At 39.0% G+C, this 1,085,027-nt stretch overlaps 14 protein-coding genes across 17 annotated transcripts; 9 read left to right on the top strand and 5 right to left on the bottom strand.

Moving 5' to 3' along the window:
- Nucleotides 1-3,643: 3,643 nt before the first annotated feature.
- PNN (pinin, desmosome associated protein) lies at nt 3,644-13,565 on the bottom strand. The gene is made up of 9 exons (XM_058026869.1): nt 13,411-13,565; nt 13,064-13,135; nt 12,344-12,412; nt 11,168-11,240; nt 10,990-11,084; nt 9,018-9,099; nt 7,278-7,433; nt 7,057-7,195; nt 3,644-6,033 (listed from the first exon to the last, which is right to left on the bottom strand). Exons 1-9 carry the CDS (start codon nt 13,521-13,523, stop codon nt 4,754-4,756), a joined length of 2,079 nt encoding a protein of 692 aa, XP_057882852.1. The 5' UTR covers nt 13,524-13,565; the 3' UTR covers nt 3,644-4,753.
- Nucleotides 13,566-13,931: 366 nt separating this feature from the next.
- On the top strand, nt 13,932-19,337 carry TRAPPC6B (trafficking protein particle complex subunit 6B). Its single transcript, XM_058026484.1, has 6 exons — nt 13,932-14,544; nt 14,625-14,692; nt 15,737-15,854; nt 17,279-17,362; nt 18,396-18,489; nt 19,160-19,337. Exons 1-6 carry the CDS (start codon nt 14,464-14,466, stop codon nt 19,189-19,191), a joined length of 477 nt encoding a protein of 158 aa, XP_057882467.1. The 5' UTR covers nt 13,932-14,463; the 3' UTR covers nt 19,192-19,337.
- An 83-nt stretch (nt 19,338-19,420) lies between these two features.
- On the bottom strand, nt 19,421-28,326 carry GEMIN2 (gem nuclear organelle associated protein 2). The gene is made up of 10 exons (XM_058026483.1): nt 28,186-28,326; nt 27,639-27,723; nt 26,299-26,388; nt 24,323-24,382; nt 24,054-24,164; nt 23,428-23,472; nt 22,674-22,742; nt 21,245-21,355; nt 20,978-21,036; nt 19,421-20,659 (listed from the first exon to the last, which is right to left on the bottom strand). Exons 1-10 carry the CDS (start codon nt 28,305-28,307, stop codon nt 20,620-20,622), a joined length of 792 nt encoding a protein of 263 aa, XP_057882466.1. The 5' UTR covers nt 28,308-28,326; the 3' UTR covers nt 19,421-20,619.
- A 3,069-nt stretch (nt 28,327-31,395) lies between these two features.
- On the top strand, nt 31,396-59,818 carry SEC23A (SEC23 homolog A, COPII coat complex component). Its single transcript, XM_058025861.1, has 20 exons — nt 31,396-31,498; nt 34,973-35,206; nt 36,956-37,013; nt 37,267-37,353; nt 38,508-38,744; nt 38,844-38,923; nt 39,808-39,952; nt 40,296-40,454; nt 41,258-41,373; nt 42,800-42,923; nt 44,002-44,082; nt 45,823-45,912; nt 47,158-47,264; nt 48,251-48,404; nt 49,106-49,183; nt 50,153-50,314; nt 51,752-51,838; nt 53,336-53,491; nt 54,071-54,136; nt 58,394-59,818. Exons 2-20 carry the CDS (start codon nt 34,986-34,988, stop codon nt 58,481-58,483), a joined length of 2,298 nt encoding a protein of 765 aa, XP_057881844.1. The 5' UTR covers nt 31,396-31,498; nt 34,973-34,985; the 3' UTR covers nt 58,484-59,818.
- A 197,329-nt stretch (nt 59,819-257,147) lies between these two features.
- CLEC14A (C-type lectin domain containing 14A) lies at nt 257,148-258,558 on the top strand. Its single transcript, XM_058027200.1, is given in 3 exon segments — nt 257,148-257,190; nt 257,193-257,311; nt 257,314-258,558. Coding segments are annotated over 3 exon segments (1,407 nt in total).
- Nucleotides 258,559-267,546: 8,988 nt separating this feature from the next.
- On the bottom strand, nt 267,547-271,529 carry SSTR1 (somatostatin receptor 1). The gene is made up of 2 exons (XM_058025911.1): nt 271,514-271,529; nt 267,547-271,138 (listed from the first exon to the last, which is right to left on the bottom strand). The coding sequence occupies exon 2, from the start codon at nt 270,956-270,958 to the stop codon at nt 269,756-269,758; it is 1,203 nt and encodes a 400-aa protein (XP_057881894.1). The 5' UTR covers nt 270,959-271,138; nt 271,514-271,529; the 3' UTR covers nt 267,547-269,755.
- Nucleotides 271,530-399,352: 127,823 nt separating this feature from the next.
- Nucleotides 399,353-421,998, top strand: LOC131084956 (trichohyalin-like). Its single transcript, XM_058026713.1, has 4 exons — nt 399,353-399,448; nt 413,447-414,566; nt 420,870-420,927; nt 421,821-421,998. Exons 1-4 carry the CDS (start codon nt 399,353-399,355, stop codon nt 421,996-421,998), a joined length of 1,452 nt encoding a protein of 483 aa, XP_057882696.1.
- A 4,787-nt stretch (nt 421,999-426,785) lies between these two features.
- On the top strand, nt 426,786-430,517 carry FOXA1 (forkhead box A1). Its single transcript, XM_058026789.1, has 2 exons — nt 426,786-426,857; nt 429,255-430,517. Exons 1-2 carry the CDS (start codon nt 426,786-426,788, stop codon nt 430,515-430,517), a joined length of 1,335 nt encoding a protein of 444 aa, XP_057882772.1.
- Nucleotides 430,518-443,231: 12,714 nt separating this feature from the next.
- On the top strand, nt 443,232-444,254 carry LOC131084955 (basic proline-rich protein-like). The gene has a single exon (XM_058026712.1). The coding sequence runs from the start codon at nt 443,232-443,234 to the stop codon at nt 444,252-444,254; it is 1,023 nt and encodes a 340-aa protein (XP_057882695.1).
- Nucleotides 444,255-454,061: 9,807 nt separating this feature from the next.
- On the bottom strand, nt 454,062-639,156 carry MIPOL1 (mirror-image polydactyly 1). Of its 4 annotated transcripts, none has more exons than XM_058026968.1 (14): nt 639,092-639,156; nt 612,412-612,457; nt 609,816-609,950; nt 608,484-608,563; nt 591,584-591,770; nt 589,152-589,287; nt 588,103-588,208; nt 576,735-576,864; nt 572,913-572,946; nt 572,483-572,653; nt 550,812-550,919; nt 505,182-505,276; nt 477,937-478,167; nt 454,062-459,586 (listed from the first exon to the last, which is right to left on the bottom strand). In XM_058026968.1, the coding sequence occupies exons 3-14, from the start codon at nt 609,818-609,820 to the stop codon at nt 459,520-459,522; spliced, it is 1,350 nt and encodes a 449-aa protein (XP_057882951.1). In that variant the 5' UTR covers nt 609,821-609,950; nt 612,412-612,457; nt 639,092-639,156; the 3' UTR covers nt 454,062-459,519. The 4 variants fall into 4 exon arrangements, with proteins under 4 accessions (XP_057882951.1, XP_057882952.1, XP_057882950.1 ...); XM_058026969.1 differs by lacking the exon at nt 639,092-639,156 and adding an exon at nt 638,843-638,903; XM_058026967.1 differs by lacking the exon at nt 639,092-639,156 and having other exon boundaries at nt 612,412-612,495.
- A 2,159-nt stretch (nt 639,157-641,315) lies between these two features.
- On the top strand, nt 641,316-873,546 carry SLC25A21 (solute carrier family 25 member 21). The gene is made up of 10 exons (XM_058026627.1): nt 641,316-641,398; nt 774,997-775,045; nt 816,662-816,745; nt 851,722-851,788; nt 858,039-858,098; nt 860,565-860,672; nt 864,699-864,863; nt 869,877-870,058; nt 870,881-870,933; nt 873,386-873,546. The coding sequence occupies exons 1-10, from the start codon at nt 641,332-641,334 to the stop codon at nt 873,463-873,465; spliced, it is 915 nt and encodes a 304-aa protein (XP_057882610.1). The 5' UTR covers nt 641,316-641,331; the 3' UTR covers nt 873,466-873,546.
- Nucleotides 873,547-878,617: 5,071 nt separating this feature from the next.
- Nucleotides 878,618-895,884, bottom strand: PAX9 (paired box 9). Its single transcript, XM_058026711.1, has 4 exons — nt 895,185-895,884; nt 892,740-892,882; nt 887,725-887,877; nt 878,618-878,872 (listed from the first exon to the last, which is right to left on the bottom strand). Exons 1-4 carry the CDS (start codon nt 895,882-895,884, stop codon nt 878,618-878,620), a joined length of 1,251 nt encoding a protein of 416 aa, XP_057882694.1.
- Nucleotides 895,885-945,387: 49,503 nt separating this feature from the next.
- NKX2-8 (NK2 homeobox 8) lies at nt 945,388-947,161 on the top strand. The gene is made up of 2 exons (XM_058027038.1): nt 945,388-945,553; nt 946,617-947,161. The coding sequence occupies exons 1-2, from the start codon at nt 945,388-945,390 to the stop codon at nt 947,159-947,161; spliced, it is 711 nt and encodes a 236-aa protein (XP_057883021.1).
- A 52,037-nt stretch (nt 947,162-999,198) lies between these two features.
- On the top strand, nt 999,199-1,002,613 carry NKX2-1 (NK2 homeobox 1). Its single transcript, XM_058026399.1, has 2 exons — nt 999,199-999,745; nt 1,000,528-1,002,613. Exons 1-2 carry the CDS (start codon nt 999,379-999,381, stop codon nt 1,001,196-1,001,198), a joined length of 1,038 nt encoding a protein of 345 aa, XP_057882382.1. The 5' UTR covers nt 999,199-999,378; the 3' UTR covers nt 1,001,199-1,002,613.
- Nucleotides 1,002,614-1,085,027: the final 82,414 nt, after the last annotated feature.

Below are 1,085,027 nucleotides of genomic sequence, written 5' to 3'. Positions count from 1 at the left end.
TCTCAGCTAATCAGTTAAAATTGCATTTGAAATTTTCAAGTTATTCTGGGCACTGCTCATTGTGTTGCTTAGTCTCTATAAGCATTCTTCACGGCTTAAGCACTGACAAACCCTGCTTGATCTCTGTTCTATCTTATTTGTTCCTCTAGCAACTTCACTTGTAAATCTTTTGGGTGCAAATCCTATACATAGCATAGGCTATCAAGCATGACTTCTAATCACCTTTGAACTGAAGTCAGAGATTCATGGAGTTTATTATAGCTAGATTCCAAAGGACAAAGTTGAAAGCTTTATAGCAGATCGAGTGAGACTTCAGTTAATTTCTGTTGGAGAACTGAAGCAATGAATATGAGTACTATTGCACATGCAAAAACAAAAAACAATAATGAAAAATATCTATTTCCAATATCTTTCATTAGAACTGAACTATTTTTATTTGCAACGACACCCTAGTAACTGTAACTACTGAAGTAGAAAGGCAGACATCTCTTAAGGCACACTAGAATTCAAAGAAGAATCAGAATTAATGCAGTAATTGAAATAATCTGAGGAGTATGGCACACTGGATGGCTCATTTAAGACATGGCTTTGTAGAAGTGAAGATGTTACATTTCCTAGACTATTCAGTATCTGCATTGATAATAAAGACTAAAGCATGTCAGAAGTTGATAGAAGTTATCCTAATATCTATTTCATACTAAACAGAATATACAGCTGTGGCTATACTGTTTTGGTAGCACCAAAGGGCTCCACAAAGGATGCAGTTTCAGAGTGTAGAATATTGCATAATATGTGGAAGATTATAGTCCATAGGTAAAGCACGTTTAACAATATAGTTCTCTTGACTTTGGATATTTGAATGAAAATACAAATTGACTTTTACATTTAAAATGCCATGTCAGCAAAATTTTGTTTCTTTAAGCAAGTATCTTTTAAGAAATAAGTAAGAGGAAGTAATACTAATTCACTCTTCCAGTTAGACAAATCTAAGCAGTAACAGTCATTCATCATCCAGACACAAACCAACTTTTTCAACCAGAATAACAAGTAGCAAGAAAAAGCCACTGTTACTTCTCTGTTACAAAGACAGTTACAAACATGACAACTGACAGTGCGTTTCAAAAAAATCATGGAAGTTGCGACTTTTATTATGTTGAATCTTGAGAACACATTTCCAAGCTTTGAACACCTCACATTTTGCCATATAAGAGAATATGGTCATGTAATAAAAACTGCCTGAACCAGGAGAAAAAACCCCCAAGACTGAACATCCTCCATAACACAGATCTCTATATGATACTAATGCACCACTGCTGCAGCATTTGATCCCATCATAAATACACATATTCTCAGAGAAATTCTTCTTTGACCAGGCAACTAATTTTGAAAATCTCTGACATACATTAAATGAGTATGATTACCCTGTTGTACCACAGTAATTGCTATAAAATCAGCAGCTGAACGTGAATCTTATATCTGGGGCCTAATCACAAGACCCTTGCTTTCCCAAGAATCAAAGATGTTCCAGAAATCTATTTGTAAATTTACTGGTTTTGAAATTAATTTTGTTGGAGGGGGGTTGTTCAGTTCTCTAACACCTACTGTCTGCAGAAAAATTATGTTCAGGTTTCCTTTGAATAAAATATAAAGAAGGTGTTCCAAACACAAAGACATCACTCCAAGGAACAGAAATTTGAAGAAGTATGCCTTTTATTCAAAGTCATGTTTCAGCTTATATTCAATGAACAATCTGTGTGACATCTACTCTGACAAGCACTCCAAGTGGAGCACTGTGGAAAAACACATTATTGGAGAATTCCAGCTTATCAATGCATCAGGACTGAAGAAAAACCCAGCAAATTATAGTACAGAGTCAGTGCATAGTGCAGAGGTTCTAAAACAACCAAACCACCAACTGCCTTCTTAAACTATACTGAAAGCTACAAGGGAGCACATGATGGAAACACTTCAAAAGATAGGCATAGAGCATACATGGTATATTCCCTGCTCACATAAAGCATCTCTACCTCATTCTTAGAAAAGGGAAAAACTACTGTTCCTTTGTCCACTTTGCTTGAGTGAAAAGTGAACAAGGCATTTTCCCTTTGATCTCCACTCACCATTGTGGGGGAGGGATAAGAAAATGTTTCAATCATTTCCTACCCCTATGCCATCTGCACTAAATACATAGAAAATACAAACTGTTCCATCAAATTATGTCTTAAAGTTGTCAGCTATTTTCATGGTCTCATTCCCATCCACAGCTGTGATATTGTTTCAGGATAAGAGGAGGGGACCTTGAAGGAAAATGTAACAATTACTAGACACACTACTGCTTTATGGTGCTAATAGTACATTACCATCTTGCACTATTTCTGTAGTGGAATATTCATTGGAATATTTAGCTTTTAGAAAACTTTGAAGTTTTCACACACTGATGTTCACATTACACTGAGCTGCTTAGATCTAGGAATGCTAACAATTAATGGCATTGCTTGACAATGGTAGTTAGTAAGTTTCTTCTAATAAACATTAAATTAACAATAACATCATCAGCTTCCTATGCAGCAACAAAGCTCCTGTATTTTCACAGTCAAAAATACATTGCAGCTGGGAATGTAACCTAAAACAATGTGATCAATCCAGTCCTTAGTTCAGCAACCAGACTCACCGTCCTATTGTTTTCATAAACCCTGTTAATGTGTTGCTCTGAAACAAGAGGTCAGATTTGCACACTGACTCCAGTACCAGCTATTTAAACCTGTAAATGCGCTACAGCAGTGAATCACACAAACTCAAAATAAGAAACGTTACAATTATTCAATGTTACCAAAAAAGTGTAATTAATTGAAAAAACTACAATGGCTTCCAAAGGCAATCTGAAACCTGAAATTAGTCAAAACATGTAGACCAATAACATTTTGCTCAGTTAGTCAGTATTAAGGTTTTTTTTGGTAGAACATTGTTTAACATCTTCAATAAGGCATTTGAACTTTTGTTTGTCCTTCAGAAAAGATACCACATTAAACCACAAGATTCCCTGAAGGAAACATTGTTGGAAAATACTGACAAGAATAAAAATTACTCTGCTGTAGAGACACAGGCAGATAAGATATTGAAGAAGGAAATGGACTGAAGAATCTGAAGTCCTTGAGAAAGGGGAAGCCTGTGTTTTCCCACTGCCTATTTGTGCTGCACTCCATTCCTTACTAGACACATTTCTTGAAGTCATGACATTAGGCATTTCAGAACACATAAATCTGTCACTAGCATTGAGTTCAGATGAAAACTGACACCCTCCAAGCTAGAACCTGGCAAGTACCTTCCAGAAAAACAGGGTGGACATGGCATTTCGTACACTAAACCCAGCTTATGTGTCCTTCCATACTGAAATCTTTCTAGGATTTCCTGGTCTGTGATTTGGTGTATCAGATAACACAATTCTCTTCCTGTCAAGACAACATACATTAGAGCACTACAGTTTTATAGTCAGTTAACAGACAATTAAAAGCTTTAAGAATAATTGTGGAAACAGAGCTTGTAAGGTACAGCCACCTGCAATTACAATTCATACTTTAAATGTAGAAAGCCTAAGATAATACACCTGTTAATAGAAAAGATCATAGGCAACAAGAGAGTTAAGTAGTCTACAAAGCCACATTTATTTGCACATGTACAGAACAAAGCAACAGATGTTATTGTTTTCCATACAAAATTATATAAAAACAGTATTCACCTTCATAGATAACACTATACCACCTTAGGTTTATTAAATACATTCAGAAAGCATTCTTGCACGCACACAACATTAGTATTAGGTAGTCCCAGGTAACTCCAACACTGCAATGTAATTATTCCTAGTGGTATGAAGGGATCAAAGATTAGTCTGCAACTAAAACAAAAGGAATCCTGGTTGAGAAGCAAACGGAAGTCTTTCTTCCACTGGCCACCAAAACAAGGATCGTCATTGAAGAGATTATCTATATCTAGAACATAGATGTAAATACTACCAAAGCACCTGCAGAAAGCAGGCAAGAGTGGTTTTCCAGACTTGAGGACTTGAGCTACCTTGGCCAGTGTTAACATTCCCATTTAATTACTGCTTGCCTATGGATAAGAAATTTTTATAAAACCGGAAGATAGACAGAATTGACTAAGAGCCTGCAGTTACAGAAGAAAACAAAAAGTACAGATTCAAATCAATTACTTTGCCTTCCTACCCAGCACTGAAGAGATTATTTGCTTTACTAGGTTGTAAAATGCTCATTCTTGCAAGGAATAGAGGGGAAAGGCAAAATTTTATATTTGCTGCAATGCTGCCTTCCTACATATAATCTAAAAAGGGGAATTTAATTGTCAACAGGACATCTCAAACAATTTATTTAAAATGCACATTTATTTCTACAAAAAAAAGTGTATGATACAGAAGAAATGATCACATCTACTTTAAAGGTATACCTATTAAAATATACAGAGAATCTTAATGAGTACAGGATATTTAAAAAAAAGATGCAAAGGAGTGTTAATCTTTTATTTTTACATTTTCAGGAACTTCACATAATTTTGGTAAGTAACCTTTTACAAAATTATGTAAAAAGTACAAGAATGCCTGGTAAACAGTCTGCATTTTTCCAAAAGATTTTTTACAGCATGCAATTCTTAAGGCAGCCTTCTCTTCCTCCTTACAAGGAATCCTTTCACTCAAATAATCTTCTGCTGCAAAGATTAGGCTAGGGAAGCTTGGTCTCTTCTGTTAACGCCTTTTGTCTTTCCTGTCTGATTTACGGTCTCTTTCACTCCGTGAAGTTCTCTTGCCTGACCGACTACTTTCTGATATAGATCTCTTTCTGTCAGACCTCGAACTTTTATCCTTTGAGCTTTTAGTATCTCTACTACCACCTTTTGAGGACTTGTGACTTCTATCTACTCCTGAAGCATCCCTTCGCTTCCTGTCTGTGCTCCTTCTGCGCTTTCTATCTCTGTTATGGCCCCTGCCTCGGCTCCGACTCCTGCTCTCACTACTGCTCGAGCTGCTGCTGCTGCTGTCCCTGCTCGTACTCCCACTGGTAGTGCTGCTGCTGGTGGAACTGCTCCGACTGGAACTGCTGCCAGTACTGGAACTACTTGCACTGGTAGTACTGCTGGAAGTGCTACTGCTACTGCTGCTGCTGCTACGGGTATGACCAGTTTTGTTCCCTGCCCTACCCCTGCTCCTACTCCTAGTCTTACTCTTACTTTCTGCACTCGGTGTTTGATTCTGCTCTGCCTGGGCTTCAACCACCTTTACAGACACCACAGCATTTTCATCTTTGTCTGTCTGGGGCTCTGTATCCTGAGTGGACTGAGACAATTGAGGTGATTGTGCTAGGGGCACAGACTGCGGCTGAGATAGAGCCTCAACCACTGATTCTGTCTGAGCTTCAGGTGTTTTCTCCTGTGTTTCTTCCAGTTCAGCATTATTTTCTGTTTTGATACCTTTCTCCTTCTTGGGAGAAGGAACATTACACACTTTTTCTGGCTGAGCATCACACTCTGTTTCTGCTTCTATTTCTTTGCCATTTTCATTTTCTACGGGTTCTACACTATCTGCCTCATTCATTTCAGCCACATCCTGATCATTATCCACAGGCTGAATGTTTTCACCTTCCTCTTTTATAACTGTGACCTCCTCATGCTGACCATCCTGTTGCTTGTCATTCTCCCTCACCTCAGTAGGCTCTTCTACTTTCATCTCTATGTCATGTTTCTGCTCATCCTCTTCCTGTTCTTTTTCTGCATCGCTATGCCCTGAACCTATTTTTCCCTTTTCCTCCCCTACCTCCTCCATTTCTACATCATTGTGCTGATTACCTGTCTCCATCTCTTCCACCTGCTGAGCCACCTTACCCTCTTCCTGCTCCTTGTTCTGTTCTTCCTTCTTTTCTTCATTCTGCACCTCCTGATGTTCTTTTTCCTTCACAGATTGTCTTCTGGGTCTGGCCTCCATTTTGTTAATCTGCTCTGCAAATTCATTTCTCCTGCTTTCAAAGAGCGCTAGGGAATAAATGCATAAATAATAGTTAAGATAATCTACAGACACTGAAGTCTACTTACCCTTTAACTATGAGCTAGTAAGTTATCAAATTGTTCAAGTTAGAAATACTGCAATCTTGTCCTTTCTGAAGTAGCAAGCCATTAATGCACAATGGAAAAAACTGCTAGTTACCTTAAGAAAACAAAGCACAGGGGAGAGTAAGCTCAGCTGAGTATTCGAACAGCAAAGCCCTAAATCTAAGCTAACAAAAACTTTTTGACCTCATTAAAATCAAACCAACCAACAGTATATCAAAAGAACACCTTAATTTCCCAGTATTTACCTATTAAGGTTATACTTCCTAAGGCAAACAAAAGACAGTAAAAAAAAAGGCAAAAAGCTAGATAGGTATTAAGAAAGCTTAATTACTGTAGGCTATCCAGACAGGTGAGCTATCTTCTCTTATCCTCCCAACCCCACAAGATAAAGAAAAGCACCTAAGAAAAAAACCAAACCAATACATTCTTAGTTTAATAAAAGAAGAACAGTAAGACTACCATCAATCGGAGCATTTTAAATTGTTCTCCAAAAGAAAAATATAGTCATCCTGTGAAACAGAAATGAACACACATTGAGGTAAAAAAAAATCATCAGAAATTTCTAATGGTATGCTTAAGAAAGAACTTCTCAAATGCTTTGTAAACACCTGCAGTTCCTTGCATCTTCACAGAATCTGCCTTTTCAAAAATGAAGCTGCTGCACTTGGATACATCTGGGTACTAAAGCCAATATAAAGGACTGTTTAAAACACATACCTCTGAAATTCTGCATACGCATCTTTTGACTTCTTGAAAGAGAATCAAATCCCATTCAATATAAAAATAAGTCACTGAAAGAGTAATTTCCACTTATGATGAACACCCGTGTAAGAATATAGTTTGTCTTAAGCATGAAATTCATGTATTTAAGCAGACTTAAAATAAATTTGTATGGCAAACAAAGGGAGGCAAGAACATGGACCTCTGTACTACAAAGACCCTTACCATTCATCTTTTTCTGTGACTCGTCCATCAGCTTCTGCGTAGCAGGACACATTCTGCCAGGTATGTAGAATAAATGAGGTTTTGTCTTTGTTCTTATGTATTTAATTATTTTAGCATTATGTTCATTCCATTCTTCTTGCTGAGAAATAAAAGAAAATAATGCTGAGATACACAAGAATAGTTGAAACAAGAGAAAGATTGAGACCAAAACAAAAACTCACCAACTGAGCAAGCTCCACCTTTTGCTCCAATAACCGCAGCTCTGTCTGTTTAGCACGTCTTTCTTCAAACAGTTCTCGCCTCTCATTTTCTACTTGCTTTCTCTCTTCCTCTGCCTGCACTTCAAGTTTCTGCTCAATTTCTTGTCGTCTCTTTTGCTAAAATAAATGAAATAAAATCTTTTTTTTCCCTCTACATTAAGAGAAAGTGTTCTAGTTTGATTCACTTAAAAATCTTCAATTATTTACACCATTAAAGGTATTCCTAAAAACACATTAGGAAATACCTCCTAAACTACAGCTAATGAAAGAAAGGAGTGTCACTGCTTGCTGGCACCTAATATTTTGTTGGTTTAACTATATAGTTATGGGGCCCCGTGAATTTCTGTGTGCTTTACCATCTTTCAGTTTGGTTTAATTTTCAATATAAGCTTGAGTTTTTTCTCCCAATGGCAGAAAAATAAAAGGAATGTATTTGAGCTATCAGGGAAATCACGTAAATTTCCCACTTGGGAGAGAAAGAACTAAATTCCTCCAGAAACAAATGAAGGACTGCAGGACAACAAAAATTAGATTGTGAACACTTCCAGCATATTAACTGCTAATTATATATATTACTACTATCCAGGAATGCTGTTTGTACACCCTAGACTGCCATGTGCTCAGATCGTACAATAACTGTTCATAAAAATATAGAATTTACTGCCTGGACAACAAAATAGCTGTGTTATAAAACTCCTCAGGCCTGGACTTTGATTTATAGCAAGTGTATATGTATGAAAAAAAAGGTCTCCATAGGTACTCTCAGAAAAATTTTGTAAGGAGCAGTAATTCTTCAAAGTCTCTTTGTGCAAACACATACTGCTATAAATTAGACAGGGACTCCATGTTTCTAGACCATCCTGATAAACAGCTTTTTGTTCTAATGCAAGCAGGCAAAAGTGAACTTTGGTCTTATGTGCCACATGACAAAGTAGGTAAACCACCCAAATACTGCATCTGAAAGCAATCAATACCAGCACTGTGAGTCAGCTCTGCTGTCATTATACAGAAAACATTTTAAGCTTAAATCTTTCTGTTTCAACTGGACTGCTGAAATACGAACTTTAAAACATTGTTTTTAATCTCAAGGTTATTAGTGTTAACTAAATAACTCCTTTAGTGAAACAGTAAACAAATACCATAACCTTCACAAATTAAAAGGGAATAAAGTTACCACCATCCCATATACAAGTTTTTTGACGTAATCACTAAGCTATGCAAAGGCTTTGCTTCAGTACAATCACACGTTTATTTATTACATCAGAAATTCTGATTATCTGTACTGGAACAGAAAAGAGATTTCTAGACAGATAGCACAATAAAGTATAGATTTCTGTATACTTGGTTATAATTTAAACATCTGGAACACACCAGGGTAGGCACCGCTTCATCAATACTGCACTATTATTTCCAGAAACAGCCTATGATTTCTTAAATACTTACCTGATTAAATTCCATTTAACATTGCCTTTTTGTTTCCACGAAGGTGAGAAACAGGGTTACAAGGTCATGGTAAGAATGCCTTTCCTGCCTCCCACCCTCATTTCCCTGAGTTGAGACAAACAAAAACCTACATGCCATCTCACCAATTTGCTGCACCTGCAACCTACACTGTAGGGAAACTTTCATTCTTACTTGAAATAACTTAACCAAACAATTTTGCTTTATTATTTACAATCTGATAAAATTTAAAGTAAGTACCCTCTCAGTAGCAATAGCAACTGTGGACTCCTGTTTGAATTTTTGAAGAGTGCCCATCAGCAAGCCAAATATACGTCGATTCCTGAAAAAAACCAAACCCATAACAAAAAGAAATTTGAGATTCAGCTCAAGTACTAAGATTTTTATTTATATAAATAATCAGAGAAACTTTCCATCTCAAGGATACTTATTAGCAACAGAAGACATACTGACTGTGCCAACAGTCCAGGATATAATTTACAGTGACATATCATTTTGCTTATTAGACACAGCTCTTATGTGTAACACAGAACAGCTAGCACTGGCAAAACTGGAAGCCTGGACATTGTTCATTTAGAAATAATAACACTAAGATTTTTAAAAAAATCTTAAAGCAGAGAGTACTGAAAGAAAAAAGTCAAGTAAATACAGTGTGAGCTATCAATAAGGGAGCAAACTGGGTTTTCTAAAAAGCATACACTCCCCCCCCTCTCCACAATCTGCTTAGACTAAGGAGAAATGGAGCCACAGGGGAGTGAAAACTTATCTATCAGAGCTGCCCAACAATGAGACACTGCACTGTGGGATGAAAACAGAACTGCTCTCATCCAATTAGGTGTTGTTTTGAGAAAAATAAGTAAAATTCTTCAACAAATTCCCTTCTTCTGAGCAAGAACTAGTTTCTTGATTTTCACTTTCAATTTATTTTTATTCAATCCCAAATTAAGTCTTTAAAACCTGATGCAGACTTTCTTATTTGCCTTGAACCTGATAAAGTGAGAAAGGAAATGCTGCTAGTCTTCCCTAAGTACCACTCTATTACAGTGGCACAAACCTCACATGGAAAGGTAAAAGTATATTAAGTAATAGAAACAGGAACAGATAAAAATTGAAAGCCAGAGATCACTGAAAGTGCACTGAAAGTTTGTATATGAATGACATCCCAGAAGACACTGAGCAAAATCAGGAGTTCAGGGGAGGGTGTCCTCTTAAAGAAGCTCCCTCCACCACAATTCATAGAGACTAATACTGGTTCTCATCTCCCTAGGGACTACTGAACTGAAAAGCAGTAAAACCACAATTCTGAGGGAACAAGCTTTTGGTGCCTGAAGCTCTAGGAAGTTCAGTAAGAATTTTGAAGTCTCCCTGTACGGGAAACAATTAGAACCTAGTAAAGGAAGACTCTAAGTGAGGTTATAATTAAAAGAAATAAGCAAAGTGCCAGTTGATCTGTGGGGACTTATCAGAGAAGATTTCTATAGTTCCTTATTCTGGTTCTAATTCTTCTGTTTATTTGGTGTATAATTACTACTGCACCAGGTGACTTGCATTCTGAAATGGACAGAGGCCAGGAGGTCAAACATGGCTGCAAATTTGGTTTTCCAATACATCTTACCAATAGAGCTGCATTTCAGTTAGAATTTTAATAGCCCTGAGAAAAATAAAATATAGGAAAAAGGAGATATACATAGGAGGAATCTAAAAAGCAGCAGGTGAAATGAAGGCAAGACTGTACGCACAACAAGAAATCAAAGTAGTATGAGAAAAGAAACATGATGGAACTAGTTCATTTAGAAAGAGAGGCAGAGGGAGTGAGGAACCATACCCAAAACCCTACTTCAACCAACAAAATAAATGATGAGCCAAGACAGCTGTAATAATCCAAGACATTAAGCAACCAATGAAAGTACAGATATTTCTGTCTTACTCAAATGACGTTAAAACACTAGCACTAGCAAACCTGCTTCTGTAGGTGGCCTGAAAAGTAGAATCCATGTCAGTTATGTGAACAATGCACAGATTGCTGCTTGTGAAATATTTTCAGAGATATATTTAACTTTTAAAATTAAATTTTATACCATAATGGTAACTCTTCAACATAATCTTTGGTACACAACAGCTTGTGTGCAATATCTTTTAAATCTAAAGCTACCTTCTATGACTTTCTAGAACTCAAAAGTAGCACGTTAGTGTAAAAGAGATTTCTGCATACCTTTGTTTTCCTTTCTCATCCATATTTTGATCTTGTATAAGGTCTCGACGTGTTCGCTCTTTGGAGGTAGCAACAACAGAAGATGGCAACGCTGGCTACAAGAAAGAAAAACAAACTACTTTGTTCATCCTGCTGCAGGTGTGTTTCCTCTTGCACAGCTCCATTTACTATACATTACCTTTTTAATATCGTCATCCTCTGCGTCGCTTTCTTGGCGTGATTCTCTTCTTGTCCGACGTTCTCCACCCAGCCTGGGGAAGAAAGCCAGTGGTCATTAGAGAACGATTATTTAGGAGAGAATCCCTTCCAGCATGAGAAAAACAAAAGTGTGTCCAGTCAGAAGAACCAACACTTGGGTGAAAATCTCCCCACTGTTCCAACAGCCAGTAAGTAACACTTTACAGAAAGAATCTATTGTTGATGAAAATCAATCAGACAGAACAGTTTAAATTTTAATACAACTTGCAGAGTAATAAAAACAGAAGAATCCACAAATACCATATTTAACTTCAAAAAATACATTTAGAATTTATTCTTTTAAATTATTGTGCATTTCCAGAAACCTCTAAAATGGCTACTGGTATAAAGGGCTCACTAGACAGATTTAAATGCATTGAGATGGAAAGGTTGGTATAATTTCTTAAACAGGAAATGCCGTTCAAGTTACCTACCAAATGGGAGAGAGGCTGATGGATTAGCACTTGAGACATGTATGAACTAAGGCTTTAACAAAGAACAACTTAAAATAAATAATTTAAATCAAAGAAATCCTAAAATAAATAATTAAAGCTTTCCTTTTCAGATTTGTGGCACAGCACTTTCCTGTTTCCCAGCTTCATTTTCCGCTAACTCAAAAATTCCAAAGCAAGCTTTGCTTTGGTTGAGAACTACTACTGCACATTAAGTGTGCACAGCACTTAAACTCCCAATTATCACTCACATCTGATGGATTTGCAACCAGATGTGAAAGTTCAAAACCCGAGTCCATTGTCAGATTGCCTGCATTCAATTTATTGAACAGGTCTCAGTCATAATGAAATTTGTGTTCACCGCAAACAAATGTCACAACTAAGAAGAATGTAATATAGCAGACTGTACGCCAAATAAAACCAAAAAATTACAAATACCTTTGTATTGCTATATCTTTATATTATTGCTACCATCTTTACATTGCTCTACAGTAGAAAGAAATTTCATGGAGTGATTTGCTGTCACCCAAATTATTCCCAACAAGTCTTCAATAAGTAATCTCCAAAGAAGACAGTGAAAGTCCCCAGTTATTACCAGTTTTTTGTTTATTGTTACAAATTCTCATTCAGAAAATCAAGTTGGCTGCATTAGTTTTTGCACTCACCTACTGGATGCACCTTCAAGATCCCTCTGTTTGGCTGGGGGTCCTCCTCCACTATCCGAGAATCCACGCCTAGAAAGAAAACACTTGTGGTCTTAGAACAAGTTAGGTTAATCCCTAGACCACTTCAAGTCTGCATAATTGAACTATAATTTTGCTTTATAGTCACAATTATTTTACTCAGTTTTATCACCATTTACTGTTAGCACCGCAGTGAAATGTTTAAACGTGTTGCATCTAATTTCACCTTGAATTTCTGCACTTATTGAACTGAGTAGCTACACTGAAACAAGCATCCCATTGTGTTCAAATAATCTTATCTGCAGTAATTTTCAGGATGTGGCTTTATCCACATGTGTTTTAAAATCCCTCCTAAGACACCTACCAGTTTGTACATCCGCAAGAGACTGATTTTGAACGATTTCAAAGACAAGGTCCCAGCCACCACACAATATCACCCTTCATTTTGACGTTTCCCCTTATTTTTCAGTGTAACAGCTGAGAAGGTCGGGGAAAGCCACCCATTTAGACTTGTTGCAACTCAAAATTAAGAACTGTTTTAAACTTAACCACCAAGGCCCGGCAGGGCAGCTCTGGTGCTCATTGAAACAGTACCGCAGCGAGCGGAGGTAAACGAGGAACGCACGACACTGAGCGCGATGGCCCGAACCACTGTCAGGGAAGGGATGGATGAAACTCCGCTGCCTTTCTGCGCCTACTTACCTTAGCAATAAGCTCCCACGGCCTCTACCTCCACCGGGGCCTGCGAGGGCTAGCAGCCTGTTTTGGGGGGGCCTGCAAGAGACAGCAAGCGCTGTTAGTGCTGCCCGCCCGGCCCAACGGGCCTGCGGCCGTTCCGTCCTGCGCCCCGCGGCCGTGCCCCACCCCCGCGGGGCAGAGCTACCCCATCGCTGCACCAGCGGGGCGGGCACGGCCCGCACAGGGACGCGGGGATCCGCGGCCGGCTCCGCGCCGCCCGCCCTGCAGGCCCGACGCGCGCCCCCCCCCCCCGCCGCCCGGCCCTTCCTTGGCGGGACAGCGGCGCGCCGGGCGCTCCCCGCCTGGCTCACCTCACATCATTGGGGTCCCGGCCCGTGAGCTTGCGGATATTCTCGTCCACGTGCTTGAGGCTTTCCTTGGCTTTCTCCAGCTGCTCTTGCAGCGCACGCACCGCCACCGCCATCCCGCCCGCCGCGCGGCCTGGCCGGGCCCCGCGCGAGGCAGCGCTGGGAAACAGGGGGGACAGGCCCCGCCCACTCCGGCGGCCGCGGGCCCGGACGGCGCAGCCAATCGCACCCCGCTGGCCCCGTCTGACCGCCAATCACCGGGCACGAGAGGAAGGGGCACGCCCGCCAGGGTGGCTCGTCAAAAGCGGTCACCAATCACAGAGCCCTGGGGAAGACTGGCATCTCGGCCGCCCAACTAGAGGAACTCTCTGCCTGCTAGCTCGACGAATCAATGAAGGGGGCGGCCGGAGTGACACGACACAGAGCTAATAAGAACTCAAGCGTCATTTCCTGGTAGCCCAATCAGAAAACCACTTCGGGGCCGCTTGTTCCCACCCGCCCAGGACACATCCTGCTTTCCTCGATGGGGCCGAGGAGCCGGCACGCTCGGGACTCGGACGAGAGCCAATCAGCGCTGAGCTACCAGAGGGGCCTGTGCCCGGCGAGCCAATAGACGGGGCCGTTAATTGGCGCTGGCTGTGGTAGAGGCCTGACGGGGCCGCTGCTGCCCTCACATCCCCCTGGAGAGCGTGGCAGGGCAGCTCGGCGCTGCGTGTCAGGCATGGCGCCTGGGGCGGCGGCGAGGCGTTAAACCACGCTCTTCCTCAGCTGCAGTCGAAGTCGCTCTGCGGCTCCCCGCGGCGGGCAGGGGAAGCCACGGGCGCTCTCTTGGAGGCAGTGACACATGCACGCCCCACCTGCCTCCAGCAGTAGGGTGGGCTCAGGGGTGCGTTTGATCCCCGACCCTCGCTCAGGACTCTGCGCTGCCGGCGGCGCCCGAGTCCGCGGACTCTACAGAGCCTTAACCTGAGAGCCGCTTTCCCAGAGCTTCCCCGGCCTCGGCCGGGATCTCCCGCGGGTGTCCGGGCCCACCCGGAAGGGGCGGCGGCCCCGGCGATGGCGGACGAGGCGCTGTTCCTGCTGCTGCACAGCGAGATGGTGGCGGGGCTGTACCGCGCCGCCGAGCAGGGCGAAGGGGTGAGTGGGGCCGGGGCCGCACCGGGGCCGGCCGGCAGCGGCCGGGGCTGACGCTGTGGCCGGGCCCTTGTGTCTTGCAGGAGAACGGGCGCTGCACCACCAAGCTGGAGAGCATGGGCTTCCGCGTCGGGCAGGGGCTCATCGAGAGGTGAGTCCGGTCCCGGCGGGCCCTGGCAGCCGCTGCTCGTTCTCGGGGCTTTCACCGCGCCGGCAGAGCACACCTGCCCGGGCAAGGTGCGCTGGTTTGGCTGGACGGAGAGGGCGTTCCTCTTACCATCAGTCATTCTGGCGTCTCCTCTTTTCGTATTTCATTCTTGTGAGGACCTGTGTTTGTGTATCACGGGACGGTTTTGGAGTGTGTTGTTTTCCTAGTGCTTCCCGTCATGAAAACCGAGTCAGGGTACATGGTTACTTTCAATACTTAAAATTACCTATAATTCTACTTTGTGTAGACTTTTGCATGTTTCCTGCTTCTGGTACGTTTTGTGACTTCATTCTTTTTCTGATTTACTTCTTGAGCATAATTTTGTGATTGGTCCTCACTGTATTTCATTTTTGTAAAGTGCCCTCAGCCCTTGCGACTCCACGGCTGAGCAGCTCTGGCCCTTTGGGGACCGGCGGTGCCACTCCAGCGCCCTCCTTCCGAGGTCGTGTGCAGACTCCTGGGTTTCTGAATCATGCTTTTGTTGAATAAAGTGGGCCTTTGGTGCCAGATAAACACCCTCATAAGGATCTGAAATAAGCAAGAGAAAGAAGTTCCTTCTGAGAAACGTGAACAAGTTTTATATACTTGGGCCTATGTTAGAGCTCTGTTGCCTAATTGAAGGACACCTTTCAAGAAGTAGTATAGATGTGAGCATTTTATTTATCTTCTATTTAGTTACTGTTTTGAAGATAAAACTGATGGAGCACTTTCCACCTTTCTGTATGTCAACTATGTTTGATAATAATGTAATTAAAGCAATTTGTGCTATCATATTGCAGATGCTAAGATAACACTGTGTTGCTCTTAAACTAAAGTACTTGATGAATGGACAGTGAAGCTACAACGATACTGTGCAATGGTTGGAAAACTAATTTCTATAATAACTTTAAAAATGATGTTGTATAGTACCATTAAAAATATTTCTATGTTTAATTGGTCAGGTTATGTGTGCCATCATTATTGATATATTTCTCACTTTTCTCTTAGGTTTACAAAAGACACTGCCAGATTCAAGGATGAATTAGATATTATGAAGTTCATTTGCAAAGACTTTTGGACAACGGTATTCAAAAAACAAATAGATAACCTAAGGACTAATCACCAGGTACTAATGCTGTAGATTTAAATTTAACTTAGAAGAGTGGTGAGAGTTTTGAGTTGCTAGTGCATTTTTTATTTTTCTTGGTCTAAAACTAATCACCAGATAAGAAATTCAAAATGTTCCATATTTGTTTTGTTTAAAAAGCTTGTTTTTTAATATTCATATTATCATGTAGCTTTAGAGTACAATTTAAAAATTGCCTATGATGTTTTTATTGCCAACCTGTTTGAAAAGACTAAATGGTTTGAATTTCATAATCACTGTTGCAGTGTGACAGAAAGGACAGTAATGATTACAGTTGATTAACATTTAAACAAGAACTTTTTAATCTGTCTCTTAATAAATGTTAGTAAAAATAGTGAAAAAGTGATGTTATTGTCTAAACACCTATTTAAAGAAAATAGCTGCAGTGATTTTTTTAGTTTGAGGAATGTTGAGAGCTTTCAGCAGTTGAGACAGTTGTAGTCTATTGAAAATACTTGTATAAGAAACAGTGGAGAAAGTTCTCAGATTTGCATGTTGGTGACATTGTGCTGTATCCATGTGCTTTCCTGTATCAACAGCCACAGTTCTTAAAGCCAGACCAAAATAACTTAAGGAGCCATTTTACTAGAGTAAAAAATATTTTTCCTATTTGAATCACTTGGTTTCCTTATGGCCATTTCCCTGTTGTGTCAAATTAGGAAGAAGAGAATTTGTACTAGGATTGTGCCAAATTAAATATTTTTCAGTGACTTATCAAGTAATAAGAGATAATTATTACTTTAGAAATCTGGGGTTTAAAATCAAAAAAGCTGCAGTATTGAGCTTCAGGGTCTTAATTGTATATGCAGCCTTAATTTAAGTTCAAGTGTTAGGAAATTCTGAAGTAGCACAGTCAGTAGCAAGGAAATTAACATGGCAGGTGTAGCTAAAGCCATACTGTGTTTATACTTAAGATGCATATTGTTGCACTAAATTGTATTGTAGAAAACACCAGACTTTAACTTTGATTGTCTGCTAGGTGTAGTTGCCTGTACTGCTTTTAAGAAAATAATTCCCACTGAATTTGAGAATAAGAATAGAGATGTGCAAAACCCTGTGAAGATGGATATTTGAATGTAAAAATCAGTATGCATTTGATATATTGCCAAAGACTTTATAGAAGGAATGTACATAAACATTTTTTAGAGGTAACTGATCATATTATTATCTAGAGGATTTTTTTTTTTTGGTATACTCACAATTAAGAAAATTTTCTTTTGGTATTCCTTAAGTAAGTAAGTAAATAATACAATCTAAACTTAAATCACTTATGTCTTAATCTACAATTTTATTTTTCAGCCTGAGATCATATATATTTTATCTACAAATCAAATCCACAGAAAATGTGGGTTTTATATTACTGCGCATTTAACTAAACCCCTCAATTTTTTCTTTTTAAACAGGGTATTTACGTCCTTCAAGACAATAAATTCCGTCTCTTGACACAAATGTCTGCAGGAAAGCAGTATTTAGAACATGCACCAAAGGTACCCTTTGATTCTGTGTGGAGGAGGGTCTGCCAGTTTCATTTCCATTACCTTCATCTGTTAATAACTTTACATTTGGTAATTAAATGGATACAAACTCTTGTGAAGGGCACCTAAAGATCTGCCTTCAGAACCTGTGTGCTTCTTAGAAAGGCACCCCGTTTTAGAAGAGTGGATTTGATTTATAGTTCAGAAAATGGTCTTGGTTATTGTGAAACTTGCTGCTGTTATATTTGAGTTACTTCATGGTGCAAGTGCTTGTCTGCCACTACCTGCTACTGTCACACAGATTCTTTCTCTTCAGGAAGAATGTCTTCAGAAACTTTCTTTAAAATTCCCAGAACACATGTGGAAGATGCTATTTGTTACATAAAACAAGGTTCTGAGATGATGTGAATGTTCAGAAAGATCTTCCACCAATTAAAAATAGTTTTGAGTGCAGATGCTGAGTTATGGTAATAGTTCAGGTAAAATCAGTCCCTCTGCAAAACCTATCATAGAGCACTTTGGCTCAGGTGGATTAAAAAATGGGGCATTCAGATCTATTTTATGGTTTCTTAATTCTTGATCTTAGTCCTCCCAACTGGCTGTGTCCTTGGGATTATTTTTTTTTTTGTGTTTGGTGAAATGTTTCTTCTATTTTGCAACACACATTTTAAATATCTGCACGTGTTTGTATTCTAAGGTATGGCCTGCACAAGAATGCTGTCTTGGACTGTTTGTCCTTTGTTGACTTCAGTACCAGTTGCTAATTTCAGCCAAGTCTTGGGAATAATTGTTTTAAGGATATTAAGTTCCTACAGGTTGAATGGAAAGAGAAGATGACTCAAAATACAAAATAATGAGAACAATCTATGTAGTGAGCTCCACTCTACCAAATATTGGAGCTTTCATTAATTAGAGACCTGACAAAGTCTCTCAAAACCTCCATGGTTTTCTGTTGTCCAAGTATTGTGTGCTTGAGTACTTGTTTTCAATCTTTATCAACAAGCTTCACTGTTGACACTCATTTGAAGTGCAACTTTTTATTCAGTATTTAGCATTCACCTGTGGACTAATCAGAGGAGGCCTATCAAATCTGGGAATAAAGAGTATTGTAACAGCTGAAGTTTCATCAATGCCTGCATGTAAGTAGTACTTGGAGTATTCAATTTTAGCTCACTTGGTAACTTTCCTGACTTTGTGTTGCTGTTATAAGCATTTTTCAAGGTGGGATTTGTTTGAAGCTGCTGGGCCATAGGAGTCCATGTGAACTTCAGGATATGGCTTGTTCCTATATCCTTCAGTATTTAGAAAATACTGGTAGAGGATAAGCCTCCATGATGTTGAGTGAAAAGTAAAACTAAAAAGTTGTATTTAAATTTAGAAGCATCAAATGTGTAAGGATGTGTGTCCAGAAGGTTATTTGCACAAGCTCTTTCTCTATAGGACTCATTAAGGATGTTAGTAAGTAAAGACCATTGTAACTACATACGCTGCTCAATTAAAAGTTTCCACAGACTTGGCACAAATTTTAGGTTTAGCTGACAAAACTTCTGTGGTGTGGGACACAGTCAACTTACAGACAAAAAGAAAAGAGAGAAGCTGTTCAGCGTGAAACTAAAATTTAAATGCTAAATTTAAATAATGGCTCAATTAATTAATGCTAAATTTAAAAAATGGCTCAACTGCTTACAATTAAACTGTAAGACTGAAATGTTCCTTACTATTTCTTTGAACAAAATTTTACAAGAAAATAATTACTTGGAGAAATAATTCTAATGGTAATAATGTGATCTGACTCTGCTTTTCCTGCAGGTAAATTTCAGGTGATGATACAGAAGATGTAGAGCACGTTCAAATCTGGGTATCTACTTTAAAAAGCCTTTGTATGTGGATTCAGTATCTTGGCTCATTCTTGTATATAACATGTAAATTACAGCAGTGTGCAGCACAATTCCAAAATATATAATAAATGCTCATAGAAATAATACTATGCTTGTGTCTTGGTATGAAATTTATTCTATACTAAAGTAATAATTTATACATGGTAAAAACCATGTACTCTACATATTCAGCAAAACCTTTCAATTACCAAAAGAGCCTGGAAGACCAGAGACAGAGTTTGAGAACAGAGAAAAATCCTGACCAAGACTAAATTTGAGCAAGAAATGAATGCGTGTTGTGTTGCCTGACTTGAATGCCCAAGTGCTACCTTTGCCCATTCACTCTGGGAGGCAGCCCTGCAGGGAGGGCTGCAAAATGGGTGATACAACCCTCTCACTTGGGGTTTGGACTTTGGACCACTGTGGCTCAAAAACTTGGCTAGTTGCGAGACATGGGCATTCCTGCTCTGTTTTTAAGACAGCTTTTGTATTTCTTTGATGGAACCTGTTAACACATGAGCTAACAGCTCACACATCTTTAAAGATACTAGGTGGAGACCTTTGTAGCCTTGTAGTTTGGGGCAGTAGAAGAAAACTTGTTTTTGCATAGTTCAAGAGTTTCTCCTGTCCTTTAAATTAGCAACTGCTCCTTGTGTCAGAATGTTTTATACCTAAGGTTGTCTATACTGGCTAAAGAAGGAAATTTATTCTGTCTTGTTGTGTATAAATTCAATATTAATGTAATTGTTTTTAATTGCTAGCTACGGTTTACTTCTGTAATGTACTGCTCAAAAAGTAGTTATGTTTATGTTTTACTGAAACAATTGTTCCAGTAACATGCTGGCTATTGTTAAACTGCTATGCAGTGCTAGAGCTCAGGCACCAAAACTTGAAAAAACACATTCAGCCCTAACTCTAAATTTCTATAGTAAGGCTGCTGTTAAATAATATGGAGTAAGAAAACCCACAATGTTTAAGAACAGTCTTTAAAGTCCTTTAGTTTTATTAAAAAGTCCTCAATAAGTCTGTTAGAAAAGAATAATAATTTGTAATGTAACTTCAGACTTCACCTGATAGCAGTGTCCATAGATTACTCAGATTGTAGAAATTTCTAACCAAGAATGTAGTTTACAAAGACAGGAGCTTGAGAGATGATGCTGGACACTTCAGTTACCACTTTACAATGATGGTGATGATGGTATTGGAGACACTGACAATCTCAGCTAAAACTCAGCTGAAGTTATTCACAGCTGTCCCAAATGCATTAGTGTGAGGGTGTTCTGAAGGGATTGTGTAATACTCCAGGTCTGAACAATGCAGTCTCTTGCTGTTAACTCTGATAATGCTCTTTGTACTGTGGCAATGCAAAATACTGGATGTTCTCAAAACAGCCTAGGAAGGCTCGTCAGCCAGGTCACGTTGATCAAAGTACCTAGGAATGAAGTGGAATATGGTAAGAAACCTCCAATGCAACATATTCCTTACTTCAAGTTGTCCACCCATTGCTTTCTAGCTCATCTTTTAGTGTTTCTATAATAATTATGGCTTCGTGGTTCAGGGGACTCTGAAGACAGGAATAAGCTTACTTTGTTCTTAGGTGTATCTTAAAACCTTTCAGCTAAATATATTTGCTGCATTGGCCCAGGGTACTTTTATTTACTTTCACATTTAAAAGGGTTTAGGTTAGTACAAATAATCACACATTTATGCTGGACATACATTACTGGTTGAGGTGTATAAGTTGCATTACCTACTAACTAAGCAGATTATCAAGTTCAGAGCTGATATTTGTTCTTCATTCTTGCTCTCCTGGAAAAGAGAGAAATATTACAGCAATTATTTTGTTAGCTGTGTCAAATAGAGAAGCTGTTACAAGCCATGCTATGTGTATTTGTAGTCTTCCCTACATTCTCAGGCAAACTTTAGACATGAAAAATTAATTATTAAGACTTCTGAAAAGTGATCCTCCTTACCTGCTAAATTCACCAAGTCTCTGCACAGTTATATTGAATCTTACCTCCAGCGCCCTGACTTCTGAACATCGTCTCGCCAGCTGTCGAATAAGGGAGTGAGCTTCAGGTAGCAAAGGTTTTTCAAGGCATGCCAGCAGTGCATAAAACCATCTACCCTGTGAGGATTCAAATAACAGAGTTTTAATTCTGAGCATTTCCTTGAAGATTCAAGCAATTCATGTTATATAGAGCAGGACTGAAGTGTATGTCTCAAAACTGCATTGAAGTGCTATATGCAATAATTAAATTTTCTAAACCACATTAGACACTACATGGTAGAGTTCTGTGTCTCTGGATAAGATTCTTGTGAGCCTACTCCTGGGTTTCCTAGCATTTTTTTAATGCTGGCTAGGATATAAATTATTACAGCTGATGCTATTATAGTCCAAAAGAAGGATTATTTTAATAATATCTAAACTATTACTTGGCTATTAAAGTTTAACTTCACAATCTGTGAAAAAAACATTCCTGAAGACAGAATGCATGAACTCAGATCTTTATGGAATTAGTGGTTAGATCTGCTTTAAGATTTGCACCACTGTGAAAAGATGTTCTTTGAGTTTTACATCTGAATTCTACTGCATTCTTACAAACCTAATTTCTGGTACCAGTCTAACTTCATAATTTAATCCCAGGGTCTAGTGGCCTTCATTTTGGGACCTAACCTAAAAGTCATTGTGCACATTCTCTGTCACATACATACTGGTTAAAAAGAAAACAGTCTTCTACAGGAAAGGACAGAACATGAAACGTGTTTAAGTGACTGAAAAAAACCAGTGAAACTACGCTAAGCATCATGTAATTATTCGTTACTCTTTTTCTTTGTGGTACTGAAGGAATGAGAAGCATCCACCAAGGTCTTATGTAGATATGGTGCCCTTACACTGCTGGTCAATCTAGTTGTGGCCAAACTCCATGCCAATGTAGCCTGTCAATCAGGAGTCCTTAGGTTTGATTTGTCACCACATGAATGCAGCTAAGCCTTCTGGTCTGTGCTCAATGTGGAAAGATTAATGTGTCTTTGCCAGCACACTGTAATGTGCCTCCAAACTAAACTGGAGGTATTGGTAAAGAATGTGCAGCACCCTGACAGAACCAAAACTGCTGGGATCTCTCTTCTCTCCTGAACCTTGATGCTCAACAAGCCTCGTGGCTGAAGTTATGGGGTGAGTGATACAAAGGGAGGATACAGAGGGAGTTTGGGTAGCACTTTTAATGTGTGTATCTGTTAAGTTTTGTAATTTTAGCCTTCCTAAAACAAATGTGAATACTCATTTTAGTATCTAATCAAGAAAGTTTTGAAAGTAACAATATGATACAACCATCTAGAGAACTCTTTAGAAAATATGAAAATAATTTAATAGAAAACTGCAAACAATTTATTCTTTGTTTAATGCATTCATGTGCAAGTAGTTAGAATAAATTAAAAATTACCAGTTCTGGAGTAAATTTTTTCTCTCCAAACCAGCTTATCAGGTATTCTAAGACACTGGTTACTGTTGCCTTCAAAAGAGGAACAGAAAGAGACAATATAGTATCTGCAATGTTTTGTTTTGCTGCTCTTCTACCTGAAGGATTTATTATATAAAAAGTATTTCTACTCCACAAGTATTTATTCCAGTTTGAGGTTACATGTAAGGGTAAAGTAAGTGTTAAAGTACCACATTTGGAAAGAACTTTGTATGAAATGAATTAATTGTGTTAATGAAAAGTTATGGGTAAGTAGCTACAGATTAGGAAAGAAGCATCACACTGACTGGTTGGTTGTATGTAATGGTGGCAAGTGAGAAACGTGGTAAAGGAAAGATAAGTGTGATTCTTCTAGCCTTGCAATGTACATAAAAGTTCACAATCAAATGGAAGAACTGCACTTAAAACACTGAGAGATTTAAAAATATTGTAAAGCAACTATTGGGGTATTCAGCAAAAATTCAAACATTAAATGTGCTATAGGGAACTACAACAACAAAATACTTTCAGAACTAGTCATGAAAAATCTTTGCTTGTAAAGTTACTTGTAACTCAATGTAAGATAATGAATACATTCCTTCTGAGTGTACAGTTAATAGAATTTGTAATAAACAAATGCCTACTCTAGGCAAAGAAAAATAGGTAAGCCTTCTGCTACAGAACATGAGAAATAATGATTTAGGCAATGTCACTATGTGATTCTAAGAGGTAGGCTTACCTGATTCATCCTGCTTACAATACTTAGCAAAGGGGGAAAGCCCACCTGAAAAAAAGCAAGTTGGAAAATGCAAACATTATCACAAACATCTTTGTTCTAATTTAGAACATACTAAGATTTTAATTTGATGTTCAGACAATGGTAGTGATTTGAAAGTCTGTTCTGAGCTTTGAAATTTATTAAAAAAGTATCTTCAAGAAAGGTGAAGGTCCAGTGAAGTATCAGAGCACCTTGCTTCTACTGTTACTTGTTAAAGTTTTGGTTTGACAAAATGACATAGTAAAGAACATATTTGTAGGGTATCACATATGAGGAGGGTAACCACATATCACTATGCAACAAAGCACTAAAGCAGACTATGAAGAAAGCTTCCATTCTGTTCAGTGAGAACAAAGTAATGACTTTAGCTGACAAGAGATGAAGGAAGTCTTCAAATTTTGACTGAAAACAGAGACTTAATTCCTGCTTCACTTGGTTTCTGCATAAAAAGAATGTACACTGGGACTTTCTGGGGTTGCCAGAGCTTACTTTCTATTTGGCACAAAGTGGTAATAAACAGTAGGACTGTTTCTGGCAGTTAGTCTAGAAAATAGCTGCTGAAAACTAACTAGAAGTCCTATACTCACCTTCAAGTAATCAATTCCTAAATTTTCATTATCAGATAGTGCATCTATTTCTGAGTATATTCTTTCCCCGAGGCAGAACTTCTTCCAGCCTTCTTCATCTTCTGATTTTGGCTGAAGTAAATAAAAATAAATGAAAACTGTGTAATACTGTGTCCTGAAGACACTGGAGAAAAGACTTAAATTGTTGCATGCAACTGTAAAGCAAGATTAACTGTGGATTCAATAACTGGGAAAACAAACCACAGAGCAGTGTTATGAATTCTACTCACCATAGTAACATTGCTGTCCAAATGTTGTGACCGCCAGTGATTCCTGTGCTTGTTCAGGCTCTGAGTAATTAAAACAAAGTCAAATCCCAGTTTAAATCTGCAGATATTTTATCCTAGTCACAAATGTATGAAAAGTATATTTTATGACTTTCTATAAATCAGTAGTTATATAGCCAGCACAACTGGCTAAATAATTCCCATGCCTCTTAGCAGAAATGTAATTAAGAATCTCATCCTGGGATTTTGGAAGTAATGTTAAAGCTAAAGGCATTCTGAAGTCTTATTACATAAGGTTAAGCTGACGTAGTAAGCTTTAACAGTCTTCTAGACTTTTCTTGTTAGAACAATCTTAAGAAAAAACCCACTTTGATTTAATCCAAAAGCACACATAAAGCCAATATCTTGTTTCCTAACAGTGCTGTATCTGTATCAGAGGTTCTACAGAATTGTATGAAGGAAGGCAAGTGTGCTTTCTTAGCACATTTCTTCTACCTGGCTAGACAAACTGGCCTGCTTAACAGTTACTTGTAGAGAGCTGTAAGTGTTCTGTAGCAGAAGGAATTTGTCTCCCACTCTGGTTGTTCCTGTAGCTGTATAAAAGACCACTAAAAATCCTCAAAGTAACAGCAGCTGATGCAGTGGTTGAACAAGTGAATTCTGATGCTCTTTTTAAAATACTTCTTAGGATAGTCTCACATTTTACAGTGTTAATTCTGGCACAGATAAGACAATTGATTTGAGCATAAGAGAAATACCTATTCAGTGAGTAAGCCTTTAGATGTCAGTCTCCTTAGTACTGCTAAAACCTTAGACTAAGCCTAATATACAGGATGCAGTGTGATCCCTCACATAAAGAGGGGTAGCTCAGTTACTGTTTACAATGTAGAGGCAGTAGTACAGATCTCCTCCTTCACTAAATTTTCCTCCCTGACAAAAACATGGTACATGAGCTCCTGCAGAGCTCAGTGCTAGTGACAAGCTCATGGCTGGTCACACCTCAGTACCTGAGGTACTCCTACAATGTAGCATCAATGCACTGTAAACATGCTGTCTGCAGCACTGGAGTCACAAGTGATCTCTACCTACATTTTTATTATATTTTCCATTTCACACTGTTTGAACTGTGCATAGAGAATAGAAGAATCATAGATTTGGGTTGGAAGGGACCTTCACAGGCCATCTAGTCCAACCCCTCTTCCATTGGCAGGGACGTCTTAACTAAATCAGGCTCAGAACCCCATCCAATCTGACCTTTAGTGTTTTGAGGCATGGGGCATCCATCTGTCTCTGGGCAACCTGTGCCAGTGTTTCACCACATTCATTGTAAAAAATTCTTTCTTATATCTAATCTAAATCAACCCTCCTTCAGTTTAAAACTTTAGTAAAGCTTAGCTGAACTTAGAACCTTTACCCTTTGAGACTGCTTAATTTTCTATTCTTCTTGTGTTACTTCAAGCAGGGTGCAAATGTATCAGGAAAGATTAAAATCTGTGCTAACTGTACAACCTTACAAATATGTTTTACCAAATCAGTATGTCTCCTCATAATGGGTTGCCATCTCTGTCAACAGCTCCCTAAACTGACTGTATGAAGGGACTTTATGAATCTCCTGGTGGGTTAGAATCCACTTGGTTCTTAGTTTGTGTTGAACATTTCCTGCTAACACTGTGTTTTAATATAACTGTATAACATTATAGGGGTTTTTGTCCTTCCTCAACTACACCATAGCATTTAACCTAAATACGGACATATTTTTGTTGAAGGAGGATTTCTTAAATGTGACTCTCAAGAGTTTTATCAGAGGTTTAAAAGCCACATATGCTCAATTAGCTTTCAAGAACTTAAAACGCTTGCCTATAAACATCTACCCTGCTACAAAATCATAACACTTCTATACTAGATATAAAGTTATACCCTGTAAAGCACAGAAATGTTCTATCCAGACAGTGCAAGACTCCTCACAGACTATCTTGTACCTGACGAACAGCTGAGAAATTGGCCACTTGCTGCTGCTGCCACTTGAGCGTTGGAGAGTATCCTTCAGGAGCAGGCTGACATCCAGAAATCTGAGAAAACACTGGCAATAATTATAATGTAAAGAGAGCTTTATAAGAAGAATCCTTAAGAACAAGAGAATCAGTAAATGTTTACTGTCAGGTAAAGAATATCCTTGAAATCTTCATTCAAGAAAGGTAATTTCATGACCATATCCAAGGATGAGTTAAGATTTTGGTTTAGAGAAATTTTTTTTGTTTGACTTTTCTCGTATGTACATAAGGAGGAAAACTAAGTGTTTGAAATACATTGTCAAAGAATTACTTAATGTCTTCCTTTCAGCAATTGTTCTGCTTTAATCACCCTGCTCATAAAAAACAGGACACTGTTTCCTTATCTGCGACAGATACTATCAATCTTAGGCATTCTGCCTGTCAAGACAGTAAGCTGAGGAAGACAGAAGACCATAAAACCATCTAGAAAATTAAGTTTGATAGTTAGGTAGATATAACCTCTTTAAAGATTATCATGAAAGGGTTATTAAACAAAATCTTTCTTCAAGTGTTTAAGAATGTCACTAGACACAGATGAGACAGACGAAGAGAATGGCTGCAGAAGTTACAAGGTCAGATCAGTATTAGAAACTTTCTCTGAGAAATCTAATAGTGAAATTTCAGATTACATCATTGTCATTGGAGAAAGGCAAACTATTTGAAAATAGATTAAAAACCGTGCTGGCAAGGCAATGCAACAACAGAAAAATCTGCTTCAACAGATTTGTTGGAAAAGTAAGGAAAAATTCCAATAAAATATTCTTCCCAAAAGGAAAGAAGTGGTGCTAGAATTTCATCTAACTTTAGTCAAGCTTAGCTGTACTTACTGCAGTTATGCTAGATACAGACTTAAACCCAAAGACAGGTATGGATATATTTTTCTTCCAAAATGTAAATATAATATAAATAATACAAAATAAATATAAACAATATATAAATAAGTAATAAAAACATAATTTTCTTCTAAAATGTAAATATAATTATTGTAAAATTTAATGCAACATTTGATTTCCTCAGACAGTAAAACAGTCTGTTGCATACTGAATAGTATGGGGATTATCAACTGAATCGGTTAGAAAGACTGCTGTTACCCAGCAGCTGAGCAGGGGTTTCTTCAAACACAGACATTTAATTCTGTAGAAGCTTTTAGAATCTAGCAGCGCCATTTGGTTATGCCAATGACCCCCCCAAATTAATACAAACATAATTATAGTAGCACCTTCCCCCTTTTTTCCCCCCTCAAAACACGTAAAAGCTCTCAAACTTACTGAAATGTTTACTGTCGGCTTCTTTTTCAATTTTCTGGGATCTATTTGCGCCACGACCACGTCAGGACATCGAGCTGCTTCAATCCTACAAAACAGAATCAAGTGGGCTGCATTTTTCCTTTCCTGTAACAGGTCGATACATACAGGATGTCTTTGAAATACTCATAAAAGCAAGGAAGGACCAATCAAGATCCTTGAGTCGAACTCCAGGACAGCCCAGAAATCACAGGGCGCTGTCCAAATGTTTCCCGAACTCTGTCATGCTTGGTTCTGTGACCACTGCATGGGGAGCCTGTTCCAATGCTCAACCACCTCTGGGTGAAGAACCTTTCCTGACATGCAGCCTAAACCTCCCCTGACATCACGGCTCCATGTCGTTTCCTCGATTCGTGTCGCCGGTCACGAGAGGGAAGAGATCGGTACTCGCCCCTCCTGTAGGTGTGTAAAACACCGATTATGCCGGCGAAGGACAGGTCCCCACGGCCGCCCTGGCGCGCCCGGATACGGAGCCCGGCCCCGGCCCCGGCCCGTCCGCGCCGCCACTCACTGGACACGCTTCAGATACTCCTGGGGTGTCCTGGGAGGCACGGTGGGGTCGAAGTCCTCGGCCAGGTCACAGTCGCCCACGGGCAGCAGCCGCGGCATCAGCTCCTCCATGCCCGGCTCCATGGCCGCGCCGCCCCGGCGGCAGAGCCCGCCCGCTGTCGCTGCTCTCGCGAGAGCGGCGGGGCAGGCCCGGTCGGGGCGGCGGTGCTGCCGCGGGGCCCTCGGGGCGGGCCGGCCCCGCTCGGGAGCCGCTGATCGGTCACGGTCTGCTCCGGGCGTCTTGGGTGCCCTGGAAACCACCGGAGGCGAATAAAGGAAATACAGCCAAAGAGCAGTGCCAGCAAGGGGTTTGCCAATTCACTGCCCATCAAACTAGGCCTATTTTTGTGGTGAATAGGTGTAAACCTTTAATGACCTCCTTCAGTAGGCTCTGTGCCGTTATTCTAATACACTGTAGTTTTTGCCAAAGGTTCTTTAAAGCTCACCCATTAGTACGCTCTTATTTAACCTGTGAACACCCAGCATTCATAATTGTCCCTTCCTTGAAATGCTTTGAGATCTGTGGTTAAAGTCAGTCACATAGAAGTTAATTATTATAAATTTACACAGAGTTCCCATTCTGGAAGGGGCAATGCCTGAGTTGCTGCTGTGTGAGTTTTTCTGAAGACTATAATGTGGGAGCATCCATATGGCAGAAAGCAAGGTAGCATTTGCACAAAGGGTCATTGTTTCCGGGGTAAAATAAAAAGCAGAAGGATGATGCTGTAATTGTTTACATTGTGTATTATGAAATTCCTGTTACACAAAATGTCCATCAGTATATTGCCTCTCCAATTAGTTCTGCATGCAAAGTCTATTTAGATCTCCTGTTTCAGAGTAGTTTTAGATACTTCTGACATAAGTTAAAAAATAATAAATTTGTTCTTTAATCCCCTGCAAGTCTGTATTTCAGTAGTTCTAAATAAACATCTACCTTAACTCCTCCTCTCCAATGGCTTTTGTTTGTTTTAAGGTGTTTCCAAAAGCACCTACGTGTACCAGGGAGTTTTTTTTTCTCAAACCCGGATCTGACATCCTAGTTGAGTATGCAGCAATTGCAGTCACCACTAGAAATAAAACCTTCCTACTTAAGCCTACAGTGCTAACTCTGGGAAGGCTGATGATCAAGACAAAAACTTTGGTGAGTCCAGCTATATAAAGTTCTTTTCTAATACTTTAGTAATATTCAGAACTTATTTTTCCTATGTCTTGTAAAGTCCAGAACTATGAACCAAAAGAGAATCCACAGATATAAATCCACTTTAAATATACTTTCTATCTTTAGATTACTTTTTCTGGAACTTCCCATTGATACTTGTCAAGAAAAGCAACATATTTTTAACTATTGCAGATCGTCTTCCACAGGAAATAAAATTGTTCCTAACATGTCTTACCAACAAAGCTGATGCAATGGCTAGCAAATATGACTCAGTGGAGAAAGAGGAAAGTGAAACTGGAAATGTATATATTTTTCCTCAACTGCTTAGGCATAAAGAAAGAGTACTTTTCCAAAGAAAGAGTGAGCTGCATTAGTGGATATGCCTCATTGGCTGAAAAACCAAACCAAAACAAAGTAACAAATAAATTCTGCGTTACGAAAAATTAAAATGCTTTCAAGTCTACATTCTAGATATGAATATAGGGAGCTAACAAAATGCTTTCTTATAATGAGTAAATGAGTTTATATCTATTTTCTACTTCTTTTCTTTCTCCTTGATTTTCTCTGTGGTTCACACTGTCATAACAGCTGCATGACTTTTCTTCAAATTTAGAGCATTGAATTATTATGTAATGAAATTTGTGCTGATGATTAATTAAAATACGGAATATATTTTATTTGTAGTGAACTTTCAGAGTAGTATACTTTGCTGTTTTCCCTTCTTGCCTTTTGAGTGTCTTTAAATGTCAGCTGCCTTTTTTCTCTTATTTATAGACTTCAGGTCTTGCCTATTTTGTAGGTAATTTTCTGAAAATGTTTCACAAGGTACTTGAATGCTTTTGAAATTACAACACTGAGCCACTTTCTGTGCATCTGTTTGAAGTTCCTAGCGTTGTGGGGTTTGGGGGTTGGTCTATTTTTTTCTTTTTTTCTTTTGAGTTCAGAGTGAGAATGGTACATGTCATTGGTAAGCTCTTGCTTAATACTCCCACAAATGGCAGTGTTATTTGTGGATGAGAAAATTTAAAATCCCTCCCGTAAATTCTGCTGTTGCTTAACTGTTCATGTTTTTAGTCTGAAGAGGACTGGTAAACCAGACGGGAGATGGTAATGGCAAAGCAATTCTATCATAATCACATTTGACATATAAGAAAAGAGGATAAGGTTGTTTTGGTAATTTGTATTTGCTTGGTGGTCACAGAATGTTTTCCGAGTTGCAATGAGGGAGGGAGGATCTGGTAGTCAGTCAGCAGAACGTTATTCCGTCCTTCCCCATGTCTGGATTAATTGCACTAAGACATCTCAGGAAAGACAGAGCTTACTGTTCTGGCCTTTCATTACAGGCTTGTTAAAAACAATTCCTGAAACTGAAGAGTCCCTGTAACTTGAGTTTGGGGATAAAAAATTGACCACACTAACAAGATAAAGGATTGTTTCTGGCTAAAACCCTCAGGAATATAATTTCAATATTTTTTTTTCCCCCCAGGCACTCAGAAGAAACATGTAAACAATATTCCAGATTAAAAAGTTGCCATATGTACACACGGTGGAGGATGGGAACAGGCAGGGTGAGCTCAAGGACTGCCGGAAGCCCGGCTGTTTCGATCCCGAGGAATGCCGTGCCGGACAGAGCAGCAGCGGCCAGAGCAGCGCAGCCACCGCCGGGGCCGCAGGCAGCCCCGGTACCGCGGGCACGGGCGCAGCACCGGGGAGCCGAGCGCTGCCGGCGCGGAGAGACGGCGAAACTACCCCCGGTGGTCGGGGTGCTTTTTTCCTGAATGGATTTGGGATCGAGGTGCAGACGACCGACCTTCAGAAGAAAGACGACCAGAAAGCGAACACACACACGCGAGCAGGAGCTGTCAAGGCGGCGAAGCCACCGTCAGAGCTACGGGACGGCGCAGGCCGGCCCCGCTGGATGGCCGGGGAGGCCGGCGGGCTGCCCTGGGGGCGGGGGAGCGGCGGAGCTCAGCCCGCCCCCGCTCTCTGCCCCTTGACGTGGCGCGGACTCTCCCATCAGCCATGTTGATGCGTCGGCAGCGCCGGGGCGGCTGCGAGCGGGCGGGCGGCGAGAGCGAGCACAGCGGGAGCGGCGGTGGCGGCGGCCGGGACGCGGGTGAGCGGGCAGGGCAGCGCTGAGGGGGCAGCGGAGGGCGCGGGGAGCCCGAGCCGGCGGAGCTGCGGTGCCTTGGGGGGGAGAGGCGGCAGCCCCTCTCCCCGCGCTGGGAGGCACGGGGGGCACGCCGGGCCGCGGGGCCCCGCACGGCTGCCGGACGTGGAGCGAGCTGGTGGGAGCGCTCCGCGTCCCCTCCGTGGCCGAGGGGGATCTCCGGGTGCCCGAAGCTGCTCTGGGGCCCCCGGCGGCCGGAGGGTCCGGGGCTACCGCCGGGCACTGCTCAGCCCTGCCCGCGGCCTCCGGTGCGGCGGGGAGCGCCTGCCGGGCCGGGGCTGGGCGGGCGGCCCCCAGCAGCGCCCAGCTCGGCCGGGGAGCCGGCGCTCGGTAGGGCCGGCGGGGCACGGCCTCTCCACGGCCGGGGGTAAAGGGCGGCACTCCGGCAGCGCCTGCGGTGCCCCTGTCCCGGAGCTCCGCTGTACAAACGCCGCTGTGCCGCTGACGGGGGTGCCTTCCAGTGTAGGTAAAACTACAAGAAATACAGGCCCTGCCGCGTTTGGTTATGTGTTGGTTTTTCAATTTAGGTGGGTTATTACATACCGTGGTTGTGTAAAAAGAAGAGTTTTCAGTGAGAGGTCTGGGAGAGCAGATTTGGAGGATGACTGTGTTTGAGTGGTGAAAATGTCAGCAATTTGCTTTAGACAACTATTTAAACCATTTTGCTCGTGTATTTAAGTTCCTTCTTGGAACTGAAATAGATTTGTATTTGGTATGTAATTTGGGCATAAAAAATTAATTAAGGGTTTATTATTAATCTCTTTTACCAGGTTGTTAGTGCCTAATAAACTGAGAGAATATGTCTGTTGTAAGACAAGTGTGCAGGAGCTGTACTCACTTAGTGGTCGTTAAATACATGGTACTGTGAGGGATTTCTGTCTATCTATGCAGCACTTCCCTTTGCTTTATGTATTTCTATCTATGCTGGACCTCTTACAGCGCTGTAGAGAAAAATGTTTTGATTTTGTATATGTATGCAGGGATTAGGGGATATTATTTTGGGGTTATTCTGTATCGGGACATATTTATCTTTGCTATGTAAACATTTAAAGATGATATTCAACCAGTGACTCTCAATGCAATTCAAGTGTGGCTTCTTTTGCGACACACAGTTGAGATTCTCATGGTGTAGGGTTGTGAGGTACATTCAGCCCTAGCAGTGGGAGGAAGGAAACAAACCAGAAAGGTCTTCTGTTATTTTCTGGATATCCTAATCTGCAGCAAAGGTAAAGCAGTGACATCCCAAAGTGGGAACTGTTGCTGTTCAGCTGCTCTGAAAGTCCCTTCTCTGAGGTTTTCTGAGGTGAGCAGTGTGTATTTTGTGGCATTTAGGTATCCAAAATTTGGTGTGTAGCCTGTAGGCCAGGAGAGTTTGTTGTTCTTGTATAATGCAATACATCTCCACACCTATCTCAGAAAATGTGTCTGCATAGCTGTAGCAATGGTACTGAATGTAACTTGTCAGACCAAGAGTTCCATATTTGATGAATGATGAAATAGGTAAGCATTATTGGCTCTTGAAAAGGAAGAAAAGGATAGAAGAAAAGGTGGAGGAGAACTTGATTATTAGCCACTTTTGCCTTCTGAATTGGAAATCCATACTTAAAAGAAAATGATAGTATTTAACACTAAATCCATCAAGTCGTTTATGTATCTATGTGCACGTGATTAGTCATTGCACGGTGGTGTTTGTACATTGCCCTTTAAGGAGCAATAACTGGGTGGTAAAAGTAATATCCATGTACAGCCATTTCAAACAGAGCTAGAGCAAAATGTGGAGAAATGCTTTGAAGTCCAGGAGAGAAAGTGTGACATGTTGCAGTGCTTGGAGCTGGATTTTGTGAGTCTATAGTTGCTGCCAGTGAATGGCTGAAATAGCCTTAAGTTGCAATTTTCTCTGTCTTCTCAGGAAATAATTTTTAAATTGAGAGGTTATTTGCGGTTAGAGTGGAGGTAGTTGTGTTGTGCAGATTCTTGCATTAATATCCAATTTTTCAACTTTTTTTACAAACATTGATGGATTTTGATTTATTAGGAGAGACATTTCTTAAAATCTATATCCTCTTCAAATGCCAGGCTGTTCTTTCCTCTCTTAGCTGAGTTAATTTCTGTCTGATTTCTCTGTAGTAATTACAACTTCCAGATATTCTCTCTTTTGCTCAGTTTTGTCCCCCTGCTTTGCAGAAATTTGAATAAAAGCAATGGGGAAAATGCTTTTATGCACAAAGTCCCTCATGCTCCCTGTGTTGTAATTGCCATTAGGAGCAGATTGCTCCTAATATCAAGATGTGTCCATTAAAATATTGGCAGTTGATTATTTCTTAAGGATATTAACTGTGAAATGCAGCACTTCCCTTTGCTTTATGTATTTTGTAATTCTGTTTTCTTAAAAGTTACAATTAGAATAAAAGTGTAAAGTTAGACTATTATTTAAAATAACTTGAAAAGTTTTTAGCTGTTATAGAAGCTAAAGGTGCAATGCTATTACAATTTTGATAGATAGAAATAGGTTTTGATAAATTGAGAGTTTCTGTGAGTCTCCTTTATGTATGTAAGGTCAGAACTAAGAATGCCAGTGTGCTTGGGAGAATTCCTGATTTAAATTCTAATTCAGGAGGGTTTCAGCATTTATAATAGCTCTTCATTAACTTGTTACAGTATAAATTGAGACTTAGGAGTATTTCTATTTCCTTTTAGGTGGTTCATGTAGGCTTTTACTGTAAATCCTTAATTATTAAGGAGTGTGAGTTTAGATATCCTAGTACCTGGGAAAGCCTGTGCTATATGTTTTATAAAAGGTACTGTGTAGCATGCAGCAGATATTCTGGAACAGTGTGTGTATAGCTGAGGAGTTTGGGATTGGAGGGAGGGAGGCAGGGAGTGCTCCTTGCTGACTTTACCAGATGTTCAGAGGTACCTGTTGAGCTTTCCAGATGTGTCTGTGCTCCCCAGTTCTCCAGCTTCTGAGTAATCAGAGCAGAACATTTTGAAAGCCTTAAGTCAATGGCCAAAATGGTAAATTTGAATTCAAAGAATTGTTGAAAAGTGCTTCTTGGTACATAATATATTGGAATATGGCACTTGTATTTCTTACAAAGTTACTTCCTGGCATTGCTGTAGGAATGTACTCTTGTGGAATGTCATGTTGTTATCTCTTTATGTTTGCATGTAGGCTGCATCATGATATACCAAAAATATGGTTAGAAACTCTTAAAAAGTTTTGTACAGCAGTATTTTCTTTCCCCTTAGAATTCTGCACGTTGCTTTTAGGATTTAAGAAGCTCTACTTTGTTTTATTGACTGTAACTCAGTTACAGTATTTGAATGTGTGATTGTTACTACCTGCATTCAGCATTTAGTAGTTAAAAGTCTTTGCATCTCAACATTCTGTTGACAGTTATCTTTTTCTTTTCGTGTTAGAGAGAAGTTGACCATGACAACCTTCCTGGAATTTATCCAGCAGAATGAGGACAGAGATGGAGTTAGATTCAGCTGGAATGTTTGGCCTTCAAGCCGTCTGGAAGCTACAAGGATGGTGGTCCCTGTGGCTGCCCTCTTCACGCCCCTGAAGGAGCGGCCAGACTTGCCTCCCATTCAGTATGAGCCGGTGCTGTGCAGTAGGACCACGTGCCGAGCTGTTCTCAATCCCTTATGGTAAACTTAAAGCATATTGTTGTTCCAGTTCTTTGCTTTAGAATCTTGGGAACAGTGCTAGCTGAAGTGTGTGCAAGATCTGGTGCATGGAAGTTCAAGTACTCCTCACATCATTGTACAGTGCAGACTTTCTGCATATAGATTTGCATATGTAACATATTTACTGAAAGCATAGCTTTCATTTAATGAGTCATTTCAATGTACTTACTATTGATTAGGTATGTTATTTTTCTGCAGCTATACATCTTGGGATTTAGTATACTCTTGCATCTTGCCTCTGGAAAATGACTTGGGTAAAATGTTACAATACTGTATCTTTTGAACTGTTGGATCCTGGTATAGTTTAATTTCCAAGTGAAATAAACTGTGTTTATTACTGACATTAGTTCATCTGTGGACCAAAGCAGGTTATCTGTTTTAGTTAACGTCAGAAGTAGGCATGAAAAAGGGGAGAAAGCTGTTTAAGCTGCAGGGTGATGTTGGCATGAGCTCAAATGATTGTGGACCAGTCATGGGTAAGGTTGGGTTGCAAGCAGAGGAGGTGTTTCATATGTCATTCCTGTCATAGAAGTATGGAAAAGAAGCAGAATCATTTCTAGGTTTGAGTTTGATAGGCAAGGGCCCTGATTAATAGAGGTTAGACATGATGTCAGAGAACCTGTAGAATAAATTTAATGTTATGAATGACTTGTCCCTGCTTGGGAGAAAAGACAGCTTCAAAGCAGATGTAAAATTGTGTTTCAGTATTAAATGGCCTCAGTGGCTGGTTATGCTGGGAGTCAGACTTAGTTGAAGTTAACTTTTTCAGAAGCATTATCTTTTATTGAGGGCTGGAAGAAAAACAACGAAAAGACAAAGTTATAGAGTCAGATGCCAATATTACAGTGAACTGTGTACATTTTTCCTGTGTTGTATGTGCTAGTAATGACTGGATTTCTTTTCCCCTTAAAGGGTGGTTAGAGGCTCAGTCTGAGGAGACTTTAGAAGCCTGTGTGGCACTTTGGGCTAGGTAATTTGCAGCCTCTGTAAAGACAATTAGATAGCAATAGATCTGTGTTTTGTGTAGAGCATGCTGCGACTTACCTGAAGATTCAATGACATTTTAAAAATGTTTTTGCTCTTGTAGGCAGGAGAAGATGTAATAGCAAAAAATGTACATTGAGAACTACTAAGGTGATTTTCCCTAAAGATGTGATTAGGACTTTAAAGCATCTATCTGTGGTGTGAAGATAGAATTTGCATTTTTTTTATCTTTCTGAATACTAATAAAAATGTAGACAAAAGAAGTGGACTCATAATTTGAAAGCAATGTTGTTTTTGTTTCAGAGATAGCTGTCATGTTGGAACCTGCTTTTTTTAGGGCATAATGTATATTCAGGCTAGTCCCACACTCTGACAGCTATTAGATAGAGGCAGAAAAAGATGAAAAATTCAAAGGTAGGGAGAGTTTAAAAGATGTGAAAACCATGGACAAAGGCTCTAATATAGGTGCTGCATCTGTATTTTTAAATTTCTTATTTGCATTTTTTCCTGAAGACCATTCTTTCTCCCTAAACACAATACTTTGCCTGATACATCTGTGTAACTTAACTTTCTGTTTGTAATGTGGGTATTTAGGAGAAAGTATATTTGAAAGAACCTTTTTAAAAGTCAATGTGTTTTTCAAGTTTTAAAGACATGTATTCTAGGGACAGTGGAGGAAAATGAGTTGTTCATGCTATATAAACTTTCCCTGTTGTATTTTTATAGCCAAGTGGATTATCGAGCGAAACTCTGGGCTTGCAACTTTTGTTACCAGAGAAACCAGGTAAGAAAAATAAAAAATGCAATATATAGAAAATTTTTTTATGAGGTGAAATGAAAACCTTGATTTTTCAAATTACAGTTGCAAACTGAAATTGACAGCAAGAGCAGGAGTGTGCAATTTTATCTTCAGACATTGCATTGAGATTTTTTCCATAATAGCAATAGTGAATATCTGTTGAAAAATGTTTGGTTTTTTTCCTTTGTAGAAATTACAACATTTTATTTACATTTAATTTCTGTGTTTTTATTTGCAGTTTCCTCCTACTTACGCTGGCATATCTGAAATGAATCAGCCAGCTGAACTTTTGCCTCAGTTCTCCAGCATTGAATATGTAGTACAGGTAAAACCATTAAATAGAATGTTCAACATCCAGCACCTTGCAATATACAAAAAGAATAATTTTCCATTTTGCTTCTTCACTCTATTTTAGTGACTGTGAGTATTTATGTGCTTATTGAACACTGATGCCATCAGTTGGAAAATACTTTATAAGAGCACTAGGATGGCTTATAAGATTGGTTTCAAAAGAAAAAGAGAGTTCTTCTCTAAAGTTGATACTTCTATTAGGTCTGTTTCTTTACAATGAATTTAATTTGTGTCAGGAGGCTGCTTACCTCTGTTGCTTGCAAAGTAATTTCAATTCAGATTTTACTGTTCATTACCTCTCATTAACCATTTGAATTTAAGTTTGTATTTGAATGATGAGTAGTTAATTCTAGTGCTCTCTGGTTTAGAGACAACAGCTAATACATACTCAATTCAGGTGTTTGAATTTTAATATTGATCCTTTTTCAGGATAGAGGTTACTTGAATAGAAATAAAAAATGGGCCTAAACCTCTAAATTGCAAACATTTGTGATTTCAAATTTTCAACCTCTAAATTAATTTTTGAGGATTAAAATTTGTAAGACCTCAGTGAAGCAAATCATAATCTGAATCCTCACTGAAGTGTGACAAATTTTAATGAAAGGAAGGGTGAATACTGAGCAGAATCTGTAGTTTTTGCTGACTGCTGTAATGCAAAGTAAATTGAATGTTTGCTCATACTACAGCAAAATTATTTTAGATAGAATAAAAAGTACTGATGATCTCTAGAATAAAATCAGGTGGTGAAATGCCACGGACTGTCATCAGGCTAGAATCTTTTATAGTTGTGAATAGTTTTATGACTGTTATGTTTACTTGGAGCAGTAAAAGGTCATTGTATTTTAAAAGATGTATATAATTGGCTCATGCTTCAAAATTACTTGATATCCTGAAGTGATTTTTTCTTTTCTTCTGTTGTAAGCATTTCCTTTTTGTACAGAATTCACTTTGGTGGAGGTTTTGTTCTGGATCCTGATTACCAATTGAGAGTTAAGTTAGATGAAACATTGACATGACTAGTATGACTAAAATTACAACATTTGTAAGATTTGCCTTACTTGTTCATTTTTGATCCTTTAAATATTGCAAGACTTGTTTTTCATATGGTTCTAATTTTGTTTCTCAAAGCGTGGTCCTCAGATGCCATTGATATTTCTTTATGTTGTGGATACATGCATGGAAGATGAAGACTTGCAAGCTCTGAAGGAATCCATGCAAATGTCCCTGAGTCTCCTGCCACCAACAGCATTAGTAGGTCTCATTACCTTTGGCCGAATGGTGCAAGTTCATGAGCTTGGCTGTGAAGGAATTTCCAAAAGTTATGTCTTCAGAGGAACAAAGGACCTCTCTGCAAAACAGCTTCAGGTAATGAACAGAAGCAAGCAAAAAGAAATCATTAACAAGATAATGGTGAAATAGTCCACAAACAAATTTTGTAATAAAATCTTATTTATTTGGTGACAGGAAATGCTGGGGCTTACAAAAGTAGCTGTTGCACAAGTTGGTCGGGGTCCTCAGGTGCAGCAGCCACCACCTTCTAACAGGTAATCTACTTTAAACATCTTAAAACACATACCTTGACCCCACTAACGTACTGGAAAACGTAGGTTTTATGACCAATAAAACAATAAACTGACAGCCAAACTTCTTGGTCAGGCACAAATTTACTAGTAGACTGTTCTTTCCTACAGTTTGTACTGGGAAGTATTGACTCAATGGGTAATAGTAATATTATCTGGGTGATTTTTGGAAGTGCTCTGAGAGGCACGTTATAGATACATAAATAATAATAATGATTCTTCTGTTGACTGGTGTGCTGGAAAGTGTTAATAGATGCTTTAGTGCCCCTTATGCAGATAGCCAGTTGTGCCTTCCTTTTTTCTCCCTCTTCTATTCTTCTTCCCTCCCATTTGGTCTCTCATTTGGAAATTGCAGGCTGGTGTTTGATTTTCCTTTGTATTTCACTGTGGCAGAAGAACTTTATGAAAGACAGTTTTGCTGTCTCTGCCCTCTAAAAATGAGCTGCATATGTAAACTACTTGCAGCAGCATGAAAGAGATCTTACGGTGTTAATTTTTCTTCTGAACTTTAATTGTTGCTGAAGCAGGGAAACATGTTTCTTTTTGGAATTCATTGGTCATCGTCTGTTCTGTTCTTTTGACTAGTTAAGATTCTTTCTGGATAATGGTGGTATCTGTAAGTCTGCAAGTTTCAGTTTTGCAAACTCTTTGCTCAACTTCTTAAACTGAGTGTGTATGTAGTAATTCCAAACTGCTTTATTTTGATGAAGCTGAGACACTGATCTGAATTCAGACCAGAATCTAGAATTAGACATCGCAAATATATGTCTAATATATGCTAGTGAGCAATTGATAAAATTTTTATTTAATAACTTAAATCTAAACTACTTCCATGTATTTGTTTCCAGATTTTTGCAACCAGTGCAGAAGATTGACATGAATCTTACTGATCTTTTGGGTGAGCTGCAGCGGGATCCTTGGCCTGTTCCACAAGGAAAGCGGCCCCTGCGTTCCTCTGGAGTGGCCCTGTCTATAGCTGTTGGGCTCCTGGAGGTAAAAGCTTTAGCTGCAGCTGGGCTAAACTACAGCTAGATAATTTTCTTGCAGAAAAGCTTCCACAATCAATATGTAAAAACATTTCTAATTGATGTGTATGAGTTTTGTAGGATGATTCTGGTGAATCTCATCCTTTGCATGCTTATAATTTCATAGACATTTATATATTTTTAATAGGGCAAAAATGAGACTTTGAATTACTGGCAGATTAAACTTCTGGGAGTGAAAAAATGCTGTTATTGTTACAATCCTATCAGTGTGATAAATATCCACATATCTAATTCTTTTGTTCAGTTTGTAGCAGAACCCAAAGGTTTTCTTTGTCTTTTATTTCCTGCAGTGCACTTTCCCTAATACTGGTGCACGCATAATGATGTTCATTGGAGGACCAGCGACGCAGGGACCTGGCATGGTTGTAGGGGATGAATTGAAGTTACCTATAAGATCATGGCATGACATCGAGAAAGACAATGCAAAATATGTTAAAAAGGGTACTAAGGTAAGAGATGGTCATGGGATCTCATACATATTCCTATAAAGTAAACATTTAAATTGGTGGGCACTGCTATTAGTAATAGCAAGTGTATAAAGAGGTGGAAATTGTATGGTTTTGTTCACTGGGCTCTGAATAGTGGTATGTCTCAAGAATTTCTTCAGAAATATTAGGATATTGAGTTAGGACTTGTTTAGCTCACATTAAAATTCTTTGGAGTGTTTCTCTGGTTTAATTCAAAAATTTATGTGACCAAATGGTGTATCTAGTGTTGTAAGGCTGGTGCTTCTAAGACAGGTGCTCAAAACTGTCTCTTGAAGTTACCTATAAGAGTTGGGGAAGGATTAGGCTGTAGAGTTTAGTCATATCTAAGTTAATTTAAAATGTACATTTGGGTTGGTGAACTGCATCCAAAACTTATTGAAGTCATCTTGACTGATTATAATGGGAGCTTAAACAATTAGCTCAGTTGCAGGCATCTCTCATTGTAGACACTTGAGATTAGAATAGTAAATTCAGTTCTGTGCTGGATCTAGCACTGAACACAGTGTTTAAAGGAAGATGATCAAATTTTCTAGTTTAAATAGCAACCATTTTTGTCTTTAGTGGTAGTCAAGCTCTCAGCTGATCAGGAAAAAAACCCAAAGTATTGAAAATTCCAGTCTTACTAACTTTAGGAAAAATATGCTTTTATGTGAATAGAATCTGATAATGTTTTAGAAAAATTTTGGGACTTTAGGATTTAATGTGAAGATGAGGAGAGTTCACATTGTAAATTGCTATGAACTGTATTTTCATCTTGTATTTAGCATTTTGAAGCCCTGGCTAATCGAGCTGCAACAAATGGTCATGTTATTGACATCTATGCATGTGCATTGGATCAGACTGGTCTACTGGAGATGAAGTGTTGTCCCAACTACACTGGGTATGTGTCTGTTTGGTTTTTTTGGTAGGATATAAAGATGCAGTTTAAAATTGTTGAACAGGAAGCGCTTGCAAACAATTCTGCTATTTAAAAAAGTGTAAACAGACAAACTCTGTTGGCTACATTTGTACTGGAATTTTAGAATATCTTGGCCTCTGGCAGATTTTTCGCCACAATTTTTGGTTTAATCAGAAGCAGGTTTGCTGTTTTCTTTTAATGTGATATTTTTGAGGCTTGAATAATATGGATATCTTTTAAACAAATATTTTATCAGATACACGTGTTTAAAACATATCTGTGTTTCTGTTTTTCTGTGTGTATCTGTGTAAGTGGAAGGTTCCGGTAAAGATAAGGACGTGTCCTTATTTTTCTTATTCTTCGGGGTGGTATAAAACCTTCTATTATTCTTTCTGTCTTACTTATGCCATTCTTTTATATATTGTATATATATAATCTATATATGTATTGTATATATAGATTCAGCTAGTGGTTTAGATGGCTGTCAGGTTCAGCTCCTGAGTTTCAGGCCAGCTTGGCCATGCTAATCACTCCTTCTCTTTGGAGCTGTGTGTATAGCCTTAGCTTGGGAGCTTTCACAGTTCAGGATATTTATGTTTAAATTTGATTTTACCTGCATATTTGACTCCTGTTCCTTTTCTGCATCAAACAAACTCGAGTTGTGTTTTTGTTTATACTCTTGCTCTTTCTGTCTGCTCTTCTGACTCACCCTATTTCTGTAGCCTTAATGTGTAGTTTGTTTATTTCTCCTACAACTCTTCTATTTTGGTTTTGGCAACATCCCACATACAGGAGGAATTTCTGATTCTATCTATGTCTGTTTTCTTCTATTTTTTAGTATCCACCTGGAAACTTCTTTTGAATGTAATGTTTGACCTATTGACGTATTTTACTAAAATGTTTTAATTAACATTTTTTGATGTCTGAAAATATCTCCCATTAATATTTCCTAATGGCAGAGTATATTTCATGACAAGTGGTAACTGTTGCAGTTACATCCACAGAATGTGGCTAAGCATAAAAATCAATCATGCTTCTTGAGCATAGTTTTAACCCTGAAGTAATGAATGAACTACACAAAATGCTATAGTATGGAATAATAACTATCAGGAGTAAAGACTTGGTATGTCAGGATCTTGAGGCATCCTTAGTTTTGAAAGTCCACTACAGTGTTTTTCCAGTGAAAGATTTTGTTACATACTATAATGACCTTAAGATGCATAGGGCAAGGAGCTCACTTCAAACTTTCATCTTTAACATTGTAGCAAAATACTAATTTAACATCAGCCTATTTTAAGAAGGTAAAAATATGTCTCACAGTGAATTGTCTTTAGTTTCTTTAATAAAATGAACTATGTAAATAATCGAATTTAACTCATGGGTTTTGTTTGTTTGTTTTGTTGTCTAGAGGCTACATGGTAATGGGAGACTCTTTCAATACATCATTATTCAAACAAACTTTTCAGAGAGTATTCACTAAAGACATGCAAGGACAATTTAAGATGGGATTTGGTGGCACATTAGAAATAAAGGTAAGCATACCAAAATGCAGTCTGTTAGTGAAAAAATGCAATAGGATGGCTACAAACTGGAATCTGCCTTTTTAAGGAATTTTTAGAAGCATGCTAAACAGATCTGTTAAGTGTGGGCTGTACATAGCTGTACATAGTCCTAGCTATATTTTTGTAGTTCTGGGATTCTGTTAATGTGAGTTAGGTATAATGGTAGTTCTTCTCACCTTGCATTCAATGTGAATGTATAGATTTTGATATCAGTGGTTTCTTGGTTTTAGGTAAGTCAGTTTCTCTGTGTACTCCAGGACAAATTTTCTTTCACTTTCCATCCTTACCAGAATCCATTCTGCATTTTAACAACGTTTTTTGCCTCCACCATTGTGATAAGCTTAGAGCTGAATATCCTGTAGGTTCAAGCACTGCCTTCCTTGATGTTTCTTGAAAAATGTTCCAGTCTCATATTGTAGAACATGAGACTATTTTAATTTTTGGTGAAATTCTGTTTAAATTTTTAGTAATAGGACAAATACTTGAACCCTCTTTTTTTTTGTACACTTATTGATGTGAATTTTGTTGAAAGATTCCAAAAAATGTAAAAAGGGAGCCCCAATTCTAGAGGGATATACAGATTACTTCAAAGAGGAAAGTGACATTGGAAGAACATAAATAACTAATTTAGCTAAATATGTTTAGGACATAGAGTAGAAATTCTTTAACAGGTGTGTGTAGGCTTATCTTACAGTACAAAGTATTCAGTTTAAATCTTACCTTTGAATATTTTAATCCTTTCATTAGGAAGGAGGCATTACCCTGTATACTTTCTAGGCTCCTGTGTTTATAAATCAAGCAGCTTTTATCCATGTTTTAATTTATGTTCATGCTGTTAAGATATACTAATTAGTATAGCAAATAAACATAATTAAGTGTAGAAACTGAGCATGTGAAAAGTGTCTCCAGATGTATCAAGCATTATTATAACCTTTCCCAAAGGTATCAGTAATGCAGTATGCCTTGAGGTTTTAATTATTTAACAATAAAATGAGACTGAATTCTTTAGCATAGCATGTTAATGTATATTTCTATTTGAAATTTGAAGACTTCAAGAGAAGTAAAGATTTCTGGAGCAATTGGACCCTGTGTCTCTCTCAACTCTAAAGGACCTTGTGTCTCAGAAAATGTAAGTAAACTTTGCTGAAAATAAAGGTAATGTCCTTCTATGGAAAAACAGGATTTAAGATTTGAAGAGAGGATTTGAAGAGAGGCTGAAACTTCCATAAATGGAACAAAATGGTCACTTTTGACCAATTTTAAATTAAATACATGCAAGCTTACATTCATTAGTAGGTCAGATTCAAATGTACTAGACCTTGCAGATCCCTTGTTACTTGTTTAGATTTGTCCACTTGTTTAGATTGTTTAGATTTAGTTGCTTTAAAATTATTATACAAAAGTTATATGATGATGTGGCAGAAACCAAGTGGAAAATGAGTTAGCATGCTTTATTGTTAAAATCAGAGCTGTGTGCTTTTATGCATAGTGAACCATAAAAATACGTTTTTTAGAAGGAATTGACAGAACAGGAGGACACAAGACTGAACTCTTTTATCTGAACACAACACTTTTATCTGAACTCTGTCTTACCATTTCTTTAGCTGTTTCACCAAATGCACATTTAATTAATTGATTGAAAGATCCAGCTATTGCAGGCTCCTGAAGTAAAACTTTTAAATTATATTAGACTTAAACGTTAATGTATTTTCTTATAATTTAATATTACTAACCTTTGATTACCAATAAAAAAACAGTTTCTGCAAGTGACCAAAATGTCTTACATTTGAGAAATTTCACTTTTGTTCCTAAGAATCTGCATAGTAGAGCACTTCCCAGTATGAAAATGCTCACAAATAGCCTTTAATCAAGCACTTTTATTCCTTAAATTTTCCTTGTATTTATAACCGCATCTTTGTGAATGTAAAAAATTCAATATAACCAACAGTTTTTTTCTTGGTGATCTGGTACAGATTTTTTTTTCATTTCATTGAATATATTGCAATAGAATGAAAAAATTAAAAAATAAATTAAAGGTACATATCCTTTTTTAAGTCACATATCTATTTCATAGGAGGTAGTAGAGATTCACTTGTGAGATTGTCTGTTGGCTTTGCAGTTATATAATGATTAATTTTTATTCCAAACCCCATTTTGTTGAAATTATCTGAATTCAAATTTGAATATGAAAAAAATGAGAGTGCCTGCAGCTCATTTCAGTGGTAACTGGACAAGTCCTCTAGCCAAAATGCTTTCAAGTGAGTTCAGGCACAATAACAATATTGCCAGCATAGCTTTCCTTAGAAGTTTTATTTGGTTTCCCTGTGTCCATTATGGATGATGGATTACTTTAATTGGTTTTGCTGGATATTTATGTTGCTTTGATGCCAAAAAGGAATTGTCAGTTGAAATATGTTGCTATCAATTGTCAGTTGAACTACGTTGTTAGATACTGGAGACTGTGTAATTAAGTAAAATACAGTGTGTAAGCTATTACTTAAAGTTTTACTACTGTGCCTTAGAATAATCATTCCACTTGCATGTGCTTTTTACCTCTGTTTAAGCAAAATCTGGTATTTTCCTGTTTCTAACTTGCTTTTTCAGTCTTTTTCTAATGCCAGCTTCTGATCTTTCTAATGTATTAATTACTTAAAAAAATATCTACAATCTCTTTTTTCTAAAATTATTCCAATTTAATTATAGCCAGCACTGCAGTTGCTTTGCAGGAGTGTTTGAGAGGGTGACAGAGTGAGCAGGGAGAAAGCTTGTGAGAGTAGTTGCAAACAGTTCTCTGTAATGGCTAGATGCTGTATTTCACAAACCAGGAAATACTTCTGGTTTATAAAAGTATTACAAAATCTTTCTGCAGGAGATTGGAACAGGAGGCACTTGTCAATGGAAGATTTGTGGTCTTAATCCTACTACAACACTTGCACTGTACTTTGAGGTGGTAAACCAGGTAATAAATATTTGTCTACTTGTCTACCAAACACAGTAATCTTACAAGATTTGACAGTCATATAAAGTATTTTTATGTGATTCCCCCAAGCACAGTAGCAGGGATAAAAATGATGTTGCCATTTTGTGTTGTTGAAGTTTAGAGGTGGACAATAACTGCCTAATGACGAGCTAATCTTTGTGTTTGTGATAATGAGCACTAAAGAACTCTACAAATTTTGATTAGAATTCATAATCTAACTCAAATTTTTTCTTTCAGTGTTTTACTTATTGAATGTATTTTAATTGCCTTATGTAGAAATGCTGTAATCTGTGTATTTAAAAGTGCTTTTCAGTATTTCTCTGATGTTTTAGTTACAAGGTAATTACTACATCCTGTTACATTTTAATTTATTGCTCCGTATTTGCAAGCAAAGATTGGTTTCATTGAAATGCATGAAGGACAAATAGTCTGATTTCCTGTTTCCCTGAGGAAAAAAGAGGATGAAAATATGAGGAGCAAGTGTGGTGCTCATTCTCACACCATTTCTTATTCCAAGAAGCAGCTTAGGAACTGAGCCGACTGTAGTTTTTATATATTTAGTATGCTGTATTTCATAGTTTGTTATTTTTGCAAAGGTTTGAGAACTTGAACTTATATTAGCCAGGTCTTGATTTTACTTCTTGTATGTTTATGTTGGGCTCATTTTATTGGTAGCTCTAAAACCGGCCTAATTATTTAGTGTAGTAGTTGATTTCAAATCTCCTTCTGTTTTGAATTGTTTATATAGCATGTTAGCCTGTATTTTCACTGAGCAGAGTTTTGAAATTTCAGTCTACACCTGGATTCCAATCTTTGTTTTGACAGTGCTGTTGGAGATCCACTGATCAACATTTTAGATTAGTATCAGTTTTCTATCCTGTAATTCCAGTGAGTCATATGGTGTTCAAATAGAACGTGGTGAAACCAGGAATTGTAAGGCCCCTTGGAAAACATTATCTCTGTAAGGGCATATGTAAGGAGAGAGCATTGGTTGCTTTAAGGATATCTGGTGAAGCCAGCAACTGCTTCTAACATCCCTAAAAAATCTCCAAGTTGATTATCTGTATGTAGTAAAGGCACTCAATGTAACAAAAGCACCAGATGATGCATTAATATAACTTGGGCTGTCTATTGGAAAGAATTTCTAGTAACTAGTTATACATTTTCAAATCATACTGTAAAATCTTGAGATTTTCTTTTATTTTCTCTTCCTTTTGTACTTAGCACAATGCTCCCATTCCTCAAGGAGGACGTGGTGCAATCCAGTTTGTGACTCAGTACCAGCATTCCAGTGGACAGAGACGTATCAGAGTGACCACAGTTGCCAGAAAGTATGTTTTACTTGTGGTGAATAATTTTTGAAAAGTCAGGGTGTATATCTATGTATATGCCTTTTATTTTGTAGATTTTTTCAGCAGTCTCTTGTTGGAGACAGTTTCCTCTCTTGTCCTGTGGACTGTTTTTTCTCTGAGAGGTTACAGTGGCTGTATAATGTTATTGTAGGAGTGCTCTGAGGAAAGCCAAGTGATTTTAGACAAAGGGGAAGATGTGAATGAAATTCTGTGGCCTAAACTGAGGATATGTTTGGGGTTAGAGAATGGCAAAAATCACTTCATAACTTAACTGGAGAATGCTAACTGCAGTTCAGAGGGCTGTAAATACCTGGTATTCCATGTATAACCTTTACCTACAGTTTCCTTGAATCAATATACTTCACAGTTTTAGGAAATGATGTTTAGTATTTTGAATACATATTTCAGTGTCCAGTGACATTTATTTACTCTAAGCTGAAGGAGATCATTACTTGGTTAATTCGATGGAAAATTCAGCTTATTGAAAAAAGCATTGCCCTAATTGTTGAAAAGACTATGTTGTTAACTTAATTAGTTGTATTTGTAGAATTCTGGTGGCTGATGAAAGGTCTAATTAGTAGTTTACTCTGTAAATTAAAAAGAACTGGCAAAATGCACAAGGAAATTGCTTATGTGGGAGTGTGTGATTAGATTAGTCCATGGTGTTTTCTGTAACAATCTTTCATCATTAATTTTTAAAAAAATATGGTACCTGTTCTATTAGTGACATTATATTTTATTTCACTGGTTGCATGGTATCTGTACAAATAAGGAACATTTCTAATTAAAGAGTGTTAACTGGGAGGCTGCTCATTCTATCTGCCTGGTAGATTTTTTTGAAGCTTCAGCATGAGTTTGTTGAACTGCTAACTGTTAAGGTTTCTTTGCCTTAATTTTGAAGGGATGTTTTGGGGTTGGCTTTTTCCTTTCACTGTGATGCAAATCCTTGTCTTTTTATTTTCCAGCTGGGCAGATGCACAGACCCAGATTCAAAACATTGCTGCATCTTTTGACCAGGAAGCTGCTGCAATTCTCATGGCCAGATTGGCAGTGTACAGGGCAGAGACAGAGGAGGGCCCTGACGTGCTGAGGTGGCTGGACAGACAGCTTATACGACTGGTAAAACGAGCTGTACTGAATGACTCAGATGGGTTTCTTGCAGACACATACTGTTCAGTGATAGTTTACTTGAAAATAAAAATAAAAAGTGAACTGAATGCTTAATTTCCACATGAGGTTATACAGAATTAACTAAGATTTTCTATTTAAAATTTAAAAAAGAGCAGGTGTATTTTCAGTTTATTTTTCATATATTTTCATTTATTTATATTTTGTCAACATATTATAATTGCCAAGAATTAAGAAAAATTTTGGCATATGATTAGCAGAAATTAAAGTTTTCTCTACTTTCTGTTGTCTGTCATGATATTGTAGAGTAAATATTTTTAGCAAAAAAAAGGCAAAGTATCTAGAAAACTATATGGATTTTTTTAAAGTTCCATTTTCTGTTTGTTTTTAAAAATGTATTTTAATTTTGATTTTAAAGTAATTAATTTTCTTCTGGTTGGTTTAATTGTCCAGGTCTGCTTAGTGATTTTAGAGGGAAAAACAACCAACACACAAAGTTCTTAAAGCCTCTTATATAAGCAAATCACTGCTTGTTAAAAAGAGAACTTGTGTCAGTGTTTTTGCTAGGTTTCTGTTTGTGTACAAAGTTGCAAACACCTCAAGTCATGTGCCTGTTAAAACCAAACTTACAGTAATGGCATGACCATACAAGTATATTTCTTAATATAGATTTTCTTTCTTGTTTACTCCAGTGTCAAAAATTTGGAGAATATCACAAGGATGATCCAAGCTCTTTCAGATTTTCAGAAACATTTTCACTTTATCCACAGGTGAGTTTGTCTATAGGAAGGTTTGTCTATAGAGATGGAAGAGAATGCTCAGTGAAGAAAGAGTCTTTGTAGCACTGAGTACAATTAGGCATAACAGGATGAACAGACTCCTTGCCCCTTACTACTGTCTGGCATGTGGCATTAAGAAAATAATTTCTGTTGTCTGTGCTCCTGTGTCCTTTTTTGTCCTCTGCCCTTACAGTTAAATGTCTAACTATGTATATTTTTTGTTTCTCCTACAATGAAATCCTTATCTCACCTGAATTTGTAATTCATATAATGACACTTCTAAAAGGGCTGCTCTAATGAAGAAATTCAGAAAACATGAGGATAAATGGATTTGCTTTATTGTTTCTCTCCCATATGATTTATGATACTGACCAGAAAACAGACACTTCTCTGTGAAGTGAACTTGACCTTGACTGTATTGAACTTCAAACAGTTTCTTTGTGAATAATCTGTTCTGATAAATTTCTCCCTTCTGAAAGCTCCAGATACTTCACTTTTGGACACTTCATGCACTGCCATGATATTTCTGTTTCAGTTGCGCACTAATCTGTCTGTAGGTGTTAAGTGTTGTGTAGAGATTGAATCAGCAGGTGGAGAATTTGTTTCAGCAATGAAAGCATATGCTTTTACTAGCAAAGTTTGACTTTGCTGTGGTTAATGTTCCTTTTTCTGTTTATGTGCTGTAACTTACTTAGGTGTAGAACAGCAACCTCCCTCATAGGAATGGTGGAACTTATAGTGAAGGGAGCATTTCAAAGCTGCTTTGTAGGTTTACCCATTCTGGTACCTCTCTTACTGTCATGGGAGTGTGTAAAAACTAGCAAAGGTGCCTATAGAGATTCAAAATGTTAAAGGAGCTGGGATTCAGTTTTCTTGTGGCATTGGTCTCATGCAGTTTGTGGAAAATATTTCTCTCCTTTTGATCTGTCAGAGTTCAAAACAGTGGTTCTTGTTTTGCAGTTCATGTTTCACTTGAGAAGATCTCCTTTCTTACAAGTTTTTAACAACAGTCCGGACGAGAGCTCCTACTATCGTCATCATTTTATGCGTCAAGATCTAACCCAGTCGCTTATCATGGTTCAGCCAATTCTTTATGCCTACTCTTTCAATGGACCTCCAGAGGTATCAGTAAAATAACTCCATTGTGGGTTAAAAGGTGCTTTGTTGAGAAAGAGCTGATTGCGGTCTTCACTGTTACATTTTATAAAATCTATTGGTTTAAAATTTATTGTATGAGAAATAACATTCATTTGATTTAAAGCAGCTATGAACAAGGCATATCTCAGAATTTTGATGTAGCAGTCTTGAGAATAAAAGTCACTTTGTAAAGAGATTATTTTTTAAACTTAAGGATGGTACTTTTTTGTTAGTTTTTGAGAGCTTTGTTTGGCTTTGTGGAGCCAGAATGTAAATATAAACAAAAAATAATTTTATTTAAAAATGTACTTTCACTGTTACCTGAAAGAAAAGTTGAGGTTTTTTTTAATATAAAAATTTTTCCTCGATTTTAGTGCCTTAATCCAAAGCTTCTAATGTTAACATGGTTCCCATTATGTGTAGATTTAGTACAGAACCTTCCAGCTGACCTTGTCATGGCACGTTCTGTATAAACCTAAAATAAAAAGCTAGTATTCCAAGAAGCTTCTGAAAAAGGTGTCAGGCACTTGTTTGTGTCAGCAGATAACAAAAGTAGCCTGTTACATAAAAGAGAGTGAGGCAGTGAAAACAAGCATAGTAGTTGAGGATCTTGGCAGATTGTATTTCTTACTTTTTTTAGGATTTTTTTCTTTTAGATTATTCATGAGGATATAAAAAAAAAGACTTTCAGAAGTGGAGCTCAAATAAAAATAATAAGGTGGTTTGTGAAGAGCAGCTTGCAAGTTTCCCATGTATGAAAAACAAATAATTCCATTGGTGATTGAAGGATAAATATGATTAAACAGGAGCTAATGTCTTAGTGTAGAATGAATAACATTTTTTCTTGATTCTTGGAATAGTTAACATTTTTCTTATCTCTAGTAATTTTGATTCAGTTAAATCATATAGCACTGATAACAGTGTCACTACCCTTAAAAAGGTGACTGAAAACCTTAAATATTAGATTTCATTAACCATGAGTATTTACTATATACAGTATGGGGGATATATATGCATAGTACTAATATGCTGTGAAAACAAGATATAAAAAAACCCCAAACAAAACCTTACACTTGAACTGCTGAATCTTTATGCATTGAAATACAATTCAAATTGATGGCATTGTGTGGGTAAATACAGAGGTGCATGAAAGACTAGTAAAGTGCATAATAATGAAAGGGGTTTCAGCTCTTGAATACATTTTTTATTACTTTCCTGAAGTATCAGGCATAGAATCAGGCAGGATAACTTCAGAATGAAATTGTGTGGGTTGCAGATGTATAACATGAAAAGGAGCAAATATGGAGCTTTAGTAAGTGACTGAAAAAGTTCCTAAGTTACTGATTAAAAAATCTGGCAATGCCATTTGATTGGTCAATTCTGCCTCAGTTGATAATTCTTAAATTTATTTTTAAATCTTAGCCTGTTCTTCTGGATAGCAGCAGCATTTTACCAGATCGCATTCTCCTTATGGACACCTTTTTCCAAATCCTTATTTATCATGGAGAGGTAAGATTGTCATTTCTTACATAAATACTTTTTTTCTGTAGGAGTGATATATTATGGAAATCACTGGAAGTCAGGCTCAATTCTCATGCACCTCCAGTGCTTGACTCTCTTATTTGCATGGCTGACAGCAGAATCCTAGTTTGTGTTTTTGGTTTGGTAGTTTAACATGTCTATATGCACATACCTGACATGACTTGACATCTTGGTCCTGTTTCTTATGAAGAGTTTGAGATGAATGAGCTTCAATATGCAGAGTATTTTTTTAGATCAATATTTTTCCTACTTTAGAGAGTGTTATATTCTTCCTCTCCCTCCTCCCTGCTTTTCACTCATTTATTTTAGACCTTTAAATTGGTTCTTCAGGGATGGGTATCAGAACACCAAGTTTATAGTTACCCTTTGTCTGTACTGTCCTGGATGAATGGAACTGCTCCTGGCAGTTTGGTAGATAGACATTTCTTAGTAATACAGTGCTTGTGGGTTGTTACTGCTCTGCCTCCCTGGAGGAACTGAGCTGCTGCTTTTTACTTCTTTGCAAGTGTAAATGGTTCATAGCTGAGAATTTGAAAAATACTATTCTGGATCGTGTCCTTGTAGCTACACTGATAAAAATATTTACTAAACTTCAACACTTCTTAAGTAGCAGAATATTATCTTATTGTTGTAAGGTGCTGTCAGCAAGCAGCAGTGGTGGGCTGCTCCCTGAGGGAAGGGGAACAGGGGCTGAGCATCTCTGCCTGCAAGGCAGGCAGGGTCTTGTCACTGAGGACCTGTCCCCAGTGTACCTGAGCAAGGCAAGCAGAGCAGCCGTGGGCTGTAGCCAGACTCAGCCTTCAGTCCAGATCACCAGACAAGTTGATGGGGATGAGGCAGCTCCAAGTTCTGGCCATGAAGTCCAGTCCCTGAGTGGAGGTCCGGATCAGCAGGTGCATGGCCTGGTCCAGGCCTGTAGCTCAGGCAGGAGCCCCTGCTGAGACCCTCAGTTTAAAAGAGCTGCCAAGCAGAGGAGGGAGGAGCCCCTGCTGGGGGTCCCTCCAGGGCTTTCCCAGCAGCCCCTAGCAGGGCTTTCCCAGCAGCTGCCTGTGTCAGTGAGCTGACCTGGAGCAGCCAGCCTCTCTCCTAGAGGGTGGGGAGGTTGTGCTACAGACTCTGAAAGGTATCAGTATAAATACTTATTTCTTATGTGTCATAGACATGCATATTAGAGAAGTGTAAATAATATCTTTGACCTCCTCCAAACAAAATACTTGACTTGTAAAAGATGACCAAAAAAGAGGAAGTACAGATGGACCACAAATTGTTCAGAGTTTGAAAAAAAAATCTAGTAGCATGTTACCTGCACATCTTGGCTTTTAAAAATTAACTTCCGTACTATAGGACAGAAAGGGATCAGTGATAGAAAAGAGGCAGCAATGGCACATTCTCATCTGAAAAGACCTGTGTATCCTCTAAGAAAGTTTGGTGAATCAGTTCTAAACTTCGTTTACCTGTCCCCAGACCATAGCACAGTGGCGTAAGTCGGGGTATCAAGATATGCCAGAATATGAAAATTTCCATCACTTGCTACAAGCTCCAGTAGACGATGCCCAAGAAATTCTCCATTCCAGATTTCCAATGCCCAGATACATTGATACAGAGCATGGAGGAAGCCAGGTATGGTGAAGTGTATGTTATATAATCTTGGAAATGATATGTTAGTAATTTTGTGAGATATCTTTGGTAGTAAACATCAATTTCTCTGCTAAAATATACATAATTGCAAATCGATGTTCTGACTCTTAAAGCTTTTACAGAACAAGATATTTAGGAGTAGCTTTCTCCCTCATTTGTGAATCCTACTATGTATTATTGTTTTAATCATACTGACTTGTTCTCAGATTCTTTTGTAAACTGTGTAGGGCAGAAAAGACAGTCTGCGTCTTTGAACCAATACCAGAATTACTATTTGTGTCTTTTTAAAAAAATTTATTAATTAATGTCTTGTTGATATTCACATACGCTTTGCTAGTGCTCGAAAAACACAAAAGCTTACTTTCGGCTGCATCAGAAAGTGTTTAGCAGTTCTTCATTAGAGCTGTGGAATCAGTGAGTGGCTTTATTTGCAGAGGTGCTGTTTGCAGTGTCTGTATCTCTGGATAGTAGAAATGACATATTTAATACATATGCAGTTTTTTTCTGAGTGCAGGAAAATTCTGTTTGAGAAGATCAATTTCTTGTCTTTATTTTTTAAAGGCTCGATTCCTGCTTTCAAAAGTAAATCCCTCTCAGACTCATAACAACATGTATGCGTGGGGACAGGTGAGTATGAATCTGCTGACAAAGCTTATATACATGATTTTTTTCCCCTTATTTCAGAAGGGAAGTGAAGTGGCACATAAGGTACATATCAGTAATAATGTGAAGTTTTAGAAACTCAAAAAGAAATGCAGTTTTGGTCTGATGTGACCAAAATTACAAAAGTTAAGAAAAATGGTCTTTATTTCTTCAGACAGAAATGATCTGGTTTACTATTTTAAGCTTCTGTCAGGCTGCTTTCATGTCTAGCCTACTTTCTTAGATGGTGTTGTCTTAAGACTATGGGTTTGATGTTTGCCTGACAGAGCCCCTCAAAGGACTTTGACTGAAACAATTTTGCAAAGTTAAAAGCAGATATTTTGTTGAGGCAACAGATAAAAAGATTTGGAATAGTCACTGATAAGAGCACTTACTGCCTTAGTACTAAATATTTTGAGGCTAGACAATGATTGATTTAAGCTAAGTATACCATTTACAATTAATTAAGCTTAACTTTACCAGTAATTAAGTTTAGTTTCATTCTGCTTAGTAGCAGAGATGCAGATCTTACCAAACAGTGTTTCTGCTTTTGAGGGAGAGAGCAGCAAAGCCATCAGCCTGAAAGGTAGAATCATATTCTTGTCTGCACCATGTTGGAATTAGAATAATTTTATACCTGCTGTAGTCAAATAGGATGTTCCCAGTTGCTGCTGTGAGACATGTAAGAAGGGCAGCCACTTTATCATATTTTCATATTGGTGGGTGTGTTTTTTCATATATAAATGAGTGACAATGAGGGTTTAGGTAGCTTTGGTCAGGCTGAGCTGTCTTGTGGATGAAAATTGCTCAAGGGCAGAACAGAACAGTAACACTTCAGTATTGCTTCTTCCACCTGGCTGAGCCCTTAGAAAGGCTGCTTGACCTTTGCCTGGTGGCCCTCTCTTTAAGTCAGCATGTTGCACCCTTGTATTGTTATCTTCCTGTCCACCTGTATCACAGAGCTTTAGATCTCATTGCTATCAATACCTTAAAATACTGGAAATGAGGGTGCTTTCCACACGTGAAGTCTTAAGGGACTTTTTTGCAGTAGGGGAGATAAACGTTGAAGGTAGTTATAAGAACTGGCAAATACACCAGTGCCAGTGTACTGATGTTTTCCAGAATTTCTGTGACCAGAAATCAGTTTTCAAATCTTGTCTTTAGGCAGAAAGTTTTATTCAGAAGTTAAACACTCTGTAGCAGCTTGTATTATTGAATGGTGCATTGAATGGTTCTATGATCTCCTTCTGCATTTATCTTCTGTAGTGAGTAAGTGCTAGTGCAGTGTCATCTTCTCATGCAAATCTAATGGCATCAGACATTTGAAGCTACATATTAACTGTGCTGTTAGAGTATTTTGCTAAATGGTGTACACTATTGAAGTCATGAGTGAGAAAGCTCTATAGCAATTTTATGGCAGTTACTTTGTCAAATAAGTTTTGTCAGGCTGCATTTTCATAGGGATGAATTGGATCTAATGAAGCTTCTGGCAATGAACATCACTGAGGTCCAGAGTGAAAAAACTTGAAAATTTTGTACTGAGTCAGGTCCAGCACAATTTGAGCACAAATCCCAAATTCTTTTGTTTCCAAAGTTGGTAATATAACCAGCAGTTCATTAGTGCTTCTCTTCATCTTGTTTCCCCTCAACATACACACAAATGCTGTAGTTTAGAAGGTCTTATTTTTAATTTAAACATTACCTGGAATTTTTTGAAGTTTCCACATTTCCAACAGTACAGGACAACTGTTTTCTGTTTAATTAATAAGCAAATGAAACAGTATTCCAAATGTAAATACAAAAAAGAAATCTTCAGCTGATCTGTAGTATAATGTTTCATGCTGGACAGGTGAGACTGATACCTCTTGCAAAAGATAGCTGCCCATTTTAATGCTGAAAAGAATTCAGTTCTAGGGTGACATAAGAAATGATGTATTAACCTCCCCAGGGGCACTGCACTATGTGTGCTCAAGGTAATATGCTAGTACTTGATATGGTAACATTTGCAGGTTTTTTTGTGAAAAAAAGTTGAATCAAGTACTAATTATGAAATGAGAAGTGTTATATCTGGGAGAAATTTAAAACTGATTGGCATCTTGCTCTTTTTTTTTTCATGACATTCCTGGATTGTTTCATATTTTATTTTGTGCACAACTAAAAGTCCACACTGACCAGAAGAGGGCAACCACACACCACTGAAAACATTCAGGAGGTGATAAATTGCCTGGTTGGTTTTTAATATTCTAAGTAAAGATTTTCTTTAACCTTTAGCAGGCAGGTGCCTTAACAGTATAGAAAGCATTTTCAGAAAATAATTATAAACTTTTTGTGCATCTCCATTATGTGGTTGGTGTTTGAAGATGCAGTTGAATTTTCAGAAAGGACCTGTGAGTGCTGATTGACAGCTGCTGAACATGAGCCTGTATGTGCCCAGGTGACAGAGAAGGTCAATGGCACTCTGGCTTGGATCAAGAATATTGTGTCCAACAGGACCAAGGGAAGGGATTGTCCTCCTGTGCTCACCACTGGTGAGGCCACACCTTGAGTCCTGTGTACAGTTTAGGGCCCCTCACTGCAAGGAGGACATTGAGCTGCTGGACTGTGTCCAGGAAAGGGAAATGGAGCTGGTGAGGGCTCTGGAGCGCAAGTTCTGTGAGGAGTGGCTGAGGGAGCTGGGGGTGCTTAGTCTGGAAAAGAGGAGGTTCAGGGGAGACTGTATCACTCTGCACAGCTACCTGACGGGAGCCAGGTAGGAGTTGGGCTCTTGTCACAGGTAACAAGCAATACAAAAAGAAAAAATTGCCTCAATATGCCAGAGGACATTTAAAGTGAATATTAGGAAAAATTTCTTCATAGGAAGGGTTGTCAAGCATTGGAATGAGAGGCCCAGGGAAGTGATAGAGTCACTGTCTCTGGAGGTGTTTAGGAGTTGTGTAGATGTGGCACTTAGGGACATTGTTTAGCAGTGGGTTTGGCAGTGCTGGGTTAATGGTTGGACTCACTGACCTTAGAGGTCTTTTCTACCTAAATGATTCTATGATTCTTATATAAGAGAGCTCAGACTTAGCATTTGACAGGCTTGGAAGTAGAGCATCCTTTAATCTCATCTTGCTGCTATCAGATGGTAGCTAATTTAGTGTGCCTTCCCTGAGAGTGGCTGTATATTGTAGTGATCCAATAAAATTGCTGCACTTGGATTTGTCTCTTGGTCATTCACTGACAACTGTTTCTGGCCAGGTCTCAGAAAACAGCATCTCATTAGGACTTTTGAGTTTTGAGCATCCTCATTAGGACTTTTGTGTCTGTGTTTTGGAAGATTTTCCAAGAGTTCCGACAGCTCTGGATTTATTTGGAAATATGGATGCTTTGTACCTTTGAAAAGGTCAAATTGTTGAGCTGTACAGGAATTCTTCCTGTATCTGTAAATGGAAGTAGTGGTAGACTGGTCTCAAAAGACTTAAGGGAGTTACTGTGTAATATTTGCAGAGTTGCCAACTGCTTGTTTATTTTGACTTTGTTAAATTTGGTAAATTTGTTTAGAAATAGTAATTAAAACATGACAGTTTTGAACTTCTTGGATTTGTGAAATTGCAAGAATCCACCCGAAAGGTTTTTTTTTGGTTGTTTTGTGATTTGATTGCTTGTGAGTTTCAGCTGCTTTTGGCCTTTCTCTGAGGTGGTAGAGAGCCACAGGAGAGAATAGGCCCACCTCTCTTTGGGAAAGCCGGATGACCTTTGCTTGGTGTCAAATCAGACCCTTAGGGGATTTGTTTCCTTCTTTCACCATTTTGATACCTCTGAGCTTCACTGACATATACTGATTTGTTGGTTGTGTCATTTGCATATTACTGTTTCTCTCCTTTTTGCTCTACTGAGGCAGGAAGGATGCAGGAACTGTGCTGTGGAAATTTTATTTACATGTAGAAGTTTGTAAATTAATATTTGGCAGTTCTCGAGTTTTGTATGGCTGGTGTAAAGATCTTGCTATACAGCAAGTCATTGCTCTGTGTGTTAATGGAGAGAATGTAGTTGTGGTTTATGCTTGAATTCATGTAAATGTATGAAAATTTATGTAAATGTACAGTCTGATGGGTTTTTTTGTCAGAATTTCAGCAATGATGATACGCTTCTAGGATCTTGCTAAATTTATAAAATGTTTATTCAGTGGAACATATTGTGTCTTAAAATGCTTTTTCTTCACAATGTGTATAATCAGTTCTCTTTTTTTCCCTTATTTCATAGGAGTCTGGAGCACCCATTCTTACTGATGATGTCAGCTTACAAGTATTTATGGATCATCTGAAGAAACTCGCTGTCTCAAGTGCTGCCTGAAATTCTGCAGTGCATTAGAGGCACAGATAAACTGCAGCCATATTTCAGCTTTTTTCTCCCTTACCCTTTTCCATGTCTCTCTTGACAGAGTGCTCTGATATGCACAAGCTGCCTGACTAGATGTAAAGCAGTGTTGTTTTGAAAGAAAAGCTTTGTTATCAGCAAATGTTTTAATGTGAACTGCAGTTTGTAAAAATTAGAGGTACTAGATTTAAGTTATAAGCAGAGGAAAAAGAACAGTCATTTTGATTACTGTGATACTATAATTACTTTGAGATCATTTGCAACAACTTTGAGATGTGATTTCAGTTTCTTGTTTGAAATGGTTGGGGTTGATTATGCTCTGCAGTACAAAGACCCATTGAACAATAAAGGAAATCTTTGGTGATGTCTGGCTTTCCAGACTGCCATGTGATTACTTTTGTTCACTCAATCTGAGCCTGAATGAACAAAGCAACAACAAAAAGCCTATAAGAAGAGTATTAACCCAGTCTTTTGATTTAGACTGATGAACTTCTATTTCCTGCAGAGATATTGCTTAGGGGTATTTAATTTCAAGTATTTCTTCCCATTTACCCAATTTGATTCTTTGGGAACAGAGTTTTTCTTTATTTCAATGTAAAAGATTTTGAACTAAAAACTTATAAACTCCGCTGTTGCACAAAATTTAAATCCACATCTGTTTTGACCAAAGTATCTCTTATCAAACACAGTAACAGGTGAATATGCTAAAAGTTAACACTTTCAACTTGAGCAAAGAAGAAAGCCTACACTACCAAAATGAACTAAGAGAACAGGCTTGATTTTTGTCTTGGTGAGTATAGTTAAAAATAAAACTTACCATTTTTATTATTGCCTTATAATGTTATTACACTAATGCATGACACTGCACATCTGCTTTTTGTTTCTGCATCTTTTTTGTTATGAATTCAACAGGCTTTAGTTCTTGTTGAAACAGTATTACATAGAATATTATGTAATTAATTTGATCTTTAGTTCATACTTGCTTTTTTGGGGGGTGGATAAATTAGTAGGCTTTCCCATTTACTTGTTGAAGTTTACACATAAAACAGATGTTTACATAGGTAATGTGACATTTTGACAAGCAAAGATGTGAAGTGTGGTAGTGGGCAATAAAAAAATGTGCCAAGAGTAAAGGAATAGAGAGCTCATAGGAAATTCAGTTGTTTATTGGTCTGATAAACATGAAGATGGTTTTTCTGTTTTCTGTAAATTCTTAAAAACTTGATTCAATCATTTGCTCTCCATTTCTTTGATCTAAATGAGATGAGCTCCTTTTGCCTCAAAACAAATAAAATACATGTTTTTCTCTCACTTTTTGTATTTATTGGGCTGGTTTCTGTCAGTTCTTGAAATCAACTGTGGAAATAAAGGTAGTAGTGATAAAATTTAGCATAACTTCTTTTTTTTTTTTTGTTCTTTTAATAATTGGTATCAAACTAATTTAACTTCCAGTAGTTAAATTAGTTAACTAATTTTAACTAGTTAATTAATTTAAACTAATTTAAATTAATTAATTTAAATTAATTTAATTTAATAAGTTAGAGTACTTTAATTTAAAAAAATTTAAATTAAAGTACTCTACTTTTTTTGTAACACTAAATATGTCCAGTTTAGTTGATAGTTAGGTAGTTTGCCTTATAAATAAATTCATCATAAGGTCATGGTAATGAATGGGTTTTTTGTGGTTTCCTTCCTACCCTTTTGTGGAAGGATGGAATGTAAGAAAATAAAGATAGTGCAGAAGGCAGTCTCACACCTGAGGAGTTGCAGCTGTACTAATCACCAAAGATTGGGAACAGGCCTGCCCTTAATAGGCCACAGCTGAGTCCAACAAGAAGAAGAGTGCTACAGAAGAGTGGGTTAGTTGGGCGAGGAGAGAGCTGCAGTTTGTTGGCTGTGCTGTGAAGATGGAGTAAGTGCTCTGAGGAGCAGCACATGAGAAATCACTGAGAAGTCATGGAACTTTTGAAGTAAGTTGACAACACCCTTTAACCAGGTTCCACCTTTTAATAGTTCTTTTTAATCCAATTTCTTAGCAACATTAGCTTATCAAGTATTTAACATTGCCAAATACTTTTTTTAGATCCAGGTATGTCTGAACTATCACCTTTTTCCTTCTGCTTATTCAGTTCTTCCAGAGACTGGAAGTGGTTAGTGAGAGAGGATTTTCCTTCTGAAGAAGCATGTAAATTCTTTCCAAAATGTCCATATCTATCCATAGCCTCATAACTCTTATTACAGGCTCTACAATTTTACCAGGGATTGAGATCAGACTCATCAGACTTTAAGTTGCAGGATTCCTTCAACATCCCTTTTAGTGGATGAGAGTGACATGGGCAGTGGTCTGTCAGTCATCTGTCTGTGATGGTCCATCCAGTCCTGGTGATTTGTAACATCTCCTTCATCTACTTGATCCAATACCTCTTGCACATTGGCATAGGTCAGGTGCGCTACAATAGGGAAAAGAAGCCATTTGTTCACTGAGAATTGATTAACATTTTAAATTAATGTGTTTTTAGGGTTGTGCTGTGGGAGAAAGTGGTTTAAAAAAGATAAATTGCTACAATTTGAACCCCTTGCAAGTGTCTGTATTACTGGGTTTCTTGGTGAAGAGTTTCTACCAATCTGCAATATTCATGATGCTCAAAGTTGACCTATTTGTGATTCCTTTGAACATTTGATTTTGGCTGAAAGCAGATTGGAAATCAGATGAAGAGTTGGTCAAATGTTTTTGAAAGAAAGACTTGGAAGAGCTAACCTGCAGAAGAAGGGATAAAACAGTGCTGACTGTTCTGTAAAGGACTGGCAAGTTAAAGACTGAAAATAATCCATGGCAAATCAGAGGTAGGGGAACAAGCAGCCAGGTGCTGCTTTCTTCATGTTGTTGGGCAGGCTGTGGGTTTGAGAACAGTGCAAGATCTGTTCTTGGTCTGAAGTTCCTCACTCAATATGTGTAAAACTGAAGCATTGCCATCTAGGAAATACATTTGTCTCAGAGAGCAACATGGGAGATTCTGAAGTTAAAATTTTGCCAGGATCATAAAATCAGATGGAGCTCACAGCAATATAGCAGCTGTTCCTGTTTTTTGTTGTTTTTGTGTCTGCTGTTAGGACATATAGAAAAGCCCATTGTGATTGATAGTGCTTATATAGTGCCTGGTCTATAAGGTGCTTAGTTCTAGCCTGCTGCCTGTTTCTCTGCACACCTTTACAGGCTGTGCATGCTACACAACCATCTAAATTTTTCATCTCTTCCAGTGCCTTAAGTCTTGAACTCGAGTCCATTTATTATGGACTATGGCATATATATATATGTATGTATATATATGTGTGTGTATATATATATATACAATATGTATATGCCATTAATGTGTTTAGATCATCCCACAACACAAAGCTCCTATTGTCAGTGTCTTAAAGATTAGGTAAAAGTTTTCTGGACCTTGTAAGTGTGAGAGCTACCCTTCGTTCAGGAAGAGAAATGGTGGTTAATTATTTTGAAACAAGCCATTTAGAGCAATAGAAGCCATAATCTAAAATGTGGATGATAGTTTAATATGTATTAAACTCTGCAGTATTTCTGACTGGACCTCAAAACTAGAATTGTTGCCATCCACATAGATATTTAAGTATGCTGGAAAGAATCTTTGACAGTGCTCTGTTCTTTCAGTAGCAAGACATCAAGTCCCAGCTCTTTGGTTTCTTGCTGACTCTGAGCTGTTGTGATAAATGCCCTGGCTTGGCCTCTTGGCTGCTCCTGCTTCACAGGACTGGGGCTGGTGCAGTCATGTCTTAAGAACCTCTGGAAATGCTTGACAGTAACTTAATCTGTTGCCATACATCTTTGAGATCTCTCTTTTTTCTGGAGAGTCTGTGTTTGGTTTTTTTTTTTTTTTTTTTAGCTACTCTCAGTTTTGTATTTTCTGGTGTTTTTTTTTTTTTTAATCAACTGTTGGTAATTTGCTTTCTTCTTCCTGAGGAAAAAGTACTGGATTGTTAAGTGTGGACTGTCTTCTCTTGCTTGGATAGGATAACTCCCGGGTTTAGACACAGATTTAACAAGGTCAGCCAAAAGTTGAAGTTTAGTTGCTTAAAGGCATGTGGAGTTGCCTAGAAATACAAATACTGTTAAATACCTAGAACTTCACATCTTGGGGTGTGGAACTGCAATATCAATGAGTGGTCTTATGGCTGCCATCAGTGTTAGGGAAGTTGCATTTCTCAATGTTCCCTCTTTTCCTTGCTTAAATAGAATAGTTGGTGAACAGTGATGAGAAGCCTATCCTATTCAGCCAAATCTGAGGCAAATTACTAGATTACCTTCTGTCAGATTGTGGAGCACAATAGAATTGAGCTCAGTTTAGCTTTTGGCATTTTGTGTTCATACAAAAGTTAAATGTTACATGAAAGCCAACAAGCCTGAACAGAACAGATGGAAAAATTAATGAAGCTGTTGCTCTGCTCTGAATTTAATCTAAAATCTTGTTTAAAATAGCAGATTGTTCCTAATATTGTAAGCTTTTGTCTGAATGAAGAACTGCAATGCTAAAAGATAAACAATTTAATCAACCTCCATAAATTGATTTTAGAAAAAATTAAGCAAAATAATCCCCACATACTTTAATAAGGGATGCTGTCCCCAGTTCCTACAGATTGTCCATTTTGTGTATCCTTCCATCCTTTTCTATGACTGCCTGGAGATATCCAGCTGTGTGGTACAGTTGCCATGAAGCAGGGTAAGACTTTGCTTGCTGGCTAATGTGTGAGGAGCAAGCTTTCTTGAAGAGAAATGTGTATGTTGTTTCATGATTTGCAGTCAGCTAAATGTATTAGAACTGTTCACATTTAGGGAATGTTTTTTTTGACTAGAGAATGGCCAAAGACCAATATACCAATATACCTTACTAGAAAAGGAACCTGTGGCTTACAAAGTCCATGCATGGCAGCCCTGTCATAGTTTCGCTTCCTGAATACTGGGAACAGACAACTGCTCAAGGGATTTACCACTTTCAAAGGAAATGTATAAATTATGTGATCAGGATAACTTGGAACCACAATGGTTGTTGAAGTGGGGCCAAAATAAAATTGGGACAGCCTCTGAACTCCCTGAATGTGCACTTCCTTCTGGGTTAGAACTCACCTCTTTGTGGTTACCAACCTTTCAACCTCAGGAGACATGCCAGTGACTCATGTACCAGAGTTGATAGTCTACAGATAGCTGATGGAACTGCATTGCTTTTATAGGGTTGTTAGTAAAAGCTTAGCAAGGGAGCAAAGCCATGTGTGAAAAGCTGAAGTGAGGCAGAGACCCAGAAAAGCTTAGGTGGCACTAGATTGGTATGAAGTAGCCCTTGCATTTAATAAGTACCAAAGAAGAGGATTTTATGTTTTTAGCATTCAAGTGTAAGCTCCTTTTCAGCTGCATACCATGAGCTGGTGTGGATTTTGCTGTTTGCTGTAGCAGCACAGATATGTTTGAGTCTTGGCTCTGAATTATGAATGTTTAAAGGCCCTATCCTACGTGACCTGAAGCAAATGCTTCCATGGGAGAGAGATTGTTTTTTCTTTTTTTTATTGTGCTTCTTCCTTGCTAGATATGTCAGCATATCAAGGGTAGCTTGCATTACTAGTTGAAACATGAACAGTTTAAACTGAGCTATCCTAATCTGCAAACAAATCACACCTGGCTAATGAAGTATTTTTATAAGGAGTTTATGGCACTGCTGGTCTTTATTCATCCTTGGGTGTACTTTTGTTAGCCCTGTTTGCAAAGGACCCGAACCTTTCTAGAAAACTCGCAGGAAGTTTGTAGGTGGGCAGAACACTACTTGCTGTGTTTTTCTGGTGTGCTGTGAAATGGCCAAAAGAGCAGTGAACAACCCTCAGATCTCTCCTTGCTATCACAGTTGCTGTCTGCATGGAAGCCAGCTGCTGACACTTGTTTGTCCAAGAGCAGATGTGAGAGACAAACTGCAAGGAGAGGTACTAACAGCTGGCCAAGCTGGCTCTTAAGGTCCAGGCTGGGGCTGTTGTTGCTCATGGTTTCAGGCAATGCTGCCAGTCTACTTAGGACTGAAATGTGACCCTCCCATACAAGTTGCTGTGATGTTTCCTTCCACTCTAGGTTTACACACTGCACTGAGGGGGAAAATAGCCCAGATGTGGTGTGAGCAGTGCTTGAGCATGAGGAGATATAACTTCTCATTTCAGACTTGCTCCCACTCATCTGCTAGGGGAGGAGGTAAATGGTGGTGGCACCCTTTAAATGATGGCATTGAGCCAGACAATGTTCTCTGGTTTTGGCCCTGTAAAAGCAGAAATGAGAAAGCTAACTTCCTGCAGAACTCTGAAGAATGTATATTTTGTCATTTAGAAACCGAGAGTTTTATCACAGTTTCCTTGGAGTTAAAACCATTTGCAAAGCATCCAGCATTTTCTCACTGGAGTGCAGATGGGGCTGGAAACAGAGATTGCCATCAGCTTAGTCCCCACAGCTGTACTTGCCTAACAGAGACTTTGCTCAGGTGGGTCAGTATTTTGCTGTTTCTTCTGTGAATGAGATGTCAGCCACAAAAGATATTTTACCATCTATTGAAAAATCTAACTTCTCTCACAAAAATGTAAGATAAAATTTGCTCTGTGATGTGGCAGAAAAAGCAGCTGAGATTGAAAGCATGTGACAGTGTCTGGGATTCTCTGCAATAGCAAAGAATTTTAAGTGAAATGCCCAGGTGATGGAACAAGCTAGCCATGTGAAATGAAGTACCTTGGAGGTCCCTGCCAATCTAACCAGAGCAGAAAAATCCTTGCTATGTTCCAATCAGGAAGCTAATTTAATGTGAAATGCTAGCAAGACACCCTGGAGCTTTCATTTGATTATGAGAACCAGTTTGGCATCCTAGAGCAAGCAGTTGTTAGTGGCTGTTTCCAAGGAAGGCAAAAGGGCCCCAGAAGCACAGCTGTGCTGTGAATGGGTGGTGGAGCAGACTACTGCAGCCCTTGCAAAATAGCTTATACAGTATGTTCATGGCAAAAAATTCTTAATTCTGTTTTCTGATTTTTGGCCCATCAAAAGCAACTTGAGCCAAGTACACTGTGATTGCTATTTTTATAATTTGGCTGACTACAATAAACTAGATGGTTATGCTGAAATTTTAGTGCATAAATGTTCTGCTGTTACTTTCTTTCCTTTGTGAATACCTGAAATTGATTTACTTTGCACTTATGTGTTAGTCATGTGTTAACAGGATATTTTTGATCACAGGTGCACAAACTAATGCCTGCAGCCTCCAACCTCATATTCTCTTTCTGGCTAAGGAATATGAAAGAATTTTCCTTGGGAAAGGGAGAATACAACCCTGATAGGTAACTGTAGAAAATGGATGGATTTGGTAATTAGATGTGAACTGCTGCAGGGTAGAGTATCCTTTTAGTGTATGTGCTACTTTTCACAGAATCACAAGAAGGTGAAGATTGGAAAGGACCTCTGTAAAGGACCTTCTTGACCAGCCTGTTCAAGCTGGCTCACCTGCAGCTGGTCATCCAAGATCTTGTGTAGGGGGCTCTTTTTGACTTGAAAAAGAATTGAAAATGTACAAACTTAAAGACAAGTCATGGCACAGGCAACTGTTATCCAGCATAATTGTAGCTGAAATGGAAATAGTCCCATAAACTCCAGGAGGTGGACCAAAATCTCTCTGCTTCCTGTGCTCTTTTTGGCATGGTGCAAAACTACGTGTATAAACACACAGGGAGTATTTTTTGAGAGATGATTTTAACTGAAAAGAAAACACATGTGCAGGATGCTTTCAAAGACTTAATCCATCTTAATAAGTAGACTTAAAGCAGATTAAACAAAAAACTAAATTGTTCCCTATGTGTGAATATCTTAAATACTTGAAGTGACTGGTCTTCAGAGTAGACCAATTGCATCAGTATGAAAAATTATACTTTGTCCTAGTTAAGTAACATATATAAATAAGTCTGGATTTATTTTTTGAATTGCTATATTTGGTAATGTATGATATAATGCCATTCAAAGCAGAGCTTGAAATAACTTGGAATTAAGTTGGACAGAACAAATAGGACATCTGTTTTAGTCAGGTTTCTGCAACTTCTTAATCTTAGATGCAACCATTTCATTTGCTGATAGAACTATATTTCAGAAAGATGTCATACTTGAAATACTGTTGCCCATTGCAATTGACAGTTCCCATGTCCCTGCAAGAAGCAGAGAATACTTTTACAGCTTCTGCCTCCAGTTTCACAAAGGAATGGAATAATTTGATTTTGCAGCTTTGATCCCAATGGAATAAGTGGTTGCTTTGCTCTGTGTGCAGATCAAATGTTTGTGCTAATCTCCTGCAGAATCAGAGCTGTGGTTAAAAGAAGACGTTCTCCTCTGAGATGAGTGTCAGTATTTAGTGCTGACAGCTAAGCCTTTCCACCACACTCTGGCTGCTATTCCATCTTTTGTAGGATTGCAGTAGCAGACCAACTGCAGAGAAAATAGTAATATGGATTTGCAGCTTCCCAGTGTGTGGGAGTATTTCCATCACTGCATTACCTTGAGCAAACCTCCAGACGGCAGTAGATATGTGAAGCTTCTGGTCTGATTCTTGTTCCAGTTACTTACTGGTGTAATCGAGTGTTTTAGATTGCTCCTCTTTTGCATCCTGCTGTGGTTTGACTCCAGTCAGCAACTGAGTACCACTCAGCAGCTTGCTCACTGCCCACCCTGCCTCTGGCATGATAGGAGGGAGAACTGGAAAAAGGTAGAACCCATGGTTTGAGCTAAGAAGAGTTTAACAATTGAAAAGAAACTAAATGAAAGTTGCCCTGCTCCTGTAGTCCTACAAAAACACAGAATGCAAATGAGAGGGCTTATCTATCTTTATTTAGCATTAAGTGCTGGTACTTGCCTCACAGTGCAACATCTTCCTTTAACCACTAACAACAACGATAATAGCCATGAAGAGGAGAAGGAGAGAAAGGAATAAAACCCAAGAACAATAAGTGATGCACAATGCAATTGTTCACCTCCTGCTGACTGATGTCTAGTCCATCCCTGAGCACCAATTGGCAGCTCCTGGCCAGTTTCCCCCAGTTTATATACTGGGGACATGACATTCTATGGTATGGAATGTCACTTTGGCCAGTTCAGTCAGCTGTGCTGGCTGGGCTCCCTCCTGGCTTCTTGTGCACTAGGAAATGCCCATGACTTTGGCTTAGCACTACTTAGCAGCATCTAAAACATCAGTGTGCTATCAAACATTATTCTCATACTAAATGCAGAACACAACATTGTACCAGCTACTAAGAAGAAATATAACTTTATCCCATCTGAAACCAGGACACATCCATAAAAGCGTGGACCCAATCAGTGTAGAATTTCACTTGATTTCACATTCACTTAAAAAAACACAGGAATATTTTCTTTCTTTATTTCTTTCTTTTTTAAGTTTGAACTTTTATGATGAAGATGACAACACTTTAAAGGAAACAGCCTGTCATAAAGATTTTTGGCATTATATTAAGAAATAATATAAAAAGAGTTACTAAAAACTGATGTAAAACTGAAATTCCCCTAGGTATAACATAGCATATTCTTTTAAAAAGGCAAACTTTTGAGATGTGCACAAATAAACACAAGAGAAGGAATTCAGCACAATGATCCTGTTTTTTCATCCTCATCTTCTAACACATATACAAAATGAGAAGAAACTGAATACACAGACACTGATTTGTGTGCATATTTTTGTTTTTTGTATCTGTGAAAAGAGGAAAACGGGCTCTGCTTGACTAAGGGAAATGTGTTGTGTCTAGGGGCTGGTCACAGTCTTGCCCAAAATGCTTACTCAACTGGAATGAATATAAGAAGAAAATTAGAAGGTGTAAAATGACCTGAAGAAAACTTCTTAAGTTAGGATTTTAGGATTGATTGAATGCTTCTGATAACTCCAGGTTCATTTTTGGCAACAAAACCCCATGGAAAACAGAAAAATTAGTTCATAGAACAAGAGGACCATCACACCTAATCACTGTCCTATGTCTTGTACAGTTAAGCATCTCTACAGAATACTCATCTGGGGGCTGTCCTATGGCATGGAAGAGGTAAAATTAGACTCTAGTTGGAGCCCTGTCACTAACCTTGGCATCCCAAAAGGTTCAACAGTGGGCCCTGTACTGTTTAACTTTGATGCCTTCTCAGCAAGATCACTGAGGACACAAGGTTGGGAGCAGCTGATACCCCTGGGAGTGTGTCAAGAGGTTGAGTTTGGGCTCTTTGTGGTGCTGAGCAATAGGACAGGAGGCAATGGGCAGAATGTAGAGCACAAGAAGTTCCACTTGAACATAAGGAAGAACCTCTTTACTGTGTGGGTGGGTGAGCACTGTAACAGGTTGCCCAGAAAGGATGTGGAGCCTCCCTCACTGGAGATATTCAAGAACCCTGTGGGCACAAATCCTGTGCCATGTAGTCTAGGATAACCCTGCTTAACCAGGGAGATGGAACTGGGTGACCCACTGTGTTCCCTTCCAATCTTATCCATTTTATCATTCTGTGAAAACAGGCAAACCTGCAGCAGGTGGTTCAAAGGGTCAGGAAAGAGAAGCCAAATGGTTCTGGAGGGCTGGAGCAGCCACAGGTGTTTTTGCAGCTGAGGCACGATACTTGTGACTTGTAGACATGATGGGAGAAGTTCTTACAATGATAAAACTGGTGGCTTTGATGCATGGAGTCACTGTGGTGTGCATGTCCTATTCACTGCTGCCTCCTTGTCCACATAGCAAGTAATTTAATTAGAGAAAGCAGATTATCCACTCTGGTCTGCCCTTTATAAATCCACATTTTTCTCACTGCCTACTTGTCCTTCAGTTGTTTGGAAATGGATCCTCGAGAGTTGTGCTGCATGGTCTTTCTAGAGACTGAGTTGAAGCTGGCCAGCATTTAGTTCCTCAGATCCTCTGCAGCTTTCTTAAAGATGGCTGCACTATTTAGCCCCTTTCTATGGACTTCCCTGGATCACCAAATGTGCATATAATGATGTGCTTCACAATCATATCCCCCAGGTTTTAATCATCCTTCCATGTTTCCTATCCATCTCTGTAGTCATAAATATACCCAATGTCTCCAAAGAGTCCTTAACTCTCTCACTTGTGTGCTTCCTCATTCCTCAAACTGCAGGTGGGTATGGAGGAGTGGAAATGTTTTGAAGACTGAGGCAAAAAAACCTTTCCTTATTTCCGTGTTAAACAACAGTTTCACATTTCCTTTGAACCTCAGTTTGCTACTAGGCTGCTTAGAGGATTCTCTTCCTTTTACCTTTTATGCCCCTGGGCAGCTTGACCTTCAACTGGGCTCTGTCTTTACTGACACCATCCCTGACTGCCAAAGCAATACTTTACTGCCTGTCCTTGTTTCTGCTTTTAGGATTTTTAAAAAATTCATTAACTGCTCCTTGCTTTGTCAGTTGGGCCTTTTGCCAAAGTTTTTGGTAGTATACAAAATTAGTCTTTAATTAGAATTCAAGGTTTTTTTTTTTTTGGTACATTTATCCATTTATTATTTTTAGACTAAATTCTGCCATTGGCCAACTCACAGATCTTGTGACCCAGTTTTTATGACAATCCTGCCCTGCAGGAGCCATTTAAATCTGAATGATTCCCTTCTGTTTCTTTGTTCAGTAATTGGGAGTTTTTACTTTAATGCAATGCAGATGTAGTTAAGGTGACATTCACTTGTAACCTTTGCAAGATGCAGATGTAGCTCAGATCCAGCTGACCTATCTTATTCAGATTGCTAATGCATACTTCAATATTTCCAAGTCTTTAATGTCATACACCACAGAATGTGTTTATTGTAAATGCATATTGCATAAGGCCATGGCTTTTGGTGGACTCAGCTTTTGATAAAACAATGCTTTTATCTTTGGACACAACACTCAAGGTACACAAATTGGGAAAAGAAAATCTTTGTTCCGCAAATATCAGAGTCTCTATTGTTGGCTTGGAAGGCTTAGGTCACAAGAACTCAATTTTGATAGAAGGTTTTTATGTATGTGAGATTAAATTCTTCCCATGTCAAACAGAATTGAAGATTTTTCTGTGGGAAAAAAGAGGTGTTGAAAGTCAGCATATCCAGTAGTGTGAAGTCAAGGCTTGTTCCATACCATGACTACTAGGCAGAGTGGGCTCAGCAATGAAAAAAGGTGATTTTGACTCTAGAAGAAGAAAAACCCATAGGAACAAGGTGATAGTGGTAACTTGTGATCATGGAATGAATTTTCAGATTCATTACTAGTAGTAAGAATATATTGACCTTGTGTTTTGGGAAGTAGCTTGAATATATAGCTTTAAAAAATTATTATTTTCATTCAAAACAGAGAAAATGATATAATAAAAAAACTACTCAGAACCAGGCAATGTAAAATCACCTTCTACTAAAGGATCATCCAATGATGACTTTGGTAAGGGCAGGATTTGATTTCACTCGCCAAGCAGCTGTTGTATGCAAAGGTTGGGCTGCAGACAGGAGCTGCTGCACCGTGAGGCAGCACTTCTCAATGTGTGATTGAATTAGCTGATTTCTTGAACTGCGGCTGCAGATGTAAAGGCTCAGGCTTGACTTACAGATGAAATATCTGTTGGAGGGAGTGACCTGTGAACCCACAGAGCTCTGTGAACAGTCACTAAAGCATTTGATTTGTGTAACATCTCATTTTGTTTACTGTGTTGGATCAGGCGCCTGCCCTGCTGCCAGCCCGGCCTTGTCCTTGCCTCTTGCCCTCCTCCCTCCTGTGAGGGCAGCACAGCCTGCCTGCTCTACCTTCAGTCTCCTGCTCTAGCTTGGGTTTCAGATGGAAGGAGCATTTGTCAGGGCATCCTGTCAGAAACAGGTATTTGGTTTCTTCAGTCTCCAAGGAAGTGCAGGAGCTCCCATTTCTGCAGCAGACCCAGCAGTGGGTTCACTCCTTCTGTGAGGTGAGTCCTGGGCTCCTGTTGCTGTGGACGCCTCAAGCACAAAAACAAGCTCCTTGCTGGAAAGCTGCTGGGGTGCCGTGACAAGGACCAAACGTGCTCCCCTGTGCACTCCAGGAGCACATCTCCAGGCACAGGGCTCCATGCTGGGAAGGGGCTGGCACAGCTATTTTCTCCCTGGAGTGTGGTCACCAGGCAGTCTGACCAAGCCCCAGGTGCCTCATGATGGTGACATGGTGAATGTCAGCTGTGTGAGGAAATGCTGGTGGCTGTACAGTCCTGGTGACTCCCTTCAATGTGTCAGCAGGACCTGAGAGGGATTTATTTAAGCTGCCCCATGACTTTATAGTGAGGGGTACCTTAGAGAGCAGGCCTGCATATGGTGCCACTCTTATATTGATGCCACCGTTATTCATCTGAGCACCAGACAGAACCCAAATCTACTCTTTACAGTGATTTTTTTCATTACAGAAAAGAATGTTCATTTTGCTATTTGCTGGAAATAAGGGCAGTTTTCTACATTATAGTGCAACCCGAGAAGGAAGAAAGGAAATAATTTGGAGAGAATTTCTTCCTTTCTAAAGTACCAGTGGCTGAACTTCTTTGTAGTTTTTGTACTGCTGTGAAATACCTCACAACTGTGGCCTGATCTGTACAGCAGATTTTTGTGCAGCATTGTTCTTCCTTCAGTGCAGCTCCCTTATTCAGTGTGACTGCATCCTCACATAGGATTAGATGAGAGCCTGCTTGAAGTGCAGTGCTGATTAAAATCAAACCCATCTACTTCCTTGTGTATTCAGTACATTGCTTTTGGAATACAGCATGACCTAGAAATTCTCCCCCAAAATCTGTGCTGCTACTTTCTCCGTGGTTCCATAGGAGACCAATAAAGTTCTTGCAGGATTAAAGAATGCAACAGTGAACACAATTATTTAGAATTCGCCCAGCCCTGTAAGGTCTGCCACTCTTGATGCTGATGAGTATTAAGAATGTCTCAGAATGAGCTTCAGCTCTGAGAATGATGTGGCAAAGTCCTGGTTGCTCTAACTGTGCATGCATCTCTGGTTGAAGACTATGTATACTTCAATGTGGAAAAGGATTGTTTTTTTACTTCAGATTGTCAGGATGCACACATAGCTGAAGACACAGGTATGCCTGAGTTTTGAGTGGCAAGTCACATCCTGGGTGTTCCTCCTATGTAGGCCATGACACTTGGAATTCCTTTTATCCTCTATGTAGTAACCTGTTTTCATAATGCTTTTCACAGCAGATGTAGTGACAGGAGTCCTAACTTTTTGATAACCCTTTTTCCTTGAGTTGCAAGATAAACCAATGCTAACTTTTACTCTCAATGTTGGAAAACAAATCTGTTTTCTCATTATTTAGTTTAATGCTACCTGAATGTAACAGAAATCCTGTGACTATTAGTCTAATGTATATTGTAGACATGGAGGGAAGTGGAAAAAAAATCATAAGGCTCTGCAGAATTTGAATACAATGGATTTTTTCTCCTCTGCCATCAAAGAGTAAAACAAAATCTTCAGGTTCACAGCTGAAGTACTTCAAGAACAAGGAATGAGACTGAGGGAGCTAGAGAACAAAATATCTGTGGGCCTAGTGAAATATACATGAACATATGGGAAATATGTATCAAATAATTTCATCTACCCAGGGAAGCTGGGAGCATTGTCAGTTTAAACAGCCTCAGTGTTTAGAATTGGGAAACTCTTTATTTTAACATTAGCAACTAATTGTCTTAGATGCCTTTCTGTTTAATAGCTTAATGTTTGCAGAATGGAAGATGGATGATGCTCTATTAGCAACAGAGTTTGAAAATGGAGTAAGAGAACAGAGGCTGGCTTAAAATTTCTTGAATGTCAGAAATTTTCTGACTTGTTGAAACATCTCAGCTTTTACTGCTCTCTGAAGTCTACGGCTCCTTAATGGCAAAAAGGGCCACTGTTTAAATGTGTTTTAGGTACCCTGAGTTAGTGGCTCTTCAGTTCTTGAGTTTGCTGATAGCACGTGAGTCCAGAAAATAGTCCAAATTCAACTCACCACGTGGGGTGAATGAAATATTGTCCCCACTCTGACACTGAAAGAGGCACAGAAGATCCTGTGGACATGAAACTCCTTAGACATTTTCTTTGCTCATGTCAGTATACAGCCTGCAATTAGCAGTGCTGAATGTTTTCAGCCTTGTTGTACTTAGAGCAAACCTCCAAGAGAACAGACTGAAATGTCATGATAAGCCTCTGGTGGTCCAGCTGCAAATCTGAATTTTGGTGTTTAGGGAAATTCTTGCCATCCTGCACAATTCCCATTCCTATTTGTTCTTTGCCCCAGCCCTTCTCTGTTTCAAAGTTTTTGGGGATTTTTATCCTAGTTGAAATCCTCTTCAAGCAAGATTTAAGTAATATTTAAACAGCCCTTACCTATCTTGAAAAGTCTTCAAGTAAAAAAAAAAATTATGTGGTGTGGAAGGGAACCAATATTACATATCAGCTAAAAAAGTGGAATAACAAGTGGTAGATGCTGCTGATGACAGTAGAAACAGAAATTGCGTAATGAAATATAATGTAACTTTTTCCATTAAGGAAATGTACCACCGCCATATGATAATCTTTCATATAAAATGAAGAGTCCACTCTCTCAGCTGTGGTTAGAAATCCACCACATGTGTTTTGTACAAGTTGCCTCCGGCTTGGTTGTGCAGACCAGTTGTTAAGAAATTCCTCTGGGCATGGTATGATGTGGTGGGCTGCAGGGAGAGTTTTGTCTGTGCCACTGTAGATATTTCCTGACTCAACGAAGGATGGTGTGTGGATACAGGCCAGGAACAAATTGGAGCAGCTGCCACTTAGTGCTAGGAAATAATTTTCCTTGAGGCATTTCTGGCATGACTGCATGGTCTTTCTGCTTGACTTGACAAGAGGAACGAAATCTTTATCAGTCTTTGTGTATCTTAATGGGGTATCATGTAGAAGGAAAGCCAAACTGAACTGGTAAACTGCTTTTTCCACAACACTCAAGTTTTAACGTCAAGAGGAAGGTAATCTTATCCCAAGAGAATACTCCCCAACTTCTTAAGGGGAAAGTGTGACACCTCAGTATTCTGGCCTGAAACATATGTCAATGTAGCAATGATCTTCAAATGCACAAAACCAAAACTGATTGTCATTCCCTGTAGAGCTTCCTGTCTAAATTCAGTGCTATCATATGATTATTACACAACTCCCCTCAGACCCGTAGTAACTAAGGTTGCCTTCTGATGCTTTTTGGACAGTGGACTAAATTCTATTTCTTCTTGAAGTGGTAGTCTAGAGTACATCCATTACATTTAGGTATCTACCTCAGATCATGTCACTGTACTGATTAAAAACTGAGTAAAGGTATAAAGAGTTAACTTGTCTGTTCCCAAAATGGGTCTGTAGCTTTTGCCTAGGCCATAAATAGTGTCGTTCTCAAAATGGGTCTGTAGCTTTTGCCTAGGCCATAAATAGTGTTGTGGTAATAGTTTTTGTGATAATAATTTAGTCAAATCAGGCCTAAGATTTAAATTTATTTTTGGCTCCTTTTTTGCTTTTCTAATTTTCAGCTGTATTGCTAAAATTGTTTTGATGAAATTTTGATTTGCTTTTGTTTATGATGAGGTGACCACTGCCTCAACTTCAGTAGCAAAATCTCAGAGTGTGCGTGTTGCTTACCCAGTGTTTTCTGGCCTGTTTCAGTGAACTGGTTCACAAATTTTGTTATGAAATGATTGTTCAGATTTAATGGTTCTTATCCATGTATAAACTGAAATAGCACTGGATATGTGCTATATATAGCACTGGTCATGAGCTTGAAAATATTGTGTCATACCTGTATAGGCATTCCTGTTACACAAAAAAAAAAGTTTTTAACAGCTCAGTCATTATGGTGGGATTTTTTGTATGCTTGGAGAAGCATATTACCTTGAACAGAAAACAGATAAAATAGAAAAACTTGGCGTTCCAAACACACCAACAAAATAACAAAAGAAACAAAATAGTTTCTTTAAAACCATTCATTACAAATACAGCTGTACAACAGCAGATGTGAAATGGTCTTTCAAATATATATGGATTTAAGTTAAATCTTACCTCTAAGAGTAACAGATTTTCTATGTAAGTATCTTTCAATCTTCGGCACATGAATTTCAGCTTTCCAGATGACCTTTGCTGAGTGAGGGTGGGAGTTCATGTGTGTTGCTGTACACAGTGGAGCAACACACAGTGACTTGGAATGCCATCTAGAGGTGCTAGCTCCAATAATGCTGAGATTTAATTGTGCAGGGATTCCTTGAGTAGGGAGGCTGGACCAGGTGGTCCATACCAGCCTGACTGATTCTGTGATTCAGCCTGAGCTTTCCCTTTCACTAGCTCTCAAATATAAGATAAAGTGAGCTGTGTTATCATTCATACCAATAGTTCCTCCAGGACCATTCTCCTGCTGCCATGTTCCCAAAGTCTTATTCTTGGTGTAGTATGCAAGATTTTCACTGATGCTGATAAAATGAAGAGCTGTAATTGGGTTCTAATGTAGCCCACTTTTCTTAAACTCGCTAGACTCAATTATTTTCCTACCTGGGCTTATCTGATTTGTTATTTAACATTTTTATTACTGCTCAATATCCACAAAGGATTTTCAGTGAAAGAGATATGGATAGATATCTGTGCATGGCTCCCAAATCTTACACCAAATTTTTGACTATGACTTAAAACATTCAAGTAAGTTCTGAAACTGCTTATAATAGCAACAGTGACTGTTTTATGACCTCATCTCTGCTATATAAGCTGTTCTGTGGCATTTTCAGTCTGAAGCTTTAGTGGGTGAAGCAGACCTTTTTATTAGCTGATCCTATGAAAAACTGACAAAGATAGGAAATATTCATGACCATGTAAAATTGTCATGTAAATGTAGTATTATGCAGCTTCCATTTTAAAAATGCATCTACACCTAGGATGATCTTTCTACAATAAAAAAAGTAAGTTATTATTTCTGCCCTTGTAACTCTTACACTTTTCAGCCAAGTCCCTGAAGAAGTTACTGTTTGCTTTTTACCTTTCAGATGCCTTACACAGGACAGATTTCTGATCATCTTGGTAGCTTTAACTGATTCTCTCACATGGGTTATATGGGAAAATCCCATTTCTTAGACGTTGTCAGTAAAACAACATTACCAGAAAAGACCTACAAGATACCTCTTCTATAGCAGTTGCCCATGTACAAGTTCCCACTTGTACATGGAAAAAAGGACAGCAATCTTCCCTGTGTGCTGATCAGACTGAGATTTAATTGGTTAGGTTTTAAGTGTACTATATTGACTGACCTGCTTTGATAATGTTCTTTTCACTCTTTTGCCTCTTTCTATCAGCCCTTTTTTGTGTCCTTAGAAGTGGGAACGTGCTTTCAGTCACAAAGTAAACAGTCAGACATTTCCAAACTTTGCCGTTGAATGGAAGCCAGTATGTTTTACTGGGAGCTAATTGCAGTGGTTGGGAGATGGCTCAGTGACAGGCCGAGAACTACAAAGTCATTTTGTCAAGTAGATTGGTGTTTTAATGATGGCTTATCCATGCTGATTAATTTACAAATAATGTATATTAGAATGAATTCTATTCCAGTAACAGGAAGGATTTTAATTCTCCAATTAGTTTCATTTTGGCTAACACAATGCTATGTTTTGTCTGGTGCTAGTTAAGCGCATTGACAAGGAATGAAATAGAAACACTTTTTATTCTTATAAATATTCCATTGACTTCTGTTTTAATAAATGAGGTTCAGATATAATGGAGTGCAGTGTCAAGTTAAATAATCAAAAAGGCCCATTGTTTTCCCATTGGTTTTCAATGTATGCACACACAGAGTATTACACTCCTTTCTAAGGAACAAGTCTTGCAGCCATGGTATTCATGATATAGCTGCTATCTGTGTGTTCTGATGGTTGAATGCTCTTTAGGAGGGTTCTGAACAGGCCCCCATGCACTGATTCAGAAGTTGGAAGACTTCCAGATGGTGAGGTCACACTTGGCACTTCCATCATCTTGAACTTATTTGTAGATGTTTTGTCATTCACCTTGAGTTTTTAAATTAGTACTTCCTCACCCACCTCATCAAAGGCAGCCAGTTGGCCCTGCTTATCTGCATGACTGGTTTCTCCCTGCTTGTCCCCTAACTCCAGCCCCCAGTTTCGGTACTTCCTCTTAAGAAGAAAAATGACCTTTTAATTCTTACCTTTCCTTCTTCTATTAGAATTAGCCCTCTCAGTAACTTTCATATGTAGTTACAGTAAATATATCTGCACAGCAATAAAATAGTCACTGTTTTCATGGTAACTTGGGATAAGTCACTTGAAGCACATCTCTACCCCCAAATGTTTACCACTGTGCAGATTCATTTAAGGGCAATAAAAACCAGGTAGCCCTTATTCTGTAGGTGTCTGTTTTGCCATTTTGAGATGGAAAATGGAATGCTATGTTTATTTCATTCACATAACCAGACAAAGTGTCAATGTCTTATTTTTAGCTTAATAACCTTCAGGACATTTACACATTCTGTTTCCTGCCAGAGGTGTTTGATTTATCTATACAAAGTTTTAATAATATTTTTGGGAGCCAAAATACCAAGGGGGAAGTGGAAAGAGAGTAGAAATAATCTCTGTATGCAAGTAAAACTTCAAAGTAATGCAACTGGCACAAGAAGAGACGAATCTTTTGAACTGAAGGAAATAAATGGAAGTGTTTAATTTTTCTGTCTATTCATATAAAAATGTTGAAATTACATTACTTATATTTTAATTTTAATTAATTTTAATTTATTTTTATTTTTTAATTTATTTTTATTTTTAGCATAGCCTCTCTTTAAAGATGATTTTCCAACATAGCTGGAAAGTATTTATGCAACATAGCCATATTTATTTTGTTTTTTGGTGGAAGAGAAGTACCAGTATGGAAGTTGATAACAGAAGAATTTCCACAAGTGAGAGATTTCCTCTAATAGACTGGTGACACCAGTAAAAATAGCAAGCAGAAGGACAGTAGGGGGATGCTTAAACTGAGAGCAGTAGGAAGAAAGTTTAATATGAAAAACTAAGAGAACTGATGAAAAAATGTGGGCTGGAATATGTTTAAAAAACTACTAATCCCATGTCAATACAGATGGTGTTGGGAAGAAACTGGAGCATATTTTTAGGGCTTACTAGTAGGTTTTTCATCACATCAACATGCACACACACTTATTGCTGAGTTAGTACAGCCCTTGGGAGCAGAAAAGATCATTTGATAAAACTGTTTAAGCAAACTATTAAGGAATGTGCTGAGGTTCTTGGCTTCATAGTGACAGGGTTTTTGCTCACATGCTGTAGTCATTATTTATTATATTTTCTAATTTTTATCTGCATATGTCATTGCCAGGATTCATGACTTGTGGTCTAAATATTACAGACACTATTAAATGTTAGATTTGAGGCTTCAGCATAGATTACTAAGGAAGCTCGTGCTGAAAGCTACAGCCTCCTTGATAAACACATCCAATCTATCCTCCCTGGCCTCCACTAGCTAGCAAGGAATTTCTAAAATTAGTACAGGGATGATCTGTAAAGGAATTCTGCATCATTGACACTTATGCTGAAATATTTAGGTTTCTGTCTGGAATACCTGAAATTATACATTTAATTGAACTGCCAGCTTTGGATAGATGCAATGCAGTGGTTAACAACACAAAATCCCAATGTATTTCTATGGAGTGGTAACATGTGTCCCTGTGCTCTTTACTGATCTGTGCTCTCCCGAGGAGTGATGGGCCTTGAGCTCTGTCACTGTGCAGCACCTCGTGCTCCGGTGCATTACAGGAGACTGCTCCTGCTTGAAAGGTTTAACCCATACAAGTGACTGAGGGTACAAAGTACCTGGAAGAGAAGCATTATGAGGTGTTGTGAACAATACACAAAAGAGGCAGACCTGTTGAACAGTCTGCCAATCCCTGAAATGGTGTCTGGATTGGGCACACCTACCCTTAAGTCCTTGAGATTTTCTGAACTGGAATCTGACACCTGAGCAATGCAAGGCAATTATGAAACCTGCTCATCCAAGCCTCTGCAGCAATTGTAACAAAACTCTTCATGGAAAGGGAAGAAGCAGATCACTGAAAAGTTAATTCCTCCGGGATGCCCAGGCCAATGGAAAAAGTTAGCGTCAAGTTATAAAAAACAACCCCAGCCAAACTCCCTTCTGCATCACCAGCAGAAAAGCAATTTCATTTTAATTGGAGGATTTTGCTGTGTGGGGTGTCAATAGATAGGAAATCCAGGCACTAATGTTCTAGCTCATGCCAGATTGGATTGCAATTTAACATTTAAATGGGTTAGTCTGCCTATAAGTCTATTGGTGGCTATTTCTGATCTTCCCCTGAGAAAAGCAAGGAAAAGTGATCTATAAATCATGTTGTTACAAATGTCTTTTATTTTCCTGGTTTCATGAAGAGAAAAGGTGCATTTGTTTCATCTTCCCCCTTCACTTATGCTTAAAAGAGAGCTTTGGTTTTATCTTTGTTAAACAGAAACGACCTTTCTGTTCGTAACTAGGCTGATAATGTTGTGCAAGCATTTGGCAGTGGCTGTGTGCTCTGCAGTTCGTGTCAGACGAGGGTAGGTCTCCTGTCAAAGCACCAGTAGAAAGGTAACTGCACACTCACTTGCACCATGTAGGAACAAGCATGTAGGCTTATCTGCTCTGCCTGCTCAGCAGTGATGTGCCTGTGCTGCTGCTGGGGAGCTCTGGGGTTCAAGTTTCTGGGGTATTAGATATAATTGCCATTTGTGTCCTTTAGCACTCGTTCTCTGACCTGCCAGTAAAATAGACTGGTTTTGGTTGTCTGGCCATCCCTAATCCTCTCCTGGCATTTAGTTGCATGTTAGGGGCAGGAAGAGAGGACTTAGCCTCGAGCTGTTCCAGGGGAGGTACAGTTTGGAATCAGGAGGAATTCCATCATGGAAAGAATTGTTACATATTGGAATGGACTGGCCAGGTAGGTGGTGGAATCACCATCCCCAGAGGTGCTCAAGAAATGACTGGATGTGGCACTTAGTGCCATCAAGAAGTTGGGCTCAATGATCTGAGACATCTTTTCCAATCTACACGATTCTGTGATTATTCTTTCTGTCTTTTACAGGGACCAGTGTTAAGAACCTGTATTATATGGGATAGTGTTATAAAACTGATTAATTTAGAAAGCAGAGCTGTGTACTTGCAGAACCTAGGGAAACAAGACCTTGAGTGGAGCTGTGAAAAATGGAATAAAATCAATATTAATTTGTTTCAATTAGTCAATGCCCCAGTAATGCTGCTGTGCCAGGTTCAGTCAGCTGTGCTGGAAGTGGTGGAGTGATTACATCTTCCCCACTTCCCCTGTGACCAATCAGAGATATTTGTCTGGAGTCCAGGAAATCTTACATTGTTAGCTGGTCCTGGGTGGAGGAGACCTTCTCAGACTTCTATTCTAGGCTAACACTGAAGGTGTTTTCATCTAAATACATGTTGCCCAAACATATTTTTCTCTAAATTGCAAGCTTTATTATTATGACTTTTATTTTTTTTTTTTTAAGATGGATGGCATGTTTTGTTTTCCATGAGTGTTTGGGTTTTATCCCCCTTTGTTTTGGGACACCAGATACTGGTGAAAAGAAAAGGATAACTTTTCTCTTAAAACCTCATAGTAAAAGGAGTACTCTAGCATTTTATGAACTTTTCATGCTGGCATTATAAATATTGGTTTGCCAGTGGCTGTACTTAATCTCAGTAGAAGGATGTAACTGGAGTTTTCTATGTTTTTTTATTTGGTACAATAGATTCTTTTGTTTTGTTGTTGCCTGTTTTGTAGGTGGTGAATCTGTTTTCTTATGAGCAGGTTTCTTTTGTATGCTGAGGTTGTGCCTTAAGGGCTTTGGTGAATTAATTCAGTTTGTTATATGTGGCTTTAGGAGTGCTTCAACAGCTAAAAACCCAATCAATGGAGAAAAGGACAAAAAAAAAGTATATCTTTGTTCCTTTAGGGAATGAATAGCTGAGCTGATGACTGCAGTAAAGGGGATTGCACTGGTCAGTGCAAAACCACAACAGTTTACCTGAGAGCTGACAAGTTCACAACACAGATGAAGAAGGAGGGAATACAAAGGACAGCAAAACATGAAGTCTATTGTCCTTCATGAATGTTGAGGGTGTAGGTGAAAGCTGGTGTGGGGAATGAGGGGAGCATCTCTGAAAGAGTAGGACATATTGTTGATTTTCTTACCATTTTGTTACAAGGCTGAAGAAATCTGAGCCTCTCTCTGTTCCAGGTGAAATGGAGCCAGGAAGTGTGTTAGGGAGCCGAGGCCAAGTACCACAGCTTACTTGTAGTAGTTGCCATAAATCTCTTGCAAGCCCCATGCAGAGCCTCAGTCCCACTCAGCCATAATCCAGGGTAGAAGTGATGAATTTAGAACCTGTGAAATGACATGTCTTTGCAGCATGAAAACCTGGAACTTGGCACAAGAACATGCAAGTGTGCTTTAGGGTGTGAAGCTGTCTGGGATAGTCTCAGAGGATGGGAGGAAGCCAAACCTAGAGCAACCTGTCCGCACTGCCAGCTGGGAGTGGATCTTGGCATTGATGTGTCAGCTCTGAGATGTGTTTGTGCGTTTTGCTGGAACACACCAGCTTCAATATGCCAGAATAGTGCCAGGCTGACAGCAAGCTGCAGTCCTGTAGAAGAGCTTGTCCTGTGCATTTCTTCAGAACTCCATAACTCTGCTTCTGAAACAGACTTGAGAACATCTCTGCAAGGACATCAGTCCTTTGGAAAAGGTCCATAGATGTGGAGGCATTTATATCAGCTGGGATGTATCAAGCAGCTGTGTAATGGTGCAGAAGTTCTCAGTGGTTGTTGGAAAAACACTGTTGGAAGCCTGTGTTGAGAAATACAAGCTTTGATCAGTTTTTGGGACTGCTGCTTGTATGTATTTCTTTATGGAAACGAACATTTGCCATACCTTAAAGGGTTCTGGTAAAATATTAATTGATATCAACTGGTTGAGAAAGGGAAAATTGAAGGGTCATCTTTTCACAGGTATGACAAGATGTCTTTGGTCTGTAGAAATTCAGTCACAAATACTACAAAATATATATATCATGCTCTATAGCAGAAATGTCTTTAAATCATGTTGTTCATCTTTTCTAGGACATCTATGAAATTGCAGTGTTTTTCTTCTAAATAATTTCCCCATAAAATCTGGTAGCTTTAAAAAAGAAAAAAGCAAAAAAGGGATAAAAATCAATATTCTATATTTCTAGGTTTCCTTTTCGTTTGTGTGGAGTTTCTAGACACAGCTGCAACTTGAAAATATAGCCTAATATTATAAACAAAAGTGCAGTGAAGCAGAAGAAGCTCAATGAGGCACCATGAGGGTTTCAGCTTACAACAGATGTTAAATGAATTTATTGGTACAAGAATGTCTCATAAGCATGCCTCAAATTCATAACATAAGCTTCAGTTGCCCAGGGATCTGTGAGAAGCTTGAAAATCCTGCTGAATAAGTTAGAAACCATGAAACTAGGAAATAATTTTTTCTCTAGTCTAGATTCCTTACAACAATACAACTTTTTCTTAAGTGTCTGTGTCTTAAACCAATTTTCTTTCACTTGGGGAAGATATATATTTTTTTAAATAAAACTAAACTTGTATAGATATTAAAGAGGGAACAAAACTTGATGATTTCTAACTATGAGATTGCATATTTCCAAAGTTTAGAATGTTACCCATGGTGAAAATCATGTTCTAAGCCAAAGAGCTAAAAAACCCCCCTGAAATTGTAATAATAACTGAAAGCAACAGAACTTCTGAAATTGCATCATATCTGTGATAGTATTTGGCATTAGGGAACAAATATTCTAGAAGAGTTTTGATTTATAAATTTACCTTTAGTTTTTTATTTCACACTCTTGTTGCTTCTTTAATTCTGGAAAGATTAGTAAATGCATGACTTGAATTTCTTCATTTTTATGACATGGTGACTCATCTGTCAAAGAGTTTAGCTGTGTTATGGCAAGTTGTGTCATTCTGACTTCTTCTCAGGGAACAACTAGTTTACAAGGTTGAACATCTACAGGATATAATAATATGTACTTAATTTAATTAATAATAATTAAAAATAATTATCTTTTCATATCTCCCTGAAATTGACTTTTTCTTCTTAAAGATTGATATCTGTAGGTCTGGGAGGAGAAATGAATGGAACATTTTACCATTGACACAGGATGTTTTGGCTTGATATTGGTTTGAACTGATAACTTCAGAACCTACTCAGACTGCATGTGTACCATTTTTTCTTAAATAGAATGCTGCTTTAAAAACTAATTATATCTGGCCATTTTGTGGTGGAAAGAGTGCTTGCCAATGATCTCAACTGAGAAAGCTTAAGGGTTAGACTGCCTTCCCTATATCCAAGAACATACATTGAAAAAACTTAAGTGTTCCTAGAACCTAAGGGATGGTAGAAGAAGACTAGAGAGTCCTGGATGGCCCTGGCAAATGTCAAGGATCTGTCGCTTAACAATTGACAAATATTTGACTTGCAGTTTAATGACTAAAACAGCCACTATTGCTGTAGAGCTGATAAGTGGGGATTTGTATCTGTTTTACTAATGGTTGCAATAATTACCAGAAACCACAGGCATTTTTCAAGTGACTTCAATGTATTTTGCTAAAAAGAAGCTTTTACACAAATTTTTAATAGCTTACAACTGCAAGAAACTTTGCTGTACCAAACATGGAATGCACATTTTCCAGAAGAGCTGGGTTGTCTCTAGGCTAACATGTACTTCTAAATATCAATCTTGTCATCCTTGAATCAGAACATACAGTGCAACAGTGATGTTCCCATTGCTTCATAGTGGCAGCAAAAAGTCCATGCTCCTATTGCAATGCAAGCAGTAAGACTTATGGTTAGCTGTCCCATTCTGAGGTAATAATAATAGCTAAGTCATGGATTTGTTACTGGAGTAAATGGTAGAGGAGGCAGCTGAACTTTTTATCTCCCCTACTTGCACTGTTTCATACTAAGTCTAAAAAGCTTTGTTGTCCTCACTTACAAATCTAACATGGTAATTCCAAATAGTTACTGGAGATTTTTTGTTTTGAGCAAGAGATGTTAAAGTCAGCATGTGCAAATGCTATCTTTTGCCAGTTATGATGGGAAAAATCTATTTTTCCTTAAATAGAAGCAAGTTCCATCTTAAATTGCATGTGTCACTGCTTAGCTGTGGTATGGTCAGACCCTTCAGAAAGTAGGACTATATAGGCAGAGGAATCTTGCTGTATAGGTGAAAAAAGTGGGGAATGACAAAGAAAAGTAGAAAACTTAAAATTTTTATACAGAATTGTACAGAACACAGAACCTCTGAGAGAAATGCTGGATTTCAGTGTTGAGGTTAGATACTGACCAATGGAAAAAAGCTGAAGATTTCAGAAAAGACTTTTTGTTTCCTTTTGAGTTCTCTCATACTCTGAAGAAATAGGATTTTGTGTGTTCCTTCTAAACAAAGATACCAGATTTCATTATGTCTTATCTTCGGTAAAATCAACCCATATATCTTTGTTACTTTGGTCTGTTTGCATCAGGTAAGTTACAGTAATTGTGGATATTTCCTCAGAAAAGATCTTTGCTTGCATTTGTCCTGCCATTTCAATGTGCCCCCTTGTTGTTTGGCAAGACATTGAAAGAAACCATTTTGATTTCTAGCAGCCACTTCTATCTCTGAAAATATTATGAACACTGGTATCTACTGTGGCCAACCTAAACAAAGAATCCCCGAAATTCAAGTCAACTATATAGTGAAATATTGATGTGGATGTATTATCTCAGGGGAAAATATGAATATAGGGCCCAATTTTCAGTTCCATTAAAAGAAAAGATGGATTAGAATAAAGGAGAATCTGCTTTGTTTTTCAGCAGAAAATGTAATCAGGAATCTGTTTTGTGGACAGTTGCTCATACAAAATAGAAATATGCAGTTACTAGCTGAAAAGAATTAAAATCAATGAATCACAGGAAAAAGGGGTTTAATGGCATAGTGAAAGAGGTAGCCATGTGAAGGAGGCCTTAGGCTGACAGAGGAAGAATATATAAAGGAAGGGAAAAGTAAATGTCACAGAGAACGAGAAAGTCAACACGTAAAAATTACACTGCAACAGCAGATTGAATGTTTAAGTGTATTGACTGTATTGAAAGCTGAAGGCCATAGAAAGGGTTGGAAGTCTGACTTGCAATGCAGGTACCAGGCTGAACGGTTCTGTCCTCAGGTATCCATGGGCTTGTGCAGATACAACATTCTATCTCTGTTGAAAGAATAATTTTTGGAATTCTGTGGCCATTTTACAAGGGTTGTCAAAAGATTTTCTTTGCATTTGGACCTTTCAGCAGTCTTTGAAAGAATGTGATGATTGTTGGTTACTACTTTTACAATGAATAGTAACTTTACTTTTACATCTCCTAAACAATCTCTTCTTTATATTGATGCTAGTTTATAAATAATATACTCTGTAGGATGCTTTTAAAAGAAATTGTTATATAAATCTAGAGGTGAAGACTCAGTTTCAAAAGGTGATGTATTTTTTCCTATGTCTGCACATCATCAGACAGACAAAATATCAGCTCAGTGCTTCTTTAAGTTTGTTTTTAATACGTTTAGTTTTTTTACAACTTTGTAAATCTACCATTACTAGCTGTGTCACATTACCATTCTCCCTTCAATATCTGAACCAAGGAAGTTTAGGCTGGATATTAGGAAAAATTTCTTCCCTGAAAGATTTTTCAACCTTTGGAACAGGTTGTCCAGGTAAGTGGTGGAGCCACCATCTCCTGCAGTTTTGGTACTTATGGATATGGTTCAGTGGTTGGCCTTGGCAGTGCCAGGTTAAGGGTTGGATTTGATGATCTTAAAGGTCTTTGCCAACCTAAATGATTCCATGATTCTGTGAAAATAGAATTGGTTGAGAAAGGAAGTGGTGTTGGTAACACTGTAAATGTTCAAAATTCTTCTTGAGTCAGGCAGTGTTCACGATTGAAACTCTTCCTGTTTCTAGGAACAGGAACCCATCTAGGAATTCACTGTTCTTGGAGGGCAAGCTCAGAGCTGAGGGTGGGAAGAGCTGGTTTCTCTTTTAAACTTCACATATAGCAGTGGTCCCAGGGCTGTAAATCTGAGCTTCCTGCAACCTGGAACACACAACTGTAATATGAAAGAGGGACTCTGTCAAACTCTGGGATTTGTGCTTGGGAAATCACAGTCCTAACTGCAATTTATATACTTTGTTTTTTAAATATGTGAGGCAAGCAATCATTTTAGGGTGAAGAAGAAAGAAACTTAAATTTTTTATTGTACACGTGCCACACTATTCCTTTCCTAGGGTGGTACAGTGACAGTGCTTTGGTACTGCAGTACAAAAAGGTCGTTTTTTCTGTTTTTCTGTGTTTTGCTTCTGAAAGTTCTAAGAATTTTTTTTCAGTGACATAAAAAATGGGCCAAAGTTGTTTGTGATGAGTGCAAGTAATTGAAGTTTCTGTGATTGAATACATGACTGTAGAAGTTATCTCTTGAGTGCAATTATTTCAAGATGGAACATGCTGATTGGAAATGAGCAGTGCAATTAGCAAGCAGGAAAAGATGATGATATGAACTTTCTCAGGGTCAATAATTCCAATCCAGAATGGTTTTGCAGACATGTGAAAACTCCTTTTCTCGACCCCCGGGCAGTAAGATGGTTTGTGACTTGTCCAGTAAGTATTTAGTCCTGCTGAACATATGAATGGCCATGTAACCTCTGTGGTGGAATCTTAGTGCAAGGGAGAAAATGGAAATGAAAGCAATAAAATAAGCAGCAATACACTAAGGAAGCTGAAATTTGTTTTGGAAAGAAGAAAAATGTCAGATGATAAAAGCTGTGAGGTATTAAAAGAAGCAGAATTGTATAAAGTATTTTGCAGTGAATCTTGGAAATAACTTATTTTTAATCCTGAAATATTTCAAACCACTGATGTTCTACAGAAACTCCTTCATTGTTATATTGGTCAAATAAGAGAAGGTACTGACTAATGTATGAAGATGTTTCTCCCTCTCTGTGGTTTTGGCCTGCACATTTTGCCTGTGTGGATATAAGTATAGTGAAAAGTATGCCTTGTGAAAGCAGCCAATTCAAAAGTTATTGGGAATGGAGAAGGTAAGAGGCAATACAGAAACTTGGCTTTTTTCTGAGTTCCTCTGGAAGAGGACATGGTGACCGTCACTTTATTTGCTCTCTTTGGGTGTGGATACTTTCTCCTCATTCATGCCCTGCTCCCCAGGGTACTCTGCTGAATGGGCAGGGTACATTTTGATTATGTGCTTCTGGGAGAGGCCATGGGAAAGGAAATAGAGTGCATTCTGGGCAGGTTACAGAAAACATTCCCTGTTCTAGGTGAACTGAGAGGCACAGAGGATTAATACAAAGAAACAATTCTCTTCTTGCCAAATGAGTCACTAGAAGCAGCCTCTGACACAATCCTGAACTCTTAATTTTCCCCTAGCACCCCATGTCACGCTGTTCCCTGGTTGGTGGTTCTGGTCTGAAACTTTTATTAACTGCTTTCTGCAGTCTCAAGCTCTGCAGAGTTCAAAACCCTCTACTTGCTTTTTAATCACTCAGTACAACTTAATTTTTTAATTCTATGCACGCAACTGTGCAATTTTCTTAAAAAAATACCTTGATGAAAATGAATTATGTTGTTTATCTGTTCATTCAGTGTGTAAAATGGACTGGAGATGCAGGTATATTTTTAGATCAGTCATCCAGTAAACTTGAACTTATGAGTAATGCTTTCATATAACATAGGAAAAGAAGTAATTAGACTGAATATATCAATCTACAGTGAATAGCTGAACCAAGCTGTCATTTATAGATATTTAAAAGCTTATAAAAGCAAAAAAGAAGTTAATCTGTGTTAAAAAGGCAAAATAACACCGACAGTAATCCCATCAAAAGACCATACCTTGCAATCTTCAGACACAGCAACCCTTCTTAGCATTCCTGATGTGTTGCCATGTATGAAGTATTGTTTCCAGGATGTCTGTTTAGACAACATGTCTAAAGGCAGAATTAACATGTGCTAGGATTCCATTTTCATATAAGTAACTCCAGCTTAACTGCAATTTTGGATTGAACAGTGACTAGTGATTATCTGAGTCATATTTTAATACCATAGTAGCTATGAACTTAGATAATACTTTAAAAATAATAAGCAAATGCTATTTTAAATGCTGTTTCATGCCTTGGCTGTCACAGATTCAGAAGCTAGAGCAGACTACTGTCAAATATGCAGCATTAGCATATTGTTACCAAAGCTGTGTGGGAGGAAATACCATTCTGTATCGACTTTTCCAAGATGCAGTTTCCTGCCATTTTTCTTCTACCTGGAGCATAATTGCATTTTTAGTATAGTCTTTTGCATATTCCTTCAGTGCACTTTCCATTTTGCTTACAGCCTTTCTCCTAATTGGAAGCAGGGACAAACTTGATCTTCTTGTGCTTAATTTCTCTCTTTGCTCCCACTTACAAGAAGGGCAAGATGGTAAAAGGATGAATGATTTTGAGGAAAGAGATAATATCATGCTGGGAGGGATATATTGCATTAGTTACTTCTGACAACCAAGGCAGATATCAAGGCAGAGCAGGCAAGGTAAGTATTGCTTGTATCTGTCAGGGCCTATTTTGGAAGATCCTGACCTGACTGAGCCCTTTTTACAGCCTGTGCAAACTCTCACAAGTAGAAATCAAACACTTCTGCAAGTTATGAAATATTGCCTCTCAGTAAGTAATTTTTCACAATATAAAATATGATGTTTTTTGGAATGCCATTGATGGATCCAGGCAGCAAACCTCAAATCCTGACCTTTATTATCTCTTAGAAAACCTGGTTTGACACCATTCCTGAAAGCAGTGGTAATATTTGCATTTAAAAAGGTCTGTCTGGTGAATTAAGACTGGAATTGCAACCAAAATTCTTCTCACAATGTTTTTATTCCCCCCACCAAAAGTAATCAACCAGCTGACCAGACCCAGAAGTCATTCATGTCCTGTGCTCAAGTAACTTTATTTTTATTGAAATAATTTTTTTGGTAGCAACTTTTACTTTGCATTCAGTTTCATTTATCTTAATAGACTTTTCTTTTAACTTGCATGTTCTGATTACTTATTCTACTTCTCTGGATATCAGATACAAATAATGCCATTTCTCTTCTCTGCAGTGGTTAGCTGATAAGTTTGGGTAGCTGAACAGCTTTTAATCATAACAGGAATATCCCAAGTATTTTCAGAGATTTCTGTTGGAAAAGAATCAGTTGTTACAAGTCTACATCTTTCTCCTGAGATCAATAACTTCAGTACTTTTTCATTCACACTGCCCACCATGATTTGCTATTCAGATAGCCTAAGTATACCTGCTGTAAGTGAAAGCAAATATTAACACAAGTGTGGTAGTTTTCTTTTTAAATGGCAAACAGACACTCGAGTTCCCTTTTGTCCATGACCTTTTCCATAGCCTTAAATAGAATTCAACTCTTCCACTGAGTAATCAACATGAAGAAATAATGAGGCACACATGAAAAAAGTTAATATAACAAGGAAAAAGACTTTTTATCATAGCAACTGACAGTGCTGTTTTATCATGTGGGAGACAAAACACGTGGATGTGTGTTTATTAAAACCAGTTTATTGTTGTGTGTGTGTACGGCATTAGTCAGATTAGGCAAAGACAGCAATGTGTAATTTGAAGAGCATAACATTGTTGACATTAATGGAAACTTAATTGTGAAACACTAGTTATCCTATAGTGTTATAGTGTTAGCTTTTTTTTTTGGCTGGTGGTTTGTTTTTGTTTTTTTTTTTTTTTTTTTTTTTTTTTTTTTTTTTTTTTTTCACTTTCCCAAAAAGCCAGTTGCCAGTTGTATAATGGAAAATCACAGAACTAACTCACAGAATCACAGAATGGGTAAGGTGGGAAGGACCACAGTGGTGGGTCATCAGGTTCAACCTCCCTGCTCAAGCAGGGTCATCCCAGAACAAATGGCACACAGGGTTGTATCCACACAGTTCTTGAATATCTTCAGTGAGGAAAATTCACAACCTCTTTGGGCAGTCTGTTCCAGTGTGCATTCCTTCACACAGAAAAGAAGTTCTTCCTTGTGTTCCAAGGCACACTGCTGGCACAGGAAATTTTAGTCCAGGCTCATAGAATTCCGGAAGCTTATCAGCATTGAAAATGAGACCTTCAGTTGGAAACCCTGAGGCAGGTTTTTCCACAAGTTTCCATCCTGCAATGGATGGGAAAAAACACACAAGAATAGAATTGTGTGGTGTCAGTTAAGGTGCTTAGAGTCCCATGCATTGCAAATCTAAGAATAATATTGCCAGTAAAATATAGTTATTCTGTTCCAAACTGTGGAAATTGTATCATTAACAAACAACTTCAAGGCTTTCTGAGACCTTTATGTATCTTGATATGTTCTGCTTTAATAGTGTTGACTGCTACAAATAATCCTTTTGTTATACTCCTCTTGGCTTTGAAGCAGAAATTCAATGCTGGTGTGCTACAGAAGGCAACTTTCTTTCATTGTCTCTTTTAGGATTTTCAATTGTGGGTTGAACAGATACTCCAAATTACTTATTATACTTCAGTGATTCCTAAAAAGTCAGTGATAGAAAATGACATAATAGGGTTAGGTAGAAGTAAACAATTTAAAAAATGTTAAAGTATAAGGAAATTCTACTCCTGTGAATGTGGTTGTTTTCATATAGTTGTTGCTAAGAAAATTACTGTACTATGAATATACTTCCCCTGACTAGCAATGGTTCAAGTGCATACTCATCAGGCAGGACAAAAGAGATAATTTAGTTTTGATGATTATTCCATTGTGATTAGTAATAGAAACACAAAGGAAATAAGTTTTTTTTTCATTTTTGGGTTGGGGCTGGGGAGGTGGGGGAAGACAAAGGACAGAAAAATACCATCAGCTCATCAGCAAGGGGTACAAAAATCAGACAAATTAACAGAAGAGGCTGTTAAAGAGGGCTTACAGAAAAAAAAAAAAAAAAAAAAAAAAGGAAGCACAGCAGAAGGTTTTGTTGACTTAAAGTGTTTTGTCATTCTTTTGAGGCAAGAGCTAGAACCAAGCAAGAAAATTTCCGCTACTCAGAGGACGTTCAACTACTTGTACCAAAAAGCTCCATCCATTTATTCCAGTCCTGCTGTTTCTGATTTTTAGTCAACTCCTGATCTGTGAGAAAACTTGCCTTTTTGTCCTATAGTGTCTTTAGATCATCTAAGAGCTTTGAAGAACAAATTAACAAATAGGGAGGAAAAGGGAGAGACAGAGACATTTTTAACAAGAGGAGAATGGAAGTAGTGTGTAGGAAAGATCTGTGCATGTACATAATAATTTCATTCTACTCATACATAATCTTGGGAGCTGAGTAATGATGTGGCAAAACTTAGCTATGACACTAGATTTTCAAAGCAATCAGATGAAAGGTGACTGTCAAAAGTCTCAGCTTTTGTGTTATCACTTTCTGTGTATGGGTCAGGAGCTTTCTGCCATCTATTACTACCCAGTAAAGATCTTATCATCGCTGCTTTTTTGTACTGTGAAGTACTAGGGAATAGTAGGAAAGAAGCAAACAGAAAACCTGAGGTTACCATTATGTCTTTTTCTAAAATATGTCTGTTTCATCATATGATTTGAGTCCTCTCTTCTCATAAGAAAAGTTTAAACAGCATGGTGGTGTTCTGTGTTGAAGAGAGAGGAGGCAGACACATGAAAGGGATAAAAAATCAGAATGCTTTGAAGATGTAAATACAATAATCATCCACTGTTGAGTATAAGGGTTCTCCAACAGGAGATTTCACTAAATAACAGAAATGCAGAATTTTTGCATAGTTTTGCAAATCTCATCAAGATTTTCCACAGGACTCCAGAAATATTTCTCAAATTCTATTAAATACAATGCTAAAGTGTCTGGCTTGAGAACAAAAATGATATCACTAAACTTACTATATTCTTACAGACCCTTGCTCCTAGGACCAAGGGATGACTTTTGGTCATTCAAAAAGTCCCCATTTTATGAACTGAAGTGAAAGAAAATTAAGGAAAATGTTTGAAAGACCCCCCAAACTCCACCCTGTCCTAGCTTATAGATCCAGTGATAGAAGGAAATTTTGTCTAAACACTGCTGTTACAGATACAATTGCATCTTCCATGTTAAGGCAAACAGTGTGTGGATGTTATAGCCAGGTAGTTTATTTCCTAACTGGCTGCATTCTTGTGTGCTTTCTCCTATAGGGAAAGAGTAGAAATTCCTTAGAATGTATGTAAAGCCTGTTATCTGCATGTACCTTTCTGTGTGCATCATTCAAAGGCTTCCTGAAAAGTTCAGCTGTGTGCTAGTGAATTTTTACCTTTTGTGCTTAGAGCTCCAAATTTACATGAGGACCCTATTCTCTGAGCCCAAAACCAGAATGGAGAAAATTTGTATTTCAGGGAAGTATGTGGGTGAGAGAGAAGAACCTTGAGGCTCCTTCAGCTTGGAACTGTTGCACCCAGACCTGCAGTGCAGATGGCTTGAGCCATCCATCTCTTCTTTCTTTAGAGAACAGATGAGGAAACACCTTTTGCCAGAAAAAGGGTGCCCAAACCACTGGATTATACTGCTTGCTGTTTTTATAGGTCCGGGCTGTTGGGAAGAGGTGGAAAATGGATTTTGGGATCAGGAAGGAGGAAAAACTATTTCCCTGCTCTCTAATACTTCTGACAGATTCAGCAGTCTGGATTTTTGAATCAGGACTTGGCAAATACAGAAGGTACCTTTGCTGTCACTGAGGCAAGGAATAGCTGCTGCTAGGGCTAGACAATATCCATTCCTTCCTTGGTTCCCCTGGATGCTGGAAATAGCCAGATACTGCTGCTGAGGTCTGAGCATCCTGAAATGACAGAGCAAGAGGAAGGCTGTGACATAAAGCCTGTCATACCAAATTAATTTCCTCAATGTGGAGAGAGTGTGTTTGCTCACTTAAAAAACACAATAAACCCCTGGTTACTCACCAGGTGTGTAAGTGATTTGCTATGCCAAAGACTGAGGGGCAGTGGAGAAAGGGTGGGGTACGAGACAGAAGGAAGGAAACTGCACAAAGGATAGCAAGAGGGAGGGACAGGCTTGGAATAAGCAGATACATGTTGCTAGGAAGAACTAGTGTGGCTAGGTCTAAAAAGTCTTTTTGACTTTTTATCAGTTGTAGGTCCTCTCTGCATGTGCTTCCTACAGCTGAAGAATAGCAGCCTAGTGCCTCCTGCTAGGCATCTGCTGAGCAGCTCTGCATGCAGGAGATGAGCAATGACTTTGTACATCTCCATGCAGAGTGACCCTTTCTGAAGATTTCTTGGCAATCTGTGTCTTTTTGCATAGACTTGCTGAGATTCATTTATGCAGGGAGAGTTTTGATATTTGCAAGAATATAACGTGCTTTTAAAATAAAATTAATCTGCTTTTCTAGGCTGGTTCTATAAATATACTCTCAAGTAGTGCCATAAAGAGAAGTAAGTGCCTAAAAAATATATTTATGATTTCTTTTGATTATTGAAAGTTGCAGCGCAAAGTACAAATAATCTTAAAACTTCCCACTGGCCTCGTATTAAGAAGAGTAGTCTTTGGCATTTTGTGTGTGTGTATGCTACAGAAAACTGATGTGACAGTCTCCTGTTGAAAAACAGCTCAGTTTTGGTCCAGAGCATATGTGAACATACTGTCTCTCAGCAATTAAATCAGTGCTCATATGCTCTTTTTATGACAAGAGAATTTGTAAATATTAGTAGTCTATCATGAAGCAGTCGTGTGGAAGAAAACCAGTTTGGCACAAGTTTCTTGCTGTTTTCTGTCAGAAATAATTAAATACTATTTTTTAATTTAAATTATTAATAATAATAGTTTCTGCAGAATTTCTTGGAGCAGATTTACCCTTTAAATGTGTGTTTAATATTTTTTGCTTTGTTTGAGATAAAGTTCACATATTACTGTAAAGGAAATATTAGTTAGTTTTGCTTATGTGAAGTCCCTTAAACAGTAGAATTAAAATACATGTTGATTGCTGTTGTAGCAATGGTTGTAGTAAACTGCAACAAGAACATGCAAACTGCACAGCCCTCTAGGTAAACTAAGTAAAATTATCCAATAAAATGATATCCAATAAAATGATCTGGAAATCTCTAGTGGTATTTAAACCATCACAGATATAGGCAACTTAATGTTGATGCCAGGTAAACTAAACAAAGTGAAATTTAATAAAACCTCAACAACCTTAACCTCAAGTATGGTTACTTAACCCATGGCATGAAAAACCTCCAGACTAGAATGATGATTGTGGCGTATACTAACTGTGATCTAGGTAAAAAATATTCTTCTGAGTGCAGTGCAAGGTAGTAAGACAGTGGACAGACAGCCTGTTGGTGGTAATGTGCAGGTGGAAAATACTGAATTAATACTTGCTATCTAAAAGTCTTTTAACAATTATTGTGATAGATTATATGGATTTAAAAATTAATTCAAAGAGCTAAAGTGAGTTGTATGCCAGACACTTAAAAGAGAGAACCAGTCTTGCAGTTCCAAGAATTCTCCAAAAATTTCCATTTTTGGGGAAAAATAATCTAGTTGCATTAGTAATTAGTTATAATTAAAAAATATTTTTCTCCTCCTTTCCTCTTTTTCATCCTTCTTTTGCCGCTCCCACATCATGCTGTCCATTTTTGTCCTGAGCTGTTGATCATCGTTACAATTTTTTTCTCTTATAATTCCTCCATTTCTGTCCTCCATCCTGTGTCATGTTTTCCTTCTGGGCCAGCAGCCTGGGGTGCTCTTGGACCAGTCTGGAGACTTTGCAGTGCTGCTTCCTGCAATGTTCGTTCTCCTTAAAGGCAAAACAAACAAAATTTGTAAATTCAAACAAACCACACACAAATTAACAAAATATTCAGAGAGCACCTAAAAATTAGTCACACTCAATTATGCTTCCTTCATGTGGAGACATAACTTGTTCACTATTTTTATTTCAGTATAAATGTCTAAGTGTCCTCTTCACATGTTCAGTTCCTGTTTGGGAAAGAAACCTTCTTCAGTTGGTTCTCCTCTGTGATATTCCAGAGGCTCACACTCCCCACTGCTTTTACACCAGGGCCGCCTTCTGCTCTAATGTGCTTGAGTTGACAGGTGCTAAATCTGAGGCAACAGCTAAGCTTTCAAAAGTAGAGCTTATAAACATTTCAAAACTTCTTGAACTTCCAGAATTATTATTAGTATCTTATGACACCCTTGGAGACTACACCAGAGTAGTCTGCAATTTGACTGTAGTTCCTTCCCCATCCTCCACCTCCAAATCCACAAAACTTTTGAAGAAGGAGGTTCTTCCTTGATCTCCTTTGCTATTGAGTTATGCTATGTAGCAGTTCATAGAGATTTTTAAAGGAACACATCAGACAGACTATATTTCTGTGATCATTTCCAGCCTTCAGTTTTTCCAGGAATCTTATTCATGTCCAAATTAATGTGTCCCATATTGTTGAAATCTTTGATATGCTGAGAAAGGGTAAACCATAGGGGTTAAATTAAGATTATTAAATAGGGTAGCAAATACGAAAAAAATGGAGCTGTTCTGTAAGTGGATTTTAACGGGAGGAAAAAAAAATCAGTATGTCCTTCATCCATATACTTTGTAGGAACAGTGATAATAAAATATTTAAGAACTGAGCATATAATGCAGTCTTCTAAGCATTTCAACCTGCTATTATATTTTCCCCTCTCTTTTAGAAGTTGCATGTTTTAGTTGACAATCAACCCATTCACATGAAACGCCTTTTCATTTTATTCTACCTTGTCAGTTGGAAACTTAGTACTTTAGCAAATCCTAAAGTGTCTGATTTTTCTTTTGATTGTTGAAATCAGAGACAACTATCCCCATTATTTCTGTGCATTTGGATTACCAAAGAATTGGGATGTATACAAATGTTATATTGAGTGGAATAATAACCATAGAATTGCTAGGTTTGGAAAAAACCTCTGAGATCATTGTGCCCAACCATTAACCCAGAGCTACCATGTTCACCACTAAACCATGTCTGCAAGTGCCCCATTCCCAAGCTTTTTTAAACACTTCCAGGAATGGTGATTCCACCACAAATAATGATGATAATGATGTAAAAAATAAAACAATAACTTTAAACAACCCTGCCAGTGATGTATCACTTTCAGAGCAAACTTGGATTGCTTTAAGTATGGTACCTCTCTGCTCTTTATTCCTATCTTGCCGAAGCTTAGATCCCATGGAAGGAAACTTGTCCCAATAAGCACCCTTTATTGGTCTTCCTCCCCTTAAAAGCCTCATTTCAAAGAATTTCTTAATAAAATATGCAATGATGCTACTTAAAGTGTTAATAACTCTTGGTTATGTAGGTTGTGTACGTTGTGAAGTCATGGCATATGAGCCTTGTTCTCTTTTGCACTCTTGAGTCTTAGTTTTGGGGAGCTGCTCTTCTTTTTAAGTTGATAGCTTTTCACTATTAATTGTTTAGAATATACTAGGGCTGATGACTAACTGGAAACTGGAAAGGGAAGTTGGACACTAGGAATAACTCGGTCAGTGGAAGACTTCATAGCACTACATATCAAAGCTGAAGGCTGAAGCCTGATCTTATCTGTACTCACGGTGTGGGAAGAGGAGCAAGGATATGAGCTACACGGAATGTGCTTTGTTTCTGATGCTGGAAAGGAGGGAGGAAGGGAAGATGGTTATTTTTCCTAGGAGTAGCTAGCTTGATTCTGGCAATGGCTGTTCCATATACCCAAACTACTCCAAAATGACGACCAATGAAGACTTGTATATGTAAGCAAATGTCTAATCTTCAGAAGTGCCATGTATGTAGCAACTCTCTCTAGAGCAAAATGACTGGTAGACAACATAAAAATCTTTATGGTAGCTCTGGTGCTTAGTATATGATGTTGCTGATTTGATTTTAACTTCAAATACTTTTTTCCCCTGTATTTGCTGTTATTTCAATGAGAAATTCAGTAAATAGTACTTGATTTTTTAAACATTGACAAATTTTGCTAATTTCAAATGCTCATGGACAATTTAAATGCCTAGTTAAAGCTTTTAACATTATGATCCTGACAGCTCAACATCGTAAGCAACTTACTCAATTATTTTGTCAGAAAAAAGTGCAAACATCTAAGATACTTCTGCAGACTAATTTGTGGAACTGAGTCTTACTTCACAAAGATCACTTTTAAGAAGTGCTGATTAAATGGAAGCAGATTTCACTTAAATGATTTTCTGCTCAGGGGATAATATAAAAATTTCTTTTTGCAACTTATTTTTAACTTCTAAACTGCATTCCATGTGTACTTCCAACACATAATCCCTGCTTAAATTTTGAAAGGCAATGTACAGATGTCATATAACTAAATAATAAGGATTTAAATTTGTATAAACTGTAAGTAGAACATGAATGCTACTTTAAACTTGTTCCCTACCATAGATTTAGATCAAGTTGGCTTTCTTACTATTACTATCTTCATATTCTCAAAATGAAACTATTGATAAAGTATATAGCTCTTAAAAGGTGATAGGACAGATACTCCTATATTTGGATAAACTTGTATTGAAAAGGGAAATGAGACTGAATCTTCTTTCATGTCAGTGGTCATTTGCTGTTGGCTTTTATTTCCCAAATGTTGTTGTGAGGGGAGCTACTTAAAACCTTGAATGTATTCTGGCTTCGGGGGCATTCTTCACAATTTATTCATTGTTCCATTGATACATGCTGCTACAGAACTGGCAATAGTGACACAGTTTAGACACAGGGAGTTGTCTGGGTCACTTGATCATGTTGTGGAGCATGTGATCAGTGTGGAGCTCAAGGACTACACACTGGTGCAGGCAGTGTGTAGTCCTTGAGCAGTTTAAGGGCAAATGCCGCTGTTGGTGCAGTGTGTGGGAAGGTGGATAATGCTTCCTTCAATTGCCATGGCAGCATGGTTCAGCTCTCCAGGGCCTTCCTGTTATTCACTGTCACGCTTCCACCCTTTTCCAAGGCAGAATTAGCTTACTTTAATCTCTTCCTCAAGGAGGGTTCTTGTTCTGGGCACACAGCTATGGAAAAACATTAAAAAATAATCTCTGAGGAATTTCAGCCTGAATGCCTGGAAATACTCAGTATGAGGCACGGCTAGTGATTAGAAATGTATCTGGCAGAGACTATGGGATTTCTCCATCAGTCAGTTTCCCTCTTTGTGAGCACAGGCAGGTTCATATCAGCATTAATATAATTTTGTCTTAACTGCTGCTGCTTCTTAGTATAAAAAGACTTCAAATGGCATTTTTCTTACTAGCCTTCCTAGCAGATGCTCCCATGGCACCTAGGATCTGGGAGCCTCAATATGATGAATTAGTCTCCCCCTTCAATATCTTTACAGGCTGAAGATACCAACTTGGTAAGAAGAATTTCATTAGCTTCTTTCCTCTTGTGTGTGTTCTTTCTTTTTCTAATGTTTTAGTATTCAGCCTTATGAGAAGGTTACATAAGGTTTACCAATATTTGCAAGCATAGTGATTGCTAGTAAAACAAACCTGGCCACTAAAATCTTCTCAGCTTGGTAGAAAAGGATAATAGGGAACCAGGAAAAAGCAGGACTCTTCTAGACTTCAACCCTGCAACCTAGCAAAGATATTAAACATATCTCATTTAGGACACCCACCCATTTGTAATATTGCTATAATTTGAAAATTAGATGTAGCAATATAAGGAATGGCAGGCAATTGCAGGAGTCCCTACAGGAAGAAACAGAGGTCCCTAATGTTCTCTTTCTTTTGGCACTGAACTCCTTTGTCATGGATGAGTAGAATGCTGCATCAATTGACTTTGGTCAGAAATAGACAAGATTTTTCAATTTATGACTATTTGCTATTTTTTTCCCACTCAAATTTACATAGTTACTTGTACATGAATGAATTAGTGAGATATTTAGCGGAACCTATTATGAATGTAGAATATTTTTTTGTAAATAGGAAAAAATATGAATACATCCTTATTTTCTTTCCTGTAGTTGACTGGATGAACTTACAGGGACCTGGAGCAGTTCAGTGACTTAGTGTTAAACCTCTGTTTCTTCTTAAGAGGCACAACCAGTAAGTATGTTCCTCTTATGTTCATAAAGTTTTTGTGAACCTTAATGAATACTAAGAATTGCAAAGCAGCAGAATCAGTCAGCAGCTATTTGTACTAGGTAAGAAAATATTACTTTAATTTTTTCAATCACACAGAAGGAGATATATTTGCTACAGATGAAAGATTCTTAATCAAATGTATTTCAAAATCAAAGCTTTGGCAATTGAGTAATCTAATGCAGCTGATTAGAAGGGTCATACTTTCAAATATTAGGGCATTTTAATCACCAGAGGGCACTATCCTTCCAGGCTAAGATTAAACTGTTATATGGGTTTACATATTTTTGTCTAATCTAAGAAAAAGGATCCCAGGCAATATCATTGGGGTTTTTTTCTTATGTATATATTCATTTAAATAGCTTAATTCTGATCATCCTCTCCTTTAAGTTTTCTATATTTCTATATGAAGAATATCCAGGTTGAAGTTAGACTAGTTTAAGAAACCCCAAAGGATTTGCAGAAAATGCAAAAATTATATGTTGTTGAGCCCTGACCTGTTTGTCACAATCCAGCTGCTATTATAGGAACAGACCTGCATTTGAAAATATTTGAAAAATACTTTGTGCAGAGTATTCTTTCCTGTCTCCCTACTGAGAGATTCTTCAGGCTGCTGGTCTGGTTTTATTCTCTCCAACCAAGCAGAGCTCAGCAGCTGGCAGGAGAGGCAGCTGGTGCGTAATGCTGACCACACCTCAGCATGAAGGGCTCCTTTTTGCAGGTGGCTCCTGCTGGGATTTTCTCTCGCTGGCTATTGTGTTCCGGTGACCAGCACTGCACAGATTCCAGTTGCTAGCTGTGCTCCTCTCAAGGGAGTACGGGAGAGAGTAAAAGTCACAACTATAGCAGCAACAGTCTGCAGCAGCATGAATCCAAGATATTGTTTCCTTGTAGCATACAATGATATTCAGCCTTTTGTATGTAGTGTTATGCACTAGAAGCATTCATGCTATGAATATATAGATGATCTTTAAGTGTTTTATTTGTATACTGCCTATATTCATGTAATTCTCTTATTAACTAGACAGACAAGATTTTATTTAGTCCTTTGGACTACAGACATCTTTCTTGTTGGTGTCATTACTAGCCATGTGTTAGCTCTTCCCAAGTTCTAGTAAGTCATCTGCATGGGTATAGCAGTAAGATATCATATCCCTTAGATTTGCCTGCATAAAACATTAGGTGTGTTACAATTCTGGACTGAATTCCTTTCTCAAATATTCCAGAGGTTATAATCTTGAACTGATCATAAAAAGGTGATTAAAAGTCACCTAATTCCTAGCAATGATGAACACCCACAGCTCTTGCCTGTAACAAGATACTTGTAATTGTCAAGTTATTAATCTAAATTAGTGATTGACAAAAAGAGAGATAAGAGTGGACATGGTTCTTTGTTGCCTTCAAATCATTGCTGTTTAGTTCCAGGTAGTGATGATAAATACTTCAAATTTAAGAAGACTAAGAGACCATAGGTCCCCAATCCTACGTAATTTTGTGTTTCACCTGTAGCAGCAGTCTATGTATGAAGAAAGGAGTTCTTGGTGTTATGTGATGGATGCTTCCACAAGGGAAGGGCCACTTGTGCAATGATTGCCTTTATTACTAGTCCTGCTGTGTTTATTCTTGATCTGGATATTGGTGTCTTCAAAGCAGGGGCAAAGAATTATGCTGTTGGAGCTTTCTGTACCTGCAGGTCATTGCCTAGGAGAACAGACAGCAAGAAAACATGCTTTCCTGATTGACTGCAAATATGATCCTTCTTTTAAGGTCAAAAGAAGGATTTACTGTGTGGAAGGGAACTCTCATGAGGAATGGTCTGAAAGGAAAAAGAAATTTAATTAACCTTTGCTGCCCATAAAGTTTCCCGTGGTGTTCATGGGAATGTCTTTTAGTAAAGCAGTAAAGCAGATCAGGTGAAATTACCTTTTCTCTCTTCCCTGAGTATATCCTCTAAGCATTAGGCCTCAGTATGCCCCTTATGCCTGATGGGTTCCTATGGCTGACTCCTTATTTTCCTGAGTGCTTGATCTGCTTTTGACTAGTCAGAATGATAGCTCTGAATCCGGAGCTATCACAAACCACCATGTACAGTCACAGGGAACTGCTTGCACAGGGCAACATGGGATTTTTCTTCCCACAGGAGTTTTGCAAGCAATAAACAACAAATCCTTAGATGCACACAGCCTTATCTAAATCTAGCTATTCTTTGCAAGCTTAGGCAGGTCCTTGCTGCCCAGTTACAATCTGCTTCTCTGCAGAATCTTTTTTCCATTCTGTGGTTTTTCAACTGTTTCCAAATTCTGTTTACATTTTCTGCTGAAGATTTCCTGTTCAGAAAAACAGTTTTTCTTCATGCTTTTAATCTTCTTGAAGAAGAAGCTGTAGAAAAGTATCAAAAGAACACATAGCTTCAATTTGCTGCATGATTACAGCCACCAGTGGCTTTTGGCTCTAGCTCTCCAGAAGTCACTCAAGCTGATGCAACTCCTTGGTTAACTCTTATCTGATTATTGAAATCATCAAAACAGTGGAGGTGCAACATTTGTTAGGCCTACGTTTGTCTTGCCATACCAGAATATCAAAAACAGGGATGTGTTTTTCAAAGTATTTCTAGCCATGATGTAATTAAATGGTTGGGGGAATTCTAACAGTCTACATTGACAGTAACAAATGTCAAAATTTCTGTACTTTCTCTATTCAGAGAAATAATTTATTTATATTTTATTTCTCTAAAGTACTTTTCAAGAGGTCTAATCCTTTACTTATTTTATGAATAAAGTGAGTGGTATAATTATCTTCATTTAGAGCAGATTTGAGCAAACTATAACCACTTCTAAAAATCCCAATCAGTTTCTGAAGAACTTCTAAATAATATAAAATGCAAATATTACAGTACCTTGCATAATACCTTACATTATTAATGTCCCCAGAATTTTGCAGTCACTGATATTTTCTTTAGTGAGGATGACATTATCTTACTCTGAAAAATATCTTGCAGTTGGCAATGTGGGTGACTACTGTTTGAGAACATGTCCTTTTTAATGTACAGTGGAACTTGCAAGATCTTAGCAAACTGACAAGATAAGTTTTTGTCTTTAAAAATCCAAAATGAAACAGAAACCAACTTTATAGGAAATTCTGGCAACAATATGCAGCTAGTTGCTCACTTCAGTGAGCAGTACAGTTGGTTTTGTGCCATTTACAGCATTTGTCACTGACTTCTGTGGCAAATGGATACAACTTTATGGGTACAACTAGAGTCCCTTCCATTTTATAAATATTTATATTTGTGTATGTGATAGATATATGTGCATGTGTATGTGTGTAGCTGCATAAAATTATCTCCCTCAGTCACTGATTGTAGCATTGTAAGGCTGCATGATTGAAGAAAGTGTTTGGTGAGAGTTCTTTTACTATTTAAATATCACATTGAGGTGGGCAGACTTTAGAAGGAGAGTTCAATCTTCAAAAACAAAGTAAATTCATTAAATACCCTCAATACATTTCTTCCCCAAGAGGACAGCAGTGGTGAAACCTGCTTATGGTTTTGGTGTTTAACAGCTGCAAAATTGCAGTTCATCTCATGAGTTCTTGGAGTGACCTGGCTTGAATATGCCAAAGAACTGTTAAGGATTTGAATACTTAATGATGAAAGCCTCCTTCTGCCTGTTTTTCTGTGGCAGCAGATATTCTTGATGTATAATCCATCCAAGGAAATGCATCTGAGTTTGAGACTGTGCAATTTTCAGTACTGTTTACAGATTCCCACCCTAGCTTTAAATGAGGTAACTTGAGTACTGGTAGAAATCTTGCTGCAGCAACACAAGGCTTACCATGGTAAGTTTCTTTTCTTGGAAGTGAGATAAATAATCCTCTGCTGAGCATCATGTGTCCATGTCTGGGCAGACTCAGACTCAGGCTTTCTCATTTCAAGCTTGCTCGCATCCCTACACCATATGGTAATCTGCAGGGTAGCTATGGCCCTTTGAATTGAAATAGAACCAAAGCTGAATACTAGAAAGGTAGAATTTTGAATGACAGTCAAAAAGCAGCAATCATGGAGTAGTTGGCAATGATAGACACTGGAGGAAGCTTCCCTGGTTTTACAGAAGACAACTGTTCTCTCTCTGATGGCAGTCTACATGGAATAGCTGCTCTGTGTATGAAAGACATAAGGTAAAGCAAAACTTCAGAAGGGAAATGTTTAGCCAGATCTGACTGTCCTTTTTTGCCTCCTGCCAGTTTACTTTTTGCAAGCTTAAGGGCTGGGTCAGAAATGCAAGCTGAAGTAAACAGTTAAGGATATGGAAGTCAAAAAAGAAGACAAAAAAGAGCAGAAAATGTTGTATTCTGCTGCTAGTGCAGAGCTCTGGTTTGCAACCCACCCACCTTCTGGATTACCACTCAGATCTGATGCTTTCTGTGTCTCAGAGTTATTTTCTCCTGCACCTTCCGTTATGCAATAACAAGTATCAAATATGATCTGCTCAGCTATGTAATGGACAGCTGAAGTGAACTTGTCCCACTACTGAGGTCTTTGTGCAAATTTGCATAATGTTCTTACATCTGTTCCTGTTGTCTCAGCAGTTACTCTCTTGGTCCTCTGTTCTGAGCAGTCTACCCTTAAACGATAAGCACTGCAAGGGCTGGTTTAAGGGCAGGAAGTAAAAGTTTTCCTCTTACAGATTGTGCTTTTGTGATTTAGATGTGCCAACATGGTGTTAATTACTGCTTCTTTAACAGCTTAGGTGATAGAAAGATTGGCGTCAACTCTTCCAAATTTTATTTTCTTAAATTTCAGATGGCTGCACCACATCGGTAATTACACTCAGACTTTGAAATCTCACAGAATGCATCTTGAAAGGAAATAAAATCCCAAATATTTTGTGAAAGCAGACACAGTTCTGTGTTCCCCAACACAAGCACTCAAGTATACAGAGTCCTGATTCTTCCCTGTCTCCTGCTTATATAGTAATTTGCACCTCTGTGGGAAGAAAGTATCCAGTAGAATTGGGTAGCATTTCAGCTGAAAACCTGTCTACATGATTACAGTGTGTGAGGCATATTTGGTCAAGTTGGTAGTACTTACATGAGAATCCAAAATTTTAAAATAATATTTCTGTGACTCATCTTTCCATCTGCATAGCTGTCATGTTATGGTATATAGAAGATACTGTAACATCTCTAAATTTAGAAAAGCATGTATGTTCAATGTCAAAAGATGGTAGAATCTCTCCACTAAAAATTTCAGGGTGAGATCCAGAGTTCTTTGGCTTTGGCTTGCTACCTCTAGTCTAAGGGCTTTGCTACACAGTAGAACTTATTCTCTGCTGAATTTTTTTGAATATAAAAGGTCTTACCTTCTCTGGGAAATTCACTCATTAGTGCCATACTGTGTTGCTTGGAAGTAGCAGTAAACTCCTCCTTGTGATTTATTATTGCCTGCTTGCATGGCATGCTACTTTGGCAGGTCTACATTTGCCCTCTCACATTGCTCAGACCACCTGGTCTGTTACCTGTGTGCCTGTAACTGCTCTGCAATTACACAGATAGAGCATTTGAGCCCATATTTGAATGCTGGGGAGCAATGATCTTCACTTCCTTCCTACTTTCAAGTTCTGGCGGTCTGTACAATACCATGGCTTTCTTTTCAAGTCTTGTTTTCTTGCCTTCATCCAACCAGTTCAAAAGCAACAAAAAAAGATCCCCAGAGGACAGAGTCGGCAGAGGGAAGCAGTTCTCCAAAATTCAGACATCATAATGTGGTGAGGATGCTCATGTTGCTAATGTGGATGGTAAGAACAGAGCCATGAATTCAGTACATATGTGCTGTGTCAGAAATCATAAATGTGAAATCACCTTGCAGTAAAACTGGACATCTGCTTTTTGAGGGGAGGTGGAACAGGGAAGGGTTCAAAATATGATGACGAGGAATTAGTACAATTTTAGCACAAGTCTGCAGTGACTATTTCACCTTAGCATTGCTGGTGTTCAAAATGCAGGCAAGGCCCGTGGGTGAGGTCATGATTTTAGGTTCAGATTATCTGGTAGTCAGGAGGCAGCCAGCACCCTAATGCCTTGTCCATGTTCCCCACAAGGCTGCCACAGGCTGGCAGAGGGACCAGAAAGCAGCATGGTACTGGCTTCTGCTGTTAGTCAGTCCTACAGTGAACAACCACCCAGTGTTTGGTTTTCTTCCCAAAGCCAGAGGTCCCCTGCCTCTCCCATAGTGTGCCAGGCACTGTGCCTTTCATGCTGCCTTTGTCCCTCTCTTCCTCCCAGCGAGCCCTGTCTGGCCGTACACTGCGTTCAGAAGCTCTCTGTGCTGGCACTAATTGAAGGAAATCTTATAATAGAAATGTGTTTGTTGAGGGCATGTCATTCTGTAGGTCTGCAATAAAATATGTAGTACATAATGTATTTTAATTAAACCGGAAATTAATTCAATTCATCAGAACAAGTACACCCACCCTCTGCTTTTTAATATCGCATGCTCCAACAATAAGGAAACTCCAGATAGGAAAATTGCCCATCTTCCTCAACAAGACACCAACACTGTTAGCATTTGGTGTGCTGGGCACTCACTGCAAACCAGCATTTATTGAACAGGGCCCTCTGAGTGTGTAAACAAAACAGATTCTTAGACTCATAAAGTAATTGAGTTGGCCCTTGCTACTGAAGACCAAGATGCTTTTGCTTTCCCATCATAGGAGCTGTCTATCTTCTCCAGAATGTCAGGGGAGGAACATTTCAGTGACTCATAGCAGCTGACCTCAGTTGTGCTTATTTACTTGGGAGTCTCATGTACAATTATTTTTCCTTGCTATTCCTGGTCTTAGCCTGTCGCAGATGCCCAGTCTGTTGCATTCATTCATTTGGATTTTGTGGGTAGGCACTTTCTTCACTTTACTGACTGAAGACACAGGTCAGGGGTATGTCCTCTAGTATTAATTGATCTTCATGAAATTAATTTTTTGCCTGTCTTCAGCATCTGTGTCATTTCTGATAGCATCATCAACACCTCTCTTGGCCATGTATTCCTTAAAGTTTTGGCTACACATAAAGCTGTGGCTGCAGACATTAATATGAAATGGAGTTTAAGAAAGTAGCCATCCAACATGCCCAGAGCTCAGCCTGGCAGTTACCCCACTGTTTGAGTGTGTAAACTAGAAAGTTCTTCTTATTGCAGATGCTGGCAAACTCTGATGTTCAAAGAAATTGCCCAGTTTGGTTTAGATAAAATACAATAAACCTCTCAAATGCCATATAGCTGAAGGCATGATATGGTTTTCCTAGGCTGAGAGAAAGGAGACAAGACCAGAGACACCAGTGACCCACTGAGACAGATGAAGTGATAGGGAAGATTTTTTTCTGTCAACATGGAGAAAAGAGGAAACTCTCAGTGACAGGCAAACTGCCAGAGAGAGTAGGCAGCAGATAGTGGGGATGAACAGGCAGATCTTATTTCTATAACACATACTCTGTGGAAGCTGCTCTTCCAGTGAATGAAAGTCAACTTTTGTTGGGACACAGGCTTTGGGAGAATGTCCCATTCTGAGCCTCAGTGCCCCATAGCCAGAATATTGATTTTTGGCTTTTTTGGGTACATTTTTCCTTGAGACAAGTCACTGCACAGCCTGTCACGTAGCACTCCTGTACACATAGCTCTCCTTACCACCAGCACCAGTTTACAGAAAACTGTCCTGTCTCAATTAAATTTCTGGCAAAACCCTTAGCTTCATGCTTTGACAAAGGCTTTTTGGCACCTGTAGCTGCAGATGAATGACACTGTCTGGGATTTGGTACAATAGGCACCAGGCCTCCCAAGACTTGTGTCTTTGTCCTATTGACTGCCCTCTATGATGCACTAAGGGAGCACTGTAAGATGAAGGCATGTCTGTCTGACCCCCTGGGTAGCCTTGGTGCTGAAGGGATGCTTGGGTGGCACAGAAATACTGGAACTCTTCCTGCCACTAACTTTTGCAGAATAAATATTTTTCATTATTTGTGCTGTATCTACACATCTGGGACTTTGAGCTGTGACTCAGGAGGTGTGGTAAGTCACAGGCTGCTAGCAGTGTTGTATTGTAGGTGTCTGGATCAATAAAAATTGGTTACACCTTTGTCTCCCCGTGTGCAAAGCCATGCCTAACTGACTAAAAGATGGAGATGGCTTTGGCACTATTCCTTGTATAGATGCATTTGGCTGCTCATGTGTCAGCAAAGTGAGCTCTGTCTTGGATGCTCTGAACTGAAGCCTGGTATTTACAACATCCTCCTCTCTGGAGAGCTGGAGGGCTTCTGTTTAAACTACATAGAGGAAAACACTGTTCAACCATTTCCATGTCATATATTAATGTCTGGCTAATCAGAACAATATCCAGACAGGTTGTTTTGGTTTTGTTTTGTTTGTTTATTTTTCTGGGAGAAAAAAATCATTTAATAGTAAATGTCATTTAATGAATGGGTTAATGTTTAATGAGTCCTGACTCACATTAGATAAGAGATAAACATTGTAAGCAAAGCATAAATTCTAGATTTCATAGCTACTCCACAGTTATTAAATAAGTTGTATTACAAAGCACAGAGAAGTTTTTTTCCTAATTCTGCACAATTTTTACTGACTGAGAAATTAATTTTGTTTTCATCAACTTAGACAACAAACAACAATAAAGCATAAATGCAATGTTAAGTTTAGACATGGCAGAATATATATATAGCTTCAGTGAACAAAGAAACTGGTGAGAATAATAGGTCAATTAGGCTGCTATTACTTGCTTTGATGAGAAGAATTGAATTTTCAAGACTGATATATATCACACACAGCGTGCCCAAGGATTATACAAACAGAATTGAACAGCAGATCCAGAAGGTTATCAAGGGACAGGATATGAAACCTATTGAAAGCTCTTCTTTCGCGATTTTTTTTTCTGATTCTAGCTAAAGATTAGTAAAAAAAAAGGAAGTTGGAAGAAACCCCCATTTTTAAAAAGATATTGGTTCTGGAAGTTGCAGTAACTGCAAATACTCCAACACAACTAATACACGTTTTCTGGTTATCACACTTTCACCTTCCACTTGTAACAGTTAGAGAGACCTGTATTGCTGTTGTTCTAATAGGAACCTGTTTCTAATGATCTTCAACTTGCTCTGTGACACTCCTACTTATAAAAGTTAGCTGGGTTTTTTAAAGACAAAGTTACCTACCATAATTACATCTTTCTGGTTGCCTAGTTTGAATGAAAAATCTGAAGGTCATGTCAAAATGCACAGCTTCAGCATGGATGTTTATCTCTGTGTAATACTGAAACAACTATTGACATCTATTTCATTACTGCATCTGACTCAGGGTTTGGGAAAAATAAGAAGTTTCTGAATTTCTTTAAGGAACCTTGATATAAGAATTTTTTGCAGTGTTTTCATACAAAGTTACTGGTGTCAATATTAGCTATCTGAGTTATGATTCATGATGCTGAGAATACAGACTAGGTGGAAATGGTTAGGAAAGACAGCTAGAGAGAAAGTGGTCTCAGGTTGCACCGGGGGAGGTTTAGATTGGATATTAGAAAAAAAATTCTTCACAGAAATGTTGTCAAGCATTGGAACTGCTGCCCAGGGAAGTGACTGAGTCACCAGGCCTTGAGGTATTTAAAAGACATGTAGATGTGGCCCCTGGGAACTTGGTTTATTGGTGGACTTGTCACTGTTACATTAGCAGGTGGATTCGATGATTTTAAAGGTGTTTTCCAACCTAAATGATTCTGTGATTCTATGAAAATAAAATAATCTATCAGTGTTATGTTCTGTAGCAGGAGGGGGTTTTTTCACCTGCCTCCTTCTATCTTGTTTTAACTGTAAATATAATTTTACTGTCAATAAGAAGTGGGTGATTTTGTTGTATTGTTGTTGGGGCTTTTAAAATACATTTTATTTCCTTTTGGACATGACTCTGCAGTCCTGCAGTAGCAGAGCTCAATGAAGAGGAATAATAAAGCAAGCAGTCTTTCTAGGTTTCCCTTGCATTGCCCAAGGACAATCGACTTTGTGTCCAAAAATGATTGACTTTTAGTGTTTTGTAAAAGACTTTTGACCTTTCTATTGTCCTTTTTGTCCAGCTATTTCAAGGCTGTCCTACTTGAGACATGACTTTTGACATGCTAAGACTATTTGGAAATGCATTAACAAAGTATAATGCTGCTGACTCTTTTGTGACAGGAGGCCAAATAGTATAACACAACTGGCAAACAGTAGGCATGTCCCTGCAGTGATGTTACCAGCCCCATGAATATAGAATATCCCATCTGATTTCTTTGTGAAACAAAATAGTTGCCAGGTACTCAGCTGTTGTGAGACATATTCTGTCTTGAACTTTTGGGCTTTTGGGAGGGAACGTTTTGCTTATTGTTCTATCTGTTAGAATGTACACGGTACTAAATAAAACATGCAACTTAAACCTGCACCAAAAACCTAAAACAAAAACTGGTTTGCTCAATGCAAGTCAAATAAATGTTTGTGGCTTTATTCTCCACTTTACTCAGGGAAGAAGAGGTGTTCATATGTTATTTGTGATTCAATTCTTCCTGATGTGGTCTCTAGAAAAGAGGAGGGTCTAGTTCTGGTCTCCTGGTTTTACTTAAGCAAAAACCCTCAGGAAAATCCATTCAGTCTGATTTCTGTAGTGAAACATTTGAAGCATGTCAAATATGTTAATGATCAGGGAGGAGGATGGCAATGCTGTGGAGGGGATGGGCAAGCCTAGCCATGAATGCACAAAACTTTTGGTGTAGAGAGATCCCTTTTTCATGATATAAGTTGTAGCCTGTAGCCTCTTATAAGGTGAGTTGCTGTGCTGCTTTTGTTGCATCCTTTTCTCATATGCCTCTGGTGTACTTGAGAATCTGTGTCCCCTTCCCTTGCTCTTTGCCAATGATAAATATCTTGATTAATACAGTTTCACCAAAGCAGCTAGAGTCCAGATGAAATCAGCCAGCATCAAACGTGTGTAAAGGCCTGTATGCAACAAAGCATTTATAGGAATTAATTTGGAGTAAGTAATTAATTAAAAGTGGGCTACTTAAAATCTGCAGGTGTTGCTATTCAAAATTAATAAAGTCTCACTATACCTGAATTAGTTCACTTGAAGACTAAATGAAGGTAAATCTTTGAGTGTTTGATTCTAAGTACTTGATTCAGTACAATTTCTGTTCAATGACAGAGGTGAAACCATAAATGCACCCCAGTGCTCTTCCACAGCATCCTCCTGAAGTGTACTGTCAAACTGTTCTGAATTCACTAGTCCTTGGGCTGGCTTGGTTTTTGTACAGCAGTTATGGGTGTGTTAGCAGATACAGCTGCTTCTGACCTCTCTGGCACACAGGTGTGCTGACCTGGGTCCCCAGCTGGGCAAAGGGAATAGAAACTTTCTACTTATCTCCATCTGCTAACATAATAGTCTTCAAAAGGAGGGCTCCTAATAATCTTTCTACCTTTCTTGTCCATATAAAAGCAACATAAAAAGAAGGAGCAGATGAAGGACTGCTTTCAGTGTGTGCATCCTCTTGACCAGATGCAGTCATAGAGTCTTGAAAAGGAATAAATTCACAGACTGAGGGCCATCCCTCCTCATTGTGATTTATCACTGCAACTCTTGCTGACAGGTTTGGGGACTAATCTAGAAAATCAAAACTAGACATTCAGAAGTAAAAATCTTGCTCTTGCCCATCCCTTTTTGTAATTCTTATTAAAATAAAAAGAAATGCCCTCTGAAACCAACATTTGAGATGTTCTGATCATGTAGTAATAGAAAACTACTTTTTTTTCCAGTAGAACTTCCACTTCTTGTAGAAAGGTATGCAGTGGGTGTGTGTGTAGACTAAACAGTGGATCATGCCTCATATTAAAATTGAAGCCAGGAATGTGTTTGAGGAAGTGTTAAGATGGTAGGATACATTCATAATATTATGGAAATGTATCTGTAATTCAAGATGCTATCTTAAAACAAGGGATGATCTGATCCCAAATGATGAGTTGCAATTTAGGAAATAAAAAGGGAGAGGTGGGATGCGGCTGAAGGGTGCTTATTTCTGATATTCCTGTAATGATTCATACCACTGTTTAAAAGGGCATTGTTATTGAAGACAAGTGATCCATACTGTGTCCCAGTGTTATCCTCTGAGAATAACTGAAACAAACACATTTTTCAAGGTTTATCCCCTTCTTTTCTTTCCCAACTGAAGTATTGAGCACAATCAACTCTTGGGCAGACTGCCTAGGAGAATGTAGTATTTAATTGTTATACTGAAGGGACTAGTGTGAGAAGAACAAACAATTAGATAAAAAGGGGTTGAAATTCTGACAGATATACTAAGATAATCTTTGCTATGCTAAGGGTTACAGCTGCCACTAATTTAGTTGCATTATTCTTCTAATTGCAGATGTTTAGAGATGGGTGTTCTAAATTACAAAGAAGAAAAGCATTTCCACTATAAAAGCAAATATTATAATAAAAATATAATTTATAGGATGATAAAAGCTTTTGATACTGAATGATTTGGTAGATTAACAGGAAAAATAGAATATTTGCACAGATATTTATCTAAAGAATAAAGTGAACACAATGACCCCAGCCAATGTATTTCCATTTCTGTTGCTTCTGAAAGAAAATGCTTAGGAACAAGTGATTGGGCTGAATTAATGGTGTCAGGTGACATATCGATACCCAATCATGATTTGTTCATTAACTGTGTTGTCCACTAGTGATAACTAGTTAGCACTGTGAAAGTTATAATGGAATAGTTTGGTTTATGTATGCAGCTCCTAACATTTTCATAAATCATTCTTGCAAACAAATCAAAGTCAATAGAAGAGTAACGTGACCACACATAATTTTACAATGTATTTTCCTGTCTCTTACTCATTGGTAATGTGTCCTTCAGCAGTGGTGAAATATCTGATGGGTTTAAAACCTCTTTTGTTTGCTAATTTGGCTATCATCTTAAAGAAAGAAAAAACCTACACCTAAAATTTATTATCCTTAAAAAAAACCCCACAGGCACAAGCTGTAAGCACGGATGTTAAACTAGAGGTAAATCTATGTACTAAAGCTCATGCTAAGTGGAGGCACAAAGCTCCTGGGGGCTAATTTGCTCTACTTCACGGTACTTAGGCTGTATCTGATACTGACCAAACTAGCTGATTTGGAGCTTGTTTGGAGATCTTGAGCTACATGCTAGTGTGCAATGTAGGTAAACCATTATTTAAGATTTATGCTAGTTATTTTATTACTCAGTCTTCAGAAAGGCTCACAAATCTGTACGTGTAGGTTGTGGTTAGAACTGCTTTGGATCATAATCTGTCAAGAATAATTTGCTGGTGTGCCCATTGCCTGCCTTCTAGAATACATGGAGTTTACATTGTAAAATATTACTTTTACTTGTAATATAAAGCAGTATGGTACAAATGTTTTTATGGCAGCAACTGCGCTTATAATTTAATACAAAGCTCTGACAAATATCAGAAATAAAGGATTCGCAAAACCCTTTCATTTTTCTTTGCAGCAGTGAAATTTTTAAATAAACCCTCATACAAGAGAGGCTGAGTGTCAGAGGATTAGTCACACAGTTGTAGTTCAGTGTCCTTGGTCCTACAAACCTTTAAGAAATGTTTAACACATCACATCTATCATGTCAAACAGTCAGTGGAGCTTATGCAGAGTGAGGTGCAAGGAATTAGATTTCAGCTATGGGCTCACCATGGCTACTATGCTTTTCCCATGGCAAAATCCACATGCAGCAATAGGGACTCACAGCAAAGCCCTAGGGAGAGCATCACATTTCTGCACATGGGGACACTGTGCTTTCAGGCTGAACAAGAGAAGCTTGCAACCAAACGTGGTGTGCTGCAAAAGGGAATGCTGATGCAATTGGGCTCTGGTGACCATTTCTGCATGATGTGTACTCTGCCATGAGGCACATGGGCTGTTTTAGGGCAAGGCTGGATATCTCCACAGTTTTTCATGTGTGTTGATGCAGAAAGGCAGAATAACAAAAAGATTGCTGAAGAATAAAAGTTGAAAAACAAATCTATCTCTTTGGGCACCATCTAGCTGGAAAATTTGAAATAAAAACATTACCAAGGAAGACCATGTCTGTTGGATAGAGATACATTTTTTTCAGAATACTCCAGAGAGGGGATCTAAACCTCCTGTTCAGAGCTGATCATATTTGCTAAAAGAGCTTGTGTCTTCCTCTCTGAAACTCCTTGTGAGGGGGAAAAAAAGGGCTTTATATGCAATTTTAAATTAATTCTGTAGTTTTTTCTTCCTCACTAAATTGAGTAGGAAAAAAATCCAGAATCCTCATATTTCCTCTTTGTTTTGTCTTATTTTTTAACTATAAAAAATTTAACTTTGACCATAATGTTAGTGCAGTAGAATGGAACTGCTGAATACACTCCTCCAAACAGAACAGAATACACTCCCCTTTTTGCTGGAAAAAAACCCATTCATCCTGGAAATAGAAAATTTTCATCTTTGAAAAATTGAATTGGGATGAAAACTTTAGGTCTAAGTAAACTGAATGCTGTAGTTTTACAATCTCCCTGTAATTAGATAAGATAGTTGAATAAAAAAAATTCTTGGAGGAAAGAAAAGGAGACAAGTGTGGGTTTTTTATCAGTTTCAACCTTTATGGATCATGCCTTCAAGATCACGGTTCTGCTTTTTTCCTTTGATTTCATCTTGGTGTTGCAGGAGGCTACTGATACCTTGACCTTTTGTTTCTTGGAGTACCCAGTGGAAATAATGAAGCAATAAGATCCAGGAAGAGTCACCTGATGGTAACTACTGACATTTGTTATTTGTTTTGTGTGAATCTTTCACAGAGTAAGATCTACATTAAGAATACAGTGGTGTCAAAAATTTTCATTGCAAACACAGAAACGAATTTGTTTATGAAATGTGCTTTAAAATACATGAATCTAGTTAAGTTTCCTGCTTAAAACTAGTTTTGAGATGCTGGTTTCTGCTGTGCCCCTGACTGCTTTATGCTGGGTTTTAACAAGCAGGAATCAAACATAGTCCTCAACAGGAGACTTGGAATAACAAGCTAAATCTTGGGCAGATATGGGGTAGAACGTGTCCCTGTAGGAGGGAGTCTGTAACTTGTGGAAGCTAATTGAAATATGTGGCTGTTTTTTGGGGGTTTTTGGTGGGTATTTTGAGAGGCATTATTTTTTTTTTTTTTTGTGTTTTTGAAAGGCACTCAAAACCAGTTCTTGTCTTCTTTTTTTTTTTTTTTTTTTTTTTTTTTTTTTTTTTTTTTTTTTCATTCAGCAACCAAACAACTTTGTTTTATAACTAAAACAAAGGTTTTTTTTTCTTTTCTACCACAGGTTGCAAAGACCTCAGTCTCCCACTGAGAAAAAGAAATATCTTTGTGATTCACATGAGTTACCAGCAAATTTCATGAGACGCAGTGACATTTTATTTCTCTTCAAAGGCAATCACTAAAACAGAAAAAGGTCACATTTTGTTTTCAGCAGAAAGTGTCTCTGTGTCATAATTTAAAGTGAACAACAACCTCTAGCTTCATGCAGGAACATATGTATATGTTAGATAGAGTTTCAAGGGAAAATTTTAATTTTAAGTTCATTACAGTTTAGAAAATTAAAGTGCCTATTTCTTAATGATTACTCTTCAAGAGTTTTTACATGGTTTTAGAATACTTTCACTTGTGTATGATTTTTTTCTGCCATTGAATCATTCCTACCATATTTTGGACAAAATTAGAATGATTGACTATTGATGTCATGAAAAAAGTAATTTCACAGAAAAAGCACCACGAAATTCAGTTATTGGAGTCATATAATATGACAAACCAATATGTAGTCTTTTTTTGGATGCAAACTGAAAATTTTCTGTTAAATAGGACTTTCCACAGTTTCATATTCTGGCAGTAGAAGCATCAACTGGGTGAGAGACCAGGAAAACAAATGGCAGATTTTGTTAAATGACCTTGCATTATCTTGCTGTATTCATCCTGGCCTTCAGTGAACATTTGTTTTGGAGGAACTTTGACTGCTTTAGAATCTGTAAAATCTTAAGTTGTTTACTGCTTTTTCCATTTATGGATCCAGTTGCTTCTGGTTATTTGCTACGATTTTATAAACACTTGAATGTAAAAGTTATTTTAGAAATAGAGAACTGATACCTTGGATGAAATTATTCATATGCAGGGATTAATATTTCTGGATCAGGAATATCCTCAGTATCTTCAAGACAGCTAATCAGCACAAAAGCTGAGAGAAAAATATCAGTGATCTCAAAATGTATTTTATTGAAGAGAAAAAAATCTTCTGCAAATGGAAACTTCCTGCTGAATGATTATTAAAAAATTGCATTAATTGACTTAAGACACATTTTTTTTCCTTTTGCTGTAGTAGAACCTAATTACATCCAAGTCTCCTATAGGTTTGAGAGGTTTTAAGAATGAAATAGTTTTTTTTGGTTATTTACTGATGTTCAAGCTTATTCTTGTGAGAATCAGTCTAGGACTAGGCTGAGACCTCAGACGTGTGCTCTGAGAATGAGAACAGTGTGTAATGCACCACTTTGAGAGGAACTCAGATTACAAACAAAGGTTATGAGTGGATCCTGTGAGCTCTAAGGGAACATTCTGCTGGATGCTGTTCACCCTTCCTTCAATAACTCCACTCTGTTGAAGAATGCTCTGCAGATTGAAATCTTTGAAAGTTTCAGATGAGAAACTGCAGAAGGGGAAGTCAAAGAGCAAAGTAGATTTGTAAATGAGACTTAGAGAGAAGATAAGAAAATGAGGCAGTAAGGTACAGTTAGGTTGTGCCAGATGGCAAAAGACATGGAGTAAATTAGTCTTTCCAGAAGTGGGAGAAACAGCTCATGGGCCTGGTGCAGACTAGGCTAAAGAACTTTTCTGACTTAGTTAATTTTATGCTGATGTGGTATAGCTGCAGTTGGCCCTCTGAAGTGCAGAAACATGGCAAATCTGGTCCTCAGTGTGGCAGAAGTTGAGCCTCTACTGAGAAAAGACTTAATTGCCTTACAGTGTGAGAAGGAGCATGAGGCAAATAACTTTTTACTTCTCCTGGAACTCCATTTACTGGTAGGACAGGAAAAAAAAAGGGGAGGGAAGAATTATCTTCAGCTCTTAATGAACTATATTTACTCTCCTCCTGCATTTCTATGCAACTCTCCTTATTTTTTTCCCTCTAGGTGGCTGGCCGGTATTTTTGATTCCTTCATTAAGCACAGGTTGAAAATTGATGTTGAGTTTCAGGTCTAAGGATATTTCACTGGTAGCTCCTCTGAAATCTCCACATTTTCATAAACAGTATTTTTGCAGAGATAAATATATTTTTGAGCTGTTTCACTTGTTTAAAAGTAATCTCATTCAGCTGTAAAAGGAGAAAGGAAAATTTAAAGAGTTGTTTGAAAATCTCAGCAAGAAAGGACAGTGTTATTAAGATGTACATAGCTGTGTGATAGCCTGTGAAGCCCGATATTTTCATAAATAAACTGCCAGACAAGTCAGGTACTTTGCAAAAAGGTCTCACTTTAGAGCTTGGTAATTTAGCTCATTTATTCCCCTCTTCTTCTACCTTCATAATTTTTCCCCCAGAGGTTGGATTTTCATTGTTTAATCACTGTGTTTCAGAACTTTGACATATCATCATTAATCCCCCTCCCTGATTTCCCTATCCCCATTTTTAAAAGAAAACTTTCCATTTTAGGGCTAAGTTCTATAAGGTCTAAAATAATAATGAAGAGGATACAAATTAGTGAACCTGAGTCTTTGGTCCTAAATCTGTTTCACCAATTACAGCAGAGAACCATGAGTGAAGGCTGATTGCTTGAAAAGCTCCTCAGCCAGGCTCACTGCATTATTTCCCTGTTAAAGACAACAATAATGATAATAATAATTTCTCTGTTTGTGTTTCTATTGCATAATTATGCACTTCTTTCTTTTACTCCTACACATTCTTTTGTGCTTTGAGCCAGTCTGGAGCTTGCTCCCTTCTCTCACAATTAGACTGAGGTTGGGGAATAAAAATGGAAGGGATGTTTGAAGCTTTTTAATTGTTCTGTTAAAGAATGAGTGAATGTAAATGCAGGAATGAAAAAATTGCCTAGAATGTGAGTGGTGCATAGATACCTTCTTTGCAAGAAAGGTTTAAAATCCCTCTTGAGAAGAGAGATTTCCTTTCTATGGCTTGTTGTTCTCTGAATTGCACTGGATTATACAGAGGGATTTAATGGTTGCAAAATATAGTAATAGGCTATAAGGCAGCCAGGTTTCAAAGTAAAACATTGAAAGCTGAGCAGAAGAAAACTAGACCTAGGGTTTTATTTTCAGTACATTATGCATTCTTCCTCTAAATTCTTTCCCAGCGTGTATGAGCTTACTGACCTATCCTTCAGTACTCTTAGGAGTATATTCCTTGTCATCTGCCCCTGCCTTGCTGTGCAGTTTGCAACATTGAGCGCTTGATGTTGCACAGACTCATTAGGGAAAGCAGCCATTTTCAAACATTGTTCTGGGAAGATGGCTGAGGGGTTAACTACTGCAGCATAGCAATGGTACAGACATGAAGAGATAAAAAGGGTCTCAAGGGAAGCAAGTTTCAGACAGAAGGAACTCAGCCTGTTATGGAAAATGGTATGATCTTTTTGTCTGCCATGTTTTGAGCAGACACTGTCTAGACCAGCACTGCAGTGGCACAGAATTGGCCTCCTACTCTCACACTGGAGGTAGGCTGACCCCAGGTGAATGCCAGGCACCCAGCAAAGCCACTCTCTCTCTTCCCTCCTCAACTGGATAAGGAAGAGAAAATATAATGAAAGGCTCATGAATTGAGATAAGGGCAGGGAAAGATCACAAATTGTCATGAGTAAATCATGCTGAGCTTGAGGAAATCTATTGAATTTGTTTCCAATGAAAATCAGAGTAGAATCAGGAAAAGTAAAACTAATCTTAAACCCACTTTTCTCTCATTTCTCCCTCCTTCCAGACTTAACTTTTTTTCCTGATTCTCTGTTTCTTTCCCCCTCTTCTCCTTCAGTGGTACAGGGGGATGAAGATGGGGGTTGCAGTCAGTTCATCACAGGTTTGTTCTGCTTCTTCTTCCTCCTCAGGGGAAGAAGTCCTTCCCCAGCTCAAAAATGGGGTCAATCCCATGAGACACAGTCCTCCACAAATTTCTCTAACATGAGTCCTTCCCATGGGCTACAGTTCTTCACAAACTGCTTCAACATGGGGCCCAACAGGATTACAATTCCCACCAGTGAACTGGTTCCAGCGTGGGCCCTTTTCTCCAGGGTTCCAAAGGTCCTGCCAGGAGCCTCCTCCAGTGTGGGCTTCCCACAGGGTCACAGCCTTCTTGTGGACATCCATCTGCTTCAGCACGGCTCTCTTCCACAGACTGCAGGTGGATCTCTGCACCTCACAGGTCTCCAAGGGCTGCAGGGGGACAGCCTGGCACTTTGCCTCCCCTGGTCTTCACCACAGTCTGCAGGGGAATCTCTGCTCCAGCTCCATGTGCTCCATCTTCACTGACTTTGGTGTCCACAGAGCTGTTTCTCTCACATATTCTCTTCTCTGGCCACAATTACTTCTGCACAATAACTTTTTTCCTTCATAAATAAGTTATCACAGAGGGTCTACTACCTTTGCTGATGGGCTTGGCCTCGGCCACTGAAGGTTTTGTTTTGGACCTGGCTGGAATTGGCTCTGTTGGGCATGGAGGAAGCTTCTAGCAGCTTCTCATGGAAGCCACCTTCTCATCCCCCCAACAGAACCTTGCCATGCAGACTCAATACAGCAGTTTCTTGGACTGAAGTTGTTCATGTGTCAAAAGCCATCCTTAACACTTGTCACTTCTGAATTAGAGTAGAAAGAGCTCTTTAACAGTCATGTACAACACAGCCTTAAGAGGTGTTGGTTATCTGCATCTTCCACTAGAACTGAAGAAGCATATCCTCAGTATCACTCTTCTTTTCTGAACAAAGAAGAGTTTGGTGCTTTCAGAGGGCAAATATCTAAAACTTCTTCTCCTTTGGACTTGAGTCAGTGGTAAACAGTTCTATTTTGCCACTTTGCCTATGATGAAAGTCCTTTAAGCTTCTAATGGAAGACCAGGTGTAAGACTTCTGTGTGACTGCTACCCCAGGCACTGGGGAAATAAAATTATTTTGGTTTATTTAGCTTCTTTAATTTTCAGTCTGAAATTTCTCTGTTGGATTCTGAGCCAAGATTCATTTGCAATATTAAAGCACTTCATTATGTTTTTTCTTTTTGTAGGAATGAAGAGACTTTATGGAATGACCTGAGATTTTACGAATTTTTTTATACTAAAGCCAACAAATTATTCAGAAAGGAGGATTTACTATAAAAATTCCCACTAGTGAAAAAAAATCATTGGAGTTTAAGTATCTGCTAATTTTGCTCAAGACTTTGGATTGTCTTTTATTTGTCCTGAAATTCTTTTTTCCTATAGATGCTGAAAAATCCCCTAGTACTTTATTTGGCACAAGAAAAATCCCTCTATGCAATCCCCCAAACCCATTCTCAAAACTCAGAGCCTTAAATGGGTCTATGCCATCTGTTCTGCTTCACTTTGGCAGCTCTGACTTGACATCTGGCAGTTACAGAACTAAGTGTGAGCTTGTAATTAGAATTGGACAGAGATCTCAAGTTCCTTGTTTTAATAAACCTTCCCTGTACTATGTGATGTTGCAGAGATGCTATCTGAATACTGGTGTTCAGCTTGTATGTTTCTGATGACTCATCTAGAGTATGTAGAAAGAAGCAGCTTTATAGTAATGACTCTTGATTTACTTCTTTCAGTCCTAATTAGAGCATGTCTTAATGATGACACTGGAGTAATTTTTGTTGGCTTTGTCATCTTTCTCTGGATGAACAGGCTATACGACTTCTTCCATGGGGAGAGTTCTCAGCTAAGGGATAGCAGGATTAATCCCTGAGGAGGTACTGTGTTCATTCGTGGTACATAAAATGGTTGGGAGCCTCTAGAGGGCAAACCACAAAGAGTTTGGAGACTGCCAGTGTTATGAACTGTGAAATTAAACCCAGTTGCCGGTGGAGAAGGGAGGGGAGAGAAAAATAAGGACAGGCAGCAATTGATTCAAAGATGAAATTATCTGGTAGGAGGGTAAGCAAGGAGAACGTAGATGTAAGAGACACCTGAGAACCAGTTAAGGAGTTCTTAATTTCCTCTTTTTTTCTATAGCTATCACTCTTTCTTCAGTCAGGATTTCTGTTCTGAGCACTTTCAGATATGTTCTTTTCATTCATTTGCCCTTGTTTTCCTTTGCTCCAGTAGTGGAAATCATTTGGGCAATATATCTTTTCTTCAGGGAAGGGACAGAAGTTTGGCTTTTTACTTCAGTTAACAGCTTGAGCCTGGTTCTGCAGGGGATCTTGAGAGTGAACCTGAGCAGCTGAATTTGACTAAGAACATAGATTAATGTGCTTCTGCTGCCATTTAAACCCATGCTGTTCAAGAAGGTTAACAATTTCTAAGAAATTCTCCCCACTGCCTCATCCCTCACTCCTCATGTCCCTGTACTCCTCTTTAGTCAGTGACACTGAATTTGTACCCTCTTAAAGGCAAGAAGATGATGTTTATTTTCCTCTGATTTGTATGATGTCACTTTTAGGAAAATAGTTCACTTTTTTTTTTGTAACAGCTTTTAATTTAATACAGACTTGGATTTGGTTATATCTATTACAGTCTGTTTGCTTGTATGTTCCTTATGCAGCTCTAAATTTGAAAGAGAGCCATCATCTTGACATTTTATTTGGGCTGGATTTTGAGTAAATGTAATTAGGCTTTGTCACGCTTTTTTAGACAGTCAACACAAAGTTATTTCTTTTCTCTTTGATATAAATAGCTCTTTTAGACTGGTTCTCTTTTAATTACTCTTGAAGATGTTCATATTTTTATAAGGCTGTAAATGTCAAGTCTGGATGAGTCAGACCTAAAATATTAGAAAGCAAACTATCTCTTAATGTTCTCACTCTGTCCCGATCCTTGTGAAGTGCCAAGAACTTCCTTGTACGTGCTGAGGTCTCTCACAGCATTGAAGACAGGGAGATCTGAAATTGCCTGGCACCTCTGAACACAATCCCTTACCAAACAGGCTGCACCGACCCCAAGTAGGCCTGATCTCCATGATAAGATGAGATAACAAAAGATGCTATGACACTTCTTTGAAGAATTTAGTATCTTATTATGATTGATGTTCTCATTTTTTAAACACAGAGCCAAAGCCAGGTTGCATTTCGTGTATTCTTCCCGCATAACCTTTTTGGAGATAAAAATTAAATTAGCAAGAGCTACCTGTATAGACAGGTGGCTGCATAGAGAGGGGTCAGTGGGAGGTACATGAAAAGAGAACAACAGAGCTGTAGAAGTGTGCTTAGATATGTGTACCAATACTAGCTCTGTTTGATAATTTCTTCTCCCTCCCATCTCTGCCTTGAATTGCACTGTAGGATGTTAATCACAATTAATTTTTACTGGGAAAACAGGTGCAGCCAACTGTGGTAAGTAGGAAAAAGAAGTCGACTAAGGGCCTGGTTTTATGAACATTCTCAGTTCTCAATGCTTCTGTATTTACAGTATTAAAGTCAGGAAGCAACCAGGACTTTTCACAAAACCTTTAATTCTTCTTTCATTGGTTTCAGTTTTTTTTCCAAGCACCAAGAATCTTAAGATAGGTCTCCTTTTCCTCCTGTCACCTGACTCATGCTCTGCTGTGGATATATATAGGGAGAAAACCTGCAGAGCCATTCTTCTTCCCTAAGCACATGATGATAAAATCAATACTAACTCTCTCCTAGCTTCTCTAGAACCATTCTAGTGATTCTGGTTTTCTATGGAGAAAGGGCTTCAGCCTTATAAATTGCTGGTTTAGTCATTTTTGTTGCTTCTCCTCAAGATTTTCCTTTTGGTTTAGCAGGCAGTGAAAGGCTGGGAAGGTAGAAGTAAGCTGGAGTTCCTTGCTCAATGGAGGGAAAATAGCATTTCCTTCCATTTGCGTCAGTCCTTTCACTCATCACTGAAATATTTTTTCGGCTGCCCAACAACTCCAGAAGGTTGAGCTCATGCAAAGCAGTGAAAAGTGGAGTAGAGAAATCCAGATTAGTCTCAACCAAATTTATTTTGTAGCTCCATGACTATTCGTATCAGAGTTTAGATTTCAGCATTAACTTCCTCTCACTTGTTTCTGCTGTGGCTGCTCCTCTTCTATACACTTAGCACAGATTTCTGATCAGAAATCTTGTTAATGTCTGTGCACCAGCACCTTTAACTTGCTTGTGTGACAGGAGTTTTTATGGCCCAACCTCCGTGGTAGGGTGGTAAAAAACTGGTCTGTGGGTTTAATGTGTTGACAATTTTTCTAATATTCATGTGCCCATATTGAAAGAATAGATTGTTTGCCTTCTCCATGTTTCCTATGCAACTGTGCTTGTCTTTTGTTTTACCATTTTACAGTGCCAGCTCAGGTTTAAAATGCTGCTCACGGTAGCTCTTGCCAAGCATTATTTTTCAGGTGACAGCCATTCGATAGCTTTGCTTCACGCTGCAGCTTTTGCAGGTGTTCTAATATTCTGTCCAAGGTGACTCATGTTATATTGCAAATTGTCTTTCTCACTTTAGCATCCAAAGCATTTGCAGTTATTCTTTCCTTTTAGTAGACTTGGTATTGTGACTTACATTCTAATCCATGAGTTCAATTTTTTCTATCAACATTAGTAAATTATCAGTTTGTCCAGAGCCATGGCTCCCACCAGTTCAGGTTTAATACTCAGCATCAGTTTACTGCTTCATTTTTTTTGTCAATCCTTCTGTATGTAACTATTGTGAAGGTAATTTAAATAATTTTTTTTGTCTAGGAGATTCAGGATATGGTAAATGTATTTCAAAATGGTGATCTTTGTCACTTCAAATTACTATGCTAGGTTTTAAAAGAAAGAAAGATAACCTGTCCTCAGAGTAACGGGTTTGAACATGAATGGGAATCATAGAAAACTTCTAAAACATTTGAATGAACATTCTTTATACAGCTGTTAAAAGATTCAATAAAGGGAATGTGGTTGGTGGAAAAATTAGAGCTCACCTCACATTGTTAAACCCCACATTGTTAAATTTGGGCACTCTGAGCCATTAGATGAAGACAAACTTCAGGAAATACTGGCATGATGGGCAAGATACCACTAACATTCAACAGAGCAGAGGTGATACCAGAAAACTTTTCTCCATGATGTTCAGTGCTTTTCAATACACTCCCCATTTTCAGTTGTTTATATTTCTAGCTCCGAATAAGCCTTCTGGCTGAAGTGTTCAAGATTTTTTTCTTGTCTCAGCTTGTATTTTGAAAATTTTGGATTCAGTGGCTTCTGCATGGAAAAAAAAATTAAGGCAGCAGAATTAAAAATAGATAGTATTTGTGACGTTGAAAGCTCCTGTTGTCTGTTTGATTTGATAATTTTTGGTTTAACTACTTTGGTACCTTGCCTTATGTATATACACATTACATTTCATTTGGCCTCATGTTTGTTACTGTAAGATCTTGGCAGGCAGCCCTCCCCTTTTATAGGCTGGATTATACATCAGCAAACTGCCTCACATGAGGCTTCATCTTCTTTTCCAGTTTTTTAATGCATACATAAGAGACGAAATGGGCTCAGAAAAGTTCCCTGTGAAATTTCATTTATGACTAACAAAAAACCCCTGACAATTTATTTCTGTCTCATTTTCTAATTTCTAAGGAACTTTACTGACGACTATTCTCTTATTTGTGAGGCTCTGACATAAATGTTTCCTATACTTGTCAATGCATTTGTTTTGCAAGGGCTCAAATAGGAATCAAGCTTGATGACATTGATGCTATTGTTATTTACTGGGGGGCATGTAGAGCAGACTGATGTTTTGTAGTGCTAATTCTTGAACAAGATCTGTGATAGTTAATGGAGGTTCAAATATCTTTTCAGACTACTGTAACTATCCAGTTATCTATTTCATTCTTGTAGTCTCATGCAAAATTTATTAATTTGTTTGATGAGACCTATATTCTGTAAAATTATTTTGGCTGTCAAAAATTATTATTCTGTATTTATTAATTGAATTTCATATCAACATTTCTTTTTTTTTCCCCTAGGTTTTTGGCAGGCTACCAAGCCTATAATTACCTGCCATTACTCTTGTTGAGTATCAGCAGAGCACCGGCATCCTTTCAGGCTTCTTGAATGTTCCTGCAAATTCTGAAACCAGCAATATGCTCCTCCAGGAGTTTTGAGGTGTAAATTACCAAGGGCTCAATTTTAAAAGTGTCTAAACTTCACAGGACTTTTTGAAATTTCCTATTACTAGTGCACTGTAAATCAAACTTTAAATCACTTCACAGAAAGACAGAACATTCTGAGTTGAAAGGGATCGACGTGAGTCTTTGAAGTTCAACTCCTGGCCCTGCACAGGACACACCAAGAGTCCCGCTGTGTGCCTGAGAGCATAGTCCAAATGCTTCTTTGACACTGTCAGGTGCTGAGACCACTTCCCTGGGGAGCCTTTTCCAGTGCCCAACCACCCTTTGGGTGAAGAACCTCTTCACAACATCCAACCTAAACCTTGGGTAGTGTCACTGGTCAGCACAGAGAAGAGATCAGTGCCTTCCCTCCTAAGGCAGTTGTAGACTGCAATGAGGCCTCTCCTCACTCTTCTCCAGGCTGAACAGTGACCAAGTGACCTCAGCCACTCCTCAAAGAGCTTCCCCTCTAGGCCCCTCAGCATCTTCATTGCCCTCCTTTGGACACTCTCTAAAACCTCTCAATGTTAATGTCCTTTTAACATTGCAGTGTCTGAAACTGCCCCCAGCCCTGGAGGTGAGGCTGCCCCAGTGCAGAGCAGAGCAGGACAGTCCCCTCCCTTGCCTGGCTGCTGATGCTGTGCCTGATGCACCCAGGGCAGGGCTGGCCCTCCTGGCTGCCAGGGCACTGCTGGCTCAGGTTCAACTTGTCAGTGACCAGGATCCTTGGTCCCTTTCCACAGCCCTGCTTTCCAGCATCTCATTCCCCTGTCTGTCTGTACATTCAGGATCTTCTTTGTAATACCTAATTCTGTGTTATTTTTAAACACATATCATAAAGCTAAGAAGCACTTTTCAACTTTATAGTGAATATCAAAATCCACCGGTGAGACTATGCCACTATTAAAATATATTTTGCTCTAAGTATACTTTAAAAGCTTTCATTCTCATTTGCTTTACCTTTACTACCTATGAGTTTTCCCAGAGATTAACTTCCCTAAACAAACATTTTACTCCTTTTTCATTTGGTATATCAATATATATATAACTTAAAATATTTTTTAATCTCCTGTCTTCTTTGAATATCTCTCTTTAGCAGCTACTTACACATAGCTATAACTTTGCTTGATTCTTCTCCTTCAAAATAATGGTATTTAGATTTAGAAAATTAGCTTTATTGAAGAATATAGTTTGCATTGGAATGGAGATCTGTCTTCTTTTAAGAAATTTAGGTTATATTGTAGCTATTGATTCTTAGATATCCACAAATTTCAGTCCAGCAATTAATTTTTATGTATTGTGTGATTCTGTAATTGCGTCATCACTGGTGCAATGCAATTTGCATTAGAAAATTATCATCTGTATTATTTAGCTAAAACAGTTTCAGATTTTGAATTCAATAATGGAATATGCTTAAATTAGTAATGCAAAATAGTTTTGCGATAAAAAACACAGGCTGGAGAAACTCTGGTTTTATACCATGAATCCTTGTCAGATTTTGATGTAACAAACTGAACATAATTTTAAATTATGCCTAAAAGGTTTTTTATTGTGTTTTGAAAATATGATTTATATGTTTTATTATCCTCAATTAAAATTATGTGAAAGCAACTACGTATAATTGTTCTTGGAGGGTGTCACAAAGGGAAAAACCATGTAAATATCATAGGAGACATTATGTTAAAAGTATATTAAAAGGATTTAATTTGTGCATGGTTACCATAACAACCAGATGCATGTTTGAAGCTTTTTAATTCACTTAGCTGAGGTGTATCATGTTCATTGTTTGTGATCTCTGCCTATTGCCTCATCCCAGGTCCCACCCAACTGCTGTTGTCAGTCTGTGAAGCCAAGAGGAGTGAGGGTGACAAGAGGTTACTGCCAGCTCACTGAGGGATGGTGCTGGCATTGTGGATGGACACTGGTTTGTTAGGCACTGCCTGTACAGCTGGGTTTATTGATGTCTCTGGAGAATGGGAATGTTTGACATCACACCAAAGCTTTCATGACCCCAGCCACTGTAATGTGCTGCGTGTCTTAATCGTGTACAAAGTAAACCATGAAATAAGCTATAATTTAATCTTAGTTTTGTATGTAATTGAAGCAAAATTTGTAATGGCAGAGTCTAAAAATTATGTAGGCAGAGTGGGTTGCCCATTTCTAATAAGATTTATGGTTCAGGTGAGATATTCCAAAAGGAAACTTATTTGTAATAATAAATCTCCTAAATTTACTAAACTTAATAGATCTTGAAAATAATTATAGACTGCATTGGTATGAAATATATCCTCTATATCAAATACCTTCAAAACAAGTAATTCAATTCTGCTTCTTCAGTGCCTGATTTTGTTCCTTTTTTTTCCTATGGCATTGTTATTATTTGTCATTGGGGTCCTCTCCTTAATACACAGTGAATATTAGGTTGAATTGAAATACTTGCACAGTGGAGAGGTATTCAAGACTCAATGAAATGTTTAGTGAGAACTAAGAATTGTTAGGCAACAATCTTAAATACTTTTTGTCTTCTGAAGTACTTTCCAGAGAAGTCATCAATGTAAGGATAAAGAACGTTGCTGATTTTGTCTAGATCTCCTCCACAGATCTGGTTTAAACAGAAAGACTGAAGCCAACAATAGAAAAAGAATAGTGATAGGCTAAAGAAAAGGCCACTTTTCAGCTGAAACCTGGCCAAGATAAGAATCTCTCTGGAGTTACTTACATAAATTTCATTTGTGCTAGCAGCTTTAGAAAAGGGAGCCATATGCACAGATTTTGTTACAATTCTTTTTCTCATATAATTGATTTTAAATCACTATGACGAGAATAAAATATCTTCTTAGGTAAGTATAAAATTTTTCTTGACTTTTTGGGTTCCGGATGGAAAATACAAAGTTTTGGTGGTATGCACTGCATCCTAGGGATTGATTGAAGAAGAGAACCCAGAAATGGTAAAAGCATGAAACCTAATTCCTACGTGAGTGAGCCTGTGGAGAAAAGTAAAAATTTCAGTACCTTTGGAAGATATTCTGCATGATTTGAAAGATATGCTGCATGCCACATGCTAAACTGCAGTGGAATTTGGATTATTCCACAAAGCTTTGCTTTCTGTAAGGTCTGCTTCCTCTCCAGATTTAAAGCAAACAATAAAAAAATGTATTGTACCTTAAAAACGTGTATGAATAAAACAAATACTAAAAGGGAAGTAATATATCCTCCTCTTCCTCCTCCTCCCCCCTCTTTATATCTTCTACATTGAATCCCCAAAATGTCACCCATATGCTGGGTTTGGAAAACCTGTTTGAATTCAAGAGCTCTGGATTGCACAAGAAAGTAATGTAATAAACTTGAGCCCCTTCTGGTAAGTGTGGGAAAGTTGGTGAAGCCCACAAGTATTTCCTTACAAGTCAGAAAAACTTTTACTAAATTATAGAAATTAAATATTTTGTTAACACAAAGAGGAAAGAATCATAAAGTTAGAGAAAACTGCGGGAGCAGAGTATGTACCTGTAGATAACAAATAGAGCAGCTCCTTTTTCAATAGTTTTATCAGAAATCCACCCACTCCTTTCTCATCACAGGGCAGATGAACCCACAGAAAACACTCCCCTGGCTTCATGTCCTTCTCTCTTGGACCAAGGGGTAGGAGCAGATTAGGTACCTCAGTGTTTGCCTGTCACCGGGTCTGAAGGAAGTTTTATCTGAGTTTTATCTCATTAAAAGGGGCAAATATTTGTCATTACAGCCATGGGAAAACAGGGTACATACTGAGATTCCATGTGAAGGAATGGTTCCATTTCTGAGTGTGTTGCATTGTAGGAGAAGTACAGAGGTCCTCCAGCTCTAATTGTGCCCTGGCCTTTGGCAGAACGGGAGGGAGCACACTGCCCCTTTAGATCTGTTCTTCAGAACATCATATTCTACATATCTACTATTCTTCATATTCTACATATTCTACTGTCCTGGAAGGTTTGCTTTTGGCACAAATCCTGGTCTCTCCTTCCTTTGTTAAATCAAGGATGTTTCAGATGGCAGCTGCTCCCACCTATCAAAAATGACACCACATGTATACCTAGGGAAAGCCTGGGGTTATCCATGCTGCCAAAGCCTGGCATGAAAGATCCTGGACTATTGTTCTTATTGTAAAAGAACCTGCCTAAGCTTCTCCAGGCAATTTTAAAAAGCATTTCAATCAGCCTCCTGCTTTAAATTGCCCTCCAGTTCTATACAGGGATCTGAAGGAGCTTAATGCAAGGAAATATTGAAACTTATTGCATCCCATTGTTAGGTAATTATCAAATGATTTTCACTGGTAGTCCTGACTTCAAAGAGCCATTCTCACTATACAACTGGTGTCACAGAAATAGGGCTTTGTTTGTGTCACAAAAATAATCTTGCAGACCTTTTTCTCCCAGATAAATTAGTATTTTATATTATTGAGTTGGGTATTTAAAATCCTTTGAGCTTTTTTTTCTTCTGTTTTTTTTAATTTTTTGAGTTGGCTTTTGAATTCCTTTTATTTGAGTGAAATAAGCCGAAAAGGAATATTTTAATTTGAATATTCTGATGCAATTTTCATTAAAGCTCTATTCTTGGAGGCATTACCTTAAAAGAGGTTGTAAACATGGTAAACATGGCTCAGAATTAGCATAACTGAAGTGGGAGTAATTTTTCATTTTTATCACTCTCTGCCATGCTTCACTTACCTACTTAGCGCAGTCTGTTCTGTGCAGCCTTGATAGATGAAGCAACATACTTGTAAATAACAGATATATTTATATTGCTACTTCATCAGGAAAGAAACACATCATTTGCACAGCCATGTATCCGTAGCAGCTGTAAGACTCTCAGATCAGTTTTTCAGTTTTATATTTTTACAACATGATGGAAAATAACAGAGCTACAAAATTGCATCAAAGTTAATTTTACTGTCAACCTTTCTGCTTTTTTCAATGGTCCCTATTAAAAATATTTTCACATTCTTCACAACAAAGGGGGAAACCTTGGTTAGGACAGAGTTTAAATTCAACTCTTAACTTTGCCTTTTAGGCTCATCAAGATGCACTTGCGTGTCAGTGACCTCTGTCACTTGTCTTAAGAGAAATCTAGAGGTCAGTCCATCAGAAAACCTAGATCCACCTGAAAGGGCTGTGTGAATATTGTAGCTTACAAAAATTCAGAATAATACACTGCACTCTGAAATATCAGAGCTACGTTTCAGGGACATTAAACTTTGTGGTTTTGTTGGCTGCTAAAAAAGGAAAACTGTTGCTTGAAACATTGACCTGTTAAGCAATTCATAAGTAATTGCAAAATATTATACAAAATTCTAGCTTTCTCTAAGTTATTAATTAGGAGGTGAAAAACCACAAGAGAAATATTAATATTGGAACATTCATATGTGCAATTTCATATTTAACAGATTTTTAACTAAGGAAGCTGACTGAGAGAAGGAAAAGTAAATTTTTTCTAGTGTGAAAGAAGACTTGTATTATATTGATAATTTTTCGAAACACAACTTTTGGGGATTAAGATTACAAAATCAGATTTTTCTTGCATGCAGTTCACAGGCAGCAGATTTTGAAATCTTCAAAGTAGTTTGCTGGTTTCATGAAATCATCAACTGAAATTTATAAGCAAGTTTTGCCTCTGTGTACTTACAAACAAGTGGCCATTTTTCAGATTAGAAAGAGAAGGAAAATCTAAATTCTCCATTGCCAATCATGAAGTCTTGGTTCTTTTAGTGGGAATTAGGAAAGACTGTCACAGGGATAACTTTTATTCAGAAGATGACAGTGATATGCAAGAGGCAATTTCAGTGGACATTTTGTGCTCCCATACTGTTGGAATTTCTGTCTTAAAAGGGAGCCTATTACTACTCATTCATTTAAGAATCTGCAAGAGGTTGAGGGGTCTGCCTGTTGGTTTTTTTCCCCTTCATTTGAAGTCAAATCCTTTTCTTTTCCAGATGAAAGGTTATAGATAAGAATTATTTGATTATTTGATTCTACAGAGCAGTTGGTGTCCTCAGAGTTTTCAGGGATTTTTGCTTCTGCAGTAACAAGTGTGAAATTTGCATTTTATTATCAGATTTCAATGAAAGGTCTCTGGACAAAAATGTCAATTTGTTGATCTCAAAGGTGTGTCCAATTTCTGTCTGGATCAAGAGCTTGGTGTGAGATGAATCTGCTCATTCCTGATTTCTGCTTTGGTTTGCATTTTGAAGCAGTTCTAGTTGATCTTTTCAGCATCCTTTTTTGGATGAAACTAATCTGGAAGATGTGGTCAAGATGTAGCTTCAGATACAAATTATCATTCAGTCAGGCCAAACTAGAGTTATCCCAAAGTTTAAAAAGCAAACCCCACCATGCTGGAATGAGTATTGTGTGGACATTAAATCCTTGTCACCAACTGTTTGGCTTTACAGGTCTCCTCTGATTTGTCTGCATTAGTTTCTACTGGATGTATCCCTCATGAGACTGTGCTGACTGAACAATGCTTGCACAATTGAAAGTAATATCCTGACAATCCAGTCATATCTTATTACAAGCAGATTCCAGAGCAATGTGTACTTGCAAAAATTTAATTGCATACTTGTATTAAAACACAGTTGTATTTGCACTGTAATATAAAAGAAATGAAGAATGCATGTGGTTGGTATTTTATTATTTAAAAGGAGTATGGTAATATAGTCATTAATATATTTTTATGCATCACTCACTGTAGAAATTTAAATTAGTAGTTCACTATGATGAGGTTTAAGGTAACATTTCTTATTAAAAATGGAGCATCTGAAAGTTTTAGGTTCACAAAGGGTTTATAATTAAGCCATGAAAATTAATTTAGCCATGTAAAACGGATTGCTAATTAGTTTGCTAATAGGGCTGTCACTTCCAAACTCATTGCAGAAGGTGAATATTAAGTTAGATTGTCTCTGGAGGTTTCAGGGAAGTTTATGACATTCCTTGTAAAAGGCATTACTGTCCACATTTTTCTTGTGAAGAGAACTGGTCTTTCCTGCCAAACATTTAAGGAATATTATTGAGAATAATGATGATTTCTCTTCTGCTTTGTCTGCTTTTTGGAATAATTTCCTGGGTAATTGATGCTTTTTTTTTTTCCCTATGTGGCTCTGATGACCACAAATATTAGAACAAAATGGAAGTGACAGAAAATCCTATCTAAATGCTGGAATGACCTTACTATACCCCAAGCTTCAAGTATACCAAATACCTCCTTAAAGAAGATGAATTGAGTCTCTTTTGAAAGAGTCTATTCAAGAAATTGTTGTCTTTATTGCAATGATATATGTTATAAATATTATGCCAGCAACACTAAATCCTGAAACATACAGTGAATCTTGATTCATGTCCATTCTGCACAGAGGTCAGAGTGTATACAGTGTACCAGCATTTTTCTATGCATCCCACCTACAACTAAGCCCTTCAAAGTGACAAAGATGGGGTTTTTGGGGAAAAGGCTTCCCTTTTCCCCTCTTAGCTGTTGAGTGCTCTGGTGGCATTAATGTGGTGGGGTTATTTCTGTCATCTCTTTGACTGAACAGAGCTAAGGCAACTGACATTTTAAAGATTTCTGATTGATCATCCAGGTTTCTTCTGACACAATCTGGCATTATGCTACTTTTAGGTGAATTTGAAATAATTAAATCTGCCACTGTAGCCACTAGAAATTTTAAAAGAACTATAATTAAAACTTAACCTCTACAAACTCTAGTTATAGAGCAAGAGTTCTTTTCTGTAGTTAACTTCAGTTTGTCATGCAAATTAGCTTAATCCAAGCCTGGGCTATGAGATGAACTCAAGGTCCATGTTGTTCCAATATGTTGAGAAGTAATATACTCGGGAACAAAATATATCTAAAAGATGTATTTGCTTTTTTTTTAATACAAAGCGAAATTTTTTTGCCTTGTAATTTTGTCAGTTTTGTTACATATATAATCTATGACCAGTCAAGTGTCATACCTGGAGTTTCCATAAAGGGTTTCAACCTCATCTTAAGTTGGTCAGCATAAAAAAAAAAAAAGAGAGAGATAAATATATATACTGTATAAAGGATGTTACTGGAGTGAAATAGGAGATTCTCCAAAGTGGGGAGTCATCCTATATAAGAACTGTATTAAGGAAAAGAAAGGAGGACTGGATTACTGTTGGAATTATTTGGTGGACTGACTTTAACAACAGAATTTCAAATGATAGCACAGACGAGAATTTTTCTAACCAAACATATGGAACTCCATCCTATTCACCCCTTCATGGTTAATCTACTGATTAGCCCATACACCATGTTAGTGTCATAAACAGGCCTGGTGGCAGAGTGAGAAAATAATCAATGTCAGTTCTCTTGTTTCTGTACTTGCTGTCACTGGCAGCATATTCATGGTGTTTTTACATTTGTCATGGCTGTTTTAAACTGGGAAAGAGGAAATTCCTTAAGCAATAAAAGGAGAAATTTTTAATGGATCCATTTCTAACAAATAAAATACATTTATTCAATGCAAATCAAACACTTCAGGTTTTGTAAAAGTCTCGGTACAATTGCATTAACTTCATAGGGATTAAAAAATGCAAGGAGTAAAAAGCCTGAAAGTATTTTTAACCTACTTTCTGAAGCTACACCAGCTTAATAATTTTGGATTCTTTCCATAAGGGAAATATTACCATTTTAGAAATTGATTTTTCCTTTCTGCCTTTATCTTAAAAATATTATTGCTTTTAAAAGTGCTTTCCCAAAGATTTCTGTAGTCCTAAAAAAAGGTCCTTGAATTCTTTATTGGTTTCTGAAGAAAAAAAAGCCTGAGAAATAGAAATTTCCTTCAATCTTTCTGTTAATAATTAATACAATTAAACACAATGCCATGCAGAGATGTAGGGTCATGAATTCAGTGAACAAAAATTACCATAAAGTTCACTTACAAATGAAAATAAATGTAGATCTTCAATACTCTCGTTTTCAAGGATGGTTCTGGAAACAGCCAGAGAAAAGGAATGCATTAATAATTCCAGCATGAGTTGAACTAGAACAAAGCTTGTGGTTGTCTTTTTTTTTGGAATGGAAAATTTTAGATGGGAGCTTATTAAAGTGCATAGAATAGGATTCCTTATTTTGTAATTTGGCCAAAATTATTGAAAGAGAGCATAGAAAAATATGTTAATGAAAGATTTAATATCCCTTCATCTCACTTTGAAGAAAATGTCCTCAGTATGCAGATCTCAGACTATTCAGTGACAATAAGACAGCCACATTTTAAAATTATTGACATTCAAGGTGGAACCTTAATGCTTTTTATTTTCTGATCTACTAAATAAATGATATAGAATACTAAGGCAAACAAATTCAGGTTTGCTAAAATTCTTAAAAAGCTTCAATTAGCTGTTAGCATAGATCTGCTTTTAACTTATTTATTTAGAAAACTTTACAAGTGTTAAAGAAACACAACAGATTAGTAAATATGGCAACAGATGATTAGGCTGATGTGCCAAGAAATAAAATTGTTAAAAAATGAATGAGAATTCTAAAACTTGAAAATTATTACCAGTAATCTGAGATAGTTTATATTCTTTCTGGAGTATTTATTTTTAGCTGATACCTGCTAATAATGTACTTTTGTGATAAGAAGATTAAAAACAAAGTATTGTTTACGCACCAAAACAAATATTGCGTATTGAACATATTACACAATATATGTATACAAAATTTAATGTATATGTACATTTTTTTCCTTTATGCCTTGCTATAGCTGGAAAAGTGAAGTCACTTTTTGTTTTTTTTTGCAATATTCCCACTTTTTAAATTAAAGTACACTATATTTGTGAGAAAATAAACATATTTATGTTCTGGGAGAGGGAGTTTCTGCATGCTCTGCATTTGACACAGATGGCTCTTATTTTGAATCTCACTTTTCAAAGCTGTATTTTAATAACTAAAGTAGCTTCCTGCATAAAGTGGGGGGAATATGTGATTACAAAGGGGTAAGGAATGGAAATACTAGGGGGTGAGGAAAGCAGAAAGGCTTCATCTTTGTTTTGCCTTTTGATTCTTTTTGTAGTTGCTTTAACTCTCCATCATTGCATTGCTTGCAAGTGCTGGATGTTCATAACCTTTTTCACTTCCTTTCTTCATATTCCTTGCTTCTATATATCCTTAAACCTAAGAGAAATCAGCAACCATATGGCATCTTGAGTGGTTTTTCTTTGTTTTCTTTTACACAGAAATAATTAGTCATCAGCAAGTTCTCCTGCTCTGAGGTAATTGCCCTCATAATGTCTGTGATTTCCATAGTCAAGCATGAATACACCTCTAGTTAGCTCTTTTACTTCCAGCTTTAAGCCTTTTGTCTTTCAGCAGAGTGGCCAAAGACCCCTGATGGCTTTCTAGGTGGTCACATCCTCAGTGATTCTCGTGCCACAGATGCAAACCAGCACCTGGGTACCAGCATTTGTAACCTGCACCACAGACACTTGTGCTTCCATACACCTCTGTGGTGTTTCTGTTGTAGACAGCTGTTCCTATTAACCTCCAAAAAGGAGTCTAACTGTTGCTGATATCTGTGGTAAGTGAAAACTGGCTGTCTTACCTATACCTCCATTGAGGTTTCAGCTAATCCCAAAATAGCACTTTCATCTTGGGACAGAAAACCTAATGTGAAAAATATTGAAGTATTAGGCATAATACTGAAATTAATTATGTCATACAGAGAATTCAATGTTTTTATCCCACAGCAAATCAAAATACTTTCTATTGAATGAAGAGCTTTGATGAAGACCCAGAGGCTGCACATAGCTCCACAGCAATCCTTTCTATATATGGTCAGCAAAGGGGAAAAACTCAAATCCTGATATGATTTTTTTTTCCTGATGTTTCACAGTGCAATGTGTTTTTTTCATAGTCACTTATTTTTTGTTGCATTAAAATGATCAAATTTAAATATTAAATTAAGTTTTTCTGTCTTGTCATTTAATGTCCAATTTTTGTAGGAAAGAGACAGGACACTGCATTGTCTAAAGGAATCTTATTAAGTAGGCTATTAGGATAGAAAGTAGCTGTTTTCATTTTAGCCTAAATACATATTCCATAATGTTTTCAGCTGTTAAAATGGAGAAAACTTCATAGATCACTGAAAAAGTGGTGGAAAGGTATTACATAACTAAAATCTTTATGAATATCAGGCATGAATTTAAGAGAAAGAAAAAGAGAAAGTGCTTAGTCCAGAGACCAAACTGTCTTGGAGTTTGGGAAATGAGTCACTGTGTTATGAAACAAGGCATGGATGAAAACATGTGCTTTATATTATTTTACATTCAGTCATTCACTCCTTTCTCTCTGCCACCCCACTCCTACACCAGCCATCCAATCCTGTCTGATATGTTCAGAACTCTACTGCAAGATCACAACCCCATTTGTATCTGAATTATTCCTAGGCTATCTTTTGTCAGCTGGTGAATAAACAAGCTATTTCTGCCTACCCAGGTCCAGTCCCTTTTCAAATTCTCTTTAGCAAGTCTAGTACATTTTCTGTATTCAGATGCAGTTGGACAAAAGGATTCTTTCAGCCCTTTTTGCAGCTCTCTGCAACTTGACCCGCCATGTTTCTCCTGTGACAGATTCTCTGACATTGTCCTTTGTATCTGTCCCAGACATTTTCATCTTTTATAGAAAAGACCGGGAAGGGTTTTCAAAGTCTCCGCATGATCTCTGTTATTACATCCTTTAAATATCTAATCTTTTTTCCTGAAGCACTTACTTTGGGAGACATTTTAGATATGCCTGCACTATCCTAGGCTAAAAACCTCATTTCATATGGTAAAGATAAGTTTTCACACCGATGTAACAATAAATGACACTAATATAAATGACTCAATCTTTACTATATTCCCACTAAAGCACCTCTCCTCACTATGTTAGTTGTGCCTGGAGAGGATGGGGTGTGTTTACCCTGGGTTCTGCTCCTTTCATGTACCACCCAGGGAAACTGGCAGTGCGCAGAAAGGGGAGGAAGCTGCTCTCAACATAGCTTTTGCTGAATTGAGTGTAAGTGGAATGAATTTATAAAAGATTTCTTCTCTTTCTTTCTCTGAATTATTAATTCCAGAACTCATTGGATTGTTTAATATTTCTATTTTCTAACAAAGGAAACAATAGCTAGAGGCATGTAATAAGTGTATTTACATATGCATCTGTAAATACAGCATGTGTATAATACAGTGCATTTGAATATAGAAGCAAGAATGGATTATTTTCATGCTTTGTTTACACCTGTGTTTATATACAGCCATAATTTTTTTGTTTGTCTCTGGCAATACAGACATAAGGTCCTATTGTACAAACATTTATTAGCAAGATTTCTGTCCTGTAAGTTGAGATACTGCTCTGAGCAAGGGCAGGTCATAGACTCTAGGTTGAAACATTGGCTTCATCTGAGTTATTTTACTGTAAGAAAATGAATGCTGAATGGAGAATATAGACCTCAGTGAGACAGAGAGGCCACTGTCTGATACTAGCTTACAACAGCTCTACAGCAGAGTCAAAATTAGAGTGAAAAAAAAAACAAACAACTAGTGAGCAGTCATCTCAAATACAATCTACTTTGATTTGAGGACATCAGATAACAATGGAAATTCCTGCAGCTAAAACTTTGCAGCTAGTGAAAACATAATTTGATTTCCTTGACTGTAAATGAAATTCTATCTTTTAAAACTTTGCTGACATAAAAGAAGACAGTGTTCTGGTCATATTTTGCCTTGCTTATATAGTGATTATGCTTTAGAAACTTTAAAATCGCCTTTGTACCTACTCTAAAGATTTCAGTAATGTTACTACAGGCAAGTAGTATGGCAACATTCTTAAATAGGACAGAAATAGTGATTTAAGATTGTAATAGGCCATTTCCATAGGGATCTATTTGTGATCCAGATGGCAGATGCTGTTAAAGCTATTTCATGAATTAAACAGAAGAGGCTGGTTTGGGTTGTTACAAAGAAGATGTCTCTCAGCAAAAAAGGAAATCAGATGTGGTGGTATTTTTCTTAATGACTATTCTGAAATGTTTATTAGCAAATTCTCACCATTTCTTACAGGAAATGTGTTTTTTCCTGCCTTCTCAGTTATAACACAACTTCTCTATCTATAGAAAGAAAATACTTAACGTAGTCCCTATTGTGAATACCCTGGAATGGAGACACAACCAGGGCTGCCATGGTAGGTCTTGTTTAATAGCAAGCCTTTGTGCCATGAACCTGAAAAAGGCTTGGTACATCTGTCTTTAGCCTGGCTGATGTCTGTCCTTTGATGAAAGGCAGGAAAGCCTCCTTTTTTCTTACAAGTTGATTTGCCTGTGCAGGGTTAACATAAAGGTGTCTAACTCCTTCCTTAAACCTCACTTTCCCCTTGTGAACAGTCCCTGCTGTATATAGATTTTTATTACCAAACACTAACAAGTACAAGTATGAGAGGGTTCATTAAAATTTATGTGTGTAGCAAAGTCTGCAGCCCCTATGGAATACACTTACTTTGAAGAGCAGTCATGAGAATAACAGCTTGTCTGAGCTTATATAGGTCTTTATTATTCTTTCAAGTATGTGGAAGCAGAAACTCTTTGACCTACTGGATCTATACTGCTAATAATTATGAACATATTTCCACCATTAACAAAAAATTGTCTCTAGTAAAGAGCCCTGAAACAACAATAACTAAAGCCAATCAGATGAATGAGAAAGAGTCACATTATCTAAAATACCTTGTGCTATTTTTCCAGAATCTCAAAAGCATATTATAAAGGTCATCAGAATTGTGTGTACTAGAATCCATTTGTTTTATTCTCAACATTCTCTTTTTCAACAATAAAATAACATTAAATAACAATTTTACTATTTAGTGCTAAATTGTCTTTCTTAGTTCTTGGTCCGAGAGCAGTTACTATAGAAAAGGAAAAATACTTTAAATGTGAAAATCCTGTTATATTCATATGTATAATACAAATGCTTTCAATAGCTCTATAGTGAATTTGTGTTTAAAGAAAAGAAAACAAGCAATACTATTAACTTCATTCATCCACTAAAATATAATTTACATTGTTTAAGTGTCCTTTTCCTGCCATGCTAAGGTGTTTTTACAGGAAGATTAGTAACTTTGTGGAGGTTCATGTTTCCTTTTCTTTAAATTGGACTTTCAGCTGTTTAATAAACTCTGGCAAGACCAAGCCTGTAGCCTTTCAATAGTGAAATCTCCTGTAGAAGGGCATCAGGCCAGAGGAAGAAAGGTGTATTCTGTCTTTAGCCATCAATAGTTGCAGAATTGGCTGCTCTGACACATTCACTAGCTGGTTTCTGTTTCATCTTGGTAGTTGAAAAGAGAGCTAGTGAAGACCATACAACTGGCTGCTCTTCCTAGTAAAGCTCAGGTTTGAAAATGTCTTCTCCCTCAGCTGTGCCCTTAAGGATGAGACCATTTGGATTTTAAGATATGAGCTCAGATTCTGCGCTCTAGAAAGAGCGCTCATCCTAAAGATGAGCTCTGGCCTTTCAGACTAGAGTGTCTACTTATTCTCAATTGTTGTATTGTCTATCCATGTTTGCTGTTTGTAGTAAGATGTGCATGCTGTTGTTTTGGCTTTGCTACATTATCTGTTTTATGAGTTATTCATTTGTGTTCCTGCAAGTTGCTACTCCAGAAAAAAAGCACTTCAATTCCTGACAATGAGTCACAGATTTTCTATTTATTTTCACTCTGTTGCTACAGTCCAAGACAGATGACCACTAGATTAGCTTTTGTATATAGTTGCAAAATCCACAATGCTTTTAAAATTATCGCCCATCTCAGAGGAACATATCTCAAATTCTCTTTAGAAAAATGCTCTCAGATGACCCTTCTATGTTACTGCTTTTGATGGAAATCTTTTAGCTCTAAGTCTGTTTGGAAATCTAGGTTTGTAATCCTGACTACCTCTATTGTAATCTTTGACTGCATCTAAATTCCTCATTTTTAAATTCCTTTTGCATTAATATATCTTAGTATGTTCTTGGCTTGTGAACTGCTCCTATATTGATTTTGGGTGTTTTATTTGGAGCTTATCGAGTAGAGGTAGTTGTGAAACACAATCTACAATCAAACTATCATCATCTTGTAGCTTTCACTGTCTATGATTTGTTCCTGCAAAGCAAATTTCTGCTATAATGATTTTCAAAGTCTAGAAAATTTTTCAGGAAAGGGAAAGTCTATTAGCATTGCTTATTAACAGTAAATGGCATAATAAAAAGGTGAAGACCAGGCTGCATTTCTAGCAACTACAAATTGACCCTGATTTCTCAAATCCCCTGAATACCACACCCTTTTCTAGAGAAGATGTAATTTTCATTTAATTGGCCAAATTGTCACAGTTTCTTTTTTTTTTTTTTTTGTGAAACTCACTCAGGAGGGTTTACAGATTCAGACTAGATATAAGAAATAAATTTTTTACAATGAAGATCATCAAGCACTGGCACAGGTTGCCCAGAGAGGTGATGGATGCTCCATTCCTTGAAACAATCAAGGGGAGGCTGGATGGGGCTGTGAGCCTGAGCTAGCTGAACATGTCCCTGGTAATGGCAGGGGCTTGGACTAGATGGCCTTAAAGGTCCTTTCCAGCTCAAAGCTTTCCATGATTCTATGTTTACACTCAAGAGGTAAGAATTGAGTAAATTATTTCTGTATGTATAGAGGTAGAGCTGGATTGAATTACTTTTTGGTTTGTACTTTGCAATTTTTACTGCTTCCTGCCATGTTGCTTCTGCCATGCTGCTTTCCAAACTAGAGGACCCTTGTGATGTTTCACAGCATTGTATTATGATGGTCAGTAGAAGAAAAAATGGAACAGGAGATTTGCAAGAGGTATTAAACTACCACCATGTTACTCTGACCTATGCAATGGGAAGTCAATGGCCCAGAAAACCATTTAGCATATTCCATTAAAAAATCAATGATAACGAAGACAATGCGCTGTACAAAGAAATAAAGCAGAAAAACAGTTCTGACTAGTTCTGATTTTGCTTCTGGGATATAACAGTTGGGGTTGTGAGCGCAACAGCTGCTCAAAAAAATTAGCAGGGAGAGACCAGGAGGGACTTTTACAATTAATGGATCTGTTTCTGTGAAGCATATTTTGGTATTTCTCCTAATAATTCCAGCATTCAACTCACAGTCCTCTCACTTGACTTCTGGAGTCATGGCTTGCGTTGGTTTTTGTGGCTAAACCCAGTGCATCAAATTACAACCTGAATGTCATGTTGTGCAAGCAGCCTCCAATAATCTAGGTGATTCAATGATTGCAAGAGTTGGAGGAGCAAATGAGGAAATGGAGAAGGAATTGAGTGTCAGAGATCTCAAACTTAGGCCTTTTTTTTTTTGAGGAAGAAAGAAAAAGAGGTTGGACAAAGAACAGCTCAAATTTTTGAGATCTACAGAGCCAATTAAGGCACTATCCATTTGCCTGCCATTTTACTTCTGGCTTCAAAAGGTTATACTGGGTGGACTTTAGAAAAAAATTGCTTATGTAGAAGTATCTCCTTATTGAGAACAAACTATGATTCCAAACCTGTTAAACTTATACATAAGTGTCACCTCAGGAAAAAAACAGAAATCTTACTTCCTCTCACTAATGTATGTTGCTGAATTCCCCGCAATGACCTTTTCTTGTTGTAATCCTTAGCTGTTGGAGAAGCACACAATCCATTTAATCCACCAACTATCAGAGACACACACTTGGTTTCATATCTGCCAGGGATGTGAAACCACTTATCATTAAACTGAACTGTCAGGAGAGGGTTGTTCAGCTCACACACTCTTGTCCTGTGCTCTATTTCCCCCTTGGCATCCATCAGTGTTCACCTTTACTGATGGAGCAGCTGCAATTTTTTTCTGAAAATGAGGCTGTTTTTTTGTAAGACTCGGTACAAGCATGTGGCTAAAGGTGGTCTGAAGACTAAAAAGGCTTCAACTACAGTGATTGCACAGTTTCCCCTGTGCAACCTATTCTAGCAGGTTTTTTTCCTATTCTCACCTCTATAAAGATTATCCTAATAATTAAATTTGCTGAAACTTTTTTCCTTATTGCTAAATTAGAGCATTTAAATAGGTTTCTCTCCCTTAATTTGAAAAGTTATCTGCATGTGTGTTTTACATACCTGGACATATTACACTGTCTTTTAGCTTTTCCTTTTCTAAACTAAAAAAGTTGTGCTATAATTTCTTTCCTAACAGTTTGTCTCCTAATTATCTCCTGATCATTATCTCCTTGAACTCTTCCAGGCTCTGTCTAGTCTTTTACATCTTTCTTGAGGGCAGTGGTAACAAACAAAATTCTCTTTCTGGAGCCTGAAGACTGGAAAGTTTATCTTTTACAACATAGTGACAGAATACTTGTTTGTGCATTCCAACATGAAGTCATAACCCAGACCTTATTCTGCAGAATACTGAACTGTATGTTGCTTTTTCCTGCAATTTTTCAGGTTTTTTTACAATTGTTCTTAACTGCAGCCCTTGACTTTTCCATATGCATAGAACATCTTCTAAACGTACACCCAGTTTCATCCAACTACTTAATAACAATTAATTGACCCAGAAAGACAAACGGCCTTTAGTATTTCTGGTTTGAGAGTTGATAACTATTGCTTTGCATGTGTCTCCTAGTAATTCCATTTATACCCTGCTACCTTATATCATGCAAAACCATGATAAAATCCCCTTAAAGTCAGGGTATAGGGTATCTGTAGCCTTGTACATTTTTCCTTTTATAGAAAGGAAAATTGATTGAAAACTAAAGAATAGGAAATCATCTAAGCAGTTTCCTATTCCCTCCTTTCTTTCAGTGCCTTGAAGTGAGATATTTAATACAAAGAAACACATTTTCAAATATTGTTTGTTTCATCATTATTTCCCCAATTTAATTGGCAATTGGCTGGTCCTTTCAAGCGCTACAACATCTGTTCACCTGGTAATATTGGCTCATTTCTTGTTTTGTGAAGAGAAAAATACTGTAGAAATAAGTGAAAAGAAATTACTTTGAAAAATCAGTTCTTCATTTTTATTTTTTTTTAGGAAAAACATTCCATTTTAAAGGAACAAATAACATAAATTATGTATGAATGATCTATGTTGAGCTGCATTGTTACTTCTACTGAGTTACTGTGTCTGATAAGCTTGAAAAGGCACTACAGTTGATTGAAATATTTTTTTGGAAAACACTTCAGGAAAAAAATTAATATGTACTTTATTATAAGGAATTCTCTCATTGCTTTTGTAGTAGTTTATAGAAGACAAATTTTTGGGTACTGAAAAAATTAGTTATAAAAGGTAACTTCTATTATAAAAAATTCATAATTCACACACAGGCTATCGGTACGGTCCTCAAACATGGACAAAAATTTTTGTAGCACTGAACAGGTGTGTCATTTCTTGAAGTTTTAAAATACTCTGGAAAGGCAAGAACATGTTTCTTTTCAGTAGTTGTCTATTTTTATCCTGATTTTTTTTGTCAGTCATGACAATTTTTGCTTTTCTTAACTCCCTGTCTTGAGCTCTGAGAGCCACTTCTCCCTCCTTGTTAGCATCAGCCATTGGAATGAAGAACATTGCTCAGGACTTCAAAACAGTCCAATTTCTGGTTATCCTAATTTTCAGTTATTGCAGTAGTTTGTACGAAATGTCTTTTCTCTTCTCTCTGCTCATATCAATCTAGTGCCTGTTAATAGAAATCTTCACTGGGCTTCAAGATACACTGAATGAGCTTCCACAAGTAAATTATATTAGATTAGGAACTACATGTTACTTACTCAAGTGAGGATAAAGGCTCTGGGCTGGGTGGGCAGTATTTCTTGAGGAGATAGACTAAAGGAAAAAACAAATATTGGTGGGAGATATAACAATAAGCAAAATAATATTAGCTGGAACATTTTCTTGCAGTCCTTAGTGCTGTGTTTCCATTTAGAAAATTTGTCCATATTTCTCCCTCTCCTTTCTGCATGCCAACAATACATATTAAAATTATAGAAAATAAAGTTTGACAAGAAATTTACACAGGTTCAGGGTGTGACTCACTCTTTCCTTCTAGAGCCAAAAGAGAAAACAATTGTTAGGCTTTTCATTGGAAGGACTTTGAGCCTAAGAAGATAAGAATAAAAGGGATTCTGTTGTTCTGAGAATAGTTGAGATATCTTGCCCTAGTTTATTATACCCTGAAGCCCATGAAAGTTTTAGTTTTGGACATGTTAGAAATGTTTTCTCTCTCTGTTGTAAAGTTATGATATACTTCAGAGACATTTATAGCTATAAATGGCCTCCTTTTGTCTGTTTTAAAAGAATATCCCCTGCATCCTCTAAAGCCAGTGAGCTGCATAGCATTGTTCTTATGGTTTTGTTAACAGTGATGGAAACAAACACTGCAATACTTGAAATAGGAATGAACTCCATTCTAGCTGGGTATTAGAACAGGAGAGAACATGAAAACCTTTAACAAATGAAAGTGAAAATGTGTCTGGTGTTTCTTTATCAAATCCTGAGTTTAAAGAATTAAACTTCAGAGGGGATGTGCTATTACAGTACTTTAATGAAAGTTAAGCTGTCAAAAAAAGAGGATGCTTAAGTTTCTTTAACAGAAGCTGAATTGTTTTAGCCTGAATCATGGTGCTTAAATTAGATCCTTTCCCAAAAATGACAGTTTTTGAAGGTATAGAATAGAATTTCAGATCAAAAGCTCAAAAGCATCTGGGAATCGGATCAAAGTCTCAGAAGGAATCCACAGTTACACTGTTTTATGATATATAAACTACACAATTTTGTCAAACTCTATAACCATTAGAAAAATTAAACCTTTCCAGCAATCTTATAGTTCAGTTCTTTTTTCCCCTAAAATTCCTAATGCTTAACAGGAACGGCCCTTTAGAAATTCAATTGATCTGGTAGAAGATATTACCTTATCTACAAAGCTTGCCTAGGTTGTATTCTTTAAATATGACTGCTACAACCCAACCACTGTTTTCTTATTGTTTCAGTTCTTGGGAGATGAAAGGGCATTTAATTTCTGGTTTGACTTCTCCACCCCTGCTTTTATGAGTTTTCTTTTCAAAGACTGGATCTGAAACAAGTGAACTGATAAAAATATTCTACTTCATGTGTCCTGTATCAAAATAACTTCCTTACTGTGGTTACTGAAAGAAAAGTTAGAAAATATTCAAGTTGAGATTATCATATCTTATGATAGTGAATACTAAAGGAATACTAAAAAATAAAGCAGAATAAAATAATAAAAAAGAATAATAAAGGAATAAAACAGAAACCATGTCTGCAGCAATTGAATGTGTTTTGAAAAAAGAGTATTCGAAAAGACAAAGATTTTAATATTTTTTCAGAAACAATGTAATAATACTGGATAATTGAATGAAACTCTATCACAAAATTGGAGTTAAAAGATAAATAACTGTATCATTGATGTAAGAAAGACTTTCAGTCCATTTCTCTAGACTTTGAGTGTCTTATACTCTTCATGCATTGTAAAAATTATTCCTTGTCACTCAGGCATTATAATACCTTACTGAAAATGTCTTACAACCGTTCCTGCTTTGTTTATATTAATATTTCAGTACACTAATTTGAAGGAGAAATGTTCTCCCTCCACCCTAGTGTATGCATGGTACATGCTTGTTAATCTTTCATCAGGATGTGTGCAGAATATGAAAAGAAATTAATTGCATAATGAATCAATGAACAAAGTACCTTAATTTATTTGAAATTACTATTTTGATAAAAAATAGGGTAATGACAGTTTAAATCTTCACTGAAAATACAAAATGTTCTGCAACTTAATTGTTAGTGAAAAAAATTTGCATACTAAGAACCAGACTAACAAGAAAATTACAAAATCCCATCTAAATGAGAGATGTCTAACACTACAAAGGAATAAGCATAGAAAACCAGCAGTAATTTAGAACCACGTAGTATCATTTCACAGGAAAGAATAATTTGGTGTGGGACTCATATGAAATACAGAGATAGAGTAGGATATGAAGAGCTCAAGATGAAGTTATCTTTGTTGAAGATTTTTTGTATGCGTGTATCCCTCGATCAATATGTACAATCAGTGTATGAAAGCAGTCAGATATTAAACAGGGAAGGACAAACTTTACATTCCTCACCACAGATTTCAACTCCTCATTAAGCTTTAAGGTTCTGTTGGTTCAGTAAGATGTTTCCAAACTGTGAGCTTCTGGATAAGTCTGCACTTCCCTTGTGCAGGCAGATATCCCTGCTGCATCTTGATTCTGAGCTGGGGTGAGATGTATGTGTGCATCATCCTCTCCTTCTGCCCTGGCTTCCATGCAAGGAAATCCAAGGCCAGGGCCTGGAGAAGATTTACTGCTTACCTTGCCTGGTCCTGCTGACCTTGGCCGGGTCTCTCATTTGGATGACTGAAGGACTTGGTCTTGCATGTTTTTCATGGAGTATGTTTTCCTGTCATCCATTGAAAGAATTAGCTATAATTTTACTTATACACATCATGCAGCACAGTGTCCATGCAAAACTTGTTCCTGTCTTGGAGCCCTTAGGAAGCACAACTCCGTAGGATGTGTGGAAGACAGATGAGATGAGACAGGGCTCTAGCATCATCTCAGAGCCCCAGAGCTACACTTCAGAACCTACTGTCATTCTTGGATCTCAGCCATTGTGGGTCAAGCATTTGGTTTAAAATATATTAATGAGATATTTAAAACAATATGCTGGGTTTTAAAAAATTATTTTACTGCTGTTATTTGACCTTTTTTAAAATTTATGTTTTCAAGCTTTGCTCTTCAACTACAAAGCATATGTATTTTTCTTTCACTTGAGCCTCCCACATCATTGCAAATCTCTGGGGATTAGGAGACTCTCTGGACAAGTACCAGGTCTCTGAAGCTTGTGATAAGGCAGTAAGAATGAGCAACTGTAGGAAACCTGTGTAAGGCAGATCAGGTGTGCAGTGTGACAGATGGCTAGGAATATGTGCTGCTTTACAAACAATGGATACACTCTGTTTCATTTTAGTCAAAGCGCTTGTTGCTATTGACTCTCGCATTTTGTGTCTGCCCCTTGAATATGCAAGATATGCATCTATAAGTTTTGAAGCTTTCTAATGACAAAATAACTTGAAAATTTTCCCCTGCACTCCAACTTTAATCGGATATTGTCACTCTAATAACACAGCTCAGGTGTGCTTGAGCCTGTGCTTGTTGCTTATGTGCAAAGGAAGCAAATGAGAATAGACCTGAGAATATGTATTGCCCTGCCTAGGCATTTTACAAGGTTCAATGATTGGATCATAGATGTTAGAATCTATTTTCTGTTTAAAAGGAGACAATTATTTCTTCCTCTTTCATCCTGTAAATTACCAGTTCTCTTTTTTTTATCTAATATTTGATATATAGTGAGATAATACTATTGCAACATCTGTCGTGATCTCAACAAATCCAATTGTCTTTCACGTGTCTGTTAAGTTACACCAAGCTAAATGATGTAGTGGCATATTGCATCTCTAAGCTAGGTTTAAAAACTAATTAGGATGCAAACAACAATGAATGCATAATGGTTTCTTTCTGAAGCTGAGTAGAAACTTGACTGCTGTACAGTTAAGCAAATAATTTCCAATGAATAATTTATATCAATGTCACCTTTTCTGTCTATGAATTATCCACTATCCCATTAAAAATTTCACTAGTTTGTTAATTTTATCCAATCTGTGAATTTTTAAATTATTGGTAATTTCTTGAAAATTGTAAGTGAACAAAGATAATGTATGCATGTTTCTTTTATCTGATGACTTAGGTAACAAAACAGTTCTGTGAAAGGTAAAAAGTTCTGCAAATAAAAAGTGCAAAACATCTGTTTGGCAAGTATTTCTGGATTTTTGTTTTGAAGCCAAGAAAATTTGAATGGCAGAAGTACTAGTAATACTCAACTGCTCTTGAGAAATTGTTCACAAGAGGATTACAAACAGAAATAAAAAGGAATTCTGCTTTTATTTAGGTTTGAATGAGAATGTCTTTCTACTTTTTGCTCTGTGCTGATTCATAAGTCAAGCCACCAAAACATTCCCCAGTGTTTTCTGCTAAAGAGTGCGACAAGAGAAATGTATTGTATGAGAAGAGAATACTATAATCATTACTTAATATACAAAACATTTTCATCAAGGCACTCCTTACAAATTCCAAAACAGGATTGCAGCTGGCTCTTTGAATGGTTTCATAGAATAAGCAAGGCTGTGTAAATAGCCTTGCTATTTTGTGCATCTCCAGCACCAGGGACTGATCCTCCTCTAATCCTTGCTGTGTATCAAGTCTCTCTCTTTGCCCAGGGGATGTATATGAAAGAACAATTTCTCTTGTCAGGAAGAAATTGGGCCACGTTAGCCCCATAAGTTTTGACCTCTTTGCTGTATGCACTGCCAAAATCAGACAGCTTTTCTGTGCTCATCAGGACTACTCAGAGGGTATCATGACCCTTAATTAACAGGGCAGCTGGTGAGCAGTGTTGCTGTTGTCCTATTTCCCTTCACATAGCCAAATCCATAAGTTAGTGCAGACATTTTATTCTGCTTCTCCTTTGACTTCCCTCTTATGGAGCAAGGTGTTGACACTCTTTTTTGCCTCTGTAAAATAGTAGAAAATATGGTCTGTGCAACTGCCTTCTTCATCAGTGGCCTGATTTTAAATAGAACAAATCTTTTTTCTAAACAAATGTAGCTTCACTCATTTCAGGGAGTAACTCACCTTCAAATGAGTGGAAAGAAACAGTCCTTACTATCTTCCAGAGAATTTGAGGAGAGCTAAGGTACTGTATTCAAAGCAAATTCTGTGGGTGGAGTAACATTTGCTAAGGAAAGTTCTCAGTCTGGAACAGAGAAACATCATTACTCCTTTTAAAATTCATCATACTGAACTTTTAAGATGCTTAGAATAATTGAGATTTTTGGGCCATGAAGCATAGAGCCAAGTGCAAAATTTCTGGATGCACATGCTGAATACAAATAATTATTATTTGTATATGTACTACAAATAATACAAAATTCTTGGATCTTCTAAAGACAGGTGCTATGGTAGTTTGACTTTCTCTATGCTGCTTCACAGGCAGTATTTTTGTCATATTTACCTCTTAGTTGTTAAGAAATGTTAATTGACAGACAGATTCTCTATCACTCTTCTCAGTGTTAATGGCTTTAGCAAAATGAAAAATGGCCTTGTATTGGCTAAACCGTACTTTTTCTAATTCTAAAGCAAGCAGGGACAAGATGCATTAGCATGTTAATAGAACTTTGCACCCTAAGGCTCTGGTTTATCAGATATTAAGAATGCATTAGTGATTCACAAACAGTGATGGACAGGATTTGTTAGCATGCTAATGCTACCTGAAAATAAATGGTTATTGTGGTATCTAGATTCGCACACTTACAGCACGAATAATTTAAATATGAGCTTCCCATTTTAGTAAGCTTTCCCTGCAGCATAAACCACATTGCAGTGTTTTCAAAGATAATTGTTGACTTTAAGCATCTTAAAATTGAGATATTATCTTAAGATTCTGTGAAAAAGCCAGAATTTCAGACGGTCATGTTTAGATTATGTACCACATCTAATCTAGTGATTAGATCTCTGCATAATTGAGATACCCAATGATTGTTATCATGTAACCATAGTGAAGACAGCCAAAATCACTAGCAATTTTTGTTTGCACAATAAACCAGTTTCACCTCATTGTCCTCTTACACAGACAGGATTTTCTTTATAATGGTTTCCAGCTCACTGACAAGATTTCCCAGCCTCCTGTCATACATTGTGGTTTTGATGCATAAGCATGTGGATCAAGCTAGAGAAAGTCCGTCAAGATAGGTGAATTTGAGTTAAATTGTATTTGGGATTCAAAGCTCATTGGAAACACAATATTTTCGCTAGATTTGATCTTGTTTGAGGCTGAGTTTCACTTAGCATTTTACTTTGTCTGATTGATTGAGGGAACTTAAATGCAAATACATAGAAAACATGCAGCACATTTCCATGAAATTGGCTGGTGTAAAAATTCTGAGTTTCCCAATGCTGTAATGAATGATAGTTCTATTCGATTCATCCTGGTGCTTGAAGTGAAATTAATATCTATCTTACATAAAAACAGGCAGATTTACTACTGTGCCTGTGGTGTTTGCTCTTCTTTATCTTATTCTTTTTTGTATGCTTTTGATCCATAGTGCACCTGAAGCTAGAAGTGGAGAGACTATCACTTGCACAGATAGATGCAATTCTGAAATACTTTTAATAGGCTTATGTTAAGATGACAGGGAAAAGGGACAATATAAAATATAAACCATACAACAATTGTTGGTAAACATAAAATTTTGGATGTGAAGTCTTACCAAGGAAGTTGTCAGGAGCACTTCCGGAGCTATAGTTGATTGAACATATGTACCTACTACTACTACTACTACTATTATTATTATTGTTATTATTATTCCCATTATTTTTCCTAAAAATAATAACATAGCTTCTACACTGTTTATGTAGATTAACAAATTCTCTTGGGACCTCTCCCATATAGTCAGCAAAATTCCCAGTCTTCAAGTGCAGAAATGCAATTAAACAAGATATGGCCAATGAACCAGACAGATCACAGGCTGGCCAGTTCTGGGTACCTTAGAACAAGTCTCAACTTTTCAGTCACCATTTAAATAGTTTCAAGTGTAGGCATAACTTCATTTTCATACAGACTTCCACCCCTCAGGTTGTGCTGACCCGGTATGATGGGCCAGTGGGTTTCACATGGGGACAATGTTGCCATGCCTCAAGCAGATGCCACCTCCCTACACTGCTTCTTCCAGCGTGTACTGACTCCATTAAGAGGTCATTAGAGAGAGCGGATCTAGATCCAGGAGTCCCACAGCAGCACTGTGAAGGAACAATGACAAAACTTTGTAGGATCTGTGGATTTGTAGGATCTGTTTTCACTTTTCACTGCTCTTTAGGCTAAAATGTTCCATCTCTTCTAGCTCAGCTACCAGCAATTACAGCGTTAAATTGAGTGATGTAACACACCTGTAATTGAAAGGGGTTTTGTTATGCCCTCCCTGACTTTTCTGTGAGTCAACTCAAGTAGCTCTATTACTTATTTGCCCTCAGTGATCTAAGAGAGTTAGAGCAGCAGGAGAGGTGAATGTGCCCATCAAATGACAGGTGAGGATGGCTCATCTCTGGTCAATAAGCAGCATCTCTGGATCTTAACCAGCAAAAAGTGCTTCTAACAGCTCAGAAATCCAACACGTTTACTGCTATGTCTACATCACCTGAGCTAGCATGGAAAAATATTAGGAAGGATACAGGTAAGCATTTTATATTATGTGTGCAGCTTGGAGAAAAAAGAATGATTAGTGCTATCTCAAGATGTTATTTAATGGTGTACCTGGTATCAGAAATCACTGTTTTCTACAGAGAAGGGTACTTTATTTAGTCCTTCACAGGTAACACTAACCACATCATATATCAGTAAAATCACTACCCTTTTGTTTTATGACAACAGAGCCACTGGTACTGCACCTATACTTGGGAATCTGTAAGTTTTTTCTTAATAAGTTCCTCGGTATAAATGAATGTGGAAGTAGTAGGAAATAAAGACTTGGAGAAGGAATGCTATGTTCATATTAACATTTTTTTTTTTTCATTTAGCACTCTTACATTGAAATGCCCAGAATTTATATGTTTTATTTGTGTCTGAACATGAGCCCAGTCATTCCACTCACCATAAAAAAATCTGAATAAAGGACATTTCTTCCATCAGGAGGCACCAATAATCATGCCTCATTTTTAGTGAGGATATTTCATCCACAGATCTCAATGCATTGTACAAAATATTTTAAAAGTAATTAAAAATTATTGAAAACAGGTTTATGTTTTATGTGATTTAATTTTTCCTTTTTTTTCAGTTGAAACTTTTGACATTTCTCCCATAACAAAAACTAACTGGAGATACATAACCCTGAATATTGGGTGAGTCAGTGGTTCAGATACCCCGATACGGCTGATCTGCTGTTGTAGCTTAAGATGTAGCTCAGGACTTTCTGAACTTCCTTCAGGCCTGGGGCAGCAGAGATTTGTGCATTTATGTTAAGCTCTTTTAAAATCATTCCCTACATGAATGTAGTGAAACACCTAGCTGCAAATAATTAATATGATCAGTTTCAGTCTTTTCATTTGTGCTTTGTAAACAGACCTTGGATCTCATTAATTTGTTTGCTATTCATTATTGATTGGCTGTATCACAAGAATGAATTTCAGTTTGTTTGAACAGTGTTTATTGGCTGCATTACTGCTCTCACTTATATGTGGGATTGGTCACTCCAGCCCTACAGCTTTGTTTTTCTCCCTTGATTGGTTTAGTGGTCAAAACATGAGGCTAATTGCTGCCTTGGGAAAGGGAAGGTAGTGATTGTGGTGTTGTGGTGCTAGAATCAAGGAACTCTTAAATAGTGTGAATTAATAGATGGTCTGGCAATATAAAACTGGATTGAGACACTCCAGACCACTGGCAGCAAAGCCACTGAATGTGGAGTTGACTGTTCACATTTCCATTTGCTCCTTTTGACACGGATGGATACTAAGTAGTTGGCTGAAACAGAATAAGCTTGCAAACAGAGCATGAAATCACTAGTGAGTGAGGAAGGGAGGAGAAGGGATAGAAAGAGCAGAGGAAGCAGGAAAAAGCAAGAGAAGAAGAGAACTATAACCTAGATGAAAATTAGCAGTTTTATTTCTCAACACTCTCCTGTGCAATTGCTTTCTGTTCTTTCCTCTGTTATCCTGTAAATTTGTGGCAACACTTTTAAGCTGCTCAAGTATATAGGTTTTAGCTGTTCAGGACTTCCAGACTAGTTTTTAAAACTTAAACAAGCAGCTTTTATACTCCCTTTGCATATACAGGGCATCATCATAAATTATAGCCTCTCTCTGATGTCTCTTATAAATGAGATATGGAATAAAATGGAAGAGGAATTGACTGAATTTGTTTGAACAAACTTAACTAGTGTTATCCAAATTACTTTTCAGTTTAAATTTAAGCCATTTTTGTTCTTCGCATATGCCAAGACTGTGATTGCACTGGGTTTGCTGGTCTTTAATAGAAGCAAACCTTTGATGATGCTTCTCTATCCTAAGTATCCTGTAGCAAAATCTCAGTCTTTAAGTGCAATAAGATAATTTATTTGGGTGATACAGTGGTAGGAACAGCTTGAACCATATGACTCTGAAGAGGGATCCCTGGGCAACCATACCCTTCAGTCTAAGTTTCCCACCCCTCATGGGAAATTGGTCCAATTACAATATTAACATGTGGAGTGTTAATCTCCACTGGTTTTCTTTGTTGTCTCTACATGGGCTATTTCTTCTCTTATCCCTGAGGCTTCAACTTCTGTTAATGGGGGTACTAGCCTTTCTTCATTCTTTATCTTTGAGGATCAATTGGCTCTGAGACCTTCTTTTACTTGGGTAGGTAAAAAGCTCAGGGTACCTAGGTGAAATTTCACAAGTTGCTGCCTCAATTTAGTTCTCCAACGAAGTCTAAACCACACTGCTTCTTGCTTGCTCCCCTTTCTCCACCTCCATTCTGCTCCTCTCCCCACCCTGTGAGGACGGCCATAAAGGAGAATTGGAGGCACAAAAGGCAAAGGGCAGGGGTTGAGAAGAGAACAATATACTGGAAACAGCAATGAGATAAGAAAATAGACAACAATACTAATAACAGAAGTGTACAAAAGAGGAAGTGATTTACACGTGAAATGCTCACTAAGGACTGCAGGATGGTGAGCATTGGTGGACAATCCTGAAATTCAGTTTTTTCAACGAGAAGTCAGGCTCTTCTTATCAGAAGCCAGAGGCAGTCCCTTTCCGACCTCCCTGGCAATGATGTGGGGTGATACTGAATGACACCGTGGTCCTGGCTGAAACTATGGCAGTATGTGACACAAAACCGTTATTTTCCTTTATTTCTTTACACAAACCAAACTAGATAATATCCAATCTCTCCTTTTCATGTAATTGCAAAACTGCACTAAGTACTTCAGTTTAGAAATTATGTTGACAGGTTTCTGGAAATAGTTGATCAGGTCTACTTTGGCAGATTAACTGTCAACATCATTGCATTGTGACATGAACATCCAGAGCAGCTAAAATACTGTTGAATTTGCTAGCGCTAACCATTTCTCTCTCACTTTTAAAAATAATAAATTTGCAGAAATTAGGCTCATAGTGTACCTGAGAAATAAAGTTGATAAACTCTGAAAACTTCTATTTTCCCAGAACAATTCATTTTGCAGCTGATCTTTCAGTGTTTCATATTTGCCTGGAGATGGCCAGCAATGTTAGGATTTCTGTGGTTGAAGGAAGAATGATTATTTGCTCATGTCATAGTTCTGTATCTTGTGTCTAATTACCTCTTAAATAATAAAAGACTGGCAGTTCTGCCCAAACTTAACTGATACTCCTATTGTACTGTCTTTGGTGCATTGCCTTCTGTTTAGGTAAGCATGTATCAGTGGGAGAGCATGAGCTAAGCTAAACAGTACAGTTATTGATCGTATATGATTTGCTATGAATTTTTTCTCTTATGTTTTCTGACAACACATACTTTCCTTTTTTAAGGGGACACAACTTTTAATGATGATATGCCATCTGATCTACTGTTGTGGCAAGCATGAAGAGACTAATATAGAGGTAAGGCTGTTCATTTAAGCAGAAAGGAGTTGCTTGTTGCTTTGATGGAAGCCTGTCTTCTGGTACTGCCTCTGTGTGACGTTTCTGGCTCAATTTTCTGCTACTCTGAGTTCAGTGACTATCCTTCCCTTTAACTGCTTTGAGTCACAAAAGGAAGCTTGGCTATGAAAATTAACAGAATGTCAGAGAAAGAAATATTCAGCTATTATACAGGTGGAAAAGAGAAGCCATTTCAAAGTGTATTTTCTAAAGTCTGAATTCACAGACTAAGCCCTCAGCTGCCATAAAGTAAGGTTTACTGTTAGCTAAAGGTAACTTTTAGTTTTAACTAGAGTAACTGCATTCATTTACCCTAGCACGAGGTGGCTCTGTGTTTTAGAAAGAAAGTGTGCTCCCAAATCCCAATGGATAGTACTTCAGCAACACTTTAATTCTACTCACTAAGCCCTTTGCAGTTTAGAAATCTTGGGCCATGCTCAAGTGATGTTAGGTTGGCTGTGTCCTGGGGATCAGGAAAAAAAATATTTAAAGAATAAGAATATTCAATGCTCACAGGTTTGTTTTTTTTTTTAACTCTAGCAGATGAATCTACATCACTCAGATTTTCAGCAAAAGGGCTAATATGCTAGAAGGACCAGGAGTCTGTCATAAATGTATACAATATCATAGTTATTTTATTTATTTAAATGCCCTTCAGCAGCAAAACTATGCTATCTAGTAGCATTTAGAAAGAAATCTTAAACTGATATGAAGTGGCATGCTTACTGCTGCTTTTCCATATTAAAGAGAGAAAATTCTGTTTTTGAAAGCTGACTGACGTGGTTTAACCCCAGTCAACAAATAAGCCTGGTACCAATGTTTGCTCAGTTTCCTCCTGATGGGATGGGAGGGTGAATCAGAAGTGCAAAAATGAGAGAACTCATGGGTTGAGATAAAGACAATTTAATAGGTAAAGCAAAAGCCACACACACAAGCATGGAAAAACAAGGAATTAATTCACCACTTACCATGCACAGGCAAGTGTTCAGCCATCCCCAGGAAAACAGCATTTCATCACATGTGGTGATTACTTGGGAAGACAAACTCCAGAACTCTAAAGAGCCCTTCTTCCTCCTTCTTCTCTTCCCAGTTTTATATGCTGAGCATGACATGATACTCTATGGAGTATCCCTTTGGTCAGCTGGGGTCAGCTGCTCCACCTGGATTCCCTCCAATTTCTTGGATATCCTGAACCTGCTCATTGAGGGGTGGTGTGAGAAGGAGAAAAGGGTTTCGTTCTGTGTAACCACTGCTCAAAAGTACCTAAATATCTTTGTATTATCTACACTACTTTCAGCACAGATCCAAATGTAGCTGTATACCAGCTACTGTGGATAAAATTAATTTTATCCTAGCCTGAACCAGCACACTGACTCAATGAAATGTGCTGCATTCTGTGATTCAGAGTGTGAAGGTCCAAAGAGCAGCTGCCTTGTTCCAATGTATTCAGAAATTGTTACATTTTTTTTTTTTTTGTGAGAAATGTGCTTTGTGATTAAAAAAAAAAAAAAAAAAAGAAAGGGCAAGCAATACAATTTTTTTTTTTCCCCAGAAGGTCATTGCCTGTTTTTCCTGTTTCACTTATTTGTTTCGGGCTATTATGCTACAGGCAGGTTCTTTTCCATTCCTCTCCTTTCTAGGGATTACACTGAGCCTTTTTCAATTTAGTTATTCATGACTAATACTCCAGTTGCCTATTTTTATTGAAAAGTCATCTGTCCCCCTTTTTGCTTTATTTATCTGCAGTTACAGCTATGATGGTTAGGTCTGTGTTAATTTTGCAAGTGTCTTCACTGCAAATAATCTTGTTCATTTAAAGGAATGAGGTTCTGAATGAATATAGTAGAGTAGAGTAACATGTTTATGCACAGCACTTCACTAATCATCATGTTATAACCACTCACATCACCAGTGTTACATTTTCATCCAACACATGCATAATATTAAAAAGATGGATTTTTTTAAACTTTATCTTAATAGGAACTCATGAGTATATAATAGAAGTGTTCAATAATTTAAAGAATGAACATCTGTGAACCATCCAAGGCTTGGTGTCTTTTGAGTTATAATGGGAATGAAGTTCTTGAAAGGGTGCTTGAAAGTAACCTGAAGTGCTCAAATATCAGTGATTCTGTTCAATATTCTATTTGAAGAAACTTTTCTTTCTGTGTTTTGATAAGACAATTTGTTTCCCCATAGTGAGGTTTCAACCAAGAGACCATGCTCTAAGTTGGATATACTTCTATTAATGACATAAGAGTCTTCTCATGAAATAGAAGCCTAATGTCCAGGAAATCAGTTTGGTTGCAAAGCAAGACAAGAATTTTAAAAGAATTATTAAATCAGCTAGAGTTTGATGCAACATAAATTCATTCCATAATTTGACTCACCCATTGAGACCTTGATGCATTTCTCATTAGTACAGGGTTTGACAAAATAATTAGTTTCTGCCACTCATTTATACAAGGTGATGTTATTACAGCAAGTCAAAATAAGGGAAAAATACCTTGCTTTATATTTCTTGACACTTGTGGGGTCTTTGCCGATAGAAATAGGCATCTAACATGTAAATTCATCATTGCCTTTGAGAGTTCTGTCAGATTTTGGGTTTGCCCTATTCAATTTCCTTCCTTTCCCCCCACCCACCTTTGCTGCTATGACCTTTGAAACAAGAATGGGAACTGACAGACTGACTAGCTACAGAAAAGAAAATAATTAAGCTGACCACCTGCAGCACTGTCAGAAGCAGAGATGGTAAACTGAAGGAGAAAAAAAAGGGAGAAAATCCATTTTTCCTCTGATATTTTTCCATCATACTTCTTCTGGGGTATATATCACTCTTTAAAGATTCTCTATTTCATCCATTAAAAATGGCATGTTATATAATATATTCTTAAATTAGAATGGGTATAATAGAGGTCTGAATTGTTTTGATATATTTAAAAAAAGCATCTGCAATGCCTCATAACATATTCACTTTAGAGAGAGTGTTAATAAATATTCAGTTTATTACACTGTCCTGCCATGCATTTTAAATATCTGCAGAAGGTATTTATTTAAATAATTGGGTACCTGTGCAATTAACAACAGCTGCTGCATTATGCATGATTCTTGGCTACTAATAGTGAGGATCAACTGCAGTGTTCCATTAGTGGTTTTCAATTTGTTGCTGAGTTTTCTGAAACTGATTGATGCTACTTGAGACAGTCCTCAAAGCTGCAAAACCAAAAATAGTGTGTCTCCCATCTCTAAGAAAATCCTTTCCCAAGGGTTCCCTTTCCTTCACAACTAGAATGAGAGTGGGCTAGAGAGAGTGAGAAGACATGATCTCACATTCTCCATCATGTGTCATGATAGAAAGCTGCTCTTGCTGCCCAGCAGGCAGTGACATTCAGTTATTCCTGCCAGTTTGCAGCACAGAACTTGCTCTGTGGGCTGTAAAAAGGTCAGGGCGTTGTCTGTGATTCTGTGACTGTGCTCATCCCATCATCTTGATGGGAGCAGCTTCAATTTGGACTGTAGAGTTCTATCACATAATCTGAGAAACATTTCACACCACACACTCGGTGTAACACACCCAAGTGTGAAGACCCAGGCTCTGAGGAAATGGCAGAAAAAGCTGTAAATTTAACTTGTGATTGGGGGCACTTGGACCAGCCGTATGAACTAGGCAGCAGGAGGTTTATGGATAACAGGTAGGAGTGTGCTCATGGCTAGCTTTATAGCTGGTAACTGAGGGGATCCAGGGAGCTTTCTTGTACCTTGCTCTGTCAGACTGTGCTCTGCAGATCTCTACAAAACACCACTAGTGCTGGTGCAACTTTGGGAAGCTTGAGGTAACAACTTCTCCATGTTAAGTTCTGCTGATTCTGAAGATGTGCCCAGACACCATGCTGGCCTGGTCTGTGGCACCCACCACTTGCATGTCTTCTTAACACAAACAACTGGAGGGATACATGGGAAAATCTGCTCGTAAATCCTCTTCAAGAATCCCCAAATTTCACTTACACAAGGCCTAAAATAGTGCTTTTGCTGCCATAGTTATTCATGGCACTTGTAGAAACTGCAGACTCCTTCCAGGCATGTCTCAATATCAAGGGCAGCTAAGAGAATTCCTGTGTGGGTCTGCTTGCAGAGCTGAGCTGTTTCCTGGGTGTGATAGCATGCTGCCAGACATGTAAAGGGGGAGAAGGGGGTAAAAAAATCATGATGAGAAAGGAGGAAGCCGAGAACTAATGTGTGTCAAAGTGTTATCTGGAGCAGAGCCTTTTCAAAATGAACATTGAACAAGGCTCTTCCCTGTTGGGAAACTGGATTATTTTTTATTGTTTTCTGATGTGGTATCTCCATAATAATTTGAATATCTCTTTGTCCACCCTTGGGAGAAAGGATTTTTGTCTGTATCTAGGAAACTTGGCATTATTCAGCACATATGATAATGCAAAATTTAGCATGCTGATAGTAGATGTTCTTTCCTTAACAGTTATAGCTAATGGAATTTCTACTGAATCATGGATATCTTGAGTCAGATTTTAATTCTGTGCATGTGCTGGTTTTAAAATCAGCAGGGAATTAAACTCCAAATAAGTCACTTCCCTTTCCATGACACTTTCAGTAAGTGGGGGACACAATTTAAAAAAAATTGTGTCCCCCACTTACTAGGGCAATAATAGGGCTTGAAGTAACAATTTACTGAAAGCACAAAGCAACAGAAAAAGACACAGTAACAGCAGTAACATTATTAGTAAAAGTATACAAAACCTGAGCAGGTGTTTTTTCCACAAAAAGATTTTCTCCACTGAGAACAAAACCAAGATGGTGGATGCTACGTGTAGGATGCATCCGCGTGGTTTACCCAGACAAAGGCAATACGGACATGGATGGATGGATGGATGGATGGATGGATTCCCATGCCCTGTGCCATGTGGTATTTGGGGAAAAAAGGCAATATGGTTGCATTGCCCATGTGGTATTTGTGAAACAGAGGCAATATGGTGGGGGAGCTTCCACAGCATGAAAACAATGAAAAACAAGGAAAAAGAAACACCTCTAAGTGAGGTGGTCAGAGTAGGCATCTGCAGCCACTTCGCTGAGCTCAGACCCATGCAGTTGCTTCAGCTGCTACTTCTACCTCTGGAACATTCTTGCTCCAGGGCTGACTTCATGAGCCACCTCAGCCTTTTTGGGTTTGGCCGTGTCTCAGAGCTGTCCCTTCAGCACCGTGTCTGGGAGTGGCGCCGCTGTCCCTTTCAGCACCAAAGGTCTGTAGTCACACTGGAGAAAAAGTGAGGGGGCAACGTGTGGGTGGCAGAGGAACTGAGTCTGCAGGGGTGGATGGTGACAGTCCCTTCACTGGAGAGAGTGAGGGATGATGACTCACTCATTATCTGCACCCTTTCTCTTCCTGCTGAAACCCACAGCCACAGCGATGGTGGGCTTGGTGTAGAAGAAATAACTCTGTCACACACAGAGCATTAAACCCCTTTCTCTGTAACCAGGACAGTAGAAAAACTCTTTTGTATAGCCAATTTTTTATTTGATGCCAACTCTTTGTTGACACAGCACTTGCAGACACCAAACTAATAGATGTATTAACTTTGAAAGCTTTGCACAACAAAGCAATCTCTGCATAGAAAATGTGTACTGGTATGCAGAGTATAGAATTCCACAAGCCTGAAACCCTTGCAGCACGAATCAAAAGTTTCAGCTCCATGTAAGGCCCCAAGAATGAGAATGTGATTTCTCAGGAGCAAGACTCAGCCTGAGATCAGTAAGTGGTGAGGTGTTAAAGGCATTAGGCAGCAAGGTTTACTGCTGACAGAGTAGTCTGGCACCATGCCTGTATTATTACAGAAATGTTACCAGTATATTGTTTTCATCTACACACAGACCTACAATATCTGGTTCAGTTATTTCACATATTTTATAGTGTAGTAGAGCATTGAGGCATATGGTAATAAAATAGCCAGTTGTTCTATATATTTTGTCTCTTTTGCTGGTCGTGCAGTGTAATTTACAATATATTCTGTAGGTCTGTAGATGTAATAGCTGTAACTGCAGATATGTTTTCCTTTGTATTTTCTGAGTTGGCTGAGTTTGTGTGGGGCTTTTTTGTTTATTTTTTCCAGGACTGTGCTTTTACATATCAGACTTTAAGCCTCATAAAAATGGTTGCAAGAGAAGAGTTTGATTTGGCAGGGTGGCCAGGTTTTGCTGTTCAGCTGTGAGACACTGCGCAACAACCCTCCAGCTGAGGTTGTTCATGTGGGGATTGTGTTGAGAGAAGGGGCTGGTACAATAGTGTCTTTCAGGACACAGATACTAGGGAGAAGAAGGGTATTTTCAAACCCCAGAACTGCAGTGCTCTGGGTAGCACTGACTACTGCTGGCAACAACAGAGAACCTGACAGCTTAGAGCTGCTGCATCTGGAAGATCCTAAATCTTGGACAGTGGTAGACAAAACCCTGCTCTACCTATTCATTGAAACTTGATGGTACTAAAGTTCCAAGACTCTGATTGGCACAAAATGTTGAGATAGCTGAATTTTCTTCTATCAAGAGGAGACAAGGATAAGCAAGAGATACATACAGCTTGTGGAATGGACACATATGGATCCAACTGAGCAGCAACCTGCACATCACACATCCCTGGATCATGAAGAGTAAGGTTTACCTACAGAAAGACATCCTCATAGTCCAATAGAAGAGCTCCAAGCAAAAGGCATAGAATGACATCATTTACATAATGGTGTTACATTGTCTTTAATCTCAGGTAAAACATACACTAGTCTGGTTTCATTATATGTGGTCTCCTTATGGATGATAGCTATAAGTATCCAAAAGCAAGAAATAAAACTATTTATTTAAATGCATTATCTCAGGAACAAGGCTGAGAGATTGATAATAATCTATAAAATTGTATATGCACACATAAATACATATTTAAAGCAGTTATACAGCCAGAGGATGTCCAGAAAAAAAGGCAAGTTTCTTCAGTCCCTGCAGGAACCTGTTGCACATAAAACTGCAGCACAGGTACAACAAGTGGACATAAGCCATGTGATAAGAACAAGGACAAGAGCTCTGTTCAGTGTTCCCAATGCCAGGAATACATCTGGCAGCTGCTGCTCACTTGCAGAACAAAAGCGTACAGAGTACATGCTGTACATTGGAATAGAGTGAACTTATGAGATGGACTGACTGATGATGACCTGCCCTCACAGGAGGTTCTTTAGTTCAGTAAGCAGTGACAGCCTATTCTGAGCACATTGCTTGTCAGTTTGCCATGTGAGTAAGCCTGCGTGGAATGGTCCAGATTCACAGCACGTGCAACACAAGGTGCGGGCACCTATTTGCATGCAGGACTGCCTGGGACTGAGATGATGAAGTCCAGCTCCTTCTGTTCCTTCCCACACTAATCCAGTAAAAGTATCCCAGGCTGCAAATCTGATTTTCCTTATGTAAATTGTTTTAGGAATTTTAATTTTCTTAAAAGCTATGCACTTCAGTAAAGCAAAAGTACTTTAACTCTTGGGAAATTGGCAGGTAATAGGTTACAGAGCTCGAAAAAGTAGTTTGTTTATTTGGGATGAACAGATTCTTCATGTGATAATGTGCCTTAGAGTCCTCACAACTTCTCTGTGACATCAACTGAAATTTACAAAGTGCTGAGTTAGTGAAAGTTAATTTGAAAATATTTATTTGCTATCTAGCATTCCTTTTACAAAACAGACAAAGAGAATAGAATGAAGAATTCATTGTAAAACACATAATTTTAGGGAAGATAATCAGAGATTTTACTATGAAAAGATAAACAGAAGACAGTTTTAAAAGCAAATTGTATAAGAGGGAGGCTGTCTGGCAGATAGAACATCTAAATTATGTCTGATAGGTTTTTCTAAAGCAAAATCACAAAACCAGCTAGCAACCACCACAGTCTGCAAAATTCTGGTCTATTTTTCAGAAAAGCATTTATAGATTAGATGATAAATGATTATAAAGCCAGGCAGTTCTTCATACCACATCCCTGCTGCTGGGTAGTGATGTTGCTTAGCAACACTTGAACAGGAGGGACCCTGGATTGGCTTGTGTGGAGTGTCAGTGCAGGTTATGTTATGCATCCAGAGAAGATACATACTGGGTTCATGAGCCATCTTTTAGGTCTTTCCTTAAAACATATTTTTTTTGTAAATAGATATTTTGATTTCCTTCTTTAGCTACCTATCCATGCTAGATATTTCTGCATTTCATATACATGAGGAACTCCTTGACTGGGCAGAACATACTAAGTGAAGTTTTGGAGCTATGGAGGTAATGGTCTACATTTTCTGAAGATTTACTACCTCTTTCTAGGATATTTGCAAATACACCCACTCAGTAATATAAAAGCTCACATTTCCGTTCACTGCTACGCCACCCACACCACATGTATATTATCTGGTTTAGTGGGATAAACCTTTAAAGTACTTACTGGTTAAACAGGCATTTGCTTTCCCCTCTTCTACCCCTCCTCATCCTCTCACCCCACCCCCTCCTGGCTTGGTGTCTGTCCTGCCCATTAGTTGTTTGTGACCCTTCCCATTCACATGTAATCACAGAATCACTAGGTTGGAAGAGACCTTCAAGATCATCGAGTCCAACCCATGCCCCAAAACCTCCACTAGTGCCAGTCTTTTTAGTGCCAGTCTCTATACTGAATATTTGCACATATCTACCACTCAGCTCTGGGCTTACTCAATGTAATCCAAATTAAGCTGGAAACTGGGCTCATTGTGAGAGAGATCTCTTGTAGATGTCTAGCCATAAACCCAGAATATCTAAACCAGAACTCTTAAATGTGTTCCTTAAACCATCTCTATTCCCTGATTTCTCACTTAACGTTGACCATACTAACAGGCTACTTGTCATGATGATGCACTATTTGAGAGCATTTTCTTTCTTGGTCCATTTGCCCATCTGACTTATCAGCCTTTTACTTCTGAAATAGAAAACTATTTCATAAAAATATAAAAATATAAAAAGTTTTATACTCTCTATCCTAAAACCCTTGTCCAAAATATTTGTGTTCTGAGTATTGCTCTCTTTTGAGGCTTGACAGACGTGGTTTAGTCCTCTCCTATCCATTCAGAAAGTTACTGCAAAGATCATCTCTCCACAGCAATTTACTGACTGTGCCTTGCTCCTATCAAACATAAGGTCCTGCTCCCCACATGGACTCTTAGCTCATGCTCACTCTTGCATTGCTGGTTTCCTACTCTGATTGACTGTCACTTAATGAATTCCTCTAAGATATATTTTAGCTCAGGGCAGGAACCCTAGCAGCTGGGAAGTTTCTGAGTTTGTCTGACTGGTTCATTCATATTCAGGCCACTCAAAAAATCTACTAATCCTGTGGCTGCATTCTGTGTTTGTTGTCTCCAGAGCTGACACTGAGGAACACAACAAAGCTGTTTCATTATGTGATGTGGGTGGCAATACTGTAGGCATCCCTGCTCTCATTGCTCTTATGTCAGCTGCTTCTGTTTTGATTGTTTCTGACCTGATGACTAAGAGATTGGAGCATCTGACATTTGAGAGGAGGCTGGTATATGAGGAGGGAGCTGAGATTGTTTAGTCTGGAGAACTCATAAAGGTATATAAATACCTGATGGAGGAAAGTAAATTAAACAGACTCAGAGTCTACTCACTGGTATCCAGTTAAAGTACAAGAGGTAAAGAAGAAAAATTTAAGAAATTCCTCTCAAACAGAAGAAACAACCATTTTTTACTGTAAAGGTAATTAATGCTTGAACAGGGCACCCAGAGAGGCTCTGGAGCCAACATTCCTGGAGAGCAACTTGTTCCAGATGATCATGGATTCGAACGAGGTGATCTCCAAAGGTTGCTTCTAAACTCAGTAATTCTGTGTCCTTCTGCTTCTGCTTTGAAGTGCAGCTTGCAGCAATCTAAAAAAAAAAAAAGTGAAAAGCAAAACCAAAACCCACGAAAACCTGTAAGATCTTTTGTTGAGTGAGTAGTTTTTTGAGGGATTTTTTGGGACCAATTTGGCATTTGCCATTCTTTTATCACCACAGACACCTATGAATCTTGGGTGCTCCCTTCTCTATAGGAGTTGGATGCAACATTTTTACTGGCCTTTTCTTGAGAAATGTCTGCACACACTGTGTAAGCAGAGATGAATGCAGAGACCACGGTTCATTGGTGGGAGGAGTAAGAAAGAAAAGAAAGTCTTCTGGAAAGAATCAAAAAACTTTTGCCATATTGAGTTGCACAGTTCAAAAAGCCCACAAAGAGAGGTGGTGGGAGAAGCCTTTTGTGGCAAGGCAGCCACTGTTATCAGCAGATCACCTTGATGTGTAAAATCTCAGGTGAATGTTGGCCTGATGTTCACTGGGACCTGGGAGCAGAAGGGAGGCTGGATCCTAGCACAACTCTGGGAGGAAAGGATTTTCTAACTCCCAGTGAGGTGCTGGCTACAGGGTGAGTGGAGGCAGGTTGGCCTTCACTGCCACAGGCTTTGACTCTGTATAATTCCCACAGCTTCTGGATGTGCTGGCAGTGCTGTAATTACTTATTTTATCCAGCCAAAATTATCCAAATGAAAGAGGCAATAATACAGATTCAATTTTGTAATTACCACTTTTTAAAAAAGACTTTGTACAAGTGCCTGCTTCTGTAGGTTGTTTTTAGAACATAACTGCAACCACAAATTCTCCCACGTTTTCTTTTGAGTTGCTGCTTTTATAATTTATTTCTTGAACTGTATTCACTGCATACAGCTAGCAAGCCTTTTTCCATTCAGAGTACCAAACTTCATGCAGATTTGCTCTCATGGATCAATCTAATTTTCTGCAGTTTTCTGTGTCCAATGCATCATAAAGATTCACTGAATTATGCAAGAAATATTTGATTTTTTTCTGAAGGCTCTAAACATGAAAGGAAAATCAAAACATTTAGTGACATTTTGGCCTTTGGATTATTTTAAAAAATGGTGCAAAGTTTTCAGCTAGACTTTGACAGCATTTAAAAAGAAATGCCAGAAATGCATTTTCTTGTATCTTAAACTCTTTAAAGATTTTAACACTGTTGAGGAGAGAATGGTATTATAATTTCCAAGATCACAACTCCTGCTCCAAAGTCTTCTAATATGTTTATAAGCTCCCTTGTAAAAGAGTTGGATATAACTTCAGTATTAAAATTTTCTTTGCCTATATAGCGCAGGCACAGAAAACCAGACTATGTTACATTGATGGAATAGACAAGTATTTAAAAAATGTTTGCCTGAAGGTATACAGAGCATTTGTTTTCTTTACTCTCTTCATAGATGTAACTGATAGCCATCCCAAATATACACTTTCTCAGGGGACTGCATTGGAGCTGGATGAAATAGAACACGTAAAACAATCAGACACAGCAAAAATAGCTTCTTTTATAGGTTTAGAGTCTTCTGGAGATATTTGAGAACTCACAATTTCCTAGTTGCTAACTAAATCCACTATCAGCATTACTGGATACTCACATTAAAATAGCCACAAAAGCAGAAGGTGAATTTTGCAGAGACTGAGAATACTAAAACTTTTTTGTTCCTCCTTTGGATTATTTAAAAGTGGGGTTTTTTCACCTTCTAAACAAATACTGTGATGTAGCTATTAAATTACTGCACAGAACAAAGGGAAACTATAAATAACAGGAAATTTGAATAGGAAATTTTAGGAAGCATTACTATATCTGTTTAGTAGTTAGCATCTCTGGTACAAGGTTATCTTTTATGACACTGAAAAATATACCAAATGTCACCAAAATCTTGAGTTTTTTGATGCTGTATGTCTTGTGTTTATTTGTATGCCACAGTGCATGAGAGGCTGTTTCTAAGCCTAGGAAATTTGTTTTTCAAAGCCTAAGGGAAAGTTCTGTTTTCCCAAGAAGCCTCAATAAGAAAAGATGCAGTGTGATTCAGTTTCAGAAATTCAGTTATTAAAAAAAGTTGACTAATGTGTTTTTAGGCATATGTATAGATTTCACTAATATATTATTTGATAAGATATGTGCAAATGTATTCAAAAATTTTGAAAAGGAGAAGGTATTTTTTCTCATGCAGCATCTTGAAACCAATTATTCAGCAATATTGGTGTCTGAAAGCTTAGGTATATTCAAAAGAATTTTGATTAATTTGCTTAGTCTTCCTACATCTTGAAATCCTTCAGCTGTATTTTCCGAATCAACAATGATACATTTTTACACTTTTTTTATATAATAAAAAACCTTCTGGTTTCTCAAAAGGAAATCTCTGTTCTCATGTACGGAAACTAAGATAAATAGTCATATAAAGTATTTTCTTTACTAGTCCTGTATTTCTCAGTTTCAGCAATATTACTTGCCAAATGACATTACAAAGGTATTCTAACATGACTGCTGAGTATGAGGATAATAATAATAACTGTGTTAAATCTCCAAGTGAAAATGGGCTAAGCTAATGGCCTTTCCACAGGTGTGTTTGGGACAAACAATTAGTACACTTGTTGGCTAATTTTTATATAGTAAAAGAAGAAATAGAAAAAAAAGAAATAAATTTACCGCCTATCACTTTTTAACCTATTTTTCTTAAGATATTTCCAAAATTGGGTTTTCCTTTTTTACTATGACACATACTACATAAAAATATTGATCACATCATCTAATGATATTTGTATGGAATGGACAAACCCGGCACCATTTGTTGTCCATGTAGGAAGTTTTATATTGTGCCTTTTAGCACAATATGAGCCTTTCAGAATTTATTTCTTTTTCATTCTCTGCTAGGTACTCTTTTGAATCCTGCCACTTTCAAAGAATAATTGTAGCAATTGTATACAATAAGACAAATCCATGGAGGGGACAAATTCAATTTTTCAAGGAAATAGGACTCATCAAATATTATTTCTGCCTGCTGCCTTGTAAAAAAAAACCTACAAAAACCACTCAAGAAAACATCAAGCCCTGAGATTAAAAACAATCCTACCAATACCCTCAGTGATAGGCTCTGCCTATGTGTGTAAAGTCAGCTTGTAAGCATTAGCAGAATAAGGCTTTAGTTTATAAATATAACCTGCCATTCAGAGGATTTTGATTTCAAATTCACATAGTATTAACATTTCTGATCATTCTTGAATACACACTAAGGTACTAAGGTAAAATATGGCTCATACTGGCACTTATTCAACAGATGTGCCCTGTGTCTTGTGCTTGAAGGAAGGATTAATGAAAACCCTCAGTGGTGACCTATCTTTGCTCCACCTGAATTCAGTGGGCACTTTGCCTTTCATTTCAATAGAAAATCTGGGTAAATACTATGCATGTCTGAGACTCTTATGCACTTGTTTAAAAAGAATCTGAGTTCTTAAGCTTTTCTTACCATATGCTTTTCTTACCATATTAAAAAATGAGGCAATTTTAACAATGGACACGAGATATTCGAAATATCAATGAGCATCCTTGTAGATTCAAATTCAAATAATAGTTCTGCTAGAGAAATATCATCTCCAAGGCCTCCTGCAAAAATATGCCATATAATTAAAAGTAAAAGTAAAAAAAATCCAGATAAAATTCATGTCATTAAAGCTGGAATGAGAGTAGAGTGCAGAGTTATAGGGGTCAGCAATATGATCAGGCAAACACTGATCACAATTAAAAGCATTTTGTATTTTATATACGTCTTAGTGGTGTTTCCATCATCTGACCTTCAAGAATGCATAAATGATCTCATGAGGAAAGATTTATCTCCTCACCTTATAATGGTTAGCTCTTACTTTGGCCTCCAGAAGTGCACACAGTGTTCTGGGACCTTTGCCATACCTGTGCTGAATAGGGTGTGTAAATCATGAAGTGAGACTCTGTTCTATGTTTTTTTTTCTTTCAGCAGTTCTTAAAATGGACACAAACTGGGTTAAAAAACTCCATACTTGTATCCTTAGCAAGCCTTAAAATTCAATTCTGATAATGCAGTGGAGATTTATCAACATTTTCTCATCAAATAGATTTTGGCTGCAATCTGTTGGATATTTTAAAAGATGAAGTAATCATGACCCCAATATAAAATTAGGTGGAGCAGCTTTCATTTATACATTGTGCCTGGCATGGGGAATTTGACTGGTATCTGATAATTTATATCTATGGATAAAAATGCAATTTCCAGATTATTAAAATGTGAAAAGGTCATACTTCAATAACTGAATAGCTATTAAAAGATTTTTCAGCGGACACTTTAAATCAGTGCTGTTGACAACCTAAGAGACAGAACTATTTGAAAGAAGAATGCTCTTTGCCCTCCTAAAACTGGAGCTCCTGCCTTCTTTGATTTTGCATTATACGCACTCAGAAGTGTTGTACTGCTGTTTATTCTTCTTAGAAATGAAACCACTGATGCACTGCATTTTAAATTATTTCTTTGATTTTAAAATCTGTAATTGTTTTATTAAGTTCAGAAATAATATTTTCAATTTCTTACTGATTTTTTTAAAATGTAAAGCCTACGGCAGCAAAGGCAAATTTTCAAATTAATAATAGCCATCTGGGTTTATTTACCCAGGTAACTTCCTTTAAATCATATTGATATTTCTGAAGAAGGCAGTTTAATTTCTTGGCTAGTAAAATGAAATGAAAATATTAAATAGAATATGAACTGTTTTAATAGAAATCATCAGAAATGACTTTGAAAACCAAGGACACATTGTTATACTCCATAGCTATTACTAACAATGCATTCATTTTCTTAGAGCAAATATTGTGAAGCATTATGTAAGAATATTTTACGATACTGACCTCTGAAGTGCAGAGAAGATCTAGCATAATCTAGGGTTTGTTTTAGGATTTGATAAAGTGTTGCTTTGGTATTTTGCTTGTAACTGACCCAGAATATGGAAATGCTCCCTACCTGCCATGTTCACATCAGTAAACTAATGAAGAAAGAAGGTTGGAGGAGGAACCTGGATGCCACAGTTGTCCTAATCCTTTCAGTCAAGAAAAGCAATGAAGTGGCTGCCCTTTATTGCTTAAGGGATCAGTCAGCAGAAAGCCATGGTGGGACAAAGGTCCACAATGAGAAGCCATTTTTGAGCATCCAAAATGGCTCAATCATTTGAGCCATTGTGCGCTCCAATTACAGTGGCTGAAAGTCATATGTCAAGTGATTTTCTAGCATTAACTGGGGATGTGCTTAGTTGGCATGTGCAGTGCTTGGCTAAGCTGAGACCAGTGGCACTGTTGCCACTGCTGCACTGTTGCTGCTTTGGGTAATATCTGTTTCACGAGCCCTATTTGTGCAAAAGCATGGAGCCCTTGAAACTTTCTTGTTCTCATTGGCTAATGACAGAAACCAATTCTTAGGTGAAGAACCTTGGAGCAATGCTGTCAAATCCCACTACCAAATCTCAACAGGTAGTTTTCTTTGCACTAGCAACTTGTCTTCAAAGACTTGAAGTTCTGGAAAACTTACTGAATGAATGCCTTTAAGGCATGAGCTACAAAATTCCTCATCAGAAGAAATATCTATCTAAGGAGTATAACTATAGACCCTCTGAGACACCAAACCCCAGCAGAAGGCTGAGTAAATGAAGTATTAGCTATGACCAGGGACAGCAAGGCAGAGAAACTGCATAACAAGAGGGGAGGTGCTACCTCATTAATTTCAGGTATCTACAGGCAGGCTGTAGGTAGTCAGATTGTCTTAGGTAAAGTCATGGACTTAATCACTGAGATTTTTTGTTATGAGAATTGGTACAGAGGTTCACAACCTGGGTGTATTTGGACAGGCAAAAGAGAAGGCAGAACGTGCTTGTGGAGAGCTCTGGTCTAGGTGACTCTAGCACTGTTTGCAATTGCAGTCTGTGCGGCAGTAGGTGAACTTCCTTTGTCTGGCAGCGATAAGGCTTGCCCAGCACAGAAGAGTTGTGATGGATGGAAGTTTCTCCAGCAGTGTGCAGATGATGACAATTCTCAGAAGAGAAAATGTTGCATCTTTTATGTTTCTGCTTTCTCTCTCTCCCTTTGAATATCCTCATGTATAGTTTAAAAGGAAAAAAGAAGTAACTGTATGAGCTTCTTCAATATTTTTCTTTTCAACCAAAGGGAGAGATACTGTTTTCTTACCAATTAAAGGCACCTAAAATGGAATCATTATCAATGCACATTTCCATGCAATCAAGGCAAAAGTGGAATATTGTTAAAATGAAATAATAGTATTTTACAGTTCACAGATTTCTATATTTTAAAAGGTTACGATATTCAAAAAGATATCGCAGTTGAATCTAAAACAGAAATAATTTGAAACAGGTGCAAAATGCATTTAACTATTTGATGTGGTAACAATTTAATTCTAATTAAATTCTAATTATTTTGATTCTGAGAGATCTAAAGGCAAATAACAGGTTAGTAAATTTCTCTGTGTTTTGAGAGTTTGGAAATCTGATCTATGTTATAGTCATGCCTGTATGGGCTTTGACTTTAGTGGGCCAACGTTGCAGTTCTTAGACAGGAAAGAGTTTCTAGTATGGACTATCTTTATGTTCAGCAGACATCAGGGTCAGGCTGTGCATATCAGCCCCAAACTGTTGTGTAAAGTGAACTATGTAAGTAAACTATGTCTTTAGCAGTGTTTGGACAAGGCTTGTTATTAGTGGTAGATTCATTGAGGTCCCCAGAGATCATCTAGTCCAGCCACCTTTGATAATGCTTATGGTAAAATACCTCAGCAAACAACAAAAGAAAGGCTGTTTCCTTTATTCAAATTGGAATTTCCCATCATACCTCATGTCTGTTGCCTTTCCTCCTTCCAAAATGTATCTCTGAGAAGAGTTTGGCTCCATTCTCTCTATACTTTCCCACTAGGCAGTTGTAGACAGAGATATGATCTCCCTTGAGCCTTCCTATTTTTAAGAATGAATAAACACTGTTCCCTCAGGCTCTCCTCACCTGTCACATGCTCTTGGACTTGATGCACTGTGTGAAAATCTTTGGAGAACTGTTCCCATAAATACCACAGAGAAGGGAATAATCACTTGACCAGTTATCAGAGCACAGGACACAATTGCCTTAATGGCTGTGAGGGGACAGTGCTGTCTTCTGTTTAGTTTTTGTTTTCCAGGACCTCCAGGTCATTTCAGCCAAGACATCCCACAGCCTGTACCATTGCACAGGACTATTATACTCCAGATTGCCTTTATTGAGCTTCATAAGGTTCCTGTCAGCCCACTTCTCCAGTCTGCCCAGGTTGCTCTGAATGGTAGCCCTGCCCTCCAGCATATTGACTGCTCCCTCTCAATTTGATATTATCAGCAAAATGCACTCTTCCATTGTCAGGGGCTAAGGCTGTGCTTCACAACAACTTGGCATAATCAGGTGGCCACACCTACATGCCTGTGCTGTGCAAATAACTGTATGCTGATGACAATAGGATGCTCTAAACTATGATACAAAGTTATGTAAATAATTCCTTTTGTTGCCAACCTCTTTTGCATGGAAATAGATTCTAGAGTCTATTACATTGCAAGTCTTCTTCATATTAAAGATAAGTCGCAAATGACAAGGAATTTTATGTAGAGATATTAGAATACTATAAAAGAGGCAATTGAGAAGTAATTTTCTCCAAGGATACAGGGGAAACTTCTAAACATTTATGCTCTTGTGAAGATGTTGATAGCTTTTTAATCCTCTTAGAGTGAATTTGCTCTTCCTATATATGTGAGCAATTGACCTCAGTGATAACACTTGCTAACTACAGTGCTCCATCTGGGCTATCAAATGTTGCAAACCTGTAGTGGTCTTTGGGTGAATCAACACAGAGGTAACCAGGGCCACCTCCAAAGAACAGCTGAAATGCAGAGTTTATTTCATTACCTCCCTAACAACGCTGAGTGACAAAGACACACATGGGGACACAGGCTCTGTTAGGCTGAGCTCATCCTAGAGAAAAGACACACATAGGAACATAGGCTCTGTTAGGCTCAGGTTACTCACATGGGCAGCAGCAGGCAGGGCCCTGCCTGCCCCAGTAAGTCCAAGGGCTTTTACCATGTGCCGTTTATCACAAGACTCTGCTTTTAAGCTCTCTCTCTCTCCCAACAAAGGTGTATGGGAGAGTTCCTCTGCACAGGAATTCTACTCAAAACAGGCAGCGGATCAACAATACTACACATAATCAATGAAGTTTTCCTAAACCAACATTCTCAGCATTCCCTGCTGCAAGGTCACTCTGACCTTGAGTGAGAACTATTCCCTCCTCACTAAATCTTTAGGCTTGACCCTTTTCTCCCAACATTTTATGTTAAAAGGACTTTAAGTTTTGTGTGTTAACAAGATTTGATTGTTAATATTGTTAGGCATTTAATGTATATTTTCAACATCTCTATTCTATTCAACATGTGAAATGCTTAATCTGCCTTGATCTGACTGGATCCTGACCTAGCTCTACAGGCTAGGTAATGTGACTGTGTTCCTCAGAGGTAAAGCACATATTATCTTAAATACAGTCATATTTTAGCAAGATTGTAGGGTTTCTTTTCAGCTAGGATGGAGATTCATTCATGGTATGCCATCCTGTCTATTGATAGCCCCTGGTACACAGCAGTAATGACAGAAACACTCTCCACTGCCCCAAACCACAAAGTAACTCTGATTTTGGTGAGACATCCTTAAGAGAAACAAATCAATTCCCTTCTGGGAGACTCCTCACCTGCTTTCCTCACTGGTTAGGACATTTCTTATTAGGCAAGTATGACATTTTTCCTACAGGAGCCTACATACTCAAAGGGAGATTTAGCCCTCATTCGTATAGAACTTATTTTTATTGAATCTTTCTAAGTCTCAATGATGTTTGTTCACAGGAGGTTTCGTTTAGGAGTGTGATTTCATTTTATTATTTTTGCTATTGTGTATTTTAACAGTTGTGCTATTATGTATTTTAACTACAGTAGGCTTTTTTTGTACAGTAAGAAAAACGTTAAAGCCTTCTTGAACAATTCGGTTCTTTGTGAGCTGCCTCTGGGGAGCCACTGCACTGAAGGAATTTATTGTATTTTTGTGATTTGTCACAAGACAAAACCATAAAACTTCTTGACAATGCTTGTAAATTATCAAAGCAAAAATGCCTGATCTGTTCTGTGTACTAGGGCTGCAGTAGTCCCATGGGTGTTGTGCTCAATGTCAAAGAAACAGACTGATATTGACTGTGTCCTAGAAAGTATGGAAAACACCCCACATGTGAGGCCAGCTCTCTAATGACTACCAGCTTCAATTGCTGACATAGCAATCTCTTGGTTTAGTCAAGTGGGAGCTTAAAAGCAACTTCAATGAAAAGAGTAGTTAGCAATCATGAGGCAACTGCAGGGAAGCAACTTTTGCTTTAAGTGGGAGCAGCAAACATGCAGAAAAGTTTTATATAAGCCAGAAAAACCTGATGTTTTATTGAAAAGATGAAAGACTACTTTTTCCCTAATCTGAAATAGTGGCATGACCCCCATCTCTCTGAATTTCCAGCCAACATTTGATATGATGCCCTTCAGGAATTACTCTTATCAGGGAGATTACGCCCAGAGCTGTATGGCTGAAAAGAACTGTCTCTAGGGAATTATTGCCTGGAGGCAAGTTATCATTAAAGCTCTGTAAGAACAGACTTTTTTCTTTTTTCTTTTTTTTACCCCCTTGAAATCGTTAAAAATTATATTCATGGTCTGCATACTAACTTTTGGTGTGGTCCTTTCTCAAATGAAATACTGCAGATCTAAATAATTTATTGCAGAGTGGGGAAACATAGGATATCAAAATTGTATTTTGTAAATTTTTGTCTCTTATCCAGAGGAAAATTCCAGATACTGCCTGAACATTTGTTCTATATTACTTCAGGCTCTCCAAGTGACTAAAACCAAAAGCGTTATAGGGACTGACTGTTTCATGCAGTAGAAGACAGGAAGAATTGTATCTGGATTACACACAGGGTTATGAACTCTAACTTTTCATATTTATATGTAATATGAATTATATTCATACTGCACACTTACATATATACATACATGTAATGCATATATGCATTCAGTTACATTTGTGAGAGATAAGAATTATGTAATAGCAGTTTAACTCTGCACAACAGAGTCCTCATCTGTCATTGGAACTACTCCAGTACAAGCACAGACTCCTGGGAGGTCTCTAGGCTTTTTTTTTCTTTTTCAAGATCTGATTACCAAGTTGTTGTCCATTCTTGACAATAACTTCTGTTGGTTTTGCTCAACTCAAGGCTATTCATGATAAGTGTTGTAAACTCAGTAAGGCAGTCACTGGGGTTGATGCTCTAGTCAGAGTTCTTGAGTTTTGATCTACCTTGGTGCAATAGATTTGAACTTTGATCTACCCTGGTGCAATCAATCCTGGGGATCAAGGTGCACAATTAGGTTTAGGAAAGCAATAACATATAGAACTTGTCATCATGTTTCAATTCTTTTTTGCTACTTTAGGACCTCTGAATCTTACCCCATATTCACACATATTTAATTATTGCCAACCCAACATTAAGCTTTTATTCTTGAATTTCTGATTTTTTTTTAATTTCTGGAAAGCCCTTAATCTATCTATAATGACTGTCTTTCTTTAAACTCTAATAATGATCATGATATCTGAGTGCCAAAATTGATTTAAGAATATATGCTTTTAGGACTTTAGGATTGGGTTGAAATATTTAGATCTAACGTGTTAAAATCTGAAACTTCAGAGTAGCTGTAGCTATCAGTCAGACATGTGAGGAATACAACATAAGCCTTTTCATGAATCTTCAGGCACTGGCTTTAAAACAATTTTGCAGTTATAACAAAACAAACAAGAAAAACAGGAGAGGACAACTTGTGTTCCTTTGTGTGAAAGACAAACACAAGGTTACAAAGTGATTGTTGTCAGTTTGGCCAGAGTCCATCTTTTAGGAAGTAGAACACTTCTGAAAGAGCAAAAATTCATTCAAGCTTTGCTACAGAGGCAGCTCATCACATGGGTAAACATGCATGTGCTGTCTGCCTCCTGAGATAAACTGTCTCTTCAGCTTTCTTTTAGCAGCGCTCATTTGCGATCAGTAGAGAGCTGGTGTTGCTGCAGGGAAAGGTGGTAGAACCTGACATAATAATATATATGTTTTATAGCATCAGAATGCTGTGATGCGTTGTAACGTCTGACACAAGTACAAAGGAATTTCTGTTACTCTAATCAAATCCTCTTGGAATGACAACATTAGGTATGTACATACTGGTACATCAAAGGCCTAATTTATCATTTATCAGGAAACAGAAGAGAAAACTCAATTTTTATGTAAATGCAGACAAAATGTTAATATAAAGCGCTTAGTCAAAGTCTCAGTATTGATATGGAGTATAATAACTAGCTTGACTTTTTTTTATTTCACTGTTTGCAATGTATTATTTGGGAGGTTCTAACAAGTATTAGGTGTTAAAATCTGATTAACATAGCTGGACAAACAGAATTTTTGTTCTGATATGAAATGAAAATAAGAGTTGTCATTGGCATACAGTAAAAAGAAGAGAATATATGGGGATTTTTAAGTGTATAAGGCAGAACTGTTGAAGAATACTCATGTATTTCAATTTGCAAGTTAGGATGGAGCAAGGACAAGAGATACTCAGAACAGTAGTTCTTTGAATCCAAATCTTATGCTATGTATCAGGCAAAACTGGAAAGTGATCTTGAATCTCTCTGATTAGTATGTTGTTGGCTATTATGTATTTTTCCTCAATTTTTAAATGGTTTCATTTTTATTTTAAAACAGGACAAATTTTTGTTTTCTTACTAGTCTACATATTTCTAGTAATTTTTTTTGACTGGTGATTTCAACAGTGCGATAAGACTCACTGTGTCAGGCAGAGTCACCCTAATTCTACTTGTGCTCAGAAAGCATGCACTTAGCCTCAGGTTCAAACAACTCATCAAGGGACACTGATAACCTTCAATATGGGGACACAGAATCTCATGCTATTCAGGTAGATGAAAAGCAAGATGCCATCCTACCTCTGTTTCAACATGGATGTTAAAAGTGCCTGTTTTTGCAGTCACTGCTCCAGAAAAGAGATGAAAAGCTCATTCCATAAAATGGATACAATTTATGATAGTATAACTGAAATTCCTAACCTGCAAAAAAGCCAGACAGTGAAATCTTCCCTCACTAGACACAGCACTTAACTGCTGTGAAAGAAAGCTGTCAGTACTGTCCCTGATTATTCTAATTTCACTTTCAAATTTTTTACATACCACCTGCTTATGGATCCTTTATCTCCTTTGACATAGAAGATGATATTCAAATAAGATATTTTTCTTTATCATATTCAAAGATGATATTTATGGTCTAACACTCTGACTCTGAAGCTCCAAGTGCCTTTTGTAATGTGGTTACTGAGAGAGCCTGAAGTAATTCTGGTGGCATTTGCAGCCAGAATTCAATGAAGAACAGAATGGTTACTTCTCAGGAAGTTTCTGCTGCTGTCTGTCCCTGTCTAGAGAGAAAATAAAAGTGTTTTAAACTTCTCATGAAAAAATCAGCAAAATATGTCTTCTGAAAACATTTTAGGAAAAAATAGTTCAAATAAAAATTTTTGAAAATGTCTGCCTTTAAAAAACCATTTTAATGACAATATAGTCATCCTGTCAGGAATGATGAAACTGTTGCTAGCAGTTGCATTGTGTAGCAATGTTCTTCCTGTTGTTTATAGCTTCATTCAAGTCCTGCTAGAATAATTGTGTGCAGTATAACATGAAATATAAACATGCTGGTATCAGACACATTTTAATTTTGGAAAAATGTATCATCTCAGAATCTTCCTTAAACAAGAGCACTTCATAAAGCTCCCTAATTTAATTGTCTCAAAATTACAGTTCCAAAACTGCTTTGATGATCTCTTATTTAACAGTTCATTTGACTGCACCTTGATTCTTCAAATAGAACCAATGCAAAAATCTTTGTTCTAATAAATAGTATCCAGTTGTTTCAAAGGCACTATGGGGTTTTGTATCATGCATTTTCAAGAAGTTTTCTGTTGCTTTCTGTTGAAATGTAAAGCTCCCTTTATTAAAGGACTTACACATCAGATGAAAATTTTGTAAAGAACATACCTCAAATTTACATGCTTTTGATTTAGCCAATGGAAACAATATGCTTTTTTGTCAGACTTAGAATAAGAAGATACTGACTCTGAAAAATCTGGTGCTTTCATTGAACCTCCTCTGAAAGCTCTGTCTACTTGTTTCCTGTAGCTATTTAAAGCACTCTTACTTAAAACCTCTTATATACAAAGCCTTGGAATGAAATGGCCTTGTAGAAAATAGACTTTTGTGTAGAATAAAAAGAGAACCAGGCTGAGCAGTTGGAAGGCATTGAATAATTGGAAATCTTCACCTAATTACCACATTTCTTCTTTGCCATTCTTGAAGTTCTGTAGACAAATAGTTGGGTTTGAACAGCTGGCCCATGAAGACAAAAGACCAAAGACTTGAACTAAAATTCCCGTTAAAGATTTTAGCTAATAGTTCTTAGAAAGGACCATCAATGCTGAATTTCAATTATCATTTGGTTTACTTGTGCCTTACTGCAGGTGCTTCAGTCCCCTATGCCTCATGCATCCCATTCAGAGCCTGTGCTAATCAGACGAGGAGCCAGTGTTGGGGCTCTGTTTTGGCATTTAGCACATGCAAACAGACTCTAAGTGGGCACTATGCAGTTTAAAGGTATTAGCTGTCATTTGTTGTCCAACAAAGGGTTGTTTCTCAACTTAATGAGTGTGTAACTGTCCTTGTAATATCTTTGCAGATTTTCACTTTGTAGGCTTTCATATAATTCTTGAGGTTTCCTAGCATCCACTGCACTGCAACCTTGCTATTGAGGAGCTGCAACTCTTGGTTGGTCTGAAGATAAATTGGTCTCCTTATGTCATTCATTCCCACTGTCACCAGTTTTATGCTTACTTTGTCAAATGTTACCTTCACTGACTCTTTCTGTGGAGGAAAGCAATGCCTTCCTGTAGCAAGGTGGTAGATATGACCTGGCACAATCTGAATTGTGTCAGCTATTCCAAACCCTGTCCCAAGGGCTGATGACTTCTGTGTTCTGCAACCTTATTTATACTGCATCATTTTTTTTTCCACACTGAATTGTCTTCTAGCATACTGAATGACCTGATTCACAGCATGGCCTAGCTTTCATCATTAGTTTTGAAGTTGATCCATTCCCTTCCAACTGCTGACATAACTGCTTGGTTACAATTTCTATGACACTAGTTTTCTTGCTATGCATTATGTTTTGCCTCATTTTGAGCTGGCTTTATCAGAGAGATTGACCACTATGGACCACCAAAGGGACCCCCAGGACTGAAAAATGCATTCATAAAGGGAGGGGAAATATGTTAATGATTTCAGGAAATTGATTATCGTATGTATGTCTATTCTGAGACAATCAATGAATATGTATGTACAATGCAGTATATAAATAGGAACTCATCATGCACAATATTTTGGAGGAGATATCCCCTGGTGCATCTGGCTGAATAAAGCATGCCTACTTCTTAATCTTATGTTGGTGTTATGAAGTTTCTTTGATTTTTACTAAAATTTTGGTTACATATAGGTTCTCTTCTCTGGAGGCACACTGTTCAGCATAACACATCCTCTTCCATCTTAGCAGAATGCTTGCTTTTTTTTTTCTTCCCTTAGCTATGCACAAAGTTACCATTTTGCCTCTCTCCAGAATCCTATCTGTGCTTTCAGACCCATTTACTGTTCTTGCTCTTTTGTTATTTTTTCCTCTCCAAGTTCTCCCTTCAGTACCTAATTCAGGTAAATTAGCCACAACCCTTCACAAAACTCATGGTAGACAATCTCTTAGTATTGTCATTGGTTGAAACTCACAGCACAACAGATCTGTCTTTTGCCATTTTTTATTCAGTCCTTCTGTTTTCTGATGTGGGGCTAGCCTTAACCATACCAGTTGCTCAGGCACTAGAATCTAGTTAGGCTTTGTTCTTTTCCCATCCAACTTGGATACAGCACTGGTTAACCAATCTCTTAGAAGAAAAATGTCATGGAGCTACAGCCTCTCTGTTGCACTTTAATAAGTGCAAAATATAATTAGTAGGTCTAAGGACTTTAGGCATGTTAGGAGAAGATAATATATTTCTGAGATGATTGGATATTTTTGATGTTTACTACTCCTACAGTGTTTAAATTATAGATTCACTTCAAAAGATTTACCTGCTTTATATTTTCAAAGCATTTTGTTCCTTCTAAAAGCCATATGAGATGGTAACAATTTTGGAATTTTCTATACCATTTGTGGACATGTTGTAGGAAACTTTATTGCTTTTCTCTTAAATGGGCACGGAAGGCAAATGTAAAAATCTGGCAATTGATAAGTTCAGAAAAGCTTTGGCTCAAAAAGACATAATTGATTCTTATGAGATTGCAATATATCTTCATTGGGACTTCTCAGTTCCCATGGGAAAAGATCAGTCATAAAATGTGTCTATCTAGGCTGTGATGATGTCCTGCAAACAATATAATTTAAAAGATATTCATTAATATATTTTTCTTAAAGGCTGAATTAGAAAGCTTTAGCCATGAAATATACTACTTGTGCACTTTGAATAATATATTAACCAGTGCAATCTTTCTTCACACTATTTAAACAAGGCTGTTTTGCCAGTATGCAATGTCCTTTTCAAATGACCTTTTTAATAGAACATGTTGAATTCTCTGAAAAGTCGAATTTAATTTGAAGACTTGTCTGTGCACATTGAACATACTGCCATTTTTTTCCTGGAGGAAAAGTACCTTGTCTTTGGTTAATTTATGCCCTATGTGGCAAGGAGGTACAGACCTTTTTAATAAATCCACCTATCATATTAAGAATATGCACAAGTCTTTATAAGATCATGTTTCAAATCAAGGCTAAATCTGTCTCTACAGTCCTTGCTGAAAATGAATATCTCTAAAATAAGCAGGCTCAGGAAAAGTAGCAGTATTTATTATGCAAGAGGGAGGAGTTATCTTAATTAATATTTGATAATATTGAACAATTAAGCTGAAAAATCTATGCATTTTACAAGAAAATAATTGTAAGGATAATGATATGCACTGTGATGAATGTGATATTGTGATTTATTTTATGTATTCTAAAACAGGTATAAACTTTTTATTGGAAAAACTATTTAAAGTATTAAGACTAGTCTATAAGATTCTTACTCAAAAAAGCCCCAAATACAATCAGTACAGTGCATTTTGTGTGCAAGTGCTCATCACTGGCGTCATGAATAAATCATAATTAGATGCACTTTCACGACTGTAGAGCATGTTGGGTTTTTTCCTGCGCAAATTTCTGGAAGAAAGGTTACTATGGTGACAGAATACTCATTTGAATGATTTTATCTCAATTGCTGAGCATTTTTATTCCTGGCTTCTCCAGCATACCTTTTAATTCAAAACTATGATTTTGAAGCTATGGGAGATGTTTTAATTCCTGCTGCAAGGAAATGATGACCAAAACATAAGGAGTCCCTTAAACAAATAAGCAAAGAGAGATGAGAAAAAAAAAAGACGGGAAAGTATGATTAAACTTTGTGCAATAGCTAACTCACTCCGAGGAATCTGTTATCTCAAACTAAAATGACAATAACAGGTAATAATGTAAGAGTTTCAATATTCTGTAGAATTACTTATGAATAGTTTGAAGTTACATGACTGGGTACACTATGTTTGAACCTAGGATATCTTCTGGAGGTCTCAAATGCCAGGCTTTCAAAATCCAAGGAAGGTCTAATCAGCATTTCATTAAAATGTCTAGAGCAACATAGAAGTGAATCTCCAGCCTGCAATTTGGTAAGTCTCAATTTTAGAGACGCCTCTTGGCTGCAAAGTCTTTCCACATGACTCACAAAGCTAAATATGGTTTTTATAATCATGGAGCTGAAAAACTGTGAACAGCTGAGTGGTCAAAACTGTGCATTCAGCAGAGAGCTACAGACTAGGAATCTCTGAGAAGTTGCTTAAAAAATACTGGTGACTAAAGGAGAAAAGTGGGAGATGGAAAAAATTATTTTTCTGTGCGATTCCATTTTTTATGACCTAACATACTTTATCTGTAGAAGTGCAGAAATAGAAATATTGCTTATGCAAGGAGAAGGTGAAAATTACTGCATCAAAATCTTTCTTGGCAGAGCTGCCTGTTACTGAAGGATGTACACGTATGATGGCATAGCATCACAATGTGCCTGGGAGGCCAAGGAAGGTGATGTGTCCTGTCTATGCAGCGCTGGTTGTACCCTGCCTGGAGTGCTGGGGCAGGTTCTGGGCCCTCAAGTACAAAAGCAACATGGACAAACTGGAGTGAGTCCAGGGAAGGGCCATCAGGATGAGTAAAAGGGCATGTATCATATGAGAGGAAGCTCTGATGTGTAAAGATATGTTTCCATAACTGGAATCAAATCAGTTTATCTGTGGTTTCTTCCCTGTACTTGTGGAATAAGAGCATTATTATTAACATTGCCCATGAATGGAAATCTGTATCTATTGATAGGTTCACTTATTTTTAATAAAAAAACACCTAAATCTTATTTCAAAGAGGAATTCTGACTTGACTGTAGCTAAACCCAAGTATTGTATTGAGATTGGTAGAGCCAATAAGTAATACCAAATATTATTTAGGGGTCTAACTCCATAATTTCTTTTGGGAGAAAATAATCACATGGACTGTCTCTTGTTTTTATAGTTATTCAGTCTTATCATTCACCTTTGCTTATGTAAAACAGTATTGAAAAGATAGCCAAACAGTAACAGAAATGGGAGTCCCCTTACCTGTGTTATCTATTCCTAGAATTGATCAGGAATTTGCCTAAAAATTAGAGGAACAGATATATCCAAACTCTTTGACAGCAAGAGATTACAAGTTCATTGAAATGCATCAGATGGCATTGACAAAAAATGCTAATAAGGAGCAATGGCCCTAGGCCCACCCCTACTTTGGGCTGCTTAGGACATCTCAGCAGTCAGTTATACTTGGCACCAAAGCTGAACAGTGAAAGAGTATTGACACTTACAGTATTCCTCATTTTGCTTGTAACCAAAATTCTAGTTAATTCTGTTTAAAAATGCTAAATATTGTGTTAGCTTAATGACTGAATTTATAATTCTGCACTAAAATATTATTTATGTGAAAAAATACAAGGTTACTTTAACTTTGTTATCATTATTAAACCAATTATCTTAATGAATTTTGCTATGTTGAAACCTTGGTAGAAATTCATGACTGTAGAGAAGAAATTCTCCAGACTTCTTCACCTGTAAGCATCTGTAAGGTAATAATAGTCCTGAAAACCCACAAATGTCAATGCCTACTTCAACCCCTATTCACCTAATATTTTGAAATCTGAAATTCATAAGTAAAATAGTTAGAAGAAAGATGCAAGTTTGAGAAGTCTGGTTCGAGCTGGCAGCTGTAAAGTCTACGCAGGAAAGAAGATATTTTAGTCTGGTTTTAAAATTAATGTAGTGAGATATTACTCGTACTAAAGGGCTAGATGAAAAAGTGAGCACTTACTTTCCAAACTGACAAGGCTGTGACCAAAACAAAACAGAAAGAAAATAGGCTCTTCCAACATGAGTAATATGTTAAATGAAACTCCTCAGGAGATTGCTTAAAATACTAGATGCTCAGTTTTCAATTTCTCACTAGTTCCCTCTTTGCTTCATACATAGCTTCTCTTTTTGGTCCTTATATAAAGACCTGACAAAGATGTGATATATTGCCTCAAAAAAGGCATTCCCTGCAGCAGTAGTTTAGGCTGGGAAGCAGCTCCATGTTGGAGATGCAGGCAGAGTCAAAGGCAAACAAGAAGGAAGCACATTTAGCCACAAGCAGAACTTCGAAAAAACATTAGCAAATAGTTATTTTTTTTTCTCTCATGATCCAGCTTCTCCCATGCTGTGCAAGTTACAGCCACAGAAAATGCTCCACCTGATCTCTGTCTTGCTTTCTCACAGAGACCTGCTCCATCTCTCTGCCATGGACAGGTATTTCCAGTCCTCACTGATTCCTTTCTGCTCTGCTCATTTTGCACTCTTTGATGATCCAGCTTCCCCAAGCTATCTTCCTGTGAAAAAAACAAGGTTTTTTTTCCTTAAAAAAAACCAAAAAAAAAAAAAAACAGTCAAAAGAAGAAAACGTTCTCCTTCAGTGCCTGAATTCCTCCAGTTTGAGGCTGTGATTTCCAATGCTTCTACCAAGACTCTTCACCGAATGCTATCAAAATGATGTCCTGTCAGCCTGTGATTTGTTTGGACAAAATCTTAATCTCATTTCCTGAGGTAAAAGGCTCCCTGTCCTATCTTTTGTGTTGGAAATTATCTCATTCTTTTAAACTCTGATGTTTTGTGTTGCCACTGCTGCGTTGTCACAATATCCTGTTGAGCCTGGTGAAAACTGCACTTGCCAAAGAGAGTTAACACTTCACATGTTTTTTTTCTTCATTCCATAGACAGAATATCTAAGATGCAGGATTTCTATGAAATCTTTATGTCATTTACTTTAAGAAGATGAGGCAAGGATAATAAAAACCCCAACAACCAACCAGCGAAAAACATCCCAAACCCACACCCTATGAATAAAACAACCTGCATGGATTTCAGGAGGGAAGATCTAAATTATCAATATTGTACATCAGGATTGACATCTGATTTATTGCTCAATAGTTTTTTAGCTAAGGGCTTGGATAGACAGAGAATTCTTGCTATACAACACTAGAACTGTACTCACAAATCTTCTCAGAAAAAGAAAAGTGGTTGCACTTCCAAAAAAATCAGTATCAAGTACCATATCTTTTGAGAAAAACATCCTTCTACATGTATCTAGTTTTAGACCATAACTTCATAACAGCCACAATTCTAGGATTACTAACAATTGTACTTAAATCTCAATCTTCAAGGTTTTTTTTTTGTGCGTGCTTTCTATTGGATTTGCATTAAGAACTGAGACAATTAGTACCACTTTTTATTATTGTAAGTTTGCATCCTATTTTAATACATGAAAGTTAAAATGGGCTTTTTTGCTTAGTCTGAGTAATGTATGGATTATTAGACTTCAGACCTTTCAAGACCATATGTAGTCCTCTTAATTTTTATAGTGCAATAGTAGAGACAAAGTAAACATAGTTGATTTAACTTGATGAATTTACTTTGATCCTTTCCTGACAGTTCATAAGACTTCCACAATACATGAATTTTAGAAAAAAAAATAATAATTCTATGGCAGTGATCAATTTGCTACCAGGTGGTTACAGTGAAGGTCAGTGAATTCCTGCCAAAAACATAGAGAGCAACTGCAGGGAACTACCTGCTTTGGAGACAAAGTGATTTTGTTGTATGTACCTGGAAAGTTTGGTATAATGTGGGTTATTACTCACATCCAGCTGAAGTGAAACTGAATATTAAACCAGACAGAGGAAAGAATTAAAATGTATATGTTGGATTTGAACCAGGTGGGAGTTTCTAGAACCTTCTTTTACCTCGTGTCTGCTGTTGATGGTTTGATATGTTCTCTCTTACCACCACTGTCAGCAGTGTTGTTCTGTCCTTATTGCTCCTATCTTGCTTATTTAGTGACAGGAATTACTGTGTTCTTCAACTTGGTGGAAGACAAGAAGAAAAATGGAGAGATTAGCTGGTGTGTAGAGTTGAGACTGGGAGGGAACAACATGCCTTCTTGTCTTTGAAATCCAGCAGATGGGAAGGTGTTTATTAGTATTCACTGTAGTGGCCAGTCTGTTATTAAAAAGACTAATTAAAGTGGTCATCCAAATGCAGCATGTCACCAAGTGTTTGCACCTCACAGTGAGGATGATAGGGCACACAAAGTGTTCTCAGTGTGAGCGATACATGGTTATTAGGCAGAAAAGTAACAGTTACTAGACAGAAAAGTCCAACAATTTCAGACTTTTAAAAATCTGGTTCAAGGAGTTTTTCCATAGAAAAACTTTTGTCATGTTTGCTACTCTTTCAAAACTGGGTAGGCAGGTTTTTAAACTTGTACATGTTAGAAACTTTTACTTGTTAGAAACACAAAACTGAATATTTTACAAATTTTATCCTTTTTATTCAAGGCTAATAACAAGAGTTTTCAAAATTTCATCTATATTTCCATCTTCTGACCCCGCACAGATTCTCCACTTTCATCTTTTCATATGCAGCTCTTTGCAGGGACAGGTAATGACAAAAAATTGTATCCACAGTACAATGCAGACTTTATTTCTCCGCTTATAATACTGATTGATGTAGGTGATGAGCAGTTCCATGACCTCTAAAGAAATAAAACTTGTGTTTACACAATTTGGGATAAAGAAAAATGGGCAGTAGCAGCCTCAGAGATTGCTTGAGTCATGCACAAAGAGGGAGCAGTTGCACACACTCATGGACAAATGGATGTGTAAGAAGCTCTGGCAGAACCCATTTAGGGTGATGTACAAAACTGAGCAGTTAAGTGACAGAAAGTGAAGCCAGCTCTGACTCTGGCTTTGAATGATGACTGTTTCAGAAATAAACTGTGAGAACATTGTGGACAAAGAAAGGAGCAGTCAAAAGTTTCAAATTGCAATGGACAAAAGAAGACAACTCAAACTAAGTTTGGCAATTCCAAGTATTGTTGCTAAAAAAAGAAATGGCCCGTGGGCAGGATATTTTTGTTAATAGGGAATCCTAAAGTGTGTGATGGCACTTGGTGGTTTCTTCAAGGTTTATTTCAAAATATGGCTCTACATATATCTATATGCCTCCATATTTTAAAGTTCAATGGTTATTAGGAAGGGGACATAATGAAATGTGTGATTAAAAGACTGTAGAATTGTTACTGTCTATACCTATGCTTTTTAAATCACAAAGGCACCTACAGCATTTATCTACTGATAAGATTTCCTCAATAACCAGAAATCAATGGTGCAATCATGGCAACTGCTGAGATTAGCCATCAAAGTTGGTCTAGACGCTTCTCTTTTAAATACCTCAATAAGATGACTTAATCTAACTCAGATAATGTAAGAAAAACTCATAATTCTTTTGGTTACTGTATCTGGTAGCATCTTCATGACCAGTCTGCACTCAGAACAAGTGGCCATTTCCAAGGTCTTAGAAAAACTTAATTTCATTTTACAAAGTATCTCTGCTGTTTAGAATTAATGAACTTCAAACCACCACACATTCTTCTTACAATATGAGGGACATGCTTTGTGGAGAAGGAAGAAAATTGACTTTCAACAGAATTTGATTCTCTTGCACAGCACTTTCATAGCTGAGATACAGGGACGTCAGGGAATGTGTAAGCAAGTGGCTGAAAATTCATACTGACAGTAGCTATCTGTTGTCCACAAACTGAAAAGAGGAGCAAAGCAAAGTTTGTCAAGTTAAGTGTTATTTGCTGTTTTCATTAAGGGTTTGGACAGCAGAATAGAGAATGCCCTTATTAAATTTTCAGAAAACAACAAACAAACAAACAAACAAACCAAAAAATGAGGGCAGGAAAACTACAAGCACTTGGGAAGATTAGAATGTGAAGTGTTGATTGATTAGAGCAATAGGATGAATCAGACACAATGTAAATCAATCAGAGAAGGGGAGAATTCCCACACATGACTGTAATAAGCTGTGTATATGCAAATGGGAAATGCTAGAAAAGATGAAGTTCTAAAGAAGAGGATCTGCAGCTTTTAGAAGATCAACAGCTAAGCAAGAGTGGCTTGGTGCCTTGCCTTGTGATAAAAGATAAATGGCTTAAACTGAACCAGGGAAAGTGCTGTAGAAATTGGTTTTGGAAAGGCTAAGGGTAGTCAAGTACCGAAACAGGACAATTGTCACTGTAGGTTTTTTGGTATACAATGACAAACACAAAACACAGCACTACTTTAAATGCTCATCAACCATTCAAATTTCCAGTGGTTCTCTGTCAAGATATTATTTCTTTTTAAATGCTGTTTATATATTAAACATATGTTCTCCCGGACTGTATAAAATGAAACAATGACAGATTATGCATCAGTATATAAGGCAACACATCTGGAAAAAAGATTTTGTCATCATTTCAAAGATAGCTGATGAAATATTGGATTTGGCATTTCAGATATTTTTGAAATTTCTTAATATAGAGATGAAAAATAGAGCAAGATAGAACTGGTTCATAATGCCTCTAGGTGCCTATCCCCATTGTTGTTGCGCCTGTGGGTGCTGTCTGCCATTGCCTAGTGCATCTGTATGGACCATAACACAGGTGGTTGAGCTATAAGGACAGCTCCAGTTAGACACACAAATAGTTTCAGTGGAGTCAGAAGCGCTGGTTCACAAGAAAAGCCATTAGCAGAGCTTAGTGCTGAATTCTGGTATTCTAAGTCTCAGAAAAGCCCTTAAACCACAAATTCCTTCTGTTCATATTATCAGAATGAAAGATTTTTTTCTGTCATTGTTATGTAATGCTTAATTATTAGCAACAGAATAACTGTGAAAAAAATCTTGGGTAGCTGGTTTGCAACTGCTGACAAGAATTCCTGATATTTACAAGGGTATTTATAATGTTACTCTAAAATTAATAATTTAGGTTAAGATTTTTTTTTATGATACTTTCAGTATCAAGCAAACTTACCTAACGGGATTCTGGACAACAGAATGTGAATGTGAGATATGTTCTACCCTTGGCCAAGACAAGAAGAGGTTAAATAGCTGCACTGGGAATAGGAAGGAGGACCAGCCTTTTCCAGTAAACACTGTTGAGTGCTCATTTTCTAAAGGGAAGGCATTATTGCATTGGCTAATTAGAAATAGGAAGCAAAAGAAGGAAGCCAGTTAAACTTGTGTTTGCACAGGAATGGGCAGCAAAAACTTTGTAGCTAATTATGGAAGAACTGTTGCTCTCTAGCTGCAAAGTTCAAGTTTGTCAAGAGATGTAATTTGGACATAAAGATTAATGACCTGGGAAAAATTAAAAAAGAATACATAATCGGGTCTTAGAAAAAGTTAATTTGACCCTGGAGTAAAGACCTGAGTCTGATTGAGAAGGCTTTTTCATAATGTTCTTGTTTCTTTCTTGGCAAACCATAATTGTATGCCAAGAGCACAATAAATTTTCTTCTTTTTCCTATTACTCTAAAGGTTGATGTACAGAGTGTTCTTCGCTGAACATGGAAACATTGTATATGCTGGCGTGTGATTTAATGCAGAAATATTTGAGGGATTTATGAACTTTCTGGGAAGGTGCAGACATATTTGAATGAATGCATACTTGCATATGCAGAAATCCTTGTGCCGCCCCTTTTTATTGTGCTTCATTTAATAAAAGCTTTAAGATGCATGTTTCAGTCTTAGCACTTTGAATAATAAGTAGCAATATTAAATTTCTCTTTCCCTGACCACTCCCAGGGCAGATTACAGTCCGGTGACATTACCAGTAGATCAAGGAATCTTGTTAAGTTTCTAAGGTAGATTTGATGGTAGTAACTTCATTATCCACCTTTCTAATAAGTCCAGAAGTTTCCAATTCCTTGAAGGTGATGGAGTGCTTACTTATTATTAATCACCTAACTAGCCACATTTTGATGCTTCAGATGGCACTGGAGAGGAGAGAAACAGAAGCCAATGTCCAATTAAAAGATTAATGGTTCTTTTAGTGCACCATAGTCAGAACATGCTTCTCCTGCAGAACTGTTTTATTTTCCACACTGGCCCACACTCACAGGCTATTAAAACACCTCTGATCTGTTTGTCACCTTCTACAAGTTACATTCTACACACTGTGCACAACCCTTGAAAATACTCTCTTTTGAGTGCAATAGACAATGTCAAAATAAAGGAATTGGATCAGCAGCATGTTTTAGAACAGGTCTGTTGCTGTCTGAAGTGTTAGCAGAGAAGCTTCTCTTGTCTCTTCTGACAAGTGAGAACGAAAGCCTGGTCACATAGAAGTCAACACAGTACCAGAGCAGCCTCACAGAGCTTTTCTTTCTGTGAATAGTGTCACACTTTTTTTGGAGAGTTCTTTTCCTGTGTAATGCTGGTGAAACATCCTAAATGTGTAGGACAGGGAAAATAAATTAAAACTTCTACATGTAGGGGGATAGAACATAAGTAAATAAAGGTAGTATAGAAATTAATCTTACCCCCTAAAGAGTTGTAGCTGAGCTAATTATTAAGGATTAGGAGCAGGCCTGATGTTAACCAGCCACACCTGTAGCAAATCAGAAGAGTGTTATAAAAGAGTGGATTGGTTGGTTGAGGGGAGCTGGAGTCAGTTGGCTACCATGAGAAGGAGAATCGGTGCTTAGAGGAGGTGCCTACAAGAAACATCAAGGAGGTGTGAAACTCTTGCAATATGGAACCTTTGCAATATAATGATAGCATCCATGTGTTTACAAATAGGCAAAATCAGATCCAGAGATGGGAAAAGTGTGCTTCTGTTCAGATCCAGGGATGGGAAAAGTGTGCTTCTGTTCATTACCAGTCCTACTTCCATTCTTTTATCTCACTTGTTTTCTCGTGTCTTCATCACTGACATGAGGTTCTTGACAAAATTTTCTTTCAAATCTGTTTAGAAGATTTCTTTGTCTTTAGGTTGCATTTAACACAAATGATACAAAAAGGAGTTACTGCACTGAGAGATAATGGCTTGAGATCCACAGCTAATAAACAAACAAAAAACAAACAGTGGCTGACACAATGTGCAAAGTAGCCAGTTGCTGAATGAATGGTTCAGTTAATGGGGCAGTTTAGCATTAGTAGCTTCCTTCTATGAAAATACTGATATGGCAATTGATAAGAACTAGCAGATGGCAGCTCTGGAGTAGGATTGACCAGAAAATAACACAGTTCCTTAAAAAAAATAGTGAGGTTTTTAGAGTTCTTTGGTACTTTGAAATGAAAACGATACCTTCAAAATGTGAGTACTAAATGTCTGAGGGATTGTGTGAAAATTTGTTTTTACTTTATGCCAGGGAATAATTATGTGGAGAATCATGGTGGCAAGTGTCTCTTAGCTGCAGTCAAATGTTGTCCGCTTTGTACAAACTAGCCATTAATTTTTTCACACAGAGAAAAAATGTTTTAATGAGAAAGCAGATGAGAGTCAGGGTCTCCTGGGTTATGGGGAATTGTCCCAGACAGGAAATTTACCAGCTGATGTGAACAAGTCTCTTATTTTTGAATAGAGCTGAAATCAGGGAGCTAACAAAACTTTAGCTACAGCTGGTACTTCCTTTTGGAAGTTTGGATTATTTTTTTCTGTAAGGATGGCAAACAACACTGCAAACAAGTATCTTTAAAAGCATTGGCTATAAAATTGAAGACATAAACATATGTGTAGTTGTGAGGTGCTAGTCTTCCAATTTTCTCCTCTTTTCTTTACAATTGCTTTCATTTTATGTATGAATCTCCAAATAAGGATAACCTTCCCCCTCAAAAAAAACAAAACCAGAGTGAACCATCCTTGGCAGTCTGAGAAGCTGGATCTGAAAGGGCCATCAAGTGCTCTGTAGATTTACTTTCTGGCACAGAATTAGGTAATTTCATGGAATCTTATGTTTTATATCTCTTTTGGATGCAAAAGTGATCTCTATTCCAGCAGCAAAGCTCTCCAGAGCTTTACTGTTGGCTTCAATGGTGCCTGGTTTTAATTGTTGTGTGTTTTTGTTGTCTTGCCATATGCCAGATGAATGAGTGAGTCACTGATAGTGACTTCGGACCTTTACCATTAATTCTATTTACTTTTGATTTTTGAGATAAAGATTTATTGGGTTAGTCAGTAGGTTGTAGCAGAGTAATGCACCACTTTTAGTGTCTTCTAGACTTTAATAGGCATGATGACACTTCCAAATGCAGTCTCATTCCTGCCGAGCTTATTAGCACCGAACATGAGCAACTTAGGCTCTGTTTGAATAGCAAACAATTATGGCTGTTGTGAATAGTTGTTTATAAAATGATACTTTATATTTTCTAGAAATGAATGTTTACACAGCAAAGATTTAGAGGTATTCAAAGTTTGAATTCTGAGGGGAATGGTCATGTTTATATCTTTATGTTGAGATCCTGCCAGCTTTCTTGCTCAAGGTCTTCAAATGGGTGAATTTTCCAATAATAGCCCAAGACTGAATGCTCATCATGGTGTGAACCATTCATTACAATATTTATGAAAAAGCAGTTCAGTATGGAACTAGCACAGAATGAGCTAGTTTAAAATCTATGTTCTGTATGTGTTATGTAGTATTTATTTAGCTCTAATTCTGATCAGTGTATCAAAACATGACTTAGAATTCACTCCATAACTTAGTGTGGTTGGTTGGAAACCTGCCTATTTCTTCTATTTTTATTTTGATTTCTAGTCTCAAGGGGAGCTCACACTGCATATTGAGTAGAAACACACAGCACTTTTAATGGAATATCCTATTGCCCTGACATGAACGAGAGCTGCTACACATTTGCAGGGTTCTGACAGTAAACACAGTTCTTAGCTACATTATTTGGGATTGAGTCTAGCATGGGAAAATTAGATACAGACCTAAAGTTTGTGACAGGTTTTCACTGTCAATTTACCCATCTGTTGTGACTTTTCAAGGGGGAAATCTGCAAGGATCTGTTTGGCAATGCAAATTGGTAGAGAATTTGATTTTGCAGTTTTCAGTGGCTATTTTATTGGTCATTTTCCATAACTAAACAACTAGAAATAGTATTAAAGTAGTATATTTAAATGCAAATTGGTATATAGACATTTAAATATTGTACTTCTGTATAAGTGAAGACTCCTGAATATTATTTGTTTCCTTGAATTCTTTCATTTATGTTTTATTTTAATTCAGTACTTAACATTCCAAGTAATATATTCTACTTTCCCAAACTTCCAAAGCTTTTCTGTGACGATTGTACTGTACTTAACAACTAGACTACTGCTACTAGGTGACTTTGATTTGGACCTTTGGAAAATGTTTATGGAGGGAAAGAGTTTTGTACAATATGCACAGAAAATGGTACATGTTGAAAAATCCTACTTTGAGTACACAATGCCATTCAATCTCGAGTTTGCAGCTCATATGAAAACAAAATTTCTGACTTACAAAAGAGATTATTTATTAAATGCATTTCTTTGACTTTAGTATTTTGCAATGTGCTGTATTTATTTTGCCAGTATTCTTGGAGTTACCTATTGCAGTTTGGAGTAACCTATATATTCTACCATTCAAAAGGCTGAAAGGGCAGCTACAATCTGACAAGGCACTTTAGAGCAGGAAGAGGACATGTGATAGGATACCTTGCATAATGACCTTGTGCAGAGGTGCAGAGCTGATATGTGGACCCCAGCTGAATTAAGAATGGCAGAGGACCCATGAAGAGCCAGCCTGGAGGTCAATCCATACAGCCCAGTATTCTGTCTCTGACAATGACCAAAAGCAGATGTGGAGAGGAGAGTGTAAGAACAAGGTAAATGCGGTTCTCAAAATTATTCCTCTGCCATCCAGTTATTTGCAGCTCAGGGCCTTGTGGAGACAGCTGTATTTTCTCTTTATTTTATAGCACAGCGAGCTGTGAGCTTTGATAATCTCTCCTGAAAGTCCTGTAAATGTTTACACTTTACAGCACCTTGTGGCCAGCAGTCCTGTAGCTTAAGTGACTGTGTGAAGGACAACTCTCTTAGTTCTGGACTGCCTTCTTCAGAGTTTAATTTCACGTTCTCGTTTCTTTTCTTGGGAGAGTTAATGGCAAATCAATCCTTATACACCCTCTCTATGACACTTCTGATCTGTTGTATTCCCCACAGTCTTTACTCTCCAAAGAGTCCTCTCCTACTTATTTTTGGTACAGAAATTGCTCCTTGACTTTGACTGTCTTTATGATCTTTACTGGAGCTTTTTCAGTTCTATTATAACCAGTTTGAGATGAGTAGCTCAGGAAAATCCAACTCTTCATTGTCTGCTCCTTTCCCAGACTACTTAGTAGTATGTTAAACAACACAGATGCCAGCACATATCGTTGAACTCCATTCAAGATGTCCTACCACTGTGACCACTAAGCATCTCTGCCCCCTTCTCATCCCATGCTGTCAAAAGGACACACAGTCATGAGAAAAAGGAGCAAAATATAATCCCATATGAAGAGGCTATATTTGTACTGACATTAAATGAAAAGTGTTTGACTTATTAGCACTCTCTTATATGCACTACTGTAATGGTGATTATGAAGAAAGCCCTAAGAAGAGGAATAGGAAGAAGGTGGGAAAGAGAACCACAATCAATGGCTGTGCTTTCAACTCTGCCATTACGAGAATACCTCCCTGCAGTAGACATGTCAATACTGGGTGACCACATCACAGTGAATAATAAATCTGGCTGACATTATAGGCTGTTGTTCCAGTTTACAGCTTTAATAAAATTCCAGTGAAATGTAGTTATGTTTGGTGTGTTTATTTATATGTGTATCATCTACCTGCTTACTTATAACAATTGAGAGCTTCACTTGCTGACAATCAGTTCCTCGTCTGAGTTTGATTTATGAACTATGGAAGTAGGAACAAAAGGTTCAGCTTTAATCTCATGCAGGCAGTTGAAAATTTAACAAATATCCCTTTCTCAGAAGTGAGCAATGTTAGTTCCTATTTTCTGAAACCTATGTGTCTTGAAGATGCAAACCATTTTTGTCCTTTGAGGTGATTTGATATTCCACTGAAAATTGGTGCTGCTCCTGGGAATAGTGCTGTGTGTTTCTGCCTCCCTATCAGAATTCTGCAGTTTAATTTCACCTTCTGTAACAATCCCTGCTACTATTGTGATTGCTCAATTTGCTCTTGGTGTTGTAGTAAAAGTGATAAGGGAGATCATAATGGATTGACTGCCACAACAGATAAGCATCTGTCCTCCGGTGTCTGGGAAAAGCCTGTGCCAAGTGCTATAAGGTACAGATATGGAAACATCCCTGAACTCTATAGATTGTTTTATGTAGAAGTTCAGAGTTGGTGATTGCAGTGATCCTTAGCTGCACCTTGCTTTCTGCATAGACAAATGTCAAGACAAACATAGGGGAAACAGGAAAACATGACTTTGACTTACTAGTGTGCAAAAAATCTCTCCTCATTTTGAGGCTCTGTTGTTAAAAATCAGAGTTGAATTCAAGTGTTAGATTAGATGGGTCATGCAGTGGTGAGCTGGATGATATTGTATCCATCACGAGTTCATTATGGCTTGTCAGGATCCATGTGTTGAGCCAGCATGCAAAGAGTTATTGAATTAATTGTCCTGCTAACTGTTCAGCAGTTAACATTATTCAGAACAATGATCTTATTCATGTGAATCCAGACCTCAAGTCTGAGTAGGTTTTGATTAATTTAGATGATTATCAATCTAGACACAATGCTCAAGAAAGGAAAGGCTCTTAAAAACATACATTTTCTGTAAAGGGAGTCCAGCAAACTGGCATAATGTAGTTTTGATGCATTTATATGTCAAGTTGTGTTTTAAACAGTTGCTTTCAAATATAAATGTTATTTTGTTTTGAAACTAGAACAGAGTTTTACAACTCACTTATAAATCAGTGGATAAACTAGACATGGCTATCATGGCAGCAGTCCTCACTGCAGTGTGAAAGGCAGTACAACCACTGCATATCAAAATGTTCATTAGGTGTAAAAACCTAGAGCCACTTTAGGAGTAAATTAGGTACACAAGGAAGCAACAAAAAATGTGTCTTCAAAATAATTTAAAAAGTTTTGTCTTGTATCATATATGATACCATCTTGATCTTGTCATTTATTTAAAAATTGAACAAAATCTGCCCGATCTGATACCATTCCTGCTCAGGAAGTGTCTAAAGGTCACAAATTCACAAATAACTTCATGGCAGAGATGTGACAATATACTTAATTTCTTCTGACCTATTACTGCATGTAAAAGAACTTAGGTCTTCCTGTACAGGAGCAGTGTGTCTCTGCATCCAGTGGGGAAAATAAATGCCATGTAGGTGTAAAATAAACCCTTCCAGGCCAGAGTGTCAGACCAGGTTACTGGTTTAGGCCCTCTGGGAATTGTCAGGCACAGGTTGCAGCATCTTCTCCAAATCCAGGAACTGAAGCATGATTTCTTACAGAATTGCCCAGCCTCAGAAGAGACTGTGTCCATTGATCAGGTGAAGAGCCTAAAACCTAATGTCCTGTCAGGGCTAGATGCCCATTTTCTAAGTGTTCTGATGTCACTCGCACAAATCTTCAAGGAATCTGAAATCCTTGATCATCTGTAAACGCAAATGGTGATTTTTCTTCAAATATTGTTGGTTAACAGGCCTTACATCATGGTGTTTTAGAGGGAAGCCGAAGACTTCAGTAACCTGAGAGCATCTTGTAAGATATAAATTTGCCCTGTCCTTCCTCTATGTAACATAATCTGCAGTGTGAAGTGCTGTATTTTATATATAAAAGAAAACTTATATTTTAAACTGAGTAGGTTTGTTGAAGTAGACTTCTTTCTGCTTCTTTTGTGCCATTGATTCCAGCATTCTTAAGAGGGTCTTGGGCATATTACCTCGAATTCCAGAAGTAAACCTCCAATAACTTTACATGTTCAAAATCCTAGTAAGAAACCAGCTTCGAGGCTTCATTAAGGATATGCATAGTGTATGATGGAAGAAGAAAGTTTCATAAGCAACCTTCAGTAATCACAATTTTTTTTCTGTGAATGAGAGCATACCACATACTGCCTTTATGACAACTTTTTAAAATGTGTATGTAACAGCTTAATCTTTAAAGCACTCAAAGTCCTTGAAGGCACTGGGTAGTGGATTAGTTAGCCAAGTAATCCTTGCAAATAAATTGCATTCACTATTGGATCAACTTGAGTAGAGGTTGGATGAAAAATTGGATGGCTCAATTCTGCCAATCCTTTTTTCTCTGTCCAACTCTCTAATCTTCCTATGTCCTTCAGTCTCCCAGTGTGGTCTGCATGGACTGTTCCATGTGCCCACAAATAGTTCTTTGAAGGATCATGGTTTTGGGAAATTTCATGTAGAGGTTTTCTTTTGGAGAATACTGCTGTCAGTGAAACACTCACTGAACTGGTCTTCATTTGCTACTTGTAGTGCACACCGAAGTGATACTGTATTCATCCCAAATTCTATAAACAGAAAATTATCTTGATCTAATAAAAATAGTAATGTATGCTGAGTTGAATTTCCTGGGCATAATGCAGCACACAGCCACATAATGTGGCTATTTAATTAATATGATATATTCCTTTCTACATGCTGCTGCATGATTAACAGTTCCTGCTGAGAAATGTACTGTAGGAACAATTGAAATGGATGAGACCAATGAACAAGGATATTTGCATTTCATTACTATGTTGTATAATTTCACTCATAAAATTTTATGGAATTAATTTAGCATTATTTTCTGCAGATGATCATAACCATAACTTTTTAACTAATACAAGAAAAGTTGATTCAAAACACAATCAAAAAGCACTCAAGTTCTTCAAATCACAAAAGCTTCAGATTTCATGTGAAACCCAGCTTTTTTTAGGGGGCTTTGATGATCAAGTACAGCTCTAATATACTTTTAGCTGAAGTGAAAGGCAAGATTCTTGTCCACTTTATTCTCTCATCTCTCTAATCTCTAATGATTTTTCAGAAGAAAAGAAAGGGAATTTAATTCTCAAAGCAACCATATAATTTGATGGAAAAACTCTCTGGAAAATTAATTATTTCTTGTGTAGAAAATGATCCAGGCATGCATTGGATGTAAATGTAATTTTCAGTTCTGTTGTTGGCAATTATGGATGTGATATGCTGAGCTAAAGGACATAAATTCTTGTTTCAAAAGCAGCCCTTAGAGACAAGATCACAAATGAGAAGGAAGAGGTTATGAAGGGAATCAGCTCTGTCCAGATTAGTCAAATGTCTATTTGCAGACAGGTGCACACGCTTTGTAGCAGACCAGAAAAAGGCACTATAACTGAAAATGACTCTCCACATTTTAATCTCCTTCTCTGGTGTGAGAGTGTAAAAAGTTTCATTTTGATTTTTGGTGAAATGACACTTACCTTGACATGAGGTTCCCCCTAATGAAATTCATCCTTCACTAGCAGCTGCCCCAAGGTGTCACCTGGGGACCAAGCCATGCTAGACAGTAATGACCCTCCTCAGGGCTTCCCCCTCCAGACGTGCACCCACTGCTCAGCTGGGTGCCTGCACCTCTGCCCTGGGTTCTGTGGGTGAAGGGAGCAGTGAGCCTCAGTAACACGAGCTCTCATGTGCCATCCCTACAAAGGACATGCTGACTCTGCTGCAGCTTTGCTTCGAGGCCTTGAGCAAGTAGACTTGTGGGTCTCCCACCCAATAACATTTTGCCAGAGCCAGCTGAATGACAGCATGGATGTCTGGGTGATGTCAAAAAAGCAACAACAGAGCCATAAATTTCTAGTGGAAGAAGAACTCTGCTCACTAACTTCCCCTGTCAGGATATTTTCTATTGGGAACAAGGGAAAAGATGGGGCTTAGGCATTCCAGCATTTCCCATTACTCCTGAAGGTAATTTCTCCACCTTACTGGCAAAGATCCCTTCAGTGGTGCAGCTCTGTGGATGCTGTGGTGTATTCAGGATTTGTCTGCACTGCAGAGGTTAAATGAATAAATCTACTTTTTTTGTCTAGTGGGTATATGTGTGTTGCAACTAAATCCTTCCCTCCCTGCAAGAAAAAAAATGCCTAATTAAAGTGTAGCAATGCCTACACAGTGGTTGATCTGTCTGTGGAAAATTTCCTACACAAAATTGCCCACTCATCACCACAAGCACAGGCTGCTTAGTACCATTTTTTGTTCTGACTTAATTTAGACTAACTTGTGTTGATTTAATGTGAACATCCAAAACTCAAACTGATTCTTGAGTGATGATTTATTATTAGACAGTGGTAGAAGGTTCCCATGTGAAGTAAAATCTCTTCTTATGAGTAAGTAAAGGCAGATTTTTGCAGTGTTTAAGGCCAAAAAGGGACATTGCTTTTTTTTTTTCTTGTTTTTTTTTTAATTTCAATTCACTTACTCTTAAATCAAAATCCACATCCTGTGAAAGAACTAGAGCACAGATGTATTTCACACATGTAAAGTTCAGGCTCACAGGAGGAAAAAGAAGCCAGAGAGGCTTTTAGGCTGATGGGTTTTGAGGGGGTTTAGCAGATGTAGAAAATTGAAAGAGATAGCAGAGCATTCCATTTCTTTGATGTGCTGAAGGTTTGTAAAATTTTCTGTCTGCATTCAGCTGTTAGGAAGTTAGAACTGACACAAGCTCCCATTTTAATGTGAATTTTGATTGACAAGGTTGTTTGTTGTACTTAACTCAGGTGTCATATCAGTGTATAACAAGGCTTTTGACTGATTGTTATGCTGGTTACATTATGCTGTACCTCAGAGAAGAGCTTAGAAAACTGCAAAGATCTGAGTATTATTCAGGGCATACAAAATCTTGTGTTTCTTAACAGTTTCCTCTTTAAAAAAGAAAGTGGAAATTTGACAAGCTATCTTGATTACGTTTTAGCCTTGGTTTGATTTAATTAGTAATGCAGAAACAGTGTGTGAAAGAGCTAAGTCTAAAGCAAGTTTTCAGAGTATTATTTGAGGATTTATTGTTACTGCGGCTGTGGCAGGGTAGCATGGACTCTCCCTCAGCAGCCTTAGCCCCTTAGATTTTTAAAAACATAACCTATTATCCTTTCTAAATGTCAAAAACTGAGAAGAAATACACAGCAAGTGTGCCCTTTCCTCAGCTATAACATGGCCACTACCATGGAACACCACCCATTGCTCCAGGATACATCCCCGGTGAGAGAGATCTGCCCAGGCCTCACAATCTTGGATCCTAAGAGAATTCCTTTCCTCAAATACTAGAAGTCAGCCAGCAATCTTCTGAGCTTTCTGGAAACACTTGCTCATGTTTCCTCTCCCGTGAGAAGCCAGCTGTGATTGTCTCCTATATTGCTGGCCTTTACATTCAAGCCATTGTTTTCCAGAATGTGCTCATTTCCTCTGGGTAATTTCAATGAAGAATTTGCCAAGAGTATTTGCCACTTTTTTTTCAAGTTTTCTCTCCTTTTTGGCAAATGAACAGCTCTATGGAAAAAAACCCCCAAAACAGTTAAATTGAGAGGTTTAATTTCCTGGATTCAGTTATTTCATATTGGTGTGTTTATTTGACTTTGCTTTATAACTACTGGCTTCTTAACTAAATTGGGCTATCTGAATTCTGGTTTACAAAGTTCGAATGACAGAGGAAGAAGGGATATGCACATCTTGAGACCAAAAATGGTCTCATCGACTAAGGCTGTATTTCACCTCTCTTTATTTCTTTGACTACTTTAATTATTAGATTTAAAGCTCTTGATTTGTCTTTTTTTGTAAATGATCGTGGAAAGAAGCTGCTCTAGTAATATCTAGCCTTCATTTAAGGTGTGTAAAATGTTCAGGAAATGTAACTGAAATATTTAGATGATTCTTCAAGTAAATTCATCCAAAAATAACAAAGACCGATTGCTATAGTACTCAGCTTTTATGAAGTAGCATGGATTTCTTTAATGAATTTGCCACAGAAAAATGTGAAGTCATTTAAAAATGAGCTCTCTGATTCAGTTTCATCCTCTGGAAGATAGATATTTTGCTACTTTTTTCTCTGAAAACATAAAATCAGAATGCCCACAGAAAGTAATGTGCTGACAGGAAGAGAGAGTATTTCTAGTCTGTTAATGCTGAATCAGAGACACACCAGATAAAAGAGATGTTAGAAGATGATGTTAGAACTTGACACCTTTCTTTTATTATTATGGCATTCTCTGCAGGACAAATACATTTGTCACAAAGACCTCTACAAACTTGGAGAAAGCAAGTTCCAATCTGGTCTTCAATTTTCACAGCTGAAGTGAGAAGTATTTCTAAATTACAACAAAACCATATTTTCCTTCTCACATAAAGATTTCAGTTGTGATTTTTTTTGAGGCTGAACAACACTTCTAGTGAGAAGAGGAAATCCAAGCAACTCTGAGTTACATCAGTTCCCTGAACTTTTAAGAATGCTGTCCTGCCTCTTTGGTACCCTCAGAACACAGGATATTCTGAGAGATTTTCCTGCAGATTTGAGGAGAAACCATCTCATCTCCATTAAAAGCATTAAAAAAAATTACTGTTTCAGTATGTCCAACATGTTTTGACTTTAACAGCTATATTTTCTGAAGACAGCATCCTCACTGGAAGCTCTCAAACCTTTGCCAGCTCTGGATGATCCAGCTCATATATCTTAAAATGAGATGAAGGATGATACTGCCAGAGTTTTTAGGAGCCAGATGACATGGGGATATTTTTTTGCAAGTGTTGTTGCCAGATTTTAGGAGCTCTCTAAACACCGACCAAGAGTCAGTTTTAGAGAGGAAACATTGTTTGTTCTGCACTGGGGGCAAGGTGGAATATTTAAGAAATTAAGGCAAGTGCACCTCAGGCTGCAGAGAACACAAGATTGGGTGCCAAATATGATGTGATCTGCAGCTCTGAAGCCATGCCTTCCTAAACAATTGCCAAGCAGGACTAAAAATATAAAAGCTTTCCATAAACATTAAGCAACACCTGTTTAACACACCGATAGCATCTATTTTCATTCAAAAGAGGGGTTAGAGGTGAGAATGATACCGTCAGCTTCCAGCTACCAGAGAGATCAGAGCAAGTGTTGCGGTTTAGAAATGGAACTCCCAGTTTAGTTTTCCCAGAGAGACTGTCCCAAACCAGGCACGCCTTGCTCACTCCCTCTCCTTCCCCTCCCTCTTCCTGCTCCGGGGATGGAGTTGAGAATTGGAGGCCCATAAAGGTGAAAATCATGAGCTGAGATAAGCACAAGTTACTGGAAACAGCAATGAAACAAGAAAATGAGCAGTAACAGCAACAATATTAACAACAAAAGGTAAAAGAAACTATTACACAGAAAGTAAAACACCAGACTATTTGTCCCCCCTCTGTCCCCTCCCTCCATGAGAGATGAGAGAGCCCCCAGCTCCTGCTCCTGGCAAGTGACATGGGTGGTGTTGAAAAATGTCAGGGTCCGGCCAGATTCCCCTCACGTTCTGTAAAAATTAACCTTGTCCTGGCCAAAACTAGAACTGGGAGGGATGGAGAGTTGTGTGTGGAGAGCTGGTTACGTGACAGAGGTCACATCGACAAGCTCTGCTTAGCTGACCAAGGGCTGGAAAAATACCAAACTCAGCTAATCTAGTCTCTACACCTGCAAGGACATGGTGTCCTTGAATCATGGCTGCATTATGATAGCAAGATGCTGTAACTGAGAAAGAGACATGAGAAAAGAGAGATGTAACTCCTAAGGTATGAGGAAGAGCTGATATTGTAGTATAACCAATAGACTGCTTAGTTTACAGAATATGCTTGAGCTTATTACTTATTGTGCATAAATACCTGATGCTCTTATCAATAAATGGAGCTTGCTGATTCTCACATTGAGCGTCCCAAGTTTTCCCTGTGCCGTGACAGTTGTGCTTAAGTGGGATGAAGCTGGGCAACGGGCTGTTCCTCCTGCTAAATTGATAAAGGAAGCAAAGGGAATGAGAGAAATGAGATTTTTCAGGCATAGGAAAAATAAATTTGAGATGTGACAACTATGAGTCTAGTCAGGATTGGGGAATAAGGGGGATTATGAGTGAGAGGAGGTAGCCAGGTAGCTACAGGTATAATAAATCAGATAAGGCAGGACAGACTGTGTCACAAGGCACTGTAAGCCTACGGCCTCTTTCATTGTTGAAAGGCAATGATGGCATTTCAACAATATGTTATAGGATAATTATTTAGTTTGTAAGCTAAATTATTTATGTAGAGTAGATAAGTGTCAAAACACATGGCTGTGTTTCCTGAGGAATCCTTTGCTTTTCCTTATTTTTAATTACATCTCTTTTCTGAATTTTCATGGCAGTTATAAATTCATCTTGTTCCTAAACATCTAATTTACTCTTAGTACAAAGTGCTTTGAAGAAGTTGCTTAATGAATCTAAACTTTACTGCTTGCCACATGTCCAGCAATCACCAAATGTGTGTTTGTGATTTGCAGATGTTCCTGGAGATAAGCAGTCAGCACGTTGGAAATTTTATTTTTGCAGGTGGCAATGTCACATCCATTGCATGTCATTAGTGATTTTTTCCTTACTGGATTTTTGTTCTCATAGTGTTTTGGATTTGGATCTGATTGTGTCTCTAGCTTAAATTCCACTGAGTCTTCGGAGATTTCAATTTATATTCATGTGATGTCCTTCTTGGCCTGTGTGTTTTCATTTGATACATAAATATAATTTTGTACCTTATTCATTAATTTCAATCCCTACTAGCAAAAGGGATGTTGCAAAACCATTACAGCTCTTCTATTTGATAATTAGTACTGTTACAAATTTCTTTTAAACCAAGACAATAGATCGGTGGATTCTGTCAGTAGTTCCACATAATTACTAATCATTATTAAAACAATTAGTTTAAAAATTAAATTTAAATAAAATTAAAACAGTCAAACCTGTAATGAACCCTTACGGCATAAATTGACACATTTGTGTGACACTACAAAAGGACGAAAATAAAAGGAGAGATGTGAATAGGAAGATAAAAACAAAAAAAACACCAAACAACTCTCATGCAGTAAGAAACAGAAAGCCAAGGAAATACTATAGAAAGAAAGGTACTGTTTTGTCATAAATGGCATTTTCACTGGACTCAGAAAGAAAGTTGTGAAAAGCAAGGCCCAAGGGACAGCCTGTTCAGTTTAAAACTTCAGGGGTGGGAAAGTGTTTCATAGAGTAATCTCTTTGTAGCTATATACAAATAATTTTTCTTATACACTTGATACTAACACAGAAGTGGGACATTCAAAAAGCTATAATGATTTTTTTTTCAATAACACTTGAAGCTGCTCTTGAAAAGCTTGATTTTCTCATGTTACCATAATTGTCTCAAGTGCTGCCATCTTCAGCTCCTTTCCTACTGCCTTTTTTGCTGAGTTAGTGGATACACAGATAAGTACCATGAAGATAAGACAGGAAGAATTTCTCCTGTTCTTGATTGAAATTCTACAAGTCGTATCAACACACTCTTCCTGCACATTTGTGGAGTAGAAAGTCTCCAAACTTCATGTTATCTCTCCCTGGTGTAAATAAATACCAACAATACAGATGAGTTTGTAGAACCTTGTTGCCTTTTTTATTTAGCTGATCTTTCAAAACACTGGGATAGAGGGGAATGAATAAGAAACCAAGTACCCATTAGCCACTGCTGCTAACTGAAAAATACTTTCTCAATACATGAAGGAGAGTTCCAGGCTGAGATGCCTTTTTGGCTGTTTAACACTGGTGGAAAAGACTCATCCACAGGGGCCCTTTCTTCTCACAGAAGAATTTGTGGAGAGTCAAGTGTGCCAGGAAAACACATTTCAGAAGGACAAGAATCTGGGAACATTGAAGATCATGAGTGTTTAGTAGGCAATTTAGAGGAGGGGGGGGAAACAGGGATGTAAATGATGGGAAGACTGAAAGGAATAAAATAATTGGTGGAAAATCAAGAACTAGAAGAATTTATGAAGATAAAAAATAAAATTAGAGTGGAGGAGACACGAGACTTCATCAAAAGGAGATATTGTTACTCTTTAGGACCCTCTTCCTAGTATACTGTCGAAATGGTTTTTACCTTAATAATTGTCATAGGTAGGGGAACTCCATAGAAATTTGGCATTTTGTGGATCATGTCAAAGAATCTTGGGAATCTGTAGTATTTTTTCAGGAAAAAGGAAAAATTAATTGATTTTTTTAATGTTGTTTCGCTGTCATGAAAATCTATGTAATAATTATCTTCCTTGGCAATGGAAATCGTATAGCTGGAAAAAAAAAAGCAAATAAAGATGAAACATATATTTGCATATTATGATTTTTGCAAAGCAAACAGACATGGTCATGCAATTCTATTTACTATATTTTACCCAAATACAGTGTATCTACAATAGCTTGTAATTTAGGTGACAAAAGCCCTTGGAAAGGGCATTGCTGAAAGACAGAAAAATAGAAGCAGTAGTCATAAGAGAACAGAAACACAAATGTTTTTATCTACCCAATCTTAGACATCAGTCTTCATGATTTTTGCTTTAATTCATTTTTAGTACCTTCACTCTTTAAAAAAAATTATTCCAGTGCTGTTTTATTCAATAGTAGTATCAATGTGTATCACCAAAGATACACCTAAGAATATAATGAAGAGCTAATAATTTGAAGCACAAAGACTTTGGTTGTTTCACAAAATGAAGAAAAATAAAGAAAAATAATGCTCAGATCCTCATGCAGTAGACCTCCAGGACATTCAATTTTGTCAAATTGAATTTTGTGAGCATCAGACCAACAGCTCAAGCAGGCACAGAAAAGGCAGGAAACACTCTTCTTTCAAAATAGTGCAAGTGCTCTAACAATGCAGCTGCAGAGAAAGGAGGTTTCAAATCACACCCAAAGCCAATCCATGCTGAATTTCAGCAGGGAAAAGCGACTGTGAAGAGAGCTTGTCCAGAAGAGAAAATGATCTTGTTATTAAATTTCATTTCTAATAAAGATGGATTCAAAACCTTGCATCTAAACAAGCTTGAATTACTTTGGTTCCAGAAATCAAATCCACCATTTGGAATTCTGCCAGGCCAAATGATAAATGTGAACAGTTACATTAATCTTAACTTCTCCAGAATAGGCATGAAGCCTCAGGGAAGAAAATAATTTATAAGCATGGAAGAGGAAGGAGGAAAGAATTAATGTAGCCCAAAGGCTGCTCACCAATTCTTTAAAAAAGGGAAAATACTTTTAATTATTTAACTTCCAACATTAGTTTTTGACTCCAGATCATATAATAATGTTTTCTGATTTTAGATATGATACTCTTGATTATTAGAAGTCAGAGGATTTTCTTCCCAGAAAGTTAATATGCCATCAATTACAGATCACTATGTGTTCATGAGCACAAATTAACCATTGAAGATCTTGCAGCGTTGTAAGGATGCACTACTTTGGAATATATGGTATTTTGCAACATAATCTGTCGTTCTGTATCTCCTTGAGTCTATCAGCTATTTTAAAATAAACTTCTGGACAGAAGTGTAGAGGGCTTAGTAATATTAAATTCCTCCAAGCTGCAAGAAAATAAGCTGCTGAGAAGAGGAAGAGTCAAATTGGCATTGTACCACTGGGGACCCCACAGAGTGAGATCAATTATGTTACTAGAAACAAAAGATTCCCCTGGAGAGAGATACTATGGACACTGCAGTCACAGGAAAGCTTCAAGAAGAACTTGCATTTTATCAGACATTAATTAATCCAAGCAATACTCATATGAAACCAGACTTAGGAATTTCTACTCCTACAATGATTTATTTAGGTATTGAACTGTGACTCCAACAGCAGATCAGTGAGAGAGAGCTGTTTATGCCTTGGTATATTCCTATTCTATTCACCACATGCTGTAGAAGGGAAGTGTTAGGAATTGGTTTTCTGTGTGTGGTGGGATTGGCTTCCATCCTTATACTTAACTGGCTTTTTTATTTTGTATAGGCCAACAGTTTCTCTGTAAATGACAGGAGATTTACACTGAACTATAGAAAAGGTTTTGCAAGAAGAACCGACCAGCAGTCCTCTTCAAAATATTTGTAATAATCCAGCAGAAAGATCATTATGTTCATATGAGAAATAAATATATAGCATAGTCTGAAAATTATATTTGAAATAAAATTCTAAATCTTCTGTGTGACTTTTCATAACCACAGGTTCTTGTAAGTTCTGGCCTAAATGAAAGTAACAATGTTTATTAAAAAGCATTTCAGTGAAAAACTACAAGCCAGCTTTTTCCAGAAGGGTGAAGATTTCTGAGATAAGTATGTGGTAGGATATTTAAGAAAATGGTTCAGTGAAGCCATTCCTGATGTTAATAACGTATCTGATTCTTTGCCTTATTTTCATCCCTGCTTTATTTTAATCACTATTTAATTACTATTACAAATGTCCACAGTCTAAAATCAGGATGGCTTCACCTAACCAAATTTTCTGGAATATCACATGAAGTGTAAAGTGAGGACAGCAAATTTTCTCTCAAAAGCACAGTAAAAATAGGCCACTCATGCCCATCTGTGTTGAAGGAAATTTTACTAATGTGTGTAGATTTTCTTTGCTCATACCAATATATCCATTCTATCAAATCTGCTATATAGTCCCTCTGTAAGACATTTAAATTAATGTGCCAAGACACAAAAGGGTTCTATTATTTTAAAATCATAGTATTATTCCTTTTTCACATTAATCTCACTCTATCATTGCTGCAAATACAATGGGTTGCTACGTTCATCATATTTCATGAATTGATATCCATTTGCTTAGTTTTGGACAACTGTAACAACACTTTATAGTTTACTTCTCCTCATATACCTTCCTTACAATCAGGAATAATGTAAAACTTTTCCCAGAGGTTGACGAAACTTAGCAGAATATGCAGCTTGTTTTACACATCTTTAATTTCCCTTCCTAATGAAAAAGATTCTGTTTCCTTGTCAAGTTTTAAAGTTAACACAAATAAAATACACAACATTCCCCACAGATCTGCTGGCCAGTGTTGCTCTCTGAATAATAAGTCTTACCAGTGCCAATGGTCCTCTTATGATATATTACACTAGCATATTTAAATGAATACATTCATCCGGATCCTGCTCATCACCCAAGGAAATCAGAATATCCAGATTTGTGGTGACAAATTATGTACTTGGCAAGAGCAGGGCTCACCTGAGATGCATTAGGAATGAAGACAAAATACTCATTATCAAATCATTTGTTCTCATTTATATGAGAGAGAATCCCACCTGATTTTTGCAAACAAAAGCAGAATTTCATCTTAGGGAACGGATTATATTTCACTGTTACAAACATCCTTTTCTCTTCCTGCAATCTTGTGTCAATGTTTATTCCCTGTGGCATAATACAAATGGACTTGTTTAATTTTCCTTGCCCCACATTTTGCCACAGATGTTTTGTCCTTGCTGTGTGTTAGCATATATTTCACTTGCATAGCCTTTGTTCCATCCTGGATATTGAAGCATAAAATTATTTCAGAGCCTGGGTTTAAATACTGAGTTATCCTGAATGCAAAGCACATCAATTAATCTTTCATTCTTTGTTTAAGTTAAAACTTCTGCCCCAGCAATCCTGTGTGGTTCTAGAAGAAGAGTCCAGCAGTGCTGTTTCTGTATCCATATTACAGTCAGTCCTATTTAATTTAAACTAGAAAAGTCTTATCCCTACTATTTATTTTATAACACATAATTGAGCATTTACCTACCACTAACCTTAAACTGTTTAACATTGGTATTTTTACAGACACCAGAATTGATACAGACACGATAGAATATAGATAAATATAAGCTGAAAAATGTGTTGGAGAAGCAGGATAGCTGAGTTTGCACTAAGCTACTCTTATTGTTTGAACAACTTGTTCAAATGTGGATAGTTTGTCTAGTCTATGTTGCAGTGATCACTCTGTCCTAAATCCTTAGGAGTAAGCATGTGGAATAAGTATTACCAGCTTGGCTCTTTTCCTAAGGTGTACAAAATAAGATCTATTCCAGGAGAGATGTACTTACCATCATGTTTAAAGTGTGCACCTGTGTTTTAATTCAGGAATATTACATCTTCGTCACCATTAGAGTTAAAAAAAAATGAGAGAAGGGGCAGATTTCATTGATTGTTAAAGTAAATGTGACTTTCTCACTTGTCTGTGCACCCACCCACCTGGTTTGTCAATGAGGTGATGGAAATCTTGCAGGAAAATTAGTTAAAAATATCCCTGGTTTTGTTTCAAAACTGATCAAAACTTTACATGTTTGTGACTTACTTAATGAACAATGGACTAATGAAAATATGTAGATAGGGGCTCTGAATATTGTTGTGTTGTGGAAAAAATATAGATGAAGCAGAGCAAGACAGCTTACAATACTAGAGGGATGTTGCATGTAAATATGTACAGTGCATTAAACCATAGTCAAATAACTTTGTTCTTCAAGGGAAAGAAATGCTAAAAGAAAGTGCATAGAGAAGGCTCATTAAAATTGAAAAGACATTGGGGATTTTTGAGTATTTCAGTTATTTTCAGTGGAAAACGCATTTCATTTTATGCGCTGTTCAAGGTGACAGTAGCTAGGGTCATCGACTGCCTGAAAGGAGCTGCACTTCAGATCAAGTTTGTGGTTTGGTGTTTGCATTGTGAGTGCCTTGGACTGATTATCAGAACCCCAGATATGAAGTTTCTACTGACTTCTGTTTCAGGAAATTAGGTACCAACCATTCAGTGAAGCTTTTATGGGAACCAGCTTTGGGCAGATGATGCGGGAATGGCTGGGGGGAATCTCCATGCTGGTCAGGGTGAGATCCTGTTAGGCTCAGCAAGGAAGGCTTTTTGTGTGACTCCTGCCTTGCAAACTCCTCAGAGCTGTATTGTGAAATCCAGCCTCAGCTATAACCTTTTAAAGAGCTTTCAGCTCAGTCATCTACCCGGTGATGGCAAGGGTAGCAAGGTAAGTGTGTTGAGCTGTGATACAGCACTAAATAATATGCCTTAAACATTATATACAGTATGAAATTCAGTGGCTCCATCCAAAACACCTAACCTGCTCCATGCTTAAGATGTTTTAAATCAATGTTTTAAAGTTCACCACTTTTATTTGTCTCACATTTTAGACATGATCTTTATCTCCGGGAAGTAACACTAGAAACCATTCTTCTCCTATTTCCTCCAACCCAAACTTGTAAAGGTTGTAAAGGAACTGAGGAAAACAAAAAGGGAGGAGAATGCATAACTCCTGTAGAATGAAATTAATCAGGAAAATTATGCCTTTATTTTTCTGTTTCAGTTTGGGTCTATTTTCAACATTGCTTGCTAATGCTGCGAAAGCTGAGGTTAGAGAACCAGCAGTCCCAACAGCCATGGACATCCACAATGGAACAGATATTCGTGTGCAGCCCATGGAGGAGCCCACGCTGGAGCAGGTGGATGTGCCCAAAGCGGGCTGGGACCCTTGTGCTTTACCTGGCAGGTCCTGCGGTCCCATGTGGAGGAACCCAGGCTGGAGCAGGTTTGCTGGCAGGACTTGTGGGGGACACACACCACACAATCTGTTCCTGAAGGGCTGAACCACATCCAAAGTTCCCAACTGGAGCAGTTTGTGAAGAACAGTCCATTGGAGAAGTTCATGGAGGACTGTCTCCTGTGGGAGGGACCCCATGTGGGAGAAGAGGAAGAGTGTGAAGAGCCCTCCCCCTGTGGAGGAAGCAGCAGCAGAGACAAGGTGTGATGAACTGACCATAAACCCCATTCCCATCCTCCTGCTCATCTGGGTGGGTAGGAGGTAAAGTACATGAAAATAGAGTAAAGCCTGGGAAGAAGGGATGGGTGGGAGGAAAGTGTTTTAAAGTTTTGGGTTTATCTTTCCTTATCCAACTCTGATTTGATTGTAAAAAATTAAATTAATTTCCCCAATGAAAGCAATTGATGAGTGGTTTCTTCCTACACTTATGAGGGAGAGAACCTCCTAGCCTTTCATTATTTTTCTTCTCCCCTGCCCAACTGAGGAGGGGAGTGACAGAGCAGATTTGGGGAGCACCTGGAGTCCAGACAGGGTCAACCCACTGCATTCTTTTGCTAGCTTGTCCCCAGTGGCAAAACAAATGTTTTCTGCAATGCAGTTCTTTGTAGGGTTTGTTCGCTATCAATGCAGAAAAGTTCTGTATTGCTTTGGAGAGCCCAGACTGCTTGATTTGTTAGGATAATATTTTCTTGCAGCCATGGTTAAGTGCTAATAAGCCTAACTGTAGGTTTCTGCTTAGGAACTGCCGTCAGCTGGCACCTTTCAGAAGTATTTCAGAACTTAAATGGCAGGGTAGATATTTCATTATCAGATGAAGAGAATGACAGAGTTGCTTATGTTGGGAGGGAGATAATCTAGATTAACCTCCCTGCTCAAACTAGGGCCACTTAGAGCCAATTGGACTCTTCCTCTAGCTCAATTCACCAGACACTAATCATTCTAATGCAAACTTGTTAATTGGGGACTAGACATGTTTTTCAATTAGTATAGGCATGTGATGTTTTAACAATTGTTGCTAAAAAAGAAGTTGTTTGGAAAGTGTTCCTTTCTTGGAAATTAACAAAGAATGTAGCATGTCTGAATCACCATTTCTGTGTGAATGCCACAAATTCCAGTTCTCATTTGTGAAAAGGGCTTCTATGCCTGATTATCCCAGTAAATTCTGTGCACTTGCACAGAGCTCCTGTCATTGGTAACTTGTATGTATTTCCTAGTTCTCTCAAGGAGCAAGCTGGCGATACAAGGTGCTGAAAAATTCTTAAGACCTTTGTTTGAGGATGCAATAAGGCAACAAACATTTTTGGCACAGGAGATAGTAATGAAATGCAGCTGGGAAAAGAAAGCAAATTGGAAAAATAAAATTCTTTCAGCTCTTAGGGCTGAGTACTCTGACTAAAGAACTCAGACTTAAAGATCAGAAGCAAAAAAGGTAACAAAAAATCGACCTGCAAATGCATACACACATCATCTGTGCACTCCAAAAAGGAGTATTCAGGGAATATGATTTCACCCCCACCGTGGCCACCACCTCGTTCCCAAGCCCCATCCAATGGCCCCACCCCTGCTGCAGGACCAACCCACCATCCTTATCCTTGCTGCAGTCACTGGCAATTTAGAAATAGAAATTAGGTTGTAGAATTACCAGACTCTCCTAAGGAACCATTGCTCTTAACTCAGACTCAGCAGGGCTGCCTTATTTAGCCTACAGAAAATGTCAGGTAATTTCAGTTACCATGGCTTTCAGATACAAAGAACCTGGCCAATTTAAATTTGCTAAGGCATGCAGATGACTGTCTTTACACATTGGCTGGTATAAGGTAACTTTTTGATTCATGTTAGTTTGTGTGGGTAATACTTTTGAGTCAAAGTTTAATAATTTTTTCTAGCTTTCCCAATATACCTTTTTTTTTAATGGAAATCAGGAGAGATTTGTAATATAACATTTCAGATTTTCAGTGTCTTTTCTTAAAGATTTTGATGCCATTTTTACATAAATATCTCCATAATCTGCTTATATAAACAGGACATTTATGACCTGCATGAAGAGAAACAGCTCTAACATTTCTTGGCTTACACAGAGACTAGATCATTTAGCTTGTAATAAAAGGGAAATATTTTCTACATTATGGTTGATGTTTTTTGTTTGATGGAAAATTGTATCCTTCATTTAGATTTTAAATGAGCAGTGAATTTTAAAACTCTCTCTGATAATTATCCCTTTATATCCTAAATCTAACTACTAGAAGTACCATAACAAAATGATACTGAGTTTAGTATTTAACCCTCTGATACCATTTACCAAAGAAAGGGCGGTTTGGCCAGCTGTCGTAACAAGGGACTGCAAAATGGCATCCAGTTCATGTAATGAAGATCTTTGCCTCCCAGGTGTTTGTGCATTTCCTATCACATTAGAACAATGTCAACTGAACGCTGGATGCTGCTGCAAGATTAATCATTCCTGCTGCAGTTATCCGTGCTTGGCTGGCACCTTAACCGTGGGGGCAAGCAGCTCTCATGGCTGGTGCAGCATCAAGGAATCAGCATCAAGGAATCAGCATCAAGGAATCAGCAGCCAGCCCCTGCTGTCACCTCCCTGGCCCTGCTTCCTTCCCCGCAGCCATTGCCAAGTGCTGGTTTCTGTCAGTGCCATGCTGAGGTTTGATGACTGTGTTTGGTAAGCAACAGGAGCCAGGGAGGCATTTTCCCAAGTCCTTCCTAGGGGGTCAGCACAGAAACCCAAAGCACTAGGTCAGTTTCTCTGCAGAGAAAGGAATGGCTCCTGTCGAATTTAGCAGCCCTGATCCAGACTCTCATGCCTGACACTGTATTTTGTATCTGCTGGAGGGATGGGGGAGGCAGAGGGGGCAGCAGCTGCATCAGCTCCTCTGAGTTAATCTGTGATCAGGAGTGAGCACTGCTGCATACAGCAGCATCAAAGAAAGGGCTGCAAACATTTCCAACCTATGAAATCCAATATCAGATTTGCCTTGCTTTTTCAGAGAAACTGGTAATTGCACGTTATAAGGTAGTGAAAATCATGTTATCTTGAAACAAACCTCAATAAAATTTTTTTTCTGATTCAACTATGGATCCTCTTTTGGCATCAGCCTGTGCAGCAACTCATTCCTACTTCTGCCAGCATTACACAGCAGTGTGTCTCAGGCAGTGCTGAGGTTTCCTTCTCTCTGAAAGCAGCCTCTTGCTTTTTCACCTGAGCTGTTGTCCATCCACCAAATATCGCACAGTCAGCAGGTTTCACTGTTCAGATCCAGCAGTTTTGAGTGAAGTTTGGAGTAAAACTACAGACTCTGACATATGTCCTTTATCAGTATCATATATAAAGGCCAGTGGCTTAGACCTATGAATTTAAAGCAGTTTGAATTGCATATTTATTCATTGAGGAAAATATAGACTGGCTCATTTTTTTAATGTCTAGCTAATGTACCTACTCTAATAGTACCCAGTGATATGTTTCTAATGTTGGCATCTGCTTGCACCCAGAAAAAACTTAGCAAGCACATAAAAAACTCACTTCAGGTTCTGCCCAAATTACTTCTCTAAGCTGTACCATATGGTCAAAGATAAAATCTAATATTGGAAATACCAGTTGTTTAATTGCTAGCTCTAATACACTGGGGAAAATAAGATATTTACTCTGAAGGACTCATAATTTGACTTCATCTCTTCTGGTTTTATTGCGTGAATGTCAGTGCTGCCTTTTCTGATCATTCAGCTACTCATTAGCTCCTTGGCAGATGTAATGTTCCTGCTCTCTTGCAGTTAAATTTTAACAATCAGACCTCTCCCTATCTATCACAGCCCTCAAGCAATTAATGCTATCAGAAGGAAAAGTGACTTTTCAGATAACTGAACCAGCCTCACAGCTGAGCATTTGAAATAATTTCTCCAGTAAAAATGATTTTGTAAGGATTTTTGCATCCTTTCTGAGCTGCATGAAGATTTTATATTCCCAAACTTACTTTACTAGACAAATTTCCCTGAGAGTTTTGTCAAGTCTATTTCAAAAAATGAACAACTGCCTAGTAGCAGAGGACTTTTTATTCTCAATATTAAACAATCCCATCAAATTAACAATGGATGTTGTTATTTTATATACATTTGAAGATAAAAATATGGTGATTATATATCATATACATAGTATATGGCATTTTGCAAAACATAACTATTTGAACACAGCTCCTGAAGACATTGTATATGACAGAGGTGCTCCTTAAATTCCACAAGAATTTTAGCTACAAAAAAAAAGATTATCTATTTTAGATCCATGTGAAAGCATATCACTCTGTAGATGGGTTTGCATAGTCATGTAAAGAAATGAAGGAGAAATATTCCCTCACATACATAAATACCACACAAGATTGTCTTGAGATTTTTTTTAACTGGGATCTTTTTTCTCCTTAATTTGAGCATGTTAGGTAAGACAAAAAATTTACATATGGAATCTACTGCAAACTGGCTTCTCTATTTACCATTTTTTATTAGCAAGTCACTCAGATGAGTCCATTCAGAAAGTACTAGAGCTCTCATTATAACTACTATTTCTATTTTTATCTTGATCTGGTTCAAATGCAATATAAATCAATTCTTAAAACATTGATTTGCTATCACTCCATAGAGTAGCAGTTTTAAAATCAATTTACTGCTGACAAAAAAACAACTTACAAATTATTGGATCTGGTCCAGTAGAAAAATTGATTAAATATACTCATTCCAATTCTGAGATTTGGGGTTTTACCTTTTTTTTTTTTTTTTTTTTATTATTTCTAAGGCAGTCAGGATGACAATTACCTACTCCTTTAAGAACAAGAACAAAAATATCCATAAAAATTCATGCCTACTGAGGTGCTTTCTTTGAAACCTGATTTGCTAATGATTAAAAATAAAGACTGGGTAGCTGTTTGGAGAGGTTTTTCAGTATGTGTCAGGGGGTGCCTGGTACCAGCTTTATTCAAATGGTCTTTTCAAAGCTTGGGTTATCAGTGTTTCCAAGTGTTTCCCTTGAGCTGCATGAAAGAGATGAGAATTGGAAAAGGCAATACTTGAGCTACTTTTTTTTCTTAGGTACATTACCCATATATTTGTGTCAGCACAGCTTTGTGTTGAAGCTAATAAGCAGGAGATGTGAACAGCTGAATTTCTCTGAGATGGCAGTAAATGAGATAAAAAATTATGCAAAATATCAGATTTCCTAATGTCCTCTGATGGCTCTATGTAGACAGAACTGGCAGCATGTTATCAGACACAATTATGGAATGATTTGGCTTAGGCCTGCTGGGGACAGGGAAAACCAACTGTTTGTATTCTTACATACACACATACACTACAGCCACATGTACTGCCACAGCCTGAAATCTTTAGTGACAATTTATAAAATATATACATTTTTTTTTCAAACCTCCCACTACTAAAATATCTCCCTCCTGTGTAAAAAATGTTCTCTTTGGCTGTGTTGCAGTACTGGTTTCAGTCAACTCACAGTCCTTTGCTCTATCTTAATGTGACTTCTAGAAAATAGTTATCTAAAATAACTTGCAGACATGAATCACTGACTGATGGGACCCTAATGGTCCATTGTGGCTGTGAATAATTGGTAGCTGTGTAGAACTACAGAAAATTGTATCCCAAATGGTTGTCTCATTGAAAAGAGACAGCTGGTACCCAGATCAGCTATCTTGAATTTTAGAGGATGGAGATTGCAGGATTAAAAGTCTCTTGTTTTTGCAGCAATCAGTTAAAAGTTCCAGGGAGATTTCCCTACTGAGTATATCCAGGTATTTGACAAAATGATGACTCTGTACATAATAGTTATCAAATGAAGATCAGCACTGCAGTCATATCAGGATGGAAGAAAGAAAGTCAGAGGTGACATTTCTAGCATAAGCAGCTGCTTGATAGGATTAAATTTTCCATATAAATAAATACATTTGCTACCTTGATAATATTCTCCCTTGAATTCAGGATTGGTTTACAAGACTACACCAAATCCTCTCACAAAAACATTCTGAAAAGAAATCCTAAAACTGACCTTTTAACAACATAAGCGCATAGTCACTGACACAATGTTAGTAAGATTACAACACATCCCCCTCCACAAGAGAAAAAAAAGCAGCTTAACTTCACATTTAAGCAAAATGAAATAGCTGTGATTTCATCCCACTGAGTTGAGGGCCAGCTAGAGTCTGCTTGTGGGCTGTGGATGAATTTGCTGCTAAATGAGAAAAGAAATCTTCTGATTAATATGTTAATTTGAGAAATATAATAAAATATATTAGTATAGTCTTTATCTATTGATGAGGTGTAGCTGTGGGAGTATGACAATCATGTTTGGTTGCTCAGTTGAACATCTATGAAAATAATGATCAGGTATAGATATCCTCCTCAACTCAGCATGACTTATCATCCTGGCAAAGAAGTATCTGAATTAGTGGAGTTTTCTGGTGTCTATGTTTCGTTGGTTATACACTTAGAGAACTGTCCTGTGGAAACATTTATTCAAATTGCACCTCCCCCTCACCTCCCCAAACTGTTCACATTTAACTATATATCCTTGGCATTTATTTGGCAAAAAAAATTCATCTTAGAAAAGAAATACTACGCTAGTTTCTTTTTTGACATTGAAAAATAATTTGTCCCAGTAGACAGTGCTGTAGATTAGATCATAAAAATAAAGAAAAAAACCTTAGTCAAATAATTTGGACCTGATTAGATTTCTAAAAATGGGAAAACTTCTCTAGTTTGCAACATTTACGGATGAAGAATAAGCTAATAGAATAAAAAGGGTGATTCTGATTGGGACTTTGTAATGCAGTATAAAACATCTAGGACTACAATCTGATACTTGTCAGTTATTTGTGTGCTGCAAGGTAGATACACACATTCACATAAACTTTAACCAAGCTATTACAGCTTTTCAATAAGAGAGTAATCTTGAAGAAATGAAAAAGCTTTGATGTTTTATTGAAAACAGCACTGTTTTGAAATAGCCTTCCCTGAGGATCTAGCAAACAAAATTAACATCAAACATACTTCTCTGGCAAGCATCTTTTTTGCCCCATGATGTATATAGCTATAAGCACATAGATTCACATCATTGTAAAATCTGAATTTAAAATGCAAACTTGCTGTTCAAGACTGTGGGAAAGATCATTTGATAACCATGATCCTCGTGGGGAACTCTTGTTCACACTGACAAGAGATTTTCAAGTGTACGAAGAAAATCACTCATTCTACAGTCTGATAGCCAGCTAAATAACTTGTGTTTAGCTTTATGCCTCAGGAAAGTTTCCACTAAAATAATGGAGGTTTTAAGTGCCCTTAGGACTTTCATTAAGGTTTTGTGATTGTTGCTAATACCAGATTAGCACAGGATACTGAGGCCATGGCTTCACATCTTAACTCTGCATCTTTGTGCTATCATATCAGCCATCCAAGCTGTGCTACGTCAGCGAGCCTTTGTAAAAAGAGGTTTGAAGGGATTTCGTATCACATTTATGATGATGCATATAGAACAAAATGTGTTATTTGTTGCACTGTAATGTTACTTAATCTACCATTGAGCTTCTTGGTAAAATGATATTTTGACAAGGTTTGAGCATATTTTAAATTGCAAATGATGTTTCTCTTTTATGGGTACTGTGCATAGTGTAATTGCAGCATCTTTCCTGCCATTCTGTTGGTATGGGCACTGTAAGTCAGTGAACCAGTCAGAATTATCCTCTCAGCTTTGGATTAGGACTGGAGACAGTCAGTGGCTGACACACCTTTGCTTTAGCTGGAGCTGTGCCTGTGAAAAGATTTCCACTGGATAAAATCACAGAAGTTAATCTGTTCCCCCTTGCAGTAGCAGCCAAGTCTGTTCCAAAAATAACTAGCAATTTTCTGTAGCACAGGGTAAAGCTCAGTTGTGAAAACTGAAAGTAACTGACTTTTGCCATGGAACATTTATAATGAAAATGTGCAATCAAAGCAAGCATTTGGCAGAGTTAAAGGAATGTGAGGAAAGGTAAATTTAAAAAATTCAGTGCAGTATTAGGAGGATTTATGGAAGAACACCAGTATTACTCTCTTACACATCTGTCCAGTTTTCCTGATTGCTCAGTGTCATTTTGGATATTGGCTTATGCAACAATTATGTCTTGTCTTTTCATGTTTTTGACTCTCCACAGTCTATAAAGGATGGCATGCAGTCTTGTATAGCTACTGTTCTCTTGTCCCAATCCAATAATTTTAATTCCCACTATATTTTTCTTCAAGACCTTGACTGTGACATGAAGGTGGACCTGCAGAAAGAAGAAAATCATGCTGCACTGATCCTCCTGCTCTTTTCAGCAGAGAGGAGCACAAGACCCGCAGAGTTCATCCCAAAACTCACTCTACAATTGCAAAAATGAGAATCCTGTTAGGCAAAAATGTTTCAAATGACTGAAGAATTGTCACTAGCACAGCTGGAAAACAACAAGTCATAATACATGCTGCTTTTCCATTAGAATCTTTAGTTTTAGTTCCAAACCAAGGACTTTGGAATAATCATTCCAGTGAGGTTTACAGTAGTAGCTCTAAAGACCTTTAAACTCAAAAAAGAAAATACTAAGTAAAGAAATAAACAAAAAGAGGCAGAAGGCAATCTCCCACTAGCACCACTTTCTTTGGAGTTAACCAGAAGGTGGCTGTGGGAAATATATGGTGTTCCCAGGCTCCTTTGCATGCTTTTTTCCTCACATAATTCATTTCCCATGTCAGTGAAAATAAATGCTCCTGGTTCAGTGCAAGGTGTACCTTCATGGAACGTGTGGAGGCAAACCTTATGGTTTGGTTATGCACCCTGATACACTCCCTAAAGGAAACAATTGTCATCATAACAAATCAGTTTCGAGTGGAGGATGTCTTGTTGCAATCCAGGCTTACTTTAAAAATATGTCTAGGAGGTATTAAAATCAAGGGATCCATCAAGACACTGATTTTACCTCCTACTGTAATTTTCCCACAATCATTCTTTCAGTGATCTAGATGTGATAAATACCTGTTTCTATTTCTTTGAAACACAGGGGTTAGCTACCTTCTCACCTCTTGCAAACATCCCTTTCTGCTTCACAGCTAACAAACACTTTTTTCATCCTGTGGAGTTTGCCACTTCTGTTTTAGACCATAACAATGTTCCCTATGCCAAAACCAACTTTTTCAACTGACTGTATCTATCACTTCAATAAGAGTTAACATATTTCCTTGAACATGTATTCATCATCAGATACTGTTTCCTGACAGACAGAGTGTTTTGGAGCTTGCATAAGAAATCGTTCCATTGCTTTGTCTTGGTAGGTTTTGCTGAACATATGTGGGGCTTTGATACACAGGGACCTATTGCTTCAGGGTGAGGGTAATAGCAGATCTGAATTACTTCCTTTATGTAGGAAAGAGTTGCAATATTTTTGTGTTTATACAAAGATAGAGAATTTAAGATCCCTTCTAATAAACTTGGAAAGAATTAATTCCTATATCACAAACTGTGTTACGCTTGCATATGCGCATTTCTGGAACATGACTTTTCTTGTCATTATCTCTAATTAAAATGTTTGTAAACAGGCAGTGCTTTTGTGTAATGTGCCATGCAATGTGTGCTTGGGGAATATTTTTTAGCCAAACTAGTCTCCATAACTTTATGTGAGACAGCAGGGAGATGGAGTCCTTCCAAAGTAATGGAATTTGTGAAGACTTTGCTGTAAGGAGACTGATAGTGGCTTATCTTACCCAATATACTGGAACAGAAAAAGCTAAACTAAGAAGCTGGACTGGCCCAGAGCCAGTCTGAAAGAAAGGAGACATTGTTACAGCAATCTGAGAGAAGAAACTCATGTTCATGGAGCTGTTTAGAGATAGGCAGCTTCAGAACGGAGCATGTACAAGAAGATAATAAAGATGGAACAGCTGCAAAAGGGATGGGCTTTTACAAAGATGGTTATGACAGATGATCCAGAATTTTTCCTTCCCTTCCCTTCCCTTCCCTCCCCTTCCCTTCCCTTCCCTCCCCTCCCCTCCCCTTCCCTTCCCTTCCCTTCCCTTCCCTTCCCTTCCCTTCCCTTCCCTTCCCTTCCCTTCCCTTCCCTTCCCTTCCCTTCCCTTCCCTTCCCTTCCCTTCCCTTCCCTTCCCTTCCCTTCCCTTCCCTTCCCTTCCCTTCCCTTCCCTTCCCTTCCCTTCCCTTCCCTTCCCTTCCCTTCCCTTCCCTTCCCTTCCCTTCCCTTCCCTTCCCTTCCCTTCCCTTCCCTTCCCTTCCCTTCCCTTCCCTTCCCTTCCCTTCCCTTCCCTTCCCTTCCCTTCCCTTCCCTTCCCTTCCCTTCCCTTCCCTTCCCTTCCCTTCCCTTCTCATATCAGCCTTGAAAGAAAAAAAAAACACCACAAAAAAATCCCCAACCCAACAACCCCCCATCCCCACCCAAGCCCAGAACCCTTTCAGCAGTGGAAGGAGCAATGATTAATGAGTCACAACAGGTTTGCAGGTAGGACTCCAGGTCACTGAAAGACCTTGTGGAATTTGCTGCTGTGCCTATAACCTGCCATCCCATACTGCACAGGAGTTCTTTGCCCGTGAAATGAGATCAAGGAGGCTTTCCTCCATGGACTATGCAATATTTATACAAAGTGAAACAGCTCCAAGGAGTCAGGAGAGCACAGAGGACAAGAAAGGAGTCATACCAAATGTCCAGGTGTTAATTCATTTTTACTTACTATCAAATAGTAAGAGAACATTGTCCTATATTTGGATATCAGAACCTAAATGATGTGAGAGGAGAACAGTATGCTCATGTTACTCTGAAATGCCAAATGACAACTCTGCTTAGGGCAGACTATAAGAAACTTTGAATTAGCATAGTATTGACTCAAGCTTCAGCTTCCAAGGGGTCTGGTAGTGCATATCTAGAAACTCATGATGGAGGATCTTGGTAAAAACGACCCTGACAGGTGAAGGCAGATGGAAGTAGACTTGCTAATGCAGTTTAGATACAAAATCAAGTGTTTAGTAATAAAAGCTATATATATGTGTTGTGGGGAGAGTGGAAATTAGGAAAAGGATGACTGAAATAATTTTTGTGGTTTTGTGTTGTTAAAGCCATTAGCACAAATTAATTTCAGTAAAACAGGAAAGACACTTGTAAACAGACTGGACTAAGGAGTTCTGCCAAATAGAGGGATAATAGTATTATGTAGGTATATGTCTGACACTGCTGGAAAGAAAACATTTCAGCAGCTAGAAGGCTCCTCTTTTACCATAGTGTAACTTGCTAAAAAATATTCATCCTGTTCTTGCCAGGGGCTCAGCTGAGATCTAAAGGTATGATGGAGAAACTTGTAAAATTATAATGCTTTATGTACGTAAAGTAAATAAATTATTATGCAAGAAAACACTCCTGTTAAACTTATATAGGAATTGCACACAGAAATTGCCAAGTTTATGAAATGCTGTCAGTATTTTTGTTCTTTGTACAACCATATTGTCAAAGTTATTAATCCTCATTGCCGTTAATCCCCTTACAGCACTAACTGAATATTCAGAGGAGTGCCTCCCTTGCTTTTCCAGTGCTAAATGAAGGCTAATAAATTATTAGTTCAAGCTTTTTTTTTTCTCTTATTAACCATAGAGCTTGATACATTATAAACAGAGAAACAAATGTAGATAGTAGTACACTATTTGATTTAATTAGTATTTGACAGAGCACATTCAGATATGTTTTTAGCTAGCACTGACTTTAGCAAATACACTTTATTTTATTTTGTTATTGTTTTTCATTACTATTTAATGATTTACCATTCAATTTACCCTAATTTTGACTTGCACTGTTATTAATCATTCTTATCACTTGAATATATTTGGACTCCATGGCATGAAAACAGCATTTAAATTTTGCTTGGAATTTGCTTTTCCTTGACAATAAACAATAAAACAAGAGCAACTCTGATCTAAATTTCTTATTTTTAGATCTAATTTTATTATTTAGCCTTATCTTAACTTGAAGAATACAATAGCTAATGTTACAGAGGTCACAGTGTACCTTCCTCTTACTGTATGTTTTCAAATTTTAAAGAAATAATTTAAGAAACATTACTGTATCTATTCTTTTCACATTTCCTCTTGAACTTAAAAGCTCTTTCACAAGTGAGTGATGAACCTCTCTGACTTCAGATTCAGTCTAGAGAATCCCAACTTTCCCACTGCAGCCTTTCTTGAGAGAGGAAGAAGGGCTTCTAGAGTCTCTAATTCAGATCCTAGCTCTGCTTTTTCACCAATAATAAATTATGTTATAGAAAAAGAAGTGCTAGCTCCCAAGAGCTTCCAGAATAATAGACTTGAGGCAGAAAGGCAAGCAGGATTACAAGTCTGCTCTAGGATCAGTCAATGAATGCATTGTTTTCTCATCTTCCCCCCAGCCCTTCTGCTTTTTCTGAAAGAAAATGGAGGGGCTTACAGCTGGTGGAATAGAGTACATATTTTGAGGGAAAATATATACCTCTTGTTCTCATTTAACTAAGTAATTCTTGATATGGTATGTTACTGAAATGTAATTGTGTGTGAAAATTTTGCAGTGTTCCCAAATCAATCATACAATAACCTGACATAAATGCAATAAACCACATGCAAATAATAACCCCTCCTATGACATCATCTTCTTGGAAGGACGTTTCTCCTCAGACAGAGAACAGACTCAGAATAAACCAGAGACAGCTTCTTTCAATCACAAACAGGAGAGCAAATAGAAACAATTCTATTACTCCCAAGCCGGATAAAGAGTCTTCATTCAGCTGTGTGAAGGCTGATCCCTGGGAGGAGTTTTCTTGGCTCCAGCAATGTATTTGTATGACAGTGCTCAGCCACATCAGCAGGTACTACACAACTCTGTTTAAGACTTCACCGTAACTTTGTCAGAAATAAGGAATCCAGAGGGATCTTGAGAAATGAACACATGCAAACCTCATGAGGTTTAACAGAGTCAAGTGCAAGGTGCTGCTCCTGGGTCAGGGCAGTCTCAGCACAGGCTGGGGATGAGCAGCCCCAGGGCAGCCCTGCCCAGAGGGACTTGGGGGTGCTGCTGGCTGAGAGGCTGCACATGAGGCACCATGGGCACTGCCAGCCCAGAGAGCCAAACGTGTCCTGGGCTGCAGGCAGAGCAGCGTGGGCAGCAGGGCCAGGGTGGGGATCCCTCTGCTCTGCTCTGCTCTGCTCTGCTCTGCTCTGCTCTGGTGAGAGCCCCCCTGCAGGGCTGCATCAGCTCTGGGGTCCCCAACAGAAAGAGCAGGGACCTGTTGGAGCGAGTGCAGAGGAGGGAAACCAAGATGATCAGAGGGACAGAGGAACTCTCCCGTTCCCGGAGGAAAGGCTGAATTGCAATTGTTCAGCCTGGACGGAGAAGGCTTCCAGGTGATTGCATTGCAGCCCTTCAGTACCTAAAGGAGGACTACAAGAAATCTGAAGGGGAACTCTTCAGAAAGGCTTGTGAAGATACAGCAGGAGGCAATGTCTTCAAACTGAGAGTAGGATTAGATCAGATATTACAAAGAAATTCTTTGCTGTGAAGGTGGATAGCACTGTAACAGGCTGCCCAGAGAAGTTGTGGATGTCCCTTCCCTGGAAGTGCTCAAGGCCAGTTTGGATAGGGCTCTGAGCAACCTGGTAATGCAGAAGGTGTCTCTGCCCACAGCAGGGGAGTTGGAAGCAGATGATCTTGAAGGTCCCTTCCAACCCAAACCATTCTATGATTTCATGGTTCTATGATTCTATGTTTAACAATTATCAGAATGAAGAAATTATCAGAGTAATTTCTTTCCTACCATACTGTAGATTACCACACAGGACATACTAGTTCAGCGGTCAAGAAGACCCAAATTATTTTGCCAGTCTGGTACAATGTATTCCTTTTTTTGTCAGTATGTGCCCTGCAAGAGAGTATTCACCATTTCTACATGATCGGAAAAAAACTGGTTTGGTTTTTTCAAAGTTTCTGTGCCAGTTAGTTCATCCATCCATATTTGTGTAGACAAGGAAGACAGTGCATGAAAACTAAACTAACTCTTAATAGACAGATAGAGTAATTGCCATTAGCATTCTGGCAGAATGCAACTCAAATACTTTTTTTTTTTTTTTGTTAGCTTCTTTGGCAACTGTGCTAAATGAAGAAAACTGTGGATGTTTTCAGACTTCTTGGTTAATGGCTCATTTTCAGGATCTGTAGCTGGAGTATCAAGACAATATGAGTCAGGTGTGGTTACATGTTTGCACATTGTACAAAATAAAATTAAGATGGGTGACGTTTTCATTCATTAAAAAAAATAAATATAGGGAGTTCTTTGCAAATGACAATAAAAGTTTGCCCATAAGAAGTACTGGTATCTTGTTTAGCTGAGCAATTTGTGCTATATTCATAAGAGGATGTCCAAGATTAATTAGATAGGCATGGCAAGCATCATGGACTCATTGCAAAGTTTGTGCCATGGCATTCTGATTGTGCTACCAATTCTTCATGTCACTGGATAGTGGGAAAAGTGCATGCAATAATATAGCCATGAGTTATCTATTACTGCAGAAAAAGTGAAGATTAGAGTGTCTCATGCATCTGTCTCAAGGGAAGAAAGTAAAATTACTTTGTGAATCTTCTATACTTGCAGTCTTGGCACAAGCATCTAGAGGAATGTTGGAAAAATCTTCTGTAATAGTGACTCACTCTATGGGCAAATGGGAAAGGGCAAGGAAAGTGATGCTAAAAATCACATATTTAAGAGGAAAGGAAGAAAAATTATCAAAAGACAGAGAGCTGTGCACAAAAGACATCATACCACTGTGGTCAGTAAAACTGAGGAAAACCAGTGTGATTAAAGGTGCATCAATAAGTCTGAATGTAATTTCACTCTGAGCTGCTGGGATTACAGATAAAAGGAATGTTTGAAGGCATTTGATTTCTGCAGAGAAAACTTTAAATTTGTCAATGCTCAAAATCTATTTTAGAGCAATTCAGTGTTAGCAAAGATAATTTTTTCAACTGAAGCTATTCATAGACTAATAACAGAGCATCCATGAGATGTCACATACCCACTTATTACATGTAGTTCTGTGAAAAAATGAATATTTAATTTGTATTGAAATCAATGGAAGTTGTGAATTTTACCTCTCACAGAATTGATTTCTGCCTGAAAAAGGTGCTGTTAAGCTCTGTGACATTCACCTTCAGCATTGTAAATGTTTGTGGAAGAAATCTATAGACAGTTGTGCAGTGAATATTTCATCTCTGTTATAATCTGGGGGATAATACACGATAATTAAAATGTTTTATTATCTTAAGAGAAGAAATGACTCATTATTGGCACGCAGTCACACCAGGTTATATATATGCTGCTTTTCTAAATGTTATTAAAACAGAATGATTCACTGTGAGGCTTCAAGGACCACCCAAGTGCCACCTGGATCTCACAGGAAGAGCACTAGCAAGAGAGGGGGGATTTTTTTTCCTGGATTTTGTCACCTACAGCATCATCTCACAGAACCCTGCACTTCTGGGAGTTCTGGTTGAAAAACTTGCCAAACAGAGAAGTCAAAAAGTTTATTGATTTAGAGGTATGGAAATTCTTGAAAAAATAAAGACTGAAAACCAGTTGCCAAAACATTGGTTTATTTAGATTTGTTTTCCAGGAAGATTTTGTTGAGATTAGCCACAATTTTTCATGGTTAGGCTTCTCAAAAAAAAGACCCAGTCAAAAGCAGATGGCATGTTAGATAGGTTTTGATAGAATTTATGTCATATGAACTTGTCCCTAAGAGACTGCATGTTAAATTGGAATGTATATTTTTTTCCATGTCATATGAGATTTTGTTTTGATGTACATTTTTATCTTCGTATTTTTAATTTTTTTTAATGTTTTGTTTATTTTTATTGTAAAATCCAGCATATAAACCCAGGTCTCAAATCTGTGACAGCAGGTAAAAAATTCTGTGGTAAATGTTTTTGAAACTTGAGAGCCTCACCACAATAATTAACTCTATATCTGAATTTCCTGAAGCTCATTTAGGGAAGCTAAAACTCCCTAAGAAATATTGAAGATAATGGAATCAGGAAATTATCTTAAGCCTATTTAGTAAATAAAATACATCCAGGAAACTATTTAATATGTTACCTGATTTAATTCATTAAGTAACTAAACTGGGCAACATGTTTGTGCTGGTCATTACATGGTTTTGAGTGTTAAAGAATGGTTACAATCTGGTTCATCAATATTTAACTCACATTCTGATAAAATCTGGGCTGCCTGATATCTTTAGGACAGCCTTCTGTGTTATAAATATCGTGCATCTTACTAAAGACTCAAGATCTTTCCCTAAAGCTATTTATGTGACAGTCCAGCTGTGTGACATCATCACTTTTCATTTTTGTTTCTCAGTGTGATCTGAACATTCTAATTTTTTAGGCAATTCAGACCTCTCCTGTCCCTAAAAGTAACAGTCTTCATTAGATTGGCTTAATTTAAAAATAAAAGCAAATCTAAGTAGCTTCTTTCAAGTGATGTGCTGAGTTACCAAGAGCTATTCCATTGTAACCTGCCAGACATAAGGCAAGGACATGCAAGTGACCAGCAGCTATCAGAAGGACCTTCAGCTGAAAATGTCTTTAAAGGCCACATACCTTGTAAATTATATTTTAGAAGGTGCTTTTAAATGTTAACCAGTAATAGCATCCATGGCCCAAAAATGCACTATTATGCTATTAAGGAGATTTATAAGCAATTGAACTGATACATATGAAATACATTCACTACATTGATAAGTACCTTTTCCTCTAATTTGAGACAGACAGGGTCAAACTTTTAACATAGTAATACCTCTCCTCAAACCTTCAGCTGGGTTTTGGGATAGTCAGAAATGTTCTAGCATGAAAAAGAAGATCTATAAAAGCTCCTGGAGCAGGAGTCAAGTTCAGAATTTGATTCATTAAATGAAACTCTTACTGAGCTATAAGGCTTTTGCAATGTTAGGCAATTAACTAGAATTTCTCTTGGCTCCTGTGCCAGCAACAAACAGTAGTAAGAACACTTCTAATTACAGAATGCTGTAAGAGAGAAAGCAAATGCAGATTCTGATTGATTTACATACTGAATGAAGCCCATTTTGCATTTTGATAGTTCTTTCTCCTAGATGCCTCCGAGTTTGTTTTATTTCTTCTTTACCCCTCAGCACTTTATGATTGCTGTGCTTACATGATTTTATTATCACCTCTTTGCTCCAACACACTTCAGTAAACAGGAACAGCATCAGCCCATGGAACCTGGACAGTTTCTGAGTGGGTTTGCCTGTGGGTCAGCAGGGGTCACCTCAGGACAAGGCACCACTACCACACCTCCCCCTCCTCCCCTCTTTCTATGGGAGGGAAGCTCAGGTGCACCGCTGAGATGAAGCCTGCAGCATGATTCAGCAGGTGTGGGGAACCACCTCCCACCAGATGCTACATCATGTCTCAGCATCAAAGACATGCAAAAGTGCACTATTTGTATTTCTGAACTTGCCAATGCCAACCAAAAAGACAAATCAGGAAATGCCATGGGAGTAGTCATTGCCCTGCTCTTTGCAGTCCAAATTCTGAAACAAACATTAGGCTTATGAAAATATTTTCAGGAGTGTTTCTACATCTTTGCTCTAAAAAGGCTGAAAACCCAAAAGAGCCATCCACATTGCTAATTATCTACTAAACTGCAAGCACTTCTGTACACACTGCTAGTTGTTGCTTTTGTGGGATACACAGTTTAAATAAAATATGAGGGCACAATGGGACTTATATCCTTGTGTTGAGAAATACAAAATGGGAGGGAAGTAATACCTCCCCTGCCGTGCACAACCACATACACAGGTCTCCTGTAGCTCTGACATACAGAAATCTCAGAGGGATATCAGACCAATCACAAACTTATAATAAATACACTTTACCCAAAAGTTACGTCTTGAAGTAATCCTAGTGAAAGTTCCCCCAAAAATATTGAAAGATGTGTAGAGAGTTTTGAGCTATGAATGGATATATGGTTTTTGTACAAATAGAATATATTAAACATCATTCACATTTCAGGAGATTCCCTTTTCCTTTCAGGGCACTCAGTTTCAGCTGCTCAGCATGTTGGCTGGAATGTTGGCTCACCTGCTGCTGTACAGAGAGCAGTGGAAACATTTTTGTACTTTTGCAAGTCTCAGCTAATTCACAGTCCCTCAAGTCCTGCAGTTCCTTCTCCTTAAAGAGCTCAATGGCTTTTGGAACACAAGTTAAATCATCTTTGGATTTATTATTTCTTAATATTACATGTGTTAACTATTATGGTTTTCTTTACTGCAGTGTCTTTGAGGCATTCCTTGTGACTCTGAGTACACTTTATGTCTTCACATATTTTCACATGCAATGAAAATTCATTAAAGAGGAAATTCAGACAAAATCTCTCACTTTTATATGCTTTTCAGGTTAATTGGAACTGCATTCTCTATTGTCATAGAATCATAGAATGGTTTGGATTGGAAAGGACCTTAAAGATCATATACTTCCTGCTGTGCATGGACACCTTCTGCTCAGAGCTCTGTCCAGAGGCCTGTTCCAGTGCCTTCCACCCTCACAGCAGAGAATTTTGTCCTAATGGCTAATCTAATCCTATTCTCAGTTGGAAGACATTGCCTTCTGCTGTATGTTCACAAGCCTTTCTGAAGAGTTCCCCTTCAGATTTCTTGTAGTCCTCCTTTAGGTACTGAAGGGCTGCAATGCAATCACCTGGAAGCCTTCTCCGTCCAGGCTGAGCAATTGCAATTCAGCTTTTCCTCATGGGAGAGTTCCTCTATCCCTCTGATCATCTTGGTTTCCCTCCTCTGGACTTAATTTGCTTAATCAATGTCCCTCCTATGCTGAGGATGTTGTTACTGTTCTTGCCTACTCATTATAAAAATACATTAGTATTATTAAAATTTATTGTACCGGAATTACTATGGAGTAAATAACATGCTATCGTCATGCTTCCTCTTTCAAAAGCTTTTTTGTGCTTTCTCACAGCTCCTGCCTTTTGATAATCCAATTTTCAGTCAAAGGTCTAGCCAGTGGTGCTTGTTTCATTTCCATTTTCAATGCCAATATTTTAAAGGCTCATATTAAACCCTGCCATCACAGCTTCCTTCCAAAACAATGGATATCTGGATGTAATAGCTGGAATAGATTCTACTACCTTTCATCAGTACTTTGCATTATTAATTTACTCTTACTTTGTTAGAATATTGCTGCTTCTTCTTCTTCTTTGTCTTCATCTTGTTATCAATGTCATTTTTTAATATTGTTATTATTTTATTTTATTATTATTGTTATTTTGCTGTTGCTATTGTTATTATTATCACCAACATCCTTATCTTTATTATTACCTCGAATTTTCAAGAAAAACAACCCAACATGGCTAAATAATTTTAATTCATGCTTATCCAGAATAGCAGTGTGGAAAACTGCAGGTGGGAGTTAAGTGACAAGTGCATAACTAGGTGCAAATTGATTGCATATTTATACAAAGCAAAAAAAAAAGAAAAAAGACATATAAGAGCTTTAAAGGAAGACTATCAATATTTAAATGTCATAACTGCCAAATAATTATTAGTCATTTTCTGTCAGATAAAGCTTGGAGTGCATTTTTGACAGTGTCTCTTGGATTAATTTACATTATCCAGGATGTGAAAGTAATATTTAATGAAGACTAGAAGCTTTTTTGCAGAGTTGTATCCATGAGTACAATAGAATGGGGTCTAGGGAGAACAAAAACTGTCTTCCAGAAGTTCTGGGGTTTGGGATGAAGCCAGGAGGACCTAAAAGCCTTATGAAATACTATGCCTAGACACATAATTCAGCAGTGTAAATGACAGTATGTGGGCTAGACACATATGTTAGGTTCAGCAGTGCTGAGCTTTTCTGTGCCTAAACCTCCACTCTTGATCTATCAGCTTAATAAAGCTGACTTTGAGTGCCTCAAAATAGCTTTGAAAATGGAAGGAAGCATTAGAACATCACCTCCATTAGAAGGAATATATCTCTGGGATAGTTTATTGAACAGATGCCAATTTCTGCTAGTGAACTAGAAATATATTCTAATCCACCGTGAAATTGAAGACACAAATGTAAAACACTATGGTGTAGTAACACAGAAAAAGCAATCAGTCATTGTAGCTATCTAAGTTTATGTCCTTCCTTTATGGTGAAGGCTGTTTCTAAAATGTGTAGGGAGTTTAACATAAAAGGGAAAGATAATAACCCTGCAGTGAAGCCTTCGGGGAAAGATGACAGAAACTTTTGCCACTTAGTTTTCTCTGAAGTTCAGAGGTCTGTTTTATTCCAAGTCTTTCCATGGCACACCTTGCTTAGGTGCAAATGTATTTGTTCTGTGCCTGTCCTGCTGAGATCCAGCAAGAGGAATACTAAGAGGACCAAAAGTGACTAATGAACACTGAGAACACCAAGCTTAAGGGTTTAAATCTGGGCTTTCTGAAAGAGATTTGTTTTTAACTTTCAATTCTCAGCTCGTGTAACTACTCCATTCATTACAAATGCTAATAACCACGGCATTGAAATTTTAGAAAAAGGAAAGAATGGGAAGGAAAATGTAGCATTAAAAATTATTTGGTGCCTCCTGCATATTCTTAGCTCCTTTTCTAGGAAAACCAGCTTAAAATTTTTCAAGTTAAGACATAGAAATGTTTTTAACTCTTGGCGTATGCCACTGCCCAACACAATAGGAGAAACTCCTGACCGGAGAAAGAGAGGAATCCAGATTTCCTAAGGCTAAGCCTGCTCCAGTATCAGAGCCAAGGAATGATTCTGTAACCATTTGCAGGATTTTAGGTCTTTATGGTAAATATAGTGGCTGGTGAAAATCTACCTTTCTCAATGAGTGATATCATTCTGCTTAGTGAGACTTTATAAAAACAACTTAATGGCTTCACATAGGAAAGAGAAGGTTTTTTTTGATGTAATAAAGGAACAGTAGCCATAGAAAGGACATGAAAACCAACTGGCAATCATCACAGTAGAAATAGAAAGCACAAGATTTTGCTTCCAAAGTTGAAGTTCTTAATCTCTCACAGTACCCTATTTTAATGGGTTTTTCAGACCAACAGTAAGTTAATCCACCAGTTCATCCACAGCATCATATTGTTAAATGAATAGATATGGGAATTGTATTCTGTGTTAGTTTGATTCACCAAGTAAGAGAAATTAGGGACATGCTTTTTCTAATCACAATTTGTACCCATAAATATTTGTTACCACTTTTCAGCAGGTCTAAATATATCTTCCTGAATTAATATGACCTATTAGCAGGAATTTTATTCTCTACTTCTATCCCAGAGTACATTATCCTTATTTCACTTTTCTGACTTGGAAAATAAGTTTCTTGTCTTCCACAAATTTCTATGCTCTCTTTGGCTTTTCCTGCCAAAACAGCAGACCCAACAGTCACTCTTCACTGCTGACACTATCCCTTGAGCTTTCAGGGGCACAAACTGATGGGTTTTGGTGGTTTGATGTTTGGTTAAACAGCCTTTCTTGTTTTTAACTTTATTCAACCAAGAGTCAAAAAACTCACAGTGAAGAAAACCAAAATGGATAGAGGAGTTTGTTCCCATCAAGGCCCATTCTCAGTGCCGGGGTCTGGCACAAAGGCTGCTCAGGACATGTCATCTGGGATGCCTGGAGCATTGCTGTGCTGGTTTATGGGCTCAAGGATGCCAGCCGTGTGTTGGGTAATGAGAGAAATCCAAGCTCAGGACTGGCTGGGAGTGTGCTCATGAGCAGGGCTTTGCTGAGTGCCAGGTATAACCAGATGGCAAACCCTGATGGACAAGGTCTGTAACATTCTGTCACAGGGGAGAGCAGAGACTGAGGCTGCGGTGCAAAGGCATGAGAGGAAGCTCTGGCTGTGTGGCCGCAGAACTCAGGGGTTAGCTACCTGTGATTGCCTGCTGGACTTGATATAACAGGGAACATAAAGACATACAGAGAATGACATATCAGACTAGAAAGATCACCATTTTATCCTCCTTTCCCCAGCTGTTACCTCCTCTTCATCCTCTTCTTTCATAATGCCTACTCAGCATCTTTATAATTAATGTTTATTAATCAGTCTGCCAGAATTGAAGCAGATTAAAGAAGATTTAAACTACACACTGTAATAACATTGAAGGAAACCAGAGGGCAAGTAAATGCTTTCAAAAGCTAAATTGGGATGTTGATTAGATATCTGTGTGATCAAGAAGCCACGAAAAAGTTAACCTTGTAAAAGTGGAGAACATTAAACCATTTTCTAAAAGTTCACATGTAAATTACTACAATTTGGTTCATTTTAAAGATATAGTGAATTTGTTGTCTTGAGCACCTAGAAAGTTATTTATCCTCCCTGTACAGAACATCTTTGAGTAGGCAGTTTGTGTTTGCATGAGTGCTTCTGTCTGTGTTAATTTGTGTGCCTATCCAGGCTTATGTGTGAGTATCAGGTATACACACATGTGTTCCCACAAGGAATACATGCTACTGGCTTGACCAAGGAAGCTTGACCATGGAGCTGCTCCAGCTCTGCTTCTCTCAGGCTACTGGTCTCAGTGTCTCCTAACAAAGGTGACCAAAACCACATGTGTACATGAACCAGGTAATTTATCCATATATTTATGCATGTCTAGAAGTTTAAAATATGTCTTGCATGATTAGAAATGACACTTAGACTCAGCAGGAGTTTTCCAAGATCAAGTCAATTTGAAGAATATCTGTAGAATATCTGTAACAGAGAAGCTTGTGTTACAAAAAAAATTTCTCTAAGACTAAATGCTGCTAAAGCACATCCTTGTGACAACTAAAAATTATTTTGTTTCACCTAACTTAGACAGACACTTCCAAATAAGAGAAATCTCACAAATGTTCCTCTCTTGCTAATGGGAAAGAATCCACCAATGTGGGAATGTTTGGGAGCCAACTTATTCTGCACAAAGCAAAAAAGAGTCCTTGGAATATGTTAGGTTCCATGCTAGTGAGATGCTTTTGTGTATCAGTAATATATGCCAATAGCCATGGTATCAGAAGATTGAAACATGGACTTTTTCTTCTTGTGTTTTGTTTAATTTTGATTATATACTGGAACCCAGGTGGAGCTACCTGGTCATTTATTTTAATATCAAAAGATAATTGTCTACAGAAATTTTCCACAACTAGGCAGGATGTGATAAGAGGCAAGGGCTCTCAGTGTGAAAAAGTCAGACATAACCCAAGACAATGATCTTCAAAAATACATGTTTAAACAAATGTATTTTAAAAACCTTGCCATAGGAATTTGGCCTGAAGAACATGATACTGGTTTTATTCCTGTTCTTAGGGCAGTTTAGACATCAGTACATATGTTTTATTTTTCTGCACTCATATGAAAACTTATATTGCTTATCTAGAGTGCTTATGACCCAGAATTTATTCTTGGAAAGCTGTCTAGTTTCTAGCCATCTGCCATTATGACAGTGCAGGGTTGTTTTCAGTACTGTATTGAAGGCATCAAGCAAATAACATGAAAAAAATTTTAAAAGAAATGAGGAAAGCCTGAAAGAAAAACAAGTCTGATAAGGTGCTAAGTTTTATGTGTGTAGCTTTTCCCTATATTTTAAATTTTTTACTCATACTAGACAAAGCTTGTTATTTGTTATTTAAATTCCAATCCCTTTGATTTGGACTACAAAAATCATACTTCAGAGGAACAGTGCCATGGCTATGAAACAAATTTTACATATTTCTGCAGTAATGCAGTACTTGTAACAGCCGTGTAGAAAATGCCTTTATCTTAGGTTGACAGTAGTAAAGAGTGAAAGTGCTGTAGTTCTTTTCTAGTGACCAACTTCTGTTACAACATAAATGAAGCCTGCTGTAACTCAGATCTTGTCAAACTCAGAAGCAAACAGATTGGTTTGCCCTCTATACTCCCTATAATAATAAGTCTAAGGTCCTCAACAGCAATATACATTTGAAGACAGATTTCAAAGCATTACTTGATCTTCTCTGAAGGTGTTTAACATGCAGAAAATGAGAGACCAAAAGCTTTTTGCTAGAGTCACTATGCAGATCTGCAAAAGAACAGGAAATAGACCCCAGTTCTAAGCCCAGACCAAAGCCCTGCCTTTTAGGTCACACTGCTAAATTTATAGCAGATTATTTTATATAAAAGTCATACTTAGCAATGTAATTGAAATTGCCAAGTGTGCCATTTTCCATGCAGCCCCATCAACAGCCCAAGTGAACATCTCTGCCAGCAACTTCTGAACTCACCACCTAATTCCCCTCACATTTGTCAGAGGTGGTGAGATAATTAAGCTTCTATTATCATTATGCTAATGATGAGAAATACTTGTAATTGCTCTGAATGAATGAAAAGTTCAAACCTGGTTTTACACCTTGAGACTCCTTCAGCACGTTCCTACCTGGCAGAGATGGGTTTTTAGGTTTTGTCCTCCTGTAAAAGCTCAACACAACCCAAGGAGGCAGGCAACATTGCCTCTCCTTTGCGCCACTCAGCAGCCTTGGAGAGGAGCCAGGGCACAGCCAAAGGATTGCAAGGACCTACTGGAGCAAGCAGCTGTGAGTTTAATTGTAAAGTGACTCCTTCAGCCAGATAAAAATTGTCGTCAAGACCCCAATACTCAGATCAAGCTTATATTAAAAAATGCTTGGTGAGGATATAAATATGTGAGAAACACTACAAAACATTTTACCATTGAGTCATTTCACCAGTTTCTTTAGGACACGAGTTTTCTTTTGACACCTTCACAAGTCATTGTGAAGGTGGACAATGAGGAGAGGAGGAGATAAAGGCAGATATATAACTGAGAAAACATATAACTTGTTGCTTAACATTTTAGAGGTAAAAGGGAAGACTTATAGAGTAACAATTTTTTAATTAATTGAATACTTGTTCAACTTTTCATTACACAAATTTCCAAAACAGTTATTGTCACTTAAGGGAAGTGTTTTCAGTTTGACTGATATTTCTGAAAATGGTCTTTCCAGGGTGACCTGAAAGTTTGGAAAGGAATTCAGTAATTCAGGGACCTGAAATGAATCATGGTCTTTTTGTGTTGTATGTTAGGTAGTTTGGGTGCATTTGGGTTTTTCAGTGGAACTTCAAGCAAGGCAGGTACTGTCATGATAATCCTGACTAGCTGGGCTCAACCATATCCTTATCTCTGAGTTTTACACAGCATTGGGACCCCTTAAGGGGGATGCTGATGAAATGGGTTCCATGGCAAGGTTATACTGGGGGAGGGGGGACTGCAGGGGTTGCCTCTGTGAGAATGGACCAGGGGCTGCCCCTTCCCAGGCAGAACCAATTCCTGCTGACTTCAAAACAGACCCTTGGCTCCACAAAGCTCAGTCAGGCTGGTGGCACCTCCAAAAACATTTTTAAAAGGGTAAAAACCACTTCACAGCAGCTGTGAGAATGGAATGATAAAAATGTGAGAGAAACAAACTTCTAGGCACAAAGGTTATTCCTGCTTCCACATTGAAGCAGTTTATGAAGGACTGGGGATAATTAGGAGGAGGAACGGCAGCAGAGACAAAGTGTTATAAGCTGCCTGCAGCCCCCATTCCTTAAAAGCCATTCCACTTGCAGGAGGGAGGAGAAGGAAGAAGAGTCATGAACAAGGGAGTTAAGTTGAGCCTGTGAAAAAGGAGAGGTGGGGAAAGGTAGGTTTAGTTTTGTCTTTTAGTTTTGTCTTTGTGTCTTACTATTATATTCTAATTGGCAGTAAATTAAATTAATCGTCCCCCCTAAGTTGAGCCTGTGAAATGATGGTAATTGCTGAGTGATCTCTCTGTTTTTGTCTTTATCTCACAAGCTTTTTCATCACACTCCAACCCTCTGTCCTGCTGAGGAGCAAAAGTGAGATAGTGGCTGTAAGGTGATCTGGCAGCCAGTCACTCTCAACCCACCACAGCTGGAACCACGAGACACCAAAGCATCTAGCACAGGGGAAATCAAAATACAGTAACAAAAATCTTCCTTTGCCATTGGTTATATCTTCTCTCACACATATATTTAAGTTTCTTGGGGCAATAAATGTAACATTTCAGAATAAATTCTGGGAGAAATGGGAAGGTCCAGGAGTCGACAGTTGCTGCATACCTGTGGCTTTTTTTATCCCAAATTCTGTGGTTTTGGCTGAGGTCAGCTCCACCATAGCCCATTACTTTCTGGTTGCAGTATTATAGTGAAATGTAAACATTTCAGACAGATGTCTGGCAGTAAATTGTCTCTTCAAATATTTCCTAGCTCCTGTGTAGTATCTGCGTGTGGATGTCTCAGATACCCCTGGGATGTCTTCAATGTCGCTTGCATTTAGACAACAGCAGTGAACCCTACACAGCCCAAGCAAGTAAGACTCTTGGGAGGAGGCTCATTCCCTCTTTTCTATGTCATTAAAGTCTAGGCCATTCATAATTCACCTATGAATCTGAAAGGGGAATCCATCAAGAAAAAAACTTGCATTATTATATCTTTCATTAAGACTCACACGCTCGCACTGTTAAGCTGTCATCTCAATGTCAGAGGCTTCCCATCCACCAGGATATTATGACTGAATTAATTTCATAATTTTTCACCAGTTTAGCAAAATTATTGCCACTTTCTTTTCCCTTAACCATAAATAAACACCATTCCCATATTTTCCTTCTGTTCATCATGGAATTCTTGACAAGCTTCCTCCCTCCCCCCTCTCCTTTTCTTCTCTTTACTGGCAAGTTTTCAAGGGCATTTGAAGAAAATGTTGAGAAAAATCAAGAATGATCTACTCATGACTTCTAGGCAAGAACTGCTGCATTACAATTGCATGGGAAGACAAAGGCTGACAGTCTTTTTATGTTTCAGCAGCAATTTAAGGCTGTTAACCTTGAAGGCAGTGGCAGCTGCTGACCCTCGAAGGCTGAATCCAGTTAGCATTGAGCCAGAGAGTGAAGGGCTGAGCAGCTTTAGAGCCAGCCAGGTCAGCAGCAGCAGGAGGGCTCAGTGCCCCAAGAGTTTGGCCCCTGACTGATGATTTCTTAAAGCTGCCTGGGCTGAAATATTGATTCAAGCCAAGTAACTTGTTCTTGAAGCTTGTTTCAGGTAGCAAAGTAAGGTACCCCATGACTGTACAGCTAATAACTCAATTTAGGAGCTATTCTTGAAGGGCACAAAGTGACTCAATTCACCAGGACTTCCCTGGGAGCTGGTGGTGTTTGGCACTCTGCAGGGTCAAGCTCTAAAAACAAGTATAAATGAAAGACTCCTCAGTTGACTTTTCACAAAGTGATGCAGTGAGGATTGGTCTGACAGATTAAAGTGATAAAGCCAGCTAAAAGTTATGTTGTAATACTGAGTATTTATTGACCTTTTGTGTCTTGTAGCTGACAGACGTCTGGCAAAATTCTATAGTGGGTGGGGATTCATGTATAAGGGTGGTTCATTTCACCAGTAATTTGGCTGAAGCAACACCAGTAAAGCCAAATTAATTCCATGGCAAAGCTTTGAAGATATTCAGATTATGAGACTAAAAGACTTAAGCTACACTCTTCTGTCTTTAACAGCTGATTAGTCCCTTGAACTAAACCCACTGAAAAATCTTCAGTGCTACACTTATTGAAGCCTTTATTACTTGTTCTGGGTCTTTGTTATAGGTTGCCCTTGGAGCTTTCTCTGCTTGATTTTAATTAAGAATATATCTGAGCTTGGGAAAGTAATACCTGAAACAAAAAAAAAAGAGATTTGTAATGACAACAGTACAGGAAATACTAATTTGTATTCAGAGCATGGAAATGATGAATGTAATTGCTAGCTGGTACCCTTGATACCACAGCCATATTGTTCATCCCTATACAATCGTGGTTCAAGTCCCATTGTCATTGCTGTTATTGCTACTTCTAGGCAAATGCACTTCTGAGTTTTAAATCAGATCTATTTGAAGACTTTAATATTTTCTTCTTTGCTTTCCTCATTTTCCCCTTCCAAATGTTGTGATTCCAGTCACTTGAGGGGGAAGGAGTTTACTGAAAGGTTATGCTCCAGGACTATGTTAGCTGGAATTGTCATCCTGCCAGTCCTGTGCAAATAGGAATTTCATTCATCAGCTGCTAACCAGCACAGCACAATTAAGAAACCTGTTTCCAGTTCTTAATCCCACAAAAGTACCCTTTACACAACACTACACCCTAAAACTGTTTTGCGCATCTCTGGGCTGAGATCTGAGTGGTCTGCCCAAGAGTTCAAAGATATTTTGTGAGAAGGAGAAAAAAAGGAGGATGAAATCATTAATATTTTTTTTTTCAACACAGCTTGTCCCTAAAACCTGCGCAGAATAGGATGTGATGAGCCTTTCATGGTGTCAATTTCTGAACATTGTAGTTTTCCCTTACTAATTTTACTTATATGTAGCCTGATCCCAGAGTAAAAAGGCAGCTATTAAAACCATCTAGTTTTCCTTAAATGAAATGTGTTATAATGATGACTGCTTTTATGAATATTCATGCAGTTCTTAATACAGCAAAGGAATTAGAAATACTTACTGGAAAACAATATTAGTAGATTGCATTTACTGAGTGGAAGGACATGATGTAAATTGTTTGTACTATAACATGAAGGTTTAACATAATGTAAACTGTCATTTTTTAGCACAAAAAAAGTGGCAGCGTTCTCATATCCTCTTGTTCAGAAAATCTGTCAAATGAGCAAGTGTTAACAGCAGTTTGAAAAGAGTTCATGCCTGTGTTCACATTTTATTAATCACCACAAACAGATTTGAGATCAGATAATCTGCATGAAGTATTTTGATGTCATTTAAAGACACAAACTTGAAAAATTATATGTCCAGTTCTGATTTCACTCAATTTTTAATAAAAATTATGATCATAAAGACATTTTTTGAAGTGTGTTAAAATACCATAGAGCCTATTACTTACATATCACTTTGCTTATATCACTGGAGACAAGAATCAAAAACTTGCTGATTCTGCTTGTGCCACAAATGATGCCACGGGAGGCCCTCACTGTGTCATCCAGGGAAAAGGAATCAGCCCAGTTCCCCCTCAGGAAGGCATTCATTATTGTGACTCTCCCAGCAGAGAATTCATAACCATCTGGCTTCCAATTAAGCAAAACATACAAAAGTGCTTTTGCTGCTCTCAGTTGAAGCTGATATACCCTCCCTGCAGAACTCAAAGAACTTACAGACAAAGACAATATTCAAGAGCTGGACACAAGACACCATGCTGGAAGTTCAGATGTTTATTAGAGAAGGAATAGCATTGGGAACTTATTTCCAAACGTGTTTGAGTTTTACATTAAACGGCCACTTGGTAAAACACTGAAATATTAATTTTAGGCAAGGACTAGAAAAATAATCACTCCTCTCCCAGGAGCCTGATTTCAGGATAAGGTCAAGAGCAGTGATCTCCACCAGGGAAATGAAAGCCTCCTGCCAGGGCTATGGAAGCTGCTGATGCAGGTCCAGAAGGCATTTGGATGTAGAACAGCAGCATGTCTGATACTGCCTAGTGAGTAACATGGAGCTATGTGCTAATTTCTGGTCCCACAGTGTACATGCAATCTCAGCATTTGTTGGAGTGATGATTTATTAAGATTTGAGGGCATTTCTCATCTGGCAGGATCAGGGCCTTAGACAGCAGCACATTTTCTTGTTCACCAAGATGCTCATCCATAGACAAGAACTAGAGAAACAGGAAGAATTATTCAGCAGCACCAGAAACAACAGATCTGTACAGCTTGGCAAGGCATCTCTGAGCAGTACACTGAGCTTGTAACAGAGCCCAGCTATATTTCAGAAGCAAAGACAAAATGTTTGTTCTCAGATAAAAGGGAGAAACATTGCAATAGTCTGAGACTGAGACCCAGAAACTACTAAAAATGCTCACTTCTGCCTAAAACCACAGGGATCCTGCTGTACCTGGATGGAAATTGAGCCTGAAATGTAAGCAAGAATTGATATCCAGCTTTCCAAAGGGAAAGGATTTATGAAACCTACAATGAGTCCTTCCTCCTGGTTTCTCAACCTTATCACATGGCATTAGGAAAGGAAAAGCAATAACAAAAGCAGCAATAAAGCTAAAGGCTGTGGGATCTAGCAGGTCCCCTTTCCTTTGCAGCTCATTCAGAATTCCACAGGGAGATAGCTAAAGGTGTCCTATGGACCCATGCATCCTGCTTGGGCAGGCTGTGCTGGGGTGGTGGGAGGTGTTTGAGGAAGGGAAGGCTGCCTGTGAAACCAAACACAGGTGGCACAGTCCACTGGGGAGGAAGCTGTGCCAGAGAGCAGAGCCTGGCCCCACCACCCACCCTCCAGAGCAGCTCTTGTTCTCATGTGTTTGGACTGTTATAAAGCAATTTTGATAATGTACCAGTGGGAACTTCATAATTAGATTTGAATAAAATATACATCTTAAAGCACTGCAAGTATAAGTGCTCCTAAGCACCCCTGTTGTGTAGAGGGAACTATCAATGGCTCTGAGGGAAAATGCATGTAAATGTGAACTGTAACAGCTTTCCTGAAACCATAGATTGAAAGTACAGATACAGGGTGACTCAATAGACACTCAAATTGACAATTTCTTATACAAAATAATATAACACTGAAGAGAAGCTGCTGTGTTTCCCTCATCTAACCAGACCATTGCAAACCTTTCTGGAAGTTTAAGCTCTCCTCAGAGCAGCTAGTCTAAAACTTCAGCTGAACTTTCTTTAAGCTTCTCAAAATGTATTTTTCATGTCTGTTACCTCGAAGCAACTGAACTGACACTCCTGAAGTTTTGCATTAGTACTTGTTTCTAAGCTTGTCAAGCATGAGAAGAAACACAGACTTATCACTGGCATGAAGAAGAGCCTTATCCCCCAGCTGTAGCGCTAGAGCATGATGGTGTTGGTGTTTAGCAAAATTCTTTAATGCCTCAAGCAACAGCACAATTAAATCTTATTTTGCTTTCCCTTTTCCTTTGTACAGGTATGAAACTTAGAAAGAGCTGTAACTGTTACAATATTCCAAGTACCCAGTGGATAGAGACTTAGGGAGGTATGAATAAATGTAAAATATATATTGGATTGTTCTGGAACAGTCTAAGAAGAAGTCAGCTCTCCAGATTTCAAGGAAATAGTGTCTGAAGACAATATCTTTCCTTATTCATAGAATCATAGAGAGGTTTTGACTGGAAGACATCTTCTAAAAGATAACTGAGTCAAACTTCAAATCATCTAGTCCAACAAGGTAAGCTTTGCAGAAATATCTGCAGCAGACTCACTAGCCTTTAACTGAAGGGTCTTTTTTGCCCCTTGGAAGCATTTGGTGTTGACTGCTGTTGGCAACAGGATACTGAACAAGACAATACATGCTTCTGTGTTCCCTTTTTTGAAAAAAAAAAAAAAAAAAGGGAGTGGGTGTGACTTACATTCAAATAAGTGTTATGTACCTGTCCCAGGAATAAATTGCTTTCACTATGTACCGCATAATTAAAGTAACATATAAGAAATTTCTTGGGCTCTACTGAACGTGTAGATCTGTGCAGTTAAATGCAATGATTGTATCCAATGAAAGTAAACAATATGACGTTATTTGATTTTGAAGGAAATGAGAACAATAATGAGTTACTAACCATAAAGGTAGTTTTCACTATCTTCCTGCTTAAGTAATACATTTGACAAAATTGTCCAGTTGCTTATTTTTCTAAGATTAAAACCACAGCATGAAACCACATCATTAACTGACACAGAGAAAAATAAAATGGCTCACTATCAAATAATTATGTTAGTCAAAATATGGAATAACAAACAACATCAAATCTAATATTAAACATTGTGTTTTCATACTCAGTCTAATAATGCGAGAAGGATAGCTACACCTGCAAAGAACAAACCAAGTTAAGCTTAATAACAACAGTATGCACTTCTGTAATTAAATAAATATTAATAACTAGCAGTTGAGAAAGTCACAGAAAATTACAACAGTCTGATGTTTGGCTGTGTTGCTTTTGTTTTTATAATGGTTCCTGTTAATTAGGGACAATATTGACATAAAAATCTTAAGCAAAAGTGGCACTATTTCAGCACTAAAATATTTTCCTCAGTCACCCATGTTTATGCATTCACAGCTCTATCTGACAAAACCTTGCCTTGAGAGTTGGAGACATCATTATCTACAGATTATTTTCTGTTCTGGTGTTTCAGCCACAGATGTAACTCCCTGTGCCTCTCCTGCCCTAGTATCTGTATAGTGATTTTCTCTGACCACAGAGGATTAAAACTAGGTTAAAATTCATTGGAGCAGGTATACTGTTTCTGATTTGAAACAAAGTTTTCACTTCTGCAAGACTATTGTCAGCTCTGTTGGGATTTTACATATTTAATGGGAAAGCCTCCAGAAATACATTAAGAAACATAAAAATCATTTGTCACTCATCATACCTTCAGGAAGATAATTGTATTTTTGGTGCAGTGCTTTGTTCATTTTAATAAGACATGTGGCTACTGCTTGTGTTCTTTGATTTTATTGCTATGCAGCAGAGCATTTTTACATCTGACATGAAGGTTATGGAAGTCAGCACTAAACTTCCAAGGTTTTGCCCTGAAAGTAGACCTCAACACATAGCTTCTAAGGGTTTGAAAACAGCTGTCTTCTTGCCCTTGGGGATCACTAGTAAGGAGCTGTAGGACTCAGAACTGGAAATACTTCCTGTATGCAGTCACCTGGCAAATACATGAAATCAGAGCACAACCATTTCATGTCAGCTGAAGTTTTCCCTGTTTATTTTAAAAGTTTTGTCAAGAAGACGCGCAGTGTAAGAATGTTTAGGAGTGTCTGAGTAAGATTGCTGGGGCCTCTGCACTAGGGCTGTTCTGTAACACCAGCTCCCCAGCTCCCACCACCCCAGCTCCTTCTTGGTCTTCACAAGTTCCACAAGAGTCCATTTCAGTCTATGAGGCTGGTTTCACATTTTTCTCTCTCCTTTTCATCCTTTTAAGTGTCTAAACTTCCACACCATACAAACCCATGACTGTTAGTCAGTCCCTTCCAGATAGGCTGCAAAGAGACATTTGAAGATGCATAACTGTCTGATTTGAAGAAAAATCCCAAAGTTCCGTATTAAAAATAGTGTTAATCATTTAAGGACATGCAGTTTTCTCTTGCTTTGAACAATAATGAGGAAACCCCTTTATCTCACCATCCACCACGTGTCTGTTATTCCTCACAGTCTTTGCCAAGGTAAAATAACAATAAAAGTTCTATTTAAGAGACAAGGAAAATAAATCTAGAAATAAATTCTATGTTCTTGAATGTTTATAAATTTGGGTTACATTTTTATATATATATACATCTCCTTCTAATATGGAAAAATCTGAGCTGATAGTATTTTGACAGAATTTTAAATTGCCTGCTTTACATGTAGCAAGAGCTGTTGACCAGATACTGAATTATAATATATTTACACTGTCAGCTTGTCAGGATGCAAGGGAAGAGGAAATTCCTGAAGAAATCCTTTAATATACTGAGTGCTTTAATCTTTATCATCTTTCACTCTCACCACATTGCTCTTCTACCACCTGCTCTGATCTTAATCAGAATGACCAGCTCATCCTTTTTTATAAGCTTGCTTGATTAATTCTTTTTCAAGGTAATCTGTGAATTGAGTTTAGTAAGAAATTATAAATTGGATGATATTTTAATATTCTATCCCATCCCTGAGCTTTAATCTAGAAGTGATGAGAGACAAAAAGAAACCCAAAGTGCATTTTAGGAAGCAAGACAATGAATGTCATTATCCAACACCTTTATAATTTCTCCTGCCCTGGACACCCTTAGCTTTCCCATTGAGTTCAAAGGGAGTTGAGGGAAATTCAGCATCTTCCAGAAACAGCGCTTTTGTCTTTCAGCTAATATATCTGCCTATGATCTCTGGAGAAATCTGATGATATTGGTATTTAAGACACTTAAACCTGGCATTCAGAATTTTGTTCTGTTACAAGGCGTTTCTACTAAGGCAACAGAAGCTCTCTGTCTCCTTTCTCTCTGATGTTGCCTTTTTAATTTTTTTAATTAAAAAGCACTATTTTCCTTCACTGTATTTTTTAAATAATTTGAAAGATTTTAGGAAACTGAGTTTGGACTTATCACCCAGCAATAAACTTATAGATAGCTGCAGAAACTTGGCTTCAAAGGGCACAGATTGTGAGGACCAGCTGAATAAGGATTGCAGATCTACTGGTTAAAGCTTTCCAACTATTTTCTAGAGGAACACTTACCACATGTCTGTGTTTACACCCAACTACAACACGTGCTCTTTAGCAACTTTGAACATGACCACGCTAAAGCAATGATTTCACCCTAAATGACACTTTGGTTTGCTTTCCAAGCACAGCAAGCAAGGTATGGTTTCTCTCTGAACCCTCACAGACCATCAGTACAGCTGCCTTTGGTTTCAACTGGTTTGTGAATTATTCATAGTCCTTTTTCAAGACTGTGAAAAAGCTATACAGCAATTCTGTTGTTTCAACTTAAAAGACAAATAGAATGACAACTGGGCAGTATGGTTACAATAGAATGTATTCCTCAAGGGGTGTATTATTATTTGCCCATGAGGATTCTGCTAAGGGTTTCAGACTGTGCAAAGGAAAGAGGAGATGTTTATGGTGCTATCAGTACACCTAAACATCTATGACCTATAAAGTCAACAGAAAAACACAGAAGGAAAATTTGCTCTATTTGCATCAGTATTTTGAGGAAGGAGTGAGTTTTGTTAGGATCAGGACAGGCTTGGATCATGATTTTGATGTGGAACTATGTCAAATTCTGGGGTTTGCTAGGCTTTTGCTCTAAGCCACAAACAGGAGATAACAGCTGCTTAGTGTTTTAACTTTGTATTCACAAGAATTGCAAACAAAGAGCAAAAGAAACAGCTTATACCATGAACCTTTGTTCTTGCTCTGTTTATGACTGTTGATTTCACTGTCATTTAGTCCTGCCAAGGGCTGATACACATAAAATGAAGACAATAAATGCAACACTTGTCTGTCTCCTCTCTTTATAGTTCCTTTTTGAAGGTATCTGCCAAGCAGACAGCTCTGGAAAGATAACTGCATGCTTTTTTCATCTGAACTTATCACGGGTTACTGCAGTGCATAGTTCTCCACACTCATCCAGCCATCATTAGGCAAATAACTGCAAGAATGAGAATTAGGCTCCATTTCCTGCCGAGACATAGGCGGGACTATCCTGAGACTATCCAATTTAAGAATTATGACATTAGGACAATGAGGCAGAAGAGGCTTAGGTTCATATCATCAATATGGTGTAGCAGTCTAGGGAGACCCAGAATATATAGATAAGGTTTTTTAATGCTTATAATCTCTATATGCTCATAATCTGAAGATAATTAGAAAGTTGCCTGTTACTCTATACAGCCATATAAAATCTTTTATCTAAAGAACAGACGCCAGACTTAGTGTCAGGCAAGCTGGAACAAAGCTCCAAATTTCAGTAACCTACTTCTATGTCACTGGATAATAGCCACTTTTCATTCCTGATGTAGGTAGTCACAAGCAAACGTCAATTTAAGAGATTTTTTTTTCAAATGCATTTTCTAAAATAAAAATGCTTCTTTCTTTCTTTTTTTTAAGGAAATTTTGACGTTACCATTTCAATGTCTTTTCCAGAAACCATTAATTATACTTTACAATAAGCCCTAGATGGCAATTGAGCCTTTCTGAATCTAGTGTTAAAATTCCCACTGGTTTTAGTGGGGGTAAGGATTTTCTTTTCCATGTATGCATATTTACACAGGTGTTCTTAAGGCCACACAGTTAGGTAGATGACTTCAGTTCAGTGTTCAAGTATTGTTTTTCCAGAATCCCTTCTCACTCAGCCCCTTACCCTGCTTTTCAGACACAGAGGGCTGTTGTTTTAAGTGGCATAGTCTACATGCATGGAGACCCTGTGAATTCAAAAGATGTATTGCTTATGCACATCAAGAATAACTTTCAAGGCCGAGAGAAGTTCCTTCACCTTAAGGGTGGGTCATCAAAATATTCTAGAAACATCAGCCTGGAATGCAAACTGGGGTCAAATAAGTCACTTTAGAAAACATGGCACTACAGTGAAAGATCAGGACTTGGCTCCAAAATTGTTGTTTTTCTCCATTCAGGCTTCAGAATGAAGCCATTCCACCCAAGCCTGCTCACTCTTTGAATTCACTTAATGTCATCACTGAAGCAATAAAGTTTTGCTCATGGAAAGTTTAAATTTTGTGCTTGTATGCTTCATATTTGAGATGTATTATACACTGCATGTAGCCCCCTGACACAGCAAGGGGCTTCCACCCTCCGAGCTGTGCCTAACAGAGGAGCCATGAAAATGAGCACTCTGTGCCAGGCCCAGCTGCAGCCACAAACAGGTTTACTAGTGACCACTGCAATGACCAGGACATCTGGACGTGACAGGGGTATTACCAGCACCCCTGAATTTGTGGCAGCCCCTGAGTTTACTGTCCCCGGCAGTGAGCAGAAGTGAGGCTGTGCATGGAGGTTGGCAACACCTCAGATCAACACAACTTCAGGATTCCTGTAAGTCCATCTGCAAAAGCTTTGCTTGCAAACACAGGGACTGGGACAGGGTATGCTGAGATGTGACACATCTTGCAAATGCTCACAGCTCTGAAATCCACTTCCATCAGCCTCTTTCATATCTTTTGCCCAGAGCTCTGGAGCACAGAGATAAATCTAGAGTGGCAAACTGCTTCTCTTGGGGGATTTCCTCCCAGGCAGGCAGTGCACTACTGGTCTCAGTCATGTAAAAGACAATTCTCAATACTCTGAATGCCACCCCTCTCTCTCTCTTTCTCTCTTTTTACCTATTACTGGAATGACAGAACTCAAAGTGAAGGCTTAGCTGGGAGGATGTGTTTTCAGTCTAAGGTTTTTGCACAAGAGGTGTCTATTAGTGATGCAGCTGTGTTTCCTTGGACACTGTGTAATTTGAGGGTCTGCACACAATGCACTGCAAAATAGCTTATTTTTATTTTCTAACATGATGAAGAAACCATAAATCTGCAGAAACTTACACCATGAGAAGAGTGAGCTCCAGAATATCAAAAAAAGAAAGAGGATCACACACTCATTTATTTTACTGTCCCATTTCCAGCATTGTGTGAATTAGGGCTACAAGTTTCACATTGGTATTCAGGAGGTCATTTGTCACACACAGAGAAATAAATTAGAGGGAACATTAATGGTGACAAGCATACAAGGCTACTGAACAGCAGAAGCATTTCAATCCAGTTGGGAATGAGACAAGCAAAGTTTCACAGACCTCTGGTCCAGTTGCCATAAATCCAGCATATCAGCAATGAATGCATTCAAGCACACATCTGAACTGTCATTGCATAGATTCACATATTAATATCTGTAACTATACAAGTCTAAAGGTCTACATAAAGCCTAATATTCAAGGAAGGATGTTTCATATAATATTTGCTTGACCTAGAAAGAAGCAATTTAAATTATTTTAAGATTCCTTAATCCTGTTAATTAATTTTTTTTTTCCTGAGAGAAACTGAAAATCTAGTGGCTGTTAAAGACTTGTGTTTATGGCATAGTCCCTTCACATTAAAAACAAAAAGAAAAAAAAGGGAGAAAAAACCCTCTGTATGTCACATGACCAATTATAATTAAACAGTAAGCTAACCTTCACAGGTTCAGAAGGACAGGATAAATTCTCTCTGTAGTGACAAGTACGACCAGTCTAGCAAGAGGACTCAGAATCTGAAGGTTTATCTCATCTTCTTTCTCCTTTGCTTCTCTCCCACCAAAGGAGTCTGGCTAAATCAAAAACATCAGCCCAGCTCCATTCCTGTTTCCCTGGAAATGTTAGCTGTTGTGAGCAGTGACTTGAAGACACAATTACTTGGGAATCTTTGTTAAAATATAGTGTTGAGATTTTAGCTAAGATAAAGTACATTCATTTTCCTAAGTTTTCTTATGCTGGCATGGAAAATCTTTGGGAATTACCAATGTAAGTAATTTCAAATTTTTTTTTCCTTTAATATTTAAATGCTGAAGAATAAAAATCTCTCTTTTTGTACCCTGGTGCAAAGCATGAGTAAGACAAAAACCAACACATTTAAAAGTAGATGATTCTCACTGGTTTTATAGCAGCAACATTACCACCCTGGTCCTGATATAGCAAGAGACTAACACAGAACATTTCAGCAAAGGCACTGTTTCTCTAGATATTTCTGTAAGAGCTCTTTCCTTTGGAATACAAATTCAATATTGCAGACAGGCCTCAATTTAGTATTGACTTCAAAGGAACAATCTCTGTCAAATGTCCCATGTTCCCAGCTTGTTTGAAGATGGAGACATACTGACGCCCTTCCTGTCAGGGAAGAAGGAAGAAAAAGAGGTTTGTTTAGTCCAAATCCCCACTGGTTGCTTTCCAATACATCAGAAAACTGGTATTCAGTCAGTCTCTCTAAATAAGAAAAAGGAAAAAAGTCAGACAGCTCAGTGATTAATATGCTTACTTGAATGGCAGAGATGTATGTTCAAATCCTTCTTCTGTCAGACTGTGGAGCAGGGATGTGAAGCAAAACCCTGTGCTTGAGGAGAAGATCAGTCAATCTTAGTTGGGTTTCTGCATCTGTCTCTCCTGACAGTTGGGTTCTTTTTTTTTCAGTAGATATAAAATACAGAAATAATCACTGTAGCAGAAGTAACTCTGCTTTGTCATGAAAAATGCCTTAACCTCCAGGCTACAGGATTTCCTTTCCCTGTCCTTTTGCGATCTGACTGCATTTTGTGCAAGGCTTTATGCATCAGGAGAATTAAGCTGATTTTATTCATCTGAGATCAAAGAATAAGCATAATACAGAAGGGACAATTCTTGTCAAATGTAAAGTCAAGCTGCACACACGTGTCTAATGGGAAAAATGTAAAGTAATTTACAGGAAGGAAAATCAGTGTGTTGGGGAGGTGCCTCTAGAGGGTTAAATCATGGCATAGCAGAGGCTTTGAAGATTCTTTAATTGGCAGTGGCAGCATGATGCCTAAAATCCTTTATGAATCCAGTTGGGTGCTCTCAGGGTAAAATATGAAGTCAGAAAATACATGGGATGGAAATTCAGTGTAGAGCAAATCCATTGACTTCAATCCTTTCCCTCACCCTGCCATGTGAGGGCACAGGTGCATTGCCATGAACCCGTCACCTCATCCTTATCCAGTCTCCTTGTACCTGACCTCTCCTCCCAGGAGAAGTGTCTTTGGCACGCCCAGACTGCCCTGAGGGATCAGACATAAGCAGAACGTGCTCTGCCAAGTAAGAATATCTTATTTGTACCTGACACAAAGGAAATATTGTTCTTGGGTTGTTTATGCTTTATTCCCTGTGGCATCTGCTAATATATTCTTGGTCTGATTCTTATCTCTTACTGACACACATCAGAAGCATTTCTAAACCTCTGGGCGGAGAAGGGTTTGACATTTCTAGTTCAGATCAATATCACATCAGCAGAGATGAGTCAAACACTTGCAGCTCTCATTCCTGTATTATTTATCCACATTCAATTGTCTCTCACCTCTTATTGACCTTTTCTATTCAACTAATATGAAACCAAGGCCCTTTGATCCCAAGTGCCAAGGAGTGCAGCTGGATCGCAGGCTGCCTATTGTCCTGAGTAATGGGCAGCTAAAGCAACAACAAGCAACATTCACCACTCATTCATGCCTTACCTGGGGAAATACTGCTGAATGTAAACCAGTCTCCCAGGGAACTTGGCCTGCTGGTGGAGCTCATCGATTAAATTAGATTCCTGCAGACCCTAACCTCTCCCCCCAATTACAGTGTGTCTGATGAGCACCAAGCACAAATTACTGTCACTCTGTTTTCATACCACATACAAGTAGACAAAGTTATGATGGCTGAAATCTGAAACCAGCAGAGCAGTGATGACAGTCCCTTCCTTCATGGGCAGTCCCTGAACCCTGGCGATCTTCAAGGGCAGCCTCTGGCTGGCATCACTCTGAATGACGCCAGGAAATGAGGCCACTTTTTGTTTTCACATCCTATTATTCATGGCTTGTTTTAAATATGATTATATGGACACTAGGGTTGTTTTTTGTCTTTAGCCAAACAGTAGTTAGGGCTTTATTTTATCGTTTGAATAGATGCATATCTTTCTCAAGTGTTCCCAGAATAATAGAGGAAGAACAACTACAAGTGTCCAGATATGGGCAGAATGGGCATAACATACCCACCAGGTACACAATTTGCAGAGGAGCACTTTTCCTGTCACATACACACCCACCACAGAACAGATTAATGACAGGCTCAGGTGGGACTCAGTCTGCACAGATCTACAGGAGACACAGGATGTTCATGTGTTTTCTACAGCCCTGAGATATTCATATCAGCAGTACAAGGACTGTATCTTCGCTGCTGCTGTCTGATATAATTGAACAGAAATAATAAATCAATCAAACCTGGCCTGGCACACAACCATATTAAAAAAAATTTTAAACTATATTAAAGTAACAGAACCTGCTCATGGATGAAAATGTGATCAGGTCTACCTTGTGAATGCGTAATTGCTTAGAGAATACTTGACTGTATTCTGAAATTACTTTTTCTTGATGTCTTTAGTGTTGATAAACCTCAATCTTTGAAAAACAACATCTTTATATGTCATAACAGAGATATTTGTTTCATTTAAATTGAGAAAAAACTGGCAGAGTTGCTAGGATTTTAACCTTCACATGAAAGAAGTGCAGGTAAGGCACATCCAGTACTTAGACCATGAACCATTTCTGGAAAATAAAGTTAAGATATGGATTTAGTTTTCCTATTTTAATTAGACACAGAGTAACACCCCAGTCCTGAATATTCCACATACTGGTGTGTGGGAAGTCCAAAGTCAGACACTGATTTTTTTTTTTCTTGAGCCTATCTGCATTCAAAAGGGACTTCTTCCAGAGCATATAAAGCACTCCCTTGTCTTTATTTCCTGTGAAATTTCAGGCTCCTAGGTACCAACTGATAGAATCATTTAGGATAGCAAGAGTAAGTACTGCTGAACATTTAACACACAAGTGCAAAGGAGAGCACTGTTGGCCTTTTTACTATGATAAACAGGAAAGGAAAAAAGCCATGTGCCATTCAGCAAGATTCTCTTCTCCCCCTTCAGCAGATACTCTGCTTCTATGTCTTGCAAGCAAACAATGAGGAATATTTAAAACAGACTTTCTTGAGAAGGAAATGTTTTAAGAATTGCCATTATATAAAAAGGGAAAGGAGGGAAATGCATCAATAAAGTGAACTAAAGCCTTTTTAGTCTGTCTAGTCTCACAAAAAGAATGGCAATAAATATTTCCATAAAAGGTATGTTTACCTCCCATAATCTCCATGACAACAATTATTTCACTAGGCTCAGAATTTTCTTCCTTCCTTTTATTTTTTTCATTTTGAATTAGCTGCTTGTGTAGACAAGCATCTGCTGCCTCTCCATCTCACAGCTGCTCCTTCTTGCTTTTATTCTTACTAGTCTGTATCCCCTACCCATTTTCAAGCAAATAGTACGAGACTCTCTGAAATGGTCAGTCTGGGCAAAAGGCCAGGAAGTGAAATCAGCTCTTTACCAATAGATTTCCTTCTATTTTACTTTATTTCCCTAGGAAATTTTGTCTCATCCCAAAAAGCCTGCCAGTCCTAGAAGTTTTTTGTGGAATTACAATACTATAAGTAGTTACTAAAAATGTAGGTGTTTCTCATTTCAAATGAAAATTCACTGATTTCAAAAAATGCTTTTATTTAGGTCATAATCTGATAAAATACTAGAAACATGTAACAGGACTGGGGTAAATCTGAATTAGACTCTAATTCTCCTCTTCTGTTTGCTTTTTTCCTAGGATGAGGGGACATCAGAACTCAGCATTTTCCCAGGCCTCCAAAACCTATGGTTTGCATTGGCTACTGATAGTACCCCTGTGGACCAGGAAGCAAATTGCATAAAGGTGGTGTTGAACTTACCACAATAATGCTTTCTAAGGGTGGCCTTCAAGCCACAAAATAGCTTCAAGGCCACCAACATCCCTCAGGACACAGTGCATCTCCTGCAGCTGGCTAAAAGGATATGCTTGAACACCCACATGCTCAATTTATGTGGTAACTGCCTCTTTGGATGTGACTGTCCTTTGCTCTTGGCCCACAGCCTTGCACCACGTGGCATCAGGCTGCTGTGGGGGCTGCCCAGCTGTGCAAACACAGCTGTGGGCACCAGCACCAGCTCACACGGCAGTGCTGCCACATCGGGCAGTGGCAGCACAGACACGGCCCCTTGGCTCCCTCTACCACATCGGTACTTCAACACTGGTGAATGATCTCACTTCTCTCTTTTCTTTTGATTTCTTCTCTATTCACTTCTTTTTGTGTATACTCCTTATTTTCCTGCCTAGTGTTTTTTTTTTCTGTGCTGCAGCTCTCTCTTCCTTTAACTTGCCCTGTGCTGATTTCTCTCTCCTCTCCTCTCCTCTCCTCTCCTCTCCTCTCCTCTCCTCTCCTCTCCTCTCCTCTCCTCTCCTCTCCTCTCCTCTCCTCTCCTCTCCTCTCCTCTCCTCTCCTCTCCTCTCCTCTCCTCTCCTCTCCTCTCCTCTCCTCTCCTCTCCTCTCCTCTCCTCTCCTCTCCTCTCCTCTCCTCTCCTCTCCTCTCCTCTCCTCTCCTCTCCTCTCCTCTCCTCTCCTCTCCTCTCCTCTCCTCTCCTCTCCTCTCCTCTCCTCTCCTCTCCTCTCCTCTCCTCTCCTCTCCTCTTTCTCTCTTCATAATCATTTGAGCTTTTACTATTTCTGCCATTTTTTACAGCAAAATAGACCATATGGCCATACCCACCTACATTTCTTGAGGACCCGCTTACACCAACATATACACAGCACAAAGCTCATGTGGGGCCTGACCATGCTACATAATAAAGGAAATGTGAAGAATTTGAAGGCTGGGATGGAACTAGTATGAATTATCCAGTCAACAAAAGGAAGGGAGTAAGCTAGAGTGAGAATAAAAAATATTTATACTCTACAGTATTTTTGGAAAAGATTTAGTGTGTTTAATTTAAGAGTTCTGGAGTTCATTTCCCCTAGCTAATTACAGAATGGAACCTTCCTTAACTCATTAAAGATGAGTGGAAGTAGTAACAGAATACATTTTTTTCTTGCATACTTAGCAATGGAAACATGAACATATAAACTGATCAGTCTTTAAGGGGAACATACATATGCATATGGAGTAATGCTACAGCCACATCAATGCAATTCATCTAATAAATGTCCCCTTAGGAGGTCAGGATTAGTTATATTTTATGTCTATGTCATAAACGTAACAGATATACCACTGTGTTCATACCAGCAGTTAGATATCATTCCTTGTTATTAAGTCCCATAGTTATGTGATAATGTCACTGGAAATTATTATTACAGTAGACAGGAACTTGCATGACCCCTGCTGGGTTGTCTTTTTCAAACTCTGTAAGTGAACCTTGTAATCTACAAAGTCCTTTTGAGAGATGAATAATTAAATTCTTACAATCGTGCAATTTGTTACAATAAGGCAGAAATTATTTTTTTAATTTCCTATCCTGTTCTCTGGAAAAGTAACAAAAATATGCTGGATTCCACCTGGCATTTTTACTCCTTGTTGCAAATTGTTTGCCTGAATACAGAGAAATTAACGAGAAATCTTGTCACACTGTTGAAATAACACGGTTGTCATTGACCTCAGGACGGTCTTATTTTTAAAATTAAAGTATTTTCTTAAAGAATAATATAACTGTTTAGTGAGAAAATACTTTGCCTAAACACAAGTTACATGTGAAATGTAGGGCTGCCTCATTTGATAAACCATATATATATATATATATATATATATATATATATATATATATATATTTACATATTATACCACAATATATTATATATATTTTTATATGATATAGATATTGTTTCATGGAGAACTTAGTGACCAAAGGAGGATTTAACACATAATTTTTGAGGCACACTGCCAAGTGACAGCAATTTTCACTTGTTCAAAATACCTGTTTACATTAGGTTATTTAAATTATAACCTATATCTTAGCAGAACATGGAAAGATTGGAAGTAAGTTTTGACTTTACCCACAACAAATTCAGCAGAAGGGTGTCTGGATCCAGTAGAGATACCAGTTGGGATCAGAGGGAAAGAGAGAGCTCATAGGGACTGTACAACCTGACCACAGATAAATGGCATAGACTCTGCAAGGCTGCAGCAAGCTAAAAGGCTGAAGCTGTGCAAACAGGCAGTGCTCCCTGGACACTGATCTTCATTTCTTGCTCCCTGTCCATGGTTTCCAGCCCCAAACAAATTTGTATCATGCAACAGACCAGGTGATAAATGGAGGTGCACATCAGCAGCCCTCCTTTACACTAGCAGAAAAGATAGCTGCTTCTGATATTAGATACTGTCTCCAGGTTTTGTTGTATAATAGGTAGACAGATCTATTTCCAGACATTTTCCTGTATCCCCTTTGGGGAAGAGAAATTTACTGTCCTTATGTTCTACACATTTTAGTGTGACACGATCATTTCACATGTCCCCTTGAAAGCAAGGCATCCATACTGTGCCATCCATCTACCTCTGAGAAGTAAAATATGGCTCTTAGCAAGATCTGGATGCTGTATCCCTCAACAAGACTCCTTCTAATGAAATTACAGCCCCTTAGGCCCCAGCAGTAGCCAAGTGTGTGCTGATATACAGATGACATATTTCCTGGTTAGTTGCAAAAAGAATAGTTGTAATTTACCTTATAAAAATACAAAAGGAATCCACCCAAAAAGAAAAAAGTAATTTTATTAAGTCAGCACTTCTCAAACAGCTCCTTAGTAAAAATGTAAGTATTATTATAAGATAGATACAGTTACATAATGAAATAAAAATAAAACTTAATGGCACCTATTAAAATACAACTAAAGCGAACCACTGTGTTTTCAGGGGCTATGATTTTACAGGAAAAAGACTAAGGGATGACTATGTCTAAATAAGGCTTTAACTATTGAAAGCAACAGCTACATTACAGCTTATACACCCATCAGTGTAACATTCATGTTTGTGTAAAAAAGTCTTCTTTATATGTTGAAGTTTAGTTGCCTCACATGTGTGTGGGAGTAGCTAGTCCTCTCTTTCAAAAGAGGACTTTTCCAGAAAAAGCCCCATGAAGACTGATTTCTGATTTACCTAAATGTAAGAACTACAAAGAACAATAAAAAAACAGAAGAAGAGCTGTTTTCTGGAGATCCATCAGACCTGCTATTTTAAAAATATTTTGCAGGACATCCAGAGGCAGGAATAGGAGAGGAGAGCAAATTACAGGCAAGTCAAGTAGGTGTACAGCCACCGCCTCTATTTTCAGCTGGCAAAACCCTCCAGCTTTGGCAACACAGTGTTTTCATCTTTCTGTGCAGTACAAGTTCCTCTGATGAGACTGGACTGCCCAGGGCACTGGTGGCTAACCTATTGTTTCTAAACTGGTTTGCCCGTTTGCTGGTTCATATATAGCCTAGGAAATTAAAGTCATGGCCTGTGTGAAATGAGCCACTAATAGCTATCAATTACCTGGCAGAGGCCAGCCCAGATGGCTCAAATCACGCTCTTGGCTGACAGCTGAGAAAAGATGCAAGACTGAGCTGCATTCTCCCCCTCAGGTTTGTCCTAGGTTTGAAGAATAATATGAAAATTTTGGGGCTTCTACATCATTCCTTCTATTTATAAGTTTAGCTTCTGTTTGGCTCTAATAAATGAACTCAATTTTGAAAGAGAAAACAAAGTGAAGCTGTAGGATTGCAGTGGAATATTAGGCAAAGCCTTGTAAGTATTTCCCAGTAAAACGGCAATTGTAAAGCTGTAGCAAACTCTCGTCTCCCAAACCTATCAACCAGATTTGGGGAGAATGGCTCAAGATACTAACAGGTAGTGCAGAAGCACAGCTTTTGTACATCATCAAGAAAAACAGGGGGCTCAAGGAACAATTCATTTCGTTTGGGCACATTTAAAGCCAGGTCTGGTGAAAAACTAGGGATTTAAATAGCAGATGATAAAGTTTCCTGATGCAAAATGAATTGCATCTTTCCAGCCTAAAATGCAGGCAGGCAGTAAGAATCTCCATGTGCTGATCCACACAGGCAAATAGCTCAATGCTCTGCCCTGGTGCACCATGGAGAAGAATGAATGCAAGAGGTACAATTGCAGTAAACAGCAGAGCTCTGAATACGCAGCTGCAACAACACCATAAACTTTGACTTAGGTGGCTGTTAGCATCTCAACACTTTAATTAACCAAAAATACAAATTCATCTAGAATTAAACCAACAAGCTCTTGTTTTGTTATCAAAAACTCTTTTCCACAAAACCAAGTCTACTGGCACCCAAATGGACTGCAATTACTGAGAAACCAAGATCAAATTTTGTGACTCTTAAATCACCCCCTGCATCCGGAGCTACGGAGTTGATGGCACAGCCTCACTACCAAGAAACCTCCATCCTTCAAGGAAGAGATAACTGAAGCTGGACCGCTTTTCTCCGGTAAGCGCTGTGCAACAAGCTAGCAAGATGGCCCGGGCATCTCGGGGACAGGGGCCTGAAAACAGGGCCGGGTGACCTCAGTTCGGCAGCTGCGGCTCGGGACTTCGCCACCCGCCTGCCCCTCCGACAGCGGAGAAGGCAGAGTCCTACCCGGCAGCTGGACACCCGCCCGCCGGGCGGGGCGAGCGCTTCCTGGCGGCGCCGGGAGCTGCTTGTCCTGGGCCCTCCAACAAACGGAGGATGCCGAGGTCAGCCACGGCTCCCGACACGTTTCCTCCGGCAGGTCCGGGGAGGGCCATGGCAGCGGGGTCGGCGCTGGAGAGGGACGGCGCGGGCAGCAGAGGCCAGCCCAAGCCGGGGCCGAACGCCAGCACAGCCGCAGGGGCAGCCCGCGCCCCTCAGCCCGCCGCGTCCCGCCGCCGGCATGAGGCGGGCCGGGCCCTGGTGCCTGCTCCTGGCTGCGGCCTGCGCCCTGGGCCGGAGCCCGCCCTCCCCGCGGGCCGCCGTGCGCTGCCTGGCCGCCGGCACCTGCTTCAGCGCCCACCTCGCCAACGTCTCGTACGCCGAGGCCCGCGGCGCCTGCGACCAGCTGCGGGGCAGCCTCGCCTGGGTCACCGGCAAGCAGGAGCTGGACCTGCTGCTGGAGCTGCTGGCAGACGCGGCGGTGCCCGCGCCCGCAGTGTTCTGGGTCGGGCTGAAAAGGAGCGCGTCCGCCTGCACTCACAACGAGCAGCCGCTCCGCGGCTTCTCCTGGGAGGGCGTCGGGGGTGGAACGGCCCCGCAGGAGGTGCCGGCTGCGCTCGGCCAGTGGTGGCAGGAGCCCCTGCCGTCCTGCCTCACCGCCCGCTGCGCTGGGCTGCACCTGGCTCCTGACCCTGAGGACGACCGCAGATGGGGCTGGAAGGAGCAGGTCTGCCGGCTGAAAAGCCCGGGCTACCTCTGCAAGTACCAGTACGAGGGTGCCTGCCCCGACCTCCGTCCCGCGGGCGCCCTTGAGCTCGGCTATCGGCTCCCCTTCAAGGAGCACAGCGGCGGCCCCGGTTTCAGCCCGCCGGGCACCGTGCTGACAGTGGCGTGTCCCGGCGGGGAGGTGCGGCTCACCTGCCAGCCCGAGCCGGGCGGCTTCGCCTGGAAGGCGGCAGAGAAGCCCCTCTGCCCCTGCCTCTTCGGCCGCACGACCCCCGACAGCGGGCGGTGCGCCGAGGCCGCCGGGTGCCGCGATGCCGCCGGCGGCTTCGCCTGTGCCTGCATCCCGGGCGGCCCGGACGGAACTCCCTGCCCGGGCACGGGGCCGGCCCCCACCGCTACAGGTGGCCCCGCCGAACCGTCGGGTGCCAGGACGGAAGGGCAGCGTCCTTCTATCCCGACACCCGGTGGTTCCACGGAGCCGCCCGCCACGGCCGCCGCCGGCGGAGAGAAGACGGCTGCTCCGCCGCCTTCCTCCTCCTCCTCCTCTTCTTCCAACTACGTTTTCATCCTGGTGACGGTCGCTGTGGTGGTGCTGGTCATCCTGGTCATGACCGTCCTGGGGGTGTTCAAAATCTGCTTTAACAAGAAGTCCGAGGGCCGCGGGGACAAGGAGCCGCCGGAGGCCGGCAGCAAGGCGGAGGCAGGCTCCGCGGAGCCCAGCGGCGCAGCGGGCGGTGAATAGCCCCGGGCCGCCGAGGCCGCGTCCCTCGGGGCTGCCCGAGCGGCAGCTGCCACCCGGGCCAGCGCTCGGCTGCCCACGTCCCCCTGCCCCAGCCCTGCTGCCGCGGGAGCCGAGGGAGAGGCGCCGCGGGACTTCGCTGGGCAGGGCTTGGACATTACCAAACGCAGGAGCGCACAGCGGTGTTCTTTTGAGGGGATTGAAGTCTTTGGACAGCCGGAGTTTTTGTCGGTCTGAAAAACAGTTATTTCGGTGCTGATTTCACTAAAATATAAATAGATCAGCCTGGCCGACAGAGCGATTGCAGCTGCAACAATTGTGCATTTTTATCCTCTCAGAAGCTGTTCGTCTCGTGCCTTACTTGGAGCAAGCATAAAGTGGGCCACTTTGAGCACTTGCATCTTGTAATTTAGAATTCACTCCTTGCATGAGTGGTACTTGGAGGCTCTCGCTTTCAATCTAATTGCTGGAACTTTTGGAGAGGTGAACTGCCATAATTTTGGGTGAAACTGCAACCCATGTGCTTTCATACTGACATTCTTAAAAGATGAAAGAGCATTTCTATACTTAGAAAGTCATTAAACTGCTGAGGAAGCGAGAGGTTAATGGGGAGTCAGTTTTATACTTCAGCTGATGAAAAAAATAAAGGATGATGTAAATCACTGCCCTGTTTGTTACTTCATACTCATTTTTATTGTAGCAGACAATAATTTTTTCAGTTGCAGTTTTTCTCCTGTTAGGTAGTTACAAAACTTGCTTTCTGTGTGCAATGTGTGGCTCCCTTAGAATCAGACAGGGTGCTGACACACCACACTGTGAGAGGAATTAACGTGAGTCCAAATACATCATACAAATCTCATTCTCTTTAGTCAGATATATTGTTTTCCATGGGGTCCCTGGAGAATAAGGAAAGATTCACTGCTCGTGCCCTTTTCTAAATGAGGTAAACACTTCCTCTGTGATTTCCCTTGGGAATTCCTGTAGGGGAGCTTTCAACCTGGCTGCAGAACTTGCTTTCTGTGCAGTTCAGAGTGCTGATGCTCACTTATTGTTATTATGGTGTTGGTTTTCAATTAAAGTTGTAATATTAAATATTGATTCAAGGTTTTCTGAGTGCAGTTATACATATCTAAGTGGTCTTATCCAAGCCTTTTGGGGTGCAGGGAGAATAGGGAAATATTTTCTTCCCTTAAGAGAACTTTAATCTCTGAAATGTCTCTTTAAATACACTTGGCTTGTTTGTTTGTTTTCCTCTCTTGAGAGCTGACATTCTTACAACTACTTTAATTTTGACACTTTCCTGTTGAGTTTGAAGAACTCTGTTTAAAAATAATGTGTGTTATTATTACCTATTTTTCTTGCAAGCAAAGACTTGATGATAAATATGGTGTAATCATCTGCTATGGATAAATAATTACATAAGTAGAAGTTTTTTATTTCTCTCTCTCTCTTTAATGATGATAGGCATTTGCCATCTGGGAAACAGTCTTTTGCTTTTGGTAAAGAGGTCACTGGTATTTGTGAGCCATCAGACTGACTGTAGCCATAAATTCTCTTGTATCATGACAGGAATTAAATCCATCTAGGTGAGAATGCCACTCATTACAAAGTGACTCATAATCTGCATACTTTTTAAATCTGTGTATCTGACATTTATATTTCAGAAGGCAGGCATTTTTGAGCTTGGGCAGGAGGCTTGATTCTACATTCAGATGTGCAAAGATTTGGAAAATTACTCCGCCATTAGGGCTTTATTTCTTAATAACACCTCTGTTGCTGTCAGTGTAAGTAATTTCTTTTATGAGATGATGTGTGTGGAGCTCTCTTCTTCTATTGGGGCTGTATAAGCAAATAGCAGCTAAGATGAATGAGAGCCTATCTAAATTATATTTTTTTGTATGTTTTATCTTTCTCTTGTATCAGATAGCTGAACTCTTCTGACAGTCTGATGGGACTGTCCAGGTGTGTTTTTGGAAGCTCTAGAAACTCTCTCATTCTCTGTTTCTGGAGTCTTACCAAGCACACAATTAAGTGCTGAGTTAAGCACCTGCCTACTTATTTTGGCATCTCTCAGTATGTGACTCAGACTATTTAGTTAAAATATACAAGTTCATGCCCTTGCAAGCCATTCACCTGTCTCATAATTCCCATTTCCCTCTTCCTGTGAAATTATGTTTTGATTTGGGAGTTCTGTTTCTCACACAATTCAGGATCATTAGACATTTGTCTAGAGGACTACACAAGGGTTCTACTATGTTCTCCCCAGCTTATAATTTGACTCATGTGAAACCAGGCTGTTTTGCATATGAGGATGGGATCCATCTTACCGTGTGTAGATATCTCCAATAATTGATCTAGACTTTTTTACTCACCTAGACACCCGTACTGCCTATCGAGAGAAAAATGTGCTGGCAATTAATCTCATTTTAGACTAGATGCTGAAAACAGGACCTATGAATTACATCCTGGAAGTGCCCTTTCTCTGCATTGACTGTAAAGAAGGCATATGGAGACTACTTATATTTAAATGCCTGTAAAATAAACATTTAAAATTAAATCAGAAAAATCAGCTTACTTATGTCTCCAGCTGTGCAAGTCACTTTTTTAAAAGCAAGCTCATGGTGCTTTCTGCCTCTGCAAGGCGTGGTTAAATTGTCATAATTTTATTATTGCTTTTACGTTAGAGATCTTGTTCAGTATGTCTGGGGTTTTTAACCTTATTTTTGCAGTCAGTAGAATACAAATCAAATAGCATTTGGATTTGTTTGGAACCTGAGAATCTTTGAAATGCATGAATTTCTCTTTCTCTAATGGTTCAGACCAAAAAGAAGAGGTTTTGGGAGAAAGCACTGATCATTTTTGCTTTCCACTCTTGATCAAATTGTGTCTTTAGTGAATAAGAAACCAACACATACCTGTCATGCTGGTTGATATCACAATCATGATTCACTGGTCTGCTAGGCAGATTCAGAGCAGGGTTTGCTGTTTACATCCATAGAAGGAGAATAAGTAAGATCATAATGAGTACAGATAATCGTAACAAGTACTGAGATAATAAAAGTGTCTGATTATGAAAATGGATGCAATTTTTATAAAAATTATTATGTAACACCCCATAAAAAACTCACAATCAAATGCAAGCATTTTTCCAAAACATGGCAAAGATAGAGAAAAATCTTTTCTCTCATGTTGTACACATGCCATAGAATAAACATTATACAAGCACATTATATTCCAACTATTTTTCCAGCATAGGAAAAAATATTATTTCATCCCACATTAAAGCCATATAAATCACATATAAACTTTGTATCTGTGAGTCTTACAATGCTTACATTTGTAATGAAATAGTGATAGCAAGAAACCGTTAGTATACATTTGAAAATGGTGATTCCTGCAAAGAATAGGAATGTCCAGATCTCTTGTCTATCACAGTTATCCAAAAAGTGTCCCATGTTGCCAATTTCAGATTTCCTTAATTCCTACAAATACAGTTTGACTGGTAGGCATATCATTTGTCAGCTGCACATTTTACTCATGAGCAAGTGATGAATTTTTAATGGTTTGTTTCATCAAATAATCAGAAATAAAACTTTAATTTCCACATTTTAAAAAAATTATTATTTATGCTGGTAAAGGCTTAATTTTGTGTTCTGTGGGATTGAAATGAAATCTATAAGTGGACATTGGAAAAATTTGAGTACTTCTGACAACACTTCTCCTTGTTTAAGTGTATCCTATAGCTTAAAGAATATTAAAAATATAATGGATTCTGTGCTTCCCCTGGAAACTCCCTATCACTTAATATTTTTGTGTTTTGAATCACAATTTTCTTTTCTCATTGTTACATGGACGTCAGTCCATTGGTAGATGCAACGTAGTTCCTTCTAGAAATATTATTTTTTTATTTCTTCAGTATGTGGACACTTAGCAAGGCTGTAGTGTGGCAATTCCTATATTTCACTAAAGATATATAATTGACTTAAAAGGCAAACACAGCAGGGCAGCAGCAACAGTAACCACATTCCCAGGGCTTCAAAACATTAAACTTAATATCTTTTCTTCTTCCCCCAGTTCTTCTGCCCAGTATGCAGCCTTGTCTTTCTCCTCTGGGCTTCTAGTCTGGGACTCGAAGACTTGGAAGTGGATGTGTAAAAGGAATCATCTGTTAGCAAGCAAATCTTTTCCCTTTTCTGTATTGCTGACTAGAATCACAGAATCATGGAATGGTTTGGGATGGGAATGGACCTTAAAGACCATCTTGTTCCACCACCCTGCTGTGTGCAGGGACACCTTCTACTAGACCAGGTTGCTCAGAGCTCCATCCTGGCCTTGAACACTTCAAGGGATGAGGCATTCACAACTTTGCTGAGCAAACTGGTCCAGTGTCTCGCCACTCTCACAACAAAAAATGTTTTCCTCATACTTAATCCATGCCTACCCTCTTTGTTTGAAGCCCCTCCCCTTTGGCCTGTCACCGCAAGCCCTAGGAAAATGTTTGTCTTCAACTTTCTTGTAGGTATTGTGAGGTTGTTTGTAGGTACTGGAAACCTTCTATTTTCCAGGCTGAACAACCCAAACTCTTTCAGCCTGTCTTTGTAGGAGAGGTGCTCTGACCCTCTGATCATCTGGGTGGCCTCCTCTGGACTCCAGCATATCCACATCCTTCTGTTGGGAGCTCCAGAGGAGAACACGGCACTCCAGGTAGAGTGGAAGCAGCAGTGGAGCTGGGCAATGCAGAGATGTGGCAGTGGTCCTGCATTTGTTATGTCCTTCCCCTCCTTCCACCTGCCAGTCTTTTTGCATTCTAAGTCAGAAAAATGGGGAAACAACCACTCTTATGTATTTTAGGGGTAATATAAGAGAAAGAAGACTGCAAGTTCATAGAGAGGATGAGCTGAGGGAAGATGAGAAAGACAGGCAAGCATCCATCTTTACCAGGGTGTATCTGTCCTAACCATCTTCTTGCTGCATATGTTTTCAGGTGTTACTCAAAATGTGGTGATTTGCAAACAAATAAATATTTTCAGTCATTAAGGCAGGAACAGCACATGGGTTATAACCTGTCAGAAAAGCATGGTTTTGTTTTTTGGAATGTAACCAGCTGGCCTTGTGTTTTTGGCTGATAAGAATGACTTACTCTGTTCTCTGGAACATAACATAAGATCATAATTACAGATAGCTTGAGTGGGATTATAAGTGATCAAAGTCTGTAATGTCTGTGCAGAGGAATGTGTTATATTTCTTTTCACTTTTAGGAGTATATCTTTCTCTAAGGGAAAGGATTTTTCCCAGTCATTGGAACCTGAGCAACTTTGAAGATTCTGCTCAAGTAAGAAATTCAGTAAATTTTACTTCTTGACAGTGAAAGAGAGTGAAAATTCTTCTGTATTCAATTTCTGTCTTGTCAATATGAGATTCTTCTTGGTTTGTATTAAGCAAAAAATTATTAGATCTTTTTCTCTATTTTAATGACAAAGGGAAAAAATTGTGAAATTCAAGGCATCTAAAAATCCAAAATAAATTAACATTCAGAAAAATCTATTATCTATCTGTTTCTGCCTTGTTTTCCTGAGTTTTTAGTAATTCCATAAAGTATCAAAATTGTCATTTAGTTCTTAGAAAAAATACCTAGATACTTTCTAACCTTCAAAAATAACAGTCAGATTGAAAAACAGCACCTGACATAAAAAGCACTACTTCATTTTTTTTGCTGAGTTGGGAGTTAATGAATTTGCTGTACTCTAAACAGTGGAAGTTAATTATGTGAAAGAGCCAAATTCCTGCAATGCCTGTACTGGACTCTACTTACTTTCTTCTGTTCTTAACAAAATGGCCTCTCCCAGCCATCACATACCTGATTTTTCTCCATATCAGATTCCTTCTCTCTCAGTCTTCTCAGTATCAAGTACCCACCAGTTTGGCCTTCTTTTATATCTGTTCTCCCCCAGATATCCAGCTTTGCCACGTTTTGGACCACTCCAGCTGAGCAGCAATCCCTTGGGCTTTCCATTGTGAATCTGAGCACAGCAAGTGCTGTGTGCCTGAGTTGAGCTTGTGCCACACTCAGCCCGTGGCAGCAGCACTGGTGTCACCTGGCATTGCTCAGCTTTATGAAGTGCAGTGCAGTCCAGCACCCTCCAGCATCTTTCCCTGGGCTGGCAGGGCCCACACGTGCACTGACAACAGCACTGTCACCAGCAAGGTAAGTGGAGACCATACAATCCTATTCCAAGTCATAAATACAACACAATTCAGATCCCAAGTCAGAAATCTGGTAATTGTTATCTGTCCTACAATTTCCCTATGCTGTGAATTTGGGCACATTTATTTGAGCCTTTCTAGTTAGGAAGCTCAAGAACCCACAGAGTAGCCCTTAGACATATTACACAGTGTAAGAACCTGTATCGAAAAGACACTTTTGTGGGGGGGGGGAGGTGGGGGGTGGTAATGCAGAGTAGAAGGAATTTTCTATATATTTATATAGTTTCCAAGGTGACCCTACCCATCATAGACACGACAATCATATAAAGACCAATGTATTCCAGACTGGATACAAAAACCTATACACTTCAGGCAAGATACAGCACCTTGCTATTTCTGCTTCATAGCTGCGTATTGCTCTGCCAAATCCAGATTTTAGGCTTTTGGAGAAAAAAAGTTGGAAGGGAGTGGGCATACTTAGCTTTTATTGAAAAGCATCTGTCTTGTCAAAATTTTGCTTGGTTTGTAGCTGTCTAATGATATACTTCTAAATACTCTCAGGTCCACCTATTTTTCTTGGCCATTTCTCTCCACAAAAAGTAATATCTAAAAGCATTTTTCTTAAAGAGAAATCTAATTAGTAAACCATTCTTTCTTCCTGTGGCTTAGCCTGAAGTTATCAGCCAAATAAGGCTACATTGAAGAGGATGGAAGTGCTAAATACACAATTCAGTAGAAATATTTTATTCTCCTCCAGAGATTCATAATTCACATTCTTGTCTGTAGAGCGCTGGTGTCAAGTAAGATTCCTAGGGACTAATATCACAGAGTTTAGAACACTGGATTGATATTTCTTTCTTGGCTAATTTGTTCTGTTTTTTTGAAATTATTTTTCTTGTATCTTTTTTTAATCAGGATTATAAGACATTAAATTGTCACTGTTCTAGAAATATGGCAGAGTAAAGTCAAACCTTATATAACATGAATATATGACATCACTGGCTTCTCTTATTTCAGTAAGACTTAGTTTCATATTTAGAATTAGGATGCTGATTTTGGTAGCAGGTTAAAATACAGCAAATAGTCAGTGTTAATAGGGAATGCCATATACATTAGAAATTCAGATTTTTAGATTTCCAGAAACAACCAGAAAGGCTGTTTTAAAATTCTGATTCACTGGAAAGCTGGCATTTCAGAAATTCTTTCATCACATTCAGAAAACTGATTCTCATTCTCTGTGAAGATATCAAATGGGTTCTTTAAGAGTCGAATGCCAAGAAATCATACTCTGTGTAATATTCTCTGCTGTAGGGACCATCTGAAGAGGCAGAATATCTGCATGCAGCCATCACGTTTTTCATCCACTGTCCAGATATAAAGGGCCTCTGTGACCAGTCTTGTTCAATTCCCCTAACTGCAGGCAGCAGCCAGCCTCAGGATTCTGAGACGTGTTGTCTTTGCTACTGCACTGGGAAGCCTGGTGAGAGAGTGATTTCCTGTGCACCTTTCTTTGAGTGGGAAAATGCTGCAGCTGATGTGTGCTGCCCGCCTGGTGCGAGTTCCATGTGAAGGCTGTTCTCTGGAGTACATGCCACAGGAAACAGTCCAGTCCATTGACTGGGTACTGCTTGGTGATGTCCCACTGCTGGGTATAGGTCTCAGGCTAAACAAAGTGCAAAGGTTGCCTGTGTTTCAGTGGCCACAAGGCCAATTTCCATGACAAAGTGGATGCAGTATTTTTAAAATAGAAACCAAAACTCATGGGGAAATATCAAAAAAATTACTACTGGTTACAAATTACAATTCACCTACTTGCAGCTGTATAAAACGGTCAAAATGTCACCAAGAAATAAACCACTGTACTATTTTTTCAGTGAATTAAGCATTAGTTAAAATAATTTCCATATGAAATATGAATACTCTTATTTGCCATTTGGAAAGCTTTAAAAAGAGTTCTGTTTATTTTCTGGTACATATTATTTCATGAGAACAACTTTTAATCTTTCCGGTGGTTGTATTCTACTATTCAGAATAGTAACACAGAATGAACTAACTAACTTTATTTCTAAGCTAAATTGAATGATTTACTGCTGTTGATCACCTCTCCCAGAGTGAAAAATAGCAGGAACAACCATTAGTTTGGAATAAACAGATTTTGTTTCCAGCTGAAACCACACAGAGCCAGGAATCATAGGGGCAGCGCTGGCTGGGAGTGAATCAGCCCATCCATCTGAAGGCAAGCCTGCCATCTACTGAAGGCCCAACCCAACCTCTGCGATGTGCCTGGGAGAACTGAAACGAAAGTGCATATGCTGGAAGGTGTGCAGCCTTCTATTGCAACCTTTGCAAGGCAAAGACAAAAAAAAATTAAAGAACAAAACCCAGTTCAACTTTTCATTAAAGCTGAGCATGCAATATGAATCTCTATGCTTTTTCACTCTTGCTTCATCGTGTTTGATGTGAAACAAATTCAACAGTAAAAAGTAGACTGACTCTCTGTTTGGCTGACTAATCTGATCATACATAAGGATATGCCTGGGGGAAAAGGACCACATAAGATTATGAGATTGATGCCATCTTGAACATACTGTGAGTGAGAATTCAAGTGAAGCCCTGGAAATAGCATCATGGATGTCATGGGGCATTTTACTGTTTTGACAGACATTTGATTTCTGTGAAAATTTAATTGAGCTTATAAAGTGATTTCATCCTCATTTCCCCATATGTACATGTAAAACATGACAAAATTTATTATTTGCAAGTTTTCTTTAAAAATTGTGCCCACTAGGAAGTAAAAGAAAAGAAACTGTACAATTGTTAAAGCTTTTCATGAAATATTTTAATAAGGATGTAACAGTTTCCACATTAGCAATTTTTAGACTAAAAGGAGCTGACTCACAGTCCATTGAAGGGAATTAAGACTTTTTTTCTCTCATTTTGATGGACTTTGAATCAGACAACTTTGAAATACTAAATTTATACATTCATTTAACAGTACCTAAGTTTCAGTGAAAGAAATGTACAAAGTAGCATCCTGCTTTTTGCTGCTGAGAAAATTTAAAGGGTATAATTTAACAAAAAATCTGTAGTCAATCCACCACCACAAATACTAGATGCCTTAATTGTCAACCTTACACTTTACACTGTACTTAAGCACTGCAGCTACGAGTACAATGCTATGGGTATGCTGCTACTAGAGATTTTTCCAGTCTCTTGCTTCATATTGCCAGTAGTTATAATTGATACAACCACAGTATTGTGCTAGAGAAGTGATTTGTTACAGCTACTGGGAGACTTGCCACTGTGTGACACTGTTAGCATAGGTGGTAGAAAGCAAAAAACATAGCTGCTTATTTCAACACAGTCTGTACCAACACTTCTGTGTGGGATAAAAGGCAGTAGGGAGAGAAGGTTTCATTTAATCAGCTGTCATTTATCAAAGAAAGCTTCATCTGTCTATATGAAATTTGTTTTGTCATAAGAGGAGAAGAGAGAAAATTCAAGAGAGAATTTCTGTGGGGGAGACAATGAAAATGAAAGAGTTAGAAAAAAAGACGTTTTTATCTGGAAAGAAGCCTTCTTGAGCATCACCCATTTTAAACGCAACCTTGCAAGTAGCCACCACAGACATAAGTACACAGTATAAATTGCTTCAGAAAAACACGTTCACAACACAGTGACTAGAATCAAATAAAAATCAAACAAGAAGACATCTGGCACACATTAAAAACAAGAATTCTCAGAAATGAAACATTAAGAAGCTCTGGGTCGGTATATTACATTGGCAACATATGAAACCCATTTTGTTGGGTTTTTTTAGTGCAACAGAAGAAACTGGAACTAGGGTAATAGCTATTACTGAACAGCTACTTTTTCTGTCAAGTATTTATTTCAGAGACTGGTGGAGATTTTTAAATGACTCCCCCTTTTTCCATATAGGCTAAAGTGACTTTGCCATCATCCAGGTAATTCAAAAACTGTCTCAGCTCCCTTCATTGCTGTTTCACAGCTGATGGAGCAGGCTCAAGATAGCAGATTCACAGTCTATGCTCCCTTTAAACTTTATTATCAGCACGCTTTTTATTGTGTGTGGACAGATTCAAACATTTCCCAACTCAGCAGTCCCCCCAGCTCCCATCTCAGTGAGTCCCAGCTCTCTGCTCCCTGTGTGTCACGGGACTGCTACCTCCCATCATGAGCAACCTGCTGCACAGCTCCAAAGCACAGCAATAATCAGATTTTTTCCTAAGACCTTTTCTACTCTGCTTTGGCCAAGTAGCACAGAGAGCCAAAGTCCCACTGAGTTGGAAGCTGTCTGCAAAGCAAAAAAAAAATCTCTGTGACTATGCTGCTTCTTTCTCAGGGACTTTTTGCTACCTGCTTTCTATTTTATTCCAGGGGAGGGAAAGGTAGGCACAGAGAGAGGCTACTCACTCCTTCCTGGGTGAGGGCACGGTACGTGTTGGGGGGAATTTTTCCAGCATTTCTAATCTCTGAAGGGGAGGTGTGTACTGACAGATGTTGAGTGGGGTCATTTTCAGCTGGGGGGAGTCTGAGCCTGAATGCTGGGGCTTGACTGAAGCAGGCTCGACTCAGTGGCCTGGGGTGTTCCACCAGCCAAGGGGAAGGGCAAACTGTACAAAAGATGGAGGGAGAGGAGTCACTGCAGGACCTTTACAGCCACTTGTCATACACAGAGAAGAGTGGCAGAGCCAGGCCCCCAGACCCTAAGCTACCAAACCCACGAGAGCCAAAATTCCCTCAGTGGATGTCACAGCATCAGAGAATGCACTGGTTTTCAAGGGGGGGCAACGAGGGTGCAGGGGGGTAGCAAATCAAGGATGTGGGATTTTCTTCGCTCTTTCTTGCACTAAACACTGGTGGGAGTGGGCAGGACCAAAATCCCCTCCCTCCCAGCCTCCCCATGCCACAGCCCTGGCTTCGCTCACCCTCCAGCTGGGGGGCAGTAAGGGAGCTGGGGGACAGGAATGCTTCCTCAGAGGGTGGTAATCCTGGAGGTGCAAGTGCCATTCCTGTACATGCTCCCTGACTCCAAGTTGTCTGGGGGAAAGTCCTCCACGCTGTATGCCCTGCTCTTGAGGGCAGTGGCATAGTAGTCGATGGGTTCCTCTGCAGCATTGTCCATCCAGCTGAGGCAGAGCAGCCTCTGGAAGGACCGCTTGAAATTGTCTGAGAGAAAACCATAGAGGATAGGGTTGGCACAGCTGTTGGCATAGCCCAAGATGACAGAGAGCTGGCTGATGGTGGCATCATCCTGCTCTACAAAGACATTGACCAGCTGCACAATGTAGAAGGGCATCCAGCAGATGACAAAGACCATCACCACCATCATGACCATGAGGGTGATCTTGCGCTCTGAGCGTTTGCGTTGCTGCCAGCCGGCCTTCAGGGCCACCATGCGCATCTTAGCGATGATGAGGATGTAGCAGAGGCAGATGGCCACCACAGGCAGCAAGAAGCCCATCAGAAAAGTGTAGACCACAAAGACCACCAGCCATCTCTGGGTGGGCTCTGGCATGAGCATGTTGCAAGCCACTGTTCCATCGCTGTTGGCTGCTGTGTTGGAGAAGATGATGATGGGCAGGATGATGAGGATGGAAAGCACCCAGACACCCAGGTTGACCATCTTAGCCACCGTGGGCCGGCGGTACCTGGCCGCCTTGATGGGGTGCACCACGGCGATGTAGCGGTCCACACTGAGCACCGTCAGGCAGTAGATGCTGGTGAACATGTTGATGGCATCCACGCTGAGCACCAGGCGGCAGAGCAGGGAGCCAAAGGGCCAGTGGTGCAGCAGGGTGGAGGTAACCAGAAAGGGGACGCTAAGCATCAGCAGCTCATCCGCGATGGCCAAGTTGAGGATGTAGATGTTGGTGGCAGTCTTCATCTTGGCATAACGCAGGATCACGTAGATGACCATGGAGTTCCCGCACAGCCCCACCAGGCACACCACGGAGTAGATGAATGAGATGAGGATGGCGCTGCCCTGAGACTCACTCAGGGTGCTGTTCGGAGCGCCAGAGGAATTCCTGCCGCCCGAGTCCATGCCCTCCACCGCCGCCTCCTCCGAGGCGCCACCGGCTCCGCCGCCACCACTGTCGCTGCCGCCGCTGTCGCTGTGGCCGCTGTCGCTGCCTGCACCGCCCGGAAGCCTGGGGCAGGTGCCATTGGGGAGCATCCTCTGCCCGGACCCCCACGCCCCGGCTCAGAGCAGCAGGCGTCCGCCGCCGGCTGCGCTGGGCACCATCCCGTCAGGGATGCCGGCGCGGCGGCTGCGGGACGCGGGCATCGGGAGAGAGGCGGCTGCAACTGCTGCTCCCCGGCTGGTGAATGATTAATAGCAGCGGCGCGTCACCAGCTAAGGAAAGAAGGAGGGAAAGAAAAAAAATACAGGAGGAGACGTAAGTGGCTGTGCCTTCCCACCCCTCTCTCCCCTTGCCCGCCTCCCATCCCGCCCTCCGGCTGTTCGCAAATCCGGCAGCTCCAGGGCAGCCTGTTCCCTGTTCCCACTGCCCCACGCTACTCAGTGCCCCCCTATCCCGCACTTCTCTCCCCACCCAGTATTGTTTCCCCCACTTCCACTATCCCCTCCCCGTCCACCGTCCTCTCCCTCCATTCTCCGCAGCTCGCCCTCCCCGGCACCTCGGTCCAGAACAGGGGCACCCCTGGCAAAGGGACTACCCTTTGTCCTTTAAGAAAAAAGCCTGAGTCTTGCATGGGTGAGCAGCGTTACCTAGGCAAGCATGCCTCATGTCTACGCAGCTGCTGTAACCCTCTCCTGTCACTGCACCGTGCGCATTGCCCATCTCACAGCGCTGGCACCAGGCATGGCACCGAGCGACAAAGCACAGGACATTCAATCCTGGGCACACAGCGCTGTCCGTGCCTCCCACCGCCACGCAGCTCCACGCCCCCGACCTCGTCCTGTCCCACCACCAACAACTCCAGATATCACTCACGAGCAGCCCTGCCCCTCTCCACACACTCTGTCCCAAAAGATACCCCCCATCATATTGTAACACCCCGGCACATGTTTTGCCTCTGTCCATCACATCCAAGAGTGAGAGAGCAATTTGCACGCTGCAGCTCCACATGACTATTTACACCACAGTGGTGCCAAGACCATCTCCTGCTGTCCACGCCTCTGTCCCCACACACCTGCTTCCAATCATAGGATCACTTCAAGCTCAACCACCACATGCTGCCTCGCCAGTGTTACAACCCCTTCTCTTAAAATATACTTAAAATATATAGTATATTTATGTAAAATATACAAATATATACTTAATATATACTTAAAACATATGCATATCCCTGATAGGACTCTATCCACACCAGGGGAGGCTATAAACCCTCCTGAGCCTGTACAGTGACACAAACCATTGGTACCATCTCCATTCATATGCTGCATATATGCACTACATAACTTCTTCCAGCTGTACCCACTGACCACTTCTATACATTGACCTATACTGTGCTGTTTTTTACATACCCCCTGATTCTAGATGAACACACATACACCTGTAGTTCCTTCCTCTTGTCATCTCTCGGCAGACACTGACACCTTAAACACCTCATCCTCACCACCAGTTCTAGACACACATGGATATCTTCAGGTAGGCCTAAAGCTGCATCTCTTCTCTGGCAAGCAAATTTTTCTTAAAAAAAAAAGAGCATGACCTTCCCATACACCTCTCCTGCTGGGCAATATGTCTCTTCTCTCTACATGTTATTTTTCGGAGCATACCATCTGTCCTTACATGCGTGTACATAAAACTAAATCCATTTTCATATACCATCATGACCATTCTCTATATACCAGCCGACCATTCTGTATTAACCAGACATGGTTACTCACTAGTTCACATAGACCCTCACACTTGCTCACTGCATCAACATTCCCTCAGCACAGGCATACCCACAAAATACTCAGTAAATGCTTATTTATTCTGTTTGCTGTAGCCCCCATCTGTATGAGCAAAGCACACCTGTATGGGTGATGACCTGTCTCTTCACATAAACTGCTGCCCAAGAGCACCACCTACTTTTGTCAAGAACAGCAGGTCCACATCACACAAAAATCACCACGGTGCATATGCTGCTATATGCTCCCCACAGCACTGCTATACTCAGCATCACACATGCATCCTTGCAACCTACTCATTTTACCGTGCACACATACCCATCACCTCCTACTGTTCACACATCTTGTTATCACCGTCTGCCCACCATCACAATTATGCATATTATCACTACCCACCGCTTTAATATGCAGATACATGCAGCATTACCATCAATTGATTACAACCCATCGTCAGGAATTTATTCTCTCTAGAACCATATATATCCTTATACCTCTCATCAACACCAGCATCTATTTAAACACATGCATGTAACATCTCTGACTGAATGACTTTCCCCATATCAGTCATCACCTCCAGTCATACACACCTAGGCACTCCCATGTGATGGGCATGTGCTCTTTGACACCTTGTCAAGGGTATTACATTTAGCACATGCATACTTTTGCATGACCCTTACCAAGCTGTTTCTTTTCCTTCCGTGTTTGAAGAGCAGATTGTGAAAACATAAAGATGTATATATACACCCCTACACATTATATAAATAACCTTATTCAGTTTTTAGTAATTGCACAAGTTTTACTTGGATGATGCACTTTGTGACTTTTGAGGACTTTTTGTATTTATATTCTAATATAGAAATGCATTTATTGCGCAGTTTTTGCAAATGATCTTACCATTCCTATAACTGTTCCTGTATATGAGGGTTTAGCTAGATGTTTCAGCACTTGGGGATGTCACACAAATTAAAATTCATGCTTACACTTGGGTTTTAGAGGTTTTATATTCTGATGTGTTAGCATCAGGGCTTCCAGCATATAGAGAAAAAAATTATATTTAACACCATGGAAAATCCTTTCTTGCAATGTGCTATCTGATACTGCTGAAATTTCTGCAATTACATAAATTTAGCTGAAGAATTATCTTCTTTAGAGTTTGTATACTAGAGAATATGAATCAGCCTTCAGTCACTGATATGAGAGGGAGCAGAAGTCAATAGCAGCAAAACCATCAACAAGAACATCTGGTTGGTTTCAGCACTTCAGTCTCTTGGAAAACCTACAGTTCAAATACAATCCAATTTTTGTTTACATAAACATTTGTTTTGAGGGTCATTTACTTATGGAGCACAAACCAAAGGATTTCCTTCTTTCATATTGTTATAAATTGGCATTTAGACATTCATGCTATTGCCCATTTCACATTACTTTGCCATGCTTGGATTGGTCCATGCCCTGCACCCAAAAGGGTTGGTAAAAACTCTTCTGTTGAAGTAGATGTGAGCATGGTGTTCTTTCTTACTGCATTTATTCAAAATAAATCACTTATAAACTGTGATTCCTGCAACCGTAGTAGCCCCTTTAGGCATCACACAGATACCTACTTGACATAAGTGCCCAGTAAAAAGGAATGCCATCATAGGCATAATTATAGTAATGTACCCTGTGCTATAGCATACACTCAGAAGGTTAGATATCTCCATTCACTGAAGTTTCCTTTGGATACAGAAAAATTTCACAATAGAGAATGATATCACCTTCCAAAAAGGAATTGTTTGAGTGCCTGCTTAGTCTCTTAGATCAGTTCCTCTAACAAATATTATAGGTATTAATTTGCTGAGAATTTATAGCTACTGATCTTTACCGATGTTCAATGTTGCTCAAGATTTTTAACCTCACCTATTTGATAAAGTAGAAATGTTTGATCAGAAATAATGCATTTTATTATCTCAGTAATGACATACTGCCATTTTAAATACCAACACCGGCATAGTTTTAATATTCAAAGATTTCTTTAAATCAGAAATTCTGACATAAACCAATTCTAATTTGGGAACATGCTTAGAAATTTTGTTCTTTTGGAGTTCTTTCTTTTGCCTAAGGACTTTACTGTAATGAATAGACCAGAGGTCTAAACTTGTGTTTATAATCCACCTGTCACAAACTGGGGAAGGGCAGCTTGACCTTCTCAACACAGTCTGCGGGTTGGCCAAAGACATACACAGAGCCTTTCCAATTGCCCATTTTTGTTGCAACGCCTGCCTCTCATGGAAGGCAGGAAAAAGGAGTTATCTCTCAAATAAACTTCTGGGCCATGCTGGGAAGTCTAGGACTAAGGCTTAGGCTGTGCCTGGGGTTAGAATGAGGATTGAGACAAGAAGCCCATAGCTCCAGGTGCAGTTGGGGTTCAAGAGGGAGGATCAGTGGTGGGGTAGTCTGTGCAAAGAGCTCACACCAGAACTCTTGGGTGGACATCTCAGGATACAGTTCATCCCATGCCTACGCTTATGTTAGGGTCAGGAGAGAGCCAAAGCCAAGAGCTCCAGCTGAAAGGGGTTGAAAAGGGTTTAAAACCTGAATAAGGTAGGGGAAGACTCCACAGATGCTATCCCCTTACAATTTTCTCCTCTTTGCTGTAGGATGGGGACTCAGGATAGGGTAAATCTTGACTACTTGTCAAGCCCCCCCTTGGACTGGGGTTAGAAAAGAGACAAAGCCAAGAGCTCCAAGGGAGCTGAACTTTAGGAGGGACTGGTAAAAGGTGAGGAGAAGGCTGCAATTTTTCCTCCATCCACATTCCATTCTCACAGGAAATGGCTGGGCTGTCAGGTCAAGGTCCATTCCAAGCACACTGCAGGGTTAGACCTAGGTGAAGAAAGCCCAGAGCTCCACATGATGAAGCCCTTCCCTGTGATAATCAGAGCTCAATCCCTTCAGCTCCATCTGAGCTATTTGAGGTGAGAGCGCCAGTGATAATTAGAGTAGCTGGCAAACCTTTCTCCTGATGGCTGTGTAAGGCTGACACTGAAAATCTCCAACTCAAAAATGCCTACAAACAGCTCCCAAGGCAGATGATACCTTTTCTCTCTGTCAAGACGCATTGCACCTGTGTTACTCTGTCTCGAGTATTGTGGCAAGAAAAAGGAAACAGTCATGACACTTAAAATGAGGCCTATGGTAATTCATTAAATATTTAAACCTGAGATGGCATATGAATAATTTTCTTCAGTAGCTTTCTTTTGAGCACAGAAGTGATATGGTAATGCATGAGACTGCTCTAATTTGACACCATGAACCTGAAGTAAATTCAAAAGAGATTTTGGGGGCTGAGTCATATCAATGAGGTCCCACTGACTAATTCAGTAAAGTGTCGCCTATTCAAACTGTAGACATCCTATGCACCACTCAAATCAAGTGTTTCTTAAATCTTGGTGAGAAATTAATGAGTGAACACTCTTACCACCATATATTTCTGCAAAATAATAAAATATAATATAATTTGGGTAATCAATTGAATTACATCTTGCTATAGTTTTGTTAAAAACCATTCAGTACCCATTTCAATAGCATATCTTTGGAAGTCATACATTTTTCATTACCTTTTGATTAAGATGGAAAATTTTGTGCTGCTTGAACCACTCAGATGTAAATTCTGTTCTTAATTTTTGAGTGGTATCATTGGATGTGCTTTGAGTCAGCAGAGATTTTAACTTTTCATTAGAATGTCAACATATTTTTAAAAGCTCCCCTTTTAATACAGATATTTTATCTCAGATGTCATGATTCTGGTTATAATTTTACTTTTAGCAGAGTGCCTAAACTTTAGATTGAAAATGAGGTGCAAATAGACAGACGGAAGTGGCTCATTATAGTAGTATGTTAGAAAGCATTTTCTTAAAGAAAAGTTTTATCATTTATACCTTACTATTAATTGAGAAATTAACAATTATTCTGTTAGAACAGATGTGTTAAACAGGATTCATAAGAGAAAGAGTCAACCTGTTAGAGAACACACAAATGAATCTGTCTCTTGATCCAGTTGCATTTATCTCAGACCCAGCTGCTCAAAAAGTTCAAATCCCATGGCTGACAAAAGCTGTGTTACATTGCAATTCTTCCCACTTCATCACGTTTTCTACTGTAGGAGTTAATAACCAGCACAAAGTACCATTATTTAAATCAATTATCTAGAAACCATACATCAAACTGCTTTGTGTCATTAATATTTTTTCATGCAGGCTGACGGCTGTACACACCTGCTGACAGCACCCTCCCTCTCAAGAGCAAGGTGGCTGCCCCAGCAAACAAGATATGATACAGTACACAAATCTGATCTCAGACACACTTTTTCAAATCTGAATGATTCTGTCTACTGGTAGTTAACCACGTTTGTGTAAATGTGTAAGTGGTTGGTTCTCAGGTTTCATCTCTTGTCTCCTGTCAAAAAGTTGCTCAGTGACAAATGTCAGCAGCAGCAGGTGCAACCCAAAAGCTACTGAGTAAGTCTGGGCTGGAAACATAGCCAAGGACAAATTGTATTTAGCAGATTTCCATCATGCCTAGCTAAAATGTGCCTGGATCAGGGCAAAAGCTGAAGAAAAAGCCGTTAGGTTTTCTGCTTCTTGGCTTTTGGTGAGATGTTCCCCTACGGCAGATAGTGCTCTCTGCTGCTTCATCCAGCCTGATTTTGGAAAGGCTCTGTTATTAGTCCTCACCAGAGTCTTTACAGTAATTGCTACATTTAATGTGTGCTGTTGGATACTGTTTTCCAGTGCTAAGTATTTATTTTGGCAGTATAAATATTGCACTAAATGTAAGAGGAAAATAAGGAGTGATCAATTATGAATGGGGTGGGCTGGAGAGAAGGGGGGTGATATTTGCAAGCAAATAACTTTAAACAAATCTATAAATATTTCTATGATTGAAGAGAGCAAAGTAAATTTGTAGGATAACCATTGATGCTATATGGCACCCAGTTAAATTTTATTACTTATTTCATATAGGTTGTGGAAGGAGTCCTCAGAGTGTGAGTTTTCATTTAAAGGTGATATGAATAAATGATACAGATCTGCCTGTTGAATAGCTTCTCAGCCTTCTGAAACATATTTATACAGCAAGCAATTATTAAGCTCACAAATCTTGTTAAAATTTTATTTTTATCACATTCTGATGTGTGTTTCTTTTCACTTGAGAGTAATGGGAAGCTATTTTTATAATAGAAATAACACACAGTTAAAGGGAAATATTACTACTAACAACTGAAGTAGCAGTAGTGTCACACAGTGACAGCACTGATTTAGTTTGTGCTGCTTGAAGCTTAAGTCCAGCTGCACAAGACTAACTAAAGAAAAGCCTGATCCTATAGTTAACTTTGGTTATCTCTATTGCTTGTATACCTCTGGAAATGATTTAGCATTTGGGGAACATTATTTTATACACCTAACAATCACTGAAAATATTTGAAATATTTCTTTTTATTTTTTTAATTTGTTATCTGGTATTCTCATGTCCTGTGCTTTAAGCAGCCACCAATGCTACTCCAGAAGGGTACACTGCTGTGTTCTGGGTTCAGTAGGAGAATAATGATAGCACTCTGATATTTTAGCCTTTGCTAAGTGTTGCTCACCCTGAGTCAAGGACTTTCCAGTGTCTCATGCTCTGCCAGTCAGGAGCTGCACTAAAAGCTGGGAGGGAGCCTGGCCAGGACAGGTGACCAAACTGGCCAAAGGGACACTCCATACCATAGAATGCCATGCTCAGTTTATAACTGGAGGGAGTAATCAAGGAGCTGCTGAAATCTGCTTGGGGACGGGCTGGACATTAGTTAGTGGGTGGTGAGCAATTACATTGTGAATCTATTGTTCTTTCCATCTCCTGTTCATTACAATTATCATCACAATCATTATCATTATTGCTATTATTAGTATTATATTATATTTTGTTCTAATTATTGAACTGGTTTTATCTCAACGCAACAAGGTTAACTTCTTTTTTTACTTCTCCCCACTGGAGGGATGGGGAGTCAGTGAGCTGCTCTGTGATACTTAGTTTCTGACTGAGGTTAAATTATGACAGTGTGAAACAATAAAGTGTATAATGGTATTTTACACGTATATTCACATTGCTGTCTCATAATATGGACAGGGCTCAAAAGGAATGAAGACATTTCTATGTCTTGAGTAAAGGTACTATTAGTCATTTTCTCAAGCAGTACACACATGCATATAATCTTCTTTTGACACAAAAATCACAAATTGTTTTCACTTCATTTCTTATTTATCCAGTTGCTGTAATTTTCAGACAGGAAATGTGTTTTGCAATTTCCAAAACTATCTAAGAAGAAGATGAGTAGGTCAAGGTCACAAAACAGGAAGGGATGGTGAATGGCTGTTTCATCTCTGTGTCATAATCAATAATGTACCTTACATCACCTTAGAGTGCAAGCTGAGTGGGATAATATGCCAGTGAAATACAGAAAAGTAGGCAGTTTTAAAGCACACGCATTTGTTAGATGTTCAGTCTTGAGCTCTTGGATTAGAAAGAGGGTGTGAAAAGTAGAAAAATGTTATAGATAGCATCCATGTTTACCTTCCTATATTAGTAATGACTCACAAACTTTTTGGCTCCATTCAGAACTAATCCTTTGGTAGTGGGATAGAGCCTGGGCTAGCACAAATACAGTGCCCTGATTTAGTGCCTGTTTGTGGTGGCAGTACATGAGGGGTGTTCCTGGAGCACATACTCAGTTTTTGCACCCAGGCACCACTGTGCAGTGTGAATAAAAGAGAACTGAACAGAGATATCAGGAGATACACTTTAAAAGTGATCCAAATTGAACCACTAATTTAGACATGTCCAGAGGGGCTTGGTATGGTATGTCGTGCTCCACTGAATATTAAAGGCAAACCCTGGATTTTGTATATACAGAACACTATTTTGAGCAGGAAGTTTGTTAGCATCTATACTGGGGATGTGAGACACTCTCTGCTCCCCTCAATCTTTCAAATAGTGTGTGCTAAGAAACAAAATTTTTAGACCACCATTCAAAAAGAACTTTCATTTTTTCTCTTTTCCTGCTTTGCTGTCATGCTGTGCATCTCTTCCCAAGTAGTGTGTATCACTCCATTTTTCATGCCAAACAGTCTGTGGGGTTTTTACTGTTGGGTTTGGTGGGTAATAAGTCAAAGCATGTATTTAACATACTTCTCATCCTGTGAAACCTGCTTGTCCACAGATGCTGAGCCCTCATTCCCCCCAAAAGATGACTTTTCCACTGGTGCTTCTGAGATCAAACACATGAATAACAGAAAATTAAGAGCTCTGCAGTGTGCAAGCCACCTTAGGAGTAGCCTATGTAATCGAATATTCTGCTGTCTGAATGAATAATGGCAATCACTACTGCAGGGGCTGTGCACTGAGCCCTGGGGGCTGTGGCCATGCCTGGTTTGTCAGAATGCATTTCAGTAGCCAGCAGGTCCTGCCTTTAGCTGCTGGGAAATCTGGCTGCCAGCCTCTAAGCTCCAGGGGAAACCACAGGGAGCAGAAGTCTTTATGTGTTCTCTAGGCATGGCCAAGGCTCCTAAATTTTACCCTACAGCTCAGACACCAGCAGCTGTACACAGGAGATGAGAAGTGGGAGACAGGTCTGTTTTTAAACTACAAACAGGCATACCAGTCATACCCAGATAAAATAAATGTTTTGTGGCTTTTCAGGATTCCCACAAAGACTCCCTTGCAAGAGAAGGGGAATAAACCTAGATGTGACTACTTCTTTCCCTTATAAAACCTATAATGACTAAAAGATATTTATTATTTTAAGGTTATCAAAATAAAATGTATTGTATGCTGATCCAGTTGTGGTAAATTTTTCTCTGAATTACCCAAAGCCAATATTTTATCTGAGGCAGACTGTGGAGAATGAACAAAGAACTCTACATTCCCTCTACTGATGGTAATAAACATAGCACATTGTGCTAGCACATGATTTTCAGGTAATAAACCCATGACTATAAAGATGGGGTTTTTCTAGTTAGACTAGAGAGAATATAGATATAGTATACCACATTGCAGCTTTTCTAGCTTCCCCAGACTAGAACAGCCATCTGTAAATATGGGAGAATGTGTGGAGAAAAGTCTGAGCTACAGTATAGCATTAGAAGTGGTGAAAAAACCAACTGCCACTGCAGTTCCTTCTCATTTCTATCTCAGCATTTATTTCTGGAACACTTTAAAGGAACAGTGGGCAGTACCCTGGTGTCCTGATGGACAGCAAAGTTTGGAGTTTTTAGTTCTCGGTAGCTGTGGTCCCATGACCTCTATCATGCTGTGGGATAGGCAGAATTATTTTCACACTTACGAATTTGAATTGATCAGAAAGTTAGGATTTTATTTTATAACAACTACAGAAGAACAGGAAGGGGGAATTTTCTGAAGGCATTTCTTCTGAATGGCCTTTATCTGTTTCCTTCTGTCATTGTTGGCCCTTACTCATATCAGCCCTGATGCTGCAATCTTCATGCATTTTAGGTATCATCTAATGCCACAGAAGCTGGTCTGAAACAGATTTTCCATGTTTAGCTTGGTTGCAGAATTGTCCCTTTTTAAATAGGTGTTTGGTATTGAATATTCCTCTGATTCTGAAATTAGGTCTTGCAGAAAAAAAAGATAGGAAAGTGTTCATTATTGACCATGCATCATAAAAGCCCTTTGCATATCAATAGTATTGGCATTGACTTTTCATGCATTAGCAAATCCCATGGCAGGTTTAGAGTGCAATTTAATAGGGACAATTCTACTGACTTCCGTCAAAGCAGCACCAGACTAATTTTCTGACGTGGAGAGAAAAATTAAAAAAACTTTGGAGACTCCTAACATTTATATTATGAGATAATTTTAAACCTGCTGTCTTATCATCTTTAAATAAAGTCCCTTCCATAAAAGAGATATAAAAGAGATGAAGGAGACTGTTAGAGAAGCCTGCCTCGTCTTTTAACTTCTCATAAGCTGATAACACTCCATTTGCCAAAAAATTTTGCCTGAAACATTTGTAATTTGGACAGCATTTTTAGAAATAAAAGACAAGTCTTAAAGTTACAATGTCGATATTTTAAGCCATATAGCTCTGTGGAGGAATATTCACCTTTGATATCATCAAAGCGAGCTATGTATTGATTAATGAATCAGATTTCTGCTGAATAATGAGTGACACCAGTTCCTGACATCCTAATGGATAAAATTATCATCAGACATCTTTAACTTCAAAGGCCTATCTGAATTTCCCAGTTTGGTCCTAATTTTTGTATACTCTGCTAAGATTACAGGGCTGGAGAGTTACTGAAACACACATTCCATTTTGTTTCAGGTCTGTTTAATTAGAAGTCATTGTAAAGAAATGCTGTTTCTTTCTGAAACTATGCAGATATCCAGTAAATACACCCAGGCTCTCCTCTACCAGGGTCCAAATTTCCTTTTCACCATGTTTCAGCAGTTGTAATTCACACAAGCTTCCCTGTGGACTGCAAGTTTTCATCCTTTCCATGCGTGGCCGCTCCAAGAAAACAAAGTGGAGGTAGCTTCAACAACATTACTTGCTATACTCTCTCAAGAATGAAAGATTATTTCATCATCTATACATTTTTAATTAAACTCAATACATTCCTTGCACTTGTGTGGTATTAGTCCTGTAGTTTGTAATTTGTGGACATCTATTCTGAGCTGGAATCAATGGTAAGCTCTCAGTGTCTGAATTTAAGATGCACACAAATGGGCTGGTGAGAGAGAAGGGTATGTGCTCCTGTAACACCTGATAATGTGAAGAGTTCTTATTCAAAAAATTATGAATAAAGTAAAAGTGAGATGGGTTTTGCAACAGCAACCATTGACCTTCTTTCTCCTTTTAGCAGTTTAATGAAGTTGGTAATGAATCAGCTGGAGCAGTGGTTTCTTGCTTCACCGTAATTTTTGTTCTATGCATATTTCTTATATATTAAGTCCCTAATTTTAGCATTGATTTTGCTCTTGTGATTTTATAGTCTGCATGAATTTATTTTCTTTCTCATAAGAAAGGCAGTAAATAATCCTCCTGAGTGCAGTTTGATTTCACATACAAACCAGTTTCCTCCTGTATTTGTTGGAAAGGCTTACTCAAAATAATTTAATTTTTACTATGGGTTAGTTTATTTTAGATGAATATGCAACATACACTACAAACCAACGTGTCAGTACTTTTAAAGCATTTAAGATAGAGATAGGAAATGATATTTTTAAACTTTTAACTTTTAAAAAACAATTTGAATTTTTACTTAACATTTTCAGCTCTTACTTTGGTGAACTTCCAGATCCACTGGTCTTGTACATGGATGCAGGAAGATTTACTGGTTTTTAGAGGCCAATAAATATACACCAAAAAGTTTCCCTTCTTCTCTTTATAAATTGATAATACTTTGAAGTGTACCCTGAGGTACACTTCTAAGGGGTAGGGAAAAAATAGGCCTGTGAAATGTGTAGAGTAAGCTCTCATGGATCTGCCACTGGTTCATCACTCATCTTCTGAAACATTTGGAATTTGAAAATATTTACACTACAGGAAAATATCCAATGCTGCTTGGGCAATATGAAACAGAACACAGTCTGCAAGAGAAATTAGTCATGTGTACTTTCTCAATTTCAAGGCCGGTTACATGCAAGGAACATGACAAGTATGGCTCGAGAAGAGCCATCCTTTGCTTTTGAATATGGTTCCTTGCAGGCAAGAGTGATGTGGGTATTCTCATGACAAAATTGGCCAAAAGTCCTAGAGACACTTCAGAGTTCCATGGCTGGCACTAAATGCAGATATTGTGCTTAAAAAATTTGTTTGGAACAAACAGAAATTTGAAGATACAGTTTGGCCAGTGTGCTGATTGATCCTAATGTTAGTTTTAATCCAGTGCTCTGGGTAGAACAGAAAGGGTGAGGCTTATTGTTTCATTGTGGTATCATTCCAGCAGTCTCCCTTGTTCTTCCCTCACTGATGTAAAAACACAACTCCCACAGCGCTGTCAGGGCAGGGAGCTTAATGACACTGAGACTGCTTTAGGCATTCAGGCTGCCAGCTTTGGATGGTAGCATGCATGCTGGTTTGTGTTTTCTTGTCAAACTCAAAATTTGACCAAGCTTTCCTGTTATTCATCTCACCTGTTCCATTTGATTTCCCAAATTTAAAAATTTGGGAAAGATTTAACCTCAGTTTTTATCAGCAGCTCTATTAGTTTTATATTCTACATTAGGAATTTAGTTTCACATTCTAAATTTCTAGTCACTAAGATCTGAGAGGGAGCTGTTTTTAATCACATACTGCTCTTACAGACTATTAGTTTTACTGTAGCAATAATACTGGTCAAATTGATTTATTACAGCAATTACGGCCAATTTCAGGTTTGCTACTAAGTTAACTGCTGTCAGCATGCCCTTATAACTCTTTTACCAATTCCTTAATTATAAATAATAATTATGAAACACAGCATGTTTCACTGCTGACAAAGATTGACAATATTCTAAAAATGCTGTTATCAATATGAGGACAGCTGGGGTAGTTGAGCACTGCATGATCATTCAAATGATCTCTATGACTTGCCAATTAAATAAGAAGTTAAATATATTTTTAAATGGCCTGAAAAGCTTAGCTCTTACCAAATCCCTGCAGGCAAAGATCAGAAATAAGAAAATTTTTCCTACATTACAGTCTACATGCATTCCACAATTTGTTCCTCCATGTTTATGTAAAACATTGTGCTATCTGTAGAAAGACAGAGAGCATGGAGTAGAACAGCACAGCTTTCCCAAGACCTGAGATTATCAGCTTTGGTTTTGTGTTCTAGTAATACCTGATTAATTGATAAAGTATTTTCACAGAAGCGGCCGGAAAAAGAAAAATTCTCTTTTTTCTCTGCATTACGTGCTAAAGGTGTTGTTCACCTTCTTTGATCACATCAATACCTCTCTGTCACAAAAATATTGTAAGCTCCAGGACTGGCAGTGCTTTATGGTCTCCTGTTCTCTGCCCATAACATACAACAATTAACTCTTCTGAGCAAATAAAGACTTCAGATCAATTATGCTTTGTGTTTGAATATAGAGAACTTATTTGTTCAGCAGGGGTTTTGACTGCATGATCCCTATGAGGTGTAATCTCTATGAATCTATGAAAACATCTTTGCCATCTCTAACAGCATCAACTCTCCCTTCCTGTGCTGAGCTCCCACCATAACAGAGATGAAAAGGGAGGGGAGAAGTGGGTGAGCCTCCTTCCCTTCCACCTGCCATGGTAACACATGATCCAGAGAGAGGAAGGTGAGCAGCCGTTCATTACAGCCCCTGTTTGGGGTCTTACATTACTTATTTTTGTAAAGACTGTACTGTAATAACATCCAGTGAGCCTGAGGAAAAACATTGTCCTGTGATCCTGCATAGAGACACAATGAAGCAAAACTCTCAGCCTCAAAAATTTACAATCCAAAATGACAGAAAGCAGAGGGGCAAAGAGCATTATAAATTCTCAAGAGGCTGGAGAAATTGTGAATGAACACTGGATTTTTAAAAGTATTTTGGTGTTTATAAATTGAAATATTGGTGAGCTAAATATACACAGGAATATAAGACTCAGACCCATAAATTCTTTAATTATTGTAAATTAACTGCAATTATACTCAAAAATATTACTAGCAATTTAAAAAAGCTTTTAGATTAAAATAGTTTAAGCCAAAGGTTTGTATTAATAAAACTTTATGGTTCTGTGCACTAGCTCTTAATTGGGTGACCTACAGGAAGGACATTTGCTTGTAGCCATTCATATGAGCTTTATAAATGCAAGGCAGCAGAACAGTAAAAACTTGATGAGGCATTCCTTTGTCTCAATTTTGCTAGGCAGAAAAAGGATTCCCAATAATAAGTCATAACAATGGCTCTGTGGCCACCATACTTAGAGGGAAAAGGGCTGTTTTGAGTGCTTGTTAAGGAAGATTAATTCAGGCTAAATGAAATAAGAAAGATTCCAGCTTTCCAAAGCAGTGACAATTAAACCTGACTAGCACCAGATGTCACCAGTTAAAGGAAGCACACAGAGAGCGTGCTCAGCTTCATGAGATACAGTGAAGACATTTAATAATAAAACTCACCTCTCCATAAATTTTAGGTTTCTTCACAGCTGGGCACCAACTGAGCAGGGTTTTGGTTGTCTAAATTTAATGATTTGACAAAGGGGAGGGTTCAAAATCTGAAACAAAATCTAGAAGGAGAAAATATACCAGCAAGACCAGACTTATGAATTGAGTTCCTGGAATTGTTCTGTAACTACGTAGGAGAATCAAAAATCTGTGGGTATTATAAAAATAGTCATTAAAATTCTCCAGAGACGTGGAACCTTTTCCACGCAAAATTACAGAACTCTCCCATCTCTTCAGTCTATTGCCCAGCCTAGTGTCAAGGCTGGCAGGGTTCCACAAGTCAGCAGCCTCCTGAGATCTCCCAGCAAGGACACAGATATCATCTCTGTATTGTGAGAGAAAAAGCTAGTGTGTCCTGTTAGGCTGAGTTTCTTCACAGAGACTAACCTGCTCTAAAACACGGCCATATAGACCAAAATTCTTGCACAACAAGAAGGAAATCCTCTATCTTGAGCGTAGATTCATATGAACCATCATCTTTTAATAAGACATACTGTGCAGGATACCAGCTGTTGTGGATAGGGCAAGTACCATCTCAGATTGTTCACTCATTTTTAACATGCTTGAAAGAAAATGGTTAATCACTGCTGTAATCTCAGTGCATTTCATCACAATCTATAGAAAAGAATCTGTGGTGGGGGCGAGTTTGCTTTATTTCTGACACAAAGCCTTCTCTCTTCTGCATATCCATGTGGTTCAAGCCATAAGGTAGATGGGTGTAAAACACAAATGGGAGCTGGTATCCCAATGCATTTCCTGATCCATCTTAGAGTCCATACAGATTCTCGACTTCTTTAGTTGCTGCAGTTTATATTTTTAGAATACCTTTGTATTTGTATGCAGCAACAACCATGCTGAACAAAGATTTATTCATATAAACATTATCTGAAGACACCTTATGACAAAAAACCTGAAGAAATAGATATAATAAGCAGCTTCTTGCTATTTAAGACTTTGCTGTTGCAACCATTTAAGCATGTAATTTATTTTAATAAGTCCACTGTTTTAACTGTGATTGTAAGTGCTAACAAATTTAATCACATATGTAATAATTTCAGGACTGAGGCTGAAATCTAGAAATGACACAACTGCATTAGTATCTGTCATTGCTTGCAGAAAAAGGGCATGGTACTTGTAAAGTATTCAAGGTGCATTTTCTGCCAAAAAAAACTTGAGGTACAGTTGTCCTTTTGCTGCATCCAGTTGGTAACTTTTCTATGAAATAAAAAGCTGCTGGATGGCATAAATATATCAGACATGGGCACATTAGGCTTTATTGTGAATTCAGCTAAAACACATTAAAATGCTTCTGTTTCATATCTTCTTTTTTATTAGAGATATTTTTAAAACATGTCTTAGCATCATATCTGGCAGAATTCTTCATGAAAAGAGCTAATAATACATTTACCAATGCCAACATGGGGTTTCCTTTGATAGGAAAGTAATGAAAAATTGTCATAACTGCATATGGAGGAGGATTTTGCAGATCATGTTCTGTGATGGGGAAATCTGAATTCATACATTGCAGTCTAAAAGGGAAAAATTATAAACTTGGGAAATGGAAAGAAATAATACATTGTGCCACTGCCTCCTTCATCTTTCAGTCTAGAACAGAGAAGTCTAAAAAAATCATCAGCTGCAGCTTCGTGTAAGCAGGCAGAAAATAGATGTTCTTAGAGTCAACTAAATATTAAGGCTTTAGAGATAAGGAACAGTGCACTGAATTAAAACCAGGCTCCAATGAGGAGCCAATGGACAATTTATAGATTGGTATAATGTTTTTCATCTATCTTTTCTGGCACACCACTGCTTTTTGAATCAGCTTACAGGAATCCTGCAAGCTTGATCCTAGCAGGCGTCTCTACCTCCTGTGACAAAGATGTCACCATCAATCCATGTATGTAAATTTGCATCTTAAGAGGGTAGCTGCAGCATTTTAACCTGTCCAGATGGTAATAGGCTTTTCTGCTACAGTTGCTATTGGAATACAAGAGCAAAAATGAACTAAATCACCCTGGGAAAGTAGATGACTGAAGAAACATAAAATGTTCTGAAGCTTGAAATATCATCCAATGATGTTAAATCCTATATCTGTGTTGTTATTTTATTATCTTAATAGTGGTTTTTTTTCTCAAATATCAAGAAGTAGTGTGAACAATGGCAGTAGCATCTTACTGTGAAGGTGGCATTCACTGTATTTGTGAGAAATGTGCAAATAATAGTAACAAGATTCTATAAAAGGACAACCAAATGGAATGGGATGAGAAAGGCTTTTGTTATTTTGTTGGGTTTTTTTTCTGGGAAAAGGAGCTGTACAGATAGGTATATTGTTCTACTTTTTATGTAATTAGCTACCACAGCCCAATATTGCCAAAATTAGACTTTGACGATACTAAGAGAGTAAAGTGGTACAGATTTGCTACACTGAAAGTATGCAAGTTCTAATCACAATCCTCAAGGGAAAATCCTCTGTTTGATGTTCCAGATGAATCTCATTAATCTACAACTACCTATTTCACATTATCCCTTTGTGCAGTGTACCTGAGAGAGGAGGCTGTCTAATGGTGTAGTTACTACTCTCCCAGACTCAGCTGAGTAACCTGACTCCTCTGGGATTTACAGTGTTCCTTTGCAGGTCTGATCCTAGACTGTTCCACTAAGTTACCTGGGCTTAGTTTCTCAGAATAACACAGGGAGATGCTTGACACCAATAGAGCTGCAGTCATGGTATTTAGGGGAATTCAGAATAGGTGCTCATGTGCCTTGGACAACAGAGAATGAAACACATGTAATCAAAGAAGAGGATTTCCAGAAACCAGGGAGCTGAGGAAGAAACTCTGGCATTACCAGCCAGGGATGCTCAAGAGTAATATCAGCAAGTTGAGTCTCTGGAATGAAGGTACACATTGACTTCAAGCCTGTGGGATATGTCTGCTGCTGCTCAAGCACCACCTACTAAATAGATTTCTTAGAAGGAGATAAGCTCATTTAAAAAAAAACAAACTGGATTCTCCCCAGAATATCCTGTTTCACAGGGATTTAAGTATGTCACAGGAAAGCAAAAGACAAATTTTAAAACCTTCCAAACTTTATCTTAAAATACAGACTAAATCCTACCTTGTATTCTGACACCAGAGTATCTCTTGCTGAAGCCATCCCACTTTGTATAAATAATTAACTACTCATTAACATCTTAGTAATTAGCAGTTATTGTGCCAGTACTAAGGAAAACACAGTGCAGTGAGAGGGTCAGTGTTTTTGGGGCTTGTTTTTTCTCTAAGGAAATGCTGCTTCATAAATAATCCTTACCTCCTTAAATCATTGCTGACATGCAAGCTGATTCCAGGGAGTTTCTGAACTTATTTGCTCCCAGGATGTCACATCAAGTCTCAGATTCCTGCTTCCTCTGTAGAGAACCAGATCTGGGGCTGCTCCCAGGAGTGGGGAACATTATAAGAAATCTAAAGTATCTTCCTGACTGACAGCATCCAAAAATCAGTATAGCTATTTCTGTTCTCTCAGGGAAATACCCCAACTAAACAAAGAAATTATTTCTAAAATAGACCACTTACAGAAACTTGTGTCTGTGGCAAATTTTTTGGAAACTTATGCATTTGGTTCCCAGATAAGCTATATTTTTACTAATATCAGAGTTTTCTGCAAGTGGGAATTGGGAATTCAAAACAGCTGTGCAGGCTGGAGTGTTCCCACCTTTCCAGCGATAAAGTGGCAAACACGGGGGTTACAACCCACACAAGGCAAGGTGTTTGTGCTATGACCTGAGTTCATGGAGTCAACCAAACTGTTTTCAGCTGCTGTCATTGTCTCTCAAAGCAACAATTTTGTCAGTATTTAGAGAAAAGAAAAGAGTTGAACAGAAAATAAGAGAGAAAAGCTGGAGCTAAGTTTGTGAGCAAAATTTGTCCTTTTCATTCACAGCCATAACAGTATCGTACTTTGAAGCCTTTAAACATTAACCAAGAATAAAGAATTTCCTGCTGTTTGGAGCACTCATGTTAAATGATAAAGGTCTCTTAGCAGTTGAGAGGATTATCCTGACTCTTTCATCTGCCTCTCTTTCATCAGACACAGTACTATCACTTGCAGGCTCCAAATCTCCAAGCAGTGAGTGGATTGCCTTTCCCTTGAGTATTGGGCAGCCTTGAAGTACTTCCACTCCTCTTTTTATCCTTTTCTGTGCATTATGTAGAGATCACACAGCAATTTAGGAAGGCAAAAATAAATTTCCTGTCTTGGATTGTCATGGAGCAGCAAGGATGGGATCCTAAGGAAGAGTGAGGCAGGAGCTGAGGGATCCCAGCCCAGACAGTGCTGCCACTGACCAGGACAGTCCTGCAGCACCTGGGCACAGCAAGGCAGCAGCAGGTGCTGGGAACAGGGTGCATCCACAGCCCCATCCAGAGGGTTCCAGCAGGAGACAGGGCAGCAGACAGGACTGGACACATGACTGCACTACAGGTCCAAGGGCTCCAGAGTGAAATGGGACCGGGGACAGACATCTCTGCAGTGTAGCTTGCACAGGGACTGGGGGCTCAGTCTGAGGTAAAATGGGTTTCAAGGCCCATGGGCAGAAGATGTGGGTGGGAGTCCCAGGAAAGTCTGGTCAACATCATCAGGGTCACAAATGCTCTCAAGGCTCTGACATTAATGTTCTGTTAAATCCAGGAGACACCCAATTCCACACATTATATTCTATTCCTGGTTTTGCTTATAACATCTGCCCTATCCCTGGCTTTCTTCCTCTAAGTTTCACATGCTGAATTCACTTTCAAATTGTCACAATGAAAGTTTTACCATTGATTAATTTTTTTGACAATCAAAAATATGGGAAATTTGCTCTTTTTAAAGGTGTCCTAGTGCTGGAATACCACAGTTAAACCACAGCATCACAGCTCTCAAATGCAGGGTAAAGTGAATAAAAAGAATTACAACTGAAAAATATTTTGTGAAAACTTAATTAATTGTGGGAAAATTAGGAATTGTACAACTCTATGTGAAGGCCTTAATAGTAAATTCCATCAATGATCAGGTATATATAATTCATCCATTCACAAATTGAAATTAATAACCCTTTGCGTAAAATTTTAAAATAAAATGTATTTATTGGTGTTTTTCTTATATACATTGTATGTTTCAGCTTCATCTAATTAAAAGCCTGAAATACTTAAGATTATGTTGCTGTGCTTTTTAAATGGAAAGCAAAATTTTGTCCACAAGAGACCACAAAAGTTTTAATTAAAAAAAAAAAAAGACTTATGAGTGCAGAATGACAATGCATAGAAGGAAAAATATATTGAACTGAATAAAAATGCAGATAAAAGCTATTCAAGGGCTGTGGTTTTGTTATTATCTTGGTTTACTTTTTTCTAAACATGCTGGATCCTTTTTCTCGCTTGAGGTTGCAAAAATAAAAACTTCATTTTGATTTGTGTCTCATTCAGGGGGTTTCTAAGACAGCTGGTAAACAATAAAGCACACTAGCACAGTTTCCAGAAAGCTGCTGTCGGTGTCAGTGATGAAGATACAGCTGCTTGTAAGTGGACCTATCTGGAATTTCAGGCAGGGAAAAGACTTTCCTGAAACTCCTAATTCCTAGAATGTGTGTGGCAGTTACTTGGATACGTGGAGAACTCTGTATGTTTTGCTGGTTATCATGAGGAAATTCTTAAACTGGTGCAAATTAATTGCATTTAATCTCCAGCCAGCAGTTATCAGTAGTTAATACCAATCAAAAACCAGACTCTCTGATTTCCTAGGAATGTGAAAGAAAGGTATATCTGCAAAACAAGATTAGATTGGTGTTTAGCTTCAGATTTTCTGCTAAGCAGTTTGATGGAAGGTTAAAATTGGTTATCCAAAACACCTTGACTGCAATCAGTCCAGCCACACATAGTCTGTTTGCCAGCATTCCTTGGAATTGCATGTACAAATTCTCATGTTGGCAGCTGAAGGCTACAGAAAGGGAAATGGACCAGGACTTTAAACCTCATCCTGGAAAAACCTGAGCCTTTGTCTTTCTATTTTTGGTAACTAAGACCTTTGTTGTTGTTGCTTTCTCTGTTGTTGTCATTCATGAGGAAATATTTATGTCAAAAGAGTATTTCCTTGAGATTTCAACCCACGCCTTTCCTATGGTTCCATTGGGCTAGTAGGTCACCTCTATTTGCTACATGACACCCTGGAGAGGAGAATGAGGTTACCAAATGAGTATTTTCTCTTGTGAGTTAATCTTAGTTTCTCAACTTGACAAATTCAGAGGTTATACATGACTGTTTTGCTAGCCAAACCTAGATTTGTCACAAGGTTGAAGTTTAAAAAACAGACCGAAAGATCTTGGCCTGAGGAAGATCCATTCTCTATATTAAACATAAACGTAGAGCAGATGTCTCCCTTCCTCCACACAAATATCAGTGATTTTGCAGGACAAAAATACAGCTTATAAAATGTAACAAAAATACAGCTTATAAAATGCTAAATTAGCATTGCAAACCCTTTAAGAAATTCAGCTTGCATTAAATTAACACTTAATTTGAGTTTTAGAGCCCACTATACAGGAATTAAGAAACTTAGCAAGAGCCCCAGCACAGATTGCATCCCAGACTCCCATGCTGAATCCTTTTCTCTAAAGGAGCCAGCAGATCCAACGCCCCCAAATTCACGTATCAGCAGGCACAAATTATTGCAGAAATAATTTGAATCCTTGAGCAGAGATTATATGATTTATCATGTGGGATTTTATCTAGAGAAATTAAGTGAAACTAATGAATATTAAATGCAAGAATGTGCATTTTATAAACATTGCTCAAAATTGTTAAGTGAGGAAGCTGAAGCTCATTTTGAGAAGTGATGGTGGTTTAGACACTACAAACAGGGAGCAGCCCCTAAGGTGGCCTCTGACAGGACATGCATGTGCGCAGGACATAGGAATCTTCTCTCCATGTTCCCTCTCTGCTTTGCATGGAAAGGAGCAATGTAGGGCTCCATGGGATGGAGGGTCAGATGTCTCAGCCCCTCCACGGAGCTCAGGCAGCAGCTGGCCCAAATGCTGTATTCAGCCTCTACAAGCTGATCACCCTCCTCCCGTGCCAGCAATGAAGATAAATTATCTCCCCCCTCTCCAATCTGCCCGTGCTGTACATCTTTTGCCCATCGTTCACCCAGGCCTGGGACAGAACCAGCACTGCAGAGCTTCTCAAGCTTCCACCTATTTATAATGGAGAGCAAAGAGGGGAAATCTCTGTAACTTGTTCAAAGGCTTCCAAAGGGTTCATGGACACACTAGCAGAACTAACAGGAGTCTGATGTGGCTCTTTGTCATTTATTGCTGCATATTCCCAGATACAGCCTGAGAACTTATGTAATCCCTGAGGTCAAGAAAAACAAAAAGCAGTGGTGCCATTCTTATATTATCCATTTTCCTGAGCCAATCTTAATGGCTTGCAGAGTGTGTTTTCTTCCACAGTTCTGTTTCACCAACCAGACCTCAAACAACCTGTACCCAAGGCTTCTGTTTACTACAGACAATCCTAAAAAAGTGGAAAAAATGAAAAATCCACATGAACTGGCCCAGTGGAACAGAGTGGTAGATATACATCCTAAACCTTTTCTTGCTTTGCCATTTTGAGGTTTTGGCTGATCAAATGGAGTCTGCTGCTCCTACATAAAACAATAGTTTTCTTTTTAGGCCTCATTTTCAATTGCTTTAGAACTTTCAACCACAAACAGTTTGTTGGGGTTTCAGTTGAAAGAAACACTTAGGCAATCTCAATCACAGAAAATCATAGTTTTAGTGTGGCTGTCTGAGTTAGCTCAACTTTATAAAAATCTTACAAGGAGCCCTTCAAAGCAAGAAAAAGCACAAACTATTCCAGAGCATCCAAAAAGTAGTTTTCATGGTATTCTGAAGGCCCTGAAAATGGGACTGTTATCTCATCTGTGCCTACATATTGCCATGAATATGAATCTGAAGTACTCTAAATTCTTCACAATCAAGTCTGTTTCTTCTCAGAAGATAACACAACCTAGAGTTGTTCTTCTTTCCTTTTTTTCTACTCCAGATAAATATGAAATGCTCTGAGAAAACTCACAGTCTCTAAATTCAGTAAGATCTTTCACCAAAGTTATTCAGGTAACTGGAGTAGGTTCCACCTTATTTATAGTACAGACAAAGCTATTCCAAAGTAAAAGTCCCAAAAGAAAAGTCAGAGCATTTAAAACAAGTATATCTTGGAAAAATCACTAGTCCTTGTGAGCCTTTACTAACATTTCCAGGGTATCAGACACTGAATTGAAAACTCTCATGGGTGTGGGACACTGGGAGATCTTGGATTCTAGTTGGTTTCCAAATGTGCAAGTACAAAGTAACAGGGAAAATTGCCAAGACCTTTCCCGGGTATTTTCTAAAATATTTCATCAGCAAATTCAAAAGACGGCTGCCTCTTTCAAGATCCATACTTCATTAGTGTTTTGTTGCCCTCAAACTTATAGCACAGACGTGATGTATATTTAGGATAAAATATATTGTCCAAAGAAAGAAGTTATTAACTAATCAAAACTGATATGCATATTTAAGCAGTTTTGGCTTTTTTTCACCTACATTACTTCAAAGTGGATGATTACTCTGTCCATCTCTGAAGAAAGAGAATGTATCTGGTCTTTTTTTCCCTGCAGTTTGTTTTTTCTCTCTCTGTTACAGTGAATAGTTCTCAAAAGCAGCCTTTTCAAGTGAAATGAGAATGAGCAAACTTGTTATCCAGCATTTAATTATACCAGACCTAATCTCTAATATCATTTTGATAATGTGGGATTTAAAAACTGCTGACATCAGTAATGAAAGAGAAAGAACAAAAGAATGCAACTGCCTTAGAAGTACTTCCTCAGAAGTTTGGAGCAGCACAAAACCCATAGCAAACCAGAAAAGATAAAAGAGCAGTGTGTGCGTGTGTGTGTGTGTGTGTGTGTGTGTGTGCATGTGGACATGCACACTTCTGAGGAAATGCCTTGGTTTTCAACCATTTTCTTTCACCTGTCGGAATTCTATATTAATGATGAAAAACAGCCACATAACATTCTGTACCCACAATGGCCACAGGCATTCTGGCCTTTTCTTCCTCTCATACTGATGTGCCATGCATTAATTGATGATTTTCAAAGGCTGTGAAAAGTTCTTCATGTTCCAGGGGGATCTCTGTAAATGCAAAGGAGTACTGTAAATGCAGAGTTTATAAATTAAGCTTTTCCTTGTTTTCTTGGTTCCATTTATTTATTTACTCCATTTTATAACATTGGTGAGATCCAGTTGACAGCATAAAGCAATATTTTTCAAACAGTAATGATTGACTTTGTCTTTAAATGAAATTCATTTCATAATGTTACAGACAGACTGGAAACATGCTTGGGCTAAAACAGCCTCAGTAGTCTGGGTATTAATGGACAGCAAGATATTCATCTTTCCATGGCCCACATGGGTGCCCATGCACTGGAACCTGTAAAAGGTGGAGCTAAATGGAAGAACTGACGAAGGGTGTAAGAGTTAGTTCAGCATGTAGTCCAGTGATTTCTGTATTCCTGGATGGCCAGGCAGAAGTTGAAGCAAAATAAAAAACATTCAAGCTCTGTAACATCTTCTTCCACACTCCCTCTGCAGTAGCAGGGAAGAAAGACATTTCAGGTAAGTCTCACGCAACAGTGCACGAATTGATCCATTTATAACCATAAATGGAAGATGATGCAGTTATAACCATATTTACCACTTGCAGCAGGTAAATATGGTTTTTTCACTTGCAGTGAAAAAAAAAAGTAAAAGAAAATCCTTTGGGAACTGTAGGATTTAAGTTTGCAGTGGACCTTCAGCAGGCTTCCTTTCATTTGAGGTGCCTAAATATTTTAGATTTCTTCCCAATTTCCTTAGAAACCCTAAACTCCACTTCTTTTTTCTATGTGGAAGGTATTTGGAGGGTCTAAACCATTTGCTTACCTTTCTAGGGTTCTGACTTGGTGTTAGCTCATGGTCAGGCTCTTTCAGAAACCAATAAGGTCCAGCAAGATTTCCCCATGAAATCATAAATACCATGTGTGGATTTATACGTTTGTGCCCATTAATGAGTGGCTAAGTGTAAATGAAAGAAAGGATTGGGAAACAAATGAGAAAGAATGTTTTTGTACAAGATATGGACACATGAGTCATGATTTGGACTCAGCTGCACTGTGGGATGTTACAACATGCATCAAATAGAGGAAGTGATCAAGAGGTGCTACAGCTACACCATACACCTGAAAGCTTAGATAATTGATCCAGATGAAGGATGGTTAGAACACAAAACTTGAATGTTAAGCAGTTGACTTCAATTGAAATAATGCCTGAGCTGCAGCAAAAATTCAGTCTGACAAACAGATAAGATATGATGCAGGTGAGAGGCTGGTGAAAAAGAGCAGATTTATTGGTCTGATACAGCAGGGCCAAGTTACTGCAACAGGTGACCTGGCTGGGAGTGCATTGACAGACACTGGCTGAAGCTTTAAGTAGAAGCAGTTACAAGTGATTAAAAGTGTTTAAAACAACCTTCAAAATGAAGTTCAGCTACATGTTTCTCAATCCAATAGGTGATTATTTCTGAAGAACAAGAATATATTTTTATCTCAGTGCTTAACCTCCTGAAAGGAGACATTTCACACTATCAAGGAGGTAGCAGAATCATTAAAAACCAAATAAAATTATGTCCATTAGAGAACAGGGCTGTCTGTTTAGCTAAACATGTCTGAACTGCAAAAAATAATGCCTGCAAAGCAATTCAATTACTTCTTGGCATAATATCCAGTATTCATCTTTAAAGATCAAAACATACACACATTTAATTGCAAGACAAAACGAGTCAGCCAAATATAAAATTATTCAGGACTGAAAGACTGTCTCAGAACAATTATCTTCATGATAAAAAATTGTGACATTGGCACAACATAAATTTATAAATACCATTAGTCATAACCTTTAGGTAAGTGGTACATTATAACTTTGTTCTTTTGCTTTTCAAAATGAAGAAAAAATTCTTTCATCTCCCACCTGCTTTTGAAGGAAATAGAGACCTGAAATAGTAGGCTGAGAGACAAAGAGCATTTAATTCTATCCCACACAAACATCCTTCTGAGTATTTTTGATAAACAACAGCTTGCACTCTATGTCAAAAACATATCCTCCTTAAATTCCTAATGAAAAGTGTTTTATGAAAGAATTCACTCTGATCAAAACATGCATCACAAAATAATATAATTAAGATCATCCACTATTTTAAAAACCTGCAGGAAAATTTAAGATACACCTGATTTTTCCTCTCAATCTGTGTGCAAAAATGTTCAACAGAAAACAAGGACTTGCCCATTAACTCAGGATTCCATAGACTGTCAAACCATCCTTTTTGGGACAAATCCAATTATGAAGGCTTATCTGAAGGGAATGCCAAAATTGCTGATTTTACGACTCTCTTAATTTTCAGGCAATCCATCACCTCTTACCTGTAGGGACACTTGTACACTGCAGGTGCAGAGAGCCCTGCTGGGTCAGCCTATAGAGAATCCCAAACCCACATCAAAAGGGGAGTGTGAAGCAACAAATTCTGAGACAGAATGTGACCAGAAGCAGTAGGTAATTTCCTGAGTGCACATAATATTTGATGCATGACTGTACAATCAACAGCCCCTTCAATAGCTCTGCTAATGGAAGTAGGAGCCCCCCAGTACTCCCTCTCCAGGGGATAAACTTGTCTTCACAGCTCTGCCACCTGAACCAGCTGTGGGAAGACTTCTATATTTGCTTCATGCAGTCAGGAATGTAATTATGAAGACAGTGAAGATGATCTAAATGAACCCAGATGATTTCTCAAAGGAGATGAGTGTGTGTCCTTTGTTCCCAGGCAGTCTACAGGGACCTTGCCAGCCATAATAAGTAACTGGAGAGGTAAAACATAACTAACATAGCTGGTTAATGTCAGAAAGAGTGCCTTTTCACTGCCTAAGGAACTGCTATCACTGAAACTGGTGTGAAAAGATAAGCTTATTTGTGTCTTCAGTATTTCCTATCAGGGGTCACCCCTCCAGGACGCTGAATTTGCTGATCCCTCTCTTCAGGTACTCTGATGTACTGTGTAGTGAGCCCCATTCCTACAGGGCTAGAGATTGTACTAGGCAGCCAGCCATGTAAAAGCCGATGTATTATCACTGCTAAAATCTTGTGTGGATATAGGTACAAATTCTTCAGAAATAAGCTCTTGTGAGTATACCTTTAATGGTTTCAGGTATCTGAAATTCAGTAGTGTATTATGTTTAGTTGGTTAGAGGTCACCTGTAAATGATGGTTTGCTCACACAGTAGGAATGAAATGCATTGTTAGAAGGTGGAAATCAGAATAACAAACATAAAGAAAAGAGGCATTTTTATTCTTTAGTTCCTTGTGCAAGGCTGTGCACGTCACTTGGCAGGGAAATGTACACATTGGTCTTTTAAAATATATGGTGCAGAGCTTGTTGCCTGTGAAAAAAGATCCCATTTCTCTTCAGACCACAATTATCAGTCTCTCCTTTAGGTACAAATGCTCTGATCAGCCATTTGAAAAAAGCAAAAATTGAGCTGATTCTTAGCAACCCAGTTAAGAGTGGCATGGTACAGATTCTTCCAGGAGAATATTCTAAGCATCCTTTCTGATATTGTGATTTGAAAAAGAAGATCTAAAAATTAAATTCTAACAGGATAGAAGCCAGTGGGGGAAACATCAGTGATTTTACTGCAACAAGAATTTCAGTTTTCATTTTTGGCATTTTGATATAAAGAGTTTCTCTGTTCAATAGTATCTCCTAGGACACATATTTTATGATCATTTACATGTGCAAAGAGACATCTGAGCTCAAAGCAAACAGATGCATGTGTGATTGTTCAGCCTGCCTGCACAATAAAGTTTCCAGGTATGACAAGCTTGTGTGTAGAAAATTATATTTGTTTAATAATTTTTATTCAGAATCTCTTTTTATAAAGTGACTCTTCTAGATTAGCTCCTGCTTCCTTAAAAATCTTTCTTTTAGCAGAATGAATTTCAGCCTCACTGCTTGTTGTAACTTCAGAATACTGTCTACTTTATCATTTCTATCTGAAGGACAAAACCAAGAAGGATGAAGTTAAAATTTTTCTGTATTTTCTGGCTAGAGAAAATACATCACTCCCTTGGTGTTTGTAGGCTGTTGAAAGAACATGCAAGCATGATTCCATGGCCCCTCACAATGGCTCTGTGACAGTCCTGAAAGCATTGAGATGTTTTTCTGAACTAGAGTGTTAATTTCAGCATCATCATAATTTTGACTTTTGGGTTTGTTTTAGCCTTTAATTGCCTTTTTGTACAGGCTCCCTTTCAAAGGAATTAGACAATGAATACATTATAACCATTTAAATGTTTTACTGGACTCTGTGCCAGGACTTAAAATTAAAGTCTGTCTGATCCCCTTGTATGCTGTGGGATCAAATATAGTCTGACGTCGTGACAATTTGCTTGGCCTTGTATGACTTAGTTTACAGACCAGCTGGAGCATAAACTCACTAGAAATGCCCACAGATTTATGTAAACAGAAATGGTGAAGTCACCTGTGCCCTATTTCTGTACGACTGAGCTAAAGTAGTCACAACACTCTAGAACTGGGTTCTGTGCCCAGCTGGACAGGCAGATATTTGGGTAACAATGCTGGCTCTGAGACAGCAGAACAGACATGGTTTAGGCTGGAGTGCATTGCTTTTTTGTTCAACAGAACACGAGATAATGGTCTCAATTGTGCTTCCAGGTCTTGCTGTGCAGCTGTGGTAGCTTTAGTAGGAACCAATGAATTACATTTACCTGACTGATTCTAACATCAAAACTGTATGTCAAAAGGAAGGTTCTCTGCTATTAATCTTCATGAATCCAACTCAACCCACACTAGCCTGAACTGGTTAGTGAAGAGAGATTAGATATGAACTGCAGTTGGAAGTGGGAAGGGTCTTCAAAGGTTTAGGCTCTCTAAGAATATGATCTTACTGGTTGTATGAAATAGGATCAGTAATGTAAATGGAAGGATGGTATGTGCCTATTCTCTCCTTTGACTTGGGCCTTTCCTGTATTACACCAACATATGGATTTATTCTGGCACTGGAAGACATCTCATCTGACCAGATACTTAATTGCTCCCGGATCATGCAGTCCCACCAGTGCATCACCACCATGGGGAAGAGCAGCTGTGTGAGGTGTGTGACACGTGGTGGGCGCCGCTTGGTGAGATGTGACACATGCGAGCATCCAGCTACCTGCCCCGGGTGGATGTCAGCTTCCTTGCAGGATGGGTGATCATCTGACAGGACAAACCCTCAGAATGTGTTTTTGGGCAATTCCATAAGCCATCTGTGATCCATCCTGCATTCACTGAAGCTGCAGCTTTACCCGAGTTTTATCTGATGGCTGTACAAAACAATTGTTATGAATATCTCCCTCCATTGCACAACTGTCAGTATACTTGATGGACCCACAAAATTACAATAGCAGTAGGGCAAATACGCAGCAAGCTGATGTTTTTTACTTGAATTAGCCCTTATGGTAAATATTTCATTTTACTGTTGCACTGGTTAAGAGGTAAAGGCCAACACTTCTCTCAGCTATGCTCATTTCAAGTGATGCTGTGTCCATAATAAAAATTCTCACTAGATGCCAAGTTTCCCTGGACCAGCTCTACCAAAATGCATTTTTACACTGTCAATAATTACAGTTCTGAATTTGGTTCTTATAGGTCAGTGAGTAAGGTGGCATTTCATGAGCCATAAGCCAGTGGAGATCCAAAAAGACACTTTTTTACCCAATTAAATATCTCATCTGACAGTACTAACTTTGGAAGAGATATGCCAGGGACCATCAGTTATGACCTTAGGTGTTCCAAGAAGAAATATTTGTGAAAGTGAGTAGAAGTGTACTCAGTAGATAACAGGCATATTTTCCAGTGGTCAACAGGGACCAATTCAACATTTTTTAGCATAAGATGCAGCACCTTCTTAAGCAGAAACCTCCTTTGTCAGATGATACATGAGGGATGAACAGAGCTTACATGAAAGGCAGAAAATAAACTTTAGAACAGGTGAATAACTCTGCAGTGCTGTACCCAGATTCATGTTCAATTAGTGCTCTGAGGTACAATCGATATTTACCAGTTTTCTTGCATCTGTGTTTGCATTTTTTCATTTTTGGTCAGCTCTGAGTAGCTATTTATATTCAGAGATCCCGTAAGTTTTACCCTCTATTTATTTAATAACTTTGTCCTTGATAATTTTAAACATTTATTTCCATTGTGCAGTTGCTTAAGATTTCAAGTCTCATTTGGTGGCAGGATGTTCTATACCTTAACTATTAGAAAGTCTGCTCCAACTTAATAGTAGTTTCTACTTCACCACAGCAATGTTTTGGAATGTGACTGGTAAGGGTGTGTCAGAACACTATTTGTATCTCACCCTTGTTTCCACTTGTCAAAAGTCACTGGATTGCGTCTGACAAAGGAAATTTTCTTCCACAAATGCAGCATTTGGCATCATCAGTCCTTGAAGTGGTTCTTGCAGCTCCATGACAAATATACATCTCAGCTGTTTACAGCCCTGTCACACATTTTGGGTAATCGCTCCTCCCCGAGCCAGCAGCGGCAATCCACTGTTCCCACAGCAACGCAGCAATCTTCAGCCTGACTGAGAGGCCAGGCTTATTACCAGGCAGACCTTACCAGTAGGAATGCATCCAGTTTATTGCTCTAGAAGGTAACCTTTTCTACAGTGATATAGGCAATTAAGTGTCATGGTTCAATTTCAGCTGCCAAATAAGTATCTTAAGTACCTTGCAGCTGCCCACTCACGCCCCTTACCCTGCTCACCCCCACCAAAGATGGGGACGACAATCAGGAAGGAGAAGAAAATAGAGTTCATGGACTGAGATAAGAACAGTTTTATTGCTGAAATGAACATAACAATAATTGTAATAAAAATGAGAGGGAGAGAGGGAGATAAAACCAAAGAACAAGTGATGCACAGTGCAACTGTTCACCACCTGCTGACTGATGACCAGCCTGTCCCTGAACCACAATCACCATCCTGCTCCTGGCCAACTGCCCCCAGTTTATATTCTGACCATGATGTTCTGTGGTATGGAACATCATTTTGGCCAGTTTGGTCACCTGTCCTAGCCAGGCTCCCTCCCAGCCTTTTGTGCACCTCGTCACTGGCAGAACTTGAGCCACTGAAAAATCCTTGGCAGAGAATAAAGGCTGCTTAGCAATAACCAAAAAATCAGTGTGTTACCAACATTATTCTCATACTGAATCCAAACCACAGCACTGTACCACTGTACCAGCTACTAAAAAGAAAATTAGTTTATCCCAGCTGAAACCTGGACACTAAGTTACAGAAAGTTAAAAGTTAACTGAATATGATTTTAGTGGCTACCCAGAAGGTTTAAGTCTCCATTCATGTCTTCATTATACCTTCACTTGCATCCATCAGCCACGAGGCTGAAGGTGAGACTAAGTGTTCTCCCTAACAGCAAACTCTGGTTACAGATGGAATTGAAGGAATAACTAATGAGTATAAAATGAAATCACATAATCCTGAATTGGAAGGGATACAAAAGTATCAATGAGCCCAACTCTCAGCCCTGCATGGGACAGCTCAAGAATCACACCATGTGCAAGTTGCAAAAAACTTGTCATTTTACTCTCCTTTGTACAGTAACATCAACTCAAACATGGGTTTTTCTTTATCTGGTTTGTCTTGGACAGTGATGTTCACAAATGTGGAGTCTATCACCTTTGATTTTTTTTATTTATATAACAAAGCCAACTTTATTCAGTACAACTGCTGCAGGAGTTTTCATTCTTCCAGGGGCTGAATTTTATCACTTTTCTTGTGCTTTTTAGTGTCCTAAGACAAACTGATTTTTTTCATCCAGCTGAGCATGCTTTTACATGCGGTTTAGCTCAGGGCACAGTAACTGCATGTCCCAGTATCACAACAACAACAACAACAAAATCAGCTTATTTCTGGAGTTTACAGAATTAATCATGATACATTAGTGTACTAAGTGCTGAAACTTAAAATGAGAGGTCTTGACTGAACAGCAAGTGCAGTAGTGAATTGTAAATTTTAGAAAATCTTAGCACAGGTAGTGACAGCTGCTCTGTCTTTGCCTGCTGTTCTCATTGAGCAATGACTAGTAAGTGTCCTAGTTGAGCTATTTTGTTTTCTAATTTTCTTGGCTGTACTAACTCCTTAAATGTGCCAGAGAAAAGTACCAGCTGAAGGACTGAACCATTCTTTTCCAACAATCACTGAGGTTAAAACCTATTAAGGCATTGTGCCTGGAAAACTCAACAACTGAAATAACACTCTGGAAACATTCATAGCACAACATAAGCAATATGAGATATTTTATTTCTCCACTTACCATCCTTGAAGAAGGTAAATATCTTACTTTGAATATGGTAAAGCACACAGCAAGATCCTTGTGAGATAATAATTTCTTATTTTAGCCGTGCTTACTCTAAATCATGAGTTCAAAGGTTTTTTCATACTGACCTTTCCAAATGTCAGTGTTTTAAAGCAAAATTTAAGGGGTGTCTTAATGCATCATTGGATTTACTATGCACAAAAATCCTGACCCAAAGCCCTTTGAGACTCATTAGAAGTTCCCATTGACTTAATAACATTAGGTCAGGTCAATAATTACTAGAACTGAGGCCAACTCATGATCTTGTGCCTGAGCACAGACCATCTTTTAAGAGTGTGAAGCGGTGCTAAGCTGGGAGCTCATTCTCATCTTGAATTTTTGAATTGTGTGTGGTTATAATAATAAATTGTTTGCATTTTTTTGTATGCAGACATGTATGGATCTAGAGGGAGCATTGAAATTAAGGTGCTAGCCAAGATCTCAGATTGCACAACATGGCAAAGTCAAAGAAAGAGCTTGCAGGAAGGAGCAGCTCTCAGACTCCCAGTGTTATTTCCTTTTCTCCCACACTTTAAAAGCAAAAGGCTTTCTGGCTCTTCATAGTTTTGAATGAGTCTCTCAATGCAAAGGAAAATGCATTTTCACAGACCCAGCCTAACTTTCTTTCTAATTATTCCCAGAAAGCAAAAATTACCTACAAGAAAATGACATACCAGGAATTGCAAAGAGAAAATGAGGTGATAGAATCTTTCCCTTATTATACGATCTTTGAGCCTAGTGATAGTGAAAATAAAGTGCTCAGCACTCCAAATTCTGTCTGCTTTTTCTTTGAAGGGCTCAGCTTTTCCTTTGTGTTGAAGCAGAGACGTGCAATTTAGCAGTGGGTTGCTTTTATATCAGACATGCGTTTTTCATCTCTCTCAGAAAAATCTGTCTGTATCTTGGACCTACTGAATAGCTCAAGATGATGGCAATTCAAGCAATAAATCCCTTCAGATAATTGATGTGTACAATTCCAAGTACTGTAAGTGAACAACAAGTTTTTGCTGCATCCAAATTTACAAGCAAAATCAGATTATGGAAGTGTATAATGGAGCTCCACACAGCTAGAGAGACTGCATGAGAGACTGACTCAGATCCAAGCAATGGCAGGTAGCACTGTCCTATTGTCATACCAAAAGGCACAGCAGAAAGGACACATGGCACTGGAAATAAAATTATAGTGATCACTGTCAGAAACATGAAAAATTTTCAGACAGCATAGTTCTATCAGCAAAGTGATGAAAGGATAGTGCAAGTGAAATAAAGATCACATTCCATTGTTAAAGTGATCATTAAAGCCTCTGCAGAGGGTCATTGTACTAAGTATTGTTTTGTTTTGGGGAGATTTTCAAATATTTCTTTCATTTGATATAGGCAAACTCATTGTTCCTAATGAGTAATTTTTTGTCTACTTTGGGAAGTTTTGCCTTCTAAACAATCACTTGAGAGAAATACTAACTTCAGCCCAGGCTTTCAAAAATGTTCAGAATGCTCAAAATAGAGAATAACATTTCCAAACGGTTCAAGTACATCAGCAAACCCTCAGACCAAACTGCCTTCATCACAAGATTACAATGCAATATCTCTTTGACTGGGCTTGCATTATGGAAGTGTTTTCACCCTCTGTTCTATTTCTAGCCCATTTTAAATGTCAATACAACAGAAAGGGGGGTTTAAAATTTGGACTTGGTTTGATGTAAAACAGCACTTGCTCCTTAGTTCTTCACATTTTTCAAAATGTTTTGACATAGAAAAATTGTTGTTATTACTTTTTCATCTATTAAATTGATCCTAAAATGTTTGCTAAAACATTCCCAGCACAGAAAATATGGTTATTAAAAAGGCTGGAAAGCATTGTATTAGAAGCAAAGGTGTACTTTTGAGGTGTTTTTGTTTGATGTGAAAAGACTGGGAGGCATTATATTGTCTTTACACGTCTGTACTGAAGTGCTATTGATTTTTCCTGTTGAGATACTAATCTCATAGGCATTACTAAACAAATAGAGTAAAAATGGCTACAATTCTACTTAGCAATATTAAACATTAAATACAAAAAGACAATAGGTTATACTTTGAAAATTAAACCTTAAAAAATGCTTTTATAGAAATCCATTCCCTCCAAGTAGTGGTCTTCAGAAAGCAAACATGGGTCTGTCTAACACCTCTGTGTAACTTAGGGTGCCTGGATTTGTTTACTGCCCAGAGGCAAGGCAGTGGTGCCATCACAGAATCCAAGTTGGCTAAATACCTATGGAAATCTGGGTCAGCTATGCTTCACCATGCTACATACGCAGGCTAAAACACAGCCAAAGAATGCAAAACAGGTTTTTGTTTAGTGCTCAGTTTGACCAAAACAGGGTTGGAAAAGAAAAGGAGATGTATGATACAGTAAAAAGAACTTTTCTTATTTTTACCTCAACAAACATTTGTTTGCCGATCAACAATGGGCTGAAGTGGGACCTGTTTAAAAACAGAGTGCACAACCAAGGTAAATCTGGGAGAGGAGAGGGAGAGAGGGAGAGGGAGAGAGGGAGAGGGAGAGGGAGAGGGAGAGGGAGAGGGAGAGGGAGAGGGAGAGGGAGAGGGAGAGGGAGAGGGAGAGGGAGAGGGAGAGGGAGAGGGAGAGGGAGAGGGAGAGGGAGAGGAGAGGAGAGGAGAGGAGAGGAGAGGAGAGGAGAGGAGAGGAGAGGAGAGGAGAGGAGAGGAGAGGAGAGGAGAGGAGAGGAGAGGAGAGGAGAGGAGAGGAGAGGAGAGGAGAGGAGAGGAGAGGAGAGGAGAGGAGAGGAGAGGAGAGGAGAGGAGAGGAGAGGAGAGGAGAGGAGAGGAGAGGAGAGGAGAGGAGAGGAGAGGAGAGGAGAGGAGAGGAGAGGAGAGGAGAGGAGAGGAGAGGAGAGGAGAGGAGAGGAGAGGGCTATCCCCTTGATGTCCAGCTAGAGTATATCAGCTCCCTTTCTGTGGAAAACAGGTTGGCACAGGTGAAGCACAACATGCCATCATGCTGTTGAGCCTTAAGGAGCGATTGAGAGAAAGTTGTTTGAGTATTAGCTTTGTGTTTTAGGAGTAGATGCTCTTTGTCCCTTGTACATAGGCTGTGAGGCTCATGCAGAGAGAGTTTGCAGAGAAGCCATGAAAACCTGAGAGATCTGGATCCAGCCCCCACTGATTTGTTTTGGAAACACTGTCATACAACACCAAGCATTCAATAGAATCCCTGGTACAGGGCAGTGAGATGGGGTCACAGTTTCAACAAGACTGAGGCAGGGAGGAGTGGAAGGAGAGGTTTTTCTGCTGTGCACATTATGATGGACCTGCTGTGTGGAAGGGTTGTATGACTCTACTGCATGGCTGCAGCGAACTTTGGAATGGAATGTCTTTTCCAGGGCAGCTCTCAGGAGTTATTTTGTGAAACAATTCAGGTGTGAACAGAACTCCATCTTGTCCTTTGGAAATAGACCTAAGCTGCGTTATGTAGCCAGTTCCACTAACAGTTTTCTGCTGTTATGTTTTAACTACAAACAATTGTGGCTTAATAACAGAATAAAAAAAACTGAACTGAGGTTTGGTTCCATTTTTCTTTTTACCTTTCCCAACCTCACTCCTGCACTGTCCTTCTTATTTAGAGCTACTGCTGCAGTCTGGGACACCTTGATAAAGCTAAAGCCTCAGAAATTTAGAGGACATGTATTTACTGCTTTAGTTTCTGCATCATCTATTGCTCACTTGTCTATTAAAGAGGGTATGGAACATAAAACCACATAAAATGACAATAAACAACAGACTGTGGGAGAAGTAGAAAAGCTTTTCAACAGTAGAATTTCAAGGGGAAAAAACAAAACAAAGCAACGACATGCACTTGTTCTTGTTTTCCTGCTCATTTGTACTGGTTATGTGCTTAGTCCAAATCTGCAATACCCAAGCGAGGGTTTGTGTCTCAGCCTGACCTTCCTGTCAGGCCAGCAGCTCAGCAGTTAACCTCCCTTCTTCTGAGATGACTGGGGGTCAGGAGAGCACATCCTTTAAAAATTGTATAGAAATATTCTCTGCACAACACTCTACATGGTTGTAAGAATGAAGAGATATACAAACAGATTAAGCCTCAAGGATTTCAGTGTTATTCCAACAAAAAATATTTCAAAATTTAAGAAAGAATAGGAATCATGGCTAAGTTCATGACATAGAGGAATCTGACTTACAAGACTGACAGTAACTAACATTATCACTACTCTCCAAAGTCAAGGAGTACACAATTCTTGGTAATAATAACATTTAATTAGGATCAAAATATGCAAAACACAGAGAAGCCTTGAAAAAACAGAAAAAGAAAACCAAAAGGAAAAAAAAGGGCTACTTTAAAATGGAGAACTGATTCATCTATAAACCAAAACTTTGAGGAATTGAGACACATATTTTGTAAAGATAGAAATTAATATACATAAATGAAAACCATAGGCTAAATATATCATCCATAAGCAGATGATGCCAAAGGTAATTTGTTGATATTTCTTATGTTAACTCCATACATAACACAAACAAAAAGCCTTACCCCACAGGAAATCTGCTTCTCGTCCCTTTTTGTGAGGTAAAATGTTACCATTCCTGTTGCTTTTTATGAAGACAGCAGTGCAGTGGTATAGCAGGACTCCTTCATGTCAGGTTCCAGAAAGACTTTCTATTTTGAGGTAAGTACATTCAACAGTTCTCTGTTCCTCCTGCAGTTTTGGCACACATACTTTGTCTAACATTTTATGTTTCTACTAGACATGCCAGTGAGCTGTGTAGGAATACTTTTGCCACTGAAATAGAGGCACTTTCTACCATTCACATTCATTATTGTTTTCCCTGCATTGTTTGGCTGCTCAAACTCTACTTCTCTGAATTATTTTAGCCAGTTAGAAACACTTAAAAGTCTCCTGTTAAAAAACTCTTCTAAGTGACTATTTTGTAGTTGGCATGGCACAGTTATACTCTCCATCTTCTGTCTACCTTAACCTTCTTTCTCCCTTTCTATGAACCACATGTTCATAGAAATTCAGGTACTTATTAAATTAAAGCAGTAAAGGGACTTGTTGCAGCTCTTCACTCACAGATAAATTGGTGGGTGGGTGTCCTATGGTGATTCTTCAGGTACTCCTAACTCCTGATGTTTGGATTTCTCTTTTCCCACTGATTTATCTCTGCACTCTCTTACCTTCTTACCAAGCTATTCCACAGCCACAAACATCTTCAGTGCCTCCCAACTCACACAGAGCTCCTCAGACTTCCTTAAAGCCCTGCAACCCTCCCAAATCCAATTTCTGGGTCTCCCAAGAGTAGTCCACACTTCTCACTAAGACCTCTTTCATGTGTTCCCCAAGTCCTTTCCTATTTCAGTCTTTTATGATGGAATAGCCCCAGTCTTTAAAACAATCTGCCCTGGGTCACTTTACCAGCTCTGATTTTCTCCCCCAGTCACAATCCCTAGGTACATTTTGTGGCCACCTCCCAGCTGAGTATGAGCACATCTTGCTGTACTGCCCTCTCTCCACCTGCTGCTATGCCCACACGTGGTTGCAGGTTTCTAATTTCACAAACACTCACATTTTCTGTTAGCTGCTTGTATCTCCTGCCATCTCCCACTGCCAACTGCCAGCCTGGCTGCTCTGCTCCTGGTTTTCCTTGGTCACCAAAGCTTCCTGTAGACAGCCATGACCAACATCTAACAGAGCACCAATTAGGACTCTGAGGGCAAAAATAAACACATTACACAACAAAATATCTTTCTGAAGGGGAAAGACGTGTGAAGAAGGTGAAATATTTCCACTTTACCACTCCACTTAAAACATCACGAGTGTTGGCAGCTGCAGCCAGGGCAGGAGAGCTCCTTCAGCTTCCAGTTCAACACTGCTGGCTGAGGAGCATGCAGTGTGTTCTGAGAGGTGTGTGGCAGAGTGCATCACAGCAGAGTGGGCTGCAGTGCTCATTTGAACACTTGGGCCTTATTCTCATAATTACCTCTGACTGGGAGTTAATCAGCCACCAGAGCCAATTCCAACTGTCCCAGTTATCCAGTGAGAAGCCTTAGAGGTGTCCCAATTAAACACAATGTAAATACTACAAAATATGTGCATAAGCTTGGCTCCTAGAGAGACCTCTTGATTAAAAAGACATCATTATTTCACACCTCTGCTAATTAGCACTGACAGTTATTCTGATTTCAGAGGAATTTGATTGCTCCCAGCACATTACCACACTGACAGCTGGTGCAGTCCTGTACTCTACTCCAAATGTTGATCTTGAGAACAATACTGTAAAATGACCTCACATCACCTCTGATAGTTTTGCCATGAAACACTGATGCATAAATATTCAACATAGCCAGAAGTCCTCATATCAAAGGAAAATAATGATATAACTACAGAGAGCAGAAATTTTGCTTCTACAGTTCACATAACTTTAATTTCCTTACTGCCCTGGTTTTGTATATCCTGCTCTAGGTCCTGCTGCAAGTTAATCATAGACTGCCTATTAATCGACAGTGTAAAAGAAAAAAACAGTGTAAAATTAAACCAAGTATTGCAGCTGAAAACGTATCATCATCTTTTAATTAAAATCTTCAAACTTCTTCACATTTACATTAAATTGAGAGAAACTAGTAAGATCTGGTTTTTGTGGGTTTATTTATTTATTTATCTGGTTTTTTTATTATTTTATTCTGAAAAATAATCAAATGGCACAGATTACATCTGTCTGTATATTATTTAATCACAATATGAGCAGAACAACTGAATAATGAGAAGTCTTCCTGAACTGCAGGACCATTACTTAATCAGTTTTTTTAATAGATTAAAAAAATTCAAAACAACAAAAATCCCCGCTCATTTTCAGATGAAAAAGAAAGACTGGCATTCTCTAATATTTAGAGCACTAACCACACAAAATCAGGAATAATGGCACAGCAATTTATTTTATTTCTATCTTATTTACAGTGTAGACCTTACTGAATTTAGCACAGAGAACACAGCAATGTCAAATACTGTGTATTAAAATATATATCCTACTGGCAGTATTTAAAACTTTGTTTGAATTCTTGCTACAAATACCAAAGCCATATTGAAGCCATCAGACTACATGGATTTTCCTCTTGTGCAGTTTTCTAGATACAGAATGTGCACATAATTTCTGCCTTAAAGCGAAAAATACACATAAAGCAAGTTTGATTTTTCTCCTGCCTTTGGCTACAGGTGAACAAATCTAGGTGAATTGTGGCAGTACTCAGGGCAACAATTTTTTTTAGAGTATTTTTTCAGAGTAACCCTCCAGCTGCTAATAGTGTCTTTAAAAGGCTGATTGGCACCTCAGCTTTGTGAAGCACCTTTGGTCATAACATCTTACCTAGGCTACCTGCTGGCACTTGAGCAGCACTATAGCTCCTGCATTATGTCTCAGCAAACCCATTCACAGCAGGAAGCTCTGGGGGTACGCCAAGTTTAACCCCTTGTGTGTGAAAAGAAGGTTTGATAAAGTCTACTGCACTGTTTCAGCATGCAATAGGAAATATTCTCAGTTATTCTGAACCATTTAATGCATCCAAATAACTGTGAGAGTTCTTCATGATAATTATTCTTCTATTCTTGTTGTGACTCAAAAGAGGTGATTGCCTGACAGTTTTCTGGTTTTACAACCCAGTGCTTTGAAACACACATTTCAAATTGCACCATTGCTTGTAATTGCATCTTGCCTGAAAATGAACTTTAAAGACTGAAGCTTAATTCCAGGGTGTTGCTATCATTTGCTAGCTGTCTTTTGTTCTGTAAGTACCTGAGATAATTTCCTGTAAATATGGTAAGCATTTTGGACCTGAAAAGATGATACTTCTTTAAGTTTTTTAATCATAGATTTGGGGTATTTTTTCAACCATAATGAACTCCCAGAGCACTAAATACAAAAGAGACACCAATATAGTTTTCACTGAATTTTCTATCTTTTACTTAAAATTTATGGTGAATCAATTAGGTATACAGTACCTGTGCTTGGAGATGGAATGCTTTCAGTCAAGCCAAGCAAAATTTGGCAATTTAGCCTCCAAATATTATCCTATAAGTCTGGCAGTCAATTCTGCAATCATTTTGTGAGCAGCGTGCTATTCATATGGTAAAAACATCTTGGTGTTTCTTTCACACATTTCCTAGACTTCAGATAATGTGTTTTTCGCTGACCTGGGAATAGTTGAACATTTCCAATTTTGTGTAAGTCCAGAAGGGATGAAAATCCTCGTGATTCGGATTCAGATGTTAAAAGAAAACTGCAGCAATTGAACAGCTCTGTATCTTGTTTCAGTGACTGTAAAAGTGGCTGAGAGGACTAGCCTAGAAATCTGTGCTTTTATAGCAGATATCCATAGGCAGGTAATATGGATTCTATTTGACTAGAAAGGAGAGAAAGACAGCTAACTAATGCTAACAAAACATTGATGTGGCTGATACTGGAATTATGCAGAAGTTGTTAGGTGGGCATAATAGAAGAGACTTCAAAGTGATTGAGGAATCAAGGAGTATATTAGGAGTTCTCAATAAAGTGGTTTGTAGGGGAATGAATTAAATATGTGATAACACTTCATACTGCAGGTCCTATGGTCCATTTTGGTCTTCAAGTCCCCATGTCTCAAAGAACAGCTTCTGGAGTGCTGAGGAATACAGCTTTCTTTAACAGCTGCTCTAGCCTCCATCTCCATGCAGGTTTCTGTGCATCAGCAATCTGCCCAGATGTGTTCAGTGGTAATAAAAAGCAGAGAAAAAAATCCACCCAAACCAAACAAAAACCCCAAACCCACTATAGCTAATAAAGAACTCATGGACTTCAAATGGTCTTTTAGGATATGCTGAATGCTTGGCTACAGTTTCATTAGCATCAAAAAACATAGTACCATTGAAGATTATATCATGCCGACTGCCCATCTCTTCCAACTTCTGAAAGAATATTAATTCTATTGGACAGGTAATGGTAAGGATGAAATGCATACTTATGTTCAGTTGAATATGTTCTGTTGAATAAAGAAATTGGATTTTATTCAGGTTGCAAATACTTACATCAGAGTGTATTTTTAACTGAGGTGCTAAGAAAATAGGCTTTAAGATAAATAATCAGTATGATCATCATTCAGAGTAGTGGGACTTTGTTCCAAGATTCTTGGAGGACTTCAACAATATTGATTTTGTATGCTTCAAAACACTGCCGAGGTTGCTTCTACTCAGAAACTGTGACTCTGTGCTCTCTTTGGGTCATTATTTACACTAGATGCAAAATATATAAAGAGTAAAAGGCTCTACCTGTGCAGAACAATCTTATTTAGCATGTACTCTGCACAGATGAGAATTACTGCTGCAGTAACACAGCCTTGCTGAATGCTCCAAAAATAAAACTAGCATAAATTAGTTCAGTACCCTAATCAAAGAGCAGGAAGAAAGCCTGTCTCTAGTTCAGTAGCTTAGTCACATATTTTTCTTTCTCCTTTACATTATATATTAACCTCAATACAAGTACTTGCACTGCAAACATTTTCAAGTGGTAGAGTAATCCAAATGGACCAATTTGTGTTCATCAGGTTAAACATATGAACATGGTTAATAGGATAAGAAAGACCAAGTTGTTCCTGCATTGGGAGATAGTGTAATATCAAGTTCTTTAAGCAGGGTTTCCCTTTGTAAACAGTGAAGAGTTTGGATTCATAATTTATTTTCGTAGTAATACTGAAAGTATTTTCTCAAAGCGTGCCACTGAAATGTATGAAACCAAAGTTATGGTGTTTATATTCCAAACCTGAATAAGGATATAAATGTTAATATTGGAAACTGTAGAATGTGCAAATACCATCTGGGTATAATCAGTAGTAAAAAAGAAGAATCTTTAAAATACAATGGACTATAATTAAAATAAAAACATGTTTGCCTAGGTTGCAGCCATAACTTGGAACAGCAACATCCAACTTTAGCTAATTATTTCAAAAGGCTCTGGCATATGTGCTGAGGTTTGCTGCACTTTGTATTTAGAGAAGCTTATGCTCCTTGACTAAAAATTCATGATGTTCAAAAAACACTACTTTCTGGGTTTTGATGTATTTCTTTACAGGTTTGACTAGTAATCTTTATCTTTGCCTCAGCTTTGTGAAATGGCAGTATGGGTGGAGCAAGTGAATTCCCTATTACATTCAAAACTGATAAATCAAGGATCTCCATCTCTTACCATCTACCTCTTGGAAATGTTAAATATAGTCCCTCATTATATTTCAGAATTATCTATATCATTTACATGTTACCCATCAGCCACTTGATGCAATGGCAGGCCAAGACTCCAAAAGAAAAATAATTTTAAAATAGTTTTTCTGGTTATCTGTGAACTGGTTGTCAGTAACTTTTTAATGTCTTTGAAGGATTACAGCAAGCCAATGAAGCAGTTACATGGAAGGGGGAAAAAACCTTTAATAAATCTCAAAAGAAATGTAAGAGTTTTTCAGCTACATTGTCACAGGACTTGGACAGCGTAAAGGAAGCAAAGTCTTTTCCATTGCTTGCACAAACCATGAGTTTTATCTCTTTTATCTTGGTTTATCCTCCTAGCCTAGTTTATAGCTGTATTGATCCAAATAATGCAGTAGTGAAAAGCAGTATAGGAAAAGAGAGCAAAAAAATGTTCCAGCTGGCAGACAGGTAGGAGAGGGGAGAGAACTCTGTGAACCAGAATTCCAGGTGAAGAGATGGGCAATAGAACCACACCCTTTGAGCTGCAGCTGGAGATGTGGGTGCACTTTGGTTTCTGAACATTCTACCCCAACACTGAAAAGACCCAAAAATGTAGGAGGAAGTATGTGGGTCACACACAAGAGAGAAGAATGTCTCAGCGTATCTGCCACATAAATACTCATCCTACTCTAACCTTGGCAGATTAATCTTGCTAATGTATCATTTTATCACATCTGGCTGTCCCACTCTTGATTCCCCTTCCGACCTCTGTTACAGCCCTTTTCCCTTCCATTCTCCTCTCAGATACCTAAGTATCAGGGGGAGGTGGACAGGAGAGGTCCATGACATGGGCAGCTACCCCTCACCCCAGTCTGCGTACGAGAAAGGGAGGGAAAAGGACGCCAGAAGAGAAGAGAGGCCAAGACACATCAAGCAGGAGAAGGCAGCAAATCTATTGCTCCCTTTTTTGCTTTGCACTTTCCTGAGGAAAGCATTCCTGTAGGAGCCAAAGAAAAATCACCACCTGTGCCTTACAAGATGCCGGACTACAGCAGGAAAATGAATAAATGAAAAAAGCCTCAGAGAGCCTGGCTTAGATTGTAAGCAATTTCCTTGCTCATTGGTGGTAGAAGGTTTGTCTTAGACCTTTTCTTGAGGCCTGCATGGTGTGGATTTCCTGGGCTGTGTAGCATTCAAACAGCAACTTTATGTGAAAGATTAAAAAAACCTGCTTATCTTTTTAAAGAGCAGACAAGCCAAGAAGGATTTTCCACTCCCTGGCTGAGAGCAAAAGTGGGCAGCCACCTGCTTACCTTTTGAGAACATCTGTACAGTGCACCATTAGCCAAACTCCTTGTGAAGAAAATTTCAGGTTTCAATTAATACATGTAAGAGCTCAGCCAGTGAAAGGTGTATTGCAGTTAATTTACTTTCCTATTTATAAGTCCCCCAAAACAGTCTCTATAGTATCACAAAATTAGAAAAACTCGTTGTCTAAAATACTGTTCCTGCCTTTTGATGATGAATGGTGATTTATTCTTCTGAAACTATGATCATCTTTCTCCTGTTTTCTAGCATATTCAGTTGAGGTTACGCTTGGCTGTTAAAATAGGAAGCACTGTGCTTTTAAACTATTTCCCTTTCTCTCTGGCAACCATTTTACAGTACAATATGACGTTTTGACACATACAACATGACAAAAACACAAAAAAACCTCTGATGATTCTATGGAACAGTTAAACAGTTTTGTCCTTGGTTAAATAAATGCAAAATCTAGGGTGTTGCAAGATGATAATTTATCGATGGAAAACAAATACTCTAGCTGCTTGGTGCCAACCCTCTGATCAACTTCAGGAACTCAGGCGTGATTCAGAGACAGTGGTGTGCAAACTGACAATGCTTTTATTCCAGCATGGCCTTGCATTTTCCATTTCTCCAAGGAAGCCACAGAGTGGGTAAAACAGTGGCTCTGCTGCAATTGTCACTTTGCTTTTCCATGGCCCATTTCCACGTAGCCTTTAGACATCCTAGTGAGGGGATCAAACAGATCCATGAGGATGAGTTCCTTTTCTGAAAGCCTCCTCAAATTCATGGAGACAGTGAAAAGACTTGGATTTATACCTTGGTATTTAATAGGCTTTTTCTTCACTCTACTGTGGTATCCGGTCCTGGAAATTCAATTATATTCCGCAAAGAGAAATATATCTAATCTGTAAAGGAATGAGGAGTGTTCTACTAGTCTCATGGTAAATGGCAGGACCATCACCACTGTGCAGAACTACACCAAAAAGTAATAAACAATGTACTCATAACTGATTTTATAATTCATCAAATTAACCAAAAATACTGGAAAGGTTTGTTCAAAACCTTATTTTGCTTTTCAATAAAAACAGATCAAAAAAATTTCATTTCATTGATACTGATAAGCAAATGAAATTATGCATAACATTCACAAACCTGTTGAAAGAAATGCTATAGTTTGCAGGTAACAATCATTCAAGGCTGAGCAAGGTTAACCAGAGAGGAGAAATTTTGAGCTGGTCACAGCCTGAGGAGATCCAGACACAATTCTTACTGCCCAAATGACTGACCTAACTGCTGAGCAACTGGGCAGAAAGTGGTGGCAACCAGTCAGCCTCAGCTGCTATCACTGCTATATTTTCTGATTGGTACCAAATACTGACTTTGTCTCTAAGATAGATCAAAAGTCTGAAAGATCTGCCACCCAACAAGGAGGCAAAACAGCCAAATAATATAGAGAATGTTTAATTGTATTTACTAAATAAAACAGCTCAAACAAGCGACAGTGAGAAGCCATGTATTTCATCTGGAAATAACACCAGAACACTTGTGGCTCAGCTGTTGTTCCCTGAAGGGGAACCACAGGTAAGGTTTAGATCTTGCACTGAATCATGAATTGCATTTTCTGCTAGACAAAAGGAAGATGAGAACATCTCCACCATTTTTGTAATTCTAGCCCAGAAAATGTATTCCAACTTACATAGTAAATGCCACTTCAGATCGTGATATTAGGGTTACTAAATATCAAAGTTTAAATTTTGTCACAAGCTTAGTCTTAGCTGAAAGAAAAAACACTCAGCTTCAATGATAACACTGTAAAATTGCCTGAGGGTTAAAATGCCCTAAAGAAAGGACTTGTATAATAACAGTGACTAATTTACTGTGATGGAAAGGTGTGTGAGTTTTTCATTTTTATTAACTGTAGCTTTTTGAGGTCACTTTGAGAACCTGTCTTATATGAAAAACATTTAACTATTTTCATGTAGCTATCTAAACCATATATCAAATTCAGCAAAAATAATTTGAAGGTGCAACTACTATTAAGGAATATTTTGGCTAGACTTTGATCTCCTATATCATTTGGCATAGGAAAAGAAAACACAATTTAATGAAAATAAATGTGTAGTATTAAGTCTGAGGTCAGTGAAGCTAATAGACAGTATATACTTAATGTCACAACTACAGAGTACATTGACCAGTAAGCGAATTAAGAGCTATGCTATAAATAATCTTCATGCCATCATCTCAGCTCATCAATCATGGAAAAGTAATTCATAAGGATATTAAGAAAGCACAGCAACTCTAGCTTTTTTTGCTAACACAAATGATCTTCTGGATTGGGGCGATGCAGTATCCTAAGCTAAGTAAAACAAAGCTGGTTATTAATTTAGCAAAACCTGGACTGGAAAGATTAGTGCAAGACTGTAAAGCAAGGCAAGACTTAACTGGGAAATAATGAGAGGCATCTGTTGTGGTTTAACCCCAAGCAGCAGCTTAGCCCCAAAGCCACTCACTCCTGGTGGGATGGGGGAGAGAATCTGAAGAGTAAAAATGAGAAAAGTTGCAGGCTGAAATAAAGATAGTTCATTAGGCAAAGCAAAATCAGCACATGTGAGCAGAGCAAAACAAAGAATTCATTTCCCACATCCCATGGGCAGGCAGGTGTTCAGCCATCTCCAGGAAAGAAGGGCTCCAGCACATGTAACTATAACTTGGGAAGACAAATGTTCCCTCCAAACATCTCCATTTCCTCCTTCTTCCCCCAGCTTTCTATGCTGAGCATGACACCCTATGGTGTGGGTTATCCTTCTGAGCAGTCAGTGTCAGCTGTCCCAGCTGTGTCTGCTCTCAACCCCATGTGCACCCCTGTCCCCTCCCTGGTGGGGAGGGACAGGGAGCTGTAAAGGCCTTGATTCTATGCAAGCACTGTTCAGCAGTAACAAAAATATTTCTGTATTATCAACACTTTTTTCAGCACAATTCAAAACCACAGCCCTGTCCTAGCTACTGGGAAGAAAACTGACTCTGCTCCTGACAAAACCAGCAAAGACAGCACACTGGCTAAAGTAGGGTTACTTTTTATGCTCCTCAAGGGTAGATGGAGGCACTGAGTCCAACATTTCCTGTAAAGACATTGGTACAAAGCACCATGTTGATGAAGTTTCCTGAATATTCGGTGATGAGCATAAAATTAACACAAGGGACAGAAGGGTTATATATCAAGAAATAGAACTAATCTTGAGGACTTAAATATTAGGAGCAGTTAAAGTTAGCTGTATGTAATACAGTATCACGCTTACTAGGATTTCAGGTGTCAGAGGCAGTCTCTTTTCTGCCTCCCTGTTGTTCCCAACTGGATAACATGCTTTGGAAGGCACAATCAGAGCACACCCGTGTCCTTCAGCAGCAAGCAGCACGACAGTACAGCTAGCAGCCTGTGCTCAGAAGCCTGGGCGAGCAGAGTGGGCACCCAGAGTCAGAGCTTCCTCCTGACAAAGAAGATTGGCATCAAAGCCATTTGTAACACAATTATCAGCATCTCTTGTTGGAGCTGTTTTGTGTTCTGTGAAGCAGTTTCATGCTAAATGGAAGAACAGGAGTTCTAGTCCTCTCTTAGCAGACAGATGGGTCCTTTCTAATTTACAAGGTCATGTCCATTCTTTCTACAGCTTAATGAATACTGAGGGACTGAATAGTTTATGTAATATTTGATGACAATTCAGCAACTTGGTTGAGAATTGCCTGCTACACAATTCTTATGGATTGCAGCATTTCTTTTAGTGATGACTGTCAGGAGATTTTTTATAATTCATAGAGAGCAAGGCCTTGAATCTATCTTGTATTTCCACATTAATGCTATCTGATGAGTACAAAGCTGCAAACCTCACCCATTTTCTGGAAAGGAGCTGAGCTCCAGGTGAAGCAGCTGTTTAAATTTAGCACAGAGATTTGTAATGACTTCTGTGCTCTTCTCTGCAGCACATTGTATTGGGCAGGCTGGGCAGCACCCTGCTCAGCTTGGTGGCTCCCATGAATTCCATTCTGTAGTGAATGTAGGCCACAGAGCACAGAGCTGACCAAACTTGCAAGGCATGCTTTATCCCAAACAGCCACGATACCACAGGATGCTCAAAGCATGCATGTCTTCATGCCTTTGCTCCTCCTCCATTCACTCTAAAAATAGATCCCAAAGCATTAGTTACAGCAGTACTCCTCAGTACATAAGACAGTAAACAAAATAATTATGGCTCTTTCAGTATAACCCTTTGAAGGCTCTTTTCAGTCTTGCTAATGCTAAATTGGATTCTTTATCCCAGTTATTCTTTTCCAGGTAACAAATCTAATAATGCCATCTGTACCTCTCTTTCCTCTTCCCTACCGCTCTTCCCTCAGCTCTGCAGGAAAAAAAAAAAAAAAAAAAAAGTTCTGTTTCAAAGTGCCAGATCACAAGACAGCTGCAAAGCAAGTTAGCTCTGTTATTTTTCCCCCTGACCTTTGGTCCTTACCTCTCATTTCACTCCTGTTTTCCCTCAGAAAACATCTTTCTTTATATAAAAATAGAAGACAGTTCACAAAAGTGTTTGATGAACGAGTCCCTGGAACCATGTAGTGTCCTTCTGTTCATGTCTACACTCAAATCTCACTCAGGTCTGATGAGTCCGAACACAGTGATTTAGACTCTTGCAATTGAGTCTAGATGGAGGCCTGTATCTATTGGAGGGTCCTAAGTTTCCATACTGGCTCCACCATTGTTCAACTTATTCATCAATGACTTGGATGAAGGGGAGAGGCCTCCTCAACAAGTTCACTGATGACAGGAGGCTGGAAGGAGTGGCCAATGCCCCCTGGAGCTGTGCAGCCCTTCAGAAGGACCTCCACAGGCTGGAGGGATGGACAGAAGGGAACCTTCTGAAATTCAGCAAAGGCAATTGCAGGGTTCTAGGAATGAATAGCCCCATGGACAGGATGGGAATCATCTTGCTGGAAAGCAGCTCTGGAGAGCAGTACCTGGGGTTCTGGTGGACAACAAACTGTTCATGAGCCAGCAGTACCCTTGGGGCCAAGAAGGCCAGTGGTATCCCGGGGTGCAATAGGAAGAGCATCGCCAGCAGGTTGAGGGAGGTGATCCTGCCCCTCTGCTCAGCCCTTGGAGTGCTGTGTCCAGTTCTGGGCCTCACAGTACAAAAAAGACATGGAACTCCTGGAGCAGGTCCAGCAGAGGGCAACAATGATGAAGGGACTGCAGCATCTCTCTGATGAGGCAAGGCTTAGGCAGGCTGCTCAGTGGTGAGAGGAGACAACTGAGAGGAGACCTTGTCAATGTACACAGGCATCTGAAGGGAGGGTGTCAGAGGAAGGATCCAGACTCTTCTTGGTGGTGCCAAGCAATCAGACAAGAGGCAATGGGCAGAAACTGATGCACAGAAAGTTCCACCATAATGTGAGAAAGAACTTTACTGTGGGTGACCACATGAAACAGGTTGGCAAGGGCATTTGCAGCCTCCCTCACTGCATCTGGATGCAATCTGGATGCAATCTTGTACAATGTGCTCTAGGATGACCCTGTCTGAGCAGGGAAGCTGGACAACTTTGCCTATTCTGTGATTCTGTGAATGGGTTTCAATCTTTGAAGCTAGTTCCATTCATCACTCATTTACAGTACAACATCATGTATTCTAGGATCCCATGTCCCAGTTGCACTTAGCTGTCTGTTTGCAACCTACCACAGAGTGCTGAGGAATAATCTTAACACATCTCCACATTTAAAAGAGTCACTCCCAGATGCAGCCTCCTCCTGTCACAGGACTGACGCACAGACTCTTGCTTAAGAAAGAATGTGTCTGAGATCTGTGATTTAGAAGGTCTGGGGATCACAGCTTTTATTCTTGTCTTTGTCCTGGAAAGCACTATGCACAGAATCTAATTGCAGCCTGAGTACTAAATAAGAAATAGATCATTATTGATGACACAAGCAGCCCAGCATCAATTTTGAAAAATACCCGGGTGGAAACATACAAACCTCGCCTAACATTGTTCCTGCTTTCAAAGAGGCCCTTAAACTGCCAATTTGTCTTGAACAGAAAAAAATCAGCATTGCTTTCCAGACAGCTACCCAGAAATGGCTGTAGGCATTGTGGCTGGATGTGTTATTGGTCTGCATCCCAAATAACTACTGCTGTGTCTGGGAGGCAGGAGGGGAGAACAGGACAAACAGTATGAGTCAGAAACACATTTGACACAGCCAAAATTTAAACACACTTAACTTTTCTCCCTTTTGATATTTGGGGTCATCTTTGGAGTTTGTCCGAACAAAAACTTCTTGTTTAGATGTTTTCCCTGGAGGTGAAGGAGCATTCTGGAGGGAAAGGTTATTTCCTCAGGCTTGATCCATTTCCATTTTGCACACATTGGAGATCCCGTGGCATTTTTACAACTATCTCCGGGAGAAAGGTTTGGAAAGGTCTTAATGACTTCTATGAAGCAATCAAATACATACTGAAAAAAAATTAAAAAAAGCTTTTCTCCATATGTTAAGGATCACTAAGTAACACTCAAGTTGCCCAGCAAAATACTGTATGCATCAGCCTTACCTCATGCCTTCCCCTCCTTAGAGAGCAAAGCCTTTTAATGCTTCTCAGTCCTCACTAGCTGCTCTGCAAAAACACCAGAAAAATAAAGGCACCAAAGAAAATACATGAAAAAAATCAAGCTGGACATCAAGAACTTTTTACTGAGAGTTAACTTTATTAATTTTAATAAATGTGAGATTTGATGTTATTAATCAATGTGATTTTATTTTATTCCACTCTCTTTATTAAAGACGGATTTATCTCCATTTTGGATTGGCCACAATACAATCATGGAGGTGAAAAAATGCAAAAGAAATCTCAGCTCACATTCTTCACATTCATTAAACTCATTTGCTAGCAGTTTAAGCACTGTCTTAAAGATACAATTTCTGTAGTATCTTTTCTGTATGTCTTGTGTTCAGACAGGTTATTCATGACAGCTGCTGTTAGCAGCTTCCATATTTCTTCACTGTCTTCAATAACTCAGTAAAATTTGTGTTTGGACACAATGTAGCCAAGATCACAGCACGCTACATGAAAGGTAAAGTTGCTGGTAATCAATGAAGACAACAAAAACTTTTTTATGATCAATTACGAGAAAGTGGTTTGGTAACATGTGCAATGTGTTAACACTGAGATAGGAAATACACCACAGGAAAATAAAGACTGGCCCTGTAACTGAGGAACTGTTTCCATCATCAGTTTGGATTAAACATGGATTAACATGTGCTGTGTGGCTGTGCATGTGAGCACCAAGGGCCATTTTATGGTCCTTTCTATTCAGCGGATTATTCACCTTGCTATAGTTGTTCCTATCGAAGTAAAACACATACAGTGACTCAGAATTACCAGTCTAAAAAAAGTATTCTTTTAGCAGGCTCTTGCAGTCAGTTTCACAATGGAAAAATTCAAAAGATGAAAACATTACTGCCTTTATGATTAGAACAACACCAAGGAGAGGAGTTAGATTCAAACAGTGATTTTTTTAGTCCTAGAAAACTAGTGAGAAGTGCCTGAAGAATTTCAGTATCTATAGGATTAAATGTATTTTAAATACTCACCAATATTGTGAAAAAGACCAAACATCAGAATAGCAAAGGAAGTTGCAAATGTTCAAGATCTGTATGGATTTGATGTAGCAGATCTCTGTAACCATCACATACTCCAAATCCTAACAGACATCATGTTCATGGGTTATTCATCTGGGATGGTTTCTGTCCCTTCTGTGGAGTAATTCTTCACTCCTGAAGTGAATCAGCAAAGGGGTGGCAGCTGCACCACACAATTTCCCTTACCACATTTGTGTTTCCTGCATGTCTCTCATTCTTTCTCTTGACATCCTTCCCAATGTTGCTCTTCAGCATTCTCTTTCATTTGGATCCATGAATATAGGAATCAAGTCCTTCTAAAAGGGTGAAGCTTCTGTGAAGCTAAGACTGGAAGGAATCCTCATTCTATGATAAAGTAAAGGCAGAGAAATACACACAAAACATCACAGAACATTAAACAGTGAAACCTGAGCAGCTTAGTTTGAAGTCTGAAGTTTTGAGAAGATGGAAAAGTTATGAAAAATTATATATTTGACAGAGCATGCAAGGTGCACTCTTGAGCTCTGTGGAAAAACAAGAAAATATTATGTCATTTGGAGCGAAGCTAAACACAGTGCTTCAAAACCAAACAGCTGGTTCTTCAAGCAATGGATTCTTAAATACATGATATTTTTATCTCTGCTTCAGCCTTAAATGAGAATTTAAACATCTTGAGAATTCTTCTCTCCCAAACCACACGCTCTCACCGAGTTAAACAGATTTTAGGGAACTGCAGATGAAAGAAGGGTATCTGTAAGTCATGGGAGTGTCAGTACATCCTCAGTGCTTTATGGCTTCTCAGCATTATAAATCATCTTCTAAGCACTGTAGATAAAGTCTAAGTGGCTTACTTGCCATAAATAGAAACATTAAAAAGAATTTTATCCTCTGTGTAACTCTGAGGAAGCCAGTAAGCAGATACTGCAGTTGAACTGAGGTAGCAATGTACAATTTTCTAAGCACACGTGCAATTCACCTCATGCTAATGGCATGTTTCCCATCAGATATACTACATATGCCCTTTCTGCTTTCACTGGTGTTTTATCTCCCTCAAGAGACCTGTTACAGCCAATGAGTAAAGGTTGTGGTATGGGGAATTGTTGTTGTTGTTGTTGTTGTTGTTGTTATTACTATTATTCTTAATGAAATATAGAAGGAAAAATATTATTTATGTCAGTTTAGTGAACCAAAGCAGCCTAACTCCTGCTCTTGAAGATGTGGGGGCTGAAATGCCAGAACTGAAGTGTTTTTACTTCAGTCTCTCCAGCATTAAACTTATTATGCTCCCAGAGAAAAGCACACTCCAGAATGAACAAAAGTGATTTTTTTTATAAAAGAAAGGACAGCATGTTCTCACTTCTTTCTTTAAAGGCCATCTTTGATGTGAACACAAATTGACTACTCCAGATGATGCCATAATTTTGTATAGTACTTACAGGACAACAGACACATAGCAGTTCTTTTACTCAGCAGCATTTAGCATATGGTAGGGAAAATAAAAGGGTCATATTTTGTAATAAATAATATGTATTTTCTCAAATCCCTCTCTGCTCTCAGCACCCTGGGGAGATGGCCCCCTGGCACTGAAACAGGCTGTGTGTCTTCTTGGGGAGTTGGACCTGAGAGACAGACAGGCAGTGTCCCTGTGTTCCCCAACACCACCAAGACCAGATTTGTGGAGCACTTGGATTCCACCCAGTCACCATTTCCTGATGGAAAACAATTCAGATGAAAACATTTTGAGGAGCTCCACTGGATAGACAAAAGTTTTGATATAAGAACCTTTTAATCCTAGGGTTTTTTTCAAGCTTGAGAATAAGGTGCCAGCAGCCGTAAAACTGCGTAGCTTTGTCAGCATTCGCTGAAAGGAAAGATTTTGCCTGCAGAATTATTAGTTCTTTAATTTGCTTAGCCCGACTGTGTTTGGGATAATATGCAAAAATTCAACCAGTCCTACTGCTGACACAAATCATCTATTCCTGTCACTTTGATCATTCTGTGACCAAAGTGCAGAAAGTTATTTGTTCAGGTCTGAGGGAAGAAATTAACACTGTTTCAGATAAACTGATGCAATTCTTTCAGCGCCTGATCCTGGAGGAGGCTGAACACCCTGGGTTGATGGTGACCTCTGACGGGAGACAGGAGATTCATGGGTTCCACTGTGTTTCTCTTCCTACAAGCATTGAAGTGCCCTTTGAATTCTGGCCATGACTCCTTAGACAAAAAGAATATAGATGGTAAAATTTTTTAATTGGGATGTTGTGTTTTGCTGAAAATAAAGGGGTTCTGCCCTCAAAAAGCTATCAAGTCGTTATCACCTTCCTCTCTGCTAACATATGTCTTGAGCTTTCTCTTTTATTCTTGAAATGTTTTAACAAGCTGATAAGAGAAGAGGAGGAGGGGAAAGAAGGGAAGGGAAGGGAAGGGAAGGGAAGGGAAGGGAAGGGAAGGGAAGGGAAGGGAAGGGAAGGGAAGGGAAGGGAAGGGAAGGGAAGGGAAGGGAAGGGAAGGGAAGGGAAGGGAAGGGAAGGGAAGGGAAGGGAAGGGAAGGGAAGGGAAGGGAAGGGAAGGGAAGGGAAGGGAAGGGAAGGGAAGGGAAGGGAAGGGAAGGGAAGGGAAGGGAAGGGAAGGGAAGGGAAGGGAAGGGAAGGGAAGGGAAGGGAAGGGAAGGGAAGGGAAGGGAAGGGAAGGGAAGGGAAGGGAAGGGAAGGGAAGGGAAGGGAAGGGAAGGGAAGGGAAGGGAAGGGAAGGGAAGGGAAGGGAAGGGAGCAAAACTGCTTTCAAAATTATTCTTTTGAGCACTGAAACAAGTACCTGGTGAATCCATCAGATACAGTGTCAGGGAGTTCCATGTTTGGTTGCTTTATTTTTTTACACATTACTTACAGAACATTAGAATGGAATCTGCTTTTCACAGCAGTGTATTGCTGTGTACAGTGAAGGAGATGCTCATCTGCAGCTACATCAAATAATGTGGGATCTTTCCCATGACGGGTTTGAAATAACTACTAATATATACATTTCTGAGAGAAGAGAGAAAAAAAAATGGAGAAAGACAACAGCCTTTTTTATTTCCTTTACGAAATCTGCTTTGATTTAACTCTCAGAGGAATACATTAAATGCCTCTGGGAATAATTGTTCATGTCACAGAATAAAGCTCATGTAGCCTATGAAAATGTTGAAGTCTCTAGATTAGAGAAGTAAATAAAATTGTCTTTTTAAAAAATTTTAGTCTCATAAACTTGAGTTACTCTTGCTGAGTGGAGCACTGAGCAATAAAACCATAGGAAGAAGAAAACAATTTACTGGTCTCTGCAAAATGCCTCCTTCTTAAGTGTCAGGGATACCTATAAACACAGCTGGGGCAGGAATGCACTGCAACTGGGCACTGCTGGAAAAGAATTCTCTCCACTGTCCATCCCATGGAAACTTCAGTCTCCTCTGAGGAAGGCAGCCACGCTCTGAGTAGATTATTCCTTTGTAATGAATCAAAGGAATCAAGATCAATTGTTTTACATGGTCTAGTAAAAAGCCTAAAATTCATGTCCCTCTTCTGGTGATCCATGGAGGGCTGGCCTCAGTTTCCCTCAATTTCTGAGGCACCGTGTGTGGTGTTTTCTAATATTCTGGTTATACAGATCATCCCACTGTGTTCCAGTAATGCCAGTTAAATAAAATTTCTTCTCATTAATGAGAATTACCAGTTCCCCTAGCTCAATAGTCAGTCTTGTAACACGGGTAAATGATTTAGTGAAAAATCCCTTGCCACATGAGACCACAGTGTTTATGAGACACAGGCACTGAGTTTAAATATGTACTGTCTTTTCTGCCTTTATACCCCTTGTTCTTGTTTCTACTTCTCTTCCTACTTATTCAAGCTGATTTGCAGCTGAGAAAAGTAAGTGTCTAACAGTCTGTGAAGGACAGTGACACCAATTCTCAGTAAACTGTGACAAATTACGGGGCTCCACAAAGCCAAAACCTTCTGTTTTCACCAGTCATCTGTCCAACTCCTCATCTTCAAGATGTTCTCTTTTTTGATTTTCATAAAACCCAAAACATCACTTGAATTTCTCTCCGCTTTTCTAATCTTTTGCACCTCTCACACCTTTAATATTTATGCTGTTCCAGGTAATATTTTTGTGTATTTTCAGCAGAGCAAAACCAGCCTGACTGATCATTCCATCCAATATTACTGTCACATTTCCTCATTTTTGCACTTGGAAAACAGGACATTTGTTGTCCCTTCTTTCTTCTTGAATGTTTATGCATTTATTTTCATTTAGATTACAGACTGCATGTCTTTCTTTTTAAGACATCTCAAAAAGCTGTTAGTTCCTGTTTCCTGTAGTGACAATGTTTATTAGGGGAGTCTCTCTTTTTTCCCAGCTGGTAACTCAGTAAGTGTCTGATACTGAGACAATACTATTAGACAGATTAAGCACCTCTTAGTTGCAGATCACTGGTCCACTGCATCAGTTTGCAACCTAATCAGTTGCCTTGCCACTGTGGCAATGAGCTCCGAATCTGCTCCCCAGAAAAGCAGTTCTTTAATTCTGCTCTACGCTGAACTTGGCATTTCTAGGTCGCATATCTTATCCTCCAGAATAGCCATTAATTTGTACTTGGTGCATCATAAATCTCCCCAGTCTTTCAACAGAGTGGTATAAAACTGCAAAATCACAATAAGGGTTTCTTTATCAATCATATTAAGCAAACAGCTCCCCAGCACCTTTTCCCTACCAGCACAGGCTCTGTGTAACGTAAATACTAATGATGAACATTTATGAGAAATTAGTATGGATCCAGACCCTGATTGATTGAGACCTGCAAAGCAGTGTCAGAGAGACATTATTCACAAGAATGTTTTAAAGCACTTTTCCAAAACATTTGAATCAATAGACCTTGTCAACCTTTATCCTGTCCTGCAGAACACTGTGAAACTAAACAACTCTTAATGTGTAGTGCTGTTGAAGCCACCCAGACAAACCACACTCAGAAAAGAGCTCCTACTGCTGCTTTGTATGATTCCTGCAGGCCACTGACCAGAGACACTTTTCAGAAACAGGTTTGAAGATCAACAGCTCTTCCTATTAGCCCTTGTGCCCTGAGAAAACTAATAATGATCTCTTGATTGGAGTCTGGAAAAATCTGCTTTACCTGAAAAGATTTCATTGGCCTCTTGTGTTAAAAAATATAATTTTCACATAGCAATACATTAGTACATAAGCTAGAATAAATTTAAAGTGTAAAATAAATCAGTGTGAGATAAAACTCAAAAAGCTTGGATTGCTGTTGGATTGCTGTACATTACAGCTCTGACATGGCTTTACAGTCTTGCTCTCCTAGCTTATATAAGGAGGACAATGACCAGAAAAAATTGACATTAGCAATGATCCTGTTGTGAAGTGGGTATCGGCTTGGACATAGAAATCACATACTATTGATTCCTGTTTTCCGTGTTTTAGTGTTTTGTTTGGTTTGGTTTTATTTTTTAAGATACTAATCAAATTACAATAGAGGCTTTATTTATATTCCAAGATTTAAAACTTCAATTAAAAACCTTGGCCAAAATCATCGTGGTTGTATTGCACAAGCTTAAGAGTTTATGTAACTGAGCAGAGATAAGGCTACCAGTAAGTGCTACCATTGGTGGTAATCCAGCAGAAAGTCAAAGTTACTTGTAGGTGTAACAAGAAGCCCTGGTATCAATTCTTCTGCAATTTTGAACACGGTAACAGAACATGTTGCACTTGTCTTGCATCTAGCATCATGAATCTTTCAGCAAGCTTTGCAACTTGAAGATTTTTAAACTCCACACTTCACCTCTGGACATGCGCTTCTATTTTATTACCTACTTCATTCACCCACCACTTCAGACTAAAATCAATTGTGCCACTTCAGAGGTATTTGCTGTAGAAGGTGCTTTAGTGTGGGGTTGCTGAAGGAGACAGCAAGAACCTTGGTTTAGTGACAAAAACATGGAGAAACACTGTTAAGTTACTCACTTGTGTAACTTCATGCATAGCTCGTCTTTCTGGGCCACAGTTTCTTTATGATTAATGTAGAATTTCAGCTGTCTGCATATCTGTCTATGCTACAGAAAACTACAAAAATTTATCTAACAAAAGACAGCACACATGGAAACACACTGATTTCACAAATGGAATTGCACCACAGAGCCTTTCAACACAGCTTCTTTTAAATTTCTAGACTTCCTTAATTTCTACTCTCAATCCAAAATGAAATGAGTACTGAAAACATTTTCAGGAAACAGAGATGGCCAAGAGGAAGATGGGCAAGGCCTGAGACAAGTTTTTGAAAACTGTTGGAGGAGGCTTCCAAAGAGGAATGAAAGCAGTATGTGATGTTTTCCCCGGAAAGCCTGGCTGATAGCCTGCAGACAAAAGCAATGCTTTTGCTGTTGAGGCAGCCTTAAAATGTGTCCTGACAGATTGGCAAACTCAGCTGTAGCACCAATCTGGAATGGAAGAAAGGGCCAAGAATAAGAACTGTCTCTTCAGGAACAAAAGTTACCAGGAGCACTGCAAAGCTCTGCTGAGGGATTTCAAAAGCATCCAAATCAAATTTAAGGTCTTGAATCTTTTCTTTGAAGCTCCTTTTGGTCTGGACCCAGGTTATATAAAATATCTACTGAGATCTGGAAAAGCCCAACAGCACCTCCCACAAGTGCAAGGTTTCCTCTCTCAGGAAAACACTGCAGTCTCAGGAGCTGGTCCATTCTGTGGCATGAATTCCCCATGAACTGGGAACTGAGTGCATCACTGACTTCCTTATCTGCTCTAAGGTCAGGGCAGGTTTTTGTCTATTTTTACACGCTCGTAAAAAATCTATTCCAACAAAAATCCTATCAAAACAGGGCACCTTACTGAGCACATTACACTCCCTACAGAGAGGATCAGAGGACAAACACATGACAGATGGCAGGTACAATGCTTAATGCACTGGTGAATGGTACTCAAATAGTGTGGTGATAAAGGCTGTAGAAGAGATGATATAGAGGAAAACAGGTAGAATACAGGGTGCTGGGGTTATGCAATAAAGCCCTGACAGTGGGAAGAACAATTGCTGTGTGGGCTCAGCATATAGAAAAGTACAAGCAAAGGATTCAGTTAGCTGCACAACAAAAACACACATGGTTGTTGGGAGGGTTTCACTGATCTCTGTGTGTGTCTAACAGGTTTTACCCAAGAGGGTGACATATTAGTTTTAATAATTTCAAAGAGGACTCTGCCCTCAGAGAAATCTTTTTTCCTCCATTCACTACCTTACATCTGTGTTGTTGTCCATCTGGCAGGTAAATGTTATTAAAGAGTAGTTGGTAAAATGGTAAAGTTTGATGAATGCATGAGGGAAGTGCAGGCTCACCTGGTAAGTAGTCTGATACAGACAATTTTATTTAAAGATATTTAAAACATTTGGGGTCTACTTGCAGTTTAAAACCATGGGGGATGAAAAGGAAAGGGGCAAAGAGAAGTAGCTTAATGCTAATCTACATTTAATTTTATTTTCTATTCTGCAGTGAAGCATGGGTTCTCCCTCTTGTTGAAATTAAAGATGAAAGCAAAGTTAAAACATGAAGGGGAAAATGTCAAGAAGCTCAGAAATGAAGTGTTGGGCAAATGAAGCCATGTTATTAGCTATCTCAAGTTTTTATTGAATACAAAATATCTTCCCCCATGACTGAATGTTGCTGGTTTTCATAATAAATCTCTGGGAATTCTAAACCACCACTGTGTACACACAGTCAACGCATATAGATCACGTTCATGCTAACTCTTGGACATTGGGCACTCTCCCTGCACTAATCATGACCCCTTTCCAAATTTAGTGACTCCAGCTGCACCTTCTGTAGTCAAGAGGTCAAAGTCCAGAATGCAGGTGAGGGATTTGAGACTATGAACCACCACCTATTAGCCAGACTCTGCATTGACTTCAATGTGTATCCTGACTGCCAGTTCTATAGGATGGGCTGTCTGTGCAGTCTCCAGATCAGACATCAGCATTTGTTCCCAGTGAAATCACTCCAGCCTTGCACCACTGAACTCTGGTGAAAATTGCCCATTTATCAGCCATTCACTTGGTGCTTCTGTCCAAGATGAGCTGTCCATGCCAGCACCTGAGCCCAAAGCTTGTGCAGCAGTACAGCCCCCGCACCCACAGGGCACACAGGCAGTGAGAGCCACAGATCCCCTTCTCTGTCTGGGTCAGCTCAGGGACACAGGACTGGGAAAAGGAGAGAGGGTAATGTTTGAGATTATTTTTTTTTTTGTGATTATATCTTTCACAACAAAATACCATGTTTTAAAATGTGAAGAGATGGCAAAAGAAATGCATTTTTGATTCCAAACTCATTGAAGGCAATGGCAAGAACACTTGAGTTTAACAGGCTTCAAACTGGGCCATTGGTATGACTTGCTCCATCATCTTGTGTCCTCTCTGTGGATTTAAGTGATATTGCTGTGATTTCCACTACATATTGCTTTGAACCTCTTACCCTACTGTTATAAAACAAATGTCACTTTTGAAGAAAAATATATTTGGAAAAGAAGCTTGACATAAATTTCTGTTCCCCTGGTCCATTTTTCATGACTGATCCAGCTTTATTGAAAAAAAAAATTAAAATTTCCTGATCTGTTTACTAATAAAATATTCCAAAGGAAGACACTGACAGCCAACTGTGTCATAAAGCCCATGTATTTTAGAGGAAAAATCTAATTAAATAAATACTAAACAAAAGCTATTAGACAGCCCACAGCAAAAATAGTGTGGTTATTGTTTCCTCCAATCTTACTGGTATTTATGTTGCTATAAAATCAGTACTGCAAGTAAACTAATGTAAAAACAATACTCAGTATAATATCAGTATAATTAATATATCATGTGATTAAACTGCACATGCAAATATATTGGAAATTAGTCAAATGTTGTTCTGTGCTAATATGTACACACAGGCTAGGTTTTATATTCTAGTGCTTACTGGAAAACTGAAAAGACCTAGGTATTTTAATTTTTTCCTTAAAAATATTTGCTCCAATGGAAGTTCTGTAGAATTATAACTGGCTTTCTTTTTTCTCTTAATCTACTTTCCTGAAGACAATATTCTAACCTTTTCATGTAAAATAAGCTGCACTGAAGCACCATCACAATTTCAAAATATTTGTGGACTTTTTTAGAATTTGAAGACCCAGTCGCTAAGAGGACAAAATTGGGAGAGAAAAAAAATAGACAAGAAAAATAAGATCAATAATGATGAATTGTCAAGGAAGAAATTAGGCTAACAGAACAAACATATAAGCAAGGGGTTTATCAATGAAAAAGACATTTAGACAATGTAAACCACAATGGGTAAAGATTAAAACTTCTTTTGACAGAAATAGCAATGGAACTTCCAATTTAATGAAGTTTGAGGAAAAGTATTTGTGTGGTCAAAACCACACATATGGACGTTTTCAGAATAAAGTTTCTGTCCCTCATCTAAGATGAAATCTGTTTTGGAATTGTATTTTTCCTGTCTCAAGAAAAGGAAAGAGAGATTACATGAGATCAAAAGTAGTGCAAACTTCTCAAAAATCTCGAGTCAGCACCCTCTGGTGCTAATTAACTGTGACAATTAGGGCTTCACAGTCCATTTTAGCATAAAGGGTGAAAACCTTGTAATTTCATACCCTTTTGAAATGGGAAAACTGTTTTTTTCCTGCCTTACTTTGGAGCAGGGAGATCCAAGGAAGGACTCTGTGAAATGTTTGGGGGTTTTTCCCACAGGAGGAGCTATTTGTTGCCAGCATTTCTCAGAATATTTGCTGCTTTTACTCCTCAGCTCCCAAACCTGATTGTTTAGGATACCTCCCACCCCCTTGTGGAACAAGAGCTTCTGTGCTGGCCCTCACACAGCCACAGCCTCTGAACCTCCCTTTCCTCCAAATCCCTGCCTGTCCTGGCCATGCACTGCACCCTCCAGGGAGAAGAAAGGAAGAAAGAGGAGCTTAGTTATGGACCTGAGGCTGGGCTAAGCTCATGAGGAGCCCCAGTTTCTGCACACAGATATGAGAGCATGGACGGGAGGGGCAGCAGTGGGGCCTTATGGTAACACCGTCTTCCAGAAGCAGCCAGGCCTTCTTAAAACACAATGAAGTGACGCTGCTAAAGGTAACGTTCAGTTTTGCAAAAGAGTTCTGCATTATCTGGTAATTTGTTTGTTCCGTGACATTTAATTTCTTCCTACTTTTCCCAGGACAAATGCTATTCTCAGGGATGGCTGCGTCAAAGGAAGTGACAGTGAAAACACGTGCAATACCTTATGTGCATCTTTGTTGACCTGGCAATCATAAAGTGGAAAAGAAATGCTGCATACTTTACAGGACACTCTAAGTGTGCGTGGCACTAATAGTACACAGTATGTACCAGCAAATAGCTTTTCTTTTATGAGCTGGCCATTCTTAAGAAGGCAAAGTCACAAATCACAACTTTACAGTCTAAGTGGTAGTGGTAAAACAAAAGTCTTCAGGTACTGCAGTCATGTGTAGTTGCACACATGTATTTGTAACCCAGGAGAGGAAAACCATAGGTGGGATAAATAGGATATATGGCTATGTAAAACACAGGCCTCCAGAAACAAAATTCAAAGCTGCAGCGCTCGCTTCTTTTTCTAAACAGAGCACTGTGACATTTATCAGGTGAATTAGATACAGAGACGTTTCTTTGTTATTTAACCAAACTCTGCATAGCTGGAGGCAGCCCCTCACATTCAGGAAACTACTGAGGCGCTGATGGTGGGCAAAAGGAGGAGAAGAGAGAGAAGAGCCTGTGAAGGGAATGAGGAAGGCAAATCAGGGCTCAGGCTATCATATTTATAATAATCTTGAAGGGCTCTGTTGGAGATATACAGTCAGCTCATGACAACTGAAATATGGTTTAAGCAATGATATCTTTTCTGACAGCTTACAGTCTTAGCCTTGCTCTGACCAGCACAAAATATCCTCATCAGCAAATAAAATTACACTGTCCCCCCATCTTAAATATCCATTACAGTCTGGAAAATTGAAGTTGATATCTGTTTCCACAGTAAAACACCTGTTTTTGCCAGATATGTCTGAAGTGGTGTGTTTTGGTAGTAACTAAAATTAAATCATGCACAAATAACAAAAACAAGACTCTCAGCCCTTATATTTTAATGCAGAAGATGCAATTAAATGAGAAAACCCTAAGTAAATGTAATTTCAAACCAGGAGACCTGGAAGGTGTCTATTTTGTTCAGAAAAAAAAGATGATTTAATGACTTGAGTTAAACAGAAAACTTCAAAATGTTCAAATTTATTGTGAAATGAGATTATGCCTGTGGCTGCCAACCAGCTGGCTATAATATGCAGGCTAGCTGCCAGCAGTCTGCTGTTTTAACAAGAAATGTAGATTCCCTAGGCTTGTGGCATCATTATTCGTTCTCCCCTTCTTGGAGAGAATACTCTTCTGCTTTACAGATCTGTTTCAGCAACATCCAGTATCAGGTACTACTAGTTCTGTCTGCCTGGAGTTTCCACTAGAAGGAACATGTTTCCTTGGTCAGAAGTTCCATGCACAGCTTCAAGAAGAAGTGAAGCCTTAGGAACTCTGCACGGCAAACTGCTGAAGCAATTGTAGCACAACACAATGAAGAAAGAGAAAATTCTCAGGAAAAAGGTTGGTTTGCCTTCAGCAAACAACAGCCTGCAAGTACTGCACTGTGTTAGAGGTCCAGACCTTAAAATATATTAAAATGCCTCATATCAGTTTCAAAAGAAATTAGACAACTCTGCATGTCTGTGTGGATCAAAGGTCCAGCAGGTCCTAGATTAGGTGTAAAGCCACCAAAAAAAAAATCTCCCTCTTGAGAGCTTTTTCCTTAAGATTAATTTCTAGATACTAAACACTTTAAGTTAACTTCAAAAACCTTTAGGTTTAATTAACAAAATTGAATTTTGAAGTATAAATTTGAGAAGCCATTGTAGTATATGAAGAATACAACATATGAAAAGATATGGTAAAGAAACAACAAATATCAGGCTCATTGATGGGAAGGCTGATATACTGTGAGCAAATTTGTGTCCTCATAAACCTTCAGAAAAATTTGTTATGATCGGAAACTCTCTCCAGACAAAAATCTCACTCTGTGTTTTTTTCTGCTGTGTTTGTACTTTCTGAAAAACATTGTCTTGTTCCTCTGCAGTGTGGAAATACTGTTTACTTAATGTGTCATTATAATTTCAGCCAAAGCCAACCATGCTGCATAAACCTGAAAGACATTTGTAACTATTCAGATTTATGAAAACTGGACATGACATTTTCCTTACTACAGAAGTTGGTCCCACTATATCTTTGGGAATTTTTTGTTCTTGGAGGCACTCATTTGCATTGTACTATCTCTTATTCTTAAAATGATGAAATTAATTTTGAGTGTTAATTGCACATAACTCAAGGTTTTCATTCCTCCAGAAATTTGAATTGTGTTTGTAATCTAGCAGTTTTGTCCCAAAGTGCTGAGCAGCAGCCTGCCTCTGTGGAAAGGGAAGAGCATTAGAACGAACTGAAACATTGTCTATAGCAAATTTATATTTGGGACAGAAATGCCCTCCGGACTCCAGTCTGCAAGTCCACATCTGGACTGCAGTCAGGATAGGTGGGAGCTGGCACATCAGCATGGGTGTTCTAGACCAGGGTGAGCCAGTGCCTGGAAATGCCTGCTTTCCTCACTGAACAGACAGGGATCTTGGGCAGCCAGCTTAGAGTAAGCATGCAGTTTTGAAGAGGACAAAGCTAGAGCCCTAATGAACCCTACCCCATGTGAGAATCACAGAATCATAGAATGGAAAAGGTTGGAAGGGAGCATTGGGGATCAGCTGGTTCAACCTCCCTGCTCAAGGAGGTTCATCCCGGAGCACATGGCACAGAGTTGTGTATTCCAAACAGTTCTTGAATATCTTCAGTGAGAGACTCCACAGTCTCTCTGGGCAATCTGTTACAGTGCTCAGTCACCTGCACGATAAAGTCTTTCTTTATATTCAGAATTTTCTGTGGAACTTTCTGTGTATTAATTTCTGCTAGTTGCCTCTTGTCCTGTTGTTTCATGGAGAAGAGCCTGGATCCATCCTCATGGTGCCATCCCTTCAGATATATGCATACATTGGCCAGGCTCCCTCTCAGTTACCTCTTCTTGAGGCTGAACAGGCCCAACTCTTTCAGCCTGTCCTCCTGAGTGAGATGTTCCAGTTCCTTAATCATCTTTGTAGACCTCTCCACAATCATCATGAACCCACAGCAAAATCTGCCACTTAGTTGAGGGTACTTAGAAATTGTCTTATTACATCAACATGCTGTTGAATGGAGCTATAATGCATATCCTTGAAAATATCACTGTAATTTAGGACAGATTAAAGCAGAACAAGTATCCAAGGATCTCAGTTTCATTTTCAGATCCACTACTTGTGATGCTTTCCTCAGCAAGTCCCTTAACCTCAATTCCACTTTTCTAGACAATAATATACTCATCAGTCTTCATCCATGACTTTTGAAAGCTGTTCTGAGTGCTTTAGGTCATGTAACATGCTACAAAAGAAAAGAGAAAGAGAAACAGTAAGTAATAATGATTGCTAGGAACTGGAAATAATTTGCAATTTTTTCTTTGACAGCCCAAACTGGCTTTCACTAAGAAAGCTGCATTTAAAACCAAATAAAGTGTCTTTAGATTAGTTCCTCCTCAAGCAGAGTCAGAGTTGTGTATAAGTGATTTCCAGGCCATTATGGCACAGCCTGGAGCAACTCTAATGAGACTGTCTGCCTTGTTGGATTATTTTTAAATACACTTTTTCCAATTACTTTCTAAAATGTCGGTTTCTCATGTAAATGAAGCATGAAGCTGGAAAATCCAAAGGCTGTTTTGTGGGGGTGGAAAGGGAAAGAAGCTGGCAAGCAAATCAGACTCTGAACTACTGGCATCACTTATTGTGCAGGGTTGAGAAAGGAGCAGTAATTTATCAAAAGTACAGAGGAATCAAAGTACTTTTCAATGTGGCACAAAGATTTAGACCAATGATGACCATTATACCCAGAGTAGGGAGGCCTGTTTGGTAGGCAAAGTGCTCGTGTGTGTGCATGTGTAACTCCAGATCATCTCCTCTCCAGGTGACCTTCAAAGGAAGGCTCTAGGCAAGATAATCAAAAGGATTTCTACACGTGTTTGTTATGAAATTGATTATAAAAATAAATTTGTTTCAAGCCTGACAGATGTTGGCATTTTTTCCTTTAAAGACAAAAATGAAATAGATCACTGTCCTAAAAAAATCTCTACATTGCAACATAGCAGGAAAACACTTAAAGCTAATGTATTTGCTGTTTGCAATATTGATTTTCAAAATGTTTGCTTTTTCCTTTGCTTTGTACAGGATCCATGTCATGAAAGTAAAAATACTTCAGAAGGACCCTGCCTCTTCAGTTTTTAAAGCCTAAAAAACAGATTTAAGGGCACTGACACATCTTTTTTTGAGCTGTAATGGGAACCAGATGCATAAACATCTTTCCAGGAGCCTTTGATTTTGACTCTGCAACTGACAACAGTTCTGCTGAAGTCAATAATGATACTGGCTTACACCTACACTCAGAAACTCATTTCCTTCATGTTTAAAAGAAACAAACAAACAAATGTAGATTCCTTTAATTAATTTTTCTTGCCCTTTTAAACATTTCAGTGTGTTGCCAGCATGCATAGTCCTGATCACAATCAGAAAAATCTGTTAAACCCAGTTTGCTGGTGCTCTGTCTTGCCATTGCAGGAGACTGATTGAGGCTGTCATCGCTGGGTGTTACTTTCAGAAAGTAAATGAGATGCTTGTACATGAGAGCCATCATGCTTGAAGTAGCTGCAGAAGAGGCAGGGAGTAGTTCACCTTCCATTGAAAATGCATTTTCCCCTTAGACTGTGTAGCTGTACATTTTCCTTACTATATAGGAATATATAGGAAATACATACTGTCTAGAAATATAGGAAAATAGCAGTGGCATCCAGAAAAGTGTCAGTATTGCGCACTAGAGCCAGGGGATGACAGCTAGTAGTGGTGACACTTCTCATTTTCTACTTTTGGCAGCACTAAGAATTCAGCAGGGAGAAAGTGCTGATGCATTTTATGCCTGCTTTATATGTTTCAATCTACTGTATTTAATGTTTACTGTTTGTGTAGCAAAAGCAGTCACATATTTTTCAGCTGTACAATGATCACAAGACTGGTGAGAACAGAGTGAAACATTGAAGACAAATCCAGATAAGGGCCTAGAAAATTAACTATTTCCTTCTAAACTGCCTGTCTATACTGTACAATATGTGTAGTATTTTGGTATACAGTCCATGGACAGACAGAGAAATTAGAGACACTCTGACTAAACAAGGTGCCAGAAACTATCAGTCACCTTTCAGTCAGCCTTGAAATAAAACCTTTGAAAGAGATCTAAGGCCTGAGTCCAAAAGCCTGTTTGCTTTTGTGTAGAGCAGTAGGGACGATCCTATGCCAAATTAAAAGTGCTAAGTACACAAACACTTGAGGCCAGTGCATACAAGACAAAAGTTTTATTGCATTTATTAAATTATCTTCTTCCTGACATACTTGGAAAGATCAGTACTGGCTTAGGTGTCTTCTGAATCATGGTGATGAAGGATACCGTTCTCTTCCCTGAATCCTCTTTTCTTCATATCTTTCACATCTTTTTCTCTCAGATTCTGCAACATTCATTTCCTCCTTTCTCACCTCTTCTAGCTTCTGTTCACAGCTAATCAAATCACAGATTCTCAGTCTTTCTCATAGAGAGCCAGCTGCCATCTCTGTCCATCCAAGAAAATGTAAATTTATTAACTTCCCTACAGAGAAGGAAAGACATAAAGATTTGAAAAGTATGTCAGTCATTGAGGAGAAAGAAATTTCCAAACAATGAGAAGGAAAACAGGACCCCTGGACTGATGCCAAGACTGTGGTAAGGGTAGAAGAGGATAAGGGTGAAAGAAAGGAAAAGGTGAAAATTCAGCTATAAAACTGATACCTAGGAGGAAGTCCATAGTAACTTGAGTCTTCCTTATCATTAACTTGTGATTGTTGAGGGGGCGAAATGTTTCTCTTTGCTTTTTCAATTTATATTTCTTATTACTTTTTACACTGTACAGGAAAACAGTTTTAAGTTCACATCCACTTTTACTTTAAGGCAATATGTGAGCAGCAAGGCTGTCCAAGACAGGTGTATGATAGGTTTTCACTGCAACACACTCTGCTTAAAGGGAAAGGCAGACATTTTATATATACTGAACTGTGAGTATCTTCCCAAAAGGATGATTCTCCCTGGACTCAGATTAGATAATTCTGAAATCTGCCTACATTAACCGATTTTAGGTGTGTGAGGATCTGACATCTTTCCAACACATATTTATGTCCATTAGGTACCATATGACTGTGTCATAAGCCTAACCCAGATATCAGGGAAAAAAATTGTGACAAGCTCTATCTAATATGCTAGGAAGTGTTTAAATCCTATCCATTATGTTGAGGACAGTACATTTGTTGTGGTTGACATGTCAGCTGCACTTGTTTTCTCAGTGCATTGTTACAACACATTTAGGTTGTCACTCAATTTCTGTCCTCTCTAGAAGAGCAACAGAAATTCAATGGATATGTAATTATCACCACGATATTTCTTCTCACCAGGAGCATGATTGATTTTATTTGTAGTTTTAGTATGACCAGAGACATAAGTGGTGATTGAGATAGAAAGAGGAAGCCCTTTCGTTTTGTGTACATAAAGGAAATGTGTGGCTCCAGATCCACAATTATGGACATACAAGTAGAGCACCTTATATCTGCAGACACCTACATGGCTGAAAAAAGGCCCTTCACCAGATGCTAAAAGTCATATTTCTCAAAGAAGTTTGTCTCTAGCAAACATACCCTATTTTAGGCACTGCAAATTCTTCTTTCATGTATTTCCATTCAAAGTTTGGATTTGGTGACCATAATGTTATCATTCATTATAAAGGTTTCAGTAGTGCTTAGAGAGGATGCAAAGGATGGATGCAAAATATTTGGGTTTGTCATGGATACTGGGAATTTTAAACTTCATCCTAGATGAAAAAATTCTGTTATACAAGCTTCTAAATAATAGGCAATGTTTAATCTAGTTAATTAATATTTTAGTGTTTAATTGGAATACCGTAAGAGTTACTCTAAAGAATTTGGAAATACATTCTCAATCACCATAATAGTTTACATCCGGACATTAAGCATGGAACTCTATTTATAGCATTCAAAGCTCTTAACAAAAGGGCAAGCAAGGCAAAACTAATTAATTTGTATTGAAGATGAAGAGTAGAGAGAAAAAACCAGGATGATAATTTTAATTTGAAATCTCCACAGCATTTGGCTCATGTGATGAAACATGCATGCAGGATATTTGAAGCATGTATTATTCATCATTCAAGCAACATTTTAACCTTCCATAACTTAATTTCATGGAAATTAGAAATGTCTGCTCTAGAGGCTGAGATTGATCTAGTGTACAGTCATTATCTTTCCTCCAAACTCTCATTTTAACAACACCCTAAGAAATGTATTCCAGATTTGTTTGGGATGCAGAAAGAATCTACTCCTAATATCAAAAGGCTGCATTTCTTGCTACAGTTGAATGGAAGCTTCACTCAAATTTCAGTAGCATTTTAAAAACAGATTCTGCTTTTGCTTTTTACATCTGAACTCAACTTTTTCTTAAAGGGAATTAATAACTTGCTGAAAGAAACTATAAGCCTGAGCATGAATATTTACCTTGTTCAGTCTTTCTTGCTGTGGTCTCACACATGCAAACTTCAGGGCATGTTTCTCACTCATGTCAGGCTCTCAAGAGAGACAATTTGGGTGGTTTTTACTTTTGTACTGATTGCCGCCGGGAGCTCCTTAGGAAGTGAGTTCTAACGCTTTCCAATCAAACAGATTATCCTGTAGTGTTTAAAAGTAATAGGTTAGACAAGTGCCAGCCACTTGTCACTTCTCTTAAATCCTTCTTTTTAGTGTATTAGCTGGGTATCACCACCTTAGGAGAATTAAGAAGGCATTTATTTTTTCCCTAGCTTTGTTCCCTAGCACTCACTCCTAGCAGTGTGTGTGGTTTACCTCACTGAGGTCCAGGTGGCAGTCCCAACCTTGAGAGAAATAGCCAGTTCATGGCAAAAAGTCCTGGCCTTGCCCTCAGAGAAGCAAGGCAGGACATACCTGCTACACAGCAGCACTGCTCCAAGGCAGGACATCAAACACAAGTGTGCCTCGGAGCGCTGGATGTGAAGCAGTGCTTGTGCTCAAGTGGCTCTTCTGCAAACTCCCTGCCAGCTCTCACATCTGCAGCTGCCTTGTGGCAATTCAGCCTGCACATCTACCCATTGTAGCTCAGCACAGCTTGTCCTGCTGAAAGAGCTCTTAACAGCTGCTCTATATTACAGCGTCTTGCTTAACTTTAAACGCAGGGAGTATTTCTTTTCCAAATGCAGTGCTTTCTGTAAACTGTCCAAAAATCCATTATTCTTCCACATACAAAGGATCTGTACCTGTCCTGTGCCTCCCATTGCTGCTGCAGGTGGATGGCACGGTGCAGGCACAGACACACAGCTCTGCAGATTGTGATGTACTGCTGGGTCTGCTTCCAGTCCTCACAGTCTCAGCTCATGCATAAAGATCAAAAGCTCTGCAGTGACACAGGTAGACACATGGGTCACAACTGTAAATAAGTACTGGAATAAGAATCCCAATATTACCAGGTAGATTGTGCCTGGGCCAGTCTGACCCTCGCTGCTGGGCCAAAGGCAGCAACTGCGGTGTATCACCCCAGAGACACCTTTAGCTTGCTGGAGATTGCAGCTGGGCACTGAACAAGTCCAAGCTTGTTAGGAACTCCGTTTACTCAGAGAGAAGGCTTCAGGTGAAGAGAAAGGAGACGGATTCTGCCGGAGGGTTATATCCAGAGCTTTATTCCATGGTCACAGAGGTCTGACTGTAGGCAACAGCTCCAACAGAATGCCCAGTACATGGTCTGATTCACCTTTTAAGCTCCAGGGGGAGGGGAGGGGAGGTACAGGTGAGCCACCAACCAGGTGAGAGGGGCAGGGTCTCAGGGGAGGATGACACCCAGACAGGCCAATGACCTCTGGGCATAGGGGCATCTTTTGAACTTGACCAACCACACCACGACCTTCCTGGAATGTTAAGCGTGATTGACAGGACTCACCCAGCAAGGGGGCGAGGGGGAAGGGAGAGAGGTACAGGCACACCTGGGAAGGGACCCGGAAGTTTAAAACAGGATATTACAACACACCGCGACAAATAAGAAATCTCTGACTCTTTTGCTAGCAGAGGAAACTAGATTGTTTTCAATATCTTCCCAATGCTCTCATTTAACAATAGTTGCACATACAGAATTTTGCACAGCTTAAAAATTTAGTTCTTGATCATTGTGCTTGGACATAAAAATAAATCATCACGTAGTGTAGCAAATTCCTATTTACTTACTGACAGATTTTGCCTCATCAGATAGCAAAAATATTGTGTCTTTTTTTGTCATTTTCCAGGAAAGACAGACACATCCTGGCTGGAGGGTATGAAGGGAAGAACATTATTTGCTTTGAACTGGTTATGATTGCCTGAAACAACAAACCTAGTACTGCAGTGTAAGTTTCTGTCTCTTGCATGTCATCATGCTTTCTCTGGGCAATCTAGAAAAATATGTTTTGACTGAGTATAAACATTCATCATTTAGTATTGTGTCAAGCTTGATAGCAAATAGGATGACACTTTTTAAGTGAAACACTATTGTAAACCATATAGACTCATATTCACCACAGGAACTATACATTTTATTCCTAAAAAAACCCCATAAGCTTTACATATGTGTATGCTGGACAGTAGATTGCAAAATCAAATGATATTTGCTTGTAACATGCATAGGTGCATATACAGAATTCCAGAGCTCTACTGTTGTCAGGAGCAACATGGATTAAATAGGAGAGAAAGGCTGGGCCCTAGGTGTGCCCCACTAACAGGGAAGTTTGTAATGAAACCTTGGATCAATTCAAGCTGTGGAACAGTAAGGCCCTGTCCGAATGCCACAGCATGCTCAAAATCAACTGCAGAATCCATTTTTGACAGAAATAAACACAGCTATAAAGGGAAAATATAAAATGGTGTAAATGAGGACAAAATAAAGTGACTGGGTTCCCAGAGAGCAAAACCAAAGCCAAAGTATTTCAAATTTTCTTCTTCATTACCATTTATTGGGATAACAGATGGTGGTAATGAGAATTCCAGAAACATGAACAGGACCTACACAGGATTATAAACCTGTAAAATACAAACACTCGCCATAGAAGTAGAACTTGTGTCATCTGGGTCCAAAAGCCACCAGTTTCATATTTAAAAAAAAAAAAAAGATGAAAAAGTCCTCAATTTCCTGCAAAATATGCTAGACATTTTTGAGCAAAATGTTAAGTTAAAAACTTATTTTAATAAATGTCACCCTTAAAGCCTACTTTAAATAAAGGTTGCTGCTTGTGTTCACCCTTAAAACTTGCTTTAAATAAAGGTTGCTGCTTGTGGCCCTGGGTGTGCCTAGCAATGTTTGGAGTATATTCATTTTCCAGCACAGCTTGTGGCTCAATACGGTGCAGACTGTGTTAGTGATTGTTGTCATGACATTTCCCTCTGCAGCATTAAAATGTTTTTTTCATTTACCCGCAGCTATTATTGAAATGACATAATTTCCAGGTTCCATGAACTCACCCCTTGCCTAGGATAATATGTTGATGAGGCATTTGTATGAAGAACAATGTTTTATTATTAGCAGTAAAAATACATAGGTCTTCACAATGGACTTCGTTGCTACTTGTGCATGGCTCTGCTTTATTTCTGTGTTCTGATCTGATGAGAAGCAGCAGTTGTGCTGTGGTAACACTTTACTCTCACAGCAGCATCTGCAGTGCTCAGCCGTCAGAGAGTGGTGGGCAAACCCCAGCGGTGCCATCTGAAACTCTCCTCCTGTGGCTCTCCTCTCCTTGGCAACCGCCTCTGCTCTCTGAGCCTGCTGCCTGCACCCCTTGCTGGGTCTCTGTAGGGCACAGCTGATTCCAAGGCAAATTTACTTTTTTAATAAAACTGGAATTTCCAGCCAGCGAAAGAGTGAAGGCAGTGGAAGCAAAATATGAAGCAAAATGAGCACAGAGTAGTGGTTGGTTCAGGAGCTGGGAAGGCTTCTGCCTTTCTCTGCTGTCCCCAGAAGGTGTTTATGATGATTCCATTCTTCTGTTGGCTGCCTCAGATAAACACCCAGAGCCTCCACTGCATCCTTCCCACAGGTGCCTGTGCTCTGCTGTTCTACTCCAATCACAGATGTTATGGCACACCACATCTTGGTCATTTAAGACCTTGAAAACCTCTTGCAACAAAAGATGAAAAAACCCACGATTTTGAAGTACACCTGTGAAAGATATTCCAGGAAAACAATTAAAATTTCAATCACTGAATAGCTACTATGAGCCCTTCTCAAGTGACCAAAGGATGTTTGCACTTCTGAAAAAAATCCTGAAGTTGAAGTGAATGAAAGCATAGAGCACAAGAAGCAAACACAGTTTGCTGATCCATGGTTTGTCATAAACATGTAGCAAATCAAATAATATTTCTTGTCATTCCTTTTTTTTCCCATCTGAAGCTCAGACATGCAATGTTTCCTGTGCTTACTTTTGCTAATTCTGACTGTAGTCTGCCAGATTTTTGTGTCCCCCATATTAAAGATCTAATTAAAAGACAAAGATATTCCCAATCTAAAACTCAGTAGCCAATAAATTTTAACTGACAAAGAAAAGTCATTAAATTTCAGGTACTGCATGTTAATCAACCCTGAAACTTACTTAGGCATGGAAATATTGCAAAAAATGTGTTTAGGAACTTCAAATCAAGATCAAGCCTCCTCTGAAGGTAATTCTGAATAATATTGTTCCCTGAAATGGAACCCTCACGTAAGTAATGTTTTCTTCATAAGGATGAAGAAAACATTTTTTGAGAAAAAAAAATGGTCAATGCACATAGTTGTGTATTTGCATTATATACACTTATATAGGCTGATCAGCTAAATTTGAAGGGAGAAACACCTCAATGTGCTTAAGGTTACAAAACATAAATTATAATAACTGATTCAGAAATAGTGAATATATTATGTGAGTTTTACTAAGAAATTTACACACAATTTTCCTATAAATTGTTTTGAGTGTTGGTGAAATGCTTAAAAACTATTCATGGATTGTTTAGAGCAACAAAAGAATTAGATACCTAAGATACTTTTTATTACCAGTATCTCATGGTATCTCATGCAGCTTTCAGATAAATTACTTTCAGTTTGTACACTATTCTATTCTGTTTGTTTAAAGGCAGGATGAACAAGCTACTTGATTTTACTCCAGAGAAATTGTTTAGTCTTCCAAATTTGCACTAGCTTTGACTATCTCCTCTTTTTAATTGTCAAACTCGAGCAATCCAAGTGTTCTATAAAGATTTACAAATGACCACAATGGAGTTAAAGATGCAGTACATCTATTTCAGGCCGTGGGAGATGCTCAGATAAAGGCTGTCCAAAGAGTGGGTTTGCATCAGTCAGGTGCTAGGAAAGGTTTGGCAGAAAAACAGCCATTTGGCTTGGGCAAATTGTCTCATTCACACTACAGATTTTCTGCCTTGTTAATTACAGCAGACTGCAATGAGGAGTAAACACGGTTTTTCAGTATGAAATTGACATTTTTTGATGGTCTTCTCTAGAGAATGGAGACCCAGTAAGCCCACATTAGATTTTTTTATCTCCGCCTTTTATCACTGTCTCTTCTAAGGCAAAGCAGGAAAATTTTCTGCAGAATTGGGAACCTTGGAAATCTTTCTAGTTAGGATTGGCCTTCTAGGCTTTCTGCCATGTAATTTTGGAAGCCCATTTGTACTAGAAGGAAGCTGGAAGCAGGGTTTCCAGCCCAGAGATAATCCACCAACCTTTCCCTATTTGTTTCAAAAAATAATTTTGCTAATATTTTGAGAAGAACCAGGCTAAGGTTGCTGTTACACAGGAAATTTGAATGAGAAATAGGAAGGTTTCTGTTTGACTCGTCTTACAAGACAGTGGGCTGCTTGGCAGGGGGTAGGGAGGATATGTTCCCCTCAGTTCACAGCTAGTTGCATCCACTTTGAGACAGGGGTATGTAAATAGAATTTAGCTATAGCCAAATAGAATTTTGTAGCTTTACGAATGTCGCTGCTGAGGCTGGCCATGTTTAGCTATCTTGATTAAAATGTTGCTAGCCTTTCTGAAACAGTGATACTGTCAGAACTTTCCTAGACATGACCCCGTTTGCCACAGGACTCTTGTAAACCCATGAGTCTGTGTGATTTCTGAGACCCATGATGTGACACGAGTCTAACATGAAGAATATACAGAGTCAAGTGAAGAGTGATCTCTTTGTAAGCTCATTCACTCCATGTTTACAACTAGAGAAGTCATTAAAAAATTAGATAGGCCAAACATGAAAAATATGCTGTAGAAGTTATATTTTTTGTTATGGGAGAGTTTACTGGGAGCACAGGAATCCTGGCAGAGTCGTCAGAGGAAGAGAAGAGATGAAAACTGTGTCAACCAATTGAGAAGAACATCAAGGGAAATAGTACATTGCACAGGAAAACCTGCACAGATTGCACTGTACCATAAATTCTCTATGCGGGAATAAAACACTTACTCTGTCCAACTGGTCCAAATCTTGGCAATGAACCTAGAATCTGAAGGTGAAAAATAATGGCAAACAATTGGAAAAAGTGGAAAAGTTGCATTCCACTGGAACACATTGTTTGTAGACATTGTAGATGCCCCATCCTTGGAAATATTCAAGATCAGGTTTGACAGGACCCTACCATTGCAGGGGGACTTGATACCTTTGAATGTCCTTCCAACCCAACTCTTCCATGATTTTCTTTTCCTTTTTTCATCTGCAGTGCATGCTGGTCAAAGTGGTTTTTTCCACAACATATCATCACTTGTGCTTCTAGTGATGAAATACCATTTGGTTTGAAGATATATGGCAATGAATTACAAGAAAACTTAATTTTTATCTGGTAGTACAGCTTTGAAGACAGACTGCGAATTTCAAAAAACACTCTTCCATAGGTAAATGAAATGCCAGTCAAATGCAGTTTGGTACTTTAAACTGAGTTAGTATTACATAATTTTTAATTTTAAAAAATCCTGATTAATGTGAAATCAGTTTCTTCTAAAATGTATCAAATTTTAAAAACCTGAATGGCCATAGAATATAAAAAGACTACATTACTCTTAGAAAACACTGAATGGTATTGTTATTAAACGCTGTAAATATCTTGAGGTTTAAACACCAGGGAGAGAAAATAGCTATTGAGCTAGCAAAAGCAAACCAGAATTGAAACCTGAGCAAATAAATATGAAGTGTCCCAATAAATGAAATCTGAAAACCAGAGGAAAGCATGAGTTGTTGCTTCCAATAATTGCAGAAGAAATACAGATCCTCTAGAGATGCAATGGCATACATGACAAAAAGTTTTTTGTTTATCCCAGAATAATAGAACAGCACAGGCTGGAAGGGATCTCAAAAGAGCATCTGGTTTCCAACATTTTTTGGAAAAGGGAGTGCAAATTAGATTATCTGAGACCCTGTAAAATTGCATTTTTGAACACATCCAGTGGTTGAACTTTACCAAGTCCCTAGGAACATTGTTACAGTGAATTACTGTCCTCACAAAAAAAAAAAAAATTCTTTCTTAAATTAAGATGAAATGGCACTAAAGAACCTTATGATGTCAAAGAACTTAACAAATCAAGATCTAGTGCATCGCAGACAAAGCTGGCTCACTCTTTTTCTCTTTCATAATGAAAAAAATAATTGGATGTGTAAAATCATGTTCCCAAGAAAACTGGGTTTTTTTGGAAGCCATATTTCCTGCTGGAAAAAGCCATTCTGGAATGCCATTACCTGTACACCATACAACTATGTCTTTGAGATAGCTTCAAAAGGGGCAGCACAACACTGAACTCCCTGTCTCTAATCCTTATCTGTAAAGTGCAGCTAGTGAATCTTTCCCTCTACTCCCCTAACCTTTTCACAGGTTGTCAAAGTGGATTAAGTTATATTTTAGGCATCTATTTCCTGGCACGTTCAATCTGAGTTAAATGTCACAATACACCTGAAACCCTGGCTTGTGTTCTTACAGCTGTGGCTTAGTGGAGATTTTTATAGTGACTAATACAATGAAACTAACTTTGCTGAGATTTCTATTTTTATAGGGAATAAATATTTGGGCTTCCCAGAAACATACCTCTTTATTTAAATGTACAACTATTTATAAATTAGAGGAGTATTTCCAAGTACATGAAATTAAGAAAACATGAACAGGAGAGGGGAGAAAAAAGATGGTGTTTACCAGCTGACATTACAAATTTCAGAGACTTCCTAGAGATAACAGTGCTGAGCAAAATCCCAGTGTGATCACACAATGCTCGAGACTTTATCAATCCTTACAGATGTTTGCTGAACATTGTAGCTTTGCAGTCATCAGTTGCAGCTTCATTGCCTCAAATACTCTCACAGAACTCAGGCAACAGTCCTGGCAGTGTCTGGTAAGCTGTTAGTGGTTTGGCTTAGCAAGTCACCCTGCCTAGAGTCTTTTTCCCTGTAGAGGCAGATGTGCTTATGTATGTCTGATGTTTTTCTTAGAACAAGCTGCTCAGATAATGTCACTGCAACTAAGAAATTTCAAGGACGTACTTATATCCAAGTTGAAATTCACCTCATTAAAGTGAGTGATTGGCTCATTTTCGAGAAAACTGCATAATTGACTGCCTCTGTGTAAACCCTCACTTTTCTCTCTTAAGAAAAACTCACATTCCTCTTAGTGCCCAAAACATAGATCTCAGCTGCTGTAAAGGTAACTCTAACACTTCAAACAAATATTGGCCAACCCTGACTTGCTGGCAGGTTTCCATCTCCATTATAAAGTTCACTAGTCAAGGACTTGTAAGCATTTCATTTTGAACTCTATATAGACAGCTGACTCTTCCACTATTAAAAAAAAATAGAGCAACCCTACAGGGTAGGACAATTCAATTATACATTTAACCTTATGTGAAGAAAACTTCTCAAGTTTTCTCTCCAGACTAGAGAAAAAAATGCTGCAAATTTGATTTTGAATTTCCTGAGATCAGAATAAGTCAAAGCATTCTTGTTGTCCTGAAGAGGATAGGATTTAAGGTGATTTGACAAGTTATGCCAAATCAGCACATAGGATACATGTCCCACATGAAGAGATAACACAAAACTGATTTAAATAGAGCCCTGGAGACTACAGCAGTAATTCCTACATGCCACACAAGCCAGTCTAGGACACCAAGAGGTGACCCTGCCATCCTGGAATCAGCCCTTACATACTGCCCTGCAGGCAGGTCTGAAGTCCAACTCTCCTTTTATGGCTGCAAAATTCAGAGGGCCCAGACACAGCCTATGCAATGGGGAAGAGCCAGTGTGCTGGAAAAAATTTACTGCGTGCCCTGAAGGATTGCATTTGACAAAACTCTGCCACAGCTTATGACCAACAGCAGCCATGTAATGAGGCCCCATCCTTCATAGAAAGGCTGTGAAAAATCCCCTCCAGAAGGCAGCTCAGTGCAGAAGCAGGTGCTCATCCTTCCCCATGCAGTGCATTTCAATTGCAGCTCAGTAATAAAAAACTTCAGAAAGAAGAAAGTTTTTTTCAGGATGTTCACCTCTATTTTGCTTAAACTTTTCTCCTGAAATATATCACTTTCAGACACAGCCCTTAATGAAGTCTGAAGTGATGCATTGTGCTCTGTCAGCCTGAAAAGAGGAGCTTAAGAGCAGATAGTTAGTCAGCTGTTAGCTGATCAGCTGTTAATTCTAGGTTAATAACACCCCTTGATGTACGTGGGCTGTACAAATATTTCCTAAACCTTTTGATTGTTTGACATTCAGGTGAATTTAGCCAATTTAATAGTGAGCAATTGAGTTTCACAGATGACATTTTTTCAGCCCTTGCTTGGCTGCTTGTTCACCTGCAAGATATGGAGGGGGACATTTGTGGAGCCTGAGTATTATTTGCACAGTTCCCAGTAGAACAAAACCTTTCTCTGGGATTGTGAGTAATAAACACTGACAAAAATTAACAAGTAAGTCTCAAGCTGTGTTGCTGAGTAACTACATTTATAGCTACATAAAAAACAGACTGCAGCTATACATTGCCTCCCTGCCAGGAGGTGAAGAATCACACAAAACCCCTTGTTATCCCCTTATAAAACCAATTGATTTTCAGACTTCAACATTTCAAAAAGCACAGCATCTCTTGGGAATACCTACCATGATTCCTGACACAGCTTGACTTCACCAAGTAGGAATATTGACAACTTAAAACAAAGGAAAAATGAGAAACATGGGAGGATATTTAAATTAGGAAGGGCCCAGTGGGGCATGTAATTGCAAGAAAACCTTTTGTGATTGTCCACTGCACCAGTGGCAGGAAAGGGCACTGTTTTAAGGATTTACATGAATAAAACAAGACAACTTCATAATTGTCAGAACTACCCTGGATTAAAAGCTGAAAAGAAATTGTTAGAAAAGCACAGGAGTCAACTCAGAAATTTAAATGGCAATTGAGGAAACCCATTTCTTAGTATATTTATTTGGAAATATATTATGGGGAAAATTAGGACATTCACAATGGGTTTTTAAAAGCAGTACCCATGCGTGCAGTCACAGTTTAGGCTAGGATCTGTTAACACAGAAAACTGTAATTTGTGGCGTATATTTCCAAATAGTGCCTAAGTACCTCAGGAATTTCAGTCAGGAAAAAGTGAGCCACTGCTGAAGGTCTAGAACATGATTAGTAGCCTGTCTAACTCAGTGGTACCTTCAGAGACTATGGGAGGTGTTCTGCCTGTAAATGCACATTCTCTGCCTAAGGGCCTCTGCACTGAGGTCTTACAGAGACAACTGGTAAAATATTTAATAAGACTTTTTTCTTCCAAAAGCACAAACACACAGAGGCATTTTAAAATGCAACAGTAGTGAATGTTAGGATTCCACACAGCAGCTTTTTGATACTTCTTTCCAGCCAGTTATGAAAGTACCAGTCAGCAGAGCCAAACTTCTTAAAATATACATATTTGCTCATAAATGGTATACTTGTAAATGTTTGCTAAAATAGACCCAAAAAGAATTCTACCCAGATTTATGATTCCTGTTTCAAATATATGAGATAAGAAAGAAGTGCTGCTGGCCCTGACTGGATTTTGCCTAGATTCCTGTGACTTTAATAATCAGAAAGTACTTTTGTTAAATTCAGGTTCTCACATTGCAGAGAAATGGTGTTGCTCCAGGTGCCATTAAATTTTTCCACTGGTCTGCCTAGTCTATGAACTGCCAATTTTTTTCCTTAGTTAAGAGCTTTAAAATGGGGCACATGGCTGAAGTAGATGCTTTAATCTACTATTTTTATATGTTATATAGTGTACTAGTAAGTATCTTACAGCAAGAGATTCATGGCTTCCCATGAGAATGAAATTAGGCAGCTACAGTAATCTTACTCACAGATCCCTTCTGTGACCAGGAGTGGCTCCTTCCATCTCCACTCTCAGAGCAACTTGAATTCCATTTGTCAGCAAAGCCTCAGCACATTTCCAGGTTTCCTGCTCATCCTCAGCACAGCAGGCAAGGGAAAGTAATTTCATGAGAATGCGTGGATAGGAAGTAGTTTAAAAATTCTAAATCCCTTGCAAAAAACTTCCTACATCTATGGTTTTCTGATATGGAAGTAATGACATATTTAGGCTGGTCTAAGTATCCTGGACTACCTTACAGCCTCTGACTTCCTTCCAAAGCAAGACAAGGAATGATACCAGCTCTAAACAAAACAGGTCCATTCAGAGAAAACATCCAGTTCTGGCAAGCCATAAATACTTCTCTACCCTGTCTGCAGTGGTCATTTATTATGTAGATATTTCCTTGTAACTATGTGTTTTAAAATCTGGACCTCCTCTGTACCAGTGCAGAAACTACACAGGTAAAATGACAAATGCTTTATCATCAACAAAGCTGCTTTTTCAGAGGAGGAACCTGGCTACAGTAAGAGATCTCTCCTACACTTTACATGAGACTAAATGCCAGTTGCCATGTGGTATTTCCACATACCTCTTGGAGGGGCAGTGTCTGAATCTGCTGGCAGAGCAGGGCAGCAGAAGAGACAAAGGCACTGTAAGCTGTCCACCATAGACCAGGAAATATGTTTTGCACCAGAAATCATGTTTTGCACAGTTGTGAAGGCGTGGTTAAGTATTTACTTATCGTCCTCTGAATATGAGTGGGGAAAGGAGGTGTAAATAGGAAAATAACCTCTTCTTTGGAATTAGCAACTCCTTTCAAAGACAAATGAGCAAAAATGAATACAGAATTTTACAATAATAGTTTCAGGAGAAATACAGCCCCAAATTTCATTCATTCAGAAAATGTGCTTAATATTTGGGAGGCTCAGGGTAAGAGGAGACAAGTTCTGAAATGTGTCTATCAGGCAGCCGAACCGCACAAGCATTTCAGGAAACTCAGGTACCTCTGTTCCCTTCCTGCCCCCCTGTATTCTCCTGGGAGCCTGGAAGGGGGTGAGTTGAAGGACAGAGCTCCTCATTGATACAGTGACTGGGACATACACGTCATCTTGGAGAGATGATGATAAGGAACCTTGCAGGACATTTTTCTGTCACTACCAACTGTTCTGCAGACCTAGATATGACAGTGTGAAGCAGATTTCAGCAAACAATTCTAATTTAGTCTTCCTGTATTACAATGCCAAACATTATTTATGATCTTTCTAAACAGAGTTAATGGCAAGAACCATTAAAATTGCAAGGACAGACTTCAAGTCACCGTTGTTGTACAATTACCACATATATCAATCATTTATTGTATCTGAAAGATTGCTTTTAGCATGAAGGAAAGCCATAGCAATTGCCAGCTGTGACTCAAAGAATCTGGAAAATATGTATTAAGTAATCTAGGCAGTACAGAAATCTCACTTGCTTTTCTAAAGCTACAAACATTTTCTGAAACCTTGTGGTGGAGCCCTGAAAGTGACACCAAAAGAGGTCATGGCAGTCACAGAACACTGCTGTTGCTGTGTATTTTAGAAGGACTTCAATTTGAACCATGGAGCTGTTTAATTGACTATGCATAATATCCATCTATCTTCCAGTTGTCCCTAGTTACAAATAATTCTGACATGCACTAATAAGCCACATATTGCTGTTGCAAACAGATACACCCAGATTAACACAGAACAAGAGACGCTACTTTTATACTGCACAACCTGCTTTCTTGTTTCCTGGTGTGAACTGTTTGTGGTTTATGCTAGAAGCACTTTTTAATGGGAGCATACAGAACTCAATATTACATTCTTGTTTTAAAGTATGTGTTCTGGACTTAACAGTAAGAAATTCTGGGGCTTATTGATTTGGAATGATGGAAACCAAGCTAGCTGTTTTTGGCATCTATAAGCCACCAACACAATGTTGTGAAAACCCCCTGAAATTTAGGAATATCTCAGATGAAGCATTCCCACTATATATAAGCAAATTTTGTTCAATATAGATAAATCTTAAGAACAGCTGGAGAAAAGGATTCATAAAATAGCCTGTAGAGTGTAGAGACTTTTTAACAGGAGGAAGCCAGAAAAAAACCTCACATTTCTAAGAGTTATTATGCTTGATGAAGTACAAACAACTCTATAAAATCCTTGGTGAAGCCAGGCTCCAGGGTTCTCAAACTCATGATATCACAGTTCTATAAATGTGTAAGAGGTGTGATCCTTCATTTTACTCTTCCTTCCATGTTCTTACAAGGCAAGAGCAATCCCACTCCAAAAAAAGAGGAATGTTTGCCTATAATACATCTAAGTACTTTCAATAAATATTTTACAAAGTTAAAAGATAAAAGCTGAGAAGGAGGGATTTATTTGCCACAGGGTTGGTTGCTGGCTAAACACCATGCACTCAATCATGCAGCATTGGAGAAATAAGATCCCAAATGCTGAGAAATACTCACCCTTTGCATCCACTTTTCTCAAAAGTATTCTGCTATGAACCTATGCCACATTTATGGAAGTACACCAAGAGCAATGAAAAACAGGCACTCAGACTCCAGAGTTCCACACAGGTAGGAAACAAATACACTGAAAAACCTTTTACCACCCATAAGCTCTGCACAACTGCAGGCTCTTGGCTTCTACCAGAAGTTTTGCTGGAAACAAATCCACTTCACTGCCCAGTAAAACTGAAAGAAAATCTAAGAGCTAAGTGAATATTGAAGCACTTTTTTTTGAAGTTCTTACCAAAGAAGCAGCATCCACAGCTGAAATGTTCTATGAACAAAACTTCTGCTTGGATATAACTTGTAGCTAATGCATCTGTTCTACTTTTTATACTTCTCAGCATGGATACATGTAGAGTAATAAGTTTACACCTGTTCCTGTGAAACTTGGCTTCTGATATGTGAAGAAAATCTGTTCTAGAGAAAGAAAAGAAAATCTAAAGAGTTGGAAAGAGTTGCTTCACTGTTTCCTTTTCTGCCTCTTTATAATTTCCTTGGAGCAGATTGTATTAATAGAAAAATGGAGAACATGCACAGGGAAGTGAACTTGCTTGTGTTCACAAAATTTAGATGACTTGTTAGTGTATTACAGGCAGCATATAAACCCTGAGCAACGCAAGAGCCAATACTGAGCTCTGCAGGGGCAATAAAACACTTCCCAGTTATCCTTGAAGATCCAAAAGAGACTGCTCACACTGTGAACAAGTTTGACAGCAGAGATAAAATAGACACAGTTAGTAGCTAGGAACCTGAGGTCTGTGCTAATGATATGTCAAAAATAGTGTAAAGTTTTCCCGCAGGTGGTCAGGCAGATAAAGCATTATAAATTAGCAAAAAAGAACTCTGATTTGAGTCTTAACATCTCATGTAAAATTAAATTTCTTCAAGGAGAACTGTGCAGAAGCAAAGTCAGACTGGCATGCCTTAAAGCCTTTTTGACACCTCTCTAGACATTTGCATTATATGAAAGCTGTATTCCCTATGAAAAACTTGACTAGCCTCTTTATGACACTAATATTCTGGTATTCTATCTGATTTCTTAATTTACTGACTTTTGAATCTAGTTTTAAAAGCAAACTTGGCATGCATGAAGGAATTAGAAACATTGTTCATTTGGGCAACTCCTGACCAAGTATGCATTCTTGATGTTCTGTGCATCTCATTGTTTATTTAAAGATGATACTTTAGTTCAAGGAGGAGATAGAGTGACTCTTTTAAACAAATTTAAATAGAGATACATGCTTTAACAAAGCATTACAGCCTTTTCCTTTCACTTCAGTTTTATAGCTACTCAGGTATAGTGCTAATTTCTCTCTTTCTCTGGCCTTTAATTAAGCTTGGCTCTATTGTGTCCGTGGAACAACAGTTCTTAGAATAATTTCCAATTGCTTTTCACTTTAAAACAAATTCTGATTAATTTACAGTAGCTTTATGTAATTTTCTGGACTGTATTTTTGGTTTATGACAATTAACTTCTCTTTAAACAGATGGATGCTAATACCTCACATAGTTTTGAAATCTTCTATTACAGTGAATCTACCTAAATTAAATCCAGTTTAAATCCAGTAAGGTTTACCAGGAGGTGTAATACTTACATTATTTTATAGTGAAGATAAACTTATCTTCACTAATGCTTAGAATTGTTCTGTGAAATTTCTTCCTAATGTTCCAGTTATGGCTGGGAACACCGAGTTTAGGAACAAGCCTCTTATGCATTAACATAAAATGTTCATGAAGTAAATGTTCATGAAATGTTCAATACCTTAATACATTTAATTATTATTTATGTAAAACCCAGTATGATTGTTTATATTTTCTTCTCATAAATACTTTTTGTTAAATTAAATACTTTGGTGTGCTTTTCTGAAGCACACGGACTAGAGTCAGCTCAGACTTCCAAATTAAAATAGCATTTTCCTATACTCTGAGATTTATCCAATAAATTTATATTTCAATCTAGGCGATTGCTTTCTAGCTCTAACACAGTCACCATGAAAAATCCCCAAGTAATCCGAAGTCTTCCCTATTCCAAACCAGAGATGAGAAGCACCGTGGGCTTTAGGAAAGAGATGGGAAACTCAGCAGAGAAACCTACAGGTCTCTCTGCACTGAGTTAACCAAGAAAATGTACCTCTTATTCCACCTGGCTAGCCAGCTCTGTGCCCAACACACTGGACCTGAGAGGACTTACATACAAGGGCAATTCCAGACCCCAGTTTGTTCTGTGCATTTCTGTGGTTTCCAGATTTGCCTACATCTAGGTTTTTTTCTAGACATTCCCAGTCCTGGAAAGTGGGGCAAAAATAACCCCAGAATTAGGTAGAAAGCACAGAAATGTTCTCTTCATCTTCCTGAGCCTGAAAACACAGAGGTTTGTCCCCATGGTGAGACATGCTGAAGGAGCTGAAAATCTGTCTTATTCCAGTGTCCTTGGTACTGTGGTGCATTAGTCATAGTAATGGTAAGAAATTACTATTTACAACTCTGTGATCTTATACTTAAGCCATTGAGGCAGCATTTCCAAGGCCTCTGTGTCAAAATCTTCCCCCTATACTTCCCATCCTATTACAGCCTTATTGTTATTCTCACATACTTGCACCTTCAAACCTTGATGGTGTTGTCATGACAGGTTCTATTTTCAATACCATGGGCATCACTGGCATGTGATGCCTTCCTCTCCTAGCTTCCCCCTTTCATTCCTTTTTTTATTTTATACATATATATATAATATATGTATATGTACATGCACATGTATATGTATATCTATATCTATATCTATATCTACATCTATATCTACATCTATATCTATATCTACATCTACATCTATATCTATATCTATATCTATATCTATATCTATATCTATATCTATATCTATATCTATATCTATCTATATCTATATCTATATCTATATCTATATCTATATCTATATCTATATCTATATCTATATCTATATAAGAAAAATACAAAGCACAGGGCACATGGAAGCAGTTAAGAGCCATCTTAATCTTCAAGATGTATTATTCCATATTTTTTATGTGTACAGAAGCATAACTACTAATCAAGGTGCAACACTGGCACCTTACCAGCATACTTCAGTTAACACTAAGAACATTCTAATTGGAAAGAGCCCAGAAGGAGTTTGTGTGGATCCTAATAATAAATATACGTAGCATTTGGGGAAAGATGTCAAAAATTCACCAGAATCATTATCACTACAGTTTACTGCAATTCAGAGTCCTCAGAGGAGGATACTTGTCTGGGATGCTGTCCCTGCTCTTCTCAGAGAGACATTGAGTAGAATTTTCCCTTTTCTGTTTTTTAATTTTCTGTCTTTCTCTTCCTTTGACTTCTTTGTTCCCAAGAGTGCCCTTAATCAGAATATCCACCAACTGTGAACTGTCCCCGCCCATAAACCTTGATGAGAGTATCTCAACACCTTTCCTGTAAAAGTCTCCTGGGCTATTCCTAGGCACTCCTGCTACAATGACATAAAGGGTTTATTTCTTGCTCTCCAACAGGCATGGTATCTCTGTACATCTGCAGGCATGTATAAATTCATAGATATTTATTTGTGCTTGCAGGCACGTTATGCAAAGTGCTGAAAGAAAATCATAATATTCTTTTGGGGCATCCATCTGTTTCTGTGTGTCAGCATTGATGTTTCAAGAAGAAATCCTTCTCTGAAACACTTTGAATTTGCTAGTATCCTCTTTTTTCCTCTCTAACTCAATCTCAAATTTGTAAAGGAGTTGACACCAGATGGTAATGCAAAATTTGTTTTGTTTGCTGTGATAATGTTATGAAAGTGAGTAAAATATGCCTTTCTAAAGTTTCCTACAGCCATATCCCTCCCTCTGCCCTAAAAAATGTAACCTTGGTTAGCCAGGTTACTTTCGGTCTTCAAAGCTGTGACTTTTTTGGTGTTGCACAATGAAGCACTGAACTCATATCTGAAGAATAACTACCTTGTCTTGCTTACAGGTAGCTGAAAACAGCACATTCAAGCCCAATATGTCCAATGCAAGTCCCACATGATGGGATGAGCACTGGAGGCAGTGCTCATCATCTGTTCAATTCGTTACTTGCAATGACACATCCTTGCCCTGACAGAAATCCTCACGGCTCCTTTCCTTTGTTCTGCAGGCTGGGCCACTTCTGCTCTGGGTTGAGGCAGAGCCAATCTAGAGCACAGGGGGAGGTTGAGTGACCCCTTTCCCTCTGCAGTCACTTGTTTTTGTTTGACAGCAGCACCCGGACACAAGGAAGGCAACAAGACTCCAATCATGAAGGATTTCACCTGGGTATCTGCAGCTGAGTCTCCACTATGAGCACAACTGCAGTGAGAGAGCAGACATAAGTGACCTAGGTCCAAGGGTAAAAGTCAAGCTGAAACCACAGTAAGGAGTCTCCTAAAATGCACACAGTATCAGGAATCATTTGAAGGTCTTAACACAGCTATCATATACCTGGAAATCTTAGGAGCAAACTCTATATGTCCCTGGAAAGAATTGTTATATCATCCTACCTACAAGCTTTTTTTACATCAAGTGTTCTTTTAAAATAATTTACATGTAAAAGAGATTGGCTAAAAGTCAAGTAATATCTTGCCATTTTAATGGTTTTGCAGTTCTACTCTCCCTGTGAGAAAGCAAAAAAAACCAAACAAAAAACCAACCAAACAAACAAACAAAAAAAAAACAAAAAACAAACCACCAAAAAACCACCCCACCACGTTTTCTCAGCTGCTTCAGGAAAAGCTAAAGCAGTGATCACATAATGTGTACTATTTGGGTAAAAAGGCACAGAGGAATAGGTTATCTACAAGGTCTTTCAGAAAAAGATTGACTCAAAAACAGAGCAGAGGTCAGGATTTCCACTGAAAAGTCTTAGATTAATTTAGTACATTCCAAAGTAGCCAGTCATATATGAAGAATATAGAATTCTTTTCAGTTTTTCTTGTGGCTTCTCTGAGGTAAAGCAGAGTCCATGCACTGGCTGCAGGTAAATGAGGTGTGTTTCATTTTAGATGCATATACAGGCCAGGCAATTTTAGGTTAGATTTCTGTAAGATCCCTCTCTGTGGGAAAGGCCATATTGTAATGCATCCTTCCCTGCCCCCTGTAGCATTTCATAAATCCTTCTCTGCAGGAAACTGAGGTTCAGCTGTCACATTCCAAAGCCTCTCAACTGGTATAAATTTTAAGTTGATGATGATATACCCAGTCTTAACTATTCCTTTAATAGCAAACCATGTTTTATTACTTTAATAACTAAAAATAAGATTGATAAATGTTATTTTTTCAACAGTGAGAGCAATAAAATTACAATTACAATTATGTTACAGAATTTTAAATGGTTGTGGATTTTTTCCTGAAGAGATAGAAAAACAAGCCAAATAATATGATACAGAAGGCAGTTTCACAGAAAAAAAGCAATCCCAAAAATGTTCATAGCACCTCCTTTTGTTTGCTAATGTGTTAAAACAACTTTTGTAATTGATGACAAAAGTATTATTGCCATATAATAACAAAAATTCAAGTATACAGATTATATTTTAAAATACACATCCAAGAATTCAAGTAAGCCATCTTTTGGCAAAGAGTAGATACACATAAAGGACCTTGGAGTCTTTGAAACCTATTGTCTAAATCAGAGTTCACAGTGAAAATTAGCTGCAAGGCTATCAAATCCATCAGAGATATATAAGTTGCTACATTTCTATAACTCAGGATCCATTTTCTCCCCTTCTTGGACTAGTCCCGTAATTCCAGCTTTATTTGAGGAATGTTTCAATTTAAAATTAAGTCAGAGTAGGAATCATAACATTTTCTACCTGTCCAAAACAAAAAATAGCAACACACAAGAGATGTATCTCTTCCTTCAGACTGTGACCTCTGCCCTAACCCAGCTTGCTTTTCCTCCATTACAGGGCTCAGATTTTCCTGGGCACATTGTTGCCTTCTGGGGCTTCCCGATCATTTGCACTTGGCAGGTATCAGGAACAGTAACCTCCATGTTTCAGTCCCTAATCAATTTTTTTAGGATTGGATTATTAATTTCAGTCACAACTGTAACCAAAATGTGAAAAGAAATGCAAGCATCCTGCCTGCCAACCGCAGAGGAAGCTGTACTGCACGACCCCACTTCTGCCTGGCATGCAGCCCCTGAAACTGTTGGCAAGAAATTCCCCTTAAGGCTGCAGTGCCAAGGTGTCGCAGACATTTTTCATAGAAATCCTTTCTTTGGGATTTGTTCATCTTCTGGGAAGCTGAGGCCCCAGAAGAAGAATGTAAACAATTGTTATCAGCTGGTGTGGAATGCAACAGGTGCAGCGGTGATTGGGCTTCTGTGAGTGTTTGGATTTGCTGACCACTCACAGGAGAGTTTGTCCTTGCTTTCTGCTGGACACAGAACTTTGTTATTCATTCTTTTCTATGCTATTCTTAGGTTAGCAGCCTCTGCAACTTCTCTCGTTATTCTTTTTAGTATAGTTATAATGTATTATATATCATATATCAATAAATCTAGCCTTCTGATCATGAAACAAGATTCTTGTCCACTTCTCTCACCCATGAAGACCTCATCAGGTCGCTGTAATACCAAAGGACTTTCATTGCATTTGTGTCTTCTGCTTCCCCTTCCTCAAAATAAAAGAAAATAAGACAGAAACCAAACATCTAAAAAATAAGTCTAAAAAATACCCAAGGAAAATACTCAACAAAACAAAAACCCCAGTTAATTAAGGTGGTGTGCTTGTGAAGGGGATATTGACTGCTGATGGACAGAATAGATTGAAACCCTATTCAGCTTCTCACTATTACACTTTCATTCCATAAATCAAGTAAGGGAAGATGAAAATTACTTATCTCACTATTAATGCTCTGAATTGGGTGATGATCCTTGCCTAGGTAGAGGCGATGGATTATTGTGGTCTTGATTAAATGATTGTTTTAGAAAGTAAGAAATATGACATACTACATTTCCTCTGATGATGACACTGAAAGTGCAAGGTGTGAACACATGTTTATGGCAGGCTGTCCTGAGGGCTCTGAACCTCATTTAAAAGCAAACTTATTAAAAATCAGAAAATAAGTATCTACCACCCTGAAGACAGCAATACATCCTTTGTCACAATGCAAAATGTGTGGGTGGAGAGCTGAGAAAATCCTCTGCAAGAATGTGGCTTTCAGGAGACTTCCAAGAAATCATATCCCCTTGATCTCCTTTTCTTTGCCTTTTCCCAATCTTTGAAACTCACACTAAAATAAAGAGCTTCTACATAAGTACAATCTACACAGGAGTCCAGAAAACAGCCTGTGGTGCATTCTCACCTACATTTTAATGTGCTTTAATCTGCCTTTATGTGTCTCTCCCAAATTCACCAAACTGAGAGGACAGCTTTACAAAAAGCACTCCAGTTGCAATTTACTTCAGAACATCAATTAATTTTTTGATTCATGTGTGAAGAAGAATTTATTACCTATCTTCATTTTTAGCAGATTACTTAATTTGCTGAGGCAAACCAACCAACTGTAAAATCAAATTATTTAAGGAAAATTGCAGGATAATAAGGTAGTTGGCATTAGTATAATAATCATTGTAATGTGCAGAATATTGCATATTTTGTGCTTTATTGCAGATAATACAGCAATATGCTAGTGGAATTTTTAGTGTCAGAAATATGCTGGCCATATATTTCTCTTTCCAAAGTAAATTTCCCTTTTAAACCTCATTCAGAGAAGGAAGGTTGTAACACCTGATTGCATCAAAGACATCAGTTTACAGGATAACATTTGGGTGACTCTTTCCTGTGATTCATTCTAAAAACAGTGAAAATCAACAAAAGTCAGCAAAAGGGGTTCTGAATTTATTTTGTGTGCTTTACCTGAATACCCCAGGCAGAGTCAGGTCCTGAGTAACCCCCTGAAGGATCAGTGAGGCATCATCATCACCAAAATGAAGTGAAAGGCTAATTTTTGGGAATGGAATATTCAGATTGAGGCCATTTACAGTACAAAAGGATTTTCTTAACCTGTCTGCCTGGTGGATGACATTAACCAAGGAGTGGGCAGGGACAACATTGTAGAAACAGTATGTGCATGTGCTCATCATGGAGATGCACCATGTATCTCTCTCTATGGGACTGTCTTACTTCAAAGAACAGTTTTAAAGGCTTTCGCAGAAAAAATAATTACACAATTAAATGTACAAGAGCAGTTAAAACACAACTCTTACTTAAGTTGGCCTTGTAAGGTTGAACACATGTAAAATAATTCTGGATGAGAGGTATGAATTAAATTCTTGCATAGATTTTTTTTTTAATTGACTGATGTGTCACTTTCAATTTTTTTATTTTAAAATTAAGTACACAAAGAGTACACAAAAAAGGTAAATAAAAAGAGCAAGAATTCCCACTGAGTACAAGACAAAATTGTCATTCCAGCAATTTTTTTCTCCTAGCTATCAGGAGATGTCTCTTCTCAGAGCTTGAAAAGGTGCTTCCAGATATACTCATATATGTTTATACTGATCTAGTCAGGAATTTTTAATAGAGAGGAACTTTCAGTTAGATTTGGAAGCCACATGTAGGCTACTTTATCCCTCTCCTGAAATATTACCTACAGAGTTATGGCAAAAGGATCAATTTTCAGCAACAGCAGATGCTCTTGTAGGTGGAATTCTTCAGACCAAACTATTCACCTCTTGAACCTCTCCATTTGTACTACTGAACAGAAATCTCATATGTGCACATAATATCTTTCTATTTTCACTTCACTGATTCCCCTCTTCATGTGACTATGTCAATGCTGATGTTTGCATCATTTAGTATTTATCACTGGCCAATTTTATGATTATGAACACAAAACCAGAACAAACATTGGAAGTTTTTTCACAGCATATATTAAATCTTCAAGAAATATTATTGAATAATTTTGTTTTTGTTAATCGTGGATTTAATGAGCAATATTCACTAATGGTTCTCATACTTCTTCAAACATATTTAAACTAGGAAACCTCTCCTCAGCTCAATGCTGAATTTCATTCTATTTATTCTGCTTATAATAAAATCAGAAACTTTGTCATCATTATCAGACAGATCTCACAGACTTCACTAGGACTTAGTCACAGGATTAAAGCTCTCCTGAGAGGGTTAGAATTACTTGTGTGAAAATACTTTGCTCTTTTGTGCTCACAGCTGAATTCCCTGATCCCATAGATTAAAAGACTTCTGTGTCAGTATCTAATCCTAACGTCCTGACCTACACAGTTTCCTCCCTCTGAAAAATTTTAAAAACTGGGAAAATATTTGACATAATTAGATTATTTTTTTAATGTGATGTGATCTGATCCGATCCCCTTTATCATTATTCCTTATTGCAAATACTTTATAAATACAGATATATATTTGCACACACACATACACATCTAGTTGATTTAAATGTTTATTTTACATGTATATATATGTGCATTTTTTTTTACATATACATGTACATAGATGCATTTCCCAATGTTTTTCTTACATTTGGCTCATCCCTATGCCTGGAATTTTCTTTTGTGTACTTCACATACCTTATCTGCTGAGAAATTTCCCTCTTTTTCATCTCAATACCAAAAGAAAATTCTACACGGAAATAGCTAGAACAGCGCCTTCATCACCATGTTCCTCTCTTCATCTCCCCTGCCTGAGCTCTGTGTGAAACACACAGGGATCACATCTCTATTTCCTTATCTTCTACACAAAAATACATCAAAACCAGCGATGGATGCAGTGTAGCAGCAACAGAGAGTCTACTTAAGCCTCTCTCTCAGCAGCACCGTACAATTAGGAGATGAGAGATGGCAGAGGCAGCACTGATTTTTTAATAACGTACTGTGATTCATTGGGCTACAGAAGATGTGAAGTACATTGCCCAGACAGTCAATAAGTACAGCTAGTTGAAGTACAGCACAAGGCTAATTTCTAAATAGAATTTCAGACAATCATTGTTTATCATTTTGCCAGCTACAGACTCTAATGTCGTTGGGGCCTGTCTGGAGCAACTTGAGGAATCAATCAACAGTTATCCATTAAAAATTATTTGTCTTTTGTTTATAAATAAAATGTACATGGATTATTCACAAGTCACAGAAATTAAGTCCTGCCCTTGTCTCATGCCAGATCTTCCCAAATAACAGAGTTTTGTTTTACTCTCCTCATTTGCTTCCTGTTTGTTTACATTCTAAAGCTGTGGCCTCAGTGTCTGATCTCCAAACACACATACACTGAGCCTGTCAAGAAACCCTACTGACAGAAAACTTCAGTCTATCAAAATATGAGTCAGCTCCATCTCTAAGTCAACAAATAGATTGCTCTTGATTTCATGAAATGTATAATTAGTTCAAGAAGCAGCTATTGCCATCCTGTATCTTCCCTGTGTGCTCACAGCAGCTCAGCCCTGCCTTTCCTCACCACTCCTCCATGCACACCCCATATAAACACTTATTCCTGAAACCATTCAGCAATTTGTTTTCAGTCAGCAGCACACATGCAACCAAAAGTAGGGTGGGAAGAGAAGGGAGGGAGAGGAGAGGTGGGTGAGGAAAGGAGAGGAAGGCCACAACATAAATGTTGTGGGTGTGTGACATCTACAGCTTTTCACTACCAGTTGCACACTTGTACTTTCTTTTGGGTGTCATAGTAAAGTGACAGAAATCTGTGAAGCTGACCTGATTTTTCAGCATATGAAAGACCTGCCAGAAGTGCTTCTACCACCAGGTCACTGTTTAATTTATTCCCTCTTCCAGTGGGGAAAATGTTTGGTGTTATTTCAGTGTTTCTATCTTTTTTTTTTCCTTAGTGTAAGCAGCACATCAAAGGGATAAGAAAAAATTTATATTCTGGATTGACAGGGTGAAACAAGAGATGTTAAATTATTTTAAAATGCCCTGTTTTGCTAGTGCACTTAAAACATTATATTTTCTAAAGATATATGTCTCAAAGTGTTGATGTTGTCCTCCAAATGAAGAAACCAGTAACAAAATAATTTGCTTGGATTGTTCTGAAATTAAATTTGTCTCAGACCAAGCCAGGTGTATTTTTGGGGTTTTTTTATTGTGGCTGTTGTGCCAAAATAGTTATTACTCCCACAACTCCAGTCATCTTTCTAAAAATAACCTTCTCAGAGACAAAAAAATGTTAACATTAGTAACATTTTGCAAAATTATCCATGAAATAAAACCAGAAGTACTAGAATCAAAGTCATCCTCTAAAACCATCTACAAAATCACAGACAAATGAATCTTTATTTACAAGTATTTAGGAGGCCTTACTGACCTTCACAGTTCTATAATACCTTATATTCCAGACATTTCCCATTTGAAAGTCTGATCTGGTTTACCCACTTAGATGAAGCTGGATGATTCAGCACTGAGCTGCAATTTCTATCTTTATTAACAATTTAGAAATGTGATAAACTGCCTGTGAATTTAATCCACGGAATCAGAATTTACTTCATATACTGGAGAATAAAAAAATGCCAAGTCTTAGAACACCAGCCCAGCTACCCTTTTGCTTCTCTGCAGCTCCCCAGCTCTCCTTCAGCTGTGATGTGATGTGATGTGCAGAGCAGCAAAGCCCATTCCCAGCCAGTGGCCCAGAATGTACCCCATGGATCAGGACTGCAGGGATGTGACAGACTCATTCAGACTGTCTGTGAAAGAACATTACGGACAAAAAATAGAGGCTAATTAGCAAAATACAGGATGGTGCAACAATGAGAATCTCAAATCAGCTGGAAATAACTGCTTAGAAAATGTCAGGGCAGGAAGGGGCAGCTGTACTAAATAAGCTGCAGGAATGGGAGGTGAGATAGTCAAGCTCACTTTTCATCTTGACTACAGATATCTTGAATAGCTTCTGACAACTCAAACTGATCAACATTTTCAAATTTGGGTGACCATCTTTGTGCATTAATTCTCATGGTTTCACCAGTTAATACTTCTGCATGTCTAATAGCCACACATTAAAAATCTAATGTTTGAGCACCTCCATTTGAAAATGAACACTTTTTCAAGTGTCAAACTGTCAGTTTTTCCCCTGAACAAAGTATACTAAAAGAGCTGTTGTGTCAGCTGAGAAACTGATAGATTAATGATGATAACTGAAGAAAAATATGATGAAAACCTCAAATTAAATACTGTACCAAAAAATCAGCATTATGGTAAAGCTTCACACTGAGTCCCTGAGGAAAGATCATTCCATTTTGCACAGCATTAATGTGTCCATTAGAGGGGTAATTTAAATTATTTGCAATATTGTATCTTCTGCTAAGTATATTTCAAACTGAAAATACACCAAGAGATAGTATATTTTTTAGATTAACGAATTCCATCTAGCCTTATTTGGAAATAAAATTTTTGAAAGTGGTGAGTAGGTCAAGGCTGGATAGCAATTCCCTCCCTCCACACTCCAATTCTCATGCATGCCCAATGGAAAAGGACACAAAAATCTCCTTTATTCACATCACCACTGCCTATGATCACTTTGTGATCTTGCCTGGGTTGTTCAGGAGGTGCCTTAGCTGTGTCCAATCATAGTCATCAAAGACTGTACAAGCTTCACAGCTGGTGAGATGGGGAACCATCTCACAACTAATCGAAGAGAAATATAAGCACAGTAACAGTTTTGTAAATAAACATCAGATTAATTCTTCATGCCAATTCTTAACTATAGACCTATTTCAGATTTTCATCCGTCATTTCAACTTACTGCTGACACCTGTTGTCAAAACACAAATACTGTCAGAATTTTAAACAACCTTGCAGGCTACAGTGAAGGTCACAAAATGAAAGGGACTTTTCAGCAGAAGCATCTGGACAGAAGATGCAAAATAATGTCATGCTACAGCTGAATAACTTTTATTTCTTTAATGTCTGGTCATTTTGGAAACAAAAAATATATGTAAAAGGTAAGACTTCTACCCTACTAACAGACTCTTATGCACCTCTTTCTCCTATTTCAATGTTATGTGCATTAATTACATTTATTGTACCTGTTTCTCTGTGCTGACTGCTTGCCTGTGTACAGACATTACCAATATCACTATAAATATAACACTATTCACTAATAGCTTCCCCAATTTTCTTTTGAGGGTTGTTCTTTGGTTTTACTGGGTTTATGTTGAGTTGTTTGAGGGTTTTTTGCTGTTGATTTACTTTTCCTTTTGTTTGATTGGTTGATTTTGTCATTTTACTGTTTATGTTCTCTTCCATCAATTTAGACAATTAATTTATGTTTATATGCACCAGGCCAGATGCCATCACACAGAGGGATAGTCACAAATGCTAGGGAAGATAGATGTCTCCTCTGGATCATGAAGATCAGCTTCCCCAGGCAAGTAATGAGTGCACAAGGCTAATTTGACTGGACGTTGCAAAAGCTCCTCTCCATCTGACCCTTGCAAGATCCTATGTAGATTAGGTTTCCTAAACTAAAATACTTTCTAATATAATCCATATTTCCTAGGGAGCTTCATAATCATCTTATGTACAATTGCCTTTCAGAAAATAATTTTCTGTATAAATCAGCTCTGCTTGGCCTTTGATCTTCTTCTCTTACTGTTCCACAATCTTCAACTGGATCTCTAAACCTTCTCATTGCCAAGCAACACAGGTGGTGGTGATGCTGCACTAAGACAGGATGTATCACTATTTACACCTCAGATATGGCACTGCTTTTATTTTTTGCTCATGTTCACAATTAAAATATCAGACATTATGAATTCTAGTTTTATTTTAGAATAGCTTCCTTCCAGATGCTGCTATTTCATTGATGTTTTTCAGTGAGTATATTTTCCAAGAGGTACCTGCCCCCATTTGCCACTTCTATTTCTGTACAAGACTTACATAAGTGCTTGTAACTTGCCAGGTGCTTTTATGTTAGGTATATCTGTGAGTTAACTCTTCAGGAAAAGAAAAATGAACATACCTAAAAAGCAATTGCCTCAGAGTAGTTCACATCCTCAGTTTATCTCCTAGTAAAGGACTAGTTTTTCAGTATTCTGAGTTGGATTCTTTCACTGACTTTAAAGATACTTGCTTATTTGTGTTTATCATCAATTTCTGCCCTTTTTTTTTTTTTTGCCCAGACAAACTATGTTTTGTCCAGTTACATCTATTGTAGGACAAATTGATTTCCTACTCCAATATGTCAAACATCTGTTCCACCAAAAAATGTTTGTGTGTTAAGTTTTGCTAATGACACTTCTAGGGAATAACTAGAAGTTACTATAAAAAACCATTTGATCAGTTTAAATGATTAGCATAATGGGTAGAGGCAATTCTACTCCATGCATTACTCCTTGCTGTATAATGGATAGATGGTCCCAAATACAAAGTGGTCATTCAGAACACCATTAAGGGCCCTGTTTTAGAAATGCTCATAAAACGGAAAAAACGTGTTAATTTGTATAATAATGAGACAGACTAGCAGCTCCCTAGCAACCCCTTTCCTAGGTCCTGTGAAGAGAAAAAGGATCTTTGCACAAGTCTGTACAGAGGATCAAATTATTCTTTAGCTGTCTGCAATGTGCTAGAGACAAAAATCTGCCTGAGGTACATTCCCTGCTCTCAAAAGCATCAGCTCCAAAAGTGCAGTTGTAACTATCTACAACTGCTTACATTTATCTTATCAAACGTTTATGGCCCGTGTTACAGAGAAGGATAAATTATTCAATGTCATGGTCAGTTTCAGTGTTACAATTGAAAAAATCTATGTTAACAAGCTAGCTTAAAAAAGACAAATTTTGGCCTCACAAGAAGCATCACTAATGCCATAAAATCAAGAAAAAGACAGACTGTCTTATAGTGGGTGTAGTTTTAGTTACATTGATGGCAAATAACCAACATTCATGAGACATGAATAATTTTATTCAATATTTAGTATTATATTATTCAATAGAAATTAAATATATATTACATATTATATGTATTATTCAATATAATGCAATTCAATATATTATATTGAATATATATTATATAGTATATAAGTGTTCAATATAAAATAGTTAAATGTATATTATCAATATAAATCTGTTGCACTTAACTCTAAGGATCATAACACCTTTTCCTATAACAAGTATAATTTGAGACTATCATCATTCTTATATTTTACATGACTACCTGAAGTCTGTCCATGCAGTGGTAAGGCTTTCCAGTTCTTGATTAACTTCTTTTTTATACACTGTTAATTTCCACATTATTCATTTTCCTATCAGAAAATTATTACATTGACTTTTACTTATATATTAAGCCAGCATTTGGATTTGTTCAGTTTCCTGTATGGATTCTATACAAAGCCACCAAAAACTGCCACAGTTTTAAAACGGAAATGTAAAAATCAGTATAAAGTTGGCCATCTCCATCTATATGTCTTAATTTTCCAGTTGATTCAGAGAGATATACATTGTTACTTTCCCTTTACGGCTCTTAAGCATTCAGGATTGGGCAAATATAACAATTTCCAAGCTTCATTATAAAAAATACTCCATGAGTTCTGATCCTGTGAGGACATCTAGTGAGCAGTTCCATATAGAAAGAAAACAGTAAATGCTCCTACAACATGGACAATTATCAGATTTTGATCAAGACTTTTGTTGTTGACAGATATTATTTTATTTGTTTCATAGCAGCATCTAAAGCCCAGCAGCAGTTGAAGGCTCCTTATATGCTTTCCTTTAAGCATATAAGAGAAATCTATGCAGAAAAAAGAAATCTATATATCAAGAGTTCACACTCTCAGGAAAAATTATTTCACACATTTTCATATGCAGCTATACAGCTCTGGCAGCACACCTTTCACAGCCTGTTTGAAACATCTATCCTGATATTTTTGCTGTGATTACCACGAGGTAGACAGACAGCTTTGGCAGCAGCAGGAGCTTTCTGGGGGGGCTCTCCAGGGACGGGGTGCAAGGAGCAGCTGCCAGCCAGCTGTGCCTGGCACTGGGACCTCTGCACAGAGAAACTCTGGAGCAGCAGGAAAACCACGTGAGAAGTAGTGGAAGGGAGTAGAAGGTCTCATGTGTTTCACACAGACTGCACAAGACTAGATAAGTCTGTTTATGGAGAAGAAGAGAATGACTGTGACATCCAAAGCTGAGAAAATGTCTGGATTCAGTTAAGAACATGATATACAGACAAGATTTATCTCCCTTGTTTTCTCTTTTTTTCCCCAGGTAGAGAGATTCTCCAGGTCACTGGCATATTTCAAGCTGAACATAACATTTGAATGTGATTGACATCAACGCTTTATTAGACTGAAAAAGTAGGGCATTACAAAAAATTCTCAAAGTTTGACTTTTTGATAAATAATTCTATTTGATATATGCAAACTTCATACCAAAAATGTAATATCATTCAACAAATGATCAGCTATAGAGTGCCTTAGCTACAAAATATGCTGTATCACCTTAGTGACATTTTGAAGGAAGGAAACAACATTTTGAAGAAAGTCTCTTACATTGTGCCTACTTGTAACATCTTAAAACTTGGAAGATTTAGAAGAATACTACATTCAACTGTCAAAGACAAAATTTCATTTTGTACATACATCAACATCATGTTGATTGACTTTTGTGTCCAATTGCACTTTTCTAACCCTCTTTTTGTTCTCTGCAAAGGCAATGGCCCTCTCATTGAAAGACTGCATATAAGACACTCAGACTATTCTAAATTAAAAGCCCAAAACTGTTTATAGCACAGGTATTAATTGATAAGGCCTCCAATTTCCATCTAATTATTGTTCTAGCCAATTTCTCCAAATCCTCATTAATATTTAAGAAGTTGACAGGTAATTCAACAAGCTTAATGAAAACTAGTAATGAGATACAGAAGGTATTTTTGCTATGTCTCATGGCATGAGCATAGGGAATCCAAAATACCTGAACACCCTGTGAAAGGAAGACCAAAAATCAGTAAATGTTTTGGTAAATTCATTAGTTATGACCTGTGCTAAGGTTTTGCACGTGTAATATTTTTTAATCATGCAGACACATTTACAGTTTCAAGAAACTCCCAGTCTAGAGGTCTGCCATTACACTGAAAATCACTCCCCGATGTTAGAGGAGCTAGCAGAAAAAAAAAAAAAAAAGAGTTAGTTCTTTGTTAGTTCTTTGTATTTTAAAAAGTAATTAGGTATTGTTGGAAAAATATCTTTCTCAATTCCTTTTAAAACGATTCACAGAATAAATGGTAATGGATGTGTGCAAATAAGCAGGACTTAAAACTGGATATGGAAATTCTGAAAGCATATTTCTTTTTTTTTTCCTACCATGTAAACATCTAACAAATAGCACATACTGAAATGATTGTCTGAAAATGTTTTGACAACTTCAGAAAAAGATACTTGATGCTGATTTGATTTATGAAATTTTGTTAAATATCTGACGGACAACTGCTGTTATGTGATTTGATGAGTGATCTGGTATTTTTTTAAGTAATCTAAAATAAGCTTATTATCTGGTATTGTTTCTCCTCTGAGACTTTTAAAGTCAGTCATATATACTTGAAAAAACTAACACTAGGGAAATGAAAACATTTAAAAATTGCTGCAGAGATACTTTTGACATGAGTCTTCACACCAATAGTCATGAATTTTTTGGACCACCCAGAAATAGTAGTGTCATGTACCTATAATTAAGTGAAAAGCAAAGGTTTGGAAGAATGTAAGAGAAAAATAATTCTGATATCAACTCCAGTATTTAGTGACTGTACCCAGTATAGTAGAAGAAAAATCCCCGTTCATCAGCAAAACATCATTGATTCTGTTTCTCACATCTAAAAGAAACCTGACACATTTAGCAGCTATCAAGGGCAAGAGCTACTCATTCATCAAAATAATTGCCTCCTAAATGGCTGTGAAAAACTCACCCTTGACAATCATTATACAAAACGCATAACATGCATAGACCTGCACATAAAAATGTTAATGTCTTGTTTTATTGTAAAGGAAAGGTTAAAATGTGACCTCTCATTTTACTCAATATCATTCACAAAACTGTGATTTTATGAAAAGATTACTTAACATCACCTCTGTTGAATCTAGGGCATTAAATTCCCCAGAACAATAAATATGAAGATCAAATGAGCTGAATAAGCAAGGAGTGCTTTCCATCAGAACAGCCAAACTACCTTAACTGCATCAAATCATTAGTTCAGGCTCTCATTTTTCTTACAGTTTATGATTCCCTGCCATGGCCAGACATCCTCACCCAGACCCAGGCAAGCTGGATTGAACTATCCCTGCCCTTGCTAATGTATCTCCTCGGCTCTGTTTGAACAGGGGTAATGATGTGCCCCCTTAAGCTGTGCAGGTCAGAATGACTCAGAGGAAATGTGTGTTCACCTGAAGTAGTGGAGGAAGTGCTCTCACCATCTACTTCTTGAGAGCAAAGCTGTGAAATCTTCCAGTGCTCCTGACAGGCTGAGGAGGGATGGCATCATTTGTTAAGCAGCTTACTGCCCTGGAAGTGAAGCAGTTCGGGGAAGTGGAGCTTAATTTAGGCAAACTGCTTTGCAAATACAGATGCCTTTACATGAGACAGAACCAGGGGGATTCCAGGGGCTTTATTCACACTTCTACACCCCTTTCTTACTATAGAAGTGCTAGGAAGCACAGTGGAGGAGCTCTGTGTGGCATGACTGGGGTCAGCTGTCTAAAATCAGTCCAGCCATCTCTAAGGTGGTGATTCCCAAAGCCACCCTGAAGTCTGTTTCTTTGACTTGCTCCCTTGCAACTCTGTGTTCATGAGTTTACTTCAGCAGATGCAGTCACAAACAGCACAATGATTCAGCTTGTGTTTATTGCTTCATCTACTTTTGCACTTCTTTTTCAGAGCACTGATGAGTGGATAAAAAGGTGTGGCTATGCAGGACCCAGCCTTCATCTCGTGCTACTGCTTTGCACTGGATCTGAACCAAGCTGTGGGGACATCACTGTCGTAGGATTATGTCACTGAGTTTATCATCTGTGTTTGTGTTGGTAACTCTCCTGAATAAATCCACACATGGTTTCAGGAGAACTTTTATATTCATGCCCTTATTTTGCATCAGTTTATTAAACTACTCACAGCAGTATGGCCATTTTCACACATCTGACATCCTACTTCCATTTTGTTTGCCATTTCCCTGCTTTTCACTACAGCTGATACGCCTGATTTTTCACCAACCCTGGGAAGTGGAAGAATAAAGCAGTAATTCTTCCCTCCATCATTTTCAAAGCTGAATACATGATATTCTCATTCAAAATCATACTAAATTATGGCATGTAAAAAGATGGCATGTAAATACCCACCTTCAGTGCAACTTACATTTGTGGTTAATGCAGTCATCATTTATGAATGTATTGATCTTAGACTTTCACTAATTTCAATAAAAATACCTTGCATTCAAGAAATGAAAGCTATATAAAAGCTTACATTTGCTCATTGTCATAGAACTATAAAATTTTAATACCAACTGCAGCTGAAAAAATGCATTAAAAATTCAGCTGCTGGGGATAATAACCATGCTACACTCTAAAGGACTTTTATTTGTTTATTTCCATACATAAAAATATTTCCATCAACATAACACTTCATTGTGTTTACAGCAACTCAGTTGGTATGTTTTCATACTCCTGTAGGTATTTCCTCTATGATGTAATGTAAATCCTCACTGCTTTGTTTGTTCCTGACACTGAATCTTTCTTTTTTCCATATAAGCTCGATTACTATTTTTTCCCCCTCTTGTTATAGCGAATTTGCCTGGTTAACTTGGACCTTGAGCTCATGCTTGCTTCTAAAGAGAACCATCTGGATCACATGCTGGGAGAACTGAAGCATGAGGATGAGAGGGGAAAGGAAGGAACTTTATTAAACTTCTGGCTGAATTTTGCTTTAATTTCTATCTTTCACCACACCTATGTTCTTCTGCAATAAAACAAAGTACTCACAGGAAAACAGAAATGGTAAAATTACAAACTTCTAAAAATTACTGATTTTTCTAGATATAACTCCAAGAACACAAAAAATAATCCAGATTTTAAATACTGAGCCAGGAAAACTAACGCATTCATCACTTTCTGGCAAAGTGTCCCAAGAAAAAATCACAAGTATGAGTAAATTTTTCAAAAAGAAATAGACTCACATTGACTGAAAAAAACTATTTTTTTTGTTTTGCAGAGAATAAAATTAATTGGAAAGCTTTTTACTGTTCAGAGAATAAACAGAAAAATTAAACACCATTGAGAAGCAATATTCCAAATCAATTTTTTTTCCTAATGGACTATGATTTTATTTTAAACCAATTAACATGGTATTACCACATTTAAACTAATTTCAGGTTTTGAGTAAAGTAAACACAACTTCTCAAAACAGAAAAGAGCTGTTTTAAAGCTTTTAAAGTCAAAGTATCCTATTCTGTAAATGTAAAAACATAAGGCAAATAAATTATTATGTATTTTGCTTGTCTTTTTTCTAAACAAGAATTCACTGAAATGGGCATGCTTATACTGTCAGAGTCCAACAAAAACAACATTTTTTAATGAAAAGCATACTGCCCAAAAGTTTCTAATTGACACTAATATTAGTCATTAAATGGAAGTTAAGCTAACAATCAGCTACATCCCAGATTTTCATATGTATATGTATAGAGAGAATATACTGATAGAGTATGGAATGTTTTAAAGTACATGAATGTACCTGCTGCTTCTGAAAAAGGAAATTAGCCATCTAATTCTTTCTGGCACCTTTGAGAAATTAATTCAAATGTAATTTTGCTATCACATTTTGAATTATCTTCTTTCCTCCTAAGGGGATATGCAGAAAATTCTCATTTTACATGAAACAATTTCATTTTCTTAATTATATTTTGTTTAAAGAAAAATTGTTGGGGGAAATCTTGGCAAATGTTTCCCAGAACATAGGGTAGGAAAATTTCACCATTCATGTTGGACTGTGTTTTGTCATTCCTACTTGACAACACAGAGTCACATCAGTAGCTGGACTAATGGATCATTAGGGAAAGACTGGGATATCAGCACAGTTGGCTCTGCTCTCCCTCTGACTGCCTTGTTTGTTCTAAACAAGTAATCCAACTGTTGTTATTTTCCAAAACTTAGAGGAGGAACTCATAATCAGAGCTAGGGAGATGCAGTTGCCATGAGGCCCCTGGCTAGACTGAGCTGGCTTCTTTACATGTCATGTCAAATCCTGGCAAGTGACAGAAAATATTTCTGGAGTTCATAAAATAGCCAGCTCTGTTAGTCTGGGTCCAGCTTTCATTTCTGCAGCATTTCAGACCTTCTCAATATTTTTGAAAGCAGAATATTATTCTACATTTTTCTATAGAATAATGAATACCAGAAACATTGAAGTAAAGCAAAAAAACAGAGGAAAGAGGGAGTGTGTTTATCTATTATTGCCAAGTTTCAGGAAGAGATATCTACCTACATCTGTACAGGCCTCATTTTTCTCACTGACCTGTATATTTTAGCCCATACATCAGTCATGTTTTTCAGATTTGATTGTCATTCTTCTGGTCTGTGCAGCTCCATTCTTACTTCTGACAGTCAGTACACACACTGACACCTGCAGCAGCTGTCATGACCCAGCATTTCTGGCTGCAGCCTGAACTGTCTCACCGGAGGCATTCATCACCTGCTCAAGACAACAAGCTACTGCTGTTCTTTCCGTTTCACTCCTTTGCCTTTCTCAAAATATGAGTCATAAGGTCATCAGCAACTGGCACAAATCTTTGTTTGGCTCTGTGCCTCCCTTCTAGGGGAGAATCTGTGAGCTGCCACATGGAGGATGCCATGCCAGAAGTGTTTTAGTTTACCAAGGTGATGGGTTAGGAGCACTTCTGCACATGGGAGTGGATAGATCTTCTCCCAGAACACACTCTGAAATGTCAGAGGGAAGGGCTGCTAAGAGAAGTACCAAGGGTTCCGAATTTCAAGTGCCCAAAACAGTGCCTATCTGCAGTTCCTTTATGAATGCAACTACATGGGTATGGCTTACCACTGTAGACACACTCCCACCTCCCAGAAGATGGGAAGACAGCACTTGCCATTTGTCAAACAAAGATGGCAAAGTATAATTTAGGTGTTAAAAACCACCAATGCTACAAGTGTAAAGCAAGTGGCACAGTGTCCCCTGGATTCTCAGCAGTGCTGCAGATCACAGACTTGCTGCAATCACCTCCCATGGCCTCCTAAGACCTATCTTAGCACAGCAGCTACACCAAAAGTTGCAGTCTTTGTAGGTCTTCAGAAGATGGTTCCCTGAATTCCCCTGCACCTGCTGCAAAGGATGTCCTCTCCTGATCAGAAACAGGAATATTGGGTCTCCTTTGCACTGATCCTGCCCTTTTACACAAAAGCCATGACAGCAAGAACTGCATCCTGAGATGGAGAGCAACAGCTGGAAAAAAAGTAGCCTGCATACACACAGCACAGTCACACTCACATTGCTTGGTTTATATCAATAAACCAATTTTATATCAATAGCAATCCTCTGTTTCCTGCCCTTTTCTTAAATGTATGTCCCATTTACCACTCTTTTAAAATATATGTGGAAGAAGTTTCACATTTACACTGTAAAGTCTGACACACCATATCACTGTCCCTTGACACAGAAACAAATACACTGTACGTGTATTATTATTGCTGTTAGGTAATAATAACACTGTAAACTTTAATGAGATTAGACAAGTCAGCAAGTTTTTAATATTGCTGGAAAATAAAATGCATTTTACCCCTGCAAGTTCATGAAAACTAGGAGAAAAGAATTGAATATTAGATCATTCTATTACTAGAAAACAACGCTGATCATTCTTGTTCTGCTTACTCCTTATTAAGACTGCCTTAGTTCATTTATTCTGTTTGATACACCATTAAGGTACTAAAAAGCCAGTCTTTAATTATGCAGGTTTTCATTCTTTACTTCATAGCTTCTGAATAACTCTAACTAGACTTAAAGTACTATTTGGAAAGCCTGAAGTTAAATAATTATCAATTTTCCTAGAAAACAGGTTATTTTAAACTTGTGTATGAGTTTCTTATTAAATCACAAAATAAATGGTTGGTAACTGTGTGGACACTAAATTGATCAGAGTCGTCAGAATATAAACTAGAACTAGGCAAAAAGCTTAAAAAGAACAATGCTTTAAAAGTGGGGTTTTAAGCAATGGAAAATAGTCTGTGATTTTCACATTTCAAACCTGTCTTGATGGATTGTGGTTAACAAGATTATGCAAGATATGAAGTTTATGCAGGACATCACTTCCTACAGCTGTAGTTAATACTACAAATTTGCTGCCATAGTTCCATAAAATAAGGACATTTAAGAAGTCATGGAAGAGTATATTCTGAGTTTCATTTATGGAAAAAATAAATTATTATTTATCTCACAGTGACTATGCCAATCAGTGAGGGCAATGTTAGTTACCTACAACAGATTTTAGAGGAATTTCTCATCAAGCTTTTCCAGGGAAACATTCAGTTATAAAATCTGAGAAAATGCAACCAGAGGAGTTACACCAAACAAGTCTATTGTGATCTATACGTGTTTTTAAAGAAGCAGCATCAACCTGAAATATTTAATTTTTTAAGCTTCTTTCATTCAGTAATATTCCACTTTTAACCCAGCTGTGACTATGGCATACACTCAAACACCCAATGTATCCAAAACTCAGAAAAATGGCTGACACCAGACTTCAGCTGAGAGCACAATGCTTTCATTTACTTTTCTTCTGTTTTATTTACTGTCATTAAAATTTTCAATCTGTCACTTCAATGTCAATTTTCTTTATGATATTCTTCTGTAAGCTACAGCCAACTATATTGCTGATGCTAACTCCAAAGGGAAGATAAAGATTTTTCAAGAGGTTTTTAATTTAAAAAAGGTTTTGCCTACTTATTTTACAAATGGAGGACATCTTGAAGATATGGCAAAATCAATTATGTTCATAATTTATAATTTTTGAAAGTCCTTTACTTTTCTCTAACAGAATATCCATCTCACTACCACAGCTTGTCACATTCTTTCTTAGGCTCCATCATTGAACTAGAGATTCTAATACTGTGCAAATATTTTCTGACTTGACAGGTACGTAAATCAGATTTATATAAAAATTTTGTAAAACCTAAGGCCTCATCAATACCAGGAGGTGAAGGGCTGCTGCAAAACTCCGAAATAATTTTCCAAAATATAAAATAGTTTCCCACTTTGTTTCAAAAAGTACCACTTTACTTTGCTTTTTAATGGACTTAACAGATGTGTTTCATCATCATTTTTGTGGGTCATCACATCTAGAAAGTCTAAATTATAGAAGGAAAATGCTTTAACAGTCAGTGTGTACATGCGTGACTTACTGTTCTGTGAAAGATTATTCGTAACTTCTCATTCCCTAACAGCGAAATAATTCAAATGAAAATATCTTCCTTGTTTCCATTTTTTTTGACAACATGTCCTCTATTGCATTCTCTGTTAGTCTACCAGTGTGTCTGTTTTCCAGCTGTGCACAGTGTTTTACAGAGGAAGAAAAAACCTGCATGCAACTGAGATTCCTTAGGAACTGAGTATATTTAACTAGAGCCTATCAAAAGGATTTTCTAGAAAAAGAGGTTGAAAGGAAATAAATGCATAAAAAATAGACCTCAGATTTTCATATTCTAAATCCTTAAAGAATTAATACTGCCACAGAGCAAGGGGCAAGAGCTACCTACCCTTAAACTGCATTTGAGAAGTAAAAGCACATTGATAATCCCCAGTATTAAATGTTACTGAATCTATTGCTAGCAAGGGAAGTAAACTCAGAGTTTAATACCTGACACATCATGAACTGGGCAAAATTCAGAATGTCACAAACCTACTGCAGTCCCTACTAGTAGAAAAATTCAAGTGCAAAATGCAGTTGCAAATTACTTGTGGAATTTTTTAGAGACACTAAAGAAATATAAAAATATTTCAGACCACTTTTACAAATGTTTATAAAATATAAAATTTCTTCTAGGTCAGAAAAAAAAATAGAAGAAAAATTTGAAGACAATAAAAGGAAGTGATAATGTTTCATAGAATGCAGTTAGCTTTGATCATGAAATTTGAAATTTTCATGCTCTATTGTGCAAATAAATCCTCCATCTACTTCCCACTTTCTTTTAAAAAATCTAGCATTGTCCCTGAATTGTGAATGAGAGCAATGCTGAAGGCTGAGATTGGAAAGACAACAGGACACCAGCCATTTCCTAAGCATTATGTGGAAGTTTAAATATCTAAAAATTTAAGTCCACAGAGCCAACCATAGAAATAATAAATAATCGGGTTTTAAGGATTAAAAAAAAAAATATATATATATACATACCCATAGTTAAAAAAGCATGAGCAGATGAGAGATTAGTATAGCCCATTTTATTTAAAATTGTCACTTTACTGACAGTCATAAGTTATTGTATCTGGCTTCAGTTTTTAAATATGAACATAAAAGCCTTTTAAGTATCTGTTTCTGAATGGCATTCAAAAGAGATTAAGCTGAAGAAAATCTACAGTGAATATTACAAGAAAAGGATCCAAGGGAAAGGTTAGACCACTCTTCATTTTGATTTAAGTTTGATGATGCACTGTACATGATGAGGGTACCACTATCTCACAACCCATCAGCAGGTAATTCATAAGGAGGTCAAAGAAAGGAAAAGGCCATAGAATCATGCATAATTTAGCAACTTCATCAATAAACAATTCTTCAATAATAAAAAAAGAGCACTGAAAAAGGCATGTGGAGCAGGAGAAAGGGAGCAAAAATACCATCAACACAATCTGCAAGCAAACTTCAACTTTGTGTGCATGGAGAAAATTACATAAATCATTCCCCAATTTCATCAACATGATAACCATGCATGGAAATACAGACACACATATATTTATACTTTGAACCTTATACTTGACACACTTGGGATGATTCCACAAAAATAAGTAGGGTAAATAAAGAAGAAAAAAGAACAAGACATGGCAGAAAACCAGTAAATATTCAGTTACCTTGATCTTCACAAAGTTAGCTTTAGTAATATAACAGTCAATATTAAAGGCAAAAAAGCAAAATCTTCCAACAGTGAAACTGTTCATAGAAACACATAACTACAATGGTCTGATCAGACCTGACGTAGCTCTTTTAATACTGGAATTATGTCATAGTCACAAAAGATTTCTCCCCATTGTGTGTTGCAGCGTAACAGATCCTTTTTTATAGCAATGTGGTGAAATTAGTATTTCCACAAGCTATTTGTATTACAAATTTGTATTACCAATTACTGGAGAACAGATCGTCCATAGTAAGATATTCTATTTTAATTCCAAGAAGAACTGTCATTCTAAATAGATTTCTGGTAACATTGTTGTTTAACCCAGCTCAGGAGTCATGCCCCATACTGCCCCTCAAACACTCCCCCACCAGCTGGACTGGTGAGAGAATTGGAAGAGTAAAACTTAGAAAACTCATGGGTTGAAATAAACACAGTTTCATAATGAGAACAAAAGCCATGCATGCAAGCAAGAACAAAACAAGGAATAGATTCACTGCTTTCCATGGCAGGCAGGTGTTCAGCATCTCCAGGACAGCAAGGCCCCATTACACAGAACAGTTGCCTGGGAAGACAAATGCCATCACTCCAGTCATCCCCCCTTATTCCTCCTTTCCCCCATTTTATATACTGAACATGATGTTGCGTGGCCTGGAGTATCCCTTTGGTCATTTGGGGTCACCTGTCCTGGCTGTGTCCCCCCCAACTTCCCAAGCACCCCCAGCTCTGTGACCAGCGTGGCAGTACAGAAAGCAGAAAAGGCCTTGGCTCTGTGTAAGCCCTGCCCAGAAATAACAAAAACATCTCTCTATTGTCAAGCTGTGTTCAGCACAAATCCAGAACACAGCCCCATACCAGCCATTGTGAAGAAAAGATTGAAAAAATCCTTTCAGGAAAAACCATAACCTGTGCAATCAACCGATGTTAAAGTCACATAATGAAATTTTGTTTCAATAAAAATAATACAAACAATGGTAGATTTTGTTTCTGGAAGAAATCTGCCTCTGTAACCAAAGCTGCTGAGTCTCACGTTAGTTGCAATGACTAAAGCAGCAATGAAGGAATAGAACTTAGCAATCATGAGCCTGAACAAAAAGGGTTGATTTTTACTGAAAAGACAATCAAAGTTTTATTCAGTACCTCTGCTCTATGAATCATGTCCATTCCCAACAGGAAAACTTATGAATGACAAAGACAGTTTCAAAGTTTGTTCCACAAAGACCATGTTCCTTAAATTTCATGTTTATAGTCAACATAAGCTACCTGAGTATCTTTTTCTAGGCACCCATATATCTCAACCCATACACACAAAAACTCACAAAAATTTTCACACTTTTTAAGTGTCATAATTTCCCATAACTTCCTGTCACAATTTTATTTAAAATGGGGATTTGCTCAGCTGCTAATGACACACATTAAATGAAACATTTTACCTTCTAGATGACATATTCTTTCAATTTTGAGACTGGAAAAAACACATATTAAACAGCATGCTTATTTAGTCATCTTTTTAATTACATCATAACATCTGATCAATTTAGGTAGAAAACATACACATATTTTCTGATTCATCAAATAAAACCGAGTAAATTTTTATCATGATTGTTGGTATGGAACCAAACATAATCATAACAGAGAAATAAATATTAACTGTTGAAAAGCCTTTCTCAGCTGATTGATATCCTTTCAAACCATTATCAAAATCTGCCCTGTTAAAATACAGTGATGTAGAGAATGAGCAGAGTTCAAAGGATGGAGACTCTACAACCTCTGTGTGCAATCTATTTCAGTGCAATACACACACCTTTTCTGCAGCTGTGCTTCTACTTCAAGTGATTTTTTTTCTGGAGAGTGATAGCAAAAATCAACTTTTATAATATCTTATTTATAAAGGAACAAGTGTCTTCACAACATAAGCTTGACCTTCAGTCACTGTAATCACCTATTTTTCTTTATCCATTGGCATCATTCTTGGCCAACTGACCTCTAAGCACAAATGCTCTTTGCTCAAGTTCAATTTGACTTGACACCCGAGCTCTAACATTTAGGAACTAGCACTGTCTCAGAAAACATGCCTTGTCAAAAAGACAGTTCAACATAGCTGTGTGTTCCCAGGCTGAAGCTGCATGGGGCCTTTGTGTGCCCTGTTGTGCCTTCACTTTAAAGCCAAGGTAGAAACACACAGAGGCAGCTCACAGAGAAATTGAGCAGCACAGGAACCTAATGTCACAGGAAAGTTTTGCAAGGTGCTGTGCTTCTCTGTGATGAAGGAGATGGGTTGGCAGGTGGAAGACACACAAAGAAGAATCCTTCCACAGCCACTTCTACTCAAGTTGGGTAGGGATCAGTTTGATCATATGGATCATAAGATGTTTGAATTAGGATGTCAATTTTTAACGTATATGAATGGTAGGTGCCTGCCTTTTCATTACAGTTGATGAAGATCTAATCCATATAATCCAAGGAGAGGAGAGCAAATAATTCCTCCCAAAAATATACACTTCTTGTCTGTTTAGCCCTGTTTTACCTTGGCTGGCCTTGGTCTATCCTGGAGCCAGCTAACATTGGCTAGGTCAGATGTGGAGGAAGCTTCTGGCAGCTTCTCACAGAAGCCATCCTTGTAGCCCCCTCCTCTGCCAAAACCTTGCCATGCCAACACTATACCAAAAACCCTATATAGAAAAAAGCTGTTCTTTTATTCCATCTACCTAGAGCTTACTAACTGTCTTGGTTAGGTCTCTAGGTGGTAATGGCTCTTCAGACACCTGCATCCCATGGACAAAGCAAGCAGATATTTCTAAATTCAAGTATTGAAATCTTTTCTTTCTCTTTTACATCTATTTTCATTTATACAGAAAAGAATATAGAAAAAATCTAAGTATATATTTATGAAATGTAAGTATATATTTACGATTTATATAAACTTTTTTCAGTCTTTGTAAGTCAAACTTCTAAATAATCCTTATAATTCAAAAATAAAGATGATTCTTATTCATAATTCAAATTTTAATGTAAAATATTAATTCAGCATAACGCTAAAACTAGAAGGGCCTAGGCAACCAATGAAAATTAGTCATAGAACTATGTAATCCTTAAGGGCATCTGTCACTTTGAGCATCTATATAAATTCATCTCTTTAGAGCAAAGCAATATGCACATGCTTAAGTCCAACTGACTCTATATTTGCTTTACTCCAGTGGGATCTGAACACATGGTTCTGTGCTTAGTTAAATTAAGGTCTAGGGACTAATCCAAAGTCATTAAAGTAATACAAAGATTCCCCAGAGAATACATTTCTATTACACACCTCTTTGCAAATGCAATTGCTTTGTTATTGTTTAATGCATATTCAGTCTTCTATATATTAATATTATTTTAATAATCCAGTTAAAATTCAAATACTTTTGTCCCACCTGAGCATTGCTGGGGTTTTCCTTGATCACAGCACTAAAATCCTGAGTAGATGCAAAAACTTACCAGTAAAAGGAAGATATTCTGTTTAATAAGTGCATCTTTTTTTTGGGGGGGGGGGGGTTATACTGAAAATCCTGTAATGAAAAAAAATGCAGTAGTACATTATGTTATTCCTCATTCTTATTATTCCTAATAAGAAAGGAAAATCTTAAGCATAAAAACAATATATTCTTTTATTCTCAGATTTTTAAAAATTACTTTCTCCTTTAATTTCTATTCAATTTCCATTAGCTCTGAAATGAAATTAAAAAGTAGTGATGCAAGCTCATTAGTGGCTGCTAATTTGCAGTCATTCTGTAATGTATTAAATTAGCCAGCAGGAAAAATAGAAGTTATTTATTTATTCCCATAGCACTGACTTTTTCAAATGTATTTTATTTGAAAATATAAGTTTTTTCTTATAAAGAAGTCTCCATAACATTTACAAAACAGACTTTTCTCCCTAAGTAAACTAAAAAAAACTATTCTAGAAGTAGTAAAGTAACTAAAATTTTAAGTTTTATTTCTTTACATTATCAGTAAAAAAATGTAAAGAGAAGTGTTCTGAAAGTTTTGTACTAATTTTTATTACTCTTGTAATGATTGTTAATAAATGTCCTTTATACTCTTTTAATGCTTTAAACATACTTTACCTTTCTCCTAATCCTACCTCACAATAAAAAGTAAATACACTAATAATTAACCAACACTAAAACCCACCATGCTCATTAATACATTACCCAAAAAATCTTAAAATTAGCAAAATCTCAAATTAGCAAACCAAAACCACTACAGACTTTTATCAGCTTCAGTCCTCCTTTCTATATCTATCTATATCTATATCTATATCTATATCTATATCTATATCTATATCTATATCTATATCTATATCTATATCTATATCTAGTTATATATCTATATGTGTGTGTATGTATGTATGTATGTATAGTTATTTAGTTATTTTTAACCACACTGAAGCGCTTTATTTTTGCCATAGAAAGCCAACTTCTTTCCCAAGACTTTGAAGATCCAGGTCTGCTTTATAAGGAATAGAAGAACTAACGTAAACTTAAAAACATACATAAAACATTTGTGAAATTGGGGCCAAAGGCAACTAGAGAAAAAAAAAAACTTTGAAAACTTAACTTGCACATCAGTGATGGTTACCAGCTTTATTTCTGCTCTACTAATTTGTAAAATTCAGGTTACCCAAAGTTCTGTCTCAAAAGAGGTAAATCAAATGCCTATACCAGTAAGCATTGAACAGCAGTGATTATAAGCTTGCAGCCTAAAAACAAAATAAGTAAATAACTTACTTATATTGCAGAAGGAACCTCTCAAATGTGCTAATAATGGTACACAGGAAATGAGAACAGTTTTGAAGGTATTATTTGCATTTTTAAGAAAATACCTTGATCAACAAAATTTGATTTAATCTAAAAATCTGAAAAATTTTACTAATGTTTACACATATGCGGAATCAGACTTCAAGCTACCAGAATATTCAGCACAAAATATTAATCCACTGGGATACTACTGTAGTTTAAGATTTCTTTAAAGGACTTATTTGTTTCTAGAAGTCAGAATTCCTGTATTTGAAAAAAAGAAATAATTAACCTTTCCCTGCAAAAAAGCAATAAGATTTCAGGCTACTCTGTAACAATTCCTGTGGAAAGTATTTAACATTCCCTACCGAAATTCTCTTGACAAATACTTATATTTCACATATGTTCATTATGCATATAACGCAAACTTAGACGCCCTATAGAAATGAATGTAGAGGCATGCAAATCTGAGACTGTCCTACTGCATCAGTAATTCTCAAATTTTGGCCTATAACCTATCTATAGGATCCATAAATTGCATAGGAATTTTGTTTATATCTCTTAAAGACAAAAATCAATAGTGTTTTCACTTAAATATGCAATAGCAGTAATTTTGACAGTTGATATTGGCACATTGGACAATGATCCATTTTGCCAGGGTGTGGAAATTTTAGGTTTTCAGTGCCTTGACATTCTGTTTCTAAAGTTTGGAGTGAATAAAATAGGCACAAGATAATAACTGAGTTTCTTCCGAGTTTCGGTATATAGTCAATTCTCTGGTCAGATAATTTATGAAGTCTGGAAGGCAATAGTTAAGTACTGCATATTGCAGGTGGGTAAAATAGGTACTATGCCTCGTGAAAAAGAAAAGTTTTTTCCCTAAGAAAAGCCTTAACAAAATGATGTAATGAGTGAAAATTTCACCCTGGGATAATATACATTTTGGTAAAGGCGTATTCAGCAAAATAGAGTAAAATCTGAAGGCTGGATCTCACTGCAGGACACACTGTGAACCTCCTTAGAATTTATTGTGGCTTGAAACTGCTGGGTGAAAGGAATCCAGAAACCAAAATGTGAAGCCAAGCTCACTTTGTACTTCACTGTTTCATTTCTCTGTACATTTCCAAGTGTTCCAATGAAAAGAGTGCTGAATTTTAGCATAAGAAATGCTATTTGCATTATTTAAACGTGGAAAACAGCAATATTGACATAGAAAATCCAGTTCAATCTTGCACTATCAAGAACTCCAGTACAAGGGTCATGAACTCCAAAGCAGCTGCTGAGGACTGCTCCTCCAAATACCAAATGCTGGGTTAAGAGCTGAGATGTTGTTTAACCTTTAACTGTGTGATGTTATTTACAGGGCAAAGTACTTTGAGGTCCCAACATGGTTATCCCTTGCTGTGTGTAATATAGATGTTAAAGAAAATACCATAGGAAAGTACAACACACGACTTCCCTGGCCAGGTTTCACAAACACAGACAACTAAACCATTGCTTAAAGAATTCTTTTGAAAGCCTTTAGGGCTTCCACATTCAAATTATAGACTTTAAAAATATTATTTTCATATCTGTTTTTCATCAATGTTTTTATTCTGTTTTGATCATTTATTGCTAGTTGTGCAGGGTTTGGGCAGAAGCAATGGCAGGTTTGTAGCACTAGAAAGAAAATTTAAAGGTGTTGAAAAAATAGACATATATAGAAAAACAATAGCATTATTGCATAAAATTGCAGCATCAAATAATAATGTCATTATAAAAAGGAAATACATGGCTTTTTAATTTACTTGCTTGCTATATTTTTGCAGAATATGAAAATACATTTTTCCACTTTGCCAGCAGCAAAACTTGAAATGAAAACCTTTCTGTCCTCTCTGTTTATTCTATCTCCAAGTCCATTTAGAAGTGTTTTATCCCGAGCAAGGGTCTCTGGAGAAGTATTATTGTGTTTGGAGACTATTAGGGTAAATAAAGACAGTTTATTAAGAAGAACATCTTCATTCTTTGGGGAAGAAACTCAGACTTCTCAGATCTTTTTCTAAGTTTCCACTACAAACTGTTGCACTTTGAAGAACAGGCTGCATAGAATCAACAAGTTATACTTTTATATTTGCTTCTTGGAAGCAAATATATTATATCAGTTCCTTTCAGTAATTCAGTATCCTTCTCCTCAGAAGTAGTCCCAGTGGGAGGAAAAGTTTCCCCAAGGCAACAATTCCATATTTGCTGATCCACATGCAAGCAGAAGTTTATTTTGGAATTCCGTCCCCTCCCTTCTGCAAACTTTTCAAAAACTAACAAACAAGAGATGCTGGGGCTCTGATAATGTTTGGTTGCTGAAACCACTTTGGTATTGAATTTATCATTAATAGGAAGCCTTCCTAGAGATACCGTTGTAATGAAAATTATATTAAAATTAACCAAAGGTTCTCAGATATATTAACAATATCAAACTGCAATCTGCCAGTCAGCAAACACAAATGTTAGTTTTCTTGTTAATGACAATATTTTAAATTCACAACCATTTATCAAAAACCATTATGGAAGCTGCAAGTAAGCTGAAGTTTTTGGTTCATGATTCACGCCCCCCAAACATTCAGCTCTTACTCGCAGTTGTCTGCTTATTTCCTCCAAAGGTATTAACTTAGGTTTACAAGCTCAATGCTAAACTTAAGACAGGATAGTATTTCAGAGTGCACAATTACCAATTTGGCCAAATGATCATAAATCCTAGACAGATGAATGTATCAAAGAAAAATCCCAGTGTTAGTAGGAAGAGGCCATGAGAACAGAAACAGAAGCAGCACCACCCAGAGGTGGAAGAAAAAAAAGCTCTTGAATTTACAAGGATATTTCCAAAAGGGTTGTCTGGAAAAAATCCAACATGAGAACCTTCAGATACATTGAGTGTCAATGTCTTCTTTGAGATGTCAAAGCGAAAGAAACAAAATTCTTTAAAAGAAACAATCTTTGACACAAAAAATACTAACCCTTCTAATACAAAAGTGATAGCAGAAGGGAATAGAGAGAAAATATTTTACAGAGATATATATTTAGAATACTATGTACCTCATTTATAATATTTTACACAAAAGGGTCCCACTAGTGAAAAAAAATGAAAAATTAAATAGAAAATACAACAGGGTACTGAAGAAATGACATAGAAAATAGTAAAAAGATGAAATCCCTTTGGTTCAACAAAGCTAATATGAAAGCTTTAAACAGCAAGGAACACACAGTAGTCCTGTCTAAAACAAGACATTGGGGAAAGGTCTCCTCTCTTAGCCACAACTCACCATAGCAGTATACTTACCATTTAAGTATCTTTTATTTTTTAACAATAACTCTTCTCAAAGCTCCCTAAAAGCAGAAAAAATAAGAAGCTGGATGGAAAAGTGGCCTGAAGAACCAGGCCTGAGCATCAGAGTAAGTACAATACATACACATGTAACTAAACACAAAACCAGATAATACTGGGGGATTTCTTTGCAGGTCACACTTAGAACATAAGTATTTAAGTAGCACCAAAAAAACAACAAAAGCATTACTTTCCCCCTCATCTTTCAGAGGAAAAAGTTTGACCATTTTAACAATGCTTTTGCATTAGATAAAACGTTTTGTGTCATGTCATGAAGCAATGCTATTTCCATTTAAATTGCAGTACTTTCTAAATATCCTAAAGATAACTGAGCAGTATGTATTTTTTTCTCTGCATTAAAAAAATACATAATTTCTAAAGAAATAAACTTTTATTGCTTAATCTCTGAGAAGTTTCAACATTAAAAAAATTAAAATTACCTGTAATTAGGTGATATAGTTAGCAATTAAAATCCATTTTTAAAAAGGCTATACACATTAATTGAAAAACACTTTTTAAGAATCTTTGAGGCTTGTCTTAATTTTTTAACCACAGTTTCTAATTTTCTAGGGTTTATTATTTTCTTTGATTTCTCTGTTTTCTTTCTTCTTCAGAAATCAGTGTATTTAATCCCAGCCTTTTGAGGTCATTTCACAAGAACAAAGTCCTTCTCACCATCCTCTTGTCCAGTCAAAGTAGGTGTTTTTTCTTCATCTGCCTCGGTTGTCTGAGGATGACCACAGTAGATGCTTGATTTGGGAGATGCTTGGTAGGGGAGCTTTTCCTGATCTCTCTCTCAACCTCTGGCTCAGGCATCCATTTCTTCATAACCTTCAATTCTTTCATGCTGATTTTGAAATTAGCTGACATATTTAACATAGTTTCATCTTTGAAAGTATTCATCTCCAGAGCCGAGACTGATCTTTTAATCAAACTTTTCTGTTAAAAAAGGAAACTTAATTTATTTAGATGTTCATTTGAAATAAGATTTATATATCACACTCCCTTAGTTTTAATAGACTGGATTTTATTTTATATAAAGTTGTAAAGGGAAAGAAAAAAAAGAATTACACGGGGACTACGCTGTTGGAAAAAAAATTATTATTTAATAGGAAGAAAGATCTGCATATCTCAGGATATGTGTCAAAACAAAGGGATCTGAAACATTAATTCAAAGTTATTTGAAGCTCACAGAGGGCTAAAATCAATCTTCCTTAAAAATTGTCCCAAGAAATTTGAATTAAATAACCCTAGTCTTTGTAGGAAAGTTACATTTTAAAATAAAAAATATATGCCACTGGTGGTGACATTTACAAAAAATGAATTGAGGCATATTCAGAAACCAGAAGAAAATACAGCAAGACTCTCTATAATGTTTACAAGTATACATGTATTATATGGAAATATAGTCAATATCTGAATGGAATTATGCACCCTTGTACTTTGTACCCTCATCCCTGAAGTTATTATTTTGTTTTTGGTGAACTCAAAAACAAAAGTATAACTTTTATCCTCTGGTATTTAATTTTTATTAATTATTAAGCAAATATTATTTCTGAAAACAAATGTATCACTTCTCAGTCTTTTTGTGATTTCCAGTTCACTAACTTGCACTTTAATACTAGGCATAAAACACCTTTGTTAAAGAAATTAAAATGCAATTCCATGTCAACTGCCTGGAATTTACAGGGGGAAACAATTCTTACTAATAATTAACAGAAATTTTAAAATAAATGAAGCATCGAATAATTTTGAAAAAATTTTAATTAGATCCTGACAAAGCATACTCTTGATTTAGAGTAAGCACTACTTAGTACAAACTAAAACATCAATGATTTATCAGAACAGGAAACCAGTCAGCTTCATCTATTCAGCTACCTGTACATGTATGCAAATTAAAATGTATGTTAAATGGAATGTTTGACTTGTCTCAACACATTGGAATATGCCAACACTGACATCTACTGGTGTTAGTCGGGTTTGGGGTAGTTTTTCTGCAAGCACTAAATTAGTAATGTTTTTTGTGCATTCATGGACATAAAGAATTGTACTTTTGTTAGTTGCAGTTTCGCTGTCAGATGTATATTTTAGAGAATTTATATATTCTCATTTCTGCTGATTGCAATGTATTTCTATTTAAAGGTCTATTAAATGATCAGAATATTGAGTAAGTGGCAGAGGGGAGAGGTTGTCTCAACATAACTGAGAACAAGCCATTTGATTTAACAAAAAAATGCCTTCTGAAGTGCATTTGGGAATTAAAAAGGAATTCTTAAAATGCAGCACTAACCCATAAGTTGTAGCTCTTACACAGAAAAAAAAAATGCAGGTCTAGTTTGTTAACTCTTTCTGGAAGGTTCTTTTTTTCAAATGGAAGCTTTTACCTACATCTCAAGGAAAAGAGAAACAACAACTGAAACCTTAACTTCTGACAAGCATTTTTCTGACAAAATTTTTTTTTATATCTAAACATTTGGTGGTTTATTGGATTTTAGTGGCAAGGTTTTGACAGCAGAGCAGCTGCACTGTGACTTCCATGAGAAGCTGCTAGAAGCTTTCTCCAGGTCTGACAGAGCCAATGCCAGCCTGCTCCAAGATGGACCCACCATCGGCCAGGGCCAGCACCATCAGCAATGGCAGGATAACTTCTGGGATAACTTATTTAAGAACACAGAGGGGAAAAAAATGGAGCAGAAACAACTGGAGGCAGAGAAGAGAGAAGTGAGACTATGTGACAAAACCAGCTGCAGAGACTGCACACACCAAGGTGAGTGAAGAAGGAGAGGCAGGAGGTGCTCCAGGCCCCGGAGCTGAGATTCCCTGCAGCCTGTGGTGCAGATCATGGTGAGGCGAGATGTGCCCCTACAGCCCATGGAGAATCACAGAGGAGCAGTGACCTACCTGGAGCAGGAGCCCCACACACTGGGGAGGCCCAAAGGAAGCTGTGATCCTGTGGGAAGCCCACACTGCACCAGGCTCCTGGCAGGAACTCTGGTGCTGAGGAGAGGAGCCCATACTGAAGCAGGACTTGTGACTCAAGGGGGACCCCATGCTGGAGCAGTACACAAAGTGGCCCGTGGGATGGACTCCCTTTGGAGCAGTTCATGGACAACTGTCTCCCATGGGAGTGAATCCATGGTAGAGCAGGGGAAGAGTGTGAGGAGTCTTCCCCCTGAAGAGGGAGCAGCAGACACAACACGTAATGAACTGACCTCAATCCATGCTACACGTCCCCCTGTGTCACTGGGGTAGAAGAAATACACAGTTCCAGAGTAAAATTAAACCCAAAATGAGGAGGGGTGGGGACAGGGTGGTTGGGGGATAATTTCTTATTTTCCTATTCTGATTTAATTGGTACTTAGTTACATTTCAATATCTCCAGCTCAGTTCTGGTTTCCTCATGATGGTAAATGGAGTGATCTCTTCCTGTCTTTATCTCAACCCATGAGTCTTTCATTGTATTTTCTCTCTCTTGCCCAGCTGAGAAGGAAAGGGATCAAGCAGCTTTTGTGGGCGCCTGGAATCCAGCCAGCATCAGCCCACCACAGGTCATTCTGACTCTTCAAGATGTGTGTCTGCACAAAAGGAATGTCAATTAAAGCTATACAAGATACAAAAAGGTATAAAACAATCAAAATATTCCTTATAATTTGGTGGTTAAAAGTGATTTTTAAGGCAACAATCCAAAAGAGCTGGCCTTCTTTTAGGGCACTTTTGTCATAAATAGTTTTCAATTCAAGGAGTTTATCCTAAATAATCAAATGGGAGTTAATGTAAAACAACAACTAGACTTTTCATTTCTGGAAGAGGGAAACAACATGGAGGAAAAATTGCAGGTGATAATAATACTGATCTAATATTGTTTCCACCTGCAAGCAAAAAAGGGGAAAATCAGAAGTCTCAGGGAAATGCAGGAATTCCTGTATGAATGAATTTAACAAACATATCATGAAGCTACAAATCCTGTTAAAATTTTTGTAGGATATCTGCAAGAATTAAGTTTGACAAGCATATATAGCCTTATTAAAAATATATTTAGCTTAGTACTGGTTTTCATAGCTAAAAGAAGTAGCTTTTTAACTCTCAGATAACCGATTCCTGCAGAGCATGCAGGCCTGCCAAGATTAAACAGGAGTGCAAAAACAAAGCACATTTGCTATCTGTTTAATTAAACTTAATATAGTCAGACTCAGGAGAGAATTGTAGCTGACCTTGGGAAGTTTAAGTCTTGATAAATTGATACATCCTGCTCTCCAAGGCATTTTTTGCAGGTATGAATGAAAAATTATATGTATTTTTAAGCCTGTGCATATTTTTCATAGGGAAGACAAGATTTTACAGCAAGAAAATTATTGCTTTCTTGATCTGAGTTACCATAAAAAATCCTGCAACTGTAGGTGTCTTTGGACTTTGTTGCAGCCAAACAAGATTCTTTCAGAGAAGAGCTCAGAATTGGGAAAAAGAATAGATCTGCTGCTGTTTAAACTATTAATGAAGTCATTTGAATTTTACTATCTGCTACATGGAAACCATGCATGCCCCTACACAGATCATTTGCATTTCTGAGATCATCCAATTTCAGGGAATTGTTCAATTATGAAATGTGAGCAACTTTAACAGAATTAAATTAGTGTCAGATAAACGACCCCTTTGACCTTCAAGGCTCGCATATATCAATCAATATTTAAAAAGAGAGTCGGTGATTGCAGCTGGTGCCACGAGGTGGCAGTGCTCCAAAGAATTTGGTTCTCTGGATTTCAAGGATTAAACGAATTCAGCAAAGAATTTTACTATGGGCTACTTTTTTAAACTTCTCTTCCTTTCTGGGGAATGTAGCTCTCAAAGTAAAATTTCCTTCCCCAGAATTTTTACTAATTTATGAATTTTACACTCACCTTCATTTCCTCAACCTGTTGACAATTTGAAAAATTAAACCACTCTCATCTTCTAATCCCATCTTCCCATAGATTCTACAATTAATCTCTTCTAGTTCTACTCCCATATAACTCTTTCTACTTCTTGCTTATTTTAAGGGGTTCTGTCCTTCACTCTTCTCTTCTTCTATTCAGTATCTAGTAATGTCTAGTCAAAGACCCTGTACAAGTTCCCTTTCCATGGTAATCAATTATGGTATGATTAATTACTGCTCTGTACCAACAGAAATGTCAGATGATCTTTCTCTTAGGGGTGTGAAGCTGCCACTTTTAGCTCAGCAAGGCTGACAGAAAATAATCTAATGAGCCTTTGCCTTTTCAACCTTCATGACCTCCTCACTACTTTCTTTCTCCATTCACTATGTCTAGCAGAGACTCAGGACACAGGTATCATTCACAACACTCTCAAATCAAACTCTTTTTCTAATCTCTCCACAAAGCTAATAGTCTGGTATCTCATTTCGTACCCTGCTTGCTGCAGCATCAGTTTTTTAGCCTAGACAAACATCACCTTGCTGTGTTCACAGTCATTCAAAGTGCCACCATAAAGATCATAGTGCTTCCTTGGACAGTTATCCCATTCTTTGAAGTAACAGAAGGAAAAAAATTTTAAAAGATGCTCCTTTGCTTTCAAAATCTTCACAGCATTTTTGGGTTTTTTTGGTTGGTTTTTTTTTGTTTTTTTTTTGTTTTTTTGTTTTGTTTTGTTTGTTTTTTTATCTCTAGAACAGTAAAATGATAACTTCTAAGTTTGTGACTTCTAAGTCCATCAGTGAATTCCTAAGTTTGCAGGATTCCTTTCTGAACACATTTTTGCCCACCATCATAGTGCCTCTTACACCCAAGAAATGCTCACAAAAGCCATTGATTTATTCTCACAAGAATTTCCCTAATTCCTATCCCACCATGTCCTGCAAAATAATTAGTGACTGGGTTACTGGTATGCTGAGATCCCTATTTACAATACTGAGCAGAGTCCTTATTCTCACGGAGTCCCTATATTCTCTGAATATATCTGTCCAACAGACAGAAAATGCTGCTGAATCAAAGGCAAACAGTCGAACAAAGGCCATGAATGATGTTTATATGGTACCCAAATTGCTGACAAAAGCAGAACACACAAAAACCAAAGGGAAACATCAAGGCCTAATCCTGTAGCCTGAAATGATGCCATCCTTGATGCTTAGGATAATCTTGACTTCATCAGAAGAATTCAATTACTAAAAACTTCCATAAAGCAATTTGTGGATTCATATTTTAAAAGCAGAGAGAAGCATCATTATTAGCAAACATGACCTTCTAAATAATACAGATAATAAAATTTCATCAGTATACATGCACCAAGCTCAAAACTGGCTGGATGAAGCTGAGGTTATACCTCAGAAAGAAATCTATCCTTGATATGAAGGCTGTAAATAATGGATCACTGCAGAACCTGCTACTTTCATTGCTATACATTGAAATATTATAACTGCTGTCAATTTGCCTAGATTGAAGCCTCAGCTGCTGGATTTCTTATGTTTTTGTTTAGCAAATCCTGTTGCATCAGGATGTATGCCATACAGATACCATATTCACCTCAACTCTGTCTCTGTCTCATGTGTAAAAGCTACATAATGCACTTTTAAATCTTAATACAGAACTGGTAGTCAAGAAATAGAACACACAAGAATTGACACTTCTGCTTGCTCCCCTGGAACACTATTTGAACGCTCTGTTAAGGGCATTAAGTGCACAACATTCCTGAAAACATTCCTATGGAAGGAGAATCACAGATTTAGACAACAGGAAATCAACTGCCCCTCTCTAGAACTTAGATCCTCCAGGGGCTGCAGGCAGATATTTCCCTCCAATTCAAATCCAGAACATGGAGCCCTCTTCTAAGGGTTGATGCATCCATTCTTTCAAGAAAGGGCATGGTGATTTTTCTTTCTTTTATAAGAGGAAAAAGGGCAGAGATGTGATTTTCACCTGTTTATGATATTATTGAAACATAGAGTCAGGGTAAGAGAATTCATTGCTTATCTGAGGATTCAAAACTCAGCACTAGATCATTTGACCATTCTGGGTACAGGAAGTTGTGTCATTGAGCAGAAAAGAATGCAAAAGCCATGCAGCCAAGAAAAAGAGCAAGTGCTGACATGACTATCTCACTTATTAGAGCACTTACCTGGAGCAGAAAAGTTCTGTATAATATTTCTAATCCCCAAAGTTCTTTTCTATATTATTGGTAATGTCTCACTACCTTTGTTTTAAGATAAACATGTTTAATTTAAAGTTCAGAGATTGTTACAGAGACATCTTCTGTTGCTTATCTTTCAAGACTGTAAAGCTCCTTTCAGAATTACTGCTTTTCAGGATACAATCTCCCCTCCTACAAAGTATGACCCTAATTCCCTATTCTTGTCCTTATGACCTTGCATTTGGCTGCACTAAAGTGTGTGTTTTTCAAGAGAACCCAAGTTAACAAGCTACACAAATTGCCTTGTAAAACTGACCAAGCCTTATCCTTATTTACCACTCTACCATCCTTTAGTCACTACAAATTTTATAAGCAATAATTTGGTATTTTTGGAGCTGATCACGCACAGAAACTAGAAGTTGCAAACTTCCAGTCTCAAAAACCATCAGGAAGACCTTGGGAGTATTATGGCTCCAATTCTGAATTTTTTGGTATTACTATATGAACAAAAAAGACACAAAAAAGGAAAAAAGTAATAAACAATGAAAAAAAGAATATGCTTCATATTGATTCATATGCATATTATTGATGCAAAACACATTAAAAAATTTTAAAACCATTTTGGAATGCACTACCATCAAAGATAAAAATTGGTATCTAATAACATGATAGAACGGGGCAGGGTTATTCCAAAATTCATTTATGTTTCATCACTTTTTGTAGAACAAATTTTTTGAAAGATCCCTTCTTACATGCTACCTCAGCCTTAGAAAAATTAACTATGGTATATTTTGTTCCACTTCAGCTCCTCATTCATTAAATATTCTTCAGTTACCACATGACTACCTATTATATATGCAATTAATATTTTGAATACAAGTTTTTCTAGGTCCCAGTTCTGTATGTGCTTCTTTTTGTGCATGTGGGAGCTCAACAGAACTACACTCAATTAGTTAAAGTTATGCCTGTTCCTGAGTGTTTGTAGAGTCAGGACTGAGGTAAGACTGTCTGTGATAAAGAACTGGTACGTGTGTACTTTAAACCTTTTACTACTGCAGAATTTTACATTCACAGAAAGCCTACTGTATTTGTTTAGTATTTCTTCTCATTTCAATGGGACCTCATGTAAGTAGAATATATTATTAACCTGAATTGTGGAATATAACTTATATGTCAACAGAGTGCAATTTATGTTTAAAAACAAACACTTTTGCATTCTAAGCAACGTACAAGTCTTTTAGTACCCTTCTTCTACTTATTTTAAGACACATCTACCAAGTAAGGGAAATTTTAAAATCTTTTTCTTTGCCACTTTAAAATTAAAAAATACTGAAACACCATGAACATTATTTTTCAACATGTAATCCTGTACATTAATAAAGTAATTAAGCCATAGAAACTCTGAAAATAAGTAAGTTCATACCTTTTTCTTTCAAATTGCACCATCAATTAAGGTTCTTCCTTCTTCGTGTCCTCTGCTGTAAGTAACATCTTCTGTCTAAAACATGATAAAACTCTTGCAAATAAAGAATATGAAAATTAGAAAAGCAGATGATTAATTCCTGGATAATGTTGATCTCTAAAAATGAAAAAAATACATCAAGAATCTTAATCTCTAGATTCTTATGTATGTTAGCTGATCAAATATTGCATTGTGACATACATCAGACCATAGTATATAAACTGCAAGCAAAACAACTTGGTATAAAGAGACTAGTCATTTCTATTTGAAGTAAAGATCATATTATTTAGAAAAGAAAGAAAGGTAAAAGTTAAATAATTGGTAACAAATCTAAAAGAAAAAAATAAGTGCAGCAGTCGTAATTTTCCTCTCTCAGCTTAAGGTCTTTCCTTTGTTGCACTGAAAATTTAAATGAAGTAACGTAGATTTACAGCTTAAATTGGGTATGTGAATTAATGTTCTGTGAAAGCATTAAATACACATTAATCTTTAAATACTCTCTCGGGACAGAATACCTTGCAAATAGACTTAAAATTTTGAATTATTTTTATTATATGCCATCAGTTGGAATTCTTCCTAGATTTTCAATTCAGCTATTGATTTTAGAGGAAATACTGAGTCTTTGACTATCTTTGAAAAGATAATAACTGAAAAATTCTACTATTTAAATCTTCAATCTAAGTTGTAGTAAAGGTGATGAAAGTTTATTGACTTCCACAGGCCATGGATCAAATTCTAAAAACAGTCTCCGGCTTCTGTATGGACTCTACAAAGTTAATAAATGTCTAACGTGCAGACAGTTACAATGTGAAGAGCAGTGAAAAATATGAAAAATGCCTGAGATGTAAAAAAAAAAAAAAAAAAAACACAAATTATTCCAGAAATATATGGTACTTTAATTCAAGTTTGTAAGTGCCTTCATGGCACTGGAGCAGACCCCAGATTAAAAAGGTTGACAGTCCATTTTGAAATTACACTGAACAGTTTTCAGGTTTTACTATTTTTCTGTGGTTCTCCTGAGACAATGACACTTTCAACAACTTGCTTTTTTGTTATAAAGACCTATGCCTTATGCTATAAACAGATATTATACAGAGGATATCAGCAACAATTACAAAATGAAGTAAAGAAAAACACAAGATTGATTTATCATGCAACACATATTCATGTCATAAAAATATTTTGTATTTCCTTACAATAAAAAAAAAACAGCAAGAAAAGAAGTCACATATGTAACGAAAAAATCAGCGTAATATGGTAGAACTTTGACCATCAAAAAATTATGACATGAAGTATATATAGGCACATATACTCTCTGGGCACGTATATTCCATCCTATGGGAAAGACTGAATAAATCTCTTCATTTTAATTAAAATTACTCAAAATAATTTTTTCAAGTCATTCAATTTTAATATATAGAAAAGTGCCTAGCTGCCTTATACTTCAACACAGCAGTTTCACAGATTTTACAATCCAAAGCCTCTACTGAAATCAATTGCTTTTTTGCCTGAATGAAAATAGCATCAGGGTTGTGAAATAAAATGTGAAAGTTAAACATGAAAATCAATCATATAATCAAATCAATCATATAATTCATTAGATTGATTAGCATTTAAGGCATTCTTACAGCAACTCCATATAATGCAAAGGAATTTTTTTTTAATAATTGAACAGGTTAGCAGAATGACTAGAAATAAGAGAATAACTGTTATAATAGAATAACTGTTATAATAGAATAATTGTTCTGATATATGAGATTAGAGATCAGTGCTTTATAAGTAGATCATATTCATTTAAAATTAGAAAGAAATATTTCCCACTGCTTTTTTAACTCAATAGCAAGTATATAATCTTCATAAGTGTTTGAAGTAGTTTAGGATGCTCTAACACATATCACTTTCCCTACAATGCAATTACCATACAGTTAAAATTTAAAAAGAAAAATGTCAAAAAATTTAACTTTGAACTTACAACATTTAGAATGATTTTTGCGAACAATGGCTGGCCAAATAATTTTTAAATTTCTAGGGATTTTTTCTCTAAGTTTTATCATTTACTTTAAATAAATTTAAACCAACCAAAACCAATTTGAATACTATTTTAATTGCATTACCATTGCTGCTCTTGTGTAGAAGTTATCGTTTCATTGAATGAACTAAACGAATGCTTTATCAATGTAAACTGAAATATTTGGGGCATGCTGCAGGTAAAGGTGAATGTTTTTACAGCACACACTCTCCTAAAACAGACTATTTATCATGCTTTGGAAAAGGGGACATGAAAAAACAATACTATGTGTGTGGCCTACATTACCTTCACTTAATGCACTAAATACAGGTTTTTTAGAAAATCGTGCAGTTTCTGCACCATTGATAATCTGACAGTAAGTATTTATTGAAGGTAAAACACTCATTGTCTGTTGACACTATTTGTTTTAATATATAATCTTGCTAACCAAATGATCTTTAAGCAATGCAGATAAGCAATGGCATGCAAAGGGTCACTTAAATGCCAATTTGACTGTTTCATAAACGTAAGCATTCTTTTCCCATGACTATTCTCAGCTACTTAATTGAAAGTATTATCCATTTACAAACTTAAGGCCTGCCATAAAAAGGCTCTCTTCTGTATCCAATAGACCTTTCAGGACCCTAAGAACAACAAAATCTAATAAATAAAGGTTCCTTTTCTTTTCCTCTTTTCTTATAGAGAAGAGAAGAAGTAACCTATGGTCCATCTAAACAAAGCTATCTGTAAAGATCTTATTAGCAGTGGGGACCATAAAACTGAAGAGTCTGACGTGGCATGGGATGGACAGGATCAGGTAAATTAGGACACAGTCTGTACTGCTTTTGTAATCCACACTCCTACTAGAGAATGACAGATACACCCTATGACAAGAGCAAGGTAATAAGCAGTTGTCCTTAAATTACAGCTCTCCATGTAAAATCTCCTGAATTTCAGACAAGCACTGACTGTAATACAAATTCAAGTTAATGAATTTTTAATACATCTTCTCTATTTAAAGATGATGACTTACAGCTGGCATTGCTTATATTAAATTTGTGGTATTTTCCATTGTTTGTTTTTAATTATTTTGATTAGATTATTCTTGGAATTGTATGGACAAAAGCAACCCCCACATAAGCAACTTCAGTTTCTGCTGCAGTCAAGAGAAGTTTCATCTGCATCTGCCTGGACGGCTCCTATGGGTTTTAAAAAACATAGCACAACTATTTCAAGGAGATAAACAGAAAATTAAACTAGAGATACCAAACTAAATCTGATCATTTAGATCAGGAATGGTAAGTGTTCAGATCCAAACTTGAAGGATGGCATCATTTCTTTGCCACACTTGTCAATATTGCTATGCACCAATAACTTCATATATTTTCAGTAATTTTTTTATAATTATGAAATTAGTATTAAAAATTACTTGACATTTGAAGCCTGAGGAGCCAAATATTTTGGCAGGTCGTGCTCTTCTTGTAGCTCTTTCTGAGCTTTGTCTGGTTTAATTTTTTACATTGTTTTTCTTCCTATATGTAGCCTATTCAAGGATAAAGGCAGTACTACCAGCTGCTGAGGTACATAGATATTTTCACACCCACTCTGGAGCAATGGCACACAAACAGCTCTGACCATCAGAAAAATGCAAATGAACTAAACTACAGAGGTTTGAACTGCTGTCATTACACGTATCACAGCAGTGCCCACAGCTATTCAGTACAAGGAATAAACAGAAAACTGTAATAAAACAAAATTTCCAGTGTGCTCTACCTACATTTTTCTTTCAGAATAGTATATAAGATTGGTGCGTTTCATAATATTACAATGTGAATAATCAAATTAGCATCAAAATAACATTAATATGCAGAACTAATAAACTTAGAAGAGTATGAACACATCTGCAATTTTTGGTGTGTTTTTAAGCAAATTTAAACATACATACAGTTTAAAGGATAATACTTTTTGAAAGTTTCTTCAAGGTTACATTTACTAAATACAGGAACTTCAGTAGGAATATGTAAGGAACTCCTACTGTTTTCATCCACAGCTGCTCATTCCTTATTATTAGTTGTGCTTACTTTCACCAAAACTGGTTTTACACGCAGCAAAATAAATAACAGGTACATGTTGAAAAAATAATAATAAAAGAGAATTGTAAAGACAAAAATTCATCTAGATCTTTGATTCTTTTTGTAGAATACCCCCACAAAGGAAGTTTGCCCAGTACGGCTCATAGTAATCTAGGATCAAAAGCAAACAGCAAAGAAAAGGCACTACTGAAGTCATCACTGCTGCCAAAGTGTCTGCATCTGATTCACAAAACTGAGCCTCAGAATCTACACCCTTGTGCTGCTTTTGCCATGGTGTGATGACCTCCAGAGATCTAGTCCAACCTCAGCGATTTCAGAGTTCTGTTTCCTGCATCTTCCTAAATATCTTTAAGACAGACTAGCAGTGCCATCAATAGAAAGGATTCTCCTGAACTCCACCTAAAAGCTTGTATATGTAACAAAATAAAACAGGTTCAAGAAAAAAGAAATAAGTATAATCATAGCATCAAAAAGAAACAGAACAACACAGTGGGGAAAGTGAAATTTGAAGTGCTTTGTTTTGAAAAAGTCTATCTCAATATGAAAAGTAGGTCCACTTTTGGGCCCAGCTCTTCCTACTATACCATGGTAATCACTTCTGCAAGACTGGGAAGGCTTGCAGAAGATACCTAAATGAGTCACTACCTTGTGAAGAGTCTTATTCAAAAGTAAAATTGCTTCACATGTTGTCAGTTTATTTTTGAAGCAAACAACACTGTTTATGGTAGCACATCCATGCAAAAAAGACAAAGGAACAAAGTCAGATTTTTAATGTTTAGCAGAGAAACAGAAAACTGATCAAAATTTTACACAGACAGAATAAGCTAACAAAATTCTAGACTACAGAAAAGCTTTAAAGTAATATGTTTACCTGAAAATATATCAATAAAATGCACCAAATATGATCTTTTCATTTGAATGTCACATAAGTTTCCATCATGATCTCTTGTCAAATTTAAAGGAAAAATAGTAACTCAGATTCATTGCCATTTCCAGCTTTTGAAATGTCTAGATACTAATTTTTTTAAAAAAAACTAGTCAAGTGACGTCCAAAGAAACAGAAGATACTCAAAAACATTTGATGTCTTAGACATCAATATAGCTAATTGAAACAGCCAAAACTAAAACTACAGCAGCTGTTGCTTTAAAATCATGATTCAAAGTTCTGTGATCTCACCTGTTTTGTGAAACACACCATGGAGAGGGGACTTCAACACTCTCTTGTTAATGAATAATGGAGGCTATACTAAGCAGAGGGGAATTCCCCTAAAACTAAAGTCAAAGAACATGACCCAACACTCTTACTATTACATGAACTCTTTAAATTTATATAATCTCATATTCTATTCAGTATTTTTTGTAGAAACACCAGTGAACTAGCACACAACCTTTTAAATCAAAACATTTATGCAATTCAGTTACAAATGTAACATAAAATTACAGTGACTAAAGCAAATAGCTGCATTTTTCATCTGACTGCTTTGTATATAATCAAATTTTTGAGTTCATCTACACAATCAATCAGTTTTTCTTGAAATTACATGGGGTCTGGAAGTCACCAAGGAAAGCAAAAAAATTTTGAAATCATACGTCACAACAACATGCCAATGAATAGTCTTCTATAGAAATATGAACATATAGTACGTTGTCATTATTTTCTCTAAAAATAGTTCTGCTAAGGATGCATTAGAGCTTTTAGCTAGTTCATATGCGATTTTAAAACCATTTCTCTTTTTTTTTTCTAAAAATTTATCTCCATTCATCTTTCTGTGTGTAAAAGTGAAAGCATGCACTTTCAAGTTCAATAACAGATTTGAATTATGCAGTACTTGTGTTAAATACAACCAGATGTATGTCATCTTGTCAGGTGCCAATCTTGCAAACTACTTTCTCTTGTAAGACCACTAAACACACATTGATGACTGTGGTTGCAATAGCATCCCCACACTACCAAAATGCCAAGCTGCCCAAAATATTTAATACTGTCTAAAAAACATCATCACAGTATCCTAGTACTGTTAAATGACTAGGAAACTGTTTTGCTGTCAAATAGTACTGTATAATTTAGAAGCAATAATTATAGTCTTTAGTATAATAAAAATTACCATCAATGACAGTGTAATGTGTATTATTAATACATCATTTGGCATATTTAGATTAGCAACCAGCAGATGAACTGATTTTGCAGAGTATACTCTTCAAACTACCTACAAACACCATTATTAATGCCTTCTTTGCCTCACTCTTTGACAGTAAGACTAGCTCCTCTCCAGGTACCAAGAGCCCTAATCTGAAAGACAAAATGAAGCCCCCATGACCCAAGGCGAGAAAATCAGTGACCTGATACATCACTTAGACACACAAAAGTTTATGGGGACAGATGGGATCCACCCAAAAGTACTGAGGGAACTGTTGGAAGTGCCCACCAAGTGGCTTGTAATCATTTACCAGCAGTCCTGGCTAACCAGGGAGATCCCAGTTGACTGAAAGGTAATAAATGTTATGCTCTTCCACAAGAAGGGACTGAAGGAGGATCCAGGGAACTACAGGCCTGTCAGCCTCAGTGCCCAGAAAGGTCATGGAGAAAATCATCTTAAATGCCATCACGTGGCATGTACAACAAGGGGATCAAGCTCAGCCAGCACGGGTTTGTGAAAGGCAGGTCCTGTTTGACTCACCTAATCTCCTGTGACAACATGTCCTGTTTGGTGGGAAGTAAAGGCGGTCCATGTTGTGTCCTGGACTGTAGTCAAGTTTTTTTCACCATTTCCCACGGCACACTCATGGAGAAACTGGCTGCTCATTATTTGGACAGATGCATTTTTCACTGGTTAAAAACTGGCTTGATGGCCAAGCCCAGAGAGTGGTGGTGACAGGAGTTGCACACACCTAGTGGCCTGTCACCAGTGGTGTTCCCCTGGGCTCACTATTGATGTAAGTCCTGCTAAACATCTTTATTGATGATCTAGATGAGGGGACAGAGTACACCTTCATCAAGTTCTCAGACAACACCAAGTTGGCTAGGAGTGATCTGCCTGAGGGTAGGAAGGTCCTAGAGAGGGATCTGGACAGTCTGGATCAATGGGCCAAGATCAATTGTATGAGGTTCCATGAGGCAAATTGCCTTAAATTTCAGTCACCAGTCCTGCCCTTGTGTCACAATAACCTCAGGCAGTGTTAGAGGCTGGGACAGAGTAGCTAGAAATCTGCCCAGTGGAAAAGGGCCTGGAGGTGCCAGTCAACAGCGGCAGGACCTGATCCAGTGTGTGCCCAGGTGCCCAAAAAGGCCAATGGCACCTGGCCTGAATCAGTGGGGCCAGCAGGACCAGGGCAGGGATTGTCCCCCTGCACTGGAACCTGGTGAGGCCACACCTCAAGTTCTGTGTCCACTTCCAGACCCCTCACTGCAAGAAACACATGGAGGTCCCGGAGCGTGTCCAGAGGACAGCAGAACTCACAAACCATCTGGAGCACAAGTCTTGTGAGGAGTGGCTGAGGGAGCTGGAGGTGATTAGTCTGGGTATATGGGGCAGAGGAGACCTTATCACTCTCTACAGCTACCTGAAAGGTGCTTGTAGTGAGGTGGGAGTCAGTCTCTTCTCCCAGGTAACAAACATTAAGACAAAAGGAAATGGCCCAGGTTGCACCGGGGGAGGTTTACATTAGACACTAGGAAAAATGTCTTCACAGATAGATTTGTCAATCTTTGGAACAGGCTGCCCAGGGAAGGGGCATTCCTGGAGGCATTTGAAAGAAATGTAGAGGTGGCACTCGGGGACATGGCTTAGTGAAGGACTTGGCAGTGTTAGGTTAATGGTCGAACTCAATGGTCATAGAGGTTTTTCAAAACTGAATTATTAATATGAATTATATGAAACATTACAATCACGTACAGATGGCAAATGAGATTTCTGAAATATTGTACTTCTACTGAAGTACTGGAAACATTTCTGACATGTAAACAGAAAATATTGTAAGGAAAAATTAATTTTTTTAATTAAGAATTTTTTTAAATTATATAATTTCATTTTCATCCATTTTCTTCAACAGAACTCTAAGCCATTTAACAGGAGTAATTTTGCTACCACAAAGCTTCTAGGTAATATTAATCCTTCTCTGTAGAATAATGCCTGCCAGCTGAAACTGCTCAGGTGACTTAGGGCTCTGCTGCAAGTCCACTGTTGCCCCACGGCAGAACGCAGTGCTGGGACTGATGGGGAAATTCTGTCATGTCCTTGTGACTCACTCCTAGAGACTCCCTGTCCCTTACTCTTCAGAATAAACTGTGTGCATGTTTGGTTCTTGGCTGACCAGGAAAATTGGCTGCTAATGCTCTGGAATTCTAGACATATGCCCAACTTTCTTCTTTTTCCACTCAGCTTGAAGACACACAATCAGGGTCAAACTACAATCAGTGGAAGGAGCTAAAAAAGCAGCTGAAACAAGGCTCTTAGACATTCAGATGTTTTCTCACTTGACTAGACCTCTGCTTTATGACAACTAGACCTTGAAACAACAAATTCACAAATATTGGGCAATCAAAAAACATTCCATCTCTGTCTGTCTCATCCTCTTTTCATCCTGATCTCTTTCTTCTCAACACCTGTATGTGTGTTTCCATGTAGCTTTTCCAACCTTATCTCATTTATTTAAGTTTAGGCCAAAGCTATCTGGTACCTCTGCACAAAACACTGCCTGGTAGAAACATATCCATTCTTGGTTGTCCTCTCACTATATCATTGTCAATGTAATAAATAGTGTTATTTGTTTCACAATAAGCATAAATAACAATTGTAAGGCAAAGTAATCATTTACATCAAAGCTGTGGAAGGAATTAAGTTAGGGTTTTATTTTAGTGTCTGGTTATAGTTTTGGAATACTAGAATGCTAAAAACTGACAACTTATGAGAAAAGACACTATTCCATCTTGGCAACAAATGTGTCCTACTGTCTGTATACACTTCATACATGTTCTCTACTGAAAATTCTAAGCTTTGTGGAATTGACAGGTTTTGTCATGTGAAATATCACAAAACTTAACGGATATTGAGGATTAAACTATTTTCTAGGAAGGCATCCACTTGTTAAATGTAGATTAGGATTCTATTTATACATTGTTCTATATGTAATCTTCTTTCCAATCTCATAAAGAAAAGCCTAACCCAACATCTGACCGAATGAACCTTAATTGGTTTTTTCCTCTAACCTTAAGCTGCAAGACCAGTATGAAGACCTGTTTTATAGAAAATCTTTTTTTAAAGAGCAGGTGGTAAGAAAACAGCTTGCAGACCTCTGCTATAAAGTATCAGAACCCTAAGCATGGGAAAAACAATACCATCTCACAATAGTACTAAACCTGCTTCACCTGCTTATTATGTGTTAACAGCTCATCTTTAGGCCGAGATTTATTTTCTGCTGCTTGAGATTCTTTCTGAACTTCTGAGGGAAAGAGAAAAAAAAATTGGTGTAAAAGATGAATGTAAAAAACATTTAAAATATTTTTGTCCTTCCTGACAGGTAATTCAGTACAGAATTTATTATATGCAATTATTCTTTCAAAATCTACAAAATACCTAGAACATTGTATCAACTTTATCTGAAGCCAAATATTTCCTCAGTATTTCCTCAGCTAATTAGATTTCCAAAAATAAACATAATAATAGGAAAAGGACCTACAATGATTAATACTAAATAATAGCATTTATAAAATTTCTTATCAAAAGTCTGGTTTGTTTCTCCTACAGACTGCACTGATAAGAAAAAGAGCTAAATACAAGAAGAAACATATATGAGAAATTTATATGAACAGATGTATGATCCTTTAAAGCAAATAAATCAGTAATGCCTCTAAACATTAAGCAATTCCCCAAACATATCTAAGTTCAAATATTTGAATTTTGAAAACAGTTTGAATGACAAGAATAGAATGATGGGCACTAATACATATGAATATAGATGGATATCTTATGATTCCATTTCCCTAATCAGCATGCTACTTAACAAAAGCCAAATTCTTTATAACCATCAGTTGGAAAATCAAATTCCATATGAAAAGAACAAGAGGCACAAAAAAAAGAGAAAAATAAGAGTACACTTGTGATTTATGAAGTACCAAAATGTTTTCAAGGAGTGTTGAATTTCCTTTCCATTTTTATCAGTTTAAAATATGAACTACCTATCTTAACAACTCACAAGCAAATAGAAGCACTATAAACTTATTATATTTTAACATTCCTAGATAATTCAGAATGTTACCAAGCTTGCTTGGTGAAAACTTGGCAGGACTTGAGGTCCATTTTTTATTTCCTCATGTTCTATTGGTGCCGATTGTATAAGCAAGAGAAGAAAACTAGTGTTAAACAACAATGCTAAAATAAAATTATATTACTGCCTTACAGAAAAAAAACAGCATCAAAGGAAGATATATGTGTAAATTAAATTTTGAACCTTCATTACACAAATTAGTTTGAAAGAAACAAGTGCATTCAGAGACAAACGATCTTAGGCTCATCTTTTGCAAACATTTACATACATGTTTAACACTTTACTGTAAATGACTCCTCCATGGAACTGCTCATAGTAGGGAAGTTTGTGTGTGCAATTCTCAGTTAATCATTTTCTCCAGAGGAGAAAATTATAATTTCTGCGCTAGCAAGAAAGAAATTACAAAATTTAAAGTTGTTTTTACTTCACAAACATACTATTCGTGCTCGTCAAAGCAGTGTTCAATAATTCCTCTTTTTGGATGAAAAAAAAAGAAGAAGCAGAAATAAAATACAGCAGCAGCTCTCAGCACAGGTGGTAGTTTTAAGGGCATTGTGTGTTCTGAGATCCTGGTCAGCACACACAGACTTTACCCATTGAGCCACACGCTTCCTTGAGGAGCCCACTGTTAAAGATAGCAACAACAAACAAGTATCACATCTAAGCTACGTTTCATTTGAGAGTACTGATCTTTAAAACTGCTACTGAAACATTAAATATTTCTGGGGAAAGAAGCCACAAGCTAATGCAAGCATGAAGTAAAGCTACCAGTTGAACTTGTATTAGAAACAGTCTGATACATCATAGTTTACTGACACTATAAATGTCCACTTGCTTTTTAATGTAAGAATCTTCTACTTGGTAGAATTTTTATTCCACTGAGTGGCTTGTCCTCCTATCAATTTAAAAATATTGGTTTCCAAGGCTTAGTCTTTTTTGTAGAACTTTAATACCATGTAAGAATGGTTTGAATTGTAACATTTTTTCTTGTCTATTAGAAAATGAAAAGGAAAAATGGAGTCTGTGGCTAAAAAAAAGTGATGTATAAAAAGTGTGGCATATAAAGCCACAAAAATGTAAACTAGAAAGCTATAGAAAGCTATGGCCTTGCATGTACATGTTGTACATGTTAGTGCCTTACTTTTAACCAAAGCCTTAGTAATTTATCTACCTTTGACAGGAAAGACAGCTTAAGAAAAAAACAATTCATATTACTTGTTTTTTTCATCACCTTAAGAACAATGCACTAAAGTAGAGAAGTGGAGAAACAACTCAGACTAAAAGAAAGAGATTCAGCATTGTCTTCTCAAGCTATACCAACCAACCTCCCTCTTCTTTGCAATACATACATGTTTTCAAGCATGGTGATTACCAAGGACTATTAATTATTACAGTCCATCTAAGCCAACTGTGATTCTTTCCCTATGTAATTTATCCAACTCATGGAAGCAAAGAGAAATTTTCACAAAGCCCTTCACTCAACCTGGCTGGATCAACTTATGTTTCTAAAGTATTGCATAATATGCAAATTTTACATATTAATTTTCCTGCTCTATCAAAACCAACAGAATTATATGAGCAAATATTATCTTAATTTCATTTTAGACACCTGTACATGGTATGCGATTGCTTTCCTTTGTTGGGTGTGGTGTTTTCTCTTTTGTCCATTCACCCTGGTTGAATCACAGGCACAATTGTGTTATTTTAATAAAATTATGTGTACTGTCAATATACATACTATGGGCCATGTGTTTGCATTAACAAAAACAAGGTCAAAGAGGTGTGATATGAACTTTGGGAGATAAAAGAACTGTGGCAACTCTCAATTCCTGCGGGAATCAATTCTTGAGTGTTCTGCCCCTTGTTGAGGAAGATGGGTCCTGCACCAGTATTTTAACCTAAGAAGTGATCAAAACTTCTACTGTGTCTTTAAAAAAAATCTTTAATTAGACATAGCATTCCTCCCAGAAGTGTAGAAAATTATTTAGGTACTCCAGAAAAAAAAAAAATCTCCAGGTGTCCAGAAGTGGTGGTGCCCACCCCTGGAGAGTGAGCAGCTCCCTTCAGCAAGTGGCAGAAAGTCCCACAGCCTTTGCCATGATTAACCATATTGACTGTACTCAATACTGCGTGCCCCCTGAATTTAAAATGTATTGCAAACTCATAATAAAAAGCATCATAGTCTTAAATTGGGTACATTTTAACAGATCCTAAAACTGTGAGAAAAGAATTCCACAGGTTATCTGTAAGCAAAAAATAAGAAAACCAATAGGAAAATTAGGGGTTTCACCACTTGAATAGAACTAAGCTAAAGAAATTGAAGTCTTTTGCTTATTTCTATGATGTTTACAATGCATGATAGCATTGAAAGTGAAACGAAAAAAAATAAACATTTTCATCAAGCCTCCTAAAAATAGTTTTATTATACGTCAGTATATTTGTAACATAATTGTCATGTCAGCTGACCAAATAATGAGATACTGTAATGTTATAAGCAAATACCTGCTTACTTTTGTTTATGAAGCAAATACAAGTCTATATCTTCTAGAACTTTTCTCCATCAAACCAATTTTGTCAGTATTAATGCATTACAGAGAAAATTTCAAGGCCTCATTACTGAGATTAACTTAAAAGAGCTAGAGATGTTTTTTAAAAACTAAAATATATCATATGATGTCTTGCTGGTAGTACAGTGGGCTCTATAGTCCTTGTTTGATAGAAGCATTCAAATCTGATGTTTTGCTTAGAGAAGAAAAATGATCATTTACTTACCATCCTCACAAGGTCCTCTGAGCAACCAGCTAAAGGGGAGCTGCAGGTTCTTCACCAAGAAAGTGCATTTCTGAGACAAATAAACACCTTCCTATGGATACTAAACCAAAGATATACTTAGTATCTCAATATATTTCAAAGTTAACAATAAGCCTCAAAGCAAAAAAAATTACTCCACACATTGGAAATTACATTATTCTTATAGCACAAATTCTATGTTTTCACAGAAAATACTATAGGAAATATAACTGATAACCAATTTCCCTCAGAGGATACAGGTCTAAGTAATGATGTTCCACTGAGTTGGCATTTTATTCCCAGGTAATGCTATTTCAGTGCACAGGGAAATCCAGCACACAGTCCCTCAGCAGCACCATAAGATATCAGTGCTAACCAGTCATAATACAAGATGGAGAATAAGATAGAGAACATAATTTTCTTTTTTTTCCCCTTGTGTAAGGAATTAAAAAAACATATTTAATTCTAAGAGTAGGCTTTCATTTTAGCAGTTCCATTCTTTCCTTTCTTCAATTAAAACAATACATTTCTTACTTTATTTGAGAATATAAGCTATTAAGTTGAGTGTAAAGTAAATAATCCGTGCATCATCATCATGATCATAACATTAACAATAAAGTATTGCTAAAGTCTTCAACCTAATTATAAGGTCACTTCAGGTCAAAGACACCTGCTGCAAAAGCCTTTGAATTCAAATAAAAGGTAATCAGCAAGAAGGGTCTCATTTATCCTCACTAATGTTCGTATGTCCAGACCCAAAAAACTATTAAACAACAAAAAAATGGAATAGAAAGCTATCACTGGGTTCAAATTTTAATTTTATTTTTAACTAGATTGATCAAACATTTGAAATAAAGAACTAAATATCACATTATCCCAGGTCAGATTTTCAAAGCTCAGAGCCCAGCAGCTTATACTACAAAAAAACAAAAAATCAGTTTACATATCAGGACTTGGCAGAAGCCAAATTTTGAAAATCCTCCCTAAAACATAAGACAAATTTATTTAAAAAGTAACAAAACCATACAACTCTGCACACATTACCAATCACTACCAATTATTTCTGGTAAGGTAAAATACAGCTTACCAGGTCTAATAATTTTTTAATCCTCTTCACATTTGTCTGAAGAATTTTTGTAATCAACTGACAAATTCCAACCAAAAAGTCCCAAATTATTACGTCCCTAAAATACTAGTCAGGCACTGAAAAGGCATCATTCCAATGCTGCCTTACTGAGAAAAGTATTCTCTGATTTCCATGCCAATTGAAATACACCATGAAATATACAGAAAGTGGAGACACAGAATGCCTCAACCACACAAAACAGCTCTCAGAAGAAAATCAAATCAGAGGACATAAATCAACTGGAAATGCAGTTCTTTCTGCAGAACTGCTGCTCATTGACTTTCGAATTTTTCAGGCGGGCTTTTTTCTATTCCAGTTTTTGTATTAAATAAAAAAAGAGTCAGTCTCACATTTAGGGAATGTAAAGTACTGTACATTTTAGCTGTCTTGGAACTGAGACAAAATTAGCAGCCTTGCCTAGAGAGGACAAAAAGCCATCTGATACTAAGTCAACTATTTAGTTAACAAATTAATTGGCAAACTTCTGGTGAAAATCAAGGAAAGTTATCTCTAGCATCTACTTGACATTTAGTATTACTGATATCACCTGCTGAAATCAATTGAAGGAACTCTATTACAGCAGCTTACATGATTTACATAACTTTGACAATAAAAGTAATTGTCTTACAAAGACTTCACAAGCTAAACAATAACTGAAAGAAGGAATACTTCCAATTATATTTCAGATGCATATAATGCACTTTTTCATCTGTCATACTGGAATATGTCAGCTTAAAAAGGGAAAGGAGAATAAAGAAAAATATGTTTTAAACTATAAGCACAATAAAAAATAACACCCCCAAAGAGGTAATGTTTTAATGTATTTTGATATTGGCTCAATTTCATTTTTAAGGGACATAAAAAAATAGCAGAAGAAAGAGTGAAGAATATTCTATGATACATTAATGTCTTTATCCATTTGTTTTGTCTGGCTTCTGTGTTGTAACACATTGTAGGAGCTAGAAAAAAAATATACAACTCTTATAAAAGTAATATTTACCCAAGAGAAAAATATTTCTCTTGTTCTGGTTCATCTAGTTCCATTTTTATGTTGTATTTCTGGCCAAGAACACTCTCCAGGAGTTCTTTGATCATCTGGTCTGAGGGAGATGGAGAAGTAGACTGCAGGGAAGCAATTATTTCATCAATAGACCTTGCAACCACTTTCACAGGCAGCACTGGGGTGGAAGTAGACTCTTCAGATTTGCTCTGCTGGAAGTTCTTCTCGTATATTTTTGAAATGTCTGGTCTAGTTACATCCCTTGCCTCTTCCAACTCTTCTTAAGGAGACCTCACACTTGGCTGCTTACTTCCTTTTCCCAGAATCCTTCTCAATTCAACAGCTAAATCTTGTTCCTTGGCTTTTGAAATCACTCTGTGTCTCCTCTTTCAGCTCTCCCTAGTTATTTTTGCTTTTTTTGAAATGCTTTCACTTGTATCAGAATCTGTAGACCTAAATTCAATGCTATCTTTAATGACTGTACCTGCTTCTTGAGTTGTATCTCTTTAAATTCTGAAGAGCCATCTGTAGCATACACACTCAATCCTTAACTTTATTCACAATTTTTGTCTTTTCTAATGAGATAAGGGAGCTATTAACATGAAAATTAAATCCAGAGTAATGACTTCTAAGGTGGTCCTGGGTGTTTGTCTGCTACAATTTTTTTTAGTGGTACCTGCAAATGATACTATTACTGGAAAAGTTACAACTGTAATTTCATTAATAAAATTGAAGGTTTTCTGTTTATTTTTCCAGAGCAACTTCCCTGATTTTTTGTCAGCACTGTTTTCTATAGATTTATTTCATCTAATCATCACCCTGAGTCAGGAGTTTGTTTTTTCATGTCTCTTGCTTCAGAAGACACCCTTACTTTCTGTGAACTTCAGAACACCCAGTGAATTAATTAAGAATATTTTTATTTATATTCATGACAGGCTCATGTAGACTCTTCGACCTCTGGAGAGGATAATGTTCTTAACTGAGGCAATTGATCTGGTGTTAAATCTTCCAATAAGGGCTAAATGCTCATGTTCCTGAGAGCAGTAACTATTGCTTGTTTGATCTTCAGACTATCCCACTGAGATTCCTTGTGTTTAGTATCATGTTCCTTAACCATATTCAGTGCCTCCACATAATTCAGTCCGGAGTACTGATGTTTTCTAGCAATTTTCTCTTACTGTATGCAGTCTGTGAACTCAAGCAGAAATGAGGATTCATATTTTATGCACATACAGAGGCACCCCCTTGCAAGGCTCTTCCATTTTGCTAAGGGTCTCATTGGTGTTTACAAGATTGTTCCAAACAAGTGTTGTGAAGCACCAACAATAGCTATCAGCATTTTACATCAGGAAACTGAAATAATTTCTAATTTTGGGAGTTGGAAGGAAACCTCAAACAGGAATAAAAAGAAAATGAGAAAGAATAAAGCTCAACTCTTTCTCGAAGTAAACACAAATACCTTTCCACCTACAAAACAAACAAACAAACAATAAAGTCAGTGACCACTGAGCCCCTCCAAGTCCCACTCCTGCCTGTCCCGAGAGCCTCCTGGCTGGTCCCGAGGCGGAGCCGCCGCCGCTGCCTCTGGAGCCGGGCAGGGCAGGGACGAGCGGCGCGCTCCCGAGCGGGGAGAGAGCGGGAAGAGAGTGGGGAGAGAGCGGGGAGAGAGCGGAGAGAGAGCGGAGAGAGAACGAGGAGAGAGAGCGGGGAGAGAGCGGGGAGAGAGCGGGGAGAGAGAGGAGAGAGAGCGGGGAGAGAGCGGAGAGAGAGCGGAGAGAGAACGAGGAGAGAGAGCGGGGAGAGAGCGGGGAGAGAGAGGAGAGAGAGCGGGGAGAGAATGGGAAGAGAGCGAAGAGAGAGCGGAGAGAGAGCGGAGAGAGAGCGAGGAGAGAACGGGAAGAGAGAGGAGAGAGAGCGGAGAGAGAGCGGAGAGAGAGCGGGGAGAGAGCGGAGAGAGAGCGGGGAGAGAGCGGAGAGAGCGGAGAGAGCGAAGAGAGAGCGGAGAGAGAGCGGGGAGAGAGCGGGGAGAGAGCGGAGAGAGCGGAGAGAGCGGGGAGAGAGCGGAGAGAGAGCGGGGAGAGAGCGGAGAGAGAGCGGAGAGAGAGCGGGGAGAGAGCGGAGAGAGCGGGGAGAGAGCGGAGAGAGAGCGGAGAGAGCGGAGAGAGCGGGGAGAGAGCGGAGAGAGAGCGGAGAGAGCGGAGAGAGCGGGGAGAGAGCGGAGAGAGAGCGGGGAGAGAGCGGGGAGAGAGCGGAGAGAGAGCGGGGAGAGCGGAGAGAGAGCGGAGAGAGCGGGGAGAGAGCGGGGAGAGAGCGGGGAGAGAGCGGAGAGAGCGGGGAGAGAGCGGAGAGAGCGGAGAGAGCGGGGAGAGAGCGGAGAGAGCGGAGAGAGAGCGGGGAGAGAGCGGGGAGAGAGCGGAGAGAGCGGAGAGAGCGGGGAGAGAGCGGAGAGAGCGGAGAGAGAGCGGGGAGAGAGCGGGGAGAGAGCGGAGAGAGCGGGGAGAGCGGGGAGAGAGCGGAGAGAGCGGAGAGAGCGGGGAGAGAGCGGAGAGAGCGGGGAGAGCGGGGAGAGCGGGCAGTGCCCGCAGCCGCCCCCGCCGAGCTGCCCCGGCAGCACGCCGCACTCAGAGACCGCGACGTGAAGTGTTTTATGAGTCGGGCACTGGTGAGACATTCCTCTCCTAAGTGAGCTGAAACGCATCAGCCTCATCTGGGCATGTCATTAGAAACGTGTTTCTTCTCGCTTACCCGCGGGATCCTGAAAGGCGCAGGATGGGCAAGGGATTTGTACCTTGTTAGCCTCATTTCTCTCCTGTGTGTAGCAACCCTTGCTCTGCTGTCAGCTCTGCCCTGAGAACCAAACATATGAACTGCACTTCTGGGAGCTTGTGCACCATCCATTGCAGTTGTTTCCTGGGTGCAATTAGTTTCTTACAAAACTAATTTTTGTTATTGTCAAAGTCTCAGCTTGGAGATGAAAGCCCTAGTCAGCTGTGTGTGGCTCATTCATCATCATCAATAAAGTTTGTGTTATTGGGATTTTATTTTCAGTACTAGCAGTTGTGCAACAGTAGAGACTCCATCTGAGAGTCCATAAACCAAACAGCTTTGCAGTATTAAATGAGCAAAAATCTGAAACCAGTTCTCTGAGAGGAGTCCTGGCACCATGTCTTGCAGTTTTACTAGCCAAACCTTCAGAGAACAGAGATGTCGAACATATTTGATAGCTTTGATAGCTGTCTGGTGAAAGTTAAATTTTAACAGTGATTCTTTTCACACATGAAGTATGTACTATAAGTGGACCAAAAAAAAAAAAAAAAAAAAAAAAAAGAGCGTTTTGGTGTCCAAAAAATACAGAAAAGATAGCAAATGCCAAGAATCATCAAACTTCAGGAAATAAATTTTAAAAATTAACTTAGAAATTAAAGAAAATGTGGAAAGTTGAACTGAATCTATAAAGATGGTCATAACCATGGCCTACAAATCTACAAGGTGTCATTGATCAGGTTCCCAAGAAGGCTGATGGTCTAGAACACATGCAAAGGTAAGCAGATTATAGCAGTAAAGGGAAAAAATTAGTTTCCTGCACATAATATGAATGCAAAGTGCTGGAATTTCCATGAATCTCTGGATTGTAACAGTTCACAGAATTATGCTTGTCATCCACTTAAGACTGTTATGGTGAGTAAAAATAAAGACTTTTTTTTCCTTTTTCCACTTTGGAACCTCCAACACCCATGTGATCACAAGGAACTGTAGGGACTAACTGCAGATATTGGATTCAAATAGGGCATTAAGCTGATTGAAAAGCTCTGCTGGTTTAACAGGCAAATATCTCATATTATCTTCTTTCTTTGTAGCTTTCAGCTACATTTTTGTGGTTTTTTTCTCCTGCTTAATTGTATTCCTGGGGTTCAAGGGGTACACAGTGTCTTGCTTGCAAAGAGCGAAACTTATACTAGGCTGGATAGCTAAGTTTCAGCTTGATAATGCAACTGAAAACCTGTTGAAGATGAAAGTTATTGGCCAGTCATTACATGCCAATTAATAGCAAGTTTTCTCTTCTGATAGCAAGATAACTGATTAAAGCCCTGTAATATGCCCTAGAAGGCTTCTCTATTTGGTGCCTAATTTGCTTCTCTGACTGTCTAGCAAGAATCCCAGAGTAGCTGGAGAAGCAGTAGGTAGAATATCAAACAGCTGTTCTGTGTTGAAGGATTCCTGTTAGCAGTCCAGGCCATTAAAGCAGTTCAGAACAGGAATGAAGTGTTCGATTGCCACATTGAAGATGAATCCTATTAGCAGTTTAATGCAGATGTAAGCCTAGAGAACAGATTAATTTCAAACTAGTTAAACAGTAAGTAAAGCTTCAATGATTTCGTTTACCTAGAACAGTTCCTCTCTGCAGGAGTCACAGTGGGATGTGGAAGAAAAAGCCCTGCATGTGAAGAGGTATTTGCATCAGGAAGTTCCAGTAAGAACCTGCTGAATGACAAGAAGGATTTGCATTAAAAAAAAAAAAAAAAAAAAAAAAAAAAAAAAAAAAAAGTGGAGTCTTAGGAGGAAGGAAAAAACCTTAGACACAAATTTCCTCTTTAGGTTAATAGTGGTGATAAAATGGCAAATGAGTATGCTGTGTTATCTTACTGTATCTGTTGGCTGTCAGTTCTGCTTGCAGAAGGGCAGAGGCTGGCTCCTGGGGAATGCAGTTACCCTGTGAGAGAGGGAGGTTCGAGCCTTGGTTCTTAAACATGTCCTGTGTTGATGGTCTCTAGGCCTCGTAAGCAAAGCAAGTAAACACCCAAGGGGATCTGATGTCAAGTTAAGTCCCAAACGCTACATTTTTTCCCCTACTAAGCCACACATGATGCTTAGCAGCCGTTCCTGGAGAAATTGTTGGCAGTATATCCTTTAGATCCTTTTGCTTGAACTCCAGAGATGATAACTGCACAGATTCTCATCTCTGATACACAGGAAAACAGATAAAGCTTTTCCCCCCTTTCCCCAGGTATTACTATTATCATCCCTTAATGATCACAGCTATGCTTGAAGCCTGAGGGTGGGGGGTTTTATTAACATTAAGTATTTAGTTAAACAGGTTAAGCCCTATCTCTGAAGATTGCAAATTCCAAAATTTAATCAGTAGATGAATCTTTATAGTTAGCAAATGGATCTAGATTTGGAAAACCTTCTGCAAGTTCAGTCCCTGGGTACACATTATTATTTTTCATAATTAGACATCACCAGATCACTAAGCTTTCTAATGTCATATAAATTGTGTTATCTAAGTTATTAGTCTATTAATGTTATAAGGAAGTTTTTTCCTTCTTAGGAAGAAAAGCAATCATTAAAAAATTGTTCAGTTGGTTGGAGAAATTAAAAAATGCAATTCCTCATCTCCGACATTGTCTGAGTCCATGTCATGTAGGAAGTCCCACCCCCAGTGCACATCACTTCCAGGATCCAAGCACATGATAGACTGAGATGCACATAGTGCCCCACAGACACTGGGAGGCAACTGGAGTTAATCATGCTCCCAACAGCCACCTTCATTTAGGCAACCCAAAATCAGGACAGCATGGTGCCTATGAAATACCTACGGCCTGCTATGGGCTCTTGAGAAAATACCACAGAGAGACCTTGGAAAGATGAGCAGTTCTTGTTTAAAGGAAACTAAGAGCATAACTACTTTGCCAACTCTGTGGCTCACACCTAGTTTGACTCTACATGCTAAGCCTCACCTTGGTATCCTTTTCCAGCTGGCTGTGACAACCTTTGACCATGTCACAGTCCAGAGCTCCCCAGCCCTGCAGGGGGGTGCTGCATTCTCCCTTCTGCTGTGCTACAGCCAAAGCACCAATCCCGTCTTCCTCAGAATGACTGTACACTCAAAACTATTCCCCAATGCCAGAGTTCAAAAAGAATAGCAGCATATTTACAAATACATTTTCACCATGACATCCAAGTAACATTATTCCATTTTAGAAACTAGAACAAAGAGAGACTGAATGACTGTCTTAAGTCCCCTAATAGAACCAGTGGTAAACTCATAACTGAATCTGTGCTTCTGACTGATAATAAAGACAAAATCAGAGGTATGTATACTCAGGAACAGGCTACTCTTTGCTTTTCCGGCGCATCAACATGTTTAACATTTCTGCCAGGTAAATATATAAAATGGCCATAAATAATCAGAGTAAATGGATTAATTATAAGGTAAAATTCTGAATTTGGGGCATTGGGAATGTAGCACAAAGTTCTCTGACAGTTACACTGTGGGGACAGTAATCTGTAGCAGAATAATAAACGGCAGAGGGGTTATCTCTTAAATCAGACAGTGTCAATACTGAAAAGACTTTTTGTTAGTTGCATCCAGCTGAGCTGAAGGAAATACTTTTTTTTCCCAGTGATCAATCTATATTGAATCCCTTGTGCAGTAAGCAGCCATGGAAAGGTTTTGTGGAATTAGTATTATAAATCACACATTCAATCCCTTTGTGAATGTTGAAAGCATTGTCATTCTTCTAATCACTATATCCTATCTTTGATCCATAACAAATATGCACACCCAGCTCTACTAATCTCCATTATGATTGTAAGATATCTGTATTTGCCAGTTCCATGACAGCAGAAATAGTTAACATTTTTTCTTCCTCCTAGGATTTTGGGCTTTGTCTTTTTTTTCTCCCTTCCCCATTTAAGAACATTGGCATTTCCTAATATAATATAATGTAATTCAAAATAGATATAAATAAAAAAGTTGAGAACAAGATGAAGCTCTCTATTATAAAACATATTTATAATGAGAAGATCAATACAATGAGAAAATCACTTGGTCATTTTGAGTGACAATGATTCACAGATTTATTTTTAGCATGACATGACAGTAAAGTTTCCAAGTACATGCTAATTTATTATATAGCCCAAGAGAAATTACATGAGTTACTTCTGGAAGGCCATCGCACATGGCTGTTATTATAGGCACAAGGTCAGAGACATCCCTGGCGTTGAATAAGCCTGTAAGCAATAAACAGAAATTACAGCTAAACACCTAACAAGGTCTTTTCTGGGATTGGGCTTGCTTTAGTTTTAAAATTTGATTATATTTGATGGTATCAAAGATATATCTCTACTCTCCATTGTCTTTCAGCTAATACAGCAGGTTTCCAATTGGCCATTCCAGTCCAACTCTTATGTTCTCTTAGGACAACAGCTTGGTAGGGAATACATAGGTGTAGATACAATGTGTTTGTAGATCTCAGGTTCCACAGCTGAAGACTCAGTTTTGGTGGACATAACAATCTCACTTAATCACAAGAAAAATCTTCACATCACAGCAACAAAAAGAAATGCCCCTCAAAGGGCAGGGAGAGTTGCCTGCAGAGGCTGAAGTTCCAGATACCTCTAAGGATAATGTTTGAAAAGATTTAAAGGATTTCTGGGAATTGATAGATTTTGGAGCAAATATTCATAGATCCTGAAAAGGGGAAAATGGCTTGTTCAATGGATAATGGCAAAGCCAACTGATGACCTATGAAATTGTTTGGATGGAAGAGAGGAGTTTTCTCTTTAGGAGGAACTGAAGGAAAGTTCAGATGTTAGATTCCCTCTCAATCATCCCACCTTAACACATAAAAAGGAGTAAACCTGAAATTACATGCACAGCAGAAACATTTCAGCAGCTGCCTTGTTGGCTAGAGAGGGATGGAGGAGGAATGAATTAAATCTGATTTTTACCTTGTCTTTCCTGTAGCTGCACAGAGAACTGAACCCAAGTGATGGAAGCCATGTAGTGATCTAAATAATCTTCATGATGTCGGTCTCTTTAAACTATTCAGCAGCTTTCAAATTCACCCTTGAAGTACTTGAAGCAGCAGCAGAAGCTTAGATCAGCTGCTGGAATGATGAACCACTCTTCAAAATACTGAACCAGCTTCTTCCTCTGGGAAGTCCTAACATTTCACTAAATCCAGACCTTCCTCTACTTTTCCACAGGCACTGGTTGACTATACTACTTTATGGATCTCATAACTTTGGGTGTTACCAGTTAATACTCACACTCTCATATTTCAGAGTAAAACTACAGATTGTGTTAGGGTTTCTGGTCATCCTTGTCCAGCATCATTTTTGCTATACCCAGGTTATGTCCTGTAATGGAGTAAATAGCCAGTGTTTCTATATCTGTGAAAATGCTGCTACACACCCCACAATTGCTCATTGTCCTTTTCAATACAGCTCAAGAAAATGAGCAGTGAATGCAGCTTGAATTAATTTATGCTCTAGGAACTGCAAGCTGGATAACACTGTGGAACTGCTCCCTGAGGAGGGCTTTAAATAAGCCAGCCTTTATTTTGAACATTTAATTCTTCAGAACTGTCGGGCAAGGAAGCCATCTAGAATGGATACTGGTATCTCTCAATGCTTTTATGCAGAACTACTGTAGAGACAGAGACAGTGAAATGAATAGTTTTTGCAGGTAAAGTAGAAGATAGCAAACAATTTGAATATATGTTGATATGCAGTGAAAGAAAGTAGCATTCCTTCACTCTCCATTGCTCAAAATTAAAGGTATCAAACCAAGTCTACCTTCTGCATTGGAAAGTCAGCTTGCAAAGGAACTGGGGTAGTATATTAAGATGTTTATTACAAAGAGCTGATCAGCTCTGAATCTATTGTCCAATACATAGATATGGGTTTTTATCAGGAAAGCGGATATTCTCAAAGATAACTCACTGCAGGTTTTGGAGAAACAAGGCTATTGGAGAGTGGAAATACCTTTGATTCCAGTGGCAGATATTGTTGGGGCAGGGGAGGCAGATTTTGGCCCATTAAATTACTGAGGCAACTTTAACAAAGAAATAATTCGAGAATTCATGCATAGGCGTATCTCCTATCAAACATTGTTTCTTATACCAGTTTGTTTAGATTAACTGCACTCACTGCCTTAGTTTGCTTTCTCTGCTTCCAGCAAAAATTTGTATATATCCTGAAACACCATTTTCGGAATGTGGGGGAGGTTCTACAAAGTGAGTGACATCTAAGTACTTGTGTTTATCTGTGCATAATCATATTCCCATCTCTTCTGATAGTGTTTCTTTCACGCCATAATACTGTGGCTGCTATAAAACAACGCACCCTTTAAAACAAAATAAACCAAGCAAGATTTTCAAAAATATATCAAGTAATTGAACAAGAACAGACACACTGATTGAAATACATGACAGAAGCATTTACATTTTTTCAGTATATCATAACATAAGTAAAACAAACTATAACTGAAATAAATACCTACATGACTGCTCTTGAATCAAATTATAATTATCAACTGGATTTATTCTGGTAACAGCTAAAGTAAAACACACTTGATCAATCACATGATGAAGTATGGGCATCCTGCCAGCTGGAGTTCTGGAAAGAGCATACATACCTCTAACCATATTAGCGAAAATAATCTGGTTGTTTATGATGGGTAATGATTTACATAGTTAAGAACTCTTTTATTACACTATAGGAAAAAAACTCCAAAAGAACACAAAACAGAATCTCCCTTATTCTCATCACTGTAACCACTGGATATCAACATTCATAATTGTTCATTTCATTATTTGTTCCTCTTTCTCCTTTAATTGGTCAGATACATGAGTATTTTCAGATGGTGGGATGTTATTTGTTACGTCATTCAAGTCTTATGATATCAGCTCTGCAGGACGCCTAGAAAATGAAATGCAATGAATTGCACTGAAAATATAGAATAAAATGAAATGAAATGAAGTAAAATAAAATAAAATAAAATAAAATAAAATAAAATAAAATAAAATAAAATAAAATAAAATAAAATAAAATAAAATAAAATAAAATAAAATAAAATAAAGCCTGCAACGGAACATCAGTGTTGTAACGAGCTACACAATGTCTCCAGGGCCTGGCAGAGCGGCCATGAAAGGAGCGCGGCCCTGAGCGAGACCCGTGAGGGCCCGCAGGCCCGGCGCCCCCGGGAGCGCTGCCCGGGCCCCGAGGGCGCGGCCGCGGCGGGACCGGGCCTCGGAGGGGCCTCGGGGGGCCTCGGAGGGGCCGCGCTCCCTCGGGCTCCCGGGTGACACTGCCCGGGCCCCGCAGCCCCTGCGCCCGGCGGCCTAGAGGGCTGGGAAGGCGCGGCCGAGGGCCCGGCAGCGGGCAGTGCCCGGCCGAGGGGGGTGAGCCGCCCGGCCCTTCCTGCTGAGGATGGTGCGGCGGGGAGGGCACGTGTAGCCCGCCCTGGAGAACCAGAGCACGGCTTCTGGGCAGCAAGAGGGGCTGTAGGAAAAGGGGTGCCCTACCTTGGGCCGGCCGCAAGAAGGAGGCCACTTGATCGTCACGGTCGAAGATTGGAAGAATATTCTCACTTAGCAAAAGCTCAGAAGCAAATGATGACCCCATGCAGTGCCCTCTCTGCCCGGGCCCTGCTCCCCAGCGAGAGGAGGGTGAAAAGCCGCCTGCTCGCCCCTGAGCGGCCGCCCCGACGGGGGCTCTTCCGGCCGTGTCTGGGGGACCCCCACGGGCTCTTCTCAATGAGACCTCAGCCACAGGAGCGTAGAACCGGGGCGGCCGTGCCTGTGTGAGGGGCGGAGGCAGGGAGGGAAAACAGCCCCCCGACCGGACGCCTTCTCTGTGGCGAGAAGGAGAGGCGCTGCCGGCAGTCACCTACCCCCGCTCCCGGAGCACCCACGATCCCTCCCGGTCCAAAGCACCCGGCTCTGGGCACAGGCACGGTCCCAGACGGTCACTGTTTGCCCGCTTGAATGGGATTGGATTTCAGGTTGGAAACAGACGGGAAGACAGATTTCCCATCGTGGGGGAGGCTGGGGTCCCACGGTGTTTTCGGGGACTCGCTGTACAGTCTTGGGCCAGTCTGGAAAGCCGGGTGTGAGGGAGCCTCTGCAGGAGACAGATCCAGGCAAAGGAAAAGAAGGATGTAAGGACAGGGCAGGGAATGCATACCGATGCGGAGATAACCTCACAGCTCCTTCCCGAGCTAAACGCCTGGCCCGCGCAAGCACTGCCGAGAGAATCTCGTTCAAAAGACGATGATAATTTGGATAAAATAGAGAAAGCCCCTGCAAGTCAAAGCGAAGGGCCGGCAGATGCTGCTGCTGCCAGGGGGAACTGACTGAAACAGCCCTCCGCGTTAAAATTAAAGCTCCCGCCGCTTGCCCCGGCCCACGGGTGGGAGAGAGCCTGCGGGCGGCGCTCCCGGGCGGCGCTGGGCCCCAAGGAGCTCCGGCCCGTGGGCAGCGCCGCGCCGGGGCCGGCTCCGATCCTCCAGCAGCTGCGGGAAGCCCCTTCCCAGGGGCCAGAAGGCGATTCCCAAAACTCAGACGCTTGCTGAGCGGCCTTTGCGGGGCCCAGCTCTTCCTGACAGCGCTGGTAACACGGTCTCCCCTGGAAGTCCTGCCCCTGCTCCACAAACATATTTCCGTATTTTTTAGGTCAGGCTCTATGTTTGCACCGTTGGCAGAGCGCACTTGTGGAGCAATGAGCTGAGACCCTGATCCCATCTAGCTGGGCAAAGCTCACCTCAGCCTGCACTTTCTCCAGGTTGCACTAAAAGCTCGTCCTGAAAAAAAAATTTAAAAACCAAAGAAAGAAAAAAAGAAGAAACAAACAAACAAAAAGTGTACAGAAACTGATGCTACTCGAACGAGAGCTGGGGAAAGGTGCTGTGTAATTAGGGGCAGTGCTACTAACCTGACTCCTGAAAACCCCATCAGCTAGGCGCGACTGGAGAGCTCCTGGCTACTACACAGCGTCCCGCATCCTGGGAGAGTGCTTCTCTGCTGAGCCTGCTGCAAAGGATACTGAAAAATCCCGCTGGACTCGCAGAGCATCCTACACAGGGCTTCACCACATAAAAGCTCAAGTACAGGGCAAGGGCAACTACCAAAATACACGCTTTTTCCTGTGGCTGTGGGCAGAGGCGTCCTGACCCTCTTCTGGACTTAAGGGAGGATTTTCTCCACCAGGGCTGCACCACAGCAACCGGACCGAAGAGAATTTCCAGCAGCGGCTGGCTCTGACTAGGGCTTGCTTATTATACATCAAGTCGAGAGGCGCTAAGCAGATTAAGAGAAGATCCTGCCTGTGCTCTCACCTCTGGGAGCAACCTCGGGAGGGAGCTAAGCCCGCAGCCGGACAACAGGAGGCGCTGAGGCTTTGCACAAGCCGCGGCTCCCCTCCCCTCCCGGGCCGCGGGCATCCCAGCCGGGGCGGCCTGGGGGCGGCCGGCCCGCAGGGCGGCTTTGCCGGCTCCACGTTTGCTCCGCCCGGTGAAACGCCTCCGTGGTTTGTGGCAGCATCCGATGAGCGTGGCCGGCTTAGTGCCTGCCCTTTTTTCCAGGTACGGAGTGACCCAGCTTGGGCTGCCCGGCGTCCCGTCGGGTGTTGCTCCCGCGGGGCTGGGCTCTGGAACGCGAGGCAGCACCGCCCCGAGGTCACCCAGCGGGGGGGTGCCGGCAGCGGGGTCTGTGGGGCAGCTGCACTGCTGCCAGCATCCCCGCATGCGGCCGGGCTGCCAGGGGGGAACCACACTCCACACCCCTCAAACGCTGAAATGGGCAAGCCGCCACCGAAGGGTCTCTGTTTTCAGACATATAATACACCGCTTCCACTAGGAAAAGAGGAAGGATGCATACATCATTCTAATATTTCTTAGATATTCCACTGGGGTTTGTCCCAATTTCCATGGGTGTAATTTGACCATTTGAGAAAGCAGGAGTTTAATCCAGTGCTTTTATATATTTTATTTCCTTCAAGACATATTTTCATTTGTTGTTCTCCTCTGTTGATTCCAGAGTTTTGTTTGTTTCGAGGATTTAACTTAATTCTGTTGCCAGATAAAAAAATTTTAAAAATTAAAAAATTAAAAAATTAAAAATAAAAAAAAATAAAGGAGAGAAAGAACAAAGAAAGGGGTAACAGAAAATGCATTGAGAGAACAAGTTAAAACATATTTGTAGTGGCAGAGATATGCTGTATCTCGTCATTTGAATTCTGTGCCCCTATAAGAAACTTTAAAATCCTGTTTGTGGGGGTGACATTTCCACAGATCACTCGAGAACAAATCACAGTGGAAGCAACTGTGGCCATATTGAAGGATAAACACGTCAAGCTGAAATTCATACCCAGGTGTGAATTATAGTGTATTATACCATTTGTGTATTATAGTTTGTGTGGTATGATGTGCAAGCCTTTTTCAAAATCCCAAGAAGCTTTATTTCTCCTTCAAATTCCCACTGTTGGAAAAGTTGTTTGTGGGGGGAAGGGTTATTAGCTGCTGGTTGGTGATGTAGACTTTTTGTTTTGTTTTGTTTTGACTTTTTGGTTTTTGTTTTCTAGTATCAGGTGATAAAAGTTCTAGTAGCTAGGTGGAACGAAGTCACAAGGGATAGGATAGAGAAACCTAAGAAAAGTCCGTGGTGTTGACATAGGCTCGAAGAGCCGGACAGGACAGAAAATGTTTGATCCCTCTGCAAAGACTGAGAGATTCCTTCCATAATAATAAAAAGCTTTTTCCAATGTCAGTTTGTTTTATCGGTGTTTTTTACCTTTTACCAGCCTGTGTAGAATCCTCCTACCCTGTTCGTTGTGAGAAATCAGGTCAATAAGCAAGAAGTTGGAAATTAGATACTCACTACCTATTATTGCTGCTCCTGGGCTTCTGGCATCAGAGAAAGCTTCCAAATGAGCCTTCTGGGCTGAAGGCTTTCCACAGTAAAGATATAAAATGGTTCAAGTGACTCACCTGATGTTTGCCAAGTGGAGGTTAATATCAGTGGATCCGCATTCAGGCCTCTGTCCGTATTTATTGGGAGCCCATAGTATTACGTCTCAACACGGTGACTCGCATGGTTTCTGAACATAAGGCACCCGAAAAAGCAATATCATTATCACCATCAACATAGGACGGCACCCCGTTTGAAGGGCTATTTTAGCCCTGAGGAAGGGGGGGTTGTGGTGGGAGGAGGGTTGGGAGGGCTTTGGGGAGCACGGAGCCGAGCCTCCTGCTCGCAGCCCGGAGCGCCCAACCCGATCCCCTGCCCCGAGGGCGGTGGGAACGTGGGGCACTGCGGCAGGGCCTGGAGGGACCCTTCACAGCGGGAACCAGCTGTGGAGTGACGGGCGGGAGAGGGGGGAACCTGCGGATTTCAGGACTCGGGACTTTGAAGCACGTCCCGGCCATCAAGTTAAAGGAGCATCTACCGGCCTTTAGTAAATATTGCCTCTAATCTCAGGGGTTTAAGGCTGGATGGCCTTTTGCGTTCTCTTCAAATAGAAGGGGCTGCCCTTCCTTCATCTGCCTCATTTTATTTCCCCCTATCCCTCCTATCATTTGTCCTGTCCACCTGAAAGGGTGGTCGTGCCCGTCCCTCGTCCCATCCCGTCCCGGCCCCCGCCCCCCTCTGTCCCCCTCTCCCACCTCTGTCTTTCCTTCTTTCCCCACAAGCTTAAACCAATTACGCAGCTTTGCAAATAAAGTGCCGCCCGGGGGGAGTTGCAGGCGAGGGGGACTGCCTTGTTTGCAGGTGCATCTCCGGCTTTGTAGGTGCGAACGCCTTTGTGCGGCGGACAAATGGGGAGAGGAGGAGGAGGAGGTGGGTACTTCTGCGACGTAAGATCCACATCAGCTCAACTCCACTCACATCCCAGCCGCACTTCCTCACTTTCTCAACTGTCTCGCCCCACACCGCTCCCTGCCTCCTTTTTGGCTGGTTATAGAGCAGAATTCAGCACCCCCCGCCCCTCCTGAGAGCTGGCTTCCTGCTAGGTCGGGCTTTCGGGCTCTTTTCCTGCTGCCCGTCGCTCGCTTGCAAGAAGGCTGGATGGTTACACCGGGCAGGTTGGCTCCATAATGTTAGGGACTGTGAAAATGGAAGGGCATGAAACCAGCGACTGGAACAGCTACTACGCCGACACTCAGGAGGTGAGTAAATCCCAGGGTCTGGCTTCGCTGCTGCCCCTGTGCAAGGGAGGGGACGACCTGGGGGTGGCTAGGGGTCTGGAGGGGGCAGCAATCGGAGGAATCGGTTTGCAGTCCAGATCCTGCCAACGCAAACGTACCTCCCCCTCCCTCCGGCGCCGAAACTGGCTTGGCTTCCCCAAGGAAAACATAGCTTCCAGGAGCCCTGGAGGCGTTTGGGGAAGACTCGGGGCGGCTGCGAGCCCGCCAGGAGGGCCGGGGGGCCGGGGGCAGCCCTTGATCTCATCTAAGAGGCGTAATCTTCTCTCGCGGCGGGCACAAAAGCACCCCGTAAACTCTTGGCTCGGGGCAGAGCACTGGCCGCGCCGCCGGCACCCGCCGCCTTCCCGGCAGATGGCAGGGGCCGAGGGAGACGGACGCCAGCGCGTCCTGGTCTGGGGCAGCGCCTTCTCCGAGCTTCTCGGCGGGACCTCCGGCCTCTCCACTCGCCAGCAGCGGGCCCTCACCTGTTAAGGCCGGGGGAAAGGAAAGCAGGGGGAAGACCAGCCGTTTGTCCGTACTTTGCGGACGGGCTGCCCAAGGCGTGCGCTGCTGCCGCGGGCCGGCTGGCGGCGCTGCCGAGAGCCGGGCCGGGAGGGGGCCCGCACCGGGCCCGTCGCCCCCCGCCCGGACCGGTCCGGACCGCGGCGGGCGCTTCCGCTCCCCGCGCCCGTTTGACAGCGCCGTCCATAAGGTGGAGGAGAACCGGCCCAAGCGCCCGCGGCTGCGGCGGAGGAGAGGGCCGCGGCAGAGCCCGGAGCCTAACCTCGGGGCCCCTCGGCCCTGTGGGGCCTGGGCTCCGTGCTGTGCCGCTGAGGCTCTGCAACGGGGGTCCCGGAGAAGCCAGCGCCCGGCAGCCGGGCAGCCGCGCCAGGATTCCCGCCCTGGAAGGAGCCGTTTTGAGGAAGTGCGGCAGCGAGGCAGCACCTGGGTGTGCGCAGCCGGGCATTGCATCAGCACACCCGGACACACGGCTCCGCAGTCCCCACGCCTCGTCCCGCACCCGAGGCTGGCACACGCGCCCAAGGGCCACGCGGACACAGGCAGATACGTGTCACCCGGCTGGCATCTCCTTTAATAAAGGAAAGTCGGCTAAGGGCAAACAAGGGTCATCCTAATTATGTGCAGTTTCCAGACTCATTTTTCCTCGCTTATAAGCACTGTCCACAAACATAAAGTTAAGGGAACTTCGCTTTTACTATTTTTTTAAACTTCAAGCTTTCCTCACCTCTTGCCATTTAATTTGAATAACTGCAAGAATGCAACGTGGGAAACCCAGCTGCGCTCTACCATGTCAAATAATTAACGTGATCCTCTAAATCAAAAGTGCGTTTATAAGTTCGTGAAAATTGTGAGGATCAGAAATGAGTTTTAAATATTTAACCGTTGCTTAAACCTCCTTTTCTTAGCCATATTAGCAGTAGTTCGAGTAAACTGGAGACATCTTTCTCTGTTAAATCAGATGCCATAGTGGAAAGCACAAATTCAAGCTCTCCGGCTGTGCCTTTTTTAAGAGTTTTATTATGTGTTAGGGTGCTTCAATTTTTTCCACATTGTGCAATTGTAAAAAATCTCAGAGAGGAGGAGTTCAAGCTTTTCATACTTTGAGATAGTTTTGGTGTTTGATTGGTTGGTTGATTTATTTTTTTTTTTTAACTTTAATTTAAAGACTGTTTTGATAGAAAATGTAGACGGGGGAAGCTTTCTACAGATAAAACAGGCCAACAAGACCTGTTTGGTTTGGGTGGCGGTTTTTAAAATTATTTTGCAACAAGATATTATTACATCTTGTATGTTTCTTAGAAAAGAAATTTAAATTATTGCGGGAAGGGAGACATGCGTGAGATTTTTCTCAGAAAATACAAGCAGTCTTTCTCCTTAGCGCAAACAGTGTATGCCCACCAATTTCAGTACTCTGATGAGTTTAAGTACTTAACTAGCGAGACAGGACACATAAAAACAAAAAGCGGGAACGCGCCGGAGAGAACACGTCGTGCCGGGGCAGTCCGAGCGCGCAGCCCGGCTCCGCTCGGGGAAGGCGGTCGGTCCGTGCGCCCCGCTGGTCCCGGCGCAGCCCGCGCAAGCTGCGACACGCCGGTAACCGGCAGCACGTCCGGAGAGAGCACCTCCGCTCCGTGTTTGCTTATAAATGTATAGAGATATGAAACAGGCTTTTCATGGAAGCAGCTGCCTTTCCGAGCGGCTTCGGGGAAGCTTTTTCCCTGGTGTCGGGGAAGCGGCCGGTGCCCCGCAGCAGGACGTTCGCACGGCTGGCTGGGCCAGGCGGGCAGATCCGGCCCCTACGGGGTCCTGCCACACCTCTCTCCTCTCTAACTCCGTCTCTTTGTCTCGCTGCCCTAGGCCTATTCCTCGGTGCCCGTGAGCAACATGAACTCGGGGCTGGGCTCCATGAACACCATGAACACCTACATGACCATGAACACCATGACGACAAGCGGCAACATGACCTCCAGCTCCTTCAACATGTCCTACGCCAACCCGGGGCTGGGGGCTGGGCTGAGTCCCGGCGCCGTGGCCGGCATGCCGGCAGGCTCGGCGGGGCCCGTGAACGGCATGCCGGCCGGCGTGGCCGCCATGGGCACGGCGCTGAGCCCCGGGGGCATCAACGCCATGTCTGCGCAGCCGGCCCCCATGAACGGGCTGAGCCCCTACGGCGGCATGAACCCCTGCATGAGCCCCATGGCCTACACCCAGTCCAACCTTGGCAGGACGCGGGACGCTAAGTCCTTCAAGCGGACCTACCCCCACGCCAAGCCGCCCTACTCCTACATCTCCCTCATCACCATGGCCATCCAGCAGGCACCCAGCAAGATGCTGACGCTGAGCGAGATCTACCAGTGGATCATGGACCTTTTCCCCTACTACCGACAGAATCAGCAGCGCTGGCAGAACAGCATCCGCCACTCGCTCTCTTTCAATGACTGTTTCGTCAAGGTGGCCCGGTCCCCCGACAAGCCCGGCAAGGGCTCCTATTGGACCCTGCACCCCGACTCCGGCAACATGTTTGAGAACGGCTGTTACCTCCGCCGGCAAAAGCGCTTCAAATGCGAGAAGCCGGCGAACAGTAAAGCCACTCAGGAGGGCAGGAAAGATCAGGCCGGGGCCTCTAATTCAAGCTCCAACTCCCCCCTGCACAGAGGCCACAACAAACCTGCGCAGCTGGACACGGCCACCTCTCTCTCCAGCTCCAACCCGTCCACCAGCCCTCAGTCTATGGACCACAGTGGATCAAGCACGGAGCTAAAGACCTCGGCCTCGGCCGCCTCCTCCACCATCAGCTCTGTGCCCACCTTGGCCTCCGTCCCACACCCCCCTCACTCATTAGCTCACGAACCCCAGCTCCACCTCAAGGGTGATCCCCACTACTCCTTCAACCACCCGTTTTCCATCAACAATCTCATGTCCTCCTCGGAGCAGCAGCACAAGCTGGACTTCAAAGCCTACGAGCAGGCTCTGCAATATTCCTCTTACGGGGCCAGCATCCCCGGCGGGCTGCCCCTTGGCAGCGCCTCCATGGCTGGCCGGAGCAGCATCGAGCCCTCGGCCCTAGAGCCCTCCTACTACCAAGGTGTGTATTCCAGACCCGTGCTAAACACCTCCTAGCTGTGCAACCCCCGCCGCCGGGGCCGAGACCCCTCCTCCCCTCCCTGGCTTCTCTCCCCGCTTTCCCTGAGACAGACCAAGGTGTTTCCGCACGCTGCGTGCAAAGGACTGTTACTTTTTAATTGTCTCGCAACGCGTTGTGTGTTGTTATGATCCACCACGACCTCCTGCAAAGCCGGCCGCGTCCCGCTTGTACATACTCCCTCCGGCCCCTGCCGCCCAGCCCCTCTCCCCGGAGACCGCCCCAGCCTATGCAGGGTGTTATTAAAAAGAAGAAAAAAATGTTGAGCGTGTAAACTACTTGTTTGTGCTTTCCGCCCCCTCGTCTCCCTCCCTTATGTGTTCTATAATCTCATGTAAGTTTACAGGTATGTGGCAATACTTTAACAATACGGAGATGAAGAAGCGAGTAGACATTTAAGACTTTTTTTTTTAATTAAAAAGGCTTTGAAGGACAATACTGCTGTGAAGTAGCAAAACACTAAGAGAATCACTAAGCAAAAAGAGAACTATTTACTTTCTCGGATCATCCTTTTGATACTTGCAAAATAAACCTTCGGCTACTACAACCCACACAGAACCCAGATGCTGCGGGCCGGATCCTGCACTCCCGAGGGGACCAACTGGAGCTTTGGAGTGCAGGATGCGACCCTTATCTTTTTCCAAGTGTTACCTATTTTGGGATGTAATATAAAGTTACAAAAGGTCACAGCCAGTTGGATTTTTTTTTCCCTTCCCATCTGTTACTGAAGATTCTAGTTCATCAGGAACTCTCATCAACATGTGGATGACATACTTATTTAATTTAAGTGTATCCATTGTGTACCAGTTAGAACTGTGTGTCTATAACCAGGTTATTTCCCCCCTTCCCTAGGAAACATTGACTACTACAGTGATGCAAGGAAAAGAGGACAGCTCTGTCTCTCCCCGCTTTTCAAACTTGTCTAATAAATTTTTTTTTGTGGCCATTTAATTATCGCCATCGTTAGCTTATTTCATCCAGTGTTATTGCACTTTCCACAGTTTTACACGGTGTTAGCATAGCCAGACGGGTTTTATTATTATTCCTGTTCGCTGTTTCAATGTTCTTAATTTATTGCATGGTTTATATTGTTTTCTTTCTTTACAGCTGGAAATTGCTTTAAATGACCGTAAAAAATAATTACACGTGAATTTAAGAAATTTTGTTAATTTTATAAATGTGATTGTAATTGAAAAAAATATTTTGATTTAAAACGATAACTGAGGATTTAATGCGTGAAGTATGTTTTTGATCATTTGCAGTTAAGGACTTTAAATAAATCAAATGTTATCAATTAAATATTTCTGCTATTTTCTTACAAAATTTCTGGGGCGGGTTATGGAGGACGCAGCCGTGTGCAAGAAAATCAAAACGTAGTGCTTAAGCGTGGATGTGGAGAGGAAAGGTTTGTACGGCCAGGCTTGTGCAGAGGGAAGGCGGGGAACGCTCCCGCAGGGTACGCTTGCGGGGCGCTGCGATGCCACCGGCCTGTGAAGCTGAGTGTGTGGTAATGTCCTTTATTTTATTTTAATTTAATTTTTTCCCTAATTCACGGTTCTGTGATATGTTGAGGGAGAGCAGGAAAAAGCCACCCGAGGCGATGTAAGCTCCTGGGTGTTTTGCGGCCAGGGCTGCCCGGGCGGCGGCAGCCGGGCTCGGCGTTTCTCCGCCGGACGGGACGACGCCCACGGGGAGCATCCCCAGGGCGGCTCCACGGCCGCTGGAAAGGCCCAGATCCCGCTTTGCAGTTCCGGCTCGGAACCATCCGTCGGAACGACACCAGCAGCCGCGCTGGAGAGCTCTGGTCCCCAGCAATAGACTTTGTCGGGGGAGGGGAGTTTAAGTGTGAACGGATTTCGCTGTGCCGAGCCCTGTTCGCGCACGGCCGCCAGATAAAAGAACTGTGTAATTCTCGTCATTATCACATAATTGCCCCCTGACGGGCTAGGGACAGCGGCGACAAACTAAATTAAGGTTCGGCTTAGAAAAGAAAAGCCAAGCCAGCGTCCCAGAAATCTCACTACATTCCTCCAGCACTAGTACCCAGCTAAAAACGGGAGGGAAAAAAGAATCTTGGGAGAGCCCCTCCGCTTTGCAAGCGTGGCCGGATCCGCGGCGATCCCGCTCGGAGGTGCCGCACGGCTCTCGGGGTGCCGCGGGGCTGTCTCCGCGCCGTGCCGGGCGGGTGCTCCTGGTCGGGCGGGCGCTCACCGCAGGTCCTCCCCCGGCTGCCGAGAGCGAGTCCTGCGGCCGGGGGGGAGCTGGGTCTGTCCCGGTCGCCGTGTGCGGCCGGTTGCCCCATGGCCCGACTGTGCGGCACCTTCGCTTCTGAATGTCCCGAAACGGCAAACACCAAGAGACCCCCCGCAGCCAGGGGCAGCTCGGGGCTGCTCGGCACCGGGTCTGGGCAGGCGGATCCTATTTAAAGCCCGCTTCTTCTGCCAAGAGGAGCTTCGTGAGAATCGAGACAGGACGAAGCCAATTTTCAGCAGGACTTCACTTGTCTCCCACAGACTAGTCTATAGAGAATATGCCATTGCAGAGTGGAGACATTGATTTAATGCCTTGGGCTTATACACGGAAAATATCAATCGACTGACAGCGATAAGGCAGCAAGTTTCACATATCAGCTGAGGAGCACAGACCGTGTGTAATGGAAATATTTGGGGCGTGGGTAATAAAAGGGTTTAAGCGGACCGACGCGGCTCCAAACCTCTCAGAGATAAGGAGCGGAGCCTGTCACGGATGCAGCGTGTGCCCTTTCGCCACTCGCCATCAAGATTGTATTCCTCCCCTTTCTTCTCGTAGGCAAATGGTGTCTGCGGTGGGGAACGATCCACTGACAAGACAGGGATGTAGCTCATGTTAAAAACGCAGGTCCCCGGCGCAAAGCACGCACATTCTGTGATCAGTTTTAAGACTTGGAAATCAACAGCAGGGCGAAGAGTCCCGTTTTACGTTCCGCTCCTAGCTGCCCTGCTGCTGCTGCTGCTGCTGCTGCTTTAATCCTGTGCTCAGGGAACCCCCAGCCAGAGGGCAAATACAAGCTAAAAATGGGATCCACGAGAAAAGGGTGCATCCCCCCGCCCCGCAATGTGTAGAGAGGAGCTTGCGAGCGTCTCCTTCCAGCCGGACCGGTCGCTCTGTGCTAGAAGGGAAGGACCGGGCGGTGCGGGGCTCTTGCTCCTGTCAGAGATGGTGTCTTAGCCCCGCGTCCGGGACAGAGGCAAAGCGGGACCCCGCCAGGCTTCAGGTTCCAGGCTCCGACGAACACTTCAATTTATAGGGGAACTTCGTCTTTTCCTGTTCGGCAAATTACCTCCGACCGGCCACGTGCGGGGGAGCGAAAACGGCTCATTTAGCGTCATTAAATACAAGCGGGGAGTAAATGGGGGCTGCGGGGGATCTCTGTAAAGATTTACGCGGAGTTTGGGCGGTGAGGAGGCCCCGGCCCGGGACGAGGGGGAGATGCTGGGTGCGCCGGCCGAGCAGGGGCTGTCGAGGCGACGCGGCGGGGACCCTGCAGCCGGGAGCGAGGGGACGTGGAAGGGTCCCCTGGCCAGCGGAGCCTCCTCTGCGCGGGGTCCCACAGCCCCGAGCGCCCCGGCAAGAGGGCACGATGCCCATGAGCCCCCCACCCGTGGCACCTCCTCGGAGCACCTGCGAGCAGCACCTGCCCTTCGCAGAAGGGAAGAGTCGGTGGAATAAAAGCAACTTCATCCGCTCAATTCAAGTGGGAGAAATAAAACAAGTAACTGCTGGGTTGTTTCCTGGGTGTGAATGGACAACACTGACATCTACATCGGCAAGCAATCGGAGGATATACATTATTTGGAAGGAATAATTCCAAATGTTCGGGACTACTGAAAGACAAAAAGACAGAAAAAAATTGCCGGACAGTTTTTCATTTGAATCCTATTAGTGTCAATAAACCATAAGTAAATCGTGAGAGGACGGTGCGAGAAAACACTTCAGCCATTGGCAAAGCTTCAAAAATTGTTTTGAAATGGGTTGAGTAGGTATTGAAATTGGTCCGTCAGCATAAACACGAAATAAATTAGTTCCCTTGCTATAACGCCAACTAGTCTTTAGAAGAGCAATTTTCTCCAATTTTTACAGAAATGTGATAGATAAAACACCTGATTGCGATAACAATGCACTTTGTATGGCTTCTTTCCTGTTTTGATGAAACGGATTCTAGGCATATATCTGCGAGCATATGTGTTTAATCACTCTGAAAATAACATTTTAAAATCAGAAACTTAATAAATAAATAGATTCAGTGTGCATTTTCTTGATAAATTTAATTCACGAAGAAGCAAATTATCCTCATATAAACATGGGGTATAAAATTCTCTCGAGAGGAATATAGATGCATATATTGTATATATTAACATACATATAATTAATATGTATTTGTTTCCAGAGGAGGCAAGTGGAAATATACATAACACAATGACCAGGCAAAAATCACACCACAATAGCACACAGAGTGTGACCGGAGTAAAGAATGCAAGTCCCTGCAAAACTCCCACGCTGCAATATTGTTTGGGAAATATAGGAGAATGGTTAATAGGTAAAATCAAAATGCAATTCGTTTGATTATTTACATGTCAAGGGTCGTGCAGCGAAATGGCTCTTTTTTTCCTTCTTCTTCTTAATGCAAAGCCAGCCTTCTGAGCTCCTGGCAAAAGCAGGCAGACTAATAATATTTTTAAAATAGTTTGTACATTTTCTACAATTTGTAGTTTCGAAAGGTCTGTTTCAGCGGGAAAAAAATAATTAGGGGAAGAGAAGAGTGGAAAACGGGAGGCGATAAGAAGAAAACCTGCCTTTGTTCCCTCTGGTTATTTTCTAATAATTATTCTGACCATTGTGACAAAGTAGCAGTTAAGGATAGATTAGTGTAAATAGCGTCGCATTTCACTTGCAAACCTTGCAACTTTCTGGCCCAAGCCTTGCCATGGTGTTTGTTTCTCCCCTTCACCTCAAACAGAAACTCATTGAGATTTCAGATCTTTGAACTTTGGACAGATCAAACTGCCAGCGCTCACCTTTGTCTCCAGTCATTAGGATTTAAGGCATATGTAGCCTCATGGCAGAATCCATTTGTCTCTACAAGGGAAAAAAATCCTCACTTTCCCCTCACCCTAAAACTCCTGCATTTAGTTGAATTCATAGAAAGGATCATTTTCTGGAATGGCGCCTCTGCTGCGGTAGCATTGCTCGAATGTGCTTTGCTCAGGCGAGTTACTTGAGGGGAAGTTCGTAGTTGTTTTGCTATTATTATTGTACAATCTGTAACCTGATTTTTCACATGAAAAATCCCTACACCTGCTCGTTATTCCAAGGGTGAACTACCAGCAGACAGGGTATTGTTATTATTATTATTATTATTATTATTAATATTATTATTATTCCAGCCAGCAGGCGGAACACGCTCTGAACCGGAGCGTTGCTGCGTTCCCCTCTGCCCGGCGCTCGCCCAGGCTGTGCCCCGCAGCAGGGGCAGCTCTGCAGCGGCGCGGAGGCGGCGGGAGCGGGCGGGACGGGGCCCCGGTGCGGATGGCACTGACCTCCCTGCCCGTCCGGGTCTTCCCCCCGGTCTCGGCAGCCCAAGCCTTGCCCAGCGGACGGCGTTGCCCTCTTTTGGTTCAGCCTAGCTCAGGGTTTGGGACCCTCGCCTGCCTTCACTGAGCCGCCCGAGGGACTAGAGGGGATCGGGGGTCTCCAGGTGGGTATGTTTCTGGGGACGGCATTTTTGCCTCCGAAATCGGGCCCGTTCACACGCCACTCGGCAGTGAAAGAGTGTCGAGCCCGCTGCTGTCCGGTAGAGAAGCCACCTCCATGATCTGGAGCGGGGGCATCCCCTTGGCGGTCGGGTCGCCCCTCGGCCAGGAGCGGTCAGGGGGAGGTGCCCGGTGCCCCCGGGGCTGGCACCTGCTCCGGTGAAGGGAGGGCTCCGGGAGCTGCCGCTGAGAGAGGGACCCGTGCCATTGCGCTGCCCGCCAGGCTATCTATCAGAGCACGGGGGAGCAGGCGTGCTCCCGGGGACTCTCACTTCACTCCGAGCCGGCCCGGGCACCGAGACGCAGGGCAGCCTGCCCCGGGACTGGGATCTGGCCCTCTCCAGCAGCCACGTCTATAGCAAACACTGCCTTTGTGCCCGATACCTCTAAGTGCTCCCTAATCATCTACGTTTGCCATCTACTGCGCAATAGCTGAAATATATTTCCCCCTTTATTCCTTCTATTTCCCGAGCCTGCCCGGCGGGTTGCTAACACACATTTCCTCCGCTTATGACCGACAGAGAATGTAAACATGTTGGTAACTAGGAGGTGGGCCTCATTCTGCAAACCGGGATCTCTCCATAGTGACTCTCAGTAATGACCTCTTTAGCATAATAAAGCCCGGGGGGCGGGGAATCTTTGAACTGCGGGGCAGGAGATTGGAATAAGAGCATGTCTGAACTTATTCAAATGTATGCAACAAGTTTTCTAGTTCTAAGGTTATCGGATGTGAACAACAGACTTTTTACCTCTTGTTTTTCCTTGCCTGGTTGCTTTATCTAAGGAAATACTTTACCGACTTCAGGTATGTCATTAACTTATATGAAATAGAAGGGAAACAACAAGTGACAAAACCAAGTCCCGAATCCACATTTAGTCCGGAAAAACTCAAAACCGCCCCCCCCCTCAAACCCCCAGCAAACTAATAATACAGATTCTTGTTTAGAGAGGGGGATGCCCTCCAAGAGCATGGCAGCAGACCTAACATCACGGCCACCGGGAGCCCTGGCAGAACGAAACGGCGAGCAGAGGTGACCCAGCGCATGTCACAGAGGACCCCCTTTTCTCCCTCAGCAGAGCCCGTGGTCGGTGCATACCGCTTGCCCGTCTCTGCCCGTGGACACGAGCAAGCCAAGAGCCAGGGAGAATACCTTCGGGTCTCCCTTAAAAACACTTCCATCGCGGCACCGGTGTCCAGAGGACGGGAAAAAAAAGGAGCCGCTGGACGGTGCCGAGCAGAGCTCTCCCCACCCCACCCCCCGGGCAATTGTTCCCTTGAGCCCCTATTAATGCGGGACATATGTTATCCACAGGCAGTAGGCAGCGGGAAGACTTCGCCATCTAACTTGTTGCTCAACTTACGAGGCGGTTCTCATCTTCTCATCAAAAGCCGCCGGTCTTTCTTCTGCCGTATGGACAAAAATGTGAACAACAATGCCCGCCTCCCTTCACTTCAAAAGCTGCCAGCGCAGAGGCTACCCAGAGAATTTTCTCTCTGCCTTTCATTCCCGGTTTGAAAAAAGGCACTACAGGGCCAAGGCGCTCCTAATACTCTTTGATGGGGATTGAATTCATTATCTCCAATAACACAATTGTGCTTGGCCAACGAAAAGAGCAAAGTAATACTCATCTAGAATTAGAGAGCAGGGCTCAGAAGAAAGGGAGCGGGAGGGTGGTGAGGGGGTGCATTTCAAAGGAAAGGGGGGGGAGAGGAGTGTAATGAGAAAACACCTATATCACAAATCGGCTTGAAAGGAGGGGGTCCCCCGAAGTTTAAATTGCAGAAGTGTATTAAGTGGCGGATTGTACGGCTCCAGGCATGTTGGTGGTCTGACTGCGCATTCCTCCTCCGCCGACCAAGCCGGCAGCAGTGGGCTTGGAGGTTCTTGACATTTCCCTCCAGGGGCGGCCCCGGGCCCGGAGGGTTCGGCCGCTCCTCTCCCTCCCAGCCCCATGCCAGCCGGGCCGCGGGCGGGGGGCGCGGGCTCGGAGTTTGCCCGGGCGCAGGGCGGTGCCCGTCGCCCCTCGCCGCTCGCACTGACTGCGGGCACGCAGCGGCCGTGGGAGCTCCGCGGGCGCAGAGCAGCCAAGCACGCAAAGAGGGCTCTGCTCCGGCGCTCCCCGCCTCCTCCAGGGACCGCAGGGATACCCAGGAGCCTGTCCGGGGGTCGGGGTGGGCTGTCTCAGCACCATCACACCCCGACACCGTCCGGGGCAACGGGAATGCAACAAACCGAGGGCCGCTTTTTGCGAGGGCGGCGGGTGCAGCCCGGGCTACCGCTGGCCCAGCGGTGGAGGGAAAGGGATGGAGGAATGAATGAATGACGGAGCGGATGAATGAATGAATGAACGAATGAAGCGAATGAATGAATAACGCATACACAAATAAATAAATAATAGAGCACAAAAATCAACCGATTGGAAAACCGCTGTGTTAATATGAGAGATTAAAATATTTGCCTGTTTGGCTTCCAGCGTAAATGTTTTCTATCGGGTGTTATCCAAACAGGCTAATTTTCAAGGCCAAGCAAAATACAGCAATGAGAGGCTAACTTCATTGCAAGTGCCTCGGGCGGTGATGGGGCCCGGGGCGGGTGCATCCCACGCGTGTCAGCGGGCGCAAGGAGCGGCGGCCAGATGAGCTGGAGGTGCAAACCCCCGCGTCTGACGCGTTTCTGCGCGCCGACAGACACGCGTCCATCCCACCACCGAACCCGCTTGTGTTCCCGAACTTCCCAGAGCCAACTGCAGAAGCCCCATAAGAGCTCATGCAAGTGCAGAAGCGGGAGCCGCCAGAACCCCCAGAGACGCTTTTCCGAGGCAATGCCCTCTAGGCTTTGGCAGCCACACGGAAAGGGCCCAGCAAATTGCATCGGTCACCCAGAAACTTCCTGCCTTCTCTGCAGGCTCAGAGGGACGCCACACTTCCCAAAAGTCAAATTGCGCCCCGGGGAACACGAGTTCTTCCAGCCCACCCGAAACGGGGAGCTTGGAACCTTAAGCTGGCCAGACGAGTGCTTCTCTCTGGCAATAGGAAATCTCATCATCTTCGTTAGCAGGTTTGCCCCAGAAGGGACACACTGGCCAAACGAGGGGACAGGAGGAGAGAGATGACCTCCTCCAGCCCCCGTGGGGGTTTCATCATGTGCAATAATGCTGACCCTGTCACCTTTCCTCTTACAAGACAAAGCTGACCTTCACAGGACTGATTTCAGTGGATCCACACTCATCCTTTTAAACACTCCCTGGGCAGGGGGTAGATTTTTTCTTTTTTCTTTTCCTAATGAGTGTGACCGAGATTACACGGGCCTCAGCAAAGTCCGAGGTTCAAGGATTTAGAATATTTCCCACTTTGTAAAGTGTCATAGAGGTGGGTGGTTGGGGTTTTGTGGGTTTTTTTGTTTTTTGTTTTTTTTTTTTTTTTTTTTTAATTTGAGGGGAAGGGGCTCCTTATTTGTTTAAAAAATTTAAAGAGATTTAGATAAGGCATTTGCTCCCAGGGAAAGCAGTATTAAAATACTTGTGCTTTCTGCAAAAGTAGAAGCAGACTTCACATTGTTTCTGCTGGGGTCTGTTTAGACCAAGCATACACGTTAACTGGCTAACTGAGCATTTTACAGTTCGTAATTTACCTCCCCACGCATAATGACTTCTCCAAAGTGTACATTAAATGACCGTATAGTTCATGTCCAAGAATTACTCTTTACAAGACTGCTTACCTTAACGATCAATGTGCCATTTATACTTTTACACAATAGACTTTAATTGTTACAAGGCTGTCCTTTGGTCCATGTGAAATAATTTGTTTTGTGCCATAGCACAAACAGGGGATTAGGAGTTCAGGTAAGGAATAAGCAGCAGCAACAACTTAATTCCTAGGCAACAAAGATCCTGCTTTCACGCCAGATTTCTTTCTAGTAAAGAGGAGAACACTGCATAAACTCCAGCTCTCTGGACCACTCAGCATTAGTTAGCCTGTATTTCTTTCTGGTTAAATCTCTCCCGGGTTTCATGCCCTTCATCCCTTCCAGAGCAAAAAGTTGCGTGAAATGCTATGCAGTGCTAAGTAAAAATAAACACTAGAGATTCACCAAATTAAACAGAATCCCATTTTTTAAAAAATCATAATTTAACAGCGAGAGGTCAAAGGCAGCTCTGCAGATCTAATTTTTAGTATTCTGTTTTTCCAGTGAGATTGGTACAAAGGCTTCTGTATTTTAAACTATCACTTCCATTTGGAATCACAGCTGATTTTTCCCCTCCTGCAATTACCAACATATCCCAAATTCAGGTAAAAACCTGACAGGTTTAGGACAAAGACCCTCTTTATTTGCCAGTGTCTGGGCACTGGCAGAGCATTGTGGTGGCCCAATCCTCACCCCTCACCTCTGCCAAGCAGTGGATGGCTCGGGGACACACACACCTGAGTTTCCTTGGGTGTTTCAGCAGAATGAACAACCTGTGTATGCATGGCAGGCAAAACCACTCAGAACATTCCATCTTTGAAAATGAACCCAGCAACAAACAGATCCTGAGCTTCAACGTTTTTGTGACAGCTTTAGCCTGTTACAAAACTGGCCCAGTCATTACCAGTGATGGATGAAATGGGGCTGGGGGCCTGGGGGTGTGTGTGCCCTGTGGGCTCCCACCATCCCCTTGGGTGTGGGACACAATGGGGAGAGACGTGGGCAGTCTCAGCCTGGCTCCTTCCAATGTCCTGCTCTGCTCAGATGTCCATGCTCATCCCCTCACCTTTCCAGGCTGCTGGTGCCCTTTGACAACAGCAAAAGTGGGAATGACCTGCTCAGACAATGATCTCCTCAAAAATTAAATGAGGGACATACAAATTGATGCAGTAAACACATTTTGTGCGTCCATAAAAGTGCAAGCCACTAGGTCAAACCCACTCAAGATCCAGAAGGGATAGGTGAGACAACCAAGAGGTATATAGCAATGCTCTGCTGAATGATTGAAATGTCCAAATGCTTCTTCTTTCCTCGACACTGTCCTTAGAACAAAGTCATCCAAGATCACCCTCTCAATACCAATAATTGAGGTGTTTAAGGTTGCTGAAGGATGGCTGGGAGGCCACTGGGATGCAGATGGTTTGTTCTCATCCATTTTCAGCAGCCGGTGGGTTCGGTGGGTTTCCTTCTGTTGCTTCCAGGAATCAGGGGGAGACCAACCTTCTGATGAGTTTCTTCCCCACTGGGAGAGTCTCACACACCAGCACACACACACAAACAAGCACAAACACACACCCAGAGAACTGGGCTCAGAGCTTCCCCAGGGGAGGGCTGCAGTGAGAGGCCGCCTGCTTAATGCAGGCTCCTGGAGAGACAAGTGCCTGGGCCTCTGCCATGCTCAAGCCAAACCAAGGCTGGAAATACCTTAGTGCCAGATGCAAGGGGTCGCCAGAGCTACTTCCAGCCTTTGGCCATCAGCTCTGTATCAGGGTCTGTTGTTTCACTCTGTTACAGAGAAGGTTGCAACCTATGGGTTACTGGAATGTAATAAGTAAATAAGACCTAATTAAATAATAGCTGTTCTAAGTGCCTTAAGGAGATACAGAGCGCTTTAAAGGATGGAACTTTCACATATTCTCAGATAATAAGGTTATCTGCACAGTAGTTCTCAGGTTTTTGGCAGATGCATATTCAACTGAGAAGCTGGAACATTTCAGCCTACTGTGCTGGCTTAAAGGTTTGCCAACTCCTTTAAGTTTCTGGTAAGAAGAAATACTTTAATATAAATTAATATTTTTTCTAAATCATAAATATGTTCTCATTGTTTATATTGCCTTCATACTAGAAATGCTGCAATAGAATAAAAGCAATGGTATATATTAATCACATAAGATATGCATGGAGAGGAGTAATACCTTTTTAAATTTGTAATTTCAGAAGGAGAGAGGTCACTGTACTTAACCAGGTGAATCGTTTGTGACTGGGAAATCCAAGAACAAATAATCAAAATACATGTATTTTGGCTTGAATAATTCTTAGCAGCCAGATCCTCCAGACTGCAACAAATACACAGCACACGTTGATGAGGTAAAGTATGACAGTGCTGTTCCCATGCCAGTAACATTAGTAAGGAAAAAAAATTAAGAAGAGGGAAAACCACAAAGAAAATATTAAAAAAAAAAGAGGAAAAAAATTTCTCAATTTTCGCCTCAAAGTATCAATAACGCCTTTCAATATTGAGCTGCAAACCACAGCTAAACCCCTATGAAAATAGTCAATACACAGACACACGAGGACACAGAGCTCTTTAATTTCCTGAAGACTGAGGCTAGAGCTCTCCTCAGATGCAAGGACCTGCGCTCTATAGGCTTTGTGGTTTGGCACAGGTTCAGCCTGAGCCAGAATGAGGGAGCGGGACACTTAGAAAATTAAAGATCGACGTAGAGAAAAAAAAAAGAAAGTTTTTCCAATATAACACCGCTTTAATTACAAATTTATTGCTCGGCTTACAAAACACGGGGGCGCCTCGAAACCCTCAGAGGAGGAATTAGCGCCGGGGCGGACCAGACGTTTGTCACGGCGGCGGCCCCGGGCCGCGCTGCCCTCCCTGCCCCGCGCGCCCCGCCGGTGTCGGAGCGGCGGCCGCGGCCCCTCCCGGGCGGGGCGGGGCGGGGCGGGGCGGCTCCCGGGCGGCGCTGCGGCCTCGCCGCCGGCCCCGGCGCCCCGGGCGGAGCGCGCTGGGCGGGGGGCCCCGCACGCCGCCCAAGGGGGATTTCCCGCTCACGGCCCCGGGTGCGTGGGGCTTCCGACGGCGGCGGGGGATTACCGGCCCCGGGTCGGGGGCGCTGCGGCCGGGACTGCGGGCAAGGCGAGCGGCGGGCCGAGGAGCGATCCCCTGCACGGCGGGGCTGCTCCCCTCCAGCCCTCCCGCTGCAGAATGCGGGGGTTCCGCATCGGTGTCAGCCCGTGGCTGTGCCGGGAGCCACACGCCCCTACAAACAGGGGTTCAGCGCCCCCGCCCCGCCAGATCCGGCCGCTGAGCCGGCTCCGGCCCAGAGCTGCAGGCAGCGCCTGGTCAGGGAATCCCCTCACGGCCGGCAGCGGCTGGAGCGCGTCCGCACGCCGGGGGATTTACTTTTCCTCTTCCTCCTCCTCCTCCTCTTCCCGCTGCCAGCCGAGCCCCGGAGCGAGCTGGAGGCGCCCGCGGCAGCCCTGGGGTGCGGAGCCGCCTGCTCCTGGGCCGCGCTCCCCCCGGGGCTCCAGCACCCTCACTGCCCCTGGGCCGCCGGCGCTCCCCCCGCCGGGCTCCCGCACCCTCACTGCCCCTGGGCCGCTCCCCCCGCGGGGCTCCAGCACCCTCACTGCCCCTGGGCCGCTCCCCCCGCCGGGCTCCCGCACCCTCACTGCCCCGGGGCCGCTCCCCCCGCCGGGGCTCCAGCACCCTCACTGCCCCTGGGACCGCTCCCCCCCCGGGGCTCCAGCACCCTCACTGCCCCTGGGGCCGCTCCCCCCGGGGCTCCAGCACCCTCACTGCCCCTGGGCCGCCGGCGCTCCCCCCGCGGGGCTCCAGCACCCTCACTGCCCCTGGGCCGCCGGCGCTCCCCCCGCCGGGCTCCCGCACCCTCACTGCCCCCGGGGCCGCTCCCCCCGCCGGGCTCCAGCACCCTCACTGCCCCTGGGACCGCTCCCCCCCCGGGGCTCCAGCACCCTCACTACCCCTGGGCCGCTCCCCCCCCGGGGCTCCAGCACCCTCACTGCCCCTGGGGCCGCTCCCCCCGCCGGGCTCCAGCACCCTCACTGCCCCTGGGCCGCTCCCCCCGCAGGGCTCCAGCGGCCGTCACTGCCCCTGGGCCGCCGGCGCTCCCGGCCACCGCTGAGGCGCCGGGGACGCAGCTCCCTGGAGGGTGGGTATCCACTAAAACTGCCTACCTGCCTGCAAGGTTATTTATTTATTTATTAACTGTTCTTCTGATCTGTGGTTTTCTCAAAATAAATGGAGGACTGCCCCCTCCCCCAGTACCCTTTATCTAAGTCGGACTTAAATATATGCCAATGGCCCCTGTTATAATCATGAAATCAAGCCACCTCCATGCCAACGGGTTTGTCGTGTGTGTGAAAATGCCAGTCCCGTCGAGGGTGGATGTGAAATCTGATCTTGCTTCAGTCTCAACTGAAAGAAATGATTCATGCTTGACCGTGTCTCCTTGATATTTCTTATTTCGACTTTTCCTGCTTCCTCTGTCCTGTCTCCTGGTTGACACTCTTTCCAAGGGGTCCTTCGAACACTAGAGGATTGCAATAACAGTGCTATAGTCAAATATTTTCTTGAAGGGTTTTATTACTGGGCTACCTAGAACAAAAAAAAGAGGCATTTTTCAAAACATCTCTTTAAAAGAAAAGCAGACATCAGTTGTTAAAATAAAGGAGGTTACATGGCAAGCCACCGGTGCATTTAACAGTATCCTCTCATTCTGAGCTGCACAGTATTTGGTCTTTATTTCAAGAAGCCATTGTAAATGCCTGATTGCTGCCCTCAGTTTTAAGGAGTTTGCTCCCTAGGTGATGGACACTATTTTGCTAGCAGGGGTGGCACTGGACATTGTCCTCAGCCAGATGTCTGCCACATCTGCAGGCAGGTGGAGGAAGGCAGCACTTAGCACAAAGGGTTGCGAGTGTGGGGAATTCAGGCTCAAAGACCCTGAACAACCGGGGAGGTGGCCTGTGCCTGTAGAGAATGACAGAAGCAGGGATGAGAATGATGAGCAATGAGGGCTTGGAAGAAAGACTGAGGACATGGAAGGAAGGGATATAAAGCAGACTGTAAGCAGGGGAAAGTGGACCATGTGGTCACAAGTCAGGAGAACTTAGGGTGCCAGGAAAGGCACGATGACTGCAGAGAGCAGATGGCTGATAGGGGTTAGGGGACAACGTGAGTGTGGACCACACCTGGAGCAGCTGTCTGCCTTTTCTAGGAAGTAAAAAATAATAGGAAAGCAATCTACTGGCTGTTGCCCCCAGTGCAGACAACAGGAGACGTACAGTGGAAGTCCGCCTCTGAACAGCAAACAAGGAAGCTTGCTTTTTTATGTGTGTGTTTAAGGCTGAATTTGACCTCGAGCTGATGTCATGCAAATCAAGGGCTGTCTGCTTCCCTCTAAAAGGCAAAAGAAGTCCAAGGAATCAGCCTAAAATGAAGAGCTACTTATGTTTGCACATCTCCTGGTTTGGGGAGTCCAGAAAGGCTGAGTCAGGGGCTTCAGAAGTTGCTGTCACCTTTGCCTGGGGTCAGAAATAGCCACTGCTGTTTATTTGCAATTTGCAATACACACTAGGCCATTTATAAACCTGTGGAAGGACAGTCCCTGCTGCTGCACTGTGCAGTCTAAGGATTTGCAAAATGGGATCACTAGTGTTTCTTGGTATTATAATGTCACAGTGTCTCCAGGTTGGTTTCAAAGCATGTAAGAGCATGTGGAGAGCACTACTGCAGAAGTTACAAAGCTATAGGCAATAGAGACTCAGGTTAGATAAGGGGCTGGCTGGGTGGAGCTGGTGAACAATGCACGAAAGTGCTTTTCTTTCACTGATCTTGGTTCAAATTAAGGTTAAATTCCAAAGGGAGTGTATTTTTTTTTCCCCTCTCTCAATCTCTCTCTCTCTCTCTCTCTCTCTCCAGGAAGAGGTTTTAAAGGCCATCATTTTCAGTTAAAAAAAAAAAAATCACAAAGAAAGATACATGTTAATACAAATGTAGCATTCCACAGAGGGGAGCCAAGAGCTGCGGGTGTCGCACCCACAGCTTTTATTCAGCCAAAGCGAGTTCAGCAGTTTCAGCACCTGGCAGGGGCAGGATTGATCCTGCTGTCAAGAAATGGCTATAGTAAAAGCAAGACCACTCACATGCCACAGAGTCTCTACAGAAAAAATGCTGATATACAGGAGTGGGAAAAGAGATTATGGAAATAATACACAGAATTCAAGTAATTTTTACTGAAACGACACACTTAATTTGTGTGGCTCAGAAATCATTACCTTTACCCTTGTAAAAAAGGTATATTAACATCTAATCTATGCAAGTATGTAACAGAAGGAACTAGAATATGAATTTTTCTATTAAATCTATGAAGCCTGGTGCTGTAACAAAAGGAAAATGCAACAGGGCTTCCAGAGTGCTACTCTTAGACCTGCTTTTGTTGGAGTAGGGAGAGAAAAGTAAAAAGGAAAAAAAACCTGGATCAGCTTCTTCACAAAGCAAACTTCACAGATTTATTTTGCAATCTGTCTATCATTACTTTTCTGCTTTAGAGCTGGTGTTTCAGGCTGCTGTAAGAAAGTGCAACAGATTCTGTGTCCTCCCAAAATTTGAAAGCAGAAAGTGGTCTCTCCTGTGATAAGAGCTCCCCAAAGTGCAGGGGCAAAGGTGGCACACATTTAATGCTGGCTTTTCTTTGGTATGACAAGAGCTCTTGAAAATCAATGGGGAAATCTATGGTCTTGATGCTGTGAGATAGTACAAGTTTGCTGTAGGGGAGTTCCTGGCTCTCAAAGGAGTGCACAGAACCTCCTCCCACAGCCTGCTCCCTAACCAGAGAGAAGCAGTCATTTCTGCTATGCTCATGGGCATTTGTCCTCCCTGTGGCTGCTCTTGTCTTTAAAGGTAAATGAGACATCAAAAAATGTTATATGCCAGCACAAACTACCATTTCCCCCTCAGCTATATGATCTATGTGCCTCCTACATGGTACACAACACAAATCCACAAAATACAAGCCTTTGTTTTATGAATTTTGTCTCTTTTCCCCTACCAAAATAAAATATTTTGGCCTACCAGTACAATGAGTGCCTAATATTAACCCTCAGTAGCTCCTCATTACCATTAGAAGGCTGGAGCAGGGACTTGAGAATGATTGCTTCACGTGTCTTATGGCTCTGCAGCCCAAGGTAGCTGTGCTGGCTGTATTTTAAGCAGTATGTTAACATTCTTAGCAATACTTTGGTCAGAAACCAGAGCTATTCCATGTCAGCCCACCTAAACAACATTTAAGTGTTGCAGAGCACAAAACATTGCTTAATTGAACAATAGTAGCTTAGAGTCCATCAGTGCCATAGCTGATCATCAAATGCAGCTGATGATCAAATTATTGATGGACTCCAAAGCTAAGTTACCAGCTGGACACTTTTTCAGCCACGAGGGCAGAGACTGCTGTCAGGTAGAACAAAAGGCAAGTGAATTCAGAGTTCAGCCTCACAGATGAGAAGTGCTAGGGAAGATGGATACTCAGTGCTGGTATTCAGCTCTGCAGATTTTTTGTTCCTATGATATCCTTCCCCACATCTTTGAGTCCTGTTTTTGACCTCCTCTTTCTTAACCAGCATCAGTGCAGTGTTTCTCACCCCCTTTTCACGAACAGTGCAGTATAACTTTTCCTACTCAGCAACTGTCATCCCTTCCTGCCAGCCCTAACCGCCTCTTGGCATTGCTCCCTCCCTGTCATCCTCATGCCAAGAACAGCCTCACCCCCACTCTGGGAGCACAGCAATATTCCAGCCCATCACATCTGCCCCCCAAATCACTTCTTTCCATTGACATTCCACTAACCTCTACCCAGCCACTATTCTTACCATCCTTTGACATAGCTCAAATTACAGTATAATTAAAATCACCATGGAACACAACTAAACCAACAAGATTAACTACACAATCACTTTGGGATTTTTTTTTTCAACAGCCTTACAAGACATCTACCTGGCTTCAGCAACTCTGACTTTCAGATGGTTGTGACAAGGATATATTTCTTTCCCTATTGGGCAAGATTTATGGTCTAGCAACAAAAATCCAGGATGTAGGCATCACTGTTAATGAAGCAGAGTTCACTGAAACGAGCTTCCTAAATCTATTTTACTACCTTTTTTTTTTTCTTTTTTGTATTACTCTTTTATTACTGTTTTCTGCCTCAGATAGTTTTTTCTCTAGTCTCTTTCACATCCAGAAATTCTTAGAGAGGAACGGAAATAAACACTCCGAAGGGCTGTCTAGAACAAGGAGCACAAGGTCCTGGGGTAATGCTGTGGCTTAGAGAACGAGCCCGCTCCTTGAAGTCAGGAATGCACACAAAAATCAACTCTATATAGACCACATCTGAATGCAGGAAAAGGCTGTTGTGTGCAAGGAAAGCATCTGCATGTCCAAGAATTAGAAATGCCTTACTGTCTGAGCAATAAGTGGTATCAGAAACTCATCCTGTCCAGTCTATCCAAAAGAAGATTAATGGTAATCTCTTCATGGTCTCCAGATACCAAAATGGGGAAGAATTTGGGGAAGTACATTGCTCTTTGAGTTCTCAGGAAAAGGAAGCATAATGGGAGCCATAGGTCTGAAGCTGAAAGAAGACATGCTAGAAAACAAGTTCAACAGATCATCTGTGCAGTCCTTCATCACAGATCTGTAATTCCCCACACATTTGTAGTTCTACCTGAAGGCCTGGGACTTCAGGTGTTACAAACCAAGGAGTGCTGGAATTGATGTAGTTGTGGTTGTTATCCTGCTTTCCTAGGGCAATTGCAGCTGGAAAGCAAGAGTAAGTCAAAAATAAGGAGCCTGCCATCTGCTTTTTTGTATGTTGATTCTATAGTGCTTCTCACATTTATGACGTGTAATAGCTTTTCAAGCTTTTAAAAGCTTTTTCTTTGGGGTTGAAATATGCTACATGCACATATTATAATCACCATAAATTGACATGGCAGCTAGCTAGATACCTGTGCTGTATACCAATCATTTAGGTAAAAGAGTAACTGAATAGGAACTAAAGACATAACTTACAGGTTTTGCAAGCGGGGGGTGGGGCAGAAGGAGGGAACAGGACATGCCTGTGACAGGTGGTGGTATATCTCCTACACATCCTGGGTCAAGAGGGTAATATGTGGTTCAGCCTGCCAGACCTCAGCTTGCTTTACCACTAGTGGAAAGCAATAGTCATGGCACCTAGTCAGACACCTGCAGCAGGTGGTTTTGGAAGAGCTCTTAGAGGATAAAACGTCAATAGCACTGAAAAAAACCAGACTTTTAATGAGATAGTAGGTAGCAGGTCACTCAAGAGTTGGCTCTACAGGAAATGAGGCTGTGTGAGGGTAAAGTTCTGGAGAAAGCACCTCATAACATGCAAGGCTGGTCATTTGCAGACCAAATTTCAATGAATGGAAAATTACAAGGATAATGCCATTACTGGAAAACAGGGTAGATTGTTACAACAGACAGTTGTGGATTTGCTATGTAGGACTATTGAGAAAAGTCTTGTGGGATTTAAAAAAACACCCACTGATGAAGTGCATTTTCTTTAGGCACAAGTAGTTCAGATTTATAAGAGTCTTACTCTAGTGGATGTTAGAGCTTTGGGGAAATAAAACTACCCTCAGCAGACAGGTAAAATGTGGAGCAAGCCTGGCATTTAACTGCTTGAAAAGAAATTGAGCTGAGTTTCTCCATTATGTGATCAAAGAAGAGCAAAACCTTCCTGAGCTTGATTCCAGTATGTGCTGTGGTGGTTGTTGCTGTACTCAAAGGTTTGGTGCTGCAGCTGAGCAGATTTGAGCAGTCCCTCTCGCTGACCACACGTTTCCCTGGGCACTGGCAGCACAGCCCTTAGCCAAGCCTTTGCTTGACACATTGCAGGGTGAGTTTGTGTATCTTTGTCCTTGCTTCTACTGCACTTCAGGCTCTCAGGAGGGGACTAAACTGCAGTCCCCAAATACTACAAACAGGTGCAGTTAGTCCCATATGCAGTGCCTTTGGGACAGAAGGTGGGAGCAAGCCCTGTTCTGTGCAAAAGGCCAGGCAGACAGACATCTCTGAAGAGCAAATTCCTGACGCAAACTTTGATCAGGATGCATCTATAGTAATGTTTTCTTTATATTGAGGGTGTATTTTAAAAGCCACTCTCCCATCTGGCTTCACTTTCTGTGCTTTGATTCATGACCCAGAGCAGTCTCAATGCACTCAGGATCCCACAGAAATGACACAAAACTGAGAGATGTGATTCTACTGCCTGCCACCAGGCAGCCCAACCCAGGGATTTCTGTGGAGCCAGCTCCAAAGGTACAGCAGCTGGCTCTGGGGGCTACATGCCATCTTTTAGCTCTCGGGTGTGCTTCTCCTGCACTGCCTGACCTGGTAATCCAGACTTAGTCTCAGCTCTTCCAGCAGAGGTGCAGCTGCCAGGGGAGCACAGCCCTGGTTCATGCATCTGTGATAGGTTCCTCACTAGCAAGCATGTACAGAAACACTGAAAGTAGTGCAACAAGTAGATTCTCTGAATGACTTGGGCTGAGACTTGATTACCTGTGTAAATCAGAGATGACATTGGGCACAGTCAGGCCTTGGTTGTTGGCAAGCCTGGGTATGGTATTAAAGACTGGCTTCCAGCTCTCTGTGGAAATGCAGGCCAGTGGTTCCCTGTCTGCTGGGACCACACAGCCAGACAGAATCTCAAGACCCTAAAACGTTTTGCAAAGCACAGTCACCTTTACCTTTCCTCCCTCCCTTTCTGTCCTGACCTCTCTTTCCCTTTGCCCACTTGACTGGCACGTACAGCACCGCCCCTCCTGGCCACAGCCGGGCTGATCAATCCTATCTGGCTGCCTTCCATGGGGACCCGTTCAATTAGGGAAAAACATAGTACAGGAGATGTCTGGGCCCGAGCAGTGAGGTGGTCTAAAGGCCCAAGTGAGGATGTCTGTCTTGGCAGTGCATGTATGTGCACCAGGCAAGGAACCCTGCACCCGTGGGGAAAGGGGAATGTGAGTCTAGCCAGCAGAAGAGACACCCCTGCCTTCATGGTGCTGCTGCTGCTGCTCAGTTACTGCACACAACGCAGCTGTGCCCATGGGATGATATCCCTTGTGGGAACAGTCTGGCCCTAAGACCACACTAACCTTTCTGAGCTCCACTCCCCATGACAGATCCCCTAGAAATCCAATCATTTCCACTTGTATCTACAGATGCCCTCCACAGGTTCCTCTTTGTCTCCAAGGGAGCCTCCCTTTTGCACAGCTGAACATTGCTGCAATTCACAAAAGCAAAAACCCAAAGTAAATTAGGATGATACAATTCAGTTTTGTTGAGTCTCCAGTATAGTCTGTGGAAGACGTACACAGTTCCAGAGATTTTTCCAGATTTTTGGCACAGCAGCCAAATATTGCTTCCCAAAGCATTCCGGCAGGGATCCTATTTGTGTTAAGAACTACAAGATTCCAAAATTGGTTGCCAATATGACTTCATAGCTTGTCTTAAAGCAACTACTGAATAAATAAATGACAACTTTGCTAGAGACAGGGCCCTTGATTTTATTCATACAGTGGCAACTGATTATCTTGGATAGCTGAGAATGAATCCCTGAGAGCTGTAAATTAGCAAGGACTAGATCTTCCAGACATTGCTAGTGGTCATCAGCCTGGTCCACTGAAAAGGCTGCAGCCCCTCAAGCTGTTTGCCACTGCCTTCCTACACAGAGCTGCCCCACCTCTGGCCAGACCTGTAGCCAAAGCTCATTTGGGCACTTCTGCCAACTTAGGGAAAAAATACTATTAAATTTTCTTTAAAATGTGTTCTGAGATTTACTGATGAAAATTGTAGAGGGGTTCAGATCCTACTAAATATAACTCAATATTTAGTATTTAAATACAACATTTTTGTGTCCTGTTAATATTGAGAAAACCTTAACAATAGGACAACAGAAGTAGAGGGGACACTGGCGATTTTCATACTGATTATCTACTGACCAAAACAGGTAAGTGTTAATTAGAAATGTTTTATTTGAAATTTAGAACCAAGGTAGCTTGTTCTATCAAACACAAATTTAGTGAAAAAATTAAAAAAACCCCAAATTTCAAATAAGTTCCTAGCTTTTTGCTGACATCCCAACTTTAACCTTATTGAGACATCTACTTTCAAATATTAAACAGCTGTGCCTTGCTTTGACTTCTGTGAAGTTTTAAAACTCCATATGTAAGCATAGAAAAGTATTTCTGCCACTCATTTTAACAAATTTTTCTCCTCTTCTATGTCTGAAGCATGGAAAGCTTCCGCAAATGCATATTTGGATTTCACCCAATTCTTTTTGGTGTTCTGCTCAAAATTTAATTATTATCTTGTACTTCAAACACTGGTAGATTGTTAGGGTGAGAGAAAATGTTCTGTGTCTAAAGTAGAAGACATAAAGCCCTATTAATTTTATATACCCTATTAAAGTACCAAATGGGATGATTTTAGTGCCATGAGCATGTATTGATGAAGACCATACTACTTGTTACTTTATTTCTAGTGAAGAAATGAATATACTTTTTGATTTTACTGCGACATATGTGAAATCTTGATTCTAAAGAGTACATCTAAATTGATAGCTATATCCACTTAGACATATATCCACTCCAGTAGCCTCATTTCTCATAGATTGATTTTTGAGATGTTTAACTCTTTGACCATAACACCTGTGAAATGGGGGCACACATCAGTGAGTCAAATAATAATGAAAAAAGTCCTGTGGCTTCAGACAATAAATTAGAGTACTACCAAAGTAGCTTTTCATCTTTGCATCTTAATGTTTTGACTTTTCTTATAGGTTTGTTACTGAAATCAGTTGTGTTAATACTTATTAATGAACAAATAAAACTGTCTCCATCCTTTGAATTCTTTGGGAAACCAATATATTTTTAGAGAGTGTGTGACATGTAGTGTGCATATCAATCATCACAAATTTATGTCATGTATCCTGCAAGGGCAATCCTAACCTTTTCTTTTCATGGCCACTGGGAACCAGTTGTGACCAATTCTATTGGTTCTATTTCTGTTTTACCATATGGAAATGGATCTGCATCCATCATGTTCAGAAGCTGTTCCAGCCATGGTGAACTTCTGTCAACGTGGCGCTGCATGGACCTTTGGCCCGAGGTCACGACGAGGGAACTGCCCAGCTGCCCCTGGTGAGGCTTCTCAGAAAGGAGAGTGACCCTCTGCAGCTGGCAGCTGCCTGGGCAGCACGCCAGAGCAGACACAGCTGTAACAAACACTGTGCTCAGCACTCCTGAACAGGGACTGGCAGGTTTTGAACAGAATATGGTGATTTCAATGAATCAATTCTCAACATTTTACATTTCAGTACAAGTTTCAGGTTAAAACTTCCAGAAAATAAAAGTGTTCTTTTTTTTGTGGTTTTTTTTTTTTTTTTTTTTTTTTTTTTTTTTTGGCTGGTCTGTTTTTTTTTTTGTTTTTTTTTTTTGTTTTTTTTTTTTTTTTTTTTTTTTTTTGTTTCATTTTGACTTTTTTCAGTTGGACTAAACATTCCCCTTGCTCCTCCCTTCTGACAAGGGAAGGAAAAGAAAACAATTTCCAAGTCAAGGACTGCTTTTCCTTTTCCTCAAGCTGTTATAGTTCATAGCTATTCAGTCTATTTTCTTTATTGCCTGGCTTTGCACTCACCAGCAAAATTAGTACTTACTCATCACAAGTACATAATAGGACTAAGAGAAAAGCACTGCAGGATTTGATCCCACTATTACTGTGTTCCATTAATTTTACAATGAAGTCTTGGCTACTAACATAAAATCCTAAATTCTGAAAACACTTCTGGCTTTGTGTTTCTGACATTTAGTTGAATAGAGTTACCAGGTACATGTTACCTTAAAATTGATTTTTAATGACAATATTTTATAATTAACAATAAAAAACGACACTCTGTACCCAACTTCTTTTGTAGACTATTTTAATAAAGGGATTATGAAATACAAAAGAGAGAGAGACAGGTAACCTGAGATGCAATTTTGGAATGCAAACTTTTAGTTCAAATGTGCAAGCTCAAACTTAACAAATGTTTAAAATATTTGAGTTTGTCAAATGGTGCCAAAATAAACCATGTCTTTTCTAAAGACTACATATTTAGCTAGGCACTGGCAATGTAAATCTTTCAACCATTTCAAGTATTTGTTTAAAAGCCTCCCAGAACACGTGGGCTCCCAACAAAACTGAAGAATGAAATGTTTAGAACACTGAAGCTCAACAGCTGACTTATAATCGACCTAATATGAGAACACTACTTTGTCTTTTTGAACTTGTGAATACATTTTATTTACCAATGCATGAGAAGAACAAACAGAGAAAGTCCAGTTGTGCAGACCTGATGTGAAATGTTACAGCGATAAGAGGCAGCCCATGAAAGGGAAACTGCCCAGCACTGATTTCATGTGCCTTCCATCCGATTCTTGCATGGGAGCAAAATCTTCAGCAGCAGAAGTTAAGAAGAAGAAAACTCAACAAAACCAAGAGCCTAATTCTAATTGAAAGAAATAAAGGCACAGAGAAATCCTGACGTTTAGATGGTAAGTTCATTTGTGTACATGGATTAAAGGTGTTATAACATCTGGTAAGACTATATATAAAGACAGTTTTGTAAAATGTTCCTGATTTGGAATAAACAAATAAATAAACAGGCATATGACAACATACTGACATCACCAAACCATTTCAATATGATAGCTTATTTATAAAAACAGTTTTAATATTCCTTAACATTAATGATTAACTAGTGAATTTACCTTTGCCATTAATGTATTTAAAGAGGAACAAAACAGAATTCAGCTATAGGACTCCACTAACAAGACTGAGCTCTCTTTAAACTTTTCAGTATCAGCAGTTTTCTCAACACAAGTACAGAAAGCCATGCCACCAGTTTTCAGCTGCAGGCTGCATGAAAAATAGTACTAAAAGACTAAAGGTCCACAGTTCTTTTCTGTTAAAGTTGATTTGTCACAATATTGTTAATTAGTGAGGGCTTAGGGAAGGCTTACTAGGAATATAATTACAGTGCTGAAAAGCATTAATAATGCTCTTATCCCGAGCCAACATGATGCTATTTACATATTTTACCCTGGCATATACCAGAAATGGCTCCCAACACATAACGTACTGCAGGATCATCAAGAGAAAGACACAAAATCTCACAGGGGAAGAATATTTCTGAATATCTCTGTTCTATTCAAGACAGCAGGGACCCTTGACCAGGACAATTTGACCAGTAATTACAGCTGTCACCATAAGATGCACCTATGGTGAACTATCTTTTATCATGAACTGTTTTTCCATCAGGAGGGAAATGAATTGCTACTCCTGGTACATAATTGGATGCAATCTCATCTTTCTCACATATATTAGGATAGAAGTGACAATTGCATTTGTCTGTTGTATGAGAGCAGGCTTCTTTTCACTTTCAGAGCTCTGCACAGGCATCAATCAGTTCTCAATGAATAATCCATATGATAAGCCCATTAACCCATGTTGTCATTATCGCCTCTTTCTGCTGACCAGAGCAGATTTCCTGCCCTCATTACACTGAGAGGCTAAAGTTAGGCTGGGCTCAACAGGACCAGAAGTTCTGCTGAGGGCACTAAAGGCTGGGCCTCCACTACCAGACCTATGTGATTTATGCTGCTCACTTCAGCAGGTGAAGAAGTGAAAGTGCTTTGACATAAACCACATAGATACTTTTGCAAACACCCTGGAGGAGCCCAGGAACCTCTTCAGGGACTGCATACCTTTAATGACAGTCACTAAGGAATTTGCCAAAGACCACACACCAGGTTGTTAGCAAGGAAGAGGGAGAACTCAACTGGTTTTGAATCTTTCTATTCTCAACATAGCAAATTTCCCATGGTCCTTTCCAAAGAATAAAAATATTTCCAGCTGAATTTTAAAAATCAACACATCTGATTTAATTACAAATAAAATACATTTACCCACATTTGCAATTTATGACAAAACACCATAACCTAAATTATCACTGAATTCCAGGCTGCTTGGTGCAAGACAAAAGACAGAGTCAGGAACTATTTTTTCAGCTTGGGTATAATGTGTTGAAAGGAAAATTATGGAGCATAACTATAACTTAATTTTACTGAATCAAGTATTACCTGCAATCAGATGTATCTGACAACAAGCCTGCTAGATGGCTTTTGCATGGCCCACCCTACTTTCCCAAACAAAGCCAATGGACACAAGAGGCTGGAGGTCATACAGTCTGGCCGTAGGAAGCCTGCATTCACAAGATTATTCACTTGGACACAGAAATACTTGGGAAAGGTGAGGAGCTTTTGACACTCCAAGGGGAAGGAGGAACTCAGCACATTCATGCATGGAGCACAAGCCCTGATTTAGTACACTTGCATTTTCAAAGTAGCAAACAACTTCCTCATAAAAGCTGCCAAGCAGTAACTAATACTTTTACACTGAAAAATAAGTACTTCAAAGTGAAATTAAAGCAATGTTTAAGAAAAAATGTTTCATTCTCACAGTGAAGGAAAAGCTACCTTATTGCCTTACAGGGATCTTTGTCCCAGAGGCCATGTTTAACTTAACTAAGAAATCACCTCTAAGAGGGGGCTAATTTGGAGATGGCAGTATTTCATATCACCATATTCAGCTTGGAGATGCTGTTGATACTTTGCTACTGTGAGTATTAAAGAGGAGCTGTGAGAAGGGATGGAATAAGAGCTCATGTCAGTAGGGAATGCTAAAACAACAGGTGACATTCAGTACCCATAAATCCTGGGTTATTCAGAAAACAGTTCTGTCTTCATACAGGCTACAATGAACTCTGAACATTACAACTGAGGAAGGAGATCTAGAGTAGTCATTTTGCTACAGAAATATTAGTACCAATAAATAATCTGTCATAAAGCAATCCAATGCTAAAAATGGTTACAAACAGCACAGAGATAAAACAGACAACATCATTGTGACAACCATTAAAGTCACATTTTGTCTGTATCTTGAACACTAGGCACAAAACATGTTGCATCTTGGTAAAAACAATGCAGAGCTGGAAAAAAAAACAGATTAGTATGACAAGACCAATTAAAAACATGGGACAGATCCTTTAAATGAGACTTGGGATTCTCTCTGGAAAAGAGAGAGTGGGGGAAATTATGCCAAATATGTACAATCACATGGGACATAGAAATATGAACAGGGAATGGTTCCTCACCATTTCTCACGTACAAAAACTAGATGATAGCAAATGAACAGAGCTGGTTCATAAGAGAAAGGGAAGTATTTTTTCACTCAATGCATCATTACCTGCATAAGACCTTGTGAAAGGAACAAGTAGATACAAACAATTTTAATGGATTCAAAAACAGGTCATGAAAAAATGCTGCTAAATACAAAGACACCATCTCTGGCTTAGAAAGCCTTTAACTAACAAACTGCTGGGACACCAGCTGGGAGAGTGGCCACTAGAGCTGGCCTGACTTTTTACCCTTTCCTAGGCATCTTCTATTTGTTATTGCCAAAGGCAGTCCTTGGGCTTTTGTCTAGGATGGCATAGTAGCCCTTACATTTTTGTCTTTATTTCTTCCTCACTACCTCCTTACAGCAGAAATGGTTCAATAGCACTGACTGCTCAGAAGATCTTGTCATCCACTTTGTGCACAAAGCTCAGCGAGGACAGTAGGACAAGGAGCTGTTGAGTCACCCAAAGAGCTGAACAGCAGCACACGGGAGACAGTGAAGGGGCTGGAATCTGGGGGGTGGCAAAACTCTGGTTTGCAAGAATTAAAATTTCTTCCCACTGAACAGGTGTGGGGGAGAGGCTCCAGACTCACTGGCTATCTTAGGATTGACTAAAGGTCAAAAAGGAGCACTTCAGAAGTTTCTAGAAGTGACTTGGGTAAACGTGGCTTGGAGGGATGCTACTTATCTCCCTGCAAGAGGTTAGGTTTGGTCAACTGAAACCAGGAGGGGCTTAGGTCTGCAGTTGAAGAAGGTTTAACATTTAAGTGTTTGAAAGAAAAAAACAGACATTAAAATGTTTCTCTCTACACCTACACCTAAAATTAAAATGTCATTTTCTCCAGATAGACTGCACCATCACAACGTCTGAACAAGCAAGCATTAAGAAGTAAAACCATGTAACAACATTAAACACAAAGCAAAGCAGATAAGTGTAAGCCTCAGGAGATACATCCACCTTGCCTGAGTTGGCTGCTCCTGAGGAGACACTAAAGCCCAGCTGGCTGCTGAGATTCTTTATTGCATTTGGGGTTCTCAGAGATTACAGCTGCTTTCTTGAGCAGGATTATAAGAGTACTGGCCTGACAACGGGAGATGGTTGGGTCACAAACAAAAGTCTAAGTTCAACTCTAATGTATCTTAGAGTCTGTAATGTCTGTGTACCCCAAATTTTCCTCCTCAGCCCTCAGTTTCTCCCCTCCCTGTAAGATTCTATGCTTCAGCCTTTTAGTTCTAGGGCACTTCATGAGTACAAAAAGCTGAGGATTGACAGTTTAGCTTCAAACCCAACTTGGATGATACTCCTGCACTGCAGGGCAATCAGAGTCTTGTAGGAACGGGATGAGAAGAGGCAAACACTGAAAAGGTGACTTTTTAATTTATAAGGTGTTTTCTGAAATCTGAGAGCTTTTCCCTCATTTAAAAGGACAGAGGAGTGACTAAAAACAATACACTGTCTGAGATACTGTACAATGTCACAAGGCTTTCATGTTGCAATTTTTTAAGCTGTATTTCCATTGAAACTTAAATGTAAATTTCGTTTTAATGTGCACTGAAAATGCCATGTACTAGCAGAAGCTATTCAACTGTTGTATAAAGGTATACATTTATCCTGCCCTTTGATGTAGCCACAGTTACTACCTGCAATTCAATGGGCTATGAGTAAGGAGGAAAAAATATCCACTATACCAGCCAGAGATATTTCTTGAATGTCAACCTACTTTATCAATTAATATATTTAACATACAAATACTGGACTATTTGCAGCCTCAAAAATAAAATAAGGGATTTAAATTTTGAAACTACTTTGCAGCATTTTGAACCTGAAGCCCGCAGTATTTAAAAATTCTATGCCTTGCAGCAGAGTATAGTCTAACATGGAGAGGACAGAGTGTTAAAATAAGCATCTACATAATTTTTCACAATACAGTGTGCCACAACGCATTTGGTCAAAAACAAACACATGTTTGCAGTGAAACATTTTAACAAATCACAGAACTCAGCAGCAAAGTAGTTAAACATTTATGATTTGATTTTATCTCAGCTTGGAATGTCGCTGGAGTGTCCCACTTCTAACAACTGTTTGCTAAGTTAAGGCTTCAGTGTTTACACAGTGCTGAATGAAGCAGCCTGGTCACCAGATGTGAAAGCTTCCTTAGACTACAGCTTTCAATCAGATCACGGTCCTAATGGTCCCTGCTCCAACCTTCTTCCTCAGGACATCCACCAGCCTTTCCAACCTGAGAGGGGGCAGGGGAGAGGGAGAGGAGAGAAAAAAAAGGAAGCTAATGTTAGGAATGTTCTGGCTGAAAGAGACAGTGTTTGCACTGAACCAAGCTGTCCTGGTGGTGGTCACGCTCAGAAACAAAGCACTACTGTAAAAGACAGACATTAAGGGAAAATGCAGACAACTTGTGAAAAACTTTTTAACCTACAACCCAACCCATCTGCAGCCAGTGATATATATCAACTCACTTTTCCTTTGTAGTGCATGGAGTATCTGAGGTCCCTGTACGGCATTTATACAAAACCCTGTGCAGCAATCCTGTGGTACAATATACACTTTGGTGTAAGCAGGACAATTAATTTTTATACTTTAAAACATATGAGCTGTCCATGCTCTTGTTAAATGTAGCACTTAACTATTGCTTCCCCTTAAATACTATCTTGCCTATTATCCAACAGATACTTTTACTGTTCAGTTTATAAATTTATGTCTAAAGGCTGATGTGTTTTATGTAAAAACTTTCTCAAAATACTCAACAAGCCAAGTTTCTAAGGATGTGGATGATGATATTTTTAAGGTGGCCTGTGTGATTCTTGTGTCAATACAACTACAGAAAAATTAACAGTCTAAGTAAGTAGGACAGAGAGCTGCCCAATCCTCTTAGATTTGAGGCACAGGCACTATAAACATGTTCAATCTCACTGGCTTAATTTGATCTTTCTTTTGTTAAAGTATGTAGACAAAGGCAAAGGACTAAATTTCTTCATAATTTTGTATCTACACACATTTATCTTCAGCATTCCAGAAATCATGTATTCAAGCTATTTTTTCAATCTGTCTGTATTTTATGGTATCCTTCAATGAAAACTCTCCCACAAATAAACTATCTGTATAAAAGCAGACAGTGTGTAGCAGAGCACTTTCAGAGCCACGTCCAGAATATTATACACACAGCTTCCACAATGGATAAACAGAGCTGTAGGTTCAAATAGTTGTCTTCATTGTTACAAAGTTAACCATTTTTTTCTTATCTTGAAAGACAATTAAAAAAAATATTATACAACATGAGAAATGCAGATAGGAAATAAAAATAACACAGCTTTATCAAAATTGCAAAATGCATTTTATCTCACAAATACATTAGTAACTTCAGCGCACGTAAACTAGTCAGCATGGATTAATTGCCACAGGTCATGACTAATGTGCTTGGTACGTATTGAAACACACTTGTTTTCCAGGAACCACCAAGCACGATGAAGCTACACCTTTCATTGTACTCACCAGGTGACTTAATTCCTGAAATGAGATTAAGAATTCACCACCCAAATGTAATCATCAGACAGCAGGAAAAGTATGTGGAAAGTTCAGCTCATTCTAGCTCTTACACAGGGACTCTGAGGGAATGAGTGTACAGGTACAAAGCTGCTGCTTAGGTAGCAACTGCTAAAAAACTGCTCCTCTCCCTTCAGTTTTCCAATAGTCACTTCTCCTTCTTAACCAACTAGTGCATTTCCCCCTGGCTTTGTAAAATAACTTCTACTACACTTTGTCTTATAGAGGCAGCACCCAAACAGCCATATCTCAGTGCTGTCAGTCCATGCAGGTATAAAGTCGGGGATTTCACAAGTTATTTGCTCCTGTAAATTTTCTCACATGGATACATCTATGTTTTCTGGATTTTAACTCAGTTACTGATCAGTCAGTTTTGTCAGCCTCTCTTATTGAGAGGTTTCCCAGTTACATCTGCTGTCAGTCCATGTGCAATTTCAGAAAGCAATGGCAATTAGTTCTCTTTCACTAGCATGTGTATTCAGAAGCACAGCAGCTTTCTCAGCCATTTTAACTCTTGCTGGAGGTCCCTTTCACACTAGCACCCTCTCTAATGTACTTCAGAGACATAAAAGCACTGGAGAAACATTTCAAACTGTTTGGACAAACAGAAGGCTTGGGTTGAAAATTGTTTTTCTGGGAGACAGCATAAAACCTGTAAAATCTGAGATCATGGCTTATTTAAATCACTGTTCAGTTAAAAAGAAATATTGTGTGGCTTATACAAGGCAGGGGGTGGCGGGGGGGAATGACTTGAGTAATTGAGGCTCCTTTTGGGGAAAAACAAGTTGGATGTCACAGCTAACACACTGTCCTACAACTGGGTTTAGATGTGCACCACTCTGTGACCAAGCACTGGCACTGCACACCAGAGCAGAACAAGTCAGTGAAGAGCTGCCCATGTTTGAAGAGAAATACCACTGGGATGAAAGTAGCTGTCTTCTGTTTAACCTTGAAACTGTCAGGCTTCATTGAAAATAATGAGGCTTAACAATCATAGTTTCTGCTTTTCAAACGAATGATGACTGAAATCATCAAAATGAGGTATTCCTCCCCAAATACACACCCTGCAGAGCTTATTTGCCTTTTGTTTCAGTCATATGCGAATTTTGAAATTTATTTATTCTTTATCAGGAGGAAAAAAAAAGGTAGCAGTGAATTAAGATATTGTACTTCAAAAGAGATTTAAGTAAAAATGTAAAAGAGAAATGGCAGCAGCTATTTATAAGATAAAATAACAGAGGGCAAAATTTACCCCTACACAGACACAAGACCCAATATACCACTGAAATCCCACTTAAGCCTACAAAATAATGCTATGTGCTGAATCAGTGGTTAATAACTCTTGATACAGGCCTCAGGGGGCTTTTTGGAATGATAATCCTGGACTCTTTGTTCACCAAAGGCCCAACTCTGTCATCCCAACTCACACTAAGCAACATTTTCTTTGTGAGTAATAAAAGGCAGCTAAAAAGGCTGTTTGTGCCAGTGAGGTGCTACCTGTGAGGGGTGAGGGTGGCAGAGCCAGCCCTTGTTGATAAGGCTTTGTGCCCAGCCCAGCAGGACACTGCAGGCAGCTCCCTCTGGAGACTGAGCATTTTAATGTGGAAAACTGCAGTAATAGTTTTATACCTCAAGATCAAAGGTAATTTAACCAGAAGAATGGGAACTAGTCTCAGTGTTTGCAGGGTTTTATTCAAAATATGGAAGACATGAAAAAACCAACTTCTGTTGCTTTGCGTAATTTCACCAAATTTTACTTAACTGAAAGCAGCACATTTTATTGTATTCTAAGACAAATTCTAACCAATTCCAACATTCTAATGAGATTTGCCTTTTTGCTTGTGAAGAGTCCTCATAGTATAAGCTAAATGTGCAACATTGCTCTTTCTCCTGAGATGTAAGCAAGGACACTCACTGAATTTGCATCTCATGAAGCAACTAATTAAGTAATTTTAGAAGAAAGCATTTGAGTTCATATTTTAGATCAGACAGAAGAATGATAAGGTGGACAGGCCATTCTATGGTAGTGCTGAAGGTCCAAATGTGCAAGGACAGACACACACCTTTTGGAATGCTTTACAAAGCCTCTTAAGGGCTCACTCCCCATTCTCACAGATTTCAATTTCTTCCTTAGAAATTTTTGAAAACCGCAGTAGATGACCTTCATTATTCCTTGGTTCTTCAAATACTTCTAGAAAATCTGTCCCTTAACAAATAAATTCTCTCAATAAATGCCTTATCAGCATTCTTTATACAATTATTTTATGCATGCATGCAAAGTGAGTACAAAAGGACATATAAAATTCAGGAAAAATCTATGGATTCAAACAGATAGGCTCAACTTTGGTTTCATTCCTATTGATTTACATATATCCAAAAGTAAAAAGTAAAAATGTCCAATGCTTTTCAAGATAGATGGAATTTGCATCAACGAGAAGCACAAAGATGATGCTAGAAACATTTTTTATCTACACTACATACTTCTGTAATGCTCCCAGGAAATGGAAAAAATAAATAAAACACACAATTTAGGAAAGGGACATCCAATCATTATTTTTAAGTTAGCAAAAGACACAATGTTAAGAGTCTTGAATTGCAGTGGCTTAATGGTTTCTTCAAACAAATTTGGAATTAAGAAGTTGAATCTGCGTTCTATACAGAAATAAAAAGAATTCTATAAGGGGCTTGCTGCTATGATGTTACAGGTATAATTATGTCCTTTTGAACATGTTGCTAAACTTTAAGAAGATCCTCATCTTTAGAGGAAAGAACAGGAACATCTGAAAAGGATCATTACTAGGTGAGTCTTCCCCAAGGCAAATTCTCAACCATTCTCAAACTTTCTTCCAGCTATTTCAAACTGTGTTCCCTTGTCACCTGTGCACACAGCTGTCAATGCTTGGATGGAGAGTATGTTGTTATGTGGAGTGTTCTTACACAGATCCTGAATTGCTTGACAATCAGCTCTGACTTTTAGCAAAGCTTTACTCCTGTGAGTAAAAACAATTTTGGTTTTAGACTTGGTCTCCACACAGCAGACTTAAAATCCTAACTGACAGAGAAGTTTGCTCTGGGAGCTCAGAAGCTGAACAGACTGGTGCAAGAATGCTCCCTACCATTCTCTACTGCCCACTCCTGTGCACGTTTTTGGCCTGCTTCCCTCTTTCACACATTCTGCTGAAGAAGACTAGCTCTAACCTGTGGCTTGGGATCAGGAAAAACTCTGCAACTGCATAAATCCACAGGGGTTGGTACATCCTTCCACACTGCTCCACCTTTGGCCAAAGGAACTCACCCCAAAGACAACAGTGGCCTTTACTCCCAAGTTCTGAATATGACAGCTACACAGTCATGGAGTGACCTTCCTGCGAATCATGCCCCAGGAAGAGATAAAATGGACACCCAACTGACAGAAAAGGGCACCCTTCAAGTAGCCCATGTCCTAATCTGCAAAGCAATATATAGACTAGCCAAAAACAATGGTTTCTACCTGCAAATGGAGGAGTTAAGTGATAAAAACAAAATCATCCTGGATTTTGAAATGCTATATAAAGGCTTATAAACCTAAGCTATAGCCCTTGGTTATCTTTCCAGTAGATAAGATTAGGCTCAGGCTATGAAGATGGCCTTACTTGCATGATTTCTGGCTTCTTGTGGAATGTGTTTTGCTGACACTAATTCCCTTTAGAAACCAAGCTTTTGAAAATATATTAGATAAATAAAATGCATTGGACAAAAGCACTGCAAGCAGTTTAGCAGTAGAGTTCAGTTAATGGTTGTTTGGTGAGTGTTCATACAAACAAATTCACTTAATTTCATTTAGAATAAAACAACTCAATTCCTTTTCCCCTCCTTTCCTTCAGCTTTCCTCTCAGATAAACTTCATAAAATTCTAAAGGGCATACTTGTTTTCTGGCATTTTCTGTCAATTCAAGGAAACAAATGACAAAGAGAAGAGAGGCTGCTGTGATACTGGTCTTGCCCAGAAACCAGTCACTTGGATAGGATCATTTACTCAGGAGGCTGGAGCAAACTGGTTCAGCTCTATTATCTGCACAGGGGAACTGGACCCCAGCTGCTTCCCTCTCAAGGGAATAGCACTGTGCTAACACTGGGTGTTGGGGTGGCTTGCTCTCAGTTTCAAAATTTTAGGCTGCTTTGAATAAAATACATAAATATTCCATGTTTTGAAGCCTGGTGTCAAGGATATGACCTTGCAGTGCATGACCTATCTACCACGTTACACAGCCATCACCCTCTTACTCCTGGCTGATTCAGCTAATTTTTAATTACCCTTATTTCTCAATTCAGGTATTATTTTTGCTACCTCAAAAGCCTTCCTTTTTAACAATAGCTTTTTATCTTCTCAGTAAAAATCACTGCCCGTTGAATTTAATGGTCTGTAACAATTCTTTCATAAACCATCATAGTGATAAAGACTACATGTGGCTCCAGTCACAGCTGCCTTCCTCTTCTTAACCAAGTTCCCTCTGCATTTTTTGGATCAGAGTCTGGGTGTCTTTCTAAACGCTGGAGTTCAGCCATGGTTTTGAACCTGATGCTGAGCACAATTCAGTGCCCTCTGTCAGACAAGTGTCTGGACTGACTGGTATTAATGGTCCTTCCTGGTCTTAAAACACACATCTCAGAGACTGATTTAGCAGCATCAATAAGCTCTAAACCATGGTAGACCACAGTGTTGAATCAAATCACTACAGGCACCGCTGCCAACTCCTGCCTGCCCAACACTGTTTGTAATGTCACTCCAAAAAGTATGTTCCATTAAATGTACTGGCCTTAAATTTGGCAGGGCAAATCATTCTGCCCCTGAAAAGCACTGTCACCAAACAAGCATTCCTATTAAATCCCTTTCAGCATCTTCTCAACCCAAAATAGTAATTCTGTATATGATTAAACTTAGAAGCAAATACAGCCAGTTGGGCACTTGACAGCAGACATATTTTAAAATAAGGCTGGCTTACACAGGCCTTGGCTAAAATATTAAGCTTTTATCTGTGGTCCACAATAACTAATCTTGTCAAACTGTTTGCCCTCCACCTTCTGTTTGGAAGATTATGAGCTAGCTCACCATTACTATTCACCTTGTGCCATCACTAGCAGCAGGAAAACTGAGCAGTAAACACAGTTGGTCTATTTTGACAGCATTTCACCCTACTTTGCATTGATGTAGATTGCTACACACTACAGGATAATACAAAATCGGCTTCTATGCTGGATTTAATGCCACCTTGTGAAAGGTATCACTCCCTTACTTTCAAATGCTTGCTTAGGACAGCATACACTGACTGCCAAAAAAAATGAGCTTCTGAAAACGAAAAATAAACCCTGAAACATCTATGCTGTATTTCAGTACATCGAAATCTACAACATATCATAGAGATCAGGCTCTTATTATTGGATGGAACATTCACATCTGAGCATGTGGCTGATACCAGAGATCAAAAATGAACAATAGCTGAAATAGAGGACATATTGGCATATTTAAAGTCAAATGATACACAACAGATTATTTAAACAAATCTTCAAATTTCCCTTATCACTCCAGCTTGAATCCAACAGTTTATTATGGCAATTTTATGCAAAGCTTATATTTGTGCCAAAAAAACATTTTATATACCTTCATAATAAACTTGAATTACTTTTAGCACTGACAAGTACTGTTTTCCCATATTTGGTGTCACAGCTGTTCTCTCTTCTTAGGAGAAATCTTGACATGGGAACCTACGCCTTACAGTGTACTCCTTATATTTCCATAAAGTTTGTGCTGACATGAATAGGCAAGGGTCTCCTGGATTTTCTTGTCAAATATCTCCTGGCAGTCTGTGTCGCCTGCTTATGGAAAACTAGCAGTTTTACCTTATGGTAATATGTCTTCCCCACAGAAAGTATTCTGTCATAGTATTTATTCATTCAAGGAATAAATAATGAAAAATGAATAATTAATGAAATATTAATTCCTGAAAACTCCTGATGAACACTAGTCCTGCCCCTTGGTAATGATGTTTGATATCATTAGAGTGCCATGAACCAGGCAATCTTATTGTGTCTCTGAACTGTTCCTCACATTCTTGGGAGCAATACAGTCTCAGATCTGGGTTCTTTATGTCTACAAACATAATAATAATAAAAAAGTATCCCCCTGAATTAGAGACTCAAATTGCTGAATACAGAGCCTTTTTGTCTAGGCTTCTCAATTTGGGCTTTGAACTGTATCTGGCAACAGCTTGCCAGTTTCCTTATACTATATTCCACAGAAATGTATTTCAGGAGATAAAAAAGGACCTCCTTTATTGAGGATTTTGGTTTGTTCTAAATCCATCTTCAGGAAAATTTAAAAGCAATGTCAAGAATTTATTATCTAAAACAAACCATTTCAAATTTGCTCAAAACGGACAGTTAGGATTTATTTACAGATCTGCAGAGAATGGCCTTATTAAGAGACTCTAGAATTTGAAAGTACCAGTCTGAAAACACCACATTACACCTTTCTGCATGTTAGACTTGTAAAGTCAAATCTGAACCTCTCAGTTGCCTATTCCAATCAAGCTTCACTTCTTTCAGACGCCTTCTGGTCAAGTCCTGTTTACAATGAGTTTGCACAATTGCAAATACTGATGCGCTATGGTGTTGGTTTTGGCTGGGGTAGAGACAATTTTCTTCTGGCTGGTATGGGGCTGTGCTCTGGATTTGTGCTGAACACAGAGCTGATAATAGAGAGATGTAGGTTTTACATAGGTTTGTTGTATTTTATCGCCGATGTGATATTGCCCAAGCTGGAATGATGCCCACCACAGCACTTAGAGATCGAGTAGCAATGGAAACAGGGATGGACATAAGAGGAAAGAATTTTACTAAGCTCTTACTAGTGATAAGTCCTTCATAATGGGCTCAGACTGGCAGGTGAACTCTCTACCCCTCTGGTGGTTTCAGGACAACTCACACTTGGTCATACTTCTGTAAAGTATTTCCGGAAAAAAGGGCAGTCTTCCATCAAAAACTAACAAAAAATCCACGGACAAAACATCCTCTCTTCCTCCTAAAGTTTCCCTTGGTGGCAATTCTGCCTGGTGATGACATGAGTGGGACAGATTGTAGGAGAAAAGCCTTTTAATTTCTGTTGACGAAAGCATAAAAATTTGGCATACATAAAGAGTTACAAAATTCTTCAAAAGCATGGAGTAAAATCTACAAAATGTCTTTTGTGCTGAGTGCATGACTTAGATATCCCTTTTATCTGATGCACATATGTTATATCCCTTAAATAATTTATGATCATTTTATCAAGGATTGAAATAGAAACGATAGAAATACATATATCATGAGGCACAAAGTAAATTGCTAAATAAAATAATTTTATTGTACACATTTCAATACCTGCACAATACACAATATCTGCAATGTCTTTCATTCAAAGGCTGAATTCTGTTACTTTCTATGGGCAAGAATGCCATGATCTGAAGCTAAAATGGTAAAATTTGGTCCTAAAGATTTATGCCTTCCAACAGCTCAGTGTTTGGATCTGTATCCTTATAACCACATCATAGCATAATGTAGAACAGGAAAGTTGAGCAACTTGCCAACAAAGCAACAGTGGGGATTATGGGGTTACAGCTATTGTTAGCTCTCATAAATGCAGTTGATGCTGCCCTTCTACAAAACCTTGTTTAAAAAAAACAACTCTACAGAAAAATCTGACTATTAATTAATGGCTCAGTAGTAGTTCTGAAACACAAATTGTTATTTTTTTCTCAGATAACTAGCCTCTGGTTTAGTAAAGGTATACTTAATTTCAAGCAGTGGGGAAATTGAAATGATTTCAAGTTTGCTTAAAATAAAATACTTTTTTGGCCTAGTCAGTTATTTCTTTTTGTTGATGTAAAGAACTGTCCCAGCAATTCTCTAAAAGGTTATATGTAATTCAGAAGCTTCAGAAAGTCTGGGCTTTCTTTTTGAGCTTCTGCATATACATTTACAGTATTCAATCTTTTGCATATGTTAAGAAACAGTATGAGTATTAACAGAAAGAACCGCAAATTTATTTTTATTCCTTCAGCCAAGCCACAAATAAATGACTCTTGCAAACAAACCAAATACTATTTAGTAACGGCAATGTAAATGCCATGGACTTATTTTATTTGGATATAAAATATTAAATTAAATGAGTATTTGCTGTGACACTCTTTTTATCATCTTAAAAAAAAAAGCAAGTCTGAAAAAAAGTTTTCTTGCTATTCTTCAAGGAGCACTCAATCTGCTGTTCAAAGTTATTTAAAAATTTGTCATAGAATAGTTAACTATAAGCTTACAAATACTGTGTCAGCGTGCTTCTTCCTATTGGGCAAACAACTTCAAAATCTAATTTGTTTGTGTTATTGGTCTTACTAAATATTAGTCTTTGCAAGTCTGGTTTACACCACTGAAGTTAACTATGCCAACACTCTGATTTTGTTCTGAAGTATTCCACAACAAGCTGATATTATACAATACAAGCCCAAGAGCTAGCTGATCCAGTTTACTGAGTGTATACTTAGTGTATTTTGCTACTGATAAATCAATAAAACCATGTTGTAATCTACAAACTTCCATCTCTCTGAAGCAGCTATAAGTAAACTGTAAATGAACACACAGGTCAAAACTGGGATGCTGTGATTATGTTGACTCTGAAAACATTTGACTTTCATAGAATACATTTTAGTGTTTGAGAGAATGAAGTTTCAGCACTGCTTTTATTTTCGTGAAAGGCTGAGATGATAAATATTCAAATGACAATAAATATTTGTGTTTATATTGTAACTACCCATACTTTAACAAAACAATGTCTGCACTGCAATCCACAATGTACAGAGGTTAAGTAAAAGTAAACCATAGCTACAAAAAGAAAATAAATACTTGACTTTGCCTGTATGTGCAGTTTTGCATTCTTCATCCATGTGAAACTCCCTGCAGCCAATGGATATCTTGGCTGTGCAAGGAATGCACAAAAGGCATACCTGTCATTTCCTTTGATTGGGACTTTTTGTCTTCATCTGTTAAGTGCACCACTGAACATAATACTGGCACTGATCATAAACTGCCAGATGCTGCAGGCCTCACTATAACTTATGAGACCCAAAATATCTGGGAGAAGGATATCCTATAATCTGCTCTGGCAATATCACACATTTTAATTGTATGAGCCTTTCAGGAGTGATACCACAACTTGCTCTATTAAGGACATTGCCTAACTTTTAGTGTCTTGCTTCAGGCTGTTCAGAAGTCCTCAAACTATCTTTTCTAAAATTAAGGCCACAAGTTTCTTTGAAGGTGATAAAGACAGCAGCAGTGCTACCAGTTCTCCTTTTCAAGACAAACATAAAAAACAATACTTCCAGTTAGAGCATTCAGTCAAGCTAAGGAAAACTTGATTTTAACCCACATCTGCCACTTTTTAGGGGAACAGTACACACCAGGGTTGAAGACACTTCTATGTTTTTCTTTCTGAAGCTGTGAATTTCTACAGAAGAAACATATGAAATGCTATTAGACCTGGAGGTGTGATTCTGTGGGAGGCAATCAAGGGTGCCCACCTGGAAAATGGGAGCTGGAAGTTCTGATACTGGTTTTGTATTTATGTTCAAGAGGCATTGAATTAAACTGAGAAAAAGCTCTAAAGGTGTCAAAAACAGGTCTTGTTTCTCAGAGGTGAGTAGACTATTTGCTCCTCTCTGGTCCAAGCAGCCTGCATCAATTTCTGCTACATGCACTGCTTCGAAGCAAGGAACAGGGAGCATCCAGACCAGACCTGTGTGGCTGAAATGCCTCTCCAAGGTGCAGGATATCTGAGTCTCCACAAATGGAGGAGAAAACTGAGATCCATTCTGTCACACCCTGGAGGAGAATCCCTGCTCCCAAACAACGACTTAGAAAATGAAGGGTGGGATGGGGGCAGATGCCAAGGACACTTTTGAAAGAAATGTCTGAGGTCACACTGCTCTGCATGGATCTCTGAAACCAGCATGCCTCACTCTGTCTCAGCATGTGCTTCTCTGTTTGGGTCTCCAGGAAAACCAGGCAGAAAAGACAAAAAGTCAATTGTTTTATAATTTTTTTCAGTTAGAAGTTTTCTGCTTATGCTTATCCAAGTCCTTCTATCCCAAGTGCTTATCCAAAGTGATTCTTGGGCAGAGAAGTTAACAGTATTAGTGGTAGTGAGTTATTAGGCACTCTCTCCATCACAGCCTCCAAATTTTTAGCGGCATGAAGTGCCCAATTAAAAAATTGGCGTAATTCAATAAAGATAATATAATCCAATAAGGAAAATATATTTCATTCCAGCTTTCCAAAAGTTACATATTTCCTTTTGTATAGTATGTTAGCCTTACCAGGGGAAAAACAATCTGCCTAGTGATACAGAAATGTGTAACGACAGCAGTCCAGAGAATATGCCAACGATGACTGAATTTGTTCAGCTCACCTTAGATTTGAATATTAGTTCAATATTTTATTTCCTTCAGACCTGGAAAATTGATTTCTGTCTATATATTGAATTTCTCTGAGGCTGCACATAACCCCATTGGCTTACTCAATTTTTTTTTTTTTTTATTACAACAAACATGTATCTCTACAAGACTGTTTAATTCATCATTTCACCATGCATATTAGTGAAGTCCGAGGGGAATTTTACTAAGAGGAATCACTGGTGTTAGTGCAGAATTCCAAGTATTCTAAAAAATCCTGACCCTGCTATGTATTGCTTTCAGTTATATCAAGCATGACTTTTTTCACACATTTCAATTAGTCTTATTTCCTCACTGACTAAAGCAGACTACTCCAGCCTATTGCCCCTAAATCTGGTACATTCACATAGCCTCTAATTGCTACTCTATGGTAATAATTTCGTATGTGATATGAGTTACAGCTACTAGATTTTGTGTTTTGAACTTTCTCATGTTCCTACTCATGTCTGGTATGCCAAAAATATTTGCATCAGCTCTGCAGAATTCTTCAGAGTATGTGGTAGTTTTGTGTGTCTGGGAATCTTCCATCTGGCTAGTGTGGGTTTCCTAAACACCATAAAACCCTGCCTGTGGAGATTGTGTATCTCTTATGGGCCCCATGGAGCTTTTAATCTGCTTTTAATCATTGTATGAGACAGCCAATACATCAGTCCTCATCAAGGAGTTTTTTCCATTTTGAATCCCATTTAATAAGTTTTGATCCAATCTGAAAACCAGAACCTTTGTTAATTTTGCATTCGTATCTTAAACTGCTACAAAAGTCGTCTTCCTTTGCTTTCCATTTCCTTCCATACAAACTCTGATATCCATTGACTTCTGTGGATTGCTATAGCAAGTACAAGATTCTTAGCACCTTGCCCTCACTCACTTGTCTTTTGAATGTACCCACCAGCATCTGTTTCTCAGCAAACTACAGGTCATACCCTTAACTGGGACAAATGAATGCAACTTAGTGTGACAGAGCAAAGTCAATTTGCTGTAACTAAGAAACTAGCTCTGTATCTACATTCTTCAACAAGACACCAGGACTTACTTTACATTTCAAAACGCCAGCACCACTTAAATTATTCCCCATATGATATTAAAAGATTACCAACTATTCAAACTCAGCAGAATTTCACAGCAGCAGGCAGCTCAGTAGTTATCATTTAAAAAAAAAATCACTTTTGGCATGTGCTAAATTATTTACTGACACAAATGAGCGAAACTATTAGTATCTATGAAATTGTACTCCTACCCTCCAGTATTTAATGTTTTGATCTGGCATGCACCAGAGTATAATTTTGTAAGTAAAAAACCAGCAAAAAAAAGCAATTTAGTTTTAATAGAAAAGTCTCAACATCTAAATATAATATCTTAATAAAGAAAGAGATTAAATCATATTTATTGTTTTGAAAGAAACAGCTCTCTCAAATTTAAAATAAAGCCAACTGAATTCTCTAAGACTTGGTGGTTCCTCCAAAACAAACAGCTTTAAGTCCCAGTGAATGTACAACTTGTTTCTTTTGTGAAGTGCTTCTGCCTGCAATTTCTAATTAACTAGCTCCATTCTTTCCTACAACAAGTAGCTCAACGCATACAAGATACAATGTATACTTCAGCTAAATATATGTAGGTATGATTTTAAAAGGAGATAACTAGTTAACAACATTTGCATGTTGCAAAGAGGCTCAATTAGTATAATAATTCTGAAATCTTGCTTTTAGCCTGTTCCCTGCATAGCTGTCCCATACTGAATACAATCTGCACACTAAAGATATGTTTGTAGTTAAAAATCTCCAGAGACTTTAGACCCATACATAAAGATACTTATTTCACTCTTTTCTGAGACACTGACCTGTATCCTCATTTAAAAATGAACACCACATCTTTATGTTATTAAATCTTTGTTTTGATCTATTAGTATTCACCAAAGTGCCATTTTATACAACCCCACACTGAATAGGCAAGGCTGGAGGTAACCATCTGCAGCTTTAGAGTCAGCGTTTGAATTGATGAAAAGAGCTTTGTGTTTTCATTGCCAAGTTTGATTCTTCCAGTCATTAGACATTCCCCTCAGATCGCATCAATGAAGTGAACTCCCTTACACCCATGTGTTAAATTCTCTTCTCCTCATGGTTTCCTTTGCCAGCTATACTCAAGAAAGACTGCTGGGTCTTAGCCACATTCTTCTCACAGCTGTGTTAAAAAAGAGCATCAGAGCTTCTTCCCAAAATCCATATGTGTATGTGGTCAGTCCCCTGTCGGAGGGTCACCTCACATTGTGGTGTGATTATTCAAATATTCATCCTTGTTCTTCAACTGCACAGCTCTGATCATTCTGGGAAAGATTAGACCCTCCAGCCAGCACTGAAGAACGTGTTGGACATTGATGTGAAATACACACAGCTCCCGCACTCAGAAGGCAGATTAGTTTTACTTGCAGAAGAGGGGGACACTAACTACTTAATAAATGCTTGCTTCTTATTTCTTTACATTTTTTGTATTGTTTTCATCCATGTCAACTGTTTGTTATTGTTGTTTCATAGATCAACTTATATATCAGCATCAGCTAAGAAAACAAGTGAACAAGTACAAAAGCAGAGAAAGCATTTTCAAAAAAGCTGGAGGGAAATTCAGGACTAAACAAATAAAGGATGTATTCCAGTCACAATGAAATTTAGGTGGTCAAAAAAACCCCAGACCCTAGGGGTAAAGCAATGTTATTAAGGATAGAATTTAATTCAGAAGACCACTTAATTTTCTTATGTATTAAATCAACTAAAAAATTTTATCCAAACCTGTAATTCTCCAGAATTCCTCTTTAAAAGAAAGAAAAAGAAAATTGAAAAGGTCTCTAATAAACAGTTAAGGACAAATGAAGCAATGACTTCTGGTTTAGATCACTTTTATATTAACTTTGTTCATAGTCAGAACTACCTTGACAAAGTACACAAGCAGGATCCTACTCACCATTTATGCTTATTTTCATACCTGTATATTTTAGTACTGCACTGCTACTTTGTGGATTATTTGTGTTTATTTTTAGAGGATTATACAGAAATTCTACCCACTCACCCTGCTCTGCCACTTCACACGGCTACACGACTATGCAAGTGTAGCTGTGCTCACATGCAGAGCTGCGCTTTACTGAGCTAGAATCATTAAATTATGAGAAAAAAATAGAAGCCCCCAAAAGACAAATTGCATTAAAATTCACTCCAGCTGCAAAGCTGTTGCAGAAAAATAGAACATTTCCTGGAAAAACATCAAAAGTGGCCTCAACCTTTACTGATAATTGGCTAATATTGATTTGGTATTACATTATAACCTGCTCTGATCTCACTGACATCAGCAACCACTCCACAATCCCAGAGGTTCCAGCCGGAAGGACATTTTCAAAATGCCTTGCTTCCTCTGTTGGCAGAGTATTAATTAATTCACAGGCTCTCTGAGCTACCTTCACCAGGTCAGCCCCATTTCACTGCTGGGAGTGCACCAGCTGGCTCCTGGCTTCTCAAGCAGGACAAACTTGCAGGGGCCTGTGGTACTACACCAACATCCCTGGTGAATTCTGTGCTCCTGTCCTAATTCTTTGTAACCACAAAATAGAAACATCAATTAAATACAGAAAATTATAGTCAGAGCTATTCCAGAGTATTGATTAAAAATATTACTGTGCAGAACATAATAGTATATTGAATAAATATGTATTGTTTTGTGTGTACATACATGTATTTATTTACACAGACCCCAGTTAGAACATGTACTTGCTTTATAAAGTATAGCACTCTCTTAAAAGTCTAAGCGTATCTTGATAGTGTCTCAAAATCAAAAGAGATTCAAGCAAATGCAGCTAAATCTATGTGGCCGCCCTCTGAGCATCGATCATAAATGTTTCTTGTTTTACACCAGCACCCCTGTTAGGATGGTGAATCATCTTCAGAGGCAAGAGCAGACAGTCTCAATTTATATCTCACACTGCAGCTAGCCAATGTGAGATGCTCACCCTACTTCAATATAAACAGATGTTTACTGCACCCAAGTTGACTATAAGTAGATACCAAAACATCTCACTTCTGGTTCACATCCCCCTGCTGTTTTGTGTGGGATAGGATCAAGAAATTTTTTAGATGCTTTTTGTCCTGATGGAAAGAACAGGGCCATTATTCTGACTCAGGTCTCACCTCTAGAAAGCAGCAACTACTGGTGGGTACACAAATGGCTGACACGATGCAAATGCTGTGGAGAATTACAACTCTCTTTTAAGCTCTGTATATCATGCTGAATGCAAACACTGAAGTTTTTAAGAATATTAAAAAATTCTTTAGTGTTGCCAGAGAACAGATTAGCAAAGGCAGTGTAAAACCACTGTAAACTACATTGTATGAAGATACAAAGTACATCTTTTCTCAACATTCTTAATTATAGTAATGTTCTTTCTTAATGAAGGTCATAATTATTTCACTATTCTGATTTTCAACTGTTGCTATTTTACTGAATAATATTGAGAAATTATGCAGCTGACAAAACTACTTCCTTCATATGTCAGAATTAAATTTTAGCTGAGCATTTAAAATAGTCAAGAAACCAGATTATTTTATAACAGTCTTTAGTCTATGAATTTTAGTGACACATTTTAAACAACATTAAGCATCCTCTTAAGGCAGTGATAATAATTAATACTACTGTAATTAATACCAAAAAGCCTTTCTGTTGACAGGTTTATAAATTGTCAGTCCTTTTTTGAAATGTAGAACATCCTACATCTTCTAAATAAAATGCTAAGCTAACAAATGAGTTCCTGCCTAATTGCCAAACACTGATTTGTATGAAGCAGTTGAGGTTACAAAGAAATAGGGAATTCTCAGCCCGGTTTCCCTGCTGATGAGTACGAACTGTCTGTGTAGCTCTCCCAGAGGTGTCAGAGGAATCTCTATAGTGTCACACAAGGGTTCTTAGCTCAAAGTAAACACACTTTCCACAAACTCAGCTGCTTAATCTGTTTGCAGGTTGAATTATAAGATGGGGGTGGATGACTCCGGGTGCTGGGAAGACGCGCAGAGCATTTCCACAGTTTCGTGGTAAAAAGGGCATGCTATTGTCATCAAAAGACTCCAACCAATTGTTTGATTTTGGTATAGGCTCAGTCGTCTGATCTTAACAATAATGAAAACTAACCTGACCAAAATTTTCCCAAGTAGTTGAGCATGTTAAATTACGTAAATTCTTTTCACTATAGCAGTGCATCACCACTACTTTAATTCAGTTTGTGGCTGCAGTTCTACTTTAGCCACCCTGGGTACATGGGATTAAACAAGATTGTTTCACTTTAGGAAAAAAAATAACAAAACCAGTAAAAACTCAACCTCTGCTTAAATAGCTATATTATTAAACATATAAAATTTATAAACATATAAAATTTATAAATAAAACTAGATGTAACAACTAAAAAAGTTAAAAAGTTTCTACCAATATTCTCTTTACCACTACTTAATTTTTAAAATAGGTTTATTTTTATCAAGCACACACCTCTCAAAGTTTCAAATATGTCTAAGCGCTCAGAATAAAGACTTGAGTGATTATCAAACAATCACTGGAGGATTTAAAGAGATGACTAAAAAGATGCATTTTCATAGATAAATACCTTAATTATATTTTATGTAGCTATGAATAAATAAAAGAGATAGGAATATAGCTATTTTTAAATAGAACTCAGCATATGTTTTTTTAAAGAAAAGCTTTTGTTAGGTCCTTGCAATATATTATAAGCCAATTTCTGGCTACTCTGTAAATATGTTGTAGACATTTAAGTTGAAGACATATATGGACAGACAGGACAATTTGCATCAGCTCAGGATTGACCACCTTGGAAGGACGAGAGAGGAGAATTTTGCACTTGATGAATGTAATGCAGAGATGAGAAGCGCCAGACTGTCAAGAGGCACAACTAATAACAAACATGACAATAAGTAGTTCACTAGAGATGAACTTCAGGTTTTGGAGTTCAGTAACCTTTTAACAGGGAAACTCATGATGGCAAAGAGAATACAATCTCTGTTCAACAACTCAGAGCCTTCCTGTGGCTCTCAGTGAGATTTTGAAGCCATCCCCAAACAACCCCATAAGCATTTACCATGGCATGAAACCTGCCAGATGTGTAACAGACCAAAAATGAGAACTGTACTATTCTACCATGCAATTATAAAGGGAAACACTCTGTAGCCATAGGATTGCCACAGGGTAAAAGAACAGTGAAAACCATTCATAAGAGATGGAAAGACTTTCTCTGTGCCTTGCACATGTAGGAAGCAATTTCCTTAACAGTAATGAGAGGTACCCTGACTTGCCTAATAGCACAAAACTGTTAAAATGATCAGCTTCACACTGAGTAGGAAATGAGCTGACAAAGGAAGAATCATTTTAAAGGACCTTTTCTGAGCACTGCCACACTTTCAGTTATAGACAAAATACCAGAAAAAAATGCTTCCTGTGGATTACAACTGCAATTTTTGTTGGAAGGCAAGTGACTCACTTTTGAACTTTTTCATTGGCCTCCTGCGAAGCTTCCAGGGCTTTCTGGAGCTTCAGCTCAGTGTGCTTTTGCTCGGATCGAGTCTGCTGCAGCTGAGCTGCCAGCTCTTCAATCTGGCCATAGGTCAGGGTCACAACATCCTCCCTTCCCTGCAGTCCACCTTCAGAAGTACTGAAAGCACAGCTAGGCTGGTTCTTCAGACCCAATCCTTCAGACAAAGACTTGTATAACCTGGGAAAAACAAATTATACATGTTAAATTTCAGTCTAAGGTTGAGCTGCAAGAATTAATTAATATATTCAATATGTCATATATTTGCACTCACATGCACTAGTAACAAAACAAATTATAATTCAGAAGTGACAGAGAACAAAAAGAATAAACCTTTTCTGCAATGCTCTTCTAGAAGTATGTAACAACCATAAAAATTTGAAAAAGTAAAAAAAAAAATCAGCAAAAACTCAAGAGGAAGTATGTTCCAGCTGTAGCATCTTGTTGAGCACCTCTGAGCTGCAGCAAAAAGTTTTTATTGTGATTTACATAAAGTTGAATTAATCAGTATAAGTTACTGATGTGTTAATAACTTGTGGTACATAGGACTCTCTTTTAGCAAGCAGAACCACCAGCTACAGGGGATTTATTTGCAAAAGAAGACTTTTCAATAAAATGAAAGGAATAAAACCAATACAATTCAAAAATTAAAATCAGTAAATCAGCAGGATTACTTAGTAATATGATTTATTGCACATGCTAATCAATTCTAAATGTCTCCATTCAGTTTTATCCAGGATTTTGAGGTAAGTTCATAGAGATTCCAAATCAAAGAGCACAGACCCAACACTCTTTCAGTGCACAAACCAGAATATAGTACTAAATGCTTTGTATTTGTGTGTCAGAAAGTTCTGGACAAACCAAACATTATTTCAGTGTGGATTTCTAGTAGCCATGTACACTGATTAAAGTGTTCAAGACAGTCTACATACCTGCTAGTATGCAATAGCATATTTTCTTCCTCTGCAGTTTATTAAGGTATTTGCATGGAAAACACTGACTGTTCCAACAGCCCATGAAGGAAAACCATAAATAAACTAAAACGTAATATACATGAACAAAGAAAATGTGGATGAACTAAGAGAAATGGAGCAGCTAAAATGTCAGAGTGTTGACATATCATCGTGCATACTACCTGTGATTATCTGAAAACAATGTGAAAAAATCTTCTCAATTAAATGAAGACATACTGAAAATATAAATATTCATAAAGGGACATAAAAATTCCCAAAATGGACTAATTAAAAAAAATTACTCTAGTAGTTGCACCTAAAATTTACTGACTGAAGTTCCACTACAGTTGAGCATTGATCACCATGGAAAAACACAAAGGTATGCAAATAATGTCGAAAGCAGGTTACTGAAATACCACTGCTGCCCACTTCTTGAACACCTGGCACAAGATTAAAAGAAAAAAAAGACATATGAGAAGCTAAACTGTTCAGTGAATATATGGGTCTGAAATATATGGTCAAAAAACTGGAGGATAGATTAAATATTCTACCTTGTTCACACCAGCTCAGAGTTTTTTCCCAGAATATATGAAATATAAAATAATTTATTTAGATCCTAAAATACTGGCTCTCTGTGGCTACAACCAGGCCCATTTTCGAAGACTGGCCATGAAAACCACATATATACTACTACAATTGCAATATAATATTACATGTCTTAACTCATAATGATTGCATCTGAGTGACCAATGGATTCTGACGTATACACTTTGTAACCAGTGTGATTCCTCCAGATAAAGGCACTGTAATTGATAGATCTTTTAACAATTTTTTTTTCCAAAAGCATGTAATTTCCAGACTTCCATCAATATGAATTTTGGTAAAATACTTTTATTTCATCCCTCCTGAAATTTACTAAATTAAAATTCCTTCATTCACTTGAAGATTATTTCTCCGTGCTATAATAAAAAAATAAATGGGAGTTCTAGGCCTGAAGAATGGGTCACAGAAGTATTTAAATAGTTCCTGAATTTCAATAATTCACATATTCTTGTTAGTAAGCCTTTTGCTTTACTGTGGCAACATGGCCTCTTTCCTGCTCCATCTTGGGTCTGAGAGCTTCAGGGACCTGCCTCAACTGTGTCGAGGCAGAAGAAAAAGTGACATGAATTGATATCACTTGTCCAGCTCAGTAGAGAGCAAGAGGTTTTCTCAGTCACCAAAGTCAGAGTAGCTTCAACCCTGCAGAGAAATATCCCCAGTTGTAACAGCTCCCAGAAGGACTTGACTTTGGCTGAAAATCAACTCTATGAAGTGCTGCTCCTAAACACTTCTCACCTTGCCAGGCATACTTTTGCTGCTAGGTGGGAAATGATTTTCCACCTGAAGCAATAACTGAACAACATAGCAAAACCTTCCTCCTAAAGGAACAAAAAAAAAAAAAAAAAAAAAAAAAAAAAAAAATCCAGCGAAAACCCAAACATTCCCTACCCATTCCCTCCCACTGCCTCCACCTCAGTGATAAACATGTCCAATGTTCCCAAAGGCATGTAGCTCTGACCTTGGTTTTCACCACGAATGTTTCTCACAGGTCCTGGAGACCTCTCAGGCCTCAGCCTGCACTCAGGATGGCTTTGAAGAGCGTCCCCTCATGCTGCTAAGTGCACTCAAGGGCCAGGCAGCATCAATACCTTGAAAATGCTACCTCAAAGGTGCTCTTAGGAAATACTGCAATAAGATGGTATCAAAAAAAAGCCCATAAGCCCTAAAAGGACTTTGAAATTTTGCTGTGAAGTGGAGGATATTAAATAGTCAAGTTTGCACTACATGTGAGTCAGGAGCCTGACAGCTGGTAGGCTGGTAACTAGATGACATTGCCCTACCATAGACAAATATTTTACTAGTCTTCCTCTGCCTGCATTTACACAAGGTAAGAGGACTGTGTTTTCTTCCCAGTACAACAAACCATCTCTCACTAGTTTATCTGAAGGCAGCAGCCAAAGGCAGACTCTGGCACGCAGGCCATGGACCATGTTACAGTGGGAATGCTCATTGCACATAACGCAGAGTATGCTCTTTGCACTGTCACAGTCCATCACAGAGTGTCACTCTCTTGTGTGATGTACCCATGCATTCATAGTCTAGAGCTCAGGCAACCTCAACCACTTGTTGAACAGAGGCCACCATTGATTTTCTTCTCTGTGGTGGTTGGGCATACAACTTCAGCATTTCACAGGACACTATGCTGACAGATTGGTTCTGATCATGCATGCCCAGACTCAATTACATCTGAGTATGGAACAACAGTGAGCGGCACCTTGAGTTTCAGCCTTAGGTCCTGAAATGATCTACAGAAATGTGCAACCTCTACCAGGGTCCTAAGAGCCTGGACACTAGATGATTCAAACATAGGTTCATTAGCTACAGTGAAAGCTTGAATTGACTACTGTCCACCTTAGAATTTCTATGTTTCAATGAATATCAATTTAAGGCCACTAGCAAACACATTTCTCCTCCTTGAGCCTCAGTCTTCTTATCTTTAAATAAGAGCGATCACAATTCTACCTTTGCAAAGTGCTCTGAGCTTCACTAATGTCAAGAGACTCATCACTGTTGAAAGAGCTAAGTTAGACGCAGCACAATCAGAACTTAGGACAAAACTAAATCCAGATGGTCTTCTGGTGATGCCAACCAGAAAACATATTCCTTTCAGCTTCATTTTTACTGTCCAGAGCCACAGAAGTACCCACACAATTTCCCTCTGATTAGCTTGGGAGGGGGAGTAGGACATGGAGTTAATAATCTGAGCCTTTCTTGAAGCTGAAGGACTACCAAGACATGCTCTCAAACAAGACATAAGTGGAAATTATGTTTATAATGCCTCCATTACAAACTCTTCATTTAGGGAGTTGAACTGTAATCAAATGTCTTCTGTTCACTTCATGCAGCCCCTGGGCAAATAGCTCAGATAGCACAGCCTCATGTGAGTGATAGGCACATGACATTCAGCACCACCTATCATTCCTCACATTCACCATGCCATCAAACGGTCTAGGACCTCCACAATAATAGTTTCGGATTAACAGTGTTTGGTTGAAACAGAGCAAAACATGCATGGGACTGATGAGTAGAAGGAAGTCTCTTTTTGAGGTGTCTGCAGTTATAGTGCTACTCCCTTCAGCTGGAGCACAGACCTGTGGTAATTGGGAGTGGGGCTGTGGCTGAGCCTCATCCCCAGTGGGCACAGCTGTGAGCAGCAGGTGAGCAGCACTGACAGCAATGAGCCATGGAGTGCCCAGGGGCACTGACCAACCACCAAAGGGAACAGAGGCACACAGGTGCAATGCATCAACATCAGGGGTATAAGAAGTTGGGCCAAAGAACAAGAAGGGCAGACACTTGAAGGCTTCTGATGTGGTATGGTGTTGCTCTGTGTGGGTGAATGCTTAAAGCCTTCTGAAATAGTATGGTGCATGGCAGCTGTCTCAGCTGTGGCATATGCTGTGACACAGACCCACAGCTAAGGAGCTAGCTTGTAGCTAAGAAATCCACCTGAATTCCCTGGGTACCTGATGGACCTGGGGCTGGGATCTCTGCTATCTCTAATTGATTAGAGACTGGAAGATTGCCACTTAATTTTCTTCTTACACAGAGATATAGTGCACATGAGTTCACAGAAGAGACTACTGTAGACTTTATGCTTTAATACTGAATATTACTTGCTACATGTTAACATTAATTGCACATCTTCAGGGTTCCACAATGTATCTGTGCTACTTGCAAAACACAGATTCACAGGCTCTCAGTTTTTTTCCATGAATTTGAGGACTGCAATACAGCAAACTATTGCAAGTACTGTTTGTAGTTTTCCCAAATTATGTTATTCCTAGAACCAAGCTTTCCATAAAAATGTTCCTATCACGTTTTGACAAAGAATTGGCTGTATTAGCATATTTTAGCCTAAGCATTTGCTGGGTGTACCATGAAGGCTTGCTTCTAACTAAGTAAAATTAACTCAAAATTAAAAAAAGAAAACGAAAAAAATGGTGAAGTGTTTACTTTATTCCACTAGATGCTACAAGTAAGAATTTTGCTATCTTGTATCTGTTCTTTATTGTCAATTCATAAGCTTTGGCTATTCTTAAATATTTGCCAATGGCTTTAGTTAACAAAATAACTTTAACTTAGTATTTGTAATACTGTAGTTATTCCCTACAGTAATGGATTATTTGGGTAACACTGCAAATAGAGAGGGAACCTTATCTATTAATCGAAGATGGAGCTGGCACCAAGAGTGACCTCAGTATGTGAATATAATGGGCACCTAAGATGGTGCCAGTGACTCCATGTTTTAATGTGTATCACAACCTCCTGTCTGCTCTCCCTGGGTGGTGCAAGCATTCAGCAGAGGCAGAGCAGCCCCTGGCTCAGCTGTGGGCAGCAGGCAAAGCGAGGGGCACGGCCGGCCCACAGACAGGAGCACGGCCACCTTCCCCTGGCCAGCCTGAGCTGGCAGCACCTGCGCCTCTCTGCCGGCTGCTGGGTTGACATGGATCACTGGAGGGGTGTGTACGTGGGTGGTGTGGAGCCAGCAGCTCTGGCCTGGGGCCAGCAGGGAAACTGCCGATGTCAGGGATTTGCAGAAACACGAACTTGGTGGAAGAGACACAGAGGATCTTGTCCTAAAGGTCAAAGCGATTTATTTTTTATACTGACACTGTGTTTTCAACAACATTTCTGACAACCATTTAAAGAACAGTGCACCATTCTCCTCAAATGTAAACTGAATTAAGAAAGCCGTAACTCTTGGAGGTGCACTAAAATAACAACCACTGGCATACCAACAAAATCTGGTAGAAAACAATGTACTACTTTGTAATTTAAAACACTATGTATTACTTTTTGTCGTTTTCTGATCATCCTTGCCAAGAGCTTCATCCTGAACACTGTCACTCATAAGAAAACCAGGGCATAAAGGAACATCAAGTCTTCTGACCAGACTTTTCAGGATCAGCTCCTACTGTCCCCACACACCCACCAACCCAGTCTAGACCTTCAGCAACCCCTTCAGTTCCCACTGGCTTGACAGTACTGCTGGTGTGAACATTTACTCTCCAAAGCCCCAACCACGGGAATCTTCCCTGATGACAAAGAATGGGGGCACTCAAGAGCCAGACTTTTCTGCCAGAAGCCTTAATCGATGATGCCTGTCATCATAGTTTGAATTTAGATTTGCCTGCAGAGCTAATAAAATCTAATGGAGATTTCTTTGTTAGAAATTAGGCATGAAGTTAAGGCTAATATGGCTTGGGCCTTTAGTTTCCTTTGCAGCTTCTCACTGGTAAAGATAATGGCATCTGGCTTCTATTTTACATGAGTGACCTACACACAGACAATTTTATTTCAAATTAATAAAATCCTTTGGCAAAAAGTAGGAATATTAGTGAATCAACTCAGATAAATTGCAACAATCCAGCTGAAATAAATAGGAATCCTGACCCTGAAAACTGAAAGTCAATGAATTGTCCACTCAGCGCAAAGGGGCATGCCATTTATAAATCTATATAAAAGAAATCTGATGGCACTGATGCATATCATAATGCAGGCATCAGAATCACCTGAAAACAAGCTCAATGTAATGACTATGTGCTGTTGACTTTTATTTTTGTCTCCAGGGAATAGTGTTTACTTTGCTTTAAAATTTATATGAGTCATTTTGTTATGTGCCTTTTTTTAATTAGTTGGAAAGAAATAGCCATTTGAGAAAGAGAGCGGAAATCAATTCTGATTCGATGCCGATAGCTACTGTGCGATGTAAACTGTGTGTTCTTTCTAATTAAATGTAAACACGTGCAGTTCTAAAGTCCAGCAGTGATGACAACTACTAGAAAGGATTGCCTAAGACCTGGTCAACTGATCCTTGTGAACCTTTTGTTCATACCGTAGGCGAACTTGTGCAATCTGTCTCAGGTGAACGCCAGTTGTAACTGACTTTATTTTAGGTCATCTTCAGAGAAAAGACTTGACAAGAATGTGGAGAGCTCTGTAATACCTCCAGTTACCCATTAACTATGTCCTTCTGATAGCTAATCAATAGCATTGCATGGAGCCAAACACACTGCACTGAACTGCCCCTCTTCCAAAAGCCAAGTCTTGGTAAATATTTAATGGCAGTAAAGGTGTTTTGACTCTTATCAATCTGATATGTTAAAGAACTCTTGAAAGAAACTTTATCTTGCTTCTATCTGCATAAATAATTTGTTCGGTTACAATTTTAGTCTTATGCAAAAGCACTGAATTTAATGATCTAATGCTTTTAAATCAAGGCTTTGGACAGAGAAAATGTAGTTTCAATCCACATGTCACAATATAAAGAAAACCCAAAGTTTATTTCCTTGATAAAATGCCAACTAGAAATATACATCAAGGAACCTAGCCCTTTATACTCTTCAAGTAATACTGTGCCAAACTTGCTCAAAACCTGTTATACAAGTGCGTATTTGAGATTTTCTTACAAAGCTTCAGTTTCTGAAAAATTCTTAGCTCTTATTCACATCAAGACAACGTAGGACTTTTAGCTTCTTTTCACAGGAAAAAAACCCCCGACTCTAAAATAGTTATACTAGGATCCAGAGATTTTTGTACCCATACATTGAATATTCCCATCTCCAAGTGGGTATATTCATGTGATGAGTTTTATTAAGCATGTTTCCATTTTCTATTTTTTCTGTATGAAGCTGCCTGTCTAGATTCCTAACAAAGAAACTTTTGTCCTGATCCTTTCACATCATGCAGGTATCCCTCCGCTAGAGCCAGGTAGGACCCAAAGACCACCTTAGACACTTAGATGGGTTTATTCCATGCCTCTGTGCTAATGTCAGAGAATGGAGGAATCCTCTGACTCTCTCCCACAGCACAGTTTTCCAGCCTCTTCTGTATGATCCAACTTCAATATGAGCCTAAGTATTTTGAAGAAACTGATTCAGCAATGGATCCAAGATTTTTCTTGGAAAATAATCTGGGAATAAAACATTGATAGTGTTTCAGTTTCCAAAATGTGAATCACCATAAATGTTTTCCCAGAAGAATAAGCATTACTTTTTCCCCAGTGTTTACATGGCCTCCTTTGTGCTCTTGATGCCATTCAATTGTCTTCAAAAATAAAGATCACAGGAATAATTCCCAAACACTGGCATAGATAAAGTGAACAGCCTGAAGTTTTCTAATCACTAGTAATTGCCTCTGGTGAAAACACTATTATTTAAAATCATAAAGGCATATAAATTAATCAAGCAGTGAAGTACATGGCACCATTTAGGAATGATCAGCTGAAGAAAGCCTGTTACTAAAAACCTCAGAATATTTCTTGTACTTAATACAATGTTATCTTTATAAATCAGACATGATCGTGAATTTTATGGCTGTCCTGATTTGCTATTGTGATTGCTTGGCTTAACTCCTCCACTGAATCAGAAAAGCAAGAGACAAAACTGTCTTGGACCCCAAGCTGGAAGCCAGCCCTGCCTTCCAGCATGGCCAGGAACATCTAGCTGAGGAAGAGAAGAGTCTCTCCAGGAGAGGGCAATTAGAAGAACGGGTTTCAAAGATGGAATAATTGAATACATATGGTATTTCAGAGAGGGATGATCTCATGGATGAGCTGAGTAGCCCTAAAGCTAGAAAAAGTAGCCCTAAAGCTAGCTCTCAGTGTGACAAACCTGAGAAGGGGAATCACATGAGGCTCTGCTCCTTGTCCCTACTTTCTTGCTGAATGAATGATTCAGTGGGTTAAAAAAATCTTTGCATGATTAAAAAAAAAGAAAAAGAAAATGTAACTTTTAAAATTTGAGGATACTTCCTTTCCTGTCCCAAGAAAATAAAACAGAGTTTTTGAACAGTTTTGTCTGGTCTTACTCAAAGGTGGTACTGAAAAATATTATGCAACTCTGATGAAAAGCAAACATGGTGGGCTGTGCTCCAGCCCATGCCCAGCTTTGGTCACCAGAGTGCCAGTAAGTGAGGTACTGATGTACTCTAGGTGAATGTGCCCAGCACAGTTTCCCCACTTTCTTGGTACTGTACCCAGCAACAGGAACTACTCTGCAGTGGCTGGTGACTCACTAGGAGGACTGCATGGACTGCAGTCTGAAATCTGTCCTCCACATGGGTAAAGACACCCAAAATGTCGACTAATGCCATCATAGCTTCTCCAAGTGCATACAAAAATGCACTTGGCTTGGGGATTGCAGTGTGGATACGCACTTAGCAACTTACCTCCTGAACGCCATGTAAATGCCACAATGGCAACATTTCACTACTCAGTAAGTCCTGTCTTACCCAGCTGCTGCTGCCAAACCCTTGCTCATATAAATCATACAGCTCCGTGGACAGTTAAGCACTATGAAACAAGGCAGTTAAAATGATGGCTTAAATGATAAAGGGAGCGCCTGGGAAATTTAATATAAGGGAAGTCTGCTTCCCTATTGTACCAAAGCTTACTGAAGCAACTGGGCAGACTTGTCTGGGCCATTCTCCTTAACGTGAGACAAGGGCACATGCTAAGGGAATGATTTAGTGGATTGGGGATAAGAGCCCTGTCTTGAATTCCCTCTTCTATTTCACGTCTTCTGTGTGGTACTGAGCAAGTCACAACATGCAGAACTCAGCCTGCCATGCTGAAACTGGGAATAAAGTGCCTTTCTGTCGTGGTTTGAGACGTCAAACTGTGACACTTTCCCTAGCTAATTTTCTTTAAAATCGACGCTTTCGGGGTCCTGGATTTCTTCTTCTTCTTATCTACATGTGCCGCATCTTAGAAACCTGAGGCCCAGATTGGTTCAGGTCACAGTGCCAATTATTGTTCATGGAAAGACACTAAAGAGCTAATTAACAGTACACAAGCATTAACAATGCACATCAACGTGGTTAACCTCAGCAGACAGGTCTGGGAACCTGTTTGGGACCCAGGTTTGGGAACTTCATGGAAAAAACAGTTTTTCACAAGTTTTTGCCTCCCCACTGCAGGTTCAGCTGCCACTGTCACCACGGGGCACAGGCAGTGACAGAAGCCTCCTGTGCTTTGTTGATCTGCCCCGAGCACAAACATCCTTGTTTTCTGAGATGTTCTTTCTTTCCTCCCAGTGAAAGGGGCCATCAGCTGGATATGGCACATGACTGGAAGCCAAAACACACAACTTTCATACCTCTTGAAAAGCAAGACATTAGACTGGTGGCTGTTGGAGAAAAATCAGTGAAGAGAAGCTCTCAAGCATAGGAGTTGGAAAGAGGCTATAAAGTGCTCAATGGATTTCTGTATCCAAAACTTTTTAAATCATCTTCCCTCACCTCTCTCTTCCTTTACCCTCATGAGTTTTGACCATTGAGTTATAGAAAATGAATGTGTAAAAAATTAATATAGTTGTGCACTTTAATTTAGCTTGGTTGAAGAGGAAAATAACATTTTTCACTTTATGACACAGGATTTCACAAGAAAAACTGCAGTTTTTTCTTTCATTTCTCCATGACCAGCAGGTAAAGTGAAAAACTGTAGCAGGAAATATATTGGCTGCACTGAACCAAAGAATTAATTATTTTCTCAGGACCTGACAAGGAAACTGAATGAATATGAAAGCTCTTGTGAAATCTGGCCAACACGGAATTCAACACTCTTCAATTCCTTATTTATTTTTTGAACAGGACAAGATAATTATTGGTATGAATACTGCCTACTATGCTTATACACATGCAACAGATATTATATCCTCCTCTGATATGAGCAGTAACATTGCTCAAGAGGGAAAACTAAATTCCTACATCATGACATTCCTCATTCTACTGTCACAACTGTAAAAGTATGGTCAAATGACTCCTTTGGTACAGACAGTAGAGAAGAAGAGCTAAATGGAAGAATATATATTTCTTTATCTCCACCAGAGCCCTTAGGATGGAAGTCTCATTTACAGAATATGATTGAAACAAACAGAAGATTATCTTATATGAGCCTGGATAACATTAAGATCCTGCCTACCTCAGAAGCGAAAGAAAGATAAATCAGGTAACATGAACCTTGTTATCCATCCTTCGCAGTCTTTTTGATGAAGGACAAATTAACAGAATTTCTTCCTCTTTGGTGAAAGCTCCTCCCAATTCAATATTCTTTAATGATAGTGGAAGCCATTAGTGCATTTCCCACTCCTTTGAATTTCTTTGTATCAAGAAACTAAAGGCTGTGGCCATAAGCAGGTGACCTTCTGGCTGCCTAGTACAGCTAAATACTTCCTGGAAACCTTGCTACTTCCTCCTGATCCCTGTGAATGGAAGACCAGAAGAGAAAAAATGCAAGAAAATATGACTTAATGCAGCCAAAAATACGGGCAAGACAAAAACATTCCTTCAGGAATAAAAAGAAACAATAAATAATCTAGATGTTTGAAATCTTGGCCTCAGCCTTGTTTGTTTCAATGACATAGATTTGGTATAACACAAGTTCTTCACGGTATATTTTCAATACAATGTACATAGTTGTTACCTTAATGAGATACGTAAGATCAGGATCAATGAATCAACACCATGATATGCCCCAAAGATATTTTTTCGAGGACAGCAAGTGAGCGGATGTCATTCCTCTGTTTAATCAGGAGTTAATGCGTGTACAGTAATTCCTTATTTTCACAATATTCCTTCTGACAAAGATAACAACCATAAGAATGGCTCCCAGCTGGCTAAACCTGACATACAGGTTTTGTTAATAAAAAAATGCATGACTTAATTAATGAAATGGATCTATTAAGACTGTCCCCCAATCAACCAGAGTGGCCCCACCTACAGCTGAACTTCACATGACCTATCTTATGCAAAAAGAATTGTAATAACTTGTACTGGAAGCTGCAATAGAGGAAAGGTTGCTATGAAGACAAAATATGACTTAGAAATGCATATAATGCCCCTAGAGGAGAAAGCTCAGTATTTTCACTTTTACTCAGCGTTTTCCTTTACACTGAATAATTGAAACCACTTTGCTAAACTATGTAAAATTATTTCACAATGAATAATTACATTTGATCTATTAGCACCTGATACTATCTATTGTCTAAATTGCTTGCATTCAATCCATGAGTAATGTCAACAGTATTAACGTCCATTATGGAAGAATTAACTGAGGAAAAATAATTTTTAAATGTTTGACATTCTTGTACCCTTTCTCTAGCATAATGTTCAAAAGAATTATCATTATGCCAACATATTATTGGATTTTTTTAAGGCATGTCTTTATTTAAGTCTGCAAACTCAGGGTCTTTAAAATCACAAACAATTTGCCTGTTTTGTTCTGGCAAGCATAAATTTGTAGCAATCTAGTAATTTTACATTCTTCTCTTTTCCCATCAAGCTGTCCCACACTAATTGGCTGTCCAAATTCACCTCCATCAACTTTGGCAGGCTCAACACCTCCTTCAGAAAACCAGGTTTTCCCCTCCCCTCAATCATAAAGAGCTGCACTGTTACAAACAGGAAAAAAGGAACGCTGCAACATTTCTACAACAAAGTTGTATATATATATATATATATATTAATTTGATCACACACACACATACATGCCCCAAACTGAACTAATGCAACAGCAGATACCTATTTTTTTTCTCTCTTGCAGCCTCATTCCTATTTCAGAGATTTCCAAATTCGTGCTTGCCTTTTAGCAGAGGAAATCCTATGAACTGTTTAAGATTACATTCTCACTGAAAGCAATGAATGCCACAGTCTTCTCCAGAATATAAAGCTACTTTCTCTCCTTGGAATAGTAACTTTACAGTAATTTGGAGGAAGTGGGAGAAACAGTTGGTCATTAAACATTAAATGTATTAATGGGGCACTCACAGTGTATGACTCATCTGGAAAAGGCAGTTCTGTACTTGCATTTCAGAAGGATTGTTGCAATACAATAGCTACTGTGATAAATTTAGGTTTATCTCACTTAATATTTAGCAGAACCTAATAAAGAAAACTTAAATCAATGCACTTTCCAAAAAATGCATGAGTAGCACTGTGTACATCTTACAGCCAGGGGAATAGAGAGGCAAAGAAAAAACATTCCAAAGGAGGCCCCTAATTTCCACTCCCCAAATAGAGACCCTTAGGACTTGGTGTTTACAACTTACAGGGACTTGCGACTCCAGATGAAAACAACGAAAAATCAGAACACTCAAAGCAGGAATCCCTCAAGCACTTAAGCAGCACATATAAAATCATCCACTTCTTCAGACTAATGTTTCTCTTGAAGTCCTGCTCAGTTCTCTGGAAATCTCAGACCTGCAAATATGGGTGAAGCACTTGGTAGCAGTTTCTTGTTACATGGCATAGTTCGAAATGGAGCTTCTGCAAAGCTCGGAAAAATGATCCAAAAAAACCCCCCAAAAACCAGACTATACAGGATGCTGGCTTGATTAGTAAAAAGTTTCATATGATGTCCTGGAATGGAGGCAAAAGTGATTAATGTAAAGTCTAATCCATTAGGAGATACGAAGAAGGAGATAATTCCTAAGGACAGAAATTTTGTTTTCTCTCTAGACATTGTGAATCTACCCTTTATAGTCGTCTTTTTACCAGTCCTAGTTGTTCATGATCTATTGAGCCCTATAATCATATCACTTTGATGAAAGCTTTGTGCATTTCCTTACTCTGAAGTTCTGACTCATTTAGGTGATTAGGAGGCAGAACAGTAACAGAGATAAAATAACAGGACCACTTCAGAGCACACTTAAGTCACTGTGAGAACTCTCAAGTCCAAGGTAAATATATCTGTTCATAAGGAACTCCAGAAATGGAGGAACTAAGAGAAACAGGCATGTGCACAACATCCTGGGCTTTTACTGTAGGCTTTTGTCTTGTTTTGCCTACTTTGTAGCAAGTGAGCTCTTAATTTTTTTCTGAGGAAAAAAAATACTTTGCAGGAATCTGAAGAACAGAAACAAAATGCTTATGTCTAGAGCTAGGGAAAAAAAACACAGCTCAGAAGCCATTTGTAAGAGCAGAGTACATGGCAGGATTTTTAGATGGTGGACAAAAAGGTTTGGGACATAAACCCCAGATATTTTACAACAAATAAAAACCAAATCAGCTCACTAAAATAATCAGAACCTGGAGTCTGATGTACCTTTATCAAAAAACAGTTACATCTTGCTTATGTTTATGATGAATAAAATTCACTGGCAGTTCAGGAGCAGGCAATGTTTCAGAGGGAGACTCTGAGGAAAAGAAATGGAGTATGACATTCCCGGGGCAAATATGGTGTGTGTGGTGAAGAACTTCAGTTGCTGGCCCCATCAAGTCCTGACAAAAGGAATGCAAGAGCTGTTCCCAAGGTGAAAGAAGACAGGCTGAACAATGTGGCTAATGGGATCACATTGAGCTAATGGGATCACCACGACTTGTTTTACTTCTGTTGGTGCATGTCAAAACTCTGATGTGTTTTAAAATGCATTCTACAGCAGCAAGCTAAATCTTGAGGAATTTTGGAGAGAATTTACATATCTTCAGGTTTTGAGCCTTGTGTAGAAAGTCTCTACTGGGTAAGAACACTTCGAGTTCAGAAATTTGCAAATTGTAAGAGCAGATTATCTTCTGTCAGACAAAGGAAAAAAAAAGAAACAGAAGGCTCAAACACATATCTTATTAAACAGGCATTTAATTCTGCTGCCCTGATATAAATCTACAGAGGTTACAGACACCTCACACTTGCACAAGCCCCCCATTGCTCTCTTTCACAAGCCAGGTGTAGACAAGTGAATAAACACAGTCACACTGTAGCACCCAACTATACTGTCACACATTTAGATTTGGCAAGTACTGACAACACTTGGGAATGCTGTATGTAATATTGCTGGTTTCTAAAAGCTCTTAAAACTTGCTTGATGCTCTTGATTATTGTATCCTCAAAGTATTCTAGAATTATCCTTAGTCAACACATAAGCATTTAAAAATAAAATTATACCGGTCAAAATGATCCAGATTTGGCACCTACGGTTAAACTATTGCTCCAGAAAATTACTGTTTTTTCAAAGGGGCACTTGTGGGTCCCTTCCCAGCTCTCTACATGCAAACTCAGGTGTCTAAATTTACATATATGAGACTGAAAATTTTGGCCACACTGTTTAGCGGGCAGATCTGCTGGGAGGTCTCTTGTAACCAGATTTTTTTAAAGCCTCATATTTATTGGACAGATACTGGCCCAATTCCAATCCACAACTGCAAATCCAAAGAAACAGCTCAGAGCAAACCAGCAGCCTTATTAGCCTTTAAAGATTTCATTTTCAAGAACTCAAGACCCTTTATTGACTAATGAAAGGTTGGGTCCCCAAGCCCACAGACTGATGTTGCTTGGAACATATTTTAATCATTTTGGAGTGCTTGCAGCCATCTGTCTAAAGAGCTTTGATCACATAAATGCACTCTGAACTGCAGCTCCTTCCGACTCCAAACCCTGTCCAAAAGCCAAAGGGAACCCGCAGGCATGGCAACTTTGAGACAATTCAAAGCCTTGCAATGTGATAAGGCTGCTTTTATTATTTAGCACATCATTAGATTTAATGACACCACAGATAAGAGATGCACTAAAAAGATACCATTGTCATCGCCTATCTTATAACAGCAACATCCAACTGTGACTTTGCTTTGTTTCTACCCAACACTTGTTACTTACTATGCTATTTCAAAAGAATAGTTAAACGAAACAAAAGGATTTCTTTTCCTGCTGCAAACATCAGAAATAGTAAACCCCCCCAAAAAATTAGGGGTTTGTTTTTTTAATACATTCCTGCTTAGTTAAAAAAATAAACAAAAAAACACAAAAGAGAAGCAGAGAAATCCCAAATAATCTACTGTATTTTCAGTTTAGACTATTGACTGTTGGGCAGATACCGCTTGCATATACATGCCTATTTTGGCCAGCACTGAATACAAATTTACATTGACAAGAGAGAGATCCATTACAGTTACAGCTCTCAACATTAAAACATTTCTTAACAAATTTTACACAATTGCCATTTTTTTAAATTATTTCCTACTTTTGAAACAATTTGGCCATTTCAAAGCTTGTTTTGTGGTGATCAGTATTTTTTGTTGTGGTGTCTTGTGAATGGTACAGACACATGCTATGAACTATGAAAGCTTGGCAGCAATGACAATGTCAGGCATGAAGAAAATCTATTTTAAGTACCACAGCCAAGAAATTGCTCTCAAAAATCAAAGCAGAAGCCCTAAGAGAGTGGTAAAAACTGCATAAAAGTATCTCTCTTGATGACTGGAGAGGCACAGTGGTGGAACCTGTGTGACAGAGCATGACTTTATTTGCTCCAAATGTCAGCAACCTCAGCGAGTTCAACTCTGAGATTACAGTGCTTGTAGGCTTCTTTTCATTCTGAGATCTCATTCTTGGCTCTCTTCCTCAGGACATTAGCCACCAGTAACCAGGAGAAACTTTTAGTGTTGCACAGTATAATACTGTACTTTTCAATTCACTAACTGTCATACCAAGTGTGACTCGCCAGCAGTGTGAAATAAATAAATAAATAAATAAATAAATAAATAAATAAGAAAGAAAAATTTTCGGGTGTCCATTCTGTAATGCTGATACAGTACAGATTAAGAGAAAAAAAGATGAAACCATACCATGAAAGGCTCAGGTAGTGGAAGAGCTTCTCTAAACTCTTTGCTATCAAGCAAAATACAGCACTGATGATTCACTCAGCGTAACTCCCTCCCTCTCCTTCTGTGGCTTTTCCTTCCCAAACTCAGAGCTGTAAAAGCTCCTCTGCTAATGAGACAGCAACCCCATACCACTGGTTACATGCCTGTCTTGAGTCATCAGGAAAAAAGACAAGTGGCTCTGTGCTAGTTCTCCTTCCTGCCATGACCATGTAAATGGCTGCTTGTAAGAGCAAACTATTACTAGTATGTTACACTTCACTCAAACATCTGAGAAACTCAGAACTGAGCAAATCCCAGCAGGCCCACTTATTCACTGGAAAACTGTGGCTGAAGCTTCCAAGTTTGTCTCTATTCTCCTGAAAATGACAGTTTTCACACCTATGCCGGAAGAACTACCCATACCAGATGAGTAACACATCACTATGGAATGCTGGACACAGGTTAAAAACCTTCCAAAACACAAGGCCTCTATCACATTAGTTAGAAAAGCAGCTAGTGAGTGGGAAGCTAAAATGGAAATTTTTCCAGTAAAAGGCATGGCGTGCATTTATCACTTTAACAAAAGCTCTAAGTTTAGACGGAAATTGAATAAAGAAAATACCTTACTCTTGGACTTCTCTCTTTGTAAACAAAACAGGTGAGCAGCCTTCTGTTTTGTGCTCTGTGACAGGCAGAGGATTTCTTCTGCCACCTGCATTCTTAGATACTCCCTAACATTTTTCCACTGTGAGCAGTGTTAAATGCAGAGTAAGAAAAGTAATGTTATGTTTAGCACTGACTGAAAATTGCTCATGTAGAAGGTCTTCTCAGCAAAGATTTTTTTTAATTGGGAAATATAAATTCCAACACAAAAAAAATATGCTGTTCTCCTGTGGCACATTTTTAAGAGAAAAGTTTTCTTTCACCTTACAGTATTTCAAACTGTAATGCCATTTGATTTCAGCTCTTCAGCTGAAGAGAACTGAACTTAAACACATCAAAGTCATGATTTTTCAAAATAATTGAATTGACATTTTAACATAAAAACATGTCCTGGGAAAAACCAACAGAAAATGAAATGGCATTTTAAGTCCTCCTGACAATGTTATTACTATATTTCTAAATATCATATTAATAACAAAAGAATTCCCTTTCATACAATATTATAGGGCAAGACAATTTTTTTTTCACTTTTAGATTTTCTTCCTAACTTCTCATGGGAAAATCTGTCTTCCAAATAGCTCTTATTACACACACGGTTTTCCTGTGTTTCTTTAACTTGCTCTAGAGAGGGCTGCTTCTTATTCTGTATCTGTTTTCCTTCTCTCATTTTAAAGCAAGAGTACCTGCATTTTCATAGTCGCTAAAGGTGTTATGCAAAAGGGTAAAACTTCTTATTCAGTTTATACAAATAAAGCAGCTGAAGCAGAATTTAGTGATGTGATTAATCTATATTCATCCATCATTTCAACATTTCAATGGTAGAACTAGAATATGTAGCCTTTGTCCACACACCCTTTCTACAGATAATAGATTTCATAATCCTGCATATACTCTGCATAGATTCTTCAATTTTGATTTTGTGCATTCTTACATTGTATAGAATAGATATCAACTTTAGTGATCTCCTCATCCTAATTTTTACAAGTATTTCTATAGGAGTTTCATACTTTGTATTGCTATCTACTCCAAACTACCACTAGCAGTCAGTGGGTTGATTGCAGGTAGTTCTTCCAGAGACTTTAAACCTTCCAAGAACTCAATTTTATTACGCTTTAATTGACTTTAAAAAATGGTTCCTAGATATCCCTAACTATGTGCTTATTTCAAAAGCATGGAACAAAGTTACATCTCTCCCAGACTTTTCGGCTCACTGAGAAACCAAGGAAGTCATAACAGAAAACCTCATAGAGCAGAGGTAAAAAAGAAGGTGAGGGAATCAGCCAGGCAAAGGACAGCTGTGAACATAATGCCAGCAGGGCCCTGCATACAGAGTCGTGAGACCATATCAGCATCCAATGGCCAGGAATTCCTTTCTGTCAAGCAAATCGTTGCTCTTAGAGAAGAACAGAAACTCATGTGAAAAGGCCCGTCCCAGCAAAAACGACAAAGTAAATGTTGTTTTAGTTCACATTACCCCACGACAGCAAATAGGTAGAGAAGTCAGCTCAAGTCCTGTGCAATACAGTGTAAGGACCTGTGCAGCACTTCTAGCCTTAAAGTACTTGGCACAAAAAGCTGTTGCTCCCCAACTAATTTGAAAACCGTAAGAAACTTTGCCACTATAACAGCCAGTAGCAGGAGCAGTAGTGGATTTAGCATAGCACAGGGTGCAAATTAAAGCTGCATCACAGAGCTTGTTAGGCACTCCAGTCCATATTCATGCTGCTTCCTCAGTCCTGCTGCTTAGTGTTTCTATTGGCAAGGCACCTCTGAGGGCCAAGAGCCAGCCCCTGGAAACATGAGGCACAAGGATTTCATAAAGTATCAGTCAGACCAATCCAACAGCAGCACAAGGCAATTTGAGTGTATTGCATTCCGGTTGCAGGGATGGTGTGAGGTGGTTTGTTATTCCATCAGGTGCCTTGGATCTTTGACAGTTCAGTGCTTCCCCTCTCTCAAAGTTTTCATAAATCACTAAAGCTGAGTTAGAAAGTGTTTCTCCGTGCTAAATTTTTTTTTTTCCCAGTGAGATAGGAAAACTTTCAAAGTCATGTCAGGGCAAGAAGCAAAACATTCAATTTTTTTTTGGTGTGTTTCTAAATGAATGAGGGACACAGAAAGCTTAAAGACATGCTGATGGCTAAAATATTTCATTGGAGGGCAAAAAAATTAGGTACCCATGAACCTCCAGCAGGTTCAGATACTGCTTCACCTTTTCATTGCTTGCCAGACTGCCACTGTAAGCACCAAGCCTATGGTACACACTGGAGTTTCTCTCCACCATCCTTTTTCTTTGCAAATGGCCAAATACTAACTGGAGAATGGATGTGAGTCTGGTCTGCCATGCTTCCAACAAATTTTTCTATCCACAGATTTATTTCTAAAGTCAGTGTCTCTGACTATATTACTGTTAGAAATTTGAACAAATGCACCAAGTGAGACCACAATCAATTCCAAGCTGGAGAACAAGAAGTCTGGGAATGGGGCAGGGACAGGAGGATAATAAATTCAATAAAGTGTGAAATACACAAGGATAGCAAGGGAGGGCTCTGCCTTTACTGCTCACCTGCACCAAGCCCCTGAGAAATACAGCCATCTCAGCAGCACCAGCAAAACCTCATGCAGCTGCTTTCCAGGGAGAGCAGCTCACTGATCTCTTCCCCCCTTGGGCTGTCTGATCCAGTTCATGAAACAGCCCCCAAACCTTGGACTTTTATCTCCTGTGACACCAGCAAGAGCTGTGATTGCACAAGCAATAAAGTGACAAAGGAAAGAAGTCACAGGGGACATAGGGGCTTACTAGTGGGAAAATGCTTATGAGACTGCAGACTGACTCACCTAAAATCCCAATTCTTTTGGGGCTGCAGCACCTCACTGCAAAGTGGCACAAAACAGAAGAGGAGAAGACTGAACACATAGATTCCAAATAATCAGAGTGTTGGCTCCCCTCAACCTCACAATTTGACTAAAAATGCACAGAAACCTCCCATGATTGCTGAGAGAAAATGTGGCTTTAACCAATCTGTATTAAAGATAGCAGTATTTCTCCACCCCAATTTTCTACTAATTTTAAGACTCAGTTCAATAAACAAACAGAGAGACAGTCTCTGCATTTCTTTTGTTATAACAGAAGACAAATAAAAACCTTAGTGTTCCCTTACAGATTCATTGCTTTCTATATGCTTGGCTGGATCAAACTGGAGCAGGTTAGGTTCCTCCAAAACATGTATTACATGGTCTCCCACTGCATATCCAAGCCCCTCATCACTTTGGTATATAAAAAGAACCTATTCTGTGCTTGCAAGTGGGAAATTTAATTAGCTGAAGGTTTATGTTTAATGTCAGGTGTCTGAAACTCTTCAATAAAATAGAAGTCCCTGCTGCAAGAACAGAGAATACTTAAAACACAACTGATGTCCTCTCCATGATCCAAAACTGCTCTTCAAAAAGAACTGTGTGGCTTACAGTGATACCATTACTTGGTCATTCTTCTTAATGACTGTAATTACACCATGTCATGTCTAAAGCAACTAGTACTGACACAATGACAGCAACTGCCAGAACAGAGGCAAGCAGACAGGATGAAAAGAGCAGGAAAATGAGTCAACGGCCATAACTGAAAAAGTGAGATAAAAAAAAACCAGGTATGAAAAGACCAGTTCTCTGAGGTAAGCTGCTGGGACAGGTGCTCAAGGCAGCCTGCTATTGCTTCAGAGGAAGGACTGAGATCACCACTCTGCATTAGTGGTTGCAGCTTCACTAATCCCACTGTAAATGGGTTCCAGTTCATTTGGGCTGGGAAACTGGATGTTAGAGCAGCCCAATCTTCTGCTACACATTGTGTTCCCCTGAGGAAAATCTAGACTGAGAGAACTCTGAAGAAGACTGAGAGATGGCAGAACAAACAGGCTGAAATGTTTGAGCAGGGGTCAGTCAGAGTACAGGAATCTGACTATTTAGGCTATTTATTGTATTCTGACTTGCTACTGCAGTGGCTGTAAGGATGAATATTGACTTTTTAGGCAGAAATAATTTATAGTTTTTAATAGCCCTTAAAACTGGAATGAAAGCAACATTCTAACAGCAAGAATTAAACCATTCTGTATCCATACACAGAGTCCATGGAGCATGGTTGAAATGGCACCATCTGAGTAGTATATTCCATAACATCAGTCATGAAACTATAGAATGGAAGTAAATTAAACACACACAACTGTATCCAAAGCTTGAATAGAAAAGTCTTTTTATTCAGGACTAGAAGTAATGGCTTACAAAATATCTTTCTTCATCTATTTCACCTGTTACAGGGTGATTCAGTTCTGTAATTAAGATGAAAATTGAATTTGCTCCTGAGCCTATAAGTTCTTTATTTGGGGAAATAATAAAAAACCTTCTTGATTTCCTAGTTTCACATTTATCAATCTCAGTCTTTAAAAAAAATGAACTTCCATATCATTTTACAAGAGACTTCATGGGAAAAATATATGGACCTCCATAAAACCAACTGCTATTTAGACCATTTGCTTGTGCCACTTAAACATGAGTTCCAAGTATTCCAATTGAAGTATTGTAAGCATTGAAACTTGTAGATTTAAATTCTGTTAGATCTCTTCAATAATTTTTAACTTATAAAGTGCTACAACTGGTTAGGGAGCAAGAAAAATGCTGACATTACATGCAGAGAAACTACCCCTATTAACTGAAAGTTTGAATCTAAAAATACTTATTTCAGGTAATTATACTTATTAGTACAAAGAGCCTTACTGAAGTTAATCTTCCATTTCATTGCTAAGAACCATCACATAACTGTAAAATAAAGCATCTTTTGCTCCCATGCTCACCATAACTTACATATTCCAATTACTTTGCAACATTATATTGCTTTTGACTGGGATAGAGTTAATTTTCTTCATAGTAGCTGACTCCAACTGACCAAAGGCATACCCCACACCAATATGGTGTCACACTGAGCATATAAATCTAAGGGAAGAAGGAACCTGATTATAAAATTTCCAGATCACATAACTGAAAATATGCAAATAAAAAACTTGTGACGATGTTCAAACAACAGAGGTATATGAGAAAGAGGTAGTGGGATTAACACTCCCATGTACTTCAAAACTGGTTATTTGGATATAGCCTTCTTTGGCCACAGAGGATCTTATGATTTGCATTAATCTCTAGCTTAAAGAGCACTGTGTGGAAACAATTCTATTAGTAAGAGAGAAATTCTATGCTATTCCTAACTCTTATGCAAATTATAATTTCTGGTATGTATTTTTGAGTTAGCATGCAGAAAACGCTATTTTCTTTTTGAAACTTGACACAGAGGCAACACAAGAAGAACAAACAGAAGCACAGAACTTGCCAAACTTTATTTGTAGCCAGCTTCTTGTCCCTTATGTATCTGAATTAGCTTCTTCCTCCTTTTTAATTCCATTTCACTTCTCTGTCCCTTCCAAAGAAGACTGAAATTGTTCTGGGATATACTTTCTTTTCAAAAAGTCAAAAGTCAGAGGGAAAGAAATGTCTGCAAAAGCTAATTTAAATTTTGGGTTAGGCCATTATGGATTTCCATGAAGCTCCAGTTTCAGTTAGGATTTGCTTTTCATTTCACCTGAAAAGAAGTGTGGTTTACTTCTTTCACAACTGGAGGAAAAAAAATGAATGTCTTCAAACACAGGAAGCTACCAGATCAGAGAATTCTAGAATAATGAGGTTGGAAGTGACCACTGGCAGTCTCCAGCAGAACCTAACTTCTTCTCAAAGTGATATCAATATGAGATCACACCATGTTGCTCATGACTTTATCACATTAGACACTGGAAATCTCCAAGGATGGAGATGGTAAAACCTCTCTGGCAACTTGTTCCAACGACGGACAGCCCCCATGGAACAAGTTTTCCCTTGTAACCTGTCTGAAATGCTCTTGTTTCAATTCAAGTCAGTTGTTTCTCTCCCTGTTGTCATGGAGCACTGTGAAGAGGTCGCCTTTCTTGACAACCTCTGCACAGACTCTTGTTAGGCTGCCATTAGGTCTCCCTGGAGCCAACAAAGAATGGAATAATTTTTCTTTCCCAGGCTGTACAAGAGCACTACCCTTGGTCTCTCTTTACATTGCAAATGCTAGGGTTTCCTGACTGTACCAGTTGCCCTCTGTCAAAGTTTTTCCAATTTATAGATGTCTTACTTTTACTGGGGACCCAAATCTGAATAGTGTATTCTAGATACCAAGAATCTTCCCTCTGCAGAAAATAGAAGGGGATTTTATATTTTTCCCCTGAAGGTCTCCACTTGTTTCCCTCCTTTAGGCATGTCTGTGTGTACTTACTTACATATACAGATAGTCTGGACCTAAGTATCTCTCCTCTGATTTTGTATGATCAAATGATACTTTGCTTTTCCTGGATTATGCCAATGTTAGTGAAAGTCAGGTTGGTATGAAAATGCACATTTTAATGTCATTGTTTACACATGTATGCATACAAAATAGTTAATATACACACAGTCATTACTTTTGTGACCAAATCCTTGAAATGTTATTGTGTGTTAAGGCACAAGTACAAGTGATGTAGGTATTACTTCTATGCTTTAATGGAAGCCTCTAGTTGTTTTGGTTTTGTTTTTTTTTTTTTTTTTTTTTTTGGGTTGTTTTGTTCTGTTTTGTTTGTTTGTTTGTTTTTGTTTTCTTAAATTTGTTTCTTCTAAGTTAAAGGCTGATGTAGTGTCCTGGTTCTGGCCAGCACAGGGTAAGTTTCTGCAGTAGCCAGGAGGGAGCATGGCTATGACCCAGAGGATATTCTATACCACCTCATGACATTTTCCAGTTGGGGGAGAAGGGAGTCTTTTCTGGGGAGAAGAGGTTCCTTCCCATTGGGACAGTGTGGCTGTGGTTGGGTTGGGGTTAGAATTGTGCATGTGAATCACTCTCTCTCTTTTGTATGCTTTTAAAATTAATATTGTAGCTGTTACTGTTAATTTTCTTGTCTCATTGCTGTTTGCAGTAAATTATTCTTATCTCAACTCCTGATCTTCACCTTCTCTGCCTCCAATTCTCTTTTCCATCCTGTTGCAGGGGAAGAAGTGGGAGGGAGAAGGGGGAATGAGTGAGTGGCATGTGTTTTGGAGAGTCTCAGCAAGATCACTAAACTGGGGTTACCATTCCTAAACCATGACTCATAGAAATCTCGGTTAAAAAAAGGAGAAAAAGAATAAAGTAGGATAAATAATTTTTGTAAGGCCAGGGAAGACCTAATAGCAAAAGGAGAAGTCACCTAATGAGCCAAAATTGTTAAGCCCCTGTCATGCTGGGGCTTAAGGCAGAAAGTGTAAGCATCTGGTGAAGACATGAGAGAACAGTAGTGAAGGGAATGTGCACCCAGCATTGTCAGATTGCAGCTTTACAGTTCTCATGAAGATTGGAGCATGTGTGTAAGCATATATTTTGCTCACTGGGGAATTATGAAATCCAAAAGAGAAGCAACTCCAGGGAATACAGTCTTGAACAGCAAATCATACAGCTAACCCACTTGGATCAAAGCAGCAAACTTCCACCCCAGTTCAAAACAGACTGTCTAAAAACACTCCCAGTGCTTGTTCTAGACTACCATAGCATGGCAAGCACTACGAGGAAATAAAAAGACCCAGCAGACATCTATACACGTGTCCCTTCCACATACAAACCAGAGTGCAAATTTTCATTCATTTGGGATGGCTTGGGAAATGCACTGTCTACCTTGCCATTCATACTTACTGTGGCCATCCCAGCCTTGGCCTGGTACAGTTCCCAAGGCTTTATGCACATGTGATATATATTCTTTTCGGTTTCATTTGGCATGTGTTTAAAGTACTGTCACACTACTGGATTACAAGGGCTGCAGATGTTCATGTAACTTAAAGGAAACTGTAACCAAAATGTCAAGTTCTTAAGAATCCTCAAAATGGTGCAATTAATTTCTAACCAAATAAAAAGAAAGGCCTGAGAAGTTAAATGTGCTTATAAGTGCTTATGCACTTATAGGAATCCTTGTTGCCTTTTACAACCCTTGCAAGTTCAGCTCCAGGTGGCCTCTGGCTTTTCAAGTCATGTCTTTGTATGCTTAAGACAGTGTTTCCATACAGAGAGGTTGTGGAATCTCCGTACTTAAAGAGATTTAAAGGATGTGGACCTGAGCAACCAGGTCTCAGTGGCCCTGCCTGAGCAGGGCTGGACAATCTGACCTCCAGAGGTCCCTGCCAACCTCAATCAGCCACCCTGTGGGTCCACTCTGGGACACATTAGCCTCTAGAACAGTGAGGTAGGTAGGAGATAAAATCTTCTACTTTAGATGTCGTAACTTGTAAAAATCAGTAGTGCTACAATAGTTCTTGCTCCAGGGGATAATCCGGTGAGCATTTCCACACCTTCTGGATAGATTTTGCAAATGCTGTCAGCCAATTTACAGTTTGACTGATCAAATTAAGAGCTATAAGTTAATAACATGATACATTCTAATGCTGATTCCTGCAAGGCATTATTGTTGAAATTTCTGGGATTTAAAGCATTTCAACTAGTAAATGGCTGTTGCTGCCTACTGTACTTGTTAAACATCAAATGTTAGCGCAAACTTGATAGGCTAGGCCAAAAATGGAACGCAAAAATCAGTGGAAAGTCTCCTACAATGTGTATTGACCAACACAAACAAATTCTTAATTTCTAAAATATCAAGTTAAAAAATTGCATTTCAGTTTTTAAATTAATCAAAAAACCATCCCATTTAAATGAGTAATAAGGGCACCATAATAAATTCTTTCCAGCTTGGTAAATCATACCATAATTTGTGCACACACTAAATGCTGACCAAATTCATTAAATGCAATAATCACAAATTGCTTGGGGTTTCTATTCACTATTAACAGGCTTTAAATAAATGCCTATGAGATTTAAGAACAAAAGTTGTTTTTGAAACTTCCCTCCAAGGTTTTAATAAACTTAATGAGAAGGGGAAACTTGAAAAACCTCTAGAAACCTGAGTATTTTTCACTTTTGAATGCTGAAACACTGAAAACATACACAGTTGTGCTATTTCAAATGCTTTTTGGACATAAATAACTAGTCCTCTTTATTTCCAATGAGTATAGTATTCACACTATATTTATTATTTACCTCTGTAGCCCACATCCCTCATCACAGACATTCAGCCTTCAGATTCACAATTTTCAGCTGTGTTGATGCCAATTCTCCTGCCTTTAACCTGCTGGCAGCTCTGTATCCCCTCTCACACAGGAGGTCAGGATGAAATGAGAGCTGTAACCCAACATCACTCCATAAAACAACCTAACTCCTTCACTAGACCACACAGAGCTTTTCCTTAGGGACTAAAACCCACTGATCCATGCAAATGTTCAGGGCAGCCCACCTAAATTAATGAGAATGGGTATTTCTCTCATTCTCCATACTGCTACAGAACATGAGGAATTAAAAGGCACATATATTGGGGTTGAAGAAGAAACCAGTATTTTAGAATTACAGATTTATTATTTCAAAATCTATATTGACTAGGTTAGGTATGTGCAAACAATCAGGGAAGAAACAAGCATTTATGTAATCTGGTTCTTTTGTCCATGCATTTTTAAGTGATCACATTGCCATAGCACAGCTTTTTAGTGCAAAAATCAACCACCAACTTTTCACTTCCCTTAGAAGAAACTAATACAAAATTCAGGCTATAAGAAAGGGACTCCTATTTCAAAGAGGTGGTTGGTGAGCAGTAAAGCAGAAATGCAGGCTTTGATTCATTGATGTATTCACATTTTTCCAACAAATACCTATTTGATAAGGCCATTTCCTCACTCAGTCAGACATTGTACAGAAAATTTCCCCTATGAGTCACTCATTCATATTAGAATCAATCATTTTACCTGTAATAAACACGCAATGTTTGGATTTCCTCTTCTAGTTTTTTGCACTGTTGAAGAGCAGCTTCCTTTTCTTGTTGCAAAGCTATCAATTCTGCCTGTGAAATGATAAACAATCGATAACCAATTTATTCAGAACATCCATACATTTTTGAAAACACATCAATCTCTCTGCAATAATTTCAACCATTATAACTGCATAGAGTTATACTGCTGTATGTAACATAGTGTTGTGGTTTAACCCCAGCCAGGAACTAAGTACCATGCAGCTGCTTGGTCACTTCTCCTTCCTCCCACTGATGGCATGGTAAGGAGAATCAGAAAAAGAAAGAAAAGAAAATCAAACTTGTTGATTGAGATAAGAACAGTTAAATAATTGAAACAAAGTAAAATATAATAATAATAATAGTAATAATAGTAACAACAACAACAACAACAATAATAATAACAATAACAACAATAATATGATTTATATGAGTAATTGTAATAAAAAGGAGAGCAACAGAGGGAGATAAATCCCAAGACAGGCAAGTGATGCACGATACAACTGTTCACCACCTGCTGACTAATGCCAAGCCTGTCCCTGAGCTGTGATCACACCCTTTCCTGGTAACGCCCCCCATTTTATATCCTGGGTGTGATGTTTTATCACACAGAATGTCCCTTTGGCCACTTTGGTCAGTTTTCCTGACCATGCTCCCTCCCAGCTTTTTGTGTACCTCCTCACTGGCAGTGCAGGACACACTGAAAGTCCTTGACTTGGGGCAAGCACCACTTAGCGACATCTAAAACATCAGTTATCAACATTATTTGCATACTGAGTCTAAAACACACCACTGTACCAGCTACCAGGAAGCAAATGAGCACTACCCCAGCCTATTTAATTCTTATGAAATATTCTTTCTTTTTCTTGCACGGAAATTTCTCCATATTTTTTTCATGATTTCTGCACTAGCAGGATGATATTTTGAATGGCTTCTCCCATGTAAGTTTTTTGAATACCTAAGGTTAGAACTCTTCAGTTCAGCCAAGTGGTTATCAGCAAACACATTTCATATGACACATATGTGTTGCTATACTGCAAAACTGTTGACCAACATGTAGAAAGTGAAGCAAGGCCCTTGGCCATGAACTACTGACACAGGATTCTGGTCTGCACATGGCTCCCTGGCTCTTAAGGGCAGCTCCCATGGTAGCAGCCCCTGGATAGGCAGGACCTTGAGCTGTGGCAGGCAGCAGGGACTGCAGAGACTGGCACCGACAGTACATGCTGGGATCTGGGTGCATTCTTACCCAGGATCTGGTTTATAGAGGGGTGAGGGAATCCTTGAGCAATCACCTTCATCTCCCATCTGTGAGCCCCACCGGACACTCCCCCTCCCACCCTTGATTCACACTGAAGGGAGAGTGACTCATGACCATAGTGGAAATTGCAGCATGTGGCTTGTAATTCACGAAGGTACCCAGCCCCAACAGGCCTTACAGTTAAAGAGGAGGCAGGGAGAAATAAGTATTCATGCAGATTTAATATGGGTCTATAGCTTAATCACCATTAATTTTAAAAGTACAGTTTCAATAGCACTGCAGGGCTGCCTTGAGGGCCCAGGTACCATATAAATAAATCAGTGGGTGATTTATTATTGTAACAACAAATAAGATCAGGCTTCCACAGCAATTCCTTGACACATGAGCCTGAGCATTGGGCTGTCTTCCAATGTTTTTAATTCATGGTGTAAGTTATTAATTGTACAAATTGTAGAGCCCTTAACCAAGAGGCACATGTGTGAGAAATGCCAACTGTGGATTCTGCCAACTCTTCAGGACAGCGTTGTGGAAAAGTTTCTTGGTAAATTAAAGACCTGTTATATGAGCTACAAACCCATGAAGGGGAATGCACATAGTTCAGCTTCTAAGTCTGCCAAACTCACTGTATAATCATGAACAACTCTGCCTGTATGCCTCAAAATCTCTCCAAAAACAGGGCTCCCGCTTGCTTCTGTTTCCTGTTTGTCTGTAAGTCTTCAAGGCAGGTGTTTTACTGTTTACTGTCAACTCCCAGTCATCTATGGGCAATTCATTCTGCTGGTTGATTAATCATGTCCTGGATACTTGGCTGATTCCTGACAAATTTTATTGAACATTGCATTGCACAAATGCAGCTACACAAGCAGCCTCTGAACCGTGCTGCTTGGTGGGTCATGTTGCACCCAGGGTTTTGCCCTGCCCAGGCACAGGACCCACTGCTGTAATTGCTCCTGTGAGAGACATCCATAAAGTTTTAACAGGAAGTTCCTTGGTGAATAAAAACTTTCTTACTATATGGGGGCGTTCCTTCAGCTTTAAAAGCAGAAAGCGTTAATGTTTAACATCTGAGTGACAGTGGTTTTGAGCTTCTGATACTGAAAACAATGTACTGCATGCTGGCAAGCCCTAACTTCTGTCAGAAAGAGGTTAAAATCCTCTGCAGGTGAGCCTCTTGCCTGGTGCAGCTTGCTGCCTTGCAAGCAGAACTCACAGAACACAAGATGTTAGCCAAACCAAGCTATTTTCTGTAATTATACTGTTCTGTAGGTGAAACAACATTCTTAAAAATTGGAAAACACACTTGAATCAAAGTAGGTGGTTTGTTCTAGAGGCCAGTAATTAACATCCTTGCCAATTTTCAGTGTACTGTGAAGTGTGATTGAAATGGTAGACTGGAAGGAAATGTTTGCAGCTGACACACCTACTCAGAGAGATTAACGGCTAGTCTCTTTGGAGAACTATCATAAAAAATACACCTCATGTTCCACTTGCTGTTCAGGACAAGAGTCAGAGGCATTAGAGCCTTAAGACTATTATTTATGTCAGTTTTTCAGCAGAAAAAACTGCACTGATTTGACTGGGTTTGCATCTGGGTTTGTACCAATAAAAATATCAGCAAAATCAGGTTATTTGGATTTAAAAAAAACAACCAACCCCAGAGCTACAAAAAGTGAAGGGAAGAAAAACAGACATTTGTTAGCCTCCTCAGTAACCTTCCAGTGGAGTTGATACTAGGGAGTTTCATGAGACCAACAAAATTCCAAGCCCAAGAGTCTCTGTGCACAGCATGCAGCCATGTGACAAAATGACCCATTGTTCACAGCCCTGAAGGGTGGTAAACACAAATAAAAGAGTCAAATATCCTCACAAGGCAGAGATGTCTTCCTTCACTAGAAGAAGGAAAGCAAAACAATGCTCATCACAAAGTTAAATTGCTAACTAAAATAATGGCATCTGCTCTACAATAAAGAATTTGGAAGACTCCTAAATGTATATTGAAATCCATCCATACTGCATATGGCAAAAATCCTGCATGAGCTCACCTCTAGTAATAACAATAGCTGCTTGAGAACTTTTTAACAAAATATTGTTCTTCTGGAAAATGTCAAGCTGTGGAAATCAGAACTTTTCACAGAAATTTATTTGTTTTGATTAAATTGTTTTGGAAGGTAGGGTAAAGAAGAAGCAAGAAGAAGAATTACACACAGGTTCCTCTAGTGGTGGTTTCCCATGAAAAGGTCACTTTAGAGGTGAGCTTGGTCACTTTTTGGTATTGGCATCACTCTCAGCAAAGCTCCTTTTTAACCCCGAAAGGGTATTCTGATCACTTGGATACTGTGAAAAATATTTCTGAAGATTTTGTTTTGTCCAGAAGTTCCTACACTTCCATATTTGGTTTAATATGGATAGATCCTTACCCATTCTCTGTCCACCTTCCTGCAAATGAGAATTGTTGTTTCTTTATTTTCTCATTTCGAATTTTAGCAGGTTTTTGGTGAAAATTTAAATTTTCCAAGTAAATATAAAATCTAATTGCTATCTATCAAACTTAAAATAGCTGATCTCAGCTAAAGAAAATCTTGGTACTGATCTTTTTGCTTTTGCTTTTGCTTCAAAACATTTAAAAGAACAATGTCATGCACATGCGTTTTCTTACCACAAGGTCTGGAAAAATACAAGACATAAGCAAAGGGAAACAGAGGACAAAACTAGTATTTATCTTTTCCTAATTCCTCTAGGGCAAACATGAGCACCCTCAACTCTAATCTAAATTGAAAGAGGTAAGAACACACAGCCTCCCATGCTGTCAGGTTCTCTCTGGAACCTCACCTTTGTGTGAGAGACGGCTTTTGTAAGACTTTTCAATATCCAGTACAAAAGAAAAAAATCCAATTAACTTCACTAATAAAGTTTCACAGCTTTATTTTAATTTATTTATTTTCTCATGCATTTATATACAACATATATATATATATATTATATATATATATATATATATATATATATATATATATATATATATATATATATAAAGCATTTATTTTTCCTTTCTGAGATAGGATAAACAAACAACCCTTTCTGTTACCTCTCACTAAGCAGGCTCTTCATTACCCTGATCAATTTAAATGCATGTCTCCTCAGTACTCTGTACTCATGCCAGTAGAAACCTCTCACCTGACACATTCTTGTACTCTTTTTGTTCCCAGTCACCCTCCAGCCTGTTCTGCACACTGGTATTACCCAGTTGACAGTGGAAACTCTTATTCATCCTGAAAAGATAATACCTTACACTTGGCACTGAAATTCCACCCCACTGCTTTTGTTTTTCCAGTACTTGAGGCCATCCCAATCTTTCTGCAAGACAGCTTGAACCTACTTTGTAGTAATAATATCTCCATGCCTTATTAAAAACAATTCCCAGCTCTGTATCATCAAGCAATTTTGTTGGCACATTTCTGCTCTTCCTGCCAAAGGTTCTCAATGACAGCATTAAAGAAAACTGGTTCAGCACCAGCTGGTAAGAAATTGGAGAGAAATTCCACTAGTGAAATCCTTGGACCTTAACATTTCTTCCTTCAAATCTGTTTGCTGCTGCCTTCCTGCTAGCTAGTTCCTTATTGCCTTTGACTAATCCCTCATCTCCTTCATGGGTACATGACATTTTGCAGACAGACATGAGCTAAACGTGCCCATTCTTCCAAACAAGAGACGCTGGGTGAACCCAGTGAGCAGCAAGCAGCATTTCCCACATTAAGCTTGTGCCTGCATGTAAAATAACAATATATGCATTCCCTACTCTAATTAATAATTTTCCATATGGCACAACCTATAAGCTTATGTGTCAGGTTATATTAAAAAAGTTTCCTTGTCTAAATAATCAGTTATCATATCAAAGAATTCTTGCATGATCATTCTTGTGTGAAAACTGTACTGCAATTCACTCTTGATGGATCCAAGCTTTAAAAATATTTTCCTTCCAAACTTACTCTGAAGACTGGACAATAAATACTAACAGGTCTACAGTTGGCAAAATTACATTTTTCCCCTTCTAAATATAGATGCTCTCTCTGCTAATTCTCTGTCATATTACACTGCACATGGCCTCATAAGATTTATTAAAGAACTTTACTATCATTCCTGGACTTTCAGGTACCAGTTCTTTCAGAACTGGAGATGCAAACCATGCATTAACCCAATGCAAGCACAATAATCTGTTGAACAGCTGCCATGTACTCCATTTGCATACATTCACTTTTCTTAACCCTTGTCCTCACAGCTGGCATCTTCATTGCTCAATGCTGAGAGAAATAAAAATTAAAATCACATGCTTTTAGACCTAATCCAGAATTACCCCTGATGTCCGTGCCATTCTCAGACCAGTGGCATATTTCCTCTTTCCTTGTTCTCATTTCAGTTGTTACACTATTGTTTGTTTCAATTTCCTTTTCAAGGGCAAATTTAGCTTAACCTCAGGCAATTTTCATTTGTCTCTATATCTCCTGTTTTCTAAGACATAACTTCCTTGCTTAATAAGTACCCTTCTTGTGGATAACTTATTTGTACGTTATTTGCATGGAAATTAGAACTGACTCAATTAGAATGGGCACACTTTCTACCCAGTACAATTTCCCTTGGCTTGGCTGAGATACGTATCAATGCATGAGTTTAATGCACTATTCCTTCACTCTGTAATAGTCACTACCAGCATTTTGCTTTCTACTGATATAGGATGTTCCCATGGATTAGAAGAAGGTTGTGTGAGAAATCTGAGGATCTCCGATTAATTTCTACAATTTATATTCTCAGTCATCTATGTTCGGTAGAGCTGCAAAGGGGAAAAGGGGAAAAATGGCAGTAAAGGGGGAAAATGTCAGTCTTTCTACTCTAGGTCCTATGTTATCATCTGGGGTCTGAAATGGAATGGAGCCTCAAACAGACAACAGAGAATTGCTCCCACTTCTTGTGAGGAAGAATTGTGTTTCTGGTGATATTAGCAGGCTAGCTGGACAGGAAGAGCTCAGGTGTCTTCTCAGGGCAACAGGAGATTGGGAAGCCAAAAAAGATTTCTTTCATTCTGAATTAGAATGAACAAAAACCCCCTCAACTCTGTAAAAAAACTTAAACTGATGAAATATTTTAATCTTACACTATTTTTAATGCTCCTACATTTGACACATCATGTCAGTAATAGAGATACACACTGCCTGATAGAGCAGGTCATGTTGTGACACATATGAGATCCAACTTCTAACCGTTCTGTTATTTTTACGTTAGCAGCTGCTACTTAGTGCAGATTACAACAGCTCATCTTATTTTCTATATCAAAGTGTCAACACATCCAACTGTTTCACCAACAATACTAGCAGGTAATGCTTTGATCTAGAAAGGAATACAAGCACTTGTCTCATTAATTAGGGGATCAGAGGTTTTCAGGGTCAAGGAAAAGACTCCAGCTAACGAGAGGACTGAAAATGGCTAGCACTCTAATAACACACTAAGCAATCTCCTTTTTGTTTTAATCACCCTGGTGAAGTGTCAGATTGTTTCATTACAATACAAAGGAGACACATTGACCTAGAAAATGAGATAACGTTTCAACATGCATTTAAGTATCAGCTGGCCTTGATGACTTTGAAAATTAAAAGGTAAAATTAGAACTTACTATAGTAGTTATTAGAAAATATTGACACATCATGAAATACACAATTAACAAGAATAAGTCCAAATTTAAAATATAAGAATTAAATGTTTTACTTCTGAAGTTTGAAATGTAGGTTTCAATATTCACCAAATAAAACTTCTAGGAGATAAAATGAGCTGGAAAAGTTTGGAATTGTAACTGAAGTTATTAGAAATCCATGCAAAGTTGTTTCTCAACACACAATTTTTCTAACAGAAATAGTTTTTCTAAACCTGTCTCAAATTAAGAGTAAATGGAGAACTGTATTACTGGTCCCTGATGGATCTGCGCTGCTGTGGAGGAACACTACAGGTAGAAAAAATACAATAAAGAACCAGCTGAGGGTTATCTGTGTATGTGAATTTCAGGGTAAGGCTGGCAATTGTGGGAACTCTTGACAGCCTTTAAGTTGCAGCCCTCACCAACCCTCTGCCACAACCACACCCGGGTTGACATACCCTTTGGGCACAAAGGAAAGGCATCTCGACAGCAAACATGACCTTTATGAGTTTGCAGCAGGATGAAACAATTAATCATAATATTTTATTCTACAATCTAATACTACTGTTGGTCCAAATAAATAGCTGTAATGAATTTTTTTTTTTAAATTAAAAGCATTATCTCACTGCATTGTTAAGATACACTGGTTTAGATGGCAGTATTTCTGAGGAATGTCAGACAGGATTTCTCAGAGAAGAGAGAACTCCTCCCCAGCCTTGTGATTAGGTTATTTGTTTTGAATGCTGAAACCTAATGTTGACTCCCAGCTTCTTGCATTAACCCACTCTGGGCATCCTGGTGGACTCCTCCCAGTGAGACTGCTTCCCTGCTCCAAAGTTATGTGAATTATCCATGGTACTGGTGACTGTCATTGTCTCGCTTCTCTCTCCACAACTGACAAAAATATTTTTTTTAAAATGGCTAAGCATGTGAAAAGCAGATCCAAACAGGGATACATCATGGAAAACAAGATGAACTCCAGAATTCAGCCATGAAAATGTTTGAGGGTGACAAACTTGGATCAGGGAGCTGAAATAAGGACATTCCCATACATGATGTGAGAGCATCAACAGTGACTTTTAAAACTGTATGATTTTCATTTACCTTACAAAGAATACGTTAATGTTTTCTCTTATTGGAATTAAAAGTTTTAACCCTGAAATCTTCTTTTTAAAAGAAAAAATGGAATTGTTGTTTTCAAGAAGTGTTGTGCTTCACCTCCATCTTATGTAACTTTCCTCAACTCAGCCTTTATACTACCCTAATTTAATATTTTTAAGGAGTTTTTCGGACGACTTGTAAGAGATGCCACTATCTGACATTTAGACTCTTGTCTCCATCACAACAAATTCCCCAGTGAGAATACATTATCATACCAGATGAACATTGCTTGCATGGTTGTTCATTTCTAAGAGATCCTGTTGTGACTGGGACATTAGCAACGGGTCACAACAAATTCTACACAGATTGTGCAATTAGAAGGAAAAAAAAATCACCAAATAGCTTTTGACTGCTCTGAGAAAGAAAACGAAAGAATACAATAGCAATTTTGCTGAGACTAGATATGTATCTGGTTAATTTTATTACAATAAAAGCAAACAATATCATTATGCCATCATGTGATGCCTTATTCTTGTACTACGTGGTCACACCACATTGGGAAGAAGCTCACTGTACCAGCAGTATTTAAGAAGCGGTTTGATCCTTTACAAGCACATATTACAGGCACATTGGCCTACAGAAGTGGGCCTATCCCTGGAGGTGCTCAAGGCCAGGCTGGATGGAGCTCTGAGCAACCTGGCCTAGTGAAAGGTGTCTCTGCTCATAGCAGATAGATTGGACTTATGATTCTATAATTCATCAATTACCACATTATGTAAGAAAATATCTATATGAAATGCTCATGATAAGTTTCAGTGAGAATTAAGGATTTGCTCATCTAACCTTAGATGAGACAAATTTTCTTCATCATCTGCAGTACTATTCTGTAATAAGCTACATTTTTTCCAAGCAGTATACTGATATACTGAAAATTGCAGGAAAAATCACCTATTCAAAGGACAATCCAAGGCAGGTGGTAAGAGTGTGAGACTAATACATGGAAGCATTTTGTTTTAAAGAATGATTTAGGGAATGAGGATGATTCATTTGGAATTCTGCCCTTGTGAGGTTGACACAAAACTGCAATTGACTTCCTAGGGTGAAGATTTCATTTATGGTTTCCATTCTTTTGCACACATAGGTTAAAAACCCCAGAGATACCATCATACATGCCTACTGTGCATATGGATAACTACCCAATGATACCGTAAGTCTTATTTTAGGTAAGATATAACCGTAGTGGATGACAAAAAGGCCCCTGAAAAATTCCAAGGATGACAGCTCCAAAATACACACTCATAGCTGGACTGGGCTTTGCACATAAGTAACTCCATGTGCAGAGACACTGACCTTTTGGTAGGAGGGATTTTATTAAGAACACAATCTGAGGGTGCTTTAAAGAGCAAATAGATAGGACTCTATATACAGGTAGATAGATACTTGACTCACTACTAAATCACAATGTACACTGTAAAAAGAACATAAAAAGAAAACAATCAAGAATACTTTGTTTTAATAGAGAAAGGAAAACCCATTCATGACTGCAATTTCTGCACAGTAGTCATGGCTTTACAATCTATATGAAAATAACACACGTCAATTAATTTCTTTACTTCTCAGATTAAATACCATTTACAGCTGTGGATCTGTGGAAAGGAAACATTACTTCATTTTCTGTAATTCAGGTTTGGCCTTGGTGACATCACAAACTTTTTTTCTCATCTAAAAATCTATCTGGAAAAAGCAAATTCAAATAAACAATGGAAAAACATCAGCAATACAGAGAAACTTGTGTCATTTGAAGGTAAAATAAAGAATATTGTTTTGGGCATGGTGTAATCATGTACCTCTTCATGGCTCTATTGGTAACTGGACTGAAAAACAGATATTCCCCTTGAAGACATATCAGGTTACCAAATAGAAGTTTAAAACAAAGGATAAAAACCATTCCTGATTTACTTTAATTATAGGCATGTTTCCCTCAACTCTGAGAGGCCTGACTTCATACCATGAAGATGATTGCACTGTACATGAAACTTTACTGGCAATCTTCTTAGGGAAAATCAAGAAGGAAACAACTGTGTAAGCTGGAGCGAGCTGAAGAAACCTTCCAGGTGGTGTCTGAGTCCTAATGGCAGGTTACTCTGGGAAAGCTTCAAATGTCAGCAACCATGATAAACCCTTTGTCCACAAAAATTACTTTGGCCACCTATGATTTGAAGTCAGTATGTGCCACAAACAGCAAATTGTCAGCACATGATCCAAAAGGTAATGTCATGTTGTCTCAGAAGCTTTGTGGTAACAAAGACCTATTCAATAAAACAACTTTACCCTCAGCCCCAAAAGTGTCTTATCCAGTTTGGGGCGGAACTGTACTGGCAGAATAACAGAAAAAAGTTCATATTACAGCCAGACATGTTTTATCTGTGCAGCAGCCAGAAACTCGGTGCTCTCAGGGTTCTCCATCTGGCACATTTTTGAGGCTCCACTAACAGATCCCGAACTAACCACAGCACCCAACTCTCTATTGCTAAAAAGAACAGACTAGAAATTATGTTCTGACCTTGAGATCTACTGGCACGACTTTACTCATGTTAAAAAATGGTCAAAAGTTCTCTCCTATTCACCTTCCTAAAAGGAAGGGCTGCTAACATCAGACTGTCAAAGGGCCATAGGCCCTAGCACACAGTATGGTTCAAAAGCATCGCCTGGGAGAGTGGGTTAAAACCATGCCAGGGATTTCTCTAAAATAATGCATGAATGGTTGCATGCTATTGTGCACGTCCATGCCATGATCCTATTTTGTTACTAGTCTATGTTCAGATAACTAGTCTTGTCAATTTATAAGGGCTTAATAAACTTGATTAAGGTTGATAAATGTGACTTTCTCTCATTCCCAGTAAGCACACAGCTGTTAAACAGGGGTCACGGACATCTCCATTTCAAGAAGGCAAGGATGCCTTCAAGAAGGCAGCAGTGTCCAATCACATTATCAGAATTTAACTAAAATTCTTTCATAAAAGTAATGAATCTGTAGAGGTCTATAAATATGAATTGGCCCAGTTACATCATATTACTCTTCCAGGATTTGGAAGGAAAGGCAGCTAAGAGATTAAGAGTTAACGTTTATTACTTCACCTTGCGGCCTTCACCTTTTGACTAGCAGGAATACATACTCAAATTAATCTGATATTTTTGTATACAAAGAAACACAGAATCAGAGTGCTGAGTTCAAAAGCAATTTTTACATCTAAGAAAAGAAAAAAAAAACAGTTATTGAATAAAAGCATCTGTTATCAGGAAATTTAGGAATAAGAAAGAATCCATGAGTATGCCCCACACTGACATGTGCAGAGCATAAATACTAAGACATTCTCAAATGCAAGTCTGTTAGTACTTCTCATTTGATTTCTGAAGTTCTTATCAAACAATATAGCAAGGTAGTTTGAGTTCTTTCTCCAGCTGGATTATGTCATGCCTAGCAGTTTTGGGAAAAAGACAGGAGCTCCATGTCTGCACTTGAGGCTGGCTGTAGGCACCATGACCTTGAGCTACTTGTGCAACTGGAGTGACCATGGATTTCTGAGACACTGTGAACAAGCCACCATCGTGTCTCCTGTGATGCAAACATTCTCAACAGATAATTTAGAACAGTTTCAGTCTCTATTGCTGCAATGCCACCTGTGTAAAAGGGATCAGTCGTGTTGAGTCTGAGTAGTTGATTCTGAACAGAACGGAATTCCTGAATCTTGCTGTCTCCACAATCTTATAGCAATGCTTTCTACCCTAGGAGAACTCAGAGTAAGGACTTAAACTAAGAAAAGCAAATAGATGTGTTTGTGAGAACATACATTTAAGTATTTATAGAAAACATTTGTTTGAAAATAGTACAGGAGAAAATTCAATAGAGGGCACTTTCCTATCAAATCAGCAGGCAATGGATCCATCCATGGTTTGTTATGGATGCTATACTATTAGAGAGATCTGTTGATACAGGTGAGTTACCTTCACTTAGGACTCAAAAGTATGTTCTGATACTACAGATTTCAGCTCCTTTTTGTTAAAAATCGACTATTTTTTAATGAGGTAATCATATTACCTTCTACATTCAGTTAGATTCTAGTAGATCTTTGCATTAGGCAAAAAACATTTTTTCAGTTCCTATGTACATTTTGGTACTTAGTTGCCTGCAGTTGAGTCTGTTGCAACTCAGACTCAACTACATTTCAACTGGGAAAAAAAGTAATATTGTAATCTTTGGAGTAACGGAAGTGAATGAGAAAAGAGATACATTACCCATGATAATTTTCTTAAAAATTGTTAACATGTGAAATAAAAGAATATAATCCACCGAAAAGATAAACATTTTTCTCAACTATCAGATCTTCCAGCAATTTTCAACAGTATAATCTAATAGAGAATGTTTATTTCTTCTTATTTGTGCAACACTGAAAACATAATTTTCATCAACAAAGATTGTTGTGTACAAAAAAATCTTCATGATAAACCCAGACAGTAAACACTTATTTGTGTTACTTTCTTAAAATTTTAACCAATCCTTTTGTTTTTAGTCATTCAGCGTATATATTCTACTTTTGCTCCTATTAGACATTTCTCAACTTGAACACCTGTTGAACTAAACTTGTCTTGCCAGAATATTTTTAATTATGAAATCTGTATTCTGTCAAAGGCAAGCACTTGAGGAGAATTTCTTTTATACCTTTCAACATGCCCAGCAGACAATTAAGAACTCAGTGTACAGAAATATTTGCCAACTGAAATGTTAGTAAGACAAGTTTAATCAAGTGATCTTGACTAACTTTTACCAAAGAATCACAATTTTCATCATCAGGTTATCACTTCAAAATACCACTTTAAATGCTATTTCTTAGAAATTTTTATTTACTCAAGCTTTTCACACAATCTGTAATACATGCCTGACTTGCATAATACCTCATCCATAGATCCATTAAGGCTTGAATACTTTCTTTTCATGGGTAGCACAATGAATGCCAAATTTGTCTCCAGCTTTTAAGAAAATTTGGTTTTTGCAGGGAAAATCCTGACCCATTGAAGCCAACAGAAGTTCACCGTTGACTTCAATGGGATTAACATTTCCCTGTATTTGTATACATGCATTCTCTCTATTTAGGGACAAGTATTCCAATTACATGTGTGCTGTACCCAAGGATAAGTCTAATTAAGAGAAACAATTTGAATTAGTCTTTGAATTAGTGTTTGATGACTGATACTATAAATGTAGATATTTAGACAACCATTGTGCAGATCCCTCTCCAATTCTGTAGCAATAAAATGATGAGATATTTCTGAAGTGCAAGGTGCCACCTGCCATTTACTTTTAAAGTAAAAAACATATGTGGGTCTCATCAGAGGAAAGAAAAAAGACTGTACAGCAAATTTTGCAAAGCATCTGAAGAGCAGTAAAAGAATTCTTAAATAACTATCACTTTCAGAATGATGACACTTTTTTGGGGAAGGGCTGCAGAGCAATTAAACTCATCCCCAAACAGGGAAACCCATTACTTTCTTTTGGAAGCTGCTGGATTGGCAGCCCTATTGCATAAACATACTGTAGTAGATTATCTCTGTTGTATGAGACTCCACAAAATGCTTTTGATCCATTTCATCTTGCAACTTAGCAAAGAAATGTTGCAATAAGAAACTGCACCAGAGATCTGAAAAACTTAAGCTCTGGATTACCATATTGTGTTGTCCTGCCATTCAGTGTGCCAGACAAAGGCAGTGGTGTTTAAAGTAGAAAAAGGAAAAAGAAACTGGTCACAGAAAGTGCCGAGAACAGAGTAAATAATATTCCTCCACATCCCTACTCTTTCATAGATCTGTTGTTAAAAGAGTTGCAGCAATTAGGCTTTTGTTAATTACCAGCTGTTGAAACAGATGTGTTGACTGTCCTTATTAGCCAACAGCTGGGACAGGAGAACAATTGATGCTCTCTAAAATCAACAGCCAGCTGCTTTGCAGTAATTATCTCCTATGGATAATACAGGTGATAAAAGCAGCAAAAAGGTTATGAGTTTCAATAACCAAGGTACTGTTATTGAACATTACTGGAATATATGGTTAATTTTAGAAAATGAGTAGAACAGTAAGTTGCTATGTCTGCTTCCTATCTGCATTGTGTCAAGGTCACTTTACATGCAAACAGTAGGGGGAATATAATCAGGAAAAAACCCCAAATCACCACAATTTTTCTAATTTTTAAAGCTTCTTACTTATTTTTAATTTCTTGCTGATTAAGAAATGCTTTCTCTTTCAGGTGACTATGACTAGATGTCAGTCATCATTCACTCAGTTTCCCATATGTCTCTCTTTGCATTCAATTTTACCATAAATGACTTTGCAATGTGCAGATGGCTATTCCTACCTGTTGGGAAATTTTATTATACAATATGTAATAAAGAAATGATTAAATAGGGGGGCCATCTCTCTAGAGAGTTAGATTCTAGTCTCAGGCACGTAATCAAATCCTAAGGATATTCACTTCACTTCTTGGAATTAAGTTTCCCTAGCACTAAAATGGGGGAAGTATGTTTATCTTGATCGATCACTTTATGATTGATGACTTTAGCATACTATTTAAGGGCAAAGTAATGCCTGCATAATACATTACTGTAACAGTAAAAAACCCACATGCTTTTCTCACAGTGCAATATGTCAAAGGTTATAAAATGAATAGTTCTTTAAGAAGGCCAGGTCCGGGAGCCACAAGTGTAAGTCCCAATATCTAAATGGATATAATATCTAAATGGAATATACTAACATAGGTAGTCAGATAGCTTATATTTACTTTTGCTCCTGCTTTATATTTTCTCATCTCGATACCCTATTAAATGCATTGAAAGAAAAGCAAAGTAGAGATTTTAAACCATTTCTATTAGCCGCTCAGTTCATCTTGAGCCAACAAAAGATATGTCTACAAGAACCTACAACCATGTCTATTCACTAATTAGTCTGCACTTAAAGACACTGCCTTACTGAAAGCAGGGATTAAGGCTGATTGAATACTCTGCCTTTCATAGACCTCCCTTATGTCTCTGTTGGGTCATCATAAGCAGCTTGTTCTCTGAGCTTTAAGTAAGGAAGCTTGAAAATCAGTTCTGGGCTCATCAGTAGGCACTGGGGCAATTAACAGGAACTATCAACATTTCAAGGGACACATGAAAAAATTAGCTAGTCAGATTTTTCAGTAACAGGGATGAGTAAAAACACATCATATTCTCATGGTAGCTATATTTTAAGAAACATACACTGCAGTGTACACTGTTATTTTGAGATAAAGCAAAGCAATGTACTTCTCTGTTCCCACTTCAGATTCAAAAGGAAAAAAACCATGTCATTAGAGCAAGAAAATCGACATGGCTCCTTCAACACACATACTCTCATCAAGAATCCACAGCACACTATAAAATAAACAGAAAAGCTGAGTTGAGTTGTCAGTTTCCTACTTTTGGAAGAATGATAAAAATAATGAGGAAAGAAAAGGAGAAGGAATTGTTTTAAGCAATGGCTTTTCATTTGCTTTTCATTCTCTCCTTAGTTCTCCAGCTGCTTCTCTCTCCTTTTGCAGTGCTTTGAAGCCGTTGCACTGGGTTTTCCCCAAGAAGGCAAAATTTGGCTCTTTGCCTTTTGTTTGTCATCCATGAATGAGTTGGCAGGGGGGACTGGGGACAGAGGAAAGTTTTGGTCTCAGTCTGCTTTGGTCTACCAATGCAGATTTAGAGTGTGCCAATGAGGATAATTTGAGCAATGACAGAGCTCCTCTGCCTTAGGGAGAGATCTGAAGAAAGGTTTCTATCCAATGTGGACAGATAATTCAGGATAGAATTGGGAAATTCTTCAGAGCTGGTTTCTGCATGGATTTCCATGGCAGAAACTACCACAAAGCAAGCAGGAAGTTGAAGCCTTATAGATGAAAATGGTGATGAGCATTGTTTCATTCACCTCGGCCAAGACATACTGCAGGGAAGTTTTAAACTGCATGTACTCAGCAAGGGCCTCTGCTGCCTAAATCCTCCAGTCGAGATGGCCAGTTCAGGCCTCTGAACTGGTCACAGTTGGAAGTGTATCTCTGCAGAATTAACCACCAGCCCCTACTCTGAGAGCAGAAAAGCACCTGAGGGTGTGTACTGTGTGGCCACTGGCATGCTGACAGGGAGCTGAAAGCACCTGGACTTTGGTCCCGCGTCTTGCAACAGTCACAGCCTGGAAACACACAGTTTTGACTCACCACCTAATTACAGCAACACTTCCCAGCTGAAAAACAGACCTAAGATCTCAATTAACACATGAATCGAACACATTCTGTCTGCTGAGCCATTGTGAACCTCCCCTGCACCAGGCCACAGCAAATCTGTCCCAATGAACTTAATCCAATATATTTCAATTTCTTGGTATCTATCTAGGTTTTGCTAACAAAACCTACCATACATAACCATGAGCCAATGTTGTGTTTCCCTTTGTATTCTGTTTTCAAATAAAACATCTAGAGACAGCACAGGCCAGTTCCCGGAGAATGTAAAGTTGAAGACTGCTGGCCAAATAAAAACTTTTCTGATATCTCATAAAATCTTTGTAAATGTGACAATCAAGCCCTCAAGAAAATTCACCTGGCAACAGCTGCATTGAAACAAAGTTACTGCAGCAACAAGTAACGTCACAGTGTTAATAATTGACATGGAAAGAATGAAAAGGTGAGGAAGGGATAAAGAGGACAAAGGAGAGATTTCAGTATAAACTTCTGCTGGTAAGTAATCAATCAAAATTAAGATTGAAAGAGTGGTATGAATGTTATATTGAAAACTGAAGCGAGCTTGATATCTTGGACTGCTGAATGGGGCTTGTAAAACTCCATTTTCTGCAGCCTGATTTGCAAAATTTGACAAACAAATCCCCTGCTGATTTGAATCTACTTTCATTCAATTCTCCCCAGAAACTAAAGCAAATGCAGGAACAGTGGCTTCTCATGTTTGCTGTATGCAGGAAAAGAGTCATGCAATGCCTGGTTCTGCAGGTTAAGGCACGAATTAGCAACACAGTGGTAATGAATGAGTTTCTCCATTTACATAATCTAACAAAAGACCACTCCCCTTGGAGGGAGGAACTACATCCTAGAGACACTGTTTAGAAGAAACTGCTTCTGATGACTAAATTATCAATAGCCTCGAGTGAAATGGATTGCTGTCTTAATATCCACCACTACTACTGCCAGAGGTCAAAGCAGCAAGAAAAAGTGTTGGGACTACAAGTTAAAGAAATCAAGACTTGTTTTCTCAAACCACATCTTTTCTGTATTTCATAATGAAGTCCATAATGACCAAATTTGGATTTTTATATTAAAACCTGTAAATTATCACTGTTTCATTCATACCAATATTACTTTGCCCTTTGGCCCAGAATCCTGGCAGCTGGTAAAATTTAACTGTTTTCTGCAGAAGATATATCCTAAATTTTATTGAAGTATCAGAGTTAACAAAATGAAGAACTCATTCAGCAAAATGAAGTAGTTCAAAAGAGTAGGCTCACAAAATAAAGGAGTTTGCAAGTTCAGGCCCAGAAGCTACTGTTTTTCAGTGAAGCCTCAGTCCATGATCTGTGAAGATACACTGAAGTTCTACCATTACTCAAAGATGGAAATCCAGATGTGCTCCACCTTTTGAGGGGAAAGAAACCACTAATGCATACCAGCTCTTAGCAACATATCAATAGCTGCTCAATGGAGATGCCATCAATACAACTTTTTTATTTTAATAAAAAAAAAATAAAATCTTCTAGCAAAGCTTGAGCGGTACCTTTTGAAATGGAAACAATTAAAGATGAACCACAACTGTCAAAATTATGTCAGATGAGTCTTTGCAGTTCACTGGACTTAATTACTTAGACCCCAAACCTGCTTCCATTGACGTCAACACAAGTTGTCAGAGTAGGGGCAAGGGGTTTCTTTCTGGTCTAGTCACTAATAAGTTGTTACTGTTGGCATGAATTAATAAACTTCATATTTCCTATGCAGATTAATTAATTTTTCAGGCTTCAAGAAAATGATACTTCTACAGTCAAAAAATCATTGTTTAATACTTGGGCTGTCTGCTGAGGCCTCACAGTGTGACACAAATTTAAAATACAACATATTATAAAACTTAGCTTTCTTTTTAATTTACTGCACTGTGGTATTCTGAAAAATTCTGAGAACTTTATCCAGCATCTAGGTGGTATATAACCTTCCACAAAAAGTCTTACTTTAACATCAACCAAATGGCAGTTTGATTGCCTGTTTCTCTGGAAGCAAGCTGTTTTATATAAAACAAAATCTGTATCTTAGATAAACTGCTAGGTCAGAGTCTGTAATCAACAATGGCTTTTCAATCCTAGGCAACTACTCCATCGACAGGGTTACTAGCTTAACTCTTTGCTTGTCCTACCCTCTTAGAAAATTTTTATTTTAGAGGTATATTAATTTGAAGAATCTTTTGTAACCCTCCTTATATTGTAATTTGGAGAATTATGATCAGGGATAATTGCTTCCTAGTAGCTATAAATATCATTGTTATTGTAATTATAGTCTTTAGGTTGAAATATTTATGCCACAAACATTGAAACTAACTGCTGGTATCCACAATAAACTTCACAACTCAGTAAAAAGCCCACAGTAAGTAAATATTGATTGACAAATTAAAAGTATATTTGATGACACGAGTATCTTGCTATATCACTATTACTGCATGGGATTAAATCGTTGTTACAGAATGGAACTTTCCCCATGTTTGTCAAAATTACAATGATTTAAACTAACCATTCTTAATCTTTCCTTCAGTATAAATGTAACCAACACATTTTGCAATTGTTAGACCACAGGAAGAAACACTTCTAAGGAACAAAGATTAAATCAAGAATATTGATTAGAAAATTTTCCTACACTGACATGAATTTTAGGAATTCAATTTTATGAAGAACACTTTGTTACAGAAGGTAAGTAATGGCTTAATTTTTTAAATTTTTACAAAATTTTTTACAATTTCTGGTTTTTACAAACTAGAAATGGGAGGACAACATCACAGAATCTGTCTCAAGGCCAGCCTCATCTCCTAAGCATGAATCTAAAAATGTAGGTATCATTAGCAACTGATGGAACAAAAAGAAGGACAAGAAACATATCCCTCCATTTCCACGGAACACATCTTTATTTTGTTTCATTATAAAGAATAAGGGATGAAGCCATGCAATCTCTCACTGTCAATGCCTTACCAAACTTCAGGCAGGTGCCCATTGAATACCCCCACCTTAAGCAGTTCTTGGCTCCTTTGAAGTGGAAGGAGCCATTGTTGACCAACCAGTCACCTCCATATCACTGCTGCATCTAGAACACACAACCTCTCTTCGGTGACAGAAGAAATTAAGACATGATCCAAATTCATTAGCTCAATTCAAATGCAATGTTAACACACTTAAAGGCTGATTTAAGATTCATTTAGAACTATTTTAAGTAGAAGACATACAAAGTATTATGTACAGCTATATCTTAATAGTGAGGTATGTACAGTCACACATCTGAACCCAACTGTGAGCGTACCTCTCAACAGAGACCTATGTATATAATTTATACACAAATAGTACACACATAGAAAATATGCACTTTATCTCCCCTTTCTTCAGCCACCTGAAGTGAGGTGGCACTTGCAAAGATCATTTCACATATCATCTGCCTTTATCTTAAGGACAGACTGCCTACAGCTGATGTATCCCCCTCTTTATATTGGCCACAAATGGATCCCTGACAAGTGACAGCTAAAGCCGGGTGAGCTAACTCCTTACCTGGCAGAACATTAGTAAGCTCATGAAGTCAAGTACAGAGACATTAGAAAATACCAGAGGTAGGGTTACCAGGACATACACATCATCATGCTACTTCTAACTGCATGGTCATTTTTTTGCATGAATGACTACTGTCCAGTGAAAGAGCCTGTAACCAGTTCATTCCTGTATCTTTTCTTCCAGCCAATGGGATGGGTCTGCAGTAAGAAAACATCACATTTCATATTTAATGTAGTTGAATGCTGCTCCGCAGTTGTGGAATGTGTCTGTCCTTTGGTGACAACACTTTAGCATGAACTTCCTGAAAGTTTTCAGAGGGACTGAAAGTATGTTACCCATTTTCTGACTGGGCAAGATAAATCCCTTGTCTCTAATCTGCCAAAATACCCTGCACTCACAGCTGCAATTGGAGTGAATGAGAAATGGAAAATAAATGCTATATAACGCCTTCATAGCGTTATGAACTTAGATGAAATTTCTGAAAGCTTCAACTGCACTGAAAACAATTTAGAGGAAAAATAAAACGTAATTGGTACCCACAGTTACCACAAGTGAGAAAGTTTATTTCCAGTGTTTTCTGTCTGTCATCCATAACTGAAAAACCAGGCAGATTTTAATCCATGAAACAGCACATCAGTGAAAGAAGGGACTGTATGAACAGGACAGACTACACCACACAAGTAGGAGGCTAATCTTCTCAGTTGGAAACTAGCTGGAGCAGCCAGGATATTAAATCAGCAACACAAGGGGAGATTATTTGGAAGGCAAATGAGGTACATGCTCAAATTCAGTACCTAACGAGCAAGTTGAACCAATGTGGCAAAGAATATAATGAAAAGAATCTCTTCAATTGTTTATGCTTTGATCCCAGGAATCTGGGTAAGCAGCAATAGGAAATTCTAATTGATGGGAATAAATTTTATATAAGCAATATTACTAAAATCTGGTGGGCAACTGGCACGTTGAAGTCCCTGATTAACAGGAAGAATAAGAGAGGCAGAATGGAAGCAGGATGCCTTAACACAGCCCTCCCCCACCATGCCATTATTCCTTTCAGAATGATCAGTAACACAGGACCACAGCTCTTGAACACGTAGAGGTCAATATGCTAACCAAAATAACTTAAGAAAGACTTACTGGTCAGCTAACTAGGGCAGAGAACAAGCTTTTCTTCAGCACATTTTTATAATCTTTGGAAAGGAAAAGAATTATGCTACAGGGCCAGTTTAGGACACATATTCTGTGAGTCCTTAGTGGACAATTATAAACTAATATTATACATTTCAAAAACCACATATTATTTATGAACATGAGGTAAACAATCTCATTATAAAACTAGAAATATCAATCAATGAAATGGATATGGATATCTACTTGGAGATAAGTGATATGAAAATGATTGAATTTCACGTGGGATAAAGCAACCAGAATCTTTACATGCTCAGACATTTAAACAAGTATTTCAAGTACTTGAGAGAAAAAAAGATAGCAGAATGTAATAGAAAACTAGGGAGTCATTTAAGGGTGGCTATCAAAAAAAGTGATCTCACAATCAAGTAAAAGTACAGCTCCTTTTTCATGTAGAAAGTAAATAAAGTTATGATTAAAAAAACCCAAAAAAACCAGGAGTGTTCAGTACATACATTGTCTGTCTTTGGAAAAATCAGGATGGTATAGTTACAGTTGATGTAGAATGAATAAGAACTTTCAGTTTATTAGAATCTAAGGATGGATAAGTTTTACATTTACAGATTGAGACAATTTTCACTTTAAGTGTTGCAGTGTTAAAATACTAGGACATTCCCAGACTGGAAGAGCACTAATAACATGTCAATAGAAAAAAAAAAAAAAGAAAGACTAGTGAGATTAAAGCTGGACCATATGAGTGAAAACACTGGATTCAATTAATACAGATTTTAATGAAAGAGTACAATTATTCCCAGTCAACATATTTTTGGTGGAATAGGTCTTGTGACACAAATCTGATCTCCTTGGACGAGATTAGAAGAGGATACTGTATAGTGGTGTTTTAGGCTTTCACTTGTCAGATGTAATAAATTGATAAAAAAAAAAATAACTACGCACCATCAAGAAAAGTTTCTTAAGTGGGTTCTGAATGGACTGAAAGTTAAAAACCCCACAAACCCCCCATGTTCCAAGAGGAGGCAACTGTCACTGAGTACTACTAGAATACTAGCAAGGTTGTACAGGTATCAGTACTAGAATTTCCTTTTCAACATGTCCTCAATAATCTGGGAACAGGTAGACAAAGCTAGAAATGTTCATGAACATAAAATAAGTAAATAACGATGATGAAACAATGTTTTGGGTCACTTGGTGGGGTATTCAAATCAAGGGCATTTTAATACAACCAAATGCAAAACTCTCAGTCTGAGAACGGTGAACACAGGCTACACTTAAAAGTAAGAGCAACTCTATTCTGAAAATGCTGACTCTGATAAAGATATGAGACTTCAATACAAGATGACAGTATAATGCTGTGGAAAAACTGGGAAAAAGCATATCTTTTTGGTGTATACACAATAAAATTGTATCACAATGAAGCCATTAAGGTGACTTGATTTTATGTACGACACTGAGAAACAAAGACATAAAAATGCATTTGTGTCCAAATTTGAAAACAAAAGGAGGGCAAAAACCTAGAGAAGATGTGGAAAAGAGCCACACCAGTAATGAAAGCACTATAGAAAAAGGCACGCAGTGAAGGAACTTAGTCTGTTCAGATTATAAAAACCCCTGAGGACATGCGCTAATTTTGAACAAGTATCAGGAATGGAATAGTTTTATGCTGCTACCGATTCTCATTGTCCCTTGATAAATGGACAGAAAATACAGTGTGTAAAGGAATTTTTAATCAGGTTGAGTAGGAGCAACTTGAATCACTGGAATAAATGATCAATAGGAAATGGTGGTCTCTCCACTTTAAATTTTTACACCAGACCTAGATATCTTTCTTGAAAGCAGGTTTTAAACCCCCATAAATTCCTAGGCTCAACACAGTGACAACTGGTGAAATTAATGACCTATGATATTCAGAAGGCCAACTAAATGACATAAAAATATCTTTTGGTCTTGGCCTAAAGTGTTAGGAATTTACAATGATAAATATTCTAAAATGTAAATCTTATACATCTTAAACAGGCATGCAAAATTTGTGGGTATTTTTGATCCTGGATTTTTCATGCCTTGATTTCCTCACAAAGCACAAAGAAAGCATTTCTGCAATAATACATTAAATCATTGTTTATTAAGCATTTGGTTTCTGTAACATTGAATACTAGAGAAAATCCCCATGATGGTTGCTCAAAATTCTGTTTTCAGGGAAAGGTTTGAACAGTATCCAGTAAACAAGGGATTGGCACACATAATGAACAAAGAAGATAAAAAAAATATATTGATTGGCTGTTCTCTGGATACTGTGTGGAGCAGGAATGCTGTGAAATAAAGCACACATGATCCTGTAATGAAAAATGTTAACATACTGTTTCAGGGGAAAGGGGAGTAAATGAAGATGCTTGCTTCAGAAATGCCAGAACTGAGGTTAACTCTTGATTAACTGGCTACCTCAGTGTAGCATTCTGCATGTACACCAAATAACCCTGTACAATTGCGCAAATACACAATACTCATAATTATTGTCTTCCTGAAAGGAAGGAAAATGTTCTGATGACTAAATTTGCTGAAAGCAAGGCCATTTGCTTGCCCAATCATGCACTCCTTAAATCCCCTGCAATTTGTCAACTTTGAATGCAATATTTCTCCAGAGGCTACCAATGAGCTTTTCACATTTTGCTCATGTCATCCATTTTCCATTTGATTAGTGGAGACCTGAAGTAATCTTTCTGCTTCACAGAACAACTAATGCCAACACACAGGAAAATAGCAGTATCTAGGTACAGTTCTTAGGGACAAAGGTCTTTGGGGGTGGTTGGAGTCTTGGTGTCTTAGTGAACTGGCTGAGACAGATGAGGAAGAAACAAACATTCAGACTAAAAAAAGGAAGGATAAAGTAAAGAAAACAAAAGAACAAGAATTTGAGAATGGGGAATAGAAGAAACCTACATGATGTTGAAGGTGTGGTATAAAAAGTGAGAAGACAGAAGTAATAATTTGTGTGGAAATATGGAAGAGAAGAATGCAGCTCAATGTACTTCTCAGAGGTAGGTCAAAAGATGGAAAGAGCAGAACATAATGCAAGAATAAAGATAAAGATAAATATTTATTCATATCTCATTTTCTTTTGTGTGACAGAATTTCTGTGATTTATTTTTATATTTCACTTTTATGAACCTTTCTGTTTAAAAGTACTTACTTAAACAATGTGTATCTTAAACAACGTGTATCCCCATATTAAATGGGATATTCTTCTAAAGACAAATAAGTGATATTATTCTAAAATTTGAAAATCATACTCACTTCTTTGACTTTAACATCTTTTAAATTATTTTTAAAATGTTTTTCCAGAGTCAGAAATGCCACTGAATGAATATTTGACCACAAAGGTGAATGAGCCTAAAACTTTTAAAGGTGGCTTTGGTGCCAGTATCTTTTCAACATCAACTTAATTCAAGTGCCACCTCTTTTAATCTTCACTACTCCCCCCAAAACTCCCAGGGATGAGTTAGTGTTCATGTCATTAGAAACTAATGAAAGGTACAGACTTTAATTTGATAAGTTAAAACTCCTTCAAGGCCTAATGTCATCACTTTAAATGTAGCATAAAAAGAGTAATGGAAAGAAATGATTGAAGCTCTTCGTGGCTGTACTAGCCTTGATAGATTTAAAATTTGCAGTTCTGCTACCGGAGGCAGTATTTCCCTATATAGAACAAGCAAACCAAAACCAACCAACCAATCAACCAAAAAGTTTATAATGACGTTAAAATTTTTCTAATTCCATAGGCAAAAGGATCTCTCTAAAAACAGGATAAAAATCAAGTAAGTTATCCTGTACCAGCCTCTCTTTCCCAACCTCATATTCCTTCCAATGTCCACATAAAATTAATGGATTCTACCCATAAACTTTACAGCATTCTACTGTAATGCCTCCAGCTCAATACCTCCAGCTCACTCTGTGTAACTTTTTTGGTCTATCATTTGGACAGTACTGATAACCTGTTGCACTGCTGCCTTCTACCAAACAGTAATGCTTACTGATAAAGTTTGCCTGAACTTCCCCTTGAGTGGTACATTAGGAGTTCCACAAAAACTGGCAACTGAGTAGAAGAGAGAAACCCCTTTCTGGGTCCAGTTAATATTCTTCTGTCAGATTTTGTGGAAAGTAGCTAAAAATCAGAAGGTGAAAAAAAAGGACTGCATAATCATATATTCCTTATTTTCTTAGGGAAATGTGGCTAAAACTCCCTGTTTCCTCAATATTTTTTAAAATTCTCTTTATTTTTTCCATATTAAAAGTACATTAAAATTGAAGCACGTCTCGTGTACTGTTCTCTCGAGAAATAATTTCTCTCCAGAAGGCTGAGATCTAAAGACCACAGAAGGCTTCTAGTCACATAGGTACACAGAAAAAGAACAGAACAGTGAAAGGTCATCAAGAAGATGAAGATGAGCCTCATATTTACAAACCAGGACATTTTTAAACAGTTGTTTCCCATGGATTATATATACGATTACTGCAAACACAGGCCTAATGAGCATACATGAACATCTCCATCTTTTCTCATTCATGTTGAGAATCTCTGATTGAAGAGTGAAAAAGGTAGATGAATTTTTGAGTTTTTACAGTGAGTGGAAGACCCACAGTTTCTATAAATTAAGTATACATATCACTAAAGATGTTGCAGGTGGCAACTTCCTGGACAGTATCAGAGGTAGCAGCTGATGTGTCAGGTGGTTAAGAAAGCAACTTCCCAAAATCAAGGGCTGAACAGAGAAACCAAATCCACTGGATGATGTTTACAAATTAGATCTGAGTTGTAAATCTCACATAGTGACATATTTTAAAAACAAGCCAAATAAACTGTCTGGCTTCCCTCCAACTGCACCTTGATTAAGGCCAGGTAAGACAACACCATGTGTCCATGTAGAAACAGACATTCCTCCTCTGAGGATGTGATATGCCCGGAAAACCGTAAAATGTGGTGCTGAAGCTGATGAAAGTACATCCTACCTTTTAAGATGTTTTCTTATCCCTGGATCAGAAAGGTGTGAAGTGACTAAAAGCAAGATGGTACAAGCAATCTTGCCAGCACACAGGCCTTGACAAAACAGAAGTGGGTGACCAGTGATATTTCAGTGGTAGCAAGATATACAAGAGCTGTAGTGTCAAATACACTCTTGAGTACGATGAAAAACCTCAAAGATTAAGAGACTGTAACTTCTGAATTTGTCCCTTTTTGGCTGTATTGTCTTAAGAGAGAAGATTTCTCTCAATATTGATGCTATTACAGTACAGGAACAGAACATGTGCAAAGTCTGGCAAATTTAGGAGGGATCCCAAAACCCTTTTTGCTAACTCACTACAAATGACCACACAAGCCCTTTTCAAGCATCTATATGTAAGTATTCCCAGGAAATACACTAGGTATCATGTATTTATAACTCAAACACCCTGACACTGCTAAACAGAGACAGGTCATCTATGGCTGGTCTGAACAACCACAAGTGTACCCATTTGTGTACAAACCCCTTGCAAGACAATAGGTCTACAGCTCACATAATTATGACTTCTTGGATAGTTGCCTGATTTTGTCATAGATTTGTAATGGAAGTGGCATTTCACTGGTCCAGTAATATTAAAACTAGATGGTCACAAGGATATACTGAATAAATATATTTCATGAGGGCAATTCCATTTTTTAAGAACATTCAAATTTTAACTGCCAGAAACTGGCTGTCTTTAATTTTGCTTTTATTTAACCATCAGCCTTTAGAAGGAGCAGGGAGTAATTTTAAGACATGTAAAAAAGTGAAAAGAGACCATTAGATCTATAGAAGTCCTGAAGCAGATCAAGATAGGTATTTAATGGGATTTCAACAACCATAAGTGGGTTAGATACCTAAAAATCAGTGAAAGTCTTGAGAGATAGGTATCTGAACCACTTAGACATATTTTGAACACCATATTTGTCTCCCTCTTATCAATACTGCAGTATTGCCTCCAGAAAATATTATATGCAGAAAGCCTTTTCTTCCCATTTCACATATTGACATTTTCCAGCTTGATTTTAAAACACATCCACACACAGCTACACCTGGTAATTTAATAAATGTGACAACTTTCTTATCTATTAGAAATATAATTTAGGGCAGTCTGGATTAAATTATGTGAACTCTTTATATCTCCTATGCCCCTCGTTTTTTTGTCAAGGTACTAGTTTATGTCTTTTACTGATATGAAAGAATGCTGCTCCTGTGAGAATTTCAGTGATACAACTGTGCCGATACTCGGGTGAGGATTTACCTCACAAACTCTTCCCTGTGCTCAGAGCAGATTCAGGTGAATATCCTCCAGATCTCCTTGTAGAATCCCTGAAAAAAAGGGAATGTTAATGCCCCTATTTTTTGAACACCTTCCCTTGCAGTCAGTTGAGAGTGCGCTGTGTGTTTCGCAGGAGCCAGCTTTGTCAGAGCAGGCACCCGTACTGTTGCTCCTGCCCTTTGGGAAAGCCATGGCAAGGTGGGTGCCCTGCTGTGTTTTGCCAAGAGAGACCAGTCTGGTATAATTTCTCAGATTATTAGAGGTTCCTGATCTGAAGAGGATTTGGCACATTCCCAGTTTGTTTTGTTGAGTCATTGTGTTAGACCAACCAGTATTAAATGAACTGTGCTCTAGTTAGGCTATACATCTTGGTCAAGGGGCTTCATATTGCTGATCCCCATACACTGACTTTGAATCTAATAAACTCACAATGTGAAAAATAAACCAGTCTAAGGGAGAAATCACCTGTGCTCCTGTATCAGCACTATATTTTCTTTGATTTTTTTTGCCTTTTCCTCCACTTTCAGGAAACAAAACCTGACCTATATGGAGTGATCCACCATGAAAAACAAATGTAATTATGAAACAGATGTATTTTTATAAACAAGAATGGAATACATAACGTCTGAAGTAGAAGGCAGAAGAAATATTGCATTAATTTAAAAAATGCTAGAAAAAGCAAATGAGGGTTTCTTTAAAAAACTAAGAAAGTTTGTAAAACATGAACATTTTAAAAAGGTAATAATAAATAAATTTGGAACAGTACTATAAAATATGCTTCTCATCAGATGAATGTCTTAAATACCGATCCACAAATGATTTTCAAATTTCAAAATAAGCACTGAAATAAAGTGATATCTTAGTTTGTATTTATGTTGTAAGTTAACACTGCAGAAGGTCAACACACACCAAACACTAGGATTTTATGAAAAACTCTACACAGGAAAAAATTGTAAGACAACCTTCTTTTTTTCAGGGAGGGCAGTCAAGGGAAGACTGTGCATAGTTTTTTATTTTTTTTTCATATTTTTAAATATATTTCCAAATACTGGAATGAAATATCACTTTGCAACAAAACCACTGGTTTTTGTTATTATTTACCAGTACTATTATTTACCACTAACCAACATTCAGCTTATTTTATTCTTGCTAGAAAATAAGACAGCAAAGATAAAAATGTAGCTTAATAGATTAGGGAAAAATACAGGCACTATCTGATAGATTAAAAAAATCTAGAAAAGTTCAAAATGTTTTCAGCTAGGCACAAAAATGCTGTTAATGATTAGCTGCATAACAAGAGATTTATCTCTGTCTTTTTTTCCTTTCTTTTGTGTGTGTGTGTGTTGCAAAGGCAACACAGACACACTGCAGGTCTGTCTGTGCCATTCTTAGGCCACTTTCAGGCCGATTGAGAAAAGCTGGAAAGTAAACACAGGTGTTTTAAAACTGGAGCGCTGTCATGGACAACCACAAACACCCTTAACTCTGATGTGGCAACGCCTCTTTCCCGCCCTCTCTTTTTTAAAGCATTACCCAAAAAGAACATGTCAAATGTTTCACCTTTCACCACCTCAAAATAACTTGGAGCTTATAGCATTGTTTGGCAAGTCTCAAGCAAAGAGATCATTTTTTCATTCCTTTTCAGATATAGCCAACTCCAAATCAGTCACATAAAATAAAGAGCCATTCTATTTCTAATTAGTTTATTTTCAGTGTCCACTGAATTACCTGCAATAATGTTTCAAGTTGAACATATCCTTCCTCAAATGTAATTCCGGTTCCTTGTTTTTATGATTGAGGTTCAACTAAAAAGACAGTGAGGGGATTTTGCAATAGCGAAACGAGATTTAATCCAGTGGATAAAAGAATAAATAAAAAACTTAACAAAAGAGTGCCATAAATCCCCCAAACCAAAAGAACAAACCTTGGGTTTTTTGATTATTGTGCAAGAATATATGCAAAACTGGAAAAGTACTTGCTTGTAAATTAGCTGTTCCAGAAAAGAGCCCATCCTGTTAACTGCCATGAAGTATGGCTAGCTAAAGTATGGAAAGCAAAAGCAGAACAAGTCCCCAGAAATTATGCAGCCCCTACTCATTTATTCAGTTGAGGAGTGTGGGGAGAAAAAATTAATATATTAACAAAAATGAAGCAAACGCTGACAGTTCCAATTTAATTCTGAAAAACTGTTAAACAACACAGAGATGGTTACACTTGGGCTGAAACTAATAACCCTATCAACACTCCTAGCCCCAAAATACAGATAGTTCATAATCTAAATATCAAAATCCAGCTCCAGCAAAAATCCTGAAATCTTATACTCAAAGCAGCGCAACCCTCAGAGCTATACCAGCGGCAAATGGATTGCAAAGGTATAACATTGCTGAAAAGTTAACATATGCCAAAAGCAGGTCTTACTTATTGTAAAGGATGATTTTTCTTTCCAGCCTCTGCCCTCAGATTCCAGAATGATTTTCTTTTTGATGTAGACGCTTACACACACCCTGGTTTCAAAAACCAGACACCAGACTTACTGTGTGTTCTGTGCTCCAACTTAAACAAACACAAACGACTTCATAAGACAGACAGCACTCACGCATACATTTATTTATGTTAGGACACAAGTGAGATTTTTCTTTTTTCCAGATTTTGTCCACTGTGGTAAAGAGATGGTGTTATTTATTAAAGGATCTATCTGAACAGCTTGCCTCATCCCCTGTTAACTTCACCAGGCATTCAAAAGAGTTCACAATCTTATTAAACAGGCCACAAAAGGTGACTTGCAAAATTGAAGTCTGTACTAAAAATCAGTTATCATTATTTCTTTTAAGCCATTTTATCTAATTTTTGACCAAAATTATGAACTACTTTGTGTAGTTTTTTATTAAATCTAAGCAATAGTACATTTAAAGCTCGGCCAAGAAAATGCAACCATAGCAAATATAAAGCATCAAACTTCTGCCAGCTGCCAGCATCACTCACAGTGCTGTGCATTACCTAACAAATACTTAGAAGAAATCACACACACAAACACATTTATTAAACTACACTATTTCGCCTCATTTGTTGCTATTTCTGGCATCTGCATTAAGCACACATGACATGAAAATCATATATCATTGAGACTATTACACATAATAGACAAATTAAACCAAACAATAATGTGTATAAATTACCCTGTTCATTGCTTTGCCTTAGAAATACCTTCCTGCTAAAACAGGAGGGATTTATGCTTGGCAAAACAACATAGTTTAAGCTGAACCATTAAAAAAAAAAGTGCACTAGTACAATAATGGAGAAAACCATTGAACATTCTCATAGCAACAATACAGAGACAGCTACAAAAGGAGAAGAAAGCTCTTTGAAATAACCCTTTTTAAGTGCAAAAATTTCACCCCATAAAAAGATGCAGCAATAATGGTGTTGTTTACCTGCAGGTCTGTGAAGTCTTAGAAATATGCTTTAAGCAAACGAACTGAGTTGGGGGAACTTTATCAAACCACTAACGAACTACCATTAACACAATGACAGATTTATCCCCCAGCACTATGGTGACCCCCTGGCCAAAAGCTAATTTCTCATTCCTCCGGTCTTTTGTATTCAAAGTTATTACTCAGTCACAAAACAAGCTGATTTTTAAAGCAAGAAACTTGTGTCCCCATTTTGAGACAGGACAGGGTTTTCATCTATGTCTACTTCACAAGAAGTTGTGTACACTCAGCTTTGAGCAGTTATTTGATGCAGCTCTGGAGAGCAACTTCTTTTTTTTTTGTGTGTGTGTGTCTTAAAAAGCAGGAGTAAATATACTGTTAAACTACAAATAATACTAGTAAGCTGTAACTGTGACAAGTGAGTTCTACTTTATGAAACAAACTGGGAAGCCGATTTTGTCCTTTAAGAAATGGGGGAAAGAAGCCCCACGAGAAACTGATAAAAAACCGATTGCTGATCATCTGATTTTACTCAGAGGAATAATAGGTACCTTCCTGAGTGAGGCTTACTGGATTAGGCCCCAATTTATAAAAATGTTGTTTCTGGACTCAGACCTGCTGTTCTATGCTTCAGGACAGAATGAAGCTTTTAGAGCTTTAAATTCTAAAGATAGGGGTCAGAAAGGAAACAATGTAAGAGTGTGAAATAAATTTGTTGCTGCTACATCAACTCTGCCCAGTAATTTTTCTCTAATTACCAAAGAAAAGAAATATGATGTCTGATGTAACTTTCTTCAAACACGAACATATCTCAGCAAGACTGTGAGTCCTTTTCTCCTAAAAAATAACTGGAAAAAAAATATCAGAAGCAGACATTCCTTTGTGAGGACAAAGTTAATAAAACATTTTATTTGGGAAGCAGACATGATACAACTGGAGTTTGAAGGTGAACTCAGTTCTAATATTTAAAATTTGACAACACTTGTCAAAAGATGTTAAAATTGTTTTGTGGTCCAACAAGTCACTCAGCAAGAATAATTTTTAAGCAGCTTTTCTTTTTGTTTCAGTTAAAATTAAAATCCATGCTGTGTAATCCTTGGAGTCAATCTGTAATTAAGGGGATTTGAAGAGAGACCACGCACTGCATTAATGATAAAATTTAATATCTGTTTTAATACTCCAACATAAGAAAAAAACCCTAAGCAACATACAAAAAAGCAATCATCTCCCTATTTTATGTGAATGCAGCATACATACACCATTACTATGTGTAGCAGTGATGCTATATTTGATGTCAGCTTTTTGTTTATAGACCAAATGTTTCAGGATTTAGCATCTACAGAGCTTAAAACGTCATCTGCTTGAAAGCTGGCTCCCAGATTTAACAGGCTAGATAAACAGATTTTATTTTATCTAGTTTGGAAAATGAGTGGTTTTGTTGTTACTGTTACATAGCATTTCCAAAGGGAAGGAGTTATCAACAGTATTTCTCAGATTTCAGTCACTTGCTTCCCAGTCATTCAGCCACTGTCCTCCAACAACTGCTGCTCAGTTGTCAAAAACAGGAACAGATAACCAACTAAAACCAGTCAATTTTATCTTATACTCTTAAATGGTTAAAATCTTACAAAAAAAAAAAAATAAAAAGAAGAAAAAAAAGATGCTTGGTATAGTAAGTCTCTCCTCCAGACTATGTGCAAGAAAAAGGTTTGAAATCTTCAGGTCTTTGAAATGCATCTAGCTAACAACAAGTAATGTATTCAAATAGTTTACTGAGAGTAAGCACCACTGAAAAGTGAGGCAAACAGAGTTCCATTTTAAAACTAGAAACTGTGTTAAATAGTTTCATCTTTTCAGAAGATGGGGTGAAGGATTACAGATCCAAAGAATTCATTAAGAAACATATTTAAGGTAGAGATGACCTTAATGAGCTTTTGTAGGGAAAGGTTTTGGAGGGATATGTTTATCTATTATCCTGAGAAAGGATAATAGATTCTTTTAATGTTTACATCAAGGAATTTTTCCTGTTAAAATGTCTCCTAGCCTCAGCTCTTGTGAAAGAACTAGCAAAGTACCAAGGTACTCTCACCAGATCTTGTTGCATCATGTAAGACAGCTAGTTTATGAAAACAAATTTTAACAGAATTTCCTCTGATCTCTATTTCTTACTAGTCCATATGTGTGTATAACAACCTAAGGCTTTAGAGATTTGGGACATAGTCTCAAAATTTATATGCTACAACAATAACTGTTACTGTCAGCAGAAGTACACTGCAGCAGTCACTGTGACATGTGCATGTGCACAGAAGCTGGCCCATATGCAGATATACACAAGATCAGCTTCAGTGTTTGGAAACCTGGTCCAAATGCTACTTTTAATACAAAAAAAATTAGTTGAAATTGTATTGATTTTTTAGAAACAAATCCTCCCAATTTTCAAAATGTGTGTCCAAGTATCTGTAAACAATGAACTCTACGTGCTACTCATACCATCATGACCAGCTTAATAACCCCTCCAGCATAGCAGGTATTTCTTTAATAAAAAAACTATCTTGAAATAATCATCTTGATTGTGATCCACAAGGAAATTTGTGACACTGTATGGAATCTAAATACATCTAGTAAAACTGTGAAAGATGACATGTGTTCTTCAGTGGAGAATCAATTCTGGAGATAAAAAATCCAGTATCAATCAACACAGTTCAGAAAATGAAGCCCCTGAAGATTTCTTCACATATTGAATCTAACTAAAAATGACATTTTGGTCTTTGTTTAATTTTAAATTGCAAATTTGGCTGCTCAGCAGATTAATACTATCACTAATAGACATTAATACCATGTTCAAGCAACGTGATACACACTTACTTACACAATTGCATTGGTTACTTCAGCTTCCTACCCAAAGTTTAGAGACTTTAAAGCTATTTTCTCATTTTACCCTCCATTCATTTTTCTTTGTAAGATATATTTACCTTACTATTAAGAGAGGCTGAATTTTGGAAGTAACAACATAGATGACTGAATTTTGGGGGCGCAAAAAAATAAAAGTTTTAATTGCAAACACATTTTGAAGGAGAAATCAGACCTTCTTTGAGCTTTTTCAGTGAACAATTCCTTTTTCCTGTGATGGTAATGAACAATTTTGATTCAGCTACATGACAGAGCCTAATATATGTTGAGTTGAAATCCTAATACATTGATATACTTCTGCTGATAATAACTTTATTTTACACATTGCAAGATTTCAAATAATTAAAAGGCATGTTAAATCATATGTCCAGTTTTATCTGTGCTTGTGTTAATCCTGAATAGGTAGTACACCAGCGTGTCTGCACAGGGCTTTTTAAGGTTAAGGTCTGGAAACTCAGAATTAGCAAATTATCAAATTTACTACTTGACCCCTAACATAGAGCTTGCTCTGCTACAGCTGACTCCTAGAGAAAAGTCCAAGTCCAGATACCACTCCAAAATCCCATGAGGAAAGCTGTGGAGATCTACTGGAAGGCAGATTAGAAAGATTTTACTGCATTAAGCCCAGTTTCATGGAAGGAAAAAAAAGTTCAAAATAAATCCTCATCCATCCTCTACTTCTGGTCCTCAAGCATTTTCCTGCTGACCTGCATATTGCTCGGGTAGAGCTGCACTCCTGCTGCACAGGAGGAGCACATCTCTCCCTGGCAACATGAGTGTGTGAACAGCAAAATTCACTTTTCCATTACACATCTGTGTGGCCACAGCCATGGAAGTCAAATCAGAACCTTCCTCTTATTTATGGGCAAAAGGGATTTTCAAAAGCTTCTCAGTGATCTAGGAGCACAAGTGCACTAACATCAAAAATGTGCCTTTGCACCAGACCAAATTAATAGATGGGAATTAAACATGATAGGCAAAATAATTCCTGACTCTGAGTAAGTGATGGCTAAACACCAGGCTGCACTTGTCAGAAACAGACACTTTTGAAATCATCTCACTCTAAAACCTGAAGTTGCTCACCTGGGAACAGGAGAGACATCCAGACTGCAGTAAAACTAGAAATAACAACAAACATGTTGGACCTTGAGGCTTCTAAATCAAGGCCAGTCTGCAGCTTTACAACCATACCAAGACCTAATGTTTCAGAGTCTTCTTTCAGCATCTGTCCCCCTTTCTACTCTGAAGCACACTTCATACGATTTCTTGTATACAAAATGCTAGGAAAAAGGTCCTCCAATTCTAAACAGATATTTGGATACACTTAAATGTACAAAGGCCAAATATTCCTTTTTCGTAAATACCAAAAATTCTGAAATGTTTATATTGATCCTTTATCCTATCCTTGGTTTCCTGTACCCAACATCTAAAGTAGATTCTATCAATTCTGAGAGGTGCTTCAGATAAGGAGGTCATGGATGGGTCAGAGCAAGACCTTTGGTATTTAATGACCCTGTAGCTTGTCTTTTGCACAAGAGCTTAGGTTACTACCTTTTATATGTTTTATTGAAGGACAAATAACTCGCATGTCATCATGCATCCAGGCTCAAGATTTTGTTTACAGTTGCTGTTCAAACAAAACAGGATCATTTTCCTGTGCAGCATAAAAAATGAACAGTGTATGGTATGACACTGAAAAAAATACTGAAAATTAAGATTTACCACACTTCTTTCTGTATGCATGGAGAACAGAACTCATATGGAGAAAGAATAAAATTTACAAAATAAAATATAATACATAACCATGATACTCCTCCTCTCCATTAATGAAATTTGATATCTCATCTCCAGCATAATTTAATACATTAATATCATTTAATACCTTCAATAATGAAAAATACTTAACTTGGCTAAATATTTTTGGTATTTTAAAATTTTATTATGGTACAATGCTGATAGATATTTTGAAAGCTGTGCCAGTCCAGATTAGGCATAATGTTAATAGAAAGTAATGCTAAGGCTACCTTTAAACATAGCAGAAAGCAGTTACCTTTTTATGTAAAAAGCATGTTCAGATTCAGAACCTCTGAATTTAGTTTGGAAATGTGTTTTATAGTATCTGAAAGTGGCAATTAAAGAAAGAAATACTAGTTTTCTTATAGTAAGTCTGATACATTAGGCCTCATGATTGCTTTAGAATTAGATGAACATATGGCCTTAATTCCTGATCCATGTAATCCTGAAATGAAGGTCCCTACTAGTAGGAATGTAAAAGAATTTTTAAAATAACTGTTTGAAGTGCAGTAATATGACACCTCCTCAGAACTTAGAAAGGTTCATAATTCTGTTGACTATTGACATTCTGTTGGCATTACTGTTGACATTCTACTGGGCAGAAAAAAGGGAAAAATGAACCCAGGACTGGGGTGACAAATTATACCATTGGAGATGGTGACAAAGATTATAACTACAGTTAGAGTTTCTGATTTTATCTTATTTTCCCTATAATCAGGGAATCAGAATTGTAAAGGTTGGAAGAGATATCTGTGGTCAAGTGCAACAATTAACTCAGCACTGCTGAGTCCACCACTAAACCATGACTCTAAGGACCACATCTGCACAGTCTTGAATAAGCAGCTTTCCTAACATGACTGTGGTTTCTACAGTATGTTTGGCTTATATATCAGACTCTGTGATTCTAATTTACAAGATACTGATGAATTTCAGTGTATTTTAGAACATACCATTTTTTTTATCACAGGTTTAAGACATGGCTGCCACCTCTATGGAGATAAGGAGTAAAAGACCATGTAGCAGACAGCTTCATAATTGGCTATGGGATGCCTGTACAGTTTGTTTCATCTTCTCCAACTTCAGAACATCTCTATTTAAGAATACAAATTTCTGGAATACATGTATCTAAGATCTGACCCAGGCCCATAAACTGTTCCAGTTTTGAAGTCCTTTAACGGAGTTTAGACAAAACCCTGCAGAACACTGAAATGTGGCCCCCTTCAAACTGTAAGACTCTGTGGCAGTGTAACTCAGTAAGGAAAAAGCTACCAGAAAGTCAAATGTATCAATCATACAAAATGAGATCCATTCTGCTATAAGGAAAAACAGATGGGTGAAAACTTTAAGTATTTCTAAAATGCTAAATTAATATGCACAACTACAGAATGGTTAATTAAAAAACATGGATGAGAGGTTCTTGTTGACATGGTCATAGAAACCTACTACCATGAAAGGGATGATTTCTTGCATACCACAAATGATGAAGTGAAAGCAGCCTGACTACGAGAATGGTACTCCAGATTTGATCACCTGAAACCACAATATGCATTCCAAGAACCTGCTGCATTTATCAGAAATAATACTTCTGGTAATCAGAAGCTGTACCACTGACTGACCTTATGGGAGGACAACTTCCCCCTAAGAAATGAAAGCCAAAAAATAGAAGACTCAGCCAAAAGGTTTGAATGACCACATCATCACCAACGAGAAAGAGGGCTGTATGTGGTATATACAAACAGTTGATGTTTGAGATTGTCAGGAATAATCTGGTGCCAAGAAAGATTTGAAAGCAGTCAAATAAAAAGCAACAGATCTGCATGGAATTGTTAGTGGAACACATGAAAGCTGGCATGAAACACCAAGAGTGGATGAGTAATGAATTCCTTAATGGTTAGAACCGAATCAAAGTTTAGTAAACATACCTGCTGTGGTTAAAATATGTTCAGCATCTATTCACAGGAGAGAAGAAAGACTTACACTCCTCAGGCAAGATGAACAAACTCTTTGAGCCAAGACATTGCTTGTTCATTCTACCAAGATGCATTTAGTGACATTCTTGGGCAGCTGTTTACAGCAATATGAAGCGTGCTAAAGAGGTACAGTGCTCTAGACAAGCATTATTAATTATACAGATTCAACTCTTTCCAGGATGGACAACTATTGTTCACTCCTATCCATATTACTTTGCTTAGAAATGACTCTTAAAGACTTGAGATCATAGTAAGTAAGAAACATCAGTGTTTGGTCTTCTTTTCTTTGAACAGAGTCCAAGAAATCCTGAGCAGCTGCTGTGCAGAGAACACTGTACACACAGGGCTGACATGCCAGATGTGCAGTCAGGGAAAGGACAGCCTCAAAGGCACAGGAAGGTGGCATGGCCAGTGCAACTCAGGAAATGAATACATGAACTTGGGTATGGCTATTTGTTTCCTTCTATTTGAAAACAACCCAAGGTTTGAATGCTTTCAAAATTCTCGCCTGCAGCAATGATTTAGTGAACCAAGAGCTGTACAAATGTCCCTGCCATCTATCCACACAACCACTTAATGTCACCAGAAGCTGAAAATCATGCAAGTACCAATGTTACCAAACATAATTTCTTTTCAACTCCCAGGTAGACATATAAACCAGATTTATCGAACTCTGGAAGCCTGTGTTCTGGGCAACTTCCCTCTCAGTGAAGGGCAAACATCATTTTATTCTCATGTTTTCCATTAGGGAAAAATATTGTACTATTTGCTTATGGTACATTTAAGCAATTATTCTAACTTTAAGCTTCCTACACCAGACATTTTTGGTCAATGAATAAAAATGTCTATCAGTGCTAAAAAATTAGCTACCAGATGGGAGGAGACTAACAATGTTACTGCATTTGTGAACAGCTTTCTGTCAAAACCTACATAACTAAATAAAGCCTACTAGCTAGTCTTGATGGCTAAAAAAAATCCAATTTATAAAGCTGGTCACTGATTGTGATACTAGTAGATCAGATTTCTGATTCATGGTCAAATACATACACTAAGCCTGTAAGGGATACACATAAGCAAACTGCTACACTCCTAAAATATATGACAGCAGATGAAGGAAACCCTTTGAGGCATCCCTTGAGGATCTCCAGCCACAAATGATGAAATTGGCTCCAAAGAACAACTGGGTCCAAGGAAACTTCTAATGACTGCTTTAAAGACCAGTCAACAAGTGCTCACATTTTTTCCACTGGGCTTGAGGGGGCATGTTGGTCACTGCAGGATTATATGAATTATTTTCTCTCTCTCCAGAAATACAGTTAACTTGGTGGGCTAACTGCCAGAGTCTGTAGCAACAGCTTTTGGAGACACTGTAACTTAAAGATAAATGAACACAGAAAATTATTGTGGAAGTGAAACATGGACAGAATGACTTCTGCAGGAGTTTCTGTGGCCTCATTTTAGCGTTCATTTATGGTACAATGCAACAGCTCACACTGATATCCTCTGAGGTGTATGGTGTTATTTAATAACAACAAGTCATAAAGTGACTAATCATTCTTCTAGCATGGATAAGAGCTGAACAGACTTATGTCTAACCTCAGTGACATACTTTAAGACCTTGTGATTAAGTGTTTCTGGGTGCAGCAAAAGCAAAGGCTCTGTTCAGTGCAATTAAGATTGCAACTGTGTCTACCCTGTCTGATAAAGTGTCTAGGAAGCAGCAACGGAAGAAAAATGTTTGTGCATTCTTATTCATGTCCAGGTTGTCAGCAGCATGCTCCAAGTTCTACTAGTCTTTTATTTTCACCTCCACTATGCAATTAAAAGCAATTTAATAATGAAAACTTCATCAAGCATCCACTCTAAAAATTAATAGTGATCTCATGTGCTTTATAACAAGTTTTATTGACAGGGTAGCAAATTTTTCTCTCACATTGCCCAGGCATTTAAATGAGGGCACATCCTATGTTAGGGTATGTATTGATGAGACATAAGAATCCATTATGGCTTTCTACAACCTGAACAACTCTTCTGAAAGGTGAGTAAGAGGAATCATTCTTAGAAGAAGAAACTGAAGTACTGAAACAGCTCTTGCACAAAGTTAGAAATTGCTGCTTACTTTGACAAATCCTGCAGTATTTTATCCCCATGGAAGTTATTGGAAGAATAGCATGAAGATCCTTTCAGGATTAGCTGTAGCAACATATTATTTGCTGGAGATAACCTCCTAGAAGCCTGTTAACTATTCCCATTGGTCCTGAAATGTTCCTTTGGTTTCAGAAAAACAGATACAGACCATAAGTAAATCCAAGGGCATAGTGTATCTCCTCTCCTCTCACTGAAAGACAGATCTGCTATCTACTTCATCCCTTCCATTTCCAATATGAAGCTGGCATTCTATCTTCAAACACACCTATAAAATAATTTGCAAATGTGACAGCAGTCTTTTTTTCTAGATAGCAGCACATTATATCAGGATGAAAAGCATGGTTGCTTTTGGGTTAACTCCACAGAGTGAGATCTTGAGCTGAGCTTTCACAGGTTGCTATTTTGTTAGATACAGAGGGAACAATGAACATTGGCCAGAGGAATTCATAACAAAATGTCTGAGAAAAGCGTGGATTGCCCAACATATGAATATTGCTGTGGTGATTAATTGAAAAAAAAACCCTGAAAACCAACCACTCTAAATAAAAAGCAACTTGTACCAAACAAAAACACCATAGCGACAGCTGGATCAGTAGCAAGTTTTAAACTCTTTGCAGTGTCTAGTTACGTTGTAGCTAGGAGCCGAAAAAAGATGTAACACCCATTTCACCAGCGGGCAACAGAGCCATTCATCAGCTGGCTACAACATACAGGCAAAGCAGCAGCTCTTCTCCATCAGTCCCACAGCGCTGCAGTTACAGCAGCCCAGCAGGACAAGAGCTGAAGGCGGCAGAGGGGTGTTCTGCACGTGGCTGAGCCTTGACGCATCCCAAACTCACATTCCAGCAGACCAGGGAATTAATGTCATCTCTGCTGCCCCATGTAAAACTATTATGAAAGGAAGAAATGAATAACTATTGCAATATAAAATTTGTACGCTGAACTGGAATTTGAATACAAGAGATTGAAATCTCTTGGTTTGCCATCACTGATTCAGACAAATTTCCCTGGATTAGGTTTCAAAAGCATGTGCCTCTGTTGAAATCAGAGGCTCTATAGCCATAAACCAGCTCTAAACTTATTAAACTTATGAAACTTCAGCTCTGAAGCACCAAACCTAAAATCAGTTAGAATTAGTTTTTGCAAATAAAGACCACATCACCTGAAAGGACTTTTTTTCCATATTGTGTGCCTCAATAGGACAAATAGCATGAGATTTTCAACAGTAGCAAACATTTTATACTTCATTTTAAGGCTTTTGAAAATTTTTTTAAGCTCTTATAACATCAGAATCTCTTGTGATTATGCCCTTCACAGATGACAGGTTGACCAGTCAGCTCAACTTGTTTCTGTGGTTGACGTTGTCAAATAGGCATGGAAAAATGGTTTCTACTCTAAGAATCTGGGAAATTCTGGGAATCAAAAAGAACTTAATAAAAATTATGAAAGGCATCAAGGAATACTTAAATTAACTATTCTAAACTGGCTTCTTGACAGTCATCATCACTGGAACAAATACCAAACTGCTATGCATTGAGATTTCCTGCCCTTGACCTGATTCTTACATGTCAGCAGAAAGCAGATGACATCAGGCACAGTTGCTTTACAGCACTACTGTAGACAAACTTCTGATGGCTCCTACAGGTCACTTTCTTTGCTCTAACTCTTTTATACTCTTAATGAAACTATGAAAGCATGTAGGATAAATTCTACAAAAAATAACAACTAAAAAGAAAGGCAGATATTACAAAAATAAAACCCAATCATATCACAAGATGTAACATCTAAACCAGCCTGAAGGAGATTAATAACCCTTACAAGTTCAAATGACATCATAATTCAGTGGAGCAACCTCATTTAGGCAGTAAAGGTCACCTGATTTGTATATCACTATGAAATAGTCCTCTTCTTTTCAAAAGTTTGCCTTAAAGATAAAACTAGTATGTTTTTCTGATCTTTAAAGTAGATTAATAGCTGGTTTGAGAAGAGTATAATACCTAATTAAAAATTACAAAATAGATGAGGGCTGTGGAAAAAAATAAAGTTTCTTCTCTCTATTTCAGTCAAATCCAGTTAAACATTTTTCATGAAATTTCACATTAAGTTATTCGTTTCACAAGACTTATTTCCTATTCTCCTTCAACTCAGTAAAGAAGACATGTACACTGGCAAAATTTTTATTTTTCTTTAGAAAAAATGTATTAGTGAAAACTCTGAATTTGAAAACTACACACTACAAAGCTAATAGTAAAATGAATGAATATTTGAAAAATAATGAAAAAGCAGCAATTCTTCCACTTTTCTATGTTTAATTGAATCAGTTGTTTCTGTGTATTATGGGAATACATTTATCAGAATCAGTAGAGACCAAATGTTAATTATGAAGGCCAAGTAAAAATGAATAATCTCACATATAGACCTTGACACATTAGAACTGCAAAGCACTCTCAGATCTTATTTTATGAAAATGTACTAAGAGCGCAAATGTATAGACCCTTAGGAAGCAATTATCCCAAAAAGATTTAGCTATAATTCAATGTGAAATATAATAAGAGATTTTAAAAAATGGTTTCACAAAGGAGAGGATTATTTTACTTTAACTATGGAAATAGGGGCCCACATGCTTCTCTGCATGACCTCTGTGCAGCTGTGGGCATTGCCTGGAGGGAAGATTTGAAATCGGCTTTTTCAGTCAATTAATACAATCCCCTATGACCAACAAGAATATTACAAAAAGTAGGGGTGCCAGTTTGGTATTGTGGGGCTGAATGGCCCACAATACTATAGGAATTTTCTATGCAATAAGTATTTTAAATATGGAAATTTTAAATCACATACTACTAACATTTACACAGAGGTTAGTTAAGAAGAGGTATCTTACCAAGATGTGCAGATGTTATATGGTGCAGCAAGATGAAATAGCATGTTACAATGTGCACTGCATGCCACCTGTGCCATATGTTTTATTTGTCACATTATCCTCAGGGGTGACATGGAATCTAAATGTGTAAAAACCAAAAATCTGCAGAAGAGTGATTTCATCATCCTTGTGATTTCCAGATCCCAAACCTAGCCAAATTCCTGCTACCACGCATCTCCCACAGTTATAATGTGTCTCCCTGCCTCTTTGCCTCACTCCTGACCATGGAGGGCTACTGTCTCAAAGAAGGGTGGCATAGCCCTGTGAACAGATAAACTGAAAAATAAATCTGAAAGGTTGCAGATTATTTTACCTAATAGACCCTAACATCAGTGGACTGAAATTGGTTGCTTGTGGATTGCTCTTACACTGTTTTCCTTCCAAGCAACTTACTACTGTGAAATGATTTTAAAAAGTAAAAAAGAAACAATAGCCATTGGGTTTTGTTCTTAAGTGTATTTCACTAGAGGTAATGATCTCATCTTTTATCACAAACTTTCACACCATCCCTAATCTAGCTGATCCTGATTACTTTACTTTTATCCAGTTAAGATTGCAAATATCCCTGCACCACAACTGATGTTTACACTTCTGTTACTCCCTTAAGAAAATCCGAAGCCGATCAAACTCCTCATCCAGAGGATACATATTTTGCCAAACTGAATCAACAGATTGCCTCAATGTTAATTAAGTGCAAGAGAATAAGGAAAATGACAGTTTTTAAAAAAAAATTCATTAATACAAACTTTCCTGGAAAGACTCAGAAGAAATACCTGGATACCTTCTGCTGGACAGGTTAATAATACACAGCACAGTTCCCCAGTAAGCATGTGGAGGTGGTTAAAATAAAAGTAATTCCTTGGATTATGGTGACAATAAAAGCTGAGTTGATATTTACCCTGTACCATAGAAAGAAATGATGTGTCCCATTTCTCTAAAAATGGACAAATGTCCAGAAGGTGCTCTGCAGTGGAGAGGGGACAGGATGGGATGCTTGGGTCTGTACCTGCACTCTGTGTGCAGCCTTGCAAGAGCTACTGAGCGGATACAAGGGGCAGGAGGTGACAGCCAAGAACACGAGGGTTTCACAGGGGCAGTGTGTGACCTGTCACAGGGCTCTGGCTGGCTGTTTCTTCCTGTGGAAGCTGGGCTGCTGACAGCAGCAGGAGCACCCCAGCCATTTGCAACCAGCCCCAGAACCCTGACCAAACCCGCTCCTAAGCGAGTCACTGACCTGACTTTCCTCCTTACTGGACCTCAGTTTTCCAGGCTGTGGCTACACTAAAAGTCAGTGATAAGCTTTTCATTTACATGAGGTCAGGATGCATGCTCATGTGCTGTGTATCAAAGCTAACTACCATTGGCAATATTTCATTGTGGCATTTTAAAGTTTTCGAGGTCAAGAATACAACCTGGCCTTTAAAAAATATTCCAAAGGACCTGCCCTCACTGTAGGCAACAGTAATTTGAACTGAGACTAACTCTACAGAGCTACAATATTCAAAAAGTTCAACTTTAAAAAAATTGAAAAGCGATCTTTTTTCCTCCCCAGACTCTCATCTCTAAGAGACTATGATCAATTAACCTTTAACTTTGAAAAATAAAAAAATTCCTGTGACAGTCAGAAATGAAATTCTTTTAAGATTAGGTGCTAGGAGAGCAATATCAGGCTTAGAATGAAATCCTAGTAACGCTCTGAACTATCAAATCACTTCTTGCTCTGAAAATATAATTATTCTGTAAGCGTTATGTCAGACAATATTAAATGCAAAAAGCGTAGCTTAAATAAAACTTTTTTTCTGACAGAAAGGCTCTCTGCACAATATTTTCAATGACACAGAAAAAACAAGTCAGCTTGCAATTAATGAAAAACAATACTATGTTCAATAAGTAGCATGCTTGGCAAGCACTTTTGGTGACACCAGATTTAAAATAATGCTGTTATTGCAGTCAGAAACAGCCCCTGAATGTTTATGATCTCCATTTCTAGTCATCTGATTGCACACCTGATTTTGTAATATTCACTGTAGATTTTCATGGCAATTACAAACCCATGGAATATATAGCATTTGTGTGGCACACAGCCTTTATCAATTTATTATTATTATTATATTTATTGTTTTTCTTAGTGAGAAATGTCAAACTGCACAAGGATTTAACTTATACTTTGCTTCGGTCATGCTGTTGTATGTATAATGATGCTTCCCAAATAAATAAAAAAAAATAGAAAAAAGGCGGTAGAGGAAAATCTATCTGTAAGTGAGATACCTTTGGATCTTACTGTCTAAATAAAGCAGTTTTAAAATGACAACACAGTATAAACAGAATAGCTTCTGTATTTGTATTGTATCTCCACTACCGATAAAAGAGATTTTTAAGAATAAAGTGGCTGAAGAGGTGTGCACAATGCTTGCACATCTTACCTGGTACAGTCTCTCATCCTGGCTAGCAGTGAGATTGCAGGCTATGTAGCTATCAATTCCACTGACATTACAATTTCCCTTCCTCAAAGCAGCAATAACCTGTCACTTTACACTGTCCTTTCTCTGACCCTCTCCCGCCTCTCTGCTCATTTTTATTCTTATTGACAAGACTTATTATTCCTCCTCCCAATTGCAAGTAGCTACCCTTTTGCAAATAGTAGTATCAACTATGTGGTCACTAGTAGTATCGGTCAACAATGTTATTAATATAGCACACACTGCTGGGAGCAGATCAAACAGCCATGCTTTAAAATATTAGTTTTGCAAAGGTACCATGAGGCAAATAATTGCAGTTTACTTCACCTTATACAATGTAATATTGCAAGGACAGATCTCAAGAATTTAGTGTTAATTACCAGCCCAATAATTTGGAGGATATGTTATGGTTTTTTTGTTGCTTTCAAACACAAAATAAAATAAAACCATAACAGAAGGGTGCCGTATCTGTGTTTAAAGAAGCAGTTGTTGGCAAACACCATAGCTCACTTCTGCCGAAATGTACACAACTGATATATGCAGCCCAGAAAGCTGGCACCAGGGGCTTACAACCTTAATTTGCCTGCAAGAAGAAATGGAGATTTACCTTCAGAGCACGTTCTTGATTGTTTTCAGCAGTCATATGTCTCGTGTTGTTTGCTGAAGTCTGGTTCTGCTCTTTCAGATGATGAAGCTCCTGCTCCAGCCGTTTGCACTGCAACGAGGAAAGAATCCCATTAAGGAGAGGAGTGTGGGCATATTTTTTTTCAACAAGCCAAAAGACTTACCGTAAATAACCCCATCACCATTTCTGCAGTAGTGAAATCATCAGACAAAAGCACGTTACAATCCCAGACAGTACTAAAGCTACATTTTTAAAATGTGCATCATTATTCAGTTTTTTCCTGGTCCAAAAGTATGTCAAAAACGCTATGTATCAGATATTTATCATAATGTTGGGTTGAATTTCTGCTCCTAGTTATGCCAATATATGGCTAGATTTTGGCTTTTATGTATTAAGTAAGTAGATGTAAAGGAAAGAATTGATCCTTTTTGAAATGCAAGCGAATGAAAGACCCTCCTCCCAAATCAAGGATCCAGCCTTTTATTAGAAAATATAGATGAAATTGTTAGATTTGTATTTTTTATACTAAGAGGTTACGCTAATTCTCCAAGACTGTTTTCTTTAAATGTTTAACTTAATGACAAAAAATGAGAAAATTAGCACTTACTACTGTGTGCCTACACATGTAGACTTACTGCTGTCTGCTGAGCATTTATTTTAATGACTAAAAATCTGCAAGTTAAAACCAAATTATATTTTGCTCTTTTTTATGTTAACTATAAAGGTCCTGCCCAGTTCCTTGGTTTGAAAGAGCAATTAGTTGTCTGCAGACAGTTCTTTACCTTACAAAAAACCCCTCCTGTTCTACAAAAAAAAAAAAAAAAAAAAAAAAAAAAAAAAAAAAAAAAAAGAAAAAAAAAGAAAGCAGACAAAGTACCAAGAAGACATATGGGAATAACAGATATGGGAATAACAGTTAGAACTAGGGAAAAGCAGAGTACCAGGAGAAGCATTTTACAAAAATGTATTACAAGCCAGTAGTTTGAACATGATCACCAAAGCCCACAGCTAGTAGACTGTAGGAATGGAAGACAATTAATTGATAAAAATATTTTAATACACACTTTATGAAAACACTAGCAAATAAAAAGAATAAGAGTTGTGCTATAATGCTCATGTAAGCATTGCTGTCTCAAAAGACCTGGAAATGTCAGTCTCTCATGGTGCCTTGGTGACTGTGGGCAACATAGAACTGAACTTCCCATCATATATATGCACCCTATTCCTGAGCAATTCAGCATATGGGACAATGAAGCCTGCCTCGTGTAAACTCTAAAAAAAAGAAAAACTGTGAAACAGAAAGCTTCAGAAGTGAAAAAATTACAAATGAGGTCTAAGTAAAATAATGAATGCTACAGGATCTTGAGACAGAAATTTAAAGACATGCCAACACATACAATTCTTAAAATAAGGCCTAAAAATATACTGTTCATCAGGTATCCAGTATAGTATATTAACCGGAATGATCCAATCCTCTATTTGAATAAATTTTAAACATTTGTAGGAGCTCAAAAGTGCTATTAAAAATTCCATTAACATATCTGTTACATTTCATTACTTCTGTTAGAAATCTCAGCTTATTTCTAATAGGATTGCCTATTTTAAAGGCAGTGAATTTTTCAGGCCTAGTAAATTCTCTCAATGTCTGTTGTAAACTTTCTTAACGTATTAATGCTCTTAAGTTTCATTTTTATTGCAAGAAAAAAATATATTTTCCCACAGATAGGGCAATACAGAAAAAATATTAAGATACATTTGATTTTAAGTATTTTCCCATATTCAAGATATTTAACGTCTGTGTTATCACACATACACACACACACACACACACAATCACAAAATCCCAGATGCAACTCTTTTTCCATGTCCAGCATGAAAACTATGTGTTTGCAGACATGAAGGTGCTGCTAAAAGGTCCTTCTTATTGAAGAACTAAACACAGACTATGGAGTTTTTTTCTCTAGCAACATTTTTTTCCTTGGCATATGTGATCTAAACACCATTAAAAAAAAATCAATCTACCACTGCAGGCACTATACATTACATCATGTATGATCACCAGGACACTCTGCTTTGCCAACATTCTTCTTCAAAACAGTGTTTAGAAATTCACAATTTGACAACAACACAAGTTTACATAGAGTAAATATTATTTAAAAGACTAAAATCTCAAATCACCTTTAAAACCTGAATTTATAGTCATGATATTGTCTTGATTCCAAAAGGCATGTGAAAATATGCTAAAAGCAAAACCTAACAATATGAATACATGAGAAAAGATCTTGGTGTACAGAGCAGATTGTACCACTGAGAGCATGAGTGCAATCTTAATTCTGCTCTCCACTCCTGTGAAGACAGGACACTGAAATAAAGAGCAGCAGTGGGACCCAAGGATCTTGCAGAGCACATAACAAGTAAAGATACAGTAAAGATGCAACAGAGGTAACTTAAATGGATAAACCTCCCTATCAAGTCAACCTTGATATGATTACATTTACATCAACTTGGGAACATTTTGTAATTTCTCTTTCATTTCATTTCTACTGAGAGGGTTGATATCTGAAAAAAACCCCGGGGCATTTTCAACTAGTATACTGCTTGAATTCCATTTGGTACATCATTGAAAGAAATGATGATCTAATTTGACTTTGCACCTAAGTGTTTTACTATGTTGGAAACAATGCATTAACAGAAGATATTCTGATTTATTCTTGGCTGTCTAGGAAGAAAAATCTTCAATTAACTTCTTTGTGAAAGCATTATAATAATAGTCTTAAACAGCAACACTATGTATGTCTCAATAACATTTTATACATTACAACTTTGATACTTGAGCTACTTTGGAAATATTAAATCAGCATTCTAAAGGCAAGCACCCCTTTTCATAAGAGCAAAAGCATGTGAAATTTTAGTGTAACCTTGCTGTAAAGAAAAGTTTTAAAAATAGAATTTAAAACAATGCAGCCCTTCTATTCATTTAAGCCAACATTTTTTGAATTCTATGTCACTAGTTGTTAGCAAGGTCCAGTAAAAATAGATGTTCTTTAAAAGAACATGTGTTTTTATTGGTTCACTCCAGGCCTCTAAAATGCCAACAGCTGCAAGTAAGAAACTGAATTTCCTTCTAAAGACACATATAAAAATACTTTTTGGAGCACAGTGAAGAGAAGACATCATCCAACTTGGTACTGACAAAAAGGAAATGTTGGATGTATCCTTTTAAGAAAGCTGAAAGCTAAAGGAAGTGTTTAATTTTGGGATACTATGTCTAAATTCTCTTATCTCAAACTTGCAAAAACTCACACTTGGGAAAACTTCAAACAGACAGTATATTTTGTGCAACACAAGTCACCTAAACACTGGATCTGAGGTTTCATTGTGCCCCTAAATGCAAATTCCCATGAGTTCAACGTGTTATGAAACATGGGCTGTCAATTGAGAAAACTGCTTCTCTACCTCAGAAACTTTGAGTACATCAAGGAATACAGGAGCAGTGTGGACACATCTCAATGAGAAAATGTCTTGATCAGAACACTGATGACCTTGCCAAGTAAAGGATATTAAAGCCTCAGAAATGGGAACATAATTTTATAAAGGTATCACACAAACAATTCACTAAGAATCAACTTTACTGTATGGCCTACTGTGTGCATTCACAGTTCTGTAGCTGAAGAGGCAATGTAGACAATTGAAGATACAAAACCCCAAAATCAATCCTGACAAAAGTTTTCTCTCTTCTTTCAAACCCACACATCTGTTCTCCTCTCTGAAAGTATTTCCCCCAAACAGTCTCCTTAGTTAGCCTGAATCAGGTGATAATGTACTTGACAGACAGTGAACCTCATTAAACCTACTCCAAGTGTTCCTTGAGCAACCATCACTGCCCAGCTGACAGTTGTCAATACAACAACATCCATGACCCGCAACAGGACCTCAATCTTCTCTTTAACTGTATTTCCACTGTGCAACTCTTCTAAATGCATGCAGTCTCTTGAAACAAATACCTCTGTACTCACCAAAGGATATATCACAAGCAGCAAAGACACAAAATGAAAAGCAAAGCAGGTAACATACCGAAAGGATAAGAAGAGATTCAGCCAGGAAAGCAAGGATAGAAAGCAAGTAAACATATCCTTCCCTCCCATCTTAAAATGGAAATGATTAGGCTACTGTTGAGTCTTTTTTAATGAGCATCAGGTAACATGATTCAGCAGAATGAGGATGTTTGTGAGAGGCACTGGTTCAAGCTGCGGTGGGTGCTGACCCTGTTCTGTGACTCCCCAGGTGGGAGTGTTGGAACACTAAAGGGAAAATCCAGACAAATTGAAAAAGGAGCATCTGCTAAAAGGGACACTGATAGAGAGGTCAAGAAATGGACCAGGAGAATATCACTGAGTAAAATCCATGAGGCCCACCCAGAAAGAGACTGTTAAAAGACAGCCTCAGCTCCAGTTATACAAAAGGAGTAAAGATGGTTTACCTTGAATCAAGTATTTCAGAAGATAGAAAAATCAATGCAAATAACCACTTAATAGTGTTTGGCCTTTACTAGAAAATGAGGTTGCATTAACATATCAAACATAACTTTAGCACTTGTATAAACAAATCATCTTTAACATGCTGTCAGCTTTTCAGCATTTTCTTCTTCAACTTGTACCTGTAACATGTTAACATAGTGTTACAGTGCAAGCCACATCTACACAGATTGATGAGGTTTTTGATCGTTATTTAACATGATCCTTCAGTGAGGTATTCTCAAAGTAAAAGGTTCAGACATTACACAAAAGTAAAGAAAAACCTGCAAGCCATTGGAGAAATAATGTTAGTAGGGACAAAGATGGAATACAGCAAAGCAAAACATCGAGCAGAGCGGCCTCCTGTCCCCACCCATGTGGTCCCTTGTGTAGTTTGTATGAAGACACCTATCCCCGGAGGTTTCATGCAGAAGCCTGTTTAACTCTGCACATCTTAGGTCAATCAGGCTGCTTTTGAGCAAATGCTCAAATTTTGCTACACCAGGGTCCCTCTCTTTCATCTCATTGAATTAGGATGGTAATGTCAGATGAATTTCTCATTTGGTATTTAAGCACAGATTTGACCCAGGAAAGGGTACTGTGACACTACCTGGCTCAGGAAGCAACAGCCAAAACTGAAAATAAAAGAAAATCATAACACTTCCTTACTATAAATGCAGTCCTGGTGGCTATTTAATCCCATTACATCTATATTTGATTTTAATATTACTGTATGGCATATAATATTTTTCATTGCCTTTCATTAAAAGGAATCCAAACTAACCTCTCCTGAACTTATGGCAATATGCTAGGGGAAAAAAAGTCAACACATTATGCCATTTATATGCTAGGGAAAAAGGAAAGGAATTGATTTGTCTCTGTTATTAAAGGTATGGGGGTCAAAGTCTAATGAAACAAATGTACTAATATGAGGCAAAATTCTACACTAAGTTCTTTCCTCAGATCTGAATATTATTTGATTGTCTTATTCAATTAGTACGTAGGAAAGATAATATTTCATTAGAATACATTTGTTTATCTAGAATCCTTATCAAAACTTGCAGCGCTTACAAACTTGAAAATCATCACTGACATAAAATACACAAGAGTACACTTGAGGAGCTTGCTGAAAAAAGCCACAGTGCCTAGATGGAGGCACTGTAAGGTGCTTGTTCCTGTGCTGACCTGAGTGAGGTCAGGCTGCTGAGGCAGGTGGATCTTTGGTCCAATCTAATCTCACTAGTCAGTCACAGGAGGCCTCCCTAGTTTAAAAATACATAATCACACTCTCCCACCAATAGCTTAATTCTGTCATTAAACTTAAGGTATCATATTTTTATTCATGTCACACAAAAATCAAAAGTGAGTGCTACGTCACTCACTCTGGGTCAGCCAGTGCATAATGACTTGATTGCATATCAGTGCCTTCACTTCAAACACTGAGTACTCTGCCACATTTTGTGGACTTCTATGCACAAAGACCTTGCTCAACTGCAATTCTCAATTACTGTAGTAGTGTGAAATAAAAATAACCTAGCTCCTACTGAATAACTTGGGAAAATGGCTTAGGTTCTCCAAATTCTGGGAAAGTCAGAGTCCATCTGAACGGCAGAACTATTTTCCCACATGCATTTTTTTCCTTTACGCATTTTAAGAAAAATGTTCAATGATCAAAGTAAGTGACACACCACACATTGATGGAAAATGCATCAATACCACTGAAAGACAAGTTTATGGGGTACTGAGATCCTACTACTACACAGCACAATACTTCCTGAAGTGATAAAGTGCATCTATGTTTTGAAATTAGTTAACACATATTCATTGCAGTGAACAAGTGAAGTACAAATAATTATTCCAGACACGAAATATGAAAAAGATGAAGAAACAAAGCTACTTTTTCACCTGGTGTATTCTGAAGTCTTCATCTGTGGAAACCTAAATGCAATAAATAAGCATGTGAAGCAAACAAAACCAATTCAACTGATTCTTCTCTTAGTCAGTTGTTTTGTCCACCTTTCCTTACTTTATTTATAATGATCTGTACTTCAGACTGGCTCCCAGCTCAAATATGCCAAATGGAACGCAAGCATTCTCACTCTGACTGCCCTTCTTCCCCCTCCCTCAGTATTTTTTTTTTTAACAGTCTGCCCCTTGTCCCAAATTCATCACAATTTCTGGAGAGGCAAACATCTTGCACCACTTGGATGCTATACACTCTTTCCTTTGCAGACAAAAATAATACCAAAGTCATCCAGTCAAAACACAAACCAACCTTTGGTGTCACTGTGAATTATGTACTTTGAACTGCAGATGTTTGGAAGCACTTATATAAATAGAATTTATCCCTTTTCCCTAAAGTAATAATTTTAAAAGAAATAAAGAAATAAAATAGTTTCTACATAATAATCACTAGAAAAATTTCCCTTTAAATTATAATTTTGTATTAAAGTTTTCTAGCTTCTGAGAAAAATTACTTCAAAGTTTTGGCAAACCATCAACAAATGTGTTTGAATGATTATTTATACAATGCCCAGCAGCTTAGAACTACTGGAATTTCAAGAAAAAAAGTGGTTTTGTAGAGTTTAGGCCTCAGAAACACACGCATCTTTAAAAAGTTATATTCTATTAGTAAGAGAAACACTTAGATCTAAATGCTGCCTTTATTTTTTTTTTGTTTTTTTGGCAGCAGTGCAATGCTGTCTTGTTTCAAAAAGCTACAAAAAGAAATGCATCAAAATACAAATAAAACATTTTTGTTTCCTTTGTCACTATGAGCCAGCTGCAACCTGCAGCATTAAGGCAAATAATATCCTGTAAGCATGACTAGGTTTCCTCCTACCATTCCTCTCCCTGTCTATTTCTGAACACCTCAAATGCAGCAAAACAAGTTTTCCTTGATTTTCGTTTTAATGGTTCAAGGAACTGTAAGTGTGCAGTAAGAAATTCGGAAAATTTAGACCATGAAATTTAACTGTTGACACCCTTCATGTGAACCATCCTTACACGTGCAGTGATTCCACAGCACTGAGCAGCGCTGATACCCACCCGACTGCATTCTCCACATAGTCTTACTTCCCTGCAATGATGATATTTCAAAGATCAAAACAACCCTGATCTACTTTTCAGTGAGTTCAGCACACAAAGACTTTCCTAATCAATAAAACTCATTATAAAAATGTGCAAGAAACAGAGAAAGGAAAAGGTGACGCTCCTGAGCTGTGTGTGACTCACAGGTCATTCAAGCGCGGTTCCTGAGCTGGCTGCGCACTGGATGACCACGCCTGTGCTAACAGGGGCTGCTGACAAACACCTCATCTGCAGGAGGAAACAGAAGCAGGAGCTGCTGAAGCCACATAACTGGGTCACCTTCACATTTTCCTGTGTCCACTGCATATAAGTTAACAAACTTACCTCACCTCTGAGTTGTTTCTGATCAAAACACAAACCTAGTAACCTGGTGTCAAACATTTATTCATGAGGTTGTACTGGGTCTGAAAGCAAGCAAAAATGCATTCAACTAAACTAAGAGTGTTTTTTTCCTAATTGCCTGTCATATATAAATAAGCAACTTCTGCTTTACATCAAAGTCACATTATTAATTCAATTTTTTAATTTCATGCCTATAAGTCTAATAAATAATGTATAAACTAAGCATGTAAGCAGATGAGCAGTACACAAGTAGGATGCCTGCTCACGCCCCACTGCAGAGTTTTAGAAAGACTAGAGACTGTCACAGTACAATGACATTATAATTCTCATGTCACTGTTATATTCAAAAGCAAAGGAAACTACCAATACTCCCAAATAATTCAGGAAAGGGAAAACACTAATTTAAATTTTATCACAAGAGCAAAAGAGCACTCACTAGCCAAGATTATCTTTTAAAAGTAATGTCAAAAAATTAAAGAATCTCAATTAGCTAAATTCTAAATCACTGAATAAAGGTCTGCAAGTACAGTAACAGTTAGACTAGGATCAGTTTTGCTTTCAATGGACATTTAGTAAGCCCAGCATACTGATACAAGAGATTTCAGAGCAGAAACTTCTGCATAGAAAATAATTCAGAGTAATTAACTTCAACATCTTTAAAGACATTTAAAGAATAAAATTACACAACACCCAAGAGGTTTTGGAATAAATCTGCCATTTAAGCAGAACATGCATTAATATACCTCTTACATGAAAACCAAGACCTAAATACCCTGCTGACTACCTGAAATAATTTCTACCATGGTTAAGGACTAAGAAGTACTGCAAGAAAGGTCACCAAGAAGCAAGTCAAAGCATCCGAATATTAAAATATTATTCTGATCTTATTTTATTTATGGTCTTAGCATGCATTTTACAAATCAATGCAAATCCCACATACTCATTTGCCAGGCAGCTTTGGTCAAGGATTATGTGTTACTAACGGATGGAACACAAATTTCAGAAAGACATAAAATATATTTTTAAATAACTTTAAAAAAGAAATTTAATTGTCCTCCTTTTTTGCTGAAAGAAGGAAACATAAGTCTTCCCTCTCCAAGTTCCTTAGCTTCTCCCTCCTTCAAATGCAACATCTTTGTTCCCTTCTTTTGCATGGCAGAATGTACACCCAACATACACTCTAATTCACAGTTCTTGTCTTGGCCTGAATAAGGTTCACTTTACTACACCACTTCATCTTTTGTCTACATTTTTACTTCACCTTTTTACCATACATATGCTCTTTATTACATGATTTGTCTTTAATTATACTCATAAATAATTATATTGTAACTTTTCGTAAACACTGACTACTCACTTTTTTCAACAATCAAATCTAATTAGTACATAGCAGTTTCTTGCTTTGTGGGGTGACAAATTAGCATACAAAGTTTAAGAATCTTAATCAACTAGCAAGATCATGTCAGAACTGGGATTACTACACCCCAAACCTTTGCTTTATTGACCTGACCAAATGACATGGAGCTATTGCTTCATGTGGCCACATGTTGTGCTGGTTCCTCAGAACGGTCAGCACCATTACAACCAAGTGGCCTGTGGCCAAGAGACAGCTTGTCAAACACACCATGACAGAAAGCTGACAATTACTTTTGTTTACAGCCTTTCCCTCACCCTCACTTAATAATCTGCAGTGCTGGCACTCAAACAATGTATATAGTACAACAGAGGCAGTGGAAATGTGGAAGCTGCATGAAAAGGAGAAATTTTAGAAACATTCACTGCCTAATTTTCCAACTAGATCTAGAAATTAGGAATCTGATTTCCAGATATAGGCAAGGCACTCAGCTGCAGACTGAGATTATGTTTTTAGAAATACAACCTTGTTTAATTGAATGTAACCAATATTAGTTGACAAGAAAACAAAATTTGGTAAGCAATCTGTCATTCTAATGAGTTGGTTTTCAAATAATCTTCAATGGATTTTTGTAAAATCCATATGCAAACAAGGCTATTGCTGAAACATTAAGTTGGCATTTACTGCACAAAAGGACAGGAATACTTCTGGTCCATCTTTAAATATCATCACATTTTTCAAGAAAACAGTACCATGGATCACTGTATAGATGACAGAGTTTTAAAACCTTTTTATTCTGCTATTTATTCTGTTATTGCAGGTGTATCTTGTAGTAGGTACTGTCTGTTTGTCCTGGTAAATTTCATACTCTCAATTGAGCCATCAGTTGCTTAAGTAGCAGTTCTTTAATATTTTCTGGTGCATAATATGTCCACACAAAACTTGTTTAACATGTAATAATAGCTACTTTAAACTGGAGATTATTACAAACGAAAACAACAAGTCGGTAGGTGAAAACACAAACTTCTGCAGGTAAGTCAGAGACAACAGGCACTTTTCAAATAAATCATCCCAATCTGTAGTATTTGTTCTTTTTCCATGGATTTTTAGGAAACTTGAATACTGAAGGACATAACTATAAGAAAGCAATATTAATGGCAGTGTTTTAACTAAGTACAAGGGTGAAAATGAAGAAACTAATTAAAAATCATCAAATGTTATTGTGAAAACACTTTCTGTCTCATTAATACAAAGTAATAGCAAATAGAGCTAGGTAACAGAAAATACATAAATTGTATTCTAGATAGCTTTTATAGGTTTTTTATATGCACTAAAAGTGGAATGAAAATAATTTTAAAAAATCAAGAAATTGATCAGCTTTGCATGAACTTTAAATAAATCATACATAGAATACAAAGGCATCCCACAAAAAAAGATTCAAGAAAGTAAACCAAAGCTCTGCAAAACTAAAACAAACCCACACATTTAGAAATTATATATTTCTGAGCTTTGGTAATACAGAGAAATGCCTGTATGATTTTGGTACATGAATAAGACTTTGCAAACATTAAATAGCAGTTGAATCTGAAGATACTATCTTTGTAACAAAATTTAGCTTTAGCTTCATTAAGGTGTTTGGTAGATATCAGTGTAACTAGATACCCAAATTGATGCACCTTCTCAAGTGGGCTGATTCTGCAGCTTTGAATAAGTCACCTAAAAGCTTTCAGATATGTTACTGAAACACAAGAAATGCTTAAACCTAAAATCAGCTGCCTTTGACCTGTGCAATTATCAACACTGCTCTCATCCCGCAACTCCATTCTTCATGTACAGGGGATAGGACACCCTGAGGGGAGAAAAAAAATTATGAAAAACACAAAGACAGAAGAATGTTATGAGAACATTCTAAGACAGAAGAATGTTATGAGAACATCTAAAAGCAAAGTGATAGGCCTGCTTGCCAAAACAAACGAAATGGGTAAAATGCATGACTACTGCTGAGAAGAGCAGAGACACCATACAAGACACCATACAAGACATAAGGAGAACATGTAAGGACTGACACAGCCACTGGCTGGCCCAACAGTAGCAGGCCAGCTGATGGAATGATTTAGCATAAGGTATTAACCATAATTTTGGTGTTTCCTCTTAAAGGCTGGCTGCATGCTCTCCTTTTCACAGTGAGTCTTTCAAGACTTGTTTTTAAGACTAAGATTCTGTTGAAGTCCTAACACTCCGATTGTGAACAGAAGCCCAGTCAATGAGGCTGAAAGAATGCCTGTAGATTAAGAAAGAAAAATTTTGTCTTAAAGATGAAGGAATTAAACTCAAAGAGAGGCCTGGTGCTCACTCCCATACTGAATACAAGACAGCAGATCACTTTCAGAAAAAAAATAGTGGAAACTATTGTTTCCTAACATTGCTTGGATCTGTAATACCATCTCTGAAATAAGAAAATCCTCATCATAATTATAACAAGACTTGAAAGAAACTTTATCTATTGGTGAACAGTCATCTCAAGAGACAATGAGGAGCAAAGTCATAGCCATTCTTTTGACAGAGAGCTTTACACTGTATTTTGGGGTTTCTCTAATCTTTGATAATACTTCTGCAGATAGCAGAGAAAGATGTTACAGCTAATTAAGAAATAAGCAACAGCATAACTGAAATATGACCAATTAATGATGCACAAATGTCATTATATATATATATAAACTTATATTTACATATTTATTGGTAGTAATTAATAAATAATAGGTAATGTTAAAATTGCTCTCTCTCTCAAAAGATAGTTATCAGTTCTGTTATTAACAATAACATGCACATTCATAAGCACTACTGCATCAATATTTTAAACCAATTAAATACTTTGTAGTTAGACACTTGCATTCTGTATTTCTGATAACAACTCCAGAACTGCAAAAAGTTGTCATACTTGTATGATTTAATATGTTCTTCATCTGCGATAATTCTTCTTTTGTTATAGCTACAAGTATACTTTTTACATAGTCACAGCTTCTTAAGGGCCTTTACACATTTCTACGTATTTGTATTGTGTAATTTAAAGATGCATTTTCAATACAAAAGTAAACTATAAACCAAAATTATATTTTGTGCTTCATATTTAACAGAAATCAAAAACATGACTGTAAAAAATGACAACAAACATTAACACAGAACACATTAAAAAGTTCCCTTACTAGAGCATCTTACAATCACAAGCAGACTACATGCAATAGGAAAGCCTGTCCTTCATTTGCAATAGAGGGTAATGGAAGCTAAATTTTTCTTGTTCTCAAGCAACTCAGCTTGAAAAATAATTAACAGTGAATAAACAGAACATGGAAAAGAGGCTAAATCCTAGATACTCACAATCTGAAGCACGAAATAGTAAAGCCATACAACAAACAAATGTAGGCATACTTGGTGAACCAGACAAAGATAAGTTAATGCTACTGTGAAATCTCTCTTTCATAAAGAGAATATTGATAGATTTTCTTGTTCCTTTTTTTCTTGTCAGGATCACTATACACTTTAAAGCAGAATATGTAAAATAATTTCATCAAGCCTAAGGACTTGGAAAAATTGATTAACAGCTTCACAACCAAAAATAAAGGTCATGATATTCAGACCAAGCCAAGAGAGAAAGCTACCATTTTGGTAATTGTTACCTGATTATTTAAAATTGTTGAAAATGTAGAAAAAATAGAACTATCAAAAACATTTTTAGGTCCCAAATTTCTTTTTATTCTGCTATTGTAATCATGGTATTACAGGTGTACCTTTTAGTACATACTGCCTGTGTGTCCTGATAAAGGACAAAAGAAAAGGAAGAAATGGAACTAACAAAAACACCTTTAAGTCCCAAATTTCAGTCCCAATCATCTACAATTCTGTTGAAAATCAATAATCAGCTTGTCATCATCATAGTAATTTTTCCTTATATACTCTGTTACTGGCAGACCTTAGCTGCCTTACTCATCTCCTCTCCTTACAGCTTAGCACACATGCTGAATCATAAGGATGACTGTGGAGGGTATTGCAGTGCTGGAAGAGAGGTCAATATTTCACCTCAGGGACTCTGGAAATAAAAATAAATTAAGTCAACAAAAAGTAGCTCTATTCATTCTTCTTAGCTCCACATGCCACAACACTCTTAGTCAATTACTGACTTTGTACAAGTGGCACAATCAGCAATATAGTTTGCCTGCTATTCTTTGAAGATTTCTCCACTGTATAAATGAAATCCAAACTTTTCATTCTGTGTATTACTTTATTTTCAATTTGTGCTACTAGTTTGAAACCTATTTCTCCTTGAAGGAACCATGTTTATTTACATCTTGATGGCAGGACAAAAATTGGCGCCAGAAAAGTGTGCATACAAAAGTCTAATAATTTTCAAAGGAAAAAGTCTGAACATAACCATACTAGAATATTTTCTCTAAGAACATTGAAGCTTTTACTTCCCTATTTATTTTAATAAATCTCATTCTCTTTCTTAAAATTATCTCACTTTTATCCTTAATTTCATGTAATGCACAATTTACATGCTACTTAGCACTTTCTCTGCACCACGGAGTGCTATCAGAGAAAAAAAACTGGATTACTTTTTTTATTTAAGCAAACTCAAAGATGCTTCAAACTAGGAATTCACCTAGTGCATTCTGACACAAATGGTATTCAGTCCATAGGTCTTGACTACAATTAATCTGACAAAAAGACCTAGACAAACAAAACACCCATAACCAAACCAAACCAAACCCCTCCCCATTCTGGAAAGGGGTTAAAGTGGATGTAAGATGCTGAGAACTACTTCGTACTCCAGATCCACCACTTTCTAATTCACACTACTTGCTAATACAGACATAATAAAACACAAAATTGCCACTTACGAACACTAAAGAAGGGTCAAGGTAGGAGGAGCAAGTGAACATGTAGGCCAGGCATATTAGCCTTTTCAGACTCCAGATTAATGATAAAAATGAAACACAAAATCTTCTTTGTTGATTACCAAAAGAATTCTTATGCAAACTCATCTGCATATCCAAAATAACAAAGTAATTTTGCATTAAGTTTCCTTAGAAGGTTGACTAAGGAAACCAGCTTTTCATACAAAGCACACAGTTCTGGGTGAGTTTCTTTCCAACATTTAAGAAAATCCAACATTTTATCCAACAAGTAACCAAAGCAAAATCAGATTCAACGTTCAGTACCTAACTTGAAACTGTGAAGTGTTAAGTATCATGGAAAACCTACTTAAGGTACCTCTACCAGAGTACAGACCTTATTGCATGCAGAGTTTTTGTACCTATAAATGTCATTGCATGCACAGTGATACTCTTCAGAGGGAAAACTGAATTCTGCTTTTATAACATTGGAAGTTTCCTCTATGCATTGCTGCTACTGAAACAGGTGATCAATAAGCATACAAAACATTTTTCCTCTCTTTCGTCCTAGAGTTTTGACATTAAATATTTAAATTAATTCCAGAAATTGGCTTGAAAGTCTAAGCTGTCTGAATATAAAGCTTAGCCCATGATAGATGAGTCAAACAGCAATTAATAGAACACACTTGCATACAAATTTACTGCCATTTTCAAAGGGGTGAGGAGTTTCTAGGTACTGAAGAGAGGATGAATGTTCAACTGGAAATTCATTAAAGTTTACAATTAAAGATATCAAGCTTGATCATGCCCTCAAATACTATGCAGACATGTATTTTCTGAATTCTGCACAACACACTGTTTGCAGAGGAACAACAGGTGATTTAACAATGCAAACAATGATGTGTCTCCAGGCATCATTCAGTCAGAACCTTATGGCAGCAAAAAGAAGAAATGCAGTATCAATTAAAATTTTGCTTCTAAAGCTCAAAAAGAAAAACCATAATCCCTCTCTTCAAGGAAACACTTCATTAACATTTACATATTTACTCACACTTAGCATTCATGGACTAAATACAAAAGTTCAGTATAACAGCTCCTCAGGGTAATTTCCTTCAGATTCTCCTCTCCCTCCATTAATGACCTACCATCTGACCCGCACTTCAAGAAGTATTAACTCAAAAAATACAAGACTTCATGCAACCAAAGACTCACTAAAGTCTAAACTAAGGAATGAATTGCAAAATACTTGCTTTCACTAATGAAATTCCAACTCCAGTGAAACCAAAGAGTTTCATGCTCTATTAACAGATACCTGCCTACAGAGAAATCACAACCTCTGCTACTTCGGCATGAGAGACGAACTGACTCAGACAGTTAAGGGACACTACAAACACACATTTGTAGTGTTCCAGATTTGTAGTGTCCCTAAACCTTCTCCTACTATCCTGTTTGAACACCTCACCACTCAGTAGATTTCTTAATGCTTTGAAAACTGTGAATTACATACTCTGATCAAATTAAACAGAGCACTATTGCAAAAGATTAAAGAGGCATTATTTTTGGGTGGACATTCTACACAAATCAGAAAACCCATGCAAGAAATCAAGTTTGGCCAGTTTCTTCTCTAGTTAGGTCTCCAGTGAACTAAAATTCCTACCTCAGAGGCAAAAAATCCTTCACGATCTCCTAAATGTAGCCAAATATTTAATGGCATTTTCTCCTGGAAAATATTCATGCTAAAGCCAGCACAAATACACCCAAGGTAGAGAGTCAGAGCACACCTAATCATCTTGGAAAGTAAAGAATTATTATATATTTTCAAACTGGGTTTGTTTTTTGAAAAACTAAGTAGCCAAGTAGTGAAGAACTGGCCCTTTTCTGAGATGCAAAAGATTCCCGATGCTCTTCAGCATCATGCAGGATAGTTTTACTCCACACGTCCCAAATACAGCAATCATGGCTTGGTTTGGCGTCTGGGGAGATTCACTTGGTTTATTCTGAGAGGGAGCAAAGAAAACATGGATTTAACCATGTTCAGTATAACATGGACTTCCTAAAACATGAATTTGGTCAAACTTTCAATGGATTATATTTATTTAAGTACAGAGGAAATGAAATGTGACATTTTAAAGCATTGTTGCAGTGAAATGCAATAGACTAAAACTAATATTGCTTATCAAAACCACTGCTCATATAACTTTTCCTTTTTGTGATTTCCCTTCAGGATGCCTTTTAGTCAGCATTACCCCCAAAGAAGAGACATCTCTGAGGTTTACCTGAGGCCACTGATGTGAATCCCAATCAGACTGACAACTATTTAATCAACCCCTCTTTCTTTACTGCCCCGGTCACTGTGCAATTTTTAATGTTAAATCTCAAATTATTTTTCTTTTTTAATCTACTCTGTATCTTATTCCATATCCCCTTCACTTTCTCTCAGGACTTGGACTAAATTCACAGGGCAAAAAGGGGTATCTTGCAGACAGGGGTCCTCTCTCTGTTCAGCTATCCCGCTGACAAGGAATTTTCCCATGCCCATTCATCAGCTACCTCTCAGAGAAAAGGATGCAAATGGGAACAACATCAACTTGCTGTTGCCTTCCCAAAGGAAACTAGCCATTAGTGAACAAGCATGGTTCTTGGATCCTCAAAGTACAATAAACATTCCCTTTACTTTCACTTTCCTCCTGAAATAAGTTTATGACCAAAATCATCAACAACAATATCCAACAGCAGCTGCCTGGTTCATAAACAACTATGGATACTGCATCCTACTTCTTCTTTTCCTGTTCCCAAATAAGTGTGGCAAATGGAAAAGTAGGGTAAGCACCTTGAGAGAGTAGGTAGGGGGATACTGTCAGATACGCTCCTGCCAGCCAAGAACTTGATTAGCATCCTTAATCGAGAAGTGCCAAAGGGTACCAAAACAGAGTATAAAACCAGACCTCTAATTAAAAGTACAAAAGTCCCATCCCACACTGTGGTTTGGTTTGCAAAGGGATCACCTCTGTCCCAAGAGTCATGAGGCATTGTAACCTGTCACCTGAGTATTCCCCTATTAAGGGTCCAAGATTTGTAAATTTTTTTTTTCATTTATATTTCTTGTTTTTACAACTCTTGGACTTACTACCTCAGTAAGACCTGTTCACTCCAGTGCTGAGAATGCCTTAATGCTCTGTAAGTCACAGGCAACACAGAGTTCTTCCTTTTACATTACTTGGTGTAAAAGGAAGAAAATTACTTTAGCAGAACAAAAACAAAAAAAGAAAAACTAGCAAGAAGCTGACTAGTTCTAAGTACAGACATTTATCAGTTATTAGTCATTAGTCGAAACTGATAGTGATGGGAAGTCAAGCACAGTGCATCTCGTCATTGTTTTCAATGACGATAAAGTGCTGCTTGCTGCCAAGCAGCGCCTCAAAATGGAGAAGGATTCTTTAACTTGCTTCAGATGAGCAACTGGGCGCCTGCCAATTTTTTACATGAACAGTCATAAGCATGTTCCTGCACAGCAGGATGTGGTCAAACTATTCAAAGCTGTAAAACCAGGTTTGCTTGCCAGTTACGCTATTGCTTCAAGATCAGTGTACTAGAGGTAATACTTTGCCAGCCATGAAACCACTGCTATTTCTTAACAGCAAATTATATATATTTCTTTAATATTTAAAACTCTGTATAGAAATGACTGTTACCAATTAAAAACCTCCCACATTTACAGAATTAGTTAGGACTGGAAACATATCAAACACACAATTTCCTAATCTCTTAATGAGCTTTAAAAAATCACTTCCTTCAAGCTGTACCAATTAAAAGGTCCCCTTTCTTGTCTAAACCAGAAGAAAAGTAATTGTAATGACTTACTCAAGTCTTTGGCTGCCAACCCTGTAATGATATTAACATTCCTGTCCACAAGGTGTGATGTGGCTGATAGGTTGCTGAGACACTGTACTGCATTGCCTCCTGCTGGAAATCACTTCTTTAGAGTATTTTATGAGGATCACACAATGTGACTATGCCATATGGAATCTCTACTAAGTGTCTGTCACTCACTGGATTACTCAAGCAAGAGAGACTTCTCAAGAAAGGTAAAACTGCATTATGATCACCTGGACAAACAATTTTTTTCCTTGAATGAGTTAAGACAAAACTGAATGTTACAGACAAGAAAATGATGTGTTATTTCTTTCAGAGGATCAGTCATAAAACACACTGTAGATCCTCAGTATCACACAATATCTGTTCACTAACAAACATATCTTAGCAAATACAACCAAACTGTTGAGTTTGTTTTTTTAAGGGGGTTGATACAGAAGATGGATGTCAATGTTTAGCCATGCTTTAGTTGTTTGTTTATTATTCACTTGAAAATACATACTAAAAGTAGTATCAAATATTTGAGTTTATACCATTTCATTTGTTTTCACACATACAAAAAGTAGTTTGCATATTTGCTCAGCAATCTAGTGAAAAGATCTGAGATTACATACACTTGCACAGCTCAATACAGTGAGAGAAGTGCCTCAATCTGCTTCCTAGTAAGAAGCAATGCTCACACTGGAAAACTCAAAAAATACACAGAGGTTCTTGGATGTTACAGGTAGAAAAAACATTTTTATGGCCTTTCCAAGACATGGACAGTGTTCTTCATTTTTTGAAGAATAAAGGAATTCAAATCAAATCTAAACAGAAGAATCACAACAAGCTAATCATTGAGTATGCTGCAACTGCAGTCCAACTAAATGCAGCTCAGTAGTACAGCTACCAAAAAAAGCATGATGAAACTGAATTTAAAGGACTAGTTGGAAGTAATCTGTATTTACCTGGTCATAGGAAATGCATAGTTTAAAGAATGTCCATTCTCTGAAAATGTACTTTATTCCTCACTTGAAATCAAAGCAATGTGTTTAGGCTGTGAAGGTTTTCACATTATTGTTTCTTACCCAGAAAAATCAGAAATCCCGTGAGTTAACCCTCAAAAGCTAGACAATACATAGGCTCGTTGTGATCAATTGCCAAATGCCAGGCTATCGTGAAGGAAATCACAGCAAAAAGCAATAGATGCAGCTTCACTAAACACAGTCAGCCCAAACTCTTGTTATTGTGTAGGTGGCTGTCCATCATATGGAACCAGCTCTGGTGGTCACTCAAATGACGTTGCTGTCTCCAGCTCCACACAACAGCAACCAGGAACAAAGCAACACCATGTCTCATGAAACATTCAACCTCCATTGCCCAGTGACCCCTGAACTTTACAAATGCATTTTCCAGAGGACAGACACAGTATGCTAATGGCTTACTCTATTCCTGCTTCTTCTCAGCCTGCTCTCAATTCTCTCCTTCATATTTGATGTCACTTCCACAAAAAGAAAAAGATTTTTAACTTGCATTGTTATGAATGCCTGAGGCAACCCCAGATCTAACTTCCAATAATTTGCATTTGTTATGCTAAGCATATACATCCCCTGAATTATATCTAGTCCCTTTGTGGTCTAATGTAGAATCCCTCTCCTATTGTTCTTGCTGTTAGCACTGTAATAACTACTGCTATTGCAATGTTAACAAAAGACTACTAATAATTCAAGTACGGTATGAATTCCCAAGGAATCATCAAGTGAGAAACACAGGTTGAAAAGGTAGCTTCAATTCCAAGGACCTATTTTCTAGATTCAACAGTAACAGCTGTAAAAGCATCACATATTTGAAAACACACAATGAATAGTTTTATTAACAATTAATTTAAAACAATGTTGCTATAAATTGCTAGTGGTATCATAGTACTACAGCCTAATACCAAATATTTACATCTTCATTTTGTGAGGATTTATTATTCTATTAATTTGTTTTTTCAGCTGCAGTATCTAGTTAACATTACCTGTGCTTTTTGCTGATATGGCTAAAGATGGCTTTGCTAGCGGTGACACCTAAGCCATTACTATCCAAAATTATTATCTTTATTAATTTTTAAGCTGATTACTTGGAAAATATTACTCCATAAACAGGCAGCTTAAAATCAATTAAATTAAAACGTGTATTAAAATGACTGACAATGAAATTCTTCTTTGACATTGATAGAAGTTTCACGGTCCAAGTATGCCTGAAAGTCCACTTCAGCAAAGAACCAAAACTGAAATAATAGTTGCTGAAAGCTTTCCTGTTACAAGATGCTCACTTTTCGAATGCCCTGTGCAAGAAGAAAGAACATAAACTTTTGGAAGGACTTTTGGACAATTCCCAGCACCTGTGCTGGGAAACATCCCAGCAATATTATTATTAAAAAAAAAAAATAGACTCAGAAAGTAAAATACCACCAATAATACATTAAGAGTTTTTGCAATACATACTCTTGACAGACACAAAAAATATTCTAAGCACCAGGCAGATGGGGCTTTCAAGGTTAAAGTACGAGAGAATGTAAAAAATGAGTGAAAAATCATGAAAATTACAGTGTTTGTAGAGGGAGAACTTTTAGCACAGGACTTCTCAAAAGAATATAAATTCAATTAACATTATTGATATCATTAAAGATCACGAACCTGACTTTAAATTAGTTACATATGGGCCAACTTTGGTTACTTACATTAAAAATCAAAATTTTCAATATTGGAAGAGTCAGATTAAATTTGTTGCCTGGCATAAGGGGCTTCATCCAGTCTAAGATCTTTTCTCAGGAGATATATTCCCTACTTAGTCTGTTCCTCCTTACAACTCTTTATTGAGTTAAAAATGCATTAAAAATGGTTGGTAAAAAACCTAAACTCAAACCAAAGTACTGACAAAAACTCTTCCATGAGATGAAAAATGCAAGGAAACTCTCTTTATGATGAAGAGAATGAAGACAATTACTGTTCTGTCAAAATAGGAAATTGCAGGCAATGAGTGATCTGAGCAGAAGAAAGAACCCCGATTCTTTCAAGTCACATAGTAGATGGGTAAGACTTTGAGAGTCAAGGACCACATGCTGATTTTTATCTCCTGCATGTAAAGAAACAAAGGGAGGAATTGCTTGCATTGTTGCATGTGGTACTGTTACCTTCCTTCAATGTATATTTTTGCTACTTGCAAACCTTTATAAATCCTTCTGTCCCAGTTAACTGTCATCCAATGCATTTCACCAATACAGTACACTTCAAAACTAAGCCCTAAATAGCTTTTTAGGTTGGTCAACTCACTGAAAATCATTTTGTTTAGAAAGAAGACAGAGAGTAATGAAGTGCAAAAAATGCAAACATAACTTTTCTCAGGAAACACAGTGATGCCATTTTAATGGACACTACTACCATGAAGAAAAAGTTGATTAGTAATCAGACATTTACTACAAGGGCTCTCATTTGAGATTTTCAAGAGAGAAAAGTAAACAAAATAGTTTTCTTCCCCAAAAGTAAACTAACCCCTGCCCCCCTCCAAGAAAAAAAAGAACAAAAAAGAAATTTTCTACTGAGTGATAATATACGTGTAGAGACTTACTTGAGATAAAGCAGCATCCCGTTGCTCTATTACTGCATTCATTTCCTCAGCTATTATTTTCTTTTTACGTTCTTTGGTCCTGTGTATTCGGTTCAGAATTATAGCTCCATTCTTCAGTATATCTATCCCTGTGTCTGCATTGTTTATTCTGTTCAGTAATTCCTGTAATGTCTACCAACAGCATTATATGTTAGTCAGACATGAAGTTTTAATATATTTTATTTAATATAGGGTTTTAATTAATAGGCACATGTGAATTGTAAATTGACTGAGTGAAGTTATTGAATTTTCATATTGCAGCAAAGATGTACATTATTAGTGTGTCAATTCTTCTTTTTCCCACATCTTAGTTCTTGAAACCCACTCAATTGAACTTAAGCCTCTAAGATATAAGACTGACATCAAGAAATCTCCTCAGAGAATGGCTTACCATGTCATTTTCTTCAGGGTTAATATTTTCTAGCCTAGAAAAAAGGGACACAGAAAGCCTGATCAGTAGCATTTCCTTAGTGCAGCAAAATGAGTTCGCTTTTTAAATCTTTAGAACCTCAAGTAATTTCATTCTACTAGTCTTTAGAGTCAACCATGACACTGAACATATTAAAGTGCCACCTGCTCGACTCCATCTTTCAATAATGCTCCATATCTTCAGCACTGACTTCAGACTGTTAAGTTATTAATGTTTACTGCTATATATGACTACAAGGATCAATTGTTCATATGTGCTTAGATGAAAAAAGTTCCCCAGTGATAGAAATGACTGATGCTTTTATTTTATTTATTTCTGGGCTTACAACTTTTACATGCTGGGTTTTTTTTTTTTGTTTTTATTGCACCCCAAATGAAACAGAACATGGCTTTTGTTGATAGGGGTTTTTTTTAATTTTTAAGGAATTCTTTTTCCACCTCTTTCTTCCAAAATGAGGGAAAAATCCCAAACCAGTTGAAGTAACTTTAAAAATATTTAGATTTTATATCTTGCATAAAATAGAAAGCTAAGCAAATTCTCTGCAAGGCCCCTATTTAATTCTGGAACAAACCTGCCTGCATTTTCCTCCCTTTCTATTTCAATAGAACACATATTGACCTGTCAAATACAAAGATGATACGAGGAATTTAGTCATACAGCATTGAATACTGGCTGTGTAAAAGTAGTAAGTGATAGCACAAAAATCTAATAAATGGGATAGTACACATTTTATTTTATCTAAGGTTAGTTAAATGGGCAGAGATCTTTCTTCTAGAAAAATGAGCATATTAAAGTTACCTTACCACTCCACTGCTACTTACTTAATGGTGACTTCTACCATAAGTAGCCTATGATATTTTAAGACAGATACAGTACTATTAAACATCTTCTACACAGCAACACTTCAGCAGTGCTGTGACAGGGACTGCTCCAAAGCCATGATTTCAGCTAAAACACATTATAGAACACTTGACAGCAAGCTACCACATTTTCCATTAGTTTTGCAGATAACAGTACATAAGACATAGTAAATCAACAAGTATAGAAAATTTTAAATTAAAAAGAAATATTTCAGAATATACTATCACTGTTATATTTACATGGCATTCAGAAGCAGTAACTACTCCAACATATTCAGTCAGCATCAGAACTAAACAAAATAAAGTAAAAGCTAACCTTTGCTGGGTTTGACTTTATGCATAAAGTAACACAAATAATAAAATAACAAACATAATAGTATTAATTATTATATTATTATAATAAATTCTCATAGCTGGATCCTTGGCCCAGCTTTAAGGTCCTACTTTAAGATCCTGTTTAAGATCCTGCTTTAGGTTTTTACATTGTTCTAAGCACCACTTCATGTGGGACTTTAAAATGGATCTCCAGCTAGTTTGTATTCACAATGAAAAGAACAGTATTTGTCAAAGTAAATTGGCAGAACTGACCCAGCTCCTCCAGAGGACTTCTACACTGCTAAAAGTGTGGGTCAACAAAACCACCCAGCCAACCAACAGGCTGGGTAAGCAAGATACCTTAGGGAGAAATGGGAGCTGAAAAAAGAACATGAACTTCTGCCATAAGCATACCTTCAGCATATAACTGCCACAAGGGATCTATCTGTAGGTATACAAACATCTCCTTAGGTGACAATATTTAAAAAAAAGTAGCATCCAGAGCTGTGTAATTGCCCTGGTAACTCTCCCTGTGCTGTGCACAGACAATGAATGAAAGCATTATGATTTTAAACAGCAGTAATCAAGTATTCCTCCTCTCCCACTTCTAAACGCATTCTGATAACATAACCCCTAGAGTCAACAGGCCTGAAAGAATTTTAGTTGTTACAGTTAAATAATGACAATAGAACTGCTCCAGCTGCTAATTTAAAGAAAGAATTAAAGCATTTGATAAAGGTTGGCAGGCTGTTCAATATTGCACTCTTGTAAAGTTCTCTGATTGGAGTAAGTCCAAAGCAGATGGGAAGAGTGACTTGTGCTCTAAAACTTGATGAGTGTGGCACAAGTAGCCAATGTTCTTTATAAAAGCCCCAAAACTCTATGTGCTCCACATCTCAGACAGGGAACTTGACCGTTTGAACAACCACCATAAGGAAGGAAGAAACTATCAAGGGTGGTAGTTAGAAAAGAAAGCTGATGTTCTCTACAGGGAAATCTCTTAAACCAGTTCTGAGACTGTGAATGGCATCAGGGTATCAGACCTCTCTATAAAGCATGGGAAAGAACACCCAAGTGGATGACAGCTAGTACAACTGCTGTTCTCTAAATGATAGCAATAAAATGTAATAGCTTGGCTTCAAACTACCAGTCAAGGGAGTTACTGATTCTCCTGGGAACAAGTACTACTTTGGCATTACCAGTGTTTCCAGTGTCTTCTGCAATGACATGTTTTTGAGGAAGGTACTATGCATGTTCTCTGAGAAATGGAGTTTCTTCTCTTTTCTCATACTTTTGCACAGAACTAAGTCAGTTTACAAGAACATGAGTGAAGCAGACAGAAGGGGTTGAAGGGAAAACAAGTGAAGGTGTTCTGAGGGATTCATATGTGTCAAGAACTACCACTCATATGTCTGTGGATTCCACTGCAGAGAAAGCAGCAATATGCCAGAAACCCGAGTCATTGACCAAGTTTGTTGACCAGAATAATTAATTTTCTGCATTACTTGAGAGCTTTAAGATCAAAGATCTTGAGTTTATGCTAACTGTTTATATACAGGATCATGTGATGTTTGAAGCCGTACAAAACTTTCTTTACTCTTGGAACATACAAGACTACTCTATTAACTTGTAAATTCTACAGAGTAATGGTGGACAAACTATGTGCAGATTATTGAAATTAATTTAGAAAATATTGTCTGGCCTGAACTATAACAATACTCAAAAGAAGATGACTGGTTTTCTGCCTGAAACAGGAGTGTTCTTAGTAGAATCAATTAATTAAAACATCATTGCCTGTCATTTAGTAAACTAATAACTGCACCTTTTCAGTCTCCTGCCATGGAAAGCTTGTTTCTTTGTACTTCTCCTGGCAGAAAAGTAAGAGAAATCTCTCAGCCACTCTAGTCTTTGTGGGACTAACAAAGATGATCACCAAGATCATCACAAATCAGATGGCCAAGGATTGTATGGAGAAGCAAACTGTAGCTTCAAAGCTACCTACATCCCAAGGGAGAAAGAAACCACTTTTTATAATTTTCCCCTGACTTAGTTCTGTTTAACATATGATTGCCTATTTCTGTTGAGTTAAAATGGCATACATAAAAATCTATGAACTATTAATTGCACCCTTTTTGCCTTATAAACTGCTCCTACACTAAAGATAGGGAAAAAACCCATATATTTTTACTGTGTCACCCACATAATTAGTAGAAATTTTGCTGAAGGAATTGTCTAGTGGGCTTAAAGGCTTGATTGATTTCCTATATGTTGCATCTTTTGACTGACATTCTGGTACTCTGTGTCAAAAGATCCCTATAAAATGTCACATTCATCTTATTTCTCCCTCAATAAATCAATACTGAAGCTTTAGATTATATTTTTAATTTTTGTGATCAAAATTATTCACCTTCTCTCAGTCTCCAGAGAAAAATAGGGTTTTATAAAACAGCAAACAAATTAACCAATAACACAGTAAGACTAGCCCCAGTCTATTTCATTGCATGGATAATAATGTCTTAAGTTTTCCTATAACCACTATTGAGCAGCTTATGACTGTCAGAGAGTGACACAACAGCCTTTTTACATGGTGCAGGAAATGTATACTTACTCTTTGAGAGACTCTTCTAAACGCTGCACTCGCAGAAATGCTTCATCTCTCTCTTCATTGGCTAACCTAAGCCTTGCCATGACAGCCTCATCACGTTCCCGTTGAGCAGAATAAACTTCTTCCACCAGAGCTGCAAAAGTGTGTTCAACAAACAAGTTTGACAGGGAAAAGCACTATTAGATGCACTTATGTTGGCCTTTGCCACCCCCTCCTAAAATCAACACTTCTCCAATGACCTTGGATTATTCTGCATAAAGTCTATATTGCTTCTTAGACACAACACTAAATTTGTGTTAATTGTTACACTCAATACTTTAAGGTATTAAATAAATCTATGTGTTTTCAAATTCACCCGTATAAAATCTAACAGGGAAAGAAAGTGATTTGCTGGGCGTTCTGAATACTTGCTTAATGGAAAAGTAATTCTTAAAGCTCAGAATCATATAAGACACTAGCAAGTTTCTTCTAGGACACAGAGTTAAAAGTAATCACACATTAAAACTATTACCATCAGACCGCTTCCTATCAGGGTGGCACAGTGATATTAAAAATTCTAATATTTTTATAGTCTATCTCTGGTATCACAAGAGTGGCACAGCTGGCATGTCTCCTCTGCCAAGCCTTTACTTTATTGTGTAATATACTGTTATATTATCTGTTACAGCATACATGGACCTTAGAGCATTAGGTACCAATAAACTAAGATTTACTGTCTATCCTTAGGAGCAAACTAACACCTTCAAGTCATTCCTCATCCTGAGCTTACATTTTCTCCCTGCCTCTCCCCTGTCAATATGTCTAACACCATCTCTGGCACACTGCCAGAATCCTTACCCCGACCCTGCCTCCACTAAAATCTTTATTCATACTTTCATCATTTCCCTCTGCAATACTGCAAATCTCTCCTCACAGTCATCATAAAACCATGCATTCAAAATGTCTAGGGACTTTGAGGATGCTGTAAGACTGCTGTCACTCCAAGACAGAGTTCTATATTCTCTCTCACTGAAACCTCAAAAAACTCAGCTGAGGTCTATAGGTTCCTGAATTCTCCATTCTCCTTGGCCCTTCTAGTCTGTCAAACTGGGGTATAGCCATAGTCTCCTAACATAGTGTTTTTCAAATTTTGATGTTTCTTTCTCAAGAACTTTCTCTATTAAGGCATTGCTGCTGGGCTTCCTTACTCCCTTCAGAACTATCTGCTCCTCCCTCAACCACTGCTTAAGTCATTACAATCTCAAAGAAAGTCTTCCTCCTTCTTTACTTCCTCCCTTCTACTACAAGTCTAGAGCTTTTGTCCCTCCATTCCTACCTAAATTGAGATCAACTTTTTGGCCTTTTTTTGTTATTTTACTCTTACTTCACCTCTGTACATATTGCACAAAAAACTTCATAGTGGAATATATAATGAAACATTATATTTGTCCTCACAGAATGAAACAATAGAAACACAGTAGCACATTTTTGTAGCAACTATATTACTGGCACAAAATACATTTTATCAGTACCAAGAAAAAAGGAATCTTGTCCTCAAGCTGGGGAGAAGACTGTCACTGAAGAGTAAGGAAGCATTTTTTGCAAGCCTAGCAAAACGTTGCAGGCTAACAGCCCATTACACAAAATCAGACAGGGAAAGGCTAAATATTAATTGTGAAAGTCCAGTCCTTCCCCCTCAGAGGAGCCACAAGCCTAGTCATCAGGTCAGAGCTGTAACAGTTATGTCCCAACAACAACACCAAAAAAAATTCAGCAATGGAAGCACAGATTTTGAAATGTACGCAAAAATTAACAAACACTGATTAAATTCTCTTTAATCCAGAAGAAGGGTGTTTTTTTTCCTTGAAGATCTATTTCCCCTGTTTGCAACAAGAAAACTTTGCTTGATGTGGAATGGAAAAACTAAGGACTAAGGCAGCTGTAACATTGCGTTTGCACTGGCTGGTATCCAGCAATAAGTTTACAGCACTTGCAGAGAATGCATCTGATATCTGCAAAAGTAGGTGGCTCAGCAAGGACAAGAAAAAAACCATAGGAGGTAACCTAGGCTGTGCATTTCAGCTCACCAGACTTCCATTTCAATTGCTGAGATCTGTGATGGCAGGGAAACTAGTGCCAGAGCAATGACTGCCTGGGTGAACTACAGTGCAACTGCTATGTCCTGACTGGATCTGGAATACACAGGCAGCTTGATTCTCTATGGTAATTATTACCTATCAGTATTACCTATCAGTACCTAAATATATTTGTTTGCTACGGCTTCTCCAGTAAATTATGTCAGTGTATCTAGCATCATAAACAGAGACACTTCACAGAGAATCCTTTCCATAAAGCTGCAAGTGGAAACACTACGCAATTTTCACCTTGAAAACAACTGCTGCAATGAACTGAAAGTTGTCTAAAATAACTGAAGATTTGGCACTTATTACTATTCTGAGGTTAATTATTTTCCAGTTTAGCTAACTTCTTTCTGGCCTGTTCAAGTGCACCACTTCTGTCAGACCTTAGAACACCCTCACCTCAGCATGAAACCCCACAGTTTGTTGACTCCTGCAATGGATTTTGAATGTACACGTACACATAGAGCGACTGTCTTTTGGCATATCTCTGTCCCTCTCTGCATAAATATGGCCAGTGGTAATAATGACTATACAGGCTTTTAAAAAACAGATTTTTTTTCTTCTTTGTCATTAAACCAAAGTAATGTACATGTAACAGTATGAAAGCATTCAGAAAAAAATATTTTTCAAGTTATTTAAGCATCCTGCTTATCTGAAATCTTACCACCCCTGACAGCAGCTCAGATGCTAATTGCCTTTGAACAGTGAACCCTTCCCCCACCCAAAAGTCTATTACAAAACACTGTTTTTAACCAGCAGCTATGAAAAGTACTTTATTGAGCAATTCTTTCTTGTTGTTTTCTTATCCTTCCACTAAAGTAAAGCATTGGTGTAAATATCCCACAGACCAGATCCACAAACTGCATTAAAAAATTCTATATAATTCATGTAAATTCTATATTATTTATATATATATATATATAATTCATGTCACTTCTATGTCATTCTATATCAATTAAAAGTGTCTGGTTTTTAGTTCTGTTTCTTAAAAGTAATATCGCAAGTTTAAGTTTAATTCTAAAACAGATTAGGGAAAATGTAGAAAACCATGTAAGATGCTTGCATAGTAATCTAAGTTTAAAAAAAAAAAAAAGATACTTAGATACATGGCATATTAATACAACATAGCAATACTGACACTTCCAAAAGAAGTTACTTATTTAAAAATACTTAAAGACCTCATCTAGCTCATTTTAATGGTCTGTGGATGACTAAGTCACCTGATCTCTTCACCAGCCAAAGCTGAATTCAGTTTTGATGTATTTGTTACCCAGTGGCTATACATTTCTGACTCCTATTTAACATTTTTTAAATTCCTTTTTTCCTACTCTAGGGAATATTATGACAGTCACACGACTGCAGGTAGTCTGAACATTTCCCATTCACACTGAGCTATGGATGAGTCACCAAGTAGAAGTTCAGGACTGCAAGGACCACAGCATGCTTGAAATAAGTGAAATGCATACACATTTAGGTCTCAATGCAGCAGCAAAGCAAAACATTTTGTGCCATATGTAGGAAAACAAGTGATGTATAAGCTTGTCCAGTTAGAGTCTATGAAAGAGTGACATGACATTCTTTCATATTAGAAAGAGTAAAAATTATCCAGATTATCATCCCTATGCTTCTTTAAAATGTGAGGTGAAAAATGATTAATACCAAGTCACCCTTCTAAATTCCATTCAAGATATGACATATCCAGCAAAATTCTAACTCCATACTGCTACACTGACTAGGTGCCTGATCCAAAGAAAAAACAGATCCAGCTACTTTTTCACCAACTGCTCTGGTCACCATTACAAGGTTTTCCTTGGAGACCTTCTAGTGGCATACCAGCCGGCCCTATCCTTTCCATCTTGAAGCCTGACCAAGAAGAAACACAAATTTGTACAAAATTCATATTTCAGGTAAGAAAATGACACACAGAAATGCAGTATGAATAGTCTAGTATTAAGCTAAAATGAATTGTGTCATTTACTAAGACATATATATACATATATATATATATATATATATATATATAATGGAATTCAAGAGTTAAAATATTTAAATCCCAGAGAACTGAATTAAGAAAAAAGGATTATTTTCCCATGCTTGCAAATATTGTAGTATATAAAAGTACAGCACTATTATTTTAGTTGTATAAACTTAATTTTTTAAATATTTTAATAACATCTTTCTCCTTGTAACTAAACCCCCTGCATACTCTAAAAGAGCTCTTTATTTTAAAAGAATCATTATGCTAAACTCATCAATTCTAAAACATTTTTAGTTTTTAGTAAAGAAAACAATTGTAAACAGAGAGCTTTTGTAAGGTAGATAGCTATTACAAAGTTCACTTAGAAAATCAATATAGCATTTTAGCTGGAATTTGCTCATTAAACACCCACAGCTCTAATGCAAATTATGATGGAATGAATAAAGCAAATACATATGCTTCTTTCTTTTTATTAAATGTAAAATCTACTGTTAATTGCATCTGGTATGTCATATAAACTTTTCTCCTTAACTATTAAATGGAAGCTTTTACAAAAGTCATTAGAGATTCTCTTTCTTTGACTTGTATAAATTTCAATATTTGTTCAGTAAAGGTTCACAGCAGTTAAATTACATTAACAAATATTATTAGCTACTATGTAAGCCAACTAAGTAAAATACTTATATTGCAGGTAAAACAAATCAATGGGTGTTTACAATAATATTTGGATATGTCCATTTTTAAACAAGCTTATCAAATATCATGTAATTCTTAGTCAAATGAGAGAGACTCAAAGTAGATTTTTTTATCCCAAATACTCAAATTTGTTTAGTAAGCTAATTGTTTTCTAATATGGGCAAAAGTAAATATGAAGAAGATGAACCATACCAAGTATGAGTTTACTGAGTCAAAGCAGAGTACATATTTTCTTAGTTGAACCTGATTCTTTTGGCAAACTTATCTCCTATACTTTTTAAACCACCTTTAAAACAGCAGTAATGAGAAGGTGTGCTGGAAATCATTCTAGTTTACACAGTGTTTCATGATTTTCCAAACATGGAACTTTGGGGGAAGCAAGGAAAACACAAGTCCCAGGATAAAAGTCTGTTTGCTTATTTCCTAGAGGTCATCTGCGTAAATAAAATAAACTGAGTAAGAGAGGCAAAAGAGGAAAACGTTGGGACTAAAATCAGAAATCACTTATTTATGGCAGCAGAAATCACTTTTTAAAATTACTCATAAAAAAAGTAAAATTAGAATACAGGCCAAGTCTTCTAAAGAAAATATGAGATCACTACACACAGCACTACTGTATTTCAGAAGATACAGTAAATATTATTACACTACAATAACTGATTTTCAATATAAGTAAGTTTTACATATATATTAAATTTTATTTGACTGTATGGATATATGCATGTTCTCCTTGCAGAAATACAAACCTGTATGTATTTTTCATCCACTCAAATTAGAAATCAAAATCCTCTGAGATTTCCTTCTATTAAATTTAATGACTGTGCTCACAGCTCCTAAATAAGTCAATCTTATCATAGACAAATAAAGAAAAAAACCCCTGCATTGCCATGAAAGCCTTTAAAATGTGTCATTAATTGGTCTCTGCTTATACATGTTTCAAAATGCAGATAATCCCCAGAAATGTTCAAATTCTAAAGCACTTACAAAGTTCTTATTCAGGTTAATGGCAAACTATCTGGAGCTCCAGGGCTCACTGTCAACTTAAAAATAGTGCTGACATGTTCTATTACGAAACAGATAACTTAAGTTTCTAGCTTTTTTTGAAAGCTACCATTCATTTACTTTCAGTTATGACGTACAACTGAAAAACTAAAAGTAAAATAGTGATAAGAAGATCATAGGAAAAATACTGAAGTGTTTTCACCAGTCTGTACCAGGAGTTATAGACTAAAAGTAATTTACACCTAAATGTGACTTTATAGATAAAGCAATCTGAACAAACACTGATAGAACACACTGACTTCTTTATTGCTTTGTGTTTGTTGTATGTATTTAGTGCATAGCATTCATCTGCTCCTACATTTCCAACGCTATAAAAAGAGTGTCCTTAATAAAAGGCTAAAGTTGTTTAGTGGCAGCTCTGCATAGGGTTTTCTTTATGTACTCAGATCACAATTCAATTAAAAAAAAATAAAGTGGAAAAGAATAGGAGAGAGCATTATACACAGACCTCAAGGCAGTTCTTGTGAAAGCCAATCCCTGTACAATACTTAAGCCTCTGCCTCTAACACACTAAACACAGCTGACTTCAAAATTCAAACCATAATGCTGTTAAACTTTTTTCTTCAGTGGGTAATTGCTGATGCCTGAATATTTACTTTTAGGGGGAAAATATAAACATTGCATTAAAGTTTGCAAGTTATAATTTGTCACATTAAAGGAAAGTTTTGTAACACCCCAAGAAGTAGACCATTTGCAGACCGTTTTATTCCTGAATAAAACCCAATTCTTAATGCTCACCTAGCACTTGTGTGGAAGAAAGGACAAACTAGTCATAAAAAATGAAGAAGAAACTGGCTTGCTTTTTACATACAATTTCCACAGATAAATAGCTCAGTAATTGACATTTTAATCTATGCCAACTCATCATATAATGTACTTCAAAGAGCTGTATGCAACTTTTTGACAACCAACAATTCTGACAATCTGAAGGTAAAATCATATAATTTCAAATTAAGCTGTTAAAAATTAAGCCAAGAATTTCCCAGTCACGATGCCCCCACCTTGTGTTTTTTTTCTGTTCTTTAGATGGATTGTTTACCTTCCCATATAGAGGATTCAAATCGTGCAGCTATTTTCAAAATTGTGTTATTTATCAGGAAATATTTTGAAAATATATTCAGGAACTAGTATTCATAATGAAGCATTTAATAGGACAAACCCCCTGAGAGTTATACGGACTAATTATGTAAATAAATTATGCACAGAAAACTGGTTTAGGGAAGTATATGCATTACCTTCTTAAACTGTAAAATATCATCCATATTTAGGTTTATAAACATGAGAGTTGGGAACTACTGAGTTCTCTTGGCTAAAGCCCAATATTGGCCTTATTTCAGTTTAATTGGAAGAGGATCTTGAATTCATCTTCTCCATGAGATATCAGGAACCTGGATTTCTGTTTGTACCAAAGGTTAATAAGAAATGTGTCTGCAAAAGTCAAACAGCATTAAATACCAAAAACTGATTATTATTCTGCAGGAGTTGTTCTGTCATTCATAATCTCTCCATGCTCCAACCTTCCACAGCTAATCTTTAATGGATGACATGCAGGAAAGAAAAATAACATCTAAAAAGGGACTCTAAAGTGAGCTTTGAAGAAATGGAAAATACTTTTCTTCTGTGCTGAAAGTTATTGCCACCCAAAGTTTATTACTGGCAAGATTACTTATTTCCTCTCACTTTATGGATATTAAATCAAATTAACTCTAAGATAACAGCCACTTGGATATTTGTTTTTACTTTTGCTATTAAATCTATGGCATATGCATATTCAGTAATTATTTTTGAAGTTAATTTAGAAAACTTCAAATAATGTTCATTAATATTTCCACACCATATTCAAGAATTCCAAAATACCACAAATGTATATTCACAACATTTTCATAAAAACAGACCCGAAATAGGGACTTCATTATAGGTATATTGCCCTAGTTTCCAAGAGACTGAAAGTTGTATGATATATACCACCATGTTAGAAGCACTGCTTTCCTCTTTTTCCACACTGTATTTCCTATCATTACCTTGGTGTTTCAGAGAGCATCTACAGTTCTCAGGTAATAAAAATGGTGTGAAACCCCTAACAGAGCTGGACTCAACCTTGCTGAGCTGATGTTGATTTAAGAAAGTATTAAATTTTGGTAACATTATTATTAAGATACTGGCATAGAAAAAAACCCAACTCATGGAACATCTGTTGCTACAGAAAGATTTAAGCATAAGTATTTTTATTTTATTTTTGTTCAGAATTATTCTTAGTCTCAATATATACTCTGATAGCAAAAAAAATATTCCAAGAGCTCCAGTTCTGATGTCAACTATCTTATCTTGCTGCAGTAATGGCACTGTGAGAACAGGGCTTTGATATTTTTTCCAGTCTATTACCACTATGCTCTATAACTCTCCCTTACACTCTACCAGCTCCTTCCTCTATAAGTTCACATATATATCCCCTGCATAATTCTTCCATTAGGAAAAAATGAAGTCGCTTACTTACTACATCCATCCAAAGTGAGATCTGGTCTTTCAGCTCGGTTTTTGAAGACTTACTCCCTTGCAATGCCTCCATCTTGATTTTCAGTCTGTCCTCAGAAGATGTATGCTCCTTCCCCTTTCCACTCCCACAGGTGACACCCATTCCCTTTTCTGTTCAATATATGAAAGCTCTGCACACCCAAATTTCAGATCTGGCTATTCTTCATACCTGCCTCCTGTGTGGCATTCCCTTTTTTGCTTACGCTATCCTGGGGTCTGTTCTTTTATGATGTGTGCTTCCCCGGCTTTTCCAGATGTTGCCTCCACCTCTGTTCTTCTTCATGAGAGGGAGCAAAACTAACAGTAGCTTCTGACATTGGGTCAGAATGACACAAAATCCAACAGAAGAATAATGAATAAGCTACAGGAACCTGCGGTTACTATGTCCACCAGAAACAACAGTCTCTAATGACCAAAAGTCTGAAATCAAAACTTGAAATTCTCTAATTTTCTTTAGCCATAACTAGCTGACATGAGATAGGGATCCAAGGAAGTTTTAAAATATGTTTTCAAGGCTAGCTAACAAAATTTAAAAATGAAAACATTCTGAAAATAAGTTATTTACTTCATACAGTATAATACTTTTCTTCCATCATATCTTCTGCTTTAATTCTACTTTTTCTTCTTTTCTCATGAAGCATTGCACAAATTTACCCTTTTTTCTTTACTTTTTCTTTGAACAATTTAAAAATCACAAAATGACAATCTTTAGATTATTTGTTTCTGTAGACTGTTGTAGCTTCATTTCAAAATGCTCCTTTGTCTTCACTTTTCAATTCTTTCCATGAGGTAAAACCTATCAATTAGAGGGTTACCTTTCAAAACAGAATTCTAATATTCCTCAAAGTAGATAACACTTTTATGGTGTACCTTTCTTATGTTCTTTACAATATAATTTTGTGGAGTCACTTACTTATCATAAAGTCAGTACTAAGTAATAATAAAAATGCAAACACCCATATTTACAAGCTTCACTATACCATGTGTTACACACTGCAGTAATTAAACATTAACTAGTAACCTGAAATTGCAGCAGCATGTGTTCTCCCTTCCTCAAAGAACTTAATGCAGGGGGATAAGTTTTTCCTTGAACACACCGTCTGTTCTTTATTAGGTTCTGCTTGTCCATTAGAACTATCCCCAAGGCTTTTATGAGAGAGACACACACAGGCTTCCACAAATCCAGTCTGGTTCACATAATTCCAGATTTTAAACCATTTATCCAAATTTGGTAACATTCTTAGAACTGTAAGACAGGAAGCAAAAAAGTGTGAAGTATTAACGATGCTTCCTTTTGGCAAACAGTTTAAGTAGTAAGGAGCCTCTTGCCCTCTCTCTTCAGCATTTAAAGGATTTTATACTTCCTGTACTCATAAAAGGAGAAAAAAAGGTTATTTTTTTAAAGGTCATTGTTATTTCACTATGTAACTGTCTTTAAAATTTGGTTTATTCTTCCTTTAAAAACAGAATAAGCATGTTAAATTATTATTTCCATATTCATGCCACTCTGTTTTGAAGAAAAAAATATGCTTAGGACATCAATAGAAAGTTTAAGCAGTAGTGTAGGAAAACAACAATTTCCTAACAAGTGTTGCAACCATATCCATAAAAATGAAACTATCTGTGTTTTTGACACACCTTTCTTTCCAGGTTTTAATGAGCAATGAACACCTCTACCAAAGAGAACCATGAACAGAGGTAAAAACACTGGGCAAATATACAGGAACAAACACAAAACTTCATATTCAAGCCAAACAATCTGCGTTAGCTGGTGGATATAACAATGACATGCATAGTGCAGATTTTTCTTTTGTGTGAAAATAAAGCAAGCAGTTATGTGAAATTAAATAAGAGTAAAAATTATGCCTGTATTTAATTTTTTTCCTAAGATGTTGATTAGATTTGACTTTCCCTTCCCCCACCAAGAAAATCTAGGAACTCTCTTTTCCATCTATAATATTCACACTATACCATATTCTCAGAAGTTTGTTATTAAGTGGAATGTCAGCCATCTGTTTTTCAGCTAGAGAGTTTATTATCTGCTCCATTTTCCTGAAGACAGTTACTCCTCCCTTTAGTACAAATATTTTGGGGACAGCTATTAGTACTATCAATACTCTATGAAGTGTGGAAACAATTACTCTATGAGGAAACAATTTTACCAAGCTAATACTTTCTTTCTGAACAAATGATTCCATGAATTTATAAAAGCACTCCCATTAATGTTTTTTAAACATCTTCATGAAAACCTGAGATTATTTTTCATCTAAGGGTACACTGGATACACAGTCACTTTTCAATAATAAGAATGCCCAGCTTTATTACATTAGCAGTTTCCACAAGCACAGAATACAAAGTGTCTCCATGCTTGTATGCCTATCTAAAGAACAATTAACAACAAATATAAGCACATGCTCACTTTCAGGTATAAACTTAAAAACTTTTCCTTCTGAGAATTCATATAAACTTCATTCACTGGATATATGGCATCATCTGACAAAAATTCATTTTAACTACCAAAAGAGCAGATTTTTCAAGAACAGCACAGGTCCCTGGTTGAGGTGAATGTGAGACTATCTCCAAACACGGAGAGGGGGTAGTATTGCTCTGAACCAGCTAAAACAATAAGTGGTATTTGAACTGCTGGTTGAAAGGTAGAGGCACTGGTAATCATTATTTCCCCTTGTTTGTTCAGGACCTTCCAACAAAACAAACAACCTTTTTGTGATTGGATTGACATGGTGTTAACAATGCATTTAATGCCCAAATCAGTATGAATACAGGTAAAGCTCCTACTAATACCAGTACCAGGATGTTAAAGCCATCTATTTTCTAAGCAACTCTAAACAGCCACACATAAAAAAAAAAGTCAAATCTTCCCTCCTTTAGCAAATAAAGCTAACATTCACTAGGCCACGTCATATAGCAACCACGGGTACTGTATGAGCCATACAGCCATCTGTTAAACGCTTGCCTACTGTACCTGCAATCCTTTCTGCAATCTTGGCTTCTGTAGCTCTGTCTTGCAATTCTAAGTCCAGTTTTATTGTCTTCAGCTCCTTGTCCTTTTCAGCCAGCTTATCTTGAAGCTGAATTGAGCAAGTGGACAGTAAGATTCTTATCTGGTTGAAACTGTCAACAAGCAATTCAACCACAATAAAATTGCAAACAATGATTTCTCACCCCCAAAATACAAATACTAAGCGTTAAACCAGAAGTTCAATTGATTATATTTACATGTTTAAAGAACAAATGTTAAGAATATGATTTTTAACATCTGGGCTACCTTGCTCCGTGAGACAAGCAGCAATGCACATGCCATTGTTTTTATTTGTGATTCTCTTCCTCAGGTATCACCAGCTGTAGTCCTTCTTGCTGAGGAAGTTCAGAATTGCACAGAATATAATGTAGGTTGTTGCATTAATAGCCTGTTTCCTACCAAGATACAGACATCACAGTCTGAAAAGACTGGTGTATATGCATATTTTTCATATTCTTCATCAGATGGAAGATTGGTATTCTTTCACATACCAAGGCTTTTCTTTTAAAGGGTATTTACTAAATCCGTTCTTGGACAGATATCTGAACTATAATATTCAATGACACTTCATGGAATGACTAGAGACTGTTAGATTTGTTTAGGCACATGCAACCACAGCTAACACTGAAAGCAATGCAGTGTTCAAGGAAGATGGAATTTTCTCCCCTTCAATAAAGCTGAGCTATCAGGGCACATTAATTGGATTCTATCCATGAAATCCTGGGCTAGTCTTTGGTCTTCATTGGTTTTCATCCAGGGTACAAGAATCTATGTCATTGATCAAAAAAGTCAGAGAGTAGGTTGCAGGGTTTTTTTTTTTAATTCCAGAGAAATAGCTGTTAAGCAAATACTAAAAATCCAAAATTACAGGAAACTAGTGATTGGTGCACTAAAATAAATAACAAAACTAAATCAGGCACAGTTTAAAATGTATGTTTTGCAAGGCAATTATAAAAAAGCAAATATTCGTATCTTGAATATCTTAATTGTACCTTTTTATTTTTGGCCCTCAGAGTGTCCAATTCTTTTAAAAGGAATGCAGTTTCTGTTCTTCCACCTAAATCTTCAGCATCATTCCATGAGGATATAAATTCAGGGAGCATCCTGCTATCCTTTCTTTCTACACTGCTGCATTTTTGAAAGGGGAAAAAAAAAATGAAAAATAATTAAAAAAACAGTTATTATTCCACCCCTCTGAAACAAAATGCAGAGAAATAAATTATCAAAACTTGTTAACAAACTTGTTAACCACTGCAAATGTATTAAATAGTCAGAAAAAATGGATGCCCTTCTGCCACTTCTTAAAGCTGTAATTCTGAAAAGAATCTGCAAATCTGGAATAGTAAATAAATATCCTACAGTACTAAGGCAAAAACCAGATGAATATAAATGGGCTATGAAGCCTATAAACAGCAAATGCTTAAGGAAAGCAAATACTAAAAACCATTGCTTAACACAGAGAAAAAAGTAATAAAACATTTGGGGATCAAAGTGATGCTCAGGTCTAAGCAAACCAAATTTTTTTGTAGAATGATTCCACAAGAAGTGATATGAGAATATCCATTAAAAAATCTAGGAATTCGTCTTGAAGAAATCTGTAAAATGATGATATGATTCTAAATATTATAACTGACAACAGGAATTCCATACTGTATGCCACCTGAAGTTTTAAAATAACTTACTAGCCATAGACAACTTAAACTAAGACAAGATTCAATGGCCAGAAAAATTCTCACAAAGTAAGGCTCTCATAAAACTTCTTGAGTATCCATTGATACTCACAGATCATTCAGACCTTGTTTGTAACATGGCAGCAAAATTAGTAAATGAATGATTAGAAAGGAACTAGCAAATATTTTTAATATTTGCTTTAAGCATTTTCTGGTTATACATTTCATTGCTAATAACCAATAAGAAGTAGCCACAGAAAAGCTATACCCTCTGAACTCCTGCTTCCACTGTAGACATTACTTTATTTGTAATTCACATCCTAGAAATATAAAGAATGCTATCTATTGCTCCAAAGAGTCATTATCTTAGGCAGATAGTTGTCTGTACTCAGCCACCCTTTTTTCACCTGCTTCCACTGCATTTATTTTCTCCTCCCTTCTCCTTTAAACTAAAAATGATAAATCACATTGACAGTACCAGGACCACCATCTAAAACACAAATCAACACTAACTTAACATTTCCTAGATTTTTCTGTATCAAGAAATATTAACATATATTCTAATTAAAATCTATTTGGGCAAAGATAGGTTTTGGCATATAGCTTTAGGATCCTACATATAACATACATGGAGCTGAGATGGTTCACCATGATGACTGCTGTGGGAGGTTAATCTTGGTGTTCCAGACAAGCCTGATTGTCAGAGGGACTGGCACCGGTGAAAGGTAAAATGAACAATTTTTGGGTGACTCTGTGCTGGGCTGTACCTAAGCAGTCTGGATTATACTTGGCATTTAGTGCAGGATGCATTGCCCTTACAGCAAATCTCAGCTGCTAATGCAAAAAGGCAAAAAGGAAAAAGTGTTAAGAATTGGGTTTAGCCCAAACAGTCACCATTAGATCATAATGAAGATAGCAAAACTGGGTGTGGAATCTGCTAGACAGGTGAGGAATCAGTGTATTTTTCAAAAGTATGTAATAGGGCTTTGCAGCCTTGATCCCATTTTCAAAAACAACTCTGACACTCTCAGTTGAAAATTAGTATTCAGACTGCCTAAGTCACTCAAAACTGGTAGCATGTTCCCTAACCAGTAAGCTAGTTAAAGGTGTAACTAGCCAGCTACTTATACCTTTGTACATTGGGTCACATATAGAATGAGTGTACATATTTCTTAAGACTGCTATAAAGGGCCACTGCTCAGTAAAAACACTAGTGATAAGAAATGACCAAAATTAATACAAAATAAAATCTTCAGAGTCTATATTAAACTTTTCAATCATATTAGCCGTCCTCAGATTTCTGTCACAGACTGCTACAAAATACTACAGCTTCTCATCTTCGCTCTTCCAGCCTCATCTGGACTTCACCCTGCTTTATTCCTGCTTCCTGCTCATCACATTTCAGGTGCTTGTTGTGTACAGCCACAGATACTACTAGGTTTTCAAGATCTGTTTTTTATTCTGTTCAATATGCACCTTCAAAATTGTCTGTAGAATTGTATCATTGAAATACCCACAATGTGTGATATAAACCATGGCAGTGATCATGTGTTCTATGAGTGCTAAAGAATACAGAGGTGAAATGCTACATTCTACAAGGGAAGAAGGGCAGATAGGGTGATTCTAAGTAAAAAGCTGACTTACTGATTGTCATGTGGGAAGCAAATTTCCCTATATTTACTCAAAAAACATGTGTATATTGTCAATAATTTGAATCTAGAAAAATTATATAGAGGGATATTTCCTGGGTTTACCTTGATTCTTCAGAACCAGAATTACAGTCAGGTAGGACTCCTGCTCTTTGACTGCTTACTCGCAAATCTGAAAGTTTCGGTGCTTCAGTTTCTGCCTGGATAAAAAATCCTGTGTGTTTTTGAGAATTCTTATAAAACTGAAGTTCAGCACAAAAGTCTTCCTTTTTCTGATCCAAGATGCATGTTTCTAGTTGGGAAGAGAAGCAAACACATTTTCTCATTTGGATAATGAAGCACAAATTGAGATTTTTCATTTGAAAATTGCTTGTTATAAGAATATAATATAGCACTAAAAAGGAACAAGTGATTTAGTTTCAGATTCCCAACTTCTTTGTCCCTTCACTAGGGAATGAGACCTGTTACCTACAGCATGGACGGATGTAGGTAGGAATTACAACCCATTTACTGGATTTTTCTCATGGAAACATGAAAAATTCATCATCATTTCCTAAGCCCTCCTCCCCCTTAAATGACTTCTTAAAATAATGCTGACTGTAGAAAATTATTTACCTGTCTCTTACAAAATTCAGCTCTACTATAGTGAGATATGATGAATTTCTGCTATAGAGAGGGAAATTTTTAGGTTATAACTAGACTCTTACTTATACTGAGGTTCCTTTCAAACCCATTTTGGCTACAAAAGGAGTATCATCAAGCTGTAGTTAGTAACAACAAATTTAAAGCACCATTATTCACTCCTGGAGAGTGTGAGGTACAGGCTCATACAACTAAAGAACTTGAAGAATGCAAAGCAGAAATTGTGCCAAAGGGAAAAATTATCTGATTAAAATGTTGAGTGTGATAGCTAGTTCTCTTAGCTTGGCTACTAGATATTTTTAGGACATATTTCTGATATCAAGGCATTTAAATGAAAGAAAGATCCACATACCACGAATGCTCTTTCATAAAGTAAGAACAAGTACCTTTTAATTATAGAATTATATTAAAAAATGAGAAGGAAGCAGCCTAAAACCACTAGAAATGGAAAAAAGGTGCATATATTTTTCATTCTTTCATTTAGATTAGTAGAGAACAAACACTGGAGCTTTTGCTTATTTAATAAAGTTAGTGTTTCCAAACGTTTTGGATAAAATATAGGGCATATATTATTTGATCCACCTTATAACATCCTCCTCAAAAATAATAAGAAACTGTCTATACAGTTGAAATCAAGTAGAAATAGACCAAAATTACAAATCAATGACTACCATGAGGCCATCCTGCAGATAAACACAGTTGTAAGCACAGTTTCCAAGTAAAAAATACTGAAAACTGTTTATCAAGTGTATTGCAATAGATTCCTCTTTCCTTTAACGAGGAAAGACACAAGATTTTAGGCAACAGCCCAAGGGCCCCAAGAGATGACTTGGGAATTGGCTGGAATCAGTTTAACAACTTCCAAGATGGAGCTATGTGTTACCACCTCCAGGAAAAAGTTATGGGACCCACTGCTCATCTGTATTCTCTGCATCCACTTCAGTACCAACTTACTTGAATCCACTCTAACCATTTCTGTAAACTGCAACCACCGATCTTTACACTAGATTAAACAACAATCAACAGAGTATCAGCATCTTTGTCGTTTGATAAGTACAATACTACTTTCACTACTGTGACTGAAATATGTTCTTCATAACATTTCACACCTAGTGCAGAAAGAACACAAGACACAGCCACCTGGATACTTCAAAACAAGTGTATGCTGTTTCCACTGGATTGAAATCCTGCAGGTTTTTGAGCAGATTTCCTCTGAAGTGCTGCTACATCTAAAAACTAGATTTGACGTCTTACTCCTCTTTATAGTAGGGAGCAAGGATCTCTAAAGAAATGTATGTTAAAAAAACCCCACCAAATATACTCCAAGAACCTGACTCAGTTTGGGAGTGATAATACACAAGGGCAAAACTTTGAATCCTTTTCAGTAAGTACTGCCTGAAAACTAACCTAGTCTGAGTTTCCATACTTGAAAAGCATTTTATAGGGAGTTGTGTTTCCCATTTGATTTATATTATAAAGAACCTCCTATGAAATATCCTGTTCACTTCTCCTGTTTCAGATGCAGTGTCTGTATAAATGCAGTTGCAAATTATGCTCCAGGGGAGGTGCAATGCTTCACTTGCCATGACAACTTTTCCTCCTCCTCTCTAGGGCATCCACTTATTCTCTAAGCTATATATATATATATGTGAAGTGCCTCAAGCAAAGTATGTCACACTCTATGGAAGAATTCAAGCACAATGTATATCTGTTGAAATAACCAGTGACAGTACTGCCAGGAAACTTTGCTCTTTGTTTAGCATCATGGTACTCTACTTTGGCCCTATGAAAGCTGGAGAAGAAAAATCTCACTTCAGAGAGCTAAGAACTTTAGATGATGTTTTAGGCTGCTTCTATTCCCTTAGCATGAGAGAAAGTTTTTATTCTTTTCACAGTTCCTGATTTGTTAATTTGCTCCTTTCATTCCAGCATTTAAGAAGAGACCACAGAAGAGTGACCGAAGTTGGCAGAGACCACTGGAAATCACCTTGCTGGCACCTCCATCATTTGTAACAGGAAGTTGTCCCCAGCCACTTCCAGATCACCTGAGCCCTGCTGCTGTCCTTTCAGCAGATCATTAACATCACTGTAGTATCCCATGGGAACCTGGACCTTTGAACATGAGAGTTCTTCCAATTCTCTGAAGAAGGCCTCATCTACTTACTCAGCCCTCCTCCGTGCCCCTCTCTGTTAGGAGAAGGATCAAGGCAAACACCACCTGGGTTCCCACACCCTGATCATCAAACCTGGAGCCATACAGTCACATGCAACACTTCCCAGGCCACCCCCACAGTATCACTAATGCCTACAGGGAAGAGCAGCAGGGAGTAAGAGGGTCAGATGAGCATCAGCAGGCTTTTTGTAACATTCTGAATACGAGCTGTAAACAAGAAAAAAAGGTCTCTAGATGATAGGTCAGTTCACAAGGCAGATTTTTATTTTTAAGACCAGACTCATCATGACTGCATGATGAGGTAAATATCTGCATTAGCAGTTGCACTTCTGCTAAATCCTTAGGCCACGTCAAGATCCGTGTTTTTAACTGTAAACTACTGCAGCTAAAGAAAAAAAAAAAAGAGAATTTAGAATAGTACTAGAACTGTGTTAGTATTTATAAATGCTAATGCTGCTTCTTTAGAAAACATACATCTGCAGGACGCCTTTTCATCCAGATTCAATTTCCTCAAGCACATGGGTAAGACTAAGTAGCATCACAGGAAGGCTGTAAGTGGCATTCATGGAAATATAAGGTGAAACACAGAGGATCTGTTTTTTCTCCAGTGGCTTTTAAGAGAGAAGATGATGGCAGCCTCTTCCACCCAAAACTGAAAGCACTCTGCCCAAGGGCATTAAGGTGAGAGGTTTTTACTCATTTAATAAAGCTGTAATGTTTTTCTTAATCAGCATGCAAAAACTGTCAGTAGAATGCTTTGGGGAAGACATTTTGAACACTGTCAGATCAATGGACATAGGATTAAATTTATTTTTAAAACCACTTTATTCTTCATATAGCCCATGACCCTCACATCAAATAATTTAGGCTTTGATACGTGGTAGCTTGTCTTGCTGCTAAACCAAGTGGCAATTTTAATACATGCACTTCAGTGCTTTTTTCCTCATGCCTCCTGCAAATCTCATCGTGCGCTAATTACCAATGCTGCAGAAACACACTGGGGAGTAAGTAGCATTTGCAATAATCAGGCTGCACAGGGAACATCAGAGAAAGGGTAAAACAGCCCTGCAAGCTTTGGAAAAAATTATGTAGATTTCATTAAGTGGTACCACCACTGCTGATTCTGGTTCTTGAGTATACTAAACAAATTTTTTTCCATATAAAATGGTACAAGTTCAGTAGCCCAGATTAATATTTCACTATAGGGAGAAACTGAACAGCTGATCTTCTGTATGTATTTATCTTGAATGAATAGCTTGTTCACATTGCGGGAAAGAAAAGCAAATGTTAAGAAGAAGGAATATGAAGACACCAGAATTAAATCTGGGAATTGATTGTGAGGGACGTAAGGGGAAGATAATGCTGTCATGGCTGGAAACAGTAAAGGCAGAACAGAATTCAATGTTGTTAAGCTAGGAGTGGTTGAAAAGTCAAGTAAAAACATTAAACACATCATACTGTGCAGATACCCACTATTCTCACAGCTTCTTCTGAGAAGCGGGGGATAAGCACCGAGATCAGGGAAAGCACAGCATTAGAGAATGCCACACCAACAGTGATAAATGCACAGAAGGTGCAGATTCAACTGGAAGACTAAAGAGGCAATAGCATCCCTTGTTACACCACTCAGCACATTCAGCTGTCCCATCATCCAGCAGAAACTGAGTGGACACCCCCTTCCCTCTGTCTTTCAGCACCCTACTAAAATGCACTGATCACCTCAGAGGTTTGCAGGGAATCTCCACAGGATGAGAGTAAAGGGAAAAAAACCAAAACCCAACGGAACATGCACACAGACTACAGCTCTGGTTGCAGATAAGTATGGGGACACTAGAAGCTCCAGGTGCAGCAAATCAGCTTCAAGTGTAATAGGACTTACAGCTTGCTACCTATAGCTTATTAGTATCTGTTTTAAGCTGGTCTGTGACATGTACATAGTATGTTCTCATCTGTCTGCAAAAGACTGCATGAGTGAACCAACCCCTAGCAGGATGGCAGTAAGAGGCATAATAGGAAAAAGCAAAAGCAGAAAGGAAGAGAATGAGCCATAGACCCCCTGGTAGCAGGAGCAAAGATGACTGCAAATTCAGTAGCTACGACACTGTGACACTTTCAGATTAAATACATTTGAAAATATGTAGAACAAAACATTGTGCTGTATTTGAGGCAGTCAACCTCAATTAATAAAAGCCTCCAGAATTCCTCCTGTTAATCATAGAATGTTTTGGGTTGGATGAGACCCTAGAGATCATCTAGTTCCAATTTCGCTGCCCTAAGCAGGGAGGCCACCCATGAGACCATGTTGCCCAGGGCCCCATGCAGCCTGGCCTTGAAAACTTCCTTGGACAGGGCACTCATAAATTCTCTAGACAACCTGTTGCAGTGCCTCATCACTCTGGTAAAGAATGTCTCCAAATATCTTACCTAAATCTGTCCTCTTTTAATTTGACACTCTTTCCCCTTGTCCTATCATCTACCTGTGTAAGAAATTGCTCTCCCTCCTTTTTTATAAGTCCCCTTCAAATACTGGAAGGTCTCAGTGACGTCTTCCCAGAGACTTCTCTTCTCAAGGCTGAAAAACCCCAGCTTTCTCAGCCTGTCTGTCCTCACAGGACTTGTTCTCCAGTCTTCTGATCATCTTTCTGGCCAAGTCTGGATTTGCTGCAACAGGCCCATACTTTTGTGCTGGGACTCCCAGACTGGATGCAGTACTTCACATGGGGTCTCACAGGGGCAGAGTGGAAAGGTGCAATAATTTTCCTCAACTTGCTGGCCAGACTTCTTTTGATGCAGTCCAGGATGCTGTTGGCTGTCTGGGCTGCAATCACATATTTTTTTCTTCTCAGTCTAAACAAAAACACAACTTCAATGTCTGTGAGGTTTTTTTTGTTTGTATAATATCAAACATTTTGAATTTCAAAGACGAGGGAATATTCACTCTCCAACAAAACTATCCATGCAAAGAGCCACCCTGGCCCTATACAAAACTAACCTGTTTCCAATGGAATAATAGGACACATTTCCTATGGTTTAAAAGAACTTGATTTTGCCCCACTACAAATCACACCTCTACAACACTTGTTGCAATAGCTATTACTTTAGAACTTCACCTTCATTTCCACTTGACTAACTGCTATTCTTTATCGTTGGCTTTCAAATTATCTAATATTTTTCCTACAATAATAAGACTAAAAATGTAGCCTGACGGCCACTAAATTTCAAGCCATGCAAATGAAATTAGTACTATGGCCGAATATTCCTTTTTGAGCTGAAAATGATGAGTCAACCATTTTGTCAAAAGACAAACATTCATTCACTAAGCTATTTAACTACTGGAACTTCTACCAAACAGAATGACTGTGAAAGACTTAGACTGTTCCACAGTTTGCCCTTTACTGAATGATTAAAAGGCATAAATCCTGAAAATGAGTAGGAACTGAAATTCGAGGCTTTTGTAGGCATAAATATGCAAAGAAAGAAAATGAGTCTGGTGGAAGAAATCTGATCCTATTGTCTGACATTAATGATAAGAGATGGTTTAGATCCTATGCATTTTCAGAATGCCTGTATTTTCCTTTCTCATTCATATTTGAGTTAATACAGATGCAATATACATGCATATATCAAAGGTGCTCATTACTTTTGACTAATTTCCTTACTGGTTTATTTTTCCCATGACCTACAAAAAAATTCAGAGTTAATCCTAAAAAAGGTGCTGTACCTAATTTTCAAGAAAGTAATTCCTATTTCAGGAAACAATTACAAAAGGTCAGTAATAAAAGGTCCATAATACATGCTTTCTCCAAAACAAGCAACATGAAAAAGTGAAGCTTTATTGTCTTTGGACTTACTACAGATTTACTTATGTTAGCAATTATTTAGGCCTCTTCAGTGCAATGCAGTATACTGAGACCAAGAGTAACTAAGAGCAAATGGCTGTCCCATCATAATGCAGTTTCCTGATGTTTAAAGAAAACAGCAAGCTTCAAGTTATTTAGTATTCAAGATTATTCAGTAGGACTCTAAGATCTCACTAAATCACTTCTGTAGCATGGAAGAATGGCAGTCATAGGAAACTGATAACAAGCAAAGACTGAGCTCAGAGTAGATTCGTAAAACAAAGCTAATTCCTTTTATTTCTCTGTGCTCTGCCCAGCCAAAGTACTATGTAAAAAGCCAAAGTACCTGCCAAATCCTTGGCAATAGCAAAGAGGAAATCACAATACAGATGCATTGTCCATTCAGTGCCCCAACTATACATGCCATGGGCTCTGCAGAGAGCATCATGGGTCAGCTCATAAGGATGGGGACTATCAAATTACATTTAAGTAACTCTTACTCATAAAGGTCCTGGATTTATCTCTGAGATAGTGTATCTCCTCTCACTTTAAGGTACACATGACAGATATTCATTGAAATAAGACTTGGAAAAAACATTTTTATACAAACTCTTAGAGATGTTTTTTAGGAGATGCGTAAGTGCTGTGATAGTAATTTTAAAGCCATTGGGACTAAGGCACAGAGTGATGAAGTAACTGCATTGAGGTCATTGAGCAAGCTATGTGTCCTGGTTCCAGCCGGGACAGGCTTTATTTTTGCAGTAGATAGGAGGGTGCACGGCCAGCACACAGAATTTACTCTATACCAACTCACACCATTGCCAGGGGCAGGGGAAAGGAACTCTTCCAGGGAGAAGAGGTTCCTTCTGGGCATGAAAACGTGGCAGAGGGAGCTGTCAGGTATTGCCTATTTAAGGGAGAAGGGATGGTTGGGGGACTGGGGGTGTGGTTTCTGTGTGAATCGTTTCTTTTCTTATTCCCTCTGTCATTAGTATTGTTGCTGTTACTGCTCAGTTTCTTATCTCATTGCTGTACCCAGTAAATTGCTCTTATCTCAACCCATGATCTTTGCTTTTCCGGCCTCAAATTGGAGGGTGGAGAGGGAGTGGCACATGGTTTTAATGGAAGAATTAATTGGAGAATACCGTTCCTAAACCAAGACAGCTGTAATTGGAGCCCAGTGTGAGGCATGAAGGGTTGAGATTCAACAGATCTGCCCAGAGCGGGTTAGAAACAAATTTGATCAAAGTATTTGTTGTATTAGGTCCAGAGGCAATGCTCACAATGTTGCCTGGGCTGTTCAAATGGGTATTATTATATATAACCATGTATATATTCCCATATATGCTCCTCACTAGGATCTTTTTCAGAGCTGGGAGAGGGATCAGGATCCCTTTGTTGCTGTACTGTGGGATATCAGCTTATGACAAGACAACATCAAGGACAATGAAAGTAATTTGGGATGTGTACTCAGTGTTTCTCTCCTATCCTTACTCAGGTACTGCCTCTGGGGGCCCATTAATAATGATACCCAGTCTGTGGGAAGAACAGGGGGGATGACTTTCCCTAGCTTTTCACCCCCTTTTCCTCCTTCAGACCTGTTAAAACAACTTTTGACAACTTTTAATTCCTGCTGGATGTTAAGGAAAGCATATTTTTGTTGCTAAGTCTGCCACTTCTCCTCAGTGCAGTCTACACCATATTTAGAGTCAGGACAGAGATTTCTTGGGAGGTCATTCAGAGATCTGCCCTGAGGGTGGATGGTCACGAGTGGCATAGAATATGGGAGAGAATGGGCCTATTTTTGGGAAAATTCTCAGCTCCAATGGTTTGGCAGTTCACCCCTGAACCAATACAAGACCCTGTTTAAAGTGACAGAATGCTGCACTGTGAGGAAAATGCTGTGGCAACTCCAGAGAGGAGCAATTTATTGCAGAGTGCTGGGCCCTGGCTACTCTTTACTGGACACAGCTCAGTACTAGAGAACACCCTCCGGGGGAGGAGTAGAAAAGCAGACCTACAGGCACCATGGCATCATTGCAGCTGAACCAGGGGAACAACCGTGCCAGTAGCAGTTGCCCCTACACAGAAGAAGAAATTCAAGACCAAATCAGTTTTCTTAGTGAGGAATAAAGAGGAAACAGGGCCCACAGAACAGAAGAAAGAGGCAGGGCCAGAGATAACCACCTGATCCCTATTACCTCAGGAGAGGGTATTTTGAGGACCCAAAAGAGCATCATTGGGTTTTTGGGAAAGCTGCTGTGGAGACAGAAGAAATTAGACAGCTGAATACCTTTCCTGGTGTCTCAGAAGACTCTGTTCTTTGAGTGTCAGCAGGCCTAAGTAGGCTTGAATAGGAAACCCCAATGGCCCAGGGATTTTGGAAATCATCACTAACAGGCCTGAAGGCAAAAATTTTGGATTATCAGGTGGAAAATGTCTGGATCCCAGCAATGACAGGGTTAATTTTTGTAGTAGCCAGGAAGGGACATAGCCAGGACAGACATTATTCTATACCACCTCACCTCATGAGAACTCTTTTCTGGGAAGATGGGGTGCCATCTGGTCCACAAAATGTGTTGGAGGGAGCCATCCAGTACTGACCATTATTGGGGCAAAAGGGTGGTCTATTGTTGAGTGTGCTGTGGTGTGTGTTTTTCTCCTGAATTGTCTCTTTTCCTATACCCTCTGTCATTAGTGTTTTTGCTGTTTTTGTTCATTTTCTTATCTCATTGCTGCTCCCATTAATTTGCTTTTCTCTGAACCTGTGATCTTTACCTTTTGTGGCTCCAGTTGGAGGAGTGGGGGGGAGCTGCATGAGGTTTTAGTGGTGTGCTGAACTGGAGAATACCATTGCTAAACCATGACACCATAACAGAAGGAGAAACTGCAGAAGTCGAAGGCGCTGGATTCACACTGCATCTTGGAGCCTGTACTACCTCAGTGATGGCCCTCCCTGCTCTTTTTTCCTGCTCAGAGATGTCAAATTCTACTCTTTTCTGTCAGAGATGTTTTAGAAACTAATATCTACTGTACTTAAAGAAAAGAATACTACTTATGAATGGCTAACTCACATTTACAGAATAAAAAAAATAGTATTAATTGTAAATAACTAAAATAGTATCCTTTGACACTTCTTTATGTTGATAATTTTGATTCACATGACAGGTTAGGTTACAGTATTTGTATACTGGAAGACAGCTGTGCAATGTACAATATAAAAAAACTTCCTGTAATTTCAATATTAGGCAGAATAAAGGAAATGGCCTTTTAAAAATTATATTAAGTATCATTCTAATGCAAAGAGCTTCCAAACAATTCAAACTGTTTTAGAAGTCAGTCAGGTGAATGCAACAATGCAATTCAAAAATTGATCTCTGGCTACAGCTAAGCATTTAAGTTGTCCAAAAACAAAACAACTCAGAAGTTTAATGGTTCGTGCATTTTTTAATTCCTTAAAGAGAACAGTGAATCCTGTTTTAGCAACATAAGTTGGGGGGACATCTGTGTTATTTTGAATGCTTCTGTATTCACCTGTACTTGTGTGGAACCCTGGCAACACCTTTCATAAAGAAATAAATTGAGAAAGAGATTAAGAACAGTTGGCAGTTATTCTGGCAAAGGCAATTTTTTACAATTCTCCAAGGATTCTGATTATTTTAGTAATGATGTTCCTTCGCCCGACTCCCTCACTAAGTCTTTTGTCCTCCTCTTCTGCATCTAAACAGCAATTGTGTACAAACTGTTGAATATTTAAAATGGAAAAATGCTACTCAGTCTTTAATATATGTGGCAAATCATTATATTGGTATTCACTGCAGTTAATCGTGATGCATTTATTAATGTGTAAATATCAGACATTTCCTTTGGCATTCCACTCTCCGTTTGCAATTCATTAACATACTGTTATTTTAAAATATTAGTCTCTAAGAAGACACCAGATTTTCATTGGACTGGTCTCACAGTTGAAAAAGCATTTTTATATTCTGAATGCATCAAAACAGCAGAATCACTAGGCAGTCAGTAAGTGGGATTCACTGAAACACAATGTTAGTTCTAATGGATGGATGATTGTGTTTGGTCTTCAGAAACTTTGAAGTATAGGTAAGTCTTGATCACACAAATTAATAAATCCTAAAGCTGGAGTTAACAATAACCATTACACCCAAATTCTGCAGCTTAGCCCAGCCAATTTTTCAAAAGGTCAGGTTGTGAACTGGAGAAGATCAGGGAGGTCCACCGCATAGCTTTGTTGCCAGGCATCTCTCGTCTGGATTGTTGCAGGCATTTATTAGTATTCGTCAGCAGACTCAACAAAGCAAACAAGAAATTCAAGCACGAATAATAAAATGAAATGCTGCTATATAACCCTTTGTCATTCAGCAAATATGGGACTTTTTAGCTACATTGTTCCTAAACCTGGGTTACTACTTTAATTTTTCTCCACAGTGCTGACTGAATGAGTATGCATGTGTGTTAAATGCAGAGCTCCCTTAACAACTGCAGGACTGCCATTTAATCTGTTGGTAGATGGACCATTTCCTGTGGGAACTCCAGCTATGATTTCCAGATCCACCAAATAAATCTCAGATTAAGATTCCAAATGAAACCTGCCTTTGGCAGATAAAAAATGTCAAGATGGATATAAACAGTAAAATTATAAATTATCTAGGTGTTGCACGATGACTTGATGTGCGTTTTTTGTTTACACTTTCCCTGATATCACAACTATACAAGGCATTCATCAAATGTCACACTTTCATAATACTGGAGGCATCATTAAAACTGTTTGGCTAAGGACCTTGAAGTGTTTAAGCAGTAGCTCAAAAGTATATTTGTGCAAAGTAGAAGAATAAATTTACATATCAGCAGCAGCTCATAAGGGATGGGTAAATATTCTGTTTATCTCTCATTGTAATTCAGGTTAGTTTAAATACAGGGTTTCAGGATATCATTACAGCCTATATGGAGTCATTACATAATTTCCAAACATAGTGTCTGCTGGAGTTTTACTAAGCATGCTGTGTTTATGTTTTCTAAACCAACTAAAAACAAAGTAAACCCTCCCACCCCATTTGTCTTTTGCTATTGTCATATCAGACAATTGCTTTTCACATATAACCCCCTTCCATTATCTAAATCTTAATGATCCAGAACTCCCTTTTATCTAGGCAGGGTCATGTTTCCCCGTGCCCATTAATTATAGTGAAAATTCTCTTATCCAAATGTACTCAACCTCCCCTACCACACACAAACAATTAAAGCTTTGCTGAATTAAGAGTTCTAAACAAAATCCCAGGAAACTACAGCTTTAGAAGAAAAGAAAAATATCGCAGTTTTAAGTGTCTGACATAAAAGAAAGATCACTCTGCATAAAGTAGCTGTAAGACACCTTGCCCCCGCACCCTTTACTCCAGTAGTGTTCTACTAAAGATGCAGGTGAACCCACAAATAAGAGTCGGCAATGCACTCTCTGAAGAACCTTTTTATAATAATTTAAAAATATTTTTGCTCTGAACTTAAGCCTCACTCTACCTGTTACAAAAATAGAAGTAATGAAGGTTTCTAAAGAAGAAAATAACCAAATACCTCTTGCACTTGTGCAAGGTCTTCTAAAGTTCCTTCTGAAGCACTACTTAAAAATTACTGTGGTAGTAAGTGCTGTTCTCTCTGAAGTACATTTCAAGACATTCTGAAGTTAGCTGCACTCATACTTTACACACTTAAGATTCAAAGTGCAATACTTCAAGGTGTGCATTCTCCCCATCCTTAGTGCTTGCAGCCCTCAGAGCAGATAAGGCCCTACACATTTTGAGTGTACCATAAAGGGTTCAACAAAATCATATTCACAACACTGCAGTGAGTCAGGCAAGTACTGGATATCTAGTTGTGCTTCTGATGAGGAGTCTTTCTGCATGCAGTCTGGCTAAAAATGTGCTGTATTCTGCCACTCAAAATGTACAAGGAAAGAAATGGAATGGAAAAAGAATAGATGCGAATTTATATGCATGAAGGCATGATTATATTTACAGGAAAGACCAAGCCGTATTGGATGATTTTTCAGTTATCATTAAGTCATTCTTATCTTCTAAGTTATGTCATACTATTCCTTCTTCTTCCATGGCAGAGGTTTTCTTCATCCTCCATGCTTAATGTTGTTCAACAGTGACTATCCTCTCAGCCTCTTTTCAGCCTTCTACATCATTCAGAGAACCTTGCAACTACTCTTGGCACTTTGCAAGGGGATCTGACAGCACACAGTGAGTTTGATGCTGAAAGCACAGCACACAGCACACTGATCAGCTGAGCCACGTGGGTGTAGAGGACGCTGTCTCTCTGCATATTGTGTAGATTTTTCTGCATACAAACCACCCTTGCAATATTCAGGCCTTCTTTCTTTTCCAAGAAAACATCACTTTGTTGCTAAAATTGGTAGGAGAGGGAGAACAGGCTCACAGTATCTCCTGTTGAGGCATGTAAAAGAAGAGAGACTTTGACAAGTATGCTTAATTTTGCTTCTGTTATAGCCTTGAAAGAGGGGCTTTAGATTTACTTTAGAGTGTTTACAGTGGCAGTGGGTACATTCTGGAGAAATGGGCAGCAGCACCTTTACCATTAGCTGCTTTTTTACCAACTAGAGCATTTACAGCACCATATTACTCTGGAGGCTTTCTTTAACCATTCATCTTTGTGTGTGTCAAACTCACACAATAGGAATTCCAGACAAAAAAGTCCTTGCCATTAATACCGCAAAAACAAATCTACAAAAAAGCACATTAAAACCATTACACAACTAGAAGAGTTTTCTACTTGTAATAAGACAGTCAAAGTTACACAAAAAGATGATTTATTTTACTTAACCTTTGCACGTGACTACATTTCCTCAATTACCATGAATGTAAAACACCCCAAAAACCTACAGCTCACCACCAGATAGAACACCTCCATCACAAATTTCCCTGCACAAGCTGATTCTGCAGTTCTGTTCCAATCTACATTACCACGGCTCTTTAAAGCTAGTCTCCTCTGAACTAGTTTCCAGACATGCAATTTTGAAGTATATTTACAAGCTGCAAGCATTCTTTTAAAGATACATGGAAAGTGCCTATATGGATCATAACTAAAGTTGCCATCAAATTCCGAGAAGTGAAATTGGTTCACTGACATACAATATATGCTTCAAGTAATGGCTTAGTAATATATACATATTTATTTCTGTGCTTGAAAAACATAATAACCACCTTTTAAGAAAGCAAACAACTTCATCATTAAAAGAATCAATCTGTTAATTTGTCTTAGGAATTCGCAAATAAAAATTATACAATGATTTTAATTCTGGAGTCAGCAAAACTCTAATTTTGTTCTCAAAACAGACCAAACAACACTTAAAATTCTAAGCCTTCTCCTAATTTCTGCCCTATCCTTAAAGCCTGGATGCTCCTAAATATGACATAAGCCAAAACATCACAATAGTTAAAGACTCTATAATACAGAAGTATAGCTGCACCTAATTAAACGTGGTACATGAGTCAAATAAGACACAAATTTAACTCCAGCATTTGTAGACTCACCACTTTCCAATCCTGGTAATGCTTCTGAAAAAGTGCCATATCAAGTCCTAAACATATATGTAAGAAGAGAAACCACCCAGTTTCAGGTTCCCTCCTGTGTTTTCACAGAATTAATGTTTGCATAGTTCCCATCATGCACGGAAACCCTACTGAAGTAACAAGTCTTGCCCCAATGCAATGTGCTTCCCCACACCCACCATCACTGCAATGCAAAGATAGGCACCTATTTGCCAATGCAAGTTTATTTTCATAATTGAATACTATTCTAGGCTGTCTAGCTTGGATTCTGAATATTTTTCATTTCTAAGTAGCACAGTCCGCACTGGTCTGCTGCCAATGTTCCTGGTACATTCTCTCAAGTATCATTAGAGCGAAATGAAAAAAGGCATTAACCTTCTATTAAAAACTAGAGAAAGAGTACATTTAAACTAGATACAAACACAAAATAACGAACCTTGCACCCAAACTGTTCTTTAATTGTTCCTAATAGAACAGAACAGTGACAAAGTCTTCAATCCGCATAGAAATACTATACTCTAAACAACTCGGAAAGTTAAAAAGAAAATCTCACCTTTCAAACACTTCAGATACACTCCTCTTAAACACTACCTTCCTTTCAAGTATTTTATTTTATAACATTGATTAACAGGTTACACATTATCCCACATAACCACCATAAACCTACCACTTTGCATCTGTTTTTTTCTATTTCTTAAAATTCTCGTTGCTTGACTGAATTTTCGTCTAGTCAGATAAATTTAATGTTGTATTTGCTTTACCATCCTTATTTGTTGACAAATAATGTAATCTCCAATATTTCAGTATGCTAATAAAATGTTTAAATTATTAAACATTATAGAGTTATTCTAAACCCAGCTTTTAAACTTCCAAGTTACAAGAAAGGAAAATCTAAATACAGTACAGTACCAACTGCACAAAGGAAATATGTGAAGATGACAGAGCAAGCAGGAGACAAAATAGTACACTCATCAGCACACACATTTACACAAAAAAGGAGAAATTGCTGTGCTTAAGTAATACAATGAGAAAATGCACTAGAATATCTACCAAGCTTACATATTATGTTGCTGAAATTGACCTATTATCTTTATGATAAGTGAATGTAATTTAGCTGTTAATACCCAAATTAAATTCTAAGAAAAAAAACTTTCTCATCCACACCAGTATGATGACAAATTTACCCATAATCCCTTTTTCTAACTTTGCCAGGAGCAAAAGCACAAAGAATTACATGACTTATTAATGATTATGCTAAATAAAAGTGTATAAATTTTACTTTTATTTATATAACAACTTCTGTTGGACACATGAAGTGTTAGCTTGGAAGAAGCAGCTGTCTAAACAGCACAAAATATTGACTTAATGCATCAGAAAAATAATACACATGAAAGTCAGTAGCTACTCAGTTTCAAAAATATCTCTGAGCAGTAGCAGAACATAATTTCTTGCAATTAGACAGAATATATTTCACAGAGAATCAGTTTCATTTGCCTACTTTGGAAAACTTAACCTTTTGAACCATTCTTAGGGTATGCTGACCCCTAAAGGTCTAAAAATACTAAACCTGATTAAGCCATTACACGTTTAAATTGTCAGAATACAATTCTCCACTAACTTACACCACCATTAATGTTTTTGTTTACAGAGTATATGATTCAAAAAACTTTTGAACTTCACTCAGTAACACCTCAAAATGCCATAAATTAAAAGGGGTTTATAAGTAGTTTATTTTACAGAATAATATAGGTAGAAATTCCTTTACATATGAAAGAAAAGTATCACCTACAAAATGAAGCATTTCTTCTTTCTTCTAAATAGACTCTCCATGAGAAATCTGACATTTATTATCTTTTGAGAGAGAATATATAGCATAAAACTCAAAAAAAAGGAAATGTACAAGAAGCTATGAGGCTCTGATATAGAGAGAAATTTAGATGTTGACACACCTAATCCATTTTGGATTTTTTAACCTACACAGAGTCACTTACTAGCAAAAATCGACTCTCAAGTGAGGATCTCTTTTTTATGTCTTTCCCTTCCTTCTACCAGTCACAATTTAGTCACAAGCTACTTCTAAAAATTCTCTTCTACAAAGTCAGTCAGTCAGTCAGTCATGAATGTCTCTCAAATTGAGTCACTCTCAAATTCAGTGGGGTTTTTTTTCCCCTTTGGTTTCTGTCATGAAACATAGAAGAATGTATCTGAGAACAATTATGTCTGGTCAATCAACTAAAAATAAAAAAAGGTACTTGCATCCTGATGAAGATGAAAACACCAACAGGGGAAGCTCCAAGTTAACCAAGGTCACCTTTATCTCCAAGCCTTACCTTACTGTCTAAATTCAGTTGAGCTACTAATGAGAAACTCATTAATATTAGTAGATGGCTTAATCATACCCAAGCCAGGTGTGAACAGCCAAGAAAATTTCTTTAAGACAGATTTTCAGATTTATTGCTAACAAAAAAAAAAAAAAAAAAAGTTGGAAAGTAAAGTGCAATGTACAGACTAAGAATTTAAACAAGTCTTCTGAAAGTTGTACAGAAACATTTTCAATAATCCAGAAATTAAAGGTGAAGCTTTGTATTCATGTAGCTGCTCTCCAGTTACTCAAAGTTCTTTTAAGGAGCAGTATGTGGTTTTTGGTTTTTTTCTTTTCTTCCAAAGTCAGTCATATATCAGCAAGAACAAACACACTCCAGTCACTGCCTAGCACTGGTATAACACCTAAGGTTCCTTATTATTATCTTTAAAGTCCCTACCTTTTGACCAGTTCTCCATTTGTTCCTCTGAACTTGTTTGATCTGGCACGGAGTCCAGTTTTTGCTTGAAGGTTTCAGAGCTAAAATAAAACAAACTCTAGATAAATAAACTTGAAACAATATAATACACCTATACTTTGCCTTCATTTGACAGAAAATTTACAAAACAAATTATTTTAAATATTTATAGCAGCACAGTGAAGTCTGCATACTTTAACAGCCAGGGAAAAATTATATTTCTCAGTAAAATATTTTTTCTTCACTCATCTAATTTTTATAATTGTTTGGTTCAGCTTTCTGTTGCATGTGATGTCTTTGTTGAAATATTTATTAGTTTGGTTTTTTCTTCTAGAGTCTGGTCTTGGAAGTACACATTACTGAGCACAGCCCAAATCACACCAAGCAGTCCTGCTGCAGACAACAAGACTGCTCCCTTTGGCAGTTATTACAGACAGTGGCATGTGCTTCACTTCACAGCATTCTTTCTCTACTTTTAATTTCCTAGATAAAATACAGGTAAAGTGGTCTATGACCACTCCAACTCTGAAGTTCTTTCTGAACAGCTAAATAATGCATCCCAATATTTGCATGCATAATGCTTCAGACTATAGTTAATTACATAGTTGCAATATTTCATATAATCAAAGATCTTCAAGAAGAAACCTCCAACAAGAATTACAATAAAATGCTATGTCTACCATGCATTATTTTGAGTGTTAAAATATATGCTCTCTTATGTGCTAAAAATTTAGTTATACTCAGTATCGCAAGGAAATCTAAATAAATTTGTAATCTTGGTAACATAGTAAGCTTATCACAAATTGTATTACTTACTCACGTACCTTTTTAAAAAATATTGTAATAGGAAAATTTTTATCCTTAACTATGCATTGTGCTTATTTTTTATGTTTTCCCTGCTGCATTTTTTTACATTTATTAAAAAGATACATGTGCCTTGAAGATACAGTGACTAGATTATGAAAACACTCAGACTGTTGCCATTGTCCTGAAAAGTGTAAGAGATTAAATAAAAAATCAAGTACCTATTTTACAATTCAAGCAAATTATACCAAGACACATATCCTAAATAATAAAGCAGCAGGAGAAATTATTTTGCCATAGAACACCAAAAAAGCAGATTATTTCATTTTTATATTTAAAATTGAAAAAAAAATTAATTGCACAAACACTTTAGATTCAACACCAACACGAACGCCAAATATTCAAGAAATACATATTTAGCTCACATTTGTTGTTGACTATAAATGTGCATGATTAAAAAATGCATAGGATTTGATGTGCTTAGGTCTTATCAAAAAATAAAAAGTTCACCTCATATCGCAGAACACTGAGTCCCTTAAAAGAATCCCTCAAATGAAGCTGTACGCTTCTTCTTCAATTCTGTGTAACTGTGTTGATTTGAAGTTGGCAATCTTTTCCTAAGTTCCTCATTTACTTTTGGATTAGCTGAAAATATAGAGGGTTATTAATATCAAGAAATAGGTTTCTGTCAATGAAGCCATTTCCCTACATATTGCACAAAAAGGTTCATAATAATTGCAGTATTTTAATAAGATATTCATATAGTAAGACATGAAGAAAATATGGTATTTAATAACCTCTGGAGTATTTTAAAACATGTCTTAGGGCCTTAATGTGTCTAGTAATATACTATTTAAAACCATAATTTTATCCCTCCACAATATACAGTCATTCTTCCTCGCCATTTACCCAGCTAATGAATGCCAGCAATTAGTAAAATGTAATCCCATTGCACAATCATTTTAATGCTTTTAGCACTCAGAAAAGTAAACACCAAATTAATACTGCTCAAGCCATATCAGATCCTAGCTGGAAGCAAGCAATTATAGTTCAGCTCCTCAGGTGTAATTAAATGATTGGAATGATTTAGTTCCATAAATGCAAGTTAATTCATAAGCAAGCAACAAATATACTGGGAGTAATTACAAGAAACATTGACAGTCTAAGCAGGGCATGTGCCTTTCTGTACCTGATATAGGAAAATGCTGCCCTCTCCCGGAAATAATAGACAATGGCACAGGAAAAATTTATGACTGAAGTCAAGAGGCTCATTTTACAGCCACTGTCTTCATAGGTGAAATAGGTCCTGTTAACTAATAGGAATTTTCTGGTTTAAACATAGAGAAAATAAAAGTGGTTGTTATCAGAGTAAGGTCACCTATGGATCAAAGTAAAACGGAAAGATTTTTAGGGCTTCCTATGATGTGCCAATTAACTTCTTCACAATTAAAAAAAAAAAGTTAGGATACAGAACAAGAAAATATTCCAGACACTAAGTATTTAAAGTGGTTGCTCTGAACACAAACGCTGCAATAGGTAGCTGACTTGTGCACAACACTTACTTGTCCTTCAAGATGTACCTTTACAGAAGGTACCTTGAACATCAGGTATTTTTAGAACCAAAACTTATTGCACCATCATTTTCAGTGAGTGTTAAAAAGTCAGCATTTCAAAAATGATCAGAAGTGCCATTAAGGCTTTCGCACAAGGAATCATCAGAAAAATTGAATATAATTACTATAAATCCTTACTCCATTTGAAGACAATCTGCTAATAATCAATCTGTGTAATAATGAGAGGAAATTAAAAGCTGGAGATTAAAATAAAGTGCATTGGCAGACCGAGACAAAACTGAAAACACAAAATGGGACCATAACCCAAATGCTAGAGGTAATTTGAAATCTAACTTCCTTATTCACTATTCATTTACCCACCTTGTGCTAGTGTAAAACTACTAGGACACCATGAAAGAAAGTGAAAATTAAAAAGAAAATGTCCCTATCAGTTGAATATAAAATGCAACAGTCACATAAAATTGATAGTTAAGTAGAATAATGAAAGAACTCTCAGACCTTACTGTCTACAGGAAAAAGAAATGCTTCCAAATGCTGCATATAGCAGCAAGGGCGAAAAATCACACACTGTGATCAGTATGTATCTGTTTTCCACACAGAGAAAGTGTAGGAAAGCTGATTCAGAAGCATTTCATCAATGTAAAAGCCTTAAAATGGTTCTTTACCAACAGCACTTTGGCATAAAAATATTTGTTTTTCCAGATCTTGGTATATTTCAAAACAAACCCAAGCTGTACACAAATACATTTGGTGTTACTTTACCTACCATGGAAAAGAAAAAAATATTTTAAGAAGTCATATTATTAAAAGTTTAAAATGTACTGCACATTTGCTTTGCCCTTTGATGTCACAGTCCTATTTTTCTATTCAAATCTTGTACACTGTAAGTTAATTGCTTTTGGAAACTACTTATTATTCATGTAAAAATTAATGTGCCAATGTGTTTAAATCCTTTTAAATGACCATTCATGCATCTTTCTTCTTTAAGTACCAATGAAATCTGTCAAAGATATCAATGCAAGATGGTCTTAGACAAAGTTCTAATATAGATTTTTTGTGCTAACATAAGATTTTCATTTTCGTCAACTTTACTTAAATTCCATTAATTTTTTAAGCTGCTTTTAATAAATTCACAAGTAAAAAATTTTAGGCTCCATAGTCTGTCATTTGTGTTCCAGCTGACTTTATGAATATTAATAACAGTGTTATCCTGATTAAATAGGCTTCATATAAAATCCCTGTGAATCCTATAGCTCAGACATCTCATTTTTCCAACTCTTTATGAATTTGGATTCAGACATTAAACTGGAAAAAACCTTAAAAAACAGATTCAATGGTACATTGGTGTACCCTTAAGCAAAAAATTAGCTGTTCTAATGATTCAAATAATTAAAATTGATAGAACCACATATTGAGATTTCAGGCTTTCTGTACACATGCAACATATTTTAACTCTAATGAAAACATCAACACTTCACAGGCAAGGGATTAAGAATCTATTATAAAATAATAATACCTGTCCTAATGCTTACCTTAAACAAACAGATGATATAATCTTAAATCTTCATACATGGAGTGCTGATTTGGAGAAGTATTTTCCAAAGAGAAAGAAATTAGTGGATGCTTAATTACATAAGCATACACATGAAATACATGAACATTCTAGTTTACCACAGGAGCCCAGTGAAAAACAGCATTAACTATTAAATGGTTCATACTTCAGGAAAACCAACCTTTTTCTTAATAATATCAAATTGAAACACACAGGAAATCCTAATATTATGCTAGGAGACTCATGCAGTCCCAGTTTCAAACTGTTAACTTCTTTCCATGCTTATATGTTTGAATTATTTACATCTATGACAGACAAAAATGGAAAATTAAGCTTACTCCATTGCCTTCACTTTTTAATATAGTGCTAACTGGAATGACTGTTTCCTCATCCATTCAGGAAAATATTCTGTGAAAACAACATTTAAATGCTTTGCCTTTCAGTTCCTTGGAATATAAATGGGTTTTAGGAGAAAAAAAATCTAAACAAAATAACAGCTTATTCAAAAGGATGTCATACCAATCCTGGGTCTAATTATTCATCAGCACAAGCACTTCAGATGAATTAAATAAAAAACAAGAGGTTTATAAAAGTAACATATATCTGCAAGATAGAAAGCATACAGTACTTTACTTGAGCAGTTCCAAATGGCCTTTATTACAGCTGTAGCAGAATTTCCTCTCTCTGAGGCAAAATCCCCAACCTCTTGAATGTCTGCAGAATAACAGACACTCTACAAAGGAGCACCCCAAGGTACCTCCAACCCCAAAAAGCACCACAGCAACACTAATGCCAATGCTTTCTCTCCCTGGGCAGGACTGAGAAGTTCATCTTCTAAGCTGGACTTCAGTAACTGAGTTCCCTCCTCAGGAACAGAAAGAATGCTGAGACCACTCTGTGTGGAGACCCAATGACTGCAAACCCCCATTCCTTGGTCTTGCCTTGAGAGAATTTGAAGTCACTCACTGAATCATGGCCTTAGCTGCTGTGACAGGGTGCAGACGTTTGCTGCTCTGGACCGAATTCACCCATTCTTCACAAAAAATACTCCAGTTCTGGAAGAGTTTTTCCACAGAGGGCTATCCCACCTGCCCCACCTCTGGTGGAACACGAGACCCCTCTACTCCTTGGAACGGCACTAGGCCTGTTTTTGTCCCCATTGGAGGTGCAGTTAACAGTTGCCACTGACAGTGCAGGGATGATGTACCATATAGTTTATGAGGAGGGAAACAGAGAATGAATTTTAGCACTTTTCCCATAAGATTAATTAGATTGGCAGAATCTTCTAAGATATCCTGAAACGTTTTGCCTCGGGGCACACTAAACTAAAAAAACTTAGGAGGGTACTCTACATAAAAACCAGTTACCTTCTCAAAGCATTTCCCCAGGGAACAAACGTCAGTTTTCTTAGCCCAGGTGGATGTCAAGTCCTCATTAAATGACATACTCCTCTAAAAAGAGTCCCATTTCTACCCTATCTTAGGAAACTTTATGGCATATTACAAATCTAAGGCAACTCAAAGTAAGTTAGAACTAGTTTTGGACAGTTATAAAAACCCTAGTCAAAGGATAACAGAGATAGCCAATTCAAGTATTTTTTACAAATGGAATAATACTCATCTGTTAGATACTTAAAAGCTGTGAAATGAAACACACTTTCATTATAGAGATACTTATTTTATTGTATTGTATTCTATTATTTTTATTTGCTTTTAAATACAAATAGTTCATGCAAAATATTATGTTTCTTTTAAAAAGAATATAAAATATAGACAAGTGGATTAACCTTAGAAATTGATGAATGCAGCATGAGTATTATTTCAAATTTATAAACTCTCACATCGCTAAAAAGAATTCAAGATTTTGGTTAATAAAAGTAACTTCATTGTCTGGAAACTTGATAAAAACATTTCCCCAGAGGGCAGAGTGAAGCAGTTGTCCCTGACTTTTCTTCCCTGCTGATTCTTGACCCAAAAGGAAATAAGACATATGCAGTTGGTTTCTACTAACCTACATAAATAAAAAAGATATGAAGAAACAGGATAATTTTCCTCTGTTGCTGCAGCAGTTTCTTCATATCATCACTACAAAAATTTCCATCTGGTGCTTTTAATGATGGCATACTGTAGGCCAAAGAGCACTTATTGTCTTTGTCATTCTTTTGACAAAAGCACAAGAGGAGACATAAAAATGCATAAAACCAACTGGTTTATAACAGATGTCACCTATTCTTAAATTAAACTTAGTTGGATAAAGGACAGGTACTTTCCTCTTTATTTTTTCTCCCTAACTTACTTCAAGAGTCAATCCTCCCTCTGAGCATCAGGAAATGTTTATGTGCATATTAGCTCACCAACAGCCCCCTATCTCTTCTGCCCTCTGATACATTCTCATTTTCACATTAACAATCTTCATTTGTATTTTATTTACTAAACAATCCTCAGCATGGTCTCTTGTCTTCTTCCCCAGTTTGTAGCTGTCCTGTGTCCTCTAATTATTTTCTTTTTCCTTAGTTTTGTCTTCTCTTTGACAACACATGCCTTTTCCTTTCCCCCTGCCCACTACCTCTTTGAAATGCAAAAACACCTGTAGAAAATCTTGTCAAAAGACTATCTCCCTTTATTTTCCAGCTTTTCTTGTGTGACACTCTATTTTCATTCTGATAATGGAACTATGACATACTTTGATCAGGTTTGAACAGCCAAATCATTTAGCCATCCTTCAGTTTTGTTGTAAACTCTTCACTGGCCTTAAAACTCAGTATTATGTATCATTATATATTATTATAGACAGCCAGATATCAATTTCTAAACATTTTACAACCAAACTGTAATTTCCATAGCCTTTACAGATAGGAAAAAATATGTGCACTTTAAACTAGCTGTTGTCTTATCTGGAGCCAAAATAATATTTTAGTAGAATCAGCACAACATAATGGTAAGGGCTACCTGTGTATACACTCTGTTGACAGGATCGTAGTCAGCAGACAAAGGGAAGTCATTAACCACCCCCATTTGGCTCATCTGAAGTGCTGCATCCAGTTTGACCTGCTCATGGATATCCTGAACTAAGTCCAGCAGGTGATTCAAGATGATTAGGGGTCAGCAGGATGTGAGTTATGAGGAGTTTGCAAGAGTTTGATTAGTTGGTTTTAAGGAGAAAAGGCTAAAGAGGGATTTTATTGGGTTTTAGCTGCCTTGTGAGCAAATAAAGAGAAGACACGGATCCCAAAGAGAGACATGCCCTAACACAGAAAACTTAGAGTTATGGATAAGAGAAATTTTTTCACAGACAGGAAGGTCACTGGAACTAGTTGCTTAGAAAGGTTACAGAATCTCTATAGCTGGATATGGGCAAAACTCATCTGGATATATGAACCCAATCTAACTTTGGAGATTGCCCCATTCTGAACTGGATGATATGCAATCCCTGCCTACCTATTTTGTTATTCTAAAGATTGCAACAAAACAAACCCACAAGAACTAGAATTCCTGTAACAGAAAAATTACTAGGTTGCTTTCTGCTTTACAGGGTAGGTCAGTAGAGACCCTGACCAACCAACAACCAAACACCAGCGAGACACAACCAAGGACCACCCATGTGGCAGACAGGCTAAATGCCAACAGGGAGGAAACAGTGCAACAGGAGCATGTGTGGAGCATTTTGAGCCCTACTAGTCTTGAGCACCCAATTTTCTTCAGTTTACTACATGACTGGATGATTTGCCATTAGGCTAAATGTCAAATATTGATTTGTACATCATCCTTCAGTAAACCAAAAATGGACCACTGATAAAGATAGCTATTTTACCTGTCTTTCTGAATGCCCTGGCTGCAAGCCCCACAAAATTCATCCTTCCGCCAAACTTGTAAAAATGTCACTGTGGCTTCCACAGCTCCAAAGCTAACTATGGAAATTATTCAAGAAACATGAGTCTACAGTGCTTATGTTTGCAAAATTAATTGTACAGTATATTCAGTATACTGAAATTCCCAAATCCCCAAATCATAATTTCTTTTGTCACAGAACAAAGTTGCTAGCCCAGATTTTACCATAAAAGCAAGAATAAAATCACAAAACATTATATGCACATGAAAATGTGAAGTAGCAACTCAGTGCCAAATTCAAAAACCACTAGTACAAGTTATTTCTGCATTAAGCAGAAATTATGTCTTTGCCAAAAACATTCCAATTCTTTGGCTGCCTTCACAGAAAGAAGACTGAATGGAGACTCAACGAAGAAAAGCAGCAGAGAAGCAGAGAAACTTGATTTATCCAGCCAACTCACATTTCTCAAGGTACCTTCAAATAGCACCATTTTTCCTGACAGTAAAAATAAAAAGCATAAAGGCAACAGTGTAGATATTGGAGCCTGACCAAGAACTACCATGAACACTGAACATGCAGAGGCCTGTCAGAAATGTGCCAACCTTTCAAGATTCAGTCCTATACATGGGGACTGAGAGGGGCCTGTTGGTTTCCTGCAGGGAAATACAGACCACCAGTTATGTATCTGTCAGGCTGTTTTAAACAGCACAAAAACACAGATGTGCCTCCACGGCTGTCATAAAGCAGCACATCCAGTGCACTCTTTCTACCCAAATAATGCAACTGCTCCAATTCTATACTGTGCTGCAGCTGAGGAAAGGAATCACATCACCTGAAATTTCACAAGCTGAAAAACTCAGAGAAATAAAATAACATTGCCTCCACATTAGCCCTATTTGTTCTTTGCAAGCAAATTAACTATCCTTTTCTTAGATAACTACCTGAAAAGAAAGCTATCCTTCACTACAAGCATAATTGCTCCGTTAACCACGCTTGCTCAGCAGTAAAAGCATAGGAACATAGAGTGTTGCTCAGGTGTGAACATAGAGTGTTGCTCAGGTGTGAACACATACATTTTGACTCAATAACCACACAGTCTTGCCTGAACTTCAGATTTTTTTTTCGTAAGATTTAGCAACTAGATCCAGTACATAGTGCATTCAGTGACTATGAATAGCAACTTCACCCTTTGTAAGCAAGAAGTGGAAGTTACAGAAAAATGGCACACTTCAGGATGTGTCCAAAGAAGAGCAATAAAGGGGGAAGGGTCTAGAGCACATGTCTTATGAGGAACTGCTGAGGGAGCCGTGATGCTTAGCCTGGAGGAGGGGAGGCTGTGAGAAGACCTTACTGCTTTCTCCAACTACCTAAAAGGAGGCTGTAGTGAGGCAGGGCTCTGTCTCTTCTTCTAAGTAACAAGCAATAGGTCAAGAAAAAATGGTCTCAGGTTACATGAGAGAAGGTGTAGATTGGGTATTAGGGAAAATTTCCTCACAGAAAGGTTTGGCAAGATTTGGAACAGGCTGCTTAGGGAAGTAGTGGAGTCACCACCCCTGGATGTATTTAGAAGATGTGTAGATGTGGTACTAGGGAATATGGTCTAGTGGTGGTCTTGGCAGTTCTGCATTAATGGTTGGACTTGACGATCTTAAATGTCTTTTCCAACCTAAATTATCCTACAATTTTACATTTGCTACACTCCAATAACAACATTTCTGTGCATTTTCAGCCCTTAGGCATTGACTGTGCTTTACAACATGCTTAACATGCATGATATATAGCATGCCTTATGTGCAGTTGCTTATTTAGGTATGATTACTATGTCAGTGATTTTGGAAGATTAATGCAGATGCCTCACTGAAATTTATTGCAATATCAAAGAAATCTGAAAACTAGCACACTTCAAAATAACAAGCTACACATTCAATCTTGGACTACCGGAGAGGAACAAGATATTCTGAGGTGGGCCAAAACTCAATTAGAACCAGAGATCCTCAGTGAAATAAATCTGTTGAGAATGTCCAGAATTTAAATGTAAGCTAAAGACTGAAGAGGCTAAGCCTGCAAACATTCAGCACCATAGCAATCGCTCCACTGTTTCCTGATGTTGCACCAACAATGAAAGGTACAAGATTACAAGGAGTCACCATAGACGGCAAATCAGTGCCAGGCAGTTGAAAATCACAGAGAAACAAGCAAACAACAACAAAAAGAAAAAAATATAAGGAAAAAAAGAGGCATTAGCTGAAGTTAGATCATCAGTCACAAACCAGATATTTCTGACAGTGGATCAATTTCCCTGCCAAACTTAAAGAAAGCAATACAAAACATAATCACATCTCAGGATACCAATCAAACTGCTGCTTTTGTTTTAAACATCATATTTATCCTATAACTCTTGTTTAGAAAAGACCCAAAACCTTCTCTCAGCTGATATGCACAAAAAATAAGTCAACTTCACCCAGTAGGCAGGAAATTCCTCCTGTGGAAAAAAAAATCTGTCCAAAATGTTAAAAGTTACAAAAAATGGAAAACTTAGTTACAAAAGGCCTTCCAAAGCAAGGTGCAGAACAATTTTAAACACAAGCAGACACGTCAGAACACACATATGAAAACTCTGTCATTTCAGCCAATGAAATAGTCCAGTTTTTTTTTAATTTAGTATTTGAATATATGGATCATTCACATTCTTCAATCTCTTGATTATTTATAATGATATGCAACACACAGAATGAAGAAGCTGGACAAATATGTTTTTTAAAAAACTCATATTTGTTCACTGGATTTTGAAGAAAGTTCCTTTTAAACCCTTAGTAAGCATATTATTCAGCCAAAACCATGAAAGTAATTTACAGTGGAGAAGCCCTAAAGAATTCCTCTGAGAATACAAACTACAAAGAGTTTCATATAAGTTGTGGGTCACACAACTGAGAGAAAAACTTCTTAGGGGTTCTGAGCGTTAACATCAGATTCTCTCTACACAGACAAATGGAGAAAAAAATCCTAGAAAAATTTAGGACCTAGGAGTATCTTGCAGTTTTCAGCAAAATTATTCTCTTTGGATTTTTTTTTTGTAAAAGAAAACAGATGGATGTTTTATTCTTTCTTACAAGTTTATCCTATATTCCAATACCTTGCATTAATTATTCTTTGATTCATCAAGATACATTCATGCTTTCATTGCCAAAACACTAGAGCTGAGGCAGCAGCTGAATATTGGCCCCAGACCAGTTATTCCTGGGTGGAGCAGAGAAGTTCTAAATCCATTAACTAGATGAAGGAAGAAAAAGCCTTCCTTCATACTTCTGAAATCCAGGCTCATTTTGATGGCTACTTTCTCTTGCACATAATTGTGCTGAATATTTTGAGGCTTCTTTGTCAGATGTTGTAGTTATTATGTAGTTCACTGTTTGGCATCACTAAAAGACAAAAAGAAATCAAGACTTCATCGCTGTAGAAGTGTAGATAAAAGACAAGATTTTAAAAAAGGGAACATCTGGGTAACAGTTCAAACACTCAGAATAATTCTGAAGATATTCCTGGACATTGTGAAGTTGCAAGACTTCCAGGCTACACAGTTTTATCTCCCCTTTCATGCTGAAGGAACACCTGACAAAGTTAGGAATGTGCACTACAGGGGCATCTATGCCTAATAACAACATTAAGAAAACTCCTAAATAACTTCCTCTTTCACAGTCCAACTGAGAGGAATGAAGAAAGTCTTCTGAAATATTTTCTGAAACTCATTATAAATGAAAGCAGCTTTTTTTAGTGTTGTGCTTTCATAACTCCTCACTGTCAAAGGCAAATCTTAACACGTCCAGAATTAAATGTAAAGAAAAAAGGGAAAAGCATAATTTTTCTGGTAGAAGTTATGACCCTTTGTCACTGCTTTCAGTGGTCTTACACTTCAATTTCTTTTAATTCCTTCTGGAATTCAAAGCCACAATATCTAATCAGTTATAGCTGTTCATATCTCTGCTTATCCAAAGAAGGTATTCCACTGTCCTCAGTTTTTCAGCTGGACTGTGCATCTGCTGAGCAGTCAGGTTTGGGAAAGGAGGTGTTGTGAAAAGGTTGCTGTTTTTGCAATAACTTGCTGTCTGCCTGAAAAGAGTTAAGTGAATTCAAGTTAATTTACTCATCACACTGAACTTTATGGAGGTGTAAGATTATTTTTGGTTTTTTATCAAGGATACTATATATAAACTAAATCTAAGGAAAAGGTAGTTCAGTATTTATAAGGTTTTCCACAGTGCTTTCAGGACAGATTGAAAAAACACACCTACACTCAGACATCCATTAATAGTCACCTTCCTAAAATCCTGTTCCTAAAGACATTCGAGAAGTCCAGAGACCCCACGCTCTGGGGTCATGCTCTGAACACATTTTTCTTTAATCAGATGAGCTAAAGGGTTTTTTTCAAAACATTTTTGATAACATCTGATATTTTTTATGAACTTCTTTATAACTGGACTTTAACATTAATCTGAATGAATTTCTAGAGCATGTGGAACAAAATTTTTCTTTTATTTACAGTATAATTCCTGCATTACTAAACAGTGACACTTTCACACATAATTATATTCTACAGGATTACAGTTTAAAAAAATCCATCACTGGCTTTATTACATGTGGGATTTTTAAGAGCTGAAGATGTACAGATAATTCATTATTTCCCCAACCTCCCTAATGATCTGAATGCCAGTATTATTGGAAAGAAAGTGTCATATGTTACACTAAAGGGATTCTCAATAAAGTACCTAGTTTGATTTTATTTTTGGTTGTTGCTAACTTTTAAGGGAAATTTGGATACAACTGGAGGGGAACCTCACTATGAAAGCAGCCTATGCTATTTATAGTAAGTTTTCTCTCTAGTGCAAGATAGTGAATGTTTGCCAAAAGAATTGTACATCCAGGAGGGTTTTTGAAATATGAAAGATACTTTTAAACTATGAAGAGAATTATAATTTTTGCCTAATATTTAGTAACCTTCAGATACTGTAATTCCACTTCAGATCCTGGAAAAACATTCCGGAGACAAATATTAGTCTACCACTGGATAGTGAAGAGGAGGAACAAAATTACATTTCAAGGGGAAACTGTTTTAATTAGAGTTACCTTGTACACCTGCACAGCAGTCACCTTCAGTACATTGTGCGAAGTGTTACACCCCACAACTCTGTTTATTCTCGCTGCTATCAAATTCTAAGTCCATAAAGCAAGAAGTTCAAGATTGCACCCAGGCATATTTAGATCACCCTCCATTTATGCTGCTGTAGTGCAAAAAACTAACTTAAACACCCTTAACTAGTTGACTGTACATGCCACAACAGTCTCTGGAAACACCCAGGGCACCCTAATCCATAACCTTTATGAGAAAGGAATACTTCATGGATGCTTCATTGTTTTATATTTCAGGATACATGAACCAACAGGTGGACAGGGTCCATTACTGCCCTTTCATAATTGCATTGAATCAGGAATTTTCTCACTATGACCCTGAAGGAAATCCAATTGTATCAAAAAAGGAAGGTGAATCTACTCTCACAAGTATTTGTACTTCTGTACAGCTATTTCTGTATCTGTACTTCTGCAGACTAATCAATTTTCAGCATTTGGAAAGACAGCCTGATTACATGGAAGAAGGCCTCAGTGATCTCATCACCAGCCCAGCAGATAAAAGCTGCCTGTGCAGAAGCTTACCAAGCACTATACCAGAACTCCATAGTTGTTAAACCACTCAGCATGCAAAACCATTTACCCTGAATCCTACCTGAGAAATCAAAGATCAGATTCTGACCCTGCAGCACTGGCCCTTCCTTGGCTGAAGCAGAACAAGCTACAAGGTTATAAAAAACTTACAGTTCTGGAAGAAAACAAAAGACCATTTGTAATGCCAGCACTTGCCCGGAAGAGCTGCTCAGTGACACCAGTTCCTCATCCTACAGTTGTAGAGTCACTACTCATTGCCTCAACTCTCTGACGTAATCTAACTGTGTAACAGTGTGTAACAGACTGAGTAACAGTGCAAATTCCTGACTTCAGTGACACAGGAGCCCAAAAAGCTGGACTTTGTAAAAAGCAACAAGTGCAGAACTCCTTGCTCTAAGTAAGTCAGTTGATAAAGTCATGTTTTCGAAGTTACCGCTTGTGAAAAATGCCCAGCTTGATGAAATACTCGTCAGGTCTAGTAACATTTTTTTGTGAAGTGGATGCAATGTTAAGGACTCTGTTTTTTATTGTCCTAGGACTCAAAAGCTCCAATACACTACACATGGAAAACTCATCACTGAACACTACAACTTATTTATTAAATGTGTGTGGTAAGGTGAATGGCAGCCATTTCAGTTCACATATTCCAAATTCTGACTTGAAATCCAGTTACTGAGAGGGTGTCCTCTTCCTCAGTTCAAGCTGATCCAGCTGAGGTACCCGACACAGAGTCACTTTTGTGAGAACCTAGAATCCATTTTATTGTCCTTTCCAGTCTGAAAAATAGTTAAATTTCCTTCTCTTGAAGACATACCAGAGATTTGATTCTGGAAAAAATAAGCCCTCCTGATAGGAAGTAATTTATTGCAGAAATGTACTCTTAAATCACGGGCTCCGCCATCTACGTGACATTTGGATCCATCAACTACATCTCCAGCATGTGCAAGACCCTTTGAACAGGGCCAATTTAATTTCACAGTGTTACAGTGACAACAGATCCAGCCTCACTCACAATCCTCAAGTAAGTTTTGCATTAATCTCTACTTAGCAAAGGTATGTGAATTTAGCGACAGATAATATATGGGAGGATGCTGAGAGCATTGATACCTATTCACTCCTTTGAACACTCAAAACTACTCTAAGATCTAACATTATAATGCAAGTAAAGAATGTGTAGTAGGAAAGATGGTGCCTATCAGTTTCATTTTATTCACTTTGCATTTTCTGCAGTAGCAATGTGTTTTGCAAGTGAAGAGGTTTCCTTTTACTGACCTTGGCATTCATCAGGACCATACTGTGATTTATATAGAGAATTCCAGGCCTTTATCTGATCTTATAAATAAATGTAAAATACATAAAACAATTATCCTAGTGTAAAATTGAATTTTATCTCTCTGTAATCAGCTTTTGTCTATGATACATATTTCTATGTTTGAATACAATTCAAAATTAATAATAGGTATAATTTATTTTCTGACTTTTCATTATCTTGACATTTTAACAATCTTTTTTTTATATACTCAGGCTTTAGTTTTATCTAGGGCTTCAACCCCACAGTTCCTTTCTAGACATGTACAATGTGTCTTTCAGAATATCCATTCAAGGAACAAGCCTGCTAAAAGAACACACTGGCCATTTAACAGACCAAGAAAAATTAAAAAGAGCAGGGCTTTATAAAAAAGAAAAACACCAGATTAAGGGAGAAAATTTAGCACGGCATATAAATGACAGGAAAAAACATGTATTAAAAGAAATCACAAGTTACAGTGAAGAATTAGAAGTAAAAACTAGAGTTCTGAAATTGATGATTCTGGAAAATTATTAATAGACAGCTTAGATATAATTTTTAATAGCTAAAAGAGACAACCAAGGAAATCTTTCTATTAAAGGGCAGTCACAACTTTATATTGAATTCCATAGCATTAACAATTTAATATAGAGATTAGTCTTATCTGGATATGAGGCTTTCAGTACTTTACAAGTAATTTTTTGGCCTTAAATGTAATTTATACATATTCACCAATCTCATAGTTTACTTTCTTGTCTTAATTCAATTATTTAACTTCAACTAACCATCCTCAATGTTTTACTGCCTCAGATATACACATGCTGACTTCAAGAAAGTATGTCTCAAGTCAAGCTCTCACCACCATGTAAGGTTTAAGTAGACTTCATAAGCAAGTGCTACAGTTTACACAGACAACTTCATTTAAATCAAAAAGCTCAGAATTAGAGATGATCAGACAGGAAATGAAAAAAAAAAAAAAAGACACAAACACACACAATACAGCCTGAGAGAATATCTTAGAAGGATTGCAATGAGTAAATACAAAGAATGTCATGACTATATGGGCTGATAGCAGAAGTGTCCCTTTCCATGCAGGGCAAGAAGTCCACGGCCACTCTGCACAAAGCCAGAGTGGCCCCACCACAGCTGCCAGTGCTGCAGCACTGGGATTCCTTCACATCTGCAGCAAAGGAAGCTGCTCACTGGGCCTTTGTGATTACAGGAGGAATGTGATAACCACGGTGGTCTAGACTGCTACAAGTAAAAACAACCTGCCCCAAAATGAGTGGTCCTTGGTCTGAAGTGGCTGTGGTCAGGATGAGGCATGTTTAGGAGGCAGTCCCTCGAATACCTTGTGATAAACACATGTGGAGAAAATAACACGAAAGAACAGTGTAGTTAACTGAATAAAAGGTTAAAGAAAATAAACAGTATTTTTGCAGCTTAGCATTTATTTGTGAACTGCTGGTGCAACTCTATGCTTGACAGAAAAGCTATGAGGCTTTTGGTAGCTTGACAAGACAATCTACAAGCTTGAATGAAATGTTCAGCTTAAGGAATTAGAATAAATCTGATGACTGATGTGCTACTGAACGTGACAGACTGTCATCTGTTTTAAACAGGATCTCTGTAGGATGTACTGAAAGCAAGATTTTCCCATTACCTTAAACATACTAAGACTTTTCCCAATGAATTCTGGCTAATCTATTAAGATAAAAGATCTCTTCAAACTCTTGGCATTTCAGTAAAAAAGTGAAATAGCCATTTGGTTTACTTGCATAATTAATTCATGCTGACACTGTACTTCTGTGATTATTTTACAACCAGTCACAAATGTATACAATAAAAAAAATTATTCTAAATTCCTGAATTAACTATAAAATTATAAAATATGCACAATAACAGATTAAAGCAGCTTATCTAAACACTATTTGCACACAGAATTTCACATGTAGAAATATCAAATTGTTTATCTGTTATCAAAGTGGATTTCATACAAAAATAGGTACAGCTTAATAGCTTTTGAAAATCAAGAAAAAATATCAAAAAACCTACAGTCAAATGGTATTACAACATGTAGTTAGTGATATATTAAAAAAACCAAACAACCAGCTTTAGTTTTAGTTTGGCCTAAAATCCTAAAAAATTTTAAACCATTAATTTAATGATATAGAGAGACACACATATAAACAATGTAAAACCACATAAAAATCCTTGGAATGTAATTTATGCTATTTTAAAAACCTTATAAGCAAAAAAAAAAAAAAACTTTGCCAAAATCTAGGCTGAAGAATATCCTTCCTCTACATAAATAGTCCCTGTAGGAATGACTAAGGTGTTTTACCATCTCCTTAGCCTAGAGATAATGACTCAAATCTGTCCTACAAACACAAAATATGGAAAAAAGGATTTCGTGCCATCCACCTGGAATCTGTACCTTAGATACAGGGAATGGGCAAAACTGCTCACTGGTGGATAAAGCACAGTAACATCAGTTTGAATTGATGTTTTGAACAATGTATTTGCAAAGCTGAGCAGGGAACCCAGCACAACTCCTCAGCTCCAAAGGGGAATACAATCCCCCTGCAAAGGGGAATAAGAATGAAACCACCCCCATTGTCATTCAACCTTCAGAAAAGGCTGTGTCAGAAGTGTATATAATTTAAAATACATTAGCTAGCAGGTGAATTTCCCTCTTGGTTGATAAATTGGTTTTCAATTATAATTTCATATAACACATTTCTAAGAATGAATAGTCCATATTGTTTAGCTCATAAATGCAAGTTTTAGACTGATCTACCTTGCTAGTTCTCTGTACTGCTATACCAGAGCACCACAAATACTGGTAATTGGCCCAGCTGAAAAACTGTTTCTAGGCATGAGCCAGATTGCAAGTATAATACCACATGTATTTTACTGACAGAATAAAGATTTTGAAAGATGCTTTGCTATTACAGCTTATGAGCTTGTAAATGAACAAATAAATAGCTAAACTCAGAATATTAAAGCTTTGCCCACTCCTGCTGCCAAGATACAAGTTTAGGTCATAAAAAAAGTTCAGGACCTCAGTCAAAACAGTTTTGCTTATAAGACTTCAGCTACATCTCCCTTTGTCCCCCATTTGCACACAGAAACCACTCAGACCTCAGAAGACCAAGAGATGTTTTCCAAACAGCTGTTTTACATCAGTACAGAAGATCACAAGCCTCTGCACAAGCTAATGTTTTGTTCTGTGTTTGGCAGGAGTCCTTTACATGTCTCAGTTACCATAATCTCCTTCCCCATATAATGTAACCTGTTAACAAAAACCACTGTGACAGGGATAAAATGTCATGCTAGAGGCAACTATCAGTAGGTCTTTGAGGTCTATGACTCTATACAGTCAGCAGAAAAATGTATTATGCTTATATCAGAATTACAAATTAATCTGTTTCAGTTACCACCTGTGATCCTTTGGATTGATAGAGAACCAGAGCCTAGAAGCTCTGATTCCTCCCAAAGCTTTTCACAATTGCTAGCTCTACATTTCCATCATCTTCCCTGGGTCAAAACATCAGTCCTCACTGCAGCCTTTGCTATTCAACATGTGCTGTACTTCCCTGCTGAATGCTTCAGGCAGTATACAAAGTCTCTCAAAGGACTCAGGTGCTGATACATAAGGAATGCTGAACGCACAGAGGTGGTCTCCGCTTTCTTCAGAGCAACTGCCAAATTCAACTGATGCATCAAGCACAGAAAAACATTGGTTATCAGTCATCTTTTCATGATGCTCTCCATGCACTGGCAGGTGCAAGACTTGGTGTTTCTGTATTTTGCTTTTTAAAAACATTTAAAGGCCAAGTTTAATGAAGGCTTGTCTTATTCCCCTCACCTTTCAATGACCAGTATATCTACTCTGTTGATTTTACCACTCATTTTATGCATCATATGAGATTATTAAGCTCTTCTTTTGCTTCTAAGGGCAAACATTCATTGGAATGTAATTTTCTGAACATTTTGTCTTTTCAGCTCTACCCTGTATTTCACTGAAAGCTTTACTGTCAAACTTCTGAAAAAAAACTCCCTCCTCTGCAAAGAAAATATCCTTTTAACAAGAACATGAGCTAAACTTTGTAATCATGGCCTTGAGAGGCAGAGGTAGCTTATTTTCATAAACACTCAAGTAAAATACTTATATTCTGCTACAGCTTCCTATTTGTGCTAATATCACTGCCTCTGGTACTAACTAAATCAAAAGTCAAAGAATACAAAAACACGATGGCTCAAAACAAAAGGGCATGATCATTCTTGAACAAAATAATGGTGGCCTAAGACATCACTAATGCCAAATACATATGTTGCAACTTCATTCATATGTGAGAAATCACCGCTGCATAGAAGTAAAATTTCTTCTAAATTATTACTAGAATTTTAATAATTGAGACTTGCTTATGCAAATTGTATCTATATAAATTTGGAAATTCCTCCCTTACAAATTTAAGCTGCATATCCGTCTATCATCAATGCTGCTACAAATTTGCTTTTCATAACACATTTTAGAAAAGAGTATTTTTACTATTGAAAAGATATGTTTCTACTTGTACTGACTCTGGTTTGGATGTCATTAACTTCCTTTGTAACAGCACACATGGTATTTTGGTGTTTTGGGGTTATGGCTAACACAGTGCTGATAACATACCAGTAATTTGAATATTGCCCACACTACTTCCACAGCATCAAGGCTTTTGCTTCCCACCAACTCTGTGCCTCCAGAGAGTAGCTTGGGCACAGGCAAGAAGTTGTGAGGGGGCAGAGCTGACCCAAACCAGCCAAAAAGATATTCCACACCATATAATGTCACGCTTAGCAATGGAAACTGGGCAAAGCAAAGAAAGGGGGTATGCAGCTTTTCCTCCAAAGCAACAGCTCTCTGAGACTGGCTGGACCAGAGCGTGCTGCAGGTGAGAGGTGGCAAGTGACTCCATTTGCACAAATTTTTGTTGGTTTTAGTTTTGGTTGGTTGGTTTGTTCTTTCTTCTTTTTCCTTTGCTTATTAAACTGTCACTGTCTTGAAACATGAATTTTCTTCCACTCTCCTTATTTTCCTCCTCAGCCTGCTGGGGAGAGCAGCAAGTGAGCAGCTGTGCTGGTGTTTAGCTGTTGGCTAGGGTCAACCCCACACATGACTATTTATTTTTTCCCATCAAAGCACAAAGATGTTTATAGCTGTGATTTGTGTCTGATTTGTTAAAAATGCACTGAATCAATAACAAATTGCAATACCGTCTAAAGCTTCCTCTCTGGACTGCAGCAAATAATTGGGTTTGAATGACAGGAGTGCTGTAATACTTTGCTACCACATATAGCATAGTGTGGATTTGAAGGGATCTTGAAGACCACCTATTCCAACCCCCTGCCATGGCCAGGGAAACCTACCACTAGATCAGGTTGCTCAAAGCCCCATCCAACTATGTGCCATGCGAAAGAAAATCTGTAACTTCATTTTTGCAAATCATAAGCAAAAGCAACTACTAAACATTAAAACAAATAAAGCAAACAAAATGATACAATTCCAGCAGAATTCTAACTGAACAATTTATTTTTGAAAAATCCTTTCACAATCTCACTTCTATGTCCATTCCCTAACATCTGAATTCCAGTTTAACACACATAATGGACAGCAGGTAGAAACACATTTCCAAAGATTATTTCAGATTGCAACTTAGCCCAGTATTCATACAGTCATCGGACAAATCTTCAGGCTTTAAGAATGACTTACTTTTTCTTTTGAGATTTAAGGTACAGTACAGGAGTGTTACTGTGCAGAAATATTAGTCAGAGAAAAAACACCAGGGACCCACACCCTCCCCATTGTTTTGAAATGTAAACATTAAGACACTTGGAATTTCAAATAAAAAATGCAGGGCATATGTTATAGAAATGGTGTACCTGTAACAATCAGAGAATACTACTAATCTCTCAGATATTTCAAGTGTAGACTTACTGGAACAAATCCAGTAAAAACCCCCACAAGAACAATTTATGTTATTATTATCCCTCAAAAATTTTCCTCCTCTCTCCCTTTAAAATTAAGAACTACATTTCAAACTTTCAAGTAAAATTAGCATCTTGCTGTTTAAGAACTCTTCTAACACTAGAGTAACTTGGCAATATACAACACTGCATCAGGTAAATCGATTTCTAAATAAAGTTACAAAAAACTTGGACATTTTTTACAGTTCTACAAGTGGCTGACAGAAATATCAACAAACCCAGTTCACGGTATCATGTAGTTGAGCCACGTAACACAACTCTGGGCTGTGGGTGTGGACGCACAGTGCAAAAGAGGCAATATGCAAGATTAGCTGCTGCTGATTTTGAATTTCTGAACTGCTCTATTTAACAATTTTCTATACTCAAAAATATGTTTTTAAAAAATCAGCAGTTTGCATATCTGAATAACAAAATTACAAAACTATGTCCAAAAACTCTTGTTTTAATCTGCTTCGTAAGTTTCTTAAGAGCTTCCCATAGGTCCTGTTTTTGATGGTTTCAACAAGGATTTGCCTAAGGACACGCAGTTGGCTCAGAAGTTAACAGAAAAACGTGGCAAGCCACATGTACTCTCATCCTTGCAGCACTCTGGAACAGATCAGGGCATTTCACCCGATCGCCTGCCCGTCATGAACGCCACAAGGCTGTCCCCAAGCATCTGAGCACACAGTCACTGCCTTGACTCGCACAGCCAACGGTAGACATTTAATTTTAAACCCATATCCGTTTCAATGAATAAAACATATCACAGACACGTGCGCCAGAAGGCGCTCCCGCCCGGCGCTCAGGGCAGAGGCGGCAGGTTCGCTCACCAGGCTGCTCAAAGCCGGCTGCTGGCACAGGGCTCCATCTACCGGCCCGCGACCCTGCACGCCTACGGCAGGAGCTGCTGGGGGAAAATGAACCAAAATCTCAACAGCTACTTCACATCTCTGCTTGCTAATGAGATATTCAGAAGACATAATGTGAGACTATTCAGAAAACAATACTGTTTCAGAAGAAAACAATCAACAAACTACATTCACTCCCATGCTAGGCTGAAACTGTTGTACATGTGTGAAATCTTTTGTTATCCTTTAATATTTGTAAAATATGTCTCAAAAACTGTTATAAAGAAGCACCATTTTTCTACAAGATGCAGCATATGACTACACACTCCCAATCCAGATGTGAGGCTTTATTTTTTCTTCTTAATGCAAGCAAATAAGCAAACACAGGTAACTCTCAAAAACTACTCAAAACTGTATCACAATTTAAGGTATTAGATGTGGTCCTTTTCATTAAAAAAGGAAACTCCTCAAACATGCAAAACAAAGTTTCAGAAGGCGACTGCTGTCCCTATTCAAGGATACTTCTGCACAGTGGGAGCTGAAGCTATATTATGCCTAACTTTAAAGATTAATTTGACTACTGCTGTCACACACAGCATTTCTGAAATTGAGCCATTTAAACCTTGCCTTAAAAACGCCACCGTGCCTTCAATTCATGTCTGGGAGTGAAAAAGAGCAGTCTCTTCCCTCTCCAGGACCCTTTGTGCCCATCAGCCAAGGTGATTGAGCTCTGGCTGCAGAATAGCAGAAAGAAGGAGAGGCAGAGCTATGCCTTCTGTGCAGCACTTCAGCAGGTGCCTGAGCTTGCCAAGGGCGAAGAGCTGGCTGAGCAGCCAGCCAATTCTGGTCTCCAAGGCACGTCTAGCAAGATCAGCAGCTAATTTAGAACCTGGTGCAAGCAAAGAGACAATGCAGGAAATGGACAGTGAATTCCACCACTCCACCCCACTTCTTTTCTTTAAAACATCCTGCCTCACACTCAACAACACGTTGAAGGCAGCTGAGCAGGGTAAGGGAATCCTTGAAATACCCACATCCCTTACACAGTACCCAAACACAGGAAAAGATGGGACTAATTTAGTCAGGCACACCTGAAAACAACCAACAGGTGGTCACAGCAAGAAGGCAGGAATGGAGCACAGAGCAGTATAACTGAGGCTCTATGTGTTATCCTATAAGACAAAGAGAATTGGTGAACATGGGCATGAGGGAATTCACACAGCTCCTCCTGTGGCTCAGCTTTTCCAACGTAGCTTGTTCCCCATAAATGACAATTGACAAGACTAATGGAAAAGAAAATCTCCTGCAATGAACTTTACATAGCACCACAAAATGAGAACAGAATGCTGTCTTTTTTCTTTGTTTTAAATTTTAACTTGAAGGGAAAGCAAATTTTAAAGTGAAAGTGGCTTTTCCACTTGCTAAATTTAAATTTTAATCAAAATGCACTTTAAAATAAAACTGAGCAGAACTACAGGTTTGCTGATATCTCTTTAAGGAACAATGACATCAATACAGGCTACACTTGAGAAGGATATAGGTGTGGAACTACATCCTTTTTCATCATACAGTCAGGTGCAAAGGGAAAAGTTAAACTTCAAGATTCCTGTGGTTTAATAAAAATAAATACCATTACAAACAGATCCAGGAACACAGACGCATTAAATATTGTTTGTTTTTCTTCAGATATAGATCATGGAATGGAGATATTTAACTACTTCAAGACTAATTTTTATTTCATTTTAATCTAGTTACTGACAGCAATCTCCCGGTATCATGACAACTAGCAGAAGCAAAAAAAAAGAAAAAAAAAAAGAAAAAGGTGGAAAAAAGTGAGCAAGTGCCTGTGAAAAAAGGTCTAAATCATTATTTAAGTATTTAATTGGCCTGCTTTGATTACACTAAGCAACTGAATGTCTATCATAGTTTCTGTATTGCTCATCTAGTAATATTTGTAAAAAAGAAAATAAAAACAAAACCACATTTCTGTAGCTCTACAAGAAAAGCTACAAAAATTTCAATAAATCTTAAAACTGTGGTGGGTGTTTCACCCAATTTCCTCATTACAAAAAAGGTACCAAGGAGCAAACCGATCACACAGCGCTTATGTCAAATCTCAGACAAGGAAAACCACATCCTAATACTCTGCCATAAGAGCAAATGGAAAAACTGCCTGTGCACACATAAGAGGCACACTACAGAAATACATGATGAACAACACTGCTTTGTTTCTCAAGCTTGTATCTAAAAATTTACATAGCAAATTTAACATACTCCCACCCCCTAGTCACTTAATGCCTGAAATTCCTACAGAACCTGAAATTTTACTTACTTGAATGTGAATCACAAGAACACATTGAGAAGCAGCATCTTAAAGCAAGTCCAACTGCAGATCACAGAAATTTTAAGTTAAGAACACTATTTAAGGAAAGTAAGTTGTGACTTTCTAAAAGTAATATTAATAACTTTATTGAACTATTCTATGGATACTAATGATTTTATTATATCAATACCACTAATGATGGGATGGGATAATTCAGGCAACTACAACAAGCATAAATTACAACATCCGAGACAACAGTGCATTAGGTATGTATCTTCACATTTTGCCATATAGTCTCTCTCAAACAGCACTAACTTTCAAAAAGAAGTATATAAATATATATCATACCATTACTCAGAGAAATAAATGCTTAAAAAAAAGAATACACTCATTTTTGCATAACTTTTTTCAATAGCTTCGAAGATACCACTGGAATGTCTTAGCTTCTGTAATTATGCTCAGTCAGTGTTCTCAGATCTCTTAACTGCACTCAGCTGCAAGCTGAGATACTATTTTTCTTGGTAACTAGGTTGATCTTTTTGGTAGTCAATTCCTAAAATGAAGTTAAATGTGTAATAGTAGTAAGTGTGTAATGTAGTAGTAGTTAAATGTGTAATGTAGTTTGCATTATGTTTGCTATGTTTCAATGTATTTTGTTTGCTTATGTTTTCTTTCCTATCAAATACAACAGGCAAGCAAGAAGAATGGTTCCACTTTCTCACCTGTTGAAATATCAGAATTAACAAGGAAAGGGGGTCAAACATATATTTGGAAACAATGTAATGAAAGAAAGCTAAAGCGGAGTTGATTAACCCCAAAGGAAACAAGTCAAGAACAACTTAAAAAAGATGTAATACAAAGTTTTAAACATATTTAACTTTATGCACTAAAAAATTCCATACACCTCAACTGCCATGCCTCAGAAAGCCCTATGATATTTTCACCAAGCCAATCTGAGCTTAGGATCATTCTTTTGTTAAATTGGTAACTAAGAACGTTTTCCAATTCTAGTCTCACCCAGGGCAATTTATACACATGCCCACCCATGAAGTAACTCTTCAGCACTAAATACTCCTTTTACAATTGGACATTTTTATTTATAAGCTAAAGTACAAGTGAACTTGTAAATTGGCTTAAATAAATTACTACTGTAAATCATAAATGTAGTCTGTTTGCTTCAAGTGCAGCAGTTTTTGATCCCATGTTAAATTCTCTCACACTGGAGCATCATACAGCATTTTCAGAACAGTTTTGATTCAGATACAATCTTGCTCTCATTCCACAAACCCTGATGGTAGCTGCAACCCTCTCCCCTCAAAGACCTAATCAACAACCAAACCTTATAATCCTTCTTAGTCCTAATACAACATTACTGCACCAGGTTAGATTTTTCTAATTTATTTCACACTTCATATTTAAATTAGTGCATAGCTAGTCAGAATATAACTATTTAAATGAACATATAACTTAAAGATCAAATTCTGTCTTCAACAGATTTACATAAAAGGACAGAAAGGATAACATTTGTCTACCAGCATGTTATGTGGATCTCCTTAACTCAATTTATTACAGATGTCATGGTGCAAAAATTAATGCCCTTCAGTAGCTGAACTCATTACCAATTATTTCTTCCAAACCCACGGTGTAATCCCGTGCTTTTGTGACCAATGGGAGTTTTGCCATTCACTTAAAGGGAAGTTGGATCAGCTCCTGGGTTTGCTCCTCTAGCAAGAGATACTGAACAAAATGATACCACAGCCACTCTCTTGACTTTTTTTCTGTTTCATAACAGACACTATGAACCAGTCTCATGTATTTTAGTCCATGCTAAAAATAAAACAAACATATTGACAATAATTTTAACTACCTGTGAAGTCAACAGTAAGGATTATATGCCTTTTCTCAATGTGATTTTCCAGAATATATTTCAGCAACTATAATGGCAAGCAGCCTGTAAGTCACTCATGGACCCTACTCAGCCCTTCAATCCCTTCCCTACTCTAGAACCCACAGGAGCATTCCTGCACCCAAGCCACAACACAGGTACAAACAGCCTCCCATCACCCACCTGACACAATAAACTCCTTCTACATGCCTACTAGAGAAAAGCATAGGTAAACATAACAAAAAATAACAAACAAAAAAGGGAAGAAAATAAGCCACTCTGGTGGCCAAAATGAAGTTGATTTTAGGCCACAGATACCACAACTCTAAGTTTCAAAATAAAAAATGCTTTCAGAATAATTAACTAAATCACTGAGTTTTAATTTCTCTGAAAAGCAGGAAATAAATATTACAACACCTTTGGAAAGACTCAGCCAAGTGTAACAGTGCACAGTAAATATAATAAGCTGTTTTCATGTTTAGATGTTCAATAAAATAGAGTAAACCTTTAACCAACACATATTGCATTATGATAGGAATCCACTGGACTTCAATTTACACAATCTTGTCTGTTACTTAGTGCCTGTTTCATGTCAAAAAAGTTTCAAGAAATCTTATTTTAGAGAACCGTAACCTACATGTGAACATTTAAAAAATATTATTTGATTTATTAATGCTATGAAAACCAAAGATCAATCCCAGCAATATCTCGTGTTGCAGTGGGCTGACTCTGACTGGAATCCATGTGCCCACCAAAAGCTGCTCTATCACTCTCTCCTCAGCTGTACAGGGAAAAGAAAAATATAACAAAAAGCTCAGTCACCAGTTACCATCATGGGCAAAACAGATTTGACTCAGGGAAATTCTAAACTTTAAACACCCTCCTCCCACTTCTTGGGCTTAACTTTACTCCCAGTTTTCTCTACCTCCTCCCCATCGCGGAGCAGAGGGACAGAAACAGGGTTTCCAGTCAGTTCATCACACATTGTCTCTGCGGCTCCTTCCTCCATGGGGAGAGGATTCCTCACACTTTTCCTGGGCTTCAGCATGGGATCCCTCCCACAGGAGAAAGTTCTCCATAAACTTCAACATGCTTGCTTCCCACGGACTAATTATCCCCAAACTGCTCCAGCGTGAGTCCCTTCCACGTGGTTCAATCTTTCATTACCAAGCTCCTCCAGCGTGGGTCCCCCATGGTTATCCCCTACCAGCAAACCTGCTCTGTCATCGGCCTGCCAAGAGCTGGTACAGCACAGGTTTCCCATGGGGTCACAGCCTCCTCTGGGCACAGACACCTGCTCCAGTGGGGGATCTTCTCTGGACTGCGGAGGCACAGCTGCCTCACCATGGTGTGCACAACAGGCTGCAGGGGAACCTCTTCTCTGGTGGCTGGAGCACCTCCTCCCTCTCCTTCATCACCAACCTTGGTGTCTGCAGAGTTTCTTCTCTCATGCTTTCTAACTCCTCTCTCCAGCTGCAAGTAAGAATTCCCAGTCCTCTCCCCTTTTTTAACTCCGTTATTCCAGAGGTGCTGCCACTGCTGCTGACAGGGTTGGCCTTGGCCAGCAGTGGATTCAAGCGAAGCTGGCTGGCATTGGCTCTGTCAGACATGAGGGAAGCTTCTAGCAGCTTCTCACAGAAGACCCTCTGTAGCTATCCTGCTAAAGAACCTTGCCATATAAAGCCAATACACACATAAACTATTTTCAAAATTCTAATAGATAATATTCTTTAGTATACCAAATGCCACCACTCTGCAGAAACTGTCAGTTTGCATTTTAACCGGTCCCTAAAGCACGAAGGTCCACATCAAGAATCATCATGGAAAACAGAAGCCTGCTGTTGTGAAGCAAGCAGGGAGCTTCCTCACAAAATCAGCAGGGACCATGCCAAGCATACTGTCACTTGAAAAACTGGCGGCTGGAAGCAACAGAGAATCATCTTAACAACTGAGCATTCACACTGGTTCTTTCCATAGCTGCATCTGTTCTGCAAATAAAGGTTCCATACTCCGATTCTCTTACTCCTTCAAAACCACCTTCCTTTCAAAGGAAAAGGAAAAAGGCAGCAGTCATTCTAACAGGAAATCTGTCAGTTGCAGCATTAGCTTGTAGCTAAATCTGTCAATAGTCCTCAGCCCAGAAGAGTTTGTTCGTTTCAAAGGTAAGTTTCAAAACACCAACTGCCCACATAGGATAACAGATGTAAAGTGAGAAACCTCTGCATTGATTTGGGTGATCTGCACTGAAGTGAGCATCAAGTCAGATCGCCAATTCATAGCTTAAAACCATTGCACTGTGGCATTTCACTGCCATCAACACGCAGCATCTGTTCTGCCCTATGTCTGGCAGACTAAAAAGCAGGTAGCATAAAGATCCATTAGGATATCTCTCAAGTTTGCAACTACTTTTACACAAATCTGTGATCTATAAGCAGGATGCTCTTCCCCTTCACTCTCAGCTCATGTGTATCTTCTTGTTTTAAATTCTAATGAATAATTTGTTGATTCTTTCCCCAGAGAACTATCAAACGTGTATTTTTTCTTCTCCCCTAATGCCTTCTAGCAAGATCCAAAAACTCCCTTATTTTTTTACTAAGCTAGGCACTCTCTGAAACTAAAAGCCCCACAAACTGTAAAAAGCAACATGTGGTTCATGTTGCATCAGCACCATACTATTTCTGCCAGTAATACAATGAATATGTTGGATTTGTCTTACTTCAAGAGAAATACTAAGCCTGAAACAAAACCTTGTTTTGCTTCTTACTGGTCAGGGAATGAGTTTAACGCCATTATAATGCATTCCTAATTTAGCAGCATCTAGAATGATCTCTAAGCAGGGAGATAGATTAACAGAATGTGAAGAAAAGTAGCATTTCCTTATCTCAAAGAGGCAAACTAATAAGTAAAACAGAAATAAGGTAAATCCAGAAACAAAGCAAGCAAACAAGCAAAAAAGTAAGAAATATAATTAGTTATAATGTGAAAACTGGGGAAAGAGATTTTTTTAATTTAATTTGTTACCCACTACTATTGGGCAGTATTCCCCATTACAAACGAGGACTGTAATGTATCATTCTGTAAGGAACTTGCAGTATCATTGCAAGAAAACCTGAAATATCTACAGAAACTAATAGCAGCAACTGTCCCTACCTTCTTAAATCCTACACGTAATTTCACGTCCCAGTCTCTCACTTCACTTTTTCTACTGCAACCAGAACTGCAGTAATTTCTTAGCTGGACAGGCAGGACAAGGTTATCACTTTCAAGATCCTGAAATCAGTGCTAATCCCTTTACCAGTGAGAGGGTAGAAGAGCTCATAGCCATCAAACTGATGGCACCTCACTGCTGTATATAGCTCTATCTCACACAGCCGAAGAACCTCATCATGAATGACAACATTCTGGGTAAACAGCAAAATAAACCAAAAGAGAACTATCACATAAGCAGCATGTTTAACTGGCATGACCGTTTTAACCCCTGTTAAACCTCATGGGATTTATAAGCTAGTGCCACTACATATTTAAATAAACAAATAATCTAAAACAAGTGGCTTCAAGCTAAACCGGAGTTGTACATTCCCAGAGCAGAACTGGTCAAGTACAGATGGTCAAGGACAGTACAAGAACAAGGCAAGCACATCACTGCCCTTCCTTAAATCCCACAGATCCTGGAACCTCCAAGATTTGCAGCTCTGAGATCTTCTGAGCTAGAAAGCACATTGCTGTGGTTAACCAATTTTTCTTCCACAGCTAAAGCACAGCAATTTAAGACTGTTCTAACTGGAGTTAGAACTTGCTGGAATATTTAAAAGCCACTATGGCACTGCAGGACATTCTGAATTCCCAAACTCAGGCCAAACAAACTCTTACAGCAACCCAGCTCCAATCACCTCAACCCCCTGAAGTTGTACCTAGAACAGTCCTTTGGGTACATTTACTGAATGTTTTTCTCCCCAACTCTTCACACTAAGAAACCATAGCCTTCTTCCTCAGAAGAAATAGACCCTCACATCATCATCAAGAACTCCGATTAGCACGAATTACAACAAGAGCTGAGGTATACAGCTCATTGGGATTTCCTAAGCAACTTTAAGTCATAAATATTAAAAGAAAAAAAAGCACAAACTTTATTTTGAAAAGTTCTTTTGGTGCGGTTTTTTTTTTTTTTTTTTTTTTTTTTTTTTTTTTTTTTTTAATGCATTACTACAGCGGTGAGCATCTTCCACAGTTTGTTCTCATCTGACACTAAAGATCCAGCACCGACCCCCTGAATTTGTTCGGGGCAGGTTCCATCTCGGACTGTCCCGGCCCCCTTCTCAGCGCTGTCCCCCTCCCGGGATGCGGCAGCCCGTCCGTCCCTTCCCTTCCCTTCCCGCAGAGCCGCCGCCTCCGGGACCCCAAACCGCGCATCCCGCACGGCAAACTTGCTGCCCCCCATCTCCGGCCGCGGAGCGGGCGCTAAGTCGGGCAAGCCGGGTCGCCCGGCGGCCATGGCGAGGTAACACTAACCCAGCCAAGGGGCTGCCACGGCACACGCAGCCGGTCAGTGGCGCAAGGGCCCGGCGATGCCTCGGTCCCGGGGGCGGAGGAGGCCGGGCAGGGCCGCTCGCCCGCGGGGAGGCGCTGGGTCAGAGCGGCCCGACCTAACGCCGCCTCGGCGGGACGCGCCGCCGCCGCCGAGCCCCGCCGCAGAGCATGGGCCGAGTTCCAAGCCCAGCACCGCGGGGCGGCCCCGACCCGGCCCCGCCGCCCCGTTACCTGCGCGCTCCGGCCCCGCCGCCGCCTCCGCAACAAAGCCGCGGGCGGGCGGGGGGAGGGGCGCGCGCGCCCGCCGCCCTCGGGAGCGCGCGGCGGCGGGGCCGCGGCCCGGGGGCGGGGCGAGGCGGCGGGGCCGGGGCGCGGCGGTGGCGCCGCCCTGCGGGCGGGAGCGGCGGGAGCGGCGCTGCCCGGGGGTCTCTCAGGCCCGACCTGCCCCCGCACAGCCAGCTGCGGGTCCCTTCTCGGCTGTTAGCGCTGGCGGGCTGCCCAGGATGCACGGACCTTCCCACTAAGGGACGCAGTAACCACAAATGGAGTGACAGATCCTGCCAGGGATATCGAGGAAGAGAATGGAGTGGTGCTCATGGTTTCGGAAGAGGCCATGTGGAAATAGGATTAAGCCTAGAAGTGCTCTAGGAAACCTGCGCAGTGGGAAGGTTGCCCTTTGCGGAGGAGGAGAGAGGGGTGGATGGAAAATAAGGGAGATGTGCCAAAGAGACTTCCAGTTGTGGAATTGAATTAGGGGGCATAGATTTGGAGTTTGAATACTGTGAAACAACCTTAATAGTTTCCTAACAATAGCAGAGGTTGCTTGTTTTTTTAAGGAGCAGGTGTTTTGCTACTGTGTGAACATCTATGTAATTTACATGCACTCTGACCGTTATTCTCTTTGATGCAGGGACACGTGCAGAAAACAAATTTATCTGACCAGTTTCTGCACTCTGACGAACTCCAAACTCTCTTTGCTGACGAAATACTGTAGCAAAGTCCACCTTACTACTAGATTTGCTATTTGTACCCAAAAGAACATTGCACAGGGAGACCTATATCTCTGGAACAAAAAAGTGGTGATGCTTCAGCATCTGCATTTTGATGATAGGGAACACTGGAGACTTGATCATCCAGGAGTATTTATTGAGCAGCATTATCAAGGAGCCAAACCAAGGGAACTAACACAAATGCTAATGAAACATTGAAGTTAAGATTTTAATTACTTAAAGGTCAGCACATTCAAGTTTTATTAATTTAAGGGAGTTATTCTGTATTCCCACAGCAAGCTGCACTCAGCTCCTATATAGATCAAAAATTCATGTTATTGTTTATTTGCTGATGCATTCAAGTGATATAGCTGAATACTATTCCTGACTATTATTCCTTTTTGCAATTAGGGTCTCGGTCTTTTAACATTTTATTAACACTTCTCTGTATATTTCCTATGTTCCCATCCTTTTCAGTAGCAATAAACCCGTTGTTTTCCTCTAACCTTTGTTCTACGTTACAAAAAGCTACATTTCCTTTCAAGTCTGGAAGCTCTAGTCAGTTAGCAACATTTGTGGCTAAACTATCACAAAACACGCGCAGGCACTCAGCAAACTAATGTATCTCTGATACTCTGAACTGTCTTGCCCATCAATGGTGCTGCCTCTAGGACGAGCCCATGCTGCCCCCACGTTGTACTGGGGCATCTTCTGGAAAAGCAGAAACTGGCCTTGCCGAAAGCAGGGCTGACCGCAATGGCGCTGACTGTGTCCCACCCCTTCCAGCCCGTGCCCTGTCACCCTTTTGATTACTAAGATGGGCCCACAGGTCCGTGTAACCTGTAATAATTACTCTCTAAGTGACAACATACCCGTATCCTTTGAACATCAAAGAGATGGAACCAACCTTCAGACTAAGGTTTTTAAAGCACAGTAGGCTTCAAAAGACAGTCTGTGAGCCCAGCGGCACCAGCGACCCTTCCCAGACGTTGAGGAGCAGAGGATGTGCGCTGTTAGCTGGGTCCCAGCAGCGGTGGGGAGCAGGATGTGCGCTGTATACACCAGCCCGAGGCGGCAGCGTACGACCCGAGCCCGAGCAGGCGATCGGCTGCCGTTCCCCGCCGACCCGCTGACAGTGCCACAGCCTCGCTCCCCGCCCCGGCCTGGGCGATCGCAGCGCCGGCCGTCCCGGCTCTGCCCTAATAGAGAGAGAGGCTGCCGCTTTCCGGCTAGAAGCGATCGCCCGTAGCTGCGCGCCCGTGCGGTGCCCGGGGCCGCCCTCTGCCCGGGGCCGGCTGCCAGAGGCCGCCGCGGGGCCGCGCCCGGCGCCCCCGCCCCCGGCGTTCGCGGCTCCCCCTGCCGCCCGCAGATAACCGCGGCCCCTCAGGCTCTTCCCCACCCGCCCCGCGCGGACTCGGCCCCGGCTCCCAGCCGCTCTCCAGGCGCCAGCTCCCTCTCGTCGCCGCCGCAGCGCGGGCAAGGATGGCTCGGCAGCCCCGGGGCTTTCTGCAGGAGGCCTCTCACCAAGTCGTCGCCGGAGGCTCGGCGGGTGAGTGCGCGCGTTCCTCGTGGGCGGGAAGGGTCTGCCCGTCCCCCGCCGGCGCTCCGCCAACTTGAGGCGCAGGCGGCCGCGCCGCCTCCCCCTGTCCGCGCCGCTCGGGCGGCGGGGAACGAACCGGCTCAGCGGCGGCTCCTCCCCCACCGGGCGGTGCCGGCGGGCTCCGGAGGCGACCCGAGCCCGGGGGTCCCGGAGCAAGTCCTGTAACGGTGCTCGGCCCGCCGGCGGGGCAGGGGGGTGAAGGGGCGCTCCCGGGTTCCGCGGTGTATCTGCGCCACACACGCCCTGCAGCCCCTCGGGCGATAAGAGCGGCGGGCGGGCCCCTTCAACGGCAGCAGCCCCGGTGTCCTGCGGCGCAGCCCGCCCGAAGGGCTGGAGCCGCCTCGGGGGAGTCCACGGCCGGGATCCGCCTCCAGCGCCGGGATACGGGACAGAAAACGTAGTTGCCCTGCTCAGACTCCTTCCCCGTGACGCTCCTCGTCGCTGAGTTACAGAGAAACCAATGCAGGGCTACAGTGGAAATGCGTTTCTGTGTGGTTTTTGAAATACTTTTAGGAATGTCGACATTACTCATTAATTTGTAGTGTGTTTGTACTGCAAACTACAAATGTCAAAATCGTACACGTCTGTTTAGCAATGAAAGCGTTGCTGGTCAATTTCTTCAGGTTTCTTACCTAAAATCCCAGTGAAACTGAAACATTTAAATCAGCCTGCAGTGTAGGGGATTTTAACACAATATCCTGCTCTTTCAGTCTGTGTATGTAAATCCTGTTAATATTTCAACTATGTAGTGTGTTTTTAAGTGTTCCTTAGAGTCTCTTCTGAGGTCTAAATGTTATTTGTATATTTTACATGAAAGAGAAGAGCTACGTGGTGGTATTGCTGTGTCTTATGCTTCAGTGTAATGTGCACAAGAAAAATTCTCTTGTGATTGACAGCTGTGTAGCCATGACATTACATGTGACCTTGTCTTCCATTCCCTCTAATTCCCCTTGTACTTCTAAATCCACTTCTGTGCATTCCTACCACCAACACACATTTGTGCAGTTTGATTTCATGCTAGTGGCTCTGTATGCCCTTTGTTTTCAGCCGCCTTCTTTGACAGTGAGATGTCATAGCAGAAGTGGAGAAGTCTGGTGTCCCCACCCTTCCAGTGAATTGTATGACTGTTTATGTAGCTTTTCTGCAGCCTTTGAAATTCTAAAGGTTTTTTGGATTCTGCTTGGTACCACCCCTATCTTCCTGTAGCAGAGAATGGAAAGGTTTAATCTGTCCTAGACTGTTGAAAACTCTTCATACATGAAGGGATACTGAGGTGTTTTGCCACCAGATGTTTTGCAAGATGACAGATTTATCTTCTTTAGCAGTTGTCCTGTGCCTTAGTGATTCAGATTGATCCAATGCACTGTGTTACCATCCTCTGGCAGGAGCCTTTTTTTGTTACAGGTTCTCTTTGTAGAAGAGATTGTCTAACACCACAGAAAGAAAATTCCCATTTAGATAAATGAAAAATATTTGGTAATCTGGTAGACATGAGTATTAGTGTGAGAGAGTTTTCAAGGAGACTATTGATCTGCATGCAACACTTTAAAAAAAAAGTACAGTGTGAGAGGCCTGTTGTGTCTAGTCCAGCAACATAATGTTAAGGATGCTTGCAACCTTTTGCTTAATCTCCTGTCAGGCAGGCAAGTTCCTTAGCTGCATCACTTGCCTTAAATTTGTACAGAAATTTCTATTAATTGGTTTTGAAATAAACCAGTAATGATTTATTATCTAAGTCTGAGCAACACTAAAATTGTACCAGGTGATTTTGAGATGTGTGCTTCAGATGGGAGCTATAAAGTATGTTAGAGGGAAATGGCTGAAACTTGAAAACTTGCTTGACAGATGCTTAAAAGTCAGTGGTGTTTTTTTCCTGCTAATTTATAGAGAAAGTAAAAGGTGAAGGCTGGAGTTTGGAAGTCTTCATACTAAAGATTAAATTTCTTAGGCAAGTGTAGATACAGCATAGAAAAGGTGCAAGCAAGGAGAAAAGGATTGAGTTTGTTTCCTGACCTTAGTTTCCCAATGTTATTTTGACCATGCTATATTGCTTTTGACTGTCTCTGCAGGAGGACATAGGACTCTTGTAGGTGTTTTTTTCTGTTTCCTGGCCTCAAGTGAATGCCACAGACATCCTAGAGTGACTTTGCTGTCTGTACCGCAGCCTGGTATTTAGAAAAAAAACCAACCAACCAACCAAAAAGAAAACATACCAAAAACCCAAACAAAACCAAAAAAACCCAACAAAACAAAATCCCTCAAAAACCCCACCCCAAACCAGACATAAATTAGTCTTAGTTAAACTGGTTTCTAGGAAAGATGAGTTGGACTCTGTCAAAGCAATGGTAGGAAAGTGCTGAGGTTGTTGGGAATGAATGGCACAGCCCAGTAGGTGTAATTGAAGGGTCAGAAATATTGCCTGCATAAGTAAAATGAGAGGTTATTTAGTATCTGGATGTCTGATGCAAAAGGATCTGATAAGAAGTAATTCTGCTAGGTTGAGTGGAAAATTATTAGAGATAAACCGAAGCTGGCAGAATGGAAAGAAAGGGATTTTTTCATGCTTTGTGGGAGATGACAGGACTTGTTCATGGACTTATTAAGACAGGGGAAGAAAAAGAAAGAAATCAAGCATGACCCCTAGTCTACAGGACTGATAAAATGGAAGATACTGGCATGCTGGAAGAAAGAGAAAGGAAAGTGTTCAGTGTTTTAAGAGAAAATATATCAGCATACTGTTGTCTGTCAGAGGCATTGCTAAGTTAAACTTGAACAGCTCTCTGCTGTAACTGAACTGTAAAAGTCAGGCATGACAGATCTCATGCATACTTTGTCTGTGTCAAGGGGTGTGTCTGCTTTCATGTGGCTTTAATCTGACTTCATGTGAAATGGAAGGCTCTGCTTCCTGAGAGTGAATGAAATTTTAAATACGAACAAAGTCTTACACAGTCTTGGCTTATGTTACTTCTGCCAGCATTGTTTACTCCCATCTTTCAGATTCCTCAATGAAGGTTAATAGCATAATTCAAAATACTTGGTTTTGTTTGCTTGCCTGGGTGTATGACAATAGTGAGGAAAAGGACTTTGATTGAAACCTAATTGGGACACTTCATTAGTGAGTTCACGCCATTCTAGTACAGGGAACTGCAGGCATGTTTCTTTTCTCCAGTGGTTAATTAGTAAGCTAAAGCATGTGTGGAATTTATAGCAAAAAAATTAAACAGAAAATCAACTCTAAACTGTAAGGATCATTGTGAAAAGAGCAACTTGTGAGCTTCTGATTTCCTTAGATTTATATCAATTCTTCAAAATGTTATTTGAGGGGCTCAGTCAGTACAGGGTTCAAGTCACAAGAAGAATTGTTTCTCTAAAATACAAAGATCAAAAAAATCCTTGTTTTGCCTGCCTGTATGGAAAAGGCAGAAATTAAAACAATAGTGTTGCATATAAAGTCAATGGATATTTCCTCATACAGAGGAACTGACTAGTGCAAAGTATGTTATGTGATACCCAGATTAATTTGTCAAGACATACTCGTAACAGGGTGTTGAGCCAGTTTGAATGATGAAGTGCAAATGTCATAAACAATTGCACAGATACCAATGGCACAGTGAAGGCTGGTGGCTCCATATGGTTAGCCTGAAGGTTTTAGGATGCTTCTGTTTGATATAGGCGTGTTCTTGTTTTTTTAATAACAAAACACCGCAGATGGAAACAATTGGCTAAAACTGCACGTGACATAAATAAAATGTAATTATATTTAGTTGTATGATAGCCTCTCTTTCTTCCATACATGTACAAATAACCTATAAACATTTTAAATTTTGAAGTTAAAAATTTAAATAATTTATTTCATATATTTAGCAAGTGATAACTAGATGACTTGTTTTTCAGATCTGTAATGTTTAACCAATCTTTAAGTACTTTTCTGCTGAAAATTAGGTGTGTCTCTTTGCCTAATTCCATTTAATAAATGAACATGAACTGCAAAATTAATTACTGTAAAATTAATATGGAAAAGTCAGAACAAAATGAGCTTTAAAACAAAACTGTTACTTCATAGGGATAATTCAGGCTGATCTTTTTTCCCCCCTATTCTTCATGTTTTCATGAAACAGCAGGGTTTCAGCCTCTCTGTACTTCTCGGCTTCAATTTTTTAATATTTTTTAAAATTCTTTTTTGAAGAGTTAGGTTTCCAGCTGCATTGAAACCTAATAGGATTTGGGAGTCTAATTTTCTTAAGCTCCTTTGAAAGTCCAAATCTTTTCTCTTGAGAGGTGTTTTATTTCAGGAGTAGGCAAAGTTGATTAACCTGGATAGCAGCAACTTCTTTGAACCAGATCTACAGGCAGGAAAGCCACTTGTCAAACAAAGACTGTCAAATGCAGATACAGTATTAAAACCAGTGTTTGGTCTTCCTGTTGCATGAGGCATTAGGCAGACAAAAACCATTACAAGGCACACTAGCTTGCATAATCAGTGAAACACCTTCGGTTACTTTGTCCCTATGAATGGGAGAGGGAGTGTGATAGATGTACCGGGAGCACTTGAAACTGCAGGAAAATTGTCTAATTATTGTCCTTCCCCTTGCTTGTTTGTATTTTTATGACAGTTTTCTGGGAGTTAAAGTTAGGAGGAGTATTCTGTGTTTTCCTGGGTGCTTTTTTCTTCCTTTTAAGCCATGCAATGGGCATTCACATGTTACTAAAATAATTGGTTAATGCTCAGAGGTAATTTCATCTAGCTAAGTACTTAGCTACACCTTGTAACTTTCTTGACTTGAAACCATAAAATTTTAATGTACTTGAACCTTCCTTTTTCCATTTCTCTGAAGTCACTTAAGGCTGAAATATTATCTGAGGCCACAGTTCATGCTTGGTGTCTTTCACTGCCTTGATTTGGTATTTCAGATGTTTGCAAACTCTTTAAATTAAAAAGCTAAGGATGGGAAGCAGTCGAAAAGTAATAATTTCAAGGAAGTATTCTACAAGTTAAAGTGCTCCAAAGGAATGCACTAGAAGCAACCAATTAAGCCAGTTTTCTCTGCTAGTCTGAGAAATTAATAGCGTGCCACCCTGGTGTTGGACTTGGAGATTTGGATGGGAGTTGCTTGGTTGGCAATATGGTGAAGAGAAATTTGGGTAAGAGAAGACCAAAATAAGGTTAAGTGCATGTAAGCTGAGATATCAGATATCCTGAACCTCCTCCAGTATCTTGTAGAAATTGGGAGGACATAGGAGCAGTTGGGAACTTAGGACTTGGAAAGATTTCTATCTATTTCTGCTCAGACAACCATCCATGCACTCTGTGTTTTATGAAACCTGCTGAAAAGAAAACGTGAAGTACCTGTGCAAGGTCTATGTAGCCCCTACTGCTTTCATCATTATACAGTTCAAAGAGGGAGTATAGTAATCAGGACAGTTTGACTTCAGTGGGTCGCTGGAAATAAGGAAGAGCCATCAGGGAAGCTCCAGGGATGCTGATTTTGAAGCCAGTATAGTTGAATTGTTGCCTTTGGTCTCCAATTCAAAACCATGCAATGTGACATTTTTCAATATGGTAGAATACAGCTGCGTGCTGCAGACCAGAGCAGTGACAGCAGCTGAGGGTATGCAGAATGCCATGGAGTGAACCAGCTGAAGTTACCTTGTAAACCATTCCCAGTGGAAAATTTTTAGTGTACTTTCCCCACATACTATAGCATTTCAAACTTTAATTCTGTAGCATTTTTCAGTCTCTGAGTCTCCCCTGTTCTACCAGCTGATAATTCTAAAAATATCTGAATCTGAAAGAGACTGGACTGTTTGCTTTGTATACTTCTAACTGAATTAAATGTTATTGGGTTGCCACAGAAAACCTTGTTTAATTTTAGTGGAAACTAATGAAATCCTCATGAGCTTTCATACATTTTGCTAAATATGCAAAGCTGGCAGCTAGCAAAACTCCTCTAAATTTTCAGACAGTTAAGTAATTTGAAGAAGCAATACCCTTGCAATGTAGCTTTATTTTAAAAGGAGCAAATGAAAATTGCAGTGCAGAATCATGGAATTGTAGAGTGGTTTGGATTGAAAAGGACCTTACAGATCATTTAGTTCCTGCCATAGAGAGAGATGCCACTCACTAGATTAGGTCTCTCAGGGCCCTATCCCACCTGGCCTTGAACAGTTCCAGGAGTGGGGCATCCACAACCTCTCTGAGCAACCTGCTCTAACACTTCAGTACCCTCTGAGTAAAGAATTTCTTCATAACATTTAATCAAAAGCTTCCCTCTTTCAGTTTAAAGCCATTGCCCCTTGTCTTGTCACTATCTGTCCATATAAAAAGTTCCTCTCCCTCCTTTTTATAAGTCACTCATAAATGGTACTGGCAGGCCACAGCAAGGTCTCCCTGGAGCTTTCTCTTCTTCATGCTCAACAACTCCAGCTCTCCCAGCCTGTCTTTGTAGGGGAGATATTTCACTCACTATCATCTTTGTGGCCTCCTCTATGCCTGCCCTACAAGTCCATGTCATTCTTGTGCTGAAGACTCCAGATCTGGATGCAGCATTACAGGTGAGGTCTCACAAGAGCAGAGGTGCAGAATCAGCTCCCCTGGCCTTCTCCCACTGCTCTTGATGCAGCCCAGGTTAAGGTTGGCCTTCTGGATTGTGAGTGCACATTGCTGATTCATGTCCAGCTTTTCATCCACAAGAATCGCCTAGTCCTTCTCTGCAAGGATGTTCTCAATGACTTCTTGTCTCAGCATCTACTCATGTTGCTCCTTTCCTCACCCAGGTGCAGCACTTTGAACTTGGATTTCTTGAACTTCATATAAGGTATTTGTAGGCCCCCTTATCAAGTTTTTCCAGGATCCTGGATGGGTTCATGTCCCTCTGTTGTGTGAACTGCACCACTAAGCTTCATGTCATCTGCATATTTGGGATGTCTCAATGTCTGTCAGTGATGAAGACACTGAAGAGCACTGGTCCCAAGACAGAGCCCTGAGGGATGCCACACATCACTGGCCTCCCCTTAGACTCAGTCGTTGACCTCAACTCTGTCCAGAGAGTGTTTAGAGTGAACTGATCTTGTTTGATTGAGTCATTGCAGTGTACTGGCAACTCATGAACAGCTATTTGGAGCTCTTAAATGTGTTTCAAGCTATGTTTAGGGATTTTTTTAAATGTAATAGCTTTTAGATGAGGGGTTAGGATATGAAGTAAATTTTGCATGTTTATGTAACAGTGACAGAAACAAACTAAGAATTTTTTGTAATTTCTAACACGTTATGACTCCTGTAGTATGTTTCTGTAGAAGCTGGGACTCTGAAAAGAAGAATTTTTTGGTTGATGGACTCAGATGCAGCTCATACCAAACTGCATGTTGAACCTGGGGATTAAATTTCAGACTTGCTCTGGTACTCACTTGGTTTGAGAATCCTGCAGCAACCTCGTAATTCCAAGTGTGTCTTTGTTCCAAATAGGATACCCTGGTAAAAGTGAGAAGTTTGCTTTATTTAGCCTGGTGTGTTAGCCAATGGGGATAAAACATTTTGTGCACAGAATCCTCTATGGGTGTAATAAGGCACTTATTCTATCCAGTGGTAAGCCTGAAGGTGTTAAGAAGGGTTATCAATTTCCTGTTGTTTTTAGAGTAACAAGTTTTTTCTCAAAAACCTCTCCCCTTATCTCCCGCCCTCCACAAAAACCCAAACCTCTCAAAACGACCAACTTCGCACCCAGAAAAAGAGTAATGAAGTTATTTGCACTCATTCGATCTACTGCCCACAAGATGGCAGTGCAATACTACAATGAGATGCTAATGTTTGGGGGGGGGGGGGGGGGGTTTGTTGTTGGTTTTTTTTGGTTTTTTTTTTTTTTGTTTTTTTTCCCCTACCGGTGGCAGAGCGATAAAAATGTATGTTGAAGCTGTTGCTGATAAGAAGATAAGCATATGTAATTTTCAATTATAATATGCAAAATAAAAGCTTAAAGATGTCAAATAAATAATGATCAATAAATGCTGATTCCGTATGTGTACTGCACAGCCAGTGGCACTGAATTTCACTGTCACTAAATTAAGCACAAGAATTGTAAGTGATGATGTGTCAAGTGGTGATATATTGGCTGGTAAAGGTCAATAGATGTTTGTAATGCTATGATACCATATATAAATAAAAAAGTTGGGCTAAATTCGTGTCCCAGTATAATCAATATGCAAATAGCTACTGATTTCCACAGTGAGAAATTTAAGTCTTGATTATTTTAATATTAGCATAGATTTTATGCAATATTGCAGAAATGTCATCAAGCTCTCAATGCCAATCTATAAGCAAAGTAAAGACTGCTGTGTTACATACATACTGCTGTAAGTCTCTGTTAACTTCCTTCAAATATTTGCCGGCATGAGACCTACAGCAAAGCGTAAAAGCTTAAACATACACACTTCTTCAAAATAAGCTATAAAATTTCATTGTCAGATTTTAAAGTTAAATAATATTGTGGAACAATGTGTTATACATATAACAGCATGTAGGCAGTCAAAATAATTAATACTGGAACATGCCTGTTGTAAAATTTGTAGGCAAAAAATGCTTTGTCTGCAAAGGCAATTCTGAAGCTGTTACAGTTTCTCTGAGCCAAGATTATATTGGCATAAAGAACAATTTTTCGTTACTGTTTATTTTTTCATCAGTTGCGCTTAGTGACTTATGTACATCTTCAAATTCATGTTAAATTGTTGTAACACAAAAGTTTATTAGGCAGTAAGAATATAATTCTAACATATAGCAACAAAGCATGACTTTTGATAATAGTAGATGTGTTTTCTGTGGCAGTGTTCTAGAAGAGAAAATGAAAACTGATTCTGGTTATTTCTGTGCATAAAATCTGGCAATTTTGCCTGTTAAGTGATGATATTACAAAGTTTCCTTTAACTGTAGCTTAGTTTCTATGACATTACCTTGGATGTACTTACAAATGTAAAAATTCTTTCTTTATGCTTGCTGCTTTTGCATTTCAAGCTAGCAGGGTGGGAGACACTCAAAATCATACCCACGAGACTGGAGGAACTTGTCTTTGCGAGACTGAAATTCTCTCTGAAAAATGATTATATTGACCTTTTCAGACTGCTTGAAGTATTATGATTAGGGTTGGTATGAATTAAAAGGGCTAAAGACAAGGGGGAAAAAAACTCTTTTCAGATAGTGATGTGGCTAGTTCTAGTGGCTTCTAGAACCTGGAAGTTTTGAAAATCAGTATTGCAATGAATGGATAATAGGCATGCCTCTAAGTATTTTAAAGTATCTCAGTCTTGATTATAAAGGCCTTAAATGGGCTCTTCTTCAACTGGATTTGAAAACATACAATTAATTTTTTTCCCCTTGGAGGTGATTCATTGATATTTGCTGCCTGTGGAAAATAACACTGGTCCTGTCGTTTGGTAAAGTAAATTAATATTGGTTTTTATAATATGAAACTCTCACTCTCTGATGAATAATTATTATTTGTGCAAGAAAGTGTTAAATATCAGCCATCTTAAGATAGTATTTTCTCTACAGAAAATCTGTACTACAAGGTCAGCTGTTTCAGGTGTGTTGAAAGTAGAGTAGTTACAGGATAAGTGTCTGCCATATTTTTCTGCAGCATGTCTTACCCTGAAGAATCACTGCAATTAGATACCATTGCACCAACATGTGAAAGAGGTAATTCATATTTCAGTTGTCTACACTGGTGGTTTTCCGATGAGAAAATAACTGCGAGAGTGTGAATGTTGTTGAGAAGTCCCACCCATACAGTGGGGAAGGAAACACAGGAGTAATTGGCCTCTAGGTCTGCTTTTCAATCACTGAGCTACACTGTTAACAGCTGCTTTTGTTTTCCCTCTGGATCATTTTCAATCCATCAATTTTTGTCAGTAAACACAGTTTATGGGTCATCTTTTAGTCTCTAGTCAATGAATCATTTCCCAGGTCAGTATGTTATATTAGTTTCCTGGACTTTTTATTGCTTTTATTATACTGAAGTATGCAGATGTGTAGCTGGTGACCCTAAAGAGCAACACTCCCAAAAGCAAATGAGAGTCTTAGTAGCCCTTTCAGTTTTGGAAAATTCTTTGTGCTATTTATTTCACTTCCTCTTAGAGCCAATTCTGAGTGGCTTTGCAGCAGGGTAAAGGTTTACTTATTTTTCTATTGCTAACACTTGCTTCTTAATATTTAGTTAGAGTGTTGATTTTCAAAATTAGTATATATTTTGAATGTGTAGTAAATATTGCTCAACTTTGTTTTCTCAGCTGGCTCCAGATAACATACTGAACTCGGTAAAACATGAAGGGCATGGTGAAAAAAAAAATGGTTCTAACTCCCATAATCAGAGACACAGAAAAAAAATTTAATTCTTCATTACGGATTCTGTGGTATTTGATGTCTCTTCCAGCTTGTGGAGCTATGTGTTTAATTTCTGAATTTGAAAGTTGGATTATCATTTCAGTTTAAAATCAAATCTTATCCTCAGTGTTTTGGCATTAAAGCTTAAAATTATGAACTGTAGATGTTTTATAAAGATGGTACTCCTGATCTTTAGATGAATTTTTGGATCTGAGCCATGAAATTATGAATGCTTGAGATTTGTGATGATACACCGGGGGTTTTTTAGGTTGGTTACATGTAAGTTCTCTAGAGGCAGGTTTGCAATGCTGGTGGTGTATATAACATAACCCTATGCCAAGAAGTACAAAACAAAGTGTCAGGATGCTTGTAGGTTTTTAGAAGAATTTATTTTCCAAGACATTGCCTTACTATTGATGCTGACCAGTGGCAGCACAATCTTGTGTGTACGCCTTAATTTTGTCAGAATTGCATAATAGTGTGTAAAGCAAGAGTGCTTGCTTTGTTCATGGAGCACATTCAAAGCATTGTGTCTGGTGCCCATTTTAGGTGCTTCTGCCATCAGATTCTTGATAGCCTCTTTTGGCTCTGGGTTACTATAGTAGTTCATCCTTGGATCAGTTCATCATCAAAAAGAAGAGTTATGTAGAGGAATGGGCAATAATCTGAGTACAAGACTACTGGAAGAATATGAGAGCTTTGAGAGTCTTCACAGTTCTGCCCTTCATTCTTCTCTAAGTCTCTGGTTATTGCAGAGCCAAAGCAATAGGACTTTTAAGAAAGTACTGTGTTTGCAGACAAGTGCTTAATTCTCCTCTCCTAAATGGGATTAGGATTCTGAAGGGCATTGGGGCTGTTGCATTAAGCAAGGGAAACGTGGCTACCACTTATTCATTATACCTCTTAGTAAAACTTTTACAAGGCAAAACTGTAATGCTAACTGGGTAATGAGACAGTACTTGCTTAAAACAATCTTTATTGTGTTTTTTTCACAAGCAGTGAAGAAAATAAGTATCAGTATGCTATATGCTTTGACTGGCATCCTGTTCCTTATTGTCAAATATGATGATGGCCAACCCAGATGACAAAAAAGAAAACAAATCAATCTTTTCTGTTGATTTTTAGCAAACTTTTCTCCTTCCTATAAAATTTCACTTTTTAATATGATGAGATATGAAGCTTATTGATTAGGCATTTCCAAATGGGAGGAAGAAAACATGTAGGATTTCTGCAGATATAAACCCATGAATGTTATTAGATACTAAACTAAATGGAAAGAAATGTCTTATTTAGAGTATGAAACTCTTCTAAGTTAATGTCCATAAAGTTTAAATTAGTTCAGACTTTTCTTATTAGAATAAATGTTTCCTTTTAAAAAGCATGATAATCATAATCAAGACTAAATTTGTTCTGTTATTTATTTTCAAAATGATTGTACATGTTTAGCTGACTTTTGATTTAAATCCCTAGGGATATATTGGAGACAGATGTTTAGATGACCTAATGTTTAAAGTAAAGTTATATTTGGACACTTGATTAAATTTTCCTTAAAATCTTTCCATATATGTTAGATTGTGGAGCAGTGCAGAAAGTATTGAAAGATTTATGTTGAAAAGGTACTGCTTTATTTTTAAAGTAAGTTATTAGAGTTCAGTAGATTTTATTTCAGGCAACTGTCAAAAGCAGAAAATGTTTGATTATAAACCAGCCTGTTTACAAATGAAAATATTGTGTCTTGTTGCAGAGCTAAATGGGAAACAGATTTCTTTAAAAGTTCATCGATTTCAAAACCAAATTTACCATGCCATTTATAGCTGCCTCAAAACTTGGTAAAGATTATGGTAGACTTTAAAATGTAGCATCAGTTGGAGACTGCATTGTAGACCATAACACTTGCAAATCTTTTTACTCCTTTCTGGTTTTGAACAAGTAAAATAGTGTAAATAGTAAATAGTGTATGTAAAATAGCACCTAATAGTGTGGATGACAAAAGTGACTATGTGATAGTAAACAACATTTTGAAAAGTCTCAATATTTCATCATCATAATTATCAATATTGACCTATTGAGAAGGTATTGATTTGCAGATGAAAAAATTAGTATCTTCAGTCTTTTAAAGTTTATATATACTGTCTTTTGTTGTGTTTAGTTAAATAGGCAAGTTACTGAGTTGCTGAACTTCTGCCATTTTAACTGTAACTGAAATATTGTACTAAGAGATGCATTCTTGTCACTGGCAGGATACTTTGTGGGCTAATGTAAGTGTTGCACAAAAATACTATTCTGATGCTTAGCACTCAGCCTGCAACATAACCTCTGGCAGATCTTGAGAACGTTTCTGTGGGACAGCATTTTTTATTATTTTCTGTAATTTGTGATTTGGAAGGCTGATGTGGGCACCAGAGCTGAAAAGTACTTTATGCAGAATAGACCTTCTTAAGTTTAGGCATCACATGCAGCATTTTTCTGTTATCTCATTGAGGTCTGCTCCATTAGAACTGGAGTAGCCCTCTTCTGGGAAAAATTGAAATTGCAATATTTGAAGCCTCTTCTTTCATGTAGAAGTGGATATTGGGTCAACAGTGGTATAAAAATCATGTTTTGCGATGGGAATGAAAGGAGATCTCATCCTGTTCCTGGAAAAGGAGCTTTCATTCTGTCTTTTTGCTAGTAGATGAATGTACATTAATCATGGGCAGTAACTGTTTTGTACAGCATGGATCTAATCAAAACCTAATGAATGAATGTGTAGTACCTATGTGATGCCATTTACTGTTAGCAGAAATTATTTTTCTTTTCTTCCTGAATTAAGATTTGGGATATAGATTATAACTCTGGAAAATAAATAGAAAAGTATCTTCTTAAGACTCTCAAGAAGCAAAGGGTGGTCATAAAATTGGAAGATAGCCCTTAAACATCTTCTGAAAATGTCACTTGTCAGTTGTTGGTGTGAAGACAAGAAGCAGTATAGAATTAAATTCTAGTAATTGTAGATAAAGCAGTTTTATGGTGATGTGGTTGGATTTGTCTACACACAGATATTTTAAAGTTCAGATATGCCCTTTGAAAGTATTACAAGAATATTGATCAGTTGATGCATAATGCTGTTAATTGGACTTTTCACTTGCTTAGTCTTGCAGAGTGAACACTTGTAACTGGGCTGAAGTAACTTGGGAAACAAGTTCTATGCTTGTGTAGTGTAATCTTACCCTTTGTTACATAATGGCTTTTCCCTTTTTTAATGTATGTTTTTCAGTGAAAGGAAAAAATGATGGCTTTCTGTTTAAAGACTTATGATCTTCTCATGTAATATATTGTCACTTACACATACAAAATTTGACTTTTTTTTCCCTTGATTATGCATGAATCACCGTATGTTACTTGAGTATTTTCCCTGAAGATGGTGTGCTGAGATTTGCAGGAGTGATTAGTCCTCTCTGGTGCCTCAAGACAGACACCTGAAAGGAGAGTAGACAGTTTTATTGGGGTGCTGTGAAAGTTTTATGCAACTTGTAGAGAAACAGAGGAAAAAACCCTGGGAGCAAGGAGGACAAGATGGTTTTAACTTCCTTAATGTGCTCTTTTTATTATTATTTTTTATTTTTTCATTTCCTCTAGTCCTTTGTAGAAGTGGCAAGGACCCTGAATATTAAATGCTGCTCTGTTACCCAGACTTAGTTGTTGGCATTCTGTGTGCTGAATAAGGAAAACATCCTTGAGAGAAAACCATTGCTGTCAAGTAGAGATTGTATCACAATCATTACCAGCTCAGTCCTAAACTAGGCTTTTTCTGTTCAGTCTAAATCTTGTTTACATCTACATCTTTGTTTCCTACATTTTGATTAATCTATAATTGCACTTAGAATCTTAATTGAAAAATCTGTGAAGAATTAAAAAACTTAGAGAGAGACAGTATTCTACAAATTTCTTTTCAACAATATGGCTGAAACCTTATCTACAGCAACTGTAATTAGGGATAGCTTGCTTTGTCTTTGTTTTGACTACAAACTCTATTCTGGTTAGGAGATTAAATTCAGAGAGAGAAATAAATCGCTGCATTACATTTTGTATGATGATTGAACTGTTTGTAAAAATTGAACGTACTTTATATGTTTCCTAATTGTTTTGTAAACATTTCAATATTCGAGTTTGTAGTATAAAATGTTTTGACTATCAGCAAGATTTGGGCTGCTTACATTCTGTATAAGCAAAACCTGGATGCCTCTTGCTCACTAAACAATTCAGAACAGACCCAGGTGATTTGAGTCCAGGGAAAGAATTTGGAGCTTCCTTGGCTTAGCCCAGGAAACCAAAGAACCAAGAGTTCTCTCTTCCACCTCTTTTTCATTTGGTGTTTTTGTGGTATTTTGCTAATTTTTTTTGAGTTTTTGTTGGTGGTGGGGGGTTTTGTGTTTGGTTTTTGGTTTGTTTTTTTTTTCTCTGCTTGTTGGTTTTTGGTACTGTTATGTTTATTCCTTGCTCTCTTCCTAGGTCTTTGAATCTTTAAATAATTTTTTTTTTTGCAAAATGGTAAATTGGTACAGGTCAAACACGAGAGAGTGTAAACATATATGAAGTGTCTCTGGTGGTCAGTTAAATCTTCTGAAAAGTGAAATAATGGTTTTAACTGCTTTGCTTTCTGGACTGTAATACATTAACTTTTCATGTGTACTTTCAGAGGAATTGTTATACCTCATTTCTAGGGGAACTGTAGGTACCTGAACCATGAGATTGATCAGTATCCCAATTCCACTGAAATCAATGGAAGTTTTTCACTCCCTGAATCTCTTCTGATCTGTCCTAGATCTGTATCAGATATCCTGTGAAGTCCAGCATGTGAACATGCTCACTACTAATGCCAGGTGGCTACTCCCTGTATGTATGAAGGAATGGATTTGTTGCCAAATTGTTTTCCTGGCTGTAGGTTTGACCTCTCTGAAGTGTCCAGTTGAAGTCAGGCAGCAGCTTTCTAAGCATTGCAGTGCCTGAGCTGATGTCCAGCTGGCTACCAAAGATCCCATCTCACCCAAGTTGTTGAATCTAACTCTATTAAAAATGCTATTTTTTAAAGTTACTTGTAAATCTGAGAAGATCTGTTATGTTATGTTTCTATGAAATCTTGCACAAGACTTCTACTGATATCCCCACCTGTGTTTGGACATTTGGTTTAAATGTTGGAAAACTTGCTTTCATTTAAAAGAAATATCTCTGGAGGAAATGGCTTTTGTGATAGCTAATTAATTATATTACAGTTTACATTCTCTCTTTATATCTGTGGGAGAAAAAAGTATTTCTGTAACAGGCTGTAGAGGCCATAGCTGAAAAATCTAGCAAACGGAATTTGTACTTCTAAAATGTGCAACCTGTTGTCAAGTACTCCTGGATCAGATGTAATGTGTTTGGTAATAACTGCTGTATGGTGCACAGAAGACCTCCATAAATCTGGAAAACTCATAATTCCTGAGTCTTGTATTCAACAGTTTTGCATCCAACAAATTCAAACTTCTGCAGGAAAGCAGGAAAGCTGTTCTGATACACCACTGTATCCATCACTCCTTTCATGAATGCAGCGTTCTCCATGTATGTTTCCTGTCCTGTTCTAGAACTTCTATTCTCAAACTTAAACAAAATTATTCTTAGTGTTTCTCTTCTTTGACCCAAGTTAGGTATGTAAAGTCACATTGACACCATTGTGTTTTGGACCAGGCTTCAGTGGCCTTTTACTAAAGGATCTGGAGTGCCTATCTGGAAATAGTTTATTTCTAATTGATGTGCAAATGGTAGTCTCCACTGACATCAAGTTCATGGACTCCGCCTCTCCTGATTGTATTGTACGAAGTGAGCAAAAATCTGAGCATTCTTCTGTCCTATTTATAGGCTGTCTTTCAGCCTTCTGAGCCTATTTATACTTAACTAACAGTGTTGCTGTATTGTCTTTCTAGTTCAGACTTTCAAACTGTGATGTAAGGGAATTGTCAGTGATTGCCTTAGAAGTTATTCTTTCAATAATACCTGTGACTTGTTCAGCTTCTTTTGTTTTCTATTGAGATTTGCATCCCCAAATGCAGGTCATCTCCAGTTGGCTTCCAGTTGGAGTCTAAAGTTTGTTTTCTGGGGCTGGATTGAGCATAATTTTCCTTCCATTGTTCAGTGTCCAGCAAATGTTTGGTGTTTTTCACTCTTTTTTGAAGGACATAGGCTGGCAGTGGTTTGGCAGTCCTAACATCCTTCCAGGTCTGTTTGCTATTAATGGAAGTAAAGTTTATTTTGCTTCGCTTCTGTTTAGCAAATCTGGCTTTTTCTAGAGCTTTGATGGCCATGCTTTGTACATAGAACATCAGGTTGAGATATTTTTCTGAAACATGATCTGTGCCAAGCAGGATCTAAGTGGCAGGATGCACTGACCATACAATTGTGTGCTTTGTTTTCCTCCATGTTCCTGCCAGGACCTGGATGGTATCAAACCTGATGATGGGGAAAATATTTGTCTCTAAATCTCTCTAAATCATCTCCTTGTGTATGTAGTTAAAGTATTCCTTTTTTCACATCTACAAACTAGGTAAATAGTTGAAGGCCCTGAGCTTTTTCCATGCCTTTTGTAGCCAGTAAATATATTCACTCACTCTAATGCCTAAAATCCCAAGCTTTTTAGACTGTCTCTTGAAGAAAGTTCACTATTTACTAAGCATGAACTTTCTGTATGTTGAACTTGTTTTCTGGAAATTTCCTGTCCAAACCATTCCTTGGCTAGATTAGTCTTGCATGCTATCTGGTTGTATACCAACACTAAAACACCAAATAGGGTGCTTGTCTGTCTGATATTTTGTAGTTTGTCCATTTATTGTTTGCTTTTAAAATTAGCTTGTGTTATTGGTGGGGATAAAGTTCATGAGTCCTGGTTTTTCCTTAGCCAAAAGCTACCTACAAGAACGCTTTTCTCATCTTACTTGTTATCTCAGTTGCTTTCTCATCTCATAGTTGTCATCTCGGTAGCTTTTGTGTCACTATCTGGTGCCCAAATTCTGGATGCACTTAGGTTGACAGTATATTCTTCTGTTGCAATGTTCCTCATTGACCTATGAAGAAGAGAGGTAGTGCTATTTATCTATGCCTGTTCATATTGTGTCAGCAAACTCTTAGAAATGATGCTGACCTTTTAGGAAACTGATCCAAGGAGCTTAAGTGGCAGAAACGGAACTGCTTTTGATAGGATGGTTTTCTGTCCGTTTATTTGCCTGAGCTGCAGGAGCTGGCAGGGGTTCCCAGTCAGTGGCAGAAGAGAAGGTAATGGTTCTGATAGCAGCAGGCTCGTGTGATTGCTCACCTGTTTGATCAGGCTGCAGTGGGTGCCAGGAGCACTTCCACTTCTGAGCTTCACCCAAAGCTTAACACACATCAGCAATTTAGTTTGCTTGCTCTATTGTGGTACCTAATGAAGCTGTTTGTCGCCTTCCATATTTTCCCTTGAAGGACCTGCTTCTCAGGTAACCTGAAGCTTTAACAAATACCATTAAACGAAGATGCGTATTCAAATAATCCACAGCAGGAAAAAGGACTTAAGGACTTTGCTCAGCTTTGTGTGAGGATTAAGAGGGAAGAAAGGCTTTACTCTTTTTTTTTTTCCTTTTTAGTGGTCTTTTTTTTTTTTTGTTTGGTTTGGGTTTGTTTGGTTTGGGTTTTTTTGCCTTTTTTTTTTTTTTTGGGGGTTTTTTTTTTGTTTTGTTTTTGTAAGAAACCTTAATAAACTCTTCTTTGTAATACTGGTTTGCCACTGAACATATACTAAACCGAGTTAAGGTCTGGAGCATGTATTTCAGGCTTCATATTGTACTTTGCTCCAAGTATAACCCACTTTAATATATATGAGGTGGAGAACCGCAGCAAATTGCATCTATGGCAGTTAAGTCAGTTGTCATCTGTTTCCCAGCATGTAAGTTCATCACTAGAAGAGCCAGCACATCCAGAACACTGACAGATAAAACAAGGCATAAGACACTTTCAGATATGCCTTCTCTCTGATACCAGTCACTTGATGTCATGGGCGAGACTTGACAGGCTGGGGGCTTGCTTACTCTGCCTCCTTTTGGATTTGGGACTGTTGAGTTTGATGGTTTTCTGGTATACTGCATTAGTTGAACAAAATTAATTTTTCTGCCTGACAATAGTTCCCTTAATTTGCTCACAAAAGTTTTAGCATCCTTTACATGTGTTCTTGTTCTCTATATTTTATAGTCTTTTCACTAGATTGTATGTGTGATACTTGTACTTCAGCATTTAAGGTGGAGATGGCAGTGTTGTGCTTCTCTGCTGTCTTTATTGGAGACAAAAGCAAATTTCTTACTGGGATGCTCAGGCTGTTATATTTTTGCTGGGATTATGTATTCAAACAGAAGCCTAACCATGCAGAGATGGGTGGGGGTGTGCAATGTATGGTCTTTTCAATAAGGAAGAGAATTATGTGTTATTATAAAAAATACTGAAATTTAGAAGCTACTGGAAGTAGTTAAAGATGAGTCTCTAAATGTTGCAGGAAAGTATGGTATTAGTTGAAAAGTTCTGTTATATAACACTTGATTTAAAAAAAATTAAATTCAAAGTAACTTTTTTGCATAGAATATGGCCTAGATTAAAATGGAAGAAAATTGGCTTTTGAGTCATTCATAGTCTGGAGTTCACAGGCATTCACAGTAATTATGAAAATATTATAAACACTCATAGAAACTATTACTTTCAAATATTGTCACTAATGTTGTGGGTGTCAGAGCACAAATTTTCTGGCTTCAAAAAGCCCCACTTCTGTGTTTGAAAGACCTACAGTGTAAATGTGTTCTTGATGGAGCCAGAACACTGCCTATGAAAACCTGGAACTTTAGCCTTGTGTTTGGAAAGCAGCCAGATGCTGGCCCTGGTGGTCGTGCACCTGTAAACACAGTGCCCACTCAATGCCATCACCTTGCACAGCGTCTACTTGCACGCTGCAGTTTGAAGTCTGACTGCCACTGACTACTTGCACCTTTGGCTTTTTGGTTTTGTATTGTAATGTTAGCTATATAAGGAAATTCTTTTTAAATCTTTTACTAACAGAAACTTGCAGAGGACATACTTCTGTTATTGTGACATGCTTTTACTTTTAATCCTGTAGTTTTCCTCCTTATGTTTTGCTTCCCTCTGCAGCAATACTTTTACACTTGGACAGTTTCCCTCTAAGCTTCTATTCTTAACTCTGAACAAGAATGTGCATCTGTTAATATGCGTCCTAGTGGCTCACACAGTTATTAGCAGAATTCAGTAGCAACTGAGTAAATTTAAGCACCTATTAAATCCTGAGTAGATACAAATGTGTTACTGCCAGAAGTTAGATATTTTATCCTGTGAGTTGCATCTTTGATACTTAAGGCATTTCAATGGCTGTCACAGAAAAATGTGTAATGGGGTTGGTAGAGAGGCCAAGTATGATACATATGTGTTCTGTGTATACTATCTCCTTTTTTTCTCTAATGGCTGAGATTGTATTTACAGCTGCAGAGCTATCTGACATTAGTTCCTTAAATGGGTATTTCAAAGGGGACATTAACATTCTGAATTCCTGATTCTCTTGTTGCCTGATAGTCATGATTCTCTGTTGCCTGTTGAAATCCTATTTCACTAATTCATTTTTCCTTCCTCTGAAGCAGAGATTTCCTGAAACAGGCTCCAGACCAGTGCTACAATATAAATAGTATAGGATATAGTATGATGGTACTACTTGCGTGTGTTTGAAGTTGAAGAATCATTGGAAGGTTTTGGTTGGAAGGGTTAGGGTTAATCCCTTCCACTAGACTGGGTTGCTGAGACCCCCATTCAAACAGGTCTTGAATGTTTCCAGTGATGGGACAGCCACAACTTCTCTGGACAACCTGTTCCAGTGCCTCACCACTCTCACAGGAAGGGATTCCTTCCTAGTATCTGACATAAACATTTCCTCTTTCACTTTGACACTCGCTGTATCAATGGAAATTTTTAGAGTTATCGAGTTATTATTCTTTTTCTTCAGTGTTTTACCATTTAACCTTTAATGAATGATTAAACTGCTTCATGGGGTAATTACCACCATTTTGTTCCTAAGATGCAAATACTCTGTTACTAGGAAAGTATGTCTATTGTACCTTGTTTGAAAATTCTGATACATAGATTCTTTTTTTTATTGGAGTCTCTAAAGTAGTGATTGATATGCACTGACTATACCATTGGTTTTGTTTGTTTGAGTTTTTAAAGTATTAATCAACCTGTTAAAACATTTATGTATGCAATTAAAAGTAATTTCCCATCAAAGGTAATAATTGGAACCATGCCTCATATAAAACAGATCAAAAGTCAATTAGGAAATCTCCAACTCTTTATCTTCTCTATAGCTATGTCTTGTTGCACATAAAATCATCAAGACTAAGAGCAACAACAAGAATGCTGAGAGATAGAAATAGTATCTTAGTGGGCATGAACTGTGTGTTTCATTGTGTGCTAATGTGCTAATGATGATGCTTATAAATGCCAACAATTTTGATGGTCATCAAAGGAGATTCATGTTAGGAAGTTAGTTATGACAATATTTTCTGAAGTTTCAATGTGTCTGTGATAGCTTGTTAAGACTGCAGGAAGTCAAAAGGGAGTATATGAAGATGTCTCTGTTTTTAGGAATTCATGTTTGGGATTTGGAATGAGTTAATCTCGTTTTTAAGGAGGGGTTGTCAGTGTCCGGAAATTTGAAGCACTGCATTTCGAACATGACTGCAAAAAATGCAGGTTTTGTTAATCCCTAATTTAAGGCTTATTTAAGCTTAAATATGAAATATTTTCAACTATTTAAAATAATATTTGATTATTCATTATCCTCCCATACTAAGTGCCTTAGTAGTATCTTGTATAGAAGGGAAAAGAGGAAGATGTGAATAATGTGTCCTCCAAATGTACTCTGTCAATTTCTATTTACTGTTGATATGAGCTGACTATTTAGTGACTACATTGATGTTATGGTGCGACTTGGCCACTATGTGTTGGTTTCTTTAATAGAAGGGTCCAAGTTTTTAATGTTGGAGGCAAAAAAATTGCCATCCTGCAGCTGATGGGGTTTTTCTCATGATACTGTATCATTCTTTTTCCATAAGCAAAAGTATGTACAGACAACTCTTGTGAATTTCTGTAAGCAGAGATGCAATGTTTCCATGTAATGCAAGTACTAAATATTAGGAGATCAAGGGAAGGTGAGGATTAGTCAACAAAATGTGGATATGTGTAACCTTGATTGTTTAAAGTTCTTTTCTTTTAAAATACAGTGCCTGTTTAGATCACTAATACATTTTAATTGTTTCCATCTTTCAAAATATGTCTAGCAAGTTCAGTTTCTAGTTGTTGTTATACAAATAAACTGGTATTAGAGGCATTGCTTTCTTCCTTTCAAACATGCTTTCAAATTAGGGCTTAATGTGGTTTGAAGATTTTGCCAACATACTCTTCCAGATCCTTCTCTTATAAGAGGGTGGTTGATTACATCTATCTTTCTTCTTTGGTTTACAAATGCCAATATATTCCAAAGAATGCAAACCCTGGGACCATTTGTCATCACACTTTGATTGTAGTTCACTTCGTTATTGTATGTAGGAGGAAAAGCAAACAATTAGATGCCTGAACAGTGGAGGGGGGGAGTTGGAGTGTCAGGACATGCTAAACATTCTTATTGCATTGCATACTTTAACCTCCTATTGTTTTCTCATTGCTTTTAACACTTACCTGCCTGGATGTGATAGTTTTAAATACATTAAAAAAAAAAAAAAACCAGAACTGTTTGGCTGAAATACTAAATATAAAACGTCTTGAAACAAATAGAGTCTAAGGGCTACAGACCCCTTTAGGATTTAAATCCTACCTAATCCTGTGTAGGTTGCATAAATGAAGCAGAGAATTTGGTGTAAATGCAATAGCATGCAGCATTTCTTAGCATGTTCTTTATAGATTTAGTCTCAAAGCAGCAGTTTTAGACCTTGAAAGTGTCACAGGTGGTCTAGTGAGTAAAGCAACATTAAGACCAGGATAAATGCCCATTCCTCTGCTAATAGTGAAAAAAAGCTCAAACAAAACAGTAATCTCAAGCTGAGTCAAATATAGCATTTCAGTGGTACTTCCTTCTGTTCTCAGGTGCATATCCTGAAACAAGTGACTTGCTGTAGTCACTAAAATAGGCTGTAAAGCAACATAAAGTATTACATCTTTCCTTTTGATGGGCATTTTCAAAATTACACTTTGACTGAACTGTAAACCAAAAGAACTGTGAGTTGGATCTCTGCCCACTAAAAATAGCCAAGGTGACAATTCCAGAAGAAAATACGTTAAGTCATGGTCATGAGACGTACATACTCCACAGAAGAACAGAACTGAAGACCCAGCTCTTCTCAGACACTTTGAGTGTTTTTAGGCTAACAATTACTTCCATTTCAGAGTTAAGGCTTCAAGAGTGTTGTTTTCCACTTAATCTGCCTCAGGTCTTCTTATTATTAGAACCTTAAGTAGTGAAGACAGCTTGCTGGTGGCTGTGCACTGGTCCATTTTTTCAACTTTTTTTTTCTGCCAGTGGTCTGTAATTTTGCATTCCAGTGACTTTGGGAACTGTTTTCTTAATTGGACCACGTGGAAATAAAGGGTATCAGGACTGTTGAGTGGCTTTTTTTGATCTTTAAGTCCCTGCTTATATGGCAGGATTTAAATGAGAAAGATGTCTGAGACAAAATAAGATGCATTTACTAAGAGTCCTTCTACTGCTTCATCCATCAGTCTACCTAATCTGAAAACACCAATTTCAGCATCTTGCTTTTGCTGATTCTTAGCGCCAAAAGCACCTGAAATTCCTAGGTAGCTATATGATTCTTAAATAATAGTATTGGATTAACCAATTTTTAAGCCAGCATTCACCACCTAAACTGCTTCAGTTATCCCTGAAATGAACCACCACATGCATGCAAAGATCTGTTAATAGCCAGTTTACAGGCTTAGAAGCAAAAACTGTGGATTGACTTAGAGTCTCCCTTTGGATACACAAAGCTGCAAGAGTCCACTGGTGCCAGTATAGGGTCTGAAATTTTAGGAACAATCATTGAATCATTTGACAGTTTGGTTTGATGCAGCACTTAGGTGAAGTTGGCAGGAAGATTCCCATTTGCTTCCATATCCACTAGATAGCCCTTTAGCACATGAGCTGAAATTTTTCTTGTCCAAAGAACATCTATCAGCTGGGGTGGATTTATAAGTAAGCTCTGACTAAGCCCATCTTCCCTGCTCTCATTGAGCTGCAGTTTTCTTTTTAAAATGCAAAACCAAGTGATTTTTAGTCCAGAAGCTGGCCTGAGGCCTGCTTTGCCATGCATGGCTTTTCCAAAAATGGGGGGAAAAAGGACACTTTTTCAAGTTATTTAGGTCCAACTAGGGAGCTCAAGTGCCCTGAGAACTGGGATTCTCATAGCTGGGAAAGCATTTGCACAAGTTGTCATTTCTCTGTTCCTGTCCCATGTTTTTGGCAGCTCTGCAATTCCTGACCAAAGAGCAGGAATGCTCTGGCAGCTCTTAGGATTCTCCTGATGCTTCTATTAGCTACAGTGCTTCCACCTGTTGTCCTCAGAGGCTCAGGCGACCTGAAAGGCATAGATTTTCAGCTTTGGATTGCCTCATTAGGATTAAGAGGGAAAAAAATTGGTTTTTTTCTAATTTGAATTTTTATTCTGAATTATGCATTAGGGACTGTATTAAAGCAAGTCTAAGAGATGATGGGAAAATATCTTGGATTATTTATTTTATGACCCCTTTGCAATTACCCTTCTCAGAAAAGATGTATATTAAAGAAGCACAACAAAATTGTGCACTAATGAATGAAACAAGTAGTCTCCCTTTACATATCTAGAGACTTAACGTCCAAGGCTGGGCTTTTTTTTTTTTTTTGTCTTTTTTATATGTATCTTTGAAGCTTTGTTTTTAAATCAGTAGCAGTTGTCTTCTCAGCTTTCCTCCCTAGGTCAATTCGAAGTCTTGTTTTCGTCTACTTTTTGATTTTTAAAGCTGTTAGAATGCAATTACTTATACATGTTTTGGAGACACAATTCCTGCTGTTGTCGACTCTTCTTATGATTAGGAGTAGCTCAAATCAAAAAAATTGCATGTTTCTCACTTAAGAGTTTTTTCTTGAAGTCACTTAACTGAGATCAAAATCCTACACAGAACAGGGGGATACAGAAATAGATGGCTTCTGCTCTAGTGACTCAACCATTTGCTATTTTTTATTTTGCTCAAATTTTTGTAATGAAATTGATAAATTATAGTACCTTTTAGTATCTCTTATGATAATCCTCATTGGACCTGCTTTAGGCATTGTTTGGTACTGAATAATGGGTTATGGAGTAAAAGTAACACATATGTGTGGGAAGAAGAGCTGAAATTGAAACATGGTCCTTGAAGAATTACTTCTGATATCGCTTTCAAGCAGTGGGATCAAAGCTGTGAAAGAAGGAAGTGGGGAAAAGCCTTTATCATCTGCGTTCTTTAAGAGCTCATTAGAATAGAATAGAAGGAATTATCCTGTTTGACCAGAAAAATTATCTGTTGCATGATTTCTAGTTCAGTTTCTAGGTATCACACAAAGTGAATTCCCACTCTTAACCATGCAGGCATAGGTGTGCACCAACATAATGAAACCCCAGCTGAACAGCAGTAGTAAATTATTAAAAGTATATTTCTTTAAAATACTTGACTATTGAGAAGATGTAGCATACGAGTGTGAGAAGATCATTGGATTTTAACTCTATTTTTTCACTTCAGTGCCATTGTGAGTTAGGTGAGATAAGGTGAACTTTTCCACTGTGGCCATATAGATTTTGCAAAGGCAAAAACGACTGCTTTGTTTGGGTATGCCCCTGTGTTATCTGGCTCTGCCATGTCTTGGATCAACAGGTGAAAAAAAGCTTAGAAATCCATATATGACAGGAGTGTCAGATAAAATGCTAGGAGCATCCAGTCCTTTTGTGACTAGATGTTCTTTTCATGTCAAAATTTAACTTATGTATTTTAGGAATTGCAGGATAAGATATGTGTGATTTTGTACATCTGGGCACTATGTTTAATACAGAGAATGTTAAGCTTTTGTCCACATAGTGTGAAAATAAAATGCATGGTATGGTTCACAGGAATCAGACTTACTGGTAGCACACTTTCAGAGCATAGAAGATGTTCTGCTGCAGCACAGCTTGAGGTTCTGCTTTGAGAGACTATAGTTAACTTTGCTCTTATTGGTTGACCTGGCTTTTCTACCTTTGCAGCATCAGATCTTTGTAAATGGGCAGTGAAATCATAAGTAACTTGAAAATTTAATCTGTTGTGGTGTGTTGTTTCTTCACTTTTTTGATATGTGTGTCCCCAAATTTTTATTTATTGGTAGAAAAATCAGACTACATAGTAGTCAGTCCTCATATCTAATTCTAGGTAGACAAATATTTTTCTCACATGAAGGTAAATAACCACTCCTATAAGCTTAAAATTCTTGTAATAAAATGTGTCAATTTTCTTTGAAATTAAAGAGGACAAAATAAATCTTAATGTGTGTGCATTTTTTAAAGAATAAAAAGTATGCAGTGCTGAATGGCTATAAGCGGTCCACAGCTGTACTGAATAATCTAAAGACAGCATATATTGGGATAGTCAAATGCAAGGTAAATGTTAAGGATTCTTTTTTAAAGTTTTCTCAAGTTTAAAGAATTTCTGCTCTGGGCATAAGTGAGAGGAAAAGGATTGACCCCGCTTTCTTCACAGAAAAAGTCTACTGAAAAGTCTGCTGGATTACTTGCATTAAAATCATTATCTGGACTCATCCCAGAGCATTGCAGGTGATGTTCCAAGGTACACATAATATGTTTTGTTTGTGTTAGCAAGGGACTGCAGGACCGGGATACTTTATTGATCAAGCTTAAATTTGAGAAATGTAAATGAGAATCAGTTGCTGTGGGATTTTAAGTATCTAATAATTTACTTCATTTATAGTGCTCTTTACTTTATAGTTATTTCATGCTCCACAATGTTTATTATAAAGCTAGCTTATATTTTTCCCATGAAGAAGACTCTCCACTGCTCAGAGAAAATATCTTTGAAAACATATGTTGTTACATAAGAGCCTGTTTGTGGGAACTTCAGGGAATTTGTGCTGACTTGCTTAATCATCCTCTGGAGAGCAACAAGCCCTACTTCCTGTCTGCTTCTATTACTTGTTGCTGTGCCTTAAAAAGAGACTGCAACCAGAAAGAAAACATTTCTGAACCAACAGAAAATACTTGCAAATGAAAGAAAAAAAAATTAAATGACAGCTATGTGAGAGCAATTCAGTGTAAATAATAAACTAGCTCTTGAATGTTGCACATTTGATCTTCATAACATAATGGTAAAAATACAGCGTGCAGCTTTCTCTGGCCTTCAGCATACCGCAATGAAGGTCTGATGCCAGCTTGGAAGTAATTTGACAGATGTGGATTAGTATTTATTTTGTTTGTCTCTAAGGTAGTCATGTTCACAGAATACAGCTTCTTAAAAATTAGGACAGATTTGTTGCTGTTGAGAGAACAGTTGAAACTGAGATGAAATATGTGTATTCATATGTGTTAGATGCTCTTTAGATGCATATATGAAAAATATCTTTTTTAATGGCTGAACCTAGAGAAAAAATAGGCCAACTGAAATATGCAGCTCCACATTTAGGTAGCACACCCATATCCAATGCGTTCTCTCAACAATGTAGCAAGCAGAGCTGGTGGTTTATACCCTCTGAGACTGTCCTGTACAAAAAAACAACAAAAAAAAAAAACCCCAAAAAAACCCCCAAAAAACCAAAAAAAAAAAAAAAAAAAAACCCTAAGTGAAAAACAACCCCACCTATGAAAATCCTTTCTCACAACCAAGGGAAAACTTCTGGCTTTTGTTGTAGGGTCATTCTCCTTGCTGTGTCTGTAATGTACCTCCAGTTCCTGCTCTGATACCCAGGAAGTGTTCAGTGCTGCTCTGTCCATATGAATCTCATTTAATGATCCTCTTTCTAGAGCAGACTAATTAATGTTTTCTTGAAGTGGATTTTGCAAACACCAGAATGGTATAGGAACTGAGTACAATCCTAAAACACTGTACTTCAGTGTGGTAAGTTAGAGGTCAGTTTTCATTAATATACATTTTCTTTAGGTTGATATATTTGATGAGATTGAGGTGCTTCTTTTGTTGGTTAACTGAAGAATGAATGAGTCACCTTAAGCCAGCCTTTTAATATCGTGGTCCTAATGAGGTTGCTGATGTGGTACTCCATCTTTCTTGACTTGTCAGAAATGTCCTGAATCTTTAATTCCCCCTGGTTTGTGTGAGGTCACCTTTCAGATTTTTCTCTGACTTTTTTTGTCTAGTGTGAAGAAATGCAGATGATGGCTGAAAGAGGTTTTTAGTTTGTCTGCTGTAAAACCTCTCTTTATTCTCTTGTGATAAACATGAACTGCATCACCACTTCTCTGTCTCAATAAAGCCCATAGATGTGAGATCATTTCAGAGAAGATGGGCAAGAACCATGGATTAGGTGCTCACTTTCAAGTCTCACCAATCTGTTTGCATAAAGCTTCTAGAATCAGACTGTCTGGTCAGCACTGTTTAAAAAGCTTTTCGAGGTGGCTGTCATGTCATAATGCAAGATCCTTTTCTTCAGAAGCAAGAAGACATGCATGCTTGCACTGTGTTCACTCAGAAAGTGTTTTCTGTTGCTGGTAAGCAATGCATCACCATAGAGATTGTTTGGGGACCTTCTGACTCCAATCATGTTATATACTCCAGGCCTTGGAAGTTCTGTATCCAAGGGGAAATGTATGTGCAACCAGCAGTGAGGAAATTAGGAAGTTAGATGATCCTCCTTCCTCCTCTCACCTAAGGATGAAACAAAATTAAATTCAGACAACACCTTTCTGTGCAAATAGGCAACCATGCTGATACTGCTTGATTTCATTACCTTCCTCAGAAGAAAGAGGGGAGAAAAAAAAGGCAAGTTACAACATGTACTACAAGTGTTTCTTGCAAGACAAATTTAGAGCCAGAATGAAATAGCAAAGTAGCGAAATGAGAGAAAATTAAAGGAGAAAGGATGAGAAATTCTTAATCTTTAATCTGTGAAAATCTTATTATAAATTTTGCTGTCTAAAGGGAACCAAGGTAGTAAGTAAGAATTTTCTTACAGATTGAAAAGAAAAACAACTCAAGAAACAGTTTTTCAACACTGATTATTTGTGATATCTCTGAAATTTAAAAATTGTATTTGTTCTAAAAATAGTGGAGAATATTCCCCAGTTTTGAAGTTCTTACTGGAAAAGGCATATCCTTATAAATGCACAAAATCCCAAATGTCTGTGAGACAAGAAAGTCCCAGCCAGTTTTTACTTCTTCCTTTTACCAGATAATGAGTATATTAACAAACTGATGGAAAAGTCTTAGCTTTAGCACAAAAGCTTTTAGTCAGGTTTGGAGTTGGGACAAGTTTAGTTCCTTTTGCATTTTGGAGAAAGGAAAGGAAGTCTATTTCATTATCATTTTGACTTCCAAAGTAGCACATGTGTTGCTGTGTTCAGGAAGTATTCAGCTCTGGAAATCTTCCTGTTTTCCTTTAGCTTAGAGCTGTCCCTTTGTTCGTGGCATCTGTGGAGGATTTTGAGTTAAAACCAGGAGTGACAGCAGCACTCCCCTCTATGGCCTTTTCAGAGCATCACCTTTGCAGCTTGATTTAAGCTATTGTCATAGCTGACAATGGCATAGCTGCTGCCTTCTGCAAGCTCACAGGAACATACAAAACATGTAATTCTAAAAGAAACCCCAAATGAAATCTGAGATTCAAGTTCTACCTAAGCAATAGTTTTAAGTAGCTCCATTTCTAGGTGTAGAGTGCTAATTGGGTGGTATTGATATTATACTAAATGAACATGCATCATTGAAGTCTATTGTTGCATTGCTTTGTTTAAAATATGTAGTACTTTGCCAGCAGCAGCATGCTGATGGAAAACTGTCACAACAGCGATCAGTACAATCTGGGAGTTAAATTTGACTGAAACATATGTCTTCAATTTTAATAGCTCAACTTCCCAGATGCCCTAGAGGAGAATATTGCCTGAGAAGGAGCTTTTCATGTAAGAATAATTTGTGTTAAGTAGCTCAGTGATCTGTTTGTTAGGTTAGAGCTGACAGTTTGTTTATATTTCTAAAGGGGTATGATGAATGGGGGAGAAGTTGATGCTAATTAGCCTAAATTGTTCCTAAGAATGCAGAGCACTTTGCCAGTTTCATTGTTTCTGTTTCTTTGCACATTTTCAATAATTGAATAGAGCTCAAACCATTCATCATAATTTTAGGTAAGATGGAAATAAATGAATATAGCACAGGTTAGTCTGTGTGATGGAAGATGTCACTTTAGAGGTCAATTAGATAAGACATCAGACTAGGACTAATGTAGCATTTTCTAGCCTGTTTCTATGAATATAGCAATGTGACTCATTTTAGATAAAAGAATAATTCTCTCTGACATTATACTAGTATTAACTATTTCTTTCAATGCTTCTTTGTCTCATCAGCATGAAGTTCTTAACTCTCAGCTGTTACCTCTGACACCCATATGACAAAACATGCTACTTTTCTGTTTACTCTATGTCAGATACCATAAATCTAAAAAACCTGCTTTTGTGATGCCAAAATATTGGTCAGGTGTGATATGCAGAAGGTGTTAGGAAAAGGGGATAAAATGAATCAGAGGCTATACAAATGTAACAGCAGAAAAGCTCTTATTATTGTTTTACTTCAGCATGCTGTACAACTCATTGTTTTTAGGTTTTGGTAACGTAATTCTGCTCAAATGCGAAACATCCTATTCATACATAAAACAATAATTTTATAAGAATGTGTATTTGTATCAAACATTTCCTTGATAAATTGAAGTTAGGTTTGGGGGATGGGGACTTGGAATGTTCTGTTTTCAGTCCTTATACAAGACCATTCTTTTTTAATTTATGCACATATAATACCACAGGAAGAGATGGTATAAATTTGTGGACTGTGGAGAATGAGTGAGCATTTTTGAATCAGGATCTTTAAAAGGGGTGAAATTTGAGTATGATTAAGTTAGGAAAAAGGCTCGCTTACGGCGGAAGTCAGAGACTCTGTATACATTATAGGCATGTCATGGCTTTTAAAAAGTTATGTTAGACTTCTATACAAATTGCAAAGGAATTTGTATAACCCCAAACAAAATTCTGTGTGGCTCTGAATTCTTGCAAAAGTACAAAATAAAGTAAAAAGGAGTGAAATAATAATAGTAGTTAGTATTCCGGTCAGGAGTGAGTGTTGCTGTAGGGCAGGCTGCATGGGTGTTTTGTTGGTCACTAATTTTCTTGGAAGGAAATGATCCCATGGCTTATGCTATCCGCGTTTGTGCATATTTGCCCTATAATTGGCATTTATTATGGGGACTTTTGGTTTGATGGATGACTGTCAGGGTATTGCCTGCTAGCTTTGATGCGGATTGCTTTTGCATGAGGTTTTTTTACATTAACTCATTAGAAACTCTGCTCTGCTTCAACATTCTCCTTATTTACCTTCTGAAAACGTGATACTTTTTAGACTGAGTTTCAAGGGACTTAGTGTGGTTGTATTTGTGTACCGGTGTTTTAATTTGGACAGATGAAAAAGATACATAGCAGAAAAATACTAAATTTTCAACCGGTGAATCTTAAAACTTATAAATGTTTCAGCTTAATTACCTATCTTTGAATTGCTAAGCTGCTAGCAAAATATCTTTGGTTTATAGCATTGACTTCTGTGTTCCTGATTTTTTTTTAAAGGGAAAAAAGGCTAGCAAAATCCAGTCCCATAAAAGCAGCAGGTATAGTAATATTTTCACAGCAGGTCGATATTCAATGAATGTTCAATAAATCCAGGTTTGGTGTCTGAGACATATTAGTGGTTTCTTCAAGGCTGGATTGATTTGGTCTGTTCCTGTAATGTATCTGGGACATAGGACTGTTAATTAGATTAATTAGCTATAGCGTGATTTATAAGGCAGTTATAATAAAACTATGGTTTCCAATGTATTTAATCGCATTGCCATGTTTTGATTTGACATTTAGAAAAGGATACAAAAGAAGTGGAAGTTGTGCATACTGACCCTGCCACTTTGAACGTTCCTTTAATAAAACATTTTCTCTACAAGTAGCTGTGCAAAGGAGAACTACATCTTGCTGCATGCACTAAGCAATGCTTCCCTGAGCATGAGGAAATAATTGGAATGTTCAGCAGGTTAAATTCTTCCTCTGAGTTCACATTGCAAGAAGAAAATTTGATGGAGAACTTCCTACTTTTTTACGTTTTCATTGTTTACTGCCTTGATGTTTCAATAAGGCACTACAGATCTTGTGCTTGCCACCCAAAAAGAAAAAGGCAATTTTTTTTTGCAAATTCCTGACTTATTTTCCTGTTTTCAATTGATGCATGTGTGACACATTTCTTACAAGGCATAGTAAATGTAGACTAAAACTAATATTGAGTGCAATTCTATACAGTTTGGATCTGAAGGTTTGAAGCAGACAATTGACAGAGTAACTTTTCTGCAGTGCAAGATATTTGTGAAGGATCTGAAATTTATTTGCATTTATCCCAAAATGAAATTATGGTTCTACTTGTTCCCAGTCCTGTATATTACTTGTGCATGTTTTTAACTTACATGAATGGATTCTCTGGACCATCTGACTTGCTGAAGTCCAAGCATTTGTTTAGGGGTTTGCAAACTCACAGCTCTTTGGCTTGTACATTCAGTTGCTGTAATTAGCTGTAGCTGTCTGAAGTCTGGGACTTTTCTGTTAATTACAACTAATCTTGACCTTTTATGTCATGAGGAACTAATTTCTATTTCTGGCAGTAAGACTTCAATGAGTATAATAAAGAATCTATTAACCAAATATAATCCTATTCTTATGAATTTGTAAATTAAAAGGCCTATTAACCTCACTGAACTGGAAAAAAGTTCATTGGCAGTGTTTGAAAAGTTCGGCTCTCTTATTTATTTTTCATGGCTTGATGTAGTACCCATAAGATATCAATGCCAGACAAAAATGAAACTAAGTGACCAAATATTTTGTTTATTTAATTTAAAAAATTAATTCTGTCTTTTACCCATGTGTGGCAGGGGGTAAGGAATAGGGAGCAACAGATTTGGCTGAAGAACATTTATTCATGATTTAAGCTTTTGAGTTGAAGCTGAGAGAAGCCCCAAAGACAGACCTGAGGGTGAATTATTAATGTTTCTGTTACTGTGATACCAGTGTAAGAGAAACAAGGCTTATAGAAACATCAAGTGTGAGCATGGAAAGCAATCAGTTGCTTATTCTGAGTAAAATCTGAGTGAAAGAACAAGCTTATGCTTGTTCTGAGTAAAAACTGAGCTTTGATTTTTACCAACAAAGAATTTGAGTAACACAAAATCAGAGTTGTTGCTATCCAGAGAATTTTGTTTTCACTGAAAGGATGATCAGGTGCTTAATTCTTGAACTCAGCCAGCCACAAGTAGTTGGTGACAGTAGTGATCAGCCATCCCTTTTCTTACACTCAATGAAAAAACAAATGATGAAGACTATGTAGTTTGTTCACATACATTTACATGGCTTATTTACTACAGAGGCTTGTCTAATAAGAAATGCAGAGGACTGACAGTTGGACTTTGTCTTCTCTTGCTAGTTCAGGTGCTCTTCTGCTCTGTATCTTTTAGCATATGTAAAGCCAGTTAGAATGGGACATTGGGTACAGGTGGGAGAGAAAGAAGGTTTTAGGAGAGCAATACCATAGAAAAACTGGTTTGTTTCTACTGTAAAGCATTTTTCAAGGTTGATCACAAGGATGATGAGGTTTTTAAAAGGTATATTCCACAAATTGTCTGGTAGAGAAGTTTCTTATAGTTGATCATTACACCCTTTAATGAAGTCAAAGTTTTTTCAAAGCTGAGTTAAACTGTACTCTACATCTTACTCTTTACCTACCATCTCTTAGCCACTACTTTTGTCTACACTGTTCTGCTGGATGCAACATTTTCGTCAGCTCCCACCTTCCTCACTCTTCTCTGCATGGACCAACGCAGAGAGTGATTCATGTGAACAGGTGACGAAAAGCAGAGGTGTGCTTTTGGCAATGAGCAGCTGAGGTTGAGATCCAGGAATCTTTAATGGCAGCTCCAGCTGCCATGCCCCCAGAGATGCATAGCACAAGGAGGCCTCATCATACACTGGAGCAGTAACACTTTTGAACTGTGCCCATTAGTGTCACTTAAGCTTAGAACTCAATAATTTATGGTCAAGTTATGGTCAGGTTAATTTATGGTCAGGTTAATTTAACCCCAAGTTATCTCCATTCCTTAAGCCTTTTATATTCCTGCCTGTGAAAGTCCACACCTTTAGTTTACTTGAGGAACAAGAAAGCTGATTAATACTATCAAAGGGCAGTGAGTTTTTAAAGGTCCGTACTGACTCGGCTAAGTAAGCGTGTGTTGTCACTTAAACCTGGAGGATCACTGCTGTTCCTGGCAACACCTATGGTATAGAAAGTGGAAGATGTCTAAAATGTCTGTTTCAGTTAATGAGCTGTTTTCTCTGCTTTAAGAAGTTTTTGCTGAGTATTTTATCACCCTGAAAAAGATAGCAAGGGACATCTTTTTAGTTACGTGAAGATCAAGATGCCCTGTGGCACCACATCTTAGAGAACCAAAGTCTGTGGATACGGGGACAATAGTAGATCTTAAAACATCACATATAGAGGATGCAGAAAACCAGACTTCATCTTCTTTTGTAGCTTGTAACACACCAAACTCTAGATTCTAATGTGCATTGTTCAGATGTTTTGAACAGAAAAAATAAAATATTTGTGAGAATTGAAGTTTTTAATTTCCTTTTCCATATTTTCCTTTATGGAGGCCAGAGATTCCCCTGACAGTCACTAAAGGTAACAGTACTCAAATGGCAGCAACCCTCTGAAATCCCCCTTGAGGATCTGACTGTAAATTGCTGTGGGGGTCTAGGTCTCAAATCGTTGTGATCCCAGGGACTTTCCCTTTAAATTTTTTTGTGTTCAGGTAAATTGCTACCATGGTAATCTGGTACACCATGCACCAAAAATATTAAACTTACTCATTGGTACAAGTGTGAAAATTCTGCCTAGGACTTGGCACAAATGTTGCTAAATCAACTTGAGTTTGGCAATAATTAAGCAAGTACTTGTAAAATAAAACTGGAAAACATTTTTTGCCAAAAGTGTGTTTAAATGTGGTCCAAATATGTCATAGATTTGGTTGAGATTAAAGAAATCCAGTGTAAGTAAATCTTTAAATTCTATGTGAAAAAGAGATTTTAGGGTGCAGATTTAAACTGGATACAAAATCAGTTAGTAATCATTAATTCAGCCTGAGATGGCCAGATCTGAGATGTCTAATTCTACCTCCACTGTAAGGAAATATGCTGCAGTCTACATTTCTCTATGTACCATGCTGTCACTGGCAAACCTCATGGTTGTTCTAGAGGTAGGTATGAAAAATAATAGTTTTAAGAGGAAAATTTAATTAAAACGGAGCCTCTATCATTATGGAATGAGGAAAGAAGCATCAGTACTGTTTAGCTAGTTACAGTCAGAGCAAACATGCTTTTGTTGTTTTGTTTTTTTTTTTTTCCTAAGGACTCTGCAGAAAATCTTTCTGCCTTCACTGGCATTGCACATCAGGCACACAGAAGCTATGTTTAGGCTAGTAGACCTGGAAGCATTTCCAACCTCAAGGGTCTGGGCATGTCCAAGGCTGACCTCATGCTGCAGCAAAACTCAAGCAACAAACTAAGGCTTCTGCCTCGTCCTGCACCCACGTATCCCAGCAGTGGGCTGAGACCCAGATTTCCACCAGCTTCTTTCTCCTGCCCCCCAGGTGCTATTGATTGATGGGAGGGAAACCTGACTGTGAGGCCAGATGGGAGCCAGACCGTACAATCGTTGATCAGCCTGAGCCTGGTCATCAGGAGGCCAAGGTACACAGTCACATAAAATGCTCTGCAGTAGGCACCCAGCTTGTTGAGCTAGGTGCAGCCAAAAAGTAACACATGAGCAGGAGTAGGTTGTCTACCTCTCAGCGAGTAGAAGAAATTATTTATTATGTTGCTGTGTATTAATCAAATAGTATATGATAGCATGCTTAAAGGCTTTACTAAATCCTTTAACAGCTTTAATTTTACATAGTGAGGGAGAATAAATAAAGCTGTGTATAGTAGTGCATCTTCAGACCGGTCATGGTAAGCCATTAAAAGTGATTAAGATGCATTTTTTATATCTTATTGGCTAGATTAACCCTTTTCCTGTCTATGAGAAAGGATTCGCAGGGAAGAAGCCCTTTCCCTGTTGCAGGTTCTAGTCACTCCCACAAGCCAAGCCCCTGGAAGGAACTGCATGTATTGCAAATAGTGCTTTCTGCAGTTTATTCTTGGCTGGGAGACAATTGTATAAATAAACACCATTATATCTGGTTAAAAGGAGTTAGTTACATATGTATATTGAGAAATTTTAGAGATGCAGGAATTCGTCTTCTGAAGGGTAATTTCTAACAGGTTTCTAATGTGCTTATTCAAAATATTAAGTTATTCTAATTATTATTTGCCACTGTTAAAAGGCTGCAGAGATGTTCATATGACTGAATTTTCTTAAGTGAAAAATAGAAAATTGTATGGGGTAAAAAAAATAATGTGAACACTTTCAAATTTGAGACCAGACAAAAGAAAAGCTACCCATTTGAAATCTGGAGAACTTTACAATGCTTCAAGTAAGTAAAAGCAGATGTTGTAAAGTTTAGAAAATCAAGACATTATTTTCCTGTTTCCACTGAATATTTCTAAACACATTATAAATAAGCTTTGAAGTAGTACGAAATACTGTGTTTGTTTTGCTGATAGCATCTCTTCATAAAAAAAAAAATTATCAGTGCTTGTTTAAGTTATGGGCTAAATGATATCTGTGTGGCTAAACAACTAGCTGTTTGTCTTGCAAATACAACGCTAAACTACTTGCTGTGTCTGAGCCCTTCAAAAGCCTATCTGATTGATCTTCAGAGTTTAATTTTAAACAGATTAAATATTGCCTGTTTACAGAATGCAAAAATTAGAGTAATCTTTTGCAAGTGCTTCCAAAGAATATGATTTTCTTTTGTAGTTTTAAATCAAGAAATGGTTCTGAAACACTTAACTAAGTCAGTGAAACTTGTTTTGGTTGTCTGGCTCATTGTTTACTTACAGTAAATGTTTATAGGCTTTAATAAGCAAATAAATGAATCAATATTTGTGATTGTAAAGGCGCTCATTGAAGATATTGTGCATTAAATCTTTTATGGGATTCTCTTAAGAGGAGACCACTGAACAACGAACTTTCAGAAGATTTGCCATAGATAAAACAAAGTGTTTCCAAGTAGCAATCTTGTGTTTGGGGGATATGTGTATCAAAACAACATGGGGATAAGGGGAGACTTAATTGAATTACATGCAATTAGTAGCCAGTCTTAATTTTAAAAACAGTCCTACATGACAAAATTGTCATTCCTCAGTTAGTGAGTCCTGAGAAGACTGGATCTTGAGAGTGACAAAAGAATTAAGCAGTCTTGATATTTTTCATGCTATATTATCACACTTCACGCCAAGTGAATTCCCATTTTACAGTTCTAAGTTCCTGAGCCTAAGAGGAGAAGAAGAAATTTTAGATAACTTTTGCAATTCCAGTGCAAGTTTTGTAGTAAGCAGGCAGGTACACAAATTGCAGCAAGTACTGGTTTTGAGTGGTTGATTACGTAAGAATACATTGACTTCAAAATCTTTGTTAATCTGCTTGATTAGACTACAGTGTCAGAAACTGTAATTATATTTCCTTACAGATTTTTGAATCTGAGATTCAAATATACTGAATGAAATGAAACAGTTTTAGCCTTTGCAAAATTTTCGTGCATGTCAATTCCATTGCATTTCTTGATGACAGAGGAGGAAGCACCCATGTGGCATTCCAAGATCATATATGCAGGTGCAAATAGCATATGCAACACACAAACAAATACCTCTCAGGTTATTTTAGGTGGCCATATTTGTGTTAGCTGTTCTGGACTCTCTCAACAGCCCTTAGGAGTCCTTAGGTGTAATCATGGCTCAGTAAGATACCTGTCATCTGACCTGCTTTAGCAGCCTTTCTTAGGGTAAGTCAAACCGTGCAAAACAGTGCTTGTTTCTCTGACTGCAAAGTGAGTCTGCTCCGTTGGTTCACAGACATCTGTGTTAGTTCAGAGGAATTTCCTTACATGAACCTGCACTTTGAATAATGTTTCCTCTATGCCTACTTTTAAAAATTCCTCTGTTTTTGTGAGGGCAATACTACATTTTTATCACAGAAAACAGGTAAATGAAGCCATAAGAATATACACTGACAACTCAATGAATAATGGAAGAAAATTTTGGTGACTACGACAATGGAAGTAAAGCTTGGCCTAAAGATGAGACAGAGGTCTGAAGTGGTGCATCTTGTCTGGATTAAGGCTCTGTCTGAACCAAAGCTCTCTCAGACCTAAATCAGTTTGGAGTTTATGTAGTCCTGGTTCTATTAAGCAGCTCACAGATCAGTCACTATTGACTGCTATCATTATTGCTTCATGTATGAGGCTGTGTATTGCTGCATCAGTGAGAATGCAGTGCAGGGAACACGAAGAAATGGAAAATTTATATTTTCTTTTCTTTCAATTCATGTAATTGTCCCATCAGTATTCTTAGAACTTGTATATGTCTGAAATCTGCGCCTCAGGGCAATTGTGTTCTGTGTGCAAACTGCATTTTACTTCCTCAAATTTTTTGTTAATTCAATGATGTACTCTGAAGTCAGCTATTCACCAACCTGCATGCAGCAGCAGGACCTTTCAATCAAAGCATCTCCTGCACTCCATTACTGACTTATTTCTGTTTCTGTTGATCTCTGTGGTAAAACAACCTAACTGACATTTCAGGTAGGGCAAACCATGGGAAGGCACTTTCATTTAATAGAATTGTAAATTCCTTTGCTCCATCTCTTCCTTATGTCTGTAGACTATTTGGCACTATAAACCCTGAATTTGTTTTGTTGGGGTTTTTTTTGATTTTGTTTTTGGTTGTTGGTGGCAGTGGTTTGATTAGGGATTTGGGGGGCAAGGGGAGAGCTGAGTGGGGTTATGACTTTTGGGTTGTTTGTTTGCATTTTTTACTGTAGTCTGTAGATGAATGATGAAAATAGTACAAGTTCCCAAGCTGGCTGAGGACTTGAATGAAGCACAGCTAGTATCACATATGCCAACTTTCATCCATCAAAAGGTTTTAATTTGGCCTTCTGAGAAACTAAATTTTGGCTTTATAACCATAATGATTAAAAAAGTTTGAGAGGAAAAGAAGAGTGTTCAAAAATTTATGGAAACCACATACTGCTAGGAAAATCTCCATCATTGTATTTTAAATTATTTTTTGAAAGTGGAAAAGTTCTAAAAGTGTTTTGTAATTTTTAATGAATAAATTCTATTAGCATTCTTTGCCTCTTCTTGCATGAATTAGTTCATTGTATTATTTACCCTTGTTTTCAGAAAAGAAGCTCAGAATTCACTTACATGTGAAGCACATATTCTTCTCATTTGTTAAAGAGTCCAATTCTCACCTTTATTCTTCTAAAAGAAATGTGAATCCATGGTTATCAATGGTTTTACAGGATGTAGTATGGTTATAGAGTTAATGCACAATCATTCATTTTAATAAAGCTGCTAAAGGATTTGGGGCTAAGATCATTGTTGCTGCATTCAGGCGTTAGGCTTCTTGAAGTGGAGGGGTCCCTGTAATCAGCCCAGATTCTGTTCTCTTTGCTTTTTTTAGTACACTGTAGTAGATGTCTATAGTATCATGTATGTATCAGATATATTAATATTTGCACAGAAGATGTAATAAGCAAAGATGTCACATATAACTCATAGAGAACATACAGAATTTATTTTTTGGCATGTTTTTTCACACTGCATCAGATCCTTCAACAGGCCATAACATAAAACAATGTGGTGCATTCATTTTTTCTCTGCAACTGGACCTGCTGCTCGCCACTTTCCCTGAAAGCATTTACCTGTCATTCTGGACTGTTCTGGCATTACCCTTCCATGTAGCATATTACTTTCAGTTCTTGTCTTGAAGCACATCTCTGAAAAGCTTTCCTTACAGAAGGCTCTGCTATGACTTTTGAAATGCAAAGGGCTCTGCCAGAAGTGTGAACTGCGTGTAGATACTATGATGCATATTTCATTAATAAAAACCAGGTCCTCACTAAATGATAGGGTAAATTTATTAAGAATATATTGTAACTATCTATGATCTTTCTTTGACTCTTAACAGGCAGAGATGAATTACTGCTTCTGGCTTAAAACATCACTGCTTTCTGTATTTTTTCATCTAATGTTTCCTATATTTCTTTGGGATATATTTTGTGTTTTTCAAGCTTGAATATTATATTGATAAGTCCTTTCTTGCCATAAGTTTACAAACTGTTTCTTGATGTGATACAAAGGGGTTTTGTTTGTTGTAGTGACAGTATGCTGTTTTGGCACACTCTGTTTAGGCTGCTAGAAGAGTATTATTTAAGAAAGATGGAAAGTGGAAATTTTTGATACATGCAAGTCTTAATGGACAACAGGACAAGCAAAGTGATGGACTTGTGAGGAGGAAGATGTGTCAAAAATAAAAGTAAGAGTTTGTTTTGAAGTTTGGGCTTACTTCTTTCTCAAAAAAGGCAAATATAATTAAATTTGGGTACATTGCAGTGATCAGTGAAGGAAATGGACGTAAGTCACAGCTGGACTGTTGACAGGGCTTTTTTTCTGTGTATTGAAGATAACGTGTTTTTTGAACACTTGCATAGGTGTGACAATTACTTTCCTGGGCAACCTGCTCCCCCCTTGACCACCCTTTCAGTGAAAAAAAATGCCTGATATTTAATCTGAACCTCCCTTGGTGCAACTTGAGAATATTTCTTTTTGTCCTCATGCTTGTTAATTGGGAGACCATCCTTCCTCCCCCTACCCCCAGCTACACCTCCCCCTACCCTACAGCTACTCCTTTCTGGTAGCTGTAGAGACTGATAAGGTCTCTCCTTTTCTCCAAGGTGAACAAACCCAGCTCCCTCAGCCATTCCTCATAACATTTGTGCTCCAGACCTTTCACTGTGTTCATTGCCCTTCTCTGGACGTGCCCTAGATGTCCTTTGTGTAGTGAGGAGCACAGAACTGAACACAGGATTTGACGTGGAATCTCACCAGTGTTCAGTAGAAGGGTAAATTCATAATCTTGAGCCATGAATGAAAAATTACAGAGAACCCAGGAGTGCACACTCTCCTCTAGGTAGGTCATCTGTGTTAAAAAGAAACACTTCAAACTAGCACACAACAGAATGGTCCCTGGGTTTGCTCCAGTCTGTTTGGCAGGTTTAGAGGAAGGTTGGTTTTTTCACTCTGAGTGGTGCATAGAAGAAACAATAAAAATCTTAGGAAGTTCAATAACTTGCAAACTTTAGAATATTAAGTTATAATAAGGTACTTTGTAAATTCTGAAATAACATCCAGACAAAATAAGGCACTTCACAAACATTAACTTAACAAGCTTTAATCCATCCAAAGTAAGGCACTTAGAAAACATGAACTTAACCAACTTTGACTTATCCAGATATAACAAGGCACCCACTAAAGAAGCATTGACTGAAATTTTTCAGTTTGGTTCGCAATATATTTTGAGAAGAAGTTAGGAGAAGATAGAGAGAAATAGAAAGAAAATGGATAAGAGCAGAATGATATTTCCACTTGTGTATTCAGCAACAAGACTGAATTGGTGCAGTTTTGATGTCCATTGGGTGAGGGTCACAGTCTGCATCCATCAGGGCTGGAGGAAGCCCACAAAACACAAAGTTCAATATATTCATACATGCTTTGGATAGGTGCAAACAGTCCGGTAGCTCCCGTGGGAGTGAGTTGGACCTTGTCTGAAGCAACACACTGTGGATCTGTTGTGGATCATGTGCAGTCCTCTGGTGGAAGGCCCCAGAAATGAGTCTGGGAGTGATTCAGGGGTCTTTGGTGGTTGATGACGTCTTTTAAGACATGACAACTGCCTTGAGTGGTGGAGCCAGTTACACCCCTTCAGAAGGAATAACACCTCCAGGCCTTCTTGTGAATGTCCCAGTACTTCTGTGGAGGGAGGTTGACACCTGAGCCACTTGTGTAAGGGAGGATGTTGATATGATTAAAAATGCACTATCCTATCTCACAGGATCTGCTTCTTATTGGCCTTTTCCCTTACCTGGCTTAAGCCCCACCTTTCCGCTAAACAGCGGTTGATTTTTTGTTACTGTCCTCTGGTGCTTACCCCCTCTGCACCTGGGCTGTTACCCTGCACATCGTCAGCAAAGCACTTGTTGCTTTTGCAAATGGCAAATTGAGGCATTAACCAGTAACATTTCAGTCTCTCACAGTCCTCAAGATAGGAAGCTCTTCAACACAATAACAATTTCAATGCTTCCATGTGTATGTACAATTTTCTTTCCACCTGCATCTTGGAGGTTTTGCATACTCACTCCACACTTCTATTTCCTCACAACTATTAAATTTGTCACTAGTTTTGAAATTAGTTTTTTTTCAAATTGATGAATGTACAGCTGCATCATAAAATAGAGCCAGGAGCACCCTGTCAATTATGGTGTCTACTTTAAATCCTGGCCCTGGTGGTAATAGCTGCTACCACCACTGCTGCTGGTGTGAAAAAAACTCTTACCTTCAATATTTTTGTCTACTTATTTATCTTCTTCATCTGCTTGTTTAGTAAACACCATATGGAGTCTAGAAAAACTGTTATGAACATCTTGCAATTAACATAATCAGTTTATAATGCTACTTAAGAAAACCTAGCTTTACTATAGCAGAAAACCTTAAATTCCAGCTTTCCTCCCTTAGAATTTGAAGTGGCAAAAAGTTATCTCTACAAGCAGGTAAAGTCAGTCATTAAATGTGAGACACTTCTGGCAACTGGGGTTAACTCTATCTAAACCCAAAGAACCCTCGATTGAGGATGCTTTTCTGGTACTTCCCAGCTGTTCATATTAGCTGAACTTCAACCAGTGTCTTCTGCTGAACTGGGCTAGAAGGAGAGGGGGGAGAGTTTTGTGAGGCCCACCTCTTTACCAGGGCTCATCCTAAATGTATGTGTGTACTGCATGGTGCTGACAGGCTCTTCATCCATGGAAGGGAAACTTCCAGTCCTGACTGCATTGGCATATAGATGCCATAGCATTTCATCACAACTAAAAGAGCACCATATGGGTTTATTTCTGTGTGGGCGTCAAATGGTGTTAGGGCTGGAACATTGTAGACTAATTAGGGTTTTTGAGGAAGAGACAGACTTCAGCACTTCTTGGGCAGTTCTAATAAATTAATAAATTTAATTTAATTTGTTCCATTTTCCAGCAAGCCATTTAAATGGGGGCCCATATTTCTGGCTATGAATTGTGTGAGGGAACTGATATTGTAATCCATATATATATATATATATATATATATATATATATATATGCACGCGCACACACATACATATATATATATATATATATATATATGTTTTGCTAACTATATGTGATACAGAAAAGAGGATCAAACAACTATACCTGTCATCTAGTAGATAACAATGTTATGTATGTTCAGTTTTGTTGCTGCAGGGAAATGATGCACAAATAAACCCAGTGTTCTCAGGTAAGCTATTTTAATGACCAAGCAATTTTATTCAGCTTTCTAGCTTGTTGTCTGGGGTCATTCAGCATATTAAAGATACAGGCAATTCCATTGAAGTTGTTCTGGTTATCTTGTGAGACCAAAAAAAAGGATACATTTCTGGTTGTTTGCCTAGTAGATATGCAGTATTTTGTACTAAAGATATGACATGACTTTTTGCATGAAGATATTTCTTTGCTGTAGTATTGGGGATCACAAAGGAGAATATAACTGAGATAATGACAAATCATTCAGCAGAGTAGGATGGTGTTTTCCCATCAAAAGTGGTAGAAAGCTTTACCTAAAAAACCTGTGATGTAAGAGCTGCGAACCTGGGAGGAGTCATAGAATAATATCTGAACTATTTGACCAGACAAATGGGTCATATTATGACTCACACTTAGTCTGGGAGCTGACATTTGCCTAGCTTACTTTGCCAGTTATTGAGGACCCTTTTTTTGGGCATGGGGATAAAGTGGGAAAGGGAGGATGAGGGGTAAGGGGCATGTGTCTGTGTTCATTTGGGGATTTTCTTTGTGGTTTGTGGTTTTGAGGGTTTTATTTAGTAGAATTCCTGCCCATATCCTTTCTACACATGCTGTAGATTTTTTGTAAAATCTAGGATTTCTTGGACCATTTGTTTGCACCACATCCCCATGTTGCTATGCATTTTCTTTCTGACTACATTGGCTAGGGGAACAATGTTCATTCTTAGTTGCCAAAGCTTTTACATATGCCACATGTGCAGTGGTGATACCAATATGACAAACTGCAGATTCATCTGATAAATTGTATTTACTTCCACCTTTGACCACCTCACCTGCTTTCTGCCACTAATCTATCTCCACTGGGATTTCTTCCACATTCCAAACATTGGAGCAGCTTCAAACATCTGCTAATTTAAAACTGAAAAAAAAAAGAAGAAACAAAACAAAACAAAAAAAGAAATCAACCTGCCAAAGAAAAATTTCCTGCCTTTCTACTAGCCAATGAATTACTCTCTGCCTTCAAAAAATACAATGGTCTATCCTAAAATCCCCTGGACAACAGTCAGCTGTACCCCTGGCAAAATTCAGTACTCTACAAACCTTCATATTTTGGACACTTGTCTTCAGTAAGATATTCAACTTTAGACCTGGATAGATTTTTTATAAAATTCTGTTGGAAGGCAGTGAATTTCAGGTCACATGTGCAAATTTAGCCCGTGTGCCTGCTGATGTTAGTAGGAATAGTGTTGGACTGCTGTGATCTTGAAAAGTCTTCAGTTGCATATGCCTTTGCTGGATGGTCTGGCCTATAGTTACTTTGTATTGAAATTATATTGGTCTCCATTATTAATTTTGCATAAAGGGTTTATCACTATTCAGCCTGTGAAAGACTAAAATTTAATTTTAGCAGGACACTGTATTGGCAGTGCTTGTATTTAAGTTCTGATGGCTCTATTTTGTTAATTATGGACCTGTATTTAAACTTGACATTAGACCTTTGTTTCAAAAGTATCTTCTGTAACAAGATGTTAGTTTGAACAACTTTCTCTGCCTAAGTCACAGGCCATTTAGTCTCTGTTAATGGCAGATTGTGGTCTTAAGGGGAACATGAAACAAGTGGCTTCACAAAGCAGTTTGATATTTGAAGCTGCATTTAAAAACAGATTTTATGAACTGCTTGGTTAATGCTACTGAGGAGAACAGCTAAACATGAAACTTCTAATATGGAAAAATTAGAGCACCAGTAAATATGTGGAATGGTTTGGGATGGCTGCCCAACATCTGTGGTATGAAGAGCTGGCCAGGAAATAAGCTGCAACAGGCTGTGCTTTACAGCCTGCTGTATTCTTGGCTTCATTATCTTATTCAACAATAAAAATTAATGTGCAATATAACGTTTGATAGTCACCATTATTGTGAAAATATGATCACATGTGGAAGTATTTCATAACCATTTGTGAACATCTCTTTACTTTTAAAAGTGTAGTTATGCGCTGGTTTACAGTATTTCCTGTTGTCTATTAGGGAGTGTATTTTTAAATAATTACCTTCTCAAAACTGTTGACCTCACCTCTTCTGAGAGACCCTTTGAAGAGGTTATCATTTTTGTGATGCACCCAAAATGAGCAAAATACCTATATGTCCTGTATAAAGCTGTTAAACAGGCCCCTTGCCAGCTGAGTACATTCTTTTTTAAATTGTTGCAGATACTGGGACATAGAGAAGTAAACAAATATTAGCCATTTTAATTAATGGTAGAAATGCTCAACGCATATTTGCCAAATAGTCACTAGAGGGAAAACACATTTTTTCCACAATAAAATATAGTTATTGTGAAAAAATTCCAGACCAATAAAATTAAAAGCTGATGTGTTCTAATTGATTTGTGAGAGGACAGTGAGAAACTGTAGAAATTACCATTGCTGCTAAAATTCATAATGCCAATAAATACCAGCAAAGTTTTTGAAATAAATACCAGTCTTTGAAATGGGTATTTAAATTATGCTTTTAGAATTAGTTTCCATATATGAAAATATAAACACTTTTGTGACAAGAGCAAAACTCATCAATAAGAATTTTGTAAATCAAATTTTTTTAATTTTTTGTGATATAGTTGTACCAACCTTCTGTGTTATTTAAAACTTGTTTCAATGTAAAAAAATTTTGCTTAATATGAATAGTCTTGCACAGGTGAATGTGAAAAACACTGTGATTAATAAATCATTTAATATCTCTTCCCTTAGAAAGAAGAGGAGGAGAATATGGAGGGAGGGATTGGGAAAAAAGGAGAAAAGAAAAATTAACTAATATGCAGAGGAAGCACAAAATGGGGATCTTTTTTGTTTTCCTTTCCTTTCACTTCTGCTGTTATAAGGTCACGTGGGATTTAAATATATTTAAAATCTTTTTTTGCCAAGGATCAAGTTTTCCTAATGGTAACATGAGGGAGTAATTGGCATGTGTAAGATATCTTATATTTCATTCTGTGATTATGAAAACATGTATTTATCTTCTCAGTATTTGTCAATGTGTTCTGTGTTTCTCTGAAACTGTTCTCTAATCCTTACTCTGTTTCTTTCATTAAGTAAAAAAACATCTGGAAAGGCAGAAAGAAAAAGGTGTTCTGAATAACTTTAAATTGTTAGGTATTTTATATGTATATATATATATATAAAATATAGACATATGTACACATATATACTCTCATCCCAAAGTTAAACATAAAACCAGCATACTACATCATACAGAGATGGGGAACTTTATAGCAGTGCAAGAATGGAATTTTTAAGTGTTTTGTTTCTCTGTTTAGTGTAGCTTCTGGAAGCAGAACAGAAACTCATGAAGCAACTTTCTAGAGGTCAGTTGCTGGGATGTATTTTTTTTCTTTAGACTTAATGTATTTCTGCTGTTCCTGGAAATCAGGGGAAATACTTAGCTGTTTACTTAATCATGCTTTTAACCAGCAGAAGCAAGGAAATTTCACATTCTGCACTCTGCTGTCAGCTTTAAAAACACTATTATAGGGTATCAAATTCACATCTGTGTTTCCATGGCAAATAAAGGTTACCAGTAGTGTAATATTAAAAGAAAAACAATGCCATCAAAACTATTTTGAAAAGAAGCAACTTTTAGTATTGATGTTGCTGCAAATATATTTCCTGTTTGCTATTTTTTTAGTCATTGTGTGTAGAAGTAATTTCAGTCATTGGATAGAAGAATCCCTAAAATCTTCTGAGCTGTTTTTCCCAGCTCATTTAATGGAAGTTGTCTATAGTTATTGACTAGTTCATCCATCTTTATTTAATATAACGTATTTGAGAATGTTACTCAGTGCGTCTTCATCATCATCATGAGCATTGCATGTCTAGGACATGCACGTGTTTATCACAGCATGATCTGTCTAATGTGGATCATTTGCCTGTCAGCAGTCTTCCCCACAGGGTTTGCCCTGCACTCTCTGTGAAAGGCTTGGCACAGCTGTAGCTTAAGCTGTGTGATAAGTGTGTGCACACTCTCAGCAACCTTCCTAGAGAGATTAAAGAAACTACAGCTCTGTTCAGCTGCACCTTGATGCTAAACGATACCAAAATGTGTAGATCCTTGGAAACTGTATTCTGTTGTGGATGTAGTTGTGGATTTCTGTTCTTCTGTGAGAAATGGCTTTCTCAGCAGAGAGCTACCATTCCCCCAACTCCTCAGCCTGGACATCTCCTCTTCCCTCCCCTCACCCCCCTGCCAATAGAAAAGGAGTGAAAGTGCAATCATGAAGTAGGAAAAAAGGGAATGCAAATGGAAGGGGAAGAAAACCTGATTTCTTTGAATTTTTTATTCATTTTGGCTGAAATTAGAGTTACATTTACCAAAATTTCATTCAGTTGTCACTTCCTAAATTGCACTTCTTTTCAAATTCTGTCAATGGGTTGTGGAGCAGAAAGTTGAGAAATATTTTGCTGATAAATTTTGATTTATACTATTGGGATACTGTCAGTTTTAGAATAGTATTGCCAAAACATAACCCTTCATTTAAATTTTTGTAATGTCTTGTAAAAATGATATACTTTTTGTTGCTTTCTTACTAAGTTGTTGCTATCTTTCTTAAGAAGTAAATGCTGGAGGATCTGACTTTTTTTTTCTGCTTTGATCTCAAAGTTTAAGTGCCATAGTGCTAGGGTTAGAAATACTGTGCAAGAGTCTTTATACAAATCCCATGATTCATTACATGGAAACACAATATTCTGATTGTAGATTTTGGAAAAGCTTTGCTTTGCACATATGAATTCAGGGCCATAACTGCAGAGTCCTCCTTTATTAAGTCTGTTAATAAATATTTATGCATTTTAGCTTCATTCCACAGCACAATGATTACTTTGCCTTGAATTTCAATAGGGGCTTAGGTAAAAAAAAAATATAGGAATTATTTCTTTTATATAACATCTTGTGGCTTTGGAAGAAGAGAATGGGGATGTTTTGACAATAAAATGTGTGGCATTTCCTGTTGGTTGAAATTTTGGGTTACTTTCTAAGGTAATATTTAATGTTATCATTGGCAAGGCAAACTTCTATAGCAAAATATCAGTGTGAATTTTACTAGTGAGATGGGAGTACAGGCCATAAAAATTCTCAGTTTCCCTTTTAAAAACTTAATCCATTTGTCCAACAGGAATGAATACAGAAGGACTAGAGGTTTTGAACTTCCCTCACATCTGGGTATAGCAGTGTATTTTGACTCCAAGCACAATAAAACAATCGTACTTGCTGGTGGTATATGACATAATGACCCAAATATGTTTTTAAAAAATCATTTATTGCTGTACATAAACAGCTAAGTTAGCACAAGGGATGATAAAATAACATTGGTAATTCTTCCTTTAGCTGGGAACCATTGGTGGCCCATTAGAATTCCAGATGTAGCCATGTGTGCTTTTCCATTTGTTTTCCAATGTCTAGTGCTTGGGCCCTTGGTACCTTGGCTGTGGTTGTCAAGCATGTTGGCTTTTCAGCTTGAGGTCTTCCTGGAGAAACAGACTGACCTACCTAATAGCTATAAAGCAGCTTATTGTCTTGGGCCTAGTTTGTTGGGACTAGCTGGAGTGAGGGCAGCTTCCTGTCAAAGGTCAAACACCAGCTTGACCAAGTTTTCTATGGTAAACACTTGTAACTGGACCTCAAAATCTAGATGTTAAAATATAAAGAGCAAGATGTTTTAAAACATTATTTAGAAGACAGCAATCTGTTACAATTAATATCTAGTAAGGCTATATTAGATTACATTCAGGTATTTTAGTATTAATATGTGGAAAATATTTTCTACTTTCTTTTGCGGTCAATTACTTAAAGGACTTTAAATGGAATAATGAAAGAGGAAAAAAATCACTAGAGGAAGTAGCAATTATAAGCTCTCTTTGCCTAAAAGGCAAAATAAAACATTCACTTCTTTTTTTTTATGTTGGGATTCACAGCTGTCTTCAGCTATAGATGATCTTGTGATGATGATTTAAGAAAAAAAAATTACCACATCAAACTTAAAATAGGAAAAGACAAGAGTAGATCTGCTCTTAAATTACAATTAATGGGTTGGTAGTTGTTTATACAGATCCAGACTTTCAAAATTGTTGACTTGCTTAGTCCAGCTGAGTTTTCTGGGACTATTTATATGAGTAGCTTTCATCTAGAAACAATTGTTTGCCAGTCTGCCCTTACCTGATTTCAGTGAGACTATTTAAATGAGCATTATTCCGTGTCATTACAGCCTGCAGAAATGTGAATGACTGTTGAAATAGAAGTTTAGTGGTCATGTAAAAACTTACATTGTGAAAAATGTTGATTTAAAAAAAAAATTCAGAGTCCTTTATTATATATATGTGCTTTTGAATAGAACAGGGTCTAAAACAGGACAGCATAAACATTCCTGTACTGTTTGTGAATATATGTGCGTCATATCCTTGTTTTCATTGGTGTATGTATTTTATATAGTCATCTGCCAGTATAAAACAAATTGATCTGGTTTTTTTTGAGGTTGAAGAACATCACAGAACTCTAAGGTACTTTGTATCAGCTGTACTAACTGTGCTTACCTGGCATTAAGAATATTTTGATTTTCTGAGCTTTAAAGCCAAGGATTTTAAATGCCCATGGGGGAATTTCTGAAATGTGAACAGTTTTATATGTAAGCTAGGCTTGAATTTTCCATTGCAATTAAATCAAACCACCTACATCCATAATAAATGTAGGTGTCTAGCCCCACTAGTAAGTAGAGTAACACAAAACCAGGATTCATTATTCAAGATGCAAAGCACAAAATCATTACCAGAGATCAGCTGGACCCATGTGGCTGAGGAAATGCTGTTGGCAACCTATTTATTTCCTGGTTATGTTATTTTTAAAGCCAAACAGTGGAAATATTGTGCTTCTGGTGAGAAACTGGTATGAGTAGTCCAGATAAGGTAATGAGGACTAGTTGTGTGCCTAATGTCTTTTGGAAATCAGTTTGAGTGTTCAGACCCAAATTAGCCACAGCCTATTCTCTAAATATGAGGCTGTGGCCTAGATGGGATGAGAACTCACCTGTCCCCTGCTAAAGCTCCTTATGCAGCAAAGACTGCAGAATTTCTGAGGTCACAGCAACAAGGTGGTTTCTGGTGAGTTTTTGGGACCATCACGTGCAACAGGAAATGTAGTTTTTTGGTGTTTTTTTCCCTCTCTTGCTACCAAAGTTATTCTCAGAACAGAAAATAACCTTGCTTACTTTTCAAAAAATATGTGAGTTAGTACTTAAAAATGAAAATTGAACTGAAAATGCATGGGCTGGAGGGAACATGGATGAAAGGAAAAGAGGGTGTAGAGAAAGAGCAGTGAAGTGGAAAGCCCAAGAGGATGAGGCTAACCTCATCTTGTAGCACAGCCATGCTACCAATCAAGAGCAGTAACCAAGGGTTAAGTTATTCTGAGCAGAACTGGCTGAAGTTCCTGCTTTTATAGCTTACCAGGACCTCTGTTTTCTTCCCTGAACTTTATATATTTTAATTAATTATCAGGTTGTTTAATTCTGTACCCATATACTATGTTTATATTCCAAGTACTGTGTCAAAAGAGGATTAGCTTTCAAATGGCATGACTACCAGAAGTTCGTGACATCACTTAGGTGCATAGAGAATTCAAAGTACAGTGACAAGTGCCTACTTTGATATATAATGGTAGCAAGGTTTGTGGGCATGTGTAGCTCTTTATTTGTACCATTAGATTCCTGTAGTCAAGTGTATAGTGTGCTTTTGTAAAGTGCATGTTTTTACTTTTATTTTCTGCTTGGAAAATACTTTGAATAAAATTGTAATCAATATGGATATCTACCTAAAGAAATTCTTCTGTTGTATGTAATACTGTGGGCTGTGATGCAGTCTTGCTCATTCCACAGCTGAAACACTGTAATAGTTCCTTTGGTCACTTCTGGTGTAGCATTATGTTGCTAAACACTTTTAAAAGAGAACAATTTCTTTGCCATGTAAAAGACTGGAAATTGGTTAAATCCCAAGCCTTTGGCTTTGTAAATTAAAAGTCATGTAGCTATCAGTAGAATGTTATTTGAGAAGCCATTGAGACTGCTGGGTCAGCAGATGTCTTTGAGGGTAATTCCAAGCAAGTCCTTGTCAAGGCAGGCTAATGACATCTGCCTGGTTAATGGCTTCTGCTCTCTCTATTACGTGCATTGTAATATCCAGTGGCCAGTCTACAGATACAACTGTCACATTTTGAAGTGCTTCTCATAGGATACCAAGACATTAAATCATTTTGGAAATCCAAGGTTAAGGAAAGCATTTGTTATCTTTTTTTGGCATTTGCACTCCTTTGCCATCAAAGATAAACACGACAAGCCTGCAGTACTTTGAGGATTCACATCACCCTTGACCTGTTCTGGGCTTAGTTGGAGCCAGCTGCTGTACAGCTGGGCAGTGACTTACAGTGTGTGTAAGGACACTTGCATACTGTCACTGCTGATAGCAAACTGAGATACTGACTGCAGTGTTAAGATTTTTTGTAAATTAGCCCAAGACTATACCTCTTTTTGAATGGTTTTCTGTAGATGTCAGAGATTGAGAACAGGTCTTTCTAACTGACTGGTGAGGAATTTTAAAGAGCTCACCTCTTCTCTGGATCCTATTGCAAAAATAAGGTTTGGAAACGTTGTAGTGCTGGACGCTGTTCCAGGTATGTTGTGAAGAGGGAGGAGCTCCATAGTGTGAATAATAAAATGGCAGAGAAATCAAATATTTAATTCTGTTCATTGTTATAGATTGTCCTCTATTTTTATCATTTCTGTCTTGAGTATAGCAGAAGAAAAAAGTTTGCAATGCATACAAAATATTAACCAAAAAAACTCATATATTGCTGAATCTTGTAGTCACTGTAAAAATTTGTCATTTGAAATTTCAGACTACATATTGTAAGACTAATTGCATTCTGACTGCAGGGTAATTTTGGTGGTAGATGAACTCATCTTTAATTTTGTGTGTTAGTATGTGAAAGCATAATTTAATTAAGAGGAAAACATCGTTGATCTTGAAATGAAAAACACCATGCAAACAGAACAAAACAAAATGTCAACTGAATGTTTTTGGGGATTAAAATAGTGATTCTTGTATCTCTGACTTGTTTTCTCTGGTAGGCATTTGAGTAAAGACAGAGGAAACAGAAGCATTTTGTGGAACTAAGTAGTGACTCCTATATGAAATAGGGAAATAGGAATTAGTTTTCTCAAGGAAAAATATGTAATGCATGTTTTAAAGAACTAACATTTTACTTTATTAGGTGTTTTGAGGAGAAACAATAGCTTAAGCATTTCTAAATGTTTTGGGTTTTGGTGAGGATGTTCTTGTTACTTAAATCATTTAAGACACAGTTAAAAGATAAAGGATCTAGCCATTATCTGTAAATGCGGAATCTGCATGGGATTCTCTACCCTGTGACAGCCATTGCAGAGAAATGGTCAATTTTGTCATGTTTCAGAAGCAGTAGTTAGTTTGATATTACACCAGCCCTTATGATTACATTATGGAACTGTCTCAGTGAATATTTAAGACTCTGTATTCCCTTGGAAGATACTGAATTAACATAGTGGAATTTTGTATTGTGTATTACTTATAATATAGAATGATCATCCTGAAGACTTCTCTGTATTCCTGTGTGGAGATTAGATCCAAAACTGGTTAGATTGCTTCTCAGGAAGTGAAACACCCTGGGTTCCTGCCCTCCATACCAGAACACAGCAGACTGTGCTTTTAGGTCAGTCTGAAATTTTAAACAATAAAGGCATGCTTTATCTTTTATAGACTATTTCTGATGCTGTGCATTTTTTTCTTTCTGCACAGTGATGTTGTTCAGCACTACTGTTGCAAGGCAACCTCAAACTGAAGATAGACTGTACCTGGTTCTGCGTTCAGACTGAGAAGCTGCTAGGAAAATTCTTCTGAGTAGTGCCTGAAAGTGTGTGGGGAAAACCTCTGAAGGTCAATGGAACTGATTTTAGGTGGTTTGCTTCCCATCCTTCTCTAAGGGGCAAGGTTGGGGCTCTCAGTGTTTCAGCTGCTGTTTTGGGAATGGTTTTTAGCATGTGAAATTATCTCTGATGTTACTGTAAGTATAAAGGATCTTGAGATCAGCAGATAAATTGGAATTTTTGTGTCCTTCCATTTCTTTCTCTTTCAGTTCTTCTCTTATGGGACCCTTAATTCAAAACAATGGGGACTTGCTTCCAGTTGGTTTCTTCAGCAATGCTGCTGGAGGGTCTTTGACTGGGTGTAAGTCTTGATCCTTCCCATAGCCAAAGTGCCTTTATTGGCTTCTATTGTATGATTATTTAAACAATGTCAGTATGGAAATTGCTCCTTGGCAAAGAATATGCAGAAGGGATTTCAGATTCAAGTCTGCCTGTTTTGTGTTATATGTGCAGAAAGACTTGCATAGAGCTCACTCTTTTTTAAAATGAATGAACACTCACTTTACTGCTATTCCTTCTTGAGTTTGTCCAACCTTTTTGACAAAAAAAAATTAGCACAGTGGTATTTTCAGAAGGTTGTTTCTGTGGCATATACTCAGCAATTTTCATAATTTTAGAGTATATATATATATATATATATATGCATGCTTTGTTTTGGCAAAGGTTTAATTTTTGTGTATCTCAACTGAGAAAATAGGAAACCAAAAGAAGAGTATGGTGTCCTGGGTAAAGTAAGGTTGTTCTTGATGTGCCTGTTTGCAATTAATCTGTGATAATTCGCTCTCTAAATGAAATTATTTCTCTAAAAATACACTGAATTGAGTTCAGTGTTTACTTGGAGCTGACCTCAAATTACCTGAATCATCATCTATTAAGACTCCTAGTTGTCTTGAAAGAAACATTCAGAAAGAATGAGCACTCGGATTTATAATAATTTTCAAAGACTGTGTTATTGTTCATTAAAATATTTTTAGAGTTGAAGATTCAGTCTAGCAAGGTACAGTAATTTCTACTGACTGAGAAATTGCAGGCTGTGTGTGAGGGAGAGCCAATTTTGTTGAATTTCCAGAGCAGAGATTCTATGAAGCTGTTCACAGAACACACAGAGTTTTCCTTCATTTTTTAGATATTTTAATTGGCTGGAGATTCACTTTTATACTTCCATGGACCCATACATTGTTTGTTGTCCAACAGGCAGATCAATAATACCATAGTAATTAAATTATTAACATAGATAATTGATTCATGTTTTTTAGGTAATATAGGCATCTAATAACCTAGATAAAAGCAACTAATAAAACCATAGTGCAGTTTGGATTTAAGAGGGTATCAAGCACTAATAGAGTGAACTCAGTTTTCATTAATCAAATATCTACCATGATTTCTTAAAAAAGTTTTTAACTTTTGAAAAATTAAATTTTGTGGTTTTTTATCTTGTGCTGCTATTGGTATGAGGAGACCTTAAAAGAAAGTTTCTTCTTTCAAGAATGTAAACAATTTTTCTATCTACTGATATAGACCATAGAGGTCCAGGGAGAGGGCTATTAAGCCAAGTTGCTTTATCACTGACTCCAAGTTTATAAAGTTGTTTTTCAGTGGATTTACATGAAAACATAGTTGGAGTGACTAAAGGTGACATGTCATTTGTTTGGCATTAGATATTCTAGTTTATTTTAATATAATTTTGTGTAATTGTGCGTGAGAAGAATGAATAAATGGGCATTTAGAAGGTTGATAGGTACGTTTTTAGAAGGTTACATTTCCGGCTTATTTTTATATAGTGGAATTTTTGATGCTACAGTAAATTAAGAAGTTGGATGCTTTTCCTATGATATCCTATTTCACTAATACAGAATAACCTTGAGCCACAGTAGGGCAATAATTACCAAACTTAAATCAGAGACACACTCAGCCAAACAGCTGCTTTCAGTTTGTTAGGAGATCCATTTGATTTACTCCCTTGGTCAACGTTCATTAGTTTATAAGACAAAATTTCACTGGAGATTTTAACCCTAAATTCCCAATCTTGTTTGTTGCCTGCTGTAAAATTGCATGGTTTAAATGTCAGGGCCACTCAATATGTGGGGGAGCTACTGTTGTGTTTTACATTGATCCCAGTTTTCTTGACAAGTGGTTTCAAACACGAAAGGGTGCAGGTAGAATTCAGCCCCAGACATATTTCCAGATGACCTTTCTGTTCTGTGGGAAAAGAGGGAAAAGTATTGTGTAAGGTCAATGTCCTGCACTTCGGTGGTTTGTCAGCCAACATGGTGGATCACAAAATTGTGAATATTTAGCAAACAAATTGTTTGTTTCACAAATTGTCAGTGGTTTTGTATATTTTACAAGGTCATCACATCTCTGCTATCTCACCCTGAAGTTTATATATTTCTGGGGTTTTGTTGTGAAGTTTGAAACCTAATGCTGGCCCCTATTTAGCAGTGAACTCAACTGGTCTTAACCGTGCCTCTATTTCAACAACTGTCATTGTTTTTTACAGGGCTACTGTAACAGCAACATCAGTGATAATATGGTGATTGTCACAAGCTATCTTAATGGCATTAGAGGTTACTTAAAGGAGAATGCAGACTTAAAATGTTGGGGGTTTTTTCTGTGTTGCAGAAGTTTTCTTATGGTTATTCTAGTATTGCTGGCTCTCTGGATTTTTTTTTTTTCAGTTACATGTGATGAACATATCTGTAAATTTTGAAAAATGACTGAATTTGTACATGAAAGTGGAAGGGCTGGTAAAATAAAGAAATTTCTGATGTATTTATTTGCAGAATCAGTTCTGTTATTACAGTATGTTTTCATTCATGGTAGTCCAAAAAACAGGCGTGGAAAAAAGAAATTGTTAAATGTGTCTCATATCTTTAAAATTAGTTTAAAACTTGTCTTTGTATTAAATTGTTGATTTTTTTTTAAACTTCACTAATAGCATTTCTTGCCCTTTCTGTTTATGATTTTCCATTTAGAAAAGATAGTCCTATACCTCATTACTCAAGTTCCTCATTAAGCACACTCAGGAATTTTGTGTTTGTTCCTTACTGTCTGGCAAGTCAACATTTCTAAAAAAAGGGGACCACAAAAGCTGCTCTTTTTGTGGTGCATGCTTATCAGTTGTGGAGCAAAAAAAAAATGCTATAGTTTTTGCATGGCCTTTTTTGTCATCAGATCACTTTTGCAATAAATAATTACATATTTTCCTGCTCTTAGCAAGCAGAATTTTAATCTCACCACCTACACATCACATGAAAATATTAGTTTGTGTGCTCAAGGTTATCAAGGTAGCTGCATCTTAACTTCACTCAATGTAAGTTAGTTGTATACGAAACATGAATGTGTGTACAATCAGATTGTACAACAGCCGGTTCATTTCATCTTCAGTGTCAGCAAGTATCTCTGGCGTTTCACTTGATAGAAAAAGCACAGCCCTGTTATCCCAACAAAAGGAGAAACAGTTTGGAGCAGAACTAAAAAGCCCAGAAAGGGTAAAGGCAGGCAGGTTGCTATCTCAGTGAAGAGAGATCAACAGTGTAACTGTTTTGGAGCCAGGCTTTCACCAAGCAGGTCCTCACTTCCATTACACTGACTGGCTGTCTGGCTCTGGGTGATCCTGATTTGCTTCCCATAACCAGTGCATTTGTTGTGCCCTGCCTCTCCTGGCAGCTATTGAAAAGCTGAAAGCAAAAGGCTGAAAGGCCTGCTCTAAAAATATAAATGGATTTGCTGGGCTATCTTTTTTTGCTTTTGAAGAAGGTAATTATCTCTAGAGCCTGGAAATTATTCTTTCTGAAGGATTAAGTTTCTAGAAAGGCATCTCTATGGAGTGCTCATTCTTTAAAAAGGCTTTTGGGCAGTCTTCATCCTGTGTTATACTGTTGTGTGTTCTTGATGCTGTTACTCATACATTACAAATTAATACTTAGAAGAGAAATGAAGTGTGTAGTTAAAATTTCATGGCACCCAATATTACCATTGTGATAAATCCATGTATATATCAAATTACAGAAACAACATATATTTACTGAAGTTGGTCATTGTATTTGTGGATATCCTGACAATGCTGTCCAAGACATCTTCCTGTAAATTTGTTGTGAAGACCAGTTCATTCAAACATAACTAAAGTAAAAATTATATATTGATGTTCCAGCAAAAGAGGAATAAAGATAAGCTACTGTAAAGGGCTATTTCCTATCTTTATTTATGCATTCAACCCTGATAAAATTGGTCTTTTTACTAGAGTCGAAGGAAATAGGCTATTGATCCATTGGCTCTGAAAACCCATCTTCCTTGTGAATGTAAAATAGCTTTCAATAGAATAAGTCTTGAACTGGTTAGTGAAAAGAGCAGCTGCTCTTCTCTGGAAGAAAATAACTTTGAGAACTTTTCTCCAGAGAACACTCTGGAACTTGTTTTGCACACAAACAGAATGGTGTGATACAGGGACACCTTTCTTTTAACTACCTTTTTGCAATTGTGTATCAGGCAAGGTTGGGAGATTTTTAAGTGTTTTTACTTTTTTTACTTACATGATGAACTGCAGAAAATAGATCTGATTTTTATCTTAAGTCCCTAACTCTAATTCCTTACATCTGTTAAAGGATCTTAGGTGGAAGGAGAATGTGATCTTCCTCTGGTGGTTATTCTTAGGCTCTCCTGAAGCCCTAGACAATTTCATAACCCTCAGCTAACTTCTGCATGCCAAGAGGAAGCCTAAAATTGGTGGGTTTTTAGATCTTGTGCTCTGAAATCCCTTTCTATTCTTTCTGCCTGCAGTTTATCACTCTGCAGTGGTCTCAGCCAGGATCTGAGGGTTCTTTCTTAGTTTCCCATATGGGGTCTTTCATTGTGCAAACAACCTCCAAAACAAACAAACAAGTAAATCTTGTCCTGGTTTTACTTACTTGATACCTGTGTTTTAGAGTTTCTGTCTTTGCCTAGAGCCAGGAAGGAAAAAAGCCAGTACACTTTGGACCCCAAGGGGTAAAGAGGAAATTTTCATGAAAATGGACTGTACTTTTGGTAATTGTTTTTTCATCAAAAGTTGTAAAACCTTTTGTCAGATACTTAAAAGACTCACAGAAATCTCCTTTTCAGATAAATGGGAACACACTCTGCTGATGTTGATGCTAGAGAATAAAAAATTGTTCAGAGTTTCTCTGTCATTACCTACAGGAAGAAAGGGTTGCACATTATTTTTGTACTTTTTCAATCATAGAGTGGTATTCTTGCATACTTTCAGCCCTGGCAGAAAAACCTATACATATTTAGCCCATACACTGCATAGTCTGAGTTTTTGAGATGTGAGGCAGGTGCAGACTTTGCCAGTTGTTCACCTTACTTAAGATGATAGATCAAACAAATGCTGTCTGGAGCATACTAAATAAAAACAAAACTAAAAATTCAACGTGGAAAACTCAGATAGTGCGCTTCTTTGTGGGACCATCCACAGTGGTGAGTGAGCATTCTTTTGGCTCTTAGTCCTAGAGCAGAAAAAGAGAAGACAAACATTTGTGTTGTCACAGCTGAGCCCATTGATAGGAAGTTATTTGGTTAGTGGAAATGTAATTTGTCTTTGTTTCTTAGTGACAACTCCATGCTAGACCTGCTTTATGATCCTCAGGAACTATGTAATGTTGTGTTCAAGTGATTTATTTGCTAACTTAAGCATGGTTAAATTTGTCTCTTCAGCAATGATACTTATATTTTGTGAAAATTACCTGCTAAGGTAAGGCAATATTCAAAACTAAACTTAAGAAGCTTTTGAGGCAGAGTGGAAAGGAAGAATAGAAAACGCCAGAGTAACCTTATTTAAACTTCTTAATGATACCCCTGTGAAGATGGTGATTCCTTGGTACATTGTTAAATAGTTAGAGAATTTACAAGAAAATGACAAAATTAGTCCATGTATTAATTTGCAGGTCCCCTGAAAAGGTGCTGAACTAAGATGATGACTCCATTTCAGTGAAGGAACTCTGTTCTTCTGAATAATAAATGCTGAGAAATACTCCCTGAGCTTCTACTTGACTGGTATGAATTGTCAGTCATTGATATTGTAGAAGTTTGGTTTATTGGCTGTTATGATTACGGGGAGAGAAAGACAGAAAGACTTAGGATGCATTTTTGTATTTTCCCATTCATGCTGCTTATTCCACCTTTCCTGTCTGATATAAATTTCTTTGTATAAGTTTACTTGCCATCTTTGTTTCATATTACAAAGATGGCAAATGCAATAATAATCAAAGGTAGGTGCTCTCCTGCATGTCACTTACAGCAGAATACAGAAAAGTACGCTTCACCAAAGAGACTGTGAGCCAGTCAATCCCCTGTGCATTTCACAGGAGCCATGGAGCCTCTTCCATGCGAAAAATCAGGAGTGGGGTGCGGAGAAGGCTACAACAGGAGAATAAATACAGATGTCTGATAAGGAGGAAAGAATTAAACTTCACATGAATGATGCTCTAATGATGATTGCTGATCCCTTTACTACAGTGGGCCTCATGCCTTATGAACTAAATGATGGTATTCAGAGGAGTCTCTGGCTTAAGAGTTAATTATATCAAATCCAGAGTAATAGCACATGGAATGAACAAAAGATACTCAAAAAGTAGTGCAAGAAATATTTAGATTTCTCTGGCTAGAAACCACAATAAACTTCTTAGGGATCCCCATTAATTCCCATCTGGAAAAAGTCTGCCATGAAGATGCAAAACCATTGAATAAAATAAAGTAAATTACCATTCTAATAATTTGAATAGCAGAAAAAAATGGCAACAAAATTATTTTCTAAACAGTAAATTTCATTAACTAATTGAAATACAATAATTGCATAATTAAAATATATAGGCATATTTTGGAAAATTCTGATACTTACTGCAGAATTACAGTAAATTGGGGAAAAAAAAAGACTCAAACAAACCCACAATTATTATTTGCACATCAGTGGGACTTTATATGCTTGGGTACTTTTGGGTGCTTTAGAGGAGGTGTAAAATTCGATTGACCCTATTCAGAAGTAATCTTCAAAATCACTTACCTTTATGAAAGCATTCAAAATCTCAGAATTATTTTAAAGTAAAATTAGTGATGTTGATGTTTCTTCACTTCAAATAGTTCTGTCTACTTGAGAATGCAAAATTCTCTGCTTTTTCCTCCAGTATGATAATAATGTATATGAATATTGAATGTTGTAAGAATAAACCTGCTACTGAGAGCTGGAGCATAAGTAAGGGTGAAGATTTCCTTATATATGAAAATTTGCACAATATCAGAGTAAATAAATAATAAAATAATAAAACAGAATAAAACATAATAAAACAGAAACAAACCAATAGCTTTTTATTGACTTAGCATATATTTTAGGAGTTTTAACAGAATAACAAATTAAGTTTTATGGTTGGTGGGAGAATTCCAGGTAATGGAACATAAAGAAGCTAAACACTTCTAGTCAGCAGGTAGCTTTGTTTTTTAAATCTTGTCACAGAACTGTCTCTAAGAACAGGAAATTTCTGTGAATTCATTTTGTAAGTTTGTACTACTAAACTTAGAATGCTTATATTCATGGCTTTATCATTGTCATGAGAACTTTTATGTAGGGAATGTTTCCTAGATAACTACCTGTCATAGAATCCAATGAAAATATGATAATATGTCAGAATTTTTACTTAACTGTAAGTGAATGTTGGGAAAACTTACAATTACTGGTTTTTTTTATTTTCATGTCAAACACAGTGCAGCTATAATTGATTTTAAATAAGAGAATATAATTTGGGAGGAGCATAATTTCTTCCTTAAATGCCCATATTTACTTATGTCATGATTTCAATAATATCTAGGCAAGTATTGTTATGAGTTGCTTTTAGTAAGTTGAAATTCTTTGTATCTAGGACTCCTACTGGTGTAAGAAGCACTTTTTTTTTTCTCTGTACTACTCAACTAGAATTTACTTTTGTAGATGAGCAGTTTTCTTTTATTTTCTTCACAAATAATCGACAAATGTAATAGATTATCAGCTTTAATTAAATAAAATGTCAATGGCATTTCCATTTGATAAGTCTCGTACAAAGTATATGAATCATTGGTTACAAGCTGAAATGATATATTTATACATGTATACATAAATTTATACATATATTTTACACATTTGTAAAAGCTTGTATGCATATATAGCACACAATGTAGATATATTAGTGAATAAAGGCATTGATGACCTCAAGAAATGTCTGATTTTAACAAATGTATATCTTTAAATTGGAAATCTAATTATTTGCCTTAGATTTGCACTGCTCAGGAACTTAATGCAAGACTATGTTAAATAAACTTATTATTTCCGTTTTTCATTTAACCCGTGGGTTATGGTATGACCAATCTGTTTTATATCCTCAATCAACAGATGATTGTATTTGGTAATAATTTATCAAGAATAAAAATCTGTTTTTGAAACTAATCACCTCATGTTAGGTCTGCCCTTTTTCAGAACCACCATCTGATATTCATTTTGTCTGCAAGACAAACATACTGATGAAAATGCATCTACCACAGGATATAGCTAGTGGAATGAAGCAGTTCTACTCTCTGTATATATTTAGGATATTTTGTTTTCTCAACAGATGGAGCAAATTTTAGTATTAAAGGGAAAAAAATCAATTTTACATAGAATATAAACAATTTTTAAGAAGTACGTTTTGCATTTCTGATTAGTTTCCAGCAAAACATCCCATGGAATTTGAGGGTCAATTTGGGCCATATCAGGGTGAAAAGATTTAAAAGGTTGCTTTAACTGCTTTCTGTGTTTTCCATGAGAAGGCTGTATGTGGAGGTCAGGGAGTTCTGAGCAGGTCTTTGGATCTGGTCTACTGAATTTAAATGCCACGTTTTTCTTTTGGATGTTCTCCCCAGTCTCTGAAGTGGCTGCTTTTTGAGCAGATTGAAAGCACAGATGAATTCATGCCCTGTGACTTCTGCCCTTCTCTGCTCAGACTTCTGTCCATTGCCTAACATGATGTATTCTTTTTTTAGACTGTCTGCTGAGTCTTTTAGTTATTTTTGGGACTTTCCTAATCAAAGCTTCCCATAACACTAAAATATAGGCTTGATCAAGACAGTGTGAAAGCCCAATGCATGGTGTACTTGGAATATGGAGCACAGATTTATACTCTGTATACAGTAGTTCTGTGACATTAACTTCTGTCCCACAAGGTCTGAACTGGGAATACCAAGCTCGTTTTAATTTGCAGTGCCAGCTAGATTTAGACTTTTTGACCCTACTGAAATTCTACTCAGGTTTTTATAGAGCAAAAAACTTATTAAATTTTAAAGTAAATCTCAAAAGAGGCAATAAACTGCTACAAAGTCATGAAATTATTTTTTTATTTTTGATTTTTAAGAACTGCACGTACTGCAGCTGGAATCCTTCCAGTGTTCTTTCTTCCACAACTGCTTTATTAAAATAAATCCAAACACTTTCCCAAGGAATTTATAAGTTGTTAGCAAAATTAGGAAGTTAGGAATTTTATTATGTCAAGTTTGTGTGACAGAGTATTTTTTAATACTACTTTTTAGCAGGCAGCTATCAATGTGATTTGAGATCACAACAGTAACCAGTATTTACAATTCCAAGTAGTATATTCTGGAGTCAATATTTTACCTACAGATGAACTGTTCTTATTCTACACATTCATTTTAATTTTGGGAGGTGTTTTTTATACAGACTTAAAGCCAGGGGGCTTTTCATTCCACTATAACTCTCACCCTTCCTCCACCCTAATTTTGCTGGTGTCTTGGCCACCATGACAACAGGGATTTTATCTGACAAAAAGTTTAAAAGCTTTGGAAAACAAAGAGGCTAAAAAAATGAAATACAGCTGTTTGCACACAAATATAAACCAGAAGGCCTAAAATCCTTTCTACTGATTGGCTGGATTACTTGAAATGTGGCTCATTGTTTCATAATAATCAGCAGTTATTTTTCCCTATTAAAATGTAGACTGGCAAAGTATTGGAAACAGCTTTCCCAATCCATTTCTATGAGGAACTGAGAATATAAAACATCCCTGTAACTTTTACTGCTTATATGTTAAGGGACCCACCAAAACAAAACTGCTTAGGTTCAAAATCCATTTTTATATATATGTACATTAAAAATGGTTTTATATACTATTTTTCAATACTGAGGAGTCTTTTACAAAGTAGCATTTGTCATTATTGGTGGTGCTGTGAATAGGCAAATGTGGCATCTGCCGTAAGTTCAGTTATAGCTCTCTTACATCTATAGGTGTGTTGATTCTGTTTTGTTAAGAAAGGAAATGTTGGCCAGGATTCTGGAGTTACACCCAAGCTTTAAAGAAAAATGATGGGAGATTAATTTCCAGTTGGATGCCAACCAAAGACAGGCAGAGATTTACAGCTCCTTCATTTATCACATCACATCACAGCAGGCTCAAGTCTACTGTTGAAGTTCACTTGCCCAGTATGGTTTTAATTTTACCTGTGTAACAGTACTTCACCTATACGTACACATAATGATATAAAATGCGTAAGGTGTTGTTTTCTTGGTAACTTCAAATAATATGACTGTAGTATCAGGCTATCCAGGGAAATGGAATAAGGCTACAGTATAAAACAAAGCACAAATTCTGATCCAACATGTAGCCAGCAATGTGGGAATCTGCATCCATGTGCTCCCTAGCAAGAAGAAAGATTCTTAATTTGTAGTAATACTCAGCTACAAATACAGAAGAATTATACAAATTATTGAGAAAATGCAGATGATTTTTTCTTCACTGCTGAGGTCCCTTGGGTGTGAGTTTAAGTAAGGAGCTCCTGTAATTCTCATTTTTTGGATATTCTGCATACTGGAAATTAGTGAAAGGCTGGCAACTTGAGTAGTAGTTTCTTTATAAGTGAATTGAATTTTCTCTTTGGTTTTGCAATATTTTTCTTTTAGAATGCATTCAATCTTGACTTGAAAAGTTAGTTAACATTAGCATTTTAAAAGTACAGCGTTCTTCCATTTTTGTGAAATTTGTCCTCCTTTCTTGTGAAGCAGGAGTCTTTTAATTTGTGTGTGTTCCTACTCACACCTAAAGCACTGAGGGGGTAACTTTGAGGAAGAAGTTATTACTTACATCTCTTTCAAAATGTAAATACTTGAGTACTGTGGAGAAGTCCAGCTCTTCAGCGTGTCAGGAGCTTGACAAAGCTGACTGGGCATTGTCTGATGCTGTTAACTCACTCTCACTAAGTGTGAGAGTCACTTAATAGTCAAGGACTTCATAAATTATCTTCATTCTAATGATCTACCTCTTTCTGGAAGGATTAAGTTAAAATCCCAGTAGTACTTTTAAAATTATACTTCTGTTTTAACTTGATGCAGTGAGTTTTGGATAATATGCTATGTGTTTTGATATATTTTATCATCTAAGTGTTCTTAAAGCATCATGAACAAATAAATATTTGATTGTCTTGTGCACATTTCTATTCTATACACATAGGATAATAATAAATGGAGAGGTGTGCATGTGAGGTGTGATTGAGAAAGTCCTATCTGCTATGCTGTCACTGGAATTTGCTAGGGAATTTTTAATAGAACTGAGAAGAGTAGGATACATAGAGATCTTTTGAAATATGTCCTCACCACTACCTTTTTAGTTTCAGTATAATAAGTTGTGTGAGGATACCTTGTGTTTCTCTATTGCTTCTTTGCTTCAGACCTGCTAAAAAAATTGGACATCAAGAAAAGGTAAGGAGAAAAATCAAAAACTCGTTACTGTCAAAATTTTTCTTCAATATCTGAAAGAAAATATTCTGATTTAGAAAGTGTTCTGCATAAAAGTCAGTTTTCTTGCAGTTGTACATTGATTCTTCAATATCCTTCAGTTCTGGAGAAGTTTCTCAGATAAATGTTTACTTCAAAGACATCAGATTAAAAGAGAGTTCTTCTCTTTTCTAGACTTTTATTTTGGAGGTCATATTTGTAGTTAGTCCACAGTATCTGAGTTGTTGCTAAAGAATTAACAGTTGGTTTTGTTGAATGAGAAAAAAAAGGTGGAAAATGGCCATTGTTTCTCCTTGCCTTCCAAGTCTCTCACAGGGAGCGCAGAGTCCTGAGAAATTTTATATGTAAAATTATTTTGCTTTAGTCAGACTTCTTTGGGGAAGAGTGTTTCTACAGCAGCAGAACTGTATTCATTTGAAGTTATCACAAGAACTTAAAGTATATATTAAAAAAGTATATACATGTGGTAGATTTGTATATATGTATGTATGATTCTTGCTAATGAAGTACTGATTTCAAATGCACTCAGTTTCAAGAAATAGAAAATAAAACCAAAACATCAACAACGAATGGTTTTGGTGGTTCTGTTTGCTTTAATTGTATTGCTCTTTATCCGGCTCTCTTGATGAGGTTAATATAATTTTACATTCAGTGGCCAATTCTACATTTTGAAGTTTTCACACATGGTTTGAGTTTCTAGAGGTTTCCTTAATTTTATCCATGCATAAATTCAGTGTCTAGTCTAAGCTAGTTATCTAAGCTTCCTGTATTAAAGTGCACAGTGAGAGGCATCTTGTCCAAGACTGTCCTAAGATTGGTATCTAAAGTGGGGGCAAATGTTCTCCTCTGAAACTTTTATCTGTCCTGATTTAGTGGGAAATTGTTTCCTTAGACTAGTTACTTGACTTTTTGCCTAAGGTGATAGATAAGATAAATGCCACCCCATGCAATAAAGAACGTACTTTTAAGGCTTCCTCAGTGCAAGGAAACTAGGCTAGTGATTTTGGGGTGTCTTACACACTTAAGTAGTCCCATTGGCCCACTTAAGTAGTCCCATGAGAAGCCCAGCTTCTCATTCTTTTAAAGATAAACGCAGGAATAAATCCACGCAAGATGGATCCAAACCAGAAAGTTGACTTCTGTTTTCTAGAGAGTAGTTTTGTACCACTTTGCTGTGTACCCATTCAGTTCTTGATATATCATATCAGAGTCTTGGGAGAAGCAAATTTAAGTGTAGTGTATTCCTTGGAACTACTCCATGGGTTTCTTAAAACCACTGTACAGAATGAGGAGCTTAGTGATCCTCAATTTTAATTCTAGCTCAGATTCCAAAAGCTCTATGTTAAGAACATTTTATTAGTGCTTTACAGTTTAGCCTTCTGTCAATAGTTTGGCCTGCAAATGAAACAAACATGTCTTCCTAGGGCTAAGCATGGGTACAAAGGCAGCTTCCATGGTTCAGCTGATGCATGTTAACTAGTTGAACTGAGATAACTGGATTCTGTGGCTGTGCCGTTTTTATTTCTCTAGGAAAATCATAGAGCGTCTCTGGCTCTGCCTCGCTTAGAGCCAAAAGAAATAGAGGTAGAGACTGAGACAGACTAGAAATCACAATCTTGGCAGTGCACTGAAATTCATTTATTTGAGCACAAGCATACTATGTCACAGTTGCTCCCAACATAATTTGAGGCAGATGCCCTCAGTCTGTCCTCCTCCAAACTGAGTTTACAGTTCCTATCACTATTTCCAGCTGTAGGAGAGGCAAAATGTCTGGAAGCTTCTATTCCCCGTTTTCATAGAAATGTAGGTGAAAACCTCACTTATCTCTGGAAAACCGTGTATTTAGCCTGTATTTGCTATGTATTAACTGCAGCTTGTGAGAAACTATGCATCCTGTTGTTTTACTTTTAATATTAGATTTCTAATTCATGTTGGTATGAATTCAAATCTGCCTGTCTCTGTAATCCTGCTGGGAGGGTGAGAAAATGATTACATTTCAGATAAATTGGATCAGTAGGAAATATTGCTTCCTTATCCTCTAAAAACCTCTAACTGTGTAGTACCAGAATATTCTCAAAACTTAGATCACAGTTCACAGCATTGTGCAGAGAGAGTCAGGCATCTGGAATATTGTGAAGCTTGAGTGGCATGGGAAGACATTTCTGATTTTTTAGCATGAGCTTGTGCATCTGTTTTTTTTTTTTTCTTGGTCACTGCAGTAGAATAAAACAGAGAGAAAACAGGTAGAAAAGGATCATACTCATGGAGAGAGCAGGAACACAGACATTTTTAACAGTGAATTGAAAACAGGATGGGCCTATTTGCTTTAATTTACTGCTGTGTGTGTCTTTTTGCTAATTTTACTAGGATTCAGGCATTCCAGTGTGACTGTGAGGTCATAAGTAGCAACTAGGGTAGACATTCAGGATACTTTCAGCTCTCATTAAAATTAACTGGAATTGAGAGTGCTTAACATCTGGCATCATTGGGTCCATCCTTAGCACCTTTTTGAAAGGCCATTATAAATAAAGCTTCTTAGTAGATTTAGATGAAGTTATATAGGAGTGTCTAATATTGAGGATATGCTGGATTTAGTGACTGAAAAAGGAATTAATTATTATGCTTCACATCATCAATTACATCATCATATATATTTTTACTTTCTCACGTCCCTTTTTAATATGCTTTGGCAATTGTTGCATTAGGAGACAAATGTTTTTGCTGAGACTAATTCTAAAGGAGATATGACTTTATAGTGAACCCTGGTAATGATTGCTCATGTGAGAGAAGGTGTTATAAGACTAAGTTTTGAGCAAGTTGGAAAATGTGATGTTGGCTGCATGTCTCAACTAAATAAATTAGATGGCTGTTGAGAAAAGGATGTGCTTTTAGCTGAGAAACAATTGGACAGAAAAGATGACTGCTATGCCAAACTGAATGACAAGCCACTAGAGAAAATGCTCTGTGGCAGTTTCTTTTGAAGTGAGTTTCTAGATCTTTGGAAGGAGCTTGCCAGGGCTAGACTGGAAGTCCTCTGTAATTATTTGACTGCCAGAAGTTGAACTTACACATAGTTGTACAGCATACACTTACATCAGGAACAGAGTGAGATTCAGGAATAGGCAGAGCAAAGTAGCCATGTGCTGCTTATCGTTGTTTTGTATGGTGCTGTTACCATAAAATACTGCTGGCTCCTGCTGACTTGGAGGCACAGCTGCTAGCAAATCGTGCCATTAGGCTCACAGTGTTCTCATGCACTGTGGCTGCAACCAGGGACTGGCAGCTCTAGGTGTCTGCAGCATCAAATCAGGGGGTGATAGAAAAAGAACCTAACAGGAGGGTGTCTAGGACACCTACCTGCTGCTCTCAGTTTAAGACTGACAGTAGCTAAAAATTACAATTTTACAAGTATAATAAGAACACAGAGTTGAGAGTTAAGCAACTGGACCAGCCAATGGAAAAAATTAAGTGTTTTTGAAGGGAAAGTCGATACATTGGAACAATGGGAGGATTCTTGATCCACTTTTCAGTTGAGATGCATTTCTAAAGTTGCAGAGTGAGTGCTTCATCCAGTTAGGATCCAAATTGAGAATGTGTCATCTGAGAGTGGGAAACAGCAGCCCTCTTTGTTATGTAATTGCTATTGACAAGCACAAAAAATCAGTGTGGTTTGAATTCCCTCCAGCCTGAAGAGATTAACCACCCTTCCTTCCTGGATGCTAGATGAGTCCCCTGGTGCTGTGTCCCAGCGAATAATTGTACCAGTGGAGGTTCATCCTTCACCTGTGCTGCTTGGAGTGGGATGTGATGTTGCCAGAAATTCAAGAAGGCAAACAGACATGCAAGCTGGAGTTGTGAAACAAATAGAAGGGAGGGAACCAAGTAATTTCTCTATTTAATGATGATTTAATGGAAAATTCCAAAGGGAGGTAAATTAAAAAAAAAAAATAAAATAAAAGCCCCCCCCAAAAAAAACCAATCAGAAATATAAATTTCCAGACGCTACAGTCTCAAAAGTAATACAATAGCAGGTACAACACAGTATATCCTCTGTGAAATGACAAAAGGAAAACTACACTGACTGAATTTTTATTAGTGAGAACATGGGAAACAGTTCCACATGAATAAGGCAGCTAGACTTTGACTGTTTCCAGCTTCATCTTAATGTTTAGGCTGTGGTGCTTGCTGCAAAATGGATTAGAACTGTTTTTAAACACAGATTCTCACTTGTGGAAAATCAGCTACTGGCAGCAGAGTCTTGCTCTACAGTGGAGTCCAAAGGCGATTGTCCCAATGGCTTCTAACTTGCTCTGGGCTCTGTAACGTGATTACATTGCTGTGGGGCTGGCTAGACTGCTCATCCTCTGGGAGCAGTTTAACCTTTAATTTGGAGGAATTTGCACTGTTACATATCTGTGTACAAAGGTAATATCATGTGGTTTGTGCTCTGGATGTTCGTTGTCTATTTCCACATACACTTTAAATTGAGCCTGTGTTATGTGAAATCAACATATTCTCTTCAAAGACCACCTACCATCTGGATCCTGACATCATGTTTTTCTTGAGAGTCAGTGAGGTAAATGGTACAGACCAGCCTTCACTATTCTTATATCAGTTTGCTAATCAGACAGAGCTGTAATAGTTGAAACACTGATCTTTTTAATATAAAAATGTTCATGTTTTACATATGTTTTATCCATTCTTTTAGTTTACGTGTACATTTGGGACTTTCATCATGTTCTCAATCCCAATTGGCCTTATTGACTTTGCAATGATTAAAGATTTTAAGTATTTTAATTCTCCTAGTCCTTTCCCTTTCCACTCTTAACGTTTCTATGTTTCAATTTTATTGGCCTCAGGAAAAATTAATAAGTAGTAGCTATTTTTAATAAATCTTTCATTTATTTCCATTGCATTTATCCTCAGCAGTATGAAGAACTTTTTTAGGTTAAATACTATAGTTTATGCTTTGTTCTCCTACTGCTCTTGGTATTAACTGTCAAAATTCTCTATGTACTAACTTATGTCATAAAACCAGAAATCTTAGTCAAATATTTTATTAATAATTTAGCATTTATGTGATTTTAATCCTAACAGAATACAGATCTGTAATTTCCATTTATTTGCATTTTCTTTCTCTATTTATGTTGCTTGTATCTACCTTAACTTGTTCTAAAACCTAGTCCATACGATTTTTAACTCCTCTGTAATTTTCAAAGATTTATCTTTGTAAAAGGAGTCAGTTTTTTTCTGCGTATCCAAGTAATCACTACAATTGAATTAAACTTTTTTAATTAGAAATTTAACCTCATTCAAATGTATCATTTTAACTGTTTAATGAGATGGAGTTAATTTCCATCTCAGAAGTATCTGGCTTATAGTCATGGCAGATCTCAATTTATAAGAGTAAGGAAATCTAAAGAGAGGCGTGATCAAAAAATTCAACGTTCTACTTGGTGTACATATTCATAGGAAATTTTGATATGTTTTACTTTGTTTGGTTTACATATCATGTGGAGCTTTTTGTCTTGCAGACTCAGTTTGTTGTTAATAGTATTGCTATTACAGTTATTGCTTATGAGTGTATTATTCTAGTAATAAGGAGATGATCTGGTCCAGCTTAAAGCAGGTCAAAGTCAGATAAGACTGCTCAGGCCTTATCCAATTGAGCTGCCATATCTCTAAAGTCCAAGATTCCACAGCTGATCTAGGCAGCCTATTACAGTGTTTGACAACTCTAGTGGTAAAAAAAATATTCTTAGCATTGTGGCAGCTGTACTAGATACAAATCAAGAGTCAAGAGTATTGGGGTTAGTTTATACTTCAAAAACATAGAACCTGTTTTAGATCATCCAAATAGCTTATTGACAGAAGAATGAACTATTCTTCCATATCAGAGCTCTTGGCTGACAACTCTGCTGGAACATCTATCTTCTTTACAGTTAAAACTTGAATTCAGCACCACTCTTCTTGTCATTGTGTTATGTCTATGAGTGTTTAGAGGACTTGATATTACTGTGTAGACATGAGATACCACTGTAAAAACCTCTTCTGGATAACATCTAATATAGGGACCACAGCTTATTAAAGCTGAGGTGTACCTGCTCTGCAGACCTATTTATTTATACAAGGAACTACAGTAGTGCCATAGAGTGCATGAGATTGCACATTTTTATGCATCGTTGTTCTAAATCCTCTGGGTCATTTTCTGTATCTTACCATGTTCTGTGCCATCTTGGTGGCAACAAGAAGTTTTCTATCATTGAAAGCCCTAATAAAGATACAGATATTAAGAATGTCTTTCTATTGTAATATAAAGAACTACATGCAACATATTTTTCCTGTAATTACAGCAGTTTTGCCCTGAAAGTTATATTGTAATATCAGAGGGTTGGAGGGTTTTAAATAAGAATTAAAATCTCTATGCAACTTGATTTTCTTTGTGCTCATTCTTAAGGATACAGCAATCATTGCATTGGGATGTTGGGAATTCTGACTCTTTCAATGCTTTTTAAAATTGGAACAGTTCATCATAGCTGTAGTTATTAGAATAAATCTTTTTAGTCAATACCATTCTAATGTTAAAATCCATCAGGAAAAGGGCTGGATTTTGGTGTATCATTCTAAAGGTAGAAGTTAAAAATTCAGTTAAAATTGGCTTTGTTTATCTTGTTCAGATGGAGGTGGCTCATGGTTTAATTCAGGGAAATATTTTTGTAGAGATGTAAGAGAAAATGAAAAGGAGAAGGATTTCACTGTCATGTTTGGTGGTTTAGGGCTGTTTTCATTGTTTTTTTCTTTTTATTATTTTTCCTTTCAGTGGCAACTTTTGGAAGCTGCTCAACAGTTTGGAATGTAAGAGTACCTCCTAGGGAGCTGGATTAGTGGGCAGGTGATGCAGTCATGAGTATTACATATCTCTCCAATTTTTCACATGGATATTACCTTCATGTATGTGGGGTGTGAGTGTGTGCTCTGTACATATATCTTCCAGAAAGTCCAGGCAGCTGCATTTTTATTGATAATGTATATGAAACAACATCACAGTCAGGTGGTGGGAAAACAGTGTATGAATTTATGAAATACTGTGTAAGTATCCATTTACATTCTAGCTGTGACAACATAAGCCTGAAATTTCTTTTCTTCTCTGTAAAATTATCCTTTCTCCTAAGAATTAGCATCTTCACTTTAAAAACTAGACAACAGGATATGTTCAAAACCTGATGACAAAAAAGTATTATAGTCTGCAAGTCAATGAAGGGCAGCCATGTGATGAACACAATTTAGTTCTACTTTTGTCACAGATGTCTTGGGTCTAGAAATTAACAATGTTTCCTACACACTAGTGCAGGCTGTCACTCCTAAGTGTTTCCAGACTAACTGTGTGTGTGTGCTTTAAAACCATGTACATGTAACATGTCTCATGCAGAGGGGACAATGCAATTGTATTTGTAGAATCATGTTCTGCAACATTAATTCTTCATTAACCTTGACTGATAAATAATTTTGTCTTTATTAAATAGTTGGTGCTTTTTACTTCTTCCTGTTTAAAATGGTTAAATACTCTCATGAATTTCAATCTTTCTTTATTGATAAAGTGACTTAGAAGAAGCAACAAGTTGTCTTTGATAGGTAGAATCCATCTGTAGCCTGAGAAGGAGGACAAGTTGAATGGGCTTGAACTGGCTTATGTTCTGCAGCCCAAGACAGAATCCCTGCAGGAAGGCTGAGGTTTCCCTGCCACAGAGAACACTGCTGTTCTCTTGCACATGAGCCCAGTGTCCCCCCAGCACTGATGTGAAGGTGAGATTATGAGTGGGTCTTGTGCCCTTCTAGGCACCGTTCAGGGCAAGCAGGAAGTGTTTAGCTGGTATGTCCCGTCTTTTTTATTCTTTCACTGGTAAGTGTTATAAAATGACTTAGCCTTTTGTTTATGGATCACATGGAATCAAAGGGAATTTTTCAGTCATCCTTGTCATGCATTGCAGAAAAGCTTATGTGAAGAGTCAAGGCTGTGGTATTTCTGTAACACAGGTCAGAAGTTTTCTGTGCTTGTGCTTCTCCTATAATCTATCTCACAGAATAGAGGTTTCTGTGAAACTTCTGTGAGGCTTCTGTGTATAAAAACCAACCAGCATGAAGGAGTACTGTGTTTTATAGCTAAAATCATGTTGGAAGAACCACTCTGAGAAGGCTCAGTTAGAAAACAACTTTGGACCTGGGAAGAATTTTATAGGCTTCAAATGGAGCTTTAAGTGTTCATGATCCAATCGATGCAATTCAAGTGCCACGGAAAAAGAGCCATAGATTTTGAGTTCTTAAAGTGAGGTGGGAAAAAAGGTCTAGGTTTCAATGGATGGTTGCTCAGCAACATTTTGAAAATGTAGCTATTACTTTATAGTGTGTTAGGTTATGAGCCTAGAAAATGTGGTGTCCAAAGTCACAAGTCAGTTTCAAAAAGATAATCCCTAAAATGAATTCAAGTCATTAAGTATTGCATGGTCTAAAATTTTGTGAAGACATTTTAATACAATACTGTTCATGCCTTGAGGAAAAAAGTCTTCAGGTATTCTAAAAAAAGCATCAAACATTAAAAATGTTGATAGTTTTAAAAAATAATTTATCAATAAGAAGTATTTTTCAGAGAATTAACAAAATTATAGCAGTCTACATATAGAGCAAGAACTTGGTAGCCAACCAAGAATGGCACAGTGTACATTTACATGTAGTGTAATTTCTGCTGTACTTTAGTAAAAAAATCTCATTGATGGTTGGCTGCCATAATTCTTTATGGCAATAAGTTCATTGCATATCTCATTTGAGGAATATAAACCACCTTCACCATTGATAGTCGTGATTTCAAGGATCTTTCTAAAGGAAACATCGAGGTATAGAAGATGTAGGTTTTTTGGAGGCCTTGTAAAATCTGTTTTCTCTTGAGTTTTGTCATAAATGTGGTGCATTTTAGAAGACCTAAAAGTTCCCTTGGATCATTTCTTCTTTACAAACTTATTCATGCAAAGCCCACTGGTATGAAATGAGTTTGTAACTTGATTCTGAAATTACCTTCTACCTACTGTGGAATTGGTAGGAGGCATAGAAGTGGTTTTGTGACCTGCTGTAGTATAAAATTGTAGCAAACAGACTTAGGGGCAGTGCAAAAGTACTGTAAAAATATTTGATTGCTTCTTAAACCCAAATAGGGACGTATAAAAGCAATAATAAACATGTATGCAGCCCTCTAATATGCTTGGTTGTACAATTTTTGACTGGAAAAGCATAAGTGAGTAATTAGATAATTGCTGCCTTGATTGAGCTTAATAGGAAACATTTCAATGAGGCTAAAACTACACAGAGAGGAAGTAGGCTTTTATAAAGGGAAACATTCCTTGTCATGCAACTGTCAGCTTTTGCCCACACGAAGAGATGGATTTAAGTGGATCTATGCAAAGGAAACAAAAAGAGGGAAAGAAAAAGGGGGGAGAAAAAAAGAAAAGACTGGCATAATTATACTTGTACATAAACAGTGTCTTCTGATACAATTTCTTGATGATTCCAGTTTTGATAACATGTCTTCTATAAACATCTTGGCTGCAACAATTTATGGCATTAAATCCATAGGAGAGCTTAAGTTTCTACTTTAGAAAAAGAAACAAAGATACAGAAAACTTTTATCATTCTGCATAATTTAATACTTTTTGAGATTATCTTCACCTGCCAACAGCGTATGAGATCTATTTTTTCCATCTGTAAAGCAGGAGTGCCCATGAACTATTCAGGAATTTCTCTGCAGAACTACTTGTGTGTCAGGAGCCAGTTTCCTTTTGATGGTGAATGGGTGAATACCTGAGCTGGGACTGCAAGGCAGCTGCAGCCAGTTTTGTTATGGACACTTCCATGGACTCCAGCCGTACCTGCTGTCACGGGTGGCAGTGTAGCTCATGGGCATTTTGTCCAGGCTAATGCCATCCTGGTGTTCATCCCAACAATTAGGAAAAATGCTTTTTCCATGACTGGCTGGTATGTTAAAATAAAACTGAACAGATGCTCTCTTGTCTAATATTACGTCCCCCCCGGCCCGAGGCTGCGCGGCTGCTGTTGATGAAATCACCCACAGCAATTACATAGCTTGTAAGTCCATTACTGCTCCTATGGGCCCAGAAATGCAGCTGGGGCTGGACAGGAGTGGGAGGACTGAGAGACGAGAGGAGAGCAGTTTGCAGGAGGGTGAGAAGTGCGTTCGTGGAGGACAAGTACTGCTTTTTCCTTGCGGAAAAGGCCTTTCCTTGTTTTGCCTCTTGAGACATGCAGCTGCTCAGCAGCCATTTACCACCTAAGAAGGAACATCTATTTCCATCCACCTAGCCTGCTCTTTGTTCATAAATCTACTATAATCCACTGAGTCTCTACATGACATTGCTATAATTTCAGTAGTTTATATTTAACTGCTATGAATGCTGTCTATGGTAAGGACTGTGCTAATTTTAATGCTCTGATCAGTGACTTGGAAAAGGGTACATCTCTGTTGCAAGCATAGGTGCTGTTCAGGTTGAATTGTCAGTCAGGAGTGCGTGGCTTTTGTTTTGGGAGCTGTGGATAGACCGGGAGAGGTTAAATTATCTGCTAAATGTTGCATCAGTGTCCTAATGTAGCATTAGCAGTCGTTGAGATACTGTTGATTTGTCTTTTGAAAGCAAAGCCTAATAGTGCCACCAAATATTTGTATTTATTAAAGATACTGCAGGAGTCTATGGCTGTGTAGGGCGTTCCCCATTGTGGTATTTTTTGATAAAGGTTGGAGCATTTCAATGCCTAAGTAAGGAATTTCACCTGTCTTAGGACAGACTAGACTTCATCAGTTAGTGTTTTGCAACTTTAACTTTGGGTGTACAAATATAAAGTATTGATATTTCTTTAGTAGGAAGAGATTTATATATGGCAGTTTTCAAAACAGAAAACTTTTGCATATGTCTAAAGAAGAAAAGGATGATTTCAGTAAGTTTACTTGTATTTGCACGCTGGGATGGGGAGAAGAGGATGCTGAGTTCCATTAGGAATGGACTGCTGATTTCACAGGTGCTTTATATGCCAAAAATGAGAAAGAAGCTACCATGAGTGTGAGCTCACCAGTGGAGATAAGATGGTGATAGTTTCCATTTACATGTGCTAAAGCTTAATGTGTTGCATGAAAGATTTATGCAAAGACACTAGCTTTGTTTTTTAACGTGTTTTTCTGCATGCAAAAGTTTACTAAAAATTAAGTTCTTTTTTTGTAGACTAAGAATTAGATAGAATTTGCATATTTTCATACAGTGCAGCCAGTAATTCCCTTGAATTCCTTGTGGAATTGTTACAATTGCTGCTGAAGCCTGGTGTCAAGTTTGTTTAGCCTAGAAATAGTTGGCCTGAGGTAAAGGACTATTGGAGGTTGTCACATTTGTAGTTATAATTTAGTAATTTATGTTTGCATGAAGTATGACAAATTGACTAATGACTACCCTAAAGAGAGATGCCAGCCTGACATTTCATATGCAGAGGTCTTATGGCAATATCAAGTGGACTGACTCCTCTGCAGGGCAGAAATAACTCTTCTGCTCCATTCTTAAATTTTATATTTTAGTTAGGTAGAATTCCTCATGCAGTCTTTTTTTCCAGAAGCTGCTTTAGCTGGAGTTCTGCATTATGACAGAAGCTTGACATCCTGCCAGAAAAGTTGGAAATGAAGGCAACTTAAAATAAATACTGGTGATATTTCTCTTTCTCTCTCCCTTTTTCCTTCTCTTTTTCTCTCTCTCTCTCTTTTTAAGGAAAGGCATATGTTCTTATCCTAACTTGTCCCAGTAGAGGGTCAATTACAACCAGTTGGCTGCAAGTCCGATCCAAGAAAAATACTGAGTACAGAAACTTCAGCAACAGGTACCAAGGGCCTCTAGTACAGTCAGTCATTCCCAGTGCATATGAAATGTGAACATAAAGCCTATGGGTAAGATATTTTTAGGCCCTGAGTTTCCCATGATGGTCCAAAATGAATCAATAAATTAAAGCAGACATTTTTGTGTAGTTAGGTATTTTCCTGGATAACTCTTAAATGTTCACAATAGTATGAGATCTTTTATATGAATCGTGAGAATAGAACAATGTCTTATTTAGAAAAATATGCCTTGCCAAATGTTCACGTATGGGCAAATATTCTGTAACTTGTTCTTGTAGGGTCAAGTAAACATTAAACTAGAGAGCTAAATGAAAAACCAAGCATGTATGCATAATAATAATCAGGCAAAGAAAAAATACACAGGTGGTCTGCTTTGCTGATGTCAGTCCTCACATCCTCACACACACTGTGTCTTAGGACCAACTTACACTAATGGAATTCACCTCTGGTGAAATAAGTTACTTCCAAATCAACTGAAGTGTAAAGGTAACAGTGCATTAATGCCTGAGTCCTATCAAATTGACACAGGAGCTTTGCTGCACAGATGAAAGCTGTTGAGACCAAGGCCTATGATAGTTTTTAGCAGTATCTTTGGGCAAGTATGTTTAAAGACCAAACAAACTTCAGACTTAAAAGTATTTAATTTATGCCACAGAAATGCTGCAGGAGGAACTGTAAATGTAACTTGTTTTTGATGGAAGCATTTAATTAAGCTAGCTTTTCTTCTATGCTTCAGTATTTACAGAATGAAGAGGGAATATGTGGCTGCTGACACTACTCATACTGCATGTTGATTAGATTTAGAAATCTAATATTTCTCCTTTAGAGAAAGCAATCACAAATTGACCCTGAAATGGCCCTGTTCCACCTAATCTCTATGCAGGAGACTTTTTTGGGGCAGCCTTTACATACATTTTTTTCTATGGTTTATGCCTGTGTGCTTTCAGTATGTATCTCAGTCATTCTTGGGTTCTTGGATGTATGTGATGGACTAACATCTTGATCATTCTGTTATTCAAACAGTGGAAACAGAACTGCACAGCTCTTGGGCACTAATTGAAGAGCCAAGGCTTCCCAGCCACAGGAATTAATTGTTCAAACCCTCCATAGGCTCTGTAACACATTCCAGCAGATTACATGGACTCATCTGTTTCCAGACTGGTTAAAATATTTGTAATGGAACAGATTTCTTTATAAAAGATAAAAATGCAGTTTTGGCGCAATAAAAAGTTTTGGGCATGCAGCTAATTTTGATAACTTCTCAGTAATAAGAATAGAAACTATTCCAAGACTTCTCTGAATTAATTTCAAAAATGTGGGCATTTGATATGATAGAATGTTTTATTTCAATGATTTTGTCTGGACTTTTCTGTGTGTGTGTGTGTTTTCAATATTTCTGTATAACATATTTATTTCAGCTTGTAACATTACATTTGATATCACAATATGTTTTACTTTTAAAAAATATTTTAATTGGCATGCTAGGAAATTAATTTTTTTAATCTTGGAATCAATACTGCCATAAGAAAAATTTGACATTCTAGAAAGCAAGATTAATTTAGTAGTCCTGATATTTTTTTCTCTTGAATTGTTATTCTGTGGAAGTAGTTAAAATGTTGCTTCTCTTATTTTAATTTTTTCCCCTCTCACAAATATCAAGCTTGCAAAGTAATGAAAATTCTGGTTAGATTAACCCTACTGTCAAACGCTGCAGGAAATTAGCCTAGTTCTTAAAGTTGCTGACACATTGTTTCTGGTGATACTGTATCCATTAGAGTCTAGGACTGTGCCTAACTAGTTTTCCCTTTTTTTAATGGTTCATTACAACAGGTTTTCATATAAAAATTGCCAATTTGCATTCTCTTGTCATACCAGGTAGGTATTATTTACTTCTAAAAATATTATTTTTATTTATGTATTTTAAAAAGTTACTTACTTTTAAAAAGACACGTAGATGGATCATCAAGTACTGAGGCTTATTGTCAGTCATGCTGACACTTTATAGTCAGTACCCACCCAAGACTAGTAGTTAAAGTCCTAAGACAGAGATTCAGGAAGTCTGTCTTTAGTTTCTCATACTTTCAAAATTCTTCTATCTAACCTCGGGCAAAATATTTTTCAGAAGCAAAAGGAATAATTTTTCATTCTCTCAGGATGTTTTCTAATAATCCCTTAATTTATTGTTTATAAGGTATCCTGATGAAGGTTGTTGAAAAGCTGTATCTGAGGACATATCCTTCTCCTTATTGGTTAAATGTTGAATGAAAGGTCTTATCTATTAAGGAAATTACTATTAGGCAAAAATTAAAGTACTGAAAATTATCTTAGTTGGGCCTAAGTAGACTTTATTAAAATTAAAGATATGCAGATACTTCAGTAGAATGAATGCTGCTTTCTTTGAGGATTTTTTTTTTGTTTAGGCATTGTTTGGGAATATAGTGCTTCGTGAAAAGTAAGTAAACAAAGAAATAAGTGACATATCCCCTGACAAAAGAGTGATTTAGTGTTTCCCTGAGCTACTTTGTGAAACAATTTTGACTATCAAAATGATTGAAAGGCAATCTGTTAGTTATTTGAAAACTATAAATAATTATTGATATTTACATCTCAATAAAGTGCCTACAGTGAACCTGAGACTCAGTGTGCCTTACATTTTATGGCTGCACTGTACAAATCTGACAAAAACATAAAAAACTGCAAACAAGACAGCTGTAAAAGCACACTGCTGTATTTGAGTTTGGCTGTGAGAAACTAGCATTTATCAAAGGAGCCAAACTGTTAATCAACTCACTTTTGCAGAACAGTAAGCTGCTAATTCCAAAATGTTAAAGGTGTCAGACAGGGACAGCCACCACTTTTTTTGAAGAATGCTATCTTGGGGATACTGCAGGACAGTAACATTGAAGTTTAGTGTTCCAAAGAAGGTTAAAATTGCAGTGGGAGTCTAGCCTTGGATGAAGAAATTTTGGATATGGTCGGTGTGAATTTGGTAGGTTCAAACCACTTCTTTTGTCTACATCCATTTCATAAGGTTCAGTGTTTTGCAAAGGGCAGCAAGACCGTAAAATCATAGAATGGTTTGGGTTGAAAAAGATCTTAAAAGCCATCTTGTTCCAAATGCCCTGCCACAGACAAGATCAGTGTAAGACTCCTAATATACAATGGTTTTTGTGACTCAGGAGGCCATTTATGAACCGAACGACATGGAGAAAATTACTGGAAGGCCCAACTGGATGTGCTGCAAGGGCATGCAGAGTCTGTTATGATAGATGATATGCATCCAGTATTCCCTGTGAATACAGGGGATGAATCATTGGGGAATTCTCAGTAGCTTTTGATTAGACTATGCTGATCCGGTAAATCTCCAAAAGTACCTATAAGTATATATACATACATAGAAATTTCCTCCTCATGAACTACACTTTGTAGTAGATTTCAGTGTTTCTCTTTGCTGATTTATGACTGGAGATAGCTCAGGGATGCCACTTGCTCGGTTTCTCGGCTGTTTAGGTGGCCTGGAAAGGCCCAGAGTGGCCTTGGGCAGCCCGCGCTTCAAAGGACGAGGAGAGACTTCTGATCTTGTTTCGGTCTCGGTGTTTATTAATTGTTTATCTAAAAGATTTTCTTTCAGCCCGACAGAGGTCTGCACAGCAAGTCAGCCATGGGCACACTGAGAGCCCCCGGGGCGGTCACTTATCTTTATACCCGAAGTTACGTGTACAATATTTATAATTTTTCCCCAATACCTTCTACTCTTATTAACCGGTGCACTTCTAGTAAAGACCAATCCCAAAGTGCCACCATCACCACAGAAGATGGAGGCCAAGAAGAAGAAGAAGAAGGACAGGACACGCCCCAATTCCTCCATCTTACTTCTTTAGACCCCCCTGTACAGAAATCCTAAACCCTGAGTTCTACACCTTAATTAACTTATCCCTTCACCATTCACCCCAGTGAAATCCTCCCAGTCCTCATACAGGTGTCATCTCCTGTGTAGGATCAAAGTCCAGCCACCAGATACTTCTGGCAACATTCCAGGACTCCCGAGCCCCCCAAGGGTGGTCTCGGTCACTCTGCACCTTCATCCTGAGGTGCTGAGATCCCACACTTTGTTATTTTTTTGCCTGCTTAACTGTTCTTATAGTCAAAGATTCATCATCATTTGTAGGCCTTGTTTCAGAGTTTATCCTCAACACTGGCTTTTATGCCCTTCTGCAGAATCGTACAATGGCAGTAGAGGAAATCAACTTTGCTAGCACTCATAAAGGAAGACAAAATTATTATATGCACCAGACTTGTTCACAGCAGTCTTGAGTTTGGTGGTTCTGGCTGCAGACTGGTATTCTGAATGTGTTCAGCAGGCACACTGTTGTTCACGTGGAAAAACTCTCCAAGTAAATTCCCTACAAAAAATCTATTTTGAAAGCCTGCATCTGTAAAAGCTTTTTCAAAGTGAAACTTTCAATGTTATGGATGTTATCCCCACTTATAGTTAGGACTGTTAAAAAAGACTTTTATTGAAACCTAAAATCTTATAACATTCCAAACATTTTGTTAATGGCCTTTTTTGGTGCATAGAAATAAAGCTCATGTTTAGAGTTTTGGACAAGTGAATACATTTTTTTTGTATTCTACAAAAAATTATTAGTTTCTTTGTTTCAGCAGGAATTTTCTATGCAGATTTTTTGTTTCAAACTTTGGCCTATAAATTGCATGTTAGACCAAAGTTGTTGTCTCCTTTTCTGAGAACTAGAAAGGAAACACCATATTTCATGAAAATGCAATTTCATCAAAATTTCTCTCTTTTTTTTTTTCATCTCCTTTGAGTTTAAGGTAGGAACAAAACTTATAAAACAGGTATGAAGAGAATAAAGGGAAGAATATGGCCACTGTTCCAAGGCAAGGTTGCCTTTCCTGTTCTGAGGTCATTAGAAGAATATCTTTTCCTGCCTTTTACAAGACAGCCTTCAGTGTCTTCTGATACTACTTCATGTGGTAAAGCTGTATCTGTGGGTGAGTCACTTATTTCAAAAAAAGAAAAAGCTGTTTTGTGTAAACAGGGCAGTACCTCTCAGATTTGAGTCCTCTCAGTCCCTAAAATAACAAAATTAATCATTACATCATTTTCTTGTAAAATTAGGAAATAATGTTCCTGTGAATTTGTAGCTGATTGACTTGCAGATAATAATTTGAAGATAATTAGCTTTGCTACGTCAGTAAACAGTTATTTTCAAACTGTTCTTTTTTTAGGTTCTTAACTTCCATGTCAGTATTAGCCAGTGGCATCTGATTCTTCTTTTAAATCCTCATTTCCATCCTTGTTTTGCTAAGCTTCTTACTACCAGCAGCAACTACAAAGCATTTTCAGAAGTAGACAGCCAGAGGAAAAGAGGGAAAAGCTAACTAACATAATATTTATTTCCATGACAGTCTTTGTATTGGAAAATATCAAGAGAAGGTAATATCTGGCTTACCAAACTTCATCATACTTATCATTAAATCTCTGGCTCAGCTGCTAAGCTCGCAATGCTTCCTGCATGAAGCATGTTTTCAAAAGTTCTGTGCGTCAGAGTTTTCGGGTTTTTGCAATCAAAATTCTTAGGAAGGCTATATGTTTTCAGGTTCCAAACTTGGAGAGGGAAAGAGTTATAATACCAGATGTGACTCTTTACAAAGCTAGACACATTCATCAACTGCTCAGTGTGTTGGCTTCTAATTCTGCTTCCTTGTCTATCTCTTGCTTATAGGCCCAAGTAGCATGCTGTTTCACAAACATAAATTCTCATGAATTTAAAGCCCTGGGTATAGTCCAGTATTCTCTACCTCCTCTGGCAGCCTCCAAGGATAAAGAACAAAACAGGCAATATGTAGCCAATTTAATTGGAAGTGAATTTATGATACTGCATTTCAGTGCCCAATGTATGGTGAATTTCCTGGCAAAATATTGCATAGAAATGTGCGGCCTGGGTCTGAGGTCATAAGAACAGTCAACACCCTTGCATATCTTCTTATTGTACATGCAAGTTGGGTACTATAAAGATACAAATGAGAGCTTCAAAACAGCTGCTATTCTTACTTTTGATTTATAAGTTAGTGAAGGTAAAAAGTAATGCAGAAAAATAGGATTTCTCCTTAAAAACAATTGGAGAACATATTTTTGATTTGTTATTGGTTTTTTTCTGTATTTTCAAAGAAGTTAACAAAATCTCTTTTCTGATTGAGACAGCAAAGTATTACAAGAAAGAAAAGAATTAGCATTAATTTTTTTCTTTTGAATTTCTGGAGCTTGAGACATTTCCATTTGAAACAGCCTTTAAACTGAACATATTGAATATTTACGAGTAGAAAAGTCTCTAAATCTAGCAGCTGTTTAAATCACTTTAGGGGGCTCTAAATGTGCATTTCTGATGTTGCAGATCCAACAAGTGTTGTTGCACGATGGCAGCAACAAGCAGGCAACAGCTCTAATGTTCATTCTGGCTGCTCACATTTCCTTCTAAGCACAGACAGCTGCTTCACAGTTTGAGATTCCCAGCTGAGGCCTCTAAGATTAATGACTCAGGGGAAGACCTGACCCTATATAACAGTATTTCTTACAGAAAATAGGGGTATGGAGGCAGAATATTTTACAAAAACTGTGCATATCAACAAAATTTGTCTGAATTGGAATCAACTTATGTTCCATTTTCAGTGATGCTTCCAGCTTGTAAAACATGTAAGTTATCATTATGCGTTAGTAGATCCCCAGGTGAATGGAAGAAAAAGATGGTCCTTCCTGGAAAATGGTCATTCCTGGACCTGCTTGAAGTTTTGAATCAAAAGTGGAAAGTATAAAGTTGAAGCGATAAAAACATTAAATGCATGCCAAATGGTGTTTTTTAATATGAATATCTCACTTCATAAATCAGTAGTATTGAAATTTGCAGCATACCATTGATTTATTGCTTTCTTTCTCTGCAGTTTGAAAGAGCAACGTTTTTGCTTGTACTTAGGGACTGTCACACAGACAGCAAACATTTGGAAATCAGTTATTCTGCTCCTCCTGATAACACGTACATGTGTCATTTCTGGAATCCTTTGCAGAGAGATATAGTTTTCCTATGGGATATGCTACAGGATAGAGGCAGTCACTGATAAGATAATGGCAGTAGTTTTATGCAGCTCTAATCCCTTGAAAAACAATTTTTTTGAGATATTTTCTCAGTAAGAATATCTTCTGGAACAAAGCATCATTTTTCTTATCTCTTATACCCACCTGAGGCAAACCTAATGTATACTACAGGTACAACTTCAACCTCACAAGTGAAACTATTATAAAAATCTAGAAAAGTCATGATACATTTAAATTACAGCAAAAGGCACAGCTGTATGAATGTGTCAGAAAAACAGTTATGATCTTCATAAAGTTTTGTTTAGAGATTGTATAATGCACAGGTATATGTAACCAATTGGTAATACAAGACAAAATACTGTTCAGCTGGGGTTGTTCACAGAAATAATGCTGCACATTTTTGTTGTCTGAAAGTCTAAAAAATTAGATTAAAAATTACAGAAAACAAAAAATTATTGTGTGCATTTGTTAGGTTCTGTCTTACCCATAATTTCCTAGTAAAATAAAACATTTAAGCATTAAACTTGCAGCTAATTTGAAGACTTGGTTTTGTCTATGTAAAATTTCTAGTTTCAGAAGAGACAGATTGGCAAAATTTTGACAGAATACTTTTTAATCACTGAAATGAATTCATTTAGATGGCAGATTTAGTACTTTTGTGTGTGTTTGGTGTCTCAGAGGATATCAGTAGAAGCTGTTGTTGGGTATTCTTACCTTCTAAGTATACTGCTGGGTCTTGCTGCCTGTAATCAATCCACTAACTTCTGATCTATGAGTGATAACAAAACCTTTAAATGAGATTAAGAAAGGATCTTGTACTTTGAGTTATCAGAGGACCAGGTTCTGGATATATAAATAAGAAATTCTCACTTTCTCACAAATATTTCACGAGTATCATGGCCTACTGTAATTCGGATTCATTTTTCTTTTGAGTCACTAGAAGGGGGGAGAAATAGAAAAGAGAAAAAGAGTAAGCTGGAAAAGAAGTGAAAAAGAAACCAGAAGTCATTGGCAGAAAGAAATGTTTGTATGATAACTCACTATATATATATACACTTTTGTTTTATCGTGAAGGTTAGATACACGTGTGCCTACATTGTTCTGTCTTCAATTGTTATTTGAAGGACTGGCTCACATATGTGTCTCGTGTTTGATAAACTCACAGACAGCAGCCATCTGAAACATAGGTAAACATATAGCTAAGTGCCTGCATCTCTCATATAGTTGCTTTTGTTCTCAGTTTAGTCTGTCTGGGAATGGAAGCATTCATCATGCAGATCCTTCAGTCTTTTTAGGATCAATCTCTTTCCTGGAGTAATATGTGATACCTTCAATATTTTGTATTTTATTCAGTGTGGTGGTGAAAGGGAAGAATTTTGCTAATTTGCACTAGAAGGTTCCCAGAAAATGTTAGAAAGTGCTCAGTCTAGTGGCGAGGGGAAAGGGGGGTTGTGGAGAAAGAAGAGAGAGAACCAACCCAGTCCTCTTTTTCACATCTCAACAACCATGCCTTGAAACAGGCTCATAAATCTGCAGTCTGAGATGACCAGAGTTTCTTACCCCTGTTCAAGCAGAGGAATAGCTAAATTACTGACTTTCTGGATTGTCAAATTAAGCAATCCTTGTGGCTGCAATTTCAAAATAAAAAAGGGAGGAAGTCTTGTTTACTTGTTTAACCAGGTACTTATCCGCAGTATGGTTGCAATAGCTTAAAGGATCCATCAGTGGTGCACAGTAAGAAGTGCAATAGCAGGAAGAGTCCTTATCTCTGAAAATCTTCTGTAAACTTCTATGGATTCTTTCTGGAAATGTCTCTGTGGAAGCTGCATTTCCATCCAAGCACTAACATTTATCTACTCCACAAATTGAAATCTACCAGGTGTTCAGTCTTAGAAAGTCTTCATTCATTCTAAGTTAGTCAGGAATAAATTATTACAGTGTACAGATCATGACTTATCAGCCTGCTCATAACAAAGATAAAAAATTGTTATCACTTCCCTAAAATTATAGTGAACAGGTGGTAGGTCAAAAATGTTAATGTCCACCCTGGTCCTCCACAGTTCCAGGAAAGAAACAGGTCTATTCATAGATGCACTGGCAAGCATGTTAGGAGATGAGACCAAGAAGAAATTTGAAGAATATCCTGCTCTACCAAAACCTACTTCCCTTTACAGGCTTCTGTCTGCAAAGAAATTACACAGCACAATTTCAAGGGCAACTTGAAATGCCAGGTTATATCCTGTACATATAATATCTATGCAGTGCTGTATGAGTTAACTTTCTTAGTAAGCTTCTAAAATGTGAGGTCATAAGGTCAAGAGAGATGCACTATTTCCTTGGTGTCTCCACTGAAATAAAATTTTGCGGTTTTTTATGTAGTTTGTTACATCTGATTTTTAAAAATGATGCTTGTCATCCACTCTTGATTTTTGCAGAACTTTGTCATAGTGTATAATTTCTTCACTAAAATCACATGCTGTATAAATCAATCAGTCCTATGTAAATGTTCTAACATGAACATATTTTAAAATTCAGGCAAACTAACTGTCAAAATTCTCAACTATCTAGAATGTCTTTTGATATGACATATATTATTAAGCTAGTCTCATTGCTGATAATATATTTTGCATTCATCTCTAACAATGTTATAGGATGGATAAATGTGACTCTTTTAAGTCTCCCAGGATACACATAAGGTCTTCAGTGTGCCTTGTGTTCTTTCTGTTCATCTCCTATAGCATTTGGATGGCACCATAACATCTTGGTGATTGTACTGTACTTGTTGAAAGATTTCTCAGAATACATAAAAGATTTAGTATAAATTGATGAAGATTTCACCATTTTGAAATAAAAACAGTTTTGGAAATCTAGAAAGCATGTGATTTCTCTACCCATAATGAGAAATACACTACTGTGGTTTTGTTGTGCTAGGTGGGATATAAGTCTGTGGAAAGGGAGAGGAAAGAGTAAGTCATTCCTGTGCCTCTCCGTGCAGGTTCTTTAGCACATTCTTTGTGCTGTTTGGCTTTACTATACACGCAGAGGGCCTTGCCTGACATAGGTCCAATGGATGAGAAATCTGGCTTCCTCCTGCTGAGTAATGAAAGGAAAAGACAACCAGTGAGTGGTTATACATATGTATACATATGGAGGTTATGCCACACAACGGGGTGCCTGTCTCTGACCTAGTCTTAGACGTGCTTGAATTGCTCCAGCGCTTTCTCTCCTCCTCTCTTGGCTTTCCTGTGCTTCACTACTGGTGGTCTTCTGTATTCCATGCAGATGTTTTCCCCATGTTATTTCATGGCTATTTTTCAAGTGGTTTCTTAGGAGAAGGGATGGAGGGTCCACATATGGGAACATCTGCTCTAACAATTTTTCAAAGCAAACAGCAGATGGCATTGCTGCTTCCTTTTGATCTTGCAAGCAAAACCGTGTGCCAATTGTGTTACTTTAAGTTTCAGGCTGCGTGGTAATGGCCTACGTGAGCATTTGCTTCTCCCTTTTCTCTCAACAGTAGCACTACTTGCAGATGTTTACTCTGCAACTTTCTATTTAGCTTTTTTTTGTTTTTGTGACCCTGACTCCTCCGAGGTGTCATGTTTATTGTTTTTTCTCTCCTCTCCTCATAGAACTTTATAATTAATGCCATATCATTGTTATCAATTCTCTTTATTGATATGCAAATGGTGGGGAAATAGAAGATTTGTCATATTCTTCAACTTTTATTTCTCTGTAGTTCTACCTCTGTGTATAATGAGTTGGGAGCTCTATACATCTTGTTTGCTCTTTTTTTTGTAAGAAACCTTTATTTCTTAAGGCAATTTCTTAGTTTCTAAATAGAGCTCTTCCTTTTTATGTAAATTTTGACATTCTGACAATGTCAAAACGCACTCAAGTATGTAGGAAATTTGAAATGTTTAAGGAAATTTTTAGACACTTTTTTGGTCACTTCATTAATTGAGTTTTTATCTGAACCCCCTTTCCAACACATAGTTTCATGTTTGATCATCCTGATAATTTATATGGCTTCTTTAGGTGCTTTGTGGTCAAATCTTACTGTACTGAGGGACCACGTTGCTCTTTTTAATAGGTAATAATATGAGAAATTAAATTTGCATGCAGGAGGTAAAAATAAGACATAAAAAGCAGTTTATAGTGAAGGGGAGCTGCAAACTTTGTGTGATAAGGCTAAGACTGTAAACAGAGGGGCATAGTAAGAGATACAAGAGGAGTCTCTGGGGACAGTTCAAGAATTTACTGTCATCCTGATGTGGAATTCAGGAATGTCACTTCCCTTAAAAAGCCTGGAAGATTAGGTGGAGCCTTTGAGCACACTCTCAGTTCAGAGTTTAAGGCTGTTAATGGAAAGTAGAGTATATATTATTTTATCTTGTTTCTATATTATGCTAAATTGCATTTGGTCACTTAAGATGGAGGCCAGTGTGACTCCTGTATTGAAAACTGTAGGGCATTTGCACAGGCTCCTATTTTCAGCTCTCCTAAATTCACTGTTTCATTGTATCTGATCCTTCAACCTCCACTTATATATGCTCTACTGCCATCATTTTTATTATATTTCTGTTTAAACATGAATTTTCTGAAGCAGTGCATGCAAATTATTATCTTACAAAGATTTCATGTCCATGTTTTAAAATCTTCTTTAATGTATAGTTTTATAAAATATATCAGTAATGTTCAATTTTGTTCCATATATTTAATTGATTGTTGATTGCTGTGTATTCTTTAGAATGTTGAGGCTAATTCATCAGGGTGAAGGGGTGAGGGAGTGGTTGTTTTAAAATATTAGTTTTAAATCTTCTGCAAAAGAAAGGATCTATTTATGTAATAAAATGCAGAAGCCATTGGCCTTGAATGTTTCGTCTTCTTTAGTGGAACTTGGCTTTATATATTTAACATCACATATAGCTTAAAATTCTAATTGAAAATGAGAAATAAGAAAAGAAAAACATTTTCTGCACACAGTTGTAAATGGCTTTGGTATCTTTCTAGTCTCAGAAACCATTAACTTCATTATTTTATGCTAGATTGATTTCCCTAATTGAAAAAAGATTTACAGAGGGGTGTGAACTAGATAACCTTTTTGCCTTACTTAACTGAGTAATAAACAAAATTTAAAAATAAGTCTGATATGAAAAAGAATATGTCATTTTGTCCACATCCTGAAACTGTTGGGAAATTGGCAGGTATCAACAAAGGAAACTTGTGTTATCCATGTAAAAATTGCTCTGGAAGAACTCTTCAGAAATATGCTAATTTATCTACATTTATTTTTATTTGATGCCATCAAAAATAGGTTCATGCTAGCAAAATTAATTGGCTCCATCAGTTAAAAAACTAATTTAAAATTGGTTTACAGCCTTCAGTACACAGTTTTTATATGTCAGGACCTTTCATTTTTATTGGAAAAAGAGGTCTTGCAACTTGTTGTGGAATATTTGGCTACTGTCTAGCAGTACTGAAATGGTCTTTGCAGAGAGCCTTTCTATGGTTTTTTGTTATTGGTACCATAGAAAAAAGTTGTGGTTACTGTATCCACTTAATGGCATGGCTGATGCGAGGAGAAATTGTCAGTGCACTTCCATTGGAGTTTTGTTTGTTTACTTTTAAACACTGATCTAGCATTTACTGCTGAAGAAATTATTTCACTCACAGCTTTGCATTCCTCCCTTGCTGGCACCATCATGCCTGGAACAAGAAGGAGGATTTGTGTGAATTCACTCCAGACTTACATCAGAGGAGCCCATTAAAATTACTCTGGCCAGAAAACCAGAAGGACTAAACTAGAGCATGGAACTAAAGGTATCACAGTGGCTCAAAGGTTTATAATAACATTGTTTATTATTTCTATTATGATAGCTTTTAGAGCTGCTGTGGCAAGTTGGTGTTAGCCAAGCATTGTAGGCTCTTATGCTATTAGTTGATCCTAACCAAAAGGGAATTAACTTATTTCTGCCAGCTAAAAGCAAGATCTGCTTCTCAGACCAGTCCTCAAAATGCTATTTGCAGCTTGATAAGAAGCAAATGTAATTCCTGAAGTTCCCATACTACACTAAATTCAAGTAATACTGGAGGGCTTGGATTTGTTCTAGCTCTAGAATCTCCGTATGTCAAATTTACCTCATTTCACTCCGAATACTAGACTTATTTAAAAAGATAAAGAAAAAAAACCCCATCTTAAGCAAAAGATGGGTGGTTATATTTTCAATTTTAAAATTATAATCCAAGTTGCAAAACAGAGAATAATATACAATGTGTTTCTACTTGCCAGTGTCTGTCTAGCTTCTGCTTATGATTTTTCTGAAGTGTCTTAACTGAAGGAGCCAGAGATTTGATTGAGTGGTGTTCTGTCTTTTAGCATTGTCATTTAAAACTGAACTTGCTTTTTTAATTTAAATTGCACTTGCCAACAACAGCATGAACTACTCAATAGCACTTAACCCCTTGAATGTGATTTCAAAATTGATTTTCAAAAGTAATCGCTTTTCTCTTCCAAATTAGGATTGTTTCATTCCAGTGAACTGTCTAATCTGAGTTCATACATTCTCTCTTTTCCCACTCATTTCTCCATTGAAGATGGAGACTGTTCTTCAATTATTTTCCTTCCTTGTTATATTCTCTTTATGATTCTTTGATGAGAAAGGAAATTCAAGTATCCATAGCTCAAAGCCTGACTATGACTTTGTCTTTTTTGGTCAGGTTTTTGTCTACTCTACAGTGGTGGCAATTTCATCTCTTTTCTAATGATCCAGGCAAATTTCCAAGAAAGGCAAATATTCTTCTGCTACCCCACCAACTTGTGGTTTGAGGACAGACAAACTTGGAATGAATATTCTTTCTACCATTATGTGATCCCTACCATGTTTTATTCATATGGGGAACGAAGAGGACATTTACATTCCATTTAATATGTGCAAGTGTAAAGGACTAGTGGTAATCTTGCCATAGTATTTAATGTTTCTATTTCTGGTGTTTAACACAACCTAACCTTGAACATTAACAGTGTAGCTGTAGCTCCAACACTAACATAAGCATGCCAAGCATTTATATCAGGCTAGATTAGTCACCACTGTTGAGCTAAATGAAACTTTTATTCTCTAACTAGTCCATTTGAAAAGCTAATGAGAATTCAGCGGTTCAAGAAAATGGAAAAGTGACTAACATCCTGATTTTCAAAATTTATAGAAAAGAAATGGACCTTCTTAAAAATCTCTATTCTCTCATTTTGTTGTGGTTTATTCATTCTAGAAGGATGGACTGTGGCACTGTGGTATGTTCTTAAATACAGGAGTATTATGGCATGCGTGGAACCCATGGCAGATGGATGTTGGGAGCGGAAGACAGGAAGGGAACATATGAGCAGCACTGGGAAAAATGAGAGGAGGAGGGCTCCAAAGAAGGCTCCAAAGATAAGGAGAGGCAAGAAGAAAGGTGACACCTGATGTCAACAAGGACAGGAGGGGACAATGACAGGATTTGTTTGAAGGAGTGTGGTATAATGTCTTCAGTTTCACAAACTCTGGTGAGAAGGAAAGGTTTAAGGAGGAAGTGGAGCAGAACAAGTAATTTGCTGGCACTGAGTTCACAGGCATTGGAACAAAAAATGCAGGAGTGCATTTGATTAGCAGATCTTGAGTAAATAACAAATATAAGGCTTAATTAACTGTTGTGTTAGGGTGTTCTATCCTGCCATTCTCTATAATTGCGTATTAATATTTATTTTCACCGCTTTAGTGAAAACATCAGATTTAAACTGTTATGTGTTTAAGGTTTAATGAATAAGATGTAGAGCATGGTATCATGATAGAGTGCTAATTACTGTGTCAGCAATCTAACATTTTATTTGTCTTGCATTCTGTAATAGTGCACATGCATGTTATGTGATGCCATCCACCAAAATAGCCTCTGTTTCAGAGGGAGAAAAGTTTCTCTATTAGCAAATGTAATGGCATCAGGTCTCTCTGCTGGTGTTGTATGGAAAAGACAACATCCCTGAAAGCTTTACATTCTCACATTGTTGGAGCTTCTAAGTTTTGTCAGGTGGTGGTGACTTGGACCTAACACTGAGTTGTAACTCAGGAGACAAAACAGTTGGAAAACTTGGAGAAAGGCACTAAGGGTCAGCGAAATTTACTGTGGGCAGCTGCTGCTTCAAAGCAACTTGCTATGCAGAAGCCTATTAAGTAGTAGTAGGTTACTTTCCTGCTGTTTCCCCAGCATGATGAATGACATTCTGAAAAGTGAAAGGACTTCCTGTGCCACAGAGGTTTTCCCTGTGACTTCTTACTCAGACCCAGTTGCTTTCAAGACACTGAATGTACTTCCATTTAAATGTTGTTTTGGATCTCTGTACCTGAAGTGCACATGATGCTAGGAGTTTGTTTCCATCTGTAACAGGTACTTTAATGCCATTGTTTACAGATTGTTCTATTTATCTTATAAACCATCCTTTACAACTCAAAACAGCAATACATTTTTACTAGGAAATATGTTCAAGCTGCAGAGTTCAGTATGGGAAATTTTTTCCCCAAAGTTTTGGTGTGATTCAACTTGGAAACTTAACTTCTTAATGTAATGAGGCAACAGTTCTGAATTTCACAGTGTGCATGTGTAAAAGTCTGTGTTTGCACACATTCTTTTATGTAATTCTGTCTTATTAAATCAGAGTGCACTTGAATGTAGGGTAGGGTCAAGTCCTTGCTTTGTAATAACAGTGGATTTTAGTAAGATAAGAACTTCTAAAAGCATATGAAACCAGCAAAAATTTATATGAAATCAGCTAAGATAATACACGTTATGAGCCAAACTACTTGATGACCCTACTTAAGATGATTATCTTCCCTTACATACTTAAGTGGGAAGTGTAAATATTGATGTATCATTAGAAACATTGTAATGGTGTAGGTTTGGGATCTTTAATTTCCACTGTATCACAGGAAACAAAGCATATAGCTAAAAGACAAAAACGATCTCAATTGAACTTTAATCATTAAATCCAAATATGTTTGAAGATATGTGTAATATATATGAATATGTATTACAGTGTAATACATCCTTTTACATGCTAAATGCTTCAAGATACAAACTGTGGCCAAGTCTTCTGCAGAAGATTTTGCTGGAATCATTTAGGAATGTGAAGAAAGAAGGCTCATGTATTCCTGCTGTGTGTCTCTCTTGTTGCCTTTTGTCACTCCCCTTTATAACTTTTTCAATCTTTTGCCAATCATAACCAGATCTAGCAGAGGGTTGGAAGCCTCAGAACTGTTTTCAGCTTCAATAAAAAATTATGTGAGAAAAGATGAGATAAGAATGCATCCACTGTCTCAGAGCAAATGTCCAGTGAGCTCCCTCTGACAACAACCATGAGTAAATGGTTAGGAATGCTTCTTCTAGTATCTTTTCCTTGCTTCTGGTCATCACAAAATGGACTTCTGCATCCCATTTTTGTCAATCAATTTACTCTTATTTACTTGCTGACTAGTGATGTTTGAGGCAGTAGTCTTTTGAGATGTAATTTCCCTCTCTGAAATCCACACTGACTCTTTCTTTTTTAGAATTAGTGGCATATGGGCAAATATGATGTGGTTTACTATTCGTTTCTAGGGTTGTGCCAGGTACAGAGGTTAGACTTTTGGGTGGCTTTCCTCCCAGTTCTGCATATCTGCCCTCTAGTCCCTGTATAGGAACTTGCTTGCTGTTTCTCAGTATCATTCCTTCAGCTTCTCCAGGTATTTTTCCAGTACAAAATTGGCAGGAAGAAAAATTGCCTTTTGTGTCCCCCTTTCCTCCTCGTGTTAGTGCATCTCTTTGGAGAGCCACACTGGTGAGAGCAGAAACTGCTAATTCTGAAATCCCAGCGTCACAAAACATCCTTTTATGTTCAGCACTACTTTGTTGTTTCCTTTTTAAGTTTTTCCTGGGTTTCTTGCTGTTTCTTTAATTGGTGGGCAAACTCACACAATCAAACATCTCTGCCCACGTTTATTTTTATGTGCCGATCTCTAGGGTGAAGACTGATTTTATTTCACCTGCCTCATTACTTAAAAGAACTTAATGATTCCATTTACATTTACTGGGAGTAAATAGTGGCTGTTATAAGAATCCCCTGCATTAGCATCTATGCCAACCCATAAAAGTGAGTAGAACTGAGGTTTAGACCAAAATGTATTTTATGTTCAGTTATTCTGCTTTGAGGTAGTTTTACTTGTGTTTACTTGTGGTTCTCCACTGTACCAAATTGAAAAACTGCATGGCACTGCACCTGTGTATCCTCCAATGTTCTTTCTTGAAAATTAGCCAAGTCACTTAAACAATTTATAGAGTGTCATATCCTACTATATACATATACCTTACTAGTACTTGGTCAGCCACAGCTGACCAGCAAGTAACTTATTGGATTTCAGAGGGAGTCAAAAGAAGTGTGTACAAATAATGTAATATAGCTGGATTTTAAGAGGCTTTCAAGGAGGGTCCTCATAAAAAGTTGCTGAATAAACTGGCAGAAAATAAGGAAAAAATATTTGTATTGGATAAGCAGCTGAAGAAAATGAAACATAAAATAAGAGTACATGGTCACTTTTCACAGTAAATGGAGGTCACCTGTTAGTCTTCTCAAAAGAAGGGAGGAATAATGAAGTGACCATCTGTCAGTAATACTGTTATACAAAAAAATTAAAACAAGGAACAAATACAGAGAACAGGAAAAAGAGATTAGAGAGTCCATTTCATGGCTTTGTGAAAGAATGTTAGATAAAGTCAGTGTAGGTTACTGTCAGTTATTAGGCAGAGAAGGTGAGGTGTCCCATATGAAAAGACAGATTTTTGAGATATCTCATCACTCAGTAGTAAGATCTTGGACTTATAATACTTCTAAAGAGAAGTAAAAATATTTGTACTATATTCCTTTAGCAAAAGATACAAATAGAAATAGTAGTCCTGCAAAAACATTAGCTTAGTATCAATCAAAAGAAAACCAATTCAATGTTAGTAATTACTTGCAAGGGAACGTAGAACAAAATAGAAAAATTTATGTTTCTTTGTACAGCTGTTGTATTACTGTGTTTTGAAGACCATATGAGGTTACAGTCCCCCTCTGCCCCTATAAAGACATGTTAGAACTTGGCAACATTCTGGGCATGGTGGCAAGGCTCACCATGAAGGGTTGAATATCTCACCATGAGGTATTCGTGGATGGGGACATATAAACAAGTCAGACTTTTGGTTTTGTAAAGAAATCCTGAGGAATATTAAATACAGAATGAACCACCTCTGGTGTGGGGAATTCCTCAGCTGTAAATTAGCGAAATCTGTTGTGGTGGGGAAGGGTAGCACTCTGGTCACTGTTATTAACCTCTCTGCTGTCAGGTACTGGGCTAGATGGAGTTTTACTCTGGCCCACTACAGCCATTCCTATGATCATATGGGTTAACTACCTTAATTAGCCTACACTGTGGTCAGTAGAAAAGAGTGGCAAACGTTGTCCTCAGCCTTATTTCATGTACAGATCCTCAGCAAGTTCACATGCTTTTAATGTAGCATGTGCAGTTGGAGACTAAGCCTGTATATAACTGAAAGTACAGTGTGTCAGTGGTTTGAAATTCTTGCAGTCATTCTTTAAAACATACACTGAAACTCAAGAGGTCAAACAGTGCTTAAATTGGGTGGATGTCCAGATAATTTATGACATGGAAAGGTCAGGGGCCTAAACAATGTTTCTTTTTCTGGTGACATGATAATACAGCCATTTACATATCATTTCTGCAAAACACAGATGTATTTCCTATGTAAAAGTGCTTTTAAGAGAAATATTCCTTTTCGCCCACCACCTTTATTTCTTTTCCTGCTTTTTTATAAGAGCAGGAATAGCAATTGTTCATGATTTTTTGTATTCATCTTCCATGCTCAGGAGACGAAGCAGAATTCTGGCCAAATGTATAGATTCGCAACACTGGTAAATGTAGTTGATAAAATGTAATCTTTAAAGAATACTGGTTGTGTGGCCACATGTGCTGAATCATTTTTAGATCTAACACCTAAACTCCATTCTAATGCTGGCTTCATGCCAGCATTGATGGTTCATGGAAGCATCCACAGGACTACTTATGCATTCCCAGATGTGGTTTGTGTGCCTTCCTATTCATAGAGGCTTGCTGCCTTCCAAATTAGTAGAAAATCTGCAACACATATGCTTCCAGAAACTGTCTCAAAATATGATGGTTTAATACAACATTCCTTTCTGATTAGGAAAGCTACTTCCAATGAACTATCTGCTTAAAGATTTTTATCAGACATTCAAACTACTGATTCTGCTTTTAAATGATGCTTTCCTTGGCTGTATATTATCTCATTCTGACATCTCATACAAGGAGATTAGTTTTCAGCTTGTAGAACACTGATTTAAAAGCATTCCCCCTTTTATATTAAGCAGAGAGAACAGCTCATAAATTAGCACTTAGTTTGTACTGTTATCAGTGTTCTCAGTGCCTCGAAGCGTTTGAGCTGCCTCGATGCACATTAACCACAATAATTGTCAGTCAGGCAGACAGACATAAAGGATATCTGATGATCAGTATTTCTTACAGTGTGACTACACAGAAGGTATTACGGTCCCAACACACGAAACAAAAGTGTGAGATAATGAAGGTAGAAACATAAGACAAAAGAATTGATTCAATGAACTTCAATTTGACAGTATAGACGGTGATTTCTTTCGGTGGTGATCCCAGGGTTCTGGGCTTTCAGTGGTAAGGTTTTTCTCCTTATTCTCTTCCCATTTGAAAATATCCTCTGTTTTACCATTTTCTATCCAGAGAAGCTGATCTCCAACAGTGTAAAACCCAGACCTTTTCTCCCTTGATTCACAGCAAATATTAGGTGTAAAATTTGCTTTATAGGTAAAGCTCTTGGTTTGTTTTTATTACCACGTTCCACAAAACATTCAGAGTAGTTTTCCAATACAGGCTCCCAGAGATCACATTATAATAATTTGGTTTGAAGATTACTGGTTGAAGGAGCTACTGAGATGAAAAATGAAAAAAAAAAGAGTTTTTGAAGTTAAATATGAGATCCATCCATGAAATTAAAACCTTTGATTGAATTTCAAAAATCTTTACTTATGGAATCCTTATTTTTTCTTCCCTAGTGAAGGAGAGGGGGGAGGATCTTTCCACAGACATTTTGAGGTTTTACTAGTTAGGTTCTTCTTCAATTTTCCCATTAATTGCTGTTCACAACTTTCTTCCCAAACTCACTGAGATTTTCACACATAGAAGATTTCTGAGAAATTGCTACTGCAATATAATGCCTAATTACCAACAAATATACAGGCATTTCAGCCACACCAGGGAGAGAATTTAAGATGATTCACCCTTGGATTAACACCAGCCCCTTCAATATGATGAGTTTCAGTCACTTATATTAATTTCTCAGCCAGTTTTGTAGAAATGCTAGAAGCTAGCCCAGCATGTGAGTAATATGATACACAACTCTTCTAATATAAATGATAGCTTAGCTGTAAAGTTGGTGAACAAATTATTTGCTAGTGTAACCTAATACTCTGGTCCAATTTGATGTTGCTAGAAGCTGAAAGGAGACACAAATGCAAGATGTAAATTTCTGTTTAATGCAGTGTTTGATAGCCACAGATGGCTACACTTGTAGGCCAAGACAAGTAAAAAATGATAACTTTATGGACTGGAGTTATTTTGCAAGGTTTTCACTGTCTAGGAAAAAAAAGGTAGGTCACAGCAAAAAAATGAAGTGGGAAGCATGGAAGAGATGCACAAATGATTTGAATCAAATACAAAATTTAGCTGATTTCAGATCTAATGCTTTATGGAATCTAAGTCTGTTCTAATGAAGGTTGTCACCATATACATTCTGACTTCCCTGCAATATTCTCTTTATAGCCAAACATCTCGATTCATCAAATGATGTAACACCTATTTTTTTTTAAAGTAACTCTGTAACTACAGGACTTGACTTTATTTGTTAATTCCCAGCATCCTCAGAAGATAATTCATTTTTGCTCCTTGAATGAAATTATCTGAGTTACCAGTGGTGATTTCCCTGTTACTGGTCTTTTTGGAATGGCTGGATTCAAAAAAGCCAAAAAAGTCTCTTCAGCATTTGCCACCTTACTTTCTAGATTTGGAAGCTCTTTGGGTTTTTCAAGTTCCCTGGAGTAAAATGAGAGCAGGAAAACTCTACTATCCCTCCTGCTTGTAGTGAGATCCTCAGGGGACTCTAAGACTGGAGCTCTGTGAATTACATCCTTGGACACGTATGGAAAGAGTCCTTAGGCTGCCTTCATTCATTCATTAGTGATTAAAGGGATAAATGTTTTAATGTAAAGGTGCTAGGAATTCAAGAGATGACCAAATGCTTGAATCTGTAAGTGAACAAAGAAATATTGGCTCCTTTCCAAACCTTCTGAATCAGCCTGCAGGGGTTCATTTTGTGAACTGAGCCCTGCAGGATTCACACAGCTGTAGAGAGAAACCTAACACCTAGTCCAAATGAGACAATTCCAGGATCCAGAAAAAAATTCCTAAACCTCACAAGACATAAAACTTGCTTTGTGAAAGTCTTGTTTTCACTTTCTAATTTTTATGCAATTTATCCATTTATTGTCTATGTCCATTTATTGCCTGTGTCCTTACTAACCTTAAGTAACTATTCTTTACTTCAGGATAAATCATAAAACCTACAGTGAGGTTTTCTTCAGGCAAACTATTGTTGAAGTCTCTAGAAGGCAGAACTTTGCTCCAGTGAAATCTGAATGAGGGTCTTATGTTATGACCTTGAATGACTTTTATTGACTTTTTAATAAAGTACTTAAATAAAATCAATAGAGCTCTGAACTAAGTAACCATTCATTTTTTCAGAATTCTGCTTTCTTCATAATAAAGGGCTTTTAGGTTGCAAAGTAAAGACTAAAGAAATTGTAGATGGCTAAAGTGTGGCAGAGTGGATTATTGAATTAGTGATGTAGGGGAAAACATAAATAGAATCTAGCTAGATTACAGAAAATCAGTCATACTTAATTGATGCACTTGGAGGATTAATTTTTTTATGTTTTATATGCAAAGAGGAAGTTGAGAAGTACAGTTTTTGCTTCTGGAAGACAAATGTATGTACCGAAATATATAGTTTCTCAGGAATATTGTGAAGTCTTTAATCATTAATTCTTGTGCTTCCCTGTATTTATGGAGTAGACAGATAGAATTCAAGAGTATAGTTCTGAAAATAGTTCATCTGCATATATGTGCTGTTTGAAGTGGAAGTGTAAATGAAATACATCCTTTTTTGCTTTGAAACCCCATTGCCTGTTTTACCTTGACATTTGTTTGCCTTATTAGTAAATAAATAAGGGATAGCATGGTGTGTTATAGCTCCCTCTAAGATCCAAAGTATAAACTGAGTATCAATTAAAGGAGTACAAATTAGGAAAGCACTGTTTTGACATAGTTCTCTGATGAAACAACTACTGCATGTCTTGCCTTGCTTAGCTCTATTTCTTTTTTTAAAGCATGTATCCTAGTGACACAGGATCCACAAGCACTTAGAAAATTTCTAAGGGCTAACAATCATTATGTTAAAAAGTGTTTTATTTTCAGTTTTAATTTATCTAAGTTTGGTTTCCATTCTTTTGTCTTCTTATAGCTCTATCCACCATGAAAATGAGTCCTCTATTATCTAACACATCATCCCATACATACATGTGAAACAGAGCAAAGTTCCAACATCACATTAGAAACTATGTGTAGTGCTATAAGTATTTTAACTCACTTTCTCATACTGTTAGTAAAAACCTTTTTGCTTACTTTAATTTAGAACATCTCATAGGTGGACATTGTTGCTAACAATTTTTCAACAAATTTCATGCAACTAAATCTCTGTATGTGTCACTGTGTTCTAGCAAAATAAATGAGACACATACTGTGCAGTTTCACCAGACCTGGAGCAGACATGGAAAAGATATAAATGTGTCAGTATTATGGGAGGGAAAATACATAAATGCACATGGTGACTCTCTTAAGTCTTGGGCTCAGTGTGATACTAATTCATTTTGGTGACATTTGGAAAACTTCTCCCAACATTAATAATAAGTTTATAGTGGGGGGTAATTCTGACAGACACAGTGTTGAAATAAAAACTTGAAAGAATGTCCATCAGATTTTACAGGTGCATAGAACATGTATTTGCAGTTGATTGATGATCTTTTTGTTAAAGGTTGACATAATGCTGAATGGAATGTTTTGTTTATATATGGTGGTCTAGTTTATTGACCAGTACCAAAATGTATGACCAATTTGGGACTTCATACAGTGTCTCTTTTTCTTCTTATTTTTTTCTTTTCCCTGGAAGAAATTTCTGTATTTGTCTTCTCATATGATTATGAGGATATGGATGCCCTTTGATTATTTTATAAATATTCTTTTCTTGAAATAATTATTCCTTTAAATGTTTTTCACTTGACCTGAAAATTTTAATGAACAAACCAGAATTTTAAGCAATATTTAGGAAAAGGATTCTGGAATCAACCTTCTGCCCAAATGTCATAGAAATTAGTTTTTTTCTGAAAATGACAGTAATGGTTGGCATGTAATTTGAATAGATCTGTCTTCTGTTTGACTATTTCTTTTTAAAATCACTTAAAGAAAGAAATCTGAAAAAAATAGATCCGAAGATGTCTGTCCCCAATGGTTGTAAATGGAAGAACTGAGAAGATGGTGCCAGTATTTAATTAAGTTGATTTGTTTCTTCTGTATGATCAAATCAGTGGAAGAAGGGTTGTCTTTAACCTCACTTCCCCTTCAAAATCTTAAGACTAAAACGAACTCTCGACTGTAGCAGCTAATTATCTAAATACTGAATTGGTTTTGAAATTATGAAGTGTTGTACACTCAAAGCCGTTCTTTATATTTGTGTAAAACTTCAACTTTCATCCTAATTACAACATGTACATTGCTCTTACTTGTAATAAGTGTGAAATGAGAACCTTTTCGGTTCTTCATTCAGTTTTGTTTGCTAAAGTTGGAATCTCTAGATACCTTTCAGTCAAAACTGACATTGACTCTGAAAGTTGGGTGTTTAAAAGTTTAAACAAAACTGATTAAAGGATCCTTATACCAACTTTGTCCTTAAAGTTTTAGCTATGATTTTTTCTTCCTTGAGTTTGTGTTTATTCAGGAAATTAAAAGTATATCAGTATATTGGAAATGTCATGCAGGTTTTTGGTGTGCTTTCATGTTCCTTGTCTCAAAATATGATGATCTGTATCACTGTAAACTCAGTGTCCCTCTCCTGACAGAGAATTGACTAGGACAAAAAGGAAGATGTTTGTTAAAAACATTCCCCTTCATTAGCTGTGCCAACAAGACATAGAATCAAAAACTGTTCTTCCTGCCCTGGATCATCGAAGAGTAGGGAATGAGATATAGTTAGGGAAATTACCTGGTTATAATGCAACCAAGTCTGAAGAAAATCTAACAAAAAATGTTAAAAAAAAAGTAACTAAAAGACCTGCATGTATCTAGGTTTCAGATACAACAGTATGTCAGTTAATCTAAAACCAATGACAAGTTGAACTTGATGAACCTTGCAGGTCCCTTCCAGTTCAGCATATTCTATGATAGGCTCGAGTTCTCTTATTCTTCATAAATGCAGAATATTTTATAGATTTCTTGTTTTTCACCACACCTTAAGAAAAACAAAGTTAGGGAGGTTAATAGCACCTAAGTGGATCAGGTAATCTTGGCTCATGGGCCTTCTCAGAGAAATAAGGGTGAGTAGTCTTTTCATGATCTGACAGTTCGTCTTGTGAAAAGACCAGATTTCCCTCCGATGTTCATTGTATAGACTCCTATGTTTAAACAGTTAATATTGTAATTCTTAGATTTTCCACAGACACAGGACTTAATCTATTTAAGAGTTGTTCTCATAACCAGGACCTATGTGGAAGAATTTAGCTAAATTACGTCTCCTTTATATACCTGACTTTATTTCTGAAGGAAATTGATTTAGAATCTTTTCCAGTTATGTTCCAGTAATGTTCATGTTCCTACAATAAGGTGAAAGAAAGCCTTTGAACCAGGTGATATTTTCCCTCTGCCTTCTGCATCCAAATCCATATGGTGTGATCCTGATGCACTGTCTACAGCCTCTCAGTATTCTTTAGGGTGCTGTAAGTTTTGTTTTCTTTCTCACTGGGGTAACAAGTGAATCTAGAAGTCAGATAGTGGTATTGAGAAAGTGACAACACACTTTTTTCCAAGACCAAAGACATCCTCTTCCTCGTTAGGAATTTAAAAAATTGTAAGAGTCATGGATACATGAACTGGCAGTGTAAAAAGGGAGGACTAAGTGAAGGAAGTTAAGGTTTATAAAGTAGAGTGGAGGATGTTTTCTGTGCTCTACAAAATTTTGAAATGAGACAGTACAAATGAACTTCAGTAGAACTGTAAGAATATTTGAATGGGGATCTTTGTTGAAGAATTTTTAGATTAAAGCTCAGATAAGTATTGTAACATTTTTAAAAAAACAACTTACGTCAGCAATTATGAGTGTATTCAGTGCATTCTTCCTTCTGCATATTGAACTTTTCTTGAGTACCTCAGAAAGTAATAAACATTTTGCTTATTTCTGCATAGTGTTTACTGGCATTGATTTATTAGGAGTTGAATGAAAAGACATTTTGTTCTTTCTTTTGTCTTTTTAATGGATTCAATTTGTTGTGTGTACAGGACTCAGTGTAGTTACCAGGCTAATCAACTAAGCCACATTATGTAAAAAGTTGGGCTATCCTTCATATTTAAATTGAATGTCAGAGGGAGCATAGTTGGAAGAAGCACTTTTAAATGTGTTCTCTTTTGTGTAATTGTGGGTTTATGCAGTTTAACGCAGTTGCATAGTATTTTGATCCTTTTCCTTCCAGACTAAACACTGTTTATCAATGTTGGTTTGGCTTTGTTGAATTGGTAATTCTAAATATTTGATTAATGATAACATTTTAATATTGCTTTATTTTCTTGCCCACTCAAACTGCAAGCTCAAACTGCAGGCTCTTTAAAACTAAAAGAAGGTGTGTGCTTCCAGTACAGTGGTTAAATTACTTTTTATCTGCAAAAACAAGTAAACTGTAATGAACAGTGTGACTATCAATTTGACAACTGTTAACTGTTGCCAGGGAATTTTCTTGGGTTTGTGATATTCCTCCAGTGAATACTTTGATTTTAATTGGGACTTTGTGACTTTTGCAATGCTTAGTTTGGCATGTAACTCCCAAGTTCAGGAATAATTGGCTGATGTTTCTGCTGTTTATCATGAGGCAGTGCAGATAAATGCTCCAACAGTTGCACTGATTTGAGTATAAAAAAAAGGCATCAATGTCTTTTACTTTTCTGTTATTCTGCAAATGTAAATCAACTCTTGTATAAACTTTGTATAACATGGAACCTGAAAATATGGAAACTGGTATTTTAAGACCAGAACAAACTCCTGTGCTATACTGAAGTCAGAATACTGGCAGGGAAATAAGTCTTTATCAGTCATGAAATTACTGATTAAAATATTTCTGCACTGTAACATCACTTTAAATGATATGCCATCTAAAGTATTTTGTGCATAATAACTTTAGGAAAAAGTGCATGCAGGTAGATATTCAGGGCTTTCTGTGTGAGGAAGTTTAAACATACATCAGGTGTCAGAGCCTGTTGGAAAACTCTATGTCATGCAATTCAGAGCAGACCTGGTAAATCTATTCATCATGAGCCGCAGACCACCACTGTGTTTGCACTGCAGAAAGCTGGCCTTTCTTTTCTGGATAATAAATGATCACAGAACTGGAAATGAGTCAGACCTTTCAGACCAGCCAAAGACAAACTATCTTTGATTCCAGTATTCTTGATTCACCTGTACATATTCCATGTATTACTCAGGTGCTAAGCAGAAGTGTTTTTTGTCTTAGAGGCTGAATGGCCCTTTAGTTTAAATTAGGGACGTTCGCTGGTCTTCCCTGAGAAAGTAAAATAAATTTGCTAGTGGTTACTAGTTGTAAAAAGCTGTTAAAATACACAAGTTCTGCCTCATTTCCAGTGAAATGCTGTGACTTAAGAACACTCATTTATTGTTACACAGTATGCTGCCAGACGGTCCAGGTAGATGAAACCTGATTCTCTCTCTTATTGCTTTAAGCATTTCATTATCACTTGTGGGTTGTTTCGAAAGACAAGGAAAATATAAGACTCCTTGGAGTGAAGGAGTAACTTGCAGCTGAGATTTTTTGTGGGTTGTTGGAGTTTTTTGCAATAAATTAACTGCATTTGACCTTTGACTCAGGAGGACTTTATGGTTTTCTATTACTCAAGAAATGTTTCCATAATGACAGTGCTGTGAGAGGTGAGATGCGTAAAAGAAACTGTTATGTAATGAAACATGAAGAGACACACATGAAATACTAAAAGCTTGACTGGGCAAGTCAGCCTGTGTCAGCAGTAATGCTAAGAACATCTATCATTGCAGAAGCTGGGCCCAGTCTGTGATACCCTACTGCAAGCTAGGTATGTAGTCAGATTGCTGAAGTGAAGCCCTTTTCCACTGACCTGTTACAATGATATGAAGTGTTAAATGTATTTTTAGATAAGCCGTCTTGTTTGCTATCTCTAGACAGCAAGCTGTTATTGATTGATTCCTACCTTTGCTTTCCCAAAGTATTTTTAGTGATTTTTTATGAATGTTTGTATTAGATATATACCTTTGAATTTTGCTCATTTGTTGTTCTAATGATGGCATTAAAAGTTAGACATTAACAATGGTGCGAAATAAGTCACAACCTTTCTTTTATTTAAATGCAATTAAACAACTTTTTTATGGTCTTTTAATTCATGGGGAGCTATGTCCATACTGAAACAGAGTAGAAAAGTTCACTTATTTTTGAATTCCATTTCCCTGGTATTCATGCCTGACATCTCATAAAGAGATGATACTTCCTTTTCCCAAGTTGTAACTGCTTTTAGGAAAGATAGCAAAGCCTTGCAGACATCTGCTATTTAGTAGGCCACTGATTCTGATTAAAGGTCTCCACACTAAACTTTGATTACCTTGTGTGTTAGAAAAACAACGTAAAATAGGCAATGGTATTTGAATAAGTATTACTGTTCATTGTTAAAGTTAGTACATGTTAGTTAGTTAGAATTGACCTAGCTGAAAAAAAGTAGTTTTGCATTTACAACTTTCCTGGTCTCTTATGTTAGTGGTATATATAATTATCAGCTTGTTAACAGGTTGTTGGGTTTTTCTTTCCTTTTTTTTTTTTTTTTTAAGCAGAAATAGGAAAACCTTAAAACTACTGGTATCATAAATCCTTCTGTTTTCAACATCTTATTTTCTGTTTTAAATTGTATTAAATTCTGCAGTAATTATTTCTGGTTTTGGAGTCTACTTAATTTTTTTCACCATGCTAACACAAAAGCAAATAATTATTAATTTTATCTCCATAGGATGCTTCTGAGGCAGGGAAGTTCTAGTTCAATTACACAGCTAAGGAACTACAGCATCACAAGGACTGAGTGGCATACATAGGTCACACAGGAAGCATGTGGTTGGGCTGAGAATTGACCCTGTCTTATTGCATTTTTTGTTTACAGTGACGCATGAAACCATTTGTTATTTTAATTTTCATTTCATTATTGTGGCAGTTTGGGTTACTTATAAAGTTAATAAACTTCCAATAAAGCTTTAGAGTAACCCCTAATCTTTAAAATTAAATCCAGATCAAGAGTTTCTTTTTCTGTTAGCATTTTTTTTCTAAAATTCTCTTAATAAATTTAAAACTTTTTTCATATTTTATATTTATTTCCTCTTTTTTTTTTTTTTTTAATTTTGTCTATGAACTTCTCACTTTAGCAGAGACAGGAGTTAAAAGAAGAAACTGTGTTATCTTCAACCTAACAGAACTCAGAACCGGCAGGAATTGCCACAAAAAAACTCTTGCCTCACAGTATTTTCAACTATGAGTCTTTTTAGTCGGGTCTGAGAGGAAAGAGAAGCACCAGGTGTGAGACTATGGGCCCCGTAAGTGTGGGGGATGCGACTGTCCATTTTTAGCTCAAAGAAACTTGATAGGGTTTGGATGACAGTGGCACAACCAGCCCTGCCACAGCCACCCTATCTTAATGGGAAAGTGAGGGAAGCAGGTGACCAGCTGTGCAAAAACCCCCTAACCAGATTTCTCTGCCCTCAACAGACCATTTGTGGGCAACTATCTCCATTGCTTTAGGCACTTTCTAGAGTAGTGCCATGGTTTTTGCTGTCCTCACCCTTAGCTTGGATGATTTGGACATGTGTTTTGGATGTGGTTGAATTGCCATCACGTGTTCAGGGAAAAACCCAAACTTCCAAACGTCCTCACAATGTGCATCTCAGAGGGCTTTTAAGGTCTGTGCAAAGAAATACAGGTTGCAGATAACTCTGTTTCCTTTGCCAACAAACGCATCTAAGTCTGCTGTCAGAGGGAAATACTTTTTCTTTCTTCTGCTTATTAGCAGGTATTGTACTTTTTCCAGTCTTTAAAAGTTCCTAATTCATCTGTGTTTTCTAAAGTATTTCAAAAAATACAGTGAAGGTAAAGAGTAAGTCAGTGCTGAACTCTTCATTCTCCAGCTTTAGCAAACAATAAGTTGGGGTAACTTCTGGAGTGTCCTGGTATTGTTTTAATAATTAATGTCTTGTAAAGAAGGCATAGAGGGTTGAAATGGATTCCTTACACACAGAGTTGTAAAACTTTTGACTGTCTTTCTTCTCTAGATTAAACAAATTGTTATACTGAAAAGTAACTCTTTAATTTAAAGCATGTATTATTTATCTATCACCTGGAGATGCCCCTTCATGTTTTAATTAAAAATTTGACATAGTCCATTTTAAATATCAGTCAATGTTGCAGATATTTTAATATTGTTTAAAGTCCATATTCTAAAAAGTGTTGCATTCTAGGAGAGAATTCAGAAACATTTTGCCAAATCTTTTAAAGAAGTCTTTGTTTGATCATGCCCTCTTATGTTTGCTTTCCAGCTTTGAATACTCCAGCAAATATGTTGTAAGGACACTGTCTGAAAGTACAAGCTGTAAGCACATACTGCTGACTGCTCACCAAATTTGAATTATAAGTATTTGTTGCAAGCAGTTCTAATCACTTTAGTATGAAAGGGAAGAAACTGAACAAAAACTGTCACACACCAAGGACAAAATAGTACATCATATTATTTGCCACTTCTTTTAAATTGCAGAAATTCACGTAAAACTCATGGTTGTCCTCTACCTGTGCTCAGTACTTAGCTCAGTAAAAATTTTTTCAGTGCAAGGAGTTTGCTCAGTTCTGTTTTAAGCTGAGTATTTTCAATTTGTAACTAGGAAGCAAATGATGTAAGGGATATGCAAGAAAAAATACATACCTTTCACTAAGAAAAAATGTATACTACAGCTCACATGACTGTGATATCAACCAACTTTATTAATTTCCTCCTTAGATGTGGTATGCACTGTTTTAGTGTATGTGGAAAGAAACCGCTTTAAAATACTCTATGTCAAAACAAAAACCAAAAAGTGACTGAGTTGCTGTAAATATGGTTCAATGGAAATTCTGAACAAAATTTTGCAGTTTTATAGTTATTTCTGATTTCCACAGCATTTCAGTTTTGAGGGGAGTTTTGGCTGGCTATTTAGTTTAAAATATTTCAAGATCGATTGCACATTTGCTATTGAGTAAAAATTCATTATTGGTATTTTTCAAGTCTTCTGGTAATAGAAAGCCATAGACTTTGTATTTTAAGTCTTTGAAAAGGGCAATGTAAGGTAGGATATTATGTGCCTTTTGTTTCTTAATGTGAAACTTAGTGGAATGAATCCATTTTCAGATTGGAGCATTATTCACGAATAAATCTGTTTGCTTCACTGAAGGCAAAGCAAGGGTGAAATGACAGTGTCAGGTAATGCAACCCCATGAAGGCATCTCTTAGGAGTTCCTGTGCATATACCTTGTTTCTGATGAGAATAATGCTTTGTGGTGACCTGCTTTCATGCATGTTCCCAAAGAATTTTCTAATTGTTGCAAAATTAACAGGGGTTACTCTGTGTTGCTGAAAAAAGACTTCATAAAAATGACCATCCAAGGGAAATCAATACTTCCTACATTTTTCTAAAATTCTTCAATCTGTGGACAAGGATGAGGTGGTTATACAGAGCTTCAGATGCTGGAATAGAATAGAAAATGTTCTTGAGAATATGACTACTGAATGATTGCAAGTAGAAGAGAATACCTTTGAAGTGTTTCAGTAAGATGTACTAGTTTTTTTTTCTTTGAAAATCTGTTTTAATAGTCAGTAACCAAATGCCTGTTCCCAAAACCTTTTTCCTCTCTTGCCATATTAGAATAGAATGGAAGTCCCATCATATGTCTCCAAGTCTTCACACTTCTTCTGCTGCACAAGAAAGGTTGGGGAAAGTGGCAGCATTGGCTTGGTTTGAGTTTTGATACCAAAATCCTGAAGCAAAGCTTTTCCCCTTGGTCCTAAATCACAGGCGCTAATATAGTGAAAATTTTTGGCAAAATTTCGATTAAATATTTACCTGCTCCTATATCAATAATTCATCTGAATAAAACCAAATTTTACTTGAAACCGTACAATCAGAGTCTAATCCATGCATATATTTAGGTTGAATTATTAACTCATTGACTTAATCTTCACAGTGTAGATGCATTTTCATCTATCAGAAGTTCCTCATGTGCAGCCTTACTTTTTCAGTACAAGAATAAGATGGTGTGTTCACAGCAGAGGTCAAAAGAAATGTTGGTTGCACAGCATTTTTTGGTCTTTATTCTGTGGGTTGTCTATGCTACCAGTCAGCCCCTCCACCTGAGTCTTTTCTCCTACATCCCAGGCTCTCAAATATGCAATGTTTACATTCAGATTTAAAATGTAATAGCCAACATTACAACAAAACAATGAAAAGATATGTTCAGAGCCAAAGGATCTGTAGGTCTGTCTTTAAAATACTCAGAGGACATATGTCAGCAGTTGAGCAAATTTTCATGTTTACATGTCTCTTTCAGGAAATCAATATAATATCTGAAGTATATCTTAATGTTGTTAAAACTGTAAGTAACTTAAAAAGTAATCCTATTCTACTACCTTTATCCACTAGGTGACAGCACAGCTCTTTTACCTTTTTATATTATTATCCCTATGTGCTCCTTTAAAAAGTAGTTCAGCACAAACTTTTAAGAACATGTTCTTTCCAAGTGAAAAGTACGTGCTGTGCATGCTTCTTTTAATGAGTTAAAATTTTAAATGGTACGGAAATTTTTCATAGCATAGTTACTTTAGTTAATGCAAATAAAATCCTTTATCATTGAGCAAAGTTGTTTAACTGTGAAAGATGGTGTGGAGTAGCTTAATTGTAGTCTGATAAATAGCAATGGAAAAGCAAGTCCTGGAAATAACTGGGGAAGAAAAGCAGTTTTCAACCCCAAGGTAAGATATGCAGAACAATTATACTTTTGAATGTGCTATTAGTCTTTAAAAAGAGCTTAAATTAATAAAGCTTTCTTCTGAATACATAATAGATTTTGCAGTGCAGTAAACCTTGTTTACGGTGATTTAATTAGAGATGCACTTTCAGTACAGTATGTTATAGTTCATTTGTCTTCTACTTTAGTAGTTGCTTCTAATTTTCTGAAAATTCTTCAGAAGTCCAAGCATTGGGAAGAAAACAGAAGATAAAGTTTACAGAATTGTATTTCCATACAAAATTGCATGCATTTTGAAAACTGATAAGCTAATCCTAGCTAAAATTCATTTAATTGCTGTTCTCTGCTTGGGTCAAGTTATGTCTCTAAGTGTCCATAGACAATTCAGACAATGCCCTGTGCAAGATTAAATGTACTGCAAATACAAACTTTCAAATATATATATATTTAAAACATATATCAAAATAATTAATTAAAAACATAATTTGTCAGGTTTAGAGACTTTACGTGTTTCTGAAAGCCAAGCACACTTATTAAAAAGGCCATGAGTGCCACATTTTGTGTTTATAATAAACTTTTTTAAAAATATATTTGATGATAATATTTTATTTGGATGAGATTATTTTATGTTACACTGCAAAGTTGCTTATTGTTCAGTGGTGGAATAATTGTAGATTCATACTAAATTGTCTTGACTCCTAATAAAGAATACAAATTTGTTGCATAGCAGAATGGTTCCTTCTATCATTCTTCTGCTGCATTCTGTGAATTAATCTTTAAGACGAATACTAAGTATGTACAGTAGGCAAATTAAATAAGCAAAATGGATATTGCACAATAATAAAATGTGCTGGTTGATAAGTAAAATGAAGTAACTTTACTGATTTGATGGGTTGTCTTACCAAGCATCTTCAATATAAACCTTCTAGAAATCTGGATTTTAAATATTTATGAAAAACAGACTTGTAATAATTTATAAAGCATCATTCCTATAAATAAATTTCAGTATGATTTACAGAGCTGATCGCCAGCTGAAATTTTGACAAGATTTATGCTCTGGTTACTAACCTTCTTCCCCAAAACAGTGCAAGTTTGAATAGAATTTGGCCCATTTATGTTTAATGGCTGAGGACCATGTAAGGCTTACACATTTAAAATTTATGATACAGCAATACAAAGGATTGCTTTGTTCATTGACCTAAGATTTCTAGCAACATTAAAGACTGGTTTATTTCAGGGCTTCTAGGAAAAATCTGTGGTTCACCTTTGAGACATCATTCTATATACATGTATATAACTGTTATTTTTTTTTGTCTTATTACAACATGGAGTATGAATATTTCATTAAAAAGTTTCTCCCTGAATTTTGTCTTTTTCTTGTGTTTTTTTTCCTCAGAGAGTAAAAATCAAACACCTGATTCTGCTACCTTGTCCACCGCATTCCCATTATAATTTCTTTTAGGCGTACAACAATAACTGAATGCATGCATCCTCTGGCTGCACTGCATAAGAAGCATTTCTGTGCCTTTCAGTTTAACTGTAAAACAGTTAAATGAGAAAGCTCTCATACCTGATTTTAAGCAATTATATGGATAACAGACACTAGAAAAAGAAGTTACTAAGTTCTTAACTGAGATAGAAGAGATTGCAAACAAAATACATTTCCAAAAATTTTGCATTTCTACTAATAATTGAAGAATCAAAGTAGCAATTCTATTCATAACTTTATAGTTAAAAATGTGTAACTTCCTTAATAAGCTGGTATTTTGGAGTGTTTATGACTGTACTCAGACATTTAAGAATAAACTAGAGAAGCTATGAGGTTTTTTTGTGACAGTGACTTTTTAAACTATGTATTTGAAAAATTAGTTTTGCTTTCTTGGGGTATCCATACATAGATATTAGTGGTTTTCAGATACATTTTTGTTAACTTGTAAACTAAAGAATATTTTATTTTTCCAGATAAAATTTTCAAACCCCATAGTTCTTAAAATCATCAGTGCTAACAAAGTTTCATCTTTACTTTTGGAAGTAATTGCTCTCTGAAAATGCTTTTCCAAAAGGAAACTTTCCTGATCTCTGTCATACCATTAGTTTCTAAGCAGAGCAGAGGTTACCTAAAAATTTCTTCTTATGGGTGGCTGGTACAGTACAGCTTCGTGCACCACCACCCTGCTCCCATTTCTTACCTTCCTCATATTACACTAATGACTTGAGGTAAGTTGCTTGTGATTTATGGCAGTCCAAGAGAAACATCAGGTTGGTCATGCTTTTAGCAGCTCTTTCTACAAAATGGGATGTGAAACAATATCTTCACTACTAAAGTCTGGTCGTCTCTATTCCATGTTTCACAGGAGAAACTGATGGCTTGATTCTGAATCTTTAAAAGCAAGGCTTTTCTGTCAGCTTCAGCAGGTGTCGAGTTAAACCCTTTGTTCTGATCCTGCAAGGATTTATGTGCACACTGCTGTATATCTATTAATTTCACATAACCAAATTCACTGCTGATTTGAGGTTCCTGAGTTTTAACAATATTTGTATTTTTACTTGCAAAAATTACGGTTCCATTATAAGTTGTGGTTCTGTCATTCACAATCAAGGCTTAAAAGCTATTTTTTCATTCTTTGCAATTTTTAGTTCAATTTTGGCTTTGATTTTGTCTTTGCAAAAATGATGGATGCATTTAGAAACATGCAAAAGAAAAAATTCTGTAGCATAAGAAAAGTAACAGATAGATGGAGGCTGAGGAATAAAACATCGTTCATAGAGTATATAAAAAATGAAACACTAAGATTTAAAAAAAATGTAGTAGGTGGAAAATGCAGATGACTGCAGGTTTTTTAGCAGCAACAATTACCTCTGCTGTTAGAATGGTTGAGAAGCTCATAATAGTGGAGGTATTTATCCTTCTGACATCACTAGGAGAACAAGCCCCATTCTGCAGCAGAATGCTGGGGCACAGACTCTACAAGTTCTCTGCATTGTTTCAGACTTCTCCAGGACTACATGAGCCTTTGCTCTATATCTAAGCCATTGCACCATCTGCCATCCTCTAGCTGAATAGCATCTTGGTTTCTTGCTACTAGCACATAATGTTATCATTCTGCCATCTTTTTTGCAGCACAGACAAGAAGACAAGTTTTTTCTCCCATTTTAAGCAGCAAAAATTAACATCAAAGTGACATTTGTATTTATTAGTCTCATTCAAAGTAATTTATGAAAATGCATTAGTTAGCTGAACAATGAAGGCCTCAGTCCTTTAGTCTTTATACCTTGAGGTGGTCTGTCTCTGCTTCCTTCATAATGCCATCCTGTAAACTTGCCAGCATTTCCCATGTGCTCTTACATTTGGGCACAGGCAGGATGAGCTCTGGGGAGTTTGGTGCATTGACTGTATAATCAGACTAGTAAATAACAACACCTGCAACTGACTGTGTGGCTGTTGTCAAGCAATTCCTAATCATGTTTTGCTTTTGATAAAAGCTGTTAAGACTGTTAGACTAGAATCTAGTTTGACTTCTCAGCAACTAACTTATTTTTAAAATTAATCAAATAAGTAAAAGAATCCCGTCTGTTTAAGATAGCTATTCCTCTGGAAAATATAATTGAAAATAACCAGTGAATTCAAGGTGGTGGAAGGTGTCTCTGGAGACTGTTGAGTTCAACCTCCGGCTTAAGGCAGGGCCAGCTAGAGCAGACTGCCCAGGGCTGTGCCCAGTTAGGTTTTCAGTGTCTCTGAGGACAACATCTCCACAACATGTGGGCAGCCTGTTCAGTCTCACCATTACAGAATACTCTCAGGTGAGGCAGAAATTCCTGTATTTCAGTTTTACCTCCTTGCATCTTGTCCTGTCAGCTGGGCACCAATGGAAAAGGGTAACCTCCTGCCCTGTAAGGTATTTATACAATGGATGAGATGCCCCTGAGTCTTCTCTTCACAAGGCTGAACAGTGACAGCCTCTTCAGGTAGATACATGAGAAGCTCCAGTTCCTTAATAACCTTCTGGGCTCTTTGTTTTATTCACTCCAGTTTCTCTCTCTGTCCTGTACTCTTCAACTACAAGACTGCACATGTTTTCTGTACCTGTTCTTACAGTTCAGTACTGTTGAATACATTTAAATGCAAAGCTTAAGCTTTACTTAGTAGCAGTAGGAGTATTTTTTTTTTTTTTGTACATCAACCCAAAAAAATTTTAAAGTATATTTGATTTGATTTTTACCTGTTCATAAAATAATAAAATTTGCAGCAGCTAAGTAAAGAATACTAGCCCATACTGTAAGGAGAATACTTTTGTGGTCATGCAAAGGAGCAGCATCTTTTCTAGGACTAATATTTATTGTTCTGGATATGTAAATTTGAATCAAGGAATTTGCTGTGTTGAAGAAGAATTGTGTTGGAATCTAGTCTTCTGATTAAATCCAGAATTTTAATGAGGTTTCTTCAGGCTACTGACTTCCCTTTCAGTCAGAAGTGGTACCACTATTTGATATTTTAAACTTTCTGAATGCATTTATTCACTGTGTTGCGAGTGCAAAAATAGAACCATATAAGTAGTATATTTGACTATATAAAATATAGTTATAACTTTGACTACATTTATCTATGAACCTAAATACATATGCAGTATACATAATAAATATATATATATTAAAGACTATAAAAATATGAAACTGACTTGTAAAAATGTTTTAATCCTCCCGTGTTGATTCCATTGGGCTCTCAGACATAACTGATTTTCAAAGATGCCATATTATTCCTCAGCTGTGCACTGTGTCATTCTACACAATGTTCTGTTGCACATGATTCCTTTTACTGATCTGAATAGTTCAGATTGGAAGAGTAAAGGACAAATGTAATGACTACGGTGCTCATTTATAGAATTTTATGTTACATACATTCCAGCGTGACCTGCATTTGCACCTTACCAAATTTGATCTTTTATATCTGTATTTGTATTCTACCTTTGGGTTACCTCTCTCTTGGTTAAAGAAACAAGGTGCACTCAAATACAAAAGTGTCAAGTATGGGAAAAGCATCGGGAAGAGTCTTAGCAGAGTCTTAGCAAAGTCAGGCAGACTGGAGGGAAAGAGAACAATGCCAACCTACCAAGAAAATTACCTCAGAGGATTTCTCCATTTGTAGAGGTACTTCAATTTTGAAATTTTACCAGGATCACCAGCCAGTGTTACAGCACAGCCTCTGAATGTAGAACTGCTGTGTTTATTTTTTATTTCGCATCATGCAGTTTGTTTATGGAATAGTGTTTTTTTCCAACTACAATAATCATAATGCATTGTGCCCTAAATGGCACTTTATTTAAACTTCCCCTCTGAAGTAAACATTATTCAAAAAAAGAGAAGTTATCTCCTATTAGATACTTGTCTGTCAGGACTCTTGCTGATCAATATACTTTGAATCACAAGTAATAGTGGAGGAATCCTCTTCAGTCAGAAACATTTCTGGAAAACCTGCAGGTAGTGACCTAAATAAAAAAAGTGTAATTATGAGCTCTAATTAATATTTAGCTAGTTTAATTGAAGAAAAGACAAATACCAATTTTTCAATTAATTACTAATTTTCTAATTTAAATGTGGAAAAATGAAAGAAATCGTTTTTTAAAAATCTGTATCTGTATATATTAGTTATTTTTCTAGTGTATCAAGTTAGTTCTTTATCCAGAAAGATCACGGCATTTTCCTGAAAACTTGGTATTCATTTTTTGTCTGGATAAGTTCATAAACTTAAATATCCAAATATTTAGGTTGGGTCAGATTTTCAGGAGGTCAGTGCCTATAAGTATGCACAAATGAGGGTTACTTTCTTTTAATCACCTTTGTTCTTAGTTTCTCAAGTAATGTAAGCAATTAATACACAGGAAATGGATTTAGAAACTTGATTTGAGTGATAATTCTGAGTACCACAGTTTAAAGAGAATACCTGCCATTAAATGGCTCAGAAGCAGCAAGAAAGGAAACATCAGAGGAAGACAAACTTAGTGGAGTAGTCAGTGGAGAACTGGTAGAAGCATTTTCAGTAGAAAAGCATTTTACACCATTTGCTTTACTTTGAAAATCCCAGTGGGATTATATTAAAGCCTCAGTTTTCCTCCTGCCCTTTTCAGGGAGTTCGTTAGAGGTAGGAAAAAAAAGTGTAGCTAAATAAAAATCTTCACATTGTATTTCTTGAGGGCTTTGACTAATTATTTGAATCCAGGTAATTCTCATGCTTAGTTAGCACGTACAGTCTAAGAATTTATTCGGGCAGTATATATTGAAGTTAATAGTTTTTACATGTTTATGCGCAAACTAAGTAAACTATGTATATTTTGCTAGTTTTACAGATCTATGATACTGTTTGAAGTTCAGTATTTCCCCAGTTTTCATCAGTCAGTTATGATTCATTCATATTTTGAAGGAAAACTGTTGTGGTTCCCTCTGCACAAAGGATCTTTCTTGCTGCATTTCTTCTCAGTCTCTTCGTAAGTTGAGAAAGAGACAAGTACTACCCAGCATTTGTCAGAGCAATGATTTTTGTCCAGCAATATACACAAGGTTCTATTTTTAAACTTGAATTTACCTTTTACTTTTCTAGATAAGTTTAATGGATCTGTTCCACTAAAAACATGGCTACAGAATGTCTACACATTAGGGAGATTTCATATGTCTCTTGTTGCACCTGAAAAAATAGTTTCACTTTCAGCACTAAATAGAGAGAGAAGAGCATCAATGTTCATGGTTTTACAGTTTAACGTAGCAGGTGAGAGCTACTCTTCAGAATGGTTGTCATGCTAGTTTCAAAAAGTACAAAAACATGTGGGCTTTCTAGAGCTGAGAGTCAGTGCTGGCTGTGTGCCAATATAAGTAAAATGTGTAGAAATGTAATGGCCCAGAGCAAGCTAATGAATGACAGTGTCGCACAAGATCTTCAGGGAACAACAAGAATATGCAGGTCTTAAATATTTATTTGTGCTTTTGGAGAACATGTAATGTGTTTTCTAATGTCTTTCAGGGGGAAAAAAAGGGTCTTCAACTGGAAACAAATATGTTTTAATGAAAAGAAAGCAGTAAGGCATAAGATGTCAGATTGGAAAATACTGTTTATTCAGAAATAACAGCATTAGTAAATCAAGGCTGTGAGTTATTATGGTTCTTACTGCTGAGCTTTGCACATACAACTACAGTCTGATTCATCGTTCACAAAAAATGGCAAGATACAACAGGTGGATAGCAGTCATAAATTTAAATGTAGAGAAGGGAGAAAGACTAGTCAGTTATCAGGTGCCAAGTGTGCAAAGTTTGAGTACAGCTGTAGCCATGTAAATTCTGTAGCTGACCTGGGTTAAACTATCATTACTGAAGTTTTACCCTTTTTGTTACCATTATATAATGTATAATTATTATATATATATATATGTAAAATGTATAATGCATTGCCAGATTCCTTGAATGTTGGCTAGTGTGCAATATCAGCTAAAACAGCAGACTCGGACAAGAAGTCTTTGAGAACAGCCCTGTGGAGAAGGATTTGGGAATTCCCAGGGTGAAAAGCTGGACATGAACCAACAGCCTGCACTTGCAGACCATGGGGAGAACTGCATCAAAAGCAGTGGGAGCAGCAGGGTGAAGGAGGTGGTTCTGCCCCTCAGCTCTGCCCTCATGAGACCCCACCTGCAGTGCTGTGTCCAGGTCTGGAGTCTTCTGCACAAGAAAGATCTGGCCCAGAGGAGAGGTACAAGAATGATTGGGGGCTGGACTACCTCTCCTACAAAGGTGGGTGGAGGGATCTGGAGTTGTTCAGCATGGAGAAGAGAAGGGTCTGGGTAAATCTCATTGTGGCCTTCTAGTAACATAAGGGGGATTATAAAAAGGAGGGAAAGGGGATTTTTATATGGATGGATAGTGACAGGACAAGGGGCAGTGGCTCTAAAGTGAAAGAGTGCAAGGTTCAGCTAGATGTTAGGAAGAAATCCTTTGCTCAGAGGTGCTGGAGCATGTTGCCCAGAGAGGTTGTGGATATCCCATTCCTGGAAGTGTTCAAATCCAGGCTGGATGGTCCTGAGCAATCTGATCTAGGGAGTGGTATCCTTGCCCATGGCAAGGGGATTGGAACTAAATGACCTTTAAAGTCCCTTCCAACCCAACCATTCTATGATTCATGCAGGAATATTGTTCTGGTTAGTGTTTATGTTCCATGCAGAAGTCTGCTGTATAGCATAGATTCAACATTGCTCTACAAAGATGCAAAACATAACATCTGAACTTTGACTGAAACATGATGATATCCATGGCAAATCACTATTCAAATACCATTTAATAGAGAAAATGTCCTAATGGTTTAGTTTACAAGAGAGAGGGGAAAAAAATCTTTGCAGTTTTGATAGCCCTTGATAATGTTGAGTTTTGAAAAACATATTGTACTTAAGTTAAAAGAAAAATTGCTGTTTGCTGTCCTTTTAGCTTCTTTACTTCTTCAAAATTCCTACTATTTTTGAAGTGATAGCGGATGCTTGTTTACTTATCTGAGGAGGAATGCTTTGGTACCAAATTAGGTGGATGAATGCTATTGTTTAAATCAGGCTAATAGATCAGGAAGGTGTGTTGCTTTCCTCGGAACAGCTTTCCATTTAAAAACTGCTTTTTTCCAAACATTTGTACTCAGAACTGGGTTGCTATTCTGTACAGGCTTCTACAGTGATTACAGTCAGGTGCAGAGGTACCAGCCATTATTTTGGAGGAAAACAGTGACATTTTCTTTATTGGGCCTCATGGTCGGAAATCAAATAAAAGTTGCAATCTAGACCATTTATAAATTAAGGACCCTGCAACATATACAAAGTGTTTATTCATGTGCTTATACATATACCATAAAACCAGTGGTAATTAGCTCCACAGATGATATCCTCTCCAGTTTAAGTATCAAGTTTCAATTCTCTCCTGCAGCTCAGTGCAGGGCTGCTGTCTCACAGACTTTCCTAGTGGAATAGTTCCAGAGTGCAGGGCTCCTGGGGATGGTCTTCTGAAGGACTTCTATGATTCCTGCAAGAATGAATTCTTGGAATTAGCTCTGAATGAACAGACTAATTTGATACTCATGGGCTATCCAAGACAAGAACATCCAGCCTACAAATTAGACATCATAGATTCGTGGAATGGCCTCATTTTGAAGGGACCTTAAAGATCATCTAGTTCTAACCCATCTGACATGGGCAGGGACACCTTCCACCAGATCAGGTAGCTTACTTAAAGTATCTGCAGCATGAAGCTGTGAGTGTGGAATATAAGGAATATCAAAACAATTAGATATTAAAAACTGACTGTTCTCTGAGCCTGCTAATTTCAAAGTTTTCAAACTGTCATTTCATGCTTTTTCAAGTCTTACAGAATTTTCATGTTTTGTAACTTGAGGTTTCTCTTTATCTGTCATGCCAGATGCAGACAGAAATGGAGGATGAAAAATGCTGAATATATATTGCATAGAGGGAAAAGAGAGCTTTGGAAATTAAAACCAAACAAACTCCAAGATTTAATTTATGTGTTTGCCCTAATTAAAATGTAAGATTTGCTCTGTTATAGTGAACATATTTTTCAGTGATTTATGACACTAAGATTGATAAAAGTCAAACAGCCTATGTATCCCACAATTACATTAATTACATTTCATTTAATTACTCCTAGTTTGTTTTAAAAAGTTCTTTAGGTAATATCCAACTGTTAGACCCAAATCACAAATAAAATAAGAGCAAATATGTTAAAGGCCTGATTTTATTTAAGCAAGTGAAGGACTATTCCCATTAGGGATTGCATCTCTTCTCAAAGCAATCTGTATAACTAAGTCTTTGGTCTCCCGGTTTTTACAGTAACTAATCATACATTAATGAGATGCCTTGCTTTGTGTACAAGGGGAGGATGGTGGCTATTGCATACTCAGACTTTAGTAAGATGTTTAAGTCTCTTGTGGACTCATTGTCACAGTGTTGGTGAGTTGTGAGCTGGACCAGAGGTCACTGAGTTGGAAATTGACTGAACTGCTGGCCTGTAGGAATTGCAATCAGTGGTGCAGTGTCCAGCTGGCAGCCAGTAACCACTGACGTTGCATGGGAAGCAATACTGTGGATAGCACCAGAGTGGAGCAGACCAGGATTTTATACAAGACTAAATGGAGGTCTCTCCCAAACTATATTATGCCATGATTTCATGCAAAACAAAAATAACCAGTGTAGAGGTGCACAAAATCAAATGTTCAAGAAAAGCACATAACAAAATTTAAATTACTAATAGCTGTCATCAGCAGCTGCAGCAAGAATTCTCTCTGTTGCAGACTGAATTTTCAGTGTTGCAGTTTCACACTTGTGCTTAAGGACAGTCAGTGAGCAAGTGTCTGTTTAAAGCAGTGTCTGACACTGCTGCCCTGGCACTCTTCATCAGTAGAAAGCTTCCAGTTTCTGCATAGCTCAGTGTGGACATTGGGAGCCTTGCTTCAGCCTGTGCTGGTGTTCGCCCCACACCACTACATGCAGTTTTACATGTGGCTTTTGACCAAAACTGCACCACTGGTTCCTTCTGTGAGATTTCATGTGCAAACACTATCTGACATTGCTGAATTCAGTTTTCTTTCTTCAAGTCCCAGAATTTTCCCATGCCTTCCTCCTATTACAACCTCCTGCTGTCCTAAATTAGCTTTTCTTTCCTGCTTTCCCTGTAAAGGGTGACCAGTCTTTGGACTTCTAAGTCTGCATACTGACAATACCATATGTGGCTGAGTGCCAGAAGCTGCAAAGAACTGTGAAAGCAGGGAATTCTGAAACAAATATCAGATATAGATGAGAACAGTGGCTTCCTGGCACTGCAAAACTCCATGGATCTATGGATCTATCCTCTAATCAGACCTTACTCTCACCCAACAGTCCCTGTTGAATTCATGGTGCCTGTGGTGTGATGCAACAGCATTAGATGAGCTGCACAAAAAGCTATTTTGTGTCTTCTATTTCTTTGATATCACATCAAAACTGATCAGAGAATTAGCTCTAAAACGGAGTAGGCTGTGTTCTCTGGCAGTTCAGGAAAACAAGCAAAGAAACGTTTTCTCTCTTCCCGAAAATCTCTATTCCCTATCTTTTCAGTACGGAAAGCTGTCTGCTCTGCTTTCAGTTCACCAAGCATTCTCCAAATCCTAACAAGCAAAAGGAGTCCAAATGAAAGGATAAGACAAAGTCTGGTTTTAACTGAAAACATATGTAATTTAGGTATTTTGGAGCCTCAGCACTAATTGCTTAATCTTGTCATTTTTTTTTCAGTTGTGTTAAATTATTTCAAAATATAGATATAGAATTGTAGCAAAAGAAATTAAATTAATTAATTGGGTCTATTAGTCACAGTGCTCTAATAGTAATGTAAAATGCAAATGCTGTATCTTCAGGAAGTTTGCAGGGAATTTTGCTTCTTTGATGTCACAATATAGAAGCATATGTCAGCATTTGCCTTCTGCAAGCACTCAAACTGGTTTTGATTCTTACAGGGTGGATCTTGCAGGGTCTGTTTATTCCTAGCTTTCTCAGTTTGTGAGGAGGACAGCACTTGAACTTGCCAGTATACAGGAACTCTGATTTTCCTCTTTGTTTGTTTGTTTTTTTTTATTGTGAGAGGAGGATGGATCAATGGTGTGGAGAGGAGAGGTTTGAACAATAAATTGACTTTGAAGTGCACTTTGAAGTGCATTTCAGGATATCCACTGTTTAGATGCCAGAAACTTGGATGTGTAGAACACTTTTCAGATGCTGATTGCATTACACTACTTGGCTCTGACACACATATTTTTGCAAGGGAAGTATGGACATTAAGGGATACAGAGTTTCTTTATGAGTATCAAAAGTAGTGTGGCCCACTACACCATGGCAGAGGCATTTTTCAGGCAAAAAAACCCTCTAAAGATACTGTAACTACATCGAGACTTAGAGTTATCCTTTTTTAATTGCCATGTAGCTGACCACTGTCAGTAATTAAAGTATGTATTAAAAAAATCAACAGGGAGATTATAGCATCCTTGCTTGTTTTGAGGGTTCATTTTGTTCTGCAAAGGGATCTCATTTTAAAACAATCAGTGGAGAAAATGTATCTTCTACAAGAAAAGATCCTTAAGAATCTAGTTACATACATAATTACTGACCAGTAAAAATCAGGTATTTTCCCAAAGGAAGAAGTTGAAAATTTCTGTCATTACAGTCAGTGGCGGTAAGTCCTCATACTTTTAGTGGAAAATTATTCCTTCTTAACTGGTGATATTTATTTTTTAAGACATTTATCTCTTGGCAAGTTCAGTGTTACCAGCCTCTGTACCTCTGTTGGAGGATTATTGTTCTATATTTGTGTTAAAGAGAGCTATACCTTTTTCCCTTCTACTTCTTTGCATTTTTGTTTTGTTTTGTTTTAATGCTGTCAAGCTGCTGATGTAATTAAGGTTTGGAAAGAAGAGAGGGTGTGGGCGCCTGAAAATGTTAAAGACAGGTTAATTCTAAACATGGCTTTGCATGTTGACATTTCCCAGTTAACAATCAGCTTCATAGAGGATTTCTCTTGAATCTTTGCCATGATACACTGCCAGCAGATGGGAGTGGTGAAAAATACTGGGAAGACCAGTGACTGCTAAAATAACACATAATAGTGGTGCTGTCATCACCTGTTGCCACAACATAGAATTCAACAAAAAATGCATGCAGTAGAAGACCTTTGAATATTTGACATCTTTGTATATACAGGTCACACTCAAGAAAATAATTTATATTTTTTTATTCTATCCACAGATACTTGATAATTGATCAGTGTGTTTTAGTTGACACCAATAATCTGGTTCATTCTAGTATACATATAGACCTTCTCTGAAATATTGAGAAAATGCTTCTATTCTAATAAGCAGGGAGTTCACTCCTGAATATCTTAATATTTAAAGAGTTGTGTCAGGCCTCATCTTGTATTTGGGATGAATTTTGTATTTTAGTCCTATAGTAAGGGTTGTTAACATTGGTGGGATGTTGGAGAAGAGAAAGAAAGATGCATCTAGTTTTTGCTCTCTTTGCAGAACTACATGGATCACAGTACTACTTTGCTTGGATACATAAAATTTTAGTATATTCTTCTAAAGACATCTTTTGGAATTTGATCGTGTCTCCATTATAGAAAGAAAAAAAAAGATAAAGTTACAGCATCAGTGGAAATTTTGGACAGCAGTAAGTCAAAGATCAGGTTTGGGGTTTTTTTGTACTGCAAAAATATTCACTTTCTAGTTACTTGTGTAAAGTATGAGGAAATTGCTTGGCACTGCCTGCAAATAAGTACAAATTTCTTAATGAAAACCCAAACTTAAAACTGGTGACACATCAATTAACTTTTGAAAGTAGTGTGTTCTTCTGTCAATGTGTAATGTTACAACTACTGAAATGGATGTAAACCCCAACATGGATTGTTCCGTTTATATTGCAGCAACTAGGGGAGAGTTTGGAAAAAGCTCTTCAACTATCTTGATGGGACCCAAAACTTTTTCATAAGTCATTCAAATACAGATTAGCAAAGGGTGCTAGAAAGCCAGTTCACAAAACTAAAATGAAGACATTTTGATATGTTAAGGCGCAGCAATTCTTCAAACCTACATATCATTATAAACTAATTTTGGAATTTTTCCCTTTTTTTGTGGTCAGTTGTCTCATTTTCCAGGCAATGGACATTCAATACCGAGCTTTCCCTGATGAAATGTTAGCTATTATTTTTGCCAAATTTCATGTATTTTCATATAAAATTACTGATTTGAAACATATGTTTATAGTCATAAGTAGTGTTTTACAGCATATATACTTTATTTTGGAGTGTATTTTGTCTAAAATATTATTAATAGATCTTGAACAAATAGGAAGTTTTCAAACAGGAATTGCTTCTCCTTGATAGTTCTGAAACATATTTCCCATAAAAGCAGGAAATTGAAGCCATTGAAATTTAGCGAAGAAAATGAGTGAGACCTCACCCTAGCATATCTGGGCACATTGTGACTGCATGGCTTCCCCCAGAGGAAGACACTTCACAATACATTTTTTGCACTTCTGCTTATTTGCAGTGTTTCTCACTTCAGCAGCCATTCCAAAGCTGACTGCTCTAAGGGTCTCAAGCAGTAGTTGATGCAACAGTGCATCAACTGCGTGTCTTGCATGTATATTTTAAACAAATTTTTTTATGGGTTTTTAAACTGTTTAGATATTTTTTACCCAGAAGAATTATTTACTTTTGTTGATTCAGAAGAAAAATAAGTTTTTCATCTACATTATGTAAGTACTTTGTAATGGTAATAGGACCATTCCTATTCCTGCAGTTAGGTTTTCTTTGGGCAATCTGTTTCTTTGACAGTTTTTGTAATTCCAGGGGAGTCCCAGTCAAGGGTGATGCAGTTTCAGTGTAACATGGACTAGTACATGGAAAATTGCCCTTATCTATATTACAGATTCAGCATTTCCTTGTGTATCTCTGTTTGTTTCTTCACCTGAACTGAAACTGCTACTCACATTTCATTATTCCTACATCTGTGTACTTCAATATGTCTTTATATTTGTGGTAAAAAGCATGAAAAAAATCCACATTTTGTTTATAACTGTTCAATTATTCTCGACTTTAGGAATTATGGGACAAAAGTAAGCAAGTTTAATTGGTTTTTAAGTCCTCTAACTTTATTTATTCATGCATGTTTCTCCTTTAGTTACATATGGAAATAGATTTGACTCCTGGTTTAAATAAAATCTTTTAAATGAGAGAGGAAAGCTGCATGCCTTTGTAATAAATGAAGAGTAAGTCTGTCAGCTATACACTGGGTCAAGCACTGTATACAGTGCATGTACACTGTGTGCTAGAAAAGAATTGTGAGAGTAAGGCTGAGGTGCAACAGTAATCCCTCAAGCTTTGTGGTCTTGGGGAGAAAGTTACTTCTGTGTGCTGCTCAAAGTAGAGTCTTTTCTTGAAGAATAAGGCTTCCAGCCACACCTGCTAGCTGATGTACATTCATTGAGGTAGGTTATTTGATTATTTATGTACCTCATCACAAATTCCTTGGAAGGTTTGCTAAACCTTTCCTAGGGAAGCCTGAGAGGTTGCAGTTCTGAAAAAAGAATTAAGGTTTTTATAAATTGTTTTTACATACAGAGGAAGATAAAAAGGGATAGTTTAGACAACAGAATCAAATTTTGAAACCCTTCTACTTTGTGTATATCTTTTCTATATTTTTCTTTTGTTAGTTAATCCTTCATAAAAGGACCTAACCCCAAACCCAGGTAATTTGAAGATGTCCATCTCAGTGGGTTAATATAATGACTTGTGTGATCAAGTACCAATAACTTGAGTAATTTAGCATACATTCCAGCTGCTGTGTTAAACAGCTTTTTTTATTCCATAAGGGCCTTAGTTTGATGATACAAGCTTTCAGTACACCCTGACTACAAGGCTGTAATGTACATGAACTCCTTATTGATCCTGCAGCAGCAACAGGCCTTTCAAAATCCTCCTTGATATTGGTGTGCATTCTGTGCAAAGTAGAGGTAAAAAAGAAAAGGGGGGGGGGGGGGGGGCCTGGAGGTCTGTGACTTCCTTTACAGTGGGTGCCACAGCTCCTGCAAGAGCAGCTTTGTGTCCTGGCCAAAGAGGCGCGTGCTTGGCTTTCCGTTCTCTATGGGATCCCTTGTGTGAAATTTATTCACTGCAATGTCGAGTAGTACACAGAGACCCGAAATAGCTGATCTAAGCTCAGCATCAATTCCTTTTTGACACTCCAAATAGTGAGCCATTTGTAGCTTTTGCAGATAAATCCAAACTACTAATGACTCAGGTAGTATTTCTATAGCGACACCAAATATTTTTTCAAAGATCTATATCTCATATTTTTAATTTGTACTTTGTTGAAACTCTTGTAATGGTTGAGTCCTTAAGGACAGGTCAGAAGCTTATAGACTGTTGAATGTGTGACAAAGAGGCCATAAAGAATCTGGTCAGATGTAGCTAATTAAAGGTAAATGAAGGACAGCTGCTTTTTATGTTGCCAGCACATCTTTGATCTGCCTTACCCCTCAGACCTCTGTGGGCAAGGTAGTTAAATACAAACTAGGAGGCCTATTTTAAAGACATTAAAACCCTCCAGGGCAATCGAGTGACAGTCCAAGCAGCCATAAGCTGTTTGCTTTATTCATTAGAGAACTTTAAATGTGTCAAGAAATAAAATTATGTCCATGTTCTTAGATCAGCATTAGCAATGAAGATTACAACAGCTCTGGGACATATGAATGGGCAAACTTCTTATGAAAACAAGTTTACTGAGAAGCATTTTACTATAGCAGCAACAAAAATATCAGTTACACATTTTTGTTGCAGGAATATTGATTCAATATGCATTGAAATATCTGAAGCTGTAGTGACACAAACATCATGTAACCCAGGGCTGACCTCAGTGGTCCCTTCAGTCATGGTTTAAAAAACTTCCATTTCAGACACACATGAAGGAAAGAATATGTCATATCTGAGTGACATAATAGCCTGTAATACTTGCTGAAAAATTTATGGAGAATTTGCACAAATATAGCCTTTCACTTGTGTCTAGAGACTCAGATACTGAAGTTTGTAAACTGCAAGTGTTTATTTTATAACACAAAGTTTTAATGCTAATATAGCATCAGAAAGACTAACTAAAGAAAAAGATCATTTAGCTATATAAACAACTCTTCTGTGCTAGTCATTTTGGGAAAAGTGACTGCACAGAAGTATTTGTGAATCCAACTCAGTGTATTTTTAGAAAAATTTTTGATCTCTTAATGTTTTTATTACTATTTTAAAATATGAATTTAAATGATAGTTAAAACTAATCAAATTCCTGTGACGTTCTAAATGGTAAATTCTGGTGACCCATGCTATATTACCTCAGTAAAACTTAAGAACTTGAAGAAAATATTTGCTTTTTTTTAATGTTTTGTGCTGTGTTTTACTCCCATATATCTTGTGTCAGTACCTAAATGTCACCTTGTTTGACTGCATAATCAAGCCCTCCATGCTATTTAGCCTCACTGGAACAGCTTTGGTATTTAACATCAGGTAAATGTGTGAAAAGTCTAGAATTCTAAAACTGTATTTTTGACTATGTCATAAATGCAAATTTGGTGGGTGTTACCATACAAAGAACACTTCTACATAGCCTTTTGCCTAAGAAAGGCTCTGTGTGAGTAGTGGAATTGGAACTGCATCCCTGTGAAAGTAGTATATGCTATTGGAGTCTGGAAGAACCTTTCTTCCAAAGACATGTAGCTCTAGTAGAAGATTCTTTGTTATGAACCACTGATTTTTGCTGGCTGATTTGACAATTCCTTCTAGACTTATTATAAATATATTTGACTATACATAATTTAAAATTAACTCAGTCCTCCAAATTGTCATAGATTTCTCTAGTGGCAGATGTATGAGCATCATTCAAGCCAGAGGCATGAGGCTAATCAAGTTGGTAGGTCTGTGAAACAAGGACTTAATTTTTTCATGTTAAAATATGCAGCAAATAAAAAAATCAAATTAAACTGGAAGATGGCCTTTGTTTTTACTCAGTACTTAGAGAACATAAATGAGCATTGAGCAGTTTAACTGAAGCGTGTTGAGAGATTCATAGAGCTGCATTCTAGGCAGCAGTAGGTATAAAGATGTGGTTATTGCTGGCAGCATGAGCATAATTTCCTGATATGACTGATTGTGCCTTGAATGTTGAATGTAGAAATCAAACAATGAATAAATTTGTGCTAAATTTAGAGCAGTTTACGTACACGCTTTGAACATTAAAGCTAGATATTTTTTACCCCATAGACAAGAAATACATTGATAAAATATTGCAGAATTCTGCTAAATGTAAGCTAAGTAGACATTTGCTCATCATGGTTTTGATGAGCATATTCACAACTATCCCACTCACATTGAATCAACATGTATCAGCTCATTGTGTGTTAGACTGAAAAATGTCTATGATAGGGTAGAACTACTGTGAAAGGAAATTACAATTGCTTGATAGGACCGTTTGTCAGCAATCTAAACATCCAATAAAAATAAGACAGAAGAAAGTAACTAAAATATAAGAATAATCTCAGGGGGCTTTATTTTTTTTCATTTTTCCAACGAAGTCCCTGAGGCAAGACAAATACTTCCTCAATACGTTACTTATTGACAAATGTTGAATTTCAAATATCGTTTTATCATTACTATAATAACCTCTCAGTACTTTTATACACATGTATTATCTCAAGGTGGAATTTGCCCTTCCAAAGATATAAAGCTTTGTGCATGTGTGCCCAGGTATAGATCACAACTTAGATTTGAGTGTCTTTTATTCAGAGTAAGACTATTTAAGAAGATGTGTACCATTTTCTGTCTTTATTCACTTAATTGCTGTAACCCAATTTTCAAGCTCAGCAAAAATAATGCCCTACAATTACATTTGTTTTATATTTGCAATAGAACTGAACAGTTTCCCTTTTGGTAATAATGTTCTCTTTAGCTGGAGCAGGCAGCAGTGAAATGCAGCAGATACTAGCTAAGAATTGTGAGCAGTAAAGATGAGCAGTTTGAAATTTCTGATGCGAGCACTGAGCAGCAGCATGTTTCTAGCTATGTCTGTGTATTGGCACTTGGAGGCTGAAGGGGGTTATGGCTGAGCTGGTCCAGGCAAAATGCTGCCTGAAACACTCCTTTTGAGCTCCTGTCTTCCACACATCTAGGATGTGATTCTCCTGACCTTGAGGAATCTTTACTTGAAACCTTGAAGATTAAAATGTTTGTTTGCTATACCATATAACCAAGGACCCTTTATTATTTGAACACAAGTTTAATTGCTTTCATGGAGAGTACTGTGAGAGCACTGACCTCTTTCAGCACAAATAGCCCAAAAAGCAAAAATTTCCATCAGCTGCTGAAGTCTAGAGTGGTTTGGTTTTCTTTTTTGAAAACCAGGTAATCACTGTTCCCAATCCTGCTTTTGGGGATAGCAATTCTAGATAGCAGTGCTGCACTGACAGGTTGCATCTGTTAAGGAACACTGCTATCTAACAAGAAGTTGAGCATGAGCTAACTCCTCCTGTAAACATGCAAAAAAATGTGCATGCATTTCTTCTAAAATGTGACAGTAAACCAACAGCTCCTTCTGGGATCCTCCTGTGGTCAGCCAACACATGTTTAAACACAGACATCCTTGTCTACACCAAGGGTAAAATCATATTCAACGATTTGTTTAATTAACATGTTTTCTAGTGTATTTTCTCTGAGGAAGAATGACTCATGAATACAGCACTGCCATTATGGAGTACTTTTTGGAGTAACTTTCCATTTATCCACATTTTCTAAGTAAAGCATTGATTTGGCTCCTTACCAATGTTTGTGAGGAGCTCCAGGGTACCATTAGTTAATCCCATACCACATCACTAAATAGAATCCTGGGCAAGAGTTAAAATAAGTGTCACTTCCTTAAGTAAAGGTTAACAGGTAGATCTTTCTCAGCACAATCTGTGCATGCTCTTGTATAGTTTTCCTTGGAGCCTAGTTGACATGTACTACAATTGAGAAGAGCACAGTACATTACTGCTTCCCTAGGAAAGGAGTGAGCCTTGGCTGCCCAGTGAACCTAACATTTTGGGGCCTTTTCTGAGGAAGGTGTACCCTTACAGAACAGGTAAAAGCTTTATGTGTCTCTGAAGATTAGGTCAGATAGCCATCTGATGGAAATTAATTAACCTGTGCAGAATTTACTGCAGGGATTTTTTGTCCAGGCATTGATTGTTTATGAAATAGTGCTGTTACAATCAGGAGGAGAGTCCGTGCTCCATCCCATCAAATGGAGTGTTTTAGCCAAGAGAAAAGCATATTTAAGAGGAATTTGTCATTGTTTTGATTAGGATACAAAGATCAACATGAGATTCTTTCTGTCAGACTTGTATTCTCAGAAGGAAATGTATAATACACATAAAATATTTATGATCATTTCATACATTGTAACTGTATCTATGTAAAAGCCAAAACAAATATCAACTGTTCCAGCTATACAATATACAGTGCCTGATGTGTTTATTGCCATATTTTCTCTGACCAGTCTCCTGTCTGTTGTGTTCCTCCAGTGACTGTGTTATTCCAGGGAAATGAGTAACACAAGGGGAGGAGGGTGCATAATGTCTTCTACACTCTTGGGGGTTGTCTGAACTAACGCATGGATCATGCTCTAGCTCCCTTGAGTCTGTGTTGAATCTGTGTTCATGTATGATGCAGAAAACACATAGAGGGTGAGCTGCTCAGGTTATTTTGAAAGAAATCAGTGTCCATCACAGGCACTTCACACTTTTCAGTTTATAGCTTTGAGGATCAATGAAATGCTGGAGATAAAAATATAAGTACTCTCCTAAGGCATTCCAAAGCCCAAATGGTTCTGGTTTTATCTGTGTTATTTTGCAAGAACTGTTAGCTAGACTTCATTCTTTTTCTCCCAATGCAGTGAATAGATGAAGTATGGAAACCCTTGCAGATACAAGGAGAGCTATAATCCTGTGCTGCTGAAATCTCAAGCTTTCACATTTTGCCAGATGGATTGTTACAACACATTTTAAACAGTGTCAAAGTATTCTCAAGCCATGTATGATTATTGATGCAAGACTTGCATGAATGATGGAATAGAGCAACAAGGAACAAAGGAGCTCCATATAGCCACCAGTCACCAAAATGTTTGCGTTGAGGAGATGTATGTGAAATTGACAGTTTGAAACTTTAAGTGTGAATCTTGTAGAGGGAAATGTAATGTAATCCATAATGGGAAACAATTTAAAGACAGAAGATATAAATTGGGAAAGGGAAAATGATTTACTGAGGAGGGTCAGCTTGGGGGTCAGCATTTTCTGTCATTTTATTCCCTCCATGGGCTCAGTTACTGAGCAGAATGTTTTACATAATAGAATTCTGGACTCCCTTCTTGGTTGTTGATATTCCACTTGTGTATGCTCAGAACATGTCAATGATGACAGCTGGTTATTTCTTCAACACACAGATTTTGATTATGTCTTGTTTTACGGTCACTATTTGGTTTTCACAGGGAATTTTTTCCCACCCAGAAGACAAAAAATGTTGGACTGACCCAGTAAATGTTCTTTCCTATATTTCCTTTGGGCTCTTGTTCAGCTAGTTGGATCAGAGTTGTTTTAAACATAATTAGGCCATCATATATCACTCTGGGTTAGTTTGCATGTGACATCACCAAGGAGACCCAATGGGACAATTAGAGTATTTTTGGACAATGTATCTGTAACTATTTTAACTACTTTGTTTTTTTTAAGTTTGTAAACAGTAGTCTGCAGAGTGACAAGTTAAGATATATTGCACCCTAATAGACATGTTTAGTAAATTAGATTTTCATAGTGCTAATTGAATTTGTTACAAAGCTGATGAACATTAGCTAAGGAAAGGGCAATATATTTTATTTTATTGAGCACATCTCAGAGTGCTTGTAATTTAGTAGGGCCACCACACTTTCTGGGCAGGCTATCAAGTAGGATGTTGTAATGATTTGCATGACTACTATAGTAGATGGAAAAATGTAGCTTGTGTTCATAGCTGTTCCATTAGTGTCTTGCACAGTGTGCAGTCCTTTGGTGCTCTTTGGAGAGCTGTGTCATAATCCCTGCATCTTTTGAAGAATTTGGTCTGGTGAAATCAAGTAACTATACATCATTTAAAACCTGGTGTGTAATTAGGTGATGAGACAAAGGAAAGACTGAGAAAGGCAGATAACCAATAGAATCCTGAACTTATCAAAACAGAGCTCTTGCCAAGGACCTTGGAATTCATCTGATTCAGTTGCTGGAAAAATGCCTGAATTAAAAATTATCCTACAAGGACCAAGAAAATAGAGGCAAATTCTGGCACTCTACAGTTTTCTCCCAAAATGGTCATTAATGCTGCAAAAAGAGAATAGGGTGAACAACCCTTGGCCCCATGCTTGGCCCCCTACTGTAGGCTCTATCTGCCAAAATTAGATGGAATAGAAGATCAAAAATGGGGAGAGGGGGAGAAGGTTGGAAAAAGAGAGCTTAGAAGAGGAGGGTGGTTGGAAAGGGAAATACTCATAGGCTATGCCCCCTGCCAGCAGTGAAATACTCAGTCGCAGCTCCACTCACAAAGCACCTGTTGGCAGCTGTTGGAGCAATTTATAGATTTTGGGACGGTTCCCTTATGTGAAATGTGATATGATCTTATTTTAGTAAAATAGAAGCAATTCTTGGACAATAATTAAAGCAATAAATATACCTGCACAGTAATAATCATTGGCTGATATCACCTATGTTGTCTTCCTTTTATCCAATATTGAAAATAAACAATCTTGCATGGAGTGAAAAGAAAATACAGCAAAACAATGATCATAAATATTAACCCGATACTGTCTTTCAAACTCAGTGGCAGAAAACTAGGGATCAGGGGCTGTCTGGAAAACTTTATGTTTTTCAATCTTTATGCATTAGACTGTAATGATAAAAAAGAATGAAAATGAAGCTCAGATGTGGTGTGTGCCATTAAAGGAAGATGACAGGGTGTGGAACTTAGGCCAGTGACATCTGAAACAGGAGAGCATCCAGTGGAACATAAGCATGTGCTGTGTGCTTAGTTTCAGTGGGACTCTATGGTATACCTAAAGAAAGGAATTTGCAGATATTTTCACTTGAAGAAGAATTCTTTCTTGAATCAAGATTTTTGGAAATTTAGCTCGGACTCATCAAAAGATTCTTTATTATGAAAGCTTTGTAATTATTTTTACAATAATCATAAATAAAGTAAATAAATGCATTCAAACATTGTAATAAGTATAGTCTTCATGACTTGTTTCTTCATGATGTAGCGTTGAATTTATTACACTAGGTAAAAAGAGTGAGTGGACATTTTAGCGTCCTAATAACCAGGGCACAGAAATTTCAAAGACATTGTAATTATTATCTAGGAATGTATGCGTGTATTTTCTTAGAACTTCAAAGTCCTGTACGATTTCTGTAGTAGATTTTATTCTGTCTGCATATTGACAGATCTCTAAAATGCACTTTTACAGTGGTCTTGCTAAATACATCTTTTTACTGCTTGTTTGCTCTTTGGAGTGAGGCTGATATGCCAAATGAAAAGGAGAGTAGCAAACCTAGAAATTTAACTAGAAAGTTTTCCCTAGGTTATGTATGGACTTTTCATCAGGTGTCGAGTGGGTAGAAAAAGCAATAGAGCCAGCTTTGAAGGTGGTGTTGACAGGTGCATTTGGGACCTTCCAGATCTCTCTTATTACCTTGGCACTGGCCCCTTGAGATTCACACTCAAAGGGGAAAAGCCAGGACCACACATCAGCATTAGCACAGGGCAGGGTAGGGCAAAGAGCCAGTGAAGCTGCAGCTCAGATACTCGGGAATCAGCTGTCATCTTAGCATCAAGTGCATCTGAGCCACCAGTGCAGTCCTGCAGTGTTCTTAGGAATTATTCTTGTACAACAAAGAAGCAAGTGCCAACCTGAACTCTCTTCCTTTGCTACTCTCAACAAGACTTAATGTATTTATTTATGATGCCAGACAAATGTTCCCACTGTTCTTAAGTCAGAAAACTGAGCGAAAACTAAGATTAAATTGATTATGTAGGTAAAGTCCTCACTTAGCCCACTCCAGTGAACAACTAACTCTGTTCACTGTCGAAAAGCCCAATGGTTTATACACACTACAGAAGCACATGTTTAATGTATGAGGTGTACGAATATTGTGTCATCAATGATATGTGTAGGTTTTTACATTGCCTTTCAAATTTAAAAACTGCTGGAGTCAATGAAAATTGAATTACTATTTGTACAAATGTTTACTAGGCCTTTCTTTGTTATTCATTTATAGGTCTTGTAGAAATTTGCCTGATGCATCCCCTTGATGTAGTGAAAACAAGGTAAGATCATGCTTGAACAGGTTTTGTTGACACTGGAAGATATCCAAATTACAAGCTGTCAAAAAATAAAATCCTAGAACTTCTCCCAGTAAGATAACTTGTGCCTCTAATGACATTTATATTTACTTACCTGCATTTACAGCATTTGACAGATGGAATTTGAGTAGCATGGCACATTTCTGATTAGAGGTCATCTAAAGGTGTTAAATCTGGTTATGACATTTATTTTTACTCTTGTAACACAATGCTATGACATGAAGATGGCTAAAGTTAAATTCACTTCGTATATGTAGTATCTGCAGTAATGCTTTTATATTTAATTGGGAAATACCATTGCCTTCAAAATAATTTTCATCAAATTTTAATAAAAATAATAAGAGGAGATGTTCCATATTCTCTTTGTAAGATAAATAACTGCATGATTTTATATTTTAAAAATATTTTTGTCTTTATTTTTTTTTCTGAATATTTCTTCTTATATGAATATAAATTATTAAATGCCCACAAAAATTTGCTGAAGTTAGTTTGGTTTTTTGTTAATGTTGGTTACTGAAGTGGAAAAAACGAATAGCTGTGTTTCTAGTTTCTGGAATTTCCTATGCATTTTAGTTTTTCTATAAATTCACAAATCAGTGTTACTGCACATGAAAAGCAAACCAGAATGGAGAAGCATACTGGTAGAAGATGAAAGCTGTTCATGCCATGTGTGTTACACAGTGCCAATAATTACCACAGATACTGTTCCTGGAGCTCTGTCTATGTCACAGACATGTAGGCAGAAAAGCTTCACTAGGAGACTAATCAGCCCCACACAAATGATGAGGACAGCTGTGATCTCTGGAATATGCTTGAAGTTGTCAATTATGACTTCATATTCTAGTTTCAGTTAGCCAACATGTGCTTTTTTTGGATGCGTTTTTGACTTCTATTTAAATCACATTTTGTGATTTGCCTAAGACCTTGAGACGCATTTTTTTGCAGGTTGCATTTTGCAGAAGGAAGTAATCTGTGATCATTGCCCCATGCCAGGAAAGAGTTATTCAGGCTCCAGGTGCTTTAAGTGCTGCTGAGGTGCTGTAGGTCCTCCTCAAGGCTTGTAGTTTGCTCAGGCAATCCTTCCATATCCCTTCATAACGTGGATGTGTTGATTCATACAGAGACAATGCACCTGGTGGTTCTCAGGGTCCTCTCTGCCCCTCCAAGTACCACTGGAACAATCCTATTAAAACAAGACTTTCATGAGATTGAAATTAAAGACTCAGAAGCAACAGGGTACAAGCAAAACAAATACAACACCAAATTTAAAAGAAAAAAAATCTATCAAGTGGTCCCCAAAGGATGTGCTTTAGTAACTTCATTTTGGCAGTTTGTGCTTTAACTCACCTCTAGCTTTCAAGCTTTGGTTTTATTCCTCCTCATTTTTCTCTTAGTACTGGATTAGAAGTCATGTTCTTTTGTAGTAAGAATGTAGATAATTCATAATTTAGCGTAAGCCACATAGCATGTGTCAGAAAATGCATTAATTGCACATCTGTACTGGCAATCAACAGAGGTACTTTCAGTTTTCTGATAGGAACTGTGGACTTTCAGAACACAAGGACAGATTTCCCATGTCTCTTTGAGCTTTCACTGAGTTTTACACACTTTTAGTAGTGAAAAGGCTTTTCAGATCTGAGGTCCTAAAATGTAAAGCATTAAAGAGTGTATGGGGATATTTGTCAAGCTGTAACAATCCTTAAAAACACAATAAAAATTAAAAATTGGGAAACCCTTAAATTTGAAATGTAAGCCCATAAACAGTGGAATTTTTAGAAGAAAGAAAGAAGTAGGAAGAAAGGAAAAAACAGTAGCTATGCAGAAGAAATCAGATTATTGATCAAAGTAAAACTGAGGGGCTGAATCAAATTAAAAATCCATTAAACAAATTTCTTCATTTGCAGAAACTTCCATTGAGTTAATTCTTCCACTGAGTTAGCTGCAGCTCTTTGCAGAAGTGGGCAGCACCCAAGTGATAGTTTTTCTAGTTTGTTGATGCAGATGTATTCAGAGATATTACACAGATTTTGCAGAAACATTTCCGCAGATCTCAGCAGATGGTAGTAGTTCAAAATACTTACATTTTGAAAGCAAATGACAAAACCAAGAATAGAATGTCCTTTGATCTCATCCATCATTTTGTTCTACGTTCCTTTCATTTTGTAATGGTCCCAATTTACTATAGCAGATTAATTCTTTGATGGCTTTGAAAGTTTAAATGAAACATTGGTTTTAATTCTGAATTTTGGACATAGAATGTTTTCTAATAGTTTTTCATTGACTTTATTCCTTTCTCGCAGTGCTTCTAAGTGCTGTTGTGTGCTTAATCTTTCCCAACATGGTATTGATAATCCACTGTTTCCTAATCACTTCCAGCTATTATAGTTTTGGTGATTAGTTTGGGGTTTTCTTCCTATTGGTTAGGTGAAAGGATGTATGAAAGCACCATTTGTTCCCTAATTTTTATGGTGTTTTGAGTTTCCTACCTTTTTTCCTAGAAGTGTGTTTGGTTAAAAGAGTCCTGTGGCCATTTCAAATTATGTAATCTCATTGATCTAAGTTACTGTTCTGAAGGAGTTTAGGAAAGATGTCAGAGGCTCACATCTAGTGGACTGGTGGCTTAGTGCTTCGTTGATATTTTGTGTAAGTGCATGTTTTTAATAAAAAATTGGAGAAAATAAAGTTTCTGTCAAAGATTATTTTGAAACCCTGGAAAATGGTTTGGCTCTTTTATGACATTTTGCAATATCTTTTCTGTGTTTAGCAATTTTCTATTATTCTACAGTAACAATGCTAGATTTGTTTATCTGCTCACATCAAGGGAGGAATAGTACATAAGTACATGCTTATAAACCATAGAGAATCCAAATGCTTAATGAAGTGTTTTTTTCCTAAGTGTACATGTGAAAATAATTTTATTTTTTTCTCTGCTAGAACACCAAAGATCACTACTCTAAGAAATTCCTGATAGCTGGATAGATTTAGATAACTATGATTCATTGTTTTAGCTTTATGAATCCCACTTATTCTTTGAAATGAAGCTCTTTCCTCATCTGCAAGAAATATTGGAATAGTGTCTGATGAGATATTTTAAAAAGATGTTCTGATTTATTTCTTTTTAGAACAGTTTCTAATAGCTATTTTATATATCAGTTACCCTTATGATTAAGTTAGCCATCAAATAAAATACTGAACCTCTGTTCTTTTCTTCCTAAATACAGAATCTGGCAAGTTTTTTTGTGTGTCCATGTATGAGAAGTGACAGCACTAGCAAGAGTTTTCTGGCACAAATACAGTAAAGACATAGAAGGTCTATTTTTTAATTAAGAGCTCTAGATCTTTCTGTCCTAGAAGGTGAGGGAGGAGAAAAGTGTCTTATCTTAGGATAAAGGATTGGGTTTGCTTACTTTGTACCTTTTTTTGTGTCTGAAGCATAATGCAGGCTGTAATGTTGTTTTCATCCGTGAGACTTTCAAAGGATGACAAAACGACTTACTAGGTCATGATACATAGGACAAGACATTGCCATATATATTACTTTAAATTGAAAAACAGTAAAGTGTTTTTCCAGGTAGAGTTTATATGTTTTGATTCAATCAAATATACAAAATTCACAACTTAAATACGTTTTATTGTTGGATAATTAATATTTATGCAGAAGCTCACAGATGCGTAGTTGGTGAGAGAAAGGGAGAATTACAGGGACCTCTGTAAAGCCAAGAGAAAGCTAATTGTATTTGAGGAATCAGTCAAGCAAGCCTAGCTGGTAACTAGAGGATCTTGCTGTGGTCTCTCTGACAGTTCCAGGTTATAGTCTGAGGTTATTTCCCTAGGCTTATAAGTTGATTCTCCTTATGTGCTTTTTCTTTTTCATTGATTATCACCAGTATTTATACAGCTGAATTTTAATGACTCCACTGTTCTTGAAAACAATTTCAAAATTTCCTTTGCAAGTATTCATACAGACTGTGAAACGTATATTTGTGTGGAAATAGTAATTTTGGATGTGACTTTGGTATTAAGTAGTCAGGAAATGGAAACCTACTGAGTAATTTTTTTCAACAGTTATCTACAGAATTTAATAGAAAACACAAATGAAGAAATTTATGAATAGGTGTTTTCAAATAATAGATTAAAAAATAACAACAGAAAAACTTTCAAATGCATAACATCTGAAAAGAAAATATATCTGAAATTCCTGTGAACCAGAAAAATGTTATAGGAATTAGATGAATCATTTACTTCTCTATTCCATTTTAGGTGTAATATGACATCACTATGCATTTTGAGACAAATATCTGAAAGAGAGATGGTTTCTCTCACATCACAATAATACCAAATTGTCCTCCAGATCTATGTTGACTTCAGTGGAGATAGATGGGTTCATACCACTGGAGTATTTAAAGGTTTTTTACTTCCAGACAATGTATTCAAAGAGAGGTGAATGTTATGCCAAATACCATATAAAAGACTTGGAGAAAATATAGTTTATTATTTTATTTATAATAGAATAGTAGAATCATCAGGGTAACCTTTGTCCTAACATTTTAGACATATATTCAGTGGGCAGTTTTTTAATACTTCTCTAGTTAACTCAAATAATGACAGTTCCATTTGATTTTTTTCTCGATGCTGAAAACATTCTTTTCTATTTTTCTATATAGTTGTGCGTTCGCAAGGCAGTCTCACATTGAGATGAGCATGCAATTTCAAAATCAATGCATAAAGGAGACCCAGGAGACATTATTTTGAAAGACTTTACTTTCATTTATCAGGAGAATAATTTATAAGGTGTAGCTTGTTTTCATGATCAACCTATCACATGTTCCGGTGTTTTTTTATTAAAGCTGTTTCTCACCTTTGGCAGGAAGGCTGCAGTCCATATTGCTCTACTGTAATCCCTCTTCACAAAGTTCAGCTTTAGATCAGAATCTTCATATGGACTGACTTTTGGTCTCATGTGTGATCCTGAACATCAGCATTTAAAATATGAGGCAAATAATTCACCTGAGAAACTGTGGAGGAAATTTTTGTGTAATTGGGATGGAGATTTTAAATTTTGCTAATCTTTCTGAAAAATTCTAAACCAACATCATTAATCTGAAGGCCCAAATCTAAAAAATAATTTGGGATCTAAATCGAGGTTTGGAATCTGCATTACAGACCCATTTCTAGTTAGCAACTGTTCTGCTGATTTGTGTGCATGTTTATCCATTCTGTTCCTTTGTTCCAATTCTGTCATTTTGGTCTTATTAAAAAAGTTCAGCTTACTACATGTGTTTCTGATCTCATTCCATCTGTTATTTTGCAAGAGCTACTTCCTTTATATCATTAATTCCTCTTTGATTTTTGGTCTTTTTTGTTTGAATGGGCAGAGGTGGAGCTTGTTTCTGAAAAACATTGGTTAAGGAAGAGTTCATTGTCCTTATACAGTGTTACCATTTCCAAGTGAGTGACCATAGTTCACTTGGTTTGCTCAGGCCGTGATAAGTTCATGGTACTTGATGCGAACTGCTCTAGTTAGATTCGTAACAGTTTTAAGCAGAAAATAGTCTTCCTGGCCTGGGAAAATTGTCAGGATACCAAAATATTCTGTATTGGAATGAACAGTTGAACTCTCAGAAGACCTAGAAAAACAATGGGTTATGGCCAATGAAACTTCGTGCAATTAATTTTGGATTTTGGAAGTTTTCACTTCCTTTTTTCCCTTTCTTTCTTTTCAATGTCTTTTAAGTAATTTTGAACTAGAAAAACAGAAGGTTTTGTTAGAAAATGTAGAGAACAACATCCATTGTCATCTAAAAGAAGTATGTAAAAATATATTGAAACTGATAGTTTCTTGAGAAATGTTTTTTTTTCATTTTGACAAAAAAAAAAAAACCAAGTAAAAATAATCCCTGACCAACTCAGTTTAATGTCTTTATTTCATCCAAATGCCAAGGCTTTTCTCTAGGATTAGATTTCCTTAAATTATCAGTAGCCTTTGGCACAATTTTTCACAGGGTTTGTGTGCATATTGCAGCTTATACTCTGGTTTTATCATTTGAATTTCAGCATTGAAATACTTTGGATATTTATGTACAGATAAATTTTTTTTATAATGAGGATTTTACAGTTTATAGTAATTTAGACGTGGATGTGATCCAGTGCTCTATAATTTGCCTTTCTTTTTCCTTCTATGTACAATCTGTTAGGAATTAATAAGGGCACATGGACTAATAATTCCTGCTAGATATACTATTGCAATTTAAATCCTTCCCTGAATTAAAGAACAGTATTGGTGTACACTGTGAGCAGATGCTCTGATTTGCAGTGCTGGTCAATGTGATTCCTGTTCCTATGTGCTTTTTTTTTTTTGTGCTATTCGTCAGTGTACCACGTGTATATTTTATAAAGAGTGCCAAGATCTTTTGGGATAAAAGGAGCTGCATAAATGTGGCTTCATCATCTCCTCATGTGATACTGTACTATATGTGATCAAACACCAGAACTGCTTGATGGTATCCCTATTTCAAATCAGTATAGATTTTTGGAAGATGTATAACCTATATTCTTTTCTTGATTTTAAAATAATTCTATACCTTCTTGGAAAGAAATGGAATTTCTGCATCATTAAATCAGACTGCTACAGGTGTCTCAAGCTTTTCTTTAATTTTGATTACACATTGTGCCATCTACTCTTGAGTTTTTAAATGAATATGTGGTTCTTTTTTAGGGATGGAAATACCCTAAAATCGTAATTTCCATTTGACAGCATGGCATGCTTTGAGTTACATGTTTCCTGTGCCATTTCACTGGATTTACCAAAAGTTCTCTCAGTTTCTTGGGTCACTTGTGAGCTGTAACAACCTAGAATTTCTAACACCCACAAAATAAACCATGTCCACCTTCAGCTCAAGATAGAATAATAATCTCTATTTACCTATTAAAGAATTCTATCCTTGTTTGTGAGGTTTTCAGGGGAATAGTATGAAATAAAGACAAGTCCAGATACCCAAGTAGTTACTTACATACTTCAGAAGTGAACCAGAAGGAAGTGAAATGGCTCTGTGTGCAGGGAGCAAGTGGTGAGACCATCATAGGGGAATTGAGAGAGACAGTAGTAGATGGGATAAGCTTTTCAGACAAGGAAGCAAGTGGACAGTCTACCAGAGAGAGCAAAAGAAAAAGAATGGCAGGGCAAGAAGGAACGTGTGATGATTGTGTAATTTCTTGTCAGATAGATACAGAAGGGATGTTTGTGGTTTCTAGAAGGCTGGTGGACCAAAGCTGCCTTGGAGTGGCCTTGCTTTTCTTCAAGATGCAATTTTGCATCTTGAATATTATAAAGTATCAAATATTGAATTTTTTTTGAGATTTAGAGTGTAGTGCCAGTGATGCCAAGCTCGTGAGTTCAATCCCCATTTGGGCCATTCCCTTAAGAGTAGGACTTGATGGTCCTTGGATCCCTTCCAACTCAGACAATTCTATGATTCTGTGAGAAGGTCTTTTACAGTCCTCAAATGCAGTTCTGTCTAGGTGAACCCTTACAGATGGTTCCTTGAGCAGCTGATTTGGGGAGTAAATGGTAATTGTGCTGGAAGACATATAGAATATTATCCATCCTGCTAGTGGCAATCCTTTTCACTATGGACACTTGCAAGATATTCAGTCTTTTGTTCTCTTAACAATTTTTTGCTTGTTACTTAACTTTTCCTCCTATTTGGACAATAAGCTAGAAGAGTTTCAGGTCCCTTTAATGTCTATTCTGTTTTCATTCTAATGACATAGCACAATATTCTTTCTATGTTTGGGTTTCCAGTGCTTACAAAGTTCATATAAATATACTGGCAACTACAAGGGCAGAACTTGTAAAAAGACAAGAGCCTCAGGGTTTCTCTCCAATAATCTGCATCTATATATTTACGTGCTTTAGAGAAATAAATGTACACAGATATATTTGACTGTAGTGGTACAGCATCTCCCTTGGTAGAAGAAGTGAAGTTTCTTTATATTTAAGTTCTCTAGCACTGGAAAAACCTGCTGGAGATTAGTTGTGTCTGCCTGATGCAGTTGCAAAAAAGTGGTAGGGACTGTGTTTTGTGATTTCACAAGATGTACATTCTATGCTTGCAATTTAAATCCAAGAAAGCTCTGGCATTTTTTTCTTCCATTTGTTATTGCCTTAATTTAATGAAAATGCTTCCTTTTATAATATGAGGCTACAAATAGCCCTCTTGAAGACAGGACAGGAAAATGTGATGAAAGAGTTCTAAAACTGTTATGGCGAGGAATCATACCATGCCTTACAGTTATGAGAGAATAATTATTTTGTCATTACACTGCCCAATGGGAAAAAGAAAAAAAGGAAGAGAACCCAGGACTAAGTACCTCTAAAATGTACTCATTGTAGTGTTGTCTGTTTCTCTAGTTAGAGACTACTGAAGATGTTAAAGATAGTATAGAAGCACTTGGAATTTTTTTGTGCTGTCTCAAGATATCTACAGATAAACAGGATATTTACAAGAATCAAAAGTCTTGTCTAAATTTTCATGACAAAATATTCAAATTCAGTTTGAAACATTTTGAATCTGTGGGTCAGCTGACAGATCTGGAAAAATACAGCCATGTTTGTACAGAAAACACCCTGTGGTATTATAGTGTGTTATATTGTATTAAATACAATAGATGTGTTTAATTATTTTATTCATTTAGATTACCTCATGCTATTGTATTGCTGTCAAAAAAGGAGTCCTGGAAATTACAGTAATGTAACTTTTTTGAGTTATGGAAATTGCCTCAGTGCTCCTTACACTCTTAGAGAGAGTGTAAAAATGAGAGAGTGGAGAAAGAAATAGCATTAGAAGACTTGGTGCTCAGTGCAATGTGAACTACCTTGTGCATCACTTGTAAATCTGATTTATTTCTTTTGGACATGGGACATCTATTCAACTATTCATCTGCTATTTCTTGGCAATGGGGAATAGTACCAGGACTGCTAGCATTTTATCCAGAGCTGTACTGTTTTGACCACTGCAGTAGAATCAGCACATAAAATCACAGCCCATTCCCAAATGAGGTGTTACAGCCTGTGTCTGTCACATTCTGCCTTTGCTGTACCAGCACTCAGAAATCTCCACCCCAGCGCTGAGTCCAGCTTCCTCTCCCTCTCACTTTTCCTCACCCTCTCCTCTCCCCTTGCCTCTGCCTGTTGCTTGGTCCCAAACCATACTTTTTGTCCAGTCTATTTTAAACTGTGCCCAGTGACAAGTCCCCTCTAATTCCCTTGGAATGCCCCTGCATAGCCTTCTGCTTCTCTCAGCCTGTAGGTATTTTCTAATGTTCCAGTATTTCCATTACATAGTTTTATCCCTAACAACTACCTACGCACCCTTTACTGTATATTGTTCCCCTTTCCCTTTGTTTATTCCCTTTAGACATAGTAGATTCATGGCATGCCCCCATTTTCTTTTTTCCCAAGCCTAAATTAGTGTGAGATAATCAGAGAAGCTCTTTAAATAATCTTTTTCTCTCTATTAATACTGTATTTAAAATATAATCAGTCAAAAGAAATCATGAGGGATAGAGTGGAATGAGAGCAAGAGGGAAAGGAGAAAATGAAGGACTGGGAGGTGAGAAAGTACATGGGATTCTATTTACAAGAAAAATACATGCTGAAAATAAGTATTTAAGATGGGAATTGGGGAGTGAGAATGAACAGATGTTAGCAAAGTTACTTTGTCTGGAGACAAAGAAACGGGATAGTTTAAAAATGTGTGTATTTTAAAGTAAGATTTTAAATAAGGATTAAGCAGCTGGGAAAGGTTACTTAGAGTATGAGTTGGAGACATCTATGGTATACATAAGATTTTTTTAAAAACAATCTAACAAAGCAGCTGGGTGAGTTATTAACAGATGTTAATGATTTGTCAGTGGTATAAAACATTAAGATCACATTCAGGGGTAGACTGTAGTCATGTCTGATTTCTCCATGGACAAAACTTTTGCATTAGACCACTGTCATGCCTGATTTCTAACCATGGATGGAACATGCCTAAAATAATTCAAGCAAGGAGAAAAATAAAGAAAGAAAAAGAAAAGAAAGAAAGAAAAGAAAGAGAGAGAGAGAGAGAGAGAGAGAAAGAAAGAAAGAAAGAAAGAAAGAAAGAAAGAAAGAAAGAAAGAAAGAAAGAAAGAAAGAAAGAAAGAAAGAAAGAAAGAAAGAAAGAAAGAAAGAAAGAAAAAGAAAGAAAGAGAAAGAAAGAAAAAGAAAACTGCCTATGTTTATTTTACTAGAATTTGTTCATCTACTGCAATGAGTGGGAGACAGTTCAAGTATGGAAAATCAGTGTTTAATTACTTCATTTACAATAAACAGAAAGTAAATTTTCTCCTCTTTACCTTTCTTTTTTTTTCTCACTTGTACTTGAGCTAGCTTTTCAAAGCTATGGATACAAGAGAATAAAGCTGTATGTGTTGGAAGCACAATGTAACTGTAGCAATGCCAATAATTCTCTCAGAGTAGTTGGCCCTTAATGCTGTATTTAAGTATGTCCCGAAAATAACTGCATTAGGCCAGTAAGTGCCAAGTAAATCTATAAATAAATAAAAAGAGAGATAATATCTTTATGAACTGTGCTTTCTGTATGTTTTTATGAACAGATGCATCAGTGTGTATTCTAGGTCTAGAGGGGGTTTTGAGAAACAAGAGTATTCATGTTGAGTGGGATGCAAGTAAAATACCATCTCCAAAATAATCTTGGCACAATAGACACGTCTTTTGAACTTATTTCTCAAGAGAGTAAAAAGAAACTACAAAAAGCTAAGGAAATATTTGCAAGTTTTTAGCTGCTGCGATGTTGTAGTAAGCTGATGACTCCCTGGTGAGCAGGCAGTGGGTTAGATTGTGCTTTTACAACCCGAGTTGAGCCAGGGGCAGAGCTCAGTGGCACCAGCTGAAGAGCAGCACACAGGAGGGGTTGTGCCTCAGAGGTGCTGTGAGCTTCCCAATTTCCTCATTATCTTCATAATGGATGATTGATCCATAGCAGTAATAATTTTTTGGAACTACAAAAGTGTGGTCATTTCTTGTACCTTTTTTATCCATTTCCCTAAATCTGGAGCAGGGGCTAAAGAGTAGCTGCGTGTCCCCTGTGCACTGGCTGCCATTATGGGCCTGCAGCAGAGCAGTGGAAGGTGCTGTGGGTGCCCATATGTGCATGGTGGAGTTCAGGGTCTGCTACCCAGGGAGATGCATTTCCAAGTGTTGCATGTGCTACTGTCCACCCAGCATCTGCCCAGATGTGGCAACTTAAATCAAGATGGTTTCACCCCAGAGGAGCATTGGATGCTCCTTTCTTCAGCACATTAGTGAGCTGAATCAAAGCAAAAATCAGTCATGGCACTTTTTCCTGAATGAGTCATCTACAGACTGGACAGATAAAATTAAAGTTTTGAAACTGTTAAACTGGAATACAAATCAGGAAGGGAAAAGCAAACAAACAAACAAACAAAATCCAAAACACCCACCTTTTAAACTTATGTTGTATCTTAGAAAGAAGTGAAGGGAGGCATGTTTCATTTAAAAACATGGTTCCACAAGATTTTCAGCTCAATTCTTTTGGAATTGTGTTCCCTTGACACAATACACTCCCATTCTTCGGCCCCTTGACACACACTGGATTTCAGGGATCTAGCACAGTGGAAGACTTATCAATTAATCATTATAAATAATTACAATGGGTTTCTTTTTCTGGCTGGGTTTCTCTTTTACCAGTTTGGTTTTCTGAATTAATTCCCCACACAATGATGTGTCAGGCAGTATGAGGACAAAGAAGGGGACAACCCAGATCCAGATCAGCAGTGGCAACCCCCAAACTGTATGCTAAAGGTATGCATGAAAGGCATGTGTGTACATGCTGTCATTAGAGTATGCTGTTACGCCTGATCTGCTGAAAGGTGGTTTTACACTAGGAGAGTTAGGCCTGCTCCTGGTCCCTTGACACCCAACACCCTTCTATTCTTTGTAGTTTGGTCCCACCATTTCCCATATGCCAGATCTAGCTGCTGCAAAACTGCAGGGGAGAATGATTTAGCTTGATGGTGTGTCAGAAAATTAAGCTATTGAAAAGTATTTGTTTTCTAGTGGCTGCAGACAATTGGTTCAGCTATCTACTAATGCAAAACTGCATCCTAATCAAAGATGTTATTTACTATGTCTCTAAATTATATATGAACTTTTATTTCTATGATTGTCATTTTTTCTATCTTGTCTGACAGAACATGCTTCATAGTGTTATGTCTTCTCTTAGAAAATCAAGTTCAGTTAGTTATGGACAAATATATTCTTTTGAAGCTATTGCTATTCATTGCAATCCTTTTCTTTATCAGATACATTCTTTTTCTTTCCAAATTGTTATATTATCAACTTGACATATCAAAGAAGTAAAACAGATAACAATTCCATCTTTATAGAGATAATTCATTGTAGCAGTATATGGCATATGTCTTAGGAAATTTAAGAATATACTGAAATTTAGTTTTCAACTCTACAAGACAGAAAATTCCAATTTTGTTATTCATTGTTAATAAAAAGAAAAGATGCTTGTCTCCCTCATGCCAAATGCTCCTCCTTACGGAACCTGGTAGTTTGCCATAAGCCTATAGAACATATCACCCCATGGGAAGACTAAGTGGTACAGTTTCTCATGAATTTGTGAGTTGTATCAGCTTACTAGAAGGGTTCAGTGAGCATCAGAATTATCATGGAGAAAGCAGCAGGACCACTCAGTGAAAACCAAGTAGGGACAGGAGAGAACCAATTGAGGTGTAAACCTCCCTGTTGTGTTTCAGGTGAACTCTTACATCAGATCGACTGATCATGGGAGATCTTAAGTAAGAAGCATCAAACCACTGAAATCTTGGGTATATTAGTTCCTGGACTTCAATGTATTCATTTATCAGCTCTGCAGTACTTAATTCTAATGTCTAAATACTTGGATGAATGAATAAAGGATTCCTGAAGTTCCCTGTTAATAAAATTGCACAATATTGCAGAAGTTATTACTATGAAAAATGATTGCACACTACAAAGAGCTGTTGACTTTTTTGTGAAATATGTAATTAGGATTTTGAACTTTTGTATAGCAGATATACTAATTCATGGCTACTGAAAAGAGCCTCGTATTCCTTCATGTCACTCCTGCACTCATCAGATTCCGCTCTCTAACTTAGCCAAAAACCAATTCAACAACAAAAGGAAGAAAATTTGAAAAACCAACAAGCAAGCAAACAAACAAGCAAAACTGCCCAGCAAAATGTGTAGTTAGAGAGGGAAGAATATGGAAGGAAGTAAACCGAGTCTCCCTCCAAGCATATGTGTGTTTTTTGCAGTCAGTTCTAATGAACAGCATGAAAAAAATGGAACATGAAGCATTGTGCCCTAGGTAGGAAGTAAACCTGTATAAAGAAATAAGTACAGTGCCCTATGTGACATTTACTCCCATAGTTATGTGGAGATAGCAAGGACATAATTAACAAGAAGCCTGAGCTCTAGAATCATGACATCTGGAAATACAGAGGGTATATATTTGTCATCTTGCTTTGTACTGGCCTGATGATCCTCTACAGACTGTTGGCAAAGACAAAATATTAGGACAGGTGGCCTTCTGATCCTTTGTCTTCTGATACAACCTCCTGTCTTTACAGTAGTCACTTTCTTAGGATAAGGGACCTACAAAGGCATATATGACAGAGTTGCCTGTGATAATAAGAGCTGAAGTCACTGACTCAGACACTTTCCATCTACTATTTTGATGAATCATCAGAAAAGTAATAAAAGAATGATGATGAGTGTATCATGCTCATACGCATTCTGAGTACCATGAAAAACATCTCATCCATTAGAAACAACATGAAATCCCAGAGAACATCACATCTGTGGAACAAGGTTAATAGTTCACATAGATTCAGCTGATTCTGCTACATGAAACCTTTCCTTGATCAGCCAAACCAAATTTTGAGATCAATTAGATGCACTGATGATGCCATTTCCACTTACTCATTTTCAGCATCTGAATAAATTTTTGCAGCAGAAGCATTTAGAGCAGTTGAATAAGAAGAGCAAGGTCTTATTGTTGTCTTTTTGTGGTATTCTGACAGCTCAGAGGACATTGGGGGAGATTTTGGCACTGGAAAATTTTCTTAATGAGTCAGAAGTCCTTAGGTGGTATATGGTGTAGAGGTGGATTAATGACTCTGCTTCACCTCTTCCTCACAAACTCTTATATGGCAGTAGGTAATTCTGGAAAGAAATCAGTGGTCAGAATGTCTTTTACAATCCAGCTTTTTGTAGCTGCCAGTACAGACCCTGGTGACTAATAGGAATTCTGCACCAATTAGAGCAGAGTTGTGTTATATGTGCTGGGGCTAAAACAGTTCCAGTATTCTTGGCTAGCCTGAGTGCAGTGGAAATACATTAGCAGCTTTGAAAAGCTTGGCCCACAGTTCTTCCTCCCATTTAATCACATAGCTTAAGAATAATGTAAACTTGAGTCTTGGATGACAAATCATAAAGTTATAATCAGAAATGTTATAGCACAAGGCCAATTCACAGGTACTTTTGAAAGACATAATTTATGCAGTTGCAATAAATTTCAGTTTCATCATTGTTCAATGATGAGAACAATGTGATTCAGAAGCCTTTTGGAAGAGGTTATTTTTCTATCTGAAGACGAGTTAGCTTTTGAACATGCAGATATCTTGGATACTGCTAGTTGAATTCTTCCATATTTGAAAAATAAACCAGGATTTTTATCCAGAGCGCAATAAAACTTAGAACAAACAGAAATTTGGTCAGCTAAAGTTTTGATGACACATATTTCAGAAAACAAAGATAGATATATTGGAAGAAGATGTCTTTTAAAGATACATCAATTTTCAGTAAATTTTCAAATTTCAAAATGATTAAGCTACTGCTTTGGAACCTAGTGGGAAACTGCAGAAGTGATACAGATGAAAATCTTGTGACTTTTCATGAAATACAGCTTAAAGACTTGTGTTTTATATTACTTCCGTTAAAACTAAGGCTGTGAGCAAAATTACCTAGGGCAGTTCATTTTGTTCCTTCTGCTACAAAGTGGTAACCTGGGGCAACGTGTTGGACAGGTGGGTAAAAGTAATTTACCTTTGATTACAGTATTGTTGAATTTGTTCCACAAAGTAGCTCAGAATAACCAGTTAAGTAAACCCAGTATTGGTGGATAATTTGGCATGACATGAACATTTTGGAAGGTCAGGGTGATATCTGTCTGTGGCTTTCAGTAAATGACAAAATATGCAACATTTCTAAGGGACAGTCAAATTTTTCACCTTTCTCTCAGGCACTGCCACAAGACTGTGTAGCACCTCGGGAAATGCTCCACAGGACATTGAAATGGGGCTGCAATATTTTAGATGCTCTGTCCTGGACATATGCATGGGCTTGAGTTCATGACAGAATATTTAAACTAGATTTTGTTAGAACTTCAATTTTGACAACTTTAAACTTTCATATTTTTGGAGTTTTCTTCTGAATTAACAATTGTTTTTTAAAGTTAATTTTCCCCATGGTAATCCACTTCATCAAGCTGTAATTTTTCTTCAACTATTTAACAGTTGAAATTGCTGTAAATGCATCTTCATTGTATGGGTGATACCCATAGAAACGATCTGTAGGAATTGTTTGAAGGTGCTTATCTTGCCCTGTTTGTCAGGTATGGTCCATAAGGTGTCTTAGTTCCCAGTCAGGGGCTTGTGACATGAGTTAGATGCATATTTATGTGCTGGAGGGGTCAAAATCAAGGAATGTTTCATTGCAAGTTGTACAGTGGGCACATAATCAAATGCAAAGTTTTGAATAATTTCAGCATAGTTGTATTTATTTTGGCTGCAATATTCATCTTACAATATGGGCCTATATATCTAAAATTGAAAAACTATCCTAGAAGAAACATATTATATGCTTAACAAATACAAAAAATGTGTGGGGGAGGGTAATCTAACTACTATTTTTTGGCCTGTCCATGTCTTTTGTCATTGTGTGTTTTCTAGTATTAAAATTTATATATTTGGTAGTTTTCCCTTCTACACCAGTGTACTGTAGAACTTTGTGCTAAGCAAGTTCTATACAAGTACTTAGGAGCAAACAATTTAATTGCATTTTCTGTTGTTAAAAATACTTCTGTAATGGAAAAGAATTGCACTGACATTTTAATATGCTGTCACTTTAGGATACTACATGAAGTGTGAACAGAGCACAGGCACTTTTAACAGGTGTCTCTAATTGTTAGTTTGTTTCCTAGAAATAGCTATAATATAAATTTTGGTGGAACATGTAGATCCAAGGTGTTTGGATCTTGCAACATCCTAACCAGGCTTTCCTTTCGTTGCTGGTGAAAACAAATTGGGTTGTGTAATTGACTTTTTTGTGAATAAAGCTTTTATGTTTGCTTTGAGTTCAAACTCCATCTTTTTCTTATTATTCTTGTTTCCCTTAGGAGGCATTGCAACATGGGCTTTTAGGGGGAAAAAAGAAGTTCAGTGTATTCATTTATTTTAGTAAATAGGACGTTTCTATTGCTTTCAGATTTTGCCAGTCTGTAACTGCAGAAATAATCATGAAAAAAGGGTGAAAGCCAGATCAATTACATTTTTAAAGAGTGTATTTTCATTAGATCTTCCCAGTGCCTGTTATGTTCAAAGGGAGCTCAAGATTGTCTTGTTCACAGAATACTTGAAAAACCCCTTAAAAGAAACAGATCTGTCCAGGAAAATGTCTGGATTGTTGTATGAAGTGTGCTTACTTTAAAAAAATGGCAGAAGAAGAGCATCAACACACATACAGTTTTTTCAAATTTTCAGTGAGGCTACTACTATCTGCAGAAGTTGATACAAAAATGTCTTTAAGCAAACAAACAAAAAACCAGAATACAAACCTGGTAACAAAAGTTAATACTGAATTTTGAAAAAGAAAACAGGACCAGTTTTGTTACATAGGAAATGAATTATGAACATTCATCTTCTAAAGAGTTTACCTAATTAATAAGTTCTTATTATAAATAGTTATTCTTTTCTGAATTGGCAGAAAGATAAACTACATGAATTCTTCAAAGTTATATACTTAAGATTTAGTGAACACTTCAAGATCAAATGTTTCACTAATTTTTAAGATACATTTAGATCGATTGCAGAAAATTATGGAAGTCCATTTATTAGTTAAGCTGTTGTTAAAGTAAAGGAATTCTGATCAATTTGCTAAGAATTGACTCCAGCTGTGCTGGTTTCCGTCATGTAGTTAAACAGAAGCTCACCATGGTTTGATCTCCTTGTCCTTATTTTCATGGTCACTGAAGTGAAGGTATGATGGACTCGGCAGCAGTCGTGTGTTCCTTGAGTGTTCAGGTGCTAATCCAGAGACTCAATTAAAAACTTCAAAGCCATTAGGGAAATATTTCTCTGAATTTAACATCACTCACTATGTGTGTTAATTACATATTTAAATATCTATGAAGAAATATGTAAGAAATTCTTAATTTCAAGATCAAGTTGACAGATCTGGATTCTGATCTGGAATAAACAAAAATCTCATCATCACAGCACATAGCTATGAAGTGAAACAATGAGTTCCAACTCCTGCTTCCTGAATTGGATATCAGACTTGGACTTGACTTTCCCAAAACCTTCACAGATGCCTTGACCTCTGTGTCTCTATGGCATAATCCTTTACTCAAAGCTCAGAAACCGTTCTAGGCAAGACTAAAATATGAACTCCAAATAAGCTCATTTCTCCAGCATGTTCACTTGTACACGTGGTTCAGCTACAAACTGCATTGTAAAAAAGCAAGAACAGATTGTGTCTCTGCCAGATCCTGTGGCGAGTACTGTAGCCACTAATACCCTGCCTCTCATTTCTTCAATAATTACAACTCCTTTTGATCAAAATAACTAGATGGAAGCACATTTTTCCTCATCACAGAAATAAAGAAAATTATGTGTGTAATGGATCCATTCTTAAAATGACTGCTGTATGTGAATCTGTGCTGCAGGGGCAGATTCACGCATACTCAAGATACAGAATTTCTTTATTTTTTAGCATTGTCCATGTTGTATTCCTGAACCTCCTGTCTGTGTGGCATGTGTGTAATATGTCCAAGTGCCAGAAATTGAGCTGACACCAACTGTGGCCTTCAAGAGTAATTCCAAACTAGTGTCTTTTAGCTGGAACTCATTTTATTTGAACTGTACGGAAAAAGAAATCTGAATTGGTTTTCTCCTTCAAAAGTTATCATTGCCCCTTGGGGTGCTGAATGTAGCCTGGTAACTGCAGACATTGACTATAGCCTTGGTGTGTTTCAGCATCACCTCCACTCCCTTCAAACAGGAGAGTTCTGCTTTTCACACCATTTCATATCCCTTTCCATCGCTTAACAAGTGTCAAAAGAAGAATCTCCTCCCATATTTCTGTTCAAACCTTCACTGTGCCATCCAAGGATCAAGAGCTTCTGCATGAATTTGTGAAGAGTTATATATTTGAACTCTAGTTACTGCACTAGAGTTCTTTCATTGCTTGTGGTAGATTCTCAAGACAAAGCCTGACACGCTTTCATAGTTTTCAGGTCAGCAAGTCCATGTGCCTTTAACCTGGGATACCTCATGATCAGTGATGATCAGTGTTTATCCCAACTACAGCATTTTTCCTTTTCCTTAGATCATGGTGGAAAACAAGAGTTCCACCCATCTTACATGTTAGACTTACAGTGTTAATCACTGTCACTTTCTTCCCCAGTGGTTTGGAGTTGTTTCCAGAACTGTAAGAACAGACAAATATCAGTAGTGTAAATTTTGTAGATACTTTATCTTCTTGTCATTCATGTGTAGAACTGGTTATTTGGATTTTCCTTCCCACTATAAGGCATGTGCTTTGGGTAGACATGAAGAAAATAGCGTACTCAGAGAATGTGTAGAATATATTTTAGATAAGGAATAGAAAATTAAAGTAATGAAATGACAAAATCATTGTGTCAATTCATAATTTTGAAATACATTAATCATAGAGTTTGGGAAAAATTTGAAAATGGGTAATTAATTTTATTCCCTTCTCCTATAGTCTTTCTGAAAGTGCAGGAAGCTGTATGTGCTTTTGGTCACTTCACAATAGCCTAAGCCAGGTTAATGTTTTGAATAAACACTCAATGTTCATAAATTCCAACTGTTGAATATATTTCCTGTGGTATGTTTTAAACAAGGGTCTGCTACTTCTGATGTTTATCCCTGACATTGTTACACATACCTTTAGTATGCTTTCAGTTGTTGTTATCAAGGTTTTATTCTGTCATAAATTTCTAGATATATGTACAACTGTAGGATTATTCTATTCTTCCTTCCCTAATTTTTTGTGAAACACTGCCAGTTAACTTTATGGAGGAAATATTGAAATGGTTTAAATCTTCAAGGAAACCTCTGAAAGAGCTAAAATCCGCTGTGCTAAAAAGGCATGTGCATGGCAGTTGTGGGTAAATGCCCTTTCTGGAGTGAATTTTTATTTTTGTGATTAAGATGCAAGTACCTGTTTTCTGAATCACTCTTTCTAGTACAGCTAGCTAAGCTTAACTAAAACCAGAAGAGGAAGCATCTTAAAATCAAATCCAATTATGGGCAATACTCCCACAAGGTTCCTGAGCTAATTTTAGGAGCTTTTCTTTTGAAAGTCCATCCCTATTCCATTCTATCAGAATCATATAGTGGGTGATATAGCCAGAAATATTGAAAAAAAAATCCCCCCAGATTAGAGGGATAGAACTGAAACAGAGATGGTAGATCTGTGCAGTGTACATGACACATCATATGGTGTAGAGTGCATGCTGTGGTTGTGGTTATTGTTGCAGGAGCTTATATGCTCTAAATCTTCTCGTGACTAGTTTAGAAATGGTTCTGTCTCTAGGAATCTAATGACTTCTGCTGTTTCTTTGATTTGCATGCAAATCCAAGCCTTCTGAAGGGCCTTGACAGCGGAGTTAATATTTTAAAACAGTAGCTTTAAGTCTCAATATAGTAGTGTTTGCATGATTCAGACTTGTTGACTGTGGGAGACAAGATTTGAAAATATTTGTAACACCAATTGGGCTGGTTTTGGCTGGGATAATTTTCTTCCCAGTGGCTGGTATGGGGCTGTGTTCTGCATTTGTGCTGAACACAGAGGAAACACCTAATACAGAGATGTTTTTGTTATTGCTGGGCAGTTCTTGCACAGAATTGAGGCCTTTTCTGCTTCTTTTACTGCCATGCTGACAAGGATGCTTGGGGTACGTGGGAGGCTGGGAGGACACAGAGCCAGGGGAGGTGACCCCAACTGACCAAAGGGATATTCCAGGCCATACTCAGTATCTAAAGTGATGGGGAAAAGGGAAGTTATTTGGAGTGGTTTGTCTTCCCAAGATGCTCTTATATGTGATGGGGCCGTGCTCTCCTGGAGATTGCTGAGCACCTGCCTGCCATGGGAAGCACTGAATCAATTCTTTGTTTTGCTTTGCTTGTGTGTGTGGCTTTTGCTTTCCCTGTTAAACTGTCTGTATCTCAACCCATGACTTTTCATGCTTTTATCCCTCTGATTCTCTCCCTGATCCCACTGTTGGGAAAGTGGCTGTATGGGGTTAAACCTGCTGCCTAGGGTGCTGCCTAGGATTAAACCAAATAAAGTCTTCTGCTCAAAGATACTAGCACTGACTGTATTTCACAGATAAAAAAGTAATTAAAATAAGTATAATTGAAAAACCTAGCAGTTTAAATTCTGGCTCATGTTTCACAGTCCCTGCACTTTACCTTCCTCTGGTCTGATGTGCCAGCAAATAAAGTCTTGCCATTTGTGTAAAATCTAATACCAGGTTTCTCTTTCTCTTTCCAGGTGATAAATCTTATTGTCTCAAACTAAAATTAAAAAAAAAAAAAAAAAAAAAAAAAAAAAAAAAAAAAAAAAAACAACAAAAACCCAAACATCTGACCCAAGAGACAAACCAACAAAACCCTAACCAAAATAAATACCAAGAAATTAAGCAAAGAGCCTGAAGTAAAAAATACTCTTTTTTAAAAATTGTGTTCTGCATATAGAACTAAATTTTCTGACCTTCAATCCAAAATGTATTGCAAAGTTGTGGTCTCTTTAGATCAAGAACAACTAATAAGTAATTTTTGTACACTAAGTAGTGGCTTGCACTTTCTCATGAAGTTACTTTAAAATATATTTCCTTGCATTTAATTAAGTCTTTAAGTAAGTCTAGACATTACATATGAAAGGCACAGTGTTACAGTACCTGAGGATTTTAATATGAATTTTAAATGTTACTTTAGTATTGTGTATCGTATTCTGCTGCACTTTGGGGTCTTTTGAGAGAAAGGCAGAGAAGGAACAAGTGGAATGGCACTGCAGGAATGGTCACGGTACAGGTGAACCCATTTCAGTCTTTCACTGTACTGCTGTAAAGTTGTACCGCGTGCAGGACAGGTAATTCCATCAGTCCTTGATGCCCATCTTGGGGATGTGGGATGAGTTGGACTTTGGCAAGGAATGTCTCTGCACTGATTCTCAGGGAGCCTAAATTTAAGCCTGACTTTAATTCAGCACTTGAATAAAAGATAACTGAAGGTAAATAAGATGAATAATACTTAAGTTCCTAAAAGGTATGCAAGAGCTCTGCTTTAGTGCATATCTAGTTCCAGCAGGCTGTACATGACTGCTAGGTTTAGGACAGATCCTGACTCAGCCAAGGCAGAGCCCTTCACTGCCACTGAGGTGTCTCTCTCAGAAAGTCTGGCAGGGCACAACTTAATCTGCACATTCAGGGGGGCAATGGTCTCTGATGCCCTCTGCCTGAACACCTGGGGTGCATCTCTGCAGAAATGCTGCTGTGTCCTGCAAACAGAGCTGCATGCTGTGGGAAGCAGCACTGAGGACTACGACCCTCTTACGCTATTGATAAAGCCATGTCTGCATCCATACTAGAAAGTACTTAGTTTATACTTTCTGTAAGTTTATCCTTAACTAGAGGTTAGAAATGTGCCAATACCAAAGCAGTAAAAAACTTCACTGGCTGTTTTCCTATGGTGAGCACCATGAAAAAATCCTCACTTGATTTGTGCTGTGTGTGACAGAGCTGCTGTGTCACTCTCTTTTTAAGTACCTTACCAGCAGATGCAATGACAAAGATTTGTGAGCTGGATGATTCAGGAACACACTCATCCCTCCCTTGAGCAGGTAAATGAGATAATGTGATTCTGGAAATACCCTTTTGTTTTTTTGTTTTTTTTTTTAATTGTGATAGCCACCTTTTGTAAGCTGAATAGAAACCAGGAATTTAATTTCTTTCCTGCCAGTTAGATTAAGCATCTGTAATTTTTTCATCCCATGTTTTGGGATGCATAGCACATGATTTACAGAACTGCTGACTGCTGTAGTTGCAATTAAAACAGTGCTGCCTTCATAGCTTGAACACTGAGTGCAAACAGGCTGAGAGTTTAATCAATCCATTTTAAAATGTATTAACTAAACCAGCAGTTTACTATTCTTGTCAAATTCTAAACAACTGTAAATCTTGTTTTCAGAAACCAACCAGAAAAAATGTAACACATTAAAAATGAATTAGACGTGGCACACCTCCCATAAGCTGTATAATAAACAGATCACAGCCCTCTAGTAATAGTTGTGATTTCTGGCATGTCACTGGAGAAGAACTCATGGGTTTTCCAAATGACCTGTGTCATAAATCACTGCGTTCCCATTTACACTGAGCACATGTATCTAATTTTTCGAGTGGCTTCTGAAATCCTGATGAATGGCTTTGAAATTGATTACTGGAATGTATGAAAAGTGGTGTCACAAGTGCCTCATTGAAGAAAGGAAAAGGGGGCTAAAGAATAGCCCAGTGAAATCTGAACACAAAATTGTAATATGGACGAAGTAACAAATTAATGAATGCACAGATGATAAACCTAAAACAACAAATGTGAAATTGCTCACACTTTTCTTTAAGGCAGATAAATTAATATACATTTTAAGTAGAATTAAAACAATATAAATGCACAAACCAAGCATGAACCATACTGGTATTTTTTTGACTATGCAGGTATCAACGTCTTGCTTGTTCAGGTTTTCTGTGTTTTCTCTGTGTTAGTATGAAAGTTTTTATCATATGGAATGCTTCATGTCAGTAAAAATTAAGGCATCCAGAAATGCATTCAAATTTATTAATGGAGCACCAGAGTCATACTGAGGTATTTTTGTATATCCTATCCACTTTCTTTATCTATGTGAACTTTTCAAAGCAGATGTAACTCCCCATCCATCACACTCAAAACTGAACAAAACCTATACAATCACTAAAACCAAATTAATACTCCTTGGCTCTCTGTACCTCTCTGCAGACACCATAGGTATAGTATCCAACACAGGCTCATGTTTCAAGTGACAGGTAGGAGCATACTTGGTGATTCCAATTTTTATTTCCTTTGTGTAAAAGACTGCAAATTATGTTACATGCTGAAAGATAATGTAGACAATTTTTATGTTTTGCTCACAGCTAAAGATTTATCTGTGTCAGCAGCTGGAGCAAATGGACTGAAGTTAAATGTGTTACATGATTGTAGCATGTAGATTCTGATTTGGTGTTGAAAGAAACTCCTTGGCAGATAAGTAATGAAATGAAACAGCAAACATGCCATCACCTAATAAAAACATCAGTTCATAAAAACTATTAACTACCTTTTCCCAAGACATCCCTTTTTAATTGATATATTTGAATTTGTCATAAGAAAACAAATTAATGTTATTCTAATAATATGTGCTGACCTGTGCTTACAGAATAAGGATTTTTTAAAAGGAAAATATTACCTTTTGTCCAGTCTCTATTTGCATGGTTCAAAATGACCAACGTTCATTAAACTTTATTACTGAGGTTCATGAAACTTTCTTTGGATTAGAAAAGCATAACCTTCTGTCCTGATTTAGAAGGGTGTTGCAGCTTTTCATTAACCTGGAAGCCTCCTATTTACATGGTTCACAGCCTGGTCTCAGCTCACTTGGAGGTAACAAAGGGTGTCGGGACACAAGTGCAGCAGGGGGCTCATCCTTTAGGGCTGCCATCTGAGTTTGATCAGGTCAACTGCTTTAACTCCTGCCTCATTAGGCAAAATAAAATGGAGATTATGGTGTGTGGAAGGATCACATTACAGACAGAAAACTCTGCCTCCTGACACTCTCTGTTGATTTTGCATTTTGACAAGACCTTGCTCTCTGTGTTTTCCATTCTGTATTAGAGCAGGCCTTAAATTATTTTGAAGACAAGATCATTTGTATCCCCTGGCACTTCAGAGCTTAGCCATAGAGGAGTGAAGTAGTAAGTGAAGACACATTAGTCTCAGAGGCAGTTTACTTACTGGAGAGATGTCACAGTGCAGCAAGGGCTTAAATGCTGATAGACGCTTTAATTCAGCTTGTCAAGCAATGCCGAGCTCTTCTTTTTTCAAAGTTCAAGTTAGCTGTGAATTTGAAAAAATCTGACACAAAAAGAGTTCATGAGGTAAATTATTATTACCACCTGGCACATAGGATTGAGTATTTAATTTTCATTATTTACAATTAACATGCTCAGTCTAGTCCTGCATAATTAGGTGCTGGTATTGGTGTTTACATAAGATTGTAACATTGTTTAGGGTTTAATTGTGTCTGTTGCACTTTAGTGCCTGCTAGAGTGGAGGAAAGTATCAATCATCAAAGATTCATCTCCTAATGTGAGTCTGTCACCTGATTGTCCATTAAAAAACATTTTCCTACTGAACTCCTCTGTACGTCCCATGAATTAATAGAAGCTTCTCAGTCTTTAAAAGTCAGAAATTGGTTCAGCATATCAGTTTGGCCAGCTGGTAACTAGTGGCAGATCTCTTATGAGGAAGATAATGACAGTTCTTATCCATCACATTCAATTACATTTTTCTTTAGGAAAACCAGGGTCTAAAAATCAGGTGATGGTTAGTAACCAGGTATAGCTCTTTTTTCTCTTATTCCATTTTTTTGTAGGATTTTCTTTAACATCTTCCTCCATAGGCACAGACAATAAAAGTGAAATATCAAAATTAGAAATAAATTTACTGTATTTTTTGTGATTATTCCTTTATAAATCAAGAGCTAGACAGAAGTACAGACAGCAAGCTGCTGTCAGAACAAGAAGCTCCCCTCAGGGAAAGGGGAAAAGAGGCAACAAGTAATATGTGACAGATGTGAACATAAATTGTTTAATGCAAAGTAGAGTGTGCACAATTCTATGGTTAGAAGTGTAGCATAAAATTGTTTTAGGCTGACCTTAGATTTTTTTTTTTATTCAATTAATGACCATAAAAAAATACACTTTTATTGCCTTCTATATGAATTTAATATGTCTGAATGTAAAGCCATTAACTTTCAGGAAACTGTAAGTTGCACAATCCCTAATAATGTCTCTTTAGTAACATGGGCCACATTTAACTTCTTCTGCATGTTAGACACCATCTTCAGCATCCCTTGTTCCTGATGCAGCCTGATTCATTTGAAGACTATCATGTTTCCTTGGACTTAATGAGGAAGGAATCTTAAAAAATAAACTTGTTACACATTTTTGTTTCTATATATCTACCTTAAGAGTTGTGTCTTTTGAAAGTTTTCTCTAAGAAGTTTCACAGAATGAACCTGCCACTTCCAAAAACAAATGACAGAGAGGCAGAGAATATGATTTTCATTAAGCAATTACTGTCTGAAAATTATTAAAAGGATTTTCCTAAAGTATGCATCTTGAAGCATGTGCATAAATCATTGCAGATTCTGTGGCCACATTTCATTTATGTCTGTTTCCAAGATGTGATTTCTTCCTAATGTTCTTTTAACTTTCTAGGTCTGAAAATCTCTTTTTTTCAGTTCACCTTACACTAGTGGCTGCTCTTTTCCACCATATCTGTTCCTTCTGTGTCTCTTCTTTGTCCTTTCTAATAACCTGTCCCAAATTCTTCCTCTCCAGTTAATTTCTGCTTCACTTGCCAGCAGTTCTTTACTTGCTGTCTTTCCTTTTGAGTCCTTCAGATGAAGGCACCACTTTCTGCTGTAAGCTCAATTCTTGCTGAAACAGGGACACACATACCATGTCACAATATGCCTCATGCAAATAATGCTGAATAAGGTATTTAGGAGGTCCTATGGTAGAAAAGAGAACAAACTGCATCAGGAAGATGAAGGCAATTGTTTAAATCAAAGCTGTGGTGAATACACTCAAGAGCAGTGCTGAATTACTGAAAAATGAAGTAATCTTGGTTAATAGTAAAAACTGGGCATAGGGGTGGGGACTGTTTGTGGTCTTTCTTTATTCCACAGCCTTGTAGATATTTGCATCAGCAAAACAAAGTCTGGCAACAAGCAGTGGCCTTAAGTTGGCTCTCTCATGAGAGCAGCCACCACCAAATTGCATTCCAAGTGGAAAATGTTAGATGTTGGCAATGCCTTCCCAGTACAAAGCCCACCTGAATCTGAACAGTCTTGTCTTCAGCACCTTCAGTTCTGGAAAAGTGTGGAGGGCTCATAGCACTCATTTAGTCTAAGGGCATGCTCAGTTGTCATTTTAGTAGGATTTGTCCTTCATTTTTAATAACTTTGGCCAAAGGTGTGGTCTCAGGGGATGGAGATGGTTGGATGCAGAGCTGGTTCATCTGCATGGGTAAGTTAAGAGAGAGATGATGCTGAGGAGTCAAAATGGCAAATTCTCAAATATTAAATGTTATTAGCCTATATCAGCATCCTAATGCAACTATATTTTTTCCTCTCCATTTAGAAAGCTAAGAGGGAAGTGCAGCAAATACTACTCTTGCCTGCTGTATGCAGTACTGACACTGATATATTGCAAGAGCACAATGGTGAAATTCCTCTTTCTCTGTTTTGGTCTTAGGAGAACAATGGGAGCCATGCAGTAGGTCTGAGTCATCTGGCACAGCTCGGTGTGACTCATGGTGGCATTCTGTAACTACAGCAAGGGACAGCACAGCTCCCTGGCTTGCAGATGAAGGAGCAAAGAGACAAAACTGGATACTTTTCCAGCATCATTAGCTCTTCCCTTTGGGGTCCAGAAGAACCTGTTCAGGGGGCATTAGTGAGGGCTCGGGCCCAGGCTGTTTTCACAAGAAGAATAAAATAAAAAATTTTCCACACCTTGTGCAATCCAGCACTACTTAATCTCTGATTATTTTAGCATAGATGATTACTATGTGGTGATTAGAAATTATGTGGTGCTGTAACCTGGAGATGGTTTGTCTTGAAAAGGCTTTGGTTTCAAAGGAGATGGGAGAGTAATAGGGTACAAAAAAATTGCTTTTTTTTTGGTTGCACTTGATTGCTTTGAAAGGTGCAGAGGGGTATGTTACAAGAACCATTTCTAGGATTCTTTTTCCCTTCAGAAGGCATTAGCAGTAATACTATCATCTCTAAAATTCAAGGAATGCCATTCTAAGCTGGTTTGGGTCAGCAGAAGAAAGTTCAGAGCTTGGAGTTCCTTCTTGCCTTTTTGTTTTTATGGTAATGTATAAATAAAGGGTCCAGTTTGTGACGTCAGATTTCCACTTTAACCTTTATGCAATTTCACCTCCATTGCATGGCAGCACAGCTCAGCATGAATTGTCTAGAAATTTAGCTGGTTTTTACATGTAAAAGTTTGAAGCTTTTCAAGAAAATAAAGGATGAAAGGATCAAATACAAAAAAAAAATCTATATTTACGTCATAGATATTCTTTACTGACTTTGAGTGCAAAATCATTTCTGGAACTTCTAGTCTAATTTACACATGATATATTGTGTTTGAGGTCTTTAGTAAATCCAGTGTTTACAGTGAAGCCAAGTGATTAACATTTTTGCTTGTTTTAGATTTTCTGGTAGATTAACACTCCCTAAATTTCCTCTGATTCTGTGTTACATTTAATTCCATTGTTCACATTTGTCTATAAACTATTTTAGACTGCATCAGCTGATACTCTTAAATCAGATTTTATGTACAAATATTTCTCTGGGCCATGGAGATATCTGACATAAAATGTCTTAGGTTCTCACTTCAGGAGGTCTGGATCTTTCAACCAAATTTTGGTAGCTATTTATGCCTTTTGGTTCAGGATCGTTCATAGCTTTGTGTTATATTGAAGCATGGACAAAGAGTGTAATTTGTTAATGTCATGAAGGATGAAGTTGGTTAGAAAGGGAAGTGTACACGATTTATAATAACACAAGTATTTCCTTGCTAATCCCTTGTCAGGTTCATTATCTGTAGTGCCCCAGGCAATAGTTGGCCTATCGTGAGAGTGAAATTTAACCCACAGCATGAAATTAATCCTCAAAGACTTTTTTCTACTCTTTCTAGAAATAATAAATTCAAAGTGATTTTATAAATCTCCTCTCTAACTTTATGCAGAGGTGTTAAATTAGTATCTAAGCTCTGTGGCACATGTCAATCTGTTGATTTACGTTTAGTTAACTAAGATGAAAGCGTGTATCAAGCATAATAAGAAATTTGAAGGATTAGTGATATGTCTATTTTTTTGTTCCTGAAAACTTCTTTTCATAATACAGAAAATTCTATTCCTTGCAATTACAGGGAAGACAAGGGTATATGTATGCATACATGGATAAAACCATTCAAATTATCATATCTGCATTTCCTAGAGTGTCCAGTTTTATAAATGAAATAACGTGGTGGAGGTTTTCTTACCCTGACTTCTGTTGTAAAGCTTATTAGAAATCTAATGAGGGCTTGTTTTGGCTAAACAAATTAATTTTTAGTCATTGTAGAAAGTACTTCTTGAATCAACTGTGTAAATGCCATGTAAATCAGCTGGGTTTTTTCAAAAAGAGATTTCTGTTTCATTGTATGCTAAGCTCTTTCTGAGGAGAGAAGAGTTGAAAGCATTTTATTACTGGTTGATTCAGACTCTCTTCAGCATTGCAAGAATATCATTCCTCACTCATAGCACTTATCTACTCCTATGGCTACTCAAAGCTATTCATCTACTCCTGAGCTACTCGTTGCTGCTCTGTACTCCTGAAGGCTGAGGTTTGGTGCTCACTTTGAGAATTCTTCCACTTCTTTCAGCAGGAATTCATATTTAATAAATGTTTGCAATTGGCCATATCATCTATGTTAAAGAGCGCCTTCCATATATTAATTGAAACTTCACACAGTCATAGCCCTTTGGACAGAAACCAAGAGACAAAAAATTAAACAAGTCAAGTGTTTCATAGTACACAGATCTGGAAATACATTATTCTTCTGACATAAGTTGTAGCAGTGGTGTAGACATTGAACCATTCTCTCTGCACATATTCCTTAAAAGAAAATTAGTTCCTTAAGTCACACTGTATTTTCTCTGTGTATTTTAGAAAAGCTATTTTTGTGCACACATATACTCTAGTGGTGAGAAGGAAAACAGCAATTACTGGAGTATAAACAGAAAGTAAACAGAACAGTGAGCAGAGGGATATCATTGAGCCAAAAAATGACTTTAGACATGTTAGAGATGCCACTTGATATTATGTGTAAGTTCTAGGAAACCTCTGAAAACTATATATCCTTTTGGTAGAAAGTCCTACAGAAGTACCTCATGTACAGTTAAAATATCTTTCTCTTATATATTTTTAAGTGGCTTTTATTGTCAATGGGAGCTGATGAATTTAAGAATTATAATTTGATACAGTATGGTACAGTAAATGAATACCATCTATTAATTCAGATATTATTTATGTCACATTAATACTATCCATTGAATGCAGTAGTAGAGAGAGAAGGGAAATTTGCAGAATTACAGTGCTTCTTGATGTGTTTTAGAGATGGAAGGAACAGATGCAGTGATACATTGTTCATGTTTTGACCAGTATCTGCCTCAAGGATTTCCATCTGCTCAATATATCATGTTTCTTCAGCACCACACTCTTTTCTATCCTGCCTATTTTCATAATTTTGCTCACTCCCTATATATCCATCACTCATTCCCCTGTGATTGACTTTCACTATTTGCCCTTTTCCCAGACCACAGGCTCATAGGGGGAAACCTGCAACAAAAGCAGCAGTGTTTGTCCATTCTGAGGCTGTGGTTTCTGCTGCCAGTTCCAATGACAAGCTGGCATCTTGTGACCTCTAATAAATGACCTCTAATAAATTGGCGGGTGATACATCTCTTAGCTGTTAGGCAGGATGGCTGTCTGCATTTTCAAGAGAGTCTTGAAAAAGAAGGCTAAAATCTGTCCCCTGCACGTAATAAAACTGGAGGTACCTTTCTGCAGACCTTTAAGGTCAGCTTTATTCTTGTAAGGGGTTCAAGCCACAAGTGGATCAAACTTTAGATTTTTAACAAGGATAATTCCAATGTACTCTGCAAAATTTAGGTACAGTAGGCCCTTCTCATGCTTCAGTCTGGGCACCTTTCAGACTCCATAGCAGGGAAGGTTGATTCTTACAAATACTTGGGTCCCTATTTATGTGCAGACACATATATTGCACAAAGATTATACCCAAAATGAAGCAGCTACAGCTATTGCTAGTATCACATAGCAAACCTCTATACAGCTGGTTCTTTGAAAGCATCATAGCATAACTTAGGAAAAGGATAAATTATGCTGTTTTTTCACAGAGTTGCCTTCCCATTAGCATATGGGCTAAGAAAAAGAGGATAGGAGAGGGCATGGCTACATGTTGAACACTTACGCTTTTACTTATTGCACTCTTAGTTTGACATTAGACAAGACAGAGAAATTTGCCAGCAAGATCATCATCCTATTCATTTTATATATAAAAATATATATCAAGCAATTACCTATTAATTCTGTATAAGCATGAAGACCCACTTTTTTCCAGCAGTCAGTTTTCAACAATCCTATTTTATTTATCAGTGAGCATTCAACAATTCAATAATTCTGTTAGTTCTATCTCTGAATCCATGTAGCATTATGGAGACTTGACTAAATGTGTACATGGAAGAGTTACTGAATGTGGTAAGGAAACAGAACAGTAGTCCCTGAGAAATACTGTGTGGGCAACATCAGAACTGCCTTTTCTTCTTTCTGTTTTTCAGTCCTCAAGCTCAATATGTGAGTCAGATCAGCCATGTTAGCATAGTTTGCCCGCCTGCCTGTCTGCCTGGAGAAGGATGTGAGAAAAAAGCCTTTAAAGACTTCTGTGACTATACAAAATGAAGGCGCTTTTCTAGCTTCCCACTGGTGGTTAGTGAAACAGTGTGTTTTCTGAGATAGACCTCACTGTAACAGAACCTGACAATACTTTCTTGATTTTAATGTTTTCATGAACTCTAAAGGAATAATATACCATTTCTTTTTTTAAAATAATCTTTTAATCTTTAAAAGGCACAAGGCTGCAAGAAAGCAGTAAAATCTGCTGAAAAGTGTACCTTCTAGACTACTGCACTGATTGCTGCCCACAGACGCTTCACTGAAATCCTCTCTTTTTCAAAAGTTGCCTTGTTTTGTACCTTTAAAATTATCAGCACTTGGAAAAGCCTTGTTAAATCTGAAAGAATTCCTGTTTCCCTTTAGACTTAACAATGTTTCAGATACTGATTAAAAAGGGAACTCTCCCTTTACTCCTGAAGTCGGTAAGAAATATTATGGAAAATTGTGTTAACTCTTGCAAATCCCTCTACAACTATAAAAGTACAAATGAGATCGTCCCTGCTGTTTCAGTCAGGCCTATGAACCTCAGAGCAATAGGATATTTATAAGAAAATTCCAGACATAGCAGTGGTGCCGTGATCCATATGACCCAAAGTTTCCAGTCTTTGTCTATCCTCCTGTCTTTAAGGAAAAACAGAGGGGCGTAAAATGAAAACTTGGAAGATCACAAATCATTGTTATGACTCATTATAATGAATGATTTGTGCATTACTTTCTGGAGTAGTTAGGTTGAGTTCAGGGGAAAAAAAGTAATGCTCCTTTATAATTTTCACCACTTTATGCCAATTTTCAAGCAACTGTCTTTCCTGAAGCAACAACGATCTTTTTTCCACTCCATTCTGGGTAATAAGTGAGTTTTTTCAGCTGGAAGAGTTTGTTGTGATATAAAGGTGCAGCCTTACACGGCTGTTGTCAAGACCCTGCTAGTATTTCCATTACAGCATTATTTTCTATTGTATAAAACTGAGATGTCAAGTACTCAAAGCTGAACTTTGGTAGTTTCAAAAGTGTATTTAAAAATAAGAAAAATAATCTCAATGTGTGGGGCTATTTGGTTCTGCAAAAAAAAAAATGTATCCTGACAGTTTTGTAGCAACAACTGTGATTCAAAAACAGCTTTGAATAATCAAACTTATTCTTCTGACCTTGGTGTGCAACCTGCATTCCAGATTCTCCTGAGTCTTGTTTAGCATAAGTTTTTGTTGCTAACTGTTAATAGTATGAGTTAGAAAAATAAAAAATAAACTACTGAAGTCTGAAAATAACTGCTGTTTTTCCACTGCATCGAATATATGAAAACTCATTTCCTTTATTTTTTTCTTATCTTCATACAGTGGATCAATTGGGTATAGTCATAGGTGTCAAAGGTTTCTTCTTGCTTACTAGGATAAATTTTAGTGTTACACCAAAATTTCTTGAATGTGTCTTTATGTATCTGTGGACTCCAAAAGAACTGGCAAGCTACAATTTGAACACACAGAAAACTTTCCTTAGTGTTAAGTGAATACATTTTTGTTTTGATTTTTACAGAAGTGCGCTATTTCTTATTAATTGAATTTCAGAATGCACATGCTCCAATATTTCACTAGTTTTACTATAAGTCACCGTGGCAGTGAAAGTCATAGTGCTTCAGAGGAAATTTCATCCTTAACTTTCCTTGTCCTACTATATGTTAAGAATTGCTGAGATCACTCAGCACTGGTCGATAATGAATTCCACATAAGCTGTAATACTGGGGCACAGTTGGGTGGGTAAGAGCTGAGTTTCAGTCTTTACCTAAGAATTTCCTTATTTTACTCATTTAAGTCTGTATGTTTTCTGTCACTTAGCCATACAATTTATTAGGAAAAAAATAATCTGTTTGTGGAAGCAGTACATGCATAGTAGGCATTGTTCTTATTTTGTGAATTGGCTATTAGTCATTTAAAGTGGTTTGTCTGTTAATGAGAAACGGCATGTGTGTTAATGCTTTCAAGTGCAGGATATTTAGCTCCATTTTTCAGCAGTTTTAGTCTAGTTGCATGCTTTCCAGTATTTAAAAAATCTTAGCCACAATAAATTAATGAAATTGTTTCCCTTTCAAATATTTTCCAGCACAAAACTAACACTTCTTTCAGCAACTCACAATTTTATTTTGGCTATTTTCCTCTAAAAATGAATTTGGATTTCTATGTTTGGCCATTTCTTTCCTTTGGGAGAAAAGATATTTTTTGTTATCTTTCTTACTTTGACCATAGGGAGTAAGTGTAATGTAGGTTTTGTTGTGGTTTGAAAATTTTTTGTGCTAAATCATTTTAATACCAAAAAAAAGAAAAAATTAAGAATACATTCAGCTGTGCGGGGATTGATCTCATCAAAGGACTTAAAATGTTAATGAATACTGAAAAGTGTTGAACAACCCACCTAAAAATCCTCCCCCTCCATCTTCATGCCAGAAAGCCGCAAAAATTCTTCTGCCTTCTCTGGAGAGGTGCTGTGAGATTTCCACAACAGACACTGAGATCAAAGCTTCGTTGAGAAAGCTGTGTAGAAGTGCTTGGCCCTTTCTACAAAAATTGTAGAGGAAGAATATTACTTTTTCCAGTAGCATGTAGATCTTTACTACATTTTCTGAAATTGGAATGGTTTTAGAGCAGGGCTTGCTGTTTGTATTTCAGGTATTGTCCAGTAGTGACCAGTAAGGGATCATTTGAAGCCTTTCTATGGCTAATCAGACACGTGTTGGAGTTTACAAAGCTGTGTTGAGATTTGCTTTTGCATCTCTTTGGAGTAATGGAGAATACCCTTACCATTTAAAGGCAGCAAAATTACTCTTCTAACCTGGTATTACTTAATTGATAGGTGAAATGTTGATAACTACATTTCAATTCTTTAACAATGCTAATTTGCAGAAGCTCAGTAAAGGGTCATAGATCACAGTAGTGTCACAGGACACAAGAATTGCTTTCCAACAAGAGGTCAAGAGAGGACATACATATACATTTTTGTAATAGAAGTTAAACTGAGATAAAAAATTTGAACACTTTTTAAGTAGGCACGTTTCACACTGAAATCAGCCAAACCACATTCTCATTTTTCCCTGAACTGAGACTGCATACATACATGAGACTGCACGTCCTAATATAATTATCATATAATATATGAGTTGTTGTGAAATGTCTTCTAGTCATTAGTTTATATTCCTCATCAGTTTGTCCCTTGTTTCTCTATAAGCTGTTTTGAAGGAAAACATATAAGACTTTATTCAAAACTAATGAAAACCAGATTTCTTCTGTTGATGTCTTAGGCTATGAGTGACTGTTCATACTTAAAATCATACAAATAGCTCCATCATCTCTGGCAATACAAAATTATTCCTTGTGGTGCCATTTTGAATGATTTGTCCAGCTTAGATAAGGCTCAAAAAAGTCCATAGATTTGGGGGGGTTACTTTCACTTAGGAAATAGAGATTACAAAGGTTTCAGAAATAAACCATCACTGTAAAAAACAAAATGCTCTTTTTACCGTTCCTGATTTCTGCACATTCTTTCACCAGTGTAACTAAGTGCCTTACACACAGGAAGATGTAGGCAGAAAACACAAGTAGTGCCTAAATTTGCCTATTGCTTTTACAGTCAGCACATCCTGGCTGATCTTGTTGTGTTAAGATCAGGGGTATTGCACAATCCTTCACACAAAATACTGCGTGATCTTTCAAATAGCTGTCACTTTTATGATCATTGCTGTCATCTAATGCTCAGAACTTGTATCTAGGCACCCAAAGCAAAGCTTCAGTGACAGAGCCGTGCCTTGTACACAGCCACAGCACTGGCAGAGCGGCCTGCGGAGCTGTTCCTGCTCCGGCAGGACATGTGGATGGGCTTTTCACACAGAAGAACACTGGAGACACTTCTAGAGGATAATAACAATATGTATTATTTGCAAGTCCTTAGCCATGAGGAAAGGCTGCTACTTTTGAGGAGCTCATAGAACCCCACAGCTGCCAGTGGTGTCTGGGACCTGGAAACACAAGAGCATTGCAGGCCCTGGAGGCTGGGGTGAGGACAGGCAGCTCTTGCTGTGCGTGTGCAATAGGTGGGGAGGACTCCAGCCTAGAGCCTCAATCCATATGTCCACTTTGTTGTGAAGGAGTAATTCAAATATTCTCAGTATTTTCATCCGTGGAATAAAATGGAACTCGCACATTCATGAGGTTTCCCGGAATGGTTTTTAGTGTGGAATGAAAATGTTTTGGTTTTCACTACTTTTGTTTTTGTTGTTTAGAACTCCCTCTCCACACGCACAGTCATTAATGGAATTAGATTATTAAAATATTTATTGTTTGAACTTAGTTTCTGCTGAATTTCTTCCTTGGGAAAACATGAAATTATTCATATATAAGTGCTATGACTACATTTTTTTTGTTATTCTTCTGCAATATTAGCAGAGTAGATCTGCATGAAACAGTTAAATGGATTAATGTGATCTGCTTCTGGTCAAGTTATTTTTTTCATTAATATTTTTTAAAACTACATGTAAAGAAAAATTTCCTTCTGATGTTATAGCTACTGCATGTTTGTCCCATGCACACAATGGAAGAATCAATACAAGAGAAAAAAAATCAGAAGAGTTCTTCATTAGTATATTAAAAAAATACAACTTTATTGTCTAAAAAATTAAATAAATAAAAATAAATTTACTGTACTGTGTTCTTTTCCCCACTGATATTTTTGGTGGAATGATGTGCTGCTTAGCCTGAATATAAAAGCAAGACAGGAGGGAAAGTCATCTATAAAAGAAATAGGAAGTACAGGAAAGATTAAATTGTTCTTCTGGTTAGTGTACCTTTCTCTGGTCTAAGAGTAAGAGTCGCATTCAGAGAAGTGGCTGAGAGAAGCTGTTTTGTCAGGTTTAAGACTTCACAGTTTTTGTATTTAATGATGTGCTTCATTTAGGGAAAATACTTAATTCCAACAAAATGAAATTAATTGTGATTAATTTTAAAATAATTTTTAGTATTGCTTCACTTTCTATGATTTTGGTTTATTTCTGTAAGGTAAATATGAACTGTAAGAAAATTCAGCTACAAAATCTAACTGCCATAGATTTGAGACAAATCTATGGCTAGTATGGAGAATAACTGGAATAAGTTCTCTTCTTTACCTGTTCTTTATGTTACTACTTTATTATATTCTTATATGCTTTTTACAGTTAAATAATCATCATAGCAATACTAGAACACTCCAAATATGAACCTCTGAAGTAGCAAAACTTCTATCTTTTGCCTAAAATAATTGGGCTTTTTTTTGTTTGAAAAGTAATATTCAGCTCTTTAACAGCTCCTATGATTTACTATTAAAATAAGTGGCAGAATTATATTCTCAACGTAGTTATTATCCTGTGAGTAACATAAGCCACTCAAAGAACTTGAGCCAAAAAGTGAAATAAATTATATTATTGAGGTCCGTTTTCCAGTCTAAAGTTTTGCATGAAATTTAAGCATCAGTAGATACCACTCATAGTAACACCTGAATAAATGTTTAACTTAACAAATCAAAATATTTTAAAAATATAATGCAGTTGTTTTATTTTATTATAAGTATGTTAACTGTTAAATAATGTATATTTATATAAAACTTCAGACTATACATTCTTTTATCAACATATAAGGGTGTGGTAAATACAGCTAGGAGTGTCTGGAATCATGTGAATTACTGAAAGTGCAAAAAAGCTATACACGTTTTCAGTTTTCCAAAGATCATACATTTATTTTAAAGTTGTTTTAAAATTAAAGTTGCACAGATATTTTAATTTCTTTTGTTTTTATGCCACGTAATTTTCTTCTTTATAGCATCCATATACATCAGTGCCCAAGTTTATTTGCTCTGGTACTGCACAAACCCCAGCCATGAATGGAAATGTTAGGAGCTGTATTCAAAACCAAGTAGAACATATGATAAAATCCTACTGAGATGTGCAGAGAAGGAAAATACAGCTCAGGCTGCCACTCCTTGGCAAGCACTGCAGCCTGGTATAAAGCTTGGTTCTATGAGTCAGTGTTTTTCTTTCCCTCTGAACTCTGTGGCTGAGAAACCAGTCAGCAATGCTGCATGAAAACAGCAAGAAATTCTGGAATTTATGCACAAGGGTCTTTGCAAACCCAGTGGCAAAAATCTGACAAGTCTGGACTGCTCCATATCACACTGTGGTTGTCCTACATAACTGGGTCTTAAATCTCACTATGTGCTTCAATCTAGATATGAAAATAGTGATCTCTTCCTTTTAGATATTAAGATGGCTAAAACAACATCAATATGAATTAGAAATCTTTCTCCAGCTCAGATCAGTAAATAAAACAGGGAGGATTTTTAGGTAATGTTGTGGTAAACAGACTTTAAGCACTAAATATCTGGATAATGTAGTAGCAGACGTGCACAAGAAAACTTTGATGAGATATTTAGCAAACATGAACAAAAAATTTAGCAAATTGTAGAGGGATCTGAGAGAATATTTTCCTATAAAGAACATGCATCTATTTGTTCTTCTATAGATATTGATTCTATTAGAAAAGATTACCTAGAGAGCTTTTGCAATAGGAATAGGATCAGAAAAGCATGATCTTGACTGAGGATTTTATTGAACTCAGAATGAAATGCTGGCTATTAAAAAACCAACAAGGACTGTGAGTTAGGCATTGGAAACAGATGCATGTGTTTGTGTAGAGTCTTGGCTACACAGCATGATGGATCACTTGTTAAATGATAAGTGGTTCAGAGAACTGCTGAAAGAACTCAAGCATCTTCTACATTATGGAATTTCAGGCAGAGCCCATTGAGACTTATTGATCAAGGACTGATATAACCATGAAAAAAATGTTCTCTCTCATGCTAGTAAAATAACAATAATTTGCGTTTATTCTTTTCACAAGCAGAATTTTTAGCGCTGATTAGTGTGGGTAAGTTAAAATATTTTCATGGTTTTAGATCATCAGTTTTCAATGCCTTTTGAACAGACCCCAAAACCTCAAATAGTTTTACATGGTTCCCACTTTTAACATGTGTCTTCTGCAGTGAACAGGGAAGGACGCCAATGTTCTCTTCTTAAACATTATCAGGGCACTTTGGTATCTAGTGTAGCTACTGCAGAGGTACTGTTCCTTCAAAGGGTACATGGAAGACCAAGCCCTTTGGACTGCTGCTGCAAGCCAGAAAAAGAAAATGTGATGTCCCTCATGGCATGGGAGATGGATGTGGGAACTGCAAGGGGTCAAGGGGGCAGGCAGTAAATGCCTTGGCTGGTCCCAGGTAGGCAGAGGCAACATGGGATGCAAAGTGCCTCAGTGAGCGTTGGGAGTGCCCAGCACCACAGCATTCTGCACAGAAAGCCAAGAAGCAGGAAAAAAAAGGAGTAAAGTTAGCCTGATGCTCATTTTTAAAGTGATAAAGCTTGTGTTACAGTGTCCAGTGACTTCTGACACTTCTTGGATGCTGGTAGTGAGTAGGAGGTCGTCCATCCCAGCCCTGGGAAAGCACTCCTGCACATATGGCTGTTCAGCATGTCACTGAGGGCTGCCTGCCATCACACTTCAAAATTATTAGATCAGAAGCTAGTGCTCCAATGGTATTTAGAGGGGAATTTATCTTTTTTGGTCTAGCAAAAGCTGAAAGGATACAAGGCAGCCATCCAACTTTCAAAAATGCATGAAATTCAGTGGTTTTATAGTGCTTTTAGAAAGGAACGGATTTGAAGCAGAGAAAGCCATTACATATCCCACAGTTGTGTTCATTCCTCTAAACAATCATTAAAAACAGGCCAGGTTTGGGTTTTCTTTAAGGGAATGCTTTAGCTCTTCTCTGTTATTAAGACTACTAATAGAGGCTGCCACTGTTGTCTCCAGGAAAACAAACAAACATTTTTTTTCAGCTCTTCCCTGAGCTTCTTATAACAAGTGCTGGTCATCAATTAGTTAGTTCATTAAAAAGTTACACATGATTTTATTGAGGCAAGCAATTCTGAATCAAAGAACCCAATTCGCAGATCTAGGTTGAAGCACATAATTGGCATGTATTTTAGAATTGCTGTTAAAGCTGTAAAATAGATTTACTAGGGAAGGAATGGATCCAAAAACCCTACAGGAAGGAATATGTTATTTGTGTGACTCAGTGTAACAAATGGACTCATTTAACTCTAAATTCTTATCTATATTAAAGCAAATATGTGAAATAAATGTAAAGCTTCTTTGACTTAACTTCTTTAGCAAGAATTTATCCTTCATCTGATAAAACATAAATTACCTACAGGATTATTGCATTTCTTTTGCCATTGCTTACATTATTGCTATAAAAGACGTAATTTTATTGAATCATTTAAATTTAGTTGAGAAGTTGCCAATGTGTAAGCTGTTAAACAGAATTATATAAATATGTTCACTATGTTGTTGAGATCCACTGTGACTCTGGAATTAAAGCCCCAGCTCAACAAACAGTTTTGCATGCATGATTTAGTGGGGAACCTTACACACATGCAAGTAGGACATTGCTGAGCATTTGCAGAGTGAAAGAGACCAAAGTGCATTATTCAAAGGGTGCTTTAGAAACAGTGATACTTTTTTGAATTTACAAGGATGCCAAATCTTGAAACTTGAGAAAAAGAGTTTGGGTTAAGAAAATGTTGTTTTTAAATACTTTGAGAAAGTATGAGGTGAGTTTTTGCAGTTTCTTAAAGTTTCCTTTAAGAAAAAGAAAGACGTTTTTAATTTTGAGTTGAGGTGTATGAACAATCAAGTCTTAAATGTATTAAAATGTGCATAGAAACTAGGTTCTGTTATAATTTGGATTGCTTGATTGCCACAATGTAAAAGCTTCTGTAGCTGGTATTGCTGTTGGACTATGCTGATGGCATTGAGGCTTTTTTTTTCAACTATTAGCCTTCCCAAGGGATCTTTTCAGACAAAATGTTATGCACCAGCTCTATTGAATAGCATTCTTCTTTCTGCCAACTTGGCAGCAAGTTCTTGTGCTAATAAAAGAGGTTACCCCAGATAGAGATCCCAGATGTGCCTGAACTACTTTTATTAGGACTATGGAGGGACTCAGTGTTTCCTTCTGACTGTTTTAAAAAAGGTGTGGGCTTGCCTTCATAATTGCCCAAAGAATTGCATCACTCTAATTTTTTTCCTCAAATTGAAGAAAATTTTAGCTGTGTTAGCACAGAAATACTGATGTTCAAAACAATGAATGCCTTTTGCCACAATGCAAATGTTGACTTGACCTTGGTGAATTCTGTGAGAGAGGGGAAAATTGCTGCTTAACCTTGAGTTAAAAATGCCTTGATTCATTATCTCATTTAAATGAGATCCAGTATCGTGATCAGAATGAGTAACAATTGATGTTTCTCAGAACAGCAGTGTACCTGTGGCAAGTGGTGTACTTGACTGTAATATGAATTATTCCTTGAAGCCAGGAATAAAAACCAGTATAGTGATTGCCTGATGTAAGGCTGTTTTAGACTGGAATTGCCAACAGCAATATTCTTTTTATTTTTTAGTGCTATTTGGTAATCAGCAGTTTAAAAAGAAGTTATGTTGCTAAAAATTAATCTAATTATCTCCATTCTATTTACTTGAATGTGCCAGCTGCAGTTTTTTAACTGAAAGAAATAGGATCCTCTATCTGAGATACTTAGTAAAATAATACAGTTTGTTAAATCACTGTTGCTATCCATAAATCATAACAATAAGAAATTTACAATCTTAAATCATAATCTTGAGTTTCCTTTCAAGGCCACAAGCTTCATGTTGAAATTTTTATTGTTGTCAAAATTTGAATAGAGAAAAGAAGGTTTCAATTAGAATAATTCATTGCTTGCTTTTATTGTTCATCTTGTTATTGAGTTATGAAAAATGAATGGTTCTCTAATATCTGCTCATGTCTCTGTTTGATTTTTGTTGTAATTGTGTCAGATATAAAAATGAGCAACACACGATAGTATTACATTCCAGATTTTCAAAAGCAGGGTTTGACTCAAACACTCACATTAGTTTCAGTGGGCTTTGGATCAGGCACAGGGTTAACAGCTTATTTTTCAAACAACTAGAAAGAGGTGTAAATGTCAAAGGTGATAGCTATACTGTGAGTTCCATAAACTACAAAAAAAGTTACTACTAAAGCTCTACTTTTCCTTGGTTTAACAGCTTCTATGAAAACAGTGTTAATAAGTATATCAGGAACAGTATATAATAATGAATCAGTGACATAAAAAAACCTTTTAAAACTCCTTTTATATAATAATTGGAAAGTTAAAAGTGACTTAAAATCCCTGACTTCTCATGCTGTGATGTAAATTGTATTTTTTTTAGGTTCCAAATTCAAAGAGGGAAAACTGATCCAACCAGTTACAAGAGCCTGGGGGACTGTTTTAGGACTATTTTCCAACGAGAAGGGTAAGAGTATATGTTTTTAAAATTGTCAATTTTATGCAACTTTTCTTAATCACCCATTTTCCAGACATTAGATCCTCTTTATATTCCACTCTTCTTTTTGCAATTGCAAGAATTTGGCAAACGTAGTCTTACATAACGAGCACAACTTGAAAAGACTTGATTAGTCTAAATTCGACTCACAATGCCATTTTTGGTTATTATAATATGTCAAAGAATGCACAGCTGCAGCGAGACGCTGGTGCAAACCCTGCTTCAGCACTGGAGCAGGATAGGATGGCTGCATCAGTGTATTCCTGTATCTTCACTCACGTGTCTCGTCCTGGTTTAGTAAGCAGCTCGGGCTGAGCGTATCACTTGTTTACAAGCTCTGATGAAATGGCATTCCCAGTTACCTGTGGGACACAATGTTTGCAGGACCTGTGTAAGCAAAATTCCACATCTTTTCAGTTTGACAGAATATGGCAAAAGCAGGTGTGTTCATCAGTTACTTGAATCATACAGGCGTCATAAGGTACAGCTGCTCTAAGCCTGAGCTCTTCTAAGGGACTTGGGTTCTGATCCAGAAAGGCATTTAAATATAGGCTTAATTTTATGAGCAGTCCAGTTAAAGCCAGTGAATGTAATGGGATCAATCATATGCTTAAAGTTAAGCCTGTTATCCACAGGAGCTCTTTGGAAGCTAGCCTTTAATCAAGGTAACTCTAATTAGTAAAACCCAGCTTTGAGTAGCTGGCAGGCTTTCCATAGACTTTTTTAATACCATAGCAACCCAATTTTTTTTTTTTTTTATCAGTATATCACAGCAACAATTTGGTTGGAAAAGACCTCTGGATCATGAGTCCAACCTAAATATTCATCAAAATGGAACAGCTCCTGTATGTAGTGGCACAGATGCTGGGTATGGAGGCAGCATAGGTGCAGTGAGACATTGACTTCTTGCATCCCCAAGCTGCACTGGAAAAACAGAGGTGAGATGAGCAGTGAAAATTAATAACTAGACCAGTTTTGTTTCTTGCAGTGAGATTTAGCTAAGCTAAACTACCTAAGCACATCCATATAGAGCCGGATGGTTTGAAATGAGAAAGTAGGGACATACAAAGAAGTTTCATTATGATATTGGAAGAGGAAGTTGTCACAGATGCCCTTATTAGTTGCAAATTCATTTTTGTTGAGAGGTTAATGTTGTGGTTTTTCACAACAAAAGACATTAAAAAGTTAAAAGCTGAAAAGATTCCACACAAATGATAATCTGTGGCTTCTGAGGTATTCTAGGCTAAGTTAATGTTAACTTGTGTTGCTTCTCGAAAGAAAACTACTGAGATATTAATATTTATGATAATGTAGAACTATTTTTAAATGGAAAACTAGTTTCAATATTCGAGTCAGTGAGTGTGAAAAGAGTGTTTATCTCATCCTAATTCACTAGTATTTTTCATATATGGAGAAAGAGTCTAAATCAAGAGACGCTTTCCAAGATAATTCACTATTTTTTTCATTCATTGGTTTTTTCCTATGGAACTCTTGTGCCCTGATACTGGAAATAAACCAGAATATATTTAATGTTTGTAACAAGTCAGGAATCTGTGAGAAGGAAAAAGAAGATGATTACATGAAAATATTATATATTTAAATCACAGTTTAGCAATGGAGTGCATCAAATTTCTGTTGGGCAAGAGGTAATACAGAGCTTTATAGAGTCTGTTTCAAAAACAGTCAATACTCAATTCAAGCAGTCAATACAAGCAGTCAAAAAGCAAATGTCATGAGTACCTGTTTTTCTCCAGGAAGTTAGACAGAGGCAGAAATTCACATTGAAAGACATCAGTAGTAAGCACTAGGAAAAAAGAATGAGATAAAAAAATCTCAGATGAATTATAATGTTAGATTTCAGATAAAAATAAGAAAAGAAATCAGTTAATCCTGAAAAACCTGTATGACTCCATGAGTCTTTCACTCCTGTCTTCACAAGTTGTCTGGTTTTCTGGAGCATGGTGATTATGACAGCTGTGTAGGAAGTGATGGTGGAATGTGAATTATTTTAGTTTGTGGAAACCTTTAATCCTGATGACCCATTCCTCATGTGGCCACAAAAATATGCAGAAGAGAGCCCCAAGAAAGGGCTTCACATTTAGGTACTAAGCAAGCAAAATCAGTTTATGAGGTGTTCAGACTCAGGTGTGTAAGTCTGTGAGTAGGGTATAAGAAACTCATTTATGCCCCATGTTTTTTTCACATTGGCAATAGGAAACAACCCCAATGGTGTGTGGCATTTTCTGAAGATATCTAAATATCTAAATCTATAAAGAGTTTAGGCATAAACTAAAATGAAAAGAGCTAAACTAAATGAAAAAGTGTTTAGGCATTTTTCTTCAGCACTCTGAATTCCCATTTGGCATCTGTGATTTTATGTTAAATTGACTAAAAAAACCCCTAACTAAATAAAGAAACACAGTGGGAAAAGAAGTGTTACTAATGGCCTGTCCCTGAAAATGTTTACATTTGAGAATATTGCTTATGCTGATTTGTACTTACATTTTTCAGTAGTAGCAACTAAGGTAAGCCAAAATGTCAAAGCCCAGTTCAGGTGAGATGCTTCATTGTGCCTTAATTTTCTGACCTTGTTATGTTGAGGTCAAGTATGCAGAGTCAGCCTAGGAATTATTTATTTTTATGAACACATATGCAAATTATTCATTTGCTGCAGTGGTTCTTACTGAAAATCAACCAGTGCTATATTGCTACAGTATCGCTGGAGCAATCTGGTAATTTCATGGAAAGCTTCATCACAAATAACTGCCAGAATTCTTTAACCATCCCTCTGATTTTGTCCTCATTACAATGGAAAGAAGAGAGGAAATAATTGTCTAATCATTAACAGAACAGTGTCCATTTCAAAGAATCAGAAAACTCCTTCATCTTTACAAAACACTAGAAATCTTTAAACAAAACAAAACAAAAAACAACAAACAAACAAACAAAAGTAAAACAAACAAACCCCAAAACAAAAAACTAAACAAACAAAAAACCATCAGGAAGTTCTACAAAAACTCCCTTCCCCCAAACTTTAGAGTATCTCTTTAACTGGAAATACATTTTCTTCATGGGAAATTAAATTCTTCAAAGAAGGATCCATCCCTTGAACTCTTTTCTTGTCTTACAAGAAAATGGGAGCCACAAAACATAAAATTTAATTGAGACTCACTAAACGAAGGCTCAGTTGAGCAGACCATTAAAGGTCACATAACTTTCTTTTAAAGGGAGGAAGAACTATTAACTTCAGGGATTTTGTGAACTTGTTTTGGGAGCATCCAGTCACTACTAATTGCACAGGAGCTGCAGTGGTGGGAATCCTCTCAGGTGATGAGCAGCCTCTGCTCAGCTGGATTTGCTAGGAGCTGTGCAGTAAAGGTTCTCTGGTTTCACTTATGAGATGATGCATGAATTGACAGATCTTTGACAGTGAGGTAAACCCACCAGGAGCATGTCTGTTTATTGAGGAGTGACAGCTTTATAGCCAACATAAAAATAATCTGATGCTTATTGGGAAAAATGTTTGGATACAGGCTTAACTCAAAGCATTATTAGAGAAAACTTTTCATTCTCTGTAGATCCTACAAATAACGTTAGATTGTGTTAAATGACTGATCATTATACCATCATGATCTTTACTGCATTTGTACTCACTTGCTTTTTTTTAGATAGTGACTTAAATTGGAATTTGAAATGTAAGAATAAACCAATGTTCTAGCTGAATGTATATGTTGTATCTATATTAAAGACACATGGTGTTGTGTCTCATATTAAGAATGGAAAATTATGCCCATCTGCATTGTCTTAATCTGCAGTTACAGCATTAAAATGATGGATGCTTTTATTTCAAGTCTGTAAACAACTTTGTTCTTATAAACTTGGATTTTCATGGGCTCATAATTTTAACAGTAAATGTCGTGGGTTATAGTTGGATATTTTTGGGACACTCAGTCAAGAAACCTGTTACTTTCTCATTTGTTAACTTGCCTGAAACAGGAAGGGTAGTAGTTTTCTGTATTCCAGTTTTATAATCCAATGATTCAATAAGTTACAATTTAAAGTGCTTGTTAGCCTTTCTTAGAGCTAGATGGTCCTGGGAAAATGCAAAACACAATTGTCATTAATTTGAGACTTCACTACTTCTGCTGACTTATTTGATTATTTATGTTTAATTTGCTTTGGGAAGGAGCAATTACCTCCACATTTACACAGTCCAATAGCTTTATAATTATTCCTGTCTTGTTCTCAGCACCACCTTACCTCTCTTGTACCTATAATTGTCTGTATGACCACACACACCTCTTTTTTAATAAGCAGCACCCTGAGTCATACGTTAATGGGGTTATAAAGCTGCACAAAACTTGTCAGCTCTGGGTGGAGTATGTGGGACAACAGCCAAGACTAAGCAGGAGCTGGATGAGTGCAGAGTCATCAGCAAACATGCAGAAGCTGGAGGGCTCCTGCTCGGTGTGATATCAGCGATGATGCAGCAATTAAGGAATTTGCTAGCACTCTCCTTTGTCCTGCCTTGTATGTCATGGTGACAAGTGTTGGAGAGACTGCAGCAGCGCTCTTGAGGCCTGGCTTTCCCACCTGGCTTCAGAGGACACTCTGCTGCTGCTAGATGCCAGCAGGTCAGGGAAGGAGACTGGCAGAGCTGGCAGCCATGCAGGCAAGCACCAGTCTCTGGCACTCACCAACATCATCACTGACCATCCCTGCTCCCAAATAAGGGTTGCACAGGATACAAATACTGAAATTTCCAGCCCGGTAGGCATGGCATTGTCAGTCATGCCAAAAATCCCTTTTCCCAGTGTGCATTTATAAAGGAGAGATTAATTTCAGCTTTCTAGAGGCATAAATTCTTGTGGTATCAAAAGACCAGACTTAAGGCTCTGCTTTCAGTGCTCTGAGGGAAGCAGAAGTTGTAGATTAAGATGTTATTTCCCACACACACAGAGCTCTCTGCCCCACTCCTTAGTTTCTCGTTAGCACTTCAGACCAGCAGAAGAAGAAATGAACTTGGACCCATGACTGCTTGCTGCATTCAAGAATCTTCTTTCTTAGTAGAGACTCACCTCCACTGACAGTTTCAGAAACTGTGATCTTGCAAACTGAAGCACCGGTACCTTTTCTGCCTCCCCTTCAGCAACAGTAACTTCCATCTGAGCACTGAAGAAAGTCTGCTTGCATTTGTACTTCAAGAGAAGAAAAATCTATATATAGATCCATCTCTCTCCTAGTCCTACTGGCCTGTCTCAGACTTACAGACTCATAATACTTGTACCAGCCTTGGTAAGGTGAGCCTGAATATAGTAAAAAAAAAAAAAGCACTACACCACCAAAATGTCTATCTGTATATTTCCTGATGCATCCACATAGTTAATAGTATGTTGCTAATTTTTCTTCTTTTCATCTGTCATGTTGTAGAATTATTCTGTGGATTACATTATTCTACATTGGCATCTTCTTGCCATACTATTTTGTTTATTGCAGACTTCATTAAAAACCTGTAATTTAGAGTATCAGAAATAATTACCACATTCCTTTGTGAAATAATATAATCCAAAATGTAAAGTGTCAATTGAGTTTTATAAAAAATTGTTGAATTGAAAATTCTAATTAAAGCTATAAAGGATAATGTAGTGGCTTAAATCTGGAGCATGTGTTAAATCTGCTGGCTTTCATGAATAAAATTAATGTCTTAGGGCTGAATCTTTAAACCCTTGTTCTTGCTTTGTACATCTTTAAAGAAGGAAGGCTCAGTTTTAGAAAAGCTAGTATTTGTAAATTTTCAGGGAGTGTGGGCTTGCAAAGTTTAGGTACAGACATAGCAAATTCTCATAGTACATAATTAATTTTATCAACTGTTTAATCTGTACATTTATTTTTGAACACAACACTCCTCAGCAGGTGCCCTCATGCCTGTGCAGTTTGGAAGAAAGGATCTACATGGCCCTGTGGGACGTTGGTCTCATATATCTGCAGTGAAAGAAAAACAATGCCTTAGCATAGACTAGGTGTCCCTCAATCAAAGAATTTCAGAATTTCTTCTGGCTAATTATAAGTGTTGCTTCTTCATAGTCCATGACATATATATGCAGAGTGATAGATCTTTCCCTAAACCTGTTCTTATGCCAATTACTGTCACTTTACCCCTTGGTCTACATGGACCTATGTGCAATATCTGATCTTACCGTTTTCAGTTTCATTTCCTTGTCTCTGTTTTATCTGGACTTATGTCTTAAAACCAGAAATTTTATTCTTACTCTGAATGGGTGCTGAGACATAAAATTTAAATTATGGTATAGCCTTGAATATAGTAATCATAGAGACTACTTTCAAGATTAAAGGGATGCATAAAATTTGACTGGCAGAATTTCCATGATCATTTACTTTAACATATTGACTTATATTATACTCAAAAGGTTTTAGATCAAATATGGCCAGATAGAAGACATCTTTTGTGTATTTATGTGAAGGTGATGTGCATTAGGCTTTCTTTTGTATATAGCCAATTCTTAATCCAGTGCCAACAATTCTAAGCGGCTGGATGCTTTTGCAACACTAGTGAGTCACAAAATAAAGATGATACTTATTCTTTTAACCAATGGGTCTCAAAACACTTCACAGAAGAAGGAAGTACCATTATCTCAAATGTACAGATGGGGATATTGATTTGTGAAGTGAGTCAAGTAGAGTCAAGTAGATCTGGATCGGAACATGCCCACAGGTGGTTCTCACAGAGCAGCCTGATAACATGTTGCTTATTTGGCCCCTTGTAGCCCCTTAATATCAAAGCTCTGAGGAACACGTGTTGGACACAAAATTACATTATTTGATAAAGGTTCAGTATCAATAATTGAGTAGTTTTCTGGAGAATTCATTGGCAGCTCATTTTATGAGGTAGCTGTCTGAGAGCAGCCGTGGATGTAGCGGCAGGTTCAGGCCTGAAGCTGGATCTCCTGAGTGCAGGGCGAGCTCCCTGCCCCACAGCCCGCACTGTCTCCAGAGTCAGCCGTGTTTACTGATGTTACTGTCATGAGGTTTTCATCATCCCATTCAGGGAAGAATTCTCTGCTCCTGACTGGAGGTTCCCTACCCCCATCTTCATATGTTAACACTTGAAAACATAAAAAAATGGCTTTGGAATGTGAAAAACTTTATGTGTGTAGCTGTCTGGAATACAGTGAAGTTACGGTGGTGTAACTAAGGGCAGCATTTGACTAACCACATTTTTATTACTGGCGGACACACATTTTACTTGCAAAATTTAATCTGGTATATATGGCAATGCAGTAAACAAGAACACTCTTTTAAAGAGAATAATTTCTGAGAATCATGTGCTTTTAAGATGAAACACATGCTTATTTATTTCCTATAGGAACAAAACACAATAAAATCATGTAAATCTTAAAAGCATCTTAGAAGTAAACAGGCCAGACATTAACTGACATTAGTTGTTTTCATTTGCTAAGGCCACTGGAGGTACACTCACACTGGGTGTAGGATCTTCATTTTGTAAAGGTTCAAGTTGTTGTATTTTTTTTCAACTATTTTCATTATCGTATAGTTTTAACCTTAAAGATACGATTTCTCACATGTCTTGTTTTCTAATACTATAATATAAATAGAACTCATGATAACATTAGTACTTATAGCAGTAGCTCCCTGGAATCAGATGACTGCATCATAAGATGCTTATGTTAAAGAAGTAAAAAGATACCTACAAGAATTGTTTCAGTCCCTTTTAATCTATCTACTCAGAAGGTCAATGGAATTAAATTGTTTAATCCGTATTATCTTAACATTCAAGGATATTTGTCATTTTGCCACATTAGGTTCCTGATGTTTTCAAACACCATGTTTAAATAGATCAGTGTGATAATTGTGCTTATAATAAACCTTCTATTAGATCTAGTATGTAGAAAACACCATACTGTGCTTTATCATCAAATTCACTGAACGTGTTTAAGTTCTCTGAAAGTGAAGAATTTGTCTGCCAAATTGGGTAGCCCAGGAAAATGGCCATGAATTTCTCCTGCTTCAGCAGCTGGGTCAGTGTGAAAGACTGCCATGTTTCAAGGGGTGAGCTGCTGTGCCATTCCCTGGTGCTCCAAGCAGGAGTTTAGTGCTTCTGGCAGCCTGATGGAGACATTTCTACCTGGCACTGCTCCCCTCACTTCAGGCAGGGACATGGTGCTGCCTCTGAGCCCTGAAAGCTGCGTGCCTGGGCGCTGCTGAGCTGGGAGCCACCTAGAGTTGGAGAACTGGCAAGAGCTCGTACAGGCTGTGCCATACGTGTTGTCCCCCTCCACGGCTTCCTTGGCTCCCCCAGGGCTGCATGAAAAATTCAGCCAGTGAGAATTTTTCAGGTCAGGAACCGAGGAACCAAGTCCTCTCAGAGTTTAGTTACAGCCAGGGCTGCATATCCCCTGAACAAAGATTTCAGGAATTACTGTTAAATGGCAAATTAAGCTTAAGCCATACTTTTGGATCATGCTGCTTTTTGGGGATGTATCCCTAAAAATCTTGCTTGTTCTGAAATGATATCTCTTTAGTGCCATTAAGTCTCCAGAACTGAAACCTGTATTTAAAACATGAGAAACTGATTCAAACCAGGATGCAGAGATGGGGGGGACTGTGTCTCAAATCTGAGCTGAGGCAAGGCTGTCATGCCCAGTTACAGGCAGATAAAAAAATCTGAAATCTATCTGAAAACTCTTTCTTACCAAAGGAAAAATCTCTGAAATTTGATGATTGTCAGTAGTCAACTCCAAAAATTAGCTATTTATCAGTTATTTAAATCTAGCCATTGCATTTAACATTTCATTAACACGGTAGAGGAGGCATCGTGAGGTGCAAAATTAATTGCAGGTATGTGATGTGTTTCTTTAAAAGTCAGGTAGTTATTTACTTCTCTGTAATTTGGGCTTCTGTTAGCTATTATTTGATAACCTCTTCTTTAAAATAAAAATTCCACAGTATGAAGGGGAAAAAAAAGTGACCAGAGAACAGATAAATCATTTTTATGTCCTTAGAACAGCTGACTTCACACTTTTATTACATTGTTTGAAATAGCATCGTTTCATCTGGAAGGAATCAGTTTAAAATGTGATTGTCAACACAACAAAACCAGCTTTCTGTTTAAAATGGCTGCTTGTGAAGCTTAGAACTACACTTTTGCCAGGATTTTCTTTACAGACTTTAGTTACTAGAACCAAGAGATTTTAGATGGGATGTTCACAGGAAATACCTGGCAGACAGCATAAAATGCAAAGTAAAGCATTTTTATTTTAGTTGTAGAAAGCATGCCTGTGAAAATGAGCAACAGTGTTTTAGGTCAAAAGCTTTGTTTTTCAAATAAAAGTTTCTAAGCTGTAGTTTGAAGTGGGTGAGAGAAAAAGTTCTCATTAATTTTTTTGTGTCCTGACCTAAGTAACCAAACCATGTACACTTATCATATTTCTTAGACTATATCTCATACTTATTTATAATGACACTATTATATCTCTGTCTAATCTGAGTGTCTTTACCTCATTTAAATTCATTTCTTTACTGGCTATGTCTGAAAACACAGCTTTGTCTCTTTTATACCAATCCTTTTAATTACTATAGTCCACAATTTATTATTTGTATGTAACTTAGACTGATTTGAATAACTAAAATTTTTACATCTGTAGAAGTACAGATTAAGACTCTATGCCAAATCAAGTACTTTATTCAGTGATAAAACATTTTCACTTCAGAAATAACTGAGCTCTTTACATTATATACATTTGCTCATTATTTTAACTGTAAATTACAAAGCTGTAGTAAGACTATGACAAACTATTGGATTAAGTAGAATTTTTTCAATAATCATGGCTTTCTTATTTTCAGGGTAGATTAACTGCATATTACTTACAATAGTTTTAGCAACAATTTTGTATTATTAAAAGTGGAGGTCTCTTCAGTTTTTTTTCCTAGTAAATTACTTTGTTTTCTTTTTTAATGTTGGAAGTTAAAATGCATTATATGAGAAACTTCTAAAACACATCTTTGTTAGGAAGGCAGTCTTTTTGCTGTTGAGCCATAGAGCTGCCATGGCAGCAGTAACTGCTGGGTAAGCTGATCATTCATCCCTGACACCACCACCAGCCCTCTTCCCTTTGCAATGTTCTTCACCCAAACTGAAGTCTTCCTGTGTATCATGCTTCACATTCTGAAAGAAATTTAGTAATCCAGATGTTGAGATTATCCATGCTTAACCATAAATATTCCTTCAAAACAGTGTGCCAAATCAAAATAAAAAGGCAATGTAAATAACTACGAATATTTGACAGCTACATAGATTTTCCATGGAATGCATCTTAAATAAAACAAGATAAAATGGAATTAGCATGTAGTATGGAAATATTTTAGAAGAGTGTGTTTCTGTATAATGCTAACTCATAGTTCAGGGCACATTGCACTCCATATGACTCAGAGAATCGAACTGTGAAAAATAAATAGTTTATTTTGCTTGTTATGTTATTGGCCCTGTCAAAGAAAATAAAATTCTAATTACATATAAGGTTGGGGTTTTTTTTCGTTTTCATGTTCTTTGCTTATGCAACTTACGGCATGCTGTGGTTTTTTACCCCGTAAATATCAATACTAGCTTTAATGCAATAAAAATAGTTTTATTTCATTCCAAAACTGCCTACATCGAGTGTAGTGTGTGTCTAACACGCTGCATCTCCTTGCAGGAATGCATGCACATAAGCCCAGATAAACTGCACCATTGCATTCTGTCTATCCAGCAGGAGAGCTGCTTTCACTGCGAGCCAGCAGGCACTTCAGAGTCAGTTTCTGAAGTTTTCAAGCAGCATATGAGGCATTAATTCTGACTGAAGCATTGGCTCCAGTTATGAATACAAGATCAATTCTGATGGATTTTTTTATAGAGCTTGCCTTCAGTGTTTGTCTATTTTTGTGTATTTTAGCTCTGCCTGAACTTGCATACACGCTGTTTTGTAGCTGACTATCATACACTAAGTGTCTCAAAAAACAGAATTATTTTTTAGGGTTTATTTCATTCTGAAAAATTGAACTTTTCCATAATAAATCAACACCTCTGAAGCATAGGAATTAGGTAGCCAAACCCAATACTTCTCTTCACTGTTCTCTGTAGAGTTAAACTTTGTGGCTGGGATAAATGCTTCTACAATCCTGCTGCCTCCTAATCTACATAGGGGCTCAGACCAGTTACCATTAAAACATTTATTAATTAAACTATTTTTTTGTAATTTTAATCCCACGCAAACTAAATTTATATCCTGACTTAAGAAATTAATTTTGATAAATGTACCTTCTTTAATTTGTAGAACTCTTCTTGCAATAAATTATATATTCCATTTATGTCTTAATTCAACTATTTTTCTGTATAAAATACTTCATCAAAAATGTCTTCAGTATTTTAAGAGCTGATTTTCTGCACTACATTTATGGGAAATATCATCTATCTTCAATCTGATTTACCATTTAGTATATAGATAGTATTTATTCTTTTGATTGCTACTGTGATTTAGACGACTAAATCTGGCCTAATTTTTGTGGATAAAATTGAATTACTATCTAGTTAGCATTTCAGGTTTTGTTTTAAAATATTCTCACATATATGTCTCCGTGTCTGAAAATGCAAAAGTGTATACTTGCATAATATTTGGATTTTCTTATACCTATTGGGTTACACCATATTAAAATACTTCATCTCATTTTTTTTCATACTTCCTTAATAAATGGGTAATTTAATTTAAGCATCAAATTCACTTAGGTTTTCTTTAAGAAGTATGTAAAAGGGCAAGCCAAAACTTTCAGTTACATTTTAAGAACTCCTGTGCAAATTAAATACAGGAAATTAAAAGGAAAAATAAAATATCTCTGACCACTTATGTTGATAGTTGCCCGTAATTAATAACTTTTAAAGCTGTAATATAAAAACAAGAAAAATGAGTGTATTTTTGTACAAATAGCAATTTTCTTCTACTTTCTTCAAAATTTTATAATTATAATTGTATCTAGTGTTACATAAAGAAAAAGGGTAAATGTCAATTTAATATGTTCCTGAAAACAATTGTATTGGTTTAAAAGGTGAAAACTTGGCTAGTGAGCAGTTTAATATAGGGAAAGTTGCAAAATGCTAGGAATCAGTGGCAGGAAAGTTTTCTCAGCATCCTGTTTGGGAAAATGCAGTTTTTAAAGTAGATCTTTCTAAGCCACTGTGAGGGAATGCTTGGAATTTTGTCTTTCTACTGAAAAGGATTGGTTTTCCCTTGATTGTCATCAGTTTGCTAGGTTGTCCTGCTATTTAAGCTATTAAAGACTGGTGTGCTGCTTGGTCTCAGGTGATCCATAAAAAGGAATGAAGCCTTGGGAAGGTAAACCACCACCAGACTGGCTCGGTGTATCAGCCTTCCATGACGGAAGCTCTTTGTTGAGAATTGTTGGCAATTCCAGCAGTTTCCAACCGAAGATAAGAGCCAGCGTTCTCAGATAATGCCCTCGATCACACACCTGATGACAGACTCCTGCATGCAAGTTTTTTCAGGTGCTATGTTTGCTCAGTAATCCTTCAGTGCCAATCTTTTCTAAATGGTGAGCAGGTCCCATCAGTAATGGACATCAGCCATTAGGCTCGTAATATTTGTCCTAGATCAGGTTACAGCTTTGTTACTGCGCTGTGATGAATGGATGCTGTTATGCTCTAAGAAAATAAGTGCTATAAATTTAGCAGTCAGTACTAAGTAAGGTGGTACTTTAGGGGCCTGATTCGCATCCTTCTGAAGTCAGTGGAAACTATTCTGTTGGCTAAAGCCTTTATAGCAATTTTTTTTCCCTTTTAAGGAACACAACCCAGGGCTGCCATTAAGATACAGTTCTTCCTTCCTTCCTATATGCAAGTTTGCACCTAAACAGTAATTTTATGGGAGCTCTTACTTTACCTGTGATTAATGCTGATTTTCTGTGCAAATATTTGCATTAAATGTGGAGGCATAAAGAGAATTTACCACAGGACTTGAAAGATCACTCATGAGCTAATCAGAAATAAGATCGAAGGGCTCAAATCTTCATACAGTATTTCTTAAAGATTTTATTTCAGGATCATCCCAGTAATTCCTACGCCACGTTTTGAACCTTGTGCTTTGATTTATAGCTTTCTTTGCTTATTGGCACTATACTGGAAGCTTCCTTGAATGAAGATGAAGTTTAAAAATTATTAAGGACAATGGAAACTGTCAGACCAAAGTCTGAATTGTATTTATATGTATATAAAATTGTATTTTTGCAAATGTTTAGGAAAGTTCATATAGTACCCAAACAATTTCTAATTCATTAAAATAATTTCTGGTGACATCAAGGTAATGAATTTTCTTTTTATATTCCAGGGTATAGAAATATAGGTATGCATATGGAAAATAAGGCACAGTTTTAAGGTGTGAGCCATACAAGCATTACACTTTGTTTGTTACCAGCCTTGTGTGGACAACAATTTAAGCTGTGTAGGGGCTACTAAAATACTCACATCCGTGAAAGTTCTGCATAACTTTTTAGTTACTGGCTAGAATGTTTGCTATAGCAACTCCAATTTCAAATGACCTAACAGATATCCTGCTCCTGGGAGAGGAACTATCATTTTACTATAAGATATATGGCAGTATGTTAAATGCTTAAATGTCTATGCTTATTTTTACCTTAAAATTGATCCCCTCAAGTTCAACCTGTAATGGCTATACAGACCTCATTTTCATACTCTAGCTAGTGGCAGTATTACATAAAGATTTATTCTTTCCCATTGCTTTGTAAATGTTAGTGCCCTCCTTTGTTCTTCCTCCTTCCTTCTGTGAGATGACCTAAATCAGATATAAAAAGGAAAATGGGTATATATATATCAAAAAATGTAGAAAGAGAAGGGTCAATAGTAGAAATACACTAAAATTTGTACAGCTTGGTGTGTTAAGGCTGAGAGACTTCCTAAATGAAATGCATTTTTAGGGAGTATTTGATAGAGAAGGGGTCTGGGGAACTGTGGAAGTCAGAAGAGCAAAAAGAGAAGGAAAGAATTCTGTACCAAAAGATTACACAAATATATCCTTGTTGCTGTATGTAAGCAATAGTATTTGGTTTTCAATTTCAAGAGAGCAAATTTGAATGCAAACTAAATTGTGCAGATCCTGGTTCTTATTGCTTAGACTATACAAATGCTCAAACACTCCACTTAAGAAAAACAAACTAAAAAAATAATCCAGGATTTTTGAGCAGTATAATCTGCTGCTGCTTGCCTGCTCCTCTAAACCTTCTTTGATTCCTTTTGTACCAGGTAAGTAACTTAATTCAAAATCAAGCTCACATTGCCCTCCTGAGCAGAGCATGTAAATTTGCTTCTGTCCTGCTGGGTGATCATTATATATAGTCTACAGTGCCGTGGGCTCTACATAAACATTTCACCTTTTGCACATTCATTAGTGACCTGCATATTTACAGATTGTTTACAAAGTTTTTCTGCACTACCTCTCTAAAGTTTTTCTGGCATATTACCTAAGCCTGTGTTTAAGACAATATATTAAATTACACACTTCTTAATTGTACAGTTGCCCTATGTTTTAAGATGTTCAGCAAGAGAAGCAGAATTTAGACACCTGTAATTCTGTCATGTAAATCATATGTGTGGATTGTGGCAACAGATGTCTAACGGGCATTTCTACAAGTCTATATGGAAATGTATAAAATTTGAATTCAGAGAAGACTGTAGAAAGTACCTATAATATATAATCACTATCTTTTTTCTATTTTTATTAATTTTTTTAATTGCAATTCTTTTCATTTGTGAAATCTAGATAGAGTTTTCATTGTCAAAGAAAATGTTCCAGATAGCAATGGTGAAATGTGAGGATGCCTGATAACATTCCAGCTAGCCTTGGATGTCTACATTTCCTACCTTAACTGATGCATGACCAAAGCTTCTGCTTCTGTGATTCATATGAGACCACTTTATAAACACCTGTGAATAGAAATTCTCTCACAGGAAGAAGTTAATTAAAAAGTGCTTATATATGTGTAACTATAACAGAAACATCCAAATGACACTGCTTGCCCATCACTGAAAAACAGCTGAACTAAGAATTCTGTTAGCCCTCAGGGTTTGCTACTGACTTCATATGTTTGCTTGACAGTATTTCATCAGAAAAGAAACTAAACTAAGCACCTATTTGTGTTTAGCAGAACTCTGTATAACCCTTAGAAGTGTGGGACAAAATCGGCTTTGTCCTTAGAGCCAGACGCAAAGCTTGCTTAGCAGCCTAGAGAGATCATCATCCTACCCAGAGGACACTTAAACAATAACGCTGGCTGGAGTGCTGCAGGGAGGAAGATGTGGTCAGAGCACCACCGTGTGTGTCCTCACATCTCCACAAAGTCCTGCCAGGACAGACCCTGGGACAAAGGGCAACATGTTGCAACTTAGAGTGTGGGCAAGGCACCATGACTGGGAAACTGAAAGAGCAGCTACTGTAAAGCCATGAGATTAATTGCTTATGAATAAAGCTGATTATAAAACCAGTCCTGAACAAATACATTTCGCTTAAACCAGAGCATCTCTACCAATAGTTCTACTGCTCTAAAATCCAATGCTACTATTTTTCTAAATTGTGATTATTCTTTCAGTTGAGAAAAACAGAATTAACACAAATTAAACCGCTCTTTTTAGACCATACCAGAAAACTTGCATTCGATACTGATGAGACCAAAAAAAAGGCATATCTGGATAATGACATCATCACCTAAGCCTAAAGCTCTTATTGTAAGAAGGGTCATGCAGTTGTCAGGTGGAGACAACTGGTAGGCTCCATCAATCAACTTGTAAGCATTTCCAGATCGTGCCTAAAACACACCCATATGGTTGGGCTCCTCATAAAGTAAGGTTGCATCTGCTACCTTGTTTTTTAGAAACAACAGCCTCTGAAATATATTCTCCTTTATACAATGGCCTAAAGGGCTTGACCAGGAACTCAAGATTTTTACTGCTTCTGAACACAGAGGAATCCAGACCAGGCGGTCCCACTTGCTGGAGTATGGTTTAACCCCCGTTTTAAAGCCAATGAGAGGAGGGATGTTAAAGCTTCTGTAGCTGCAGTCAAGTGACTGCTCTGCACACTGTGCCTGAGTCATGAGGTACCCCATACTGGGAAGTGTATTCTTTGCAGCACCATCTCTGCTCACAAAACCCAGTTCTCCCCTGCTCGTGGGAATTGAGCCTGTGGAGTTTCATCAACCTGTTCTCACCCAGCATAGCAACACATCAGGTGCCTGGGGTTGCACAGCATCCTGAATGAGACTTAGTCCTCGCTTCTCTCTGCCACCAGCCTCCCTGGGAGGAAGCCTGGTCTAAACACCCTAACTTGCTTATACTTATATTTGTGTTTCATTATTGGAAAAAGGACTTCAGACATGTCCAGTAAGAGCGTGATCATGAGAGGCTAGAGTGCTCACTGTAAAAGTATTCTATTTATGGGGGAAAAAAATAACACAAAAAACATTAAACATTTCTTTCATTGTTTTTTTAATGCTTTTTTCACTGGACGCTAATCTCATTTTTTTTCCAAAAATATTTTGTTTGTTCTGAGTTTTATTTGTTTGGCCATAGAGTTTCATTAGGCATCTAGATTTTGAAACAGGTATTAGTGCTAAGAATATGTATTGGCAGGGATGATAATATCAGTTACAGTGGGATAAATGAAATTTTGCCCTAAGACTATTGAAAGAAAATAGAGTGATTGCCGATTCCTGTGGAAAGGGGAGTTATGCTCAAAAGTGAAATTCTGAGAGCTGTTAACAAATAAGGACTGAGAACCAGCTTCACTTAAAAGCCATTACATTATTTATAAAACTTGTATTATTAACTACAATAAAGCACAATTTTTATTCATAAGTAAATATATACTGTTTTAATAAATGCAGCTAATATTGTTCTTCCTGATCTTGTTCTGTAATACCATTATGTTGCCATGGTCACATTCCTCCCACTGAAGAAATGCCTATTTTACTGTGAAGAAATCAGCTATCATTGCTTATGGAATTATAAACTTCACATTCTTCTGATTACTCATTCTTAAGACAGGGTACTCTGAACAGACACCAAAAAGAATATAATAGATGCAGGTTTTCATTCACATTCCTTCTAAAATCCAAGCAAAAAATATTCTTTAAATATTCCTGTTAGTCTAGGAGTATATCACCGTAAATCTCAGAGACTTCAACAACTGGAATAGGAAGAGTCCTGAGGTCACACCTGAAACAGAATTTTAGGGAGTAACATATTGCATTACAGAATGAGTCACGAGGCCAGCTGTGTTTATATATATTGTGCAATTAAAAGTTGGTGATCTTTCTCCTGATAACAATGGGGTATGCTGTACTCTGAATGCACGAGTCACATGGACAAAAATCCACTGTTTGGCCATTATCCAAAAATGACAATGACAAGTACATAAGCAAGTGGTGATTTGTCTTGCTCAGTCTGTGGAAGATTCTTTTTCTTTTTTTGAGTTCTATTATTTACAAAGTAATACAAATGTTGGGCAATAATCAGGCATAGTGAGCTGACTGTAGTAATATAGCACTGATGGACTGGAAACCAGATGGTCTGTCAGATAATGAAGTATTATCTGGCAAGGGATTGTTCCTGAAAGCCAACATCCTCACCTATTTAGCACTCTGGAATGTCGACATATCGGTTACCACATTCACGAGGTGGTATGTGTTGTACTTTAGAAGCCATCCCTAGAAGAGGCTTTTTGATTCAAAATTACTGCCTGATGAGAGGGGTAGAGGTGCCATTATTGTAGCACAGCTGGAGGAGTATAATACACTGCAAGATGTGAACCATACATCCGAACTCAGGTTAAAGAGGAACACATAACATCCTGATTTCTGTCTAACCAAAGCCATGGTTCATGGATGCTTTAAGCCAGCTCTGCCACCAGAAGAACTGGTGTATGCTGTGTGCCCAGAGTTATGCATTCCTGCTTTTGTGCCACACTCTCCTTTGTGCCAACACATGCCTTTCTGCTTCTGGTCAGGAGTCTTAGATGTTGGGGAAATTATTGGGTTAATATTAACCTGGCCACTTAAAAAGAAATGTGTTGGTAATTCAGAAAGGTTCACAGTGGCTAGGTCATCTTCTCACACACAGACCTTTTGCCAGCAGAATGGACAGGCTGTTGTGGAGGCAGGACAGAGCAACTGGGAAAGAAAAATGGGGAAATAGGATTATTTCTTCCTTCACAGCAGTGGTGGTTTGTCTTAAATGTCTGTGAAACCAGAATTCAGGGATAGCCAAAACTGTTGGAAGCAAATTTGGCAAATTTCAGTTTGCTGTAACTGCCATCTGGGAAGACAGAGCAGAGAACACAAATGGCAAGGGCAGCTGGCTGGAGGGCTGGCGGGAGCAGTGTCCAGGGCTTGGACATTCCAAAATGTCTCACTGTGGCTGTGATTATAGCATAAAGTGGAGTGCAAAATGAAGAAAAATAACATTAGCTAGATAAATAGTTTATTTAAAGATGACAGAGAATTGCTACGTCTTTTATCGGTAAGACTGCAGCTTACAACTTTGACTTTAATTCCCCATTCAGCCAGTGAAGCCATTTTCACTACCTGCATGATTGCTAAATTGAAAACTGTTTGTCCATGTGATATTAGCTCTTTAATATTTTCATAAGCCATTTTCTGTCATTACAACTAGGAATTCCTTTTTCACGTAAGGAAGGAAAGTGGAATATGTTACTTTTCAATGGAAGGAACAAGGTTACCATGTAATCTCTTGAGATATGCAATACATTTTAATTATCCTTTATAAGGACAAACATCCTCCCATCATTGTTAGCATTATTCATTTACAACACCTAGAAAATAATTTACCTAGATAACACAAATCAGATAAAAGGGCTTCACTTTCTATGATTTTAGAGCTATAATATTCAATATTGATTATATAAAAAATTTCTTGGAAAAGTCTGCCTCACCCATCAAGCCAGTATACCAAATAGAGCTTCAAACGAACTAAATTGGATTTGTGGAATCATGGCCCAGTTATCTTTGCAGGTGACCTTTCTGGCAGTAGGGTGAATTTTCTGTCTGCCAGGCAGATCAAAGAATTCAGAATATCCCTGAAGTGAAACGAATACTTTCACACACTTTAAATATGCATACCAAAATACTATCAGTTAAAGTTTCTGTTTGTCTCAAATTTGGTTTGGGAATGCTTCAAAGCCATCATAATCTCTAGAATTTAATGTATAATTCATCCCAGACCTATCCCTTTAGAATCAGTATTGTGTTTTATTCCCTGCAAACACTTAATGAAGTTGGCAATTGTTTCAATAGACACAAAAGCTGGTGGGGCAATAAATGAGAACAGATTAGTGTTTTAGAATTACACCCAATTTCATGGTCACTGTGCAACTAAAGATATTTTCATATGGCCAAATACAAAGTAAATTGAGGGGACATAAAAATTGAGATTATAATTACAATATCAACAATGCAGACAACATTCCCTTAGGTGAAAAAATTAATTGTTAAAGATAGTTACATAACATGAACTCATAGAACTGTACATGGCAAAAAGGATCATGCGATCCTAAAGCTTACCCAACAAACGCATAGTAAGGAAGTACAGAATTTTGCCTCTCTATATAACTTTGGTAACACAACTGATAAAATACTGAATTAAATCAACATGTTAAAGAAAATATTGAAGGAAATATGAAGAAGTCTGTGAGGTCCATAAAATTGAGGGGCTAAGTTTTTCTGGTTGTAAAGTAGAATATTGAAAAGTTACTTAATTACTATGGATAGAATAATTTTTCACCTGTAGAAAAGGTTTTCTGGCACCTAGAAGCTCATGGATTTTCATACTCATGGCCAGTACCTGGAATCTGATGTTAAGCAAGTGCAGCCTTCACACACAGCTTTCTCTGAATGCAGAAAAACACTGCAACAATCATCTGGAGGACTTCTGCTGGGGAAGGCCATTACTTAAGTCTTTACAAATATTATTTAATATAGTTTCTAGGTGAAAACTGGTATGAGTAAATGATGTATCCTAAAGAGTCCCTCCTGAGTTTGCAGTCTAGCCTCATAGCTCATCCCCTGTCGTGCATTAAGCTTTGAGAACAGGAAATCTTGCACTGCCCTGAACCTACCATAACACTTGGACATTTGCACTAGAGTAATGACTGTACTTACATCATGCTTCAGAGCTTCAGCAAGTCACTGTCAGGGATCAAGAGGGATTATTTTTTCTTAATGCACAATTGAGTAGAAGCCTGATAGAGAGGGTTTTTTTCCTTCCTTTTAAGCATGATTGGATACAGATGAAGATGTGATAGCATGGATTAGTCTTTTGACATAAAAAGGAAATCCATTTGGGGAGAGGGGGATTGGTTTATTGTTGGAGGTTCAGAGTCTTACCTATTTACAGTTTGGGGAGAAGGAAGGAATTTCTGCCTCAGTCTGGTAGGGTATATCAGAGGTTTCCTGTTCCAGGCATTGTCTCTGGCTCTTTCTGGCTCTTCTCTGCATTCCACCTAGACTATTGCTCACATTCCCTGTCTTCAAGACCAATGCTGTGTTTAATCTGTATGAGAACAAATACAGCAAAGTGAAAGCTGGTTTTCTCCCTATTGAGCATACCTTCAGTCACCCTGAAAAGAACCACAAACCAAAAAGGCTTCTTACACATCCATCAGACATATAACATTTTAGCTTCTTCTGCTCTTGTCCTGTCATCTCCCCACTCCTTCCTTCCTTCCTTCCTTCCTTCCTTCCTTCCTTCCTTCCTTCCTTCCTTCCGCCACTTCCGCCACTTCCGCCACTTCCGCCACTTCCGCCACTTCCGCCACTTCCTTCCGCCACTTCCTTCCTTCTGCCACTTCCTTCCTTCCGCCACTTCCTTCCGCCACTTCCTTCCGCCACTTCCTTCCTTCCTTCTGCCACTTCCTTCTGCCACTTCCTTCCGCCACTTCCTTCCCTTTTACTATAATTCTTAAGAATTTAGCATTTTGTTCAATTTAGGAGTTAGGCTGAGATGTAGATGATATTTTACTTTGCCATTCCAAACACATACAACACAAACTGCTCAATCACTCAACATGTAACAGAACAAACAGAGCTTACTCCTCTGGTGATTTAATCAGTGATGTGTTACACTACTGGAAAGAAACCTGGTGTTAGGGTTTTCTTTTTTGGTTGCTTGGTTGAGGTTTTTTGTTTTTTTGCAAGCAAAGTTTTGGATCAAGACCAGGCAATCGTAACATACTGATTTTATCCTAACCAGTTGGCACAAGTACTTCAGGATCTGGGGAGTAAGAAACTATTTCTTCCAGAACATTCATTCTCACAGGCCTTTCATTGTAAGAAGTAATATTTTTATTCTATCTTTTTAAAAAGAATAACTGAAACTTTGATTATACTATAATTAATGTTAAAAGATTTTTAACATGAAAGCTGATTGTGCACAAATGGCAAATGTGTGATACTGCTCCACTTTTTTAATCTCTGTTTTTACCTAAAATATAAGAATTAATGCTATGCTGTGCCTGGTCCTTTGTTGCAAGACAAAGTTTTGTTAAACTTCTCTTTAACTCTTCAGGCCTACTCTTTGTTTGCAGTTCTCAACATTTTTGGTGACTAGGCCAGTTCACATTGCATCAGTTCACCCACTTCCAAGAAAACATTTCCAAAGGCTATGTGTACTTCTGAAAACATGAAGACTGAAGCACCACTGTTTTCTTTAATAACTGATGAAAATAAAATGTTAGTGATTAGAATCTATGTGGTTTTACTTGATTTGGACATATCCCACAGAATATTTAAAAAAAAAAAAAACAGCCAACTAAAAGGTCATCCATTACCAGTGGGTAATTTCCTGGACACCAAAATGCAAAACGTCCAAGAAAATTTTGCAGCTCCTCACAATTCTCTGTGTGTGGAACTGTGCGCAGTAACAGATGTTTCCACTGCCACAGAATTCACTAAAAACTGCCAGGGAATTTGGCCCAGATGTGCTATAGAATTACAGTGACCCTGGTAATAGTGAAACTTTAAGAAGCAAACACCAGATGTCCAGTAAAATGGTTAAAAATGAGATCCAAATAATTTTTTTTTACCACATCATGACAAACAAATACAGAGTGAATAAGCTGAAAATCTAAAGTACTACTTTAGTATTTGTCATCTCTAAGATGATTCTATGTGCTTGACTTGCTGTGATATAGTGCCACTTGAATATAATGTCTCATAGAAAAGCTGCATTCCCAGCGGCTTAAATAACTTTGAAAAATGAATTAATTAGACAGGGATATACATTAAACTTAATACAAGGTTGTATTTTTCTCCTTAGCCCCCTTCTCTACTCATTTTGCTTGAAAAGTGATTGTGGCTGTGTGTGTGCTGTGCTGCTGCCTTAGGACAGCTTGCCTGCAGCCAGGATAAATGGAGTGCTGTCAGTGCCAGCTCATGTAGTTCTGCTTTAGCTCAAATGGTAGCAGACTCGAGCTGCAGTACCAGGGCTCCCTGCACTGCCTCATTCTGTCTCTGTAGATGTGGTAAATGTACTTCTCCTACAAAGTACAACTATTCATTACGTTATGAGGCACTGCCTTGTGGTTTCTAAGGGGTCCATGTAGGGCAGACCCTGGAGACGATGGAAAGCATTGCATTTCTCTTGCCACTCTATTGATTATTTATGATTTTTTTTATATCCCCCAGTGTAAGTTTTCGACATTCATTATCAGAACATACTTAAGCCATTTTTAAATGTCTCTAAACCAAAAAATAATTTCTGTTACAAACCCTGAATTAAAATGTAGAATTCATGAAAGGCTGGTTGTGTTTGTTAGTAGTATAGATCTGCACAGGACAATAGACATATATCAGTATTCATCATAAGTTACATTACTGTTTTTACTTAAAGCCTGAATACTACCCTGCTCTGTTCTGTCTCTGGAAAACAAATGGTAACAAGATTTTTAACTTGGAACTAGGATTATAGCCTTCATAGATAAAAAACCAGAAAAAATATAAGTGGAGAACCACAGGTACAAAAAGGTCTTGGGTGCTTGGAGAAAAAATTAGGGAATGTACAGTCTTTGAAAGAAAAGGGGTAATTACATGCTCCAAAGTCTCTCTTAAAATGTCTTTGCAAAAGATGTGGTATAAATGCTATTAAAATAAAGAGGGCTGCTCTGACTTCTCAAAGAGATCATTCACAGGAGTACTGTCCATAGCTCTGTTACTCCCTATGACTCAAGAAAGGGCAAAAAATTGTTTACTAAAAAGTGTATTCTTCCCTGGAAGAAAAACTCATCATAAGCCATCCAGTGCATCATGACAGAATAGAAATTAAGATAAACTATAGCTTTCAGAAATACTAGTGCTTAGCAATTTAAGAGTTTTCCATTTTTTTATTTATGCAGCTTTTTAGATGATCTTTAGCTGGCCTCAGGTGATACCCTTGTCTGAAATTTTGTAACCCAAAAGGAGAACTCAAGGCTGTTGACAACACTTCTGAGTTTTGCAGGGGTTTTCACTGTGTTGCCAGTTTTACATAGTTTCAGTACAAAATAATAGACTTGTAGCTTTACTTGAACTATAGACAAACATTTTATTAAAAGCTCAGTGACGCTCACGGACTTTTTGAAATTTTTATCTTATAGCAAAACAGAACCCGAAAAAGAACGTACTGTGTTGTGTATCAATGCTGATCAAGTTGGATGCTTTTTTTTTGGAGCATTGCCTGTGGATGCCCGGCACTCCAAACCATTCTACCATGTGCTCCTTCAAGACCTCCTGCAATTGCAGCCCAAATCATTGCCCTTGGAGCTCTCTGCCCACACTCATCTTGCAAAGCTGCTTGCAGCACAGACAGTTTCTTGTCTCCCACGGCTGTTTGCAAGGAAGCAGCCTGTCACCCCGGTTAAGAAAACATGGATGTGTTCTTATGTCCTTGGTGGCTGTACTGTCCGTAGATAAGGTTTAGAGTAAGGTAGAGTAAGGTGTAGAATTCACATCTCTACACCAACTCCGTAGAATACCAGGCAATCACTGAGTTGTGTCTAGTGTTGCTTGTATCAACTTTACAATGCTCTCTGATGATGGTGAAGAAGGAAGCAGTGTGGTTGCACATTGCAGTTGCACTCAGATGTGAGATAATGGCAAACAATGCTCCTGTAGAGGTGTAATGGTAATCTCTGGCTAATCTGTCTGAATTCTAGATCCAGCACAGAGGTGTTACCAAGCAAGCCTCATGGCATGTTTGAGAGTTACAAAGGAAACAAGATTCTCTTTTGGAAACTCAGAGAAAATTAAAGATCTAGAAGAAAAGCAAATTTGATCAAAATTTACTTTCTTTTTGACATGTTGATTGTTATAAAGGTACTTCTGTTTTAAGTCATAAAATGCAGAAACTTTTGAAACAAAAAAAAAATCACACTGTAGACTGTAAAATAGCACGTGTTGTGTTTACTTGAATTGCTATATGAAACTATTTGTTCATTTTTTCAAACTAAAATACCTTTTATGCTTTTAAAAGTAACTTAGGAGGGAGGGTTCCTTTGTTTTGTTTATTCAATGCCCAAGTGGCAAAATTTCTTTTCTGCAGAAGAATTCAAGTTGTGAAGAGTGCTGGATCAGAAGAGTATATTGAGAAAAAGAAAACATTTCAAAAGAGATGTTCAGGTTAAACCTGCTGAGGCAGGTCTGCTGCTCAAAGAACACATTGCAAGCTTTTTTAAAAAATAAATAATCCAGTACAAACTGCCACATCACCAAGAAACAGGCTCCATCACTTTTTAAGAAAAAACCTGTCAGGTTTCTTTACAGATGTCTATGCAGATGAGGACGCTGTTGGCAGGCAAGACAAGACTACATAAAACAAGAGCAGATCAGTGAATAATAAAAGGCAATAACAATTAGGATAATTAGCAATTAATAATACTTAGGACAGCAACTTCTACACTATTCTTTGCACATCTGCCTTGCCTGTTGATTTGGTCTCAAAAATTATTTACATAACTCTGCATCACAATCTTGTAGCAGGATTTTCATCATAAAGGTATATCCCTGGTGAAAATCCTTGAACGATCTGTTTCTAATAGTTCAACAGTCAAAATTTGTTTAGAATCCTTTGGTAAATCTTTGGTAAATCTTATTTTCTCAGTTATTTAACCTTACCTTCCTGGTCCGTTTTCTCTTAGAGAAACTCAGAGTCGTGGTTAGTCAACTTACAAGGTAATCACATGACATCATAGTGCTTTATGTTGTAATATGTGCGAAAAGGACAAGCAAAATGTCATCATAGTATGGGACTGTCATAGTACTGAATGTAGAATCTGTTTGAAAACATTGCTGCATCTTGACTGAAAAGGGACCTTTCATGTTTAAAATGTATTGTGATTAAAGAAAAAGAAATTAAGTTCGTATTAACTGTGAACTCCTTTTGTTCTTAGGTGAGAGTAACATTGAGGAAAATGTATTAATCCATATGGTATTTTTAGGATGTTTTAGGTGCATGAGGAGTAGGAGGTATGCTTTTGGGCACTGCTCTTGCGTCCATGACTGTCAGTGTGCAATGCAGATCTTCCTATACAGAGTTTGCTTAAGCAGTGTGACCTGGGCTGGGATGAGCCTGTCTGGAACAAGGGTCTGGAGCTGGGCTTCACACCTGTGCCCACGCTGTATCACACTGCACAACAGGCCTGCAAAGGTGAAGGAAAAGATCTGTGACACTGCCTCTGCATCTAGAGACACTAGCTGTAACTGTAGGAAATTTGGGCTTTTATTTTCTTGCTCCTGAGTACTTAAAACTTTTCTGATTACTTTCATATAAGAGCATCCATGTTGGATAACAAATGCAGGTATTTTTCTTTAGGCAGGCAGTTGCCATTCATACAAGCTTCCTCATGCATCTGTGTGCCTTTCACTCCCACGGTATGTCTAGATGCCACAACTGCCTGCCAGGTGGAAATTCAAGTGCCAGTATGTGTACATGTTCATGGTGCTGTTCACTGCCTTGAATGGTGCTACAAATTCTGCACACTTTGATCTCAGTGCATATAGCGCTTTTGCTCCCTGTTGGTGCAACTATCAACAGTATTGCTGTTAAAAAATCAGGGATCTTTCCTTATTTCTCTGCTACAGATACTGTAAAGAGAGTAAGAAAAACACCCCAAAGGTCAGGATGTTAGAAGATGAAACCAAGTTGTTTAGTTCACGTTTATATATATTTAATGATACCCTATTTGTTTCAATGTAAAAGAGTAGGTGTGAGCTTTTTTTGAAAATTGGGGAAACTATGCATGATTTTAGTTTGTTAATTATACTGCATAAAACCACTACTGGCCTAGTTTTACTTTAGACTTCAGGAGATGGATGTGTTTATGAGTTCAAATAATTGCAGACAAAATTTTGCACCTGCAGTTATGGTTGCCTGCAGTTCAGTTCAGTTTAAGTATCTACATCACTGATTGCATCTGTAAGTTAAAAACATCTAAGTAACCTAAATTACAAGCACAAATAATTGCAGGTGCAAAACTCATACAAACACAAAATGATCTCTAAATGTTGGCCTTCATTGTGAGTTATTCACTGTATCGTGAACCTAGATTCCTCTGGGAGAGTCACTAATCTGTATAATGACACTGAAAGCCTCTTGAATCTCATATTTAACTAGCAGATGGGAAAGAATACATGGCGTCATGTAACTCCCTAGGGATTATGCATGTGGATATTGAAGAGTATAGCTTATTCCAATGAAGGCTAACATTAACTTGCAATCAAAAATTTCCTTCCTGAGCCACATTTTTTTCTGATGGAATTAAAACAACTTAATGTTGTATTTTTATGAAGTCACAACCAATTTAAGTAGAGCACATTCCCAGGGTAAGCACAGAAATTTTGCTCATCTCATGACTTTTTATTTAATGTATCACAGCATCACTTTAACACAGAGAAATGCTGTCACTCTTTTCCAGAAAACACATTTAATTATCCTCTGTGTGATTTTTTCTTTTTTTGTCAGATACAGGTTTCTAAGCTCATCTCCTAAAAGATATAATTTTTTGCTCTGGTATCAAAATTAAAAATCATTTTCTTGCATTCTTTAGCTTCAATAGACATAGGTGTGGAGCTACTTTAAAAAGTGACTGCTTCCTGTCGTACCAGTTGCGGCAGTACTGTTGGCAAAAGGGGAAAAAAACCCGTAAATTCTCTTCTAGTGTTTGAACAACTAAAACTCCTTCTGAACAAATGAAACATTCTGCCAATACTGACAATCCAAAATGCAATGAAGAATTTTTCTGTTTCAGAAGCTCTAGGCAAAGCTGTTTTGGCATGTCCGTAGCTTGTTCCTCTTGCAAACAAAGGGGCAGCTAGAGGGAAAGTCTTTGGGGGAAGAAATGCTGTCAGTTGTAAGAAATGAGACATGCAGACCCATTCTACAGCCTGGCTAGTGATTACATGCAGGTAATTTTTAAGAGCCTAAACCAGCTGCCAGTGATAATAACGCTGCCATTTGCACTGATTTCAACAGGAAATACATCAAACAGACCAGCTTAAGGCCTCTCAGAAGCATGGGCCAAACTGGAATTTTGTTCATTGGTGTTGGGGCCAGAGCAGAGCAAAGTGCTCGGAAGGCAGAGGCAGCAGTGGCAGGAGCCCAGAGCAAGCTCTGCTGGGCTGGCAGCAGGGCAGCAGCAGAGGTGCTGCAACAGTGAAGCAGCAGAGGTGCTGCAGCAGAGGTGCTGCAGCAGAGGTACTGCAGCAGGGCAGCAGCAGGGCAGCAGCAGCAGGAGAGCAGCAGAGGTGCTGCAGCAGAGGTGCTGCAGCTGGCAAGGTCCTGCCTCACTGCCTACCAGCTCCCACCGCACTCCCAGGCAGCCCCATCACTCTCTGGAAGCATTGCCAGCCCTGCTTCACAGGCCCTCAGCAGTTACAGGGTAAGGAGAAGAGGTGTGAGCCTATCTACATTTTTAAAAATCCCATATAATTACTTCACATTAATCTATTAGACAGGCAGTACACAGTAACAATGTGCCACTTAAATAACTAATTTATAATCATCCTTAGGGACAAAAATCTGGAACAAGATGTCCCTTTTCCACCCATGGGAATCAGTTTATGTTGCTTGTTACAATGCAAGGCTATACCTTCACCTTCCTAGATTATTTGTTCTTTACTTGCGTATAGCAAAACACAGAAAGCATGTGAGAAATATGTAAATTGTACATCAATGTAAAAAAGTATAAAATACCATCATTTGAGTGGAAATAAATTTCAACAAATATTCCTTTTTTAATTCTCACTTTTTTTACTGCCCCAGACAAAAGCAAGACAGGAAAAAGTTTCATCTTCCGGTTTCTTGAGGGATTTATATTTAGGCGTGTCCTGTAACTCATATAAATTCAGAGTGCATCTTAGAAAGCCAAAAAATTAGCAAGGGTTTTGACCAAGAGATTGGGAGGTGATTAAAACTCATGGAAGGAAGATTCATTTCTCAGTAAGAATAACAGTCACATGGATGATGGATCATAATAACTTCATAATCTGACCCACATGCAGTAAATACAGTGATGACTGTCATTTTGAATAAGTGAGAGGGATTGATGCTGATTATTAATCCATTTCTTGGCCAGTCTGATTGCTTCTGAGCCAGCTTCTCCACTGTTAGTACTTTCCTGAAGTATCTTAATAGCTTTCACCGACAGCCTCTTCCTTTTTACCCAGTCACTTTTCATGCAGTGTGTTGTCCTAACTTATCTGACAGATTTCTTTCATTAATTGGTCTGCTTCTAGTATTCCTATAGCTGGAGGCTTGGTCTCTTTTAGTATGTAGTGTAAGAGTGTTGCTACAGGCACAGGCTCACATATAATTCTGTTTTGCTTGCTGCAAAAAATGTTTATGTTTTTCCCTAATTCTGAGTGTTGCAATGAAAGGTTTGTAAAAAAAAAAAAAGAAAAGTTAAATATAATGAAAATAAGGACCTAGTATTTAGTGCCAGTGTCTGAAATGGCAGATATCTGTATAACAGACACAGAATAAATAAAGAAATATATTTGCATAATAGAAATTCAGAAGCCAGCTTAGCTAACTGTGTCATTGATAGATTCATATGGGGTTCCTGTAGAGATGTGTATTTAACATTTGCAGTAGGATAATATACATAACATACTTCACAAAAAAAAAAAAAATTCTTTTTGGAGTGCAAGTGTGTCCAAGCCTGATTTTCTGTGAATGTGTCCAACCTTTAATATCTTTTCAAGTCTGCTGAACTCTGTGCCAGTTGTCCCAGAATGACACTCAGCCTTCCCTATAACATACCTCCTCAGCTGGGGAAATAGCTGTAAATGCTGGAATTGAGGGTGAACTACATGTGTGAGCTGGTTAGTGGCTTGCAGCTCTCAAAATAAAGGCCTAAATATAAGTCCCTTATTCTCAGTGCTAGGTACTAATTTGTGCCTGCCTTCACTAAGCACTTGCTTGTTTTTCCACAACTTCTGAGAATTTAAAATCTTTTAAATATCCAGCTAGGTCAAGACAAAGTTATGTTATAGTTATGTTAAAGTAACATTGCTGTGTGTCCAATTATTTATTTTCTATTAGTAATAAATTAATAACATGCAACATAGCATGAAAATGAAAGGTACCTTTTCCCTGATATAAATTAAATTTTAAGCAAGCTTAATTATATTTAGACATACTTTCTTCCTCCTTTTGAACAACGCCCAACTTTTTAACCAATCATGTCTTCACAATTCCTTCCCTTTGTTTAAACATTTCATAAAATCTGAAAGTTGTGCATTTGTTTCATGCAACTGATGTGGTCATGAAAGCCAGGTCTTTTATTTATACTTGGGATGATGCAGAGGTAATGAAAGCAGAATTGGACCTAAGAGGTTTTTTGTTTCAATTATAAAACAATGTGGGTAAATGCCTTGGGTTTGACAGCACCAAAAGAAAGGGAATATTGTGCTTATGCCTTCAATCAGCTTTATTAGATCCTTAAAGGGAAAATTATGTGAAAGGCAGAGGAAGAAAACAACAAGCTAAGCAAGATCGCAATTTCAGTATAATTCGGAGAAAATAACTGATTTAGGTTGGTCGTCTTGCCAGGGTGAATGACTCAAGGCTTCCAAACAAGAAATGGAAACCAGAAGGATAGGGAAAGCCTGCAAGAACAAATTGAGAAGATGTGATTGACTGTAATGTTTCAAAATCAACTGCTGCAAAGATGAGTTTGGGCTCTTGCCCAGAATACAATTGAATGGTGATGTTCATTTAGACCCTTAATGCTGAAACAAAATAAGATGTAGCTGTGTTTCTGTTAGAAATTTATTTGTTCTTTCCAGTGTCTCTAGCTGGGGATATGATGTCATCTCCTCTTTCTTCTATCAGACCCTGCAGTGATTGCTGTTGCTGCTGTTTCATAATTTTTCTGAACACTAGTTTTTTGAAGGAGGCTTGAGTCCAGGTGACAATATCTCTCAAATGTGAAATGTCATCATTGTTCATTGAAAAAAATTGAAAAAATTTCATACTCTGTGAACAAATAGGCTAACTCAATTGGCCAAGCAAAGCAGAAGGATAAGATTGGGGTGTGGGGGTGTGTGTGTGTGTGTGTGTGTGTGTGTGTGTGTGTACTTTTTAACTGGCAAAGCCAGTTAAGTTTTTGTTACTATCATGCTAGTTTTTTTAATTAAGTAAATGGTTCATTCTGCAAAGATTGAAAAAACTCTCTTTAATGGGTACAATTTGTAAAATGTTATTTGTAAAAGTTGTGGGCAGCTGCTTGTCCTCCACCTCAGGCACAGGAGGTTCTAAAAATTAGTCAGTTGACAATAGGCAGTGATGGGATGGCATTGTCTTCTACTTCCTCTTTTCATTTATTCCTTTCATCTTACTGGCTGTGCTTACTAACCTTTTTTCTGTTTGTATTTCAAATCAGGAAGGGAAAAAAACCCTAAACCACAGCTCATAATTAAATACTGAGCTAGCTCTTACCATGTTTACTGAATTACATATTGCATATATGGATGTATATCCTCAAAGTTTCATGTGTTTTTAGATTTCTAAACTTAATGTGTTCCATAGGAATAGACCTTAACTCCTTCTTGTCTGTTTTCCGTGAAGAGATTTGCTTCCAAAGAGGAAGGAGGAGCAAAGCAGTGAAAGCCACTTATGTGGCTATGAAATCCTTCACATTTTAGGGATTCATAGAGCCATGAGTATGGTTACACAGCTCTGCAGATTCTCCTGCTTCACAGTAGAGGTTCCTTCAGCAGAAAGTCTTCAGTGTCAGCCTTACAATAAGCAGATCAGCCTGACATTAGGTGCAGAGTGGTATTTTTGCACACCTATCTCTGCTGCAGTGTACAGTCTGGCTGTACACTGGTACAGTCCTTAAAAGAGGACTTCAAATCAGGAGCCCTGAGGGAGGGGAAGTTACAGCAGCTCTGAGGGAGCGATGGAGCCAAGCAAAGCACCTGGGCTGCTGTGAACCACGAGGAACACAATGGGAATAAACAGGGCTCAGCTGGGGCCACCTCAAACATTTGCATGTGAGTGAGGAAGTTTCTGTGAGGAGCCTGCACACCAGGGCACACAACATGGGACACAAACATGAGGAACTGGAGATCTGTGTGCAGCTGCAGGGGTAGGATCTCATCAGGATCCCAGGGATGCAGTGAATGCACCGAGTGCTGCTCAGGAAGGGCTGGCCAGGAAGACAACTGCAGTGCATGGAACTCTGCCTGAAGTTCAATGATGAGAATAGAAGACATGGACATAACATAAAGAGTTCAGTTGAAGGACAACTAAAATGATTAAAGGACTGGAGCACCTTTCACATGAGAAAAGACTGAGAGATGCAGAACTGCCTGGAGGAGAGAAGGCTCAGAGGGGAATCTGGAAGTACCTAAAGGAAAGGTCTCAGTGACAGGACCAGAGGCAATGGACATAAAGTGAAGCACAAGGGGGTCTGTATGAACATCAGGAATGTGTTCATTTTTACTGTGAGGGTAACTAAGCACTGGCACAGGCTGCCCAGAGAATTTGAAGTATCTCCTTCCTTTAAGGGTAGTCATTCTTTAGAGATACTTAGAGGCTGTCTGGACATGGTCCTGGACAACTGGCTCTAGGTTGCCCTTCCTGAGCAAAGGGTTAGGTCAGATGATCTCAAGAGGTCCCTTTCATCATAACTTTTCCATGATTCAGAAGCAATGGATAATTGCTTTTCATATTTTTAGTTCCCATTTCTTTATAACTTTCAAATAATCCACTGCCTGGTCTAATGGTGGCCTGAATCACTGATGTTTCAACATTGACTTGAAGTTTTATGCCGGATTGCTCTTTAGGAGCTGCTACCTGCCTTACAATATTGCTAAGATGACAAATGTACTGCTCAAATTCCTGGTATATCCTGTCTACATTCTCACTGAAAAGTTTTCTCTAAGATCCTCAGAGACTGTGGAAATGTTACAAGGCTTATATATCCAATAGCTGCATGCATTTTTAATATACAAAAAGGCAACCTGGAAAAGGAACCTGCTTTGCTGTGTAAGGCTGGGTAATGCTGCAGCATGTTTTTAAAACTGATTTTTTGTTCTACACTGCATATTTCTCTGCTTAGGCATCTCTTACTAATGAACAAATCCAGTCCGAGTCTCACTTTTTGTAGTGAGAGCTACACCAGTGAGTAAAGCAGTGGAGGACATTAATTCTCCAATTCCAATCATGTGGAAGAGTAGAAATTGCAAGCAGGATGCCTGTTGTAGATATGCTTGCAGGGGTTTAGACTGAGCTGAAAGGAAGAAAGTGTTTACAGGGATCTGTATTCTAGTAGCTGATCCTACTTGGACCTCAGTTTCAGTTTGAACTCACATTAAAATGTATGAATCACCTTCTTTAAGGTATTTCACATTTAAATTGCTTGCTGAAGCAGCAATATGCTCTGCATATGTATGAACCATTAAAGACTAAAATGGGCCCAGCACTAAGAATAAAGATCAAGACCAGGCTAGATGGGGCTCAGAGTAACCTGGTCTAGTGGAAGATTCCCTGCTTATGGCAGGCAGGTTGGAACTAAATTATTTGTAAGGTTCCTTCCAACCAAACCATTCTATGATTGTATGATTCTATGGATCCATTATATTTATATTGTTATATCCATATCTATAGGTATCTGTAGGTATATCCATATCTATATTAATAGATACATAAATGTATATTTGTATGTTTATGTTTAGGAAGTAAGACTTTGGGGAAATTTAAACATCTGAAGACAACTGAATTCTTTAATCTCCTACTCTTCAGTATTTTGTCATTAAGCCATCATTATGTTAAATGCTCAAAGTGTCCTTTTGTTGTGGACTGGAGGTCAAAGATTGCTTTCTTCAGAGTAAGGATATGCCCAACCCAGAGCATATTACAAGGCCTAAATTACTTTATTTATGTTGGAGAAGCCCAAGCAGAGAACTCCAGAGAAGTGTTTGAAGAAGGATGGGCAAAATGGTATAGCATTTGTAGTATTTTAAATTCACATGGGGAATATGAATTTCATTGTTATCTTTTGACATGTAGAGATCAACTGTAGGAGAGTCTATGGATGTCATGTCTCTTACACACTCTGCAAAAATATTTCAAATATGAGGCTGCTTCAGAAAGGTGAATCATCATATTCCAACATCACAACCTTACGATATTTTTTAAAACACAAATGCTTTACTTTGGGTAATTTTTTGTGTGTGTAGACAGAATCCTCTAACAGTCCTGAATAAATGTGTATACATTCTGAAGATGGACAAATTGTAGGATATATTCTTGTTGGCTAACAAGATAACTTGCGACCTTAAGCTAAGACAGGAACAACACAGATTAGATATTGAAAAACTTTCTTCTTCATTGTTAATGTGGTCAGGCATTGGAATAGTTTGCCCAGAAATGTGGTGGAGTCACCATCCCTGGAGGTGGTGATCATTCTATGATTCTTCTTGGTGATTCCATTAAATTCCTTTCTGAGCTCTCACTAACCATCCAGGTTAGTATGCAGTCCTAGCAGACAAGGACCGTGTCTATTTCTACCCCATGTGGGGATTTTGAAAACTACTTGTCATTTAAAGCATTCCCAAGAGCCAGCATTGTGTATCTACACTGGCCTTATAAGCAGAGCTCAGGCTGCCTGAAAATGCCATGTGTGCTGGCATGCAGCAGGTTGTAGATAGATAGATATAGAGATATAGATACACACATACAAATAGATACAGTGACAAGATACTGCCCAAATGTTTTTTCCCAGATGAAATACATACATTCTGTCATGGATCTCTGAAAGGGTAACTTGGGTGAAAACTAAGTTGCTAAAAGAAGAAATACATTTCGAGACATGTTTAAAACTAAACTTCAAAATATGTCTCAGCTAGCATCTGAAGATGAGCAAGAAGTGTTTTTGTATGCAACTTGCTGAAGTCACAGTTTTTTACAATCCTATATTTTGTGATTTTGTGACTTAAATTTCTGATGTAAACATTGCTGTGGTAAGCAAATTAAAACAATGAAATAATACTTCTTTTTCATTGTCAAAAATGTCCCTCACCTTTTAAATAGAATTTCTTGTATTTCAGAAAAAGGTTGATTGAATTTATTTTTTGTATTTATTGCTGATTTCTTTATATCATCTCACCAGCACATGATATATTTGGTAGTACATTAGTTATTTAGCAAGTAAGCATAGAGTATCATTATTTGTCTGAATGCCTGGAAATGCTGAAAGTTTAATTGCTTTACTCAAAAGTGAAAATAGAATTGGCAGTATGGTATTGATATATTATTTATCCATACGAAAATAATTTCTTTTTTTTTTTTTCTTCAATAGATTACTTGGCTTCTACAAAGGAATACTTCCTCCCATTTTGGCTGAGACACCTAAAAGGGCAGTGAAGGTAAAAGCCCCATGCTTCCTCCTTTAAAAGTATAACTAGGGACAGTGGCAGCTGTAAAACATTTTATTTCTCCCCCACTGACTGAGATTAGAATCTTAAACTTATTTGGCATATTAATCCTCTGATTTTTACTAGGAGGAAAGTTTCCTGTTGATAGCACAATAAAAACTGTCCTTGATTAAGAAGTGTAGGATAAGGCTCGTAAACATTAAGCTAATTTTGACCTGTGTATCAAATGTTACTGGAAAAAAAGGCTGCAATTATTTTATATTGTCAGAATTAATAAAATGTTTAAGTTATATTTTAGCCTCATAAGTGCCTCTAGTTTACATATTTTGTTTTACTGAAAATGCCTAGCAACTTGCAAAACAACTAACAGCTTAATAAATTAACACAAGGAGTCATTAAAGAAGCCACTAATAAGTACTTATTTAGTAGGTTTGAAGTGCTGCCCAGGTTTTTTTGTGCTCCAAATAGCACTCTGCTCAATACTCTGTCTTTTTAAGAGATTGAAGATCGTAATGGATACAACTCCTCATTGTGCAAAACGTTTTACTCCAGCTCTCTTACAGTTATAGATGCTAGCCTATCAAAGTGTGTTTTCTGTCAAATGCTGATCTGATTTTCTTTTATTATCCTTTATTTTGATTTGTAGAACAGGATTTTAGTAACATTCCTAAGCGAAGTACTTCAATTCATCAATTTTTTCAGTTGAGTCATTCAACCTTTTTAATTAAAACCTAGTTATTAAGCACATCATTCTAAAGTTCTAAATCTATGAAAGCAGCCATTGTGTTAAGAGCAAATGTTTCTTAGTCTTTTACTTCAGGACTTTGAAGTTTCCATAGTTGCAACAAATGTGTCTAAAAGCAGTTATTATACAGAATGTCTTGATTTTCCTTTCTTTCTTTTTGTTGTTTCTTTCTAAAAAGGCTGCATATGATTCTGGTCCTTAGTCTGCAATTAATCATTCACATTCCAATTCCTTTACAGAGGAATAATATTTGTATAAAGTGACAGGATGTGACCTTGTAACAGAATCCTAAAGGAGTTCTGGTAATGCCATCTTCTTGCTTGCACTGGCATTTTAGATACAAGTGACACATGTCACTTATCTCAAAATTCTTTAATTAAACCAGGAAAACTAAAGTCCTATTTGCAGTCCCACTGCAAAGTGGCAGTGAAGAATAGATGGATAATATTTAGAAGATTCCTAATAATTCATTTTCTTCATATTGTGGTGCTTCCTCTGTCCCTCCATTTAATTTCATTTGAAACAGAATAAAGTAAATCTGACTGTGCTTTTTAGATTCCAGCATGTATTAGTTAAAATACTAACCCATTTGATTTCTCCTACCATTTTCAGTCATTCATAAAGTTCAAATCACTTTCCTTTACTCAAATTTATTAAATTGGCTTAAACCCCATGATGTTCAATATAATTGTAGAATCATAAAAAGATTTTCAGTTGGGAAGGATCTCTGATAAAAGCAGAGCTGACTTCATGGTTACATCAGGATGTTCAGATGCCTTGTCTGGTTGAGTTCTGAAATCTTAAAGAATGGAGACTGCAGCCTCTCAGTGCTCGTCCTCCAGTCCTTAATTCCTTTACTGTGAAGAGTTTTCCCTTATATCCAGTCCAAATCTTCCTGTTGCAACCTTTGTGTGTTGCCTCTCATGCTTCTGTTGCTGGCCTCTGAGAAAGTCTGACTTTTCTGTATAAAATTTGAATGGTGGAAAACAGAACTTGAATCACCTTAGTTTTCTTGTCTCCAGGCTAAACAGACTCAGTTCTCTCAAGCTCTTTTACATCAAGAGCTTCTGGCTCCTTTAATGTCTTACTTGTTCTCTCTTTGTGGGATGCTTTCTGCCTGGTTCTTGGACATCTATGTGAGAGCTGAGTTTTCTGCAAACATGAGAATCAAGCTTAAATGTTAAACATGAGAGTGTTTTAATTTAATAGTTGAATTCTTGTATTATTTACAATATTCCTTTAAATTTGCTGCTGCTCCAAGGACATCAGGATAACTTTTTTGAGACATCAGCTGTATTCTACCTTAGAAGAATTCAGTGAGAGGACAGGGCTGATCAATAATGTAAGGACCTGTATAATGGAACAGTTCACTGTGAGATGTCATAGGCCAGTACAATTTTTAACATCCAAAGTGGAATTTGTACCCACGCTTTGACCTGAAGAGAATCCAACCTATCTCAAATTTCCATTAACCTTATTTGGCTATGACCCCAGAGGAAAAATCATTGCTTTCTTTGGCCCACCCTCCAATCTTTATTCTTCTAATAGTTTTCCTCATTGAAACAAGCCTCAACTCTCCCTTCCTCACTGCCTAAATGACTGGTGAGATTTAGAGGAAGACTACATTCAGACCAATGATTCTGAGATTTGAGAAAGCACAAAAGGAAAAGAGGCGTTTTCTAGGTTCCAGTAGCTTCTTTTTATGTTTGTAATGAAGTTTTTTGAAAGTTTCTAGTTACAGTGTCATAAAAGTGAGTAGAGAATAGACAAGCAAAATTTTGTACTAAGAAGAAATGTACTTATGCTACTGGAATATTCTATTTATCTGGTGTGTATTTTTGCAAGTAAAAATAAAGCTATTAAAATGAAGTTATTTAGCCCCAGTTTTTCAGTTAAGTGTTGAAGATAAAGCTTCATTTTTAGTCAACTATGTTCCCATGTCTGTCTTACTATTTCTTTTTTTCTCTCTTTTTATTTCCCTTCTAAAAAGAAAGCTGGTATTTCTGGAAGATGAAAAGTCAGAGTTTATAACTTTCTGTTAGATTGAACTTGGACGAAAGAAATGATGGTGCCAATACAATGGTTAACAGATGAACTTTTGGGGCAAATTTATATTGCTCATGTGTTCCCAGACATCTTGTTTCAAGCATATATTTTTATCTTAGCATTATTGAGACATCTGGTAAGTACTTTGGCTATTTTCTGTGTAACTTCAATTAAAGTGTATCTTTGCCAGATGGACAATATTGGTTACTATATACACAAAAGCATGTTTTAAATACGCTTATTCTGAGAAATTTTTTGCACAAAGCTATTAACTTAATGCAACTGTAGAGGAAAAGACAAATTATGCTGTGTTTTTAAAAACATTTTAGGTGGATGTATATAAAGTCATATGACACAGTATGAAATCATTCTTTTTTGAAAAATTGTATGTTTACTAGCCACTCTAGTACACCCAGCAACATTTATATTAAATTTTATTGCTAGTGATTTTTTTCTTTTAAAAATTATTTAAAGCATAGTTGTTATTATTAAGTAGTTATTTTATTTATGACTCTAGGAAGCTATTGATTTTAAGGTAACATTTTAAAGACCAAAAAAATTGCTGGGTAATGTAATTCTGCCTTTATTACAACTATTTTACAGATCTGTAACACTATGGAAAACATTAAGGAATACCAGAAATTCCATTAAAGGTTAAGAGGGTAACAATGACTAGAAAGATGCTGGAGAGAGAATAAAGCAAATTTTATCACAATAAGAAATTAATTTAGTTCAGTGAAGCAGCTTACCCTCCCACTTTGTTAGACCTCTATTATACCTTCAAAAAGATAGAGCTAGAGTTTAAGTAACACTTCTCTCTTTTTTGATTATTGTCAAGGCCAATGCAAAAATTTTAAACATATTTGCAAGATGCTTGCAAGGTTAATGGTCAAGCTTTACAGTCTTTGGAAGGTAGTCAAAATCTGGATCCCAGTTCTAGGATCTTTTCTGCAAAATGATATAATAATCCCAGCTGAGGATATAAAAAAATATCTGTCCAGTGACCAGAGTGTCAGCCCATCAGTTTCCAGAATTTTACAACCCAATTTTGCTTGTGTATACATATTCCCTCTTGCTTTAAGACAGTGGCATTATTAACACATTTACACCCAATTCTCAGATGGCTTTGGTATGATTCTAGTGACTTTTCATTTGAAGCAGGTCTTGATTGAAAAATTTTATTGACTTTGCCGTAGGACAAGGTTCTAAACAAGTTCAAATGGAAATGTGGTGCTTATTACTTATGTTCCTGTACACGTGGTTTATGGAATGGCTGTTTTGTTCTGATAGGTCTGTAGTACTGAACCGTGAGGGACAGAGCTTGTCTTCTTTGGCTGAGACTCAGCACAGGCCACACAGTCTTTCTCTCTTGTCTTAAAAATTCTATTCCTTTATGTTTCTTATGATTCCCACATCTCTATTGGCCTCATTGCTCGTTGCCTTCCTCTTGTGGTGAAACAGTTTGGTTGTCTCATGCATCAGCAGATGCTGTGTGGAGGGATTGTAGTCCCCTCTGTGGTCACAGAATTCACCAGCATTCCAAGGATCCCATCTTCATCTGAACCAGCTTGCTCTGAACTAATCACGTCACAGGCCAACATTGGAAAGCAGACGGAAAGTTAAAAGTTCTGGCCATTTACTTTTGTTAGACTGGGATGTGACAGCTCTTGTACTGGGAGATATGAACCCGCACTGATGCAGTCTTGGTGGAACTGTGACAGGTTTTTGTTCTTCATTCCCATCATACCTGACATGCTGTGTACAAGCAGCTTTATTTTGCATGCAAAGATGTGAATGTTTCTTAGACAGATTACAGGGCTCACATATAGCAAGCTGTGGGTAAAGACCTTGTGTTGTTCCATGTGTGAAAACTATGTGGAATAACACCTCCAGTGTTTCTGGTGTTACCCAGAATTCAGATACCTACTCTTTTTAGCCCACAATTTCTGCCACCCTCATGCTAGAGGACTCGCATCTGTCTTTTGTGATAGCAACTAGACCGCTTTTCCAGTGACTTCAGAAAAATGTTTGCAGAATATGAATTTAAGACACTATGGGGTTTGTTCTGCAATCTCCTTCATAAACTTATCAAACTCTCCCGTTCACAACATAAAGATTTTTCCCTCATTTTTCTTATTGGAAGACTTTTCAAGATTCTTTTATTTGCAAGAAAGCTTCATCAGCTCTCCAGTCACATTCTACTTATATTTTGCTTTTACACCTAGTTTCTTTATGTTACTTATCTTGTGTTACATTCTCTTGCAGCATCTCTTTTTCTAACCTAAACAAGGAAAGCAGTCATTCTCCTTCAGTCTTCATTCTTAAAGCAATCTCTAAGTTCTCCTTAATGGTCCTGGTAGCCCTGTTTTGAATATGATGTAAACTGAGTTGGTTTTTAAATAGTAACCTAGATTGTATGTTGTATTTCAGAGGGCACCCTCCCAATAATTTGTAAAATGTCACATATACTCTTTCTCTAGAGTATAAGTTGACCCATGCATCTTAGACTTCATGTCCACAGACAAGGAGCTGGGCAGCAAAAGTCTGTTTGCCTGTGCCAACAGGAGCTTTCTCCTGGCTTCAGTGCAGTCAGTGCTATTCCAAACCTTCTTCTTGGACGAACAAATCCACTCATTTATTATGCTTTGATTTTTATAAGAATTCAGAGAAGTTATTCTTAAAACTAATGGGTTTGGATGTCAAGACATGGTAGGTTGCAAAGTGAGCCTTTGCAAATGCCTCTCACCATGTTGGTGCAGGTGAAGCTGATTTTACTTTTTTCTGGAGATTCAAACGCCCATGAGCACAGCTTTCAAGACATCCTCTAAGGGATTGCAGATGCTCAGAACATTGAAGTGCCACTGTTTGAAAGCAGACAATTGAGTGAAGGATTTATTTGTAAAGAGAGAACAGGAAAAGAAATGTACCTGATGACAGTAGAAGATTATAAAAATGGCAGACTTTCCATCTTCAAAATACACAGTTATATCTCTCTCATGAGAAGCAGACTAGTGTTTGAGAAATGCAAAAGCAATTGCATCACATTACACTAAGGATGTGGGGGTGATTTCTTGGGAAAATTGTAATATCTGCTACTACATTTACATTGGTATATGACAGTTAATGCCAGAGGAAAAGTTTATGAATTTAAATTGGTCCTAAATGATGTAAGTGAACTCTTAGATAAAGCCTTATTGAATTGCACTTATGCTGCTATTATGCATGACACACTAATAAAATCAGTTCGGAAGCCTGATTGTCTACTGTTGCACATCTAACACTGCTACAGAAAGTGTGAAATAAAAGTGGCTTACATTTATTTTGCAGAACTGTGTGCTGCTGCTCAGGATATGAGGTAGTGAAACTCCATTGTAGTCTGCTTTTTACTAATTTGTATAAGTAACTAATAATCTTTTTTCAATTCAATTTCAATCTATCTTCTATTCACAGTTTTTTACCTTTGAACAATACAAGAAGCTTCTGGGATATGCATCACTGCCACCAGGGCTGGTATGTATAGATACAGAACTTTGTGTTCTGATATAATATGTGTCTGCTGAACAGTCTGTCTCATCTGCTTCCTCCCACAGAAGAAGCCCAAAATTAAAGGGTCCGGCTCAATCCAGAGTTTTTTAAAATAGACCTGTCCCTTGATAATAAAATATTGATAAGCATATATGAAAATTGATAAATTATGTTTTATATCAAATGTCCTCAAAATAATTCCCTACAAGATCTTAACATTCATGAACATGGATAACAACAGCCACATGGAAGAGAATGTATAAGCTTGTCATTCTTAATTCTTATGAAATAACAAAAAATTTGAACATTATCAATATTTATTTATTCATGTCATCGTGTATAGTTTAACACTTCAGCCTCACAGTGCTGTTCTCCAAGGCACAGTACAACTATAGCAAAAATAGAGATCTCAGTCTTATTTTAAAAAGTTTAAAATTTTTTAATATATGTAATAAAAGAAACAAATATTGATAAGAATTGCTATTTCCTTTGAAGTCCTTTGCTACTTCCTTGGTTTAAAAACAAAAGGCAGGTCATATATATACACAGAAATGTTTTAATGCAAAGATGCAGCTTGCATGTGTAATCTGCATTCTCATGGGAACATTTCATCATCATTTCATCAGTGTAGATCTTAATTCTGCCATTGTGCATTAGGACTAAACTACTTTTTGTAAGAGCTACTGCTTCTTGTGGTGTAAGAATGTAAATCATAGTAAATATCTATTTTTCACGATGATGACATCACAACTTCAGGAAACAATTGATCTTTTTAAGGCTGTGCTTTAAAGGTTTTGGCAATTTCAAGTCTCTTTTAAAGAGTATTGCTTCCAGTGACATCTACATTTAATTGCAGTAAGTGAAAGGTCATGGAATTCTATTAACCAGGTTAAAGCAAGTCTCCTCTTCCTCTTAGTCATTCAACTGTCCCTATAGCTGTTTGCAGTCTCTCCTATTTTATCTAATATTTTTCAGCAGTAGTCATCCTTAGGTGTATATAGAGAGACTGATACTTGTTCTCTAGCGAGTGGAAAGAACAGAATTGAAGGTTCTGTGGTACCCCAGCACTTTTTTTTTGAAGGGGGGGAAATAGGTTGAAAACTTATAAACAAGCTATTGCATGTTTACAGGCTGCCCAAAAGCTGCTGTGATTCATAAAACAGATGCAGCAATGCTTAGAAGAATCAGAAATTCCTCATACTTTCTGGTGCAGTACATTATAGAGGCATTTTTGGTCCTAAGGTAGTGAGGGAAAAAGAAGACTAAGGGGGATTCTGGTCTAAGCCAGGCAGAATGTTTCTATGTACCTCAACAGACCTCATATCAAGGCAATATTTATTATTAAAAGACAGGTGTATACATTATCACCATCTTCCTACTGGCTTCCATCTCATGGTTGATGATGAAATGTTCCCATCTTACTGGAAAAATCTATTTGTTGGTAACACGATCTTCTCCAAAGGCAAAAGGACTGGTGTTTACCACTACCCCTCTAACTTTTCATTCCTGTCTTTCTTGAGCTCTCAGGAGTCCCTGCTCAAATCCCTCTGCATTAAGTAAGTTTTTTCTCACTATTGTTTTTTCCCTTACTATTGCTTCTTTGAATTTCAGCAAATAGATTCATTATAACGTATTTTGGTCCTGGGACTTTGTTTCAGCGCCTAGAGAGTTTGGAGATGTTAAGTGAAGGCAATAAATGTGTAAAGTGATCATTAAATTTAACCTCTCTGAATTTTCTCAATTGACCTAAATATTTTAATACTATTTTTTGTTTTAAAAAATCTTAAAATGTTCTGCCATGATGGAAAGCAAAGCAGTGAATATTTCTATATCTATGACTGAAATGCCACCAGCTTCTAAGTAAATGGAGTTAATTCATCCTTGCAATGAATGCTGACATTTCCCCATGTGCCGCTCACTCCCATTTCAACCTTTCTAGGATTTTTAACTACTAGGTGAACATTCTACCTGTGAAGTTTGCTTAAGTACTGAACAATTTTAGTTCTTAACATGTGTTTTTAAGTTAATATGTTAGCATTATGTGCTTAATGCTCAGTTCAGGGGTTTTATTTTTTCCAGTGCTGCATAACTACACTTAAATTTGTGTTATTATTCAGAGTCCACCCAAAGATAACATGAGGACATTCTTTTGCCACTTTTTCCATGTTTGCGCAATCATTTGGTACCATATTTTCCCTTCCAGCTGAAAAGAGAATACATGGACTTGAAGTGCTACAATATTTTGTTTTGATTGTTTTGGAATATGGTTTATGGCTATTGTCATATTGTTTTCATGAACTGTCAGCATCTATCAAGGGCTAAAGTTGTTTAGCAATAGAATACTGCTGCATTACTGTAGTCTTGCAGTTTGCATTGTATCCCTCAGTTTCACAATCTGATGTAGAGGAAGTATTAGTCCTTAATACTCAATTTTCATTTGAACTGTCCTAGGCATTTGCAGTTGCTGGCTTGGGATCTGGGTTGACAGAGGCAGTTGTGGTTAACCCATTTGAAGTAGTGAAGGTTACCTTACAGACCAATCAGAATGCTTTCACAGAGGTAGGAAAACTGCTTCCTTCTCCTTTTTCCATTTTATTGGGCATATTGCATTTTGAGGTTCATATTTAGAGCAGAATGTCTGTAATATATTGGTGAATGCAAATGATTTCCCCATAAGCTAAACGGAAATGGAAGAGACCAAACAGCCAATGCCCTCAGGTATGCAGAGATGCCTGCAGTGTTGTCAGAGGCATCAGCGCCTCCCCTGTAAATATTCTGTGCCTAAAATGCACCTTCATCCTTCCTGAGCAGCCAGCAACCCAGCACTGTGAGGAATTGCAATCCAGGAGTGCAAACCTGAGCCCCCTGGACACAGCACACTTACCCCAGCAAGCTCCAGATTTCAAGTGAGCACTGGAAGTTAGCATAAAACACCACGGCCCTGTGCCCTAGACAGAGTCCAGCTGCTGTACTTTATGCAATGTTTCTTGGATGAAATTACTTACAAGACTTCACTTTTATTAGCACAAACTGGAAAATTGTTATATAACAAGTACATTGATAATTTAAATTCTTGCCCAACTTCAGAGTTTTGTTATTCAAATATTGTTTCGTCCAAAGGAGTAATTGTACAAAACATTGGCCACGATTCTGGGTACTGCTGAAAGGGGGAAAATATTAAACTGGAAAACAGTGATTCATGAAAATCAAGTGTTCTCAGGAATGCACTATCTTCTATTAATTTTAATGCAGAACATGTTCCAGGATAAAGGGAAGGAAGGCAGTAATGAAGTTCCTTTTTCCTTTTCTCATTTATTAAAAATAAAAATTGTCAAACCATCTTTTTCAAAATCTTTTGAGGAATCAGCTGTACCATGGTAGAAGTGCCAAATCACATAAGCATTCACATAAAAATGTTAGCTGAATCCCTGGTGGGACATGATTTTTGCATATTCTACTATTAAGTTTTGACTGAGTTAATACTTGCATGCCTTGTAGCACTCATCTGCACAAATTGAACAGTTTTGGGGGGCGCACAGTAAAGAGATTTATGACCTGGCCATTTACATAATCTGTTGGGGCCAAGCTCCTCAGGTACACTCTGGAAAAATACAGCTACTGATTTCCACATGTCATAGAGTAACTGGTCCCTACTCCATAACTCATCCAGAAAAGCACTTTCTTCCAGAATAAATTTTAAAATGTTTGGTATACTCCTGTTCAATTCTCAATGCATATGAAAGACATGTTTATTTGCTGCAAGTCTCCAGTCTAGACATTTTTTAAACTTGGGCAGCAAAGCCACTGAACAGATAAATAATGCAGAGTAGGAGTCTAGGATCCTGGAAGAGAGACTGAAAGTAGGAAAAATCAATGTGTGAGGGGATCTGTCTCTCAAGAAGATGATGTGATAAAAATTATTAACTATTACTCCTCCAGCAGTAGTGAACAGATATTCTGGATCTTTCTGTTTCACAGTTGTGAAGATGTAATTATCCCAGCTTAAAAAAAGCTTTTAAGTATAAACAAACCACCATTATGTTTTGAACAAACTATTCCTTGTAAAGTTGAAAAACACCAATGTATCCTTTAACTTCATACATTTTAATTTTTTCTCTACTGCAAAATTTATAAACCATCCCAAAGTCGGGAATGGTTTATTTTGTATATTTTAGCCAATTATTTTCTTTTGTTACAGCACCCCTTCCTTGCTGACTTTCAGAATAATACAATAATTGAACTGTAGCAACTGTCCAAAAGCATTCTGAGTTGTTTTTATTCAGGTAAATATTCTCTAATTTAATTTAAATGCAAAATTTCACAAAATCCAAATAATAGTATATTATCATACAAATAAAATTGTGACAGAATGGTATTTGGACCCTACTAGAAACCTAGTTTACATTGAAAATATTAACTACTTGCTCTAGGGAAAAAAATCCAAGCAAAATTGAGTTCTTAAATCACAAAGATTGTTCTATCACGGACATGTTAATTTTTAATATATCTTTCCAAAGCGTTAGAACTTCAAAATTTGCTGTAAATTAGAAAAAGCTCCAGTGACTTAATACCTTGATATCAAGTTCTCATTAAGAAAATGTTAAAGAACATTCCACAATAAAGCATGTAAACTCAAGCCCATTGGAAGAAGCATGTCCAGAGGTTATATTATACAGCACAAGGCATTACCATGCACTGTTTTTCTAAAAGGTTTAAGTAAAGTGTGTACCTATCCCATTGTGGAGCTTTCATACTACATGATGAAACCTAATGCAATTCACATATTTCTTTGACTATTGTATAGAAATAATAAATATATCTTGTTTAAAAGGAACAAGGAAGAGCATGAGCACATACACTCACACCCAGACTCCAGCACACCCCCAAAGCAAATATTCACACCCTGCAGTGACAGCTGAATTGTTCTGTGGTAGCAGATCATCTTTCCAGGGCTGAGAGATTTAAAGAGGAAGGCCACTACAAATCACGTATCAGCCCTTTTGTAATCTGGATTGCTGTGGGTAAAAATGATGGTGGCTTTTTGTTAAAGTAGCCTGCAAGAAGTCCAACACCATGTTGTTTGGTTTTCCTTTTTTTTTTCCCTTTCCCTGTAGCCTTGGATAACTCGCTGGCTATAGAAGCTGGTGTGATAATTAAAATCTTCTCACCTGACATAAGAGTTATGATTAATTAAACAAATACATTTTTCTGCTTTATGATGAGAAGAATTTGACTCCAGATTCCACTGCATAGGTCTATATTAAGTAAGAGTCAACAGCTGTGTGAAGTGCATTAACTCCAGATGTTTGTACAATAAATTCCTCTGCCTAAGGTCCTTCCATCATCAATGATGAACCGCAGACCTTCTATGGCTTCATCAGTTGACATGATGACACCTCCTTTGGTAAAAGGGGAGTGCTGCCAAAGAGAGTCCTCTTTGTTACTATAGGGCTGAAAAGGGAAGTCAGGTGTAGACATTGCAGGTGTCTATATTTGGGCTTATTAATCCCATCTCAGGTGTTCAGCAAGTGTGAGGCTTCGCCTCTGAGGCATGAGTAAATCCATACTCAAGACAAGGGATACCAGGGGACACCTTAATATTGAAGGTTGCAGTATTATTTTTTAAAGATCTAATGTCCATTTTTGGAGCATAAAAAGGATGTCATTGCTAGTACCCATGTTTTGTATTTCTGTTTTAGAATAGATTCTGACTTGAAATCTTGGGAGCAGATAGAAAAGTAAACTCCAGTATAATATATGCAGAGCATTAGCAGGATAATATTAGTTGCAAAATATGAAAAAAAAAAAAAAAAATGAAACTTTGTATTAAAGATTAAACTCATCAGTCACCTAAATAATCAGTAATATGCTGTGTCAGATATAGTAGCATCATTTGGCTGATGCTGTGGATCTACCACAGTGATATTTTGAAATGGAAAGCTATTAAACAAATAAGTATATTGAAATTAGTGGTATTCACAGTGGTGTAGTCAAAATTCTTCTATATTTTCATGTTTGAACCTCCTAGTGGAAGTCATGTTTTGCCTTTCTAATTATAGATTTGGTTACCCAGAGCTTTATGGCTTTATGGCTTTTTTTGGCTTTCTACTTTGGAGAAAGCCAAACTCTATTCACCAACTTTTTGAAAGTAATGTTTCTATAAAGCTGCTAAAAAATGTAAAATATTCAGAAGGAGAATAGCTTATTCTGAATATCATGGTATATTCAAAAAAAGTTCAAAGGTGCATGTAAGTCAGGCAGATTCTGTCTGATATGAGACAGTTTCTTCCTTTTTGTCTTTTGTGAAATGAAAATCTGTTACAGTACTACTGTTTTACAGTACTCAAGTCCTGCTTTCATCTTATTCTGCAATCAGAAAAATGAGGAATCTTTTTTTAATTAAAAAAAAGTCATTATTGGTCACAGGAAAAGGAAAATAACAAATACGGTGATACTTAATACAAAATTATAAGAATTGGCAGCACTGTGTTTGTCAACAGCATGGAAATTATGCTATGTTTATCTTATGTTTACCTTTTCTTTTTGTAAAGATGATCTCTTCCTTCTTTTGCTTAACTTGTGTAGCAACCATCTAGCTTTGTTCAAGCTCAGCAGATCATTAAAACCGGTGGCCTGGGCTCTCAAGGACTCAACAAAGGCCTCACTGCAACCCTGGGCCGTCACGGAGTGTTTAACATGGTTTACTTTGGATTCTACTTCAACGTGAAAAACGTTCTTCCAGTCAATAAAGTAAGTTCTTCATACAATGCAATAGACAATCGGATAAGAAGTTTGACATTTTTATTCACACTATTTTTCTGTGCAAAGCTGTGGTGTTTAGTGATCCACACTGACTAACCTAGCTCTCTTTTGCAGAAATCTATAGCATTTTAATGGAAGCAAATTAAGGACTCAATCTTCTCACTTTTTAAGCAAAGCTGAATGTATTAATATTTGAATTACCATTTTTATGAATTCCCCTTTATAGCATGGTAGCAGTGCAAAAAGGCAGCAAATGAGATACAGACATGTTGTGCTCATGTTGGGTATGTATGCATTTTTTTTTGTGGAAAACTGGCCTAGAAGAGAAGAATCAGTTTCTAGAAATTCTGTCAGTACTCACATAGGGGCTAAGCTTGCAGAGGTGGCTGAGCTGCAGGATTTAGGTTATTTTGGCCAGGCACGGGACGTATTTACTCAAAAGAGAGTTCAACCTAGTATTGAAGGATGACAGGGAAGTTTCATCTTTATGAGAAAGAGACAGTCCAAAAGAGGATGTAAAGGGTCATGCACAGGGACTTTATATCATTTATAGTTAAAGAAAGAAATCATTATAGCTGTAATTTCACTTAAAGAAGTTTTGATAGTGCTATATTACTTTAAATAACAAAGGAAACAAACATTCCCTTTGCAACAAAAGGAAATTTTACAAATGAAAACATGGTAATATCAGCAACTTTTGAAATGACTGTGTGAGAAGCAACTAATGGTTTATTAATGATTCCAGTATGCTACTTATTGAAGTCTGTTTTCACTAATGTGATTTTTAGATGATGACAGTTAAACAGTCACAGGTGTAATGTGCAGTGATATACATGTAAGAAGGTGCAATTCACATCAAAAGGGATCGGTTTCTATTCCCATATGAAGTAACACCTCTTTTTTTTCTGCACTTCTGAGTAGCCTGGTATTTTTGTTGGCAGCGTTGTGTAAATGGAGAAAACCTCCACTTCTTATTTGCAGATTATTACAGTAAATTGAATTGTTCAAGAGCAGCTGACCCACAAGTTTCTACAAGTTCCTTACAGTGTATCTAAGCATATTTTACAGTGCACTTTAGTCACACATTCTAAAACTCAAGGCGCAGGAACAGCTTGTTACTAAGATAGGAGTAAACACTTTTGTGTTGATCAAAAGATTAAAAAATTATAATCACTATGCAGAAAATTCAGGAAAATATGCAGGTAAGGACAGAGGTTAGTGTGTAGCTTCTAATGGGAATCATGGGAAACGTTCTTGCGTAGGAATTGACAGTAAGCATGTTGAACAGTAAACATGGCATAAGCATGCTTTCCTAGCCTTTCAGATTTAAAAAAATAGGAAACGAGTATTACATTATTAGAAAGATTCAGAGCTTTATGATCTAAAGGAAATTGGTACTTTATACAGATTTTGTATGATGCAGAAAAATTTTAACATCTACAACTTGGGTTTAAATATATGTAGAAAACAAAAGGGAAATTACTTCAATGTCAGCCAGTGAGCCAGCTGTCCTCAAATATTAGCAAAATGAAAAGGCAATTTAATCAGTGTGGGATTAACTGCAAAAAAAGTGGGGTTTGCCTGATGCTTAACCACTGCACAGTGCCTTACATGGTGGCTTGCACAGTGGCTACATCTGTGCTGGTAAATGGAGTGGCAATGCTGAAACTCAGCTGCCTGTGCTGTTAAACATTGCCTGGCACAGCTTTGGCCCTGGTCAGCCAGAGCAGTGCCTGGGTGTGGCTTAGGAGCCAGTGAAGGCAAGGAACCCTTCCTCATGGGCTGGCTTCAGGCAGCCAGTCTGCTTTGAATGGTGACAGCGTTCCATAGTGCTGATAAAGCTAAGAGCACTCCCCAGGCCAGCCAGTGTCAGTGCCATAGACAGTCTGTACAGAGACATATAGCCAATAATTCTGATCAAACTTCCATTAAAATCAATGCAAAACTTACCCTGAATTTAGGAAGACATAGATCAGGCTTCATCTGGCTGGTGCTAGCCAACATTATGTCTCAGGTACTTACATGCATTGAATTTCACTTCAGTGACTGCTAAATAAAAGTATTTGACAATAATCTATGACCTGTAACAAATCTCTTCTGTCAGTAGGCAGGTACTAGAGGCTTAGAGATATCAAACCTGTACAAGGAATTTGGTAGAAGCTGGTTTGCAGTTAGTCTGAAAAATACTGAACAGTTGTTAATTTGTCTAGATTTCTCACATATTTGATTTAATTACAAAATCTGCGTTTTTAACTTTGTATATTTTGCCAGAAAAGAAAGTCTTAAAGCCAGTCTTGTAATATTGACAAATATATAAAAATCATAATATATAAAAATTGTGAAATTAGAATACTACACTTGTGAAATAATTTTGACTATTTGCTGTCCACCATCTGTAACATAAGTGGAAAAATGTATTAAAATCTCTGAATGAGCCTTTTAGCTGTCAGGTAAACTGTGCATTAAATTTGCATCCCAGTTAGGGATGTTTGCTGCCTATTTTGCCAAAAACAATAAATCTTGTAGGTTGAGTGGTCAAATGATATCAATGACATGTGTGGGTTGTAAATGTCCACAATGAATAATTTCTCATATGTTCAGTCTATTCTGCTAAACAGATCATTTACAGCCAACCCTGTGCTCTGCTTTCTGAAAATGGAATAAGACAGATTTCTTTCAGTGGCCACTAATGTACCAACCATTGAGAATTAGCAGCTATGCCTCTGCCCTAGCAATGAAATTATTTTTCAGATGGCATCTACTTTTATAGTGCATTTCATAGGTGTCCAGCAGCTTTGCAATTTTTTATCATAATTAGATTTTCTTTTAAACATGAGTTTCATTAAAGCCTTTGCTCACTACCACCTCCAAGTGGCTGCCACATTTCTCAACAGTATGAAATTTCCTCCCACCTGTTAAAAGCCCCCTTCCCTTTGAAATGTGGCCAACTGCAGGACTCATTTCAAGCTGGGCACTGCCAGCCCCACATTGCAGATGTGCCTCCTGTTACAAGGGTGCAGCATCAAACCAGGGGTGCTGAGCAGTGCATTGCCTTGTAAGAGAAAGGGGCTCTGAACTCCCAGAGGCAAAGAAGAGATGGGAAACCCAAATGGGCTGTTCGGCTTGGTGGGTAAGTGAAATAGCAGACAACAGTTTTATTTTAGTAGCTTTCAGATCCGTGCCAACATAGAAATTCTGTGTAGGAATAGAGTGAAAAGCAGATGAGCTGCAATGGACTTAAAGAAATAGCAAGCCAAGGTGATTTAGGAGAAGATTGGATCAGAAGGAGTAGTGGAGTAACATCAGAGCCACTGAGCATGGTTTTCAGAAAAAAAAAAATTGACACCCCTATTTATATTGAATCTTTATACTAATGAAATTGCCCAGATAGTACAGTGATTAATTTCATAGAAAAACCTTTCCCATGAGGTTTATGATAAAAAAAAAATCAAGTTATAGCAAAGCTGGTGTTGGCTATGGTACATTTGGTTAGAGTCCAGTTTTGTAAATGGGCAAAAGGGGTCTTCTTTTCTTCTCTAGATACCAGAAATATTGGCTTTATTCTATTTGCATTTAAATCACTGTATGTACAGAATGAAAAGAAATTTTTTGCTAAGATCTTTGCTTAAAAAGGGCTACAATTCTTGTACCACCAGGAATTCTAATTTTTAAGTTATTATCAGTATGTTTCATGTTTTGTGAAATCAAGCTATGAGTTTTTCTGCATATAATAAAGAGCTCTGCTTATTTGACATTTCTTTCTTAACACCTGTATGGACTTCATTCAATGTATATTATGGAAGTTTTAATTTATTTTTCTTATCACTAATCTGGAAACAAAAACTTCTTTCTTGGTTTCTGTTTCATTTAAAACCGTACAGGTTTAGGAAACAAAAAACTGTCTTGTTTTAACATTGTGCCGACATTATAACACAGCAAGATCATTTGTTATTTTAATAATGATTTTCTATAATTAAAGAACCTTCATGACAGAAGTAAGCTGCATATAAAGAATCTGATGTAGCAAAAAAGTGTTCTTCTGTTAAAAACCAATAGCAAAACCAAATTATGTGCATAGGAAATGTTCTGGAACAAGCTTGCCTGTGACTTCCACTACTTAGAGAAATAGGATTAAACCTGCTTCAAGGGACTTTGACTCCCAGATAAACTCTGGGTTCTTTGATGTCATAGAAATGCCAAAGTAGGAGGTCTTTCTAAAAGATCAAATAAAACCCAGTTGAACTGTGAACTGCGAGTGAGCAAAGTTTTTAGATGCACTTCTAACCTACTTCTAACTTTTACCGTGTGCATATAGTAGGGTTCAGAAACAATCTGTTGTAAATTCTTCAGCCAATTAGCTGAGTGAATTACCACCGTTTATAATGCGCAGAACGTGGAGCTCTCTTGCCGTTGTGCCGAGTTGGATTGTTAATAACAGGAAGCTAGCACTTCTCAGTACAGTGGATCAGCTACATGTGAAAATAAATGTAAAAAACCTGGAGGGGAATGGCAGCAGACTGAGATTAGTCTTTATTTAATTTAGCATTTGGGGGTCCAACACACAAATGAGTGTTTTAGTAGGCTTCATGGTGGAAGTTGCTGTCATTTGTAAAATATTCTGGCCAATTAGCTAATAGTGTGCTTGGATTTCTCCTGTTTTGATACAGTAATACTAAGTACATTGTGAAGCCCAATTATACAAATCATCCCCATATGCCATACCAGTCTTTCTTTATGAACTGTGTTTATAAATCCTGTGTGAGGAAATGTGTACTTCAGCAATTTAGACCATGTGTAAAAACATAGCCAATAGGATTGTCAAGAAAACAAGTTCCAGCATAGGAAATCCTAATGTGTTCCGCTAAAATAACACGAGTGTGTTGTGTGAGTTTTCTGATTAAATGCTTATTACTTTATAGTGCTTAACCTGCACAGGTCTTCCCATTTCCCTTTTTATTCTTTCTTTCCTTTTTTTTTTTTTTTTTTTTTTTTTTTTTACAGGATCCAAATTTGGAGTTTTTGAGGAAATTTGGAATTGGGCTAGTCTCAGGAACAATAGCCTCAATTATTAACATTCCTTTTGATGTTGCAAAAAGTAGGATTCAAGGACCACAGCCAGTTCCTGGAGAGATCAAGTACAGAACCTGTTTTAAAACTATGGCAACAGTCTATAAAGAGGAAGGGTAAAACATTCTTATTTTAATAAATGTCCAGACCTCTGTTTTAGTTTGTATGGGTCCATAAAATCACGTTGTTGTATTTCAGATTTGATGAGGACCATTAAGCCACCCTGAATTCACCCTGAATATCAAAAGAACCCAATGTAGCATTTTGAAAATTTATTTTAGAATTACAAGGACATATCTTCCTACTACATATGAACTTCTACAAGTGACTTACAAAATGATTATTACATTGTCAAAATTTATGTTCCCCAAGTAAATGCTTCATATATCTCATGTGTAAATTTTTCAATTCTTCATTTTGCAAAAGGAAAATAGGAACAGAAAATGGACTATTTCTCAATTTAATTTAATTTTTAAAATGCAGGCCTCTCTACCTTTAAAATTATTGCTGAAATAATTAAACTGGGGACAGATCCTTGTGGTAATAACATTTTTCAACTTTTAAAAACATTTCTCAAGTGGTGACTGAGTTGTGGCTTTGATATTCAATTATATCAGTCATTTTGTCTCTATATGCAGCTGTTGTTAACAGACTTGTCTTGAAAGTAAACCCATCTCACTGATTAAAGTCATATTTCTGATTGGCTAGGCTCACAACATTGCTTTTGTGACTGAACATTGATTAACTTTTCTCTTCATCTGATCTGCCTCTGTAAAATGTTAAAATCCAGATACAGCCTGCTATTGAACATGTGTAATTTCAAATAATTGCCTCTAAGTGCTTTGCCAGCATTTTAACAAACATATGCTACAATTCTGTTCTTCTTTTAGAGCAAGAATATTGTTTGAAATGTTTTGTTTGTTATTCTTCTGCTGCAGATTTCTGGCTCTGTACAAAGGCTTGCTTCCCAAGATCATGAGGCTCGGTCCAGGTAATTTTCCTTCTGTCATTTCTATTTTGCTTTTGTTCTGGGTTTCTCTTCCCATTTTTACAGTTTCTTGAGAAAATGTAGTAAATATCAGTCAAAAAAATTATTTAAAATATCTTTCACTTTGAATGGTTTCTTTTTAAAATAACATCATCTAGTAGTATCACAGATGGATTTGGCTAAATATATGTCTAAAAAGAATAATTTACACATATACATCAGAGAATTGCAGGTTCAAGTAAATGCTAGTTTGTGCAACTGTTTTATTTATGAACAAACCAAAGCACATGCAAATGACAGAACTGTAAAGCTTTTGGATGTTTCTTTAAGTTTCCTATTCCTTCTTATGTGATATTTTGAGTCCATTAGCACTATTCCATACCTATGTGAAGTCAGCCTAAAATGCAGGTTAGACTCTCACTATAAAATACTCTCAACTAGTCAAGGCACAGCCCAAGCATATCAAATTCCAGTTACTTTATTCTCTTATGCTCTATGGGGACAGACACTAAAAAGCTGATAGCAGAGCTGGGAAGAGATTTGTATGGCCCTGGAAAACTAAAAGGACAAGGATATCTTAAAACTGGGGTTGTTTCTTGACCCCTTCTTAGTAATTGTTACTCCAAATGTGGGAGCACAGTGGTTGAAAGCTGTATCTTCCTTGGCTTTTAGAGTTGTTTTTTTCCTGACTGGTTTTGATTAATCATGAAAGCAAAGCACTGGGCCCTCAGACTTTTTCAGCCCACGAAGGCAGTCTGTGTCAAAAAGAGCAGAAGCCCCAATCTGAGCAGTATCCCATTCCCATGAAATTGTATTTCCAGTTGTTCAAGCTGGCTGTTTAATATGCAAGAACACACATAGGTAGTGCAAGTAGGTACAGAGCCTGTTCTGCAGTATAAAGGAGGCATCAGGTTTGTCTGTAAATGTTTGCATATCCAATCCATCTGGCTGAGTACTAGACCATGCCTGGTTATTGTGCAGGGCGAGGAAGGTGGGGAGGAGAAACAAGGAGCTCTGGAGCTAAAAGCCTTTTCCCTCACACTCCAAAGATACTAGATTACATACAAGACAAAGAGAAAGCAGTGTTTAGCTTTCCCAGTACCTCTTAGTGCAGCAGATTTTGGAATAAAGTTTTCCATCTTACAAATGACTATGCATTCTGGCCCACATCCAGCAAGTCAGTTACATGTGAACTTCATTCTAAATACTTCTGTAGTTATATTGGCTAACTAACATATAGGTTTAACTTTCTGATGAAACAATAATAAAGTCTTTATTATGACTGGGAAGGTAATTCCTTCTTCCAGCATGTGAGTGTTTACAGAAAAAGAGATACACAAATAGATCACACAGTATGAGATTTGGAATCAGCCTTGATTTGAGTTCAAATCACATCTTAGACTTTTTGTCTATGATTTGTTTGTTGGACAAAGCCTTTTGCAAACATCTGCTCTGTCTAGCTTCCTGTGAGTTCCTTTTCATAGAAGGTTTCAAGTCTGGTGATAGTTCCTTAGGACAAATGATATGGAGAAATTCATGTAGTAATTCCTTGTGCCTGGTTGTCTTAGCCTATCCCTAGAAAGGACAGCCTAGTACAGCAGAAGCCTCATTTGTTAGAGGTGCCACTCCAAGCCACCAACTGAACCAACAGGCAAAGGCAAGAAGATGTTTATGCCCCAGTGCTGGAACCCACAAATAATATATTTTTAATTATGCAGCCTGGTTCCCTTTATCCAGTTCTCCAACTAGAAGTTTCTCTATCTGTTTAGTTATATATATACCTTCTGAAATGTTCTCTTTTTTATCTCACACAGTAATACAGCCCAGTTACAGTCTGGCTTCACTAACAGTAAAGATATTTTATGGCTTTCAAGCTGGGATTTTATACTGTTACCAATTCTAGCAAATAATGCCATTTCATTAGACCAAAACTTTGCCTGTGGATTTGTAGCCAGGAAAGATTATACTCACTTCCACACCAAGATTTTCTGCTTTAGACATGGTGAAAAAACAGGTAAAAACCTCTCTTGACTCTTACCTGGAAGTGTTCCTATAATCCTGAAGATGAATTTTTGCCATTCCACCAGTCAAGTTGCTCTTTCATGGCCAAATCTTTTTAAACAGGCACACAAATATACATATATTCAGACTAAAAGTGTCACTTCTAGAAGAACAAAGAAAAACATTAATCTTGAAAAAGTATTAGGAAAAATCACACTGAGAGTGAATTTGATTTAATATACGAGCTATTTACATCAACTTTACGATCTAATATTAAGTAAAACTGGTATGGTTTATGAATTGGTGAATTTTTAGTGAACTCAGGAAATAGTAGACTTATCCATTTTGTAAATAAGGCTTTGCCATATTCTTGTTTATGTTACACTAGAAGTGCTCTATAATATCTTGCAAATACTGGATTTTCTATGTAGTAAAATAATATCTTTTCTTCCAGGTGGTGCAGTGATGCTTTTGGTTTACGAATATGTTTATGCATGGCTTCAGGACGCAGTTAATCACAAGGAGCATTTCTGAAAAAAATACTCTTTAAAATTGCATGCATTCTAAAATACCCTATAATAAAGCAAAAGTGGTTCTTATTCTTTATGGTGTTGAATACCCTCAGATTGCACTGATGTTAATACAATTCCAAACAAATATGGTCTCTAGGTCCTGATCCAAGAAAACATTTAAGTACATGTTTTTCTGTAAGTGCATAATTAAATAGCACTTGACATTTGTAATTGTTTTACTGGACCAAGAGAAAATATAAAGCAGACTTAAGACTGAGTTTTCAAAGGACAAACTGAAATTTCTGGACACAGAATCATCCTATGCAATTGCATACTTTTTAAAAAGTTTCAGCTGAAATGGCAAAATAAAAATTATCAGGGTATTTTAAAGGAAAAAAAAGGAATAATCCTGGGGGGGCAGATACTAAGCTAATGTAAACTGACAGCTCCATTTACTCCACATTAAGAAAATGATCCATACTCTGCAACTCTTCAGTCAGTCTTGGGTCCAGTTTCAATTCAGCCCAGTATGATTTCAGCATTCATATAAGAGCTTTTCAAGTTCTTCGGAGTTTGGGTAGAAAAGAACTGCACAAGTAGCCACAACCTTAAAAACATGCATACTGCAAAATATCCTACTTGTTCTTAGCCATATATATTATATAAATCTCATTCAGATCAAAGATACTGAAAGTAATTAGAATGCATCAAGTTGCATAAAAAATCAAACCAACATGGGATTCATAGAAGAAATGAATAAATAAATTAACAGAAAGAAGTCATTTTAGGCATATGAAACTTTACTGCAAATTTTTTATCCACTTTGATATACTATCCCACAAGATCTGTCTTGTGATAAAAATGCTCAGTGCACCCTGACTGCCCCTTTAACCTTCCATTTCCACCATGGAATGGTGAAACAAGGTAGCCTATCTGCAATTGTACGTAGCTAGCCATACACCTCGAAAAAATGCACCTTTCTGTAGATAAAAACATGTTGATCTGAAGCTAAAATTTTTCCTTTTCCCAGTCACTGTAAATATAAATATTCCAGGGATGTACTTGCGTTCTTACTAGCCATTCCAACTCTGTGAAGTACAGTAAGTTCTGTTATGCTGACTCAAGACATAGTTTCTGTTCATGCAGTTGTGCCATTCTGCATTTTCTCTTTAAAAAATTCTTAAATAATTAAAAATCACACATCATTCTCTTAAAATATAAAAATATCTTCATTATCAAACTTGGTTCAATATCAAACAAGCATATATCTTACAAAGTTTCAGTATCTCCCCCACACTGCATTCACTCTGTTAGCAATAATGTTCTTCCTCTGAAGGAGGGACAAACCTTTTCCTTGGCAGTCCTAAAAAAGCACCTTTCTGCATTTTCACCTGAAAATGGCAGTTCCCATGTGAAGTCTCATCTCACGAGTGTTTTTAATGTGTTGGAAAAGCAACAAAAAGCTAAAAATAAAAATGTGTTTTCAGCACTTTCAAGGATGCCTGTATTAACATGCTCAATAAGCCTCTCTTTTGTCTGAATTTGGCAATGGTGGTTTTTCATACCTATGCTATTTCATAGCTAAAAATCAATAAAACTAGCTCTGTTAAAGTTTATGGCTTTAAGGCAAGTGTTCCTTGTTGCAGCATTTTATTATCAGTAGTTGGCCAAAGAGAAGACAATGCTAAGATAATTTCAAAAACTAAAGCAAAATGCTTTATAATTTGTCTTTTATTAATTTAGAGCATTCAAAATATAAAAATAAAATGCTTTAAACATACTGTATATACATATATAGCCTTTGGTTTTACATCCTTTCCAACATGATTTTTTTCAGTTAATAGCTCAGCCTGATCTTGGATAAAAGGAGAAACATTCAAAAACAGAAAACAGCATGGTATGAGAAAACAAACCTATGAATGTGCCAGCCCAATGCCCCATTACTCCTTGTGTAATGTGGGCTGGAATTCAGTTTTACACTAAAGATCTTCTGAACTGGGACCATGCAAACACAGTTGAGTTGAAGGGAGTACTATTAGGCTTCACTTATTTCTTTGGAAGCATTTAACACTCTGGAATTGAAGTGTAGACTTTTCAGATTAAAAAAATTAATTCTGCACCCACATATACAGAATATTTCCCAAAGGTACCCATTCACCTCAGTGGGTTCACTCCAGATTTACACCCAGGTACTTGACAGCAGCAGTTAACCCTTATTTATTATTTTTTAGGAAACAATTCCCTTTTGCTTTTTAATTTCATGTAAAATGGCTTAGAGTTGTGTGATAAGTGAACATATTGCAGTTTTCAGTTTACCCGTTAGTATAAGCAGTGAAATAGTCCTTGGGCAAAGGAGTATTCTTCACAGTAGGTTTGAATTTAAGAAAAAAAAGAGGGAAACTTCACACAAAAAAGCTCCATGACAGGCAGTTCACCAAGAGCCAAGGCCAGGCACTGTTGCTCACTCTGAGCAACACTTTCTGCATGCAGCCCCGCTGACCTCCCAGCCAGGGGTAAGGAATCATGTACAGCAGGCAGATGCATGGGGAGCTGTACCTAAACAAACACAAAACAAAAATGGTTTATGACGGTGTATCCCATGGGAGGAGTAATTAAAATCACGTCCTGCCCTTGTTTTATAAATTATCCTGGTTTAGCTGAGGATAATGAAAATAACTGATCTCTCTGTCTCCCAAAACACACTAATTCCTCATTGGAATGTCAGGAAAGACAACTTTTATTCCAGAAATGACCTCATGTTACTCAAGAAAATTTGGAAAAATTTTAACACAGGCACACTTTGTTACAGGCTTGCAAAGTCTTGAAGCTCAAAAAACCTGTGCTTTGAAAAGTTTCTCTTCCTTAGTTTTTTGTTTTCTTTTCCCTTTGGTGCCCCTTGTTTGAGTTCTATGGAAAACAATAGGTACACTCGATAATTCTATAATCCAGTAGAACAATTAAGTTAAAAGATAAAATCCTCTTGCCAACTTAATCACTTATCTGCTTATGATCTTTTCCTTATCTTTTTTCCCCATTTTGTCTTTAGTGAAGAGCTTATCTAGTATTAAATTAAATTCTTATTTCTTTTTCGTGTTGTTAAGGCTCATCTTATTTCAGCTATAACAGCGTAAAGGCAGAACAACATCCATCATGTCACTAACAGTGTGGCAGAGTGGAAATGCACTTGTGTGCACTTTAACTTTAGTGGTTTCAAAGAAACATTCTTGAAAAAGTGTTCTACTGAATAACGAGGGTTTCAGCATCTCATTAAAGCTAAACAGCTGTTGGATACCTTTGAGGCTGAAGAAAATTAATTACATCCAAGATCAGATCTTTGTTTCCTTGGGGCAAAAATATAATATCTGTGTTCTTTACAGAAATGCAGTTCTGTTAGCAATTTTTTAGTGCAAGAGGCAAAGGTGGCAGTAGCCAGAGAAGTCCATCCATATTTCAGGGGACATACTGTACATGACATAAATACTGATTACTTAGATTGTTATGAAAATTTACTCACAGTTGTCTTGGTGACGAGACCTGGAAATCCACAAAAAGATAACTATATTTTAAGAGGGAAATGTATTTTACTTTCTGACTGAATTATTGTTTAATATGGGATGCAGATAGAACAATATATGAAGAATAGTATTTTCTTCTTTGCTTTAACTATGTCTACAGTAATTTAAGTTATTGCTGAACACTTTTAAAAATACACAATATATTAATAGTCTATGATGGAGATGAAATGTCACACCAGGCTTTTTTTTTCCACATTCATATTCTGAACATACCTACAGCATGGGAAAAGCATAACAATAGTCAGAACTTTATTATTGCCCAAGGAAAACAGGTAAATTTTCAAAAATCAGAATTTTAGCTCTCTTGGGATTAAAGTTGAAAGCAAAATAACTGGCATGGAGTACTTGCCACTGCATACAGAAATGTAGAAAGGAAATTTGCTAATATTAAATAATATGTCTGTTTGTAGCACCACCACCAGTATACCTATAAGGGGAAAAAATGCTTCAGAACAACAATGTAAACTTTACCAAGAGCCATACTTTACATTCATTAAAGCAGAAATTAAAGACAAGGTCCTCTTTAAAAATTACAACATAATCTGGACACAAGTGAGCTGAGAATGATGGTACAATTCTGTTTCTCAGTGGAGTTTTTGACTGATAGGGCTTTTTAAGCATCTCTGCACAGGTTGCACACTAACAGCATTTTCCTCTACAGTTTTCTGTTTTATTCAGGTATTTTCCACCCATATTTCTGTTTGTGTACTTCATATAAATGTGGTGTTTCATGAATCTGGGAGGCTGGGTATAACTGGCGAGTTACTTAGCTGGATTTCTGCCTTTGACTCTTCTGCCAAAGAGATAACTATCTCATAAGATGATGAAGCCTCCACTGTAGGCACAAAAACATGACCAAAAACCCCTACCTAAACCTCATCACCTATCACCCCACCATGCAAAGACATAGAAAATAACTAGAAATCTCCTTAACTTAAAAAAAATAAGAAAAAGAAAAAAGAAAAAGGTAAGAAATGTACTGGAAGGTGAAAACAAATGCTGTCAAAAGCCTCTATTTACAAATGGATAAAATAAAATCACAGAGATCTTGCTACTGCCTGACTATGGCAATATGCCAGAAGAATCTGAAAGCCACCTATTGCCTTCATTCTATATTTGATTACCAAAACCCAATAAAACAACAATAAAGGACCTCATAATAACAGTGGATTGTATAATCTCATCAATTAAAGGGTTGTTCTCTAGGCATTTGGCAAACACTTCCCATTCAGCCACCTTTGCTGATTCAAGGCATAGCAGAATTTTCTGTGGTGATTTTTCTTTATTGATTTTTGCACAAATCTTAGTAACAATTGCACATTTAGAAAGTTTGTGGTGATTAAGAATAAATATGTGTGGTTTGACCAGGAGAGAGTGGAACAAGGCTCCACGAGCCCTTTGAGGGACACAAAGTCTTTAAGAGCGCAACGCCACACTTCTCTCAGTTTCTGGTGTTGTCTGCAGCTCTTTAATCCCAGAAGCCCTCGGGGAGACAAGTCACGGGGAGAAAGGCCAGGTGTGGCCAGCATGAGGGGAGCAGTCCGTGAGCTGGGCCCGAGGAGCCGGCGAGCCCGTGGTGCTCCTGGAGCAGCTCCTGCATCAGAGAGCGGAGGCCGTGACGGAGTGGCCGCCCTCCCTGGCAGTCTGCATGCCCTTGAAGGCCAGCGAGGCGGAGATGTCGCAGCTGTGGGGAGACAGCGGGGTGCCCCCGGCGTGCTGCCAGCCGTGGCTCGCCATGTAGCTGGATGGAGTGGCGCTGTACGTCATGTAAGGTGACACCTGGGCCGGCGTGGCGTACGGAGGCATGGCCGGCGCGGACACGAAACTGCTGACGGCTGGGAGGCCATTGGGAGCCTGGAAGGAGAGGGAAAGGAAAAGGATTTCTGAGAGAGTAAGACACATTGGATCTGGTGTAAAATAGGCTGCTCTCAGATGCTGCTGGGGCTTTGTACCAAAATTAAGACCGGCAAGGACACTAAGAGAGAAATCCATAACCATTTGCCTGAATTTCATGGGCTCAGTGGCCCCTTCTGCTTTTCTTTTAAGACCAGTTACCCCACTGTGATCAGTGCTTCACACCTCTCCCAGCAACGTGTCCCAGACAGGGACCACCAGCAGATGATGAGGAAACACACACCAAGAGGAAGGCAGGATCTGCTAAGGCCCCTGTACACCTGCCTACCTTCCCACAAGCTGTTGTTCATGGACTCCTCGAGGCCCGTGGTTGCATCTAATCATTAACTTGAGAGCTACTGGAGGGGTTTGTAATGAGTCTCCCCCTTCTCTCTCACCTTGATGCACTTGGCAATGATTTTCACAGGTTGGAGTAGATTAACTGCGACATTTACCTACCTTTCCCAAATTTCACAGAGTGTTGGTCACTGTTGCAAGCCCAGCTGGGGAGTGCTGGGGCAGTTTAGCTGGGTGTGCAGTGACCACAGCCGTCCCAGTGGCAGGAGAGACAGACCCATCCCTGAGCCTCTCCTCTCCTGGCCCCGAAGGAGGGTGGGCTCAGCCTGAGCTGCCATGGGCAGGTGTGGGCGCAGATCTGAAAGCAACACTCCCCAGAGTGAAGAGGTAGCAGTGGCTGGGGGAGGTGGAACATCTTAAACTCTTTGGTAACTGTTTGTTCAGAGCATGAGTCAGAACTATAGTAGTAGTAGTATTATTGATGGTGACTTTTAAAAATCTGTTTTCTAGATACTTGGGATAAAAAACTTGCAAATGTTCTTTGCTCATAGCTCCTCCTGGTTTCAATAGGGCTTCTGTACACAAAACAATTGCAGGGCTGGGTCCTTTCCTGCAAGCTATTTTCCTAGGTCCTTCTGTAGGCTGGAGAGAAGGGTTTCTATTTAAATAGAGAAGGGAGAGTCCTTCAGTCAGCTATGCTATGATTTCACAATTAATGACTCCTTATTCAACTAAAAACTGTTTGGTGGTTTATTTCACACCCATAAATGTTTCTTCAGCACAACAGGTACTAACCAAGATCATTTATCTTGCTTCGGTTTCAATTTGTGTAGTGTTTTTTTAGGATTTGGGGTGGCATTTTTTCTCAAAAATGTTTCCTATCTGGATATGAAAGAAGAGTATTGATTCATCAAATCCTGTAGCATCATCACATGGTACAACTGGGCACAACCTGAATAGTGCAAAGCTAAAAAATTAAACAGACTTTTGTTACTGCTAAAACTTCACGTGGTGTTAACATTTCACTTGTTAAATTTCTCACAGTTCCACTGTCTAGACTATCCTCTCATTGTCATTTGGGAAACAGAGCAGTAATTCTGCTGGGCTCTGTCAATAAACCTGTACAGCAATCTAAAGCAGCAGACACAGCAATGGGATCCTGGCCACAAGCCTCCAATAGGAATATTAATTAGTACAAAACCTACAGCTGCATCAGCAACATAATTGTCATTCAAAATAATTAAATACTTTGTTGAAGCTGAACTTGCCTTATTCTTCTGAAAATCCAAATACATGATCTGACCAGTGACTCGTATTATGTGCCCCCTACTGTGACTCAGAATTACTTTAGCCTCAGCTTTAAATATCAGTGCTTGCAGCAATGCTGATTAATACAAACCTGCAAATAATTGCACTGCAAATCAGTAAAATTTTTGAATCACATGGAAAATAATGTAATTGAATTCACTGGAAATAAAAAGTGTGGCCCTAAAAAGCTGCTTTTCCAATGTGCAAACATGAAACAAGAATGAGCACCTCTGTTTTTTGTAACAAGCACCAACAAAAAGCTTTGCACAGGCACTGTAGATTCATTGAAGCCAGGTTGTAACACTGGGATATCAAGAGCCACAACCCAAATACATTCTGCACAGAGGAGTACAGAAACCCTGGAGGGGTGGGTGCTGAAAAGAGAAAATTTATGGGACAAGTCCCTGAAGTCTCATAGCCATTGAGACAGCACAAACCTTCAGGTTCTAGACCTCAAAGGAGGTTTTTTGGGCTCTGTGAATCCACCCTGTTCCTCAGGCTTTCCCATCCCAAGGAGGCTGGTACCAAGCAGTGGGCTCAAGGCTGTGCCTGGAAGCCCATTTTAAGTAGGATTCCTCATTATGAGTTCTCATCTTCTGTGACCCCTTAGCTGTGCTTGTTGGCTCATTGCCTGGCACAGATCTACCCTGTACCCACTAACACCCTTGAGAAGGTGTGCTAGTAGGTGTTAGTGGGTACAGGGTAGATCTGTGCCAGGCAATGTGCCAACAAGGCATCTCTTTGCTGGTCCACCAATGTTCCAGCCCATGTCCTGGCCTACTGCATCTCCTACAGACAAGGCCTCCAGAGGTTCCTCAGCAGCCATAAGCAGATGACTTTGTATGATCTGAGGCAAATCTGAGCTTCTGAACGCCTCACATTAATACAGATATTATTGATAAATGCTTTATCAACAGGCTTGTTGAGAAATATTTGATCCATCTGTTGATGTTCTGTGGCCTTCTGGCGCAAAGTCTTCAAACTATAATTCATGAAGAAGCCCAGGTTTCCTATTGAATCATACTGTAGCTGCCACTTGGGTTGTTGTTGATAAAACAGATGGAAATTGACTAAAGATTCACTAGTTTTTGTAACAGCTTAATTTAAACAAATACCTATACATATTTATAGCAGCCAGAACAACCCTTTTACACACACACACAGACACACACACAAACACACACACACACACACACGCACAAGCACACGCACGCACACGCACAAGCACACGCACACTCTTATTCAAAATAAAGTTGTGAAAACTGTTCTTTTTGTAGCATTCTATTCTGAATGTGAGAAAGATCTTGCCCCAACTACTGAGGGCAGGATGTGGAGACAGTTGTGTAGGGACCACCAGCTGCAACCTGTCAGAGGCCACCAATGCTGTCTGTCATCACTGCCTCACTGAATTGGTGAATCATTCTTATTTTTGTTGCAGTGCTACAAAGCTTTACCACTCCAAACCATGATTCTGTGGGTGCCACAGATGCCCTCAGCCAAGCAGGCAGCACTGGGATGGGTAGGAACTGGCCCAGCACAGAGTGCAATTGTGCCTCAGGGGAGGTTTGAGCCATACCCACAGAGCAGTCAGAGGCTTCCTCTGACCTGAATTAAAAGATGAGGGGATAGAGAAAATCTCACTCTATATGATTTTAAAGTATGCTACTCAAAAAAAACCCCACAAACAAACAAACAAAAAAAAAACCCCAACACCCAAATTTTCATCTGATTTTCATCTGTGAAAGGCTTGACCTAATAGTCTTGACACAAGCATTTTTATTTCCAAACAGCCTTAGACACAAAGCATAGGTTATCAGAAGGGTTGAATCTTGTCTGTCAAGCTGGCACTTTTTACAAACATGACATTCACTTAAAATAAATGGAGGGGATTGAGTTCCATGACCCTGTATATACTGGACAAATAATTCATCCTGCAGTATTTCAATCAGAGGAAATGAACAGCAAAATCTAAACATTTGTGATTAGGAGTGCAAGAATCTCATGGTGTTTATGGATTTTTAAAACCCTAAGAATTTGTTTTAAGTGCAGAGGTTCTTGAACCTGGCTTTTAAGTTTTATAAATATTTTTTTTCTTAATTTGAACCATCGTTTTTCAAGGGAAATCTAATTTTTTAAGCAAACAAACAAACATTTAGTTGTAGCTGAACAAGAACCTTTGCTGTGTCAGAGATAAGGGCTCCCATTTGAAAGTGCCTACTTTCTGGCTTCTACAAATATCAGAGAGGAACTTCTGCTCTCAATTGCTGCTTCTATCAATGTTTTCAGACAACTGATGGAATAAGTATTTCCAAACTTTAGAGCTGCATTTGAAACCTAGAACACATGACCTCCCACCAACTCACAAATTCATGTAAACCTGTTCTTTCAAAGCTACCAGCAAAACAAGAGTAATTGGGTCAGGATAACAAGTTGGGTCTGGTATCCTTCTGCCAAGTTGCTGCTGATACCTGCCAGTGACATTAAAAGGAATATTGAGGTGGGAAATCCAAACCAGGGTGGACATAAAACCTTGCTTTAGGTCACAAAAAATTGTCCTGCTGAAACCAGCAGACTGCACGTTTTCACAAGTAAAGGAGTTGGTTGAGTAGTTTTAACAGATGGAATCTTTAGTTTTGGTCACTTTAGATACAATACTAACTAGAGACAACTTTTTTTGTCATTGTTTTCAGTCTGTTTGTGATTTGCAACACAGAGGGAGTGGGTGGATGTAAAGCAAGTCTAGAACCAAGCTAATGTGGTCTTTGGAATAAGTAATTTCCATTAGTTGCTTGGACTCCTAAAAGTCAGAGCAATTCTTTCACAACCAGAGGTAACCACCAAATACACCTGGATATCTGTTTTGAAGGTTATGCTTGTATAATGTGTTGCAGAGCTTCAGCCTCCTCTCCCCTTCATGGTAAGAAGACACAAGGGTACAAACTTTCTGAAAAAACTTCCCAGTCAGCCCATGACAGAAAAACTACCTGATTTTGGTTTCTTCTGCCTTGATCACAGAAGAACCAGAGAAACATGCAAGCTAAATGTCACTTTTAGTCCTCATGGTATAAATTCTAATTATATATTGTAGTGAATTTATATTATTTTGTTTCATTCTTTTCCTTCTCTGACTTTTGCTTGCTAGATACATGTTCTCTCAGTATCAAAATTAGTTAATCTCCCATGTTTTCTCCCGTGTTGATTTTAAATATTTCAGAAAATGACCAGGAAATGTAACATTCAAAATCACAGTCTGGTATTTATATTAGCTATCATTAATAGCAATAATGTAAAGGATCTCATTTCAGTTTTATGTGAATACAAACATGAGCAGATTTGATGCCAGAGGTGGATGCCACCTCAATTTTATAATCTAACTCTAAAGTCAGTGTCCAAAAGAATGTTAATAATAATAGTAATAATAATAATAATAATAATTTACTTTTATTTACAATTATTTAAATGAATTGGCCATTGTAATATGATTGCTACAGTATTTAATTAAATAGTTCATGTATTGCATGAATGCAGGCTTTGTAGAAGCATTCTAAATTACTATTCAAAAAATGTTTCTGGAGAAGCAGCATAGCCTTCAAGTTGGAGTTACCTAACTGAGCAGCCTGAATGAGCTTGGACAGTGACTCAGCCCAAAATTCCCTGCTGCAGTCATCACAAGTTCAGTCTGTGTCACGGCTTAAGGGACACACCTCAGGTGAATAAGGTTGCTGTTTCCATTTGTATCTCGCAATTCTAACACTGGCTTGGATGGCGTGAATCTTTCCTGTCCTTGGATCAGCAAGCTCAGCACGTTGCCTTGATCCTGCAGCCCAGCCCTTCCCGAGAGCCGCTGGAACCAACAGCAGAGGTACCAGGAGCAGGAGCTGGGAGCAGGGACTGGGAGCAGAGCCGGCAGCAGCTTCCTCTGCAGGGATGCAGCCGCAGCCCCGCACACACACACACGCACCCTCTCGCTGCTGGTTTTCACAATGAAAACCTTCAAACGTTGTCTGGAAATGACAGATCTTTCCCAAAGGGCCTGAAAACACAGTCATGAAGGAGCTATTGCAGCAGTTGTTCTTTCCTCAGCAAGAAAAAGCATAGCAAGAAGCAAAATATCTAGTCCCTTCAGTTAGAAGAGCAAATCGGCACAAAAATCCAGAGGATATCTCATTTTTAGGGACATGCACATAATTAGTTAAAACGATTATGACAGCAAGATGAGGAGCAATCAAACACAAACTGCAAACATCAAGGAAGCAAACATGCTAAATCTCTCTTTATAATTGGAGGTTAAATATGATTTATAAATCAAGTCAACATATGGGATCCCGAGGGAAGAGCAAACAAATTTTCCAAGTAAAACAGCAGTAGCAGCAGGGGTGAAATGGAAATATAATTTAGAAAAATGGCATTACTAAATTATCTAAGTAATAAAAATTGAGGTTTTTTAGTTTTTTAAAATCTATAAATTTAAGTAATATTTTTGTATAAATTGTAATTACTAAATTAGAGCTAAATTCTGAAGTTGCAATTCAGTGCTACAGGATCAACAGGAAAAATGACGCTACCACAAATCAATTCTGATCAGTGTTCCACTAAAATTAATGTGTCTACACAGGTAAGTCACAATTCCCTAAAGAAGGGTTGCAAAAGTGAACACTGAGTAAAGTTCTCCAGTTTATGATAATGGGTTTTATTAGAAATATTTTTAAGAAAAAATGAGACAAAATTGCTAAGGTGTATCTGAATAAGCCAGCAAGAGTTAATCCTGCAAATCATGGTTTGCTTTTTAGAGTGCTGGAAAATATTCTTACAAAAATATTTTCATATTAGACTAAATATCCATATTCTTAGATGAATTAACTTATTTTATTGAAAATTTTCCTTAATTTCACTGCAATCAGGCTTAAAATGAGACTCTGAAAAATTAGGACACGGACATTAAATAATTTTGATGTTCAAAAAAAACTTAGAAGAGGCAATATTTTGTATGTAAGATATTAATTTTTCATAATAATATAAAATATAGTATTTGCCTTTGTTTTCAAGAAAGAATGAACAGTGATAGTGCATTGAAATGGAGAAGCTTTTAAAAATAACACATGGGCAAAGGGCTTACATAGCTGCTCTGTTGCTCAGCTGAACTGAGTTGATTTCCAGAAGACTGTGATTTGAAAAAGAGACCTTTCAAAAATGGAGAATTACACTATTTCTCTTTCACTGTAAGTTGAGCAAAGTAATGCTGGTGTTCTAGTTGAAGTAACAATTAAAACAGGCTTATTCTTAGAGCTGAAGTGCTCTAATATTTCAAACATAGTTAGCTACCCAATCCTTTACATTATCTCTTTAAAAGATGCCATTTTCTTTGCAGCTATTTCTCCCATTGTTAAATTCAATTCACAACAATGTACTGCATAAGAAAATCACACTACTTCCTTCTAAAATAAAGTTCAGTCCTTTCATAATGAGCAGATCCCATTCCCCGTGTTTAATGTGCTTTTTTATTAACTTAAAGTTGTTTCCTTTACCTAAAGCCATCCCCAGCTGCAGTGAATAACACAGAAACCAGATAATATCAACTGAGTATTTTAACTATAGTTGGGACATGCATCAAGATCACTCTAAATGATATTTTCTTATCCAGTTTTAAATCTTAGTCTCTTCAGGGAAATAAAATCCCAGTTTTGGAAATAGTAATAGTAACTTGAATTTACACACCATCACCAATCCTTTCCTGAAGGAGCCAGGGGCATTTTATGTCTTTTCCAAAGCAAACTACATCAGAAACAAAAGAAAAGAAAAAAAATGGGGGGGGGGGGGGGGGGGAGACAAGGGGAAGGAAAAAAGGAAAAAAACACCACTCATTCACTAACACTGAGTAATCTACTACAAAAACAACAGAGGAAAAGAGAGAGAGGAGAAAAAGGCATGGTGGATAAAGGCAGGCAGAGGCTGCTGTAAAACCTCAGCACATTCTGAGGGAAAAGCAGGGAGCAAGAGCTTCCAGTGCTTCTTCAGAAGTGCAGTTGGCTTAGACAGCTTTCACGGTGCAGTGAGATCCACCACGGCCACCAAGCACACATAACATGTCCACCTGAACATCTCCAGTGTGGATTATAGTTCAGGGTCTGCACTGTTGTTGAAAGGTTGCTTCCCTTTCCTACGCCAGGGTGAGAAGAATGATATAAATCAAAGTCACTGCCTTTCCAGTGAAGATGCTGGATCGTGGGGTATGTTCTACTATTTAACAAACTTCACAACCAGACTATTTCAAAGTGGGGTGAAAAAAAATTTCTGGTTGCTTTAAGCACAAAGCACAAAGCACTTAAGTTTGTCCTTAGACAGATATACTGGGATTATGAGGACAATAGGAAAGCACAGGAAAAACAATCGTGTCATATAAGCAAACTCCTTTGAGTTGGAATTAACAACAGATTCCCATAGTTTTACAACAGATTTGCACAATAATTCCCCTTTGGTATTTTGGCAAAATCTGGAATTGGGCAGGGCACACATGGACTCTAAACAAGCAAATACACTGGAAGAAATAAACATTTGTTCTTTTCTATGCCGTTGGTTAACACCATAATGTCTTACTGAAAGGTTCTATGAAAAATGCCTTCTTAATATTATATACTTAGCAATATATTGTAATTTCAATATGCTGTTATTTAAATGAAACTGGAGGAGGAGACTTATGGACACAGACCTTCAAAGGCATTCTAGATGTCTAGAAACTAGGCAAATATGGGGTCAAACTAGTAAAGTCTTCACCTTGTTCTCTTCAAGGACAGCCAAAACAGCAGTCTCCTATGTCTAGCAAATCTCTGCTGCTGCAGTTACTGGGAAGCTGGTACACTAAGAAGGGTGAACCCATAACCCATCAATTGTTAAATGCCCACCGTTGTTACGACTAGTTGTGTAGGCAATTCCTAAAAGCTGATAAATTGCCACAACAGACAAATTCAAACACACAATACAGTCTTTATATACTTGCCAATCTACTGCAAGAACCAAGACTGAACAGGTCAAATCACATCTAATACCCCTGCTCCTGGCACTCTGCTTCCTTGCTGTGACAAGTATCTCCCATCATTCCCACTTTACAGTCCCTGATCATGTTTGTCATGGCAGATCTCCTGGTGGGTTGGGGTCCTTTGAGCAGAAGGTGCTTAGAGTGCAGTTTGAGTGTCATCATACCATTCACTCACCTCTCTGACTTTCTTTATTAGTTTCATCCGGGTGGAGTGCCCTGAAGCCATGTGGGTTGGTGGACAGGGCACTGTGTTTTGGCCGTGGAAGCAGGTGGCCAGTAAGAGGCAGGTCTCACAAATGGGGTTCGAATTGGGTGCCATCCAGATCACCTGGGGAGGAATCGGGTGCATGTAGTGGGATCAGCTCATGCCCCTCACCCACAACATGCAATGACAAGGATGCCTAGACCTTGAGCAAGCTGTCTTAGTGGCAATGCTTTGATAGCAGGCCTGGTCTGGAGATCCTAGTGAGAGTGACACAGAACCAGACGGTCTCCAAGCCAAGGTCTGAACCCCTGCACCAGACTCTGCTAACAATGCTGTTGGCTACTATGGCAAGAAAGCAAATAAACACCTCTCCTTCACAGCTTCACCCCCCTGCTGCCTGGGTATGACTGAAGAGCAGTATGTCCAGACCTTTGTCATTGATGGATTTTGCACAGAGCCACAGCAGGAATCCAACTGCCTGGATCCCAAGATGCCAAATAAGTAAATTTACTAATTTTTTTTTTCAGTAAATCATGTGTGTAGGAGGACTATGTAATTGGCCATAATTTAAAAATTTAATAATTTTAATAAAGCCATAAAATATCTAAGGCTTCATTTTGATGGTCTCCCCAAGTTACCCTATGTTGTGGCTTCTAAGCGCTGCAGATGCAGTTGCAGATGCATGGGCACCAAATATACTTTTTTCAGTGTTCATCTATAAATGAAACATCAGGAACTAAATGTCTGCATTATCTACATTTTCTGTGCAAGTCATTGTCCAGAGTTGCACCTACATTTGCAGTCATTTGCCCTGATATGGAGCCTTCCCTTGATGCGCTTGCAGCACGCAGAGCTCACAGCCCCAGTCAGAATGCAGCCGAGGGACAGGGAGTGATATCCCAGCAATGCCAAAATCTCAATCCTCTAACAGCTGAGGAAGTTCAGCTGAGACAGACCTGAGGTAGCTGCTGCTTAGGGGTTTGGCCAGCGTGTCAGAGGAAGACTTCGGTCAAACTATGTTGACAAACCCCTCTGAATTAGGAGGAGTGTTTTCTGCAGCTCCAGCAGGTTTGGGATGAGGCCTCCAAACAGCACACCTTTTCCAGGAGGGAGCTTGCCCTTAGAGCCCCCAGTTACAAGCTTTTTCCCATTAATGAGTATCAGCTCCCTTTGGCAATATGTACATCTGCTTCCTGCAATGCACACAGAAAGTCATTCTGAATAGAAATTATTTCCAAGCTATTTGCCTCTCAGCAAATCATACAGACATATGTCAGGTCTTCTTCATTTTCATACATGTGTAATTACAGATCACAACTCTTTTTCACTTTGAACATCCATGATGTTAGTCCAGCAAGTCACAAGCATCAGATGTCGGAGGTCTGCATTTTAAATACAGTACGTGTTTATTAAGCATTTTGATTTCAAATGCAGGTTACAAATGTGGTCATATTGCAGTCATTTCAGCTATTTTCTCTTAATGCAGTAGTCAGTATAAGCTGTGCAATGCATAAGAAAATACTCAGAATGTTCATCCTTTGTAACAATAGCATAATTATCTGTAGAAGCACCTGAACACCGCACTGAATGTGCCTCCCTGCGTAAATAATGCAATATAACTGAGCTCCGTATGAAATGTGTATGACACAACACTGTCAAACTCTTGGAAAAATCTATTTTCCTTTTCAGTTTCTCTGATTCACAGTCACCCTGATTGAAAGCCATATGACAAACCTGTGAGTGTGATACACCAGGGAAATTATGCAACTGCTTATGTATAAATGACAACCTGGGACATCGTGTAATTAAACCTGAATAGAAACTTGACATGGTATCTTTTGGTTTCCTGTGGAATGTTTTGTACAAAATCACAGTCTGCCAGGCTGAGCTTTCAACTCCCAAAACCCAAATATGAACAGCATTGCAAACAAAAGCCCCAGGAAATCCATAATACATAAAATGAAAAATGCTCTACATCCAGAGGTTCAGTTTCATGTTAAACTAGTGTGACTGCATATTGTCAAGGCAAAAATGCGAAGTCTTCCTGCCTCTTTCGTGAGTGAACTCCCACTGATGTGTGGGACAAGGGCTGAAATGTAGCCAATGGAATCAATTGGAGAGGTCAGCCTTGGCTGCTGCCTGAAAGCCTGGGTTGTCAATAAGAGTTTTGCCTACAAAAAGGCTGCAGTATCCCATGTCTTAAAACAAATGTATATCATTTAAAAGAAGTGATCAAACAAATTACTGTAAAAGTACACAAGAAGTTGTTGTTTGGTCTCAATTTTTTTGGTCTTTCTCACACAGAGGGATTTCCTGGGGGATTTCTTGAGAAGCAAAATACTATCTTCCATGATTAAGGCTAAGGGACTTGCCTAGTAATTGTGGAGCTATTTTCAAGCTTTGGACAGGTGAACTTTGGATGTTGGTGATGCTTAAATACATAGATGAAATTTGTTGGAAAATACAGAATTAGCCATCACTCACACAAAATTCAATAATAATGTGCTTCAGAGCACATTTCCTCTGTCCTGTGGTGAAACTGGGAAGCCTAAGCTAAACATCCACACTTGATTCCCTTCTTTTGTAGGCACCTCTGATTTTGATAATACAGGCATAAAACTGGAACATCACAGAACGATCACTTCTCTTCTCTGGGGGAAATCTGATGTCTGCCTCCTTAAGACCCTTAAGAGTCTTTGTAACAAGCTTTGCCCAAAAGAGATAAGGAAATAGCAATTACCCCAAAGTACAACGACAGAGCCTATTTCACCACAGTCCTTCTGGCATATTAAGTATCTCTGAGACTTCCCCATTTCCCCACCCCTCCAGATACCCCCCCTGCTAGATTCACAAATGAACCAACATTCTCTCATATCTCCTGCTCATCTCTTTACACCCAAAACCATTCACATTGCAAGACACCATGGATCCCATGATGTCAGAGAATTTTGTAAGTCTTTACTGTCACAGGCTGTCACTCCAGACTCAGTACACTTCAGTGAAAAGACAGTAAGTCAGCACTATTTGCAGCAGGAATTTGGTTCATAAGCTTCACTTCACACTGTCTGGAATAAATATTTTGGGAAAAGGAATGTGGCAAAAATACTGCAAATAATCACATTTTCCCATCCTTATTTAGCATTATTTTTTTACCATATTCTTAATTAGCAAGGTAGTGAACTTGTGACAAACAAAGCAATTGATGCACATTCAATTTAATTCTCTGGATAACAATTCTGAATACTATATTAATAGACTGGTCTACGTGTTAGAACTTTCCAAAGCCAAATTCTATTTACCTATATTATTACAGGGAACAAGCTGAGAAGAACCTCCTCTATATCTTCCTTTAGAGACCAGGGTTCTGAATATGGCTTTTCTGCCCTTTGAAACTCTCTGGACAACTTATTTGGATAAATGAATTCCATTTTATTAATAGCAATTTTCTCAAATTTTAAATAGCACGTATGCTTAAATAGCATTTATCAGGTGATCTTTCAGGTTGAACAGAACTTTAAAGTAAAACTGATATCGACAATAGAACAGTTATATATTATGAAAATGAAATCATAAATATTGAAAAAAGAAAAAAAGAAAAGGCAAAAAATTGTTTCCAAACCAGCATTGAAAATAACTCAGTTTATAAAACACTGTTTCTCAACACATCTGTAGAAGTAAACGAGATCCATCAGAGGCCATGGTTTACAGCCTATGAACAAGATCCTGTGAATATTTCAGCAGGACTGCATGCAGAAGGCCCAGCCTGGAACCTAAAACAATGAAGCCACAGTACAGCTGCTCTTACAGAGTAGTGACAAGCTATATCTACTATTTTTTAGGAAGACTGTTAATGCTTATTTTAGTCTTTAAAGAAAATTGTAGAAGGAGTAGTAACACTAAATCTAAGTCTAATTCTATCCTTAACCATATGGCTACACTACAGCTCATATTATTTGTGTTATGAAATGAACATAATAATAATGGCATAATAGAAAAACAGAACAAATAGGACAACATTGAGGGTAGTGTATTGTTTAAAAGGCAATATATGAAATGAAGTAGCTGTTCACTATTGGGATCTACAGTATTTCCCACTCTGCCCGCTCTTTGTGAGCATTCCCACAGTTTGCGCTCCGCATCTTGAATGTGAGTCTGATTCAGCTGCTCTCACCACCAAACACGAGCTACAAAAGTCTCCTCTACATGGATCTAAAACCAGACACCGAACTCAAAACATACATCCAAAACCTCTGTCTTTGAGCAGGGAAAATGCTAAACAGCGATTGTGGGTTTTCTTCAGCTTGGTTCTAAGTACAACAAATGCGTGGCCGGGAAGTCAGCGTGTCTGAGAGACCTCTGATGCATTTTGAAATGTTTCCATCACACGGAAAAAATGTTTTCAAAACCTGTGCTTTCCCAACGAGTAACAGTTGAGCCTTTTATAGCTTTTCTCCTGGCACGGGACATGATTAGCAAGCACAAAGATTTAGACAGAGATTTATTAAGTTACAGTTATATTGTGTTGTAATTAAAACGTAGGAAATTCGCCGTCTACTTAAGCGTTTAAAAATGCTTAATGTAGGAAGCAATTACATCTCATTTTCAAATTATTCCCCTGACTACGGAGCGCGCTGCGGACAGAGTACGGCGGGGCGGAGGCGGCGGCGGGCCGGGCCGGGCCGGGGGTCGGCGGCGGCGGGTCCCGAGCGGGCCGGGGGCAGCCCCGGGCCCGGCCGCGATCGCTGCGGCCCCGCCAGCCCCCGCAGCCCCCCGCAGCCCTGCGTCTCCCGGCAGCCAGGCGGGATGGGCCGCCAGGCCGGGGGAGGAAGCGGAGAGAGGAGCGAAGGGAGCCAGGCGTTTTCCCGCCCGTCCTTGCAAACCAAAACCGAAGAAAGTCCGGCACCGGCTCCAAACCGAGGACGGTGGCCCGAGGCCGAGCTCAGGAGCCCTGTGCATCACTGCCCGCCCCCCGCCTCTCTCTTTACCTGGCTGTACTTGGCCTCCTGCTCGAGGGAGCTCTTCTCCAGCCCGTTCACGGCGTGCTGGCTCGGCGGGTGGAAGCTGTTTCGGCCCAAGCTGCTCCATTCCTCCACCTTGGGGCTGGGGTAAGGCGAAGTGTCATTCACTGCTGGAAAACAAAGGAGCGGGAGAGAGGGAGTTAGAGGCAGAGACCGGGATTCGGAGGTGGATACGGCTTTGCATCGGGATGGAGACGGCCCCCTCTCCCCATGGAAGCCACTCTGGGGCAGCGCTAAGGGGGAGCCGGACCCTCGCCCGCCACATCTCGCTGAAGCTCCCGGGAGCTCCTTGAGACGCTGATTCGTGGGCAGAAGGCAGTCAGCCCCCTCCGTGAAACCGGTGACGGAGATCAGCAGCCCAGCCCAGAGCTGGCTGGCTCGCCCGGCCCCAGTCCCCGCACTGGCGGGACGGAGCTGCCGCCGGCATTTATCCCCAGGAGCTCCTAAGCGGCATTTACGGCAACCGCCGTGTGTGTGTTTGTGAGCCAGAGGAGAAACGACACCCCGTGTGACAAACAGACCTGACACGCCTGCAGATAAACTGGGCTCCAAACACTTTTTGGAAGAAAAAGAAAATGAAACATAGAAGTAATTTTATTTTTTTTTTAATAGGGAAATAAAAGGAAGAAGATAAGAAAGCGGGGAGGAAAATAAGTAACAGTCCTATTATTTACATGCTTATCAGTCCCGCCATGGGCATACCGGGATGATTTGCTGGAGGACAAATTCACGAACGGCCAAATCCCCGCACCCGGGAGCCAGGGGAGGAGCAGGGGGAGCCCTGTCCGAGCCCCGCGCCCGGAGCCGCCGTGGGAGGGGGCTTTCCTGCCCCGCCACCCCGCCCGGCCCCTCGCCGTGCCGGGCAAAGGCACAAATCTCAAGTTGTCTTAAGAAACTGAGCTCCCTCGGCGAGCGCCCTTTTCTGCTGATCTCACACTTTCCCATGAATAGGGGCTTCCTTTCCGTGTCAGCAAGGTCAGTTTACCCTATAAATCAAGGGCGAGCAGCCCCCATCTGCGGCATCGGCCGCTCCGCAGCCCCGAGCCTCTGCCGGGAAGGGGAGAGGGCGATTTCACACTGCAGAAAGATGTGTGCCGCTGCGGGGGCTGGGGGAGACGGGACACACACCGGGACACCCGGCAGCACCCTTAGAGGCCTGCCTGCCAACGTGGTGTTAATAAAGGAGGAACTCACTAAAAAAAAAAAAAATAAAAACTAACAAAACAAACAAAATCCCACAACAAAACAACAACAACAAAAACCCCAACCGTAAATTTCTCATGTGCTTGTAATGCACTCATTCTTTTTAATGTTCATTACCAACACTGCCTCTAGATTGCCTCAGAGATTGCCAGGCGTGTATTTGTTAAAGTCGACTCAGAAACAAGCACATCTGTTTGTGCCAGTGAGGACTAGAGTAAAGTTTATATCATGAAGGGCAAAGAAGAACAAACTTGCATTTTTTTACATGTATACATATTAAAAAACATGCTTGTGTGTTGCTTGAAAAAAATATCACCTTTCTGATTAAATAAGAAAAAAATTATTCTGCAATGCCTAAAGGATCATTTTGAATTTGAAATGCTGGTAGAACTGGATTATTGCTGTTAAAAAGGCAGTGAAAACAGAGATCACAATTCCCACCTCTCCACTAATACTGAGAGAACACTGGGACACAGACATCGCTGTAGGCAAAGGTTATTCTGGACTGTTGTTTTCAGTGACACTTTGAGCAACGCTTTCACTGTTAGTTCACTGGCAGAGACCGAAATGGAAAAAATGTCCCTTGCTAGCGAGCGGCTGGGAGACGCGACGCAGTTTCCAGGCGGAGGAACCGAAAGAATGTGCAAGGGATAAAAGAGGCAAATCTTGGGCCTTTGGTTTTCCTAGACCACCGCTTCGGAGGAAAATACACCATCAGAATGAAAGCAATTAGATGACATTTGAACTTCCTGCCGAAGCAAATTTGGGCTGATTGCGAAAACTACAGAAAATTGACTCCTCAGTAACGCCAAGGCAGCGCCCGTGACCGGAGTGCGGCAGCGAGCCTCGGTCGGCACCGGCACCGGCACCGGCACCGGGACCGGTACTGAGAGCGCGCTGGTGCCGCCGCACCCCGGGCCGGTCCCTCCGGGCAGCATCCCCACCTCCCGGGTCACAGAGGCGGAGGTGACGGCCGATGTGCCCTGTTTGCAGGTTCGCCTGCAGCCCACCGGGGCCCTTCGGTCTGCTCACGTTCCGAGACGCGCTGCAGGGAGCTCAGCGCCCTGCCCGTGCCGGGGAATCGCCAGGGGTTTCCCGAATTAAACAGCGAAACCACCTTCCGACCCTCGGAGAGGAAAGAACCCAGGGACCGAACCCCTCCGGCCCTGTTTGGCTGCCTTTGTGGCCCCGGCTCCCCCCATTTCTCACCTTGGTCTGTGATGGACCGGATCCCCAGGATGTCCGTCACCGAGTGAGAGGACGGCCACGTCCTGGGCATGGCCATGGTGCTGGGGATCGCCGGCACCCCGGGAGGGGTGGACACCTTGGCTCCTGCAGCAGCGATGGGGCTGGGGTAGGGGTAGATGTGGTTGTAGGACAGAGCAGGCTGTGGGGGCGGCTGGTGCTGCTTGTAAGACTCGTAGTGACTCTGCTGAGACAGGTTCCCGATTTTGTTCCGGAGGATGCGGCTGATGGAGCTGACCGACGGCACGTTGTACTTGTCACACACGCCGTCGGCCAGCAGGCGATCCCGGATCTCCCAGGCGAAGATGCCCGGATCCCTTTGTTTGTAGGTCCGGATATGTTTTACCACCGTGGGGGTGGTGACCCGAGGCTTGCTGCCGCCGATAGCCCCCGGTAGGATGGAGCCGGTCTCGTTGTAGCGAGCCAGGATTTTGCTGACACAGCCGTGGGAAACGCGGAGCTGCCGGCTGATGTCGCACGGCCTGATACCCAGTTGCGCCAGTTCCACAATCCGCAGCCTGATGGCATTGGGCAGGGGTCTCCCGTTGACAAACACCCCCCCGAGCTGGTTCACTTCCCCGAAGGCAGGTTCTGCAAGCAAATGCACAAACAGCCGTCGGACACGGCGGACGGCACAGAAAGAGGCGTCTGAGCTGCTCCTCATCACAGACAGATGTCACAGACCCCCCCCTCCCCGGTCACTCCACGCACTTCTTTATAATAGTGGGATGCCCCCGAGACTGAAGGAAGCAAAGGGAAGGGAGGAAGAGAAGTGAGAGGTTAAAAAAATGAGAAAAAAAAAAAAAAAAAAAAAAAAAAAAAGAGAGAGAAAGAAAAAAGAAAAGACAGAAAGAAAGATAATCCGTGGCAACAAATGTCGGAGCTCTCCGGACTGTGCATCAAGCATATTCCCAAAAATAAGCACATTCCAGGGATGAAAAATGAGATCGCCCCAGCAGACAAGTCAGCTTTATTGCCACAGGAAAAAGGAACGCGAAGAAAACAAAAAGAAAAGAAAAACATCGTCTAAGACGTGGGGGAGGGGGAGGAAGGAAAAGTAGTTGAGGAAATTCTTTTACATCTTGGGAGAGACGAGGGCAGAGCGGTGCTTCTGAGTCGGGACTAACTTTTTAAAGACCGTTCCTGGTGCTGTTAGCGCCTTTCGCTTAACAGCACGATTACACTGGGCTGTAAAACAAGCGTGTTAAAATGTTAACTGCTAAGATCGGTGTCAGGAATAATATACAACGTGTCACGGGCTCCAGCCATCCGCTCGACTGCGATCCTGCCTCGGACTCGCCTAATAACACTAATAACAAGCCGACTAGTCATTAGCTCTCTCTCTCTCTCTCCCCTGCTCCTGACCCTCAACATGTTCGTACAACTTGTAGGAACACGAGCAAAGTCAATAAGGGAGCCGCGGCGGTGGCAGATGAGTGCGCACGGGTGCTCCCCCTCTCTTGACAGCACTTGAACCCTCCTGCGGCTCCCGGCCACTTACCCATTCCTCTGAGCGGGACACCTCGAGGCCGGCCCTAAATCCCAGCGGATCCCTATGCCCGGGAACGGGCTCCGGGCCTCCTGCGCTCCTGGCCGCACCGTCCCCGAGCCTCTCTGATCTCCGCTGAGGAAGGAACGGTAGCGCGAGGAAGAAAAAGAACTACAAGGAAATCTACATCCCGACAAGAGAGCCTTGACTTCTGCATTTCAACCTCAGGGCAGCGTGGGCAGGGCCGGGCTGGGCCGGGCCCGCGGCCCGCCGCCCCCCCGACCCGCCCCTGGGGCGGCCCCACGGCCCAGCCGCCCTCCCAGTGGCCGGGGGAGATGACGGACAGCGCGGCGGCGGCGGCGGCGGCTGCGGCCCTTCCGCTGCGCTCCGCACCTGGGCCCGCCGCGCCGGGACCGCGGCTCCGCACCTGCGGCGGTGAGTTGCGCGGGGCCGCGCCGAGCGGGGCCGTGCCGAGCGGGGCCGTGCCGAGCGGGGCCAGGGCACGGCCGGGGCCTCGGCGCGCAGCTCCGCGGGGCCGGGGCGCGGGCGGCGGGCAGCGCCGGGCAGCGCCGCCCTTCCTGGCCGCTTTCCCGGACTCAGCAGCCGGGGAGGGGGCTTCGAGCCTGGCAGAGCGGCTCCCCCTTTCCCCGAGTGAAGCAGAGCCGTGTCTTGACGCGCACACGGTTTGCCCGCGTTGAGGTTGCGGACCGCGAGAGAAGCTCTTCGTGGGTCTGGTCGCCTCGTTGTAATAAAGCACCTTTTCGCTAACGAGTGTTTCGCGGGCGGTGTACGAGAAGACAGTGAGCGATGCGAGTTGCGTCATTTTTGGTGAAAATCACCAACCGGTCAGGAAACGAGCTGCAATTTCCCTCGCCTTGGGAGGAGACGGGACGGGGCTTGCCCCGTAGCGCCTGGCCCTGGGATGCTGCGTTCTCCGGCCACCGCGCACCGGCACCGGGATGCTGGCGCTCGCTGCCAGCGCAGACCGGCCCCGGTCCTGTTTTCATCCCCACTCTATCACTGCGCAAGGCTTAACCGTAAAATGTCAATGCCTCGCAGCTGACTTCAGCTTTGTAAAAGGCACTGATACATATTAGCAATCCAAAGAAAAACAGGCAACGCTGGTAGGAATTAAAGAATGTGCGGGTCACGGCGTGTATGTGGAAGAAATATTTGGTTTGGCGGTGTAGGGATCCTGAGCTGACCTTGTGTGTGTGCGTCTTATGCCCTACCTTACATCGTGTTGCACACAGAGATCATGGGCTTCAGCTAAGGATTTGTGTTGGGTCTGGTTTTTTGGTTGTTTTTGGTTTTTTTCTTTTTTTTTTTTTTTGTTTGGGTTTTGTTTTTCTGCATTAATCTATTGATCTCCTGAGATTCTTCTTTGTCGTTTATTGCTTTTTGTTTTTTTTCAATAGAGTCTCAAAGTTACAGACTCTGTAAATTAAATAAAACGTGAAAAGAAATAAGGCGGTGATCCTAGTGCACAAAATATCACCAAGTAAACCACAAAATTTATGTCGCTGGTGTGCATAAACATAGTCTCGATATTATTTCAATTGAAACGTAAGATATTTTTAGGGAAAAAAATTCAGCGATATTTCAGATCCTGCACATATCGCAATGAACTTTCCTAACTGTGAAGAAATAAGATGTTGCAGAGATCTCCCAGAAATTAGCGGCGTGTTGTAAACGTTTTGTGGTGAAAAGAAGGTGATCATGGCTCTTTTGCAGGTACTTCCATTTGATCGAAATATCTGCGGATACTTGTTTTCTCCACAGGAATTAAAGGAAACCCAAACAAACAAAAAGCAAAACAACGACAACAACAACAAAAAAATACACTACCAAAAAAAATCAACAAAACCAAACCCAAAAAAAAAAATTAAAAAAAAACAACAAAACCAAACCACCACAACAGGAACTTTTCTATGGCAGTTTTGTGGTTGCTTCAAAAGTACGAGTTGCCCATTCAGAATATCGCACCTGTAGATTGTGGTGTTTCTTCAACCTAGATAGAATTATGTCTGATAAGGGGAGCACTCTTCACAGCCGCGCAAATGCCACTGTCCGAAAGCATTTTGCGCAGGCAGTGGTTCTGGCGGGCGTTTGCTGAAGCCAGAACCCTCTCTGTGTTGTGAACTGACCTCCTTTGGCTATTTTTAAGGCAGAAGGCATTGAACTAGTGGGACCCGGATCCAGCCTTAATTAAGCTATTTCTGTAATTAAACAGTGAAAGGAGGTGGGAATCCGTAAAACTTCCGATCCGCTTTAACAGGGTATTTCTTGTGGAAGCGGAGTTTCTCGTCGGGCTCCCCGACAAGGCTGCTCGCCCTACAGCGTGTTCCCCAGCCCGGCGGGCCTGGGCTGCTCGCCGCCCCGAACGCCGGCACTGTCGTGGCTTCAGCGCGGTCCCGGGCCCTGCGGCCGGGGAGCATCTCCGGGCGGTGCAAGCCCGACCCCGCCGCTCCTGGACCCGCACGGCGCCCCTAAAGCTCCCCCAGGGTTGCTGGGATGCTCGGGCGTGACCCTGCGCCGCTCTCCCACGCTGCCCGGGCAGCTCCTCTCCCCATCTGTGTCTGTTGTGTTCACAGTTGGTCCTTCTCTTCCCCCTCCGCCGGGTCCTCCAACCTGTCTGTTCCCCCTCCTTCCCTCTCCCACCCCTCCACCCTCGAGCCCGCCTCTGATCTCCTGGATATTTTGTTTCTTTCCCGTTCTCAATGTGTGTTCCTGATGTGGTCCTGTCGGAAAAGCTCGTTTACTCTGCTCGGGTCTCTAGTGGTTTAAGGATAATGTTTATCAGAAGTGAACGTGCTCAACTTGTTTCCATTCAACTGCTGAGTGTGGGCTGAAATACCAAAGGTCAGACCTACAGTGAGTCGGTAGAGGGCAGGGGGAGACGAGAGGAATATGAAAACATAATATACAACAGACTGTTGATCTCTTCTGACCTGCCTGGCAAAAAGATTATTTTTTTCAGGTAGGAAATCCTTGTAGAATCGGAGGGGAAAGGCAGCCGGGAGGGGAGCGCGGGGCCCGCGGGGTCGGGGCTGTTCTGCCCGGGGAAGGGCACGCGTGCCGGGCAGGGGGCTCGCCCTGAGGAGCCGGCGGCTGCCCCGGCACGCACCCGCGCCCTCACCGCAGGGACCCCGGCCTGACAAAGCGAAACGGGGGGGAAGCTGTGAGAGACTCGAGCCGGAGCCAGACAGGAGCCGGGCTTGCCCTGCCATTCCTTTCCCTCCGTGCCGGGAGAGCTCCTGAGCGGTGCCGTCACGCACAGCGCGGGGAGCCGGGGTACGGCCCTGGCGTCTCTCGGGAGCCGCTGCCCTTGTCCACCTTCTGCCGACGCTGCTGCTCGCACAGGGGAGCCAGAGGCGCTCCCCTTCCTCCCCTTCCCTCAAACTCCGCTCCCTCGCCCTCTCTCCTGCACTAAACAGCCTCGGCGGGAGCTGCCCGCTGCAAATCGCGTGTGCGGCTGCAGCAGCCCCGGTGTGCCTCCGGTACCGGCGAGGCGGCAGCCGCCGTCCCTGGCTGCCCCCGCCCATGGAGGCCTTCTCCGGCGCTTTCCGGGGCCGGGCAGGCCTCCCGACAGCGCCCAGCTGCCGCTCTGAGAGCAGAGTCCCGACGCTGAGGTTTTCCAGCGCTCCGGCAGGGCTCCTTTGCGCCGCTGTGCTCACCTCGGCGTGTCCTGCTCCTTCCTCTTAGAGCCGCCTTCATGAGGCCTTGCTGTGCCTCGCTCTGCTCCCCAGATGCCTCCGCTCTGCCCTTGGAGGAAGAAGCCAGACAAAACCAACGCGGCACACAAACAAACACACACACATTCACACACACACACCCTCTTTGAAACTGCAGATTTTTATTGATTTCTTTTTTTAAGGGAGGAAGGAAGATAACCTCCTCACCTTCCTCGAGGGGAGAGGGCTACTGAGGGGCTATTAAGGCAGAAAGATGTCCCCATGGTAACGCATTTGTAAGCAGAAGGCCCCCCGATCCTTCCCAAAGGACACGGTTCCCCGGCCGAGTATGTAGTTCGGTGGCCGCATTTCCGAGGTGGCGTGGGGAAGGTCCGAGGGGCGGACGTGGCCCGGTGGCCGGAGGGACTGTCGCGGCTGCCCTGCCTTCCCCGCCCCCAGCTCCTGCCATGCGGCTCAAAGCCGCGAAATCCTCCCCCGGAAGCGATGCAGACAGTTTGGTGGGCAAGGAACATCTTGGAGCCGGAGCAGGGGTGAGGGGATAAAGCGGTGTGGGTGTCGGAGGAGATTTTGGGCTCCTCTGAAGGGCAGGTAGGGAAAAGCGGCTGAGGCAGGTGGAAGGTTAGCGACAACGCAGCGAGAACCTCGAGTTATGTCCGGAGGTGACCCGTCCTGGAGGGAAGATGCTGTGCGAAATTGAGAGAGATGAGACCCACGGAGCTTTGAAACGGGGCTTTCATTTTGCACAGAGCTATTCCCACGCGTGAGCGTACAAAATCCCACGGAATCTCCAGGGATCATTCCCGTTTTCTGCGAGGAACCGAACGCAGGATGAAGAGGCCTCCACGCATCACTGGCTGCCATGTGCATCTCCTTATGCCACAAACTAGCTGAGCGCAGTAGGTTAGCGAGGGCAGCGTGCCTCGGCAGGCAGCGGGAGCGGGGCTGACCTCGCCGCTCACGCTCCCCCTCCGAGCCTGCAGCCTGAAAATAGCCGGCCTGACCCCCAGCCCTCAGGTGTGCTGGCCCCCCTCGTAGCCTGGGACAAGAGCACACGCACCGGCAAACGCCTGTGCGAAACAGAAGGGGGATTGTCACAGGGAGAAAATCCTTTCCAGCCGGCGCTCGGCTGCAGATAGATAGGGACCGCTGCAGATAGGGACCGCAGCAATAGGGACCGCTGCCCCCCAACAGCTCCCCAACCCCTTGGCGACCCCCGGCCCCGGCCCTTCTGCAGGGGCTGGCCTTGTTTTCCACTTTTCCCCTCTTTGGGGGAAAAGGGCGTTTTGAGAATGATCTGGCACAAGTTGCGGGTCTGTCGTTGGTAGATGGTGAGTTTCTTGTTACAGCCTGCTACCTTATTTCAGCTCGCTAAAAACGACCGGCTTATACCTTTGTGTTTGCATAAACTGCCCACATTCATTCACTTGTGATTCCGGAGGGGAGATTATTTTTACCCTAATTTAATTAACGTAATATTCAAACATGCACGGAAATACACACAACAACTCTGAAGCTCACACACGCGGACAGGTAGAGAGGGAGCTATGTTGCGTGAGAGTGCGTGATTTCAATGTTAAGAAATTATTTCAACATCAGGGTCAAGACGGAGAATGGAAATATAACAGGATAAAATTTTGTCATTTTGAATACAAATATCTGATGAAAGTTTCATCAGATACAAACGAGCCATGTCTGGACATTTCCTGCATATTTATGAAGCAACGATGGGCAAAATACAATCGGATCTTGGAGTCACTTCTGTTGTCACAAACTCAAAATCTGAAGAAAACGAAACATAGCAAGAAATCTCTATTTCTACTCAAGGCTTTCAGGCGTCCCGCTTTTGGGATAAGGGCACAACCTCTCGCGGAGCTCTCCTCCCTGGTGTGCAGAACCAGGGAAGCTCAGCTTCAGCGGTCAGAAATGCCCACTCGGTGTCGGGCTGTGCCGGGGGTTGGGCCGGAGCCCCCCGCTCGTTCTCGAGCAGCTTCTCCCGCCGCTCGGAGCCGGCTGGTTCCCGGCTGGTTCCCGGCAGTTTTCCCTGCTGGCTGGTTCCCTGGCCCGGCCGGGGCTCTCAGTCCCTACGACACCGCGGCGAGCCGCCCCCCGGCCTGGTGGGAGAAGGGCAGGGTCTGTAGAAACTCAGACAACCCGTGGAGAGTCACTACGGGCGTTTGACCCGTTCTCAGGAGAAAGGAGGGACGGACGGAGCCGGTTACGCTGCCGGGGTTGAGCCCGCCGTGCCGGGTCCGTACGGACCCTCTGCAGGGAAGGCATGTGCGTGCACTTCACTGGGGCACGCTGGAGGCGGGTGAACAGGTGAAATAAATGCACAGTAGCGCTAACCCGGGACAAAGGCCGGGGTTAAGGACGTCCCCGCGGACCAGGTTTCCCCGGCAAACCCCTCAGCGCCTCCCGCCGCTGCCGAGACCCGGGGCTGTCCCGGTTCCTCTCCCCGGCGTGGGGAGTTTCATCAGGTCTACGGCATCGGAGCCACTGTCACATCCCTTCCACACTCTCCTGAACATTCAGATCGTGGTCGGAAGGGTTAGGTGGGGTGTCTTAATGATGTGTTAGCTGCTTGGACAGATTTAATAACTTTGCCGCCAATCGTACTTAGCAACCCTTCTGGAAACCAGACAGTGTCTCATTAGGGCTTTCCTGGTGCAAGCATTTGACTTGAATGAGCCGTGTTGAGTTAATTTCTATTTGCACTAGGATTTGTTTAATGACATATAGGGGAATAGACAATTCTCGTGGACCAGACCATTAAGCTATAGAGGGCTAGATTTTTAAAGACTATTTTGTTCTAATAAAGAAATCGGGTTTTCATTAGTCGCATGTTACATGAATTTAGAGTAAATAAAAAAAGATAACTCTATTGCTCTGCCTTAAATTATAGGAACCAATTGGGAATTCCTAGGCAATTTTCTCTTTTTCTGCCTCTGCTTCTACAACATCTAGTACCAGTGCCACCTACAGGAATAATTGCATTTTCGAGCTGCTTTCAAGTAACCAGAATTCCGCGTTTGAGAGTCCTGGTAGCTCTGTCGTCTTCCTGGACGAAGAGCTCTTCGCCCTCCTTGCACAGCAGCAAGTCTGGCTTCGAAGGGCGTTGTTGTAATTCGTGGCTTTGGTTTGAGATCACGGCCTGATGCGGGTTCCCTCCCCTGTACCCCGGCAGCGGGAGTGACGGAGCCTTCCCGCGGAGCCCGGGAGCCGCAGCCGGCCGACGTGAGGGGCAGGCAGCACCGCCTGCTTGAACCGAGAAGCGTTCGGGGCTCGCTGGTGATGTCCCGATGGTGCCTCGGGGCCGGGCAGAGCGTGGGCGGCCGGCTGTCAGCTCCCGCCTGGCCTGCAGAGCCCAGCGCCCCTAAAGATACGGGGAGCTCAGGGGCTCTCTGCACGGAGACTCAAGTCAGCGCCAGGCTATCTCCGGGCTGCGCTGTTGGGAAAGGCGGCTGTAAGCCCAGCGCGGCTCTGGGGACCTCCCCGGCACACTGGGCTTGACGATTTATAATGACGAATGCCCTACAGCGGGAGGATAATGATCCCCTCCCTCGTCTCCCTGGTGGAGGAGGCCTTGGCTGCCGGGGAGGTTCTCCTCCGCTGCACCGTGCGGTGCCCCGGAGCGGGGCCGAAGGGTTCGGGGCTGGGGACAGGGACGGCGAGCACCGGCACGGAGCTGGCTCCGCCGGGCAGGAGGCTTTCTTGTTTGAATCTGTGTCCGCTAATCCTTTCCCACCGTTAACCCGACCCCTAAATATTTGCTTTTGGGACCTAAGGCCAGTGACGATCCTTCCTGACCCGACTTGGGAGTGCATCTTTTCTTTTTCTCGGTTCTTTATCTTAAGGGTTTCCAGTTCCTACAGCTTTGCTTGTGCCAAAACACTTTATCCAAAAATGTGTACACGGATACCTTCATCCTATGCATTAGGTTCGTTGATGCCCCGTTGCTCTGGACCTCCGAGGTGACCTGGGTTCTTCTGCAGGTGGGAACATCTGTGTCATGCAGCACACAGAAAACAATTGTCCATCTGGGAGAAAAAGGGTGCATTATCCTTCAAAACAGACATAGTCACAAAACACCGAGATGTTTGGGGGTTTTCCCTTGACAGAGTGAAAAGGAGGAGAAGAGAAGAGAAGAGAAGAGAAGAGAAGAGAAGAGAAGAGAAGAGAAGAGAAGAGAAGAGAAGAGAAGAGAAGAGAAGAGAAGAGAAGAGAAGAGAAGAGAAGAGAAACTAGCTTTTTGGTCTGTGCTGAAAGGTTTGTGGCCATTTTAATGTTTTACTGCCTGTAGAAAACTCGGTCATTACCGCCCTGAGGGTTTTCTTTCGTTGAGATAATAAAACGGGAACAACTCCCCTCCTCCACATACATCCCCCTAACAACAACAACAAAAGGATACGAGAAGAGAGAGCCGAGCTGCCCTTACTCCCTGTCCCATCCCCTCCTGCCTTGCGTGGGTCCTGGGGGGCTTCAGCGCCCACCCCAGAGGTGTCCCATTATTGATGCGCATGAAAACAAATTACTTGCGACATGAAAAAGCAAAGGCGTAACCGGGTGCGGAATTCACTATCAGTTGCGGAGTTTCATAAAGTAAACGAAAGTTTCTTCCTCTCCGGCTCAAAGCTTTTGCGATGAAACTCAGTAGGTTTTTTACACAGCGATTCGGGGTCGAGCTCTGCGCGCATACGCCACGCGTGGAAATGAAAGTGTTATCCCACCAGCACCGCTGCAAACGGCGCAAGTGCCGTATCGCGGTGATCCCCAGCAGCCCGCGCCGCCCGAAGCCCCTCGGGGCGCAGCCCGGGGCGGGAGGTCCGGCAGGGCGGCGGGACGGGCCAGAACAGCCCGCGGTGCCGAGCAGCCCCCGCGCCCGGGGCTGGCAGGGCACGGGGCCGGCTCTCGCTGCCCGGGTTCCGTTTGCAAAACGCTTCTCTTCTGCAGCTGCAGTGTAGTACAAAGAGGTTATTAATAAATATTAGTACCCTCCACCCAGCTCAGTTGCAAATTTGAGGCGCAGCAATATTTAATGCAGAATAGTGCTGGAAAAATTTTTTTTCTTTCGGAGAAGAACGCCGCTGCGAGAAGATTGTTGCGCCTCGCCTGCCTAAACAGGACTCGCCTTCCGGGAAGAGCAGATGCCCTTCGGCGAGGAGGACTTTTTTCCCCTCGGGATTCTGGCAGAGTCAGAAAATTATATTTCAGAGCGACTTCCCAAAGAGTTTTCTGCCAAATGCAGCGATAACGAGTAACCCAGGGACGATGCGGCGCTGAGGGGCATTTCGGCTTCCCCGCCGTGCCCTGACTCTGCCCGCACACCCCTTTTCCTGTCCCAGAGGCGGTAGGTGTCCCACAGGGGTGTCTCCCTGCCGGGACCCCCATCCAGCCCCGAGGGACGCGCGCAGCCCGCAGGATGAGGAAGGCGGCAGCAGCCCGGGACGTCGGGTCGGCCTCTTGTCCTCTCCTGCAGCTGTTCCAAACACAAATCCCGGTACAGCCCGGGAAAAGGGCGCAACAGGACCAGGGCCTGGGCTGCAGAAGCGCCCCGCTCCTGGCAGCTGAGTCCCGACGGGGGGAATTGCCCGGCAGGAGAGCCGGGCACGGCCTTTGCAGTCCGTGTGTTGTCCCGAGAAGGGTTCTTTCACCCCGTGTGCGAGAAGCCGATCCACTCACACTGCTCTGGGATTCAGCCGCGAAGCCGGAGGGAAGAAGGCGAGGGGATTTTGCTGTGCTGAGCGCAGAAGCAGAGCCTCAGTAGCTACGGACATCTCCACGCTCCACGGGGGCTGCTCGCTCTGAGCCGCGGCTCAGGCTCCACCGGGAGATCCCAGTGTCACCCTGGCACAGGGAATATGTCACAGGCCCGGCTGCTGACCACCTGCCCCCACCAGCGCCCTAATCTTACTAATGTTTCTTTTGACAATTTTCCTCCTCACCAGGGATGAGATTTGAAATGTCCCCGTGTGAGACATTTGTCTTCGGGCGTTTTAGTTCATCCTTGAGCGTCTAATAAGGCAGAAAGTCTTCAGCAACGGGGAAGGGATACATAAGGACTATAGGAAGCATGAGATTTTCCTGCTGCTTGTAGGAGACCTATACACTTGTGACCTAAATGCTTGTAGGAGATGTGTATGATGGAGAAAAGGGTGATGCCAACGCCTCCAGAGACAGTTTGCTGCCCAGAGATCCAAGAATAACTGCGGTGAAGGACCCCGTGTAGCTCTGTGCAGATGCTGCGTGGCCACTTTCCGCAGCCCTGGACCAGGCTGCTCTCCGTGGTAAAGGGCGATGCTCACCCTGTATCAGGGGAACCACAAGTGTCCTCGGCAGGAGGCCGAGCTGGAAGCTCCCCCTCCAGGTCCGTGCGGCATCTACCGAAATTCTCTTGGCTTCCCAGATCGAGACCTGGAACCAAGGCCTAACCCAGGCGAGTGACCCCTTACCTGCAAAGACCTGCTGCTGGTCACTTGGCAGGGGCAGCACGGAGTGGCCGAGGTGGGGCTTGGGTGCAGATTCCTTGATTAATTACCGTACCTATGAACTCAGCAACCGCTCAGCAGTTTGGGAAATGAATCTCAGCTTCATTGTCAAAACATGCAGACCTCTGTCCGACATCTCTCTTACTTCATCCAGAGTTCTGTGAACAGCCTCTTAGTCTCTGGGTATCACCGTATGAGCCACATGGTTTCTATCTCCCTCTTCACATATATACAAACACCCTCCACTTACTATAAGATAAAATGTCAGTTAGGGGAAAAAACCAAATAACATCCAGTTGTTCTGCACATTTGAAGGGTTTGTTTATTCTTTGTATGGACACAATTTAGGATGAAGGTGGGGACTTCCATATGATTTGAATAAAGTACCCCTTCTACCTTGTAGTTTTTAACCTATATCTTCCACTTGTAATTTGTGACTATCAAAACAAAATAATTTATGTATTAGAAATCCCACTCCTGCTAAATATAGTTGCAAAACCAAATAATTGCAATGTTGTGAATGGAAAAATTAATTTAAAATAAGAAAATAACCTGCAGTTGAATTATTAATGTGTTGGTGTTGCAAATTTACAATAATTTTGTATCTGCATAGTTACTACGATGTAGAAAGTACAAAAAATACTATCAAGACCAGTTTCCTATACTAATAACTGTACAACTTCCTTTTCCCTTTAAAAATTGTGGATATTTTCTTCAGTTTAAAATTTCTCTGCCTATTACCTACAGTATTTCTATGCCTACATGCATAAAATACAGTTTCTCATTTGCAAACAGATCTGAACATTCTCCTCAGAGAAAAAAAATGTGAAAGAGATAGAATTAAATTGAGAATATGTAATTTAAATGATAAAAATGATTTTTAGTTTGTCTTTCAGGAATGCTTTTTTTAAAAAAAGTCAGATTTAGTTCTTGGGCAGCTCGTACTGCCCAGTTTGTATTTTCTTTGAATGCACAGGTGCACGCTGAATTTCATCTTCTTTCGGTGTATGTGTCTGGCTATATGCATGCAAGCGCCCACTCGCTGGGTTAAGGGACAGGTGTTAGGACGCGCAAATTCATTGGCACTGGGGAAAGGAATTTGCAGGCTCCGGTCTCCGTGTTGTGGATGGGCAGGAAAGCCGAGCGCGGGGAGTGAATGACTTTTGCTCCAAGGGCCCGGCGGTGCGGTGAGGGGGGAGTCCCGCCGTGACACTGTAGGACCGCACGGGCTCTGTCCCACACGAGCATCGCTTTCCATCCTCCCCAGGTGACACCCGCCCAGCGCCCGCTCAAGGCGACCACACGAACGCTGCGTGAGCCCGTCCCTTGTGCCCCGCTCTCCCAGCGGCTGTTTCCCTCTCCCGGTCCCGGGGATGCGGCTCCCGCTTTTTGCCACCCGCACCCGGAGGGAGGGGACGCAGTGAAGCGATATCAGCTGCGAACGGGGTAAAATCCGCCATCTCTCTGGGTTTTATCGCTTCGGAGAAAGCAGCTTTTCGGAAGGAAAGCTGTACACTGGACAGTCTCACGTTGTGCACCCCATCCCTCAGCTCCAGCTGGAGCATCCCTCGGAGAGAGGAGCAGCGGGTGAGGCGTCGGGACCGTTCTGCTTTGACTCCACGCACCATGGCGGGGGTGCTGCGCGTAGCTCGGCTCCGCGGGAGAGGAGACCCCGAGCCCCGGCTGCCGGGGAGCGGAGAGAGCCTCCGGGCCGAGAAATGTTCCCGCTTTCTGTCCCGGCGGTAAGGACACCGGAGTGCGACAGCCCTGTCCCATTGCACTATCCATAAATAGCGGCGTATATAAATAATAGAGAGTGGTGTGTGTAAATACACGTGCATGTGTGGGTGTTTTCAGCATTAGTTGTGTTTTACGCGAGCCGGGACGTTTTTCTGAGAGCCCGATGTGGTTCCTTTCCCGGGAAATGTACCGCAACAACCCGAGCAGCCTTTGTCCCTGATGCTCCCCGACTGTGCGCTTCAACCCAACGTGTTTTTTCCTGTTCGTTTATTTTGCTCTTGGTGTGCTTTTGGACTCTCTAAATAAGCTGCTGGTAATATCCCTAAATCCCTTCTGGCGTCAGAAGCAAACGTAGCAAACGCAGGCACTCCTGCCTTTTTTTCCCATCTGTCCTTGAATTTTTGAGGTGGATGGGAAAGGGGTGGGGGTACTATAATGTTGACAGAGAGGGAGAGAGAAACATATTTTCTCGAGTCTGGAGAGTGGCACCTCTCCCGGCAAGAGGCTGCAGTCCGGCCGGAGCGGCCCGGCTGGGGGAGCCCTCCCTGCTCCGCCCCGCCGGTTTGCCGAGGTGCTGCATGCCTGGAGAGACCATTGCCCTTCTTCTAGAATATCTCTACACATTGCACGGTAGGAAAACGTGGTCTGCGAAAGAAATGGCTCTGCCCGCACCCGCGGTCCTCGGGACTGTCTGAATTTGCGGGAAGGGGATGCATGTACACCTTTGTTCCTTAGGGAAATTTAGTTTTATTCTCTTGCTAGGCTGATATTAGGAGGGATTAGCGATTTGTAGCGATGTTTGTTCCTTCCTGTTCATCAGAGATCTCTCTGGGAGTAGCCACCACCCTCCAAAACGTCCCGTGTGTGCCTCTGACACAGGGCACCCCAGAACGGCTCAGGGTTGGACCCCAATGCCCCCCGGCCGTCCCGGACTGGAGGCGTGTGTGACCCCCAGCTGCTGTGGGGTGTTTTTTCACAGGTCTTGGGGAGAAGGAAACAGGTAATGGAAGCACCTTCTCCAGGCATCGGATTACGGTCAGCGCGCCTGCCCCATCCAAACCACGATGCTGCAAGCCCTTGGCCCGCCAGGCAGCCTCTGGTCCCGCCCAGAGCTGGGACAAAGGGCGATCCCATGGTCTAGAGGTGGCTGCAGCAGCACCGCATCCCACAGCTCCCGCAGCCACAGCTGTCGCGTTCCCCCTTCTGCCTGCCAGCCATCCTCTTACAGGGCAGCTTCTCATTCAAAACTGAGAAGCACCTTAGCAGCTGCTCTCAGATTGCTCTGAGCTGTGGTTGGAATAACCCTTGCTTGGTGAATAGCTGGGGTGGAGGAAAATCTCTGAGTTTAACTGTGCTGGGAATTTTCCACTTTCGTTTCACTGACAGAAACTGGTTTTTTTTTTCCCTTGGAAGGTATTTCAGGCCTCTGTGTGATTAAATTAATCTGCATCATTTGAGATGGGACATTGCAGCAACAGAGAATGAGACTGTGACTTTCTGGTGGGTCATGGCAAGGCTGCAGGCACTGTAGTGCAGAGAGTATTCATATGCCAGAGGGTTCTCTCTCACTCCTGTCCTACCTCCCCTCTGACCGTGGAGGTAATTCTGGGCTGAGGGCATTGTTTATAACTCCCTTGAATGCTGGAGTCCACCACACAATATTTGAGAATATCTAGGAAGTTGTTAGAGACAGATTCAAGTCTTATTCATCTGGCTTATGGTGCCATCTGCTTGAAAGAAGGCAAATACTGTGTTGATAGTGGTGGTGATGATTCCCTTGTTTGCTCTAACACAAGGCAATAATATTGATACACCCCCAAGGAACAGGTTAGCTCTTGCTGACAGCAGGTTTCCCTTTTTTCATGCTTCCCTTTGCCAGTCCCAGAATTATAGTTTTAACTTTCTGATTTCCCTCTTTCTCTGGTATCAATATTGCACTTGAATGAGATCACAACCAGACAAGGGCTTCTCTGCTAATAGTCTCTGTCCTTGAAGCACATTTTTACTTTACCAGCACTCAATACTGTGGAAGTCCTGTAATCCTTCCTGAGTCACCTTGTGAACCACATAAGAAATATCTGGTTTTTTTCTAATCTTTCTTCAGGTCATATTTGTCTCACTGCAAGGATGCAAGCCTGAAAAGCTTTCCACTGATCCCTGGGGCAACAATCCCTTCGAGCTGACCACAGTGCATGGAAAGAAGAAGTGCTCTCAGACAAGCTAGTGTGTTAAAGCCACCAAGGTGATCTGCTGTGCCCAGCTGTGGCAGAAGGCTGCCTTCCCTGCACTGCCCAGTGAGTGTAGAAGCTGTCTGGCATTGGCAGGCCTGGCATTTCATGCATGGTGCCCAACACTAGCACAGTGAAGCCCAGTTTTCCAGGTATGTTCTTTCTGGGCTTATTTCTACCATCGTGTACCAGAGCAAGTAGTATCTTACTCATCAGTGAATTTCACTTAGTCTTAGTCAGAGAGATGGAATTGGTCCTACAACAGCAACAATAGCTTTTTATCTGCATCCTTTCCAACTCTCCCTACACGGCCTTCCCACCACAATAACAAACAGGAGCTCTCAGAAAGCAGCAGCAAGTTCAGAGAGATGTGGCTCCTCACCAGTTTGAGTTTTACCAGGTGGTGTTTGCTTTAAGACCTTGAGCTATAAAATATCCATGCTAATATTGAACTCCTGGGAAGACATAAACCCTTCAATGAAATGGAGAACTAAACACTTTTAAATATACTTATGTAATGGATATCAGTACTGACTTTTGTGCATGCTGCTTCTAACATGAATCTACCTAGTCTCTGCTTTCAGAAACCAAAGATTAAAATGACTTCTAGGCAAGTCCCTATACTTGATAACAGGAGTGGATTACAATCTCTCCCACTCTCCCTGCTATTACCCTTCCTTCTCTTCCTGCACTTGAATCTGGACATGAGTGGACATTGAGGAAGAGGTTTTGTGCCTACCAGCAGCCACAATACTTGTGTGAGTACTTCAGCCTGGTGCATGGTGATCACGTCAGGCTGTGGGTACACAGCTGATTAACTGGGCACAGCACCTCAGTACCAGCTTGCTCTGTGTGCAGTGACTCATCTCAGGCATTTCTGAAATACGTTTCTGATTTTTTTATTCTCTTTCATTTAGGTCACATCCAACTCCATATTGCAAGGTGCTGAGTAACAGCTCATGATCCCTATCAAGTAATGGCTCCAGGGTTTGTTTACCAACATCCACTGGAGACTCCAGCTTTTCTGTAGAAACAGAAACTGAGCCCAGGCTTATCCAGGTATCAAGCTGTCACATTCCTTGGGGCCTGTAGAGCAAACTGGCCTTTGTGAAGAATGTTTACCATGACTGTGAGGCAGCTGTGTTTAGAGAGTCATTTGAAGAAAGTCGAGAAATAACCAGTAGGATTTCTATAACAGATTTATAACTATTTGTAAGGGAAGAACAGATGTTCATCAATTGGAGCTTTGCATCCATCACAGGTAATAGAGATGGTGAGACTCAAAGTCACACAAGGATGCAGGGAAGTCTTCAGGGTCAACTTTAGCCCAGGTTTTAATTATCAATTACTTCAGGATCTGTTCCTGAAGCATTAATAGATAATTGGTGTAGTCCCGATCTCTGTGCCCCAGTGGGAGTGACATTAGCTTTAGGTTCTTACTGTGTGAGCATTGTGCATGCAGCATGTTTGATTTTTTGCAGCTTCCAGCTTACTAGCTGTGGAAAGAGATGCTGTCAGATTTAGGATGCAGGAGAGAGCTAATCACAGAGGCTTCTCCCAGCTTCAGGACAGGAGTAAATTGTGCTATTAACAGTATCCTGTGTGTAAGGAATTCTGCCCATTTTCTTCTAAACTGCAGCACCTTTCTATCCCAAATATCTCCTTTTCCACGCCCCCAAGTACCTGATGGAACCAAGCATAGCACATAAAAGAGGATTGAGAAAACCATGAGGAAGCTTATTAAGGATTTGCCTTGGAGGATGACTTTTTTTTTCCCTACAAATGCATTGTAGAAAAATACCTCCTGCAGACTTTGGGGTAATATTTTAAAGCTTATAATAATCACCTCCTTTCAGAGGTGAAACTTTTTTCACCTCCTGTAATTAACTCAAGATTTGAAAATTTTCCAGACAAAAAAGTTGCAGAAATTTTAAGGTATGAATTGAATTCTTAATATTTCTACCAAATCCTTTGCTTGTTCCTTGCATTTTAACATAATTGACAATGAAGATTCTTGTCTCACTATTAACTTATTTTCTATTTTTGCTGTTGACATATATTTATGATTAAAGCATGGAGTTATCATTACAGTAAAACTGGTAGAACTGCAAAAATTATATTTACTACCCAAATGAAATATCCAAATATAATGATAAATAAATTAAGTAACTCAGATAAAAGATTTCTTTTGTCTCTATGAATGCAAAGTGTAATATTTTAGAAGCTGTAGGGCCAAGTTTTTCCTTACGATTCACCTGCTATGTGTTCCAGAGAGGGTAGGAGCTACCAAAAAGTATGAAAGAGGATTTATACTGTATAACAGATGAAAACTGTCTTGTAAGCTCAAACTCTCACAGCTTATGTTTTCACTCTGAAGTTCCTTGAGACAGTTATTTTATTTATGAAAGTCCAGTTGGTAGCTGGCAAACACATACAAGCAAAGAAGCCACAGAAGTCAGCAGGGCCAAACAGGCATCTGAAGGCAGAATTTTCTTTATGAAGTAAAACTGAAAATAATGCAATAGTACTCCCTTACCCCCTCCCACAATGTCCCAGCATCCCCCTGCTGCTCCATCCCTTAAGTAACTGCATTTCAGGATGTGGTGGAAATACTGGAAGGGAGGAAAATCAGTCCACAACTGTTTCTGCAGGGTTTCACTAGGAGGAGCCATACGATGTGTAATGAACGTGCAGAGCTGTTTGCAATTCGTGTACATCCCAACTGCTCCCGGGGCAGCATTTCTGCTACTGCCATTTATCTGTGTAATCAATACTTTTCAAATAGATCAGAAGGTAAAATTCACACAAATTACTGTGACCCTTTGGTTTCTCAGAATGCTCTTTTTATAGAGTTCATTCTGCCACCAAGAGGACAGTAACTCTAATTACCACATCACATACACACTTCATGTAGGACTGTAGTATTTTGTGAAATGCTTCTATATCTTCCTCTATGTTTAGTACAACTGTGAGCACAACTGGGCACGATCCTACCTAATGATTCACCTATAGTAGAAACAATTATCAATAATAACATTATGGGGAGTCAAGAGTGGGAGGGTGACTTATCACTCGAGTTCCACAGTTCATCCCTAGGGAAAGTAAATTTAAGGTACTGAAAATGGCACAGACTAACCCTACTCCACGTTAGAAAACACCAGGGAAATAAAGAATGAATAATGAGGGGGACTGCCTTTGGAAGGGCATTTACCTTACTGTTACCACCATGTTCTTTCAGGAAGCCCAAAAGTCCACGTGGGCACATCCCTGGAGAAGACAGCCACAGCTCAGTCTCCCGTTTTACCTCTTGGACTGCTGTGTCCTCTGAGGTGAGTGATGCTGCATGTCTACTTCTAGGTGCAGGGGTAAAGGTCTATAACTCCTTCCCATTTCTGATCAGAATTTTTTCCTGAGGCAATGCTGATCACTTTTCCCAGCCAGTAAACTCCTGAGGGCTGGTGGCAGATGGGTGGCAGCACTCTGTGCAGGAAGCACAGCTGTCAGTATCTGTCACCTGGCCAGGCACACAGCCTCCAGTGTCTGACAGCCTCAAGGCATCTGCTATGCTGTTCAGAGAGGGGAGGGAAGCTCTGCTCTTGGAGTGACTCCCAGGGATGGCTAAGGGATATTTACTTGGTGAGCTGGAGCTGTATGAGTAGCTGGGAAGGGCCAATAGACATCAGCATCAGGAGCTTTGCTGGGTCACCTTCACCAGCCATAAGAGACCTGGAAGGGCCAGTGAGTTACCCACCAGTGTTGTTCTGCATTTTTTGTTATAGGAACCACAGCTGAACTGTTCAAAATCCCTCAAGTGTTTAATTTCTGTACTCTATGAGGGGGTCCACACTACGTAAATACGTAAGAAAACAAAAAAAAATCTCATTTGCATATTTCCAGTGTACACAAAGGCATTGAGTTTCTTGCAAAATTAGAAGAAGTCACACACATGATTGTTGGAGTATTTTTTTAGGAAATAAATTGCAGGGTTTTTCTCAAAACTAACATTTAAACATTAATTTTACAATGCATTCCTTGCAAATGCAGGCTGGGGGCTTAGATGTCTCCCTGCTTAAATCTACTGTATTATTTCTGTTTTCAGACAGACTCCATTGAGATCTCTGTGAAATGAATGATGTGACTTACCAATATCACACAAGCTGTTCCAAGAATATCAGCAAGGCACTGGAAAATGGCAGGGAGAGACTGGAGACTTTCCTGAGAAGGTTTTACCCAGTGATGGAAAATATATTTGTGTTATTACTTTAGCACAAGTGTCTTCTATAATGCTAAGGTTTGCTTTCAAATAAAACATAAATTGCACATCTGGTTGGAAGAAATAAATGCAATAGTGCTTCAAAGACTATCTGTCAGGCTTAGAAAGCAAAGAGATGAGGATTTATTGGTGTTTTTATTATGAACATAAAAGCCTTGGGATCTCAAAATAGAGCAGGGTTATAGGTAAATATGGGTTCTATTTTCTTCTTTGTTTGCCTTAACATATTATTAGCATCAAGCTAAAAAAGGATCATCTGAATGTTAATATGTTTACTGTGTGCACATGGATATTAGCTTAAACAATACACAGACGTAGAAGACTGTAGAGAAAAGTATGCACTACAAGTGTATTCATCATCTTAAACATTTCAGACAGCATCTTCATTCTGGAGATACTATTTGCTTAAGAAACCCCACTCTTGATGTGCTTTCCCAGTCTTTCAAGACTTTTGTGAAGCAGTAGTGGGCTGCTTCTGTGCAAAGACTTGGAATGAACATCTATTTGCAAATGAACAAGCAATGGGAGTTTCTAAAGTAGATTACTTATAAAATTAAAATTTGAGGAAGTTTGGGTATAAATAACATGTCCAAATCAGGAAATATTTGGTGGTTGAAGACATACACATTAGATTTCCTGCCTGAGCTGCTGGTGACTCCAGCCTCCTTTCCAGGAGAAAATTATCCTGTGCAACGCTGGTTAAAGCCTTGCGTGAGTCACTCCAAGGGGTTGGAGGGGGCTGTACAAATCCTGGTCCCCACTTTCTCCTAAAAATTGTCTGCAAGAGGTTCAATTTTGCTGTGTCAGGACCGGGTTGAATCTTTCATAGGATTTAAATTAAATCCTTGGCAACCACTTTCTGATTTTATAGCAAAATCTGACCTATGTGTTAAAGTGAGGACATTGTTTTGCTGGGTTATTGCTTAATTACTAAATGAAGAAATATTAAGTACAAATTTAATGACTCATACAATATTTCCAAATGACATGTACTATAAAGTCCCATTTACATCCACCACACTGGTGTTTAACTCACTTTCCATTATTCCTGAGGCTATTAATGTCAGTAATTACAGCAGGTAACATGTCTAATATTGAGTGCATTGTGGAATAAAGCAATGTTGAGCTCCTGCAGTGTGTTTTATATTAAGTACAAAAAGCTTCTGATACAGTTAATGTAACTATAAATCTTAACTCAAATGCTTATATGTCTCGTTTATGACCTGAATAAACTCAGAGGCAGAGGCAGGGCAGCTGAACGGCCGCTCGCTGCCAAACCGCACATTCAGCGGAATATGCACTTACAATATCCTTTTCATATTGAATAATAACAGAAAGACAGAAAACAGGCCGAGTATTTTCTCCAAATTAAGTTGGGTTCTTTTCCAGAACACTGAGTTTAATGGTAAAAAAAAAATCTCTAAATACACACGACCCTTAAGATCACAAATATATAAATAGAATATAAAATTCAAAATAGTGGGGAGGATTTTTTACAGTGGGAATCCAGCCTGTGCTTATGATAAGAGGTTTTGATGTGTTAAATATTGAACACCCTGCCACTTGGAGAATGCACATTGCTCTTTCACTTTGGGGAGGCTCTGGATTGGCCTGGGTGTGGAGGTGGCCAGAAATCACAGTCACTTCTGGAAGAGCTGGCATTCACTGCTGTGTGAGCTGCCAAGGGAAACTGAGCTGTGAGGGTAAACCTTTGGAAGGAATCTTTTGGAAGGCTGTGCTGTAGGTGACTGATGAGATGATTTGGTCTGACTCTGAGCTCACTTGCAATCACTGTTACAGCCCCTGAGCAGGAATAGTGTGTGCTGAGAACAAGGTAAGCACCACTTTAAAATCCTGCCAGGGCTCTGACTTCCAATGCCAGCCCCTGTGTGCTGTGGCACCCGTGTGTCCCCAAGCATCAGCACACACCTGGTGAGGAGGTTCAGCCCAGGTGAGGTGAGGTTCTGCCCAGGTGCCTGCAGTGTGAGGGTGGCTGTGGCATGGGAGCCTGCAGGATGAAACAGGGAGGGAAATAATTTGATCAACAAAAAATAAGATTTAGGTTCAAGTTGCACTGGAGATCACAAAATTAGGATCAGAAAGAGATCAACTACCAGAAAGCAGAAGCCCTACTTCAATCAATTTTCATCAAAATAAATTCCTTTGGATGGGAAGTTCTCCTAAAGACATTTGGTACAGTATGACCCTTTAATATTAAGCATGTCAACATTTAAATTGATGATGCTATTTTTTTGTAGAGCTATTTACAAGGGGAGTATTTCCCTCTGAATTTGTAATAAATCATGTAAGACATCTTTTCATTCCATTTCCCTTTAGAAAGAAATATTTGGTAGTTTAAAATATTTAATGTGGTGGAAAGTCTAAAGGGAAAAATAAAGCATCAATAGACTATTTCAGCAGCAGAAACCATTTGGGACCTGCTTAACCACCTAAGCTCTTCTCCAAATTTATTTGGAAAGGGGCATATAAAGAGCTCATCACTTTCCATCTCCATTTTCATATGTGCAGCATATGCAATAGTTTAGCTTTGTACTCACACTCCGAGCTGATCTTGATGGTGAGCTGGAGTAACTTGAGATCACCATTTCTTTCTCCTTATGACAGTTCTGGAACATTTGGTTGAGTAATTACCCTGTTACTAGTCAGCTTTTTTTTTTTCAATATTTGACTTTATTTATGAATGTACATGCACAAGAAGGGTCAGAGCCACACACACAAGTTACCATTTTAAACCAGAGGGTTATTACACCACCATGCTTTTCCTCACACAGGCCAGATAAAATTTCACTCATGCCCAGTACTTCACCCTGTCCATTTCTCAGTACAGACCAAACCCAAAGACTGAAATGTAAGTGTGACCAAGGTGTTCCCCAGTTAAGTGCAAATCTTCCCCTGATTTCAAGGGTTGATGGTCTAAACTTTAAAGCACAGAGATGATGAACCAGAAGGCCCATAGGATGGGGTCTGTCTGTGTCTGTATCAGTGTCTTTGTACAGATATATATGTAAATATATCAAATATACATATTTACTTACCTCTTGTGTTGAAGATAAAAGTTTTTTGCTGTATCCAAACATTAACACATTACTTTTAAAAGCTGGGCCCCATAAACAGCGTCATGTAATTTCTCCCCATACCTTAATTTCTATTTATTTTCATTAGTGTCTGGCTTAGCAGAGCCTTGCATTCTTCAGAGCTCAAAAAGAAATCCAGGCAGTGACCCCACCTCTCAGGCCTCTACTGCAGACCCCTGCTGAAATCCTGGTGAAAAGCTACACAAGACTGAATCACAGCATCAGTGTCAACACTACATACATAGGCATTTATTCAGCCAGAGAAAATTATGTTCCCTGAAAAACTGATTGCTGGCTTCTATAGGGCTGAGTCACATTAATCTGACAGACTGCTTCCAGAAAGAGCAGCATAGCTATAAGGATGAAAAATGTCTCAATTATTTATAGTAAAAGTGTAAGTGGACATCCTGAAGGGATGTAATTTAAAAAAAAAAAAGCTGCAGTAAGAAGGGGAGGCATGCTAGATGATGACAGGTGGTTTTGTCCCAGTGGAAGGTAAATTACTTCAGCACTTCTTGGGGGGCTCTGTGGCTGCAGGAGGACTAAAGTAGAAGAGGATGATGAGAGAGAAATACAGATCAGGTATCAAAAGGGACAAGGAAACAGGGGTAAGGCTTTGAAAATTCACGCATGGTCAGAAACCTGGAGCTAAGAAGCAGAATTCAGGAAAGATGAGTGTGGAGACCCAGGGGGATTGGGACTTAAAATCCATATGGGAGAAACCAGCACCTTCAGTTAAGAGGCTGACAGAAGGAAAGAATTGGCAATTGAGACTGGCTGGGAGACAGGAACAGCAGAGGCTGAACCAACTAGCCAGATATGAGGAAGGAGCAGGAGTGGGACACAGATGGTTAGAGGGGAGTAAGACAGAACCAGAGGAGGAAAAGTTTTTTCGACACTATAGCCTATTCACTGGTCAGTGCAGGGCAGAAAATGGATTATGAGGACCCTGGGTCATGATGCTGCTCTGGTCTCAGCCCCTAGGAAAGGTGTCCTTTGTTCCACAGAGAAGCTGGCAGCTCATTATTACTACAAATTACCCTGTTAACTCAGAGGGCAGAAGTCCACATGGAGGAGGTAAGAGTTAACCCCAATAGCGTGAGGCGTAGAGGTGTTAATATGATGCCACATAATAGGAGTTTTGTTCTTCCACTTTGCTTCATTAAGAACCTAGGAAATTACCTACAAACACTCTCTTAAGAGAAGTCTGTGAGCTGCCAAAGCAAATATGCAAAGCTAGCAAGTGCCAGAGCTGAAGTTATCTGGGCTTTTTTCCCCCTTCCACACCAATGCACTGGCAATAGAGGAAGCCATACTCTTTTCCCACAGAGGATGTGGCAGCTTTATTCAGGCTGCTCAAGATAAGTCAGGACTGTGTAGAGAGAGATTCTCAGGCCCTTTATCATGTGTTTCAGAGGGAATGGTGTGTTTTGAATGAAGTTCAGGGATCAGAGAAAACACTGAACACAATTTTGCTTTAAGTTATTGAATATCAGCCTGTAGAACAGGGTACATCCCTGCCTGCTTGTGCCACAAATCTCTTGTACAACATCAATAAGTTCTGACACCAAATTTTGCACTATGGTCACTAATTGCAAGTTCCCAGTTGTATGGATACCTGACTTGAGACTCTAGGGTCTGGTTTGGAAAAGAGCTGAGCACTCACAGCTGCAGCAGGACTCAGTGGGAGCTCTGCTCTGGATATCTTAAAGAATTACATAATGGTAAGTACCCTGACAAATTAGGAGTCTTAAACTGAGCACAAAATCACTGCACTTCCCTGTTCTTTGGTTTTCCAGCTGTAAACTGAGGATAATAATTGGGGTGATCTGAAAATAAATACACATTTGTGAACTGCTTAGAGACTGCAGTCATCAAAAACAAGGGAAACAAATTAAAATAAAACTCTTTCTTAAGATCAGCTGGTCAGTAGTTAATAGGGATTAGGCCGCATGTTAAACACATGGAGGACGCAAAATAGCTAATGGCCTTTCCATAAATGAATGACACCCATCCTGAGCAGTGAATGAGCTAGGGATCCTGTGGGAAAGGCACCAAGTATGTGAATGTGACATCACAAAAATGCATGTGGAGAGAGCATACACAGACTGCTAAGGATGGCCATCCAAACTGCTGCACCATTCATATCACAATAAAAATTAGTAATATGACTTATGTGTAAATGGAATTAGGGATAATAGATGCCTTCGAATTGTCTTTTAGATTTTAGATTCTGTGATTGAAATCAAGCTAAATATTTCATGTATGTGGTGTTAGCCAACGTTAATCCAGCTCAAAAAAACCCCAAAACCAAACCCAACAGTATGTGTATATGCTGTTACAAAAAGCTAATAGCAACTGGGTGACTGCCATATATTACCTGGCACACTGAAACTGTAAAGTCTGCTTTCACCATCAGACTGTGACTTATCATCTGGAAGTGATTTAGCTGTGTGGTTACCTTTGGACTGCTGGGGTTTTTGGCTCTTTACTAGCAAGCAAATAACCATGGAGAATAAGACTTTAGCACTATCAAGTAAACAAATAATTGGGCTGGAGATTTCAAAACCAGAGGTGAAAAGTGATTTTGAAGCTAGTCAAAACTCTGTAGTTTTAATCCTTCATGGTTGTTATTAAAAGCAGCTCTGAAATCCAGATCTCTGCTCTCCTTCACTCCCCAGCCTCCTTTTCCCTTTACTACGTGGTATGCAGGGAACATTGATTGAAATATACTTCTGCTCAGCTCTGCACAGTCCATGTCCATAAACCCAGTTTGTTTTCTGAAGTAATTTGCAGAGTATAGATCTATATCCTCCTCTAAATGCACACACCTGTAATTTCCATCAGCATCACTAAGAGCTACTTGTACATAATGAAGGGAAAATATGTGTTACACTGGGCACTTCACAAGAGAATCTCCAAATGGGTTCATGTTACCTCCATCTGACTGAAAAACCATGAAAATCACCTCCAATAAATTTCTATGACTGGTTCACATGGCAGGTGGCCCTCCATTAGAAATAGAATAGTTATACCCGACTTCTCCAATATTTATGAACTGAGGACAGAAATTTCAAGAACATATCAGCCCAAAGGCATCATTGTGTGTGGGATCACAGCTTTCATACATACTGCATCCCAAAATGCTTTTGCAGAGTTATCAGGCACTGTTAGTTTAGCAATAAGTAAATGCAGAAGAAAACAGAAATTAGAAAGTGATGACAACTGAGAAGATATTTCCTCATAGAAAAGGCTGAATTAAGTTGAAGCAGAGGAGTACTGGAAAGCAGTTTCAGATGCAGGAGCTCCAGGGATTTTACACAATACCAGCTGAGGTGAGAGCATAGAAAGGACCAAAGGGGATGCCTCAGCTACATTCACAGGAAGAAGGGAATGAAGGTGGGAGAATGTGACAAAGAGATGAGGTTAGAGAGTCGAACTGATATTTTTACTATTTTTGTAACAAAAATAATGTGACCAACAGGACCAGGGCAGTGATTGTCCCTCTGTACTTGGCACTGCTGAGGCCACACCTCAATTCCTGTGTCCAGTTCTGAGCCCCTCACTACAAGAAAGGCACTGAGGTCCTGTGTGCATATAGAGAAGGGCAATGGACATGGTGAAGGGTCTGGAGAACAAGCCATATGAGAAGTGGCTGAAGGAGCTGGGGTTGTTTAGTCTGGCCAAAAGGAGGCTCAGGGGTTGAGACCTTACTGCTCTCTACAGGTACCTGAAAGGAGGCTGCAGCTGGGTCTGGCTCTTCTCCTGGGCAATGATGACAGAGTGAGAGGACAATAGCCTGAAGCTTCAGAGTTTCTTCACAGAAGGGTTTGTTAAGGGCATTCCCAAGGGCTTCCCACCCAAGGGAGGTGTTCAAGAGTCACAATCACCATCCCTGGAGGTGTTCAGGCAATGACTTAAGCTGGCACTTGGTGCTATGGTCTAAGTTGACAAGGTGGTGTTGGGTCAAAGGATGGAATTGATGATCTTAAAGCCATTTTCCAACATAAATGATTCTGTGATTATTCTAAGTCTGACTTAGCACATATTATTATTTAGTTACTTATAAACCTCCATTCTCATTTCCTCACTGGGAATTGTGTGGAATTAACTTCTAAGACTACTCTGGGGGGAAAAAACACATACACAAAAAAAAATCAAAACTTGAAAGATATTACAGACATAACACGCAAAGTGCACATTTTCTGAAAGTATTTTCAATTATTCAGTTGAAGAAAAAAAAACACATCTCTTGTTCAGATCATATTTTAAAAGAAAATTCTTTCTTAGGAGACTAGCCCAGTACTGGAACTAACTACCCAGAAAGATTATAAATTCTTTGTCCAAGAAAGTTTTTAAGGCTGAGCTAGAGACAATTGTGGCTGGCCTTGTCTGCTGTTTGGGATGGTGGGAAGTGCATGGCAAATCTTGCAGCCCCCATTTTCCCAAAACCAGCAGTAGCAAGGGAAATGGGCACCCTGCATTTTTCTCTGTGGAGACACCTCTATGTCTCTGACACCAGCAATCAACACCAAATATTACACTGAAATATAAGCTGTGAGACAGCATCACAGGTCACAGGAAAAGAGTTTAATAAATTTTAGATAATATTTCATATTTGCTTCAAAAGGTATAGCTTATGAGTGAGATGAACAATAGCTCCCAAACCATCAAACTGATTTAGTTTTGAGAAGTATTTAAAAGAGGTGTAACAACAATGAGGGGTCCCTGAGAATGGCAGCCCTAGGAACACTAATGCTGCCTCATGCCTGAAAGGGGTCAGGGATGCCAGGGAAGACTGGTGAAAGGATGTTTGTTCTGTGAATCCCATGAGATTCACATGGGAACTGCTTCCTTACAGGTAAGATTTCATCTGCTCCTCACATGCCCAGCGAGAGAAGCATGGGTGTGCAGGGAAAGGGGCACCTTCAGGGCCAGGTGCCAGCTGTGAGGGACGGAGCAGGGGGCTGCGAAGGTCAGGGCTTTGGGCTGCTGGACAGGGACTCACATGGGCAGAAATGCACTCACACACTTTCAGCCTTTGGTAAGTTCTGCTCCACATAGGTAATATTCAATGTTAATCTGTTCTGGGACAATTTTTTATAAGCCACTGCCATCCTTATATGTGTTAATACCTCCAATATCCTGGGAAACACTCTTTTTTAACTAGCTGCATCAATTCCTTTAGGGGCAATGGGTGTGGGACACAACAGCAAGTTTTCTCAGCAATTATGGAACTGATATCCATTTCCTAACCAACAGACAAGAGCTGAGACTATGCCCAGAATAACCAGAGCAGGATCAGACCCACAGTGTGTGATGTGGTGTCCTGACAAATCCCATACAGTTAGCAAAAGAATGAATCCCAGCAATAGTGAATCCAGAGCAGTTTCACAAAAGGAGCAAGAGACTCAGTGGTCTGGACTTCTGCTGCCTCTCTGGAGACATTCAGAAGGCTTACCCTGCTTTCATTCCTCAGCAGTGGTGCCACTCCTCTGGCCATGGGGCTCAGCACGGTAGCACAGCCCTGCAGCCCCCCACGCCCTGACCTTTACTGTGCAGCACAGCCCAGAGCCACGGAGGCATTATGGCAAGGTGAGCCTGGCATGTGCAGGGCTATGGAGAGCTGGTACAAGCTGAGCCCAACAAATTTCACATCCAGAATGTGATCTGTGCATCTGTGACTGTCAGGACAAAGAGGCTTTTGCTTCCTTTTTTTTCAGTCTCTTCATAACAGGATAGGCTGTAAGTCAGATTTATGACCAGCTTAGGATATAGGGAGTTGCACAGATTAAAGTACTGAGTAACAAGTGACATGGCCTCAGCTGGGCTGCTGTAGCTGACTGCATGAGCGCTCTTAGCACACTCCAGATGCAAGGGATGGTGTATTTGGTGTTCAAGAACTCTCAGGGATATGTGCAGAGCTTCAGAAGCAAACAAAGAGACAGAGATTCTCCCTTCCTTCTCCCCTGCCTCAGAGAAGGGACACGTGCAATTATGATTAGGACTAATTCACGAATTGAATTATAGTGGGACATACATTACTATGCAGATCCAGAGAAGAGTAAGGTGGTATAACATAGCACATCTGCCCCCCACCCACAGGTAAAATTATTTTAAGTGCTTTTTTTAGTGAAAGAGCTATAATTTGCTCTTCGGTTAAGTGGCTCGAGAGTGTTACAGAGCTAGCAATATTGGGTTAGTTATTTCTTGGAAAAAAAAATCCAACCTTGGGGCAATGCAGACACTCTTAACCCTGTCACATTTCAGTGCTTCTTACACCTGTGTATGATATTTGTCCAACATACCAAGAAAAACTTTTGATTAAGACCATATATTTAAACATACAGAAAGGGATCAAAAAAGGGCTCATGCCACAGATTTCCTTTGTCATATTAATATTTTAGGGCAAACTTGATGCTTAAAATATTTTCCCTAACTTGCCTGAAGCACCATAACTACATGAAGCAGTGTGCAAGGTTATGTTGAAAACACCTCTTCAGAAACACTTCTAACACTAAAACAGTTCCCTGCTGCAAGCAAGAACTGGCTGATACCTCAAGAACACCTGGATTTTGCCAGCTTCTGAATTTCTAGTGACCAGTGAAACTTCCAGACATGTCCTTTCTGCACTTTTTTATTGGTTAAGTTCACAGAAACCCCACTTAATTATTGTATAATGCCTTCATGAATCAAATTTTTACTGTGCAATTCTAGTTGCAGTAAAATAAGTGTGCTTCATGTGTTAACAATTACAAGCTAGATTTATGAAACATCACACAATGTTTGCATTGGCCTTTCTAACTGCTTTATTCACAAAACAGTGTTAATACACCTAAAATAAATTCACCTTCCTTCTGAAACTCATTAAACTCTTGTGTCTCTGCACAGATACTCTTTAGTCTCCATGCACTCTAGGAATGTACCACATAAAATAAAGATGCTATGTTCCTGCTACTCTGCTCTCCTTTTCAACCAGGCAGATGTGTTGGACAGGCTGGAGGCAGGTCTAAGCTGCATTTTACTGGGTTTGAAGTTACAGGCACATCATCTGTGATGGACTCAGTCCTGGAGAGCAAAGGGAATTACAGCAAGGATCTATTCCACCATAAAAGGACACCAAGAAGAACTTTGCTTTGAAGTTCTAATCTCTGCTGCAAGTTCAAGTTTGCTCTGCTTCCACTGGCTTCAGGGAATGTCATCTGTACTCACACAGCTGTAAAATGTTATTTATACCTACAATATAGAGGGGTCAGAGCTCCACAGAAATGGTGTAAGACAACAAGCCAAGTCGCCTTCCTGTAAGTGCAGGACTGCCCACAATACAAGGCAGGTCTGTAGCAACAGAGCTTTGGTTTTTCAAATCATGTTTCATCTAGATAAACTCAAATTAAATTTATTTGGTAAGAAATATTTCTTTTCCTATTTAGTATTATCTGACCTTTTAAAAGTAACTTCCAGTTTTATATTATAAGACAAAATAATTTCCTTTCTAATTCCTTTTTTTTTTTTTTTTTGCAAAGTTTGGCTTGTTTCTCTTGTTTTGGTGTTTTTTTTGTTGTTGTTGTTGTTTTTTGTTTTTTTTTTGTTGGTTTTCTTTTCTTTAATATGGACGCACATATAAATTTATTTAGCTTTTTGTGGAATGTGATTTATAAAAGAGACCGCAGGGAAGAAATTGGTGATGGAGAGGATTTGCATAAGCAGGATATAACTGCTTTTCATACATCCTAGAAATCACAACAGTTTTATCAAAAGCCAAGTGAATTTCCTGCTTGGAACATGTGATCAGCTTGGAAAAAGTGTGGTTTTGTGCAATCTGTTTCCTGCCCAACTACAATTTTGCCTTTGGCTAGACTAGCACCACAAGTCATAATCAATTAAAATTCTTGTTTTTCCTTTTGGAACCAAGCACTTGAGCTTTTTTTGTGAAAGTTTTAATGGTGGGTATATGTGTAAGTGTGAATGTTTTCCTATGTCATTCATATTAATGAAGGCTTGCAGGTGTATTTTTAACACGTTTTCTGAAGTAACTTGCAGAAAATATTTTTTCTTTTCCTTCTCTTTATGGAGACATGGTCCCTACAGCATCTGCATATAAAATCAAATTTTGTAGCAAATCAGACATTCCATACCCCCAATCAGACCCTGAACTCGTACCAAGTTTAATCTCTTCTCTGGAAAAATGTTCTAGGAAAAGATTCAAACTATTCTCCATTACAGAAGAAATACACTACTAATGAGGCATAGAAATATTCCTTCAGATTGACCTAGCAAAACAAATTTGTTTCTTCTTCCATCACTTGAGTAATAGATGTTGACAAAGTCATTGAATTATTTGGCTCTGAGTCTGTCTGAATGGTGAGTATGAGAGAAATGTTAGAGATGTGGCTCAGCCTTAAGCAGCAAACAGAGAATTTCCTTCTAATAGGTGACAGAGCAGTCACTCTTGCTACCACAGGGTTCTGAGGTTTTCTGAAACCAAGGCACAGAAGTTTCCTAGGAAGATGCATAGCATTTGCCAGAATGTGTAATCCCAGAGAACTCACCAAGCCTAATGAAATGTTTTCCTCTTTTCTCTGGGGTTTGTGTCAGTGTTCATATTTTTTCCCACAAAAATTGTGATTCAGAGCCAAAAGCAGCTCTCTTTCTGGACTGCTAGGAAATCTTAGACCAGGAATTTGGAAGGAGTAACCCAAGAGTGCTCACCTAGTGAGGCTCTTCTGCAGAGCATTGATAGTAATGATAATCAATAACCATAATAAGATTACCTGTGTTTAAAACCAGAGATTAACAAGGAATCAAATTCCAGTCAGAAGCAAAGCATCAAAATGAACCTCCCTCAGAAAAGCTCGTTTGCCTGATGTGATGTCTTTCATTTATAATGGCCATATTTTACTGCATAAGGAGGATTTTACAGATTCAGACACGAGCTTTTACAGATAACTTGTGCAGAAACAGCAGCACGAAGGACTTTTACTCACATATACAGTGAACTCCCAACTAACATATACAGTGTTAGCACAGAAGAGATTGACATGTGATACATCAGATTCTCCTCTTTCTCTGGATACACCTTTTTCCTTGAAGTATATTGTCTCAAAAATGTCTCATAGAGGTAAAAGCAACATCAGCATTCTCTGCTTCCTCTTTACACTGCAGCAGGAAATTCCATTTAAACATAAGGAAAAAGAAATTACTCTGAGAATAGTAAAAAATGGAAACAAGTTGCCTGCAGAGAGTGTTGTTTCTTTTTAATGGAGACATCCAAACCCAGACAGACACTGCCCTGAGTAGCTGACCCTGCTCTGAGGGGTGGGATTGGCCTGGCTTTGGACTAGATGATCCCCAGATGTGCCTTCCAACACCAAGTACTCTCTAATTCTGTAGCCTTGCAAGACAAAAGAACTAAAATATGGGACACATGCTGGAAGTTTATTATCTTATCCCAGTTCATTTCAAACTTCCTGACCCTCATGAGGGTAAAGCCCTCTGACCCATGCTCACAGACCTACACATTTTGATTACACATCCATAAAGATTTCCTGCACCATCAGGGTACGGTGTATGATGTAACTGAAAACTTGTACCAGAATATTTTCAAATGAAGTGTACCCTTGTACTTTTGTGATTGCATATTTGTACTTTGAGAATCAAATTTACAGACAATACATCTTCCTTTAGAGCCTTTCTGTCCTTCCAGTCAAGAACATCCCTGTCTGTGTCCACCAAAATAATTTCATGTCTTAACATCATAATTGTGCTTATTTACTTCTTCTCCTGCTCTGGACATAAAGCAAAGCTCACCTTGACTTCTGAGGGTTTAAGGATTGCATCAGCAGAACCTTCTGACAAAATGAAACCTTAAAAACCTTAAATTCAAGGCCATGGTGTCTTTTTGCCATATCAGTTTTCATAGTGTGATTTTTGCATTGCATAATTACACTTATGGTGTAAGGGATGGTATCTGTACAGTTTCCTGTGCCTGATTATGTTTTCCAAGTCATCAGCTTCAGGTGAGCCAGATGGGTTTGCAAAAGTCATGCATGCATATTTCCACATGTATACTGGTAAATCTGATGTGTCTGTGTATAGTAATTGTGATACCTGCAGATTTCCTCTGTGGCAGCCCAGGGTTCTGTGAGATGCTGCTTCTGTTTGGAAGGGTAGAGCTCAGAGATGGTCAGACATAGGAGCTATACATATATGCGTGTGTGTGTGTGTGTGTGTGTGTGTGTGTGTGTGTGTATACGTGTGCTGCCCTTCTTAAGGGCTTAACAAAACTTTTCAATCTTGTGGTTAACATGCAAAAATCCCAAATGCAGTTATTCCTTTGAGACACAGGAAACGACTGTGATTTAGACTGAATAAAAGAAAGCAAAATATTTAGAAATACGTAAACCCACCACGATATGTGCTGGATTTTTTTTTTTTCTTTGTAGCAAACACTGAGTCAGAAAACTAATTTCTCTGCTAGCTTTCACAGTTTTTTATACCTGAGCAGAGGTCTGTAATTTACAATCTCACTGAACCGGTGGTGGGTTTGTGCCCGCTTTGGACAGGCACACAGAGTTTCTGCAGGTGGGAAAGGCGGGAGATGTGAGCATTCAGGCCCTGCAGCGAGAAGCGCACCTGAGCCGCGGGGTGCAGCGGCGCTGTGGGCGCCGGCAGGGGCTGGGCCGTCAGCCTGGCTCTGGGAGCGATGCTCCGCTCCGGCTCCTCTAGAGGGGGGTAGATACCCGCACACTGCCGCCAGCGCAGCCCCGGCCTCGGGCTCTGCCGCAATTCCTGAAATGCCCCTCAATCCCCTGGAAAGCAGCACTTGCTGGGGCTGGAGGCGCTGGCCTGTGGGAAGCCTTTAGCAATCCCTGCTCCGGTACCGGTGGGGACTCGGTGGCAGCGCCCGAGGTTCTGCTCGAAGCACGGCCACGGGCTGTGGGGCCGGGCAGAGCTGGACGCAGAACCTGCTCACATCTCCTGCTCACTCATGAGCGCTCCTGGGCTCCTTCAGAAGCCACCTCCACTGCCACACTCCGAGGCCTGATGACACCTAGTGCTCTCCTGTCACACCCTCGAGGACGAGGCAAAAAAGGTTCGGTTAAGACCTAATTAGATTAAGACAATCAAGTTAAGACTTAAGCGTGCCTGCTTGCCTTGTGAGCACTCTGGGAGTGAAGTTTTGAGATAAAGTTTGGTTAATTGTAAGCAGAGGACATGTTGCTCCTTTGAGAATGTCTGTCTCGTTGTTCTTCAAAAGTCTTGAGCATCAATGATGCAAAATACTATAAATATGAAGAATATAAACAAAATAATGAATATAAATAATTCCTCTTGCCCTCCTCATTCCTGCCAGTCATTCAAGAGATAAGGGAACAGAATGATGGCTAGCATGGATATTATACATAAATGATCTCCAGATGGAAAAGGAATGTCACTTACTTGGAGTTTCCAGATGTTTGGAAGCCCCAGACAACTCTGGTGCGGACACTCACAGCCCAGCCCATGCACAAGGTGTCTGGAGATGCTGAGCACCTCTGCTGTGCCCCTGTCTCTGCACATGCACTCAGCTGGATGTGGCTGAATGCCCTGTGCGTGGGCTGCCCGTGGATGCAGCGGCTGCTCCGCCTGGAGCTGCTCCGCCCTGGAAGAGCAGGAGCCAGGACATGCACAGCGCAAGCAGCCACGTTTTGAGCATGGGCTTCCCCAGAAGAACGAGAAGAGATCTTCTCTTTGCAGTCAATGGAACTTGCAGATCTTTTTGGGACCTGTTTGGCTTAGGGAAATATTTCCAACTTGTATTTTCTTTAGGTCGGAGCTGAACCACACTTAAATGGTGATACTAGACAATACCCAAAACTAGAGATTTTCAGAAGTTAAGGTACTGAAAAAAAAGTCACCTTTTTCCTGTTCTGGAAAAAAAACTAACAATATAGAGGATAAATAAATAAAATATGATTGGATTTTTTTTGCCTCTTCAACACTGAAAGTAGATTAGGTATAATTTACTTAGAATTTAGAAACTCCTGCAAGTTAAAACTTTCAAATAAATAAATATTACAGAATGTAAAATATCATGGTACCATGGCAAGACTACATGTGAAAGCACAACAATTTTTTTTTATATTGACACACCTTTACAACAAGTAAATATTACATTGCAAAATAGAAAATTTAGACTCAATCTCTAAACCTTGTGAGCTTACAAATACAATGTTTCAAAATATATGCAATATTATTAAGTTCTGTAATACTGTTTTGTAGAACAGAATTGCAGCAGAATACCATCAATTTAACTTTAAATTTCAAAATATCAAAATCTGTGTGAGAAAAAGTCCTTTCCTTTTTTCTTATTTTTTTAAAATTTTCTATGCTTATTGTATGTTGGGCAATTTTAATATTCACCTTGGAGAGGGTGCTGGGCCATCTTGTCTAGATTGTGCTTTTGAAAAAAAAGTTGGACCAGCTGGTGCTTGGGTTCTCCTTCCAACCTGCTATTACATGATATGAAATTATTTCCTTTCCATGGTCAGAGCAAGGTCCACTTGCTGGCCATCAGGGATTTCTCCCCTGGTGAGAATGTGAAGTTAACATAATACATACATCAGTTAGAAATAACATTTCAAAATTCCTTCTTCAGGGCATCTTTGTGCTTTTACTGATCCTCTTCCCACTCAGTTTTGTTTTGCTGGATCTTATGCCATCAGTGAGGGAGATTTACAGCTTTGCATTGGTTTCATTGAGACATGAGCAGAACCAAGGACCTCAATTATTTTCTAGAGAGAGTTTCAGTTCTCTGACCTGTGCAGTACTTTGGCTGCTTTTGGACATAGTAACATTTCAAAGCAATGACTTTTATCCACTACACAAAGATTTCCCTCCTTAATCTCTGTACCTGACTCTTCAGCTGATTCCTCTTTCAAAGGTCATTGCAGCAAATAGAGCAGACCTTTGGCTACATTCACTGCCTTGATCCCGATCTGCTAGGCTGAAAATCTCAGTCACAGAGGATGAGAGGGCTGTTGAGTTGCAAAAACTCACAATATCCCTCTTATATTTGCTTTTGTGATCTCGAAAGGCCAAGACGACACATTGTAGTAAAACCAGCAAAAATTCCTGGGCTTGCTAAAATTCTTCCTAGGAAGGGAAATAATCACAGCATTTCTGAGTACTCCCTGTTACTTCAGAATTGCTGCTTTTTGACCATATGCACTTGTATGGATGTGAAAAGTGACTTGAGGTAAACAGGAATCAAATAAAGGTGCTCCAATTTATTATAATTATTGCTGATTCCCTGGAACCTAAAACTGAAGTTAAGGTTTTAAAGTATTTTACTTTATATAGCTCATTGGGTTGAGTCACAATTAAATTAGAAGAGGGTTGAACAGCTGAGAAAAACCATACACCTTTTTTCACTCACATGCAAAGGGCTTTTCACCCTCTGAATAAGCTGCAGTCAACCTCTCAGCTTCAGATAATAGGTTCTCTTCAGTTACCAGTTGCTCACTTGAGCAATTTAATTTTTTCCAGAGAGAAAAGTCTAGAAAATGTTGGGGATGTTCAGCCTTTTCTGAGCTGCAAGACAAAGCTGGTGGCCTGCGTGATTTGTCTACGGCCATAGAAAGGCAGAGTACTTCAAGCTGATAAAATGAAATATTCTCATATTTTTCCCCTGAGCAACTTAGGTAAACTGTTCACCTTAGTGAGTCTTCAGACAACAAAGATCTAGCAGCGGGCTGCAGAAGGATGCAAGGAGGAAAATCACATTGTGGAGCCAGAGAAATAAATGGAGTGGAAGGTTGACAAGAGTTTTTTACTTACCAGTTTTAAAGGATTTTGTTTGGGAAGGAAAGACACTTTAAAAATAAGCATTGCTAGGATTCTCTTTCTGTGCTGTCTTTCTGCTGCCATGAAATATTTCAGGTTATAACAAAGAAGGGAATGCAGGAGGGGGGAAAACAACCTGTGTTCTTCTCATGTCCAGGTCCCAGCAGCTTCCTTGTCCCACTCACAAGTCTCTAACATCTATGTGACTTTTCACTGTTTATGCTGGCTGTCCTACCCTAGAGACACCTACACAGAACATGACCATAACAACCTGGTGCATTTCCACAAGCTTCAGTTCTCCAAGCCCTCTGCTGCCTCCTAGTACATTAGCCAGTGGCACACAGTGGCATTTAGGGCTTAATTAATATTTTTCTGTTTCTATCGCTACCTTTTAATTTGAGTCCCCTGAACCATGTTAATACTTCAAGACTGCAATGTAATATGTCATTACTGTAAAAAATAGAAACGCAGCTTGTTATTTGAACTAAGGGCCTCACTCTGCCAATAAACATCAACGTATGTTAAAGTAGATACAAACACAATGCAGATGCCCTGGAAAGGCATTTTGTATTGTCAGAGGAATGGGATGAGACCTTTGTAGGGCTGATGAGTCTCACAGATTTATAGTAATTTGATTTTTTCCTTCAAAGTCCCAAGTCCTCACATCATATGAACGTAAAAGAAACAGCTTTCAAAGAAGGTTAATTTCTAGCTTTTCTCTATGCAGGATATCATATTTCAAAAGGATCTTAGAACCAGGTTGTCTATTACAATATGATTATAATAGCTCATTTTAAGAGCAACATTGCAGCATGTTTTTTTCATATTGCATCTGAAAAAAACCCTCTCTGTTGAAAATTCTTGAAAATATTTACTTGTGTAGTGATCTTAAGAAAGATTACAGTGAGGCTAATACATTATTTCTGATGTAAATATAACATTTTGAACTGTATAATTCCTCTAAAATATTGATGCTGAATGCTAATTATAGTGATTCTTTCTTTGATAGGCTAATGTACATCTCAGATTATGTCCCAGGAAAAAATCTGGAGAGGAAGACGTGTTCAAACGCAGAGACAGAGAAACCATGCAAACAGCTTTCTTGCTATTTACAGCTTTCCAGCAGAAATGGAACAGCAAGTAATTTTGAAAGGCCAAAAACTTGTCAGGAAAAAAACCATTAGCTGTGGCACTGTCCTTTCCACTAGTTGAAGGGACATAGGCTAATGCCAGTACTCCCTGGAAGTAAACTCCTACCAGTGGTGGCCAGACTGCAGCCTTTAGTATGTTGTTACAAACTCTGCCTTTTCCATTTGAGTATTTTCATAGCTCTTTAATAACAAGTGTGTCCTTAAACAGCTCTGTAGAAATGGGCAAAGGAGGTAGATTTTCAATAAAAGTTAATGGACCTATATTATTGCAGAATACAGAAGCTGTGCAAGCTGTCATTCCATGGAATAGTTATATATGACACCATGTGGAAGAAAAAAAAAAAGGGAAAAAAAAGAAAAAATGGGAAAAAAGTTAAAAATAATAACTAAAAAAGAGAAATAAAGAAAAATAAAAAGGAAAGGAGTTTCCTGCCCTCTGAATAACATCTCTGTTTAGTGCAATCCTTTCTCTAAAATGCTGTAGAGTCTGGAAGCTGCACTGCCTGGCTCTCTTCTCTGTTATTCCTATTTGTGTGCTGCAACTTGCTGCCAGACAAGCCTGCCCTGGGCATCCAGCCGGGCTGGGAGCGGACAGTCCGTGCTGGAGTGCTGCTGGATGCTGAGGAGCAGCATGAGCTCTCACCTTCCCTGCTGCTTCTTGGCATGCAGCCTGTTCCCATGACATTATCTGAAGCTGGTTGTGGAGATTTATGGTTTATTTTTTTAGCAATATTTTCAAGCTGTTATCTTCCAGCTTGTAGCTACAGGCCTTTATGCTCTCAGTCTAGCAAAGACTCAGCTCTGTAAATCCACTTGTTTAAGATTTCCCTCATGTGTGCACACTAAACACATTGTTAACCTTGACAAACAGTTAAACACTTAACCAGCACTGCAAAATTTCAGTTCATTTTCAAGTGTTGCAAGCATTCATTTCTCCTGTCTCTCCTGAAAGCCTGGAATGGTAAGGCAATAAAGAAAGGAGTAAAATAGTTAAAGCCAGGAACTTAACTGGTTTATACCTAGGTAGCTCCACCAAGTCAGTGGGGCAATAGAGTACACACTGAAAATCTGGTTTTATGTATAACAAAATCTTAGTACTCCCTGGTTTTCATAAGTCTACCTGCATTTTATTTCTCTTTTGTTGTTTTGCTCAGTGTGTTTATTTAAAAGAATGTTGAGAGCTTATTAGTCAATATTGATTTGAATGTGCTTCAATTGGCAGAGCTGCCTTGAATAAATGAGAATATCTCAGACTAAGACTCATGTCAGTGAGTGTTACATCTTCACAATGGACTGAAAATCCAGGCTCTGATACTGTATTGCACTATTATGTTCTATAGTTAGGGTAACTCAAATGATAGGACTAGTGATGCAGAAGAATAATCTGAAAAAGTTCTGAGCCAGGCTTCCCTTCACTGGGTGTGGTACACAAAATGAAACATGCATTTCACATCACAGTCATAGGCAAATTCTGTAGCCTGAGGTTTTGGATCTGGAAGAGGAAAAGGGAAAATGTTGCTGTAGTGGTTACTGCACAAGTGAAACACCAAACAGAGCGTATGAGGATCAAAAATGAGCAGGAAGAACACAAACTTAAACACTCTGCGTACAAAGACTAATTACATAAAATAAAAGCTGGAAAAAATAAAAGAACCAAACGAGGCAGTACAGGAAATTTCTAAAAATGTTGCTGTTGACACTAAAGAAAGACAGAATATTTTGCCTGCAGCTGCAACACAGCTGTCACATCCAAACAAATTAAAACCCTCTGAGGACCAAAAACCACAATAAACTGCAACACTATTTAAGTGAAGCAGTATCTTTTATCTGCATCCCAAGCCAAATGCTTATTTAAGGTGCAAAAAAGCATCCTGGGAGCACCCAGGGGCACAAAGGAACCTTCTAGGTCCAGGAAAGCTTAAGTACTGATTTTGTGGATGTTAAAATGCATCTCCTTGCTGACTTGCTGCCACTGTAAGAATTACATGGTTTTCCATCTCCATTCCAAAAGTCCTGATGGGATATTCTGAGGCTGCTGATTTTGGTGACCTAAGCAATCAGAAGATGCAGATGTACACTTATAAAGTGAGTGCTGCAGTACTGCCTAGCAGCCTGGCTTTCTGCTGCCTGGCCCTTCAGGCAGTACTGTACAAAAAGAGCAGCTGAGCTCTGCTTGCTGCTAGAGGTTTGCTCCCAGGAGTGCCCCAGCCTCCCAATCCCGTCCCAGCAGCACTTGGTTACCGAGAAAGCTTTTGCATTCATTATAAGGTGCTTATCCTGATTTACAAAGCCATTAAAGAGCAGGGCCCGAGTTACCTTTCTGAGCTAGTGACTCTTTACTCTGCTGGTCACAGGCTGAGGTCAACTGTTGCAGGTCCCTGTGCGTGCCGAGTGCGAGCGGCCCCACTTTGGGTGGTCGCCCTTTCAGCCTTTGTGCTCGGCCCCAGCTCCGGCGGCACCGGCGCTGCCACCTTCCCTGCGGCCACCATCCCCAGGCAGGACACGGGCGCAGCAGCCCTTGGCCGGCTGCTCATCGCTGTCATTTCTGAGGAATCCTTGCTAACACTGGTTTTTCAATCATTTCCCCTCAGTGTTTTGAGATGTGTCTGCGAGACAGGCACTAAAAAGAATGTTTGCTTTTTTTTCCCCCCTCTGCCATTCCATTTTTATTTTCTGTTTGCAAATGCAATTCCCCCCCGTGGTACAGCAGGAAAGCATGCATAATGTAACTATGTGAGCACAGCTGAACTTTTCCCTACTCTAAAGAAAACATTTATTATGGACCGAAGCACAGAATAGCTTTACAGAGTACTTCTTTGCTTAAATACATAAAATAAACCAGCTGCTGCTGTAAAGAAACATAAAATATTTATCAGATTAAATATGGGTCATGCAATCTTATGTTGACTGTTTAGCCTTAAATGCCTACTAAATCAATGCACCAGATCTGAATTCACAGAAGAAGTCATCCTTCTAAAGCCATTACTATTAATCATTACTTTAAGTTTTGTAAATCTGTTTGATGTTGGCCATAATACATATGATTTTGTGAGCTGAAATTTCAGCTTTATTGTTAATCAATAGATGTTTTGCTGGCTGGATGAAAAACATAGAAAGGAAACATATTAGGGAAGAAAAAAAATTTTAAAAAATTTGAATATGTCTGCTCCAAAAACCATAAAGCAGCTTTTTTTTTCAGTGATGCAAGAAATTCCATAAAGTGTGAACTATTATACAAAGGTTGCTCATTATTAAAGGTATGCCACAAAATGTCATGGCAATAGAGTGTTGTCATGGGATAAATATATCTCACTTTGAAATACTCTCCATAAATTCCACAGTCACCACAACTTCCATTTAGCTGCAGAGGGCTGGCAGGAATGTTTTGTTTTAAAATTAATCATCCACTATTCTTCCTTCCTGTCACTAGGCTTAAGCACTGCAATATGAGGGAGAAAATCTTGGAAATGTTTTTGGTTCACCCAGTGCCCAAGTCTGGAGGCAGAAAGGGATATTCACAAAGCTGAATTGGGGAATATCATAATTTTGAGAAATTCAGCGAAAGCTCTCACTTAGCTGCGGTACCCAAAAAAGTAAGCTGCTCTAACTCAAACAGAACTGACCATTAGGTATTTCAAGTGGTTAGCATTTGACCTGCAAAAATCTGCAAAAAATATCACAAACAAAGGCCCCAGCATTATTAATTCCTTGTATTTTAATTTAGGAAGGATGTCAGTGCACAATAAGTCACCAGAGAAATTAGCAATGATTCAATTGAGTTTAAAACTGTGTGTGTGGAGCTGACTGCACACTCCTAAATAAAATAACAATGATGTACAACCTTACGCTGGGATCGGCTTGAAAAAGAGGGCAGAGATGGGGAGGGTCAGCAGTCATTTATTCACTATTAGTTATTGTGCGTTCTTTTAGCCCCTTGGCTTTTTGTACCCCCTGCTTCCTGAGCCTGTGTGTTCAGGATTTGTCTGATGCCTCAGCTGGCATCTTCTCTGACAAACCTGCCAGAGGATTTGTTGGCTGTTTTTGTAGGGCATGAAGCAGAGTCAGATTCTGCCCTGTCTCTACACCCACAAGGATTAAATCACTCTCCAGTGCCTGCCCCTGCCCACAGCAATCTCAAGGGGAGTACATAACTCTGAAACATCATGCAAGTCCACTCAAGGTCAAAAAAACCCGAAAAAGCACATCTGTGAGCATTCACAAAGATTAATTTCTAACAAGGCAGCAGGTTGTGTGCTCAGCAGTTGAGCATTGCCATGAAGTTGTGCTGGGAGAGGAACATGATGACAAGTGGGGGTGAAGTGGTGTGGAAGCAAATTGGATTTATCTACATCGTTAATTGCTGCCCATAAGTAAAAATTAACTTTTCCTTTTTTAACAGTACCAGTGCCTGGCTGAAAACTTTATGAGCAATTGCTTCTGGCTTTTTTTATGGGAGCTCCAGCAGCTCACATTTTGGAAGCTGTTACTTAATATGATGTCACTGGCTCTGCAGGTGAGTAAAACACCCAAATAACTTTTCTTTTGAAATGTTCTTGCAGCAGCTGTTTCAACATATGAATCATAACTTCTCTGCCTTGACAACTGCAGCCATTTGAATAGCTTCACTGAACAAAAGCATGACACACACAAATCCAGAATGAAACATAAATGTTTCCATACATACCTGTTTCCACAAACTCATATGAGTGATTATTTAGAATTTTTAAGGCATTTTTTGTAGTTAATGCACTATGTGGATATCCAACATTCACACCACATACAACTACAGTAGTTGTTAGAGAAAGCTGATTTAGTAGAATCTGACCCTATTTTAAAGGCAAGGAAATAGATTGAGGAAGCACAAAGCCATATGGGATAAAAGTGGCAGAACCAAACTACATTTCAGAATTTCCTCCATCCCCATCTAGCACATCTCCTTTAGATCATGTTACTTTATTACTCAAGCTGGATTTTGACAATTGCTGTGCAAATGAACCTTTGAGAAAACAACTTGAGGGGATTCTACATGTAAAGTAGCTGCATAAACTGATTTTCTTGTTTCAGTTAAACGACTACATTTCTGCCTCTGCCCAAACTAGATGTGCCTCATTGGAGTCCTCATTGCCCTTTGGGGCTACATTTATATAACATGAAAGCAAAATGAGGACCAGATCTTTTAAAGCTTAGCTGCTCAGTTTTGATTATTTCGGTTGGAAAAAACCTCTAAGGTCATTGGGTCCAACCATTACTCCAGCATTGCCAAGGCCACCATTAAACCATGTCCCTCAGTGCTGCATCTATACATCTTCTAAATACCTCCAGTGACTCCAACACTTCTCTGGGCATACTGTTCCACTGCTTGAGAATCCTTCCATTTAGGTAATTTTCCTAATATCCTCTAAAACTCCTCTGGTGCAACCTGAGGCCACTTCCTCTTGTCCTATTACTTGTTTCTTGTGAGAAGAGACAGATGTCCAGGTCACTGTGACCTCCTTTCAGGTAGTTGTGGAGAGTTATAAGGTTATGCATTCCCTCCGCTGCTTCTCATCAGACTTGCACGCCAGACCCTTCTCCGGCTTTGTAGCCCTTCTCTGCACTCATTCCAGCACCTCAGTGTCCTTCTTGTTTAGTGAGGGACCCAAAACTGAGCACAGGATTTGAGGTGTGGCCTCACCACTGCCAAGCATAGGAGGAGGATTGCTTCCCTACTCCTGCTGACTACACTGTTTCTGGTACAAGCCAGGAAAATTATCAATGGCATTTAAGAAAGTGTGACAGGATAGAAAAATTACTAGAGGTTCTCCTGGCTTCTTAATGCAAGCTCTGATGACACAGGATGTTCAGAGGATGTTCAGTGAAAATTATAAAGGGAGCTTGTAGAATTCTACAATTTTGGCTGCCAGTTTTATTCTAATATTTTGGTAGAATTTCACTAATAGAGGATATTTATCAGAACTTAATGACTACTTTTAAATGTAAATGATACAATATAGTGTAGAACAAGGAATTACACATTGATATCAAGTATATATGCTTCTAAATGATCCAAAGCACAAAATACCTTTTGTCATTATGAAGACCTGTTGAATGTGATGGCATTGGTCAACAGGACAGCTTTTCCCAAGGAAACTTGTCCTCTATTGCAGCTTCTCAGTAACTGCTTAAGGACTTTACTTCTGCTTACCACTCTCCTTGTTTTCCTAGCAGCACCCAGTTTTGGAGCCAGATTCTCAAGAGGCTTTAGGCACCTAATTCCCTGTGAAGCAAAGAGTGCTTAGAAGCCTAAATGCAAGGTGTACCTGGGTCAGGGTCTCTGCCTCGGCCTGAGTAGCCCCTTTCAAGGTCATTGAAGCCCCTGAGCTCCAGATGAGCCATCTCCCCTGGGAGCCTGAGCATCTTACACAGGGGTGTTACCCAGGAAGGAGCAGAGGCCACATGCTCCAGATACAAGCTGAACCTGGGCCCAAGATATGCCCTGATTATGCAAGCTTTACCCCTCAGCTGGAACCTGCCTCTCTGTACATCCCGTGAAGGCTGAGAGTGCAGGGTAAAAGCTGGGCAAAGAGACAAATGGCATTGCAGAGGTGGTAGATACAGAGCTTGTATTCCAGCCAGCTCTTAACAGAGCAACTGCTGCAGTTTCATGAGCCAAATAACCCCAGGGGGAAGCAAAAGCCCCATCCCCTCAGTCTTTCCTGGGAGCTGAGCTTCAAGGAGCCCAAAGGAAGGAAAGCACAAGCAGCTGGCGAGCCCTCCTCATGTTGTCGACACCAGTTTGGCTCAGCACAAACTAGTCCCAAACCAACTTACAGAACAATGCAGGGTTGTCCCTTGCTGCTTTTCTTTCAATCGACTTGCAAAATAATTTCTCTGGGATGATTACACAGAGCAAATGAAAAACTCAATCCTGAATCCTCCACTGCGGTGAGACATCCCTGTTTCAAGGAGAAAAGTCTCCTGTTTAAATGCAGAATGGATAATGGAGGGCTTCATAAAAAGTGTAAGTCTTGAATAGCATACTTTGCACATATCAGATTTAATAATTATTATTTATTTTAAATTAACAAGCTCTGGAGAAAAAAAAAAGAAAAAAAAAACAAACAAAAAAACCCACAAAGCAAAACAAGAAAACCCAGCAAAATAAAACTGATAGGAAAGGGGTTCATTATTTTGATGGGATGGGAGTTAGTTCACCAGAGATTAAGCATATTCAAAATTGGCTACAAAAGAAAGTTTGTTTGTTGAAGTTTTTAATATGTTAAAGTCGATATATTTAGTCATTTAAAAAAAAAAAAGAAATAAAGGAGCTGGTGCAGGTTGTTCAGATGTATCAAGAAATGTGCACAGCAAATGTCATTGTTCTACAAGGAAGGAGAGACAAATGCAACATACAGAAATATACAGAAACCAGTTTTCCTGTAAGGTATATTCCATGTCTTCCAGAGTCTTGCCCTAATTAGAAAGTGTATTACAATGAGTATCAGCTGCAAAGCAAAAGGACAAATAAGTGGTTATATTAATTTTCAAAATCTAAACTGGTTTGTAGTTGAGAGGGAAAGATAAAAGATATATACTTCCAGATAATGAAGGAAAAAGGTGTAAAGTTATGGGAAAATTCATGACTGGGGAAAAATGAAGTAAAGAATTCTTTGGTTTTTACATAAAAGTTGAAATTTTGCCTGCTTTAAAAAAATTTTTTGGAATTTTGCCTGTTTGAAAATAAATTCCAAAATTCACATTAAATTCTGTGAGATCAGGTTTTCATTTCAGTCACTTCAGAGTATTTCATTTAACGTCCCTGCAGACCTGCAGATACACTGTGGAGAGGTCCTCCTTAAAGCCGGGACTACACCAATCAGAGCCAGACGGACTGTGTGTTGATAACATTTTCTTTTCTTTTTTTTTTTTTTTTTTTTTTTTTTTTTTTTTTTTTTTTCTCTCCTCCTCTATGAAAGTGCAGGGACGCCAAACTGGTGTAGGAAAATACTTGATTTCTGCGTCTCACATACATCGATTTGGTCAATCTGCTTTGCAATCCTCCACTGAGCACAGTAAATGAACCCATTCAAGTAGGAAGGGGGGGGGAAAGGAATTGTAGAAAAAGCCGCTATTTTCTGAGGTGGTCGGAGGTGTGTTTGCAGCGGGGGCTGGTGAGGCCGCGGTATCCTCGGCGGGCCGGGCGCCCCGGGATGCCCTCAGCGGGCCGGGCCGCCTCTCGGGCACGGAACCGCGCGGTCCCTCCGAGGCTCCGGTTGGCGGGGAGCAGCCCGGTCCACGCTGCAGGGGTATCTCCGCCGGTGTCCGCCCTACGGGGCGCCACGGCCACCGCACCTGGTCAGGGCAGGGCTGCGGGGACACGGCCGGGTGCCGGCTCCTCACTCTCCCAGCCCGTCTCTCACGGGCCGCAGCCGCAGGTGGCCGTCGGCGCAGGAGCAGAAAAGAGCGCGGCGTGCGGTGTGAAAACAAGCAAAGCTTAAAAAAATAAAATTAAGCCCCTTGGAAAGATGAAAATTCATTTATATGGGCGAGGGCCTGGGGGGAGCGAAGTGTTTCTGTGGATTTATCTGGAGGGGTGAGGCGGTCGGGCACATGCAGCCATCCCCTACGGGCCCACGGAGGCCAACAAGGTCTCACCCCGTGGGCCCACAGAGACGGGCCCACGGATGGCGGGGCGGATCCTGTCAAGGACCCCAGCGCATCTGCGGGCGGAGCACACCGCGGGCCCTGCCGCGTACTAACAGCCCCGGAGAAAGGATTGCGCCGTCTCTTCCCGCGGGTACCGCCGGGGCGGCCGGTACAGAGAGGTGAGGGCAAACCCACCTCTCGGTCCAAGAATGCCTCCCCACGGGAACGGCAGCGCCAGAGTCCCGTGGCAGACACGCGGGAGTCTGGCGGGAGAGAGTGAAATGTGAACCGGCAAACCCCGAAATGAGGGCGGGCAGCCAGAGCTGAAAAGCGTCCAAGTCTGTCTCAAGCAAACCAAGAGATGAAACATTTCGGGTTATTACGTTCTGCCTTTGAAGCAAACCGTTTCCCGCAGATAACAATGCGTAGGTATATTTAGACAGCTCGGCTCGTCCAAGGGGAATGCGTCTTGCGCTATTTGAGAAAAAACTCTAAGAGTAAGTGCAAATATTTGACGCTGAAGAGCTCTTAAGGCTTGAAGAGTACCATTTACTTATTTCTACACATCAGTGTGGGCTTAGGATGTTAAATAGATTAAAAGGCTAAGAGAGGTCACTGAAGTAGACTCTCTTTCTCTCATCCTGACTTTTTTTCCTTGCAAAGTTTTTGCACTTTCTTTCGAGTGTCCTTGGCAAATTCCTCTTAAGAGCCACCTCGGATACTGTATAAGTTTGTGGCGCTCTGAACCCCGGCCCCCTCCCCTGCTCTGGTCGACCCTCCCGAAGCTCCTCTCCTGCGCAGGCATTCAGCAAATATTTGCCTGTGGGGTCAAGATATTAATAAGCACTCTTCGGTCGCCCTTTATAGCCGGGCCGCTGGGGAGCGCGGGGCAGCGGCGGCGCTGGGGCCGGGCCCGGGCAGGTGAGCGCGGCCGTACCTGGCAGCGCGGGGGCCGTGCCCCTGTCCTGTCCTGTCCCCCCGGCGGGCCTGGGCTGCCCCGGCGGTGACACGGGCGCTCGGGCTCCGAGGGGACACAGGGGCGACCGCGGGAGTAGCCGCTCCGCAGAGGACGGACACGTCGTTTCAATTTAATCTCATTTAAAAAGACGTAACTAATAAATTTGTATGGACGGGGCTGCCGGAGACGTAAAGCAGAGTCGATAGTGGTTCAATCCCATTGAACCCTATTGAAAACCATGACAACAAGGAACAAGCTCCGATTTATCCCGGAGAGTTAAAGCACATTGTGGGAAGGCGTCAATCACCTATTATTCCAGATCTGAACAAATGCAAAATCTTGACTGGAACAAATGCTTCCAACAGGTCCGGGACATAGGGCTACATTTCCCTTTTGTTCACGGCCTAGCAGTTGGCATGTATTTGTGCTCCCCTCGCTCCGACCACCCAGGACGGCTGGGAGGCTGTGCTCGGAGCTGGGAGATAACTACTGTCACCAGGCACGCTTGATAGGTGGCTGCAGTAATCACGGCCTGGGAATCGTTTATATGGAGCCTGTCCAGTCCAGAAGAAATATGCGGGAAGGTGGCCAAATGAAGCCTTGTGCCCCGTTCATCTCGCCCACAAATCTCGCCGATATAAATCTCACCTCTCCCTCGCCGCTATTGCCCATTGACATTTTCCCGGGAATTGTGACTGCTCCCGGAGGCGACACCCAGAGCAGGGCGGGGAGGGGCGGTCGCGGCCGGGGGCACGCGGGCAGCAGGTCTGGGGGACGAGAGAGGGGCTGGATAGATATAATCTATGCACAATAGCTGATAGATGCCTGTTTGGACAGGGAAATAAGAACCGACACAGCGGCCGGAGAGATGAGTATCTCCGCGTGTGTCTGAGTTTCCCTTTGCAGGCCCGCAGGGGTTCGCGGCGTTCCCCCGTCGGGGATGCGCTGGGGGAGCCTCGGCCCGCGTTCAATGGAAAGCTGATCTGCTGGGGAGAGCCAGGGTGCCTCCTTCTCTCCAGGCCTTGCTCCATCCAGCCGGACCGCCCTCCCGCTGCTTTCCGCGGCGTGCGCCGGTCCCTCCCGCCCAGGCGGCGGGGAGCGATGGGGAAGGCAGCGTGTCCCGCCCCCGCCCTCCGGCTTGAGCCGCGCTGCGCCACCCGCGTGAAACATCGCCCCCATCGGTCACTTGTACCGAGCCCTGCCGCTGCGGGCTTGCGTTTGAACGGCACGCCGGGTGCTTCTTTCTGTGCCGTATTTTCTTACGAGTTCTCGGCGGCCACCGAGGCTGGGCAAAGCCCGGCCGCAGCTTCGCCCGGGGACAGGGCCGCCCGGTGAAAGGAGGAGCGGGGGTGAAGCTGAGAGAAGGTGCTTGTCCCGCCGGGCGTCCCCGAGCCGCGCCCAGACAGTGTCAGCACCCTCCTCCCGGGGGGCGCCGGCCCTCGGCTGCCTTTGCTGCCTCTTTCGGCAGATGAAGCGGCGGTCGGCAAGGACGGCGCGGATAAATAGACGGGCCGTGTTTGATCTTTTCTCCCCCTCCCCAGCTGGAGTCGTTTCAGTCACTCACACACCCCGCCCGATGGGATATTATTCCCTGGGTTAGTGATAAAAAAAAAAAAAAAAAAAAAAAAAAAAAAAAAAAAAAAAAAAAAAAACACCAAAAAAGAGAAAAAAAAAAACCACCAAAAAAAACCACCCACACCCCTACCCCCTTCCTGACTCTTCCTTATGGACCTAGTATGCCAAGCTCCCGCTATCATCTTTCTCAAGATAAAGGTGCACCTTCCATCTACCATGCCCAGGAGACGCAAAAAAACCCCATGCCAGAGATCCCGTTCCTTAACGCACGCACACGCCAGCCTTCCCCGCCCAGAGCCCAGTCGAGGTGTGAAAAATGCCCCGTTGAGGGTAGGAAACCTGCCAACAGCAAGAAGACAATTTGAGGTAGCGCTGCAAACAGCCCGGCAAATAAAACAAATAACGACTTAAATTCCATCCATATTTAAAGAAAGAGGCAAGAGAGGGGGGAAATAAAGAGGGAGAAGTGGGGAGGGGGCTCTCGGCATGCTCTGCGGATGTCCTGGGAGGATTCACTTTGTCTGCGGATAGAAGGGACGCTGGTGGCTTCGGTGGCGGATGGAGGGGGGTGGTTGTTGGTCATCCACATGCCACCCAAGATGTTATTCACTGCTAACAATTACCATTATCTGTCCCCACTTTTGGCTAATCAGACAGAATATGTAATGATGACGCCTGTTTCCTGCTGTCTTTGGGAGGTAACGGGTTATTCTCTCATGGGGGTGGCGGGAGGGGGGGGTTACACCTACTCCCATTAGGGCTTTAGCACTTGACTAATTCAGGTACTTAGCATCCTATAGACAGGGACGGTTTGAAAGCAGGCAGTGTTTGCAGTGGGGAGGACTGTTTATATAAACAGGACACCTCTGTAAACGACACTAATATTTGGGGTTAGGTGGCGATGGAAAGGAAGGTCCTCTCGAGCCGAGAGATTCCCCACTAACAGGACGCAATTCTTTCCTCGCAGCTTTTAAGGAAGCGGGTTCGGTTTGGGGTGATATTTTTTTGGGGGTGTGTGCGCAACCTACCATGGCCACATCTGGGAGGATCAGTTTTACAGTGAGGAGCATTTTGGATTTACCAGAGCAGGATGCTAATAGCATAAAGCAAGCCTCTGACCATCGCCACTCAGCGGAGAACTACACCGGCTCGCCGTATCGAGGGTGGATAGAAACAGACAGAAATCACTATCCCTGTGAGTATAAAACGGACAGGAATTCGCCACCTCCGCACAATTATCTTATATTTGTTTCCCCCCATTCCTTTGACGAAGATGCGAAGCAGCGAATTGAGAGTGTACGTAGCCTACAGGATCGAGGGAGTCCAGGCTGGGAATTTTATAAAATATTACTGAATTGCAACAACGAATCAGCAGAAATGTCCCGGGCACGATCTTAAGACAGAAAAGACGGTTTGGCTTTCGTTGTGGGTTATTTTGGGAGGCTTTTTGGGGTTTTTTGGTAGATCAGTGCATATTCCCAGCTATGGCAGAAACCAAAATCTCAGGCTGCGTCCACCTCTCTCTGTGCGCTTATCGTTTAAGCTTACTTCCCGGATCAGTTTTTTACCCCCGTCCTACTGTTGCAAGAAATCCCGTCTTTTTGTGCTCAAGGGTTTGGGGCCACCCCACGCTCCGCAGAGGAAATTAAATGAGCACCCCGTGCCTCGCCTCCCCGAGCTGCCGCCTCGATCCACGCACCTGCCAGCGCGGCGGGAGGGCTCCGGCTCGCAAACCCAGCCGGGCAGCATATGTGTCGCACCTCGCACGCATGAATTGTGCCACAGATACACGGTGTTTATTGTATACCTGTGTATACAGGGTGCTCGGGGGAATATCGTCCTTTGAACGGGTGCGGGAACAGCCTCGGGATAGGTTAAATATTAAGGTAATCGAGCGATGAGTGAAAAGCAGATACGAAAGGAGCGGGCAGCCCCATATTCTGTTTGAGCACCCAGGGAACACGAGGGCTGCAGCCCGCAATCCCCGGGCTGTGCGCGGCGAAGCGGCCGCGTCCCTGCTGGGATTGCCGGCGGGGAAAAGCGGGTCCCAGCCCGGCTCCGTGCCGTGGGCTCGGTTTAATGCGTTCGTGGGGTTAGCTCACATTTCTCCTTGACTGTTGGGATTAATCCGGCCCGGTAGACGGGGTAGACGGGGCTCTCCCTGCGAGAGGCGTTTCAGCTCTCGGCGGCCTCCTCGATGCCTGCCGCGCTCCCCGGCCCCGGCCGCTCCCTCTCTCTAACCCACTCGCTGTCCCCAGCTTCCGACGAGAGCGGCCCGGAGATGAGCTTGCCCGACTCCACCCAAAGGTCGCTCCCCGCCCGCGGCTCGGAGGCCGAGGAGAAGAAGAAGAAGCGAAGGGTGCTCTTCTCCAAGGCGCAGACGCTGGAGCTGGAGCGGCGGTTCCGGCAGCAGCGGTACCTTTCGGCGCCGGAGCGGGAGCAGCTGGCCCGGCTGCTGAGCCTCACCCCCACGCAGGTGAAGATCTGGTTCCAGAACCACCGCTACAAGATGAAGCGGGCGCGAAGCGAGGGCCCCGGCAGCCCGCAGCCGCGCCCGCCCGCCCTGCTGCGCCGGGTGGTGGTGCCGGTGCTGGTGCGGGACGGGGAGCCCTGCCGCGGCTGCCCCGCCAGCCCGCCGGCTCCCGCGGCGCGCCCCAAGCTGGGCTGCGCCCTGGCGGGCTGCAGCGCCCAGGCCGCCCTCGCCCTGCAGGGCTACCGAGCCTGCCCGCCCGCCGCCGCCCTCGGCGTCTTCCCCGCGTACCAGCACTTAGCGCACCCGGCCGTGGTCTCCTGGGGATGGTGACAGCGGCGCTCAGCCCTCCGGGGCCGGACTCATCGCACGGGCGCGGGGCCGCCCGCCCCAGCCCCGGGCTGTAGCGCGGCCAAGGCGCCGCGGAAGGCGGCGGGCACGGCGCGGCCGCGCTCGGGCGGGCCGGGCGGCGGAGCGCGGCTCCGGGGCGGCGGCAGGCCGGGACGAAGCTGGCCGGGGCCACGCTCCCCTACACCGGCCTCACCCGAGGGCGAGGATGCCGCGTGAGGCGCGAATTTTATAAAACCTCCGCTCCTCCTCCTCCTGTTCGAGAGATTCCTTGTTAAAAATTAATGATCATCCTAGCGACCTAGTGTGTTTTAAAATAGCTGACTCTTCCAGTGACTAATAAAATGATTTTTGGCAAATAAATTTTTCCCGGCGGAGAAGTGTAGTTTTGACGATTGGGGACTGTTTCGTAGGATTGCCTCCCGTGCTATAAAATCTTAAATACTTGTCTCAATATCTCCAGTCGAATTTGACTTTCGAATTCTTTTATTTTATCCATATGAGTCAGAAAACGGCAAATAAATTTTGCTGAAAGCATCTCACTGTAAACGCGGTCATAATTCCTACGGGAAGCGTGAGCCCAGAGTCCCCCGCTCTGGCGACTCACACTCCCGCGACTTTGCGTTTTAAGCGGCGATGTCGTCCATAGAGGCACGAAGGCAGGATCCAGAATCAAGCCAATCTTCCCGTTAGCCTGAAACCGTTACAAATTTCGACTGGGGAAGGACAGCCAAGAAAATTATGTTTTGAAACTACTTTATAAACTATTGATTTTATTGCTTTGGGGTGAAAATAATAATAATATATATTATCTGCCAACTGCCAATGGGGAAAAACCCTATAAAACTCCCTACAAAGCTAAATCCAGGTTCCAGAAATATGGACTAGACCGGCTGCTTCCATCCCTCCGACGGCACCTGCGGACCACGAACGCTGAGGGAATTTTTGGGGCAAAGACCCCGCGGGGACTGATGCAGACAACGTGGCCGCCGAGGAAAAGGTGTCGACGGAAAGGGACCCACAGAAGATATTTAAGTGGGGATTTTATTACATATGTTTTTGATTTATTCCCTGGAAGGGGATAATTTTGGACGCGGTATGCCCCTGGGATGTGGTGCGCTGCCTACACATGCCGGGGAGCGCACGGGGAGCGAAGCGGGGAGGTGCTGCCGTGAGGATGAGGAGGCGACCAAAAGCACGCACCAGTTTCCGTGGGTGATTTCGGCCGCCTCCCGAGCCGGAATGGCCCCGCTCTCCTCGCAGCTCTGCCTTATCCGGGCTGTGCACCCTCCACCGGGGCTGCTCGGTGTCGCCTCTGCCCTCGGTGCGGGAGAATCAGCCGCAGCTACAGCGAGAAAGGGCTGGGGAGAGCGCAGGGACGCCAGTCCTCCCACCTACATCTCCTTCCCTGCTTGGGCAGGAGGCCGTGCGCCAAGACGGAGGCACGGAGAGCATCACGCCTCCGGGCTGTGCGGGAAGGACCTGGGGAAACAGCTTCTGTGTCACCTGGGTTTGGCTTTATTGTTTGGTTGGTTGGTTGGTTGTTGGGTTTTGATTTTTTTGTTGTTGTTGTCCTTCCCCGCCCCTTTCCCTTTATTTTTCCTCCTGCCATCCGAAATCTTTTTTTTCGTCTCAGCTGCTGGCCACCTTGTCTCCCATATGGATGGGGTTATCTTAGAAGAATCTCCCAGAGAATCGCTCCTTAAACCTCCTTTTGTCTTGGAGGTTGAAAAGAGCATTGTTGTGCATGAAAAGGACCTAGACAAAATCCGCACTGTTTCGATTCAGGACTGTTTAATCAGTCCCTAGTGACAATTTTATGGGTTTTAGGCGGTACAATAGCATCTTTTAAAACCTTGTGGCCTTCATGAAAACAAAGGGCTTGAATTTTATGGGCTTACAACTCCAATTAGACCAGTGCCAATGTGTATGGGAGATTATCAAATTTGTATCATAAAACCCCTCTAATAATAAATGATTACTGGAAGCTGGGGAGGGGCGGGGGGTAGAAAGGACCCAGACTTCAAGCAATGGAGTTTGTCGCATGTAGTTTTAAAAGTACAGATGCTGCCCACCATTTTAACCCTTTGCGAGCCAGCTATGCAGTAGGATCATCTGTGAAAATAGTGTGATAACGTCATTAGAAAAGGAAACAAAGACAACGAGACAAGACTGCTCCTCTTCAGCGCAAATCCGTCCTCCGTCAGCTTGCCGAGTGTTTGCAGCATCTCACCTGGAAGGGTCCTTCCCTGGCTCCTCGCTCATCTGAGCTGCTGTCCTGCCCAGGAGCCCACACACGGCCATGGGAAGGCTCTGCAGAATAGGAGGGCTTCCTTAAATTACTGCTTTTATGAGCTGCTGTACACCCGGGTAATGACAGGGGATGTCCCTTCCCAATCCCAGGTTGCAGCGATTTTCCCTGATCACCAGCAGCAATGTCACCTGATGTGGGTTTCTTCACAAAAAAATGTGTGATTTGTGAGTGTTGCCTTTGACCAAGCCCAGGGAATGGGAAAGGTGCAATTCCCGGGCACTGGCTAAGGCTGATGAGGTGCTCCAGCAGGATGAGTGAAGGCATCTCAACAGGGGTGCAGGGAAGATGGCAGGGTCATGTTCAAGCATGGAGAAAAAGATATCCCCCTTATTTTAATGCATCCAAGTAGAAAGAAGAATGAATTAAATAATGAGGCAATTCAATAGTCTACAGAGATTTACAGTAAAGAAAAAGTCTTGTGAAGAGGATAGGGTGGGACTGAAACTTATTTTTTTCCTGACAGAAACAAATTAATCTGTCTAAATTTTAAGCACATTTAACAAGGGAAATAGTTAACTTTACCAATGGTTAAACTGTACATAAGAGATACTTCTTAACAAGTGCTATTGATAACAGCTTTAGGGCAAGAGAAACTTAGCACCTTTCAGTGTAGTTTCTGTTACTTTGACTTGTTTTTGTAAAGGCACAAAATCATCTCAGTTGTGGTTTTGGATTTTTTGCCTCCTCCTCAAAGGGGTGAATGCACAGTTTCTGCCTTTTCTCTTTATTTTTCTCCACCAAGCCTCATTGTTACTTTCACTCTGCAAACAGGCCTGTGAATTTCACTGAAACTAATGAATAAGCATACCATGATCGAGACCTAATGCCATCTTCAGCTAATGAAAAGCATTGCTAACATCTACAAACATATTCCTGTGTGCTTTATTCCTAGTTAGTAAATAAACTATTGACTTTGCAAAGGCCCAGCCCTGTTTCAGTGAGAGCCCCTGGACACATGTTTGTTAACTTAGAACTAAGACATTAAAACAAGTCACCAGATTGCCTCTATTCTTTGTACAACAGTTCTGAAATAGAATATGATCCAACCTCTTTGTGATATTTTATGAACAAGCTGAGTGTGTCCCTGCCAATGCACATTCATCATTTGTCTTTGTACATAAACACACCGTGCATTTTAAAAATTACAACAGATGAAAAACATCACCTCTGAAGCAGAGCTGCATGCTGCAAATTCTCTTGTCACTGACTTAGGAAAGGCTCCTGGCAGCCGTGCAATATCTGTGTCTTGGTTAATGAACCCCCTGGAGTGTGTTGATATCTAAGTGCAGGTCAGGTCTGTCGAAACTTCTGGAGTTTCATACCCCTGCACCTCATAGCATTTGATAGGAATAGGCCTTCCACCCTTGCTGAGAGCCCAGCAGATGCTCTAGGGTCACAGTGAGCTCACTTTGCTTTCAGAAACTGGTGGTGTCCAACCCTGTTTGTGGAGTAGCCCAGTTCTGGCTCTTCCTGTGCTCAGTGACCTTCAGAGGTTGCAGTTCATCATTTAAGATCGTGTGTTACTGGACTTGAGTCCCCAGCAGCTGCTGCTTCGTGGGAGATGGGAACAGCTAAGACACAAGGAGGAAGGAGGAGGAAGAGGGGTTATTCGGAGCTCTGGAATTTGCTTTCCCCAGGAACTGGGGAACTGTCTGATAAACACTTGCCTGCCCATGAGAAGAAGTGAATTGTTTTGCTTTGTTTGTGTGAGTGACTTCTGTTTCTCCTCTTAAACTGCCTTTGTCTCAACCCATGAATTTTCTCACTTTTTCCTTTTAATTCCCTCCCCCATCCCTCAGCACCAGAATGTGTGGTGCTCAGTTGCTGGCTGGAGTTAAACCATGGCACTCAGTTTAAAGAGGGAAAGGAGGCAATGGGTGGAGAGTTACCCATAGCAGAAAAGTTGCTTTATGCTCCTCAGGCATGGAGCTCAGGTAACACTCAGGAGCACAGGAGCTCAGATCAACAGTAACACTATTAAAATTATTTAAAAACCCACACATCTACTGGGTGTAGCAAGCCTAAAGAGATCTCTGTCTGTCACCAAGCACAGATTACTGAGCTATGAGATCAGGTTGCTTTTTTTTGTACTCAAGCTCACAATTACCTTGTAAATGATGAAGGAAATCAGCTCTCTAGGCCAAGGATGTCAGCAGTTTTCATCCTATTTTCTCCAGCGTTTTTCTATTTAAAAGAGGTCATAAAGTGTTCTGGAAAAAGCAAAAAATCTCTCCAGGACACAGCTACAACTTTTTTAATATTCAGGACCAACATGGAGAAAAGTCCATTTCTGACATCCACTGGTTTCAGGCTACGTTCCTTAATAAAAGGAGACCCAAACATTTACTTCTGCACAGACCTTTGCTGAATCTAATTCTTAAACTTCAGAGTTAGATATCCTCTTCAGAATCTCATGGAATTTGATTCCAGATGAGTAATACTTAAAAAGAGAAAAGAAACAGAGACACGGCAAAAAGACATAGGAAAACCAGTAAAAACAGTGAAAAGAATAAATTTCCTTGCCACTTTTGGTGCATAGGATGTATTTTCAGGGGACTGTCCTTGCTGCTTTTGAACAGTCAGGGGCATCTCCCATGCAGGACAGCCCTGTTCATTAGTTCATCATGTGGACAAAAGTGATTACTTGATATTCCCACAGTGTTTGACTTTGCAATATTTTTTGGCAGGAAGCATCTGACTTTTTACACTGAGAACACAGTTTTATGTCCTTATTTTCCTGTTTGAGTTGGTGGTGGTTTTGGTACTAAGGTAATGGCTTTATGATATTCAACACTAATCATGATTTTACTAAGTCATAAATCTAGCCACTTAAAAATATAATAAAATATCGATCTGGAGAGAAAAAAAACCCTGTTGTTTGTTTGCATTCATGTAGAGCTCCTAATTGGACACATCTGCTTTCTGCAAAATGCAGTATCATCCATGATGATTGCTTTGCATTCACACTTCAGAAAACTCCTCTTCTGCTGTTTGCTGGGCCCATTTGGGAGGTCCTCATGATCTCCTCCATTTCTCTGTTGCTTTCAAGGAGTTTCCTGCTATCAGATATCCTTCTATGCTATTTGTATGCACAGTTAAAAGGCAGATGTGACTGTTTTTACTCAGATTTTCCCCTTACTTCTGCTACACTGGCCTCAGGATGCTACTGTTGCCATCTTTAATGTTGAAGTTCTGCCTCCATCACCAAGTACTTCCCCTGTCCATGATTTACCTGCCTTCTACTGATGCCTGAGATGGTGTCAATATTCTTTCCTCCCTCATATTTTCTTTTTAAGCCAGTAATTTAGCACTCTATTTTCTTCACTCATGTCTAATATAATGATCTTGGGAAAATAATTTTACTACTGTGCAATTTTCAAACTCAGACAGTTTTCCAGGTCACAGATTGCTGAAATCAAAAATATGTTATAGGGAAAAACCAAGAATAAGTGAGGAACCATTGGACGGGATAACAGTATTCACTGATGGTTCAGGGAAAACTCACAAATCAGTAATCATGTGGCAGAACTCAGTCACAGGGGGATGGGACTCAGATGTAAAAATAGTCCAAGGTTCACCACAAATTGTGGAATTGGCAGCAGTGGTCAAGGCCACCCCTAATGCTGTCTGTGGGGAGAAAATTGCAACTGCAATTCTCCGAGCCCTGTCCCACGTGTGTACATTGTCATCACAATTTGGGCTGTATTGTTCCACTGATCTTTTCCCCTTATGTGTTTGCTCTTTCAAAAATTCTCAAATCAGGTGTTCGCAATTAAATTCTTCCAATGCTGCATGGACCAGCTTTGACATTTGCAGGGATAGCAGGCCAAATTCTGTCCCCACAAATGAAAAAGATTCCCTGTGGTAATTGTGCTGGAACCTGGAGTAATGCTTTGGATGTCACCTTGGTGTATTTGCACCAAGCAGATGCATTTCTATAAAAAAGATGAATAAGAGTGACATCGATTTGTCTTATTTTCTGTTTGTGTCACTTCCGGAAGTTTGAATTTTATACAAAAATTCATTTTTGTTGACACAAGAATTTCAAGTGGCATCTCTGGGTGGGGAAGAGGAAATGTGAGCAAAGGGAAGGCAAAGATGTTAAAGACTCTCCCAAGAAGCAACAGAAGAAACATCCTTTGACCAGGGGCAAAAAGAAGAGGGCCAGTCACCTTCTTCCATGAGGAGAGAATGGAGAACCTGAAGGAAATGAAACGGGAGCAAAACAGCACAGGCAGAGTTCAGAGGAGATCTGCAGAGGTGGCAATCTACTATCTCCATGAGCTGGCAGGAGAAGAGCTGGCCAAAGAGTGGCCCAAAAGAAAAGTTCTGCAGGACTTGATTCCAGATGACCTGAAGCTGAAATACACTCGTCCTGGGCTGCCCACATTTAGTCAAGATGTGCTGTGCAAATGGAAAACGAATCGTGCAAATGCCTGGGTACTCCAACAATGCAACTAACAAGTATTTTGATTTCTCCATCACCCAGTCAAAATAATCTTTTTTCAAATGAATTGTAGAAAAGTTCCTGCCTGGCACTGTCAGCAACCTTGCCCTTGCTTTTATGATAATTTGGGACGCCATCTCCAGGTCTTTGAGGATCGTCTTTGGAGACCTCTGTAACTTTCTCAAGTCCTTTCCGCGCTTCAGGTGTAAGAGTTCTGGGAGATTTGATGTCATTGTCCTCTCCCAAAAGGTTGAGCCTCTGGGATGTCATTATTTGTGATCCCCAAGGTTGGTCTCATCCAGTTGATTTCTCCGAGAGCTGTTGCAGGTCGTGCAAATTGCTGACTTCCATTTTCTGTGGTCTTATTGTTCACTCTGAGATCTTCCACCCTAGGTATTTCCATGGTGCGATCTCTAGAATCCTGGACACACTGATTTCCAGTCCTGCCTTCTGCACCTCTGCAATCACACAGTCACGAGCTTCTTGCAGCTCCTGTTGGGTTGGTACCTTTGCAGAGGCTCCTCCCTGTTGATGCTTGGGATGTAGAATGCAAGTGGAGGAGCATCATCTGGATGGAGCAGGATGCTGAAGAAACAGTCCTTGAGATCAATGATCACAAGTGGCCAATCATTGAGAGCGAAGGAAGTCCCTGTTGAAGCGGTCCCATGTCCTTAATGACTTTGTTGATCTTCCTGAGGTTGTGCAGCAGTCTCCATGACCCTGAAGTTTTCTTCCAAATGACGAACATTGGAGAATTCCATGGACATGGTCTCCAGAGGGAAAGTCCTGCTGATCAAACACCGGCATGACTTGTTCCGCTGCATGTGGTGGCAAAGCGATAGCTTTGGCTACCGGGGTGTTCTCCGGGACAGTCAGTGGTGGTTGAAGAGCTTTGGCTAAAACTGTCAGCTCTTCATTCTGATTTGCCGAAACGATTGAAGGATAAATGACAAGTCCAAGGATGCTGCTTCCATCCTTACCAATTATTAAAAAGTCCTGTCTCTTGGGCAAAGTTCCAGTGACACCAGTAGGTATCACTGCATGGCTCTCATCCATGAAGCAACCCAAAGTCTACAATCTTCTGTGGGAGAAGCACAAGAGTTGGAATCTCTGCAGTTCACACCTGTGCATCTTTTTTTCTGCTTGTGGAATGGTCAGTGTTTTCTTGCCCGTGCTTTTTGTCAGCATTCTCATGTATTTGATCGAGTTTCACATTGTTTACTGAGATCTACCTGGACTTTTGCACCTGCTAAAACACAAACAAACCCACGTCCCCGCAGGGACTGGAGGATTATCTCAAAATCTTGGAGGTGAAGAATGGGTTCTGATGTGAAAATAAAACATTGATCTGTTCTGTTTCGGTCTCTACGCAATATTGCAGAGGGAAATGTAAGATAACAGCAATTAGAAATCAATCAGATAATACACATAACTAATAACACATCTGAAATCATACAATTATCAATCACTACAACACTGAACTGTCATCCCAGAGTCTGCAACAGCTGATGAACCTTAAAACAACAGAGAACTGGAGAACTCATGTCTGGATTCATGTTTCTCCAAACTCCCTTTGAAAACAAGCTCAGCTATCATATATGGTCAAATTACCAAGCCAAAAGGACTTGAATACTTTTTGATGCAGAAAACATCTGGGCTGATTGTCAATCATTCCATTCAAGTAGAGCTAGAACTTGGCCAGCGTTCAAACTCTAACTGGTGGACATCACTTAATACATTTTAAAACAAGACTCTTAAAAACAGCAATTATGAATAGGAAACCTTAGGATTAAAGATCAATCAGACCATTAAATAATTGAATCCCTCTGAAACTCCTGTCAGGATAGAAATTCTTCAAACACAGCAAACCTCTTGAATTCTCAGCTGAAGTACTCTATAATAACTGAAGAAATAATAATTGAATAAAACCATGAAACTGGCAATCTGGACTTAAAGGAAACCCAAAAACCATGAGTAGTTAAGAAACAAAAATACAAGATGCTCAAGAGACATGTGTCTTGTAGATGATCACACAAAGAGATAGTGAAACACATGAAAGCTGGCTGTAAATATTACAACAAAACCTTGATAATAATTCTTATCATAAATTCTGAGAATTCTCATTATATAATCAACTTATCAACAGGAAGTGTTTGAAGGGGTTATGACAACCTTTTAAAAGTATACATATAGCATTAATAACAATCCTTATCAGTATCACCTATAAAATCCAAAAATAACAAAGGTTACAAACTCAATACCAACAAAACTCTGAACCATTGGAGAATCAGCTGATGATCCCACAGATAGGATCTGACTGATATTTCTCAAACGCTCTGTCTTCAGAGATATTTCAGGTAATTGAATCATTACTAATACTTCTATCTTTGTATGGTAGTCTCCCTCTTTGAGACGCATTTTTCACAACAGAAGATTTTCATCTACATCATATTTGTAATAACGTTGACTTGCACTGGTTTCCCCTTTTTTCTGTACCTTGGGCAAAAGCCTGATGCTTTCTCACTTTACACTGATTTTGGACAGCTTTTTAAATGTCCATCTTTTGCATCTGAAGCCCGATCACCTGCTAAATGCCGTTTCTGTCACTTCTGCGGGACCGGACTGTTGAGGAGTTCGGTGTGCCTCACACAACATGTGCTGCACCCGCGAAAAATCTCCAACTTGAGATTTTGATGGAGGCTGAAACTGTGTGCTGGCTACTGTGGTTGCCTGTGCGCTGTGGTTGCCTGTGCGCTGTGGTTGGCGGCGTGCCCGCTGCCACGGCACCGGAGAGGGGCGGCACCTCGGGCACCCTCCGCACCCTGCCCGCGCCCTCACGGGAGCGCGGCTGCCCCCGCCCCGCCCCGCCCGCGCCTTTCCTGCGCTCCTCTCGGCGCAGGCGCCGTCTCGGGACCGCCCCTCTCTGCCTGTGACCGACCCCCGCGCTGCCCCGGTCCCGTTCTGGCTCCGTGCCCGCTCGGCCGGTGTCTTCTGCGAACTGGGGAGAAAGCGCTCCCCGCTCCTACTTCCGGGCTTCTGCGTCATTGTGGGGCGCCTGCCGCGCTCCGTAGCGGTCGCAGGGACGCTGCAGTGGTCCCGTCCCGTCTGCTTTAATCCCGCCCGGCGCAGCTGCCGCGGCCCGTGCGCATTCCCCGGGTGCCATCGCAGTCGCGCGGGTTGTCCGCTTCGCGCGCGTCTCTGACGCCCCCTGCGTGAAAGTGCCGCCGCCGCCATCGTGCCCGCGTCCACCGCCGTGCCTGCCGCTCCCGCGGTCCCGCTCGGCGCTGCCCCCGCCGGCCGTGCCCTGGACGGCTGCTGACCGCCCGCCCGCTGCTGCGATCGCGGGCACCGCCGTGCGTGCCATCGCCTCCACTGCTGCTGTGTCTGCGGCTCCCCCGCTGCCGCCGTGGCCCCCCCGCCGGCCTCCGCAAGCCCCACGGCCGCCTCTGCGCCCCCCGGGCTGCCGGCCGTGGCGCGGGGTCGCCAGTCGCTGAGAAGCAGCTCTCCCCCGGGTTCCCCGACCCCCTCCGCCCTGCTACCCTTGAAAGTTCTGGGATTTCTGGGCGTTCTGGGGACCCATGGGTGGGACCCTGGGGACTCTGGAGAGGATGCCAGTTCCTCCCACACCTGTTTGGCAGGGATTACTTTTGCCCCTCCCTGGTCGGTAAGGGCAACTACCACCTGCTGATGGCAGCATGACTTCCCTTCCCCCGTCCTTGAGAGAACACTTGCTGCCTGCTGACAGCTGCAGACCCCGCGGAATTCCACGAAACTGCCTCCAACATTATCCTTGCTGGGGTAAAAGCCTCAAGGCCGTTTTATCTTTTTTCAGACCTTTTTACAGGGTGTGTGGCTGTCACGCCCTGTAGGGCTGACAAGATGCTGGGTTGTTCCTGGGAGCATGTACCCGCCATGTTCTCAATTTTGACCTTTCTTACCGAAAGCTGAATCATCTGCAAGGTCAGTCCGGAGTTTGCCCTGGTCACTGTCCAGCAGCTCGCAGGTGAGGATTTTCCAGGCGCGCTCCTGCTCCTCCTCCCTCCGCGTCGAGCTCGAAACGAATCTTCTCGGCAGAGGCCGAGATGTTCCCTCCGGAGCCCTCCTTGGGAGCTCCTGTTTTCTCTCCCTCTCGGCTGGGTTTCAGCGGCTGATGGCTGTGGCGTGGCTGCTTGCCAAGAGCCCACCCGGGGATGCCAATTGTCGGGATCTCTAGCTGGCCAGAGTGACCCCGAGAAAAGTTCGAAAGTCTCTTTTCCCAGCCCTGCGCTTGAAGGAGGAGTCAGGGCTCTTCATTTCTCGGTCTCAAGGTTGTTTATTTTATCTTATCTATAAAAAATTTTCTCCTGCCCTGCCGAGGTCAGCTTAGCAGGACAGTTCCAGGCACATTGCCTGCCCCCGGGGCGCTGTTATGTCTTTATACTAAAAACTACATGTACAATGTTTGCAATTAATTTCCAATACCTATCACCTATGTTAGACAGTGAGCTTCTACTCTAAACCAATCTGTAAGTGCCACCATCACAGCAGAAGATGGAGGCCAAGAAGAAGAAGGAGAAAGGCAGGACACACCCAATTCCCTCCATCTTGCCTCCTGAACCCCCAAACCAAAACCTCTAAAATCTACTTTTCCACCCTGTGATAACTTCACTATTATTCTACCTAAAGTGTTGTGGCTTGCTGGTCTTCATATAAGGTTGGTAATTTGCTCCATGGGTCATAATCAAAACCACAGATGTTTTGGGCTCTGTGCCAGGGTCCCTGAGACCCCTGGCAGGGGTCCTGGCTGCTCAGGACAGCCAGAGGGATGTCCTGGGTCTTGACAGGTTTTCAGAGTACCAATGTGTATGTGTGTGAATACCGCCACATTTTTGTATTCAGATTTGGATACTGAAAAATAACTTTATCTATGCTTCAAAGAAACCTAGACTTTATTTATGTTTTTGGCTTTGAGTAGTATAGTTTAAATATTCCTTGGGCAATGGAGAGTTGAGTTTTGAGTGCACTGAAATTTCAAGACACTACAGGAATACTGTTCTCATGTTTACATTTTAAAAAGATGTTGAAGCACTCAAGAGCTATTGTGGAAGAACTACAGGAAAGGTGAAGGCTTGGCATCATGCTGTGGAGTGAAGGTTGGGGTAGGTGTCTATTCTAGCTTACCAAAGAGGCTGGTGAAGCAACTGAAGTAAAAGCACCCACACAGCAAACATAATCTTGGGCATAAAAGGCTTTTCTGTTTAGTTGCAATGTTTAATGGGGTCCAATAGTTTGGCAAAACCTACTCTAAAATTTGTCACAACTCCTAACTAGAAGAATAATAAGGCCTTTTTAACCAGGATTTGGTGACAAAATCCCAGACTCTGAAAAAATTTCATGGGATATTTGAGCAAAAATATTCTCATTTAGTCATAGATATTTGCCTTGTGCTGAGAATGAATTCCAGGGATCCACATGGCTCATAGTGTATTAGAGATGACAATGCTTGGTCAGAAATGACCCTTCTGACCTTTAAGTGTGAACATTTATATTTGCTGCCTGGTGGACTTCAGGTAGCAGAATGCAAATTATCACCAGTCTTGTGCTATTTTGCTTTCAGATAATCATGAAAGAACCCAATCAATCAGTACCAAAAAGAAGGTTTTGCAGCAGGTATAGCTAGAAATCTCTTCAGTGCTCTAGCTGCATGTGCCACCCAGCAGGTAAATGACTTGCCTAGAAGAGTTGCTGAATTTGGGGTAGATGCAGCTGCAAAGGTAGTTGGTGGTGAGGCTGTGCAAGAGCACAGGCTCTTGTTTGCTGCATGTCTGGCCCCACAGCCCACAATGCTGGTGGCAGGTGTGGGCTCTCCTGGGCTGCCTGGAAACTCTGTGCCCAGCTGCACCTAACACTCTGTGTCTCTGTTTCTAGCAGCCCCACCCTACAAGTGTGCAGCTCTCCCAAGGCAGTGATGATAGCAGAAGGTCAGATCCTCACCCTTCTCCCCAGCACCTTTTCCCCTGTGCTATGGCAGCATGAAAATCACCCATACTGTCTGAGGTCCTCCTTCTGGTCACTGTCCTTTCTCCATCTAGCACAGACTTCACAGAAAATGAGGGCTGCTAAGGACATCTTCAGACTTCCAAGGGCACCTTGTAACAGCTGGGAAAAGAGCTGAAAAATCAGGAGGCTGAGAAAATGTATGTGTGACTGTCTTGCTTTTTCTTTCCTCTTTCCTTGCTCTCTCTCTCCACCATCAGGCTATGCCTACTATGGAATCAGGCCAGTAGCTGCTCCTAACAGCCTCACTTTGCATTTTTCACTATTGTCACTGTATCAGCCAATCATGTAAAAAAAAATCACATATTGACTTGGCAGGTGCTTCTGTTTTGAACATGATTAAATAACTTTTTATTGTCATCTTCAAAGCATTTTTACGGTCATTTACTGAGTGAAAGGGGCTCTGATTTTGTGAGTATCTGCCAGAATATGTTTGATCCTGTCATCATTTCTTCAGAAAATCACGCGCCTGTAGCTAGAGCACAAGATATGGTAAGTGCATGAATTGTCCATTGCACTCTGCACTTACAACACTGCCTTCATTGTCAATGATAACAACAGCAGGGGAGAGATCTTGGGAGTTAAACTGCCTGCTGTTTTCTCCTTGATGTTTGAGCTCTTGGATGCTGCATGAATCTCAGAGAAGCAAGGAGTCACTTCTTTGTTGATGCCCTATTTTATGGGTTGTTTAAACTGGTATGCTGTTGTAATTAGAGCTGACAAGAATGGAGGGTTTCTATTTCAGAGGAGATGCTGGGTGTTTCATTGTGCATCAGCATGGCAGAGTTACAGCACTGATGGAGACCTGGGCCATGCTTCACTGCTGCTATTGGAGCTGCTCTGTGGCCTTCCCTTGGACACCCAATTTTGAGTTCCCATCAAGCTCCCACATATTGAGCAGTATTCACATGTACCCCTCAAATTTCCCAATTCCACTGAATCAGCACTTAGCTGCAAAAAACAGTCAGAGCACTCCCTGTCAGCATGATCTATCTATGCAACAGCCTTCATTGACCTTCATCTGGGCTTACAGTTTTTGTGCACATCAAAATAGAAGTACTTCTTTCTAGATGAGTTAGGCTAGTAATATTGTGTGCATGAAGCAAAGAGAGTTACAAGTAGCACATCTCTGTTTAAATTTAGCAGTAACCAGCTGGCCACATTCTGTAGGAAGCAGGAAGGGAGGAATCACAGGGAGGAAGGGATCTGATGAAAAATCAAGCAGAGGCTATAAAAACATTTCTCTAAAATGGCAGCATAATGAAAAAGGGATGCCAAGCAAAGAGCTTACTGATCATCTGTGTATCACTCATAACATACTCCAGCTAGCTCAGCCTTTGGTTTGGAGGGGACATGCAGGTGCTGGGAAGGATCGCTTCCCACGCATGGCATTTTCTGCGGGATTCTTTTCCACAGACAAAACTTATTTGTACTTCATTAACACCCTTTGAGAGAGGCTGTTGAAGCACAAGGTGAAAAAGGCATAAAGTTGATGAAAATGAGTGTCAGCAATCCTGAGAACAACCAAAATGAGGCTGAATGCAGAGGTTTGACTCTCAAAAAAACCCCTATGGACTAGTGGATCTATCTTTCCCTCATTTTCATGATCCTTAGTCCCCCAGGACTACTGCACCTGAACTGTTGCTCTGCCATCTGTGTTTCTTTTAATGGTGGCCGTGCCAGAACCTCCCTTTGACCACCATTACTTTTCCTCTCATAAAATTGTTAAAAGAGAAATGAAGCTTCTGTAAAATCAGTTCTCATGGAACAATTTGAAAGACAAAAGAGGCAGTTAATAATAACAGTGACCTTTGACATAGCAACAAAGCAGCTCCTCACATCAGGAGGGAAAAACAATTTGCTTTCAGGACTTCTTCCTTTTGGCTGGAAATGTAAAAGGAACGAGACTGTAAGAGATATCTGAGACTCACTTGTCTAACTCTAGCTGTGCTGGGTCTGGCTGAGCTGGAGTTGATGTGTCCCACAGCAGCCCTCACAGTGCTGTGCATTGCACAGGTAGCTAGGAAGGTGTGGGTAACATACCAGTGCTTTGGCTACTGCTGGGCAGGGCTGGCACAGCATCAGTCACGTCTCTCAACTTTCCCCCCAGCAAGGGGCTGGGAGTGGGTGAGACCCTGGGAGGGGGCACAGCCAGGCCAGCTGGCCCTAACTGACCAAAGGGATATCCCGTACCATGTGACATCACCTCAGGCATAAAAGTGAAGGAAAGGACGAGGAATGAGGAGGGAGTAGGGGATTTGTTAAGCAGAGTGTTTGCCTTGTGGAGCACCCACTGCAGGTGCTGAGGCCCTGTTTCTCAGAGAGTGTTTGAGCATCACTTATTGATGGGAAATAGAGAATAAACTTTTTTTTTTCTCTTTGAGTAAGAGCATACAAACTTCTGCTTTAGTAAACTGCCTTATCTCAACCTGTGAGTTGTTTTCTGTCTTATTTTCTCTCCCCTGTTCAGCTGGGATGGGGAGTGGTAGAGCAGCTTGGTAGGCACCAGGTGTCCAGCCAAGGTCAACCCGCCACACTAAAGGAATATTTCTGGCTTTATTACTGTGTTTATGTGCCTGAGCCACATGTTCAAGACCATGGACACTAGTATTAAAAATCAATGAGTCAGATCTCAAAAATCATGAGGCTAACATAAATAATCATGAGATTTAAAGAAAAAGGGATAACCTTTTTGCTTTCCAGTTTCTGTTTGAAGAACAATTTTGTTACATTTTAAATGTTGTTTGATCTATTTTGCCTTTTCAGAAGAGCTCTTCAAGCTCATTGAGAACTAAAATGGCTTGTGTTTGCATGTATTGTCACTTCATCATTTGACCTCAAGGACTTGGACGCTGAAAATATTACAGTGGCAGACCTATGAAAATCCTGGGTTGATGAATTTTACATTTTCAAAGTCCTGCTATAAAATAATCTTCCCCTCATGTGGCTATAGTGGAAAGGTCCCTTCAGCCTTATCCCTACCTTTAAAAGCATCATAAACCAGCTGTTCAGATGGTGCTCATCACCATAGCAGCAGGAGCATCATCCATCCATCCATCCATCCATCCATCCATCCATCCATCCATCCATCCATCCATCCATCCATCCCCAGATGAGGGTTTGACCTGATTAATTTACTCACCTGACACTGATGTATGCATAATATACATTTCCCCCCGTTTAAATGTACACAGCTCTAGTCCACAGCCTTTGACTAATGTGCTATCTTTATTTCTCAGAACAGCCATTTGCCAGTGTCTGCATTCCAAATTAGCAACAGACCCTTTGAAAGAGATTCCCCATCCACATATTTCCCTTCAAAACCCAACTCATGGGTATTGACCCTCTGGATTGATTGGAACAGCATCCATGAAGTTGCAGGCCCAGCCATGCCACAAATGTGGATAGATTCAGAGAACTTTGACTGTGCCTCTTTCACAGGCCAGAAGCCACATGGCATTCCCAAAGCCCCTTAACACCTGGTCCTCCAGGACACTTGTACATTACAACAAGTGTTAGACTCCTTACATTAACAGCTAATGCCCTACTGTAAAAAAGGGAAGGAAATCAAGGTGAGAGAAAAAGTAAATGAAATTGTGAAAGAAGAGAACATGCACACAGAAAGAGAGGAAGCGAAAGTGCATTGTCATGGGGCAGCCATGTGCAGTTCTTGGGAAATCTGGAGTCTCAGATGTGACCACTGCAGGGACAGACCTTGTGCAGGTGAAATGGCTGATAAGGAATGCAGTCATTGAGGGTGTGATTTTTGTGTGCTCTACAACTGTGGGGCAGTGCCATGGTACTGGCATTTCCAAACACATCCTGTTGCCTCTGCTGCACTGCAGAGAGGGGCAGTCTGGACAGCACATCCACAGCTGACTAACCAGGGCTGGTTGGGAAGCCAGGCTTTACCTCATGAAAACTGTGGGTGATGGAGAGATTCATCCTGGCCTGCCAGGGTATGGTGCCTCCCATGCTTCCTTGATCACAGGACTATCCAAAAGAGCTTTCCTCCTACTTTTCTGGTCACTCTTCTGGGTGCCTTTGCTATTTGATCTGACTTTGTGAAGCCAGAGCAGCATATATAGGGGTAGGTCGTGTGGAAGAAGAGTCTGACATATTATATTTGCTGAAACGTCTTTCTTAACTACTAAATATTGTACTGAGTAAAAGCAAAGGGATTTTTCCACCTTGCTAATCAGGAAAGAGGTAGATCTTAGCAAAGAGACAATTATGAAAATCAGGAAGCAATTTAATTGTCTGAAAACAGCTTAATTAGGAAGAATATAATTTTCTTAAATGATAGTAATCATTTTCCTGGGGATTAAAGAATAGCAGATCTTAACTTCAATGAAAATAACTTTTGCTATTAGAAACAAATGCAGTTGAAAAAATAATGAAAATAAATAAATAAATCTTAACATTTTTTTCATGTAGTTTGTCTGTGGTTTGGGGTTTTGTTTTGTTTTGTTTTTTGGGGTTTTTTTCTGTTTGTTTTGTTTACTGTCTAGATATGGAACCAGTATTTATCTATAGCAGAACAGCTTCTCAGCCTGTCAGCAGGGGAAAGGCTCCACATTGCTGTAGGAGCTTTCTAAATATATGGCAATAAACAGTCACAACCCCCCTCGCTGACCAAAAGATAAGAAAAATAGTACAGTAAGCAAGTAAATGCATTGAGGATGCAGTGTTGCTGGACACTGCAGACTTCATAGAACTAGCACTCAACAGTGTTAGGAGTGTACTTAGAAGCCTAAGTATACAGCCTAAAAGCTCCTGCATCGACCTGTACTTTTAGAGTGATAGGTAAGGCTATCTTGTTCAAGGGAACATTTATTTTCTTCCTTAAATTCAATGAAAACCTTGTGATCTGCCTCATGCTTATCCAGACACTACTTTCTGGGAGAAATAAATAACAAGTGTTCCATACACAAATATATTTTAGTGTCTTTTTATTTGCAAAGTTCACCCTTCAAGCACCAGGACATTCCAGAAATTGGGCAGCCCCTTGGGCTTATTTACACTTATATGAACTTAGGCTACTGATCATACCGAATTTCTCCAATGCAATCTCTGCCTCAGCACACAACATGGCTGGAATTCCTTAAGAAGGCAATTGCACAATGCTTTGTATTTTCCAGCTCTCTCTTGTTAATAACATGGTGAGACATTGGAAGAGGCTGTCCAGAGAAGCTGTGGATGCCTGAACCCTGGAAATACTCAAGACTAGGTTGGATGGGGCCCTGAGCAACCTGGTCTAGTGGAGGATGTTCCTGCCCATGGCAGGGGTTGGAACCAGAGCATCTTTAAGGTCCTTTCCAACTCAAACCTTTCTATGGTTCACTGATTCAATGTGAAGATGGCTGAGCTAGTCTATCAGTTTGTTGAAGCTAGAGGGGCCATCCATTTCCCTTTCCATCCCTGGCACCCAAAGTGTACAGGAGAATGTGAGTAAAAAGGGCAATGATGAAATGCAGTCCAGGTTCCTTTCAAAAATGCTTCTTTAAGAAATATGTTTCCATGTTGCCACAGGAAAGCAGTATATCAAGGCTTGAAAAATACTGGTCCTACAGAAGGAATAGGGAAAATATAGCTGGGAAGCAGAGTCTGAAAGAGATCAAGTAAATCAGTTCAGTGGAAACTGACCTACAAATAGATGGTAAAAAGAGCTTACATAATCCTTGGATTTTGAAGACAAGTTAGAAAGCCAGAGGAGGGAAGTGATTTCTCCCCACCTCTGTTTCTGACGAGATCAGTGCTAGTTCACCATGACTATTGACTGTATCCATATCTTCTAAATACATTGCAGGAGAACATGCAAACAAAATTCACAAACCAATCCAAGAAAGATCAAAAATAAAAGCTAAAATACTTGGAAAATTATCTCTGCTCAGCTTAACGAAAGCAAGACTGAAACAAAATTTCATTGTATCATAAAGATTTCTTCCCAGAGACACATAGAATTATCATGAAAATAATAATGGTAAGAGACATATGGGATTTTATTCCTGAACCTTTTGCAGTAATAGGGCTGATCCACAGAATCAGCTGTGCTCTAGTCTTCCTAGAGGACACCCTCTTCAGTCTAGGCAGAAAGAACAAAAATGGAGGCTGAAAGCCAGACAAAGCCAATCTTGGAGCAGCTCAGGCCATCAGGAATGTGCAAGTAATTAGCCAAGGTAAGGACTCTTTTAATGAAGATGCCCCTGTGCAATGCACATTTAGATCACACTCAAGGCTCAAGGCAGTGACATGGAATGACTGGTGACATACAGGAGGCCTGGCAACACGATTAATTGCTTTCTGATTTTATTCTTGTCAGTGTAAATCAGTGCACAAGCAATAGTACTAATAGGTCTGGGCTGAACACTGGGGCTCTGAGTCCAGTTTTGCAGACTAGATCTTCACAGCAGGCAAGCAGGATGTCTTTGAGGAGAGCTGCAGAAAAGAGGATCTAACTCCACTTTCCAAGGTAAATTCTAACTCAAGCATTGCATCTTAAATCTTAACCTTCCCACTCAACCATTGTGATTGGAGAAGCTGTTGTTTTGGTTTGTATTTCTTCTCGTAAAGCAGGTTCTTTTTTTTCAGGCTGAGTAGCACCTTTTACCAGCAGTGCTCAGGCTGAGACTAAAAATCCTTCTTGTAGACTAAGTCACTACTTAATGCAAGAATGGCTGTGGCAGAATCTGGCTGCAGTGCTGCTCTTGTGTTGAGGAGCACTTTAGTCACCATCAACCCTTGTTTGTTTTCATCAGAGAATCACTTACAGAGTCAAGAAGTTCTTCATGCAGGCATACAAGATCTAAGAAAATATATTATGTAAAATGTGTCTTAAATTACATTTAAAGGAGTTTTTTTAAGCCACACAGGTTCTTAACTGGTTATGTGAATGCTGATGTTTCATTTTTATCCTTCATGCCTTCTTCCTGCCTGGGGTAGCAGCACAGAATGTGAAAAGCTCCTCTGACACCTGCTCAGCCTTAGTGAATTCGTTTTTTAAGATGCCAGTGCAAAAACATTTACTTTTTTGTTTCCAATTGCAGCTGTGGGATTCCCATAATTTTCTTTCCTTTTTTTTCTTTTTCTCCCCAGGACATTTTTAGTGGTTTAACTCTCTTTCTGAACTAGAGCTGAGATTTTGTTGTTGTTTTGGATTTCCTTACAGAATATGGATCCCCAAGCACAATCTCTCCTTGAAAAGAGGCTGCCTATGTGGAAACTGAGGGACAGGTGCATGAGGGAAGAGCAGTCCAAATGTGGACATGGGCCCATGTCTTGAACACTAGCCGAGGATGCATAATTTCAAAAAGCAACCCTCTCCCCAGGAAGCCAGTGCAGCTGCATTCGTACCTCACACAGGCTGAAAACCACAGTGGGAACAGATCTTCTTGTGGGATCCATAGGGATGAAAAGGCATGATCAGGTGGCAGAAAAAAACCAGACAACCTGAGAGCATCTCTAGAGATGTTAAGCTTCAACAAATAACTGCAGGAGCAAACCCTGGCCCTTTCCACCATGCAGGGACTGGCACGGCCAAGGATGGAGGACACACGTATTTCCTGTGAGAGCACTCCACTTGTGTCAGCACCTCCAGATCTGCAAGGTCCCATGACCTGGGGAAAAGAGCTGCTTTAGCAGGGGTTGAACTGTGCAGTCAGACAACACAATTCCCACCAAATCATGGCATTTTTTAGTCTATAATCCCTATAATCCCAGTGATAACAGCAAATCGTTGGTAATCTACAGAGAGGTGAATAGGAGCATATTCCGTAAGTATGGAAACTGTACACTGAGATAAGTGTGAGGGTGAAAGCAATGGCTACAGCTACAGAGAAATAATAGAAACTAATAATAAAAAGGGAAATGTGGTGGATGACAAGTTGACCATCAGCCAACAGTGTGCCCTTGCAGCCAGGAGGAACAATGGTATCCTGGGGTGCATGAAGAAGAGTGGGGCCTTCAGGTTGTTGGAGGTGATCCTCCCTGTTTACTGCACCCTTGTTGGGGGGAAAGGATTAAAACCAGAAGATTTTGCAGAGAGGAGGGAATAGCTTTGTGCAAAGTGACCAATGCTAGTGGGAATGCTAAAAGTGTTGGTGTGGGAAAACTCCATTTATTATACCTGGTGTGTTCATCCTCTGCCTGTTTGAGTAGATCTGCTGCATAGAGGTAACAGACTCTCACAGACTGGTTTGAGTCTCCTGCTGGGAGAAAGAGAGATCATAAAAGCACAGTTTTATGATGAACTGCACAAGGTAAAGCCCTTTGATATATTCCCCCTGCTGCTGCTCACTAGGATGAACTAAGCTTAATGGAGCTGTATCGCCACGTGTCTCTTTTCTCCAGGATGAACTAAGCCTAACACAGCCTGCGTCCCCGTGTGTCTCTTCACTAGGATGAGCTAAGCCCATGTGTCCTTGTGTGTCTTTGCTGCCCAGTGTGCAAGGGAGGTAATGAAATAAATCTACTCTTGCATTTCAGCTGTGGTTTGGTGCTTGCCCTGGCTACCTGGATGTCAATATTCACACAGCCCTGGTAAGGCCACCTCTGGGGTATTAGATTCAACACTGGTCTTCACAGTTCAAGAAAGACAAAGACCTACTGGAAAGGGTCCAGCAGAGGCCACAGAGATGGAAAGGGGTCTGTGGCTTCTCTTTATGAGGAAAGACTGCAGGAGCTGAGCCTGTTTAGTCTGGAGAGAAGACTGAGGGGGGATCTCGTCGATGCATATAAATATCTCAAAGGCAGGTGCCAAGAGAAAGGGGCCAGACCCTTTGCTTGTGCCCAGCAATAGGATGAGGGGTAAGGGCCATAAACTAAACCACAGGAAGTTCCTCCTCAACATAAGGAACAACTTCTTTACATTGAGGGTGGTAGAGCATTGGGAAGTCATGGAATCTCCCTCTCTGGAGACATTCAAAACCCACCTGGACACATTCCTGTGATAGGTGACCCTGCTTTTGTAGGGAGGTTGGACTAACAGCTCTGCAAAGGTCTCTTCTAACCCTAATTATTGTGTGAAATCTCTTCATGTGCGCATGAGTAATACGTGAGGACACTTCTGTTTGCCTTGCTGGAGTCAGGTCAGCACAGAAAGAGCTTATCCTACCCCTGCTAGAACAAGTAGATGGAGCATCTACACCAGAACAAACCAGAGACTTAACAGAGCATTGGAATGAATTTCCAGCCTAGCATATGATGCAGGATATTGTTCAAACCACCCAGACCAAACATTTCTCTAGTTTGTGACCCTAAGACAAGGCTTGGCACATCATGAGGTGGACAAGTCACCAAGCCACTGTACCACCTCAGGACAGTTACTGTCAGTGGTTACTAGTATTTGTAAGAGGACCCAGAAACTTAAGCTAATAAAGATATCCCTGCTCCTAAATTGAATGTCAGGCTGTACACTGTTCTGAGATTTCAATATAATGAGGTGAGAACAAGCACAGCCTCAAAAAATCTGGTTATTGTGGAGCCACTGAGCATAGCACAACACAGCTGGGCCACTAGAAGTGGAAAAAGAAACCATCTGCATGGACTACAATACAGGTTGTACATGTCTGAATAAATGATAACATTGTCCTGATCAAAAAATAATGCTTCATAGATGAATCCACACTCCTATGGCCGTGCAAGGAGGCATGAAAGAGAGATTTTGCCTAGGAAGTCTCAGCAGTTTCTCCTTTCAAATATGAGAAGAAATTTTATAAAATGGATACAGACTTATTTGAAGTCTGTGGAGGCAGGAGCATGGCTGAGAGGATGGGTAGATAAATCTCTCATGAACCATTAGTGTGGCATAGGATTAAGTATGCTAAGATTGAAATGAGAAGCCTAATCATTTGAAGCTGACGGCTTTAAAATCTTACAAAACTCCAGTGTGATGCTGGGAAGAGGCCAGGACAAAATGGGGTTTTTTTGTAATTTCAGGTGGTTACAGCAGATGGTTCACTTAGTTCACAGTAAAATTAAAATTAATCAGGGTCAAATGAGAATGGCCCACAATATCTGCCTTTAAATACTGGTGAGCAGAATGAGGGCAGACACAGCCAAACCTCCTACAGCCAAGGGAAAACATGGACCAAGGACTTGTTCTCAACACATCACAGATCAGTGATTTGTGAGCTGCTGGTCCAAAATCCTCTTTCAAAAGACCCCCAAAACTCTGCTGCTACATGATCTGGCTTCTTCAGAATAAAAATCCAAGCAGCAAAGTAGATATGGCTCCAGCTAGCAAAGCAAAAACTGCAATGATGACCTTATGGGGCAGCCCCAGGTCTGAGCCTCACTGCTTAACTCAATCTGGCCAGCCAAGGCTACGCTGCTATTTTAGAATTAAAATGGAATGAAGAGAAGTCAATGGCAGGAATCAGCAGGGAGGAAAATCAGCAAGGAGCAATGAAGGGCCAAAATTTTGCCTTGTGGAGATGATTAGGCACCTAAATACCTGGACTTTCAGCCTTTTGCAGAAGGCTACTTTCCTGGCTTAGCAAGTGTTGACATCACTGAAAAAGCCTTTAGTTTTCCTAGCCCACCTAACTGCCAACTGCGTTAATAATTTTCTTTCTCTTTTACAAAATTTTAATTTTCTTCTTGTTACTTTTATTTTCCGCCTAAAAGCAGTCACAACTGTTGATATGGTGAGTTTGCTACTGTGTGTTCTGTTTTAAATAGGTGAAGCTTTTTATTTCTAAAAGCATTGAATGAGAGTTTATGCTTGATGTACAAATACATATGTTCTGGACATTTAAGTACATAAGTTTCTCATAATTTTCATGTAGTACCACCTGAAATAAAGGGGAAAGTTTCCCTGACTTAGCTGTAATTCCTTATGTAAAAAGTTGAATATCCTGTGCATGGAAGGTCAATACTACAAGCAGAGATTCAATGTCAATTTTTAAAGATAGTTCCAACAACAGGAATGAAAATTACACCCAAAGTGCTAAATTACGAGCTCTAGACATTGATCAATATGTTCTACTGCAGTACAAAGGAAGAGATGGGGTTTTTTTCCTATGAATTTAGGGTTTGTATTATGCAAAATTCACTCGCTATCTGCCTAATCCCCTAGAGGGCAGTATGACCTAAAAATAAATTAAACTGAGCTAGGCAATTAGGATTTTCCAAAGGCTAGTTATGTTAAATAGGATTACATTTCCTCTTTCCCCTGGCAAATTTCCACAAAGGTACAAGAAATAGAAGGGAGATACTTAGAGTTTCCAAATTATATGAGAAAACCAATATGATAAGGTTGGCAATATAATCCTACTTTGATTTCTTTAGCTCATATAATTCACATATTTAATTTTGCAAACTGTCAAAGCCAAGTGTGGTGTAATTAAGCATCCTCTTGGGTGGTTTCCTAAGAAGGGTTTTATGGCTTTGGTTTTGGATGGTCTCTTTTCCCTGTGCTAGCCTTAAGATTTTGCTGTCTCTACCATTGATCCAAAGGCTTGATCTGGAGGTATCCAAGCACAGGAGAGGTAGGGAGCAGTGGCTAATTAATCAGGCATTTCTGGGATTTGGTGCTCTAAGGTAGTCCAAATGTTCCTGCCATTGTTACAGTCACCCAGTCCTCCAGGCTCCTTTTGTTGTCTGAATGAGAAGGGATATGTCTTTATCAAAATGAGGAGGTCTGTATCCTGTGTCCATTGTATTGTATTGCACAGTGTATGAGAACCACAGAACACCTTTGTTTTCCAAGTAGGAGCTTCATGTTTGACATTAATGGAAATAATGAAGAGCAAGTTCAATCACATAGTGACTGTTTGTCTAATATAAATACAGCTCCCATTAGTTTCATTCCCTTCCCATCCAGAGCTTCACTTTCTGGTTCACCAAGGTTCTGTTTCCTTAATTTTCTGAGCAGGGAGAATTCACACACAGTCCGTCAGAGCATCTTTGGTACACACAACTTTGGTACACACAGCTCAGCTATAATTTAATTTAGCAATCATAGAACCATAGAATCCACTGAGTTAGAAGGGACCCATCAGGACCATTGAGTCTAATTCCTGACCCTACAAAAGGCACTCCAAGAATCACAGTGTGTGCCAGTGTTGTCCAAAGGCTTCTTGGACTCAGACAGGCTTGGTGCCACTTAACCTCTTGACTGCTTTACTGGGGATCCTCTTCCAGTGCCCAACCACCCTTTATGTAAAAAACCTTTTCCTGATACCTAACCTGACCTTTTCCTGATAAACCCCCCCTGACTCAGCTTCATACCGTCATGAGAATGTTGAAATTGCAATGAGATCTCCCTTCAATCTCCTCTTCTCCAGGCCAACAGACCAAGCCACTCCTCACAGTTTCCCCTCCAGACCCTTCAACATTTTTGTGGCCCTTCTTTGGATGCTCTCTAAATACTTAATGTCTTTTTTATAGTGTGGCACCCCAAACTGCCCATAGGATTCGAGGTGAGGCCGCCCCAGTGCAGAGCAGGACAATCCCCTCCCTTGCCTCGCTGCTGATGCTGGGCCTGATGCACCCAGGGCAGGGCTGGCCCTCCTGGCTGCCAGGGCTGGCTCAGGTTCACCTTTTCATCAACCACGACCTCCAGGTCCCTTTCTGCAGTGCTTGACCTGTGAGCCAGTTGCTCACCCATCCCATGATGTGTTTATCCAGCTGTGAGCTATTATTTTGTCCAGAAGGATCCTGTGAGAAACAGTATCAAAAGCTTTACTGAAATCCAAAAATTCATCTACTGACTTTCCTAGATCAGCTAGGTGGGTTATCCTTTCACAGAAGGAAATCAAGTGCAATAAGCAGGACAATGGAGGGAAAAACATCCAAATGGCCATAAGTTTTGTAAGCAGCCCTTAAAAACATCATCATCCTGCCAGAAGTTACAGCCTCTCAGTTCACATGAACTCCATGATGTCTTTCTGTCAGTGTTTTGGCTGACAATGGATTTTCAAGGTCTGAAGGCTATCTTCTGGAGATAGCACCTCTGTCTGGCTGTTTCAAGAAATTGCAGAAAGTGTCGCCAGAGGACTAGTAACAATCATGACTTTTTAAACAGCAGACCCCATTCAGTTAACAGCTCCACAGGAGCTTTTCCAGCCAGCTGAAAAACAAGCTGGAAAAGGAAGGATAATGGTCCAGGATTATTTGATTTGAAGTTAAATTGATGGAAAAGAAGGTAAAGATGCCTTCTAACGAAAAGGTGCTATCTAGGTGTGCACATTTTTATGCTGGTGTCAATTGCAGAAAGTATTTTTATTTACACTGGTCCCAGACATGCTCAAAGACAAATATAGAGATTCTTTGCATGAGGAAGAACAAAATAAATATGTGCGGGCAAATGAATAAAAACCCCCTACCAAGGACAAGATTGTTTATCTCAGTATATTTGGAACTACTTCTCTCAGTCCTCAAATTCCAACAGGAAAATTTTGTTTCAGTCCTTTTATACTGCATACAGAAACACTCTGATATAATAGATACAAGGTTTCTGGAACACCCTTTGCATGTGAAAAAGCATTTCTGAAGAAGTAGCTGACATAAAAAATTACTTACATTGCTAAGTGTGACTGTTGGATTTGATGACACGTTTTAGGTTAACTAGTTTACATTTCTTTTGAAGTGAATTTCCTAGCGACAATGTTTGCACTATTCACCTGCCTCATCAAGGCCTGTTTAGAATACAGTGCTTAATACAGTTTTTAACCCATTATAAAGCCATGCACAGATAATTTAAAATGATCATAACAACTAACAAACACGTAATCAAGGAGCTCTTAAAATGTATTAAAATTCAGGTCTCTCGCTATTAGCAAAACCGCTTCATTAACATATTAAGACAATGTTCATTTGATAATTAGCTTCTGTTTCCTTTGCGTCCTGGCAGCTAAATCCTTCCTGTGAAGCCAGAGGGGAAAAGTTTCTTCTTCTACAAGGTGAAGTTTATGTTGCATCCTTACTATTTTTAATCAACTTCCACATTTCCTTCTTGTGCTCTGTTTTGGAAATGCTGCAGATTAAAGCCCCCTCCATGGTGAACATGGGACTTCAGAACAAGGAAAATGATGGGCTCATTTTCTTCTTTGGACTCATGCTACTCTAGTAACATAGGGATCAAGGGAATTTGGGTAAGAGCATTCCTTGTGTACTCCCTCTATGGTGCACTTGTGCCCCGTGTAGAGCTCAGAGGTAGAGGAGAAAAATTAATGTGTCAGCCCACAGACTGTGAGCAGTATCATTGCTCTCTGTCCTTCTCCAAATCACCAGTTGCTCATTCCAAACAGTATTTTTCAAGAGAAAAGAAAAATTAAGAGCTATTATTCAAGCTAAAGAACGAGGCATTTGATTCCAGATTTTTTCTGACTTCAAATGTCAGCCACATCTGCTGAGACACCTCTGAGCTGCACATGCAATGTTGTATATGTTGCCACTGCAGCAACAGCCAAAAGAAATAACTTATTTATAGTGAAGGAAGAGAGCAGGATTTATCCCTCACCCACCATCACATCACCAGCCATTTCCAGGGAAAGATTCTTTTCTCATACTCTCTCACAGATTTGCAATATGAAAATAGCCTGGCACTACTGAACATACAAACTAGATAAGGCGGCTATAACTCTCTTATGTATTTAATTTGAATATGTTCTGAAGCCTAAATATCACCTAAATACATGTTTTCCTTTTTAAAATAACAGTTACTGGATGCTTCAAGAATAAACATCTGAACTGTTTAGGAGGATCTTGCAAGGCGGCGTGGCTGGGTTCTAAACAGAAATGGAATAAGTGTAGATGAACATTAAGTGATGCACATTAAACAATCCTGACATAACTTCACATATAATATTATGGGTTCAGAGATGACTACTCAGGAATGGAATTTTAAACCAGATGGTTATGAAAGGAAAATGCCATCTTAGTGCTTAGTAATGGAAACAATGTTAAAAATGCCAAGGAAAGGAAAAGAGAACAAAGAGGAAAGCATATAAAATCATCTGTATCCTGAACAGTATGTACAGTTCTGGCTGTCCTTCTGAAAAAGGACATAGAGAAGGTCAGCATAGGTATGATTTTTTATTTCCTACACAGCCTGAAAAAAAGCAACCGAGTGACAATATACTGGAGGTGTGTAAAGTCCTGAGTGCCAAGGAGAGGACAGATAGAAAGTGATGATTATCCCTCTCCCAGTAAAGAGCAAGGGAGCATCCCATGATATATTGGCAGGTATAAACAAAACAAAACAAAACAAAACAAAAACAAAAACAAAAAAAAAAAAAAAAAAAAAAAAAGTGGTTCTCCACAGAATTTCATTAAACAAAGAACTGTGCATGAATTTTCAGGAAAAGACTGGAAAAGTTCAAGTATCAGAAACTCAAAAAATATTAAATACCCTATCTAGCTGAGGAGACTTCTGAGCCATAAGTTGCTGGAGAACTGGAAAGTTATTTTGGAGATGCATGACTACGTGTTTTTCTTTTGACCCACTTTTTCTCCTTCATATATCGACTGTAACCATTATAGGATATTGTCTAGATGAACCTTTGATCTGACTTAGCTCTGAAGTTCCTATATTCTCAAAATCTTATATGAGATGAGATTCTGCTCTGGGAAAGCCCTTGCAGAAAGAATTTTGTCAGACATGCCCTCAGACAAAGGACTGTATCTGTCCAGCTTAACAGAAATTAAATGGGGCCACCAGAGAGGAAACTGCACTAACTAGCATTCAGTCATTTTGATTTTTCTTTGTTCAGACCACTTTTTGTAACTGCTTCAGATATCTGCTGTAATGATGAGGAGATACAGTAGCATCACTGATGTGTTCTCACTATTGGTGATTTTTATATTATATTTTTGTTTAAATTTTTTGTTATTAAATTACATGCACTGAATTTCAGAAAAGCTAAAAAATTACTTTGACGTCCACTAGCACAGACACAGACTGAAATGAACAGGGAAGGGGTTGTATCTTTTGATATATGTGGACACAGATGTTATATGTCAAGCAGAGGTGTTAGAAAATCAGTCTTTGCATCTTCTGTATCTTTTACCTTAGAAAGCACTTATCTCTGCCTTGATATTAAGCACAGCTGGAGAAGAATCCATCCATTTTCGACCATCCATTTGTTTCTGAGATGTATGGGAACAGCACTTGCAGAAGACAACAGCCAAGAACACAGCACAAAAAATAAATTAAAAGAAGAAAAACCAAGCTTTTAAGCTTATGCCACATTCCCTTCCTTTCTTCTATCACATCACTAGAAGTCCTAAGTGGACATTTTCTTTCCTCTTCAAGGTTTTCCCATTGTCTTTCTCTGGGTCTGTCACAATTCTTGAGTCAAGGAAACAACCTTCCCTGCTCTGCTGTGGGCTCCCCTGGTAAAGCCCAGCAGGGACCAGCCTGGTCACCCACTCAGGCTGTCAAAGGAGGGCACAAATCATCACAGAAAACACTCCTACCACAGTGCCCATGACAGCCCACTCTCCTTTCTCCAATCTTGAGCATTTATCACACAATTGTTTCTGTTTCTAAAGGAACATGGGCCTTGGACGAGAGGAATTGGATCAGGTGGCTCCTGGGTGTAGTGGAGGTGAATCTCTACATGAGGCAAAGCACTTTGGGGCAGTGTTTTTTGAGGAAGCTGAAATAAGCTCAAGTCTTTTCCTCCCATGGAATGCTGTTTGGCAGTGGCATTTGGGAAACCTACTGTTCATACCTTTTTAGTTAACCAGCCAGGTCCTGGTTGCCCTCATGAACATGAGGTCATGGCATGGAGGTCTGGAACCACTGCTGTTGCTTTTGGACACCAATTCAGCTACATCAGGGAGCAGCCATCAGTTCTGAGGTACTCACAGTGTGTAACTGATACAGCAAGTTTCAGGTAACTTTCATTAATTTTGACTGGCATTGAGAATGCACCAGGAGGACAAAGACTTTCCTCAGTCTAAAAATGCAACCTACTTGACCTTGGCACAAACACAGCTTTGCCAGATGCTGCGATATATTTAACCTTCAGTTTTAGTTTCAAAAACTAAGTCTTGAGGTGTTAAAAGCCCTAAATGTTTTTTAATGGAAAGTGAGAGAAAACAGCAAATCAGCCACAGAGAAGGCTCTGCCGAAAATTGCAGCTGCATCACTGTGACTGGGTAAAAAAAAAAATGTTTTTAAAACAGAAACTGCTGATATGGCTTTTGATGAAGCCTCTGCAGCAGCTGTGATGGCTTTTAACTTTGAGTTTTCAGTGAGGAAAACATGATATTTCTTGCATTGTCATTATTATGAATAACACAGGCGGGTTTCAAAATGTGAGGCCAGGTTGAGGAGCAGATGTAAAGTTAGCTGTGCCTTGAACTGGACCGAATAGCAGGGGCTGAGCAGCTTGCTGGACGTGGTAAGTACAGGGAGCATTGAGGTTGTCAGCACACAGCTCAGTTTAGCTTCAGCCCGAGGTGATGCTGCTGTTGGCTGGCAGCAGTGACACCAGGATAATGTCTCTCTCTGGGCAGCTGTCTCCAGGGATGCCAAGGTACCACACGGTGAGAACGAAGCACAGAAGTACAAACCCAGTGTGAGAAGATGCCTGGTATGCCTCAGGGAATGCTCATCCCTTCCTGGCATGTAGGAACGTGTGCCCAGTGCCTCACGTGCTCTTCCTCACATGGCAGAATTGCTCAGCCTCTTGATGCTCCACACAGGAGACGGTGACTCCGGGGCCGAGTATTCCATGAAATCTCTGCAGAAAGGGAGATTACCCCTTCCAAATTGGACTCTCTTTTGTGCAAACAAAGAAAAACGAAGCAGTTGGTTTCAAGCATCATGTCTCTTTAATAATATCTGCTCTTGGGAGAACAGAAGGCTGAGAAATGCTTCTGCCAAAAGCTGGCTGAAGACAACATAGCTTTATGAAAAGTGCTGGCTTTGAGAAATTAACATTTTCAAAAATGAAGAAAATCTTTCTGATTTTCTGGCTATTTTTCTTGGATTTCTCCTAAGGAGAAGGAAAGGATCTTGAAACTCATAGGTTCTTCATATTGATCTGCCAAGAAGACCCTGAATTTTCACCCTGGGAACGCATCTGTTCTTGAATACCTATTCTCTGTCTGAGAGATCTGGCAGTAGTAGTTTCTTTCTTTGAATATGTAAGTTAGCAAGAATTGCAATAGGGGTATACTACTGGAAAACACAGCTCAGTTTTTCAGAGATGGTAACCTTGAACCCATTCTGATTCCCTGCTAAGGCTTATTATATAAGCATGATTTGGGATTCATTCATGCATGAGCCAGGGATCATTCTCCAAGTAACATTTTTAATTTCTTCCGCCTCTTTCGAATTTCCTTCGTAACTCCCCATGCAAAAATTCCTAGACCTGGAGGCAGATGGTGGATGGAAGAAAGGGTGTGGCCGTGTCAACAGCGCTTCATGCTAATAGCAAAGGGAAAGATTTGCCAGAGATTGGCAAATGCCAAGGACACACATCACCTATTGAAAAGTTGCAAAGGCAGCAAGTCTCCTTTGTCATCTATTCTGGGAATAGATGTTAATGCTTCCACTGTAGATCTGCTCTTTATTGGCAGCTTGTTGAAATAATAGAATAGGTCTGTTGGAGCTGGAGTTGCTGATTGGAGAAAAATTAGGTAAGGGGATTAGGCCTTTCCTTTTTTGGAGGGCTCTGGAGATAATTTTGATCATTCCTGTATTTTTTGTCTGTAGGAATGGGAAAAGCAAGGCACCACTGAAGATCAATGGTTATGATATGAGACCACCAACTGACCAAAGTCAAGACCCTGTGCCTGACTTAGTGCTGAATCCTTGACACTAAATTAAGCATTATGCTGTGTAAGATGCTTGCACTTATTGTCTTTAGTCAGTATCTTTGTTTAGACCTATATTTTGGGAGTCACTGAAGTGATCTCACCAGTGTCATAGTTTAACCTGTAGGCAGCTAGGTACCAATATAAGCTACCAAATACTGCACAGAATATCTGGTCCAATGCTTTACTTTGAACTTTTAAAAACAGCATTTCTTGGAAACATAGATGAAGGGGAAAAAATATTGAGAGAAAAATTGTCTCCTTTTTATCATTCCTCACTGAACAGGGTAGGAATTGAACTACAAGGTTTTGGGAGCCTTTGTTTCCAGTGCCCTGTGCTACATTTTGAACATGAACCTGAATAAAATTCCACTTATGACTGCTTTTCCCAGCACACTTGGGAACAATATGAGGCCAGGATAATGTCATCCACCACAGCTTCGTGAGCACTGCAGCCCCATGAATGTTTTGTGATCCCCTCTCCTACAAAGGGCTTTAGTTCAGGCATAACACAGTCCTAAACAGAGGAAATTATGGGAAAAATCCTCTAAAACTCATTGTCTTATTTAATGATTTCACATAAAGCTGATGATAATGTCGTAGAACCAAAAAAAAAATTATATAGGACCATGTATTTCTCATATGGATTATCTTAGCTTGAAAGGCAAGATGAAATTCTAAACTTAATATAAGATGCAGAAATTAGATGTATATGTGCACACTAATGTTCATTAGCAGATTTTGAGTTATTCAAAATAGATTCAAGCTAGAGATGACAATGCACGCACACACACAGAATGACAAAAAATGGCAACAGTAACCCAAACAGCCATTTTTACAGAAAGATCCATAAGTGAGGTCAGGATTTATTTACTGAAATGTAAGGATTGTATAATTAAACACAAAAAACAGTGCTTCAGATTTTTCTCTGACAAGAAAGCAACGACCTCTGGTTACTGATGTGTATCAAGAAATAGTATTTAACACTGTAGGAACATTACAGTCTGTTTTCTTTTATTGCAAAGCCTATTTAAACCACTTTGCAAAGCTGATATCATGAACTAAACATACAGAGAAATAAAGATTCTTTTTTTGAGGAAAATAAAATTTCTCTTCCTTCATATTAATACAAAAGATTTGAAAAACAACATGTTCTGGCCTTAAGCATCAGACTTACATTTTGTCTTTTGTTATAACTTACAATAGCACCGCTGCTTGAATACCCAGCCATATCAAATGTAAGTTATTTGTATATCTCTATCCTCTCAGGAAATCTTGACCTTGAAATAGAATAAATATGTAACATGGGTATTGGGTTTGTGTGTTCATAGCTAACACCATCAGTTCTAAAAACCATAGACATTGAACAAAAACGTGCAGAAGATGAGATTGTGCAGTGCTGTTTGACTCATTGTTGCAAAATGAGAAATTATGGTTTAAATGTTTTGCTGGCTTTGAATGACCCTTCATTTGTAATTGATTCAGCTCAACAGACTGCAATTCTCAAACCATCAAGATACAGAACTTATTTGTCCCATGTTTAAAGTATGCTTCAGTTACTCTACCAAAGTCAAACTGTACAGGATAGGACCTTTTCTGTGTGAGTGCTTTGATAATGTGACACATTAACTTGGGGTCTGAGATGACTGGTTATTGAGACTGAGATTCTTTAGAAGCAAATAATATTTATCGTCTGTTGACCATCTCTGTTAAAGGAAGTGGATTACACATAACCCAAAACCTATAAAGAAGTCCACAATGGGCAAATCAATGGAAATTCTTTGAATTACTACTTGAGGCAACTTTGAAAATTCCTTGTGAGTAGCCATTCTTACAGACCAATAAGAAAGCATTCCTTGCATTGATAACCAAGGACATTATCAGCTTCAGTCAAACTGGGAAACCTTGAGGAATGGGATTTTTACATGAAGACTTCAATGCCTGTGCTTCAGTAAGGACACAGCACAGACCTCTGCAGGCAGGAGAGTGGGGTAAAAAAACTACGGTACACAGCATGGGTTCTCCCTTTTGCCAACAGCTCAGTGTGAAGCTGGGCCTGAGCCTTAAAGATACCCAAACAACAGATATCAACTTTAGACCTATAAAAGGTGAAATAAACAAGGTTTGGCATCAAGGGATCATATCACAATAAGCTGGACTCCTGTAAGGTATAAAAAGTCTACTAAAATTGCTGCCTGTTTTCACCCACAAAGAGGAAGACAGTGTATAGGGAGGGCTCAAGAGCTGTCTCCCTCTTCCCAGTCACACACAGTTGATCCTGGGGACATATGCACTGTGTTTCTTGCAAGTATGCTAGTGTGAGAACATGAGCAAGGGAAGTCTGCTGGAGAAGGAGCATGAGGGACAGAAGTCAGTTTTCTTTAAAGCAAATAATCACTCTTGCTTTCAAAAGGCTTAGAATTTTGCTTCGTACATTAATTTTCTCCAAGAGTACTTACACATGAGTTATAAATCAGCTGTTGGACTGAAATTATAAACACTAATGTGACAAGCTGGGAAAGGTATCTAGAGACCAAAGATAGGTCTGATTTTTTTTAATATCTGTAGTGGGATTAGAGAAAAATATTGGAAACACACTGGAGGCATTTGCAGAGGATTCTTCCCTGGGAAATGTTTCCATCCTTTGCTGGGGACATCATGTTATACAAATGTATAATATGAAAGGATTAAAGGAGTCTTGGGAGATAAAAATAAACCTACGAGACTGATCTAGGAAAAAGTGGAAGGTGCAAGGAAGTGAAGAAAGCCCAGAACATGGCTACTAATTGCCCTCTATTGATGATGCATATTGATGATACAATAACAACACTCACTGAAACTTGCTGTCCAGCAAATACTTCTCATGCTATGACTAATGAAATACTGTTTCTTCTTACTGATTCCATGAACAGCAGGAGAGCCATTTAAACTAGAAAAAACATCCTAATTATGTACTTTTCCTCAGGAAAGGAATCTTATTTGCTGGGTTTTGTGACTTCATTTCAAAGAATGGGCAAGAAAAGGGTAGGGAGAAGGGATATGAATTTTTCACAACAATATAATGTGCTCATGAATGTAGTTTTAAAAGCTACATTTCTACAATTTGGGAAAAGAAAGAGAAAACAAAAATAATCAGGAAAACTTTTAATGAAGGCATATGAAAAGAGAGAGTGAGATTCATTCAAAGAGGTAGTGATGAGCAAGAAGAAAGGACCAAGGGGTAGCACTTAACTCCCTAGGCAGTTCCACTGTGAGAAAGTCAAAGCATCACTGGGCCCTGTGGCAGTCATTGTATAAGGATGCTGGTGCTGGCCAAAAGAACTAGATTTAACATTCCTAATCAGCAATATCAGTGTGTAGATTTTTACCCAGGGACAACTACATTAACTACATTTCACAGTCTATGCAGGGAAGCAAGTCTTTCCATGGTGAGTCAACTCCTCACAGTGTAGGTAAGTTAGGGCAAATGAGGGCATCTGTAGCAAAAACATGATGGACCACACGTGGCTAAAAGTGACGGAATAACAAGATGTGTGAATGAAAGCAGGTACTTGCAACAGAAAGAAAAGAAAATTTCCTAGTCTTGGCTAGTGAGTTGCAAAATTAGGTGATGAGAAGGGGAAATCCCACAAAATATCCAAGTTCCCAGCTAGCAAGAGGTTGCAAACAATAAACCATTACTCTCTAAAAATTAACATTTCCTGACAGATCACATATTGTGTCAGAAAGCTCTAAAGAATCATAACAATAGGCTTTGCTTTGTTAAAAATAGCTTGTCCCTGACTTTTTATTTTTTTCTCAAGCATTTCTGGAGTAACTACTGAAGGCAATACAGTTATATTCCAGGCACCTACCCTTTAGGAACTAACCTTGAAAGAAGCATGAATATAGGTTATTTAAACATAAGAATCTTCTATCTTCCTCTCTCATACAATCACTTTGACAGGGATTTTATCATGTAGGTGGATACTGGAGATAGTTTTTTTTATTCAAACACTCAGGGAAAGCTTCAGCCATACCGAGTCGTCTTAGACAATGGAAAAGGCACATTTTCCCTCAGTGTCCCATGAAAATCTTGTCTTGACAAATAAGAACCAAAAGGAGTATTGTCCCCTAAGTCTCTGTGGAAGCCTCTGTTTGCCACAAGTTGTATTTCATCAGGCTGCTGGCTGAGTCATCCATACCATCTCTGACCCCCTCCCGTGCCTCCTGGGCAGCGTGACAGGGACAATGAGCTGTTCACGACCAGCTTTCCAGGCTGCCTGAGCACAGCTGAGTTGGAGTTTAGCTGAACGGACACAAATAGCAGCTGCCTCACCAATCCAAAAGTCAATCCAAAAGCTCCACATCAGATGTGCACATGGGGGATACATGGGGAGCCCTGTGGAAGAGCAGATCCCAGAGGAACACGTCTTGCAATGCTCCATTGTCTCACCAGTGTGTGTCAGCAGAGACCTCATAGGATGCCCTTCCCCCTGCACAAATGGCTGGAGAGAAATCTCCATGCTTTCTTCTTTCCAGACCATTTAGAGACCCTTTGAACAACTCATGCATTCATTGAGTAGCCCTAATAAATCTGTGCCTCTAAAATGGCCTTTACTCATATATGCCCCTTTCTCCTTGATTCCTTTTCTCCCTGGTTCATCAGTTCTGCAGATTTCTTACAAGTGGACATGCAACTGGATTTGGAACAGAAATATACTTGACAACTATGTGTCCTTCACATTCATAAAATTGTCTTATCCTGGACTATTACTTGGTCTCCTCTGCTCTCTGGAAAAAAAAAAAAAAAAAGAGAGAGAGAGGGAACACCCGTGCAGGCAGATGACAAAGGAAGAATGAGGCTTAGGAACAGAAAGAAACAGATGAAAGAAGAGACAGTCAGAGACAGAAGAAATTTGTTTCACTGAGTGGCATTTAAAAGAATGACTATTTCACTGGTCACTACCAGGTCACCCCCCTTGGTCACTTCCAGGTCTCTACCCATTCTCAAACCTGTGAGATCAGTAGAAGTTATGTATGCATATCAAGACAGGGAGGTTTGGAAGTCCTTGTTAGTTATCCATTCAGATAAATAATCCAAAGAGATACATTATAGTATACAAAGAATAATGCTCATTATAAAAGTTGATGGAAAACATTTCCTGTGGAAAAAAGAAGACATTTATTTATGCGTCTCTGGAGCTGTTGACTTGAAAACAAGAAACAGATTAATTTTATAGTGTAATAGTAAATTCAAGTTTGCAGACATTTTATGATGGTTTGTACTGTGTCTGTGTCTGTGTGTTGTCTTATCCACAGTACTCCACAATTCTCTGTTTAAAATTGATTGCACAGAATGGTCTGGTTCACCAAATAAAAGGCCAACATGCATCTCATATGGAGACAGTGGATTTTGGTTTTTCAATAACAGACTAAAAAGCTAAAGGCATTCTGATCCCCTGTTGAGGACCAAGCATTCTGGAAGAGCATCTTTTAAAGTAAAAGTCAACAATACTGTCAGGAACACTAAAGGAAGCAAATATGCATGGAAGGAACAATGGTGAAAAGGAAAAAACTACCACTTTTTATTCAATTGTTTTTAACCAGTAGAGAGAGAATCACATGTTTAAAAAGTCCCAAGACCCACATCACGTGTCTCCTAGATTTTCTGTGCTGAGTTCTGGGATGCCACGACAGTCTCTGGTGTTGTATCTGAGATGGCCTCACAAGACTCAGGAACCTCCCTCTGGGGAGCAAGGGCTGCTGCCCAGATTCGAGGAGCAGGATTCCTGCCTGTGGCAGTGCCTCGAATCTTGCCTCAGCAGTGATGAGCATGCAGCCAGCTCAGCGTAGTGATTACCTGCTGGCTTTCTAATGCAATGACACAACATGGCTCAATCAGACCCTGTCCTGCTCAAAAGAGTTCTGCAGCTTTTCTGTGTAATAAGGGTCTCTATAAACAGAGATGGGCAGAATGTAGTACCTATAGCTGCTGCCTAAAATCTGGTTCAAGCCGTTTCCCAGCTACATTGGTTTCCACCTCTGTCTTCTAATGTAAGAATCTAAGCCATGTTGGGCTTTGGATACAAACTTCCCTACTTGCTAAGAAAGAAACCCTTCTCTGACAGGTGACAAATGTGGACATTGACTGGCAAAGGCAGGTCAGACACCTTTCAGTGCCTGGAAAGCTGTCATAACATTCCTGATCCTAAATAAGACCCAGTGAGTCCTGCTGTGGTGACAACACGACTGATTGCCCATTCTCATCCCAATAAACTATGTACGTGAGAATTAGTTATTCGTGCAAGAGGAGAACATTTGTGTCAACTGCTTTGACTGTGTGATGGAGCAGAGTTCTGTCAAATATTTGGTGTTCAGGTGTACAGTTTAAGGGGTTTTTTTCCACAACTTTCTGCACCCCAGAAGGAAGCAGACTATTAGATTTTCACATAGGCTTTACTTACTCAAAATTTGTTTAAGACTTCAGATCAATTGTTTTTGGGGTTTTTTTTTTATTTGAGATGATTGCAAACTGAAATTTCTCTCTCACAAAAGAATTTTATACTCCTCCTGAATTCAGACCATTTATCTAAACCACAAAGTTCTGGTGAAATTTCTCCCTCTGAAAAAACCTTAACATCTGAGACTTTCTTCACTTCTGTACTGAAACTGAGAAAAGAAGAATATTTTTAACATCAGATTCTAATCAACAATTTAAATAAATATTTTTAAAATTGTTTATTAAAATCTGATGTTATAAAAAATTAAATATAAAATTTAATTTTTATAACATCAGATTTTAATCAACAATACAACTGGGCAATGATATCTACCCAAGGCACTGGAGGGGAGACAAAAATGTGACAATCAACACCCCTAAGGAGTTTAAATTAGATTTGCTCTAAGAGAAAAAGATGATAATTCAGAAAAAAAATCTACTGAAGATTATATAGTTTAATCCAGCTTTAAACTTGCATACTGTAATATCTATTGATGTGACTTCATTTAGTTAAATGTGGATAACTTTTATTGGGTTTGCATGGTAAGTTTTGGTAGCAGGGAGTGGGGGGAGGCTACAGAGGGAGCTCCTGTGAGAAGTTGCTGAAAGCTCCAGCCATGTTCAGCAGAGCCAGTGCCTGCCAGCTCCAAGGGAGACCCACCCCTGGCCAAGGTCCAGCCCATCAGTGACAGTGGCAGCACCTTCGGAACATCATGGTTAAGAAGGAAGGAAGGAAATTTAAGGAAAGGCAGGAGCAAATTGCTACCAGAGAACAGAGGATTGAGACTATGTGAAAGCAACAACTCCACAGACACCAAGGAGAGTGAAGAAGGAGAGGCAGGAGGTGCTCCAGCCCCGGAGCTGAGATTCCCTGCAGCCTGTGGTGCAGACCTGGGTGAGACAGGGTGTGCCCCTGCAGCCCAAGGGGGTTCATGGTGGAACAGATGGGCACCTGCAGCCCCTGGAGCAGCTCCATGCCAGAGCAGGTGGGTGCCCAAAGGAGGCTGTGAGCCCTTGGGAAGTCCACATTGCAGCAGGATCCTGGCAGGACCTGTGGAGAGAGGAGCCCACTCTGGAGCAGGTTTGCTGGAAGGACTTGTGACCCAATGGCAGACCCACACATAGAGAAGTGCAGCCTGTGGGAAGGACTCAGCTGGGAGAAGTTCATGGAGGAACGCCTCCAGGGGATGGACCCCATCCTGAGCAGCGGAAGGGTGTGAAGAGTCCTTCCCCTGAGAAGGAAGCAGCAGCAGTGATGAACAGACTGTAACCCCATTCCCATCCCTCTGCACTTCCAAAGGGGGGAAAACATAGAGCTTGGGAACAAAGTTAAGCCTGTAAAGGAGGGAGGGGTAGGGATAAAGGGTTTTTTTTAACATTTGGTTTTACTTCTCATTATCCTATTCTGATTTGCTTGGTAAGACATTCAGTTAATTTCCCCAAGGTTAGTCTGTTTCACCATTAAAATAATGGGTGATCCCTCCCTGCCCTTATCTCGACCGAAGAGCCTTTCATGGCATTTTTTCTCACCTGTGTCTAAATGAGGAGGAGTGTGATGGAGCAGCTTTGGTGGGTACTTGACATTCAGCCGGGGTCAGCCCATCATATAATGTAGGAAATAAAATTTACAATGAAAACACAGAAAAACTAGGTGAAAGAAATCCAACTGGTGATTGAAATTCACCCCAGACATGATGCTTATTTGTAGGTTTGACTATATGGGCAATAATTCTGGTAGGTCTAGTTAAAAGCTGATGTAAAAAGCTTTTTCAGTAACAGTCACTGCATGTCCAAACCTTTTTCTCCATATTTCTGGGCCACAGATTCCCTGAGATGTTTGCCCTAATTTGTCTCCAAACCTACTTCTGCAATGGTTTATTCAAGGTCCATGAGGGTGAAGTGCAGAGCCATTGGTCTCCAGCTCCTCTCACAAAGCCCTACCATGGCCCTCGAGTGCTGGGAAGTGTAAACACAAGTAACACCAACTTTAGGGAGATAGCCACCCCTGCCAGGTAAAGTGCAGCAAGGCATTACACTTGTCACAATTTCATCATGAGAAAAACGTTGCCATCTCAGAATATGAACTTTCAAATCACCCTTTATTGAGGGAAGAACAGAAAACTGCTATGTTTGACATGTCATCCCCCTTCTTCCCCCAAAGCACATTGGATGTTGGATCATGTTTGATTCGGCAAAGTTTACACCTACTGAACAGACTGCATCATTTATTATGGAGCTTACACATTTATTAATCTACAGAAGACACTTTGTGCCCCACAGGAAGAGGTACTTTTTGCTTTCTGAATGCATTTCATGTAGATGCATTTGAGAGCATTTTCTGTGATCTTCTTAGTATGTGTGTATAGATGAGCATGTTTTGTTTGGCCATGTGATTTCTTCCTCCTTTTATAGACATTTTATATAAATAGTATTGAATGCTGATTTTAAAACATGCACAAAAGAATAGTTCCTGTTTTAAAATCAGAGGTAAAAGACACTGCCTTATTAGAAAAGGAAGAAATACAGAAAATGAAGCATGTCCATTTAGAAGAGGGATCAGAACTGAATCTTATCTTCTAAGTAGCCAAGAAAACAAATCATGTAAGAATTCAGACCTCTGACCACCTCTGAAGGGGAAAGCTAATGGAAACAGAACCTCACTGGGGACATTACTGCATATCATCACCTAACAGTGACCCTGAGGGAAATGAAACTGAAGAGAAATGGAGCTGGATGTGAGGGAGGTGGAACTGTTCTCATTTCTGAATGCAGCAGCATAGTCTAATTGAGTATACAGCACGGCCAAATGAATAAATACCAGAGGAAAAAATATTTTCAAGCTTTGTAAAGGAATGACATGCAGATTGAGAGAAAGGCAAAGTCCTGTATTTCTAGCCATTTTTGATAAATGCAGGATACATAATGACTTAGAAAAGGAAAATTTAGAAGCCCAGCAATTGAAGGGGCTGCACATTCAGTAAAGTATTATGCCTTGCAAGGGACAGGCCATTCAGAGCTGAGCATCCAAAATCCATTGAAAAGTTTCTACAGAAACCAGAATTTTGCAGATGTACAAACATTTCAGACACCTTTTTTTTCTTTTCTTTTTTTTTTTTTTTCTGAAGTGGTTGGTTGCTTTAATCCATCATTTTCCTGGGGATGACGATTCTGCAGCCTGTGTAATGCTGCTGGTACTCTCAGTGCTCTGTGCCACGTAAGGAAGGTGCTCAGCTGTGAGGCTGGTACCTGTTTGCAAGCTGTCACACAGCCCCTGCCACCACAGCCAGCTCTTGCCAGTGCCCTGCTGGCACTGGTCAGCCAGGAAAGGGGGACAGGAGGAGGAGGAGGAGGAGGAGGAAATGCTCTGGGGCTGGGGAAAGATTAGGAAGCCGGTGATTGTCATCCGGGTGCTGGGAGAGCGTTGATGAGTGGCTGAGGAGCAGAAGGTGGAATGAGGGTGGAATGGGCATAGGTTTGGTACAAAGTCAGTGCTGGCAGCCCCAAATTGCTGCCAGGAGCCTTGGCCACAGCTAATGCCAGGAGCCTCAGCTGCCATCCCCGCCATCAGCAAGGGCTGCTGCAGCAAGCAGTACCCAAAGGAAGATCTGTTTGGAAACCCCTGCTTCATGTAATATGTATTTCCATTTAATGTTTCCAGGCTGTATTCAGGACCAAGTATTTCCACTGCAAAAGCACCAAAATTCTATAATGAAAAGCAAGTACTCTTTGATAGGTTTTGCAGTGCAAGCTTTAAATGCTGTAAGTACCAGACACTCTTCCCACTGATTTTAAATGCATCCTTATTTCCCCCTCCAGCAGAGTCCAGGGCCACAGGTGGCCAAATGGCAGGGTGGACCCCTGCCTGCCTGCAGATGATGGCAGTGTGCATGCTCCTGAGGCGCCATGGGCAGCCCTGCCTGCAGCCACACAAGGAGGGACTGTGGAACTGCTGGCCCCCCGTGGCAGTTTTCCTCTCAAAATGTTTTCAGCAGCTTTGCAGCCAGTGCAGGCACAGGGACCACTGAGGGCTTCATTTCTCTGCAGCACTGAGCTGCTCTGTGCGTGTACTTTTAAGCAGAAGTTCTGCCTCTCAGTCTCGACAGCAAACTGTGCTAGTTGTGCTGGCAGGGAGGGCAGTGTGGCCAGATAGGCAATGTGTGGATTTGCATCCCTTCATTAGTCAGAAAAGAGTTCTAAAAGATGATCTGGACCCACCTACTGCCCATATGACCATGGGCTACATCTTTGCATCTTATAACAAGTCATAATAGGCTCTCACCCTAAAACTTCTGATATTCACCGCGTGGTTTGGGCTCACACAAACAAGATGGGATGGAAGTGTCACTTTTGTTCACCTGTGAAGTTGCATCTCACAACTGGACAAATCCTTGATGCTCTCTCTGCTGTCTGTTCCCTTCCCAGGCCATACAGAACCTGAGGCTGGCACCCCAGTGGAATGGCAGAGCTGGCACACTAGTTTTGAACGTAGGCAGTAAAATGACTTCCTCCTTAGCCCTGTGCTAAGTGCTTGCTGAATGAGTTTGACTCTGCAGACTCAAGGACAGCCAGCTCAGGTTGTTTCCTCCAGCATTAATACGTAAACAAGTTACTCGCTTGGTTTTTTTCAGTTAATGTTATTCAGAGAGAGTAAAATGCTGTAGAGCATTCATTCTGGTTCCAGTTGTGGAAATGGAGCATGTATAATTACCAATGTGGGTAGCAGTCCATCTCGTAGCCTTACTTATGCCAGTGAAGGATATTATCTCATTATGTCAGCTTAGCAGTCTTCTTTCCCTGGAATTCAAAATAAGCAAGGCTCATAAAGGAATGAGAGAACAACTAATTATAAGGGACATTATTTTAAAAACTGAATAGTAGTCAAAATCCATTAATGGACTATTTTACATGATTAAACTACTTTCAAGAAAGTATCTAGGCTTTTTCAGCATAAACATTTCTACATTGAAAATGTAACTTGAACCTAATTCTATGGTCAGCTATTTTTTGAGTAAGTATAATATGTGCTTTCATTTCTGACAGGGCAAAGATGAGTGAAATTTTTAACTTCATTATGTCTATCATCCAAAGTAATTTAGAAGATAATCCTGCTACATGGAGACTCTTCTGTCCTACGATGTTAATAATGACTAATGTCTGGGAAAACAGAAAATAGAGCTGCTAGCAAGGACTTGTTTTAGCATATGTTTCAGGATTTCTATTTGAATAGAAAGTGCTGTTCTTATTCAAAGATAAGATACCTCTGGACATTCAGAAATTTGTTGGGTGCATTTTTAGGTTACAATACAAAGAGGCTTTGGTTTTGCTTCCCAGCCCTTGGTGCTTCAACCCAACTGAACCTCAAGCTGAACTACTTTCTTTCCTTCTTGCTGATCAACTGCAAGAAGAAAGATTCTGTAAGGCTGAGCCCATCTTTTCTTAATTCTGGGAAACCTTTCAATAAACCCTTGGTTGCAAGTGGAACTGTGGTACCCATTCCCTAGAAGTATGGGACCCAAAGAATCCTGCCAATGGATAACCAAAGGGAAGAGAGGTTGCTGCTGGGACACAACAGAGGAACTCAGGGACATCAGCTGGTTACAGTAAGAGCCAGCTCATTTAGGAGCTGCTCTGTTCTTCACATAGCTGCAAGAGTGAAAGACCTCTTTCCAATTTTGTCATTTCTTTTCTGGGTTACTGGTTCCTCTTAGGATGAGGAACAGGTGAAATGTTTTGATGAACCCATTGCTTCACCTTTCTTGGCAAGAAAAACATCCTATATTTTACACTGTGCAATTCATCTAAACAAATGTATTTGGCAGAGCGAAAATTACAAAGTTTGAGCAAAGATATGGGGTACATGCAGTTGCAGAAAAACACAGATGCCCATTCGTCCCAGAAGTAATTCAGTGCTGCAAATAGTTGTAACTCACTATGCCCCATTTCCATTTCTTGTATAAAATACAGGAACTCTGCTATGTATGACAACACAGGTGCCACTGGTGCCGGACTGAGCAAGCTGCATACACTGCTTTTAGAGCAGACTCTGTGAAAGATGGAGTATTGCAGAGCACTGCAGGGTAGTCCTGCTGGTGGAACCTGATCTGGTTTGAGATGCCTGACCTGTCGATTTAGAGATGATGGGAGCTATTGTCAGAGTAGTCAAATTCCTGGCACAGGTCTCACAGCTCAAGAGCCTTTCCTGACATGTATGCCGTGCATATATCGATCCCACTGCACAACAAACTTTTGAGACCCTGCTTACAGCAGGAAACACTTGAAAGACTGATATTTGAAACTGAACTAGCTGGAACTGGCCGCTGAACTGAACCCTTTCCTGGCAAGAGGAATGCACCTGTTAAATCAGCACCCTGGGCCATACACATACACCAGTAACTGGTTAACAAAACCCAGCCCCAGAAACAATGCTGCAGAGTGTGGAGCTTTGTTAATGGGTTTGGTAGCAGCACCAATAAAGTTCATTGTTGAGTTTAGCTACAAATGGTGTCCTTTGTGCTGCACTTTTTACATCAGCTTTTAACTAGACCTACCAGTGTACTAGCCAGACTGAGGGCATGATCTTCCCAGAGACACTGGTTCTCATGAAAAGTAAAATGGGCTTCTGAAACATTTCTAGGTTTGCCCTAGGGCTTCTGAAATGGACCTCTTTGCTTAGGAAATCTCAGTGTCCTCTCTTCCAAGAAAGGAACAGAAGAAAATCAAGGCAGAGTAAACATTGATTGGGTTGGTTGTTTTTTTTTTTTTTTGGTTGGTTGGTTGGTTGGTTGGTTGGTTGGTTGGTTGGTTGGTTGGTTGGTTGGGTTTTTTAAGACCTGGGAAATGATGATTTTTAAGGCTCACATGACAGATAAACAAACCACCTACCATTCTGAGTGGGCAGCTGAGTCACTCTGGCCCTTCCAGGCCAGCTCACTGACTCACGTCAGCTCTTCCTCCAAATGGATGGCATTTGCATCTTCCCACACTTAGAGAAGAGTGTGGGTCAATTGGGCTGCTCCTGCAGAGCAGGGACTGAGAGCAGCCCTCAAGGGATGGATTCCTGGGCTACAAGCTGAGCAGGTAGGAAGCAGCTGGGGAAGAGGCAGTCACTCCCAAAAGGCAGATTTTGAGTGAGAATCTTTTGTGTATATGACCATCAACTAGCAAGAGCACAATTTGAAACTGCTTGACTGTGCTGCTGTAAAGCAAGCTCTTGGAACAGGCACAAATTATTAGACAGTTCCTCTTGATCCAGGAACAGGCAAATTTTACTTTACCCAGGGAGGGGGAAGAATCTTGCTCAGAGGCAGAGGTACCTCTATGGGAAGGTGATGAGGAGGAGCTGCAGCAACAGTAAAAGAAGCTAATCCTTCCCCCTAGAACTGGAGAAACGCACAGTGAAAACAGATGAATATCCATAAAATTACATCCCAAGGGCAACTGAGCAAACTCCTGTTCAGTTTCCTCATTGATATGATTTTGTCCTGGCTCGGGTGGAATTTCAGCAGCAGCAGCAGCAGCAGCGAGTGTTCAGGCGCAGGTGATCGCCAGCCCTGGCGGCCCGGGCCCGGCGTCGCTGCTGCGCTTTCCCCGGCGGCCAGCGGAGGGAGGGAGGCAGCGAGGGAGGGACGGAGGGACGGGGAGGGTGGGACGGAGGGACGGAGGGAAGGAGGGAGGGACGGACGGAGGGAAGGAGGGAGGGACGGACGGAGGGAAGGAGGCCACCGCAGGTTCCCCGGCCCCGGCGCGTCCCTCGGCACGGCCGGCAGCGCCCGCAGCGCCCACCTCGCACGGGCGGCCTCTGCTCTGGCAAAAAAGCCAAGGGCACAACGGGACAGGTGGCAGCTTCTGTCCCAGTTAAAGCCGCGGGGGGAGCTCAGGTCAAGCCGCAGACAGGGGAGCGGAGGAGAGGCAGAAAAGAATTTGGGGGCAATAAGCAAAGCAGTCGGTCGCTCCGAAATCAGTGAGAGCGGGGATCCGCGGACGGATCCGCCCGAAGCCGCGCGGTTTGCGCGGGATTTCGGCCTGCCGTGGGCAAACACCGGAGGCGTCGGCCCTCGCTGGGTGGCTCTGCTGGGCACCCAAGGGCAACGAGGAAGGGCCGGGGCTCCTATCAGCCCTCCTGTAACTTGCCCTCGAGTTTTGCTGTGAAAACAAAAGCAAAATAAACAGTTCCATTCTCCCCGTTACGAAAATAAAGCTCGGGCACCACACGGGCTGGTCGAAAGGACTCCATTGTCGTTTTTAAATGAGATATCTTTGCGACCGCTAGCCCTCCCCCGAGCCAGCGGGGAGCCACCCGTATCCCTGGAAGCGAGAGGTATCGGGGAACAAAAGGCAAACTCCGAAGTGACATTGAAAATAAAAGGGAGCTTTGGTTACCCCCAGGGTAAGGTCGAGGGGGAAAGGTCGCCTGTCCGCCAGCGCGCACACTGCCGGCGGGAGCGGCCCCGGCTCGGCCCCGAGCGCCGCCCGCGCAGCCCCGGGCAGGTCCGGAGGCTCGGGGGGGCTTCGACACCGAACCGGGGGGCAGTGAGCGACGAGCCGCGCTGGAACAGAAAAGGTCGGAGGAAAATCAGACTGCCGGGGGCGATCCCCAGCCCGCCCCTCCGCCCTGCACCCGCAGGCACCGCCGTGTCCGCGTCCCACCCCACCCGGGAGCCGAGAGCCCCTTTTCCCGGCGCCGGCGCGGCCGCAGGCCTGGGCGAGGGAAGGGGAAGGGAGGGCGGCGAGGTGACCCACTTAAAAGCTGAGTTCCTTTTTGAAACACTTAAGAGACGACAGGGTTGAGGACAGTGAATGTATGCGTAAATATATACTCATGCATACCCACTGCCGGAGGTATGCGCCCCCACGCTTGTATGTGTGTGTAGGCATGTCTGGGAACACACACAAAAGCGCAAAACTCCTAAGATAGCTAACGTAACATACTAATAGTTATACCTAAAAGCAGATAAATAGATAGATGCCGGCGGGATTCTGTTTGTAGGTATATGCCGATTAAAAGTATTTTATATCTAAATAAAACGTGCTTATATTTTTAACTATCTCCACAGGCTAACTTTTACCAAACTGTCTCAACAACCACCTTCAAGTAATCCTCCGCACAATCACCACTGTCTTGGGGGTATCAAAAACGCTTCGGGGCAACAACAAGTCTTGTATGCGCGTACTGACACTGTTGCGGCAGTGACAGTCTGACCGAACTGAGAAAGCCAGATGTGGAGCGCTTGTATTAACTGCTGATAATGTCGGACGAGGCGGTCCGACGGTAGTTCACACATCGGGGCGAGTGATGCTGCTGTCCCCCCGAGACTACCGGGGCACCCACGCCCTCACAGAGCCCTTTCCGCGGGTCCCCCCGCGAGGGGCGCGGTGCGGCTGGCGGGCCGAGGCGTGCCCCGGGCCCCGCCGCCCCCGCCCTGGCACGGCGGCCCCTCCGCCCGCCGCCGCGGCTCCGGGAGCGCTGCCCTGGCACCCCGCACCTGGCCCCACCCTGGCCCTCTTGGCCGGGAACGGCCCGAAGGAAAGGACGGGGAGGGTGTCGAGGGCTGGGGCAGGAGGGCTCAGCCGCGCTCCAGCAACTGGGGAAGGAGGGAAAGGAGAGGACCGGAGGCAGCGCTGCCCTCGCTCGCACGGAGCTTTGCGAGTGGGGCCGCCAGGCACCTGTGGCGGAGGGGCCCGAGGAGCCCCAGCTGCGAGATGCTCCACGCCCTGGGCAGCTGGAGGAGCAACTGTGCGTGCTCTGCGGAGGGGTGAGGATTTTCGCTTTAGCCTTTGGTGGTCTCGCTGGTTGCCTTAGGTTCCCACGCCAGGGGGAGAGGTTTCGCTCTCTGTACTGAGGGGTTTCTCCCACCCTAACGAGATAACCAGGGCAGGGGGGCTTTCCCACGGCGAGGAATTGTCCCCGTGAGCCACAACAGGCGTTTCCCCCCCACACACACACCCAGAGCGCTCCGTGCCTAGGTAGCGCTCGCAGGGTGCGTCTCTGGGAGGACTCCTGCCTTCTCACACGCCCAAGCATGTGCTTTCCAGGCGGGAGCGGCTCCCAGCGCCCTGCCCGCGGCCGGCAGAGACACAAGTGCGCCCTACACTCCATCACTACGGAAACCTCCGCTCCCGGCGTGGGTGTGCTGGGCACATCTTCCGTTCTGGGGGACATGGGGAACCAGAGGGTGTATCACACCGACATGCACAAGCAATCACATGAGGTTTCTATGAGCTCGTTCAGAGCGGTTGAGAGGGGCGAGTTGCGGCAAGATGCCTCGGTGGGGCCATTTCTCCAGGTGGTCATTTACATCTCTCCATGAACGTGTTAGCTTTATACTGATGACCAGACGCGAAGAAAGAGCCCTGTCACAGATCTGCTGTTGCCACTTCTAAGTCGGACCTCTCTGGGAGCGGCTGCTCCCGCGGCGGGCGGGCAGGGCAGCGGGCAGGACAGCGGGCAGGGCACCGGGCAGGACAGGACAGGCACCGGGCAGGACAGGGCAGGGCTCGGCGCAGGGAGCGGGGGCCGCAGGGCTGGGCAGGGGGCGCAGCCAGACGTGCACCCGTGAACTGATCCAGAGGGATCACGGAGCACCTCATGGCTTTGTATCAAAAAGTTACACCTAGAAAGCGTGTTTCTTGTTGAGAAAGAATTTGCGTGCGGTTTGCGTGGGACCCTTACCCTCTGCCCTCCGAGCCCTCCGAGCTCTGCCTGGCCGAACATATTTGATTCCCCTTGGGGAGGCACGGCAGCTCGTATAAAAAAGATATTGTTGTCTTTGGAGAGCCCTGTGCGCACTTTCAAAAGCTGATTCTTGAGTTCCCAGCCCCCGCAATCCAGTTGATGAGGAAACGCTCTGCGGTCTTGGTGGCACCGTTTCCATTGGGATTGGCACCATTTGATTGACAAAGTCTCCCATTCTTCCACCTCTCGAGTGTTATCAAAAGGATTGTGTGGGGTCAGAAGCTATTGAAGGGACGTCCGTGTAGCCGCATTTCTGCAAACACGGGGTGAAAACCGTGCCTTTCTCATGAAAATGCTTCCACCAGGCAGAACGCATCTCATCTTCCTTGCTCTGCTCCTTAGCATTTCTTTTTAACTCGAGTGTTTTACTGAGCAGCATCACCAGGTAAACGAGTATTTCGCTGAAGGCAGCCTAGGCAGGGCTCTGTCGGGACGGCCACCCTCCCTGGAAGCTGGAGCAGCCATCTCTGGCAGACGAAACTCCGGTGGAGGGCTTGGAAGAAAAGGGAGAGTGAAGGGAGAGGACACCAGCGAGGAAGTTTTCTCGCCCGTTGTCCACGGTCTGACTTGCCCCGTTATAGCTCATTTGGGGCGGGAAAGCAGGCGCAGAGGCTGACCGGTTTCCTTTACACCGCGTCCATCTACCCCTGCTAAAAAGCAGCTGGACGTGGGCGCGCCGGTGTGCTCCTGACCCAGCGCTCAGACGCGCACAGGAGAGTTTCACCCGCTCCCCAGCACAGGTGAACGGAGCGCTCTCGCATCGCCTTCCCTGCGCCAGACCCCGCGCAGAGCCAAGGCCCGACTGGCTCGGGATAACCCGACCGGGCGGTGTTTGGGAGGCGATTTAACCCGCGCCCATCCAGTGGGAGGATGAATAAGGCCTGGCAGGGCGGCGGGAGCCTCGGCCGCGGGTCCGAGCGCCGCTCCGCGCCCCGCTGCCGCCCTCGGGCCTAGCCGGCTGCCCCACGGCCCCTGCGGCGCACGGGAACCGAGCCCCGGCTCCTGCCCCGCCAATGGCGCGGCCGCTCGCCGCCTTTCGCCTCTGATTCAAACCGACTGAGCCGTCGTTTTGGTGGATCCTGCAGTATTTAATTTTTTTCCCTTCCATCCACCCCCTTCTTTTAAAGGCTCATGAAAGAGGCATGGGGATGGAGTGTCTGAGAAATTCGGGGTGGAAAAAACCAGCCTCAAACCCCAAGCAATCAAACCACTACGGCAAGGTCGAGTCTCTCTCTCTGTGTGGGAACAAAACCAAAGACCATACTCAAAAATAGGCGCAGAAATGGGAAAAACCGGGGCGAGGGAGCGGGGTGCGGGGGGGGGGGGTGCGGGGGGTTAGTGTAAAGAAATGTTCCAGAGATCTGGATAGATAAGATTGAAAGGTTTTAAAAGAAAGGAGGGGAAATGAGAGGTAAAACCCAAACGCCTTTCTAGCCCAAAGTCACCCTTCTCTGCCTCTGGTGACCCAGCAGACTCACAAGCAGCCCACTTGGGGTATTCAGCCGTGAGGGAGCTAGTGCCGAAAGAAGCAGCTGAGATGATGTAAGAGAGCTGGAGGCCTGATTGAAGCAAAGTTCCCCCGATTATATTTGTGTGGAAAAGCTCACCTCTTGCAGAGCTCTAAAGTGTAATCAAGACTGAGGCTTACACTTGAAGGATGTTAACTCTCATACGGGAACCTACTTTCTCCTAAACGGTTTCTTGCCTAGTGAATGAGAGCCTCCCAATTGAAGCAAAATGATCCTTATGTACTAATATCAAGCACAGCCACAAAGCGACCGGCTATTTATGCTGCCACTTTAGACAAAGATATTTAGTTATTCCCGGGTAGCAAGTGCACTTTTGCATTTTTAAGCACGAACCAGCCGAGCACAAACATATTTACAAGTGCAATTACTAAATAGTTACTTGACACTTCAGAGTCCCAGGGTTAACTGTACCTTCGCTGTAATTTTCTTAATATTCAGGTAATCGCTGTATTAAATTGTGGTTGTCAGGGCCGTAGGCCGGGGTGTGAAACACTCAGGGGAGGTTTCTCTCCTCCGCCCGGATCACCCCGAAATATAAGCTTTGGAGACACTAGGCGTTGGAAGATTTCTTCAAAGAAGAAGACATTAGCTACTGGCTGCCCGTACGTGTGCGTGTGGCTGTGAATGGATCGCTTTTGTTTTCACACCGGATCCGAGAACAGATCCGAAAGTGCCAGAAATTGCAGTTTATTGGAAACTACAGGGAATTCATTGGCAAGGTCGTGTAGCAGATGACCGGAGAGGTCTTCTCCATCCAGCTCCCGTGCTGTATAAATAACCTTAGAAAGCAGCTTCAGCTTCAGAGGGACCACGAGAGACTGTGAGAGTCTTTGCCTTGGAGAATAACAAGCGACATTTTGCGCTAACCTATTTTTCACCGGTCTCTCGTCCCAGGCAATTAAATTATTGCTTGATTTTGCAAACTTGTGTCTTCCACACCTCTCTGAGATATAAAAAAAAAAAAAAAAAAAAAAAAAAAATCCCTAGCTGAAAGGAATTTGTAGGTTTAGGGAGACAAACGATCCTTGCACTGAGTGTCTTAGGAGGCATAGAGAGTGTTCCCGAGATGCGAAACCCCAAGCGCTTGTTCAGCCCCAGCCGGCCGGGGCGTTTGACAAGCCAGAGCGGGGAGTGCGGGGCGCGGGGAGCTGTGGCCCGGAGAGAAACATCTGCCCTCCGCAGAGTTGTCCTCCCGGCGGCGGGGCTCCTTCCGGACCAAACTTAGTGGGGGAAGAGGGAGATTCTGTCCTTTGGCTTACTGGCATTCCACCCCGTTTCCCCAGCTCTCACAAAGGCTGGGCTGACAGCCTTGCCACCCGGGAGCTGTTTTTAAATCCTTTCACCCAGTCAAATGGTGGTCTTTTTTTGCTTTGCCTTCCATTTCCCGTCCACGATATTGTCACCCCGATTAAAAAAAAAAAAAAAAAAAAAAAAAAAAAAAAAAAGAGTTGTGCTCACGGGGTCTTTCTTTCTTTTTTCCCTCTCTCTCCCGTCCTCTCTGTCTCTCTCTTTTTTTTTCTTTTTTTTTTTTTCCTAAAGACATAAAAAAAATTCTGACAAGTAAGACTTAAAGGTGTTTACCTTGTCATCAGCATGTAAGCTAATTATCTTGGGCAAGATGTAGGCTTCTATTGTCTTGTTGCTTTAGTGCCTATGCCCCGCCTCTGGTGGCAGCCTAAAACCTGGCGTCTGGCTAAAACAAACGAAAGGCAGCCCTGAGCCTCCACTCAATCCAATTAAGGCGGACTTCGTCCACTCGGTTACGTGTACATCCAACAAGATCGGCGTTAAGGCAACACCAGAATATCTGGCAAAAAAAAAAAAAAAAAAAAAAAAAAAAGATTTGCCTCCCCTTCCTTTTTTTTTTTTTTTTCCCCAGCCGCCGAATCATGTCGATGAGCCCAAAGCATACGACTCCTTTCTCAGTGTCTGACATCTTGAGTCCTTTGGAGGAAAGCTACAAGAAAGTGGGCATGGAGGCCAGTAACTTGGGGGCTCCCCTGTCAGCCTACAGACAGTCTCAGGTTTCTCAGCCGGCCATGCAGCAGCACCCCATGGGCCACAACGGAACAGTGACTGCCGCCTACCATATGACAGCGGCAGGGGTCCCCCAGCTCTCCCATGCTACGATGGGGGGCTACTGCAATGGGAACCTGGGCAACATGAGCGAGCTGCCGCCTTACCAGGACACCATGAGGAACAGCGCTTCGGCGACAGGATGGTACGGCACCAACCCGGATCCCCGCTTTTCCTCAAGTAAGTCGGCTCGGGGCTGGGTGGCCGAGGGGGGCTTGCCGCGCAGCTGCCCCGACACACCGCGGGCAGAAGGCACGGGGGGTCCGCGACAGGGCAAAAGTCGGTCTCAAACCCAGACGCGTCCCCCAAACCCCAAATTCCTCCTCCTGCCCGAGAATCGTACCCGGTCCTTCCATCCCGGCTGGTCGCACGTCAGCCTCCCGCGGCTGCTTTTGCGGGGCAAGGGGGTTGGAAGCCGGGCTGCGGCGGGGAGCGGGAGCCTGGCTCTCGCCGTCCAGCGGGGCGGGAGCTGGCGGCCCGGGGGCCCGAAGGGAGCCGGCGGTGCCCGCCCGCCTGCGCGCCGCCCGGCACCGGGCGGGCGAGGGGGGAAGCCGGGGGCGCCGGGGCCGCGTCCCGGGGAGCGGCGGGGCAGCGGCAGAGTCCTCCTCTCCGGCCGGCGCCCGCGGAGCCGCTGTCCGCGGCTGCTCCCGCCGCGGCTGTCGCTTTGGGCACTTTGCTGGCCGTGCTCCGGGCAGGACGAGGGGTGAGTGGTCGCCCCTATTCACCGGGGCTGGGCCGGGCGAGAAGGGGGCCACCGCGCTCCCCGGGGACGCGAGCCGCTGTTTGGAAGCGCGGTGCCCGAGGCCGCGGCCGGGGCTGGGCTGCCGGGGGGCTGCGGAGCCCCGCTGGGGGCAGGCGGCGGCGGGGGCTGCCGGAGCGCGGGGCCCCACTCGGGCCGGGCCGGGCCGGGCCGGGCCGGGCCGAGCCGAGCCGCCTAAAACGTGCCGCCTTCTCCCTTGCAGTCTCCCGCTTCATGGCGCCGTCCTCGGGCATGAACATGGGAGGCATGGGCAGCCTCGGCTCCCTGGGAGACGTGAGCAAGAGCATGGCCCCGCTCCAGAGCACGCCGCGGAGGAAACGGAGGGTCCTTTTTTCGCAGGCCCAGGTTTACGAGCTGGAGAGACGTTTCAAGCAACAAAAATACCTCTCCGCCCCGGAGAGGGAACATTTAGCCAGCATGATACATCTCACCCCGACTCAGGTCAAAATCTGGTTCCAGAATCACCGCTACAAGATGAAACGCCAGGCCAAAGACAAGGCTGCGCAGCAGCAGATGCAACAGGAGAACGGCTCCTGCCAGCAGCAGCAGTCTCCCAGAAGGGTGGCAGTGCCAGTGCTTGTGAAGGATGGCAAGCCCTGCCAAGCAGGCTCCAACACACCCACAGCAGCTATCCAGAGCCATCAGCAGCAGGCAGCTACAACGATCACGGTGGCTACCAATGGCAACAGCCTCGGACAGCATCAGAGCCACCAGACAAACAGTGCGGGGCAGTCTCCAGACATGGGACAGCACTCGGCCAGCCCTTCCTCTCTGCAGAGCCAAGTCTCCAGTTTGTCTCACCTAAACTCTTCTACTTCTGACTATGGCACTGCCATGTCTTGCTCCACCTTGCTATACGGTAGGACCTGGTAAAAGGATTAAACAAAGAAAAAGGGGAAAAAAAAAGGCAAAAAGAAAAAAGAAAAAAAAATCCAACAAATTTTCCCAGTTACACAAATCTCTGTCCTCTCCAAACTACTGTGTGCTTTTTTCTTCTTCTTTTTTTTTTCTTTTTGTTTTCTTTTCTTTTTATTTTTTTTTCTTATTAATGCTCTTCTCCCTTTCCCCCGTTTCACTGAGTGGTCTCTGCGGACCTCTAAGAGAGAGAGACACTTTTTTTGTTCCATTTTATTGTTACTGTTGATGGTTTTGGGTCTTTATGTTTTTTCTCCCCCAAAGTTGTCCTATGGGGTGTATAAAAATATTCAGACTAATAACCATGGAGCAGTCTGCAGAAAGGGGACCATCTTTAGGCATGGTCTGAAGACTTGGATATCAGATGTACACTTTGCCAGCGCCTAGGACTTGCATGTAAATACAGAGATTTTGGGGGATGGGGTGGTTTTCCCCCCCAAAAAACGCATTCGCGTCACCCAGACACAAGAAGCAGCTTCCCCCTCCCCGGTCTCTCCCAGCCCGCCGCCAGGGCCAGCGGATGGAGACGTGGAGTCATCAAAGGCTTGGCTTTTATTTTCCTCCTTACGTTTGATGTGAACCTGTAGCTGTATAATGCTGTCAAAAGTTGGACTAAACCCATAGTTTTTAGTAGCCTGTATATTTTGTTGTAAAAAGAAAAGGAAAAAAATACAATCAACCAAACCAACCCCCACCTTTTTTATGGACAATGATCACCCCGTCGTAAATCCTCCGGCAGTTTGTTATTTGCGCACGCCGCCTTTTCCTGTTGTAACTTATGTAGATATTTGGCTTAAATATAGTTCCTAAGAAGCTTCTAATAAATTATACACATTACGAATATTCTTTTTTATTTCCCCCTTTGGTTTCCTCTCCCGACGCTCCTATCCTTACATCTTCCTCCTTTTTTTTTCCCCTTACCCCCCCAACCCCCGCCCCCCCTTTTTTTGACTTCTTGGTGGAAAAACAAGCCGGGATGTTGTCAGAGCCCGGAAGGCCCCTGCCCCTCCCAGGGCCCAGACCCTATTCCCAAAGGAGAGCTGGCCAGAGGGTTAACGGGATACAGGATCAATCCTCAGCGTGCAAACAGGACGAGCAAACGCGTGGGATTCACGAACTCGAGACCGAAGGAATCGAGTCCAAATTCATTAGCCCGATTATTTTTTGGGGGGTGAGGGTGGGGGCGGGGGGCACCTCAACCACTTCTTGCTAGAGAAAGCAAAGTATTCCGGGACTAGAAATTCAAATGCCAAAGGCACGGAGGAGAAAGAAGGCAAAAGTCTAACGCCATTAGAAAAAAATAAAACAGCGAAGAACCTGCTGTCAGTATAGAACGTGAGTCCAATTTAAAGTGTCCAGTTTTAATACCTTGTAAGAACAAAAAAAAAAAAAAAAAAAAAAAAAAAAAAAAAAAAAAAGAAAGATAATTTCTACCAGGTTTTCCTATGTACTTGTATTTTAAGGGAAGTACAGTCACCTTATTTATAATCAAAATAAAAAGATAGTTTATTGTGTACGACATGTAGTTTGAATTAACTTTCTTTATCAGGCTGTGTTTCATTTTCTACATTTCCATACATTTAATTTTGCACAAATCCAGCCCCCCACGGCCGCGCAGGTTCGCCTGCAGAGCCCACGCCTGTGCCTGTGCTCGGGCGGAGGGCTGAGCGCGCCGCGGCTCGGTGGAGCACACGGGCTGCCTCGGTCCCTTTGGGCGCTGCTTTTCGGGTCGCGCTGTTTCTCTAAGAGGGAGTTTGTTAGTTTGCTTGTTTGCTTGTTGGGGGTTGTTTTGTGCAGCCATGCGGGAAGTTTGTGGAGAAGGAGATGAGGAGAAAGTGCGTGCGCGCACGTGGGTGGGTGCGCGGAGGTGCGCGCCGGGCTCAGGCACAGAACGTAAATATTATCGGGAATGCAAGGCGGTTAGACGGTAACTTTTCTGTAAATATATAAAGTACATGAAGCTAAACAGCTCGTATCTGACGAGTTCTAAATCCCAGTAATTCTCTATTTTTCAGGTCCCAAATATTCCTTTTGTGAGTGTAGCAAAATAAGAGGTATCCCCCTTCTAAAAGAGCTCGTAGCGTGTTTTCCTTTGCATCTGCTGCTCGGTTTCGTTTTTTTATTTCCAAATCCATAGAAAGCGACCGCAGTCATTGAAACCCCTCGGAATTACAGAGGTATTACGAAATAATCATATTTTTGAAGTGAAAGAAAACAGGTTGCCTGGGGTGGAAACAACCCAACTTCCAATTTAAGTAGCAGCTTTTGAAAGCTCCAGTTCTTTATTTATACAAGATAGCCGGTGTTAGTCGGACACCAAGTGCTAGTCTGGCTGGAGAAAAAGGGAAGTACACGGAAGAAAAAAAAAGTATCGGATTCTTTCTGACCCCTTCCCCCTTATTTCTAACTGGAGGACATCACGTGTGTCAACAGGAATTTCGAGACCTTTCATTCTTTAGGTTATGTCCTAATTTATACCGCGACATTCTTAACTAACCCAAAGATTATTCAATTTTTTTTGTTTTTTTGTTCTTCGTCTGCGCAGAATATTCATTTCAGATCTATAGCACGGTGTTGAGCATGGCGGGGCATGGGTGGGTGGGGGGCGGCAGAGTGTCTGGAGCCGAGTGCTGTTATTTCTGCTTAAAGAAGAAAGTGTTGGACATTCCTGGTCCGTGGTGCAGAGCTGCCAGCTTCCGCGGAGGAAGCGAGAGCAGGGTTAACTTTAAGGATTTTTTCAAAATTAGGGTTAGATTCTCCCGGAGTTTATACTCAAGACCGAGGGGAAAGTGCTCCGGTTAAGTCGACATTTCCCCTTCATACGTAATTAATGTGCGTTCTTTCAAGCCTGGGAACCTTCAAAAGTGAGGAGCACCGAAAGGCATTAATACAGCCGAGAAATATTACAGCCCCCGCCCCCGAATATTGGAGCTAGCGTGTTTGATACAGATCCAGTCAGTGACTTTTCATTATAGACTTCGGGGGAAATAAAGTAATTTTATTGTGTCTCGACAACCTCATAAACACATATTTGGTGGTGGGTGTAATTACTGTAATGGATTATTATGTACACTGACTTATCTTTCTTAAACTAGATTTAGTTTCGATTAAATAAACTCGTTTCCACTTTGTCTGATGTCGGCTTAGTTTAAAGTCTGTTTACTTGTTCCACAGAAAGGTGAATTCATCTCTTTATTAAGCACTAGAGACCGAGCAAACACAGTTCAAACTGTATTTACATATCAATCAGGAGAAATGCAAACAAACTGCTCTTTAACAATTTTTATAGAGTTTTTTATGACATTGTGATACTGCCTTTTATCATATTTTTTTTTTTTAGTAAACCAGTTATGCCTTGATTAGGATGAAGATATTTGAAGGGAGGGGTGTAAATACAGTTTAGTCTCCAGTCTCCCTTGAGAACACTTATAAGAACTTAGTTACTGTATAGCTTTTAAAAATTGAAATTAAAATATGTTCCCCCATCTAAACTCCTGCTTCTTCCAATATGCTGGTTTCCAGTCTCCCGGTAATCAATGCAGAACTTGGATAATGGGATGGCAAAGGGGAGGGGCAGCATGATTCAAATCTGAAATGATGGAAGAGACGCACGTTTCCCAATATAACTGCTTTATCCACGCTAGACCATGGGCACCCCGTATTTTGAGAGATAAAAGGATCTAGTGAAGAATGGCTATTCCCTCCCACTCCACCTCTGCCTGTCACTACTAGTAAGCGTAGGAGAATCACGGAGGGCATTTTTTCCTGCTGTAAACAGGAATTCATTCTCAAGTTCCATGAAGTGTGCGTAAAGTGGCACAGCAGGCTGTGGGGAAAAAAAAAAAAAAAAAAAAAAAAAGAAAACAACAAAAAAAGAAAACAACAACAAAAACCACCCCAAACTAAACCCCAAACGAAACGCAAACCCAAACCAAAAAAAAAAAAAGAAAAAAAAAAATCCCAAACCCTAGCAAAACCACATCACTGCTACGGCCAAAAAACAGCAACAATATCAAAAGTGTTTTCCATACAGGCTGCTTCATCTCGGAGCGGGCTCTGGAGCCGGGGGCGGCGGGGCTGCCCCGGGCCCTGCGGCGGTGTCACCGCACCCGCGGGCAGCGAGGGACGGGGAGCTGATCCAAAATACATCGCCTGCATCTCGGTTCAAAAGGCAGCGCAGGACCTCGAGACGGTGTTGAAAGTGCGGATCCCAAACAATGTAATCTGAGACAGCCCTGAGATGACACCAAGAAAAGTTGCCACGGCTGGGAGGGGAGGGAAAAAAAAGTATTTTAGGAGTTTTGTAGCGCAGCGCAGGTAAAGGGGCCTCGCCGGGAAGGCAGCCCCTGTTCAACTTTTCGTGACCGCTGCCTTTAGCCTTTACAAAGGGGATCTGGAGTTAAAGACTGAGTGACTTCTGAAGAATTTAAGTCCTTTCATAGCCGTGTCGGGAGCAAAGCTGAGAATTTTTTTCTCTGTCTGACCCGCTGTTCCTCTCATGATCCCCATCAGGGAGGAAAAAAACCCCTCAAAACTCTAAGTTAATGATAATACTGTTTATATGTATCAAATGTGTACAGACATCTGACCTAGTGCGGCTGCTCCTATGAGGTAGAGAGACGACTGTCCCTGGCAAAATGGTGAATAATGTGAAATTACTTTTCTTCCCTCCCTCTCTCTTTTCTGGCTGCACGCACATTAGGGAGCAGGTAAGGTCAAAGTTTTCTATATCCTATTTCTCTCAAAGGCTTCTGGTCAGCGTTATAAATAAGATGGTGTAAAAGATGTATTGATATAAAAAGAAACTGAAATTCGTTTTGAAGCTTAAAACAACTTACGACACAGATAAATTCTTGGGAAACCTATAAATGAAAACTGTAAAATATAACATTTAATCTTCGATGTAAAGGCTTTTCTTAGAGGGGGGCGAAGAGGGAAATAGTTTTTGGGTTTTTTTTTTTTTGTTTTTTGTTTTTTTGTTTGTTTGTTTTTTTTACCATGACACAGATTGACAAGGAAAAACATTTACAAATGGCCGAATGCATTACTTCCGAAAGACGGTGTAAATCTACTGTCCTGAGCTGGCGTATAGAAACGGAAAAAGGATGAAAATGTATATTCTAAAAATATTTACCAAGATACTTACGTCTGTTTTGACTGACTGGCTCCATATCTCATGTTAACAACTATATCTGAAAGAGATGACAACTTTTTTCTCAAAAATATTTTTATTCACTAAACACAGCGGGACTTTCGGAGTAATTTTGAATTATTTTGTAGGCTGTGCTTCTTTAGCAAATGAATTGACATGGCAGGTTTTAGTGATCGTACATGACTTACTGAATTGATTCAGTGAGAACTCCCCATATCATTCTGAGTAGCGCTTCATCAATACAGGGGCTCCTTAAAGTGTAAGGAGTAAAGGAAAAGAATAAAGCGCGTGTTCACGAGGTGGGTTGGTTTGCGGGGTTCTTGGGGACGAAAGGGGGCTTTGTTTGTTTGGGTTTGGGTTTGTGATTGCGGGTTTTTTCGGGTTTCTTTTTTGTTTTTGTTTTTGGTGGGGTTTTTTCCCTTTTTAAATTAAACGATAGTTGTATTGCTTAGAAAACTGAACAAAGTATGAAATCGTCACTTCCATTTGTTCTGGGGGATTTCACCGGAGTTCTTCTCGATCAAGCATATTTGAGCAAGAGATAGCGCGGCAAGTAATAACGTACGACAAGCATATTTGGGCAAGTAATAAGGCGACAAACTTACAAACACCTGGGATCGTAAGGGGAGCAGACTATTTTGCTTCACATCAAAGGTGTTACTGAAGTGGCTGAATAATTTCAGCGTGTTACTGACCTAATAATGTGAATCTGGGACACAATTTTTTCCAAGTTCCTCTCGCTGCATTTGTTTGTTAAACTTTTTGTTTTCAGTGCTGCTGCTTCTCAGAGAAGCTCTTAAAATAATATCTTTAACTTCACCTCCTTCTTGGTCTCTGCTTTTGCTCTTACACTGCTCTTACACTCTTAACAAACGCACTGTTGCTACTGCGAGCTAGGGTGCTCGGAGCTCGTCCTCTGCACCTCTATCTGCATTAGTTCACTTCAGAGAGAAAAAAACCATATGGATGGCCGATGCGGAGCGCTTAGTCTACACGTGTGCGTCCATACGCCCATTATAGCTATGGATGTGTACGTCTGATAAGTGTACCTAAGCTGATGTGCACGGCAATAACTGTGGAATCTAGGCACCAGAAGCAGGCAGGAAAACTCTTACTTTGAAGAAGCACTGCCCGCCGGCCCGTGTCTGCCCTCCGCTATTAATTTTACAGTACGGAGACCCTCCCGCAGCTTTCCGCCCGGGCCCGCCGGGGCTGCCCCGCCGGAGGGAGCGGAGCCGCAGCGCCGGAGCCGGGCCGGCTTCCCCCGAGCCCCGCGCTCCTCCGTGCCCGCCGCCCGCCGGGAGCGCCCGGCTCGGTCACGGCTGCCGCCGGCGCTCAGTCTCGGCTCCCCGTCGAGGGGAGCGGGGTCGATCCTGCCCTTGACCAGCGGGCTCCGCACCCCGGCCCGGGGTCCCTTGCGCGCCGAGGACGGGCTCTGACACAGCGCCGAGGCTTTGCTGCCCTCGCGAGTCGGCTGCAGCCCAGCGGGGTTCCTCTCCCGGGGGCTGCAGCCGGTCGAGAGCAGCGATTGTCTCCCTCTGCACTCTCTTATGCCGGCTATGGCAGGCTCTGCCTGCGCTGCCAGGCTGCCAGGCTGCAGGTGCTGTCGGGCAGAGCCAGCTGTGCGCACCCACCGCCCCTCTCGTCCTTGGCACTGGGGCGATGCCCAGGCGGGAGGGCTGCAAACGTCGGGCCAGGAACCCCTTTGACTTTCGTCCAAGCGCTGCTCCCAAACGCCCTGACAAGGTGTTGACCGCCAATGGCGCCTTGCCGTAGCTAGGGCGAGTGGCATGGGGCTCGGGGACCCGTCACTGCAACACACACCACACTTGCCTAGCGGGGTAAATGGCAGGGAAGTGCGTGGCACCTCCACGGTAACCCAAAAAAGATCGAAGACGGGATGCGGCGGACGAATTTACGTCTTCGCAAAGGTACTGTGCGAGTGCGGCAAGGACGGAGGATAGGTCCCAGCACTGTCATCTTCTGCGCTGCCAGGAGTTTCCTGTGGCAGCCCCTTTGGAGGGACCCTGCCGGGTGGTACCGGGCCGCCGCTGCCCTCGCCGTGCTCGACGGAGAGGCGGCCCCGACCCTGACTGCCCGGCCAGCCCGGCCGCGGGGGCTCCCCGCGCCCCCCAGGCACCCCACCCCATCCCAGCCCGGCTGCGTTTGGTTGCTTTAGGTGGGGCAAAGCAACTCCCGAGGGAGCACCGGAGAAAGTTCGGGCGAGCAGAGGCGGGACGATGGTGGGTGGGAGCGGGGCAGCGCGGACGGGCAGGGCCGCTCCCCTCCCCCAAGGGGGGCGCGGCGGGGGAACCCCTCTTCCTGCCGCCGATTGTTCTCCCCAGGGGGAGGGAAGCTGTCCGCTTTCTGCTCGGTCTAGATGCCTCTTTTCTCTCATCGTTTTTTAGTTACTTTTCCGAATTCGAATGGATATTCTTCGGGAGATATGGCAGGATTTAAAGCTCTCATTACATGTCCATAAGATAAACCTCTGCATGGAGGCTGTCCCCATTCTTCGGTGTGTGAGCAACAGCTATTGCTGCCTGGCTCTGACTTTTCCATGGGCACATATACACAATCTGCTTGTCTTAAATACGTCTTCCGCTCTCGGAACCCAGACCGGGGAACTGCGTTGTCCCGTGGGGCTCGGGAGGGTGCTGGTGGATGGTGTATTTTGTGCCCGGTGTCAGGGGAGGCTGTGCGTGGAGGAGCGCCGAGACGCGCCGGGCTTGTGGCAGTGGCGAGGCGCGGGAGCTGCGCTGCCGTGGGGAGGCCGGGCGAGTTCTTGTCGTGGAAGTCTGGGCACGGCGTGGGCTGTGCACAGAGCAGGCTCCGCTCTGTGTGTGTGTGTGTGTGTGTGTGTTTGTGTCAGTGCATCGCCTTTCCACAATGGTAGTGCAATTATCTAGCTGAAACATTCACAAATGGCAAAAAGTTGCAAAATAGATCGACCTCCCTGAGATGAGAAGGAGCCAGTTACAGAGCTGTGCAACCATCATGGTTTTCTCAATACATTTTATACAAGAGGATCTAGCGAGTGATTCCGATTCAATACACATAATCAGTTTGGAAGTCCTATTTCCATTTGAAAACAGGCCTATTTGCAATCATGAGGGCCGGACACGCTATAAGATACAGGACGCATTCAGAGTAGGTGGTAGGTGAGAGAATCTACAAACAAGCACCAAATATTTTCTTCCTGCTGCAGACCATTTTTTTCCACGATGGTATTAATGACAACGTATTTTTGATCTATATTTTTAACATATCCTTTAATTGCTTTAGAAAGCAAGGTTTTGACCTACAGAGTGAGTCCCGTTGGAAAACACACACACACACAAAACAAAAGCTCACCAAGTAAAAATAGTGATTGGAAAAGCCTGTTGATTGTCCCATCAATCGCTTAGGGTTAACAGTAATTTAATCAAAAATTTACGAGGTAAATAATCCCTAGGAAACGATAATTAATTTTTTCAAATAAGGCCCAAAGGTGGGACAGGTGCAGGGGGTCTTAGGAGGAGCTACCACCCGCCAAGCCCAGAGCCCGGCACCGAAGCCGGCTCTGCTCCGGAGGAGCCCCATCCGCCGGGCCGGGACCCAGGGCAGCACACGCACCCGCCCGCGGGTGCCGAAGCAAACCGAGACTCCCCGCGGCCGTGGCCCTCGAGAGCCGCGACCCGTCCTGCTGAGAGGGTGGGGAAAAGGATGCGCAAAAGTCAGACCGCAAAGCTTTGGGGTGATATGGCATCAGGGAGGGCAGACCCCCTCTGTCACCTCGTCCCCCCACCCCTCCCGCAGCCATCCCTTCTTCAAGCAGGCAACGCACTTCCCCCGCCTCTTCTTGCTCTAGAGCATTTTTTTCTTATTCCTCAAGTGCCCGTAGCCAGGAGAAAGCCAGGAGGCCTGCGCGTCCTCCACCATAATTATCCCGCCGATAGAAACGGGCAAGGGAGCCGAGGCTCGCCTGGGGGTATCCAAAGGCGGAACACAGGCGCTCCCAACCCCGCTCACAGTGAATTAATCGGCGTTTCCCATTTCCCTCATTTACGTGTTTTTGCGGCGGGGCGCACCGCAGACGGAGTCGCAGGAAGCGGCCCGGCCCAACCCGGCCCGGCCCGACCCTTCGCCCCATTCTCCGTTTGCGTTTTGAAGGCAGACACTTGTTTCTTATAGTTAAATAGCGTTCCCGTCCCAGTCACAGCAGTCCTGCTTTCCCGGGCTCCCACCCTCCGCCACGCTATTTTATTCTCTTCCACTTTAAAGCACCAAATCAGCTGTCGGCAAGGGCGGGGGGGCGGATATGGTAAATAAATAAATATTTGAATAAATAAGGCAATGTCGTAGAAATCTGAATTAGCCTTACAAGAGGCACAAACTGTTATTAGTGACTTGCAAGCTACACACACACTGACGAGGATGACAGGGATGACAGGTGGGTTTGTGCGGAGCACCGGGGCTCGTCCCGGGGCTCGGCGGGCCCGGCACTCTCCCGCCGGCTGGATCCGCGGGAGGGGCAGCTCCGGACAGAGCTCCGGGACCCGCTGTTCACCCAGCCCCTTCTCACTCCGTTCCCCACGACCTGCAGCCCCTCCTTCTCCCGTGCTATGATAAAGAGCCGGGAAACTTCTCTCCACTGGGATTTTTAGTTCGCTTACTCCAGCCCGCCAAGGAAGACCGCATTCCCCCCTCCGCGCCAGCTCTTTAGGTCTGAGCCCTAATTAGGACTCGGGCCAGACAGCCCGGCAAGGGGCCGGGTGCTGGAGGCCCTGAACGGTGCTTTGAACAGAGTCTTCCCCGGCCCAAGGTTTCACAGCGACAAACCTGTTCTGTCCTGTCCCTCTTTCAAAAAGAAAAAAAAAAAAGACTGGGCACTGATCACTCGCGGGACCCTTCCTATGACCAGCCGAGCAACGGGGACAGGGAGCTCCTCCGGGCTGGCTTCACATTCACGGTAGAAATTTGGTCGTGGGGGGAAGCTGCTGGCCAGTTTCTAGCAGAAAGGGGCCCTCGGGGCGCCGCGGGGCTCCAGCCGCTCAGCGGGATTGCACTCGCTGTGCCCAAGCAGGGCTCCGCGGTCGCCGCTGTTTCCAAAGGAGAGCTGCTTTCCCATGCCCAGTGGCTGGAGCTGATTCACCCACAAAGATCGCGGTGTGGGGAAGTGGGTATGGGGTGCGAAAAAGGAGAAAGGAAAAGGACCAACTCGTCCTAGGAAAAGTTACTGCCCAGCACAAATACCGATGGTTTTATTCATGCGACGTGTCCCACCAAAATATATGTGATAATCGTGGGGAGCCAGGAGTAGATTTTGGGCCCACGTGTTTTGCTCCTCTCCTTAAGACACCCAGTTGAATCGCGCCGAATTTCTCGTCACCTGGGAAAAACACTCCAGGGTTCTCAGCAGAACAGGGAAACGACTCCGATTCGATTTCCTTTTTTACGCAATTCCCAAAGAACAGTCTAGTTCTTTGTGCGTATGTGTGTGTGACCAATATCGGGGGACAAAACTTTACCCACATCGGTGACAGTCCCGAACTAGGAAGACACGTTACCCCCAGAAGCATCGCGTGTTTTCAGTCTCTTATTCCAGTTGTAATTTAAGAACTACTCCCACACCCATGTCCACCGCACTTCGGCAAAAGGAATAGGCGAACGTTTTAGGAACAGAAGTGACCTAAAAATCGGTCATGCTACAAGTGTATGTGTGTGCCATGTGTTAGTGCAGACCTTCTGCAAAATCGTGGTGTATGCATATACTCTGAGGTGTGTGTAGATGCGTCTTCGCAAGAGTGTGTTTGTGCAGAAAAGCGTTTATTTCCCCGTTGAGTTATTCAAACGTACAATAGAGAGCCGCACTAAATCAGGCTGAGATTTGCCGGATAGGGTTAATTCAGTATACAGAGAGCTATGAGGGGAAAAAAAGGTCATTAAACCCAAAACTTATCCCAGGGTCATAGAAAAAGCTGTGTATTTCTGTGTATCGCTTGCCAAAGTGCAGACGGACTTTTAATTCTTCTTTATTTACATATTCGTTTGATTTAAATATTCACTCCTGGACAGTGGTCAAATTATCGATGGGATGGACGTATTCCAAGGCATTTTGAAAAGATACCGACCGTTGTTTTAAGGTCCCTGCACGGGTTTTTAAATGAGGGAACAGGGAAGAAAAGAAAAAAAAAAAAAAAAGAAAAAAGAAAAAAAAAAAAAAAGAAAGCAAAACGGCACTCGTCCAAATGACTAACATTAAAAGAAAAAAAATCTGTTGCTAATATTTCAAAGAACAAAGGGATGGATAATTCTTATGGTCAATGAATACAAACTAAATACCAAAAGCATCTTCAGGAATAAAAGAGAGCAGATGATGGATTTCATTAAATATTTCACATTTTAAAAATTATACCTTTTATATGTACTTGTCCTTAACCTTTAAAAGGAACTGCTGTAAATACAAGATCCGTACTTTCTCTAATAGATTTTAGTAGGAGCTGGTGACAGAGAACTGATTTCTTTTCTATTAGGCTTTAGTACATCTTTGTTGAAGGCCTGCAGAATGACCAGGGATTAGATTTGCATCTCTTAGACTCCCTGTGTGGTCTTTGTAAGGAGCTTGTAACTGTTAAAAATGACTTGTTAGGAAGCGTGTGGGCTCTCATCTCTTTGCTTTTGACAGAATGATTGTGAAATTCAGATTGTTCTTATAGGCTTTAGCCTGCAGATTCCACCTGAGCCTTAAGCAATTAGAGCTTAATCTCAGTGCAATCATATTTGAGTTAGAATTTATTGCACTTTGTTTACTTCAATTAAAGAGCTACAGAATATTTCGGAGCAGTTTTTAAGCGATATTCTCCAGGCAATAGTTAATTTTTTCAACCCCTGAATGTTATCCTTACCGCCCCATCGCTCGGCGGTTTGGAGTGCAAAGCACTCTTCGGGTTTCCCGGGCGAAAATGAATAGGAAACAGCAGGAAAGAAAAAACAAGCTGAAATTCCTTGCGGCGCGGAGGGGAGAAGATGCCTGCTGCATCCCTTTCTTCGAGGAGCCGCGGGAGCGCGGCTGGCCGCTTGGCCGGAGCGCCGCGGCTGCGAAGGGAGCCCTCGGGGCGGGAGGGGTGAGCCGGGCCCGGGCCCGGGGCTCGCTGCCTCTGCGGCGGTGCCGGCCGTGCCCGTCGGTGCTTGCGGGGCCCGGGCCGGGCCGGTTCCGAGGGGAGTCCCCGCTGCCCGCCCCCGCCCCGCCCGGCACGGACAGCCCCGGCGCATCCCCGGCCAGGCGGCTTCCCCGCGCACCCCAGCGAAGCGACACCTAACCACGCCACCTGCCTGCCGCTGGCCGAGACTTCCACCGGCGGGCTACGAAGGTGAAACGGGAAAAATACACGCTCAGAGGGGTTATTTCCTCGCTCGTATGACAAGTTTCTATTTGTGTTCAGGTTTCATATGGACAGCCCGAGAGGGATGCTTTTACTACTGACATTCACATAATTACGGTTTTCAAGTGCCATCCACTCATTCATTTCTTCTTTTTTTTATCTCTTTTCTCCCCCCCCCCCAACCCCCCCCCCCCCAATCATTAGGGCTTCTTGAAAAGTCTTTATCAAATCTCTGTGAATTCAACTCAAAACTTTTCAAAAGGCTTTAAAATTGGAGGTTATTCTGTTTTAAGTCTGGGGACAATTTTTTTCTCCTCATGTGAGAGAAATATTTGCCATGGGTATACTCTCAGGGCCCGATCCTTTTCCTGCTGAAGTTACTATGAGAGACCTCCTCCAGCTCTTAGCAGAATAGGATCAAGCCCTTCCATGCTAATAGAGGTTTAATAGCATCAGCACATGCCCAACAACCACCATTATAACCTTGACCCGGTCAGGTGCAATGATATTACTCCTCCTAAATTTATCCTGCATTTCCTTGGTGACAGCAAACAGCTCTCTATCACCTCTCACAACCCACAATAACCCACAGGCAGTGATACCAATAACTCACTGCTCTTTTGTTATTCTTTTCCCTAGGAAGTCTAATAAGTAATAATAGTGAAAAATAAAAAATAATCACATCCTTCATCCTATCTGCATCCTTCAGCCCCATCAAGCTGTACTGCTCAGAATGTTTCAGCCTGATGGTGACTGCTGAAGTACTCAAATTGCCATCTTTCTAAAAATGAGCGAGTTACCTCTGAGTAGCCTTTGCCGTGATGTTGAGTGTGGAATGAAGTGCTGGAGCACAAGAGTCCCCATGTGTACCCTGCTCCATAACTGTACTGCTAGGCTTGCTCCATTTGCCCTGAACATGTCTTTGCAGGGAGCATTGGGCTAGTCTGGCATTATCACTTTAAAAACTTTGTTTCAGGGCTGTTAGAGGGATATCAGCCTGACCTTTCTTTCTTGCAGGATTATTTTTAAACCTCAGATTTTTACTACTTTCTTGGACATGCCATGACTTACAATTTGTCTTTTGCTTTCAGCCCAATAGCCACAGACACAATTTTGCCTAACAAAACTTTATATTTGCTTGAAAGGATCTCTATATATTTCTGCATAATAAAGTGCTCTTCAGACCTTTCCTATAATGTGGAGATACATTTACCAAATAATCAGTGCTCTAAGAAAATAAAACAGTGGAATCCAACAATACTCTCTGCAGATTGTAGTATGCTACAAACTAAATTATTTTAGTGCTAATTTTTTTTTTATTAAAATGGTGCCATGCAGGCAAAAACATTCTCTTCCTGAAACAACAGGCAATTCTTGCCTTGAAATATTGTTAAACAGATGAAACCAACTCAGGCCACCGCTTAATCTGTTTTACATCAGGCTTGAACAGAGCTGAACTAGTTCAAATGACAAGACTATTTTGGTTATCAGTCCAAGAATAACCCTGTATCTCTGCTGCTCCCCATCTTTCCTCTGCTTGCAGCACCTGTGCTTGTGTGTGTGTGGCTTATTCACTGAAGGCAGAAAGATCTGGACTTATGGCAAAGTAAATACAGCAAAGGTTCTACTTTGACAAAAGAAATTGACAGCTTCAATACTATCCTTGCTTGAGACAGAACCAAGAACTAGAGAAGCAATAAAGGAGGTAGGAGGTAGAGGTGACACTTTTCTCAACATGCATGTATTGAAAAATGCTTATAGAAAAGGAAAAAAAACCAGGGAGAATCAGGCGTTTTCTTCTAGCATTATCTCACACAGGATTAGGATAATGAGAGAGGCTGCCGTAAGAATGGAGAGCAAGCATGAAGAAACAAGCCAGAGCAATGCTAACATGCACAAAGCTCTGCAAAACCAGCATGGCATCCTGTTCTCTAAAAGACTCCAGACTTTATTAGAATTAGGAAGCAGCTGATCAGACTGTAGGCAAGTGAGCTCAATTCAGTCTATTTGAATGATTTTGACACTTCATGAAGGAAGAACAGGTTTTACAACACAGTAACACGGAAAAGTAACGTGCTGAAATCGAGGAGGGAGCAAAGGGGTCTTAAGTGATAAGTCCCTGAATTATGCTAACAGGCATAGCAGTAGGCTCTTTTGATATGGAAAGTGAAATACGACCTGCAACCAAAAACTTCCTAGCATGTGGAGGAAGTCTTTCCCACTAGAGAAAGGGTGGACCCAGTTATCAAAACCAGGTCTGTAGAGAAGTTTGAGAAAGGTCTTCAAAACATGCAAAAGTGGCCATGTTTTCCTTGTACTGAAATTAATGGAAAAGCTTTCTTGGCTTCTATAGATGAAATTATGTTATCCCTTTAGTGAGTATTTTTGGGAAGCTCAGAGGTGAGAAGAGATTTGACTGCCACAGAAGCCAGTAACAGCCAGTCAAAAACCCTCAACAGAGCTGCACACAGAACAACGTTTTTTTATAGAGTTTTTTTTTTTAATTTTGCTTTATTCTGAAGTCCTCTGTGCTACAGGTACACTTAAGTGAAGAAGTCAAATTATGAGGTTTTTTTTTTTGTTTGTTTGTTTTTTTTGTTTGTTTGTTTTTTTTTTGCTAGGGCTGTTGTCCCAAGATCTTTCTTGGACAGATCTATTCTGGAGTGAAGCCTGATGCATCCAATTCTGGCTTACAGATTCAATGCACTGGGATTTCTTATGAAACAGTGAGAAATTTGTCTGTAGAAAGGAAGACCTCAGTGACAAAAGCATTTCAGTATTTTTTCCTGTTCCTCTTATCTAACAATTTAGTTAAGTGAACCCCAGATGTCAAGACTGCTTTGTAAGACATAAGCTGTAGGACAAACATGTCCACTAGCCATATAAATAATGGAAACACATTATTTGTAATCTTTGACTTTTCAGTATACAATCTATGCAATCTTTATTATTGATTGTTTTAAAACTAATGCACCCAGAGTAATTAAATAAGTATATTTTTTCACATTTTTCAGTAGAAAAAATATGCTTTGGTCACAATATGAATTTTGTCAAGAACTGTGAAAGGTAGATGTCTCTAAAGTGGACAACAGGTTTCAAAAATGTATTTGCAGTCATATTCTTTCTGGGTGCCTGGTCTCAGCCTATTCCAAAATACTCAGGAAAAAAAAGTGAATGATCTAGAGTCTGCTTGGCAATGAAGAACTTGCACTGTAATATACAAAAGTACCAAAGCTTGGAGGAATAAGGAAAGTGAGATAGTGTATTCTGGAAGTTCTCTGCTAATCTTCACTGACTGAAGTGAGGAAAACTTCTGCCACTCATTTCCAGTCATGTGCTGCACCAGTAAAACCCAGGCTCTAATGAAAGGGTAAGGCTCATAGAAGTGTGTGAGGCTATTACAGCTTAGACAAAAATCCTGGCAATACTGCAGGGGCAGGAAAGAAATGAGGATGGTGTGAGTATTCAAAGGTTCAGAGAAACTAGAACATTATTCATAGAGCAACGGTTAGGCTTAGAGAAAAGATTATATAAGAAGGCAAAGCCAAATCAGACCAGTAGCTCATATAACTCAGTACCCTTTCCTTGGACAACAGTACTAGCTATTACTTCTGAAACAAGATGTTCAAAGTGGCTAAGTATAGAATAATTGGCTTCATAGAGTGCTATCAGAACTGTGTCTGGAAGCTTTCTGAACTTCATTAATTCTTGGACTTCCCTTGGTGTATCTGGGTGTACCAGGAATATCCACACCTTTGAACCATGCCAATTCACATTCGGCTGTTCAAGGTCTCACTTTTCCTGAGTTCTCAAAGAGGCATGCTACATAGGGCAACTTCTTTTGTGGTGTTAAAGTTAGGGTTCCTCTTTCTCATAGTACTAGGAATCAATTCCATCATGATGTTCATGGAGTGTGTAATGCAACTTTTTCTCTAGAAGCTGCAGAAATTGGAGGAACTTGTAGAAAAACCATGTTTTTCCTGCTCAGTCAGTACGCAATCTTGTAAGATCCAAAGGTTTTCTCTTATTTCTAATGTCCTCTTTGGTGTTATCTTGTTTAGAGCATGAGCTATATACATCACTATTTTGAGCAGTACAAATATGATCCTGAATAGTTGGTATGTCCTCTGAAGAAAAAGAACCACAAGATTTCATGAGTCTTTTCATAATAGGAGGAATCACCACTTGCTTGTTTACTTCATATAGCAAATGGAAACAAAAGTACGTCCCACAATCAAAACTCTTTTCTCTTCCTATATGATACTCTTAGGAGCATTGGGATATTTAAAAATTTTTTTTTGCAAATACAAGCAGTATCTTCCTTTTTGTTCTCTCTTATGTACTCCATTTCCACCCCAGTTCAGAAGTGACATTTTAGTTATATTTATTCACGGAATACAAGCATTTTTTTTCTGTTTATGAAATCAATGATATGTGTTTTTCCAGGGCAGTATCAAAGAGGTTGAGGTGACACAGTAACTAGGAAAAAAAATCCTATAGTAGATGTAATTTTAATTAAGTAGAAAGAAACTTGACACCCTAGAGCCAAAAGCTTAGGCTAGGCAAACTCCAGCTGAAATAAGGTGCAAATCTTTACCAGTGAAGGTGTAAGAGTGATAGATCCTCTATCACTTTAAATTGAAGGTATATGTCTTTGTGCAGCAGGCACAGAACCCTGATGCAGAAATTACTGGGTGACATGTGGTCACCTGCTGTGTGCAGGCAGTAAGACAGAAGATACCCACTGGCTCTTTCTTGTCTCAGTTTCAGTAACTCTGAGGAATCCTATACCAACAAAGCCTCTTTGTCATTGAAAGGTCTCAATGCTCTCTTTTTCAGAAAGGGTTTTACTGGAGATCAAGACCATTAAACCACTCAATAACAGAGGTAACACTGATAACCTGACATCTACATCTATGCTACACCCAACCTGAATTCAATATATAGAGAAGTTTGCAAAGCTTTTACCCTTATAAAACTCTGGAACAGGAACAAATGTTTCCATTGGAGAAAAGTACTTCTGTCCCTATGTTTATGCTCAGTATCCATGGAAGCAGTGCTTCTCTGTACTTACTGTGTCATCCATCACATATGTTCTCAACAAGCCAGTGAACCAATCCCAGCCACCTCTCTTCTCAGGAAGTGGCATCACTCACTCATCTCAGCTTGACAAGTCCATCCCATACACCTGTGCTTCACAGCATTTGAACTCCTGGCGTCTTTCCAGTCTCAGGAACATGGGTTTCTCAACAAAACAAGACAAACTGCCATAACACAGGCACATGAATGTACTGAAATCCTATTTTCCACTGAAAAGTCCACACTAAATCCCCCACTAATCCATAGTGCCTGGTATTGACCAGTTGTTACAGGGGTCCCATACTCAGTCCTGAGACAAGTTCCTGATGGTTTGACTCGATCCAAGCTACAGTTATTTTGGGCTCTTTGGGTATGTGACTCAAGAGGAAGAGGCCTCCAGAAAGCTTTTACCACCTGTCTTTCACTAAATTTAATACTTCTCTTTCTCACTGCCATAGCTCCACTTTTCTGCCCCCTATGCATCTTCTCTGTTTCCAGTCAAAGTGTTTCTGCAGGGAAAGAGGGAGAGAGAGGGCACAGGAGTCAGCTCTGCTGCCAGTTCGTGCTGTGTATCAGAAGATAACTGGGCTTGAAGAATGTACTTTGACAGGCTGCTCCAATAAGCCTTTAACACCTCAAGTGAAAGGGCCTCTTCAAACCCAACACAGTCAGGAAAAGGAAAAATCTCAATTAATCTGAAACATGGTTTTCACTTTTATGCTAAGAATCAGATTAACTTTTCAATTCTAACTTCATATCCAGTACAATACAGCTGAAATAAGATTTGAGGGTTGTTTTTAGAAATCTTTGCTCCACTAAAATATTTCCAATTAGGAGACTTCCAGAAAAAAACAGCATGGTACTTTCTAATGGAATAGTATGATTTGCCCTCAATGTGAAGCAGTACTAGACCAATATTATTTTTTTTTAAATGCACATGGTTTGGAGACCTGAGATGTTAGATATATGGCCTATATAATATATCTCAGAGACCCAGATGATATTTTCTGTACAGGACTGTACAGGAATCACAGTCACATTTTTCAGATACTTCTAACTCTCAGAGTTAACTAAGTATAAACATAACAATGAAGTTAATGCCTTCAGAAAACATTTCAATTTTAGCTACTTTGTTTTCAAAATCATAGTAAGTAATGAAAGGAAGGAGACAAAGAGGGGGAAATGCAGATGGTAATAATGGGAACTCAAATGGCTGCACAGGAAGAGGAAGATAAGAAACCCAAAGGAAAATCATAAAGCCAGAGGAAACAGGAGGAAATGGAAGAATTGGACTATATACTGGTTGTACTGAAGGAAAGAATTCTTCTTTTTGAATACCTAATTCCATAGAAAGGCATTAAATATAAATAGGTGATTAAATACTGATTTCTTACAAGCAGTATCTATTTTCTTTGAAACCTACCACAAGTTGCAATTTCAGTATGTATTTTTCTGTAGATAAAAATGACTGAAAAATTGTCTGAGCTCTGAACGATCACAGATTTCTGCTTTCTCTACTGCGTGGATGACCACTGTCACACATAGGGCCTTTCTGGGGCAAAGGTGACAATGATTTATAAGATTAAGGGGAGCTTAATCATCTGACTGCAGTATCTAAACCCCAGAAATAGGCCCAGCTTCAACCAGGGAAAAAGAGTGAGAGAAGGATTTTACCTAAATGAAGAAAACAGGTTAGAGAGAGCTGAAGATACAGGCTCAATGATCTTCTGGAAATTTGTAGCATGAGGGGGAAGAAGAAAATAGCCTGCTGAACTGTGCAGCTAACATCTCAGTCACAAGTCTCTCCTTATTCTCTTTGCTCTCAAATCCCTAGAAGCAGCAGGAGCAGCGTAACAGAAACAAAAGATGTAGTACACTCTCCCTGACCCTGAGCCTGAAGAGGCCTCTCAGCTCCAATTCCACTTTATAGAAGTGTGATTTCATAGGGGTCCAAGAATATGTCATGGTTGTCTGAGGGCCATAACAGCGGATGGAGAGAAAGGGTAGGTCCTACCTACTGTCAGCATAAAATATACACAGTATTTCAGCTGGCATTGATTTCTTCTACAATCCAACAGCTGACAGACTTCAAACTCTGGTGTTTGCACTCTGCAGTTTGTTTTTGCATATTTTAGCCAACTGCCTGCTCCTTACTGTCCCTGCAGCCCTCCTTAGCCTAAGGAGAATCTGATGGCCCAGAGGGTCAGTGAGAGCAGTGAGCACACACTGATCACAAGGTGCAGCTTCAAAAGATGCAGATTCCAAGTGGGACATAGAGCTCCCATTGCAGACTGGGGATAGGCTCCTATATGATGCAGAGCTGAAGTTCTTGAACCTGAAATCTTCAAATGACTAGTTTTACACCCCCTGGGTGTAGAAGGGGTCTTGTTCTGACTTCCTAGAGTCAGTATGGGCAAGAATGAAGAAACTTTCTAGGAAAAAAGCCCCAGCACTTTTGAAACAAGAGTAAAGAATTTGAAAAGTGGCATGAAGAGGTGATGGATAAATTAGCAGTCAGATGAAAATTACAGAGATTCCTTTTGTGTGTGTGCGTAGCTAATGGGAAACATCAGATGTTTAAAAGCAAATGGCTTACAAGTGGTGGTTTGTTTTAATATTAAATAAAATTCATTGCACTGCATGTCGTTAGATATTAAAATTCCAGGGGCACCAACTAAAGTCAGATGATGAATTCTTACACATTCCACACATCTTTAATATTTAAACAACTTGATTTGCAAAATAAGAAAATACCTGCTTTTACAGCACTGAAATAGCTTTTTATTATTCCAGTTTTTAGCTCCCTGAATGTATGTATCTCCACAGATAAACAGAGATAAAGGCAGGATGTAGAGGATAGTAGCATTTACTCCTGATTCAAAATTATCTTATTTGTGAGAGAAGGGAAAAGAAATCATTGATTTTATTCCAGCTTTCTCTGTGTCTGGACTTGCTTTCTTTGTACATTTACTTTAAAAATGTAGCTCTGATTTAGAAATGCAGTCACCAAATAGTATGTTTCACATATAGACTGTACTTAGAGAAGGACACAAATTCACCAAATTACATTTTACTTTAGAACATAAAATGCAACATGACAATTGAAATATTTCTAGTGTATCCAACAAGAATGTATTAAGAAAAAAAAAACAGTTTAAAATGTAAGGATATTGAATTTATCTGGTTTTAAGCAAAAATCTATTGAACAGCAAAATAAAAGGTATTGTACTGCATATTCCTGCTTAAAACTGAGAAAAACACTACAGCATCGCTGTTAATTAGCTCCAGTCAACATGAAATGCTTTACAACACTTCTCACATCATTTATTCACCTGAGCTTTAGAATAAACATTTACCATACTCTACATTAAAAAAATAACTAGAAAGTATATAGCTTTTTCATTCAAATGATGGAGTTATTTCAGACAGTATTTCTGTAGCAGAGAAGATATTTTTTAAAATTTCCATAAAAGCAGAGATTAAACCACTGAACAATGTGGTTTATAATTCTATTTGTGTGTGTTAATATCTATTCTTACTAATCAAATCATATATATTGCTTTTTAAAAGATCTTTTAGCCTTTCTGTATTTATTTTAATTTTTGTGTACTTCAGTTATCTGCTATGCAAGAGAATAATTTGTAAAGGCATCATATAAAAATCTCCATTTAATGCATTATAAATAATGAAGTGCTACATTATAATAATTATTTCCATATTAACTGAATGCACAGCTGAGTCACCTGTATTAAACGCCTACACTTTGCTTAATGCCTTTAAATAGCATCTAATATTTCTTCTTATTGCAATTATTCAACTGATATTCTGGCCCAGAGGAAGGTGCAGAGTTAACTTGTATAAGGCCAACGACTTTCCAAGGAGAAGCACCCTATTTAATGCATTATATCTATGTAATTTAATTCTGGTTGTGCAATGTGTGTATTTAAAAGGCTAAGACTCCTTGGATCATGCATTTCAAAAAGGCAGTAAACAGCTTCCCATTTCACATAACAGCTGAGATGAAATGTCCGAAATGCCTTCTTTCCAAAAAAGTGGCTGTAACTTCAGAGTGAAGGATGCCACAGCTTGTCTATGGATTAACATCAGTTAAAACATCAGAATACAGTATTTGATTTTACAGGTATTATTTTAAAGCCTGGGATTCAGTATTCACTGTGTACATATTTATAAACATGCACATTTGTTGAAGTCAGAGACAATGCTTCCAAACTCAGAATAATTTTTTTTTTAACAAGGATACATAGACAATGCAGAAGACAAAAAAAATATTTTGTCTAAAAAGCCATACTAAGCAAGACAGCTCTTTTTGTGAACTTTCTGAATCCCAGCAGACATTATTTATTATTTGTTCACTGATGCTCTTCATGTTGTAACAACAAATAAGTACTACTAAGGCATTTTCTGCCCCTCAGTTGTAAATACCAGACCCAACCAAAAAGGGGCCACCTTCATTACAAAAGTGAATGAGGTTTGGGATTAATTAGGAAGAGGGAATGCAAGGATTCACACTAAAAAGGAAACTACCTTGTATCATTAGTTTGATTGATTTTGGGAAAGAAAAAAAAGAAAGAAAGAAACAAACAGTAAAAACAATCCCAAATCCTTTCAAATAAGAAGTGAAAGCAGAAGTAAATGAAATTCAAAGACTGCTCTTAAGCTTCTCTGAAGTCTCATTTGTACTTAATAAACTATGGCAATAGAGCATATGCCTTCAAATTATCTAATGCATCTATTACAGGAGATATTAAAAACTGACCAGCAGGACAATTGTGCCATTCATGTTCATGTTTCAATTAAACATTTGTGACTGAGACACTTTGCTTGTAAAGACTGAAATGTTCTTAACACGTTGGCAATTTTATGATCAGTGGCTAATGAAAAATCACATTGCTGACCCCATTTTTTAGTAAATACAATGTCAATGCCTCAATGCCAATTTGAGTATTAAAGTAGTCACAGAACTGTTTCTGAACTCATTGTCTCTTAAAGCAAATATATCTCAGGGAAAGGTCAAATGGTTTGGGTAAAAATATTTGAATCCTTTTGATAAACAAAGTTGTAAAGCAAGTTGTAGAGTTACAGAAAGTTAATAATAGACTTTGGCTCAATAGGAGGATATATTGTGTGAGAAATTTTAAAAGAGAAAATCCAATCATTTAATTTGTCATAATTTTCAACAGCAAAATTGTCTTCTGCTAATGTGGAGAGAATCTGCTGTGCTGTGTACAACTGAAAAGAAAAACTTTTAGAGAAAAAAAAAATCACGAGCACAAAGCAGTCTATCAAACACTTCTATCTAGAAAATACTGGTACTTAATTCTGGTCTTCTTCATGCTCCTTGGCTGAGGATCAAAATTCTTATTTGGACAAAACTCTCACAGCTGTCTTTCTCTAGATTTTTGCCTAAGCAGAAGTGACAAGAATTTGCCATTTTGTACACCAGCCTGGTTTTCTGCACTCTCGTACAAATTTAAGCCACTGGCTTCAGCTGAATTATTTTTGGTATACATTATTGAATGAGAAAGAGCTGATCCCTTGGATTACACATTTTATTTACATAATGTAAATGTAACTGTAAGTCTTTTCATGAAATTATCACTAATGAAGCCTAGGAAATTTATTGATGGACTGGGGAAATCTTTCTGTCCTAATCTTCTCTTTTGTGTGTTACTTATTGTAATAGAATCAATAAAAACAACAGTACTGAGAAAGGAAGTAGAAGAAAGAAAACTACTTGGTGGCTAAGCACACAGGACAAAGGCACAGAAAACAGCAGCACAGGGATGAAATATTCTTTACAGAGTGCTCCTAGCCAAAATGAAATCAATGATCCATATGCAATCCTGCTTCAACTTTTATATTAGTATAAAGAAAACTGATTTTTAAAGTGTGCTGCATTCATTATGAAGAAAAATTGAAGCAACATATATTTTAGATTTAAAAGTAAACAAACAATAAATGAATGAATGAACATTACATGGTAATCTATTTAGAAAATCTGTGTAAGCAGGCCTGACATTGAAACACATTTTGGGAAAGATCCATAAATATGGTATTCAGCTGTAAGAACTGCAGGAATCAGATCCAACATCTATGTCTGCAATTCTTTAGTACCAATGAATATATTGAATTTCCATCTTTCTTAAGTAAAACAATTCTTTTCCATAACAAACGATTTCTTTTTCTGGGAGAAATGTATTTTTTAAGACCATGCCTATTTACCTTTTAAGGTCTTAAAAAGATTTCTTATGCAACCTCACAAACAGGTGCCTAAATAGGGCAGGGAAACAAAGAGAAAGTGTTGATAAAATACAAACTCATCAATCATATTTGTAGTTATTAACAAATATGAAGTACAGAAAGATGCTCCAAATCCTCTTTATTTGGTCAACCAGTTCAAAGGAACTACTTGCACCAGGAGAGCAGGGCTTTGGTCAAATATGGGTTCAGACACAACTTTAAAAGAAGTACAGAAAGGAAGAAGACTCTAGAGGAATGTTTCCCCTGGGAAGAGTGGTTTACTGCAAAAGCAGAAACATAAAAATTGAATCTGAAATACACAGTTCTTACTGAATTGGTTAAAGTCAAAGAAGTTCAGGCACACTGAAAAGTGAGTGTAAACTCACTTTTATGCTGTATGTGGTGGTGGGGGGCATGATATACATCTTTCTCTCTGACTTGACTGCAGGCAGAAAACATTCTGAAGGACCTTTTGTTTGATCTCTGGTGGCTGAGTATCCACCTTGGGCTTTCTCCTTATGTATGGATCTGCTGAGACGTGCTGCTGTTGAATTCAACGGAATTGAGCCCTAACTGTGATTGGGATATGAGGACACATAATTAGCTGTGTTAGAAAACTGACCCTCAGTCTTTCATTAAGATGGAATTTTACCCTGTAAAATTTGAATTACTAAAGACATTTTAATCAGGAAAATAAAATAACCAAATGATTCTCCTCTGTTGTTATTTTTACAGCGCAGTGAGACAATGGTAGGGAAACTCACTTTAGGTGATATCACTTAATTAGGAAAAGCATCCTAATCAGATCCCCCTCCAATTGCAATAACTGTGGGGAGTCAAGTACATTTCTCTATCAAAGTAGGAAGCTGCTCTGAAGTATAGATATTGATAATTTAAACTGTGATACAAGAGCAATAGAAGAGAGGGCACAAACACTAAGACAGCAACCCCCTATTTTCTATACCCCAATTTCAGGACTGCTTCTAAAAGATACATGCTACAGCTCTTATGACATTTTTGCACCTCCACTTACTAAAATAGGATCACTACCTTCATATCTGAGACTCAATGGCACATAGACTTCTCTCCTTAGTGATTCAGTATGAGCAACTGAGACCAGCTCACTCCTTGCATTTTCCTGATATTTCTATCCATATCCTTACTTAGTGTTGCACATTATATATGGGAAACCTGGAGCCTGCTATGGCCACAGAGAATCTCTTGCTGCAAAGTTCCTGTGGTTAGCAGCTATACTGCCTGGTACTTTTGGAAGTGCAGTAACCCCGCATCCTCTAATTCAATTAAGGCAACTGTGGACTAATGGTAAGTTAAGCCTCCTGTATTTATAAATATGCTTACAGTTTCCCTCTTTATATTTATCTCCAATACTATGTGTGCCCATTAATGACAGCATTTTACACCATTCAGTTTTTGCATAGGAAAAGTGGCTTTGGCTTACTGGGCCTGATACTCTGCCTTCAGCAGCACACTAATGCAAACCTAGGAACTCCAGAAATCCCCTTCAGTTTCAGAGTAAATCTTAGGGTGTATTTCAGTGAATCAGGTTTTTAGTGAGGCACCTCCTCCCTAACTACAAGTAGCCAGGCATAATAAAAGCTATACAGAAGGGAAAAGGAAATAAATACTAAAGTACTACCAAGTACATGCAATTAGTTGCATTGCCAACACCAATCATTGAAAAGTTACAAAACAGGCTTTAAGATCACAATTTTTAATACATGTGTGGAATCCTGTTCATGCACTTACTAAATTTGAGTGTTTGGTTTCCCCCAGAGTTTTCCTAAGCAAACAGCTGCTAGCAACTTCAGCACTAATTTGGTGGGGGGGAATCAATGCTTACATATTGACTACACAGTGTATAGTAGATTTTTTAAAAAAAGTTTTTAAAAAAGTTCTTCATAAAATACTCAGAAATTAAACTGTCCTGGCATAAGATGGTAGGCTTTCTGCTTTGAGGACAGGAGTAAATGTCTAGGTTTTACCATGGGGATGAAAAATATGGAAGTAGGTTACCAGTACATTCTAGCTAAACTCTGTTCAGAATACCCATAAATGATGAGAAAGTGGGGATGCCATGAGTAAAGAGAGACTATTGCTGATACTCAAACTCTTTAAAACTAGAGCTGATTATGGAGACTTTTAGAAAGATCTCAAGATCTCACATTAAGTGACCACTAAAATGACCACTGAATGTATGCAATGTTGATGTATGCAAAGTATCAAATCTGAAGAAAAACAACCCCTTTACATAGAGCTCTACATACACAAAGATAGGCTCTAAATTAACCTGGTGCAGGACGGAGCTTTTGGCCATCTTTTTGCATAGTCCTCTGAAAATATCAGCTCAGTGACTCAGTACAGACATATGAGGAACATGACATGTTAGAGAGAGAAGAGGGGAGATAGAGAAGAAAACAGAAAGTATCTCCATGTCAATGAACAAATTCATACTGCACCCACACATTAGACTATAGCCCTACACTGAAGCCACAATACAGGAAAATATCATTACAATGGATTCAGGGAAAAAAAGAAAGAAAACCAGATCAGAATCATCAGTAAGATAACATAGTTTCCTACCAAGTCTTAGTTCATTACACTAAGACTCTTCAGCTTCGAAACAAAAGCTGTTAAAAAATGACATGAGGAAGGTAAATAAGGAAAAACAAGTGGGTATCTAGTGAAAGGATGAAGTAGTAGGTTGAAAAGTAACAAAAATAAATGCTGCGTAAACTTTTTGTGAAATTCATCGTTGCAGGGTTTTATTGGGCCAGAAGCGCAAGGGGGTTAAAACGCCTTATACAATTTTAGGTAATTAAACTCTTCATGTGGTTACTAGCCACAACATGACCTCAGTTCAAGTTTCTGCCCAGGAAATCATTAAACCATTGATTTCTTAGATGTCTACGGGAAAACACAGTAGTATCATGCTGTATTTCCCCTATTTATTAGATTCTGAGAGTTTGCCATTGAACACTGTCAAGCAGTTCACCCTTGATCATTTAGATCTGATCCAACAAAGCCATCCTCTGGTTATGTTCATACAAGAATTTCCTGAAAAAATGAAAACTGGCATTTTCAGGTAGTCACATAATTCCAGGAAACAGAAATTCTGAATAAACCTAAATGTTAGGAGTTTCGTCATAACATCACAAGATGTGAAAATGTTCTTGTGATGACCTGGAGAATCTGTATATAATGAAAAATTCCAATTAATTTTATCAAAATCCTATGCCATTGTTTTATCTTAAAAGCTTATGAATTGGCTATTTCTCATCATGGCTCTGCCTTGTATCCAACTAATGAGAAACAATCAAAACTAATTTTCAAGAAATGAAATGGCTGCAGCCACTTATTTCCAGCCTTTCTGAAGGATTTGAAAGAGAAGAGGAGCTAACAGGACTGCTTTTAAACCACACAGTTCGAAAGACCGCAGGGTCACTTGAAGGTAACTTGCAGACAGACAAAGGATGCTGGAGCAGAACAGATGGGCATACTTCCAAAGCAGAATGGTTCTGTTTAACTGCAAGATCTGATGGAAGAGAATAAAACAGATATACAGAAGGAAAATTCTACAGTTCAGGGAAAAGCTTATGATGGCAGGATTGGAAAGACAAAAATTTCTGCAGAGGCACTCTTACCTGAATGTGGAGGGCAAAGAAAGACTGAGGAGGTAGCGAAACACCTGTAAAAGTTTGTTATTGTTGTCTGCCCAGGTACAGAGTGACTGATTTCAAAATCTTCCCAAACCTTGTGTTTCTTACTGCTACACATGCCCAGGAAGTGATAAAGGAGAGTCTGGAAAGTTGGAGCTTGAAGTACTCATTTTAATGAGAAGCCTGGCAAGCCAAAGCTGCTCTTGCTGGCTTATGGCAGGTGGGCATCAAGAACCCATTTTTGTAAAGGGGTTAAAGACGAAAAGTAGATGCCTAGGATGTAATAGATGTCAGTGGTGCCAAGGAAAGAAGCAGTGCTGCAGATTACTCAGACTAAGGAACGCTGAGAGCAAACTGATCCACAAGGCTAGGACCCAGCCACGGAGTGTGTACTGGGATGAGCTTTAGTAGGACTGACTTAGAATCAGTGAAATAAAGAATTGAACAGGGGAGAGCAGAAAGCTTGGAGGACTGAAATTTGACTGCCTCTTTGTGTGCAGCCTGACACACCACAGTGCTGATCTCCTCTAGCCTCCAGAAAGTAAGAGAAAAACCAAGCCTCTGCTCGCTGTTCCTGTGGTGACCTTGGGTGTGTGTGGCCAAAGGCTAGAGCTTCCTTCCTTCCTTGCTCCTTCCTTCCACTAGGCATGGAGTGACTGCTGTAGAGCATTCACTTTGCTCATGCTCACTGGACATCTGCACTTTTAAGTTAATGCAGGAAAAAAATGCCTTTGCAGACCCTCTGCTCTACAATGAATTTTACCTTGGAGTAAACAAATATGGTTTTCTGCTCTAACATTTAAAGTGATTTTATGTGACATGTATACTACCCATCCATTTTACTAGTAGCATGTACTGAATAACTGATGCCTTGGGGAAAAGATCTACAACTCAATCCAAATCTGCTACTCTGATTGACCAAAGGTTTCTTTAAATCAGCTTCTCTAGCCTGAAGGATCTTCTGAATAAGCTAATACTCTAGAATATCTTGGGAGCCTAATTTCTAAACAGACCATCATTTCCACATGCTCATGTACAGAGCTCTCTTTGCTCCTCTGTATATTCTAGGCCAACATGAACATGTAATGTTCATGTTGTTGCAGTGATGGTCTAAGGTTGCAAGTGAGAGCTGATGGACCTGGGAGAAGCAGAGACCTTCCAAGCACAAAACCTTGAATTGCCAGCATTTTTCTAAATAGTGGGTCTAATCAAAGATGTTATCTCTGCAAATCTCACTTCACATATCACAGACTTGCACATTGTTACTTTTATAGAGTAACACTGCCTAGATAAAACTAACTCATGTATTTTCATGCTCCTTTTCACTGTCAGAAAAAGATTAAACCATAAATAATATTTTAGATTTACGCTAATCCCAGTAAATATATTTACTTCATTTTATGAAGTTACTAGAAAGTCTTTATTTGATTTTATCTAATTATCACATAAATGCAGGAACATTAAGTGGGCTGATGTCAGCAATCAGGACTGCTTGTTACACAACATCAGTAACAGGGGCTCAGGTATGAAACAACTGTAATTATAGGTATTTAGCCAAAATGTATGTCAGTTCTAACTGATTAGCTGTGTAATTCTTTATAAGCAACTGAAATACTTTATAAATAAAAATTGCAAACTTAGCAACCAACCAATATAGTCATAATATAGAAGTTTGATTGATTGTACAATGATACTTAATTCTCTACGTTTTTCTTTACTTATGCTGATCGTAGGAAGCTTCTTCCTTCTTAGAATTCCTTTATTGGATATTTTTGTCCTTCTTTTTTTTCTTTAGTTTGTTTGGTTTGAGATTAATGTAATGGCTAAAGAAAGGTAAGTCTGCACAAGGCTGAGAATATATCTATATTGCATGTCCATTAAAACTTGATTCTACCATGGCAGACACAAAAAAAGTCTCTCAAAAATATTTCATCATGGCTTCATCAAGCTTGATGGTACAATTAGTACTTTTCACTGGACTAATCAACACATGCATCATTCTGCCAAGTGTTGTATTGCTGGGGCATTTATCCCTTCAACACCATGTTGTGGCTATGGCAGCTGACTTAGCTAGCTTGTCATGGTGAAAAACAACCCTTACCAATATTTAAGTGATTCTTCTCTTTCTTGTATCAACTGTTGCTTTAAAACAAGAGACACAGAAGTACAGACAAGGTGCAATGAGATATAGGCTGCACCAGGGTGACATAGGTGTACTCATGTGCTGTCAAATACTGACATCCATAAAAACCAGACATACTATCAGCTATGAGGTTGCATTAACTGAGCTACAGAAAAATGCTTTCCTCTGGAAGGCACATGAAAAACCTGTTTTGGTTAATGTCAGCTACGTCACATTTTATAAACCCCACTGAATTATTGCATGTCACATAGGCCTCTCAACAAGAGTCCTGCAGCAGGTCTCTGCAAGTACCTATTTTGTACCACACATAAAAACCTCAAACATAAAGCCCACTTTGCTCCACTTTGGGTTATTTCTGCATCAGCAGCAGAGCAGGTTTTTGCTTTCAGCAGCTTTGACTGCTGAAACACATAACTGCTGTGCACTTGGAACAGTCTACCTAACATTACACAAAGAAGAATGAGTCAAAGCAGCTGCAGTCTGTGGCCATAATGGATATCACATATTTGTACTTAATTTATAATTAAGCAGAGTATGAAAATCATCATCACACACATTGAACACTCTTCCACATCATCACCTACTATCATCTGGCCACAGAGAATGGACTTTTCAGCCAAACTTGTATGTTTTCTTCTTTGTATTTGTATAACTAGTCTAAAATACTTAATTTATGGTTAAGACAGGTAGGGCTATACGCAGATGCTCAGATGCTACTGGCACAGCCAAAATTGAACCACACAGACCATTGATGTGAAAGTATTAAGTTGCCTGACCTGAAGTGAGCTGTCACAAACAAGTGTGACAAAAAAAGCATGAGTCACAGCTATGTGCAGCTCCAAAAAGCCCTTGCTAGAGGAAAACATGTGACTTTGCACTTGCTAAAGCAGGGCCACTACAGTTTACAGCTGCTGTCAGCCCTCGAAGCTCTTGCTCTTCACAAACAACAGTACTTTATGCATGAAGACTGTCTCAAGAGCAAGACAGAGGAGCACTGATGGAACCATATTCCATTGAAATGTGCTATTTTATCAGTTCACTTCAGAGGAAACATTCTGCTTTATCATTTAGAGGATGTCTCTTAAGCTCATGAAGTAGCAGGAGCTGGGATTGCAGGAGGATGGATAATGCTGCCCAGACTGTATATGCATTCAACAGCTCCCTGCCCCCAGCATTCCCCTCCCTCTCCATCATTTAACTTTAGTTTCCTGCTGTCACTAGTCCTTCTCCCTCATACCATGATCTTAGCACCACTTGTGTTGCCAGGACAGTGCTAAAGACTTTGAGGAAAAGGTGAAAGGAAAAGAATATGTGGATTGATAGAAGCCAACAGAAGAGGCATCAGATGTGCTGCAATTCTGCACTGCCTTCCTTTACAGCAGGCTTTGTTGTTCCTCTTGAGGGCATGTATTTTCACAGGGGCACAGCCTGAGGTACCCATTCACCATCTTTTCAGGAAGCCACAGCGAAAATCTTCTCTGCATCAGTTGTGTTTACACTGGACTTCACCCTTTCATCACTGGCTGCAAAGAAGGCAGGAACAGACTGCTGTGAGCATGGACTGAAGAGCAGGCAGGAGATACACTGCACACCCCAGTAAAAACCTCGCTCCAGGTGTATTAAAGATTAAAGGGAGTTTAATTATGTTACACCTGAGTTTTCTCTCTCTCCTGTTTTTAAATGCCATCAAATAGGAAGAGATTAATGGATTAGAAATATCCTGGTAAACCTCAGAAATGGTGTGGTTAGTAAATCATGTAGCTACAGTAACAATGTGCCTTTCTCACAGGCCAAAGACAGGTTCACTGCAGGGCTGGCCCCAAAGATGTTCTCCTGGCACAGGAGTAGTACAGGGCTGAATGAAGGGAAATTTATATGACTGCACACACCCTCCCAGCAGCTCAGTCCAAAAGTGAGTGTCCCGAGGAGCACTGAACTAGAATGGCCTTTAGGCTCCTCCAGCACTCTCTTCTAGCCCTGGACAGTGATTCAAGCCAGCACTGCACACTCAATTGAGCAAGTGATAAGGGTATGTTGGGAGGGACACTTCTGTGCAGGACACTAGAAGTTTGGGGCTCTGTTAATCAGCTTGATCAGCTCAGAAATGGCTGGAACTCCTACACATATCCCTCACCCTCCTCGAAGCTTGGTCATGGTGCCCCGAAGGCAGTTGCCCTTGCCGGGAGTAGTAAATTGGTCACTGTGAGGTGCTGCTCTGCCTGCGACAGGGCAGAGGTGGCCTGCAGGTATGGGCCGTGCCTCAGGCAGCAAAATGGCTGCCGAGCGGCCCTGCGGTGAAGGAATGGCACCCATGTGGGGGAAGTACAGCGGTGGCCTTGGCTCAGCCGTCAGAATGGCGTCTGTCGGGCCTCCGCCCGGCCGCGCTAAGGTGATAACACCGTCCCCGCGGAGCAGCGCGCCCAGGCCAGGGCGGAGGCCCGGCGGTGGCGGCGGCGGCGACGGGAGAGAGCGGTGGCACCGCACAGGGCTGCTCGCGCTCCCCGGCTGTGCTTTCCGTTTCTTCACGGAAAATAAAATAATAAAATAAAATAAAATAAAATAAAATAAAATAAAATAAAATAAAATAAAATAAAATAAAATAAAATAAAATAAAATAAAATAAAATAAAATAAAATAAAATAAAATAAAACCTGTTGTCGGAGAGCGCGGCCAGTGAGTTACAAGCCACCTGGGCGGATCGCCGTTTACCGGGACGGTGCGGCCGCGCGGGCGCGACCACGAAGCGCCCGGTGAGCGGCGCGGGGGTGCCCACAGCGGACGGCGGCCCCACGCAGGGGCGGCGGAGGCGGCGAGGAGTGGGCCCGCCTCGGCTTCCCCGAAGCACTCGAAAGATACTTTAAAGGCCGTGAAGAGACACTTCGCGGAGCTGATCCATTAATGTCGCTTTATTAGCAGCTTGACACGAGAAATACAAAATTTTCGGGGCGATAAGTTTATGTTTGTTTGTTTTCTGCTCACAATGAACCAAAAGAAATTGCCGCTCTGGGGAAGTGCCAGGCGGGGGGGAGGGGGGGATTGGGGGTGGAAGCGGGAGGCACGGGGACGCGCCCAGCCGCCAGCGGTAATGGAGGGTTCTGTTTGTTTCCATGATTACAGCTATAAATAATAATAGTAAAAAAAAAAAATCTCGACAATTTCGGGTGCTTTCATTCTCCCTGCCCCGGGAGTTTCCCCGGCGGCGCCCTGCCCCCGGCCGCGCTCCTCCGCGCCGCCGCCGCCGTTGTAGTTCAGGAGGATCTGGCGCCAAAGCGCGGCACTGGATCCCGCGCCAAAGCCTGGCACGGCATCCCGCGCCAAAGCCTCGTACTGCATCCCGCGCCAAAGCCTGGCACGGCATCCCGCGCCAAAGCCCCGTACTGCATCCCGCGCCAAAGCCCCGTACTGCATCCCGCGCCAAAGCCCCGTACTGGATCCCGCGTCAAAGCCCCGTACTGGATCCCGCGTCAAAGCCCCGTACTGCATCCCGCGCCAAGGCCTGGCATGGCATCCCGCGCCAAGGCCCCGTACTGCATCCCGCGCCAAGGCCCCGTACTGCATCCCGCGCCAAAGCCCGGCACGGCATCCCGCTCCTCCCGCTCCCACCCGGGGCCGCGGCCGGGCTGGGGCTCCGAGCCCCCGAGCGGGCGCACCTGGCGCTGCTCCCGCTGCCGGCCGCCGCCCTCCTCCTCCTCCCTAAACATCCCGCTCTCCGGAGTTGCAGATCCGTTCCTTTTTTAAGCCGTGTCCTACTTTGTTTGGCAGGTGAACAAGCCTGAAAATGGATATTACAGCTTTTTATGATATAATATCTCTCTAATTGGTGCTTCATAGGGCCGTGTCTGAATTCTTTTCAATTAAGCCCTAAACTACAGTAACTGTTTCACTCGGTACATGCTGGAAAAGCCATTCACCAGAGAGGCGACTGGTACTGCACAATTTCGAAGTACCTTTAATGTGTCAAAAATGTTTTGTGAAGAAAGCAACACTGTAAATGCAATCACCTACATTGGTGTCCCCATTGTTAAGCGTGAGCCAAAGTATTGCTAATTGTCCTGCGTTTTAGCTGGGTTTTTAGAGCATTATGTAGTAAGTACACCGAAGGGTCAATTTGTGAAGTGAAATACTTAGCATGCAAAGCGTAATACAAGATGCTGTGTAATACTTGACCTCTCAGCATAATAAATGTAGCAGTGAAACGCTGTGCATTCAGGATTCGCTGAATAGAGCCTCCGCAGAGGAACAAAACCAGAAAATGTTCTCTTCATTCCTCTTTTTTTTTTTTTTTTCACTAAGAGAAAATTATTCTTTATAATGGCCATTGCAGCAATTAGCCAGCATTTGGGGAGAATAAATGTGCAGAAATAGCAATTTCTTATTTTAAATGAGATTTTTGTATGGAGCCTGCAAATTACTTGGAGGTATATGAATAATTGTTGCCTTAGTTTTATGCTACAGAATAGGGTGTGGGTGGGTATAAAGATTTCCTATTTGCAGTTAAATGTTTAGACATTTTATTATTTTAATTTCACTCTCAGTCTGTCTCGATTGACCCTGCTTTCCCCACTGATCATTTCATGTATGCCAGGAAGCAAGTACTCAGATGATGGAAGGTTTCCAATTAGAGCTTTATGGTTTGTGTGTGTGTGTGAGTGTATGTGTGTGTTGGGGAGGTGGTGGAGTGTCGATCCTTTTTTTTTTTTTTTTTGGTTGCTTTTTTGTGCGTGTGACATGCAAGTGCAATCAGGTTTTACTCTGGAAGCTACTACAGTGGTTTGAATTTTGCCTGCTAAATCAAAACATTTTAAGAATGTAGCATATTTGGTGGGCACTTCTCATTATCCTCTAGAATGGTAAACCTAATTGGAGCTTTATTTACACATTTTAAAGGTTTTGTGCACTGAAAAGAGAGATGCAAAATTCTTTCTCTTGGGCCTTCCAGATTCCTGCATTGAGTTTTAAGTGGATTGAAATTTTTGTGCTTCACTTGCTAACGTGGGAGAAGTCTTGTGAATATGAAATTAAAACACTTTCAGAGAAAGCATGGGAAGTTCTGACAGCTAGAACCTATTAGGAACAGTTTGTTTCAGAAGAATTAATAAGCTTCAGCACGCATTTCCCTAGAGCCGAGCTGGAAGTTTATACCCTGAATATTGGAACTTCCAGTCCAACTCTCTAAACACTTGACCAAGAGAAAAGCCTGGATAATTAATTTAGATTATATGACTTCTGCTTACTTGATTTAAAACTTTCCTCTGCTGTGTGAGTTCTCTCCCTGCACACTTATTTCCCCCTTGCCACTTATTCTCCCTTCTCTAAAGTGCACATTAGCAAGATTGCAACTAGTCTGAATTCTTGGCCAGTGAAATGACATAGTCTGAAGACAAGCACGGTTCTTTTATCTAGTCCATATAACTGAATGGCCTCAGAAAATAAGGATTCTTTCACAGAACTTAAATTAATAGCAAGAGTTTTCCACAAATTTTACATCTTAATAGTGTTTGGGGCTTTTTTTGAAACTTTATTTTATTTTTGGTAATAACTGTAATTTCTTTTGAATGATATTAACAATGAGTTAAAATTAAATATGCAATCCTTGTATCTTGTTTATGCCTGATCCTGCAGTCTCTGTGTGTTTCAAAACTCCCTCCACTTCATTAAGGTGTCTTATGTCCAAGGTTTTTTGGCTGCGGTCCTGAGTTCAATGCAGTCAGTTTGTATTTCATATATCTTTAGAAGGAATTACTATAAAATAAATTTGCTGGTGACCATAAGAAGCACACCCACATCACAGTCTCTATAAAGGGATAATTATCTTTTTAATAACCTTTCTTTTTTCTTCTCCTCCAGCATGTCTTTTTAATGGATCTCTTTGATAGAACAGCTAGCCTGCAAACTGAGTAGAACCAATGTAGAAATTGCCAATGAGCAAAAACATAGTTTCTAGAATGAATATTTGGTAAATCAAAAGTATTGCTATTAGTGCCTTATACAGAATTTTTCCTCTTAATTTACTCAGTGATATTAGGAAAAGATTCCATGAGTTTATGCACTGGTAAAAGCATAGGCTCCTCATCAGTGATGGTAATATTTGACTGCAATGTCATATTTGCCATGTAATTTTGGCAGCCTGACCACAATATATTCTGTGAAAATCCAGATCATCTTTGGATTTTTAAAGAAGCTTATCTACCACAGAAAACATCCGTTCTAATTCAAACTTTGTACTTTTTTGAGTAGCGATGTGTTCTCATTTGAGTTGGAGAGTGCTCACTCATCTAAGTTTTCAGTTTTCACATTGCATGAAAGCTAAAAAAAAAAATCTCTGGCGAGGTTCTCTGCTGAACCATATTTTCTTAAGTCATTTATTTTGTACAAACAATCTGTTTGTCTACCAGAGATATGTATTACTCTGCAAATAAAAATTTTGGCTGTCTCAATGAGTGGAATCCATGGGACAATTCAACCATCCCAGGATATCACATAAAATCAGGAGTTATTTGCTATATGAGCAATATGTCCTTCAAGTTTTTCAAGGTATAGATAATTAGATTCACAGTATAAAGCAAGCTTGTCTTAGCAGAAGATGGAGAAGACAGCAGACTCAGTAAATTAAAAATTTCCCAGCATGGTTAAAACTTCCATAATTCAAAATGTAGATTCCAAAAATCAAACAATAATTATTGCACACATTATAATCTCCACAGCATACCTCCTGTATTTTACTTTTGTCTGTGCCTATTGCTGGGAGTGTGATGATGACTGGATATACTAGACTACTCTTGGGTAGTCTGTTATATTTAAATAAAAACATCAACTAATTTTTCATTACCCAGTCATGACTAGTGTCTTCATAATAATAGTTTTAAGCAAAAAAACCAAAACAAACCTGTGTTTTGTGATGCACAAAATGTTCCCACGTAACGTGTTTTCCATACATATTATAAAAGCTCCAGTATGATGAGGAAATCTGTAATGGATTTTTGTTTCTACCAATTCTGGAACAGCACAGTCACTGGAGCAACAGAAAACGTATCGCTTCTTCAGCATCTTTGTTCTTTTGTGCCTATTAGTTTTTCATGTGGTATATAAGGAAAAGTAGTAAAGGACTATCAAAATTACAATTAATCATAATTTCAAACCAGTCTGTATATCTAGGCAAGATCAGGACTTAGTCAAAGCAAAGCCAAATCCCTGACAGTCATCAGCAGTATTGTTCAGCCAAAAAAAGTAAGTGAAGGAGGTACCTTTTTTCCTACCTCAGTTTGCCCTGCCTTAGCTACCTTTATGACAATGATACTTATACCTTTCAGTACTTCAATGGTTAATTCTCTTATTTAAATAGTTAAAAAACCTAAAGTAATCTAAGCAATAATCAGCAAAAGTCCTTAAATTTGGTAGGTGCTTCCAGATATGATGTCGCTTATAATTTATTGATCCAAAAGCAACCAAAAATAAATTTTTGTAACTTTGCTGTTTCGTATATAACAGAGATAATCTTCAGAGAGAGAGGAATATTTAATTGATGCAGGGCAGCCAATAGCCTGACATGATATTTAGCAACAGATACACAATGAAAAATGGTCACCTAATGCATTGTATTAACCTGATTTTCAAAATAAACACACATTTCTCACTGCTTTAGAAAATTTTCATTTACTGTCACACACACACACATATATATATATATATATATATATATATATATATATATATATATATATAGGTGTGTCATTTAGGCAACTTTTAATCTATTTCTATATGCTTATCCATTTCAAGAAAGAGGGAACTAAGTCTTCTCTTAAGGTCAAGTTATTTGCTGGGAAAAAAATCCCAAAAAAACTTCTCAGTTGTGGTAAGATACATCTACTATCTGGTAAATTAAATTCAGCTTCTTTATAGAGATAGTCAATGATGAAAGTGGTTAAGCATTGCCTGATAATATGTATGTTTACAAAATGACTTAGCAAACAAATAACATTTGTTACACAGAGAAAATATGTTTGATTCAATGTGCTCTATACATTAATGGCTCCTGGTTCTGTAAAACTGAATTATGGTTGGTAGGCAAGATGGTTCTTTTGATTAATTCGCTTACTACTAGATATTAATGAAGAATTTTTCATTTAGAGAGAGAAAAAGAGGGCTTGTAGATGCTGCCCATAACTGCCTCCCTTCAGTGTTCTTGCAGATTCACCCCCAGGTATAACTCTTCCCCACAAGTAGACATCATGCACATGGTCAATTAAGACACTGAATCAATTATTCCATTCACAAAAATAACCCATATGCTATGACTTCCTAACTCTTTCACTTAAGCAGATCCATAGTGTAAAGAAGTGTAATTGATGGTGTACTTAACTGATTAAATTCAAATTTTCCAGAGAAAAAAAGTGTCTAAACAGGTGTTGGAAAATAGCTTACCAGAGCTTTAACCTGGCCTTCAAGGGTAACCCAAGGATGTGTATTGTATAAGAGAGGATGGAGGGTTGGGAAGATATCAGGGTGAAACATTTAAGGAAGATATACATGGCTTGTCTTTTGGCTTCTACTGAGTGTTTTCCTTCCTGTAGTTTCTTCTAAACTTTTAAAAATTGTTGTACTGCTAAAATGATTAATTTTCCATGAATTATGGAATTTGCTATCAGTGTGGGTCATTTTATCTCTTAACCTAACTTTCTGATGTATTAATACCACATGTCATATTTTCTTCAAGATTTCTCTTATCTTCCAGCATAGGCCAGATAGTTCTATGAGAAATATTCTTCCTTATACCAGAGGTCAAATTTCACTCCAATTTTATGTTGTCAGCTCTGTATGAAACCAGCAGGAAATGTATGTGTATGGCAGAGAATGGAATTAGCTCCGAGACTGGATATGTCTGGTTAAAGGGCAAAAGTCCTTCAGGTGTCAATGCTTATAAGAAAAAAGAAGACAACCTATAAATGTGGGTAGATATAGATGATATAGATATATGCAAAGCAGCAACCACATCAGCTTTAAACTAAAATTGTTTAATGAAAATGAAAAAATAAGCAACAACCATACTGTAGTAGAGGAGCCAATACATGAAATCCAATATATGCAATAAATGAAATGGGAAAGAAGTCAAAGGCACTCAAAGATGATGTTATAAAATGGCAAAAATAAAAAAGATTAAAACTAAAAATTGGAGTACCTTTATTTGCCATGCCAAAGTAAGCATAAGATGCATGAACGTTGTCCCTTTCAATTTTCTTTCTTTCTCTGGAGCATCATAAAGGTATCTAGGTTTTTTTCTGTGAGTTTGCATATGAATCCTAAAATTGCAAATGGATGAGATCTGTTTTCTGAATGAGACCTGGCTTCAGGTTGAGATCAAGTGAAACTATTTGATTTACCAATTCAGTATAAAAATATAAATAAGGACAAGTTCATCCACTATAATCTGTGTATTTATGAATTGTGACAAACTATTAAGGACTATTGAGCTTTTCATGAGATCAAATGTGGGCATGTTTCCTTTGGCTGCAGTATTAACTCTGAATATATCATATAACTCCAAAACACTACTACGTTTCTCCATATATAAGGATAGATGATAGATAGATAGATAGATAGATAGATAGATAGATAGATAGATAGATAGATAGATAATGTGTGTATACATATGTGCATTTATACAAGACTTCTATTAGTAAAATATATTTCTTCATACAATGATAACTCTGAATCCCTGAAGAGGGCTATGTGTTACATAGCATTCATTATACATATAAACAGAAAAAATTAAAAAAAATATAATGGTTATATCTGTAACACTATGTTTTAATACATTAATTCATCTAATGGAATTCATCAATAGACATGAAGAGGAACTGAAGTCTGGGATATTGGTTATGCAGTTAAAAAAAAATTTAAAGAATAAATAATCTGTTAGATTGAATTGGAACTTTGACTTAGTGCAATAGGATTCATAGTTGTGTTTTTCTTTTTCAGCTGGTAAAAACCCTGAACTTTAAGTACTTTTGCTATGAAACAGTAAGCATTGCATGGGTTAATTAACTGTAACTTCATTTTCCTCACATATTTCATTTGGAAAGCAAAAATTAAGGATCAAGAATTAATTAGCTATGTACAAACTACGAAAAATTGTTGAGGCAAGTGCTGTCTTGGTAATTCATTACTATATTTAGACATTGTAATGATTAGATTTTAAAAGAAACAAGCTAATTAGAACATTTTTCCAAAGTCACACAGAGGTCAGAGATGACAGCGACCTTATGTAAAACGGAGACTAAATATCTGCTATTCTGCACATTGTATAGGACTGGTACAGTAAGGCTAAAGCCTTTTCCTGTTCAATGAGTTGGAATTAAACATGCTAATTTGAGATCTCCTTCAAGTATTTTATTTAACTACTTTGGCCTTTAATTCCTTTATGTTGCATCATTTAATGTAATGCTATTTATATATACGAAGCATGTTATACTTATTAACCAATGTGCAAAAATCTAAAGTACAGATTTTATGTAATGGGCTAATTACAGGACTTTAAAGCCACCTACTGAGTTTTGCTAAGCTTAACAACAGGTTCACTGAACTGGATAAATTTATTCAAACTTGTGGAAATGAATCCCATTCTATGTGCAACCGTACTGGGAAAACACACAAATTATACCTCAATACCAGTTTAATGGGTCAAACAGTGAACCTGAATACCAAACTTATCTACAATCTTGCAACAGCAGAGAAGCTATAGGCCCTGGGTGAGAAGAGGAAGTGCTCATTCATAGTTTCTTCCTCAAGTTTGTAAATAACTCCCACTTGGTACATGGGACAACCCAGATTTTCAGTTGTACAGTTGGTGTAATTTCTTATGGTGGTCTTTGAAGCTGCAATTTTAAAATGCAATAGGTTTGTCATATACAATTTTTTGTATATGTAGAAGAAATACAAAAGATATGTTCCTTTGCTATATCTTCCTATTACCCCTATTATATGTGTGATTTATTTATTTATGTATTAATTTATTTGAATATACTTTTAAAACTGAGTTTACTTCAGTCAGTCATTTAATATGCATCCATTAGCTCTGAATTTAATCTAAATTGTGTGTTTATAAATTGAGTCAAATATAATCAAAACTCATCACCTGGATCTTTGTCAAAATGGAATGAGATCAGTCATGCAAAAAAAAAAAAAAATCTGTTATTACCATACTCTAAGATAACATTCAACTTTTGGCTTCACTATCTGAATAATCTAGAAGATGCTTAGGTTTCCTACTTATTGTTTAAAGTTTTAAAGAAATTCATGAGACTTCTACTTTCCTTGGATATCCACACTTAATTTATTTCCATCAAGTAAGTCTGGATTTACTTCAGTGGAATTCATCAAACTAGGTTCCCTAGTATTCCTCTTTTTGCCCAGCTTTGAACGCTATTCAAATTAAAGCAAAATGAAAAGGTCAATTTTCTTATGCTAGCCATAACCTGTCCTTCAAAAATGACAAAGCAGTTTGCTATTTTAAACACCACTATAGTCTAAGGTTCGTATGTGATTTTTTCATTTCCATTGTTCTTCAAAGTATCACACAGATTATCTAATAAAAATCTTTCCTCAGAAATTGAGTATTCTGTTGCTGATATTTTATGTATCTATATTCTGTTTTGGATAACTATGCATAATCTATTCAGTGGCTGACATTTGGGTCTTGATAGATACATTCAAGCATGTACTTTCAGGAATAATAATGTCAGTGCACTGTGTTCTACAATGCGTGCAATGAAAATGTGCCTCATAAAGCACGTAATTGTTGCTTAAGTTACAAAGATGATTTTTTTTCCCAGTAAATGAGGAACAAGCCACATAATCTTGCTAACGCTATATGCCCAGGAAAGAAGAGTTTAAATAAGAAATGCATAAATTTAGCAGACTGCTGTAACAAATGAAATGGTGTAGCATTGAAAACATTTGAGGCAATTAATCAATGCTGTGTTTGCACATATCATTAAATATATTATACTAAGTTTAGATTTGATTTCTATGCTTCTTTTATAAAGAGTTAAAAGAAAATACATTTGAATTCATGCTGATACTGAAAACATGCTCCTAGCTCCTAGTTTCTTGGATTTCGAATCATTTCCATTAACAAACAGCTATTTGCCCTCTAATAAAATATGTCATTATGCGTCATTCACATCACACAAAAGAATCACTGAAAAATCGCCCCAATGATGGCCAATAATTACACATTTTGCTCCTGCACGAGCAATGAAGAAATCTGTTCATTGGAGAAAGCAGGTGCTGGGGCATCATGCTAATAGTCAATGTGTGCCACAGTAATTAGCCATTGCAATTGCTAAAATTAACAATTAGCTAACATGCAATTCTCTTTTTGCAGGCTGCAGTTTACTTTGTATAATCCTTGTATGTTCTTAGTAATTATTCTGACAGCTTATTATTTTTATTTTTTCTGGTTTGAACACAGCTTTAACATTTGAATCAGTCTACCCAAATGTTCAACAGGCAGTATGAAACAACTGCTTCACTAGGCAATTTCTAAGGAACAAATTTGTTTTTATTCTCAACTTTGTATTGTTCAAGAAATACACAATTCTTTTGTAGAGTAAGAACTTCTCATCTTATTTGAGAGCTTGGGACCACAGTGAAGGTCTTGAGTCTTTTTTACACTGGTAGAACATAGAGGATCATCCCAACTTTTCAGAAAAATTACTATGAATTAGTTTCTCTGAAGCTTGGTTTCCAGCTATTGCTTCGTGACCAGTAGTTGTCTGCAGAGCTGTTGGTGGCACTCTGTGGAAACTTGGCAGGTCACAAAGTTCTAATTCTCTTAGTTACTACTCTCAGCTAAATAACACAAAAAGAATCATGGCATATACCAACCTCTCAGTGATTGTCATTTGAAAATGTGGTCGTGTTATCCCTGGAGCTCTTTGATTTACAAACGACTTCATATTCTATTAGGAATTCTTCAGATTCATCACTAGCGTGCGTTTCAGATTGTAGAAATAAAAAGAAACCCCACACCAAAACCCACAACCCAAACTTACTGTGATAGTAAGGACTACCATGCACAAACTAATGGTATGTCCTCCTCCTGAATGCTATATGTTGGTCTTGCAAGCCATCTCAAAAGAGAGTAACAATAGACGTAGAAAATAAATTCAAGAAGGATGAGCTATGGTGTGGAATGTCATGTCATGTCATGTTTGAATTGGGAAAACTAAACAGACTGAGCAGTATGGAAAATATTCCTGACTGAGATGCAGTAGTGGCTTAAACTTTTTCGTGTAGTGTGGAGAAAGTGAGTGAAGAAAACTAATTTTGTCTTCTTAAAAAATAGTTGAGAAATCCAACCAAATTGAGGGGCAATAAATAAAATAATTCAGTTTAAAAGGCTGAAAGAAAGAACTTTTTCTTATGATGCATAATTGAGTTGTGGAACTCCTTGGCACAGGAGGGCATTTGGGCAAATGACTAACAGAGCAAATGTAGGTAGGTCCCAAGCAGCACCCATGATTTACTCAAAAGTCTCTGAAACTGTCAGGATATGCAAGAAAGCTCTGTCCACACATACATGGCTTTTTCTCTTACACCTCATTCTAAACCATTGTTACAGAGAGGCTTCCGAGCTAGATTGAACTTTGGATTCACCTGTTCTAGTCATCTTTTGTTTCACAAATTGCATTAAATCCTCAGTAATGGACTATAACAAAGATGCTGAAGACTTGTATTTTTTCCCTACATATTCAGGTCAAAATTCAGCTCACATACAAATCTGTGCAACTCAGTTGAAATCAATGAAGGCTGAAGTATTTGCATAGGCAGATGATACCCTGTTTTGCTTTGTGATTTCTTCAGTATTAGTAGTAGATGGGTAGAGATAACTGGACCCACTGAAAATACTGACAGCTAGCTAACCAGAAGGGATATATGCTTCTCCAGATGCATAATTCCAGGGAGTCCAGTGGAATTCTTCCCAATTTTATAGGTGTAAGTGAGAGGATAATAAGGCTCGGGGAATTTATGTAATCTTCTGTAATCAGTGTGGCATCTGTATCTGGCACCAAACCAAGAGCAGCTTTTTAAACAGTTCTTTAAAGCTCTTCCATGTTTTAAAAATATTTTAGAATGTGATTTTCTCCTGTGCATGCTAACCAGCAAAACGTGTTAGACTGAAGTAATATGTCTCAGCAATTGTAGTTTTTTGCCTTCGTTTTTAGTAAAAAATCGGAACACAGATGGAGTCAGAAAGCAGTGACAGAAACATTCTGTGAGATCAGTGTGATTTTCCCAAAGAAGACAGTGAGGTAGGAGAGAGAAACTACACTATGGCATCCAAGCTTTTACTGAAGACAATAAAGGCAGAAGGATCAGTTACAAGAGTCAGGATCTCAGTCAGACATATTTTGACTCTACCCAGCACACTAGGCTCAGTAATTCTGTGACTTCCATGCAACATTACAATCAGTGCTAGGAAGCAGCTAATAAAAATGAGAATGGAAAACGTATACCATTTCTGAGGAGCTATCTGCTATTGAAGGTAATATTCTTGATGATCGTGACCTCTGTGGACTGCAATGAAAATATTTTCATATATTTCAGATGAGAAACAAAACTCTAGAGTCTCAGAAAAAAATTAGCCACTCATGGGCGGTTTAAACATCTACATCAAAGAGGGCAATCATCCAAGTTTACATGTTAAAGCCACAGGCACTCCATGCCTAAAGACACTTAAATTTTAACTGGAGAAAAGTCTGTGCACATCTAGATTGCTGTTTTTATCACGCTAAGTGTCGTTCTGCTGTCAGTGATAAGCAGAAGTAGTAGTAAACTGAGCTTCACAGTGGCCCTTGACATAGGTATATCCTGCCTGCAGCCTCGGTGGGGCAAAGGGCAGCACACAGGAGAGTGTGATTTTAACTTTGCTAGTCAGGGTTAATGAAAGTTCACAAACTTATATTTCAGTTTCACCACCAAAAGAAGGAGGACTTTTATTAACACACTAAAGTGATGTGTTGAGTAGCCGAGGAATTTATACACACCTATTCTTGCTGCTTCTGATATCAAAGTTGAAAACTGTCCCACAACAGATTTTCTACCTGGTACAATTTTTCCCAGTCAGGTTCAACAGGAAGTATGTGTCAGAGACAAAATGTTTCAAATAGATTCTGGCCCTTGAATTTGGTTTACATAGGTAAAAGTTCAGTGTGCATTTTCATAGGTGTTTCTGAAGATTAGGAAACCTAAATTAACCAGAAAAGGCAAGACTTTCAGTTCTTCAGTGAATGATACCTGTTGGATAAACTACAAAAGTACTGTCATGGAGAGAGGACTTATGACTTCTTCAGCTTGAGCAATTATTCTGAGTGCTAGGCTCAGTCATGTATCTCAGCTTCCTGCTCTCTGTCCTAGCACACTTTCAGCTCTTTTCTAAAAAGCGGAACACTTTCCACAGGGACATTGGCTATACTTCTTTTGGTGGGCTCGATGACTTCCTTGGGTGCATGGAATTCTGAGTACACGTAGCTGTCTTTTGTACACAGGCCTTCATGTGGTCAGAAGGAAGGTGTGGCCCTCGGCATGTTCTTTACTGGGTGCTAAGAGGTCAGAATCCTGGGCCACCGGGCCGCATGTACAGCTTTGTGGACCTAAAGCATAAAGCTAGGTTATTTGAACCCAAGAGAGTAAGATTTAGAAGAAAACTTAGGAAATTATTTCCTCTGTAGGTTCCCCAAGTAAGCAGAAAAGATTTCACTGGAACACACTAACCATGTAATCACCTTACAGACAACATCTTGTTGGGTCTTGAATTCATTAGTGAAGTATCTGTTGGTTGTGATGCATCCCATGGAGTTTGTTTCACAGCAAGCTCTACAAATAAAGGGGAAAACTAGAATCACTTTAATCATTGCTTCATTGTCATGTTCCACATAATTTTCTTGAGAACTAAATGCTGTATCTCAGTCTTGGGGGAGACAAAGAAGGGGAAATGAAAAGCTTAAGCTTGCATAGCAATAACTGAAATACACAGCACTTAGAAGATTTCTCTGAATTGAGGGAAATTCATAATTTTAACACAGTAATCTACCTTTATGTGTATACTTCATTGATATAGATCAGATCAGATCATCCCCATTAAAGCCATCTCAAGTTTCTTCAATAGCACACAGTGGTCCAAGTGATGGGATCTAACATGCTATTAGGAGGGTTCAAGAAATATCATATTAGAAGAATTGTTTTTATACTACTCACATTCAGTCCAATCTATATAATATAATGGTTGCAATTGGAGTATCATCAGACGCTAATCTTACTTTTCAGTAGCTACTGACATTTTACTTTGAGCATTCCTGCTTTAAAATGTTCATTTTGAGGACATTTGGGATGACCTGAAATTCACAATGAATTAAAGATAAGTCACAGATGTTCTATATCCCACTGCAAAAACTTTGAGATCAGCAATTTCAAGATCATGAAAGAACATGAGCTATTGAGTTTAAAATTGATCTTTGGACTAAACTGAATATGACCACTGTTGTATCGTAGTCCTTCTTAGAAAAAAATGATAAAAATTATCATATTAATGCAATTTGCTGATATTTACTCATATTAATCTCTTTAATAAGTCAGCAAAAAATACCAATACAGCATTAGAAATTTCAAATTCTGGCACATGGGACAAAACAAGTATTTTTGTAATCCCTTGGTGCCACTGGTGCAACATGAAGCTTTAGGACACCTGGACCTTAGCATGGCTCACCTGGCAATGAAACTTCAGTTTCTTGTTGAAATAAAGTATCAGTTCTCAAGATATAAATCAAGAAAGTTGATGGATTCAGAGGGGAAAGCTTCTGAAAATCAATAAAAGATTTACTGTTGGCTTCAACAGGCTTTGGATCGGGCTTAGGTCAAGATCTTCAGTTACATGAATGATACATGGCTGATCTCTCTGTGAAGGACACATATCAAGGACATGAAATCATGATTCCTTAGACCCTGCAAGTAACCTAAATGCCTATATTTAATTTCATTTTTACTGGGTCTCAATACAGGGGCACAAAATACAAAGCTAAATAATCTCCAGAACCAAGACCAATTATGGAACAATGAAGTGTATTTTATTTTACCATCATACCTGATAAAGATATACTAAAATATACATTTACATATGTACCTATACTAAGATCTAATAAAGATATAATAAGATATACATCTTTTAGCTAAAAATGTTAAGACATTTGAAATTAATTATAATTTAATACCATCAACTATGTTGTAGAGATTTGTCCTTTGAAAGGAACAACACTGTTAATTAAATGGACTCATTTTTTTGTGAACCAAGGTGGATGTAAAAGGCAAAATGGCATGGTCTCCAGAATCTGCATAGTATGGAGTAAATATCTTGCAGCAAAAGGACAAATATATTGTAAGCTTCCTTATTTAAGATGCTGCTGTATATAAACCAAGGCATATAAAATTATATTTCCTTATATAGAGACATCTAATCAAATAAGAGCGAATCTACTGCCAACCACTTCATACTGTTTTGTGCTTTGATAGTAAAGGAAAGCCAAGTTTTCAGCCTGGGTCTAGCCTGACTCAGGCCATAACTTGTGAGTCCTGCTATTCTAACCCTTTCTCTTGATCTGCTTTTCAGCATGTCTTAGAGTACACAGCTCAAAGCAGCAGGGGAGTTTCTTAGCAAAGGGCCACCCACTTGCATATTATTCCTTCCTTGCCTGTGACATGACACAAGAACAAAGTAGACATTAACCGCTACATTAAACCCAGAAGGAAAGTAATCAGTAACCTGTTATTCCCTTAATAAAGGGAAACACATGCAGTGTGAAATCCAGAAGACTAATCAATAGCCCCAGACAATGCAATGTGCCAAACAAATTGCAAATCAATTAGAATCCTTGTTTTCTTTGAAATGGTTCACTATACCTAAAGCAATTACTCGTTCATTAGACCTAATTTAACAGCATGACTGCCCTAGCAACAACTGGCAGCGTCTGGCTATCAAATGGAAGAATGGCAGCTTATTTCTGTCTGTCTGTGAGTCTAACGCCAATCAAAAAAAAAAATTGAATTCCTTTATATAAGAAAACTTCTCATTAATGGGTAAAATATTTTCTGTGAAGGAAAAAATCAAGTATCCGGTTTGATTTGGTTGAGTTTGGTATTGTTAATTAAGTAAGGGAATAGATGTATGAAGAAATTCTGGAATTCTTAATATGCTTCAGTAAGTTCCAATGCTAAGATATGCAAAAAAGGGGAAGAAGTTTTATATCTCCTTCCATAAATCCTTCGGGCTTTGGAAAAAACTAAGTCCTGGATGTGTTTGCATCAGCAGTATGTTTACTGCAATTGCAATGGCACAATAAGATTAGCGTGGTCCAGCACAGGATGATACAGATTTGCTAAATGGTCCATAATCCCTTTGATGGGCTCAGAGGGCATTCAGCATCTGATACAAACCCTCCCTATTGTCTTCCCTTGGCATTGGATCAGGCCCCTAATACCCTAACTACAGGTTTAAAGGGACGTTTTGATATTTTGCTTCCTGCTCTATTCATTGTTATATGATAATAACATAGACATATGGGCCTTAAGAGATTTTTTTAAAGCCTTTAAGTTTTTTAATATGTGTTCCTTTTTCCTCCCTGCAAATCTAAAACTCATGAAAGCAATTTTTTCTTCTTCCTCTGCTGTGGCGCACAAAAATCTCAAGACAAAAGGGATGTACCGAAAAAGGGGTTGGTTGGCAGGAAACCACCTTCAGGAGAGGGAACTAGATGCCTTGCCATGCTTGTAGCACAGATATTTCTAACCCTTACAGTGAATAAAGGCCAATAGGAATGTTTCATACCTTTAGTGATTGGTATCAAGGATGTTTGTAGGACCTAAAAACGGGTCCAGAGTTAGCTTAGACTTCCTCCTTTTTACTTTCATTGGGGCAATGTACTGCACTGTCAAGTACACCTAGGGTTAAGAGAGTGCACTAACAAAATGTTTGGGTTTAAACCCCCTACAATTTTAGCCTGAAAATTTAACCACCTTTCCAAGAGGGTTATTTTTAATGGTCATGATTTGAAACCTTTATATTGTTTATTGACCTTTAAGGATGTCACATTCTTCTATAAAAATCCTTGTAAACTCTTCAGTGTATATATATGAGCATATATAAAAATATACATAGCCTAAATATATATAGCCTATACATATAAAGCCTAAATATATATGTATATATTTATAGCCTCAGTTGGAGTATATTTTTGTATTAATTGAAGTAATTTCTAATTTCCCGCAGATAAAAAAACCCTTCAAAATTATTTTAGAAAGCCTTTAAACATTTTGGGTCTATATTTAGTGTCAAGTTGATTTAATTACTCTTAGAACAGCTGCTGTTACAGGGAACTGGAGCTGTTAAAACTGACCGTAAGTGTTTATCTGAAGATATTCAGCTTCAGTGTTCAGTCTTGTAGGCCTGCTAGACTTTATCCTTCTGGGTCTTGCCATCCTTTCTGGTAGTGTAATACTCTCCCCCACTGCAGAGAGTATTAGTGAGATGATAATTTTTAATTTTGGGAGGAGTTTTTCTGGAACTTTGACTCTTACTTTTGAGGTCATCAAGGGCTGATCAGGAGATGGAAATGTAAGAGGTAAATGCAGTAATCATAAAAATATAATAAATAATCACAGTTCCATATTTAACCATATATACTTTGCATCTGCATGTATATGCATATTTGATGTTTTGCTGTAAATTCAGAGATGATTCATTGTTCCTAACATCTTACACAGACCCAAAGTAGTTGAGCTTTGTCTGCTGGAGCCTAATCAGGTATTACAGACCCAAGCAATGCTTGGGATTGCAACTTGACTAGCAAGCACAAATATGAAGATCCTGTCACACAGACCTGGGGACACTGCATCCAAGTATTCCTGTATCTTCTGGGACTTCTGGAGGCCAGTCTTTTCCTTGGAGCACAGACTAGAGGGTCATGAAAGGCACCAGGAATTCAAGGAATATGTAATTAACCACCTATTAACTTATATCCTTAATACTTTCAACAAAAGTGGGACAGTTGTTCATGCCCTCCCTTTTATGGAAACCTTGAATATATGTTCACCTATTTTTTTTTTCAAAACAAAAGTAGCCACTAAGCAATGGACATATAGTTCCTCTCCTTGTATCTCATTAGAGCCTATGTGACTTAAGACTATGTACCAGCACTCCAGTGTGCAGGTATGGCAGCCTGAAACATGTTCTAAATGATTTCTTCTAGTTTTACCAGCATTTGGAACACAACAGAATCTGAAACTAGCCAAAAGACATCTAAACACTTGTAACTGAGATACAGTCATTGCTTGGCTGTTGCAAAGTAACCTCTTGATATACAGTCAGGTGTGCCTTTTCATTTTGAGGGATGCCTCACAGGTGACCTCTGTATTTTTTTGTATTTACCATTAGATAAATTTATCATTTATCATTTATCATTTCAGACATTCATTAGATTTTAGCACTGCTCTGTTTTGGAATTGAAGTCCTCTGTAGGTGGCTCTGTCACTTTCTCAATTTGGCACAGATTTTGAGGCAAGGCCTGAGAATATCTGCCAACTGTCTCCATGCCATGGCAACAGGGTGAGGGACCTGCTTATTGGCAGGTCTAGTCCTTGGTTCCTCTATCTTTCCCAGGTTCCATGACCTGGTTGGTGGGAAACTCCAGACAAACTGTAGACCAGGGAAACTCGTTGTGTATTTGATCTTGTGAGGATGTTTCTATGTGCAGTGCCCTGACACCTAGTGGATTACGTTTAGACCTTTCAAAAACCTCTGAGCAGATGACACTTTGGAGTCTCTGTATGTCATATAAAATGGCAGAGGCATGTACTGGTCAAGGTGATGAACATGCTGTATGTGGAAAGCACGCACACACAAACATTAAGGGTAATTATTGTTGTTTCTTCTTATTCTTTTATGTTCTTTTACATCTCTTATTCTATATGTTATATCAATTTTACAAACTTGAGTAGGAACCAGCACTTTCTGCTCTGCAATTACAAGTGCATTATTAAGAGCTGTAATAGACAAGTTGAAATGACTGCAGTATATTTAGGGTTGCTTCATGCTCTTTGGGCTGTACATATAGCTATTCCACTTCCCATGCCAGAGGTAACAACCCTTTTATCAGATGTTTCAGAACTGAATATATATTTGTGCCTCAGATTATCTTATTTTATCTTATCTTAATCTTTCAGCATCTCAGCTTCAAATTTCACATTATTTCTAAAGATAAGATTCATTTCACCACAATTAAGCAACCTAAAAGTGATGCACCCAACCTGCCAGTCTTTTGGAGTCCTTTTGCAGCTACAGAAGATAGTCAAGGAATTCCAGACACTGTTAAGATAATTGAGACCCACACTGTGCAAAGTGTGCATTTCATATTTAGATTAGCAGCAGATAATGCACATGATATCCACAAATCATCCATACACTGATGATCTATAATGTTTAGTTAGACTCAAAGATTTGATATTAGATATTAGACTACCCCTTCCCTTGAAAGGTAGTACACCTCTGCTTTTTTTTTTTTTTTTTTTTTTTTGTAAGAGTGGTGTTGGGGAGAATATAACTGGAATATCTTTTTGTCTTTCAAAATAAACATTTTTTCTAGAGGATTTAAGAGTAACTGAGGACATTATTTTCAAATAACAAAGCATTTGCCATCTTTGTCTGACTTTACTCGTATAGTTAAGACAATTCCTCAGCAGTCACAGCTAAGTATCACTTTTGTCATTCATGGTTGGCAATGCACACATAGGTGGCAGTTGGGTTTCTTTGTTGTCTGTTTGTTACAAGGGTAATAGGACTACAAGGGATCTCAAGATGTCCTCGCACTGATCTTCCAGCCCCAAGGCAGAATCCACTCTATCTTGAAGTTGATTAGGCAAGGAAATGTAATCTGTGTTTTGTGTTCTGGTAATTAAGCATTTTACAAAGATGTGGCTGTGGCTAATCTGAAGAATGACTATGCATATACATATGTATGCCGTGATGAGGCATCTCTCAATGCAGGAACGAACTGGTCCTAATAGAGCTGCACATGTTCCAGTCAATGCATACCTAGCAGCTATATTGATAATGCAGGAGTAAAAAGGGGATGGGATTCATCCTCTCATAGTGGCACCGGCTCAATAGTGAAAAAAACTTACTTCAGTGTCTCAATGGACATATGTAAAGAAGAATCCAGAGAGACAGAATAAAGAGCATTCAGAAAGAGACTTTACTCTTTAACACTTTTCATATAATTCCACTCCTTATAAAAGGCTGTTTTCAGGCTATTGAAAGGGCTTCTTCCAGGCTATTGACAGGGCGATGACAATCACCCAAATTGTCCTGTTGAATTAATTCCCTACACTGAAACTATTTATTATTTTGTACTATGTAATTGAGGATTGAATAGCAAAAAAGTTCATATTTTTTGAAAGCTTTTACAGCATGGTTCCTCATCTCTGTTGGAATCTTTATTATACTCAGCATCATAGTGAGGCCATTTTGTCATCTTTGAAAGGTCATAGAGATCAGGGGAATGTCCATGATAACTGAAGAAGGGCAAATGCTGAATCCATCTTAAAAACAGGGGCAATCTGGGAAAGTACAGGCCTTGTTTCAGTCACCAGGGCAATCACAGAATGACTCCTCGTTGAATGAATATATGGATGTAGGAAGATAGCGGTTATTGGAAAGTCAGCAGTTAAAATCATGCTTTTGCAAATTGCTTTTGATGATGGATCTGTTGATGAGGGGAGTGCAGTGGATGTCATTTATCTTGTCCTTATCAGGACCTTGGACAACCCCTCCAACATCCCAGTGTCTGGGGTGGAATGTTAGGGTCTCGATTGTTAACAATGGCTGAGTAAATAACTGTTTGGGTGACCAGGCTCAGCTGGTAGTGATTAGCAAGGCCTTCTCTCTCTGGAGGCTGGTTACAAATGGAGTACAAGAGGGATCTCTCATGGCACTGGTCCTGTTAACCACTTCTATCAATGATCTGAAGAAGACAGTGGAGCGCTCTCTCATTAGATGTGATGTGACACCAAGCCAGCAGGATCACCTGATGCAGGGCTGCCAAGGGACCCAAATGGGCTGGAAGAAGAAGGCCAGCATTACAAAATTCAACATGTGTGAAGTCCTGCCTCAGGAAAAAAGAGTCCCTCTGCTCTCCAGGTGAGCTGGTGGTCCTGTGGGCAGTGAGCTGAACATGAGCCCTCAATGTGTGACCCTGTGCAAGAACATCCAGGGCAATAGTCACAGGGCACAGCCAGCAGACTGGAGAGTGATTATTGCCCTCTACTCAGCCCCCAGAGACCACATCTAGACACTCTCTCCAGCTGAAGGAGCACCAGTAACATGAAAGGTGGTGATCAGCCAGAGGGAGTTCAGTGAAGTGCCACAGAAATGGTCAGGGGTTGGAGCATTTGCTCTGTAAGGAGAGGCTGTGGCACTGGGGCTTCTTCAACCTGAAAAAGAGACAGCTTTGGAGGGATCAAATAGCAAGGCCCCCATATCTGCAGGAAGGGCATTGTTTCTCTGGATTGACCTACCAGCTTTACATCAATAGCCTCTGGTATCAGTTTTGGGAAGAGCACCTGTTGGCCATGGTGGTGGCACTGGGAGAGTCATTCAGCTCTGTCCAGGGGAGGTGGAACTGGGGCAGTGCTGCCCTGCAACCAAAATAACAACCCATAGGAAAAGCAATCAATCAAACAGATCTGATTAAAAAAAAGATAGGAAAAGACAAAGAGGAGGCATTGATCAGTGATTACAGTAAAAAAGCATATTTTGAATTAACAAGCAATGAAGAAAATGTTGAACTAGTACACAGGGAAAGAATACCTCCACAAACAGCAAGGTAAATTAGCTCATAACAAATCCAAAGTGGTCAGCAATTTAGAACATCAAACCCTCACTTTGAAAGACTTTACATGTATTCTGAAGTCTTCAGTTTTATTTGTTTTTAATTTTCCCCTGTTCACTGCAATCAATAGAAATGAAGGGTACTTAGTAATTCACAAAGAGTCCCAAACAACTTGAAAGATAGACACTACCACAAACTTTTTGAGAGATTTTGGGCATCTGGGCAAAGATTCTTATTTGAACATCACTTAAAGGTGTGCTCTCTTGCCCAGGGCAGAAGTAATTTGAAAGCTCTGGAAGTTTATAATCCATATTCCAAAGATACAGGATATGACCATCCACCATAAAACAACCTGCACGATAAAAAAAGGTAAAATACTTACCTGAGACAAAAGCAAGACCATATTTTGTTCCATTTTCAGACTATCTGAGCCTTAAATACCTACACGTCACCTTCATCATTGTTGCCATAGATGTTATAACGATATAAGACAATTTACTCCAGATTCCTGGATAAGAGGTGAAAAGTACTTTCAAATTAATTTAAAAAACTAAAGCAAATTCAGATTACATCTTAGAATCAGTTAAAAACTCTACTCACACAAAAAAAAATCAGTTTAGAACAGCCATTACATTTTTATGCTTACTAGTAAAGAATTTTACTGTTTTCACAAAAAGGTGCATGTCTACACATAGGTGTATGAAAAAATGATCTGTGATAATAAAGAACCTCTGTGCAGCTGAAAAGATTGCAACAACTTTCTGTTCCTAAGATTGCACATATACACATGCTTTTTCAAAACCTATCCATATTTGTATTAACAAATAATTCACATTTTTACAAAATTATAATTTAAAAATATATAATTTTAAGTTCAGGCTTTTGAATGCATGTAATATTTTTGTAAAACGGTGCATAGAGAAATTAGGGCACGAAATTTCTTCACCACTATTTTTAAAAAACATTGTTCTATCATTGGTTATTATGAGCAAGTTTATTACAAATTTTTTAAACTTGGTTTTCTGAATTTTTCTGTACCAGTAACATTACACGAAAAACCTAAAATCACTGTAAAAGATTCAGGGTGATTTAAGACAGCTGTCTGGTAGCAGACCCTGATTTTTGAGGATCAGTCTACACATTAAAAGGGACGAAAAGTTCAGCTAAGCATTATAGTGAAAACTTAGAAGCTGGGAGGTTTCAACATTTCAATGAAGATGGAAGCAATGAGGTTTTATGTCAATGCATCTTATTTGTTTCCCTCTTAAGACAATTATTCAAATTGTCCACCAGCTTTCAAAAAAAAATAATAAAATAAAGAAAATAAAATATTATTATAGCAAACTTAAAGAGGTACTCTCTCATTATAATTTTTCCCATACTGCCAAGACCAGTCAGTAGATATTTATGAAAAATAGCATTTATGACTCCTATCACAATGCTTTAAATGGCTTTTTCTAGCAAGAGACTCATCAAAAATGATTAAGGAGATTTTCTACATGTGATGTATTTCTCTTTATTGCAGCCCATGCTTCAGAGACCTGATTACTGGTAAAGCACAGATAAAAGCTATAACAGAATGGTGGTCAAACAAGTGGAGCCTATAAAGTATGCACTCCTCTTTTGTTTGCTGCTATACAAAAAGTGAATAGACAAGCCCTTTTGCAAACTTGCAGAGGACCAACTTTTTCCCTACCCCCCACTCCTGGGAATAAGCCATTTTAATTATTGAAGTTTTTTTGTTTCATCTTCCACCAACAAGTAATATGAATATTTTATACAACACTGATGAATGCTTAACTAATACAGTTCTTCATACAAATGCAAACTTCCTTTTTACTGGCCTCTGGTGACTATGCATCTAGTGCCAGAGTGGCATCATTCAGCTCCAGTTGCTATAGCATTTTCAAGAACCTCTCTGTTCTTGTCATAAATTATCTTTAAGTGAAAAAAGCTCCAAGGAGGTCTGCAGCAAACTGTATCATATAATGGATTTCTAAGCTTTGGCAGAAAACACTCATCTTACTTATACTCTTTTACCATCGATTGTTTAGTGACCCTTCTTTGGGATACAGATGAGCATAACCCTGAAAAATGTTTGTGTTGTCTTTCTCTTGTTGGCAGCCTGCAGCCTGCATGATCTAATAAATATTGGCAGGACCAAATGAAATAATATAGAAGAGCTTCTCTTCTTTAAAGTCCATAGACCAAGAGACTCTTGTCACTTGTTAATATCTCCATCAAACAGTGAAGTGTTAACATATGTGATACGACCACGCAATCAAGTAAGGACCGATTTGTTGACTAATTAAACCAACACAACAAGCTCTTTAGCACCTACAAGTGACAAGTTTAGAGCAGGCAAGTGGAAACTCTCAATTGAGTCCCCTTTTATGAGACTATCATGCCAAATTCAATTCTGACTGAGTAGTATTTGAATGTACTTGACTTCCACTATGTGCTGACATGCTTACAATAATTCATCATGTGTGACAATAGCCCAATATTAGAGATTTATGATATATACAAAACAGTTACAAATGAAATGTAGTCCTAACATGTGTCTGCTTTACTTATCCACAGCCTATTGATATTATAATTAATGGTCAATTACTTAGGGATAGAGAATAGAAAATAGTCATTACCAGTTTCAGTCATCATCTGTTTTTGGCAAATTCTGGAAGTAAATGAAACCATTTTCATAGTGTTTGGCGGTTGCGGGAAAGTACACTGTTGCTCACTGTTGCAAGAAGGAATGGGTTTGCTATCTGTTTTGCAGTTGAAGAGTTATTTTAGGAACATAGTATTTATTTTATTATTACCACAATGTAGGTAACTTTTGAAAAGTGTATCTGGGAAGAAGAAAATATAGTGAACGCTGCATGAGAATATTTTACAGAGATTGCTAGCACTGGCCAATTTTACACACAGACAAACATGCAAAGCCAACCCCCAAAGCAATTTGAAAATGTAAATTCAAATTCTTTTCAATGGAAAAGAAGCATTTCCTGTTGACCTTTCATAGTTTTAGGTCCTGCCTTAATAATGACAAGATTATTGTGAGTCTAATAGTCCTGTTCATGGGGGAGTTCAAACCACTGGGAAAAAGAGATTTGAATCACTTTTGGGCCACTGATTTTGCAAATGGTTATAAATACTCTCCTTTTAAACTTTAATAGTTCCACTGAAATCCCTGAGGTTATTGATATGCTGTTGATGTACATTGTGGTATTGATATATTGCAGTATGTGGATGGACCCTTTGTCTTTAACAAGCAGCAACCAAAAGCCCAGACACTTCCAGGTTCTTGGAGTGCTCATTCACTCTACTATCAAGGTTCAATCTACTCCTCATTAAACTTTCATCCCTGAGGGAAATGGGGATTTTCCATGGTCAGGAGAGATTCAGATACCAAGGAAAGTATTTTCAGGGATGAATCAGATGGTAGTCCCCTTCTTAAGTTCCCAAGGGGACAAATGTGAAGAGGCACTTTCCTGGCTCACCTGTTGAATCCGGTTGGTAGGCCAGAGAAAAAGTCTCCCTTAGCTCAGGATCCTCAATTATAAACCTTCCTTGCAGTATATTCAAAAATGAAATACAGTTAGGGTGTCTGTTTTTGATAATTGCTCAAGTATGGAAATGAAGTCAGGAAGATAAGAAAAGGAACTCAGAACAAGCAGAAGTAACCTCACTAATGTTGCCGTTTTAAAGACATGTTTTAATTACTGACCTGGTGTGGAATGGTCCCTGTAAAGGGAGTTGTACCAACAAAAATGATATAGGCAGTCTCTTGGTTTGGGTATTGGCATGCCTGTACTTGAAAGAAAAGAGGAAAAATGAGAAATAACCTTGGATTTATATCTGGCAAATTGCTCTGACTGTTAATTTCAGCACTGATATTTGCAGAGTGCTTTGACATCATCAGTTGGAAGAACTGCAGAATATTTTTCTTCTGCCTCAGAAGCTGGCAGGGACAAAAGGACTTCTTTCCAACCCCAGGGGATAATAATTTTGGTAATCCCATTCATACATTGCTGCTAAGCATCTATTATTAACTAAACTTTTAATATTAGTTTATTAATGTCTTTAAAAGTGTAAGGCTTGTCCCTAGATGTAAATGCATTATTTGTCAGTATTCTCAATTCATCTTAAAATTACATCCAAATAATTAAAAAACCCTAATTCATCAAACATATAAAAATAAATTGTCAGAATTTTATATAATAATGACCTGGCATCTAGATAAGCATACTTTATTTCAGAAGTAGTCATTCATACATGGAAAAGAAAAGCTTTGATGCACTTTTTATTGATACTAGTACAAACAGCAACAATGTAACACTGAACTCATACAAACCAACTCCAAGTTAAACATACAAATTCATTTAGATATTTTATTACCTAAAAGCCTAAAAGCATTAACTAAAAAAGCAATTATTTCAGTAACCTTAAAGAAGACAAGATCTTATAGACTTGTGTTGATATCTGCATCTCCAGAGGAATCAATGCAATTTCAACAAAAGAATTGTATCGCATTGAGTTGTTTCATATAATGCCATTGAAATGTAAGAGGTTCACAAATGGTTGATTAAATTTAAGTGGAAGAAACACAATGAGAAAAATTCATTGCTGGTGTAATTCTGTTGTCTCCTGCAGTTCCACTATGAATGGATAGGACCCATGACAGTCTGAGCTTTTTCTGCACTATGATAACTGAATTAGCTAAATTAAAATCCTTTAAATTCTAAAAAATCCCAACAACCAAAAATCCAACCCCTGCGCTCATATTATACAAATAAAATAGAATTAAAGAAAAACACATTGAAATAGCATCAAGAATTTGATTTGCTAAGACAAGTAGATATACAGAGGAAGCTCCATCACTAACATCCACTGTAATCATTATTGATCTTGTAGGTCACATCAAAAGTGTTTCAAATCCATCTAAAGATACCAGGTGCATGATAAGACTACTGATATTACTGAAACAAACCTACCATCTCTTTTTCTCTCTTTTTCTCATCTCTAGGGAAGAAGAGAACAGGGGTTTGTTATAGATTTTCAAACGAATTCTTAAAGAATATTTCTAAAAGAGAAGTCAGCAGGAATTACAGATAGCCATTATCTCACAGAGCTGGCATTTAATTTTTCTTCATAATTTATCATGTATAAGATCCACCAGTTGCAGTAACAATTGCAGAGATGGATAAGTAAAGAATATCTATGTAGATTCTATAGGATTTATGTTTGCAGTGGCACACGTGTTTATTAAGTGAAGCTATTTTGAAATGCAGCTAACACTAGGGCTTCTTGCACCCAGGCTATATTTGTTATGAAAATGAATATGCAGTTCCCCTCCCAGTTACCTCAGAATTGTTTGAAATTTTATTTCTAAAGAAAGTTACCCACTGCTGAAATTCATCTAACAACCTCTTTCTTTTTCATACAAAAGGCATAACCTACTTTTATTGGAATAGAATTTGCATACTAGCTCCATCAGCATGGTTTTGGTAATCATACAAATAGCTGCATTCAGTTATTTATTCATTTAGACACTATAATTGGGAGACCAGAAAAGCTTCCAAAAGGAGAGATAAGATACTAGGAAAAAGCCCCTTGAATTTCTTTTAAAATGAAGTCAGCAGATCTCTTAGTTTGTAGATAAATTATTGGATTTGAATGTAAAAGCCTCAGAGAAAAATAGTTCTGTGAATGTGAGAATTAGGGAAGTGGTTCTGTGGTCCCTCTCCTGTGTCAGCCTTGATGTCTTGTGGCTTGATGGCTGATGTCGTCCCACCATCTCACTGGCAATGAGGACACTTCTTTTGCACCCCTGCTCAGCTGCCTGCTTTCATGTATCTCCTACTCAGCTTGAACCTGAAATCGCTCTTTTAAGAATTCCAACCTTTCTGTATAATTTCATTGAAATTAGACTACACATTGAGGAATTACTAAGGGGGGTGGGGAGCAGCAGGAGGAGAGGCAGGGCAATTACACAACCCTTTTTCATCTTTAGAAAAAAGCTATAAGTCCCTCATATTATTTGGGCTTCCATGACCTCAAAAAGTCCATTTCTGTCACTTTTAATCAATACACTTGAATCAATATTGCCATAATTTTGGATTCTTTTCAATCTATTGCTTAAAAAACCTGAATGTAGAAGAAATTATTTAACCCATTTTCAGGAGTTGCACAGAGTTGTCCTGTGGAGTGGAAAAGTTATAAGACAGAGCACATACAGAATGTTTCTAGTTTTTTGTCTGGAATTTTATGTTAAGACTTTTTGAGGTTTGGGGATAATCTTGGGACATATCTCAGTAAGAAATGAAAAACTCTATCAATAGGATCATGGATAAATGGGTATACTTGCCCAGAGTCTTGCAAGTGCAATGATTTTACTTTTGAAGAGACAGAGTTGTAGTGTGATAAAATTTGAGTAAGCTCATATTAGATCTGAACCCATTTCTGCTCCCAGCTTGGATCTGGATCATTTCTGCTCCCAGCTTGACTGCAAAATATTGCATAGTATGTTTTATTTAACATCTGTATAAAACAAATATGTCAGACACTGGATTATTCACTTTATTTTAGTTACATAGTGCCTTGTAAAATTTCCTTATTCCATTTACACAAGATTTGTACTTGGATAATGTATCAATTTCAATGAAAATATACATAATTTTTATTTAAAAAGTTTAACTTCTGACAGCCTATGTTAGGAAATGGTCACCAGGAGTGACCACAAGTCAAGGGGTATAAGTAAAGGTATTGAATTGAACCATTAGTAATGTCTATCACTTATAACGTGCCAGTCTGAGGATGTGAACATTTAACTGGCAGATTTAGGAGCGTATTGGACAGCTCTGTCTTGGAGAGTGGCAAGACCCACCCACTGTCTAATGTGACATCAACATCTCTGTCACAGCCCTAAATATCTTGGATATCTGCCTGCATTCCCACCTTGCTCTCTCTCTTCCCTTCACCACATTCTTAATTTCCTTTATTATACTGCCACACAGCAGCACTGGACGTTGATCAAAATGGAGCTGTTTTAAAACTCAGGCTTGCATTTGTGAGAAGAAAAAGAAGAATTGAGAGATAAGGTAGCTCAGAATGACACAGTTCAATGGCTCCATTAAATTCACTTTCTCTTAGCAAAGGCTGAGTAGTGCTGCTATGAACTGACTGAAACAGCCCATATGCACATGGGCAGCTCCAGCAGTACAGGGAGCCCTGGGCATTCAGGCCACATAGTTTCTGTGCCCAATGGTATGCACCATGGTGTATAGCCCCTAATGCCAGTGACACTGCATGGGAATGCTGTAGAGTGAAGCCTTGCCTGCCTTGAAGTCAAAAGGAGAAACATGATTGACCTAAATGGTGGCTACAGTCCCTCATCAGCTTAGCTCCACTGATTAAGGTCATAATCCACTGCAAGGCGTGGGAGTCCTGTTGATTGGAATGGAGTTCATGTCAGCTGTGGATCTGGCCTAGTGATGTCAGAGGGCCAGCTGCAAGGCACAAGCTATGGGCAGAAGATTTGAAGGGGTAGTACCTGGGAAAAAACATTCTTTAGATATTAGAACAGATCTTGATCTGCTTTCGATCTTATCAAAACAACAGTTGTTTCATTTACATGAATAAAGTGAAAACTGTGACACCTCAGGAGCTGAGGTTGTCACCAAAAACCATGTCGGTGACAATCTCAGCTCCTGAGGCGTCATCTCCATCGCTCTGTTTGGTCTATCACTGCCACAGGAAAGGAGGACAAAGACAGCATTTCAGACAATGAAATTAAGATGTAAGTACAGGATCTCTCTGCTTCAGTGTTACAGCAGCAGTAACCTTTGCCAGTAAGGCTAAGGAACATCTGTGTGTGGTTACACTTGAAAATAGATCAGTAGGATTTGCCAGTGACATTCCCCAGTACCTGCAGAGATGCTTGCTTCCATAACTGAGCACCAGTTCAATCTTGCACCTGAAAAATAAATAATGCTTATGTAAATAACAACCAGAATGATATTCTATAGGCTTTGGTTTTGTGCTTGGGTTTTTTTATTCATTGGATCTTGAAACTCAATAACAGAATTCCTACGGCCAAATAAATTTTTTTAGAAGAGCTGAGCTCAAGCTTAAAACCCTCCACCTCTGGAATCTTGAGCTGGAATACTATTTATGTCAAATACAGTGATATGAACCTACTAACAGGAGCCTTCCATCTCTTCAGTAGGATTGTTGGTTTCTGTGTAAGTGAAGGCTAGGGGCTTGAACCGTAGGGATGTTTGAGCCCAGGACTCAGGTGCATTAGAATAAGCAGAGGATACTCAACAGTTTCCATTTCTAAAATATTATATTAGATTTTGTGAGACAAAGAAATCAATGTAGGACTCCAATCTACAAATCAATTAACATTCATATAGCAAAACACTTAAATATATATTGCTACTGAAAGAAGAAATCCAGGACATTAATGTGAATTTAATTGCTCCGATCCATTTGAATGTGTCCAGCACTCTCTCCCCATTTTTAAATGGAAATTGAGACAGAGGCTGAGTGATCCTCCTCTGCACACAACAGTAGACAACTATGATAGTTTGAGACATTTCTTGTTCCATCTGTTCTCCCTTTTCCTTTGCCAGAGTTTGCTGCCACCATTGCAGGAAAAGAGGTTTGCTCGTTCCCCAGCTGCTGCACTTCCTATTTCAGCCTCAGTGCAAACTTTGGCAGCCATGAAGTTAATAGCCAAACTAGAATGGCTGAAGTACAGTCACATATTCTTTTGCCATTACTGAGACTGGCTTAGTTATCTGCAGAAGAGAGGTTAGGCAGGGAGCTCACAGTGCTCACAGTGGTGATGTGCAAAATTACCCCAGTGACAATAACCAAAACTAACTCTCAGAGCTTGACAATCTAGCTCCAAAAAGGATGTCTATGGCTCCCTCAAAGCCTGGAATTAAAATCCTCAAAATTCTTGTTTTTCCAGGAAAGTGTTTTAAGGAATACATAATTTTCTATTTTCCTAGGTTTATAATATACTGGGCTGCCCAGTTTACTCATCTTGATAATGGCAAACCATCCCATTATCCCAAGACTTACCAGCATCTATGAACACTTCATAGATCCTGTCTGTCACATCTGGATCTTGTTCATATACATCTCATAGAGAACATTTAATAGGCGAAGGTCTGCACAAACACAGGCAGGAAAGAATACAGTGCCTTTTGTAACACTGAGGAATAGGTAGAGGATTTTGACACATTATGGGAGATTTTTGTTTATGTTCTTTCCAAGCTGAAGACTTCAGATATACTATAGGAGATTTTTGTTTATGTTTTTGTTATGTTTCCAAGCTGAAGATTACAAAGTCCATCTCAAAGTGCCAGAAACCAAAACTTGTTCTGGGCTTGGTGATGTCTCTGTGCTTCAGAGCTGTGATGGATGGCCACCAGATGAAAGCAGCATATAAAGGATGGGATGCAATTCTTCAGCTCTGTTGACAGTGCAGCACAAAAGGTGGAGGGAAGCAGGTAGCTGGGCTATAATGCCTCCTCTGTTGGCTAGGTATGTATTTCATTGTAGGAATTTACTGAAATCCAGTGCATTTGGTGAATAGAGTTCTGGTGAAGTCACAAGGGAAATCTATGGTGGACCTCAACAGCAAGTTTCCCAGCTCAGCTAATGCCCCAAGCACTGGGTTCTGAGTTTTTTCTGAGCAAGATTTTTACATCCAGACTATTCAGTAACCTCAGTATTTCCCCAGATCATGGCCAGCATCTTCCAAGACAAAGATCTTAATTTCTAAATTGTAGCTAGGAAAGCAGAAGAAACCTATCATGTTGTTTGCCTTCATTGAATTAGTATGATGGCTGGCAGAAGACACAGACTGTACTCTCAGGCCAGCAAAATTATTTGTCCATCTGCAATAATGGGGGGTTAAATTCCAAGTTGTTGAGAATCAGTCTGTCCTAAGAGAAGATTAAAAAAAATTAGGATTTCATATTTGTAAGGAGAAAATTATAGAGCAAGCTGAAATGAAGGGGTGCAATTTTGAGTGAGGCAAGGGGAACAAACCAACAGAGTTTGTTTCATTCTGGGAAGTAATACCAAGACTATTTTTGGTATTTTGAGACCCTGCCTAAACTCATGTGGCAAGACTGCTGTATGCCTATGCATATGCATATTCCATTTGGCAATACACTCAATAAGGCACTCAGCCACCTACTAAATAATAGAACTTAAAAATGGAAAATCAAATGACAGAAGAAGCTATTTCCAGGTATTTAATCAAAGGGAGGATCAGAGTACAAAGCTCAAGACAGGCCCAGCACACAACTCTGGCTGAACTGTCACTCTACAGCGGGCTTCAAACATCTGCATTACTTCGACTGAAATACCATGAATAATTTATAATAGAATACAGAATTTAAGAAAAATAGATTTTAGAAAAATTAATACCCCACAGTAATCACCTGGCTTCATGTTTATTAGCAAGGTGCTCTGGGGTAGAAAACATCATTGAGTTTATGAACCTTTGGGGATGTTTCTTTTTAAAAATTAACATTTCAGCTTGATATTATTTTAGTATTTACCACTCGGTATTGTCTTAGATGTCATCTTGGCAAAGGGCTCCTAAACAACTGCCACTTTTAGCACTGCTGCCAAAAGGCCCCCTTTCACAATAAAGCATGCTGTGCTTTGGCAGGAAATCAATAAAGTGAAAATCTGTTCTCATCATCCATACATTTACCATCACAATCAACAATCAAAGGCAAGACCTGGGTTCTTTATCCACAGGCTCCAGCCTCCCAATTTTCTGCTATGAAAGGCAGCATAAATTAGAACCCTTGGTTCCTGTTAGCTGGGCTTAATGGGTATGATTTATGAACCATTAAATGAGGTTATGTAAATTGATCCTTAGCAGAATGCTAGCACACAGGTGACAGGTGCAGTACATTTGAATGATGAGTCCACAAGGGTTCTGTTCAAATCAGATTTCAGTGACATTCAGTTTTAGGAAGGAGAAATATGTTGTCAACAAGGAAGTGATTTAAATAGTGCCCTGGGTTTGTCAGCAATTATGCTTTTCTTCTTAATTGCTGCAAACTATATAAATTCTAATAGGAAATAAATTACTGATTTACCAGTTAATGACAAGGGGGTATAGACAAGAACGGTTCAAACATTAAAAAAAAAATTGCCTTGTGAGGCCATATTCAGTAATGATTTCATTTATCATATTAAAGTTAACAGCTGCTTTAAAGTCACACAGTAAACTTTGACATGAGCTAAGTTATATTGTTTTTATTGCTAAGCTGAAGGGAACTGGGTTTCTGCTACAGCTATGGATGTTCTTAAAAGGATGAAATCATATATTTGCATAGAAATTAGGATAAATTTTGCTTGCTATTTTTGCTTGGGTTTTTTTTTATCTTAATAACCTTGTCAAAAATCAGACCACATTAACTATGTTTAAAGTATTCTGGCTTACTCTGACAGGATTTTTATATTAATGATGCAAACTAATGATCTGAGGTTTGGATTATACCCTTCTCATTTCCCCTAAAAGTGACCATAAGGATTGATTAACTGTCTTATAATAATGTTTTGATATGAAAAAATGGAATTGCTCTTGTACAGCATTGAAATCAGTGCCATCACTATTCAGGCTGCTTTGGTCTGGGTAGGTGGGCTCTTGGAGAACTAGACATATTTATGTGATTTAAGTCCTTCTTTTCCCTAGACTGGCTAATAGCATGCTCCAACTAGTGGCCTGGCACACCTCTGCTTAATGAGTGTTTGCATCCTCCTTTGAAATGGAATGGAATGAAACAGTGATAGGAATGAAACAGCATGGATAAATCTGTAATTCAAGGATTTGAGGGCAGCAGGTCTAGAGGAAAGACTGTACAGGCTGGTACTTGAAATATGTAGGATAGTAGGATGGGGTGAAAACATTTTCAGAGGCTTAGCCATATTAGATCATTTTCATCTATGGAAGAAAATACACAAGAGGAGAGAGAAAGAGATAAAACCCAAAATATCAGTTACCTGGGAGGCCTACTGAGATTTAAGAAAATCTGAGAAACCTCAAGATATTTACTTGTGTCTATTTTTGCCAACATGTTCATTGGCTGCGTATTTCCTGTTTTTTTCAAAATTCAGTGAAGTTTGTTCAAGTAACAAGCATCAGTTGCTAATTGAATTAGCCTCTCCTTTTGTGTTTTACTTCAATGGAGATTCCCTTCAAGGTTCAGCTGCTTACTCCCTGCATTGTTCTGCTCAATGCTCATATGTCGCTCGCTGCAATACTTCCCCTTTCACAGAAGCTGTCACTTTTATTTCTGTGAAGAGGATCATCAGGAGAGAGTCCAGAGTGTGCAGTGCTTTTGGGGGTGTGGAATGCAAATTAAAAGGATCACAAGGTTGCAATGTTGGTAATGCAGAAAAAGCATGATGCAGTTTCATCTGTGAGGAGATGAAGTACTGGGATTTATTCTGGATATTAAGAATTCCATAGCCTTCCAATCAACAATATACAACAAAGCTACATTGAAAGAATGAAAAAGACAAACCTTAAAAAGCTAAGGGAAACTGCACTGCACTTGTCTATGTTAACCTCATTTGGTATCTTCTGTGACTGCATTGCCAAACAGTCTTCATTATAGAAGACCTGCTGGTGCTTTGGAAGATCCTGCCTCTGTTTCACACTTACAGAAGGGACTGTGTACGCTAAGACAAGACAATTATTTTTAAAGGCATTAGCCTGGTCTAGTCAAAGTTATCCTTTCCCACCACCTAGCTTGCTTTAAGTTGCCACCTTAAAGTCACCATTGCAAACACAACCCTGTAACTCCAGATACAAAAAAACTCTTGTTTTTTTTTCTCATGTGGAAGTGTATGAGATGGCTGATCTTCATGGGATGGATTACTGCTGGATTTTATTCTCTGTGCACTCTGCCTGCAGCATATCCCGTGTTCTCTGACAGTTCCCTTCTTCACTGAGGCAAAGAGCAGATGTGGCAGAAACCATACAAAAGGAAAAAAAGATGTATGGTACTTCCCTCCTCCAGTCTGTAGTCATTGTCCACTTAGGTAATTGGTGCATGCAATTTCGCTACGTTTATTAATTTCTGATGCACTTATTTTCCATATAGTTGTCCCATCTTCTCCTGAACCCACATAAACTTTACCAAGACATTCCAGATGTCAGCTCTTCTCCTTTTACTTCCCTTGAACCTGCACCCATGTGCAGAAATTCAAGTCTTAGGACTTGAAGCATGATTAATGCTGAAGCACTGAACTAGAATGAGGATTTTAGTTTTTGGTACCTCATACTTTTATGTTTCAATACACAACAATTTCTGTATATGGTATAGAGACAGTCCCAGCCATATATAGAATATATATTTCAAGACTTAAGTAAAGGTCTGAAATCCTGACATCTTCTTCTATAAAAGGTCCTATAGGGATTCCAACTGTATTCACTCTGGGTTTCATTACTGAAGGAGCATAGCCCCAGTAACTGCTTGTTGTAAGAAAGGGGGCAGCATCTCATCATATTCCTGATGAAAATGGAAAGAAAATGGTGCCCCAAACTGCATTTTGTAGAGTTCTCCAATCAGCTTTGGGTAGAATGGGGTTCTTGACATTTCCTGGAGGCATATTTTATCCTGGAGTGGATTTCAATATAACAAAGCCTAAGATAGACAATATTGGCCTGAACTGGTAAAACCACACAGTGCAGAACAGCTTTAGAGAGGCAGAAGCTTAGGTCTAAAAGTTGTCTGGTTGTGTGAGTGCAACACAGTGATGCAGGGAAGTCAAAACTCATGAATTAACACTACTGTAGTTACAGAAGTTAAAGGATGCAAATTCAGTTCATAGGTCTTTACATGATAGTACAGGCAGCATATGATTTAAGCCCCTTTTAGACCTACCTTTGAGTTCTTCATAAACACTCAGACCTGTGCTGTTCCTTCCCTGATGGGTGATATTATCCTTCCTGTGTTTCAGACAGGCAAGCAAAAGTCAGGGAAAGTGCATCCCATACATACAGCCTGGTTGTCCTGGAAAGGGAATGTGACAAACACTCTGCCTACTGAAGTTCTCTTTTGCACCAGATTTATGGGTTTATTTTGAATGAAACCAGGCTAGGGGAAAAGGATTTATGTACACCCCTACCTAATGCCCTTCTGCAAAGAATTCTCCAGTATAAGAGCAATTTGAAATTTCCTAATGAAGACTTAGGCACTGCCATTAAAGCCCAAATTGACAATGAAAAGTAAATACGTGTGTCTAGTTTGAAGGACCAAGGACCTAATTTTCTTGTATGTTAACTTCTCAAGGCACTTCATTTTCACAGTAGGGTTTCCAAGGGCTCTAAGATGCAGAGGTCAGAGCTTGGAACAACAGCGAAGCAAAACATGATATCTGAAAAAGTGACAAAATAAAAATAGCATCCTTTTGTGAAAATGGTTGCTTGTGACTTTTCAGCATCACACAGGAACTCCATGGAAGAATTTGGGATAAGAAGGAATTAATTAGGACAGCATTTCATTGCCTTAGTCATCAGGGCTCTGAGTTCCTTCCTACAATTCCTTTTCTCATTGACTGTATGCTTTCTCAGGCTTTAGCAATTAATGAGATAGGGTTACTGAGGGGGCAATATCCTGAAACATATAAAATGCATTCATCCTCAGAGTAGTCCATATGTACAGTGAATTAAGATTATGTTTTTCATGCTGGAAAAGCTTGTGAAATAATATAATTAAACAGTGTATTACTGTACTTTTAATAGTAAAGGCAGTCTTCGTTCTGGTAATCCTTAGTTTGAGCATTTGAATATACGACCTTTATACAATTCTTTCTATGTGGATTTCTTTAAACTTTGGGTTTTTATACTTTCCCAAATTATAAAATCTTAGAATTTGTAAAAGCAAACTTTTCATTGTGTGTCATTGTATGACCCCTCAAGGAACAGGCTCTTCAGCTGGACTGAAATATTTAGGGCCACAGAACCTTTTGCAGCTGATCAAAAGACAGATGAGAAGGTCATCTGAGGTTCTGGCCCCTCATGCAGACAGCTTCTTTCTCATGTCCCTTCCTCCTCTGCTGTCTTCACAGTGCCATTTTGACTGATTGAGCACCATTATACCCATCCTCCCATCTCCAGTTTCTGTCCTGTTCCCATCTTCTTCTCTAACTGGTCCTCCAGTTGCTCTCCCTTTACCCATCCTACTTTATTCTTCACGTTACCACATCATTTCTGCTCTGCAACACCCCGAAAGTCCCGGGCTCTCCTGCCCTCAGCTAAAGTGCCAACCATTGCAACACACATCTCTCCCAGCCTCCACCAGCTCTGTCCCAGGTTTACTGCAGAGAACATCTACATCTACAGCTTATAAAGGCTCCAAAAGTCACAGAGCAATTTCACTATGAGGCAGAGGGTACGGAAGTCCTAAGGCCTGATCCTCAACTCAATTTTTTTCAAGTGTAGAAGATTATTATCATAGAGTTGGTGTCCTAGATCCTGGGCATTTCTTCTGGAGCCAGGACTCCAAGATGACCTCACCAGGCAACCCCTATTTAATTGGTTAGAAATACTGCAGAAGGGTACCTTTTCAGCAAAGAGCATGGAAAACTGACACATTTTGTCAAATTGCTAAATGAATACATAAAAGAAAAAAAACTCAATAAATTTAATTGCCTAAAATTCCTTCAGCTTTGTATTCTGAATTAATTCATTTACATGAACACATGTCCAAACATAATCTCCCATGGTGAGACCTACAGGCTTCATCCCTACAAAGGATGAAAGGCTGAGGCAGAAACCAGGCTGCTATGAAGCCGCTCCAGTGGGAGCATTTCAGTGTGGTTATGGAAGAGCAGGAGACCAGGCCATTGTCTCAAGTATCATTAACTGGCTTTTCTTGAGGAGTACTGTAGTCCAGAGTGGGTATCCATTTAGCTTGTCACTGACTTTTGTCTCCTCATATCAGTTTCCTTTCTTATTCTAAATGACTCATGGAAGAATCTATGTGGAGAGAACAGGTTCAGACAGGAAGGAAAAAAAAACCTTCAAAAACCACTTTCTCAAGTAGTTGCCCCCATCTTGCCTTTTTCAACAGATTTTTCTCTCTTCTACTCATTGAAAGAGTAGAAGACAAGGAAGTATATTCATATTGGTTATTAGCGTGTGTTTAACATTTGCTAGCATTCATGAAAAGATTTCAGACCCAATTCCAAGAATTTTACAATTACATCCTACAATTATCTTCCATCTATCATCTAGATATATTCCTGTTACAAATGTTTTTAGCAAGATGCATCATACAGGATTAATACTTATGTGAGCAAATGGTGGCAGAAATTAGAGTAATTTGCTGAACTTTAATTTTTTATCCCACTAACCATCATTATAAGGTCAAAAGAATTTGCTTTAGGTACATATATTTTTATTTTTATTATTAATTTTTATCACTTTCCTGAATTTTGTGTCTAATGTCTAGTATTACATAAAGCAACATAATTATGTTGCTTCTTTTTCTTATGAATAAATGTGCTAAAAGTGCAAAGTTGTTTTTTTTCTCAAATGCTAAGAGTTCCTGGTAATTATTTGCTGTGAGCTTACTAAATTATTAAAATAAACCAAAAAAACCTTCCACAAAACAATGACAACAGCAACAACAACAAACCTTTGCCATGAAAAGTGATGTCTTTCAGATATCTCAGGTAGCCTATTGGAACTATATATTCACATAATATGCACATGGCATTCCCAGCAGTGTGCATTGTACCTCTGCTGCAATTTCTATACTTGCAAGCTCCACAGTCAGTTGATTTTCTTCTCTTTTGGAGACCAGATAAAGTGGGTGATATGCTCTCTTCTGGTTCCATCAGGTTCTCATCCCATGCCTTGACAAAAATCCTTCAGTGTTTCTTAAACTTTCCTTTTGACATGAAACACAAGTTAGGTCAGTTATTGGTGATGTGCATCCCACACTCTTTCAGTAAAGGCTACAGCAGAAAAAGAAGCAATAATTGCAATGGAGACTGTGAGCACGGCCTGCCATTCATATCCTCCTTGGCACAGCACCAAACAACAATTCTTCATTACTAGTGAAATTAGGACTACTAGGGCAGCAAAACAAACCTAGGGCAATGTCAGGGCAAAGACCACCAGGCTTCATCTTCTGCGTGGTGAGGAAGTTTTTGTCTCTTAGAAGAGGTTCAGTAATAGATCCTTTCAGTAACAGTCGTGATCCTTTCAACTTTTCTGCAAATGCAGAAAATGCAAATTTCACTGCTATTTGGGTTTTGAACTGACAAGTTCTGAAAAGACCGGAAAGTCAAACTCTGAATAATTTATTCTAAAGCCTGTGTTATGAGTTTAATTTTATAAAGTAAAAATAGTGATCCCAAAATGCTGGGAGAATTTCGGAGGGAAGAGCTTTATACTTCTGCACTTTTAACCAGGCTCTTTTTAAAATTTCTGCTCAGATTTATTACTGTATGTGCTAATTTATTTCTCCATTTATGATTATTTTGACAGCCAAATTTCTCACTTGCATTTGGCTTGATAATTTCTACTTTGGCAAAATTTTAGCAAGTTATTTGCACTATTATTAGTAGAATAGCACTTGCCCAGCATTTGTCCCTGTCAAGAAGGTTCTGGCTTTATATTCCAGGACTTGTGTAAGTGACAACTTTTTGTGCTGCTTGCTTTAACTCTAGCAATGATAATACTGAGGGAAAATTACTCTTTTACAGCTTTATATCAGGAAACAATGGCCACTGTGCAAGGAATAAAGTTGGTCAGTAGGAAAATAACTTCCACCTAGTGGCTTTCCAGAAAACTGCCATAATAGTGAATTTCTTGAGAAACTCAAATTTCTATTTTTACATAATTTGAAGGTAATTCTGCCACAGCAACCCATTTGCAGTTTTCAGTGAACTCAAATACGTTACCTACACACATATATAGCGCTTAATATGTAGTTCATGGTAATTTTTGTATCACCGTGCTTTTGGATTTTTCATATCATCAACATCATTCTGAAAAACTTAAGACTAAAAATTCTTATGATTGCTCATAGCAGACTGATTTTATTCCAGCTTTTCTATTTCATATTGATAACATATTTAAACATCAACTATACTAATATCCCCATACCCACTTCAGAAAAAGCTGTCTGTATTATCTCTATACTTAAACTACCAGCTCATCAAAATTGTATACACAGCCATTTGGGTAGTGTGGCTTAGTGGAATATAAATGACTCATAAATCTGGTAAGATATGAATCTGCTGTTTAATTTAAAAAGGAATTATTCAAGAGTTTAGTATCATACACCTACCAGAGCTGAATAAAGAAAAACTCCTGGAAATGAAAACTCAATACATTATTTCTCATGCCATTGAAACAATAACTATTCTGGATCAGTGATTTAATATTAATTTGCATGAGCTGAAAATCTGCCACTAGGCTACTCTGAATATTTTCTTTTCTCTGTAATACAAGTAGTAAGAAATTATCTAGGCAACAGAGGTAAGTTTCTGTACTGTGCAATTATTGTCATATAAAATTAATGTTGATTATCAAGGATAAATGTATTGGTTGAAAAAAGGTATGGATAAATGGCATTGCCTGATGATTAATTTTGATTCAAGAAAAAAAATTTTGGTCTTTGGCCTAAATTCAAAAACATAACACAAACCTGTGATTTTGTAATGGTAAATTAAAAAAAAAAACAAACAAAAAAAACCAAAAAAAAAAAATAGTAACAGTTTAGCAAATATATTTTTTTAAAACTAGGAAGTAAATAGAGAAGCCCATAATAAACTGCAGTGAAATTAATTTTATAGTTCTTAAATGCCTAAGGTAAGATAAATGCAAAAAACTAAACAAGCAGAAAAAACCCATAGCAATTTCAACAAATTTCAGATTTTTTTCCTTTTCCTGTAACTTAACACTAAAGTATTTTGCAATATAAACAAGGGAAATAACAATTTCCTGCTGCTGTCTTATCTTTTAGAGAGTCATGTATGCTTTATGTGGTTTTTTTTCCAAATTATTAGAAGGTGACCATGGCATATTCTTTGAATACCGTGGGAATTATGCAAGATGTAGAAAAATGAGATTGTTCTTTTTAAGTTAGCAAAAATTCTCAAAACTATCAACACATATATTTAACTAATTTACTACAGTTTTCCTTTCAAGAAAATGCAAAAATACTAATCTCTTAATATTATCAATATATGGGCACTTGTATTTGTAACATTATTTTAAGTTATCTGACCACCCTGCACATAACTATTCCATACTCTGATTATATACACTGTAGCTGGGGTTTTGTCAAAAAAAAAAAAAAAAAAAAGAGCAGAGTCAGAACAGTCAAATATTGTTAAAATGTTTCAACTGCCATTTAAAAAATCCTATTGTACTTTGTGCTCACAATATTTATCCTAGATAGAAAAAGCTTTTATATATAATTTTGTGTGAAATGGGTAAAAAAACGAGTTCAGAATCAATCAGCTCTGTGGAAACTTTGACTAATCCAATCTGTTGCTTGGGAGTCAGGGGGATGGAAATATTTTAAACAATTTTAATTAAAATAAAAAACCATTTTTTAAATCAGATAATTACTATATGGCAGTTTTCATTAGTATGGGCCTTATTAATGGTGTTTTTAGTAATTTTTGCTTGCATCATCCCTCTCAATGTCTAATATTTAAGCCATTATCTTTCAAGTGTGCACTATGTGGACTAAGTCAAACCTGTTACATGAAGTGCAACAGGACCATGTGATGAGAATGAGGCTTTAAGTGTATGATGGAAAATCCACAAAGCCAGGCACCTTCCTGAACCCTAGCTGTGGCTTTTTTGAAGCTGAATGACCTTTAAATGTTGTAGGAATTCTTCTTATTTTAAAGGGTGGTGAGATCCTATTACTCTCTTTCAAACCATCAAGGAAGAGGAAGTTATCCCAGCAGAACCAGGAGTGATGGGAGAGGAGATGCAGGCCTCTAAAACAGTGTCTTTCTTCATCTCTTTCTTACCTAACCTGGGTGTAAACCTATGCAATATTAGTTTCAAAATTTTCCATTTTTATTCTGATGGTGTGTAAGGAGATGTCAGGCACAGTGCATCCATTTCTATCTGTTTTAAGTTTTCATTACAGCTCAGAAGTAGAATGTCAGTACTTGCTTATTTACTATAATGGGTATATATTTATTCAGGCTAGTGAATTGCAATTAATCTTGTTTATGGAAGGAAAAATTAAACAATTAAGCAATCAAACATACTGTACAAATTAATCAGAAAAGATTACAAGGAAGAAAAAAAAAAAGGGCATATGACTCCTTGACTTTGTTCCAAAGATTTAAAATTCTATTTTGGAATAAGGAAAATCCATACAACCAGAACACATAAAAGTTTTTAAACAAATAATTTTATAATTAGGGGAGATTTTCCACATCATAAAATGGAATTAAATCTCTTTTAATAATTATAAGCAATATAAGCAATTCTCAGTACTGTGAACTGATAGATTTTATATCATAATTCTGGAGAACTTGAGTGAAAATAAAACCTGCACATTCCCACATCCTCCAAATTAGGCAAATAAAGCACTCTGTAATCCATGAAAGCCTTGTTAAGGTTGTCAAAAATGCGTCTGGAAACATCTGGCTATAAAGCAGAAAATGACAAAGGTTGAATGCAAACAATATCAGCAGTGAGAGAAACACATCACTGTGATAGAGTCTGACACCCAGGTGAGTCCTGCTGCCCAGCACTGATCCTAGCCAAGTCCTGCCTCTGGTCCAGGGAGACAGACAATGTATAAATAGCCAAGAGAAGAATATTTTAAAATATTTCTGGGATGGTTATTTTCACAATATACATAGAAGGAAGATGATTTTTGTTCCAATGCAAAAAGTGATGGAACTTGAAAGGTTTTTGTTGCTTTAAAAATGAATAAATTTTCATAAGTTTTTGCATTTTATCAAAATCCAGACACACCCATCAACTTTATTTCCTCTCTTTTATGACAATAGAATACTAACATTGGTTGAGTTTGGGTAAAAAGAAAGAAATTTATTACTAACTGCTGAAGAAATAGTTAGGGTTTCCATTTCTTCAAAAGAACCACTGCTGCTAATGTTTTTCAGAAAGAGTACATTTTAACAACAACCAAACTGCAAAATAATTTCAATTGAAAAAATTTGACATGATACCTAAATATGCTCAGTTATTGCTTTTCATATGATATAAATAAATTCCAACACCTCTGCTCACCCAAAACCCGAACTTTGCTGACGGCCTTAGTGGAGGGAAGGGGGCTCTGTGCCCGTGTGGTGCACGAGGGTCCGAGTGCGTGTGCGCAGCTGTGCGTGTGTCTGGTGGGACTGATCCGTGCACACAGGGGTGAATAGCGATGGCTCAGGGCATATTTTACAGTGGGGAGATGTAGATGTTCTATAATTAATTACCAGAATTATCTAAGAGCCACTACAGCACTCCACTATGTGGTACCACCAGCCAGACTATAGAAGAGATTTATAAACCCATCACAGAAAGTACACAGAGACAGATGGCCTTCAAGAACCACGTAAAAGGAATGACAGCCATAATTCTTACTCTTTTCTTCAAAACCCAGTTTCTCCTGTTGTCACCAGTCAGGTTGGAGTACTTTGTATTTACAGCTTAAAGCTCTAAAATGGATTATTTTATTACAGCATAGTATCATGACACTAGGATATGAGGGCTAGATGATTTATTCACTTTGATGCAAGTAAGGAAAGCTTTTATTTTTAAATTTCTACCACTCAGTGCAGTGCGTCAAACAATCAGTTTTAATATCTTTAGGGTTAAGTGCACTCTTGTAATTTAGAATTAAATGATTTTTATTAAGCACTTTTGCTGAATATCTACAAGCTTTACAACTCTGCTGATTAAGGATCTGACAGTGACTGGTAAAGCAGCCACCTCTATGAATTAGGGAAGCATTAGAGAATGCATTCTGTCTACGTCCCTTAGTGCTTAGGGAGTATTTCAAAATAAGTGCAATTTCTGTAAAATGTAGTCATAAAACTACAAATGAATCAATGTATGTGAAACCTAGTGCTTGCGACATCTTTAACAGATTAAAGGTATTTTTGTCTAGAGCGAGGACAGATAAAATAACCCAGGGGTGAAACTTAAAGTGCAGAATTTCTGAAATATTCCCCTGTGACACTGAAACATATAAATGGAAAGCAAGCTTTGAATAGCCAAGGTCTAATGGCCAGACTGCCAGTAACAACCCAGATTTGAGGGAGGCCTGGCCCAACAGCCTGGCCTCAGGGTCGGGGACCAAGGAATGCCCACTGCATGCTGATATTAACCTCCTCTGCAAGCTTGCACAAGCTCCTTTATTTCCAGAGATGTTGCTCCCTCTGCACTCTCATTAACTTCAATGGGAGCCAAGAATGCACAGCACCTTTGAAAATCAAGCGGTTAAACTCACAGCTTCAGTTACCCATCTATAAAATGAGGCTAAACCTTTCTTACCAATCTCATAGAGCTGTTGTGAAGATTAATTAGATAATGACTGCAAAGCCCTTTGAACATGAAAAGTGCTAAGAATTGTTGTTACCAAATGATGGCAAAGATTGGGCTATTCTTCATTGCTGTCAAATAATAATAAAGAGATGTGCTAGTCTAAGAAAAGGAGAGGTGGGAAATAAAGGGCAATAATGGCTGCTGTTGTTTGCGCATATGATACTGAATAATCTTTGCAAGAAGAAGCCAATCTTGTGAAAAGCTATCTACTGTAATGGTGCTAGGGTTATTGACAGGTCTGGCTATAAGTGCAGGTTCCATTAGATACATCAGCCACTATGTATTCGCAGCAAATCTCACTGATGATTGCCCTCCTGCAGAGGGAGAGATAAGACAAACTATGATTGAAGTAAAAATGTAAACAGTTAAAAAAAGAAATAGAAGTCAACCACTGCTCTCCCACAGGGGCAAGGACCAAGGATTGTTGCACCTGTGAAGCAGTAATAACATCAAATGTTAATGTGATATACGATTGTAGCACAGATACTGCTTCAAGCTCTTGCTGAAGAATTTATGTTGTTTAATATTTTTATATGTATATTAAGTGAAGTGCACTTTCCTAGTCTGGGGCAGTTCAGGGCACAATACTGGCAAACTGAAGGGGTTTCCCATGAGTCAAGTTAACAAGAGCATTCTTTGGCAGCACAAGTTACAGCTTGTGGTTTTTACAGGTCTCTAGCAAAAGCCTCTGAATTGATACCAAACCTCTTAATCTCAGGGTTGTACTATGAAGTAAATGTGCTATGTTTTTCTCTTTTGTGTTTGAAGCTGATATTAGACCCATTACTGTAAAAATATATTATTAATTCATATCAATGCATGATATAAATTTTTCTGTTTGGCAACTGGAAAGAAACTGAGTGATATATCAGTGCTAAAAAAGCACCTCCTATTTTCACAATGATAAGGAATGTTTACAGTAAACAGACATGAAATAATGTTCAGATCTGAAGAATGGCATAATATTAACCAAAGAGTTTTAAAACAATTGGTCAAATAGGCATTCAATGGTTGATTTATGTTTGTGGCTTAAGAAATAATGCCGTTTGTGTGGCTGGCCCTTCATCTGGCCATTAGTTCTCCTGTCCATCCACACACTTTCCCCCATGGCCAAATAACTTTCACCCTTTGGGTTAGTTGCTGTAACATTCAGCAGAGGCACAGAAGTGGCAAAGATAGTTAATTTCCTCCACATTTAATTTAAATAAAATACTGTCTGGGTGGAACAGACAGCCTATTCATGGCACAGAGGAGAATTCATTGTCCCTTACACTTAGGAGCAGGCAGCTTTTTCAGCGGTCATGCATGTACCAGCCAGCCAGTCAGCATGTCTGTGCCAGATGTGCTGGCTTTTCCCCAGCTGGCAGGATAAAATACAGAGGTAGAGAACATGGAAAGAAGAATACAGAGAGCAGGGAGTACATGCAGCTTTTGTTGTACTGGACATTTTGTGCTGGAGATGGAAGGGAGCTGGGGAGAAAGACGACTATATCAGAAATCAAAGACACTGGAAGGAGTGAGCAGCACTGGCATGGTGAGTTAGGGATGTGATGGAGGAGAGCTAGAAACACAGAGGGGATGATATGGCAGAACTGCTTTGGGAAAGATTTAGAGGATGTGGAGAGAGTTGGGATGACAGCATTGAGTGGCTGGAAGATATAACTCCAAAGAAAACAATGTTTAATTATTTCGACTCTTCATGGAACAATCTTTTAAAAATATTGTCATGCTCTCAAAGTTTCAGTGATCTGGAAAACATCTAACAGGTTACCATTTTTCAAAAATCCCTACACATTACCAAAGTAAGTAAAAATCTAGTGACCTTATATTCATTCCAGACAAAATACTGGGACACAGAACAGAACGGGATCTAACCAGTAATGTTACAAAGACAGTAACATAATCCATTTCAGTGAATGAGTTTTCACGGAAAATTAATGATAGAACTGATTACATCCTTAGATGAAAGGTTCTGTTGCTAAAGGAAGTCACTCAGTATAACTGAGCTGTTTTACCTTTACTCTGACCTTCTGGTTAAATATGACACTACACAAAATCTGTGTAGCAAATTTTAACTGGCGTGAAAAGGCTGATACAGCCAAAAAGTAATTGCACAGAGGGCATCATTATATAATGGGGTTCCACATAGATCTATTCTTAGTTCAGTGCTATTCAATATCTTTATCAATGAGATGGAAGAAAATAGAAACTTGTTGTTGGTAAAGGCTGCAGATGCCATATTCATACATAAGAAGTTAGTACGTGACCTGATTTTTAGACGCACTAAACATATTTAGGCAATGAAAAAGGAAGATTTTGGCTTACAAGCTAAAGCCACAAAATATGTGGCTATTGCAGTGCAAGCTTTAAAGTACCTTTTGAGCTAAACTCATCTCAAAACTGGCCTCATAACAGGTGGTAAGAGAGAAATGCCCCAACTAGCCAGTATAGAATGACCCTGTTCTTCACTGCTTAGCCACCGATTTTTGATCTGTCAGATGAGAAGAAAACTGCTTCATCTTAAAACCCTCACACAAAATTAAGCACTTAATTGCTATTTCATACAACCAAGCTGTCTAGAAATGAGAGTGCTCACTTGGCCATGTGGACTGTCAGGGCTGAACATCCCTCTTTTGTGTCAGCAAGTTGACAGATGCACTTCTCAGGTTCTGGAAAGGTGTCTTTGCCTACAAGTTCATTTGGATGGAGATGCTTTCCAACTCTCCTATTTAAGCTTAGGCATTACATAGAAGTGCTTCAAAAACACCACATATGCTCAGACAAGCATTAGGTAATGTAATAACTACTGCTTCTTCTGCCCTTATCAGCTGATGGTGAGAAAGAGAAGACCTCCGTTTTTAAATAAAATTATTCCATGCCATTACACTTGGTTTTGAGACAAAATCTGGTATAAGAGAAAAAAATGTGAGCAGATAAGCTGGTGCTGGTGGCTTCTCTCTTTCTATGCATTTATAAGTATAAAAAAATAACAAGCATCAGGATCCTGCACCTTTGGGGTCTGCATAGGAGCATGACCAGAGTAGGCTACCAGCGCTGTTGGTTTTTCCATAAAACTTCACTTTCCATTGAGATCAACATAAAGAAGATGTCATATCAACACAAAGATGAGATCAACACAAAGATGTCATATCTCCACCTCAGGACCTCAGGGATATCCCATATCTAGAAGACAGAGAAATATCCCCAGATCTTGCAGTTAAAACACGGCCTCAGAGAACAGAAGGTTTTCCTCAATCTTCACTGCCTCTCAGGATCTTGCATGTTCTTATTTGTCCCCTCTTATTAATTTCCTCTTGGGTAATGAATGAAAGGCTTTTCTATCTCTCTTCATAAGACTTTCTTTAGGCCTAGGAGTAAAGCAAAGGCCTGGCATAGTCATTGCATAGACAGCAGATATACATGTACTGGAGGAAGGCAGTGAAAAAAAAAGAACCCAAAGCATTTTTATTAGTTCTGATAACTAAATTGGTGATAATAAGAAAGCATGCTAACCCCTTTGGCCAAACTACAGGTAGCTAGGGAGAGAGGCTGTGCAGACCTTCCTGAGCCACAGGTTTATTATAGTGATCCTGGGCAGATCACTCTCCAGATGCACTCCATTCTTGCACTGCTGGAAGTACTAACAAGAGTTACTACATGCAGGTGTATTTTCTAGAAAGTAGACCATTACCAGTAAAAAGTAAAGCGAAGCTATCAATTAACTTAATGCTGAATACCTGTGAGCATTCAGTTGCTGCCACTTCTGGGCACCGATGGCTACATTTGATTATCTGTAGATGCTTATGACCTGCATTCCACGTTGTGACTACCTGATGAGCTGCCCTCCAGAGGGCTGGCTAAGCTCCTCTGTGGGCATTGCTGCAACGCAGGACAGGGTCACTCTGTGCTCTTTGAGTGAGCCACCAAGAGCTGCATCTTATCCTGTCTCTCACCTTGTGTAGAAGTTTCGGAATCTATAAAGCGATTTTGGATGTTGCTTTCAGGGCCATTTTATAGCCCTGTGGGACTGCAAGAGCAAAAAATCCCGCTCCATGTTTAGAGTATGTTCCTTTATTTATACCTGTCTTGCTTTTTAATAACTTCTGATCCAAATTGTCCTAATGTCCTGCAATAACAAAACAGCAGAATAACTGTTTGGTTGAAGTGATCCTTCATGGCATAGGGGATGCTGTGTCTGGGCTGTGGTGCTGGGTGAGATACCCAAACTGGCCTTAAATGCCTTAGCTGCAGTCTAGCCATTCCAGCACAGCTGTCAGCTTGGATCAATTTTTCCCTTCCAAAAAAATGCTGCCATCAGGAGGAACGCTTTGTGGCTGAGCTATCTTGATCCCCCAATACATTTGCAGCAGGGATCTAGACTATTTATATTCTTCAGAAAACAGCAAGGAAAGAGCACTCCTGAACTGGGAACCAATGTGCACCCCATTTCTGTTGTAACTCTAATGTCAGGAGGAGCTGGGTAGTCCTCTGAAAGAGTTCCTCATCTAGATGACTGGTGTGGATGCACTGTGGCAAACAGCTGCGGTCTGGTGACCTGTACAGCTCCAACAAAAGTCAGATATTTTACTAGAAATTGTGGAGTTTGAAATTAAATTGAAATTATTTTGCCTTACATGATTTTCTGCCAGTATTTAAATACTTCTTTAACAAAGAATGGAGTTCTCCCCAGCAAAGGTAATTAGTAGCTATCAGTGTGCAATACAGAAATGTTTTTCTCATTTTACTCCTACAAAGAGCACCGCTGTGTATCACATTAACACTGTCTGATAGCAACAGATGACAGCTTTAAAAAATCCAACAAGAAAATTAACAGTAATGCTTAAAAAATCATCACTAAAGACCTGACCTTGCTAATTGATATTTAGGATGAGCCATCGAATCAGTTCTTTGAAATAGGGCTGGCTGCTGTTCTTACATTATTGAGATTGCTATATTGTAGACTTGAGATGGTATCAAGCTGTCAATAAATGCAAATTAATGGCCATTGCTACACAGTTGCAGAAACAACTACACCTATGTTATCACACTCTCAGGAGTGTCCTTACCATCTACACTGCCTAGTCACTATCCATCCCACTTTGAGCTCTTCAGCTGATAGATAGCAAGTGGGGAACCTCAGAGCAGCCAGCCTTCAGAGTATTATGGAGAGCTCAGTGGTAGAAGGAAGCCTGTCCTACAAAACCACAAGTTTGGCCCAAACTGCAGCTCACACTGCACCTCAGAGTGACTCTCCCTCAATACACAAAACAACACAGCACAAATGTTTCATCTTAATAGTGTCAAATGGCTGAGATGGGGACACACAACTTCTCATCTCAGTGGGAGGCTCATCTGCTTCTTTTCAAATGGAAATTGGATGGAAGAGACTACTCATTTAAAGCAGTTACATCTGTGCAGAGATCACTGCCTGTTCTAGTGTGCAGGCCAGCCAGGGAAAACACTGAAACATATCTCAAGCAAGGCTAAAGATGCACAGTTTGTAGTTATGTACAAGAAGGTACAGCATCACCCACTGATGAAAGAGGAAAGCATCAAAGATTCAAACACAGGCGTACTCTCAAAATAGCTGCAAATTAAATATTCAACCTATTCATCCTGTGCAGGCCCCTATTATCGACAGACTCACAGAAACCTCCACTGCCAAGAGTCACCACACAGCTCCAGCAAGAGATCTTATGCCAGGCACAGAGTGTGAGACCACTTGCAGCAAGGGGGAACTATCCAGCACTTGATACCACAGCCAAGAGCTGCTCTGTCCCTAAAAAAAGATGGAAGAACAATGTTGAGTGGGGCCATGAGAGCAAACTCAGGGGAGAAGGATGGGAGTAGGCAGGAAAATAAGAAAAAATTGTTTTCCAGAGAGAAGCTGGAAGCTCTCTGGCAGGTGGGGGGCAGGCAGTTCCATGCTTCCCCATACATTTTCTTTGTGCTCATGTGAAGTGAATGACTGTTGCTTTAAATCCTCTCTGCTGTCTCCAAAAAAAAAAAAAAGGATTGAGAAGAAATGTGTATAATTATACACAGAATATTAATCTTCTTCCTGGTGATCTACAACTCTAGCATATTCATCACACTGGAACTGTGCTCAAAAGTATTTTCATCTGATTAAAACCGCTGATTCATCGATGCATGTAATCCTTTCCTAATAGTATGTATATAAATGGCTCTTAACAATTTCCACATCAGTTTTTCCTCATTTTTCATTGTTATGTGATTTTCTTAAACACTGAGTGCAATTCTGAACTTTTATGTTTTGATTGAGCTTTTTGGAGAATAAGGTGCAGTGATCTAGGCTACAGATTGAAGAAGCTTAAAAACCTAACATCTGATTTTAGCTCTGACCACAAATTCCCTCGGTAGCTTTGGATAACTCATTCCAGTCTTGCCTGCTCTGGGATGAATTCTGCAGTCACCTTCAACTCTGGACCTATAATTCTTTTAGGAATTGTGAATACTTAAACTTGATCACCAGCCATGTACCTCACTATTGCAAACTCTGCCACAGCTCAGGGTATGAAGCTCAGTCTGACTCCCTCTGTACCACCATGCCTTTCCACACTTCCGCAGAAATTCGCATCGGAAGATACTTATACACTCTCACCACAAATGTAGCCATGTGCTATTCTTTGCTTCTGACTCCTTCTGCACCTCCTTCCTTTCTTTACTATTTATAGGTGGCAGCTTGCCTAGCAGATGAGACAAGGCTGCCAAATGATTTCACAGCAGTGTCCCACAAGGAAACTTGGGATAAATCTTACCTCTATGCTCATGAAATAGAAATCCAATGCTAACAACTTTTGAATACAACCAACAGCCCATAGATATATGATGCAAACAAGAAATAATGGCTCATGGGACTTCTAATGTCTGAGAATAACTATCATATCCTTAGGATGAATATTTGTAGCAGTCTTAACACCACTCTTGTCCAACCCTTCAAGGCTGGAGCCCAGTCCTATAGGCCAGAGATACTACCAGTTAAAATTCTCACTATGTAAACCTCTTTCCACACATGTTCACAAAGGTTCAGCAGCAGCCCACTTGCAGCAGCAGCAGCATGAGGCCCTCTCATGCCCACTTCCTCTTGTCCACAGCAAGAACGTGGGTGCATCCCACCTCTGCCTTTTCAGAAATCTGAAATAGCAGCTGTGTTCAGAGCATGTGAAGTGTGTACCTAAGAGACTGATTATGTGTGGAAATCAAGGTTAAATATTTATTTTATTAAAAACAATGACATGTACTGACCTGCTTTTTGTACCTTACCCTGGTGATCAGAGCATTTCTCCCAAGTTCAGCTCTCTCAGGCTGAGAGACAAAGCAAAGTCAAAACCACAGCTCCCAAGAGCTTCACTGTTTGGCTGAAATCTCTTCCTGGGACACAAATTCTACATTGGTTGTCAGAGCCATTAAATTGCAGTCCTAAAATCTGCACAGTCTTGTGAGTACTTGAGGAAATAGATCATACTCCAATCCCCAGTTCTCTCCATCTCCTTTTTCTTCAGAAATTACTTAAGCATTTCATGCCAGGAAAGGATGCAGAGTTCCTCAGCCCAC

Source organism: Melospiza georgiana, chromosome 6, assembly GCF_028018845.1.
Source record: "Melospiza georgiana isolate bMelGeo1 chromosome 6, bMelGeo1.pri, whole genome shotgun sequence".
NCBI classification, from domain to species: Eukaryota; Metazoa; Chordata; class Aves; order Passeriformes; family Passerellidae; genus Melospiza; species Melospiza georgiana.
This window is presented reverse-complemented; position numbering and strand designations above follow the sequence as displayed.

Bases quoted from the DNA above. Each gene is read 5' to 3' on its own strand.
- PNN (XM_058026869.1), bottom strand. From the start codon at position 13,523: ATGGCGGTGGCGGTGCGTGCGCTGCAAGAGCAGCTGGAGAAAGCCAAG. The intron at 13,136-13,410 runs GTGAGCCAGGCG...TGTCTCTTGCAG, and splicing joins CGGGACCCCAATGATGTGAG to GCCCCCCCAAAACAGGCTGC. The intron at 7,434-9,017 runs GTACTTACTTTA...CATTTATTTTAG, and splicing joins TTGCTATTGCTACTGAGAGG to CAAAAGAGACGACAAGAAAT.
- TRAPPC6B (XM_058026484.1), top strand. From the start codon at position 14,464: ATGGCGGACGAGGCGCTGTTCCTGCTGCTGCACAGCGAGATGGTGGCG. The intron at 14,545-14,624 runs GTGAGTGGGGCC...TGTGTCTTGCAG, and splicing joins CCGCCGAGCAGGGCGAAGGG to GAGAACGGGCGCTGCACCAC. The intron at 17,363-18,395 runs GTACCCTTTGAT...CTTTTTATTCAG, and splicing joins ATTTAGAACATGCACCAAAG to TATTTAGCATTCACCTGTGG.
- GEMIN2 (XM_058026483.1), bottom strand. From the start codon at position 28,307: ATGGAGCCGGGCATGGAGGAGCTGATGCCGCGGCTGCTGCCCGTGGGC. The intron at 27,724-28,185 runs GTGAGTGGCGGC...TCTGTTTTGTAG, and splicing joins GAGTATCTGAAGCGTGTCCA to GATTGAAGCAGCTCGATGTC. The intron at 20,660-20,977 runs GTAATGCAACTT...CTTCATTCCTAG, and splicing joins ATAATCTGCTTAGTTAGTAG to GTACTTTGATCAACGTGACC.
- SEC23A (XM_058025861.1), top strand. From the start codon at position 34,986: ATGACAACCTTCCTGGAATTTATCCAGCAGAATGAGGACAGAGATGGA. The intron at 47,265-48,250 runs GTATGTTTTACT...TTTATTTTCCAG, and splicing joins GTGACCACAGTTGCCAGAAA to CTGGGCAGATGCACAGACCC. The intron at 50,315-51,751 runs GTATCAGTAAAA...TTTAAATCTTAG, and splicing joins CTTTCAATGGACCTCCAGAG to CCTGTTCTTCTGGATAGCAG.
- SSTR1 (XM_058025911.1), bottom strand. From the start codon at position 270,958: ATGCTCCCCAATGGCACCTGCCCCAGGCTTCCGGGCGGTGCAGGCAGC.
- LOC131084956 (XM_058026713.1), top strand. From the start codon at position 399,353: ATGGTCCATCTAAACAAAGCTATCTGTAAAGATCTTATTAGCAGTGGG. The intron at 399,449-413,446 runs GTAAATTAGGAC...GCCTGTCCCGAG, and splicing joins CATGGGATGGACAGGATCAG to AGCCTCCTGGCTGGTCCCGA. The intron at 414,567-420,869 runs GTGAGACATTCC...CTCTGCTTCCAG, and splicing joins GTTTTATGAGTCGGGCACTG to CAAAAATTTGTATATATCCT.
- FOXA1 (XM_058026789.1), top strand. From the start codon at position 426,786: ATGTTAGGGACTGTGAAAATGGAAGGGCATGAAACCAGCGACTGGAAC. The intron at 426,858-429,254 runs GTGAGTAAATCC...TCGCTGCCCTAG, and splicing joins ACTACGCCGACACTCAGGAG to GCCTATTCCTCGGTGCCCGT.
- LOC131084955 (XM_058026712.1), top strand. From the start codon at position 443,232: ATGCGGGGGTTCCGCATCGGTGTCAGCCCGTGGCTGTGCCGGGAGCCA.
- MIPOL1 (XM_058026968.1), bottom strand. The intron at 588,209-589,151 runs GTACAATTAAGA...TGCTCAATTCAG, and splicing joins TGAGGGCCAAAAATAAAAAG to CTTCAAGATAAGCTGGCTGA. The intron at 576,865-588,102 runs GTACAGTAGGCA...ACACTTTTGCAG, and splicing joins GATTGCAGAAAGGATTGCAG to CTCTGGTGGAAGAAGTTTAT.
- SLC25A21 (XM_058026627.1), top strand. From the start codon at position 641,332: ATGGCTCGGCAGCCCCGGGGCTTTCTGCAGGAGGCCTCTCACCAAGTC. The intron at 858,099-860,564 runs GTATGTATAGAT...GAACTGTCCTAG, and splicing joins CATCACTGCCACCAGGGCTG to GCATTTGCAGTTGCTGGCTT. The intron at 870,934-873,385 runs GTAATTTTCCTT...CTTTTCTTCCAG, and splicing joins GATCATGAGGCTCGGTCCAG to GTGGTGCAGTGATGCTTTTG.
- PAX9 (XM_058026711.1), bottom strand. From the start codon at position 895,884: ATGAGGAGCAGCTCAGACGCCTCTTTCTGTGCCGTCCGCCGTGTCCGA. The intron at 892,883-895,184 runs GTGAGAAATGGG...TTTGTTTTCCAG, and splicing joins CCGGTCCATCACAGACCAAG to CAGTGAATGACACTTCGCCT. The intron at 887,878-892,739 runs GTAAAGAGAGAG...ATTCCTCCCCAG, and splicing joins AGGAGGCCAAGTACAGCCAG to GTGATCTGGATGGCACCCAA.
- NKX2-8 (XM_058027038.1), top strand. From the start codon at position 945,388: ATGGCCACATCTGGGAGGATCAGTTTTACAGTGAGGAGCATTTTGGAT. The intron at 945,554-946,616 runs GTGAGTATAAAA...CGCTGTCCCCAG, and splicing joins AGACAGAAATCACTATCCCT to CTTCCGACGAGAGCGGCCCG.
- NKX2-1 (XM_058026399.1), top strand. From the start codon at position 999,379: ATGTCGATGAGCCCAAAGCATACGACTCCTTTCTCAGTGTCTGACATC. The intron at 999,746-1,000,527 runs GTAAGTCGGCTC...TCTCCCTTGCAG, and splicing joins GGATCCCCGCTTTTCCTCAA to TCTCCCGCTTCATGGCGCCG.